Below are 1,153,433 nucleotides of genomic sequence, written 5' to 3'. Positions count from 1 at the left end.
AGGTGAGAGAATCAGATTATTTGACCACTGGCTAGAAATCTGAGCTAAATCTGTTGTTGAATAGATATTTAGAAATATTTTCAGAGAAACCCAGTATTATCAAGGGTTGTAGAACCATATTGAGGTAATGCCACATGATACATTTTGCCAAGCCACATACTCCATCCCATGGGCCAAAAGGGAGGCAATACCAGACCAGAGAATCTGGAGTAGCAAATCCAAAACTTCTTTGGTGCACAGCATTTAACATTGCTCAACTTAAAATCTTTGTACTGGCGGATCCAGTTATCTGAATCATCAAAGCAATACACAACTTTCATTTTTTGCAGAAGAAGCTACCAGTTTGGAGTGTTTCCCTTTGAGCTCAACATGAGAGTAGTAGTATTCATTAGACATAGTATTCGGGCCAGAACTCTTGGGCAGGGTTACCCCACATGTGGACAACTTGTTAACAACATCCCAGATATGGGAAGAGAGTTGTGTGAAAACTCGCAGAAGCAGGTGTCACTGCCAACTTAGAAAAATCAAAGTTTGGCAGAGAACAAATAAAATTCCTGGGCCATGTAATTTCGTCCTCAGGAATAGTGCCTGATCCAAAAAGGATACAAGCAATTGAGGAATTCTCACAGCCAAAGACTAAAAAACAGTTAAAGGTTTTTATGGGATAAGTATCATTCTTGCACCATTTTGTGTCAGACTGACTCTCAACAGTGATGTACTGTTGAGTCTATTACGAAATAATGTGTCTTGTTTGGTCAGAGGAACATCAACATGCATTCAAAACATTTAAACAAGCATTGTTGAAATCAAACATCCTGTATCATTCGGATATGTCAGACAGTTTCTGTTTAGCAAAGGATGCTTCCTCACATGGTTTGGGACCATGTTTATTCCAAATTGAGGAGAAAGGGGAGCATAAAGAGATAAGAGTTATAGGTTTCGCAAGTCATATACTTTTGAGTTGTGAAAGATCTTATTCTGTGACTGAGCTGGATGCTTTGTCATTTGGGCTGTGGAAAAGTTTCACTTTCATATTTATGGCAAACAAGTTAAAATATTCTTTGACCATCAGGCTCTGACTTTCTTGCTCACCTGTAAATTGCTACATGACAGGTTGGCCCAGTGGGTATTGACGTTACAGGAGTATTGATTGCACACAATGTATATCAAAGGAAAGGATAACATGATTACTGATGCACTATCACATCTTCCACAAGGCTTATCCGAACTCACAGAGTTGATTGAGCAAGCCTCTGAGTGTAAAATATGGTTGGTAAAAGACCAAGTACACAGACAAAAGTTTCTGCAACATAGCAGAGTTGCAAAACCTAGACCCTATGTGGAGTGATGAAAAAAAATTTATATCCAAGATCAGAACAGTGGTATGAGAGATAAGTACAATTCAGACAATACTGTCTCATATTACAGTAAGAGTGTTGACTCTGAGATGAGATGTAGTGTATGTGTATTCCACAGTCATATGTAGAAAACTTTATCTGGTATACACATCTCACCTGGGGGAGTGTAGGCATTTGAAAATGTGTTGCAATCAAAAACAATGTTGATTGGTGACTCCATGGTGTGTTGTGTGCACCACGATCAAATAGTGGATAAAATTGGAAGGAAAATCAGCATTTGCCATATTTTGTTGTTTTATTGTCAGCAAAATCGATTTTCGGTCGCTTAGTGACCATCCTCAGTGCTGTAACATACAATTAAAATTGGTTATAGCCAGATACCAGTGCCTACCAATTTTAATTGTATATTACAGCACTAACGATGGTCACTAAGTGACCGAAAATCGATTTTGCTGACAATAAAACAACAAAATATGGCCAATGCTGATTTTCCTTAAAAGAAACAATGTTTCCATGTCCTTAATTTAAAATGCCAAGCACAAAAAATTGTGAGAACCTGTGATATTTGTCAAAAGACAAAGCATGTAAATAGGCTCTGTTGAACTGAACTACATCCTATAGTTCCCACAGATCCACTACAGTTAGTGTCTGTGGACACTGCAAGAGATGGGATAAAGTATCAGTTAGCTGTATATGAGACATTGTCTAAGTATGTAAAACTGTACCCTGTGAGAACATCTACAGTGGTTTCTACTGTCAAGAATATCTACATGCCTGAAGTATGTAAGCCAAAGGCCATTTTCACAGATAATGCAGCATACTTTACTGGATGTAATTGGACATCTTTTCTTAAGGAACATGGAATAACACATCTTAATACCACACCTCTATCCAGGATCCAGCATGTTGGAATGAATATAGATTCAACAGATTCATTAGCTCCTATATCCCTAACCAGCACACTACATTGGCAGATTATGTTACAGTATGCGAAAGAATACACAATAACATACCTCATGCTTCGACTGGCTCCACACCAGCTGAGGTTCTGTCAGACAAAGAGGAAAGAAACTAGTGGATTACACCTTTACCTCAATTGCCAAGACTACAAGATCCAAACAAAAGACAATAGAAAAGATTTTTGCAAATTTAACGAAGTGTATTCCAATTAGGAAATTAAAATATGACATGAGTGTAAGAAACAAACAATAATTTCAGATTGACAATTTAGTGTTATTGTGGACCCGTTCTAAATAGTCAGCCTGAAGCAAGAAAAATATGAAGGGGCAATTGCTATATGCAGGTCCTTACTAGGTAATCAATCAGTGTCCTACGTGGGTGTAGCTACTTACTAGCAGATGTAGAAGGTAATAAAATCAAGGGTTTGTGCCCATACAAGGATTTGAAGAAGTATTTATGCTGCTAGAATATACATAGTAGTTGTAAGCTGAAGCATTTTACTTGCAAGTAATCTTATTTCGCTCAAACCTTATTTTGTGTAACAATATATGTTGTTGTCAATAGGCTTTAATAAAATATATTGATTATGCAGACACGTCTGCACTGCCTTCTGCAGTATACTACAAAATATTTAATTGAAGACAGTATACAATTTGGAGATACATAACTAAATCAGCTTTCAATGGAGTAATTTTCTTAAAAATTAAATAACTTTAGTAATTAGATGTATTTATATTACAGTTTTTTGTGTTTCTGTAATAAATATTTATGGATTATTTTACATTTCATATAATAATATTACAGAGGGAGATGACTAGAGATAATAATTTCTCAGAAACTTCTTATGTAACTAGGAACTGGGGCAAGTGTTTTCATTTACCTGTAGGAACATGTGCTGCCATCCTTGGAAATGTAATCTCAAATGAGTAGTAGTAACAGATCCTTAAAATAATCTACAAATGAAAGTGAAACATTATTGTAAAGTCAGGCCAGAGTCTGTAAGCCAAGTCAAAGTGACCCAGTGAACAACTATTTGACATGGTGTGAATAAAAGAAATAAACATTGTGTGCTATTGTTTCATATACAGATCTGTATAGGCTACAGAAATCTGTTTATCACTCTTGTATTTGAAAATATTGCAAAGCAAACTTTCTTGTAAATACGTGGATATAGAGTATACTAACATGAACTTTATAAGGAAGTGTGTTAGTGGTTCAGAACCATGTTAAATATATTTTAACTGAGACTCTACAAATAGCAGTTAGTGAACATGTTGCAATATTGAATGTTTTCTGGGGCAGAGTTAAGATGATGTCACAACAACAATATGAGCACAATACCTGACAGTGACAACCAGGTTATGCAAAGTATGGACAGTGCATAACACATGAAGTCCACAGTCAATGCTTTTGGAACTGTTTTGAGTTTGGTGCAGTCAAAAATCAGCAATCCTCACCAGTAACAGATGTGTCAGTGTAAACAGTTCATTGTCATGGCACTAAATGTTTTCCAAGTAGAAAATGCAAACCAATTTTCAGTAGTAGAAAGATGCTAAATGAGTGCATACTTGAGTATGAAATGCAAAGATATTATTAGAAACTGCGAGATAAACTTACAACAGAATGTCAGTATACAAGACTTATGAACCCATGGCACCCAGCCAAATAAAAACTTTCAGAACTGGTCTTCTGCTAGACAATAATAACTAACCATGACATGTTTCCCCACAGTGTTAACGTCAGAGCTAGTACATAATGTACTGCTATACTCTGGGTTTATTTCATGCACGCATCTGGCAGAGTTGTCCAGCATAAGCAGAGTACCACCAGTCATGAGTGAGACAACACAAAACAAGACATCTACGCCAGCAACCAAGCAGATGGCAGCTGAGAGTCCTGGATTTTATGTTGTGTTCCGGCCAGGCATACTTCACACCAACTGCAGCAAAGTGTGTGTGTGTGTGTGTGTGTGTGTGTGTGTGTGTGTGTGTGTGTGTGTGTGGCAACTCCTTTGCCCCAATGGGGAAGCCAAACAGCAATATACCTTATTTATTCCAATCTAAGCCGCACTTTTTTTCCAGTTTTTGTAATCCAAAAAACCACCAGTGGCTTCGAATCGACTGCAAAGTAAGCGGAAGTTCTGAAAAATGTTGGTAGGTGCCGCCACAACTAACTTCTGCCGTCGAATATATGTAGCGCTACACAGGCATGCTTTGCACTTTGCAGGCATAAAGATAAATACTGGCGCCAAAACCTCTGTGTCAGTAAATAAATTAAAAAAAAAAAGGTGGAAGACGAGCTTTTTTTCCTCCGTCCCGAGTTTCGACCACTGCATTTTTCATACATTATCCATCGAAGTAAATACAAATTCCGTATTGTTCATCTACGAATGTTGCAGCGCTTCAATGTACTACGAAAATCCGACTGGCAAGACTGTAAGGGATGTTTGTCAATATGGCCAACTATACGTTCTGAATTTTTTCCTACCTGTGAGAAGAGATGGTTTCTAATAGGAACTTTTATGAATTGTGAATCACATGCAGTATTCTCTTGACCATAAGAATAATACGAATATAAACATTTTGCCACGTATTCTTTCGTGTTTGCTGCTGTCTCATTTAAATTCTGTCTGTCTAATAAACTACGAAGCTAGAGTGAGACAACAGCAAACTCGGAAGAATATACATAACATGTCATGTTTATATTCGTATTATTCTTATGCTCAATAGTGATACAGTCAGAAATGAAGCACGGCAACTGACTAGATTTTTAAATCTAAGATGACTCTAATTTCTGTGCAGAATGTAATGTACTAAAGAGGCGTCTGCAAAGATTTTCAAACGGAGAAAAATTTCCGCTGAACTCTCCTTCAGAACATCTGTAAGTGACAACAAAGAGCAGTCTCTTGCCATTGTTTCGCTAATGAGACGATTCCTCTCTCTCTCTCTCTCTCTCTCTCTCTCTCTCTCTCTCCCTATATATATATATATATATATATATATATATATATATATATATATATATTATAATTTTGCGGACAATGTATATCAAAGGAAAGGATAAGATGATTACTGATGCACTATCACCAGAATGGGACAAACAATGCATGACACAGTACAGTAATGCATCTTCAGCTTAGAGTGACGTAAACACCTATAACAAAGAGAACGGCACCTATCAGATCAAAGAAAAATAAGCAATCAGTTCAAACCAGACGAAGCACGTGATAAAGGAAGGGTACCCGTATAAATAAGGACGGAACGCCTGACACACACCAATGGCTACCTGGTAAAGCTTAACTGCTAAGCTTACGTCTCGAACCAAACTACTGTAGCTGTATCGTCATTCATTCGAACGAAATTGTGTCTCATATTACAATGGACCAACTTTGTTTCGATTTGGGGGTGCGGCCTAAAACTTTTCTCTCCCCTTGAATTTCGAGTCTCAAATCTCAGGTGCGGCTTAGATTCGGGAAATTTGTTTTCCTTGATTTCGAGTCTCGTTTTTCAGGTGCGGCTTAGATTCAAGTAAATACGGTATTGTCCTAAGCAAGTGAATGAAAATCTGTATCTATTAATCTGACATGTAAGATGAAGCTGCAATAAATGATCATCGAGCAGCAACAATCAAAATGTAAACCTTTGCAATACAAGATCTTAAACAAACGTAAACTGATAACAAACACTGAACCACAACTATAGACACCAGTGGAACAGTGATGAGCATACTTAAGTATAGGAACACTCATGGAATGCCAACAACAAACACTAAACATGTGTGCCACTAGTGTTCCAAGGGGCCCTATAGTGTCCCCATACTAAAATGTAACAATAATATTTTTTGCAAGTAAAGTGAGACATACAAAAACTATTGAAAAAAGTCTTGTGACTATGAAATGCGTAAAGATAATGTTTTAGGAGAACAATTACAAAAATTAATGGTTAAAAAACAAAGACAATAATGATGTATTTGAAAAATAAACAATATCATTGTACTGGTAAGTGTTCATCTGCAGTCTTCAACCATTTTATATATGTAAAAGTTCTCTCTCTCTCTCTCTCTCTCTCTCTCTCTCTCTCTCTCTCTCTCTCTCTCTCTCCCTCCCCCCCCCCCTCTCCCTGTGTTGCCTCAGACTGACAAAATAAACATCACTTCCCCATGCCTATGTAGTAGAGACACTCCATGAATCATTTATTACTGGTGCCGCTTATCTTACAACGGTGATTCCGTCTACCGCACCATGTGATGATTTTGTGCAAATCTGCTACACCAGTTGGGTACTCAACAATGCTGCCATTGTTTGCCACATCTCCCCAATGCATCAACAATGGTGTTGAGGATATTTTGTAAAAAGTTTCACAATGTGATACGAACATTCTGTGTGACAATTCACAAAGTAATGATTGACCTTGACTAGAGGAAATTCAGTGCAGCAATTTAGACGTAAAAATTGCTGGTGGAGTAACAAAAATGGCGCCCTGTTTATCCTGCAACTGTTACCTCATGTGCTCCTAGTTTTTCCTCTGTTCTGGCTTCCGCACCTAGCCGTGGACTTCCAAACCTTTCCACTGACTTTTCAAGTGATATTCTCCAGCCACAATGCTATATGGATGCTCCTAACGGCATCTTTCCAATGCACCAACAATGGACTCTGTCAAATAATCCTGCCATTAACTCATCTAGCACTTTGATGTACAGACGCAAATTACAATGGACAAACCCGTGATGGTGTTTGACTGTCACATTGCAACAATTTCCACACTGTTTGTTCTCCTTAAAAGTGACCCCTATGCATTGAACAGTGACATCATGGCCTTCCACCCATGAGACCTGTGCCACATACTGTGTTTAACGACATCCTGCCATACACCTTGCACCTCATGCCTCTCAGACGCAGTCTGCGTACAGTGCTAACCTGCTCTGCTGGCTATAACGTTCAAGCATCCACCGCGTCATGTTCCATGTACATTGTGACATCAAATTCATGCCAGACACGCCATGCACTTTGACCTCTCATACACTGCTTGTGGAAACGGGACACATTCGTTCAATCGACTGAGCACCTCATCAGTAAGGTACTTCGCCCAAGATCTATGCTCAGTATGACGTGACATCCACGCCATCTGTGTCACATACTTCCATGGTGTTACCAGACAGGCACTTCCAAGAGACACAGTGACAGCATATTACATACGCCATTGCTCCCGTGCAGGCCACATCGGTCAATGTCATGCTCTGGCCACTCCCACGTGTACAAACCTCGGACAGTCTCCGCACCATCCGGCCTCATTTTAAACTGCCTCCATTCCGTACATACCTGCAGTATGGTTCAGTGTATGCAAGTGCTTGACGACCACCCATGGGATCATTAATGACAATTTTTGATCTTACTGAGCCACCTCGGCGACAGCATGGACAAACCAGAGACCTATTCCTGGCATCACACACCACAACAAATATGATATGACTAAGGCTTTGCTGTTCCAGTGCCATCTCATGCTCCCAGGAACAGCAACTACATGTAGTTATGCACAAAGAAACCGTCAGAGAGAACCCACCGTCCCCACTCTGGTGATTCCTAAGGACACAGATTGTATTGTAATGTATTGTATATTTATTGGTCCTGTGAATCATACACTGTACAGGGGTACATAATGATATAGGACAAGTTAAATAATTTGCAATAAAGTTTAACAGAAAAACTGTTGTATGGTTTTCAGTATATAGCAATGTAACTCTAACATATGGGAATAACATTTCACAAATACAAAAATAAATTTTACACGCACACATTTCATACTTTTGGCCTTGATTATACAGACACACACATATATGTAATAGACCACATATAATACACAGATAAATCTACATGAACACATTTCTTATTTTGCCTTAACTGTATAAACTATTTAAGTTTTTCACATATTTACGGTGTAGATAAATATTCATCAACACTGTAGTAGCAATTCTGTAGCAAGTAGTCACTCACTGCAGTTTTGAGTTTATGCATGCCAGTTATTGCCTTAATTTTTTTAGGTAGTTTGTTATACAGTTTTTTTTCATGCTTGCAAGGGTCCTTTTTGTTTTAGTGCTGTATGTGAAAACTGCATATGTAAATCTTGATTACTCCTTGTGTTGTATGAATGGATATTTTGTTTTTTTGGAGCAATCTTGCTATTTTCATCTATGATTTTCCTTATAAACATTATTTTTTCTAGGATATATAGGCATGGTAATGGAAGAATATGAAGCTTTTTAAATGAGGGTTTGCATGAAGATCGAGGTGTTGAGCCTTCCATGGCTCTTATAATTCTTTTTTGTGCAATGAAACAGCTTTTGCTGGGTGGTGAATTTCCCCATCAAATTAAACAATATCTTAGTAGTGATTCTGCTTGGACATTGTACACATTTTTTATGGCTTGCATTGATGTGCATCCAGCAAGAATTTTTATACTATAACAAATGGTATTTAATTTACTGGATAGGTGTTGTGTGTGTTTCTGCCATCTTAGGTCATCTTGGATCCAAACTCCCAAAAATTTGGTGCTATTTACAATTTCAAGTCTTTTGCCTAACAGTTCTATGGTTGCAATTAAAGGCTGTTTATTCTGCACTGTGTGTAGATGCATAGTGTTTGTTTTATGTGTGTTTATTATTAAGTTGTTCATTGCGAACCATTCTGACACATGTGAAGAGCTCTTTCTTATTTCATTTTGGAGCTCTTCTGGGGTCTTTCCTTTGATAAGTATATTTGTATCATTGGCTTATTTAATGTTCTTATAGTTAGGGCTGGATGGTTCCAGGTCATTTACAAACATGCAAGAACAAGATTGGTCCTAGTACAGAACCCTGAAGCATACCATATTTAACACACTGTTTTTCTGATTGATAGGAAGTTAAATTTTTTCCTTCTTTTACAAGACTTCAACTATTTGGTGTCTGTTTTGTAGATATGACTTTACCCACTCATAGGCTGCGCCTCTGACGCCAACATTTTCTAGCTTTCTAAACAATAGGCCATGGTTAATGATGTTAAATGCTTTTGAAAGATCTAGGAATATTGCTGCTATGTGTTCTTTTTTATCTAATGCATTTAAAGCTTCATTTAAGAAATCGATAATAGCTGTCTTAGTGGATTTACATTTTCAGAAACCATGCTGTGTAGCTGAGAAAAGTTTATTTTTTTCAATGAAATCTACGAGTCTTTTATAAAAGATTTTTTCAATTATTTTAGAAAAAACATAGTAGAGAGGCTGGCGTATAATTGGTTATATCTGTTTTTTCACCCTTTTTTAACCTTTCTGGGAAGATTCCCTGAGAAAGTGAACTATTGCATATTGACCTTACACTGATGCATATTGATCTTACACTGATGCCTGACTGCATGCTCTAGACTTTGTGACTATTGAAATTTCCCATACATGTCCAGACTGCTATGCTGTCACACAAGGATGACCCCTTCGATGCCAGACTTCACCTTGTGGGCTGAATTAACACCCTGGCACGCATCTTACTCTCATCAACAACTACACTGACGTCAGCAAGGTCATTGCCCTACTTGGCTATGAAGCAATTGAGGCTAAATAACTACCACCGATCTGGCCCAAGCTCTCCCATTCACCACTGGCCATCATCACTGCCTCTGCTCCGTGCAACCGCAACATGTCTGAGGTCAGCCAACTCAGGCCGATCTGGCCCAGGCCTCCTCCCACTGCCATGCCATGTGATCCTCACAGTGTAGACGCACAATGATCAGTGAACAATACAGCAAATCTGCTCACCTCCCCAACCCGCTGCCCCCTGGCACTGTTTACAGACAGACACCAAATCAGAGAACAATGCTATCCCCCCCCCCCCCCCCCTCTGCCCCTTCAGAGGCCAAGTAATAGCAGATTCGGACATGAGGCTAGTATCTGCAAAGCACCTTGTGCTAACCCAAACAAGCACAGAGGCCTGCCATAGGTGCAACAGGCCACCCTACAACCACAAGGCACCTTAATCAACCGCACCTGCACAGTTCTGCCCCCTCTTGTCACTCTCCCAACGGCTCACACTTATTTATTTATGACCGTCTGATGCAAACTTACTTCCTCACCGCCGAGACAGTCAAGCCAGTCCTGGGAACAGACTTTCTGCATCACTATTACTTGCACCCTGACCTCGCACATGATTTGTATTATGTAGTCAGCACCCTATCACTGGAGTTACCAGTGAAGTTCTGCCCAAACATTTCTGTTCATCTCCCATCTCTTCATCACATGCAGATACACCACTGGACCTCCCCCAAAGTGCACAGCACTCTTCAGCAAACTTCACTCTTTGATGTCCAACTATTCTTCACTATGCACTGCAAATGACATCATGAGATGCAAAAATATAGATCTTTGCATCTCTTTGTTGACATTACGGCATCACTTTATGCTGCCAAGCACAACCTTGCTGTCCTACAGTGTTCACAACAGCCATGCCACATGTCTGCCTCTTCAGAGGATGCCAACATACTACCAGAGCCTATTTACAAGGAATCTGAACTGGTTAGTGAAGTGCCGTATTCAGCTTCAGTGCGAGGTTCCAACAGTGTATCCACTGCTCTGCTGAGTGACCCTGCTCTGCAATGCAGTGTGTTTCTGGCCACAGATGCACCCTGCTATCATGCCACATGCAGTTTGGGCTGTTTGCGATGGTACTGTTCCTTGTATAAACACCACACCTGACCCCGCTTGCCCAGCGTAAACCTTGACGCCTCCCCACAAACTTAGAGCAGTGAAGACTGCCATGGACAAACTAACGATGGTAGGCATCATCCGCCTGCTGGACAGTGCCTGGGAATCCTCTATAAAGCTTGGTTTAAGGAAAGACGAATCATGGCGCCTGTGTGACGAATGCCAGTGGCTCAACGACTCAACTATTATAGACAATTATCCAGTCCCTAACTTACAGGACCTTGCTCAAAAGTTAGCTGAAGCCAAAATATGCAGCATGCAGATTTTTAGGCATAATAAATTTCTACAGGAGACACATCCCACATGCAGCTGAGACTCTGCTTCCTCTGATCACAGTCCTATGTGGGAAGAATACTGTTGGAAAATGCTGCCTCGAGTGGACACATCCTATGCAGTCTGCCTTTGATAAAATCAAGGATGACTTACTGCTTGCAACTACACTGGCTCATACGTCTCTCAATGCTCACTTTACTATAACAGCAGACATGAGTGACCTCGCTAATGGTGCCACATTACAAGTGGAAATAGCCAGTGTTCCCCAGCCTCTGAGGTTTATCTCTCAAGAACTTTCAGACATGCAGTGTAAGTGGTCAATCTTTGACTATGAGCAACTTGCCATCTATGAGGCCATCTGCTACTCTTGAGAAAAGATGGAGGGCTGACCTCTTGCTGTTTACACTGATCACCATCCCCTGGCTGACACGTTACACAACCCATCCGAGGATCCCTCCCCCAGACCTTTTCGATACCTCAATTTCATTTCACAGTTCACGACTGACGTGTGCTACGTCAGAGGCACTGACAATATTGTCAAGAACTATTTGTCGTGCATAGCCTCTTCCTCCACCTGGCTCAATTATGACCATATCGCCGAGGCACAAGACTTGCAGAATCTCTTTCGTGGTCCTGACACAGGCTTCAAACTTGAGCAACATACCTGCTCTGGTTTTACCAAGCCAGTTTGGTGCATCATCCCCCATGACGAGCTCCGGCCATTCATCCCAAAACATTTTCATAATCAAATCTTCAATCTTGTCCACAATCTTGCACAACCTGGGGTATAGCCCTCTGTAGGTTTAGTGATAGAATGTTTAGTGTGACACGTGTGGAAAGACTGTGCCACGTGGACCAGAGCGTCCATCCCATGCCAACAGAGCAAAACAAGCCATCACCCCCCCCCCCCCCCCCCCTCCTTTCGTCACTTGGCAAATTGCTGATCCCCAAGAGCAGGTTCCAATACAGGCACATGGACATAATACAACCACTTCCAATCTCAGATGGACAGTGTTAGGTTATATCACTAATTAGTAGAGTTACGTGGTGGGTTGAGGCCATGTCTACTGCTGAAACGTCTGTCGAGACTGTCGCCAATGTTTTCATCAACATGTGGATCGCACATTTTGGTTGTCTTGTTCACTCACTACTGACTAGGGCAAACAAACTGAGTCCTTTCTATTCAGTGAACTGTGTCACCATTGTGGCTGCCACTGTTTCCATACTATCATGTATCACCTGCAGTCGAACGGTCTCATTGAAAGACACTGCACATTAAAAGTGGCGCTAATGTGCCATCCTGAATCATGGACAGAAGCCCTTTCCTGTGTATTGCTTGGTGCCTGTACCACTCATACGGAAGACCTTAATGCATTGTTAACCAAGATCCTGTACGGTGACTCATTATCTCTTCACAATCAATTTTGTTGTACAGGCTACAACCCCTTCCAATCGAGACCTGCCAGATCTCACCACCTGCATCAGATGCCACCCACAGAACCCGCATATACCCTCTTGCCTTCCATCACACCATGCAATGCCCTGGGTCTTTGTCCGTAAGGACCTGTTCACCTGCTTGTATGTGATGCTACACATTGAATGCTGTGAGACCGGCCCTGCACCCACTGTATACAGGCTCTCATAAAGTAATTACTTGTGGCATGAACACATTCGACATTGTGATTGGTGCAAATGATCAACAGTGTCTATTAATACATTAAAGCTGGAACCAGCTGTTTTCTACCCCTTTCACACTGCAGCTCAACCTCTCCAACTTTCTTCCTGATGATATATCTTTAATGCTTGTCAACAAAAACCTGGTCATCTTTGCTCAGCACAAAGACAGGAGATCAGGGGCCAGCACAATTTCATACCATTACCACCACACCGGTCAAAGTGGACATGGTAGAAATGATGCCCTGACTCACTACTGAGGGCTCCCTCATCATAACCACCCGGTTTACGGTGCGGCAATAGAACTACGCTGTTGGCCCCTCCACACTTGGCAACCTCTGCCGAGGCTGCAACCAACACCACCACACTGATACTGACTACTTCCCACTATGGATGCACCCTCCGGCCTCCAGCCTGTCTCAGAGACTACAAGATGTCCGGTGTTGCTGCAGTGCTGCAGCCATTGCCCCACCACAGATCAGCACTGACTGCTTGCTCCTCCCAACTCTTCCCTTACTCCTGTACTCTGCACTATGGGTGGAGGGGAGGGGGGGGGGGGGGGTATCCCTGTGGCAACTATGCAACTATATGTCACCTCATCACCTCTCACCTCTCACTGACAACATGATCATTGCAGCTCTGTGCAGTAGAGTGAACAATTATATCTGTGACGGTTAAGTATTGTCGAACCTCTGACCGGTGTAAACCACTATGGAATTCCATCCAGCGAATAACGTAAGGATTTTTCTACCATATTCCATGTACCGTTCACTACATGTGCACTCCCACTTGTAACGCATATCTTACATTAAGTATACTGCTTATCCAGGTCTGTAGTTTACTGAGCTGATGTCAAATAGATAATAAGTTAAAATTTCAGTTGACTTTTATTTATAGAAGTGTTAAACCTGTGTCAAATAATCCAAGTCTTCAGAATTATAGCGTTGTCTGCAGTGGAGCAAAAATAGTATCACTGGAGAGCTGCAGTCTGCTGCCATTATGCAGCTTGTTTAAAATTTACATTACTGCTTTACAGGTGCATTACTATCAGTGCAGATTGTTTAATAATTTTTCTTCTAACAAAGTTGGAGACCTGGACCAGGCAGTTTATCGATGAATTTGCCAGTCATTTTAAGGTATTGTGTGGAATTAGGCCCTGGCCTGTACTACATCTAAAGGCCAATGACTTTCATTACAAACGGTGAACGTTATATTTGACCTAGCATGCTGACAAGCAAAGTGACAGATGAAGGCACATTTATTTTCGTGAATAATTATCAAGATGCATTTGGTTGCGTGTCAGTATGTTCATAAGATATTGAGGGGCTTAGAATTTGCATTGCGTTGCTAGATTGTTTTTACTGTTTTACCAGTTGTAGAAATATTATGCCACATACAGACAATTTCACTGAAAGAGTAATATTGAATTAACATAATAACTACATTTCAAGGAATACATAAAACATAATTTAATCACAGCATGAGCACATTGAACTGTGTCACGCTACACCAGCCCCTTTTACAGTTTCAAGTACACCCATCTTTTACACTTACCAAGCTAATTTGTGACCTATATGTGTCATCTGCCAATTTCCACTTCACCATAGTTCTCTCCTTCTTCAAAATATTGCAGCTATCCATCTCTCATGTTTCCTTGGATGGTATCATCCACCAAGCCAACTTCAAACTGCAAAAACAGTCCAGACTTCACCTCAGATAGCTGTCCTATCTTCTCCTAAACTGTCTCCACAGTGGTGTTTCCATTCCTGCCCTCTCCAGCTCCCTAAACAGCCACACCATCAACCACCACTCCTCACCCACAAGCAGAGCTTCGCCAACCTCCTTAACGTCCCATAACCAGTGCCTCCACAAACAATGGTAACTCATGATCACAGAAATAAGCTACAACAGTACAGTGTTCTCAACCTCTCATCTAAGCTCCCCTACTGAATTATCTATATTATCCATGGGGCTCACTTTCAGCCCTAAACCAGCATTTAATCATGCTACTTTGGTTAAGGACCCACTATCCTTCATCCAGAGGGCTCATGTGGTGAAACTGGCATTGAGGTCATGACTGTCATGTTGTAGAGCAACTGGGAATGTCGCTTTGCAACCCAGTCTCAAAATAATTCCAACAGCCAATCTGGAATTTATTAATCAGCTACCTCAAGAAGGCAATTACTTTCTAAACTAGTGCTCTGAAATGAGGTTCATTCTGTCGCACATTTTGCCCACCACACCTAGAATAGCTTTTCGCCGCTCTCCCAATCTCCGCAATATCCAGGTCAGACCCTATGCTTCTCTTGCACTCATTTCCCTATCCTCTGGCTTCTACCCCTGTGTCCATCCCCATTGTAAGACTTCTACATCTACATCTACATTTATACTCCGCAAGCCACCCAACGGTGTGTGCCGGAGGGCACTTACGTGCCACTGTCATTACCTCCCTTTCCTGTTCCAGTCGCATATGGTTCGCGGGAAGAACGACTGTCTGAAAGCCTCCATGCGCGCTCTAATCTCTATAATTTTACATTCGTGATCTCCTCGGGAGGTATAAGTAGGGGGAAGCAATATATTCGATACCTCATCCAGAAACGCACCCTCTCGAAACCTGGCAAGCAAGCTACACCGCGATGCAGAGCGCCTCTCTTGCAGAGTCTGCCACTTGAGTTTGTTAAACATCTCCGTAACGCTATCACGGTTACCAAATAACCCTGTGACGAAACGCGCCGCTCTTCTTTGGATCTTCTCTATCTCCTCTGTCAACCCGATCTGGTATGGATCCCACACTGATGAGCAATACTCAAGTATAGGTCGAACGAGTGTTTTGTAAGCCACCTCCTTTGTTGATGGACTACTTTTTCTAAGGACTCTCCCAAGGAATCTCAACCTGGTACCCGCCTTACCAACAAATAATTTTATATGATCATTCCACTTCAAATCGTTCCGCACGCATACTCCCAGATATTTTACAGAAGTAACTGCTACCAGTGTTTGTTCCGCTATCATATAATCATACAATAAAGGATCCTTCTTTCTATGTATTTGCAATACATTACATTTGTCTATGTTAAGGGTCAGTTGCCACTCCCTGCACCAAGTGCCTATCCGCTGCAGATCTTCCTGCAATTCGCTACAATTTTCTAATGCTGCAACTTCTCTGTATACTACAGCATCATCCGCGAAAAGCCGCATGGGACTTCCGACACTATCTACTAGGTCATTTATATATATTGTGAAAAGCAATGGTCCCATAACACTCCCCTGTGGCACGCCAGAGGTTACTTTAACGTCTGTAGACGTCTCTCCATTGATAACAACATGCTGTGTTCTGTTTGCTAAAAACTCTTCAATCCAGCCACACAGCTGGTCTGATATTCTGTAGGCTCTTACTTTGTTTATCAGGCGAGAGTGCGGAACTGTATCGAACGCCTTCCGGAAGTCAAGAAAAATAGCATCTACCTGGGAGCCTGTATCTAATATTTTCTGGGTCTCATGAACAAATAAAGCGAGTTGGGTCTCACACGATCGCTGTTTCCAGAATCCATGTTGATTCCTTCATAGTAGATTCTGGGTTTCCAAAAACGACATGATACTCGAGCAAAAAACATGTTCTAATATTCTACAACAGATCGACGTCAGAGATATAGGTCTATAGTTTTGCACATCTGCTCGACGACCCTTCTTGAAGACTGGGACTACCTGTGCTCTTTTCCAATCATTTGGAACCTTCCGTTCCTCTAGAGACTTGCGGTACACGGCTGTTAGAAGGGGGGCAAGTTCTTTCGCGTACTCTGTGTAGAATCGAATTGGTATCCCGTCAGGTCCAGTGGACTTTCCTCTGTTGAGTGATTCCAGTTGCTTTTCTATTCCTTGGACACTTATTTCGATGTCAGCCATTTTTTCGTTTGTGCGAGGATTTAGAGAAGGAACTGCAGTGCGGTCTTCCTCTGTGAAACAGCTTTCGAAAAAGGCGTTTAGTATTTCAGCTTTATGCGTGTCATCCTCTGTTTCAATGCCATCATCATCCCGGAGTGTCTGGATATGCTGTTTCGAGCCACTTACTGATTTAATGTAAGACCAGAACTTACTAGGATTTTCTGTCAAGTCGGTACATAGAATTTTACTTTTGAATTCACTGAACGCTTCACACATAGCCCTCCTTACGCTAACTTTGACATCGTTTAGCTTCTGTTTGTCTGAGAGGTTTTGGCTGCGTTTAAACTTAGAGTGAAGCTCTCTTTGCTTTCGCAGTAGTTTCCTAACTTTGTTGTTGTACCACAGTGGGTTTTTCCCGTCCCTCACAGTTTTACTCGGCACGTACCTGTCTAAAACTTGTGTTAGACACCCTCCTGTACTTGGCAAAATATATATTACCAAAGGGAGAGCCACCTGTGACCCAACACAGATTGTGCACCGGCTGTTATGTAAACACTGTTTAGCTTTCTATATTGATATGACAACCACCAAGTTGGCAGCTAGGATGAATGGACATAGGCAGAGGGTGTGTAATAGCAACACACAATATCCTGTTGCAGAGCCTGCTCTACAACGTGGCAGTCATGACCTCAGTGCCTCTTTCATCACATGAGCCCTCTGGATTTTCCCACCTGACACCAGTTTCTCATAACTCTGCAGGTTGGAACTGGTGTTACAACATATCCTTGGTTATCACCAACGACCTGGTGTTAATTCACATTAATTTCTTCAATCTCAGCATTTTCTTCAGTAATTATTCTTTTCTTTGTTCAGTTTTAGTTCTCTATCTTATTTTCTGACCTGTCAATTCCTCCTCACCGCACCTCTACCATATACAACGCACTTAACTTTCCCCACTTATTAACTCATGCATGATGTTTTTGTAATAATCTCTGTCTTGGTTATTTCCCTATCTTCCATCTTTAAGGGCTTAGGTTTTCAAATCTCATCTGGTGCAGTCCCCAACAATCAGTCTTTCGTTCTCATCCTGTCTGGAAAGTCTCACTTGACCTAGGGCTCTGGGTGACTTTCTTGTAATTCTCCCCATTTCCTAAAACTTGCCAATCCTTTTTCCCTAATCCCCATTTTTCCTCCATTCCATCTGCAAAAAGAAAGAGCCATTAGCTCAAAAAGTGTGCACATTTACTTAACTTTTATATGTTTTCTTCTCCTGTCACTACTTGGGAGTAGACCTTTTTGTGTATTAAGTTATTCACTGATGGAAAAAAGTCACAGCAACAAAAAATAATTAATGTAGAGTAATGAAATTTTGGGAATAAATTTGTCTAGGTAACATACTTAAGTGAATAACAGTCCAGGATTACAGGTTAATGTCAGTGCGAAATAAGCCATTGCAAATGCTAGACTGCTGAATGTAAGCATGTGCAAGCATTGTGTTGTACAGATCCCAGACATCAGTTTGAGGGATGGAGTTCCATGCCTTTTGAACTTGGTCGGTCAGTACAGGGGTGATAATGCTGTTTGTGGATGACATTGGATTAGTCGTCTGATGGTGTCCCATTTGTGTTTCATTGGATACAGATCTAGTAATTGAGCAGGCCAAAGGAACATGTTGACACCCTGTAGTGCATGTTGGGTTACAACAGCGGTATGTGGGCAAGTTCCTGTTGGAATGCTGACCATAAATGGCAGCATGACAGGTCAAATCACCAGATTGACATACAATTTTGAAGTCATGGCATGTGGGATGACCAGGAGAGTGCTCCTGCTGTTATATGAAATTGCACCCCAGACCATAATTCCAATTGTAGGCCCAGTGTGTCTAGCACACAAACAGGTTGATTGCAGACCATCAGCTGGCCTCATTCTAACCAACACACAGCCATCAGTGGCACCAAGACAGAAGCAGGTTCCATCATAAAAGATAGTAGACCTCCACTCTGTCCTCAAATGAGCTCTCACTTGATACCACCTAAGTTGCAAATGGTGGTGTTTTGGGAAAGGAGGAATGCACAATAAAGGGCATCTGGCTCGGAGCTTTCCTCGAAGTAACAAATTTGTAACAGTTCATCATGCCACTGTGGTGCCAACTAATGCTCAAATTGCTGCTGCAGATGCAGTACAATATGTGAGAGCCATGTGCCAAAAATGATGGTCTTCCCTCTCAGTAGCGTCTCAGGACCTGGTCCAGAGCCCAGTCTTCTTGCAACTGTACATTCTCGTGATCACTGCTGCCAGTAATCATGTACAGTGGCTATATTCCTGCAAAGTCTTTCTGCAGTATCATAGAAGGAACATCCAGCTTCTCATAGCTGTATTACACGACCTCACTAAAACTCAGTGAGGTGTTAATATGGCATCTTTGTCACCTTAAAGGTATTCTTGACTAAAATCAACTCGTCACATCCAATCTCAAATGTACCTAATTCTCATGATAATTACAATGTGTATTTTTAGTAAACATAATTTGCTTCCTCGTAGTGGCACTATTAACACTACTGTTGTGTGACTAAACCTGATTTGTATCCTCATAATGGCACTATTAATGCTACTGTTATGTGACTGGCATGAAATTGGTATACACATTATCTTTCAAATGTAGAAACAGGCCTACCAACTTTTGTTTTTGTTGCACAACTCCTTCTTGGTGTTGTACATTTTTCCATTGGTGTCTTTTCAGAGGTAATTGAACAGCATCATTTAGTTTGCAATAAGCTAAATGAGCAATTTAGAGATGTGGACAAGGACTTAAAACAATCAGAAGAATTAACTGTGCAGGGGTTTTATGTAGTGCATGAACAAATCTCAGACACACAAATTAGATTAAGAGTGTTGGAACAAAGAAAATATTTGGATATGGCTGCTATTTCAGGCTCTATGTTTGCTAGCTTAGAGGATCATGCAGCTAATGTAATCAAACATAAACTATGAGAAAATATTAATTGTCTGTTGGTATGCCTCACTCTAATGCAGAAACCAGTAGATAGGAGAACAAAGAACCTAAGTGTAAATAAAATAATAAAAGAGTTAAATGACTTAAAATTGTGCATATATAAAAATGTGGATAAAGTTACCAAGACTTTAAAGAAAGAAATTTGTGGTAATACTCACATAAGTAGAAATGAATTTCTGTGTTACACTGGGTTTATTAGAATGTATGTTGACTGTAATCCTGTTTAAGAAGAATGTAGATTTAGATGATTGATTAAGTTTTGCATACATTGTGAGTAAAGTAAGTTTGGAAATCATGGTTAATAATGGTTACAATGAGGCATAAGTTGGTTTTAAGCAATGTTATGGCACACATTTGTACCTGAATGAATGTTCAGCTGAACAGTTAAGTTATGAACTCATTGTACATAGGCTAAAAAGTCTATTATTGTTAGCAGTAAGAGAGCCGGTTCTTGGTACAGGGGCAAGGCATGCTAAGCAAAATAGAGCCGGTTCTTGGTACAGGGGCAAGGCATGCTAAGCAAAATAGATGTATTGTATATAAAAAATAATGGGTTATTTAATGGAACTGCTGCAGGAGGAGACCTTTTGTCCGTACCCCTGATGCAGTTGAAGGCAGTATTTCTTTGTAGAGTCACTAAAGAACTGTTTTCATGTGGTGCACCTCACAAAAACAATATTGTGACTGTTCGAACAGTCCATGGGTGTACTGCCGGCCCATAGAGTCCAACGGGCACAATATTTTGGCGATCAGACATGTTGCCATCGTCAGGTGCGCTGACGAACTGAGCTCTTGAGGACGGGTGGCCATCCTATATCCCCTTCCCCCACGAGGCATTCTCTCAGCGGTCAGCGCCTGTGGCCGCGTGTCGGCGGTCACTGAGAGGCTGACGTCAGCGTCTGTGGTGGCGTATGTGTAACTGCCTCATCCGTCCTGCTCGCTCGTTCCTTTTCTTTACTGAGCCTCTTTTTAATTAGACTCAGTGCTGGTTCCCATGCCTTGCTGAGGTTATAGCCACAATCTCTGTTGATGAGTCCGTCCCTGGTATGAATTTTGATAGCCTCTCTAACGACACTGTCCCAGTATTTATTTAGATGTCTGTGCCAGACCCTGGTATGTTGCTCAACAGTGCAATGCGACTGCCGACTTGTTGGGGTACATAAGTCGAGTGTGCCTCTGACGTTCTCAGCAATGATCTTCGATGGTGCGCACTGTCTGTCCACTGTAAGTCTTCCCACACTCACAGGGAATCTGGTATAGGCCAGACTTCTGCAAACCGAGATCGTCTTTGACACTTCCCAATAATGTTCATGTTTTAATGGGCAGGCAAAACACAGTTCCTACTCGGTGTTTCCTCAATATTCGTCCTATTTTTCCCAAAAGTGGGCCGGTATATGGTATACAGGTGGTGGCTCTCTCTTCCTCCATGACTTCGTCCATCTCCACATGCTGTACTGTAGAGGTGGGGCGGAGAGCATGACTGACCTGCCATTCCGAGTACCCATTTTTCCGAAATACAGTTTTGAGGTGTTCCAGCTCATGGGGCAGACTCTCTGTGTCTGAAATGGTGTGCGCCCTGTGCACTGGTGTTTTTAGTACCCCATTCCTCTGCGAAGGGTGGTGGTAGCTATTTGCATGCAAATACAGGTCAGTGTGCGTTTCCTTCCTGTACACCCAATGGCCCAGGGTGCCATCTACTCTTCTTTTGACCATGACATCCAGGAATGGTAAACTTCCTTCTGCTTTGGTCTCCATAGTGAATTTGATGTTCGGATGCATGGAGTTCAGGTGTGTAAGGAAGTCTAGGAGCTTGTCCCTTCCATGGGACCATATCACGAACGTGTTATCAAGATAACATAGAAAACAAGTAGGTTTCCATTTGGATGATGCCAAAGCTTCCTCCTCGAAATACTCTATATAGAAATTCACGACCACACACGAAAGTGGGCTCCCCATTGCGAGTCCTTCTGTTTGTTGATAGTATTCTCCATTAAACAGAAAATACGTGGTCAGAACGTGCCCGAAAAGGTCGGTCGTCTTCTTGGCAAATTTGTGTGCAATGAGCTCAATTGACCCTTGAAGAGGCACCCTGGTGAATAACGAGACAACGTCAAATCTCACCATGATATCTGAGCTTGAAGTTCTCGAGACGTTTTACGAAGTCCATAGAATTCCGAACGTGATGAGGGCATTTATCCACGTAAGGGCTTAGTAGTTCTGCCAGGTATTTGGCCAGCAAATATGTAGGTGTCCTAATGTTGCTGACAATTGGGTGTAACGGCACCCCTTCTTTGTGGATTTTAGGGAGTCCATAAAGTCTCGTTATTCACCAGGGTGCCTCTTCGAGAGTCAGTTGAGCTCATTGCACAGAAATTTGATGAGAAGATGACCAACCTTTTCAGGCATGTTCTGACCTCCACGTATTTTCTGTTTAATGGAGAATACTATGAGCAAACAGAAGGAGGATATTCGAAATGGCAGATCAGATGAGCTCCCCGCCCCCACCTCTACAGTACAGTGTGTGGAGGTGGACGAAGTCATGGGGAAGAGATAGCCACTGCCTATATACCGTATACTGGCGCACCTTTGGGGAAAATAGGGCGAATATTGATGAAACACCAAGTAGCAACTGTCTTTTGCCCGCCCAATAAAACACGAGCATTATTGGGAAGTGTCATAGACGATCTTGGTTTGTGGAAGGCCGGCCTATACCAGATTCCCTGTGAGTGTGGAAAGACTTACATTGGACAGACAGTGCGCACCGTCGAAGATCGTTGCCGAGAACATCAGAGGCACACTCGACTTATGTACCCCAACAAGTCGGCAGTCGCAGAGCACTGTTTGTCCGATAATCACAAAATGGACTACCAACATACCAGGGTCTTGGCACAGACATCTGAATACTGGGACAGCGTCATTAGAGAGGCTATCGAAATTCGTATCGGGGACGGACTCATCAACGGAGATTGCGGCTATAACCTCAGCAAGGAATGGGAACCAGCACTGAGTCTAATTAAAAAGAGGCTCAGTAAAGAAAACAAACAAGCAACCAGGACAGACGAGGCAGTTACACCGACACCACCACGCCAGCCTCTCAGTGACAGCCAACTCGCGGCCGCGGGAGTGGACCGCAGAGAGAACGCCTCGCGGAGGAAGGCGATTTAGGATGGTCGCCCGCCCTCAGGAGCTCAGATCGTCAGCGCACCTGACAATGGCGACATGTCTGACACTATGGACCGGCAGTACACCCGTGAACTGTTTGAGCAAGAAATACGCCAGGAGAAGTTAAAGAATCACACAATATTGTGACTGATCACATTGAAGGGTTAGATAATGGAGATTGTGTATGTATATATCAGGTTGGAAAAATATATCTAAAAACAAAGATGATGAGACTTACCAAACAAAAGCGCTGGCAGTTCGATAGACACACAAACACAAACATACACACAAAATTCAAGCTTTCGCAACAAACAGTTGCTTCATCAGGAAGGAGGGAAGGAGAGGGAAAGACGAAAGGATGTGAGTTTTAAGGGAGAGGGTAAGGAGTCATTCCAATCCCGGGAGCGGAAAGACTTACCTTAGGGGGAAAAAAGGACAGGTATACACTCGCACACACACACATATCCATCTGCACATACACAGACACAAGCAGACATTTGTAAAGGCAAAAAGTGATTGCAGATCGAGCGCCGCCACACAGGAGAGACTCCCTAGCACTCGCCCCAGTTGTACAGCCGACTTTGCTAGCGATGGTTCACTGTCTACATACACTCTCATTTGCAGAGATGACAGTTTAGCATACCCTTCAGCTACGTCATTTGCTCTGACCTAGCAAGGCGCCATATTCAGTTACTATGAACGTATTCTGAACAGATAATATTGTGAATCATGTACCGTCAAGAGCGATATTTATCATTAATGGATTAAAGTTAAGTATTAAACTAATTACGTCTGCTTTCTGAATTCTAATTCCTTGTCATGTTCCAGACCTCATGTCAGTATAGTTCTTCCCTCCTCACGCCAGCCTGCGTGAGCTAAAACGCTTGCATTTCGGCCTCCTCTAGTAACATGGTGTTGGCTCTTCTGCCAACACAACAGAAATAATTAACAGTGATTTACAGGGAAAGGTATAGAAGTGCCCAAAACAATAAATGCAATGTAGAGAGTACAGAAATAATTTTAAAGCAAGTGCCGTGAATTTTAAACTGAATGACATAGGTAATTCTTTTACTGGCATATAATTTTTGAGGAGGAGGGATTGTTTTTGTTGTTGTACATCTCTTTAGTAGTTTATTAAAAACACAAAGGAGATAATTAACAGTGATTTACAAGGAAAGGTACAGAAGTGTCTAAAACAATGAACCCAATGTAGAGTGCATGAACATAATTTTAAACTGAATGACATGGTGCTAGTAAGGGCTTTTCATCTCAGTTCAGAATTAAAGGAAGAAACAAGCAAGTTCTTCCACTGTTGTGAAAGTCCATACAAGATTAGAAGGATTTCACATCCAAAGGTTGTTTCTTAATAGAATCTTTGAGTAGTAAAGAAAAAAGTTGGTGTAATATAGTTATGATGAAAAGATGTGTCCTATGAAACAGGCCGCAGATATGTGGATTGACATCTGTTAGGTCGTGAGATGTCTGCTATAGCAGTCTCTTTCCTTATTTGTATCTTCTTTAAAAGTGTAATTACTTTTAACTATCCTATACTTTATGAGCAATATGATGAAATAACTGAGTCATGCACAACGAGATATGAGATAACTGTGTGTAATGAATGACTGGCATAGGGCTACTTCTGTATTTGACAGACAACAGAAATCAGAAAACACTGGCCAGCAAATGGGCTACAGAGCCTAGGTGAGTTATTTGTTTATGAATGTTGCGTTTCCTATAAGAACTTACATACGACAATATGCCAGCATAGCTTTGTAAATTTTGTAGACATTAATATACTCTTCCTTGGGGATGTGGGAATTTAGTTTGTTAAACTTGGTATTAGAGGATTTTTTTAAGGTGATAAGTACATGGTTGGATTTACAAGAAATATAGTTTGTTAAATGAAATACAGATAATTAGACTGAAAGTGCAACCGGCCTAAAGGTCCTAGTACTGGACAGTTCACATGTATAAAATGAAGAGATATTGTAAACCTGTTTAATGATAAGTAATGGTAATAAATATTTTTTATCCAAGGATTTGTATTCATAGTATGAGAATTATGGTCTGGTGAAACTTAGACCAGAACAGAAACAAATTGAGCAGATCATTACAAGAACTCTTAGTTGACCGAGGGCTAGCCACTTCACAGATTTCAATACTGTTATATGAATGTAATGGATCTATTTGGTATATTTTGTATGTTACCTTAGTATACTAACTATATCATATGCAACCAATTCAAATCAGATAAAGAACAAGATAACCATATTGTCAAAAATGTAAACAAAGTAGTAACCTCCACCTGGTCGGAAATGTAACATGTAAATGATCATGAAGTACTAACATATCAAACCTACAAAACTCAGTCAATTGGCAGGAACATCTGAAACTGTCATATTGTGTTTTAATTAACATGTAATGAAAACATAATATACCATGACACTCATTTTCATTTGTTGGACAAAATACACAAAGCAATGTTCAGAACATTATAAGAACTGCTATTATCCATCATTATCAGTAACACATGTATCAAAGTTTACTGATATTCAAAGTAATTATGCGAGTTTAATGAAATAACAAAATCAAACACATGTACACAAATCGTTGGAAGATACTTTCTGTATAAAATACAAAATTACTGTAAATGTAACTGAAAGCTCTGTTAAAATATCTGTCTAAAACATGGTATGAAAACCATAATTAATTTTTTATTTTGTAATTAATGAAACTGACAAAGTCATTGTTTTTCTGCCTAATTTGGTTGTGCTGAGCAAATCATAATGTTTACACCATTTCTGTATCTATGCCAATTTGACTCAGTTAAATATTTCTCAATTGTAATTACTGAAAGCTGTAACACCAACAGTAGTAGTAATTGTTTAAAAGTTTACCTAAGGAATAGAGTTGGAGTTTAAGGTTCACTGCTGAGCTGTTATTTGAGACAAACCATCCGTATTACTATGAGTAATAAAATGTCTTAACAATGTATAAAGGTATACTTGTTATCTCACACTGCAGGCTGATGGTATTTCTACCAAACATGACCTTGTAAGGATCACCATGACATCAAATAAGAAGTACCTATTTTACAACTGAACTGAATAATTTCAACAAAACTTATCTACAGCAGTTCTAATAACAATTAAGAACAAGTTACCATACATCTCACTGGTAGATGAGTAAAGGAATTTAATCAAAGTGACATTAGGTCAAATAAGCATGCCCATGATTAATACTTTCTAATTAATTGTGGGGTATTCCACATGTTATAAACATCCATATGTATAGTTATTACAGTTGAGATGAAATAGACACAAACTGTCAACAATTAATTAAGAAGGTAAAAATTAGTTTTTAACTTCAAATGTTCAATGTTTATATGTGTTTTAGAATAGTGACATAATCCGTCTAAGGGGAGGAATCTATAGTGTAACATATCACTTACTGAACCAAGGAATGATGATTGCAAGTGTAAAATGTTTATTTAACTAATAACAGGTATAGCCTGCTGTTTGGAAGTCAGTTTTCTTTATGTTCATGTATTCTGTAGTGGATGGACACAATGTATCTGCAGGCCAGGACGAACACAGCAGTCTTACTTCGCTCACACTACCTGCTGCTTGGGCTGTTTATTCAGTGTCTTTGGGTCCTTCCTTGGAGATGTGATGTGAGTCATGGGAAAAGAACAGTCATGACAATCACAAATATGTCACAGGAACAAGAGAGAAACTGTTATGTGAAATATTCACTTGGAATCTTTAGCATGGACAGGCAGTTTTGAACATAGTTAATGTTAACATATTTGTGATGTTCCAAATAACAACCAAACTGTTATGCGCGGTCATTGTAAATAAGAGTACAACATATGACACATTGTTTCTGAGAAGCATCGTATTTATTCCAAAAATTTGGATACTGGACTGTACTCTTAACTTCAGGCTATAACTGCAGCACTTTGAGAAAAGTCCCACAAAGAGATACTGGTGAGTGTGAAGAAATATCAAGGTAAGCAAATGAATAATACGAAATCATAGCTCCCATGCATACTTTACATAACCACTCAAAATCACGATAAACAGTATGGAACATCACAGCCTAAATGGGATCCTGTCTGATCTTGAAAGAATTCAAGCCATAAAAGGATGCTCTGGATCAAGAAATGTGAAACTATTGCATTTGTTTATATATTTTGTCAGATTTTATTGATGTTTTATAAGAAAACAGGCAATGAACGAGCCATACTTACTAAGTTTGCTGAAACAATTATCTAAGTGGATTTGAGATGAAGGAACAGTGGAAGTTCTTAATAATATTAAATACACACTATTAGATGGTACGATTTTAAATCATCTTAAGATGCACTAAGCCTTTTAGCCACACATGCATCGGAACATGATTTGGGCTCTGAATTGTTTCAAGGGGAATGAAATCCTGAAAAAGTAGAGCATAGAATATAGAATCACAGCTTTCACCAGCTGGAGCCTTACAAACATGCACATTTCAGGGCTTTCTCTGTATGAGCTGGAGGAGATGGCAGCCATGTTCACATGAGGTGTTCTTCTTTTTGTGAATGAATGTACATGTGTACATAGGTTTCCTTTTCTAAAGAAGGCTTTAGCCAAAAGCTAAATGTTCAACAAACTTTTCATTGTGCCTGTCTAAACTCAATGTGTCATCTTTCTGGTGAGTAGCAATCTATATTTTTCCTTATATTGTTGATATTCCAACTTGGAATTTCCATTGTTTGAAAGCTTGATGAAACTCGCAACATACACAGACAGAATTGCTACAGTATAGCACGCAAGGAAACTGAAAGAAATACACAAAGAGAAAACCAAAATTACACTTCTATTCAAAGACAATAATTACACTGAAGTCACTGCAATTTACGATGTTCCTCTGGACATTAAAAAGGGAGTACATGATCATAGCGTGTAGGCTTTCACGGCCGGCGTCTTCAGTAATTAAAACTTCCGGGCTAAGAGGCCGTGGTCCAATAGTAGAAATACTTCTCCCTGACGTTTTGTTACCAGCTGCGGGCTACGGCTCACCTCAGATCATGTTGCCCGCAGCTGGCAACGAAACATCAGGGAGAAGTATTTCTACTATTGGATCACAGCCTCTTAGCCCGGAAGTTTTAATTACTGAGGGAGGACATGGTTCGTAATAGAGTGTGTAACCACAGACAGCAATACAAGCTCTGCAATGTGCTCCCATTCTGGCCAAAAGGTTGGCAAAGAGTTCCTGTGGTAGGGCATTCCATTCCTCCACCAGTGCAGATGGTCAGTCATTGGTGCAGGTGGTTATTCTGCAATATGTCTTCTCAATTCATTCCACATGTGCTACACAAGATTTAAGTCAGAAGGAAGGGGCAGGCAAATCCATTCACCAAATATCCTCTCATTCCAAAAGCTCCTCAAGCTACGCTGTTCGATGCACTTGCACACTGTCATCTGTAAAAATGAAATCAGGACCCAATGCACCTCTGAAAAAATGCACATGGGGAAGTAGTAGAATGTCACAACAATGTTGACTGGTCAGCATATTGTGTTCAAAGATTTGGACTCAGTACACCCATGCAACATTATACCTCCCAGCACCATACAACACAGACCATCTAAACAGTCATCTTCAACAATGCTGGATATGTCCTCATATAATGAGAGATGGGAACATGTAATGCACCCAGGGAACACAGGAAGTGGCAGTGATGAGCTGTCTGTTTGGGCGCTAATGACCATAGAAGTTTTGCGCCCTAAAACCACAAACAAACAAACAAAAAAAAAAAAAAAAAGTGATGAGCTGACAGCCACCGAGCCATGAAGTTGCACCCAGGTGTGTTGACTCCAGACACTTATACAATGGCATGTGGCCCAGTTAGCAGGGCATGGCCCCTAACAGATGGAGCCAGTGGTGCTGGAGACTGTTGGGTTGCTTGCAGGGGATGCCAGCCTCTGATTGTGGATCTCATCCCTGTGAGCGACAGTGCACGGTGCCTAGATGCCCATACCAGCACTGAACAGTGGGTAGCTGTACTATTCCAGTCTTCTTCTGATTCCCTCCAGAGCAGGAGTCTGGCCACTGCTCGAGTGGGCCAGGAGGCAGCCCACCAGTAGAGAAGCACCACGACTTATTGTTAGTACTAGCAGATGATGCTGCAGTGGAGGCCCGAACTTATAGCAGCTGCATGCTGTTCCATATTGCACAGTCATCCAGTGTAGGACTCTCATTCCTGGAAGTGCTGCTGGACTGCATTCCTGGAGGTGCTGTTGGACTGCTGAAGCCACTGCTAAAATTAATGATTATTTACACTGCTTTGTGGTCCACTTGTTGTGCTGACGTGCTGTTTCTAGTCACAATCGGGATAACAAATCTGTGGCCTGGTGGTGTGTAAAGAGCTTATCCTGCAAGAGCTTCATTTTACCACTCTGTCACGTTATTGCATTCTTGGCCTAGTCCACCTCACATTGTATAAACAGCCCTGATGCAGCAACGAGAATGCCGACACTATAGCACCTGACAGGTGCCTACAGATGCTGTGGCTGTACTGCTAATTTCTGTGGCAATGCCCCCAAAAATGGTGTTGCCACAGAATAGATTTTTCTCTCCTTTTTATTCTAGGAATTCCCCCCCCCCCCCCTCTCCCCCTTTCTCCCACAATATGACAGACCTGCAATCTTCTATAAAGGATTTAGCATATAGTTTAAAAACTGTGGTCTTTAGAATAAATCTGTTCCAAACAAATATTATGCACAATATGTGGCTAACTGCAAGACAATATTGAACAACAACTGTCTAAACAATGTTAATAAAAATGTTCATCTGGAATAGTTAATTAAGATCCAAAGATCTTTCTTTTCATCTGGATCAAGGTAGATTAGAGAGCTTATGAAAGAAACAAAACTGTTTATAAATCTAATATGGCAGCAAACTTAAAAAAGATTGTTTTTAAACTGTGTGTTCTTTCTGTACTAGCATATGTGTGTGAAACTATATTTTTAAAAGAAAACTTCGAACAGTTCAGAGAGCTATGGAAAGTCACTTCTAGGTCTCACTACAAAAGACTGGATAAGAAGGGAAGACACAAGATCAGTAATAGGAATTCAGAATGTTGTGGAAAGAGTACATGCTCTAAAATGGAAATGGACAGGACATGATGTAGTGTGAGTTGTGCTTGCGTAGCTCACATGTTAGAGCACTTGCCTGTGGAAGGCAAAGGTCCTGAGTTTGAGTCTTGGTCCGGCACATAGTTTTAATATGCCAGGAAGTTTCATATCAGCGCACACACTGCTGCAGAGTGAAAATCTCATTCTGTGAAGATTATGTAAGTTTCCTCAATAAGGAGGGAAAAAACAGTAAAATCGTAGTTGAAACTGCACCCAGTTTCCTGTATTAACTACTCATAGTTAAAAATATCTATGGTAAATGACATGTTCAAACCAGCAGTCCATTATCAGTGTGAATAACAAAATTTGTAAATTCTGATATGATGGGCATTCAGAAAGTTTGCGTTATTTTGTTGTAACTGTTTTGTTACCCCTTGAATTGGTCTGAATTAAATACTCTGATTTAACTAATTGTTGCATGATTACTCTTCAATAATTTGCATAATGTTTTTTGTTTATTTACAAGTAAGAGAAAGTGGTGATCTATGGGCATGATGTTATATTTTGAGCAAAGGGCGAACATCAAACTCCTGTGCAGACTGGGGAAATCTGCTACAGAGACTTTGCTATCCTTACAAATACTTTACTGGGATGCTTGTTTAAAGAAAACAGCCTTTTATGTGTGGTATTCAAGATTTTGGGATGGACAGGAATCACTGAGAGAAGAGCACTCCAGTGGAAGACCACCATCCTCCAAAAACGAAGATTTGGTCAAGCAAGTGAAACAGATAATCATATTAGAAATACAATTGACCCTCGATCAATTGGCAAAAGAATTGCAGACCTTTCATGGATCCATTCATGCAATCGTGTCAGATAATCCTGTGTTAATTACACAATGATTCAGAGCCTTTGTTAAATAAACCCCCAATAATTGGCTGGGTGGTCAGTTCAAAGGTTGGATGATGGTAATGGCACACCAGCTCTGACACAGGACAATGCCCAGTAAAACACTGTAGTGTTCAAACCAATCTTTGGGTTGATGACAGCTTTCCATTATGTTGACAACTGAATTCAAATTGTCTTCAGATAATTACATGAATTGTCTCACAAAATTATTAAACGAATATTTGCCCTTAGGAAACTATGTCTTTGTTTTAGTGTTTCAGTACTGAAAGTTGCTATAATGCTCTAATACACAGTCATGCAGAACACAAAACAAATCTGAAAGGCCACTAAAATAATGTAACCAACTTTTTTAAATTATAGAAGAAGGAACTGAAGACAATATGCGGCATGACACCCAGAGTACGTTGTAGACAAAGCTTCAGAAATTAAGATTGTCACTGTGACATCATTAAACAATTCAGTTCTTCAATGTCGTATACAAGTGCATACAGGAACTATCAGATAAAGAAAGATTTTCTATTAAAACTGAGTCCTTATGATAATAACGAATCTTAAACTGAGGCCAACAAAATGGTGTGATTGTAATATATTTTCTTCTTCTGCTTACAGTATTTGGATGTGATATATCAGTGAATAATAACGTAATGCATACTTAAGTGTTATAAAGACTGATAATAGTGATAAGTAATGTCACAATAATTAACAATTTGTTATACAAGGTCTGTTCAAAAAATTCCAGAACTTGGTCCACAAAATTTTTCTGCACTTACCTTTCACTTATTGTGCATGGTCTCCTTTGAAATACTCTCCTCCACAATTGATACACTGCTCCCAAAACCATTTCCACTTCTGGAAGCAGCCTTGGTATGCCTCTTGCTGGATCGTGTGAAGTGCTGTCTGCAAATTTTCTTTACTCTCATCTATCGTTGCAAATCTTTGTCCTTTCTATAGAAGGGTTTTCAATTTTGGAAATAAAAAAAGTCTGCAGGGTCCAAGCAGCATTGCGATTTTGCTTTCTGTGGAATAGTCATGCACCAACAAGGATGAATGCGCAGGTGCATTACCATGATGCAAGAGCCATGAATTATCTCACCACATTTCGCACTATTTCCTTCTCACATTTTCTTACAGGCATTGCAACACATCCCGATATTACGATCAATTAACAGTTTGTCCCTATGGCATGAGTTCATGATGAACCAATCCGCCAGAGTCAAAGACAACTATCAGCATGGCTTTGATATTTGACCTAACCTGACAAGCTCTTTTCGGTCTTGGAGAACCTTTCCCGACCCATTGTGAACACTGAACCTTGGTCTCTACATCATAACTGTATACTCACATCTCATCACCAGTTATGATTCCTTTAAGGAATATCCGGTTCCCATTTGCGTGATCCAAATACTCTTCAGAGATAGGGAGGTGAAGGTCTTTCTGGTCTTGACCCTTGAGCCGTGGGACGAACTCGGTGGCAACAGGATGCATTCCAAGATGCTGTGTCAGGATTTCATGACATGATCCAACTGTAACATTACATTCTTCTGCAATCTCTGGGAGAGTCAGTCTTTGATTGGCATGCACAATTTGATTGGCATTCCTGACATGCGCATCGTTGGTAGACGTCAAACGGCGTCATGAACAAAGGTCATCTTTAACTTCCGCCAAGCCATTTTTAAACCATGTGAACCATTCGTGACACCGAGCTTCCTGCATCATTTGGTGTGTCTCTATGAAGATTTTCTTGAGATTCACACAAAATTTAATGCACACGCATTGCTCCTCTAACTCTGCCATCTTGAAACTCGGAAACTGTGTGACGCAACATTCTGCTCAATACAGCACTGAAAAATAACTGACAGACATACAACAATAAAACTTCTGGCAGTTATGCATTAAACACAGACGTGTGTAGGGATGCCAACTGAATTTAGCTCCAGCAGACCACTGGTATGAAATTATGAATGTTCCAGAATGTTCTGAACAGGCCTCATATATTCATTGGTGTCTCCCAAGGTCCCTACAATAACAAAAATTTAATTCAATTCAAAATTTTCTAGTTGCTCCTTCCATTCCTTTCCCATACCACTGCATCTGTGATTGGTTATCTTCACTTGTTATAGATCACCTCTTCCCTGTAATTGAAGCTGTATTTTTTTATTTATTTTTTGTTTGTTTATTTGTGTAACCCAAAGAAAAATAACAACAGTTCATTTACAGCCCTTTTCAAATACGACAATATGCTATATATTTCACCCAATTCAGGAATGACTTACCAATCTATTCTACTCTTTAATATTTTAAAAGTAATTAGCTACCAAAGTAGTATTCACAAAGCAGATGACAAATTTTATTTTTTTCCAAGCAGTCAGCATTATAAATCACCAAACAACAAGATAAACATGCCCTGGAGAATTTTTATTACTTAAGATATTTGGTACCTAAGAAGTTCCTTTGTATGTAGTGTGATATTATGTTCCAATGCTCAGTACTCTGTCTTTATGTAACACTGGAACAGGATTAAAAAAGTTTAAGACTGAAATTATATTTATCCAATATATTTAATCTGGAACAATTTTATATATTAACAAATAACATAACAATTTAGGATAACAACACTGCTGTTATTAAATGGAGCTCCTGTATTACTGTGCACAGTTGGGACCCCAAGTGGTAAATAGTGCCTGAACAATACAAAAATGGCAACACCATGGTAAATTGTTGGTACACCTATTCTAAAGATTTATTTTGGCAAACTGCTTCACTATTTAGGTATTTCATATATTATGAGCCTATAATCACATTTAATGAAAACTAAGAGCATATATATACGTATATATATATATATACATACAAAGAGTCATATAAAAATATTAATTTCACAATTTTTTATTATGAGATATAGGAAATGTTCAAATGAACATTCTGGTTCTTCTATTCACTCTCTTAACTACACTGACAATAGTAGCCAAAAGCAACTGTGTGATAATACAGACATACTAGCTGTAACAAGCCTATTAACATAAAAAGGCAGTCAACTAAATCTCTTTTCACCAACAGCTTAGAGCAATATATAATACTGATGATGATGGTAATAAGAAACACAAATATCCTGTTTGTTAAGGTAAATAATCTTCTCCATTTGTCAAGCTACAGCGTAAATCTTAATGCCATAAGTGATTTTTTGTTGCAAAATACAGAACAATGCACTTGATTAATTAATTTTTGAGGAAATGTCAATGACTTACACCATGTGCATGCATGTTGATTATTTGATGTGATATGAGCATTCACTTCGTAGTGCATCACATGAAATATGTAAAGACAAATCACATTTGCTTCTTAAGTATTTTCCTACCTTTGACAGCATGGGTCTCTTCTAGCTGTCTATCCACCAGGTTTTTCTTTTCTCATTTTGCATCATTCTTGTTCACAATCTATTGTGTATTATAACAGTAAGTGGAAATAATATAAATTATTGTTATATAGTGGGCACCGGTTTTAAAAATATTATGGTTCTCTGTTGCATATGCAATGAAGAACAAACAAAGTTTATGAGAACCATTCTGTATCAAAAGTACAGATGTTTAACTGCTGATGAAATTTAAAGTGATATTTTTGAATACAGCCAGACATGCATTACTGGTAAGTAAAGCAAATGATAATGTTATATGTCACTGAAAGACTTGCTGACACAGTAAACAGCTTCTGAAAACCACCTAGTTGCTGTGTCTTTACCTGGGCTAGATAATTCTACTTGTGCTATCTCACCTATTTTATCTATTTTTCCACAATGTAAGAAAAGATAGATTGCTACTTACTGTAAAGGAGACACGTCAAGTCGCAGACAGGCATGATTAAAAGACACTCACATATAGCTTTTGACCACAGCCATCGTCAGCAAGAAGACACACATACAACAATATCTCTCTCTCTCTCTCTCTCTCTCTCTCAACCCCCCCCCCCCCCCCCCCCACCGCCACCACACACACACACACACACACATATGACCGCTAACTCAACCATCTCTAGCCAGAATGGAACATCATGTGGGATGCAAGCAGCAATCTGGAGGGGGTGGGGAGAGAAGGGGAAGGGGAACGGGAAGGGATAGTAGTGTACATGTGGGGAGAGAGATGAATGCTGTCTGGTGGAGAAAGCAGGGAGTAGACTGCTGACAGGTGCAGCATCAGGAGGTTGTGGAGCAGGGAGGCAGGGGGAAAAGGAACAAAAAGGAGAGTAGTGAGGAAAGACAGGCCGGCATGTTGGCCGAGGATAAGTTATCCTTATAAAACATTCTCTGCTCCCGTAATTAACTCAGCCTCATGCTGTGGCAACATACTGTCCCCACACCTTCCACCCAACAGTTTCCACCCCCTCTGTCCTATCATCTCCTCCCCATTCCTGTCTCCCAGCCTGTCTATTTGCAGCCTTCTGCCAACATATCCACCCATCTTTCCCCACTCCTCTCCTTTTTTGTTCCTTTTTCCCACACCTCCCTGCTCCACAGCTTTCTGACTCTGTGCCTGTTGGCAGTCTAGTACCTGCACTCTCCACCAGACAGCATTTGTTTCTCTTCCCACCTGTACACTACTATCGCTTCCCCTTACACTTCCCCAACCCCTTCCAGTCCGAGATGCTGGAGTTGGCAGTCGTGTGTGATGAGCTGTGCTTTTGTGTGTGTGTCTGTCTTTACAGACAAAAGCTGTGGGCAAAAGCTATATGTGCGTGTCTTTTAACTGTGCCTGTCTGCAACTTGACGTATCTTCTTTACGATTAGTAGCAATCTATCTTTTCCTACACTGTTACAACAATGAAAACAATCAATTATTGATATACTTATTTAACTGGATAGATAAAAAATCTGTACACCAAGTGGTCGCATAACACACACGTAAAAAACAGTTGTGTTTGGCAAACTTTCAGAGCCAGTGGCTCCATCTTCAGGCAGAAGGGTTGAAGGGGAAGGAAGAGGGGTGAAGGAAAAGGACTGGAGAGGTCTAGGAAAAGGGACAGATTTTGGGGAAGTCGCCCAGAATGGTGGGTCAGGGGAGGATTACCATACGGGATGAGAAGGAAAGACTTTCCTTTGCATCCCATACAGTAAGTCTTCCCTGACCCTCGGTTCTGGGTGACTTTCCTAGACCTCTCCAGTACTTTTCCTTCACCATTCTTCCTTCCCTTCAATCCTTCTGCCTGAAGAAGGAGCCACTGGCTCCAAAAGCTTTTATGTGTGTGTTCTGCTGCCGCTTTGTCAGTAATTTTTTTTTTATCTGTCCAATTAAATAATTTTCCTACACTCTTGATATTCATATCTGGAGTTTACATTGTTCGATACATCTTTTTCATTTTGGCAATGAAATTAGAAATTGAATAACGGATCTCCCTTTGCCTAAGGAGGAATGTGTCACAAAACTGAGTGAAACAGCAAATTTTATATGGCATGGAGTGCAAAAATTGCACCTAAATCGATTACTGTGAGGGAAAATTCAGAGAAATAGTATCACATAGCCATAAAATGCAAATCTCCACACCCCCACCCCAAAAGAAGAAGAAGAACCGTAATAACAACTAAAGCATCATTATAACCATAAAAGAGTGAAATATACAAAACAAATGGCTTTGTTTATTGGAAGGATGTAACTAAACTTTATTTTTGTAACAAAAAATGATATGATGCACGAGCTCAGTATGCAAAGGGCATCAAAAATTAATGGATTTTGCACTGTTCAATCCTTAAGGGTTTCAGAAATACAATTACAGATCAACAATCAGTCAGATTTACAAAAGGTATTGCACTTGAGCAAGGCAATGCAAAACTCTATTTGTTGCACATTACAATTTTTATGGAAATTTAGGCTACAGATGTGACACGTACATATAGACATACCTTGCAAACACATACATATAGACATACCTTGCAAAATACGGAAATATCACCCAAATGAAGGATATATTCTTTGAAGGTGGAAAAAGGTGCAAAAGAAGAGCATAAGGAGGAAACTTGAGATTTAAGTTTTGTTTTAGGTAAGTGAGAATACAAACATTTGGCAAAAACAATTCAAAGGGAACAGCCATGAAAGAATTATGTGACAGTTCAGTAAGAACAGAAGAATTGTCTGCAAACAGCTAAAAGCAAGGGGAAACTACAGCTGTAATTTTTCCCGAGGGCATGCAGCTTTTATTGTTAAATGATGATGGCATCCTCTTGGGTAAAATATTCTAGAAGTAAAATAGTCCCCCTTTTGGATCTCCAGGTGGGGACTACTCAGAAGGGTGTTGTTATCAGGAGAAACAAAACTGGCGTTCTACGGATCAGTGTGTGGAATGTCAGGTGCCTTAATCGGGCGGATAGGTTAAAGTTAGATACAGTCTGAATTAGCGAAGTTCGATGGTAGGAGGAACAAGACTTCTGGTCAGGTGAATGCAGGGTTATAAATACAAAATCAAATAGTGGTAATGCACACGTACATTTAATAATGAATAAAAAAATTGGAGCACGGTAAGCTACTACGAACAGCACATTGAACGCATTATTGTAGCCAAGACAGACAAGAAGGCCACGCCTACCACAGTAGTACAAGTTTATGTGCCAACTAGCTCCGGATATGAAGAAGATATTGAAGAAATGTATGATGAGATAAAAGAAATTATTCAGATAGTGAAGAAGATGAAAATTTAATAGTCACGGGGGACTGGAATTCGATAGCAAGAAAAGGAAGAGAAGGAAAAGTAGCAGGTGACGATAGAATGGGGGTAAGAAATGAAAAAGGAAGCTGTCTGGTAGAATTTTGCACTGAGTATAACTTAACCATAGCTAACACTTGGTTTAAGAATCATGAAAGAAGGTTGTATACATGGAAGAGGCCTCGAGACACTAGAAGGTCTCAGATAGATTATATAATGGTAAGACAGAGATTTAGGAGCCAGGTTTTAAACTGTAAGACATTTCCAGGGGCAGATGTAGATTCTGACCACAATCTGTTGGTTATGAACTGTAGATTAAAACTGAAGAAACTGCAAAAACGTGGGAATTTAAGGAGATGAGACCTGGATAAACTGGAAGAACCAGAGGTTGTAGAGAGTTTCAGAGAGAGCATTAGGGAACGGTTGACAAGAACAGGAGAAAGAAATACAGTAGAAGAAGAATGGGTGGATTTGAGAGATGAAATAGTGCAGGCAGCGGGGGAACAAGAAAGGTAAAAAGATGAGGGCTAGTAGAAATCCTTGGGTAACACAAGAGATATTAAATTTAATTGATGAAAGGAGAAAACATAAAAATGCAATAAATGAAGCAGGCAGAAAGGGATATAAACTCAAAAATGAGATCAACAGGAACTGCAAAATGGCTAAGCAGGGATGGCTAGAGGACAAACGTAAGGATGTAGAGGCACATCTCAATAGGGATAAGATAGATACTGCCCACAGGAAAATTAAAGAGACCTTTGGAGAAAAGAGAACCACTTGTATGAATATCAAGAGCTAACAAGGGGAGGCCGCCAATTGTGAAATTCAGATTTGATTCATACTGCGCATAATAAAAGCTCATGGCCAGAGGTGTAATGTGGCAAAGCACCAAGATGCATTTCTCAGCCGTTGTCGAGAAAATCGACAGTTAAAAGAAACCGTTGCGGTGAAATACTCTCTACGATTTATAAATTCCTACAGCGTCGTGGCGCAGCGGTAAGCTCCCGGGTTCGTAGTCGGAAGGTCGCCGGATCGAATCTCACGCCATGCAACCTTTATTTTTTAGTATTAGTTTTTTGTAAAATATATATATATATATATATACAAAAATAGAGGGAAACATTCCAGGGAAAAATATATCTAAAAACAAAGATGATGTGACTTACCGAACGAAAGCGCTGGCAGGTCGATAGACACACAAACAAACACGAACACACACACAAAATTCTAGCTTTCGCAACAAACGGTTGCTTCGTCAGGAAAGAGGGAAGGAGAGGGAAAGACGAAAAGAAGTGGGTTTTAAGGGAGAGGGTAAGGAGTCATTCCAATCCCGGGAGCGAAAAGACTTACCTTAGGGGGAAAAAAGGATGGGTATACACTTGCACACACACACATATCCATCCACACATATACAGACACAAGCAGACATATTTAAAGACAATGAGTTTTTATATATATATATATGAATTACAAAAAACAAATACTAAAAAAAGTTGCATGGCGCGAGATTCGATCCGGCGCCCTTCGGATTACGAACCCGAGCGCTTACCGTCATGCCACGATGCTGTAGGAAATTATAAATCGTAGAGAGTATTTCACTCCTACGGTTTCTTTTAACTGTTGATTTTCTCGACAACGGCTGAGAAGTGCATCTTGGTGCTTTGCCACACTACACCTCTGGCCATGAACTTTTATTATGCGCAGTATGAATTGAATCTGAATTTCACAATTGGCGGCCTCCCCTTGTAAGATGGAAAACCAGTTCCAAGCAAAGAAGGGAAAGCAAAAAGGTGGAAGGAGTATATAGAGGGTCTATACAAGGGTGATGTACTTGAGGGCAATATTACTGAAATGGAAGAGGATGTAGGAGAAGATGAAATGGGAGACATGATACTGTATGAAGAATTTGACAGAGCACTCAAAGATCAAAGTGGAAACAAGGCCCCGGGAGTAGACAACATTCCATTAGAACTACTGATAGCCTTGGGAGAGCCAGCCCTGACGAAACTCTACCATCTGGTGAGCAAGATGTATGAGACAGGCAAAATACCATCAGACTTTAAGAAGAATATAATAATTCCAATCCCAAAGAAAGCAGGTGTTGACAGGTATGAAAATTACTGAACTATCAGTTTAATAAGTCACCGCTGTAAAATACTGACACGAATTCTTTACAGACGAATGGAAAAACTGATAGAACGCGACCTTGAGAAAGATCACTTTGGATTCCGCAGAAATGTTGGAACACATGAGACAATACTGACCCTACGACTTATCTTAGAAGACAGATTAAGGAAAGATAAACCTACATTTCTAGCATTTGTAGACTCTGGGAAATCTTTTGATAATGTTGACTGGAATAACCTCTTTCAAATTCTGAAGGTGGCAGGGGTAAAATACAAGGAGCGAAGGGCTATTTACAATTTGTACAGAAATCAGATGGGAATTATAAGAGTTGAGGGGCATGAAAGGGAAGCAGTGGTTGGGAAGGGAGTGAGACAGGGTTGTGGCCTCTCCCCAATGTTATTCACTCTATACAATGAGCAAGCAGTAAATGAAACAAAAGAAAAATTTGGAGTAGGAATTAAAATCCATGGAGAAGAAACAAAAACTTTGAGGTTCGCTGATGACATTGTAATTCTGTCAGAGGCAGCAAAGGACCTGGAAGAGCAGTTAAACGGAATGGATAGTGTCTTGAAAAGAGGCTACAAGATGAACAACAACAAAAGCAAAACAAGGATACTGGAATGTAGCGTAACTAAATCAACTGCTGCTGAGGGAATTAGATTAGGAAATGAGACACTTAAAGTAGTAGGTGAGTTTTGCTATTTGGGGAGCAAAATAACTGATGGTGGTTGAAGTAGGGAGGATATAAAATGTAGACTGGCAATGGCAAGAAAAGTGTTCCTGAAGAAGAGAAATTTGTTATCATCGAGCATAGATTTAAGTGTCAGGAAGTCTTTTCTGAAAGTATTTGTATGGGCTGTAGCCATATATGGATGTGAAATGTGGATGATAAATAGTTTAGACAAGAAAAGAAGAAGATTTCAGAATGTGGTGCTACAGAAAAATGTTGAAGATTAGATGGGTAGATCATGTAACTAATGAGGAGGTACTGAATAGACTTGGGGAGAAGAGGAATTTGTGGCACAACTTGACTAGAAGAAGGGATCGGTAGGTAGGACATGTTCTGAGGCATCAAGGGATCACCAATTTAGTATTGGAGGGCAACATGGAGGGTAAAGATTGTAGAGGGAGACCAAGAGATGAATACACTAAGAAAATTCAAAAGGATGTTGGGTGCAGTAGTTACTTGGAAATGAAGAAGCTTGCACAGGATAGAGTGGCATGGAGAGCTGTGTCAAACCAGTCTCTGGACTGAAGACCACAATAACAACAAGAAGAAACTGTCACATCAACATAGTTCCACAGGGGTAGATATCTTAGGGATAGTAGAAACCATAGTAACATTTTTTTGAAAAAGAAATTTTAAGTTTCTTTTAGATAATTCTGAAATAAAATTCCTGGTTCAGTACATCTGCAGTGCTAACATACCATGCTGTTCGTTCTACTCAGATTTACTTGATACTTTTACATCATTTCTTCCTGATTTTTCTCATTTTGAAGTTCTTGGAACAAGAGATGCAAATGTGGTGATTATTCATTAAGAGACATACTTTTGAACATCCAGCACTTTGTGTTATTTGAAATGTTCTTCCCTTCACTAACAACTTTTACAATACTGGCAGAAAAGGTTTATTCAAAATTAGGAACATTATTATAAAAGTTCATAAGGTGTCCAATAGAGAATTTTATCAGTGGCTTTTCACTGATAACGAGCTTTGTAGTTGAAAGGATGACAATCTTTTTACTAACTTATTTCATCTAAGCAAGATATATATTTATGTTAACAAATGGTATTAAAGTACATACCTGTTTTTCTGGCTTTGTAATGATACACAGTTTCTTTGTAAGTATAGGAACAATCTAATAGAACTGCACAAAAAACCGAATCAATCAGCATCCAGCAAACTCCAGTATGGAGCAGCTGACTGCTCTGATATGCTATAGTTTGCCGGGAAACTGAAGAGCAAGCTTTGGTTGTTGTGGGGGTAGTCGCCTTTTCCAGAAAAGTGCATTACCTGCCATACAGATACACTAAGTATCAGTTTCTCGTCCAGCACTGCTGTGCAGTGTTCACTGATTTATGCAGATTCTGTTGATGTGTGTCTTTTGTATTAGTTAATAATTCAGAAATAAAGGAGACTGTTCACCAGACAACAGAAGCGCCAAGTTGTCGATAGGCACACCAAGAGCCTGGAGGTGATCTGTGTGACTTAAGAGTGGTAAAGAGTGGAGACTAACCTGCTCACTTTTCAGTTTACAGAAACACTACACCGAGTCCAGCCAGATCAGTGAGTAGGACAGTGTAATTGTACAAAGAGTTCATACTTCACATTTCAAACCTGTGCACTTAAAATTCCAGACTCTCCACTGGGTGATAGAAGGATGAAATATGTTGTTAATAGCATTTTGTGCATCTCTGATAAGACAATTCATAAAAACTTTTGCAACAGAACTGAGAAAAGCTTACAGATGAAGACGCTGTAATGAGAAGAATCCTCTATTCCCTACTAGAATGTAAATTCTAATAAAGCCTGTTAATGCTTAGTTGGGGGGGGGGGGGGTTATGGAAAGTTAAATAAGTGATAATATTGGGGGGAAAGCATTTAAAATACAACAGCACATATGAAACAAAAACAAAATATACTTTTAATTCCCCATTGCATGTCTAAGCATTTAATGTAATGAAAGAGGAAGAATACCTGTTGAGTACATTAACAGTATTCACACACTGGTTTTGAAACTTCTCTCCAGAAGAATTACTACACTGACTAAATTACAGACTGGATATTTTAGGTGTTATAAAATTCTTTTCATAGATGAAATGAAAAAATAGCAACATAACCCATTGACTGCCTTGCGGCCATTGGTGGCCACAGCAGAGCCCCAAGCCTCACACCTAATGCAATGTGCCTGGTCTGGTGGCAAAAGGTGAAACATCCATAACTATGTATTCAACAGTCGCTGTGTTGAACAACATTCATAAGTAACAGTCTATATTTGATATGGAGATTTGTATATGAACAAAAGATCTTTAAAAACCTCATATTTTCAGCTTTCATAAGGGCAACTTACATTTGGCTTTTGTGCACAACAGTACTCATGCACTTACAATAGCTGTTTAAATGCACAGATATCCTGGCTTTGAGGGATTTCAATGACTCAAGTACTGAGCTAGCTGATTAACAGGAAAGATTAAGCATTTCTTATTCTACATCATTTATGCAAAAGTACAAAAAGTTTCCCTGTATGTCCAGAAATAACCAGAACAGTGTCAGGAAGACCAGGTAGCTCAGTTACAGATAGGCATCTGTCTTTGGTGCAGGAAAGTTAGTTAAAACTTTAAAAAAAATTTTGGTAATAAACTAAAAAGACCACAAAAACTATGTTCTCACACAGTTCACACTGGGTACAAATAACAGATAAAAAACTTTGTACTGAGCATCACAATAAATGCTGAGGTGATAAATCAATATTACAAACTGACTGCATATCTCATTCATACACAGCTTGATAAGACATTCTGCATTACAAATGACTCCAAAGTAAGCCATATTTTGGACGATTCACATTCTTCACAGCAAACAGTATAATTTGCACTTCATGAAACATAACATGTCTGCATAACTGCTATCAGAGTTATTTGTTTCTTGACTTAGTACTGTGAAGAATAATTGTGATACTAAAGGTTTAATGAACAGATAGCCAGGAAGAAACAATGTATGACTGATATGAATTGACATCATTTTCTCCGTGGCCTATAAAAATCGAAAACCAAACTTTTGCATGTAAATCTCAGTGAATAAACTAAATTTTACAGCCCGAGTGGTTTTGCATTTACAGTAACCAAGTCATAACAAAACTTCTTGGTCAGTAATTGACTATCTGCATAATTTTCACAATCACTGTATACAGTATTTGTTATTATGGGGACAGGATTAGTCACTCCTAATGCTCCAGAAATATTCACTTTACGGTGAGGCACAACACAATGGGTATCTAACCATCTAGTAGTGTCCTAAACATAAGGCACTTAGTGCAGGTGAGGCCATGATAAAACAAATGCACTGTATTTTTCTCACTGAATATTTACATGTTACTCATGTATTGAATTACCTTGTTTTATTTTTCCTTTATTCTAAACTTAGTGATGTAGTTACAACTACTAATTTGATAAAAAGTATGCAGCTCTTAATGAAAACAATATGTATACAATACTAACTTGATTTTATATAATGTAATGCATAAATCTGATTTCCACACAATCTCATTAAATCTTCTAGGTAGCTATCAATATGCACTGAAAGTACCACATTCAAAAAGATAATAATCCAATCTTAGACTTTCACATCAGCAACCAGCAACACTAAAATGTACCCTGCAAATGGGCTCTTAACCTGGACAAACCTTTCCTCCTCATGTTTATCAAATGAGCACATTAATATGAATTTACCCTTGTGTGCCATATACTGTTACAGGTTTAACAATTTGCATATGAGTATATACTACCTATTGTGAACAGAAGGCAACTCTCTGTAGACGGCCCAGCCTATGACTGCAGTGGATGAGAAGTCAAGTCTGCTGTCTTTCCAGCATGGCCAGCGACCATAGCGTGAGACACACGCTTATTTCCTCAATAGTCTTGTGAGTATATTTTGTGAGAAAATTACAAAGAATTTTTGAAGACTTACAGTCTTATGTGTTGGATGCTGCAAGTGGTGAACAATCACTGCATGCATTTAAATAGCGCCTAAACAGCCTAAAAGTTTGTTTGGAGCATTTCTTTCTCTTGCTTGTCTTCCTTCTTCCCTCCTCGTATTCTTTATGTCAGACTTCATCTCCTCCGTACACCATTAGATCCTCATTCCTTTGCATCATCAGAGAGGAGTAAAGCTGGATATAAATCTGAGCAACAGCAAAGTAATAACAATTAAGAATGTGAAGAACTATGTAAAATTCCAATTAGATTGGTTGTTTTGCTAATATAGTCTCTTAAAAAAAGGATAATAGTACCCAAACTACACCTTGCCTTTCCAGTCAAAGAATCCAGAGTGCACAAAATTTAGAACTAAACAACAGGGTAGAACATTTTTTGGGGAGGTACTCAGTGTTTTGTCAAAGCTCATCAATAAGGGTGGACTTAGAAGCAACCATAAAATGGAAAATGTTCTTTCTGTAGGAGAAGTAATACAGCCAAGATGAAGGTAATTGTTATACTAACAGAGTCATCTGTATGCATTATCTTCAAATAAACATTTAAAACATACACAGAACAGAATGTTGCAATGCACATTACACTGTTGTCATTAATCTCACTATTTATATTTCTGTTCCACATACAACCCTATATGTTTAAAACATATCTGGACCAGGATTTTCAGTATGGATTCTAAAGCTCAATGATGATGTAGCAGATTTTTAGTGACTAAGCTGGATTGTCACCAGTCACTCCATGCCCAAGTTGCTCAGCTCACAGTGAATGCAGAACAAGAACAGTAGCTCCCTTTCTCTGTGGCAATAAGTCTAGTTGCCATGAAATATTAATACTATGTACGAAATGAATATGAAAATACACTGGATATCTGTGTGTTTCAAATATGCCAATAAAAGCAATTCAGTTTGTGGAGACCAAAAAAGTTGGTAGATGACCAAATGTGGATAATGTTTGGTGGTGACAGTGTGGAAAGAGAGTCAGCCAGATTCTCCTCCTGACAAGATTTGCAAGAAGAGGCACTCCCTGAAAACCCTCCTAGCAGTGATGGTAGGCATCTAATAACTGCCAACAGCATTGTTCGCAAATCGTTCTTTATGTGTTTTCTAGAAGGTTGCATAGAGAGCATTGGTGAAAACTTACTGCATATGAAAGTAAAACCAACTGCTCGGTAGCAGGGCATTATCATAAGATTTGAGAAGTTTTAGCTAAAAATAAAGCTGTCCTCAGTCTGCAGGTTAGCTTGAAATTCACAGCACTTTAATATGCATGGTCTGATTGGAGGTGGTATGCTATTGCCATTTTCCGATCTTTGAATTCATCCATCCAGTTGTAGGGGAATGTCTGAACCATGGTTCACCTTGGCATTATTCAAATACATAGGAGTGAAAGAACCAACAGTAGCCCACGTATTTACTGATGATTTAACTGTGACAGATTCAATGTATATATAAGTGGCTTTCTTCTTCTTCTGTCAACCAAAAAATTTTCCAGTTCTTTGCCATATTGTGAAAAGAGGGGGAGAAAAGCTAAAAACAACCATGGAAGGAAAAATCGAGGGCACAATGAGGGAGAAGAATGAGCAGTTGCATATATCAAATCAAGATCATCTCCAGTCTCTCTTCAGCAGGCTCTAAGAGATGATAACTGCAGATGATGGAGACACTCAGTTCATGTGCTCACGGTGTTCAGCAAGGAGTACAATGACTTTGATGATGATGATGATGATGATTACACAAACTAGAAAATGTTTTGAAGACATCTTACTCACTATGTGAATGGAATTACATTTTTAATGGGCATTTCATGCTCTAAATGTGACAAAATAATCACACAGCGCATCCAAACTGTTGAAGTTTTTTTTAGTTGCAACACAGTTTTCTTCTTATAAGTAAAAAAAAATAAAAAATAAAATTCCATTCCCTGTTTGTTTGTATCATGAAACTTTCATAGTCATTACCAGTTACTCTAGTTCCAAAAATACTTGTCTACCACTCATTGAACATACTGTACTTTTACGTCACGTCTGTTCCACTTCTCTAGAACCTGATTTCATATACCTGCATCTTGCTCTTATGTTCATTATCAGATTTGTCAAGGCTGAGCTATGTGGACAGAGGGAATCTTGCAGATTATTCGCTTACTTTACTGTACAGCATGTTCTCAAAACTGAATTTGGAGTACTTTAGGACAACATTTCTTTTTAATTTCACTTTCACTGTAATTGATTATCCCAGTTACGTATATCATATCTCAAAGACACTTGAAATTATTCTCTACAAAGTATTAATTAAATGATTGATTGATTTGTCGATACAATTTTAGTAATGAAGATTCAATGCCTTCCATAAAAATTCATCACAGAAGTTTCTCTTGAGCTTCTGGACTTTCTAAATCACACCTATTCACAGCATATCTATAACAGGAACCATTACTTTGATGACGTTTCTGCAACTAGTCGAAGTACCTGCCACTAGATCTGACAATGAAAACCTACAGGTGATAGAACGTCTCCTGCTTTTGTGAACGTGTATCATGCAACTAGTTTAGAAATGCGTAATTATGCACATGGACTTCACACAGAAATAATTCTGGTAGCTCCCAATTTAAACTGTGAACATTAACATTAAAAAACCACAAAAAAGGAACAAAAGCACTATTCTTTTCTTTTGAGAATTCATTTTTAATACACTTTAAATGTGTATAACAAACAATCTATAATTCCATTCTCTTTTTAAGTTTGATGTTAGTGTTTTTCAGAGCAGCGTTTGTGATTTGAAGAACGATGAGTTGTGAATTTAGATCTAAGATATAAAACAGATTTTTTCCTCATGTTAGCAACACACAACAGCTTACAGAGCAGTCCATAAATTGCAGCAAGGTTCAAGAGTATACAAACGAAATAATTACGGAATTCATACCACAAAATATTCTTGATTAGTGTTGGTGTCATTATGGCTTCACACATCATTAAAATCTTTCTGAAAATGATATTGTTCACACACTACATAGTTAAAAACAGCTTTGTGTTGCTAATGATCAGTGTAATTGCACAAGGGTCATGAAACTGAAAATCTACATTAATGTAGAGCAGAGGCACTGAAAATGAAAAATGAATACTTGCATAAGGAACTATCCACCTCCATCTTCTGGCAGAAGAGTTGAAGGGGAAGGAAGAGGGATGAAGGAGAAGGACTGGAGATGTTTAGGGCCAGGGATACAGAGTAGAATAGTGGAAAGACTTAACGGACAGGATGAGAAGAAAGTCTCCCCTGACCCGGGGTTCTGGGTGACTTTTCTAAACTGTACCCCTTTCCCTAAAGCTCTCCTGCCCTTTTCCTTCACCCCTCTTCCTTCCCCTTCAACTCTTCTGCCAAAAGAAGGAGCCACTGGCTCCGATAATGTGTTACATGTAAATAGTATGGTAGTTGACGACCATTAAAACATTCAAGAAATGCAACATTTGCATATACATAGTATGCACATGTGTGACTGGCACTGCACGGAATGGCTACTGATGGTCACTAGCTTTTGACACATCATTTGAGGGAAAAACTGCTAGATGGCTTTAGCTTCCGTGAAATCTACGTGTTCTTTATAACTTTTTAAGGAACACGATGTAAATGTATTTAAATTTAAATACTTGACATCAATACAGCTCATCCTACCATTAACCCAACAGGACTTCAATGATAATAGCTACCTTGATAGATAAAACAACTACTTACCAAGTGGCAGCAGAACACATGCATAAAAGAGGATTATAATTACGCAAGCTTTCAGAGCCAATGGCTATGTAATAATTTATTGTACTGATACTGCTGGCCTTAGCTACTGTTTCAAAATGCTTTTTAATTTTATTACTTGTCTATGCAACAAACGAAATTATACGGAACATTGCCAGCACGCAATACTGCGAACTGCAATTGAGACTGAACTAATAACAAACAATTGTTCCATCATTGTGACAGTAACAGGCAATAACAACAGACTATAAAATTATTAAATTGAAAAGAATGTAAAATGTGTCACAATGAACAGGATAAAAGAACAACATTTTGTAACGTATAATGCTACCAGTCCTTGTATCAAACCATGGTTTAAGGAGCTTCACTCATATGCAATATTATGAATCATTAACTGAGGTTGCAACAGTCCCAGGAAATTTTTATGTCTTAGTGACAATACAAGGTAACAACAATGGATTATTCAATTTATTAAAATAAAAAAGTACAAAATGTTTGGCAATATAAATAATATAAACGATTATAATAAAAGTAAAATAATAAAAAATGAATTCAGCTAGATGGCTAGATGCTTTTACTTAGGTTCTTGATATTTATTGTAATCTTTTACATTTGATGTACCATTTTTCAACATCCACTTAAGGAAATATACCATATTTACACGAATCTAAGCCGCACTTTTTATCTGGTGTTTGTAATCCAAAAAACTGCCTGCGGCTTAGAATCGAGCCAAAATAAGCGGAAGTTCTGAAAAATGTTGGTAGGTGCTGCCACAACTAATTCCTGCCGCCAAATATATGTAGCGCTATACAGGCATGCTTTGCAGGCTCAAAGATAAATACTGGCGCCAAAACCTCTCTGTCAGTAAAAAAAAAAAAAGTAGGAGACGAGCATTTTTCTCCGCCCCGAGTTTCAACCACTACATTTTCATACATTATCCAATGAAATAAATAGAAATTCCGTATTGCTCATCTTCAAATGTAGCAGCCTTTCAAATATTCGTAGCAACAAAAATTAATTTCTTTACACAAAAATACCAACAATGCACAAGGCTTTAGGGCTGCACGAGTTGATATGCTGGGGCTCATTCAGATTTCACGTAGCGGCACCTACTGCTTCGTGGAATTTTGTGAAGTGCTTGGTGGTGTTAGTGAACCATAATGAAGCGCTTTCATTATAGTGCCAAATTCAAGAGGGGAGTTATTTCTTTTGCGGAACAACAGTACTGACACAGTACAATAATGCATTTTCAGCGTAGAGTGACGTAAATGTAACTTACCAGATCAAAGCAAAATAAGCAATCGATTCAAACCAGACAAAGCACATGAAGAAGGAAGGTACCCGTATAAATACGGATGGAGCGCCTGACACATAGCAATGGCTGCCTGGTTAAGCTTAACTGCTAAGCTTACGAAACAAACCAAACTGCTGCAGCTGTATCTTCGTCCATTCAACCTAAATTGTGTCTCATGTGACAATGGACCAACTTTGTTTCAATTTGGAGGTGTGTTCTAAAACTTTTCTCTCCCCTTGAATTTCAAGTCTCAAATTTCAGGTGTGGCTCAGATTCGGGAAATGTGTTTTTTTTTTTTTTCCCTTTATTTCAAGTCTCATTTTTCAGGTGCGGCTTAGATTCGAGTAAATACGATAGGTATTCGTAACTTACTTTGTATCATACTCTATCAGATGGTTGGCATTCCCAATCTTATGAGAAAAACCTTACATAATCAGACTTCACACAATTTCTAGAATGCATATAAACATAATTTTTAGAATATATCAGTGAGATATAGTCACACTGTTGTCAACCCGTAGGGGATGGTGTCCGAAGTCGAAATTCAAATTAGTAAAAGGTGGAAGCCATTGTAACTTAATTTTCTTCCTAAGACAAGGCTTACTAATAATATCTATGTACCTCTGTATTGTACATGAAGTACATAAGCTGGATCAAATATTTTTAATAATAACAACAATAATATTTAATGGCTAGGTGTGAGTATACTGATACCTTGGCTATTGGCAATTGTTGAACTGTAATTCATTCTATAATTACATTGCTACTGCACTTGTTTACACCTCTGATGTTCTGTATTTATGTGAAGTATCTAATATGTACTACTAGTAATTAGCACTCATCAGAATTGAATCAATGATCATTCATGATCACAGTAGGTTATACCAGGATGTACACTCTTTAACTTCCATGTGTATATACTACCTTACGTATATACTACCGGCAACTAGCTCTCATAAAAATTGAATCAGTTATCACTCAAGACCAAAATAGTAATGTTACCTGAGGACTGGTTTGTGACTGGAAAAACAACACGATTGAACTATTCTCCAGAATGACATATAATACCGTAAGTCTGTATAATGGTGAGAGACTAATTCTCAAAATATGAATCGTAGTTATAATTTAATTCCAAGTGTTGGTGTCTTCCTAGGTCTAGGATGTGTAAGATACGGATCAATGCGTTTAGTTTGTCTATTGGAACCAAGTAAAAACATGTTCCTATAAGCCTGTATTATATGTAATATTTATGTATTACAAAAAGAGAAAGAGAAAGAGAAAGAGAGAGAGAGAGAGAGAGAGAGAGAGAGAGAGAGAGAGAGAGAGAGAGAGAGAGAGAGAAGTTGACAGCATGTGTAAATGTGGCTGGATGCCTTGGTTGTTGATATATATAACAAAAATACTAAAAATCCATACTATGATGTTCGTATTAATATATGCCAGAAACCAAGACATTGATTGACATTGACATTTGCCTTCAACTAGTAATATGTCCTTTCCTAACACTATTTCCTTGTAGCATTTATTACTGATGTATAATACCATATGTAATTCAGGAAAATAGATCAATCATACTGTTTTTCCTTTTACGTAATGTTACAAACTAGACCTCCGGCAAGTTTACTTTTGGCCTTCGATGGTAGTTGATTCGATTTCTATGGGAGCTGGTTGCTGGTAGTTATATTTTACACATTTATAAGCTTAGTATACGTATGGAAGTGCAGTAGTTACATCCTGGTGTAACCTAGACCTTGTGCAACTTAATTACTGTGACTACTAATTATACTTGATTCAATTTTTTTGAGTGCTAATTGCTAGTAATACATATTATGTACTTCACATAAAACAGAACATCAGAGACGTATTTAAGTGCAATAGCAATGTAATTACAGAATGAATTATGGTTCAATAATTGCCAGTTGCCAAGGTATAGGTATACTCGCACCTAGTCCTTGAATATGAAAAATATTTGATCCAATATATGTACTTCAAGCATGATAGAGAAATACATAAATATTATTAGTACGCCTTGTCTTAGGAAGTCAATTAAGTTACAGTGGCTTTCATCTTCTACCAACATTCCTACCTATATGTGAATGGCTATTATGAATAAATCTCACTGATTTATTCTATGAACGAAGTCAGTGGTGCCCTTTTAAAGGCACCATCTCGGCATTTGCCTGAAGCGATTTATGGAAATCACGGAAAACCTAAATCAGGGTGGCCAGATGCAGGTTTTTACTATCATCTTCTCCCGAATGTGGGTCCAGTGGGCTAACTCTACACTACCTTGCTCAGTGAACTTAAGTAGAATACTTTTATGTGTGAACTTGGTACTACATTCAGTTTTTATTATCTTTCTCTTTTATATCTGTTTATATTTCTTGTATTTTGTACTTTTTCATTTTAAATAATTGGATAATGTGCTGTTATAACCTAGTACCATAATAAAGACAGAAAAATTGTCCGACACTGTTTTGACCTTTGTTACGATTCATAATGTTGTGTATGTGTGATACTCCTTAAATCATGGTTTGATATGAAGACATGTAGCATTGTGTGTTAAAAATGCCGTTCTTTTACATTGTTCATTTTGATGCATTTTACATCCTTTTAAGTTTATTAATTATATAATCTGCTGTCATTATCTATTACCAGCACCATGATTGAAAAATTTTGTTATTAGTTCTATATCAACTGTGGCCTATAGAGTTGCTTGTTGGCAATGTTCTTTGTAATTTCATTCATTGTGTAGACATGTAATAAAATTGAAAATATTTTTCTGACAGTATCTATTGCTGGAGATTCATTGTAAAGTATCAATACAATTTATTAATTAAATTAATTAACTGGATTTATGTAACAGCAACAGATTCTTATTATGATAGTTATTATCATTAATGTCCTGTTGGTTTAACTATAATACGAGGTACATTGATGTCAACTATTTCAAGTTGAAATAGATTTACATCTTGTTCCTTAAAATGTTATTAGAATATGTAATAGTCAGCTGCTACCACCATCTAGTAGTCTTCGCCTCAAGCAATGTTTCAAAACCTAGTGACCATCAGTCATTGCACTACAGTACCGGCCACACTTGTGCATACTCTGTGTATGATGAATGCTGTGTTTCTTGATTGCTACGATGGGCACCAGCTACCATACTGTTTACATCTAACACATTACAGCAATATATATATATTATGGTTATTCCTGTTCTGAGATGATGTAAATACTGATTCTGTCAGTTCCTTCAAATACTGTCTTCTAGTTTCCCTACCTCTTCACTATATTAATAAATATTTTTAGTTTTATTACACTGATCATGACCGAAGAAAAGTTTTTTTTATTATTACTATGTCATGTATGGATGTTGTTATCTTAAGGAAGATTTTAACAACTTGTGAAGCTGTAATGGCATCAACACTAATCAAGAATATTTTATATTATGAAATCTGTAATTAATTCATGTATATACTATTGAAACTTGCTACAATATTATGTCCAGTTCTGTAAGTTGTTGTATGTTGCTAACATGAGAAAAATCAAGTTTTATATCTTAGACCTGAAGATGTCTAGATCGTTAGCCAAAACTAGTGATCCATCCAAATACAGACGATTTCATGTTCAATATTGACGTGAAGGCTTTTCAATACATGGTCAATATGTACCTCCTTTTTAGTTTAACAACCCAGATTACATATGTGGTCATTACTGAGGTGCCTGTGTTGCTTCCTATACTAAAAAGAATAAAGACACAATGCCATATACTGAACTGAAATCCCGGAACTGACTTGAGATGATTAATTTTGAGGAAAAGAAGCAAATTATGACCTTGTAGAATGGGAACTAAGTTATGTGGGAGAACAGAATACAAGAAAGGGACAAGGAAAAGACGCAAAACTTAGTTCTACAGTATGTTGAGATTTGCCAATTTACAAATCATGTGAAATACACTAAGAAGAAAGAAACAAAAAGTTTCCCTAATGACCCGAAAGAATTATAGAAACATTATGAAAGCAGAGAATTTGCAGAACACTGAACTACTCATAGGTTTTGTATTAGACTTAGTATAGCCAGCAAAAACTTAGTTCATGATGAAAAATCAACTATCTGAACTCCATCCCGTGCAGAAAGTTGTATAATATAGTGTTTGCATCCTTATTGTATGCTCAAGACATCAGAACAAACCTTAAGAGGGAAAGGTAACTATGCCACAGAAAAAAAGTAATGAGCAAGTGACTGATACGGAGAGGTACAAGTCCATGTATGAGAAATGGGTGGCTTAAGTTACAGCCCATGTGATGTGGTTTCAAACAGATTTCGTGTAATTGAATATGCGAATTCAATCTCATATTTAAGTAAAAGAGAAATGCAGCAAAACTGAAGTTGGAGGAATGTTTTTTTACTTCACAACTTTTCACAAGCGCAAAAGTACAAAGATCTCATTGCTACATTTACTCCGTTTATTTCTAAAGTTGGCCAAACAGTACTGAAGTTATTTAAGTTGTGTATTTTTCACTAAACAACAGAATTAAATTCAGCATGAAACTGAAGAAACGCCCTGACACTATCCTTTCACCATGTTTTATAAAGTAATAAGTTTTCCTCTAGTGAATGTATGAAACAGAACCGTTACGCAACGTTTTTAGGTATAGTTGTTGTGGATAACTGGATGAAAAGTAATGCCTTTGAATTATTTATGTGAAAGTTCTTAAACCTTTTTAAATAAAACCCACGTTATTAACATTCTACATCTTTATTCTTCATGTCTGCATGTTTGTTTCTCAACAAAGTCACCCAGATGAAAAACGCATTTCTTCTGACGACAGATCAGTTTGTTGATACTGTCATTGAAGAATGTTTGACTTAGGTGATGGAACCACAAACTCACCTCTTCTTGCTTCATCACTATCAAACTGAAGTCCTTGAAGGTGTACTTCACATTTTGGAAACAGATGAAAATTGGATGAGGACCGTAAGGATGACAATTGAATGACTGTGAACCCAAGGCAGCAGATTGTTGCAGATGTCGCAGTGCACATGTGCAGTCTGGCATTATGATGTTGAAAGAGAGGGTTCTCCATGTGTGGACTACCTCTTCAAATTCAAAACTCTATTCTTCAAATTCAAAACTCTATTACAGCATGCCGTTTCTCATGTACCAAAATAGTTACATTATACGATGCAATGTTACACACTACAATTTGGAGAACTCTGATAGGGCAGAGGGATACAAACACACAAACCTGAAAAATAATGATGCATAATGTTAATAACATTTGTTTTATTTAAAAAGCCTTAAGAGTTTTCTCATAAAATTTAAAGGCATTACATTTCAGCATGCCCTTGTATTATATTTGTAAATGGTTTAGAGAGAAAAAATGTGTGTCCTAGGGAAGCAGTTTTATTTTACCACAGTCATTACTACTGCAAAATCCATATAGGTGATCCTATTAAGGGTCTGAGGTTTTGACCTATAAATACAAAGCTGATGGGTCACTACTGACCTGAAAGAAAAAAAGCTTATCAAGGCGGTCTGCCATTATGATAGGAGTGAAGTAAACCATGAAAAATTGACACTGGCATCTCATGATAGTTGTTCCTAATGCTGACAGAACATAAGTCAACAAGTGAAAGAAAATAAATTTGAGGGTTGGAACTATAATATCAGCAACTATTTATTTAAAACTCATACAAAATAGATACATTTTTCCAATTTAATAGTCCTTCGAAGTTGCCACCAGTAGTGTGTATATCCCATTGCCAGTGATATGGAGGTTGTAGGATACCCTAAGGTGCATCAGTTGTGTCGTTACTTCGAGCGGAGCAGTTTATCGCCTGACAAGTCTCTGCAACAGTTCTAAAGCAAATGTCATGATGTGCTTCCTTCAGTTTACGAATGCAGTTCAAGTCACAAGTGCTTTAGTCCAGGAAGTGTGGGGGGCCAACCCCATCAACTGAAAAAATCAGTCACAACTTGAGCTGTATACTCCAGAGCATTGCCCTGTAAAAACAATGAGCAGGTCCTGCAGAAAGTGTTACTGCTTCTTTCTCTAAGCTGTTCGATTTTGGAACAAAGGTTGCATACAGTTTAGAGGAAGAAGTGACAACGCTTTCTGCAGGGCCCAGTCATCACTTAGCAGAACAATGCTCAGGTGCAACTTATGATGACTTTGTTCGATCGATGGGACTGTAAATGCTGCACCATGCAACGAACTCCCTGGACTTCAGTCATAAATTGAAGGAACTGTTACACAGATTCATCGGGCATAGACCGTTCCACTCTCTCTGCATGACTGGGAATCCTAAAGGTATCCTACAACTTCCACATTGCTGTCAATTGGCTATAGATCATGCTGATGGTTACTCTGAAGAACACTAAAAGCTTTGAAAACTGTATCACTTGTGTACAACTTGTAAATAAATAATTGACATTATTAGAGTTCCAACCCTTGAATATCATCAATTTGAAATCTACAGCGACCATGTCATAAGAAGGCCTTTTTGACAAGAAGCTCAAATACTTGGAAGTCTTTTTGTTGTGCTTATATTGTCATTATTCCATCCTGTATTTTCCATTGTTCAATAACATGGCTGGTTTAACTAACAGTTTGCACCAGAAAATAAATGAGTCATAAGCTGCCTTCTTTAGAAAACAGAAAATCCCACGACGTGACACTATCATTTTGTGCAACAAATGTCATTTGTTCCACAGTATCCATGCTGGTAATTGGAAAGTGAAATACATGTTTCTAACCCATTCATGTGCCACACAGCTAATCCAAACTCAAAAGGCAACAGAGTCACAGAATCCCTGTGTATCTGCCTTATGGGTCACTTGACACACATGCAATGTTTCAATGTAGGAAATATCAACTCAAATGGTTCATGCCATCTTGTTTTGTAACTGGCACTGTGGTTAATCCAAGTGGACACACTTAATGTGTGTTTTCAATGCCTAGTATTTGGTATGATGTGAATAAAATTAATCTTAAAGAGTATAGCTGTGCCCAAGTCATCTGAGTTTGGCAATACGTTTGATGATACTGTACTCCAGCAAACGTGTGTCAAAATTTCTTGTCTGTGTTTTGACCTTTTTTCCTGTGCTATATGATCTCATGCAACATGTTACATTTTAAACATCGACTATTTAGCTCGTATATTGCAGATACACCAGTTACTCATTCCAGGAATCTGAGTTATACTGATGACTGGGTGGTAGCAACACGGCATAAACAATTCGAGGTTACTGAAGATGCATTAACAAAAGACCTAACTATAACTGTAGAATATTTTTGTAAACGAGGACTTTTAACTGAATGTAACAAAAACTAAATCCATTTTCTTTCATCTGAATGATTTCATAGTGCCAACAGTGCACTGGACATATTATTCAAGGGTAATCGCCTGGCCCATAACAAATATCCAAAGTACTTTGGAGTTATACTTGGCAGAGTGCTATTCTTTATACATCTAACAAAGACTGCAGCTAAATTGACGCCAAGAAATGATATTCTGCAATAATTATGTGATCCAGCAAGGGGGTTCCCCACTTCGACCATATGATCATCTGCCCTTGATCTTGTTTACTCAGCAGCAGAATATTACACTTGCTGGATAAACAGTAGCCACATGAAGGTGGCAGATACACAATTTTTTTTAAGTAGGTTATTACTGTCACAATCAAGTCAACTCCAGTATTCTTGCTACCTGCCCTGAGCTGCATCCCACCACCTAACCTGAGAAGAAAGAATATCCATCTGAGAGTATATGAGGAAATTTGCAGCTATTTGAATCAACGTACTCCATTCCAGACAATCCCCACTCAGACTGGCTAGTAACCTTAGGGACCATAACTTCAATATCCACAAGGCTTGGAAGATAGATTGGTATAACAATACTCCATCAGAGCTCCATAAGCTTTCTCCAAGTTAACAACAAACAACAAGAACTTTCTCTGGCTTGAAGACAGAGTACACTCAAGAGGATCTGGGCTAACCATGAGAGGTTCAGTAACCTATTATACAGATAGGGAAAGCTATCACTGTGCACCTGTGGCTTCCCACACAGACTGTCAGAATCACTGGTTGAAGAGTGCCTTCACGTTTCGTACCCTGCTAACCACTAACTTCTTAGGTACTATAGCAGAGGTAATAAAATATATAAATGTCTATAAATTTGTAAGTTATGCACACATTTTATTTGTATTTCCAAAGTGATGTATAACTGTCACATGATGATGATGATGATGATGATGATGGTGATAATAATAATAATAATAATAATAATAATAATAATAATTACTCATGAACTTTGTAGAATCACATGCCCTTTTCAGAATGAAGATAAGACAACATTTTGACATGTCTGGTGGTGATCTCTTTTGAACTGCAAACACCAGTTAAACTGCAAGGCAGTTCAGAATCAAATTAAGGAAATGAACACAAAAAGAAGTGTCTAACAGAAGAAATGCATGTTCCATAGAACAGAGCAAGAATACATAAAAATTTAAGAGGCTGCAACAGCTTGACTTTCGGCCTCTGTAGGCACATTCTCAATACCACCTAATGCCACTAAATATGGCAGGGAGAAAAGTCTAATGGCATGAGACAGAAAGTGATACAGAATATAAGACATGTAAATTTTGGAAACTATGAACTCATTTTCGACAGAAATACAGATTCGTCAGTTTCTGTAACTGTCGACTCAGTACCAATTTTTCCACTTTTTTATGAATGAATGGCTGAATCATATCATTCACGAGAAACTTGTTTATCAGTGAGTGAACCGGTATTAAGTGAATGAACGTTACAATTCATGGGATTAAGAAGTCCTTGGGAATCTGTGTTGCCAATTCTCTCAATGTTCTGGGTGATATGCAAGATCTCGTCATATTTTGGTATTTGTTTTAATAAACAAAACAATTATTAAATAGTGGTTAACAATTATTCAATAGTGGTAAACAATTATTCAATAGTGGTATAAGAAATATGTTCTATTCTACATTTCAACAATATAAAGAACCTGATTCCAACAGAAAATTGAGCTCTATAGCAGCCAGAAAAATTATCCTTACTTTAAAAAACATAATGAACTTGTACTTAAGCATGAAAAAATGTTCACATTACCCTGTTTAGAGAGTTACTGAGAAATTAAAAAGTCACATGTTTTGATTGATAGTACACACTTGTATGTGGCTCCTGCAGTTTATTGTTTAATAAGAAACACAATGTATAGGTACAGGACAGAAAAACTAGTTTCCAGGATACATATTCCAAACACAACAAGAAATGAAAGAAGATGTTCCTCCCCCCCCCCCCCCCCCCACACACACACACACACACACACACACACACACACACACACACACACACGCCATACTCAGGGCGAGGAAGGAGGGACAGAGCAAGTGAAGGACACACAGATGAATAGACAATAAGAAGGGAGATTAGAAAATGAGAAGGAAGGGAGAGGATAGGTCAGTGAGAAAGAGAGGTGGGGAGGTGACAAACAGAGCAGGGGTGGGAGGGGGCAGGGGAGATGGCGAGAGGAGGAAGTGCAGAAGGGTTGACTGCAAAAGGGGAGAGGGAGATGGCGGGAAGGGGAAAGGGAGGAGGGCAAAGTGCGGAGGGGCAGAGGGCAAACGGGGCGAGGGAGGCAGAGGGCAAACGGGGCGAGGGAGGCAGAGGGCAAACGGGGCGAGGGAGGCAGAGGGCAAACGGGGCGAGGGAGGCAGAGGGCAAACGGGGCGAGGGAGGCAGAGGGCAAACGGGGCGAGGGAGGCAGAGGGCAAACGGGGCGAGGGAGGCAGAGGGCAAACGGGGCGAGGGAGGCAGAGGGCAAACGGGGCGAGGGAGGCAGAGGGCAAACGGGGCGAGGGAGGCAGAGGGCAAACGGGGCGAGGGAGGCAGAGGGCAAACGGGGCGAGGGAGGCAGAGGGCAAACGGGGCGAGGGAGGCAGAGGGCAAACGGGGCGAGGGAGGCAGAGGGCAAACGGGGCGAGGGAGGCAGAGGGCAAACGGGGCGAGGGAGGCAGAGGGCAAACGGGGCGAGGGAGGCAGAGGGCAAACGGGGCGAGGGAGGCAGAGGGCAAACGGGGCGAGGGAGGGAGAGGGCAAACGGGGCGAGGGAGGCAGAGGGCAAACGGGGCGAGGGAGGCAGAGGGCAAAAGTTAGGAACGCAAGTTCAAGGTCAGCTTGTGTGAAATTCAGGAGTAAACAATAAATAACTTTCATTACTATCTTCCAAGAAATAAATGGCAACATCATAGTTTTTCACATTTCCTGCCTATTACCTGACTGCTCTTTAAACCAATATATTTTATTCAAGTCTGTGTGTATCATTCTTGGAGAAGGCAAATAGCTGCAGCTAATCATTGACAGAAATTTAATTAATAATCCATATTTCACTGGCATTTAATGTTGCATTAACCTTCATCATCTCCATGTGCTTGCCATACATAAAATGCTAATGATATTGGAAGACTACTTTAATATTGTTCCTAGATTAGAATGACAACATTCATGTCACAAATTAAATCTCTTCACACTCCCTGGCTCTTCAAGATTGCCAGGCCACATTTTCAGTCAATATGTAACTATGTACAGATTATTGAACTTAAAATATTTCTACACAGTTCTCACTTTTGAAAGTGTTAACAATGAGCATCCATTATTACCTTCAAGTGCCACCATTAATTTAAAAGTAAGCTTGCATTTTTACAACTTGGTCTCTGCACTTGCTTTTGGCAAGTGTCAGTAAAGCAACATGTCGGATCAGATTATATATGAGAAATAAAACATAAACACTACTTCAGTTTATAAGACTGTAAAACATATGATTATTTAAACTGAATATTTCAACAAATGTATAACTTAATATGAAAAATCTTAGTTGCATCATGAAAATCCAATTATCTGGGAATGCACTGGATATTCTGATAGCTCTACATGTTTCAGTTGTGATGAATACAAATATCTGTATTGACAAGACCCTGAAAAGAACCTGGTATTACACAGAAGAAAAAAAAAAAAAAAAAAAGAAAAGAAACATGTAAGTAACTTGACATGTTACTGAATAACTGGAAGTGTAACAAAATACCATTGGAGGAGAACAGGTGGGAATAATCACAAACAAAAGAAAAAACAATCAACAGTTTAATTACAACAAAACAAAGAAAAATATCTTAAGTCTGACTACTGCCAGCTCTGACAAAACAAATATCTCACAGCTTTGTACATGCAAAGTTAATTAATCTACGCATTTATAAGTAACTGTGCTTGATGACCTGCAGAGAATATAAAAAAGGGGAGATAAAAAAATTAGGTTATCTTGTGAAAATGGATGACAATCGAGTGTTTTTAGTGTACAATTATTACAGAAGATTGACTCTTGTGTCAACATCATAACATTTTTGGAGGCAAAAATTACTGTTTGTGAAGTAACAAATAATAGACTTTCAAGTATAACTCTACAGCACAATAATTCTTTGGAAGAAAAATATATTAGCAAGTGTTCCATAGTAAGTCACAGTTTATAAGTATTATTACTGGAATTGGATCAACACTGTATCTTTTATTTAAGTTTTGAACAGATAGAGAGAAAACGCTTCACCTTCAAACTCAGCTGCAAATACAGTCACTAAAAGTCCTCTAATAAATATTTTAAAAATTTAATCGCACACTGTTAACAAAATCTTCGAATGGCTTTTGCAGTGTCCCATTTTCATTCACTAGCACTTTCCGCTAGTTCTATCTTCTGTGCACTTACTTGGATCCATTACGTACTCATTTACAAAGCAGATCTTCACATCTACCTACTCATCATCAGTTTCACCACCGTCACTTGAATAATCCTGTATTGGAGTTGGACGAACGAATGGTGCATTTGCTACCTGTCTGAAACACAATTTGTAACTTGCTTAATTGATACCCACAATATATAACTCAACAATTAAAAGCTACATTACAACCTAAAATCTCAAACACATAAGGAAACTACAAAAGCAAAGAAAGTAGCTTGATAAGGAGAAAGTAAAAAAAAAAAAAGGAGGAAATATTACATGTACAGTTACAGATAACTGTTCTTTTTATGGCGTCTGTGAATTGGGCACAAAGAGGGAGAAAATAATACTGGTACACTGTGTAGCCTCCAATTACTGTTAAGTGGCATGCAGAACACTAATGTAGATGTAAATATTGAGTAAAGGCACACTAAAACATTCTTACAGATATTATATGAGTTTACAAACTTTAACAGGTCATAACGGATGCCAGAAGTTACGTTTCTAAAAGCACGTAAACTTTCAACATTCCTTCTTCCGTTGTCTCTCATCTATGGGAAACCCTTAAGTGAAGACACTGGCATCCATATTCAATGGCTCACCACAGTATCAAAATTTTTTCTGTAATTGCTACTATTTCAGACTAATGAGTACGATGTGGAACAATCAAGCAATAGTGAGATTAGTAAGTAATATAACAACTGGGAGAAGCTGGTTGGACTGCGTATGGAAGCATTTATCATATTCCATTGTATTCTATTTAGTGCAGCATTTAATATATCCATATCAAAGTTTAACCTGTTTGTTGAGCATTCTAGATAATTCCCAACAATGGCCTAAACACACACAGCTGAACCCCTTGTAGCATTTATTGGCCATATCAGTTAAAAATGAAAAATACTATCATGAATACCGATTGCAAAAGACGGATAGAATGGTGGTGGTGGTTAGTGTTTAACGTCCCGTCGACTACGAGGTCATTAGAGACGGAGCGCAAGCTCGGGTTAGGGAAGGATTGGGAAGGAAATCGGCCGTGCCCTTTCAAAGGAACCATCTCGGCATTCACCTGAAACGATTTAGGGAAATCACGGAAAACCTAAATCAGGATGGCCGGAGACGGGATTGAACCGTCGTCCTCCCGAATGCGAGTCCAGTACTGATAGAATGATATTGCATAATATTTGCATTATGTCTTCAATGTTATTGTCAATTCAATGCCACATCATGAGCTCTTCCTCAAAATAGAGTCTGCAAAAACAATCTATTGTTTACTGGCTCTGAAAGTTTTTGTAACTAGAAATCTACAGAACAGCCAAACATAGTCCAGCCTGCTACAAGAAGTTGCCAACAAGTACCCCAGTTCATCCTGAGAATGAACTGAGTGCCCGCTGTATGTGTATGGATGATTAGGAAGCTTCTGGGGTAAGAGGCTCTAGTACAAGTAAGTTGTGTGGAAACAGTTGTTCTTGTAGACCCAGCTAATTAAATATACAGATATATTTTATCTCTACAGAAGAAATCTTGTTGAACAGTAAGGCTATTTATGAAATCATGCCAACACTACTCATTTTGGTTTTATTACTGACCCAGATCAGTGTCAAACAATTTCACTTATCTTGTGACAAAACTGTTATATTGAAAAACCTAAATTCTAACAATTTTTACCTCATTTAAAAAGTGGTACTGAGGTAGTGATAAATGGTTACAATAGGCCACAGCTTCCAATGTATAACTAATATTTGGATACACAGGGTGATTCCATGATGATACAAACTTTCAGAGAGAAAGGCTAAATATATCAATCTGAGGCAAGCAACCCTGGTTCGGAAATGTCCAAGGCTAAAGTTCTAAGTGAAAATTGTTCTGTTAACTCTGACAGTAGATCTCTTCTACTGCAAGGTCTTTGCTTTCCACATATTGGGAAAAACAAGAAAAAATGTCCAGTAAACATGGCCTCTAATGAGCATACATTAAGAGCTAGGAGCACTACATCTTTGATACCGTGAAACACATCTCTCTCTCTTACCGAACATTTATTTACTACATTTAATGCTCAGATTAGCTTTTCTCAGCTTCTTTCACATAACTTCACTCAACAGGAATCTTCCATTTACATCATTTCCACTGTTCCTCTCCACCTGTGTCATCCTCAAATTTTTGACATTTTCCCCACTTCACATTTTTGTTAATTTTTAAAAATTTTTTTTTCTTCTTCATATTTTGAGGATTCTCAGCCTACTCTCCTTTCCATTTATGATATTTACAATCTTATTTGCTCCTTCTTTTTTTCCCTGTGGTGGTGGTGGTGGTGGTGGTGGTGGTGGTGTTGTTGGACGAGTAGTTTAAGAGATTAAGGTGCTCAAAAACATAACTACTTGTATCTTCTCCTTAGCAAAGAACAATCATCACTAAAATGTTGAAAACTGGAGCACTGATACAAGAAGGAACAAAACAATATTAGAGTTGGGGTTGGGTTGTTTGGGGAAGGAGACCAGACAGCGAGGTCATCGGTCTCATCGGATTAGGGAACGATGGGGAAGGAAAGTGGCCGTGCCCTTTCAGAGGAACCATCCCGGCATTTGCCTGGAGTTATTTAGGGAAATCACAGAAAACCTAAATCAGGATGGCCGGACGTGGGCTTGAACCGTCGTCCTCCCGAATGCGAAACAATATTAGAGTCAAACCTCATGTTGGCAGAAAGTCAGAGAATAAGCACAGTTTGTACAGGACAAAAATGAGGAAAGAAATTGGCCATCTCCTTTTCAAAGCAACTATCTGGCAATTAGCCATAAGGTAAGTTTACACTGCAGCCTTGCTACTCTCACATCGCTGCATCACCCAGCATTGATAAAACAATCCCATTAAGTCTTGCTGGCACATTTAACCAGCAGTACTGCTGTTTGCTGTGCTGTGCTATGCACTTTGATCAACACCAGGTGGTGGTATCAACCTGATGGCGTTTTCATCAGCAACCACTGCCAGCCATCCTGATTGGCCATTAATGCTGCCCTTCTTTGTACATGTTAAATATCCCCTACTATCCCAATTTGGTACGGTTCCTACACAGCAATTTTCAAGGATGCATCACATGAGTGGCAGGAGAGCTTCTGTAAAGTTTGGAAGGTAGGAGACGAGATACTGGCAGAAGTAAAGCTGTGAGGAACGGGCGTGAGTCGTGCTTCAGTAGCTCATATGGTAGAGCACTTGCCCGCGAAAGGCAAAGGTCCCGAGTTCGAGTCTCGGTTGGGCACACAGTTTTAATCTGCCAGGAAGTTTCATATCAGTGCACACTCCGCTGCAGAGTGAAAATCTCATTCTGAAGACAAAATTAGTTTGATTACTGCACACTCAAAAGCATTTAAGCAATAATTTTTCCTGTGCTCTGTATGTGAACAGAACAGGAAGAAACTGTAATATATGGCACAAAGCTAAGTACCCTCTGCAATGCACATCACAGTGGTTTGTACGCTGTGGATGTGGATGTAGTTTTAGACAGCACGGCTACTGTGATCTTGAGGCAGTCAATCACATCTGGACTTGTTTCCCTCCCGAGTAAATGCACAACTCATTGGCTCATGTACAAGATGGTTTTAAAAGTATCTGCAGTTGAGCCTAGAACTTCCATTTTAATGTTCAAGTATTAAGATCTTAATGAACCATACACTTTACGTAAAGCAGGTATGATTGTGCAAATGCCTTACATTATTACAGCAGACATTCTCTGTCCTCTAATTGTCTGTACCTGCAAGTGTCAATGGATGCTTTGTACCTACAGGCCTGTACCCTAAATCCTTTTACATGCAGCAATTATGTAAATCTTTCATGAAATGAGAAAACCATATAGGTCAAATGAGAGTAGGGTTACATATCGAGCAGGAAGGTTATGACATGGGCCAAAGGATAGAACACTTTTATATAGCTTACCAAGAAAAACTTTTAACCAATGCTATTTTCTAATTATTTTACTTTCACTTCTAACTGATATGCAAGGTATTTTCTGTTGTTACTGTATATGTGTTAATAAGGTACATAAACTTATAACTACCTTGACCATATGACAATCCTCTTAAAATTCTCAATGTTTCTTGATGATAGTATCCACAAAACACATGTTTATAAAACACTAATATAGAAATTTTCACACTGTATATGTGGACAAGGAAAAGAAAATCCCAGATTGGGCCCAAATAAATATACTCTTTCACAGGTGAAAATACTCTTTCTCAAGTGTAAATATACTATAGACCCAGCATGAAAATAAATTTTTTCTGTGTTAGGTGACAATATAGTTTCCCCTCAGAGTTGTAAAACTTATCAATCCTTTGAATGGTAAAGATTTTGTACATTAGTGTAGAACTTCCTGGCACTTTAGGAGATGAAACCCATTGAAAAACTTGGCTTGGAAAGATCTTTGATGCGCAACAATATGTACACTGCATATTTTTGTATTACAAAAGTATGAATACATCATTATTAAGTAGTGTGAACACATGAATAGGAAAAGTTAATGGCTTAAATTAACATTCATACAGCATAGCTACAAGAAAAGCTATGCTTTCACATATAATATTGGTCTTTTTTTAGTGTGTGTTACCCTTTAAGATATATCGAACACAAATATGCCACTAAAATTTTAAATAATGGTATAAATGGTTATTAGTTTTGGCCCAAAATTTTTCTAAGTGACTGGTCCTAAAAGTGTTAAGTTTTGAATGACAAACACTCTGTGAGTTAAGAAATTCATCACACATTCTCACATGTAACATAATTCATCTAATGTAAAAGGAAATTTACGTTGCAAGTAACACTTCTCACAATATTTTCTTGTGACCTGTTGGAAATGTAAATAGTTGTGATGTCACTCTCAGTGAAAGCAGTTTATAGTTACGAAGTATTGCATGGTCTCTGTCCTAAAGCCTTTGACACATTTCGCTATCTGCAGGCCCTTGTGTGTGCATCGTGTTTTGTAGCTATAAATGGAACATTTTCTTTGCAACTAAAGTTTTATTTTGGTGTTATTACCTTGTGTGTGTTTTAATACTGCAATACTTTATTCTGCAGTAGCACACTACTGCAAAGTATCAGTTCTTACCAGTCAAAATTACAAAAATTTAACTGGAAACTGAAATAATGAAAAATTCTTCAATTCTAAAAAATTCCCAGATTATTCCCAGATGAAAAAAATTCCAGATTTCCTGGTTGTCTCAGAGTGTACACGCCCTGAATTTTACAATTGTTAGGGGCTTTGAAAATGCTGATTTTTTTTTTTTTTTTTTTTTTTTTTTTTTTTTTTTTTTTTTTTTTGGTCATAAGCTACACATACTTGATCTTCAGGAAACCAGATACCTCATTCAAACAGGGTTATTCTACAAACCGATCACATAAAACACATGACAATTGACACTAAATTCCATGAGTATTCCACTTTCTTTCAACACATATTTCAGTAACATACATCACTGAATAAATAATTAACCTATCCAGTGCACCCTAACCATACACTAACAGACACCTGGTGCTAGTTTTAAATCTAAGCCCATATAATAATGTTCATATTAGAATAATCATGGAAAGAGCTTCACCTTTTACCTAAAAAATGTGAACAATTGTTGAATGTATTTTAAACTCATCTGAATCCTTGTCTGACTTGTGGACAACTAGTACTGTTTAAGTGCAACTGTAAAATTTGCTAGATTATTACAACGTTCTGCTCTAGTCATGATTTCTTTCATTTATGTTTTACATGGCACATTTCGGGAAATGATTCCCATTTTCAACTGTGTATTTTTTTGTACTATGCTATTTTTTCGTAATGTTTTCTATGTGCGAGATTCTGCTTTGTTTTGTTGTTTACTGCAATATATAAAAAAATGTGATATTTTTAGTTAGTTGTCGGTTTTTATATGCAGTTGGTAATGAAATTTGGAAGAACTTGTACTTAAAGTTTTCTTATGGTCCTTTTGTGCAGTCTCTCACACATGTCAAACATCACTCACAACTTTCAGTGCTCAGTGATGAGTGATGTTTAACATGCGTGAGACTCTGCACAAATGTACCATAAGGAAACTGTAAATACAAGTTCTTTCAAATTTTGCCACTAACTACAAATAAAAACTGATAAACAACTAAAAATGTCATGTTTTTTATATACTGCAGTAAAGTCAACAAAATGAAGAAGAACATCACACTTCAAAAACATTACGAAAAAGTGGCACAGTACATAGAAACACACACTTGAAAATGGGAATCATTTCCCGAAATGTGTCATGTAAAATACAAATAAAAGAAAATTGTGACTGGTAGCAGTAAGTTATTTCTAAAGAAACCTATTTTTTCAGTCGCAGGCATTAAAAAAAATTATAATGGACAAAATTAGCTTACTGCAACCAGCTGCCAGCTCTTGTGCGCTCATTATTTTATATCAAATGGAAAATTCAACTCTTTTCCTACTTCTAAATTTGTCTAATGGCAGTTCAAGGATTTTGACCCCTGATGGTAAGAACTAATTAGCCATCTCCTTGTAATTACACAATATGTTATGTTTCAGAAGTGCAGGGAGTACTTTAACTACATTAAATTAGACATTAAGAACATTCTTGTCTACAAGAGAAAATAAGATATGTTTCTGCTAAATAGCAGTATACAAGTTGAACACAAAAGATCTTTACACTTTCAAAAGTGTTGTACAAATGAAACAGTATAGCTTATTCGCTTCAAACCTTACCCTGTTTATAGAGTGTCTTTGGAAGGTTCTCCCCTTTCTTTTTTTTTACATAAAAAGACATATAACCATAATTCTATAATTCTTTTGTTGCAGGCTCCCACCACCAGAGAGTGCTAGTGTAGAAAAAGTACCCCACAAGAGAAGAGCTGACGTGACCTTCAGTTATCGCAAAGCAGTCTCCATTAATGCCTGGTACAAATAGTCTGAAGAAAGAGTTGCATTTGCAAATGAAAAGGTCACGGTTGGCCTCCGACAACTGAGCAAAATGTTGATCACATTTAGACAAGATTCCAGAGAAACCTGCTGAAATCAACATGACAATGAAGTCTCACACTTCAGATCCCACAAACAACCCTTTCTAAAATCCAGCATAAATGCTTGCGCATGAAACTGTACAAACTGTAGTTGGTCCAGGCACTCACTTCAGGAAATTACAACTCATGCACAGAGATATTGGCAAGGATATACAATGAGGAAGATTCACACAATTGTAGCTTTTGGCCATAAAGGCCTTTGTCAGCAGTAGCCACACATACATACATGCACGCGCGCACGCACGCATGCATGCACAAGGACACACACACACACACACACACACACACACACACACACACGTCTGTCTCAGAGAACTGAAACCACACTGTGAGCAGCAGCACCAGTTCATGATGGGAGTGGAGACTGGGCGAGGGTAAGGAGGTAAGGAGGTGGCTGGGGCAGGGAGGGGGAGGGATAGTATGGTGGGAATGGGGGACAGTGAAGTGTTGCAGTTTAGATGGAGTGCATGAAAGAAGTTGCAGAGGGGGGAGGAGGGATGTAGCGGAAAGGAGAGAAATAAAAAGAAATTAAAAGACTGTGTGTGGGGATGAAATTCTGGAATGGGGACAGGGAGGGGGCTGGATGGGCGAGGACAGTGACTAACAAAGGTTGAGGCCAGGAGGGTTACGGGAACGTACGATGTATTGCAGGGAAAGTTCCCACCTGCGCAATTCAGAAAAGCTAGTGTTGGTTGGAAGAATCCATATGGCACAGGATATGAAGCAATCATTGAGATGAGGGATATCATGTTTGGCAGCATGTTAAGTAACAGGGTTGTCCACTTGTTTTTTGGCCACAGTTTCTCGGTGGCCAAACATGCGGACAGACAGCATGTTGGTTGTCCTGCCTTCATAGAATGCAGCACAGTGGTTGCAGCTTAGCTTGTAAATCACATGACTGGTTTCACAGGTAACCCTACTGTGCCTATCGCAACTCAACATCTCCGCTATATGGTGAGTAGCAACTTTCCTTCTCTGGTATTGTTACATTCCATCCTGGATTTTCCATTGTTTGATGTACAATGAGGAAGTCACATCAAAGAAGTTATTTTTTAATGACAAAGCAACATTTCACACTAATGGTAAAGGCAATAGGCACAATGTTGTTTTGAGGGGACAGAAAACACCCATTTCTCCTCTGAACATGAACAAGATTTGCCAAAGTTCAAAGTGTTCTGCACAGTGTCGAGGCAGAACATTTATGGCCCCTTCTTTTTAAGGAGAAAACTGTCACAGGCATTTGCTACTGTGAAATGTTTTCTTTGTAGCTCCTGTTTCAATTTCAAGATGATGTAACTACTGCATCTTGCAACAAGATGGTGCACCTCCTCATTTCCACTTGGCTGTCCACGAAGACCAAAACATACATCTGCCTGGATGATTTGGCCATGCAGGTATGCTGGCCACCTTGTTATTTTTTACTGATGTATATGAAAGATAAATTGTTTGTTCCGCCCTCACCACAGCTACGGTTGTGAATTGCAGTTGAGGTAGGGTACATCACCATCAAGATGTTGTAAAAGCTTTGTGAAGAGTATGATCATCATCTCTATGTTTGCAGAGTGATTCGAGGAGCACATTGATCATCATCTCTAAGTTTGCAGAGTGATTCATGGAGCACACATCACGAAACTGTAAACTTGTTTTAAAAAAAAGAAAACAACTTCCAGAGACAAAATTTTGACAGGGCACAGTTCAAATTGAGTAAACTGTACTGTTTCATTTGTATGAATTTTCAAAAATGTAACGTTCTTTTGTGTCACCCTGTATAAGTGGTGTTTTGATAAGTCTGGTAAATTTCCATGAAAGAATGGAACATTTTTGTTGCTTGGTAATTCTGATTATTCCAAGGATCATACAAAGAATTTAAACAATGTACAGCACACATTTCATTGTTGGCAGCTGTCTGAATTGGTCAGTGTGTCTACTGCAACTGACAATGGGGAAAACTGAGCTTTGTGCTGTTATTATACATCCTCATTTAAAAGTTTGGATTGGTGCATAAATCAAAACAGAACTGGATGAAGTTCATGCTGATTCTGCACCATTACTGTAGACCATTTTCTCCTGGAGTAATGAATTTAAATATGGTCAGACAATACCAAAGATGAAACCCGCTTTGATTGTCTAACTGACGTCACCACAAAGGAAACCATCTTGAGTATCCATTATATGAAACTGCCAAATAAAAATTCATGAGATTGCTGAAACTGCAGGCATCTTAACAGAGTGAGTTCATAATATTCTGCAAGGACAATCAGTTATGAAAAATCTGTGTGCGAAGCGGGTGCTGCTACTGCTCACAGTTGACCAAAAGTGGATCCAGCACAGCATTTCAGCGCAATGTATAGCGTTGTTTAATCACAATCAGCCAAACTTTTTGCACCGATCAGCGACTTGATGAAACCTGGATCCATCATTACCACCACAGTCAAAATGGCAGTCAAAACAATGGACGAATGCTAACGAAACCACACCAAAGAAGGCAAAGGCCATTTTGTCAGCTGGTAAGGTGAATGCCACTTTTCTGGGGTTCCGATGGAATAATCATCATAGATTACTTGGAAAATGGCAGGACCATAACTGAGACCCTATTATGCTTCACTGTTGGATCATTTGAAACTTGCATTGGCTGCAAATAGACCAAGGTGTAGGAAAGTGCTCCTCCTCCAGCATTATACATAAGTGAGTGAATTGGCCTTTGAATTGGTTTGTCGTCCACCCTATTCAACAAACTTTGCTCCAAGTGACTCCTTGCTGTCCCCTAACTTGTAAAGTTGGCTTGCTGAGAAGAAATTTTCATCAAATGAGGAAGTGATAGTTGCAGGCAATGACTATTTTGCGGAGCCTGACAGAACCTATTTTTCCGATGGGATGAAAAAGATGGAGGATCATTGGGCCAAATGTATATCCCTCAAAGGGGACTACGAGGTGCGACAATAAAGTAATGAGACTGATATGAAAAAAAAAAAAATGTTGCTTACTGTTTTAGTCAAGTTTAGTGTTGTCTCCTTTAAAGTGGTTCCCTTCTGATTGCACACACTTTTTCCAGCACTTCTGGAACTCATCTTCTGTAATATCCTCCAAGACCCTCGTCACAGCTTTTCGGACATCTTGTGCTTTTAGAAAATGGTGTCCATTGATCGCCGTTTTGACTCTTGGAAATAGAAAAAAGTCGCATGGAGCAATATCTGGTGAATAAGGTGGCTGTGGTAGTAATGAAATTTGATATGAGGTTCAAAAAATTGCTGTACTGGAAGAGCAGTATGGGATGGCGCCTTATTGTGATGCAAAATCCAATTATCAGCAATGTTGCCACGGACACGAAGAACTCTTTTACGAAGTCTTTCTAAAATTTCTTTGTAGTAATATTGGTTAACTGTTTGTCCAGGAGGCACCCACTCTTTATGAATAATTCCCTTGGAATCAAAGCAGCACACAAGCATGCATTTCACTTTTGACTTTGACATGCGAGCTTTTTTTGGTCTGGGTGATACCTCTGAGCACCATTGTTAACTTTGACGATTTGTCTCTGGATTGTACTGAAAAACCAACTTTCATCACCAGTGATAACACGGCTCAACAATTCTGGATTGATTTCCGATTACTCTAACAGATCAGCTGCCACATTTTTGCGTGTTTCTCCCTGTTGTGCCGTGAGATTTTTGGGGACCATTTTTGCACAAATCTTTCTCATACCAAGATCTTCAGTTATTATTAGACAAACTGTTTCTCGATTGATGTTCAGTCCTTCTGCAATCATTTTCACAGATAATCTTCGATCAGACTGTATGAGATCACGCACCCTGGTCAAGTTGACATCCATCCGTGAGGTTGATGTTGTCCACTGCGGTCTTCTTCTTCAACATTCGTTCTGCCTTCACTAAACATTTTATGCCAACGAAAAACTTGAGCTCTTGACATAATCTTCTCTCCAAAAGCCTTCTTAAGCTTATCGTAAGTTGTCGTTGCTTTTTCACCCAATTTAATGCAAAATGAAATGGCATACTGTTGCGCAATATTATGCAGTTCCATTTCCGTGATGAGACACACAAACATGTGTTAACTCATTACATCAAAACTCGCGACTGAGCAGTTGCATCGATGTGCCACTTGGACTAGAAGCAGCTTATAGACCAAGGTCAAAGATATTGTGCCTACGCAAGCCTACAGGGTTGTCACATGTTGCAAAGTAAATCAGTCTCATTGCTTTACTGTCACACCTTGTATGTCATGGAGTAAGGTGAGTTGTTTATGAAACAAAAATCTTTTCTTGCTTTTTACCAGACTTACCAAACCATTCTAGTGTATCCCCATTTTTAAATGCATCTGTTGTGAAGTCAAAGACACATGACAAATCACTTGTAAATACATTATGACCTTACCTTTATTACATTTCTGCGTGTGTCCGCCTGTGCAGTGGGAGGAGGGGGGAGGGCAGGGTGCAGCTTGTTCAACTCACTGAGTTACACCTAGACTTGTCCTATAACATGGAAGTATTACAGTTACAATGATCCATGCTACTTACACTAATCTTCGATAATGGTTCAGCCATTCTTCTAACATTTGAGCTACTAAAAGTGGCCGTTTATGGAGATGCTGCTGTGCCACCATAATTCCTCCTTCTGTATGGCAGACATCCATCCACTGTCGCAAGATTGCATCTTCATGACCCACCTGTTACGTACAAAGAGAAAATAAGAATTGTTTCAGAAAGAAATACATTACAAAGTTTAGACTGTGTATGCTTAAAACAAATATTACAGAATTAGAGATAACAAACAAATAAATTATTTCATATAAACACAAGCCTAAAAATGTGCACATTTCAGCTGCTGTTCAGAAGTTGGTAACAAATCTAGGTTTAAAACTGCCACGAGAATAAGAGGAAGAGATCATAAAAAATTATTAAAACATCACAAAAAAATCCTAGGTTTCAGGATTATTAGTTCCTTCTTTGGGGGAGGAGGGGGGGGGGGGGGACAGGTAGCAAAGGATTGAGCGGAAGGCCAGGGTATTCAGGCCACAGGATGAGAGGGCAAGGCTGGACAAAGATGCAGTGCCACCACCTCCTTCATATTTGTCTATCTTCATCCTCATTACAAGTTAGTCTCCACCCCCCCCCCCCCCCCCTCCCCATACTGGGGTCTGAGTGACGTGTACTTCCATTTTAACCTTCCACAACTTATGCTCCTCTCCAACGTAGGACCTAACAGTTACAAAATCTAGAATACTGTCTTGTATATACAATAATTTATTAAATCTAGATTGCCTAATAACCACAATGTTCACATTACTAGTTTTGGCAATTTATAGCTATCTTACGATGTGATTAATCCACTAACAGCTTTGTCATGATGTATACACTCAATAACTAAAATGTCAATTACACAACATGCCATCACACAGTAATACGAGAAATTGTGTACAGCCACCACAAGTGGCTATAAGTGTTGCTATCTGCACTGTTTATCCAATTTCTTGTTTCTTTCATTTCCATTTCTCTCTCTTTCACGTTGCTGTTGTGGTCTTCATTCGAAAGACTGGTTTGATGCAGCTCTCCAAACTATCCTACGCAAGCCTCTTCATCTCCAAAAAACTGCATCCCACATTCATTTGGACCAGCTGTACCTGCCTCTTTGTCTCCCTCTGCAATTTTTAACTCCCCCCCCCCCTCCATTACCCTCCCCCCCCCAATACTAAAACTGACAAATCAACAGATCTCTTCTTTTAGTCAAGTTATGGCACACATTTCTTGTCTCCCCAATTCTATTCAATACCTCCTCCTTAGTTAAGCAGTCCACCAATTTAATCAGAAGTATTCTTCTGCAGAATGGCATTTGAAAAGCTTCTATTCTGTTATTGTCTGAAAACCTCATTCACATTTCAATCCCATACAAGGCTACACTCCTGACAAATGCCTTCAGGAAAGACTTCCTAATATCTAAATTTATTTTTTATGTTCAAAAATTCTCTTCAGGTTTTAATTTGACTACATTTCACTATCCTTGTTTTACTTTTATCGATGTACATCTTATATCCTTTTGTTGATGTGCATCTTATATTTTCCTTTCAAAACACTGTGCATTCTGTTAAGCTGTTCTTCCAAGCCCTTTGCATCTCAGACAGAATTGCTATGTAAATGCCAAATCTAAAGTTTTTATTTCTTCTCCCTGAAATTTGATTCCTTATCTGAATTTTTCTTTGGTTTCCTTTAATCTTTGCTGAATGTACAGATTGAATAATGTCACCAACAGGCTACAACCCTGCCTCACTCCCTTCTCAACCACTGCTTCCCTATCATGCCCTTTGACTCCTGTAACTGCCATCTGGTTTTTATAAAAGTTGTAAATAACTTTCTGCTCCCTCTATTTTATTCCTGCTTCCTTCAGAACTGCAGAGAGTGTAACTAGTCCATACTGTCAAAAGTTTTCTCCAAGTCCACAAATGCTAAAAATGTAGGTTTTCCTTTACTGATTTATTTATTTATGTAGTCGACCTGTCTCCTAAGGCCGCGTCCGACGTAAGTGACAGGACCGACAGCACGCCGACAGCTTCAGACAACAAAATACCACCGCAGGTATGGTTACGGAAGTGTCCTATATGGGTGACATCCACAGCACTGCCTGTCCTCTGCTACAACTAACGACATTTGAATTCAAATGTGTTTGAATCCTGACGCTGGAGCATGTGTGACAGGGAGAGTGACCACTACGAGTCTTCTCAGCAAAGCAGTGGAGCAGATGCACTGGCAGCTAAGGAATACTCATCTGGTTCTAAGAAATCTATTCAGTGAAAAAAATTGATTCTTCTGCATCTTAAAGCTTAATATCTTTGCTCGATAAAGGTCTGAATTCATTTTTGTTATTTGTCATAGCTACTGTGCTGCATGGCTGTACAAAATTTTTAAGAGTCTGCAGACGTAAAATCACATTGCGTATATTTTCTGTATAGTTCATTTTAGGCCATACACTATTGTGTATGAAATGTAACCAATATACCTAAATTGTATTTAAAGTTGTGAAAGGAGTGATCTCTCTTTTCATTCTTGAAATACTGTTTGTTATATCCGTCGAAGAGTTACTCGCGGCACGTCCGAACCCTTTCTTGTGCATTGGGAATGAAGTGGTCGTAAAAACAGTTTATCTCAAATGGTTCAAGATATCAAAATGACATTTTTTGGAAATAAAAGCAAACAGAAAAGACTATTTTATTCCACGATTAACACTCGACACGTTTTTGTCGTGTGGGCAGAGTGAAAACAAGACTCACTATAAGTTACACAATGAGATTTTGTCTCAATTTTCAGAGCCAAACAAAAAGAGAGAGAGAGAGAGAGAGAGAGAGAGAGAGAGAGGCAAATGGGGTATCAAAGTGACCAGCATGAGGTCTAGTTTTGGATGAAAATATTTAATTGCTTGAAAGTAATCAGGGTAATTATGGAAAATTTAATTACTGAGTTAAGGAAAATTTGAAATATTTCACAAGAAGCAACTGTAAGCTATGTAAACAAAGTGTCAAAAAGGCTTCAGTCTAATCAAGTACCGAAGTTACGATTTTCAAGAACAGAAGAAGATAGGAAGGCAAATAAGGTATCAGTAAGATCGTTCTTTCTGAATAAAACTTGTGAAATTACTTGTGTAAAAGAAATAAATACATCAGTGCCTTCGAATGATGCTCGAAATCATGAACAGAAAATGAGGTGCATCAAATGTTTCTCTACATTTTTTGTTTCATAATTTTAGACAAATCATTTCACAAAATGTTTGACTTTCTTTTCAAAAGATTTTTTATGCTTTATTTATACAGACTATTCAGATTAACTGAAACACTTGGCCTAACACTGACTGCAGATGAACTGAAGACATGCGTGGAAAAACAGTGCAACTTTCAAATGTAAAACCTTAGATATAAGTGTTGTCATCTGTTGCTGGGTACGGAAACTATCAAAATTGACACTGGTCTCACCCCTAAGTGATACTTAGGGGTGAGACCAATGTCAGTTTTGATAGTTCCCATATCCACTAAAAAATGGAACACTTTAAGGGTTAACCTTCATGTCTTCAATTAAGTTCACAACAATTTCATGGTTGTTCTTCGTATTTTATTAGGAATTTAATGCTTGTGATATACTGGGATAAGTGTGTAAAGATCAAGTACTTCGGCAAGACCTTAAAAATATACTTTTAATGCAGTGTAAACAGTATACGTATAATTGTAGCTGAGTCAGTTAAAATATAAGAAGTAGCCGGGACCGAACTCAGTCCTTCTGTCAGCTGCAATTGCAAACAAAGGATGCTACCATTACAACACAGCTAGCTCTCGGGTGCCATACTCATTCTTTTGCATGTACGGTCCACAGCCATTCTTCCGCATTTATCGGCTATTAAAAGTTATTGATCATTAAAAAACATTCATCTTTAATTTATTGATGAGATAGTCAAATACTCCTCTGCTCATTCATGTGTATTCAAAGAATCTGTTTGGTGATCTTTGCAGTTGACGATATAAATTATAAAATTCTGCATGAAGATTCCTCCCTTTTTAAGTTTCATGCACAGCATTCCTTTCACTTTATTTTCCTAAATAAAGTTAATTTTGTGGCTTTACCCTCGAGCTACAGTATTCTACAGTTTAGGGACACCATTTTATAGAAACAACTGGTTGGCTCTAAGTAGCCACCTTGTAGAGGGAGATTGTCACTCACATGCAGGACATCTGAGTTTTTCACCTGATGCTGCTCCTTGTTGTTGGAGTGTTGCGTATCCAGATGTCGCTCACTGTTGATCACTTCTGATGCTTACGCAGGACACAGCTTTAGACATTTCATAGGGTTGGTATTGCCTCACATGCTCCTAAATTTCTCTGTAATCCAAAATTATCTTCCCCAAGGTTGGCTTCTACCAGCTTTTCCTTTCTTTTGCAAATAATTGATGTCAGTATTCTGCAACTATTACTTGTTAAACTTAGAGTTCACAAATATTCAAATCTGTCAGCATCTGCTTGTTTAAGAATTTGAATCATTACATTCTTCTTGAAGCCTGAGGGTATTTTGGTTCAAATGGCTCTGAGCACTATGGGATGCAACTGCTGAGGTCATTAGTCCCCTAGAACTTAGAACTAGTTAAACCTAACTAACCTAAGGACATCACAAACATCCATGCCCGAGGCAGGATTCGAACCTGCGACCGTAGCGGTCTTGCGGTTCCAGACTGCAGCGCCTTTAACCGCACGGCCACTTCGGCCAGCCAGGGTATTTTGTCTGCGTCTTGAAGCCTGGGGGTATTTCACCTGTGTCATATGTCATGTACACCAGTTGAAATAGTTTTGCCATCAGCAAACTGCTGATTCTTTAAAGAATCAAATTCTCACATATAAAACAGCTTCAAACATCTGGTCACTTTACAAATGAGTTAATGTTTTTAAATGTTTGATGTTAAGCATGTAAGTGAGAAAAAGTTTACCACAGATTTGAAATTGTGTTTAAAGTTTGTAGAAAGTTGTGAAGTGCTCTCACTATGAAATTCTGGATGAATATAGCCTGGGTGATTTGTGCTCCATTTTAAGCAAAAGGAGATTTTAACATGCATCTCAATGTCTATGGCATCATGTTTCCTGAACTGTCTCTTGCACAATAACATAATTTTGCAGGCACATTTAGTGGTGTATGTGGATACTGTCTGCAAACTTTTGTGAATAGAGTCAGTAGTAAAGATGTAATAAATTGAAACGTCATGTCTCATACTGAAGTCATATTGTACAAAAAGTGAAAAGGTAACAAGTGATAAGCTTTCTTCGATTCATCATTTTGTGGGGGTGTGTCAGTAAGAAACCATTTCACATATATTTGAAATTATGTGTGAAGTTTGTTGGAAGTTGGTCAGTGCTCTTACTCTCAAATACTGAATGAAGATCTGTACATGTCAGTTACACTGTCTCAAGACAAAAAACACAGTTTACCACTGCAAATTCTTGCCTTATTGTATCAAACTTTTAATGTAAGATTATACCTTACGAGTAGATTTGGATAGAATTTTAAATTCTTAAATTCTGTCAAGAATTACGTGAAACATTGAGAATCAAATTTTTGTTGCCACTCGAAGCCATTAGATAGGCATGCTGCAACTGGTACCAGGTTCTGGGTTCCAGGATAGTCACTTAGTAATAGCTCTCACTAGGATTTCAAAAGTTCTGACAATGTTGTCTATTCAAGGGGCTTTGTTTCCACTTAAGCCTTGCACTGTTCTGTCAAATTCTTCTTGCAGTGCCATATATCCCACCTCACTTACTCCCTTTCTGTAATATTGATTTCAAAGTTCATTTTCATTTTATAGTACTCTAAATATTCCTTCCACCTTTCAGTTTTTTCTCCTTTGTGCAAAACTGGTTTTCCATCTGAGCTCCCATACAGCTGCTCCCCTTTTCTCCAAATCTCTCTTTGTATTTTCCTACAGGTAGTATCTATTTTTATCCTACTTATAGAAGCTTCTACAGACTTTCCTTTGTCCTCTAGCCATTCTTGCTCAGCCATTTTGCACTTTCCAACATTCATTTTTAATGTCAGTATTCCCTTTCACAAGTTCCTCCACTTTCAGTTTTTTATCCTGCCATCATTTAAATTCATTATCTCCTATGATAGCCAAGAATTTCTACTAGGCCTTATTTTATCTGTCTGGTCTTCTGCCGCCTACAGTATTTCATCTCTTAAAATAACACATCTGTATTCTATTGTATTCCTTTCACCTGCTACAGTCAATCATGTTTAAATCTTTCAACGACCTCTGCTTCTTTCAACTTATGCAGATCCTATCTCCTTAACTTCCTAATTCTTCCTTTTTTGCATATTTTCATGTTTAATTTACAGTGCATAACAAATAAATTATGGTTAGTCTGTACATCTGACCCTGAAAATCTGGTTCCGAAATGCCTGTCCTACCATTATAAAATCAATCTGAAACTTTGCAGTGGCCCAGGTATCTTCCACATACACAACGTCCTTTTACGATTCTTAAACAAAGTATCAGCGCACTTTTTTTCCGGTTTTTGTAATCCAAAAAACCGCCTGTGGCTTAGAATCAAGTGCAAAGCAAGCGGAAGTTCTGAAAAATGTTGGTAGGTGCCGCCACAACTAACTTCTGCCGTCGAATATATGAAGCGCTACACAGTCATGCTTTGCAGGCACAAAGATAAATACTGGCGCCAAAATCTCTGCGTCAGTAAATAAATAAAAAAAAAAAAGGTGGAAGACGAGCTTTTTTCTCCGCGCTGTGTTTCGACCACTGCATTTTCATACATTATCCAACGAAGTAAATACAAATTTCGCATTGTTCATCTTCGAATGTAGCAGCATTTCAATGTACTACGAAAATCCACTGGCAAGACTGTTTGTCAATCAAAATTGCCAACTCTACATTCTGAATTTTTTCCTACCTATGAGAAGAGATGGTTGGTAACAGGAACCGTAATGAATTGTGAATCAAGTATTCTCTTCGCCATAAGAATAATACGAATATAAACATTTTGCCACGTATTGTTTCGTTTTTGCTTTTATCTCATTTAAATCCTGTCTGCCTAATAAACTGCGAAACTAGAGTGAGACAACAGCAAACGCGGAAGAATATACATATCATGTCATGTTTATATTCGTATTATTCTTATGCTGAATAGTGATACAGTCAGAAATGAAGCACGGCAATTGACTAGATTTTTACATCTAAGATGACTAATTTCTGTGCAGAATGTAATGTACTAAAGAGGTGCCTGCAAAGATTGTCAAATTGAGAAAAATTTTCGCTAAACTCTCATTCAGAACATCTTCTATCATACGCAGTCTATTATTTTGTTCTTGTTGATCATTATCAAACAAAGCAGCAGTGTAAATAACAACAAATAGCAGTCTCTTGCCATTGTTTCGCTGATGAGACGATTCCTCTTTTTTTTTTTTTTTAATTGTAGCGGCGGCAGCGCGCACTAAAGCAAGCTGTGCTTGTGAACACTTATCATCAGAATGCGACAAACAATGGATGACACAGCACAATAATGCATTTTCAGCTTAGAGTGACGTAAACACCTATAAGAAAGAGAATGGCACTTATCAGATCAAAGAAAAATAAGCAATGAATTCAAATGAGACGAAGCACATAAAAAAGGAAGCGTACCCGTATAAATATGGACAGAGCGCCTGAAGCATAGCAATGGCTACCTGGTAAAGCTTAACTGCTAAGCTTATGACTCGAACCAAACTACTGTTCTCATTTTACAAGAGACCAACTTTGTTTCAATTTGGAGGTGCGGCCATAAACTTTTCCCTCCCCTTGAATTTCGAGTCTCAAATTTCAGGTGCAGCTTAGATTCGGGAATTTTTTTTTCCCCCTTGATTTCAAGTCTCATTTTTCAGGTGCGGCTTAGATTCGAGTGTGGCTTAGATTCGAGTAAATACGGTAACAGCAGCAGCCCATTCTTTACGGAGTGCTGCACTGAGGAGAGGTATCGATGTCAATCGGTGGGGCCTGGCATGAAGTCGGTATTCCAAAACATCCCGAAAGTGTTCCATAGGATTCAAGTCAGGACTCTGAGCAGGCCAGTCCATTATAGGGATGTTATTGTCATGTAACCACTACACCATAGGCTCTGCATTACGAACAGGTGGTTGATCATATTGAAATTTGCAATTGCCATCCCAGACTTGCTCTCCAACAGTGGGAAGCAAGAAGGTGCTTAAAACGTCAATGTAGGCCTGTGCTGTGATAGTGCCATGGAAAACAACAAGGTGTGCAAGCCCCCTCCATGAAAAAACATGACCACTCCATAACACCACCACCTCCCAATTTTACTGTTGGCACTAAACATGCTGGCAGAAGACTTTCACCGGGCATTCGCCATACCCACATCCTGTCATCAGATCGCCACATTGTGTACCATAATTTGTCACTCCACATAACATTTTTCCACAGTGCAATCATCCGATGTTTACACTCCTTACACCAAGCAAGGCATCATTTGGCATTTACCGGCATGATGTGTGGCTTATGAGCAGCTGCTCGACCATGAAATATCAGTTTTCTCACCTCCCGCCTAACTTTCATAGTACTTGCAGTGGGTCCTGATGCAGTTTGGAATTACTGTGTGATGGTCTGGATATAGGTCTGCCTATTACACATTATGATCCTCCTCAAATGTGAGCAGTCTCTGTCAGTCAACAGACAAGGTCAGCCTGTATGCTTTTGTGCTGTATGTGTCCCTTCATGTTTCCACTTCACTATCACACTGGAAACAATGGACCTAGGGATGTTTAGGAGTGTGGAAATCTCGCATACAGACGTATGACACAAGTGACACCCAATCACCTGACCTCATTCGAAGTCAGTGAGTTCCACAGAGTCCTCCATTCTGCTCTCTCATGATGTCTAATGACTACTGAGGTCATTGATATTGAGTACCTGACAGTAGGTGGCAGCACAATGCACCAAATACGAAAAACATATGTTTTTGGGGTGTCCAGATACTTTTGATCACATAGTGTATGTTTGTACATACAGGACGACTATCTATATCACTGAGGCACACAAGCCACCCCACTATGGCAAGGTCTGTGTTTATGGTGGGTGGTAGGTGAGCTTATATGCAAAATTTCCCTCTTGGTAGCCTGCTCAACTACATGGTCCACAAGTTCATTTTCCAAAATCCCGAAACGACTTGTATGTTTAGCTACTAATGTACAGGAGGGGTTGAATGATAGCCAAGAAATCTCCCTTACAAATATTGCACCCACTTAGTAAAGAGTAAAGTTTCTGACTGTGGTATGTGTGAAGGTATAGCTGATTCAATTATCAACCTTTCCACCACCAACACTGATGATTAAAAAAGAACTAAGTGAAACAGATGCTGAAAGGCAGAGGGGTCAACTATTTCCTTTGGTTTTTGGTATAGTTCCAAGCTAATACATGGGCTGGATACACACTGTGGGAAAGGAGGGTTTGTGGAAGTGTCCTCCGATACGAATACTCAGAGATGGTTGAATCATCTCATAGCCTCCCCGAGAAGATTGATCAGTATGAAGCAGAGGGTGACACTCAGTACAGACCTCTTGAGAACCCCATTCTCTTGAACGTGGAGAGTACTTTAAAACAAATACTCTAACACAAAACAAACAAAAAGATCTAACACATAAAGATCAAGAAAGGGATTCTTAAACCTCACTCGTGCAGTATGATGAGGGTTTGACAACATCATGACATTTATTATTCCTTTCTTAAATAAAAAGACAATAATGTACAAAAAAGTGCTGTGTAGCACACTTCAGGTGAATTAAGTGAACAGTGACATATGGAGCTTCCTAAAAGCTATACTGGGAGTAGGGTGAAAGACTGTTTGGCTCAAGAGGCCAGCACAAATGCTGATTCAGTGCGAGTATAAGGCACTACAGGCTAAGCAATACCATGTTTACAGCACAAGGTAAATTCAAATGAAACTAAATATTGCAACCTCTGCTTGTATACAACGGTGTACACCTGGATATGCCAGTAGTTTCCCAATAATAATGAAACATGCATTTGATATTAGAATGCTTGGTTCATAATGGCTTTCCCTCACATAAAATGACTTTCTTTTCTGAATGAATTCCAGATCTTATTAGACTTCTTTTGTCAAGTATATAAAAAGGGTTTTTCAGTTTCCCACTGGCCCAGAACTTCATTCTCTCGAATCTCTATCTTTGTTTGAAATCACCTTTCCCCATGTATGTCTGTTGATCTTGGATTGGAGAGTTTCTTCGCATCTTCTTCGATTTCTGCAATCCATATAATGTTGATCTTATTGTTCCATAATTTTCCTATTATTATTGCAAATGAAATACGTTTCTTCTTTATTGTGCCATTACCAGTTCTATTTCCTTGTAGAGTGTTTCATTATAAGATAGTCTCCAGTATCAGTTTTCTTGAGATTTTTTATTTATGCAATACCTGACTATTTGTCTATGTCTACAGTGTCAATTGTTTTGAAAATGGTTTTGCTTGCAAATTTAATTTGTGGTTGCAAAGCTACTTTCTCGTTTTTAATGTGGAGGCTATACCATGTTTACAGCACAAGGTAAATTCAAATCAAACTAAATATTGCAAGCTTTGCTTTTATACAATGGTGTACACCTGGATATGAGGCCTTTTTTTCCTATGTCTGTTCTTAGTGACATATTGTGCTTTGGTCAGTTTGTTTAATATATTGTGCTACATAGGATTTTCACTGAGGTTATATGTTATGATTATCCCCAAAGGGTTTAGTTTACTATTTTGATTTCTTATTTTTTATTATGGAATTGTTCATAAATGGTAGGTCAGTTAACAATTTCTATTTTTTCATAACTTTTTTAAGGATACTAAGAGGCAGATTTGCCGTGATATTTTCTGCAGTGATTTAACTTATCGGATTTCCTGATATGTTGCTGGCCAGTATAGCAAGGTTAACAGTGAATCCTAAACACTTCAAATTTATATTGTCTTTAGATTTTCCCATTTCAACACTCTTCAGGTTAATCTTGTACCATTCTGTATTTACACATTTCTATTTTCATTTGAACACCGGTAGTGATAAATAATCACCCTGTCTACATCTCATTTATGGGGAATAGCTATGAACATTCCCCTCTCAACATGACTACAAAGGTTTATTTCGTTTAGAAGAGAATTTGGCATTGCCCTTTTTCTGCAACAGTGTACCAACAACTAATACAATACTATTACTCTGAAGAGAGAATTGTACAAAAAACTACGATAAGGTTAGATGTTTGACTGTTCAGTGCATTTTAGCAGCAGAATGAAAGAGAGAAGTGGCCATGCAGATTTCACAACAGATACTCTTTAATGAGTCAGTGTTCAGTAAAGACAGGAAGACCTTCTGAAAACAAACATTTATCATCAGACATATCAGATTTCCCTGCCATGCAAGAGAAACCTTTACCCACCACAAACGATAAAAAGAAAGCCTTGAGATACATTTGTTAATTCTTTGCAGCAGTTAAGCATGTACATTAAGAAAAAGTGTCAAGAGAATACTGATTTTGCACCTCTGTCTGTCATTACCCATTGCTAAGAGACTCAAAATGTAAAGTTAAGTGCACAAGAGCAATAAATTATTATTTTTAAAGACATAAATTATTTCGATATTCTCTCCTCTTCTACTCTTTATGTAACACTGTGCGTTTTAATAAGTATGAGTGTTTCAATCTATATATTACTTTTTTGGAAACAAAATTCACATCATTTGTTGTAATATTTACTTTTTATTGGTTATGCCATTCTTAGGGTGAACACTGTCAAAGACATTCCCGATGCAATACTGGAATCTTATTCACAGCTGTACAATACACAAGGAACATGTGCAGCTGTTGGTTCCATAAAGAAGAGTTGCGAATGGTACCACAAATACTGTCTGCACATACTTCACTAGCTGCCTATTCATCATGAAATGGAGTACTGAAAAATATTCGGGAGGGGGGGGGGATCATAATGTGCATCAGGAGGATAACAGAAAATGATTGCCAGGAAGATGCAGAGATCAACCTTCTATGGGATGTAGGTAATACACTTCATAAAACGGACATCGTTGACATTCAAGAAATGTTCAAAACAAATCATTAACTTGCACCATGAACACCAAATGAAAACTGGTGGTATGCCACAGTGATCACAAAGGTTTGCACCATCAAAATCAAAGGTGAACGCCTTGGAAGTTACAAACGGTGCGGTGCAGGATGTTCAGCTAGGTATCGACTCCCAGAGAATGCATATAGAATCAAATTGGCGTAAAAAGGTGAGAAGAACATATGAAAAGTGATGTCATCACAGAGCTTATCATAAAATTGGCTACCCTTTATGGCGTGGCTACAGATAGTGCAGTAATATGTTTTACAGGCATGGAAAAAAACAAACATCCAGACGCTGAATTTGTCCAGTGGTTCTAGGTGGTATGAATCGCAATGTCACAGTTTACAGGAGGGATCATTTGCTCTAACGGAGTATGAATTTTATATGCACACCAGTACGATTTTTATATGCACACCAGGAATGAAGCAAAAGCAAGTTATTTTGACCAGCTATTCGCCAAAAGCAGTGCTCATACTATGGTTTTAGTTCTCTTACACCTATTTTCCTACTTTTGCTTCTTGTGTCATAAATATTCCCTACTGCCGTTGTGAAATCTTGCATATGAGAAATAATCATAGGGGACAGAGCACTTCCAACTTCTTGCAGCACAATAAATAACTTTCCAGCCAGTTTACCATCGAGATTAACAGTCAGAATAATTGTATACAGATGCATTAAGGCTTTGTTGTTAGCTGATCTTGACAACTTTCTATTCTCCAGGGTTCCTTTCACATGCATTTCCTCTTCGAATCCTGACTGGTCAGAGTTGAAAACAATTCCTTTATAATGACAGGATAAGTTTATCTCCCCCACAAATTTTCAGGCCAATTCCACAGTTTACTGTGTGCATCACCAAGTTCACGTTTTGTTCGAAATTTTGTTATCTTACGTCTTCCAATTCTATAGCACTGTTTGAAGTTATGCAACCATCCACTGCTTCCCTTGAAATCACTGTAATCCATGTCACATGCAATTTTATGTGCATAATGTAGGTCACTATCATGCACGTCCTATAAATTGTATCAAGCACCCTTTAAATGTGCAAACACCAGTTTTTGTAACAAGTATGCTTTGTCCTCACTTGAATATCCAGTTTTTCTTATTCACTACATGGTCATATTGTTGTGGATCTACTCGAAATCGGTTTATTTTATTTATTTATTTATTTACTGTGGTGTGGATGATCATCCATCTACGTACTTATGTTTAGTACCTGCTTCTTGCATGTCTGTCCTCTACAAAATTTCAGTGGAGATGGGATTTGTGGCTCCCTGTCCGACAAGGATAATGTATACTCCTCAAGTCAATTTTCCAAACAGTCGAGCTTATACGATAACACGAATTCCACTGACTTATCTTGCAGAAGTGCCAATACTTCAACTGTCACTTCCTTCTCACTCTGCAAAATCCCTTGGGTTCCTTTCTGACAAAATGTCAACTCTGGCAACTGCTGTTATAGATGTAAAACAATGCTTACCTCGTTTATCGTTGCCATTGCTCTGCTTTGTATCGACACTATTAGAACTGTAGCATTGTTGACAGTTACTCATCGACTAAGCAGTCCAACTACACTCAGTAGCCTCATGCTGTTCTCACCACTGGATGCCTCCAGTGCTGTTCCTGTTGCCATACTGTGGTTGTATGGTAGACAATATATGTGCCACTGAATGCCATAAACATAATTTGCCTTTTGTGATATTGTATTTATGGGGTTCCTTGTTAGAATATCCATTTTTTATATTTTGTGTGCACCTTAACTTTTGTAGCACTGTAGTCAGTTAATTTTATTTCTTATTATGGCCTGTTTGTTCTTTCTCAGTTAGTCCCAACTGCTTTGATTTGTATTTTATCTGATGGTCTTATACGGTAAGAAATGAGTAAGGACTGCCCTTGTCGTGTGTGTGGGCACTAGAGGACAGGCCACTGTCCAGAAAGAGCTAGAAGCTGTGTTGGACATGGTTGACAGGCTCCAGGCTACTACTATGAGCTGCAATGACATTGAGGCGCAAGTAGTGAAAGCTGCAACATTGGTGCTATCAGAATCCTCTGAAAATCCCGATGTCTCTGCACCTTCCAATGCACAACATGACAAGTTTGTCCTCATTTGAGGGCGAGTGGAATACAGAGGTGGATTTTTTGCATATGTGTTGGTGGAGGGTGATAGCAAGAACTGGCAGCACGGTTGGCTCCTTTCACCATAGCAACTGGTATGAAGTGTTGCCCAGTGTTGATAACATAGCTGAGCCAGAAGGATGCTTCATCTGCTGGCCCTGTGACTGATTTTCTTGTACAGTCCAGACAAGTACAAAAGAGGGTATACAGGTCATTGAGAGCTCGACACAGGTGAATAATAGAGCCCTCAGAGATACAGCAGGCAGGTTAGCAAAGGAAGTTGGTATGCAATCTGGTATGAAGAAATAAACTACTGGTTGATTAAACTATTGGCAAAATGGCTGAAAATTTTGAAGGAGTGATTGAATTCTTCTGCTGTGATAACATGCAGGTGATGTCTACTGCAGATCGAAAGTATGGCAATTTGCTGACAGATGATGGAGTGATTTACGCTCTTGTGGAGACAAATTTCGTTAAAGAACATGCCAGTGGCTTCATGTTGTTGTTGTTGTGGTCTTCAGTCCTGAGACTGGTTTGATGCAGCTCTCCATGCTACTTCATCCTGTGCAAGCCTCTTCATTTCCCAGTACCTACCGCAACCTACATCCTTCTTAATCTGCTTAGTTTATTCATCTGTTGGTCTCCCTCTACGATTTTTACCCTCCACGCTGCCCTCCATTACTAAATTGATGATCCCTTGATACCTCAGAACATGTCCTACCAACTGATCCTTTCTTCTAGTCAAGTTGTGCCACAAACTTCTCTTCTCCCCAATCCTATTCAATACTTCCTCATTAGTTATGTGATCCACCCATCTAATCTTCAGCATTCTTCTGCAGCACCACATTTCAAAAGCTTCTATTCTCTTCTTGTTTAAACTATTTATTGTCCATGTTTCGCTTCCATACATGGCTACACTCCACACAAATACTTTCAGAAATGATTTCCTGACACTTAAATCTATACTCGATGTTAACAAATTTCCTCTTCTTCAGAAACGCTTTCCTTGCCATTGCCAGTCTACATTTTATATCGTCTCTACTTCGACCGTCATCAGTTATTTTGCTCCTTAAACAGCAAAACTCCTTTACTAGTTTAAGTGTGTCATTTCCTAATCTAATTCCCTCAGCATCACCCGACTTAATTCGACTACATTCCATTATCCTCATTTTGCTTTTGTTGATGTTCATCTTATATCCTCCTTTCAAGACACTATCCATTCCGTTCAACTGCTCTTGCAAGTCCTTTGCTGTCTCTGACAGAATTACAATGTCATCAGCGAACCTGAAAGTTTTTATTTCTTCTCCATGGATTTTAATACCTACTTCGAATTTTTCTTTTGTTTACTTCACCGCTTGCTCAATATACAGATTGAATAACATCGGGGAGAGACTACAACCCTGTCTCACTCCCTTCCCAACCACTGCTTCTCTTTCATGTCCCTCTACTCTTATAACTGCCATCCGGTTTCTGTACAAATTGTAAATAGCCTTTTGCTCCCTGTATTTTATCCCTGCAACCTTCAGAATTTGAAAGAGAGTATTCCAGTCAACTTTGTCAAAAGCTTTCTCTAAGTCTACAAATGCTAGAAACGTAGGTTTGCCCTTCCTTAATCTAGCTTCTAAGATAAGTCGTAGGGTCAGTATTGCCTCACGTGTTCCAACATTTCTACGGAATCCGAACTGATCTTCCCTGAGGTCGGCTTCTACTACTTTTTCCATTCGTCTGTAAAGAATTCACGTTAGTATTTTGCAGCTGTGGCTTATTAAACTGATAGTTCGGTAATTTTCACATCTGTCAACACCTGCTTTCTTTGGGATTGGAATTATTATATTCTTCTTGAAGTCTGAGGGTATTTCGCCTGTTTCATACATCTTGCTCACCAGATGGTAGAGTTTTGTCAGGACTGGCTCTCCCAAGGCCGTCAGTAGTTCCAATGGAATGTTGTCTACTCCGGGGGCCTTGTTTCGACTCAGGTCTTTCAGTGCTCTGTCAAACTCTTCACGCAGTATTGTATATCCCATTTCATCTTCATCCTCTTCCAATTCCATAATACTGTCCTCAAATACTTCGCCCTTGTATAGACCCTCTATATACTTCTTCCACCTTTCTGCTTTCCCTTCTTTGCTTAGAACTGGGTTTCCATCTGAGCTCTTGATGTTCATGCAAGTGGTTCTCTTGTCTCCAAAGGTCTCTCTAATTTTCCTGTAGGCAGTATCTGTCTTACCCCTAGTGAGATAAGCCTCTACATCCTTACATTTGTCCTCTAGCCATCCCTGCTTCGCCATTTTGCACTTCCTGTCAATCTCATTTTTGAGACGTTTGTATTCCTTTTTGCCTGCTTCACTTACTGCATTTTTATATTTTCTCCTTTCATCAATTAAATTCAATATATCTTGTTACCCAAGGATTTCTACTAGCCCTCATCGTTTTACCTACTTGACGCTCTCCTGCCTTCACTACTTCATCCCTCAGAGCTACCCATTCTTCTTCTACTGCATTTCTTTCCCCCATTCCTGTCAATTGTTCCCTTATGCTCTCACTGAAACTCTGTACAACCTCTGGTTCTTTCAGTTTATCCAGGTCCCACCTCCTTAAATTGCCTCCTTTTTGCAGTTTCTTCAGTTTTAATCTACAGTGGCTTCTTAGACATTTCAAAATATACCAATTTGTTCAAAGTCTAAATGGCTCAAAAATGTTTCAAACACTATGGACAAAAGAATTTTTTGGTGATGAAACAAATAATATTTTGAAAAAGATAGAAGGGCAAGCTAGTGCTTTGCGCATAGTTAAGAAGGAACTGAAGTGCAGGGGGTTGTATTCCTTAGCCTAGGTTGTCAATGCTCATGGCCACAGATCCAAACAAATTAGTCTTCAAACCCTTAGAGCCACATTTTAATCCAAGGACAATAAGCTTAAACCCCATCAAAATACACATTGCAAGGCTCATGCAGTCTGTGCCTGGAATGACTGGTCTCACAAGGGAAATTCCCCATCGCACCCCCCTCAGATTTAGTGGTAATATGGGCCAGTGGATAGCCCATCAAAAACTGAACACAGGTGCAGCATGGAAACAGGAAGAAAGTGTGCTGAACTGTGAAAAAAGAAGCAAAACAGAAACTGTGAATGGTCCGAACTTAAAAAGTGCAACATCGAGTGATGTTGCCAGACATTGGCATCATAGCCAAGTGGTCATAGTCTCTGACAGTGAAGGGGAAGATCCGTGTTCGAAACTCCCTCATGCCATATTCCCCCCTCCCCTCGATCACTAAAACTATCCATCCGGTTACTGGCGTGTCTATTCTCCTTCTATAGTCTAGGCAATTGTCATACTATATACTGGTTATAGAATATGAGTTGTGTGATAAGAATATATTACCGTTGCAAGTAAATGTGATGAATAGTGAGAGCAGGCAAGATGCTGCATAGACTACTCACAGAAGAGAAAACAACAAATAAATGGGTGTGAATGATGTTACAAGAGAGGAATTAAAGAGTCAAAACCTACAAAGCGGAATGCAAGAGTCACAATGTGTGAGACTTGTTTGGAACAAATTGGAGGTATGGATGTCTGGAGATCCATTCCTTATACCGTGCTGTTGCAAATGGACATTATACCATGACAGACACAAATTTGAACACAATAAACAGGTATGTAAATGACCGGACGGACAGCTCATAATTTTGTGTGTGCATGGGGGGGGCGGGGGGGGGGGGGGGGGGGGGGGGGGAGCCTGAGGGTGATTCGAACCCGGATCTCCCCCTTCATAGTCGAAGACTGTGACCACAACACCACAGCTCTGCAACTATGCTCAATATAGCACATCTTGAGGTCGGATGATTCACTATTTTTATTTTAATTCTTTTTTTTACAGTCCAGCACAGCATCTTCCCATTTTCATGTTTGATAAGTGTTCACCACTTTTTGACAGACTATTCAATGGGCTATCTTACCACTAAATCTGAGCATGTTGTGATGGGAGTTTCCATTGTCAGTAATGCACCTACTCTGCAGGAAATGTCCAAGTAACCAGGAAATGTTGATAGAGCTATGTCTGCAGGCCACAGGAGTCAATAATCAGCTATCTGCTATTGTGGTACTCAAGGTTATTTGGATCCAGTGTTCTAATGTACACAGTGAGAGGCTATTTTCTAACTAAAGGAAAGAGTCAACAGAACAGTGGCATAATCTCTCCAACGATACTTAGAAATAATTACAATACTGTTACTTTTAAAAACAGTCTGCAGTACTTATCTGAAAATCTACTTGTATTAAATTACTATTTTTTCTTTAATTATCAAGTATACAATTTATTTTCCTGTTTTCTTCTACAGTGTAATGTAAATAAATGTGATGTAATGGGATACGGTGTAATAGATATAATGCAAACAACAGGTACACTTTCATTTTCAACATTGAGAAATGGTTAAATAGGAAAAAATAAACAACCAAAAAGAGAAACAAGTCAGCAGTAAATAACGACGACATCTGCAAAAAATAACAACAAAATTGCCCATAAGGTACAGTGATTTTTTTCCTGTCTCTATCTATAGGTAGAGGATCACTTTCCAAATAACTGGCAGCAATGAAGAAAACACTAAGCAGAATAAGGTTTCAGTAAACAAAACAAGTATTGTTCAATTGTTGATGTGACATAAGCATAAGCTGCCCTGGTACTTCTCCTTCAACATGCAAAATGACTGTTCATTCAAACACTAAAGTTATTCTGTATTTTCTGTTTGTCATTCATAATTTAATCTATAAAAGTAATATAGGTGCTTCAAATGAAACAGGAGTTTTGACTAAAAGGAAGTACAGGTGACTTAAATTTACAGTGGCCTTAAAAGCACACAATAAATCGCAGAGCAGCTGCAATTACATGTTACTTTTTCTACACTGAGGTACTCCATTACTCAAACATATTTTTAATTCTGCATTTGGTACCCCATAAGCTTCGTAGTACTGCTAAGTGTTCCGCATAACAATGGAGACTAAAGCAGCATAGCTGTTAAGATACTGAAGTCACCTCCTGGAGAAGAGAGTTTCAAATCCCTACTTGGCCACCAAGATTTAGCACTCCTACAGTTTCTATGGCATATCGCAGGAAGATTCTTTTGACGAGGCCTCACACAACTTTACTTCCCAATCGAGCTTGTGCTCAGTCTCCAACAGCTTAATTCTTAAGGTGTTAAATCCTTACCTTCATTTTTTTCCCTTTGTAACATGGGTGATCCATCTGGCATCATTTGTACTCTATCACAATGGATCATCCCTTCTTTCTTTTCACAATCCTTCAGCCCTCATCTTGTTCTATAGCCTCAAATAACTCATATAGAGAAATGAAATGTACTTTCTATAAGAGCTGCCGAGAAAGTAATGCACTACATTTTTTCCTTCAAGTATTCTTTATTGAACATAATTAGAATTAAACACACGAGAGTATGGTGTTTTATCTACGCACCCTATTTTTCCACGTAATCTCCATCCCATTCTATGGCCTTCCACCAGCACAAAACAAGTGCATATATGCCCTGCACGTACCAACCCTTGTCCTGGTCGTGAAGTCAGTGCTTCAATGTGTGAATCATCTCCCCCTTGTCCTCAAAATGTCTTCCATGAATGGCATCCTTTAATGGCCCAAACAACTGGAAGTCCAAAAGTGCTAGGTTCGGGCTGTTGGGTGTGACAGCCATGGATGGTCTCCCTGACTGCTGTAAATCGTGGAGCTCTGCCAAACCACCTTCTGATGACCTCACCCTCCATGCCCAGTGACTAACTGTAATTCTGTAGACAGCAGATGCTCCATAGACTTCGTCCAAGTGTTTGTGAATATTCCCCACATTTTCTTTCTCTGCAATGAGAAATTCAATGATGGCATGTTGCTTGTAATGTACATCATCTACAGACACCATTTTGAAACTGTGCTGCAGCCACACTATCTGTTGGAAGGACAGAAACTTGGCGCGCTCATTCATGAGACTTCAAATAATACATACGTAACATTTCACATTCATAGTATGGTTTTCGGCTGCGAGAGGAAAAAGAAAAAAATAAATAAATAAATAAAAAAATTAAAAAAATAGGGTGCATTACTTTCTGGGCAACCCTCATAGTTGAGAAGATCTTTCAACTTGAAAACAATAACGGCACTAAACACAGAACACTAATATCCAAACTTGGAACTATAACAAACCTCTGTTTGTGTGAGAAAATGAACAGGAAGCAGTTTCCGGTCACGATCTGTGAGAGGCAAGAAGGTAACTTCATCTGCCCTGAGGTTATTGGCTCCGGCACCAGCTCCCAGAGGACTGTATTGTTCCACAGGTACAAGTGCTGAGAAGTGGCCCCTGGTGTATCCAAGGGCTATTGGCGAACGTATACAGAAACTGGGATCCCAAAGAAGTGGCAAGTAAACACCTGTCAACACAGCATTTACAGCTAATTAAAGACATATTTCCTTAATAAAATCGAAGTCTTGTTCTTTCTTGTAATGATTGGGTACATAAATGGACAAAATAAACAGGCATAATATGTATCAGTATTTTTGTCGAGTAGCCCAAATGCACAGTGACAATTTCAATCTTGTGTATGTGCATGTCAACCAATCAACACCTCAGCTATACAATGAATTACCTTTATCCTCTCCATTTTTCACTATAAATTTGTTAGACAATGTCTCATTATCTCAAATGCACTCAGTTTTATGCAATCTGTTTTTCTGTTAAGACACTCTGTGCAACATTTTGTCACCTGAGTAGATTACATCCTTGACCTATGAAGCTGCTAGATCTGTATAATATCCATATAAAATCACCATAATACTTTGTTAGACTGAACATGGTTTCCAGTAAAAATTTCTTTAGATATGGGAATAAGTGGAAGTCAGAGGGTGCCAAATATGGTGAATATGAGGGATGTCTGAACAAATTTTAATTCCAATGCCTCAGTCTTCCCAAGCCAAAACAGCTTAGTGGGAAGATGAGGTATCTTGACAAAATATGATGAGTATAGAGGTATATGTGTAAGTATAAGTCTAAGAAGACTTTACTGATATCTATCTGATATGATTTAATCCTAGGGAACGCAAACGATAAGAAGCTTCCGTTCTTTGTACAGAAAATGAAGACATAACATTTCCAACACATGAAGTAGACAGGCTGAGTGCAGGGCTATTAATTTCCACTCAGTGCTTCGATTTCTGTTCTGTTTGGAATGAGGTAGTGTATAAACATTTCATCCACAGCGACCAACTAGTTCACAAAATCAGTTTGTTTCTCTTGAAAACAATCTCAACATAAGTTTCTGGTGAACATGCAATACAATGAGTGCTGATCTCTCATACAACTTTTTCATAGTTAATTTACCTGTAAATGCCTATCAAATTAGTACTCCTGGTAACTATGGTGTTAACTGTTTCTTACACCTTTAACTGCCATTTGTCCAGTATCACATTGCATATTTTCCCAATGTTTTGAACTGAGGTAGCAGTTTTGAGATTACCTTTATTATGTGGATCACCCTCGAGGTAACTACACATGTTCGAATTTAGCCACCAGTTTGCCAATTCTGAGCATTAATGACCAGATTCCTTATGAACCTTCATTAACTTTCAATGGATTTCTGTTGGCAATGTACCATAAAAAAATCATTTTATTCCAGTTCCTTTATTTGAACAAGTATCACATGACACTTGTACTTTTGAATGTTGTATATATGAAACCGCATCACAAATTAAATTATCACACTTCTTACATCACAAGATAATATACCAAACCGTACTATGTAACAACACCATCACAGTACTTGACTGGCAACTTTCCACCTTTTTGCGAGTGCACTTGCTAGAATTAAAATCAAAATGAAGATTTTCATAGCCAGATTGGAAGTGAGACAGACTACATGCTAAAAGGTAAATAAAAACATCTGTGAACTCATGAAATGGGATAAATTCTGAGAAAGGAACAACCTACAAAATATCTTAAGTGAAAAAAGGATATAATTTAAAACTGAAGAATGTTACAAATACTGTTGTACTTCAACTGCTTTGTCAAAAAGTCATCATAAGACACATCTTCAGGTGAAACACAGATCCTTGGTGTACTTTAGCTACTATCATATTACAAGGACTTCCGAATAGCCATACTGAGGATTTTCATGTAGCATGAGATGTGATGCCATTCCCACACTAAGATGAGCAGTAACAGAGTGCAGATAGAACAGGGATGCAAGAATCTAAATTGAATTTATCTCATGGACTTACAGGCATCACAATACTGGGTCCGCTCCCTCCGTACTCTATGAAATCAACAACAACAACACGAGCAGCGAAAGGAAGAACATGGGCAGCCAAATGAACCCCTTAGTACGTTCTTATGAGACTGGAGTCGTGTGGCCCCCCCCCCCCCCCTTTTTTTTTTTTTTTTTTTTTTTGGAGGGGGTGGGGGTGGGGGGTGACAGTAGGTACATAGGAAGGGAACTATGAAACCACATACCAAACAAGTATAAAGTACCACAAAGGGAAGAGGGTGGGGGGGGGTTTGGATGATTGTTGTAAACAGTGAAGGTCCCCTGGATTTGTGAGGCAGCAGTAAGCACACATTTTGGGTCCAACCTGGTGGCCCCCCGGTTATTCTAGATGGACAGCTACATCTACAGTCTGCATGCCACCTTACAGTTTGTTGTGGAGGGTTCATGAATGGAGTGTTCAGCAGATCTCCGTATTATCTCCAATTTTTATAATTTTCTCATGGGGGTCATTTCCGAGATGTCTATGAGAGGAAGCAATTTGTTACCAGCATCCTCCTAGAATGTAATCTTCCAGAATTCCAACACTAAACCTCTCTGTGAAGCAAAATACCTCTCTTATAGCTTCTATCATTGGGATTTGTAGAGCATCCCCATAATGCTCTCACACTGCCTAAATGAACCCATGACAAAATACTATTTGTTGGTTCTTCTCTGAGATTGGCATGATGGGCAGGTCAATAAAATATTAAAAGAAGTGAGGTAACGCCATTAGATTAAAATGAGAAATGTGTAAGAAAGCGGTCAGAATCATGTGTGGGGTTCATATTCACACGTCTTGTAGGCATCTTTTTAAAAGATAGGGAATTCTTACAACAGCCTCACAATACATCTACTCACTAATGAGATTTGATCTCAACAACATGGACCAGTTTAAAAACAACAGTGACATTCATGATTATAATACCAGAAAAAAAGAAACACTTACACTATCCTTTGCTCAACCTATCTTTGGCACAGAAATGGGTAAAACATGCTGCTATAAAAATTTTCGACAAATGATCAGATGAAATAAGGTGTCTGACAGACAGCAGTAATAGCTTCAAAAATAAATTGAAATCATATCTCCTTGACAACTCCTATACCATAGATGAATTCATGAATAGGAATAAATAAATCTATAAATATAGTATATGCATTTTGTGCCATTTAAGGAAAGGGGTAAATAACAGAAATATTAATCTTTAACTCTGTATTATAAACAAAGATTCTGTAATTTACCAAATGAAAGCGTTGGTACATTGATAGAAACAATAACAAACACAAACACACACACACAAATTTCAAGCTTTCGCAACCCACGGTTGCTTCATCAGGAAAGAGGGAAGGAGAGGGAAAGACGAAAGGATGTGGGTTTTAAGGGAGAGGATAAGGAGTCATTCCAATCCCGGGAGTGGAAAGACTTACCTTGGGGGCAAAAAGGGACAGGAATGACTCCTTATCCTCTCCCATAAAACCCACATCCTTTCGTCTTTCCCTCTCCTTCCCCCTTTCCTGATGAAGCAACAGTGGGTTGCAAAAGCTTGAAATTTGTGTGTGTGTTTGTGTTTGTTATTGTTTCTATCAACATACCAACACTTTTGTTTGATAAGTTACAGAATCTTTGTTTTTAGATATATTTTTCCCATGTGGAATGTTTCCCTCTATTAAAAAATTTTGTTTCGTATGTGCATTTCTTGTGCACTTGACACGTTCCACATCATGACTGCTACCGTTCCGTGGGATCGATGAATGGAACACGCAACCAACCAACCAACCAACCAACCAACAAGTAAGAAGTTTAGGTTGTCAGGCATTCACAGAAGCCAGGGGTAGCTGATGCTGACCCCCCCCCCCCCCTCCCTCACAGGGCTCAGACTGTAGTGGAGGGAGGGGGGGGGGGGGCGGTGATGGGTGACCAGCTAGGTTGGATGATATCACTGATTAATCTTAAATTGTGAATCGATTAGCTTAGGAGTTTGCCTTATGGTAGTAACGTGGAGCACTATTAAAATGTGTGTCACTGACTGTCAGTGACATCAACATTAGTGACCAGTCGCTCATAGAAGACAAAGGAACTGAAATTGATAGTAGTAAAGCAAACGCACAAATCAGTTTCAATTGTTCCTGTTGTTCCTGTACAATTAAAGATAGAGGAGTGCTGCCCCAGTATCATTCTCACACAACTGCAAAGATGAGCAACACACATACTATTTTATTTTATCTTCAAGCATTCTGCATTCTATTGATGTTAATAGTCTGTACAACTTGAACAATATACAATGATACATATAATAACAATAAAGAAAATGGTTAGGCATGTAGACTTGCATACAAACATACAATGAGTTCAAGTTAAAGTTTTAATTTTCTTTTGGACAATCAAAAAATTCCTATAGGCATAGAAATCATTCTTTTTAAGCCAATTTTGTAGAACATTTTTGAAGGTTTTTAATGAGGTAGTGTGCACTTCTAGTGGCAGTGCATTGAACAGTTTTACTTCAAGATATTTACAAATATAGTGAGTTTTGCCAAGTCTTACGAAGTTTTCGTCAATCTTTTCTTGTAAAGGGTTGGTCACTCTTTTCTTTGTGATGTGTATTGTGATAATGAAATGATTGCCTTAATTTATAGCTCTCTTGGCTTTCTTTCATGTAGATTAGGTAACTAAGTATAAATATTCACGGGGCTCCCAGGACACAGTTCTTGAAAGGCAGCCTACAAGATACACTGTTGTTGTAAACAATATCTGACAGCCTTTTTTTGTCACACAAAAACACTATTTGCCTCAACGGAGCTGCCCCAAATTAGTATGCAGTAGCTATGAAAACATGTGTAATAGGAGCTGAGCATCCTGTTTCCACTCAAAGATGCTCTAAGTTTATGTAACAGATAAATTATTCTAGATAATTTAGTGCATATAGGTGAATTTTGAATCAAAGTGAAGACCCACAAGTTTAAAACAAGTATAATCATTGTTGTACTGCATAAACTAAAAATTGCATTTTCAGTTTTATTCTGGCTTACAGTTAATTCATTGTCTTTAAAACTAACACTAGAAATTCTTAGGTTGGGCCTGCTTTGCTCCTTTAGGTCTTTTATGTCCCTTCCAGTTGCAATGAAAGAGGTATCGTCAATATAAAGAACAGATTTACGCGACATGATACTAGGTAGGTTATTAATATATGTAGAATATGAACAATAATGGTCCCAGTATGGAACCTTGGCATGTCTCTTGAAACATCTAGGAATTACGAGCTCATACCATCAAAATGTACTTTCTGCTTCCTATTATCAAGATATGATTCTACAATAGAGAGTTCAGCATCTCAGATGCCATAGTACCTCAGTTTATCTATTAGAATATGATGGATCATAGAGTCAAATGCAATTCTCAGGTCAATCAATAGGTCCTCAATAGATGATTTTGCCTCAAAGGCAATGAGTATTGTTGAAACAAGATTTTCAACAGTTTTCAATGTAGATTAATTTTCCATGAAGCCATGCTGAGTGTTTGTCAGTGTTCCATTGCAGGGGAAATGTTTGCAAATTTGTTGGTTAATGCAATGTTCTACTATTTTTGAAAATGTTGATGCAAGAGAAACTTGATGGTAATATCAACGCATGACTTGTTTCCTTTTTTTATGTTGAGGGATAACTACTGTTAACTTTAAGCAGACAGCAAAATAAAAACTCATAAAAATCCAATTAATTAGTGTAGAAAGTGGATGTAGTATAATTTCTGCAATTTTTTGATAATGAAATTTGTGAGCCCATACAAATCTTCTGATTCTGAGTTGCTGAATTTTGCTATAGCTGCTGCATCAGGGACATCAATTTGAGCCCACTTGAACGTAGATATTATAGGTTTGTTGTGTGATACGAGTACCAGTTTTTTCGAGATGCTTATTAATTCCAGATTTATAGTTGTCATTTTGTTTAACTGGGTGTCCTTTGTTAGCAGAAAGTGATTCTATTAGTACTACACAGTTCTGATTTGATAACTCTGCAAGCAGCCTTGCACTTGTTTTGTGATTGCTGAATATAACTATAATTTGCCATGCATTTCCGTTTTATAATTTCTGATCTGTACCTCTTCTTTAGTCAAAGGTACTGAAGTCTTTCTTCTTCACTGTTCTTTGATCTGTTACAGAAATTAATGGCCTGTGTTCTTAATTTTTCGAGGACAGGTGTGAACCAGCGATGTAAACTTCTACAACTGCTTTTGACTAGTTTCCCCTTGTACCTTTTTAATACTTTTGGACTGTACTTATTGTTCACGTTGATCTGTCAGATTTTTCGCCTGCAATTTGAATCTTATTCCTTCATGATCTGATACATACATAGTGTTAAAAAGCCTTAGTCATACATATTTCTTTCTGTGTTTGTTATAACACTGTCCAGACATGCTAACTGTCTTGTTGGCTTGTTGTTTACACAGAACATATTGTGTGACCTGAGGACACTGAGCAAGTGTAAGTGCTTTGCTGTTGTAACCCTAATTATTAGAGATATAACTGAAATAAATTAAAAAAGGCTCTGTAGCCTGACTGAATCGCTGTCAGATTCTATATAGAATCTTCAGTTCAGTTAGCTCCCATGACAACCATAATATGAAGTTGATCCCCCCCCCCCCTCCTCCACCCCAATATAAGCACTCAATTGTTGGAAGAAAATATACGTCATGACCATCAATAAGGAAGCTAGCAGAAGTGAACCACCAAATTACCATTTAATATTAGAGACATTCTCCTGTTTTGCCATCTTAGAGCATATTCTAAACCAAAACTTAATTATGTACCTCGAACAGAATAACATCCTCCATGCTTACCAATATGGATTTCAAAAACATTGATCATGACAAATCAAACCCCCATTTTTATCACATAACTTCCCAAAAGTCATGGATTAAAATAATTATGATGTAATATTTCATTACTTACAAAAAGATTTCTTTTAAAATTTGACTTAGACTCAGCACCATACCAAAGCTTGCTAATGAAACTACAATCATGTGACACATGAAACAAAAAGTGTGATTAGACTGAGGCCTTCTTGGTAGGGAATGCACAGCATGTTATCTTTGAGTCATCACAAGAAGTGAAAGTAACTTCCAAAATACATGAGAAAAGCATTATGAGATGCCTGCTGTTCGCATTGTATGTTAAAGACCCAGCTTACAATATTATTAAATTCAAACTTTTGCCGAGGATGTAGTTATCTATAACGAAGCATTGTGCATGAAGGAGGTGGGGCGGGGGGAGGGGTTGAGTTGCACAATATCTTCTTTATAAGATGGCTTCAATATCCTTAAGTCACAGCTGGAATCAGTCAATTTTTATGGATATCGGGGTATAACAATTTGTGAGGGTGATAGTCTGTTTCATTTATGGTATACTGGGAAGACGCAGTCAAAACTTAGGACTAACAGAGGATTATGAATGCGTACAACAAAGTGCACCATGAATAATCACAGGTTTGTTTGGCTCACAGAAGAGCATCATCAAAAGGCTAAAAAAACCGGAACTGGCTGACACTTTAACACAGAGCAAATATCTTGCTAAAGTCTATTGACACAGTTTGAAGAAACAGTTTTAACACATTTGGCTTGGTGCCTTAGCTTCACTCATGCACTGGCATAGCCAGGGTTAACATTATGACAAAATGAGTAATTCACAGAATGGTATCACCTTCATTGTTATTGAAGGAATCGTGAAAACACGTCACTTTTTACTCTTTTACATGTCTAACACTGTCAACATCATTGGAATCATACTCAGATCCACAAAAATATAGTCATCCACATTTTCATTCTCACTAGGAACATCTGAATAATCATGGTCAAAAATCTCCAATAGTATTTCAGATTTGTTTATTTCATTCTGTTTTCTGAACAGGCTCATCTGTAAGAGTGGAAGGCACGTCAAGATGAAAATAGTAACTATGTGAAATATTGAAATGCTAATAAACATAAAGTACACATAATGCAAGCAAGCTTGACACACTGATTACCTGTGTAAACACCTAAACAGAAAAAGTAGTTAAAATATATCACAGCAGATGGCACCTACAGATAGTGTGTAGAAAATATGAGTTATCTTGAGATCCTTCTGTAACAAATAGCATGCAAAAAATGTTTCAAGTGATGAATCTTCGAATATACTGCATCCTCATCCATATCACTCCTGTTATGGTCCATGAAGACAAAATTAGTCTAATTACAATGCACACAAAGATATTTTTGAAATTATTTTTCCTACAATCCATACACAAATGGAATGGGAAAAAACCCTAACAGTTGGTACAATGGTTAGTACCATCTGCCATGCTCTTCACAGCGATTTGAAGAGTATGTATGTAAATGTAGATAAAATAGCACCACAACTGGAATAAGATGGAATAGCTGGTTTAAGAATATATCCGAGGAGTCATTCTCGTATAAGTGAAGCACAACTGGCAAAAGAAAAAGATTCTCTGTGGGATGTTCTATATGAAGTTCTATATTCAGTTGTAGAATCTTTTTATAGTATATAGCTTGTTGGTAGCAGCTGCAGCATAACAGTCTCTAATCCATGATGCCAGCAGTCACTAGCAAAGGATTATCTGTAAGTCAGGACACACTATCTTTAATTGTGAGACTTCATTTCCATTTGCATGGCAAAGACTGTCAGAAGTGCCTACTTTAACAGGGAAGGGCTAAGGAGACACAAAGATTCTGAATAAAAATCAGGAGGGACCTCTTAAGTCTTACACAAGTAGAATAGTAAGGGTATGGTGCATCCAAACAACGTTTTAGGCTTTTCAGAGTAGATATGTTGGTAGTGAGTGAAGGCAGTTTTTTATGTTAGTTTCCAAAGTGAATCAGGTGGGCATTGGTAGAACTACCCTACCGAAATCTACAATGAAATCTGAATATGAGATTTGTTCTGTAAGGGTCAAAGACATAGCACCCAGTTATTTATGTGATCACGTGGGCCAGTGGGATACTTGTGGTGTCACTCTCTTTTCTGTAGTTTTAGTTCAAAATAGGCACTGCACCTGAAGTTCCTCCACGATGTTTGCAGAGTGAAAAAATTTTTCATAGCAGCTGACATTCATCACACTGTCCGGTTTAAAGACAGTATGTGACAACAGAAGGTGTCTCCCATCTAGCTGTGACATGTTTGAAAAAGGTACCAGCACTTGTGCCGATAAATGGTTAATTATCTGTATGGTTAATTATCTGTAGTCACAAATGAAATTCCATCAGCCAATCATGAGACACCTGTTACTGTGCAATAATTTTTGGTCGTTCAACCTAAGTATTGCAACGGATAACAATTACTGAACAAAAAATAAATAAAAAAATTGAACTCAAGTATAACTTCCATTATTAACCCAAGTATTGCTAAATACAAAAGTTTTAGAGTCAAGATTCATACCTGGTTATTATACTACAAGGTAACAAAGTTGTTTGTATTAAATAACATTGACACTAAGGATACTGATGAAATAGCATTAAAAATATAAACAATTTTAAAAAATTAAAATTGCCTAATATTTAATTTTCACTATGGATACTTGAAAATGAAGTACAAAGCTGTCACAAACTCAAAGGATGGTTTGAATACAGCAATGGTTCCCTGGGGACGGTCTGGTTGGAGATGATGCCATTGTCTTCCTCTGATCTATGAACTGAATGACTACCAGTTACAGAGGGAGCTATAGTTTAACACAGACTATATTCCATGGTGCAACTTACCATTTATCACGTTAAAAAATCACTGCTGGAGATTAAAGAAACAATAACTGACAGAAAAAAAGGATTCTTGAACTAACAGAGGTTTGAGCCCCAGATTTTTAGTCTGGCATTTTCGTAGTATGCCACTGAGTCACATCTAAGGATATTATCCCACAGCATTTGTTTAATGTCTACGAATATTTCAACTACATCAAACAAATACAACCTTTTTAAGGATTTGCTGAGTTATAGAACATGGCCATTACGAATATTCCTGCAGACAACAGTACATTTCTTTTTGAACAGAGAAAGTATAAATTCAATCTTTACCTTCAAACCTTGCAAATCCAATTGTTTCTCCGCGGAAGCTCTTAACATATTTCACACCGTAAACAACTATTGGCCTTCTCAGGATGTGGGCAAGCGCAAAGACGTGCAGCTGCTCCAGACTCGCTCCCGGCTGACTTGCCAGAGACAGCAGGCCAGCCCAGTCCTCTTCCCACTGGCCCTCTTCTAGGCTGAAGTCCAGCATTTGAGCCTGGATAGCTTCATACTCCTTCCAGCGAGGGTAGAAGCTACAAATCAGTTTTATTTAGAGTAATACATCCAGTCGATTACCTACTGACCAATACATTTAGAACTTATTTGGCTACACATGAAATTTGTTAGGTGTGTAATGAATAAAGTTTATCACTCTTGTATAAAGCTCTTCTTTTCAAAAGGGCCCCAAAGCAATAGTGTCACCAATAAATTGTATTTTTTGGTCACAAGATGTCCCAAACAGGAGGGGGGAGTTCAGAAAATATTACCATGTTAAAATTTGCTCGGAGTTCATATATCTCATTCAGCATCGGGGCTAATTTCTCATACAAGCCTCTATCATTAGGAACCACAGTATCTTTCTGTTGAATGATGTGTCACTACTGATCCAACAGTTTGAAAAGGGGAAAAAAAGATGTGGAATGGGGGAATGAATAAACAAAGCAGAGCATGTTACAAGTGGTTACTTACTCAATATAAATGAAACCAACCCTAGACATTAACAGCAGAATGAGTGGAGATACGGCCTTGGAGAACTAAATTTTATTCTGGAAATCAGCCTCTTGACATTTTATGAGCACCTTAGATGGTTAACACACATTACTAGTCGGGTCATTCCATGCCAAATCATCCAGAAATTTTAGGAAATGACACCCATCGTCATGAAAATCGTTGAAATTTTGGGTAGTGGAAGTTTACCTAGATAAATTCACATTTCCAAAATGTAAATGTTGCAGGTCAATTACTTTTTCTCTTATGACAAAAAGAAGTTGTACAGACTAGGAATTCAAGCTTTCACAGAGAAGATGCTTTGTAATTTAAAAATGCAATAGTTCCTACAGTTTTTTTACAGTGGAATATTGAATGTTTTTTAGTTAAAGAGGAAGGTTTATATTTTTATAATCATGCTTCTTGTAGTGAATATCCGTCATCTACAGCTAAAAAACAATTGTAAATAATTTCTTTTAAACAAAATCCATGCATAGATTATATTTTTTTAAAGATATTGCCCCCTCATAGATGCCTTTGAAAAATTTACAATCTTATTATAAATATTTCATTATGTCACACAAAAAGAATCAGTTTGTAGAAGTAACGGGAAGTGTGAAAAACAACATTATCATGAAAGAAATATTGAAGTTGTTAATTCGTGACTACCATGTCACCACTAAATTGCTGAAGTTAGCTACACTGGATTTCCCTAGGAACAAATCATATCTGAGAACACTGTTTTATTGCCACTACATGTATTGTATCATCCAGTCCCTTTGTTTTCAGTCATGTGTTCACTGCGCATGCAGTTCTGAGCTCTTGTACTGAGTTGTACCCAGAGTCAATTATTGGTTAAAAATTCAATTGTTGCAGTTTTTAACTATTCATTCCAAAACAAAAGTAAGTCCCCTAATGTTACAATAATAATGAAAAATATTTTTGTAATGAAATAATAGGATACAATGATTTTTCATTATTTAACTACTTATTTACAACAAATATTGGTTTTATGGCTGAAGCAGTATGGCAAGTATAAGTAGGCGGTGGTTTCTTTGGCAGTATCTGCAAGATATATGTGATAATGCCCTATCTTGTGTGAATGAACTCACCATGAAGAACAGGAACTTTTATTATGGCAAAGCAAAGTCATTCATACTGTGATTTAAGTGTTTCTTGCATGTGTATTAAACACAAAGACAGGTACCTGTGCAGATTCTCTCTCTGCATAAGAAAATTTGTTGTGATCCCTTCAAATGTCATAAACGATCTGTTTCATCTGGATTGAGTGAAATTATTTTAGAAAAAGCAAAGACCTTCAAAATGAGAGGCTTTAGCGTTATTCCTGGGGAGAAAATGTGCCCAACCTGTATGAAACTTATTAATGAAAAACAAGCAAGTGACGACTCATCACCAGACTATATAAATGACAGTAATGTGAAGGTCCAGACTCATGAAAAATCTGTGCTCAATACTAGCTTAACTATCTTAGGAGTATCTCCTCCAAAGCTGCATTCAGTTGCTCGGCATAGTTGGCATACAGCAGCCAAACGAAAATTGAAATCAGCAGCTGGGGCTCTGAAAACTAAAATTTCACATTCATATCAAGTTGAGCTGGCTGCTGATGCAAGCACCATCCCTGACAGTAATTTAACAGAACTGGAAGAAAAGGCAAAACATCATGATGAACTCGTGGACAAAATCAAACAGAAAATTTAATATGCAAATGATCATGAAAAAATTCAGTTATTTACTCTTGTGCTGCCAACTTGGTCTCGACAGAACATCAGTTCCAAATTTCAGGTTTCTGAATATTTGGTAAGACAAGCAAGAGCTTTTTTAATTGACACGGGTATTTTATCTATGGCTGAGCAGAAAAGAGGAAAGACACTGGCACATGATACAGTGCAAAAAGTAAAGAGTTTTTATTTGGATGATGGAAACAGAAAACACAAGAATAATGCCTGGGAAAAAAGACAAAGTGAGCAGCACCAAAAATACCTATGGACAAAAGGGTCTGTTTTAAGTATATATATATATATATATATATATATATAAAAACAAAGATGCTCTAACGTAGCAAACGAAAGCATTGGCATGTTGATAGAGACAATAAAAAACACACAAACACACACGCAAATTTCAAGCTTTCGCAACCCAAGGTTGCTTCATCAGCAAAGAGCGAAGGAGAGGGAAAGATAAAAGGATGTGGGTTTTAACGAAGAGGGTAAGGGGATTGGAATGACTCCTTACCCTCTCCCTTAAAACCCACATCCTTTCGTCACATTGCATCAAACCTTCAGCAACTGCTACCAACAGAATGTATATAAAACAATAAAAATTGGCAAAAGTTCATGATATTAGATACAAAAGCAGTACACAAAATCTCGGTTCACAACTACATAATAGGTGTCATGGCCTGGATGACCCAGTTCCCTTCACTTTCGGTGGGTGAATAGGATCAACTGAAAACCACAATATGACTATACAAGCAATTGCAGAAACCCCATCACGCATTAGAGATGGCCGAAAACAGTCTGTATTGTACACTTCCCACACAGTCCTTGGTATGCACACACATTCTATGGTGGTGAACAGTATAAAAGTAGACTCCTCAGAGGACTTTATATTTTCCTATTCCATCACCAAACATCTCTTTGTATTCCCCTGATTGACAAGACATGTGGCAGAGGACGTTCTGCCCACAGGTTCGCCTCGCTGCATGCTAATTATTATCTTTTTTCTCCCCCCCCCCCCCCCCCCCAACTTCGCGTTGTTATCACATTCTGGAACTTTGTTATGGTTGTAATACAGTATTTCTGCAATATTCAGTGTTATTTAACTTTTCTGCTCGATAAGAGAACAAAGGATGAAATAAATATTTGGCTGTTTGTTTGCAATTTTTAATTTTTGGTTTTGGTTTTAGGGCGCATAGCTGCTACGGTCATAAGCGCCCATTTTGTGGCTTTATAAAGGGTAAAACACCGAAATTTAAATCAGTAGCAATGGGAGCAAAACTCAAGAAAGAGAGAAACTAAAAACGGAGGGAAATCTTAGAAAACTGCTGTTGAAGGGGGGCTGTTTTCCCCGAAAAGAACTTCAAATGACCGATGTCATCTCACTGACACTGATAAACCCAAGGACATCATGGGTTGAGCATGTGTCATCTGCTAAAAGGGAGGATATGTCAGGCGACATCTGTAAATGGGCACATAGCTGATTAAAATAGGGGCACTGAAGTAAAAGGTGCTCACAGGCCAGGGTTGAGAGCAGCAGGGACAAAGCGAGGGAGGATCGCCCCTTAAAAGATGTCAATGGCTAAAAAGACACTGCCCAATCCGGAGTCTATTTAAAATTACCTCCACTCGACGATGAGGCCGGGAGGTAGAGGTCCAAGCACAGGGAAAAGGTTTCATGCCCCGTAATTTATTATCGGGAAGTTCAGACCAATGTGTATGCCAAAAAATAGCAACACGTTCACATAAAATGCTCCTGTTTTGTTTTAGGGTGCAAAAAACAACTGGGGCCATAAGCGCCTAAAACAAAACTATAGAACACAAACACAGAGACGAGGGAAATGACTATATGTCAATCCCAAGGGACAGAATAGGAGACAGTTAAAAAGGCATGTGGAGAAAGGGCTTAAAAAAAAGTACAAAAATGGAGGTCCAAAATTAAAAATTAAATGGCCTGCGCCATATTGCTTCAGTGGAGAAAAAGTAAAACACGATCGACAGCCCGCGTGTCATTCACTAAAACTGTTGATAAAACAGATGGCAAACCCAAGCTGGAACGTAAATTGGTAAAAAAAGGGCATTCCAGCAGGAAGTGAGGACAGTTAAAATCTGGGCACAATGCATACAAAGTGCTGGGGCAGTGCCACCGAGCAAATGTCGATGGCTAAAAAAGCAGTGCCCAATACGCAGCAGTTAAAATAATCTCCTCCCGTCAGGAGGGCCGAGAGGAGGTCATCCAAGGTGCTGGGAGAGGCTTAATAAGCTGAAGCTTATTCCCGTGAAGGGAGGACCATTGGAGATGCGGTAATATAGGTACTCGCGGGCTGAGGTACGAAGACTGCAGCCTTGGCAGCAGCATCAGCTGCCTTGTTTCCTGGCAGACCGACATGACTAGGGACCCACAGAAACAGGACATTGGCTCCACCAAGAGTGTGCAAGTGACAGTTATCTTGGACCCGCTGCACTAATGGATGAGCAGTGTACAGCACACAGAGACTTTGGAGGGCGCTGAGTGAGTCTGAGCAGAGGACACAATTGGGAAGGCTGTGTCAACAGATGAACCCCGTGGCTTGATACGAGGCGATAAGCTCAGCTGTAAATACTGAGGAGAGTGCTGGAAGCCAGTATTGAAAAACACAGGTGTCAATGCCGAACGCACACCCGACCCCACGGTCAGTCCGAGAGCCATCAGTGTATACAAAGGTACTATTGCTAAGTTCCATGCAAAGGTCGAGAAACTGAAGGTTGTAGGCCGAGGCTGAAGTAGTGTCCTTCGGAAGCAAATGAAGGCCAAGGTTAACGTGGGCCGCTTCACAAAGCCAAGGTGGTGAAGAGTTCACACCCATGGGGAAAGTTGCAGGTAGCGTGAAGTTAAGCCGCCATAGCAAGTGGCGAAAGTTGACTCCACGAGGTAACAGAGAAGAGGGACAAGCCCTATACTGACGATCTAAGTAATCATTAAGGAAGGAGGCACAGGAAGGATGGCCATGCATCACAGACCAATGGCACGCATACCTGCTGAGGAGAAAGTCACGGTGGTAGGACAGTGGTAGTTCAGCAGCTTCAGCATACAGACTCTCAACCCGATTTGTGTAAAAGGTGCCCATGGCCAAACAGATACCATGATGATGGATAGTGTTGAGACGGCGTAAAAGGGATGGGCGTGCAGATGCATAAACAAAGCACACATAGTAGAGTTTCGACCTGACAAGGAACTGTTACAAACAGAGGAGGGTGGTTCGATCGGCACCCCAAGAAGTACCATTGAGGAAACGTAGCACACAGAGACTGTGTACAGTGGGCTGCCAGGTAACAGACATGGGAGGACCAAGAGAGTTTCATATCGAGCATGAGCCCCAGAAATTTCGTAGTGTCAATGAACGAAAGGGCAACAGGCCCAAGATGTAGAGATGGTGGGAGAAACCATTTGCGCTCCGCCAGAAAGTCATACAGGCGGTTTTGTCAGTGGAAAAGTGAAAGCCACTGGAGATGCACCAGGAGTGAAGACAGTCAAGACAGCACTGAAGATGCCGCTCAGTGAGACAGGTCCGGGGAGAACTGCAATAGATGGCAAAATCATAGCAAAAAGGGAGCTGGAGATGCTGGCGGGAGTCAGGCAATTAAAGGGTTAGTGGCGATAGCAAAAAGGATGACGCTCAGGATGGAACCCTGAGGTAAACCATTTAACTGAATAAAGGTGTCCAACAAGGCAAGAACCTACACGTAACTTGAAAACTCGGTCTTGTAAAATGGCCTGAAGAAAACAGGACAGGTGCCCACGGAAGCTCCATGTGTAAAGAGTATGGAGAATGTCAATTCTCCACCAGGTGTCATAGGCCTTCTCCAAAATCGAAAAACACGGCCACAATCTGGGATTTCCGCAGCAAACATGACATGGTTGGACAAAGTAACAAGATGGTCAACTGCAGAACACCGTGCTCGAAATACACACTGTGCATTCATGAGTAAATGGCAAGACTCGAGCCACCACATCAGCCAGGCATGAATCATACGTTCCATCACCTTGCAAACATAGCTGGAAGAGAGACGAGGCGGTAGCTAGAAAGAGGTTTTTGTCCTTACTGGGGTTAGGTATGGGCATGGCAGTGGCTTCACACCAGCATCCAGGAAATGTATCCTCAGCCCAGAAACAGTTCAATGCATTAAACAGAAAGCACATGCCCACAAGAGAGAGGTACTGCAACATCTGAATGTGGATAGCGTCTCGCCCTGGGGCAGAAGACCGGGATGAACTGAGAGCATCATCTAGCTCCCTCATAGTGAAGGCAGTATTGTAACACTCATGATTTGGAGAAGAGATGGGTATGGCCCAAGCCTCCTCCACTCGTTTCCGATGGACGAAGGCAGGGTGATAGTGGGAAGAGCTCGAAACTGCCACAAAAATGGCGGCCCAAGGTGCTGGAGACAGCAATAGGATCCACGATGACATTAGGCCAGAAATGGGGGTTGGATCTTGGTTTCACAGAGCCGTCGGAGGTTGACCCACATGACAGAGGAAGGTGTGCAACTGTTAAAAGAACTAGTGAATGAAATCCACTTGCTCTTTTGCTATTCCAAAGAAGTCGACAACACTTTGCACGCACCTGTTTATAACGAATGCAGTTTTCCGGAGAAGGGTGGCGGTTAAAAATGCAGAGAGCACGTCTCCACGTGCAAATTGCATCGCGGCATGCCTCAGTCCAATAAGGATAACGTTGGTGAGAGTCCACCTGGTCATCACAACAGAGAAAATCTTGTTCTGCGAAGGTTGCCAGTGAGGAGTAAATCTGCCAGTCAGGCTTAGTAAGCTGCCATTTTGGCATGCACGTAGATGGAGTAGGAGTCAGCAGACGGAGAGCACATGGAAAATGGTCGCTCGAGTAGGCGTCAGAAAGAACAGACCACTCACGACGATGGGCAAGCTGGACAGTGCAAAAGGATAGATCCCATTGGGAATAGGTGTGCGAGGAGTCAGAAAGAAAAGTGGGTGCTCCAGTGTTAAGGCAGAAGAGGTTGAGTTGGTTAAGGTCAGCCCAGTGGGCGCCTCTCTGGCAGGTCCTGGGAGAACCCCAAAGGGGATGATGCACATTAAAGCAACCGAGTAGCAAAAACGGAGGAGGTAGCTGCCCAATAAGCTGAAGGAAGTCTGCCCTGGTGACACTGAAGGATGGTGGTACATAAATGGTACAGAGGGAGAAAGCCAGGTGGGGAAGGAAAAGGTGAATGGCAACAGCTTGAAGACGGGTAATCAGGGAGATGGGTTGACTATGAAGGTCATCCCGTATGAGCAACATGGAGCCCCCATGAGATGGGACACCAACCTCAGGGGGAAGGTCAAAATGAATCGGTAAGTAATGTGAAAGCTCAAAGCAGTCTCGAGGACACAATTTTGTTTCCTGAAGGGAGAGTACAAGGGGATGCTACGATGCTAGAAGCAGCTGTAAACCCTCTTTGTGGGACTGAAGACTGCGAACATTCCATTGGAGGACAGTTATGAGGAGGGAGAGACAAAGAGGTGCCAACTCGGTGGCTGCCGAGGGACAGCTGGTGGAGAGTTGCTATTACAGGGCACAGAAGCAGGAGGGTCCTGCTCCACGGGGTCCACAGAAGCATCGGCACGCTTGTGCGGTCGGTCTGCGGAGTCCAACACTGAAAAACAGTTGGTGGTGCACACTGGCGAGATAGAGGCCAGCCGGGCTAAGTGACCACATGGCGACACCGTCGAGCAGAATTTTCGAGTTGGTGAAGGAGAAGACCATTTGTCTTTAGCGGACATCTTCGAAGTCTTCTGGTTAGAGGAAGACTTGCGTGTTGTTTGGCTGGAGGGACGGAGGAAGTCTTCTCGGGAGTACTCCTTCTGGCCTTTCCTGCCTGCCAGTTGTGTATGGGGTAGTTCCGCCCCTTAGGCGAGAAATTGATGGTCTGTTGCACAGCAGGACGGCGGTACAGTGATGCTACCTTGACACTGGGCAACTTCACAACATCAGAGCCAAATTTGAGGTCGCATGTATGCATGGCCATGTCCTTCATGGAGTGAGGGGTAACAAGAACTGAACTATAGGTGCCAAACAGGAGAACACACAGTTTGTGACTAGTCAGTAACTTGTGAGCTACTGGGTAAGGCACTTTTTCCTTTACCCGAACCTCTTTAACAACTCGCTCATCTAGATACAAGGGATAATCCCGGGAGGAGACGGCAAAGCCGCCATTGCAGTTGATACAGCAAATAGGTGCATCTCTGCCATAGGTTACGCATTTGGCTGGGTGTCAACAACAAGTTCGAGTATGGCTGAAATGATGACACTGGTAACAGCACATCAGATTTGGAATGTACAGCCGGACTGTGATAATTCCATAGCCTCATCACGACCCTATTAAAGGTGAGGAAAACAGTGTGGGCGGGCACCAAGGAGGAATCGACCTTTTCCATTACACGATGGACGGCAATGACACCCTGATCAGAGAGGTAAGATTGTATTTCAGCCTCGATTAGACCGTCGAGCAGCCTGGTGTAAATTAAACCACGGGAAGAATTCAAAGTTCTATGTGCCTCGACACAAACAGGGTAACCGTGGAGAAGTGAGGCAGCAAGTGGTAGTTGTGCTTGAGAATCAGAAGCCGTCTCTAAAAGCAAAGTGCCATTCCGTAATAAACAGATTGACCATGGCGAAGGACTGACCGTCTTCAGTACATGATTCCACAAGGAACCATGCTGCAGTGGGAAAGGTCTTAGAATCAGTAGCCTTTACGTTTATGTTTCGTCGACACTGATGGAGAGGACGATTGATTCATCACGAGGAAATCCCCCACGATTGCCAGCGTCTCCAATGCCGTGCTCCTTCCAATTGGGGGCCTTGTTCACAAGGGAGCGCACGAGCCTTAGGTGATTGTTCACACTTAGGTCACAGCTCACGAACACCTGAAGGAGGGGCCAACTGGCAATTTGGGAAGGTTACAGCTCAGGCTCCCTGAGCCTGGCCTGTACCAGGGGGTAGGTGCAAACCCTACCTGTCGACCCAGGCCTTGGAATTACGTGTTACCCATCACCTGTATTGCATCAGACATGTGGGCTAGCATTCATGAGTGCACAGGGAGGAAGAAGACAAAAGAGGACCTTCAAATGCCGAAGCGGAGGAACGAGACGGGAAGGGAAACAAAGAAAGGAAAAGGGAACCAAAAAGAAAGTTGAGACTGTTTGCAGGTCAGCGACAGAATGCAGAACGTTCCCAATAATACCACAGATATTTACCCCAAGGGAAGGGAAAAAGAATAGCAAGAGGACAGACATACAGCATGGAAGAAAAAGTGCTGCAAAGGCTGGGGCCCTTTGGTGTGTTGTTGTTGTTGTGGTCTTCAGTCTAGAGACTGGTTTGATGCAGCTCTCCATGTTAATGCAGCTCTCCATGCTACTCTATCCTGTGTAAGCTTCATCATCTCCCAGTACTTCCTGCAACTTACATCCTTCTGAATCTGCTTAGCGTGTTCATCTCTTGGTCTCCCTCTACGATTTTTACCCTCCACGCTGCCCTCCAATGCTAAATTTGTGATCCCTTGATGCCTCAGAACATCTCCTACCAACCGGTCCCTTCTTCTTGTCAAGTTATGCCACAAACTCCTCCTCCATTCTATTCAATAGCTCCTCATTAGTTATGTGATCTACCCATCTAATCTTCTAATCTTCAGCATTCTTCTGTAGCACCACATTTCGAAAGCTTCTATTCTCTTCTTGTCCAAACTATTCATCGTCCATGTTTCACTTCCATACATGGCTACACTCCATACATATACTTTCAAAAACGACTTCCTGACACTGACATCTATACTTGATGTTAACAAATTTCTCTTCTTCAAAAACGCTTTCTCTTTTTCAGAAACACTTTCCTTGCCATTGCCAGTCTACATTTTATATCCTCTCTACTTCGACCATCATCAGTTATTTTGCTCCCCAAATAGCAAAATTCCTTTACTACTTTAAGTGTCTCATTTCCTAATCTAATTCCCTCAGCATCACCCGACTTAATTTGACTACATTCCATTATCCTCGTTTTGCTTTTGTTGATGTTTATCTTATATCCTCCTTTCAAGACACTGTCCATTCCATTCAACTGATCTTCCAAGTCCTTTGCTGTCTCTGACACAATTACAATGTCATCGGCGAACCTCAAAGTTTTTATTTCTTCTCCATGGATTTTAATACCTACTCCAAATTTTTCTTTTGTTTCCTTTACTGCTTGCTCAATATACAGATTGAATAACATCAGAGAGTTGAGGCAAACAAGATCCACTTGGTGGAAGAGGTCAATCAATAGGGGGCCTCTCTGACAAGGATGCAGAGATCCCCAAAGTGGGTGGTGGGCGTTGAAGTCCTCAGCCAGCAAATATGGGGGTGGGAGCAAAAGGCGATTGGCTGTTGCCTTTGGTGTGAATGATGGAATGTATATGGTACAAAGAGAGAAGGTGTATCCAGAAAGGGAAAGATGTACAGCAACAGCTTTGAAGAAACTGTTTAAGGGGATTGGGTAATAATGAATAGTATCATGGAGAAGAGTCGTAAGTCCCCCGTGTGCCGGAGCACCATCAACAGAGAGGAAATCAAACTGGACTGAACGGAAATGAGGGAAGACAAAGCGATCATGGGCACATAGCTTTGTTTCCTGAAGAGGGAAGGTGACCGGGCAGTAGGATCATAAGAGGATCGACAAACCATCCCAATTGGAGCAAATTCTGTGGGAATTCCAATGGATAACTGACACAGGGTAGACAGAAAGGGAAAAATCTCACCACGGTTGCCGTCAACTCAACAACCGCCGATGAAGATTGAGCCTTAGAGTGAGCGGGTGATAGAGGGGAAGTTGAACAGGTGGTCTTTGGGCCGGCCGATCTGACGACCACTTTGCACTAAAGGTGAGATCACAAGTTTGTGTGGTTACCTCCTTAGTAGGTCAAGAAAAGGTGAGGACAGTGCTATATTTACCCGCTGGGAGCACACTGGGCTCTCTACTGGCAAATAACTTATAAGCAGCAAAGGTAGACACCTTTACCTTCAATGGGATTTTCTGAATAATTTGTTCATCTTTAGAAATAGGGCAATTTCTAAAGGTAGCAGTGTGGTCACCCATACCATTGATGAAGTGAGTTGATGGAGGTGGATAGTCACCCTCATGGACATCCCTGTCACATGTAAAGCATTTGGCCATATTGGAACATAACTGGCTGGTATGATCAAACTGCTGACACCAATAGCAATGCATAGGGTTGGAGATGTAAGGGCGAACTGAAATTATGTCATATCCCACTTATATGTTCGATGGAAACTGAACTCTGTCAAACGTCAAGAAGAGAGTGTGGGTCGGTACCAATTCCTTTTCAACCCCTTTCATGACTCGACATATGGCCGTTACACCTTGATCAGGCATGTAATTTTGAATGTCCTCATTGGATAATCCGGCGAGTGATCTTGTATAAACCACCCTGTGGGATGAATTTAAAGTACGGTGCGCTACCACCTGGACAGGGAAGGTGCGTAGCAGTGTAGTTTGAAGCAATTTATGTGCCTTGAGGGCACTGTCTGTTTCTAACAACAAGGTGGCATTTCGTAACTGGGAACAAGACTTTACAGGACCAGTAATTGTATCGACACCTTTTTGAATAAAGAAAGGGTTGACTGTGGAGAAGTCTTGACCTTCCTTAGACCGAGAAACAGCTAGGAACTTTGGCACTGATGGAAGAATTGTCCGTGGTCGAGACTTGTCTAGCTTTCTCTTGTAGGCACAAGTTGTAGAAGTAGAAGAAACCACTGCGAAAGTATCCTCCATGATTACTGGTGTCTCTGATGGTGAGCTCTTTCCTAGTGGGGGCCCTCTCTGACGAAGTGAAAGCAGGAGTGAAGAAAAAGATTTTGGGATCTCCGCTAGCACACTGTCGATAATAATCAAGAATGAAGACCATGTGATTCCCACAGATGAAGAGGCAGATCGGAACCTATAATGGAAGGCTGAGTATCCACATTTAGAAGTGTGTGTAGTGCAGTGGTTCTGACAACGGAGGAACAATAATGTGAAAATTGGTGGACCTATTCTGAAAGAAAAGGCACATTATTTTGCAGCAGTATTGGGATATGGTACATTTCATGCAACTAATGGGTCGTTAGAGAATTTCAGGAAAAGACAAGTTATTGTTTTCTGAAAAGTTAGTGGGAAAGTGCCAGTGTACATAACAAAATCTGTGATGAGTGGAGGTTAAAGTCGCGGAGGGTTCTTCAAGATTACCAATTGGATGATGTTTTTAATGTAAATCAACTTTGGCATTTTTACAGATGTTTTCCAGACAAAACATTGACTTTCTGAGGAGAAAAATGTCAAAGGAGCTGAGCAACGGTTGTGTTGCCATTCTGTTAGCAGCAAATATGACCGACATAGAAAAACTCAAGCCATTTACGACTGGAAAAATCTAAGCAAGCATGATGCTTTTCCAGGTGTAAGCTGTTCCCTGTGGAGTAAACTGTGAACAAGATAGCATGGATGACTTCAGAAGTGTTTTCCAACTGGTTACATAATTTTGATAGGAAAATGACTCGTGAAAATCGAAAAGTTGTGTCATTTATGGACAACTGCAGGGTGCACAATGCTAACTCCAATAAAATTGTGATAGTACAATTATACCACCTAACGCTATGTCAATATTGCAGCCCTTGGATCAAGGAGTAACCAACAATGTCAAAGAAAACTACAGGTATGAAGTGGTCCAAACAACAGCCCACAATACTGACGAGGCAGCCCCATAACTATCAACATTTTGGATGTTGTGAGAATGTTGAATAAAATGCAGACAAACACGAAGGCCCAAATGATCATCAGTTGTTTCCAAACATGATGATTTTCGAGGACAGATGAAAGTGAGTGGCTGGTGGGTTTAATACTTAAGCATGTAAAATCTTATTTTGATTCTGACACTGGTTTATGTGAATTTTTAACAAAGTTTTTATTTTACACAGTTCTTACAGGAGAGACCCCATCAGAATCCTCGAGTCTGAATGGATGAAAAGTGGTGACTCACATGAACACTGCTCATATTCACCTTACATGAACACTGCTCATATTCACCTTCAAGATTGTAGGATGTGGGCAACGATATCACAGTGGCAGGATCACTAGCAGAAGCTGAGATTGTTGACTCTGCGAAGACAGTGAACAAATAAGAAGGCAGCAATACTGATGCAGAGGAAAGGGAAGAGGGGGAGGGGGAGATCGAAAAAGCACTGCCAGTGATAGCCAGGAAGACCAAAGCGGCTCTCGACATGATCACAGTGTGTGTGGAGAAGTGTGAGGAGGTAGAGGATAATGTGTTCTCTCAGCCATCATAATCACAGACAGTGAAACTGTTTCATAGGTGATCAAAAATTTAAACCAAGCAATAATTATGAATTACTTTTAAAGCCAATGATTTCTGGAAATTTTTATGTAGATACTGCATATTCTTCTACTGAATTTAATTCTTTTGCAATGACAGTATTTTATTTTAAACTTATAATCTGTAGTCTATTTCAGAAGAAACAAAACAATATGCATAACAATCTATCTTGAGTTCTTTTTTATATTACCAAAACTAAACAGTCACCTATATGACTCACAAATGTGAAAAAAATCACAATACAGTAATAAAAAAAAATTTTAGGTTGTAAACTAGTTTTTTTCCTTTCCTCGGAAACCTCGTTATACTGAACCCTCGATATATCAAATGAATTTTATCTTCCCAAGAGATTTGATAGATCGAGGTTTGACTGTATAAATTTAAGTGTCAGAAAGTGTTCTCTGAGAATATTTGCTTGGACCGTAACCTTAAGCTGTGCTTACACTGAGTTTAAAAACAAGTGTTTGTTCACAATATATTTGCGAATGTGTTCACTATTCACATCCTCATTCACACTAGTGAATGTATTTGTATATGTGTATTTGCACTGTCTGGAGCTGGCAGCCAAAATTTCATTCTGTGCATTCACATAATATACTGCACTATGTCCAACAACGAGGATGAATACTGATGGCATGCGATGCTGCATCCAGGGTGTGTACACGAACATCATCATCATCATCATCATCATCATCATCATCATCATCATCATCATCGTTTAAGACTGATTATGCCTTTCAGCGTTCAGTCTGGAGCATAGCCCCATTATAAAATTCCTCCACAATCCCCTATTCAGTGCTAACATTGGTGCCTCTTCTGATGTTAAACCTATTACTTCAAAATCATTCTTAACCGAATCCAGGTACCTTCTCCTTGGTCTGCCCCGACTCCTCCTACCCTCTACTGCTGAACCCATGAGTCTCTTGGGTAACCTTGCTTCTCCCATGCGTGTAACATGACCCCACCATCTAGGCCTGTTCGCCCTGACTGCTACATCTATAGAGTTCATTCCCAGTTTTTCTTTGATTTCCTCATTGTGGACACCCTCCTGCCATTGTTCCCATCTACTAGTACCTGCAATCATCCTAGCTACTTTCATATCCATAACCTCAACCTTGTTAATAAGGTAACCTGAACCCACCCAGCTTTCGCTCCCATACAACAAAGTTGGTCGAAAGATTGAACGGTGCACAGATAACTTAGTCTTGGTACTGACTTCCTTCTTGCAGAAGAGAGTAGATCGTAGCTGAGCGCTCACTGCATTAGCTTTTCTACACCTCGCTTCCAGTTCTTTCATTATGTTGCCATCCTGTGAGAATATGCATCCTAAGTACTTGAAACATCCACCTGTTCTAACTTTGTTCCTCCTATTTGGCACTCAATCCGTTTATATTTCTTTCCCACTGACATTACTTTCGTTTTGGAGATGCTAATCTTCATACCATAGTCCTTACATTTCTGATCTAGCTCTGAAATATTACTTTGCAAACTTTCAATTGAATCTGCCATCACAACTAAGTCATCCGCATATGCAAGACTGCTTATTTTGTGTTCACATATCTTAATCTCACCCAGCCAGTCTATTGTTTTCAACATATGATCCATAAATAATATGAACAACAGTGGAGACAGGTTGCAGCCTTGTCTTATCCCTGAAACTACTCTGAACCATGAACTCAATTTACCGTCAACTCTAACTGCTGCCTGACTATCCATGTAAAGACCTTTAATTGCTTGCAAAAGTTTGCCTCCTATTCCATAATCTCGTAGAACAGACAATAACTTCCTCCTAGGAACCCAGTCATATGCCTTTTCTAGATCTATAAAGCATAGATACAATTCCCTGTTCCACTCTTAACACTTCTCCATTATTTGCCGTAAGCTAAAGTCTGGTCCTGACAACCTTTAAGAGGCCTAAACCCACACTGATTTTCATCCAGTTGGTCCTCAACTAATACTCACACTTTCCTTTCAACAATACCTGAGAAGATTTTACCCACAACGCTGATTAAAGAGATACCTCTGTAGTTGCTACAATCTTTTCTGTTTCCATGTTTAAAGATTGGTGTGATTACTGCTTTTGTCCAGTCTGGTGGAACCTGTCCCGACTCCCAGGCCATTTCAATTATCCTGTGTAGCCATTTAAGACCTGACATTCCACTGTATTTGATGAGTTCCGACTTGATTTCATCCACCCCAGCTGCTTTATTGCACTGCAATCTATTGACCATTTTCTCCACTTCCTCAAATGTGATCCTATTTCCATCATCATTCCTATCCCATTCTACCTCGAAATCTGAAACATTACTGATCGTATTTTCACCTACATTGAGCAACTCTTCAAAATATTCCCTCCATCTGCCCAAGGCATCCACAGGATTCACCAGCAGTTTTCCTGACCTGTCCAAAATACTTGTCATTTCCTTCTTACCTCCCTTTCGAAGACTGCTAATTACACTCCAGAATGGTTTTCCAGCAGCTTAACCCATAGTCTCCAACCTGTTTCCAAAGTCTTCCCAAGATTTCTTCTTGGATGCTGCAATTATCTGTTTGGTTTTGTTTCTTTCTTCAACATAACTTTCTCTGTCTATCTGAGTTCTAGTATGTAACCATTTTTGATACACCTTTTTCGTTTTACAGGCTGCCAGACTGTGTCATTCCACCAAGCTGTTTGCTTCATCCTACTTTTACACACTACTGTTCCAAGACATTCTTTAGCCACTTCTAGTACTGTGTCCCTGTACCATGTCCATTCCTTTTCCAATGACTGTAATTGACTACATTCAACTAACAGGTACCTTTCTGAGATCGCTGTTATGTGCTTGTGCCTGATTTCCTTATCCTGAAGTTTCTCCACTCTTATCCTCCTACATATGGACCTGACCTCCTGCACTTTCGGCCTCACAATACCAATTTCACTGCAGATTAAATAATGGTCAGTGCCATCAATGAACCCCCTGAATACACATGTGTCCCTCACAGCCTTCCTGAATTCCTGATCTGTTGTTATATAGTCAATGACAGATCTGGTTCCCCTGCCTTCCTAAGTATACCGGTGAATGTTCTTATGTTTAAAAAAGGAGTTTGTGATTACTAAGTCCATACTGGCACAGAAATCCAAGAGTTGTTTCCCGTTCCTGATGGCCTCCATATCCTCTCCAAATTTACCCATAACCTTTTCATACCCTTCTGTTCGATTTCCAATCCTGGCATTAAAATCACCCATGAGCAGAACACTGTCCTTGTCCTTTACTCTAACAACTACATCACTGAGTGCCTCATAAAAACTATCCATCTTATCTTGATCTGTCCCTTCACAATGTGAATATACTGACACAATCCTAATTTTCTTGCTAGACACTGTCAAATCTATCCACATCAGTCGTTCGTTTACAACCTTATTGCAACTACGCTGGGTTCCATTTCTTTCCTGATGTAAAGCCCTACACCCCATTGTGCTATTCCTGCTTTGACTCCTGACAGGTAGACCTTGTATTCTCCCACTTCCTCTTCTTTCTCACCCCTTACCCGAATGTCACTAACAGCTAAAACATCCAGCCCCATCTTACTTGCAACCTCTGCCAGCTCTACCTTCTTCCCAGAGTAGCCCCCATTGATATTAATAGCTCCCCATCTCATTACCATTTGTTTGCCAAGTCGTATCTTAGGAGTCCCTGATTTGTCAGAGGTGGGACTCCTTCACCTCCAAAAGTCCGAGGCATTTTGCTCTGATTGTTGCCAGCATCATATTTAAAGCACCAGGGAAGCAGGTTGCTAGCCTTACTTGCCCTGAGTCCCATTGGGTATTACCCCTAACGGTTGAGGGACTAACCAGTGGATTTGGTAGTCTTTGCCGTATGAGCACAAAGGTGATCACGACTCAGAATATGTCTGAGATGCCCTGCCTTATTCCAAAACAACTGGGATTCCGACTATCGGGACCACTCATACGTTGCCCGTGGTTCATGAACTAGGACATGACTACAGGAACCCACACCACGAACCACTTGTGTGTACGCTGACAAGGAAAAAAAATTTCCGGATTTTCCCCGGATCTCCCAGTTAAAAATATATTTTCTCCTGGGTGAAAATACACTTTTTCCGTGTTAAGTGACTGTATACTTTCCCTCGGAACTCACGCTTTGGAAAGATCTTTGATGTGCAACAACATGTATAAATTCGAATTCTGACAACAGGAAAAGTTAATGGTTTAAATTAATATACATAGTGTTGTTACAAGAAAAGCAAAGCTTTCGCATATAATATTTGTCTTGAAGATTAATAAGCTACAAGAGAAGCTAAGCTTTCACATATAATGTTGATCTGTTTAGCACATGTTACACTTTAAGATACATCACACAAATATGCCAGTACAATTTTTGATACCGACATAAATCTCTGATCTTCTGGGCTCGAAGTTCTTCTAAATGGCTTGTCATCAAAAAGTTGATTTTTAAAAGAGAGCAAACACTCTTGTGATTTAAGAAATTCATCGTACACTCTTGCACATGGTTCATCTTACGTAAAAAGAAATTTACTTTGAATATAACGATTTTCGCACAACAACTCGCAATATTTTCCCGGGACCTGTTAGAAACAGATTCATTTCAGCAGTTCGCCAGATAGCGTCAGATAAGAGGCGTTACCGTGCTTGCGCAGCTATGGTGACGTAGGAAGCCCGCATGTTCGTATGTGTAAAACATTAAAAGATCTTACACTGTGTCATAAAAGAGGATACTCCAAGAGCGTCGAAATTTTGTGAACCATACTAAAATGCATAGTTCGCCTTAAAGTGCACATTCGTACATCCAGATTCCCAATGGCGTAGGCCTTGACCTGATATGAAGCTTTCAATGTGTTTTTTAGGACGTAAATTTTCTTAGAGTACCAGTACTGTTTGGTTCTTTATTATGGCATAATGCCATATGTGCTAGAAAAGGAAAAGTGCACTTAAAACACAGCGAACAGTTTAAACTAGGCAATAGTGTGGAATTAAACACTTCGTTTCAAATAAATTGACTGCCTCACCAGGAAATCTTAATAAAAGCCAAATTTCTTTAGCAAACCGACAAAAATAACTTTATTGTTCTGCAAGGCAATTGATACTTGACTGTCAGAAAGGTGGAAATAAAATAAAATCTGAAACTAGTAACATGTTTTAGCCTTCCGTAATTATGTGAATGTATTTTAATTCACTTGATAGCTCCCGGCCGCAGAAATCCGTCTTGTATTCATTTGATGCGAGAGCAGTAAACGAAGAGGAAACACAAAAATCACTAAATGTAAACACGGGTCACATGGAGATTCCCCAACCCTCCCCCCCCCAAACTCAGACTGCTCAGCGCATCAGAACGAGAGGGGGGGAGGGGGAAGGACTTTTCAAAAATAAGTTAATTTTGTAGCGTACATCTTTCTGAAGCGTATGATACATAAAATATTTATCTTGGAGGAAATGTAAGACACGTTATTTGGTCTTAAGTGTGCAGTGCAGTGCAAACAATGTTCTTATACCGCACGTCACTTTATTTCGCTCTGCGGAACTCAAAAGTGCATTTTTTGTAATGGATGCAATCAAACTATTACAGGACAGTGGAAATTAAGATGTTCTGTAGTGCCTCTCCTGCTCCCAGTCGGCCGGTTTGACGCCCTGCCCCCCACGTAAAAATAATAATAATAATAATAATAATAATAAAAACACCCTCACAATTAATACTGGATATGATTATTTGTAACCAGGAGAACAAGAACTCTTCAGAAAGTCTGGACTCTTTATTGCCTGTTAGCTAATAACTTGCTCTTCTGTGTGACAAAATTAAATATAGGATACCTAAAACCAGTAAAGACAAGAGACAGGCAAGACAGTACATATTTCTTCAATCCTTAGCTCCTAGCGACTTTTCTCTCTACTCTTGCTACAGCTTTACATGGCATCCTTTCCTTTCTGCGAAAGAATTATTACCTTATCAAAGTTCATCAAACGTTTTGCTACATGAAAAATAGAAATGTCATTGTCTAATACTGGAAAAGCTGTTAATACAAATAGTACCAAGACTGGTGTGGTTTCTCGACCTGATAACATCTATCTTGTCACTGTGTGCTGGATAAAACAAAATAGGCCTTTCTAATATTGCAGCAACACGCCAAATAAGCGAGACTGTTTTGGCAATGATGATCATTTTTATAATACGACAGAATATAATTCACGAAGTACCAATACGAATAACAATTTGGCCTACTACAAACAAAAAGCTTTACGTTAGGAAATAGTTTCACATTTCATTTATACGCTCCAGTTTCTCATGCACGAGACCGAAAAGTAGAATGAAATTTTGGAATTGTCATAGTCTTCCATAATTTGTGTGATGTCCCCGTTTCTTCTCCTTCCTCGTTCTAACAAACAGTCTGTGCATCACTAATTCTGTAACTATTCCTACCACTATCAAAACTCATTCTCCAGTTAACTTTACTAACCTTGTTACAATCATCGGTTTAGTTATCCAGTGATTATTCTCCAGTTAGGTGTTATTACGTGTTCGTACAATGCGTTTTCCGCGCTACTCCCAGAATGGAACTTAGGTGGCTGCTAGCCGGGGACTACGCAACTGGCCCTGTCTAGTGCAGCGATCTGACCAAAAATTATCTGTCTAAATTTCACTTTCTTGGATACACCTAGAAGATAATACATAATCTTTCCTACCTGTTACTCCTATGGTTCAAATGGCTCTGAGCACCATGGGACTTAACATCTTAGGTCATCAGTCCCCTAGAACTTAGAACTACTTAAACCTAACTAACCTAAGGACATCACACACATCCATGCCCGAGGCAGGATTCGAACCTGCGACCGTAGCAGCCCCGCGGTTCCGGACTGCAGTGCTAGAACCGCACGGCCACCGCGGCCGGCCCTGTTACTCCTATTAGTCGTTTATTTCCACTATGGTAATCTGAATCTATGAATTTCGCTAGTAATTTTAACGACGCTGAACATCTGGAAATCGAATCATCCACATAAACAAGCAGCAATTGGCATTCACTGGTTCGGCTTTATTCCACTCAGCTCGTACAGCTCCATCCCCTTTTGTCTGTAGGAAAGGTTATTTCTAGGTGTGATGAGGATTCCCCTGGTAGAGACACCGCGTACATTATGCACGCATTCAAAAATCAGTTTATAATTCATTCAGAAATCAACTTAGAATGTGGTCAAAAACCAGCAGGGGAGAGTTTCAAAATCATATGAACAAGCGATAGACCAATGTGGGCTGGATGCTAGGTGCTTTACGAAACAAGGTTTGTTTCCTCAAGAATATGAATTTGCCCCCTTCCCTCGAAATTGCCACCCGGTTCAGATGCCCCGGTTTGCCCTCACCCCCCACTAGATCCGGGCCTGCTGCGCACGCGTGAATCTGGTGGCTTGGGCACGCCACTAAAATTTTTCCGGGTACCATGTGGCTTGTTGCTGCTACCACTGCTTACACAGGCAACAGCCACATTTCTGTAGCCAGAAGTGGGAGAAGGTACTACTCATAAGCGACTCAACTGCGTGTGTGCATGAGCCCACTTGTTACTGATTAAGTGAGTCTAATGTAAACAGTTATGATGTCACACTCATAGGAGGCAATTTGTTGTTATGAAGCATTGCATAGTCTTCCAAAAGCCTTTGACACATTTTGCTGTTCACAGACGCTTGTACGAGCACCGTGTTGTTATATATGGCGCATTTCTTATGAAATTTAAGTTTTTTATTTTTATTTATTTTTTCTCTCATTCATGTTTTAATGCTACAGTATAATTCTGCAGTAGCGGGATACAGTAATATCCTTTGTTAAAGTATTGGTTTTTACCAGTCAAAGTTACAAAAATTTAACTGAAAACTAAAACAACGAAAAATTCCCGGAATTCTAAAAAATTCCCGTGTTTTTCCCGGTTTTCTCCTGAATGAAAAAATTCCTGGGTATTTCTCGGATCTCCTGGTTGTCCCGCATAATTAATATTTGACAATATAAGCAGATGAAGACAAAGGGCTATTCGTCGTTCTGGATGAAAACATACTTTAGCGGAAACAGCAGGAATGATGTGCTGTGCAAACTGAACATGGTAGAAGCTGCTGCTTTTCATGACTTCACTAGAAAGCTATCGACCTATTTTCAAATTCAAATGAATTGGATAGAAATATCTGCTTCAATGGAACACACAAATTTCAGAAAAGCAATTTGTGTGAAGCAGAAACTTGCTGCTAGCCTCTGGATTTTGATGATAAGAGATTCCTTTCAAAGTCTTGCACATTTATCCTACATTTCAAAGCCAGCTGTATCTTATATAGTTCCTGCAGTTTCTGGAGTACTGATTGAAGGATTATGGAAAAACAATTCAATTAAGTACTTAACAATGAAGTATATGTTTTTGTATATTGAAATAGTAACATTACATTAATATACAAAATCAAATCATCTTCACTGGCAACACCTATCATGACTTCTACAGCAATGTCACACACTGCACTACCAAATGTGACAGAAGAATCACCAGTTGTCGATCCCCTTGCCATATCCACGATAATTGTTGATTCCTCCCCCTCTTACACAAATTCAGTACCACCTCAAAGAATATCTGATGCAATCTGCCTGTACTGTGTAAGCAGAGATCTCCATATCTTTTCTACATCACTGCTACTGGTGTTAAGCACAGCAGCAATTTTCACAGTACCCTGTTTTAACTTGGAATTTTTATATTTTGCTCTTCACACATTACACGGGCACTTGTATGCTTCATAGTGTGTGATAAGAATCAAATATCTGTTAAGTCAAGATCTAATTACTACATTCTCCTCCACAAAGTAAGACATAGCATAAACAAACATCGTAGCAGGCTAGAAAAAATGTTTCTTTGATCTGTACTGACACAGCCACAGATAGCTGTTCTCGTGTTTGCAACAAACATTGATAGTGAGGCCATATCTGCAAACAGTATTGCAAACAGTGTTACAAAACATGTCCAAACTCAGTGTAAACATAGCTTTATATGCAAGTGCAACAATGACGATAAACAGTATGAACAGAAAATGAACAGAGGCATTTCAAAACATAGTATTCGATAAGAATGCTTGAGGTTGTAACCAAAGGGTGTGTGTAGAGTAATAACAACAGATGCAGACCAACACTTGAAGACAATAAGCAGATTCAAATATATGTAGGTTTCAAATAGTTTGTAGGTTTTAAATAGTTACGCAGAGATTAAGAGTTGCACAGGATACACAAGTGTTGATACTGCACCTAAATAGTCTGCAAATTGATCACAACTACATCCACGATGAGAGCGACAACATTGTTACATCTGTTAATGTAGAACTAGGGAGTGCAGTAGCACTAAATGATTTGTGTATGATACTTGCAAATAATTATTAAGCTCCTATTTCATAAATCAGTTACCAACTCAACAACTGCACAAAAAATGAAACTTACAGACATTTGTAGTCATATGAAAAGGATAGAGTCTACTCATTACATACAGGAGGCATTAAGCGCCGACATGCACATTGAGAAAATACTGCTGGATATTACTAGTTACAGTCCTTCATATCTCTCTCTCTCTCTCTCTCTCTCTCTCTCTCTCTCTCTCTCTCACACACACACACACACACACACACAAAGAATATGTTGCAACAGTGTTCCCGCCTGTGCAACTCAGAAAAGCTGGCACTGGTGGTAAGAATCCATATGGCGTAGGTTATGATGCAGTCAAAGTCAAGCACATGATGCTGGACGGTATGCTTAGTACGTGGATGGCCCACAGTTTGGTGGTGGCCATTCATGTCGACCAATAGCTTGCTTGTGGTGATGGACATGTAAAATGTGGCACAGTGGTTGCAGCTAAGTTGGCAGAACACATGGCTGCTTCCAAAGGGGGCACTGTATTTGATGTAGAAGGAGATGTCTGTGGCAGGACAGGTGTAGGTGGTAGTGGGAGGATGTACAGAACAGGTCTCGCATCCAGATTCATTGCAGTGATAAGACCCATGAGACAAGGGGTTGGGAGCAAGAGTGAAATAGTGATGGACAAGGAACTCCATAGCTTGAATGGGCAGTGGACTACCACTGTGGGAGGGATGGGAATGATAACAGGAAGGTTATTTCTCATTTAGGGCACATTTCTCATTTAGGACACAATAAAAGGTAGTAGAAACCATTGCAAATAATGTTATTCAGGTTATACTGAGTTATGACAGGGGGTGTTCCTTTGTGGCTAGGCAGCAGGTATGTGGGGATGGTAGGTAATTGGTGAGACAAGCCACTGTTTCTGGAGAAGATGAGGAGGGTAAATTTGGTCTGTGAAGATCATACAAGACCCTCAGTATATTTGGAGAGGGTTTCCTCATTACTACAGATGCAATTATCATGGGTGGCAGCTGTCTAAGTGGAGGCATTGTTGGTGGTTGGTAGGTTTCATGTTGACACAGGTACTGATGCAGCCATCCTTGAGGAGGAGCTCAGAATTCATGAAAGTGGCTTGTTGAGCTGAGAAGGACCAGAGGAAGCGAATGGGTGACAAGGTGTTAAGGTTCTGGAGGAATGTAGATTGGTTGTCTTCACCCACAGACTCAATTATTAAGACATCACAATTAATATGGACCAGGTGATGGTTCTGGGATTCTGGCTGGTTTGGAAGAATTCCTCTAGATGGCCCATGAATAGGTTGGCATTGGATTGTGCCATGCAGGTTCCTATTTCTGTACCATGGATCTGATTGTAGGCGATATCTTCAAAGGAGAAGTAATCGTGGTTGAGGATACTGTTGGTCATGGTGACCATACATTTGGAGTCACTTGGGCATTTGGAAAGTAGTGTTCAGTTTCCTGTCTGCCATTCAACACCTCCTCTATGTGGTGAGCAGCATCTATCATTTCTATATTGTTTTATTCCATCCACAATTTTGCACTGTTATAAAGCTCTTGCAACTTACATATGACCAGCCTGATGTAAGCTGTCTGCTAAAGCCCTTCGCAATGTGTTGTCACGATCAAAAACACCCCATGTGGCTTGCATTGCTGAATCAAGTAGGCAGTCTCCTGCAGAACGGTTCCAAAGAGCATACAAGCGGGAGCCTAGGCGATCTGTAACTTCTAGTGACCAGTTGATTGCTGCAGGTTCAGACTCCAGCTGCTGCTGAGCATCCCTGTCAAGAAGTTCTTCAAACAGTTGTTCTTGCACAGGCTGTGGCAGATCTTCAACTTCTGTAGCAACAAATATAGCACATTTAATTATGAACAAGTATACCAGTTTGATGTACTCTACACCAGAAGCCTTTGAGAAGAAATGCTTAAATTCAACTTATTTAAATACACTGACAACTATTCATGGCATCGTTACAACTTTTTTTAAACTTTATCAGTATGGTGAAGAAGTCAGATTTTCAAGATAAGTAAATTTACTCTCACCCAGTCTATGAAATTTTCAGATACACTAGATAAACTGGGAAAATACCAAAAGAACATATTTTAAAACAGAATGTAGCTCAACCACTTCAATTTTGCTAATAACATACTAATAATGACTGCTGGTGCAGATAAACTCAAACAAGCATGAAAGAACTAAACAGAGCAAATCTGAAATTTCCATTACAATTACTTTAAAATAATTCACAACCAATGCACAAAAAAGTATTAAAATCATCAACTAAGTGACAAAACTAGCCAATTAGCTTTTGCATTTAGGGCAGTTAAGGCAATTATTGGACGGAGAGCAAAACAGAAGAGTAAGAGAGGCCTAAAAACTTTTGGCAAATTGAATTTGAATTCAAAAGTAAACTTCCAATGCACCAGAAAAAAAACATTACAATTAGTCTGTAGTACCAGATGCCAATTATGGCCTGAGCCATGGATTTCTAATGTGAACATTAATCAAAACCAAAGGATTGCTAAGCAACTGGAGAGATGCATTGTAGAATTTACCAGGAAAGGGAATGGGGGGAGAGGATGGGTGGGAGGGAGGGAGGGAGGGAGGGAGGGAGGGAGGGAGGGAGGGAGGGAGAGAGAGAGAGAGAGAGAGGGAGGGAGGGAGGGAGGGAGGGAGGGAGGGAGGGAGGGAGGGAGCGAGGGAGACAAAGGGAGAGAGCAGGAATTTGGTAGCACAATGAAGAGAAAGGCACAATTATGAATTTAATCAAAACAGACAAGTTTTTTGAAAATATAGTGCAATTGGATAGATAAATAATCTACTCACAAAGTGACAGCAGATAGGAGAACACACATATAAAGGTACTGAAATTTACAAGCTTTCATAGCCAGTGTCTCCTTCTTCTGGTAGAAGGGTCGAAGGTGAAGGAAGAGCAGGTGAGGACTGGTGAGGTTTAGGAAATGAAGATAAGTGTTGAAAAGTCTCCCATAACACAGGTCCAGGCAAACTTACCAGACAAGATCAGAAGGAAAGACTGACTGTTGGGGACTGGCGGTCTTCCCATTGCCTAATCCTCACCAGAGGGGAGAGGGGTGTCCATGATGCATAGGTTACCCCAGTATTGAAGTACAAGGGTTGATCCAGAAGTAAGGTTCCCAAAGAGCTCCAGCCACACAGGAAGGTGCTAAGTGAAATCCATCAACACAGCTGTGCGCAGCTGTTCCCTAAGTCTCAATTTTGCCTGACTGCGCTTTGCTGCTCCGCTCAGAATTGGCTCAGCAGCCGTCCGCGCTAATAATAATAATAATAATAATGCTTATTTGTCCATGTTAACTTTACAGTCTTGGACATCGTCATTCTTTGTACAATTATATCAATATCATGTCATTCCAAGAATGAATACATACATCACGTAGCACATTGTATATCATTCCGTGCAATAATGTTATAAACACATTAGCACATTATATATCACTCCATACATATAATGATTATATACATCAATTAGCCAATTATAATAATACCACCACTAATATACTGCAGTATGTAAAAGAATAAACTAACAGTACAGCAGCTCAGAATTCTTTTAATGTGTATAAACATCTTTCCATTAACAAATTTTTCAACTTGCCCTTGAAAAGATTGCCTGGGAGTTGTTTTATATTTTTTGGCAACATATTATAGAATTGTCTCCCAGTTACATATGGACTGTGGTCTGTAGCTTTCTTGTTAGTCTGTATCCTATGATAGTCACTTTTGGCTCAAGTAGTGTAATTATGGGTGTCACTGTTCTTTACACTATTGTCCTCGTTCTATTTTACAAACATTATGGTCTTAAATACATACAATGAGTACACAATCAGTAATTTATAATTTTTGAAATAGTCCCTACAGGACTGTAATTTATAATTTTTGAAATAGTCCCTACAGGACTGGCATTTGCTTATATTAGCAATTATCCTAACTGCTCTCTTTTGAAGCCTGAAAATGCGATCCACATAGACAGTGGGTGCCCCACCCCAGACCTCGATCCCATATTGCAGATGTGAGTGTATTAACCCATAATACACTTGTTTAAGGACAAGGGGAGCTATTATATTTGCAAGAACTTTTAGTACGTAAATATTACTAGAAACCTTTTTACTTTCCAAGTGAGATGTTCATCAATCAATATGCCTAAAAACTTATGTTTGTCAGATGTTTCAACTGTAGAAGTGATTGAGTATGAGTATTATTAAAATGTAGCAAGAACTTTATTACTACAGTCTTGTCCTTATTCATTGTAAGCTTATTCACTGTTAGATATTCTGTGATCTTTTCAAAGTTCTCTTTGTTGCTTCGGAATGCTGCCCGTTCTGTACAGCCCCAGCTAATAAGAGATGTATCATCAGCATAGTTAACTAGTTTGGAGTTTTGTGGCTGTGTTATATCATTAATATACGAGGGCAGTTCAATAAGTAATGCAACACATTTTTTTTTCTGAAACAGGGGTTGTTTTATTCAGCATTGAAATACACCAGGTTATTCCCCAATCTTTTAGCTACACAACACTATTTTTCAACGTAATCTCCATTCAATGCTACGGCCTTACGCCACCTTGAAATGAGGGCCTGTATGCGTGCACGGTACCATTCCACTGGTCGATGTCTGAGTCAACGTCGTACTGCATCAATAACTTCATCATCATCCGCGTAGTGCCTCCCACGGATTGCGTCCTTCATTGGGCCAAACATATGGAAATCCGACGGTGCGAGATCGGGGCTGTAGGGTGCATGAGGAAGAACAGTCCACTGAAGTTTTGTGAGCTCCTCTCGGGTGCAAAGACTTGTGTGAGGTCTTGCGTTGTCATGAAGAAGGAGAAGTTCGTTCACATTTTTGTGCCTACGGACACGCTGAAGTCGTTTCTTCAATTTCTGAAGAGTAGCACAATACACTTCAGAGTTGATCGTTTGAGCATGGGGAAGGACATCGAACAGAATAACCCCTTCAGCGTCCCAGAAGACTGTAACCATGACTTTACCGGCTGAGGGTATGGCTTTAAACTTTTTCTTGGTAGGGGAGTGGGTGTGGCGCCACTCCATTGATTGCCGTTTTGTTTCAGGTTCGAAGTGATGAACCCATGTTTCATCGCCTTTAACAATCATTGACAAGAAATTGTCACCCTCAGCCACATGACGAGCAAGCAATTCCGCACAGATGGTTCTCCTTTGCTCTTTATGGTGTTCGGTTAGACAATGAGGGACCCAGCGGGAACAAACCTTTGAATATCCCAACTGGTGAACAATTGTGACAGCACTACCAACAGAGATGTCAAGTTGAGCACTGTGTTGTTTGATGGTCGCACGCGGGAGATCAGACAGTCTTGCTTGACCTTGCGACGATGATGACACACGCTTTGCCCAACGACTCACCGTGCTTTTGTCCACTGCCAGATCACCGTAGACATTCTGCAAGCGCCTATGAATATCTGAGATGCCCTGGTTTTCCGCCAAAAGAAACTCGATCACTGCCCGTTGTTTGCAACGCACATCCGATACAGATGCCATTTTAACAGCTCCGTACAGCGCTGCCACCTGTCGGAAGTCAATGAAACTATACGAGACGAAGCGGGAATGTTTGAAAATATTCCACAAGAAATTTCCGGTTTTTTCAAGCAAAATTGGCCGAGAAAAAAAATGTGTTGCATTACTTATTGAACTGCCCTCGTATACTATAAACAAGAATGGTCCAAGTATACTTCCTTGGGAAACTCCACAATTGAGAGTTCTGTATGCTGACTTTACTGTTTGGATCTTACTTTCATTCTTATAATTTAGTTTTGTGCACTGTCTTCTATCATGGCGATAAGAACTTAGTAATTTTAGATCTACTCCTCTTATCCCGTAATTTTCTAACTTGGATAACAGTACTGCATGATTCACAGAATCGCATGCTTTACACAGATCTAAGAAAGTCCCTATAACGCTGTTATTGTAGATCATCCTTTTCGAAACCCATGTTGTGTTCTGTTTAATAGTTTGTATTTACAGAAGAAGGGTTCCATTTGATCTAGAATTATTCTTCCAAGCAGCTTGCCAAGTGTTGAAGTCAAAGAGATTGGCCAGTAGTTATTTATGTCTGTGATAGCCTCTTTTTATACACTGGTTGTATCTCATTGATTTTTAAAAGCTCTGGAAAGGTCCCCTGGCCAACTGAACTGTTAATTAGATGTGTTATTGGTTTTATTAACTCATTTTTGCATTCTTTAAGTAGTGTGGACGATATGTCATCCCAGAAACTAGATGATTTTACTTTGAGTTTTGAGATTATATTCATGACCTCAAACTCTGTTACACTCCCTAGGAAAAATGAATTACTCATTTTAACTGTGTTTATTTTCAGGGCTGATTCATCTTTTTCTTCTCTGCATGCCTTACTAAAATGTTTAATGAAGGCCTCAAATACAGACTTTGGTTCATTCAACAGTATTCCATTTTCTTCTAATGTAATGTTGCTGCAGCCTGGTTTTTCTCTATGTTCACATTCTTTGTTTACAATATGCCAGACTGTTTTGCTAATGTTACTAGTTTTTCTTATTTGTTCAGCATAATGAAGTGCTTTTAGTCTTTTCAGGAATTCCCTGTATGTCTTTCTGGTGCTTTTGTACTTTGTTAGGAAGTACTGCAATTTTGTTTCTCGGAACAGCACATAAAGGTTCTTCATACTTCCTTTAGTTTATGTATTTCTGGGGGAATTTTAAGTTTCTTTGTGGGATCTGATTTCTTTAGATCTTTCTTTACTATTGGACATGCCTAATTAAAGATATGGTTAAATATTTCATAGAAAAGGCCTTCTGATCTATATACTTATCACACTCTCTCTCAGCAAGCTCCTTCCTAAGTAAGTTATAATTAATCTTCCTTTAATAAGTGTGTCGGTCACTATGCAAAACTATTTTGTGGTCTGTATTAATTTCTATGGATAGAGCTGTATGGTCTGAGAGATATGTTTCCTATCTAGATTTGATGGAGGTCACCATTGTTGATCCCACCCAGAGAAAGATTGTTCTGCATTTCAGTTTTTGATGCCAAAGGGATTCCACACACCGATATTCTTCGATCAGTTGACGTAAGTGCACGGCGATAAGTGTATGTTAGTTAAACATGTCCAAAAATGGTGAAGGGAGTTTAGTGTTGGTTGGAAGGAGGTCAGCGATGAAAAACGGAGCGAAAGATCTTCAGTTTCGGAGGCAGTTATTGAGATGGTCCAATGCAAAGTGCTTCAAAACAGGAGGATAATCAAGAGTGAACTTGTTGCTTGGATTCCTGGGAGTTCTTACAAAACAGTTGAAAGAGCTTTGATAGAAGAATTGGCGTATCACAAGTGTTGCGCTCAATGGGTACCACATATGCTGTCAGCAGAACACAAGGAGAAATGCCTTCATTGTGCTCGCCAGTTTCTTCAAAAGTGTCAGGAAGGTAAGGAAGATTTGTTGGACTCCTCCACTGTTAGAGGAGACAAAATGTGAGTGTTTCATTTCACTCCTGAAACAAAAGCAAACTCCAAACACGGGAGTAACTCAGGGTCACCAGTCACAAAGAAGTTCCAACAAACTCCTCCTGCTGCCAAAGTCATGACCACTATGTTTTGGGATCATAAGCAGATAGTGGTGATCAATTTCATGGAACCTGGAACAACAATCAGCTCAGACAATTATTGTGAAACACTACTAAAACTCAACTGAGCTATCCAGAACCACCAGAGAGGATGACTGACAGAAGGTATAACACTGCTTCAAGGTAACGCCCAGTCTCATGTCTTCCGCCAAACCCAGGAACTTCTGATAAATTTTGGTTGGATTGTCGTGCCCCACCTACCTTACATCCAGACCTCGCACCTAGAGAGTAAAGAACACTCAGGTGGGCAACATTTCTGGAGCGACAACGAAGTTAAGAGGTGAATCGCTTTCTCAATGGGTTTGCGGTGGAGTTCTAAGACATAGGAATACAGAAATTGGAGCACTGTCTACAAAAATGCATAGAAAAAGATGGCAATTATGCAGAAAAATAAAGCTAAGTTTCTTATTTCCAGCAATTTAAATTTCTATGGGAATAAACAATGTTGTCTATTTGTAAAAATGAAGAGAACCGAACTTCTGGATCAACCCTCATACTTGGGCCTTGATAGATGCAGTGTGGTACAACCAGGTGGTCGAGACTGACGTCACCCACGGACTTTGGCAGACATTCTTTAGGATAGACATATGGTTAGTTTTAGTTTTTGTATCTACATACGATGCAACACAGTGATGGTAACAAGTGCAGTATATATTTTTGTTGTTTTCAGATGTGACGCTGCCTTTGATTGTATCAGAAATGCCTAAAATTTACCTGGAATAGTTCGTTGTGGGCAAATAGGACAGCTCTTGCAACTGGGTTGTTCACAGGCGATTTTTTTGAGACGATGGGCTTCTAAAACTTCACTGGTTGCCCTGATGGAAAGAAAGATCCTTTGCCTTTTTTGACTAGCATTGTCAACCAAATTTCCCTTCTCCTCTCCTACAGCCAAGATACTATTAAATTCCTCCACCACGTTGCCATACTTCTTGTCCCAACACCTTCCCATACTTCTTTTGTCCACAAATTCAGGTTCTTTGCTTGTCACTTTGGATATTGTGTTAGTTCACACCAACATTCCCCATTCACATGTTTCTTGCTGTCAAGGGACATATTCTTCAAAGAGTTCTCTTGACACCAGAACCATCATTCCTTATAACACTTATCTCCATAAGTTCAACATCTACTCCCAACCCCTCTTCACCTTGCCTTTTCTCTACTCAACAAGCTAGCTTCAGATATGCTAATCTCCCCCATACACACGGTTCGACAGAAAATTTCTGTCGAACTCACACACGGCAGCCACTAACATTATCTTCGGCAGCTGCCACCCATTCCTGTAGCACTGCATGTTGCAACCACAACATCTGTAGTTGTCTAATATATTGTCAAAGACTTCACAAACTCAGGGCTTCACCAGCTAATCCAGAAACATTATGTCTTCTCCTGACACCAACAAACCCATCACTACCTTAAATCAGCCACCAACTGGTACTCCCAGTATCATTCAGGCCAAGTAAAACTAAACCACAACCTTTGTTAGGCTTCTGTTGCTTCTTGTCACAAGATCTGTACTATACAACAAACCAAAATAATCTTATCAGCCAACCAAACTGATCTATCCCTTTGTCAGAACAATTTACCCTTCAGATCACTCCCTTGTGGATGACATCAATGCCATGTACACTCCTTCTACATTATTGTACCAACTGTGATGCAATTACTGTGCAGTTTTCTACACAGGTATGACAATTGCCCAGATGTCCTTTCCCACATTAATGGACACCATAACCACAAAATTCACCATATGGTTGCAAATATGTTTGACACAACAATGACAGCCCCCATTCCCTCCCCATCACCACCAAATGTTCTGTACCATAAAGACGGGAAATGATCCTTTAGCAAAACATCCTCTAATTGACTATCCTCATTTTTATTTCCAACATGTCATATCTGCTTTTGTAATATAATAAAACAATTGAGTATCTTACCTGCTGGCAGTGCAAATGTTGTAAGTTCAGTCACATAATAACAGGGTATCGAACCCTTCCTCTGTCTAAGAGTGGAGGCCATGTGTCTCCGTATATCAGCAGCAAGGTCTGGAGCCACATATGATGGTACACGCTTCACTCCTGATCCTGAGCCCTCAATCTGAGACAGTAAAGCGGCAAGCATGTCTTCACGGTGAAAACTGTAAAAAACACTCTGAGGTAATGAAACCTACATTCACAATGTAATTTTCTCTGTGGTAAACAAAATAAATAAATTAAAAAAAATGCTGCCTCTCTGCTATATGCACATTTCATAAACTGTACAAATTCATTATTTCTTCCGCACTTAATGAGAACATACACAAACTTATAATGAAAGATGTCTCATACTGTGCTTACAACATTTTCAGAAGACTTAACACATTTCCTTTTTTCCCTCTCTTTCTTACGTACTTGACAAAGACCAGAAGAATGACTCTTTTTAATTTCCTGAACTTATGCATGAGCAACATACATTGAGATTATAGTAAAGACCTACTCTACTAACATTTGCTGCTCCAACCAGCTCAATGTTTTATAAAATATAAGTAATCTATACCATTGTTGTAGAAATTCACACATTGGGGCCTAAATAACAAACTATCTAGATTCAAACTTAATTTAAAACCAAAATAAACTGCAACATAATTGTACTTCTACAACAATACACTAGATAAACAGTGAATACATGATGAGCTAGCCACTGTTCAAATGACTTAAGTCTTTTCCCAACAAACAAAATGTTAACGTGGCCACTACTCTCTTCATCAGAGCGGAGTCCAGTTGCAAGATAAGTGCTGGCTGTTGTTATCTCAGTATGATGCTCAATGAACAGATAATTAGTAGCTGTGCATGAATTGGTGAATGGTTGTAGCAGAAACTACACTGTAAATGATTGATCTTTCAAAAGCATAATAATAACCTTAAATATATCTATATTTTCTAAATCAGTAAATGTGCACAACATGGTGAAAGGGAATGAGTAAAAAGCTACACAGTCTGAACAAGTCTTACTTGTACATTACATATTCCTCCCTAAAACTACCAGCAGAAGTCACTATCTCCCATAAAAGAGGACAATCTCTTAGCAAAATTATGAGCTGCCCACTAACTAAAAAAACACACTTTCAAATGTGACACATAGACATGTCTCAAAAGCACCGCACATTAGTGGGTCTTCTTGCCAGAGAAGGAGCCTACGTGTCAAGTGGGAGCCTCCTATTCGGAGGAAATTTTGTACGAGTTCATCCTATTCAGTGGTTGAAAGGAAATACTCCACGGCCTGGTATTGGATTCACTGGCAGCAGCTTGAAATCTCTTAACGCTCGCCATTCATAATTCCCATGATACATGACCTCAAGTCTTAATAGAGAAACAAAGGGGTAAGTTCAGACTCTTGAGATGGCAGAACAGTCTTGGATTATTCCACACTTACAGCCCAATCACTTTCCAATAAAATGGTCTCTACAAACAAAAGCAATACTGACTGATGGGTCACATCACAAGGATAGGAAGTTGTACCATAAAGAGCAATGTTCTATACACTGGCTGATGATGATGACTTCATCCTGCTTGCACATGACCATTTCTGTATAGGATAATGTATATGTTCACCCTATAGCAGTATGAGGGTTCAAGATTACCTTTACTTCCTTGCTACTTATGGAAAGATGTCTGCATGCAGTCCATGTTGATGTAAGAAGCTAATTGTGATTTCATCCTTCTGATATTTTCCAACTACACAGGCTAACCCTCAGCGTCCATTACATTCGCAAGCAATACATCCTTTCATCTCATCAAGCAACACCTTATCACTGTCAACAGCTCTCACCAGTTAAATTCTGCTTTCATTAGAGTCCGAATACACTTTTGTTATTATTTTGTTCTTGCTTAGTGGAATAAAGGTGTGAAGTTTTGCTGTCACTGTAATTTTGTAGAATTTCTCAAATCTCTCTGTAAGTTTCAACTCTTCATTTGCATGATCTTCCATAGTAGTATAAAAGTTGTTCAGGTGTCATGATTTTATCACTGTACAGGTATTGCAGACTTGCTAGGACAGCCAGTCACTTGCCTACTCCACCGACACCATCACTACATCCTTTACCACAAAAGGTGGCTGAAAAATGCCAGTGGGCTTCAATATGGAAATCATCATCATGACAGCAAAGGTTGATGAAGTTCTTCCTACTTTTCCACCGAGCTGTTTCTCCGTCAGAGAAGTAATATATTTTACTTGTTCTTTTATTAAACTTTCTGGTCTGAAAGTCAATCAAGTGGACTGGAACATACACACAACAGTGTAGTGTGTGAGGCTTTCTGATATGATGACAAGACTTGTGTACTCAAGTCTTGTCATCACCCTTGCAATAAGCTGCAAAGGGATGAGTTGTTGCTCGCGTGCTGGTCACGTGGTACCCAGAACTTCATTCTGTACAACAATGCTGTAATTCTCAACAAAATCATAAATAACCAAGAAATCGCCTTCTATCAAGTCCTTTAAGTTAATTTTTCAGTCTATTTTGGAAGGTTGATTGTTTACTGGCCACAAAGAAACGTTGTGTAAACAATTTTAATTTGTCAAAACAAGAATCTCAGTAAAGTCATTGGAGGCCTTTGTAATGGTTTCTAGGGATTCACAATCAACAGAGACCCCATTGTAAGTTATCTGTCAATGTCATCCATCAAGTCTTGTGAGAAACACTTTTTAAGTCTCTTTGGTCCTGGACAGAACTGACACCCACCAAAGTGGCAAGTAGGTAATGATGGGTTACACTCAACTCTTGCAATACAGTCTTACAAGGGGAGGCCGCCAATTGTGAAATTCAGATTCAATTCATACTGCGCATAATAAAAGCTCATGGCCAGACATGTAATGTGGCAAAGCACCAAGATGCACTTCTCAGCTGTTGTCGAGAAAATCGACAGTTAAAAGAAACCGTTGCGGTGAAATACTCTCAACGATTAATAATTATCTACAGCGTCGTGGCGCAGCGGTAAGTGCCCGGGTTCGTAATCCGAAGGTCGCTGGATGGAATCTCGCGCCATGCAACTTTTCTTTTTTTTAATCTTTGTTTTTTGTAATTCAAATGTGTACACACACACACACACACACACACACACACACACACACACACAATATATATATATATATATATATATATATATATATATATATATATATATATATATATATATATATATATATATAAAAAAAATTCCCGGCAATCAGTTGCAACAATTATGCAAATAGTAAGTTGTTGAAAGTCGTGGAAAAACTGGCGACTTCGAACATCATTATGTTTTCCGCAAACAAAGTTGTATTTCACAAATGTTATTAATTATCTTCATAATGTTAACCACGTATAGTTAACGGAAGACGTAGAAACGATATTCCGAAACGAATACGTATAGCGTAAGTCAAACGTTCGAATTAGAACAGAAACCCCACGAACAAAAATTTGCTGTGGCAGGTATGAAATATAAACTCCGTTACTCGCTCGTTACACTTGAAGGACAGATGTTGAATGGGCCGAAACGAGCCGCCGCATAACAGCGTAGTTGCCTGCCAACTTCGAAAGAAGGTAGATGCGGTCCCTAGCGCAACTTATAACATCATCGAAAATCAGTGCGGACGTGAGAGCTTTGGTACACCATGTTAAACAAACGGAGAAATGGAGGCGGTACAATTGGAGAGCGATCCGCTTTCACCAACATGCATAAGCAATTCATTAATAGTTTTTACGTATATATATATTTGAATTACAAAAAACTAATTAAAAAAAATGTTGCATGGCGCGAGATTCGATCCGGCGACCTTCGTACTACGAACCTGAGCGCTTACCACTGCGCTACGACGCTGTATAAAATTATTAATCGTAGAGAGTATTTCACCGCAACGGTTTCTTTTAACTGTCGATTTTCTCGACAACGGCTGAGAAGTGCATCTTGGTGCATTGCCACATTACACCTCTGGCCATGAGCTTTTATTGTGCGCAGTATGAATCGGATCTGAATTTCACAATTGGCGGCCTCCCCTTGTTAGTTGATATTTATCAGAGTATTGTCTGTCATTGCCAGCCGAGGAATACTACACACTGTCGGCACAAGTTGGAAGTTTTGGTGAGTAGTGCACAAACAAGCACTACATGTACCTTTGCTTCCAACTAAAATACAATTTTTAATAAGTAGCTCAGCAAACTTTGAGAACCCAATGTGGAGTCCTGCATATCTCAATGTGGAACCCTGTATAGCAGTCTTTGAAATGTGCATAAATTTCTTTCAAATCACTCAAAACTAACCACTTTTGTACTTTGATTTTTGTTCTCCATCAATTCTTATCAGTGCAATTCAGCAGTTGTCTGCTTAAGAGTCTTGGGGTTTTGGACTGGGATAAGACAAAATACCCTTGGCCTTCACTAAATCTTTTACTTTTCTAACCATGTTGTTAGTTACATTAAATTCTTCTTTAAGCTCCTTTAACACTCCAACTTTTAAATAAAATGGTGAGAATATCCCTCTGCTTACTTTAAGATGTGGAAGTACTGAATTTCTCTTTCAGCCGAATGATCTCTCATTCTGAATGATCACTTCTTCATCAAAAGGCAGCAACAATACTTTTCTTTGAACTGCTGAAGTTACTTTTATTAGGTTTTTCTTAGAATACTTCGTCCACACAGTCATTTTGTCTTAACAGGCTATTCACCAATACACAGCAAAGAAGCATTCAAAGTTTCTAGGGATGCGCCTGCAGCAATGTCTTGTCTATCAGTATAGCTTAACACATTTTCACTTCTTTGATTTCAGAACATATTAGATCATCATCGTTTTCTGTGCTAGAAACTTCTACTTCCGAATTTTGTTTCAGGCACTTGTCAAATACAATGTTATGACAGATTTTCTCCTTATCATCTGTTGGAAAACAGGACACAATTGTTTATGAAACATTTTCACAGTCCAAAACATCAGCTTCTCATATTTAGTACTGCACAATATTAGCTCTCCACTTTTCACATTCTGGTATAAAATTTAAGGTTGCAATCATCATCAGGGGCAGTTTCCAGCCTCTGGTCGGGTCTGTTTGGAACACAAGCCTCTCCATCGTCTTCTTGCAGATACGTAAACTTCTACACTTTTGTGAGAATTTTACAAAAGTACCTTTAAGTTAATTTCAAAACACTACATTTTGTAGTCAATCACATTATCTCACTTTACAGGCAATGTTACAGCGAAAGAAAACGTACATGTCACTTTCAACACCACTTGACTACTGCCAAATGAGTATTATCGAAGTAACAAAAAACCAAAGAGATAGGAGGTACTCACACCAACCACTTTCTATATACAGTCTTTAAAATGATGATGGTTGGTTGGTTTAAAGGATTTGGGGGAAGAGACCAAACTGCGAGGTTATCGGTCCCTTGTTCCCAGTAAAATAATTACGTAAGGAGAGGAAAAAAAAGGGAGACATACAGCAGAATAACAGGAGAAAGGAAGAACCAGAAGAACAACCAACACTAGACAAAACAGGAAAAGAAAACCATAGAAAGAAGCAAGAAACAGGCAGAAGGGGTAAAAACAAGAGAGCACATGACCATGGCTGGCCAACCACGAGAATAAAAAGGAAAAGCCAGCCACTCTGCGACACATTAAAACATCCACCCTAAAAGCATTAGAGTGGGGAACACAAAGGGACACAGGACACGCGCTAGAACTTATATAGAATGATAAAACCCACCATCACGTATAAAACATAAAAGTAAATTAGCCGATGAGGCGTTGGATAAGCAGCTGCAGCAGCAAGTCATATACTCCTAGCTCACTCATTTGTTACATAGTTACATAATTCTTAATTTCTTTGCGTGTTTTTGGTACTCGCATTGTCTAATTCATAAATTTCGGGCGTATTATAGTATTTGAGAGTTGTAGCATCGCATTTTAGTACCTGAATAGTGTAAATTCGCATAGTCGTTTGTCTTCTGTTTTTGTTTTGAACAGCCAGTGTCGGTTGGTCACAGTCAGTGTGCTCCCTGCCGCCGTTGGATAAGCAGCTGCAGCAGCGAGTCATATACTCCTAGCTCACTCATTTGTTACATAGTTTAATTCTTAATTTCTTTGCGTGTTTTTGGTACTTGCAGCATTTAATTCATAAATTTCGGGCGTATTATAGTATTTGAGAGTTGTAGCATCGCGTTTTAGTATCTGAATAGTGTAAAATCGCGTAGTCTCCTTCCGCTGCCAAGCGGTGTGTCAGCAGTGCGCAAGTAGCAGCATTACTGAAATTACTAGGCAATCTTGTATTTTAATAACCGTTTAAATTTTTTGTCGATTTGTTTGCGCGCTCTGTAAATTATTTCAGACGTTCTTTGCACGACAGTTTTTAGCATGGATAGGGACTGCAACTGCTGTGTTCAGATGCAGGCTGAGTTGGCATCCCTTCGCTCCCAGCTTCAGGCAGTGTTGGCTTCGGTCACACAGCTTGAGGCTGTTGCCAATGGGCATCACTGTGGGGTTCCGGATGGGGGTTTGTCGGGGACGGCCAGCTCGTCCCACGCATCCCCCGATCGGACTAAGACTGTGGTTGCCCGGGATACTGCCCACACTGAGGCTGATCCCTCACCTGTGGTAGAGTGGGAGGTCGTCTCAAGGTGTGGCAGGGGGCGAAAGACATTCCGGAGGGCTGAACGGAAGGCCTCTCCAGTTTGTCTGACGAACCAGTTTCAGGCTCTGTCTCAGGCTGATACTGATCTTCGGCCTGACGTCGCTGCTTGTCCTGTTCCAGAGGTTGCCCCTCAGTCTGCAAGATCTGGGCAGTCGCAGAGGGTGGGCTTACTGGTAGTTGGGAGCTCCAACGTCAGGCGCGTAATGGGGCCCCTTAGGGATATGGCAGCAAGAGAGGGGAAGAAAACCAATGTGCACTCCGTGTGCATACCGGGGGGAGTCATTCCACATGTGGAAAGGGTCCTTCCGGATGCCATGAAGGGTACAGTGTGCACCCATCTGCAGGTGGTCGCTCATGTCGGCACCAATGATGTGTGTCGCTATGGATCCGAGGAAATCCTCTCTGGCTTCCGGCGGCTATCTGATTTGGTGAAGACTGCCAGTCTCGCTAGCGGGATGAAAGCAGAGCTCACCATCTGCAGCATCGTCGACAGGACTGACTGCGGACCTTTGGTACAAAGCCGAGTGGAGGGTCTGAATCAGAGGCTGAGACGGTTCTGCGACCGTGTGGGCTGCAGATTCCTCGACTTGCGCCATAGGGTGGTGGGGTTTCGGGTTCCGCTGGATAGGTCAGGAGTCCACTACACGCAACAAGCGGCTACACGGGCAGCAGGGGTTGCGTGGCGTGGGCTGGGCGGTTTTTTAGGTTAGATGGCCTTGGGCAAGTACAGAAAGGGCAACAGCCTCAACGGGTGCGGGGCAATGTCAGGACATGCGGGGACCAAGCAGGAATTGGTATTGTAATTGTAAACTGTCGAAGCTGCGTTGGTAAAGTACCAGAACTTCAAGCGCTGATAGAAAGCACCGAAGCTGAAATCGTTATAGGTACAGAAAGCTGGCTGAAGCCGGAGATAAATTCTGCCGAAATTTTTACAAAGGTACAGACGGTGTTTAGAAAGGATAGATTGCATGCAACCAGTGGTGGAGTGTTCGTTGCTGTTAGTAGTAGCTTATCCTGTAGTGAAGTAGAAGTGGATAGTTCCTGTGAATTATTATGGGTGGAGGTTACACTCAACAACCGAGCTAGGTTAATAATTGGCTCCTTTTACCGACCTCCCGACTCAGCAGCATTAGTGGCAGAACAACTGAGAGAAAATTTGGAATACATTTCACATAAATTTTCTCAGCATGTTATAGTCTTAGGTGGAGATTTCAATTTACCAGATATAGACTAGGACACTCAGATATTTAGGACGGGTGGTAGGGACAGAGCATCGAGTGACATTATACTGAGTGCACTATCCGAAAATTACCTCGAGCAATTAAACAGAGAACCGACTCGTGGAGATAACATCTTGGACCTACTGATAACAAACAGACCCGAACTTTTCGACTCTGTATGTACAGAACAGGGAATCAGTGATCGTAAGGCCGTTGCAGCATCCCTGAATATGGAAGTTAGTAGGAATATAAAAAAAGGGAGGAAGGTTTATCTGTTTAGCAAGAGTAATAGAAGGCAGATTTCAGACTACCTAAAAGATCAAAACGAAAATTTCTGTTCCGACACTGACAATGTTGAGTGTTTATGGAAAAAGTTCAAGGCAATCGTAAAATGCATTTTAGACAGGTACGTGCCGAGTAAAACTGTGAGGGATGGGAAAAACCCACCGTGGTACAACAACAAAGTTAGGAAACTACTGCGAAAGCAAAGAGAGCTTCACTCTAAGTTTAAACCCAGCCAAAACCTCTCAGACAAACAGAAGCTAAACGATGTCAAAATTAGCGTAAGGAGGGCTATGCGCGAAGCATTCAGTGAATTCGAAAGTAAAATTCTATGTACCGACTTGACAGAAAATCCTAGGAAGTTCTGGTCTTACGTTAAATCAGTAAGTGGCTCGAAACAGCATATCCAGACATTCTGGAATGATGATGGCATTGAAACAGAGGATGACACGCGTAAAGCTCAAATACTAAACACCTTTTTCCAAAGCTGTTTCACAGAGGAAGACCGCACTGCAGTTCCTTCTCTAAATCCTCGCACAAACGAAAAAATGGCTGACATCGAAATAAGTGTCCAAGGAATAGAAAAGCAACTGGAATCGCTCAACAGAGGAAAGTCCACTGGACCTGACGGGATACCAATTCGATTCTACACAGAGTACGCGAAAGAACTTGCCCCCCCTTCTAACAGCCGTGCACCGCAAGTCTCTAGAGGAACGGAAGGTTCCAAATGATTGGAAAAGAGCACAGGTAGTTCCAGTCTTCAAGAAGGGTCGTCGAGCAGATGCGCAAAACTATAGACCTATATCTCTGACGTCGATCTGTTGTAGAATTTTAGAACATGTTTTTTGCTCAAGTATCATGTCGTTTTTGGAAACCCAGAATCTACTATGTAGGAATCAACATGGATTCCGGAAACAGCGATCGTGTGAGACCCAGAAAATATTAGATACAGGCTCCCAGGTAGATGCTATTTTTCTTGACTTCCGGAAGGCGTTCGATACAGTTCCGCACTGTCGCCTGATAAACAAAGTAAGAGCCTACGGAATATCAGACCAGCTGTGTGGCTGGATTGAAGAGTTTTTAGCAAACAGAACACAGCATGTTGTTATCAATGGAGAGATGTCTACAGACGTTAAAGTAACCTCTGGCGTGCCACAGGGGAGTGTTATGGGACCATTGCTTTTCACAATATATATAAATGACCTAGTAGATAGTGTCGGAAGTCCCATGCGGCTTTTCGCGGATGATGCTGTAGTATACAGAGAAGTTGCAGCATTAGAAAATTGTAGCGAAATGCAGGAAGATCTGCAGCGGATAGGCACTTGGTGCAGGGAGTGGCAACTGACCCTTAACACAGACAAATGTGATGTATTGCGAATACATAGAAAGAAGGATCCTTTATTGTATGATTGTATGATGGCGGAACAAACACTGGTAGCAGTCACTTCTGTAAAATATCTGGGAGTATGCGTGCGGAATGATTTGAAGTGGAATGATCATATAAAATTAATTGTTGGTAAGGCGGGTACCAGGTTGAGATTCATTGGGAGAGTCCTTAGAAAATGTAGTCCATCAGCAAAGGAGGTGGCTTACAAAACACTCGTTCGACCTATACTTGAGTATTGCTCAGCAGTGTGGAGTCCGTACCAGATCGGGTTGATGGAGGACATAGAGAAGATCCAAAGAAGAGCGGCCGTTTAGTCACAGCGTTACGGAGATGTTTAACAAACTCAAGTGGCAGACTCTGCAAGAGAGGCGCTCTTCATCGCGGTGTAGCTTGCTCGCCAGGTTTCGAGAGGGTGCGTTTCTGGATGAGGTATCGAATATATTGCTTCCCCCTACTTATACCTCCTGAGGGGATCACGAATGTAAAATTGGAGAGCGTAAAGTGCCCTCTGCCACACACCGTTGGGTGGCTTGCAGAGTATAAATGTAGATGTAGATGTAGATGTAGAAATTAAAGGCAACGAGTCCGGTAACTGAAGAGTCCATTGCAGGACAGCTGAAGAAGGACAGCTCACCAAGATATGGGCCACTGTCAGCTGGGCGCCGCACCGACACTGAAGCGGGCCATCATGGTGCACGAGGTAGCCACGTGCCACCCAAGTGTGGCCAATGCAGAGCTGGCAGAGAACCACAGAGTGCCTGCAAGAGGCCCACAAGGAGGACTGCCACACATTTGTAGTCTCCTTAATGGCACACACTTTATTGTGCATGCTAAGGTTATGCTCCTTCGTCTGCCAAAGTCACAGAACCTCGGGGTGTAAGACAGAACGCAGGTCAGTTGCAGAGAAGCCGATCTCCATAAGCAGTTTCCGCGTAACCTGTTTGGACAGCCTGTCGGCAAGTTCGTTGCCTGGGATTCTGATGTGACCTGAGGTCCAGACAAACACCACTGAAGAACTGGACGGTTCTAGGGCATAGATGAAATCTTGGATGGTCGCTACCAAAGGATTACAAGAGTAGCACTGGTCGATAGCTTGTAGGCTGCTCAAGGAGTCAGTACAAAGAAGAAACGAATCCCCAAGGCATGAATGGATGTGCTCAAGAACACGAGATATGGCCACCAGCTCGGCAGTGAAAACTCTGCAGCCAGCGGGCAAGGAATGCTGTTCAAGATGTCCTCCATGGACATACACGAAGCCGACATGAAAATCAGCCATTGAGCCACGGGTGTAAACCACTTCGCGGCCTCGGTACAAGTCAAGAATCGAGAGGAAGTGGCAGTGGAGAGCCGCGGGGTTAACTGAGTCATTAGGGCCATGTGATAAGTCCAAGCAAAGCAGCGCCTAGGTGTATATCATGGAGATGTACGTGAATGGGCCTCAAGTATAGGTGGTAAAGGCAAGGACTCCGGTTTGGAAAGAAGGGATCGGGCATGAGCTGCAATTAGAAACCCAGACCTGGGCCAACAATGCGGCAGATGAACCACTGCGGGTGGGAAAAGGAGACTGTCATTGGGATGTGCAGGAGAACTACAAACGTGTGCAGCATAGCTGGCCAGTAGTTGCGCACGCCTAACATGCGATGGAAGGATTCCGGTCTCCACAAGGACACTGGTCACTGGACTCGGTCCTAAAAGCTCTTGTCACTAGGCGAACGCCACAGTGGTGCAGTGGGTCGAGTAAATGCAGTGCTGAGGCCACAGCTGAACCATAAATCAGACTCCCATAGTCAAGGCGGGATAGAACAAGGGCTCTGTAGAGCTGCAGCAGCATAAAGTGATCTGCATCACAGTTGGTGTTGCTCAGACAGCGGAGGGCATTGATGTGCTGCCAGCACTTCCACTTACGCTGACAAAGGTGAGGAAGCCAAGTCAATCGGGCATTGAAAACCAGTCCTAAGAATCAGTATGTCTCCATTACAGTGAGTGGATCATCATTAAGATAAACGTTCTGGTTCTGGATGAATAGTACAATGCCGACAGAAGTGCATAACATATAACTTCAAGGCCGAAAACTGAAAACTGTGGGCTAGAGTCCATGATTGCGCCTTCTGGATGGCTCCCTGTAGGTGCCACTCAACAACAGCAGTACTGGTGGAGCAGTTTGAAATGCAGAAGTCGTCTGCACCTTCTCGGTGAGACCAACAGCTGCTGCTAGACTTAATAGCCACTAAAAATAGAGGTACCTGATTCTCCTGGATATGGGGGGAACTATGGGAGGCACCAACTTGGAATGTATGAAGCAACAGAAAATTTTGGATAAAAATTGGGAGCAGGCCTCGGAGACACCGCTCATATAATGTGACAAGGATATGATGTCGCCAGGTCGTGTCATACGCTTTTCGTAAATCAAAAAGACAGCAACCAGGTGTTTGTGTCTGGAAAAGTATGTTCAGATGGCAGACTTGAGGGACACAAGATTATCAGTGGTAGAGAGACCCTGGCAGAAGCTGCCCTGACATGGAGCCAGTAGGCGACATGACTCCAGGACCCAACTGAACCGCTGACACACCATACGTTCCAGCAGCTTACAACAAATGTTGGTGAGGCTGATGGGCCAATAGCTACCCACATCAGCGGGGTTTTACTGGGTTTGAGCACCGGAATGATGGTGCTCTCCCACTATTGCGATGGAAAGAAATCCGGCTGAACATGAGGAGAGGTCACTTTTAGTCAGATGAGAGATGTATAATCACCTGCCTGTGGATCCGATCTGGTCCAGGAGCTGTGTCGGGGCAATGTGCAAGGGCAATGAGGAGCTCCCACTCTGTAAATGGGGTGTTATAGGATTCACTGTGGCGTTTAGTGAACAAGAGGACTTTCCCTTCCAGTCACTGTCTGAGAGTGCAAAAGGCTGCCACAGAAATGATTGTTGTAGTCACCTGCAATCACAGTGATGTTACCAAGTGGGGGAGATTCAACAGTGACAGCAGAGGTGAAACTTTCCCAGTCCGCCATCTGGTCAGGCGTCTGTGGGCCTGACGGTGGGGCAGTGACACAGGTCGTCATGTGCTCTCCAGGGGATAGAAGGGAAAAGTCCAGGGCTGCAAATTGATACATCAATGGCCTAGTATGTGGCAGCCCCGGAACTTAAGAGGTAGAGGTCAAAGTGAGACAGTAAATTTTTGAGATCTCTGCCTTGGTCAGTATGCATGGTGCCACCCCACCGAAAGTAGGAAAGGTTTAGGGAGTTGCTCAATCAGTGCAGTTAATACATTCAGGTATACTGCACCCCATCTGGAGGAAGATATACAATGCAGACAGTAATTTCCTTATTCTGACAGCCACAGCTTCAAGAGGGGATTGAAAGGGTACTAGGTTCACCAAAGATTGAGTTTATGACATAAACACAAACTCCACCCGACACTGTATTTAGTTGCAACAGTTCCTGGAATATCCCTTATAGCTGCGGAGGGCAGGGAACCAGGTTTCCTGGAAGGCAATGCAGAAAGCAGGTGTAAAGCTTAACAGGTGCCGTAGCTGAGCCAGATGGTGGAGAAAACTGCCGCAATTCCAATGGAAGATGATGTCATCATGAGACTGGGAAGGCATGGAACATTCAACAAGGCAGTTTACACCTCACAATTACCTGCTGCCACTGACTTTTTGCCTGAGCAGTCTATATCCATTGTGTCTGAGGGTCCAGTGAGATCTAGGTCCTCAGCGGATGCCACGACCTCCACCTCATCCACAGACACAGAGCTTGTACGTAGTGATGGTGTGGGTGCCACTGCAATTCCCTTGGTCTTGGGACCTTCTTTTTGGATTTCTCTCGCTGCTCCTTGGGTTTCCCTGGTTGGGAGGATTTCACTGATTCAGTCTACGGGACTGAGAATGAGCGGGAAGCCCTATGACCAGCTGCTTTTGAGCTCTTCAGCCACTGGAGGGTGCCATCTTTTCCACTAGTAGAAACCCAGGAAGAGAGTGACTCAAGGGACCCCTTCCTAGTGAGAGGAGCTGAAGACAACTTATGCTTCTCCAGCTGAGAAGTGGGGACTGATATCCCCGATGATTGGGAAGGAGGGGGGCGGGGGAGGGGGGTGTTTCTCCAGAAGTAGCAAAAGTGAGGGAAGCGCCCCCCCCCCCCCCCCCCCACCATCAAGAGGGCAGGTGTTGTCTTCTGGTTCTGAGAGGCAATAGGAATGTGAGGAAGTGATGGAGCGACAACTGTTCTCGCAGCGGCGGCGTAAGAGGTGGTCGCCACAGGGTGTAGGTGCTCAAATTTCCTCTTAGCCTCAGTGTGGGTCAGTCGGTCCAGGGTCTTATATTCCATGATTTTCCACTCTTTCTGTAAAATCCTGCAGTCTGGTGAGCAAGATGAATGATGTTCTCCGCAGCTGACACAGGTGGGAGGCGGGGCACAGGTAGTATTGGGATGTGATGGATGTCAACAATCTCGACATGTGACGCTGGAAGTACAGCAGGAAGACATATGGCCGAACTTTCAGCACTTAAAGCACCGCATCGGGGAAGGTCATAGTGGCAGACCATCACCTTGACTTTCTCGGGCAACAAGTCACCCTCGAAGACCAAAATGAAGGCACTGGGGGCAACATGATTATCCCTTGGACCCCGATGGATGCGGCAGATGAAATGAACACCTCCCATTCTAAATTGGCACAAAGCTCATCGTGAGACTGCAAAAGAAGGTCCCTGTGGAATATAATACCCTGGACCATATACAAGCTTTTATGAGGTGTGATGGTAACAGAAACTTCCCGTAACTTCTCACAAGCGGGTAATACCTGTGACTGGGCAGAGGATGCTGTTTTTACCAAGACTGACCCAGAGTGCATTTTGGATAAGCCCTCCACCACTCCAAACTTGTCCTCCAAATGCTCCACAAAAAACTGCGGCTTCATGGACATGAAAGATTCCCCATCAACTCTTGTACATACGAGGTACTGGGGCGAATAAGCTTCACTGCCATCCTTAGCCTGGCATGTCTCCCATGATGTGGCCAGGGAGGGGAACGATTTGGGGTCATATTTCTTAGCACTGAAGTTAGACTTTGCCCACTTAGAGACTGCTGGCAGTGGACCACCAGCAAGAGATGACATACTGCGCTTCATGGCATGTCATCCACTCTGATGCCCCCCACTCTGACCAGGGGCCCTTCCCGGGCACCACCCAGCTGCAACAAAGGCGACCTGGCAGGATAGCCACTGCCGGGAGCCTTGATGCCCCAGGGTGACGGGCATCTACTCCTTGGTATAATGGGGAGTTAATGGCGCAGGCATCAGCAGAGCGATCCCTTTGTAGTCAGGGGGGCTACAACCGACAAGGTACACGGCGGCCCCACCACAATGGACTGGTTACCGTGCTGGATACGAGGTGCAAAGAATTCCATGGTCATCACTGGTGCAGGAAACAACACTGCATAGTGGGTGAAGGAAAACAAATCAAGGAAGGTGTCCTCACCCACGAGATGGAGGATGAGCGGGACTGCAATGCCTCGACAAGAAAGTGGGCCAAAGATCTCAATGCACGATGGACACTAGACACCATGTAAGGCAGAGCCTTCCCCAATTGGCTAGCTCTTCTGGAAAATTTGGAAAAATGGAGGTCAAACCCTACAGGTAACCAACACATAAAGGCTGAAAGGAGTGAGACTCCTTTTAGTCACCTCTTGCGACAGGCAGGAATAACTCAGGCCTATTCTAACCCCCAGGCCTGCAGGAGGATAAAATGATGTTTTTTCGCTTATATTAAGATATATATTCTAGATATGTAGGGCCATTTATTAATCTTGACTTATTAATTTAGTTAGTGTTATGCTTTAAAACACAATTATTTATATGAAAGTAATAAATCCAAGTATGATCCACAAAATTTCATAGGTAGCAAAATAAACGTAACAATTCACAATCTGAATGACATTTAACAGAATCATGATAAACACAAAATTACTTTTGATAGTGATCCCATGCTCATCCCAAGTTGATATTTGCAGAATACACAGAGGAAAAAATATCTTTTCACATTGTTTTTGAGAATTTTTCTCAAAATTCAATAATGATGATGTTATAAGAAATATTTTACATAAATTCAACTAATTATGTTTTATATCATATGAAAGGCCTTTAAAAGAGCTTTCAAATAAACTCAATTTCATTGTTAGAACATAAGTTGTGAACAGATCAAAAATTACATTTTTTAAGCAACCGTTACTCTGTAGCTTTTTGTCAGAAAAATGTGAAAAAATTGTTTTGTGTTACTGTTAATGACTACTACACTAGCACTTAATTACAAATAAAATTAAGAGGGTCAGGTTGTGGCACTTGGCGATTTAACATGGAATAAATGATACTACTTACATGATACATACCAAAATAACCCATTGGGATCACTATTTTCATTGAAACTAAGCTCTTAACTGTTCGCAAATTATTAGCAGAATAAAACCTGAACAAGTGCCACAGTAAAGTTTGAGAGAGATCCAAACTCCACTTCCCTCCTGCTCCCCAACTACAACTTTCACTAATTACAGCAACAGAAAGTATGCTGTAGTGACACTATTTTTAAACGGAGTCCATAGTTTCAAGACGACGACGAGTGTCACAAGAATGAACTGATCATCTACTCATCACATAGCAACATTTGGAGTAATATTCTTGGCCCTCAAAGACAGAAATGGTCAAAGACTTGAGGAGACACACTCACAAAAGGGTTTGATCAAAAAGCTTCAAACTCGCATAACTAACAAACATGCCTACTAAAAATATCCTGAGAATCCTACCACATCAGCTTACTACAAAAATTCTTGATGTTTTAGCTTCTATTTACACATTTTAAAATCTAGTAACTAATTGAAGTCTAGGAAAAATGTGTTTTTGGGGCATCTGGTCAGCTTAGTTCATCCGATAAAAAAATATTAAAATTTCTAATAAGTGGAATATCGCAAATACTGTCTACAGCAATTTTTACAAAACTGCTCATTTTCAATTAGTAAAACTCCCACGCCACTATTTTAAGGCCTTATAACATGAAACTAATATAATCCAGTTTGTTAATAACTTCAATGAATCTTCAAATATTCAAACAATAGAAAGTATGATGATAACTATTGTCTACATGCAAAATAATAGTAAATGCTTTCACTAATTTTGGGAAGAAATAAAATAATAAAAAGCAAATGTAGTGATGACACCGAGCTACCACTACAGTTTCTCCAAAGATATATAGCTACACTAACACTATAAAATCTAAATTCTACGAAATCTTTTGTCCCACATATTTACCACTCCTTTTATGGATGTTAAACAGCATAACAACCACAGTCTGTGAGTAATGTCACTTAATGATAATTGAAAAGTCCTGGATCCCAGGTTCTGACCAAGCCATTGCTTAAATTTGAAATAAAAATAATCAGCTATGATAGCTGAGGACTTCCGGGATAAGGATTCACCTCATTACACCAGCAGCTTTGTCAAAGAGGGTGCATAAGCAGGTGGTGGTCCAGGCCAACTTCTTGCCCTTTGTGTAGGAAACTGCCATTAAAAGCAGAAGTATCAGCAATGACCAACAGCATGAGGCTGCACAAGGGCAAGGAAACCACTGCATTACAGACACATGTGTATGTGCAGGACATGTGGCCTGCAGTTGAGAAAGTATCATGATTATCTCTCCATTTGCAAAAGATTGAAGTTTAGTCCCCCAATGAAGGCACAGGAGTTGAGTGTCTAGGGTGAGGTCACCATGGGGGGGGGGGGGGGGGGGCAAGAAAAACCACAATAACCAACGGAAGAGGAAAAAAGAACACTGTACGAGTCAGAACAAGGAATGTCTGAGTTCTCAATTGTACAGGGAAGCTAGAAAATCTTAAAAGCAGGGTGCAAAGGTTTAGTCTATGTACAACAGGAGTCAGTCAGTCAAGTGAAATGAAAAGATAAGGGTTCCTAGTCAAATGGATATAGGTATATCAAAATCAACATAAATTGTTGAAACAGGAGTAGAGTTTGTTGTGAGTAGGTGGGTGGGGCAGATAGTGAGTTATCATGAACGGTTCAGTCATGGGGTTGTTCTCATCTGAATCAACAGCAAACAAGTTCCAACAATAGTAATTCAGGTACACATGCTGACATCACAATTAGAAGGAGGGAGAGGGAGAGGGGGGGGGGGGGGGAGAGAGAGAGAGAGAGAGAGAGAGAGAGAGAGAGAGAGAGAGAGAGTACAAAAATATTGTAAACATAATTCAATATGTTCAATATGTAAAGGGAGATGATAATCTAATAACCATGGTGCATTGGAATAGAAGACAACATTAAGAGAGAACATGCGCCTGGTAGCAATGATAAGAGATGGAGGACTAACTGAGTTCTGCAATAAATTTTAGCTAGTAACAGTGAGTACACTGTTCAAACATAAAGAGGACGACATACACTTAGAAAGAGAGACAGGAAGATTCCAGCTGGATTACATTTAGTCATAGAGGGAGTTCAAAATCAGATATAGACTCAGATAACAATTTAGTAATGATGAAAAGCTGACTGAGGTTTAAAACAATTGACTAGAAGAACCAGCGCAGAAAGAAGTGGGATTCCAAAGTACTGAGGAATGATGAGATATGCTTGAAAATCTCAAAGGCTGTACCTACTGTGATAATGGGGACTTCTTCGAAGCGGAATGGACATCTCTAAAAACAGCAATCACAGAAGTAGAACACACATACATAGATAGATACAATAAAGATAACTGCTAAGAATCTATGAATAAAAGAAAAGATTCTTCAATTTAACGACGAGAAGAGAAAGTACAAAAATCTCCAGGAAAAAATGGGAGTATAGCAATGTAAGAATACAAAGGAAGTGAAAGGTGGCAGTAGTAAAAATGTGAAGAAATTGAAAAAGAAATGGTTATCAGAAACTAATTCAGCATATAATTAAGAAAAAAGAATCTTCAGTGATATTACAAGCAAGGGCATCAATATAGTCAAAAATGCAATGGTGATTCCACTGTTAAACACAGAAGACAGAGTGGATAGGAGGAAAGAGTACACTGAAAGCCTCTATGAGGGAGAGAAATTATCTGGTAAAGTGATGACAAAAGAAGAAATGGGAGTCAGCACGCATGATGTATGAGATCCAGTATTAGAGTGAGAGTTGGTTGAACTTTGGAAGACTTGTGATCAAATAAGGCAGAAGGAATAGATAACATTCCTTCGGAATTTCTAAAATCTTCGGGGGAAATAGCAAACAAAGGACTGTTTACTTCGGAGCAGCGAATTTACAAGACTGACAACATACCGTACAACTTCTGGAAAAATATCATCCACACAGTCTCAAAGTTAACAAGGGCAGATAGGTATGAAAACTATCACATAATCAGCTGAAAAGCTGATATATCCAAATTACCAATATGAACAGTGTACAGAAGAATGGAAAAGAAAACTGATGATCTGTTAGATGACAATTTGTCTTGCTTACTGAAAGGTAAACACACAAGAAAGGCAGTTATGATGTTATTTACAATAGAAATACATCTTTTAGAAAAATGACGACAGATTCATAGAATTCGTTGACCTGAAAAAAGTGTTTTGAGTGTACAAAATAGTGCACGGTGTGCTATATGCAGAGTAAAATAACAGTAAGCAAAGGGAAACAATAAGACTGGAAGACCAAGAACGAAGTGCTCAGATCAAAATGAGTATGAAAGGGGAGCTGTCTTTCACCCCTACTGTTCAATTTATACATCAAAGAAGCAGTGACAGAAACAAAAGAAAGGTTCATAAAAGGGATTAAAAGACAGGGTGAAAGTATATCAATGATAAAGAGTCATTGATGACATAGTTATCCACAGTGAAAGGGAAGAATTACAGCACCCGTCGAATTGAATGAATAATCTAATGGAAACATATATGAATTGACAATAATCCAGAGAAAAACTCAGCGAGGAGTAGCAGAAGTGAGATTGGTGATAACTGTAACATCAACATTGGTAACCATGAAGAACAGATGACGAGTAAAGCAAGGAGGGCATAAAAACCAATAGATGAAAAGCACTGATTTGCTTTGTTTTATAGTATTACTTTTATTGTGTTCACCAGTTTTTGGCTTACAAGTCCATCTTCAGACATTTACTGACTAATGTCGCCAAAGAAGTTACAGTGTTTGCAAATGACATTGGAAAAGGAGTTACACATCTAGATTGAAGCAGAAACGTACAATAAATAACATCTTTGACAGTGTGGTGATAATGCAATGCAAAAAGTAAAAAGTTTAACAGTATCTAAATATGAAGGAAGTAAACAGGAAACTTGAGCACAAAACTGGAACAGCAAGCCTACATAACAGGTTACACTAATAAACGAAACCAATAAAATAAAATACAATTAGTACTTGACAGGGCTACTTCAGGAGGCATAAAACCTAGAGAGTGATACACAAACCAATTAAAAGAAAGAATTATCAGTTTGACTACAGAATATATGACGAGCTTACGTAATACCAGTAAGAAACAGAAATGAATAAATGCAGGAAAATGGAGGAATGTGGGGGAACTGACAGTAAATGCCATCTTTGAAGTGTGGTGGCACTGCATTTTGAACAATATGCAAATATAAACAGAGCAAACAGGAAAAATATTAACACTAGACTCAAAATTGTGGCTACGTAACAGTTCGCATTATATAAATGAAACAAGTACAATAGAAACAGTACTTGATGAGACAACTTCAAGAGGTCTCAAACATTGAAAGTAATACAAGCAACAGTTAAATAAAGACCTAACAATTGTAACTGCACTCTATATTAATTACATAGACAATTTCAATAAAATACAAGAATTCAATGAATACAGGAAATTGGTTGAATATTTAGGAACAGACAATGTGAGAAGTAATGAGAAACAGAGAGGATTGTGTGAAGTTTAGGAGAGGGGAAGTATTATGCTGCGTCTGATCATTTAACATTAGATCTGGCCTGTCAGCTAGATGTTTGTTAATTTCCAGGGCTTCTGGCAGGTTGAGTTTTTGGCGTTTGTTTGCTAAGTGAAGGACATGGAATACTGGATGGTAGTTGTGGCCCTCTCTCACTACATGCTCAGCTAATGTGGAGTCAGAATTCTGCAACATCTAGCTGTGTTCATGTTCAGTCAACTAAGTTGCTATGTCTCCGCCAGAGTGAACAATGTAAAACTTGCACAATAAGAACAGGTAATTTTGTATACCCCACTATTGGCTGATAACTGGTCAGTATTTCTGCTACTGAAAACACACTGTGCTGTAGTGTTCTTAACATAATACTGGCAGAATTTCAGTGTTTTTGCTACAATCTGTGACACCTCTCCTAGATATGGTATCGAACACCACTTCTTGCAAACAGCGGAAAAAGGAGAAGATGGGGCATAGAGGAGGAGTATAAGCAGTTCCTAAGTAAGATGTGGTCAATCATGACTGGATACTAGCCACTGGATGAGGCAATAAATTTGATTGTATCTAACTCTGATTTAAAATCATCTGTTGACATGGGGATGGACACTAGACTGTGTGCCATTGAGTGGAAAGCTGCACGTTTGTAAGCTATGGGGTGTTGTAAACCAGAAGGTGTGTCTGTAGTTGTAGGTTTTATATAAATTTTGAAACAATGTGTCTTTGTGCTGGTGTCAATGGTGAGATCTACGATATTTATATATCCGTCGCCAGTCTCCATTGTGAACCGACTATTTTAATCTTGACTGTTCAGGTTTTGCAAAAATTTATTGAGTTGTCTTGTAGTGCCAGTTCATATACACATCACATCACCTACATATCTAAACCAATATTTAATATTTGCACTCAAAGATTCTTTTTTCAGAAAATGTCATATGATATGGTCCATGAATGTTTCAGCCAACAGTGGACTGAGTGTGGAACCCATAGCTAAACAATCTAATTGTTTACACAGGGTCCCTTGAAACAGAAGTAGTTTTGTGCGAAGCAAGTCTGAGTGGCCAGTCTCAAGTCATCAGAATATCGATGCATTCCACTACTGTTGGAAAACAAACTGCAGACATCAAAGGATACTAATTTATCACCATTTGAGACAAGTATACCTTTTATCTTATTTACTAGATCCACAGAGGTTGAAATACCATGCTGTGGTTTGAATTTAGTCTCTCTCTTAATTAAAAGTGCCCAGTTTACTTGCAAGTTTGTAAGATGGAGCAGTGAATGATGATACAACTGGACGAATAGGTACGCCTTGTTTATATAATTTAGAAAGCCCATGCATTCTAGTAGGCACTGGATTCATGTTAGGCCAAGAATTCAACCTTTTGGAAGCCCTGGAAATTAATAAACATCTAGCTCACAGTCCACATCTAATCTCAAATGACCAGACACAGCTCAATACTTCCCCTCTCCTAAACCTCACATAATCCTCTCTGTTCTTTATTACTTCCCATACTGTCTGCGCCTAAATATTCTCCCATTTTCCTGCATCCATTGAGTTCTTGTATTTTATTGAAATTGTCTATGTAATCCATTTAGACTGTAGTTACAATAGTTAAGTCTTCATTTAACTGGTGCTTTTTTACTATTCATGTTTAATACCCCTTGAAATTGTCTCATCAAGTACTGTTTTTATTTCACTTGTGTAATTTATTTAATGCAAACTGTTACAGAGCCACAATTTTGAGTCTAGTGTTTATGTTTTTCCTGCTTGCTCTGTTTATATTTGCATATTGTTCAAAAGGCAGGACCACCACACTTAAAAGATGGCATTTACTATCAGTTCCCTCACACTTCTCCATTTTCCTGCATTTATTCATTTCCGTTTATCTTACTGAGTTTATCTTAAGTTCATCATATATTCTGTAGTTAAAATGATAATTCTTTGAAACTTTCTGGCAGATTAAAACTGTGTGCCGGACCGAGACTCGAACTCAGGACCTTTGCCTTTGGCGGGCAAGTGCTCTACCAACTGAGCTACCCAAGCACAACTCATGCCCAGTCCTCACAGCTTCACATCTGGCAGTACCTAGTCTCCTACCTTCCAAACTTACAGAAGCTCTCCTGCGAACCTTGCAGACCTAGCACTCCTGGAAGAAAGGATATTGCGGAGACATGGCTTGGCCACAGCCTGGTAGAGCACTTGCCTGCAAAAGACAAAGGTCCCGAGTTCAAGTCTCGGTTTGGCACACAGTTTTAATCTGCCAGGAAGTTTCATATCAGCGCACACTCCGCTGCAGGGTGAAAATCTCATTCTTTATTTTAATTGGTTTGTGTATCACTCTCTAGGTTTTATACCTCCTGAAGTAGCCCTGTCAAGTACTAATTGTATTTTATTTTACTGGTTTCGTTTATTAGTGTAACCTGTTATGTAGGCTTGCTGTTCCAGTTTTGTGCTTAAGTTTTCCTGTTTACTTCCTTCATATTTAGATACTGTTAAACTTTTTACTTTTTGCATTGCATTACCACCACACTGTCAAAGATTTTTATTTACTGTACATTTCTGCTTCAACCTAGATGTGAAACTTTTTTTCCATTGTCATTTACAACCATTGTAACTTCTTTGGCGACATTAGTCAATAAATGTCTGAAGATGGCCTTGTAAACCAAAAACCAGTGAACACAACAAAAGTAATACTGTAGAACAAAAGCAAACCAACACTTGTTCTACAGGAAGAACCAAAGGAAGATTCAGTTAACATAAAAACCAAATTAGCACACTCAATGATGACATACTTTGTTGGAAGAAGTCTACTACTATCAAACACAGGCCTTAATTTGAGAAAGGAATATCTGAGAATGTACATGTGGAACACAACAATGCATGGTAGTGAATCATGGACTGTGGAAAAGACGAAATGAAGAGACTTTAATCATACAAGATGTAGTGCTGTAGAAAGATGTAGAAAATAAGGTGGATTGATGTAAGATAAGGAATGAGGTTATCCACAGAATGGGAGAAGAAAGGAACATTTGGAAACAATGACAACATGAAGGGACAGCATGACAGGACATGTGTTGAGACACAACGGAATAACTTCCATGGTACTAGAGGGAGCTTTGGAGGTTAAAAACTGTACGGGAAGACAGAGATTGGAATAGATCCAAAATACAATTCAGGATGTGGAGTGCAAGTGCTACTCCAAGATGAAAAGATTGGCGAAAGATTTGTAGTGGACTGCATCTAAAAACTCAGTAGACTGATGATATACTAATTTATTCAAATTTTTTCAAATGTTCTAATGATTCTGTTTTGAATTCCTTCAGTTGTAATGTTTACTTTCTTTCAGAAACGTCTAATTTATGTTGAAAATATAAGTAAAGTATGATAAAAGTAGTGTTCTTGTATTTTCTAGTTACAAACAAATTACGATAGCATATGTAACAAAAAAACTCTTTTGGTGCAAACAATTTTTTTGTAAAATCTAGTTTATCTCATATTTAACCATATATGAAGGCTTTATTTCAATAGTGATACAACTCCATTGTTTTAAAAAAGGGATTCAACCAACACTTCCATGTTCATACATGTCATTTGTATCTTATTTTAAAGTGATACACCTCCAGCTTGATTCTTCCGCCAGCGGACTGCACTAAAATGCAGTCAATTAGAGGAACCATGCAGAAAATTATTTTAGTAGTGGTACAGATCCATGCTGTGGTAAACCTTTTGCATTTTCTTTATGTTTTCGTCTTCTTTAAAGGCAACGAGAGAAGATGAAGCGGTAGCCCATCATAGAGCCTATGCCTACCATCATGTATTTTTTCACTTTCAGTTGTTAAAAAACAGAGGATTTTTCTGGTACCAGTAGGAGGGAGGAAGGATTCGTGCTCAGCTAGTGAACGAGTGACAAGCATGCCAGTTTTAGCGAGTAATTGTAGATTGCCATTTTGGGGTCGCTATGAATAAGTGAGGAGTATGTATTTCATATGTGCACCGTTTAGAAAAATACAGTATTGTTTTATTATCAGAAAGGTCGTGTGAGTTGTTATTTCAAATAGTACAATAATTACAAGAACTGAAGCCCACCTGTGTACTTTGGAAAATTACGTAGATCCGATAAGCTTAATGGGAACACGGTCAAGACTTCAAAGGTGAACACGGCGACCAAACGCAGCATTATAAAGAATGGTAAGCACAAATCCAAAGCGAAGAAAGAAACTACTTCGCCCTGCAAAATAATATGAACTAATACGAACTTATTTCCAGGCACAGCTCAGCTTATTATGCTTGTCACTCATGCCGAAAAATTAATCTCATTAATTCAATACATTTTAAAAAGCCATGCATTTCAACATATTATTATCATCTATTCCATTATTTTATTATATTATAATGCGCTTAATAATCTTTCGATGTGGCCCGATTCTTTTCAGTGATGGCCGATAGAATAGTGGTTTCAATGAACTGGAGAGGCCGATCATCCACAGTTTCAAGTTACTGAAGGTAAAGATGATGAATTATTTTCTGGGTTTCATGGAGATACTTAAAAAAAAAAAAAAAAAAAAAAAAAAAAAGTGCTTGCAAAGTTATTTTCTGACGATAATAACAATTGAATATATAAGTTTCTTTTTTTCTTTATTTACATTGTGTGCATATTTACAATAAACTAGTGCTATATTACAAATTGTAACACATATGTTTTAAATTTTAGATATCAGTATTGATGAGGATAACATTTCAAATGACGAAACAGCAGACACGAATATAGTTATTGGCAGTTGTGAAGATGGCACAGCTGCAAATATTCAGGGTAAAAGCAAACATTCTCAAAGGAACATGAGTATTATAAAAACTGGCTTGTATGAACAAAATATTCAGAAAAGAAAAAAAGGAACACTTGGGAGTTATACATTACAAAACTGGTAAAATCACTGCTGCCGAAACTTTTCAAAATTCTGCACATAAATGTTGTTGTTGTTGTTGTTGTTGTTGTTGTTGTTGTGTTCTTCAGACCTGAGACTGGTTTGATGCAGCTCTGCGTGCTACTCTATCCTGTGCAAGCTTCTTCATCTCCCAGTACCTACTGTAACCTACATCCTTCTGAATCTGCTTAGTGTATTCATCTGTTGGTCTCCCTCTACGATTTTTACCCTCCACGCTGCCATCCAATACTAAATTTGTGATCCCTTGATGCCTCAGAACATGTCCTACCAACCGATCCCTTCTTCTGGTCAAGTTGTGCCACAAGCTTCTCTTCTCCCCAATCCTATTCAATACTTCCTCATTAGTTATGTGATCTACCCATCTAATGTTCAGCATTCTTCTGTAGCACCACATTTCAAAACCTTCCATTCTCTTCTTGTCCAAACTATTTATCGTCCATGTTTCACTTCCATACATGGCTACACTCCATACAAATACTTTCAGAAACGACTTCCTGACACTTAAATCTATACTCGATGTTAACAAATTTCTCTTCTTCAGAAACGCTTTCCTTGCCATTGCCAGTCTACATTTTATATCCTCTCTACTTCGATCATTATCAGTTATTTTGCTCCCGAAATAGCAAAACTCCTTTACTACTTTAAGTGTCTCATTTCCTAATCTAATTCCCTCAGCATCACCCAACTTAATTCGACTACATTCCATTATCCTCGTTTTGCTTTTGTTGATGTTTATCTTATATCCTCCTTTCAAGACACTGTCCATTCCATTCAACTGATCTTCCAAGTCCTTTGCTGTCTCTGACACAATTACAATGTCATCGGCGAACCTCAAAGTTTTTATTTCTTCTCCATGGATTTTAATACCTACTCCGAATTTTTCTTTTGTTTCCTTTACTGCTTGCTCAATATACAGATTGAACAACATCGGGGACAGGCTACAACCCTGTCTTACTCCCTTCCCAACCACTGCTTCCCTTTCATGTCCCTCGACTCTTGTAAAAAAGCCTTTCGCTCCCTGCATTTTACCCCTGCCACCTTCAGAATTTGAAAGAGAGTATTCCAGTCAACATAGAGAAAGCTTTCTCTAAGTCTACAAATGCTAGAAATGTAGGTTTGCCTTTCCTTAATCTTTCTTCTAAGATAAGTCGTAAGGTCAGTATTGCCTCACGTGTTCCAGTGTTTCTACGGAATCCAAACTGATCTTCCCCGAGGTTGGCTTCTACTAGTTTTTCCATTTGTCTGTAAAGAATTCGTGTTAGTATTTTGCAGCTGTGACTTATTAAACTGATAGTTCGGTAATTTTCACATCTGTCAACACCTGCTTTCTTTGGGATTGGAATTATTTTTATATTCTTCTTGAAGTCTGAGGGTATTTCACCTGTTTCATACATCTTGCTCACCAGATGGTAGAGTTTTGTCAGGACTGGCTCTCCCAGGTCCGTCAGTAGTTCCAATGGAATGTTGTCTACTCCGGGGGCCTTGTTTCGTCTCAGGTCTTTCAGTGCTCTGTCAAACTCTTCACGCAGTATCATATCTCCCATTTCATCTTCATCTACATCCTCTTCCATTTCCATAATATTGTCCTCAAGTACATCGCCCTTGTATAGACCCTCTATATACTCCTTCCACCTTTTTGCTTTTCCTTCTTTGCTTGGAACTGGTTTTCCATCTGAGCTCTTGATATTCATACAAGTGGTTCTCTTTTCTCCAAAGGTCTCTTTAATTTTCCTGTAGGCAGTATCTATCTTACCCCTAGTGAGATAAGCCTCTACATTCTTACATTTGTGCTCTAGCCATCCCTGCTTAGCCATTTTGCACTTCCTGTCGATCTCATTTCTGAGACGTTTGTATTCCTTTTTGCCTGCTTCATTTACTGCATTTTTATAATTTCCCCTTTCATCAATTAAATTCAATATTTCTTCTGTTACCCAAGGATTTCTACCAGCCCTCGTCTTTTTACCTACTTGAGCCTCTGCTGCCTTCACTACTACATCCCTCAAAGCTACCCATTCTTCTTCTACTGTATTTCTTTCCCCCATTCCTGTCAATTGTTTCCTTATGCTCTCCCTGAAACTCTGTACAACCTCTGGTTCTTTCAGTTTATCCAGGTCCCATCTCCTTCAATTCCCACCTTTTTGCAGTTTCTTCAGTTTTAATCTACAGGTCATAACCAATAGATTGTGGTCAGAGTTCACACCTGCCCCTGGAAATGTCTTACAATTTAAAACCTGGTTCCTAAATCTCTGTCTTACCATTATATAATCTATCTGATACCTACTAGTATCTCCAGGGTTCTTCCATGTATACAACCTTCTTTCATGATTCTTGAACCAAGTGTTAGCTATGATTAGGTTGTGCTCTGTGCAAAATTCTACCAGGCGGCTTCCTCTTTCATTTCTTAGCCCCAATCGATATTCACCTACTACGTTTCCTTCTCTCCCTTTTCCTACACTCGAATTCCAGTCACCCATGACTATTAAATTTTCGTCTCCCTTCACTATCTGAATAATTTCTTTTATTTCATCATGATTTCTTCAATTTCTTCGTCATCTGCAGAACTAGTTGGCATATAAACTTGTACTACTGTAGTAGTTGTGGGCTTCGTATCTATCTTGGCCACAATAATGCGTTCACTATGCTGTTTGTAGTAGCTTACCTGCATTCCTATTTTCCTATTCATTATTAAACCTACTCCCGCTTTACCCGATTGTTTTTTTGTGTTTATAACGCTGTAGTAACCCGACCAGAAGTCTTGTTCCTCCTGCCACCGAACTTCACTAATTCCCACTATATCTAACTTTAACCTATCCATTTCCCTTTTTAAATTTTCTAACCTACCCGCCCGATTAAGGGATCTGACGCTCCGATCCGTAGAACGCCCGTTTTCTTTCTCCAGATAACGACGTCCTCTTGAGTAGTCCCCGCCTGGAGATCCGAATGGGGGACTATTTTACCTCCGGAATATTTTACCCAAGAGGACGCCATCATCATTTACCCATACAGTGAAGCTGTATGCCCTCGGGAAAAATTACGGCTGTAGTTTCCCCTTGCTTTCAGCCGTTCGCAGTACCAGCACAGCAAGGCCGTTTTGGTTATTGTTACAAGGCCAGATCAGTCTATCATCCAGACTGTTGCCCTTGCAACTACTGAAAAGGCTCTGCTGCCCCTCTTCAGGAACCACACGTTTGTCTGGCCTCTCAACAGATACCGCTCCGTTGTGATTGCACCTACCGTACGGCTATCTGTATCGCTGAGGCACGCAAGCCTCCCCACCAACGGCAAGGTCCATGGTTCATTGGGGGGGGGGGGGGGCTCATAAATATTCCACACAAAATTCCAAACGACGAGGGAAAGAAGTTAGTTGACAATTTATGGGTTGTGGGTGGTGGTGATCACAAAAATAATTATCTGAATGATTTATGTGCATGTCATTCAGCTAAATGCCCTACTCTGAAGCTGGCTCTAGTTCTCTGAAACACTGCATTTACAAATATCAAAAAGAGATAAACAAAAACAGCATTATAATATACAAGGAATTTTTTCTTCAAAACATTTACAGTTTCTAATGGATGATTTTCTAAGCTTCTAACAAAAAGCAAGGCAGTAGGCATTCTCGCTTAACAGAAGGGTCAAGCATAAGAACAGAAACTCCATATGCAACAAAAAGCAAGGCAGTAGGCATTCTCGCTTAACAGAAGGGTCAAGCATAAGAACAGAAACTCCATATGCAAGTAATTTATCAATTGTGTAAAGGAACACATTGAAAGATTTCCAGTGTCAGAGAGCCATTGCAAAGGAGGATAATCCAAACAAAAATTTTTAAATCCAGAGCTTAGTGTGGTCAAAATATAGTTTGTACAAAGGAAAACGTCTATCTGAAATTAAGTACTGTGTGAGGCAACACAGCAATCACAAAACTTTTAATAATGACTTCAATTTCTGATTTCAAGCAGACTTCAACTTCTGCATTTCGAGCACCACACAAAGACATGCAATTTTTGTGACAAATTGCAATTTAAAATTCTTAAAGAAAATACAAAACTTAAAGTTGAATAGGAGTTTTATCTTTAGAAAGCGGAAATTGCACTACACATAGCAAAGAACCAGATTACAAGAGGTTAGGTGCCCCTATCTTACTATAAAAGGAAGATGTATGTTTAACTATGGGAAATCCAGGGTGAAATGTAACAATATTACGAAAAGGATGGTTGCTACTTGCCATATAGCACAGATGCAGAGAGGCACAACAAAAATACTGTCAAAAAATGAGCTTTCAGCCTATAAGACCTTCACTGGAGTTACAACAAACTCGTGCATGCGCGCACGCACTCTCTCTCTCTCTCTCTCTCTCTCTCTCTCTCTCTCTCTCTCTCACACACACACACACACACACGCACGCACGCACACACACACATAACTGCTGTGTCTGACTGGTGCCACAACTAAACAGAGAATCATACCAATAAGTATTTTTAGGATGAAACAACTGGATCAAGAGGTTCACAAGAAATTTATATCTGTTTGCTAAAAGATAATCATGAATCAGTTGCTTCTAAGAAACACACAGTTGCACACAGTGACACATGTGGTGGCCCAATCAACTGCTTTAGCACTAATGAAAGTGACAAGATCCTGATTCAAATGTAGACACACATGATTTAAAGTTCCTACTGCCGTATCGCTCATGTCTGCCCAATGACAGTGACTTTGGTCTCATAGAAACAGAATTTAAATAAGAGTGTGTTTTCACACCACAAGATTTTTTTAAAGAAATAAGGGACACTGGCAAGAAAAAATAAATTATCATGCCAAAATGCTGTGGGAAACAACAGTGAAGGAGAATATTGGTTTTTATGTGCTACACATTCCCCCAAAATGTGGATGAAGAAAATAATAAACATATAGTAGGATTCCTACCCCTCTACATAAGTACATACAAAGAAAGTGAAAGCAAAGAAGAAGCAGGACATGTTTGATTTGCTCCCATTCACTCATGGATATTTCTGTGGCCAACAAACAGTAGAAAAAATCCATGAAGATGAATAACAATAATGGCTGATGCAGGTTGGTTGTTTAAGTCTTATAAAGGTTGATACCATTAAATATGTATTAAAGCGTAACTGACTTACTGTTTTCTTCTAAATAAACCATTCTGCCAATAACGCTGTGTTCCATCAAATTTCAGTGCAAGAATACTTAGGTTTATCTGCAATGTTGGATTTATTTTATTTGCACAATAGCACACCCACTTTGACTCAACATTTTTGGGCATAAGACCCATGAAATTTAATGAACCAAACACATAGAAAGAAATGGTAATCTCTTGCAACAAGCAATGGACTGCAATATTTTAATTGCAGCATTATCATCAATCAATTATGTTGAAGCCTCGCTATCTCGAAATGAACCAAATTAGAGGTGTACCACTACTGGTATAAGGAAAAGCTGCCCCTTACACTAGGCTCCTCAGTTAATACATAAAGCTATAACATTAATTTTAATCCTAGACCGTATAACTTGACATTAAAAATATCACCACATCAACAAAAACCTCCAGGTACGGGGCTTGTTAAACAACTGTTGATTTAATTTACTATCAGCAACACTAAAAAATAAAAATCTAGTGAGGATAAAATCTCATATGATGATGTTGCTTTCTACAGAAAAAAATCAATATGAACTGAAGATACGGAATCCTGAACAATCTAAACAATATTTCTAAAGCCGTAGTGTTAACAGGTATAAAAATTCAGTTGTGGCATTGGTAACAATAATTCAGAATGAATAACATCAGTGAAAATCTGATATACTGTTACCAAGTTACTGCTAGGTGGAAGAAAGCTATCAGATAATGATTTGTGTTGTGAAGATAAGGTTATTGTTTGACCAAAGTGAAGAACAGGGACCAGTGCAAACTATACATATCCTACTGAGACTTAGATTAGCAAAACCTTCCGTTCCTCATATAAGGTTGGAGCTTGACGCAATCACTGAGAATTGAGAAAAGAGGCAATCTCATTTTCAGCACTAAAATTGAAAACTTTCAATAGTTTTTGAGTTACTTTGTTTCTCTACACCATTTCTTTGAATAATATCTTGATATCAAAGAAGTCACTCTGAACAACTAGTTTGCATGGTTTATTGGTGTGTAACTGTTTATATATGTGGCTACACACAGATCTGAACTGTTATGCCCACATAGAAACTGGCATCAGTGACCACGAGGCAGTTGTAACAACAATGATTATCAAAAGTACAAAGGGCAACTAAACCAAGTGGATTCACGTGCTTAGTAAACTAGATAAAGAGGCGGTTGCATAATATCTCACAGATGAACTGTAAACATTTAGAGCTGGGCAGGAGTATGTTGAGGATCTATGGCTCAACTTCAGAAAAATAATTTACCAAGCACAATTAGATATGTATCTAGAGTAAAGTTCTACTGTAGCAGAATTAATCAAGAAACCTCTCACAAAACTCATAGAATTTCTTGTCACATTTTATAGCTGCCAGTACAACCAGTGTTAAGTGTCCAGACACAAGCATTGCCCACTGCACAAAATGCACAATAGTAGTATTATATCACTACAATATGAATGAATCACAACTGGAATCAATCAACTTTTACACATACCTAGGTGAGTCTGTTTTTGGGTATATGAAATGGAATGATCACATAGGTTTACTCATGGTTAAAGCAGGTCCCAAACCATGGTTCTTTGACAGAAAGATGCAGGCAGTCTACAAGGGACACTCCTTACAAATCAATCATATAAGAACTCATAGAACATTGCTCGAGCGTGTGGAACACATAAAAAGGTGACTAACAGTGGATACAGAAGAGCATTACAAATGGTCATTGTTTTTTTTTACTCTTACGAGAATATCATGTAAACTCGAAAATACATGAAATGACAGACACTGGAGGATGATGAAGTCTACATTACACTTGAAGATAGTTGAAGTCTATCTTGCAAAGTACTTATAAGGTTTCAAGAAATGATATTAAGAGATTAATCTAAAAATATACTAGAATAATACATGGTACAGTGGGAAGTTCCCTCTGGCTTGATCTTCGCAGTGGTTTGCAGAGTTTAGATGAGCAGTAGAAATTTGACCTATTTCGCATGGAACAGCAATTATCAGATATCTATGTTCAATACCTAAAGTTCAATCACCATTTCTGGAGGAACACACGAACACATCAGAAGTAAATTGATCATCAACTGCCATTAAACTGAATACTTTGGACGAAACTCATCACAGGATATGGATACAGTTCAAGGGATACAAACAATCCCACAGTAATAGTAAGTAAAGCTTTGTTTGGCAACAATTTTCTTCTTAGCGTTGAATTGACTTAGGCCTACCAGGTGGTTACAGGAGGACCTACAGATTAATGTGGACTGCGAACCACTATGCAACTCTTCATTTTTCACATTGACAGATGTACAAGAATTGTTAGTGACAAAGAAAAATCCTAGTACTGACCAGGAATCTAGTCCTGCCCGGCACACTTATATACCACGACAAACAGTTCCTTGATTCAAAGTATTTACAAACCGTTCCTTAGTTATACAAGCAGTGTCATTTATTTTGTACTGATTAAAGTGTCAATGCCAAAGTGAGCATTTTTTACAGTAATGCAGTACCTATCTCATTTCACTAACCAATGCTTTTCTTAATATGTAGCACATCCTGTGACTGTATGGATTTGTCATCCAGCTGTCGAGTGTCTCAATATGAGCAATAGGTAAACATGTTACCTCCATGCTTTTGTAAATATCTGCCTACTGTGTAGTCTGGACAACACTTGTGCTTGTTTGAAGTTTCAAATAACAGATTTTTTTACGCTTGTCTGCATGTTTCCATTTTTGTTTTTGCACGAAAATTCTGACAGTCTCAAACCGCAGTTTCAATACGTAAGAATTTTAACAGCTATAAGAAGTAATTACCATATTTAACAATAATTTCTGGGGCTCCACCCTTACCAAATTACAGAACTCTCTTACTGGCTGCTTTTGCTTACACTGCTTGTTGACACACACACCTAGTACCCCAATCATACCTCACAGTAAGTGTTGCTAATATTATCTTGCTAAGAAGTACTTTAGTACCCCCATCTTGTTCTTATTGGTTTAATGGAGGAATTCTGACAAAGTTTAGTGAGTACTATTCCAGTATTTTACATCTTTAATACAATAGCTCTGAAATAGAAGCTACAAAAATTTCAGAGACATCTGTATAAGCCAAATAAGCTCGTTAAATTACTGAAGTGTTACACATTATACTGTAGCCAGAAAATTACAGAACCCATACTGAAGATGTTGTTAATAAAGGACACAAAACTATTATATGAATGTGATCATAATCGCACTTATTAACAATTTCCTGTCCTGATCACTATTTTATTTTAAAAAATTATACAACTTAAGCTGAAACACATGGAGTTGTATAGCATAAAATAAATAAATGAAAACCAGAAAGTGTTATAATAAGCAGTATGGCAGACAGGGATCAATTGGCATTTTTGGTACCATGGCTTTGAGCCATGACATTATTGTGTTGTGCAGGTGAAGCCATACATGCATGCTGCATTCGTAAGTTGGCTGGTTTTATGTCGGACAATTGGAGCATTAGTTTATGCTGTGTTAGTGGAATGCATTTTGATCTGTACGGTGGTTGAGTCTATGTCATGTGGAGTAAATACGTTTCGAAATTAGTTTGGTTTGTGTTTTTCTATAGAACATATATTTTCTCTACATGTTTGCCCTTTTCAGAATGGATTTTAGTGTGATTACACTAGTTGTATGTTGTGGCAGGCATGTGATTTCTCTGTGTTATTGCTAAGTGCAATGAAATTCCAACCCCATAGCTATGTTAACAGTAGTTGTGAAATAGCCACTATCTATGATGGGACTTCAAAAAGTAAATTACACGTATCATCCCATGCTGAGACCATTGTGCAGCAAGAATGACACACACTGCCAGAAGAGAGCACGTGTTTTGGGTACCCGAAATGGTACAAAAAACTGGAAATGTACTCCAAAGTTGAAGTAGGCCTACACAGGACAGTATGATTCTACTGAATAAAACATCTAAATTTCACATACATTCCCCAGGAAATTCTTATGGAATATGGACCAAATGCAATATCACATCCAGCAATAGTTAAATAGTGTAAGTAATTTGACCATACAGACAATGGTGATTGCTGACTGGGAAGCCCAGATCTTGCACCATGTAATTTCCATCATTCAGTGACCTGGAAAAGAAAATTAGGGGTGGGGAGAGGAGTGATTTCCGCATAAATGACATTCATACAGTGGTTCTCAACCCCATGACAAAGAAACAGATTTCCATAGCAGAGTAACTAGGACTCCTAGAAAGTTTCGACCATTATTTACAGAACCTTTGCAACTATGCTGAAAAACACTGACATGTATGCATGTTACTTTGATGAGTAGCACAGTATTCAATTAAACATACCTGGCCTGCATAATAATGTGTAATTCACTTTCTAAAGCTCCCTCAAGCTTGTGAAGAGATTATGGAGGCAACATGTAAGACAGTTACAAGGACAATAATATGTGTAATTTATAATTTGAAGACATATCTGAACCAACTTGTCATGAAGCTAAATTTTGTCTTATTTATTGGGACTTTTATTTATTAGCAGTGAAACTTGATTTTGTCATGGTTTTCACTGGCAACAGCATTTGATCATTATTGTGGATAGTCGTTATTTTCTAATAAACATTGTGAATGACATAACCAACCCAGTCCATCCACTCGCCTGTTCCTCTACCACAGTGTGTGGTAACACAGTGGTTAGCATACTGGACTCATTTGCGGGAGGAAAACAATTCAAAACTCCATCTGGCCATCCATAATTAGGCTTTCCTTGATTTCTCTAAATTGCTCTAGGTCCATAGCAGGATGGTTTCTTTGAAAAGGACATGGCCAATTTTGTTCCTCATCTGTTTTTTATTGGAGCTTGTGCTTCATCTCTAGTGACCGTACTGTCGACTGGACATTAATCTCTAATCTTCCTTCCTTCCTTCCCTTGTTGCTCTATTACGAAACTTCACTGAAAGAAGTCCTTTTCAGGACATAGTGTACAATAAATGGGGCAGAAGGGCAACTGAAATTATATTATTATCTTGTCTTTTGAACCATCTTCTTAACATCATCAAAATGGCAGACATACCACTCATCAAAATTCAATTTCCCAAAACTAAAACCTTGTATTCACTTTCATTAGCTTTACCACCTAATGATCCATCACCAGTAAATGATATGTAATGGGCCACCACCCCATGTAGGCTATTTTCAATAGTTTGTGTGTGGTTCTTCTATAATACACACAGAAGTATTCTGAGACTTGTCAATAGTATAATGTAGTTAGGCCCTATTGTTAATTTACCTTTGAGTTAAATATTATGCAAATGTACACATCAAGCTCCTGTACAGGTCAATATGTTATCACAGTCTTTATATCACATTTGCTGGCTTTGTCAACTCAGAATCAAATTGTTACCTTCCAACCTAGTATAACCTCTGGCTACTTATCAGTCCATTTCACCATCCCTCTCTATCCACAATCATCTTTCAACGTAACCTGAACCTGGGGCTACACTACAGATCATTTTGTCACCACAAACTAAATTCCTAAAAGACAGAAGCAAGATAATGTCAGTTCTCTCTTCCTCAGTAAGAGTAAATATTATGAGATATGCCATAAAATTATACTGCAGGTCAAAGGAACCTCTAGTAGTACTGGAAGGCTTACCAGACTTTAATAAGTAGAACCTAGTGGTAAAAAAGGGGAGAGGGATAACTTAATTTGTGTTATGTTGCACAGCAGAATCTTCAGTCAAATTTACAGAGAAACACCAAGTGGCACCAGACACAGGAACAAGAGAAGGATACCAATACTTCCTTCTGGACACAGGGGCCAATAAAACAGTAAGTAGGCCTGATCTAGGAAATGAGGCTCTTTTTGAGAACAGAGAGGTAAAAATCAGAGGTGAGCCTCGAAGGCTTTTTATTATGTTTTATGATGTTGAAACATGATAGAAAAGGAAGTACAACAAGTTTCTCTATACAGTTATAGAGTATTAGTAAGGATTTATAACAATTTCTGGAAAGTTTTCAGATGTAGTGTGACCCAAGAAGGAATCCTACACACTTATGTGCTTATGTCATGAGGTAACTGCAGTACAATCATAGACAGGTCCTCTATCAATGATTGATTGGGCAATAAATGTGCTCAAGTAACCGTACTTCTGAAGTAATAAACGAAACCATAATTAACAGTGATTTTAAAGCTCCACTAAAACCTATCTAAAGGTGAAAAATCTAATGTCTGGCCAAGCAATGTACCTAATTAAAAAACATAAAAAGTTGTCTTGTACTTACCGAATAGCTAAATGAACTAATGTATGACCAGTATCAAATGCAGATGGGCGGTTGAGTAGTGCTACTTCTCTAGGGGAAAGTTGTCTTGTAGGGTTGCCTCCAGATGACAAGTATGCTTCAACAGGAGTAGGGTCTCCTTCAACAACACCAATGCATGCATCAAGCCAAGACCAATCAGCTTCACGCATTCTCTGTCTTATTCTCTTAACTCTTCGTTCATATTCACAATTGTTTGGTGACACAGCAGCAACAGCAGCTTCTGTAGCAGTCTGCGTACGATCTGAGCGGCGAGAATTTGATTTACTGTCAACAAATACAACATAGTCTTAATTCTTATTCCACATCCTATTGTCAAAAATATTTCTGGGAAATCAGTTACACCAAAGCTATACCTTTTACTGATGCCACTTTCTTCAATCAGTTGTGCTTGGTTCCCACCACCGCGAGAAGCAGTTATAAGAGATAACTCACGTTCTGGTGATGACACAACACTTCCTGTCCCGGAGTGCCTGTGTGTTGGTGCCAAATTGCTTTTACCTCCACTGGCCAGTGCATTGTTACCGCCATGAGGAGTACCACACATAATACAATTAAGTGCTTTTGGCCAGTTTTCGTAAGTACAAGTACTACATGTCCATTTTATTATTTGCTGTCGAGTAGAATGAGATTTATCAGATGACCGTACTTTGACATTTTCCGACTCATTGACTTCTCTAGACTCAGACGACGGAGAGAGAATGCGTAATGGGCCACCTGCCAAAGATGATGCAGAAGTAACGGCTGAAGTATCAATTTTCTGCCCAATTTTTAATGGTTGAATATGTTCATGAAGATTTGTTCCACCTGGTCTTGGAGAACGGCACTGTGTGCACTGAAGAGCCTTTGGCCAATTGAAATACGTGCAAGCACGACATTCCCATTTACCATTATTTGCAGACCGATGTGTGTCACGGTGCGATGAACCAGATGCCAAACTTGGACCACATGATGGGTCTATGAGTGATGTGGGTGGAGAATCATCACGTAATTTATAAATGTCTTCTCCAAACAATGGTTTTGCGCCTCTACACATGGTGCATTTGAGAGAAGACGGCCAATTTTCATATGTGCAATATTCACATACCCATTTTGTTGTAGGTGGGTCACAACTCATACTTATAACGAAAGAAACGATTAATCCTACTTAAACAGCAAACACAAACGCTTCAGGCTTTATGAAGGTTATATGCTGTAACTGGATGATAAATCTGTTGAGGAAATCTGGAACAAACACTATGTCATAACATTGTTGAACGGATTGCTGGACGGACTAACTGTAACCTGCATTCAAGTACGTGAATTGTACAAACAGGTTACAAGTTAGACAACGGCGTCGTTATCAAACTGTGGCCTTAGAAATAAAGTTCTTGGCCGAGTGGATCAAAATGACATGGTCATTATCGCACATAACGTAATCTGAATACTCGACTATTTCACTTTGGACATCACTTGTTTTACTTTCTGAAAGCGGAAACAACAATGGATTAGCATATGCGCTGATGACAGAACGATATACGACACACTGCATAAAAAGTGACATGTCAGGAAATATAGTCTTCAACTAAATACTATTTTAGAGAATCTGCGTTCTACTCACCTAGTTCACCTTCAACTCCAGTCAAATTTAACTTCGAGTTTCACTGCAGTGCAACATACTGCAGAATTCACCAGACGACTATAAAAAGCATGGGGGAATCTATTTTTGTTTCCTGAGTTCGTTAAGAGAAACTTTATGAAAAGAATGAGGACACTACATTCCCTAAAACACTCATCCAGTAATGAACTAAGGAAAACATTACGTCACAAATGTTGTAAAGCCATCTTTGAATTGTCTACAGTATCGATCAAATGAATCGAAATGTCATTCGATTTGAGGTAATATTTCTCGTTACGATATCAGTACAGCTCATGGTTTTCGAATCCTGATATTGCCCTGTGGTACACAATTACGATATTGTAAATGGCACGCAACGCACTGAAACAATGAATTTCTATAGATCATTTATTTTTCAATATAATATTTTCAACGTTGACATGGACGATTTTTGCCCAGTTAGTGGCATGCAAAGGGCATCAACATTCTCGGACTTCGGGGGAAATTGGAAAAAAACACTTATTATCAACAAAGTAATATATGTGATACAAAAGGTCACTTTCTTATATTTACATCTAGTTCACCTAGAAGGCTGTAATTAGATATATATGGTTCTACGCGAATGCCTACTCATTTCTAAAAATATAATTTTAAGTAACGAAGCGTTCAAAAAGTGCATAACTGCATTGCTTTAGTATTTGTTGAAGAGAAAGTGGACTGGAGATCAAGATGAAACTTCGCAGTCGTTATGGATCTTTGACAAAATGTTAACTCTGACTATTGCGACAGATGTACCGTCAGTTGTCTTTTGCGGTGTGTTTGTGTTAAGTAGTAGATTAATAGCAGTGATAAATACGAAGTAGGCGAGGTGTGGAGTGAACGTACTGGAAGGATCATTTCGCTGAACTTCAAGGAGTAGTAACAGAAAATGTTAGTTTCATTGTTAAAGAAAATGTTACTGGCGTATCTCTGTAACCACAAGCTGAACGAACATTTAATGTTATAGGACACCGAGGATAAATCTCAATGAGCCGCGATGGGACCAGTCCACGTATTGGGGCCGGGTGCGGCACTTTTTCGCAATAACTAATCCTTTAAATATCCTTGCATCAGAAGCTGAATTAAACCGCGCAAAGGAAATCGTAGAGACATACAAGTAAGGTCGTCTGCCGAGTTACTGTCAAAAGTCGTGTAAATGCACTGACAGTCTTCATAATAGCATTTTTATTCCCCTTTTCAAGAGCTGGTGGTGACGTTGGTAATCTAACAGAAGATGAATTGTGGAGAGCCAAGGAACTATATGATTCAGCGTTTCATCCAGATACTGGCGAAAAGATGATGTTAATTGGTAGAATGTCTGCACAGGTTCCAATGAATATGACAATAACTGGATGTATGATGACTTTTTACAAGTAAGTGTATGTTGTTTCTGATTTAATACGCTAGCAGTTTTGCCGTGTTCAGTACATTCTAGCCTAGTCTGCAATACAATTATTTATAAAAATTGTGACCAAGAGTCAATACAAGTGGAGGAAAGTAACTCGTCAGTTTAACCAGTCTTAATGTCATGGGTTAGAGGTGAAATAGCAACGAACAGTGGAAATATTAGTAGTAGCTTGTGTATGGCTATAAGTGCAATACCTGGAGTGGGGATGCCTAGAAGCAAAGTGCACCTGGAAATGGGGGACTGCAGTAAGCTGTGACAAAATGTGGTGAGTCAGTTTTCAGCCATCTGACTGCACGACTGGTAATAAAAATCCCATTTTGTGGAACATGATAAGCTGCATATGTGTGCTCCATATTATTTCATGATACTCTATGTTGTTAATGAGTGGTTTTCAACAGAAAATGCTATATATGCTTTCACTGATCAAATATTAAATGCAATGAATAACCGAACATCACCCATTGGGATATTTTCTGATCTCTCAAAGGCTTTTGATTGTGTGAATCGTGAAATTCTTCTAGATACACTTAAGTATTGTGTTAAGAGTGTGACAGTGCACAAATAGTTTCATACTTAACTGGAAGAATGTAGAGGGTTGAAATTAACAGTACAGATAGTCTACAAAAACCAGCAGAGTCCTCTAACTGGGGAGGTATCAAGAATGGTGTCCCACAAGGTTCAGTCTTGGGTCCCTTATTGTTCTTAATATATATTAACGAGTTGCCACTCTATATTCATGAAGATGCAAAGTTAGTTCTTTTTGCTGATGATACAAGTATAGTAATCACACCCAAGAAGCAGGAATCAGCTGAGGAAGTTGCAAATAATGTCTTTCAGAAAATTATTTAGTGGTTCTCTGCAAATGCACTCTCACTAAATTTTGAGAAAACACAGTTTATACAATTCTGTATAATAAATGGCATAATACCATTGATAAATATAGACTATGAACACAAGTCTGTTGCTAAGGTAGAATACTCAAAATTTCTGGCTGTGTGCATTGATGAGAAATTGAGTTGGAAAAAACACATCGATGATCTGCTGAAACGATTAGGTTCAGCTAATTATGCTATTAGGGTTATTGCAAAGTTTGGTGATAAACATATCAGTAAATTAGCCTACTATGCCTACTTTCATTCACTGCTTTCACGTGCCATCATATTTTGGGGCAATTCGTCATTAAGAGAGAAACTGTTCATTGCAAAAAGCATGTAATCAGAATAATAGCTGGAGCCCAATCAATACATATATTCACTTATGAAATTTGTCATTAATAACCCATCCCAATTCAAAAATAACAACGAAGTGCATAGCTACAGCACTAGAAGAAAGGGTGATATTCACTATTCTGGATTAAAAGTCTGACAGATAGCAACCAACATTTAAAAGCAAGTTAAAACAATTTCTGACTGACAGCTCCTTCTACTCAATAGATGAATTCTTAGATGTGAAGTAGTAATTGTAAAAATAATAATAAATTCATTAATTATTTTGTGTAAAGAAAACTTATCTTTAAAGTGACACGTTCAACATCATTACGAAATGTCATATCCATGATCTATGGAACAAGGATCAATGTATGTATGTATGTAGTTTGTGACATTATAGATGTGAAAGTAGACACTGTGTACGGGTTGTTGTCAGGCGATAATTTGACGTCAGGGTCATTACATGTCAATTCAACGCAGTGCAGTAACATTTTCAACCTGACCATCTCAGATTTCTTTCAAATTTGGTGCATTCGATGACCCAGATAAGAGATGGAAAAATACCAATTTGCAGGTGTGTGTTACAACTGTGAAGAAAGTTATAGGTCTGTAAAGTTTGGAATTAATGCAAAATTTACAAGTGTCTGTCACAACATAAATTACTGTAATTCTGGTTCTAATTCAGTTACAGCAATGAAAATGGTACCATTGGAAAGCTAACGAATAGGCCATTACATTGATATGCTACATGGCAAATTTCTGAAAATTTTCATACCAAGGGTCATTGACCTTGACCTTTGACCTTGACTATCTCAAAACACCATATCTTCAATTTTGTTGGAAAAAAATATATTTAATTGCTCCTCCAGTATGTTACTATAAATATGGTAAATATCAAGATGGGACACCAAAGGTATCATGCACAAAAAATTATTTTGTCAGCATCAGTACACTACCGAAATGAAGTAGGTAACACACATAAGTTGTTGTTGTTGTTGTTGTGGTCTTCAGTCCAGAAATTGGTTTGATGCAGCTCTCCATGGTACTTTATCCTGTGCAAGCTTCTTCATCTCCCCTTTCATACCAAGGGTCATTGACCTTGACCTTTGACCTTGACTATCTCAAAACACCATATCTTCAATTTTGTTGGAAAAAAATGTATTTAATTGCTCCTCCGGTATGTTACTATAAATATGGTAAATATCAAGATGGGACACCAAAGGTATCATGCACAAAAAATTATTTTGTCAGCATCAGTACACTACCGAAATGAAGTAGGTAACACACATAAGTTGTTGTTGTTGTTGTTGTTGTTGTTGTTGTTGTTGTTGTTGTGGTCTTCAGTCCAGAAATTGGTTTGATGCAGCTCTCCATGGTACTTTATCCTGTGCAAGCTTCTTCATCTCCCAGTACCTACTGAAACCTACATCCTACTGAATCTGCTTAGTGTATTCATCTCTTCGTCTCCCTCTACAATTTTTACCCTCCACACTGCCCTCCAGTACTAAATTTGTGATCCCGTGATGCCTCCAAACATGTCCTACCAATCGATCCCTTCTTCTAGTCAAGTTATGCCACAAATTCCTCTTCTCTCCAATTCTATTAAATACCTCCTCATTAGTAATGTGATCTACCCATGAAATCTTCAGCATTCTTCTGTAGCACTACATTTCGAAAGCTTCTTTCTCTTCTTGTCCAAACTATTTATCGTCCATGTTTCACTTCCATACATGGCTACACTCCATACAAATACTTTCAGAAACGACTTCCTGACACTTAAATCTATAGGCCTACTCGATGTTAACAAATTTCTCTTCTTCAGAAATGCTTTCCTCGGCATTTCCGGTCTACATTTGATATCCTCTCTACTTAGACCATCATCAGTTATTTTGCTCCCCGAATAGCAAAACTCATCTACTACTTTAAGTGTCTCATTTCCTAATCTAATTCCCTCAGAATCAGCTGATTTAGGTAGACCACATTCCATTAGCCTCGTTTTGGTTTCTCAAAACACAAATTATGATACAGTACAATACATAAGTAATATTGTACAAAAATATGGATTTCATTACTATAGTGGTATTATGAATTATTTATGTTACATTATATCATTTACATTACAGTTTAAATGCAGAGGCAATGAAAAGTTATTAGTTATCTCTTAACAATTCTACAGCTAAATTGTTGATGTTCGCCAGATCTGATGCAGGGAAATTGTATGTCCTTCCAGTTGGTGTCACTGGATCCACTCTCGTGATAATGTCACATTTTCTGATGACACACGTGTCTGGTTTGGCAGGAAATGCAAATGATGGAGATGGTCCATGTGGATGCAAGAACCTTTACTTCATCCATTTCTTCACATGTTTGTAAGACATATGCAACACACCAATGACTGTCATAGATACAGGCAACATATCCATGTATATTTGTTAACAGCATTTCATTCACCATAGCAGTCACTGACTCTTCTCTACTCACTAAAGAAGCAGAATATGTCTTTGTCTTTACTAAACCTTTGTTAATAGGTATTACACAATGAAGCTTATGGGTACCTGGAATTGTCCTTGTATTTGTGAAACGTTGTTTCAGCTTAGCTGTATCTTCTTCATGATGGCAAACAAATGTATAATGGAAGACACATGAAGGAATATTTTCCTTGCACCACTCAAAAAACTGTAGTGATGTAAAAATATGATTTTCGTAAGTTCGATTGTGGCTGGCAAGTCTTGCTAATCTCTTTACAGTCCCTGCTACCTCATCACAAGGCCCTTTACCATGCGCTGTAGCAAAAAAATGCCATTCTGCTGTAACATCAAAATCTTCTTGATGGTAGGACAGATTCATAAAGTTCTTTCTGTTTATTTATTGGGCAGCACATCCATCCAAAAAGTATTAAATGTGCTTTGGATTTGAAAACACGTTTTAAGAAATGGATGAAATTTGTCTGGAAAGAATAAACACACACTATATCATGCTGAAGGCAGTCAGATATGGGAATACAGAAGCATCCGATACCACCTGTCTGCTTTGACCCATGACGTCACCAATATGGCGGAAACGACCATTCACTAAAACTCCAATATCGTGCCTATGATGTCATTACGTAAACATGATAACACGAAAATAGATCAAAAAACCATCACACACTTCTTCCTCCAAAAATATAGTCAAACTAACGGGACAAGCATGGGAAATTGGGGGTTTTTGGGTGGGGACAAACAAAATATAAACACATATAAACACGCACTACCATACCAAATGACACTAAATGACAAAATATAAGCGACAACACAAAATTCCCCAAATTCCACTACACACAATATCCTCATGAATCGGTCACTTCCCTTCGCCTATATAGATCTGTCACAATTGTCAATACCACATCATAACAATCCAAAAATTTCACCACTGCCACAACTAGTGGCACCACAAAAACACCTAGACAAACAAAATTGGAATCGTAACTTCCGTTGACCTATATCGCCCAACAGCAACTCACGATACCTACAACCACACATTGAAATCGAACACTTCCCTTGACCTATATAGGTCAACAACTACTCGCAAAGCCAAATCACCGATACCACCAACCAAACAACTCAGATGTACCCCACCAACCATCATAACTAAAGTCTGCGCTGTCGTGACGTCACACACCACGGAATCTGACGGGTGGAATCAGACGCTTCTGTTGACCCTCAGATATTTCCATGTATGATACATGTCGTATTTCGTTAGTGCTTGAGTCTCTGTAGTAAGCTACAAATGGGTGAATTGCAACCTGTGAATTATTCTAGTGGAATCCTTGTACCCCATCCTGAATGGTGAAGGAGTAATTTTCCACAAAGTCACGAAGAACAAGAAACTCATTTACTTTGAGACCTTCTTTAGTGATTTTACAGAAATGTGATTGCTGCTGAGAGATAAATGAGTGTGGAAGGAGCTGATGTAACCGTGATACAAACACCTCAATGAAATCATCTGTTGACTTTGTTATAGCCTCTAGAACTACCCTGCCTGCAGTTAACTAATGCTTATATGCAATTTCGTCAATGAAGTTCTTACAAAACAGACCATACAGACAATCAGTTTGTCTTCTCATGCCTGGACAATAGGGACATGAACCTAAGAAACATGGTGGTAGTGCAGGATTACATGTAACAAATGCTACACATTGCTTGTATGATGATAATGTGTATTCATCACTCTTTGTTAGTGCTTTAAGTTTAGAGTCTTCAATTATTAATTCTGGTGCAAGATACACACATATACAGCATGGGTTTCACTGGCATTGGCAAGAACACAGTGCTTTGGCTACAACTCTCAAAATTTGGAGAATCCAGTATTTACATCTAGGTATTTATCTTTGAAATATGCATACAGTTCCTTAAGGTTGTGCATCACTAGTTGCTTTTATGTACTGTAATTTCATTTTCTTTCACAGACGCAGTCTTTTCTTCCTGGCATCATATGGCTCACGTCATGATCCCAGTAAAAATCACACTCACACTGAACAATTTTCTCACATAATGGCTTTGGATATGGTGTCACTAATTTACCATGTTTGCTACTAACTGTTTTGCTCTCTGTACCACGTAATAAGAAGCAGAAAATTCTTTCATAGTTTTCCTTATACTCCAACTCTTTGTAAGTACAGTTAGAATTTGTGTTTTGTCACACATACAGTCTGAATTGAAAACTTATCTTTCAGATGGGTGATAATTTCACTTTCAACATTTTCAGTCTCTTCTTTTTCCGGTTGTGCCACATAAGTATGCTCCAACACGGAGGGTATTTTTTTCCAGTTTTTGCTTTGGGTACTTTTTTCACTCTGAAGCCTCTTCTTCTTCACAGGAGATTCACCTAAATACCGAAGCACTGAGTGCCAGATCTGATGCTACTTCATCTTTACTTAAATCTTCTCTGGAAGTACCTGGCACAACTGAGGCAATGTCTGCAGTGATTGTTGGGTTTTGCGATATTTTTTTTTTTTTTTTTCTACATTTACAGCAAATTTTTCTAACTAACAATACATTAGGATATTTGTTTATAATCTGCTCCTGAACATTCCTTAAATTCTTCTGCACTCTTGCATGACCTTCTTCCTTAAATGGATTGTAACAATACAATTTTGACTTAAAATTCATTTTTTACTAAATATTACTTTACAACACATTTACAATTCACTTTGTTAAGCAAACCACAGCCTTAAAAATATGAAACAAAATTTGTGTAATAGATATAGATCAGATATGGTGACTAGTTGAAATAGGCTAAGTCTCTCTGATTGGCTGATCACTAAAACTGGCTTATGTTGATTGGTTGAAATAAAAGTGTCTCTCATTAGCTGTTCACAGCTAGAAATATTAAAGAACTGGTCTGAATAAAAGTAACTGCTATTGGCTGGTGTTATAGAAAAAACTGGATACGTAGCTGCATACTACACGTTGGTGGTGTGACAAAATAATTTTTTGTGCATGGTGCCTTTGGTGTGCCATCTTGATATTTACTGTATTTATAGTAACATACTGGAGCAATTAGGTGTATTAAAAAAAATTGAATTGGGGTGTTTTGAGATATTCAAGGTCAAAGGTCAAGGTCAGTGACCTTTAGTATGAACATTCTCAGAAACCTGCCATGTCGCATATCAATGTAAAGGTCTATTAGTTAGCTTTCCAATGGTACCATTTTCATTGCTGTAACTGAATTAGAACCAGAATTACAGTCATTTATGTTGTGACATACGCATGTAAATTTAGCATAAATTCCAAACTTTCCAGACCTGTAACTTTGTTCACAGTTGTTATACACATCTGCAAATCGGTATTTTTCCATCTCTTATCTGGGTCATTGAATGCACCAAATTTAAAAGAAATCTGAGAGGGTCAGGTTGAGAGGCGTGTTGAATTGAAATTGAATGATTCATCAGTGTCATAAAACTGTACTAAATTGTGCTGACAGTGACTGATTTTAGATGGTGCTGCTTACACTGTGAAAATTTCTTGTAAATTATATTATCTATAGTGTAAGTTTCATGGTGTGTGTAGCCACGTAGATTAACTGATAAAAATGGTTTGTATGGAGGCTAGAGGGTTGATACAATCCTGTCCCCTAGGTGTGTAGGGGGAATTGATTGGTTGCAAGCTATGCATATAGGTTTTTGGGTGGGAAACAAAAGATAACAAAACCTCATTGTAAGATAGGATCCTAGAAAATTGTAGAATGAATCTCTGCTGGGACTGCATAGTAACACGTTATGAAGAAATACACCGGGATTGAAATTCTTCAATAAATCAAAAGCAGTGTTTCAGTGGCTAAAGTTGGTTTTCTTGTTTGTGCACCTCCTGCGGGTCCGGGGGTTAGAATAGGCCCAAGGTATTCGTGCCTGTTGTAAGAGGCGACTAAAAGGAGTCCCTCCCCATCAAGGGGGTAGTTTGCACCTGCGTCCAGAGACAGACGGTTCCACGACTTACATTTGTGGTCATTTTGGTTTTTCGCTTATTCTGGTTTCTTCCTTCCATTGTTTGGTTCCTTTCTTTGTCCTTCTCCCTCTCTCACTGTCTTCCTTACTTTTTACGATGCCTTCTACTCCTTGCCTTCTTGTCCACCCTATGGTCTCCGCTTGGCGTTTGAGACAGTCTGTTCTTTCTCTCCCTCTCTCCCTTTTTTTTTTCTTCTTTCCTCCCTGTGCATGCCTGAAGACCAAACCACGTGTCCGCATGCGTAGCTGGTGATGGGGTAACGCGTAATTCCCCGCCCTGTATAGACAAGTAAGGCAGTCACGTACCCCTGGTAAAGGCCAGGCCCGGGGAGGGGTGATTGCCTGAGCTGACACCTTCCGACCATGCCGATTAGTCCCTCCATCCGTTTCTCAGCAGGTGTGACCTGAGGTGCCAACATTCATCGAAGGCGGGAGCGCCCTCTGAGAGGGTCCCCACAAGAAAGGAGCGCGCCATCGGAGAAACTGGTAATCATGGGGGATTCCTCCGCAGTGGATTTCTCTTCTTCTTCTCTCTCGACTTCTGCCCAAAAACAGAAAATTGACCAACCACTGCTGACCCAAAGTACTACCGCCTGCCCCAAAGTTCCTCGTAGTTTCTAGATCTCAGGACGGAAAGGATTTTTCATCTGTCAACCCTTTCATTATTCAGATTGCGTAGATGCTATAGCCGGACCTGTCAAGTCTTGTACCAGGATGCGTAACAGTACCTTGTTGTTAGAAACTGAGAGCACCTTTCAGGCACAAAAACTGCTTCAGGCCACACTCTTGTACACGTTTCCTGTCCGGGTGGAGGCTCAGCACACTCTGAATTCGTCGCGTGGTGTGGTATATACTAGATCGCTCGACGGGTTGACTGACGAGGAGATTCAGTCTTTCCTCGCCGAGCAGGGCGTGAGGGCTGTCCATAGGGTCATGAAAAAGGTTAACAATGACCTTGTACCGACCCGGACACTTTTCTTGACCTTTGATAGTGTTCAGCTGCTGTCGTGCATCAAAGTGGGCTATGAGGTTATTTCTGTTCACCCCTATGTCCCAACACCTACGCGCTGCTACCAGTGTCAGCATTTTAATCACATCCACCAGCTTTGTTCTAATGCAGCTAAATGTGTCACTTGTGGCAGGGACACCCATGAGGGTGACTGTCAACATCCGTCTCCTTATTGCGTGAACTGTCAGGGTGACCATGCAGTGTCCGCCCGTGACTGTCCCATCTACAAGGATGAACACTGTGTACAGGAAATTCGGGTCAAAGAGAAAGTGTCCACCTCAGCTGCTTGCAAGCTATTTGCTAGTAAGAGCCCCACACTGCTCCCAGTGGGGAAATACAGTACTGTCCTCGCCTCTCCTCGAACTACCAGGGAGGTGTTGACGCAGACATGAGACCTGACTGTTAGCACTATGGTCATCCGTTTGGCCAGTGCTAAGATCTCCCGGTCAACGTCTCCTCTTCCTCCCGTCACCCATAAGACACAAGCACCTTCATCAGCTTCTGCCACGACTAAGACACACAAGTCAGATGCATGGGCCTTCAAGAAGGAACCATCCCGTGCAGACTTCCTACGTACCTCGACCTCCCAGCCATTGACCAGTACTTCCACTAAACGACCTTCCAAGAAGGCTCATAGGAAGCAAAGTTCTCCTTCTCCGCCACTGCATGTTTCTCCTCCTGCGCCACCCGGCGGTTGCCGCCCCATTCCGTCATCCGTTTCGCCTGGCCGCACCGCTGGTAGCCGAACATCTGGCTCTTCACTGGGGGAGGAAGCTCCCCCTCACGGCCATTTTAACAAGATGGCCGATGAACCTACTGAACAAATGCGCGATGACTCTCCACCTATTGATAGAGCGGCAGTGCTCGCTCGAAGCCAGGCCCTCAGCGGCCTTCGATATGACCCCTTCTTGCTTCTCCTTTTTCTTCTCACGATGGCACTTCTTCATTGGAATATTCGCAGGATTCGCTCCAACCGAGAGGACTGAAAGTTGCTGCTACGCTTGCACTGCCCGCTGGTCATAGCTCTCCAGGAAACGGAGCTATGCCCATGCGATCAAATTGAATTGGCACACTATGCCTCTGTGCGTTTTGACCTACCGCCTGTGGCAGGTATTCTGGCTCATGGAGGGGTTATGTTGCTGGTCCGGGATGATATTTACTACGATCCCATCACATTGTACACCGACCTGCAGGCAGTTGCCGCCCAAATTACTCTCCCCACTTTTACATTTTCCATTTGTAGCGTTTACACACCATTGTCGTCTGCCGTTACTAGGGCAGACATGATGCAAATTATTGTTCAGCTACCTGCACCATTTTTGTTGACTGGAGACTTCAGTGCCCACCATCCCCTTTGGGGCACTCCAGTATCTTGCCCGAGAGGCTCCCTGTTAGCAGACCTTTTCAACCAACTCAATCTTGTATGCCTCAATACTTGCGCCCCTACTTTTCTTTCGGACACATCTCACACCTATTCCCATTTAGACCTCTCTATATGTACTACCCAACTTGCACGCCGGTTTGAGTGGTACGCACTTTCTGATACGTATTCGAGTGACCACTTCCCTTGTGTTATCCATCTCATGCATCATACCCTCTCTCCATGCTCAACTAGTTGGAACACCTCCAAAGCAGACTGGGGGCTCTTCTCTTCCAGGGCGACCTTTCAGGGTCAAACATTCGCAAGCTGCGATAGTCAGGTCGCACACCTCACGGAAGTCATTCTCACTGCTGCTGAATATTCCATCCCTCATACTACTTCTTCTCCATGTTGTGTACTGGTCCCATGGTGGACCACAGCATGTAGAGACGCTTTACATGCTCGTCCACGTGCTTTACGCACCTTTAAACGCCACCCTACATTGTCGAATTGTATCAATTATAAATGATTACGTGCACAGTGTCGTCGTGTTATTAAAGAAAGCAAGAAAGCAAGAAAGCTAGCTGGGCTGCTTTCACAAGCACCTGCAACAGTTTTACTCCTTCTTCTGTTGCCTGGGGTAGCCTGCACCACCTGTCTGGCACTAAGGTCCACTCACCAGTTTCTGGCTTGACGGGCGCAAATGACATCCTTGTGGCCCCTGAGGATGTCTCTAATGCCTTCAGCTGATTTTTTGCTGTGGTTTTGAGCTCCGCTCATTACCACCCTGCCTTCCTCCCCCGAAAACAGGCAGAGGAGGCAAGGCCACCTAACTTCCGCTCCTCAAATCATGAAAATTATAATGCCCCATTCACCATGCGGGAACTCAAAAATGCACTTGCCCGGTCACAGTCTTCTGCTCCAGGACCTGATTCTATTCATATTCAGATTCTGAAGAACCTTTCTGCTGTCGGTAAAGGTTTTCTTCTTTGTACTTACAATCGCATCTGGATTGAGGGTCATGTTCCCATATGCTGGCGCGAATCTATTGTTGTCCCGATTCCTAAGCCGGGGAAGGCCAAGCACTTGCCTTCCAGTTATTGACCCATCTCCCTTACCAGCTGTCTCTGTAAGGTGATGGAACGAATGGTTAACTCTTGTTTGGTTTGGCTGCTCGAATCTTGACACCTACTTACCAATGTACAATGTGGATTTCGTAGGCACCGCTCTGCTGTTGACCATCTGGTTACCTTGTCGACCTTCATTATGAATAACTTCTTGCAAAAGCGCCTGACCGTGGCTGTGTTCTTTGATTTGGAGAAGGCTTATGACACCTGTTGGAGGGCGGGCATTCTCTGCACTATGCATACATGGGGCCTTCGCTGTCACCTCCCTCTTTTTATTCGTGCCTTTTTAATGGATCAGCAGTTCAGGGTATGTGTGGGTTCTGTCCTGTCCTATGCCTTTCGCCAGGAGAATGGGGTGCCTCAGGGCTCAGTTCTGAGCGTCGCTCTCTTCGCCGTAGCGATCAATCCAATAATGGATTGCCTCCCAGCTGATGTATCAGGCTCCCTTTTCGTGGACGATTTCACCATCTATTGCAGTGCGCAGCATACATGCTTCCTGGAGTGCTGTCTTCAGCATTGTCTTGACTGTCTTTCACTGGAGTGTCACCAATGGCTTCAGTTTTTCTGCCGAGAAGATGGTCGGTATTAACTTCTGGCACTACAAAGAGTTTCTCCCACCGTCCATACGACTCGGTCCTGTTGCTCTCCCATTCGTGGAGACAACAAAATTTTTAGGTCTTACATTTGACAGGAAACTTAGCTGGTCTCCACATATGTCATATTTGGCTGCCCGTTGTACTCATTCTCTAAATGTCCTTCGTGTTCTCAGCAGTACATCGTGGGGAATGGATCAAACCGTGCTACTTCACCTATATCGGCCGATCGTCAGCTCAAAGCTGGATTACGGGAGCTTTGTATACTCCTCTGCACGGCCATCCATCTTATGCCGCCTCAACTCTATACAACATCTGGGGTTACGTCTTGCGATCGGAGCGTTCTATACTAGTCCCGTCGAGAGTCTTCATGCTGAAGCCGGTAAATTGCCACTAACCTACTGGCGCGATATACTGCTTTGTCGGTATGCCTGTCGGCTCATGTCGATGCCTGACCACCCATCTTATCGTTCCTTTTTTGACGACTGTCTCGACCGTCACTATGGCTTGTATGTATCTGCCCTGCTGCCCCCTGGAGTTCGCTTTCGTCACCTCCTTCAGCACCTTGATTTTTCACTCTCTGCAACCTTTCGAGTGGGCAAGAGCCAAATGCCACCTTGGCTCCAGGCTCCGGTTTGCGTTCACCTTGACCTCAGCTCGCTCCCAATGGAGGTTACCCCAGCTTCAGTATACTGCTCCCAGTTTGTCGAACTTTGTTTGATGTTCATTAATATGATCTTCATTTATACAGATGGCTCTAAGACTAAAGACGGTGTCGGGTGTTCTTTTATTGTCGGGGCACACAGTTTCAAATACCAGCTCCATGGCCATTGTTGGTCTTCACAGCTGAGCTATTTGCCCTCTACCAGGCTGTTCTTTACATCCGCCACCACCGACATTCTGCTTATGTCATCTGCTCTGATCCCTGAGCGCCATCCAGAGCCTCAGTGATCCTTATGCGGTTCACCCTTTCATGCACTGGATCCAATGCTCTCTTCAGCAGCTGGGTGATGACGGTTCTCCGGTTACCTTTATGTGGGTTCCTGGCCATGTCGGTATCCCTAGGAACGAAACTGCAGATGCCGCGGCCAAGGCTGCGGTCCTCCAGCCTCGGACAGCTTCTTGTTGTGTGCCTTCATCTGATTTCACCAGGGTCATTTGTCAGCGCATTTTATCTCTGTGGCATGCTGATTGGGCTACACTTATTGACAACAAGCTTCGGGCCTTGAAACCTCTTCCCGTGGCTTGTACGACCTCTTCACGTCCTTCTCGGTGGGAGGAGGTCGTTTTGGCCTGGTTACGAATTGGACACTGCCAGTTCAGCCATCGCCATCTGCTGACGGCTGCGCCGGCGCCACTCTGCTCATGTGGACAATTGCTGAAGATATGCCACATTTTTAACGTCCTGTCCAAATTTTAATGCACTGTGCATTGATCTTGGCCTGCCATGTACTCTGGATGCCATTTTAGCAGATGACCCAGGAGCAGCTGCTCGTGCTCTTCATTTTATCCACTTGACAAACCTGTATAAGGGTTTTCTTTTAATCCTTTGCCTGTTAATGTACCTTTTATAGTGTTGTCCCTTTTCGTTGCTGTTTTAACCTTGTGCCTCACAGTGCATTCCTAACTTGGTCACATTTGCTTTGTAGATACCATAATCATTATTTTTTTCACCTTTCTTGTCACATTAGTAATATTAGATATTATAGCAGCTTTTGATTTGATTTATTGCTTCCATTAGTCACTAAATGTTTAGTACTATCTCTCCTTAGTGTAAAACTTCAATTTCTGTGACTAAATGAAATTCTGTTTGTTTTTTTCCTTCCTTCATGTTTCACACCTTTTTATTTTGGAAGCATCCTTAGTTGTCTGTAATACATATTTGACTGGTTTTTATCACAAATTTTTATACATATAGGAACAAGTAAAATATACATAACAGGCCACTAGAGGTAGTGAAACTCGTATGGCAAACAAATAGTGTTTCATTTGTTTGTTTTATATTTACTGTACTTGCATCCACAGTCCAGCATTACTTCAACAATTACATTATTTTCCATCGGGACTGTTGTTAATCATACTGTCAATCTTGCTGCATTTGAGAATTTTTCAAGTCAGTATTTATGTTTGTTCGGCTATGTTTCTTGTTCATAAGGTGTTCGGCAAAAGTGGAATGACAGCTGTTACTTATTAATTCTCTCCTGTGTTCTGTGTTTCTGGTATTAAATTTCTGCTTGTCTGTCCTATATAAACTGATTTGTAGTCCTGACATGTTAGCTGGTAAATACCAGATATGTTGTTTGTCTGTGCTTGTGTTGGTTGTCGTTGGTTTTGTCTGTTTTGAGTTGTCTGTCCTGAGGCTACTTTTAGCTCTTGTTTTTTTGAGTATGTTGCCACAGAAACCATCAACATCATCAAATGATGATTAGAAGAACAGGTAGAAACTCCCAAACACCACATAAAAGAAATAGCTAGCATTCTAAGACTAATCATAGAGCAAGACTATTTCTCATTTGACAATCAGTTCCACTCACAAGAAGACAGGCTACCAGTGAGGTGACCAGTCAGTGGACTCCTAGCCAATGTTCTAATGGTTTTGGTGACGAGAGAAGCGCTACACGACTGGATTGCTAACTTCACACCACTCTCATGTCAGTTGACTTACTTGAAATGTTTATTATCCGATTCTCTTCTCTGGGTAACTGGTAGTGTCAATTTCCACAACTTTCATCTCCAAAGAACTAATGCTGGTTAGAGGAATTTAAATGACTCTCTCTCTCTCTCTCTCTCTCTCTCTCTCTCTCTCTTTCTTAGTCTTCCATAGCCAACTTCCCACCTGCACACAGAAAGCAGTGGTGCGGTAGATACTTTTCCACTATTCCACGCTCATACTTAAAATCTCAAGTGTTCAAGACTGAGGAAAGACAAATGTTTCTAGAATTTAACCGAAATTCTCGAAACACTACATATCCCTCCCCTCAGCCTGAACACGTGATATTTTGTACATAATCAATATCTACCTTAATATCATACATCATGACAATCTACATTTTAAAAGTATTCATTTTGTACATGGATCTGTATGCATTTTTCTTTCATTCCGTATTACTCTTACTTGTGAATTGTGAGGACTCTGATCTTAACTCAAATCGTAAACTCCAGGTGTCATAGAAACTTGAATATTTCATCCTTTATTCTAAAACTTTGTACTTTTTTTTTCTCAGTATGTACTAGTATCATTATTTATATTAGTCTGTAGCCTGGAGGAACTTTGGGGAAAATAGAAGTGTTTTTTATGATGCACCTAAAACCTAATAATGCTAGTGGTCTATAGAATCCAAACTTGCCAGAATAATTCCTACCAAATTTTGAGACTCTTGTCATGATACTGTCCTTTCCCCCTTTAGGGCCAGTACCTATACCTTACATATGGGTTTGACACTATTCTACTATGGTACAGGTCAATCCCCTTGGTGCCCCTGTCCTCACAGTATAGGTCAGCCTTCCTTCGGTCTGCCTATCTGTCTTTTATCTTCAATAAATAATACTGGGTGCCCCCCCCCCCCCCCTCCCTATCCTTCCTGAGTAGGCCTCGTGGTGCATTGCCCTAGTATACATCTTTATGTACCCTATCATTAAATATTCTCTGGTAAAATTGAAAATCTACTTCACTTTTCACACTCGCTCCTTAATACTTCATTTCATACCACGGAGTCCTCCTTTACCTATCACTTCTACTTTTCCAGCACGTGCTTCATGCCTACCTACATTATTCAATCTATAATATGCTTACTTGGTTATAAGAGTCCCACTATCCTACAAGTCATCAGAATATTTGTTATCATGACAATCCTTACAAATCATCGCAATCTATTCTTCTCCAGCTTATGCTCTCCTTAATTTACTCAAGCTTCCTTCTCCAGTGTATTTGATGTGTAGTTTATTTTACTTATATACCTATGTATATATACAATATAAAATCATCATAGTCTTTACATATCTAAATATATTTCTTGACATACATATATGTGATGTAGACCTGTATGCAATGTAGAACCGTCACCATAAACAACAATGTGTGCATGTCTCTCGAATGTATGCATAGCTTTCGCCCTAAAACCCTTGGTGGTTCTTCCATCATTTCAATCTGTTCTTTTATTGTTTGCATCTTCATGTTCTGTTGTGTGTATGTGTAAATGTGTCTGTGTATCCTGATTCTTCGACCTGCTTATATTTTCATAAGTTGTAGGTTATTGGAAACCACGGAAACTAAGAAGATATAAGGATAGAAGTGGTTGAATAAGGAAAGAGGGAAGGATAGATAGGTACTCAAATGAAAAGTAAGAAAGGAAAAAGTAGAAATGGTTGCTAAGTTTGAAATAGTGAAAGAAGATAGCCCCAAAGACAGGAAACCCTTCCCACCCTCCTTCCCCAGGATCCCTGCCTTGAGTGAGAAGCCGGAGGAGGTATGGTGTTAAATCATCTCCTACAGAATGGACATTCTCACCTTGACCCTTGAGGTCCCCAAAGAAAATCTTAGCAACACCTATGGAATGGCAAATGGTGAAGAATCAGTCACACTTGTCTGCGAGGGTCATTTGAAAGGTGTGATGTGTGTTTAGTGTTAGTTATGCCTGTACCTACACTACCGACTCCTTTCAAAATCGATACAAACCCTCCCATCTACATTACATCTCAAAAAAAAAAAAAAAAAAAAAAAAAAAATATTCTGTATTAAGTATAAAATCATGTATCATATTATCACAATTATTTAATTATTCACATAATACTATATCATCTGTTAATCCAATATCCTTTGCAGTTTCTTAGGACCTATACACCCAGGTTTGTGTAGAGAAACTGGAAAAGAGATTACTTTCAATAAATAGCTTAGGCAAAAATAAGACCTAACTATACATGGATGGCGGGAGAGACTGGCTGGTTAGGCAAATTTAGTATATCTTACCTCAGGGGCAATGTGTGCACCCATTCCCATCTCCTGTCGCCACCTAGAAAGTCAAATAAGTTGAGATAGCACGGGACAAGTCATGAAGACAGGCAGGGGCACCCCTGAAATAACTGAGAACCATGCCATAAAATTTCCTGGTGAGCACAACTTCCTACTATCTAACCACTGAAGACGACTTCTTCCAAATTCTTAGTGGGCACAATACTCAAACAACCGAGGAAGACTTAATCACATACCAGGAGCAGTTTTGGGTGACGTTATCACAATTACACACTGGTATGTTTCTCTATTAACTGTAAGCAGTGGATAATAGGATAGTGTAAGAAGTTGGGGGAATTCAATGTAGGAAAATTTTATTACAGAAGAAACACCAAAAACAACTAGGGATCCTATGGTCGTCACTCTACTCATTAACATAGAACATCGATGTCCCTGAGAGACAGATGTGACTCCACCCGTTAACACAGGATGTTAACATCCCTGAGAGACAGATGTGACTCCGCCTGGATCCCTGGATCTGATATTAACCTCACTTGAGCAAGTGCAAAGCAGTACTTCTCATTAAATTTTGTGTGAAAGTCTCCACATGGCAAAACAGTCACCGCTTTACTCGGTAGCACAACATTAGATAAAGTTATTCTATTTTCTATTTTGTCATGGACAAGTTTTATTTCCTCACACAAGTCGTCTATAACCTTGATAGCATCATTAAGTTTGGAAAAAGCAACCATTGGAATGTTTCCAGAGATTGTACTCTTGGTAACTTCTCGATCTTTAATTAGTTCAAATGGTTCCACCAAACTGCTTACATCTATAATGTCAAAGTTGGCTATTTTTCCTTTAAAACTTCGTCCTAGATTATCTACTTGTGAACTAACAATCCATGTAGTAACACCTGAATAATCAACATTACTTTCTTAGGTCGAAATGCTCCCTTTCAAAGTATTCATTTCCTGTCTTATGGAATTAAAGTTAACATTACATACATTCTGAAATTATCGTCATTTTTCACTCAATTCAGATTCTACATTTTTACATTTATCTTCAATATCAAATTCTAACTTATGAACCAACTTCCGAAATTGGTCATCCTGCTTTTGGCTAAGGTCAGTAAACATTTGATTCATCTGGATAGTTAAGGAAATACCTAACTAATTCTTTAAATCTAATTGCAAACTCTCCACTTTACTTTGTGCATCTAATTTTTCACTCAAAGAAGCCATTTGAGAATTTGCAGCTGCTGAATCTGCCTGCTGGTCTTTAATTAAATTCATTACTTCAGACCAATCGGGCATTTTCCTATTCACTTTAAATACCCGTGGTTGGTTCTGCAGCCAGTTGTTGTTCTTGATCCATAACATTACACATTTTTGGCCTTGTGAGCATTAAAAATAAATCTACACTAAGTATAATAGCTACCCCTAATAGAGTTCAATTTTTCAACAGTTTCTTTAACTTTACACTCAAACAATTAATGCTTTGCGCTCACCCGTCATAGAGTTCTAGTTGTGTTGATGAGCAGATGCGTAATCAGTGCCGGTGAACGGCATGGGCGCCAGCAGCATCGAACGTTGGTTTCAGCGTCAGTGTCAGGGAGAGGATGTAGAATCCACACTGGCGATCGGTATCTGGAGCCTGTGTCGTCGGTTGTTGATTAGTTTCCACGTCCACACTCCTGCAGTGTCTCTGAGGGCTGCTTACTCTCCACACTGGATCTTCGTTGTCAAATAGAACTTATCGTATCTCTTCGTGGTCTAATATGTTGAGATTTTCCTTACGTCTTCTCTTGTATGTTATTTATTAATTTTCATCCTTTTTACCATTTAGGCAGAATCCAACTATGTGAAAAAATTTCTGTGTCTTGTTAATATTGGTTGCTTATGGCAACTCATAATATCTTCTTATCTTGATTTTGTTTCAAAGTTCCTCTTTCTTCATGTCCGATACACGTCGGTCGCCATGTTCTAATGGTTTGGGACACAAGAGAAGTGGTGCGAGACTGGATTGCTAACTTCACACCACTATCACGTCAGTTGATATACTTGAAATGTTTAGCCGATCCTCTTCTCTGGGTAGCCAACAGCGTCAATTTCCACTAATGCTGGTTAGAGGAATTTAAATAACTACCTCTCTCTCTCTCTCTCTCTCTCTCTCTCTCTCTCTCTCTCTCTCTCTCTCTCTCTTTGCTCTTGAAAAAATTTGGTACTCGCACTCACATAATACTTTTTCAGTTCGGGTATATTTTAATTTCCACAAAGAACAACGTCACAAGTTTCACATAAGCATTCAGACTCTTGCAAGTCAACTGAGTCGTTACCCATTTGACTGTATTAAGTATAATTACAATATCAAAGACAGGTCTCGCTTCTAGCAAGTCTACACCAAGGATTAAGTAAGAGCCTCTAGTCAAATCCTGTTTCATTTGTCTATAACAATTACAATTATTCCACCACCAAGGAATAACCTGTAATTACTCCTTGTACTTTTATAAAGCTCCTATGGCGCGAGCAGCAAACACTTGTCAGCGCCGATCTACTGCCACGCTTAGTCTTCTTATAGCCAACTTCCCACCTGCACACAGAAACCGGTGCCGTGGTAGATACCTTTCTACTATTCCACACTCATACTTAAAATATAGGATGTTGGTGATGGAGGAAAGACAAGTGTTTCTAGAATTCACTCCAAAAATCTTGAAGCACAACAACGTTTTTCTCAATCACATGGAAAATAAAATTTTTGAAGCAATAGTTAGACCCAAAAAATACCAGATAATATATTATGTAGATGACATCATATGCCTTCTAGGTGAAACACTCAGTTGCATCCAACAAACCACAGTGATATAAACAAAATCCACCCAGAAATAAAATTCACCATAGAAACATAAAATGACAAAATGTTAAATTTCCTTGACCTCACAATATACAGACACAACAATCAACATCAATTCTCCATGTTCAGAAATGTGACCACCACCAGCACAGCCATTCGCAAACATTCTAATCATCTATCCTCGGAGCCTTTCGCGACGGCATACAGTTCGAATAAAATGTTCGAGCTTTCAATGGCCATCTCCACCATTGTCATCAGGAGTTCACTGACTGCCGGGGCTGTTACAGTCTCCCGCTTATATAGGCATGATGACATCATCAGCAGCCAATCAGATCGATCCAAGGTGGCGCATGAGCGTAAGTCGACCCGGGCAGCTAGTGGAGCTATTGCCCGTGGCAGCACTGGTGACGCCAGGGGCAGGCGCCACATTTGACGGCCTGTATTCCTGCCATACTGTGGAGCAACTAGCAGTAAGTTAGGACGTCTGCTACAGAAACATGGGCTAAGGCCAGATAAGAGATATGTTGCGCCCTGTGAAGGACGACATTGCTCTTAGAATGTCCGGTGTGTATGGTGTAACCTGTGAATGTGGCAGCATGTACATTGGACAGACAATTTGCATGGTTGCAGAGCATTGTACTGAGCACAAGCACCATATAAAACAAAGGGAGCTTGACAGGTCGGCCAGAGCGGAGCATTGCCTAGAAAACGGACATAAAATACAGTTTGAAAATACAGAAGTGTTGGCTCATGCGACTACAAATTGGGACTCCGTTATAAAGGAAACGGCCGAGATTCACTTAAATAATAACAATTTCAACAGAGACCAGGGATACACACTCAGCAGGGCATGAGGACGGGCGTTGGACATCAAAAGAAAGCAGAGACAGATGCGCGACGTGGGAGCGGCAGTTTCAAACGTGGCGCCTGCCCCTGTCACCACCTGACGTCACCGGTGCTGCCACGGGCAGTAGCTCCGCTAGCTGCCCGGGTCGACATATGTGCGCGCACCACGTTGGATCAATCTGATTGGCTGCTGATGTCATCATGCCTGTATAAGCGGGAGAGAGTAATAGCCCCGGCAGTCAGTGAACTCCTGACGGCGATGGTGGAGATGGCCATCAAAAGTTTGAGCATTGTATTCGAACTGATGCGGCTGGAAAACCCAGAACGTTTTATTCATTCTAATCATCTGATTATGCACAAACTAGCCGATTTCCGATAGATGCTGCACAGACTGGACAAAACACCACTCACTGAAAACGACTATAACAGTGAATTACAGGCAATCAAACAAGTAGCTTTAGAGAATAAATAAATTGAATCCCAAAACTAAAACGGACATCCAACACACAAAATCAAAAACCTTCACACCAATTTACAAACACACAGAACACACATATGAGCACATATGAACAAGTAACGCCCACAACAACAACAAACAAGTGGTTCACTCTCACCCACAAAAACAAAGCAGCTCACTGAATAGGTAACATACTCAAAAAACAAGGGCTATAAATAGCAAACAGGACAGACAACTCAAAAAAAGAGAAAACTAAGGACAACCAACCCAAGTACAGTCAAAGACAATACATCTGCTATTTACCAACTAACATGTCAGGACTGCAAATCAGTTTATATAGGACAGACAAGCAGAACTTATAATACCATATACACAGAACACAGAAGAGAAGTAAAAAGTAACAGCTGTCATTCCACATTTGCTGAGCACCTTATGGACAAGAACCTTAGCCCAACATACATAAATACTGGCTCAAAAATTCTCAAATGCTGCAACAGCCTCCCTCAAAAACTAATAATTGAAAAAAACTATCAAATTCAAAAAGCCATAGTAGAGGGTAAAAAGTAATAAATGAATACACAGCCCTCTGCAATCAGTGAACTCTATTATTAGATAACACCAACCTATAGAATCCATCCCCCCCCCCCCCACGCAATTACCCTACAGGCGCGCGCGCGCCCACACACACACACACACACACACACACACACACACACACACAGCGGGTCCGGGCGTTAGAATAGGCTGAGGAGGCTGAGGTATTCCTGCCTGTCGTAAGAGGCGACTAAAAGGAGTCCCTCCCCCTTAAGGGGGTAGTTTGCGCCTGCGTCTGTAGACGGACGGTTCCACGACTTCTATTTGTGGTCATTTTGGTTTTTCACTTATTCTTGTTTCTTCCTTCCTTTGTTTGGTTCCTTTCTTTGTCCTTCTCCCTATCTCACTGTCTTCCTTACTTTTTCCCTTGCCTTCTTCTCCTTGCCTTCTTCTCCTTGCCTTCTTCTCCTTGCCTTCTTGTCCCCCTCTGGTCTCCGCCTTGGCGTTTGAGACAGTCTGTCCTTTCTCTCCCTATCTCCCTTCTTTTTTCCTCTTCTTCTTTCCTCCCTTTGCGTGCCTGAAGGCCGACCCACACGTTTGCACGCGTAGCCGGTGACGGGATAACGCATAATTCCCCACCCTGGGTAGACAAGTAAGGCACACATGTACTCCCTGGTAAAGGCCAGGCCTGGGGAGGGGTGATTGCCTGAGCTGACACCTTCCGACCATGCCGATTGGTCCCTCCGTCGGTTTCTCGGGAGGTGTGACCTGAGGTGTAAACATTCACCTAAGGCGGGAGTGCCCTTTGAGAGGGTCCCCACAAGGAAGGAGCACGCCATCGGAGACGCTGGCAATCATGGGGAATTCCTCCACAATGGATTTCTCTTCTTCTTCTCTCTCGACTTCTGCCCAAAAACGGAAACTTGACCAGCCACCAGTGACAAAAGTACTACCGCCTGCCCCAAAGTTCCTCGTAGTTTCTCAATCTGAGGATGGAAAGGATTTTTCATCTGTCAACCCTTTCGTTATCCAGAAGGGTGTAGATGCCATAGCCGGATCTGTCAAGTCTTGTACCAGGATGCGTAACGGTACCTTGTTACTAGAAACTGAGAGCGCCTTTCAGGCACAAAAACTGCTTCGGGCCACACTCCTGTACACGTTACCTGTCCGGGTGGAGGCTCACCGCACTTTGAATTCGTCGCGTGGTGTGGTATATACTAGAACACTCGACGGATTGACTGACGAGGAGATTCAGTCTTTCCTCGCCGAGCAGGGCGTGACGGCTGTCCATAGGGTCATGAAAAAGGTCAACAATGACCTTGTACCGACCCGGACACTTTTCTTGACCTTTGGTAGTTTTCAGCTGCCGTCGTGCATCAAAGTGGGCTACGAGGTTATTTCTGTTCGCCCCTATGTCCCAACACCTACACGCTGCTACCAGTGTCAGCATTTTACTCACACTCGCCAGTCTTGTTCTAATGCGGCTAAATGTGTCACTTGTGGCAGGGATGTCCACGAGGGTGACTGTCCACCTCCGTCTCCTCGTTGTGTGAACTGTCAGGGTGACCATGCAGCATCCTCCCGTGACTGTCCCATCTACAAGGAAGAATGCTGTATACAGGAAATTCGGGTCAAAGAGAAAGTTTCCACCTCGGCTGCTCGCAAGCTCTTTGCTAGTAGGAAGCCCACGCTGCTCCCAGTGGGGAAATACTGTACTGTCCTTGCCTCTCCTCGCTCTACCAGGGAGGTGGCTACGCAGACATGCGATCTGACCTTCAGCACTATGGTCGTCCGTTTGGCCAGTGCTAAGATCTCCTGGTCAATGTCTCCTCTTCCTCCTGCCACCCCTACGACACAAGCACCTTCATCAGCTTCTGCCAAGATGAAGACCCAGAAGTCAGATGCACGGGACTTCAAGAAGGAACCATCCCGTGCAGACTTCCTACGTACCTCGATCTCCCAGCCATCGACCAGTACTTCCACTAAACGACCTTCCAAGAAGGCTCATAGGAAGCAAAGTTTTCCTTCTCCGCCACTGCATGTTTCTCCTCCTGCGCCACCCGGCGGTTGCCGCCCCATTCCGTCATCCGTTTCGCCTGGCCGCACCGCTGGTAGCTGAACATCTGGCCGTTCACCGGCAGAGAACACTCCCCCTCCCGGCCATCTTAACAAGAGGGCTGATGAACCTATTGAACCAATGGATGATGACTCTCCACCTATTGATAGCGGCGGCAGTGCTCGCTCAAAGCCGGGCCCTCAGCGGCCGTCGAGGTGACTCCTTCTTGCTTCTCCTTTTTCTTTTTCTTCTCACGATGGCACTTCTTCATTTGAATATTCGCGGGATTCGCTCCAACCGAGAGGACTGAAAGTTGCTGCTACGCTTGCACTGTCCGCTCGTCGTAGCCCTCCAGGAAAGGAAACAACACCCATTCGATCAAATTGACTTCGCACACTACATCTCTGTGCATTTTGACCTATCCCCTGTGGCAGGTATTGTGGCTCATGGATGGGTTATGTTGCTGGTCCGGGATGATATTTACTACGATCCCATCACATTGCACGCCGGCCTACAGGCAGTTGCCGTCCGAATTACTCTCCCCACTTTTACATTTTCCATTTGTACCGTTTACACTCCATCGTCGTCTGCCGTTACCAGGGCAGACATGATGCAAATTATTGTTCAGCTACCTGCACCATTTTTGTTAACTGGAGACTTCAATGTCCACCATCCCCTTTGGGGCTCTCCAGCGTCCTGCCCAAGAGGCTCCCTGTTAGCAGACCTTTTCAACCAACTCAATCTTGTCTGCCTCAATACTGGCGCCCCTACTTTTCTTTCGGACACATCTCACACCTATTCCCATTTAGACCTCTCTATATATACTACCCAACTTGCACGCCGGTTAGGGAGGTATGCACTTTCTGATACGTATTCGCGCAACCACTTCCCGTGTGTTATTCATCTCCTGCATCATACCCCCTCTCCGTCCTCAACTAGTTGCAACATCTCCAAAGCAGACTGGGGGCTCTTCTCTTCCAGGGCGACCTTTCAGGATCAAACCTTCGCAAGCTGCGATATTCATGTCGCACACCTCACGGAAGTCATTCTCACTGCTGCTGAATATTTCATCCCTCACACTACTTCTTCTCCATGTTGTGTACTGGTCCCATGGTGGACCACAGCATGTAGAGACGCTTTACATGCTCGTCGACATGCTTTACGCACCTTTAAACGCCACCCTACGTTGTCGAATTGTATCAATTATAAATGATTACGTGCGCAGTGTCGTCTTGCTATTAAAGAAAGCAAGAAAGCCAGCTGGGCTGCTTTCACAAACACCTTCAACAGTTTTACTCCTCCTTCTGTTGTCTGGAATAGACTGCGCCGGCTATCTGGCACTAAGGTCCACTCACCAGTTTCTGGCTTGCGTTCACGAATGACGTCATTGTGTCCCCTGAGGATGTCTCCAATGCCTTCGGCTGCTTTTCAACAGAGGTTTCGAGCTCCGCTCCTTACCACCCTGCCTTCCTCCCCCGAAAACAGGCAGAGGAGGCAAGGCCACCTAACTTCCGCTCCTCGAATCATGAAAGTTATAATGCCCCATTCACCATGCGGGAACTCGAAAATGCACTTGCCCGGTCACGATCCTCCGCCCCAGGGCCTGATTCTATTCGCATTCAGATGCTGAAGAACTTTTCTCCTGCGGGTTAAGGTTTTCTTCTTCGTACTTATAATCACATCTGGATTGAGGCTCATGTTCCCACATGGTGGGGCGAGTCTATTGTTGTCCCGATTCCTAAGCCGGGGAAGGACAAGCACTTGCCTTCCTGTTATCGACCCATCTCGCTTACCAGCTGTGTCTGTAAGGTGATGGAGTGAATGGTTAACTCTCGTTTGGTTTGGCTGATCGAATCTCGACACCTACTTACCAATGTACAATGGTGATTTCTTATGTGCCGCTCTGCTGTTGACCATCTGGTTACCTTGTCAACCTTCATTATGAATAACTTCTTGCGGAAGCGCCCGACCGCGGCTGTGTTCTTTGACATGGAGAAGGCTTAAGACACCTGTTGGAGGGCGGGCATTCTCCGCACCATGCATACATGGGGCTTTTGCGACGCCTCCCTCTTTTTATTTGTGCCTTTTTAATGGATCGACAGTTCAGGATACGTGTGGGTTCTGTCCTGTCCGATGCCTTTCGCCAGGAGAATGGGGTGCCACAGGGCTCATTTTTGAGCGTCGCTCTCTTCGCCATAGCGATCAATCCAATAATGGATTGCCTCCCAGCTGATGTATCAGGCTCCCTTTTCGTAGACGATTTTAGCATCTACTGCAGCGCGCATTGTACATGTTTCCTGGAGCGCTGTCTTCAGCGTTGTCTTGACCGTCTTTACTCCTGGAGTGTCGCCAATGGCTTCCATTTTTCTGCCGAGGAGATGGTCTGTATTAACTTCTGGCGCTACAAAGAGTTTCTCCCACTGTCCTTACGACTCGGTCCTGTTGCTCTCCCATTCGTGGAGACAACAAAATTTTTAGGTCTTATATTTGACAGGAAACTTAGCTGGTTTCCACATGTCATATTTGGCTGCTCGTTGTACCCGTTCTCTAAATGTCCTCCGTGTTCTCAGTGGTATGTCGTGGGGAGCGGATCGAACCGTCCTACTTCGCCTATATCGATCGATCGTCTGCTCCAAGCTGGATTATGGGAGCTTCGTATACTCCTCTGCACGGCCGTCCATCTTACGCCGCCTCAACTCCAATCAACATTGGGGGTTACGTCTTGTGATAGGAGCATTTTATACTAGTCCCGTCGAGAGTCTTCATGCCGAAACTGGTGAATTGCCATTAACCTACTGGCGTGATACACTGCTTTGTCGGTATGCCTGTCGGCTGTTGTCAATGTCCGACCACCCGTTTTATCGTTCCTTTTTTGACAACTCTCTCGACCATCAATACGGGTTGTATGTCTCTGCACTGCTACCCCCTGGAGTTCGCTTTCGTTGCCTCCTTCAGCACCTTGATTTTTCACTCACTGCAACCTTTCGAGTGGGCGAGAGCCAAACGCCACCTTGGCTCCAGGCTCAGGTTCGCGTTCACCTTGACCTGAGCTCGCTCCCAAAGGAGGTTACCCCCGGTTCGGTATACCGCTCCCGTTTTGTCGAACTTCGTTCGAAGTTCATTAATATGACCTTCATTTATACAGATGGCTCTAAGGCCAATGACGGTGTTGGGTGTTCTTTTATTGTCGGGGCACACAGTTTCAAATACCGGTTCCAGGGCCATTGTTCAGTCTTCACAGCTGAGCTGTTTGCCCTCTACCAGGCTGTTCTTTACATCTGCCGCCACCGACATTCTGCTTATGTCATCTGCTCTGATTCCCTGAGTGCCATCCAGAGCCTCACTGATCTGTATCCGGTTCACCCTTTCGTACACCGGATCCGACGCTCTCTTCAGCAGCTGGTGGACGACGGTTCTCCGGTTACCTTTATGTGGGTTCCTGGCCATGTCTGTATCCCTGGGAACGAAGCTGCACATGCCGCGGCCAAAGCTGCGGTCCTCCAACCTCGGACAGCTTCTTGTTGTGTCCCTTCATCAGATTGTAGCAGGCTCATTTGTCAGCGCATTTTATCACTGTGGCATGCCGATTGGGCTGCAGTTACGGAAAACAAGCTTCGGGCCTTGAAACTTCTTCCCGTGGCTTGGACGACCTCTTCATGTTCTTCTCGGCGGGAGGAGGTCGTTTTGGCCCGGTTACAAATTGGACACTGCCAGTTCAGCCATCGCCATCTGCTGACGGCTGTGCCGGCGCTGTTCTGCTCATGTGGGCAATTGCTGACGGTACGCCACATTTTAATGTCCTGTCCAACTTTTACTAAACTGCGCATTGATCTTGGCCTGCCATGTACTCTGGATGCCATTTTAGCAGATGACCCCGGAGCAGCTGCTCGCGTTCTTCGTTTTATCAACTTGACAAATCTGTGTAAGGACGTTTGATTATGCCGTTTTTTTTAATCCTATGCCTGTCTGTCTTTTATAGTATTGTCCCTTTTCGTTGCTGTTTTAATCTTGTGCCTCGCGGTGCATTCCTAATTTAGTCTGGGCGCTAATGACCATTGTAGTTGTGCGCCCTAAAACCACAAAAAACACACACACACACACACACACACACACACACACACTGTTTCTACATCATAATTTCTGCTTAAATAATTCGTTTACATTTAGTTGTATATGGCTGCATGTGACAAACTGTGAAAGACAACAGGTAGTATAAAAAAATTATACCTCAGGAAAACCACAGCATGTTTTAAAAAGGTATGAAAATACATTATTGTGTGTGTTCTTCAAAAATTTGTAATTATTATTTTAAAAACCAATATTTACATTTGTACAAACAGTAAAGAACATTCTTTATGTTTAACAGCCATAAAATAAAAGCCCACTGATGATGCTGCAACCACAGTGAAACACATTTAGGATATAAAACAAAATTGTGTTTTGCTCAAGGCAGATCCCATCCAAAATCAGATGTATTGACAGACTAACTGGCTGGCCTTGTATCATTGTAGGCCAAGCCACCTAGGATAATGCCAAACCAATCATAAGGTAAAAAAATCTTTGTACATATGTACATGTCCAGTTGACTGGTGGTGGTCATCTCTGAAAAACTTTTTTATATCTTTTAGCCACAGTCCAGGTTTTTCTCATTAAATGTGTATTCATCATTTGCCAGTGTTCAGGCTTTCCAACTTAACCTTTAAATTAAGGTATGTAGGGTTTTTTAAATATGTGAGTTATCTGCTGCACTCATTCCAGAGCAATGGTCGTGTGCTGAATTCTTGGCAATCCCTGATCTGCAGGGATCAGAATGTTATGAATTTCATTGCCAATAATTAACCACACTTTGGAAACACATTTAAATTCATAGATGTAATACTAGGAGAAATGATTAACACTAATATCACTCAGTCTTTGTGTGGGAGAGAAAGGATAAGCTGCTCACCCATAAAAATCTCTGAGCACTTACCATATTTTATTTTTTTCTTCAAAAAATTGCTTCCAAAATTCACGTTCATCCAATACTTGAAATTAATATCAAAATGTCAAATATTTGATTTGAAATTCCTGCCAGTCTTAAAAGCGGCCATATATTCAGTGCTGGGGGAACCTCTATCTGGCAACATTACATGCAACTGTCAGCAGCAGTGCACCAATGCAATGAACAAGAGTTGTGAGGATTCACAAGCTTGCTAACACCATTGCTGTCCCGCCCCTCCATCACAAACTCGGAATACTGTTTGGCATATGATGTGTCACTGCAATCTACAGTTCCAGCCGACTGTATATAGATTTCATCTTTAATTGAATTGAAAGTGATTTGTGTTACCAGCAACAGTAAAATATTTTTGTTACCAGCTAGTTTCACAATGGAAAAAAGAAAAGGTATTCATATTGTGCAGGCTATAAACTGAAAGTAATAGCATATGCAGAACATAAAACAGAGCAGCTGAATGGCCTCTACCAATAGAAAGAAGGGGGGGGGGGGGGGACCATTTGCAGTTGGTGGGCTAATAAAGAAGAACTGAAAAAAAGAGGAAGACTAAATGTGCAAATACAGGACTGATTTGAAAATGGTCAAAACTAGATGATGACATAATGAAATGGAGTCAAGGACTCAATCAAAATGATGGAAATGATTCAAATACACACTTGTAAGCTAGCACTACAATGGAACTTCACAGATTTTGAGCAGAGTTGGTTGGTGCCACAAGAGTATGAAGAGAAAATATTATCTTTCCATCACTTTATTATTCAACATAAAAAGAAATCCAGTGTGTAGCTAAGCCAAATAGTGAATATGGTCAAAACTCCTCTGATATTCGATGTGCCGAGCAACAGAACAGTTGGCTTGACAGGTGTTAAAACTGTAACCATAAGAACAAGTGGACATGAAAAAATTCGCTACACTGTTATCCTTTCATGTTGTGCTGACAGTACTAAACTTGATCCAATGATCATTTTCAAGTGCAAAAGAATGCCAAAACCTTCCAAGACACCACCAGGTGGTGGTGTTCACATACGTGACGATGGCTGGATGGAAGAGACTGGTATGAAATTGTGGCTTTATAGAGTGTGGGAGAGGAGGATATGTGCTTTACTGGTGAATAATTCTCTTCTTGTCCTAGATTGTTTAGTAGTCATTTGGAACAATTAAGTGAAAGTGGCGTGGGGGAAATACAGAGCTTGCTGCTATTCTGGGAGGAATACTTCACAATTGCAACCTCTTGATTGATAAACTGTTAAAAGTGTGTATGAGAGAGGAATTGAACAAATGGATGGTGGATGAAACCCAATGTGAATTCATGCCAAAGGGAGCTTTAAAATGACCTGCAATCACCCAAGTGTGACTGTGGATAAAACTGTCATGATCTACAGTGAGAGAAGACATTATTGTTAAATCTTTCCAGAAGTGTGGCATAAGTAACACTCTCGATGACAGTGAAGACCATCTGTATATGAAGAGGACAATGATGATGAAGAAGAAAAAGAAGAAGAAAGTTTGAATGATGATTTTCAGGGATTTTAAAGTAAGTTTGGTTTTATAAACTAAGAATTTTTTTTAGTCTGGCTTTGCAGTTTGATAATAAAAATGGTAAAAATATCATTTCTTAAAAAATAGGAAGGAGCATGCCATCGGAGACGCTGGTAATCATGGGGGATAATTTCATTATGGCTTCTTCTACTTCTACAACTTGTGCCCACAAGAGAAAGCTAGATAGTCTCAGCCACAGTTAATTCTTCTGTCAGTGCCAAACTTCCTAGTTGTTTCTCAGTCTGAAGAAGGTCAAGACTTCTCCACAGTCAACTCTTTTCATTGTTCAGCAAGGTGTCGATGCAATTGCTGGTCCTGTAAAGTCTTGTTCTTGGTTACAAAATGGCACCTTGTTGTTAGAAACAGACAGTGCCCTCCAGGCACATAAATTGTTTCAAACGACACTGCTACGCACCTTCCCTGTCCATGTGGAAGCACACCACACTTTAAATTCATCGCATGGGGTGGTTTACACAAAATCGCTCAACAGATTATCCAATGAGGACATTCAAAATTACATGCCTGATCAGGGCATAACCACTGTACATGGTCATGAAATGGGTTGAAAATGAATTGGTACTGACCCGCAATCTCTTCTTGACATTTGACAGAGTTCAACTTCCATCAAACATTAAAGCGGGATATGAGATAATTTCAATTTGTCCTTACAACGCCAACCCTAAGCGTTGCTATTGGTGTCAGTGGCTTAATTATACCAGCCAGTCATATTCCAATATGGCCAAATTCGTTACCTGTAGCAGGGATGACCATGAGTGTGATCGTCCACCTCCATTCCCTCGTTGCATCAACTGTATGGGCAACCATGCTGCTTCCTCTCGAGATTGCCCTATTTTTAAAGATTAACGAATAATTCAGGAAATGTAAGTGAAGGAAGAGGTGTCTACCTTTGCTGCTCATAAGTTACTCACCAGTAGAAAGCCCACTGTGTGTGCTCCCAGTGGGTCAGTATAGCATTGTTCTCGCCTCTCCTCGACCTACTAAGGAGGTGGCCATGCAGACTTGTGATCTCACCTGTAGCGCCACAGTCATCGGATCAACCAGCCCAAAGATCACCCATTCAGCCTCCCCCCTATCACCCGCTCACTCTAAGGCTCAACCTCCATCAGCTCCTGCTAAATCACGGGCCCTAAAAATCGGACGCACGGACTTCCAAAATAGATTCTACTCGTGAAGATTTTTTACGTACTCAGACCTCGCAACCATCAACTCCTCCCTCATTTCAACATCCTGCTTCCAAGAAGGCTCATAAGAAACAAAGTTCCTCTCCTTCTCCGCCATGGCATGTCTCTTCTACAGTACCACCCAGCAATAGCCACCTGCAGCCATCTTCCATGTCACTGAAATGTACCACTGGCGGCTGATAAACCATCCGATCACTGGTGGCAGGAGCTGCCCCCGATTAACCTATGGGTCAGGATTTTCTGTCTTTGGCTGAATGCCGTTCCACACCAACGGCCGCTAGCTCTCAGCGATCGTTGATGGCAACTGTGGTGAGATTTTTCCCTTTCTGTCTACCCTATGTTGATTATCCATTGGAATACTCATGGAATTTGCTCCAGTTGGGAGGGATTGTTGATCCTCTTATGATTGTACTCCCCGGTCATCTTATGTCTTCAGGAAACAAAGCTATGTCCCCATGATCGCTTTGTCTTCCCACATTTCCAATCAGTCCAGTTTGATCTTCCCTCTGTTGATGGTACTCCATATACAGGGGCTTAAGATTCTTCTCCATGATACTATCCATTATCACCCAATCCCCTTAAACAGTTCTTTCTAAGCTGTTGCTGTATGTCTTTCCCTTTCTGGATACACCTTCTGTCTTTGTCCCATATACGTTCCGTTGTCCACACCAATGGCAAGAGCCGATCTCCTTCACCTCCTTGGTCAGCTCCCACCCCCATCTTTGCTGGTTGGGACTTCAGCACCCACCACCCGCTTTGGGGATCTCCGTGTCCTTGTCTGAGAGGCTCCCCATTGAGTGACCTCTTCCACCAAATGGATCTTTTTGTCTCAACACCAGGGAACCTACTTTCTTGTCTGCCTCCTCATCAACCTACTCTCATTTGGACCTTTTGGTCAGTACTGTTCAGCTAGCTTGGCACTTTGAATGGTTGCTGACACACACTTCAGTGACCGTTTTCTGTGTGTCCTTTGATTACAGCCACAACTGCCATCTAAGCGCCCGAGATGCTGGCAGTTTTCCCAATCCAGTTGGACACTTTCCTCCTCTCTAGCAAAATTTGATGACTGTCCATTTCGTAGCATTGATGAGCAGGTCACTCATGTTATGGAAGTCATTCTTACAGCTGTGGTACATTAAACACCTCATACCTCCCCTTTGCCCCAGCGCCCCCCAATTCCTTAGTGGAAGGAGGCATGTCGTGACGAGATATGTGATCGGAGAAGTGCTCTTCCTATTTTCCACCATCATCCTACATTGGCCAACTGTATCCGTTATAATCAGTTATGTGCACGATGCCATCGCGTCATCCATGATAGAAAGAAGGCAAGTTGGGACTTCTTTACCAGCTCCTTTAACACCTTCACTCCCACATCTGTAGTTTGGAGTAGAAGTTATCTGGCACATCTAGTTTCTCCCCAGTCTCTGGGCTAACTGTCGGGCAACATTCCTCAATGGACCCAGTCACAATTTCTAACTAATTTGGGTCAACACTTTGCTGAGATTTTGAGCTTTTCAAATTACCCACCAGCCTTTCTACCTAAGAAATGAGCAGTGGAAATGAGACTTCTTGCTTTCTCCTCTCAAAATCGCGAAAGCTATAATACCGTTTTTTCTGTGCAGGAACTCCAACATGCACTCTCTTCCTCTCACTCTTCCACCCCAGGACCGAATGGCATCCACATACAAATGTTGCTGCATTTATCATACTATTGCCTGCATTACCTCGTTCACTTTTATAATTGAATTTGGACCAATATTACCTTTCCCAGAAGATGGCGGAAAGCTATCATCATTCCTGTTCTGAAACCTGGAAAGGACAAACATCTCCCTTCTAGCTATTGCCTCATTTCTCTCATAAGTAGTGTATGTAAGATTTTGGAGCATATGGTAAGTTGCCATTTAGGCTGGTGGCTGGAGTCCTAAAACCTTTTAACTCCTGCCCAATGCAGTTTCCGAAAGCATCATTGTGCAGTTGACAGTCTTGTTGCTTTCTCCGCTTATATCGTGAACATTTTTCTCAAGAAATGCCAAACGGTAGTTGTATTTTTTTATCTGGAGAGGGCATACGATATCTGTTGGAGGACCAGAATCCTCCGCACACTTTTCTCTTGGAGCTTTTGAGGTCATCTACCACTTTCCATCCGTGAATTTGACAGAGCACACATTCAAGGTGTGGGTGAACTCTACTCTTTCCCGTACTTTCTCCCAAGAAAACAGCGTAGCCTGTGCTAAGTGCTGTACTGTTTGCCTTCGCCATAAATCCAGGTATGGATTGTCTCCTTCCCAGTGTCTTGGGCTCTCTCTTTGTCGACAATTTTCCAGTCTACTACAGCTTCAATGGACCAGCCTTTTTGAATGACGTCTTCAAGGATGTCTCGATCGCCTCAACTCGTGGTGCATTGAAACCGACTTCAGATTTTCTTCCAGTAAGACCGTCTGTGTAAATTCTTGGCATTTTATGGAGTTTTATCTGCCTTCCCTGCATCTAGGCCCTGTTGGCCTTCTGTTCGTGGATGTCGCCAAATTCATGGGACTTTTGTTTGACAGAAAACTGTGGTGGTCTTCTCACATTATATATCTTTTGACTCACTGTCTGCGATCCCTCAACACACTTTGTGTTCTGAGTGGTACCTTCTGGGGAGCATACTGAATGGTCCTCTTCCACCTATATCACACATTAGTGTGCTTTAAATTGTACTATGGAAGCACAGTTTACTCATCTGCATGGCTGTCTATTCTTCGGCATCTAGACTCTGTCCACCACTGTGGATTGTGTTTAGCATCTGGAGCTTTTTATACCAGCCCCGTGGAGAGCCTTTACGTTGAGACTGCTGAACCTCCGCTGTCCAGTTGGTGAGCTGTCCTCCTTAGCCGTTAAGCTAGTCATCTGTCTTCAATGCCTTTTCATCTGACCCATGCCCTTTTTTTCGATGCCTCCATGGATTTAGGGTGCAGGCTGCACCTCCTCTCTACTACCACTGGGAGTCTACTTTCATCAACTACTACATTCCCTTTCCTTCCAATTTCCTAAAACTTTCTTGATAAATGGGGGTATGGCACCACCTTAGCTTCACCCCTGGACCTACCTTCTCAGTGACCTTCGCTAGCTTCCCAAGGATAGTACCTCTTTCCCCCCCCACCTCCTCCCTCTCCTTTATAGTTTATCATTGGGAATTTGCTGCTCTATGTGCACAATTGGAGAATGCCACATTTATTTACACTGACAGCTCAAAGGCCACCTTTGGTGTTGGGAGTGCCTATATTGTTGGCGACACCCCTACTATATTTTGGCTTCCCAACCAGTATTTGGTTTTTACTGCGGAGCTAATTACGCTGTTCTTCAGTCTGTCCAATACGTCAGTCACCATAAGGAGATGCAGTATATTATATGCTCAGATTTGCTCAGCTCCTTTCTCAGCCTCCAAGCTCTTTACCCCATCCACCCTTTGGTCCACCAGATTCAGGACTGCCTCCACATGCTCTGCTTGGGAGGCATCTCTGTGTCATTCCTCTGGATCCCAAGGCATGTTGGTATCCATGGAAATGAGGGAGCCAATATAGCGGTAAAGGCTGCAGTCTGTCTTCCTCAGCCCACTGTTCACATGGTTCCCTTTGCTGATCTACGGAGCATTTTATGTTGTCATGTTGCTCTTTTATGGCACACACATTGGTCTGCACTTCCTGAAAATAAATTACAGGACATAAAACCTCTTTCCTGTGCTTGGACTTCTTCCTTCCAGCCTCGTCATTGGGAGGAGGTAATATTAACTAGACTCCGGATTGGGCACTGTCTTTTTAGCCATCGACATCTTTTAAGTGGCGATCCGCTTTGTCCCCACTACTCTCGACCATGGATGGTGAGACACCTTTTACTTCAGCGCCTGTATTTTAATTCACTACACACCCGTTTACAGCTGTCGCATGATATATCTTCCCTTCTAGCAGATGACACACACTCAGCCGATCACGTCCTTGAGTTTATCAGTGTCAGTGAGGTGACATCAGTCATTTGAAGCTCTTTTCAGGGAAAACAACTCCCTTTCAATAGCAATTTTTAAGATTTCCTTCAGTTTTTTGTTTCCCTTCTCCTTGAGTTTTGCTCCCATTGCTGCTGATTTAAATTTCTGTTTTGTACCCTTCACTAAGGTGCTTATGACACAGTTTTGCAGCCTGGAGGGAGAGAGAGAGAGAGAGAGAGAGAGAGAGAGAGAGAGAGAGAGGTGTGTGTGTGTGTGTGTGTGTGTGTGTGTGTGTGTGTGTGTGTGTGTGTGTGTGTGTGTTTTCTTTTTCTAAAGAATGCTTTGGCTATAAGCTAAATGTGTAACAGTCTTTTTGTTTTGCCTGTCTGCAGCTCGACGGTCATCTTTTGGTGAGTTGCAGTCTGTCCTTTTCCCTGTATTGTTAACTATTCCATACTGTTTTCAGAGTGTTTTTTCAAACTGTAATTAAAGTTTTAACTGTGCTGTATACAGCTTGATTGATCTTGAGGGCACACATACTCGTACATTGCTGCAAAGATGCAGCGTCGCTGTTACTGAAATACAGCAGTTGGTAGCACTGTTATGCTGCCATGTAAGAGTATTTTCTTTTAAACCAGATGATGTTAAAACTTGTTTGTACAACTGAACTGGAATAACAATGATAATTAATCCTTTGATGGCAATAAAATTAGTGGACTGACTTGGGTGAAAGCTGAGCAGCTGTTTGAACTTCACTCTTCTTGGACTATAGATTGTGGCTCATTGTATCACAAAATAACATTTTAAGCCTCTCCCAGCAGCTTGGACGACCTCCTCTTGGTCCTGTCACCAAGAGATCATTTTAACTAGGTTGCATATTGGGCACTGTCTCTGTAGCCGTCGCCATTTGTAAGTGGTGCTCCACCACCACTTTGTGCACGTTGTGCCCAACTTTTGCCTGTCTGCCATTTCCTGACAGAATGCCCTTTTTTTTTTTAGCTGCCTACATCCCTGTTTCTTTTTTTTAGCCTTCTACATCCCCGTTTGTATTTACCGTCTGAGTTATCAGCTGTTTTAGTGAACAACGCGTGGGCTGTTGATTCAACTTTCAGTTCTGAACCTCCATTTTTCGATGTATTATTTTATAGACCTTTCTCCACATCCCAGTTTTTAGCTGTCATCTCTTCCGACGATTGGGATTGATGTGTAGTTGTTTTCAACTCCTCTCTTTGTCTCCGTGTTCTGCAGTTTTGACGTGGGTGCATATGACCCTAGTTTTTGTGCCCTAAAACAAAATGAAACAAAACAAAATAACATTGTATAACTAGAAGCCAAAAACTGCCCGTTCCCACCTCTCATCAACTTACTTTGCGGTAAGATAATCATCATTCTACTGTAGTTACAGGTTTAGATAATCACCATTTTATCATATTAAATGAAAAATTATTTAAATTTATTGTTTAATATCCATTTCGTTTTGGATTTATTATAGTCCAGCTGCAAAACAGCTTTGCACAATCTTATCAAAATTTATATGGTATGCTTTCTTGTGGTATTTCCTTCATTGTCTTATACAAATGTAAAACACACAAATGCACAACACACACACTTTAGTCATCAAATCTTAATGTAGTACCTCTTCATTTGTTTCCCTCTCTGCACTGCTCTGGCTCTTGTTTTCACTATTGTTACAAAAGGGTGAACACATGTTTTTGATGCAAGATCATGTGAACAATTCTCAAAATACTTGGTAATGCATGTTGCATATTTTAGGTATATTAGCCTAATGTCACAGCAGTCTATGGGAGGAAATGGAAAGGATCCATTTTTCTACTGTGTGCACTGCTTTCTTTCAAAGCTGTGTAGAGCCTTCTCCTCCACATTGTTTGTATTTGTGGGTGCTGTGATGTTGGGTTTGCGTAATGTAACATGGTAATCAGCATCAGTTCTTCTCCATAACATTTCGTTCCTTATATAACTATATTTGTAGTGCAGTTTGAGTTGCTTCACTCACCTCTCATTCCACAATACCAGAGCATTTAGAATTAGCCATGCTCAACATTTACATACAAATTAACACCCAAGATCTTCTGCTTACTTGGAGGCTCTTGCTGCTTCACAGTTAACACAAATAAGCTGATCATCCCTACAGTGTAACCTATCACCAGTCTGCAAATTGCATTATCCCAAAGCAATGCTGTCACATGCTATTAATATTTGTAATTTCACTGGACCTTGCCATTGGTGGGAAGGCTTGCGGGCCTCGGCGATACAGATGGCCATGCCGTAGGTACACCACAATGGAGGGGTATCTGTTGAGAGGCCAGACAAACGTGTGGTTTCTGAAGAGGGGCAGCAGCCTTTTCAGTAGTTGCAGGGGCAACAGTCTGGATGATTGACTGATCTGGCCTTGTAACACTAACCAAAACAGCCTTGCTGTGCCGGTACTGCAAACAGCTGAAAGCAAGGGGAAACTACAGCCGTAATTTTTCCCGAGGGCATACAGCTTCACTGTATGGATAAATGATGATGGCGTCCTCTTGGGTAAAATATTCCGGAGGTAAAATAGTCCCCCATTCGGATCTCCAGGCGGGGACTACTCAAGAGGACGTCGTTATCTGGAGAAAGAAAACGGGCGTTCTACGGATCGGAGCGTCAGATCCCTTAATCGGGCAGGTAGGTTAGAAAATTTAAAAAGGGAAATGGATGGGTTAAACTTACATATAGTGGGAATTAGTGAAGTTCGGTGGCAGGAGGAACAAGACTTCTGGTCAGGTGACTACAGGGTTATAAACACAAAATCAAATAGGGGTAATGCAGGAGTAGGTTTAATAATGAATAGGAAAATAGGAATGCGGGTAAGCTACTACAAACAGCATAGTGAACGCATTATTGTGGCCAAGATAGATACGAAGCCCACGCCTACTACAGTAGTACAAGTTTATATGCCAACTAGTTCTGCAGATGACGAAGAAATTGAAGAAATGTATGATGAAATAAAAGAAATTATTCAGATTGTGAAGGGAGACGAAAATTTAATAGTCATGGGTGACTGGAATTTGAGAGTAGGAAAAGGGAGAGAAGGAGACATAGTGGGTGAATATGGATTGGGGTTAAGAAATGAAAGAGGAAGCCATCTGGTAGAATTTTGCACAGAGCATAACTTAATCATAGCTAACAATTGGTTCAAGAATCATAAAAGAAGGTTGTATACATGGAAGAATCCTGGAGATGCTAGAAGGTATCAGATACATTATATAATGGTAAGACAGAGATTTAGGAACCAGGTTTTAAATTGTATGACATTTCCAGGGGCAGATGTGGACTCTGACCACAATCTATTGATTATGAACTGTAGATTAACACTGAAGAAACTGCAAAATGGTGGGAATTTAAGGAGATGGGACCTGGATAAACTGAATGAACCAGAGGTTGTACAGTGTTTCAGGGTGAGCATAAGGGAAGAATTGACAGGAATGGGGGAAAGAAATACAGTAGAAGAAGAATAGGTAGCTCTGAGGGATGTAGTAGTGAAGGCAGCAGAGGATCAAGTAGGTAAAAAGACGAGGGCTAGTAGAAATCTTGGGTAACAGAAGAAATATTGAATTTGATTGATGAAAGGAGAAAATATAAAAATGCAGTAAATGAAGCAGGCAAAAAGGAATACAAACGTCTCAAAAATGAGATCGACAGGAAGTACAATATGGCTAAGCAGGGATAGCTAGAGGACAAATGTAAGGATGTAGAGGCTTATCTCACTAGGGGTAAGATAGATACTGCCTACAGGAAAATTAAAGAGACCTTTGGAGAAAAGAGAATCACTTGTATGAATATCAAGAGCTCAGATGGAAACCCAGTTCTAAGCAAAGAAGGGAAATCAGAAAGTTGGAAGGAGTATATAGAGGGTCTATACAAGGGCGATGTACTTGAGGACAATATTATGGAAATGGAAGGGGATGTAGATGAAGATGAAATGGGAGATATGATACTGTGTGAAGAGTTTGACAGAGCATTGAAAGACCTGAGTCGAAACAAGGCTCCGGGAGTAGACAACATTCCATTAGAACTACTGACGGCCTTGGGAGAGCCAGTCCTGACAAAACTCCACCATCTGGTGAGCAAAATGTATGGGACGGACGAAATACCCTCAGACTTCAAGAAGAATATAATAATTCCAATCCCAAAAAGAGCAGGTGTTGACAGATGTGAAAATTATCGAACTATCAGTTTAATAACTCACAGCTGCAAACTACTAACACGAATTCTTTGCAGACGAATGGAAAAACTGGTAGAAGCCGACCTCGGTGAAGATCAGTTTGGATTCCACAGAAATGTTGGAACACGTGAGGCAATACTGATCCTACGACTTATCTTAGAAGCTAGATTAAGGAAAGGCAAACCTACGTTTCTAGCATTTGTAGACTTAGAGAAAGCTTTTGAAAATGTTGACTGGAATACTCTCTTTCAAATTCTGAAGGTGGCAGGGGTAAAATGCAGGGAGCGAAAGGCTTTTTTACAAGAGTCGAGGGGCATGAAAGGGAAGCAGTGGTTGGGAAGGGAGTGAGGCAGGGTTGTAGCCTGTCCCCGATGTTGTTCAATCTGTATATTGAGCAAGCAGTAGAGGAAACAAATGAAAAATTTGGAGTAGGAATTAAAATCCATGGAGAAGAAATAAAAACTTTGAGGTTCGCTGATGACATTGTAATTCTGTCAGACAGCAAAGGACCTGGAAGAGCGGTTGAATGGAATGGACAGTGTCTTGAAAGGAGGATATAAGATGAACATCAACAAAAGCAAAGTGAGGATAATAGAATATAGTAGAGTTAACTTGGGTGATGCTGAGGGAATTAGAGTAGAAAATGTAGTAAAGGAGTTGCTATTTGGGGAGAAAAATAACTAATCTTGGTCAAAGTAGAGAGGATATAAAATGTAGACTGGCGGTGGCAAGGAAAGCGTTTCTGAAGAAGAGAAATTTGTTAACGTCGAGTATTGATTTAAGTGTCAGGAAGTCATTTCTGAAAGTATTTGTATGGAGTGTAGCCATGTATGGAAGTGAAACATGGACGATAAATAGTTTGGACAAGAAGAGAATAGGAGCTTTCGAAATGTGTTGCTACAGAAGAATGCTGAAGATTAGATGGGTAGATCACATAACTAATGAGGAGGTATTGAATATAATTGGGGAGAAGAGAAATTTGTGGCACAACTTGACTAGAAGAAGGTTGGTGGGACATGATCTGAGGCATCAAGGGATCACCAATTTAGTACTGGAGGGCAGGGTGGAGGGTAAAAATCGTAGAGGGAGACCAAGAGATGAATACACTAAGCAGATTCAAAAGGATGTAGGTTGCAGTAAGTACTGGAGATGAAGAAGCTTGCACAGGATAGGATAGCATGGAGAGCTGTATCAAACCAGTCTCAGTACTGAAGACCACAACAACAAACAACAATTACACTGCCTATTATTTACACTTTTCTCTATCAGTTTGCCACTTTGCTTTGGTATTGAGGCCATCTGGAGTCTCTTTATTACAGTTCGTATCAGCCACCCAATCATTTCTTTTTGCCCTCGTAACTGGATTTTTTAATTTTTTGCCATTTTGTTTAGAGTACCTGTTGGATGAGTCTTCTTCATGTTGGTGGCTGATTTAAATTTCAACTTCTTGCATCATTGGGTATGTAAGTTACTCATATGTTGGGATACTTCCTATTATAGAAGCACCCCCACTCTAGGATGCATCCCACTCTGACTGTTCTCACACACCTCACTGTACATGTGTCAGGGGTGGGTCTGAGAGAGCTCACTGCACTGCGATGCAAGAGTTAAGCTTGTAAAAAAGTGCAAATATGTCAACATGTTTTGATTTAAATATCTGTGGAGCTGTGGAATAAGTCAACTCTGCCCAGTACATATTCACCTTTTTTTGTGCAACAATAAGAGCATTTTTCATTCTGGTTCCAAATTTTTACTCTACCATAATACTGACTTTAGACCACCATAGCTTGGCAACCGACGTATATTTTTGTTGACTTGGGTGATGACCGATCTGGTATAGGCTTCTTCATCCTTTGAACCATGTTGCATGTATTTTTGTAGCTTGTTACAAAATTTGAACTGATTTGCACAGGTTCGAAACATAGCAGTGGCGTGCATAGACAGAACTTGTAAGAACGTGTTATTTCACATAAAATCTGAGTGAAACTGTGTTTTTGAAAGCATGTTTGCAATTTTGTCATAAGAATGCCTTTTTTTATTTACTGGATTCACTTTAAACTGCTGCTGCACATTCAGTTCACGTAAGAACAAATTTTACATGCTACATTTAGCTAAATTGTAAACCATCTTATATCGACAACAGTAAAGATTATTGAATTCAAAAAATAATTGTGTTGACTTTATCTATTTATCTATCTTCACAAAAGTTTGAACTGATTCATATGAGTTTAAAGTATAGAAGTGGTGCACTTCCAAAACGTCCCAGGAAAACCTGTTTTTGTCATGTACGAAGGCAGATCAAATATAAATGGGATTTTATTTTTTATTTAAGTTAATTTATTGAAAACCTCAAGGCAGTTATAATTTATTTTTCCACATAGTCTCTTGCTTTGGAAATGCATTTGTCCCAGCGTATGGGCAGCTGTTTGACGTCTTCATTACAAAAAGAACTGGGTCGTGTCACCAGCCAGATGCACATGAATTCTTCCACACTCTCGTAATCTTCAAATCGTTGCCCTCCTAGAGCTCCTTTAAGTGGTCCAAATAAATGGAAATTGCAGGGTGATAAGTCTGGGCTGTAAGTAGGATGATAAAGTGTAGGCCAGTGCATTTCCCGTAGCTTGGAGATAGATAGAGCTGCAGTATGGGGTCGCGCATTGTTGTGGAGGTGGATGACCTGTCAAATCAATTGGTCTCATCTTTTGCAGTGATATTCAACTCTCACCTTGTTCAATAGTTCACAGTAGTAAGCAGCATTGATTGTGTGTTGCTCATGCAGAAAATCAGTCAGCAAAATATCTCGCTGATTAAGAAAAAAAAAAGGAGGTTGAAAGAACCTTGCCAGCTGTGACAGTAGAGTCTTGGGTTTCACTGCTGCTGCCTCCCCTTTCCTCTGCCACTCCTTACTGGCTTGTTTGGATTCTGGAGTGTAGTGGTGAATCCACGTTTCGTTGCGGGTGACTATCCGACTCAAAAATGCATCACCTTCTTCCGCAAACCTTGCTGTAAGCCTCTGACAGACCTCCAAACGTCTCAACTTCATATTTTCAGTCAAAAGTTCAGGGACTGATGTGGAACACACTTTATGGAACTGTAGGTGATGATTGCTGGACAGCTCCCATAACTGATTTCGACTTTTTGTGCGATTTCTGATACTGACGCCTGTCGATCATTGTCAATAATACCTTTAACTTCATGGATGTTACTGTCTGTAATGATGGTCCGAGGATGGCGATCATGTTGCTAATTTTCCACACATTCTTGTCCTTCCTTGAACTTTCTATGCCAGGTGTCCTTGATAATGCTTCGTCATCAAACTGTGCAGTCAATCTTTGGCAAATTTATGCTGCTTTAACTCCTTCACGAGCAAGAAATTTGATAGTTATACGTTGCACAATGGAAGGGTGCACCTGTTGCTCAGACATAGTGATTGTTACTGATGAAACTGTAGGAAGTATCTAACAGCATGATCTCCTCACTTTTAATGGTCCCACCTAAGCATAGCAGAAGTGTGGGGCCAGTCCTACCAACTGTTGATGTTCAGGAGCAAAAATCCTGTTTATATTTGATCCCCCCTTGTAAAACCCAAATAAAGCAACATTTTTTCAAATGGTTAAAATATATCTTAGACTGAGGTCCAGTATACTGGTGGATCAAATCACTCATAAATGGTGTCATTAGCTGAGCGTTAATTTCAGTCAAATTAAAATCTTTTGCAAAAGGAATTAATTGAATCTCACAATTTGCCTGGGTGCCAGCTGTGGTTCATCATTCAAACCTAACTCAGTATACTATAACATAATTATAATAAGACAGATGCTTCCTCAATGATAATTTTTTCATTCCGACATAATTGGATCCATTCATTAATCCAGTCTGGCTATTTTACCAATGCTGTTCTACAGAGGCCAGTAACTTTACTGCATATTTATGTGCTCTAACTTACAGCTTTATTATCCAAATAGATTAACATGAATCAAAATATTCTGTGGGCTGGCCGATATTGATCTTGTCTTTGTAGTCACTATGGGATAAGTTTTTCCTCTATCTACTCCTGCAAATCTTCTAATTATTCAGCCTTCATATATTTTAATGCAACTATACTTTTTTTTACAACTGTTCATTAGCTTTCCTTACTAAACCAATAGTTCACAGCTGTCAGATATAGTTATCAATATCTTAATGTAGTGGCAAATGGTACACCAGGCACACAGATTGAATGACAAATATAATTTGCAAATTCTGCAGCTCAGTCATAGGCTAAATTAAGAGAAGTTATTCTAAAAATATGTATCACTGGAGTAGGTATTCTTTAACCATAAGTCACAAGTGCAATCAGAATGAATGTGTGTATAGAAATCTTCTAGCAACACAGTGATAACTTATATCATTGCTACTTTCATGGCACCTTATGGTAGACTGCCTGGTGGCATCATTTCCAGGCTGGTACACTGATTGTTTTTCTAAGATGTCATGTAACCAGTGTCAACTGTCTGCTACCAGTGATGGAAGGCAAATTGATATGCCAGCTATTAAAGTTGGCCAGTATATACATTCAGGAGGCAAAGTGTTCAGTACTGCTGATATATGCATATAAAAGTGATTGACATTATCCTAGCTTTTTGAACTGTTAAAGTGGGGACGGTTGAAAAGGAAAGGCAGGTCATTCAGACCCCAGGATGAGATGAACACATCTGTAGTGCAGAAGACTTTTTATGTATGTTCATTGGTAATAGTAAACATCCTCCTCTCCTTCCCCTCTGCTCCAAAGGTTAGTTGCAGTTATCAATCCTGTCATATTTTTTAGTTTTCTTGATGTAATTTTTCTTCAGTAAAATTAACATGTCAGTTCCTCGTGCTAGTGAGATGTCAGAAAATCAAAAATATGTTGAACAGTTATCAACATGCAGTTTATCAGAATAAAAATAATTAAGACATATTAAAAATCAGAAGTGCAAAACAGAGAAATGAGAAAATTACTTAAAAGATAATAAATAAGGCAAACATAACCCAGAATTGCACACATACTTAAAACACTTATTTGGCAGTACTGTGTAATTAATTTTGATATAATTTGTTACTAGATGATGTAGAATTTCTTTATTTAAAACAATCCCAAAATTTTACTTTGGTGATATTTATTTATTTTTTCTTTACCTCCCTCTCTCAATGACTTCATCTGTTTGATTTGTTTCCACTCTTCTCCCATAAAATTTGAAGCTGTCAACTATGTTCAACAATTTTTCTTCAAGCATGAATCCTGGCCATTATCATGAATTCACTTTTCTTCACATTAGATTTCATACTACAGATGTGCTAAAATTATTAGATTAAAGACATTTTTTCCAAAACTTTAGATTTATTACACATTTACATCCACATATATATTTTTTTGTACATTCAATGCCTTGTTTGCATCCCCTTGTTCTCAGTCAACATTTTTATCCTGTTTGGCATAGTTTTTCCTAACTTTCCACATGACATTTTAATATCATTGTTACGGTACCAGATTTCCTCCAGTTTCTCCATGAGATCTTGTTCGCTGGTATTGTAAATTTCCTTATACTCTGTTTCATGATAGCCCATAAATTTTCAATTTGGTTCATATCAGAGGGACTCTGTGGCCAGAGCAACACTTTCAGTTGCTTTTCTTCCAAGTACCTGGAAACACTTTAGGCTTTGTGGCAAGGTGCCCTATTGTGCATAAAAATGGCAGCTTTATTAGGAAACCACTAATTTATTTGTGGGAAAAGTTCCTTTTCAAGGATTTCTTCATATTGTTCTTGCCTCATTGTCTCTTCAACAATGTGTAATCTGCCAGGACCTTTCTCGGACATCACACTCCAGACCATAACAAAAGTTGGATGCTTCACTCATTGCTACACACACACACACACACACACACACACACACACACACACACACACACACTGCTTTTTTTCCATCACAGTGAATACACATTCATCCCTGAAACAATCCCCCCAGGGGGTCCACAACTCTTTTGTGGATACGTGCGTAGCGAGCACGGGACCCCGAGCTAATGTGGCCTTCCTTCCTTTCCGGGCTACATACCTTCCCTTTCTGCATCCTTCCCCATCCCCCATCTTCGCCGCCCCCCCCCCTCTCCCACCTCCGCCTCTTTCCTTCCCTTTCTCCCCCTCTGGGAGTATGTTTTGTGCCTACGTCTGGAGACGGACGCTTGAAAATGTAACACATTCTTTGCTTTCTCTGCTCACAAGTCTTCGTCCTTCCTTTGTCCTTCTCTTTTCCTTACCTCTTCTCTTCACCCTTTTCTCCGCTGTGGCGTTTGAGACCTCTCTTCTTTCCTTTCCCTTTGTTTTTTCCCTTTCTCTTTTTTCCTCCCTGTGCGTGTCTGAAGGCCGACTCACACATTTCCATGTGTAGCCGGTGACGGGGTAACGCGTAATTCCCCACCCCGGGTAGACAGGTAGGATACGTACGTACCCCCTTGTAATGGCCAGGCCCAGGGAGGGGTGATTACCCGAGCTGATTCCTTCCGAAAGTGCCGATTGGTCCCTCCGTCTGTTTCTCAGGAGGTGTGACCTGAGGTGTGAACAATCACCTAAGGCGGGAGTGCCCTCAGAGAGGGCCCCCACAAGGAATGAGCGCGCTATCGGAGACGCCGGTAATCATGGGGGTACTTTCGCAATGGTTTACTCATCTTCTACTATGTCTGCTCACAGGCGTAAGTTCAGTGAGTCTCAGCCACAGACAGTTCTTCCATCGTTGCCACAGTTCCTTGTTGTTTCTCGGTCTGACGAAGGTCATGACTTCTCCACGGTCAACCCTTTCATTATTCAGAAAAGTGTCGATGCAATTTAAGGTCCTGTAAAGTCTTGCTCCATATTACGAAATGGCACCTTGTTGTTAGAAACAGTCAGTGCCCTCCAGGCACAAAAATTGCTGCGTACTTCAACTGCTACATACCTTCCCTGTCCGGGTGGAAGCACACCGCACTTTAAATGCCTCACGTGGGGTCGTTTATACACGCGCCCTCGACGGATTGTCCGATGAGGAAATTCAACACTACCTGTCTGACCAGGGCGTAACGGCTGTTCATAGTCATGAAAAGGGTTGACACAAACATCATTCCAACCCGTACTGTCTTCTTGACATTTGACAAAGTTCAACTCCCATCGAACATCAAAGCGGGCTATGAGATAATTTCCGTTTACCCTTACATCCCAAACCCTACGCGTTGCTATCGGTGTCAGCGGTTCAATCACACCAGCCAGTCCTGTTCCAATCCGGCCAAATGTGTTGTGTGTGGCAAGGATGCCCATGAGGGTGCTTGTCCACCTCCATCCCCTCGTTGCATCAACTGTATGGGTGACCATGCTGCTTCCTCTAGAGATTGCCCCATTTTTAAAGACGAAACGCTCATTCAGGAAATCAGAGTGAAAGAAAAGGTGTCGACCTTTGCTACTCAAAAATTATTTGCCAGCCGAAAGCCCACTGTGCCTCAGACAGGAAAATACAGCACTGTCCTTGCCTCTCCTTGGCCAACAAAGAAGTCTGCCACGCAGACTTGTGATCTCACCTTTAGTGCCATGGTCATCAGATCGGCCAGCGCAAAGATCGCCCGCTCAACCTCCCCACTTTCACCTGCTCACTCTATGGCTCACCCTTCATCGCGTTCTGCTAAATCTCGAGCCAAAAAGTCAGACACCAAGACTTCCAAAAAAGAGCATACTCGTGAAGATTTTTTACGTACCCCAACTTCATAACCATCGGTTCCTCCTTCATCTAAGCATCCTGTTTCCAAGAAGGCTAATAAGAAACCCAGTTCCTCTCCTTCTCCGCCACGGCGTGTCTCGTCTACAGCACCACCTGGTGGTAGCTAACCTCGGCCGTCTTCTGTGTCGCCAAGGCGCACTGCTGGCGGCCGATCAACCAGCCGATCGCTGGTGGCAGGAGCTGCTCCTGAACAACCTATGGATCAGGATCTTCTACCTTTGGCTGAATGCTGTTCCACACTGTCGGTCACAAGCTCTGAGCAGTCGTTGAGTTGATGGCAACCTTGGTCCCATTCCTCCATTTTCTGTTCACCCCATGTCCATTATCCACTGGAATATCCGCGGCATTCGAGCCAATCGGGATGAATTGTTGATGCTCTTACGATCCTACTTCCCGGTCATCTTCTGTCTTCAGGAGACAAAGCTGCGTCCCCATGACCGCTTTGTTCTCCCCCATTTTCAGTCCGTCCGATTTGATCTCCCCTCTGTTGAAGGCACTCCAGCCCATGGAGGACTCATGATTCTTCTCCACGATACTCTCCATTATCACCCAATCCCCTTAAACACTTCCTTCCAAGCTGTCGCTGTCCATCTTTCCCTTTCTGGATACACCTTCTCTCTTTGTACTGTATACATTCCATTGTCCACACCACACGAGCTGATCTCCTTCATCTTCTTGGTCAGCTTCCACCCTCCTATTTGCTGGTTGGGGACTTCAATGCCCACCACCCGCTTTGGGGATCTCCACATCCTTATCCGCATGGCTCTCTATTGATAGACGTCTTCCACCAAGCGGATCTTGTTTGCCTCAACACTGGGGACCCTACATTTTTGTTGCCTCCACGACAAATTTCTCATTTGGACCTTTTGGTTGGTACTGTTCCACTAGCTCGGTGCTTCAAATGGTTCGCCCTTGATGATACACACTCGAGTGACCACTTTCCATATGTCCTTAGACTGCAGCCTCAACTGCCATGTATGCGCCCATGACACTGGAAGTTTGCCCAAGCCGATTGGACACTTTTTTCGTCTCTAGCGACATTCGTTGACCGTCACTTTCCTAGTGTCAACGATGAGGTCACACATATTACAGACTTTATTCTTACAGCTGCGGAACGTTAAATACCACGCACCTCTGAATTGCCCCGGCACCCCCCAGTTCCTTGGCGGAACGAGGCATGCCGTGACGCAATATGTGAGCGGCGACGTGCTCTTCGCGTTTTCCGCCACCATCCTACTTTGGCCAACTGTATCTGCTATAAGCAGTTCCGTGCGCGATGCCGTCGCGTCATCTGTGATAGCAAGAAGGCAAGCTGGGACTTCTTTATTAGCTCATTTAACACCTTCACTCCCTCCTCGGAAGTTTGGAGTTGGATTCGACGGTTATCTGGCGCGCCTAGTTTCTCCCCAGTCTCTGGGCTCACTGTCGCGCATGATACATTAGTGGACCCCACCGCAATTTCTAACTCATTGGGTCAACACTTTGCCGAGATTTCGAGGTCTTCAAATTACTCGCCAGCGTTTCTCCCAAAGAAACGTGCAGCGGAAGTGCAACCTCTTGCTTTTTCCTCTCAAAATCGCGAAAGCTATAATACTGTTTTCTCCATGTGGGAACTCCAACATGCACTCTCTTCTTCTCGCTCCTCCGCCCCAGGACCGGATGGTATCCACATCCAAATGTTGCTGCATTTATCAACCCATAGTCTGCGTTACCTCCTTCACCTTTATAATCGAATTTGGACCGAAAGTACTTTTCCAAGACGATGGCGGGAAGCTATCGTCATTCCTGTTCCGAAACCTGGAAAGGACAAATATCTCCCCTCTAGCTATCGCCCCATTTCTCTCACGAGTAGTGTATCTAAGGTTTTGGAGTGTGTGGTGAGTTGCTGTTTAGCTTGGTGGCTGGAGTTCCGCAGTCTGTTAACAATGCAGTTTCCGAAAGCATCGTTCTGCAGTTGACTATCTTGTTGCTCTCTCCACTTATATCATGAACAATTTTCTCTGGAAATGCCAAACAGTAGCAATATTTTTTGATCTGGAGAGAGCATACGATACCTGTTGGAGGACAGGCATCCTCCGCACACTGTTCTCTTGGGGCTTTCGAGGTCGGCTGCCCCTTTTTTCTTCAGGAATTTATGGTAGAGTGCACATTTAGAGTGCAGGTGAACACTACTCTCTCCTGTCCGTACTTTCTCCCAAGAAAATGGGGTACCCCAGGGCTCTGTGCTAAGTGTTGTACTGTTTGCCATTGCCATAAATCCAGTTATGGATTGTCTCCTTCATGATGATGTCTCGGGCTCCCTCTTTGTGGATGATTTTGCGATCTACTACAGCTCTCAACGGACCAGCCTTCTTGAACGACGTCTTCAAGGATGTCTCGATCGCCTCCACTCTTGGAGCATCACAACAAGCTTCCGCTTTTCTCCCAGTAAGATTGTTTGTGTTAATTTTTGGCGTCGTACGGAGTTTCTTCCACCTTCCTTACATCTAGGACCTGTCAACCTTCCGTTTTCGGACGTCGCTAAATTCATGAGTCTTATGTTTGACAGAAAACTGTGCTGGTCCTCCCACGTTTCCTATCTTTCGGCTCGCTGTCTGCGATCCCTCAACACCCTCCGTGTCCTGAATGGTACCTCCTGGGGAGCAGACCGAGTGGTTCTTCTCCGCCTCTATCGCGCCTTAGTGCACTCGAAATTGGACTATGGAAGCATAGTTTACTCCTCTGCTCGGCCATCTATTCTTTGGCGTCTCGACTCTCTCCACCACCGTGGATTACGTTTAGTGTCTGGAGCTTTTTACACCAGCCCTGTGGAAAGCCTTTATGCTGAGACTGCTGAACCTCCGCTGTCCAATTGGCGAGCTGTCCTTCTGAGTCGTTATGCTAGCCATCTGTCTTCCATGCCTGCTAATCCGGCCCATGACATTTTTTTCGACGCCTCCTTGGATTTAGGGTATGCAGGCTGCCCTTCCTCCCTACTACCACCGGGAGTCCGCTTCCGTCAACTGCTCCATTCTCTTTCCTTCCGCTTTCCTAGAACCTTCTTGACAACTTGGGGTACAGCACTGCCTTGGCTCCGTCCCCGGACCTGCCTGCTCCGTGACCTTCGTCAGTTTCCCAAGGATGGTACCCCTTCATTTGTTTATCATCGGACATTTGCTGCTCTATGTGCACAAATGAAGGAAGCCACATTTATTTACACTGATGGCTCGAAAACATCGTTAGGTTTAGGGAGTGCCTATATTGTTGGCAACACCCCAAATTGATTTTGGCTTCTCGACCAGTGTTCAGTTTGTACTGCGGAGCTTTACGCTGTTCTCCAGGCTGTCCAATACATCCGTCGTCATCAGCGAATACAGTATGTTATCTGTTCAGAGTCTCTCAGCTCTCTCCTCAGTCTCCAAGCTCTGTACCCTGTCCACCCTCTGGTCCACCAGATTCAGGACTGCCTCCACGTGCTCCACTTGGGGGCGTCTCTGTGGCGTTCCTCTGGATCCCAGGACACGTTGGTATCTGTGGAAATGAGGCGGCCGATATAGCGGCCAAGGCTGCAGTCTCTCTTCTTCAGCCAGCTATTCGCACGATTCCCTTCGCCGATCTACGGAGTGTTTTATGTCGTCGTGTTACTCTTTTATGGCATGCACATTGGTCGACACTTCCCAATAATAAATTGCGGGACGTGAAAGCTCTTCCCTGTGCTTGGACCTCTTCCTCCCAAACGCGTCGTCGGGAGGAGGTAATTTTAACTAGACTCCGGATAGGGCACTGTCTTTTTAGCCATCGACATCTTTTAAGTGGTGATCCTCCCCCACTCTGTCCCAACTGCTCCCAGCTGTGGACGGTAAGACACCTTTTACTTGAGTGCCACTATTTTACTCCGTTACGCGTCTGTCTACAGCTGCCGCCTCATATATCTTCCATTTTAGCAGATGACACGCGCTCAGCCGATCGCGTTCTCGAGTTTATTATTGCCAGTGAGATGACGTCAGTCATTTGAAACTCTTTTTGGGGACAACCAACCCCCTTCTATAGTGGTTTTTTTAAAGCTTTCCTTCTGGTTTTAGTTTCTCCATTTTTTTGAGTTTTGTTGCCGTTGCTGCTGGTTTCCAGTTTTGTTTTTTACCTTTTCCTACATCACAGACCGGGCGCTAATGACCGTAGCAGTTTTGCGCCCTAAAACCATAACAAAAAAAAAAAAAAAATCACTGAAACATACCTTAAGCATATGTACAAAATTTCAAGCTAGAAAAGTTGGGAATAGTAGCGTAGGAGACCTCAACAGTCCCAAATTCAAATGTGTAATTCTTCAGTATCAATAAAACATCACAAGCTCAAGCAAAAACTCCTGACTTTAGAGATCAGACCCACTTAATTTACCCTAGCATTGCACATACCTTCGCCCAGTCCTCACTTGTCCACTCCTGAAGTTGTTTATTCAGACAGCCTCCTCCTCACTTTCGCAGGTGAAATTTCAACATCCAAACCTTTCAGCTGATGGCTCGTGTCTGTAGCAGTACATTCACGGTTCATTGTTGCCATGTTTGTAAGTCTTCTCATTGTTCTAGGACTGATGTTATGTCCACAGTTTCCTTTCCTGTTTGCCTTGTATCCAGCACCTTTCTGCACTGAAAGTTTGATTCTGCTGACTGTTTTCTGTAATATTCTCATTCTGTAAGCAATTTCTTTATGTGTATCACAATTTTCAGCAAGCTTTTAATGTGTAGTTATTTTGTCTTGAGTGTTTGTACTTTATCCTTTTGTGCTATTGCTTGTTTTTTTACACACGTACTATTTACGCATTGTTTTGTTTTATACATTTCGTTTACATATTATTGTACTTATATAAAATATTGTCGCTGTATTGTCATAAGCAAAATAAAAATAAAATAAATAAATTCAGCAAGAAGTGCTACCACAGCCGAAACTTTCTGAAGTGAAACATCTTTTGTCTTCCCCATGACCTCACTTTCTTTGGAAACTCCACGATTTATTCCTATAGCTAAAAAGATGCAAGTTCACAAGCTATATAATGTCTCGTTAATGTAGCAAGAAGTTGATAGAATAAATAACAACCTGAAGTACACCACAGAAACATAAAACGTTACTGTAAACACAGTTTCAAAGCATGTACACAGACAACTAATTCCCTCTTGTGCCCTTTCTTGAAGACAGGGACAATTAGCCAATTTTTACGTTCTTTGCAGTTGTCGTCAGTCTTTAAACTGTCCTTAACATACAGTTTAGCCACTGCTTTCTCATAACTCCAGCTGCTCTAACCATTTGTGTTGGTATCTCATCTGCAGTTGACACCTTTCCTCCTGCCATTCTGGTCAGTGTGGATACTCTTTCTGCCCAAGTCAAATGCTTTGTAGATTTGTTACCATGGTTGTTGTCCATCTCTTCATTGGCATTTCCTTTTGAGCTATGTTGTTGTTGTTGTGGTCTTCAGTCCTGAGACTGGTTTGATGCAGCTCTCCACGCTACTCTATCCTGTGCAAGCCTCTTCATCTCCCAGTACCTACTGCAACCTATTTTGAGCTATACAACCTGGAATTAAAGGAATTTCACAATACTATTTTTACACTGCTTGTCATTTACATCCAGCATAGTGGAGTTTTCACTGAAACTTTACCCCAATCCCTTCACTATACCGTACAGTACTTTCCTGTTACCTTTGCTGTCTTCCTCCATTGTCTCTGTCTGTTTGCCCATCCATTCCCTCCTCAGTTGTACTACTTTCTACATAGCTTGCTTCTTCTTGGTATTGTATTTATTCCTTTTGTCTTGTGTTATTGGCTGATATACTCTAAAAATCTTTTTTCTTTTCCTGCCCTCCTTCAACTCATTTCATCTAGGCATTTTCTTCCATCTTTTAATCTTGATAGTTCTGCCACAAACTAATACTGCTGTTCAACAACACTTAATATATTTAGTTCAGCAGTACAGATATCACAAGAGCCCCAGAACCCATAATTAACAATCCAGAACTTCCTGCAGAAATTACTCATCCATGTACCTCATTTCATAATTGTGTAACAGAATGATCATCTTTTTCTGAGGAAAATTGATTCTGATTCTCTGCAGGAAAGCTGAAGTCCTGGCACAGTTAATTAAGAAAAGTCCAGTGCCATAGCCTCTGTGCCACACTGTTCAGAAAAAGAGCAAATGATAATAATGATCGTGGGAATGACGACAGCATTTACTTGGAATTATTTGGGAAAAGATTGAGAGTCTAAATTATGATGGCTGTAAGCTGTAACAGGTAGCAGTGAGCAGTTCCATTTGAAAACAAAAGTTTTGTGAATTCCCTTCATTTTAATTATTATTGAATGGGCCTTAGGGGTTGATGCAGATAATAATAGTAATTTGGTGAGAGAAAGGCTATCATGTAAAGCTTCAGAATGTTTGGTTTGCAACTATCTGCCTCCGGTTTTTGGAGAAATATGTTGAAAATGTGTGCTGCGTGGTAACACACACTTCTGCTAAGCAACTTTCAAAAGTATAGCAGATGGTAACATGTAGAAACAGGTTGTTGTTGTTGTTGTTGTTGTTGTGGTCTTCAGTCCTGAGACTGGTTTGATGCAGCTCTCCATGCTACTCTATCCTGTGCAAGCTTCTTCATCTCCCAGTACCTACTGCAACCTACATCCTTCTGAATCTGCTTAGTGTATTCATCTCTTGGTCTCCCTCTACGATTTTTACTCTCCACGCTGCCCTCCAACACTAAATTGGTGATCCCTTGATGCCTCAGAACATGTCCTACCAACCGATCCCTTCTTCTGGTCAAGCTGTGCCACAAAGTTCTCTTCTCCCCAATCCGATTCAATACTTCCTCATTAGTTATGTGATCTACCCATCTAATCTTCAACATTCTTCTGTAGCACCACATTTCGAAAGCTTCTATTCTCTTCTTGTCCAAACTATTTATCGTCCATGTTTCACTTCCATACATGGCTACACTCCATACAAATACTTTCAGAAATGACTTCCTGACACTTAATCTATACTCGATGTTAACAAATTTCTCTTCTTCAGAAACGCTTTCCTTGCCATTGCCATTGCCAGTCTACATACAAACAGGTAAAGGTGTAAATTTACTTTCCTTAGGATACAGGTGTCCATTTTTTAGCACAACATAGGGTTAAAGTGAATGACAGGTAAAGTTTACAGACAGATGAAATGTCAATCATAGTGTGAAGTGATGGAAGGCAAACCGAAAAAAATATTTATTTCCTTTCCTTTCCTTCCTGGGAAAGCTGAGAAGTCCTTTAACTGGGTTCTGAGTGCCTTGATCCCTTCACACTGCCACACTTCCTACATCAGCAATATTTCTCACTTTCTTATTCTAATAAGAAGCCAGAAATTTTAAGGTAGTAGTCATAGGTGTGGGTGTGTGTGAGGGGGGGCTATGATGTTCAGTTTGTAATTAGTAATTACTTTGCCAATATGTACAGTGACATAAGAAAATATTTTGTATTTGATGATTGCGACATGACACATTTCTACTATAATAAGTCTAGCCTATAATATGTATTCTTTTTATTTTTAGGTCTACTGGAGCAGTTGTTTTCTGGCAATGGGTTAACCAGTCTTTCAATGCATTGGTTAATTACACAAATCGAAGTGGTGATTCTCCAGTGACAAACACGTAAGATGTAGAACATATTTTTATTTATTTAATTGTAGACTATTTAATTGCATTACTGATTTCCACAGTACTCCTCTGGAACTAGCATTGTGATGAATGTTATCTGTTTATAATTCACTGCCTGTCAAAAAAGTGAAATGCAGGAGAAGGAATCTGTGCACTGTGCATAATGGCAGGTTGTGCACTCGAGAGTAAGTGTTTGCAATCTTACTGTCGACATTGTAGTAGTATTTTCCACAGAACTGAGTTAGCAGATGGAATTTTATAAGTTCGAATAGGGAATTTTATAAGTTCGAATAGGGAATTTTATAAGTTCGAATAGGGAATTTTATAAGTTCGAATAGGGAATTTTATAAGTTCGAATAGGGAATTTTATAAGTTCGAATAGGGAATTTTATAAGTTCGAATAGGGAATTTTATAAGTTCGAATAGGGAATTTTATAAGTTCGAATAGGGAATTTTATAAGTTCGAATAGGGAATTTTATAAGTTCGAATAGGGAATTTTATAAGTTCGAATAGGGAATTTTATAAGTTCGAATAGGGAATTTTATAAGTTCGAATAGGGAATTTTATAAGTTCGAATAGGGAATTTTATAAGTTCGAATAGGGAATTTTATAGGGACACGGAATTTTGGACTTTCCACAAGAGAGATTTCACTTGTCATACGTCCCCACTCCCACTGTTAGTGACATTATTGTGAACTGAAAATAGTGGGCAACACAAACACTGTTGTCTGTCTTATGAGCTTAAGAAAGAAATCAGTTTATGGGTATCAGCAAACTCTGAAGCATACTACCAAACCAGACATGCTTCTCGACTATCGTAGTCAACTTCTCCTCCATCATGGCCAGTGACAGAATAGTCCTGAGTGATTAGTTTGATTGACTGATTCACTGTTTCTTTATTGGTATTCAGTCTCTTGATCATACCACTATCTGCAAAATACACACTAATCATAATAAATATGTGCATTGTAGAACAATAAAAGTTCCTAGGTGTAACTACCACATTTCTGTAGGCTTTTGCCAATAAATATGCTGCAGAGTTTCATATACCGGGTGATCAAAAACTCAGTATAGATTTGAAAACTTAATAAACCACGGAATAATCTAGATAGAGAGGTAAAAATTGACACACGTGCTTCGAATGACATGGGGTTTTATTAGAACCATCCCATATTGCTGGACGCATGAAAGATCTCTTGTGTGCACCGTTTGGTGATGATCATGTGCTCAGCCACCACTTTCATCATGCTTGGCCTCCCAGGTCCCCAGATTATTGGCTTTGGGGTTACCTGACGTCACAAGTGTATAGTGATCGACCGACATCTCTAGGGATGCTGAAAGACAACATCCGACGCCAATGCCTCACCATAACTCAGACATGCTTTACAGTGCTGTTCACAACATTATTCCTCGACTACAGCTATTGTTGAGGAATGATGGTGGACATATTGAGCATTTCCTGTAAAGAACATCATCTTTGCTTTGTCTTACTTTGTTATTGTAATTATTGCTATTCTGATCAGATGAAGTGCCATCTGTTGGACATTTTTTGAACGTTTGTATTTTTTTGGTTCTAATAAAACCCCATGTCATTCGAAGCATGTGTGTCAATTCCTACCTCTCTATCTACATTATTCCGTGATTTATTCAGTTTTCAAATTTATACTGACTTTGTGATCACTCGATACATGGTCCAATGAAACACATTTATATTTCTACTATTTGTTGCTTTTGTGGTCCTATGGTGCAATTTTGTTATTGGTAGTCTAATCTGCAGAACCTGTAGGTCTACAACAAAAAATGAGAAAGGAAGTTACGTCTTCCTTCTCAGACGATAAAGCAAAAAAATAGTGCGTAATTCTTTCAGAAAAAGAAGTAAAAAGGGAATAATTTGCTGCTCAGCATTGAAAATGCAGTACAGAATTTTGTATAGAAGTGATATATGTAATTTCTGTCCTTTGTAGCAAACAATTTATTCAAAAAGTTATTAATCTTGGGATCTTTGCTGTTTAGTGGTAGTATCTAATTAACTAGAGTGTGCATGACTATATTAGAGAAATGATCACTGACCATCATCTTTTATCTTTTGAAATCTTTTTTATGTTCATACATGCTGTGGGAAAGAGAGAAAGTAAAGATGTGCTGCAACATTTGATAATTATACCTTTTAAGGGAACAAATACACTCCTGGAAATTGAAATAAGAACACCGTGAATTCATTGTCCCAGGAAGGGGAAACTTTATTGACACATTCCTGGGATCAGATACATCACATGATCACACTGACAGAACCACAGGCACATAGACACAGGCAACAGAGCATGCACAATGTCGGCACTAGTACAGTGTATATCCACCTTTCGCAGCAATGCAGGCTGCTATTCTCCCATGGAGACGATCGTAGAGATGCTGGATGTAGTCCTGTGGAACGGCTTGCCATGCCATTTCCACCTGGCGCCTCAGTTGGACCAGCGTTCGTGCTGGACGTGCAGACCGCGTGAGACGACGCTTCATCCAGTCCCAAACATGCTCAATGGGGGACAGATCCGGAGATCTTGCTGGCCAGGGTAGTTGACTTACACCTTCTAGAGCACGTTGTGTGGCACGGGATACATGCGGACATGCATTGTCCTGTTGGAACAGCAAGTTCCCCTGCCGGTCTAGGAATGGTAGAACGATGGGTTCGATGACGGTTTGGATGTACCGTGCACTATTCAGTGTCCCCTCGACGATCACCAGTGGTGTACGGCCAGTGTAGGAGATCGCTCCCCACACCATGATGCCGGGTGTTGGCCCTGTGTGCCTCGGTCGTATGCAGTCCTGATTGTGGCGCTCACCTGCACGGCGCCAAACAGGCATACGACCATCATTGGCACCAAGGCAGAAGCGACTCTCATCGCTGAAGACGACACGTCTCCATTCGTCCCTCCATTCACGCCTGTCGCGACACCACTGGAGGCGGGCTGCACGATGTTGGGGCGTGAGCGGAAGACGGCCTAACGGTGTGCGGGACCGTAGCCCAGCTTCATGGAGACGGTTGCGAATGGTCCTCACCGATACCCCAGGAGCAACAGTGTCCCTCATTTGCTGGGAAGTGGCGGTGCGGTCCCCTACGGCACTGCGTAGGATCCTACGGTCTTGGCGTGCCTCCGTGCGTCGCTGCGGTCCGGTCCCAGGTCGACGGGCACGTGCACCTTCCGCCGACCACTGGTGACAACATCGATGTACTGTGGAGACCTCACGCCCCACGTGTTGAGCAATTCGGCGGTACGTCCACCCGGCCTCCCGCATGCCCACTATACGCCCTCGCTCAAAGTCCGTCAACTGCACATACGGTTCACGTCCACGCTGTCGCGGCATGCTACCAGTGTTAAAGACTGCGATGGAGCTCCGTATGCCACGGCAAACTGGCTGACACTGACGGCGGCGGTGCACAAATGCTGCGCAGCTAGCGCCATTCGACGGCCAGCACCGCGGTTCCTGGTGTGTCCGCTGTGCCGTGCGTGTGATCATTGCTTGTACAGCCCTCTCGCAGTGTCCGGAGCAAGTATGGTGGGTCTGACACACCGGTGTCAATGTGTTCTTTTTTCCATTTCCAGGAGTGTATATGTAAACAGCATAGATATGTTCTTCTGTAAATATCATATTGTGTGGTGGTTTTTTTTTTTTAATAGCAATGTTTCACTTATTTACAAAACTAACATTGATTTTTTTCTGAAAAAAATTAATGTTCAAATGTGGTTATTGGAGTTGTCACTTTTACTGATTAAATGAAGTTGTTAAATATATCACATATTACTTCTAGACATGCTACTTAATCTATCACCAACTGTTTTTATTGACAATTTTCAATTTTTATGTATCTTTTTATGTAATGAGCTTTGTGTGTGGTGTTATATGCTTTGGACCATGACTAAAGTATTTTCACCATGTTTATGTTTGATGTAAATACTTACCGATCATTAAATAACAACTTTTTGAGACACTCTAGTATGACAAGGCTTGTTACTGTGCTCCGTAATCTTCATATTTTGAAGGTTAGATTTAGTTGGAGGGTTTGTATCATTCAAATAATTTTTACTATTTGGCTTGCTATTAAAACCAGAAAATTCATATTGTTTTTAAGTTATACTGACCTTAGAATTTTCTAGATGAGGGGGTTTTTACATTCTGCACTTGATCCACTAAATTCTCCTCCTTTATAGAGTCCCTAACAATATCCATAGCATTAACATCGTAGGTCTTACGAATAGCCTTTTCTTAATGTATGTTGTAAATACTCACATGTTCTTTTGGTGGAAGAACTGTGTACGTATTCTTTTTCTTAGTCACTGTGTCTTTCCTTACACTTTGTGTCATCTTGTGGAGTAACTTTACTTTCTTTCTTCTTGTGCAGTTGTGTTTGTAGAAGCATAGTGCCCTGCATGTTTAATGTTGTACAAGGCAATGGAAGCATTAGACACTGATTTTTGTGCATCTTTCCCATAATATAATTAGAGCTCAGCTGTCACTGTCACCACTATCTGAGTCTTGTAGCTAGGTCAGCTGAGGACAGAAATGAAAGCCTTCAGCTTCGTTCCCAGCACCTTCCTGGATGTTTTTGTCAGGGAGGTCTGGAATGGGTTCTGCTCAGCCACTGGGATCAACAAAGGAGCTTGACTAAAGCAGCAGCAGCATCATTGCCGTTTGCATTACTGAAGTTGAAAGACTCAGAGCCTTTTGACACTTTAATAGTGACTAAAAAACCATTTGATGACACAAGGTGAAAAGGCCTCAGCTGATATCCAGTTTTTAGGTAAGAAAAATGATTTAGTTAACTCTTTCATACAATTTTAACAAAAATGTATTTGCTCGAAATGTTTTATATTTTTAAGCTTGTTCGATGCATCTGGTCGCTAATAATGTGGCTCTCAAATTATCCTTTAATATTCTAATCTCTCTCCTGAGATGGCTCTTTTAAGAAATCTGCAGTTTTAAAAGAAAGCATCAAACAGAGGGTTTTGTGTATTTTAAATAGGTCCCGGAGCCACACAAAGGACCAAAATATGTGCATCTTCTCGAATGGGCCAAAACTACATACCGATTCTTGCTGCTCTCCTTCAGAATAAATAACTAAATGTAGATGATGTCTTAATTTGTTCAAAAGACCATCTGTCCTGAAGCAAAAGTTCTTCATTTGATGTTGTCATTCTTTTAGACCAACACCGAGCTAGTGAGATGAAAAGTAAATCAAATGAATGAGCTATATTTTAAGATAGCTTTAAATGGAAATGGAAATATAGTACTCAGTGTTCAATATTCTGTAAGTCCTTGATACAGAGTGCCATGCAAGTTTTTTTGACCACTGCGTATCTGTTGGACAAAAAGTGTGGTAGTGTAAGAATTAAAAAAAAAAAGTTCACCATTGGTGAAATATGTAAAACAAAAAAAAACAAGACTACTACTACTACTACTACTACTACTACTATTACTATTACTATTAATCATGAAACATCAATGATGCCAGACTGCACATCTCCACCCACACTTCAGTGAATTCTCTGGTACCAGCTGTACACACAATGAACAATATGCTATGCTGTTTCATTTCTGCTTGCACAATGTGCAACCTATTATGACACTCTAATCATTTATATTTAACAGCAGTAATTTTCTATCAGTCATAAAAGTGTAGTGGAAATAAAATAATTTGTTCCTATTTATTGCTACGCAAAATAGTAGTAGATTTTTTTGAGTTCAGCAGCACTGTTAGCTAAAGTTTTCACAAAATACTACTCTTGCAATTCTTACTCATTGTTGAAATGGAATATTACCATTTAAGAGACTACTACATTTCTTAATGCTGTCATGTTTGTGAGTTTGGCTGTATTCGCAAATAATTAGTGTTTACTTGATGCTTCTGGTAACCCCTCTAAAAGTAATCATGCAAACACTTTGACTTAACCAGAAGTGGAAACAACAGCAGTAAATAAAAAGACAATAAGCCATTCAGATTAGACCCTTACTGGATTGGAAAATGGTGAATAGACATAGTTATGAGTCAGATCTAGCAGGATGAAAAAACACTCAATGACAGGAAACAGTTCAACATTGCTCTAAAATTTAAGAAAGGCAGTTGCGGGTAATGTGAGTGTATTGTGTAAAAAAAGATAGTGTCAGTCTTAGACCTAGAACTATAGTAATTATTTAGTTGCAAAACTGGAAGAAGAGCAGCGGAATTTGACACTAAACAGGTGAACTGTGGATTCACAGGTTTATGAAGAACATTCTATTCAAAAAAGTTGTGAAAAGAAAAGATAGCGATCACCATACTCTTAGTTAACAGGAAAAAAAGCTTGGACAAGCAACCCTCTGTAAGAATGTTTAACTTCTAAGTAATTACCAGCCTATATACTGAATAATATAACTTAATAGAGAAACGAAGTTGTACATATACCTGGAATACACTATAATTGCCTCAAAATTGAAAGTGAACTCTAAAGAAGAAACATTCCACCACTAAAAGCAGTTTCTTTGTTTGTTTTTAATTCTATTTAAGCAGAAAAGTAAATTATCTGAAGATCATAAGTCACATATTGGCTCTTGTGAGACTGAAATTGTTGGTTGCAACAAAAATCTAGATAGAAAGTAGTTGTGAATGTGGTGTGTGTCATATTATTTGTGGAATCTTAGCTTACTGGGCCATTGAAGTAATCCAGGTTGGTGCACACCGTGACGCTGTTGGCAGAAGTCCCATAATGAAAGAGCACGAAGCAGATTGGAGCAAGCCTTTAATAACATGCCATATTGATCGGGTACGGAGCTGTAACATCGTATTAAAATTTGTTTAAGGCAATGCTATCAAATCTTGTTAAGCCTTGTTGTTTTACAATTAATTGAAGTGCAGCAACTGCATCACAAATTCTGCAATAGCGGAGGGCAGTGTCATCATCAGTGATCCTGAAACCCATTCAATGGGATTGACTAAAACTTTTGAATATGTTGCTTTCAGGTTGAACTTGCCGTGTATCTTATCCAGCAGTATGTGTGTTGTGAGACACAAATCGTGTCTCAATATGTCCTTGGATGTGTTATATTTCACATTACAACATAGTGATGGTTACCATGAGATTCTCCTATGTCATTTTTTAACAGTTCTGTGACTTACGCCAGCAGGGACCCTATCAAAATAGCACTTCACTGTCACAAGTAGCTGTGGCTCATTTTGCTCTGTACAGCACTGCACATTTGCCAAACCTGTTGAAAGAACATCATCTGTGGGACTGACAGGAGTTGTATACACATTAGCAGCCCATTGCACGGACTACTTGCACTGTTGTAGTGAGAGTAGAAGAATACAGCTTAGTAGCAATATAGCACCCAATAATGCAGGTTTGGACTACTTTTTCAATTTTTAAAGTCTCTCAGTGCAAGTTTTTTTAATAATATTTCTTTTAATGAAGTAAATTTGTTTTCTGAAGGGACCGTCACTCTTTGCACGCAGTTAGGTGATACGGATGAAGAAACAAAATTAAGTGCAGAGCAAACTATACCTATGACAAACTGAATTTCAGAGAATGTGACTGATCACTTTTCTAGGAAGGACAATTTGCTGGATAATGAATACAAATAAAAAAATATCGACTTGGATAACTGAAAAGTCAGACATAAAGACTGTGAGCAACTTAAAGTATTTATGACTGTTGTCTCTTTGGACAGCATTGTAAATCAGGTGATAATGCCATTAGAATGTCATGTATTGTGTAAATTATATGAATAGCACTTAAGCTAAAAAGGAGCCTACCTTAACAGCTTAAATTGGGACATCATTATAAGAGTAGAATACCTTTGAAAGGAAGCTTGAAAGAAGATTTTGAAAGAATGGCAACTGCAAAAGATAGCCCTTGTTATGGTTGGGAGAAAAATATTTCCTTGTACATTAGAAAGAGGTGCATCATTGTAAACACTATAATGAACAGGGAACATTGCTTTGATAGAATATACTGCAATAATTTCATTTACAACATAAAGCTTGTTGGGACGATGAAATGAGTATGATCATGTAACATTTTAGAATTAGCTCTTACAAAAGTTATCAGCCTCACTATCACCAACATTACTAATTATTGTTACTTCAAATTGATATGAAGATCCAATCAGAACTTTATTAATAAATGTTTTTGGAACGGTGATCAAAAATTTTTTAAAAATTTTTCTTTCAAAAGTTTTGATCGCACGACGTATGCTTCAAGAACATAGGTGACAGGTTTCGGTCATATCACATGACCATCATCAGACCCATGGCAACCTTCGAAGATGGTAGGTGGAGCACTCTTCTCAGCTGCTGTGATGTCAACTGGTCTTGACATCACAGCAGCTGAGAAGAGTGCTCCACCTACCATCTTCGAAGGTTGCCATGGGTCTGATGATGGTCATGTGATATGACCGAAACCTGTCACCTATGTTCTTGAAGCATACATGGTGTGATCAAGACTGAAATCCAATCAAAACTGCTTTTTAAAATTAATTTTTGTTGTCTTTAAATTTATTTAGGAAGTGATAAAATAGAAGATAACAGGAAATGGCAACAAAAGTAGAAAGGAGGCTGAAGGGAGGAGGAGATGGATAAGTAGTAGAGATATGTGTGTAAAAGAATATCTAAGGAGACACACATGACAGCAACAGGGTACATAAGCAGAACCAAGGAAAGTAGAAGTGCTTGGAAAATGACTAATTCAGAAGGAATAAAAAGTCATTAACAAGATTAAAAATTGAGAGGACAGTTTCTCATATTAAAAGAAAACCACCACACTGTGGAAGTGGTACTGAAAATTGAGACTACTGAAGTATACCTGAGCAGGTGATGGGCGAAGATTCAGTAATGTTATCAACAAAATTGGCTGAGAATGTGTACTTAGTAAGAAAATATTTTAAAAGCAATACATTGGCAAAAGAGAGTATTGTTAGAAATATTTGGCTACCATTTGGTATCCGTGAACACAGCATAATTGTACTAGATGCAAGCATTCATGTGCATTACTGAAATTTTTATGGTTAATTTCTCTCTTTTCAAGTTTCCTATATACAAACACCCTCTGATCCTTTTTTTAAAATTTCCTTTCACCTTTTTCCTGTATGTCTCAATTTCTCCACTATTCTCTCTATCTGATTCCAGTCCTTTACTACCTCCCCCCACCCCCTTGCCCCATTTCTTTATTTTCTTTTAAAGTGTACTTGTTGAATCAAAATATTGATAAATCCTTGGGTCAATCCACATGAAATCAACCAGTGGTCTGGTTCTTGATGTCTCAGATTTTGATGATTTTGGTACATTATAATAACAATAGTGTGCATGAAAAATACTAAATTAAATTTTTTTTGGACATTTCAATTTTTAGTTATTAATTCTTTTTAACTTCTAAAATTGTGCAAATTCGGTGACATTTTGAAACGTTAAAATCACCGTATCTTAAACTATTTGACTTACAGACCTAAAATTTGTACCATTTTATACAGTTTGAAAGTACATGTTGATTAGCATTATTGATAACAATGCTAAATTTTCTCAACTGAAATTAATTTTAATTTTGGAAATTTCAAAATTTGAATTTTTTTGTTTGTTTGAAAAAAAAAGTGTGTTGTTCATACCTTTTTTGGTTAACATCTGTGCCAAGTTTCATGATAGTGTTCCAAATAAATTTTATTCTACTGGTAAGCACAGCACCTTGTGCACAGTCCATAGGGCTTTGGAATTGTTACTAAGATGCGATATGTCTAAAACCAAATAACGCTACCAAATCATTATCTTTTATTTAGTGCCAATCAATTTATTACATTATTAGAATTATAGACGTAATATAAAACATGGAAAATCCAGGATGAAATATGACAATATTATGAAAAGGAGTGTTGCTACTCACCATACAGCAGAAATGCTGATTCACAAATAGGCACAAAACAGAAAACACACACACACACACACACACACACACACACACACACACACACACACACACACACACACACACACACACACACACACCTCTTACGTGACCAGTCTCTGACTTTGAGTCTTTTGAATTTCCCGTGTGTTAACCATGAATATATTTTAACACACACCAAATAACTTGTACTCAAAAAATACTAGCAATATTGATTAATATTTATGTATCTGTAAAATGGGGGTATAATTACGTAAATTATTTGTAAACAATGATGCAGCTGTTAAATAATAACAGTATTGTTATCTGAATGCCTTGCAAAGAGGAATTTTTTACTTATATTTAACAACAAAGGTGTTACGGTGGTCCACTGACAATCTTATTAGTGTCTAAATTATGTATTGCACATTTCTTTCAAATGGTATAACTAACTTTCCCCAAGCAGTAATGACATAATTGATGTAAATGAAAAAGAGAGAGCTGGTCCACAGTGATGTGTAAATAAAAGGAATACTTCCCCTTTTCCATCCCTGGATAGCATAGAAGCCATCCAACATTTGTTTTCATAGGCAGGAGCAACAAGTCCTGCAATCTCTTCAACAGCACACAACATCTGGACTCACCTGAATTTTTCTGAATATAAAAATTCTTAAAATTAGAAACAGTTTTTCCTTTGCCATTGACTTTATCCATAAGAATAAATGCATGATGCTTCTGTTTCCCCGACTGTTGTGGCTTTATAAAAACTTGTTATAGCATTCCATTTTTACGCTGCATAGAAGTGACTAATGGCATATACGCTTTACCCCCTCAAACAACTGAATGATGTTGCTGTTTGATATTATTGTGCTTCCACAACTGGTTAATATGAGTGTTACAAAAACCACTTTGACTATTATTTTATGTGCATCTATGAAGCCACTGTTATTAGTCTATATAAACATCCTCAGGGGACAAAGTGACACAAGTGTGTCTGTGTCATGATTGGAAATGCTTAATTTTCCTGTAAAATATTGAACTGCTCATGTCAGAATATGACAAGTACAATATTCCACTTCGTGTACTGTGCTTGGTACCTGTCATATTCCAACTTGTGCCTTTTGCCATTTTATTTGATGATTAAGCATTTAAAGTCATGACACTGCGGTGCATGTGCACACTCTGTTGGTCTTGTAAATATGAACTTCAACTGCTGTAAATTAATAGTTTTATAAAATGGAAAATGCATATTATTCCTTACATTACTTATGTTAATTATTATATGGCATAGTCTAATATAGTTTTTAAATGATACAGTAAAGTGTGCTTAATTAATATTCAAGAACTTCATTTTACCAATAGTTTAATGAACCAGCTCGCAAACTAAGTGCAGTTGAGATACAGTCAGCTATACAAATGCAGTAAAATAAAATCTATTTGCATATGTTCCCTTTGGAATACAATCAGCACACACATTAATAAATAGCGCACGACAAACACTTTTTTTTTTCTTTTTTTTTTCTTCAAACAAAAAAGATTCAGATTTTGAAACTTTCCAAATTTAAAAAATTTTGGTTTGGTAAAATTTAGCATTTTAATGTTTTTTATAATTTGATATATGGCCATTTTAAGGTTTTAAAATGTGGCAAAAATTATCCAATTTCAGGAACTTGAAAAATTAATTACTGAAAAGCAAACTGTCCAAACAGTTTTTAGTAAGATTACAATAAAATAACAAGAAATTACAAAATTCTAAATCATCAAGGTTCAAGTTTAATTTTTTATTAGTTGATATCACGTGGAATCTCATGTTAGTTAAAATGGTGTAGAACTCATAGATACTCATATTTAATATGCTGTACCACCTGTTATTACAGTGCATAATTGTAGTAATATTTAGTTTGCCAGAGAACCATAGTTCTGAAGCTGCAGGTCGATAAAATCAAATAGCGTTGTTTCTTTGCTGCTAAACAAAATCTGTGCGGCTTATCACTGATACTTAACTACTTTTGCTTATAATTAATTGTATGCTTCTGTTGCTATTACATTGCAATAGCAAACTAATCTGCATCGTGGAATTGATTGACAGTCTTCATTAGAGACTAGATTACAGTTATAGAGCTCTGATTCTTAATGCTAATAGATTGTCTGAGATTAACTGAGTTAATGTTTAAAGATAGTTCTTAACAAGAAGTAGCATCCTAAGAAATCCACGATATATATTCTTAAGAAAACCAAAACAGTCTGTGGGAGGAGAGAGAATTTTCACAACTATTTTGTTGTATTTGTTGTATGTAGTAATCAACTATTCCAGTTTAAAGAAAATGTGTTTTTTAACATAATACTGTAACATAATGATTAATAAGTGGAAGGAGGGCTAGGAAATTGTATTAACTGTGTTAGAAGTATTGACAAAATATATGCTAAGAGCTGCATGTTTCACTTCATATCCTCTCTGAGGTTCGCCTTCTTTTTAATAATCAGTTAAATTTCTCAGGTACTGAGAGAAATGACCAATTTTTCATTGATGTACTTGAACACATCTCTGATCCTCAAAAACAGATCTTTTTTTACCCAATGGCTGCATTGCTATTTGAAGTCATGTTACTTTTATTCAGTTCCACCAGAAAACTTCAATTTTCCAATATATAGTCTTTATTTTCTAAATATTATATATAATTGAAAAAGGATAAGAACCAAATGAGGAAATGTTTTCATTCTGAAAGTATCAGTGAATGATTAGCTGTAAAGTGAAATAAAATGATCTATGAGAATATTGTGACCACTCATCCACAGGAGGGCTGCATGTACTCCTGTTGTGCTGGGAACAGATAAAAAGTGTCCAGAATGGGAAAAACTAGTGTGTTGGGCAACTCTGAGAAAGGGCACTCAGTGGTGAGATGCACTCTGCAGGTGACCTACTGTGGACTGTGGAAGTATTTCTTAACTTGACATCCACTGCTCATTGATGTGTCGGCAGCTGGGCCAACACCTTGTAGATCGAGATGGCTGAAAATGCACGCTAGACTAACACAGACGGGCGTGAAGTACTGGAACAGGCTACGTAATTAATGCTATGAAGAAAAGTACGTAGCTGGATTAATACTTATCTTTAATCAATCATTGTGGTACATCGCTCTTGACTATACACAGGAGACTTTAATTACAATCACTGTAAGGCTAATGGCGCCTTGCTAGTTCGTAGCCATTAACTTAGCTGAAGGCTATTCTGTCTCTCGGCTAATGAGAGAGAAAGGCTTCGTACATCTAGTCGCTAGCTAGGTCGTCCGTACAACTGGGGCGAGTGCAATATCGTATCACGAGACCTGCTTTGTGGTGGCGCTAGGTCTGCGATCACACAGTGGTGATACACGGGTCCGACATGTACTAAATGGACCGCGGCCGATTTAATCTACCACCTAGCAAGTGTGGTGTCTGGCGGTGACACCACACTCATTATTGCAGTTTGGTGTTCTGCAGCATATGGCCTGAAGTGTGCAGTTGTCAACTGAATGGAATCATTAGTTGAAACTGATATAGGTATAGGAGAATTATCGGACCATGGAACAATTAGAAATAGTTGTATGTTTAATAAATAGCTTCCTGTTAAATCATGGCAATACTAATGTCAAAAAATGCCATTTTCTACAGCAATTTAACCTTGGTGGACACATTGTGTGGTGTATGAAAACTGGGGGGTGTTAGTATTACACCATGGAGGACAAAACCTCCAACTTTCTCATTGCTTTCTGCAAGAAGAAGTCACAAGCTACTGTAGAGTACACAAATAAGAGGACAAATAAAAAATACTATAATTCCACTTGAATCACTGCAACAGTTCTGACGTTTGGCAGGCCAAGTGCGGTGTTGCATTATAGTGCAATAAAATCACACTGGCGCTCCAGTTTCACTGTTGCTTTTCTTTAATTGCCATATACAACCAGTGTAACATTTGCCGTACAGTACAGAGTTGATTGTTGTGACATTCGGCATAAATTCGTTGTGCGTCACACCCTCCATGTCAAAGAACACTGTCGCCATCATCTTTCCTGCTTAAGGTTGGACATTGGCCTTTCTTTGATGTGTTGATGTTGTTTGCGCCCATTCCATCAATGTTCTCTTTGTTTCAGGCATGAAGTGGCAGACCCACATTTCGTCCCCTGTAATGATTCACAGTAGAAAAATGTTGCCCTTCTCAGAATACCATTCCACAAATTCCAGTGACGATTGGAAACATTGTCCCTTGTGAACATTGGTGAGCAGCTGTGGGGCCCATCTGGCACACAGTTTATGATATCCAAGGTGCAGGTGAACAATGGAGAACACACTGCCATACAAAATGTTCACTTGCTGGCAATTTCCTGATGTGTTACGCACTGATTCTATCTAATGATCACATCCACATGGTCAACATTTGCAATGATACGGGACATTGCGGGCCTGCCTTCGTAAGATTTGTCAGTGAGATCCGTGGGTCTGGCATCAAATTGCTTATCCCACATTACAATACCTGGGTGAGAGATTGTATGCTCACCTTATACAGTAGTGATTTTGTGGTGAATGTTGATGCAACTGAGCCATTTAGCCCATGGAAATCTGATCATTGCACACTTCTCCAATTTGGCGTGAACATCCAGTTGATGTGCCATTGAGCCTAGCCCACACAGCACACACAACTTGATGGGATATCACACCACCCATGCTATAGGACACATCAACAGTTACTAAGCATGTTACATATTGGCCATGGTCACAACACACAGTGTGCTCATGCGGAAAGCCAGTGTAACTTACTTTTTGACTCCTGCCCCTATTATTGTCAACTACTGCATCCCATCTTGGTTTCGGGCATGAAGTGGCAGACCCACCTTTCATCCCCTGTAATGATTCACCGTAGAAAAACGTTGCCCTTCTCGGAATACCATCCCACAAATGCCAGTGACGATTGGAAACATTGTCCCTTGTGAACATTGGTGAGCAGCCGTGGGGCCCATCTGGCACACAGTTTATGATATCCAAGGTGCAGGTGAACAAACAACGAAATTTTATTTATATTTCAAACCTTAAATTATAGTTATTTTGAAAAGTATCATTCTGTGTAAATGTTGTAGATAAAACAAAAGGAAAGAAAACTGTAAAAAGATTAAAAACAAAAATTGTAAGATGTACGACCTGTTTTAAACATCAGGTAACAGGCCTATAATTTGACAATAAATAAATAAATAAAAATTAATAAATAATCCCATCTTGGTTAATGTGTCCTCCATGTCATTTTCTAGCAACTCACTTGCCCTGCCACAAAACCAGAATTAAGTGCTGCAGTTTGATGAACATAATTATTCTGATAAATATCCACAGCTTCTAATTTTGTGGGCATCAACTATGTTGGATATATCTGGAAAGTCACAGTTAGCTGACTCGGACCTCCTGAATCATGTCAGTGTAATCTACAATAATTAAAAACCTTGTGCTGTTTTCTGATGCCTAAAATCCATACCAAGATAAGTTGTAGCAGTTTTGCCTGACATAAGTGGAAGACAAAGCTTTTTAGGTGACTGATCATAGTGTCCAGGCTGATGACTATATATCTGCTTTGAAAGGAAAATTATAATGAAGTAGTTAGTTATTTTAATCACACCATAAAAACTGCGCACTTGTAAATACTTATGTACAAGAATACTCTTTTGGCAGTTTGTTTTGATTCACATTTTGCATCCCTGTTGCAATGTTCAGCTGTCAAAATATCATAGTAAAATTTCTTACATGGATGCACTTTACATTGTTACATCACTTATGGTAAGGGCAATAACTATTTTTGTCAGTTATTGTGATGACAATACTGGGGATAAGTTACAGGGTGCCAACTGTACAGCTCCTTATTGACTTGCAGAAAGGTAAGCAACCTATACTTTTTAAAAGTCGAACTTCATGTCTTAAGTAATTCAGTACTGCTATGCAGAAGTAATTAAATATGTATGTACTTGTCAAATGTGTAATTGTTTCTTTTATTGGAAAACCTTAATTGTATATGTAGGAAACAGGTGCAAGAAAGTGTATTTCATGAGAACGATATATGTATGAATATGTGAACATATGAAACTTTGTTTCAGGCAGCTTGCAAGTTCATATGTTCTTGCAACAGGAGGTGCTCTAACAACTGCTCTGTCTCTTAATAGACTTGTAAAGGTAGGTGCCTGAATGTGTTGTGCCTCTGTTATCAATCATTGTCTGTAAATACTGTTCACAATTTGTGTTTTCCATCCACAGTCGTTCCCACCTATCATAGGACGTTTTGTTCCCTTTGTAGCTGTTGCTGCGGCTAATTGTGTCAACATTCCTATGATGAGACTTCAGTAAGTTGTAGTAGTTATTTACTTAGATTTTATTATTTGTACATCTGCATGTTTTCCCAGTGTAATGAATGAGCTATTAAGTTTTGTGAGTGCAGCAAAAATACTGTTGTCAAAATTTAGACCCCCACCATTTGAAGCTGACTGCAGAAAGTCTGTTGCCACCAACATACATTTTGCCTAAGGACCACAGAGATAAGTGAAATGACTGCTCCTACAGTGGCATATAAACAGTTTTTTCCTTTCCAAATGGAACAGGGAAGGCAATAACTAGTAGTGGTATAAAGTACCCTTTGCCATGCACTGTGTGAAGGCTTGAGGAGTATGAATGTAGATGTATAATTCCATTTCCCCCACTGATACTTTGACCATATATGTACTGACAATTTTCTTTGTGAGGTGACAGTTTCACACTAGAGCACTTGCAGACATCTTTCAAACCTGTAGGCTAAGCTATGTTACATAAGGCTACAGATATTAATAGCTGAGAGGTCTTTGGTAGGGGACCAAGAAGTTAAACTGATGCAGAGCACTGAAGTTGGACATTTTGACTTAGAAACTTCAATTCAAAAGACACTGTGACAACTTTCATAAATGAATTACTGTTGGTGCCTTAACAATGTAATGTAGTACCAAAAAGACCAGTTAAATACCAGAAATCTTCATCATGTTTTGTGTTATGGTGGTCTTCAGTCAGAAGAGTGGTTTAAGGCAGCTCTCCATGCTCGTCTATCCTTCCTATGTCTCTCCATCTCTGAGTAACTGCTCCCACCCCATTGATGCCTCAGAATGATTCCTGACAAGTGATCATTTCTTTTAGTGAAGATGTGCCATAAATACACTGTCTGACCAAAAACATGAAGCACCCAGAAGACATGGTCAGACATAATTGTAACTTCTTACACATACCGTATTTACTCGAATCTAAGCCGCACTTTTTTCCGGTTTTTGTAATCCAAAAAACCGCCTGCGGCTTAGAACTGAGTGCAAAGCAAGCAGAAGTTCTGAAAAATGTTGGTAGGTGCCACCACAACTAACTTCTGCCGTCGAATATATGTAGCGCTACACAGGCATGCTTTGCAGGCACAAAGATGAATAATGGCGCCACAACCTCTGCGTCAGTAAATAAATTTTAAAAAAAAGTGGAAGACGAGCTTTTTTCTCCGCCCCGAGTTTCGACCACTCAATTTTCATACATTATCCAGCAAAGTAAATACAAATTCCGTGTTGTTCATCTTCGAATGTAGCAGCAGTCCAATGTACTACGAAAATCTGACTGACAAGAGTGTTTGGGATGTTTGTCAATATGGCCAACTCCACGTTCTGAATTTTTTCCTACATGCGAGAAGAGATGGTAACTAGTAGGAACTTTTATGAATTGTGAATCACATGCAGTATTCTCTTCATCATAAGAATAATACGAATATAAACATTTTGCCATTTATTGTTTCGTGTTTGCTGCTATCTCATTTAAATCTGTCTGCCTAATAAACTACGAAACTAGAGTGAGACAACAGCAAACGCGGAAGAATATACATATCATGTCATGTTTATATTCGTTATTATTCTTATGCCTAGTAGTGATACAGTCAGAAATGAAGCATGACAATTGACTAAATTTTTAAATCTAAGATGACTCTTATTTCTGTGCAGAATGTAATGTACTAACGGAGAAAAATTTTTGCTAAACTCTCATTCAGAACATCATCTATCATACGCAGTCTATTATTTGGTTCTTGTTGATCATTATCAAAGAAAGCAGCAGTGTAAGTAGCAACAAACAGCAGTCTCTTGCCGTTGTTTCAGTTATGAGACAAATCGTCTCTTCTTTCTTTTTATTATTGTAAGCCGCGGTAGGCACAAAAGCAAGCCATGCCGCGACAAACAATGCATGACACAGTACAGTAATGCATTTTCAGCTTAGAGTGACGTAAACACCTATAACAAAGAGAACGGCACTTACCAGATCAAAAAAAAATATGCAATCAATTCAAACCAGACGAAGCACGTGAAAAAGGAAGGGTACCCGTATAAATACGGCCGGAGCGCCTGACGCATAGTAATGGCTACCTGGTAAAGCTTAACTGCTAAGCTTACCACTCGAACCAAACTATTGTAGCTGTATCGTCATTCATTTGACCTAAATTGTGTTTCATATTACAATGGACCAACTTTGTTTCGATTTGGAGATGCGGCCTAAAACTTTTCTCTCGCCTTGAATTTCAAGTCTCAAATTTCAGGTGCGGCTTAGATTTGGGAAAATTTCTTTTTCCTTGATTGCGAGTCTCATTTTTCAGGTGTGGCTTAGATTCAAGTAAATACGGTACTCACCATTAGTGGTTATGTAAATGATTCTCTGTGACAGGTAGAACGGCCATGAGTGCATTAGTGTCGTTCATGTTTAGTGTTGTTACCTGGCCTGGTAGGGTATGTACAGGTCATAAACAGCATCAGATGTTGAGTGACTACTGTGGAGGACATAGAAATGCCACATACACATGTGAGACAGTGTTGTCAGCATGTTAAATAATTTGGAACGGGCCTCCTTGTGGGTCTCCACTTGGCCAGCTGGTAAAATGTGCAATATCCAGTTTTCTGGAAAATTTTGATGGCAGTGACTCAATTTAGGACTTCATGGGAACATAAGGGCAGGCATCATTGCCATCAAGGTTCTGATTGACTATGTTGGACTGCGACAAGGGAGAATCAGGATATTGTGCACCAAGTACATCCCTTCACAAGTGCACCTGCCATCTGAGAAAAAGTAACTGGCTCCCTGCAACATCCTGTGTCAACCACTACCCATGGTCAGAGTCGCAGCAGCTGCACTATGGAATTACTACGCCACTGCTGCTAACACAACAACACAAACAGGTGCATTTTGAATTTTGGCATGACCGAGATGCATGGACAGCTGATGAATAGTATCACATTGTGTTCAGTGATGAATTGCAGTTCTCCACTGTTCTAGATGACCATTGTCAGGGAGTATGGATATCGGGAGAGGTCCAGTTATTCCAGTGTTTTGGAGAGGCACAGTGGTGGTACACCTGGCATTGTGGTGGTGGTGGTAGTGGTGGTGGAAACCATCAGTGGTGATTAAGGGAACTCTGATAGTACAATGCTACATCACGGACATCCTGCGTCCTCATATGTTGCATCTCATGCGACAGTATTGTGGTGCCAATTTTCAAGAGGACAATGCTCATACACACAGGATATGTCTCTATGAACTGTTTGCATGATGTTGACACTCCAGTGGCCAGCAAGATCCACAGACCTACACTATGTGACCAAAAGTATTCAGACACCCCCAAAAACACATATTTTTCATATTAGGTGCATTTTGCTGTCACATACTGCCAGGTACTCCAGCGAACTCAGTAGTCATTAGACATCGTGAGAGAGCAGATTGGGGTGCTCCGTGGAACTCACAGGCTTCGAACATGGTCAGGTGATTGGGTGTCACTTGTCATATGTCTATACATTATATTTCCACACTTCTAAACATCTGTAGGTCCACTGTTTCCGATGTAATAATTAAGTGGAAATGAGGAGGGGCATGTACGGCACAAAATCGTACAGGCCAACCTCGTCTGTTGACTGACACAGACCGCCGACAGTTGAAGAGGGTCGTAATGTGTAATAGGCAGACATCTATACAGACCATCACACAGGAATTCCAAACTGCATCAGGATCCACTGCAAGTAATGTGACAGTCAGGTGGAAGGTGTGAGAACTTGGATTCCAGGGTTGAGCGGCTGCTCATAAGCCACACAATGCCGGTAAATGCCAAATGACGCCTCGCTTGGTGTAAGGAGTGTAAACATTGGACAATTGAACAGTGGGAAAACGTTGTGTGGAGTGATGAATCAGAGTACACAATGTGGTGATCCAATGGCAGGGTGTGGATATGGCGAATGCCCAGTGAACGTCGTCTGCCAGCGTGTGTAGCGCCAACAGTAAAATTCGGAAGCGGTGGTGTTATGGTGTGGTCATGTTTTTCATGGAGGGGGCTTGCACCCTTAGTTGTTTTGTGTGGCACTATCACAGCACAGCCCTGCACTGATGTTTTAAGCACCCTCTTGCTTCCCACTGTTGAAGATCAATTCGGGGATGGCAGTTGCATCTTTCAACACAATTGAACACCTATTTATATTGCACAACGTGTGGCAGAGTGGTTACACAACAATAACATCCCTGTAATGGACTGGCCTGCACAGAGTCCTGGCGTGAATCGTATAGAACACCTTTGGGATGTTTTGGAACGCCGACTTCATGCCAGGCCTCACTGACTGACATTGATACTTCTCCTCATTTTAGCACTCCGCGAAGAATGGGCTGCCATTCCCCAAGAAATCTTCAAGCACCTGATTGAATGTATGCCTGCGAGAGTGGAAGTTGTCATCAAGGCTGAGGGTGGGCCAACACCATATTGAATCCCAGCATTACCGATGGAGGGCACCACGAACTTGTAAGTCATTTTCAGCCAGGTGCCCAGATACTTTTGATCACATAGTGTATTTCTGATAGAACGTGTGGGATGAGCTTGGATGTCAACTCCATCTCAGTGGCAGTATCCGGGATATCAGGGACTAGTTAATACAGATGTGGGCCAGTTTGCCCCTAGAGAGGATATGTTGGCTTTATGACACCCTTGCCAAGCAAATCGGTGCTTGCATTCAGCCCATAGGGTGTGAAGTGTCATACTGGGAAGTGGGTTCATACTGGCAACTTCTTTGTAGAAGTGACTTGATTTTGAAATTACTGAAATAACATCAACTGACCTCTCAAACCCTTGAAGTTTCATTTCATTTCCTCCTCCCCTTCTGGGTGCTTCATTCTTTCCGTAAGTGGTGTATCTTTTCTCCCCAGTCAGTTCAGTCCCTTCTCATTAGTTAAGCGATCTACCTTCAAATCTTCAGCATTTTTCTATAAAAGTGTATTTCAAAACTTCTATTCTCTTGTTAGCTGAACTGCTTATTGTCCATGTTTCACTTCTGTGCAAGGCTACACTCCAGAAAAATACCTTCTGAAATAACTTTCTAACCTTTAAATTTATATGTTAACAAATTACTATTTTTTCAGAAATGCTTTTCATGCTGTTTCCAGCCTGCATTTTATATCCTCTCAACTTCGGCCATCGTTAGTTCTTTTGCTGCTCAAAAAACTACCTGCTATGTTTAATATCTCATTTTCTAATATAATTGCATCAGCACCATCTAATTTAATTCAGCTACATTCTTTTATCTTTGTTTTACTCTTGACATTCATTGTATAACCTTGTTACCTTCATTTTGCTTTCAATGTTCATCCTATAATATAGTTTTAAGACAGTATCCATTTCATTCAGATGCCCTTCAAAGTCCTTTGCTGCCTCTGATAGAATTAATATTTCATTGGCATACCTAAAAGTTTTTATTTCTTCTCTTTGAACTTTGAATGGTAATTAAAGTTTCTCTTTGGTTTCCTTTACTGCTTGCTCAGTGTACAGATTGAATAACATGGGGAATATGCTACAACTGTCTCTCACTCCGTTCTCAATTGCTGCTTCACTTTTATACCCGTCAACTCTTACGTCATCTGGTTTTTATGCAAGTTGTAAATAACTTTTTGCTCCCTGTATTTTGTCCCTGCTACCTTCAGAATTTCAAAGATAGTATTCCAGTCATCATTGTCATAATGCCATAAATGTAGGTTTACTTTTCTTCAACCTGTCTTCCAAGATACAATGTAAAATCAGTATAGCATCACATCTTACATTTCTCTGGAACCCACACCAATCTTCCACGAGGTCATTTTCCATTCTTGTGTGAACAATTCACTTCAGTATTTTGCTATTATATAATATAGAAAAGCAATGTTTTCCCACTACCAATTTTGGTAATGATAGGTGAGTGTACTGTAAACATTCAGTGCCTCGCCCTTGAATAGTTGATGTCATATGTCCAAAGCACAACAGGTCAGAATCACAAGCGATTTTGTAAATATTTGCCTTAAAGGACCTCGAATAACACCAACACCTATGTATGGCAAAAGAGTTACAGGCTTGACCCCATTTTCTTTGATATTCCTGATCTCGTAAGTCTCCAGCTGAGGCTGATCTGTAGTATAAGGCATATCTGTTGTGGACGAGTATTAATTTGCTTCAAAAACTATTTTTAGTTGTGCAAGTCCACTCTGCAGCCTATCTTTGTCAACAATATTATATGCCCTGTGTACCTGTTTCAAGAACATAAGTAGTCCAGGAAGAATGGTGACAACTATCTCTTCCAGATATAAATCAATGTGGAACAGTACCTAGGGTTAAAAGTTTAAGCAGTTTCTTAGTTGGGATAGGGCAAAAAGCTATGCAGCTGAAATATTTCAAGGAATGTCTATTATGGGTATGCACTCAAAGCTTATTAAATCATTCATTTTATCTGACAGCAATGTAAATGAACACTTACTTCAGGCTTTTGGGACATTGCCAGATGCCATTATGTGGTGTAATGCAAGTTTAAAAATTTGTAATTGTTTAGTATGGTGCTTAAATTCATAAAATTAAGTTTCTGTTGCTCTTGTAGATATACTCCTCTGTGTGTGTTCACTAGTTTTTTAAAAAATATTCTGACCATTCTGTAATTTATTTGGAAATCTGCAAGTTAAACTTCATTTAATTCAATTAACAGCATTAGTTATTTGTCTCCATAAACACTGATATTTCTCCTTGCATTATTAGACTGTCAGCTGTCAAATTACACTTCCTTGATGTTTTAGTGTCTTTCATAGCACATTATGGCTCATGTCATTCTGTTATTCACAATGAGTAGAAAAAAGATAATATGGGAGAAATATATATAATAATCATTCATGCAGCTCATAACCAGCAGAGATTTGATTGAAGCTTAAAATTATATCAATTTAGACTCCAGGTACGGTGCAAATAAGGATCTTTTTTAATTTTATTAATTTTAATAATTTGATATTTTAACTATCCTCTCAATCTTCTATTATGCTCTGTTCCAAGGCTCCTCACTAAATTGTGCATCTGTGTATGGTGTAGTGAGATTCACAACATTTCTTGTGTAACACATAATTTGTCATCTGTTGCATTCAGTGAAAGATTAGTACCTGATATATTAGACAACCTACTTGATTGTGCATATGACATTCACTAAGAGACAGGGATAGAATATGGGATATGAAGACAGTAACACTCTGATGAACATGACTATGAAGTTTGTGTGTCTTTAAGCAAGTGCAAATTTATATAAACCTATAATACATCTGGATAGCCAGACATTTTATTTTGGCATATAAGATTTTAACAACGAATTAGTACTTCCAACATTTGTCAAAGATAACTGGACATGAAAGTTTTGTGAACAGAACATAAAACCATTTCCCAAGCATGATAGTGTAAAATTCACTTATTTCACAAGAACTCAAAAACCAGCAGAAACGTATTTAATATTTGTGTCTGTGAATGAGGGAAGTAGTTTTTCAGTTCCTCCTAAGATGTTGCAGGGAAAATAGCAGGTTTCTTTGCAGTTTTGCTGTGCAAGAGAGAGAAGGCATGGTACTAGGATTAGTTGTTTTCAAAACATGGCTGAAGTACGTGGAAACATAATAATATGGGTAAATTATCTTAGTTCAAATTGTTGGTGACAATTGACTTGCTAGCAGTGAGGGACATTTGGGATGACGTAGAGCTGCAACTTGTATAACAACTTGGAACTTGGTTTATAAAGTTTCAGTTGTCTAGAAATATAGGTAGACCATTTGGGATAAACACCTTCTCTTGAGCCCATCCCACCTTTCACAATGACCTTCACATTTGCAGAGTCCACGAGTCCCTGTCCCTCACAAACCTAGTACTGCAAAAACTCGTCTCCATGGCACAGACATCCCAGAACTACCTCTTCTCCCTCTGAAAGATACTACTACTGTGAACATCACATCTCTGAAATTAAATCATTTACTCCTCAACACCTGGAAGAACATTCTGGACACACCTCCAGAAGTTATCCAACCAGCTGCCTTCCTTCTGCTGCTTCGGAGCATCATTATCCAACCCCTATCTTAATCACAGTGTACCTCCTTGTCAAGGCCCCCCCCCCCCCCTTTCCATAGCACACAGATCCTGCCTAGCTGATTCCTCCAACTTGCCACATCCCCAAAATTCCCTGCCGAAACACCACCAAATCCATAGCCAAAACAATCCCAGAACACTGCTGTTGACCTTTCCACCAAAATCTTCAGATCAGCAGAAGTTCGTCCTATCCAAAGACTTCACCTTCAGCTCTACACACAAATATAACAATATTGAACTGTTCAGAGACCTACTCTCCTCCTTCTGATTCCTGCAGTGAAACACTTTCTTGCCACCAATCCCTCCAACTTAATCCCAGCACTGAATCCTGCCTCACCCAGTTCATACAACTATCCAACCATAACCATGATGCCCCCCCCCCCCCCCCCACGACCCCACTCCCCACCTCCTGGTCACCTCCCAGGAATTCCTTAACTCCAACTTGGTCTCACCATCCTTCCTCAAGATCCTTCCAAAGAAAATTAAACTTTCAGCAGAAGAAAGAACACCCATACACAGCCTCAAAACATATCCTCACCTAATCATCCTATCTGCAGACAAAGGTTCTTCCACTGTCCTTATGGATCGCAGTGACTACCTAAAAGAAGGCCTTGGCTGATTGTCCGACTCGCCCACCTATAAACTCTGCCAGAGTGATCCTATCCCAGAAGTCCAACATAACCTGAAATCCATGCGTAAAGCCTTAGGCTCTTTACAGAACCTCTCCCATGAATCCCTTTCCCTCCTCACCCCCATCATTCCCCACACACTCACGTTCTACATGCTCCCCAACGATTTTGGATGCACTGATGAAGCTGGTCAGGGTGTATACGTCATCAAGAAAAGAAAGTCTCGGATTTTTCCTGGATTTCTCAGTTAAAAATACATTTTCTCCCGGGTGAAAACACACTTTTTCTGTGTTATGTGACAGTATACTTTTCCTCGGAACAGTAAAACATATCAATCCTTTGAACTTTGAATGGTTATGGTCTTATACACTGGCGTAGAATTTCCCGGACCTTTAGAAAACCAAACTCAGGAAAAAAAAACATGTATGCTGCATATTTTCATATTACGAAAGTACATTTTTGAATTCCACCAAACACCACAAGTTACTTTCCGAAGCATTGAAATCGAGATTGCGGTGCACATTTGTAAGCCAGTCATAGCTCATGTCGTGATCTTGCCAGCCAATGACAGTGGATATTCAGAGCATAGGACACGTGATGTAGTCAGCCAATAGCAATATCACTGTTAAATAGCGCTTATAAACAAATTGGAAAAGTTAATGGTTTAAATTAATATACATAGTGTTGCTACAAGAAAAGAAAAGCTTTCACATATAATAATGGTCTTGAAGATTAATAAGCTGCAAGAGAAGCTAAGCTATCACATATAATATTGATCTTTTTGCGTGTGTTACGCTTTAAGATACATCACACAAATGTGACAGTAAAATTTTTAATAATGACATAAATGTCTGATCATCTGGGCTCGAAATTTTTCCTAACGGTCATCCTCAGAGTTGATTTTTAAATTAGAGGCAAACACTCTGTGACTTAAGACATTTATTGTACATTCACGCATGTAGTTCAGTTTGCATAAAAGGAAATTTACTTTGAAAGTAACACTTTTCAAACAACCATTCGCAATATTTTCCTGCGACCTGTTAGAAATAGGTTCGTTTCAGCAGTTTCCAGAGAGCACCAGATAAGAGGCGTCACCACACTTGCACAGCTACAGTGGCGCAGGAAACCCATGTGCTTGAACGTGTAAAACAATAAAGAGACCTTACATTATAAAAGAAAAAAAGACATCAGAGGATACTCAAAGAGCATCGGAATTTTGTGGACCATACTAAAATGCATAATCCAGTTTACAGTGCACATTCATATGTCCAGATTCGGATGTAAATTTTCTTGCAGAACCGGTACTGTATTATCTCATGTTTGGTTTTATATTATGGAATAATGACATAATGTGCTAGAAGATGAAAAGATGCGCTTTTGAAATGCAGTGAACAGTTGAAACTAGGCAATAGTGTGGAATTAAACACTTTGTTTCAAATAAATTGACTGCCTCAGCGAAAAAGATTAATAAAAACCAAATTTCTGTAGCAAACCAACAAAAATAACTTCATTGCTCTTGATGCTTGACTGTCAGAAAGGTGGAAATAAAACCTGAAACTAACAACTATTTTAGCCTTCCATAATTATGTGAATGTATTTTAATTCACTTGAAAGCTCCCGGCCACAGAAATCCGTTTTGTTTTCATTTGACATGAGAGCAATAAATGAAGAGGAAACAGCAAAATCACTAAACGTAAACACGGGTCATGTGGAGACTATCCACATCCTCACTACAACACAGACTGCTCTGTGCATCAGCACCAGATCAACGATATTTCCGAACCATGGCAATACTGGATAGTTGTTTCCCATCCCCACCCCTTCCTCCCTCGAGCGTTTGAGGTAGGATGCCAAAAATTTGAAAAAAAAAAATCAACTTTTCAAAAATATGTTCAGTTTGTAGCACACATTTTTCTGAAGACTCTGATATATAAAACATGTGTTCAAGGAAATGTAAGACATGTTATTTGGTCTTAAGTGCGCCAGAGTGCAGTGCCACACACCTTCACACAGCATTCTTTTGTCGCATGTCATTGTATTTCGCTCTGTGGAATTAAAATGTATAGTATTATGTTATGGGTGACATCAAACTATATTCAGGACATTGGAAATTAAAATATCCTGTGTTGTCTCTCCTACTCCGCCAGTCGGCCAGTTTGACATCCAGTCCCTCTTTATCTGTTCAATCCTTAAGTCCTAGCATTTTTTTTCCTCTCTAACCTTGCTACAACTTTACATGGTGTCCTTTCCTTTTTGCAAAAGGATCTATTACCTCATTAAACTTCATCAAACATTTTGCCGCATGAAAAACGAAATGTCGCTGTCTAATACTGAAAAAGCTGTTAATACAAACAGTACCCAAGACTGGTGTGGTTTCTTGATACGATTATGTGTATTTTGTCACTGTCTGCTAAATAAAACGAAATAGGCGTGTCTAATATTGCAGCAATTGTAACACACACTAAATAAACAGGCTGGTCACTTTTTTTAACACGACAGAATATAATTCTCTAAGTACCAATATCAAATACCTATTAGGTCTACTACAAGCAAAAAGCTTTATATTTGGAAATAGTTTCACATTTCATTCATGTGCTCCAGCTTCTCAAGCATGAGATCGAAAAGTAGTGGTACAAAATTTTTGTAAAAAATTGGAATTATCATATTCTTCCATAATTTGTGTGATGTCCCCATTTCTTCTCCTTCCTCATTCTAACAATCAATCTTGTCACCACTAATTCTGTAACTATTCCTGCCAGTGTCAAAACATATTATCTGCTTAATTTCACTAACCCTGCCACAATCAATTGTTCAGTTAGCCTGCGTTTATTCTCCGGTTAAGAGTTACTATGTGTTTGTACAATGCGTTTTCGGCGCTACTCCCAGAATAGAACTTAGGCGGATGCGACCGGGGTTGCTCAATTTTTGCCTGGCATATAAACTTTGACAGTGTAGTTGATGATGTATTCTTGCATTAAATTTGCAGACCTAGAGATCATTGCTGGTTGGCATAATACATAAAATTTCAGGTGTTGCAGAGTTCCACAACTTAGTACTTACTGTCACATTTCCAGGATAACTGTGTTAAAAGTTGTGTTGAGGAACTTAAAACTGAAGTAAAGACTTTCAATAACAGGTGTAAAGACCTCAGCCATTCACACAAAATGCCTAGTTTTTGGTGCAGCACTGCTTTTCCTCAGCAACTCATAAATCTACTGTTTGAGATTCATAGCAAGTGTCTTAATACTCTATATATACTAGCTACATTGAGAATGTGGGTTTCGCAGGAGGTGTGCCAGAGATAAATCCCTGCAGTCGCGCTATCCTCTGTGTCCTCGATGGCTCAGATGGATAGAGAATCTGCCATGTAAGCAGGAGATCCTGGGTTCAAGTCCCGGTCGGGGCACACATTTTCATCTGTCCCCGTTGACGTATGTCAACGCCTGTAAGCAGCTAAGGGTGTTCATTTCGTTGTAATTTCTTAATACTCTGTTTTAAAAATTTAGTTCTTGAGGACAAGTAAGATTGTACAAATATTTGAAGTATTGTCACCAAACATACGGTACACAGGATGGTGCAAACACAAAAGGATGACATTGTTGCTTGTTCAGTGTAGCAATTAACCTTTGTGATGTCACCAGTATGGCAATATATGTGAAAGCTATTTTGTCTTTACAACATTTTCACTTCTTGAAATCACCATAGCCACTTTATGCTGGGTGAAGACTTTCTGCAAAGTTTCCCATATTTCACAATGTTCAGTTGTATGCATCCATTTTGGTCATGCAAGTTTCATGATTTCAACAACTCAGCATTCCCTTAACACTTTGCCATCTGCAAGTCTCATACAAATTCATTCACTTGGCACTGACAGTGCTAATTTGGATTACTTGGCTTGTCACTGGCCATTCTTGACATTATCGGGAGATCATAAATGGTTAAGTTTTACTAATCTCATCGCTAGTTTTATAAGTTCTCTGCCTTGTTCCCCTACTTTCATGAAATTTCGAGGATATACATACGTAAATAAATACAAAATTTGTTTGTTTCATATATTTGTTTATTTGCATTGTCTTTGGTACATAGTATTTCTCTTTCATAAGATATGCAGCAAAGCAGTCTCCAAGATGTAACACAACTCCACAAGACGTGCACATTAAGTTTGTTTGTTGCTCTTTTTTTGTTTGTAGAACATACATGGCAGTTTCTTCATTTTCGTTTTTCAGAAATAAGTATTGCAGAAATAAGTGTTGCTTTATGTGACTGGAAAGTCTGTCAACTGGATCTTGATGAGACGTATGTGATGTAGTGGCAACCTCTAAGTTTTGCTCAGAAGCAGGTACATGGTCTTTTATCCACGAATCGGACACTTTCAATAAAAAATCCTGAAATTGGAAACTCTTGTGTTCTGTATTGAAATGTACAGAATTCATTAAATAATGTTCAATTAGAGGTACATACAAACCTTTTTTGACCCATATATATATATATATATATATATATATATATATATATATATATATATATATATAAAAATGGAGGGAAACATTCCACGTAGGAAAAATATATCTAAAAACAAAGATGATGCAACTTACCAAACAAAAGAGTTGGCATGTTGATACACACATAAACAAACACACACACACACACACACACACACACACACACACACAAAATTCAAGCTTTCGCAACCAACGGTTGCTTCATCAGGAAAGAGGGAAGGAGAGGGAAAGACGAAAGGATGTGGGTTTTAAGGGAGAGGGTAAGGAGTCATTCCAATCCCGGGAGCAGAAAGACTTACCTTAGGGGGAAAAAAGGACAGGTATACACACACACACACACACACACACACACACACACACACACACACACACACACACGCGCGCATCCGCACATATCCATCCGCACGTACACAGCCACAAGCAGACATTTGTAAAGGCAAAGAGTTTGGGCAGAGATGTCAGTCGAGGCGCAAGTACAGAGGCAAATATGTTGTTGAATGACAGGTGAGGTATGAGCGGTGGCAACTTGAAATTAGCGGAGGTTGAGGCCTGGTGGGTAACGGGAAGAGAGGATATATTGAAGGGCAAGTTCCCATCTCCGGAGTTCTGACAGGTTGGTGTTAGTGGGAAGTATCCAGATAACCCAGACGGTGTAACACTGTGCCAAGATGTGCTGGCCGTGCACCAAGGCATGTTTAGCCACAGGGTGATCCTCATTACCAACAAACACTCTCTGCCTGTGTCCATTCATGCGAATTGCTGGTCATTCCCACATAGAAAGCTTCACAGTGTAGGCAGGTCAGTTGGTAAATCACGTGGGTGCTTTCTCACATGACTCTGCCTTTGATCGTGTACACCTTCCGGGTTACAGGATTGGAGTAGGTGGTGGTGGGAGGGTGCATGGGACAGGTTTTACACCGGGGGCGGTTAAAGGCTAGGAGCCAGAGGGTAGGGAAGGTGGTTTGGGGATTTCATAGGTATGAACCAAGAGGTTATGAAGGTTAGGTGGACGGCGGAAAGACACTCTTAGTGGAGTGGGGAGGATTTCATGAAGGATGGATCTCATTTCAGGGCAGGATTTGAGGAAGTCATATCCCTGCTGGATAGCCACATTCAGAGTCTGATCCAGTCCCGGAAAGTATCATGTCACAAGTGGGGCACTTTTGTGTTTCTTCTGTGGGAGGTTCTGGGTTTGAGAGGATGAGGAAGTGGCTCTGGTTATTTGCTTCTGTACCAGGTCGGGAGGGTAGTTGCGGGATGCGAAAGCTGTTGTCAGGTTGTTGGTGTAATGGTTCAGGGATTCTGGACTGGAGCAGATTCGTTTGCCACGAAGACCTAGGCTGTAGGGAAGGGACCGTTTGATGTGGAATGGGTGGCAGCTGTCATAATGGAGGTACTGTTGCTTGTTGGTGGGTTTGATGTGGACGGACGTGTGAAGCTGACCATTGGACAGATGGAAGTCAACGTCAAGGAAAGTGGCGTGGGATTTGGAGTAGGACCAGGTGAATCTGATGGAACCAAAGGAGTTGAGGTTGGAGAGGAAATCCTGGAGTTCTTCTTCACTGTGAGTCCAGATCATGAAGATGTCATCAATAAATCTGTACCAAACTTTGGGTTGGCAGGCCTGGGTAACCAAGAAGGCTTCCTCTAAGCGACCCATGAATAGGTAGGCATACGAGGGGGCCATCCTGGTACCCATGGCTGTTCCCTTTAATTGTTGGTATGTCTGGCCTTCAAAAGTGAAGAAGTTGTGGGTCAGGATGAAGCTGGCTAAGGTAATGAGGAAGGAGGTTTTAGGTAGAGTGGCAGGTGATCGGCGTGAAAGGAAGTGCTCCATCGCAGCGAGGCCCTGGACGTGCGGGATATTTGTGTATAAGGAAGTGGCATCAATGGTTACAAGGATGGTTTCCGGGGGTAACGGATTGGGTAAGGATTCCAGGTGTTCGAGAAAGTGGTTGGTGTCTTTGATGAAGGATGGGAGACTGCATGTAATGGGTTGACACAATTGGAAATTTCAAAACAAAACTAAAAAAATTTTTATTAAATAAAAGTTATTACACAGTAATGGACTATCTGAATTAAAACACGTAGTGTAATTAAGCCTGCATTGTAATACACAAGGGAGAATTATAATATGAAATTCATAATTGTTCAGTACTATAAGAAAATTACGTAAGGATATAAAACTAATGTAAGATACCTTAAAAATGTGTGTAAATATTAATTTTATATGCATAAATTGTAGGTAAATTGTATTGCATATGATTTAAATACTAACAAAGAGATAGAGGGGCTGGCCAGTACGTACCTCAGCTCAGTACAGCCGATAGATACACAAAAAACAGAACCGAAAATTTACGTTCCTAACTTTCAGAACAAATGTTCCTTCATCAGGGAGGAGAGAGGGGAAAGAAAGGGAAGAAGGGAAAGTGGATTCAGTTACTCACAACCCAGGTTATTTAAGTAAAATCTGCAAGTTCACATAAGTGAAGCAGCAACCCCTGTGCTGCATTCCACATGGGCATGACAACCAACAAGCTGTCTCTCAGCATGAATGGCCACTGCCAATCAGTGGCCAAGTGATAGCTGGACCATCCAGTTGCCAAGCACACGGCCTGTCACAATGTTCTTCACTTCAGTGACTGCCTCACAGCCTGCACCATCTGGATCCTTCTCTCCCGATACCAGCTTCTCTGAACTGTGCAGGTGGGAACACTCTGTGAAATATTCCTAAATTCCCTTAACCCCTTGGCCTCCTTCACCCACCTATCCCCTTCCTTGCTCCCACTCTAGCACTACGCAGCCTTCTATTCCACCAACACACCCACAGCCTTTTACTTCTTATCTGCTCCCTCCCTTCCTGCCGAACCTCGTGACTGCTCCTAGTTGCCCAACCCTGTCCCCACCCTTTCCCTGTATGCTCCAACAAGCAGCACTTCACGTACTCCACCTGTACCCTGCTATCCCTCCCCCACTCTGCACCAGCCTCGTACTTACCCCCATCTTCCATCATACACCATTGCTCATGATCCAGCATTGGTGGCCAGAGACGTGTGTGTGTGTGTGTGTGTGTGTGTGTGTGTGTGTGTGTGTGTGTGTGTGTTGGGGGGGGGGGGGGGTTCTACTTTAGAAGAAGGTCTTTTATCCCAAAGTCACGTGTTTAACAGTCTTTTTGTTGTGCCTGTCTGCGACTTGGCATTTCTACTAGATGGCTAATTGCAGTCTATCTTTTCCATAGTGCTGTCATTATTCCGCCCTGGATGTAATATTTACCAGGATACCTCAATGATTTCAGATTGCCAGAATTCTGTTGATCATTTAGCTCCACAAGTGGACATGTACATGGTTAGAAGGTTAAACTGCAGATGTGAGCAACAGTCAGGGATCTGTTCTGGCTTGGAGATCTTGAATTTACCAAGTCTGCATTGACCAGTGAGTTATCAGTTACGGTGAATATTTCTGCAAATGGAGCTTGCAGCCAATTGTCACTAGGAAAGGAGTCTCAACATTTGTCTGAAGAAGTTGGCCAACAAAGAGCTCGCGGTCTGCTTTGAACTTCTAATAAGGACAGCTGCCAAAATCAAAATTAGAAAAAAAAACTTTCTCCAGAACACTCTGGCACATGGTGGGCATCTTTTGCATCAACACTCCATACTTCAGTTCTAGGATTGGTTTACCCTGTTGCAGAATATTGCTCCCCAGCTTGCATGAATACTATGCATACAAGACATGTTGACAGAAAGCTCATCCATAGCATCAGACCTACACTTCCTTCCTGGCTACCCATACTTAGCCACATACCACCTACATCTCTGCAGTAGGAAAGTGCAGTTGTATGGAAAAAAAAAACTGCAGATAAGTCCTCACCTCCCTGTTCATGTGGACATTCCAACCATCAGTAAAGGAAAACTTTGCTGTTGTTACCCACCCCTGGAAATCGCAGGGATGTTGGTTGGCAATGGCATTAATACTAATACTGCTGGAGACACACATGACAGATTGATCGTAAGATTTAACATCATCCCCCCCCCCCCCAGGGTGCCCACAGTCCCTTTGGGTACATGTGTTGTACGCACGGGACCCCGAGCTATTGCAGTCTCCTTCCTTTCTCCAGATTGCATTACCGTCCTGTTCCTCTCATTCCCTGTCCTTGCTCCTTTCTCCCTGCCCCCTCCTTTCCCTCTTGGTGGATTTCTTTATATCGACCTGGCTATCTTCCCGGCTTTGTTTTGGTATGTGCTATTGTTTAGTTTGCTGTGTCAATCTCCTTTTCGACGTTTTTGGTCCCCTTGGAGTTTGACCTCCATTTCCAGTGTTTTCTGTTCAGTGTGAGCCATTTGGGGATGAACTCCCAACCTAGTTTCCATGGTGCAGGCTCCTCTCCCCCTCCCCTCCCTTTTCTCCTTGCACATGAAGCAACAAAAGCTTCAACATCCTGGCCGTTCTGTGGCCATCTCTAAGAGAGATAGAAGAGATGACACTCCTCCTTCTGATCCTTCAGCCTTCCCCTCCCTGGGCACCCCCTGGGAAGAGGATCAAGCTCGCAGGCTTGAGTTGAAACCTTTCCCTCGGTGCCTGGTTTGTACCAGGACAGATGGCGAAAGTTTTGCCACGTCCAAGCCTCTGTTTTCCATGGAGGCGATTGAAGATAAGTATGGCAAAGTGGAATCCATGAGTAAAATGTGGTCCGACCCCCAGGGGGTCCACAACTCTTTTGTGGATACATGCATGGCAAGCACGGGGCTAGTGCAGTTCTCCTTCCTTTCTGGGCTGCCCTACCCCCCTTCCCCATCCCTCCTCGTCCCCAATCCTCCCCCCCCCCCTTACCTCCTCTTCACACTCCCTCTTCTTGGGAGTAATGTATCGAGCCTTTGTCCAGTGACGGACATCTGAAAACTCCAGGATCCTGTTTCCTTTGTTTTTCTCCATCCTCACGTTTTTTTCCTCTAATGGTCTTTCCATACATTCACTCTTCTCCTTGCTTTCATGCCCTTACTTCTATCTCTTCCTCATTCTCCATGCCCTATTGTCCTTGTCTTCTTTTCCGTGTCTTATTCTCCGCTTCGGCATTTGAGATTCTTTCTTCTATCCCTTTATCCCTCTCTCTCTTTACTCTCTGCTTTCCTCCCTGTGCGGGTCTGAAGGCCGACCCACGCGTTTGCATGCGTAGCCAGTGACGGGGTAACGCGTAATTCCCCGCCCTGGGTAGACAAGTAAGGCACGCGCGTACCCCCTGGTAAACGCCAGGCCCAGGGAGGGGTGACTGCCTGAGCTGTTACCTTCCGAATGTGCCGATTGGTCCCTCTGTCCGTTTCTCGGGAGGTGTGACCTGAGGTGTGGACAATCACCTAAGGCGGGAGTGCCCTCTGAGGGCCCCCCCCACAAGGAAGGAGCGCACCATCAGAGACGCTGGCAATCATGGGGGATTCATCTGCAATGGATTTCTCTTCTTCTTCTTCCTCCTTGTCTTCTGCCCAAAAAAGAAACCTAGATGCAACTCCTGTTCCAAAAATTCTACCACCAGCACCGAAGTTTCTTGTTGTCACAAGATCTGACAGTCATGATTTCTCAATAGTCAACCCTTTTGTCATTCAGAAGGGTGGCTATGTGATTGCAGGACCAGTGAAATCTTGAACTTGCTTGCACAACGGTACCTTGCTGTTGGAGACAGAGTGCCTTCCAGGCCCAAAAATTACTTCGAGCCACTCTCTTACACACATTTCCTGTACAGGCGGAGGCCCACTGCACCTTGAATTCGTCGCGTGGCGTGGTGTATACCAGGTCACTCAACGGACTAACTGATGAGGAGATTCTGTCTTTCCTCTCTAATCAGGGAGTGACGGCCGTCCATTGGGTCGTAAAAAGTGTCAACAAGGACCTCATACCGACCCAAACCATATTACTGACATTAGACAATGTGCAACTGCCTTCACAAATTAAAGTGGATTATGAGATCATTTCTGTTCTGTTTTCGTAATGGCACTTCTTCAATGGAATATTCACGGCATTCGGTCCAACTGAGAGGAACTAAAATTGCTCCTTCGAATGTTGTAGGTCTCCCAGAAACGAAGTTACGCCCATGCGATCATATTGACCTGGCACACTATACCTCCGTACATTTTGGCCTACCCCCTGTGGCAGGTATTCGGGCTCATGGAGGGGTCATGTTGCTGGTTCGGGATGATGTCTACTATGATCCAATCACATTGCACACAGATCTGCAGGCAGTTGCCATCCGAATTACTCTCCCCACTTTCACATTTTCTATTTGTACTGTTTACACTCCATCGTCTGCGTTTACTAGGGCAGACATGATACAACTGATTGCTCAGATTCCTACACCATGTTTGTTGATTGGAGACTTTAATGCCCACCATCCCCTTTGGGGCTCTCCAGCATCCTGCTCAAGAGGCTCCCTCTTGGCAGACCTTTTCAACCACCTCAATCTAGTCTGCTTAAATACCAGTGTGCCAACCGTCCTTTCAGACGCAACACATACCTATTCCCACTTGGACCTCTCAATATCCACTATCCAACTTGCACGTCTGTTCGAGTGGTATGCTCTGTCTGACACATACTCGAGTGACCATTTCCCCTGTGTCATCCATCTCCTGCATCACACCCCTTCTCCGCATTCCACTAGCTGGAACATCTCCAAAGCCGACTGGGGGCTTTTCACCTCCGTGGCGACCTTCGATGATCAAAACTTCTCCAGCTGCAATAGTCAAGTCGCATACCTCATGGACGTGTATTCTCACTGCTGCTGAATATTCTATCCCTCGTACTTCCTTTTCTCGACGTCGAGTCCCAGTCCACTGGTAAACTAGAGCATGTAGTGACACTATTTGTGCTCAGCGACATGCTTTACGCACCTTCCAACGCCACCCTACGATGGAGAACTGTATCAGTTACAAACGACTCTGTGCACAATGTCTTAGTGTTATCAAAGAAAGAAAAAAGGCTTGCTGGGTGGCTTTCACCAGCTCATTCAACAGTTTTACTCCTTCTTCGGTTGTCTGGGGTGGCCTGTGCCAACTATCTGGCACCAAGGTCCACTCCCCGATTTCTGGCCTGACTGTAACGAATGAAGTCCTTGTGGATCCTGAGGAAGTCTCAAATGCCTTCGGCCGCTTTTTCGCGGATGTTTTGAGCTCTGCCCGTTACCACCCTGCCTTCCTCCCCCGAAAACAAGCAGAGGAGACGTGGCCACCTTCTTTCCAATCTTTGAATCGTGAAAGTTACAATGCCACCTTCACCATGTGGGAACTCGAAAGTGCACTCGCCCAGTCCCGATCCTCTGCTCCAGGGCCCGATGGTATCCATATTCAGATGCTGAAGAATCTTTCTCCTGCAGGTAAAGGCTTTCTTCTTCACGCCTATAATCACATCTGGACTGAAGGTAATGTTCCCACACGCTGGCGTGAAGCAATTGCTCTTCCCATACTCAAACCAGGAAAGGACAATCACCTTCCTTCCAGTTATCGCCCCATCTCCCTTACCAGCTCCGTCTGCAAGGTGATGGAGTGCATGGTAAATTCTTGATTGGTTTGGCTCCTCGAGTCTCAACGCCTCCTTACCAATGTCCATTGTGGCTTTCGTAGGCGCTGCTCTGCTGTTGACCACCTAGTTAGCTTGTCGACCTTCATTATGAACAACTTTTTGCGTAAGCGCCAGACAGTGGCTGTGTTCTTCGATTTGGAGAAGACTTAAGACACCTGTTGGAAGGCGGACATTCTCCGCACCATGCACACTTGGGGCCTTCGTGGTCGCTCCCTCTTTTTATTAATGCAATTTTTAATGGATCGAATGTTCAAGGTATGTGTGGGTTCTGTTTTGTCAGATGCCTTTCGCCAGGAGAATGGGGTGCCCCAGGGCTCCGTTTTGAGCGTGGCCCCTTTTGCCATAGCTATTAATCCAATAATGGATTGCCTTCCAGCTGACGTTTCAGGCTCCCTTTTCATGGACGACTTTATGATCTACTGCAGCGCTCAGAGAACATGTCTCCTGGAGCGCTGTCTTCAGCGTTGTCTAGACTGTCTATATTCCTGGAGTGTCGCTAATGGTTTCCATTTTTTGGTGAGAAAACGGTCTGTATGAGCTTCTGACATTACAGACAATAATTTTTAGATCTTACATTTGACAGGAAACTTTGCTGGTCTCAACATGTGTCTTACTTGGCTACTCGTTGTACCCATTCCCTAAATGTCCTCCGTGTTCTCAGCGGTACGTCATGGGGAGCAGATCAAATGGTCCTCCTTCGCTTATATCGGTCCATTATCTGATCAAAGCTGGATTATGGGAGCTTTGTCTACTCTTCTGCCCGGCCGTCCATCTTACGCCGTCTAAACTCTCTCCACCATCAGGGGTTACGTCTGGCGACTGGAGCATTCTACACCAGCCCTGTTGAGAGTCTATATGCCGAAGCTGCCGAATTACCGCTAAACTACTGGCGCGATATGTTGCTTTGTCGGTACGCCTGCCAACTGATGTCAATGCCCGACCACCCGTCATATTTCTCCTTCTTTGACGACTCTCTCAACCGCCAATATGGACTGCATGTCTCTGCCCTGTTACCTCCTGGAGTTCGTTTTCGTCACCTGCTTCAGCAACTTTATTTTACCCTCCCTACAACTTTTTGAGTGGGTGAGAGCCCTATGCCACCTTGGCTCCAGGTTCAGGTTCGTGTTCACCTTGAACTCAGCTCACTCCCAAAGGAGAGGACCGTGGATTCGATATACCACTCGAGGGTTTGTTGAACTTCGTTCGAGGTTCGCTAATAACGTCTTTATTTACACAGATGGCTCCAAGACTACTGCTGGCGTTGGATGTGCCTTTGTCATTGGAGATGATACCTTTTACTACCAGCTCCTTGACCAGTGTTCAAGCTTTACAGCTGAGCTTTTTGCTCTCTATCAGGCTGTTCAGTATATCCACCACCGTCATTCTCCCTATGCCATCTGCTCTGATTCTTTGAGCGCCATTCAGAGTCTCCATGACCCATATTCGGACTATCCTCTTGTGCAACGAATTCGATGGTCACTTCAGTCGCTAGCTGATACCGGCGCTCGTGTCCTTTTTTGTGGATTCCTGGCCACGTTGGTGTGCCTGGGAACGAAGCTGCTGACACTGCGGCCAAGGCTGCTGTCGTCCTGCCTCGGACAGCTTCCTTTTGTGTCCCATCAACTGATGTTAGTGGGGTACTTTGTCAGCGCGTTTCATCATTGTGGCATGAGGCTTGGTCCGTCCTCTCTCCATGAAAATAAGCGTAGGGCCATAAAACCTATCCAGATGGATTGGACGACCTCCTCACGCCCTTCCCGCCGAGAGGAGGTCATTTTGACCAGGTTGCGGATTGGGCATTGCCGATTTAGCGACCGCTACCTGTTGTCCGGTGACTCCGCCCCGCAGTGCCCCTGTGGTCATCCATTGACGGTGTGCCATGTTTTATTGTCCTGTCCCCATTTTCTTCACTCCTTTGTTGTCCTGTGTCTGCCATCAACCTTACAGGAACTTTTAGCTGCTTGTGTCCTTAGTTTTACTACATTGATGGACTTGTCCAAAAAGATCTAACTTTTGTTTATCTGCATCTTTTTAAGTACCTTCTGGTGTTGCCCATTGCGTTTTTCTATGCTATTAGTGCACTAACATTTGTGACTGGGCACTAATGACTTTAGTAGTTGAGCACCCTAAAAAAAAAAAAAAAAAAAGTTGTCCTGTTCTTTGCTCATAAAGACATCTTCTGTTGCCCAGTCTGAAGCCCTGTGTGCTTGTGACCATCTCTGTGACATCCCAGTCTAAGTCACACCCCACCAATCTTTGAACTCTGTACAAGGCATCATTTTCTACCGGGATCTTCTTCTCCAAACTGATGAGGAGCTCCGTGGAAACCTTGAGCGGCAAGGAGTCCAATTTATCCGCCATGTGCAGCGAGGTCCTAAAAACAATCGCACCAATTCGGGCGCCTTTATCCTCTCCTTCAAGGGGGATACCCTCCCAGAGAAGGTAAAGGTAAAGGTGATGGCGTATTGGTGTGATGTAAGACCTTACATTCCACCACCGATGAGATGATTTAAATGCTTACGGTTTGGACACGTCTTCCCACTGCACCAATGATCCCTTCTGTGGTGACTGTGGGCACCCCTCCATGAGGGTAGTGCCTCTGCTCCCCCCGGCCAGTGTGTGTAAATTGTAATGCGCAGCATCCTCCACACTCGCCAGTATGCCTGGTGTATGTGAAAGAATGACGGATTCAAGAGTACAAGACCTCAGATCAACTTACCTACACACCGAGGCTTTTCGAAAGTATGACCAGCTCCATTCTGTGCCTATAACTTCTACTTTTGCTTCAGTTACGTCCATTCCCCCTCCTACCCCCTCCTCTTTCCAGCCTTGCCCCACACCTTCCACCTCACTCCCTCTCTCACACTCCCCCTCCCCATCACTACCCATACCCACCCCTTTGGGTGCTGCTCCCCCTCCCCTGAAATGCTCCCTTCTTCGACAGCCGCCAGTACTGGAGCTCCCTCCTTGGACTCCTCTTCCCTGCACTCCTCTGAAAGGCAATCTGCAGCTCCACATCGGCCGCGCAATCCACAGCTGGTGGGCGCCAAGATTGCCAGGTGTAATTCTATGCCCGACCTTGCTGCAGTCTGCCCTTCTTTTGCTTCACAAGAGCAGAAGCAGAAACACAAGAACAAGAGCAAGGCCCCTCTGGTACCCCCTGAGGTGCCGCCTTACCCTCCTCCAGCTAATGAACCAACAGAGTCTGACCCCCACCTATATGGACATTACCCATCCTTATCAGTGATGGATGGCAACTCAGCATCGTGACCGGCTCCGGTCTGTTCACTTCCCATTTGGATTCTGGCTTGAGAATTGCCCAGTCAAATTGTAATGGCTATTTGCGTGACCTACTACTCTGGTGCTTGCATTGTTCTCCAGGAGACCCATTTTGTCAATTCTTGCTCGCACACCCTTCATGAGTTCCACGCTTTCTGTCGAAACCGAATTGACCCATTGTGGGCTTCTGGTGGTGTTTGCACCTTGATCAGCAAGGACCTTTAGGAAATGGGTTCCCCTCCATACCACTATGGAAGCTGTCAGGGTCTATCTGGCCATTCCAATCACAATCGGTAATATCTGCCTGCTGCCTGACAGACTGCCCACATCCTTTGCCCTAACCACCCTTCTTCAACAACTCCCTTCTCCCTTCCTGCTTCTAGGGGGCTTTTAATGCCCACAACTCTCTTTGGGATAGCCACACGACTGCTGCCCCGGGCAGGACAGTTGAAGCTGTTCTGGCAGGCTTGACCTCTGCCTTCTAAACACTGATGCTCCCACGCATTTTAGTATGGCACACGGCACTTTCTCTGCCATTGACCTCTCCATCTGCAGTCCAGGCCTTCTTCCTTCCATTCAGTGGGATGTCCACAATGACTTGCATGACAGCGATCATTACCCAATTGTTTTGACGTTCCTTCAGTATATCTCCCTCTGTCACCCTCCCAGGTGGGCCTTCTATAAAGCTGATTGGGGTGCCTTCTCCTCTGCTACCATCACAGAGTAGTATTGATGAGTCTACACAGACTTTGACTGGCGCCATTCTTTCCACAGCTGTTTCAGCCATCCTTTCTTCCTCGGGTTCCCCCTATCGGAAGATGGTCCATTGGTGGACTCCAGAAATTGCTGCGGCCATAAAAGACCACCGCCGTGCTCTTCAATGCTTCAAGCAGCACCCTTCTACTGCTCTCCTTCTGGTCTATAAACGATTCTGCATCCAGGCCTGTTACCTAATCAGATTCCAGAAATGGATTTGCTGGGAAAGATATGTGGCTAACATAGAACCACACACCCCTTCTTCACAAGTCTGGGCGAAACTCAGGCCATCGTCCTCCCACCAGCGTTGTGGGTATTTCTGTGCTTGGTGTTGTCCTTACTAATGCAGACTTTATTGATCAACACTTTGCCCAAGCCTCTGCATCAACTCAGTATCTGCCCACGTTCCTCCTCCTGAAAGAGCGCTCAGAACGACTGCCTTTGTCTCTCGTTTCTCACTACTTGGAGCCTTATAATGCCTCATTTAGCGAGTGGAAATTCACCAGCGCCAGCGCCCTCATCCATTGTCCCAACACAGCTCCTGTACTGGATCAGATACATAACCAAGTGCTCCAACACTTATCAATGGCTGGCCACCGTTGTGTACTGACCCTTCTCAAACGCCTGTGGAATGAGGGGGATATTTCCTACCCAGTGGCAGGAAATCATTGTTATTCCGGTGTTGAAGCCTGGGAAGTCACCTCTTCAGTTGGACAGCTACCGTCCAATTAGCCTTACCAACACCTTCTGCAAGCTCCTTGAACACCTGGTGAGTCGGCGGCTGTTTTGGATCTTTGAATCCCATGACCTTTTGTCATCGAGTCAAGGTAGTTTTCGCTGTCGCTGTTCTATGGTGGATAACTTTGTCCATCTGGAGTCTGCTATCCAGTAGGCTTTTGCCCATGGGGAACTCCTCATTGCAGTCCTCTGTGACCTGCATAAAGTCTACAACACCACCTGGCACTACCACATCCTCACCACCCATCACAAATGGGGCCTTCGTGGCACTCTGCCTGTTTTTATCCGTAACTTTTTTTCTTGTCGCTCTTTCTGCGTCAAAGTTGGTTTCTCCTACAGCACTTCCCATTAGCAAGAAAACAAGGTTCCCCAGGGTTCCGTGCTGAGCTCCCTCTCTTTCACGTCGCCATTAACGGGTGGTGGCGGCTGCTGGGCCAACAGTGACCCCCTCTTTGTATGCTGACGATTTTTGTATCCACGTCATGTCCTCCATCATGGGCAGTGCAGAACGCCATCTACAGGGGGCAATCTACCAGGCGCAATCTTGGATTCTCTCCCATGGCTTTCAGTTTTTGGTGGCCAAGTTGTGTGTCGTGTATTTCTGCCGTCACCGTACAGTCCATCCCTATCCGGACCTGTTCCTTGATGATGGCCAATTCCGTGAGGTGGTGGACACCCATTGCTTCTTGGGTCTGGTCGTTGATGCCTGGTTAACATGGCTCCCTCATCTTCGCCAGCTGAAGAGGACGTGCTGGTTACATCTCAATGTTCTTAGATGTCTGTGCAATACCACCTGCGGTGCAGACTGCTCTATTCTCCTGCAATTGTACAAAGCGCTGGTCCAGTCTCATTTAGACTATTGGAGTCCTGTCTATGGTTCTGTGTCACCTTCAACATTGCAGATGCTAGACCCCATCCACCATTGTGGGGTTTAACTTGCAACTGGTGCCTTCCAGACTAGATCCGTGATAGCCTTCTTGCAGAGGTGGGGATTCCACCGCTACGTGTTTGGCGCCAACAACAGCTGATATCTTATGCGCTCCGCATTCACTGCATCCCAAAGCACCCTAATTATGGTCTCCTTTATCCAGACACGGAGATCAACCTCCCGCAGTGCTGACCATGATGTGGGCTTACCATGGCTGCCCACATTCAGTCACTCTTTTCTGAGCTCCAGCACTTCCCTTTACCACCTCTTTTCTCTGCTCACGCACATGCCCCTCCATGGTGCGTCTCTCGGCCACAGCTGTCTTGATCTCTCCATCAATTCAAAGGATTCTATCCCTCCGGAGGCCCTTCACCACCAATTCTACTGTCTCCTCAGTTTATTCCAGGGTTAGGAAGTGATTTATACTGATGGCTCCATGGTTTCTGGTTACACTGGTTATGCTTACACCTATGCGAGACACACAGAACTTCGTTCCTTGCCAGATGGCTGTAGTGTTTCTACTGCAGGACTGGTAGCCATCTTGTGTGCACTGGACCATGTCCGCTTCTGCTCAGACTGTCCTTCACTATCTGTAGTGACTCCTTGAGCAATTTGCAAGCTACCAGCCAGTGCTTCCCTTGCCACCTGTTGATCATAGCTATCCAGGACTCCCTTTCTCTCCTTGATCAATGTGGATGCACAGTGGTTTTCATTTGAACCCCAGGCCATGTTGGGATCCCTGGCAAAGAAATTGCCGATCGACTGGCTAAATTGGCTACTAACGAGCCATCTCTTGCTATTAACATTCTGGAAATAGACCTTCGCTTGACATTATGTTGTCGGGTTTTGGGACTTTGGAATGCAGAATGGTACACTCTTTCTTCACCGAACAAGCTCAGGTCAATAAAGGATTCCACAACTATGTGGTGGTCCTCTCATAAAGCCTCTATCATCCTTTGCTGGCTCTGCATTGGCCATACTTGGCTGACTCACAGTTATCTCCTCCGTCGTGAGGACCCCCTCTCTGTCATTGTGGATCAATGTTGACTGTGATTCACCTCTTACTGGACTGTCCCGACTTATCCGCCCTGCGTCGGACTTTTAGCTATCCTGACTGTCTACCCCTGGCGTTAGCTGACAATGCCTCAGCGGCTGATCTAGTTTTATGATTTCATCATGATGGGGTTTTTATCACTTTATTTAAGGGTGGGGCCTTCAACCTTATCGGTGGGTGTAGGAAATGGCAGGCCGTCTTGCTGCCCCCTTTGCCCCCATTGGACTGGCTTCAACTGGGCTTGGTGGTTCACTGCCGCCCTGTCTTCCCCCTCCTTTCGTTATGGAGTCTGTTTTATCTTGAGTGTCTATTTTGTCTACCTCTGCTTCTACCTTCATTGCCCTGTCATTAGTCACTTTCTTTCCCTCCTCTCTTCTTCCACCTTCTTCCTTCTTTCTCTGTCAATAATTTGTAATTTTATGGCCATTGTAGTTCCCTCTTATAGTGTGAGGTTTTAATTGGTTTTAGTTATTCCAAGGTCGGAGGGACTGATGACTGCATAGTCTGGTCCTTTCTCCAATCCTACCACCAACCAATTTAACAACATGAGATGATATGCATATTGACAAAGTAACCTGGCTTTGAATTGCCACAGAACTTGTGGTTAGTTCTTAACTGAATAATATTCAACACTGCAAGATGTCCCAATTCTGTTCACAGGTGGAAGAAAATAATTTATCCAAGGTGTGACTGTGGCAAAGCAGACTGTTCACCATATAATTAAGGGGTGCTCTCTGAAAGCTTCCCTAGTGAAGAGTTGCTGGTGATGACAGAGGGGTCAATAGACTACATTTGTGGCCTAGATATTAGTTTGTAATTTAAGATAATTGTAAATATTAATTTTTAGTGATTTAGCCACACACTAAATAAAGGTAGTATGATCAGTGAACAAGTAAAGAGCTTTGATCCAAATGGCCAGATCATAGAGGTATCTTAATCAGGTGTACTTGATGAGCTGACCTGGTGCAGGCAAGCAGATTACTCATCTCCATTCCCCCATGTCCGGCATTCCATAGGCACCAGCAGCTAGTCAGTGCTCAATGAGTTTCCCGAGTACTTCATTCTTCTCCATAAATGTGCTTAGGACAGGTTCCCAGACCTTACTGAGAATGTAGCCACAGACATTGCTTACCAGTTGGTCATTGGTTCTTGTTTCAATGGCTTCTTTCATGACACAGTCACAATATTTGGATGTTTTGAGTGTTTGGCAAGTATCCTGGTGGGTCATATTCTATAATACACATTTGAGACAAACAGTACTTGGAACTGTCAACTTGTTTGGCAGTAGAAAATGAGAGTGTCGCTGGCGTTCACAACAGTAATCTTTGACTGTGTGCACAATTTCAACTATATATTTCATTCCACATTGGTTGGGGATTCGGTATACCTTGGTCTTAGTGAGAGATCATCCTTGATGCTATATAGTGGTGTCCTAGTTTTAATCAGAAGGTAGAAAACTGTCTTGACCTGATGATGTCTGAGAATCCATCCTAACTTCCCTGATAAAACAACAATGTAAGGACAAAGGCCGTGGCCATTTCTTTTTAATATTCTTCTTCTGTCTCCGTAGGTCTGAAACACTGTTTTCAGACCTTGTATTTCTCATAAGAAACTTCCTGTGTGTGAGGTAATGAGCCATATGTATGAGCATTAATACCACTGTGGCTCAATGTACCATCTATTGTTCATTGACCAGTACATCCAGAAAGGGGATTGCTCCATCAGCCTATATCTCTATCATACATCTGAAGAAGCTGATTGTTCAGTCTACACAGCAGGACCAGGAGCACTAGCAGAAGCAATATGAGTACCAGTAGCAACATGATTTCCTATTGATGTCATTACTGAATTTTATTTTGGCTATTTGGAGCTTGATGGAACAAACTGAAATGGCTTATACCTCTTCTCCAGTGTGATTCAAACCAGTTGTGAATGCAAAAGCCTCTTCAAGAAACAAGCATTTTGTCACAGAGCTATCCAGGTGCTGTTGTCTCTGTTTCTCTCTTCCTGCTGTAATAGTGTACAAGGCTGATTCCTTATGATTTGGAAGATAATATCAATTGTAACATATACATGCAAAGAGCTTTGTGATGTTAGTAAATTAGGTTTAGGAACATGTTGTCAGGTTTTATGCTGGAACTGTTCATAAATTTCATCAAAAATGAAAACAGTATAGCAAGAAAATTTAATAGGATGATTAATCACCTCTCCCAGAAGTAAGTAGATTATCACAGAGTAGCCAAAAATTCTGCAGTTTTGCAAAGTCACAAATACACTAACGGTCGGAAAGTTGTCTTGGACCAAGGTGGGAAAATTGTCTTGGGCCTCACCAAACACTTCGTGCTGCTACTGTAGCTTATTATGGTATACCATCAGTGATGTTTTGCTATCATACCACGATTAGATGGAAGGCTTCAAGTCACCAAAGGAATACATCATTCCACATTTTAGTTTTAATTTCTTGTATGAATTTAATCTGCAAATGGCAGCAAGCCTGAAAATCGTAGCAGACGATTGGTTGTTAAAGTGAATATTTTGGTACAATCACAGATAGAAACAATTTACAATAGTTGCCAAGGTAATAGAGGAATGGAAGTATATTTTTTGTAAAGTAAAGAGATATTATGCAATTGTAGTATGACATTTGAATGGCTGTGTTGCAAGGACACTAGCTATCTTATTTTTACAACATACAATTCATTGTTAGTTTTTCTCCATATCTAAATAGTCATTACATGAACATGAAAGTACATAAAAAATATCAGTTCTCATAATGGTGTGGTGCTTCTAGCTGTTTAACCAAGTTTATGTACAATATTTAGATTACCAGTCCAACACAACTCATTTGAACATTTGAAAGAACACCAGCGATCAGTCATGCTGAAAAGACCTGAGAGACTAAGAATTCATATATGTTAGTGTCTTGTTTCTCGCTGAAATGAAAAAGCAGCACAAAATTGTAATCTTTGTGTTTCAGGGAACTTAGAGAAGGTGTTCCTGTCGCAGACCAGGATGGTAAACGAATTGGTAATTCAAAGGTTGCAGCACAGTATGGCATTGCTGCTGTAACCTTTAGTAGAATTGCAATGGCCACACCAGGAATGGGTGAGTTCAGTACTGCAAGATTACAAATCTTGACCCATTCAGTATTTCAAAACATTCATTTTTTGGAAGAAAAAGCAAACATAAAATAAGAAAGAATAAGAGAAAAACTATAGATAGTGGAGAAAGGGATATGCCATTCCAGAATCTGAAGAAAGAAAATTATCTAGGTGGGAGGTAGAAGTAACCATGGAGTTAAGAGTTGATATGGAAATTCCAGTTTTTGCTTCTTGACCTTTTTTGTTGATTGTGTAATTTAATTTGTATTTGCTCATTAATGGGATTTAGAACTATGTGAAAGCTTCACTTTTGTGTACTGTAATGATGTAAAATTGTTGTGTGAGAAAGTAGTACAAAATATTAAAAGAAGAAAATTTTAGTGGATGTGATTTTCTGTTCAGGTGAGACCACTAATGAAACTTACGGATAGAATTTCTGTTATTAAACTTTGTAATAGGTTTTTTTTGCTGCATTCTGATTTGTTAACAGTTTACAACTAATGAAGAAATTCACCACTAATTTCAAAAACTAAATTGGGATTTTACAGTACATACAGAAAAATTATTATACTCTGAAATACCACTCTGAGATCTGACACTGTAAAGTAAATTTATATGCCATCACTACACCATTATGACAATAGAGCACTATGGATATTCATCACTGGAAGTGAGAAGTCACCTAAGTTTTTTATTTATTTATTTTTCCATATCCATACTTGAGAGTAGTGTATTACAGTGTAAATTTTACGTGGTATCAATAACTGCATAATCATCCATATTAAACTGTAGGTTCTCCTATAACTGACTGGGTAAGTCAGTTTAAAGGTCAGACAAATGGGAGGGCAATATTATCTTCAATACAGCCAAGCATAATAAAGCACTACAATTTTAAAGTCAACATTAGGTTGAGGGGGTAGGCTTAGTTAAACATACATGGTGGGGACTGAACCTGGTTTTTAAAATTATTTTGGCAGTGTGCATAAACAGTGACTCAAGTGTACTGTCTGACTATTAAGTAACTGATTTGGAAGGCTCTTCTGATGTCATTTGATTTCTCGTATTTCAATACCAGTGTTTTTCTTCCCTCTGCATGGAGGATATTGCGAAAAGACAAGCAACATCTGTGTGCAAGATAACATGCAAATTACTTTATTTGTACTATGTAGGATAACCTGCATAAGCATTTTACACTAAATTGAAGAAAAATTGTAGATGCTAAAAGTTACAGGAAGCTGCTACCACCTTTTTGTAGTATTGTTTAGAAACTAGACAAAAATGCGCCACTTATGCAAAATTATAGAAGGGTGAGTACTTGTGGGACCTGAAACACTAGCTGTCAGATATCAGAAGGATCACTATGAACAATTATTCAGAGACCAAACTGAATTTACTTTAGTCACTGTTTTGTGATATTTCCAGAATGATAAAACGAATACCTGGTTGAATTCCCACATCTTTGTTTACCCAGTTTTTTGTCTAAATAAGTTTCATTAATCCACTGTTTTCAAGTTTTGCCATAAGAGGAACGATGTTGGAGAGACCTTAGACTTCACAATCACTGTAGTAATAGTACTTTATTGTCAGTGTAGTAATGTGACAGATGGTATATTTCAACATTATAGTGGAGATAATGAGTCACAGATGGGCCCAATAGAAAGACTGTCAAACAAGTTTTTAGCCAAAAAGGTCTTCATCAGATTTGTTGTCGTCGTCGTTGTTGTTGTCGTCGTCGTCATTTTTGTTGTTGTTGTCATCATCGTCGTTTTTGTTTTTGTCGTCGTCATCGTCATTTTTGTTGTTGCCGTCGTTTTCTTCTTCTTCAGTTCAGACAGGTTTGATGCAGCTCTCCATGCTAATTAATCCTGTGCAAGCCTCATCATCTCTGAGTACGCCATTCCGTCTCCCAAAGCCAAAATACCCTGCGGCATAAGACAGAATGCAGGTCAATTTCGGAGATATCCATCTCCAGAAGCAGTTACCACATAGCCTGTTGGCAAGTTTGTTGCCTGGGATTCCGACGTGTCCTGGGGTCCACACAAAAACCACTGAACGACGGGACTGTTCCAGGGCATAGATAGACTGTAGCCTACATCCTTCTGAATCTGCTTAGTGTATTCATCTCATGGGCATCCCTCTAAGATTGTTATCCCCCAGCTTCCCTCCAGTGCTAAACTGGTGATCCCTTGATGCCACAGAATGTGTACTACCAACTGATTCCTTCTTCTAGTCTGATTGTGCCACAAATTTCTCTTCTCCCCAATTCTTTTCAGTACCTCACCATGAATTACATGAGCTACCCATCTAACCTTCAGCATTCTTCTGTAGTACCACATTTCAAAAGCTTCTATGCTCTTCTTGTCCAAACTGTTAACCATGCATGTTTTACTTCCATACATAGCTCCACTCCATACAAATACTTCCAGAAAGGATTTTCTGACACTTAAATCTCTACTCAATGTTAACAAATTTCTTTTCTTCAGCCCCCCTGCGGGTCCAGGGGTTAGAATGGGCACGAGGTATTCCTGCCTGTCGTAAGAGGTGACTAAAAGGAGTCTCACACGTTTTGGCCTTTATGTGATGGTCCCCTGTAGGGTTTGACTTCCATTTTTCAAAATTTTCCCAAAGCGCAAGACAATTGGGGAAGGCCGCCTTACATGGTGCATAGTGTCATAATGCGCTGAGACCTCTTGCACCCTTCGTCGACATGGACTGCACTTCCACTCATTCTCTAGCTGTTGGGCGAGGTCACCCTCCTGAGTGCATGTTCCTCCATCCTCTTTGCACAGTATTGCATTCTGCGATGCCGACAATAATGGACTTCTTAGCTCGTTTGTGCTTGATATCCAGCATGGTAACCAGTCTGTTGTGGTGAGGCTGCTATGTACCTTGGTGGATGTAGCCCCCTGAACACACAGGGATCGCTCTGCTGATGTCTGTGCAACTAACTCCACACGTATGCCATGGAGTAGATGCCCATCACCCTGAGAGGCATTGGGGCTTCCAGCAATGACTATCTTGCCAGGTGGCCTTTGCTGCGGCTGGGTGGTGCTTGTGGGGAGGGCCCCTGGTCGGAGTAGGTGGCATCAAGGCGGATGATAACGCCATAAAGGGCTGTAAGTGATAAAAGTCTAACTCCAAGGCTAAGAAATATGACCCCAAATCGCTCCCGCTCCCTCCCCCCCTCCCCCCTTGGCCACATCATGGGAGGAATGTTAGGCTAAGGATGGCAGTGAAGCTTATTCACCCCAGTACCTTGTATGTACGAGGGTTGATGGGAAATCTTTCTTCTCAATGAAACAGTTTTTTGTATAGCATTTAGAGGACAAGTTTGTGGAGGTGGAATGTGGTCAGGGTCGATCTTGATCAAAACAGCATCCTCTGCCCTTCACGGGCACTACACGCCTGTGACAAGCTGGGGGATGTTCCTGTTTCCATCACACCCCACAAATATGGTCCAGGGTATCATATTTCTTTAGGACCTACTTCTGCAGTCTGCTGATGAGCTGTGCACCAATTTAGAGCAGTGAGGTTCATCCAGCTTGTCCACAGGGGTCTGAGGGATAATCAGGTTGCCATTGGTGCCTTCATCTTGGCCTTCGAGGGTGACACATTACCCGAGAAGGTCAAGGTCATGGTCTACCACTGTGGCTTAAAGCCATATATCCCTCCCCCAGTGCAGTGCTTTAAGTGCTGGAAGTTTTTCTGCTGTATTTCCAGCGTCACCTGTCCGGGATTGTGGACGTCCTTCACATCCAAATACTCCCTGTGCTCCACCTCCCATCTGTGTCAACTGTGGAGAGCACCATTCGCCTTGCTCACCAGACTGCGGGATTCTCCAGAAAAAAAGAAAAATAATTGAAAACAAGACCCTGGACCAACTGACCTACACTGAGGCTAAGAGAAAATATGAGAGACTACATCATGTGCATATGATGTCAACCTATGCCGCCACTATAACAACGGTTCTACCATTTTCCGTTCTGCCGCATACAGTTGGCTCTTAGAGCTGTCAGACATCACCTGCCCCCTTGATGGTGGGGGGCACTTCACTCCCTGTTGTTCCTGCACAACCTACTTCAGGAGAAACACCTCCCCCCCTCCCCCCCAACCATCGGGGATGTCAGTCCCCACTTCTCACCTTGAGAAGTGTAAGTCTTCTTCGGCTCCTCTTGCCAGGAAGGGATCCCTTGGGTCACTCCCTTCCCAGGCTCCTACCAGTGGCAAAGCTGACTCCTGCTAGTGGCTGAAGCAACCACAGGTAGCTGGTCATAGGGCTTCACGGTCCTCCTCAGTCCCTGAGACTGAATCAGTGAACCCTCTCAGCCGGAAAATCCTAAGGAACAGTGAGAGAAACCTAAAAAGAAAAAGGCCCCAAGAACCAAGGCACTGCAGTGGCACCTACACCACCACTACCTACAAGCTCTGTGTCCGAGGATGAAGTGGAGATTCTGGTGTCTGCTGAGGACCTACATCTCGCGGCGGTTTTTTCCACCACCTGGCTGAACTACAGCAACTGTTAAGCTTTACACCTTCTTTCTGCAGTGCCCTCCAGGAAAAACCTGGTTCCTGGCAATCCGGACACCTGCCCTCTGCAGCTATAAGGAATATTACGGGAACCATAGTGACTATAATAGTGTGTCAGTATGTAGTGAACCTGTGCCCCTTCAAACTCCTTTTGAAGCTGAGGCTATCATGATAAGGACGATGCAGGAAATAACTGTCTGCAATGTATATCGTCCTCCAGATAGTGCAGTGCCCCTGAACGTATTGGCTACACTGATTGATCAATAGAACAAGTCCAGTGACCAGTGTCCTGGTGGAGGCTGGAGTCCCTCCATTGAAGGTCAGGTGTGCACAGCTGCTCGCCAGTTACATTGCACGCTTGTAGTTTTCCTGCACATCTGAATTATTGTCTGCTTTTCCCAACCATGGCAGTTCATCTCCCACATCAGTGGCCCAGTTCAGGGCTTATGATAATTTGTGTTCACGTCCGGTCCCTTCTGTCTGAACTGGAGTCCTTCCTGTTACCATGTCTCCTCGAAGTCCATTCACGTACACATCCATGGTCTACACCTAGGACGTAGATTCTTCCGGACCTTTCGCATGACCGTCAAGACTCTGTTAACCCTGCAGCTCTCCGCTATCATTTCCTCTTGATTCTCAACATGGTGGGGGGCACTTCCACACCATACTGAATTCCAACATCACCGATAGAGGGTGACATGAACTTGTAAGACATTTTCAGCCAGGTGTCCATGTCTGGATACTTTTGATCGCATAGTGTATGTCTGGCCTCTCAACACATACCCCTCCATTGTGGTTGCACCTACGGTACAGCTATCTGTATTACTGAGGCACACAAGCGTCCCCACCATCGGCAAGGTCCATGGTTCATTGTGGGGGGGATTAGACAACTTGTACACATATAATCATGTAAATGCAGCTCTCACCCAAGACTACAGTCTCTGCCTGTTGAGGCCAGAAAATCTGGTTTGGCCTCGCCAGCCAGAGACTGTGTGTGTGTGTGTGTGTGTGTGTGTGTGTGTGTGTGTGTGTTGTCGTCTGAGTCCAAAGAAGACCTTTTTTGGCTGAAAGCGTACTTGTGTGACAGTGTTTTTGTTATGCCTATCTGCAACTCGGCATCTGTGCTATATGGTGAGTCGTAATCTATTCTTTTCACAATATTCTGATTATTCTGCCCTAGATTTTCCATTGTTAGACAATACATATTTAATATTTTAGGTCCTGAGATATAACACACAAATATGTGCTGAATAATCTCATTGTGTATACCATATTTTAAACTATAGTAACTGTTGAAAAGTTTATTGCATAATTGAAAAGTTTAAATTACAGAGTCTAAATTTTTCACTGATTTTAAAGAGGTTTGCAGTATTTTGCTTTTGAATTGATGTATAGTTTCATAAAACAAAATTTTTTTGTATGGTTATTTTTTTAATGAAAAAATGGTATGGGTTGCAGAAAGTTTTCAGAAGCCAGTGTGATACTTTTAAACAAGTGTAGTTAGTAGTGAAGAATATAGATATCATAGTTGGGAATCTTTTATAATACATTTTTCTGCATTGTATAACATATTTTTGAAGCACTGTAATTTAGATAGTGTGACTTTGCACTTCTCACACTGATAGCTTGTATCTTTGTTCCACAGTTTTAGTGTCTGGTATTTGTCTCTCTGAGAGCACACTAATACTGTTTTTGTTTCCTACCAGGTTCTGCCTATTTGTCCAAGAAAATAATTTCCAGTCAATAATATGAGAAGTCCTCTCCACAGATGATTGACGTAAACTGAATTCTTGTTAGGTACTTTCCAGTCCCTTTGTTGTAAAGCATGTAGGACTTTACCAAGAGCATTAGAATGAAGCGGATAGCTAATTTTCTCCACCGCTTCAGTTTTCTGACCAAACATATTGTAGGATAGCTTCCGGTCTGACAAATCAACATTCAGCTTGATTTTGTTGTAGTTCACACACAGGTAGCTTTGACTTCTCCTTGCCCCTCTACCAGTAAAGCTGACCATCTCAGTGGTGTCTCATGTTAATCACATGGTACATTTTGTTCATCCTTCCAACAAAGGGCTAGGATCTTCCCTTTATACTTAAGAATTTACTCACTCCACCAGAGGTTTGGATCATTTATTGCACAGCAAAAGTCCATCTGGCTTTTCCTTCCATTCTCACTAAATCAGTTTTACAACCTTAGAGTTCCAAAACAAGGGTCGGATTGGTGTAAAATGTATCTGTGTACAGTGTGTAGCCCTTTTCAGGTAAATATCTCAACGATGTCTTTGCCATATTGACTGTGTCAGACCTCTTGCTTGCATAGGCAGAGAAATTCCAGTTTTACTCTTGCAGAAAGACAATCTTATACCATCTCAAATAGAGCAGTGCTTAGTAAAGCACTGTTGTGTTCAAATTAACACTCAGGTTGATGACATTGTTGCATGGTTAGTGAAAGCAATTTCAACTCAGTCTTTATCTGAACATATCAAAATTTTGTCTTGAACATAGTGTACATCATCCTCAATGTCAGTATCCTCAAAACCACAAGAATTTGTTTCATGTCTGGGACATAAAATGTTAATGTTTCTTGTCTGAGACTTGTTCAGCCTGACTGATAATTGGCATATTTTCTTGTATCAGTCAGTCATGGGACACTTAAAAATGTTTGAAAAATTACTGTGGCACAGTAAATGATAACCATATAACTGTTATGGCCCATGTGTAGGAGTTTTTAGAGAAGAGAAAATGGTTCTCTTATCAATTTAGCAAAATGTTTGCTTTGTGCTTCCTTATTTACTGAAAGTGTTTGACTAAAGGGAAAATAAGGGAATAATACAAATTCACAATGGTTTGAAATAGTAATCAGTCTTTAATAATAATAGCAGGACACTGTTGAACTACCACCAGTAGGGTCATGGCTGTTAAAACAATTCTGTTCAAAGCAAATATGCACATTAACCTTTCTTTAAGGGCCTCATTGGGCATACTAGCAATAAAACAGTAGTAACACATGAACTGAAATCATGTATTATGTTTTCTGGAGGTCTTGGAAAGTTCCCCGTTTAGTCATCACAAGGGCATAGAGGTGTATGTAGAATAAATGTTTACTGAATTAAAAAGCAATTAGTTTCACTGCGTGGTTTGGGGGCACTCCATGACAAGGTACTGATTAAGAAACAGATAATATTGCTTGCTATGTATCATAGGTTAATGGCACATTGGATCACTGCTGATTGATAACTTGACTAACTACTGGTTATATTTGTAGTAACTGTCTTTGCTCCCAGTTTTGCATAGTTGGTACCATTTTCATACATGATCTTCTTTTCTTTCATACATTTTGTCCCACTCTTAATTTCTTAGAAGTCAGATAATCATTCATTCTTTCAGATTTTAAATCTTCCTTACCCCCCCCCCCCCCCCCCCCCTCTTCCTGCAATTACAGTTTACCCTCAACACACAGTTTTATCTGCTGTATGCTTCTTTTGTGCCTCTTCATCACTTTTGCTCTATTTGTCGCTTTTGTAATTAAGTCTCATTTTATGCACTGAAGTATTTTATGTTATTTTTTAGCTTTATACTTACTTTTAGTTATGACTATGATTCATATCAAATGAAATGTTTGATATATTTTTTAATATGATTATATGTTTGTTTCAGTAGAGTGTATGGTGGGGGGGGGGGGGGGGGCACAGTTATATAACTTGGGAGAACTGTGACATTGAATCTAGATTGTATTTTCTTGTGTAGAAGCATTGTAAATGGAATTGGAAAACATTCTTGCAAATTTATCAGCTAAAAGTGTCTAAAAAGTTGAGCTTTTTATTGTTTTGCATGAACAAGCCTATTTATTTTGCTTTGTGTGTTATGGCAGTTGCTTTTAATTATTGTGGACTTCTTTTGTGTAACAGTAACAAAAACATCAAATAAAATTATTATGATCTCTTTTGCTCATTTTGTTATTTTTGTATGTAAACATATGTTTATTTCAGTTTTTATTAATTTCAGCAGTGTCATCGCTGGCCATAAAAATTTGATTTTGACAAAGTGAGCAGCCCACAGGTTTCTTTTATAGCAATTTTTTTATTCTATCCCACATGTAATGTTTGAACACTAACATTGTTTACTCAGATAACTTTCACTGATATTACACTTCAAGGATGCTATTATTGTGTACATATTTATTGCACTCTCTTAATGTATATGAATTGAATAACTTAATTTTAGTTGCAGTTAGTAGTTTTGAAGGAGTAGTTTCATTTGTTTTTCATTTAAATGAGTGACCATCTCGTTATTTATTTATTTATTTATTATAGAGGATTGGAACTTTAATAGTGGCAACTATTTATTTACAGATGTTTCAAAGTTTCACTGACCTTCAAAGTAGTCACCAGCATTGTGTGTAAACCATTGCCAGTGATGTGGAAGTCATAGGATACTCTTAGCAGTGCCAGCTGTGTTGACAGTTCGAGCAGCGGGGTCTGTTGCCGACGAATTTGTAGCAGTTCTGAAGTGAATGCTGTGAAGTGTTTACTTCAGTTTAGAAATAGAGTTGAACCATGAGGGCTTAAGTCAGATTTGATATAGCACTTAGCAGCACCATCAGTCAAACAAATCAGTAACAGCTTGCACTGTACATGGTTCAGCATTGTCCCGCAAAATGATGGTCAGGTCCTGCAGAAAGTGTCATCACTTCTGTCTCTATGCTGTTCATTTTTGGAACACAACCTACGACCAGCTTAGAGACAGAAGTGATGACACTTTCTGCAGGACCTGACCATCATTTTGCAGGCCAATGCCCAAGGACGTACAGTGAAAGCTGTTACTGATTTGTTTGACTGATGGGGCTGATAAGTACTATACCACCTACTGCACTCCCCTGACGTAAGCCCTTGTGAGTTCAACTCGATTTCTGAACTGAAGGAAACAAAATTTTTCAGGCAATAGACCGCGCAACAAAATTCGTCAGGCAATAGACCGCGTTGTTGGAACTTTGAACACAACAGGCACTGCTAAGAGTACCCTATGAAGTCCACACAGCTAGCAACAGGTTACACACAATGCTGGTGACTACTTTGAAGGTCAGTAAAACTTTGAAACATGTATCTATTTTGTATGAGCTGTAAATAAATAGTTGCCACTGTTAAAGTTCCAACCCTCATATAACAGATGAGTGGGACAGGTAATCAGATACCATTTTACACACAAGCAGCCATCACATAGTTTATATAACAATTAACTGTTAAAGAAGTATGTAGCAATAGCATGCAAGTTGTAAATATGTGTAACATATGCTTGTCTACTGTAAACTGTCTATTATTTGTGTATACTTACATATTATGCACGAATGAGTTTCTTTGGATTTGAATGTATGTCTAATATTGTATGTTAGTGCAGTAAAACTTGTACAATCCCCTTCAAGTAGTATAAAACTGCTGCACATGAAATTTATTTCAGCATTTCTCCTGTTCTCCTTTTAAATGTGAACTGAGAGTAGCAGACTGTCTGCACTTCTTTTTAATAAGCGTTTTGCCTAAAATACATACCTTTTCCAGAATCACAGAATGGCAGAAGTGTTGAATGATGCAAATTACTTATTTTCACTAATTCAGTTTTTAGTTACTCTTGTGCGTTAGCTAGGATGATGAAATTAGAACTGAGACTCGTACAGGTATGGCCTGGTGTGTTTGAATTTTGAATGGAAACATGTGTAGGCTCTTTCTCAGTATTTTCTGCATGCTGGAACGCTTCAAACCAGTCTCAGATGCAATTCTATGGACGGATGACATTGGATTTCGCTGAATAATTCCAGAAACTGTGGCGATATTTTCAGGCGTAACTGCGGTTTGCTTGTGGCCAACATGCCCCACTAGATCATCAGTTACGCTGCCTTTTCGTTGAAATTTTGTGAAGAGCGTATGAATGGTTTTCGCATCAGGTCCTTTTGGAACATTAAATCATGCTTGAAAACTTCGTCTTGTTGCCATAGGACTCTCTTCTAACCTGTGGTACTCTAGCACCAGAAAAATGCATTGTTCAATGGAGTACATGGTTTTAATCTCTTCCTTCGGTATGCTAACCTCCTTTCACGTTTCAATAGTGGAACTGATTGCTCTAACTGATTGCTCTGGGCTTCGGATCACTATTTATACTAGGCATTACGTATGGCGATTACAGCACCATCTGTTAGCAGCTTTTGTAACTATTATTTAAAACTGCTGTATAAACTTCTTACAGCTTTCACAATAAATATACCGTTTACTGCATTCCTCTATCGATCTTTGTTTTCGAGATATTTAATTTTGAAATCAGGGAGCCCTTTTCTGGACACCCTGTAGAATGTTTTCATCTGGCAGTGTTGAACATTGCCATATAAATCTATCCACTTGCAGTTAAGTTTCAGTACAGCACAAATTAATTCCATTCTTTCCTGAAAACTGTGTTTCATTTGCTCCCCTTTCAAGACAGGCCATTGTGATAACATGAACATAAATCATTCTGGGAGTTAGCAAGGAGCATTTGCAGTCCACATACTAATAGGTCCATATAATGTACTCAGCATTCATGAAATGTAGTTTATTGTCATAATTCCTTTCATAGAGAACAGCACTCTAAAAACCCAATCTTCATCAAGCAGAGTCTTTAACCATGTAACCCAACTTGCTACTCCTAGTGCCGTAAGAATGCCCCATCTGGCTTCTATAATGTGCTCATTTTAAATGTTGAGTTATGAGTAGTCATTAATGTCTTGTATCACTTCCGTTACCACAGTCTCATTTGTTGCTGATGATGCACACTCGTCATCTTCCAGATTTATTTCTCCACATGTTGTACTTATCTTAAATCTTTCAATGTACTTCTAAAGGGAAAATTCTCGCTGTCCAGTTTTCATTTCTTCAACAAGCTAACACCCTTCCTCTTGGAATGAAGGATTCTTCCCTTTCAAATAGAGAGGATACTTCTGATAGACATTTAAATTGAAGTTTTGTTTCTTTCATTCATTGGAGGAAGTCAATTTAGAAACTGCAGATAATGTGTGTTCTTTTTTCTCCATTTTCTTAAACTGAGAATTTTCTTTTAGTGTCATTGTTCATGTTATATTTTTAGCCTCTTGTCTCCTTCAAAACATGCTCTTCCCAGTGCTCTCCACTTTGGCATGGTGTTTAGCAAGCTTCTTTTTGAATGTCCTTCAGTTCCTGTGGCAGATTCTCATACCTAATCGTACTTAAATAAAATAGAATCCTTTCGAAATGAATTTAAATTTTGGAAACAAGAAATGTCACACGGAGCACAACTCTAGTGAAAATGTTTTCCAGTATAAAATGTAACTATGTTAAATTTCTCTTGGGCTAACTGTTTCCACATTGCAGGGAATGGAAAAATCACAGATTATTAAAAATATTGTTCTAACTGTATGAAAATAATGTTTACAGTTTAATGAAGTGGGTTAAGAACAAATGTTAAATGTGTGTGCCAAATGTAAGAGTCGTATTAAGGGATCATTTGCCTTCTGTCAGTGTAACATGGTGGAATAGGAGGCTGATGGAGGGTGGAAGCCTGAGGGAAGGTAGGCCACAAGATTGTGATCAAGCTTCCCCTCCTTCATAGATCTGCAAACTGAAGAGGGAGCAGATGATCCCCACTCTATCCTGTCCATTAAGAACACTAGAAGGAATTACAGGGTGTTCCACAAAGTTATACTGCCCTCCACAGTGTACCTTATGAATCACTGGTGACGAAGTGTACAGACATGCCCAGGGATTTTTATTTTCCACAGAGTTCATTAACACTACATGGAATACAGTTAAGAGTTACTAATAATACTGATGAAAGAAATGCATATGGATAGAATCTGTGTAAATCTCAGCACACTTTTCTACATTGCAAGAGGTGAATTTGGTTTTTAGTCATCCTGTACGGCAGCTGTAGAGTTGTTCTGGGAAAGGCAACTTCCCCCATCACAAATGATGCTCCCTTTTCAGACAGCAGACAAACTCTGCTTCCCCAGCATTTCCTGTCCAGTTGTCTTATGTGAGTAGACAAAATAACTTCACTGAGCTCATATTTATGTAGTAGAGTTATTTTCAGTTTATTAAATGAGTTCTTACTTACAGCTGTTAAATGAGCTTTTATGTAAAAATATTGAACATCTGGAATCATGTTATGTGCTGTGGGGGTTGGTGTAATTTTGTGAACACTTTGTGGTTTCTTCTCAAGACATAGTGGGGTGGATAGAGTGGGGAACCACCAGCTCGACTTTGTTTGGAGACCTATGGAGGAGGGAAGTGCCTGACCACAGTTTGGAGGTCTACCTTCCCTCACACTCCTACCCTTCGCCCATCCCACTCCCCACCCTATTGTACCCCCAGAATACAATTAACCCCCTTGATGTGGCTCTATGTCACTTAGATGTGGTACACACATTTAATATTTGTTCTTAACCAACTTCATTTAACAGTAAACATTATACTATTAAAACATTATTTTTAACAATCTGCAACTTTTCCATCCGCTGCAATGCAGAAACTATTAGTGCTAGAGGAGAAAATGAGTAAGACCTTTATGTAGGAAATGTAATGTAGTTAAGTTTTGTACTGGGAACATTTTCACTAGAAGTCGCAGTTTTCAAATTGTTAAAGAAAAACATAAAGTTACTTTTGTACACCCGGCGACTCCAACGCTCGCACAGTATTGGTCTAGATTTTTAGTTTGTTGTTGTGGGCAGTTCCTCTTACCACTGTACAAAAATTTGTGACCAAATGTTTGTTTCCCACATTTGATCTTATATGGAATGAGATAGCGGATTTTGAGTCTGAAGGTCATTTGAAAGGCAATGTTCAGTAGTGCCAAGACCATAGGCATAAGGCATGTTGGTGCATAAGGAGGTGGCATCGACAGTGATGAGTAGAGATCCAGGAGGTAAAAGTGCAGGGATGGTAGAGACTCATTGAAGGAAGTGGTGTTTGTGAAAAAGATCAGAAATTCTTTCAGTAAGAACAAAATAGCCAGCTACAATCAGGTGTCCAGGCTTGTTGGATTTACGGATTTTTGGGGAACATGTAGAAGATGGGCATGTGGGGTGTCATTGGGATAGGGAGGGAAATGGACTCGGGCAGGAGGTTCTGGGGTGGACCTATCAGAACCAGTATGGCCCCATCTTATATCAGCCTTGTCGTGGGCTACGTGGAAAAGGCATTCCTCAAGACCCAGAAGCTGGATCCCCTTTTTTTTCAGTTCAAATTCATTTAGTCTTTTCCGAATCCTAAGCTGTCTTGCTTGATATTGGCTTCCATGTCTCTGAACCTCAGAGTACACAAAAGTAACCAGCTAGCAACAGTACATGCACTTTCTTTGAGAGCTGCCATCCATTCCACATCAAACACTCCGTACCTTACAGTCTGGGCATTCATAGCAAATGTATCTGCCACCACCAAATCCCTCAACACCTATGCCTACCACTTGTCCCACAATTTTTCACTTCTGCAACTACCCTACAGGCCTCATTCACAAAGCATTCTTCTCTCGTCCTCTGAATAATATAGTTCTCACTTGTCACTCAGGCTGCAAATGCTTCAGCACATTCTCCTGCCAAAGCTATGGCTTTCTCAGTTCAAGCCTGGGAATGAGATCCCCTCTCCCTGGTATCCTCCCCACTCAAACCACTGTCACCCTCCTACCCTCGGTAACATCCTAGTCAGACTGCACGACATTCCAAAACCATTATCCCTAACTCATAGTTCCTATCCCTGCAATCATTCCCACTGTAAAACTGTCCCATACAGCTTCCTATTGCCATTTATCCCACCCCCATAACCACAAAAGCCTACAAGATAGAAGGTGAAGTAACTTTTAAAATCACATGTTGTTTATTTATGGTGTCCATTGCACAGAATTTTATAAAGTAGTGAGTAAAACAACTGGACTGACTGAGAGTATGAATGGGCATAGAGGTAGTGTCCACCTCGGAGACACGCAGTACCTAGTTGCTGAATGTACTCTATAGCATGACCCAAGGGACCCGAGTGCCAGATACAGCATAAAGGCTGTTTCGATACTCACACTAATACTAGGTTTCCTGAACTCCAGAGAAGGAAATTTGGTATTGAATACACCTTTGCATCCGGGTATCATCCTCTATTTAACCTCCATTAACATATCCTCAACCCTTTCTCTCTTCATGTCTAGTTCTCAATTGCATTATTAATTTCTCTTCGTCTTCACATATTCTTTTATTCTCATTATCCCTAGGCTAAAACTGGCACAGTGCTTACCAACATACTATCGTAAATCTCCTACTTTCTCTGATGCAACCCCTCCCCCCTTTTTGCATCATTGTCTTATCTCTCTCCTCACTACAGATGAGTCTTTCTCATCCCGTGTGACAAATAAATAACCAAACTGATGGTGCTACTGGCAAACAGTGAGTGTGTCGTGGCAGGTTTAAACATGTTTGTGTCAGTTGGTGCTTCTCCCTTCCTGAGCTTGACTGGCACTGTTATGTCTCTCAGTCTCAATGTAGCAACTGTCAGTTGAAGCCCTTGTGCTAATATCATGAAAGAAAATACAAAGTGTTCATCTGAAGCAATGATTTAATCCAAAGTCTCTTTTGAAACTAGGGAAAACTCCAACAGAAGCTCATGCCATGTTAAAGGAAGTGTATGCAAGTAAATGTTTATCATGAACACAAGTTTTTGAGGGGTTCAAAAAGTTCAAGGAGTGATATAAAATGACCAAACACAATCTGTGCCCTGGACAACACTCAGCATAAAAACAAACAAAACCATTGAGAAAATTTGTAAACTGACCAATGAAAATTGTCTTAAGGCCAGGCATCAATCAACATTATTATGCCGAGGTTCCGACTGCTGTTTTTGAACAAGTGAGGAGACAATCATATTTGTGGAACAAGAAGTCCTGGATGCTTCACAAAGACAATGCACCAGACCATTACACCTTGTGCAAAGGAATTCTTTGCTGATAAGGCACCCCATGTTGGACCATCCAACATATTTGCCTGATCTGGTCCTCTGTGACTCTTTTTTTTTTCCAAAGGTCAAATCAGCACTTAGGGGACAAGGTCTGGCAGTGTGGAAGAGATGAAATCAAAAGAAATGGAGGTTCTTAAGGCTGAGAAAGGGACTTCCAGCACTGTTCTGAGAAATGTAAAATTCATACGGAGCATTGTAGGGATTTCATACAGAGCATTGTAGGGATTGACAAGCAGAATATATATTGAATGTGATTAATTTTGTGAAAATTGTGTTTGTACCACCATACCAATTATTTAATTGTCATACCTCATATGTATTGTTGTGTGTATTTATTGGCACTTCCGGCATTTCTTCTGAAGGAAAGTGCTTGCCATCAATAAGAAATTGTTGTTTCCCATAGTTTTATAGTTTCTCTCAACTGTGGTCCCTTGATATATTTCTCCTCCTACCTGTCGTAACTTCTGTTTTTCAGATTTTCATTCTCTTTCTCTTTTTTGTGATAATCTTTCCACTCATTACAACACATCGTATTTTTGTATTAATTGAAGGGATGCCTGATGATCATTAACACTACTATTGATAAAGAAATTTTGTTATTTTTTTGTGTTCATGTTTTCAGTATTGGCTGCTTGTATATTCAGCAGATATAGAGCACAGCATGTTGGCTTTCACCACCATGTTAGTACTCTCCCTGGCTACACAGTACCTGTATGCCCTCTGAATCATATTTACATTCTGTGGTCTCCTGAACTATTAGCTTTGCTGTGTCCCAGACATAATTCCTGTGACAAGTTAGTGATGTGCAAGCTGGTTGTTGAATAAATTTATTATAATTAGTTTCATTAATATTGTGAAAGCCGTTGTGTTCGGGAGGTCTAAATATCACTTTTATGTAAGTTGACCTGTTGTGTTTGTTCTAGCAAAACTATTGCATGTTAAGGATTGAAAACATTGTAAATAAAATGTCAATATAAATTAGGACTTGTTGCTACTCACCACATAAAGGAGGCACATTTAAATGGCCTGTCTGTCGCCCAGTGCCTCCTGTGTGGCGAGTAGCAGTCTATTCTAATTCACATTGTCGTTATTTTGTTGCATAATACATCAGCTGTACATATTAAATAGTTGCTGTACCTCATAACATTATTTGTATAAAGCATGTTTTTTATGTATACAGTGTCAGTGTTCGAAAATCATCTTTAATAAAGATAACCAATCAGCTGTGTACATTTAGCAGTAGTATGTGAATGCTGTTACCCATTTGAAAGTGACATGTAACTAATTCATGTTCTGTGTGTTAAATTTACATATTGTAACTATTTAAATATTGTTTCAGCAATTACGCCATTTGTAATGGACCGACTTGAGAAACGTGGAGTTTTGCAGCGCTTTCCATGGTCTTCTGCTCCAATACAAACTTTGCTGTGTGGTTTCTTCCTCACATTTGCAACACCCATGTGCTGTGCATTGTTTTCACAGAAAGCCTCAATAGCAACAGCTTCACTTGAACCAGAACTGCAGGTGAACAATCTTGCTTGGAAACCATTTTAACTTCTAGCTATAATGCATTTCAAGATAGAAAAGGTATTGGAAGATTACAAGTTATAAATAAATCTATTTCATATGCACTGGATTGGGCTTTCAGTAAGACCACAGTAATGAGGGTGACCAAGATAATGGCCTTGAAAATGTGCTATAGTCGTAACTCCTTTAAATTCTAAAAACTCAAAATGTCTTAGTTCATAATCATTAATGTAGCTTTGTGTACCAACCCATCAATAATAGTGCCTTCACCTCATTGAAACTCTCATCAAAGTTAAATTATAATATATTAGTTACAATACTATCTAGCCAGATTATATTTTGGCAACAACTAGATTTCTCGTGGAGGCCACATGTGACATTGGGATGGGAGCCATGAGTCCCTTAAAAGACAAGCAGGAGGAGAAAAAGGAGGGGGAGGGGGAGGAGGAGGAGGAAGAAGAAGAAGAAGAAGAAGAAGAAGTATTGCATTTATGCTTTGTATTAATTCCTATTAGTTATTAACTGTAGCTATCTTATTGATATCACATTACCATCTGAATTACCTTCAGCACTCATAGGCAGTTAAATTATAGAACACTGTCTGGTAGTGTGTATCACCCACTTTCATCCTGCTGATGGCAAAAGGTCATCGAGGTTTGTTGGAACTTATTCCAGTGCCTCCTGCCTGGTTAAGCTCACAAGGATGTAGGTCAGTTGACAAAGGGTGGAACACGAGAGGGAGGCAGTTGTCACAAAAGCGCTATACCTTCATGGAATGTTTCTAAAAACATTCAGACACAGCTTGGGAATGATGGAATGGTACATTGTACTGATTATGTTACAGGTAACTAGTATTTTGATACCAAGCTTTAGAGGAACTCGGATATGAGCTGAGACTGCTTTGGGCATAGTTGTTGTGAGGTTCAGCACTATTCATGTCTCTTGCCAAAATGTTAAGTCTCTTGCAGTCTAGTGTACTGCAACTAGAGTTGTTGTTAGGTCCCACTGCAAAGTTAAAATGGAACAAGGCATTTATGAAAGAGAAGGCAAGAGCTATAACCAAAAAATAAATGGAATAGAATATGATGATTTAGAAGGAAATGTTCAAGAATGTCTTGGAGTAAGGAGTATATCAGGGATGTCAGTTGTCACCATTTTTGATCAAACTGCATTTTGAGAAAGGCATCGAGGAATGTAAAGAAGATATTGAAGAGAGAAAATCATGAAGTGCAAATACAAATATGGCATTGGTGGAAACTATAAAAAAGTTAGCAAAAATGAAAAAGATCTTGAAACAAAGTAAAACATAAAAAATAATGCACAGAAGATTATGGTATGCAGCTGCCACACATTGCAAATAGACAGCATAGTTAACAATGAACCACTTGGATAAGTAAATATTTATTTAGGTAGTAAAATCACCTCAGATGGCTAAAGTTCAGGTGACACAAAGAACAAAATTGCATTCACTGCATCTTAGTACAAGAAAAATTTGTTTCTTACATCATCAGCAAGAGATAGGGTAAGATCTTTGTGTGGAGGGTAGTCTCATATGCCTTGGAAATGCGCGCAACATTGATGAGTGGCGACAAGCGACTGGAGGCATTTGAAGAGTGGTGCTGTAGGAGGATGGTAATAATATAGTAGACAGCAAATCTCACAAATAAAGAAATATTGAGAAGAATAGGTGCAAAAAGGATCTAAGCTACCAACTGTAGGAAGGGAGGGGGGGGGGGGGAGAGAGAGAGAGAGAGAGAGAGAGAGAGAGAGAGAGAGAGAGAGAGAGAGAGAGAGAGAGCGAACTCAATAGTTTTCTGATTAATACACACAACAAAAAAGTTTTGCATCAGCCCCGGTTCCCAGAACTCTTGAAGATAGACATTGACTGTGGATATTGTATCACAGACATGGTCCCTTTGACTGTTAAGAGATGTCACTAAACCCACCCAAAGATGTGAATAACCATGCATGAGCAGCACCTATTAGACGGAGGGGGTCTGACAGCCAATCAGTTCCAGTCATTCTGCCAGGAAGGAGGTACACAGCTTATGTTGCCAGTAGTTCAACCATGCCTAGATGGTCAATACCGTGGTTCGATTGCGTCCGCATTGTTACTTTGTGCCAGGAAGGGCTCTCAGCTAGGGAAGTGTCCAGGTGTCTCTGAGAGAATCAAAGCAATGTTATTCAGACATGAAAGAGATACAGAGAGACAGAAACTGTCGATGACATGCCTTGATCAGGGCACCCAAGGGCTACTACTGCAGTGGATGACTGCTACCTACAGATTATGGCTCGGAGGAACCCTGACAGCAATGCCACCATGTTGAATAATGCATTTCGTGCAGCCACAGGACGTCGTGTTATGACTCAAACTGTGCGCAATAGGATGCATAATGCGCAACTTTACTCCAGATGTCCATGGCGAGGTCCATCTTTGCAACCAGGACGCCATGCAGCATGGTACAGATGGGCCCCACAATACCAAATGGACTGCTCAGGACTGACATCATGTTCTCTTCATCGATGGGTATTGCATATTGCCTTCAACCAGACAATTGTGGGACACTGTTCAGCGAGTGCAGCAAGGTGGTGGTTGCCTGCTGTTTTGGGGTGGCATTATGTGGGCCCAACGTACGCTGCTGGTGGTCATGAAAAGTGATGTAACGGCTGTAATATATGTGAATGCCATCCTCCGACCGATCAGCAGCATATTTGGGAGGCATTAGTCTTAATGGATGACAATTCGCGCCCCCATCGTGCACATCTTCCTTTAGGATAATGACATCGTTTGACTAGAGTGGGCAGCATGTTCTCCAAACATGAACCCTATCGAACATGCCGGGTATAGACTGAAAAAGGCTGTTTATGGACGACTTGACCCACCAACCACTCTGAGGGATCAATGTCGAATCGCCGTTGAGGAGTGGGACAATCTGGACCAACAGTGCCTTCCTGAAGCTGTGGATAGTATGCCATGACGAATACAGGCATGCGTCAGTGCAAGAGGACATGCTACGGGGTATTAGAGGTACTAGTGTGTACAGCTATCTGGACCACCACCTCTGATGGTCTCACTGTTTGTGGTACAACATGCAATGTGTGGTTTTCATGTGCAATAAAAAGAGCGGAAATGATGTTCATGTTGATCTCTATTCCAGTTCTCTGTACAGGTTCCAGAACTCTGTGAACCAAGAACTCTCAGAACTGAAGTGATGCAAAACTTTTTTTGATGTGTGTACAGTGGGAAGGAGTGGTTCAATACTCAGTTCTGCATGCTTTGCACTTGCAAAGCTTTTTCATTGGGCTGACCTACTGGTAGAATTTATTAGCTTGCTTTCACTGAGTATTGTCCAAAGGCATAATCTTCCAGGGCAATGAAGTTAAAGCCAAAAAGGTATTTATTCCATAGACTTGTGCAATTATAATATTCTGCCTTTACCAAATATAATTTGACTTGTCCCACATTCTTAAAGACTCTCCTTCATGATGTGATTGATAGAATGTGACATGGGAGTGAATAAATGAATGATTTTTCTGCAACCATTTTGATTTAATTTTGCAGCACCTCTTAATTTCATTTGGAAGTGGATTATCTTGATTTATTACTTACTTTTTCTGAACATTTTTGCAGTTCTTTCCTTTGCTAATCATTTGAAGTATTTGTGCTGTCACACAAGGTTTCTTCACAGTAACTTCCTTGTCTGTACATTTACCTGTCAAATTTCTGTGAATGCTTTGTCTGGGGTGCCCAGTCCTCAACTGAACAGCATATTGTGGTATTCATTGTCACAGTATCCACAGCTTTATAGAACTCCTAATGCACTCATCATTCCTCATTACCTCAGTATCCTACTTCTTCACTCATTGAGCCTTCTTGAAAATTCTCTGGAACTTCCACCTACTCTTTATAATTACTAAATTGTAATCCAGGTCAATATCTGCTCATTTGTATGCCTTACAACCAAATATTTGATTTTGGGATCACAATCTCATCATGGTATAATACACTTGTTGTTGTCCTGTCTCTGCAGGCCTTTTGCAAATATATCTCCTGTTGTGGTTTTTGAACAGTATATTTGCTATTAACTAGCTGTAATGTATAGCAGAACTGTCTCTCTCTTCTCTCATTCCTACTATTGAGCCTTGAGCCCATATTCTGTCTCATCTGTTCCTATTCAATGCACACATTCTCTCTCTCTCTCTCTCTCTCTCTCTCTCTCTCTCTCTCTCTCTCCCCCCCCCCCCCCCTCTCCCTCCCTCCCTCCCTCTCTCCCCCCCCCCCCCTCCCCATCCCTCCCTCCACCTCCTGCTTGTGATGTCAGCACATGAGCACATGTAGTACAATTGTTGTTGATAATGATGATGGTTTGCTCTCTGTCACATATCTGGTCATGGTAACTTACTCTGATTAACCTGTCTTAATCAAACCTGGATTCCTTTCATTGGTTTGTCAGTTATTTCTCATGGTCATTTCCTCTTTTGCAATTCCCTTCCATAGGTCCTAATGGGCAACTAATCTGAAATCGGTTGCCATTGGAGAGATCATCATGACAGTTTTTAAATTACTGATTACATTTCAGGTGGGGTACGCATGTGTCTTCTTTGCAGGGGTCTCCATTGCCTTAGATGTCCTAGTGCCATTGCTGGCTAATCCATCTTTAGGAGCAGTTTCCCACACTCAGAGACAAGAAGGTACTACCAACCTGTATACACTTCTCTGCCTTATTGGTAGAATCTGGGTGACTCCTTATAGTAGAAGTTTTCAGCCACCATTGGTGGTGATTATTCAAAATCTAGGTAATACTCTCTAATACCATTCTCAGAAATGCCACGCATTTTTGAAAAATACTTCCCTGCATAAACATTGTAGTTTAAAAAATAGTTTTCCTTAGAATAATGGCTACAACAAATAAATGGGCTTACTGTGCAATCAGTACACATGAGGATACTGTTGCAAATTCTGTTCCATATAGCCCAGTCTAACTTAATTTGAAGTTTGATACTTCACGTAAGTGAAATGTTAGGATGCTCCACAGAAAAATAATCTGGATTTCGTCGTTGGTTCTTTTTAAGATACACATTTCATTTTCATTTAGTCACTGATAGTCGGGTGTCATATGACTTGAAAAGAAAACAAATATATGCTACCTTATTCTTTTTTTTTCTCTCTCTCTCTTTTACAGGAGAAAATCAAGAAGATGCCTAACCCACCATCCAGAGTTTATTTCAATAAAGGTTTGTAAACAAGGAGACAAAAAATGTAGTTCACCTGGACCATGTAATTTGAATGTATAAGAAGATAGCTGAAATGTATACTAGCCATATCGACAATAACATGGGATGTATTGTGATGCAGTTTACATAACTGATCATGTGAAAATGTCACATGGTATTCATATGTGGTATCCACTTTTGAGAAAAAAAATATATTCTAAGGAAAAATTTTATGTGCATGTTATCAAGAACTTTCCTTGTTCTCCTCCTGTTCCTTTATCTCATTTGTAGAATGTCATCTGTTGTGACCCACAGCAAATAATAAACACTTATCTGGATGTAGTTAGTTTATTCACACACTATACATACATACAAACAAAAAATGGTTTCTCCTATTGAAGAAAACACTACATTACATGTTAATTTATTTAACAGTAGTGGTAAGGCATAGGATTGGTAAGCAGGGTACGTGGGCTGCTTGAGTGGAATGCTGACCCCATTTGAGGATACAAAAGTTTTTCACCACATTAATTAAAACAGAGCACTGGTAACAACACAATGATCAATTAGTATTTGCAAATTGCAGTGCTCTACGCCAGTTATTCAATTGTATAAAAGCAATGAGAATAATTCAAAAAAATTTTAAAAGAAAAACAGCCTTATGGCCCAAACTTTAAATTAATAAAAAAATTATTTTACACAAATATAACCTGAACATAACTACAAATCTGAGCTCACTAGTCAGTTATCTGGCCTTGTGAATATGAAAAATAACAGTTTGTAAAAGCTATTAGGTATCAAAAAAGAATACTCAAATAGCAAAATGTCATAAATATGTGAATAAACTACTATGGAAAACATTCGGTAACATAATGTTATGACAGCCTGAAAGCTCTACACGGCAATCAGCACATTCTCGACGTTTGGCATTCACATTGGCCACGCATCTGAATTCTGTGCTTGAGGGCTCAAGTGACAACAACACGTAGGAGCGCCTGTACACACCAATAATGGCTGATTTGATTTGATTTTGGCAGGGAAGCTAAAACAGCTTTGGTCCAACCCGCCACTGCCCGCACTGAAACTAAGTTTATTGTGCTGTTTCACTCCCTGTATATCTAGTAAAGCCAACCAATACTCTTAAATAGTGCAAGGAGTCCCTTTACCAATTTTTTGTTAGACACAATTTCTTCAGGTCTAGTTGTCCCGAAAATTCTCTCTCTCTTGCTCTCCAATGCCGTGCATTCGGAGATTAGGTGTGATGCGGTTTCTTTACTCTCTTCACAGATCCTACATTTAGGGTCATCTTACGTTATACCCTTTGTGTGTAGGTGTTTTTTGAAATTCCCCTGGCCCATCATCAGTCCAACCATGATTTTAATCTCTTTCCTGTTGAAGCCCAAGATTACAGAGCTTCTTTTAAGACACAGCTTTGGCATCATTACCTTACCATGTTTTTGTTTATAGACCTTGGTCCAGTATTTTGCGTGCTGTCTTCTATGCCATTTCCATAGTTTTAGTCTGATCATAGCCTTGGTGATTGTCAGGACTGGTTCCGGTCCAATGAATGGAGTCTTTGTCCCCATCCTGGCCAATCTGTCGGCTTGTTCATTGCCACAGATCCCTGAGTGGTAAGGGATCCACACTAGGTTTATCCTACTGCTTCCCCCTAGCTTCACCAGAGCCCTGTGACATTCTGCAACAACCTTAGATTTTGTTGCAGGAGTTGCCAATGATTTCAGAGCTGCCTGGCTGGCTGATTAGATGTAGATACTACGGTCCTTGTAGCACCTATGCATATTCTCCTCCACATTGCAGTAATTTCAGCTTGTAATACCGAGGCCAGTTTTCTAGAGAGATGATGCCCTACAGTCTTGGCTGAACCCCGTACACCCCAGCCCCAGTGCCTTGGTCTGATTTCGACCCATCTGTAAACCAGACAGTGTCCGCTGAATGGTGTCGAACTGTTTTTTTCCCCACTGTTCCCTGCTTCCAATTATTATACTGTAAGCCTTGTTGAAGCAGTAGGGAGTTATGTAGTTGGCTGGTATTTCCCCAGCCATTCCTATATTTACCTCACTATTTTAGTGTGTGATTCTGGGTATCCCAATGAGATCCAGTTTTTACCAGTTTCGAGTCTGTATGCACGAGCTGTTGCCTTCATCTTGACCCAGAGTTGTAGTGGAGGCTTGTCCAGCATGGCTTCCCTCAAAGCAGTTGGTGTGCTGCTAATTTCAGCTGATGTGGCTAAGCAGGCCAGTCTGTGAACCTTAGCAAGCTCCTTAGCTGCAGCCTGCTTTTCTACCTTCTTCCACCACACTACGGCCCCGTAGGAGATCCTAGATCTAACCACCGTGGTGTATATCCAGTGCATACCTCTGGGGCTAAGGCCCCAGTTTTTGCCACAAGCCCTTCTGGTACTCATTACAGTGCCTTTTGCCTTGGAGCAGATGCTCTTAATGTGAGGGGTCCATGGTAGTTTCTCATTTAAGGTTAACCCTAGATATTTCACTATGCCCTTCATAGGTAGTGTTTCATCAAAGAGCTTTAGATTCCAACTTGAGTGTTGGATATGCTTCTTCGTGAATGTACCACAAGTCTTCTTAGGATTAACCCATACATCCCCTTTAATGCACCAGTCTTGCACAATGTCCAATGCACCTTGTGCCATATTCCTAACTGTGTCAGTAAATTTGCCAAGTATTACTATGACAAGGTCATCTGCGTATCCTTGGCAAAAGCATTGTCTGGAATTTAGTTCCCCAATGAGTTAATTCACCACTAGATTCCACAATAAAGGGGACAAAACTACTACTTGTGGACAGCCTCTAGTGGTGTTAATACTGTCTTTTCATTCATTATGGTAGCCTCCACCTTGATTCCTCTAAGCATGGCCCTAGTCTGCCTACATATAGTGGTCTCCAGATCATGCACTTCTGCTGCGCTAACCATGGAATTGAAGGTTATATTACTAAAGGTCCCGTCGATGTCCAGGAAGATGCAGAGGGCTATTTCTTGAAAGTGAAGTGCTTCCTCCACCTTCCCAAAGAGTTGGAGAACTAGAACTGTCTCGCATGATTTACCTGGTTGATACGCATGTTGGTTTGAATGTAGAGGAGCCCTAATTAGCCTCCTCTCCCCAACATGTACATTAACCAGTTTTTCCAATGTTTTAAGAATGGAGGAGGTCAGACTGTTTGGTCTCATATCCTTGGCCTTGGTATAATCAATTCTCCCTGGCTTCACTGCCCTCCAGACATTGGGAATTACTGCTGCTGCTAGGCTAACCCATAACCTGCATAGGAGAGCTGGAAAGATTCCATCTGGGCCAGGTGACTTGAACAGTTGGAATGTTCCCACCACCCATTGGATTTTATTGAAGTCTACACACTCCTTGGCAGATTCCCAGTTCTCTCGTAGAGTGCCTGGGAGCCATTGTCTACCAGGGATCGCATTCTGGTATATGTTATCCACCAGAGCATATTGAGGAAAGTGAGTTTTGAGGAGCAGTTCCAGTGCCTGGTGCTGTCTTTGTATATTCCCCATCCTCCTTCCTCAATGTACCTCCTGGATAAGTACTCTAGTGAGGATTTTGTTAAGTCTGGCTTGAGCAGCTGTGCCCTCCACAGAATGCCTTACTGGAGGCCTCTTTTGCTTGTCTAATTGCGAGGTTGTAGTTGACAAGGGCCTCATGATATTTTTCCCATTGTCCTTTACATCTCGCAAGGTTAAACAGCTTGAAACAAAACTTTTAAATTGATTCTTTGTTCATTCATTGCCCTGTTCTCAGTTCAGAACCAACACACTAAACAAACACTTCATGTAACAGTTCTAACACAGAACACACACGACACTCAACTGAACTACAGTGGGAGCAAGTTGTCAACACTGGCTGCTATGCTGGTGCAGCGTTGCAAGCCACCAGGGTTTCCCGATTGACCATTCTGACTTCATTGACTGAAATTTATTGTCAGAGGTTGTATACAGATTAATCCCAGAGAGGTAGCAGACATCTGCATCACATTTGAAAAGTTCAATATTGCATGTGTCCCTTCATGAGCACATTTGTTGCTGGAAGGGGCACACAAAATTCATGGGCGGGTGATCCCAGCATTCCTGTGATGATGGCCAGGACTGAAACTGCTGAAATGATGCTGGATGGAATGTGACACACACTTTGCAGTGTGTGACCATCTTGGCAATGTCCTTTCATGCCATGCCAGTATATGTAAAGGAGTGTTAGCTATTAGACTGTGGTGAAGCCCCAATTTTCTCAACATAGGTGTGTAAAGACGTTTAAAAAAAAAAAAAAAAAGGCTCGTTTAATGACAGCATGGTTGCCCCCTTCAGTCTTTGGCATAAACTGAACCTGTGGCAGAGGGGGAACAAGCTGTTGGTGTATGGTTATTTTGGTCAGAATCCTGCGGCCAGCTGAAACATATTTAATTACAGACACTCTGTAGAAAGTTGCCCTTCCACTCACTACCACTGAGGCTGTCAGTGGTAGGTCTGTGAGCTGCTGTACGTTGGCTAGTAATGTGATAAGACTTGTGGAGAAGACAGTCCTCGTGTACACCGTGACATAATCTCCACATTGACAAGGCATTCCATGGATCAACATTAAATTTTGTATTGAAAGCCACTGATGAAAAGAGTTCAGTCTGCTGTAATTGCTGGACAGTTTGCTGTGGAATATGGTGGGGAGGGATAAACTTCACAAGATCAGTGACTCATTTTAATGAAGTGCCAAACAGGTAGTCATAGAATTTTTGGGTGCTAAAAATTATAGAAAGAGTGTCTTTCTCTATCTGTGATAAGCTGATTTGAGCTGATGACTTGGTTTCCAACTCACATAATTAAGTGTTCTGATACATCTGTTTCACAGTGGGAAAGTACTGCTCCATTTCCACATCATGTCAATTTCAGAAATGAGGGGTGAAATGAGTAGCTCCTTGGGTGACGCAATGATTGACAGCAGAAAAAAACATGTTTACAGTTCGAAATCCATTAAATAAAAATAAAAAATAAACTGATGTTAGCATTGCGGAGTTCGTTCAGCAATTGTAGCTGCATTTGATATGAAATAATTTTACTTGCCCTTGTACCACCTCTAGCTCTTTAAGTATTTGAGGCATATGAAGGCTATGAATTGCTTTGTGGTGTGCCTCTGTTGGTCACACACTATCCTTGCCCTTGACACAACCCAGTACTAAAATTCAGACTGAAAAAATGTGCATTTCTGTAAATGAAGTTTGTTATCCGTTTCTGTGACAGCACTGAATATTGGAAATGTTTACCAAGGCTTACTTGTCTTGAAGTCTTCACAGATGTGGAAAGATCAATCTGATTTGTGCACAACCACTATGAGGGAATTGAAATATCACTTTTGTGCAACCTAAATATTGTTGGAACAGGCCTGAAAAAGCAGCACAGGGCCCCACCCTTGCAGTGCTACTTCCCTTTCTGTGCTGCAAGTCTATCCTCTTATTATTCTTTTTTTTTCCCCATATGGTCTTCTTGGTGCCCATCATGCTTGGACTTGGTGTATGATTTTGGACACTTATTTTTTCTCTCTTCTGACACTTTCTACAACTTTTCATCATTCACTATATAGTCCCCATTTTTTGATTTAACCTGCCATTCCTCTTCCAAATTTTTCAGAAAGGCAGATCATGTGGGCAAGATCACCCAATGTGAGGTAGATGCCAGCTTTTGTGCCTTTCTTTCATGGTGCACGTCTTTTCTGGCAAAAACACACTGCAGTAACTGTTCTGTAGTGGGAGGGGTCATCATCACCATGCCGGGATCACAGTATTTGTGCTGGAGATTGAAACTCCCCATGTATGCCAAGGAGTATGTGCCCGCCATGGCTGGGGCATGGAGACTCTGGGCAGCAACTAATTGGCTAGGTTGCCGTAGCTACGGCTGTGGCTTTGGCTGTGGCTGTGGCTGATGGCACCTGTGGGGAGAGCCCCCATTCAGAGTTGGTGGCACCAAGGCAGATGACTTGCAAATTAAACAAATCAAACTTTCTTCTACTGCTGCTGGTGGAATTCTCTTCTGAAGGAAAGGATTACTACAATGTGGAAAGATATAATCCCACAATGTTTCCTTCCCTGGCTATGCCATGGGAGGAATGTATGGCTAAGAGGCAACGGAAGCAGTACTCCCCACAATACTTGGTTTGCTGTAGGACCAACAAAGATTACCTTGTTGCCACAAAGCCATTATTCTTTCTTGAACAACTTGAGGACAGGTTTTGGGAAGCAGTAGTGATTTCAAAAATGAGAAGTTGTTCAGCTCTGACTAAAATGGCATCCCCCTGCTCAGTCGCAGGTGCTGCTTGCCCCCTGACAAGCTGGGTGACATTCCTCTATTGATCACCCTCCATAACTGTCATAATATCATTCGGGGTATTATCTTCCTCTGTGATGTCCTTTTACAAACCAATGATGATTTGCATGCCACAGGGTGTGCATTTTATCTGTTGTGTCCAACGGGTACCCAAGGACAACAGGACTGATAATGAGACGTTCATCTTGGCCTATGAAGGAAACTTGCCTGACAGGGTCAAGGTGATAGTGTATTGATGTGATGTGAAACTGTTTGTCCCCTCTCCTATGTGGTGCTTCAAATGCATGAGGTTCAGGCACATGTCTTAACATTGTAACACCAGCCTCATTTTTAGGGATTAAGGACATCAGGAGCACGCAGATACTCCTTGCCTCTTTCCTCCCGTCTGTCTCAACTGCAGGATAGCACCAGTCCCCCTGTTCACTGGACTGCACTGTTCAAGAGCACAAGATTCTTGACTGACTCACGAGGCCAAGAAGTAGTATAATCATTTTCATCATGTATGTATGACAATGACATCATCCTTTCTAGCGACAGCACGCTTGCTAAAGGAGCCACAGGTTTCTGGTCATAAGAGTTTTTCACGTCACCCCCCATCCCTGAAATTAGGACAGACAAATGCCACGGACATTGAAATCATCCAGGGAGAAGAGAAACCAAAACAAGACCTGCAAGATGGAGAAAGTTGCAGTGGTCCTCACACCACTGGACCCTGGTTCCAACACTGTACTCAAGGTGGAGTTCCCTGTGACTCTTGCGGCCAATGTGTATCAATACTGTAGTATCCTTGCAACTGGTGGCAGCAGGTGACCCTAGCCATAACCTGTATCCTTGGTCCCTTCGTGCCCCTACAGGATACCAATAGCACAATCCTCTGGTCAAACTGTAGTGGTGTTTTTTTACACCACTTGGCTGAGCTATAACACACCACATGGCTGAGGTATAACATCTCTTAAGCATTTCTCCCGCTTTCTGCATTGTTCTCCACGAAATGTGATTCATTACTCTCCTCGGCTGTCAGGTTGACTGACAGACCATCAGGTGGAGTTTTTGAATACATGCCTCTTGATGTGACTTTGGATGGTTGTGGCTGCTCGTTGAGGACACCTCTGGATTTTAAAGTCTGTAATGTGTATCTCCCTCCTGATAGTGAAGTGTGACTACATTGTCTGCATTGATTTCTCGGCTGCTCCCCCCTCCACACACTTCCTCTTTTTGGGTGATTTCAATGCCCATAACCCTGCAGTAAGTGAAACAGGCAAAAAGGAATACAAACGTCTCAAAAATGAGATCGACAGGAAGTGCAAAATGGCTAAGCAGGAATGGCTAGAGGACAAATGTAAGGATGTAGAGGCCTATCTCACTAGGGGTAAGATAGATACCGCCTACAGGAAAATTAAAGAGAGCTTTGGAGATAAGAGAACGACTTGTATGAATATCAAGAGTTCAGATGGAAACCCAGTTCTAAGCAAAGAAGGGAAAGCAGAAAGGTGGAAGGAGTATATAGAGGGTCTATACAAGGGCGATGTACTTGAGGACAATATTATGGAAATGGAAAAGGATGTAGATGAAGATGAAATTGGAGATACGATACTGCGTGAAGAGTTTGACAGAGCACTGAAAGACCTGAGTCGAAACAAGGCCTCCGGAGTAGACAATATTCCATTGGAACTACTGACGGCCGTGGGAGAGCCAGTCCTGACAAAACTCTACCATCTGGTGAGCAAGATGTATGAAACAGGCGAAATACCCTCAGACTTCAAGAAGAATATAATAATTCCAATCCCAAAGAAAGCAGGTGTTGACAGATGTGAAAATTACCGAACTATCAGCTTAATAAGTCACAGCTGCAAAATACTAACACGAATTCTTTACAGACGAATGGAAAAACTAGTAGAAGCCAACCTCGGGGAAGATCAGTTTGGATTCCGTAGAAACACTGGAACACGTGAGGCAATACTGACCTTACGACTTATCTTAGAAGAAAGATTAAGGAAAGGCAAACCTACGTTTCTAGCATTTGTAGACTTAGAGAAAGCTTTTGACAATGTTGACTGGAATACTCTCTTTCAAATTCTAAAGGTGGCAGGGGTAAAATACAGGGAGCGAAAGGCTATTTACAATTTGTACAGAAACCAGATGGCAGTTATAAGAGTCGAGGGACATGAAAGGGAAGCAGTGGTTGGGAAGGGAGTAAGACAGGGTTGTAGCCTGTCCCCGATGTTGTTCAATCTGTATATTGAGCAAGCAGTAAAGGAAACAAAAGAAAAATTCGGAGTAGGTATTAAAATTCATGGAGAAGAAATAAAAACTTTGAGGTTCGCCGATGACATTGTAATTCTGTCAGAGACGGCAAAGGACTTGGAAGAGCAGTTGAATGGAATGGACAGTGTCTTGAAAGGAGGATATAAGATGAACATCAACAAAAGCAAAACAAGGATAATGGAATGTAGTCTAATTAAGTCGGGTGATGCTGGGGGAATTAGATTAGGAAATGAGGCACTTAAAGTAGTAAAGGAGTTTTGCTATTTGGGGAGCAAAATAACTGATGATGGTCGAAGTAGAGAGGATATAAAATGTAGGCTGGCAATGGCAAGGAAAGCGTTTCTGAAGAAGAGAAATTTGTTAACATCCAGTATTGATTTAAGTGTCAGGAAGTCATTTCTGAAAGTATTCGTATGGAGTGTAGCCATGTATGGAAGTGAAACATGGACGATAAATAGTTTGGACAAGAAGAGAATAGAAGCTTTCGAAATGTGGTGCTACAGAAGAATGCTGAAGATTAGATGGGTAGATCACATAACTAATGAGGAAATATTGAATAGGATTGGGGAGAAGAGAAGTTTGTGGCACAACTTGACCAGAAGAAGGGATCGGTTGGTAGGACATGTTCTGAGGCATCAAGGGATCACCAATTTAGTATTGGAGGGCAGCGTGGAGGGTAAAAATCGTAGGGGGAGACCAAGAGATGAATACACTAAGCAGATTCAGAAGGATGTAGGTTGCTGTAGGTATTGGGAGATGAAAAAGCTTGCACAGGATAGAGTAGCATGGAGAGCTGCATCAAACCAGTCTCAGGACTGAAGACCACAACAACAACAACAACCCTTTGTGGGGTGGAATTAAGACCACTGCACATGATAATGCTATCAAAATTTTGCTTGCAGAGCTCGGCCTTTGCCCCTTGAACATGGGTGCCCTCCACACACTTCAGTGTGGCATACGGATTTTATTCAGTCATGGATCTTTCTATTTGCAGCCATTGTCTTCTTTCCTCCATCCATTGGAGAGTCTATGATGACCTCTGTCACAGTGATCATTTTCCAGTTACCCTGTCCCTCTCCCAGGATCACTCACCTGGGTGTCCAGCCAGATGGGCCCCAACAGTGTTGACTAGGATGCCTTTGCCTCTTCCATTGCCCTTAGCAGCCAATCACACGGAGGTAGCTCACTGCAGCTGTCAAGAGTACAACTGCAGCCATTCTACTGGCACCAGATATAGTGTTCCTCTGTATTCCTTGGGACCCCCATCAAAAGACAGTACATTGGTGGACTTCAGAAATCATGGTGGCCATTAGAGATTGCAGATGGGCCCTCCAATGCCATAAATGACATCCATCAATGGAGAAACTCATTGCCTTTAAATAGCTTCGTATCCAGGCCCACTCCCTAATAAAATAAGATAAACAAGAACACTGAATACCCTACTTTGTAGGTTTGGGCCAAGATTTAACACTTCTACAGACACCAGTAATTATACAGGTGTACCTGGTACCTCCTTGAGTAGTGTTGTCTACACTAACCCAGATGCTGTTGCCTAACATTTTGCTCTGCATTATGCTTGAGCCTCTGCATCTGAGAATTATCAGCCTGCATTTTGTGTCCTCAAATGGTGAGTGGAGTGAATTACTTACTTTTCACTATATGTCACCTAAAGCCATATAATTCTCAGATCAGTGAGAGAGAATTCCCCAGTGCCAGACACAGTGCGGTTTCTGGGCCTCATTTTTGACTCTCGGTTGTCATGGTTACCACACCTGTGAGACCTGAAAGCTGGAACTCTGAAGGCACTGAACACCATCAACTGCCGTGGCCACAGGTCTTGGAGAGTGAACATGGCACGTCTCCTTCAGTTTTATCGGGCTTTTGTGTGTTCACGGCTGGACTATGGTTGCATGGTGTATGGGTCAGCGATGCCCTCTTGCTTGTGTATCATTGACACTTTCCATCATGAGGGGATTTGGCTGGCTCTAGTGCTTATTGGACCCGTCCTATACCTAGCATCTGTGCTGAGGCAGGGGAACCCCCACTTACCATCTGGCACCAGCTCCTCGTGGCGAGTCAGGCGTGTAAGTTCCTTGTAGCTCCAACTTCACCTGTACACCATTCTGTTGCTCGTCCGCCTCTGGAACACCTTTTTTTCCAACCGTCCATAAGTCACGATGCCATTTGGGATCCACTTGCAGCGTGTGTTGGAGTCACTCTGTGTGGATCCAGTATGACCCCAAATGCAGGGTCTATAGTGTCATTCTCCCTGTATGCTGACAATGTTTGCACTTCCTATTGCTTCTTCACTGTGGGTGTTGCTGAATGCTAACTGCACAGTGCCATATGAAAGGAGCAGTCTTGCAGTCTTGGGCTCTTACCAATGGCTTCCAGTTTTCAGCCACCGAAGCTCACTTCATGCATTTCTTTCACCATCCACAACCAGAACTCTACCTCAGCAACCGACTGCTGAATTTGGTGGAGTCTTATTGCGGTTTGGGATTGCTCTTCAATTCCCAGTTGACATGGCATCCACATCTTTGCCAACTTATCTGAACATACTGGTTACACCTTTATACTCCTCACTGACTCAGTAACAACAGCAGGGATGCAGACCACTCTACAATTTGCGGCTTTACAAATCTCTGATTCTGTTCTGTCTTGATTATAAGAGTCTGGCAATGGATCGGCACTGCCTTCAGCATTGCAGATGCTGGACCCGACTTATGTCAAGTGCCTTTCAGACCAGCCCTACGAGCAGCCTACTCATGGGGCTGGGGTCCCTCCACTACAAATTAGGTGCTAACAGCTGTTGCTGCTCCCATGAGCATCTGAATTACATGTCTTTTTCCTGGCAGGGATTGACAGTTGGGAAGCAGAATGCATGAAAGAAATTTGTGCCAAAGACATTATGGGTATTGTTTTGATCAACTACCACAAACGGCAGACGGGAAATGATTGATTTAAGTGGCTAAAGCACATCAAAAACACATGTGGGATTTGTGCTGGCTATGTCCTACCAATGATGTGATTGAAGGCAGGCATGGGACAGAACCCAGCCATCTATAGGACTCAGTGAATAACGAAGTTGTTGTGACCCCATATCCAATCGAAGTAGAACTTTGTAACTGGTAATGTGAAATTATACCAATAGGTGCTTGGCAAAGGACCATTTTTGCGTGGAGTAGAATAAATTAACTTGCATCAGTTAGGGTGGCCTTATGGCAGTCCTATTGGTGCTGTGACAGATTAAGAATAGGTGACAATGCATTGCAGGCTTTCATAGCTGGTATGTATATCCTAGGTGACTGTAGTTTTATGGGCATTAGGGCATGATCTAAGGCATGTTTCTCAAGCATTAAGAGATTAAAGGTTAGCCACAGCAACATGCCTTTGACCACAGCCTAACACCCATGTAAGTAAAACCACCAAAGAGAAAAGGTGCCCCAGCTGCTGGTGGTGGCAAGCTTTATGGTTGTGGTGGCTGAAGCACTCAGTGCAGGAACGGAGCTCTTAAGAAACACCTGTGGGGCAAGCTGGTGTGTGGTAGTGGTATAGGCAATGTGGGTTTGGGGAGGGCAGGTGATGGTGTGAAGGTGGTACCTGTAGCAATGTTGACACACAAATTCCTATAGTTTGCGACAGCTTTGCATCATGCTAAGGAATTTACAGTGTCAACTGATGACCTAAAGTTTGGTGGCCCATTGGAATTTTGACTATCCCCGTTGGTTGGAAAACTTAAGGATGCACATGGTGATGATTGTAGTGGCTTTGCTTTTTCATGAGCTCATCCAGGGGTTGAAAGCAGAAGAGTCTTGCTGGGACACACTCTTCCATATCAACTGGTAGACTGCTGTGGGTGCACCTTTCTCCCATGCAAGGAAGTAGTCCCTGTGGTGGACAGCATCTTTAATGTGTCTAGCATTTATTTCCTCCAATGGCAGAGCCCATATTGAGGCTTTCAGTATCCATAGCAGGTTGGGATCTAAAGGCACATTTCCACTAGCAAGTAAATTCTGTGAGACCTTTGGGCAAGTTAATTTTAGGAACTTGCTGCAAGTACTTGCATAACTGTTTCAACTAGAGTTGCATCATGAGATATAGACAAGTGGAAGTTAACAACGTTGTGCTTAACACCAGAGCAGCTGCCACTGTTGTATTATTATAATTATTATTATAAGAAAAATCACAATGAAAAATAATAAGGGAAAATAACACAAGTTTTCAGGTGAAGTAATGGATACAAAGGCATAATATTTAAGTTTCCAAGAAATACTGTTGTATTAGCAAACAGGATAGAAAATTATAGCAAGCTGTATCACCAAATGATTGCCTCTAATTGCTAATTTATACAAATATTATTTATTACTTTCAATAAAAATGTAATGTATTTATGTTTACACCAGTATTAAAAAAATTATCTAAAATTTAAAGACTTCTGTACCTACTTCCCCTTCTTGTGAAACAAAGTAGTAATCTGTAAATTCATTTTACTCTTCCTTGGCTGACTATGGTCAGTTATGTATGTTTAGAAGTTCCAGTGGCACATTCGCTTTGGCCCATGGCACCCATCTCCTCTTTGACACTACTGAAGACCAAAAACTCTTCCAAGTTTGAGAAAAACTTCCAGAACTGTTTCCACTAATTTGCAGAAGCAATTTCCAGAAGGTGACATAACTTGTGGAAGTTGACTTGCTGAGGGTGTTTCTACATTAAAAATCTTGCAGAAGCAGCTTCTGTAATTGACTTGACATTTACTTGCTAATGCACCCACACCTTAAGACCACTGCTAGCATGCTGAACTACAAAAGAAATTCCTTGGGTAGTGTAATAAACTACTAATTGTCACTGCTCGCCACTTAAACTGAAATTTATATAAACATTTGCAAAGAGAGTTTCTGCAGTTAACAATCAGATTATTTATTTGGAAAATACACTGGCGGATATTAAAATTGCAGCACCAGGAAGAATAGCACAGATCCCCCATGACACAGAAAGTGGCTTCCTAAATCCAATAGATCCACATTTGTATCACAGCTGTCATAAAACTTGTAAAACTCGAACAGTAGATTCTTCTTCATCTCCTCCTCCTCCTCCTCCTCCTCCTCCTGCCCCCACTAGCCATAAGAAGATCTTCTCATAACTAACCACCATCCAAATGCAATTTCTGAATGAGAAACCCACTGTGGAATTTTTTCTGATATACAGAGTGTAGATGGCGTTACTTTTATTCACTTTGTGCAGTTGCACTAAAGTACTAATAATCATTTGCATAGCCAAGAATCTAGTACACTTCATGCCAGTTTAATGTTGTAATTTTAGTGGCCAGTGTGGGCTATGTCAATTTAATGCACTTTAAAAGAATTGGAGTTTTAATAGATTGATCCAGGTTGAAGTACTTTACCTTCTAATGTAAACATAAACATAACTTATGGATTAGGCCGAAGGCCTGTTCCAACTGACAGACTGCTGCCCGCAATGTGGTACAAGGACCATGGGACATGTGATCAGAATGTTGCCAATGTCTCCAGTTGTTCTTACCAGTAGATGAACCCTGGTGATGCCACTGCTTCTTTATTTAAGTGGCTTTTCACTTGGCCTCATAAGGCAGAGTTTACTCCATTCCAGACCTCGGAATTTTGGGAATCAAACCCAGGTGTCTCCAAACCGAAAACAGCAACGCTAACTATTTTGCTACAGAGGCTGCTTTGCTTTGTATAGAGCTAACCTGAATTCTCTTTGGGATAGGGTTTGAACACACAACATTTGAATTTCAAAAGACATGAATACTTTAATATCTGGAGGCATCTAGAAACAGTATTTTGTGTGAAATGGGAAAATTAGAAAAGGCACATTTGTTTCCATTTCATTTCACTAATTATTGAAATATGTGCAAGAAAGAGTGGATGGGAACAGTCATCTGAAAATAGTGAACATAAAGCATGCACAATCTCAATAGTAGAATAGTTAGTTGGAGTTTTTGTATTGTTGTCAGAATATAGAGCATATGTCCACTACTTCTTCTATGAATAGATTGATCTTACAGGAGATGCTTTTTGCTATTTAAGTGTTCAAGGTATTAACCTACCAGAACCAGTAACTTTTTGAACAGTGAATTAGGTTGTATCTCAACCTGAATTACAACAACCTGGAAAGACATTGTAACACATAATGACCTTCAACTGGCTACTGTTTTTCTCACCATTTATTCATGTCACTTCTCATTACACATATAATATAGGATTCATTTCATGTCCAAATAAGGAAAATAATTTACAGTATAATTAATCAGATGGCCGTGAAGTTACAAATGAAACACTGTCATTCCTTAAATTACTCTATTATTGTTCCAAACTCTTTTCTGACTCTTTTACTGAACACTACACTAATCACATTCGCTCACCAAAACACAATACCAGCAGCTTTTCTCTTTTAACATTTCCATTAATAATCAAAACTTCAAATATTGAAGACCAGTTTGACCCCTACTTTTCTGATAAGACAGCCAGTATTAGTCATTGATGGGATTTACTTTCGCTTAAAAGTTTGTGTTGCATTTGAAAAAGTCAAGACCCTGTGACCTCATTCTGTAACCCTGTGTTAAAATACACGTCATAATTGCTGTGGTATTTTGTCTTTTTTTCTGTGTACTACTGATACCCCAGTGATCTACAGTCAGCAGTAAAGCATCATAAACAATTGAATAGTATCTTTTTAGTGTAAAAATTCCATCTTTGCAACAACATTAAACTTTTTTGTTTGATTGCCAGACCACATTTTGCCTCTTTTATTTCTTAAGCATTTTCAGGAGTGATTTTATGTGCTTTTTTCCATTTAGGTGCCTTGATGAAACTTTATTTAACTGTTCTGTTCAGTCGTTCTATACAGTCTAGGGTATCTCATTCTTGAAATTTGTTCCACATGTCAATTGTGTACTTCTCATAGTCAAGATCCTTCAAAAATAAAAACAAAAAGTGAAATGTCATGTGGTAGCCAAACATACACTGTTTATTTAGTGACAGAGATGGAAATTATACTCTCAGAAGATCCTAATAATAAATTTAGTGATTAAGAAAGACAAAACATACATGATGATTTTAAACCTCTGTTACAAACAAAGATCTGTAAAAGGCGACAAAGACTGCATTCACTCTTGAGAAAAATACCACCCAGTGAGATGTGGAATTAGAACAAAGTTTTGACCAAACAAACAAGAAGGGCAGTTTTACACCCTGTCAAGAATAGTCTGCACTTCAGGACACCTTGTGTTTGAAGTGTGAATGTGGTACTCCTTATACAATGCATATAATCATAATTGATTAATTTTGTGCAGAGTTTTCACAGCATACAAACCTCACACATTGTAGAAATCTGTTGTTGTGGGTCATAGCCTTGGAAAAGGACCAAATTTAAATTTAAAATTACAAATCTTTGTGTACACCCGGGTGCATGAGGGATGATACAAATCAGTATGGACTGCAATAAACATGGGTACCTATAAGCAGTGTTTGGAAATATGCTGAGTGTGTAAGTGGTAACAGTTTTATAAATGTAAATGTAATGAAACTTGTAGTGTGGGTGGTAGCCTCTGCTGCTTCACTCAGGAATGATACCTAATCAGAGGAACATCCTATATTTACACATGCAGGTGATATGACACTGGACAACTGCTCACTATATGTTTGTTTTGGCAGACACTTCTGTGATGCTAGCCCGGTAGCCCAGTCAGCAAAGACAAACGTTGGCTGTGAGAAAAATATTGTGTATTCGCAAATTTTTGTACAGTGGTAAGGGGGGAGGGAGGGGAGGGGATTGTGTCACAAACATGCTAAAAATATTGACCGATGGGGGCATTAAAAAGTAACTTCTTTATATTTTTCTTAAATAACTAAAACCACAGCTTCTGGTGAAAATGTTTCCTAGTACAAAATTAAACTGCCCTACATTTCCTACAAAAAAAGCCTCATGCTTTGCAGTGCACAGAAAAATCTCAGGTTGTTAAAAATATGGTTTTAACTGTATGAAATTAATGTTTATCTTTGAATGAAGTGGGTCAAAAATAAACATTAAATTTGTGAACTACATCCATGGACAGAATCTGCATAAATCTCTATGCAGTGTTAGACGGGAAATTGATTCTTTCCCATCCTGTATAGTAGATGTAGTTCTCTTCTGGGAAAGGCAATTTCCCCAACCACAAGCACTGCTTGATTTTCAATTTACAGAGAGAATTTCCTGTCCAGTTTTCTTAAGCGAGTACACAAAATACTTTCACTGAGCATGTGTCTATATAGTGGAGTTATTTTCATTTTATTTAAGTGAGAACTTATTTGCAGTTGTTCAGTGATCTATTATGTAAAACAGCTGTAGCTGTTAACTGTCTACAAGATTGAAGAGCCTGTCCCGACTGTAACACACCATGAATATGTTTTCAACAATGTCAATGTCATTGTCTCCACTATCACTATCTGAAATACTTTTCACAGCAGAGTGGTGTCAAATGCATCACCTCATCATCAGCCCCCAACATCTGAAGTAGTACAGATGCTTAAATTGTCTCTCTCTGCAGCAGGTGGAGGTAACCAAGGTGTTACAGAACTTCAGATCTTTCAACTTAAGTCAAGCAATGCATTGCAGATGATTACTGTTCAAGTGTAGAAGACGAACAATCCCATTCCAACAGACATAGTCATACACAACTTGGAAGACATACTGTGGATATGTGGTAAGTGGCTCCACTTGGTGTAGTCCACTCTACAAGTGCCAGCAATTCCTCAATCAGTAACATAACTAATGATGAGAGAAGTGCAGTGATTTTCTAGTAATTCATTAATTCTCCGCCAATTACACGGCTTTGCAGTATACTGTAAACAATACACAGACACAAAGTGCTGCCTTTATTGATCCAATTCCTTTCCCACGAACACTACATGGGTCACTGACAACCTCATACTTACAAATTATAGACTTCTCAGCCATTGTGTAAAGGAATGTATTTTACATAAAAGCTCACTTAACAACTGCAAACAAATACTGATTTTATAAACTAAGAAAAACTTCACTATGTAAACATGGGCTTGGTGAAGTTATTTTGTCTATTCACGTAAGGGAACTGAACAGAAGAGTCTGGAAGTGCTTGTGATGGAGGAAGTCACCTTTTACTGGAAAAAACACTGTATCTGCCATACAGGATGACTAAGAATCAATTTCCTATTTAACAGTGTAAAACAGTGTGCAGAGATTTATTTTGATTCTGTCATTATGCATTATTTGTGATAGTGTTATTAGTAACTCATAGCTACATTCCATGTAGTGCTAACACTTTTTGTGGAAAATAATCACCCCCCTCCACCAGACATGTCTGTGCACCGCATTGCCAGTGATGAAAAGGTGGACTGTGGAGGGTCAGTATAACTTTGTGGCATAGTGAAGTAGGTGAAATTGGGAATCAACTGCTCGATCTTCAATTTGAAGCCCTTTGAAGGAGAGAAGTGTATGGCCACAATATGGTGACCTACCTTTGCTCGTGCTACTACTCCACACATCCTCCACTCCCACACCACAGCTTTTTACACCCCCAGAACACAGTTTATCCTTTAATATGTCACTACTACACTTAGACATGATACACACATTTAATATTTGTTTTTAATCCAATTCATTTAAAGATATCGATTTTATACCATTAAAACAATATTTTTAATAATGCAATTTTTCCATCCTCTGAAATGCAGAAAACAATAGTCCTAGAGAAAAAAAATGTGTAGAACCTGGGTTTTGTAGGTAATTTAACACAGTTTGACTTTTTTACTGGAAAACATTTTTGGCAGAAGCAGTAGTTTTTTTACTCAAGAAAATCACAAAATAGTGACCTTTAAATGCTCCCCACACCTGCCCCAATGCTCACGTCCTTTCATTTAGGATTTTTATGACATTGTTCATGGCACTCCCTCCTACCACTGTACAAAAATTTGTGACTACACATATTTTTCCCCTAATCTTTCTGGTAAAGTGTGCAGTACTTAGCTTGCAGATATGACTTGTCATCATTGGCTTTCACACATCTTGTGTATCTCTGCTCAGTGATTCTGAACACATACCACTAGCCCAAGAAGAATCTTGGAATATTTACAAGCATTCATTGCATAAAAAGGGCTGCTGCGGACATTTGTGTGCGTTTATTTACACTGCCATCATCTGTAGAGGATGCAAAGTTATCTGAATTTTGGTTACTCAGTAATGCCATTTTAGACATGCCAGATGGTTTCCATAAGACTGAGAAACAGATATTCTCCAACACAATAACATAGTTAACCTATGACTGGAGGTGCACAATATCTTATTGTTCTGGTTCCTGATCTTTCATCTGAACAGATGTAACAGTGCTGTTGGCAATATTTTGCTTGTCATACCATTCTTCACAAAAACTTCGGGAACTATAAAATGGTTTTGGAAGGTGATCCACAGCTTAAGTAACACAGTTTTCTTTTCCATATTGTTCTATTCAGCATTTTTCTCAGGATGTCACTTTCTATTATAAGGAAATTGTGGTTGAGATTTTTATTTTTATGTCTTTATTTTCATTTGTTCTTTACTTAGGCATGGACAGTACTTAGTGTGTCTTTCACTGTTTATGACACTAGAGAACATATTTTCTTGAAACAATGACATACACACTCACAGTAAATTTAACAGAATTTCATTGCTGTATAAGTATGGCTTTAGAAATCAACATTAGTCAAAATATTGACTTTATTTCCACCTGAAGCCATTAGCTTCCATGCTTTATGCACAGTCTTGCTTGGTGTTGATGAAAGACACATTCTTTCATCACCCTCAAAAGAACTGTAATAACCTGAAAGTTAGATTGTTGTTAGTTTCCTAATATTTGGATGCAGATCTTCTACAAAATTTATATAAAAATGACATGATTCAAAAAACTTAATGTAACAATCCATACTTATTCGCAAAGTAAAAGCCGAGTTGTAAATAAAGGAAGATGTTTTATTTACCAGGATAAAAAGCAGAGCAGTGTGCTCAATGTTTATGTGTAATTTTGGTAGACCTGTTGAACGTATGTGCTTGTAAACTACCTATTACTATTACCTATTGATTTCAGCTTTCAGGATTAGAGAACAGAAACATGCAAAAAATAAACTTGATTTCTAACATAAGTTCCATTGTCAGAAGCCATAATGTGCAGGACGATTCAGAATGAATGGGGACAAAAAGAAATTATACCTGTGACTATAGTAATGACTTTATTTCCGATTAAATGAGTACCTGGCATTGCCCTGGCAAGTATTTCTTTCAGTTCTATTAGTCCATCTCCTCCATATAACATGATGGCACATCATTTGATACAGCACGATTGATCCAGCACTGCGGAAGAGATTCATTGGGGTGACCAAGTACAATGTTGTGCCAAAGTGGCGGGGCTCCATTCTACTCTGAAATGAAGAGGAATACCTCTTCTGTCAACTGAGGCAACAACTAGAATGAAAGCATATCAGGATAGATCATGCCTGTGATGGTAGATTCTGTGAAGAAGAAAGGATCAACGACAATGGTTGGTACAGAACAGAAAACATTAAGTTTTTGAAAATCATGTACATGTTCCAGAGAGGCATGCAAGTTCAGTGTACCCCATATTCCCAAATTATGCTTATTCACTTTGTCACTTATCTGAAATGTCATTTCGTTAGAGAATCCAAGTCTGTCTGTAAAACCATCTTTGTTTGAAACTTGATGCATAATTGTCTATGGTTTGGTTCATCAGCTAGTTTTAGTGCCTGTGACATTTGAGTTCTGTAAGTCTCAAACTGCATATGCTTGCGCAAAATATGTCACACTGTTGACTTCAATACATTCACTTTTGTCTGCTGCCGTGATGCGATTTTCTGGGGCTTCTTTCATACATTGTACAAATGTTTTCCACCACTTCATTGTAGAGAGATGGCTGTTCCGTGACTTTGTTCTTGCATATGCATCCTGTCTCCTCTAACTGCATTACCCCTGTAGCAATGTCATGATATTGTTGTACCACTTTACCAAACTTGGTCCCAAAATGTCCGAAGAGTGATTATTGATGGTGTTTTTGTGTATTCTACTGTAAAATGCACCTTTTCTATTGCTGATGCTGCCATTTTGAATGCTAACACCACCAATGAACAATGGCAGCTTAATGACAACTTTTCATTTTCATTATTGCCAACCTAAAGTGTGAGAGTTAACCTTTCAGTCTATATGTCTATTTCTGAAATAAAGTCATTACTGTGGTCACAGGAATACTTTCTTTTTGTCTCATTCATTGTGAATCACCGTGTATAAGAGGAAAAGGAAGATTTCCAGAACGATAAAAGAAATGACAAGGATAGCTACCAGCTCAAGAGAAACATGGGTACAAGAGGAAATTAAATCAAACCATGAACTCTGTTCTCTGCTGTCGAGTACTTTTTTTTATTAAACAGTTTCTTCTGAGCTTCACCTCTTTCATTTCAAATGAGTTCTCTAACTCAATATTATTATTTAATCAAATAAGCCACTACTGTGCATAGATTGAAAGAAATAGCTACTGCTAAAGGTTACACTGACAATTAATTATCATTAATAATCATATACACTTGTCAGCAACTGTACTGGAGATGGCTGCTGTGCTGAAGAGAGAGAGAGTGTTCTGTAGCAATGGCAGAAATACTGGGATGCCTTCAAACATTGTACTCATCTTTTGAATTGACGGTTAAGGACAATACAGACAGAAGCAGGGCATTTGATCATGGCTAAATCTTGGACTTGGGCACCCATCTCAGAAGCAGATGCAGACATCAGGCTTCACATCCTGACAAGGATGTACCACTTGTACCTCAGTTTGTCACACTTTAAAACTGACTTAACCAGCTTTAACATGGACTCTGTACTGCAGAGCAACTTGATGATTTTTACTTCAACAGATCATTCTCAGAGGTGAAAGAAGCAGTGAGTGACAAAAAAAACAAAATTGCAAGTACTGGGGATCACAACGCAGACATTTGGATTTGAAGCCTGGCACTTAACCACTGAGTCACCAAGTCACATTGCTTGCCTTTATATAAATTAATATATATCGAGATGCAATACTATTCTCAGAGAAAATACTGCACTATGTGGCACACAAAGTGTATCACAACACACAGAGTGAGAGTATGTTTCTTTTTAGTCACATGAAAGTGACCACACTTATTTATTGATACCCATTTGGGGTGCCCTGGTGCCTACCACTACATCTGCTCTGGCCAAATGACCATTTTCTCAAGCCCCTACATGACATGCTCATCACCTCCTACAGTATTACTGGAGATAACCAGAGGCATAGCACTACTTGGAAACACACACACACACACACACAGCAGTTGAGCCAAGCCATTGCTACATTCTGTTTGCCATGATTTCTATGTTTCATGGTGTCCATGTCACATTGCAGCCCAGCTGTCATCAGTGCAAAATGGTTTTCTGTGTGCTTACAGTTAAGTTAGATGCTAGTAATTAAATTGCTCATGAGTATACATTGTGTAAGTTTCCTTAAAAGGCCATAAACAGGCATTTGCTTCCATTATGAGAGCAAACAAATGTCTACCCATTTATCATATGGTTCTCAAATCATGATCTGCAGCTAGTGAGATGAACAATGCTATTGCCACACAGTTCTGTAGTTAGTGGCTCCACAACAAAAGATTTTAAAAATAATTTACAAATTTTGCTGCAGGTGAAACTGGTAGAAAATTAAATCTCAGTTTCAAATTTAATGTGCTGCTACAAAGAAGTGAGATTATTTCTTGCGGTGTCTTAGTGTATGACTGTTTTCAGTGATGAAACATGTCCTCACAGTGTGACTGAAATTGTCCTTAATTTGAAGGAAACTACCACTAAAATGGAAACATTCAGAGTATCAGTTTCCTTTTGTTTTTGTCAGACCCCTTACATGAGGTTTTTTCTCATAGTTCAGACACACTTTTATGGTAAACTACTTGCTCACTTACACTGAGTTTTAACTAAGTCCGTCACAGTACAAGGACAGTTCAAGGTTGAAAAGCAGTTGTGCACTGATATGCCATAAAAATAGCTTCTTAGTAATGTGAGCAACTTCATTTGTCAAACGTTATCAGGGATACGTACAAAACAAGTTTCTCATTAACTGAAAATGGCTTACACTGTGAAATGTAAAGGACAAGACAGTCATGAGGCCTACAGGTGCAAGAAGAAAGAATACACTTTGATAAGAGAAGCAAAAAATAGCAGCTAAAAAGTGAAATAAAAACTACTACTAACATCTCTAAAACAATTTGGAATTACATAAATGAGTAAAGAAAAGAGTCACATCTTAAAAGATACAAGTATACAAGGGTTATTTGAAATTAAGGAATGATTGGTCGCAAAATGGAAAGTGCAGTGGAAGTCCAATGATGCTTTTGATGCTTTGCACAGACGTGTTGGGCAGTGTCTCTAGTATGCCCATGGATAGCGTCATGTTGCTCTTCTTAGTTTTGAGTGCACAGTGAGCATGTAAAGACACCTAGAAAATAGTGTCTCTCGCCAAACTGGGCTAGATACCTTGCAAAGCCTCTGACATCCCTGATAAATTGAGTAATGAAGGAAGGAGTATTCCCAATATTCTTAAAAAGGAGTGAGGTAGTGTCAGTATTTAAAACAGGGGATAAACGAGACCCAGAAAACTACAGAACTACAACAATCACAACTGTTCTGTCTAAAATAATATAAGCAGTGATTAAAGATAAAATTATAAATTTCATAGACAACCAAAACATCTTTATCAAAACACAGCATGGGTTTAGAAAGGGAAGAGCTACTAACACTGCAGTAGCAAACTTCTTAACACCATCACTGAGACCCTAGACCATCAAAGGAAAGTATTTAGTGTTTACTTAGATCTTTCAAAAGCTTTCAATTGTGTTGATGAAGTTCTTCTATGGATAATGGACTGTTATGGTATAAGAGGAAAAGCTGCGGCTATTATAAAAACCTTTGTTGAAAACAGGCAACAATTTGTTGAAATAAAACATAAATCTGGAAATACAGAGACAAATGTTGTTTCTGATTTTCTGCAGGTAAAATATGGAGATCAGGCTTCAGTATTAGGCAAGCAAAGTGTATCTGTGTATTGGGGATCTCCTCTCAAACCCTTGGATTGATTTCAACCAAATTCGGCTCTCAAACAATAGGCCTTGCATGTATCAGCACTGTGGCATTTATAATCTTCTAGCACCAATAGTAGCAGAGATATGGGCAAAAATGTGTTTGGAATACACGCTATCCTGCACAACAGGCATGTTGTGTGGAAACAGTATCAGCTTGGCATTTTGCAGGGTAACCTACATATCAGAGACAGTTTTCCGGGCCCCGACATGTAGGTTGGCCTGCATGTCAAGTGTGTTGTGTTGGCAGTAGTATGGGCCTGTTTTATCAACCTGCTTTACATGGCAACCTATACCTCTGACCCCTGATATGTAGCCTGCCCTTCATGGCAGGCATATTGTGGGAGTAGTATTGGCATGGTTTATTGAACTGTAGTAACGGGGCTGCACATGCCCCTGAGCACAGTTGGGGAGATGCTGAGATGGACAGAGCGAGGGGGAGGAGGAGGAGATGCATGAGGCAGGTGGAAGGTGTAGAGGGGTAGCGGGCAAGTGGAAAAGGAAGAGGAGGAGGTGGTGATGGAAAGAGAAAATGGGGGGAGGATATAGTCAGAGGATGGGGGAGGAAGTTATAGTCAGAGAGAGGGGTGAAGGAAGTGGACAGAGAGAGGTAGGAAAAGGGGGACACAGTAAGGGGTGAGGAGGAGGTATGTTCAACATACTATACTGCAAAACAGGCATGTTGTGTGGGAACAGTATCAGCTTGCCAAATCAACCTCCTTTGCAGGACAGTTGACATGTCAGAGGCAAGAACCAGTTTTCTGGACCAGAAGTGCTGAACACATATGTGGACGAAGGCACAACGAAAAGTCTAGTCTTGTATGAAAATGATATACCCAGTGCAGTAAATGAAAAAATAATTATGTATACTGATGATATGACTTTTACCAGTATGCGGTGACTCGGTGATCAATTTGTAAAAGAGAGCTAGTGAGAACATGCAAATAGCAGAAAGGAATTTTAAAGAAAATAATTTACTGATTAACAGGAAGGAAACATTTTGTACCAAATTTGAAACAAATGGAACTAATAGCTCAGAGGATTTTATTATAAGCAATGGGGAAAGCAGATGTGGAATAAGTGGATTGTAATGGGTTTCCTAGGGATAAAGGTGGACAAATTTTTAACAAGTGATAACCATGATGACAAAATAAGAACAAATATATTCTTAATGAAAAAAATGCTAAAAATTATGAGGCATGTTCAATACATATATGCAACAATTTTATTTATTTAATTAATTTTGAAAGCAGGTTGTTTTTATTCAGGATCCAATATACCACATTATTCCCCACTCTTTTGGCTACAAAACCCTATTTTCAACAAAATTGCTGTTCAATGCAGCAACCTTACACCACCTTACTGAGAGAACCTGTATGCCCTTATGGCACCACTCTAGTGGTCGATGTCAGAACCAACGTCTTGCTGCATCAATAACCTCCCCATCATCAATGTACTGCTCCTCTCAGAAGGCATCCTTCATTGGACCACACAGATGGAAGTCAGAAAGTGTGAGATCTAGACTGTAGGGCGGATGAAGAAGAACATTCCAATGAAGATTTGTGAGTTCCTCTTGGATGCACAGACTTGTGTGAGGTCTTGCATTGTGATGGAGAAGTAGAAGTTCATTTGCATTTTTGCGGCGACGAATGCACTGAAGTTGTGTCAGTTGTCGTGCCATGAGGGTGGGATATCACGCAAAATAACCCCTTTAGAGTCCCAGAAGACGGTCACCATGACTTTACTGGCTGAAGGTGAGGCTTTGAACTTTTCCTTTGGTGGAAAGGTGATGTGGCACCACTCCATGGATTGCAGTTTTGTTCGGGTTCGAAGTGATGAAACCATGGTTCATAACCACTACCAACAGAGATGTCCATTTGAGCAGCGAGGTCTTTTATTATGATTTGTCAATCACCTTGAATGAGAGTGTCCACTGGTTCCAACATTGCAGGAGTCACAGCTTTATGCTGCTGGCCAGCACGTGGGAGATTGGACAGATTTGTGGGATCTTGTTTCGGTGATGACAGATGCCTCACCTAGTGACTCATGATACTTTCATTCACTGCCAGGTTTCCATACATATTCTGCAACCACCTATGAATATGCTCTGCTTTCCAGCTGAAAGAAAGTCAGTGATGGCTCTCTGCTTGAAATGCTCCTCTGTCACAGATGCCATTTTGAAGGATATGTATAGCATACTTATCAGAACTTCAAGAAACCATAAGGGCTGAAGCGGGAATATTCCATAATGTCCCACAGCAAATTCCACATTTTTTCAACTGAGAGTGGCCGAGAGAAAAAAAAAAATGTTTTGCTTTACTAACTGAATACCCTTCACAGTAAGGACTTATCTTCCCACATGTACTACACTGTATACCATTCAAAAAAAAAAAAAAAAAAAAAAAATCAGATGTATAGCAAAATGAACTCCAAAGGAAATCCTGGAAAAACAAATTCAAGGAATTTTAAATATTAATTGTACCAAGTTTGTACATACATGAGACAATACTTGTAATGGTAAATTGTTCAGCACCTCTAAACAGAGATTTCCATGACCACAACACAAGAAAATTACTATATCTACAGCAAAAGATTCAAAATGATACATAGGAACCCTACATATGAAGGAAGCTTATTTTGTAACAGACTGCCACTTATCATAAAGAGCATAAAGGAAAAGAGCACCTTCAAAAGAAAAATGAAGGAATGTATCATCTCTTGACATTGGTATAAAGTGAAGGAAATCCCTAGGACAAAAGTAAATTAAAACACTTCCTTTTTCGTGTTGATACAAATTTCTTGAAAGAAGGAGAAATGGAAAACAAAGTAAAGTGTTGAAAACACAGAATAGAACATACAGACTAAGTGTATTGGTGCAAATATGCATTAAATGAGTTTTCACTGTGTGTAAATGTCTAAATATTTTCTGCTGTATGGCTAACACATATGAGATAAAAAAAAAATTAGCTTTTCGGTTGTATAAATATATGGCAAAAACATATAACTTCATAGGCTTTTCTAATGCATAAAAAAACTTTTCCATAAATTAATGCAAGCCATTAGATTTCTCATCACTGTGTATTACTACAAATTATCTGTTAACATTATTATTACAAGAATAATAGCATTTATTGACAAATTTCTAAGATATCTGTATAATTTATATAAAAGTGGCAACAGGAAATTTATAATATCATTGCAAAATATGATCTATGGACAAAAAATAAACTAAACAAACAAAACAGAAATTAATTAAACTGGTAGGTTTGATCAGCACACAAGTATTATGGAGATGCTTCGTGAACTCATATGAGAATCCCTGGAGGGAAGACACTGCTCATGCTCTTTTTGTAAACCAGTATTGCAGAAATTTAGAGAAACGGCATTTGAGGTCAACTGCAGATCAATTCTACTGCTGCCAAAGTACATTTCGCGTAAGGACTGTGAAGGTAAGATGGGAGGAGTTAGGGCTTGTACAGAATCTTACAGACAGTCATTTTCCCCTTGCTCTGCCTGTGAGTGCAAGAGGGTAGAAAGGTAACTAGTAGTGGCTCCTGGTATCTTCCAACATGCACCATATGGTTGCTTACTGAGTAGGTGTGTATATGTAGATCAGAGTTTCTTGACAACAGTAGAAAGGAAATATATGGGCAAGCAAGAACAAGTAAAAATACTGCTTCAGTTGCATACTACAAAATTATTAGTGTGTCAAACAAAGTAATTTAAAAAGCCTAGACACGTGCTCACTGTGTTAGAAATTAATAATTCAGATAACTGATTTAAATCTCTTTTCAATGTAATAAAACAACATACAAGACAACATGCCACAGAACACACTTAATTTGAATAACATGTATAAGCTCTACATCTGTGACTGTGGAAAGAGGCCAAAAAACAAGAGACAACATGGGTTACAATTCACCACATAGCAGAGATACTGAGTTACAGATACGCACAATAAAAAGAGTCTCAGAGAGTGAGCTTTCAGCCAACAAGGCCTTTGTCAAAAATAGCAAAAACAAAAACACACACACACACACACACACACACACACACACACACACACACAGAGTCTCTGACTGTCAGATATTCCATTGATTGATACACAGGTTACAGATACGTTGCTAACACATTTACTCCCAAGAGGATGCAGGCAGACACTGCAGTGCCTTAGATCTGATGCTGTGTGCTGTGTGTTTTGTACAGTATATCTTTGGATGACATGCTCATAATACAGTCACCATCTCATGCTGCCTATTGACAAAACATATACTATGGATGAAAATGGCCTGTAAATGCAATCTTGGGATGGTGATCTTTTATCAGTTTAGCTTTGGCCACAGTTCACAGTTGTGGCTGCTTACAGTTCTACTTGATGTAGATATCATGCATTACTTGACACCAGTGTATGAGATATCAGGTACAATGTCTTATTTAATGTTCTCTAGGAACCAACAAAGATTATCACACTCTTATGATTTAATATCAGGAAATATTGGGTTGGTTCATAAGTTTGTAGTATTTTTCCATTTAAGAAACACAACATACACATAACAGAGACTTTAAGTCATCAATAATATATTCTCCATCATTATTTATGACAGTCTATCAACACTGGGGTACCTTTTCAATTCCATGATTGTAGAAATCATGTGATTTTGAGGCAAAGAACTTGTCAAGCCATATTTGGTGCACATTTTCATCCAGAAAGGAAGTTCCTTGAATGTTGTTCACAAGAGAGTGGAAAAGTTGAAAATCTGAGAGTGCGAGATTAGTTGAGTAAAGTGGGCTTGGAATGATTTCCCATCCCAACTCCTGTACAGTGTTTCTTGTCAGTCTAGCAGAATGCAGGTGGGCAATATCGTGGAATAGCATCATTTCACACAGTCTTCCTGGTCTTTGTCCATGGATTTGTCTGCTATTCATCTCAGTTTTTGATAATAAATGTCAGCAGTGATGGTTACACATTGAGGAAGCAATTTGTTGTACACCACACCTTTGCTTTTCCACCAGATGCACAGCATTTTTTGTGGATGCACACAGGTCTTTGTAAGGGTAGCTGCTGCTTTGTTTGGGCTCAACCGTTCCTTCTTTTTCCTTATGCGAGCATAAATATACCATATTTCACCACCAGTAACAATCCAGGATAGGAATGGTCAATGTTGTTCATGAGCCAATTGATGATGAGCAAGCAGAGATGCACATATGACCACCCATTGATTTTTGTGATTTTGGCTTAAATCACGTGGTACCTACACACCCATTTTTTTAACCTTCCCCACTGCATGGAAATGTTGCACGATGGTGGCATGATCACTTCTGCCAGTTCTCAAGTACATTGACATGAATCATTGTGGATTAACGCATTTAAACAATGTTCATCAAACTCTGAAGGTCTTCCTGAACAGGGAGACTCACTAATGTCAAAACCATCCTCCTTAAAATGCGAAAACTGTTTTTTTGCTGTGCTCTGTTCAATGGCATTGTCTCCATACATGGTGCAAATATTTCTGGTTGCCTCTGCTGCTGTCAACTCAAACAGAAGAGCATGTCGGAAATGTTCAGACCTCCACTTGGCACTCCATTTTGTAGCGTCCACATCTCCATTCACTATCTCCAAATGGCAATATGTAAACTCAGATAGCAACAGTGAACTACAAATAAAAAATGACAATTTATAAATAAACCCATAGCAACTGGAATGTTAACATACAAAACAAAAACACTATGAACCAATGCACCAACCTAATACAAAGGGACACTGCCTGACAGTTACCTCAAAAAAAGATAATGAAATAGAAAAGTGCGAAATAAATGCTAGGAGTGTTACTTAAAGTAACAAAATTTTTAAAAATGGCATCACACGGGTGCAGTATGGACGGCTATGGGGTCAGTACAATGTTCTACCAGCTTTCAGATCATGGAGAAACTACTAGTCATTTAAGTAGCTCCTCAATTGGCATCATAATGCTGAGTGAACCCACTTCCAGTGCTCCCATAAACGAGAAATCCCTAGCTGTATCGGGAAATGAACCCAGCTCCTCCACATGAGCGTCCAATGCACTAATCACCCAGCTATAGGAAGGTGGGTTGTTCGGTTGAGCAGGACCAGGTGAAGCAAATGGGGGAGAAGTTGCTGAGGTCCTGGAGGAATGTGAATAAGGTGTCCTCACCTTCAATCCAGATAGCAAAGATGTCATCATTGAATCTTAACCAGGTGAGGGGTTTAGGGTTCTGGGTTTTTAGGAATGATTCTTCTAGATGGCCCATAAATAGGTTGGCATAGGATGGTGCCATATGGGTGCCCATAGCCGTACCACAGATTTGTTTGTAGATAATGCCTTCAAAGGAGAAGTGATTGTGGGTGAGGATATAATTGGTCAAGGAGACTAGGATGGAGACTGTTGGTTTGGAATCCATAGGGCATCTGGAAAGGTAGTGTTCAACAGCAGTAAGGCCATGGGCATTAGGAATGTTTGTGTACAGGGAGGTGGCATCAATAGTAACGAGCAGGGCACCATGTTTTAAAGGGACAGGAACTGTGGAGAGTTGGTCGAGGAAATGGTTGGTATCTTTTATATAGGAGGATAGGTTCCAGGTAATAGGTTGAAAGTGTTGGTCTATGAGAGCAGAGATTCTCTCAGTGGGGGCACAGTAACTGGCCACAATGGGGCGTGTGGTTGGGTTTATGGACTTTAGGAAGCATGTAGAAGGTGGGAGTGCGGGGAGTGGCAGGGGTAAGTAGAGAGATGGACTGTGGGGAGAGGTTCTGGGATGGGCCTAAGGATTTGAGTAGTGACTGGAGATCCAGCTGGATTCCTGGAATGGGATCATTGTGGCATGGTTTGTAGGTGGAAGTATCTGACAGCTGACGGAGTCCTACTGCCACATAATCCTTGCAGTTCAAAACAACGGTGGTGGAGCCTTTGTCTGCAGGTAGGATTATAAGATCAGTATCAGTTTTTAGATGGTGGACTGCGTTCATGTGACTTACAAGCTAAGCTGCAACCACTGTGCTGCATTCTATGGAGGCATGACAACCAACAAGCTGTCTGTCTGCATGAACGGCCACCGACAAACTGTGGCCAAAAAACAAGTGGACAACCCTGTTGCTTCTGAACATGCTGCCAAACATGATATCCCTCATCTCAATAACTGCTTCACATCCTGTGTCATATGGACCCTTCCCACCAACACCATCTTTTCTGAATTGTGCAGGTGGGAACTTTCCCTGCAATACATCATACGTTCCTGTAACCCTCCTGGCCTCAACCCTCATTAGTCACTGTCCTCACCCATCCAGCCCCCTCCCTGTTCTCATTCCAGCACTACACAGTCATCATTTCACCGCCACACCCAGTCTTTTAATTTCTTTTTATTTCTCTCCTTTCCGCTACTTACCCCCTCCTCCCTCCGCACCTTCTCTCCTGCCCTCCGTCTGAACTGCAACACTTCACTTCACTGTCCACCACTCCCACCATACTATCCCTACCCCTCCACGCCCGAGCCTCCTCCTTACCCCCACCCAGTCACCACTCCCATCATGCACTGGTGCTGCTGCTCGCAGTGTAGTTTCAGCTCTCTGAAACTGCAGACGTGTGTGCTAGTTGCATTTGCGTGAGTGTGTGTGTGCTTGTGTGTATGTGTCTACTGCTAACAAAGGCCTTAATGGCCGAAAGCTATAATTGTCTGAATCTTTTTATTGTGCCCATCGTGACTCAGCATCTCTGCTATATGGTGAGTAGCAACTTTCCTTCTCTGGTATTGTTATGAAGACTTAGATGTTTCTACTCATAAAAACATACAATTTTATATAAACTGTCACTGATAAGAAAACCAGATGTTAACATAATTTGATTGCTGCAGTACTATTCATAGTTTGCATTGCTCCCTTTGCAGGCAGTTTGTACATCCTTTGTTCTTTGAAAATGTGAATTAGCACTCTTCTGTACATGCTTGCTTTATTTCAAGGATATCATGGTGTGATTTTTTAATGTTTCATGGAAGAATGTGATCTGCTGTTGTGACATTATATCATTTTTGAAGCTAATCTATGTGCAAACATGCAACTAATAGCTAACAAGATATGAGAGAAATACATCTAAAGTGTGAATCAATGTGTTGTGTCCTTTCTGCAAATAAAACACATCATACCACCTACTCAACAGATATCTACCGGTGAATATCAGATGCACTAGATTAACATACAGACTGCTAGAAGAGTGTATTGATTCTCATTTCAGCGAAGGATTAATTTTCATATTTCAGTTTCGTTGGGGAGAGGGTTCAAACAATTGTTTTGCTCATCTTGTGTCTTACATCTTGGATGAGTTTTTGTGTGATAAGAAGGAGAAGAAACTGATAAGACATATTAAGAAAGGGGGGAGGCTTATAAATATGCTTTAAGAAGGGTATGTGAACAGGGAGGCATTTCTCTAGAGGATGTTGTCATTGGCCTGCAGCACATACATTAGCACTGAGAAAGAAGTGATGCCTCACCAGAAAAGGAGATTGACAGGACTTGTTAAAATAGCAAAAAGATGATGATATAATACCATTTGGTATTCTCAATGAACTATTAAAGCTTTTGATGGCATAAGTAAATGTTTTATTTGAAAATCTGAGGTTTCATTAAATTAGCTCTGTAGATAAACAGATTACTTGCTTCACACTTTATGCAAATAAAGCAGAAGCTGCACTACATCATCCAAATACATACTGACAGAAAAAATCGCATCACCAAGAGGGAGTTGTGTGACATAAACAAAAGTTTGTAGGCATGTTTCTACATTTGAACAGAGATATCTATTCAAATTTTGCACCAGTCACATAAGAGTGAAGCCAGTAGCGCCACTATGAGGATGCAAATCAGGTTTGCTTTAAATGCATACTGTACCAGTCATGATTGTTAGTTACTTTCGAAATTGGATGTGGTGAGTTGATGTTAGTTAAGAATGCCTTTAAGGTGACAAAGATGCCACTATCAACACTTCATTGAGAGTGAACTAGGTCATGTATTAGGGATATGAGAAGCTGGATGTTCCTGCTGTGATATTGGAGAAAGGCTTGGTAGGAATATAGCCACTGTACATGACTGCTGGCAGTGGTAGTCACATGAATGTACAGTTGCTCTGGATGACTAAGTGGCACTATCAAGAGGGAAGACCATCATGTTTGGTGCATAGCTCTGGTGCATCGTACTGCATCTGCGGCAGTAATTTGATCAGCAGTTGGCACCCCAGTGATACAACAAACTGTTACTAATTGGTCACTTCAAGGACAGCTCCAAGCCATTTGCCCTGTAGTGTGCATTCCACTGACTCCAAACCACCACCATTTGCGACTTCAATGGCATCAAGCGAGAGCTGGAGGGGATGTTGAAGGTCTGTTGTGTTCTCTAATGAAAGCAGGTTCTGCCAATCAACCTGTCTGCATGCTAGACATAGTGAATCTACACCTGGAATTATCGTCTTGGCTGTGGTTTCATATGAGAACAGGAGCACTCTTGTGATTATCACACTCACTCTGACTGCAAATCTGTATGTCAGTCTGGTGATTAGACCTGTTGTGTTGCCATTCACAAACAGCATTCTGAGAGAGGGGGGTTCCAACAGGATAACACTCACCCAGATACTGCTGTTGTAATCCAACATGCTCTACAGTGTGTCAACGTGTTATCTTGGCCTGCTCTATCGCCAGATCTGTCTCCAATCATGAACATACGTGAAATTATCAGACGACGACTCCAGCATCATCCACAAACAGCAAGTGATTACAATGGTTATTAATGTACCAGTATTCCACACTTGTGACAGTTTATCTCACATTTACATTAAACTAAGATCTTGCAGTGTTAATCACTAAAGTATGTTAGCCAGACAAATGTATTTACCAAATTCATTACTCTACATTAATTTATGGTGTTCTGATTTTTTTAGAGCTGTGTATATGAATAGGAAAGTCTGATCAATAAACTGACAAAAGTTTTAATCTTAGGTCACTTGTTTTTCTCACATCCATTAATGATTTTTCATACTACACCCTTCACCTTCACATATGTCTGCCTTCTTAGCTGAGTGGTAACGTGCTTGCCTATCATGCAGCAGGCCCAGGTTCTCTGTTCATGGACTGGGTGTTGTGTTGTCCTCATCATCAATTTCATCACCACCAACATGCACGTAAGCCAATGTGGCATCACCTGAAATAAAACTTGCAACCCAGCAGCCAAACTCCATGGAAAGGGCTTCCTGGCCAACAACGCCACATGGTTATTTCATTTTTACCTTCTGATATACCAAAATTACTGCTGTAGGTGTATTATTTTCATCTTCAGATATACACTCCTGGAAATTGAAATAAGAACACCGTGAATTCATTGTCCCAGGAAGGGGAAACTTTATCGACACATTCCTGGGGTCAGATACATCACATGATCACACTGACAGAACCACAGGCACATAGACACAGGCAACAGAGCATGCACAATGTCGGCACTAGTACAGTGTATATCCACCTTTCACAGCAATGCAGGCTGCTATTCTCCCATGGAGACGATCGTAGGGATGCTGGATGTAGTCCTGTGGAACGGCTTGCCATGCCATTTCCACCTGGCGCCTCAGTTGGACCAGCATTCGTGCTGGACGTGCAGACCGCGTGAGACGACGCTTCATCCAGTCCCAAACATGCTCAATGGGGGACAGATCCGGAGATCTTGCTGGCCAGGGTAGTTGACTTACACCTTCTAGAGCACGTTGGGTGGCACGGGATACATGCGGACGTGCATTGTCCTGTTGGAACAGCAAGTTCCCTTGCCGGTCTAGGAATGGTAGAACGATGGGTTCGATGACGGTTTGGATGTACCGTGCACTATTCAGTGTCCCCTCGACGATCACCAGTGGTGTACGGCCAGTGTAGGAGATCGCTCCCCACACCATGATGCCGGGTGTTGGCCCTGTGTGCCTCAGTCGTATGCGGTCCTGATTGTGACGCTCACCTGCACGGCGCCAAACATGCATACGACCATCATTGGCACCAAGGCAGAAGCGATTCTCATCGCTGAAGACGACACGTCTCCATTCGTCCCTCCATTCACGACTGTCGCGACACCACTGGAGGCGGGCTGCACGATGTTGGGGCGTGAGCGGAAGACGGCCTAACCGTGTGCGGGACCGTAGCCCAGCTTCATGGAGACGGTTGCGAATGGTCCTCGCCGATACTCCAGGAGCAACAGTGTCCCTAATTTGCTGGGAAGTGGCGGTGCGGTCCCCTACGGCACTGCGTAGGGATCCTACGGTCTTGGCGTGCATCCGTGCGTCGCTGCGGTCCAGTCCCAGGTCGACGGGCACGTGCACCTTCCGCCGACCACTGGCGACAACATCGATGTACTGTGGAGACCTCACGCCCCACGTGTTGAGCAATTCGGCGGTACGTCCACCCGGCCTCCCGCATGCCCACTATACGCCCTCGCTCAAAGTCCGTCAACTGCACATACGGTTCACGTCCACGCTGTCGCGGCATGCTACCAGTGTTAAAGACTGCGATGGAGCTCCGTATGCCACGGCAAACTGGCTGACACTGACGGCGGCGGTGCACAATTGCTGCGCAGCTAGCGCCATTCGACGGCCAACACTGCGGTTCCTGGTGTGTCCGCTGTGCCGTGCGTGTGATCATTGCTTGTACAGCCCTCTCGCAGTGTCCGGAGCAAGTATGGTGGGTCTGACACACCGGTAACAATGTGTTCTTTTTTCTATTTCCAGGAGCGTATATTAATCCAGCAACTGTGCATCACAGTACGCTCACGCAACATTGGACATAAACAATGGAAATTTCAGAATCATCATGTGCTATTTCTACCATAAAGTAAAGATATTAATCAATTTTTGAAAATATTATGCAATTAGATTGTAATGTGATACTGAAACTAGTAGCTCTTGTGTAATTAACTGTATTCAAAACAAATAAAAAATATTAATTGCAGTGAGCACTCAACTCTCCACCTTGTCTATGTCATCATTCAGCTCAGTGATGTATCACTTGATGCAAAACAGCCAAAATATGTTATTTTTCAGATGACTTAAGGATTTATGGACTAGTTTTCTGCAAATACACTTTCTCTTAATTTGAAAATAAAAAAGGGACAATAGCTCTGCAAATCACAGAGGACAATACCAATTATATGCGTAAAGCATGGATGAGAATCAACCACTAAGGTGAAATCTTCTAACTTTTTGCATACACATACCCCTGAAAATTTAAATTGAAAAAATGCATTTTGACTTCAGTTCTGAGAAGCTTGTACTTCATATCTGTAACTGTGCCATCTGACATCACTATGGAAACTGAATAGCTGTTGCAAAATTACTATCGACCACTGCTGCACCGCAACCCACAGAGTGCTGGTTATCAAGAGCATTCTCTAATGGGATCTCACCAGAATCTGGCAAATAAGCCTGCCCTGGGTCAGTCTGTCAGCTGTGATGCGATCTGGAGAGTGCACAGTCAGTGCGCCACTGTTGTGGACCCTGCTATAGCTGGATGCAGCATGGACTGGATTTTGCTATGGACTGAGGAGTTAACAACAGTATTATGAAAAGGGTAGATTACTACTCACCACACAGAGGAAGTGCTGAGTCACAGACAGACACAGTGAAATAGACTGCTTAAATATTTACTCATAAGCTTTATTCTTAAGCAGAACACAAATACATTCATACAAGTGCAGCCCAAGCCTATGTGGCCATTGTCCCCAGGTGCTGGGAACCAATTGCACCAGTGAACAGCAGTCTTGTGTGAGCAAATAGTGGGGATAAGGAAGCTGCCTAGTGTGGGGTGGCTGCACAGGGGGGGGGGGGGGGGGTGAGGGAGGAAGGGGGAGGTGGGAAAAAGAGAATGGAGAGGAGAGAAGTAGAAAAGACTAGTAGGTGCATTAGTGGAATAGAAGACATGCATTGCTGGAATGGGAACACGGAAAAGGGGTAGGTAGGGGGACGGTAGGGAGTAGTGAAGGGGGTAGGTAGGGGGATGGTAGGGAGTAGTGAAGGTAGTGGTCAGGGGGGATGGGAGGGGGGGGGGGCTTATGGGAATAAAGGACAGAAGAATATGTTGTAGGGAGAGTTCCTACCTGTGTATTTCAGAAAACCTGGCACAGGTAGTAAGAATCCACATGGTGCAGGCTGTGAAGCAGTCATTGCAGTGAAGCACACAGTGTTGACAGTACATTCAACAGCTGGGTGGTCCAGCTGTCTCTTGGCCACTGTTTGGTGGTGGCCATTCATTAGGACAGCCAGTCTGTTAACTGTCATGCTTATGTAGAAAGCATCACAATGGTTGCAGCTTAGCTGGCGGATCACATGGTTGCTTTCATAGGTGGTTTTGCCTTCGATGGTATGGGAAATGCCTGTGAGATTGGATTAGGTGGTAGGGGTGGAGGGGGGATGTATGGTATAGGATTTGCACCTAGATCTATTGCTGAGATATGAGCCATGAGGCAGGGGTTTGGGAGCATGGTGGACTATGGATGGACGAGGATACTGTATAGTTCTATCCAGGTTTTTGCAGTCCATACTTCTCACCAGCTTAGTCCTGCAAAACCATATACATACTTCTCAACAGTTTAGTCCTGCAAAACCATACAAATCAGGTCCAAACCTCCTTTCAGTACCTTCACTCCATCCATAAAATTCTGCATCTCTGCAATCCCAGATTTTTGTATCCCAACTTCCAGACTGAAACTCTTTCCCTCTAGGAACTAGAACAGTATACAAAATACCATCCTAAAAAACCCCGCAATCTGTTCACCACCTATTCCTGCCTTTGGACCTCCACTACCTCTTCAAGAGCCTCCACAAACTTCCCCTCAAGGCCAAAAAACATTCCCTCACAGACCTCCTACTTCTACCACACCTTAGAAACTCTCTACCACCACCCCACAGAATTCAGAACCTAAACAGACCCAAAACACAGTCATGAACCTATCCTCCAAAAGCCTTACTTCTGCAGAACATGGAAGTATCAATCATATCCAAAGGCCTTACCTTTTGATACTCTGCCCCCCCCCCCCCTCCACCTCCCCCCCCCCCCAAAAAAAGGGAGCATGCTACGCTTGTTAAGGACCTTCTCTCCTTCTTCCATGCCCTACTGTTGAAACACATTTTTACCACCAACTGTACCATTGTTACTCAATTGAAAACTGATACTGAAAGATGCTGGACTCAGTTCACTCTTCCATCCAATCATGATCTACTTCTGCTGCCCCCAAATCACCCTCTGTTAACTTTCCGGAATTTCCTAACATAAAACCTTGCCTCACTGTCATTCGCCAAATCTCTTAACATGGAAACCAACCTTACATCCACAGAAAGAACAGCTATCACCACCTAAAAATTGATCCCAACCTCATAATCCTACCTGCTGACGAAGGCTCCACTTCTTAGGTTTCAACCGCAGGTATTACCTGGCAGGGGGCTCCCTTCCAGCTGTTAGATACATCAACCTATAAACCCTGCCACAATGATACCATTACTGAAATCCAGCAGGATCTCCAGTCCCTCCTCACACCCTTAGGTCCAGAACCTCTCCCTTGAGTCTGTCTCACCCCCCCCCCCCCCCCACCACTTCCCACTCAACCTTCCAAGTGCTTCCTAAAGCCCATAAACTGAACCTCCAAGGGTGCCCCATTGTGGTTGGTAACTGTGTCCCCACAGAAAGAATCTCCATTCTTGTGGACCAACCCTTTCAGACTATTACCTGTAACCTACTTGCCTATAAAAAAGGCACCACCCATTTCCTCCACCGACTCCACAGTTCCTGTTCCTTTACCATCTGGCACACTGCTTGTCACTGTTAATGCCACCTCTCTACACAAATATCACCAGTGTCCATGGCTATGCTGCTATTGAACAGTACCATCCATAATGCTCAACTGACTCCAAACCTACACTCTCCTTTCTGATTTCCATGATCAACAATATCCTCGCCCAAAATTACTTCTCCTCTGAAAGTATCACTTACAAGCAAATTCATGCTACAACAATGAGCACCTATATGGCACCATTCTGTGCCGACCTATTTATGTGCCAACTGGTAGAATCCTTCCTACCCACCCAGAAGCCCAGCCCCTCAACTGGTTCAGATTCATTGATGATATAATTGTAATCTGGACCAAGGGTAACGACATCCTACCCACATTCGTCCAGAATCTTAACACCACCTCACACATTTGCTTCACCCGGCCCTCCTACAAGCAAGAAGTCACATCACATCACATCACTGCTTGTTAACCACCACCTTCAAGGATGGCTCCACCAGTAGCCCCATCCATATCAAATCTACCAACCACCTACAATACCCTACAATACCTCCCTTCGACAGCGGCCACCCATCCCACACCAAGAAGTAGTCATTAGACCTGTAGTGATGAAAAATCCCTCTCCAAATGTGGCAAGGGTCTCACTGAGGCCTTCACAGACTGAAATCACTTTCCCAACCTTGTCCAGAAACAGATCTCCTGTATCTTGTCTTTCCAATCACCTGCCACTTCTCACGTACTCGATGTCTGGCCATAAGGGAAAACTCCTCTCATGACTCAGTACAACCCACGACTGGAGCAACAGAATTAGATTCTCCACCAGAGTTCTGACTACCGCTTGTTGTGCCCTAAAATGAAAAAAAATGAAATCATCGTATGGCATTGTTGGCTGAGACGCCCCATTCATGGGAGTTCGGCCGCCGTATTGCAAGTCCTTGATGATGATGAAATGATGATGAAGGGCACACAACACCCAGTCCCCTGCCGGGAATCAAACCCGGGCTCCCTGTGTGTTATGCAGTAATGCTACTGCTATGCTACAGAAGCGGACTGCCCTAAAATGAGAGTATCTTTCCCATTTCTCCTTCAATAGCATTCCACCACCCATCGAAACTATGCGATATCTTTGTCCTTCCCTAATCCACACTTGCTCCCAACCCCTTGCCTCATGGCTGGCTCATACCCCTGCAATATACCAAGAGGCAAGACCTATCCCATGCAACCTCCTACTACCAACTACTCCAAATCCTCTCATGGGCATTCCCTATGTTATCAAAAGCAGGGCCATCTGTGAAAGCAGCCATATGATTTACCAACTGAGCTCCAACCACTGTGCTGCTTCCCTTTGGCATGACAACCAACAATCTGTCTGTCTGCACAAAAGTCCACTGCCAAACTGTGGCCTAGAGACAGCTAGACTACTCATTTGCTGAACATGCTGCCCAACACAATGTGCTTCACTTGAATGACTGCTTCACTGCAGGGAGTGTAGTGGCACAACCTGATGTCACCATGGAAACTACATAGCTGGCACAACAGTTCTGTTCATCACTGTGGCACCACTATCAAAAAGTTGCTAGTCATTGGAAACACCCTCCAACAGGATCATGCCAGAATCCAGCATACAGGCCGGCCCAGGATTGGAGTCAGTTGCAATGCTAGCTGTGGGGTGTTCACTGAGAGTGCATTCATTCTGGCTCATGTGCTACAAGTGTGGTCTCTGTTTGTCTCAGGCAGAATCTAGATACAGTGTGGACTGGACTTTTACTTGAAACACAGACTTCAGTTTGCTTGCACTGCTTCCAAAGAGCATCCTTGATGTATTTACTTACCAGTTAATCAGTAGAATATGTCAACAGAGAAACAACAGAACTGAATGGGAGGAAAAGTAAACAATGAAATGAAATACAGGCAACAAATGAGATTTTTTTTCTCTTTCCCATTCCCATTCATATTTTAAAAGTTATACTTCTTGTTTTATCATCTTCTTAACTTTCTTCTCCTCTAACATTTGCTTCTCTCCCTTTTTCTCTGTCACTGTTTATCATTATATAACATTGAAAATAATCAGTTATTGGCAATATAACGTTAATGGATAGATAAAAAATCTACTCACCAAGCAGCAGCAGGGGAACACACACAAAAGAGTTTAACTTTTACAAGCTTTCAGAGCCAGTGGCTCCTTCTTCTGGCAGAAGAGTTGAAGGGGAAGAAAGAGGGTTGAAGAAAAAGGACTGGAGAAGTTTAAGAAAAGGGGTACAGTTCAGAAAAGTCACCCACAACCCTCCCATTCAGTTTTGTTGTTTCTCTGTTGACAACCAGACATCCAGTAAGTCTCCCCTGACCCAGGGTTGTGGGTAACTTTTCCAAACTGTAACCCTTTCCTTAAACTTACCGGTTATCTGGCAAGTCTCCCCTGACTCAGGGCTGTGTGTCCCCTTCAACTCTTCTGCCAGAAGAAGGAGCCACTGGCTCCAAAAGCTTATACAATTATTTATTTATGGCCAGTTTTGGTCACTGACAATCCTCACAGCATAAAAAATTTTACAATGGTGATAACACGCAGCATACATGTCTTCATACCATGCATATGAAGGATAACATAATCATAGTCAAACTGTGGAATTTAACAGAGGTTTCTGGTATCAGATCAATGGCTCCATCAACTAATTCAAACCACTGCTTTGGTTCTGGAAATGTTTTCACATTTTGACTATGACCATGTTATCCTTCATATATGTCACATGATACCATTGCAAATTTTTCTGTCATAAAGATGGTTAATGATGAAAATTGGCTGTAAATTAGTAATTGTATGACACAGTACTGTGTCATGCATTTTTCCAAGTATATAAATGCTGTTAATTGCCACTTGAAAAAAAAGTTTGAATTTATTTATTTATTTATTTATTTATTTCTTGTTCCGTAGATCCAGTTAGTGAGTCAATCACAAGGATATGGAACGTGTCAAATTGTACAGGTTTCAATTTAAACTTACAATAAATACAAGGGCATTTCAACGGCAAATTGTACATAGTTTAAGTAAGACAGACTATAAATACAGTAACAGATACAATGTCAGCTAGATAACATAACTACCATTTGACAGAAAAAGGAGCTTCAAATAAAGGTTAAAGATAAGAGCACAAAGTTAAATCAGATATTAGGCCTACAAGAGTAAATACATGTACAGCCAATCTGTTGTTACAAAAAGTGTGCTATTGCCCAAATGCACAATAAAATCAATTGAACTACTTCTAGACATAATACGTTTAGTGATGGTATACATTTTCTTTCAGGTATTCATCCACAGTATAATAAGATTTCTCTGTCAGGTAATCTTTGAGAACTTGTTTAAATTTTGGCAGTTCTGTATGAACACATTTGATATGTAGTGGTAGAGCATTGAACAGCTTAATGCTGGAGTAGTAAACTCCTTTTTGTACCAGAGTGAGACGTTTCATTTCTAAATGTAGATTGTTTTTGTTTCTGGTGTTATAACCATGGAATTTACTGTTGTCTTGGTAGATGGAATAATTTTTGCACACAAAGGTAAGCAAGGAAAAAATATACTGTGAGGCAGTTGTTAGGATACGTATCTTCCGAAACAAGTGCCTGCAAGAGTGTCTTTGATGGACCCCACACATTATTCTGATTGCTTTTTTTTGGATGGTGAAAACTTTTTTTGCAAGTGGTTGGTTCCCCCAGAATATGATAGCATATGACATCAATGAGTGGAAGTAGCCAAAGTAGGCAACCTTAATAGTGTCAGCTTCAGCCACTGAAGAAATTACCCATAATGCAAATGTTGCCGAGCTAAGTTTTTTACATACATGAAGAATGTGAACTGACCAATTACATTTACTGTCTATGTAAGCACCCAGAAATTTTGTGTCTTCAACTTTCTGTATTGGTTGATCTCTACATTTTATGTTAATTTCATCGGGATTACTTTGTGATGTATGGAACCTCATATAATGAGTTTTATCTGCATTGAGCGAGAGACCATTTGAGGAGAACCAATTTAAGATGTCATTAAAAACAGTATTTGTAGTTTTTTCAAGATCATGATCAATCAAATCGTCAATTAGAATTGTGGTATCATCGGCAAACAGGGTAAATTTGCTGTTTGTCTCAGAACAAAGAGGAAGATCATTAATAAAGATGAGGAAAAGCAGTGGGCCCAAAACGGAGCCTTGAGGCACACCACACGTTATCGTGCCCCATTCAGACGAGGCAGGTTCTCCAGAAGAGCCATTTAGCATTACAGTCTGCTTCCGATCCTGTAGATATGATTGCAGCCACAAGCCAACAGTACCACCTAAACCATAGTATTCTGCCTTTTTCCAAAGAATTTGGTGGTTTACACAGTCGAAGGCTTTCGTAAGATCACAAAAAATACCCACTGGAGACATTTTTTTGTTAATGGCTTCCAAAACTTGGTTGCTGAAAGAGAATATTGCCTGTTCAGTACAAAGACTGGCACGAAAACCAAACTGATTTTTGCTTAAGATACTGTGGAAGTTGAGATGGTCTACAATCCTCCTGTGCATGAGTTTTTCTAGAATTTTCGAGAAGGTAGTTAATAGGGATATTGGGCGATAGTTTGTAACAATGCTTTTATCCCCTTTTTTAAAGAGAGGAATCACTACAGCCAACTTAAGTCTGTCAGGGACAATCCCATCTTGTAGGGATGCATTGTATATGTTGCATAAGATGGGACTAACAAATTTATAACAGTGTTTCAGTATTTTACTAGAAATATTGTCCACACCAGCAGAATTTTTATTTTTTAATGATCTAATTACTCTTATGACTTCGCTTACAGTAACTGGAGGTAAGGATATCTGTGGGATTCTGTTACTAATAGCTTTCTGTAGGAGGGACAATGATTCTTCCATAGAACCATTACAGCCTGTCTTCTCTGCTGCTCTCAAAAAGTGGTTATTAAATATTTCTGCAACCAACTCAGGTTTCTTTATGATACTGTCCCCTGTATTAATCTCTACCTGAGACATGTTCCCTGTTGTCCTGCCAGTTTCCCTCTTTATTACATTCCATATAGTTTTAATTTTATTTTATGAGCTTTCAATTTCTGATTTTATGCACATACTTTTAGATTTATTTATAACCTTCTTGAGAATGCTACAGTAAAGTTTGTAGTGTTGTCGTTTCTTTGGATCATTACAAGTCCTGAGAGAACTGTATAACATCCTCTTTGTTCTACAAGATGTTATTATCCCTGTAGTGATCCAAGACTTCTTGGCATTGCCTATATGACTATTTCTAACTACTTTTTTGGGAAAGATGGACTCAAATACAGACATGAATTCATTTAAAAATGAATTGTACTTTTTGTTTACATCTGTTTCCCTATAAACTCGGATCCAGTCTATCTCTTTTAGGCTATCATTGAATTTTTTAAGGCCCTGTTCATTTATTATTCTAAAAGATTTCCAAGAATGCTCGGAACTGTTGCACACACTGATGTAATTGAGCCTAAGCAATTGACCACCATGATCAGAAAGGCCAAGGATTGGATGTACAGTGATCTCATTGCATTTAGACTTATCTATAAATATATTATCTATCAGACTTTTACTGTTAACAGTAATCCTAGTTGGGAAATCTACTATTGCCATCAGATTATAAGACTCCATTAAATGTACTAAATCAGCTTTACTATTGCTCTCATTTAGGAAATCAACATTAAAGTCACCAGTAATTATCAAGTTCTTGGACTTTGAGTACAGTATGGATAATAAAGAATCTAAGTGCTTAAGAAATACATTCAAATTCCCTGAGGGAGATCTATACAGGGCTAACACTACAGCCGTGAAGTCATTTACAGTAATCTCAACACCACATACTTCAATTTGTTGCTCTATACAATGGCTCTTTAAATCTAATGCATTGTAAGATATGTTGTTTTTTACATAAATTACCACTCCACCTTTTTCCATTATGGTTCTAGAGTAATGCGCTGCCTGACAGTAACCACTTAGCTGTAACCTTTCAATATCTTTCACATGATGTTCACTAAAACATAATACATCAGTATCTTTTATTCCTTGTGGTTCCTCTAACAGAACAGTAATGTCATTTACTTTATTACCAAGTCCTCCCACATTTTGGTGAAAAATCGTCATTTCTTTGGAATTAGAGACAGATCTAAACTTTTGCCTAAAAAATTATCGGTAGCTACAGACACAGTACGTTCCTTACTAACAATTTCCTGAAACATTTGAGTTTGAAACCGAGTCTGACTTGATGGTTGGAGCCATTCAAGTGCGATTGGTTCCAACTTTGGGGTACATTTGTGGGCTTCTTCCAATATTTTTGTTTTTAAGAGGGTACCTAATGCTTTTTTTCCTGATCTGTTCAGGTGCATACCGTGTCTTGTAAATAATTATCGTCCAAAACTGCTTACATCTACAACACAAGTATTTTTAAAATGCTTACACAACTTTGCTAACTTAGAGTTCGTTTGTGAGATAGCCTCATTTACACAGGACTGTGGAATTAAGTCATGTCTCTTTGGAATGTTCACAACAAATACCTTAGACTGATGAAGCACCGATATTTTCTTCCTGAGCGACTGTATGGCATCATTCCCTTCGTTGCAGGCAACGTTGTTTGAGCCACCTATTAAGATCACACACTCGTTTTTTTACTTTTTCAGGATCACACCCCGCTACAACTTCTTGAAGTTTAGCACCTGGCTTCACAATTCCACAAACATCGGCAGCATTAAAACTGCTTTTCACTATATCAGCCATGCCTCTACCATGACTATCAGCGAAAATGTGAAAATAATTTGTTGATGTTTCACTCACAGCAGACTGGATCACACCACTGCCACTTTCACTGCTGTTAACTGAATGTTGTGGCTTTGGAAGATCAAACCTAACCTTTTTCCGATAGTTTATCGGCACACTCTTCTTACGATTGTCTTCACTTTAAGTGAGACTATTACTAGAACAAAGTACATCAAAATTGTTTACATTCTCGAACCTCGAAACATTTGCTGTACACGAATTTTTAGTGCCCACTGTTTGACGCTTGTTGTGTACTACCTTCCATTCTGATGATTTATTAGCGGAATGAAATGTAACACTGACAATGAAATGCAGTATATTGTTAATGAGATATTGTAGTGCTGGTGTGAGGCTGATCAATGTATACACAAATATTAACTATAAAATAATTGCACTTGAGTACAGCACATGAAATTAAATGTTCTAGCTGTCTTACTGTAATTAGAGTACATGACAATAATTTTATTTTTGCGAAATGTTCTGTTTTGGACCATAATTGGTTCTAAAGATGTACCCACAACCAAAGTCATGTACAACCTCACAGCAGATGTTCAAGTGCCTCACACCATTCCTAACGGTGAAATGTCCTCTGAACCCAGATGTGAAGTGTTCCACAACAGCTGTATGTAAAATTTGTTATGAGACAATCGACCCCTTGGGATGGCCAGCTTCATTTCAATGTTTATATTATTTATCACCCCCCCCCCCCCCCCCCCCCCCCATGAACCATGGACCTTGCCGTTGGTGGTGAGGCTTGCGTGCCTCAGCGATACAGATAGCCGTACTGTAGGTGCAACCACAACGGAGGGGTATCTGTTGAGAGGCCAGACAAACGTGTGGTTCCTGAAGAGGGGCAGCAGCCTTTTCAGTAGTTGCAAGGGCAACAGTCTGGATGATTGACTGATCTGGCCTTGTAACAATAACCAAAACGCCCTTGCTGTGCTGGTACTGCGAACGGCTGAAAGCAAGGGGAAACTACAGCCGTAACTTTTCCCGAGGGCATGCAGCTTTACTGCATGATTAAATGATGATGGCGTCCTCTAGGGTAAAATGTTCCGGAGGTAAAATAGTCCCCCATTCGGATCTCCGGGCAGGGACTACTCAAGAGGATGTCGTTATCAGGAGAAAGAAAACTGGCGTTCTATGGATCGGAGCGTGGAATGTCAGATCCCTTAATCGGGCAGGTAGGTTAGAAAATTTAAAAAGGGAAATGGATAGGTTGAAGTTAGATATAGTGGGAATTAGTGAAGTTCGGTGGCAGGAGGAACAAGACTTTTGGTCAGGTGAATACAGGATCATAAATACAAAATCAAATAGGGGTAATGCAGGAGTAGTTTAATAATGAATAGGAAAATAGGAATGCGGGTAAGCTACTACAAACAGCATAGTGAACACATTATTGTGGCCAAGATAGATACGAAGCCCACACCTACTACAGTAGTACAAGTTTATATGCCAACTAGCTCTGCAGATGACGAAGAAATTGAAGAAATGTATGATGAAATAAAAGAAATTATTCAGATTGTGAAGGGAGACGAAAATTTAATAGTCATGGGTGACTGGAATTCGAGTGTAGGAAAAGGGAGAGAAGGAAACATAGTAGGTGAATATGGATTGGGGGACAGAAATGAAAGAGGAAGCCGCCTGGTAGAATTTTGCACAGAGCACAACATAATCATAGCTAACACTTGGTTTAAGAATCATGATAGAAGGTTGTATACATGGAAGAACCCTGGAGATACTAAAAGGTATCAGATAGATTATATAATGGTAAGACAGAGATTTAGGAACCAGGTTTTAAATTGTAAGACATTTCCAGGGGCAGATGTGGACTCTGACCACAATCTATTGGTTATGACCTGTAGATTAAAACTGAAGAAACTGCAAAAAGGTGAGAATTTAAGGAGATGGGACCTGGATAAACTGAAAGAACCAGAGGTTGTACAGAGTTTCAGGGAGAGCATAAGGGAACACCTGACAGGAATGGGGGAAAGAAATACAGTAGAAGAAGAATAGGTAGCTTTGAGGGATGAAGTAGCGAAGGCAGCAGAGGATCAAGTAGGTAAAAAGACGAGGGCTAGTAGAAATCCTTGGGTAACAGAAGAAATATTGAATTTAATTGATGAAAGGAGAAAATATAAAAATGCAGTAAATGAAGCAGGCAAAAAGGAATACAAACGTCTCAAAAATGAGATCGACAGGAAGTGCAAAATGGCTAAGCAGGGATGGCTAGAGGACAAATGTAAGGATGTAGAGGCCTATCTCACTAGGGGTAAGATAGATACTGCCTACAGGAAAATTAGAGAGACCTTTGGAGATAAGAGAACGACTTGTATGAATATCAAGAGCTCAGATGGAAACCCAGTTCTAAGCAAAGAAGGGAAAGCAGAAAGGTGGAAGGAGTATATAGAGGGTCTATACAAGGGCGATGTACTTGAGGACAATATTATGGAAATGGAAGAGGATGTAGATGAAGATGAAATGGGAGATATGATACTGCGTGAAGAGTTTGACAGAGCACTGAAAGACCTGAGTCGAAACGAGGCCCCCAGAGTAGACAACATTCCATTAGAACTACTGACGGTCTTGGGAGAGCCAGTCCTGACAAAACTCTACCATCTGGTGAGCAAGATGTATGAAACAGGCGAAATACCCTCAGACTTCAAGAAGAATATAATAATTCCAATCCCAAAGAAAGCAGGTGTTGACAGATGTGAAAATTACCGAACTATCAGTTTAATAAGTCACAGCTGCAAAATACTAACACAAATTCTTTACAGACGAATGGAAAAACAAGTAGAAGCTGACCTCGGGGAAGATCAGTTTGGATTCCGTAGAAACACTGCAACACGTGAGGCAATACTCACCTTACGACTAATCTTAGAAGAAAGATTAAGGAAAGGCAAACCTACGTTTCTAGCATTTGTAGACTTAGAGAAAGCTTTAGACAATGTTGACTGGAATACTCTCTTTCAAATTCTAAAGGTGGCTGGGGTAAAATACAGGGAGCGAAAGGCTATTTACGATTTGTGCAGAAACCAGATGGCAGTTATAAGAGTCGAGGGACATGAAAGGGAAGCAGTGGTTGGGAAGGGAGTAAGGCAGGGTTGTAGCCTCTCCCCGATGTTGTTCAATCTGTATATTGAGCAAGCAGTAAAGGAAACAAAAGAAAAATTCAGAGTAGGTATTAAAATTCATGGAGAAGAAATAAAAACTTTGAGGTTCGCCGATGACATTGTAATTGTGTCAGAGACAGCAAAGGACTTGGAAGAGCAGTTGAACGGAATGGACAGTGTCTTGAAAGGAGGATATAAGATGAACGTCAACAAAAGCAAAACAAGGATAATGGAATGTAATCTAATTAAGTCTGGTGATGCTGAGGGAATTAGATTAGGAAATGAGACACTTAAAGTAGTAAAGGAGTTTTGCTATTTGGGGAGCAAAATAACTGATGATGGTCGAAGTAGAGAGGATATAAGATGTAGACTGGCAATGGCAAGGAAAGTGTTTCTGAAGAAGAGAAATTTGTTAACATCGAGTATAGATTTAAGTGTCAGGAAGTCATTTCTGAAAGTATTTGTATGGAGTGTAGCCATGTATGGAAGTGAAACATGGACGATAAATAGTTTGGACAAGAAGAGAATAGAAGCTTTCGAAATGTGGTGCTACAGAAGAATACTGAAGATTAGATGGGTAGATCACATAACTAATGAGGAAGTATTGAATAGGATTGGGGAGAAGAGAAGTTTGTGGCACAACTTGACCAGATGAAGGGATCGGTTGGTAGGACATGTTCTGAGGCATCAATGGATCACCAATTTAGTATTGGAGGACAGTGTGGAGGGTAAAAATCGTAGAGGGAGACCAAGAGATGAATACACTAAGCAGATTCAGAAGGATGTAGGTTGCAGTAGGTACTGGGAGATGAAAAAGCTTGCACAGGATAGAGTAGCATGGAGAGCTGCATCAAACCAGTCTCAGGACTGAAGACCACAACAACAACAACAACAACATTATTTATCAGATACATTTGAAGCTGTTTCTTAATGACTTTCTTCTTCATCCAATAAAGATGCACACATACTAAGAAATTTCCTCTCTGAAAGCATTCCTATGTTATCTTGTGTTTTGTTTAGTTTCACCAATGTTTGCCAGCTCTATATTATGCTGAGCTGCCCATTTGTTACAGGTCTCTTTGAGTAGCTCCTATTGTACAGGCCTGCAGGCAGAACTACTCACTGACTGCCATCCTGCCCATCCCATCATAAAATAGTTCCTGATGCTCCCTCTGGACCAGCATTACTCAATTACTCTGTCTCATCTGCAAGCAGAGAGCTCCGTCTTAGCTAACATATTGCTCTGCTCCCAACTTAAAAATAAAATTTTATGGTACCAATAATTTCTTGCAGTAAAGTTGCAATGGTTCTCAAACAAAATCCTAGATTGTCCTTTAGCATATATGTACATCATTACCCTTTACTTATTTGCATTTACTGTTTTTCTCAAAATAATTAAGGGATGAATTTAACATAAGTACTAATCAGTATCTGCCATACCTTCTGCTTTACATCAATGGAATAGTCCATTGAGACAACTAATAAATTATGAGACTGAATTGGGCTACCTAATGGAAGTGAAATGCTTAGTACTGCAGTTGGGTGCCTCTCATTCTACAGCCCTTTTAATATATGTATGTATATTGGAGAATGTGACCTCACACACCATTTCTGAAAAGACATCTTACTATCTAAATGGCCTTCAAGACTGCCTAAATTTGAGTCATAGTTAGTCACTGTCTGCCATGAGAGTGCTTCATATTACCTGCAAAAATCTAAGTTTTACAGCCGTCAGGACACCAGTGTTCCTGTGCCCAAAAACTTCTCCCTAAACTCTTAGTACATTGTCATACACACATTGTACACAGAAATGTGAAATGTACACACTCCTCATTGGGCAATAGTTTTTGGATAATCAAAATCTTATTTTTCTCAGTGACTGCTTTAACTCAAAAACTGTAAAATTTACTGTGGCACACTCTCTCTCTCTCTCTCTCTCTCTCTCTCTCTCTCTCTCTCTCTCTCTCTCTCTCTCTCTCTCTCTTTCTGTCTTTTCTCTTTCTGTTACTGAGACACTTCCTATCTGAAAGCACTCTCATCTTGTTTTATTCATGGCTGAAATTTTTAGAAACTGCAGTATTTATTCCAGAATAAAATTCGGTCATCAGTCGCAAATATATTTTTATTTCACTTTACCAAATTAAGTTTTCATCTTGAGTAGCCTACAAAATTAGGGATATTATAAATCTTTAGACCTTGGCTATACATTTATCTAAAAGTATAAGAAATATACAACAGAAACTTACTTAGTAGTGGTTTAGTATGTGGCTTTAGCAAGACGGTATGAAATCGTCAGTAAATAGAGTGCAAAGAAAAACGAGTGATAAAAACACAACAGGACGAAATGTGAACTCAAAAAATAAGACAAGTGAAAATGAAAGTGAATCTAGATCATCTGTGCGTTCTAACGAGAGAAATGTTTCTTCAAAGTGTACTATAAAACCAATAAAAAGAGGGCACTTGGAGAACAACAAATATCAAGTCTGTGTATTAGGTGACAGTCATGCGAAGGGTGTGGCACAAATAATAAATGATCGGCAGTCCCAATTTAGAGTAGCAGGCATTATCAAACCTGGCACTCCCCTTAATGAAATAGCAAATAATTGTGAAAACTTAGTTAAGACTGGAACATGTTGTGTGCTAATCGGTGGAGCAAATGACATACACAAAAATGAAAGCCAACTAGTGACAAGGGCACTTCAAACAACTCTAAAAAAGCTATCAGATCTAAATTTAAAGGTTCTCGTTGTACGTGTGCCACATAGCCATGATCTACTCGAGGAATCATGTGTAAACAAAGAAATAAACTCAACAAATAATAAATTTAGGAAGATCTGCTGTGCTTTTAAGTGTGCAACTTTTGTGGATGCAAACAGCTCAGAGAGAAATCATTTCATGGGGCATGGACAGCACAGGAACTATTATCAAAAAAAGATGATGGGTGAAAAGATACCAGAAGAAATAAGCCGTATATCAATAGAAAAGTTCCCTAACATCCCACTCCAAATGAGGGCAGAAGCAGAAGAAATGAAAACCTTAACAAGAGCAACATTTGCTGAAGCACTAAAAACATCACCATCTTCTATATTTAATATTAAAATGTCATCAGCTGCCACAGCTAGTATAAACAATCAATCAGCATCATCCATTTCAAGTAGGAAAAGCAACAGAAACAAGAAACCTATGGTACAACAGGATTTTTGGTATCCAGCCTTAATGAAAACTCCAAGTAATCAGTGTTAAACAAAAGGAGAAATACTATCAGTGCTCACTCCCCTGTTCTAATGATTATGACTCTAAATGTGCAGTTCCTCAAGAACCAATATTGTGAACTCAAAACAGTAGTAAGTAACACCCAACCTGATGTCTTGTGTATTACTGAACACTGGTGTAAGGACCATGAAATTAGTAGTATTAATATTAATCCATTTAAACTGGCAAATCATTATAATTGGAAAATTGCAAAAGGTTGTGGAGTCGATATTTACCTTAGACAAGAGTTAGAATTTATAAAGAGATGTGAAGCAGAGAACTTAAGTATTGAAAAGTTCTTTGAAGCAGGTGCTGTCCAGCTATATGGCCTGATGGAAAAAGTCATAGCCATAACAGTGTATAGGTCACCATGTGGAAACATAGAAGTCTTTTTTGATAAATTAGAATTGTTGCTAAATACTTTTTACAAAAAAGAAACTGTGATTATTCTTTGCGGTGATTTCAATATTAATCTTGTAGTTGAAAGTCAACAAAAAAGGCAATTTTTGGACATATTAAAGAGTTTCAATATGTCACCACACATAAACAATTCAACTAGAATAACAAACACCTCCAGTAGCCTCATAGATAACATCTTCTCAAATATGTCAACAACTGACATAGAGGTAACAAACATAGATTTAGGACTGTCTGACCACAATGCTCTCACCATTGAAATCCCTTTAAGGTCAAAGGAAGATAAAGGTGTAAATAATATTTACAAAAGAAACTTCTCTGTGGACAGCAGTCATCAGTTCATAAGTATCTTAGAAGATGAAAATTGGTTACATGTTACGAAACAAACATGTACAGATGAGGTATATAGTGTATTTGCATCAATTTATATGATGAACTTTGATATGTGTTTCCCAAAGAAACTGACCAGAATCAAGTCTACTGGACACATAATGTCAAGTTCTTGGATGACTCTTGGCGTTAAGAAATCATGTGAAAACATGAAAACACTCAATTCAAAGTTGAGGGAGTGTGCAGATACTGATTTTATAGAATATGTAAAAGGGTATCGGAAAATATACTGCAGACTAATAGCAAATGCAAAGTTGCCAAGTAATGACATGGAAATAAAACAGTCCAGAAATAAAACTAAAATAGCATGGGAAATTGTAAGAAAAGAAACCAGGGTACCTATCAAAGATAAGGAAATTATTATAACAGATGAGGAGAATAAATTGGTAGATAAATATGCCATGCCTAATTATATAAATAATGACTTTTTAATTATACCCCAGACATTAAGCAGGAATTTTGGGGAGCAGATTAAGAGAGCAGCACCCAAGGCAGCCAGCAGTATGATGGCAGTCCCAACAAATGAAAAGGAAGTTTTAACAGTGATTTAAAGTCTGAAGTCCAAGATGTTAGCTGGAGTAGATGAGGTGCCAATAACACTAGTAAAGAAAACAGCTAATCAAATAGCGAAACCAGTGGTGCACATAGCAAACTTGAGACTGGCTGAGGAGCTGAGGATGTGTTTCCACAGAAACTGAAAATTTCTAAAGTTATTCCCCTGTTGAAAAAGGGTGATAAGCTTAAAATAGAAAACTACAGACCTGTCTCACTTCTTCGAACTTTCTCTAAGGTTTTAGAGATACTAATGAAATATAGAATCACACATTATCCTAATATCTACAATCTGATAAACAGTAATCAGCATGGATTTCAAGCTGGGAAAAGTACCGAAACAATTGTACTGGAATACACAAAAGAAATAATCAGTAAATTGGAAGAGGGAAAAAGTGTAGTTGGGATAAATCTAGATCTGTCAAAAGCCTTTGACACTGTTGACCACAGCACACTTTTGGAAAAGCTTGAAGCTATAGGTATCAGAGAACCGGTAAAAAAGTGGTTTGAGTCATATCTGGAAAAGAGGATGCAGGTGGTTGAAATTACAGCACCAAATAATAACTAAAAAATTAAATTAAGATCAGGTCCAAGGGAGGTCACTGTAGAAGTACCCCAAGGAATTGTATTAGGCCTCTTGCTGTTCCTCATTTACATTAATGATATTCAGGTGTCAGAGAGACAAGCTAGAATCATGTTATTTGCTGATGATACTAGTTTAATAGGTAGTGATATGAAGCATTGCACAGTACTGTGGACCATGTCCGACAAGATATACAAAAATGGTTTAGTGCAAACAAGCTAACACTGAATGCAAAAAAAATTAATTATGTGCAATATGGAAAAATAAGTGAACATGACGGCTTAAATCCCACCATGGAGGGCAAAAACTTGAAAGAGTACAGTGTGCAAAATTCCTGCGTATGCACATTGATGAGAAGATAAACTGGAAGGACCATGTGGTGAGCTTAGCACTAAAACTAAATTCAGCATGTTTTGTATTTCGAATAATTTCAAGAGTTTGTAGTAATGACTGTACCAGATTAGTATATTTTGGCTATTTTCAGTCCATTGCATCCTATGGGATAGTATTCTGGGGAAAAACAAATTGCTGTCTAAATGAGATTTCCAAATTAAAAAAAATGCTCTATTCGGATAATGACCCGGAGTCCACCTCAAACACATTGTAGGCCCCTTTTTAAAGCATTGAAAATTTTAACAATTCCATCATTATACATTCTGAAATGTCTGTTGGTGATCAAAAGAAATCAGGACAAAATGAAAACCAATACAGACTACCTTAATTACGATACACAGCAATGTAAAAATCTCCACTCACAACCTGTAACAAGGACCTGAAGTCAGAAACATGTATGTAATCAAGGCATCAAACTATTTAATGCAATACCAAAACATATCAAAGAGCTGGAAAATGAGGATAAATTTAGAACTGTTATAAAGAATCACATGCTTGACAAATGTTATTACAGTGTAAGTGAATATCTCTGCGCAACTGTATAAGAATATATGTTTAAATTAATGTGACAAATGAAATTACATCAATGAATATGTCTGTCAAGCACATAAGAAGATTAAGAACCACATGCTTAACAAATGTCACTACAGTATCAGTGAATAGCTCTGCTCAACTGTATAAGAATATATGATATCATAAATGTGACAAATGAGATCAAAATATCAACGAATAGGTCTGTCAAGCACATAAAAAATTATGTTATAAAAACACTTATTAGTTGTATATTGTATTAAACATAAGATAGATTCATATGAATTTGGCATAAGAAATTTTTTTAAAAGATATTATATAGTTGTTAAAATGTATCCTTACAAATCCTATATCACAAATGTTATCATTGGGATGATAATAAATAAATAAATAAATAAAATAAAAGTATCTTCTTTGCAAAATCATAATGCGATGATATGTTGAAAAATGTTACACATGGGATTATTGTAAACACAGGTTGACAATTTACGGTAACTGAATTACATCTATGTATGTGTCAAGCTATGTGTATGTGCTAGCAGCAAGGAACATGTATAAAAGAATATAAAAAGTATAACTAAGGTATATAAAGAAGATATATATATAATACATTTGAAAAACATGTGGCAAATAGTTCTAAAAGGAATGGGGCTACTTTTCACATTTTATACAAGATGCTATGCAATAAAAATAGCATCTATTTTTTAATGCAAGTTGATCATTCAACAAATCTTTTGAGCTTAGTTTGGAAGGTTTATACATTTCAAATTCTTCTAAAACGTTCATTTTGTAGCCATTGTCAACTATATGCAAAATTTGCATGTCAAGCAAGGTCGGAGGAGGATGAGATGTTCTGCACAAGTTGACTAATATGGATTCTGACCATTTTTGTTGAGCAAGTAATCACAATTTTTGACTGCCTGTCATCTCTTAAAAAATGTGAAGATTAGCCCATTCCACTTTTATATCAGAACCATGTGCCACATTTTCTCAAATGTATTATCTATAGCTTCTTTACATACTTTAGTTATACTTTTTACATGCTTTTATGTATGTTCCTTGCTGCTAGCACAACAGCTTGGCACACACATAGACATAAGTACATGTGACTGAGTTACCATAAATTGTAAATCTTGTATGCCTTAGGACATTTCATAACATTGTGCGTCTATGAAGAAGATATTGACATCTGCTAAACCAATAAAAAGCAAGTGTCTGTAACAGACTTCATATGCTTTACATAAATGTATAGCCAAGGTCTAAAGATTTCTAATATCTCTAATTTTGTAGGCTTCTGAAGATGACAAATTAATTTGTCAGAACCATTAAAGTGAAAAGAAAATATACCTGGAACTGAAGACAGAATGTTATTCTGAAATTGTTGTCTTATCTGACGTTACATTTAGTTTCACAAGTACCTGCAAACTCTGTGTCCTGCTGAGCTGCCTGTTTGTCAACTCTCTTCAATTAGCTTTTATTGTGCATGTTTCTCTGTATCTCTAGAGGTGTAACAAGCCAGTCCTGTTATATGTTGTTGAGAGGTGGCGTAGTATTGATTTGGTCTGTCAGGATGGCAGCTCCCTATCCATGTGTGCCAGGTTCGATGGTGTACATGGAGATCAGGGAACAGTCGACAAGGCACAAGCAACTGAGGGATACTCTTTTTCTTAAATAAGCTGCCAAAGACTGATGTTTCAAATTGAGCTCTATTATATATTTAATAATTTCCTTCAAAAAAGAAGTCTATGTATTTTTAGCAAGGCTTTACTAACTCTTTTACTTACTTAAATCATGATGTAATGTCTATAATGGTCAACCACATTTCCCAAAAATTGTTGCAGTACAGCCTGAATAAGCTTAGTTGCACTCCATCAGCTTTAAGCCATTTATTTAATTTGCTGGAATCCATACCTCAGCCATTTCTATAATTTTTCAGCATAATTGTAATGGGGTTTACATGTTACAATGTGGCAACTTATATTATTTTCATCTGTTCCATTGCTCACGTTGCGCCTCTAGATTCTTTTCTGTGTTTTACAGGAAGAAGTACAATTTCACATTTGAACATTTTCCTTTAATCACCTGAAATTTTTACTGGCTTGGTCTTCCCCAGTTATAAAAATATGTGTAGCTGTCTTCTAATCACTTTCTTTAACAAATAATATAGTTTCTATTGCAAAACTCCAATTTCCTTGACTCTTTCCTCTAAAACATTGAACATTTTGTTATTCTTTTACCCATTTTCTTCACAAAGATCTTGTTGCTCACATGGTCTGGACACATTACCACTGTAAATCTAAGTCTTCCTAGCATATCCCTCACTCTCTCGGCATCTGATGATCATCTGGTTATCACAGCATCGGTGTATTGCTGGAGCTGGCAAATATCAGTCACAGGTCAGGCCAACAGCATGGTTGTGTGATGACACAGGTGGCCATGAACCACAGATCTCAGCCAACAGAGGAAGGGGTGATAATGAGCGATGGCTGTCCAGGGGATGCTGGAGGATCCGGCAGCATGGCAAATGTCTGGGTGCAGCTACTAGCTCAGACATTGCTGGATGGGCAAATATAAAAGGTGCCTGATTAACTGTCTGTTTTGTTACTGCAGGTGGTAGCATCATGTGATGAAGTTGTGCAATGCTGACTTTACACCATCCTACATGTGGTGCTGATGCAAGGCCGTTGTGTTGCAGACAACCACCTGCTTTGGTGATATTGACAGGAAATTTGGTCTCCGAATTTTAGTTGAAGCTGTGATCAAAAATTGCTACACACAGAACTATTACAACAGATTTCATTTTTAGTGTACACCACCTTTGGAAAATGCTAACACGATGGTTTCATCATGTCTTTGTTATCACCTTAGTCAGTCTGTTCTGGCTTACAATCATCACTGATAATGCCACACTTTTCACACTCATGTATACTTTTTACATTACCCACTGAATGCACCTTGCAACACATATCTATGCTGTCCCACAAATTCTCTACATGAAGCTAGTCCACACAACGCTGACTGACTACAACACTCATTTGTCCATTCTGCAGCAGAATTAATACCAACTCACAGGCAAAGGATTTTGGGACCCCGGGAGGTTTACTACAATTATATAATAATTACACGACGTTACTCATGTTTGAACTATTACAGAAACTGTACATATCCTCACTTATATCTACAAAATATTCTCTTTAAATTTATACCTATTAATTTCATCATTGTTTTCACTCATTAACAACATATATGTTATATTCCCCATGTTACCTATCATGCAATTAACCAACTGCATCTTACCACTGTATTGTAAAATACGGTATGATACTTGCAGTAAAAGGAAAAGAATTTGGCCAGAAGAACTTAAACATTAATTATTTACAGAAATAATCCATGACAGAGTCACTGATGGTTTCTATTACTGACCAAAACGCTCAGAGAACTATCACCCAAATCTCACAACTTCACCTTTCCTCCCGAAGAGAACCCTTCAGTGTATCATGCTCCATAGTCTCCACCATATCACTGACTTTTTTGATTAGCCACAAGGGCTCTACTGGCTTCAACCTATACGACATTATTTCAATTTCTATTGTACGCCTAGCATTTCTCTTCATCACATTTTTTCCTTCGAAACTTGCTCCCATGATGACAGTCTTGAAATTTTGCTCATAGTTCCCTAAATTGAGTCCAACACTTACCTAAGGCAGACTCTTTACTGTAGCACTGGCTGAGGTCTGAAAAACCAGGGCAGTATAGCCATAGCATCACGGCCAATGACCCATCTCACATCCAAGCGGTATCTCGGCATCATATCACAGTTTTTTAATCTGATGTTGCATGGTGAAACAATAAAAAAATCTTACCACAAGACACTGTTGCAACCGTGCAGTACCTGTTAAGACCTGATTTACTTTTTTTTTTACCTTCCAATCTGTACCACAAGTTTCACCTATCTAACTAGAGAAAAGAATCACAAATAGAAACAGGAGTGTAGTGCAGAAACAGAAAGGAAGAGAATAGCTCTGCACATGACTTGGGCTCTTTGTGGATGTCAGCCCACATACCTACTAGCATAGATCCTTGGAAGACTCTTAAATTTAGAACCTACATGACAACACTACAGTACCAAATTATGCCTACACTCATCTTGTATACACATACCATGCTATTATTTGCACTCACCTACACTTCCCCTGTACCAGAGGCATACCCAGTTCTGCCAAACACTTTCCCTACACTGTCCTGTCCATTATGCCATACAATGGTGCCAGGAGGCCCACCTGAATTAACAAGGTCTAGCTATTTTCTGTCTTGTCTACAGACTCCAAGTGGCTACAACCCCCCTCCCCCACTGCCTTCACCTCTGTGGCTCACTCATTGCACTATATTCTTGTAATCAGAACATTTTGTGTCTGAAGTGACAATTTGTCCCAGGAACAAAACTTGAATTTGCATTTCTCGTATTCTGTGGACAATGCTTGCCATTATGGTATCACAGTGCTTCCCCTGTCCTTAGCCAAATCCTCAATGTGATTTGATATTCCCTCCTAAATGACATACTATCAAACACTGTTGATATTCCCTCCTAAATGACATACTCTCAAACACTGAAGTTCTCCCATCAAGGGAACAGCTCCAGTGCAAGAAATGGATGTATGAGGCCTTGAATGAAACAAAGAGTCTAAGATTTATATAACAGCTGTTACTTGTCACTATTATCACTTCACCCAAACGTAGTTCTTCATTCAAGGGGTGAAGGCGCAAAGGACACACTGCCCACCTGGCCACTTTGTAGACTTTGCAGACTTTAGAGCCGCCCCTGTTCAGTCAAGCTGCCCCTCAACTGTCATCACAAGGCTGAGTGCACCTGTACCAACCCACCCACCCATGAAAAGTCCCTGGTAGTATTAGGAATCGAACCCAGAGGGAAAAACAGTTGTCAGTACCAGAAATCAAACCCGGGTCCTCTGCATAGCAGCCATCTACACTGACCACTCAGCTACGGACATGAACTAATCACATCAATTGTGCATGTGAAATGACAACTGAGAAATGGAACCAGGGTCAGGACTCAAAGTAGTAATATTCCACATCAAGCTCTACCTCTATAAATGTTTGAATGTACCCAATATTGTAATTTATGATGCAATTTGTTTGCACTAATTATTGTTACAGCAACAGTCACTAGAATTAAGTGTTCATTAGTAAACATTGTAATCTAATGTCATTTGTAGTCTTGATATGATGCCACATGCTGGCTTTGCCAGTCAGTTTACTATCTGACTGTACAAAGTGCAGCACAGTGCAAAGCTGACCTACAGTTACCAAGGAATTGCTGCTGTACTGCTGATTGTCAAGAAAAATATAGTAATGAACAGATTAAATCTGTAAGAATGTAAATAAGTTATACAAAGCTGCAACCAGTCACTTTTTTGAATAATTATGTTTTATTCCATGAACAGGTTTTTGAACCTTTTCAGGTTCATCTTCAGATGGTTTCAGGAAGTTACATCATTATTGCTAGCATAATGCTGGGTGCTGGCTCTAAGACAAAAAGATGGAACAGACTTTAATGTGTCACCATGACTATAGCTTATCTGTTGATATGGACGTAAATTTAGTTTTTTACTTACTGCGACAGTATTGGGGGCTTTTTTTGGTTAGTGTCCATCTGTCTGCCTACATTTTGATGTCCAGTTGTTATATCACTACACACACTTCCACACAAACTATATTAATTTACACTTTGACAGCAACACCTTTCCAGCATCCAGCATGCACTTTACAACTGTTGCTTGTAACAAAGATCTTGACAGAAAGATATGGCATAGGCCTACTTTGCACAGAGATGTAATTTGTTCTTCTTTACATGTATAAAAGTCGATATAAGGGCAAATATTTTAGTCAGACTGGTGATAACATGAGAGCACAAAATAAAATAAATAAATAAATTACTACAAGAACAAATTTCAGATGATCTGATATCTTATTTCTGTTTGTATATTATGTATAATACAGGCAGTTTATAGCTTTTTTTTAAAAAATCATGATTGGCATTAACATGAATACCCAGGAATCAATGATACAGAGTTATTGTATCTGCAGTGAGATGCAGCTGTCTGTATGACTAGGACCTTTACATTTAAATTAATAACAAACCTTCAGATGAACTGTTGACTTATATCTGTTGTTATGTTAACATGATCTGGGGTATTAGCAAGAGTAGATTCCGTTTATTTCAGCTAAAGGTATGTGTATAAAAGTTATAGTGATTGTAATGGACTAAAGCTGTTTGTATGGCTGTACACTTTATATTTAAAAAACCATGAACAAAAGTTCTTTAACTGTTGACTTATTTTTATTCTTACATTAAAGTGATCTGGAATATTGGTAAAGCCAGCCTCTGTTTGTTCCAGCTAGAAGTAATATGTATAAAAGTACTGATTTATGTTAGCAGTAGAGGGCTTTAACATTTAGAAATATAGTACAGGTTTATTCTGTAGTAGGATATTACATTGACACCAGTGTAGTTAGGATGTAAGGAGAGGGAGGGGAGAGGTCGTTCGGTTGGGGGAGGGGTGGGGGGGGGGGGGGGTTGGGGAGGCGGTGTAGGGTTCATTGAGTGGGGCTGAAGTAGAGCTTGAAACAGGGCTGCTTTTTCGGTGTTGCGTCAGACAGCTAATACATTAACCGAATGCCCTAGAAATGTGATTTTCGTCTATTGTACTTTGCACTTTTCGGTACTGATCTCAATGCCTTAACAATCGAGGTTACCAAACACACAGCGAATGTGTGACTCACGATCCGCTACAGCTAGTCAAAAAGTCAAAATGTCATCGAGGTATGAATAACAAAATGGGAAATGGCTTAAAATTTTATTAATAAAACACTGCCATGTCTGCACAGCAGTTTTTAGGCCATAAGGCATGAAAAGCTACTCATACTACCCAAATGGTGTAATGACACCTGTATTTGAAATGTCACTCCGAACCATGAGGACTTGGAGGTATTCCTTCTTGCCTCGATTACACTGAAGAGTTGTCCCTGTCAAGATGTGAGAAAAAGCCAGAATGTTCAGAACTGGGTCCCTGTCTGGTACTCTTCATGTATTCAGCAAGTGGTAGCCCCCACACATTCTCTGTGACCAATCCTTCTTCAGGACCAAATGTATGGACAATGTCCAAGCACTGTCTGATGGTCTCACAATCTCAGCATTGAGTAGTTCATCTGTAATATGCTTTGATATATGCTACCTGTCTGGCACCAAATGCCATGCCTTATAATTAACTGGTGGGTCAGGTGTTGTAGTGATACAGTGCACTGTCTCATTATTCACACCACACCTGGCTGTTTGTTCACAATGCTCGGTAAAGTCACTCGTCACATTTGTGGGGCTAGTGTGTACACTTAAAATATTAGGCACTGGACTAACCTTGATCTCTTGGAAATCTGTGTAGGCTGTGATGTCTCGTGGTGCATGTACTGAGTAGATGATGCAGTAGGTGCTGTAGTGGTTTTTGCAGATGTTGCTGTCATCACTGATGCTGCTGTTGTTGTAAGAGTGTGATGTGGTCTTGAGCATTACTTAACTCCTTTCTTAATGTATGTAGTCTTTTTTCAGATCTGCATTTGCTGTAGACAACTGTAGATGCTCCTGTCTAGCATTCTCAGACTTCTCCATCATACTGTGCAATTCTAGTGTTAAAGCTTGTTCTCATCTCACAACTCCATTGTGAGAGTCTTGCTGCTCTCTTAAGTAGTAACAGACTTGGGGGTGGCGCAGAGCAGCCGTAAGCCGTCTCCCCACTTCATGTTTAGAGGAATAATCCCACTACACAACATCGGTTCACTCAGTTCTGCAATTAAAAAAATGCCACGTGTACTTTCATGAAGGCTGATGTCTAAGGTTTGTCTACAATTCCATGATATTTAACAGTAGTGTCATTTACTTCCTGAGGTACCTGCTAAGGTGCTGACTGCCAACCCTGAGTCGATAAGGAAATAATGACGTGTACCATGGTCAAGAGTATATAGTCTCTTATCCGTTCCTCAAAGCTGTGTTATGCTTGTTTGGCTGTTAATCCAGCTGAGCAGGTGACTTCTTGGTTGAGTGCTGCACAGTGCACATACTGCAAGCCACCCCTTAAGTTTGGGTAATTAAGTGTAAATGAGCAGTTGCGTGCTTTGATCCAAAGCATGCATGGTACCAGTACATTTGAAAGTGTGTTGAAGCCATATCACGTGACGAGCTGAAGTCAGCTGAGGTTGGAGCAAATGTAGACCGAAGGCAAGCTCTTTGTGTGTCCGAAATGCTCATGGCTGCTCAGTCAGCAGAATCCAGGTGGAGCTGTTTTGGTCCCTCAAATCCAAGGGTAGCAAGCACTGAGCATTGCTGGAAGCAACTGCAGCACTTTGATGTCATTGCATGATTCCATGTAGCCTGTTAGCTAAACGTAACCTATTGTCTTCAGTGTCATGTTCTCCCTTGATTAAAACTGACTGAATAAGTGGTGGAAGTTTAAGCATCCAAATTCCACACAACATGCTGCTTGTCATAATATCCCAAGAGACAGGTTCATGTTACAATCTACAAAATTGTGAGGATATGTCGCAACCAATATGACTTTTCCAAGTTGTTCTGGTGTCTTCTTCAGGCACTGTAGAAGCATCGTCTTCGCTGCTTCAAATTCCCAGTTGACAAGGGTGTCTGTAGAATGTCACTTATGATGTGAGCATGATTGGAGAATTTGCACAGTATGGTTACAAATTTCTGCATGTCATAATCAGTATCATAACACCGCAAAACAAGTTCAACCATCTGAAACCAATTCTCCAGTTGATCTGGTTGAAAAGCAGGTAGTTTTCATTTGACCCAGAAGAAACTTCATATCACCTAAACTCTGTCCACACTGTGTATGTAAAGTCTGCCCAGGAACAGTGGTAGACAACTTGTTGCACCAGTGTACCATGGAAGGAAGCTGAGGATATGCAACATGGGTCTCAAGCGGTTGAGCACAGTTTTGAGGCACCAACGGGTTTGTCTGGAATGACACTGGTGCACAAGGACTGGTAAGTACACTTACGTGGCAGTCACACGGATCAAGGTATGTGATCAGAGTAAACCTCCGATGGTCTGTAACATCCTAATCAATGAACTGGTGTTTGCTGGTTGAGGTCTGTTGCTATGTGCATTGTTCCTGCACATGATTGCCATTAATGGCATTGTATGTATGCTGTTGCTATGTGCATCGTTCCTGCACATGATTGCCATTACTGACATTGTATGTATGCTGCATTGTGACACCACTTTTGTGTTTTAGTTCCATATGATTGTGAACAATGAAAATGAGAATGTTTGTCAGAGAACTAGTTTTTGCACAGTTCTGCATGACCTGTTGGAAAAACATGTGTTCCTGAAGTGTATCCATCACTGAAGTAGGACCTGAGTGTTGCACAAATCATAAAGAGATGAATGACCTGCTGTACTGAAACAGGGTCACTGATGTAGTTAACCCATTTCAGGACTTGTACAGAACCAAGTACTGACTGGTATAAACGTTTTTATTGCCCTTAAATTGAACTAAAATACATGGGAATGTCTGCTTGTGAAGGTGTACAAAACCAGATTGACTAAACACCACAGATATCACACATGTCACTATTTTTTGTTTCCATATCCTCATTCATCCATATATTGATACTAATTCATTATTCCATTCCATCTTGCTGAAGGGTGTCCCCACAAAGAGTTACTTCATGAGGGTATTACATTTCCTTTAGATTATTCCAATAAATCTTGATCTGGCATCTGCCTTTTGTACAACTATTTTTTCATGGCCTTTCATTTTTAATCTTTCTGCAAAATACACCGAGTGAGGTGGCGCAGTGGTTAGCACACTGGACTCACATTCAGGAGGACAATGGTTGAAACCCGTGTGCGGCCATCCTGATTTAGGTTTTCCATGATTTCCATAAATCACTTCAGGTACATGCTTGTAAATTCCTGTGAAAGGGCACAGCAGACTTCCTTCCCTATCCTTCCCTAATCCCACAGAATTGATGATCTCACTGTTTGGTCCCCTCCCCCCGAATCAACCAACCACAAAATAATTTTTCCATTAATATGCTGAACTTTTTGAGTATGTTAGAAAATGTAGCTTATGTAGATAGAGATAAAAGGAACAGCTTTTTAATACCACTAGTTAAGCAAACACAAAAGATGTTGTAGAACAAAGAACATGACAGAAAAAATTTCAGACAGAACAATGCAGCTATTAAAGAAAGGTGAGAACTTCAATCAAACAATAGCGGAAACATGACAGAACATACTGAATTTAACAAAACTTTTCAGATATATCTTCATGAGACTATGGGAGATACAGTGGAAATTTGACAAGGGAAACAACTGATATCTTGGACAGCCACCACATTTCTTCAGCTCTACATCTACATCTACATGATTACTCTGCAATTCACATTTAAGTGCTTGGCAGAGGGTTCATCGAACCACAATCATACTATCTCTCTACCATTCCACTCCCGAACAGCGCACGGGAAAAACAAACACCTAAACCTTTCTGTTTGAGCTCTGATTTCTCTTATTTTATTTTGATGATCATTCCTATCTATGTAGGTTGGGCTCAACAAAATATTTACGCATTCAGAAGAGAAAGTTGGTGACTGAAATTTCATAAATAGATCTCGCTGCAACAGAAAACGTCTTTGCTTTAATGACTTCCATCCCAATTCGCATATCATATCTGCCACACTCTCTCCCCTAATACGTGATAATACAAAATGAGCTGCCCGTTTGGGGTACTTACTTGAATTGACAGCCTTGAGAATTGTACTATTTATCGAGTAATCGAATTCCAACAGATTTGTTTTGGAACTCATGTGGATCATCTTACACTTTTCGTTATTTAGCGTCAACTGCCACCTGCCACACCATACAGCAATCTTTTCTAAATCGCTTTGCAACTGATACTGCTCTTCGGATGACCTTACTAGATGGTAAATTAGAGCATCATATGCGAACAACCAAAGAGAACTGCTCAGATTGTCACCCAGATCATTTACATAGATCAGGAACAGCAGAGGTCCCAGGATGCTTCCCTGGGGAACACCTGATATCACTTCAGTTTTACTCGATGATTTGCCATCTATTACTACGAACTGAGACCTTCCTGACAGAAAATCACGAATCCAGTTGCACAACTGAGACAATACCCCATAGGCCCACAGCTTGATTAACAGTTGCTTGTGAGAAACGGTGTCAAAAGCCTTCCGGAAATCCAGAAATACGGAATCAACTTGAGACCCCCTGTCGATGGCGGCCATTACTTTGTGCGAATAAAGAGCTAGCTGCGTTGCACAAGAACAATGTTTTCTGAAACCATGTTGATTACGTATCAATAGATCGTTCCCTTTGAGGTGATTCATAATGTTTGAATACAGTATATGCTCCAAAACCCTACTGCAAACCGACGTCAATGATATAGGTCTGTAGTTCGATGGAGTACTCCTACTACCCTTACTAAACACTGATGCGACCTGTGCAATTTTCCAATCTGTAGGTACAGATCTATCGGTGAGCGAGCGGTTATATATGATTGCTAAGTAAGGAGCTCTTGTATCAGTGTAATCTGAAAGGAACCTAATCGGTATACAATCTGGGCCTGAAGACTTGCCCGTATCAAGCGATTTGAGTTGCTTCGCAACCCCTAAGGTATCTACTTCTAAGAAATTCATGCTAGCAGCTGTTCATGTTTCAAATTCTGGAATATTCCATTCGTCTTCCCTGGTGATGGAATTTCGGAAAACTGCGTTCAATAACTCCGCTTTAGCGGCACAGTCGTCGGTAACAGTACCATCAACACTGCGCAGCGAAGGTATTGACTGCGTCTTGCCACTTGTGTACTTTACATACGAACAGAATTTCTTCGGATTTTCTACCAAATTTCGAGACACTGTTTTGTTGTGGAACCTATTAAAGGCATCTTGCATTGAAGTCCGTGCCAAATTTCGCGCGTCTGTAAATTTTAGCCAATCTTCAGTATTTCGCATTCTTTTGAACTTCACATGCTTTTTCTGTTGCCTCTGCAACAGCGTTCAGACCTGTTTTGTGTACCATGGGGGATCAGTTCCATCTCTTACCAACTTATGAGGTATGAACCTCTCAATTGCTGATGCTACTATATCTTTGAATTTGAGCCACATCTCATCTACATTTGCATAGTCAGTTCAGAAGGAATGGAGATTGTCTCTTAGGAAGGCTTGTAGTGACACTTTATTCGCTTTTTTAAATAAAATTATTTTGCATTCGTTTCTGGTGGATTTGGAAGAAACGGTATTGATCCTAGCTACAACGACCTTGTGATCACTAATCCCTGTATCAGTCATGATGCTCTCTATTAGCTCTGGATTGTTTGTGGCTAAGAGGTCAAGTGTGTTTTCGCAACCATTTACAATTCGCGTGGGTTCGTGGACTAACTGCTCGAAATAATTTTCGGAGAAAGCATTTAGGACAATCTCGGAAGATGTTTTCTGCCTACCACCGGTTTTGAACTAGTATTTTTGCCAACATATCGAGGGAAGGTTGAAGTCCCCGCCAATCAGCAACTATATCATCGGAGTCTGGCGGTCGGTAGAAGGAGCCAATTATTAACTTAGTTTGGCTGTTAAGTATAACCTCCACCCATACCAATTCGCATGGAGTATCTACTTCGACTTCACTACAAGATAAACCACTACTGGCAGACACAAACATTCCACCACCAATTCTGCCTAATCTATCTTTCCTGAACACTGTCTGAGACTTCGTAAAAATTTCTGCAGAACTTATTTCAGGCTTTAGCCAGCTTTCTGTACCTATAACGATTTCAGCTTCTGTGCTTTCTATTAGCGCTTGAAGCTCAGGGACTTTCCCAGCACAACTACAATTCCGACTGTTCCTTGATCTAAGCACTTCCTGTATTTGCCATGCACCCTTTAAGATTGCAGCCCACCCCGTACTTTCCACCCTATGGCGCAAGTCAAGGAATCTGCAGCCAACACGGTCGCAAAACCATCTGAGCCTCTGATTCAGACCCTCCACCCGACTCTGCAGTCGGTTCTGTCAACGATGCTGCATATGGTGAGCTCTGCCCTCATCTCGTAAGCAAGACTGGCAGCCTTCACCAAATCAGATAGCCGGTGGAATCCAGAGAGAATTTCCTCAGATCCAAAGTGACACATCTCATTAGTGCCGACATGTGCCACCACCTGCAGCTGGCTGCACCCTGTGCTCTTCATGGCATCTGGAAGGGTCCTTTCCACATCAGGAATGACTCCACCTGGAATGCACACAGAGTGCACACTGGATTTCTTCCCCTCTTTAGCCGCAATATCCCTAAGGGGCCCCATTACGCACCTAACACTGGAGCTCCCAACTACCAATAAGCCCACCCTCTGCGATTGCCCGGACCTTGAAGACTGAGAATCATCCTCTGAAACATGGCAGGCAGCTGCATCTGGCTCAGCCAGAGACAGTACCTGAAACCTGTTTGTCAGACGCACCGGGGAGGCTTTCTGATCAGCCTCCAGGGACATCTTTTGCTGCCTGCCACACCTTGGAATGACCTCCCAATCAACCACAGGCGAGGGCTCAGCCCCACTGCGGGCAGCAACCGGGGCAACCACAGCAGCAGACCAATCTGGGGACAGACGGGACGAGGTTGACATCCCCGTGATACCCAAGTCCGGCTCCCCACAGTGATGCCCATTGGCAACAGCCTCAAGCTGCGTGACCGAAGTCAGCGCTGCCTGCAGCTGTGAGCGAAGGGATGCCAACTCAGTCCTCATCCGAACACAGCAATCACAGTCCCTGTCCATTCTAATCGATGTTGAACAACAGTTACTGAAACACGAGTCCGTGCCTTGATAACGCAAGGGAAACATGCAAAGACTGTATGAACTAACCTGTACAAATGCCTCCTTCATAGGTAAGCTAAACTTTCCTAAAACTCACCCAATACAGCAAAGCCAACTATTTACCTTCCCTACTACCGATGTTACACATTTGTTCCATTTCATATCGCTTTGCAACATTATGCCTAGGTGCTTAATCAGTGCCATTGCGTCAAGCAGCACATCATTAATACTGTATTCAGACATTACAAGATAGGTTTTCCTACACATCTGCATTTACTCACATTTTTCTACAGTTACAGCAAGCAGCCATTCATTACACCAAATAGACTCATCCTGTATCCTTCCATAGTCACTCGGTAATGATAGTTTCCCACATATTACAGCTGCAAACTGCTGCTAACCCTACCCATCAGATCATTTATGTATATAGAGAACAAGAGCAGAGCTGTCACACATCCCTGGAACACTTCTGACAATACTTTTGTCTCTGATGAACACTCATCATTGAGGACAATATACTGTGTTTTATGATTTAATTAGTCTTTGATTCACTTACATTTTTGGGAGCCTATTGTGTACCCTCAGACCTTCATTAACAGTCTGCAATGGGGCACTGTGTCAAACACTTTACAGGAATCTAGGATATGGAGTCTGCCTCCTGCCCTTCATCCAAAGTTTGCAACATATTGTGCAAGCTGAGTTTCACACGAGCAATGTTTTCTAAATCCATGCTGATTTGTGGACATCAGATTTTCTATCTCAAAGATATTTATTATACTCAAATTTATAATATGTTCAAGAATTCTGCAGCATACTGATGTTAAGCATATGGATCTGTTATTTTGTGGGTCCATTCTTTTACCCTTCTTATATGTAAGAGTCACCTGCACTGAGTAAGAGATCTGTGATAAAGGTAAGCTCAGCAAGGGGCCAATGCCATAGAGTTCTCTCTGTAAAACTGAATTGGTTTTCAATCTGTAGGTGGCGACTTATTTATTTTCAACTCCTTCAGTTGTTTATCAGTGCCGCGGATGCCTTTTTTCTATGTAATTCGTATGGGAGTCTGTGCAACAGTCAAATTATGATACGTCTGTATCATCATTTTATGCAAATGATTTTTTAAACACAAAGTTTAAAACTTCAGATTTTATTTTGCTGTCTTCTATTGTCACACCTGACTGGTCAATGAGTGAGTGAATAGAAGGTTTTGACCTATTTAGTGATTTTATGTAGGATCTGAAATTTCTCAGAATCTCAGCAAGATCCTTTGCTGTGGTGTGACAGAGGATATGTACATTTCACACATTCATCTGTTTAAAGACAAACAAATTTCTACTAACTCTAGCCTGTCAACTGTTCCACAATGTTTTTCGATTGGATGGAATGATATAATTATGACTGAAATAAAAATGAAATGGAGGTATGTGGAACACGTAGCCAGCTGACTGGATGATCAGTTGACCAAGTAAGTCTTTACAGGACGCCAAGAGATAAGAAAAGGCCATCTACATGGTGATGTAGGATAAGATCCCAGGTATCGCACCCTTCAGCCATCCACCATGGTGGGCCCTTGTTTCCAAATAATAAACAGAAAAAAATACAGATTTTTATGTGACACTCAATAGCATTAAAAGAGAAGATTTCTGTACACTTACTGTGTGGTTTAATGGGTGTGATAAGGCCTTCACATGCTGAAGGTTGTGGATTCAAAAATCGTCAAATGCTGTAAATCTTTTTATGTTTAAATCTTTATCAAAACGACTCTGATCATTATTTTTATTCAATTAATTGGTTTGAATTTAATTTTTTATTTCTATTCTTTTGTCACATTTTAATCATCATATGAATTTTTTATTTGTTCTCATTTTTTCTTTATATAATTATTTTTCTGCTTGTCATTTTTGTGAATGTGGATTTAATTATGTTGATCTAATATAACATTAAAATATTTGAAAATGCTGATCTATCAATTAAAAAACAAAAGATGAAATAATCTATTGATATTGACTGTGCAGAAGTGTTAAAAATGTAGTTTCCATTAGAAGATGTACTTTCTTTTGGTAATTGTCATACAAACATTTAAAACATAGCCTAAATTCCTACTGCACTATGGACAAAATAACAGAGGTGAAGATTTAAATGAAAGAAGTGATAGTAAGTAAAATGAAATTCAAAAACAAATGAGGAACAGAAATAATTACTACAATAACATAGACAAAAAAAATAGGATGACAAAATGAAATAAATTAAATCAAAATTAATACATAAAAACCAATTAAAATCATTTGAACAAAAATTTCAAGTGGAAAAAGAATGATAGGAAGAAAAAAAAAGAGAGCAAATGCAGATGCTGATATGATCATTAAAATGATATGACAAAGGAATAGAAATATAAAATTACCTTTAAACCAATTCATCATCATCATCAGCCAATTCAATCATTAGATGATGTGGCCTCTTCGAGTCATGGATTCAAGTAGGCTTTCAGAAGTCTTCTCCAAGTGGGACGGTCTTGGGCAGTTCTCTGCCAGGTGTTACCAGCGATCTTCTTGATGTCTTTGTCCCATCTGTCTGGTGGTCTTCCTTTAGGCCTCCGGTGCTCTCTCGGACTCCACTCCAGTACTAGCTTCGTCCATCGGTTGTCTTTTCTTCTTGCAATGTGGCCAGCCCACTGCCATTTCAAGGAACCTACTCTCTCTAAGATGTCATTAACCTTCGTCACAGACCGGACGTCATCTGCCCTTTTCCTGTCCTTTCTTGTATAGCCCAGCGTTGATCTCTCCATGGCTCTCTGTGCTGTCGTAAGTTTCCCCTTTTGTGAATGAGTTCAGTGTCCATGTCTCACAGCCATACTTCATCACAGGAAGAATGCATTGATAAAATACTGCTTTCTTCAGATTTACTGGCATTTTTGATCTGAATACTTTTGAATTCTTCCCAAATGCTTGCCAGCCATGCTTGATGCGTCGATAGATTTCTGGTCTTATGTCTCCCTTCATATTTATAATCTGGCCAAGGTAGATATATTCACTGACCTCTTCTAGTAGACTGTCCTTGACTTTCACATCTCCAGCTGGGACCCATTTGTTGGATATTACTTTTGTTTTGGAAAGGTTCATGTTCAAGCCAACCAGCTGACATTCCGATGCAAGATCTGTAACTAAGTTTTGGAGCTCTGCGAAGTCTTTGGCCAGTAAGGCAATATCATCAGCAAATCTCAAGTTGGCAAGCCTTCTTCCATTAATTCTAATTCCCTTACCTTCCCAGCTCAGCTTTGACATAGCCATTTCCAATACAGCAGAGAACAGTTTTGGGGAGATGGGATCGACTTGCTTGACACCCCTCATGATGCGGAATTCTTGAGTTGATTCGCCGATGTTAACATAAGCTGAAGAATTCTCGTAGATTCTCCTGAGCACTTCAATTTATGCTGATCCCACTCCTTGCTCACTCAAAGCTTGGAGGACAGCTACATGGCTAACGGAGTCAAATGCCTTTTCAAAGTCAACAAAGGCAATGCAGAGAGGCAGTTGGTATTCATTCGCTCTGCTTATCACTTCACTAACGGTCAGAATATGGTCAATAGTGCTAAAATTGCTTCGGAATCCAGCTTGTTCTATAGGTTGGGCTGAGTCTAGGGTGGAACTAATTCGGTTTAACAAGATCTTTGTGAAAATTTTGTACAAAATTGAGAGCAAGCTGATAGGACGGTAGTTTTTAATATTGTGAATACTTCCTTTCTTGTGTATCAAAATAATCTTAGCCTTGTTCCACGATAGTGGGATTGAAGCATAGTGCAGGCAGGAAGTAAATACTTTTGCCAAGTGATTTATTGTTACCTCTCCTGCCAGTTTGAGGATGTCAGTGCTGAGCTCATCATCACCTGGCACTGTTCCCTTCTTCATGCTATCTAGAGCACACTTGACTTCCGATGGGAGTATATCTGGAACACTAGGTATATCATTTAAATTAGATACACTCAAATTTTCCCCTGGATTGCTATACAAATTGCTATAAAAGTCTCTGATGAACTTCAAAACCGCCTCTTTTTCAGTGATTCGACTGTCATTTCCATCGAGTGCGATAATCTGCTTTTTACCGATTGTGAGTTTGTGTTTGGCTGACTTTAAACTTGTCTTGATCTCCAAGCTTGCTCATAAGGTGTCTTCAGTGAATTTCTGTAAGTCAGTTTTCATTTCTCTTCGCACTGCCTTACATAGTCCGGAATACGCAACCATGTCACGATCGGTTTGGATTTTCATTCCTCTTCTGTTGTAAAAGGGTTTCAGTTTTGGCACTGAATTTCTTTGGTTGTTTATTTTTTTGGCATAGGCCACCGACTTCTTGTGCACTTGAAACAATCATTTCCGCCAAATCACAATTAATTGTATACAAATAATGATCAAAATAATTTCAATAAAAATTTAAAAATAAAAAAATGAAGTACCTGATGAGACTCAAACACTCAACCTTCTCCATACCCTACCCATACACCACACAACCAGTCTATATGATGCCACTATATTAATGGAATGGAGCATCTCACAAAATTCCAAAATTATTTTTCATCAGTAATTTGCAAATGAGGGCTAACCAGGGTGCATGGCTGCAGGGTGTGATAGCTGGGATATTAACTTACATGGCAGTATAGACAGTTACAAAAACTCAATCACACCATGAGGGACCTCAGGGGGACCTCACCTTGTCAGTGTAGTGACTATTTTGCAGTACATATCAGTTACAATTGTTAATTCATTTTTGAAATAAATTAAAAGAATTACCTTATTGTCTGAGGACAATGGACCCACTATTTTTTGACCCAAGTAAGGATACTGCTTGAATTTTTTTCATTGATGGCAAAGCTGAATGGTGTCACTGCATAGACTGTTGTCTGCATTGATGCGGGATATCCATGTCTCATTGTCCTAAACAATGTTGGAAAATAAATCATTTCCATCTTCTCAATAATGGTCCACTTGACATTTCTATGCTCTTTGTGTGTATTACAACACAGGGATATGTCCAAAAGAACAGACACCATGCATTCATAAAACTGATTTGCCTTGACGGGCTATGAATCCACAACCTACAGTGCTCATACATATTTATGTTCGACCTCCAGCAGGAATCTAAAATTAGTGAGCGTGAAGGACACGGACAGGGACTGAGGATAGGTGGTGCTACATGGGGGTGTGGGTCAGCCAAGAAGCATGCTGAGAGTATGTGCATTAATGATAAACACTGTGTCCGGATGATGCATCTGCCCAGTAAGTAGGAGATTCTGGGTTCAAATCCCGATCCGGCACACATTTTCACTCATTACAAATGATATCATTAGTTCTTTTCCTTTCCTACCCCCCCCCCCCCCCCCCCCCCACGACCACCAGCACAATATTAGATTGTAGATTGTAGTTTCTCTCTCTTTGCTGCACAATTTCATCAGTAATAGTCTCTTCGTCCTCATGATGTACATTTCTATGACCAATTTTTAAGTCTCTACCCCATTGTCTAACCTTTCTAACTAACATTACTAACTCATTACTGTGGGCTGATAAACTAAGCACAACTTCAGTTGAATTTGACAGTGCAAATGGCAGGAGTGACAATTTCTGAAGCAACTGATGTTTGTTTTCACTCACAGTTTAGAGACTGTTGAGTGAAAAAAATGGATTTTCTGTGACTATGTAAACAATCAATAGATGACACTGCATTCATGTAATTACTTTCTGAACTCTCAGTATTTAAATATAAGCAAACAATGCTTGTTTTTTGAGTATCCTTTGTAACATGGTTCAATGCAAGGCACTCAGCTACTGCGAGGAACTTCTGTGCAGGATAAACAGTTAGTGCCATGAAGAAGCTTTTGGACCTAGATTTGAAAATTTTGGGTGTACCACTCAAATGATTTAGTTCCCCTGCAAGCTTCCTGAAAATAAAACCTGCATGACAGTGCATAGTTCTCTGTACAGTAATGAAAGAATGTTACTTAAGACTAATTTTCAATGGGTGTATGCAGACATTCCCATTTATTAAGTCCTTATTATGAACCACAAATTCCATGAAGATAGTGAATGTGTAGAGATACCAGAGTTAAAAAAAATCCACAGTGCTTGTCTGCAAATTTTGTACCGGACATTCCTCAAACATCTCAGAGGTCCGGTTGCTTTTTTCTGGGTCTGAATATTTTTTTTTGTGAAATATGATACCTTAGGAAATAATGATAGTGACAATGTACTTGGCATTGTTCTCCCATTTTTTCTTACCGTGTGATACCTATCCTACTGTAAAACTATAATATAATTGGATAGATAAAAAATCTACTCACCAAATGGTGGCATGGGAGCACAAACATAAAAGAAGGTTTTACTTGTCCAAGCTTTTGGAGACAATGGCTCCTTCTTCCAGTAGAAGGGTTAAAGAGGAAGGAAGAGGGAAGAAGGAAAAGGACTGGAGAGGTATAAGAAAAGGTGTAGATTTCGGAAAAGTAACCCAGAACCGTGGGTCAGGGGAGACTTACCTGACGGGATGAGAAGGAAAGACTGATAGTTGGGGATTGCACTGCACGATACTTGAAAACTTGAGAGCTTAAAGGTGAAAGACAGGGTAAAATGCAAGACAAAGATTAAATCAAAAGCAGTGTGCACAAGTTAATAAAAGTGAAAAGCAAAGTGCACTGTGCATAACAGGGGCAGGAGGGGGACAGCAAAAAATAGACAGGTCAGAAAATGAAAGATGTAGGAAACTAAAACCGAATGAAGAAAGGAGTAGTTACTATGAAGAAATGTAGAGGCAAAAGAAATTAACGTAAATTAGGCCCAGGTGGGTGGCGAGAACCAAGAACATGTTGTGGAGCCAGTTCTCACCTGCAGTGTTGTGGAAAACTGTTGTCTGGAGGAAGAGTCCAAATGGCATGTGAGGTGATACAGGTACAGAGGACATGACTGTCATATTGAGAAGCATGCTTTGCAACAGCATATTGTGTGTTGCCAGTGTGCATCCTCTGCCTTTGCTCTTTCATCCCAACTGATAACTTAATGGTAGTCAAGCCAATGTAAAAGGCCGAACAGTATTTACATAAGAGCTTGTATATGATGTGTGCCATTTCACAGGTGGCTCTCCCTTTCATACAAGGTTGGTTAGGACAGTTCTCAGAATCACCACAAGAGGTCAGTGCTAGTACAACAAGTTGTTCACATGATATTCATTGGACTGTTGGCTGTGGACACCTGCCACGTCAGTGCTCTTGGAAGAGAGCTGTGGTGATGACGTGACTCTGTTATTGTTTCTGCGTAGTGATTTGTGAATATGGAATATATCAAGATTCAAGCAGTGGTTAAGTACTTCGTAAAGAAAGGTATGAAAGCAAAGGACATTCATGCCAATTTCTGGAATACACAGGGGCACTCTGCTCCTTCATATTCAACCGTTACCAAGTGGACAAATGAATTTAAATTTGGTAGCAAGAGCTTAGAGTATGATCTGTGCAATGGTTGGCCAAGATGTGTCACTACTCCAGAAATCATTGCACAAGTGCACAAAATGGTCATGGAGGATCGCCAATTGAAAGTACGTGAAACTGCTCATGCTTGCCAGATGTCATCTGGAAGGGTATATCACATTTTAACTGAAGAATTAGAAATGAAAAAATTATCTGCAAGATGGGTGCCATGACTCTTGATGCTGGATCAAAAACGCATGAGAATGGGCATATCAGAATAATGTTTGGCCCGTTTTAGGAGAAACGAACAAGATTTTTGGTGCCGGTTTGTGACCACAGATAAAACTTGGGTGCACTACTATACTCCAGAAACAAAACAACAGTCAAAGCAGTGGAAACATGCTGATTCTCCACCACCAAGGAAAGCAAAGACAATTCCTTTGGCAGGAAAGGTCATGGCATCAGTTTTCTGGGATGTGAAGGGGATTCTGTTTGTACATTATATCCCCACTAGGCAAACAATTACTGGAGAATACTATGCTAACCTCTGGACAAACTGCAACAAAATATACATGAAAAAAGACCAGGTTGAGCTAGGAAGAAAGTTATCTTCCATCAAGACATGAATTAAGGCATGGATTGTTGCCACACCCACCTTATTCACCTCATATGGCTCCGTCAGACTTCCAACTCTCCCCACAACTGAAAATTTTTCTTAGTGGACGAAGATTCACTTCAAATGAAGAATTGATAGCTGGAGCTGACAACTATTTTGCAGGCCTGGAGGAAACTCATTTTCAAGATGGGATCAAGGCACTGGAACATCGTTGGACCAAGTGCATTGATCTACAAGGAGACTACATTGAAAAATTAAAAAAAGTTTCAGTGATTCAAGTACTTTTTTCTATTCAGTTCTGAGAACTTTTCAAACCACCATCGTAGTATATGTTTTACCAGTTAAAGGGATGGTATAGAATAGTTTTACATCGCCCTCCCAATCTGCAAAATATCCTTGTCAGACCTTATGCTTCTTCTGCATTCATCTGCATACCCTATGGCTCCTACCCCTGCGACCATCCCACTGCAAGACTTACCCTATGCACCTTCCTACCATCACCTATACCAGTCCTGTAACTGGTAAAACATATACTATCAAAGGGAGAGCCACCTGTGAAATGGCACACATAATATACAAGCTGTTTCGTAAATACTGTTTGGCCTTTTACATCAGCATGACTACCATTAAGTTATCAGTTGGGATGAATGAACACAGGGTGTACACTGGCAACACACAATATGCTGTTGCAGAGCGTTGTTTTCAATATGACAGTCATGACTCCGTACCTGTTTCACCACATGTGCCATTTGGACTCTTCCTCCAGACATCAGTTTTCCACAACTCTGCAGATTAGAACTAGCGCTACAGCATGTCTTTGGTTCTTGCTGGGCTTAATTTATGTTAATCTCTTTTGTCTCTGGATTTATTCACAGTAACTACTCCTTCCTTCACTCAGTTTTAGTTTTCTACTTCTTTCATTTTCTGACCTGTCTATTTTCCGCCGTCCCCCTCCCGCCTTGTTATGCGCAATGCACTTTGCTTTTCACTTTCATTGACTTGTGCATAATGCTTTTGCAGTAATTTATGTCTTACATTTTACCCTGTCTTCCACCTTTAAGCTCTCAGGTTTTCAAATCTCATCCAGTACAGTCCCCAACAATCAGCCTTTCCTTCTCATCCCATCCAGTAAGTCCCCCCTGACCCACAGTTCTGGGTGACTGTTCCAAAATCTACCCATTTTTCTACATCTTTCCAGTCCTTTTCCTTCTGCCCTCTTCCTTCCCCTTCAACCCTTCTGCTGGGAGAAAGAGCCATTGGCTCCAAAAATTTACATAAGTAAAACCTTTTTTTATGTGTGTGCTCTCCTGCTGCCACTTAGTGACTACATTTTTTTTGTCTATCCAATTACATTATATTGTTAAAAATTGACAGTTTTTGTTGTTACTGTAAAACTTTTACAGTACCCATAATATCATCGTAAGTTGTAGGATCAGCCTCACCAAAGCAGACTCACGAGTGAAAGTATGTGACTTCTCCACCCACAGTGGAGCCATTAAGGTCTATAAAGGTGGTTCTCACTTTTCCATACAAATTCTTCCTCCCAGTAACAGTAACTGAATATTGCATGTGGAAGTTTTGCATCCAGTTTGCACTCAGTTTCCAATAACCACTCTGCGTAAACTCACACCATTCATTCCCATCATTATTTACTTCCTTTTTGCTTCCCCGCCATCCCTCAGGTCACTACCTTTACAGTTATTAATATGCCCTGTCTGTCTCTCTATGTAACACACCTTGTTGTCTTTTCTTTGGTTGTTTTCTCCTCCTCATTTGCCTCTTATCATTTTGCATTCTCCAAATATTTCCTCTCTGATGCTATGTGAAGTAACATCCAGTTCCAAAACAGTGTTTGTATCATATTCCATTTTGGCTAGGACTATTTTCACCACCGTTTTTGAAGTACAGCTTCGTATACATGATTAAAGCTTCTAAACAAATATTTAGTTACCTGGAAACCAGGGTGGAAGAACTGAACCACGTATTTGAACTTTCGTCACATTCCGTGATGGTTGTGTCTGAAGGTTGAAATCCAGACCAGGTTGCACTATTGAACGCTGTTCTGCAGTTTCTTCTGGAATTTTATTAAAAAATGTTTTGCCAGTTTATTATTACAACAACAACAACAACAACTACTACTACTACTACTACTACTACTACTGCTATATTGTGTGTGTGTGTGTGTGTGTGTGTGTGTGTGTGTGTGTATCTTCTAAGATACTAAACCAATGCAATTCCTTTATTTTGCATACCTGTCCCTTTTCCAGGAATCTTCGGCATGTGTTCTGAAAAAATGGAATCTTTTGGTCGGTTTGATGCAGAACTCACCGCTGAAGCAGCTATGCCAATATTATGTACACTTTCACATAGTTGGGTTTCTGAAGGCACAGATAGAGGAACTACAATATCCTACAAAAAGAAAAAAATCATTGTACTTCCTGTATAAAAAATGTACAGGAAACTGGGAAAATTAAAGCAAAAATGAATTTCATATTTCAATTATCATGGACTTTTGATCTGATCGAGGTATAATAAGTTTTTCTTCAGTGAGGTGCATCCATTTGATTTCTCATATTTATTTATCTCTTTAAAAATCAAAATGCTTTGTTATTAGACTTGTTGATGTTTAATTTGACCTCACAATGGGAAGAAACAGGCTTTTAGTTATCCAAATAGGTGAGAATAGTATCAGTGACCAAGAGCATTTTCAAATGCTCCAAGACCTGGTCAAACTCAACTGTCCAGTAGAATTTTATTAGTAGATGAAGGAGAAGTCTTTTTATTCCTACAAAGTTGGGGATAAATTTTCGTTAATAGTTGGCCAGTCATAAGGATTGTAACTCCTTTTCCGTACATTCACAAAACTGCAATTTGCTTTATGTAGTAATGGTGGAAATTTCTGTATAATTTGCGTGAGCATGGAATCTGAACACACACCATTTTGGTCAATATTAGGGCCTAAATTATGGACTTAGCGGAAAATGTCACTTTTCCACATTTAGGTTTAGGCATAAGTTTTGCAGAAACTTATGCAATTTCCTAATCACCCTGTGTCTTCTTTGGTGTTCTTGAAAAACAATATTATGTTACGCAAGTAACCACACTCTGTCTTGGTTTCAAGCTTCATACCCCTTTCAGAAGGTGCTGAAAAAAAAAAAAAAAAAAAAAAAAACACACACACACACACACACACTCTCTCTCTCTCTCTCTCTCTCTCTCTCTCTCTCTCTCTCTCTCTCTGCAGACTGGACGGCATTTGGCACTATTGGTTTTCCTGGTGAACAGTAAACATGCTCTTTGATCACCCCTCCATTGTTGCTTCTAATTGATGGTACCCACTTTTTAGGTCAGTCATTATAAAATAATGGCAATGCCCATTTTGTTATATTTAGGTGAGGGTAAAAATTTTTACAGTTTGTTGGTTCAAGTCCTGGTAGTCATGGCAGAACCAATATGTATTACTTTCATCCATTCTTTTCTTTGGTATGACAACCAAATAATCCACCTAATGGCAGTTACATCTTTGATTCCATCATGAAGTTGGTGATACAAGCATTTTTCATTACTGGCTGGGAGTAATGCAGAATTCAGTACAGTCTCTTGCATTCTAGTGATTCATTCCAAGTAGGAATCACGTGTTGTATAGCTGGAATTGCATGTTACAAGCTACGAGGATTAAATAACTCTGCCTCCTGCTCTTATTACATCACCATTTCTTTCCTGTCATTACCTGGTAAATGGGAACATTTTCCCCACAGAGCACCTAAATTGGCACACTTTCCTTGAGGGTTTCATGAATCCATTACTCTGGTAAATATTTTTCTTGCACAATCTTCAGATTCGCTATTGGTACACAATATGACAGTTCCACCTCAGCTGTGTTAAAATTATTTCCTGCTAATTCTGCTTCAAAATTCATCCTGACTACCTCCATAGGACCTTGTAGTATGACATCACACAATCTGACTCACCAGGACTAAGCATGCAGTCTGACTGGCTTTCCCTGAGATAGAGATTTGCCATGTGGCAGTGCAGGCAGCCACTTAATGACTGGAAGTCATCTTCAATACATCACACCCTTTTATCAACAATCAGAATAGCTCCCCTGTCCCATCCTGTGTGTGTGTGTGTGCGTGTGTGTGTGTGTGTGTTTTGCACATGCAGCTCTTTTCAAAAATGGTTCAAATGGCTCTGAGCACTATGGGACTTAACATCTGAGGTCATAAGCCCCCAGAACTTAGAACTACTTAAACCTAACTAACCTAAGGACACACACATCCATGCCCAAGGCAGGATTTGAACCTGTGGCCGCAGTGGTCGCACGGTTCCAGACTGAAGCGCCTAGAACCGCTCAGCCACACCGGCCGGCAGCTCTTTTCAAAGTGAGAATAAATCTCATGGGTTTATTTGTTTCCTGATAATATGAATTCATGCTAAATGTAACAAATGTCATTTGTTTTCTCTGATTACTGAAAATAACATGTTTTTTCAATAATACTTTGTGTTCTGCATATTATTTTAATAAATTACTTCATACATCAATTTCAACTTCATTAATTTATTAAAGTAGAGTCAATGTCATTTGATACTACCACTCATCAGACGACATGACAAAAAGTGAAGTCACCATGATGTGTTTCAGCAGGCTGATCAAAAAATAATGGGAGCAGATGCTATGCTAAAAAGAAAATAGATAGCATGTGGTCTTTACTTACGTTCACTCTGAGTACACTATACCATAAACTGAGTACCTGTTCACAATTTACATGAAATATGTGAAGTCAGTGTAGTGTAGTAAAGAGTCAAAAAATTGTAGATCTGATAACTGAATTGAACTTCTGTCCCAAAAAATAAGGAACCATCACAGAAAGTAACACAAGACACCAAAAAACTAACAAAAAAAAATTAAAAAGAAACTAGGAGTTACTTTGATCTTGAGTCATTTATAGATAAATGACTATATTTACAAATATAAAATTCATTTCCTCCTCTTATGACCATCCTTTGATGAAGTGAGAAACTACATTATTTTTTTCCTGCAGCTTAATGCAGCCCCTAATTCTTATGAAAGGATCAATCTGAAACACAGTAAAGATTTTTCAGTGCTTCCACATAAAATGTCCTCTGGCATGTTTATCAGGATGGTTTGTTGGTAAAGATGTATGTGTAGTTGTAGAACAATCACTAATGCTCTTTTGCTATTAACATTAAACAAATTAAAAAAATCTTGAACACTTCAGGCCATTGGACAGAATGGCCTCTCCTCCTTTTTTCTAGTTACTGTAAAGAGAGCTACATTGCTAAGAAATGTTGATTATCCTAACTTCCGCTAAGCACTGTGCTCATTTGCATTCAGTTCTTAATATCAGCCAACACAACTTTTGCTAAAATACAGGGTGTTTTGTAAATGATTGTCAATATTCAGGGATAACAGGAATGAGCATTCGAAACAAAAAGGTCAAGTAAACATAGGTTCAAAAACACATAGCTTAAGAGCTATGAGCAATTAGAGCACATGTTTACTGGAATTTTTTTCTTCTTTTGATCCATACTACCAATTCTCAACATACGGAAAGCAAAGAGCTCGCAGTAGAAGAGATCTGTTTCACAGTATCAGAGATCAAGAATTGCGCATAGCGCTTAAGGTACGTGTTTTACAGCCCATGTTTATTTGACTCTTTTGTTTCGAATAATCATTCTTGTCATATCTCTGACTATCAACCATCACTTTTGAAATACCCTGAATAAGAGGAAGACAAAAGTGAGCGCTGTTCAATACTCATTCAATATGAATTAAATTGTGAATAAGTTGGGCCAATTGTGATGTACTGGATATACATCATAAGCCAAATTCAGATTGGTAAACCTCCTAACCTTAATTTATGATATTGGTTGCTGTCAGCGTCTTTGAACCTAAACAATGTTTTAGCTCATAATCATAGTCATAGAAATGAAAATAGAAGTGAATAGTCTGCTCTTTTCAAATTTCAGTACTCCCTTGCGCTGGCACCTTTTCTGTCCTTGTAAGTTGGCAAGGGCACATGATGTAAACAGTGGTTCACAATCACATCTGCAATGGTTTATTACACAAGGCTGACATTAACATGACGTAGGATATTATGTATAGGAAGCTCTTCCAGATCTAATCTGGACCCAGTGTGATGCAGTGGTCAGGGCGCAGCTGATGTTTGGTGATTCTTGCCAGTCTTGGCAGGTGCCCAGTGATTGATACTGAGATGAGGTGGATGTGATTGACGCCCAAAGAGACTGGCAGCATCAGCAGTCCGATGAGCTGATGGCAGCAATGGCTGGCAATGGCGGAAATCAGTGGCCACTGGTGAGGCAGCATTTGGCCAGCAGCAACATGCCGGAACACAGCAAGGTCGATGAGTCAGTGAGGGCAATGCTGTTATGTACAATGGCATCATTGGCAGATGCCAGTGGTAGCTGGGAGACAGTGCTCAAACAGCAGGGCCAGCCAGGATGAGATGACATCAACAGAGAGCGCTGGCGAAGACATCAGCAGCCATCAAGGACCAACAGGAATGACAGCTTAACCAGTGACAGTGCTTGAGGATGCAGAGATTCCAATGGGCTGGTGAGATGAGGCTCTAACTAGAGGGCTGCAAGCGGCTGGTGTAACTGCCCAAAGTGGAAGGCCCGTTTGCCAACTGATGGCCTCAAGTAAGACCTATAAAGGCACACAGATTGATTTGTGCTTAGTCATGTGACTGTGATCACAGTAGCACCATGCATGGTGTGGACAGAGAGATGTGTGGTCACACGATGAAGAAAATACTTCCACAATCACCACGCCAGTATCAATAATGCATGCTAGAGCACGTCAAAATGCAGTTCAGTCTTGCTTCCCTCTCACTGAGTGTGCAGCTCGTTATTGATGGAACAGGTACATGGGTATGGCTGTTGTCACTCTATGAGATGGAGCTACGACAAGAATTACTGAACTGACACATGCTGGACTGAGACAACAAGATCACAAGCACAGCGAGTATAACATTATCATAATGTAGTGGCAGGCTAAAAATTGTCATGGGACTAAATTGAACATGAGCGGGTGCAGAACCGGGGCTAGTAATGATTATTGTGCAATAACTTCCATCAAAAAATATGCTGTGTTGAACAAATTTGCTGATGGAACAAGCATTCTGCTAAATATGTGGAATAAGAAGTGATAGTTCTATTGAAACAAATGTAAGGTACGCATTTCCATGATTATTAAATATCTACAGACTAGAACTTCCAAATTCAAAATGAACAGAAATAAATGTAAGAATACTCAACACTTGTCAAGTATTACAGCTGGCAGTGTCCATTAGGGATAAATGTGTTTTGATTTGTGCAACAGACCTTTGACCTTTAAATACTGTAAATGGTTGGGGATTCATAAGCTTATCTCAAGAGCTGATAAATACAGGAGCAAAATATGGACAGATCACTGACCAAGAATTGCTACTTCCCCAAGGACTGCAGCATGACATATTAAGAATTTGGCTAGTCAAGTTAGGAGTGAACTTATTACAGAAGTGAAAGATGCAGTTGTTAAAAACCAATGTTCAATGATTTGTGATCTGTGAACAGACAGCTACCATAAGACACATTACTTGACTGTCATGTCCAGCTGTATTGATGAGTCAACAGTTAAATGGAAATTAAAAAACACTGTACATTTAACTACAAGGTTTCCAGATGTTGCCAAGAATTCTGAACATATCATTACAGAAATATATGAACAAATGGCAGAGTAACAGACAACTTCCTTGGAACTAATACAGGTTACATTCATTGCAGATCTACATCTACATCTACATCTGTGGACTGCAAACCACAGTGAGATGCATGGCAGAGGGTATGTCCCACTGTATTTGTTATTAGGGTTTCTTCCCATTCCATTCATGTATGGAGCACAGGAAGAATCATCGTTTGAATGCCTCTGTGCATGTAGTAATTATTCTACTCTTATCCTATGATCCACGTGCGAGTGATACAAAGGGGGTTGTAATATATTCCTAGAGCCATCATTTAAAGGCAATTCTTGAAGCTTTGTTAACAGACTTTCTTGGGTTAGTTTATCCTTATCCTCAAGTGTCTTCCAGTTCAGTTCCTTCAGTATCTTTGTGATACTCTGCCACAGATCAAACAAACCTGTGACCATTCATGCCGTCATTCTCTGTATATGTTCAATATCCCCTGTTAGTCCTATTTGGTAAAGGTTGCATACACTTGATCAGTACTCTAGAACCAGCTGCACAAGTGATTTGAAAGCAATCTCCTTTGTAGACTTACTGCACTTCCACTGTATTCTACCAATAAGCTGAAGTCTACCACCTGCTTTACCCACAACTGAGCCTATGTGATCATTCCATTTCATATCCCTACAAAGTGTTACACACAGGTATTTGTATGAGTTGGCCGATTCCAGCAGTGACTCACTGACATTATAGTCATAGGATACTTTGTTTTTTCATTTTCTGAAGTTCACAATTTTACATTTCTGAACATTTAAAGCAAGTTGCCAATCTTTGCACCTCTTTGAAACCTTATCAAGATCTGACTGAATTTTTATGCACCTTCTTTCATGCAGTACTTCATCATAGATAACTGCATCATCTACAAAATGTCTGAAGTTAGTAATAATGTTGTAGGCAAGGTCATTGATGCACACCATGAACAGCAAGGGTCCCAACACACTTCCCTACGGCATACCTGAAGTTGCTTCTACATCTGACAATGACTCTCCATCCAAGATAACATGCTGCATCCTGCACACCAAAAAGTCCTCAATCATGTCACAAATTTCACTTGATACTACATATGATCATACTTTTGGCAATAAGTGTAGGTACGGTACTGAGTAAAATGCTTTTCAGAAATCAAGAAATACTGCATCTACCTAACTGCCTTGCTCCAAAGCTTCCAATATGTTGTGTGAGAAAAGTGCGAGTTGGGTTTCACATGATTGATGCTCTCGGAATCTATGCTGGTTGTCATTAAAGAGGTCATTCCACTCAAGATACCTCATTATGTTTGAGCTCAGAATATGTCCTAAGCTCTGCAACAAATCGATGTTGAGGGTACTGGATGCTAGCTTTGTGGGTCACTTCTACTACCCTCTTTGATGATGTGTGCGACCTGAGCTTTTTTCCAAGAACTGGGCATAGTTTTCTGTTTGATGGATCTATGATAGATTATAGTGTGACAGATTACAGTTGGAAGAGGAACTAACTCAGCCATAAATTTTGTGGATCACTTCTACTACTCTTCTTGCTGATGCGTGTGACCTGAACTTTCTTCCAAGAACTGGGCTTGGTTTTTTGTTCGAGGGATCTATGACAGATTATAGTCAGAAGAGGAGCTAACTCAGACACAGATTCAGTATAGAACCTGACAGCTATTCCAATGGGTCTTGTGGCTTTGTTCAGTTTTAACGATTTCAGCTGTTTCTCAACACCACTGACACTAATACGTTCTTCATTCATCTTTTCAATGGTGTGAGGATTGAATTGGGACAATTGTCCTGGGTTTTCTTTTGTAAAGGAACATTTGAAAATGGTGTTAAGCATTTCCACTTTTGCTTTGCTACTCTCAATTTCAGTTCCTGCCTCATCCACAGGGGACTGGATCCTAACTTTGGTGCCACTAACAGCCTTTACATATGACCAGAATTTCTTAGATTGTGTGAAAGATCATTTGACAGATCAGGAGGCTAACATCAAGAAAGCTCTAGAAGTACACAAGTGTGCACTGTACTTTTACAGCACTGAGGCACACATTCAATGAAAGTTTCTGAATGGATGAGATTCCTGTAACATATGACACCAACCCGACCATATGTAAACTAGTAGGCTACATGAAATGACCTGGTTTAATAACGAGATTAGAGAAAATCTTACTACAGGATGTTGAAACCAGGTGGGGCAGTGTGTACATGTTGTTAGATTCAGTTCATTTATAAAAAGACCAAATAGAAATCATTTTACTTGATTCAAACAAATATGGCAAGATGATGTCATATCGTAACGTGACTATGGCTAGCATTATTCAATTTCTATAGGTTTTTAAGGTGGCCAAAGACTATATGGGAGGTGAAAATGATCGAACACTACCATTTTTATTGCCATGGATTCTGAAATTGTTAGATCTCTTTCAAGCTGGAGCTGACAATGTGCAAGCTAAAGGAAAGGGCAGAACTGTTTATAAAACACCCTTGTTTCAAGGACCTATTAGTTTTGCCTGAAGAAAGAAGAGAAAAAATTCATCAAGATGTGTAGCAAATGTTAAATAACATTGTTAATATGAACAAGACTGAAGATTTCATGCCTTCTACCACAAAAAAAATTTGAAAATTTGTGAACATCCATCTCAAAATTGAAAGGTTAGCTTCAAAAATATATGAACATGGAGAGTCCAAACAATGAGTTCACAGACCTTCTTTCATAGTGGAAAACAAATGCTTGTGCCCTTTCAGAATTTAGTGAAGAGGTATTCTTTATTCCTGCCAGTAGCACCTCTTAAAGATATTTTAGTAAAGCACGGATTGATTCGAGATGTGTAGATTCTGAATGTGTTAATGACATTCTCATCATCCATAACAATAATAGAACTAAACCAAGCTAAACTTGAAGCGCAGAAGCAAAGAGAGCTACACACAACTGAATTCCTGAGACACTGTGTACGTAATCAAATATAGTGTTGAGAAGTGAAAAGTAATGATTGCATGCTTATGCACTGAATACGTATTGCATAGTTCATATTAAGTAATGTGAAGTGTTGTATAAATATGGTATGAAAAGAACAACAGAATCAGCTGTAATGCAATATATTTGGAACATGGGACAGCTGAGCTAAGGTTTCAGATTAATTTGTTAAACTATATTGTACATTATTCCTGATGTCTATGTACTTTTTGTTTTAATTAAAAGGTTTCTGAGGCATCAAGGGATCACCAATTTAGTATTGGAGGGCAACGTGGAGGGTAAAATTCATAGAGGGAGACCAAGAGATGAAAACACTAAACAGATTGAGAAGGATGTAGGTTGAAGAAGGTACTGGGAGATGAAGAAGCTTGCACAGGATAGAGTAGCATGGAGAGATGCATCAAACCAGTCTCTGGACTGAAGACCACAACAACAACATAATTATGTACTGTAGTCACTTACATTGCTTGTGTATGGGAATATTTGTTAATGCATAAGAGCAAGTACTTCACTAAACAGCAGATTAATTTCAATGTCTCGGTTTGAAAGCCAATCATATCCTAAGCTGCTCCTTTAAAGTATTTTTCTTTTGGCTGCTGTTGTTTCATTGTTTTTTAGTCAACTCCAATATTACTGCACCAGAGTGTGAGGGTGCTTTGTTCGGTTTATCTTCAGTTCTATCATGATATTTCACAAGAACATGCTGAACCACTTGATTGTGTACACTGATGTGAGAAAAGTCATGGGATGCCTCCTAATATTGTGTCAGACCTCCTTTTGGGCTGTGTAGTGCAGGAATTCAACATCGTGTGGGCTCAAAAAGTTGTTGGAAGTCCCCTACAGAAATATTGAGCCATGCTGCCTCTATAGCCATCCATAACGGCAAAAGTGTTGCCAGTTCAAGATTTTGTGCATGAACTGACCTCTCAAATATGTCCCATAAATGTTCAATGGGTGGCCAAATCATTTTCTCAAATTGTCCAGAATGTTGTTCAAATCAGTCCCAAACAATTGCAGCCTGCTGGCATAGCCCATTGTCATTCATAAAAATTCCATCATTGTTTGGGAACAAGAAGTCCATGAATGGCTGCAAATGCTCTCCAAGCAGCTGAACATAGCCATTTCCAGTCAATGATTGGTTCAGATGAACCAGAGGACCCAGTCCACTCCCTGTAAATACAGCCCACACCATTATGGAGCCACCAGTAGTTTACATAGTGCCTTGTTGACAACTTGGGTTCATGGCTTTGTAGAATCTGCACCACACTTGAACCCTAACATCAGTCAAACCAACTGAAATCAGGACTAATCTGACCAGGTCACAGTTTTACAGTTGTCTAGTGTCAAACTCTTATGGCCATGAGCCCAGGAGAGGCACTGCAGGCGATGCCATGCTGTTAGCAAAGGCACTCGTATTTGTCATCTGCTGATGTAACCCATTAACAGCAAATTTCATCACACTTTTCTAACACCAAGTTTCTCGTATGTCCCACATCTATTTCTGGGGTTACTTCATGCAGTGTTGCTTGTTTGTTAGCACTGACAACTCTACTCAAACTCTGCTGCTCTCGGTCATCAAGTGAAAGCCGTCAGCTATTGTGTTGTCCATGGTGACAGGTATACCTGAAATCTGGTATTCTCAGCACACACTTAACTCTGTGGATCTCAGTATATTGAATTTCCTAATGATTTTCAAACTAGAATTTCCCATGCATTTATCACCTACTAGCGAACTGTGTTAATTCCCGCCATGCAGCCATAATCACATCAGAAATCTTTCCACATTACTCACCTGAGTACAAATGACAACTTTACCAATGCACTGCCCTTTTATACCTAGTGTACATGATACTACTGCCATCTGTATACGTGCATATCAATATCCCATGACTTCTGTCACCTCAGTAAATGCATAGCTGTCCTGGAATCATTCACAATGTGATGCATTTTCCTTAGTCACCACTGTACTTGTTTACTTTAACATCACCACATGTTTCTGGTAGCACCCATCAGAAGCCAAATTCAATAGTACTGTGGTTGACTAATATGACTGTTGGTACAACACAATGTTTTGTTTATCACATAACATATTTCTCTTTGTTGAGTTAAAGCACCATCAGTGTGATTTTGTTTCAGCTTTAGCAACAGGTTAACCCAGCTTTTTTTAGTTTTACTTATGTTTGTTGTTGTGATTTGTACACTCACTCAAAAAACACAACGCACACAAATAAAATTGCAAAGCAGTGATGGATGAACAGTTGGGTACAAAACAATGATAAATCGTGATTATATACAGTGGTTAATATGTTAAGCCCTCAGCCTCTGAAAAGTGGAACAGCTCAAAACACATATGTCGTGTCTGTTCTTTCAGACATGTCTGAAGAACAGATACCATTTTAATCCAGCATCCACTATGAATTAAGACACAAAAGAATTATGGACAATTGCCGCAAGTGGGTGCAAATTTTCAACTTTCCCCATTGATTTAAATCAAGGCCCACTTCCGGCCAATGTCTGTAATTCCTTGGTATCTTACCTTAAAATGTTCTAAATTTGTCAGGCATCCAAAATATGTAGCTACAGAACCCGCAAAACGATTGTTCATAAGTCCATAATCCCTGCCTTCTCAAACATTGTTCCCTTACAATATCATTGGGAAAGTGAAACATCTTCTACAGAACTCCAGCAACAGAAAAATTAAACAACAAAAGTTACACAGCTGCCTTTGAAAACAAATGTTACAAAACGAGCTTCGAAACACATAATATGTTAACAACTTGGCACTCTTTGATGGCAAACTTCAATGCTACAGGGGTTGTAATGAATACAACGAACCTTTTTAATTTTTCATAGAATGAAGCAACACTGGAATAAGTCTGTAGCTAGGTAATAGAGAAAAAATAAAAATACACATAAAGGAAATAAACTTCAACATCAATTCTACAAAAGGCTAAAGTTTCTGTGTGGGAGAATAATTATGATACTGCCAACTTCAGATATCTTGGAGAAGCCTTATGAAGTAAGCACAGTTACACACAAAGTAGGAATCACTTGTAAACAGAAAAGTCAATTTAAAAGCAACTCTAAGTACAAAACACACACACACACACACACACACACACACACACACACACACACACACACATATATCCAATGTTAATATTTATGGTGGGCAGGAAAGCAGATGGCTAGGTTTCCTTGCTGCTGCAACAAATGACTTGGTGTTAATGCTTACATGAGACCCCACAATAGTCATATCTTCATGTAGAAAATCATTTTCAGTCTTCATTTCTCATTTTATCACTAGGTTTCATGATTTACCTTATCGCTGTTACATGACAGTTTCTGAGTAATCAGAATGTCAACACTGATAATCCAACAAATACGGTGTTGTCAAAAGTTTCCCCAAGTGAAATTCCCTAATGTTCTATGATTTCCAGACAAGTTTTAGCATTTTTCCCTGACAAATTTTGATATCTCAGGGGCAAGTAAAGACATAAGTGGACAAAAATTTGCAAGAATTTCTGTATTTCTCTCCCGTGTGAGGAAACATCTTAAGTACTAACATCAACATCTTTTGTAACAAACTGTCTTTAGATGGAGAAAGCAAACCAAATGGCATGTGTGTTTCAATAAAACAAAACACATTTGGTGACAAAAATATGCATATCCCTGGAGTCACAAGGTGGAATTAAAATATCTTCACTGACTTCAGAAACAACCTCAGAAAGAGGTAGGCCTCTTGAAAGGATGGGGGAGATTTGTGTAAACTAACACTATAGGTGGCCACCAATAAAATGTTGGTTCTACTATGTTCATCATTGTCGGTTATTACCCACTGTGTTATTTCTATTATTTTAGGGGTATTGTGTGATTTTTCTTTCGAGAAATATATGAGTACATAGTGTACAAACCACCAGCAACTGCCACAATTTCCTCCTTCTTACTGTCCATACTTTCTAATATTTAAAATACTTTCAAAGTGCCAAACTGTACTAGGATAAATAAAACGTCTATAAAACACAACACGGAGCACTCTACATGACAATTCCTGACATCCATTATCCGTGAACCATGGACCTAGCCATTGATGAGGTGGCTTGCGTGCCTCAGCAATACAGATAGCCGTACCATAGGTGCAACCACAACGGAGGGGTATCTATTGAGAGGCCAGACAAATGTGTGGTTCCTGAAGCGGGGCAGCAGCCTTTTCAGCAGTTGCCAGGGCAACAGTCTGGATGATTGACTGATCTGGCGTTGTAACACTAACCAAAACAGTCTTGCTGTGCTGGTACTGCGAATGGCTGAAAGCGAGGGGAAACTACAGCCTTAATTTTTCCCGAGGGCATGTAGCTTTACTGTATGGTTAAATGATGATGGCGTCCTCTTGGGTAAAATATTCCAGAGGTAAAATAATCCCCCATTTGGATCTCTGGGCGGGGACTACTCAGGAGGACGTCGTTAACAGGAGAAAGGAAACTGGCAGTCTACGGATCGGAGCGTGGAATGTCAGATCCCTTAATCGGACAGATAGGTTAGAAAATTTGAAAAGAGAAATGGAGAGGTTGAAGTTGGATATAGTAGGAATTAGTGAAGTTCAGTGGCAGGAGGAACAAGACTTCTAATCAGGTCAATACAGGGTTATAAATACAAAATCAAATAGGGATAATGCAGGAGTTCGTTTGATAATGAATAAAAAAATAGGAGTGCGGGTAAGCTACTACAAACAGCATAGTGAACGCATTATTGTGGCCAAGATAGACACGAAGCCCATGCCTACTACAGCAGTACAAGTTTATATGCCAAATAGCTTTGCAGATGATGAAGAAATTGATGAAATGTATGATGAGATAAAAGAAATTATTCATATAGTGAAGGGAGACGAAAATTTAATAGTCATGGGCGACTGGAATTCGGTAGTAGGAATAGGAAGAGAAGGAAACGTAGTAGGTGAATATGGAATGGGGGTAAGGAATAAAAGAGGAAGCCACCTGGTAGAATTTTGCACAGAGCATAACTTAATCATAGCTAACACTTGGTTCAAGAATCATGAAAGAAGGTTGTATACATGGAAGAGGCCTGGAGATACTAGAAGTTTTCAGATAGATTATATAATGATAAGACAGAGATTTAGGCTCAAATGGCTCCAAGCACTATGGGACTTAACATCTGAGGTCATCAGTCCCCTAGAACTTAGAACTACTTAAACCTAATTAACCTAAGGACATCACACACATCTTTGCCCGAGGCAGGATTCGAACCTGCGACTGTAGCGGTGTCGCGCGGTTCCTGACTGAAGCGCCTAGAACCACTCAGCCACTCCAGCCGGCAAGAGACTTGGGAACCAGATTTTAAATTGTAAGATATTTCCAGGGCCAAATGTGGACTCTGACCACAATCTATTGGTCATGAACTGCAGTTAAAACTGACGAAACTGCAAAAAGGTGGAAATTTAAGGAGATGGGACCTGGATAAACTGACAGAACAAGAGGCTGCAGAGAGTTTCGGAGAAAGCATTAGGGAAAGATTGACAAGAATGGGGGCAAGAAATACAGAAGAAGAAGAAGAAGAAGAAGAAGAATGGGCAGCTTTGAGAAACGAAATAGTGAAGGCAGCAGGGCATCAAGTAGATAAAAAGATGAGGGCTAGTAGAAATACTTGGGTAACAGAAGAAATATTGAATTTAATTGACGAAAGAAGAAAATATAAAAATGCAGTAAATGAAGCAGACAAAAAGGAATACAAACGTCTCAAAAATGAGATTGACAGGAAGTGCAAAATTTCTAAGCAGGGATGGCTAGAGGACAAATGTAAGGATGTAGAGGCATATATCACTAGGGGTAAGATAGATACTGCCTACAGGAAAATTAAAGAGACCTTTGGAGAAAAGAGAACCACTTGCATGAATATCAAGAGCTCAGCTGGAAATCCAGTTCTAAGCAAAGTCGGGAAAGCAGAAAGGTGGAAAGAGTATATAAAGGGTCTATACATGGGTGATGTACTTGAGGACAATATTATGGAAATGGAAGAGAATGTAGATGAAGATGAAATGGAAGACATGACACTGCATGAAGAATTTGACAAAGCACTGAATGACCTAGGTCAAAACAAGCTCCCAGGAGTAGACGACATTCCATTAGAACTGCTGATAGCCTTGGGAGAACCAGCCATGACAAAACTCTACCACCTGGTGAGCAAGATGTATGAGACAGGCGAAATAACCTCAGACTTCAAGAAGGATATAATAATTCCAATCCCAAAGAAAGCAGGTGTTGACAGGTGTGAAAATTACCGAACTATCAGTTTAATAAGTCATGGTTGCAAAAAACTAACACGAATTCTTTACAGATGAATGGAAAAAACTGGTAGAAGCCAACCTCGGGGAAGATCAGTTTGAATTCCGTAGAAATGTCGGAACAAGTGAGGCAATACTGACCCTACGACTCATCTTAGAAGATAAATTAAGGAAAGGCAAACCTACATTTCTAACATTTGTAGATCTAGAGAAAGTTTTTGGCAATGTTGACTGGAATACTCTCTTTCAAATTCTGAAGGTTGCAGGGATAAAATACAGGGAGCGAAAGGCTATTTACAATTTGTACAGAAACCAGATGGCAGTTATAAGAGTCGAGGGGCATGATAGGGAAGCAGTGGCTGGGAAGGAAATGAGACAGGGTTGTAGCCTATCCCTGATGATATTCGATCTTTATATTGAGCAAGCAGTAACGGAAACAAAATAGGAATTGAAATCCATGGAGAAGAAATAAAAACTTTGAGGTTCGCTGATGATATTGTAATTCTGTCAGACAGAGCAAAGGACCTGGAAGAGCAGTTGAATGGACTGGACAGTGTCTTGAAAGGAGGATATAAGATGAACATCAACAAAAGCAAAATGAGGATAATGGAATGTAGTCAAGTTAACTTGGGTGATGCTGAGGGAATTAGATTAGGAAATGTAGTAAAGTAGTAATTGAGTTTTGCTATTTGAGGAGCAAAATAACTAATGATGGTCGAAGTAGAGAGGATATAAAATGTAGACTGGCAATGGCAAGGAAAGCGTTTCTGATGAAGAGAAATTTGTCAACGTCAGGTATAGATTTAAGTGTCAGGAAGTCATTTCTGAAAGTATTTGTATGGAGTGTAGCCATGTATGGAAGTGAAACATGGACGATAAATAGTTTGGACAAGAAGAGAATAGGAGCTTTCGAAATGTGTTGCTACAGAAGAATGCTGAAGATTAGATGGGTAGATCACATAACTAATGAGGAGGTATTGAATATAATTGGGGAGAAGAGAAATTTGTGGCACAACTTGACTAGAAGAAGGTTGGTAGGACATGTTCTGAGGCAGCAAGGGATCACCAATTTAGTAATGGAGGGCAGCGCGGAGGGTAAAAATTGTAGAGGGAGACCAAGAGATGAACACACTAAGCAGATTCAGAAGGATGTAGGTTGCAATAGGTACTGGGAGATGAAGAAGCTCGCAGGGGATAGAGTAGCATGGAGAGCTGCATCAAACCAGTCTCTGGACTGAAGACCATAACAACAACAGCCTTTGTCAGAAAACAAGAGTACACACACGTTCACACAATCACTCAGACACAACTCATGCATGAATGACCACTGCCTCTGGCTGCTGCATCAATAATCTCTGAGAATCAGAACCAAACAAACCACTCCTCATATCTCCCTGCCTCCCACCGGCAGCTGCTTGGCTAGTGGTAAAAGTGGTGGCAGCACTGACTGCAAGCTGAAGGGAGTGTTAGGAAAGGAAGCAGCAGTAGGAATGAGGAAGTAGGGATGCGGCACACATACCCAGCTGTGCCCAGCCTGTGACAATGCAGGACATCTCAGTAAACAAACCATTCAACCTACTGAGACAAAAATGAGATTTTTCCAGTGTTTTTTTTTTTTTAATTTTTCAAATTTCCCTGATTTCCCTGAGATGTTTTAAATTGCCTGATATTCCCTGATTTCCAGAACTTGTGACAACACTGAAAGAGCACTGCTACAGAAAACCTTCTACAGTTATATATTTATAATTCATTCAACTGTCTCAGTTCTGATTCATACAGTCACAATGTGTCTAAGTCTTCCAAAATGCTTTCATATGGGCGAGCACAACAACTAATACATGTAACATGTGCATGTTCCTTACTAATATATTTGTGACTCAGAAAGCCATACACAATATGACACCACGTTCAGACTGTCCCATGGGGCTGGCATGGTACAATCTGACAGCTAAGAGTATCATCAGGTCATGTTGTTATCAAGAGCAAGTTCTCGGAACATGATAATCTCACAGGCAACATTCTTGCTGGCCAGGCTCGTTTATGAAAATGAGTTAAAATGTGACGACAACTAGTGGCCTCCAATGTGTGCACAGATTAACGTAAACTGGTGTCTCTGGCAAGGAACCACCTGTCGTCCAACCACTAGTCAACCCACAGGATGTGCAGGTAATGTTGGTAGTTGTAGTGGCCCATTTAGGGGCTGATTATAATATTATCCATCAGGTAATGTTGGTAGTTGTAGTGGCCCATTTAGGGGCTGATTATAATATTATCCATCAATATCACATCTCTGAAGGCCCATACTAACAACGGAATGGTCCAATCTGACATGTCAAAACTTGCCTTGAAATTTTTTATCCATGAAGAACACTCCTAAAGACAAGAACTGTCAACATTTTAACTGCTAAGATGCACTGAAAGTATTTAAAAAACAATAATAAAAAAATAAAAAAAAGGAGTTGAAAACTGCCAAATTTGTGGGCTGCAAGGTGGTGGGAGAAATTGACACCTCTATTGGAACTGTAGCATCTAAGTATCCACAATGAGCAAGGCGCACAGCCTTGTTTGCTGCACATTTGTAAATGGGAAATGCAACACAACCCAATTGTAATTTGTAAAGTGAATCTGCACCAACAGTTTCTTCAACATGATCATAAACAGTTACTGTTCTCTGGAAATATCAACAAAAATTATCAGCTGCAGTACGGTATTGGTAAGAGTTAACAACAGAGATAAAACTGAATTAATATTCATTGTGTTTTCATAATATGTGCCTGCAAATAGCTTGTGTCTTTATGTTCCAGAGTTTCACAGTAACATGGAAACCAATTAACATTCTCAATCTTGCAAAGATGAAATGTGAAGAACACAGTTTCCAGTTGAAATCACTTACTTCTCCTGAAGTCCTACAATGGTTAGCTAGTTAACTAATTGGACACTAATTCAAATGGTGTTGACATTTCATTAGAAACTGTGGAAGCTTTGAAAAAAATAGAAAATAATTCTGACAATTCCATGAACAGTGGGTCAGATGATGACAATTTCAATAATAGCCGAAAACAAAAATACCTCTAGCCCACAGAAAATGTGATCTACAATAGCCTTCAGTGACACAGCAAAGGCCATGAATTTTTGGTTAAACAAAGGTGGGAGAAAATAAATAAAGCTGATCAGTGTGCAAAGCCACTTCTCTTTTGTAAAATCAATAAGTGAACTGTGTAAATGGAAGAAACAGATGCACGAAATAAGAAATATGAGCCAAAATGAAACTTGCAAAAATGTGAAAGCTTTAGAATTGCTTAAAAGAAAAAATGCACCATTACTGATGGAGATCTACAAGACTGGGTCCTTCAAACGGCACGTGAAATGAACATTTCTGATTTCCAGGCTTCTTCGATCTGGGTAAATATGTTCAAGTAATCTCACCGAATAGGAACACATAAAATTACAAAGTTTACTTCAAGTCAACATATGGAGCAGCTGCCATTAATAGGCAGTACTATAGAGAAATTCATAGCTGATCCACAGACAAAGCCTGCTGTTATCCTCAAAACTGCAGTGTATAAGGCTGATCAGTCAGGTTTTGTGAACAAACTGCCTGCACACTGCGCTTTATCAATTCTGGAAAAAAAAAAAACAGGGAGTTGGTTGTGCAATTGATGAATGCTATAAAATAATGCCATTGTAAGTATGAGTGGAATATTGTTTCTGCACCTTTATGTCTGTTTCCAGGAAATTAGGCAAATTAAGACTAACAACTAAAAAAAAAGGACTGTCTAGCTGCAAAAATCTCGTAATTGATGTATCAAAATCTGGAAAAAAGGGAAAAGATCATTTTCAACATTTCATTAACAGTGTCTTCCTACCATTTTCAGAAAAGAATTGATTCCTTTTGTTGGGCTCTTGGCCTGGACCTAACAACACCTATGTATTAGAGGAGGACAATGAAACGGTTGTTGATATAATGCAGATTCCATCTGAAACTGCTAGTGTGATTCAACCTCTTTACGAAGAATTTTTTCGACAGTGGAAAGCATTTTTAAGGAAATTGTAGGAGAACATAATTTCTGATAGCTGTTTGTCTTTTGAGGTTTATCAGAATTCTCAAGCTTCAGCCATTTCTGTATTATCAGCCTGCACTGCCATGTTTTATGAATTGGATCAAGTACATCTGATACGCAGCACATTATTCAGAACAATGGCGAGGACCATTCCTTACTCTACCCCAATTCCATCTAAATAAAACTAGTAATTACTGCGAAACATCTGAATGCATTAATGTTTCTTTTGTCCGGTATGCCCGGTTTAATGAAAATGCTTGTTTTTGTCATTCAATTGACCCTTCGCATTTTTATGACCACAGGAAATAAACGAGGAATTGTTTCATTGTTAGTCAAATGCACAATATTCAGAAATTATCACAAGAACTGTGCTACAAGAATTGTTATACAATGAAGTATGTGCAAAAAATATTTTGTTTCGAAAAAGTAGAAGTCCTGACTGGTGGATGTTGGCTGTAATGTGACATCAAACACTGACATGATTTTATTTTTCCTGCTACATTGACAACAACTTAGCTGCCAATATGAATTGGTTGTTATTCAGGAAATTAATGAAATGGTTTTTTTTTTATTTTATTTATTTATTGTTCAGGCCCGTTTTGCACAGAAATGATCACAATCAAACAAGCATGTCACAGGCAGACAAACAGAAGTGAACTTCATTCAGTTGTGTTCATTTTGCATACGCATGTGCTCTGATGGTTGTCGGTCTTTCAGCGAACCACCCAAGGACGTTTCTGTCGTGCTGACTCCTCTCATTGTTCAGAGATGAAGGCTAAATTAATAAGAAGATTGAAAAATGAATGATTCGACAGGGATTCAATTTCGCAACCTCTTGGTTTTCAGGCAAGAGCTTTACCACAACACCACGAGGTCCAACAACCAGAGTGTACATGCTACCTTTTTTTCTCACAGTAATGAGACATTCATAGGCAATGTTCATTATCTCATGTTCTTTACTACTTCCTTTCCTACTTTGTCTATTTTGGTGATAGGTGTTGATAGATAAAACAATTCATTAGTCAATTTGTAGAATCTTTTAGGGTTAATTGTTCAAAGCACTTGCAATATATTTATTAGTCACCATGTATCTTGTGCTGAAGGAGGTCCTGCTAATCAGTGCCCCTCTAATGGTGGATCAGCTCTTCTCAGTGAACTACTTCTCATTTTGCATCAAAATGTGCTGACAAAGGTCTCTCTTGTTTGTTGTATCTATTAGATTAACACACAAGATAGTTTTAACTAGATGCCTTGCCTATAACATATTATTCTAGATGATGACAGATCAACTACTTTTGCCAGTATTTGTCAGACAAAAGAACATATGTCTATCAGAGTCCATAACAACAATAACAATTGGTATAAAAATATTTCAACATCATTTGTTCTCTGACAAGCATTTCTTTGACATCATAGGGATCACATTCTTTCCAAGCCCATCACCCACGGCACCACACAGCAGACAACTATACCCACAAGGTAGACGTGCCCATTCGTGGCCCACCTTGCTGATAGCATAGGGATCGGTACAACTCCTATCTACATAGACCATAAAACACTTCCTGAAAGTTGGGTGCTTCCTACTTACGAACATTTTTTGTTGGCCAGTGGAGAGCAGGGAAGAGGGACATCTCATCCCCAGAATGATATGTCACACTTCACATACTCCCACTGAGACAAAGGACATCATGCTTCTATCAAAAGATGTCATGCTTCTAGACTTAACTTTAAAAACTTTTAACACATTCCAATAAGGTTATTCTCCAACAATTTTTTAAATATTTTTTGTTTGGAAAACACAATATCATGTCAGTTTATGTCCTCTTAGGATTCACATAAGCACTTCTTTCAATTCAGTTCATATTTATCACGAATCCATTTACTAATACCATTTTATTTTCTTTTATATTTTGTATAATTATCAATTATACCATTCTAATTCAAATTCACTATCCCTTAATACTACTTAAAATCATTCATCTTTTATTTATTATTTCAATTTGTATGCACCATTTGAAGCTTTGCTCCTTACTGACACATTGGTTTTCAACATTCATCTCCATTTTCCCCAATTTTCTTTTTTTTCTCTGAGACAATACATTTAACCAAATATTTCAATTCAGCTTAGCCACATAATTGACACACATTTACTATCATACCACATGTGTTGTATGTCTCAGCAGAGGTATCTGTTTAGTATTGACTCACTGTGTAAACTAGTTCATCTACTTCATTATTTCCCTATGAGTTACGGGTAACTTTGAAATCAACAGTATGCTTACCTATACCAAAACTCAGATACTCATGTCTTTAAACTGTGGTAGAAACATACTCAAACTATGCAAATACAATCGGTCAGGTCTATACTGCATTACTCTGTTTGGGAGAAAGCTTCTTCAATATGAACATATTCATTATGCGCATTCATCTGCATCCCATTCTATGGGTGGATACTTAGCAAGTGCCTTTCCATTTGAGATGCCATGTGTCCTTTTTAGGACTCTCCCTCCACAACAGCAGTCTGGGTCATTCCTCTTCTGAGTCCATCCAAACTAACGTGTAAGTCATCCCTTTCGTAGGTCCACTTACGCGTTATTTCCTAACAAAAAATGGTACAGGTCATGTCAATCATGAATAGACCACCTGGGTGTACATCCTTCGTTCCTTGTGTCCATTTGCCCCTAAATATCTGTGTTTTATTAGGCACACTGCACCATCATTTTTATATTTCCATATGAAGTATTTTATCCTACTCATATTATCACTTTTAAAAAATGTTATGCTCCTTTATCATTTACACTTTCTGGTTTATTACTGTCCGTACATTTCCATCTTCCTTGGGTCTTACTTTACTATTTATGCACCTTAGTATTTCTGTGCTGTGATGGCATGTAAATTATTAATTATCCTAGAATACTTTATGCTGAGTGTGATACCTTCCATCAACAAATTTGCTTTAATCTATTATCATATGATATTATTATTTTATGTTACTTCCTCTTCTGGACAATACAATTCTACTTTCATGATGTCATTCATAACTTCTTGAAATACTTGATGTTCCCATGTTTACACATCACCTTGTTAACTGACTCACTACACAGGCTGTAAAGTTCCTGTTCTCTTCCTCACAACACATGATGCGTCTAACATGAAGCACACAGAACAGCCCCATGTGTATGTCTCTGTCTCACTAACTGCCATAGCCTTATACTTACTTGTAGGACAGGATAGTAAGGGATATCAGAAAGATGACTGAATAGAAACAGAGGGAAGAAAATGTTTCACAGAAACTAAAAAGAAATAATGAAACAGTTAGCTCGGTGCCTGGCCAACATCATCCCAACGAACCTGTTCAGAATGCAAGTTCACATGAGGGTTTAAATCATTTTACGTCTATCTTGCACTGTTATAGCAATTTGCAATTTAAGATCTTCAGAATGGGCTGGTCCCCATTCAAATGCATCTTCAATTAATAAACTACGTGCAAAATCTGTTTTCTTAATATCTTCCCAGTTTTTAGGCAAAGATCTAGAAAATACTCATAAAAAGAAGGAGGATGTACTTTCCTATTTGCCTCAAACTTCGGAAATTGCTTTGACAAATTCACTGCTGTCCCTAAGAGAAATTCTTCCAACCATTTGCCTGGGCTACTTTTACTAATTACATTAGTTTTTCTCTTTAAGTCTTGTTGTGTCTTTTCTGATCTCCATAACTCTTGTGATTCATAGAAATTCACTTGTAGAATTGGGTGCAATGTTAGTGGAATCAACTCTCTTCTGTATGTTCTGTTCTATGAATTCCTGCAATCACTCTTCCACTCTAGACAATGTCATATGTGGACTCAAAATTTCATTCAGTGCTCTGCCTTGTTCTAATATACGTACTCTTTCCTTAGTATCTGAGATTTCTTAGTCAATTACTTTTAAATCATTATGAATTTCGCTAAGATGACTACCTACTTCCTTACATGCTACATCACATTACACATCTACTTCAGTTTGTAAATCCTTAGGCAAATTATTTATGATATTTCTAAAGTAGTAATTCTAATAACTTGTGTCTTAATCAAATTTATTGTTTTCTCCAGTTTATTACTTATTGTTTTCTTTAGTTTATTATTTATTGTTTCCTCCTGTGCTTTAAGAGTTTCCTCTAATTTTTTATTATTATTGTCCCCTAGTGCCTTAAGCATCTCCCTGAATTTTGCAAGTAGAGCTGTCATATCAACTCCCTGTGCTTCAGTTACCATTTGACAGGTGGTGACTGGCATAGACTATCAGCAACATCATATTCCTGAAATTATCACTAGCTGATAATTGTCACTAAATTCTAACTCTAGATACAATTTATTAATCTCATTTCTTAATAATATTCACTATAATCAAATCATAACACTTGTCATGAATTGTGACTGTACAGTTCATTTGACATCATAACTTCAAGCTGCAGTGAACTGATGTGGATCTTCTGCAATGCCGCAGATGCATCGCAGAGATCAGTTGTGGTGAGCAGATGCTAAAAATGCTGCAGTGTAGCAGACAACAGGTAACTGCATGGCACTGCAGACTGCGTACCAAGTTAAACTGCTTTCACAGGGCCTGTCCACTGCTACAGAGTCAGCACTCTTATTCTCCAATCCTCATGTAACTCTTCTGCGTTGCAACTACAGACATGTGTATGTGACTCATGTCTACTATTCCGTAAACATGCACACTGTTGTAGTGGGTGACACTGTTGCTACGGACAACTGCAGTTCATATCTTCCAATTATTCAATTTTTTTGTTTGTTTTCTAGTTGCAACCAATACAGATGTCTTCTTCTTCAATATTTTACTGATTTAACCAGGTGAGGGTGTGGTGTAATAAAGGTACATCTAGGATGTGAAGGGTCATATTGACCCTGTTTTTCATTTATATTTTTTAAGTATTTATTGGCACTATTTAACAAAAGATGGGAATTAAATTTATGAATTATTTATTAATTAAAGGATTTTCATAGAAATAAACACTACTGAGCATACAAATGTTTACATAAAGTCTACAAAATAATCATTTTAACAGCCCTTAACATTACATATTTTTTTAAATCTACAAAACCATACATTCTCATCAGTAATTCAGATTTTTTGCTAAGTATTTACAAGATAAACCTTCTTCGAACACAAAATTAACAACAAACTTTTGACATAAGCTGTTAATCATCTCTTGCCATAGCACATTGTTGGCAGAATGGAACGATGTGTTCTTGACAAATGTACTTATGACAAGCTTCACAGACATGAAGTGTCTTATGATGTCTATCATAGGGACACTCTTTACATCTTTTTTCATACACCTTGGACTCTGGCAATCGATTCTTGTAAAGATTCTCCACTAAATTCTCTGATTCTCTTGCACAAAGTGCTTGGCAGTTGAGGTATTTCTTGTCGGGCACTCCAGTGTTCACTGATGAGCATACGGCCTAGTGTTTTTATGAAATTACGATGCTTTTGGTTGTTATTGTTATTTGATTGCTGAATAATAGCATCACTTTTGTTGGTCATATTCAGTATTGTGTAGAAGACAGTCTGAGGCAACTTCAGTTTTCGTAGAATTATAAAACGTGTTTATTTCTGGTTTCTTTTCATCTCCTGACAATTCAACAATTTCAGCATTGTGGTGAAGACTAGACATGAGCAAAACAACTTTGTTTTTCTTTGGAATATGAGAAACTAGTGTAAAATCCTTTTGGAAACCAAACTTAGATGAGTAGATTTCTCTACCACGAGTTTTGCAAAATTCAGGAGGGATTTGCCCCTTGTTCTTATGCACTGTTGCCACAGAAGTTAGTGTGTGTTCTTTCAGCAGATGTGACAATAGTTCATAGTTCATAAGCCGATTATCAAAAGTCACATTACAGCTTGTTTTTGAAATGGGTTGCCCCAGCCAGTTCGTCACATCAGATGGTTTATTACTCAGTGAAAATGGTCCCTTTGGCTGGTTACCAGCATATATTTCGAGGTCGAAGATACAGAAATTCTTTGCGTTGACCAAGGCAAATATTTTTATGCCATATTTGGGCAGTTTTGATGGAATGTATTGTCTAAATTTGCATCTGCCTCTGAATGCAAGCAGCATTTCATCTATAGTTGTCTATTCTCCTAGTACATAGGCTTTCTTGCAGTTTTCAACAAATATTTCAAATATCTAACATATTGGTTCTAAGTGGTCCAGCTGTTTTCTTTCTTCATGTGTGGATTTATCATCAAAAGGAAGGCAGCTTTGAATAAAATGAAAATGTTACCATGTCATTGTCAGCCAAAATATTTCAACGCCTTTTCCATCTGAAGCCCAAAGGTCAGCGATGTTCTGCCACCCAGATCGATAAAATCCAGCAATGTACAACAAGCCTAAATAAGCCTTCAGCTCACTCATGGTCATTTCTTTCATAAAATAGTGATTTGCAACTACTTCAAAAGCTGCTTTCCTTTCTGCAGTTTGCAAGTTTGTGTATTTCAAGATAATACTAAGCATATTTTCATTGCAAAACCGACTCCAGCATTCAAACTATATCTTTGCTAATCTTGCCACTAAACTCATGCCAGGTACCTGCCTGATGATATTTTCAAAACAGGTCCAAACTTGTTACTGAGGTGGATTTTTGCACCACTTGGATCCATCTTTACCAAAATAAAATGAACTGTGTATCCTCAACTAATACTGGTAACGCAGCATTGTGGGCAGTATTCTGTAGCTTATTTAATGGTATATTATCTTCTTTGTCACTGCCTTCACTTGCATCTTGCTCCGTACCACTACTGCCCCTGGGCTCACTTACACGATCTTCATTTTCACTGCCATCAGTCGTAAAACCGTTTTCACTGTCTGATAATTCCACCAGCCAGCAACATATATGATTAGCCTCCCTTTCTTCTTCATTTTGACTAAAAACAACAAAAAACACGAAACGCTGATGAAAAAGGATAAACTGAAAAGTGACACAGAAATACTACTTCGTGGTTGTGGAAGGGTAAAAATTACCCTCTTACTGTTTGCACTAATTTATCTTCTTTCACAGAAGGCAGCCGACTGAGTGTGTGCAGGCATTAGGGAGGGGAGTTCAATAATTACAGCTACTGAGAACTTCAACAATATGCAAGTGCACAACAAAGAACTGCCAACAAAACAAAATGAGCAGGGTCATACTGACCCTACCACACCCCCACCAGGTTAAATCCAACCACACAGTGTATGCACTGATAGACTTTCTGTTCCATCAAGACAATTATAACTGGTACACAAATATTTCCACACCATTTGTTCTCTGGTGAGCATTTCTTTGATGTAATGGATATCAAATTTTACCCATGCCCTTCACTTGCAGCACCACAGGGTAGAAGACTCCACCCAGCAGGTACAATGGTCTATTGCTGACAGTACAGGATTGGTACAGCTCTGTTCTGCAAACACCATAAAACACTTCCTGAAAGTGGGAAGCTTCCTACTTACTAACTACCTTACTCATGAACATCTTTTGCCCTGCCAAAGGAGAGCAGGGAAGTCAGACATATCATTCCCAAAATGGTATGTCACACTTCACCCTCTAGTTAAATGCTTGTACACAGAGAAACAAGTGAATGATAGTGAACACTGGTGAATTTTCTGTGATTCCTCATTTGTCTGTGTTCTCTTCCATTCCCTCCAGTGTGAACCAGGCTTTATGTACTCAAAATCAGTGTATTTTCACTCTGGATATTTATGCTATGCAGCATTGCGTGCTCGTCACAGATGCTGCTTCTCATTCAACGAATCACGCATTCACTAGGCAGGGCTGTACAAACCACTGTTATAAATAGTGCTTTGTAGGGCACAAATGAGTTATTTCAACTTTTGTAATGTTTGCAGTGTATCTTAGTAGCTAAAATTTTGGCATTGCATTTCGTTTGGTGTTACTCCTGTGTAAAAAATTTCAGGGTAGGTTTCGACATGCTGGATTGGACCTTGTGAGACTTTGTTTAGTAGGAAGAAAAATGTCAACAGAAATGCAGCCAGGGGTGGCTCAAGGGGGTGGAGGTGAACCCTGCCACAGCCCAGGGCAACAGGTTTTTGGGGGCAGCAAAATTATCTTATATATTAATATGGTTTCAAAAGGATGAATTAAACAAGATAATTAAAGTTTTTGATGAATGAAGAAGTATGAGAATAAGATGGAAGTACAAATCATACATAAAATTTAGTGTCTTACTGGAAATTACCTATGGTAGTGTGAAACAGATGACAAATATCGCACTTTAGTTGCATGTGGATCTTTCAAAATATCAATGCCTGCAAGTGGCATGAGAAACACTGTAATAAATAAAGAATAAGTAAAATATGCATTACCCATTACATTACATAGTCTTTTGAGTTGAGACATTGTGATTCCGGTAAGCAGTGTTTGTACATGGAAAGATGCATGGCATCCTTCCCCCTCCACCACTCCCTTCTCTTTGGAACTGCCATTAGTACCATTTACATTACTGTTCTTGCCACATTTCTCTAAATTAATTGTTCCTCCTTTGTCTGTAACTTCTTTTTAGTTTTACATCATTCCCTATTTTGATACTGTAACCACAATCAATGGATAGTAATATTGAGATCATAGAGAAGAAATCTATTAAACTTCATTTTGAAGCTGAAGCAACTAAACTACCTTGCAAAAACTGTTCATCCTGTTTCATTTTATTTCACGATGTTTGAGCTTCAGTATCTTTATTTAGGATGTAACTGTTACTTTTTTATAGAATAAATGATAGACAAACGGGGCAGCAGCAGCCTTTTCAGTAGTTGCAGGGGCCACAGTCTGGATGATTGACTGATCTGGTCTTGTAACACTAACCAAAACGGCCTTGCTGTGCTGGTACTGCGAACGGCTGAAAGCAAGGGGAAACTACACCCATAATTTTTCCTGAGGACATGTAGCTTTACTGTATGGTTAAATGATGATGGTGTCCTCTTGGGTAAAATATTCCAGAGGTAAAATAGTCCCCCATTCGGGTCTCTGAGTGGGGACTACTCAAGAGGACATTGTTATCAGGAGAAAGAAAACTAGTGTTCTACGGATCGGAGCGTGGAATGTCAGGTCCCTTAATCGGACAGGTAGGTTAGAAAATTTAAAAAGGGAAATGGAGAGGTTGAAGTTGGATATAGTAGGAATTAGTGAAGTTCAGTGGCAGGAGGAACAAGACTTCTAGTCAGGTCAATACAGGGTTATAAATACAAAATCAAATAGGGGTAATGCAGGAGTTAGTTTAATAATGAATAAAAAAATAGGAGTGCGGGTAAGCTACTACAAACAGCATAGTGAACACATTATTGTGGCCAAGATAGACACAAAGCCCATGCCTACCACAGCAGTACAAGTTTATATGCCAAATAGCTTTGCAGATGATGAAGAAATTGATGAAATATATGATGAGATAAAAGAAATTATTCAGGTAGTGAAGGGAGACAAAAATTTAATAGTCATGGGTGGCTGGAATTCGAGAGTAGGAAAAGGGAAAGAAGGAAACATAGTAGGTGAATATGGATTGGGGGTAAGAAATGAAAGAGGAAGCCATCTGGTAGAGTTTTGCACAGAGCATAACTTAACCATAGCTAACATGTGGTTCAAGAATCATAAAAGAAGGTTGTATACATGGAAGAATCCTGGAGATACTAGAAGGTATCAGATAGATTATATAATGGTAAGACATAGATTTAGGAACCAGGTTTTAAATTGTAAGACATTTCCAGGGGCAGATGTGGACTCTGACCACAATCTATTGGTTATGAACTGTAGATTAAAACTGAAGAAACTGCAAAAAGGTGGGAATTTAAGGAGATGGGACCTGGATAAACTGACTAAACCAGAGGTTGTACAGAGTTTCAGGGAGAGCATAAGGGAAAAATTGATAGGAATGGAAGAAAGAAATACAGTAGAAGAAGAATGAGGGATGAAGTAGTGAAGGCAGCAGAGGATCAAGTAGGTAAAAAGATGAGGGCTAGTAGAAATCCTTGGGTAACACAAGAAATATTGAATTTAATTGATGAAAGGAGAAAATATAAAAATGCAGTAAATGAAGCAGGCAAAAAGGAATACAAACGTCTCAAAAATGAGATCGACAGGAAGTGCAAAATGGCTAAGCAGGGATGGCTAGAGGACAAATGTAAGGATGTAGAGGCCTATCTCACTAGGGGTAAGATAGATACTGCCTACAGGAAAATTAGAGAGACCTTTGGAGATAAGAGAACGACTTGTATGAATATCAAGAGCTCAGATGGAAACCCAGTTCTAAGCAAAGAAGGGAAAGCAGAAAGGTGGAAGGAGTATATAGAGGGTCTATACAAGGGCGATGTACTTGAGGACAATATTATGGAAATGGAAGAGGATGTAGATGAAGATGAAATGGGAGATACGATACTGCGTGAAGAGTTTGACAGAGCACTGAAAGACCTGAGTTGAAACAAGGCCCCGGGAGTAGACAACATTTCATTCGAACTACTGACGGCCTTGGGAGAGCCAGTCCTGACAAAACTCTACCATCTGGTGAGCAAGATGTGTGTGACAGGTGAAATGCCCTCAGACTACAAGAAGAATTAATAATTCCAATCCCAAAGAAAGCAGGTGTTGACAGATATGAAAATTACCGAACGAAAATGAGTTTAATAAGTCACAGCTGCAAAATACTAATGTGAATTCTTTACAGACGAATGGAAAAGCTGGTACAAGCCGACCTCGAGGAAGATCAGTTTGGATTCCGTAGAAATGTCTGAACATGTGAGGCAATACTGACCTTACGACTTATCTTAGAAGAAAGATTAGGGGAAGGCAAACCTACGTTTCTAGCATTTGTAGATCTAGAGAAAGCTTTTGACAATGTTGACTGGAATACTCTCTTTCAAATTCTAAAGGTGGCAGGCGTAAAATACAGGGAGCGAAAGGCTTTTTACAATTTGTACAGAAACCAGAGGGCAGTTATAAGAGTTGAGGGGCATGAAATGGAAGCAGTGGTTGGGAAGGGAGTGAGGCAGGGCTGTAGCCCCTCCCCGATGTTATTCAATCTGTATATTGAGCAAGCAGTAAAGGAAACAAAAGAAAAATTCAGAGTAGGTATTAAAATTCATGGAGAAGAAATAAAAACTTTGAGGTTCGCCGATGACATTGTAATTCTGTCAGAGACAGCAAAGGACTTGGAAGAGTGTTGAACAGAATGGACAGTGTCTTGAAAGGAGGATATAAGATGAACATCAACAAAAGCAAAACGAGGATAATGGAATGTAGTCTAATTAAGTCGGGTGATGCTGAGGGAATTAGATTAGGAAATGAGACACTTAAAGTAGTAAAGGAGTTTTGCTATTTGGGGAGCAAAATAACTGATAATGATCGAAGTAGAGAGGATATAAAGTGTAGACTGGCAATGGCAAGGAAAGCGTTTCTGAAGAAGAGAAATTTGTTAACATCAAGTATAGATTTAAGTGTCAGGAAGTCGTTTCTGAATGTATTTGTATGGAGTGTAGCCACGTATGGAAGTGAAACATGGACAATAAATAGTTTAGACAAGAAGAGAATAGCTTTCGAAATGTGGTGCTACAGAAGAATGCTGAAGATTAAGTGGGTAGATCACATAACTAATGAGGAGGTATTGAATAGAATTGGGGAGAAGAGGAGTTTGTGGCGCAACTTGACAAGAAGAAGGGAACTGTTGGTAGGACATATTCTGAGGCATCAAGGGATCACAAATTTATCATTGGCGGGCAGCGTGGAGGGGAAAAATCGTAGAGGGAGACCAAGAGATGAATACACTAAGCAGATTCAGAAGGATGTAGGTTGCAGTAAGTACTGGGAGATGAAGAAGCTTGCACAGGATAGAGGAGCATGGAGAGCTGCATCAAACCAGTCTCAGGACTGAAGACCACAACAACAACAACAACAACAACAAATGATAGTGCTTTCAAAATTTGTTTTGGGCCATAAATAACTACTGTCACATGTCAGAAAGAACCCCTTCATGGTATCTGACCATATCCATTTTTCCTTTATACACTGAGACACATTAAACAGTCATCAGCAATTTATGTGCGCTTTTATATGTATGTTGCTCACTGTCCTATTATCTTCCAATAGGAACAACGCATGCACCAAAACATCGCCGATAATACAGTACTCAGTTGTGCTAGTTCGTACAGGTTTCCTGTCAAAATCGTTGTCCCCGGTACTTTGAGGCTCATACACGAGTATGAGCTTTTTGCCCAACTTAACTCTAGCTTAAAGAATTTGGTAACACAACCTGTGACTATGGGAAGTATAGAAATAAGTTTTTCGAAGCTTAAACTGTTTAAAATACACCAGATGTCAACAATGGGCCAGGCACAACTGTGTGAGGTGGCAATGGTGTTGACTGAATGTGAGCTAGCTGAATGTCTGGATTTCAACAAAGTCATGCAGGAGATCAGTGATGGCAAAACAAGAAAAATCTCTGTATCAAAAGGTAGCTGTGTAGACATATTTTTATGATTAATATTAGTTTTCATTTATTTATGTTTGTCATGCTTTTTCATTCATTTATTTAATAAAGATTTGTTGTAGTGTAGGCCCACATTTGTTTTTTCTAATGGCGATATAAGTTACCAAATGTCATCTACCTGTGCAAACCCATTGTTGCAGATCCTATTTCAAATACTATAGTCTGTATAACAACGAAAATGGAGTCAAAGCTAAGGTCACATCTACAGAAAGTTTGGACACTGACCATTTAACCACAGGGACTAAAAGCACTTCTATTCTTTCTCAATTTGAATACATTTATTAGATTTATATATTTTGTCAGTAACATGTATTATATTTGCAGTGTAGTTTTTGTATCTAGCACACTGACCACCAAGCATAAAGTGCAAATACTTTATACTTGCATTCAGACTACAGTCAGCATTGTGCATTGTCAGCTTTGACATCATTGCAGAAATGTGGTTGTACAGAAAGGTTCCTACAGAAGTATTCTGCCATGGCCTGATTAATTTCAGATGCACTGTAAATATTCAGATATCATCCAATAGTCCAAGCTATTCTAACACTGAAACTTCCTGGCAGATTAAAACTGTGTGCCCGACCGAGACTCGAACTCGGGATCTTTGCCCTCGCGGGCAAGTGCTCTACCAACTGAGCTACCGAAGCACGACTCACACCCAGTCCTCACAGCTTTATTTCTGCCAGTATCTCGTCTCCTACCTTCCAAACTTTACAGAAGCTCTCCTTCGAAACTTGCAGAACTAGCACTCCTGAAAGAAAGGATACTGCGGAGACATGGCTTAGCCACAGCTTGGGGGATGTTTCCAGAATGAGATTCCCACTCTGCAGCGGAGTGTGCGCTGATATGAAACTTCCTGGTAGATTGAAACTCTGTGCCCGACCGAGACTTGAACTCAGGACCTTTGCCTTTCGTGGGCAAGTGCTCTACCAACTGAGCTACCGAAGCACGACTCATGCCCGCACACTCCGCTGCAGAGTGAAAATCTCATTCTATTCTAACACTGCTTTATGAGGCAAGGGTGCACCTCTCCGCCCAGTCACAGGCAAGTGCAGCTCGTATTGCGTACCAAAGAGGTGGCCCTATTGCAATTGTTCTGTGCATGTGCAAGTCACTTGGAAACCTCAGATCCATGTACACTTGGCAAGGGCAGTGCGAATGCATATGCTATCAGCTAGTTGCCTGACTGTTGTATGTCAGGTGTTTGCCACCTTTGGCCATCTCGTCCTGTAGGTGCATGGCTGCAACAGGTTATAATAGATCATAACAATCTAATGGCCCTGTGAACAGTGGGCAACACATTTCTGAAATACTACTTTATTTCCTTACAAAAGTGGTAACTTGTGATCCAGTGGATCATGGAAGTCTCAGTTTTAATCAGAAACTTACCAAACTATTTTTACACTGAACAAAGTTTCTTTATTTGTTACTGTCCCACCTACCATAAAAAGTTTGAAAATTTGGTTTCATTAAGGTGTCACATAAATGAGTCAAAGAGTGGTACTCTTTCTCATCTATGTTAGATTATCAGCAGAAAATATTTTAGGACTTGACTTGTTAACTATGTTTCAATCAGTCTTGTTTCATCCCTGACTTCTGTATCTGCTGTACTGGAAATTACGCCCCCAGTTATCAAGAATGCCTTTTAATTAAGTTCCAGCGTATACTTTATAACTGTGCTGTTTCTTTGTCTCTCAGTGGTGGTGCTAACAATTGCTTCAAGTAACACGAAAGCTTTCTAATAAAATGCTCAAATACGTGGGCACCCACAAACGTGTCTCACTAAAACACTCATTCTTTTCAGATGATACATTCTAGCAGAAAAAATGTCTATGTTGTAGGGAATTTTGGTATTAGTTATATATCATGACACACAGATGTGTTGTCTGGAGACTTATTGCCGTACATTTCATTAATCACTGAGGCATCACAAAAAATAAAGTACAAAGATAATGAAGTATTTACACAGGCAGAGACAGAGGAAATGAAGGGCAGAATGAAAGAACACAGCAATAAAGAAGTACCTGCGAAACATCCATCACAGTGAGTTGATGTCCCATGATGAGTCATCACATGCAAGGATAAGAACTTGTAGCACTGAGAGATAATTTTTCTTTTAACTTTTGTTCAAGTTTATCTGTACTGCCACATGGTAAAGAGAACGTTTTTATTTTTATGTTAAAGAGATTTTTTTTAAGTAATGTGAAAATGAATAACCAGTTACCCATTCTATAAACAATCAATGTTGGAAGTGTATAACCTTTGGATGAGATGGTGCTGCTGGTCCTGTTATCAGTACAGGTTCTTCTTGTTGCTCGTTAAACAAGTAACTGTAGACTGTTTCTGGAGATTGGTCCAGTGGCATGCCTTTCTCTTCCATGTGCAAAATTGATGCAATTATTCGAGGAGCCATTCCACCGAGGCCCTCATCTTCAGGTTCCTGTAAGAATACATGTTACCTTAAGCAATGTGATACACTAACAATCTTTGCTGAGATAATGTACACCAGTCACAAAGTTTTAGAATCTTTACCACAGTCAGTGATAGTGTAAACAACTTCCACAGCAAAGGAGTCTAAATTCTGATATTCAGTAATGGGAAACACTCTGAACTCTTGAGATGTGAAGCTTTTACAACACTGGCTATTAGGACTCTTTATGTATCTCTTTGGCAATGGAAATAATACACCAATCAGAAATTACGAACTACTGCAAAACAAGTTTTGCACCACACTCATGATTTGCATAGCTTACAATTTTTTCATCAGGAACCACTTTCTCAACACTCTTTTGACCACAGGAAATTATGCTGTGTAACGGATGTAAAAGTAAACTGTCAGATTCAGTATGGTTTCTTATACCATGCTGTGTCTCATCATGAACAGGATAATGTGTTTGTGCTCACTGTCCAATCATTCAACATAGCTCTGACAGGCATCTAAAGTTTAGATGATACTGGAATTGGACAAATATGTAGAAACACCATGAGAGGTGCTTGCTTGTACATAAACACAGGTGCCAGATAAGAATGCAGGTTGCAATGTTGCATCTGACCATGAACGGCATCTGTGCAGTGCCTTCATATGTTGCTAATGTCAGCCAAGGTCAGAACAGTGTTCTCTGTAGTTGTGAGTGCTTTATGTTGGAGCTAAGTGAATTTGTATGTTAGCTAATAGTTAGAGTTTGTATGGTGGGTGCTTATGTAACCAAGGCAGCCAAAATGTTTAGTGTTTCAAGAGGCACCACATCGAAGATTTATACCACATACAGGGAAAGCAGAAAAACATTATCCACTAAGTCACACTGCAGACAAAAATGTTACTTGAGCGATCATGACTGACAGTCACTGAAGAGGATTGTGATGAAAAATAATGAGACTACAGCTATGAAAGTCACTGCAGAGCTGAGTGTCATACTCACAAACCCTGTCAGCATGCAAACAATATAAAGGGAGCTCCACAAGCAGGGAATTGCAGGGTGAGCTAGAATTCCAAACCACTCATCAGTGACACAAACGGCGCTACACTGCTGAAGCCATAAAACCTAGACTATTAATCACAGGATGAAATTCATTTTGTCAGATGAGTCTTGTTTCACTCTATTTACATCTTTTGACCAAGTTCACATTCCAAGAGTGAAACATGGTGGGGATTGGTGGTGATTCAGGTAGCTGTATCACAATATTCCATGGGACCCAGGATTACTCTGCAAGATCACATTATTGGTTGGTTGGTTTAAAGGTGGGAGAAGGGACCAAACTACGAGGTCATCGGTCCCTTGTTCCTAATAAAACAGTGCCACAAGTTTGAGAATAAAACGAATGAAACATATAACACAAAACGAAAAGAAAGGAAAAGCCACAAGAACAAAGGGAAGGCAACAACACTAAAAGGAACAAAAGAGGACAAGAAAACAGAGACGCTATAAACAGAAGAGAGTAAAACATGAAAGCAGATTATAGTGGCTGGCCAACCACGAGAATAAAAAGGGAAAGCCAGCCACTCTGCAACACATTAAAACCTCCACCCTAAAAGCACTAGGGTGGAAGACACAGAGGGACAAAGGACATGCGCTAAAACCTACATAGAAATATAAAACACACTCTCACAGATAAAATGTAAAACTAAAGCTGCTCTGGAGGCTTTGTCACCCAACACCGAAGGCAGGGTGCTGGGAAAGTTAAAAGTCTGCTGCAGAGTGGCTAAAAGTTGGCAGTCGAGCAAGAGGAGGACGACTGTCATTTGGGAGCTAGAGCGACACTGAGGTGGGTCCTCATGATGGGGTAGATATCCATGTGTTAGCCACGTATGGCCAATGTGGAGCCAGCAGAGGACAACTGAGTCCCTGTGAGAGGCCCGCATGGAAGACTTCCACACATTCATAGTCTCCTTAATGACACGCAGTTTGTTATGCGTGCTGTTATGCCATTCCATCTCCCAAAGCTGGAAAACCCTGTGGTGTAAGACAGAACGCAGGTCAGCTTCAGAGATGCCTATCTCCAGAAGCAGTTTCCGCGTCGCCTGTTTGTCCAGCCTGTAGGCAAGTATGTTGCCGGGGATTCTGACGTGTCCTGGGGTCCACACAAACACCACCGAGCAGAGAAACTGTTCCAGGGCATAGATGGACTCCTGAATGGACGCTACCAGAGGGTGGCGAGGGTAGCACCGGTCGATAGCTTGTAGGCTGCTTAATGAGTCAGTACATAGGAGAAATGACTCACCAGGGCATGAGCTGATGTTCTTAAGAGCACGAGATATGGCCACCAGCTCTGCAGTGAAAACACTGCAGCCAACTGCAAGGAGTGCTGCTCAGTATGTCCTCCATGAACATATGCAAAGCCTACATGACCAACAGCCATTGAGCTGTTGATGTAAACCACTTCAGAACCCCGGAACAAGTCAAGAATCGAGAGGAAGTGACAGCGGAGAGTGACGGGGTTAACGGAGTCCTTAGGGCCATGCAAAAGGTCCAGACGAAGCTGCGGCTGAGGCATACACCATGGAGGTGTATGTGACTGGACCACAAGCAGAGGTGGTAAAGAGAAGGACTCCACTTTGGAGAGAATGAACCGCACGCGAAACGCGAACCGCAATCGTTAGCCCCGATCTGGGCCGCCGGTGCGGGAGATGGACCGTCACGGGTGGGAAAAGCAGACAGTTATTCGGATGCTCTGGTGAACTATGAATGTGTGCTGCGTAACTGGCGAGCAGTTGGCATGTCTGATCTGTAGTGAAAGGACACCAGCCTCCACCAGTACGCTGGTCACCGGACTCGTCCTAAAAGCTCCTGTCACCAATTCAACCCCACAGTGGTGCACAGGGTCGAGTATATGCAATGCTGAAGGTGCTACTGAACCATAAACCACTCTCCCATAGTCAATTCGGGATTGGACTCGGGCTCTGTAGAGCTGCAGCAGCAGCGATCTGCACCCCAATTGGTGTTGCTCAGGCAACAGAGGGGATTGAGTTGTTGCCAGCACTTCTGCTTAAGCTGACGAAGGTGAAGGAGCCAAGTCAATCAAGCGTCAAAAACCAGTCCCAGGAATTTATGTGCCTCCACTACAGATAATGGATTGTCATTAAGGTAAAGTGTGGGTTCCGGATGAACTGTACGATGCCAACAGAAGTGCATGACACACGACTTCGCGGCTGAAAACTGGAAGCTGTGGGCTAGAGCCCATGACTGCGCCTTATGAATGGCTCCCTGGAGGTGCTGCTCAGCAACAACACTACTGGAGAAGCAGTACAAAATGCAGAAGTTGTCTGCATACAGAGAAGGTGAGACGGAGGGCCCGACTGCTGCTGCTAGACCGTTAATGGCCACTTAAAATAGAGATACACTCAATACAGAGCCCTATGGGACTCCAGTCCCGTGGATATGGATGGAACTATGGGAGTCACCAACTTGGACATAGGAAGTACGGAGCGACAGGAAGTTTTGAATAAAAATCGGGAATGGTCCCCGGAGACCCCACTCATACAATGTGGCAAGAATGTGATGTCGCCAAGTCGTGTCGTATGCTTTCGTTAAGTCAAAGAAGACGGCAATCAGGTATTGCCATCTGGAAAAGGCTGTTTGGATGGCAGACTCGTTGGTCACAAGATTATCAGTGGTAGAGCGACCCTGGCAGAAGCCACCCTGGCATGGAGCCAGCAAGCCACGTGACTCCAGGACCCAACCCAACCGCTGACATACCATATGTTCCAGCAACTTACAAAGAACATTAGTGAGGCTGATGGGCCAATAGCTATCCACATCAAGTGGGTGTTTACCAGGTTTGAGCACCGGAATGATGGTGCTCTCCCGCCATTGCGTTGGAAAGACGCTGCACCAGATCCGGTTGATGAAGACGAGAAGATGTCACTTGTAGTCAGATGAGAGATGTTAAATCATCTGCCTGTGGATGCGATCAGGCCCAGGAGCTGTGTTGGGGCAATGTGCAATGGCATTGAGGAGCTCCCACTCTGTAAATGGGGTGTTATAGGATTCACTGCAGCATGTAGTGAATAAGAGGGCATTCCATTCCAGCTGCCGTTTGAGTGTGCAAAAGGCTGGGGGGTAATTCTCTGGTGCAGAGGCTCAAGCAAAGTGCTCGGCAATCGCGTTTGTGTTGGTACATAACTCGCCATTTCTGGTAACACCGGGGACAGCTGCTGGGGCCTGGTACCCGAAAAGGTGTTTGATCTTTGCCCAAACTTAGGAAGGTGCCATGTGGCACCCAATGGTGGAGACGTATCTCGCCCAACACTCCTTCTTCCGTTGTTTGATAAGGTAGCGAGCATAGACACGGAGTCATTTAAAGGCTATGAGGTGCTCCAGGGTAGGGTGCTGCTTATGCCGCTGTAGAGCTCGCTGACAATCCTTAATTGCTTCAGTGACTTCTAGTGACTACCAAGGGACTGCCTTACGCCTCAGGCACCCTAAAGAGTGACGGATTGTGTTTTCTGCCACAGAAACAATTGTGCTAGTCACCTGATCAACCATCACATCGATGTTACCATGTGGGGGAGATTCAACGGTGACAGTAGAGGTGAATGTTCCCCAGTCCGCCTTGTTCAAAGCCCATCTGGGCAGACGTCCGTGTGCCTGAAGTTGGGACAGTGACAGGAAGATGGGGAAGTGGTCACTACCACACAGGTCATCATGTGTTCTCCAGTGGATAGATGGGAGAAGTACTGGGCTGAAAATTGATAAATTAATGGCCGAGTAAGTACCACGAGTCACACTGAAATGTGTGGCAGCCCCAGTATTTAAGAGGCAGAGGTCGAATTGCGACAGTAAAGTTTCGACATCTCTGCCTTGGCCAGTAAGCATGTTATCACCCCACAAGGGGTTATGGGCATTAAAATCTCCCAGAAGTAGGAAAGGTTTAGGAAGTGCAGCTACGACATTCAGGGGTACTGCACCATCTGGAGGAAGATATACATTGCAGACAGTTGTTTCCTGCATCGTCCTTATTCTGACAGCCACAGCTTCAAGAGGGATTTGAAGGGGCACATGTTAACTACAGACCGAGTTTAGAACATAAACGCAAACTCCTCCTGACAATCCATTATAGTAGCTACAGTTCCTGTAATATCCCTTATAGCCATGGAAGGCAGGGGTCGGCATTGCTGGAAACCAGGTTTCCTGAAGGTCAATGCAGATAGCAAGTAAAGTTTAACAGTTGCCGCAGCTCAGCCAGGCAGTGGAAAAAACCGCCGCAATTCCACTGGAGGATCACATCGTGAGACTGAAAAGGCATGGAACATTCAATGAGGCAGTTTACGCCTCAGAGTCACCTGAGTAGTTTATATCCATTGTGTCAGAGGGTCTGGAGAGATCTAGGGCGTCAGCAGATGCCAAAATCTCCACCCCATCCTCAGCCGCAGAGCTTGTAGGTAGCAGTGGTGTGGGTGCCACTGCAATTTCCTTGGTCTTAGGGGTTTTCTTTTTGGATTTCTCTCGCTGCTCCTTGGGTTTCCCTGGCTGGGAGGACTTCACTGGCTCAGTCTCCGGGACTGAGGAAGAGCGTGAAGCCTTACGACCAGCTGCTTTTGGGCTCTTCAGCCACTGGCAGGTGTCGTCTTTCCCACTAGAAGAAACCTGGGAAGGGATTGGCCAAAGGGACCCCTTCCTAGCGAGATGCCAAAGAAGACTTACGCTTCTATGGCTTAGAATTGGGGACGGATGTCCCTGATGGTTAAAGGGGTATTGCTCCAGAGGTAGGTGGTGCAGGAGCAACAGGGAGGGAAATGTCCCCCATCATCAAGGGGGCAGGTTTAGTCTTCTACCTCTGAGAGGTGGCCTGTGTTGACGGAGCTGATGGTGCCATAACTGTTGTAGCAGCGGCGTAAGACTATGTCATACGCACAGGATGCAGGCGTTCAAATTTTCTCTTAGCCTCAGTGTAGGTCAGTCTGTTCAGGGTCTTGTACTCCATGATTTTCCTTTCATTCTGGAGAATCCTGCAGTCAGGTAAGCAAGGCGAATGGTGTTCTCCATAGTTGATACAGATGGGAGGCGTGGCACATGGAGTATTGGGATGTGATGGACGTCCGCAATCTCGGCATGTGATGCTGGAAGTACGGCGGGAAGACATATGGCTGAACTTCCAGCACTTAAAGCACCGCATCGGGGGAGGGATATAGGGCTTTACATCACACCAGTAGACCATCACCTTGACCTTCTTGGGCAATGTATAATCACCTTCAAAGGCCAAGATGAAGGCACCAGTGGCAACCTGATTATCCTTCGGACCCCGGTGGACACGCCGGATGGAATGTACACCTCGCCACTCTAAATTGGCAGGCAGCTCATTGTTGGACTGCAAAAGCAGGTCTCTATGAAATATGATACCCTGGACCATATTTAAGCTCTTAAGGGGGGTGATGGTTACAGAAACATCCCCCAGCTTGTCACAAGCGAGTAACTCCTTTGGGCAGAGTATGCTGTTTTGATCAAGACTGACACAGATCTCATTTTGGACAAGCCTTCCACCTCCCCGAACTTGTCCTCTAAATGCTCAACAAAGAACTGTGGCTTCATCGTCATGAAAGATTCCCCATCAGCTCTCGAACTTAGAAGGTACCGGGGCGAATAAGATCCACTGCCATCCTTAGCCCGACGTTCCTCCCATGGTGTGGCCAGGGAGGGGAACGATTTGGGGCCGTATTTCTGTGTATTGAATTGCGCTTGTGATTGCTGAGGTTGCTGGTGTTTCACCACCAGCAAGAGATAATGGACTACGCTTCATCACGTGTCATCTGCCCTGATGCTAACCACTCTGACCAGGGGCCCTCCCCTCGGGTGCCACGCAGCCGCAGCAAAGTCCACCTGGCAGGATGGCCATTGTCAGGAGTCCCGATGCCCCAGGGGGATGGGCATCTACCCCTTGGCATACGTGGGGAATTAACGGCACAGGCATCAGCAGAGTGATCCCTGTGTGGTCAGGGGGCTACAACCGACAGGGTACATGGCAGCCCCACCACAACGGACTGGCTACGATGCTGGATATCAGGTGCAAAGAAATCCATGGTCATTGTCGATGCAGAAATCAACACTACATAGTGTTGTGAAGATAACAAAGCAATATGTTCACAAAATGAACCAAGCATCCTAAATTTGTTCCCGGAATTCATGAAACTATTTTCATGGCTCTAAAATTCTCTTCAGTGCTCTTCAGCACCTCTGATGGGGGTAAGTTATCTCCAACTCATGGAATTGGCACTGGAAGCTTACAAAATGACAATTATCTGCTGCTCTCGGATCCAGCAGTTGCCTTCCTTAGGGACCAATGGAATGAATTAGTTGGACCATGTGGATGCATGAAACTGATTAGGGTATCTCGTTCTTCCAATGATGTGTCACATATGTTTCCAATTTGTTGTCATATATGCAGCCTATGTATTGCCCAGATTGGATGCTGTCAATTGGAACACTTGAGAAGTATGCTGATTGATCAACACTTGCAATAAATGACATTGTGTCATTGGAAAAACTGATAATTTGTATCTGTTTTTCATCAATTGGTCTGAGGCAGTGGTTTTCTCTGGTCCCTGCAACCGTGCAACCATTTTCAAATCTCCTTTCTTACAAAGGTCTTGCAGCATCAATTTCTTTCTTTGTGATAGAAAGGAATTTGATTCCATGAACTTATTCATCACAAAATCTGAATAGATCACTTGGTGTTAGAATTTTATCTGAAGTTGGCTGTTGGAGACTTGTTCTTGTTACTAATTGCTTTGTTGTGTCCCCAGTACCATCACATAGAGACTTCCCATGGCTTGTGCTGAAGAAGTTCCATTCTGCACTGATACTTAAGTCATTGTAGTGCTGACATAGATCCATGAAGTTCTTGAAATTTTTGTATTGGGCAGCTGATCCATCACTGCAATAGCTGATGTGCTTCAGCACTGCGAAGTGGGTTCACAGGTGATCAATCAACTTGGAGCAGAAAACATGAACTGCAACTGTATCACATTGCAAGCAGTCACTGATGATGCAGAAGCTAACTGACTTGATATTTCCAGCCAACGCCTTGTTATAAATAACAAAGGGATGTGATATGGCCTGACTACCTTCCCAATGGAAGCCTTGTGCAGCATCCTGCACAATAAATGAATAATTTTCTGCAAAATCCTCCAGAACAACCAGCTTTCTGCATTCTAGATTTTCTTTGGTTTCTTTCGGGTAGTTGCTTTGATGCTTTGTTATGTAGTGATGGGGTGAGAGATTCACAATTTTGGTCACAATGTTTTGGATAAATTCTTCAATTGTTGACTGCTTTGTCTACAGGGTATCTCCATCAGTGTGTATACATTCCTTGTATTCAATTGCTTCATCAATGTCATTCCTTTCAAATGCAGCTTCTGCTAATCTTTCCAAGACTTCTAATCCAGGGCATTGGTCACATCATCAGAGCATGCAATCTTTTGAATCCATAATGCAAACCTTTTGGCTAATAAACTCTTGTAGTCATCCTTAACTGGAGTCGCTGCTAGCATCAACTTGACATTTTGATGAGCTATACAAACACAAACTTTGTGTGTTCCTAACGAACGAACTGTGATGCACCACTCTGGCTGGAGCTCACAAAATTTGGAGAAGCCAACTTTTGGTAAATTTTGTCTGCAATAATCTTGATAGGCTTATTTCAAGTCAGACATTTCTGCATATGAAATTTTGGGCCAGCTGGTGTCCTTATGGCAAAAAGTCCTTTTTTACAGGCAGATTCAGCTGAGTTCATCACTGTCATAGAATTTTGCTACACACTAACAGGTCAGCGATTTGTGTATGCCGTGATGGCATCAGATAGCGACCCAGATGGGTTCTATAGGATTTACATCAGGCAATTTGATCACCAAGACATCAAAACACTGTAGCATGGTTCTGGCTCTGAGACATGGACAGTTATACTACTCAAAGATGGCATCACTTTCATGGAGGACATCAAGCATGAAATTATGCAGGTGGTTCACATCGCAGTGCATCTTTGTTTACTACCACAGGTCCCATGCAATTTTAGGAGAACGTATCCCACAGCATACTACTGTTCCCATCAGCCTATGTCCATGGCATGCTGCCCATTTCAAGCTGTTGTTTACCTTGATGATGGTGTTTGTGGAGATGAGCATCAACCTAGCATAGCAAAAATGTGATTCATCCAATGAGCTGACACGTTTCCATTGACTAACAGTCAAATCCCAATGAGCTCATGCCATTGCAATTGTAACTGATGATGTCATTGGGTCAACATGTGAAAACATAGGCATGGTCTGCTGTGGAGCTCCATGTACAACAATGTATGATGAATGGTGTACTCCAAAACCCTTGTGAATGTACCAGCATTGTGCTCTTTCAGCAGAGATGCCACAGATCACCATATATCCTTCCTGACAGAGCAGACAAGCCTCTGAACCCCACATTCTTTGAAGAGTCATGGACGTCCATCCATTCATTTAGCACCTAGTGGTAGTTTCACTGTCCTTCTATGTCTTTCCGTAGATGCTCACGACAGTAGCACATGAACATTCAACCAGCTTCACTGTTTTTGAGATACTTGTACACGGGCTCTGCATAGAGTAATCTTGCCTTTATCCAAATTGCTTATCTCAATGAATATCCCCATTTGCAGCCCATATGTTCACTAGGGTGATCCCCCATCCATGTCTGTTCCACGTACATACTTTTATTACCACATCACGTGCTCACAATGCAAATAGGTGGTACCCAACATCATGGTGGGCAGTGTTTTGGCTTATCAGTGTATTTATCACATGACACACATTAATAATTTTTGAATCATAAAAATAGGCATACATATAGAAAGATTACTAAATTACTACATATCAGCACAGCTCTCTAGCATAAAATAACAAAAACATGAGCTATGGATGAATACAAAGTTCTTTTACATAGCTTATCACACCATTCATCACTGTAAGGAAATCTTTGAAAGGACCCTTGTAGGTACATGCAGGATATTTTCATACAAAATGAACAACTGTCTATTGTTCAGCACCACAGGCAGAAGATGGTGATGAAGATTTGCCCATTTGTGGAAGGTTTCTGTACGTCTTCCATGGCCTGTTCAGATATTCTTCAGAATAGACCAAACTGCCCATGGCAGGTAAAATCCAGAGGACTTCTCCTAGATGCAGGGCAGTTTCAAGCATTCTGGTGGTAAATTTTGTTGTCAACAGCATTTCCTTTCATCAATGGCACTGACTTCATTTTCAGTAAGAATCCTGGCTGTGATATGAGTGGAGTGTCTTGACCTTAATCTTTTTCACTCCACAGGGAAAACATCATTCAATATTGTGAGGGCAGGTTTGCCAACAACCTTCTGACATTCATGTAATAGTGCATTCTTCTATCTGATACTAGGGGATGAAACATGACTGAAGACAGGTAACCAGTAGCGGGTGTAGATGCACAGTACTCTGCTGTCACGTAAACCAATCTGAATACTGATACCTGAAAATTGTCTGCTGACAATCCCCAACTAGTGCCACAGAGCTTAAGGAGAATGCTATTTTTGCTTTTGAGCTTAGCTGTTGCTTGTGTGACGTGTTCCTTAAAAGAAAGTGTCCTGTCTAATGTGATCCTTAGGTATTTCGAATGCATGTTATGTGAAGTTTGTCTTCTTCAAAACAGACATTAAGGGCCCCTCATGCCAATCTATTGGACAGATGAAAACTTGCAACATCTGTTGCATTTGAGTTAGGTCATAATCTCCATTTTCTGAAGTATGGCTTAAGATGTCTATATAGGACGTTAGTATTTGTTGAGTTGTTTTGAAGATTTTGCACTGGCAGCTACTAACCAGTCATCTGCATAACCAAACTTTCTGAACTGTGTTGGATGAGTATCAGATATAGATCAATTTAAAAAAAGAGGAGTGAGGACAGCCCTGCAGTTGTGATAAAGAACAGTCACTTCCAGGCTAGAATCTAAAGACGGTGAGAAAGGGAACATTTGGAACAGATACTGAATCAATGATATTGGGTTTCTTTCAGTGAGGAGGGCAGGAGTTGTATGATGTCTTATCAGTGTTGTAGAAGAGTGAGGAGGCACCCATTTACCAACAAATGTCTCAAGCAAGCAGTCCCACTGGTTCAGAAGGAAGGTGGGTAAGTTACTTTCGATCTGGTATCAAGTAAAAATGTCAGGTACCTGTCATCACTATTGAGAGTGCTTTGTGGGCTGTGCTACATCAGAACAGGATCCTTCAGCTCACTGTTCATCTCTACAGTCAACATTTTCGTGATGAGTTCAGCCCTCAAGCCAATAATGTATGAATACATGTTGCCCCCTCATGGACACCTTCTTCCAGGAGATAAAAATCAAGTAAATGAAATGTCTTTTAGCAGCTGCTGACATGAATCTGACTGGGTATGCTTCAGACCAGTTTAAACTTGCTGCATGTTGTTGCAGAGGCTCTCCTTGTGCAATGGATAATCTCGGGTGTTACCATCGAAGAGTGGGACAGGCTTCAGCAGCAACATCTTAGCTACATTGTGAACAGCACATATAGGAGGATCCCAATATGTTACAATGCATGGGGCGTAGCAGTACAGTGTTGAATATTACCCAACAGTATATTTTGACTTCATAGACGTGCACTTTCAAACAGACTGCGCCATTATTTTAATTACTGATTTGCTTCTATTCCACAGTACAGTAATTTTTGTTTAGTTTTATAAGGCTTATTCTTTAGTTCCATCCCTTCCTGCACCTAGACCCACACATGTTCACAGATATACAGGTGGTGCAAAATTTATTGAGCACATTACCACAAAAATGAATATACGAACTACAAGAATAAAAGAGCTCAAATACACAAACTAAACACACAACTTATTTGAAGAGTCCAAATTACTTCTGTCTGAACAGCTTATTCATTAACTTTTAAAGGACTGTCCATAATAGAAGGTTTTTGTGGCTGCCATATCAGAGTAAAAGATGTAGTGATGATGGACTCTTAATGTTAACTGAAAAGAATCTGTTTAGGAGTACATTACTGTACAGATTTGTTGTAAATTACTTTTACATATTGTTGTGGCTATACACTGTCTTCCTGAAATGAATAACTTAAACGTCCCTGCATTTTAAAATTAATCTCTAAAAGTAAAACATTAATAAATACAAAGGTTGGTTTCAAGAAGGAAGATTATTTTAATGTTTTACTAAGAACAAGATCATTGGAGTTAGAGCTCAATCTCATGTATGTCAACAACAGGGAAGGAAATCAGCTGTAGTAACACTATTCACGTTTACGTCGCACTTCACTTAGCGTAGACCGGGACTGTGTCCTAGGCATGCCCGATGTTAACTGACTGAGCATGGCCCGTGCTGCCTGAGTTGTTGTGGTTGTTGTTACGCTGGCAGAGGTTGCGTCCGAATTCTCGCGTGCCCTCTGGTGGACGGGACTCTACTTGCGGCAACTACCGTCCATGACGCGCCGTTCCGATGTGCGCCTCCCGCGATCTTTCTGGTGGCTACTGCACTCCTCCTCCTTCGGAGGGTGAAGCCACTGTGATCCACTGCGTCGGAAGGTGGAGCATCGGGCAGGAGCGATGACCTCCACATCCATTGGAAGGCCGGAGTCGAGGGGATCTGCCAACCCTCGAGCCAGAACCTTTGAATACGGCCCCCGTCGTCCCACCACCGGAGCCCGGGACAGAACGGGCGACAAGCTGTCGAACTCCGGATCCTGTTCCACCTCGGGAGGGGCAAGACCCAGTGGCGGGGACGATGGGGAAAGGACGACCACAGGTGAACCAGCCTCCTGAGAAACCGGGCCTGCGAGGGGGGCCGGCTCTCGCTGGGGCATCTCGAACGATGGCGATGCCAGTGCTGGAGCTACTGGAGGCTGCCAAGGCTGAGAACCATCGCAGTGTGGCAGAGTCACAGTGGGGAGAGGCGGTAACGTCCCCTGAGAAACCAACATGGGTGCTGGCAATGGGGAAGCCGGTGTCCGAGAGGTCGGAGGCTGGGTGGCCAAACGCGGACGTAGCTGATTTTGGGGACGACATACCACCTGGTCCCCCACCTGCAAGGTATAGAGCCGGCGGCCATTTCGGCGCAGGACCACCGCCGGTATCCAACATGGATTGTGACCAAACCCATGTGCCCAGATCGACATACCCAGTGGAAAGCCAGGTACTCCATTTTGCGAAGACTGGCGAGGACCAGGCTGGAGGATGTGCAGCAGAGTCCTAGGTTGGCGCCCATGGAGGAGCTCTGTGGGGCTGCATTCTCCCATTGGTGTGGTCCGGTATGCCGTCAGGAAAAACGTCAATGCCTCCTCCGCAGGAAATTCGTGGACATACTTTTTCATCTGCGTCTTAAATGTGCGCACCATGTGCTCAGCTTCCCCATTCGATTGTGGGTGGAAGGGGGATAGCAAACGTGCTGAATACCGAAGCGCCTACAAAAATCCTGGAAGGTCTGCGAAATAAACTGTGGTCCATTGTCCGAGACCAGGGTGATCGGCAGACCTTCCACAGAAAAGATTTTTGCTAGTGCCTGGATTGCAACTTCTGAAGTGGTTAAGGAGCAGCGAACCACATACGTGAATCAGGAATAAGCATCAATGACAATGAGCCAAAAGCCATTGAGAAACGGGCCCGCAAAATCGATGTGAACACGTTCCCATGCTTGGGCTGCCAGCGGCCATGAAGAGAACGCTGCCCTGGGAGATGCCTGTTAGCTCGCACACTGGGAACAGGCGACCACCAAGTGCTCAATTTCTCTGTCAATACCGGGCCAGTACACATGTCTGCGAGCCAAGGTTTAGTACGGGAAACGCCCCAGTGCCCCGCATGTAATAACATGAGGACCTCCCTTCGTAAACTTGCAGGAACAACCACGTGAAGAGCTGTATCATCGGTAGCCAGAAGGAGAACTCCTTCCAAGACCGAGAGGCGGTCTCGTAGAATAAAATAATTACGAAGAGGGTCTGAGGCCCGGCCTGGAGGGCGGGATGACCACCCCTGCTGAATGAGGCGAACTACTTGCCAGAAAACCGGGTCAGCTGCCGTTTCCCTGGCGACTCGAGAACTAGTGATCGGGACGCCATCAACCACTTGGCGGGACGCCACATCCAAATAAAAACACATAATCTCCTCTTGATTGAACATAGGATCCGGGCCCACCGGAAGACGGGAAAGAGCGTCGGCATTGGCATGCTGTCCGGTAGGGCGAAAATGAATGTCATAATGGTACTTAGAGAGGAACAAGGCCCAGCGCTGTGGTCTGTGGGCCGCCCTATCCGGAATCTGAGAGGTGGGGCCAAATAACGATATTAACGGCTTATGGCCAGTGATTAACTGAAACTTCGTGCCATACAAGAAAGGGTGAAACTTGGTAACAGTGTAGACAATGGCCAAAGCCTCTTTTTCCACTTGGGAGTAATGGGTCTGTGCAGGACTAAGAGTTTTAGACGCAAATGACAGTGGTTGCTTGGAACCATCTGCATTGCGATGGGCCAGGACTGCCCCCACCCCATACTGCAAAGCATCTGTAGCCAGGACCAATGGCTTATGGGGGTCAAAAGTAGCCAAACAAGGCGCTGACGTGAGGAGCCCTTCAACGAGGTGAACGCTCGCTTGCATGTAGGCGACCAATCAAAAGGAACACCTTTGCGCAGAAGGCAGTACAGGGGGTGGGCTATGGTGGAAGCCCTGGGAATGAACCGGTGGTAATAGGCTATCTTGCCTAAAAAAGCTTGTAACTCTTTCAGCGAAGCGGACCGAGGAAGGTCGACAATACCTTGGACCAAACTTCCTAGTGGCTGGGCGCCGTGCCGAGAGATGGTGTAGCCCACATACTCAATGGACGGTTGGAAGAAGTTTGACTTGTGCAGGTTGCAACGCAAGCCCACAGACCTGAATTTGAGGAAGAGGGTGTGAAGGTTGTGCAAGTGTTCCTTCGTGCTGCAGCCTGTGACAATTATATCATCCAGGTAATTAATACAATGAAGGATTGTCGACGTGACGTGCTCAAGATAATGCTGGAATATCGCCGGGGCACTGGATATTCCGAAGGCCAAACGCTGGTATTGGTAAAGGCCAAACGGGGTGTTGATGACCGCCAGCCGTTTGGAGCCCTCATCAAGTGGTATCTGATGATAAGCCTCCAAAAGATCGATTTTCGAAAAATATTGGCCTCCCACCACGGCGGAGAACAATTCATCAGCACGAGGCAAAGGATAGGTGTCCACCACCAATTGGGAATTAATGATGGCCTTGAAATCGCCACAAAGACGTAATTTTCCCGAGGGCTTCCTTACAATAACGAGGGGCGAAGGCCACTCACTAGAAGAAATGGGAAGAACGACCCCTAGGGCTGTCAGCCGGTCTAGTTCTTCCTTTACCTGAGGGAGGAGAGCCAAGGGGATCTGCCTCACGCGTAGAAAACGCGGGCGAGCCGACGCCTTCAACGTTAAGTGAGCTTCAAAATCTGAAACATGCCCCAGGCCCTCCTCAAAGATATCTGGAAAGTCTGAGATCAAAGATTCCAATGATTGATAGGGAACATCTTCGGAGACCAACTGTACGGTGTCAGCGATAGATAAACCGAAAGCTTGAAAGGCATCCAGGCCAAAAAGGTTAGTGGAGCTCGCATCACTGACAACAATAAAAGTAATAGGTCGAGTGACTGATTTGTAAGTCATGTCAGTAGTGAATTGACCCAGTAGGGGAATGAACTGTTTACCATAACCGCGTAGACGCCGGTAAACTGGCGCCAACGGGGGCGATCCAAGGTCGGAATAAGTTTGTGCATTCAACAATGAAACTCCCGCGCCCATATCTACTTGCAGTTGTAACCGGCGCAACCAAACCGACACCTCAATAAAGAGTTTGCGTGCCGATGCGTCGGGAGCCTGGCCCGATGAAACTTCCTGAATGTCAACGTCCATGTCCTCTGTACCTGCTTCCTTCGATTCTTTTGAGGCTGAGTGGCAAACTTTAGCAATGTGACCTTTTTTATTACATTTGCAACAAACGGCCCAACGCTGGGGGCACTCTGACCGGTCATGATGTATATAGCACGATGCACAGGGCGGCAACAGGAGCCGGCAGCAGAATTCTGTTTACGTGCCGTGCGGGAGTGGCCGTAATGGCCAGATTGTACCACTCGCACATCGTCCACCCCAGACGCAGTGGACGCGGCCGCACCGCCCTGAACCGCCGCAACGTCGCACCACGCTTCCAACTGTTGACCTGTGGCGTGAGAGACTTCATACTATTGAGCAATGGACAGGACTTCCTCAAGGGAAGGGTCTTCTAACTGCAGGGCCTGTTGCCGGACCTCCCTATCAGGGGCCGAACGAACAATGATGTCGCGTACCATAACATGGGCATACGACTCTTGCGACTGCTCCGTGACAAAATGACACTTGCGACTAAGACACAATGTGTCAAAAGACAAGGACGAGGGTTCCTGCAATAGCACTAGCTGCCGCAAAACTTGAAACAGTGAGGGAGATATCCAAGACATGAAGAGAGCACGACATACCTCCGCATCGGCAACATGAAACGCCTGGAAATGCTGCCGAAGGCGATGTTCATATGCGTCTCAATCCTCTGCCGTCTCGTCATACGGGGGAAAGGGAGGAGGGAAGGGCGCTGGAGCAAACTGCGTGGAGAGCAACGCCGGAAGCACTTGTTTCATGGTGGCCATGAGTTCCATCTGCTGCTCAACCAAAACCCGCACTAAATCCTCCATACCGTGGAGAAGCTGCAAAACCGGAACAACGACGCAACATGTGAAAGAACGACCCTACTCGTCGCCAATTGTGTAGTAACACTGTTCACGTTTACGTCGCACTTCACTTAGCGTAGGCTGGGACTGTGTCCTAGGCATGCCTGATGTTAACTGACTGGGCACGGCCCGTGCTGCCTGAGTTGTTGTTACGCTGGCAGAGGTTGCGTCCGAATTCTCGCGACCCTCTGGTGGACGGAACTCTACTTGCGGCAACTACCGTCCGTGACGCGCCATGCCGATGTGTGCCTCCCGCGATCTTTCTGGTGGCTACTGCATCAGCCATATCCATTTCAATGAAATCATCCTGGTATTCATCTCAGTCACTTTATGGAAACCATGGAAAACTTAAATTTCCAAGTTGTGAGCCCAATCCCTTAACTGCCTTGCCACTCTAGCGAGAAAGTATCTCTAGGAGTGACTGATGCAGAATTAGATACAGTAACAGAAAATGCAGCAGAAGTACCTAAAGAAGCAATACTAACAGAAGTAGAATCAACAGCATCGTCAGAAGAACCACGTTCAGTAACAGCAGAAGTAACTCCTCCAGCATTAGAACGAGCTCCTACAGCAGTAACACCATCTCCCTCACCAGCAGTAACAGCACAAACTACTTCACCAGGAATAGCAGAAGAAACACCATCAGTAACAGCAGAAGCAACTCCTCCAGCAGTAGAACTAGTTCCTATAGCAGCAGCACCATCTCCCACACCAGCAGTAGTAGAACCAACTCCTTTACCAGTAATAGCAGAAACAACTCCTCCACCAGCAGCAACTAAACCAACTTCACCAACAGCAGAAACAGTACAAGCTCCTCCTCCATCACCTTCAAGAGTAGCAGAAAAGAATAGACCAGTCACAGTAAGTAAAGTATCATCTTTGTCTCATGATGAAGTGATACCAAATGATTTGGGAAAACATGTTCCTATAAAACTTGTGGACAGTAAAGTGAAACAAACTTCCAGCCGTGTTTCAAACAGACCCAAAAAATTACCTAAGAGAAATGAAGATTTTTTATGGTTTATCCCAAGGAAGTCCAACCGCCACCTAACGTAGATTCCAGGGCTGAAAAAACAATTAAATGTTCTCCATTGCCCCATAATACTGTACTCCTCCCCTCCTGTGACAGTAACTCTATCTTATTTCTGCACTTAAATGTCAGGTCTCTGAAAAATAAAGCTGATGAGCTTGGTATACTATTAAAAAGTAACAAAAGAATGATTTTATGTATAAACGAACATTGGTTAAAGGAAGAGGATATAAAATTGTATGTACCATCAGGTTTCAGATTAGCTACATACTTCTGCAGACCCAGTGAATCCTATGGGGGTTCATCCATATATATTAGCAATGATCTAGACCTAAAGTTTTCTGTTCTTGAAGTTAGTGACCTATGCACTAAAGGTGTTTTTGAAGCAGCTGCTTTTATTATACCTAGTATACAGCTCATAACTGTGTCTTTATATCACACTCCTGAAAGTAATGTAGAACAATTTATAGAACGTTTAGAAAAACTTGTGATCAGTATACAAAAATATACTAAATACAAAATTTTAATCTTTGGGGATCTAAACATAGACATTAGGAAAACGACAGCCAGAAATGTTAATTTAGTAAATATGTTAAGATCCTATAATCTCTTTTGTGCTAATGAAAGTCCTACAAGGCACTCCTCCTGTCTTGACAATCTAATAACAAATGTATACAAATGTGATTTTGAGCTAGGCTTACTTAATGTCGATTACCTGTCAGACCATAGACGTATATGGGTGAAACTAATTACTAAAAAACCAAAAGAAGACGAGGAACAAACTCAGTGTGTCAGACTATCTACAGATACAAATATTAGCAAGTATAGAGAAGAACTTAAGTCTATAGATTGGAATACTGTTATACATTCCTCCAGAAATGTTGATGAAGCCTTCAGCACATTCCTCAAAATCATTTCTGAAATCTTCCACACATGCTGTCCACTGGTTAAAAAACAAAAAAACAAAAATGTTAGGAAACCTAGCCACTCAACTTTACAGAAGTGGTTTTCACCCCAATTACAAAAACTGAGACTATTGGTAATTGCTTGTCACGATAAGGTCAAAAAGGGAGCAGTAGATAAAGAAACTTACAAAAACCTGAAAAGAAAATATAGATCTGAAATTAAAATAGCCAAGTGTAAGGCAAATGGTGATTTCATTAAAAAATCACACAATGAATGTAAGGCTGCATGGAAAGTAATAAAAGCAGAGCTAGGTATGGATATAAACTACAAAGACAACACAAATGCTGCTAACGTCACTGCTGATGATTTCAATCACTTTTTTGTCAACTCTGCCAATCTTAGCCTTCCAACCCATAGCAACCAGAATTCCAATTCAACACATACACCTATTTCTCACCCCATATCTGGCAGAAATTTTCAACAAAACATTACAAACATAGTGTCAGCTTGTAAATGGAGAGAAGTACAAGTAACTGATATACTTAAAGCAACCTCTAAATTAGGATACTCTAGATCTGAAGATGTGTATGGCCTGTCAAACTATGTAATTAAAAAAGTTGTAGATCTCATAACATACCCCCTTTGCATACTGATAAACTGGATGCTCTCAAGTGGACACTTTCCAGAATGTCTCAAAAAAACAGTTGTCATACCATTATACAAAAAGGGTGACAAGTCCTGTATCAATAATTATAGACCAATTTCACTTGTGCCTATTCTTTCAAAAATAATAGAACATTGCATAATGCAGCAAATATGCATACACCTATCAGACAATAATATATTAAATGATTCTCAGTATGGATTCAGGTCAAACTTATCAACAGTCAAAGCAGTTGAAAACCTTATCTCTTTTGTACTAAGTGCATTTGAGTCAGAATTATCTGCTGAAGCCATTCTAATTGACTTGAGTAAGGCTTTCGACGCAGTTAACCACAAATTATTATTAGATAAACTGTGTTGCTATGGAATCAAACACCTGAAACTCTCACTAATTGAATCATACCTCAGCAATAGAAAACAAATAGTAAAGCATAATGACCAACAGTCACAAACTTTAAGTATAAAACGAGGTGTTCCTCAGGGCTCAGTGCTTGGCCCTCTGCTATTTATATTGTTTGTAAATGACTTTCCGAACAACTTACCCTGTAAATCTATCCTCTATGCTGATGACACAACATTAGCTAATTCTGGAAAGGATATAAACATATTGAAGGAGGAAAGTGAAGAGTGTCTCAAAATATCTAATATCTGGTTTAAAGCTAATGACTTATCTATGAACCATGAAAAGACTGTCAAGATAATCTTCAGTTTATCAAACAGTAACATGGAGTTATCATCTGTTAAACTACTAGGAATACACATTGACTCAAAATTAACTTGGGACACACATACAGATTATGTATGTCGAAAGCTATCACGAGTTATCTATCTACTAGCCAAACTACACACATGTGTTACACAAGATTTATTGCTTCAGTCATACTATGCCTTCTTTCATTGCCATCTACAATATGGCATTCTTTTATGGGGTAACTCTCCAGGAGCCAAAAAAATTTTCACTTGGCAGAAGAAAGCAATTAGACGTTTGTACGGAATCACTGACAACAAGACCTCATGTAGACCTTATTTTAGAGACTTAAAAATTCTCACAGTCCCATCTCTTTACATATATTGTTGCCTATTAAACATAAAAGAAAACTTAAACCACTACACTATAAGGAAATCGGTTCATCAACACAATACTCGACAAACAAATATGATTGATATACCCACAACCAGGCTTAAGAAAACCCAATCTAGCTATGAATACATAAGCATAAAATTATTCAACACTTTACCCGTACAGGCTCAATTGGTTTCAATGGATATTTTCAAAACTAAAACCAAAGTGTGGATGAAGAAAAATACTTTCTACAGTGTAGAAGAATTTCAGAATAGTTGTAAAGATGATCTAATTTATTGATAAACTAAGGCTTACTATTATGTATAGTTATCGATGTAGAGGCAGCTAGCTATAAGCTAATAGGGTACAACACTATCTTTTTTTTTTCCATGTAATATTTTTGCTATATGAAACATAATGTACAAATAGCTATAATACTTCTGACAACATTGATTGCATGTTAATGCTGATAAATTATGGCTTACTGTTATGTATGGATCTAGGTGTAGAGGCTGTTGTAAGCTAATAGTTTACAACATTGCCATATTTTTACTATGTAATATTTTGGTATGTAAAACATAATGTACAAATAGCTGTAACTCTTCTGACGACATCGATTGCATGTAGGTGCTGAAAGATGGATAAAATAAATAAATAAATAAATAAACAATTTGTTTGAACACCACAGAATGTTATTAAACATGACATTACTAGTGTGGCACATCATTGCCTTCAAACAGCCCGTGAAACAACTTATTATGGTGCTTCAGCTGCCAGAGGCTGTAGTCATGTGTGTGTAAGTTGTATTTTCGTGTGTGCATGTGTGTGTGTCCTCCCCCCCATGAACCATGGACCTTGCCGTTGGTGGGGAGGCTTGCGTGCCTCAGCGATACAGATAGCCGTACCGTAGGTGCAACCACAACGGAGGGGTATCTGTTGAGAGGCCAGACAAACGTGTGGTTCCTGAAGAGGGGCAGCAGCCTTTTCAGTAGTTGCAAGGGCAACAGTCTGGATGATTGACTGATCTGGCCTTGTAACAATAACCAAAACGGCCTTGCCGTGCCAGTACTGCGAACGGCTGAAAGCAAGGGGAAACTACAGCCGTAATTTTTCCCGAGGGCATGCAGCTTTACTGTATGATTACATGATGATGGCGTCCTCTTGGGTAAAATATTCCGGAGGTAAAATAGTACCCCATTCGGATCTCCGGGCGGGGACTACTCAAGAGGATGTCGTTATCAGGAGAAAGAAAACTGGCGTTCTACGGATCGGAGCGTGGAATGTCAGATCCCTTAATCGGGCAGATAGGTTAGAAAATCTAAAAAGGGAAATGGATAGGTTGAAGTTAGATATAGTGGGAATTAGTGAAGTTCGGTGGCAGGAGGAACAAGACTTCTGGTCAGGTGACTACAGGGTTATAAACACAAAATCAAATAGGGGTAATGCAGGAGTAGGTTTAATAATGAATAGGAAAATAGGAATGCGGGTAAGCTACTACAAACAGCATTGTGAACGCATTATTGTGGCCAAGATAGATACGAAGCCCACACCTACTACAGTAGTACAAGTTTATATGCCAACTAGCTCTGCAGATGACGAAGAAATTGAAGAAATGTATGATGAAATAAAAGAAATTATTCAGATTGTGAAGGGAGACGAAAATTTAATAGTCATGGGTGACTGGAATTCGAGTGTAGGAAAAGGGAGAGAAGGAAACATAGTAGGTGAATATGGATTGGGGGACAGAAATGAAAGAGGAAGCCGCCTGGTCGAATTTTGCACAGAGCACAACATAATCATAACTAACACTTGGTTTAAGAATCATGAAAGAAGGTTGTATACATGGAAGAACCCTGGAGATACTAAAAGGTATCAGATAGATTATATAATGGTAAGACAGAGATTTAGGAACCAGGTTTTAAATTGTAAGACATTTCCAGGGGCAGATGTGGACTCTGACCACAATCTATTGGTTATGACCTGTAGATTAAAACTGAAGAAACTGCAAAAAGGTGGGAATTTAAGGAGATGGGACCTGGATAAACTAAAAGAACCAGAGGTTGTACAGAGATTCAGGGAGAGCATAAGGGAGCAATTGTCAGGAATGGGGGAAATAAATACAGTAGAAGAAGAATGGGTAGCTATGAGGGATGAAGTAGTGAAGGCAGCAGAGGATCAAGTAGGTAAAAAGACGAGGGCTAGTAGAAATCCTTGGGTAACAGAAGAAATATTGAATTTAATTGATGAAAGGAGAAAATATAAAAATGCAGTAAGTGAAACAGGCAAAAAGGAATACAAACGTCTCAAAAATGAGATCGACAGGAAGTGCAAAATGGCTAAGCAGGGATGGCTAGAGGACAAATGTAAGGATGTAGAGGCCTATCTCACTAGGGGTAAGATAGATACCGCCGACAGGAAAATTAAAGAGACCTTTGGAGATAAGAGAACGACTTGTATGAATATCAAGAGCTCAGATGGAAACCCAGTTCTAAGCAAAGAAGGGAAAGCAGAAAGGTGGAAGGAGTATATAGAGGGTCTATACAAGGGCGATGTACTTGAGGACAATATTATGGAAATGGAAGAGGATGTAGATGAAGATGAAATGGGAGATATGATACTGCGTGAAGAGTTTGACAGAGCACTGAAAGACGTGAGTCGAAACAAAGCCCCCGGAGTAGACAATATTCCATTGGAACTACTGACGGCCGTGGGAGAGCCAGTCCTGACAAAACTCTACCATCTGGTGAGGAAGATGTATGAGACAAGCGAAATACCCTCAGACTTCAAGAAGAATATAATAATTCCAATCCCAAAGAAAGCAGGTGTTGACAGATGTGAAAATTACCGAACTATCAGCTTAATAAGTCACAGCTGCAAAATACTAACGCGAATTCTTTACAGACGAATGGAAAAACTAGTAGAAGCCAACCTCGGGGAAGATCAGTTTGGATTCCGTAGAAACACTGGAACACGTGAGGCAATACTGACCTTACGACTTATCTTAGAAGAAAGATTAAGGAAAGGCAAACCTACGTTTCTAGCATTTGTAGACTTAGAGAAAGCTTTTGACAATGTTGACTGGAATACTCTCTTTCAAATTCTAAAGGTGGCAGGGGTAAAATACAGGGAGCGAAAGGCTATTTACAATTTGTACAGAAACCAGATGGCAGTTATAAGAGTCGAGGGACATGAAAGGGAAGCAGTGGTTGGGAAGGGAGTAAGGCAGGGTTGTAGCCTCTCCCCGATGTTGTTCAATCTGTATATTGAGCAAGCAGTAAAGGAAACAAAAGAAAAATTCGGAGTAGGTATTAAAATTCATGGAGAAGAAATAAAAACTTTGAGGTTCGCCGATGACATTGTAATTCTGTCAGAGACAGCAAGGGACTTGGAAGAGCAGTTGAATGGAATGGACAGTGTCTTGAAAGGAGGATATAAGATGAACATCAACAAAAGCAAAACAAGGATAATGGAATGTAGTCTAATTAAGTCGGGTGATGCTGAGGGAATTAGATTAGGAAATGAGGCACTTAAAGTAGTAAAGGAGTTTTGCTATTTGGGGAGCAAAATAACTGATGATGGTCGAAGTAGAGAGGATATAAAATGTAGGCTGGCAATGGCAAGGAAAGCGTTTCTGAAGAAGAGAAATTTGTTAACATCCAGTATTGATTTAAGTGTCAGGAAGTCATTTCTGAAAGTATTCGTATGGAGTGTAGCCACGTATGGAAGTGAAACATGGACGATAAATAGTTTGGACAAGAAGAGAATAGAAGCTTTCGAAATGTGGTGCTACAGAAGAATGCTGAAGATTAGATGGGTAGGTCACTTAACTAATGAGGAAGTATTGAATAGGATTGGGGAGAAGAGAAGTTTGTGGCACAACTTGACCAGAAGAAGGGATCGGTTGGTAGGACATGTTCTGAGGCATCAAGGGATCACCAATTTAGTATTGGAGGGCAGCGTGGAGGGTAAAAATCGTAGAGGGAGACCAAGAGATGAATACACTAAGCAGATTCAGAAGGATGTAGGTTGCAGTAGGTACTGGGAGATGAAAAAGCTTGTACAGGATAGAGTAGCATGGAGAGCTGCATCAAACCAGTCTCAGGACTGAAGACCACAACAACAACAACAACAACAACATGTGTGTGTGTGTGTGTGTGTGTGTGTGTGTGTGTGTGTGTGTGTGTGTGTGACTCAGCATCTCTGCTATATTGTGAGTCTCTGCTATATTGTGAGTAGAAACTTAAAATATTGTTACATTCCAGCCTGGATTTTCCATTGTTTGAAACAACTAATTATGTTAGTTACATGGGGCTTAAAACACGCAGTTTCATATGAAATCTTAAATCTGAAAAAAAAAATACATTAAGCTTCAACCAAACACAAATGGTTACATTAGTCACAAAAAAGTCCTATGTTGAATACCATATCTCAGTATTGCTAACATGACACTCAACTAAGACATCTACTGATGGGAAAGCAAATGAGCTGGTTGTTCTACTCAGATAGATGTTTTTGAAAAAAAAAGTACTACTTCTTTTTACATTGTATTTTCTAGTTGTAAGCGTGTGCTATTAGAATTTATTGTTTTTTGAAAAAAATGCTACTTCTTTCTACATTGTATTTTCTAACTGTTGCTATTTGCTATTACAACCTGCTGTCTATATATCTGTTATGGGTTACAGTGATTATTATCCATTATCTAGAAGCTGAAATGAATTCTTTTTATAATTCTGGGCTAACATTATAAAAAATTGTACAAAATTCCCTGGAAATACTATAACATCAACAGTTCCACTTCAGTTACATCTAACTACTCCTACAGTTAATACTCTATGTTCCCTCTCCCATACTTGTATGGATATTCGAAGCTGTTTCTGTCTGTTTAAATAGCTTCTTATGTTTTGATCAGCAAGTGTACTCTGATTCTGGGAATAATAAAAAAAGTAAAAATTATTTTTAAAAACTGCATGCAGAAGTCTTAACAATTCAAAATTTTAAGTCTTGCACCACCATTACCTCATATTCTTGAATGGCTGAAGGAATCTTCTGTCTCCGTACATTGAACATTTGCTCCTTCAGATTTCTTCCATGTCTTTGTGGACGCTGATACCGTGGAGTAGGGCAGACACAGGAAGTTTCTTCTATAATAGAATAGAAGGAAAACCAAACAATGAGTCTTAAACTGAATTAAGGTTGTAAAACAGTGTTTGACAGATTAAAAATTAGTGTATTTACTTAAACTGAAGAAATAAAGCCTTTTTTTTTAATTGGAGTACTTTCAAAGAAGATTAGCAATGAAGATATTAGGCTTTTTCATAATGAAGTAATGAGATACTATGATTAAACAACAGGAGATGTGTGTTTAGTATAATATCATTTTGATGCTTACCATGTTAACTATTTCTGTAATAAAACAAGAAGAAAGATTTTGTATTCTATTTTGCTCATTCAACCAGCTATTTTAGTACTCCATACATAACTGCAGTTGACAGTAAAGGTGTTCTATGTTTCTAATCTTTTTCGATATAAAGTTGCATTTTTTACTATCATTAAAATGTGCATTCATTCATTCATGCATTCACACATGTTCCATAAAATCTTATCATGAAGTAGACAATGGAAACTCCAGGATGGAATAACAGCAGTATCATGAAAAGGATACATTATTATTCACCATATAGAGGACACACTGAATCGAAGACAGGCACAATCAAAAGACTGCTATACATTTGAGCTTTTGATCAAAAGGCCTTCTTGTGAAGTAAAAAATGTACATTCACACAAGCACCTCTCACACACACATCACCACTGATTCTAGCTGCTGTGGCCAGACTGAGTTGAGACTGCCCTGATAGGAGCAGCAGTCCAGTGATGGGTGTGAGGAGGAGACATGGGACAGAGACGGGCAGTGATAGCAGTTAGGTGGGAGAGAAAGCATAGTCCTGCTTGTGGGAGCATACAGGTACATGGTGGGATCAGTTTAAGCAATGCTAAGTGTAGTTAGGAGGTTTAGAGGAAGGGGGTGGGGTAGGGAAGAGAAAAAAGAGAGAAGTGGAGAAGGGAAAATGACTTGTGGGTGTGTTGGTGGAGTAGAGATCGATGTTGTGCTAGAGTGGCAGAAGGGAAGGGGATAGGTAATTGGAGAACAGTGATTAGCGAAAGTTGAGGCCAAGAGGGCTAAGGGAATGTAGGATATACTGAAGGGAATGTTCCCACCTGCACAGTTCAAAAAAGCTAGTGTTGGTAGGAAGGATCCAGATGCCGAAGGCTGTGAAGCAGTCACTGAAGAGAAGCACATTGTGTTGGGCAACATGTTCAGCAATTGGGTAGCTGATCTGTCTACTCGCCACAGTTCATCAGTGGCCATTCATGTAGACAGACAACTTGTTAATTATCATGCCCATGTAGAAAGCAGTAGAGTGGTTGAGACTTTGTTTGTAGATCACATGACTGCTTTCACACATAACCATGCCTTTGATGGGATAGGTGCTGCTTTCTACTTGGGCATGATGACTAACAAGCTCTCTGTCCACATGAATAGTCACCAACAAACAGTGGCCAAGAGACAGCTGGCATCTCCTTTCCCCTCAAAGGCAGTGCTACCCGTAAAAATAGTCATGTAATTTACAAACTAAACAGGTATCTCCTATCCCATGAAAGGAAGGGCTGCCTGTGAAAACAGTCATGTGATTACAAACTAAGTTGCAACCACGGTACTGTTTTCTACATGGTCATGATGAGTAATAAGCAGTCTGTCCACATGAATGGCCACTGATGAACTGTGACCAAGAAACAGCTGGATCACCCAGTTACTGAACATGTGGCCCAACACAATGTGAGCATCTCGTATCTCATCAAAGGCAGAGTTATCTGTGAAAGCAGTCATGTGATATACAAACTAAGCTGCAACTATTGTGTTACTTTTCATGTGGGAATGACAACTAACAAGCTGCATGTCTGCCTACTGACAAACTGTGTCCAATCAGTCATGTGATCTAGAAACTAAGATGCAATTATTGTGCTGCTTTTTACATGGGCATGATAACTAACAAGCTGGCTGTGCACATGAATAGCCACTAACAAACTGTGACTGACAGATAGTTGGACCACCCAGTTGCTAAATGTGCTGCCCAACGCACTGTGCTTCTCTTCAATGGCTGCTTCACAGTCTGCGCCATCTGGATCTTTCCTACTAACACCAGATTTTCCAAATTGTGCAGGTGGGAACTCTCCCTGCAATATATGCTATGTTCCCGTAATCCGTGGCCACAACCTTCACTAGTCACTGTCCTTCACTTACCTACCCCTTCCATGCTGCCACTTCACCACAACACAGCCTTCTATTCCATCAACACACCAACTAGTTCTTTTCCAATCCCCTGTACCTCCCCCCCCCCCCCCCCAAAAAAAAACTCCCAACAGCACCTAGCAGCCACTACCCTGTTCCCACCAAGTCCATGCATGCTCCAACAAGCAGCAATATGCCTTTCTCCCCCTCCCTGCCACGTATTTCCTCTTCACCCCAACACCACATTGCTTGCTGCTCCCATCAGGTGCAGTTATGACTCAATCCAACCACAGAAGCCAAAGGCCTTAGTGATCTGTCTGTGAGCCATGCTTGTATGAATGTGTGTATATTTTCTGCTTCAGAAGAAGGCCTTTTGGCCAAAAGATAAAATGTATAGCAGCATTTTTATTGTGTCTGCCTGCAGCTCTCTATCTCCTCTATATAGGAGTATCAATCTATCCCTTTTATAATGCCGTTATCATAAAGTAGAGCCTTCATGGAGGTGAAACGTGTCATTACATTACATTACATTACATTACATTAACCGACAGAATCAACTACTGCTGGCTATTTCTGTAAGGTAATTAATAACGAATTCTGTCTAGTGCTAATCTGTTCAAACTAATAATTATGGTTATTACTTTATATAAATACATTAGGAGACAAAAGCCACTGCTCCTCTTCCTATATTACTGAACTGCTATTTTTATCTAATACTTGAAACAAAGCATTTATGTCACTTTACATACATTAATATGACCTCTCTATATACTGGAAAAGTTAGGATCTATATAATACAAATATTATACTTGTGTGTGTGTGTGTGTGTTTTCCCTCTATTATATTCAAATATTATACTTGCACAGAATTTACAGTCTTGAGTTCAAGTACAAGTAGTCTGATAAAATGTAGGATTAGCTAATCAGGTATTCTTTTATTTTGTTTTTAAATATTTGAGGATGTTCAACCTCCTGCCTCGTATCCACAGCATCACAACCCATGGCCATCTCATTCTTCTAAAATAGATTGTTCAGTACTAGGTTCGTAGTAGATGAATTGTCCGATACAACTTTTGGTCAAATTCTTACAATCAATTTTTGTTCAAAAATTCAGTTTTTCATTGCTTTTGTCCTGGTTTGCAATTTTGCTACATGTTTCATATGTTATGAAAACATCTGAGTATGACTTACATAAAAAAATAGGTCGACTACATAGAGGTAATAATCCTGATATTTATCTCAATCAGTTTAAGTATAAATAAGTAGAATATCATATAAAGTAAAAATATATTTTAATACAACAAACTACTCCATAAAATCAGAATGTCATCCATGTTGTCAAAGACACAGAGAATATTTATTTTACCAAAAATACTCAGATATGTACCTCTTGACTTGTACACTCTTTGTGCGTGTTATTCACGTCATTGTGCGAGTAGTTAGTTGAATTTGATTTGGAAAAGAAAAGGAGGTCAGACATATTGCTCCACATTGTTAATTGATTATTGTCATAATACTGTGTGTTAAGGAGACAATTTATATGGAAACATATTTGAAAGTGATGTCATATATTGCTGGTGTTGAAACAAAGAGTTCATAATAAATTACCATTGTTAAAATGGCATTAGTGTTCTCAATCATATCACGATGAAGACCAGGACCATCTAATTTTAGATCTTGAAGAAATAAAGTCTACCCCCAGATGACTGCAACCATTGCAAAAGTACTGAAATAAACATATAACAGCCACACAATATTATTATTATTATTATGTCATCTTGCAGAATAATGGTGATTCATATGTTCATTGTTTGATTACTGGTTGATCACCTATCATGTGTACATGTTGTAACTGGCAACTGGTTATAGACCTTTGCACCAGACTATAAAACTTCATTCTGAACCCTATAAGGATGCCTAGCCTACATGAAAATTATTTCTACATCTAGTATTGTGGTTGTGAATTACTGAGTCCATCCTAAATTCACTCTTCTTATTAACCACAAATATCATTATTGAGTATATGCATTGGCATACAAGAATAAGAATCTCTAGGTCTCTGATGAAGCTTCTAGATTTCCAACTATCAGCTTTAGACAATGTTCTTACTGAACACTTCTTTAGAATAAAGTGATCTCCAGGAAAGTGCCAGGGTCTTTTCTGTGAGAAAGGCATGGCCGGTTTCTTTCCGCGTCCTATCATAATCTGAGCCTGTGCTCTGACACTAAAGAGCACGCTGGGGTTAAACTCTCTTCACAAAACTACAATGTTGTAGAAGATTATGCTATAGAACAAAATTGAGTTAAAGTATGCAAAGCATCCTATGAAAACACAATGAGAAAAACTTCTGAGTGGAAAGCAGGTAGAACTGAGCTTATTGGTTAACTTATCTGCATGCTGGTGCTACCTCTTTTTATTATTTGTTTGGATGTCCAGGAACATAACGAGAGGAATCTCATCAAGTGTGTGCCTATTATCTCCATTGTTGGTACTTGCATGCCACTTTTATTTATTTATAACTGTATAATACAAGTTTTTGTAAGAGTAATGTTTAAGCTGTTGGTTGTGGATCAGTTGCAAGACAGTTCTGTTATTCTCCTGGCTGACTACGGTGCATATCGGTTTGGGCAATTTATCAGTATACTTGTATCACCAGCAAACTGCTTAAGTTTTGAAGAGTTTTTCAATGTCCTGGCTAAATCATTTATGTACAACAAGAACAGAATTTGGCCAAGCCCTAAAACTAGCTGAATACCATATTTAATGATTTCCCACTTCAAATGTCATTCCTTTGAGCTCATTTGTTAACTTTCTTTTTGATATTGTTAAGATGTGACTTTACATGAGGTAGGTATGTTCATTGCCTTACCATTTAAGTTTGCCTAACAGAATTTTAGGATCTGCACCATGAAACACATTGGAAAGATCACAGAAAATGCCAACAGTGTAATTTTTTATGTTTAGTTCTACTAGAACTGAGTTTGTGAGATATACATTGCATTCTCAGCAGAATGGTCTTTACAGATGCCACACTGAGCTGTTACTATGTGGTTATTCTTGGGAAAATGGTCCAGTATTCTGTTGTTACTTTTGTCAAAAATTTCTGAGAATTTGGGAAGGAGAGAGATTGGTATATAATTAAAAGTTAGTTGCTTGTATCTATTCTTGTATATTGATGTTACTACTGCATATTCAGAGATAGGACAACTCTTGTTTGATATATAAACAAACTGAATGATAGGGTAAACAGCAGTCCATGACTGTTTGTTTATGATGCTTTAGAGAACAGGAAAGAGTCATCACTGAGTGACAATAGAAGGATATAGGATGACTTGCACATACTTCCTATTTGATGTGATGAATGGCACCACGCTCTAAACATGGAAAAATATAGGTTTGTTACCATGTTAGAGAAGGAAAGTTGGAGATGCTGAGTCGCGATAGGAACAACAAAAAGATTCACAGAATTATAGCTTTTGGCCATTAAGGCCTTTGTCAGCAATAGACTCACATACACACACCAACACACACACTCACGCAAACGCAACTGCCACACACATCTGCAGTCTCAGACAACTGAAACCACAAATGTAGGTTAAAGCAGATGAGTTGGAAAACCAAACTTGTAATGTTTCAATACAGTATTAGTGTTTTGCTTGACACAGTTACATCAAAACAAAATATCTATAAGTAACATTGTAAAACAGCATGAAATGGAATGAACACATAAAATCAGTTGCAGGGAAGGCAAATGATCAACTTCTATTTATTTGGAGAAAGTGGAGGTCATCTGTAAAGAAGACTGTGTACAGAAAAATTGCAAGACCCTTTCTTGAGTACTGCTCAGGTCTTTGGAATCCACACCAAGTTGAATTAAAAGATGACTAAACAATTTAGAGGTGTGCTGCTAAATTTGTTACTGCTGAGTCTCAAATTTGCTCTCAGAATGTGGCATAGAAATACTGGGAGAATGACAGAGATCTTACACTTGTGTTTTCAGATTTTTGGCAAAGCATTTGATAGTGTCCCAAGGAAGATCATACAAATAAGAGTAAAAAAGAAAACTGTATCTGCAATGTAAATTCAGAAAGTTAAAATGATTTATGAAGGCTGCTGCAGTTGCATACAGATAGGAAACAATAATTCTGGTTGGTTCCAAACAACTAAAGGAATTCAACAAGACTTTGCTCTTTCCCCATTACTTTTTGTCACTATCATGGATGAAGTTGTGAAAGAAATGAAGCAGAACAACAATAACGACATCAGTAGATTTGCAATTGCAGATGATCTAGTAATTTGGGGCAATACAGATAAAGATGCTCACGAGAGGCTAGCCACAAAGGAGGACCATCTAAAAACACACAGATTAACAATAAATAAATCAAAAATGGTTGTAATGTCAATCAGCAGGCAGAACAACACAGGAAAAACAAGACTGGAAGATACACAGCTGGAAACAATAGACCAACACAAGTATCAACATTTTAAGCAATAACAGGATACAGCACATGATCAGTAACTGAACTCATACAGCAGCTCAGTTCTATCTTCAACTTTGGAACAAGCTCTGGAACCCCCTCAGATCAAAACAGATTCTCCTTCAGTCATGCCTTATTTGTATAACAACATACAGCTCAGAAACGTCACTATAGGTATTCAGATTTAGGTTATGACATGTTCAGTATGCTAATCATCATTGGCAATGATGTGGCACAAATGAATAGTGAAATTCTACATGACCTGCTGAAGTGTCGGAACACTGATGCTGTCAGTGACCTCCTGAATGTCTGTTTTTAGCTCAGCAATAGTTTCGAGGTTATTGCTGTACATGTTGTCTTTAATATAGCCCACAAAAAGGAGTTGCAGTGTTCAGATCCAGAGAATATGGCAGCCAATCAAGGCCCATGCCAGTGGCTTCTGGGTCCTCCATGACATCAAACACTCTCCTGCTTTGATGGGGTCAGGCTCTGTCTTGCATGAACCACATCATGTCAAAATGAGGGTCACTTTGGATAATGGGGATGGAATCATCTACTAAAACCTTCACGTACCATTCAGTAGTAACTGTGCCATCAAGGAATATCAAACCGATTATTCTGTGACTGGACAGTGTACATCAATAGTGACCTGTTGAAGGTGAAGAGACTTAACAATCATGAAATGCAGATTCACGGTCTCCCAAATGCACCTATTTTGCTTATTGACAAACCCATCCAAATGAAAGTGTGCTTCATCACTAAACCATATTCACATCAAAGTCCTGTTCGTCAATTCTGTGAACAACAGTGTTGGTGAAACACAACCACTGTTCCATGGCCCTGGGGTTTAATGACTGATGCATTTTAATTTTGTATGGGAAGAGATGCAGGTCTTCAACAACAATTTGTCACAGTGTCTCCTGGTTGACTTCCACCTATTGTGCAGCTCATCTGATTGATTTCCTGGGGATGGTTTGAAACACAGCATGTGTTTTTCAGGCATTTTCACCCTTTTTGGATGACCAACATTGCCAACACTGCCGTCACGAATGCTACCCATTCTCTCAAACGTGCAAATCAAAATCTTGATTACTAGCACACTTGGACAGGTTGTCTTCAGCTTGAACTTGGTCACAAACTTCCTTTGAGCTGCAGTTGGGCTGTTATTGCTAGCATAGTAGGGCTTCACAAATTCTATATGCTCAGGCACACCGCACCATGACATTTTCATGCACAAATGGCCAACAACAAGAAGGCGCATGTGCATGCGCTTACTAATTCCCATAATGCCCCACAACCAACCATGCTGTTTGAATGTCCTAATGCAAACTGTTTGGAAGTTGCAATGATCTTATTTCATATAATTCAGTAACTGTCACCCTTTAAAAAAATAGGGGAAGAAGCTGGAGTGTACAAATCCTTGAAAGAAAAAATGACAAGGCCCCATTTGAGACAGTTGGCCAAGTCAATGAATGGGCAAAGGAAGGATAGCGAAACAATGGTTGAACACAGAAGTGACTGGTAGAAGATCAGTAGGAACACCAAGTGAAGGAGGATATAGGAAAATGCAGAGTCAGTGGGAATACAGTTCTAAGAGAAGAATGGGACACTTATAGACACAAATGTTCATAAACCACACACAAATAACTGGAGTGGAAAACTGATGATGATGAGGTTCGATCAACACAAGACTATTTTGGAAATGCTCTATGTACTCAAATGGGAATCCCTGGAGGAATAAAATGTTCTTTTTGCAAAAGACTATTGGAAAAGTTTAGAGAGCTAGGATATGCAACAGATTGCGGAACAGTTCTACAGCCATCAATGTACATTTCATTTAATGACCGCACAAACATGTTACGAGAAATCAGACCTTGTATGGAAGCCTGTAAATGATCATTTTTCCCTTGCTCCATTTGTGAACAGGAGAGGAAATGAGCAGCAGTGGTAGAAGGAACCCTCCACTACACACCATATGATGGCTTTCAGAGGACATATGTAGATGCAGATGTACCTCAGTATTTCAGAAAATACACCTTGACTCATTGATTGGTTACAAAGGTAACTCAAGGGTGATATTTTCAAGTCAGCAAAAGATTTTAGTACTTTTTCTGAGACACCATCATAGCCAGAAGACTTATTACTTTGTAATGATCTAATTATTTTTGTGATCTCTATACCAGATGAACTGGCAAAACTGAAGTCTGACGGTGGAGCATGCACTGCATGTTATGTAAGTTTACTGAATCTGCTTTCAAAGGACCCTTTTTGTCCCCTAGTTTTCAACTACTGTTAGGATGCATTCACTGAACTCAGTAACCAATGATTTGCATTAGACATCTGTTTCACTGCTACTGTCACCTGTCAATATCATTTGCTTTGCCATATTTATTCATTTCATCCCTAATAATGTTAGAAATTGTTTTAACCTTGTTCTTGGATTTTTTATGCATAATCATGGTTTTAGCATCTTTGATGACACGCTGAAGAATTTTGCAATACTACTTATAGCACATTTTTAAGTATTTATTAGAGTTAGTCATTTGCATTAAATAAAGCCCTTTGTTCCTAGCACAAGATATTTTTGCCCAAGATATTATCCAACCTATTTCTTGGCATCCACTGTCCCTGACCCATTGTGAAGAGAAACTGGAGTCATAATATAGTAAGAATAATTTCAGGTAAGAACTAAATTTCTCATATAATGTGTCTCTTTGTAAACTTTTTCGCATTTTTCATATTGTAAATTCTCTCTGAATAGTGTAACTGAGTCAGCATTCATAAGTATGTGAAATTCTACTTTCCTCTCTTGATTACACCTGATTGATTTAACATAGATATAGATTATCAGTTGCTGTTGCACTATGTACGAGTGGGGACCCAAAAGTAACCAGAATCATAATGCTGCAGATCATGTACTTGCAGTAGCAGGTTGAACTGCCAGAGGGTTGTAGTAGGAGCTCATGTGAAAACCAGACAGTAAACCAACAATTCTATTTGGAGGTTATGAAACGGCTTCACAGAAGTTTGTCGCGAAAACGTCCGGCTTTGTGGGATTCTGGCGTGTGGTTCCTGCATCACGACAATGCTCCCGCACACACGGCTCTCAGCGTTCACCAGTTTTTGGCCTCAGCGAAGACGACTACCTTGACCCACGCACCCTATTTGCCGGATTTAGCACCCTCGGACTTCTTCCTGTTCCTGAGGATGAAAAGATACTTGAGAGGCAAGCGTTTTGCAGATGTGGAAGACGTACAATGCAATGTCATGAAAGTGCTATCAGGTATCAAAGAGGACGAACTTAAAAAGTGCTTCAAACACTGGAACGAACATTCGGACAAATGTATTAATGCTAATGGAGAGGACTTCGGAGGTGATTAAGGTTGTATTTGAAAACAATAAAGTATATGCTTTCTAGAAAGAAATTCCGGTTATTTTTGGGTCCCCCCTCATACTTCTAGTCTTGTAGGGAATCTTACAATAGAGTCAAACTACACCTGGGCAGCTGTAACTCTACAATCTAGAATCCGTTGATCAGAACAACCAGATGATATCTGTTTTACAATCTCGACATATAGTCACTTTCCGGTTAATTCTGATAAGTATCCCCCTCCCCCAATTGCTTAATGTAGTTTAAAATATTGCCCCTTGCAGGCCTATCACTGCAATAACTGCTGTCTTGTCTGTTTCCAAGTCTATTACTAAAATACAACACTCAAACATTTGTTGAATGCAGTCACTGAGGTCAATGGCCTGGGACTTTATTCCACTTTTTGTGTACATAACCACTCTGATTTTCCTCATGCTATGCCTTTAGTGTAACATAGTGTTCTACAGGATAACATATTACATTTTTATCCTCTTAGGTTGGTGAAAGATGTTGGCGCAAATTGAAAACGTAGTATTAGGTAGTTGTTAAATGTGGGATATCCCACTGTAGGTGCTCTCATTTTCTGAACATGCAGGGGAGGTGAAGTGTAAGTCACATCAGCTCTGGACATCACCAATCTGCGACAGAAAGTAAATCTCTCCACCTACTGTGACGCAGCATTGTTCTTTGGGCGTCTTGGCTTGAGGGGGGCCTTGGAGGCAAAGGAACAAAGAACTGCATGTAAAAAAAAAAAAAAAAAAAAAAAAAAAAAAAAAAAAAAAAAAAAAAAAAATTGAAAGTCTGTTATTCATTGACTGAATGGACTTGACAGATGATATCAAAGCAATCTACATAAATGTTGTAATCTCTCATTGAGCTACAAAGTTAGATAGAGCTCTTCGCCCACTATTGTAACTAAAACTGTACAAGGATAATATTGTGCATAAAACACAGAAGACTTGATGCTAAACTGTTTACGCTATTTGGTTGCTTGAACATATTAAAGCTCTCTTGCAACACACAAACATCACAACAAGGTCTAACAACATGGCCATATGACACAGCATGGCACGGTCACAAAACTTATTAACTACAAGAGCAGTGACAGGAATTTATTTACAAGGTAAAGTGAACATACATGCGTTTGGGTGACAGATCATTCATGAGCTGCAACACTTTGTTAACCCTACTATGAAACACCTCAGCCTACAGTAATATGCAACTGATTGTACCAATCTAGGTGCTTCTGCTCAATTTCTGCAATTTCACATGATGTTCTGTTAGGCACAGCACCTCTGAAGAAATACCTTCGGATTTTTTAATGTCTTTTATTGATATGAGAAACTTATTTTTCTTACTAAATGAGATTCTTATGTTATAATGGAAAAGTTCAAATATATTATGATTGTTAAACTTTGTACTTTCCGAGCTGCCATTTTTTTGTTACACCATTTATTCCTGCAATTGTCTTTGTAGCTATTCGGCAGCTCCGTTTTTCAGAGAGTTTAACTAAAAAAAAAAAAAAAAAAAAGTCTAGTCAAAGTACCTGAAATAATGGGGACAAGAAAGGCAGTCCAGAATGAGATTTTCACTCTGCAGCAGAGTGTGCGCTGATATGAAACTTCCTGGCAGATTAAAACTGTGTGCCCGACCGAGACTCGAACTCGGGACGAGACGAGGTACTGGCAGAAGTAAAGCTGTGGGTACCGGGCGTGAGTCGTGCTTCGGTAGCTCAGTTGGTAGAGCACTTGCCCGCGAAAGGCAAAGGTCCCGAGTTCGAGTCTCGGTCGGGCACACAGTTTTAATCTGCCAGGAAGTTTCAAGAAAGGCAGTGTTCTGATAACACTGAATTCTTCTGGAAATTTGTCAAGGATCTTCTTACTGGAAACATTCAAATTTAGAATACGCCTTACGTGGTGGCAGTCATGTGAGGTATGGCACATCAGTCACACCCATGTGTGACTGCCCCATTATGTCACATGACTCATGAAATACTGCATGTACAACTTCAACAGAAGGCTTCAGCCAGGCTCAGAGAGCGAGAAAATCTTCATTTGTGTAAGAAGCATTGCCTGGTAACATTCTAAATTGTGTAGTTGAGGTTATACTCTAAATTGTTCCCAACACTCCCAGTAATCACCACTTTATCTTCCTCACCAAGATCTTTCCACTTGCATCTAAGTCAAAGGTAGTTTGGCTGAGTCCTCCTCTTGGCTTAAAAATATTTTTACCTGCTATCCATTACCCAGGGCATTCTGTACCAGTTCAGACATTCTCCACCCATGACTATTCCCTAGCAGAAAATCTTCTCAGTCTTTTTAACCCTCTTTTTTTAATCCTCTTTTACTGCTAACAACAGGCAGTGATCTAGTAAATCTCATTTTTCATCCAATAGGTCCTTTTCAAGATCAGTTCTGAACATCATACCTGTAAATATAGACAGAATATCTGGACCCAAAGAGGAACTCCTCCAAAACCTGTGTCAAGAATACTAGTGTGATACCTTATGAGTCCAGGAGACCCATAGGGATACAAATCAGAAGAGACCTAAGGTACAAGGAATGAATCTGGTAACTGTAAGACCCCATCAACAATATGGTAGCATGCAGTATTTGTTAAACATGGATGATCAGTGATTTCTGCAGAATTCACTGAGTAAGTAATACTGAAACTGTGAGTGTTGAACTAAACAACTGTAGTCACCTCAGTATCCAAACAACCTGGTGCACCATTCATCTTTGACAAACCAACTAAAATACACAATCAAAAAAAGTTCATTCTAGGATATTTTTAACAGTCACTAGGATATTTTTAACAGTCACAATAATGTCTGAGGATAGCAGGAAAATGAAAAAAAATGAAGAAGCAGCAATACAGTGGGTCGAAGTCAACAATTAAGCTCAATTCATGATAGTAAAGTAAAAGTACCTGTCATCAGTGGATGCTGGAAATGAGGAAAGAATTCTGATCTGATTTTCACCAGTGAAGGAACAGCTTTAGGCTATCTTGAGAATGTTAGATCCCCAATTCCAAATACCCAACATAAACCTATCATGCATCAAATTACTGCAGCTATAAGACCTCAAACAGTTCCATCAAGAAGACTATACAGCTCTGAGGAAACAAACTGTAATGTGTTCTCTGGGACACTAGTCAACCTTGTGTTGAAAATGGTTTCTTATCCTGAATCATATGATGATTTTGTAGCAGCAATTCAGGAATCATCCCATATGGATGCTGGCAAACTCAGTGGCAGATACAGAAAAACCTCAAGCAGGGGGCGCTAAAGATATCTTGAGCTACCTTTACTTTTACCGTAATAAAAAATAATCAAGTCACATGCAAAGTTTAAGAAAGTTTTATTTAAACTGGTTATACACTTATACAAGACAATGCCATCTTATGATATAAAAAAAGTTACAATGATGAAGTCTATGCGCCTTTTCTTCCTGGTAAATTGGTTAATTACATCATCAATAGGACAATCAATGTCAGGTTGAGTGTTCAACAGAGCTAAGCAATTAAGTTGATCCTCCTTCGTTGTCGACCTCAGCCATATCTTTGTACGCCACATTGTTGAAAAACTTCTTTCTACTGCAGCAACAGATGCAGGTAGACAAGCAAATATTTTGTACAGCATGTGCAAAGTAGGATAGTCAGATCTAGGACAAACAGACAACACTTGCATAACAGAAACACAATCATTAAGGGCATTTATGCTCGTTTGCTTATATTGAAGAATCTCTCCCATTAGTCTCTTTTTAATCGCAATGAATGATTCTTCTTCAAAGAACCGTAGTTCAGTTAAGCACTGATTCAATTTACGTGCCAGACCATTACTGCCATGCTTCAGTAGTTGTGAGGACAAAAGTATGTTGAATTTTAAAATCTTTTCTCCATCAAAACATTCTCTCATGTCAGTTGTAACATGGTCGAGTGTTGAAATAAAAACAGTTCTTTTCCAATATGTCATATCATCATCATTATGATCACAGTTTTCCCTGTGTCTTTGTCTGCCTGTAAGACAAGGAACACTCATCTCCATGTCTAAATCTTCCATAACTGCCTTCGTCTCTTCAACAATATGAGCAAAGTGGCCATCAGCATTAGCTCTCATGCTGTCGTACACCTTGAGCGTCGAATCCAATTTTGCTCTTGCCATCGCGACATCCAAACTAGGGTCTTGTAAGATTTTGCTGACTGGATATGTTATGCTCATAATGTCACTCAGTGTAAACAGAGTGATGATAAACTCACAATTAGAGAGAGCTTCAAGGAGAATATAGGCTTTGGCAGACGTTCTGTTCCTCCAACACTGTATTTCCTTAAGAACTTTGCAAACTGTTCCGGGATCAGCTGCAAATTGAATAACAGCATCATGTCGCTCAGCCCATCATGTTTGACAATGTGACTGCAGCAAGCATTTTAGGTGACTCTTCAATGTTGTGATCCACTTGCTAGACACTGTAATGAACGATACTACTTCTTCAATAGTACCAAGAGAGTTTCTCACAATTGTAACTTTGCAACTGTGAGAGGCAGCGAGGTTGAGCTGATGACTTCAACACGGTGCTAGATGCGCATTGATAGCTTTCTTTTTTATTGTAGCCACAGCTCCTCTCAATTCTGACATATTAATTGAGCAACCATCATAGCCTCTACCCACACAGTTCTCCAGTGACAGAGAAAAGCTTTCCATTCGCCTTACAATCATAGTACCTAATACTTCACCAGTAATGCTACGCTCTTCATCTTGACTCTCTTGAGGTTCATCATGAATGTTTCCTCTACAATCTTGTCCTTAAATCTTTTGTGTAATTTGCCATCACCATCAACATATCTTGCAGCCAAACTCAGTTGGGCAGTGTGTACCATGTCCGTAATCTCATCAAAGATTATGCTGTAATAATGAGAATCTTTGATTTCCTCCAATATTATTGATAACATCACTGTTTCACAGTATGAAATAAGTTCGTTACATGTTGTTTTACTTATGTAAGTGGCGTTCACTTTAGTGATCTCAAAGTGACGTTTTAGTTGCAAGTCTCCAGCATCAATTCTAAATCTTAGAACAGTCATAAAGTTTCCCTCGTTACTCACTATGCTTTCACGATCATTTTTGTTTTCTGATAGACTCCCATCATCTCTGTGCCCCCGAAGAGGAATATTTTGCTTTCCATGAAACATAATTGTTTTTATTATAGGTACAAGAAGGTCTCTGTTTTCCCTAATGCTTTCCATTCTCTGTTTCGACAATTGATTTATGACCTCAAGTTCATGGTTGTCTCATGTTGCCAAAAATAATTTTGCATCTGTTGATGCTTCAGCATGGTCCTTGAGCTGAGAGTGGGTCTCGAGGTCACCATCTTTACCAGTAAGTTTGGCAAATTTTGTTAGTGGTTCAGTTACAAGTTTTGTGGCAATAATGGATTTCTTTCCTCCAACCATATTATTATTCACAAAAACTGAACAGTTGCTGCAAAGAAGTCCCTTTTTAACTTGTGAGAACATCAGCCATGGATACTGTTCAAAGTGATTACTATGCACTTGTCTGTGTTCAACCCATCCCCTCTTGTGCTCAGAAGTGGGAAAGATATAACCTTTTTCAGGTTTCCTTGGAGCTGTGAGAAGTTTGTGTTTTATATCATTAATATTTCCTGACACTAATATATCCAAATAATTTCCAATATCCATAGTATTAAAGGAATCAGTCAATGAACTTTGTTGTGGAAGTTTTGACGAAGAGCTGGGCTCTGCCTGTACATCTGGTGGTGTTTTTGCAGCTGAATGGCGACCGGAATCTTCAAGTGTTTCTACTTTTTCTTATTACGTAACAATCCATTTTATTATACTGTAATGACGTAGGTAAATTAGATGCCTATTACACTCGAATAAACACTTTATTCACACTAAAAAACACACTAGTGCACTTAGCACTAAAACACACACAGTCACACTCCATATATTTCTAGTATCACTAAGCACAACACTGACTGAAGTCCGTGGTAATGGCCAATAATTTCAGTTGAAACTTCCTGGCAGATTAAAACTGCGTGCCCGACTGAGACTCGAACTCGGGACCTTTGCCTTTCGCAGGCAAGTGCTCTACCATCTGAGCTACCGAAGCACGACTCACGCCCGGTACTCACAGCTTTACTTCTGCCAGTATCTCGTCTCCTACCTTCCAAAGGTTCACAGGAGAGCTTCTGTAAAGTTTGGAAGGTGGGAGACAAGATACTGGCAGAAGTAAAGCTGTGAGTACTGGGCGTGAGTCGTGCTTCGGTAGCTCAGATGGTAGAGCAGTTGCCCGCGAAAGGCAAAGGTTCCGAGTTCGAGTCTCGGTCGGGCACGCAGTTTTAATCTGCCAGGAAGTTTCATATCAGCGCACACTCCACTGCAGAGTGAAAATCTCATTCTGGAATAATTTCAGTTGTTCACTTTTTATCACTTCCAAGTTATCGTGACAATCATAGCTTTCATACTGACCACCTGGCAGCGACTCTGCTTCCCTTATATATGTGACTCAGTTGTTTCGAAAACATTTACTTCCAGACTTTTATAGAGAACAAATACCTACTGTGAAAGCAACAAGCCAATATGTACCTTATGATGTATAATATAAGCGAGAGTTTCCAATGATGACGTCATCCGACAGTTCATGTGTGTGGAACTTTTATTGTCGATTCTGTTCCTTTCTAGTGCATTTTTTAGAGGGTCAATACAGTAACAATGCGTTTTTAGGAATCTTCTCGAAAGTCATCATTACCAGAGATATACACATCAATAGTTTCCCATACCTAACTCGTATTATGAGTTAGGTATGGGAAACTATTGTTACGTTATTTGTAAAAATATTGTTATGAATCTCATAACAATATTTTTACTGAGGAATGACAATGAATTACTATTATTAATATTTCACAATCAGCTGATCACTCTCACTCTTGACTAATCTTCACACTTGCACTTGCTACAACTAGAATTTTTTACTTATTCATTCTTCAGTCTTAATATTTCTGCTTCTGAATGTAAACTAGTTTCCTATTCAGCGATTAGTCCGTATTTATAAAGCTACATATCGAAGGTTCTCAATACAAGAAAACAGTAGAATATTTGCGACTTTTCTCGAACAAATGCCACACAGATTAATGTATCAAGATCACTAGAATGGCCGCGACTTTTCTCATAGATACGTGTTAGCCATCCATGTTCCAGACAGAAATGTATCAGATATGATGACGTGGACACACGTGCTACATGGAAAATTACAACTACTCGATAAATCGATTCAGTCGAGTTGACTGACGATAGAAACGAACGAATAGCATGTGGGCTAACTGGTGGGGGTGGCGCCGGTAGCAATGTGGGCACCACGCAAGGGGGGGAGGGTGGGCACACACCCCACATGCCCCCCATATGTATTCACCACTCTGCACACTGCATTCCTGGTCTTAGCAAAGAAAATGCATGTCTGCTGGAAGAATACATAAAACTCTTCGAAGCAAACCCTTTTAATTAGCAAACATCATACACTGATGTAAGACCTATTCAATCTGTGGCAGAAGGTAAGAAAAATCAGTGAATAGAAATGCTTAAAGCACTATACATGACCAAAAGTACACTATGTGATCAAAAGTATCCGGACATCTGGCTGAAAATTACTTACAAGTTTATGGCGCCCTCCATCGGTAATGCTGGAATTCAGTACGGTGTTGGCCCACCCTTAGCACTGACGACAGTTTCCATTCTCGCAGGCAAATGTCCAGTCAAGTGCTCGAAGTTTCTTGGGGAATGGCAGCCCATTCTTCACAGAGTGCTGCCCTGAGGAGAGGTATCGAGTCGGTCACTGAGGCCCGGCATTAAGTCGGCATTCCAAAACATCCCAAAGGTGTTGTATAGGATTCTGGTCAGGACTCTGTGCAGGCCAGTCCATTACAGGGATGTTATTATTGTGTAACCACTCCGCCACCGGTTGTGCATCATGAACAGGTGCTCAATCGTGTTGAAAGATGAAGTCGCAGTTCCCGAATTGCTCTTCAACAATGGGAAGCAAGAAGGTGCTTAAAACATCAATGTAGGCCTGTGCTGTGATGTTGTTGTTGTTGTGGTCTTCAGTCCTGAGACTGGTTTGAGGCAGCTCTCCATGCTACTCTATCCTGTGCAAGCTTCTTCACCTCCCAGTACTTACTGCAACCTACATCCTTCTGAATCTGCTTAGTGTATTCATCTCCTGTTCTCCATCTACGATTTTTACCCTCCACACTGGCCTCCAATGCTAAATTTGTGATCCCTTGATGCCTCAGAACATGTCCTACCAATTGGTCCCTTCTTCTTGTCAAGTTGTGCCACAAACTCTACTTCTCCCCAATTCTATTCAATATCTCCTCATTAGTTATGTGCTCTATCCATCTAATCTTCAGCATTCTTCTGTAGTGCCATGCAAAACAACAAGGTGTGCAAGCCCCCTCCATGAAAAACATGACCACACCGTAACACTACCACCTCTGAATTTTACTGTTGGCGCTACACACACTGGCAGACAACGTTAACTGGGCATTCGCAACACCCACATCCTGCCACTGGATTGCCACGCTGTGTACCATGATTCGTCACTCCACACAATGTTTTCCCACTGTTCAATCATCCGATGTTTACGCTCCTTAACACCTCCTGCCTAACTGTCATAGTATTTGCAGTGGATCCTGATACAATTTGGTATTCCTGTGTGATGGTCTAGATCGATGTCTGCCTATTACACATTATGACCCTCTTCAGCTGTCGGCGGTCTCTGACTGTCAACAGACGAGGTCAGCCTGTATGCTTTTGTGCTGTACATCCCCCTTTACATTTCCACTTCACTATCACATTGGAAACAGTGGACCTAGGGATGTTTAGGAGTGTGGAAATCTCACTTACAGATGTATGACATAAGTGACACCCAATCACCTGATCACGTTTGAAGTCCGTGAGTTCTGCGGAACACCCCATTTTGCTCTCTCACAATGTCTAATGACTACTGAGGTCGCTGATATAGAGTACCTGGCAGCAGGTGGCAGCACAATGCACCTATTATAAAAACATATCTTTCTGGGTGTGTCCGGATACTTTTGATCACATAGCGTAGTTGAGTGGCATGGAGCTCTCTATGTCGCATGACTAATGATCCAACACAAAAGAAAACTCATGCAAACATTTTCCCAAATCAAATAGTCAAATAGCTCAACAGCCTTTTATGAATAGTAAAACAAACAAAACAGACTCAGAGGCCAGGACACCTAGAGAAACCACCTTGTGAAAAAGAGTCATGAAAAGCTATACAATAATGTGAGAATAGCAAGGTGGCTGGCTTGGATGACATACAAATAGAGCAAATAAAGAAATTTGGACCAACAGCACTGAAATGGCTTGCAGAATTCTACAATAACTGCTTGAAATAGAACAATATTCCAAAAATATGGAGAAAATCCATGGCAATTGCTATACTGAAACCAGGAAGAGAGACCTCTGACCCTCAAAGCTATCAGCTTATCTTACTATTATGCCATCTTTACAAGATATTTGAAAGGATGCTTTTGAACCATCTGTCACAAAAGACAGATAGCTTAGTCATACCTGAACAGATCATTTCAGACTCCAAGGAAACTGTACAGAAAAAATAACTCATCTAATCCAGCACATAAAGAATGGATTTGAAAGGAGGTAGATCACTGACAGGGCATGCACTTGCCCACAAAAGGCAAAGGTCCCTAGTTCGAGTCTCCATCTGGCACAGAGTTTTGTTCTGCCAAGATGTTTCATATCAGTGCACACTCCGCTGCAGAGTGAAAATTTCATTTCTTACATATTTGTCACGCAGTATTTATTTTACCTGTGACATCATTGTATGAATGTAGATGCATGTGCTTGATCATTATGAGCTAGGAAGACATTAGGTTCATTTCAGTGATACCTCTCTGTGACATCACTCTGACATGTACATGCACAGTTTTGACCTTTGGAGATGTCTGTCGACTTTTGTGGTCATATCAAGTATAAGTGCTGTGAGCCTTCCATGGGGTGGAGCTCACGTTTGGTAAACTTGCTGCTGTACCTGGGCCTTCTAGTAGAGCATTAACCCATTACATGTTCATCTCTTTTGTAAGCTGTAAGTTGGCTGCCTTTGGAAAAGGGGTGGGGCTAGTCCTAGAAGACAATGCACAGTGAGCCAATTGCAAGCTTCTGCTCCCAGCATCCTCCATTCAGTGACTAAGTTAAAGCATGAAATGTCGTCTGGCGAGGGCCTCCTGTCAGGTAGAGCGATCACCTGCTAGAAGTCTTTTTGTTGATGCCACTTTGGCGACATGCGCGTCGGTGGGGATGATATGATGACCATGAAGACAACACAACACCTAGTCCCTGAACAGAGAAATTCTCCGACACAGTCAGAAATCGAACCTGTGCCCCTTTGCGCAACATTCCACTGCCTGGCCACTGAACTATCGAAGCATACACTTAAAGCCTCAAATCTGTACACAGCTGGCCCATCAGGCATACAGCAGATAGCGACAGTCCAGCCATGTGATTTATCTATTCTCTAACCATTACAGTAGTCTGTGTAACCATTGTAAAGAGACAGATAGTTAAATTATGTATTGATACTGAAATGAAGCATGCAAAAAGGAATACAAACACCTCAAAAATGAGATCGACAGGAAATGCAAAATGGCTAAGCAGGGATGGCTAGAGGACAAATGTAAGGATGTAGAGGCTTATCTCACTTGGGGTAAGAAAGATACTGCCTACAAGAAAATTAAAGAGACCTTTGCAGAAAAGAGAACCACTTGCATGAATATCAAGAGCTCAGATGGAAACCCAGTTCCAAGCAAAGAAAAGAAAGCAGAAAGGTGGAAGGAGTATACAGAGAGTCTATACAAGGGTGATGTTCTTGAGGACAATATTATGGAAATGAAAGAGGATGTAGCTGTAGATGAAGATGAAATGGGAGATACGATACTGCATGAAGAGTTTGACAGAGCACTGAAAGACCTGAGTTGAAACAAGGCCCCGGGACTAGACAACATTCTATTAGAACTACTGATAGCCTTGGGAGAGCCAGTCCTGACAAAACTCTACCATCTGGTGAGCAAGATGTATGAGACAGGCGAAATTCCCTCAGACTTCAAGAAGAATATAATAATTCCAATCCCAAAGAAATCAGGTGTTGACAGATGTGAAAATTACTGAACTATCAGTTTAATAAGTCACAGCTGCAAAATACTAACGCGAATTCTTTACAGACGAATGGGAAAACTGGTAGAAGCCGACCTCGGGGAAGATCAGTTTGGATTCCGTAGAAATGTTGGAACACGTGAGGCAATACTGACCCTACCGACTTATTTTAGAAGAAAGATTAAGGAAAGGCAAACCTACATTTCTAGCATTTGTAGACTTAGAGAAAGCTTTTGACAATGTTGATTGGAATACTCTCTTTCAAATTCTGAAGGTGGCAGGGGTAAAATACAGGGAGCGAAAGGGTATTTACAATTTGTACAGAAAGCAGATGGCAGTTATAAGAGTTGAGGGACATGAAAGGGAAGCAGTGGTTGGAAGGGAGTTGTAGCCTCTCCCCGAAGCTATTCAATCTGTATATTGAGCAAGCAGTAAAAGAAACAAAAGAAAAGTTCGGAGTAGGTATTAAAATCCAAGGAGAAGAAATAAAAACTTTGAGGTTCACTGATGACATTGTAATTCTGTCAGAGACAGCAAAGGACCTGGAAGAGCAGTTGAATGGAATGGACAGTGTCTTGACATGAGGATATAAGATGAACATCAACAAAAGCAAAACAAGGATAATGGAATGTAGTCAAGTTAATTTGGGTGCTGCTGAGGGCATTAGATTAGGAAATGTAGTAAAGTAGTAAATGAGTTTTGCTATTTGAGGAGCAAAATAACTAATGATGGTCGAAGTAGAGAGGATATAAAATGTAGACTGGCAACGGCAAGGAAAGCGTTTCTGAAGAAAATAAATTTGTCAACGTCGGGTATAGATTTAAGTGTCAGGAAGTCGTTTCTGAAAGTATTTGTATGGAGTGTAGCCATGTATGGAAGTGAAACATGGATGAGAAATAGTTTAGACAAGAAGAGAATAGAAGCTTTTGAAATGTGGTGATACAGAAGAATTCTGAAGATTAGACGAGTAGATCACATAACTAATGAGGAGGTATTGAGTAGAATTGGGGAGAAGAGGAGTTTGTGGCACAACTTGACTAAAAGAAGGGATCGGTTTGTAGGACATGTTCTGAGGCATCAAGGGATCACCAATTTAGTACTGGAGGGCAGGGTGGAGGGTAAAAATCGTAGAGGGAGACCAAGAGATGAATACACTAAGCAGATTCAGAAGGATGTAGGCTGCAGTAGGTACTGGGAGGTGAAGAAGCTTGCACAGGATAGAGTAGCATGGAGAGCTGCCTCAAACCAGTCTCAGGACTAAAGACCACAACAACAACAACAACTGAAATGAACCTATATTTTGATAACACCTGTGCTATAGGTAATGATACACTTGTGTCTAATGAACATGTTGATACAATACTCATTCTGGCAATAATTCTAGGCATTCACAAAATGTATTCACTGTGTGTTAGTGTGTGTGTGTGTGTGTGTGTGTGTGTGTGTGTGTGTGTGTGTCTTTTCAGATCCATTATGATGCTTGTGAACCTATCATTTTCCTGAAGTCCATTTCTAAATATTTTTGCCTATTATCTGAAAACATTAATTATCTCTCGTGATCTGTCTTGCTTACTATACGAGGTATCTGCAGCTGAACTTATCCTCACCAACTCAGATTATTAAAAAAATCCATCATGAAAAATTATATTCAAAAATTACTTAACTCATTACATTTTACAAACTATGGTCATGAGTTACATAGTTTTTTTACATACACGTTATATCAATTAAGACACACTGGGCCCAGAGACAGTGGTTATGTGTGTGCGTGTGTGTGTGTGTGAGAGAGAGAGAGAGAGAGAGAGAGAGAGAGAGAGAGAGCTGCATTTGCATGAATGTGTGTATGTTGTCTTTTTCAGAAGAAGTCCTTGTGACTGAAAGGTTACAAGTTTAGCAGCTGTTTTGTTGCGCCTGTCTGCGACTCATCATCTCCACTACACGTAACACTGTCATTATTCCATCCTGGATTTTCCAGTGTTTTATTATATCAGTTAAACTGTATTGATATTAATAAAATCCTGTGACTTGTTGAAATATGATGATATTGTATTGCGTACGTATCTCTGAAGTTGGTATACAAAGGAGTCATAAAAAACGTCTATCTGTTGCAAGTGTTGATGGTGGATGGAAGTGGGGAGATAAGTCTACAACTTGTCCTCACTGCAACTACATAACACATTTTGTAAAGTTTATAGGATTTATAAAAAGTGAACATACTAAAGATGTGTTCTGAATTTGATCATGCGAAGAATATGGAAGCAAAAGCCTCTTCAGTAGTTGCACGGATGACAACTGATCTGGCCTTGCAACTTCAACCAAAATAGTCTTGCAGTGCTGGTACTGCAAATGGCTGAAAGCAAGGGGAAACAACAGCCACAATTTTTCCCGAGGACATGCAGCTCTACTGTATGGTTAAATGATGATGGTGTCCTCTTGGGTAAAATATTTTGGAGGTAAAATAGTCCACCATTCAGATCTCCAGGCGGGGACTACTCAGGAGGACATTGTTATAGTCGAGCAGGAAGGTTAGAACATTTAAAAAGGGAAATGGATAGGTTGAAGTTAGATATAGTGGGAATTAGTTCAGTGGCAGGAGGAACAGTACTTCTGGTCAGGTGAACACAGGGTTATAAATGCAAAATAAAATAGGGTGATGCAAGACTAGGTTTAATAATGAATAAGAAAATAGAAATGCAAGTAAGCTACTATCAACAGAAGTGAACGAATTATCATAGCCAAGATAGACACAAAGCCCATGCCTACCACAGTAGTACAATTTTACATTCCAACTAGCTCTGCAGATGATGAACAGATTGAAGAAATGTATGATGAGATAAAAGAAATTATTCATAAAGTTAAAGGAGATGAAATTTTTTTCATGATGGGTGACTGGAGTGCAATAGTAGAAAAATGAAGAACAGGAAGAATACTAGATGGATATGGACTGGGGGAAGGAATGAAAGAGGAAGCTGCCTCATAGAATTTTGCACAGAGCATTATTTATTCATCGCGAACGCATGGTTTAAAAATCATAAATGAAAATTGTATACATGGAAGAGATCTGGAAACACTGGAAGGTTTCAGATTGATTATATAATGATTAAGCAGAGATTTAGGAACCAGACCTTAAATTGTAAGACATTTGCATGGGCAGACGTGGACTCTGGCCATAATTTATTGGTTATGAACTGTGGATTAAAGAAGAAATTGGAAAAAGGTAGGAAATAAAGCAGAAGGTACCTGGATAAGTTGAAAGAACCAGAGGTTGTTGAGAGGTTCAGAAGCAGCATTACACAACAATTGACTAGAATAGGGGAAAGGAGTACAGTAGAACGCAAATGGGTAGTTGTCAGAGATGATATAGTGAGGCAGCAGAGAATCAAATAGGTAAGGGTTAGTGGAATCCTTGGATAACACAAGAGATATTGAATTTAACTGATGAAAGGAGAAAATTTAAAAATGCACCAAATGAGGCAGGCAAAAGGGAATACAAATGTTTAAAACATTAGATTGATAGGAAGTGCAAAATTGGTAAGCAGGAATGGCTGGAGGACAAATTAAGGATTTAGAAGCATATTTAACTAGGGGAAAGATAGATAGCACCTACAGGAAAATTAAAAAGGTCTTTGGGAAAAAGAGAAGGCAGCTGTATGAATATCAAGAGCTCAGATGGTAAACCAGTACTAAGCAAAGAAGGGAAAGCTGGAAAGTGGAAGGAGTATATAAAGGGTCTATATACAAGGGAGATGAACTTCAAAGCAATGCTTTAGAAAGGGAAGTGGACATAGATAAAGATGAGATCGCAGATATGATACTTCGAGAATAATTTGACAAAGCTCTGATACATCTAAGCTGAAACAAGGCCACAAGAGTAGACAATATTCTGTCAAAACAACTGATGGCCTTGAGGGAGCCAGCCATGACAAAAGTCTTCCATCTGGTGTGCAAGATGTATGAGACATACCCTCAGACTTTAACAAAAATGTAGTAATTCCAATTCCAAAGAAAGCAGTGGCTGGAAGGTATGAAAATTACCGAACAAGCAGTTTAGTAAGTCACAGTTGCAAAATACTAACACCAATTCTTTATAGAAGGATGGAAAAACTGGTAGGAGTAGACCTAATGGAAGAGCAATTTGGATTACAGAGAAATATAGGAACATGCGAGATGATACTGACTCTATGACTTATCTTGGAAGGTAGATCAAGGAAAGGCAAACCTACATTGATAGCATTTATAGACTTAGAGAAGGTTTTTGACAGTGCTGACTGGAAAACTCTCTTTCAAATTCTGGAGGTATTAGGGGCAAAATATAGGTAGCAAAAGGTTACATACAACTTTTACAGAAGCCAGACAGCAGTTATAAGAGTCGAGGGGCATGAAAGGGTGGCAGTGGTTGAACAGGGAATGAGACAGGACTGTAGCCTATCTCCAATGTTATTCAATATGTACACTGAACATGCAGTAAAGGCAACCAAAGAAAAATCTGGAGCAAGAATTAAAGTTCAGGGAGAAGACGGTGGTGGTGGTTGTTGGGATGTTTAAGGGGGAGTAAACAGCGAAGGTCATCAGTCCCCCATTCCAAAAACAGGCGAGCCGAAAATTTGCGGAGCAGGTAAAAACCAAAGGGGGGAGGAGACTCCTCCACAGGCACTAAAAGAACACAAATGCAGCAACAAACACTACAGACAAGAAGAGTACAGATGAACACCAGACAGAAAGAAACAGAAGAAAAGAAGATGGCCAGAGACTGGTTGACTGGCCACGAGAAGAAAAAAAAAGGGAAAGAGTCAATCATCCGACGACACACCAAAACAGCAACAAATATGGAGAGACGCGAGGACAAATGACACAGAAAGGGAAAGGTGCAGGACCTCCCTAAATGGAACCATAAAAAGGACTACCATGGATAAAATTTAAAACGTCATCAGCCATGGAGGCATCGTCGCATAAAACCAAAGGCAAAGTGCCCGGGAGATTAAAAGACTGCCGGAGGGTGCGCAGTCGGGGACACTCCAACAAAATGTGGGCAACCGTCAGCCGAGACCCACACCGACACAGGGGGGGATCCTCCTGACGCAAAAGATGGCCGTGGGTCAGGTAGGTATGGCCGATGCGGAGCCGACACAGGATGACAGAGTCCCTGCGAGAAGCCCGCAGGGAGGAGCGCCACACATCGGTCGTCTCCTTGACAGCCCGCAGTTTATTCGGGGATGTCATGCCACGCCGCTCAGCAGTCCACATCCCAAGCACCTTACGGCGCAACACCAGCTGCTGATCGCGAGCCGTGAGGCCGATCTCCAAAACTGGGGTGTCGATCGCCCCTTTGGCCAGCCTGTCAACACGTTCATTCCCCGGGATGCCAACGTGACCTGGTGTCCAAACAAAGACCACCGAACGACCAGAACGGGTAATGGTGGAAACAGACTCCTGAATAGAGGACACCAGAGGAGAAGAGGTATAGCAGTGGTCAATGGCCTGGAGGCTGCTCAGGGAGTCACTGCAGATAACGAGGGATGTACCTGAGCAGAAACGCATATGCTCAAGAGCGCGCAATATGGCCACCAGCTCTGCAGTAAAAATACTGCAGCCAGTCGGCAAGGAGCACTGCTCAACATGGGCAGCGTGAGCAAAAGCGTAGGCAGTGCGACCATCAACCAGGGAACCATCAGTGTAGACAGTCTCACAGCCCAAAAATGAGGCGAGGAGCGCAAGAAAACGACGACGGAGGGCCACAGGCGGAATCAAGTCCTTGGGTCCCTGTGCCAGGTCCAGATGGATGGACGGCCAGGGCAAACACCGGGGAGGCGTAGGTGCACGGACCTGGAAGGGAGGCAGAAGAGGGAATGACCCCAGTTCCGACAGCAGGGACTGGACGCGGACAGCTATGGAAAGCCCAGACCTAGGTCACCTTTCGGGCAGATGGAGAGCCATGGCAGGGAAATGCAGGCGACGATTGGGATGGCCCAGTGAGCAATGCACATGGACAGCATAGTCAGCGAGCAGTCGATGGCGGCGAATCCGCAGCGGGGGAACCCCGGCCTCCACCAGTAGACTATCCACGGGGCTCGTACGAAAAGCGCCAGTTGCAAGCTGAACCCCACAGTGGTGTATGGGGTCTAACAACATCAACACTGAGGGTGATGCAGACCCATAGGCCAGGCTCCCATAATCAAGCCTGGACTGCACAAGGGCACTGTATAATCGCAACAGCGTGCAGTGATCCGCACCCCAAGATGTGTGGCTCAGGCAGCGGAGGACGTTGAGGTGCCGCCAGCGCTTTTGCTTCAGCTGAGTAATATGAGGAACCCATGTGATCCGGGCATCAAAGACGAGTCCTAAGAAGCGGCAAGTGTCCACCACTTCAAGCAGGTAGCCGTTGAGGTAAAGTTCAGGATGAGGGTGGACCGTCCGACGCCTGCAGAAGTGCATAACTCGAGTCTTGGCTGCAGAGAACTGAAAACCATGAGTAAGAGCCCATGATGCTGCCTTGTGAATGGCTACTTGCAGCCTGCGTTTGGCGACTCCCGTAGTTGTGGAGCTAAATGAGATGCAGAAGTCGTCGGCATACAAAGAAGGAGACACCGATGACCCCACGGCTACAGCCAGACCATTAATGGCCACTAGAAAGAAGGAGACGCTCAACACTGAGCCCTGCGGGACCCCATTTTCCTGTGTATAAGAGGAACTAGAGGTGGCACCGACTTGCACCCGGAAAGAGCGGCGCAATAGAAAGGTTTGAAGAAAAGCCGGGAGCCGACCACGAAGACCCCACTCATGCAACATAGCAAGGATGTGATGCCTCCATGTGGTGTCATACACCTTCCGCAGATCAAAAAATACAGCAACAAGATGCTGATGTCCGGCAAAGGCCGTACGGATAGCAGATTCCATCTGCACAAAATTGTCTGCAGCAGACCGGCCCCGACAGAAGCCACCCTGGGATGGAGCGAGGAGACCGTGCGACTCAAGGACCCAACACAAACGCCGCCCCACCATATGTTCGAGCAATTTGCACAAAACGTTGGTGAGGGTAATGAGACGATAGCTGTCCACCGCCAGTGGGTCCGCACTGGACTTCAAGATGGGGACAATAAGACCCTCTCGCCATTGCGACAGGAACACGCCCTCACTCCAAATGCGGTTAAAAATGGTGAGGATGTGTCTCTGGCAGTCCCTGGAGAGATGCTTCAGCATCTGCGCGTGGATGCAGTCTGGTCCTGGTGCTGTATCAGGGCAATCGGCGAGGGCAGCGAGGAATTCCCTCTCGCTGAAAGGAGCATTGTATTTTTCAGAACGACGCGTGTGGAATGATAACGGCATCTGCTCGGCTCGCTCCTTGAGAGAGCGAAAGGCGGGGTGATAAGTTGCAGTCGCAGAGCTCTGAGCAAAGTGCGCAGCAAGGTGTTCAGCAATGGCGGCAGCGTCCGTGCAGGCAGCGCCGTCCAAGGAGATCCCAGGAACACCCATAGGGGTCTGGCATCCATAAATCCGCCGGATCCGGGACCACACGAGTGAGGAGGAGACACGGGAGCCCAGGGATGAGACATACCTCTCCCAGCACTCCTGCAATAAGACGACGGGCCAAGGCACGGAGCCTCTTAAAGGCGATGAGGGTCTCTAGAGACGGGTGCCGCCTATGACGCTGGAGAGCCCGCCTACAGTCGCGAATAGCCTCAGCAATCTTCGGCGACCACCAGGGTACAGCCTTCCTCCGAGGGAGTCCAGAAGAGTGGGGGATGGCAGCCTCGGCCGCCGAAATGATTGACATGGTTAAGACACGGATCACCTCGTCAATGTCACCCTGTGGGGGAGACTCAATGGTTGCAGCGGAAGTAAAAGCCGGCCAGTCAGCCCCGTGGAGTGCCCAGCGGGGCAGGCGCCCAGAAGAATGACACTGAGGCAGTGACAAATAGATGGGAAAATGGTCACTACCACACAGGTCAGGATGCACCCTCCAGTGGAGGGATGGGACAAGTCCGGGGCTGCAAAGAGAGAGATCGATGGCCGAGAACGAGCCATGGGCCACACTGAAATGCTTGGGAGCACCGGTGTTCAAGAGGCTGAGGTTGAGCTGAGCCAACAAATGCTCCACGGCACGACTGCGGTCATCGGAGACAGTGCCACCCTATAGAGGGTTGTGGGCATTGAAATCGCCCAGTAACAAGAAAGGTGGCGGCAATTGAGCCAGCAGTGCAGCCAGCTCATGCTGCGCGACATCACCATCCGGTGGAAGGTAAAGACTGCAGATGGTAATAGCCTGTGGCGTCCACACCCTAACAGCGACAGCCTCTAAAGCCGTTTGTAGAGGGACAGACTCGCTGTGAAGAGAGTTAAGGACATAGATGCAGACGCCACCAGACACCCTTTCATAAGCTGCTCGGTTCTTATAATAACCCCGATATCCACGGAGGGCGGGGGTTCACATTGCTGGAAACCAAGTTACCTGAAGTGCAATGCAGAAGAAAGGGTAAAGGCTGATAAGTTGTCGGAGCTCAGCTAGATGGTGGAAGAAACCGCTGCAGTTCCACTGGAGGATGGTATTGTCCATGGATGGGAAAGGCGTGAAGGGACTGGGGAGGCAGATTACGCCTCCTGGGCCCCTGCTGCTACTGAGTCACCACCTGTACAACAGCCATCCATGGCGTCCGAGGGACTGGCGAGATCCAGGTCCTCAGCGGACGCCAGAATCTCCACCTCATCTTCGGACGCAGAGTGAGAAGGTTGCGGTGGGACAGGTGCCACCGCAATGTCAGGATGCTTGGGAGCCTTCTTCTTGGACTGCTTTGCGCACTGTGCCTTAGGTGGTTCTGGCTGGGAGGGCCTCACTGGGTCAGTCTCAGGGACTGAAGACGACCGTGACGCCCTACGACCAGCGACCGGTGGTTGTTTGAGAGACTTGCGGGGGTCCGCTTTGGCACTGGGCAAAGCCTGGGATGGGAGGGCCCCAAGGGACCCCTTCCGGGCGAGAGGAGCCGAAGAAGGCTCACGCTTCTCCGGCTGGGAAGGGGGAACAGACGTCCCCGGTGGTTGGGGTGGTGTTGCTCCTGAAGTAGATGGAGCAGGAGCAACAGGGAGGGAAGGGCCCCCCACAACCAAGGGGGCCGGTGAATTCTGACAGAGCTGAGATCGAACTGTAGGTGATGACACTGTAGAGGTTCGAACCAGTGTTGCAGCAGCGGCATAGGTAGACGTCATGGGCACAGGATGTAGCCGCTCATATTTCCACCTTGCCTCGGTGTAGGTCAGGCGGTCCAGGGTCTTATATTCCATTATCTTCCTTTCCTTCTGGAAGATCCGACAGTCAGGGGAGCAGGGGGAATGGTGTCCTCTGCAGTTAACACAGATGGGAGGCGGAGCACATGGAGTATTGGGGTGCGAAGGATGTCCACAATCTCGACATGTGATGCCGGAAGTGCAGCGAGATGACATGTGCCCTAACTTCCAGCATTTAAAACACTGCATCGGAGGAGGGATATATGGCTTCACATCACAACGGTAAACCATCACCTTGACCTTTTCGGGTAAAACATCACCTTTGAAGGCCAAGATGGAGGCACTGGTGGCTGCCTGATTATCCCTCGGACCCCGATGGACGCGCCGGACGAAGTGAACACCTCGTCGTTCTAGGTTGGCACGTAGTTCATCGTCGGACTGCAGAAGAAGATCCCTGTGGAATATAATACCCTGGACCATGTTGAGACTTTTATGCGGTGTGATGCTAACGGAAACACCCTCCAACTTGTCACAATTGAGCAACCTCCGTGACTGGGCAGAGGATGCTGTTTTGATGAGTACTGAACCAGAGCACATTTTGGACAAGCCCTCCACCTCCCCGAACTTGTCCTCTAAATGCTCCTTAAAAAACTGGGGCTTGGTTGACATAAACGAGTCCCCATCAACTCGCGTACACACAAGGAACCGGGGTGAATATTCTCCACTGCCTTCTTTTGCCATACGTTCCTCCCAGGGAGTGGCCAGGGAGGGAAATGAACGTGGTTCGTATTTCTTGCCGTTGAGGTTAGACCTCGATCGCTTAGAGACTGCTGGTGGAGGCCCACCAGCGAGAGATGATGTACCACGCTTCATTGCGGGTCATCTGCCCTGATGCCACCCACTCCGACCAGGGGCTCTCCCCACGGGCACCACCCAGCCACAGCAAAAACCACCTGGCAGGATGGCCTTTGCCGGGAGTCCAGATGCCCCAGAGGGATAGGCATCTACTCCTCAGCATACGTGGGGAGGTAGCAGCTCAGGCATCAGCAGTGCGATCCCTGTGTAGTCAGGGGGCTACCACCAAGAGGGTACATGACGACCCCACGACAACGGACTGGCTACCGTGCTGGATGTCGGGTGTCGAATATCCATATGTGTCAGGACGGCAAAGATGGAAGTTCATAATGGAGGGCATGTATGCTGCCCGGAACACACAGCAGCTGATGTGGCTGGAAGCACGGTGTAAGGCCAACTCCATGACAATATTGGTTGTGCCAGATCTTAGGGCAAGAGGGATATATAATACACCACATAAGGCGTCCTTCCCCAAATGGTACGCACTAACAGAAAATTTTGAAAGATAGGGGTCAAACCCCGTAGGGGACCATCACATTAAGACCGAAACGTTTGAGACTCCTTTTAGCCGCCTCTTACGACAGGCAGGAATACCGCGGGCCTATTCTGACCCCCGAACCCGCAGGGGGGTCAGGGAGAAGAAATAAAAGCTCTGAGGACTGCCAATGCTACTGCAATTCTTCAGAGACAGCAAAGAACTTAGAAGAGCAGAATGGACAGTATCTTGAAAGGAGGATATAAGATGAACATCAACAAAAGCAAAACAAGGATAATGGAATGTAGATTTATTAAATCAGGTGATGCTGTGGCAATTAGATTAGGAAACAAGACACTTAAAGTAGTAGACAAGTTTTGCTATTTGGGCAGTAAAATAACCAATGATGGCCAAAGTAGAAAGGACATAAAATGTAGACTGGCAATGGCAAGAAATCATTTCTGAAGAAGATAAATTTGTTAGCATCAAATTTAGATTTAAGTGTTAGGAAGTCTTTTCTGAAGTTATTTGTCTGGAGTGTAACCACGTATGGAAGTGAAGCAAGGACAATAAACAGTTTAGATAAAAAGAAATGTGGTGCTGCAGAAGAATGCTGATGATCTGATGGGTCGATCACGTAACTAATGAGGAAGTACTGAATAGAACTGGGGAGAAAAAGAATTTGTGGCACAACTTGACCGAAATTGGTTGATGGGACATTTCATGAGACATCAAGGGATCACCAATTTAGTATTCAAGGGAAGTGTGGGGGTAAAAATCATACTGGGAGACCAAGAGATGGATACAGAAAGCAGATTCAGAAAGATGTAGATTGCAGTAGTTATTCGGAGATGAAGAGGCTCACACAACACAGGATAGCATGGGGAGCTGTGTCAATTCAATCTTTGGACTGAAGACCACAACAACAACATGTGGAACAGTAATACACCACAAAATAAGTGTATTGAAAAACATGTAGAAAATATAGATGTGGGTGTATAGGCTGTAAGTGATTTTTACAACGGGGCTGAATGTGAGTGTTTTGGATCTGAACTGGGAAAGGGGGGGGGGGGGGGAAGAAGGGGTGGGTGAGGGTTGTTTGGAATAGAGGATGATGCTTATAAATGTTGGTTCAGAGCTGCAAGAAGTTGCAATGATGAGGCAAGAGAGGGAACAAAGTTGATGGTAATTTTTGTGAAAGTAATGATGTTACAAATAATATTGTGGATGAAAGAGGTGTTGAGGATTCTGAAGGCGAACACAGAATGTTTATTGAAATAAATGATAATGGAATGTTGAAACTAAGAGATGATAATGTTTTTGTTAGTAAATTCAGGGAAAACATAGTCATTAATGAAGTTGTGTCTGAAAACCAGGTATTGACAATCCAAACTTATCAATCTATAGTCACTGAAGAATGTTGTGATAGAGATAATGTGTGTAGTTTAAATTTGTGTGTTAGTTTTGAAAGTAAAGGGGAGATTTTATTAAGATTTTTATGGGATCAATTTGAAAATAATGTGGACAGAGAATTATTTTGTTAACAATTGACAAGAATCAGTAAAGCTCTATACCCAAACTGGTGATGGAAGAAAAGATGAAATTAAGTGAAAAGAGTGTAACCAATAGTGATTTGATCATCTTGTGGTGTAGTTCTTCTTATTGTCACCGTGCTTGCTAAGAAAATGGGATGAGAAGTTCTGCCTTATGCAAGACACCTTTTTTTCTTTTGTTTCACCCATACATGTTTCAGCACTTTTGTGCTATCGTCAGTGGGTTCTATTTTTATTTTTAACTTACATTATGTTATTGTCCTCTTGTTTTGGTAGCTGTTATGCTACACAATATACAACATGTCATAGTTTTGAAGTTGTGGTACGCTTTCCTGGCTTACTTCTTTGCCTGTGTTCGCGTGGCAATGCAGTTTTTCGATTACTCAAAACATAGGAGGAGTTTTCGCTGCCATTACGTGTTGTTGTGGCTGTTGTTGTGTACAATTTTACAGTTGTAAGAAATTATTTGTAGAATGAAATTTCTGTAGGGAAGGAAGACGAAAAACAATTAAGTTGCTCTTACATCAAAGTCAAGTAGATCAATGGCAAGGGAAAGGCTTAATTGCCACAGGTAGAGCTATTTGTGGAATTCCAGAGAAATTTAGGGATACTACCAAAAATGAGAAAGAGTTTGTGGAAATGCCAATAACTGAGGTGAAAATCAGAGGACCTACTAGGAGACAAAGTAAATTAGTAAAAAATCATGTGTTACTGACTTTCAAAATTGAAGATGTAACTTTTCAGCAAGGATGTCTTACGATACCAAAATTGGAAGAAAGTTTCATTCTCTGTATGGATTATGTGTAAAAAAGCAGCATTCCATCCTCAGGCCACAAGTGGTCCATCAGGACCATCCGACCACCATGTCATCCTCAGCTGAGGATGCAGATAGGAGGGGCATATGGTCAGCACACCACTCTCCCAGTCGTTATGATGGTTTTCTTTGATCGGAGCCGCTACTATTTGGTCAAGTAGCTCCTCAGTTGGCATCATGAGGTTGAGTGCACCCCAAAAAATATCAACAGCGCATGGCGGCCCGGATGGTCACCCATCCAAGTGCTGACCACACCCGACAGCGCTCAACACATTAGCACATTAATAAATTATGTACATGAAAGCTTTGGACACTGTGAGTCAACAAGATGCAAACAGAAAACACAGGAAAACTTATATTTATAATTTTGACAGAAAAATGAAAAATGAGACCTGTGATCACTGTCAGAAATGAAGATGAGTAACCAAACTTCGAGAAGATTCATGCACAACATTTTACCAAACAAAAATTTAGATCTTACAGACATCGATGTTTATGGCTTCCAAATTTACTGAAGTATATCCACTAAAAACAGCAACAAGTAAACAGATCATTTCTAAAATGACGAACGACTTTTCAACAAATGTTGATATGCCATGAGCTATTCTGCCTGACAACAGATCACAATTTACATCTAAATCATGAGAAACTTTTGAAGAAGATTGAAAAATAGAACACATTTCAATTTCGGTTTACCATGCTTCAAGTAACTCAGCTGAAAAATATATGAGAAAAATAGAAATGCTCCACAGAACTTACTGTAGAAAAAATCATGTTAACTTGACTGAACATGTTGATGGTTTTGAGGACATAATGAATGGTTTACAGCATTCTTCAACTGTGTTTTCACCATTTGAAATCTGCAAATTTCATTTCTGGAAATGTTGAATACCTTGTTCCCAAGTCATGACACCTCATGATACAAAAATATCTACCTGTTAGAGAGACAATGAAAAATCTGACTGAAGTAAGGAAAAGAAGGTGTGATGCAAAAGGTAAAATAGTTCAGTTTCAAATATGGGATTTGGTTTTGATTAAACACAGGAGAGACCTAAACTGATGACCACAGAGTTAAAGAAATTTTTTGACATTTACATAGGACCTTTTGAAGTTAAAGAGAACTCACATTCTAATGCATATAAATCATATATAAAAAAATCCAGCAAATTATTTGGACTTCATAATGTTACTGAATTAAAATGTTCTAAAGATGATCCTTAAAGCAAAAATTTAATAATGTATTAAATTTCTGTTGTTTAAAAAAAATGTATAACTTTTCAGGAAACAAGGAAACCTTTTCTCAGAATTTGAAAATCATACTGTCTATAACTCAAAATTTAGAAACCTGTCATCTATAACACAAATATACATATTCAGAGTTGTTTAACTATTTATCATGTGCTCTTAAAATGGAAACATCATTCTGAACTGACCTGTTGTATTCAAACAAAATTACACTTGAACAAAACTAAAACTGATAAGCCAACATTTAACTATGTGAGAACTAAATATACCCCTGAAAATCACAAAATTTTCTTACTGTTACTGTCATATGAAATCCCCATGTCTCATTTGTTATAATACTTGGGTAAAAAAATGTTAAACAGATGCATAGAGAAATATAATGGGGGACAGATCCCTGTGAATCATAAATATTTTTTCTTACTGTCATACGAAATTCTGCAGTCTCATTTGTCAGAATTCTTGGGAACATATTCCAAATATACCCTCAGTGGATCACAGGGACTTTTGTGACATGGGTACAGCAAACCTTTGCCTCAATGGTCTTGCAATATTATTTCAGAGAGTTTCACTTTCATACTGCATGTTTTCTCTGACATTTCTGTTCATCTTTTACAAAATATCTTCTATTATCACCTTCTATGTTGTATAAAAAATTATGTAGTACGCTTCCTGGTGTCATAGCTTAAAGTGTTGATGCAACAATGGCAATTTAAAATATTTTAAAGTGCAAATGACAGAATGGAGAACAGCCACTAATTTTGAAGGAGGTAATATTTAATTACTGCTCATAAAGGAAAATTTTTGAAAGATGAATTTATTTTTGCTGTAGTATGACTAATCTTGCTATATAAGAAACTACTAAAAGAATATTTATGCTTTCCTCAAACAATGTGTTCATAATCAAGTTTATTAATACGAAGTTTTATTATGCTGTATGATTGCTATCTTGAAATAATAGAAGGCGAATAACTATGAACTGCTATTAAACTGACAGTGGGAAGCAAAACTGAAAACAAATTCTTCTGTCACAGAGTAGTTACAGTCGGCATCTAATTTTTTGAAAATACTAAAAGATCCAAAATTAAAGTGAGTGATATTGATGTGAAGTAAAAGTATAAGGTTTACTTTTGATGTGTATGTCAAATGTGTATCTATATTTATCATTAAAAGGAAAAGCTTATTACAGGAGGATAATTGCCAGGTCACATGAATATGAATATAATGAGAGGCTTGAAAAATCAGGTGCAATGTAATGTATTTCTTTGTCAAGAGTGAGGCATGTGAATTGTATACAGAGTATAACTTGATTAAGGATAATAGGATGATGATTAGGCACTATGCACATATTTGATGCTGTGATGATGTATTTTGAGACACATGTGAAAATATGACAAGGCTACAGGAAATATGATGTTTGTGATATATATGTCTACATGCAGTATTTGATTTGTGGCAGTATGTGCTGGTATGCTTTACTGGTACCTCTGATGAAAACAAAAATCAGAACCACAGAGTTTGAGATGTGGCACAGCTGAACTTTTACTGTGGCTCACGGATGTAAAACAAATGTTGTATTTACACTTTTAAAATGCTTAGAAAATTATTAAAACAAACTTTTTAAGAAGTCTGAATTTCAAAAATGCCTCCAGGAAGATCAGAGTACTGGAATATCTTTGTTTATACATCAAGCACTAACTATACGAATTACATTGACGCTAAGTTGAGGATAATTTATATTATTTTTGTTCATGGTTATATGCTGAGAGAAATGTCCATGGTCAGTTAATTGTCATTTGATAAAGTAAAGTTCGAATCTAAGATTATGTTCATGACTTGTTGAAATATTTGCTGATAGTCTGACATATTTGTGGTATGTAGATTGTGGTTGAATAGGTTGCAGGGATGGCACAGAGAATGATTAAAACAGGTAGAATATTACAGATAAAATGATGATTATAATGATGTGGCTGATTATGAATAATTAACACCAAAGTCTAAATCTTGGAAACTCCTGATCTCATTAATTAAAGCACTGAGATCTAACAAAAATTAGGAATTGTAATTGAAGGAAAAGCAATAATAATAATAATTTATGGTTACAACATAATTAATATGAGCAGTATATGTCTGATAAACATATTTTGTACAACACTGTGAGGTTGCTGAAAAAATTAATTTAGTTTAGGAATATTTTATGACCCTTATAGTACATCCTTTTGATATAGGCTAGAGGATGAAGCTAACTACTTTGAATTTGACATTTGTGAGAGCAATTGCCTTACTGAAAATCATTTATATCCCTGAGAAGTATTAGGAACCATTTTTACTGTCTTAATAAAATTCATTTTCAGTACACTTGAATAATTAAGTGATCTACAGTGTAGAGAGAGAGGGAGAAAGGGAGGGGGAGGGAGAGAGAGAGAGAGAGAGAGAGAGAATTGCATGCTACATATATTATTGATTGTGTTGCACAGGTGCCAGATGTGAGCTCATGGGATGGAGTTCCGTTTTGTTGCACTTGGTCAGTCAATTCAGGGATGATTAATGCTGTGTGTGGATGATGCTGGAGTTTTTGTCTAATGATGTTCCACATGTGCTCGATAGGAAACAGGAGACCAAGGCAACATGTCGACTCTCTGTAGAACATCTTGGGTTACAACAGTGATACATGGGCAAGGGTTATCCTGTTTGTGAAAACCCCTTGGAATGCTGTTAATGAATTGCAGCACGACAGGTTGAATCACCAGACTGATGTACAAATTTGCAGTCAGGGTGTGTGGAATAACCACAAGAGTACTCCTCCAGGAGCATAACTCCAGGTGTAGGTCCAGTGTGTCTAGCACGCAGACAGTTTACTTACAGGTCCTCAACTGGCCTCCTCCTTGGTGCCATCACTGGCACCAAGGCAGAAACAGCTTTCATCAGAAAACACAACAGCCCTCCACCCTGCTCTCCATGAACTCTTACTTGACACCACTGAAGTCACAAATGACAGTGGTTTGGGGTCAGTGGAATGCATGCTACAGGGCATCTGATTCAGAACTGTCCTTGAAAAGATCAATTTGCAACAATTCATTGTGTCACTGTTGTGCCAGCTGAGGGTAGACTTTGTAAATAGTACAATAAAATGGTGATTTTTGATTAGGTCAGTTAAAAAGTGAAACAGTTTGAATCCACTGAACATAATATTAATTTTATAGTTGTAAATGTCTTCACGGGTTTGCCGCCGGATCACATTGTGCAAATTCTACAATATTTTCTCTGAGCAACTGTCCGACATCTTCAGGCGGTTCAACCTTGCTCGTGGCTAGGTACGACTGACGGTATCCCCACACCGACACCCTGTTTCTAGAACACGCGTGCGAAGAATGCGCAGCCGTGGAAATTGTGCATGTGCATTGATTTGCCATATTCAAACTCCCTCTGCCGAAAACCGCAGAGTGGCTCTCCCGAGCATGCACTGTACACTGCCTTTGTCAACAGAGTGGCGAGACATTACTCACCAATGGCCGTATTAGGCCAGTGTTATGAAGAGCCTGTTATCAAAGAATCTTGATTTTTGCTTCATGATTTAACAGCAGCCAATTCAGGGTTCAAGGCTGTGCTCAGCTGAAATCTCGTATTCCTCATTGATGAGATTATCGGCTGTACAGATATTTATTGCTTCCTTAATGATGCAGTCCCAGAAAGATGATTCTGGGGATAAAACTTCTGCCTTTTCATAAATAATACGATGTCCTGTATTCAGGCAGTGTTCCGCAATTGCCGACTTTTCTGGTTGACGAAGGCGTATATGACACTGATGTTCATTGCAGCATTCTTGTACTGTGCGGCATGTCTGGCCTATATATGCTGCCCCACACTGACAAGGAACCTTGTACACACATTTCCTCAGTCCAAGGTCATCCTTAACTGAACCCAACAGGTTTCTCAGTTTTGCAGGTTGTTGAAAAACACACTTAATTCTGTGTCTTCCAAGAACTCTTCTGATTCTTGAAGACATGGCACCAAAATATGGAAAAAAGGCCACAGTGGTGGGTGTCGTCTTCGTATCTTCATTCTGCTCCATAGATTGAACTTGCCTGGGCCTGAATGTATTATGTATCTGTCTCTCAGAATAACCATTTTGTTGGAACACTGTCTTCAAATGTATTTCACTCGACAGGCTCTCAGGATCAGATACCACATGTGCTCTATGAACTAACATACGTAATGCACTACCGCATTGTGCAGGATGATGGCAGCTTGTGGCCTGCAGATATAGATCTGTATGAGTTGGCTTGCGGTAGACGCTGTGTCCCAAGGTTCCATCTGCTTTCCTTCGTACCAAGACATCAAGAAAAGGTAAAGTACCATCTTTCTCCACTTCCACTGTGAAGTTTATATTCAGATGGAGTGAATTCAGATGCTGAAGAAACGTAGGTAGAGTATCAAGTCCATGTGGCCACACAACAAATGTATCATCCACATACCGCAGAAAAAAAGAGGGTTTGAGAGTGGCTGACCATAGTGCTTTTTCTTCAAAGTCCTCCATAAAATAATTGACCACCATAGGAGACAGAGGGCTTCCCATTGGTCTTGAAATAAGAAGTATGTTGAAGTAAGCACATGTTTGAATAATGCTACTATGTCCTCCTCAAACTTGTTGCTAATGAGCTCCATCCGCCGGGAAAGCTTGAACAGTCACAATTTTATAGTTGATAGAAAATCCTATGGTCTTTTCTTTGAATTGTTGATGAGATAATATGCTCTGAGTAAAAACTATACTTTTTACAATGGTGGTTTGATAAGTTGGTAAAAAAGCAACAAAAAGATTTGTTTCATAAACGACTCATCTTACTTCTCGAAATAGTGTCCTTTGAGGGACATACACTTGGCTAACCAATCCTCCAGATTTTTCATCCCATCGGAAAAATAGGTTCTGTTAAACTCTACAAAATACTCTTTGACTGCAACTATTATTTCATCATTTGATGAAAATTTCTTCCCAGCAAGTCAAAGTGTCAAATTGGGGAACAAGAAGAAGTCACCTGGGGCTACATCAGCTGAATAGAGAGGATGAGGAACCACTTCAAGGCCAAGTTCATGCATTTTCGTCATTGTAAAAGAGTACTTTTTTGCATGCCAAACTCTGTCTTTTTCAGCCAACAATAGTTTCAAATGACCCAATAATGAAGCATAACAGGGACCAGTTTTGTTCTGCCTTTTTCCATGTAATCAATGAGGATTATTCTTTCTTACCAGCTGACAAAATTTCACCAGCCTTTCTTCATTGTTTTGACTGCCAATTTGCTCTGGTTTGTAATGATGGATACAGGTTTCATCAACAGTCACAAATCAGCACAAGAAGTTTAGATGCCTACAGTCTCAGCAATCTCACAAATTTTTATTCAGCGTTCTTGCATTACTGTACCATGGATTTTGTTAATGGTTTCCTTTGTAGTGGCCTCAATTGGAAAGCCAGAGTGAGCTTCATCTTTGGCACTTCTCCAGTCACATTTAAATTCATTGATCTAAAAGTAAATGGTTTTGAATAATGATGCCAATTCCATATGAACTTCATCCAATACTGTTTTAATTTACGTGGCAGTCAAGCTTTCAAATGAAAATGTTTAGTAACGACATAAGCCTCAGATTTCTTCATTTTCAGCCACAGTCAATACACTGACCAATTCAGATGGCTGTCACCAATGATGTGCATGTTGTATATTGTTAATATTCTTTGTATGATTGCTGGAATAATCAAGCCTACCAGCCATGAAGGCAAACCAAAAATGTTCCATTCTTCCATGTAAGTTTACCAGACATATTAAACCAACCTTGTATATGCAAAGACTTTTCATCTACAACTACACTATGCAAACCAACATGAGATGCATGGCAGAGAATATGTCCAATTGTACCAGTTATTATGATTTCTTCCCGTACCATTCACGTATAGAGTGCACAGGATGAATAATTGTCTGAATGCCTCTGTGCATGCAGTAATTATTCTAATCTTGTCCTCACAATCCCTATGTAAGCGATACATAGGGAATTGTAATATTAAAATTTAAAGCTGGTTCTTGAAACTTTGTTAATAAACTTTCTCAGGATAGTTTCTATCTATCTTTAAGTCTTCCAATTCAGTTCCTTCTGTATCTGTATGACACTGTCTCATGGATCATTCGTGCTGCCCTTCTCTGTATATGTTCAATATCCTCTATTAGTCCTATTTGGTATGGGTCCCACACATCTGAACAATATTCACGAGTGATTTGTAAGCAGTCTCCTTTGTAGACTGATTTCACTTCCCCGTATTCTACAAATAAACCAAAGTCTACCACCTGATTTACCCACAAATGAGTCTATTTGATCATTCCATTTCGTATACCAACAAACTGTTACACCCACATAGTTGGCTGATTCCAACAGTGTCTCATTAATGTTATAATCATAGAATACTATATTTTTTTCCATTTTGTGAAGTGCACAATTTTACATTTCTGAACATTCAAAGCACTTTACCAATCTTTGCACCACTTTCAAATTTTATCAAGATCTGACAATATTTATGCAGCTTCTTCCAGACAGTACTTCATCACAGATAAACTGCATCATCTGCAAAAAGTTAAAGGTTTCTATAAATATTGTCTGCAAGGTCATTGATATATAACATGAACAGCATAGGTTTCAATACAACTCCCTGGAACATAACTGAAGTTACTTCTACATCTGACAATGACTCTTCATCATAGATAACATGCTACATCCTACCTACCAAAGAATCCTCAGTCCGGTCACAAATTCTACTTGGTACCTCACGTGATCATGCTTTTGACAAGTGTAGGTGTGGTACTGAGTCAAATGCTTTTTGGAAATCAACAAATACTGCTTCTCCTTGACTGCCTAGATCCAAAGCTTTCAGGATGTCATGTGAGAAAAGTGCAAGTTGGCTTTTACATGATTGATGTTTTTGGCATTGAGAGATCATTCATTAATTTGTATGTAGTTTTAGCAATTTCTGCTGGAATTTACAAGTTTTTAAAGTCATTCTGATATGAACAATCTTCCCATTTCTTATGTCACACCTTTGTACTCAACTAGTCTTAGGATGAATATAATTCAGAAACCTATGTCTGACTCAGCAGAAAAGATAACTGGTGAAAGAGATAAGATGACATTACTCCAAATAATGATACGAGTATGGAACACAAATGAGGGAACTCAAGGAAATGAAGTGGAGGACACCATAACTACAAATATGGACAAAAAAGAGGATGAGTAAATGAGAAAAAACTTAAAATTCAGTGAAAGTAATCAATGAAGTTTGTACTTTTGCAATTAATATGGACTGATTGAAGCGTTATGTAAGGTGTAGTAGGAAAAGACTTACGTCACATGTGAACTTCTATGTGTTATTTGCATTATCTTGGTCAAGTGTAAATGAACACCAACTGCAATATTTCTTAAAATGTAATACAAGTTTGTTAAACATCAATATTTTCTCTCTGTGTAAGACAAGAAGAGCCAATTTTAAACTTCATAGAAGTATATTTATAGAAACACAAAGACTAAGAATACCAGCTAAATTCCATTGTGAAAACTTTGTCTATATGCCATTATACTACTATCAAACTAAAGGAAAAGAAATATGCAACAATCATCAATTTATATTTTTCACATCAAAATCTGTTTAGTTTCGAAAACTGGAGTCAATGTAAAAAATTAAAAAAATGGCTCTGAGCATTATGGGACTCAACTGCTGAGGTCATTAGTCCCCTAGAACTTAGAACTAGTTAAACCTAACTAACCTAAGGACATCACACACATCCATGCCCGAGGCAGGATTCGAACCTGCGACTGTAGCGGTCTCGCGGTTCCAGACTGCAGCGCCAGAACCGTGCGGCCACTTCGGCCGGCTAAAAAATTAAAGTCCATGAGATAATTAATTTGTGTGTGTGTGTGTGTGTGTGTGTGTGTGTGTGTGTGTGTGTGACGGGTGGAGGGTGGGGGGTGGGTGGGTATGGGGGGGGGGGGGGGGGGTAATTGAAACACACTTATACATTGCTTTCACCTAGGCAATAGTAGATAACGGTAAACCTGAGTGTAATGGATATCTCAATATGTCTAGGCATTTACAAACCATGTTTTCTCTATGTGTGTTTGTGGATGCATTTTGATGTTTGAGAACCTATATTTGAAATATCAGTTACAGTTTTATATTATTTTCCTTATATTTTGAAAGTGTCTTTATGCATATTTTTGTCTGTTATCTGAAAACATTAATTATTTCTTGTGATCTGTCTTGCTTACCTTAGCAGATAACAGCACCTGAACTCATTCTCAGCAAATAAAAATTACTGAAAAAAACTGTAATAAAAATTATATTTAAAAATTATGTACGAACTTCACTCAAGAATTAAATTTTTTTATGTAAATGTTATTTCAGTCAAACTGTGCTGATTTTAATGAAAGTCTGAGACTTGTTGAAATGTGATTATTATTGTACTGCTTTTCTGTCTCTAAAGTTGATGTGCAGAGCAGTTGTAAAAAAGGTCTATATGTTTCAACTGTTTATGGTGGACAGAAGTGGGGAGGCATGTCTGGGCCTTGTCCTCACTGCAACTACATATTTTGTAAACTTTGGAAGATTTATAAAAAGTGAATATATTTAAGAGGGATTTTGGTTAAAAATTCAGTCAGATACATTTTTGCTAATTTTAATAAAAGTTGATTGTAATCTCATTTGTTTGTATAATGCACTATTATGAGACACTGATGACGGAGATGTGAATTTTGTTCAAAAATGTGACAAATCCTGGACTCTTGCACTGAGATGTGGATGTGGCAAGTAGGTATGATGCATCCATCACTACCACATGTGAATGCCCCTCGAGTCCACTCTGACAAATGCACTATTAGTTGAAATAATTGAGACACCCAGACACCTTCAACAGTTGAGGGAGTGCTGAAAAACAAAATTCGCAATCTTCCAATATGATGATACACTGTCCATTACTGGAGCCTAAAATAAACATCGCCATCACCGCTTGTAGAGGCACTTTTAATGCTAAACAAGTACCAGAATATTGCGCACAGAATGTGGCTACTACCCTACTTTGAGCAAGAGTATGAATTTATCAGTCACGTATTAGATATATGCATTCATCTGTACTATTCTGAGTACCCAGTAATCAATAATACCAATTTAGAAAGATTGACAGGTCTAAATGAAAGGGCTCCATAAGTTGTGCCTAAGTAGATATTAAGAATAATATTATTGAACTATTTTGCCTACAAAAATAGGTGCCAACTTATAAGGCCAAATTCCTAGCCACTGAATGAGCACTATGATATGGCATGATCATAGTAACTACCCATACTTTAGTACTTATGGATTTGCTCTCTGCAGTGCAAACACTAAAATCAATTGGTATGGACAAAGGGAAATGTTATTTACCATATCAAATAGCTGCTGCTGTATCAGAGATGCACAACACTGGTTCAGATGAATCATTTGTATGGATTTAGGGCCATGCTGGGATTGTGGGGAGTGAGAAAGGTGAGCGAGTGACCTGTTTGCTCTAGATGCAACAGAAAATGGCATAAAAGAGTGATCATCCCAGTGAATTGTGTCAATATGGCAGTCAGAGACATGGCCAAAAACGAATTGGATGAGGAGGGGAGACTGAAGATCAGTGCATGGGTACCTAGTACAAAAAAATCCATTTGCATCTTCCAAAGATCCAAGGCTATGCTAAGAGGGGGGGGGGGGGGGGGGGGTGTCTGAAATGCAACCGAATTGGTGTAGTTAGTAAGAGACGGTTTGTGAAAATCATTTCCAGGTTAAAATTCAACCTCAGCTGTCACCAGAAAACCTTTATAGACTACACTTCATACTATACTGGTGCTTAAGCATTGGTGCTGCAAGGAGTTGCGAATAATGTGGATTATTTTGAGGTGTGTGGCTGGCAGATACTTTCGCCAGCAACAATTCATGTGTCTAAGTTTGCACCTCCACAATCTCTCACTACAATCCCACTTTAACAGTCTAAATTGATTGATGTATTAATGATCCTTTGAACAGCGATATATTTACCTCTTCTTTCTTGAAGAAAAGGAGGCACCTTCCAGCTTTGTGATGAGGAATGCAGTATAATCCAACAATAAATAATGTCACCATGTTTTCGAAGTTTTCCAGCTATAGTGTAGCCAGGTATCAATTGCCTCCCTTTCCAGAAGATATATTGTAAAAACTTTTACACAAATATTTATTGTTGTCTGACATAGACGCAATATGTCCAGCCAGAATCATGGATGGGAAGAGACAGATAGTTGAAGAGTGAAAAATTTTATATCAGCTTAAGGAAACATTGGAATACAGCTATATGTTCATCTTTTTATTTGAACATAACCTTGCTCCGTACAGGGTTCTGATACTTACTAGCTGACATATACTTTATGGCTAAACCAAAATAAGATCTATCATAGTACCATCACCACATTGTGACTTGGGGGAACTCCAGGATAATAATCACATCATCTTCAGCTGCCCTCAATACAAAAGGGAATCCAACTGCCTTATTATGGAGCTGGTCCGCACGCATCAAGCACTTCCTTCTCATAAGTTAATCGTCTAGTTCATGAAGAATTTAGACTTTTATAAAATATACTATTAGTGGAATTCTTTATTCTAACTGCCTCTATGACACTGTATGTCTGTATTGTATTTCTGCACTACTCAACAAGGAATTGCAGTCCATTTTACTCCTTAAGACATTGTATCTTTGGACTGCCTGTATGGGTGCAACTGAAAGAAGGGGGAAGGACCATGCTCCCCTCTCTTGACAGATTCTCAAAGCTCCGCAGTAACACATTCCACAGATTTAGTGATGGAACAACCAACTAGTTTTAATAACTAATTGATTGTATGAAACTAGCCTCTGCAATCATGTCAGCTATTTGAAAGTCTCCCACTCATTCCCCAGGTTTGAGCAGTTTCACTCAATGTGAGACAGCTGTTTTACACAAGTCTCTGATGGTTTCCTCCATTATGTGCATGTTTTCACTCAGTTTCCCAGTCTGAGGTGATTTCACTTACATACTCATGTAGCCTTTTCGTGTATACACTGACGATATCTAGAGTTGCCAATTTTTTGACATATCCTACTTCAATAAGTAATCAAACAACACTTATAAAAATGAAATATTATCAAAATTCATGAATTTATTTACTTAAATACCAATTTTTCATACTTCTGGCATTATATATCAGTTTTTGAGTGGTTTTTACATTTTATTAACTGATGTTGCATTGTAAAATTATATTGAAATAAATGAAAAATTACTTATTTATATAAATACTTACTTCTTTATATAAATTTATTGAAGCTCTCTCTCTCTCTCTCTCTCTCTCTCTCTCTCTCTCTCTCTCTCTCCCCCCCCCCCCCCCTTTTCCCTCTCCTCCCTTTCCTGCTGCTTCAAACCCATCACTGAGTTTCTTGTTGGGTGAATGCTGACGTGACGTGAGCAGAAAACGTACAGAATACACTATTTTTTAATTGCTTGGTGAATTAATCACTTGTTTTTGAAACATATAATGCCACTTGCTGGAAGGCGTTTTCCATGAAAAATATTTGTCATCATTAATTAATATCCTTCAAATTAATTTAATATACTTCAAAGTATGAATCATCCTTCTAGATAACATATAATGTAATGTAAAGTTTAATGCCAAAGAAACAGACATTAAATTAATTGAGATAACTCATAATAGTTACTCAGCTTACACATTTAAAAGTGCAAACCCTGCTTTGTCTCATACAAAAGGCACAAATGTTACTGTTGTTTGTCACAGATTTTCATTGCATCAATTCATGTATGGTATCAGTCACATTAAAAGCTGATTCCCGCTCAAAGTTTGACAAGAAAAGACTTGGTTGGTTGGATGTTTAACGGGACCAAACTACCAGTTCATCGATCTCTTTGTCCTCAAACAGACAGGTCTCTATGACTGCAGATCAGAGAAAGCCTACCACACAAAAACTATGGGAAAAAACCCCAAGATCTACCAATGTCAGTGAAGTTGGGGTAAGGGACAAAAAGAAGAAAGGGAGACAGAGGAAGAAAGGCAAGCAAGGTGTCCCATCTAAGGACCAGCCGGATGCCCCTGGAAGCAGAGTGTAATGAGGGGATATACATCCCCCAATCTCCGCCACTTACCAGAGGTACTTTACTCCGAGGTTGGCTTCAGAAGACTAGCAGCACAGACAGGGAAAGAGAAGCACAGAGAGACAAAAGGCAAAAAAGTCTAACAAACCACACAGGGGGGGGGGGGGGGGGGGGGGGAGGGGAAGAGTTAAACAGCAGGTAGGGTGAGGACCGGGCTGGACAGCCAATCCCAGAAACCTGCTGCCTGGTCTGGCAGAGGAGGTAACAGTGAGTTCTTCCCAACCCCTCAATAGACCAATAATGTTAAGTGGCCCTCCCTTAAAGATAGTGGTAAAAGCCCGCTTCACGAATAAAATGTAAAACTAAGTGAACTGCTCGGACATTGTCTCCTAACACCAGCGGTAGTGAGTAAGGGAAATTAAGAATCTGGCACAGGGAGCTAGGTTGGAACAGTCCAGCAAAATGTGGACCACCATCAAATGGGCGCCATGGCAGCAGTAGAGTGGGGTCCTTGGTATGGAGGAGATGATCATGAGCCAGCCAAGTATGGCTGATGCAGAGCCAGCAAAGGATGGTAGAGTCCTTGTAAGGGGCCTTTATGGAGGACCTCCACAGATTCACAGTCTCCATCATCTGTAGTTTGTTTGGTAAAGTCAGAGTGAACCATTCTGTACTACAGGATCCTAAAACTTGATGACGTAATACTGATGGGATTTCTGTTTCCAGAATACTGATCTCAAGAGTAGGTTTATGGTAGCTTGTTTGGATAGGTTATCAATGAGTTCTTTCCCTGGGATCCCGACATGGCCAGAGGTCCAGACGAAGGTCACTGAGTGTCCACACTGTTCAATGGCATACAGGGAATCGTAGGTAGCAGTGACCAAGGGATGGTGAGGGTAGCACTGGTCAAGAGCTTGCAGACTGCTCAAGGAGTTGCTGCAGATGAGAAGGGACCCCACCAGAGCAGGAAAGGAATTGCTCAAGAGCATGAGAGATGGCTACCAACTCCACAGTGAAAAGACTCCAGCCATCTAGCAAGGAGAGCAGTTCAGTATGTTCTGCATTGAGTATAAGCAAAGCCTACCAAACCAGCAACCATCGGGCCATCAGCGCCTGGGATGCACCAAGGATGAAGAAAAATTGTTGGCTGAGGGCCTCAGGATGAATCTAGTCTTTCAGACCTTGTGATACATCAAGACAAAGCAGTAGCCAAGGGATGCACCACGGAGTTGTATGGAGGTAGTTGTGGAAGAGAAGTGGAAGAGGAAACAACTGAAGTTCAAAAACAGCAGACTGCATACGGTGTGCGATTGTAATCCCTGGTCGAGGCTGCTATTGTGGGAGATGGATTACAGTGTTTGGAAAGAGGAGATGGTAGTTTGGATACCTAGGGGAGCTGCGAACATGGGTAGCATAATTGGGAAGCTGTTATTGACGCCTGATCTGACCACCCTCCACAAGTAAACTGTTCGCAGGGCTAGTTCAAAAGGCTCCTGTCGCACGTCGAACCCCACAGTGGTGTATTGGATACAGTATCCGTACTGCTGAGGGTGATGCCCCACTGTGTGCTAGACTCCCATAATCACAGTGAGATTGTGTCAGGGCTTTGTAAAGGTGCAGAAGGGTAGTGTGATCTGAGCCCCAGCTGGTGAAACTCAGGCAACAAAGTATATTATGGTGCAACCAGCACTTTCACTTAATCTGGTGAAGATGGGAAATCCGTGGCAACCAAGAATTGAAGACCAGTTCTAAAAATCAATAAGTCTCCACCCCATTGAGCAGCTGATTGATGACGAAAAGTTCTGGTTGTGGGTAAAAGGTACAATGTCAACAGAAGTGCACGACATGAATCTCGGCGGCAGGAAATCGAAAGCCATGGGTGAGGGCCCATGTCTTGCACCTTTCGTGTGGTGCCTTGCAGTGACACCCACACTAGAGCAGGAATAGTAAAGGCAAAAGTCATCAGCATACAAGGAGCGTGATGGCTACTGGAAAGACAGGGACACTCAGTACAGAGCCCTGCGGGCCACATTCTCTTGGATATGGGGGGTACCGTGGGAAGCACCAACTCGAACCCAAAATGTACGCTGTGACAGGAAGTTCTGGATGAAAATCAGGACCAGAACACAGAGACCCCATTCGTGTATGGTAGGAAGGATGTATGTCGCTATGTGGTGTCATAGGTCTTTTGCCTTTTGCTTTTGTCGTCGAGCAAAAGCTATTTGGATGGCAGACTGCAGGTAAACCAATTTATCAGTATTGAAATGACCTTGGCAAAAGCAACTCAAGAATGGAGCCAGAAGACTCCAACACCCAAGCAGACAACACAGCTGCAGGCTCACTATGTGTTCAAGCAACTTTCAGAGAACACTGACGAGACTTACTGGGTGACAACTGTCCATGTCTAAAGGTTTCTTACCTGATTTCAGTACTGGGATAATGATGCTTTCTCACAATTGTGATGGGAACCTGCCCTTGCTCCAGATGTGGTTAGAGATGGCAAGGATATGATGTTGAGAGTCCACCCGTAGGTGCTTGATAATTTGGTTGTGGGTGCAGTCTGGCTTTGGGACTGTATGAGGGCAGTGGACAAGGACATTGATGAATTCCCACTCACTGAATGGAGCATTATATGACTCCAGATGGTGTGTAGTAAAAGATAATTGCTTCTGCTCCAACTGCTGTTTTAGAACACGAAAGGCAGGTTGATAATGCTCAGACACTGATGCTCAGCATAGAGCAGAGCAAAATGTTCCGCAGTGGCATCTGGGTCATTGACTAGAAATCTACTCTGTAGGAATCAGCATGGCCTTTGAAAAAGATGATTGTGTGAAACCCAGCTTGCACTATTCATCCACGAGACTCACAGACCCATAGACATAGATTCCCAGGTAGATACCATGTATCTTGACTTCCACAAGGCGTTTGATACAGTTCCCCACAGTCATTTAATGAACAAAGTAAGAGCATATGGATTGTCAGACCAATTGTGTGATTGGATTGAAGAGTTCCTAGGTAACAGAATGCAGCATGTCAGGTGTGCCACAGGGGAGTGTCATAGGACCGTTGCTATTCACAATATATATAAATGACCTTGTGGATGACATCAGAAGTTCACTGATGCTTTTTGCGGATGATGCTGTAGTATATCGAGAGGTTGTAACAATGGAAAATTGCACTGAAATGCAGGAGGATCTGCAACGAATTGATGCATGGTGCAGGGAATGGCAACTGAATCTCAATGTAGACAAGTGTAATGTGCTGCGAATACATAGAAAGAAAGATCCTTTATCATTTAGCTACAGTATAGCAGGTCAGTAACTGGAAGCAGTTAATTCCCTAAATTATCTGGTAGTAGGCATTAGGATTGATCTAAAATGGAATGACCATATACAATTAATCTCCAGTAAAGCCAGACTGAGATTCACTGAAAGAATCCTAAGGAAATGCAGTCCAAAAACAAAGGAAATAGGTTACAGTACACTTGTTCACCCACTGCTTCAATACTGCTGACTGGTGTGGGATCCATACCAGATAGGGTTGATAGAAGAGATAGAGAAGATCCAACAGAGAGCAGCGCGCTTCATTACAGGATCATTTAGTAATCATGAAAGCATTACGGAGATGATAGATAAACTCCAGTGGAAGACTCTGCAAGAGAGACACTCAGTAGCTCGATACCAGCTTTTGTTGAAGTTTCCAGAACATACCCCCACCGAGGAGTCAAGCAACATATTGCCCCCTCTTACATATATCTCGCGAAGAGACCATGAGGATAAAACCAGAGAGATTAGAGACCACACAGAGGCATACTGACAATCTTTCTTTCCAAGAACAATACGAGACTAGAATAGAAGGGAGAACCGATAGAGGTACTCAAGGTATCCTCCGCCACGCACCGTCAGGTGGCTTGCGGAGTATAGATGTAGATTGTAGGTAGTACCATTCAAGGTAATATCAGGTACACCTGTAGGTATCTGGTATCCACAGATTCATCTGATCTTAGCCCAAAGCTGCAAAGGTACGTGGTCCAATGGTTGATATGTACTGTTTCTAGCATTCTTGCTTCTATCTTTTTCTTATTTGGCAGACCCAGGTATGGAGCTGCTTAAAGGCACTGAGATGCTCCATCAATGGTTGATACTTCTGGCATTGGAGAAGCCAACTATGATCTTGAAACGCCTCCATGATTTCAGAGGACCACCAAGATATTGTCTTCAGTCAGGGCGGGCCCAAGGAACAGGAGATCGCTAAATCAGCTGCCAGAAGAATGGCTGTAGCTATATTCTGGACTGCCTCATCAATATCTCCTTGGGGGAGGGAGCCCAGGTTGACAACAGACGGGTAAGCATCTGTCAGTACTGCTGAGAGCAACTGGGCACCATCCAGGAGAGTGACACTGAGGGAAGGACAGGAAGATCGGGAAGTGGTCACTACCACACGGGTCATCAAGGATCCTCCAGTGGATGGATGGGAGAAGACAAGGGGTGCACATGGAGAGATCTATTGCTCCAAAGGTTCTGTGTGCCACACTGAAGTGTGTGGGGAAACTCTTGGAAATTTCATGTAAGTTCCTATGTGACCAAACTGCTGAGGTTATCGGTCCCTCGGCTAAAACACTACTCAATATAACTTACGCAAAGGACAACACACACACCAAAGCCTGAGGGAGACTCAAACCCCTGATAGGAGGAGCCACAGCAACTGTGGCAGGTGCCTCAGACCACACAGCTAACCACATGGTAGTGTGTGGAGTACCGGTATTCAAGAGGCAAAGGCCAAGTTGTGCTAGTAAATTTTTGAGGTCTTTACAGTGGCCAGTGACCACAGTTCCACCCTGCAAAGGATTAGGGGCCTTGAAATCACCCAAGAATCAGAAAAGTTGGCGGGGAACTGACAAACCTATGCAAACAGTATGTTCTGAGACACTTCACCATGTGGAGGGAGATAAACATTGCAGAGGATAATATCCTGAAATGCTCTTACCCGAACAGCCACAGTCTCCAAATGGGTATTAAGAGCCATGAATTCACTATATAGAGTGCATAGAACATAAGTGCTAACTCACCCCGCCACCCCGTTATAAGCAGCACAATTCTTATAATATCCACTGTATCAATGAAAGGCTGGTGTCTGATTGCCAGAAATCAAGTTTCCTGAAGGGCAATGCAGAAAGGAGCCAGGTGGTGGAAAAAACTGCTATAGTTCCACTGGAGAATAATGTTTTTGATGTACAGTGAGGCCATGAAGGGACCAAGGGGACAGGTTATGCCTTGGAGTCACCTGCCACTAGTTGGGGGTTATGCTATACATATACATAGGTTCCAGTTTCTGTTGCATGGTGCAAACCAGGGCTTCAGGGGTTGCCGCGATCTCTGCCTCAGCCACAGTAGTGGAATATACGGGATCTGATGGCATGGGGGCCACTGAAATGTCCTCTTCCTAGGAGGAATTTTTCTTGTCTTTCCTCTCCTTAGAGGATTTTGGTAACTGCAAGGGCTTCTCTGAATTAATTTCAGGTAAAGAGGTTGATTGCAAAGCCCTGCGACCAGCAGCCTGTGGCTCCTTCGGTGATTGGCTGGTGGCCAGTTGAAGATGGGCAGAAACCTTGGCACCAAGTGTTCTCAGAGACCCCTTCCTGGCAAGAAAACTAGGAGGAAGGTGATTCGTCTCCAGTTGGGAGGTGGGGACCAATGTCCCTGGTGGGTGGGAAGCCACTGATCCCAAAGTAGGTTATGGGGGAAGCAGCAAGAGGAGATCCACCAATCATCATATGGGCGAGCATGGTTGAGTGGCTCTGAGGACCCACTGTAGGAGATGTAATGGGTGGGAGTATCGTACGACGTTGTCGTAGCTGTAGCATATGAGATTAGCTGACATGCTGGGAGCAGCCACTCATACTTCTTCTTGGCCTCTTGGTAACTGAGTTTTTCCAGAGTATTGTAGTCTTGAATTTTCTTTTCTCTTTGGAAAACTGCACAGTCTGGCGGGCAGGGAGAATGGTGCTTTCCATTGTTGACATGGATGGAGGGAGGTGCACATGGAGCATCCACATGCAGCACTCATCTACCATCTCTATGGGGCTAGTGTTGCAACACAAAGACATGTGACCAAATTTCAAATACTTGAAGCACCACATATGGGTGAGAAGGGCGAGGGTTCTTATGGTTTGACATCACATTGGTATACCATCACCTTGACCTTTTCAGGCAATGAATCACCCCAAAGGCCCAGATGAAGGCACAGGTATCGATCCAACTGTTTTGGACGCCTATGGACACAACATGGACAAAGTGTACACGTCATTGCTCCAAGTTGGCGTGTAGCTCATCATCAGATTGTAAGAGCTGGTCTCTGTGGAAAATGATGTGCTGAACTAAATTAAGACTGTTATGGGGAATGACAGTCACTGGTATGTCACCCAGCTTAGCACAAGCAAGCAGTGCCCATGACTGGGTAGGGGATGCTGTTTTGATCAAAATTAACCCACTTTTCATTTTAGAGATGGCTGCCACTTCCCCAAACTTGTCTTCTAAGTTCCCCACAAAGAACAAAGGATTTGTAGGCAGAAGGAATCACCATCAGTCTTTGTTCAATCCACATATTGCAGGGAGTAATGCTCTGCTTTTCGATTAGCTCTATGTTCCTCCCACAGCATAGAAAGTGAAGGGAACATTTTAAGGTTGTATATCGCTGCACTGAAAGAGGACTGTCTTTTCATACAGACTGCTGGGGCCGTATGGCCAGTGGGAGATAAATTCATCTGCTTCATGTGAGACTGATCCACCATAGTGCCACCCACTCCATAAGGGGGCTCTCCCTATGCACACCATCCTGCCTCAGCAACAGGTCCATGCCCCAGTAATTCGTTGCTCAGAGTCCATGTGCTCCAGTCACAAAGAGCCAATGTGATCCCTACATGGTCAGGGGATTACCACGGTGTAGATAGTTGAGGGACCCCCCTCCCCACAACAGGATGGTTACCATGCTGGGCTTTTGGATGTATCACTGCATTAAAGGGAAGGGTGCACAGATGGAAAGGCCTGATGGTGGACCAGCACACACTGTATTGGATTGGGCAACCTTCTCTCAACGATTCATACTTCTGGAGAATTTTGAAAATGGGTGGCATGTCAAACCCAACAATGGTGACCATGTATTTATTTGATGAAAAGTTATGAAATATGCCAGAAATGGAAACTCTATTCCCACTCATAAACCAGGTCCAAGCAGGGTCGGCACCAAGAAACTCAGCCAATGGAGAGGCACAGGGAGAAAGGGATAGTGGAAGTATAAGCATGCAGCATGGAAAGGAAGTTACACTGCAAAGGCCGGGGTCCTGTTGTAGCTCAGCACTTACAAAATAGTTGTGAGCCCCTATGGGAGAAAATATTTAGTCTAACTGCCTTAAAAGATATGAAATACCTCAACAAATCTGCTCTAATTTCAAATCAATACATATTCCATAACAAAAGGAGACTTACTTTGAAAACTTGTGGGAGTAAAATTTAAAAATAGTCTTTCCGCAAGCATACTTACAGCTGTCAGTGGGCAAAGAGTAAAAGTGGTACTTGATGATTAATATAGCTTTTAATGTATACAGTACCAATAACTTTAATCTCTATTCAGGAAGGAATATTCCACGAAGCCAGCACTGCCTAAATATTAATAATCATCATGGGATCTCCAAAACAACAGTCTGTGAAAATCTTGTTACTTATTCCAGGAATTATAGGTACATGGATCATGATACAAAGGTCAGAAATGCCATTTCGTTCAACTGCAAGCATTTATCAGTACCACATAATAGACAAAAACAATATGCAACCCATGATCTCCAGGTGGTAGAAAACCTTGTAACACCTTGCAACCTAAAAAACCTAGTTTTTGTATGGAAAAATATGAACAATCACCTTAATAGTGCATGGAATCCATATCAAATAGAACTAACAGAAGTAGTTAACATAATATACATAGAAGGATGTATTACAAGTATGTCTGACTAATGGGGAAACATCATGGAAATGTTGAAAAACCTGAACTTATTTTTGCTTTTGTTTTAGGGTGCAAAAACAACTGAGGTCATAAGCACTAATAAGTAAAAGAAATTAAAAGCAATTATACATTAAGCCTAACTGATGCAAGGAAAAAGAGCTAAAAACAAGGACTTCCCCATGGAGAAAGGTCCACAAAAAACTGTGCCACAGAGACAGTCGAGGCCCCTAACGAAAGATTAAATGTCCTTTGCCATATTACTAAGATGTATAAAAAGTAAATCGCAATCGACAGCCCATGTGTCATTTGCTAAAATGGCCGATAACTCAGACGGCAGACATACACTGGAATGTAAGCTGTTGAGCCATGCGCGGCTCGTGTTCATGTCATTTATTGCTTGGAATCTTGTCATTGTGGTTATGGCATCTTGTTTCTTATTCCTTTTACTGGCGTCACTAAGTTGCTGGCTTGCCTGGCCGTGAGTGGCTTATCGATATGAGTACTGTGGTACTATCTTTGGAGTGACCACTAGTATTTCCGGGTTGCGTTGTGTGGAGGGGGGGAAGCCGAACAAAAATCAGTTCAGTTGGGGCGCAGCAGTGACCAGGTCCGTGCAGAGCTAAGGTAAGCTGGGACTGCTGGCGGAGTGCTGCCACTGCCGGTTGGAGGAAGGGTAACTGCGAGAGTGACGACTCTGTTGCACACCAAACCCTGGACGTTTAAGTTGACTAAAGAGTTAACTGCTAATGCAATCTCGACTATTCTGAGATCTCGCCTTTGGTCGGAGGATTGTTGCTCCCAGGGCCGCTGAGTCTAGCGGCAATGAGTGAAGTGTTTCGAGGAGGTGAAATATTGCAGCTGTCTTTCTCTATTTGTTATTCATCATTGAATTTAGTATTATTGTTATTAGTGAAGTGCAACCAGCGGTATTTTATGCCTTGTGGCTGCTAACACCCCAGTTACCTGCCCTGGAGGTTAGAGTACTTTTCCAGCACTGTACCTTTCCTAGTCCTGATGCTGTCCGACATGGCGTGTAGTTCGACAGCCTCTCATATTGTACTGTGCTTTTTTTTTAATCTTTATTTATTTATTTATTTATTTTTTTTATGTCTGCCTTGGTTCTAGTGTTTCCTTTGGCCTTGGGTGTTTTCTGAAGACGTAGTGCTGTCTGTCTCTTCGCCCTTGCCTAAAAATATTCCATCATTGTACCAGTGATCGGACGTTAAGCGGATTGGTTAGTCAGTCAGTTGCCGCTTAAGCTGCCCCTAGTTTGAGTTGCCATCTTGTTACGCGAGTACAACTCATGGCTGCCTGTCTCAACTGCCTTATATTTGAGTTACCTTCCCAGGCCAACCTTTGGAACCCTTACTGAGAACCGCTTGTCCTGATTCCTTAGATTATGATGTTTGTTTTAAGTATATTTGTAATTTTCTAATTATTGTTGTGTGTGGCCTTATCCTGCCCCATCCCGACAAACCAGCTCTCAACTGGTAGCAAAGCATGGGTATGATTCTGATATTCCCATTTCAGTTACTCTCGGTACAATTGTAGTTCTGTCAGTGTTACTGGGTATTTGTTTTGGTATTTTTGTTGTTTTAGGTGACTAATTTTAATGGCAGTCGGGCAGTGCCCTGGGATCGGCCTGTTGAGGAAGGACCACATCATTTATGAGCTGGTGATAAGGCATCAGCCTATTGAGGGTAGTGTTCCGGACTTAGCGGCTTGTTTGCCGTTCTTCAGCCAGTTGACATCACGCCAGATGTTGTGGGTGAGACAGAAGCAGCTATTGAGTTTTTGTTTAAGGCCATTAGGGGCCTTGAGGACACCATAGGCTTTTTGGAAGGCACTCAACCTAGTGGCAGTCAGTTAGACAGCGTGTTGGCGCAGTTAATGCATTTAACTAATCGGGTAGCCAATTTAGCAGGATTAAGGTTCGAGGAGTGTTATAAGAAATCAACCATCAAATTGGAGTCCTTGGTTAATGATTTGCAGTTTAAGCTTACACGTTTAGAGTTTGATGGATAAAGGCCTGAGGATCAGGACTCGCTATCTCCAAAGGGGCAAGAGAGCCAGTCCAGGAGTGATGCTTTTGTGTCTTCTGAGAAGTTAGACGCAATGTTTGCTAAGTTGCCTAACGCTTTGATGCACCTCCTTTGTTACACCACAGAATTAGTTATAGATCAACTCGAGCAAATTGAAAGCTTATTATGGTTGTTGGTTCACCTTGAGCAACATGCTGCTGCCTTGGGTGTTTCGCATCAAGTAGTTTTGTCACTATTATATTCGTTAGCTAGAGGTGAATTGAGGACCCTCATATCCCAAGCCATGGCAGAGAGGTTCTCTTTGCAGAAATTGAGGCAGTCAGTAATTAATGAAAGATTGACCATGAGGGTTCGCAGACAGCTCGAGTGTTGCTATATCTGGCAGATGCAACAAGATAAAGAGGAGTTACATCAGTCTGTGGACAGAGTCAAGACTGCCTGGTGGCCTTGTTGGTCAATTTGCCAGAAAGGTAGTTGGTTTCTATTGTCCTAAGGGGAATGTGTGCCGTAGATAAGTCGCACTTTGTTTTTCGTGATCGTCCTTCAACCTGGGAAGAACTTTGTGCCGCCGCTGTAGCGATATCTGCATTACTGCTCATGGACGAGGGATGCCATAAGGCTAAGTTTCAGACTGCAGGCATTGTCAAGGAAAACTCCAAATTAGCAACATCAGCGGAGGCTGCCAAGAGGGAACACTGCATACCGCAGCAGTGACAGCAGCCACATTTCCTGTCAGACTGATGTGAATACGAGCTCCCATGAACATCACAGTGACTGTCTCAACAGCGAGCAACTGGAAGCTTTCTTGGACCCATTGCACTAAGGGATCGACTGTGTGCAACACACAGTGGCTCTGAAGGGCACAGAGAGAATCGGACCATACAACACAGTTAAAAAGCCTGGGTGACCTGATAAGAGGGCAAAGAGCCCTGCTGTAAAAATCAAGCAGTGTTCTGGAAGCCAATACCGAAAATGGTCATTGCCAATGACAAAGGCACATCCAACGTAACAACTAGACTTAGAACCATCAGTGTAAATGAAAGTGTTATCATGGATGCGAAGGTCGAGAAACTTACAGCAATATTTAATCCAGAGCAGTGTCCTTGGGAATCAAATGAAGTCCAAGATGGACACAGGCCACCGCATGATGGATTCACACCCATTGGGAACATGGCAGGTAGTGTGAAGTTAAACTGCCAGAGCAGTAGCCGAAAGCAAACTCCAGAAGGTAACAGAAGAAAGGTGCACCTAATGCTGGTCATCAAGGGAGTCATCGAAAAAGGGAGCATAGGATGGGTGGCTGGGCATGAAAGAAAAACGTCATACATATCTGCTGAGGAGGATATCAAGCCAGTATGACAGTGGTAGTTTGCCAGCTTTTGCATATAGACCCTCGATTGGGCTAGTGTAAAAAGCACCAGTGACCAAATGTATTCCACAATGATGAATTGTGTTAAGATGGCACAAATGATGAATAAACGCAACATCTATGGTCTAGTTTTGAATGGACAAGGGATTGGTATAAATGGAGGAAGGTGGTCTGATCCACGCCCCGGAAGTACCGCTTAGGACACACTGACATTGTGGAACCTAGTACAGAGTGCACTCAGATAAGACACGTGAAAGGACCAAGATATTTTCCTATCAAGCCTGAGCCCCAGGAATTTCATAGTTTCAGTGAATGGAAGAGCAACAGGCCCAAGATATAAACACTGTGCAAGGAACCCAATGTGCTACCAGAAATTCATACAAATGGTTTTGTCAGTGGAAAAGTGAAAACCATTGTCAATGCTCCACAAGTAAATATCATCAAGACCTGTCTGAAGATGCTGCTCAAGGAGACGGTCTGTGGAGAACTGCAATAGATCACCAAGTCATCAATGAAAAGGGAGCAAGAGATACGTGGTGGGAGACAGTCCATAATAGGGTTAATGGCTGTAACAAAGAGGACGACAGTCAGGACAGAGCCTTGAGGCACCTGTTCACCTGGATAAACCCACATGTACCTTGAAAACTTGATATTTTAAAAATTTCTGAAGGAAATGAAGAAAGTGGCCTCGGAAGCTCCTCATCTACAGTATAGAGTATGGTATCTACACCAGTACTCCAGCAGGTGTCATAGACTATCTCCAAATCAAAAAACACGTCCACAGTCTGGTATTTCCACAGAAAACTGTTCATGACATGGTTGATAAAGTGACGAGATGGTCAACTGCAGAATGGCATGCATGAAAACCACAAGATGCAGCAGTTAGTAGATTGTGAAACTCAATCCACCATACCAGCCGGCCATAAATCACATGTCCCATCACTTTGCAAATGCAGCTGGTGAGGGAAATTGGATGGTAGCCAGAAGGGAGGTATTTGTCCTTACTGGGCTTAGGTATGGGTATAAATGTGATTTCATGCCAGCATCTGGAAAACGTGCAGCCTGCCCAAATGTGATTGTAAGTTTGAAGGAGAAAGTGCATGCCCGCAATAGAAAGGTGCAGCAACATCTGAATGTGAACTTTGTCCAGCCCTGGGGCAGAAGGTCAGGATGTAGTGAGAGCATTAGAAAGCTGCCAATTGGTTTTACCCTGCAAGTGGGGTAGGAGTTAGCAAATGGATAATGTATGGAAATGGTCACTCAAGTACATGTCAGAGAGGGCAAACCACTTGAGATGAGAGGTAAGCTGGGCAGTGCAGAATGAGAAGTCCAAATGGGAATGGGTGTGTGGGGGGTCTGAAAGAAACATGGGTGCTCCAGTGTTAAGACAGATGAAGCTGAGTTGATTGAGAAGATCAGCCATGAGCGACGAACCTCTTGGAAAGGTTCTCAAAGATCCTCAAAGGGCATGGTGGGCATTAAAGTCACCGAGCAGCTAAAAGGGGTGAGATAGCTGACAAACAATTGGACTACATCTGCCCTAGTGAGAAAAGGTGAAACGAGAAAGGAAAATGCGGACTGCAACAGCTTGCAGTTGGGTGTTCAGTGAAAAGATTTTGCAATGTTCATCATCACGAATGAGCAAGATGACACCTCCAAGAGATGGAATGCCTTCCTCAGGGTGGAAAGTCAAAGCAGGCCAGAAGGAAACGCGAGAGGTCAGTGGTCATGAAGATGCAATTTCAGTTCCTGGGGGCAGAAAAAACCAGACACTGCAATTCCAAGAGCAGCCATAATTCCTCCTTGTTGGACCTAATGCCATGAACGTTCCATTGGAGAAGAGTCATAATGGGGAATGAGGAGGAGGGAAGAAACAGTGGCTGCCGAGTGTCAGCCTTCAAAGACTCACTGCTGCAGGATGCAGAAGCTGGAGGATCATTATCCATGAAATCTACGGACGTGTTGGCGTTCTCCCTGGGTTGACCTGTGGACTCCATGGTAGAAAAATGGAAGGTGGTACGCACCAGTGAAATGGAGGTCAGCCAGGTAAGGGTATCATGTGGCAACACTATTGAAGAGGATCTCTGAGTTGGGGCAGGAGAAGCTCTTTTGCCCTTTTCCGATTTCTCAGAGCCTTTATGGTTGGCAGATGAAGACTCAGATGTTTGTTGGCTGGAGGGACGTAGAAAGTGTTTGCAGGAGTGTTTCTTTTGTCCTTTCCCACTAGCTGATAGTGTAGCAACTGATTTCACTGCCAGGGGACGAAGATTTGGTGGTTTGCTGTGCAGCTTCAGGAGAAGGAGATGGGGATGCTACCCTGATATTGGGTGATTTCACAACTGCATTACTAAATTGGAGGTCGTAAGCCTGCATGGCCATGTCCTTCATGGAGCGAGACATAGCAAGAATGGTAGTATAACTGCTCAATCGTAAAATGCAGGGCTTTTGACAACAAATTGTGAGCAACAGGATAGGGTACTTTTTCCTTCATCCAGATCTCCTGGACGGTCCATTTGCTGAGATATATGGGACAATCACACGATTACAATTGATGAAGTGGCAGGAATGAGGCAGGCAATCTCCCTCATGAGCATCTCTACCACAAGTAACAAATTTGGCCGTGTTTTGAAAGGACACATGAGTGAGCTTATAATGTTGACACTGGTAGCTATTCATCAGGTTTGGAATGAACGGCCAGACATGATGACTTCATAGCCTGCCTTAATCTTGGTTGGAAACATTATTTGTTAAAATGTGAGAAAAAGAATGCATGTAGGCACTAAGTTTACATCAACCTTTTTAATTAACCAGTGGACCACTGTGATGCCGTAATCAGAGAGGTAATGTTGGATTTCTCACTTGGTCAGCTGAGTGTACATAAGACCATGCGAAGAATTCAGCATATGATGGGTCCCGACACAAACAGAATAGCCATGGAGGAGCAAAGCTGTAATGAGTTGTTAGGCTTGAAAATCACAATTGGCCTACAGAACCAAAATCCCATTACATAAGCGAGAGAAGGATTTCACAGCACCTGCAATTGCATTGACGCCTTCTGAATAATAAACGGATTAACTGGAGCAAAAGACTGACCTTCAGTATGTGACATCATGAGGAACTGAGGTGCAGCTGGGAGAGTTGTTGAATCTTTAGCCTTATTTCATTCAAGTTTACAAGACATAGACTGAGATGAAGGTGACTGGTTCACTGCAAAAAAAAGCTCCCATGATCACTAGCATCTCCGATGGTGCACTCCTTCCAACTGAGTGCCCCCTCAGAGGGAGGGGGTGGGGGTGGGGGGGGGGAGGGGGCCCTCACCCCCTTAGGTGACTGTTCACACCTCAGGTCACACCTCCTGGAGTCCAGAAGCAATTGGCAACTGGGAAGGTAACGGCTTAGGCAGTCACCCCTCCTTGGGCCTGGCCTGTACCAGGGGGTACATGTGAACCCTACCTCTCAACCTGAGGCTGGGAATTATGCACCCAGTCGCCTGTTACACATCAAACACATGGTCCAGCCTTCAGGAGCGCACAAGAAGGAAGAAGAAACAAAGAGAGACCTCAGACACTAAATCGGAGGAAGAGGAAGAGATGGAGAACGAAGAAAGTAGGGAAAAACAGAAAAGGGGCTGTTCCAGTGTCGAGCTACTGAAACTTCAGAATGCATTCCCAAAAGTACCCAAGCATATTCCCCAAGGGAGGAGAAGAAGAATGGCAGAAGACAGACAAGCAATACGGAAAGGGAAGAAATTCTGAAAAGGCTGGGGCCCCATGGTAGCCAAGCACAAAGGAGAGGAGGGGGTGTGAAAAACCTGAATTAGCAGCAGACTTTTGATTTTTGAAGGTAGATGCAAATTTGCCTGAGAAAACTGATTTACAAAAATTTATACACTACTGGCCATTAAAATTGCTACACCAAGAAGAAATGCAGATGATGAACGGGTATTCATTGGACAAATATATTATACTAGAACTGACATGTGATTACATTTTCATGCAATTTGGGTGCATAGATCCTGAGAAATCAGTACCCAGAACAACCACCTCTGGCCGAAATAACGGCCTTGATACGCCTGGGCATTGAGTCAAACAGAGCTTGGATGGCGTGTGCAGGCACAGCTGCCTATGCAGCTTCATCACGATACCACAGTTCATGAAGAGTAGTGACTGGCTTATTGTGACAAGCCAGTCGCTCAGCCACCATTGACCAGATGTTTTCAATTGGTGAGAGATCTGGAGAATGTGCTGGCCAGGGCAGTAGTCGAACATTTTCTGTATCCAGAAAGGCCCGTACAGGACCTGCAACATGCGGTCGTGCATTATCCTGCTAAAATTTAGGGTTTTACAGGGATCGAATGAAGGGTAGAGCCACGTGTTGTAACACATCTGAAATGTAACGTCCACTGTTCAAAGTGCCGTCAATGCGAACAAGAGGTGACCGAGACGTGTAATAAATGGCACCCCATACCATCACGCCAGGTGATACGCCAGTATGGCGGTGACGAATACACGCTTCCAGTGTGCGTTCACCGCAATGTCGCAAAACACGGATGCGACCATCATGACACTGTAAACAGAACCTGGATTCATCAGAAAGAATGACATTTTGCCATTTGTGCACCCAGGTTCGTCGTTGAGTACACCATCGCAGGCGCTCCTGTCTGTGGTGCAGCATCAAGGGCAACCGCAGCCAGGGTCTCTGAGCTGATAGTCCATGCTGCTGCAAACGTCGTCGAACTGTTCGTGCAAATGGTTGTTGTCTTGCAAATGTCCACATCTGTTGACTCAGGGATCGAGGCGCGGCTGCACGATCCGTTACAGCCATGCAGATAAGATGCCTGTCAACTCGACCGGTAGTGAGACGAGGCTGTTGGGATCCAGTATGGCATTCCGTATTATCCTCCTGAACCCACCGATTCCATATTCTGCTAACAGTCATTGGATCTCGACTTATGCGAGCAGCAATGTCGCGATACGATAGGCCACAATCGCGATAGGCTACGATCCGAGCTTTATCAGAGTCGGAAACATGATGGTATGCATTTCTCCTCCTTACACAAGGCATCACAACAACGTTTCACCAAGCAACGCCAGTCAACTGCTGTTTGTGTATGAGAAATCGGTTGGAAACTTTCCTCATGTCAGTACGTTTTAGGTGTCGCCACCAGCACCAACCTTGTGTGAAAGCTCTGAAAAGCCAACCAGATGCATATCACTGCATCTTCTTCCTGTCGGTTAAATTTCGTGTCTGTAGCACGTCATCTTCGTGGTGTAGCAATTTTAATGGCCAGTAGTGTAGATGTAGAAACTGGAGATATCTTCAGTTCTCTACATATTGCTCCCTTAGGGACTGTAAGACAGAACTGGACTAATTACAGCATACATAGAGGCATTTAAGTAATTATTCTTTAGGAGCTCCGTACATGACTGGAATAGGAAGACATTATAATTTGTTGTTGCTGCAAAAACCGCAGATCAGACTTCACGGCCCATCAAAGGGTGTGCAGGCAAGCCACCTATGAAATCCTGTCAATATGCACTTCAATACTGCTGGAATAGCATTCTGCAATACAGCAGTCTATAGTATCTGTGGGCTGGATTTCCAAATGCCATGGCACAATGCTGCACTTCTGTAATCACTGTGAGACAAGAGCTGGGCTCCTGTCACAACGTGGCTGGTCAGATTGAATATAAATGCTCGTCACTCAGCACTTATATTTTTAGTTTAAATTGTTCGTGAACCTCTGACTACAGCTAACACATGACAGTCTCTGTGCCAGCCATCAGTCCAATGTGGGGTTGAGCAGTTTCAACCTCACCACACTGCAGCATCAGCTAGCAGCTGGTCTATGAGCTGGTCGTTCCATGTCTCAAGCCGGTGCCACCAAGTGAAGGCCACCTGTTGAGTGTCTTTGTATGGCACTCTAGATGACTCCAAGGGCCTTGGGTTTGACACAGCCCGAACTGCTGTCCAAAGCTGCTTTAAGGTTGTCTGGTAAGTGATTTTATGTCTTTATGTAGATTGTTCTTATTCCTAATTTTGATACTACATATTGAGCTATTAGTTGGAAATAGAGATGTATTACTTGCAACAAATTTCATTAAGGAATAAATATACTGAGAAGCAGTGGTGAGAATACAAAGTTCCTTGAACAGGTTTCTACAAGACGTTCTTGAATTTACACCAAAAATGATTCTTATCACACACTTTTGCACAGTAAAGACTTTTTCTTGGTTTGATGAGTTGCCCCAGAATATGATCCCATATGACAATAGAATGAAAGTAAGCAAAGTATGCAAGTTTTTTTTATATTTATATCTCCTACAGCTGACATCATTCTCACGACAAATACAGACTTGTTTAGGTGCTTAAGGATGCCCTTCCCAACTGAATTTATTATCGAGTTGTAATCCCAGAAATTTAACACTGTCATCCTCTTTGATCTGCATGTCTTCAAATGTTATACTCATGCTGGAAGGAAATCTCTTACAGGTTCTGAACTGCATATAGTGCGTCTTCTCAAAGTTTAATGACAGTGGATTAGATTTAAACCACTTATTAATGTCAGTGAGAATTTGATTAGCCTATTTCTAAATCTGTGCTTGACTTGCTACTTATTGCAATGTTTGTGTCATCTGCAAATAAAACAAACTTAGCATCTTGCAATGTAACAGATGAGAGGTCATTAATATACACAAGAAAAAGCAATGGACCCAAGATGGAACGTTGAGGAACACCACATGCAATTATTTCCCTGTCAGATGAAGACTGACTGCTTACTGCGCAGGTATTTCACAACAACACCCTTTGTTTCCTGTTAAATAGATAAGACTCAAACCATTTCGCAGCATTGCCAGTGACACCATAATATTCTAATTTACTTAAGAAAATGTTGTGATTCACACAGTCAAAGGCTTTTGACAGGTCACAGAAAATGCCAGTAGCCTCTAATTTATTACCTAGTAAATTAAGTACATTCTCACTGTAAGTGTGAATAGCTTTCTCTAGATTAGAACCCTTCAGAAATCCAAACTATGACTTGGACAATATATTATTTGCAGTCAGATACTTAATGAGACACTTGAACACAACCTTTTCAAATATTTTTGAGAAAGCTGGTAAAAGTGAAATTGATCTATTTGATATGAAAATTTTATGGGATACTGTCAATCTTCTTTGAGCCACTTTGTGGTTTATTGCAACTTCTGGATTCAAGTAAGAAATTGCATGCAATAAGTTGTAATTGAGGGGTGACCCTTCTTGCAAATTTCATAGTATGCCAATAACACACGTTCACATACTTTAATTTAGCAACAATGTTTCTTCTGCAGATACATTCTTAATTTTTTTACTGTACTTCTTGTAAAACTTGTAGATCCAGACTGATTCTCTTGCTGTAATCACATTCTTTACATTCTTCACGTCAATTTTAATTAAAGATAAGTTTCTGCTTTTTAAGATGTTTAGTTTCACAAATCACTGCTTTGACATTGCAATAAGATTACGTTGTTCATCGCATAAAAATGAAGTCACTGGAACATTGCTCTGAAAACTGAGCAAAAATGGTACCAACAAATGCAATGTTGAACTGAAGAACGTCAGTTTTTGGGCTAGCAATTTGTTGTTGCTAGCTTTAGAAACAATTCTGAAAATTGATGACTGAGAAATGGTTTTCGATTTCTTTATTCAGTAACAAAAGTTCAAATATGTTCAACAATTTTTACAGCTTTTTCAGCTGCAATGGCATTCTCGACCCATCTTGTTCCACAAAATGATGTATGAAAGTATGAAGATCTGGTCACCTCAGTGTATTGTGACCTGTCTGCATGTGAATCATTACATAAATAATAAAACTAAACTCTAAAAACTAAACTCCTCCCAAACAAGCAATGAAGGCCAAATGGTACCGACCAGCTGCCGTGTCATCCTCAGCCCATAGGCGTCACTGGATGTGGATATGGGGAGCATGTGGTCAGCACACCGCTCTCCTGGCTGTATGTCAGTTTCCCCACTACTTCTCAATCAAGTAGCTCCTCAGTTTACCTCACAAGGGCTGAAAGCAACCCGCTTGCCAACAGTGCAAGGCACAGACCAGACAGTCACCCATCCAAGTGCTAGCCCAGCCCGACAGTGCTTAACTTCGGTGATCTGACGGGAACCTGTGTTACCACTGCGGCAAGGCTCATAAATAATAAAGCGCTCTCAAAAGTGACACACTTTCCCAGTTAGGTTAGGATGTGTCTGTTGTGAAAGTATCTTGTAATATGTGCAAATAGCAGATATCAGTTTGTAGCAGTTGTAGAGACTGAAGGTCATTCAAAAATTTTAAATTCACATTTGGCCTCTCCATTGATAACTGCAATTTTTATTTTCAGATTTTCTAAACCTCTGTGATCCTTTTACACCTTCAAACAAATCATTCCCCCTTGTACATTTAAGAAAAATGGAATCAAAACAGTGTATCATTATTAATATTTATCATGGTCCCAAAACCATTCATATGAAACCATCAGTGTCTTTTGAGAAAAAATATTCATGCTTTCATCAAATTCATGTTTCTCAGTGAGCTCAGTAAGATTACATCTCATGATGTCAATCTGTATACATTGCTTTAACAAAGTTTGTATTTTTGCAACTGCATTTTCTTTGCTATTTGACTACAAGTATGTGGAAATAGTGAAGGAATAATGCTACAGAGTCCACTGAGCTCCAAATTGACAAATGACTCCTCATCGCCATGCAGTCACCACAAAATTTCAGTTTACGTAATGTAATCTGATTATAACATAGCTTATAAATATGTAAATACTCTATGGATAGTAAATAGGACAGAGTCCTGTAGATGGTTTCATGAGATCATTCTGTGGTTTCAAACATATTGCTTTGTTTGATACTGGAACTCCTATTAAAAATGGTAAATACTATATATTAACTAGTAAACAATAGTCTATACATCTACAAACTAATAAATTGTACTTCAGGCTAAAAATTGTTTGTAATACAATTTTCTCAAAATTGGGACGTAATTCCCATTGCCCTTCCTAAAAGTAATTTATAAAAATAACTTGGAGTTATCTATGATTGATTATATCAAAATTTGTTGTTGAAGACTAATAACATTGCATGATTTCATCTAGTAGTAGCAACTTTTGCAAATCTGCACCAAAAATCCAGTGCTTTATGCTTTCAGTGTGACTTTCCTAAGCACTTTTCCATATACTGAAAACACTTATCACTTTCTTGGATCAAGATAAACTGTATTTGTACAGTTTTGGCAATCAGAAGCAGTCCACGGAAATAGAAGTTCATAAGGCTACTGATATGGTCTTGTGTTTGTACATGATTTTGACATTTTCGAAATTTCAACACCCTCATGGCAAGGAAACTAATTTAAATAAAACATTGCAACAAACTTTTTCAAAGTCATAATTCAATTTTTTCCATTCATTCTCTTTCCATTTTTTGTTGGTTATACTGTCCCACCAACTGCGATTACCAAGCACATGTTCTTTTATTGGGTTTGTGCAAACACTAAAACGGCTGACGTCGGCAACATTTGCTTTACGAATTTTGTCACGCTTCGATGACATTACCATCTCAAAGTCAGCTTACTTTGGCTATTTTCATTCAGTCATGTGTTATGGCATCATCTTCTGGGGCAATACACCTGCCGCAAAGAAAATCCTCACAGCACAAAAAAGAGCAATAAGAATCATTTGTGGTGTATCCCCACGAACCTCATGTCGAAATCCTTTTTAAACGACTTGAAATACTGACAGCAACATCTTAGTACATATATTCACTGATGTGCTTCATAATAAATAACCCCACTCTGTATGAAACTAATTGCCTACATCATGAACATAACACCAGAAGAAAAGAGGATTTCCACTGTGAGTTAAAGAACTTGACACTTATTCAGAAAGGGGTAAAGTACGCTGGAACGAAAATTTTCAATTCCCTACCCAACAGCATCAAAAGTATGAGTAGTACATCAGTATTTAAATGTAGCTTGAAAAATTATTTACTTGAGACCTCACTTTATTCACTAGAGGAATTCTTTCAAAGAAATAAGTAAAACCCAGATTGGAAAGATATTTTTAAATTTTTTGACACTGTTTACTGTTAAACTAATGTAATAATGCCCTAATGTAAAAATTCCTGTTTTTCTCATTTCCATTTTTGGGTCACTTTTAAACCCAAAGTGGGAAGTTTTGATTACTGTTCAAGGTTAAAATAAATGCAATAATGCCCTAAATATGAAACTGCTATCTTCACATTTATGTTGACTAGTTTTTAAGCTAATAAGTATGACTTTTGTGCACTGTTATTAATACTATAACAATGTCTTTATTTTATGTATTTTATTATGTATATTGACATGTTCCACATCTGAGTGACTTGCTCACATGTACAGATCTATGGAACAAGTATATAAATAAAATAAATAAAGTGTTTTTTCCATAAATTTAACATACACAACACATAAACATAATAGAAACTTTAGCCAATAATATACCTCCTTCACAACAGTCTGCCAATGCTGGGGTAACGTTTTGATTCTGCAACTGCAGAAATCATGTGGTTTTGAGGAAAAGAACTTACCAAGCCATGAGTAGACTGCCTTTTCATCCAGAAAGTAAGTTACTTTAAGGTTGTTTAACAGAAGGTGGGGAAGATGAAAATCTGAGGCCGCAAGGTCAGGTGTATAATGGCGGTACAGAATGACATTCCAAACCAACTCCTGTATAACGTTTTTTGTCAGTCTATCAGAATGCAGGCAGGGGTTCTCGTGGAGCAGAATCACTTCATGCAGTCTTCCTCATTGTTGTTCTTGGACTGCATCTGCAAAATGTCTTGGTTGTTGATAACAAATGTCAGCAGCAATGGTTACACCTCAGGGAAGCATTCCATAGTACACTACCCATCACTGTTCCACAAGATGCTTAAAATTATCTTTTGTGGATGCGCACAGGTTCTTGTGCGGGGAGTTGCTGCTTTGTTTTGACTTGACCATTCCTTTCTTTTATGTTAGTATAAAGACACCATTTCTCATCGCCAGTAATGCTACAGGATAGGAATGGTGATATTGTTCATGAGCCAACTAATGATGATGAAGCGGAGATGCACTTATGGCCACCCACTGACTTTTGTGATTTTGGCTTAGAGCATGCCATACTCACAGACCCAACTTTTGAATCTTCCCCATTGCATGCAAATGTCACATGATGGTGGAATAATTACAGTTCACATCTGCCAGTTCTTGAACACTCTGACATGGATCATTGTGGATTAATTAATTTAAACGATCTTCATCATGCCCCGAATGTCTTCTTGAACATGGAGAGTAACTAACATCAAAACAACCCTCCTTAAAATGAGACAACTATTTCTTACTGCACTCTGTCCATTGGCATACATGACACAAATGGTTCTGTCTGCCAGAACTGCTGTCATCCCTTCTCCTGAACTCAAACAGAAGAATATGTCAGAAGTGTTCAGATTTCTCCATTTGGCACTCCATTTCCTAGCATTCAGAGCTCTACTCACTATCTACAAATGACAGAATGACAGACTAGCAAAAATGAATCACCAATAAAAAATGACAGTCAATAAATAAACTCATATCAGATGGAATATCAAAATGCAAAACAAAGACACTACACACACCAACGTAATATTTGATGGTCTGTGCACTTACAGATTTTTTGCTCATGTTGTTAATGGGTTTTCTATCTTCATTCTACTGCTTAAAAGTGAAAGAATTGCCAAATATAAGAATGCATTTGAAGGAAAGCAGTTTTCTCAGCCCTTTAGTACCTGTACTTCGTGCTGCTCAGAACTACTGCCAAGCAATGCAATCCAATAGTGTGCGGGAATCCAGTAAGTACCCATTAGGCAGGGAGCAGTAACTTGTGCAGGTGTGTGAGCAGATAAATGATGAAGAAGCTACTCCTGGCCCATCCACATCTAAAACTCTGTTGACACAGGGTGAAGTGAGAAAAATTATTATAAATGACACATAGTGTTATGAACAGAAGAAAGTAGAAATACTGATAATTGCATTAACATTATGGTGGATTACCCATACTAAAACTGAAGGCTAGCTTCTTCATTCATAATATTACATCAGTCAAGTAGTCGTTCAATACATATCCATAGAAATTGGTAATCTTTGTGGTTATGATGTCTTGTTTTTTACTACTACCAACAACAACAATAAGGCTAAATATGCAATAAATAAATAAATATATGGTGTAAATATAATAGAAGGAAACATTCCACGTGGGAAAAATTATATATAAAAACAAAGATGAGGTGACTTACCGAACGAAAGCGCTGGCAGGTCGATAGACACACAAACAAACACAAACATACACACAAAATTCAAGCTTTCGCAACAAACTGTTGCCTCATCAGGAAAGAGGGAAGGAGAGGGGAAGACGAAAGGAAGTGGGTTTTAAGGGAGAGGGTAAGGAGTCATTCCAATCCCGGGAGCGGAAAGACTTACCTTAGGGGGAAAAAAGGACAGGTATACACTCGCACACACACACATATCCATCCACACATGGTCTGTATGTATACAGACACTCGCACACACACACATATCCATCCACACATGGTCTGTATGTGTGGATGGATATGTGCGTGTGTGCGAGTGTATACCTGTCCTTTTTTCCCCCTAAGGTAAGTCTTTCCGCTCCCGGGATTGGAATGACTCCTTACCCTCTCCCTTAAAACCCACTTCCTTTCGTCTTCCCCTCTCCTTCCCTCTTTCCTGATGAGGCAACAGTTTGTTGCGAAAGCTTGAATTTTGTGTGTATGTTTGTGTTTGTTTGTGTGTCTATCGACCTGCCAGCGCTTTCGTTTGGTAAGTCACCTCATCTTTGTTTTTATATATAATATATGGTGTAATGTACTTATAGAGTTATTTATATGGGAGAAAATTTAAAGTGGTAACTGATCATGCTGCAATAAAATGACTATTAGGGTTAAGAGATCCATCAAGCAAGATAACACATACAGCACTAAATCCACCCACTAGGCAAAGCACACAGAGATGCAGATGGCCTAAGTTGGAACGTTAAGCCATTAAAACTGCAGAGTGGCAGAAAGTGCAAGGGGCTAACAAGGACTGTAGGCTTTCTATAAGCTATTTGCAATGCAACCACAATTCATGAAGTGATATGCAAGCAAACGAAACTTAGAGCTCATGTTGATGTTCCAGTTTCACTGCGGGATGAAGTATTGAGATAGGTGCACAGTCATGTGATAGCAGGCCACGAGGATGAAGGACAATGGCACAATGTGTAGCTAAACACTGTTGGTGGTGAACATGTAAGCAGGACATAGACCAACATGAACAGAACTGTGTACCATACATGCAGTGAGCTGGATTGAGTTCTCAGTTTATTCCACTGCAGAGATTACCAGAGGTCAGGAAACCATCTGAAATGATCAGTTTGGACTTCTCAAATCCTTTTGGATAAATGGTGGCAGAGAATCACTTTGTACCAACAATAATAGATCACTTTTAGTGCTTCGTGGAAGTGGTGGCTATTCCCAATCAGCAAGTTGACAAAGTGCCTCAGGCCATGGTAAATAATTTGTTGTTCAAGTTCAGTGTTCTAGAAATGTTAATTGTGGACAAAGGCACTTTGTTATTTATTATGAATTTGTAAATTAAGAACAAGCATGTTACACCCACAGACAAACAGGAGAATAGAATGGGTTCATCAGACTAAGAAAGATATTGAATCATTATGTCAATAGTCATCATAACAACTGGGATATTCTGTTACCCTATGCTATGGTAGTATATAATCCTAAAGTTCATAGGAGTACAGATCTATCACCTATGGCTCGAAGATGCCATCACCATTTGAGGTAGTGAAGCCTAAAGTAAGGAAAAATGGGGAACTGGTGTGGAACTTTGTGAGAACTTTATAGACAGTATGGAATCAAGTGCAAAAACAAATACTGCAAATAAAACAGATACATCAGCAAAGGATGAGGCAGCAGAATGCTCATTTTCTTGTAGGGCGTTCGGTGATGTTTATCAGCTCTTACACTCCAAAGAGAGAGGCAAATAAGTCCTTCAGTCATTATAAAGGTGTGTACAAGCAGTCAAGATAACCTTACTAGAAAATGTTATACAGTAGACTCCTACTTTAACAACAGTCGTCCACATTGGGGGTATATGATCCTTCCAGGTTGCACCATAATCTTCACCCCATTACCAGCCTCAGTCCCAAAAAAGGGGAGAGGAGGTAAGAAGGGGAAGATGGCACAGCAAGTGAAGCTGGCAGCTCCTGCACAATATGCACGTATGTTGCCTTCTGTATTAAGAGCCAGTGTTAAGCTCATGTAAAAAGGAAAGGATAGAACAGTAAAAATTGTTGCAGTTTTATTAGGTGCATTTCATATACCTCATGTCATCTATTATGGTTATGAGAGTGTGTGGAGTGAAATATCTACAAATGATATAGGGTATTTTTTAGCTACAGTTTTATTTATATGTATGTACTTGAGAGTGTACCACAGTCTTGGATCATGGAGTGGCCTTATCACTGTGTGTCACTGATTGACAGTCAGTTGGTGTTGACATGGCAAATAACAATGCTAATTTGGAGGTTTTAATGTGTGAGTGAATACTATTCTTATAGCATGTTAACAGTTATTTGGGGGATATCACATGTGTTGTTTACTTGAACTGTTTCTAGTATCTTGTAAGTATAGTAATTGGGGGTTTGTTTTGCTTTGCAATGAACTTGAGATGACAGGAGATGGTGCTTTTTTTAATTTTGTTGTGCAAATATAATGTAAATGAAATATAGCTATGATTATTTTCAGGTTGTAGGTTTAGATGGAACAGTAACAGAGAAAGTAACTCGCAGTTGGCATATAATGTAACATTAGAGAAATTGTGATAGTTGAATGGTTTTTGTGTGCAGTGATTTTCGCACATGTAACTTCCATGGTTGTCCATACTATCAAAAAGACATGCATGATGCCCATGGGACATCATCACAACACAACCACAGTTTCAGAAGGCAGGACCTCACTGGGTATACTCAGTGTATGGCCCAGTTGTTGTTGTCCCCACCTGCTACAAGTAAGGACACTCAAAAGGAACAGAATTATTCTAATTACAGAACTGCAGCATACTACTGAACTGAGTTCAGTGTGACACAGCTCACGACTGACTTTTCAACTTCCAGTAACAACAACAACGGGGGCTATTGCTCTGAATTTAAAATATCCTCTGCTGTATTTATCTGATAATCCTTTAGAAATACTGCCTGTGAGAAACCTTACCTACCTCATTAATACCCTCGATACCCCCAAATCAGTAATATCGATGAGCGTATAGCTGCAGAGAATGGGAACATTAGCATGAAACAGGTGGAAATCAAAGGACAGAATCCTACAAGGGGTGATGGATGTTGCAGCAATGACCACAAATCATACTTCACAGCCCACAGATGGACATTCAAGTGAGCTACCTACAAAATCCTGTCAGTGGACAGTAGAATACTGTTGCCGTAGCTTCTGCAATGCAGCAGTCTGCCATAGTAGTGAGCTGAATTTCTACATGCTGCACTTCCATAGCTACCTATGCGACAAGAGGTAGGCTCCTGTCACAACATAGTCAGTCAGAGTGACTATAAATGCTCCCATACAGCCATTAGCAGCACTTTTACTTCTACTTCGACTGGTTCCTGGACTTTTGACTATGGTTGATGCCATGACTGCCTTCATGCCAGCTGTCGGTCCATTGTGGGGATGGGCAGCTTCAACCTCACCAAGCAGCAACGTCAGCCGATGGACTATGAGCCACTGCTGGACCCAATAGTTTCAGGTCTTCAGCCAGTGTTACCATGTAAAGGTCGTCTCTAGGATGTCTTCAATGGTCCTGGGTTTGGCAAAGGGCATCTACGCACCTGACGAGCTGTCCAAAGATGCTGCTACATAAAGTTGCCTGTTGTTGGGTGATGCCTTCCTTGTATCAGCAGGCCCACCTCTCCAGCTGCTGCTCTCCCACTGAGGCTAACACAAACAACCCTGACCACAGGTCCATGCACTCCTCTGTGAGTTACAGTGAGGTAGCACCCCACAGCCTGGATGGCTAAACATGCTGCTGTGGTTCTGTAAACAACATTTTGTAAGAAATCATGCTGAATAAGTAACGTTTATACTGAAAGAGCTCTCCTGAGTCTGCACTTGTCATGGTACTGGTAGAATGTAACCCACAGTCCCACACATCCCATTCTGGGACAGAAGCAACCTTTCCGATGAATAGTGGTGACCACATTGCCACACATGCTGCTTTGAAGCTGTCAACAACCTTTTGTATGGAAGTCATGCAAAATAAAGAACGTTTTATGCTGAATGAGTATTCCTGATTCAGTGCTCGCCACAGTACTGGCAGAACACAACCCACAGTTCCTGCACATGCCATTCTGGGGCTGAAGTGAGCTTTCTGGCTAATAGTGGTGTCCACATCACCAATTATATCACAATGTGATACCATGCTAAGTACCATCTGCCACGCATTTCACAGTGGTTTGCAAAGTTGGTGATACATTCTGTGGTTTGGTCACATGGTCAAAAGCTTTAGAATAATTCTTTTGCTATCTAAGTGATGTCAATCCAAAAATCCAGTTTACAGTGGAACTGAAAAATGGTGATGGAATATCCTTCTTGGATGTTTTGGTTATGAGATGGAATGATGGAACATTTGAACATAAAGTTTCTCAGAAAGCCAAGCACACAGACATTTATTTGCAGAACTCCAGCCATCATCCACAATAGGAGAGGGATGTCATTAAAAGTACTGACAACAGAGTCAATTTAATTTACACACAGAAACATCTGCAAGCCAAAATTAAAGATCTGAAACAAGCTTTTAAGGAAATGGCTATTCAGGAAAAGAACTAAATAGGCTTCTGTGACCAAATAACAGTAGACTGAAGGACAAGAATAAAATACAATGATGGGAGAACACAATTTCTCTCCCTTTATTAAAAAAAGCAACTGATCAGTTTGGAGAGATTTTACAGAGACATAACACCAAACCGGTTCTATGACCAACAAAGAAAATATACACAACATATATTCATATACACAACGGATAAACTATCTCCTCTGTTGGCATGTAGGGTATATAAAATTTCGTGTATGTGTGGTAAAGTCTACAGCGGAATTACAAAGAGAAGTGTGAATACATTTCTGAAGGAACACAAAAGTCTTCGCTAACTGAGGAAAGTACAAAAATCAGGTGAAGCAGAGCATGATCAAAAAATCATGACATGAAATCTTCCAAAAACTAAATTTTATCTAGAATAATGAACTATTTTTCACAGCTATTTAGAAAAACCATCAAAATATACAAACATGGCAGTAATTTTAACAGAAAAGAAGAAGAGGCCATGAAACTTAGAGATATTGGACACCAGTTCTGCAGAATTGGTAGACAAGTTTTATCTTTCACATATGACAGTTCAAAGTTAAGTTTATTTGCTGACAAGGATTATCTCTGCCTCCTTCACCCTCTCATTCCACCATGGTGTCTCCTTTTCCTTTACCCCTTCCGGACACACTGCCGCAGGTCTTCTCAGCAGAGCTTACAAACGCTTCTTTGAACTTATCCCATTCCTCCTCCACATTGACATACTCAGTGTTAGGGATTTTATGCTTAAGTAACTCCTTAAACTTTTCTTGTACCTTGCCATGCTTTAGTTTACATACTTTTATTTTCCTTTCCCTTTCTTCCTGTATGTCTTTCAATACACTGAATCTCATCTTTGCCACCACCACTCGATGGTCTCCATCAAAAGCCTCTCCTGGGAGTGCAGTTACATCTGTCAACTGTCTCTGATTTTTCTTTTCCACCAGAAAGTAATTGATGACCATCTTCCTCTGTCTATCACCCCATCTATATCTCATTATCTTTTGGCTATTCTTTTTACGGAACCATGTGTTGCCCACAATCAGCCCATTTCTTTCACAAAACTCAACCAGTTTCTCTCCTTCCTCATTTTTCCTTCCATATCCATATGGGCCAATTATCTCCTCCTTCCCTAGACTTTCTTTGCCTAACTGCGCATTTAGGTCACCCATTACTATTGCTTCCACATCTGTAATTATACTCTCTAATACCTCTAGAAAATCCTCTATGTTCTCTGCTTTATTTCCTGTTTGTTGTGCATATACTCGGATGAAGTCCTTCACTACATTCCTTGTCCTCAGCCAAATCCTCATCACCCTATCACTTGTGTATTCTACTGCTTCCACATATTCCTCTAGGTTTGGTTTCACTATGATACCTACTCCAATTTTGGCTTCTTATCCACCACTCCAGTAGAGTATGTAGCCTTTCCTCATTTTCCTCCTTCCTCTTCCCTTCCATCTAACTTCATTAAGTCCTATCAGTTCTATGTTCTCCTTTTCCATGAAGTCTATCAACTCTTCTGCCTTCCCAGTAAGGTTCATCACATTAATGATACCCACCTTCACTGTGTTGGTGCCTAGTCGCCCACTCCTCATAGTTCCCTCAGCACCCCAAGAACTGTGCGTTGCTTGCAGGGAATGTGCTAACCTTTTCCAAGGCTGGTTTTGAAGTACCATTTCATATATAGGCTATTATTACAATGGGTTTGCCACTCCCAAAGGCATTTTAGAGCTGCTGCCAGCGTATGTTTAGGCCGCGCCTAACATGGAGAACAGATGTTGTTTGTAACCGCCCTTCTGGACTACAGATGCTACGGGAAGTAAGGTACGAAGTCAGTTCTTCCACTTTTCCACCGTTGGGACTTGTAAAATCCTCTTCCACTTTCCAACCATTGTCTCTCTTCACCTGTTACCCTGGTGAGGGGTCCTTACAGCGTACTACCATCTGGAGCCACAGGGACCCAGGTTTTTTAACGAGATTGTTACTCCTCCCCCTCCTCCTTCCTCACCACTTGCAAGGTGAGGCCCCGAGGGGACCGGCACTGGCCGAGAAAGCCGGGCATGAATGGAACAGAGACTGAACAGCTGAAAGTAAAAGGAAATACCAGGATAGTAAAAATAATTGTAAGAAAATGGTAGCAGAAGAAAAGAGGAAAATCTGGGAGAAATTCACTTGAGAGTTGGAAAAAGATGTTACTAGTGGTAAGAAGATGATACATGGAATTACTGAGAGTATGAGGAAAGAAAAAACATACACACAGCTAGTGAAAGGGGAAAGCAGAGAGCTATTAATGCAATCAGAGGAGATAAGGAAAAGATGGAAAGAGTACTTTGATAAATTACCAAATGTGAAGAATGGCAATGGAAAGGGAATAGGTGTACAGCAGGGGGGCAGGGGTCTGGAAGAAGAGGAGGATATAACAATGTTAGAAGTGGAACTTGCTCTGAGAAAAATGATAACAGGAAAGGCACCTGGGATAGATGAAATTACTGTGGAGATGATAAAGGCAGCGGGACCAGTTGGGCTACAGTGGCTATATAGACTAATAAGATGCATTTGGACCCAAAAATGTACACCTGAAGAATGGGGAAAGGGAATAATAATCCCAGTTTTCAAGAAGGGTGACAGGAAAGTATGTGACAACTATCGAGGGATCACACTCATATCCCAAGTAGCAAAAATAATACTAGAAAGAGTGAGAGAAAAACTGGAAGGGCAGTTAGAAGAGGAGCAGTATGGCTTTTGTCATGATAGATCAACAATGGACCCAATCTTTAGTATGAGACAGTTGATGGAAAGACAATGGGAGTATGGGAAAGATCTGGTGATGACATTTCTTGACGTACTGAAAACATATGACAATGTTCGCAGGGAAAAGATATGGGCAACCTTGAAGAGAAAGGGAGTTTGAAAGCAAACACTTGAAGTCATCCAGGCAATGTATGAAAAAAGCTCTAGTTGTGTGCAGACACCAGTTGGAAGAACTGAATGGTTTAAGAATGTTACGGGACTAAGACAAGGAAGTGTGATATCACTACTACTATTTATAATGGTGATGGATGAAACAGTCAAAGAGAGGAAAGCTCACAGACGAAGGGAGATGAAACTGTTACTATTTGCTGATGATACTGTGGTGTGGGGAACAAGCAGTAAGGAGGTACAAAAACAAATAGACATCCTAAATGATAAGGTCGAGAAATATGGAATGAAATTTAGTGTGAAGAAAAGCAAGACCATGGTGGTAACCAGAGGGAATAGAGAGGGCAAGGGACAAATTCATATTAAGGGACGGGATAGTAAAATAGTGGACAACTTTAAATATTTGGGAAGTGTATTAATGGGGAATGCTCGTTTGGAAACAGAAATTGGCAAAACAATACAACAGAGTAGTACATTTTACCAGTGTGTGAGGGGCTTGGTGTGGGGAAGGAAAGTGCCAATGAGGTGCAAGCTGGTGCTATACAAGACTTACTTCACACCCATACTAATTTACAGCTCAGAGACGTGGACTATGACTAGAAGAGAGGAGAGGGGGATACAATCCAGTGAAAAATGAAGATGTTAAGAAGGACATCAGAGTGGAGAAGTTGACTGAGAAAATTGAAAATAATAGATTAAGATGGTTTGGGCATGTGAAGAGGATGGCAGATGGAATAATACCAAGAAGAATGATGGAATTCAACATTGAGGGCAAGAGGCCAAGAGGAAGATCGAGAACAAGATGGACTGATACAATAAAGATGAGTTTAAGGAGGAGAAACTTGCTATGGAACCAAACTGTGGAAGAAGAATGGTGGAAAGACTGAGTAAAGTGGCGAAGTACTATTGATATCCCAACCCGACAGATGTTGGACAGAGGGGAAATGATGATGATGATGATGATGATGATGATGAAGGATTATCTCTGATGATCACACATTAGCTTATATCATTTCCCTTTTTCACTGTTTCTCTGTTACTCTCCAACGTCTGACCTGTCAAGTGGCAGGAGTCATGGGAACAACCTCAGATGTCCAGTGCAGCTCTTGACAAAACATCAGAACAAAAAAGTTTCATGGACCACAACCACACAGCCCAAGAGATTCACCAGCAGCTAAAATACAGTATCCGATGGCTTCAATACCAATGATTCACAATTAGGATCAGTCGACTCATACAAATACCTGAAAGTAACAGTTTGTAAGGATATGAACAGAAATGATTACAAAGCCTCAGTTGACAGTAAGGCAGGTGGCAGATTTCAGTTCACTGCCAGGATACTGGGAAACTACAGGCAGTCTATAAAGGAGACTGCTTACAAATCACTTGCTCATCTTAAATTGGAATATTGCACAAGTGTATGGGACTCATACAAAGTAAGACTAACAGGGGTACTGAACATTTACGATGAAGGATGTGTCACATGATATTTCCTGGCTCATCACTTGGCAGTTGTGGAACTTCGTCATAGTGTACACCCACTACACATCATCAAGATAGACTCTTCAGTTGTACTAAAGTGTGGACTTTTATCATCTGCAGTTGCAACAAGTTTAGTTCAAGTTTAATGAAAAAGATTTGTATTGAAACAAGTGATTTCAATCACTAACATTCGTCACCATTCAGCAAAGAATATAAGAGTTATGAAGAACTTTAACAGGTCCCCCCCCCCCTCCCAATTATTCTGATAGTGAGCTAAGGTAAGTTAAGAAATCCATGAAAAGCAGCAGAAAAATACCTAAGATGAGATCTGATGGAAAAGACAATGTCACTTGTTTCAATACTCTTAACATACAAATAACAGAGCACAAGCTGTTTGCTTGAAACTCAGTCGGCTAAACTCATAATAGGATTCAAACACAAATGCATAACTGCAAAACAATCCATTGGAAGCTTACAATTACTTCACAGGACGATCTTCTGTACAAGCCCCATTATCCGCTTCAGTTCATTTCAGACAATTCAACTCAACCTATGTTGCTGTATTAAGAAAACTAAATCAATTCATTCATGTTAATGCTTACAGATATCCCATTCGTACCTAACCACCTGTATAATTACAAGGTGTACAACTTTGCTTCCACCATTTGCCGATAGGTGGCAACAACAGCAAGTAGCAGTCGAAAGAAACAGATCACAGATGTCAGGCAGTTAGCTTGGACCTTGGTCAACATAACCTCATTCAAACATTAGTTGATTTGTGTCTGAATCATAAAGTTGTTCTTGATTGAAAACGTCAGTTTACGAGCCTAATTCTCGTCATTTGCGGGAAGTATTACTGATTTGTTTCAGTATGAAGAAAACAGTGGCTGAGTCTCATTGAATGCTCTCAAGTACATATGGTAAGGACGCTATTAGTGAAAGAATGTGTTGTGAGTGTTTTCAATGCTTCAAGAACGGTGATTTTAATGTCGTAGACTGTCATACTAGTGGAAGAGAGAATGTTTTTGAAGATGCAGAATTGCAGACATTGCTGAGTGAAGACTCACCTCAAACTCAAGAAGAATTGACACGATTAGTGGGAATGGCACAGCAAGCCATTTCAAAATGCCTCAAGGCTATGGGCATGATTCAGAAAGAAGGAACTTGGGTCCCATGTGAGCTGAAACCAAGAGATGTTGAATGGTGTTTGTGTGTTTGTGAACAGTTGCTTCAGAGGCAAAAATGGAAGAGATTTCTGCATTGTGTTGTGACCGTGCATGGAAAATTGGTTCATTACAATAACCCTAAATACAAAAAATCATGGGGATATCCCGGCCATGCTACCACGTCGATGGCGAAACCGAATATTCACGGATCCAAGATCGTGCTCTGCATTTGGTGGGACCAGCTCGGTGTCGTGTACTATGAGGTGTTAAAATCAAGTGAAACAATCATAGGTGCTCATTATCGAATGCAATTAATGTGTTTGAGCAGAGCATTAAAAGACAAACGGCCACGATACAGCCAGAGGCACAATAAAGTGATTTTGCAGCATGATAATGCTCAACCCCAAGTTGCAAAAGAGGTCAAAATGTACTTGGAAACATTAAAATGGGAAGTCCTACCCCACCCACCATATTCCCCAGACATTTCTCCCTCTGACCATCACCTGTTTAGATCAGTGGTGCATGGCCTGGCTGACCAACACTTCCGATCTCATGAAGAAGTCACAAATTGGATCGATTCGTGGATTGCTTCAAAAGATAAAACAATTTTTTCGACGCGGGATTCATACGCTGCCCGAAAGATGGGAGAAAGTAGTGGCCAGTGATGGAAAATACTTTGAATGATACACGTGTAACCAATTTGTTTCATTAAAGCCTCAAATGTTAGGGGAAGAAACGACGGAAGCAAAGTTGTACACCTTGTAGTTACCTTGAAAGAACCCTACCATAAATAATTATTCTCCTGGAAAACAGAAGAAAAAGTTGGTTGTTTAAGCAATGTTTGTGGAAAAAATTGTACACAAATTTGGAACACGGTTCACCTGAAGATGGACACTGCACACTCTGAAGTGCCTCCTTCAGAATCTGCCTGGCTCGAGTGAAATCTTCAAGGGCTCGCCACTCCTCGTTAAGATCATTTTTCAGCTCTTGCATTTCCAGCCATTCATCAGTTCCTGCCTCAGACTGTTAAATGATACATCTCATCAATATTGTAAATGTAAACATGTTCAAAGACATTAGTTTCTCTATTACGCAACTGCAAAACTTTTGATTACATCGAATTATCATTTTCAAGTAAGTCCCCTCATTTTCAGAAAAACTGAACAAACTTATTAACAACAGTTCCTTTTAGACTACTTATTAGTTGTCAAAAAGCAGTAGATGCTAGTATAAGCTTTTGCCAATCTAGTGCCCATGTATTAAAAAAAATACTTGTCAGAATAAAAGATGGAACATTTTGAGAAGAAAAAAACTGGTGTTATCTATTGATTGATCAGTTTATTTATGCGATATTTCACTATAGTTGAATCGGATCCCTGACAGTTATGCAGTAACAGACATTATACGGTTGGCCGCACTTTCAAATACACATGCTGCCAATTACACCACCGCATTTTCTACAGCTGCCACCACAGCATGAGGGCACTGCCATGAATTATTACGCTGCTGCTAATGAGAGGCAAGCATCCCCTCTCCAGAGCTCCAGTAGTGGGTGTACTTAAGTTTGAACATTCATGTCCCGGCTCATTTTTATTTCTTTCCCACTTGAAAAACATTTAGACTTTCATAGTGGCCAGGGCTCAACATCTTCTAATTGACATTGTACTGAAGAGTGACAGATTTGTAAGTCTTTTGTATCTGCATGTATTTCAACACTCAAATTTCTTGTTAGCAACTGATGCTGCAAATTCTGCAAGAAAGTTATGTATTATTTTTACTATTTGATTTTAGATGTAAGCTAAATAAATATCTGAAGTCTCTGTTCAAGAACGGTATCTGTTCCTTGTCCTTGTATCCACTAAAGAACCACACAGCATGCAAAGGAAGACACAACATACTGGTGACGAGGATGGGATGGGGAGCTTTGGATACCGGAGTGGGACAATCTTTTTAAGTCTATTGAATTATTTTTTGTGCATATGCACATATTTTGCTGAAATATTTAAGCTGAGTTATTTAAGGAATTATGGAAAACCAGGGAGAACAATGTGTAAGTGCAGTGCAGTGCGTAATATGTGCAGTGTCTAATATGTCTTGTTCATTTTCAGAGTCAACAAATAACAGAACTGCTGTCAGCAGTTTTTTCCCCTTGTACAAGCACAAGCAGCCCAGCAGCAAAAGGCACCAGAAGCTAATGAAGGAATTCACCTACTGCCTCTGCCCTTCCAACAGTTTGATGATATGAAGGAAACATGGAAAGAATACATAAAATGGCTGCATCAACATTTCAATGCCTACAAAATCACAGGTGAATCATGTCATACACTTTTGTTTTCATGTGTAGGAGTGAACACCTACTGCCTCCTAGTGAAATTGTTTCCCCTCAGTGAGTCCCAAACCCAGCCACACAAGGGACATACAAAACTGATCTGCCCGCAAAAGACTAGAAAGCCCTTCAGTGTTATCTCATGTTCAGATTCTGCACCTCCTCCTGCTCAAAAATAAGACAAGGGAAGACACAGAAAATGTACACACATGCAACATTGTAGTGATCAGTCATATCAAGGATGGATTGTGGAATTGCAGGGCATGGCTAGAGACCGTAAATTCAGTTGTGTGTGTGGCGCAACTTGTCAGTGTGAAATGCTTTGTGATGCTGCAGTTCAGAATCTATCAGATCAGAGATTGAGTGCTGAAATTTTAAAGCATCACAACACTAGCCTTAGTGAAGTGCTTAAAATTATTGAAGCACGCAAAGTTCAAGATATGGCCAAGCAAGTCTTCTGTCTACCAGTTATTGCTTTATTTGAGACAAACAACCCATATCGCAGCCACAGCCCCAGCCCCAGCACTCGCATTTCAGCACCGTATAAACAAGGCCAGACACACAACATCCAGCATTTGCTTTGCCAACACAACACTTATTACACTGCCCCAGCTCCACGCAAAGTGAAGTCATGTGTGAAATGCTATGTCACCTACGATCGGAAGAACTGCTTCTTCAGACAAGCTGAATGCAATTTCTGTCATTGCACGGGACATACAAAACTGGTCTGCCCGCAAAAGACTAGGAAGCCCTTCAGTTTTATCTCCTGTTCAGATTCTGCACCATCTCCTGCTCAAAAATAAGACAAGGGAAGACACAGAAAATGCACACACATGCATATAATGCAAATACCAAACACGTGAAAATGGCTCTCCCAATCTCGAAATTCACTAAAGTACTCTAACACAGTTTTTCACAACACAGAATGGACAACTGTCTTCAGAGAGCATGTCACAAACTTTGGATTACATTGTGCATCTGTAACCAGTAGATGCCTTTACAACTAAATACCCCAGCTCCTGTGACACTCCTTAACCTAGATACATATGAAAAAATTGGCCAACCATCCTTGCAAACATCAAGTGTGCATCTCACCATCTATAACAGTGACAGCATTTCAGTGCATGGAACATGCTGCATACCTGCAAAATACAAAAACACGACTAAGGAAGTCCCTTTTGCTACAGTCCACTCACACATGATCCCAAATATTTTTGGTATTGGTGCATTTGATTCCTTCAGATTAGATGTTGTGACTCGCCGATCTTTCAAAGTGCCGCCGCGAAGTTACGCACGTCCTCTACATGCGGCGCTGTCTGCCAGCCATGCAGCAGCAGCACCACCTAAGCGGCCAGCTAGCCAGCGAACGCTAGACTTGGACTCAGTTATGATTTGACTGTTAAAAATGTACACACGTCTTACTCTGTTTACTTGATCTGTGACTTTCATGTATTGCGTCTTCCTTGAAATATATTAGTTCAACTTACAACAATTGGCGACCAGGTAGCGATTTTTCTTTTACATCGTTGACCCACATGTTCCCATGGCTACTTTAGAGCAACTATTGCAAGGTCTCATAGAACAGTAAACGCTTCTCACAAATGTGATTCGTGATTTCGTCGCGGCATCAAATGCAGGGTGTCTCTCGTCGTCGTCTCTACCTACTTTTCCTCCTTACGACGAGACGGCAGAAGACTGGTCTGAATATGAAAAATGTCTTCGACAGCACTTCTTGGCATTTCATGTCGCGGATGAACAAACATTTAAGTCTCTGTTCCTTTCATGGATTTCACCTCAAATGTATCGGTTGTTGTTGCAATTGGCTCCTTTGAAAGATCCTGCATTTTTGCTGAAATGTGCTCACTTCTGTCCATCTATTTTCAAAAGTAAACGCATGTGGTAGCCTCTCATGTTGCCTTTTATCATTGTCAAAAACAACCGAATCAATTCTATCGCACTTGGGCTGCTGAACTTCACGGCCTCAGTAGAAAGTGTCAGTTTGTTACTGAAGTTCACAAAGAATCCTATGCCGATTCCATGGTACAGGATGCTATTATCTGATCGGCGCCCTTCAGTTGGCAAATCCAACTCTAGATGAAGTCCTATCCATTTTCAGTCTTTTGAAATTTCTCGCACAGCTGGAGCGCAAATAGAGGCATGGGGCGACGTCGGGGAAATACAACCTCTGTGTGATGTTGACGAAACGTGTGGCGTGTCCCCGTCGGCCGACGTAGCTGCAGTATGCTCCCAAGCACAGCCTCGGCCTAACTGTAAACAAACCTCTAAGAAACTGTAGCAAAACCCACGGCAACTTTCTTCATGTCCGCGGTGTTTTATGAAACATTCACGAGAAGACTGTCCACAACTTTGGGCCATGTGTCACAAATGCAAAAAAGAAAAGGCTCATGTGTCATCTGTTTGCAAATCCGACTGCATACATGTTGTTCATGAACATGACGCTGATTTTGATTCTGTGTCATCCGTTTGCAAATCCGACTGCATACATGATGTTCATGAACATGATGCTGATTTTGATTCTGTGTCGTCTGTCAACTGTACTTCTTCCCTTTCAGGGAAGTTATCCCTCACTGTCCAAATACTTGGCCAAGATGTTCGCATGCAGGTGGATAATGGTTCTGCTGCCACTATCATCAATTCTCAGACCTATCTTCAGTTGGGTTCTCCAATCCTGTCACCTGTCACTAGGCAATTACGGACTTACAATAAACAGAAGATTTCTCTCTTGGGACAATTTGATGCTGAGGTATCTTACAAATCTGTCGTTCGCACTGTTCCCATATTTGTTGTCGACCATAGTAAAGTGGAGAATCTTTTTGGTTTCGATGCCTTTCCCATTTTTGGGTTCTCCATAGATGACTCTGTCAATATTGTCTCTGATGCTATTCCTTATGCTCAATTGGATTTCTTGTCGACGACATTTTCGTCCCTTTTTTCTCCTGGGTTAGGCCATGCAAACGACTTTGAATCTCATGTCATGCTCAAACACACTGCTCGGCCTAAGTTTTTTCGGGCTCGGCCCATTCCTGTGGCCCTTTGTGATCAGGTCAAACGGGAGCTGGGTCGTCTCACTGCTTCAGGGGTCTTGCTTCCTGTTACTTCCAGTGAGTGGTCCTCTCCTGTAGTTGTCATTGCTAAGCCAAATGGTGATATTCATCTCTGTGGCGATTTCAAAGCTACTGTAAATGCTCAATGCCTTATCAACACTTACCCTATGCCTCGACCTGAAGAATTGTTCACAAAACTTGCTGGAGGCCAGTATTTTTCTAAACTTGACCTGTCATAAGCTTATCATCAACTTCCTCTTGACGCTGCTTCCTGGCAATTTCTGGTCCTTAACATGCCTTTCGGCCTCTATCAATACCAACGATTGCCATTCGGGGTTGCCAGCACCCCTGCCAGCGATTCTTGGAACAATTATTGCTCACTGTCCCTGGGTGTATAAATTACCAGGACGACACTGTTGTCACTGCCTCTACCACTGACGAACATCTTTAAAATCTCCGCACACTTTTTCATGTCTTACAGATTGCCGGTCTTAAGTGTAATCTTCAGAAATCTAAATTTTTTCAGGCATCTACCACGTACTTGGGGTTTCAACTTTCTCGGGATGGTATTCGTCCGCTTCAGCAAACTGTCGCTGCGATCGATGCTCTTCCTCGCCCTACATCTGTTAAGGAACTGCACGCCTTCTTGGGGAAAATAGCATATTATCACAAGTTTTTACTGTCTGCTGCCTCGGTGGCTCAGCCGGTGCATCGCTTGTTGCATAAAAATGTGACTTTTCACTGGTCCATGTCATGCGATGCGGCTTTCCAGAAATTGAAGACTATGCTGAAACAGGCCCTGTGCCTGACTACTTATCGACCTGGCCAACATCTTGTTCTTGCCATGGACACCTCTCAATACGGGGTCAGTGCAGTCCTTCCGCACCGTTTTTCTGACGGTTCTGAACAAACCATTGCTTATGCCTCCAAAATGCTCACGGATGCCCAACAGAAGTATTCTCAAATTGAAAAAGAATCTTTGGCCATTATTTATGCTCTTCATAAGTTTGGTGTTTTTCTCTATGGACCCAAATTTCATCTTGTTACGGATCACAAACCACTTGTTTCCTTGTTTCATCCATCAACGTCACTTCCCGACAAGGCTGCACACCGCCTCCAGCATTGGGCTCTTTACTTGTCTCGTTTCAATTATGAGATTCATTTCCGGCCGACGGCTCAACATGTGAATGCTGATGCACTGTCTCGCCTTCCCATGGGTCCTGATCTGGCATTCGATAGGGACGAACTGTTGTGTTTTCACCTGGATGTTGCCGAGCAGCAGGTTGTGGACGGGTTCCCCATCACCGGGGACCGGATGGCGGCTGCTACGGGTTCTGACCCTACCCTCTCCCAGGTTTTATGCTGTATTCAGAAGGGTTGGCCAGATCGTCCATCCACTAAGACTTCTGATCCATAGCGGAACTACCACGCTTTGCGTTACCACCTCACAGCTATGGATGGTGTTAACCTCCTTTCCACCAAAAATGCTTTGCCACGTGTTGTGGTACCTGCGTCTTTGCGTGCTTTGGTCTTGTGCCTCCTTCACCAAGGGCACTGGCGTGTCTCTCACACAAAATCTCTGGCGTGCTGTCATGTGGACTGGCCTGGCATCGACTCTGAAACCCCACACATGGTCGCTGCCTGCGGCCCTTGTGCGTCACAGGCCGCCGCCCTGAAGTCATCTTTGTTACCATGGCCTTTGCCTGAAAAGCCCTGGGAGCATATTCATGCTGACTTCGCGGGACCTTTTTTAGGTACTTATTGGCTTCTCGTTACTGATGCCTACTCTAACTTTCCTTTCATTGTCCGTTGCACGTAGCCTACACTGCGGCAACCACCAATGCTCTAGCTCGCATTTTCTCTTTGGAAGGCCTTCCCTCTACTCTTGTTACTGATAATGGTCTGCAATTTGCCTCTTCTGATTTTGCGGATTTTTGTGCCCGTCACGGCGTCATACATGTCACGGCCCCTCCGTTCCATCCACAGTCAAACGGGAAGGCTGAATGACTGGTCTGCACATTTAAGGCTCAGATGAGGAAACTCCTGACTTCTTCTACTGCTGATGATGCGCTTCTCCAATTTCTGGCTTCTTACCGTTTCACCCCCATGGGCGACCACAGCCCGACTGAGCTCTTACATGGCCGACAGCCCCGCACGCTACTTCATCTTCTGCAGCCTTCGACCTCACGGCCGCGGGTGCCTTCGCTTGGCTGGTTCATCGCCGGCGACCTTGTATGGGCATGGGGATACAGCAGGCAGCCAAAATGGAGTCCTGGCCGCATCTTACGACACTGTGGCCGACGCCTGTATGAAATCCAGACAGACACAGGTGTTGCAGTGCGTCATTCGGACCAGCTTCGGCTTCATGCGCCAGCAACACCTATTACGGATGCCGCTACACCACCTTCGGCTCTACCTGACACTCGGGATACTGGAATCTCTCATTACTCACAACACAGTCCTCTCACCTCTCAGCACAAGAACTGACACCACCAGGAGACGTGCCCATGCAGGAACCAGATGACCATCATCTGTCGGAGCAACTCTACTAGCCTCCTTCTCCTACAGATGCGGGCACATCGCCCATGTTTCCTGTTATAACAACCGGACTTGCCACAACAGGCAGATTGGTGCACAGGGCTCCAGCAGATTCGGCCCCCATGTCATCTCGACCCGTTATCATTGGGGACGCTTCCGTCCGTACAGGAAGCTTCCTCCTCGAGACTTTACAGCCAGTCAAACAACACCTATGGATGTTAGCAATCTGCAGGCCACCTCCATCAAGACCTGTGCAAAAAATTCAAAGGGGGGAAAAGTGTTGTGACTCGCCAATCTTTCAAAGTGCCGCAGCGCAGTTACGCGCATCCTCTACATGCGGCGCTGTCTGCCAGCCATGCAGCAGCAGTGCCACCAAAGCGGCCAGCCAGCCAGCGACTGCTAGACTTGGACTCAGTTATGATTTGACTGTTAAAGTGTACACACGTCTTACTCTGTTTACTTGATCTGTAACTTTCATGTATTGCGCCTTCCTTGAAATATATTTGTTCAACTTCAAGTTACAACATTAGACAAACAAGGCGAGGTGCATGCCATGGATACAAAAATTTCCCATGCCACAATTCAACAACTCTGTGACAAGTATCAAAAATTTGTTCACTGTAATTGGATAGATAAAAAAAATCTACTCACCAAGTGGCGGCAGAACACAGAATTAGTTACGCTTACGGAGCCAGTGGCTCCTTCTTCAGGCAGAAAGGCTGAAGGGGAAGAGGGGTGAAGGTTTAAAGCTCTCAGATTTTCAAATCTCGTCCAGTGCAGCCTCCAACATTCAGTCTTTCCTTCACATGCCGTCTGATAAGTCTCCCCTGACCTGCAGTTCTGGGTGTCTTTTCCTAAATCTACCCCTTTTCCTAGACCTCTCCAGTCATTTTCCTCACCCCTCTTCCTTCCCCTTCAACCCTTCTGCCTGAAAAAGTAGTCACTGGCTCTGAAAGCGTGCCTAATTATAATCTTCTTTTATGTGCGTGTTCTACCACCACTTGGTGAGCAGGTTTTTTTATCTATCCAATTACATTATATTGTCAAAAATTGATTGTTTTCTTTGTTAAAATGTTCAGTGGTACTGTAGTATGTGCAAAAGATTTTCTCACACACATTATGCTGAAAGCTAATGCACAACCCAAGTTCTGCTGCACACGCCCTGTGCCACATGCATTACATGACAATGTGGCTACAGAAATTCAGAGACTACAATGCGTTGGTGTCTTAAAAACTATTTCGGAAGACCTTAGTCATCATTCATAAGCCAAATAGGAACATTCATCTCTGTGCAGATATCAAACGCACAGCAAATTCACAGACATTGATTTGCACCCATTTCCTATGCCACATGCATTACATGGCAACGTGGCTACAGAAATTCAGACTGGAATCCATTGGTGTCTTAATAATTATTTCAGAAAGTCAGTGGGCATCAATTAGTCATTATTCATAAGCAAAATGGGAAGATTCTTCTTTGTGCACATATCAAATGTATAGTAAATTCACAGACAGTCATAGATCCCTACCTACTCCTACATATAGAGGAAATTTTGGATCACCTAACGGGGGGACAATTCTTCTCAAAAATTGATCTTGCAGTAGCCTATCTTCAATTACCATTGAATTACCATTGGACAAAGAGACAAGCATCAGGCAGTTTCATCCTGCAAAACTGGCAAAAGAGAACAGCCTATCACATTTCTGAATAGTGCTCAGATCAATTATAGTCAGATGCAGAAGGAAGTCCCGTCTATAATAATGATGTCACCAAATTTCATCATTATCTGTGTGGTAGAAAATTTTTCCTTGTCATGGACCATAAGCATCTGACTGCACTGTTTCATTGGTCAAAAGAAGTTCCTGATCACATGGTGCAAAGCTTCAACATTGGTTGCTATTATTGTCAGATTACCAGTATGAAAGTGTTTCACCCAACAGCACAAGACATAAATGTTGTCACATTGTCTCATTTACCTGTCGACACAGAGGCAACATTTGCTGCATTGGATACTTCCTGCTTACATATTGATTCTTCTGATATGCGAGCACTGGATTCTTTTCCTGCTGATTCATAGCAGATCACACAAGCCACAGAGCACAACCAATCACTACGATTGTTAAAAAGTTACCTTCACAAATGTTGGCCGTGCTCTCCAAAATGTGTCCCCAATCCCTTAGCATGAAGATACTTTGTGCACTGCAATAGTTTATCTCTTCTGAATGATGTGATTCTGCTTCGCATGTCTAACGAATGAACAATAGTTTTAATCCCCTCCCTGTTGCAACAGCAAGTGTTAAGTCATTCTATATAGATGTCATTGGGGAACTGTTCACACTAAGCACATGATGCGCCACCATGGTACATGGTTTAGATAAGCAGGTGGAATGTGTAAGGGCACAATGTTGTGCTTGCGCTGACAATAGACCGCTCTGCAGCTGGAATTTTTCTCCTAGCCACATTCTGATACTCTATGGCAATGCCTCCATGTAGACTTTGCTGGCCCCTTTTGGACAGATCTGGTTTATTATCATCAATGCCTACAGCAAATATTCTTTTGCTATCTCAGTACATTCAATAAATGCCACCACCACTATCAAGGCGCCCGCTTCTCTATTTTCTTCCCAAGGCTTGTCACAAACAACTGTATCTGACAATTGACCTTCTTTTTCTTCCAAGGAATTCTGCAAACACAACGGAGTACAGCAAGTCAGTACAGCACTTTTCATGCCACATTCTAATAGCGATGCCAAACTTTTCGTTTGAATGTCAAAGACGCAAATATCAAAACTTCAGGCTTCACATTCAGGTGAAGATGCCTTACTGATGTTTCTGAGTTCATACTGTACTCTGTCTTGCTGCAGATCAAGTTGTTTCAGATTTCATCGTTGCATGATGTCAGGCCACCATGACACAGCCACATCTGCCTGCCACAATGCAGTCTCCGACACAGCTTACCGAGCAGGTGCCTTCATCCATCGCTATCTGACTGATGGAAGCCCTTGCCTGCCCACCTGCAACACCATTACTGCCAACACCACAGGTCACCATTTCCATGAACATTGACGCTGTCACTAGTTGTCAGCACCCTCCATGCTCCTACCTGTGCATCCGGATGTGTCATGTACTTGTTTTCTGGGTAAATTTCCATGGTGCTAACAAAACACAATGATGAGACGTGGGTCTAGTCTGCTCTGTCCCCAGCCAAGCAATGAGCCTCATCGTTATCCATGGCACAGGCCTCCCCCCTGTAACTTCCAAGTTGGGCAGAGAGGGGTGCTGTATTGCCCGTTATCCAGTCAACTGCACTTTCAAATATGCTTGCCGCCAATTATGCTGCCGTATTTTCTACAGCTGCCACTGCAGCATGAGGGTGCTGCCATGAACAATTACATTGCTGCCAATGAGATGCAAGCATCCCCCCTCTGAAGCTCAAGCAGCAGGTGTGTTTAAGTTCAAATCTTCATGCCCTGGCCCAATTTTGTGTGTTTGCCGGTTGAATAACACTTACACACTTTCATAGTGGCCAGGACTCGACATCTTCTGAATAGACATTGTATTGAATCTGTATATATTTCTACACTCAGATCTACTGTTAACTACTGATGCTGCAAATTCAGCAACACATTTATGTATTATTTTTAGTATTTGATATTAGATGAAGAATAAATTAATATTGAAATTCTCTGTTCATGAAAAGCTTCTGTTCCTTGTTCCTGTATCCATTAAAGAACCTCACTGAGTGCAAAGGAAGGCATAACAAGTTGCAGAAGGCTGGGGGCAGCAGCTTCATGAGCCTACCTCAACCAATAACGAAAGATGATTTTGTAAATGTTTCTATGGCAATGACTACTGTCACAGCTCTGTACATGGCTATTGTTTCCGCCTGCAGCTCTTAGTGCTTCACAGTTGAAAACTGACAACAGTGCTGTGGCTGTCAGGGATCTTCTTATGCCATCTCAACTATAGCATTTGTATCTCCTGCTAATGGTAAATAAAACATTTCTTCAATATATAACAGTATTTTCATCAAAGTAATTTACTGTGCAAATTCTCATTCAATCATTAGATAATGGTATAATGTTCTGTGGCTCAGATAGACACAATGTGCAAAAAATTTTCAAACTATAGAAGAAACCTCTGACAATAATATCAAAAAAGAATAAATGGGGGGCTCACTGCCTTAAATTACTTAAAGATCTAAGAACATTAAATGTTCCTTCTTAATATGTAGAGTGGTGCCCTGGCTCAGTCAGTTTACTCTTTCATAACCCGCAATTTATAAAATTTATAAATAGAATGCAAATCTTGACCCTTCTTCACAGAGGAAGGTAAAACAACAAGATGATTGGGTTTATGCACTAGACAATTGGGGATGGGGGGGGGGGGGGGGGGGGGGGGGGTTGGAAACAGAGAGAAAGAACTGACAGAATGTCATCCTGTTGATGATGATGCAATACTATTTCAAACTGAAGAAGGATGGGGACGAGAACCAGCTATGTACTTCACAACAGAACGATTCTGTCATTTGCCATAAGTGGTTTCGGGATGTGAATTTAACCACTATCCATAGAAATGCTATTCCAACGTTACATCATTCCACCACATAAAAATGGCACAAACTGGTAGTGCCATTTTTAATTCAACATTAGAAACATAACCATTAAGAAATCACTATTGTGAGCAATACATACACTACAACTAGGATTTCCCTGCAAAGACTACAAGAAGGTAGGATATTATTTAGATCTGCCAGCCAATTATATGTTTCACAACAGCTCATTTGGCAGGCACATGGTTAAAGATACCGTAATGAACAAGGCTCAAGTGTAAGATGGCTTGAGTCTATTGTTGGTGCCTTCTTTCTTTTGAATGTTTCTGATTATAACCTGCTACTTGTGATGTGGTAATATTGCATACTTTTTCCAAAGACTTCATCATTTTGCCATGAAAAAGACTATTTTTATCATGTGATTGGTTATAGACACAGACTGGACTAGGATTAGAATACAGGTACTTATATCTCAGGGATGTGGTACACAATGTTCACTCACTAAGTCACTTAGTGAAGCACCAACTTGAAATGATGACATCTGTGGTCAGACAGAGCAGTGCACAATGTTGTGATAACAGTCTGAAACACTGCAGCATGAACCATGGAACAGAATGACAAACATCAGCAATTAGCTATTGTAGGTAAATAGAGTACACTGGCTGACATGCATGCACAATTTACTTTAAATAGCCCCACAAGATAACATTTAGTGGAATATTATTGGATGATTTGACGAGTCTCAGGGGACAAGTCCTCTCCTTTCCATCAGTTTACCAGAATTCACGGCACAGAAATGGTCTGGATGACCACAAAGTGGTGGATCCATTCATGCATCACTGTACTCCTTTGCAATAAAAGCAATATTGTAGCATTCCCAGTTATGAGAAATGGAAGAGATCTGCCAAACCTCAGCCATTCACTTCTGATGTATGAAAGTAGGATGGTAATAGGTGGAACTTGAAACCCCTGCAAAGTGCTGGCCCAAGGTATTGGAAAAACAAAGGTGTGATCAACAAGTAACAGGAATTTTTGATTTTCTTAAAGAATCTTTATTTTATTCATCAACATAAATGAAAATGTATTAACATATGATGAAATTCTACTACTTTAAGAACTCAAGTAGGGAACTAAAGAGAATTTAAGGGCCTGTGAATTATGTCAAAAGTTTAAGAAAGTGAATAAGGCAGTACCTTATCAAATGTATTCAGTAATACTGAAAGCTTTAAATAATCTGACAGCAATGGATTTATTTTGACATTCTCTGACGGTAGATGTGGAGTGTCATACACATTTCCTGCAGTTGAATGCTGGTCAAAATATGTTAAGTTATGTCCTATAAAATTAGCAAACATGGCCATTATAATGAACTGTTTAAGGGCGTATTTTAAGATGCAGGCAACCCAATAGGTTGTCAACTGATAATTGAACACAGTTTGTATGTCACAGTTACAAGGAATTTTTGGCATGGTAAGGGGTAAAGCACTTTAATGTTTCTAAATATTGGGTTGGTTTGTAAGTTGGTAGCATTTCTCCATAAGTTTAATAAACACAACATATATACCTAACAGATTTTAATTATCTATAATACATCCTCCTTTACCATTTATAAATCTACCAACAATGAGGTAACTTATCAATTCTGCGACTGTAGATCATGTGGTTTTGAGGTGAAGAACTCATCAAGCCACTTTCAGATCACATTTTCATCCAGAAGGGAAGTTCCTTGAAAGTTGTTCAATAGAGAGCAGAAAGGTGAAAATCTCAGGGCGCAAAATCGGGTGAAAAGGTGGGTGCACAGTGACTTCCCAACCTAGCTCCTGTACAATGTTTTTTATCAGTCTATCAGAATGCAGGTGGGCATTATCATGGAGCAGTATCACTTGATGCAGTCTTCCTGGTCGTTGTTCTTCGAGTTCATGTGCAAGACATCTTGGTTGTTGACAATGAATGTCAGCAGTGACAGTTACACCTCACGAAAACAATTCATAGTACACCAAACTGTCGCTGTTCTGCGAGATGCACAACATTATCTATTGTGGATGTGCACAGAGCTTTGTACTGGGAATTGCTGCTTTGTTTGGGCACAGCCATTCATTCTTTTCTTTACGTTAGCATAAAGACACCATTTCTTGCCACCAGTAATGAATTTGGATAGGAATGATCAGTGTTGTTCACAAGCCAATTGATGATGAACCAGCAGAGATGCACGTATTGCCACCTGCTGATTTTTCTGATTTTTTGTTTACAGCACACAATATAAATTCATCTAATTTCTGAATCTTCTCCATCGCATGCGACTGTCTCAAGGTGTTGGAATGATCACAGTTCATCATCACATGTGCCAGAATGCATTTAAATGTATACATGAAACCCTGCAGGTCTTCCTGAATGTGAAGACTCAGTAATGTCAAAATGATCCTCCTTAAAACTAGAAAACCATTTTCTTGCTGTTCTCTGTCCAATTGCATTATCCCCATACATAGCACAAATGTTTCTGGCTGCTTCCACCTCCTGTCACCCCTCTATTGAACTCAAACAGTAGAATATGCCGGAGATGTCCCAATTTCTCCACTTGGCACTCCATTTTATAGTGTCCACAGCTCTGCTCACTACCTCCTCCCAATGACGATATGTAAACAAATAACAAGAATGAACTACACAGAAAAAAATGTCAACTGATAAATAAATCCACAGCAACTGGCATACCACAATGCAAACCCAAAACGCTACAGATTTATGCACCATCTTAATACCATACTCAGTCTAGTGTTTCAGAAAGGGTAATGAAGAAAATTGGAATACTCTGTTCTATGTATTGCTTAAATAGGCATAACTACCTGGGCTGAAACAATACTAGAATTTCAACTCATATTAAATGAATTACTATATTCATCAACAGGACTTTCCCCTGTGGAAGAATTAAACAAAATATTTATCAGAGAGCCATTGCTGAAGTTGTTCAAATGGCCCAAAGGGATACTTTGCATTAATGACAATGTTCAGGTAAAGGTAGAGAAATATCTAGTTAAAAATACAGGACAGAGAGTAAAAAAACATAATACAAGGGCTACAGAACCAGAGTTTGAGGTGAGAGGTAAGGTATTAGTGAAATCTTATTATCCTAGTTTGACTCTAAAGGAGACTAGTAAATTTTTCCATAAATACAAAGGTTCTTATTATATGTCAGACATAGCACATCCAAGAATAGTATTTTTAAAAGAGTTTGTAAACAATGGAGAGAAACGGTTATGCAACATAGACTTAATTAAGGGATTTGTTATGTAAAGTTATGACTTTGGGGGAGCTCACAATCTGTGAGTGATGCCTGCAAGGTCCCAGCTGTCTGTAATATTATTTCCTACTTCAGTTTCTGCATAATGGTCTCTTCATCTTTTACTGTTTTGTATCCTTTAAATTATATTTTCTTTCACTATCCTATCTATAATACTCAAATAATGATCGAAGTACATTAATAATTTGTACTTAGACAATGGAAGTGTGTGATAAACTAATAAAAGGCACCTACAAGGCAAGCAACAATGTACATTACTCTTAAAAATATTTTTTTAATATTTTTTGAAATACATATCCAGCTGTATGAGATGTAGATGCTGGAAATTTCACATCAAGGAGGGGAAGGATGGGAAGTGCTAAATTTAGACTAAGTTGCAGGACTTGCAAACACTGTAGTTAGATCTGGGTGAGATCATAGAGATCATAGCAGCACCAATGAATATCATTTTTTGATAAACTAATGGAATTATTTAAATAGACAATATGTTTTAGTCACTCTTGTGGAATGTAGAAGAGTACTTAGAAGAGAGAAGGCGAGGAAACTTAAAAATCAGATACAGAAACTAAATAAAGTAGGAGTATGTTTAACTCAACATATGGGAGCAGAGAGGGGAGAAGTAAGGTATATAATGATAATTAGGGTGGTGTACTCTTATATATAAACCAGGAAATGAATAGGGTAGGTGTACCAAGAAATGAGGACCTACACCTTGAGTGAGGAAAGAGAGAAAATGGGTATGGACATCATTTCTGTGTGGAAGGTTATATGATGTGTGAAACATCCTTTTGAGAAAGTAAATGTCAGTGGTAGCTTCTGCAGAGGTAGAAACTAAGATTTTGAGGCCTTCTTCAAAGTTGCAGATTATGGGAACCTATCGGAGTTGCTACTTTCTAGTTAATACATAGATTTAAAAAATAATTAATAATGAGACAGGCATACCAGCTTTGTATTCTATCCTTAAGGAAGGTGGGGTAAGTAAAATAGTATAGTACACAAAACTCAAAAAGTTATTAGTTGCTGAAAAATGTAACACCTCCGGTTTGATTGCAATGACTATAGCAGGATTAATATGTTCACCAAGCAGCAGCAGGATAACACACACATAAATAAAGGTTTTATCTATGCAAGTTTTCAGAGGCAGTGGCTCCTCCTTCCAGCAGAAGGGGTTGAAGGGGAAGGAAGGGTAGTGAAGGAAAAGGACTGGACAGTTGTAGGAAAAGGGGTAGAATTCATCCACAACCACAGGTCAGAGGAGGCTTACCAGACGGGTTGAGAAGGAAAATATTGTCAAATATTTGTTATTTTCATAATTATGTAGAATCAATAAGTTACAGTAAATTATGTGCTGTTATACGGAATGGAATGCCTGTTGTAAAATAGGCCAAGTAATACGTGAGAATGACTCATCAGAATTTTCTTTGATAGTTGAGTCTGTTAGCTGGTTGGAGTTACTTGTTGTGTTGCTACTCTCTCTCCACTCTCAATCACAGATTTTCGAACAATTTTTTGAGGCCTGTGGGGGTGAATTTGGAGAGTCCGTTCTGTAGGACTGGTGAGCATCTCCATCCTCTGAACCCACAGATGAACCGCCTCCCCCTCCCCCCCCCCCTTCCCCCATCATCATGGAGAAATCTTTCAGGTGGGAGTGCGACAGTTTTTGGAATCTGAGTCTTGCCTCCTTCAGTTTTAACATATTAAGTCTTACTTTTCCTTTCTTTCTTGTCCAGCAGTAGTACCATGTGTATTCTCAATCTTTCCACATTCAACAGTTTCGATTACAAACACTTTTACTATTCATACACCTGCTGAATCCTGCTACTAGTGCATGTGAGTGTGAGTGCGCCAAGTGTAGTGTTGCTGCATCTGTGCACTTACATCAACCTCCAAGCATATAGTGCGGGTCAGCCACTAGTGGCCACCAGTAGAAAGCGTGCACACAGCGTGGTCACCGCCACACCATCTACTGGTGAACTGTGCCTATATATGCACACAGCAGTGCTGATTCACTCTCAGTTTGTACTGCTCACATAAGTTGTTCTGTGTATCGCTTATGTTGCAACTTCTATATGATTCTTTTGTCTTGTTATGCATGCAATCACAAGGAGTTTATTTCCTTTATTGTTCAGAGTTCTATGAATAAAACTATATTTTTGTTACTTATATCGGTTTCATGTATTACTTGATTACTCCATGACTGGCAACGTGTTTGGAATGGTTTCCGTATGACCAGTCTTTAAATGCAGTTTCATCTGGTTTAGTCATTATGGATGCAATGCTACCAGCCCTGACTGAACAGCATATTATGGCAGTAACCACTTTATTAGTTTCCATTAACAGACAGGGTACTGTTCCAACAGTCTATCCACCCACTTTTCCTTCATATGATGATTCAGCCGAGGATTGGGAAGCTTACAGAAAAACACTCAGACAGCAATTTTTTGCTTTCAGCGACAGACTTGAATTTGTGCAAAGTCTTATTCCTCTCATGGATTCTGCCTAAGGTGTATCAATTACTATGTCAGCTTGACCCTACACGAGAACTGTCAGGTCTTACTTTTAGATCACATATGCAGTTTATTACCCAACTACCATTGCAAATGAATGCACGTCATAGCTGCATGAATTGAATTCTACTGATGCTGCATGAAACCAAACCAGTCATACAGGGCCTGGGCACCCAAACTTCATGGCCTTACCAGTAAATGTCAATTCATTATTGATGCCCATAATTACTCTTTTCACACTCTATGGTGCTTGACACAGCTCTGGACAAGGAAGTACGCCAGAAGACTTTACTCTGTGAAAACCTCCCACTGTCAGAAGTTTTTCAAATAGTGCAATCTTTTGAAGTTTCTCAAGCAGAGGGTGACCAAATAGAAGTATGGGGCAATGGGGGAGTAGTGTCACAAGATATGCCCATGAGTACAACAGACGGCTTATACAAGGAAGTGACAGTGGCCAGGGTAAACATGTGTGCCCAATGCTGAGCAGACCAAAGCCAGCCCAAGAAGCCATGACCACCACAGTGCCAGCATCAGCATTCTCTGTTTCCATCTTGTCCTTTCTGTTTTGTCCAGCATGAACATTTGTGGTGCCCTAAATGCTGGGGTATTTGTAACACTTACTAGAAAAAAGGACACACTGCCTCTGTGTGTTGTGCACCAAAGGTTGTTCAGGATATGAACATGGACATTCTTGTGACTTCTCCCAAGTTGGTTATCATTGAGCATTTTTTGCCAAGTGCTCTGGCTATATGTTAACATATGTGCTGCAGTGACATTATTGAATTCTCAAACCTTTGTGAGTTTAGGTTTGCCACCGTTAACACTGGTCACAGGGAAGCTGGTCATTTGTAACAAAACGAACATCATGTTGTTGGGACAGTTAATGGCATCTACCTCTTACAAGTCAGTGGTTCTTTCTATTACATTTTTTGTGGTTGCTAATGCCAGTGTTGAGAACTTGTTTGTGTTTGACACATTTCAGGCATCTAGATTTTCTATCACCAACACAGTTCACCTTATGTCTGATTAAGTACCGTATTCTCAATTTAAAACACTGCATGATGAGTTTTTGGACTTTTTTTTCGAAAGTATAATGTGTGCTAAGAATTTTTCTGCTCATATTTCTTTGAAATCCACAGTTCGACCATATTTTTGCCTTGTGCATCATTCCTGTCACCCTCAAGATCAGGTGAAAGTAGAATTGGACAGACTTCAATCTCTATGGTTGGTGCAACCTATTATGGCTAGAGAATGGTATCTCTGCTGGTAATAGTTTGGAAGCTTCAGGGAAACTTCGCATCTGTGGTGACTTCAGCTCTACTGTCAATGCACAGTTGATCATGGGTATGTGTCCTCTCTGATGTCAGGAGGAACTGTTGGGAAAAATATCAGGTGACCAGTATTTTTCTAAAACTGATTTGTCTGAAGTGTATGTGGGGATAAAGTGTCTCAACAAGTTTTGATTTTCAATACTTCTTTTGGTCTCTATCAACATTTGCACCTTCCTTTTGGTGTGGCTAGTGTGCCTGCTATTTTCCAGTGGTTTTCAGAGTAATTAACTATGCCTGTCCCGGGTTTCGTTACTCATCTCGATGATGATGCTGTCATGGGCTCCTCTACAGCCTATCACTTGAAAAAATTGTGCACTTCGTTTTCTATCTTACAGTCTGCAGGCTTCCACTGTAACCTTATGAAATCTCAATTTTTTTAACCTTCCATTATTTACTTGGGGTTCGAGATCTTGCGGGATGGGGTGCACCCCCTGCTGGACCACATATCTACTGTTACACCTATACCTCCCCCCCCCCCCCCCAATCCATGAAGGTGCTTCATGCCTTCCTTGGAAAGATAGCCTACTACCACAAATTCCTGACGTTTACGGCCACATCGGATCACCCGTTGCACGCCTTTTTACACAAGATTGTACCTTTTTGCTGGAGCCTGGATCGCGAACGTCCTTTTCAAATGGTGAATTCCAAATACTCTCAGTCCCTTGTTTAGCTACATTTTCTCCGGACCAGTGCATAGTTTTGGTGACTGACAGCTTCACAGTACAGCTTCGGTGCGGTCCTAGCACACCGATATGCTGATGGCTCTGGACGACCTGTTGCTTTCACCTCTAAATCTCTCACTCTGGCCCAGCAGCGTTGCTCTCAAATGCAAAAAGAGGCTCTTCCCACAGTCTATGCTCCCCAGAAATCTCACCTTATTACTGGCAACAAACCCTTGGTTTCCTCGTTTAACCCCAAATTTCCTTGCCTGACAAGGCAGCGCACCATCTACAAAGCTGAGTACTCTTTTTTTGTCTCGCTACAATTACAAAATCCACTTTCAACCTATGTCTAAACATGCCAATGCTGGCAGCCCATCTCACCTTCAAGTCAGTTCTGATCCTGACTTTGACTGTAAAGAATTGCTTTGCTTCCATCTTGATAGTGAAACACAGTCTACAGTCGAGGGTTTGCCAATTATAGCTTGTGCATAATATCTACCCTTGTGCCGACTCAGTTCTCCACCACGTGGTTTGGTTGTTCAACTGACTCTCACTATGTTCTTTTACTTTGTACCACTCGAATCAGTTGTTCACACATATCGCTTATGTTGCACCTTTGTATGATTCTTTTGTCTTGTTACCCGTGGAGTCATGAGAGGCTTATTTACATCATTGTTCAGAGGTTATGAATAAAGCCATATTTGTGTTACTTGGATCAGTTTCATGTGTTACTTGGCAACTACAACACTTAAGCCTGTTTTCACAGAACTGCCCTAGACATAGCAATAACAAGTAGCTTCCAGATGAAGTTACACAATGTCAAATTATACCAAAAATTGACACTTACTTCATTTCCATTGGAGGAAATAAACAATGTTCGCTTATCCTGATTTAACTGAAGAATGTGAGAATAAGCTAGAGGTTAACTGGTTTACCAACCCTCTTTGCAGTTAGTCCACATTTGTGAGTAAATTAAGGCTATGTCATACACTGGATGATTATAATTAAACTTTCCCTATTTAACACATTATAATATGGAAACTAATTACCGTACGAAGACCAAACTTGTTACCATTAATGTCAAGAACATGGGGAAGAGAAATAATGCAGACTCAATTCAATTAAAACACTTTTAATGTGCAGCTACGGTACATCATACCATTACATATCGGTACCAGTACTGCTACAAAAGGACTCAATATGGCGCCCATCAGTGTCCAGAAGAGTTTGAACAACCAGGAGTGCATTCTGCACAGCAGAACAAAGCATGTCCATGGGTATTCTGGCTACCTCTCTTGATATGCTGCACTTCAGATTGGCACATGTGTGAATGTTCCCCTGGTAATCCCTCTCCTTCAAGTAGCCCTACAACCAGAAATCACAAGGAATGCTGACCAAGCATTTGGAAACAATCAGCTGATAATTCAATTCTTTCCAAATGTGTTTTGGAGAAGCAGGTGAACTTCATGAGCGATGCATGGTAGAACCCCATGTTGCACGAAAACTGTTGGGTTCAATGCCTCTCTCTCTTGTAGAGCGGGTATGACATGCTTGCGAAGCATATCACAGTAACTCTGGCCAGTCACACTGGTAGCCTTTGGTCCTTGAGTGCCAACCTGTTCAAAAAAGAATGGGCCAATGATGAATGTAGCCATGAAGCCATACCATATGGTGACACATTCACCATACAGAGGAACATCATGCACAGTGACTGGAGGTGAAGATCCCCACACTTGGCAATTCTGTGTGTTCATCTCACCCATCAGGGAAAAATGAGCTTCATTTGTCCATAGGATTGTCCAGGACAAATCCTTGTCAACTTAAGTCGGTGCGAGAAAGTGGAGAGCGAAGTCAACACGTCGTCGTGCATCCTGTGGTGCAAGTTGCTGTACAATACGGATCTTGTATGGATACCATTTGAGAATGGTTTGAAGCACCTTTCATACAGTGGATCATCGGATGTTCAACTGTCACAACAAAGGGCACACACTGTCTGATGATCAGGAATTGCATGCAGAATTGTCTACCATAGCAACAATGATTTCATCTGCACCTGTCGTGCAACCGGCCGTTAGCCTCCTGCTGGAGCGACAACCAATTCTCCAGTTGATTCAAACTACTTCATCATGCTCTGCACAGCAGATGGAGATAGAGGGCCCTTCTGTAATGCTTTCAGCTGAAAATATTCTCAATGTGCAGCTGCAGCATCACTGTTGTTTTGATAATAGAGCTTCACCAATAATGTCCTGCTCCTTTTGTCCAAGGTCATGTTGATACATCAACAAGTGTACTGTGACTGGTCAGTTGTGTGAGACTTATGAATCACGATGACTGATCATAACACCTGGTGACCATAGTTGGGACTGGACGGTGGTACTGTGATGCATGGGAATCATGCACCCCATACTCTGGACATTAATGCTACCAAGTTTGGTGCTCATACAGTAATTAATTTCCATGTTATAATGTATTAAATAGGGGAAGTTTAATTATAATCACCCAGTACACTATGGGAAAAAATTTTATGAGTGTGTCATACATAAGGAATTTAAAGTTGGATTGCCAGAATGGCTACTTTGTAGCAATGTTTGAGTAGCTTATGATCAAAATAGTTTAATGATAGGTACATAACAAAAAATAGTTGTTCTGGATTCTAGTTTAGCATGATAAATCAATGCCATGCTGGACAACTATTATTTAACTATTTATTGACATTGTGGTGACATCATTTGTTTAAGGGCGGGAAAGAGTGGTGTAACATATCACTTTGGTAAAAAAGAAATGAGCGTTTGGCGTCACTGGCCGGGAGGCACCTTGCGGGGCAGGTCCGGCTGCCTTGGTACAGGTCTTATTACATTTGACGCCACATTGGGTGACCTGCACACTGGATGGGGATGAAATGATGAGGAAGACAACACAACACCCAGTCCCTGAGAGGAGAAAATCTCCGCCCAGACGGGAATTGAACCTGGGCCCATAGGACAGCAATCCATCACACTGACCACTCAGCTATCGAGGCAGACATCACTTTGGTAAAACAATGTGTTACCCAGACTATGTGTAACAGATGAATGATTATTAGGACAGTTGAAAGTATTTTTATTAGTTGAATACTAGTGCTTTAGAATCACATAATGGCTGGAAGTTTTGTTATTGTATGTAACCTGGTGTAGATGGAAAATGTGTGTCTTCAAGTTGGGATGGCGGTGGCAGTTTACTGTACTTTGCAGTAACTGCTTGCTTGGCAGTTACTCTGTGTTGCGAAGTCCCAGCTTCTAGAAATGGGGCACACCACTGAATAAAGAGTGTGCTATGACAATGAAGAAGATGTCAAGAAATACAAGAAAGAGTGTCGTTATCTGTCAAATCAGATAGAACATTTGCTGCCGTCACATAGAAATTATGCTAGACCATGTGGAATACATGCACTATAATTCTACATGCAGTATTCCTCCATATTCACAAATTTTGATGGAAGATGCAATATTTACATTATTAGAAGAAGCACTTTCTATTACTTAGTAGAAAGTTGCAACAATATCAGAGTTTCCAGATTCAACCACAAGAACAACTGCAGTGGAGTAGTAGTCCAAACTTGCTTAATCAACATTGTTTTATATAAACATGAAATCAAGAAGTAGTGGTACAGGGCTGGATGATAACATTTTCAACTGGTACTAGGGCAAATTACTTAAATAGTAGTTCCTTTGCTGCAGAGGTCTGTGGTAAACTCTGGCTCTAGGAAGAGTTAGTTCTTTCACGTAACTGATATAGAATGTACCAGGTACCCCACTATATCCAGTGACCTAAACTCAATTGAGTGATTTCAGTTTCCGTCTGACTCTAAATTCATTTATCTATAGTACACTTATTTACCTCTACATCTCTTCTTTTGTATCCATGTGATAACAGAAAGCAGGGACACTTACATTGCAATGACCCTTTTCTTAGTCTTGTTTTATTATTCATATTGACATTTACAATTTTCTGTATTTCTCACAGAAATTAAATTTTTCCTTCATACTCTTTTACAATATATCCAATGTGATCTTTGGAATACAATATACAGTTGCATTCACAAAAATCAGATTACAATGAAACGAGTCTTAGCTCAATTTTAGAGCAAGTTACTCCACAAGTACAAATATAGCTACTTGATCTCTTATGAGCAAATTGAACTATAGTTACAAAATCATGAAACTGCAGAAGTACATTACCAAGTCGTCACTGCACTCACTGTATGAATCAGAGCAAGCACATATGTTCCGGGCCTAGAGCACCAACAATAAATATATATGAGACTGTATACATGATCATAGGTAAATGTGTAAATGGAGTACAGATGATAACTCACCATTTCCTTGTGCTAAATGTTTTCTTTTATAAAATCAGAGAACCAGTAGCACCTGTGGACAAAATATCAGACAGTGTAAATAAATAATGCACATCATGTGTGTGTGTAACTGTGGTATAACAAAAAAAGTCTAAATTGACAGGATGAACAAATTATCACTCCAGCAGTGTTTAAACATTTTCTACAGTTATTACTGTGGTGGTTAAATATTCCTCAAAATTATAAAGCAAGGGTAAAAAGATAACTACATTTTCAAATACTGCAAATAACTTGAAACTGGAAATATGGAAAACTTGAGTGAAGTTATAACGTTATTCTCATAAAATAAGAGTAATGTTTAGCTACTGGAGTCAATGTCAGTTTCTGCTTTCTGGGTGTTACATTAAGATATTTGTTCGTAAAAGGTACTGTCTTACTATTACTGTGGTGGTTAAATATTCCTCAAAATTATAAAGCAAGGGTAAAAAGATAACTACATTTTCCAATGCTTCAAATAACTTGAAACTGGAAATATGTAGAACTTGAGTAAGGTTATAATGTTATTCTCATAAAATAAGAGTAATGTTTAGCTACTGGAGTCAATGTCAGTTTCTGCTTTCTGGGTGTTACATTAAGATATTTGTTCATAAAAAGTACTGTCTTACTTTTAACTCTTTACATTTTGGTAGTACAGCCTTTTTGAATTTCTGTTGACTGCCTTATTGTTTAACAGTGCTAAGAAACAATCACACAGTGTGTACAGTTCACAGTTTTGTTTGAGTTGAAACAGCGAACAAAAAAATCTGCACTTCCTGACAAAAACAACTAGGGGAATTGTCAAAATGTCTTTTCAATAAAAAATGACAATTCAAAAGCTTGTATACCATCAGTTTTGCCAAGAAAGGCTGAAGGATCAATGGCATCATATTTGTGTGGAAGAGTATTATAACTGTTACAGAACATATAATGTAACTGGAAAGATAAGAAATCTACTCACCAAGTGGCAGCAGGAGAACATACATATAGGAGAGCTTTAGGAAAAGGGATAGAGTTCAGAGAAGTCACCCACAACCCCAGGTTAGGGTAGACTTACTAGATGAGATGAGAAGTAAAGACTTTCCTTCTCATCCTGTCAGTATGTTTCCCCTGACCCACGGTTCTGGGTGACATTTCTTGATCTACCTTCTCCTAAACCTCTCCAGTCTTTTCCTTCACCTCTCTCCCTTCCCCTTCAACTCTTCTGCCAGAAGAAGGTGTCACTGGCTTCAAAAGCTTGCATACATAAACCTTTTTTATGTGTGTGTTCTCCTGCCGCCACTTGGCTAGTAGATTTTTTATCTATCCAATTACATTAAATCGTCTAATGCTGATTATTTTTGTTGCTATCTTGACACATGCAGCCATCATTCCTTCTTACACAACCCTCTTGTGAGTCTTTGTTGTCATCTGTCTTGTTCAATTCAATTCAATCTCTTTATCCATTCGTTTACAATATACATTTTATGGATGTAGTCAAACTGTCATCTGTTTTCTATCTTATGTGCTAGTCCGTCTGTTAGTTTATCTGTAACACCAAGATTAATCAACACCTTGTCCCTAGTTTTTTGTTCATTACACTGCATGGCCTGCTCTTGATTGTCTCTCAACAATTTATTTGGAAATTTGACAGCTATTTTCTTTCCCACCCTCCACTTACCTTGTTTTTGTGCATTTGTTTTTCACCAAACTGCTCAGACTGACTTTTCCTACATTACTTTATTTGCCAAGTAAAGTAGTTTACATTTTCTCCTACGATTATCTCTTTCTGTTTGCCCAGTTTTTAAAATTTCGTCTCTCTCAACGACATTCCCTATCAATGTTTTTCTTTTCCAATCATATCTTCGTAACAAATGGCCATGTTTCTGGCGAGAAATACTCACCCACTCAGTTCCTCTTGTTAATCATTGTCTGTTATCACGAGTTTTGTATGAATTTTTCTGATTTTTCCCAATTTTTTACTTTTTCCACCTTCTGCTTCTCTTTTTCACCACTCCCGCCATTTCTAACACTCCAAATTGTCCTCATTTGCCTTGATGAATCCCATTACATATTACATTCATTCTTTTTGAAGACATGCTTTTACACTAACAAAACTCAGGTCCAACATTTTGTTTCTTGAATCCTGCTTGTCCCTTAGAGTTACCTCCAAATGCCTACCACTGAAAGTCCCTGTTTCTGGATGTAATCCTACTCTACACCAGGTGAGTCTTTCCTTCTCATCCCATTTGGTAAGTCTCACTGACACAGTGCTCTGGCTGACTTTTCTGAATTCTACCCCTTTTCATACAAACCTCTCCAGTCCTTTTCCTTCATCCCTCTTCCTTCCCCTTCAACCCTTCTGCCAGAAGGAGCCACTGGCTCTGAAAGCTTATATAAACCTTTTTTATGTGTGTGTTCTCCTGCCACCTGATAAATTCAATTTTTTATATATCCAATTACACTATACTGTCAAAAATTGATGATTTTGATTGTTATATTACAGAAAACAGTACCTCACTGGGAAACTCTTAAATATTCTAACAAAAATTTGAATCATTATTAAGCCATCTAGCAGGTAAATGAAAGCAAATGACTGTCAATAAAAATTCTATAAAAAATTTAAAGTCCATTTTCTGAAAGATTTAGGTAAAAGAAACAATTGTAAATGTTGCTAAATAGTTTCAACAGGTGTTTTGTTGTTAATTTTCCCACTATAATTACACAAGAAAGCAGCACACTAACACACAACATTTTTGTAGGTAAACACTTAATCAGTGATATAAATGTTTATCCAATTGTGAATGGCCCCTCTGATCAGGACACACGACAAGTCATACTAACCAGGTTATCAGAATACAATAAAGAGAGACCATAGAAAACAGAGTAATTAATGAACAGACAACAGAAAGTTTCAAGGAATCCAAATATGATGCTGTCTGGAAGGATGTGTACAATTTGATGGATGTCAATTCCAAACTGAATGTATTTACATTTCGGTTTCTCTTAATTTTTAACTGATGCTTTCTCAAGAAAACAATGAAGTATGGCACTAATAAAATGTCAAAAAGCCTTTGTTACAAAAGGAATCATTTGTAAAGAAAAGGAAAAACAGGTAGGACAAACAGAGAAGTAGCACTGATGACATCTTATAAGAAGTACTATTTGTGTTAAGAAAAGTGATTAAACACTCAAATATCTCTGTATAATGTATGAAATCAGTAAGTACAATAATAAAATTAAATCTAAGGGCAACAGTTAAAAGAGAAACAAGAAAGTCAGTTATGGAGTCTACATCTACACCCATACTCCGCAAAACACTTTGAAACATATGGCAGATTATACTACCTGTTGTTCCAGTTACCAGAGCTGCTTCTTGTTCCATTCACGTATGGAGTAGTGCAAGAAGAATGATGTTGAAATACTCCTGTGCACGCTGCAATTAATTCAACCTTGTGCTCAGGATCCCTACAGGAGCGATACACAGGGAGTTGAGGAATCTAGGAAAATACCACATCTAAAGCTGATTCTTGAAACTCTGTAAATAGACTCTCACACAATAGTTTTCATGCATCTTCAAGTGTCTACAGATTCAGTTTCTTCAGAATCTCTGTGACTTCCCCATACATCAAACAAATCTGTGAGCAGTTGTGCTACCCTTCTCTGTACATATTCAATATCCCATGTTAGCCCTGTTTAAAATGGGTCCTATATCCTTGAGCAATATTATAGCATGAGTCACACAAATGATTTGCAAGCAAACTCTTTTGTAGACTGATTGCATTTGCCTAGTATTCCACCAATGAATCAAAGCTTACCATCTGCTTTACCTGTGACTGAACATCTGTGACTGTTCAATTCCATATCCCTGCAAAAGTCTTACACCCATGTAACTGTAAGGGTCAATTGATTCCAGTTGTGACTCAATGATATTGTAGTCATAAGAGACTATGCTGTTTTTCGTTTTGTGAAGTGCACAGTTCTAGATTTCTGAACATTTAAAGCACATATCCAATCTTTGCACTACTCTGAAATCTTAACAAGGTCTGACTGAATATTTGTGTACCTTTTTCTAGATAGCACTTCACTATAGACAAAAAATGGTTCAAATGGCTCTGAGCACTATGGGACTTAACATCTGAGGTCATCAGTCCCCTACAACTTAGAACTACTTAAACCTGAATAACCTAAGGACATCACACACATCCATGCCCGAGGCAGGATTCGAACCTGCGACCGTAGCGGTCGCGTGGTTCCAGACTGAAGTGCCTAGAACCGCTCAGCCACAGCGGCCGCCCACTATAGACAACTGAATCATCTGCAACAATCTGACGTTACTGTTTATATTGTTTGCAAGGTCATGAACATCAAGGATCCTGAAACGCTTCATTCGGCACACCTAAAGTTATTTCTAAATCTGTAAACGACTTTTCCCTCCATCCAAGGAATCCTCAATCCAGTTACAAATTTTGCATGATACCCCATAAACTGTGCTTGGATACTAAGCATAGCACTGAATTAAATACTTTTTAGAAACTGAGACCTACTGCATTTACCTGGCGGCCTTGATCCATGGCTTTCAGGATGTCATGTGAGATAAGTTGGAGCTGGTCTTCACGTAACTGATATTTTCAGACTCCACTCTGGTTGGACTGTAGGAACGTTGTTATGTTTGAGATACCTCATCACACTGAAATTAGAATTTGTTCAACAAATGGATGCCCAGGATATTAGACAGTAGTTTCGTGGATGTCTCCTGATAACATTCTTGTAGCTGTGTGCGAACTGTTCTTCCAACCACTGGGTTCAGTTTTTTGTTCGCGGGATTTACAGTGGACTATGATTAAAAGACAGGCAAAGTCATCTACAAATTTGATGTAGAATCTAACAGGGATAACATACGCCCATGCAGCTTTGGTCAATTTTAGCAATTTCAGCTGTTTCTCGACACTGCCGATATTAATATCTAAGTGGCTCATCTTTGCAGTGTTGCAAGAATTAAATTGGGGGAAAATCCCTGGATTTTAATTTGTAAAGGAACATTTGAGAATGGATTCCAGAATTTCTGCTTTTGTTTTGTTACCTCACTTCAGTCCCTGTCTCACCCATTAGTGTATGGACGCTAACTTTAGTATCACCAGCAGCCTTTACATGTGACCAAACTTTCTTTGAATATTTTGAGAGATGTTTCAATAATATTCTGTTACAGTAGCTGTTGAAGGATTTGTCTTGACAGTCAAACATGTTTCATACAGAATATCTGCTTTAGTTTACAGTTATTAAGCAGTAATCTCTGTTGCTTTAGAAGTTTCTTTACGATGGCTGTGTTTTATTTGAGGACTTTGTTATTAAAGAAAACTGCAAAATAATAAATTATAGAAATCAGGTAGCAAAAGTATTTAATAATCACTTCCTTGAAGTAGCTGACCTCCATGCTCTGATAAATAAACTAAGAATGTAATTAACTCCCTCAATACCAGAAACTCTCATGGAGATGACAATTTCTCAGGTAAGGTTCTAAAATACTGTTCTTCACATACTTGCACTGTATTCATACATATATGTCACACATCAGTATTGAAAGAGATATTTTCAGGCACAATGAAATATACTACTGGCATAGTAAGATGGATATTAACAATTAGTGGTCAGACTCCCTTCTTACCTCTTCCTCAAAGATACTGGAAAAATTACATATTTAAGAACCGTAACAAGCCTCTCTCAAAATAGGGTACTTAGTCAGTTCTACAAAACATGCTATTTTCCAATTCATAAATGAGGTAATATAAAATTTGAATTATAAAATAATGCTGACTAGTATTTTTGAATCATCAAAAGCATTTGATTATGCAGTTCACAGTATCCTCCTTGAGAAGCTCAAATATTTTAGCATCAGAAAATTTGCCAGTAACTTGTTTTCATTCTGCCCAACTAAAAGTATGCTGAGTATTGCATTTAAAAAAATCAGAGAGTTTACGCAATGAAAAATGTTTATTCAGAGCGGAGAATGATCACTACAAGCATACCACCAGGGTCAATATTTGGTCTGCTCTTGATCTTGTTATCTATAAATGATCTTCCATCATACACTGCCTGATTAAAAAAGTGAAACACCAAGGAGGGGAAGAGGAACAGAACTTCACAGGTTGAGAGGTATAAGATGTTATTTCAGTGATTACAAAATCGAGTCAAAGAACTTGGCAGTATGAGTGCTCTTATAAGTATGATGTTGCACTCCTTCCAGTGTGAATGCATGTACAGATATTCTGGTATTGGGTACTGCTGAGGTTGAATGTTCACCAGAGGAGATGGACACAGTTAGCCATTAAATGAACTATGGATGTGTTGCACTGCGGTCGCACGTAAGAGCACCTCTATTTTGCCAATTCAATATAGTGGTGAACACTGTTCCATGCAACCAGTATATAGTAGCCACCTAGCACACAGTCAATCTATCTTCACTGTACTATGATTGTTTGATAACTACCTTTCTTGTCATTCAGTTGCTCTGGTCAAGTCTTGGATTTGTCTCCCCATGGGTCTTGGCCTTGTTGTCATCATTGTGGTGACAGCTTAGGGTAGTGCCTCATTGTCATCTAGGTTTTTTGTCCTTGTCCTGGTCTGTTATCTTGTCCACAGACTGTCTGTCACATTTCATTTGTCTGCTGTAAGCTTGGCTTACTCTTCCGCAGGCAGCTCTCCTGTCTGATGGCTTCCTCCATTTTCCATTCTTCCAGAACTCTGATGTCTGGCTACCTAGGGATACAGCATTAGCAGCAAGGAGAAAGGAAGTTATTTAGCAGAATGAACAATTAACTGGTTCGCCTGCTGGAGCAACAGCAGCAGTTAATGCAGCAGCAGCAGGAGCTGCTCTGGTTAGACATGTCACAAAGATCATTTCAGCTTCTTGCAGAAAAACTCAAAGCATATAAGGCCCAGTTGCGTGAGGCCTCAGTGCCTCCCACTACTGACACCATCCATCCTCCATTGTTTCCACTTTTCAGTGATGCTATGGATTATCCATTGCAGAAATTGTTGTTTTCGTCTTGGGCTTCACAGGAAATGTTCAAATGGCTCTGAGCACTATGCGACTTAACTTCTGAGGTCATCAGTCGCCTAGAACTTAGAACTAATTAAACCTACGTAACCTAAGGACATCACACACATCCATGCCCGAGGCAGGATTGGAACCTGCGACCGTAGCGGTCGCTCGGCTCCAGACTGTAGCGCCTAGAACCGCACGGCCACTCCGGCCGGCAGGAAATGTTCTTTCTGCTCCAAAAGTTGGCCCATCTGTCAAACCGTGTCACTATCTTCCTTCAGAAGATCTGCATTCTGTTAACTAATAACTATTCCCAGAGACACCATGTGATTGCCTCCAGGCTTGAGTTCCAGCAATACCATAAACAGCTGGGACAATCATTCTGCTTGTGGGTCACTGACTTGCAAGGTCTCACTCACAAATGTGATGTCACTTTTAACAATCAAGGCTCCAAGCCTTCATTTGCAGACTCCATTATTTGAGACATGGTGGTCCAGTTTTCACCAGATCTAGAGATCCACAATATTGCATTGGCAGTGCACAGCCCCTTTTAGGAGGACATTTTCCACACTGCACACTTGTTCGAAATCGCACAGGCAGCTAATGTACCACTCATGCAGCCATCAGCACACCTCCACACACTCCATTCTGCCACCATAGGTGCAGGACAGCCCCCAGGCAGTACCGTCATGATTCGTCCATGTCTGATACATCTACCCTATCTGAGCCTCCAGTCATGCTTCAACACAGATCACGAGGGCTGCTTCCTTTGTGCCCTTAGTGCTTTCCTACTCAGTCCTGGGCAGCCTGTCCAGATCACTGGGGTCCTGCACAGTTTGTGTCAAATAGAGGCCTATCCAATTGGTATGTCACACACTCACAACCTGCTCCAGTCATGCCTCACAAGGGCATCAGCAGTCTGGATGTCCATTTCATGTGGACATTGGTTGCAGCAGCCAAGATACCTGCCTATAGCATCAGGGCAGTTCTGGCACACTGCAAATTTCATGTATGTCCAAGACATTGACAATTGCACAGTGCATCTATTCACAGATTGAAAAGTGTATGCCATTAAAAACTTCCATGTCAACCTTTTGGGGTGAAGTTTTCTGTAATTTCAGATCACAAGCCTTTGGTTACATTATTTGGACTCCGATCTAACCTCCCAAAGCAAACAGCTCAATGCCTCCAGTGCTGGGCTTCGTTCCCCAATGCATGCAATAATATCATCTGGTTTAAGTCCACAGCACAACATTCCAACACTGACGCCTTGTTGTGTGTACCTGATGGTCCAGACCCTGATTTCAACCAACAGGAGGGCCTCTGCTTCCAACTGATACTGCACAACACCCACTATGGATGCACATGTTGCTACCGCCACACAATGCGACCACCCTGCACCAGGTCATCTGAGATGTGACCCGTGGCAGTGCAACCTGTCTCACCTGCCAGATGACATCCAAGCTCAAACTCTGGATTTTCATTTCTCTCATGCTCTTAGGTTGTCAATGACATCAGGTGATCATACCAGCTGAATTGCACCAACAAGTCCTGAGCTTTCTGTACTGGGGACATTGTGGAATGTCCCTCACGAAGGTGTTGGCTCACCGACACATGTAATGGCTGGGTATCAATAGTGATGTCAAGAGAATGGCCCATGCATGCACAGCATGCGCCCATCATCAAGCAGCACCCCCCACAGTCATTTGCACCCTAGCCTACACTCCCCATCCCTGCGACTGCATTCACTTCGATTCTGCAGGTCCATTTTTGAGTTGATGTGGCTGCTCAACATAGATGCCTACTCAAAGTGCCCATATATGGTGCCCATGGCATCCATCTCAACAGACCCCACCCTCTCTGCCATGGCCCATGTTTTGGCCATCGAAGCATTACTTCACACTTCGGTCTCAGATAATGGGCCCCCGTTCATGGCGTTTGTTTTCAAAGAGTCCTGTGTGGCCAATGGCATAAAACACATTGTCAGCCCTCCATTTCACCCTTCCTCAAATGGTGAAGTGGAACATCTCATTCAGCCCTTTAAGCGACAACTGAAGAAGGCTATTGAATCCTCTGCCACCACTACCTCAGCTCTCACCCCGTTTCTGAGCACCTGTCACATGCACCGATTGACAGAAGTAGCCCTGTGCTCCATGGACAGCAACTGCAGACCCTGCCTCATCTTCTGATATCGCCCCTCCTGCATTGACCTCCCAATCGTTCCAGTATTACGCACCTGGCACAGCTGTGTAGGCCCTCTCCTACGTGTGTATTGCAGTTTGGATGTCAGCAACACTGTAGAGATCTGCAGGCAACAAGTTACATCTGCCAAACACAGAAGGGGCTTGATCACTGCCACCACGAGTTCTGTCCTCAAGCTCAGGCAGCACACCTGCAACCGAGCCCTCCCCCTCTACCTTCTCGTGACTGCCAATGATTCCCCACTGGTGCATCAGCACTACCTTCCGCATCCACAGGGATTGTGGGATCTTCAGGCACCCTCACCTCCAGCAACAGTATGAAGGACTCTGCGACCATCCTGCCTCCTCCCAACTGGCAGTCAGAGGGTCTGTGTTTTCACCCTTACCTTCTTTATGGCCATCACGGCACTGTCCCAAATGTTTCCACCTGTGCACATGTGTATTAGGGGAGGAGGAGGAGGAGGGGGGAGGGGGAAAGGGGGCAGGGATCTGGTACCAGGTGCCCAGGAGGCTGTACGCTTGCCAGAGAGAGGGACATATGCACCCATTAGAGGGCACCTTGGCCATGCTGTGCTAACATGATAAGACAGACACCGCGAGCACATTGGCCAATACCATTCCACGTGGTCAGTATGCAGGCAGCCACCCAGCACACAGCTGGTCAGTTCAGTGCTCATGCTTGATCCTTTTGAATCTATCTTCACTGTACTAGGTCTATTTGATAATTACCGTTCTTGATACCTGGTTACTCTCTTCACTGTTCTAGATCTTGCTGTGCATCATTGTGGTGACTGCTTAGTATAGTGGTTTGTCCTTGTCCTGGTCTGTTCTTTTGTCCACACCAATTTTGTTCACCTGCCATTACTTTGGATTACTCTTCCACACCGGTTCTCCCACCTGGCGGTTTCCTCTATTGTCCATTCTTCCACTAAACTCTGACGTCCACAACAATATCTAGCTACCCACAGATATAGCAGATATGGTTAGAGAGGGTATCAAAAAGCCATTGTATCTTCTCTTGAGGCAAGCCGTCCACAATTGTTATAACTGATCCTTTATATCCAGGATACTGGCACTGGGATGGAGTTGACATCTGAACAGGTGTCACACATATGATCTATTGTGTAGGATCTGGCAATCTTACTGGGCAAGAGAGTACTGCAATATCATACAGACAGTTCAGGAGACATGTTCCATATATAGATGAGCTTTGTCCTGTTGAAATATGAGATGAGGAACTGTGATACACCATTATGCTGTCAGAGTTCGTCAATCACTAACAGCTGTGACTTGAAGTCACACTCCCACACCATGATGCCAGGAATAACATAGCTGTGCCTCTCCAAAACACTGAAGAATGACACCTCTCTCCAGATCAAGACCACACTCACTGACCAAGGGATAATGCAGAACCATGATTCACCCCTAACACAATGCGATGTCATTATCAGCAATACATGCTTCCCAGCTGTAGCACCACTCCAAACATAGCCATTTGCATTTTGTTAATGGTAGCCTTTGCATGAGGTGAATTCCTAATTCCCTACTCCAGCTGCTGCTATGTTGCCAGTCTCTGATCAGTGGAATGTGATGAGACAGAATGTTACAGGGCGTCACTTGGTTGGTTGGTTTAAAAGGGGGGGGGGGGGGGGACCAAACTACTAGGTCATCGGTCCCTCGTTCTGGTTAAAATAATTCCACAAGGGTGGGAGTAAAATAACTGAGACATACAAAACACAGCTGGAAGAAAGGAGAAAACCACAAGATTGACAGATTTTTTTTTTCTTTTTTTTTTTTTTTTTTTTAGGGCGCACAACTACAGTGGTAATTAGCGACCAGACTAAGTTATGAATGCACTACGAGGCACAAGGTTAAAACAGCAACTAAAAAGGACAACACTATAAAAGGCACATTAACAGGCAAGGGATTAAAAGAAAACAGTATAATCAAATGTCCTTAGACAGGTTTGTCAAGTGGATAAAACGAAGAACGCGAGCAGCTGCTCCTGGGTCATCTGCTAAAATGGCATCCAGAGTACATGGCAGGCCAAGATCAATGCGCAGTGTATTAAAATTCGGACAGGATGTGAAAATGTGGCATACCGTCAGCAATTGCCCACATGGGCAGAACGGCGCCAGCGCAGCCATCTGCAGATGGCGATGGCTGAGCTGGCAGTGTCCAATCTGTAACCAGGCCAAAACGACCTCCTCCCACCGAGAAGGGCGTGAAGAGGTCGTCCAAGCCGTGGGAAGAGGTTTCAAGGCCCGAAGCTTGTTTTCAGTACGTGTAGACCAATCAGCATGCCACAGCGATAAAATGCGCTGACAAATGACCCTGTTAAAATCAGATGAAGGCACACAACATGGGCAACAAACATTAAAATGGACAAAATCAGACAAGAAAACCCCAGAGAGACGCAAGAAACATGTAGAAGACGTCAAGAGAGCAGATTACCATGGCTGGCTGACCATGAGGATAAAAAGGAGAATCCAGCCACTATGCAACACATTAAAACCTCTACCCTAAAAGCACTAGGGTGGAGGACACAGAGGGACTAAGGACATGCACTAAAACTTAGATCAAACGATAAAAACCACCCTCACGAATAAAACGTAAAACTAAAGCTGTTGTTGAGGCATTGTTGCCCAACACCGAAGGTAGGGTGCTGGGAAAATTAAAAGTCCACCGCAGAGCGGCTAAACGTGGGCAGTCCAGCAAGAGATGGACAATCGTCATTTGTGAGCCACAGTGACACAGAGGTGGGTCCTCGCAACGGAGAAGATAACCATGTGTTTGCCATGTATGGCCAATGTGGAGCCAGCAGGGGACAACTGATTCCCTGCAAGAGGACCGCATGGAAGGCTTCCACACATTCATAGTCTCCTTAATAAGACACAGTTTGTTGTGTGTACTGTTATGCCATTCCGTCTCCCAAAGCCAAAAAACCCTGCGGCGTAAGACAGAACGCAGGTCAGTTTCGGAGATGCCCATTTCCACAAGTGGTTTCCGTGTATCCTGTTTGGCCAGTCTGTCGGCAAGTCCATTGTCTGGGATTCCAATGTGTCCTGGGGTCCACACAAACGCCACTGAACGATGGGACCGTTCCACGGCATATATGGTGGAGTCCTGAATGGACACTACCAAAGAATGGCGAGGGTAGCACTGGTCGACAGCTTGTAGGCTGCTCAAGGAGTCAGTACACAGGAGAAATGACTTACCAGGGCATGAGCGGATGTGCTCAAGCGCACGAGATATGGCTGTCAGCTCTGCAGTGAAAACACTGCAGCTATCTGACAATGAGTGCTGTCCAATATGTCCTCCATGAACATACGCAAAACATTCGTGACCATCAGCCATCGAGCTGTCAATGTAAATCACTTCATGGCCCTGGTACATGTCGAGAATCGAGAGGAAGTGATAGCAGAGAGCCGCAGGGTTAAAGGAGTCTTGAGGGTCATGCGAAAGGTCCAGAAGAATCTGCGGCCTAGGTGTATACCATGGAGGTATACGTGAATGGACTTCAATGTTGTTGTTGTGGTCCTCAGTCCTGAGACTGGTTTGATGCAGCTCTCCATGCTACTCTATCCTGTGCAAGCTTCTTCATCTCCCAGTACTTACTGCAACCTACATCCTTCTGAATCTGCTTAGTGTATTCATCTCTTGGTCTCCCTCTACGATTTTTACCCTCCACCCTGCCCTCCAATGCTAAATTTGTGATCCCCTGATGCCTCAGAACATGTCCTACCAACCGGTCCCTTCTTCTTGTCAAGTTGTGCCACAAACTCCTCTTCTCCCCAATTCTATTCAATACCTCCTCATTAGTTATGTGATCTACCCATCTAATCTTCAGCATTCTTCTGTAGCACCACATTTCGAAAGCTTCTATTCTCTTCTTGTCAAAATTATTTATTGTCCTTGTTTCACTTCCATACACGGCTACACTCCATACAAATACTTTCAGAAACGACTTCCTGACACTTAAATCTATACTCTATGTCAACAAATTTCTCTTCTTCAGAAACCTCGAAGGGAGATGGTAATGGGAAAGACTCCAGTTCAGACAGAAGGGACCGGACGTGAACCGCAATCATAAGCCCTGACCTGGGCCGCCGATGCACGAGATGACCCACCATAGTTGGGAAAAGGAGACGGTAATTCAGATGCGCAGGAGAACTACAAACGTGTGCAACGTAACTGACGAGCATTTGTGCAGCCTAATCTTCAATGGAGGGACTCCAGCCACCTTCAATGGAGGGACTCCAGCCTCCTCCAGGACACTGGTCACCGGACTCATTCTAAAAGCTCCCGTCGCTAGGCGAACACCACAGTGGTGCACTGGGTTGAGTAAACGCAACGCTGAGGGCGCCACCGAACCATAAACCAGACTGCCATAGTCAAGGTGTGATTGAACTAGGGTTCTGTAGAGCTGCAGCAGCGTAGAACGATCTGCACCCCAGTTGGTGTTGCTCAGGCAATGGAGGGCATTGAGGCGCTGCCAGCACTTCTGCTTAAGCTGACGAAGGTGAGGTAGCCAAGTCAATCGGGCATCAAAAACCAGTCCTAAGAATCGATATGTCTCGACTACAGTGAATGGATCGCCATTAAGGTAAACTTCTGTTTATGGATGAATGGTGCAAAGCCGACAGAAATGCATGACACACAACTTCGTGGCTGAAAACTGGAAGCCGTGGGCTAGAGCCCATGACTGCGCCTTGTAAATGGCTCCCTGTAGGCACCGCTCAGCAACACCAGTGCTGGAGCAGCAGTACGAAATGCAGAAGTCATCCTCATACAGAGAAGGTGAGACCGACGGCCCTACAGCTGCTGCTAGACCGTTAATTGCCACTGAAAATAGAGAGACGCTCAGTACGGAGCCCTGCTGAATGCCATACTCCTGAATATGGGAGCAACTACAGGAGGCATTGAATCGGACATGGAAAGTATGGAGTGACAGGAAGTTTTGGATAAAAAGTGGAAGCAGGCACTGGAGACCCCACTCATACAATGTGGCAAGGATATGATGTCACCAGTTGTTTCATATGCTTTACGTAAGTAAAAAATGACAACTACCAGATGTTAGTGTCTGGAAAAGGCTGTTTGGATAGCAAACTCAAGGGACACAAGATTATCAGTGGTAGAGTGACCCTGGCGGAAGCCGCCCTGACATGAAGCCAGTAGGCCACATCACTCCAGGACCCAACCCAACCACCAAAACACCATATGTTCCAGCAGCTTACAAAGAAAGTTGGTGAGGTTGATGGGCTGGTAGCCATCCACATCAAGCAGGTTTTGACCGGGGGTTGAGCACTGGAATGATGGTGCTGTCCTACCATTGGGATGAAAAGATGCCATTGCACCACATCTGGTTGAAGATGATAAAGTGATGTCGCTTATAGTCAGACGAGAGATGTTTAATCATCTGACTGTGGATCCAATCCGGCGCAGGAGCTGTGTCGGGGCAATGTGCAAGGGTGCTTAGGAGCTCCCACTCTGTAAATGAGGCGTTATGGGTTCACTGTGGCATGTAGTGAACGAGAGGACTTTCCTTTCCATCCGCCGTTTGAGAATGCGAAAGGCAAGGGGGTAGTACTCCGACACAGAGGCTCGAGCAAAGTGCTTGGCAATCGCGTTCAAGTCTGTAGATAACACGCCATTGATGTTAATGCCAGGGACACCTGTTGGGGTCTGGTAACCAAAAAGACTTCTGATCTTCGTTCAGACTTGGGAAGGTGACGTATGGCACCCAATGGTCAACATACCTCTCCCAACACTCCTGTTTCTGTCATTTTATAAGCTGGCAAATGCGGACATGGATCCACTCAAAGGCTATTAGGTGCTCCAGGGAAGAGTACCACTTATGTCACTGTAGAGCTTGTCGACGCTCTTTAATTGCCTCAGGGACTTGCAGTGACCACCAAGGGAGTGTCTTTCACCAGGGCACCCTAAGGAACGAGGGATCGCGTTTTCCGCAGCAGAAACAATTGTTGTAGAGACCTTCTCAATGACAACATTGGTGGGGCACCATGTGGAGGAGATTCAGCGGTGACAGCAGAGGTGAAGGCTTCCCAGTCCGCCTTAAAGCCCATCTGGGTAGGCGTCTGTGGGCATGACACCGGGGGAGTTACAGGAAGATGGGTACGTGATCAGTACCACACAGGTCATCATGTGCTCTCCAGTGGATAGATGGGAGAAGACCAGGACTGCAAACCGAGAGATCAATGGGCGAATATGTGCCATATGCCACACTGAGATGTGTGGGGGCACCTGTATTTAACAGGCATAGGTCGAGTTGTGACAGTAAATTTTCGACCTCTCTGCCTCGGCCGGTAAGCATGGTGCCATCCCACAAGGGGTTATGCGTGTTAATATCTCCCAAAAGTGGGGAAGGTTTAGGGAGTTGATCAGTCAGTGCAGCTAATACATCCAGGGGTGCTGTACCATCTGGAGGAAGATATACATTGCAGACAGTTATTTCCTGTATCATCCTTATCCTGACAGCCACAGCTTCAAGAGTGGTTTGAAGGGGTACAGGTTCACTACAAACTGAGTTCAGGACATAGATGCAACCTCCACTTGACACTCTATTATAGTCGCTACAGTTCCTGTAATATCCCTTATAGTCATGGAGGGCAGGGGTCTGCATTGCCAAGAGCCAGGTTTCCTGGAGGGCAATGCAGAAAGTAGGTGTAAAGCTTAACAGTTGCAGTAGCACAGCCAGGTGGCAGAAAAAACCGTCACAATTCCACTGGAGGATTATGTGATCATGAGACTGGGAAGACATGATACACTCAATGAGGCAGTCTATGCCTCAGGGTCACCTGCTGCCACGAGATGAGTACCTGTGCGATCGACAGCCATTGTGTCTGAGGACCCAGTAAGATCTAGGTCCTCAGCGGACGCCAGAATCTCCACCTCATCCTCAGACACAGAGTTTGTAGGTAGTGGTGGTGTGGGTGCCACCACAGTGCCTTGGTTCTTGGGGGTCTTTTTCTTTTTAGGTTTCTCTTTCTGTTCCTTAGGTTTGTCCAGCTGGGAGGACTTCACTGATTCAGTTTCAGGGACTGAGAAGGACCATGAAGCCCTACGACCAGTTACCTGTGGTTGCTTCAGCCACTGGAGGGTGTCAGCTTTGCCACTGGTAGGAACCTGGGAAAGGAATGACCCAAGGGATCCCTTCCTGGCGAGAGGAGCCGAAGAAGACTTACGCTTCTCCAGCTGAGAAGTGGAGACTGACATCCCCATGGTTGGGAGGGTGGGGGGGGGGGGGGGGGGGGTTGCTGCTGAAGTAAGTTGTTAGGTTGTGCAAGAGAAACAGGGAGGGAAGTGCCCCCCATCATCAAGGGGGCAGGTGGTGTCTGACAGCTCTGAGAGCCAACTGTATGCGGCAGAATGGAAAATGGTGGAACCATTGTCATAGTGGCGGCATAGGTTGACATCTTATGCACAGGATGATGTAGTCTCTCACATTTTCTCTTATCCTCAGTGTAGGTCAGTCAGTCCAGGGTCTTGCATTCCATTATTTTTCTTTCTTTCTCGAGAATCCTGCAGTCTAGCGAGCAAAGAGAATGGTGCTCTCTGCTCTCAGCAGTTGACACAGATGGGAGGCACATGGAGTACTGGGATGTGAAGGACGTTCACAATCCCAAAATGTGACGCTGGAAGTACAGCAGAAAGACATATGGCCAAACTTCCAGCACCTAAAGTACCACGTCGGGGGATGGATATATGGCTTTACGTCACAGCGGTAGACCATCACCTTGACTGTCTCGGGTAATGTCACCCTCGAAGGCCAAGATGAAGGCACCAGTGGCAACCTGATTATCCCCCAGAGGAGGCGCCAGACGAAATGGACATCTCGCTCCTCTAAATTGGTGCACAGCTCATTGTCAGACTGCAAAACAAGGCCCCTGTGAAATATGATACCCTGGACCATATTTAAGCTCTTATGGGGCATGATGGAAACAGTAACATACCCCAGCTTGTCACAGGTGAGTAGTGTGCATGGCTAGGCAAAGGATGCTGTTTTGATCAAGACCAACACTGACCGCATTTTGGGCAAGCCCTCCCCCTCCCCAAACTTGTCCCCTAAATGCTCCACAAAGAACTGAGGTTTCATTGACAGGAAAGATTCCCTATCAACTCTCATACATAAGAGGTACCAGGGTGAATAAGCTTTGCTGCCATCCTTAGCCTGGCGTTCCTCCCATGGTGTGGCCAGGAGGGGGGGGGGGGGGGAGGGGACAATTTGGGATCATATTTTTTAGCATTGAAATTAGACCTTGACAGCTTAGAGACTGCTGGTGTTTGACTACCAGCAAGAAATGACGTACTACGCTTCATGGCGTGTCAACCACCCTCATGCCACTCACTCTGGCCAGGGGCCCTCCCCATGGGCACCACCCAGCTGCAGCAGAGGCCAGAATGGCCACTGCCGGGAGTCCTGATGCCCCAGGGTGACAGGCATCTACGCCTGTCAACGGAACAGGCATCAGCAGAGCGATCCCTGTGTAGTCTGGGGGCTGCAACCAACAGAATATATGGCGGCCCCACCACAACGGACTGGCTACCATGCTGGATATCAGGTGCAAATAAGCTAAGAAGTCCATTATCGTCAACAGCGCAGAAAGTGATACTGCACAGAGAATGGAGGACAATGCACCCTGGAGGGTGACCTCGCCTGAAAGCTGGAGAATTAGTGGAAGTGCAGATCCATGTCGACGAAGGATGCGAGAGGTCTCAGTGCATGATGGACACTATGCGCCATGTAAGGCGCCCTTCCCCCATTGGCTTGCTCTTTGAAAAATGGAGGTCAAATCCTACAGGGGACCTTCACATAAAGGCCGAAATGTGTGAGACTCCTTTTAATCACCTCTTACAACAGGCAGAAATAGCTCGGGCCTATTCTAACCCACAGACCTGCAGGGGGACAGGAAGTCGATTAGGTGTTCTTAGATGATAGGCACAGATGTGGAGGACTTACAATATGCCTGGTGCACAATATGGTGATCCTCTCTTGTGGTGGTCAGATATGGTTGACTGGAACCTTGATGAAGACTGTGCACACCCTCATGTTTCAATGTAGGCCCCTGTCACTTCCAAATGCGCCACAAATCTGGATATTGCATGATTTGACCAGACGGATAGAAGGACACCCACGATGAGGCCCTTTCAGACACTGTCCATTGCTGATAACACTCTAATACACCGGTACATGCCATATCCGTGTCTTTCACCATGACAACTCAACATCTAATGCTATTCACATCCTTCATATACAATACCAGGTATGGTAACAATAATAAACATGAACAGCACTAATGCACTCTGGTTGCTCTTCTACCTGTCACAGATAACTGCAGTCTACCCATATGCATACTTGCCAATGGTGTGTGCATGTAAACATTTACATTGATATCTGACCATGTCTTCTGTGTGCTTCATTTGCCAGGCAGTGTATATACAAAAAGTACAAATTGCCCTCTTTGATGACAATGCAAGAATTATAATTGAGCATAAGGGAGTAACTTCAACATATTTTCTTGAAAATTAATAACTGGTTCTCTGTGAAAAGACTGTCAATGAATTTAGATAAAAAGTAATCAAGCAGTACAGTACTGCACAATGCCTGACCACTTCACTAGAAACAAGGCGAGAGGGTAAATCAGTAAATGAAACTAAACATTCGATATTCTTAGGTACTTATACTGATAAGAACCTGACCTGGAAGTAGCATATTGCAAAACTTTTGAAACACCAAAGCTTTGCAGCGTTTGCATTGTCGATAATTGCTGCCTCTGGATCACAGGCTCCCGGGTTAGGCTCTCGGCCAGCTTAGGGATTTTCGCTGCCCGGGCACTGGGTGTTTGTGTTGTCCTCATCATTTCATCAACATAATTCATGACAGTGGGTAGATTCGACTGTGTAAAAAAACTGGGCCTTTGTACAGGTGCTGATGACCGCACAGTTGAGTGCCCCATAAACCAATCATCGTCAAACATCATTGTCGATAATATCAGATTTTAGAGATAAAAATGGCATTTTTAATTTATTGGCATTCGATATGTGCCCGTACAACTATCTCAACACTGGAGAGTAAATTATGATGATAAGAACACAGGACAACAGAACACCTGGTATCCGGCCAGGAATCAGACCCAGGCCCCTTTGGTTAGCAATCTACTGCGCTCACAGTGCATTTGATATGTGCCCTTACAACCATCCTCATCATTGGAGTGTAAATGGTGATGATAAGAACATAGTACAACAGAACACCCAGTCCCCGGCCAGGAATCAGACTCGGGCACCTTTGGTTAGCGATCTCCTGTGCTCACAGTGCAGCTACTGGGGCGGACTTGGCAAAAAGTTGACGTACCTTTTCTATTTCCATTCGCTAATGTTTATAGTACTGTACTGGGATAATTAGTCATAGAGAAGAAAAAGTGTTTGTTGTACAAGAGCACTTTAACATACTGACAACAGTCTCATAGTAGATTTATTCCCTTATGATGTTTGTTGTCGACAATCGATCATAGTTTGAAAGCAACACTAACATCCATGAATGTAATTCTAGAAGGATAAAAGATTTACAGTATCCATCACTCAGCCTTAGTGTGACACAGAAAGTAGTGAGGTATTGAACAAAAAAAAAATCTTTGACCATCTGCCCAGAAACATAAACAATGTAACGGGTAATAAAATTAACTTCAGAAACAAACTGAAATTACATCTGCTTGACAATGCTTTCTACTCCACATTTGTTTGTTTATCAAACCAATTGGCAACAAATTTAGCAGCAAACTTCTGAATGGCTTTGATGCCTTCCTTTAACCTTACCTGAAGGGGATCCCAAGCATTCAAGAGGTACTCAAACATGGGTCATATAAGTGTGCTATACACAGTCTCCCTTGCAAATGAACTACAGTTTCCTAAGATTCTCCCAATAAACTGAAGTTGACCATTCGGCTTCCATACTACCATTACTGCATGCTCATTACACTTCATATCACTTTGCAGTTTTATGCCTAGATATTCGGTTGACATAACAGCGTCAAGCAGCAGACCACTAATAATTGTATTCAAACATTACAAGATTGTTTATACCACTCATCTGGATTAACTTATGTTTACTGTATTTACAGGGTGATTCAAAAAGAATACCACAACTTTAAAAATGTGTATTTAATGAAAGAAACATAATATAACCTTCTGTTATACATCATTACAAAGAGTATTTAAAAAGGTTTTTTTTCACTCAAAAACAAGTTCAGAGATGTTCAATATGGCCCCCTCCAGACACTCGAGCAATATCAACCCGATACTCCAACTCGTTCCACACTCTCTGTAGCATATCAGGCATAACAGTTTGGATAGCTGCTGTTATTTCTTGTTTCAAATCATCAATGGTGGCTGGGAGAGGTGGCCGAAACACCATATCCTTAACATACCCCCATAATAAAAAAATCGCAGGGGGTAAGATCAGGGCTTCTTGGAGGCCAGTGATAAAGTGCTCTGTCATGGGCTGCCTGGCGGCCGATCCATCGCCTCGGGTAGTTGACGTTCAGGTAGTTACGGACAGATAAGTGCCAATGTGGTGGCGCTCCATCCTGCTGAAATATGAATTGTTGTGCTTCTTGCTCGAGCTGAGGGAACAGCCAATTCTCTAACATCTCCAGATACTGTAGTCCAGTTACAGTAGCACCTTCGAAGAAAAAGGGACCAAAAACTTTATTGGCTGAAATGGCACAGAAAACGTTCACCTTAGGCGACTCACGTTCATACTGAGTTGTTTCCCGTGGATTCTCAGTGCCCCATATACAGACATTGTGACGGTTGACTTTCCCGTTAGTGTGGAAAGTTGCTTCATCACTAAACACAATCTTTGAAACGAAAGATTCATCTGTCTGCCTAGTCAACAGCGCCTCAAGCGAACAAATGTACAACTAAATGAAACTTTATAGCTCCCTTAATTCGCTGACAGATAGTGCTTAGCTCTGCCTTTTGTCGTTGCAGACTTTTAAATTCCTAAAGTTGTGGTATTCTTTTTGAATCACCCTGTATATTCATCATATCAAATAGAAATGCTGCCTAAGTCATCCTATTATCCTTCTACGGTCACTCATTGATGATACTTTACTGTATGCTCAGCATCATCAGAGAACAGTTGCAGACTGCTGCTCACCCTATCCATCAGGTCATTTACATGTACAGAGAAGAAAAGTGGCCCTATACACTTAGCTGGTGCACTCCTGATGATACCTTTGTTTCTGATTAATACTCACTGTCAAGGATAGTGTACTGGGCTCTATCACTTAGAAGTATTTTAACAAAACAAATTTCTGGGAAGCTAATCCATATCCTTTGACCATGGTTAACAGAGTACAGTGGGGCAGGAATATGGAATCCCCTTGTTGCTCTTCTTCCATGTTTCATAGGATATTGTGTGAGAAAAGGGCAAGCTAAGTTTTGCACAAGTGATAGTTTCTAAAACCTCGACAAATTGGGGACTGCATCAGACGAGATTTGAAAACCTGAGAGCTTAAAGGTGGAAGACAGGATAATATGCAACACAGAGATTACTACCAAACATCTTGCACGAGTTAATAAGAGTCTGTCTTGCATATTTCCTGTCCTCCACCTTTAAGCTCTCAGATTTTCAAATCTTGTCTGATGCAGTTCCCAACAATCAGTCTTTCCTTCTCATCCTGTACAGTAAGTCTTCCCTGACCCCCGGTTCTGGGTGACTCCCGAAATCTACTCCATTTCCTAGACCTCTCCAGTCCTTTTCCTTCACCCTTCTTCTTTCCCCTTCAATCCTTCTGCATGAAGAAGGAGCCACAGGCTCCGAAAGTTTGCTAATTACAACAGTCTTATGTGTGTGTTCTGCCGTCACTTGGTGAGTAGCTTTTATATCCATCCAATCAAATGATTTTGTTAATAAACAATCCATGAACAAAGCTTTTCTTTCAATGAAGTTTATTGCATTCAAACAGACTGTGTTCAAGAATCCTGCAGATACTGATATTAAAGATATGCGACTAATTTTGTGGATTTGTTCTTTTACGCTTGTTAGATACAGGAGTTACCAGCACATTTTTCTGCCACTTGGGACTTTTCACTGGGCAAGAGGTTCGAAATAAATGGAAGCTAAGGAAGGGGCCCATGTCATACTGTCCTACCTGTAAAATCAAACAGGGTTCCATCCGGACCTGGTGACTTCTTTGTTTTCAACTCTGTCACTTGCTCCTCAATGCCAGTGATGTCTTTTTCTATGTCCTCCATACAGGAATTTGTATGATGGTCAAATTATGCTATGTCAGAACTATCTTCCTGCGTGAATGATTTTTAATGCAAAATTTAAAAACTTCAGCTTTCCTTTTGCTGTCTTCAATTGCCACGTCATCTGGACAGTGAGTCACTGTGAAATGTAGTAGAATGATGTTGGACAAAATGAATCTATCAATACTTCTTTCAGTCATAAGGAGGCAATGTTTAACTTCATACACATACATACACTTAACAATAGAACACCTTTACTCATAAGACCAGGTCTTATGTTCTCGAAACTTTAACAAAAGCCCGTACCGAGCTACTGAGCGTCTCTCCTGCAGAGTCTTGCACTGGAGTTTATTTATCATCTCCGTAATGCTTTCGCGATTACTAAATGATCCTGTAACGAAGCGCGCTGCTCTCCGTTGGATCTTCTCTATCTCTTCTATCAACCATATCTGGTATGGATCCCACACTGCTGAGCAGTATTCAAGCAGTGGGCGAACAACCATACTGTAACCTACTTCCTTTGTTTTTGGATTGCATTTCCTTAGGATTCTTCCAATGAATCTCAGTCTGGCATCTGCTTTACCGACGATCAACTTTATATGATCATTCCATTTTAAATCACTCCTAATGCGTACTCCCAGATAATTCATGGAATTAACTGCTTCCAGTTGCTGACCTGCTATTTTGTAGCTAAATGATAAGGGATCTATCTTTCCATGTATTCGCAGCACATTACACTTGTCTACATTGAGACTCAATTGCCATTCCCTGCACCATGCGTCAATTCGCTGCAGATCCTTCTGTATTTCAGTACAATTTTCCATTGTTACAACCTCTCGATACACCACAGCATCATCTGCAAAAAGCCTCAGTGAACTTCCGATGTCATCCACACGGTCATTTATGTATATTGTGAATAGCAATGGTCCTATGACACTCCCCTGCGGCACACCTGAAAACACTCTCACTTCGGAAGACTTCTCTCCATTGAGAATGGCACACTGCGTTCTGTTATCTCGGAACTCTTCAATCCAATCACACAATTGGTCTGATAGTCCATATGCTCTTACTTTGTTCATTAAATGACTGTGGGGAACTGTATCGAACGCCTTGCGGAAGTCAAGAAACACGGCATCTACCTGTGAACCCGTGTCTATGGCCCTCGTGAGTCTCGTGGACGAATAGCGCGAGCTGGGTTTCACACGACCGTCTTTTTCGAAACCCCTGCTGATTCCTACAGAGTAGATTTCTAGTCTCCAGAAAAGTCATTATACTCGAACATAATACGTGTTCCAAAATTCTACAACTGATCGACGTTAGAGATATAGGTCTATAGTTCTGCACATCTGTTCGACGTCCCTTCTTGAAAACGGGGATGACCTGTGCCCTTTTCCAATCCTTTGGAATGCTACGCTCTTCTAGAGACCTACGGTACACCGCTGCAAGAAGGGGGGCAAGTTCCTTCACGTACTCTGTGTAAAATCGAACTGGTATCCCATCAGGTCTAGCGGCCTTTCCTCTTTTGAGCGATTTTAATTGTTTCTCTATCCCTCTGTTGTCTATTTCTATATCTACCATTTTGTCATCTGTACGACAATCTAGAGAAGGATCTACAGTGCAGTTTTAATTTCACATCTGGAGTAAAGATCCATCTGAGAAGATCAGGATCATTGTACTAACTATTTTTACATTTCAGTATCAGATTTGAGATGAAATTTCAACATTAAAATTCAAGAACTTTACGTAACCATGGCTGCTGATAACTGGAACACAGACCAAGATTGTGAATAAGGTACTCCTTTACTTTAGTTTTGATTTTTTAGGAAATTCCATTTTCTTGTCTGATGTTTACTGGCAATAGAACATGATGTTAGACCAAAGGTATGAGTGCAACTAGCCAGATATAACAACTGATTTGGAAACACTTGCAATTCGCAGTAAACAAGACTAGTGATGTGAGCCATGCAAATACACAGTGAGGAGGACATTTATAAATGGGCATTTGCCCGGGAATTTGCCCAAAGAAGTTCTAAATGCTCAGACTTTGGCCATTCATAAAAAAAGTATTTATAAACACACACACACACACGAGAGAGAGAGAGAGAGAGAGAGAGAGAGAGAGAGAGAGAGAGAGAGAGAGAGAGAGAATTACCATGTCGAACAACCGTATAATGACAGCCAGTATAAAAAATAAAATAAAATTTAAAAAAAAAAGGTCTTTATGTCACTGCTTTGTAATGTTACACATTTTATAACCCGTGTCAAATCTCTGAATATTACTGAAGAATGATTATTGATAACAAAATTATTACTGAACATATTAAACAGCTGGTATGTGATCCTTGATATAAATGTATTCCTAATTATTAAACTGTTTTAAGCGCAGAAAAATGCTTTAGTGTCAGATGTAGTGACATTTGAGATACATTAGTTTTCTATTCTGCTCCTTTCTTTATCTAGTTCCGTATGACTGCACTGCTGTGAAGATAAAATTGACTTCATTAAAAAAAAAGTTATGTTTATAGTCCAATTTATTTCCCCTAATAACCCTCCCCTAATGTTCAAGCAGCTTTTGCAACTTGGCTACCCAACCACAAAAGAAGCAGTGTTGCAAAACACATTTTCCAGAACAAAATAACAGCTTAATTGTTTTTAAGTGCCACTTATCAATTAATCTTTAAAATGCATAGCATTTATGAATTTTGGTCATTTTCCCAGGCATTTACCCTGGCCATTTGCCCCAACCTATTTCAAACAACTGAATAAGACTGCTGATAACAAACAAGGAATGCCACATGATCACTCTTGTCATTTGGTATAGTGTATGCAGGAACACTGTAGTCACCTAAAACCACAGGAGACAATAATGAGTGACATTTGTTTGATTATTCATTATGGCAATGAATGCATTCGTGTGATTATTGTTGGCTGAGTTATAAACTGTTCACCATGCTGTTTTAACTTAAATTCTGAATGTTTATACAAGTGTAACTACATGGGTAATTGTTGGTAGTGTCTTAGATTGTCATTAAGGATTCCGACAGCCATTAATTGTGGCTATTCTCAGCAGCAGCTGTAAGTTGTGAAGCCTCTGAAAACCAATCATATACTTTCTTCATCAAACTCCATACACACTGTTCCACCAAGACAATGTCCTGTCAGTTCTTCTTGTCTGTGATTTCTTTGCAGGGCATTAGTGATACATTCAAAGTGCTCACTTGGGGCCACATTTATCAGCATTGCAGATACAGTCTGCAGCTTACCCTGAAGGCAACAGTACAGCAGGTACCATAACAACTCCAGTAAGCACCACAAAAGCATTCAAGCTAGCTTCACCATGTGAGGCACTGGCTTCAAGACCAGTGGCAGGCGTATCCTACACAACAGAGACACAATCGGAAGCACTACTTTACCTCGGCAAATGACATGTCATCCAAGCATCGAGCAGGTATCACTCCACTGGTCCTGTATTTAGGATGGTGCCCAGCCGATCTCTGCCATTGCAGTCCACTGAGCCAGTGGAAGCAATTCTGAAGCAGTGTTACCAGGATCTACACCATGTGGTTCCAGCAGCAGTCCGATCTGGAGGATACCACACCGCAGCCACTATGAGCAGCCAGCTGTTGCCCAGTGAACTTCACCTCCTCTGACTTGGCTTCCTGTATACTCAATGCTCCAAGATTGGTATTCTTTTGTTTGGAACTTGGACTGTCATATATGCTCAGTAGTTGCCGTCACTATACTACCAAATGAACTTTGACTTTATTGCACTTCCTGAATAGGGGCCTGTGCTAATTGAGTATAAGGCTTCGGGTCGACAGAAGCGTCCGATCCCATGTGTCGGCTTTGACCCATGACGTAAGGGTGTTGTCGTGTGTGACGTCATGACGGCACGGAGTTTGGTTTGAGTGTGGCTGTCTCCAGTTCTGTTTTATCTTATTTTATTTACTTTTCTGATCTGTTCGTTCTATCTAGTGAGATTTTTTTTTTTAATTTAAAAACACTTATTACTTATTTTAACTATCTGTTTCCTCCAATTTCTGTTTTAGTTTATTATATTTATCTCTCTGATCTGCTCGTTCTATCCCATGAGATTTTTTTTTTTTTAAAGACAAAAAACACTAATCAGCCACTGAAGCATCTTTATCTTCTATGGGTTGCATGGGTTACGACCCCTGGGGAGGTGGGTGGGTATTCATGCATGGCTGTCTTCACTTACACGTTGTAGCTACGCAAGGCGTCTAAATTTGTTTATATTTAGTTTGCCCCCCACCCAAAACACCCCATTTCCCGCGCTTGTCCCGTTAGTGTCATTAGGCTTCTTGTGGAATGTGTGTGTGTGTGTGTGTGTGTTTTTTTTGTTTCTGCCATATTTGTGACGTCATGGGTCAAAGCAGACGGGCGGGATCGGACGCTTCCGTATTTCCAAGGCTTCTTATGCCTGTCCCAAACTAGTCCAGTGACTTCCATCATGGCGATTCCTTTGGTAGAACTTATAATTTCTCAAGTGCCTTCATGGACAGTGACAGAATAATCTTTATTTTTTATCAATCATTAATTTATGGTTAAGTCCAGCCAGCCCACTAAGTTTATATTGAACAAGTTTGTTGGTAGTTTTGTGTGATATGAAAATAAATGCTAATTAACTATGACCCGAGAAAATCAGATATTGAGTATGTGCTACCACACAGGACACGTCAGCCAGAAGTTGCTTACTCTTCAGCCTACCTGTTTTGAGGACACATCACTAATTGGATATTAGTTGTTCGAGGCAATTGTACCTTTAGTCTCCCATGGCAGTAGAAACAATGGCTGCCAATGAATGCTTCACAACATGATTCAATGACACTCTCTTGAGTATTTAATCATTTAGGGATCATCTCACAATTTAGTATGATTTCTGATTATAATACAATGAAAATAAGTAGCTTCAATTATACATACACATGTAACGCATAAATTTGTTTTTATGAGGATACAAGAAGTGGTGTTCAAGAATTTTGCACATTAATGTCATTACTTTTTTTAAACAAACCAACAGGAATAATACTGAGAGGTGGGAAAAGGAGCTGAAGAAATACTAGAAATAAAAATACAGTAGTCGGTCATGACAACAAAAAACAGAAAAAAATATAGATATATTGGCAGGTGACAAACGTAAGTAACATCATTTCATGCCTAGGGTTATGAGAGACAACAGTTGCAAAAGGGAGGCAAAATTATAAACAAAGTCAAACAGCTAAGACTGAAATTCCACAACACCTTTAGTCAGCTGCAGTAACTTAATAAGTTAATAATAATACCTAACAACTGAAGTAGAAGCTGCAAAGTGTATTTGAAATGAAAAAGGAAAGCAGACGTTTTAATCTCCTGTAGGAGGTCGATGGCAGTCCGTTCATTTTCCATTCACCCTGAATGGTGTTTTCCCCTTTCATGTCAAATTTTCGCCGTTGTCTATCTGTCTCAACACCCCCCCCCCCCCCCCTTCTCCCCTACTGTTACACATTGTCTCATTTTCCATCAAAAAGGTCAAATACATTGATAGCTACCAAATGGCACATTTTAAGACAGTGTGCTTAATAATATGAACATTTCTTTCATTTTGAAACAAAAAAATGGCAGAAAAATGTAAAAGATGAAACTTTCAGGTATCAAAAAGAAGGAAAATCTTAATCCAAAGATCAGATGCTTCATATAAAACTGACACTACCATCAAGCTGAGGTCCTTTATCCAATTTTCAAAAAGTCTATAAAGAGCCATATGAAGATATATAACGAAAATTAAATACCATATATATGTAGAATTGCAACTGTAAAATTATAAAAATTAAATAAGTAAATTGACTATGTAGCAGAAGAAATTTTTCAGCACACTTCCTCTTATGATCTTTAATTACGTCTTACTCAACACTCTTTACCTCCGCAATGGTGAAATAAACTATACAGTAAGAAAAGTGTGTCATATTTGAATTTTTATTAGATTCTCTTTCGTACAATTTTGCCGTTCGTTTCTGTGAACCCCGAGCTGCCTGATGTCCAACAGATTAGTACCGCCCTTCCAATTTGCTGAAGGAGCAGCAGGGGAGAGGAACACAGAAATGCCGAAAACTGAATTGACAGAATCTTGAAGATAAATGCTAACTAGATGGCGAAAGCCGACTTGAAAATGTTAAGTCTAGGAATATACTACAGACCCCTACGGGTCGCTGCCGTATAAATAGTGAAAATAAGATTTATTCTAATTGCAGCGCGCACAGAGGCATTTAATCAGTCAATCTTCCTGCGCTCCATACTTCTCTGCAACGGAAAGAAACACTACAATGGTACAATGAAAAGTATTCTCTGCCATGCACTTCACAGCAGTTTGCAGACTACAGATGTTGAAACTTATGGAATTAAATTGATGGATTAGTCCCCAAACAAAATCTGCTGCGAACAGTGCAACCAAGTCCGCAATTACACAGTAGCGAAGCACATTCCCTTTTACACATCTGAACCCTTTTATCAAGGATGAAGGTGATTGGTCGCTATAGAGATAACGTCGATAAGGAGTGCATTAATAATTTACATTAGTTGGGCCAATATGAATTATTTTGCTTCTATTTTATAGTTGGAATAATGTGCTGCGTATAGGAACGCAGTTAATTTATGTCGTACCTTAAAGGTCACACTCCCTTAGATTATCAGGGAAAGATTTTTCTTTCCACATACAGGAATTTCTCGCCTCAAAATTAATTTTGGCGCCTAAACACGTCCACATTCATATCTAAACTACAAAAAGGAAACAAACTACTAACGATTTTGCAGCAACTCATTCTGTGGCGTATAGTATGGATGATAGTTTTCTTAGTCGCTGTCGAATCAGAGTAATAATTAGAGACGCGAGATAACAATTTATAGTTACATCTCCCCCTTTCAACAAACCTAGTTCATACATCTTTCCCAACGCTGTTAACGTGGGGTTGTATGAATTTATCACTTTACCTCAAACGAGATTTATTTATAATGAATGAGAGCAAAGCAACTTTTCCAACAGTTTTCAAACTTTACGAGTATCAATGACAGTATTTCATGTCATTTTTTGGAAACCTCAGTTCTGTACACTCTTAAACTAATATGTCATTACAGTACAGTGTTTTCATTGCCATTCTGGCCACAGTTATTGTTCTAGTAAACCAGCTCTATGAGTGAGAGAGGAACTAATTTTTAAGAACGAAAAATTTGTTTTAAACTTTATTACTATTCTGCTGCTTCCTTGACGGCGCAAATACAATTGTGGGCGTATAGATGGCACGCGAGTGTCGATTATGTAATTTTTTTTAAGTTTCACATTTTAGATGTATATGTAGCCTTATATTGCTTCCCTTCAAATTAAATTGATCAGAATTACGCAGCGAATAATCGCTGTTAAACCTGCTCACGCAGGCTTCATTCAACAACCTATTGAATGAAATTCGGATACGCCTCCCTCTACTTCCCGTACTTGAACTCGTCCTTGCGTGAGAGGTGGATCAGTCGTATTTGTGCGGGTTTGTGTTTATATCTGTTTGTGGTGTTATAGCCTATTTTTTTATGAACGGAGTATGAACTATAGGTGACAAATTCTAACATCGGAAGCTACAAGAACAGAAAGATAAACATCATCGGTTGCAGAAATGGGTAAGTGTATTTTGCCGGCGACTCGGTAACGTGAGGGTGAAATGTTTACAACGCCGTTCTTTATTTGATTTCCTTAATTTGACACTCTTTTTATTTTGATCGTTAATGGCAACTCAGTAGTTTCTCACATTTATTCCATTTTCACCTATTTCTGTTGGAAAAAAATGGAAAGTTACTATAGAAACTTGAAGATATTGACGTGTGTTTATTAAAGTCTGGCGTACATGAATGTGGAAATATTGAGATGCTGCAGAGGAAAGAGCGCAGGTTGTTATAATTTTTGGTAAACTGCGGTAGAATAGAAAGATAATTTCTCGTAGAGTGCTGTGTAAGTCCCTTACAGCGGCCCCCTATACAATAGGTGCATTTTTAAGCTAAGATTCTTTTCCTGACAATCACGAAATCGTATTCTGTGATTATCAGTGAAAGTCTACATCACATTTCCAGTTCCTTCTTTCTCCTATGTTGTTCTGAAAAGTATGCTGATAGATTAAAAATCAGCCGATTCGTTTATTATCTTAACAGTAATGGATCAGTTAAATGATCGTGCCAGACATTACGTATGTATATTATTATTCGCTGCATATTTTTGGAAATGAATTAGTGGTATACCTCCGTTGTGACGCCAAATTGGGTACCGTGTGTCACTATCAAAACATTTTGTTCAATGTAACCTATCTTCCCTCTTCCGCATGTAGAGAAATCTTGTCGTGGTAAACACTAACCAGCATTTTATTGCCTTTCACACATTTTGCCTTTTGGGGATTTTTCATCGCAAAGAAATCATATTTGGTGTTTTCAAAACTGCCAGGCTGAAACATAATTATTTATGGGTCTGACCTATATGTTGATTTCCATTGACTGTCAAGATCAGACACAGGCATTGGTATTTAACATTTCATAACGGCATTTACTCTTCCAGAGTTTCTGCAGTGATCATTGCGTAGTTAAATGACAGGTATAACTCCTTATACCACCATTTTTCCACATTTTTGACCTGTGAGTAATTATTGCTTATTGCGTTAATGTATGCAGCATGTACAATGCTGACAGAGGAGAAACTGGTCAGTAGGTAAATTGTTTTGCAACTGTAAAGATTTGCATTCTGCCTTCCACTGTCAGTTCCTTCTTTCCCTTTAGTTATTTTGAAAAGTACATTGATTATAGAAAAAAGGTAAGGTACTATCTAGGTAACTGGAAAATAAATAAAATGATAAATTCATTTATGTAAAATAGGATAGATTGCTACCCAATACATACAAGTGGAGTTGTGTAGCCTGTTGAAAGAAGATTGTTATAAACTATTGGAGAGAGTCTTTCAAATGTAGAAGAAAAATAATACCACACACACACACACACACACACACACACACACACACACACACACACACACACACACACAGCTCGCACGTACTTACGGCCACAGTCAGACTTACAATACCTAAGAGTTTTCTGTCAATGCACCTGTCTGCCACTCGACACCTCTTCTATGTGGTGGTTAGCTATTCATCCTGTTTCACATTGTTGTAATCCCATCCTGGATTTTTCCAATATTTGTTGAATTGACTGGATTCATTTAATTTACTAAGATAAGTTGTTTCTTTTGACAAAAGAAGCAGCCATTAGAAATAGGAAGATTCAAATGCATAAATAGAAATGTTAGAGAAATTTTTGTAAAAAATGTAAAACAAGAGACAGCTATAAAAATTTATAAAACTGATTACTCTTATTCTACTGTGTGGAAGTAAGGTATTGGTCGTGATGAAAGAAGAAGATGGGAGGAAGCAGAAATAAATTGTTTTAGTACAACAGAGTTAATGAGAAGTTACCAGGAAAGAAATTAAGAAGTAATGACAGATGTACAAAGTACGGGAAATCACATAGGTTATAAAATTAAGGGATAACGTACTTAGTATAACTAATCTCACTGATTCTTGGTTGTACACGGAAATGTAAAGAGAAGGAAAACAGTCATTGGGATAATGAAGAATAAAAATGCAAAGACAAGCTATTATTATATTATTTGTAGTATTCTCTGATTGACGAGCCAATTTTTTTACCATCCTTCTGATGTCTTTGGAGACAGCCCAGTTCAACACTGTTTTGTCTCCCATCTTATAACTCCCAGTAAGGCAACTAAAATTAGGCCTACTACCTACAATTCAGCATTACAATCGATTAATCTTTGTAAGCTGCGATTTGCCCGTTACATATAGGCCTATATATTTGCTCGTGAGTGCAGTGAGTGCTGCTGTTAGTGCTGAATGACAAATTCTATGACTGTAATCTATAATCTCTTTCAGTGTGTGTGTGTGTGTGTGTGTGTGTGTGTGTGTGTAATTGAACAAAACTGGCTGGATTCCTAGACATGTTATGAAATCTAAAACTTCATTGACAGAAAAATCTTGGTATTAATAATCTTTCACTTTGAAAATGCACTCATCACACATGAAGAGATGTGTGTAAACCACCTTCGTTCAGCTAGTAAAGATGTACTAATTTTTCTTAACCATGCTTCACTCAGCAAGTTGTGTATTTGAATGGACCCAAAACAGAAAAACAAGTGCAGAAACATCCACAGAAAAATGAACATAAATAGCAGTACAGATAGATCTATTATTTGTCTATATTCCAGCAAAGATCTTTAAGGGATTAATATTAATGACTCAACATTTTTACCTAATGTAGGAACATTTGACGAGTAATAATGTAATCCAGTTATAAATTTCTTCTCCTTTTTCAACTTCTTTATGTAAGCTAGCAGAGCAGTGTAAAATATGATTCTGATGTTGCTTACATGTCTCTGGTAATGGCTAATGGTCATACTGTTAATGCATTTTGAAGCTACACATTCATGATCTGCCAATCTACAGTAAATGTTAAACAGAGGAAGCTTACCATATGGTGATCAATCTGAAAAAACTAAATACTCAGACAAATTCCTCTTTTGTTTGTGTGTGAGAAGTAAATATTAGAAAAATGTATGGGGGCAATATGCACCATTGTTTTTTTATTTCTCATAAAATGACAAACAGTAGTTCATTTTCCTTGCATCAGATTGTTGGCTTGGTTGCCTCTTCTTGAACTGTAAAGATTAGACTTGCAAGTTGTTTTTTTGTGAAGAGTGTCATACATTTTCAAGCACAGCGAAACAGTGTTCTTTTGTTGTGCGAGAGGCGTGTGCAATATATGTGTCAACCATTTTTAAATGACCGAGTGAGGTAGCACAGTGGTTAGCACACTAGACTTGCATTCGGGAGGACAAAGGTTCAATCCTGGGTCCATCATCCAGATTTAGGCTTTCCGCGATTTCCCGAAATCGCTCCAAGCAAATGCTGGGATGGTTCCTTCGAAAGGTTACAGCTGATTTCCTTCCCCATCCTTGACACAATTCAAGCTTGTGCTCCATCTCTAATGACCTCTGTCGACAGGACATTAAACCCAATCTTCTTTCCTTTCTTTCCTTTTGAAATGAAAGGAGTTATGAAATGCTATTTTTTTTCAATTTCCATCAGTTGCCTTTTTCCTGTAAGGTAGACTAAATGAACTTTCTATATGACTCAGCTATCCTCTCAATAAATGTATTTAGTATTGCACCTTGATAAACAGAGCTCTAAGACTGCCATTTCCTTCCACCCCCCCTCTCTCTCTCTCTGCACGTTACAGTGTGTACATCTTATAAGCAAACAGTAGTTCGTAGTCTTACACTGTAATTTGATATTCAAGTGACACTGTCAAAGATCTAAATTACATTAAAGTTTATCTGATAATGAAATTCTGCACATAAATGGATCAGTATTAATTGTTATACTATTTAATTTAGGCTTAGACTGATATGTTAATGACATGTTTGATTTGTTACATTATCCTGTGGTGAGCTTCCTTATGTTCATACGATACCTGTCTGTTCTTTGGCTGATAAATGTGTTACCAATAAAGTTTATTCTTTATGAGGTAATGTTGGAAAACTTTAGCATGTGAGAATCCAGCCTCTTACAGAGCTCTTTGAAGCAGGGTCTTCTGTTTTTTGTAGCATGTTGTTTATATTAGGCCAACGGTGTAAGCCATGTTTAAATGCATTATTTGAAATTGACTTGACTGTGCACAATATCATATTTTTTCCTCCTTGTTATCATTCTTATTTCCTCTGTCCAACCACTGTTCTACTTTTTTACTTATTGGAACAGAAACATATACATAAGTTATCTATACTCCATTCTGTTTGATATTCTTTCATATTTTAGTCCAACACACTGCCAAAGTGTTGTTAATTTCTAGAAATCACTTGTCCAAAACATTGGTCTACTGTCCAGAATTTTAATAATTTATTTTGGGAGGCTACTTCTTTTTTATCTATTCTGTAATTGTGGTCATAAAATTCGAGCTTTCATTTCCTGATTCAAGTTTTTCCCTTAACATATAATGACAGTCTACAGTTTTGTGGCTATTGTTTTGTGAGGATCTACTTTTCAGTCTACTCCTCTTCTTTTAACACTACCTTTTATGGCATTCAAAGGGTGTGCCTTTCGTAGGCATTCTGTTTTAATGACAGTTGTAGTGGCTCATCTTAAGATTTCTTCACCTAGGGGTTGTACACGCTACAAAAACTATCTTGTCTCAGTGTTACCTCACCCCATAACTAATTTTTCAGAGTACTCTCCTGCAAGATAGTTAATGCCGTCAGGTCTTTCAGTACTACCTAGCAATGTTGTTAAGTGGTCTGGTTCCGTATTTGTGGTGGACTTGAATTTGGTGTTCTAAATGAAATCTATAGTCCAGCATTTTTTCCTGTTCTTTTGTTGGTTTAACCTTCTCTCTTTCAGTACCTATGTAGCTACATAAAATTGCAAGAACCCTGACAAGAACAAGACAGTTTTTCCTGAAACTGCTTTTTGCACTTTCTCAATTTCAACAAGATCCATTTTCTAATTTGCAGATTATCTTCTGTAGTACACTATTGAATACAGCTGGCAACAGCAAATTCTACTTCACTGCAGCTTTTATTTCCAGTTTTTCAGTACTATGTAACCATACAGAAACTGTAATCTGTCCACTAGTCGAATTTTCTACATTTAAAAGCTGTAGTGTTCATTGCGAACTGTTATTTCTTGGGTAATCCATAGGCAATTTCTTATTGACTTCAAATTCTGAGCTTTACCTATGAATCTTTACAATAGAATAATGTTCCTTTGCTTAATTGTAGCAATCTCCTTGCATACAGTTGCATTTCTTCAGATGTTGCATGGTGCATTTCCTGGAAGAGGAGGAAGCCTCTCAACTTGGGTGATTTCAGGCAACTTGTAACTAATCCACAGGTGTCGTTGAGGGTAACTAAATTCTGGGTTACATTGGGTATTTGCCAATGTACAGTCAGTTTCCAGAGAATTTAAACATTTACACAGCAAATTATTCCATCTAGGATTATCAGTTTAAATTAATGTTTGTTCCCTGACTCCCAGGTATATTGAAGTGTCACGGAAATCCAAAGTGGTGCCCAACAATTGTACTTTGTGGTGAGTTTTTTTTTTGTCTAGATGTAATACTCTAATCGGTGTCTTTGCAGTATTAGGTCCATGATGGTGAGTGGTGCAGTAATCCCAAGCTTTCAGTCATATATAGGATTGTATACACAGTTTCAATGTCAGCACTGTGAAACAACAGTTGGATTGTATGTTGTTAAGACAAAGTGGAGCCATTACAATTGTTAGTGGTAAATTTTATCATCGTCATTGCTAAAGAAGTGTCAGTCTTAAAAAGTGAAAGCTATATGCATTGCTGTTGTGGTTGACAGCCCCCTCGTACAGTCATTATATGGTTGCTATGCGTGTTATCTCTCGACATTGAATTCCCTTCCGTGCACGATTAACTGCAAATAAATAAAATTAAAATTTCAGGAGAAATTGACTTGCGTTTTCCATGGTTTCCCCAAGTTGCTTAGGTGACTTCTGGGATGATTTCATTGAGAAAGCCATGGCCAACGTTTTGCTTTGTATGTATAAATTGTATCCCTTTTTTACCCCGACATGCCCTGTACTGTTGTATTGAACGGTCAAAGGACGAAAACCGTAATAAATTACTTTCACCGTAACAAAAGCTTACCCAACACGGAAGGAAGATTAGGTTAATCATCCTGTCTATTTTGTCAAGTTCGGATAGGACGTGGGCAGGGAAGGAATGAAAAGTGGCCGTGTGCTTTTCAAACCGACCCATCCGTAAGTTCTTTAATAAGCGATTTAGGGACGTCACGAAATGCGAATGAAGTGTCTCACCACTAACAGTAATAAGCTTGCACTTAGTTATGACTATACTGTTGTGAAATGCCAGATTAAATATTTTGCAGTGTTGCTCCTGTCGACTTCTCCGGTTCAAGGGTGTTTCCGCAGTACGTTTATGTCTATTATTATATGGCAGATGGAATCATATGTCTTAAAAATTGAAATCTTTGTGTTAAAAAAAATGAGATTTAACCTCCATGTGTAGTCAGTGAATTAAAACATTAGCGTTTTGTACCTGACACCCAATGAATTTCCTAGCTTCCTTTTAGCGCGACACAACGCGCTTCGTTGTAAAATGATCCATCAAGCGAAATATTAGATCTACACACGCTGCGCTAATTTCTTCCATTTTGGTAGCGAACTGCACTTTTCCTTTGTTCTTTGTGTTAAATTCGTTTCTAGGATGAATCAGAACGGCAAGAGCGCGCACGAGTTGTTCGATGGTGTATTTGTACTGTTGCACTGTTGAGTCTCTAGTAGTTACTCACAAAACTTGCATACGTGCTTTGCACAGTTGACGTAAAATAGGTAATTGTTGGTTTACGCTCTCGAATAACCGATCCCTCTGTTCAGATTCTCGTAACTGATCATGTGTACGACAACAGAGTATTATTTTGCTCTACAAAAAGCGATGAACATATGTTGCAGTGCATAGTACAAAACGCAGTGCCTCTGTCACTGAACCTGTAGTGATGTGAATGATTTGGACAGTTACGTTCGTCGGATGCAGGCAGTGCATCTGGAAGGTAGAGGTCAAATTTGTCTGCGGATCGCCTCGGCAAGCATTGCCGGAAGTGAGCAAGAGCTCACTTCCTGTGCTCCATTGATCTGTTTCACATGCACACAGCTAGCAGACTGCACATCCTGTCCGCCGACAGGCTCTTGCTGGCTGCATCCACGAGTGACCTGTTACACCTCAGTCGAGCGTGGAACAAGAAGTTTTTTGGTACCTAGAAGAACCGTTTCCCATACCTAGTCGATCCTAGCATTGTAGCGGAATGATTGTGTACGTGGATCACGTATTTACTTGGGGAGGCAGGAGATACTCATTCGGGATCGAATCCGCGCTCCGGTCTAAGGACCACTGGTGCAGTACAGCGACCAGATGGAGAGGAATTTTTTATATTTTTCTACACAGCTAGAAGAGTTGACACCTCGTCCCTGTTTGTGCCAAGTGAACGGTGTTCCCGCCCTAACCTAGCAAGTGTGTCGAAAGAAGGTACCAAACAGTAATGTATGGTATATCTCGTATCGACAGGGATCAGACTCTCGTTATCGTATAGTTTGAAAGCCTCACGCAGAAATTTGTTTTTACGATATCCATCTCTAAATTATCCACTGCAGAGGCAGCTTTCAACTCCTGTTTGTCTGGTCATCAGCTGATATCCTCAGCAAACTGTATGTAGGCTGTCTTGCCGATTATAGGATTGTGATTTATATCTGCTGTATAGTTGAATTTAGCAGTATTGAAAGCGCTTGTATCCATACTCAACGTCAAGGATGACCCAGTGAACCTGAAAACGAAAGTGTATAGTATTTGTGTCCGTCCAGTAACAACTTCCGGTATAGAAATATTGCATCTGATAAAGACGAGTGCTCGTTAACCACATCGTTCACAAAAAATCAGTGGACAGGCAACTGCAGGTCTTGTTTCTGGGACGCAGAAGAAGCATTGGAGAAAAGCAAAAGGCATGGCATGATAACGCGAGGCAGACTGCTGGAAGAGGCTATCATTCAGCAGTGCACGAATCACGGGCGAAGAAGAATCGTGTACTAATGGGATTAGAACTTTCGACACTTTGCGAAAATCTTCAATACTGTAGATACTTCCAGTTTGTATATGCTGTTTCCATTCTGCTGGATTCTCAATATTTTTGCCGATTTTTCAAATGGCCTAAACTCAACCGTTCTACATATGGCCGTCCGTACTGGTTATTGCAATAGTCAGGATCTAGCATTGTTCTCTTCTGTAAATACTGCTTGGAATTCCCACTTACTGCATCTCAGTCGATTTGTCCTCCTTCCTCTTGTAAAGGTGACGACTTACGTCCGAGAATACAGTTCGCTCCATATAATGGTTTGGTAATAAGGATGCGGATTAGGAATAGAGCACTAGATTTCATTAATCTTGTTCCACCACATTTTGGGACAATGATTTTAATTTGATGCGTTATTTACCACCACTCACATTTAGTCTTTGAAAGACTGTTAAATAATTCATTCATTCTCTCGCGAATCGTTTTTCAATTGAAATCGCCTTAGCAATTCAGAATGTACCCGTGTTTAGCATACTCTCCCTTGTAGTAAAATATTCCTGGTAAATGCACGGAGAGCAAAGATAAATATTCCAGCGTAAAATTTGTACCAGATGTTAGTATTACGGTAGTTGGAGAACAGGATTGTAGCGAGACTGGTGTTCAGCGTATTAGCTCTTCATTTGATTGATTTCATGACACGGTGTAGGTCGACGCTCCGAAATAGCGGGGCCGCATCGGCCAGGCCGTTAATCCCTCCAACTGGAGCGCGTGTAATCCAATTCCATTCTGCTGCATCAGCTAGTCTGATGTGCGCGACGCATACTGCCTGAAAGTACTTACGCTGCATAAGATATCCGCTCGAGTTTAGTGTCTGTAAATAGTCCGCATCGTTTTGCAAATGGCTCTTTCTGTGTAATCCCTGACATCTGTTCAATGTATATCGCAATGTACTAAGTTGGCAGGCAGAGAAAGTAAAATTATCGTTAAAGTACCAACTCGGTATTAAGTGCTGATTCATGCTAGTTTTAAAAAAGACGTCATGCTGGCCTTCGGCTCTGAAACTACGTACTCATAAATCCATATTGCAATTTCGGCTGTGGGATCGTTATCAAGTGGAGTATTGCGTTCATTGTGCTGCAAGACTTGAAGGGAAAAAAAATTCCTTCATGTATATATGTCATTTCCCGCCCATATGCTCAATATTTAACGTTGCTCTCTCATTTAACGTAGTGTTTTGATGTGATTTATGTGACTGGTGACAGCAACGTAAAATATCCAGCCTGTAGACGTGGTGATGACATAATGTACTTGAGGAATATGTTTTAAAGTTTTTCAGACGTACTGAGGCATAATTTTCCCAGTACTCCACTTCATAATGGCCATAAGGTTGAAAATGCATGCGTGGATTTTATGAAAAATTAGTTTCACACTCAAAGACGTCCCTGTGCCATTTAAAAACTGATTACAATGTCTGTTTGATAGACGCAGCGAACAAATTTTCGGATAGTTAACTTCCTGTTCGGCAAATGACGTGCCGCTCGCCGGGTCATCCATGGTGCTAAAACAGTCATTTTCCTCTCGAAAAGTAGCAACAAAATATGATAGAATCTGTGTAAGAATGCATTAGGTGTACAAACACCACAAAAGGAGTCGCCCTGTAGACGGCGCCTCACGTCAGGCCCGAATGTAAGTATTTTTATTCGTAGCTTTTGATGTATATAAAAAAGAAACTTCTCGCCCTCTTGTCTGCTGTTACTGGTTGTATTTTATAGACCCAGTAACGGTCTAGCAAGTAACGCTTACAGTGATGATCGCCGTGTCTTACGTTCTCAAAGTCATCGGCTCGGTTTGCTGCCAATAACTCTAGTGTACAAGTGTGTCTCAAAACGAATATATGGGTTTTAAGGTTTTTTAGCATTTATTACATTCACTTTACAATTATAAATAATACAGTGAAAGAACAACTCACAGTTTTGCTTGTGTACCTGTGCACAAGAGGAAACAACTTTGCAAACGAAGTGTTTCTTCATGGCGATTAAGAGTTTCTGGATCGTTTGTCTTCAGTGACGAATGTACATATTACCTAAATGGAAATGGGCACACACAGGAAGTTCTCATCTGGGAGCAATATCCCGGCGTAAAGTAATGGATCTTTCTTTTTCGGTGAAACAACTGTAACTGGTGTTTCTTGCGTTAATGCGCTATAGCTGTGGTTCATTCCCAAAAGAAGCTGAGCCACAGAACTACATTTGGCAACAAGATGATGCGCCGTCTCACTAAACTCAATACGCGACTGGTTAAATGACGTTATATCCGACAGTTTGATTGGCTGCCAGGGCCTGGTAGAGCTTGTTTTGCATAACCACGACGTTCATACCTGATCTGACGGTATGCGAATTTTTACCTTTAGGGGTTGCATCAGATTTGTATGTGCATCCTCTACAAGCTTTTCTGTTAGACTCTAGAAACAGCGTTGTTGCAATATTTATTACAGACACACTGATCAAGATTTAGGAAGAACTCGCTTGTCGACTCGATGTGTGACAAATGGTGCTCAGATTGAACATTTTTAACAGGAACTGAGTTGCTCTTTCGTTTGATGTATTATTTATACTTGTAAGTTGAATGTAATAAATTATACAAAGCCTTAAAAGGCGTATATTTTGAAACATCCAGTATTTCCATTATGGGTAGGGTGCCGAACTATCTGTTTTAGGTAATTTTCGGAGAAAAGTTTTGTAACTGTCTAGTTTTCTCACGTCTAGCTCTTATCAATCTGTAATTTTCCCAATATTTTGTAGAATGATGAAAATCACCAACTGTTATAGTATCATAATTTATAAACATAAATACAAAATACCGGAGGCAATCCCTCTCACTTCTGCAGGGTAGTTAGGTGGGCAATAGGAGGGTTCTACCACAAATTTTATCCCATTTGTGAGTTTAATCGTTCCCAGACTATTTCTCCGTCAGACTCAATTCCACTTTGGCGTATCCGTCCTTATACGACGCGTCTCCACGTAACTTTTCATGTGATGCACGGTTTTTTTTTAAAACATATGGAGGAATTCTGCTACATCTGAACTAAAGGGACAAAATGAAGGGAAGATTCATTGTCATTTCTCCATATATACTTGTTAGTCGTTGTCACTTATCGTTTGACTCGTAGCGTTACTTGTAACAATTTTCTGAGTTTTTTTTATATTTTTTAAAAATTCTCAGCACCCGCTTTATGCACACATCCTGACTGAAGATGTTAAGAATTTAAACTGCTGTTGACGGGGACTGCGCAAGCACAGGACGTTACGTTGTTCTGCGCGACCCAAGTGCTGGTAAATAGCGGAGGAATGTATTAGCATTTGTTAGCGCTTCCAGGCAGCAGCGGCCGGCTGGCGGGATGACGCGCTCCTTCCCGACACCCATCGGTGTGACGTCAGTGCGCGTGAGGTCATTCGGCAATTTGCGACTCACTCGCCTTGGCTCGTTTCGAACAGAACCGGGCCGCACTGCTTTCCCTGCTGCTGTTTTATGGGCAGCTGTTGCTGCTGGTTGCCTCTCACGTTCGCAAGTGCAGACTCGGCCTATTGGCTCTGTCATCGACATTTTCGTCCTTGATCACACAAAACGTATTTAACCAAGCTGTTTATTGGAATCGCGGTGGTAATCTTTAATTTGCTTTACATTTAAGCGGACAATTTAGCCTGATCTCCCTTGTGTTTCCACAAATGGCGCTTCAATAAAGATGAAAAGCGTTGAGGATAAGCACATTTTTAGCCACTAGTGGCCATAAATAAAAAGTCAAGACGTGGGAAGTCATCTACACCATCACACCTTTTAATGTAGAGCCAACGCAAAATTTATTCAGTCACATACATGTGTATGGTTAATTTCCAACTCACATGAAAGGAGTGCAAGACACCCTAATAAACTACGCGAGGGTATACAGTTTCATACTCGAATAGCGTGTGCGTGAAGATGATCTCCTAAATCTTCACGAGCGATGGCTGATTCCTCTCATTTTGTTCCGATGTTACCTGTGGAGGTAACAAAACAATTCATTCGCGGAGAATTTCGTTAAGATTTCACCGCAGTGACGCGTTCCCAAATCTTTTATCATTTTCACAGCCACTCTGTCCCCTATTCCGTGATTACATAAAAGGAGCCGTTCTTCTCTGAAATTTACGATGTCTCCTATCAATCCTTTCTGGGAACGATTTCATATTTCGAAGCAGTAATATAAAGGAGGACAGACTAGAGGAGTATAAGCAGATTCCGTACTCAGCCGTTTGTATCACCTAAGTATTTGGCAACAGAACGCAGTCTTTGAATAGTCTTCCCTGTACCATTTTCTATATGATAATTACAACTGTAAATCCAATTATTTAGTAAATTCGACAACGCCTAAATCATGGATCAAGCAAATTGAATGAATTCTGTTCATACACGTTGTTGTATAGGGTCAGGTCCCAGTTTTCGCAGCATTCAAACAGATTGTCTAAATCATTTTCCTAAAGTATCTTCTAGTTCTCGTTCTCAGCATCTCGAGGACAAGTGGAAGTTGATGTAACCTTAACACCGAGGCAGACGCCACGACCATGTGGTCACCAGCTGCGAACTTTCTGTAAGCACCACTCCAAACAGGCGACAGCTATACTCGCACCTTCTGTGGTGCATGGGAACCACACTGACACCCGAAATAGTCACATCTTCACAAAGTCAGCGTTCCTTTTATATCCTGGCCTACAGTAGAGACTTTGTATATAATGGAGAAAATTTTGTGCAGCACTAAGAAATAAGTCAAGCCCGAAGCAGAATGAAATTACTGTTGTTCTGCTTGCTGGAATAAGTTAACTCATTTCCCAAGACGAAAGCCATCAACAGATACTTACGCCAACCAAAAATAAAAGGTAGCATTGCAGAGAAGGCAGTATTATGATTAATAAAACAAAAAGAGAACACATTAAAAGCGCATCGGACAGTAAGCATTGCACAAAACCCTGAACGTTTGGGCGTTACGTAATTTTCTGAGTGATGTTAGTATTCGTGGTAGGTATTTCAGGGAGTGGTAGTACACACATCAAAAAAAGTTTTGCATCACCCCGGTTCCCAGAATTCCTGAAGATGTTGACTGTGGATATTGTATCACAGACACAGTCCCCTTGACTGTTAAGAGATGTCTGTAAACCCGCCCAAAGATGCATGAGCAGCGCTTATTAGACGAAGGGGTTCCGACAGCCCGATCAGTTCCAGTCATTCGACAAGGAAGGAGGTACATGGCGCCTGTTGTCTGTATTTCAACCATGCCTAGACGGTCAGTACCGCAGTTCGATTGCATCCGCATTGTTACTTTGTGCCAGGAAGGGCTTTGAACAAGGGAATTGTTCAGGCGTCCCGGAGTGAACCAAAGCGATGTTGTTCGGACTGGAGGGGAGAGACAGGAACTGTCGGTGACATGCCTCGCTCAGGCCGACCAAGGGCTACTACTGTAGTGGATGACCGCTATCTACGGATTATGGGTCGGAGGAACCCTGACAGCAACGCCACCATGTTGAATAACGCTTTTCGTGCAGCCACATGACGTCGTGCTACGACTCAAACTGTGCGCAATAGGCTGCACGATGCACAACTTCACTCCCGACGCCCATGGTTAGCCCCATCTTTGCAACCACGACACCATGCAGCGCGGTACAGATGGGCCCAACAACATGCCGAATGGACCGCTCAGGAGTGGCATCACGTTCTCTTCACCGATGATTGTCGCATATGCCTTCAACCAGACAATCGTCGGAGACGTGTTTGGAGGCAACCCGGTCAGGCTGAACGCCTTAGACTTGCTGTCCAGTGAGTGCAGCAAGGTGGAAGTTCCCTGCTGTTTTGGGGGGTGGCATTATGTGGGGCCGACGTACCTCGCTAGTGGTCATGGAAGGCGCCGTAACGGCTGTACGATACGTGAATGCCATCCTCAGACCGATAGTGCAACCATATCGGCAGCATATTGGCGAGGCATTCGTCTTCATGGAGGACAATTCGCCCCCCCCCCCCCCCCATCGTGCACATCTTCTGAATGACTTCCTTCAGGATAACATCACTCGACTAGAGTGGCCAGCATGTTCTACAGTCATGAACCCTATCGAACAAGTCTGGGATGGACTGAAAATTGATGTTTATGGATGACGTGACCCACCAACCACCCTGAGGGATCTACGCCGAATCGCTGTTGAGGAGTGGGACATTCTGGACCTAGAGTGCCTTGATGAACTAGTGGATAATATGCCACGACGAATACAGGCAGGCATCAATGCAAAGGACGTGCTGCTGGGTATTAGAGGTACCGGTGTATACAGCAATCTGGGCCACCACCTCTGAAGGTCTCGCTGTATGGTGGTACAACATGCAACGTGTGGTTTTCATGAGCAATAAAAAGGGCGGAAGTGATGTTTGTTTCTCTGTTCCAGTTTTCTGTACAGGTTACGGAACTCTCGGAACTGGGTGACGCAAAACGTTTTTTGATGTGCGTAGATATCCCACATAACCAGCTTTGTTTGAACCATTAGACGACATTGATACGTCCACTTTTTTAAAGATACCGTAAGTACTTTGAAAACTATCCAGGTTCAGTTCGTTTCGGTGTAATGTAAAGAAGAAATTCTGCTAGGAACCAAATGCAGTGCTTCTGGCCAAAAACACTCTTTCAACTTCAGTATTTATAGGCTACTAAGAAACAACTGTAAATTGAACAGTAGTTCGTTAGGTCGGATCAAACATACTTCGAAGATTTGCGCGCTGATTCTTGTGACTAGGCATACATTGGATTTCGGTTCGATTGGACTAGTTGTTCGTGAGTGTAAATGCTGGGACCATGTACGTTTGCTACTTGAATGTTTAAGACCTGCAAGGATTTTGTTTTGTGTTTGACGCCAGTGCTTCTGTTGTATAGGATTTAGATTTCCATGAACATTTATTACTATATGTGTAATACAGTTAGTAGCTTACTGAATATTACCTTTTGCTTTAATGAGCTTCTGAACACGTTGTGGCTTGTATTAGACCAGATTAGAGCCAATGTTTCGAAGTTCGTCGTCATGAAACCACATTTTTATCACATTTACAAACATCTATGCTTTTGTTGAACAGTTCATTTTACCAAGACGCTTTTTCACAATACTCCACAAATTCTCAACGAGATTTAAGTCTGGTGAATTATCAGGCCACTGAACATTAATGATGTTTTCTGCCATGAACGTCGTGAGGCCTTAGAAGTGTGACAGGACCATACCATGCTGAAATGCCATATCGCGCCTAAGGGTTTCCTGTTTGGTTGAATTCATCATGCCATCAACTGGAATGAGTGCCCCAGCGCCACTTGCAGTGAAGGAGCCCCAAAATATCTTTTTGCGAAGGGTATTTTACAGTCTGTTCATGATGGTCAGCTCTCGCTGTCTCAAGGGTGCCTCACCTGGCAACACTTGCTCTGTATCCTTGAACAATAAAATGTTACTCGTCACTGAAAATTACACATTTCTAAAGATTGGAGGTCCAAGATCCGTAGAGGGTGAACGTGAATAAAACCGACAAACTGCAGGGACTGATTCCTGAGCAGAAATGGAGGAAATAAAAGATCCGATGAACATGTGCGCGGATATGGACGGAACACAGTACAGAGCTGCATCACATCCATGTCACAACATATGTTCAAAGTGGCTACAATGGGATGCAGTGCACTCGTTCACACATACCTGTAATGCAGAACACACATAATTGTACTTTGGTGTGTACCACGCCAATTACTTGAAGCTTATACTAGGGTTCGTCTCAGTATCCTGTAGGACCTGGTCCTCCAAATCTGGTGTACGCACAGTCCGTCGCCTCTCTACAAGTTCATCTCTCTGAAAAGACCCATGATCAAACAAATACCCAAAAAGAACTTGAAATATTGTGTGATGAGGTTGGTGTCTGTGAAGGTACTTGTTCTGGTATAACTGTGCTGCCTCTAGGCCGTTTCCATCTGCTTGGCCGTACACTGACACCATCTTGCTTGTTCCCGACATGAATACTGGACCATTGTGCTACTTACAGTACGCTGCGTCAATCACATATCCTGCAACAAACAAGAAACATACGACACGTATTCAGAGGAACTTTCATTCATCGGCGCCATCTACCGTGGCAACGATGCATTTCCGGATACATACGCGTAGGATCTTTTTTCGTCCACTTCCAGTCAGGAAACCGTCCCAGCAGTTTGTCGGTTTTATTAATATCCACCCTGTATATTTTGGCCCATGCCACCCGCTTATTCTTCATGGCAGGTTTTAACAACTGCTTCTTTGTTGGCTTTCCTGCCTTTCGACCACAATCAAGAAGTCTACGCCGTACCGTTGAAGAATCAGTTTCAACCGCAGTAGTCAACAAATGACTCTGAAGGGCCTTACTGCCTTTGTGAGGATGAATTCTTCTGTTTGTAAGTAGAGTTTTGTCACTTCTAGGGGTGCTTTTTCGTTATCGTCTACATCTACTTTTCCTCGTCGGAGACAGTGAGGTAGTATCACTATATGCCGACACCAACGGAGGCAATGTCTCTTAACAGCAATAGATGTGTGTTCATGAAGAGCAATTATTTTTGCCACCTTTTCAGATGAAATAACCATTTTAACGCAAACACACAGTCTCCTGTAGAGAACACAGAAATAACACATGGTGTAGCTGCTACACCTAACAAACTCTCACATGAACTGGAGGGGACCTACAATTGTTGTTCATAGTCAAGGCAACAAGCGTCCAACAGGTAACCAGCTTCCTTTTCTTGTAAAATATGAGCTTTCCCCAATTGATTTGCACACTACTACATGACTGTGTTGTGCATGTGGTACAGTAAAACGGGAAGCAACAATTCGGTGTTTCGCGCATGTCTCTGACAACAGCTAGTAGCAGTTTGACTTTCTCGGTGAGTCAGACGGCCGTATCAACCCATGGCCGCCACCGCTCGCTCCACCACTGGGGCCAGTTCTGCGGAACTCGCCTCGGGCAGTGGGGCTGGCAGGATGCTTCCAGAAATATCCGCCGGCTGCAAGCTGCACCGCGCACGGCCGGCGCGCCTCTGCGGCGCCTAGCAAAATACGTCGCTACAGTCGGTCACACAACTCATCTATTTACATTGCTTTCGTTCTGCAATGCTATTAAAAGTCCCCAACCTCCTGTCGCACAGACCAAGAGAAAGTGATACAAACCCATCAAGTAGATGCAGAACCGTGTAGTACATGATAAGAAACATTAAAATATAAAGATAAGGCTTTACGTAAAAGAATGGAAAAAAATTAGCCTCCATTGAGAAACTGTAATCTCAGTGACCGACGATGCACGGGGCATTTGGAGAAATTTACGGTATGTACATAATCAAGTCATGAATGTGACCATCCGCTACGTTCAACGTCAACTTGCAATAACCACTCAGAGATAGCAGGTGACAGCTCTAGCAGTGGAGGATATACAGGGTTAGTCAAACTGGACCTTACAGCTTCGGAATGTTACAGAAATTGAGATAATTTACAGAGTAGGTAAATGTGTCATTTTTTAGCAAACTACGTCAAGTTTCACGTAAAAGTGTCAACTGTCATTTTGGGTCGATGTGACTATCCTTTTTAACGGCAAACATCCCAACGATAATCCATTCTTTCCACACTCGTTGCAGTAAATCGGGCGTAATTTGTGTAATGCAAGTATAAATTCTATTTTTCAGGTCGGCTAAATTATTTGGTAGGGAAGAAACATACATACGGTCTTTATTGAAACCCCCAGAGAAAGAAATCCAATAGTGCCAAGTCCGGGGAGCAAGGTGGCCATGCGATTGGCCCTTCACGGCCAATCCACCTACCTAGGAAGCGATTATAGAGGAAGCCTCGAAATTCGGTGAGTAAATGGGGTGATGCGCTGTCGTGCTGGCAGAAAACCATACCATCTCTGTTATCTTCTCGATCTGTGAAATTTCAAAGTTGTCAAGCGCATCCAGATACGGAATACCAGTGATACGGAATACCAGTGACAGCTTTCTCCAATGAAGAAGAAAGGGCTGTACACTTTTAATTTGCAAAGGGCACAAGACACATTAACTCCGGGGCCGTTGCGAAAGTGTTCCAGAGTTGCATGTGGATTTTAGATTTCGCTGCCCCATGTTCTGCAGTTGTATGTGTTAATCATGACACTGCTATGAAATGAAATGTTGACTTATCGCTGAATATTACTGTGTTCAGGAATGTCTTGTCGTCCTCGAACTGGTGCAACATTTCCGCACAGAATTCTCCACGAGTAACCATATCTGCATCACTAACGTGCTGTGTTGTTGTGAATCTGCATGGTTCCAAGTGTAAACGTCTACGCAGCACTCGCCAAACAGCCTTTAGTGGAATGCCAATCTCGCGAGACGCCCGTCGCGTTGATTTTTGTTGACTGCGGGAAAAACTCACCATCTGTTTGGCATAATTATCAACACGCGGCCTACCTCGTGATTTATCACGTCGCAGTGAACTACCCATCTCAACGAATTTCTTGTTCCCAGAGTAAATTGTATGTCTACTTGGAGGTTCTTAAGCACCGGGTGATCAAAAAGTCAGTATAAATTTGAAAACTTAATAAATCACGGAATAATGTAGATAGAGAGGTAAAAATTGACACACATGCTTGGAATGATATGGGGTTTTATTAGAACCGAAATAGAACACCCCATATTGCTACACGCGTTAAAGATCTCTTGCACGCGTCGTTTCGTGATGTTCGTGTGCTCAGCCGCCACTTTTGTCATGCTTGGCCTCCCAGGTCCCCAGACCTCAGTCCTTGTGATTGTTGACTTTGGGGTTACCTGAAGTCGCAAGTGTATCGTGATCGACCGACATCTCTAGAAGTGTGTCGTGATCGACCGACATCTCTAGGGATGCTGAAAGATAACACCCGACGCCAATGACTCACCATAACTCCGGACATGCTTTACAGTGCTGTTCACAACATTATTCCTCGACTACAGCTATTGCTGAGGAATGATGGTGGACATATTGAGCATTTCCTGTAAAGAACATCATCTTTGCTTTGTCTTACTTTTTTATGCTAATTATTGCTATTCTGATCAGATGAAGCGCCATATGTCGGAGACATTTTTTGAACTTTTATCCTTTTTTTGGTTCTAATAAAACCCCATGTCATTCGAAGCATGTGTGTCAATTTGTACCTCTCTATCTACATTATTCCGTGATTTATTCAGTTTTCAAATTTATATTGACTTATTGATCACCCGGTGCATTCCTTGCGAAATTCACACCTAATAGTTCACACCTAACAGTTCGCTTCATGAAAACAAAACACATGGCGAGCACGCACCGCACCAGTAAAAGTAGCAATTTTAACTGAGCACTAATCTGGCGCTCCTGGTGGCGGAATGGGGTACTGATTCACTACGTTAATCAAACTTGAGGTTGTTTGCTACAAAATGAGACATGCACCAATCCTGTAAGTTATCTCAGTAAATTTCTGTATCATTCCAAAGTTCTTTTTGACTCACCCTGTATAAAGCGTGTCGTAGGGACGATGACACAATGCAGTCGTTGCAGTACGGCAACGGAGCGATTTATATGACTTCCGAAGGGTCGTGTTCATTGGCTTTCGGGCCAAAGGTGGAAGCATTTCCGAAACGGTTAAGTTCGTAAACCGTTCGCGTGTCGCCGTTGTTAAAGTATACCGTGCATGGCATAACTGCGCTATGCAAAACCGGCGCCGATGCAACTGTGATGCACGACGGGTCATAGATGACAGGAGTGAAAGACAGCTGCGGGACTGTGTACGGACGAATAGACGTGCAACTAACTGTTCAGCAACTGACCGTCCAGTTGAACGAAGGGGCTACCAACAGTGTCTCCTTAAGGACTGTTCAGCGAATGTTGCTTACGTATGCGCCTCCGCAGCTGACGCCTGGTTCATGCACAAATGCTGTTCATCGACAACGAAGGCTGGAATTTGCACGCCAATACCGCAACTGGACGTTCACTGAGTGGCGAAAGATGGCTTTTTCAGGTGAAACACATTTTATATATGCTCCATAAGACAGATTACCGCTGGCGTGTAGGTCGTGAAACGTGTAAATTAAAACTCTCTGCAACATCATTATGGCCTGTGGTATGTTTTCGTGGCATTTCCTAGTTGATATCATTCTTGAAGGCACAGAGGATCGAGAAGTATGTATCTATCCTTGGGGACTACATCCGTCCTACAGAGAGTTTATTTTTCCTCAGGAAGATGGCATTTACCAGCAGGACAACGCAACATGTTACACAGCTCGCAGCCTATGTTCGTGGTTCGAAAAGCACCAGGATGAGTTCACCGCGCTCCTCTGGCCACAGAACTCGCCGGATTTAAACATAATCGAGAATCTATGGGATCACCTCGATCAGGCTGTTCGTATCATGGACCCTCAACGGAGAAACCTAGCGCAGCTGGCGCGGTACTGGAGTCTGTACCGTCCAGAACCTCATTGACTCTCTTTCTGCAAGTCTCGCAGCAGTCCGCGCTGCAGAAGGTAGTTATTCAGCAAGGGCGCCAATACGATGGTTTGTAGGCAGGGGCTAGACCTGGAGTTATGGAGTAGTTCTAATATTTTGGAAGACGGATGGCGACTTTTAAGTAGCCATTAAAAAAAGGTCCAGTTCCGACACTATTAAAACCTGCGTCATACCGACTTCTAAATCATCTTCTTGAAATAAAAACACCTGATTAGGCTATATTTTTTTTTTTTTTTGTTTCTCTGAGAATTAAGAGGGAGGGGGGTATTCGTACACATGTTGGCTCTGAGCACTATGGGACTCAACTGCTGAGGTCATTAGTCCCCTAGAACTTAGAACTAGTTAAACCTAACTAACCTAAGGACATCACAAACATCCATGCCCGAGGCAGGATTCGAACCTGCGACCGTAGCGGTCTTGCGGTTCCAGACTGCAGCGCCTTTAACCGCACGGCCACTTCGGCCGGCGTACACATGTTAACACTTTCCCTCTGTTACGTAAAGAGAGCATAAAGATTTCCAAGAACAAACGCATACAAAGGCATTACAAATGGCTCTGAGCACTATGCGACTTAACTTCTGAGGTCATCAGTCGCCGAGAACTTAGAATTAATTAAACCTAACTAACCTAAGAACATCACACACATCCATGCCCGAGGCAGGATTCGAACCTGCGACCGTAGCGAAGGCATTACAGTGTTGTATGTGAATATGTAATGACAATTGCAATTTTGTGCCACATCAGGGACGACCCATTCTTTTAATTTCAGTGCATTTAATTCATTTGATGTTCTTTACTCTATTTCGTCGTTACCATTATTAAACTGATAACTGCCTGTAGATTTCAGAGTTGATTTGCATGTAAATGCACGGCTGTAATTATGAAATTTGGCGTTCTGCAAAATAATGAAACTGTAATGCTACTGAAGTAGCTAAGATCATTGACAGGTTTGTTCATTCCTTCTTTTCTTGTTTTGTGCTAAATAAATGATTTGAAACTATTCTGTGAGATTTGTTTCTGTCGTCATTCAGTATTGCTGCTCGGGACCGCCAGTGACCACCTTGAAAGTGTTGAGGAAGGAGGAGGGGGAGGAGTAACAACTTTGTTAAAAAACCTGGGTCCATCTGGCTCCAGATGGTAGTACCCTGTAAGGGTCCCTCGCCAGGGTAACAGGTGAAGACAGGCAAGGGTTGGAAAGCGGAAGGGTATTTTACAAGTCACAACGGTGGAAAAGCGGAAGAACTGTCTTCGTATCTTACTTGCCGTAGTGTCTGTAGTCCAGAGGGGCGGCTACAAACGGCGTCTGTTCTCCATGTTAGGTGCGGCCTAAACATATGCTGGCAGCAGCTCTAAAATGCCTTTGGCAGTGGCGACCCCATCGTAATAATAGCCTATATATGAAATGATACTTCAAAACCAGCCTTGGAAAAGGTTAGGGCGTTCCCTGCAGGCGACGCGCAGTTCTTAGGTTGCTGGGGGAACTGTGAGAAGTGAGCGAGCGACTAGGCACCAACACAATGAAGGTGGGTATCTTTAATGTGATGACCCTTACTGGGAAGGCAGAAGAGTTGATGGACTTCATGGAAAAGGAGAACGTAGAACTGATGGGACTTAGTGAAGTTAGATGGAAGGGAAGAGGAAGGAGGGAAATGAGGAAAGGCTACAAACTCTACTGGAGTGGTGGCTAAGAAGCCAAAATTGGAGTAGGTATCATAGTGAAACCAAACCTAGAGGAATATGTGGAAGCAGTAGAATACGCAAGTGATAGGATTCGGCTGAGGACAAGGAAAGTATTGAAGGACTTCATCCAAGTTTATGCACCACAAACGGGAAATAAAGCAGAGAACGTCCAGGACTTTCTAGAGGTATTAGAGAGTATAATTACATATGTGGAAGCAATAGTAATGGGTGACCTAAACGCGCAGGTAGGCAAAGAAAGGCTGGGGAAGGAGGAGATATTTGGCCCATATGGATATGGAAGGAAAAATGAGGAAGGAGAGAAACTGGTTGAGTTTTGTGAAAGAAATGGGCTGATTGTGGGCAACACATGGTTCCGTAAAAAGAATAGCCAAAAGATAATGAGATATAGATGGGGTGATAGACAGAGGAAGATGGTCATCAATTACTTTCTGGTGGAAAAGAAAAATCAGAGACAGTTGACAGATGTAACTGCACTCCCAGGAGAGGCTTTTGATGGAGACCATCGAGTGGTGGTGGCAAAGATGAGATTCAGTGTATTGAAAGACATACAGGAAGAAAGGGAAAGGAAAATAAGTGTGTAATCTAAAGCATGGCATGGTACAAGAAAAGTTTAAGGAGTTACTTAAGCATAAAATCCCTAACACTGAGTATGTCAATGTGGAAAAGGAATGAGGTAAGTTCAAAGAAGCGTTTGTAAGCTCTGCTGAGAAGACCTGTGGCAGTGTGTCCGGAGGTGTAAAGGAAAAGGAGACAACATGGTGGACTGAGAGGGTGAAGGAGGCAGTAAAAGGAAAGAAGAAAGCCTGGCATGAATGGAACAGAGACCGAACAGCTGAAAGTAAAAGGAAATACTAGAACAGTAAAAATAAGTGTAAGAAAATGATAGCAGAAGAAAAAAGGAAAAGCTGGGAGAAATTCGCCCGAGAGTTGGAAAAAGATGTTACTAGTGGTAAGAGGATGATACATGGAATTACAAAGAGTATGAGGAAAGAAAATAAAAGAAAAACATACACAAAGTTAGTGAAAGGGGAAAGGGGAGAGCTATTAATGCAACTAGAGGAGATAAGGAAAGGATGGAAAGAGTACTTTGATAAATTACTAAATGTAAAGAATGGCAATGGAAAGGGAATAGGTGCGCAGCAGGGGGCAGGGGCCTAGAAGGAGAGGAGGATATAACAATGTTAGAAGTTGAACTTGCTCTGAGAAAAATGATAACAGGAAAGGCACCTGGGATAGATGAAATTACTGTGGAGATGATAAAGGCAGCTGGACCATTTCGGCTACAGTGGCTATATAGACTAATAAGATGTATTTGGACCCAAAAATGTGTACCTGCAGAATGGGGAAAGGGAATAAAATCCCAGTTTTCAAGAAGGGTGACAGGAAAGTATGTGACAACTATCGAGGGATCACACTCAAAACCCAAGTAGCAAAAATAGTGGAGAGAATACTGTAAAGAAGATTGAGATAAAATGTGGAAGGGCAGTTAGAAGAGGAGCAGTATGGCTTTCCTTATGCTAGATCAACAGTGGACCCAATCTTTAGTATGAGACAGTTGATGGAAAGACATTGGGAGTATGGAAAAGATCTGATGATGACATTTCTCGACCTAGTGAAAGCATATGACAGTGTTCCCAGGGAAAAGGTATGGGCAAACTTGAAGAGAAAGGGAGTTTGAAAGCAAACACTTGAAGTCATCCACGTAAGGTGTGAAAAAAGCTCAAGTTGTGTGCAGACACCAGTTGGAAGAACTGAATGGTTTAAGAATGTTACGGGACTAAGACAAGGAAGTGCGATACCACCACTACTATTTATAATGGTGATGGATGAAATAGTCAAAGAGACGAAAGAAGCCAGTAGAGGAATGGGGATGAAGCTGTTACTATTTGCTGATGATATTGTGGTGTGGGGAACAAGCAGTAAGGAGGCAGAAAAACAAATAGACATCCTAAATGATGAAGTCCAGAAATATGGAATGAAATTTAGTTTGGAGAAAAGCAAGACCACGGCGGTAATCAGAGGGGATAAAGAGGGCAAGGGACAAATTCATATTAAGGGACGGGATATTGAAATAGTGGACAAATTTAAATATTTGGGAAGTGTATTAATGAGGAATGCTCGTTTGGAGACAGAAATTGCCAAAAGAATACAACAGAGTAGTACATTTTACCAGTGAGTGAGGAGCTTGGTGTGGGGAAGGGAAGTGCCAATGAGGTGCAAGCTGGTGCTATAAAAGACTTACTTCACACCCATACTAATTTACAGCTCAGAGACGTGGACTATGACTAGAAGAGAGGGGAGGGGGATACAATCCAGTGAAATGAAGTTTCTGAGAGGTATGCTAGGGAAGACTAGGAGAGACAGTGAAAAATGAAGATGTTAAGAAGGACATGGGAGAGGATAAGTTGACTGAGAAAATTGAAAATAATAGATTAAGGTGGTTTGGGCATGTGAAGAGGATGGCAGAGGGAAGAATACCAAGAAGAATGATGGAATTCAATATTGAGGGCAAGAGGCCAAGAGGAAGATCGAGAACAAAAGGATTGATAAAATAATGATGAATTTAAGGAGGAGAAACCTGCTATGGAACCAAATTGTGGAAGAAGAATGGTGGAAAGACCTAGTAAAGTTGCGAAGTACCATTGATATCGTAAGCCAACCAGATGTTGGATAGAGGGGAGACGAAGATGGTAATTGATATGGTTAGCTGTCCTAAATTCGTAAAAACTGAAACATCTGTCTTTGTAGAGTAGCTGCAATTTTTTTCCTGTTATGCCACGAGGCTATGAATCCACTACTTGAAAAAATAGTGCTTGATGTAAAAAATTATTTTACTAAAAATTGAATCCTTGGGTAACTACGAGGGCTGATCAAGTAAGCCTGAAACTGATTTCTTTTCACAGGTGCTTATTAGGCCCTACTCCATTTTTAATGTGCCCATGACCTTTTTCAGAGTACTTCCCTCCTACCTGAATGCACTTTTTATAGCGTTTCTTCCAGTCATCGAAGACATGGTGCGGGCAATCTTTTTAAGATCCTTGGGAATCGCTTCACTTACCTTGAGCACTGCTTCAGAGTTCTCAAATCGATGCGCCAAAGTCTTGTTATTAGTAATGGGAAAAAAATCACAGGGGACAAGGTCGGCGCTATAAGGCGTATGCGGTACATATGTAATGTTGAGTTGAGCCGGAAACTGCGTGACCTGTTTTCCAATGTGAGGCTGCGCATTGTCGTGATGAAGTCGCCACCTAGTCCGAGAACGTTCTGGTCGTTTCCTTGCAATGTGCTTTCTCAGTGCAGCCAATACTGCAGTGTAACGGTAATGTGAGGGGGAACTGCATTTTGGTAAATCATTCCATGACTGTCAAAAAATGTGATCTACATCACATTCCGTACAGATGGAACAACTTTCGCCAGTTTTAGTGTTGAAGAACCTGGCGATTTCCACACTGTGCTGACTCGTTTTTACTCAGAATCATAGTGATGCAGCCGTGACTCATCACCCTTGATAATTAATACCAGAAACTTATCCCTTTCCTTCAGGAAAGAGACGCAACATCTCACGTCTTGTCCCCATTCTCACAGCTATTTGTTTGGCAGTAAATAGACGTGGAACCCAAAGGGACAAACACGAGTCATATGGAGATGATCATGAATAATCTTAAAGACACTGCCATACGCAATTCTCAACACTTTACTAAGGTTACGTAATGTTATCCACCGACCTCATGGACAGTCAAAGCTACTTAAATCACAGCAGAAGCCGAAACAGCAGGCTCACCTTGCTTGACACGGACAAGTCGGTCTAAACAGTGTTGCACGAAGTAGTGCATCTTCACCGCACGCTTGCTGCAGCTTTTCGCAAGTTTCAGTAGCTATATGGTCTAATCGGACACAGAATTTTATTGCGCCGTACTGCTTCTCTCGCGTCACCTCCATTTTTTGGTATTCGAAACGCAAAAAGCGTCTACAGAGCGGAGCATTACTATCAACCTATTGATACGCGAGTGCTACTGCTTATGCACATTATACATAAAAAGCCGCCCTTTTTCAAGGTACTGATAGCTTTCACGGAAGCTACAGGAAAAAGCCACTCTGTGGTTGTTGATCAGCCCTCGTAATCTATTTATAAGTAAAACTATCAGTAAAAAATGCCGTGTACAAATATTTGTAAGATTGGTAGGATCATCTGAAGATAAGATCGTGATTGATGTCGCGATCTGTGTGTAAAGGCACGTTTTTTCCATGTTTCATGCAGGTAATGGTCTTGGTTGTACAACGGGTGTTCAGAAAGTTTTGCACAGTCGTCTCTATTTTTTTTTTATTTTTTGTAGGAGGAGAACGAAATTTTTTATGAACATACTTGGAACATTTAGCTACACATTGAACCTACTTAATGTAGCCTCCATCAGCTGTGACGCATCTGGCCCAACGTTCTTTCCATGATGTAAATTCACTTTGGTAAAATTCTGGGAATTGACTTTTACACCATCGCTTGACACAGGAAGTAAGGTCTTTCTCACTATCAAATGGTTTACCGTGCAGGTGAGCCTTCAAACGACCAAAGAGTTAAAAATCGTCGCACATCTGTCACTTTAAATGATTTGATCAATGGTATCCTTATTCAAATCACTCACTGCCGTCGATGGTCTTCCGCACCGTGGATTGTCCAGTTGAGAGAAATCACCTTCTTGAAACCTCTGCAACCAACGCTGGATACTGCTGCGATCCACTGCGTCCTCCCCATAAACAGGGAGCAACTTCCTCTGAATCGATGTGGCAGAGTCATACCCGGTCTTGAAGAGGAACTCCGACCGTTGTCGCAACGTGAGATCTACTTCACGGTCCATTATGGTTCTCCTGTAAATAAAAGAAAATACTTTATATACCAACTTACAGCTAAATGTTTCAAGGATGTTCACAAAACATTTCATTCTCCTCCTGCAAAAAAGAAAAAAAAATTAGAGACGACTGTGCAAAACTTTTTGAACGCCCTTTGTACTATCAGCTAAAGCAGATAAAATTGATTTAAATATTGTACAGTGATATGTCCAGATATTTAATGAGCATTCTCATGGCAACCTTTTTGGCTTCGGAGTAACCTTTCGTAACATATGCTGCCCTCTTAACTGTTCCGCGTGTGTACGAAGAGAGGACGAATAAGGCCATTAGCAGACGGTGCAGTTGTCTGTGAGAAGGTAGCGACGCCAAAAGACTGTAGAGAATTCCATGAACACCGGCAGAGGATCAGTGAAAAGTCTAGCAGTTGACGCTGTTTGTTAAAATCTGCTACTGCACGATTACACTATTGGCTGCAAATCACTAGAAACAATAACCACCGTAAAGTACCTAGAAATAGTCATCTGGAGTGGTCTAAAGTGGGATGATGATATAAAGCAAATTTTTAAGAGAAGATTATGTCAAGAGTAGATTCATTGGAGGAATTTAAAGAAAATGTAATTAATCCTCAGAAGTAGTGGCTTACAAAACACTCGTTCGACCTATTCTTGAGTGTTGCTCATCATTCTGCCCCCTTACCTTTTCTTTTTCTTTCGCTTACGCCGTAGTCCCGCAGTGATCGCAGGGTCGGCGTGGTTAGAACGGATTTGGCAGTGTTAGTGTTGGGGATGGCTGGATGCCCTTCCTGCCGCCACCCCGTACACCCCGGGACGGAATCAGTTTACCCCAACTGTCTGCGTCTGGTGTAAATCGTGAAATAGTGCAGACGTTTTTCAAATGTCTGCGACGAGTGTAACTGAGGCAGAACGTGGGGACCAGCCCGGTATTCACCTAGTGGGATGTGGAAAACCGCCTAAAAACCACATCCAGGCTAGCCGGCACTCCGGCCCTCGTCGTTAATCCGCCGGGCGAATTCGATCCGGAGCCGGCGCACCTACCCGAGTCCAGGAAGGACCGCATTAGCGCGCTCGGCTACCTTGGCGGGTATTCCGCCCCCCTTACCAAGCTGGAATAATAGAAGACATAGAGAGCATCCAAAGAAAGGCGGCGCATTTCGTCACGGGATTGCGGGATTGCCTCAGTCGGCGCAAGAGCGGTACAGATATTCTCAATAAACTCCAGTGGCAGACGCTACATGAGAGGCGTTCTGCATAATGGAGACTATTGAAATACAGAGAGAAGAGGCGGAAAACATTATTTCCTACCACATGCGTCTCGCGAAATTACGACAACTAGAAAATTCGAGAAATTGGTGCCAATATGGAGGTTTACCGACAATTTTTGTTCCCACACGCTATCGGCAAATGTGCGAGAAGTTTCTGCAGTCACTGGTGTCAGCCATACATTGTGTATTGTAAATAGTACACAGCCACAAGTTTCACGCGTTATCTCCTGTCACTGACGTGACGCAAGAACTGCAAGGTGACGATTCCAGTAAGAGAATTACTTTGTGTGACTGGGCCAGGAATAATTTCGCTCTGGACGTTCGCTGATGAATCCACGTTCACAAATTATGTTACAGTGCTTTACTGAGCCACAGAAAATAGTAGCTGGGTTCGTCATGGTGATTGTCAATCGAGGTGGTCCATTAATGTGTGCTGTGGATTCCTTGTAGATGAAATTATCAATCCACAGTATTTGGCAAGTACTTTTACATATGAAATCTATTGAGTTTAAGTGCTCCACTTATAGACTGTCATTCTAGATTCAGACATTAGAAGTCGAATGTGGATGCCGTTAGATGCTCACCCAGCCCATTCTGCGCGCAGTGTGCAAGAACGAAACTGGTTTCGTGGAAGATAGAACGCATGGTCTCCCAGTTTAACACAAATATCTTTCTTTTTAATCAAAAGATTCTTTTTTTTCATCGAATTCACAATTCCAGATGACTTTGAAAAGCGTCTGGAGGAAGCGTGGTCGCCGAAGGACACCAGAAACTATGTAGAGCATGTTGCATCCATCCCCAAAACTTTGAACATTTATATCTCCGTAATTAACATGATTTATTTGTGTCCATTTGGATTAAAAAATCAGCTCCATGATAGAAAAAAATGTCCCTTTAAAAAAATTCTATCTCGTTTGCTGTAACTCTCGGGAAAATATCTAAATAAACTGTATTAATAACTTGCGTTTACTTATCGAAATGAATACCCTTGTCACTTATTATCTTGTAAATTATAAAAAAGTCACCGTATGTGATACACCGTGTACACTCGTACATCTACATCAGTGGTCGTCAAACTTTTTGCGAAAGAGCCAACTTACATTGACGTTGTAGGGTGACACCTCGGTAGGGAGAGGGGCACTCAGAGAGAAACTGAATTTTCACCAAACCATTGTTATTGATAGAAACTTTTCACTTACACGTTTTTGGATCTGCATGTTACATGGTATGTAAGGTATGGCACCAAATATTTTTAAAAGAAAAAAAATTACGTATAGGAACTACATCCATTTTTCTGAAGGCTTGCATAGTGAACAGTTTTCCGTACAGAAGCGGATGATACAGCCAGAGACATCGAAATAGGATCCCATTTTTTTTTCTAATTTTGGGGCACATTTTGTAGACGTTTTCACGCACTAATGCCGGAAAGAATACCAAGTGTCTGGAGCAGACGTTTTTCAAACGGACTTCTGCATTAGGCCGAATACAACGATACAGAGACTTTTAAAAAATATAGCTTTTTTACTTTAAAATTGCCACAAAGGGATAGAATGGCAGATGATAGATTTATATATAAAAGGCTTTAGAGGTCAGGGTAAACACTTCGACCACCTTCCTCGACAAGTGGTGTTGCCATTTTTCCCGATCGGACGCCATGTTGCAACTACTGATCGACAGAAGAAACTATCAGATTGAAAGAAATAACAAGGAACTACATTTGTAGGCCAGAAAAAGTTGTTTGAACATTGATGTAAAAATTACTGCTGCGCCTACAGGTAAGATACAAGAAGAATATAAATGACTTATCTTACATCACACAACCGAAAAAAACAAAAAAGCTTTACTAAAAAATAACGGAACAAGCGTGCTCAGTCTCATGAACGACGGCGATGTGTTTTAGAACTAGTCTGGTCGCATCCCGCCAGGCAGCAGCGCTACTCAGGGCAAGAAAAAGATGCAATGGCCACTTTTCCTGTCCTGGCCAATTTACCACACTTAGCGCTACCGATATTACTAACTAGTAACCTACATAAATTAGTACGTTATATTAATTAATAACAGTGACTGGAATATTAGAAACGATCACAAATTCTTATTAGTATTGAATTTCATTTTTCTTTTACTCATTGCATTGTGTTACAACAACTTTAATTTGATTTCATATTACTTGCTACAGACATGTACCACATTTGAAGATGACCGTCTCTGTAATGGGCATTCACGAGTCCATGTTACTTCCGTTTGACATTTGTACCATTACAGCTGATTGGTACGAGTTGCTCATGCTCGTGAGTTGTCAGCATTGGAAGACCAAAACAATAAAATATTCCTCCTTAATCGCGGAGTGACGGCACTACTTATTACTCTGCCTAAGAGGTAAAAGCCTAACTTTACGTAGCTCACGGCCAAATTCACCAACGTCTTTTAAAATTAAGCATTTCTGAAAATATTACTCTCTCTGTAAGTATTTTTTCTTTTTTACTGAGCAGGAAAAGTACTTTCTTAAGAAGCTCTTAACTTTAATTGACGTTTCTGGATTCTGCTCTTAATTAGTTGTTAGAAGCATATTATTATAAAACACGGCTAAGAAGCACGGGCCGCACGAACACTTCATTCGGTCCGCATGTGGCCCGCGAACCCTCAGCTTGACCACCACTGAGCTACGTGTTTACTCTGCAGTCCATACTTAATGCATGCCGCGCAACAATACCCCAGAAGGAGACGGGTAGGCGTAATGAAGTGAGTCTCTTCAGTAGATATATTGCACATTCCAAGTGAACTGCCAATAAAATGCAGTCTTCGATTCTCCATTCTCACAACATTTTCCATGTGATGGTTGCAATTTTCGTTGTTCGTATTTGTAATCCTTAGATGTTTAGTTGAATCGACAACCTTTAAATTTGTGCTATTTGTCGCGTAACCGAAATTTAACGGAATTCTTGTAGCATTCACGTGCAAGACCTCACACTTCTGTATATTCACTGCTGCCGAATTGTATTGAAGTATATTAGTGGATGGATTAGATGCGTTTTTGCTCCTCCCTCCCCCTCCCCCAAACACGAACAGTAGAATATTTAACAGTATACAACACCCACCAGCATGGAAAAAAGAAGAAACAGACAGAACTGTCGGGTGACAGCTGGGGCCCACACTTTCATGTGGCCACCACCAAACCTAACCTCGTGACGTCACGCGGATCCTATGTTTGGAAACTGAATTCAATGAGTTAAATGTGTACTGCGGAACGTCGGGGAAACGCGCAACATGCCACCTACTGCGTGATGACCTTGAAAAAAAAAATAGGTTTTTCTGATTTAATCTGTCGGCCAGTGCCTCTCAAATTAACTCTCGTGGCACGCTAGCCACTTCGAGCTGTGTATTGCATTGACAGTTGTCGGTACACCTTTCTTTCTAATCCAACTCAAGAAGCGTCTCCAATTGAGCAATTTACTCCTCGCGTCATACGACGATGTCTTCTGTGTTGGTATTCACGGAAGACACGTTACGCTTTGCGCCCAAGAATGCTGAATGACCGTATAGATATGGAATGTCGCTTAAACAGTCACTTCCAGTTTAGTCACAACGTGTCGACACAAATGACCAGGTGAACCTTCACTACACGTAAACAGACATAGATATTTTCGACGTTCCTAATAGGTGGTCTCTTTCGTCCATTTGACAGTGCTGTGATTACTGCACAACTCTTACTCTGTCAGTATATGGCTGTAATGGGGTTTGACAGAGATTTTCCATCCTTTGGTATACAACCGATTTGTAAGCAACATCCATTGCAGGAAGACTTTTAGTTCAGAAAAACAACCAATGCAACTGCATAGTTATTGTTGTTTCTTTCTTTTTTTTTAATGCTCTGCTGCTTTGTTGTGCAATCATTTCAGATACTTCGCTGCAGTCGGTAGCGACTCTGCCTTGATATAAAGAAATCTCTTATTTATTAGTTCATACATCATGTTCCATAAATCCCATCATTGCGGGCTACTTCCGTTAATTATACTGGAAGCAAATTGCAACAAATACTAATATACTAGCATATACATAATGTTTCTATCTACTGAAAAAGTCTGTTTGATGTGAAACTTACTGTTAAACAATTTAGAAAACCGAACCCAAAAGTTCTGTAGCGTTATGAGTGAAGTGGCTAGTAGTAATGTACAATTTTACTTGTGATGTGAATACTGCTTGATGTCTACCGCCAACCGTTTGGACTTTTGCACAAAAATGTAAAACACCGTTCAGACCACTGGGCATGAATGTGTAAGGATGACAGCTTTTCGTAACTGTTACCACACGCTTCTGTAGAATACCTTTTTTGACTTAAGCTACATTGCCGCGGATGGGGAGGATAGTTGTAATGAAAGTAAGCTAACACTTCAGTTTTTCTGCTTCACAAATACGGAGGTCCAGTCTCTTGGAAGTCTCACTGTTCCATTCTGACGGATGACGGTGGCATGAATTGCTTATTTTATAACGTGGAAAGCCTACAGGGAACCTGAGTTAATATCTTCCCACCGTTTTCGCGCGGCTTTTCGATTATAACTTTTACTGTGTGCGGGTGAGCGGCTCAGCCTTGAACAACCGAGGTCGTCTTATGTGCCTTTTTTGTCCATAATTTTTGACTGAAGTCACGAAAATAAACTACAGGAACGTTTCCTCATGCAACTTTAGTCTCAGTGGTCCCTTGCTCATTGTAAAGAGAGGTCTTCACTGTTTGGCCATTGACTAAGCTATTGAAAATTTATTTCTTCTTGTGGAAGTCGGCCCTCTCAACTCGCTAGGCAGTGATTTTATTTCAGGCATGTTTGCAGCATCCAGTGGTTTCTACGTCAGTTCAGCATCCAATTAACGTGAGGCTCAATAAGCTGAAATTTTTTCTCCCCTTTGAACAAATTTCAAGAATTACGAATACTGACGACGTTGATGAAATCCTTGTTATAAATTTCCTCGTATGTCGTACAAAAGATCTACATTTTTGTATGTTGTTTTATTCATTGTTTTCGGCCTTGTGTGTTTAGATCATCGCCTATGGTCACACTGCCACCCTGAAAACTATTACACCAGTGACAAAATGTGTGATCACTATTAAATTATCATAAATCAGGCTTTTGCTCCGTAGTTTCGTCCTGAATGTATAACCTTGGGCATAAACAGTATCAGTACCAGATAACCGTGTAGGCTCAGATGTATAAACTGTGGTTACTTAACAAAGTGAAAGATGCTGAGAATGAATCTCGCAGCTTATTCAGTAGTTAGACTTCAAGTTATTATCACTATTGTTGCGAATTCTGAGTTGACGTCTTGTAACCCGGAGACCGCCATTTGCCGAAAACTTTGCGCTGCCATCTGTGTTTCTGCAGGACACGATGGGGAGGTATCGCGGACGTTCATGAGCTCACGAAACGGTCGAATATGTAGTTAATCTACGGATTTCTCCCGCACATCGGCCTCCTAGTAACTTTGATTACAAGTGTACACAACGACTCCCAGCCAAGCAGTCGTAGCAACAGTTGCAAAGCACAAGACCTGTTCAGTTCACTAACAGGGCAACCGAACTAAAAGTTGCATGTGCGAACTTGTATTAATGTCGCTTTCCGCGCAGAGTCAGTTTCACACTCACCCACCGTGGATGTCGTTACCGTCACTATATGCAGCTGTAACGTTGTCACGCAACCAGGCACGGCTGTGTTCCAGTTGCGGCAGTATTAGCACGTCTGGGAATGCCCGCGGTGTTAACGTCATTAAGTTAATTGACGATGAGGAAGCGAAAAGAACGAGACTATTGGAAAAAGCGACCAAACGATTTTCCACTGAAGCTGAACTTCGGAAAGTTCCTGGTTTGGGAATTACAGGAAAGGAGACATGACGAAGGATTTAAGAGTAGGATATCGATCCCAAAGAAGAGTCAAAGTACTCGTAATAAGCATTTCACTGATGGTATGCTTAATCGTGCTACATCGAAATACTAACTATTCGAAAACTTCACCACGCCTGTCGTATGGGATTGGGCCTGAAGGTTAACAAAGAAATTCACTGAAAACGTCTTTACTGAGGGGAAGGGGGGAGGGGGCACAGTTCGGTCGTAAAAGGTGTGCTATGTAATTAGTGATCGTGTGTGGACAGTAAAAAATACATATAGTTAGGAAAAAGACATAAACGAAGCAGTAGAATGCAGACAGTGGATGGTTTATACATATGAGACACTAATCGATCCAGGTAAAATAACACTAATAATAGATTGCACAAAGGCATGCGAAAGCTAATATTATTCACTCTTCCATCAGTAAGTGTGACTTAGTGTATGCGTGAAGATTAAAAGGACACACATTTCGTTGTGGATTGTAGAACGAGTAGTATGCTCTAACAAAAAGTGCCGTATTGCGTTTTATTCATGTTGCCAAAGAATGTAATATGAAAATGTCGACGAACGAAACTAAAATAATGGCTTTCCTGTAGAAAAACACTCTGAACAAGAACATAACTGGTAACAAAGTTGTTGAGCTAGTCTTCGAAGGTTACCTATTTGGACTTTCAGATAACATGCCAGGAATTACAACCTTCCTTAATGAAGCTTAGCAGATTTAAAGATGCCGTGGGAGCATTGCAATCAAATGACGTTCCACAAAGAAAAAAAAACTGAATTAGGTAAGCGAATTTCAAAACCGTTATCACTGTTTGAGAGAAAATTAGGCTGCAACATCTTCCCGAGGGAAACAGAGGCGACCGAAATGAAATTCGTGCTTTATGTAGGGGAATAACCACGAAGAAAGGGCACGTACGTACGAGGAGGAGTGATAGTTCAGCAGAGCAGCAGTGATCTAATAACGAAATAAAGGAACAGTGCTGGCAACATACTTTCCTGCTTCAGTCACGTTATATAATGACTTTGGCAAGACACGTAATGCCTGCATACTACCATCATTAGGTGCCCAATCCATAAATACACATTTCTTTGTAAGAATGTACTTGCCCCAAGTACGATGTCTTTGTTATTGATGTGTATACCAGTGAAGTTACGTAGCGAAGCTTCGTTGCTTTCCAATTTCGGGCAGATAGACCGCAATAGACTAATTACAGTAAGATGTCAGGTGTTCTATCTTAATACCATAATCAGCTGAGACAGTTACAACACTTTAGTATGACCTTAACCCTGTGGCTGCGTAAACGTTGATTTTCATTTAATGAATTATTGTAGTGCAGTATGTGCCAAGAACAGCAAAAATGCAAAGTGTAGAATTTGTAGATGGACATCTGACGATGAGAGCATGATGCCGAAACACGTAGTACCAAACGATATGTTAGTGTTAAAACGTGACAGGAGCAGAGAGTGTGTTTATAAATTTAGTTGCAAATGGTTACAGGGGCGCAGCCCCGTATCCTCCCGCGGTCAGAAAAGTGGTACCGAATCCTCCCAAGCCCGCAAGGGCTGTTTAAAGCAGGTAGCAGTTCTAAACGTTATGAATACTCAAAGCGGGCAAAGGAAAGCATATGAAGGTACAGTAGAAGATGTAAAAAAATTTCGCGTGTATTGTATGTTTAAAAGTTTTATCTTTTATCTTATTGAGATAAAGTCCAGCCGGCACAGCGCCAGCGACTAAGTCCCGCTCAAGGTCACGCGCAAAGCGTGCATAAGTGAATCAGTATTTTTTGTTTAGAACATGGGAAGGGTAAGGGAAGGAGATAAGGAACATGGCAGAGATAATAATATTTTGTCTATAATACAACATACAATCTATCAGTTTGGAAGGATTCCGTCGTGTTACCTGCTTACCTACCTGGTTTCGGGAGGACTCGGGGCTGCGCCCGGTTACAGCACTTACACCGCTTTTCTGAATCTAGACAGCCAAAACAGCTTGGCGATACAATCCACTAGGTCTGCGAAGACAAGGATGTCGCTGGAAAAAATGACCAGACCAATAACGGACTGGAACGGGCCTAGAGAGGTAAGTCGTAACGCTGATGATGGCACACGAAGATGCATCCTCCGGTCGGTGGAATCCAGCACAGCGCAGGACGGGCGTTTCGCGCAACTTGGTCGGCAGTAGTTGTCACCTTCGCCTGTGCTTGCGCCGTAATCCGGAGACCGAGACAAGCTGCGGACGAACGGAGCAGGCGGAGCTCGGCGCCGGCCTCGAGGCTCGGCTCCGGTTTCGGTTTCCTGTTAGCCTGGCTCCTGGAGCTGCGGACACTGAATGGCCGATTCTGCACGCGTCTTTGTGGCTGTGGAAGTCGCTTCGTCCTAACGGAACAGTTCGGAGCTCAGTAAGCTACCCTGGACTCCAAATATTCATCAGAGACGAAACTAACATCGCATGCGCCTTAACAATAGCACTTTCGGCGGAGGTCAGTTGACCATTATACTTGGGTTTGTTTGTAAATATCTGTTCTGCTACCAGTCACGATTTTCTTTTAATCGCACTTGACACGACGTGTTTCGGGAAATGAATCCCATTTTCAAGTGTGTTTTTTTTATGTCATTTTTACATAATGTTTTCGATGTGTGAGGTTCTGCTGTGTGTTCTTGGTTTCACTGCAGTATACACTGAAGCGCCAATGAATCTGGTATAGGCATACGTATTCACGTAGAGATATGTAAACAGGCAGAATACGGCGCAGCGGTCGGCAACGCCTATATAAGATAACAGCACGGGCGATGGGACACAGCATCTCCGAGGTAGCGATGAAGTGGGGATTTTCCCGTACGACCATTTCACAAGTGCACCGTGAATATCAGGAATCCGGTAAAATATCAAATCTCTGACATAGCTGCGGCCGGGAAAAAAGATCCTGCAAGAACGGGACCAACGACGCCTGAAGAGAAACGTTCAGCGTGACAAGTGCAACCCTTCCGCAAATTGGTGCAGATTTCAAAGCTGGACCATCAACAAATGTCAGAATGAGAACCATTCAACGTAACATCGTCGATATGGACTTTCGGAGCCGAAGGCCCACTCGTGTACCCTTGATGACTGATGACTGCGCGACGCAAAGCATTACGCCTCGCCTGGGACCCTCAACACCTAAATTCGATTGTTGATGAATGGAAACATGTTGCCTGGTCGGACGAGTCTCATTTCAACTTGTATCGAGCGGTTTGACATGTACGGTTATGGAGATAACCTCATGAATCCATGAACCCTACATGTCAGCAGGGGACTGTTAAGGTTGGTGGAGGCTCTGTTATTCTGTGGGGCGTGACAGTTGGAGTGATATGGGACCCCTGATACGTCTAGCTACGACCCTGGTACGAACGCAAGGATAATGTCTGATCACCAGCATTCATTCATGTCCATAGTGCATTCCGACGTACTTAAGCTTTTCCAGCAGGACAGTAGGAACACTGTTCTGAGTTTAAACACTTCCGCTGGCCACCAAACTCCCTAGGTATGAATATTACTGAGCATATCTGAGATGCCTCGCAACATGCTGTTCAGAAGAGATGGTTGATTGGTTGGTTTAAAAGAGGGGGGAAGGGACCAAACTACGAGGTCAACCTTGTTCCTCATAAAACAATGCCACAAGTGTGAGACCAAAACGAACGAGTCATATAACACAAAACGGAAAGAAAGGCAAAGAATACTAAAAGGAACAAAAGAGGACAAGAAAACAACAGAGAGACGCTATAAACAGAAGAGTAAAACAAGAAAGCAGATTACAGTGGCTGGCCGACCACGAGAATAAAAAGGAAAAGCCAGCCACTCTGTAACACATTAAAAAACCCCACCCTGAAAGCACTAAGGTGGAGGACACAGAGGGACAAAGGACATGCGCTAAAACCTACATAGAAGTATAAAACACACACACTCACGGATAAAACGTAAAACTAAAGATGCTGTTGAGGCATTGTCGCCCAACACCGAAGGCAGGGTGCTGGGAAAGTTAAGTCTGCCGAGAGCGGCTACAAGTGGGCAGTCCAGCAAGAGGTGGACGACTGTCATTTGGAAGCCACAGCGACACTGAGGTGGGTTCTCGCGACGAAGTAGGTAACCGTGCGTTAGCCATGTATGGCCAATGTGGAGCCGGCAGAGGACAATTGATTCACTGCGAGAAGACTACATGGAAGACTTCCACACATTCGTAGTCGCCTTAATGACACGCAGTTTGTTGTGCATACTGTTACGCCATTCCGTCTCCCCAAGCCGGAAAACCGTGCGGTGTAAGACAGGACGCAGGCCAGCATCGGAGATGCCCATCTCCAGAAGCGGTTTCCGCATAGCGAGTGTGCAAGAGAACAGAACCAGAGGTATTTGTTTTACGTGTAAAATATTTGCATGCAGTTCGTGTCTAAGCAAAAGAATACTCAAAATGTAAAAGTGCAATTGAGCCACTCTGAATATACACAGTTCTCCACAGAGATGTGTATAGTAAACACTTCTTATTTGTTACAGGATAAAAATATAAAAGTCTGAGCAGTTCAATAATGATAACATTGGCACATATTGTTGTAAAACACACACACTGAAAATATAAGCAGTTTTATGCGCGCCTACGTCTATTACAAAATAGTGTGTCACTTATTTTTGTGTTATGTAACAGAAGTAAAATTTAACAGATTCAAATAAAAATGTGCCCTCAGCATTATTACATGTGAAAAATAATAAAAGCCATATTAAAAGATAATAAATATATCTTTGCCCTTTGTAAAAAAAAATAAAAAAGAAAACCTTAAAATGCAACTGAAAAGTTAGTGCCCAATTGACATACATTGAGTGTTCTAGGAGATAGTTCGAACCTGTGCGTTCAAGTCTTACGTAATCGTAATAGGACCAAAAAGACCTCAATAGACATAAACGATTTACCAGATAGGTTCAGCAACAGTATGAGATTTATCGCTGACGCTGTTACTGTCAACAGGGCTGTGTCGTCGTTGACTAATCGTTAAGGAAATGCAGGAATACTGCACGAAGTTTCTACTTCGTGTAATGAATGGCAGCCCTCTATGGACGTAAATAAATAAGGTAAATGCCTATAACGAGAAAGGGAGGTCCAATAGTACCCTATTAACAAGATTAGTGGCGAACAGGTATTGTCCAGGACCTGACACTGGTGCGGAGCTCTGTTATCAGTGTGTCAGTGTTTATTAGGAGGGACGTTGTTGAAGTGCGGGGTCCGTAGCTCCCACGGGCTTCTGGTTGGTGTCGAGAGATCCAGCGCACTCAGCAAGTGAAATGGCTGTTGATAAGTGATACCGTCCTATATCATCCGCGGGCTTTTCCAGAGCAGAGCGGTCACCAGAGTTTACCTGTAGCCTATTTTAAGACGAACTCACCCAGAGGGACATCTATGCTCCATACGTGTATCCGTTGCACTCTGAAGCACATGTGATTGGCACTTGAGTCTCAGCATTCCGTCCTGGTGGTGAACAGTAAGCATGGCATTGTGAGCATTGTTAAAACTCTGACACTGTAAAACTGTATGCTGCCCAGAGGCCCGGGCTGGGCAGCTTGCCTTTCGCGGGCGTGCTCTTAGCGATGAGCTATCCAGACGTAACTCAGCCAGTATCAACAGCTTAAATTCTGCCAGTGCTCACCTATTTCCCAAACTTCACAGATGCACGACTGCATACCTTACTCCTGGACGAAAGAATATCGTGTAGAACTAGCTTAGTGACAGACTGAGTAGTTTCCAGAATGAATATTTCAAGGTGTTGTTGAGTGTGCGTTGTTTTGAAACCTAAAACTGTTTGGCAGACCGACAACTCAAATCCGAAATATTTTATTTCGTGGGCAATGCTCACACTAACAGAGTATGAGTCACCATCCGCCGTCACGGCTCGTTGATTGCGGTGAATGGGAGGCGCTCGCAGCAGAAGGAAGCTGCAGACTCCGAAAGCACGCCCACCACCCTTCTGCTGGCGGTACGCCTTAACGGTTCAGCCACACCACATCCTGCGAGAGCGCCCAGAATGATACTCCCTGCGCAAGAGGAAATGCAATTTTCCTGGGCAGATTGTCTGGCGACCTTGCCGCGCAGTTGGACTTAATGGAATGTAACCATTCGTAATAATCATGTTTCAATAATATGGCTGCTAATAAAGTTGTTGTCATTTGCTGTAAAATTTGTTTTTTTTTTTTTTTTTTTTTTTGGGGATGATACAATAGTGATGTAGTTTTCAAAGACTGTGAGGTGCTGCTGCACTGTGAGATCAAAAGTATTCTGACACCTAGCTGAAAATGACATAAAAGTTCGTGGCGCCCTCCATCGGTAATGCTGGAATTCAATATGGTGTTGGGCAACCCTTAGCATTGATGACAGCCTCCACTCTCGCAGCCATACGTTCAGTCAGATGCTGGAAGGTTTCTTGGGCAATGGCAACGAATTCTTCACGGAGTGCTGCACTGAGGAGAGTTATCGATGTCGTTCGATGAGGCCTGGCACGAAGTCGGCGTTCCAAAACATCCCAAAGATGTTCTGTAGGATTAAGGTCAGAACTCTGTGCAGGCCAGTCTATTACAGGGATGTTATTGTTATATAACCACTCCGCATAGGCCGTGCATTATGAACAGGTGCTCGATCGTGTTGAAAGATGCAATCGCCATCCCCGAATTGTTCTTTAACAGTGGGAAGCATGAAGGTGCTTAAAACATCAATGTAGGCCTGTGCTGTGACAGTGCCACGCAAAATATCAAGGAGTGCAAGCACCTTCCATGAAAAACATGACCACACCATAACAACACCGCCTCCGAATTTTACTGTCAGCACTACACACGCTGGCAGATGACGTTCACCGGGCATTCGCCATACCCACACCCCGCTATCTGATAGCCACACTGTGTACTGTGATTCGTCACTCCACACAACGTTTTTCCACTTTTCAATCGTCCAATGTTTACGCTCCCTGCACCAAGCGAGGCGTCGTTTGGCATTTACCGGCGTGATGGGTGGCTTATAACCAGCCGCTCGACCATGAAATTAAAGTTTTCTCACCTGCCGCCTAACTGCCATAGTATTTGCAGTGGATCCTGATACATTTTGGAATTGCTGTGTGATGGTCTGTATAGACGTCTGCCTATTACACATTACGACCCTCTTCAACTGTCGGCGGTCTCTGTCAGTCAACAGACTAGGTCGACCTGTACGTTTTTGTGCTGTACGTGTCCCTTCACGTTTCCACATCAGTATCACATCGGAAACAGTGGACCTAGGGATGTTTAGGAGTGTGGAAATCTCGCGTACAGACGTATGACGCAAGTGACAGCCATCACCTGACCACGTTCGAAGTCCGTGAGTTCTGCGGAGCGCCCCATTCTGCTCTCTCATGATGTCTAATGACTACTGAGGTCGCTGATATGGAGTACCTGGCAGCAGGTGGCAGCACAATGCACGTAATATGAAAATGTATGTATTTGGGGGTGTCCGGATACTTTTGATCGCATAGTGTATACTTGCGGACCGTTTGATTTGGAGGCTATATTCTGCCAAAGCGTATGGGTCGTGGAAAAGAAATGAAGTGTCTGACTGCGTCCTGGGGTTTTCTTGTCACCTTAGTGAGATTTGAATTCTGACACTTCTAAAAAAATTTTAGTTTTTCTAATTTGCAGGTGGAGTTAAGTTAAACATAGACTGTTGTTAGTGTTTCATGCGACTCCCGTTGCTGAAAAAAGTCGTCTTGGTTATCATGACAAACAAGATACTGCATTTAAAGTCTAATTTTATGTCACTAGACGAGCCTCAGATCGGTATTGCGCGATATTCAGTTAAACCATATTTTTTGACACTGAAGTATTCACGCAAGGAATAGGACTTTGCCTTGAGAAACTCGTTCAGTTAAGGGTTTGAACATATGTCAAAATAATCTTCAAATCGCGGAGAAGGTTCTTAAAATATATTTTGCAAGGTACTTTTCGAACAATACCTAACCAAGTCGCGCGACAGAAAAGATAATTCTTCCGTCGTGTGTTCGCTGAATGTGTGTGTGGTAGTGTTGCTGCTAACCAAGTCCATGTTTCAACCGCAAATTCTGTAAAGCAGTTAGATATATTGGGAAGTCTCATTAATCAGAGACCTTCGTAATCGGTATAACAACCCCTAAAGTGAAACTGAGCAAAACTTGGATACCAGCCTGGTAATCACCTAGTTGAATGTGTGGGTAGGTGCCGCCCTAGAAATTAGGTCCTCGTTTCAGTTTCCAGCCTGTCTTGGAGCCTTTTTTTGGCCTGACCCCTTATGTAACCTACGGCAGTCATTTGTGTCTGATAATTGTCGCGCTGGATAGCCGTACTGACTACTCTTTAAACTGTAATGTCCCCTATAAAAGGGTGAACAAGTCAGTTCAGATGTCCGTGGGAAACCAGATATTAGTCTCCTAGTAAAGTATTGCAGTGTTCTTGTTTACCTTACAGTGTATTTATTGTACATGACATTAAGAAATGAAGTTATAAATAATCAGCTTGCATTCTATTGCGGATACCTGCTATATAATAAGTCTAAGTAGAACATCGTGAATATTTGTCTTATACGAGGGCTTTCTATCTATCCGTCTGTAAAATTTGTCGCGTTACGTTTGTAGAAATGCTGGATGTCAAGAAATTGGATATACTGTATTTTATTGCAATTAAACGCCAGTTTTTTTCGTTTGAACCAAGATCTGCTTCTCCTCAGATCGTGATATGGAGTAGTCCTCCGTTCTAGCCGTAATCTGTGACAAATGTGTTTGGACCGTCCGCACACCAAGCAGCTTTGGAGTAGGACGTCCCTCGTCAGACGTACGCTTGTATGATGAAAGTCCTATTCCGGAGACGTTCGAAGTGAAAATAGCGTGGGAGTCGGAGAAAATATATCACAGATTCTACATCTGAATTAAAGGAGGATAAAAGAGTTAATATTATTTCGGGCTAAGAAGTCACCATGGACGAACACAAGGAGCAGCGAGACCTGTCTGTAGCCTGTATAGCGCTGCCCTTCCCTTCGCCACCCATTTACCCCTGGGGACGGAATACAGGTCAGTGTCAGCGTATGTTTAATCAAGTCAAAGAGAGCGAAAAATTATCTTTCTCTTTTTTTAAGATGTTGGCGAATCATGAAACTGAGCAAAACTTGGATACCAGCTTGGTATTCTTCTAGGTGGATATGGAAAAACGCCTAAAAACCACGTCTAAGACACACCGGCAGTCGGTAGTCCGCTGGGCGGATTCAATCCGGGACCGGTGCACCTCCTCGCCCCGAAAGTAGCGCTTTAAGACGCACGGCTAATCCGGGCGGGTCCGCCATTCATTTCATTCCCTGTTAAATATATTGCCACTCAGTATCTCAGCGAGTCAGTTTGTGTTACGTCGCGCAGATAACAGGATGTGGAAGACATAAAAATAATGATTACTTTTTTCCGTTGTCAGTTGATCTGTGTGTGATGTTACATTATCATGCTGCAACAATACGCCAATACTCGGAAAAACGCAAAGTTTTGTTATTATTGCCAGTTCAAAAGATTATCAAGAAGACGCAGTATGACTCGTTGGCTGTTCATATTGTGGACATATAATGTTATTGAGCTAAGCATTTCCAAGCTAAGAAGAAAATGGTACCGCTTCTTGCATATCAGATCAGTGAAAGTGCACCCAGCACTTCTCTATCACCGGTGACAATACGGTTTATAGAAACTGATATTTTCGTCTCGTAATTTGTAGCAGACTTTCATCAACAGTCACAAGTAATTTTTTGAGTTCTGTTGGTGCCCGTCTAGCAGAGTTTAATATATGTTCTAGCGTCGTGTGAGCTGTATGATGCATTTTTTTTTATTTTTACTGACATTTGGTGTTAACATCACACAACTATATTACATTTGTAGTACACACGGAACGCGCTGTAGCTGATATTACCCACTGAAGGAACAAAAGTCATGGGATACTTCTTAACATCGTGTCGGATCTCCATTTGCCCGGCGTAATGCAGCAGTTGGATGTGGCATGGGCTAAACAATTCGTTGGAAGTCTCCTGCAGAAATATTGAGCTATGTTGTCTCTATAACAGTCCATAATTGTTAATTTGCCAGTGCAGGATTTTGAGTACGAACTGACCTCTCGATTATGTCCGATTGGATTCATGTCGGGTGATCTGGGTGGCTGGCCAGACCATTCGCACGAATTGTCCAGAATATTCCAGAAACCTGCTGCGAACAATTGCGACCCGGCGACGCGGGGCATTCTCATCCATAAACGCTCAATTGTTGATCGAGAACACGAAGGCCATGAATGACTGAAAGTAGTCTCCAGGTAGCCGAACATAACCACTTCCAGTTAATGTTAGGTTCAGTTGGCCCAGAGGACCAAGTCTATTCCTTGTAAACACAGCCCACACCATTGTGAAGCCAATAGCAGCTCGAACAGTGCGTTGTTGACAACCTGGGTCCGTGGCTTCGTGGGGTCAGCTCCACACTCGAACCCTACCATCTGCTGTTATCAACTGAAATTGGGACTCATCTGACCAGTCCACGATTTTCCGGTCGTCTAGGGGTCCAGCCGATATGGTCACGACCGCATGAGAGGCTACAGGGGATGTCGTGCTGTTAGCAAAGGCACCCGCATCGGTCGTCTGCTGCCGTAGCCCATTAACGACCGATTTCGCCACACTGTTCTGAAGGATACGTCTGTCGTATGTCCCACATTGATGTATGCGGTAATTTGACGCAGTGTTGCTTGTCTGTTAGTACTAGCAACCCTAAGCAAACGACGCTGCCATTTGCCATGCTGTTAACAAAGCTTTCCAATTCTTGAATGTAGATATTCAGATAATTTGTGGAAACAATGGCTAATTGGATAAGCTTTTAATTGTCTTTTGAACCTCTGTTAAAGAAAACAGCTCAGGCGGAAATACGAAAACAGAAAATTGCAACGAAAGACGAAAATTACGGCCTAAAGTGCGCAGGAATAGAGAAATATTACAAAGTGGTTTTTCGGGAGCTGAGTCCCTGTGAACGTCACTAACTCAAAAACGAAGGACAGCGTGTGGTCTCTTCCTTTCTGTTTGTGTGAAATCTTACAATTAGAGAAGAAGGCAATTTCAGTGCGTTAATACTTTCCGGTCACATTTAACGCATTTTTGTTCCGTTGACAAATATTTGTCTTAAATCCGGGAACATTCGATATGGAGAATAAGACATTGGTGTTCGTTGCATTGAATGCTGTGCCTTGTGCGCATCAGCTCTTGCAATTATCAACCCTTGGCTTAACAACACGTGTGGGAAAACCACTGTTTGAATCAGAATGAGGGAACCATTTTTTCCTGTCCTTTGCCAGTAGGTGCCGCGAGAAGTGTGCCGATAGAATGTGAACTGTGGTTCGGTCCGTCATAGAACGCTGCTAGCAGGAATAACAAGGTATTTGAAGAGCAGCAGCAGCTTCGGTGCTCTGTTGTAACACTCCAGATTGTGCGATTTGATAGATTTGAAAAACGATTTGCTCACGCCCGAATGACACGTGACATAGTAGTGGATGTCTTTAGACACTGACAGACCAGCTTGTGTTGGGACGTATGTCTCTGCGGCATTCTCCGTCCTCGCAAAAGAGGCGGCTCAGAGTTCTTGCGTTTCTCCTCATGCATTTTCCATCGCCTCATGCTGAGTTCGACCAGGCTGCTTTCCATCTTCGTCCTTGCCATGTCGTCCCTTGCAAATGATCTACGTCTGCATACATATTCCGCAAGCCACCGTGGAGGGTACCGTATACCACTACTGTCGTTTCCTTTTCTGTTCCACTAGCAAATAGAACGCGGAAAAAACGACTGTCTATATGTCTCCGTGCGAGCCCTAATCACTCTAATCATCTTCATGATTGTAACGTGAAATTTTCGTTGGTGGCAATAGAATCGCGCTGCAGTCAGCATCAAATGCCGTTTCTCTAAATTTTCTTAATAGTTTTCCTCGAAAAGAACGTCGCGTATCCTCATGATCTAGCATCGTGTTTGCGTCCTCCATCTTGTGAAGCTATACTGCTTGGCAGTCACAACTATCTGCACAACAGCAACACACGGCTATCGGTATAACGTTTTGTTTCAAAATTCGAATGCTCATGTCTCCAGTTTCACCACAGTAAGAGTTGAGGACGCGAGACATCAAATGAATTACGCCTAAAAAAATATAGTCGTTTTTCAAATAATAGGGAAAGAAAAATAGACATTCGGTTTTAATGGTACCGCAGTTGTGCTACCTACATGGGAAAACAATTATTCCCTGTTTCAAATACATACATCCTTGAAAGATAAGGAAAAGCTCTGGCTTTAGCTTCGTACATTACTCGGTCCTGAGCTTAGGTTCTATGAATGAAAAGTTTATATTGTAGTGAATTGTTCTGAGATAAAATAAGACAAAAATACTAAATATAATAAAATAGCGTGTTTCACAAAAATTTTAGGACATGTGCAAAGTGAATTCTGTTTGTTAGAATACAAATTGAAATACATGCAGTACCAGAAAACTTAAAATTTAACTGCCAAAAATTATGGAAACAACCGACTGGAACGTGAAAATGTCGGTCGTTGCTGATTGTAGACCCAGTGCTGCATTGAAAAATATGTATAACTGTATTGCGACGAAATAAACACTAATTCGATACCGTAAGGTATATTGCAGTATATTCTAAACATGTTCTTATCCAAAATTACTAAAAAACAAAAGGTAATAATCTTTATATCTGTAAAGGACATTCTGATATTGCGATAAATAGTTTTCGTCTAGCAGATGCTGCCACCTACGGGGAACACGCACAGAAAGCACATGGTAGAAAGTATATCCCGCAATAAGGTACATCCATTTTTGTGCATCCCCTGAAATAAAATAAAGAAAATGGAAGTAGCATATATGCCACATAAGGACTTACGAGGCTACTGCATCAGTAACGTACGCACTTTCATTGTCAGCAGAATGTGTTCTCTTGAACTTCATATCGTAAAATCACAAAGAAAACATTGTCTCTTGCGGTATGGAAGTTTGCAACGAGACCATTGCCTGCATCTTAATAAGTTTGTATCTGTTTCGGGAACCAGTTCTCCGCCTTCACCCCCGGCCGCGCCCTTAAACTGGATGCAGTATTAGGAAATAAAAAGCATTGTAACACTACGTGTGTTCTGAATAAGTACAGGTGGTCTACGAAATAGCTGGAACTAGTTATGATCCGCAAGATTCTTTGATATATACTGTAACATGTTACGAAAAGTCGTAAAAATGTCAAATTACGCTGTTCATAAAGGGAAGCGAAAGAAAACTAAGATAACGATAGCGTTATTATTGAAGAGTATGGATGATATAAAAAAGCTCATATATCGCTATCTTTAGTACTTAATGTTTAAAATCAAGTGTAAAAGTTGGTGAAAGTAGTGCATAGGAGGAACTAAGACAATAACCTCAAGAAGATTCAGACATAATTCTGCTAAATTACATTTTATCACATCCCTCTGTGAAATAAGGAAACCATCAGCACTTTCAAAACCAGATGTGTGTTTGGACCTGGGCTGATGGTATTACTAATCTACAGTATGGAAGATTCATTTTTAACAAAAAATGTTGTCAATAATAAAATAACAGAGAAAAAAGTATGTTTGTGTATTTCATTATTTTACACATCACTTCATAACACACATTTTTTTAAATTTATTTTGTCTTCATTCAACCATTCAACACTTCAGTATAGGAAATTTCAGAGCATTACAGATATGATGTATACATACGTAAACATTAACACGTGGATCAGACTAGGAAAGGATGGGGTAGAAAAGCCCGCCGGTGTGGCCGAGCGGTTCTAGGCGCTGCAGTTTGGAACCGCGCGACCGCTACGGTCGCAGGTTCGAATCCTGATAATTTCTCATCTGCCTTTTGATGTGCACCATTTTTCATACTTGGCAACGAAATTCAGCATATTGCTTGGTTGTGAGCAACTCTTCCGCCTGCTTCATTGCGTTTATTACTGGCCGTTGAGCGGTGCCTCGTAGTTCCTAACAGGTCCTGCGAGGTAACGGGCCCCTGTTAGACTCCTTCAATTAGAGCCTACACTCCTCGGGTCGTAGTTCTTGGTTCCTTGCCAAGGTGTCTAACTTACATGTATCCAAATTTCACATCAATGTTCTGACACATAGAAACACACTGCGAAAGCGAGGCATTGAACTTTAAGCCCAGTCTTTTGGTAAAACTCCGTTTCGAATGTTGTGCTGGCTCATTTCTTTCTACGATCCTTGGGTTATATTGTCAGGATACAAATTAAAAGGAATTGGGGAGCGACTATTTCTGTGCTTTATTCCAGTTTTGATTTCGGATTGTTCAGGTAGCTCAGCTCGGAATTTTAACGTGTGTATGTTGTGTAAGTACTCTTGTCTTTCCATCGATCCCTAACTCTTTCAGCACCATAAGAAGATTGACAGTCTGTGGGATCGTAAACGTTCTTAAAAGTAACAAATATCATGATCATATTTTTATCTCCAGCTAGCTTCTTGGTTTTGATAAAATTCTTAATAGTGCAGATCTGTTCTGCACATAAGCGTCCTCCTCGAATCGTGCTTGCTACTCTCCTAATTTATGATTTATTTATCTCTTTATTCTGATCTGTACCGCTGCAGACAGTACAGGGCTATTACAAATGATTGGAGCGATTTCATAAATTCACTGTAGCTCCATTCATTGACATATGGTCACGACACACTACAGATACGTATAAAAACTCATAAAGTTTTGTTCGGCTGAAGTCGCACTTCAGGTTTCTGCCGCCAGAGCGCTCGAGAGCGCAGTGAGACAAAATGACGACAGGAGCCGAGAAAGCGTATGTCGTGCTTGAAATGCACTCACATCAGTCAGTCATAACAGTGCAACGACACTTCAGGACGAAGTTCAACAAAGATCCACCAACTGCTAACTCCATTCGGCGATGTTATGCGCAGTTTAAAGCTTCTGGATGCCTCTGTAAGGGGAAATCAACGGGTCGGCCTGCAGTGAGCGAAGAAACGGTTGAACGCGTGCGGGCAAATTTCACGCGTAGCCCGCGGAAGTCGACGAATAAAGCAAGCAGGGAGCTAAACGTACCACAGCCGACGGTTTGGAAAATCTTACGGAAAAGGCTAAAGCAGAAGCCTTACCGTTTACAATTGCTACAAGCCCTGACACCCGATAACAAAGTCAAACGCTTTGAATTTTCGGCGCGGTTGCAACAGCTCATGGAAGAGGATGCGTTCAGTGCGAAACTTGTTTTCAGTGATGAAGCAACTTTTTTTTTTTTTTTTTTTTTTTAAATGGTGAAGTGAACAGACACAATGTGCGAATCTGGGCGGTAGAGAATCCTCACGCATTCGTGCAGCAAATTCGCAATTCACCAAAAGTTAACGTGTTTTGTGCAATCTCACGGTTTAAAGTTTACGGCCCCTTTTTCTTCTGCGAAAAAAAACGTTACAGGACACGTGTATCTGGACATGCTGGAAAATTGGCTCATGCCACAACTGGAAATCGACAGCGCCGTCTTCATCTTTCAACAGGATGGTGCTCCACCGCACTTCCATCATGATGTTCGGCATTTCTTAAACAGGAGATTGGAAAACCGATGGATCGCTCGTGGTGGAGATCATGATCAGCAATTCATGTCATGGCCTCCACGCTCTCCCGACTTAACCCCACAGAAGGAAATCGCATGGGGTTATGTGAAAGATTCAGTGTTTAAACCTCCTCTACCAAGAAACGTGCCAGGACTGCGAGCTCGCATCAACGATGCTTTCGAACTCATTGATGGGGACATGCTGCGCCGAGTGTGGGAGGAACTTGATTATCTGCTTGATGTCTGCCGAATCACTAAAGGGGCACATATCGAACATTTGTGAATGCCTAAAAAAACTTTTTGAGTTTTTGTACGTGTGTGCAAAGCATTGTGAAAATATCTCAAATAATAAAGTTATTGTAGAGCTGTGAAATCGCTTCAATCATTTGTAATAACCCTGTATTTGGAGTATAACAAACAACTGCTACGCCTGTGCTCTTTACGTTCGTTTCGTTGCCTTTCCTGAATAAATGCTGAATGATTCCATCCCTCCAAGCAATGGGGATCTTTCGTGTGCACCAAATCAGTCTTGCATCAGAAAGTAAAACCAATAGTTTTTTAACATTGGCTGTGTGCTTGTGTTCGCTTGAGTGTGTACTGATTGAATTTGTGGCTGATGCCGTGTTCCTTGATTTCAGTAAGGCATTTAACACCGTCCCGGATTGTCATTTAATGAAAAAATTACGAGCCTACGGAGTAACGGAGCAGATCTGCGATTGGTTTCAAGACTTTCTTGCAGATAGAACTCAACACGCCGGTCTTAACGGAACTAAATCGACAGATATAATGGTAATATCCGGAGTACCACAGCGAAGTGTGATAGGACCGTTACTGTGCACAATATATATAAATGATACAGTAGAAAGAGTTGGATGCTCTTTTAAGGCTATTCGCAGATGACGCAGTTGTTTATACCAAAGTAGCAACGCCAGAAGATAGTAAGAATTTTCAGAACGACCTGCAGAGAATTGTTGAATGGTGCAGACTGTGGCAGTTGACCCGGCACGTAAATAAATGTAACATATTGCGCGTACATACAGCTACACTATTTATGACAAACAGCTAGAGACAGCGCCTGCCGTAAAATATCTAGGCGTAACTATAGTGGGAAAAGCAGACACAAGATTGAGGTTCATCGGGAGAATCTTAAGGAAATGTAACTCATCCTCGAAAGAAATGGCTTATAAGGCGCTTGTTCGCCCGATTCTAGAGGATTGTTCATCTATCTGGGATCCCTATCAGGTAGGACTGATAGAGGAGATAGAGAAGATCAACGAAGAGCGGCGCGTTTAGTCACGGGATCGTTTGCCTGGCGAGAGAGCGTTACGGAGATGCTAAACAAATTCTACTGGCAGAAGTTACAAGAGAGACGTTGTGCATCACGGAGAGATTTACTAGAGATATTTCGGGACAGCACTTTTCAGGAGGAACCAGACAACATATTCTTCCCCCCCCCCCCCCCCCCCCCACATACATTCCGCGTATTGACCACGAGGAGAAAATTTGAGAAATTGGAGACAATTCAGAGGCTTATCGACAATCGTTCTTCCCACTCACTATTCGCGAGTGGACCAGGGTTGGAGGGATCAGATTGTGGTATCGCAAGTACCCTCCGCCACACACCATTAGGTGGCTTGCGGAGTATGATGTAGATGTACTAAATTACTCACCTTTAATGCTGGATTTTTTTCCTTTCGGATAACACAGCGGACAGCTCGGTTTCTCCCATTTCCAACTGAGAGTGTAACTTGCCTTTAGAGACTTGCATTGTTATTATCAGGCATTCTCTTCCATAGCGGAATCTCATCATTAAACAAACTTCTTATGCAAATTAACACCAGACCGAAGTTAAAATGGAGCGAGGTAGCGCAGTGGTTAGCACACTGGAGTCACTTTCTGGAGGACAACGGTTCAATTCCGTGCGCCTGTCCATCGAGGTTTAGGTTATCCGTAATTTCCGTAAATCGCTCCAGACAAATGTCTCTCCTTTGAAAGCGCACGTCCGATTTCTTCCGTCATCCTTGGAACATTCCGAGCGTCTGCTCCTTTAATAGTGACCTCGATGCCGACAGGACTTTTAATATATGTATATCAGGAAGCACTGCTGATTTTCTGCACGTTGACAAATCTCAGCACCGACTGTTAAATGGCAAGTGACTCCATCTTGTTGCCAGCAACAGCTCCTAGACATTTTACTGTCCTCTTTACATAGTAATCTGCGAACCTCTAATATAATATCGGCGACGATGTCGTTAGGCGGCAAGGTCGAATAGACCAGAATAAGACAGAAATTAGGATCTGTCGTTCTCAAAAGTAAACAATCCAGCGTTAGCCCGAAAAAGACTTACCGAATTCGCGTGAGACCCACAATGCTTAACTCGATAGCAAGGCCTGAGTCCTTAGCTATCGCACCATCACCCTCGTCATCTGCGAATCGCCTTCCTCAGATGACCGCCTTTTTCGTACACTGAAGCCGTGTGGGTGGTGGGTGGGCAGCGAGCACAGTTAGTTGTGCCTGGCGCTTTGCTGTCAGGCTGGAGCGAACTCTCCGTGGGCGGCGTGCACAGGATTACAGATTCGATAGGCCTGGCTAGTGTGAATTTTGCACGCGGGAGCGCCTCATATTTCTTGCTAAAAAAAAAAAAAAGTGTTTGGTGCGAAAACATGCCGCTTACGTCATTTGCTTATTTAAATGCTAATGCGCTTACGTTTCTAGAAAGAACTTGAGCACGCTGGTGTGTAAAGTACGGTAGCGAAATTATTTCTCAGAAACGCAGGGGTAAACAATCTGTTGTGCACAATTTATCAGCAAACTCTTATACTATTGCTCCAAATGGAATGGAACTGAATATACTTCGTTTCCGTTAGAAATCTATACACTTCAAACTAACGCGTAATACAAGCGGATAGCACATTTTGTACAAAAATAGATTTGACTTCAAATTTTAAAACCTTATCGTCTGCAACGTTTCTACACAAGGTGGTGACATATTGCAAATGTCTTAGACCATAAACAAAAATTATTTTTAAATTCCAGTTGTCAGTGCTTTTGAAATTACATCTTGTTTACTAATGTTAAAACGTATTGATGTTTCATAGTTACGATTATTCCGCACTCAGCACTGTATAGTTTGTGTACGTTGGATTGCGATAGCTTGTCATATTCACATTCCGGTCTTTCTCGATTTTGGTCTTGTTCCACAGTGTCCCGTACATCCAGATCCTGGTAGCTTTTACAACCGTGTTTTGACGACTGGAGCATGCGGGACAATTAGTTCTGCTTTAAACCAACCAAGACCCTGCAGGGAAAACTGGAAGGCCCATCCGCTGAGCGCCGTACCGTCCAGTTGTACCATCAATCCATACATCTGAATACTATACATCACAGATTATTAATAGCGACTTCACACCAAAAAGAACACCTCAGCGGGAGAGAATTTACAAATATTGCAGAAAAAGCAACTATGTACAGACACTGTATATGTAACTTTTGGGCGGGCTGGTGTGGCCGAGCGGTTCTAGGCGCTTCAGTCTGGAACCACGCGGCCGCTAAGGTCGCAGGTTTGAATCCTGTCTAGGGCATGAATGTTTGTGATGTCCTTAGGTTAGTTAGGTTTAAGAAGTTCTAAGTTGTAGGGGGCTGATTACCTCAGATATTAAGTCCCATAGTGCTCCGAGCCATTTGTTAATTTTGGCAGACGTTTACATAATACACTGAGTCTAACAGAGCCTTGATGGCGTGTGCAGGTACAGCTACCCATGCAGCTTCAACACCATACCACTGTTCATCAAGAGTAGTGGCTGGCGTATTGTGACGAGCAAGTTGCTCGGCCACCATTGACCAGACGTTTTCAATTGGTGAGAGATCTGGAGAATGTGCTGACCAGGGCAGCAGTCGAACAGTTTCTGTATCCAGAAAGGCCTCTACAGGACCTGCAACATGCGGTCGTGCATTATCCTGCTGAAATGTAGGGTTTCGCTGGGATAGAATGACGGGTAGGGCCACGAGTCGTAACACATCTGAACTGTAACGTCCACTGTTCAAAGTGCCGTCAATGCGACAATAGGTAACGGAGACGTGTAACCAATGGCACCCCATACCATCACGCTGGATGATACGCCAGTATGGCGATGACGAATACACGCTTCCAGTGTGCTTTCACCGCGATGTCGCCAAACGCGGATGCGACCATCATGATGCTGTAAACAGAACCTGGATTCATCCGAAAAAGTGACGTTTTGCCATTCGTGCGCCCAGGTTCGTCGTTGGATACACCATTGCAGGCGCTTCTGTCTGTGATGCAGCGTCAAGGGTAACCGCAGCCATGGTCTCCGAGCTGATAATCCATGCTGCTGCAAACGTCGTCGAACTGTTCGTGCAGATGGTTGTTGTCTTGCAAACCTCCCCATTTGTTGACTCAGGGATCGAGACGTGGCTGCACGATCCATTACAGCCATGTGGATAAGATGCCTGTCATCTCGACTGCTAGTGATGAGAGGCCGTTGGGATCCAGTATGGCGTTCTGTGTTACCTTCCTGAACCCACCGATTCCATATTCTGCTAACAGTCATTGGATCTCGACCAACGCGAGCAGCAATGGTGCGATACGATAAACCGCAATCGCGATAGGCTGCAATCCGACCTTTATCAAAGTCGCAAACGTGATGGTACGCATTTCTCCTCCTTACACGAGGCATCACAACTACGTTTCACCAGGCAACGCCGGTCAACTGCTGTTTGTGTATGAGAAATCGGTTGGAAACTTTCCTCGTGTCAGCACGTTGTAGGTGTCGCCACCGGCGCCAACCTTGTGTGAATGCTCTGAAAAGCTAATCATTTGCATATCACAACATCTTCTTCCTGTCGGTTAAATTTCACGTCTGTAGCACGTCATCTTCGTGGTGTAGCAATTTTAATGGCCAGTAGCGTATGTTTACAAAGTAACCATCAATAAATTACAAATGATAGGAAATGCGGGGTCAGAGCTCGAAACAACTAGGCGGTCACACTAGTTTCAAAGTTTACCTTTTAGCTCAATGATACCACGAGATAAAGCAAATACAAGATACCTTCAAAATATGTTTATTCCGCCTCAATGTCACCTTTGTCGCTCACAGTACTCTTTAGACAACTTTCGTAAATCAAATGGGACTGCCAACGGAGGCTTCTTTTGGAACCGATGAAAGCATGTCTTGTGAAATGTGATGCAAAATGACGTGCCTGCAACTATGACACTTACCAGACCAAACTGGTGGTATCCACTCTCAACCACCTCCATCCCCCACCCTTTCCTCTACTGATGATGGAATACAGGGAAAAAATGGATTCCGGTCGGACACGTTCGTGAAATCCGAAGGAATTTTCACGCATGCTCTCCTTTACTCGTCAATCAGTTTGTGCGCCGTAAACTCGGGATAGATGTGCTGATCCCAAATTGTAAGTGAGCTATTCTTCAGAAGTTCTCGTTTAAATTTGGGAGTTGATCACAAATGATGTGTTACGTCGGACGAAAAAACACTCGGTGTTACAGTGGTGGGTTCTTCCACGCAAACCTCCAAAGTAACACACTCAGAACGGTACGAAACGTATGTCAACAGAGTATCAACCAAACTCCGATTTAGTTCGAACTGTGTGCTGTCGTCCAGCATGACAGGGGCGAACGTTATTTAAATGTAACATCAGAACTACGGAGCACAGGAAAAGCTTTACTATAACTAACACATACAGCTTGCGTGGGAAAGTTGGTAGAGCGTGAGGTCGTCGTACCAAGGGTCCTGAGTTCATAACCCAATGCCTTTTTTTTCTGTGTTATACGTGAAAGTTACATGGGACTTCCGCAAGTGTGATGCAGTTGTTTCTTTATTCTACTGTTCCGATTGTTTATTCTGCGAAACTATAAATGCATTATCTGCTTCATCGCGAGTGGTGTCTGTTGTGTTGCACGTCCAACAGAACACCACACCTATCTATACAAACGTACTCTATATGTTTGCTACATTCAACTAACGAAGCGAAAGCACGCTAGCATAAAGTGCGAACTCCGAAAAGTCCTTTTACATGTTAGGAAAATGTTCTCTCATATAATAGTTCCCTACGTAAACAGTTAAAACAAACTGTCATCATGGTGCGGCGGTGCTGTTCCTTCCGTCCCTTTACGACGGAACTGCCCCTACCTGTGAATATTGTCTCAGCAGATCATCAGTAGGGAAGCCGAGCGAAACCAGCTGTACTTCGACGTGAACCAGGCTGCTCAATACGCCACGCGGAATTTATGTCTTTTCTCGTCACAAAATTCCCTTAATATTTTGAAATTTCTACACACACATCGGAATAATTATGCCGTCACTTTACAACACTTTTGATGTATGAAACACTGCTAGATCCGGCAACTTATCAATTCCATCGGAACTACTACTACACACATCCGAACTGTTTCATGGCTAGGCTCCGACTCCTCTCTAGAATACTCTAAGTCTTTTCTATCAGCAGAGAAAGGCGCGCGAAGAATATTGCTTTACCATTGGTCAGTTTACTCAACAGCCAATAGCAAAGCAACATTCTCCCGCGTCAGTCCGCGCTTTTCATCAATAACCAAACGCAAAATAGTAAACCTAACGACTGCACTTTTTACCGACGTAATTATCTAAATGCTGAAGTTTTGTTTATGCATAAAGTTATTTACTGTTGTTATTTATACCTGAATTAACTTTCCCTTTACCATAAACTTACTTTACAAATCTATTCTACAAAAATCCCCTTTGTCCACATCCATATTCTTCGAAATATTCCCACACTAAATCCCATTACATAACTCGTTAAACAATTATCTTCATATTAACCTTAAACCACACTCACGCATCATTCATACTGCTAAAACACATTTATAACATTTTACATACACAAAAAGACATAATAACACTTCATGAAAATACTAGAACAGTTTATGAAAAACACTCTATTACTTTAGTGCACTCTAGTGGGCACACTCGATACTCAATAACAGTCCCCTATTCAATACTGTCCTCTATCGGCTGATACATAAACTACGTGCGCGTCCATTCTCGCGTCACCATCTGTCACTATCCTGCTCTGAGACACATCTCCCACTTAACCGCCTCCAAGACAGGATTGATATACGGCGCTACGCCACAGTGGGCTTTGACCGCGGGACTTCTTTATCCCCAAGACGACCTCACACACTACCAACTCTACAGGACGACAGAACATGGCATAAACTAAATGCGTGTTTCGGTTGATGTTCTATCTACTCATACATACAACGTTTGGTACAGATCTGAGTGACATCTGGAGGTGTGGGTGTTAGATTTACTTCAGACCAAGTTGATACTATAACAGATGCAGACTATTAGATCATGTTATAACTTTAAGATGAAATAGCTTTGAAACAATCCATTCCCTCAGGAGTGTCATGTATGTTTGTTACTGTCACTCAACACTAACGCATCACTTGACATAGCACAAGTTAATAGTCTCTCCTCTGAATGTACAATTGTCTAAAAACCTTGCCGCGTGGTTTCTGTCTAATATGATTCTTGCTCCAGTGGCTGTAGAGAGACGGTACTGTCGTCTTCGGCGATGGTTGCAGACTGCGCAGAGCAGCTCTCCACTCTGACGTAAGCAAGCATCTTCAAGCGGCGTCTTCCGTGACGGCGAGTCTACGTCGTTGCGTCTGGCAGCGACTGAGCATATTTGTGACTCTGTCGCGAGGTACCAACCTTGCCTTGGGACCTCGTTCTTCAGCAGATACCACATTACGTGCCAGCAGTTGTCGCATTCGCTCTATTTATGATCAGACTTGCCGACGGCAAAGTGGCGCGACAGCGGCAGTTTCATTCCCGTCCCAAAAAGGAAAGAAGACTGGAGTATGATGTCCCGACGCCGATGAAATCATTAATTTATTGATGTTAATGGTGACTAAACCGTGTATTGGATTACTTGAAGAAATACGGCAACCAGCCATCTTTCGTGTAACTTCATTTACGTCAATACGCTTTTCGAACCTTTATCTATCTTGAATTGCCCTAATACATTTGTATTTTTATCAGTATAACGTATTTATCGACAGCATTTTGACCGTCGCAGCTGCCTTCTGTTTCGCTGTTTGTAAATGCTTTTTCATTCTCTGCGTGCATAGCATACACAGTTTTAATGTTGTTGGTGGAGTGCAGCATTCACCACGTGGGCGACTAATGACTGGATCACAGACACGGACTAGAAAATAAGAAATCGAAAATGGAACTAGTAACATTCCAGTGTTGAGGGCTGCACACATTACGCAGGAATACTTTAACAGGTTTTTACAAATGGTTCAAATGGCTCTGAGCACTATGGGACTTAACAACTGAGGTCATCAGTCCCCTAGAACTTAGAATTACTTAAACCTAACTAACCTAACGACATCACACACATCCATGCCCGAGTTTAGGGGACTGATGACCTCAGATGTTTCGTCCCATAGTGCTCAGAGCCATTTGAACCGTTTTTGAGAATTAATCGAGTAACATACGTGATATGCTTGAAAACACTGATCGCTTTGCAGTTCAGTAATGTCGGTAGATTTCGTACAACCTGATTATAAAACACTTTTTCGTATACAATAATTACAAGTCGCAAAAGCTTCGCCAACTGTTTCGCAAGAAAATCGACACTACGTGGCGCCATTTAGCGTACAAGGTGCGGCGCTTAAATGTGGACAAATTTCACTTTGAATTTCTCGCCATATCGTACTCCGCCCGGAGCTCGCGATTGGCGTTCTTTAAGTCTAGTAAACATCACAACCTCAAAATGCCCGAGATGTTACGTACAAGTGCGGAGTACAACCAAAGAGCCGCGATTATTTAAAGTCATCGAGCTGGGCTTTGCTCATTGATTTAGTTCGATTCTTCGGGTACCAGAGATCAACCGTTTACGATATTTTGGTGAAGTCTAATGCTTCGTAGAAGTCTGAGGAAGGTTCCGCAAACCCGGCGAGGATACCTCATTCGAGGAAACGCGTGTTACGAACTGCAGCAGTCATCGAAAACGCTCAGGCGCTGATTTCGGAGGATCCGGGGAAATTGCTGAGGAAATCTGCGTCAGTATTGAATGTCAGCGAGCCAACAGTGAGTCAGATGGCAGAGGAGGACATCATACGGGCTATTTAGTCCAGAGCTGGCTCTCGGATAACATTATTTTCTGGTCGAAGGAGTTTTGGCCCCCCGAATACCCGGGATTTGAACCCGCACGACTACTATGTTTGCAGCGTAATCGAAAGAGTTACCAATACGACGAAGCACCAAAATTTCGCATCTCTACGCACCGGTAGCTAAGCAACATTCGTGAATATGGACAGCTCTGTTTTAAAGAGTGCGTGCCATTGCTTCAAGACAAGATTGGAGACTGTCATTGCGGCTGAAGGGGGTTACATCGAGTAAAGTTACTCCTGAAAGATACCGCTACTTGTATGCAAAGGGATTTTAATTTGTATTTTGTTTTAATAAATTTCCTTTTTAAAAAAGTTTAATTTGTTCTGATTTAAGCGCCGCACCCTGTATATTGTTGGAACTTTATCTTTAAACACTATGTAATAAAAACTCCACAGAGAGCCAGCAGAGAGCGGTAAAACTTTTTATATATGAATAGTTAAAGTAAGCATGGCGGTCAAAGTATACCCGGTTTACAGTACTTAAGAAATCAAGGCGTCGCTGTTACGTCTGTGCTGTGCTGGCTTCTCTCCTTTCGCTATAATAGTTCCGCTAGTATAATGAATCTCAGGACGATGGGTTGCGGTCGCTGCCGTTCTTAGCTCGTTCGCTTACCAAAGCATGCAGCAACATCTTCTCACCATCCGGACAGGCTGGGAAGACCCAACGGTGTCGACCGACCGCCGTGTAATCCTTAGACGATAGGCGTCATTGGATGCGAATACGGAGGGGCATGTTGTCAGCACACCGCTCTCCCGCGGTTGTCAGTTTTCGTGACTGGACCCATTATTTCTCAATCAATTAGTTCCTCAAGTAGCATCACAAAGGCTGAGTGCATCCTGCTCGTCAACAGCGCTCGACAGACCCGGACAGTCACCCACCAAGTGTTAGCCAAGAACAAAGCGCTTACGTTCGGTGATATGACGGGAACCAATGCTACCACTGCGGCGAGGCCGTTGAAAGTCTCTCATCACTGGCGAGTTTTAGTGGGACCTACCTGTACGCTTCTCTTGTTGCAGTTTTGAAATTTTCGTCTTTCGCCAAAGCACAGGGCAGTTTACAAGGATTCGTGTCAGTAACGTGCTACTGCAGCGTCGAGGACTCTGCGAGGCTTGGCCTCCAGCATTCGGAGACGGCGAATTCGGTGATGACGACACAGGCCCCCCTGGCATATTTACAGCGAGGCTACTGAGCTCATTTCTAACTTCTACTAGAAAGTCGCACGTAGTCTTTTAGCAAAGGTACCAACCGTGCTTTTACTTGAAGTGGGTGAACTAATTAAGTATCCGTGATCCGCGTGAAACTACTACTCCGCCTAGCGCACTTTATTATTGTTGTGTAAACTGCGCGGTTGTTTTGATGAAGACATGTTGCGAAGTGTGTTGTCGTGGCAGAACGACTTAGTACCAGGCCCAAAAATTTCAGGTCACGTATATTGTGCGAATCACCTCTCCCGTAGTGTATTCTCGATATCTGAAGCGTCACCGTGCTCGTTCTGACCATATACCCAAGTGCATGCGCTACCCTTCCGTCGTCGCAGAGGAACTGTGGAATGTGCAGTGGTGGTGTGTTTTTGAACGTCCGCGGAGCAGTCAGGCGAAAGGCAGCGCAGAAAAGTGTGCCCGTGGGTCGCTGTGTGCCGGGGACGGAGGAATGCGGCAATGGGAGCGTGAAGCCGGCTGGAGCCGCAGTGACTCATCGCCGGGTCGGGAGCGGGACGCCGCTTCGTGCCGCGCAGCTCCGGGCTGCCAGGGGCAGGCGGACGAGCGCTCTGCGGGCTGCCGGCAGGTACACACAGTGCACCGGCCGGGCTGCAGCCTAAACACGCTGCAGCGGGGTAACGTGGCTCGTGTAAACAACTCGAAACCAGGTCTTCCTTTTTCGTGTCTGGAAATCATTCTCTGTAATATTGAGCTGCTTCACAGTTGCATTTGGAGAGGCTTGTGGCAGAGGGGGCTACCGGTATGCATGCTGTAACATGATTACTAATATGTTGTAAAGCGCGGGGCGTATAAGAAGGGGATATTCCGGCGCTTTTACATCCTGTTCTGTTCGTGAGAAAAATGTGCGGACAAGTGTTTTGGCTAGCTCTTGGGCTAGGGACCATTTGTATATCCATCAGAAGTATCGTCTTATCCCACAGTACAGTGTGGAAGTGTGAATATTACACACTTCTTCCTTCTTAGGCAGATGGTGCAAATCGGTTGGTTCTTTTTGCATTTGGTGTGCGATGGGCTTGACGGGACTTATGGGCGGTTCCTCGCTAAACCCGACAACAATTTTTTTTTACTATGTTTTCGCTGTCACCTGCAAACCAAAACCCAGCCGAACATTTCAAAACGGCTACGCGCAGCAGATGGCTGAAATTTTTATGATGTGTATTCCTAAGATTCCGATCTCTTAACAACCTTGAAAACTTTCTTCATATCTTTAACAGTTTCTAGGATTGAGGTTCGCCGATGACATTGTAATTCTGTCAGACACAGCAAAGGACTTGGAAGAGCAGTTGAACGGAATGTATAGTGTCTTGAAAGGAGGATATAAGATGAACATCAACAAAAGCAAAACGCGGATAATGGAATGTAGTCGAATTAAGTCGGGTGATGCTGAGGGAATTGGGTTAGGAAATGAGATACTTAAAGTAGTAAAGGAGTTTTGCTATTTGGGGAGCAAAATTACTGATGATGGTCGAAGTAGAGAGGATATAAAATGTACACTGGCAATGGGAAGGAAAGCGTTTCTGAAGAAGAGAAATTTGTTAACATACAGTATTGATTTAAGTGTCAGGAAGTCATTTCTGAAAGTATTCGTATGGAGTGTAGCCATGTATGGAAGTGAAACATGGACGATAAATAGTTTGGACAAGAAGAGAATAGAATCTTTCGAAATGTGGTGCTACAGAAGAATGCTGAAGATTAGATGGGTAGATCACATAACTAATGAGGAGGTATTGAATAGAATTGGGGAGAAGAGGAGTTTGTGGCACAACTTGACAGTAAGAAGGGACCGGTTGGTAGGACATGTTCTGAGGCATCAAAGGATCACCAATTTAGTATTGGAGGGCAGTGTGGAGGGTAAAAATCGTAGAGGGAGACCAAGAGATGAATTCACTAAGCAGATTCAGAAGGATGTAGGTTGCAGTAGGCACTGGGAGATGAAGAAGCTTGCACAGGATAGAGTAGCTTGGAGAGCTGCATCAAACCAGTCTCAGGACTGAAGACCACAACAACAACAGGATACAGATATTCAAAGTTCTGCTGCTTGTACACATAAAACACGCTCTTAAAATCCGGCGTGGGGCGAAAATGCTGTTTATAAAGTAACGTAGCACGGACGAATTATACTGCAAAGTTTCTCCGTTATCACCTGGGTGTGTCATGTTGTAGTATTCAAGAACATGCAAAAAATTTTTTAAAATAAAATGCGGTCTTAAGTGTAAAATTAGTTTTGCGTTATTTCAGTTTCACATATGTAAAATATTTAAATTTTGCTAGCCAATATATTTCTTTTTATATGAGTTACATGCCCAGCTTCAACGGTGAAAAGAAGGAAACCCGCCGAAAAAAATGCTAATATGTTCTTGTTTATTTATAAGAGTGACTGAAAAATGGGGTACCAGCTGTCTCATTCTACCTTTCTCAGCACCTTTAAAAACTTTCCCAAAAATTTTGGGATGCGAACATATTCGCGCTGATGCTGAAAGAGAAAAGAGTGGCAGTAACAAAGAAACGAAAAAGTGATAAATACTGGAAGATAATGATTGTCTTATAGCAAGAGCAACGGTGATAATAACTGTGTAACATAGTTGACAGTGACAGAACACTGCTGGAAAAGAGTGAAGGAGACAGTGCCAGGGGAGAGGAATAAGGAGAAAGAAAAAGTGGGAGTGGGCGAGAGCCAGTGATAATGAGAATCAGAATTCATGATAGTGTCAAAGAAGGGGAGAGAGGTAGCGACAGTGAGAAGAGACAGCAGCAGTAGGAAGGAATGAGGTATTAACAGTAGGAGAGAGCAAGAGGCGAACGGTCACAATAAGAGGAGACAGTAGTACTAGGACAGAACGAAGGGGGCCATGGCCGTAACACAGAAGACAACGGCAGACACAAAAAGATAATGACAATGAGTTGGGCTGAATGAATAAATGAGTGAGTGGGTGAATGAGGAAGGGCAACTAGGAGTGGATGTGTCTGCGCGACTTCCAGCGATTGTCTAGTGACGTCAGTGAGTTACTTTTAGGGGAGTCTATGGGAGTTTGTGGCGAGTTGCATGTAAAAAAAAAAAGTATGCCATATTTTTTAGGAAATTTATGAAAGGTCCTGGGGAAGGTAGAACGAAGCAGCTGGTACCCCACTTTTCAGTCAGAGCCGTTTAAATAAACAGGCACATATTCGCATTGTTTGAGCTCCATTAGGAGCTTTTTCCCCACTGTTCAACAACTTCATATAGTTTCTCCCTATTACCGATCTGCATCAACTGGTGCATTGTGAGAGCGTTTTGGCATAGGGAGCTATCCCGTACTTATGGAAAACAATGAGTTATGGACTTAGTTTGGACAGCTCATCCCATCTATAAGCAACCATTAAAACCCCTACTGAGTCGTGTACCCCAACTGTTATCTACTTTCATTTACAAAAGGCAACTCATTTTCAGTGCACACTATACGATTACTTTCTTGATGTTAATATTATTTTGCAGCCTTGTAAACAAGAAATTAATGTAGACATAGTCCCGTTAACCATACTAATAAATATTCAACGTTAGGAAGCATAAAGATTATCAACGTATCTATAGAAATGGAGTTCAGTGTTACCTCCAGTGTTCGTAGACTCGCGATTGCAAATCGCCACCGTAAATTTTCGTATCATGTTGAATCTTTTCATTTGTAACTGCTGCATACATAGATGTGAACTGAAAGGATGAAAGATTGATAAAGGATCTGTACACAATACAAAAAGTGGTGGTACTGATTATCGACGAGGAAACAGATGAGACGGGTGTTAGAAGACAAGGATATTGTTTGTTACCTAATGCTTTTCAATCTTTATGCTCTGAAACTAACAGATAAGGCGTTAGAAACATAGGGACACATAATGGGAGGAGAAAGAATAAAAATAGTACGCTGATGATCAAACAGTATTGAAAGAATCCGGTGAAGAACTACAATTTATGGTGGAGGAGATAATAAAAGTTGGAAAAAATTTTGAATGTGGATATATGTAGGAATGACGAAAGTGGTTGGAATCAGCAAAATCTGAAGTTTCGACCAAAAATATCATAGGAAGGAAAAACTTAGAGGACAGAAAAATCTTTTAGGTGCTTTGGAAAGCAGGCAAAAAAAAATAGTAACTGTATGGAAGAAATAATAAGAATAATTATGGATGGTGCTTCTGAAAACGTGCTAGGTTTGTCCATGTCGATAATAATTCATTTAGTACTAAAGAATACATTAACCAATTACTATCTCGTGTGTAGTAACGCGTAACAATGGGACTTGACAATCAGAAAGAAAAAGTACCTTTCAAGTTTGAATATAACCGTGGAGAAAAAAGATGATTTAAATGAAAGGGACTGGCAGAATGATAAATTAACTAGTACTTCAGAGAAGAAAGAAGAACTATGGAAATGTTAAGAAAGAGGAAAACGTCTTCAGCGGGACATACATTGCGAAGAAATTGCCTGCAACAAAAAGCCGCAAAAAGAAGGCCGAGAATGCTAGCTGCCTTGAAAAATTGGCATCCGCAGAACAGAGGAAAGTGCAGAATGTCCAATCGATTTCTGTCTCAAGAGAAATCTACCAGAGGAGACATACGAAGATCGTCAAAAACTACGGCGAATGAATTTTTTTAGCAGCAACTGCGGATGCTGCAACCATTTGTTGTAATTTGTCCGACAGTCTTATCTATTGAGACAGGCAGCGTCATGCAGGAACACGTCCTGATGTGTCAGGCAGCATCCGGAGACGCTAGAGTGAGGTTGTGATAACCGTATCTGTCGCTCATCATAGGATTTCTGCAACTCGTGAACATGAAAAGCTCTTTTTCAAGTTGCAGGAATGTTGCAAAGAAACTCGTGAAGCGTTGAAACTGGTGTATGGTGATAATTCTGTAACTCTGAAGACTGTTTAAAAGTGGCATGCGCGATTTAATAGCGTGAAGACTGTTTAAAAGTGGCATGCGCGATTTAATAGCGGATTAGTCGGTAGAAGACGAGCTATGTCCGGGACGTCCATTAACCTTAAAGACAGGAGACAACGTCCAAAAAGTGGCAAAACTTGATCGTTCAAACAGGCGATTAATTATTAGAGAGCTTACCCAAAACAGCATCGCTTATGGGTCCTTGCAAATCATTTTAATTGGTAATTTGCAAATGAGAAGTGTGAGTACAAAATTTGTTCCCAGACTTTCGAGTCATGGGGAGGAGGAGGGTCGTGTGTCAGTTCACACAGAGTAGGAGGATCACCTTCATTCAGATCCGGACATCATGTCCAATATTATAACGGGGGGAAAAACTTGAGTGTATGGTTATGGCCGTGAGACGAAAATTTAGAGTTCCCATTGGAAAACCGGTGGATCTCCTCCTCCTAAAAAGGCACGTCAGTTAAGATCGAATATCAAAATTTTTTTAGATATTAATTCTGATCTTCATCACGACAACACGCGGTGCCTCACCTCGCTCTTGATTCGCAAGTTTTCGGTCGAAAAAGTGTTCCTGCCTGTGCATATCCGCCTTCCTCGACGTATTTAGCGCCATACTATTTCTGGGTCTTCTCAAAAATTAAAACCGTGCTTAAAGAAAGACGGTTCCACCATTCCTGACGACAGAACAGGTGAATACACTTCCAAAAGAAGCCTTCCAGAAATGCTTCCCGTCTTGAATTCCGTAAAGACAATACTTTGAAGGAGATAAAATCAAATTCCATGTAAGCTTATTACTTTGTTTCTTCTAAAATTATTCGTCTCATTTTTTATCACACCTCGTACGTACACAAAATTAACGATCTCCGCTTCTTTACATTGGTCTTTGGTATGGAACGATAAACGTCAACTAGGAAATGAATGTTTTTCGTCATTATTTGGAATTTTGTACCATCGGAAGTCCTGTCAGAAAACATATATAGCAGGAGCCTGTCGCACATTGCAGCGTGCTCTTCGTCTTTCAGAATACGAGTCAGATAAAGCTAATTAATGTTGTGTCACACGTAAATATGTTACAAAAAAAAGAACCTTCTTATAAAACAAGTTATGAAACTAAGAATTACAATGAAATTATAATTTTGCAGTAGTTTTTAAGGGAACGGGAAAAATTCCTGCGTCTTAAACAGCTTCGGAAATAACTTTCTCCTTAATTATGTTCACGCAAAAAATGTGCGAGTGCAACAGTAACACAGCAGCACTTTTTTTTCTCTTGTAATATGCGTTGTGAAGCATAGAGTTCTCGTGACTGTATTTCTCGCTAAGTATTAGGTCGGCACTATGTAAACCTCACTGAAACAATGTGAGGGTTGCGGTAATGATAATATGGTGATTACAAAGCTGATTGCTTTTAATGCTTTTAAGAGACGGTTTACAGTTTTGTGGTAATAGGCCGAGAGTTAAGAAAAACAAAGAAGAAAATTTCCCGAAGTAGCAACTAAATACTCTGTTATGTTACTACTGGATGTATAAAATCTGCCGCTTTCTTGTATTTTTATTGCTCTTAGTGTTTACCGTTCTTTTAGTGTTGATGGGTTACCCTCGGTCACCTATGCGAAACATTATTTATAAACTCTCCCTACACTTGGATTGTAGAATGCAGAAGGTTAGCGGAAGGACGTCGTATTTAACGTATCCACGAGACACTGTCTTTACCCTCGGCACAAGAACGACATAAAGCATGCTTTGAGCCACAAAGTGCTGCTTTGTTCTAGGTATTCGCACGATGCGAAGGTAAACATTTCTCGTTGAACGTTCTCAGAGGCCTCACAGAACACGAAAATGACGGTAAGATACAAAGCGCGTACACGTCCATGCAGAGAGAGAATAGCGAACGACTGGAAAATAAACAACGGTAATTAATGTTTTTTTTTCGGACTCAACACACTGCCGCAATGGCTGTCGTTAGTTGGATTAAAATACTATTTTATTTTGGCTGCTCCACTTCTGTACAGTTTCTACTATGCATTTTCAGTTGACATATTGAACATGCTCAGCTAATTGCTTGTTACGTCACCGCTGCTCGGGAAACACATGGTGCCATGCTATAATATGACGCTTGAAAATGTCTACACAATTGTGCCATAGTAGAATTCCAAAATAAATTATTAATTCGACTAACGACAGCCAGTGCTGCTGGCTGTTGTCGTTCATAAAACTTACTTTGGCTGCGGACCCCATTGCAGCTAAAATACTGACTCCCCCTGCGGGTTCGGGGGTTAGAATAGGCCCGCGGTATTCCTGCCTGTCGTAAGAGGCGACTAAAAGGAGTCTCAAACGTTTCGGCCTTTTGTGATGGTCCCCTCTCGGGTTTGACCTCCATCTATCTAAATTATTCCGAAGAGCGAGCCAATTGGGGAAGGGCACCTTACATGGTGCACTGTATCCTTCGTGCAATTAGACCTATAGCCGTCTTTCTCGTCGTTGCCATGGTGTCCCGCTCGTTTTCGATCTCTTGGGCGATTACCACGCTGCACTCTGCAGTGTTTCTTTTAACTGTGACGACGACCTTGGCCATTTTTGCACCTAAGATCCAGCACGGTAGCCAGTCCGTTGTGGTGGGGTCGCCATGTACCCTCTTGGTTGTAGCCCCCTGACAACACAGGGATCGCTCTACTGATGCCTGCGCCGTTCACTCCCCACGTATGCCAAGGAGTAGATGCCCATCTCCCTGGGGCATCGGGACTCCCGGCACTGGCCATCCTGCCAGGTGGCCTTTGCTGTGGCTGGGTGGCGCCCGTGGGGAGGGCCCTTGGTCGGAGTAGGTGGCATCAGGGCGGATGACCCGCAATGAAGCGTGGTACATCATCTATCGCTGGTGGGCCTCCACCAGCAGTCTCTAAGCGATCGAGGTCTAACCTCAACGTGAAGAAATTGGATCAGAGATCGTTTCCCTCCCTCGCTACTCCATGGGAGGAACGACTTGCTAAAGAAGGCAGTGGAGAATATTCACCCCGGTACCTCGTGTGTACGCGGGTTGATGGAGAATCTTTCATGTCGACCAAGCCCCAGTTTTTTGTGGAGCATTTAGAGGACAAGTTCGGGGAGGTGGAGGGCCTGTCCAAGATGCGCTCTGGTTCTGTGCTCATCAAAACGGCATCCTCTGCCCAGTCACGGAGGTTGCTCAATTGTGACAAGTTGGGGGATGTTTCCGTTAGCATCACGCCGCATAAGAGTCTCAACATGGTCCAGGGTATTATATTCCACAGGGATCTTCTTCTGCAGTCCGACGATGAATTACGCGCCAACCTCGAACGACGAGGTGTTCACTTCGTCCGGCGCGTCCATCGGGGTCCGAGGGATAATCAGGTAGCCACCGGTGCCTTCATCTTGGCCTTTGAGGGTGATGTCTTACCCGAAAAGGTTAAGGTGATGGTTTACCGTTGTGATGTGAAACCATATATCCCTCCTCCGATGCGGTGTTTTAAATGCTGGAAGTTCGGGCACATGTCATCTCGCTGTACTTCCAGCATCACGTGTCGGGATTGCGGATCCTGATACTCCCTGTGCTCCGCCTCCCATTTGTGTTAACTGTGGAGAACACCATTCCCCCTGCTCACCGGACTGTCGGATCTTCCAGAAGGAAAGGAAGATAATGGAATATAAGACCCTGGACCGCCTGACCTACACCGAGGCAAGGCGGAAATATGAGCGGCTACATCCCGTGCCCATGACATCCACCTATGCCGCTGCTGCACAAGCAGTCCGATCCTCTCCCGTGTCGTCACGTACTGCTGCCTCTCAGCTATGTCTCAATGCACCGGCCCCCTTGGTTGTGGGGGGCACTTCGCCCACTGTTGCTCCATCTACTCCAGGAGCAACACCACCCCAACCATCGGGGACATTCGTCCCCCCTTCCCAGCCGGAGAAGCGTAGGGCTTCTTCGGCCACTCCAGCCAGGAAGGGGTCCCTTGGGGCCCTCCCTTCCCAGGCTTTGCCCAGTGTCAAAGCGGACCCACTAAAAGTTTTGAAACAACAACCGGTCGCTGGTCATAGGGCTTCACGGTCGTCGTCCGTCCCTGAGACTGACCCAGTGGGGCCCTCCCAGCCAGACCCTCCCAAGGCACAGCGTGCGAAGCCGTTGAAGAAAAAGGCTCCCAAGCAACCTGACATTGCGGTGGCACCTGTCCCACCGCAACCTTCAAACTCTGCGTCTGAGGACGAGGTGGAGATCCTGGCGTCCGCTGAGGACCTCGATCTCGCCAGTCCCTCCGACGCCATGGAAAGCACTGGCACAGGTGCTCACTTGGAGGCAGCAGGTGACCCAGCGGCGTAATTTGCCTTCCCCGTCCCGTCACGCCTTTCCCAGCAATGGCCAGTACCATCCTCCAGTGGAACTGCAGCGGTTTCTTCCACCATTTAGCTGAGCTCCGCCAACTTATCGGCCTTCGCCCTTTCTTCTGCATTGCTCTCCAGGAAACTTGGTTTCCAGCGATGCGAACCCCCGCCCTCCGTGGCTATCGGGGTTATTACAAGAACCGAGCAGCTTATGAAAGGGTGTCTGGTGGCGTCTGCATATATGTCCTTCACACTCTGCACAGCGAGTCTGTCCCTCTCCAGACGCCTTTAGAGGCTGTCGCAGTACGCGTATGGACGCCACAGGCTATCACCGTCTGCAGTATTTACCTTCCACCTGATGGTGCTGTCGCGCAGCATGTCCTGGCTGCTCTGATAGCCCAACTGCCGCCACCTTTTTTGCTGCTGGGCGATTTCAATGCCCACAACCCTCTATGGGGTGGGACTGTCGCCGATGATCGCGGTCGGGCCGTGGAGCGTGTGTTGGCTCAACTCGACCTTAGCCTCTTGAACACCGGTGCTCCCACGCATTTCAGTGTGGCCCATGGCTCGTTCTCGGCCATCGATCTCTCTATTTGCAGCCCTGGACTTGTCCCATCCCTCCACTGGAGAGTGCATCCTGACCTGTGTGGTAGTGACCATTTCCCCGTCTATTTGTCACTGCCCCGGTGTCATTCTTCTGGGCGCTTGCCCCGCTGGGCTCTCCACAGGGCTGACTGGCCGGCTTTTACTTCCGCTGCAACCATTGAGTCTCCTCCACAGGGTGACATTGACGAGGTGGTCCGTGTTTTAACCACGTCCATCATTTCCGCGGCCGAGGCTGCCATCCCCCGTTCCTCTGGCCTCCCTCGGCGGAAGGCCGTCCCCTGGTGGTCGCCGGAGATTGCTGAGGCTATTCGCGACCGTAGGCGGGCTCTCCAGCGTCATAGGCGGCACCCGTCTCTGGAGACCCTCATCGTCTTTAAGAGGCTCCGTGCCTTCGCCCGTCGTCTTATTGCACGGCGTAAGCAGGAGTGCTGGGAGCGGTATGTTTCCTCCTTGGGCTCCCGTGTCTCCCCGTCGCTCGTGTGGTCCCGGATCCGGCGGATTTATGGACACCAGACCCCTATGGGTGTCCCTGGGATCTCTTTGGACGGCGCTGTGTGCACGGACGCTGCCGCCATTGCTGAACACCTTGCTGCGCACTTCGCTACGAGCTCTGCGACTGCAAATTATCCCCCCGCCTTTCGCTCTCTCAAGGAGCGGGCCGAGCAGACGCCATTATCGTTCCACACGCGTCGTTCTGAAACTTACAATGCTCCTTTCAGCGAGAGGGAATTCCTCGCTGCCCTCGCCGATTGCCCTGATACAGCACCAGGACCGGACTGCATCCACGCACAGATGCTGAAGCATCTCTCCAGGGACTGCCAGAGACACATTCTCGCGATATTTAATCGCATTTGGAGCGAAGGCGTGTTCCCGTCGCAATGGCGGGAGGGTGTTATTGTCCCCATTTTGAAACCCGGTGCGGACCCACTGGTGGTGGACAGCTATCGTCCCATTACCCTCACCAACGTTTTGTGCAAATTGCTCGAACGTATGGTGGGGCGGCGTTTGTGTTGGGTCCTTGAGTCGCGCGGTCTCCTCGCTCCATCCCAGGGTGGCTTCCGTCGGGGCCGTTCTGCAGTGGACAATTTGGTGCGGCTGGAATCTGCTGTCCGTACGGCCTTTGCCCGACGTCAGCATCTCGTTGCTGTATTTTTCGATCTGCGGAAGGCGTATGACACCACATGGAGGCATCACATCCTCGCCACGTTGCATGGGTGGGGTCTTCGTGGTCGGCTCCCGGCTTTTCTTCAAAGCTTTTTATTGCGCCGCTCTTTCCGGGTGCAAGTCGGTGCCACCTCTAGTTCCTCTTATATACAGGAAAATGGGGTCCCGCAGGGCTCGGTGTTGAGCGTCTCCTTATTTTTAGTGGCCATTAATGGTCTGGCTGCAGCAGTGGGGTCGTCGGTGTCTCCTTCTTTGTATGCCGACGACTTCTGCATCTCATTTAGCTCCACGACTACGGGAGTCGCCGAACGCAGGCTGCAAGTCGCCGTTCGCAAGGCAGCATCATGGGCTCTGGCTCATGGTTTTCAGTTCTCTGCTGCCAAGACTCGGGTTATGCACTTCTGCAGGCGTCGTACGGTCCACCCTCATCCTGCACTTTACCTCGATGGCCACCTGCTTGAAGTGGTGGACACTTGCCGCTTCTTGGGACTCGTGTTTGATGCCCGGCTCACATGGGTTCCTCATATTACTCAGCTGAAGCAAAAATTCTGGCGGCACCTCAACGCCCTCCGCTGCCTTAGCCACACGTCTTGGGGTGCAGATCGCTGCACGCTGCTGCGGTTGTACAGAGCCCTTGTGCAGTCCCGGCTTGATTATGGGTGCCTGGCCTATGGGTCTGCGTCCCCCTCAGTGTTGAAGTTGTTAGACCCCATACACCACTGTGGGGTTAGGCTTGCCACTGGCGCTTTTCGCACCAGCCCCGTGGATAGTCTACTGGTGGAGGCCGGGGTTCCCCCGCTGCGGATTCGCCGCCATCGTCTGCTCGTCGACTATGCTGTCCACGTTCATTGCTCGCCAGATCATCCCAATCGTCGCCTGCTTTTCCCTGCTATGGTCCTCCATCCGCCCGAACGGCAACCTTGGTCTGGGCTTTCAATAGCTGTCCGTGTCCAGTCCCTGCTGTCAGAATTGGGGTCATTCCCTCTTCTGCCTCCCTTCCAGGTCCGTACACCTACGCCTCCCTGGTGTTTGTCCCGGCCGTCCGTCCGTCTGGATTTGGCACAGGGACCTAAGGACTCGGTTCCGCCTGTGGCCCTCCGTCGCCGTTTTCTTGCGCTCCTCGAATCATTTCTGGGCTGTGAGCCTGTCTACACGGATGGTTCCCTGGTTGATGGTCGCACTGCCTACGCTTTCGCTCACGCTGCCCATGTTGAGCAACGCTCCTTGCCGGCTGGCTGCAGTATTTTTACTGCAGAGCTGGTGGCAATCATGCGCGCCCTTGAGCATCTGCGTTTCTGCTCAGGTGGGTCCATTGTCATCTGCAGTGACTCCCTGAGCAGCCTTCAGGCCATCGACCGCTGCTATCCCTCCTCTCCTCTGGTGTCCTCCATTCAGGAGTCTGTTTCCGCCATTGCCCGTTCTGGTCGTTCGGTGGTCTTGGTTTGGACGCCCGGTCATGTTGGCATCCCAGGGAACGAACGTGTAGACAGGCTGGCCAAAGGGGCGATCGACGCCCCGGCTTTGGAGGTCGGCCTTACGGCTCGCGACCAGCAGATGATGTTACGCCGTAAGCTGATTGGGATGTGGGCTGCTGAGTGGCGTGGCATGACAGCCCCGAATAAACTGCGGGCTGTCAAGGGGACGACCGATGTGTGGCGTTCCTCCCTGCGAGCTTCTCGCAGGGACTCGGTGGTCCTGTGTCGGCTGCGCATCGGCCATACGTACCTGACGCCCGGCCATCTCTTGCGTCAGGAGGATCCCCCCCTGTGTCAGTGCGGGTCCCGGCTGACGGTCGGCCACATTTTGCTGGAGTGTCCTCGACTGCGCACACTCCGGCAATCTTTTAATCTCCCGGGCACTTTGGCTTTGGTTTTATCCGACGATGCCTCCATGGCTGACAATGTTTTACATTTTATCCGTAGTAGTCGTTTTTATGGTTCGATTTAGGGAGGTCCTGCGCCTTTCCCTTTCTGTGTCTTTTGTCATTGTGTCTGTTGCTGTTCTGGTGTGCCGTCAGATGGTTGACTCTTTCCCATTTTTGTTCTCATGGTCAGTCAACCAGTCTCCGGCCATCTTCCTTTCTTCTGTTTCTTCCTGTCTGGTGTTTCTCTGTCCTGTTCTTGTTTGTAGTGTTTGTTGCTGCATTTGTGTTCTTTTAGCGCCTGGGGGGACGTCTCCTCCCCCTTTGGTTTTTATCTGCTCCGTCGATTTTGGGCTCGCCTGATTTTGGAATGGGGGACTGATGACCTTCGCTGTTTAGTCCCCCTTAAACTTCCCAACAACCACCACCACCAAAATACTGACGTTCAGCTTCTAAAGCGGCAAAAAAGTCCGACAACACACACATTAAACATTATTTCTTCTAGGAAGAATAGTGCGTAAGAGGGGGGGGGGGGGGGGGGGTAGAATTTTTCATACCAATGAGACGCAGAGGTTTTAATGTTCACAAACTAAAAGGAAATGTGAACTACTCCGAAATGTGTACTACTCCGCGTCGTAGAGCTCTACAGCCACTTGTCTCCAGCTGATCTCTATACATTAACATCCAGGCAGAGCTGAGTCATTAACTGCATTTACATGGGTTCTCAAATAAGGAACCAAACGAGGTGGCGCAGTGGTTAGCACACTGGATTTTGTATCAGCGCCGTCAAAGACGCTGTTCCCAGGTACGTGTTACCTTTGTACAAAATCTCTTTGAAGCGTCTTCAAGAATGACGTTTTGTGTGCACGGTCATGATAACATTGTAAATATATTTGAGTCATCCAGAAAGGAATCTGATTTCTCGTCACAAATAACTGAATGAGGCGCGCTTTTCGGATCTGCGCTTCCCAGTGCTTTCAGAAAAATCCGGCATGTATGTTTACTTTTTTTTTTTTTTTTTTTTTTCCTCCCCCCATGAACCATGGACCTTGCCGTTGGTGGGGAGGCTTGCGTGCCTCAGCGATACAGATAGCCGTACCGTAGGTGCAACCACAACGGAGGGGTATCTGTTGAGAGGCCAGACAAACGTGTGGTTCCTGAAGAGGGGCAGCAGCCTTTTCAGTAGTTGCAAGGGCAACAGTCTGGATGATTGATCTGGCATTGTAACAATAACCAAAACGGCCTTGCTGTGCTGGTACTGCGAACGGCTGAAAGCAAGGGGAAACTACAGCCGTAATTTTTCCCGAGGGCATGCAGCTTTACTGTATGATTACATGATGATGGCGTCCTCTTGGGTAAAATATTCCGGAGGTAAAATAGTCCCCCATTCGGATCTCCGGGCGGGGACTACTCAAGAGGATGTCGTTATCAGGAGAAAGAAAACTGGCGTTCTACGGATCGGAGCGTGGAATGTCAGATCCCTTAATCGGGCAGGTAGGTTAGAAAATCTAAAAAGGGAAATGGATAGGTTGAAGTTAGATATAGTGGGAATTAGTGAAGTTCGGTGGCAGGAGGAACAAGACTTCTGGTCAGGTGACTACAGGGTTATAAACACAAAATCAAATAGGGGTAATGCAGGAGTAGGTTTAATAATGAATAGGAAAATAGGAATGCGGGTAAGCTACTACAAACAGCATAGTGAACGCATTATTGTGGCCAAGATAGATACGAAGCCCACGCCTACTACAGTAGTACAAGTTTATATGCCAACTGGCTCTGCAGATGACGAAGAAATTGAAGAAATGTATGATGAAATAAAATAAATTATTCAGATTGTGAAGGGAGACGAAAATTTAATAGTCATGGGTGACTGGAATTCGAGTGTAGGAAAAGGGAGAGAAGGAAACATAGTAGGTGAATATGGATTGGGGGCAGAAATGAAAGAGGAAGCCGCCTGGTCGAATTTTGCACAGAGCACAACATAATCATAACTAACACTTCTTTCATGATTCTTAAACGAAGGTTGTATACATGGAAGAACCCTGGAGATACTAAAAGGTTTCAGATAGATTATATAATGGTAAGACAGAGATTTAGGAACCAGGTTTTAAATTGTAAGACATTTCCAGGGGCAGATGTGGACTCTGACCACAATCTATTGGTTATGACCTGTAGATTAAAACTGAAGAAAGCAATTGACAGGAATGGGGGAAATAAATACAGTAGAAGAAGAATGGGTAGCTTTGAGGGGTAAAGTAGTGAAGGCAGCAGAGGATCAAGTAGGTAAAAAGACGAGGGCTAGTAGAAATCCTTGGGTAACAGAAGAAATATTGAATTTAATTGATGAAAGGAGAAAATATAAAAATGCAGTAAGTGAAACAGGCAAAAAGGAATACAAACGTCTCAAAAATGAGATCGACAGGAAGTGCAAAATGGCTAAGCAGGGATGGCTAGAGGACAAATGTAAGGATGTAGAGGCCTATCGCACTAGGGGTAAGATAGATACCGCCGACAGGAAAATTAAAGAGACCTTTGGAGATAAGAGAACAACTTTTATGAATATCAAGAGCTCAGATGGAAACCCAGTTCTAAGCAAAGAAGGGAAAGCAGAAAGGTGGAAGGAGTATATAGAGGGTCTATACAAGGGCGATGTACTTGAGGACAATATTATGGAAATGGAAGAGGATGTAGATGAAGATGAAATGGGAGATATGATACTGCGTGAAGAGTTTGACAGAGCACTGAAAGACCTGAGTCGAAACAAGGCCCCCGGAGTAGACAATATTCCATTGGAACTACTGACGGCCGTGGGAGAGCCAGTCCTGACAAAACTCTACCATCTGGTGAGCAAGATGTATGAAACAGGCGAAATACCCTCAGACTTCAAGAAGAATATAATAATTCCAATCCCAAAGAAAGCAGGTGTTGACAGATGTGAAAATTACCGAACTATCAGCTTAATAAGTCACAGCTGCAAAATACTAACACGAATTCTTTACAGACGAATGGAAAAACTAGTAGAAGCCAACCTCGGGTAAGATCAGTTTGGATTCCGTAGAAACACTGGAACACGTGAGGCAATACTGACCTTACGACTTATCTTAGAAGAAAGATTAAGGAAAGGCAAACCTACGTTTCTAGCATTTGTAGACTTAGAGAAAGCTTTTGACAATTTTGACTGGAATACTCTCTTTCAAATTCTAAAGGTGGCAGGGGTAAAAACAGGGAGCGAAAGGCTATTTACAATTTGTACAGAAAGCAGATGGCAGTTATAAGAGTCGAGGGACATGAAAGGGAAGCAGTGGTTGGGAAGGGAGTAAGACAGGGTTGTAGCCTCTCCCCGGTGTTGTTCAATCTGTATACTGAGCAAACAGTAAAGGAAACAAAACAAAAATTCGGAGTAGGTATTAAAATTCATGGAGAAGAAATAAAAACTTTGAGGTTGGACGATGACATTGTAATTCTGTCAGAGACAGCAAAGGACTTGGAAGAGCAGTTGAATGGAATGGACAGTGTCTTGAAAGGAGGATATAAGATGAACATCAACGAAAGCAAAACGAGGATAATGGAATGTAGTCTAATTAAGTCTGGTGATGCTGAGGGAATTAGATTAGGAAATGAGACACTTAAAGTAGTAAAGGAGTTTTGCTATTTGGGGAGCAAAATAACTGATGATGGTCGAAGTAGAGAGGATATAAAATGTAGGCTGGCAATGGCAAGGAAAGCGTTTCTGAAGAAGAGAAATTTGTTAACATCCAGTACTGATTTAAGTGTCAGGAAGTCATTTCTGAAAGTATTCGTATGGAGTGTAGCCATGTATGGAAGTGAAACATGGACGATAAATAGTTTGGACAAGAAGAGAATAGAAGCTTTCGAAATGTGGTGCTACAGAAGAATGCTGAAGATTAGATGGGTAGATCACATAACTAATGAGGAAGTATTGAATAGGATTGGGGAGAAGAGAAGTTTGTGGCACAACTTGACCAGAAGAAGGGATCGGTTGGTAGGACATGTTCTGAGGCATCAAGGGATCACCAATTTAGTATTGGAGGGCAGCGTGGAGGGTAAAAATCGTAGAGGGAGATCAAGAGATGAATACACTAAGCAGATTCAGAAGGATGTAGGTTGCAGTAGGTACTGGGAGATGAAAAAGCTTGCACAGGATAGAGTAGCATGGAGAGCTGCATCAAACCAGTCTCAGGACTGAAGACCACAACAACAACAACATGTTTACTTTTGTTTCGCTGTGAAACATAATTTCATCTACACGTGTATAATTTTTTTTTAAAAAGAAATTGATTTAGAACAGCGGTATGAAGGATAAAGAGATAACGAGGGAAAGAAACGTGTCCCTTGACTTGAGGAAAGCGTTGGACACCGCCCCGCACTGCCGTTTGGTGAAAACATACGAGCTTATGGAGTATCGGAACAGATTTGCGACTGGTTCAAAACTTCCTCGCAGACAGGACTCAACACGTAGCTCTTATGCAACAAAATCGAGAGGTGTAAATGTAATTCCCGAGTAACCCAAGGAAGTGTGATAGGACCATTACTGTTCACAATATATACAGGGTTATTACAAATAATTGAAGCGATTTCACAACTCTACAATAACTTTATTATTTGAGATATTTTCACAATGCTTTGCACACACGTACAAAAACTCAAAAAGTTTTTTTAGGCATTCACAAATGTTCGATATGTGCCCCTTTAGTGATTCGGCAGACATCAAGCCGATAATCAAGTTCCTCCGACACTCGGCGCAGCATGTCCCCATCAATGAGTTCGAAAGCATCGTTGATGCGAGCTCGCAGTTCTGGCACATTTCTTGGTAGAGGAGGTTTAAACACTGAATCTTTCACATAACCCCACAGAAAGAAATCGCATGGGGTTAAGTCGGGAGAGCGTGGAGGCCATGACATGAATTGCTGATCATGATCTCCACCACGACCGATCCATCGGTTTTCCAATCTCCTGTTTAAGAAATGCCGAACACCATGATGGAAGTGCGGTGGAGCACCATCCTGTTGAAAGATGAAGACGGCGCTGTCGGTCTCCAGTTGTGGCATGAGCCAATTTTCCAGCATGTCCAGATACATGTGTCCTGTAACGTTTTTTTCGCAGAAGAAAAAGGGGCCGTAAACTTTAAACCGTGAGATTGCACAAAACACGTTAACTTTTGGTGAATTGCGAATTTGCTGCACGAATGCGTGAGGATTCTCTACCGCCCAGATTCGCACATTGTGTCTGTTCACTTCACCATTAAGAAAAAAAATGTTGCTTCATTACTGAAAACAAGTTTCGCACTGAACGCATCCTTTTCCATGAGATGTTGCAACCGCGCCGAAAATTCAAAGCGTTTGACTTTGTCATCGGGTGTCAGGGCTTGTAGCAATTGTAAACGGTAAGGCTTCTGCTTTAGCCTTTTCCGTAAGATTTTCCAAACCGTCGGCTTTGGTACGTTTAGCTCCCTGCTTGCTTTATTCGTCGACTTCCGCGGGCTACGCGTGAAATTTGCCCGCACGCGTTCAACCGTTTCTTCGCTCACTGCAGGCCGACCCGTTGATTTCCCCTTACAGAGGCATCCAGAAGCTTTAAACTGCGCATACCATCGCCGAATGGAGTTAGCAGTTGGTGGATCTTTGTTGAACTTCGTCCTGAAGTGTCGTTGCACTGTTATGACTGATGTGAGTGCATTTCAAGCACGACATACGCTTTCTCGGCTCCTGTCGCCATTTTGTCTCACTGCGCTCTCGAGCGCTCTGGCGGCAGAAACCTGAAGTGCGGCTTCAGCCGAACAAAACTTTATGAGTTTTTATACGTATCTGTAGTGTGTCGTGACCATATGTCAATGAATGGAGCTACAGTGAATTTATGAAATCGCTTCAATCATTTGTAATGGCCCTGTACATATGATCTAGTAGATAGCGTCGGATACGCATTACGGCTGTTGCGGATGATGCGGTTGTCTATAACAAAGTAGCAACGCCAGAAGATAGTAACGATTTGCAGAATGACCTCCAGAGAACAGATGAATGGTGCAGGCTCTGGCAGTTGACCCTGTACATAAATAAATGTAACATATTGCTCATGTGCAGAAAAGGAAACTATTGTATAGCTACACTGTTGATGGAAAAACCGTTGGAAACAGTATCTACCGTAAAATATCCAGGAGTAACTATCCAGAGCGACCTTAAGTGGAATGACCACATAAAACAAATAGTGGGAAAAGCAGGTGCCAGACTCAGAATCTTAAAAAAATGTAGCTCATCCACGAAGGAAGTGCCTTTAAGGCGCTTGTTCGACCGATTCTTGAGTATTGTTCATCTATCTGGGATCCTTACCAGGTAGGACTGATAGAAGAGACAAAGAAGATCCAACGAAGAGCGGCACGTTTCGTCACAAGATCGTTTAGCCGATGCGAGAGCTTTACGGAGATGGCCAACAAACTCATTTGGCAGACGTTGCGAGAGAGGCGTTGGGTATCACGGAGATATTTACTATCGAAATTTCGAGAGAGCCCTTTCCAGGAAGAGTCGGGCAACGTATTACTTCCCTCGACATTGTGTCGCGTAATGGCCACGAGGAGAAAATTCGAGACATTAAAGCCATTACAGACATGTACTTTTCGCGAGTGGAATAGGGTTGGAGGGCTCTGTTAGTGCTATAAAAAGGACCCTCCGCCATTAGGTGGTTTGCGGAATATGACGTACATGTAGGTGGAGAAAAAAATGTTATCTCATAACCGAATGTAGTGTGCAATGCTCCGTTGTCGCCACTGGACTACTGTTATAGATAAGAGAGATAATGGCAGTGTATCTCGAAACGAAAACAGTGTGGTACTTAGGGCACTCATTAGAATATGTCGATCACGCGGATAATCTGTTGGTAATCAGGTTAATCAGGTGGGTCCTTTAACACCTCATATCTGCTAGCCTACCTCTATGTTCTCTTTTTTTATTTTTCGTGTAAGTCAAGCAGAGGCGACGGACTCGTGTTTGCATTGCTGCGAAAATAAACGACAGTAGTTCGAAACTAATTAACAGTACATTCATTTCTCTTTGTTTCTATATTTGTTTCGTGTGGAGATTTCAACAGTGTACTTCATGCTATGGACGTTTGTGCAACGGCTCCGGAAATCTGGAGCCTAACACATTCTGTGATACGGTGCAAACGGAAATAGCAATAACTTCTCAATATTTCGCCGCTAGTAAGCAGAGTGAAATGAAATTTGGTGCCTAATCGTCCAGTGGCGCATGCTCTTAACAAGGATCAAACGTGAAATAAGAGCAACAGTTTCAAGCCGTTTGGAGTGAAAGATGTAGTCGGTTGTCTGAAACCTGTTGAATGACAAAATGGTTCAAATGGCTCTGAGCACTATGGGACTTAACATCTGTGGTCATCAGTCCCCTAGAACTTAGAACTACTTAAACCTAACTAATAAGGACATCACACACATCCATGCCCGAGGCAGGATTCGAACCTGCGACCGGAGCGGTCACGCGGCTCCAGACTGAAGCGCCTAGACCGCACGGCCACACCGGCCGGCCCTGTTGAATGACGAAGACATATGTTCATCCTATTTGTTTGCCACTGAATACGAAGACCACACTTCTAAAAACTCAACACGATTTCGCTTATGTTCAGCTGTATTGCATCGTGCATTATTATGTTGTTTTCATTCACATTATGTAGTTTTCTCTCTTACAAGTAAGGATACATATAAAATAGTGTTTCCATCGGCCAATAATTCTGTTGTTAGTTAAATTAATATATAATTCTCAAATCAATACATCTATAAATTTGTGTTCAATCGAAAAAGTAACTATACTTCATATTACATATTCTGAAATTTCGTAATCTGTTTATTCGTAATTAAATGTTTGTATTCCTACAGTGTCTTGATATTTTTATCTTTAACACCAGGTTCAAGAAACCACAGAAAAAGATAGGTATCCACACGTTTTTTGGTCACATCACCATGACACCAGAAACCAGGTTAACAAGAAGAAATACAGAGAAACTCTGGAATCGGTAACAACAAGTAGGATGGATCACGGAAATTAGAGAGGCTATAGAATAACTTGAAATAAACTTAAATTACCTACAAAACAAAACAGAAAATTTCCTGAAATTGAAAAACATAAGATTTAAACCAACAATAGACAAACGACACACAGATGGGGGAAGGCGGAAAAGAGCAGAACGAATAAAAACATACGGGGCAAGTTTCGTTTATAGAAGGAGATGATGAACATATGATTGGCTAAAGTACTCCAGTGACGCTGTAAAAGTAAAACAAAAACAAACAAATAGATGCTGCAAGAGCTACAGCATATAGTTACGGATAAACAAGATCCGAAATGTCAAAGTTTACCAAATAAAATTTTTGTGGCTGAAGGCGGAATCTGTACCTATGAATTACAACAATTATGGTTATTTCGAACATATTGGATGAGATTAAACTTTAGTTTCAACTGTCTCATCAGGTTAGTTAACCATTTTTTCGGTTTTTCTGAGGTAAAGTTTGTTAATTCATTTGTTACATTTATTTTGTATAAAAATGTAACAAGTGTTTTAAGCGTTTACTGATTTCCGCTGACAACCTTTTTACGAAATTTTTTTTTTTTTCTGTTAGAAGTGTTAACGTGTAGTATAAGCTTTGCTGACCATGGAGAGCTACGTTGAATATCTTCTGGAGCAGAAAATAAAAGATTCCGTATTTGCGTTTGTATGGATGATGTTGTGATGATATCACTTATTACAGGGTGCTTAGCTGGGTGGTAACATGCCTGCCTCCCATGCGCTGGGCCAGGGACCGGGTTCGATTCCCGGCCGGGTTGGAGATTTTCTCCGCTCGGGGACTGAGTGTTGTGTTGTCTTCATCATCATTTCATCCTCACCATCGGCCCGCAAGTCGCCCAATGTAGCGCGACTGAAATTAAGACATGCACTTGACGGCCGAACCCGAATGGGACCTCCCGGCTAACAATGCCATACGATCATTTAACAGGGTGGTAGGCAAAGAAAAGCTTTGACTACATTCGTTCTTCTCCCAGGTGTCATGTGATCTTCCCGTCTTGTGACTTGAGTAGGTACCGTGTGAAAGCAAACTGACGTGGGCACCACTCACGAAAACAAGGGCTACGAAGGCTGAACAACCGTTCTCAGCTCTACTCTTATGTTGCTGCTGTCCAACAGTGTAACTTTCACGTTAAGTTACTGCTAGGATGCAAGATGGGTAGTGACGTGTATGCAACTATCGTAAGTTAATAAATATCTCATCTACATATATTTCTGTTACCTTGACAACATAATTTCTGCTTGGGATTTTCAACAGACGCTTTGGGGTGTATCAACACGTTTAAAGGTAACAACAGGTAAATGCAACGCGAAACGCTTTTCTAATCACATGCAGCTATCTGTGGGGAAAAGGGGTAGGGTTACAAACACAGAAGAAAACTGAACACAAATGTCTACAAGCGAACCTTATCCCATCTGCTTGCTAGCAGTGCAACTGGAGTTTCACGTGATTGGCACTGATTAAAAAGCGAAGAACCACGTATTACCATAAGTGTATGCTGATTATTGGGGCTTAGGGCACATCTGCGAAATAATACTGCTTTGTTTCTCAGCCGCGACCGAAAAACTCGCCCTTAGCGTTGAGGAATCTTGTCAGTGTTACGAAACAGGTCAAAATCTGTTAAACAGCCGCTGACGGTATCACCACCATTCTGTTCAATGGTAGAAACTTCAGGTTAGTTCGATGCAGGCAAGGTGACAGGAGAACATCAGGATAATATGATAGGACCGTCCCAATTACCCATGCACATAACCAATCTGTCAAATAGGGCGTGCAGGAATGTGATCCTCGCTGATAACGGCACTGTGTGAGAGAAAGTATCGTCGTTAAGTGACTTGGACAGAATTTTTATTTTATCGCGATGGATGACGTGAAAATGTGAGTAAATGTAATTTAGTGCGGATGAGTAGGAAAACATTCCTGAAATGTTCGAATACGGTGTGAATGGTATGTTACTTATCTGGTTCAGTATCTGGTGATGATGTGAAACGACATGAAACAGAACGAGCACATAAGGTCACGCGTAGAAAAGGCGGTTGGCCGACTTCAATGTGTTGGGAGACTTATGGGAAAGCGAATCGCGTACACAACGCGTGTGCGACCCATTCGTGAGTATAGTTAAGATCGAGTATGAGGAAGACAACGCAACAATGTAGAGGCGTTTTATTAGATTGGTTACCAGTCGGTTCGATAAGTACAAGATGATAACAGAAATCATGTGTGCGCTTAGATAGGAATTTCTAGAAAATTGAAGTTTGGAGATCCTGGTTGTTATCCACCACAGTTGTATACGAACTTCATTCCATTCGATGTCCATTTTCTTTCCTCAAAACCTTCCGTGTTTACGAACCCACTGTGGAATAATCATTGAAAATATGGCTCGCGCCGTAAATGGTGCCCATTTGATGGGTTGCGTGGAATCTGTAAGTACAACCAAGTCTCAGACCTCTTAAGAAGTTTGGTGTGCTCGAGGACACACACAAAATTGCACCGTATATGTTGATACTGCTGACAGGAATCTACGAGTCCAACAATGGAACTGAATTCACTGACATAAAATGGAAGGAAGGAATGACGAATTCATTGACGGTATAATGGCATGAAATGATATCAGAGATAATCTTTCACAAAAGCTGAACCTGCGCTGTAGTGTTTGTTGTGGCGAATGAAAATTTGTGACCAACACTGATTTGAACTGGGGTCTCCCGCACATCGCTATCTGGCATTGTAACTATTTCTTACAGTGAATCTAATTCAGTAATATCGGAGAGGGGGGGGGCAGAAAGAGGGATGCGGAGGAGGAGGTGGAGGAAGAGGAGGAGGACGAAGAGATGGGGGAGAGAGAGAGAGAGAGAGAGAGAGAGAGAGAGAGAGAGAGAGAGAGAGAGAGAGAGTGTTTAGTCACGACGTATTCCGTTCGATAAAACGCTTCCGTCGGATAGTGCATACCTTACTCACCGCTCTTTACGTGAGCGAAACTGCGGACGAAGCGTGGCTGATCGTACAACCACAGCCCTAACGTTGCAGCTAGCGACTGTCATCTCATCTGATTTAAAAACTGTGCTGCATTTGTTAGGTATTCAAAACGTCATTGAAAACAAACGGTGGGATTTTTTGCAGGATCCGTGAATAAATCGTGTGTCACAATATTAAAATTATTTGAAAAGAAATAGCAGTAACGTAGGAAATAGACGCCTGGTCATACATGCTTTGTACTCATTGCGTCCCTTAATGCGTTTCGGAGAAAGTAATGTTTATTAACAATGCCTGAGAAAAGGGAGGAAGATCTGGGTAACACATTATGATAACAAAACGAGGTATTTAGCCGTAGGACTCGATCGCATTAGGGAACGATGCGGAGAGACGTAGCAGTAACACCAATTTTCTGTGGTTTTCCATTCGCGTATTGACCGCGTGAAAAAAAAAGAAAAAAAACTTTCTCTATGCCTTTGTACGCCCTCCTAATTTCTCTCACCTTGTCCTGGGAAACTAGTTCTTTAAATTTGTCTAACAAGGTACCGCCAGAACAGAGTCGCCTTTCTTCCAAAGATTACTATTTTACGTTCCTCGTGAATCCCTGTTATACTTCCATATGGTCTACACCGCGCCTTAACGATTCTAGCACCGTTTCTCCGAATTCTTTCGACGCCTGATGTGATACCTACTTGGCAAGGACGTAAAGCGCTTAAGCGGTCTTCTGGAATTGGTCGCACTAGCGTCTTGTATGATCTTTCCTTTGCAAATGCACTACCATTATCCCAACACCCTTCAACAAAAACAGATCCCCCGTTCGCCTTCCTTTATACTGATTTTAAATGTTCTTCCCATTGCACATATCGTCTTAGTATTCGCCCGAAAAATATACACTATGTGACGTGCTCGAGGTAGTCGGCATTAAACCTTGGGTAGGTCGTAAAGCGCAAAACAATGATTCACTGTCAGGTTCAGTTCCCGGTCAGTTCTAGGATTATTGCCCGTAACTTGTCGTTTTTTCCACCTCTGACGGTGTTCGTTAATGTTGAAAATGCCAACCTGCAACGCAATTGGGAGTGCACGATAAACTAATTCTGCTATAATTGGCTGGCTAAGTCAGTTCAAAGGTCAGAGGAAGACAAGGGCGCACCATCTCCAACAGAGCCGTGCCTAGTAATGTAGTGTGGCCTTCAAAACAATCTTCGAACTGATGACAGCTTCATCTATTTTTTTCAGCTTGTATTCGTTTACCATCGTGGCGTTCTCTGTAATTGAGGCATTAGCGAGCAGTTATCCACGTTTACGAGTATAAAAACCTGCCGTTCATTACAGCCAGTGGAAATTTAATCCAAATCTTCCTGCCTGTTCTTAAACAATCCATAGTCGATGTAATCCTGTAGACACCGAGAGCCTACTGTCGCTGAAAAACCAGGTAGTGGTGCTCACCTTACCAAATCATTCACGATTAACGAGCAATGGAAAATTTCTAGGATGTTGCTGTATGTTATGTGGAGGTGATAGGTGTCCAAGATGTCAATGTGTGGGGAAGAAAGCAGGCGAGACGCATTTCGTAGAATGTACCGCACTCTCAGGCGGGCGGTATAATGCTGCGAACCGGTCTGTGCAAACCATTCCGGGAATTGAGCGGGCTCACGTCGACTGGCAAGTGGCGCTGACGTGGGCTGCTGCTCCGTAGCGCTGGCCTCTCACCGCTGTTTTGCGATAGTTAGCAGCGTCGTATAGGAACTACCGCGCTGTTACGTGCCGAAAATCAGGTTTTGCTGCAGTCGCAAAAAGTTGCGGTGGTAGCTTCTCACGTCGCGAACAGAACAGGACGTGGCGTGGCTCTGAAGAATATTATTCCGACTAACTTCCATCCAAGTGCAAAGAGTACCTTAAACGAATGTCGCGAAGGAATAGCCGATCAACATAACTCTACACTGTGTTGCAGATTTTTATAGCAGTATAGACTATAAGCAGTTCAGCCGTAATATTTGACTTCTATTCATTAACTCCCCTCACCGAAACAACTGTGTTTTTGAAATTAACTCACATGTAATCAAATTCGTTGTGCTGAAATCCCAACCTCGGCATTGTTAAGAGGCCGCCGATAGTCGAACTAGCAAGCACAATGCCAATCGAAGACACTAAGCTTGCGTGGACCACAGGACAAGCTGGTAGCTGTCTGTACTGCCCAATCAACTTCACGGTGAGTGGTGGACGATGATTCGGATTCCTCTGCAATTTCCCCAGTTTTCTGTTCCATTAGAGAATAGAGCGCGGGAAGAACCACTGTAGGTAGATATGCCTCCTCCAGATGAGGTCTAATTTCCTTTTGCTACTAGCTGGTCGACTATTGTGGTTAAACACGATACTCTAGCCCATGCGGGCTTCGAGTCTTGATTGTCACAACGTTCGCGAGAAACTTCCAGAGGGTGGTAGTTAATTATCCAGAAATCTATTAATAAATTTCAAGGTAGCCAATTGTAGAGGCAAATGAACTGCACTGCGGAATCATACGTCACTTTCTCGGTGTTTGTGGTAAGAGTCGTCATTACCTTTTTTTGGTCTTTCTGTAGTTGTTTTCCGTTTCGGATCTACAGAGTGTTAATTGCATATTTCGTTCCTCCCCTCTCCTCCCCCCACCCCCGGTCCCCCAGTACTAACAAAAAATATTGTGGTATAATCATAAACAAAATGCTTAAAATGTGTGAAGGCATTCCTGATTCTTTTCATTAAAAATAACATTCTCTTGCTTATTATGCTGTATCATATTCAACGTAAACTTTTCCAAACTCGACGTTGTCCTGGTGTATAAACGTGTATGCACAGTTGATAATGCGTCATAACATTAATTTTGTATGACACTGAGATAAAAGATTATTATTGACGGCGGCGGCAAAACACACCATTCGTCTCGCATATCCCAAGGCGTCTCTCACCAAGCTGTCTTCATACCGCGCAACAGCCTTACAGAATACCACATATTTTCCGCTTATTGCACTCGCAGGCAATAAACTCATTTGAACTGGACATCTTTAACTTCTGTAGTCCTGTCTTCCTCAGTTGCGTTTAACATTACGGTATATTGTTAATTTTTACTAGTTGACCGTCTAAAAACAACTCATTGAAATACAGTTTTCGTGCCATATGCGTCTCGTCTTTATTCTCTGCAAGGCATCTTCAGTGGCCTGGAATACGTGCATATTTTTACTATTTCTTTTACATTTTGGGACAGTGTACACTGAAGAGCTAAAGAAACTGGTACACCTGCCTAATACAGTGTAGGGCCCGGGCGAGCACGCAGAAGTGCCGCAACACGATGTGACATGGACTCGACTAATATCTGAAGTAGTGCTGGAGGGAATTGACACCTTGAGTCGTGCAGCACTCTCCATAAATATGTAGAGTACGAACGGGTGGAGATCTCTTCTGAACAGCACGTTGCAAGGCATCCCAGACATGCTCAATAATGTTCACGTCTGGGGAGTTTGGTGTCCAGCGGAAGGGTTTAAACTCAGTGTGTTCCTAGAGTCACTATGTAGTAGTTATTGAGTTGTGGATTGTCTCACTGTCCTGCCGGAATTGTTAAAGTCCGTGGAAATGCACACTTGGCATAAATGGATGCAGGTGATCAGACAGGATGCTTACGTATGCCTCACCTATCAGAGTCGTATCTAGAGGTATCAGGGGTCCCATATCACTCAAAGTGCACACGCCCCACACTATTACAGAGCGTCCACCAGCTTGAAAAGTTCCCTCCTGACATGCAGAGTCCATGGATTCATGAGGTTGTCTCCATATCCGTACACATCCATCCGTTAGATACAATTTGAAACGTGACTCGTCCGATCAGGCAACATTTTCCAGTCATCAACAGACCTATGTCGGTGTTGACGGGCCCAGGCGACGCGTAAAGCTTTGTGTCGTCAAGTGATCAAGGGTACACGAGTGGGCCTTTGGCTCCGAACGCCCATTTCGATGATGTTTCGTTGAATGGCTCGCACGTTGACGTTGGTTGATGGCCCAGCACTGAAATCTGGATGACCTAGCAATGAAATCTGCAGCAGTTTGCGAAAGAGCTGCACATCTGTCACGTTGAACGATTCTATCGGTCGTCGTTGGTCTCGATTTTGCAGGATCTTTTTCCGGTCGCAGCGATGTCTGAGATTTGAAGTTTTACTGGATTACTGATATTCACAGTACACTCGTGAAATGGTCGTTCGGGGAAATCCCCACTTCTTCGCTACGTAACATCCCCACTACATCACTATGTAACATCGCTCGTGCGCCGACTGTAACACCACGCCAAACTAGCTTAATTCTTGATAACTTGCCATTATAGCAGCAGTAACCGATCAAACAACTGCGGCAGACAGTTGTCTTATGTAGGCGTTGCCGAACGCAACGCCGTGTTCTGTCTGTTTACTTATGTCTGTATTTGGATACGCATGCCTATATTAACTTCTTTGGTACTTGAGTGTGTATATATATAGGTAATAAACAGTTCTCGTAGTTGGGTTTTCTATGGCGTAGTAATATTTTAAATTCTACGTACATGCTCCGTGGATAATTTTCCACATTTTGCTCTTTAGTTCCATTTTTGGCGCTGTTTTTCTTCTTGTAATTGCCATTTGGGTTTTTGTTTTCGACACTTCACAGCACTAGGAACTGAACACTTATTTTGATGCTATGATTTGGTGTGTATTGCGGACTATCGGATGTTATTGCGAAAGATCGAACGTTATTGCCAACTTTCGAGTGTATTTTGAGATATCTGTGCTTGCTCTCTCTCTCTGTCTGTCTGTCTGTCTGTGTGTGTGTGTGTGTGTGTGTGTGTGTGTGTGTGCGCGCGGGATGTTGTACCACATTGAAGCTGATCTATCGAATAATTAAAACCAAACCATCATATTCGGATTTGCGCATCTGGTCCATTTTGGATATCTCCTCTTTCTGACATCACTCTCTTAATACAGTATATTTGTGGCCCTGACATTTCTGCTTATCTCCTGTCTGACTTGCGAGCTTAACTGGAATAATTTAGTACCGCAAATTCTGCTATCTGTATCGCAGAGTTGAAGGCAGCTCCTCCGTTGGCTGTGATACACTGCTCTGCTTGTCGTAAATTGGCTCTGTGTTACGATGAAAATGTGTTTGCGGAAATATACGAAGCCTGGAACTCTCGTGACTAAATGTATTCGAAATGTATTAAAGCTATGTTTAGGTGCGTCAGTGTGTGACTGCAGCTAAATTGATTTTATATGTAGTCACTTGGCTGCGCTCGTTGCTATTCGTGTCACATGGTGATACTATGTGTCTGTATCTTGGTTGTACGTCAACGGTGTGGTACAGTGCAGGACACCTTTGAGATATTCAGGTAGTCTGAGTCTGAATGATGGCCAAGGCTTGAAGATTAGTAAGATTTCGTGCGTGACGTGATCGAGCTCTTTGAATTTCACTGAACCTGTGCTTATTTTAGACAGCGTATCGTGTACAGTGTGTATGTGACAATAATCAGTAGCGTCCTACGCAGAAACGGTCCCTCGGAACAGTCTCTACATCCGCAAGCCACCTTACAGTGTTGTTTCCGGGAAAGGGGGAGCGGGTTACATCGGACACATCTGTCACTTATCCCTTCCTGAATGGTGCACGAGAAGAGTGACAATCGGCAAGTCTCTATTTGAGCTCGATTTTCTATGTTGTTACCATCGTAACCATTTCGTCAGATATACTTGGAAGGAAGTAATATATTAGCTCAAATCTTCTAGGAAAATGCGTTCTCAGAATTTCAACAGGAAACTTCTCGGAAATTCGGTTGCCCTCAGCAAACGAACCCGTGAGGAAACAAGCCGCTCACTTTTAAGTCTGCCGTTGTCTTACACAATAACTGATGGGGTCGGTTTTCTGTAAGCCACGTTCATTCGTGGGTGAATTTCATTTTCTCAGGATTGTTCAAAAGCATCTCAGCGCAGGACGTTTTTCTGCTACAACTAACCTGGTGTACAAAACTTAAGGACGACGCGTAATTGCTAAGTGACATAGCTCGATGAAACTTTGGACCATACATAGAACAGCTACAGTGTAAGTACAGAAAGTAACTCAAAGAAATATACAATGAGGCGGACGGAAATTACACTTATATTCCAAGACAATAATTACACCGAAGACACCGCGATTCAGGATTGTTCCCTGTACATTACCAAACCCGGTACATGCTTTTTATGGGTGTGTAATCTCCACGGACGGCAGTGCATGCTCTGCAACGTTCTCGCATACTGGCCTCAGGGTTGGTTATCACTTCACGGTGGCGCCTTCAATTCCTCCACAAGCGTGGTTGATGACAACTTTTGGATAGGGATTGCCGTATGTGGATGTGCTGCTACACTTGGCCCCAACGCATTCCACACATGCTCGATGAGATTTATGTCTGAGGCCAGTCCATTTTACGAATGTCGTGTGGTTCCAAGAGCTCCCCCACCTGCGCAGTTCAGTGCAGTCGCGCATTGTCATCCATAAAAATAGTCAGGGCGAATGCACACCTGAAGAGACGCCATGCGGAAGGGGTACAGAGTCACAACAACGGTACCCGGTGAGTGTACCGTATTCAAAGATTTCCGATGGTGCCAGGAGCATAAGGACTGGACCAAGGACGAGTGGGGCCGTGCGCATTTTTCATATGTGACCAGATTATGTAGTGGTACTAGACGTACCCTCATGGCAAGAGATGCCCCAAGAAACATAGCCCAACATGGTGGATTTGGTGGTCCAGTTATGGTATGCAGAGACAATGTTGCACGGGCGTCTTTGAACAAGGTACGCTCACTGGTCAGCGTTATTGTGACACAGTACACCTTACATCGTCTAGTGGTAGCGTCTTTGACTGTTAATCAAAACATCCTAAGTCGCGGGTTCGAACATCGCCACTGCTTAAAGTTTGAATAAAAACCATCAGCAATGGCGGCCGAAGACTTCCGGTATAAGAACTCACCCTCGTTCTGCCAGCGGCCTTGTCAAAGAGGACAGAGGAGAAGACGGAGTTTCAGGACACACCCTTGCACTTGGCGTGGGAAACTGCCCCTAATGGGCGGAAGAATCGGCAATGGTCAACAGCATGAGGATGCAGAAGGTAATGGAAGCCACTGCAGGGAAGACACGTAACTTGTATCCACAAGACATGGGACCTGTAATTGAAGAGGTATGGTGATGACCTCTCCAAAGGCAAAAGATTCTGGACGAGTCCCCCATTCGGATCTCCAGAAGAGGTCTGCCAAGGGGGAAGTGACCACGAGAAAAAAATAGATTAACCAACGACAGGATAACGTTCTGCGAGTCGGAACTTCAAATATCAGAAATTTGATCGTAATAGGTAAAGGAGAAAATCTGGAAAGAGAGATTCAAAGGCTTATTCTAGGTATAGTGGGAGTCAGTGAAGCGAAATGGAAAGAAGACAAGAATGTCTTGTCAGATGAGTAAATGGTAATAGAAGCAGCAGCAGAAGTGGATCAACAGGAATAGAATTAATAAGGAATAGGGAATTACTGTGAACAATTCAGTGATAAGGTTGTTCGCATCAGAATCAACAGCAAACCACCGCCAACAACAATAGGTCAAGTATACCTCCCAACGTCACAAGCAGGAGAGAGAGAGAGAGAGAGAGAGAGAGAGAGAGAGAGAGAGAGAGAGAGAACGTGTATGAAGATATTGAACTGGTAATTCAGTAAGTAAAGGGAGATGATACTCCAATATCCTTGGACTAGAGTGCAGTTGTAGGGGAAGGGATAGAAGAAAGAATTGCGGAAGGAAAAGGGTTTGGTAGTAGGAATGGCAGAGGAGAAAGACTAATTGGGTTCTGCAACAAATTTCAGTTGGTAATAATGAATACTCTGTTCAACACTTACAACAGGAGGATGTATACCTGGAAAAGGTCGGGAGATACGAGAAGATTCCAGCTGGTTTAACTCGGGGTCAGGCAGAGATTCTAAAATCAGATAGTGGAGTGAAAGGCGTACCCAGGAGCAGATATACATTCAGATCACAATTTATTTATGATGAAGAATAGGCTCAAGATGAAGAGGCTAGTATGGAAGAATCTAGGTGCAAAGAAGTGGGATACGGAGCTTCTAAGCAATGAAGAGATGCGCTTGAAGGTTTTCGAAGCTATAGATACTCCAGTAATGAATAGTTCAGTATACGGTTCGGTTGAAGAGTAATGGACATATCTAAAGAGGGCAATGACAAAACCAGGAAAGAAAAGTACATGTACGAGGAAAGTAACTACGAAGAAACCGTGGGCAACAAAAGAAATACTTCATTTGATCGATGAAAGTAAAAAAAATGCTCAGGGAAATTCAGGAATACAGAAATAAAAGTTCTTAGGAATGAAATAAATGGGGAGTGCAGGTAAGCTAACGCAAAATGGCTACATGAAAAATGTGAAGTAATCGAAAAAGAAATGATTCGGAAGGACTGACGAACATGCAGAAAAGTCAAAACAACATTCCGTGAAATTACGAGCAAGTGCTGTAACAGTCCAATGGGAATTCCACTGTTATTTGCAGAGGAGAGGTGGAAAGAGTACGTTGAAGGCCTCTGTGAAGGGAAGGACTTATCTCATGACAGGATAGAAGAAGAACTAGGAGTCGACAGGGAAGTGGTAGGGGATCCAGTATTAGAATTTAAGAGCTTTGCTGGACTTACGAGCAGATAAGGCAGGAGGGATCGATAACATTCCATCGGAATTTCTAAAATCGTTGGGGGAAACAACTAAGCGACTATTGACGTTGGTGTGTAGAATGTACGAGACTGGTGATACACTATCAGACTTTCGAGAAAACATCATCCACACAATTCTGGAGAGTGCAAGAGCTGACAAATGCGAGAATTATGCGTGTGGGATACATTGGGAAGCCGTATTGGAGCGTGTCCATATGCACCAACGAACATCCAACAGCTGTCAACTGCACTGCCGGGGGAATGGAAGGACCTGCCGCAAGAACTACTTACCAATCTTCTGGCCAGGATGGAAGCACGTTGCAGAGCCCGCGCTACCGTCCGTGTTGATTACCATTTGTCGGCTTTAGTGATATCCAGGGAACTATCATGAGTCGCGGTGATTAGTGTGGTTATTGTCTTTGAAGAAAAGTGTCATTTCTCTTCGTCTCATTCTGTATTTATTTCAGTTACCTCCGCCACACACCGTCAGGTGGCTTGCGGAGTATGGACGTAGACGTAGATGTACTATTTTATAGAAGAATCGTTAATTACCATATACATCTTTGCTCCTATTTTATAAATATGAGTGCATAAAATAGTGGTAATACAAACTGCAAATATTTTTTCATTATAAGGGGAGTATGTTAGTTTGCAGCAGTTGGAACAACATCACAAAATCATTTAAAGAAGTCATTTTAATTCACTCTTTATCGTCTGGGAGGCGACAAGGGAAGAAGAAGAAACCGCGGGCAGCAGTGAAATGAACTCTTTAAGAGAGAATCCTTGACCGGAGAAATCTCGCAACATGGTGACAATTTTTTCACAAACCTGAACAGAAAGAGTGCTATTACCGTAAGAGGTAGTTTGTATTACAGGTTGTGAATGTTTACTGTGTTTGAGTGAAATGCTCGTTTCGTCTGCACGTCGAAGTTACCGCAGCGTCGGACCAAATCCTTCTGGCTGCCGCGCGAACCATTGATGCACTCATGGCGACGTGCTGTGTGCTGCTTTTCCGACTGAAATTGGAAACATTTGTTAGGCGGACCCGGACTAATTCTCTACTCGCCGACACTGTCAAATCAATCGAAATAAGGGCCGTCAGCGTCACTTTAAGCCGCGAGACAGCGTCAAACTCTCAGTAATATGTTATCAATAATGAAAACCCTTCAGGAATCGCAACAGTTCACCAAAATCCGACCACCGGACTACAGTATGTACACCGTCAACAGCTCATACACCGCTACCAGTTGACTCCTAACAACTCCAGACGATAGTCAAACACCACCACCACCACCACCTCCACAAAAAAAGGCAGAGGTGCGTGAGTAAAGGAAAGACTTTGGATACAATATCTGAGAAGCGTCTTGTAATCAAATTGCGTGCTTAGGGAATATAATCTGAATTATACGACTGGATTCGTGATTTCCTGTCAGAAAAGTCACAGTGTGTAGTAACTGACGCAAGGTTATCGAGTAAAAAGTTTACCATCTAGTAAACTTATCAGAAGATCAAAACCAATAGCAAAACAATTCACGAAATATATACGCATGGTGCGAAAATTGGCAGTTGACTGTAAATAACGAGAAGTGTGAGGTCCTCCACATGAATACTAAAATGAATCCTTTAAACTTCGGTTGCGCCCTAAATCAATCAAAACTAAAGGCCGTTAAATTTAACTAAATACGTAAGAATTGCAATTACGAAGAACTTAAATTGAAAACAAACACATGGAAAACGTTTTGGGGAAGGCGAGCTAAAAATCGCGTTTTATTGGCAGAACACTTAGAAAATGCAACAAATATACAAAAGAGACTGCCTACACTACACTTGGCCGTACTCTTTTGGAGTTCTGCTGTGCGGTTGGGATACTTACCAGATGGGATTAATGGCGTACATCGTTAAAGCTCAAAGAAAGGTAGAACGTTCTGTGTTAACGAGAAATAGAGGAGAGCGTCATGTACATGATACAGGATTTGGGGTGGACATAATTAAAACAAAGGCGTTTCTCGTTGCGGCGTGATCTTCTCACGAAATTTCAATCACAAGCCTTCCCCTCCTAATGCGAAAATATTTTGTTGACGCCGACCTACATGGGGAGAAACGATCATCATAATAAAATAGAGGAAATGAGAGCTCGCAAGGAAAGATGTTGGTGTTGGTTTTTCCCGCGCGCTGTTCAAGAATGAAATAACAGAATTATTGTGAAGGTAGTTTGATGAACCCTCTGCCAGGCACTTAAGTGTGATTTGCGGAGTAACCATGTAGATATAGATGGAAAAAGTCTCACAAATGACACAGTTTACACGGAGACAGATGCAACAGACGTTTCAATAAAACCTCGCCACTGGCGATCTAGTTACAGGTTTTGCGATCTGATGGAACGGGTCTGCCTACTGAAATACGGGGTGTTCAAAAAGTCTCTCCGCAGTGCTGTATGATTGTTAGCCGTGCACGACGTATGCCGCAGTGAATATACCGAAATGAAACTCAGTGAAATACAAGTTATTAATTTTGTGAATATTCATTTACATATAAATCTTCACATTAAATGCTGAAAGTGTCCCCCACTTGAATGGAAGTAACCCAACCATACGGCTCTGCGGAGAGACTTTTTGGACACCCCATACTTGCACGGGAAACACTCCTCTGTAAAACAGCTGCAAGTTCAACCAGAAATCCACCATCGTGCATGGGAAACGTGTTTTCAGAATCTCTCGCTTTTCCACACTCCAATAAATAACTCAGGTGATCACGACGCATCTCTACCGCCCCACACTCGCCTCCTCCTCCTCCTCCTCCTCCTCCTCCCAGCAACCGGTCCCCCACCCCACGCACACAACCCCACCCCTCACTTTTGAAATAAAATCAGGAAAAAGTAACTTATATGCCAGAGGTCACATGCTTATAGCATTTTTGTAAAGGGCTGCTTTCTCGCAGAATCTTCAGAACTTAACTTTCCCATGATTATTGGGAAAACACCGGCCGTCATAGGGGATTTTCTCGCCTCGAAATCAGTGTAGTCGTTCCCGACCACCACCCAATTGGGAGGAGTGGGCAACACCAGGTTGTCTTGAGGCTGAACAAATACCCGTTCCACCTGCTGTCGGGAACTGGCTGAGATGACAACTGTGGACAGTGTTAGTATAGGTGTTTGCGCCTATTTACACCTATGTCTGTGCAGTAGCTCGCGTTGAGCCTCGGTTCAGTCGTCAGACGGATAGCGTAGTGCAGAAGCAGCTGGCGAGTGCGAGTGAACGCCCGCAGGTGTAGCGTGTCCGGTGCGCGACGCGTCCTCCGTGCCTTGTCGTTGGGTCGGCCTGCCCCCCGGACTGGAAGGGAGGGGAGAGCCAGCCAGCCGGCTACGCGGCGGCATCTGTAGGGCTGCCGCTAGCCGTCAGTCGCCCGAGACCTCTCGGAGTGTCGAGTCGATTAGTCGAGTCGTGCCGCGTCGCGTCGGTTGTGCCCCGCCCGCTGCGCACACCACGTCGCATCGCACCGCACCACAGCAGGTGGGTTTCGCTACACGAACTAGCTGTCCGACCAGAGGTGACGCGGAACGGTTGGCCCGTCTCGCAGGCTGTTTTAGGCTCCACCTGACCGGAAGCCCATCCCAGCGTAGCGGGCGCCGCGCCCAAGTTTGCGTCGCGCCGCTCCCCGGGGGAGCTGTCAGGCCGGAACACACAGTGCCATTTCTCGGCGTGTCTGACGAGCCGAAGGAAGGTGCTTCACCGTGTGGCCGCAGGGGCTATCTTTAGCCGTTGCCTCACTGTTACGCAACGCTACTCCACGGTGCCGCGCTACGGTTCGTGCAGTTCGGTTGGGTGCGCCCGACGCTGGGCCCCTGCTCGCGCGGCAACGACGCTCTGCGGCTTTTTACGAATTGTGGGTCGGCTGATGGCGATTTGCGAGGACGCTCCGACCGTCATTACCAACGCTGCTTGGCCCGGCCGCGCCTATGCTCGGTTTGTGACGTGGCAGGAACGACCTGTCATGGGGGTGCGCTTCCTCCGCCAGTGAAAGTGGACGGCTTGCGGAGGGAAAGCAGACCAGCCGGCCCGGAGCTGCCCGCTTCCGCAAGCCGCCCCCTGAGAACAGTCGCCCACGTCAGGCCGCTTCCCACGTCCGCCAGGTCGGCGCCGGCTGTTTCCCAATCCCGCTCTCAGCACATTGTCTACCAGTCGGACAATGGAATCTTTCTGTCGTTCGCATCACATGACTGAATTTTAAAACGTCTATGGTATACGATAATTCAGCAGGTTCTTTTACAGCCGATGTGTCGAAAACACTGGCGAGTGTGTAGGCAAGGCAGTGTTTACGCCTTATAAAGAGACTGAGATAGTAACAGCGTACGGTCCGATATTCCTACAACTGGGTACACATCGCTGCCAAGTTTCTCCGTCAACTGGGCTACAACAAAGTCCATTCCAGTGGCTACTTTCGCGGTACTCCTATATCTCTCAGCCCTTTGGAGACACGCTTCATGACTGTTGTTACAAACCTGCCTGTATGGCCTACCAACTTTTGCACACCTTGAGTAAATCTTCACTTGTTTTGTTTTGCTGGTCTCTCACACACACACACACACACACACACACACACACACACAGTCCCTCTCTGCCTCTCTCTCGTGTTTGGTTGGCGAGACTCGCCAGGATTTCCTCTCCTGTGCCAACCTCTTCATCTAAGAGTATCACATACACGCAACGTCATCAGTTATTTATGGAATATATTCCAATTTCTGCTCTGGCTCATATTGTTTGCCCTCTTTGACGCCTTACCTACGTGAAAGTTATTCCCTGACGTCGTAACACGTATCCGATCATCAATTCCCACATTCTAGTCTTTGGTGGCTACATAGCCTCTTCCTTGCCGATTTTGCGGAGATCTCCTGTACTCTTACAAGTCCACTCAATTTTCGGCATACATAGCAACACTACATCTCAGTCGGTGCTGTGGTCAGTGCTAAAGAGCGTGTCTAGAAACACAGAAGTCGCGGGATCGAATCCTGGTCGGGGCTGGGAAATTTTCAGTCCAGCTTTAACCTAGCCTTCACCTCTCAACAGTGGGAGAAGTCGCCAAGAAAGTTTCTTAAAGTTTCTCACCTTCATTTGTACAAAACAGTATACTCAAATGTGTCTCTTAATCGTTTTACTTTCCTAGAATCAGTCTCGACATCTCAGTTTTGTACTCTTTCACTTCCAGAAATAAGAACTGTAAAGGCAACGCGTTTACAAAACGTGTGCGTCTCTCGTTGAATCTTTGGTTCGGAATTTCGTGTCAACACTTTCATATGTACGTCCAATCTTGATCTACATTTTGTAAAGCTGTATGTATTTAAGTATGGTGCAACATACCACAGATTTAAATTACCGTTCTTGCTCCTTGATATGATCTTCAATAACTATTTTCCTTTGCACTGGACCTTTACCTTTTAATGTAAGTTCATATTGTTGATTATTTCTACTGTCCTGTCACACTGACACATGCATAGAAATTGGATTGATTGATTTTTTTTTTTATCTAAAAGACTAGCAACACTGAAATGTTGATGGACTGATATTTGTGAAAATTCCTTTCAATTTTTCACGTTTCTGCGTTTTTATCAGTTAATTACACGAATCCAAGCATCATCTAAATAAATAACTGACCACCAGAAATCCAGTGCTCACATTCCCATGAAACTGTAATCTTCTTTGCCATTATTTTTGTTTTGTACCACAGTAGCCGCAAACTGCTGTTAATGGTATCACAGAAATTACTGTTTAACGCATTTCTCCCCCGTACACACACTTGAAACCCATTCCGGTCAGTATCCTGCCCCTCCTCCTTAATTGACATGTCATCTCGACCTTTTAAGCTAAAGATTCGCAAGCGTGGCACTTGGTATTCTCCTTTGACACTGTCACTCTCTCCTCCTCCTCCTCGCAGTCTTTAAATTCAGTAACGTTAATGTAAAGCTGCCGCGCCCATTTGCCAAGTATGAAGACGTTTTTTGCCGCCCCCTCGCACGCCGGTTCTACGTAATTATAGCGAACGTTGGTCAGGACTTTGCAGGTAGTAGTGCCTAGTCACGAGATGACGTTAGTTCTACCTGCGCCCGGCACCTCTCTCAGCATTGTCGACCAGCATGAAACATGATCGTTTTCTGCTGCTTCAGCCTTGAGTGTCGTGCTTATGTGCGGCGGTGAGTAAGCGTTCTATAACAGATGTAAAGACTCACACACAACCTTTCCCACCTCCCCAACTCCTCTAGTTCGGCACTAGGGATTCTATTTCATACAAAGTTAGTCTCATTCTTTAAAATGCTTTGTGTACGCGAAAAATTTAGATTGTACGCTTAACTCTGGCGATTCCATATCTTACTGGAAGACCTAATCGATAAGTAAGAGGAAGACGAGAGATGTGACCACCTTTGAGTTGATGATTCCATTAATTGGTGTAATGCCCTGTAAGAGCATGAGAGTTGCAGTTTTAACGCAAACAATTCGTTTGTGTTGTAAAAGTACTACACTTACGTCAGACCTTAGCACTGCCCACCGACTTTAAATAAAAGGAATACATACATACGGCCTTGAAAAACCGGCAAATGAGACTTCAGGTTCACGACTTGTGCAACCGCAAATTGATTGTGTGGAATGAAAACGGAGCTATAATGCACCGAAACTGGTCTGCAAAATGGAGATATTTTGTAAATGTTTTCCTTTTCAATTGAGAATCGCACCAGTGTACCACCCACGAGATTCGGTCTTCAAAGGTGGCACAGTAAGTCTCCAGGACGAGACATAGGTGCCTAGAGGACCTACTGCTGCAGATTTTCCTAAGAAAGTGGAGTATCTGAACTCAGCTGGCCAGTGGTTTATTTAGACGTGGATTCACACGAATGGCACTGAGTTTCATAATGGCAAAATGACAGTGTGCGATGGCTTCGCATGTATGAACACCAGATGGTACGCTGTAGCTGTCTCAGTCTCTTTCTACTTCATCATTTATGTACGTACTTCGCAAGCTAATGTCCAGTACTTGCCGAAGGGTATTTCCTACCAGTAGGCTTATTATAATGTTTTATCCTATTCCGTTGATGTAACGAGCGAAGGACGAATGACTGTATGCTTCTGTACCTGTCGTAATCTGCGGTATCTTATTCTCATAATCCGTACACGAGATATGCGATGGTGGCAGCAAACTTAGCACAGTTTTCCTGGAAAATTTGTTATCTGAATGTATCCAACAAGCTTTTCGCGAGTGCAGCGTCGTCTTTCCTCCAAAGATTCTCAGTTAAGTTCCCCCAACCATGTCTGTTACACTTTCGTATGGGACATACCTACCCGCTACCATCTCAGCAGCGCATCTTTGATTTCATTCTGTATCTGAAGTGATGCGTACTTACGGACTTCAAAGATAATATTCCTGGAACTGGTGACATGCGCGTCTTGTATGCTATTTCTTTTACAGACGTGCTGTCCTTTCCCAGCACTTCCATTCGCCTTCCAAACTACGGGATCCCGTGTTCGTCTTATTTCGTAGCTTTTCTCATTTTACCTCGAAATATTTAGACGGCGTGACGTGCTGTAGATGCTCACCACTAATGTCGTAATCGGGTCTTAGAGAGGGCTGCTACATATGGAAGTTTGAATCTGTCCTGGAAGAGTGCACGCGTGGCCTAAGTGGTTAAAGTGACAGCTCGCTATAAGCGAGAAATCCGCACCCGAATCCCGGCCCGCCACAAACTCATGTCGCGAACAGCTGACGTCAGTATGAATTCGCAAAATTCAAATTCATTTCGTAATAATTACCACAGCTGTAATTTTCAGTGACACAAGCTGTTCGTTCAGATATGCATTAATGTCTGAAGCACACTGTATTGTGAAGATACACACATGAACAATCTTGCCTGCTGCCGACCTTACCTGGCAGATATTGAGACCATTAGAGGTTCTGTTACGCTTCCCCGGGGACGACTAATGTTACTAACGTTACTTTCTGTCGTTACCCGTCCATTGTAACGTACTGGATTCTTTTAGTCATGAATTCATATCAGAGAAAGTAATCCATACGATCGTACCTTGTTTATTGTTCGAAGGTTGCACAGTATAGAACACCTTTCTGGCATCCGGAAAGGAGGAATCTACACGTTCACCTTCATCTACTGCTTGAACAATATCGCACATAAAGTGTAGATAGACGTGAATAAAATTTGAATTGTGTGGAATAAATTGCAGCTCTCTTTGACCGCACTATTAACGGTGAACATCTTGCGCGCGTCTTGTGGTCTAAGTATATATGGGCAATATTGAAATGGGACGATCACGTAAAACCAATGTCAGGGAGGGCGAATAGAAAGAGCCGTGGATCTTTAAACTAAACTGAACGTAAGACACTAAAACCTGAACTAAACTCCGCACGAACAGGCCTTGGAAGGCCCACTGGTACCGACAGGCCGCCGTGTCATCCCCAGACCACAGGTGTCACTGGATGCGGATATGGAGGGGCATGTGATCAGCACACCACTCTCCCGGCCGTATGTCAGTGTACGAGACCGGAGCCGCTACTTCTCAATCAAGTAGCTCCTCAGTTTGCCTCACAAGGGCTGCGTGCACCCCGCTTGCTAACAGCACTCGGCGGACCGGATGGTCACCCATCCAAGTGCTAGCCCAGCCCGACAGCGCTTCACTTCGGTGATCTGACGGGAACCGATGTTACCACGGCCGCAAGGCCGTTGGCGGATGTAAGACGCTAGTGAGGTCAATTCTAAAGTGTCCCTATCAAGTAGGCATGATTGCAAATGTCGAAAGATTTGAGACACGCGGTGCAAATATCGGTGAAGCCCATACGGAAGTGTACCAAAGATCTTCGGGGACCTGAAATAAAATCGCTTGGAAGAAAGAGGAAGCCCTGTTGGATACATTTAGGTAACCAGTACTGAGTTGACAAAAGTCATGTGATACTTCCCATTATCGTGTCTGAACTCATTTTGACCGGCTTAGTGCAGCAACTCTGTGTGGGATGGACTCAAGTCTTTGGAAGCCCCTGCAGAAACACTGCCTGTATAGCCTTACATAATTGCGAAAGTGTTGCCGGTGCAGAATTTTGCGCACGAACTGACCTCTCTATTATGTCCCACAAATGTTCGATGGGATTCAACGCAGGTGATCTGGATGGCCAAATCATTCGCTCAACTGTCCAAACTGTTCTTCGAATCTATCACGAACAATTGTGGCCCGGTGACATAGTGCATTGTGATCCATAAACACTCCGTCGTTGTGTGAGAACATGACGTCCAAGAGTGGCTGCAGATGTTCAAGCAGCTAACAAAACCGTTTCCAGTCAAGGATTGGTTCAGTTAGACCAGAGAACCCATTCCATTACGTGTAAACACAGCCCACATCGCTGTGGAGCCAACACCAGCTTACACAATACCTTGTTGACAACCTGTGTCCATGGCTCCGTGGGATCTGCGTTACGCTGTAACCCTACCATCAGGTCTTACTTACTGAAATGACTCATCTTACCAGGCCACGGTTTCCCAGTCGTCTAGGGTCCAGCCAATATGGTCACAAGCCCAGGAGAGGCGCTGCAGTTTAGCAGAAGGCTGTCTGTCGTCTGCTGCCACAGGCCATTAACGCTAAGTTTCGCCGCACTATCCCAACGGATAAAAAATGGTTCTGAGCACTATGGGACGTAACATCTGAGGTCATCAGCTCCCTAGAACTTAGAACCACTTAAACCTAACTAACCTACCGATTTCCGAAACGGAATTCCCATGCATCTAGCGCCAGCTACCATTTCGCGTTCAAGGTCTGTTAACTTCCGTCGTGAGGCCATTATCACGCCGGAAACCTGTCCACACGAATCATCTGAGTACAGATGACAGCTTCGCCAATGCACCTCCCTTTTGTACTCTGTATGCCCGGTATTACCGGCATCTGTATATGTGCATATCGCTGTCCCGTGACTTTTGTCATCTAAGTGTCTATTCGAAGAAGACCGCAGAGTCATTAAGCTCCTAGCATCGTGTATCTCGCGTAGGGGTCATGAGATTAAGAGAAGAGAAATAAGGGCACAGACAGGCATTTTCCCCTTGCTGAACACGGGAATAGGAATAGAAAATCTGTAGTATTAGTACGGTGTACCCTCCGCCATACACGGTGAAGTGACTTGCCGAGTATGTCCGTAGAAGTAGCATCTGAAGTTTGCTTTGTCGGGTACTACGTACCCTTTAACGGGCCCCTGCGAGCTCCTCGTAAGGAGGCGTTATCTGGCGCCTTATCGCGGTGCGGCCGCGGCGCTGCGGCCGCTTTCGGGCGCGGCTCCCCAGTGCGAGATAGACCTCCGCGGCGAGACTGCCTGGACGCAGCGCGACGCAGGCCGCTTCCCCTCGCTGAGTCCAGTCACCTCTGGTCAGCGCAGCACAGCCCGGCCCGGCTGACCGCGGTGCGGCGTCTTGCGCAGCCATGACGGTGACACCTGCCGCCCCTGACGGCGGGCCCTCGGCGTCGGCCAAGCTGCTGCTGAGCGAGCGCAACGGCAGGAAGGCGGCGACGCTGCCCCCCGGCGGCGCCTCGCCGCTGCCCGCCGCCACCGCAGACGCCAAGGCGGCCACGTTGCAGCCCGCCGCCGCCAAGAAGAGCAAGAAGGCATCCCTCGCCAAGGCCGCCTCCTTCTCGGAGGCGGACGCCGACGCCGACAAGAAGGTCGTCAAGCGCGGTAAGACCCGGACCGGCCCCGGCCCCGTCTCGCTTCTCATATTTATGTATACGCCTCGGCGGTCCTCCCGTCTCATTCACGGGCGTGCCCGGGGACGCAAGCTTGCCTTATAACAGGAAAGTGTATCGCAGCTATTTGACTCTTCGGTGTCAGGATCATTCGGGTTCTTTAGCTGTAACATATCGGCTCCTAACATCAAACTTGTCTTGTTAGTAATAATAATAATAATAATAATAATCTTCAACTTTTATAGGCCTGTCTTCCTCAGTTGTGTTATATTACGGTGTATTGATAATTTTTACTTATGGACCGTCTGACACCAACTGAATAAAACACAATTTTAGTGCCATACGCGTTTCGCCTTTATTTTCTGCAAGGCATCATCAGTGGCCTGGAATATGTACATATGTTAGCTATTTAATTTACATTTTTGTCACCGTGCCTATAGGTTATAAACAGTTCTGGTGGTTGGTATTTCCTATTAAGTAGTAATGTTTTGAACTGTACTTACAGGTTGCGTGGACAATTTCTTATATATTACGCTCCTCTTGCATTCATAAGAAGAACAACAACATAAAAAAGGCAACAGGAGCGTAATATGTAAGAAATTGTCCACGCAACCTGTAAGTACAGTTCAAAACATTAGTACTTAATAGGAAATACCAACCATCAGAACTGTTTATGACCTATAGAGACAGTGACAAAAATGTAAATTAAATAGCTAACATATGTACATATTCCAGACCACTGATGATGCCTTGCAGAAAATAAAGGCGAAACGCGTATGGCACTAAAATTGTGTTTTATTCAGTTGCTGTCAGACGGTTCATAAGTAAAAATTATCAATACACCGTAATAATAATAATAATAATAATAATAATAATAATAATAATAATAATAATAATTGCTGTTGGATTGATGCCTTAGTTTGTTGCGATTTCCGTAAGCTTAATAAACACAACAGGTACACATAACAGACTTAAGTCACCAATAATATAGTGTCCATCATTTACAACAATCTGCCAGCGCTATGCTAACTTTTTGGTTCCGCGACTGTAGAAATCACGTGGTTTCGAGGCGAAGAACTCGTCAAGCCATGTTCGGAGCACGTTTTCATTCAGAAACGAAGTTTCTGGAAGCTTATTCGATACAGCGGAAAAGGTGAAAATCTGTGGGAGAAAAATTGTTGAATAAGGTGACTGCGGAATAAGTTCCATCCCAACTCCTGTATAGTCTTTCTTGTCAATAGAACAGGATGCGGGCAAGCGTTATAGTAGAGTAGCATCAATTCACGCAGTCTTCATCGTGCTTGTTGCTGGATTGCACCTGGAAGACGTCTCAATTGTTGACGGCAAATGTCAGCAGTGATGGTTACACCTAGGGGAAGCAATTTGAAGCGCACCATACCGTCATCGTTCCACCATATGCACAACATTACCTTTCGTGGATCCCCACAGGTCCTTCTACTGGGAGTTGATGTTTTCGTTTGGGCTCAGCCATTCCTCTCTTTTCCGTATGTTAGCATAAAGACATCATTTCTCGTCACCATTAACGATATAGGAGAGGAATGGTCGGTGTTGTCCACGAGAGTGGAGAGATGCACATATGGCCAGCCGCTGATAATTGTGATTTTGGCTTAGGGTCTGCGATACCCATACACCCACTGTTTGAACTTTCCCCATTACATCCAAATATCGGATGATGGTGGTGTGATCACAGTTGATCACATGTGCCAGTTCTTATTGTGGATTAACGCGTTTAAACGATCATCATCAAACCCCGATGGTCTTCCAGAACGCAGTGTGTAACTAATATCAAAATGAGCCCCCTTGAAGCATACAGATCCCAGTAAAGTGATTTTTTGTAGTTGACAGAAAAAGCCACTTTATTGGGATCTGCGCGTATTATCCCTTCATTGGGTGCCGCCTTAACGTGGCGGTGTGCCTTGAGTGCTCCATTAAAGCTGAGAGCTGGGCGTGCTGTAGTGCCAACCGGCAGGTTAAAAAATGCTGGAAGAGGTCGAGGCTGGGGAACACGACTAAGTGCACCCAACCCGTTTGAACACCAAAGGAGTAACAAACCAAACAGGAAGATTTACTGGTTCTCGGTCGTCGCCCAGGAAAAAAGGACCGCAGCAGTTGCTGAGGAAACTGAGCAGCCGGCGAAAAGTAGGGGAAAAGAATCTCAGAAGCGCAGGAATAACATCATTTCAGGCGATCATCGTCATGAAATGCAACTACTTAAGGACACTATTATTATTATTATTATTATTATTATTATTGATGTACTTTAATGTAATTATACTATGTCATTCCTCGTCGCCACCCCTTCAAATACAAAACACTGCCAGGAAATTTATTGAGCACTCGGAAAAATCCTGAAGCCTCTTACTCCTTATACGACGGCTGGATACTTTACTGATTACGTCATTGACTTGCATCCTAGATGATATTTCGAAAGTTGGAGCCTAAGAATTATTTAATAGGCTCGGATTTTCATGTGGGAGTCATCTTACAATACCTTCAAAGTGTGCCATGAGAGATGGTATACTTCGGCTACATACGTTTAGTTCATTTGCGACTTGTGAGGGATCGTCTAAGATCCATGACGTAACCAAGTACAGCCGACTTCAGGATTTTTCCGAGTGCTCACTGAATTCCCTAACTTTTTGGTGAGGGAGAGGGGGCGGACTGTCATTAGAGGCGGCCTACAAACTCAGCGAGCCGATATTTCTCTTGTTCTGATCTGCCGTTCTTCCTGTCAGTAGATCAGCTTGACGTAATTTGCAGACGTATACCTTATATAAAACTTCACGGGTGGAACTCCACACGAAGTATGTGCATTTTAGCCGTAACGGTTATAAAAAGCCTGTAGGTTCGTGAGTACGAAAGGTACTGAACTTCAAGAAACTCGAAATGTCAAATATACTGCCAAGGAGATAGATTATGAGATAATTCATGTTTTTTTGCTGCCAACAATCGTATAAACAATTATCAAATTTTACCATGATGATTCGCGTAAAATGGAGACCTTTGTTGAAAGGCAGTTATCGAAACCTTACGACGTCAATATAAAAGTTCCTCCTCTTTACTTGGCTTCACGACCAGTGATAACATTGATCAATTTTGATAAAAATGAATGTGCAGTGAAACGAAAATATGTGATAGTTACACTGTCGCATTTATTACTTTAGGTAAAAAGCTGCAGAAGCCGCCGCCCCTGGCGCAAAAGCCGTTGCTTGCGGGAGCATACACAGTGACAAAAGCTAAAGTTCCTTCAACTTTGCTTTAAAGAACTCGTTGTAGTACTGTAATGTTAGAAGTTTGTTTTTGTGTAGTTTGATCCTCACCACTCTCTCCATCTCTTATTGCTTTTCCATATTTTTCAAGACGATTACAGCGATGTCATTAGAAACGGACAACGAATTCGGTTTAACAAGATACGAAAATGTACTGGGCGTACACCATCCCTGTCGGGAAGAGTAATTGTTTCATTTAGCATACGCGTAGTTACCCGTTTTACCCCTGGCTATGCAAGCTTTTTGTAGCTCGGTCAGGAATTCTGTCTTCCGCCAACGATATCGCTAGCGGTATGACTTTCCTTTGTCACAGCGCATATGGAAGTGGAAGATAAATGATAAAAGTTCATTCATGATTCATTATTGATAAAAGCTCAATTCTGGGTATGTAGACAGGCTGTTTCAAGACAGTGGGATGTAATAAAATAAAATCGGCCGCTCCCTTTTCAACTGTGCAACAGTGAGATTTGTGGTAGATTCTTATGTGTGTTTGTCTATTTTTTGTTTGTCTGTTGTCGATGTGTTATGCTCGCAGTAAAAGGTCGTAAAAACGTGATAAAATTGTCTCTGATAGTGCTGTTAAAAGAATTACTGTTTGTTGGCGCGTGTGAAGAGTCTTTGGAGAGACGGCTGGATATTTTTAGCAACTATTCATATATGAGATTGCAGGTTCGAGTGCTGTTGTCCACGTCTCTTCCCGTACACGTCGCATTCAATCTGAAACAATTCTGCTATTTCAATACTTCCAAAAATACTAATAAAGGTCAAGACGCTCACTTTTGTTCTCATGAAATAATAACGGTTTATTGTGTCTCTTGTACAATTCTCCACATAACATCAAAAGAAGCGAACAGAAAACTCTAGTTACCCCTAGTTACGAGTAAACCACAGAGAGAGTAATATTCGGAGTCAACGATATAATTATCATAGTCTCTCTCAGATAACGTCTTTGCCACTTAGCTTTCTCACCGTCGATTCAGTACATTACATATTTATTACACTACAGATTCCCCTTAAGCGATTTAGAGAGCACACAGGATACGTATATATGGATCGATTAACAAAAATTTGAACCTGACTGCACCTGAATGCGAATCCAATGCTCTAATAAACGAGCCGCATCGTCAATATTTTCCCTTTTTCCCAACGAAATGTCACCCAGTATGTGTCTGGACACAGGAACGGAATAAGTCTCCTTTCCTATCGGGAGTTCCGCACTGATGCACGGTCCATCCGCTTGATTGCTTTCCGCCACAGCGTTCTGCTTACATGTCTTCCTTGATCTTTTCTAACGATTGCTTTTTGGGACCATCACTATGTCTGCTTCCTCCTGGATCATAACGGAGGGTGTGTTTTGCTATGGAGTTATCACCATTTCCGGCTATGTATCCATCTAGATGAGTATTTGCACTACCAAACTTAGAAAGATAAACGCAAGCTAATAGATAGCATTGAGCCAGTCACTGTCAGTAATTCACTGCACGCTAGCGGCTACTCCGGCGGGAAAGTACAAAACAAGTATCACTCTATACAACATCGAAAAATACGTAACATGTTACAATAGAATAAATAGTACTACTAAAAACTGATAAATAGCTACTGTTCACTTCGACTCGGAAGCACGTAAGAATATCACTAAATGTATTACACAATCTGTGTAGTAACTGACTACTTCTGCTGCACATTTCCACTCTACTATCACTCTATGCCCAGCAAAGTGGCGCGGTGGTAAGACATTGGACTCGCATTAAGGAAGGGAGAGGTTCATATTCCAGCCTGGCCATTAATATGTGGGTTTTCTGTGGTTACCTTAAATCGCTTCAGGGAGTAACCGGGATTGTTCTTATAAAAAGAATGCTACCCTGCCCCCAATTGAGCTATGTCTCTAATGACCTCGTCGTCGACTGGACGTTACACGATGATCCAGCCCCCTTCCATACAACGTAAGGCGTGTTGCTTATAATCTGTTGATTGCTGCTATCACTCCCCACCGTTCCCCTTGAATGTTCGTTTTTCAGATGCCGCATCCTTGTGACGTCCATTATTGATCCGCACAGCATTTTTATTTCCAGTCTATGTAGCGCTTGTAGCGCCCTTTTTTTCCAACATACTCATAACGAGCCTTATGGATCCACCGGGTGTATTTCAGATGTATAAACTTCACCGCTAAGATGGTTGACAGATGGTTGAGCATTTTCTTGTGACTTAGCACTTCAGAGCCAAAATGTAGGCTCGAGTACTCGCAATTCAGAAACACCAGTTTTTCACTGCAGTGTCATCATTAGGATGCCTTTGGATAGATGAACGTTTGTAAATGTGTAGCATGCCTTTTTGTCCTGTCCCTTCTTATTTCCAGTCTTTTTCATGTAAACCTTTCCTCTCCTCTCTTCTCATTCCTTGCTTTATCAGTCCACCTAACGTTGAAACGCGTAATAATTAGTGCCTTTGCGTTGTGAAAGGTTATCTTTCAGGTTGGGTACAGACACAACCTCACATGCAAATCAAGGACAACCCGAATACACCGCACATATGCTGGTATAATACTGTCGTTACGAAGCGCTTGCCATTTGGGCTCATGGGTGGAGGGAGGGGGGGCGGCTCTTTCGAAAACTTGATCGGGGTCCATAAAAGCCAGGTGTAGTGCACGGTTGTTTTCTTGATGTTTCTGAGTGCTACTGAAATCGGCAAGCCAGTTTCTATAAAAAGAGCTGCTCTCATTTGTGAGTGGGCGACGCGCATGGGTTTAGTCGTTGATAATCCTGAATGTAGAGAACCGCACGGAAGCTGTAATCTAGTCTAGTGTTAGCGTGGCTCGTATATGTGGGGCAGCCGTGCGACAGGCGAGCGCCGTGTCACGGGCTGTGGCCGCCTTCCGCCGCGCCCGAACGTGCGCCGAGTTTGCGATGCCACCTGCTCACTCGGTTTGTGTGTTATCGCCGCTTCTTTATCGGAATTCCGCGCGCAGAGTTGGCAACAGGATGTGGCCGGCGTCCGTAGCCGGAGGGAAAGCGCGCCGCGGCGCTAGCTGGAGCTGCGCTAAACATTGTTCTGAGGTCTGCGGTCGCCCGTGCTCCGTTCTTGTCAGGCGGAGAGAGCTGCCTGCGCCCGTAAACTGTGTTCTGAAAGGACGGCGCCGTCGACAAGTCAAGCGTGTAGAGTCTGCCTGCCCCCTCTTGCTTGCTTCATTGCAAACTGTGTTACGGTCAGGCGACACCCAAGTGCGAGATAAGATATCTGCGCCACTGCTCGGGCAGCCAGCTTGCCGACGCCTATCTTAGTTGTTTTCTTTGGCACCTGTTTTCTAGGAGGAAAAAAAAAGAAAATCTACTGCTGTGTAGCAATGGCTCCAGGACAGGTAATATTGACAGATGCTTGTGGTGACATCATTATCAACTGTTTTCCGTATCCTTGAGTGCACAGATCGTACATATCGGCCCAAAAACATGATTCAGCTAACTAAAATGTTGTATGCTTAACTTGGCCAGTTTGGACCGTATCGTCACTATGAAGTGTGAAATACACCGAAGCGCCAAAGAAACTGGTATAGGCATGCGTATTCAAATACAGAGATATGTAAACAGGCAGAATAAGGCGCTATGGTCGGCAACGCCTATATACTCGTATGACAAGTATTGCCGGCCGCGGTGGCCGAGTGGTTCTAGGCGCTTCAGTCTTGAACCGCGCGTCTGCTACGATCGCAGTTTCGAATCCTGCCTCGGTCGTGTATGTGTGTGATGTCTTTAGTTAGGTTTAAGTAGTTCTAAGTTCTAGGGGCCTGATGACTACAGATGTTAAGTCCCATAGTGCTCAGAGCCATTTGAACCATTTTGACAAGTAGTATTTAGCGTAGTTGTTAGATCTGTTACTGCTGCTACAATGGAAGGTTATCAAGATTTAAGTGACTTTGAACGTCGTGTTGTAGTCGCCGCACCAGCGATGGGAACCAGCATCTCTGAGGTAGCGGTGAAATGGTCTCTTAGCACTATGGGACTTAACATCTTAGGTCATCAGTCCCCGTAGCGGTGAAGTGGGGATTTTCCTGTACAGCCATTTCACGAGTGTACCGTGAATATCAGGAATCCGGTGGAACATCAAATCTCAGACATCGCTGCGGCGGAAAAAGATCCAGCAAGAATGGGAGCAACGACGACTGAAGAGAATTCGTTCAACGTGACAAAAGTGTAACCCTTCCGCAAATTGCTGCAGATTTCAATGCTGTTTCGTCGACAAGTGCCTGCGTGCGAACCATTCAACGAAGCACTATCGATATGAGCTTTCGGAGCCGAAGCCCACTCTTGATGACTACACGACACAAAGCTTAACGCCTCGCCTGGGCCCATCAGCACCGACATTGGGCTTTTGATGACTGGAAACACATTGCCTGGTCGTACGAGTTTCGTTTCAAATTCTATCGACCGGATGTACGTGTACGGATACGGAGACAACCTCATGAATCCATGGACCCTACATGTCAGCAGGGGACGGTTCAAGGTGGTGGAGACTCTGTAGTGGTGTGGGGCGTGTGCAGTTAGTGATGTGGGACCCTTGATACGTCTAGATACGACTGTGATAGGTGACAGGTTCGTAAGCATCCTGTCTGATCACCTGCATCCATTCATGTCCACATTGCATTCCGACGACCTTGGGCAATTCCTGCAGGACACTGCGACACACCACATGTCCCGAATTGCTACAGAGTGGTTCCAGGAAAACTCTTCTGAGTTTAAACACTTCCGTTGGACCAAACTTCCCAGACACGAAAATTATTGAGCATATCTGGGATGCCTCTCAATGTGCTGTTCAGAAGAGATCTCCACCCGCTCGTACTCTTGCGGATTTATGGACTGCCGTGCCGGATTCATAGTGTCAGTTGCCTCCAGCACTACTTCAGACATTAGTCGAGTCCATGCTGTGTCGTGTTGCGGTACTTCTGCGTGCTCGCGGGGGTCCTACACGGTATTAGGCAGGTGTACTAGTTTCTTTGGCTCTTCAGTGTAGATACGATCATAAGAAAAGTCTCATATTCATACAGGATGTACTGTTGGTCAAAACTAGAAGAGAAGTTCTTGTAGTGATCTATACAGAAACCATTACCTGTTCTCTTCTCTCATTCCTACCAATGTTACGTAGAAGCAGGCGATTCACAATTCTTGTTACCGGTTTCTAGGTTTTAGGGCGGCTTAAGTAGACATAATTTTGATAAAGAACACGTGTCCGGAAATCTACCGTTTGGATGTAAAATAAATTTGAAGATAGGGTCGCTTTCAGATCTTCCGCTTCGATATCAGCACCCAACGGAGGAAATGAGCTCTGATTTGTGTCCTGCAGGAGCCAATGGCAAGGGAAAAGTTTCGAGTACTCGGCTCGGGTTCTCTTCTACGTGACGAAGAACGTCCTCTTTCAAGGTCGAGAGCGCGGCGGTTACATGGAGCTGCACAGTCAACCCTCCAGTCAACGTACCTATTTCTCGCAGCCGTTGCTGGAGTCCTACTGAATGATGCGTTATGTCATAATTACAACAGAGGAACCTCTCTAGAAATACGGACCCCACTACGAACTTGGGAGGTCACACTAGTTGGCCTTGCCAGACGTAATCGCGAACGCGTCCGGGGCCCAGGGGAGGTTCGCTGCATCTCGTAAGACTGTTGTAAGACCTGGTGTCACGTTCTGTAAGGTACGCCACATAGCCGGTTTATCTCATTTGCCCTGTACAACAGATCTAGACAACGGCGCCCTCATTGTGTGTGTACGTACCGTGAAACGAGGGATTTCACCCTATAGTCAAACTTCCCTTATAAACCTCGGGGAGCCTGTAATAGGAATTCTGAAACACACGATTGCTGTGTAACAGACGGATGAGAATGAGAGCTAAGATTGGCCCGTATCTCAGCAGGTGTTGGTTTCCGCAAATATCATTATAAGAACTTTAGTTTTGACCGAGACTACCTCCTTGTAGAAATATTTGGCACTTTACTGGCTAACAGTAGGAAAGTATGCAAAAATTAAAGTACCAAGACATGCCAGAAAGCGTCGTTGACCCAATCGACTATAACTCGGATTGCGGTGACAGTTTCCTCTGTCAGCTGGAACACATAACACAAATCAGTTTTTTAGTTTCCAGTATGCTGTTAATTGTGTATAGCAGTGCGGTCGATATTCACTTGGGTCGATGTTGTGTATGTATATGCCTCGGCACGATCAACTGTCCCGCTGTACATTTCTCGTTGGGAAATAATATGGTTTAAAAGTAGACAGTGGAGATGATGGTGAGACGGTGCCCCCCACTGGCCCCCTCCCTTTCACCGAGAGAGACGACACATTGTTACGGCATGTGCATTCACCCACTTGTTTCCCGTCATTTTTCTACACAGATGAAGTCGATTTACTTCCCCTAGCTGAGTTTCTGTTCTTCTGTCTCTGATGAGATTGTCTTCAAAGGGTTGTTGAACACCAGTAACTCTCGTGACTAAAAGACTCGGACCGACTCATTTTACAATAAATTTTTCTTCATGTTCATGAGACTTCTTCCTGGTTTTTTTTGGGTGAGTACATTTCGCCTCTGAACTGCGATTATGTAAATTGTGAAAGATTCACCTATTGCTGCCATTAATGCTTCCCTGGTGTCAAAAAATATTTTCTAGTCATTTCTTTAAGTATGAGACCAGGCTGAAGTCGACGTGTCCAAATCCATTGAGTAACATGGCTGATCCGACACTTCGTAATTCCAAGTACACAGTGTTCCCGATGCCAAAGTTCCTTTAGAAATAAATGCATTAACCTGGAGAAAGATTATTTTTATCTAATTGCATACATATTCATTTGTCTCTTTCGGTGCCGAACATTCGACCTCAAGTCTACTGTTTTTCATGAAACATGGAAGACATATGCCATCGAAGGTACCATATAGGACTACAAAATTAGCGACATCTTTTTTTAAAACTTACTAATTATCCTTTATTTTGCAAACAGAATGATGACTTGTGGAGGGGAAAAACTACAAGTGGTAGAGAACTTCAAGCACCTGGGAAGCATGATTGAAAGTAAGGGGGGAAACGCAATGGAAATAAATGAAAGGTGCAGAAAAGCAGGGCAGTTCTACAAATGCATTAGGGGGCTTATTTGGAGCAAGGAGGTGCCACAGAAATCCAAGGGAATTATATACCGAACCTACTTTGTCCCCATATTGGCATACGGAAGTGAGACATGGGTAACGCACAAAAGCGAAAAAAGTAGAATACAGGCTAGTGAAATGAAGTTCCAGAGGAGCAGGTTGAGTGTAACAAGACGAGACAGATTGCGAAATGTGTATGTGAGGGAAAGACTAAAGGAGGAACCAGTACAGGACAGGATAGAAAAATCAAGACTGCAGTGGTATGGACACATGAAGAGAATGGATGAGGGAAGAATTCCAAAGAGGATGTTTGATCTGCAACTGTAGGGGAAGAGGCCCAGAGGAAGACCAAGAGATAGGTGGGTGAAGGGAGTGAAGGAATGTGTGACGAGAAGAGGAGAGAACTGGACGAAGGTGGAAGAGGGGGAATGGTGGAAAGACAGAACACGATGGAGAGGCTTGTGTTCCCGACAGACCCAGCCAGTGGCTGGGAACTGTCCAAGATGATGATGATGAATGATGACTTATTCTTTGGAACATATCTAGGCCCTGTTGGATTCCATGACACGACGTTTATCAACTGTGATTGCAGCACGTGAGAGGCTCCTCACCATAAAAGAGTGTCAACAGTCCGGAGGCTGGGTAAACATCACACTTATTTGCTAGGCAGATTCCTATAGAATGTACTATGCCCTTGCCTTTCTTTAAACCTTTGAATTGCCTTACAGTCAGTAACAGGAGGACTAACAATTTATGTGGACTCCGGACCACGGGGAAAATAGGGGTTTTTCTAGAGGAAAAAGAGGAAAAAGATGTAAATAAAAGTATCCTCGGACTACTGGAGGTAGAACCCCAGCCCATCGTGTTCGTAGCCTACCAGTTACGCATGTAGCCCCAGAGCCACACTTCACACATTTCAAGTATTCAAAAATAGTAGACTATGCACAGTTAGGTTGTGACGAAGTCGCGCGGGAGGGATGCAATAATTATGTAAATACTGAGCACGGCTTTTTCCACCTCGTTATTTGGTCACGAATACCAACAGTCTAAAAATCTGTTTTCTCGTTTCGGGAATAATCCGACAGATCTTAATATAAAATGATTTAATATCTAATATTTTTCTACACTGTTTCAACCTCGATGGTCATGGTCCTTTTCCGTGAGGATCTGGCAGAGACAAATTTTTAGTGAGTGAACTGATATTAGCGACCAAATAAACTGGTGAAAAAGAAGTGATCAGTAATTCATCATTTGTATAGTTGCATTGTATCGACTACGTGGTATGAAAATTTCAGACACTTTTCTCCTTCCACATGTTACAAAGTTCACAAGGACTGGTGGCCCCACCAGTGCTTGTGAACATTGTAACATGTGGAAGGATGTTGACATCAGCTTGACTGCACATCGCGCAACAGAAATGTGTTAACGGTGCGGTGGCGATAGCACGTGCCCTGCCTGTCGACTGCTAGCGACAAGAGTGACAAAGAGGGCGTTACGGCCTCCGGTACGTACTGTACGTCAGATAGGGAGCTGCGGACAGTGCAGAACGGCAGAACTGGTCGCCACGGTTGCATCACGGCCGAATAATAGCGCGGCGTGGGAGCGCCGCTTCCTGGCTGTGACGCAGCGCCTGCGAACGCGCTTCTGCGCCTCAGCAGCTGCCTGCGAAGCACTCTTCTCGTTATTCACTCGCAGCAAACGGGTGCTGCACTGTGTGACTAACTTAAAGTGCGATCACATCAGATTAGGCACATCCGTTATCGTTGTGAGTGAAGTAAGGCTCTCATCAACCGGAAGTTTGGTTTGAACATCACTGTGCATTACTAACTACGACACTTGGAGGTGGTATGCCCTTGCATTTTTACGACCTTTGAATTGGCATGCCCGTCCAGCAACAAGGGGATCTACAATTTAGCGTGAACTTTATGAGCCGCATATTCCTGTTTAACTATTTCAGCTGTTCTCTTGTACTGTATTACGTATTAAATGACAGTTTTAGGACATCTGATCATATTTGCCCTATCGTACGGGATGTGTCAGAGTATCATTGTGCAGGTGCCCGTCAGTATTCACGTACTGTACTTTCCGTGCTCCGATCTAAACTCTCTTCCTCCAAAACTCTCCAGCTTTAAAGGCCTTGCCATTGAACAAAAATATATGTTCCGTAGACACTTGAGCAAATGTTCAATCGTCTGTCTTTCTTCACTGATTTGGCGATTACTGTTCATAATTTAATCAGTGCTTTCTATGTACTGTACTGTAGTTGCCGCCCTTGTGCGATTTCCTCTTTGGGGTACAGGATTGTATTTTGCAGTGTGTCCAACTATAAAGATACGTGTTGGATCTCAGGGCGGCCGCCCAGCGGTACCTTCCGGTGCATAAAGCTCTCCCTTGACTTAGACAAGTTGTAACTGTCAGGTAGTTATACATTAAGTACCGTGGTCGATTTACTGCTTCTTTTCTCTCTGTTTTACTGGCTACTTTCCGTCTGATGTTATTTGGTTGTGCTATGACCGCAAGAGGGTAAATTTTGTGTACTGGTGTAGACATCAGGTGATAATCCTAACAGTCTCATCTAAAACGACGCTTACTTGTTTGGTGTGGCTAGATACGCCCCATATTGTTGCTGATGATCGAAGAACTTCAGGTTGCGCTCACCGGGGTAAATCAGTTATTTTACGTATAATATTTTTTCTTGCACATCTTTTTCTCTTACATCAGTGTAATGTTTTTGAAATGACAATGTACAGTCTAAGGTGACTCCCAATTATTTCGGTTACTTGCAGTGTTGTAGTCTAATCCCTTTTCATGCTATTTCCAACTTTGTTGAGGCCTCTCAGTACACAAGCGGAATGCGCTTACTTGTTTCTTTCTGGATTAGGTCGCAGGAGATTTCTTCACGCTAGTCCCCAAAATATTTAGCAAAGCCTCTGTCAGATTTCTTTTAACCTCTATAAATGTTCTTTCTCTAGCAGTAATTTCAGTGTCGTTCACAGGTATGAATGTATTTCCGGCGAGAATGGCACACACACACACACACACACACACACACACACACACACACACACACACACTAGCGCGCGGAAAGGGAAGGGGAGAGAGAGGGTGGGGGGATGTTCAGTACTCTACAGGACACATAGTGAGTCCGCGACGAATCGCAGCTGTACAGCGCATTGGAGATCCCTGCCCTGGTGTTTCCATTATGTTAATAACTGTTAAGAGTGTGCGGGTGTATTGTGTAGGAAGTGGCTGGTGCTGCTAGGAGGGGATCAACATGTAAAGAAATTTAGTAAACGCAAGACTTGCCTGCTGGGGCACAGCGACCACCAGAAATTAATGTACACATAAACCGTCACATGTCGCGTGTTACTTACTTTATAGCATTTTAAGATATTCATTGATCCGATAGCAACAGCTCAAGGCTTTAAACCGCCGTTCAGCACCATCGTCAACACGCAATGCTGTTACGGCACTGAATATCTGTGATGTTCTAGTTTGTAGAGTTAAACAGGAATAAAACAACTAACATACTGCCACCTCTCGCAAGATCTTATATTACGTTGTAGCCCTCATTAGTTCTTAATAATAAATATTTATGTCGGTATGAAGTGTGTGCAGCCGGCCGGAGTGGCCGAGCGGTTCTAGGCGCTATAGTCTGGAACCGCGCTACCGCTACGGTCGCAGGTTCGAATCCTGCCTCGGGCATCGATGTGTGTGATGTCCTTAGGTTAGTTAGGTTTAAGTAGTTCTAAGTTCTAGGCGACTGATGACCTAAGCAGTTAAGTCCCATAGTGCTCAGAGCCATTTGAACCATTTTTTTAAGTGTGTGCAACATAAATACGACGAGGAAAACCAACAGCTAACTACCGAAAGGTATATGCATTTATATTGCTATTTGTCACCCACACACACATGCACTGAAGTAGTTTCTTTCGTATACTACAAAAAACGAGAAAGATAGCCAAGAAAAATAGTACGTACAAATAGTCTACATCTTCTTACTATAATTAAATCCACGTGTAAATGGATTTATGACATTATTATGAAAAGTATAGATTGCTACTCACCATATGGAGGAGAAGCTAAGTCGCAAATAGGCGCTAGGAACAAACTGCTAAATATGTGAGCTTTCGGCGAAAAGGTTTTATTCTAAAGCACACACACACACACACACACACACACACACACACACACACACACACACACAGACACAGAGAGAGAGAGAGAGAGAGAGAGACACGACTTCGAAACGCGAAGCGGAAAGATCAATAAATGTTTGTGTTTCTATTTTGCAACTGTTACCTATCAGATATAATCTTAAGTAACACCACATGCAAATCGTTTCATGTGTGTTTTATTTTGAGGTTTTCGTTGCTCGTTTGCCACCTTACACCAAAAATGAAAGTTCGCATAACTATCTGTGGAAAAGTACGACTATATGGCCAGCAAGTGAAATTAACAGAACAGTAAAAATGGCCTTGAGTGCTATTGGCAAAGTTATTTAGATTTTCGGAGTTAGAAAAGGAAAGTTTATAATTAATTGTTACCGTTTTTTTTACTTACGTCAGTGTGGCACGTAGGCTACTAACAACGAGGAAAATATCTAAAGCAAAATTTCCTCTATCAGTGGAAAGATTCATGTTGGGAATCGCTGGGAGAGACAGTAAAAGAACCAAGTGTATCATACCAGACTGTAACGAAAATGAAATGGAAATGGCGAGATCGGGACACGTAGGTAGGAGAGTGTGGATTGTAGATAGACCTATGAACTACTGCGATGTTATTTAATAATTAGTCGTCGTTTGGAGCAGATTTTTACTTTTGTTTTCTGGTTTTACTATAAAAACTCATTCCTCACAGTTATGTCAAGAATCTTTGAGTTTCTATTAACAAAACAACTAATCTGCTTTCGTGTTTGTAGGATCGAACTGTCATATGTTCACTGGAGAAAATTTAGTTTGGAGAATGACTAATTAATAAAAAGGTGAAACTAGTTTTGGGAAAAAAAGTTGTCCTCCGGTCAACAGTCAGCACGAAGGACCAGTGTTAGTTTCCTGCCAAGGATTACTCTTGGTGGGGGTGGGGTTTTTCGCAGGACACAGTCAAACGCCTGAAAACAAGTGAGAAGTTTCTGTAAGCGAGGTAGCGGTCACAGTGCAGAAACTCCATCTGCGGCCGGCGGAGCGCTATGCACTAATCACATGCCCCTCCATACTGAGGTCCAGATTACGACATAGGCATCTGTGTTAGAACAAGTCGTGTGGCTGTCTGCTGCGAACGACAGTAAACTTTCTGGGTGGTTGACAGTGTTGTCGAGATGCGAGGCTAGGCAGCAGTTACCGGCGAACCGGTGGCGTGACTGGTGCGACCTTGTGTTTTGGGGCCGCGAGCCGGCGTTGTGCTGCGGCTGGTTGCGTTATTGTTTTAAATGGCCGCAGTCTACCGTGTCGGTTCAACCTGCAATCCAGATCAAGGTTGGCGTTGCACAATGACCACTTCCACGTGGAACGCTTCGCCACTGTGATATTCTGAGCCTAGTGAGAAAAACAGGGCACGGACGTCGTGCCCGAAAAACTTGTAGTCAGAATGATAGTGCTGCAGATTTCTCTCTCGTCTTTAAAAGAGCACAGCTCAACTGAATGACTGAAATATTCAACATTTCTCCAGCGTAACCGATAATAGCAAGGGCAAGGGGAACTGTTTCGTGTACACTCTCTCTCTCTCTCTCTCTCTCTCTCTCTCTCTCTCTCTCTCTCTCTCTTTGGAGAGCAACGAAAACTGTGTGGCAGTGAAATGTTTGCAGCTGAAAGAAATTCATTTGCCAGCGAAATGTAGGCTCTAATTAATACGGGAACTATATTAAACGAAGATACAGATAGCGTCTCTACAAATGACATCGTGAATATTCTTGACAGTCGCACATACATCGAGCATGTATCTACGATCGGGTGCTGCGTAAAGTTTCTTGTATAACACGCAAGGCTGTTCACTTCTGTTGCGGTGCGTAATCTCCTAGACGCTGAATCAGCGAGGCTAATCATAACGCCTACTTTCTCTTCTAGTTGGTGACTCACGCGTACCAAGATAAAAAAGATCAACTCCACAGACAGGTTTTCTGCTGCTGCAGCGTGTACTGGCAGATACAGTACGTAACTTTTGAGCCATGTTGTTGAGTACTCATTCCTGTATTCCAAGGCATTAAATTCTTGCGATATGTTTCTGACGGTCTCCAGATACTTTTATCGCCTAAGGTGATTTTCTGTAGGTGGAAAAATGATAATCAGTTTGCAGTACATTATGAGTTGTACGAGTATTCCACTTCACAATTAAGTTGTCTAACACATTGGACAAAGCAGCGGGACTACCATCTATTACGGCTACGTTTATCACCTTTCCTCTAACAACCTTCTAATTGCAAGAAATTTTCTAAAGACAAGTGTATGATACTTCAATAAGGTCTTACCAGTATTGCAGCCTTACATGCATTTTTTGTGGATACAGCGCTTGGTAATGTCTTTCTTTACAAAAGAAACAAACTTTATTTACGAACTTTCGTTGTACTGAAGCACACCACCGTATGGGCTATCTTCAGTTGTTTCAGAATGGCTACGTTCACTGGGACAGCAAGTGTCCGCTCATATCTTTCATTGATTGGTTGGTTGGTTGATTTGTGGGAGGGGACCAGACAGTGAGGTGGTCGGTCCCACCGGATGGGGGAAGGACGGGGAAGGAAGTCGGCCGTGCCCTTTAAAAAGGAACCATCCCGGCGTTTGCCGGAGCGATTTAGGGAAATCATTAAAACAAACCTAAATTAGAATGGCCGGACGCGGGTTTGAACCGCCGTCCTCCCGAACGCGAGTCCACTGTACTAACCACTGCACCACCTCGTGGTATATCTTTTGTTTCGAAAAAATTGAGCTTGCAACAATCGCACAACAAAATTTCGTGTAACCCATATTTTAAAGACTTCGTAATTACTGTTATTAAGACCATGTGTTCCGTACATCATAACAAATGTTCAGGAGATCCGCAAATATGGACGTCTTAGGCCAAATTTGGTTAAAAGTCGTATCAGATCTATTCAACATTCATTTCATGAGTTAGGAATTCCACATGGAACTGCTTTTATGAAGTTACCGTTTACACGATGCGCAGAGTCACGATGGTGAAAGAACTAAAAGGCAGATCAAGTTGCTTATAATGGGCTTCGCTCTAAAGCATTAAATTGCTGTAAACGTACGGGTTTTATTTCCAGGAAAGAAGTTGCGCGCTGTCGAGGTCCATACTGGCATAATTCCAACATTCGCATTAGGACCACGATGCCGGAATTAAAGAAATTCTGGTTCATGCCATAGGGTAGAGGAAAGGTGCCTATTATGCGATAGTGCCCTAATATGAGACACCCCGACTGTGCTCATGTTAGGGGTTGCACTCTGGTGGAGAGTTTCTTAAACACGTCTGTTGCGTTCCAGACGACGACACAGCGAGCAGGACGCCATAGTTGAGCCCGACACAGTACGTAGAGGTTGATACAAAATTTCTTGTGTTTGGAGTTTTTGCGACATCGGTGTTGAGACAATATTTCAGCTTAAAGGTGAGTGGATTTACTGCACTCTTTTGTTGTTGTTATTTGTGACGGTATTACTTATAATTATTGACAATTATGTTCATTTTCCAACTAATGTTGTTAGCAAATGCGTGATTCTTTGTGTAAGATGGCGAAATTCCTAATATGCGATAGTATGGGGATCCAAATACGAGACAGTGTCGCATATTACGATACCTATCGCATATTGGGGGAACTCGTTCTCTCACGAATTTTTATATGTAATTTACGCAATACTATCATGAGGTAACAATATTTCATCATTTATTGTAGTAAAATTTTGGCAACTGCGTTTATTTTAATTCGATTAAATTATCATAAACAGGGATTACTTTGGCTAGTCTTATGATCAGAAATTGGAATTTTTGTGGACCTTGCACCTGCAGGATCAATAACAGCTTATCATCCAAATGGCTGGATACATACTCACATTTTCACTCAGTGGTTTGATCATTTTGTGAGTCATGTAAAGCCATCTCCAAATGACCGTGTCATTTTGATTCTTGACGGGCATTATTCCCTCACAAATAACCTCGCTGTGTTAGATAAAGCACGTGAAAACAATGTTCATATTGTATGTTTGCCACCTCACTCAACGCATAAAATGCAGCCACTTGACGTCAGATTTATGCGGCCTTTGAAAACCTACTATGCCAAAGAGATAGAAACGTGGTTGGCAAGTAACCCAGGTCGTGTTATCATCCCATTATTAATAGACAAGTTATTTGGGGCAGCTTACAACCGAGCATCAAAAATGGAAGCATCTGTGAATTCCTTCAGAAAAACAGGTCTCATCCCATGCAACAGAAACATCTTTAGGGAACATGAATTTTCAATTCACCGCCATGCTAACGCTCTTCAAGAAAGAGATGCCAAAAACGAAAATGAAACTACTGATGGTGATGGGCAAGCTGTCAGCCCGGCGGACATCAGACCTCTCCCACACATCGCAAAACCACCTGGAGTTAGTCAAATAGGTCGAACATCGCGTTCGTGCTCTGCTGCGTTACTAACTTCTACTCCTTATGTGAAGCAATTGCAAGAATCTAAACAGAAGAAATCAAAGTCTGAAGCTAAGAAAGCAGCGAGAAAGTTATTTGGGGAGAAGAGTGGAAAATCTTCCAATCGTAGATCTAAAGCAGAAGAATCGTCTAGTGACTCGGCATCCGATGTCCATCTTGATGACAGTGGGGATTCAGGCTGCAGTGATGACGATGACGCAGAGTGTCTGTTCTGTACTGGGCGCTTTTCTGAAGGCAAACACGGGGGAGAAATGGGCACAGTGCACGAAATGTTATCGCTGGGCTCATGAAGATTGCGGTGTCACAGAAGACAATTTTGTTTGCCCCGGATGTCGTAAATATAAACCTAAGTAGTGTGAAATGAGTGAAGGATAACAGAAATGAATGAACATGTAAAAACTGTGTATTCATAAGTCATTATTATGTAATAAAATAATTAAAGCAAAATATTATTACTGTCTTATATTAGGAAACCCTGATCTCATTTCTATGAAATGCCTTGTTTGTGAAGATTTAATAACTACTCTGAAAGATTGTTTATTATTGCAAATACGATAATTGTATAATAAAATTAAATGATGTAAGATCTTATTACCATCATAAAAAATACAGTTGCAGTTACTTTCAGGTCTTTCAATTGGGTTTACAAAACTGTGTCTCATATTAGGCACCTTTCCTCTACCGACAATCTTTCTTCCTGCATATCGTTCGCAAATGTAGCAAGTAGATGAAATTTGCACCCTAACTGCTCTCCAGCGGACACCTTATAATTGCGCCGTGATGACAGATGTCGATAGGATTCCTAACCCGCTTGCCAGGCGTAGCTACCTAGCTTGCCTGCTGTACGATCATCTGTCAGTGGCGTGCGACGCTTTCAAGGTCGTTTGCTCTACTCTAGCACACTTCGGCGCCACCTATCTGAATGCACTTCTCATTTGTCTCTCTTCCAGCGTAGTGTACGAATTCGAGTTCGCCATGTGGCTGCCTCAGTGCTGCCTTAATCGCTCCACGTCTTTGTACTCAGAGCAGGCGCACTTTCGACCAACGTTCAGTGGCTCTTATTTGAATGCGCGCAATAGCCTCACTACTCACTGTACGATGAGGTTTCCTTATATTTAATGATCATTTCACGAGTGTGCCGTGAATATCAGGAATCTGGTGAAACGTCATATCTCCTATATCGCTGCGGCCGGAAAAAAAATCCTGCAAGAACAGGACCGACGATGACTGAAGACATCTTGCTCTAGCATAAGATATATACAACTGCAATAAAGGACGCTGTCGAAGGGTGGAAAACAAGGTATTTAACGAATTTTTAGTGTTAAAGTTTTATTTACCATATTATACACGCACTGTGCGCCCTCACGCTGCAGTACCGATGGCAAAACAATGGTTGAAATATCCGCAGGTGAACTGCCAGATGTCAGTGTTCATCGGGTGCGGACGGTCGATGGAGCGGCCGATCATAGGGAGAGGAGGGGAGCACACCTTATCATAGCAACGTGGTCGTTTGCCGAAGTGTTGTGCCCGTTGGACAGTGACATGCGGCTGTTCATTCGTCAACTGCTCCGACATTAAGTACGGTGGGAGAAGCTGAAGAATCACGGAACAGTAGTTGCTTCCCCCAAACTCTTCCTGATGTTTCTGTTGCTGATAGCACCCGGATACACAATCTCACGAAAAGTGTCCTGACACCTATTAATGGACATTAATATGGGAGTTTGCCTACCTTTCACTGTTAGGACTCTTTTAACTCTGCTGGAGATATTTTCATTGAAGTGTCTAACTCACTGGGAGCCCATTCTTCAAGGGCCGAAACCAGAGACAGTAGTGATATTGGACGCAGGAATCTGGAGCGAACTTGTCGCCCTAACTCATTCCAAAGATGTTCCATTGGGTTCAAGTCGGTACTCTGAACAAGCCAGTCAATTTCAGGAATGTTATTGCTCACAAAACATTGCCTCACAGATGCTGGATTCAGACGGGGTAAGTTGTCATGCTGATACAAATAATCGTCAACGAACTGTTCCTCTACTGTGCGCACTGCACAGTGCTGTAAAAGATGTTCATATCCTTCCGCATTTAGTGTTTCCTGAAGCACAATAAGGAAACCTCACCCTAACCACGAAACATTTTCCCACACCGTAACAGCACTTCCTCCATACTTCCTTCTACGTGTTTGCCTCGGGGTATAGCACGATTCGTCACTCCGAATCACTCATTTCCAGACATCTACTGTCCATTGGCGTCCCTCAATGCACCATTTCAAGTGTCGCCTAGCACTGACTGCAGAAATGTTTGGTTTATGAGGAGCTACTCGACCGTTGTCCTCCCTACACTCATTGTGCTAGCTGGACTGCCAGTAGCACTTTGATACTCACAAGTGATTCCTTTTGCTGATTTCACGCGATTTTTTTTTACAACCGCCATTCGCAATGCTCGACGGTCCCTTCCCGACGGTACACGAGGACTGTCTGGTTTTGGTTTAGCTCTGGTTGTTCCTTCGCGTTTCCACTTCACAGTCACATCAGCAGCAGTCTAACTTGGTCGCTTGAGAACAGCTGTGATGATGAAGCAGCATATGGCATTTGTGGTCGGGAGACCCCTCGCGGGGCGGTTCGGCCGCCGCTCCACAAGTTCTTTAACGCCACTACGGTGACTTGGGTGTGAATGAGGATGAAATGATGAAAGACACACAACACCCAGCCATCTCCAGGCAGAGAAAATCCCTGACTCCGTGCGCGGGAAGCAAGAACGCTACTGCAAGACCACGAGCCGCGGACAGAACAGCTGTCATAGAACTTTTTTGCTCAAGAGCTAATACTTAAAAAGTGGTGCTGCATCCCGGACCGCATGTGCATCGATATTATCATTAATTGGTAACCTGCGTAAATCAGTATGTTATGAGCCCCCAACAGGCTGTCTGCAGTAGGGGCGCGATCACTTCCTGCCGACTGTTCTCTGTTTCACATTGCTGGTAACCCCCAATCTCAAACTTGCCTGACGAAGTGGTGGTGTGTACATGTCTGATCAGATGATTACTTGATCAATAACAGTACTGTATCCATATTTAAATGCGTTATGCAATACGAGATACGAAAAAAATTACTAAATGTTGTGAACTTAATTTTTCCTTTACCCTTTGCGTTGTATTACGGCAGTCTTAATGTACTTTCTTGTTCCTTGCTACAAATATGTACTGCATTTATAGATGAACACCTCTGCAGTGCGCATTCACGAATCCACATTACTTTGGTTTGAAATTAATGCCATAACAGCTGATCGATACTAGACGTAAACGCCTATGCGTTGTCAGCACTGGAAGACCAACAATAAAACATTAACACCTGTCACATCCTAAAACCTTGCAGTGACCGCTCTGCGAAACCGTCTGCCCCTGAGGTACGCGGTCAACGTCTGCGATAAAAACGGCTGAGAATCGCGGATCGCACGAACACTTGATTCTGCCGCATGCGGCCCGCGGACCGCAGTTTGACGACCACTGCATTATGTGGTTTGAAATGTGTGTCTATGGATTTTTTACTCAGGTGTCATCGAATTCACAGAGCTCTGCTGACCGTCCCATTGCGCTGCTACTGCTTCTCTACCCTTTTGCCTCCATTTCTGCTGGAGTGTTCGCCTCTTGTGATATCCTCTGGTCAGTTGAACTTTACTAAGGGTGTCCTGTTAATTTTTACCACATAGGAACTTGTTAGATTCGTTTTCGTTTAGTTCTGTAGGGGGAAAGTGTGAGAGACCTGGAAATTTTGCTGCTCAGACTATGGCTCAAAGTTTTGTAGTCCGTGTGACCTCCGTAACGTGGAGGTAGTGCTTCGTTTAGACACCCGTGTTGTTGCGTTGTGGGAACGCTCCGACGTGCTGGAAAATGGAATCCTTGGAGTCTTCATTAAGCTGTGGGAGGAACCAGTCTACTTTCTCTCGGAACAGCGTTCTCGACGAAAGATAAATGATCATAAAACGTAGTGGTAAATGCCACGAAGACCATTAACTCCTGAGGCAAATCGCTCAAATTTCAAGTCTTATTTAGTGGTAGCCGTATTCAGTTACTATGAAGATTGAAAGTAGATTGTATTAAAGAAACTTCAAAGGCTTTTAAGAAATTGACACTTGGCGCTAAACTTATTCCGCCGCTAGTGCACAGATAGAGCGCACGGGGTGGAACTTGTATTGCGTCGAACTAGATGCACTATGTGAACAAGTTCGTGGCGCCCTCCATCGGTAATGCTGGAATTCAATATGGTGTTGGCCCACCATTAGCTTTCATGGCACCTTCCACTCTCGCAGGCATACGTTCAGTCAGATGCAGGAAGGTTTCTTGGGGAATGGCAACCCATTCTTCACGGAGTGCTGCACTGAGGAGAGGTATCGATGGCGGTCGGTGAGATCTGGCAAGAAGTAGGCGTTCCAAAACTTCGTAAGTGTTCTATAGGTCAGGACTCTGTGCAGACCATTCCATTACAGGCCTGTTATTGTCGTGTAACCACTCCGCCACAGGCCGTGCATTATGAACAGGTGCTCGATCGTGTTGAAAGATGCAGTTGCTGTCCCCGAATCGCTCTTCAACAGTGGGAAGCAAGAAGGTGCTTAAAACATCTATGTACCCCTATGCTGTGATAGTGCCACGCAAAATATCAAGGGGTGCCAGTCCACTCCATGAAAAACACGACCACACCATAAAACCACCGCCTCCGAATTTTACTGTCGGCACTAAACACGCTGGCACATGACGTTCACTGGGCATTCGCCATACCCACACCCTACCATCGAATCGCCACATTGTGTACCGTGATTCGTCACTCCGATGTTCAATCGTCCATTGTTTACGCTCCTTACACCAAGCGAGGCGTCGTTTGGCATTTACGGGCGTGATGTGTGGCTTACGAGCAGCTCGACCATGAAATCAAAGTTTTCTCACCTCCCGCCTCCCTGTCATAGTACTTGCAGTGGATCTTGATGCAGTTTGGAATTCCTGTGTGATGGTCTGGATAGATGTCTGCCTATTACACATTACGACCCTCTTCAACTGTCGGCGGTCTCTGTCAGTCAACAGACGAGGTCGTCCTGTACGCTTTTGTGCTGTACGTGGCCCTTCACGTTTCCTCTTCACTATCACATCGAAAACAGTGGACCGACGGATGTTTGGGAGTGTGAAAATCTCCCGTACAGACGTAAGGCACAAGTGACACCCATCACCTTAGCACATTCGAAGTCCTTGAGTTCCGCGGAGCGCCCCATTCTTCTCTGTCACGATGTCTAATGACTACTAAGTTCGCTGATACGGAGTACCTGGCAGTATGTGGCAGCACAATGCACGTAGTATGAAAAAGTATGTTTTTGGGAGTGTCCGTATACTTTTGATCACATAGTGTATTTACCAAGCAAGACCGTCGTATAAACAGGACGTTTCTTGGAATAAACGACGTAGATGCTCGAGAGAAGGATTCGGCATCGTATTTGCTGATGTATTTTTGATCTGTGCGGAAGACACACTGTTGCTGCTACATCACGTGGATGCTTATGGTTACGGTGTGCATGAAACCTACGAAAATGTAATGCCTACCGCATTCTTCTAAGGCGAGTGAAAGATATCTTCATTATTACGAGTTAGTACCGTTGCCTGCAGATGCTTGCGTCCGTTTCTGAGCTCTCTGGAGGTGTGCTCGTAAAATTGAAATCTGATGTGATGATGATCGCGAACTACTTAAAAGGATAAAGCCTATTTATGACTGAATCGAAGGACGTCATGTGGTGCCAGCATAGAAAGTGTTAAATGAAGTGGCGGCGTCACAGCAGACTCCTCACATTTTTAGCGATATTCTCGTCAAGTGTATCGGTTTATTGGCTACTTCACAATTATTTCTTCTCCCACGCTTGACCACATTGTTATGACTCCTTTTGTGCACTCTCACGGATGTAACTAAATTTAAAAGCCAAAAAAGGGCGACGATTCTCTCTCTCTCTCTCTCTCTCTCTCTCTCTCTCTCTCTCTCTCTCTGTGTGTGTGTGTGTGTGTGTGTGTGTGTGTGTGTGTGTGTTTTTTCTCCAGTTATATGGAGGTGGGTGCAAAATCTTGAATTTGGATTACTTACTTTCCTTGCGACAGCTACTTTATTATTGTTTCACATGCAGTGCCACCGATTTCGAAACACTGAATTTAATTTTCGAGCGCAGAATTACAAATTAATAACGTCTTTTGCAACACCACGCTGTCATTCGACCATATCTTCATAACGTCCAAGCTATAAATAACTTCTGCAAAAGCATAGGTTGCGACACGTAAATGAAATGACTGTCGCGATATACGCCGAAGAGCCAAAGAAACCGGCACACCTACCTAATATCGTGTAAGGCCCCCGCGAGCATGCAGTAGTGCCGTAACAGGACGTGGCATGGACTCGGCTAATGTCTGAAGTAGTGCTGGAGGGAATTGACACCATGAATGCTTCAAGCTGTCCATAAATCCGTAAGAGTACGTGGTGGTGGAGATGTATTCTGAACAGCAGGTTGCAAGGCATCCTAGATATTCTCAATAATGTTAATGTCTGGGGAGTTTCGTCCAGCGGAAGTGTGTAAACTCAGAAGAGTGTTCCTGAAGCCACTCTGTAGCAATTCTGGACGTGTGGGATGTCCCATTATCGTTCTGGAATTGCCCAAGTCCGTCGGAATGCACAATGGATATGAATGGATGCAGGTGATCGGAGAGGATATTTACGTACGTGTCACCTGTCACAGTCGTATCCAGACGTATCGGGGGTCCCATATCACTCCAAATGCACACGCCCCACACCATTACATAGCCTCCACCAGCTGGAACAGTCCCCTGCTGACATGCAGGTGCATGAATTCTGTAACCTTCCCACCGAAATTTAAAAGAAACGACAATATTATTTAGAAATGCTAATGGACATTGCGCTAAGTGTAACCTCTCCACTGAAATTTTAAAGACAGAAATAATAAATGAATAGGAGCCAAGAATAACCTCCCTGATTCGCAATCTGACTCTGGTGTAAGCTCCCACAAAAATAATGATAAACAATTCAGTGCTAATGAGATTCAATTAAACCGAAATATCGGTCTTTGGCCCTGTGCAAAAATCAGAATTAAATTCTTACCTCATTGTAACAGCTAGTCAAATTTCTGCTCTTATTCTTGCGCACGGCTCGGAGGAACTGCATTGCAAATAATAATATTCCTTTTTTTTTTATTATTTAACTGAAAACTGAAACTTTTCTTTAAGGGAAGTGGAACGAAATAGTTACTTCAATTAAATAAAAATTTTATGTAAAATTGCTTTTGAAATCAAAATTATTATTGGGGGCACTTGTTGAAAATTAATTACAGTAAATAAACTTTACATTATCCGATGATTATCTTAATTAACAGTATACCTCATTCAGCATCTTGACCAATGTTGCCGACAGACTACATCACACAACCGCACTGGGCTGCTACCACTGACCGACCGCTCTGCATGACGACTACTAGCGTACTCGACGCAACTGAACAGAGCTACTGCTGCAACGACTACAGACAGAGTACTGCTCGTAACACTCGCGCGGTCAAGCGCATACTCTCTGGTCAGAGACGCTGCAATGCCTCGCCATCGCTGCTACGCTACATACGTGTTTCATAACCCTCCACTGGGGGGGGGGGGGGGGGGGGGCAAAAATTTGGCAGCGATGGTGAGTAATTTGGACTTGCCAAGCGCGGCAAAATTTTTCATTAATTAGTCAACTTGTATAACTTACAGAATGTTTAGATACATGAATTAAACGTGGTGCACATGCACAGAGTACAAAACATAGTAGCAAATCAGAAAACTGTATATAAAAATTATTTGACAGACAACAAAGTGCACAGGCACAGAAAAAATTCTTTAGCATATTCAGAACAAATAAACAGACTGGCAAAAAAATATTATGTTGACAAGTGACATGAGTGCACATGCACTGCAGTTGAGAACATATCAGTAAATGATGAAATGTATATACAATTAGTAACAAATGACATAAGTGCATACGCACTGAAGTATTGACTATACAGAATGAGTACAAATCATATTGAAAAATGAGAAAAATGCACAGGCACTGAAGTTCAATAGAAAACATATTAACACCTAACATAAGTGCACATGCACTGTAGTTCAGAACATATCATTAAAATAAAAATGTATATACAATATAAAAGACAAGAGTGTACATATACTGTACTTCAGAACAAATCAAAAAAATGTCTTTAGCATTTTCGCAATAAATAAACATAATGGCAAAAAAACTCATATCGATAAGTGACATAAGTGTACTCGGACTGGAGTTCAGCGAATAAAAAAAAAATGTATAACCCATGAACATAAATGATGTTAGCAAAAAATGATTTTCACTATGTGACAAGAATTAGGATAGGAAAGGGAAGGATTGCATCATGGTTGTAGCACTTTAGATTGCACACAGCTGTTTTGAAAGTCCATATCTTTCCACAGAAGTACAACACCAAGTGACACAATTTGAATTTCTTTTCCCATCAGAATTTATCAGTGTAGCCAAGACACTGAACGGTCGTAGTAATGTTCCATGTTCTCATTTTGGCAGTACATTAGGTACACCAAACAGTGGGACCATAATAACGTCTTCACCGCTCACGGTGGTGGACAGCATGTTGTGTCAACACCATGCTCTTACAAGGCACACCAACGTAGAATTAGTGCATAACCAAATATAGTGCTCCATGATCACTAGGATAAACAGGACAAATGGACATTGCAGTAATTCAGGGTAGTTAGCTTATGAGGAGAAGGACATTAAGTCACATAATATTCACAATTACAGTCTTCATTAGTAGTTTGCGGCATTCATAGCCCAGTTATTGAACATTTCTGTACCAAGTATGTAGTATTACAGAAAAATGTTCATTAATTGTTTTACATAGAATCAGCAGCCTTCTTTTCCTAGTTACAAAGCATTATGAAATAATCGCGTTCTTTTCCAGTTACAAAGTATAGCATAGTTAATTAATCATTTGTCATTCCAATAGTAATAATCATTAGCCTTTTCCTAATTACAAAGCATTATTAAACAGTCACATTCCTTTCCAGTTACAAAATATGGTATCGTTAATTAATCATTTGTCATTTCAATATAGTAAGAATCATTAGCCTTCTCCTAATTACAAAGCATTATTAAACAATCGCATTCTTTTCCAGTTACAAAGTATGGCATAGTTAATTAATCATTTGTCATTCTAATATAGTAAGAATCATTAGCCTTCTCCTAATTACAAAGCATTATTAAACAGTCGCATTCTTTTCCAGTTACAAAGCATAATTAAGAATCATTACCCTTCTTCTAATTACAAAGCATAGCATCATTTGTCATTTCAATATAGTAAGAATCACATTCTTTTCCAGTTACAAAACATAATTAAGAATCATTAGCCTTCTCCTAATTACAAAGCATTATTAAACAGTCACATTCCTTTCCAGTTACAAAGTATAATTAAGAATCATTAGCCTTCTTCTAATTACAGTTAATTAATCATTTGTCATTCCAATATAGTAAGAATCATTAGCCTTCTCCTAATTACAAAGCATTATGAAACAATCGCATTCTTTTCCAGTTACAAAGTATGGCATAGTTAATTAATTATTTGTCATTCCAATAGTAATAATCATTAGCCTTTCCCTAATTACAAAGCATTATTAAACAGTCACATTCTTTTCCAGTTACAAAGTATGGCATAGTTAATTAATTATTTGTCATTTCAATCTAGTAATAATCATTAGCCTTCTCCTAATTACAAAGCATTATTAAACAATCACATTCCTTTCCAGTTACAAAGTATAGCATTGAAAACAAGAGCTAATTAATGGCATAATTAATAACATAATTCGTTGATTGACATTAATTATTGGCACTCAGTGGCCAGCAAGTATTGAATGGAATAAAACATAGTTCATCATTCAGTATTATTCAGATCATTACGAAGTCATTATTAAAAATCAGTTAATTACAGTCATAGCATTAATAATCATGGGCATTATAAGTAGTCTCATTACAATAAATCATTGTTCCTCATTCAGTATTATTCAGATCATTACAAAGTCATTATTAAAAATCAGCTAATTACAATCAAAGCATTAATAATCACAGGCATTATAAGTAGTCTCATTACAATAAACAGTGGCAGTTATTAGCTAGTGACAAAGCATTATTTTAAATATATACCTTTTTTTGTCTCATTAAGAAGTCATTACTCAAGTGACATACTATTCAGAGTTGATCAGTATTACTCAGAACTTTCTCAAACTGGTATCACTATTTGGGTTTTTTTTTTGTTTGTTAGCAATGCATTGGGATCGATAATTAATTGCTGAGGCATAACACTATTTGCTTTTGACCTATTGCTGCAAATGAGGATAGGTAACGTCATTCGTCATGAGTCAGCTGTAGCAAGGTTATGTAACAAGGCAGTATATGTGATCACATTTATAAATGATAAACACAAATGGGTAAAAAATAAAAATGCAAGTATTAGAACAAGTATAATAAGTAACAGGTTTAGTAAGTATCATGAAAAGCTTCTCCTGGAAAAATATACAACATGGATTATTGACCTGAAAGAAGAAACGCACACTGTGCTGAAAAGTAGTGAACTTCGAATTAACAGGTAGTGAAATGTGTATAAAAATGTGTTCCATAGCTGTCCTTTCCAAAACTTTCCGTCATCCTACTATGCAATATAACACCTGCTGTCAAAACAAACTGCAACAAATACTTAAATAACTACACAGCATAAATACATAACTTCAACATTATCCTCATCTGTAAAGAAAAAAAAAACTTCATTATACATCTCATCATAACACCATTATCATCATCTGTAAAGAAAAACTTCATTATTCATAATACCATATCCTTCATCATTATTCATCAGCATTCATTATCATCTGCAAAAATCACTTCATTACTCATTATACAACTATTCCTTATCTCTAGCATATTTCATCACTAAAACTAAGATGTGTAGTTCTGTCTGACAGCCTGCATCAATCACCTCGTATTCTGAAAGAAAAAATTAGTTAAGACTGCTATTCTACGATGAGTATAGTATATTCTTGTTAATGCTTGTTAATCCTGATCCATTTACTCTTCCTCATAAAGTTATTGCATCTTCTTTCGTTTATTCCGTAGGTGAAATTCCCATTTATGTTAAATTTATTTCTTAGAATCATCATTTCTTTCTGAAATTGATGAACAAAGATTAATATCCTGCATTTAAATCATATACCCACTAAATAATGACTGGTTTATGGTGACACAATTAAGCATACAGCATAACATGACAGAAAACGTAATATGTCAAAGACATTGACAGTGTTCAGATGCAAAAATGTACACAGAATAATACAATGCAGCAGCAAAAAATGTAAAACAGTCACGATGTTGAGATGTCATAAGGCAAAAAATGTCAAAGTCAACTGGTGTGTGTTATATCTTAACTATTTCACAGTGCATATAAACAAAACTGGAATACAATCATATACACAAAAAAAAATGGAAAATGTGCACGGTCTGATGTGTAACGACAAGAAAAGCGACCTGCTAACCTTACCTTGCCGGGCACTTGCCAAGAAAAAATACGATAATCATCAGTAATTAGACAGGTGAAATAATTGCATTAGTAAATGACATCATAGTGTGTTGAATCATAAAGTGTCTTCACTCAATAAACGGTTTAATGTTTGAGATATGGTGGTTGCCTTTCGATTTTCTGGTTCTCAAAGTTTCGACGTGTACAACATTGGGGTGAGGGATGCTGCGAATCCGATATGGACCTGCGTATAGAAGTTCAAATTTACTGCACTTACCTTTTAATTTGCTGGATAAATAGTGTGTACGTACTAATATCTTCTGTCCAACGTGAAAGTCTCGGCGTCTGCAAACCTGTTTTTGCTGTCTTCTCCGGCGCTCTGCGGCACGTTTGATGTTGTTCAGCGCAATGTCAATTATTTCATGGTGTCGTAGGCGACGACATTTAGGGAAGTTTACTAATTCTTTAATTTTGTTTGGTGGTTCTACGTTTTTCAGTATAACAGACGGAGATAGCATAGTGGATTCATTTGGAATGGAATTAATTACGTCTTGGAATGAGAGTATGTGTGTATCCCAATCAATATGTCTTTTGTGGCAGTATATTCTACACAGTTTTCCAATTTCTTTCATTAATCTTTCACAGGGGTTCGAAGAAGCATGGTACTTGGATATATAGATCGGAGAAATGTTTCTGGCTCGTAACATGCGTGACCATATGGCACTACGAAATTGAGATCCATTGTCAGAAATTACTCTCATCACGTGCCCTACATGAAATAGAAAATGTTTTACAAATGCCTTCGAAACAGTTTTAGCAGTAGCTTTGCGTAACGGAGTGAAAGTAACAAATTTTGAAGTGAGCTCAACAGCGACAAAGATGTAGCAAAAACCTCTGTTAGTTCTCATCATCGGACCAAAAATATCTACTGCGGCCATATGTCTTAATTTAACGGGTACGATGGGATATAAAGGAGGAATATGTGAAGTGGTGTCTGATTTAGCTTTCTGGCAAATTTTACAAGACGCTAGAACTCGTCGTATACGTTTCTCCATGTTGGTAAAATAACAGTTCTGTCTCAGTATAAGAAAACATTTTCGTGCTCCGTAATGTGCGTAACTTAAATGAGTGTACCAAATTAATTTGTTAACCAGTTCGTCAGGAATGCATAATAACCAATTGTTGCTGTCAGGATGAGAGCGGCGAAACAGAATGTCATTGCGTACAGTGTAATGGTTTCTAATCGTAACATTATTCTTATCTTGCCAAAGGTGTTTAATTTCTTTCCACACATTGTCTTTATTTTGCTCTTGTGCTATGTCCTGTAATGACGATGAAATAAAGTTTTCAAATGCAACTTGCTGAATGTACATGACACTGAAATTTGTTTTGCAGAAGTTGGTTGCTACGTCTTGCTGATTGTTGCCGAGAGAACGCGACAGTGCGTCTGCTACAACATTCCGTGCCGGGAATGTGGACAATCGTAAAATTAAATTCTTGTAAATAAAGTTTCCATCTACTTAACCTGTCGTGAGTAAATTTAGCTGAAAGCAAAAATTGTATCGCTCAGTGGTCTGTGTAGACGGTGGTATGTCTGCCATAAACAAAGTGCCGAAATCTCGTAAAAGCCCATACAACACATAATGTTTCAAGTTCTGTAACAGAATAATTTCGTTCAGCAGGTGACAGAATGCGACTTGCAAATGCGATGTTTTTAATTACTATTGAACCATGTTCTTCAATTTCCTGGAAAATGTGTATGCCTAAAGCGGTGTTAGAACTGTCGGTGGCAATGGAAAAATTTCTGGTAAGATCTGGGTGCGATAATAGTGGAGCATTCAACAAAGCATGTTTCAAATAACATTCTCGTGAACAAAATTCTGCGTGTCAAAAGTAATGTTTGCGTTACTGTAATATGCAATCTGTGCTGTATCTGGTTAAAATCTATCGTACGTGTTATTATTTACGGGAGAATGTTGTGGCATATCCACTATATGAACTGTTCTGTTATTTCTTACTGACGTGTTACGCTATGGATGACACCTATTGTCTGTTTCATTCATGATTAGTTGTTGTTGCTGATGTTGTTGCTGGTCATAAGATCGACTGTTATTAAATGTACGCTGAAAGTTGTGCTCGTTATTTTTACGTCTGTCATGATAGTAATTTCTATACGGCGCATTGCGATACGAGTTGAAATAGCGTGTTGTCTGTACGTAGTTATTTCTTTGCTGCCATGCGTTACTATTTGTTGGAGCTGGGACTATACGTGCACGCGGCGAAACATTAAAGTTTGGTTGACCTTGTAGACTACATTGTTGGTTACGTATGCTAAGCGGCTCACTTTCATGCTATTGTGGTGAAAAGGTCTATTGTTACCAAAAAAATGCGTTTGCTGTTAATTTTACACATACTGATGATTACGATTTTATCTGTAATTAAAATTACGCTGGTTTTGGAGTGCCTAAAGAATGTTGTCACTTTCAGTAAAAATTTGTCACATCGGGTTTTCTTTGTCATTTTTCTTAATTCTAGGTAGAGCAATAGTTAAAGAGCAGTTTGGATAGATATAAAGGATAGTAGAGGAAAAGGCAGCAGTGCAGAAAACTAAAGATGAAACAGCACTACTACAGCTCGGGGCCCTATGCTCGCTACGGCACATATTCATTAAAGCGTAATGAATCCCCTGAGGTCAATTACGCACTGCAAATAAATTTTGGCTTTTGCGTTATAGGCAATGGCGGTAAAATTCCAAAAGTAAATCGCTGTATTCTTGCTAATTCCAGTTTCTGCATAATACGTAATGCTGATGAAAATACAATAGCAAATTGTCGCCTCTGGTTCCAAGCTAGTTTCTCCATTACAGGTAATAGCGGTGAAAGTACAAAGACAAATTGTCTTATACAGCGCAAATCGTGTATCTGTGCTCTGTCACTATTAAATTCCTTAGATTTTCTTACAAGTGCAAATTGCTCGAAATCTACGTTCTCGTCACTCAGTTTGATATCACGTTCAGGTTTGTGTGTGAATCTGTTCGTCTGTGTCATTTCGGATTTCAAGTCGCGTAGCTTTTCATATTTTAAGTCGCGTGGCTTTTCGGATTTTACGTCTCGTAGTCTCTGTAAATTGCTCACATTATACGCGCTGCGTAAGTCAGACAAATGTTCGCAAAGTGGCAGATTCTGTGACGTATTGGTGACTGAAATAGTTTTTAATTCTGTTACTGTAACACTTTCGTCAATTTGGTTGATCTGTCGTGCAAATTTCTCGTCAACTTCCGTATTCGGAGTGTGTGAAACTTCCACTGACTCTAAATTAACTTCGTCGCGAATCTGTACTGCGTTTTTAGGGCATTGCATTAATTTCGTGTATCTGTGTTTCGTTTGCTGAACATTGTTCGGTGACTGCAATAATCTCGTCTTTATGTGATTCTGTTGTGCCTACACGTGTGCTACTTAATTCCTGTGCAACAGTGCCAACTTCTTCATTACTGTTATTAGCACAAGTCTTAGTATCCACACGTAATTGTACTTTAGTGTCCTGACATTGTATGGTAACAGCTGTAATCTGTTCGCTAGCTTGTTTGTTCTGTTCATTAAGGTTATCGTGTTTTTCTCTCGGCTGTTTAATACTTTCAGAAAATTGTTTGTTCCGTTCTCTAAATTGTTTGTTCTCTTCTTCCAGTCGTTTGTTCTGCTCATCAAGTTTTGCATTAAGTTGTTTATACTGTTCTCTAAGTTGTTTGAAATTGTTGTCTGTTTTCTCACTCTGTTGTTTGATATCTACACCAAGATGGTTCTTAAACTGTAGCATTATTGTCATAAATTGATCCAAACTTAAAGTAGCTGTTGCATTCTCAGTACTCTGTGATGGAGTACATGCAATTGTCACGCTTTGTGTGACCATTTGGTCATTCTGCAACTTACAAAAAGGATTATCACTCGGATGTACACTGTCAGACATTATTTCGGAATTAAATGGATCCGTCATACTCTCACTACACTGACCATTTTCATTCGAAAAATTTGTCTGTACATTACTTAGATTTTCTAAATCGGGTGTGTTAAGCTCGGCAGCGCTCATTACTATAGACCGCTCCGCGTCATCAATTGTCGTCAAGTTAACAGACGAGACAATTGAGTTCGTTTGTTCATCATTAAGGTAAAAGTCATCATTAGTGGTTGGAATGCACTGATTGTTAGTGAACGCAGGATTGTCATCATTACACTGCGTGTCACATGTCCTATCGGTAAATTTGTTTAAATCGGTAGTTTCGTTCGTAATACCTCGCGATACACTATTCACAGTCTTTCGCGGCATTTTTACAGTAGTCACAATTATTCAAAAACAAATAAGCACAAATGCAAAAGCAACACACAAATACAATAGAGCAACGAATTGCCGTTGACCTGTAGAAAGAAGTTACAAGTTAATAAAAGCGTTGCGCCAAATCCTAATTATATCTAAGCAAATAAGAGCAGATATCTGACTGTTGCTCAAAAGACTCTCCACGAAATACGATCCTGGACTGGGTGTCGCCAAGTGTAACCTCCCCACCGAAATTTAAAAGAAACGACAATATTATTTAGAAATGCTAATGGACATTGCGCTAAGTGTAACCTCTCCACTGAAATTTTAAAGACAGAAATAATAAATGAATAGGAGCCAAGAATAACCTCCCTGATTCGCAATCTGACTCTGGTGTAAGCTCCCACAAAAATAATGAAAAACAATTCAGTGCTAATGAGATTCAATTAAACCGAAATATCGGTCTTTGGCCCTGTGCAAAAATCAGAATTAAATTCTTACCTCATTGTAACAGCTAGTCAAATTTCTGCTCTTATTCTTGCGCACGGCTCGGAGGAACTGCATTGCAAATAATAATATTCCTTTTTTTTTTATTATTTAACTGAAAACTGAAACTTTTCTTTAAGGGAAGTGGAACGAAATAGTTACTTCAATTAAATAAAAATTTTATGTAAAATTGCTTTTGAAATCAAAATTATTATTGGGGGCACTTGTTGAAAATTAATTACAGTAAATAAACTTTACATTATCCGATGATTATCTTAATTAACAGTATACCTCATTCAGCATCTTGACCAGTGTTGCCGACAGACTACATCACACAACCGCACTGGGCTGCTACCACTGACCGACCGCTCTGCATGACGACTACTAGCGTACTCGACGCAACTGAACAGAGCTACTGCTGCAACGACTACAGACAGAGTACTGCTCGTAACACTCGCGCGGTCAAGCGCATACTCTGTGGTCAGAGACGCTGCAATGCCTCGCCATCGCTGCTACGCTACATACGTGTTTCAATTCATGAGGTTGTCTCCTTAGCGGTACACGTCGCTCCGCTCGATACAATTTGAAACGAGACTCGTCCGACCAGGCAGACGCTTTTTGATGGCCCGGCATTGAAATCTGCGGAAATTTCCGGAAGGGTTGCACTTCTGTGACGTTAAACGATTCTCTTCAGTCGTCGTCGGTCTCTTTCTTGCAGGATCTTTTTCCGGCCGCAGCGATATAGGAGATTTGATGTTTTACCAGTTTCCTGATATTCACGGTCCACTCATGAAATGGCCATAATCGTGCGCCGACTATAACACCACGTTCAAACTCACATCTTGATAACCTGCCGTTGTAGCAGCACTAAACCGATAACAGATGCGCCATACACTTGTTATCTTATATAGGCGTTGACGACTCAGCGCCGTATTCTGCCTGTTTGCCTATCTCTGTATTTAAATACGCATGCCTATACCAGTTTCTTTGGCGTTTCAGTGTAAATTAAAAAAGGAGTAATAAAATAGGTGCTGCAAGGAAAAAGTAAGTCCTCCACATTCAGTGCCAGTTCACGTTTTCGCCCTGTTGTTCCCTTTACGGAGAAGCATGGAAACATGGGTGGCTGGTTTGAGGAGGACAGTTATTATCCCGTTATATGTTTCTGTGACTAATTACATTAGTTGAAGAAGCAAGTCACACAGTGTAATAATTGTACTAGAACGCCCGGGAAGGAATCGTTGACGGGTGTAACTGCTGGTCGTGACTACGCGGGCGGGATCTCTTTGGGAGGACACACCAGCTGCCGTGAGTCGTGCGTCGATTCTGGAAGCGGCGGCAGGGGATTACTATTCCGTACGCGCTGCGCCACGTCACAGGCCAGCTTACGGAACTATTTGGCCAGTCTATCGCGATGCTGTGCACAGCAGCAGCAACTGTGAAGGCGCGCGACCAGATGACGTTTCTGTTAAAGGGCCAGCGGACTGAGCAGCTCCTTATCCGGGGAGCCGACCCGAAAAGTCAGCACTATTCAGCACGCGGCCGCTTCTCGTATAAAGAGAAATTTATCCTCGTTTCCCATTCCCTCGCAAGGCTAGGTATTTAGTCCAAACGCCGTGCATTTGAATCCACTTCTCTTCGAGAAAAATAGGAATGGCGTTTCGCGAACTACCATCATTTTTTGTCTTCTGCCTCGAGCCCCTTTTAGATGTACAGTTTCCTTGACTCAATCTATTATTCGTGGCAAGTGGGTCTACAGCAGTATCCCTGACGTTTTAATTTCTGTTCTGAGCGTCGCCTGTCACGAATGGTACGAGGGCAATCCCAAAAGTAACGTCCCCTATTTTCGTTTACATCAGTTTACAGCTTAAACATTTAGCTGTTTCTCGACGTAATCACCATTTCTGTCGATGCATTTTTGTAGACGCTGTGGCAGTTTTTTTTTTTTTTGTATGCCCATGTCCTCAGGTGTAAAGTGATATGCCCAGGTTTCGTCACCCATCCAGAAAGTTGTCCTGTTCGGCTGCAAGGCGGTGAAGAAGTGCGCGGGAAGCTTCAACTCGTTGCCGCATGTGGTCCTCAGTCAGCATGTGTGGCACCCATCTTGCGCACACCTTCCGGTAGTTCAATGTTTCCGTTAAAATTCTGTGAGCGGTGCTTCGGGAAACCTCAGGAACCAACGTACAGAGATCATCCAGGGTGATCCGCCGATCTTCAACACTGTCTCCTCAGAAATTGACGGTCTCCCGCTCCTTTGTTCGTCGTGAATTTCCGTCCGACCAACTTCAAACTCTCTGCGCCACTTACGAATATTTTCCACATCCATGCACGACTCACCATACACTTCCGTCAACTGGCGATGGATTTCAATCGGCGCAGCGCCCTTTGCGTTCAAGAACCGAATAACTGCGCGCTATTCGCACTTGGCGGTAACATCCAGCGGGAGCACCATTCTCAACGGCTGCCAAGCCAAGACTGTCTCAGCGCGGCGTGGGCATGTTTACACACAGCGCGTGAAACACTCTTCATAACAGTGTGACCATCTGCCACACAGAGTTCTGTACTTATATAAAAAAATAGGAGACCTTACTTTTGGGATTACCCTCGTACATTTCGATAACACTTCGACGCCAAAATTGTACCTGTGAGATCTCTGCTGTTCTGTGACTTTGTGCGACCATCTCTTTTACGAAAAAACTGAAATATATAACAGAATATCGGAACAAGCTATGATAATGGAGTTTATTTACGAACCAAAGCAAAGTTCATAGAGGATGTTATTGACAACGATCGTATGATAATTGTCCACACTTCTGAGAGCAGAAAGAATAGGAAGTGTGTTAGCGGAACATTTCAAAACATCTACATCTGATTGATCGAAAAATTGTGTGCTCGAGAACATATCACACAGTATTTAAAAGGCAGTAAATAGTGACTTTAGTAAAAAGTCTTTTGTATCTTCTTTTGGGCAGGTGAATGCAGAGTCAAATTGGGTTAATGCAACAGTAGGGCTTGCAATGAATAAAAAAAATAGGAATACGGATAAGCTGCTATCAACATCGTAGGTAACGCATTATCGTAGCCAAGGTAGTCGCGAAGTCAGCACCAACCACAGTATTACAAATTTACATGCTTAGTAGCGCCCCGCAGAAAACGATCGAAAGAATATTTGATGAGATTAAAGAAATTACTTGGATAGTTAAAAGAGCAAGCCACTAGGTAGAGCTTTACACAGATCATAATGTAATCATCGCCGAGACTAGGTTTAGGGATCATAAAAGATTGTGCTCGTGGAAGAGACTTGGAAACACTGGAAGGTTCTAGATTGATTTTATAATGGTAAGAGATTTCCACGGGCAGATGTGGATTCTGACCGCAATTTATTGGTTGTGAACTGTAGATTAAAACTGAAGAAATCGCAAACAGGTAGGAAACGTAGGAGATGAGACTGAATAAATTGAAAGAATCAGAGGTTGTTGCATGTTTCAAAGGGAGAATTAGACAACGATTTAATGAAACGAGGGCAAGGAGTACAGTGGTAGGCGAATGAGTAGCTTTGAAAAATGAAATAGTGAAGGCAGGAGAGGATGAAACAGATAGAAAGACAAGGCCTAGTAGAACTCCTTGGATATCACAGGAGATCTTGAATTACAGGCGTCTAAAAAAATGATACTGATAAAGTGCAAAATGGTTAAATAGGAATTGCTAGAGGGCAAATACAGGTATAACTAGGAGAAAGATATCACCTATAGGAGACTTGAAGAGAACTTTATAATATGCAGAATCAGGTTAATATCAAGAGCTCAGGTGGGAAACCAGTACTCAGCAAAACAGGGAAGGTTGAAATGTCGGAGGAATATGTACAGGGGCTATGCAAGGGAAATGAATGCAATATTACAGAAAAGGAAGAAGATGAGATAGGAGATTTGATACTGCAGGAAGAATTCGACAGAGCACTGAAAGCACTAGGCCTGTCCTAACTGGTGTATGAAACGGGAAAAATACCCCCATACTCCAACAAAAGTGTAATACTACCACTCCAGAGAAAGCAGGTGCTTGCTGAATATTATCGAAATGTCCGTGTAATAAGGCATGGTTGCAGAATACTGACACGTTCTTTACAGAAGATCGGGAACAACTGGTAGAAGCGGAGCTCGGGAAGAGCATTTTGGGTTCCGGAGAAATGTGAGGCAGTACTGACTCTGTGACTTATCTTAGAAGTTAGCCTAAAGAAAGGCAAAACTATGTTAATAGCGTTCGTAGACTTAGAGAAAACTTTTGACGGTATTGACTGAAATATACTCTTTCAAAATCTGAAAGTAGCAGGGGTAAAATATAGCGAGCAAAAGATAACATACAGCTTTTACAGAAACCAGACAGCAGTTGTAGAGCATGAAATGGAAACCATAATTAAAAAAGGGATGAGAATGGGTTATAACTTATCACTGATGTTATTCAACCTGTACATTGAGCAAACAAAGGAAATCAAAGAAAAATTTGGGGGAGAAGAATAAAGACTGGGAAGTTGGCCGATGACATTGTAGTTCTGTCAGAGACAACAAAGGACTTGGAAGAGCGGTTGAACAGAAGGGAAAGTGTCAAGAAAGGAGGATATAGCCTGAATATTAACAAAAGCAAAACAAGTGTAATGAAATGTAGTCGAATTAAATCAGATGATGCTGAGGAAATTATGTTAGGCGATGAGACACGCAAAGTAATTCACGGATTTTACTCTGTGGGCAGTAAAATAACTACTGATGCCCGAAGTAGATAGAATATGAAATGTAGACTAGCAACGGCAAGAAAATCGTTACTGAAGAAAAATTTGTTAATACGTAATATAAATTTCGGTATCAGGAAGTGTTTTCTGAGGATATTTGTCTATAGTGTGGCCTTGTACGGAAGTGGAACGCGGACGATAAGCAATTCAGACAAGAAGGGTATAGAAAGGTTGAAGTGCGTTGGTACAGCAGAATGCTGACGATTAGGTGGGTTTGCGTATCTAATGAGGAATTACTGAATAGAATAGGTGAGGCAAGAAATTTGTGGTGTAACTTGGCTAAAAGAACGGATCGATTGATAGAGTACATTCTGAAACATCGAGGTGTGATCGGTTTAGTACTGGAAGCGAGTGTGGGTGTAAAAATTATAGAGGCAGACCAAGAGGTGAATACAGTAAGCAGTACAGAAGGATGTAAGCTGCAGCAGTTACACGGAGGTGAAGAGGGTCGCTTATGTTAGAGTAGCAATTACAGCTGCATCAAATCAGTCTTCGGACTGAAGACAACATCATCATCTTGTTTCCTTTCTCGTATTACAGATCTGGCTTTCTCAATGTTGAAACAATTTTCAGTTACGTTCTCATTACTGTATAGTGTATACTTTTTCTTTGTCTAGGCATTTCCTTCAGGTACTTCATCTCTCTTGGGTGAGAACACTAGCAGGAAAATACCAGATCCTGGAGCATACTTTTCAGTGGGTCACGAAAACAAAACAAATAGCAAATGAAAAATTAAGAAGAGGCAAAATTCAATACTGTAATAAGAGTGAACGGGACGCGAATAGGTTAATTTCCAATGTTAGACCTGACGCAGCTGCCGCGTGCTTCTACGCATGCGTAGTCTGCACCATACTCAGGATTTTAGAAATCCACACTCTTCACAGTCCATCATTGTGCCACGGACCCATGCGACATTGTTGGCGGCTGATTTAAACCCTAGTACGCGACGCACACCTACAATGCGTAGATAATTTTGACCTGAAAGTAGGTCGTGTAAACAAGTTTTGGTGGTAGGCACCAAGCGAGATGGTACCACTCAAATTCCCGTTCGCCTATTCATTTTAGCTTTTCCTTGGTTTCCCTTGATGGATTAAAATGGATTCGTAGTTAGTGCCATAGAAAAGATCTTTCGCGCAGTCTCAATTGCCCTCCATCGACGGCAAACCACCAAGTACTGCGTTTGAGCTTTCTAACCCGTATGCCAATAGGATACCGAGGGAAGCGGCGGTAAGACGCTGGACTGGTACTCGGGACGACAGCTGTTCATAATCCTATCCGGCCATCTACTGGGGTTGGACATAAATATGGAAGCGCCGTGAGAAATGGATGCTTGAACATAAAATGTAGATTATATCCAAGCCTGCATGTTGCACTGTTGTATATGCACACTAACAGTACCCCTGCAATGTCCTCAGTTCTGTGAAGCTGTGAGAGTATTATGTGGGAGCTAAGTGAATTCCAACATGTGCAAATCGTTGCTCGTGTGGCAGGTGTTTCCGTAACCAGAGTAGCAGAACTATTCCATATTTCAAGAGGCATTGTAGCGGAAAAACATCATCCGCTGTGTCACAACGCAGACGAAAGTGTGAGTTGAGTGATCGTGACACTGTCATTGAAGAGGAATTGGGCGAAAAATGTGAGGACGACAGCTGCAAAAGTTACTGCAGAGCTGAATTTCTGTATCAAAACAACACAAAGGGAGCGAACGGCAGGGAGAGGTGAAATTCCAAAACCACTCATCCGTTATGGATGCCCGTAACAGGAATACGTGGTGCCGAAACAATAAAACCTGGACTATGGATCAGTGGAAGAATGAGATTTGGTTGATTGAGTTTTGTTACAAAACTCAAACTTCTGGGCGAGTTTACGGCCCAGGAGTGAATGATAGCGGGGATTTGGTGATCGTTTGGAAAGCCATATCGTGGTATTCCATGGGGCCATGGCTACTCTACAAGGTTTCAATACTGCCAAGGTTTAGTTGACCATTTTGGCTGATCTGGTCCACTTTGTGGTTCGTTCCTCAATGGTGATGCTGTGTTGTAAGACGACAGGGCCCCTGTTCAGAAAGCTGACATCTACCAGGACAGGTTTCGCAAGCACGAGTGTGGATTTTCGTGTCTTCCCAGGCCCTCACAGTTACACTATCTCAATACGATTGTGCCTTTGTGGTCTTTTTGGAGAGAAGAGTGCGTGATCAGGATTTTGCAGGATGAAAGGTAAATGACCCCCTCGAAGACTATAAATGACCTGTGTTCATCCATTCCGATGCGACTGGAAGCTGTTTTGAATGCCAACGGATTTGCTACACCGTATAAGGATGGTAATGTGTACTTTTTTGTCGTGGTTGTTTCCATATTTTTGTTCCACCGCTGTAGGTTCAGGTTTTCCATGATTGCGCTAAATTACGTAAGGCTGATACCGTCACGACTCCTTTGAAAGTACACGGTCAGTTTCCTTTCTCAACCTTCCTCAGTGCTAGCTTGTACTGCGTCACTATGACATCGTTCTCGTCGCGGCGTTAAATCCCGTCGTTCCTTTCTACATGCCGTCTCTTGGGTTGAGCTTGTGACGCAGAAAGCAACACTGGTTAACATTTCGTAGCAAGTTTCCGCGACGTGAAACTCCACGCTGCGACGTCACGAAACTCGCCTCAGCCCGCTCCACGGCCATGTCAGTTTCCGTGCCGGTTGAAGTGTTGGCAGTGATCCCGCGGACAGCGCAGACTGTGACAGCCCGGCTCCCCCGGCAGAGGGCGCGCTTCATCAGCGCACATCCTGCCTGCCTGCCTGCCTGCCTGCCTGCCTGCCAACTCCCACGCAGCTGTTTCGCGCCGCTGTCACGCCGCGCCGCCAGCTCCACCTGGCGCCACGTAACGTCGTGTCGAAGACAGCAGTTCTGTGCGCCGTCTGTTTGCCAAGTCGTCCTCCGCGCTCCAGTTGGGGTTTAGCACATAAAACAGGCCATCTCGTATGCCAGCCGGCGCGGTCACTAAACGGACCGTGGACCTGAACAATACCGACAAAATTTCAGAACACTCTCAGAGTAGTCTGGTAAAAGGAACCCCTGCTCTGCTGACTCGTAACACTATAATTGTATTTCGGTTGGTTTCTTACTACTATTTCTTCTTCGTGTCTGTTGCTGTTGTGGTCTTGGTTTGATGCAGCTCTCCAATCTAGTTTGTCCTCTCCAATCCTCTTCATCTCCGAATAACTACTGCAGCCTACATCCATATGAATCTGCTTGGTGTGGTCAAGCGTTGACTGCCCACTACATTTCCTTCCATTATCGAACTGAGGATTCTTTTTATGCCTCAAGATGCGTCGTATCAACTGGTCCCTTCTGTTTACTCAGGCTGAGATTGTCCGCAGATTGTGCTTTATTTTGCTGTGTAGTAAAGTCGTCAGAAGATCAAAACAAATCGAAAAATTATTTAGACAAGAGCTGACATTTGACCGTAACAATAAAAAGTTGAGATTTTCCCCATGAGTTAAAAAAAATCGGTTAGATTTCGGTTATACGATAAATCACACAAATTTAAAGGTTTTTTTCAGGCTCATTTCCAGATGGTATAGAGCAGGTAACATAGCTATTTCAAGGCTGCGAATTGGCTCTGTGGCAAGAAGATGAATCATGCTTTAATGTTTCGCCATGAGTATTGTTTATACACCTATTTGGACCCAAAATTTAACTTTGTACTTATTGCGACAGTATGGGCGGTTTTTATTGTTAATGACGATCTGCCTACAAAAGCCTCCCTTACTCTAACAGTAAGAACCAAATTAAACTTTGGGTCCAAACCGGCGTATAAACATTGTGATGCATGTTCTTCTTGTCACCGAGCCAGCGCCCAGCATTACGCTTTGAAATAGCTATGTATTATCCTGTACCATCATCTAAAGATGAGCCTGAAAAGGTTCGAAAATCGACTCATGGAATAAATATTTCGAAAAAGTTATTCGTTGCAGTTTTCTGTATTTACATTGAATAAACGGTCACGGGTTGTTAAACATTTGCAGTGTATAAGCTTAAACTGTTAAATACCAGGGAATTTCAATTACGAAGAAGTTAAAGTGGAACCAGCACTTAGAAAATCTTTTGGTGAGGACGAACCAAATACAGCGTTTATTGACAGAGAAATAGGAAGACACAACAAATCGGCTAAAGAGTCTGCTTACACTGTGCTTGGCGTTCTCCTCCGGAGTATTGCTGCACGGTATGGGATCCATTCCACATAGGAATGATGGAGGACATCGACAAAGTTCAAAGGCTGGCAGGCAGCTTATTTTGTATTATTGTGAAATAGGCCAGACTGTGTTAGGCATATGACATGCGAGTTGTCGTGGCTGTCATTAAAATAAGGCGTTTTTCGTTGCGACGAAATCTTCTCAAGAAACTTCAACCGCCAATTTACCCTACGAATGCGAAAATAATTTTTAGTTTTTTACCCTCTCTGTGTTTGTTTGTCTTTTAAAGATACTAAGTAATTAGGAATCCAGGAGCGCCGACGCTGCTGAGTCAGTACTTTTTTTTCAAGGAGCACGTTTTCGGAAAATAGCCATCGACACGCTATCTGGAAGTAAATGGTACATCATTCTGGTATAATATTTCTAACATTGGAGGTAAATATTAATTAGAAAACATTAATATACAGTTTGTTATGTCAGATGGCTTTGACATTCATACCTGGTTCTCTCTCTCTCTCTCTCTCTCTCTCTCTCTCTCTCTCTCTCTCTCTCTCTCTCTCTCTCTCTCTCCCCCTCCCTCCCTCCCTCCCTCCCTCCCTCCCTCTCCCAACTATTATTATTCCATGAACGCTAATGGAATGTAATTAGAACAAAGAGACACCGACATAATCACGCGATAACGTATGAAAATCAAACACATCAGAAGCACGTAGCAAATTTTATAATAATGTTTTCTGATGAATTTTTACCTACATTGTTAGAAATATTGTACCAGAATTTTGTATCATTTACTGACATATAACATGACGATGGCTATTTGCCGAAATAGGCTCACTGTAACGATGTAACTTAACTGCGCTTTTGGAATCGTAATTACATTATTCGACTTACCCACCTAATCTTCAACATTCTTCTTCCTCCAGCGGTACAATTAGAATGATTCTATTCTTTTGTTGTCTGCGCTGTTTCTATGTGAATTGGTCTGAAAATATCTGTACAGCAGTGCAAATGTCTACGGTATGCGCCGCATGTCTCTCCTTTGAGAACGCTCACGGTACGGTATTAGCAGTTGATAACAGATATCCCTACTCCACTCTTCCCCCCCCCCCCCCCCCCAATCCTTGCATTCAGGACTGCTTTGTTCTGTCTTGAGTTTGGGTTTTCGGCAGAGTAAGTTGTACTTGTAACAGCGATAACACAGTAGTATCGATAGATATATCGACGAAGAGTATGCAACGATACTGAGCTTTTCACGTAGTGACGGCAACCACATCCTAGCTCTGCTGCATCTGCAACTTTTGCATCTCTTCGTCCTGAAGGTAGTCATACCGCTGTGCATCATTGTTTTATCGTAATACAACTACGACTGCCGGAAAAAAACGCGAAACAAAATCAAGTTCTACTGAATCCAAGCCTGAGGACGAAGTAGTTAGCATTACAGCATGTGCCATAACTGGAATAAGTTTGTTTCCAAGCGAGACACACTACTATTACCGTCGACATTTGCACTGTTTCGTTGTTGTTTTCAGTGCAAGGCAGATGCAAAAGTAAATGGGTGTGAGAAATCAAACGAAATAGAACTACTCAGTAACGAGCCACTGGAAAACGCGAATCTTTATTCCAAAGCACTCAGAAAAAAGACCTCTAAACGACCTCTGAACGTTTGTCATTGAAATTCGGGTTTCCCCTGTATATTGCACAGCAGATATCAAGTAGGCGAAGAATAACACACTAGGACGCTAGCCTGAAGCGCAGACGCACGTAAGCATGTGGAATCTTCGAAAGTTCCAAATTCGCTGTGCAGCCTTTCTTTGAAATGAAATAGATTCACTGAAATGAAATGTGTGGAATGATTCGGATATAGTCAATGAAAATACAGTGATATATATGAAATTATTTCAGTGGACACCGGTCAGAATTACTTAATACGTCGTAAATAATGATAAATTCTACTAGACTAAGAGTTGAATTAGAATTTCCTGTTTTTGGAGAGCAGTCTGAACACAGTCCTCCACCGATTCCGTTCCCCCAGAGGTGCTGTTTCACACGTCTTGTTAAGAGAACCGACCGGTGGAAGGCGGAAACATCAGTAATAGTAAAAGCTTGAGTCGGGCCTGGAAGCGTGCTCAAGTAGTCCGAATATTAAGGTGACTTTCCGCCAAAATCTGGAAAGCCAGGTTCGAGTCACGATATTCCATAAGCTTTTTAATTAGTTATCCCTCTTTTTATGTTGACATTATCGCGTTGGGCACGTGGTATACGAAAACAATGCAACAGTAAGACTTTCCAAAGTGACACGAATTTGTCGGTTAATTAGACGTGCAACAGAAGGAATTCCTATAACGGGGCTGGTCACATTTTGCAGCAAGCGGCAGAGCAAAAAAATAGGTTGTTTCTATTTGACCCCTGTTCAGTTCTATCCGCCGACATGTCATCCTGCTTGTGCAGTTCATACCACGGCACATATTTTAATGGGGCAGGAGTCCAGGGCACTTGTTGCTCATGAAGAAAAACTTACGGTCTTATAACAGATAAGACGTTAATGCTGGAGCCTAAATACATCCATCAGCTCTGCTGACCACTTGTTTACGTATATTTAGACCATATTGCGATGCCACAAGAAGTATCAAATTCAACATGTCAGATTCTGATTCGTTCACAAAGTCGTTGTTTATCGTTGGTTGTAATTCACATTATGAGGTACAAAGCCCTGTACATTAATTTTTTGACCAGTAGTATCACTGATGCAATACATTGTATTTACCTACTTGTTTTCTGTAAATATCGTTATTAGGAAAACGCCACATGCAAATGTGTTTCTATTTCGGCTTCGACGCTTGTTAATTCGCAGTTAATATAGTTTTTACTCACTAACGCCAGAGCCTGTCGCCCTGGTGTCGCCGTGTGATACAACACGTGTGAAGCGAGAGTACTTACCCGCAAAACCTGTTGGGCTTATGCTCAGTACAGACTGTTCGTGGATCATGTTGCTGCGGTCTCGTCGCACACCCTGCACGATGTGTTGCAAGGTGCTCGAAGCCGTGACAACGCAGTATCCTTGTCTATCTGGACTGCATAAGCATGAGAGAAACAGTTCATTAAAATGTGAAATATAGTTCCTTCAGAGCATTGAGTGGTGTATGATGTCAGGACCACACTAAAAAACGGAATAAACCAGTGAAAATAGTGTGGTCATGATTCGAACAGGCCTTCATTATGTTCGCAAAAATTCACAAACATTGTCGGCTTCGCAATTTCAGCTGTGTTTGGAACCATTGCGTATGTGCCAGAGCGACTGTTTATGATTACATAGATACATACAAATGTATCATGGAAGCTAACAGCTTTGAGATCAGTTACGGATAAAAGCAAGGGTTTTGTCCGCTCTGTGTTGTGATGAAGGTGTTGTAGTGGCAGGTAATTGCTCTAGCACAAAGACTTTCTTGACATTACCATCAGAAAACTCCCAACGACTGTTGATCATGGCCTACGACAAATAAAAATTTTCTACATATTTAAAAAGTAACATATACAGCAAAATAAAATGCAGTGTATATTTTTTGACTCTAAAAGAAACCTCGTCTGTGGAATTATCGTGTTGCGAGCATTTTACTGGCAGTAAGGATACTCAGTCGCGCCCAACATTTGCGTAATGTGTTTGCATGAGTGAAGCCCTACCGTTAGAGAGACTTTGGACTCGGCAACTCCCGTTCTTAGCAGTAGAGATGCTTCGACATTGCCCAGTGTTAGCTGGTAATAGCTGTGAAGTGTTCAATAAGGCCTCCATTTAATTCACACAGTGAAAGTGGAAACCCTCTCTTGATTATGGTTTGGATCTTGGCGTTTGATGTATTAATAGAAGAAAGTGCCCTATACTGGACCACCTGGTCCCTTGGCTCCGTATTTTCCTCAATTATAGTGGAACATAATGATGTTTTGACAGTGGAAAAAGTTTTTACATTCTGCTACGTTTTTCGTTATTTCTCAGATACTGGCGGGTAATCGTTTTAACCTGTGTGTGTTCTTGAGTATAAATGTTTAAGGTTGATGCTTATGTTCAGTTGAAAATTTATTGAGTTCGGAAAATGTAGGCTACAGTCGTGTAAAATGACCCTCCTTCAATGGGCGTAAACCAGACCTTCACGTTTTCATGTTTAAAGCCTGCCTTTGTTTGTACATATTCTTTTTCTCTTGGAATTTTGTAGCAGATTGCAAGATGATAATGGGTGACTAAAGAAAGTAGAGTTCTTCGAAAATGACAAAATCTATTGAGCCAGTTCAGAAAAAGAAGGTGGGTTGGAAAAAGCCTAGTGAACTGTTTAATGTTCAAAACACGCCACTTATGAGGTTGTCCAACATGAAGTACACCACCTGAGGAAGAAGCAAAAAAAGAGATACTTACAATTTTGGGTAATTACGCTCAAGAAGAGCTGAGTAAGTATCGTCTTGCTGTGGAAGCTACGTTTTTTGGACTTACCCGTAATGGTGGAGGAATGGCCGTTCAGTTGGCGGAGAAAAATAACGAACATCCTTTGAAGATGAAAATGCTGGGAAAAAGTGTCAGTCATTTTCTCAAACGCTACAAAAAAACCAAACTCTCATGAAGAAAGCCTACAGGAACATTCTGTAGCAGGGCTCTTGGGTTCAACAAAGAAAATACCGAAATACTGTAACCTTCGCAAGATGCAGTGCAGCGAAAAGGAATTTTCATCGAATGAAGGTGTTTGTGTGTTCTAAACGAGGTGTTTCAATATTGGGACAAAATTTCTTTTTTGGAACTCGAAAAATGAAACTCTCGCTGGACAGTAGTTAACTAATATGGATTATTTGTTGAGTAACTGGTATTTTTGCAAAAAATGTCCGTTTTTTATAGTTTTTTTTTTCAGGAATGTAACTTTGTCGTGAAGAGCCGAGCACTCACAGACAAAGGGACAATATTGGTAAGACCGTACATTCTGGCGACAAAACAAATAAGATGTTTCTTTGTTGATATTGTGCATTGTTGAACATAAGACTACTTCATAACGTAAAAAAGAAACAACTGTTTTTATAAAGGATATGGAGTCTGCTGTGGGCCGCGTTGAATGTAGGTGCATATTTGGAAAGTCAGTACGGTGTAAAGGCTTAGCGGCTCATTAAACTGGTCGTCGTCTTATGCCTCACAAGCAGTTGTTAGGTTTTTCCATGCAACTGAATACTTTCTTCGTTACGGAAACTTTCTCCTGCCTCGTGAAATAGTTGAATTGTTAGTCGTGTGTCGAGTGCCGGTAAGTGATGGTGCACTTCGCAGAAGGGGAGAAGCGTGATTGTGCTGATAACAATTGTCAGGAAAAGGCTGTAGGCTCGGTTTTATGGATTGCCTCTCGAGGACTAGGGAATTTAGGGTGTAGGTGAAAAATCACACACACACACACACACACACACACACACACACACACACACACACACACGAAAATGCTTTCATAGTTGTCGAAGAGGTCAGTCCTACTGGACGCGCGTTTCTTACACTTCCTCGTAATTCGCGTGCTTGCTAGGTAACTGTAAAAGTATAGGTTAAAGTTTTCAACGAATAGCTGTCGTGACCACCTCTCACAGAGTTGCAGTAGTTCGAACATGTGTCTAGAGTCCATTAAGTTCAGTTTGTCACCATTGCTGAATATCTTGTCACTGCAAAGGAAATTTTTTCCCGTATCAGAGGTGCCAGTTAAATATCCTTGTGTGCTGCATGAAGGATTCAGTCGATGCGTAGTAGTTATTTTAATGGTTGTAGTTCACCTAATGAAAGTGTACATTGGACTTAGGATGAGCGCTTAAATAGATCTACAAGTTACCAGATTGTGTTCCTGCTGCCCGATTTCTGGGCAGCATGTCATAGTGAGTGTATATAATACTGAAAGGTTGCGACAGAGACAAGAAAATCGCTTCCATGATCAATTAAAAGTTATCTTGTAGTGATTAGGAATACTTAAGCTTAAGCTTAAGATGCGAACGCTTAATTGACTTTAGAATGTCTGGTCCAGTTTAGAAGTAATTCTTTGGCAAGTAGTGTAGGCCCTGTTGGGCGACACTCAAACATCATTCTGGCTCCTTTCTCCTATACCAAGGGAATAAAGAAAATGCTGTCCCTAAGACGAGTATTTCGTACAGTGAACTGGCAAGTAATAAAAACGCAGCCCATTAAGGAATGTACTGACATCGGTAGTTACAAGAGGCCTGTCAAACGATTACATCTAAAATGTTTGCTTACTGGCAAAATGCTGGAGATGTCAAGTCTGTTATACAGAACAGTCGGTGCAGACTGTTTTAAGAGAAAATACGCACTTGTTGTAAATGGCTTGTTGGTTTAATACTTAAGTAGCACATTATGAATTCAGTGTACCGATTTCGATGCTGCAGTCGGACTAAGAGTTTTCTTTGCTCAGCTAGCGGAGTAGTTAAAGAGTGCAAAATTTGCACTGGAGTTCGAATTACACATAAAGACTGCCCGACTGTTGATGATATCAAATATTTTTCCTATCCATTTGCATTAACTTATATTTGTCTAACATTAGAGCAAGCCGTTGTTCACCGTACCAGATAGAAATTCTGTTCTAAGTCATCCTGAATCATCCTGCAACTATCCAGCGATGAAATATGCCATGTAAGACAACGTTATCAGCAAATTCCCACAGACTGCTGTTCACTATACGCGACAGACCGATTATATAGAAGCGGCAGTCAAATGAAAACGAGATATATCGAAAAAAGTAAGTAACCTGTTTATTATTTCAAAAGTAATCACCGGAAATGTAAATACGTTTATCGCACTGTCAGACACGTTGGTCACTGCCTCCATGGAAAAAAGTTTGCGGTTGCTTACGGAACCATGATTGTACCCAGGCCTGCACCTCTTCGTCCGGAGCAAATCGACGGCCACGAATTCTTTCTTCAGGGCTCCAAAACAGTGGAAATTGCGTCGGGAGGTACGTTGCCAAGGTTATTTCAACTACGCTGCAGAAGTTTCGCTGGAAACCCTAACACATCCTCCATATAGTCCCGATCTCTTCCCATGGTATTTACATATTTTTGGAGCACTGAAGAAAGACATTCGTGGCCGTCAGCTAGCTTCAGGTGAACGGGTGCGTGCCTGGGTACAATCGTGATTCCGACGGCAACCGCAAACATTTTTCCATGGAGGCACTAAATAGTCTTGTCTCACAGTGGGATAAATGTATTAACAGTTACGGTAATTACTTTTGAAAAAATAAACAGCTTGCTTACTTTTCCAATCTGTTTCGTTTTCATTTGAATGCCTCTTTTACGCGGATAGCAGGAGCTATCCTAGCACATTATTCTGTCGCCCTGCTTTTCCGTGTGAACATGAATCTTCTATCTCTCAGATAGAAGCCAAAAACAGAACAGTATTGATGATGTGGCTGGTTCTGCAACAAACTCCAGTTTTGCGAAATGGTCCTGCAGGAACCCGACACGTATGTTTGTCTCTTCTCGCTGTCTTGTCGCCTTGTCATTGTGTTCGACTCGTCCCTCCAAAAATACACTACTGGCCATTAAAATTGCTACACCAAGAAAAAATGCATATGATAAACGGGTATTCATTGGACAAATATATTATACTAGAACTGACATGTCATTACATTTTCACGCAATTTGGGTGCATAGATCCTGAGAAAACAGTACCCAGAACAACCACCTCTGGCCGTAATAACGGCCTTGATACGCCTGGGCATTGAGTCAAACAGAGCTTGGATGGCATGTGCAGGTACAGCTGCCCATGCAGCTTCGACACGATACCACAGTTCATCAAGAGCAGTGACTGGCGTATTGTGACGAGCCAGTTGCTCGGCCACCATTGACCAGACATTTTCAATTAGTGAGAGATCTGGAGAATGTGCTGACCAGGGCAGCAGTCGAACATTTTCTGTATCCAGAAAGGCCCGTACAGGACCTGCAACATGCGGTCGTGCATTATCTTGCTGAAATGTAGGGTTTCGCAGGGATCGAATGAAGGGTAGAGCCACGGGTCGTAACACATCTGAAATGTAACGTCTACTGTTCAAAGTGCCGTCAATGCGAACAAGAGGTGACAGGGAAGTGTAACCAATGGCACCCCATACCATCACGCCGGGTGATACGCCAGTATGGCGATGATGAATACACGCTTCCAATGTGCGTTCACCGCGATGTCGCCAAACACGGATGCGACCATTATGATGTTGTAAACAGAAACTGGATTCATCCGAAAAAATGACGTTTTGCCATTCGCGCACCCAGGTTCGTCGTTGAGTACACCATCGCAGGCGTTCCTGTGATGCAGCCTCAAGGGTAATCGCAGCGATGGTCTCCAAGCTGATAGTCCATGCTGCTGCAAACGTCGTCTAACTGTTCGTGCTGATGGTTGTCGTCTTGCAAACCTCCCCATCTGTTGACTCAGGGATCGAGACGTGGCTGCACGATCCTTTACAGCCATGCGAATAAGATGCCTGTCATCTCGACTGCTAGTGATACGAGGCCGTTGGGATCCAGCACGACGTTCCGTATTACCCTCCTGAACCCACCGATTCCATATTCTGCTCACAGTCATTGGATCTCGACCAACGCGAGCAGTAATGTCGCGATACGATAAAACGCAAGCGCGATAGGCTACAATCCGACTTTTATCAAAGTCGGAAAAATGATGGTACGCATTTCTCCTTCGCACTCGAGGCATCACAACAACGTTTCACCAGGCAACGCCGGTCAACTGCTGTTTGTGTATGAGAAATCGGTTGGAAACTTTCCTCATGTCAGCACGTTGTACGTGTCGCCACTGGTGCCAACATTGTGTGAATGCTCTGAAAAGGTAATCATTTGCATATCGCTGCATCCTCTTCCTTTAGTTAAATTTCGCGTCTGTAGCACGTCATCTTCGTGGTGTAGCAATTTTAATGGCCAGTAGTGTAACTTTCTAGATGACAGGATGACGATTTGAAACGCCATCCACTAGAATGCGAATCTAGTGTCCCACCATTGCGCCACTTCGATCGTTTCAACAGTCTGGTGTTGGTATTCTAAAAGTGCTTCTGAACTCCTGTCACTTGTGCCCGACGTTGTGTCATTGGCTGGTAGTGTTGCACGGAGACCATGACCGCCTTACGGTCGTAGTCCATCTCTTGGACTGGAGCGTTCACTTTCGTAACGCTGATCTCACGTGCATTTACATACCTCTGCCCTCTGTGGTAGTCGGCCAGAAGGCAACGGGTGCAATAATATAGCGGTCCTGAATCATTCTTCCCAGTCTGGCAAGGTGACCGACTAGCTAACAACCGATAACCTTTCGTCATGCGGGCCAAAGGAGATGTAACTCGAGGAAATTATTAGTAGAGATTACGCCAATGCTATTTCTGACTGCCACTGAGAAAAAGGGGGGAGGGGGCGAAGAGCACCAAGAACAGACAGACAGATTCGTGCGAAGTTGCAGAAGTTAGGCGGGCGCCAGCTGCCCTGTGAATCAATGTGCGAAAGCCACGCCCTCTTACTGCTGCAGCTGTGTAGAGTGTGACCGTCCAAAATACAGGACGCATGCCACGCCTTGTTTCTACTTAACTACTTAAGATTAGGGCCATCAGGCCCTCTCTTACATATAACCAGGCATTGTACATACTTTACTGTGCATTTCAAAAAGGTTTACGATTCTGTAGACAGACAGACATAAAGACGGAAAGACAGTATTTCTAACACTGGAAGAAGCAGGCATCGACAAAACCACTAGGCAGTTAGTCGGACAGGCACTCACAGACACAACTTCAAAAGTTAAATTTCTAGGAGAAGTTTCTGAACCCTTCAGAATTAACACAGACGTTCGCCATAGCGAAGGGCTCTTACAGATTCTCTGCTGTCTGATCTTACACAAGGTCATGAGAGAGTGGGATAAAGAGCTGCTAGAGAAAAACATTGAAGGAATCTATTTATGACGAGGAAGAGGAAGATTTGAGAGGAAATGTCTCTCTTTTACCAACGATATTACAGTAATTTCCAAAGACAAAATAGATAGATACAAAGATAATGATAGAAACACTACACGAAATTGCAGCTAAAACCGGATTACAAATATCATATGAGAAAAGAGAATACGTTGACCATAAAAACAGAAATATGTACAAACGCAGCACGGAAACATCAAAATAGTTGATAAGTATTTGGGAGAATAGATACAATCAAATGGATTAGGTAACACCACAAGTAAAGAAAGATGAAGAAAATGAAATTAGCATAAAACTCACCCACAACTGATATAATAAAGGATCAGTATCATTCCAGGCAAAAATTAAACATGACGCAACACTAATTAATCTGAAAGCACTTTTACGGGTCTGAATGGATAATACTGAATAAAAGGGATAAACAAGAAGAACTAGGAAACAAAGAAACGAAAATACTAAGAAAAAATATAGGACTACAGAAGATTATAGATAACAACTGGACTAAGAGGAGAAATGAAGATCCATACAGATACATAGAAACGATCAGACCCAATAAGGAAGAAGAAGAAACTAAATTCTTACTGTCATATTTACAGAATGAACGACAATAGACTAACCAAGAAAGTTGTTAATTTCATTCGGAAAATAAAGCACGGGGTGGTTGGAAGGAACAAGAAGGGACTTCCGAAAACTTAACGTCACAGAAGATTAACAGGACAGGGAACGTTTCAGGCTACTAATCAGTACAGCGAAATTTCCTGTCCGACAATGATATTCATACCTAGGAGGGTGGCGTCAAATGGACAGAGGCAAGCCAACTGAAGAAGTAGTTCTGGGAAGAAAGGAAAAAGATTGTTTATGGTCGTGGCACAAGAGAAGCTCACCGGGAATTGTACACGTTTAAAGCGAAACGGTGGATTGTTAGGAACAAGCAGTATTCACTGTATAAAAATGTCGTCAGCCTTCGTCACTTCCCCATGGTTTGCTTGCTTGCATGCTTGCATGCTTGTTTGTTTGGTTGTTTGTTTGTTTGTTTGTTTGTTTTGTTTGGGGGGAGGGGGCCAAACAGCTAGGTCATCAGTCCCATCGGTTTAGAGAACAATGGGGAAGAAAATCGGCCGTGTCCTTTGAAAGTAACCATCCCGGCATTTGCCTGAAGCAATTTATAGAACTTACGGAAAACCCAAATCAGGATGTCCGGACGCGGGTTTGAACCGTCTTCCTCCCGATATGCGAGTCCAGTGTGCTAAGCACTGCGCCACCTCGCTCGGTCACTTCCCGTCAAAATTTCAGCTTCTATGTTGTTAGGTTGGTAAGAAGTAACTTTTAAGCCTCCTTCCATTTCAGTGGTCTTTTTATCCTGTTGCTGACGTAAAGTGCGAAAATACACCTGTCACTGACTTATAAAACCTAGCAGCGCAATCGATTGCCACTGAGACAAACACCCGAGATGATTTTAGATACAACTTCAAATTACGATATTATTTTCCCGTGTTCTGATGAAATAAATCCTCTATGTCGCCCCAAGTTACCCGCGGAAACCTCATGAAAAATTGTCTAGTGGTTTTGGAGATCAGCGTATTCAGACAGACACAATGGTTTTTACAGTTTTATCATTAGTCGACAGCTAAAGTTCTGCTTTCGCTGGTACTGTGTATCTTTCATTCCAACAGTAAGCTTTTTAATGATACTTTTCGAATTTGTTTTTTTAATTACCTTATAACTGAGTTATTTTTCTGCGATGCACAGAATTTTCGCAATCAAAACTGTTTCATTTATTGTAAAAGTTCTGATTTAAAATGTGACACGGTAATTGCTTACGCATTCGGACTCATGGCCGCTACGTTAATTATGCCACTGGTCAAAGCAAGTCACGCAGTTTCGCAATCGGCATTTTTGTCTCAAACTGGTCTTCTAAATATAAACACACTTTTGTCACAGTTGTCTAACTTTCGAATACTGAAAGAATGCACAACCAAATTTCTTCTCCCTTCCTCCTTCTCGTAGAAGTATCCGTCGAATAGTTAAACAACAAAAGAGCGTGGCTACAGCCCAAAAACCACTGTAGGGTTTTTGTAAAATATTACGGGACGTAATTACTTTAAATTGAACCATCTTGGTCGATGTAGATGCAACCGAAACCGTATCTGCGTTCCTCTGTTCTCGCAACACTGGGAAGGTCGTTGAGGTCAAGAGCTGTGAAGGTCAACACGTGCTTCACGATAATATGCTGTAAATCTTCAGCGTCTGCATGTTTTATTTATTTTATGTTTGGTTGCTGACTTTGGAGGAGGAGAGATGAGTTGAGTTGCCTGGAGACAGACCACACAGCTCGCAGGTACACGCTGTTGACCGCAGCACCAGTATTTGAGGTTAACCCTGCGGAACTTTTTATTCTGTTGAAATGGTTCTGAGCACTATGGGACTTAACATCTGAGGTCATCAGTTTCCTAGAACTTAGTACTACTTAAACCTGACTAACCTAAGGACATCAGTTACATCCATGCCCGAGGAAGGATTCGAAGCTGCGACCGTAGCAGTCTCGCGGTTCCGGACTCAAGCTCCTAGAACCGCTCGGCCACCATGGCCGGCTTTTCATTCTGTGACGCCTGTCCGCGTGACGTCCACATTTTGCAAGGTAATGAGATACATTGCGTAGAACGACCTATGTTCTGCATGCATACGTCGCTTCGTTCTCACTGGCGCTTTTTGTTTCTTATTGCCCGGGAAGTTTTGCCATTCAATGCTGCTGAAACTGCACTATCTACAGGGAAGTAGCAGGCTGGAGTCCCGTATGTAGAAACATAGCAAACAGTAACAGTTTCTCATTCTGGAAACATCCCACAGGCTGTGGCTAAGCCATGTCTCCGCAATATCCTTTCTTTCAGAAGTGCTAGTTCTGCGAGGTTCGCAGGAGAGCTTCTGTAACATTTGGAAGGTAGGAGACGAGGTACTGGCAGAAGTAAAGCTGTGAAGACGGAGCGTGAGTCGTATTTGGGTAGCTCGGTTGGTAGAGCACTTGCCCGCGAAAGGCAAAGGTCCCGAGTTCGAGTCGTGGTCCGGCACACAGTTTTAATCTGCCAGGAAGTTTCATATCAGCGCACACTCCGCTGCAGAGTGAAAATCTCATTCTAGTTACAAGCTCTTATTAATCTGATTTAGAGTTTAAGACCGTTACGGCCTTCTTTTAAGTTCTTCTGTTGCACGTCTTATTAGCTCCGAACTTTTGTTTGTGGCCTTATCGTTGATTATTAATTTCGGTATTTGATTATCTGACACTCCTTCGAAATTAATCACTTTTCTTTACTTGTTCGTCATGATTCTAATACGTCGACGTTGTCTTCTTTTCCTGTCAGATATTCTGCAACTATCAATACTCATTAAAAATCTCATTCCATCGCCTTGTTACTGACCAGATATGTTTACCACGCACTAAGGCTGTTTTGCAATTTAGTGCTTGCATGCTTTAGTAATCTGGCGAGTGGACTAGAGCTCCGCCTAGAGCAGGGGTTTCCAACCGGGGGCTGCATGCCGCCCAGAGCAAGTATCAAAGCGGCCCAAGAAGTGAGCATTTGTCACATGATTCCGATTTTCTTTTTTTCTGCCTTTCTCAGATATTATTGCTAGTATTAAGTATATAATGTGCTGTTCAAAAATATTCAGCCAATACGGCCCATATACACTAAAGGATTGGCCCTGTCTGGTCCATAGGCAGCCGGTTCGAATCGTAACGCCGAAAAAATTTTAATCATTAGTATTTGATGCGCAAGGGTCGGAAAGGTATATGCGTAAGTTACATAGCCAGATTGCGTGCAGATGTCCTGGGTGCGTGCAGATGTCCTGGGCTGAAACCCATATCGTTGCTTAGTTATCATGGAATGTGGGTATGTGGCAATGTTGATGCTGTTCCGTCTGCCGGAAGTTGACGCAGAACTTGGCGTTCGCTTGGAGTTATTAGAGAGGAACAGTCTTACGTGGTCACACCGGGTGACATCCTGTCCGAGCTTCAGTTGTCGTAACCGTCCAGAACCACAGGCATTCGTTAGTCAGCTACTCGACGCAGAGGCATCAACTTCTCTGAGGAGTGAAGAGGCGCTGTAGCTCACAACGTTCCGCCAACATGCGTAAAGGTGGGTCACGTCTTCGCATTTTTTCCAGTTTTTTAGTGTCCAATACTTTAATTTTGGATCGTGCTGCTTTGCGGTAGGTAGAAGATCAAGTCCTGATGTGAGTGAAGTTGTGGGGGCTGGTCGCAAGTCGTGCGTGGATAGCTGGGCTGTTGCTAGCGAAGGACAAAGGTCTCAGGTTCGAGTCCGCTCCGACACACAATTTTAATCTGCCAGAAAGTGTCAGTACAAATTACATTCAATATTGTTAAAAGCGAAATCTCTGGACTCGCATTCGGGAGGACGACGGTTCAATCCCTCGTCCGGCCATCCTGATTTAGGTTTTCTGTGATTTCCCTAAATCGCTCCAGCCAAATGCCGGGATGGTTCCTTTGAAAGGGCACGGCCGACTTCCTTCCCCCTCCTTCCTTAATCCGATGAGACCGATGACCTTGCTGTCTGGTCTCCTTCCCCACACAACCAACCAACCAACCAACCAACCAACCAAAAGCGAAATCGCCTGTAACGAGGTAATGGCTATAGCCTCGAAATCTAACGGCTCCGTCTAAATCCTATGTAAGCGGTATATTTAAAAAATAGCTTAGCACGACATCACTTGTGTAAAACGACGTATTTCTTTGTATTAGATTTTCAGAGAATATCGGCTACAACGTCCATTGTTCATTTTTGTTTGTAATATACTTAGGGATTACCAACAGCTGTGTAACGCTTAATTTCAAACCCTTGTTTTGTGTAGATTGTCGGTTTCAAATCAATATGTGCCTTACAGTCAGTGCAAGCATCGCCTTAAAGACGTCGCAGAAAAAGAGAAAAGAATTTATTATGGAAGAAAAGTCGCACGTGATATGCAGGTTAGAACGTCAGCATCGCGAAACAGTTGGATGTCGGACACTCAACGATTTCTACAATTTAGGAGGACAGACAGAAAATATAATGTTAAATGCAAAAAGCGAAGTTAGACAAGATTACCTTAATTAGGACACTATATGACTGTATACGTTACGGTATTGCATTTGAAAGTTAAAGCAACTGGTTAAAACCTAAGCAAATCTGTCTTTACTGTTATTGAAGAAACATAGAATATTAATTTCCGGCATATTATTTTTTCAAAATACGAAAGTCGAATAATAGTGTATTCGTTATTGGTGTTCTGTGCTTATGCTTGTTGGATATTTTCTATGTGTCACGTACAGTACATTACATTTGTACAACGTTTTAAAGAGAAACATAGGAAAAATTTTAGACCTTAATGTAATTTATGTATACAGTACTGTCTTTTCATTTTGGTACTGTTGATTAATTTTTGTTAAAGCAATTGGAACGATGTTCAGTTATTCATGACCTTTATACTGAGTAGCACTTACAGTAAGTTTTGAACATGCTCAGCATTTTGTCTCATTCATTATCGAAGACTGCGTTCGACATTACTGAACAGTTTGTAATGTTGCCACTTTTTTCTTCACTTGCTAGAAGTTTCTAGATTTTGCTGGTATGTTATTGCTGTTTATGCAGTAAAAACTTATTAAAAAAATACCTCCTCCTGTCCGTCTCCACAAATATTGTAGGTATATGTTTTTCTGCATGTTTTTGAAGTCTTAACCCTGTGGCAGCTTAAAATACAGATACGAAATTTTTATCAAAAAAGAAAGCAAAACCCGCGTTTGTGCGACTACCATAAAGTGTCGGTTCCTTTGACGTCGTTATAATCGGTTTCGACTGTACCACTTTTTTTATATAATACTTTTTTAAGACGTACGAAAGCAATACATACGTAAATACACCCTGTCTGTTAAAAACGGTTGTAAAGATTTATTACAACAAAGCCATGCGCTGGAAGCGATGTATCCTCACTTTTCTGGAGGTCAAGCGCTAATAACACGAGAGGTGAGTGGCGTCTCAGTGGTCATTCAAGGAAAATGTGATTTAAGCCTACAATAACGATACAGTTGTAGTTATGGGTAGGCTAACAAAAACGATGTTATATACATTAAGAGTAGTTGGACAGAAATAATTTTTTATTGGTAGAAGCATTTCATACCAGTGTAGTAACATAAAATAGTTCCAGAAACTGAGCCGCGCGGGATTAGTCGAGCGGTCTAGGGCGCTGCAGTCATGGACTGTGCGGCTGTTCCCGGCGGAGGTTCGAGTCCTCTCTCGGGTGTGTGTGTGTGTGTGTGTGTGTGTGTGTGTGTGTGTGTGTGTGTGTCCTTAGGATAATTTAGACTAAGTGGTGTGTAAGCTTAGGGACTGATGACCTTAGCAGTTAAGTCCTATAAGATTTCGCACACACAATTTTCCAGAAACTGAAAAAATGGTTTAATATATCATAGTAAAATTGGAAATTTGTGGTAAGGTCTTACGGGACCAAACTGCTGAGGTCATCGGTCCCTAAGCTTACGCACTACTTAAACTAACTTACGCTAAGGACAACACACGCACCCGTGCCTGAGGGAGGACTCTAATCTCCGAGCTGGCCGCGGTGGCCATGCGGTTCTAAGCGCTGCAGTCCGGAACCGCGGGACTACTACCGTCGCAGGTTCGAATCCTGCCACGGGCGTGGATGTATGTGATGTCCTTAGGTTAGTTAGGTTAAAGTAGTTCTAAGTTCTAGGGGACTGATGACCTAAGATGTTAAGCCCCATAGAGCTCAGAGCCATTTTTCTAACCTCCGACGGGGAGAGCCGCGCGGACCGTGATATCATAGTAAAATCATAACACGTAAGGCACAATACAATATAAAGATTGCATGCCAGAAACGAAAATGATTATTCGTGTAAACAGATGCTGCTCGCTATCGTGCCATCTTTGTGTACAAACTGCCGTCGCTGGTTTGTTGACAAGTACTGTTACAATATACCATTTTCTGTGTTTCTACACTGTTAAGGTATATCGTAATATTTTATTTTTACTGTCCGTAACATCGTTTCTGTTAACATCCGGTGCAAGAAGCTATATAAAGAACTAGGGCAGCTGAAGATGTATCCAGATCATCAAAGACATCGCACATAATGCAAATAAGATGTTCGTTATTTAGTATACAACACGCAAATGTAATTCACAGCCACGAGTTTCGGGAGTCAAGGCTCTATCGCTTGGTTATATGCGTTTAGCCCTTCACACACATGCACTTTAAAAGGACGAAGTAGGCCTAGAATAAAAACACAATAAAAATACGCAGACATAAAGACCACATTTTAATTTAAAATCAACTACCTCTGTTTGGCTTCTCCATATCACCGCCCATTCACCGGAGTGCTTCTTTCATGTAGGGGTAACACCGGACACATTTGCTTCATATCACCGCAGCTGCCTTTCCGTGCACCGGGTAGAACTGTAAACAAGTATACGGCTCCAACTCACTGCACACTGTGCCGTCAGCCGTTCCGTAGTGTTCCAGAGATGTTACAGGGGACATATCAGTAATTATCTATTCAAATTGTTCATATACAGTGTGATTCCGTGATGATGTTAAAAACTTTCAGTGATGATTGAAAAGGGTATGGGATCCTGTTTCGGAACCGACCGAGTCGAACTTTATAATCGAAATAGCTCTGGTACCAACCTCTTTTACTGCAACTCTTTGCTTTCCACATTGTGGGACGGGGTCCCGGGTTCGATTCCCAGCCGGGGAACAGGAGGGTGATGTGGTGTTCCAACAGGATTACACTCGCCCACACACTGCCCGTGAACGTCAGCGTGCTCTGCAAGACGTGCCGCAGCTTTCCTGGACAGCACGGTCTCCGGACTTATCGCCAGTCGAACACTTGTGGGATATGATGGGACGAGAAGTTACTCTAGCGACTGTCAGCCAACCGTTCTTACAGAACTACGTGAACATGTCGAGTAGCTGTGACACAACGTATCCGATGACAGTATTCGCCGTCTGTACGATCGACTGGACGCCAGAGTAAGCGCCTGCATTGCCGCCCGTGAAGGCTAAACCCCATACTGATGTGGGCGTTTCAGCATGGGACGACATCTGGTATCTCAGAACCGCTTGTGCTACTGATTTGTAAATGTAATCATTTTATGTACTCCATATGTACTGTGGCAACAATAAGTCTTGAGTGAATCGGAAACCTCTGAAAGAGTGTACTATAATTTTTTTCCTGCAGTGTGTATTTGACTAACACCGATTTATCGTAATTGCCCAGTTTAAAGCTTCTGTGTGCTCTTCATACCTCGTCGAAAATTTTCTCACCGCCTGTCCTACTACTATACCTTACATGGTGATGCACATTGTATAATTAAATAAGGTTATATAATTATAACGTGACAATAATTGAACTATATGGAGATAAACGTAATTCATTTCCAAATTTCGGCGTGCACACACTTTATTCAACATGTAAACGTCACCAGAGATATTCGGATTTAGGTTATGACACGTTTCGATGTGCCTGCCATCATTGGCGATAATGTGGCGCAGACGAATGGCGGAATTCCTCATGACCCGCTGATGTGTCGGAACATCGATGCTGTTGATGACCTCCTGAATGGCTGTTTTTAGCTCAGCAGTGGTTTTGGGGTTATTGCTGTACACCTCGTCACAAAAAGGAATCGCGGGTGTTCAGATCCGGAGAATATACCGGCCAATGAAGGTCCATGCCAGTGGTCTCCGGGTACCCCAGAGCCAGAATGCAGTCCCCAAAGTGCTCCTAAAGGACACACACTCTCTTGTTTCGATAGGGACGAGCTCTGTCTTGCATGAACTACATCTTGTCGAAATCAGGGTCACTTTGGATAATGAGGATGAAATCATCTTCCAAAACCTTCACGTACCGTTCGGTAGTCACCGTGCCATAAAGGAATATCGCACCGATTGTTCTGTGGCTGAACATTGCACACCACACAATCACCCATTGAGGGGAGAAGAGACTTTTCGATCGCGAAATGCAGCTTCTCAGTCCCGCAAATGCGCCAATTTTGCTTATCGACGAACGCATCCAAATGAAAGTGGGTTCGTCGCATGCGTATATACTAAGTAGCATCATGCTCCACGGTCAACCTTGCAGTTTGAACGTTTTAACGCAAACCGTCCAGAAGTTATGACGATTTTTTAAATAAATTGTCATATTTTATGTTCGAACACTATAATTAAGGTTATTTTGTGGTGGAAGGCGGAATTCATGTGTATTATTTCAGTCACATCAATTTCCAGCCTGGTGGTTAACGCGAAGCAGTTAATCTGTTTGTGAGCTTCAGACTGATGTACCAGTGTCAACATATTGTAAACCAGAGGTTATTAGTTTGTTTGTGCGTAGCGTGAATGAGAGAGGCTCCACGTTATTCCTTCGCTTATATTTTTCGAGTGTATCTGCGCTCGTACGGTGGCAGTGAGCTGAAGTGTCGTCGTCGGTGGGGAGCCCTACCAGGCCACGGTGCTGGGACACACCGTTTGTTGCGCGGTGCGGTGCAGTGCAGCGCAGGTGTCGCGTGGCTGCGAATAGCGCGATCGAAGCGCCGCCGCCGCCGCCGCCGCCGCCGCCGCCGCCGCCGCCGCCGGCACCTTGACACGGCCGCAGCGGGCGCGCCCCACATCCTCGCAGCGGTGACTCAGGGCCGCCACGTTGCACTGCCATAGCTCGGCGTGCCCTTGCGGAGTCTGACGTAACGCGCGCCCCGCTCCTGTTGCCACTCTGTCTCCCCAGAACGACACTAGCAGCCACTTCTCTCACACTGCCTTGGCCTGTATATTTGCGTCGGTAGTTTGTTGAATTTCTAAATACCAGGCATCTGAGTTGCCGCTTGAATTATATCACATTAGCGAGGTAGACAATGCCAGATGGACGCAGCCTGTAAGATTATGTGTGCAGGCGGATTTTAACAAACGTTCTTTTAACCTGCAGTAGTATTAACATGGGGTTAAAGAGATTCGGAAGAGATTACAGGCATACGGGATGGTGTGCTACCGCCCTGTGCTTAGGGTACTAAGGACGACCAAAAGTTATTAAACTAACGAAGAGGTTTGTCGGCGAGAAGAGAAGCTGCCGTTCCTATTGAACACTGTTAAAAAGAGTCCCTGTGACTGTAAAAGGTGCAACATACGGGGTCACAATTATTAAACTATACGAAAAAGCGTAAATGAGTTACAAATACTACTAGTGGAATACTTTATTCAACATGTAAACGTCGCTATAGATATTCTGATTTAGGTTATGACACGTTTAGATGTGGCTGCCATCATTGACGATAATGTGTGCAGACGAATAAAGAAATTCTGCATGACCTGCTGAAGTGTCGGAACATCGATGTTGTCGATGACCTCCTGAATGACTGGTTTAGCTCAGCAATGGTTTTGGGGTTTTTGCTGTACACCTTTTCTTTAATATATCCCGACAAAAAGGAGTCGCATGTGTTCAGATCCGAAGAATAAGGCGGCCAATCGAAGCCCATGGCAGTGGCCTCTAGATACCCCAGGGGCAGAATGCGGTCCCCAAAGTACTCCTCCAGGACATCAGACTCTCTTCGGTTTCGATGGGGTCGAGCTCCGTCGTGCATGAACCATATCTTGTCGAAATCAGGGTCGCTTTGGCTAACGGGGGTGGAATCCCAAAATTTTCACGTACTGTTCGGTAGTCAGGCCATCAAGGGGTATCGCACAGATTATTCCGTGACTGGACATTGCACACCACACAGTCACCCTCAACGGTGAAGAGACTTCTCGATCGCGAAATGCGGATTCTCTGTCCCCAAAATGCTCTAATTTTGCTAAGTGACGAGCCCATTCCAATGAAATTGTCCACAACAACAAGGAGCGTGCGAATGCCCATACTAATTCGCATCGTGCCCCGCGGCCAACCGTGCAGTTTGAACGCCCTAACGCAAACCGTTCAGAAGTTATGACAGTTTTATTTCATGTAGTTCAATAATTGTCGCCCTGTACTTAGACATGGTTTCTGTTGGGGGAATGGGAGAAAAAAGTAAAGGTGTCTTCAAGACTTCGATTGTTTCGAAAACGATGGTGATGACGATGATGATGATGAGGCCGTACAAAGTCCCAATTTTTTCACAGTCCACTTTTTTCACAATACAATCTAGCCACTTTCACGAATGATTAGGACGATGATGAAATGATAACACCCACCCAGTCCCCTGGCAGAGAAAATCCCCAACCCGACCGGGAATCGAACTCGGGACCACGTGATCCAGAGTTCGAAAACGACAGTACTTTATGTGGCCCTGTTGGGAGTGATGTCATTGCCTTCGTTGGATTTGTGAATTGACTCACCTAAGTAAATGTTTGCTGTTTGCTAATTTTTAATTGTTGATCCATTAGTTTGATGCAGTGTCTTCATATACGGCTTGGCTCCATCATTTATGTTCATATTCGCACCCACTCACTAGTTATACAACCTGTTAGGTTGTAAAAGTATTTCCCATTCATCATTCTCGAAGAATTGTGAGTGATATAGGCATCCTATTAATTTGACACGAAGCCGATCGGAAGGAAGATAAAGGGTAGACGTCTCCACGAATTGGTCGCTAGAACCGGTGCTGGAGCTCGTGTTGGGGAACTAACGTGGCTTTGGCCGTAGGCGATAAGAGAAACCACAGGAAAGTAAAGTCTGGACTGTCGAACGAGTAGCGTTAATCAGCACTGCGTTAATCACCGCGCCGCTAGCTGGGTCGGCGTTCGGAGGACTCCTCTTTTGTGTATTACTGACAGGGCGGGTGCGCACCGAGTCAGCTGTCGTCGCAAGTGTCTAACCTAACTGGTATTTGAAAGTGTGGGAACCTAAAGGTCTTCAATACTCAAATGACTCTAGAAACTGTGATCTTACTGCATCATTAATAGTGGCCATGATACCTGGGAACTACCTGCCCTTGCGGTTGTAGAAGTTTGGATTTTGTTATGCAATAATATTATTCTTGAAGAACCAAGTTTTCCAAGATCGCTAGTAATTATTTTTATTACCATTATCGGTTTCGGCACATCTATGCTGCCATCATTGGATCTTGTAGCATGTTACAAGATCCGATGATGATGACGTAGACCTGTCGAAGCATGTAACAGCAAAAAAAAGAATCACTAGCGCCCTTGGCAAACTTGATTCTTCAAGAATAATGTAACTTCCAGATCGCCCCCAACGACTGACACATGTCAAACATATACATTAATGATGATGGTGCTATTATTAATAATAATGTTTTAGTAGTAGTAGTAGTAGTAGTAGTAGTAGTAGTTGTTGTTGTTGTTGTTGTTATTCTTGTAAACCGTTTACAGGCAGTATGTGTATAGTGTATGTATCCTTCACCAAGAACTGCATCTCAACTGCCCCAAAATTCGAGTACAATTGCGAAGGCTTTTCATCGACGCAGGCAGCAGGAATGTGAAAATAGCAAAGGAAAGTAAAGCTAAAAATAAGTCCGAGACGAGTCGGTAATGTAGTGATTGAAGTCGGTATATTTTACTTCTCCTGCTTGTTCTTCGCTTCACAGAAAACGCTTGAAGTCTGTTCATTATTATACACCGTAATCGTTAAGAGATGCCGTCGTTGTATGTCCATGGTAAAAGGTTGTTGGGTGACATCATAACAAGACACTGCTAGACATTTCACAGTAGCAGTTAATTTATTGGCTAGTATTGTGCAGCAAGACTACATTCTTTGGCAGAAGTCTCAGCTAGCTTACGAGACAGGTACTCCGTGTGCCGATGACTGTAATATAAATGAAAACAGTTTAACGATTACGACTGATAGGGAATTGCAGCACATTCACCCTGACACGGGATAGCTCAGTTCCAAGGCGGAGGATGGCAGAGACCTGCATACTCCAATAGGACAGTGCATACTAAAGTATTGCGGTCTTCAAACTAAACTTCGGCTTTCTCAGCTAGAAAGTTTTTCCCGCAGAAATTTAATTTGAAGGTGACCAATTAGCATCGATCGATGTGTGTTAATTTTGAATTGGGCTTGGAGCCGCTGCTAGTATCGGTTTCTACCCCATATGTAGCAATATGCATTGTAGTATTGTCTGTAAAAAAAATGCTCTTGTTATGTAATATTTGCGTAGTAGACACTGCGTGCCGTGAAAGGACATCATAATCCTTACTCATTATTCGTCCTTGTAGAGAATGGACAGAGTAACATGAGCTGTTCTGTCCGCAGAGGACTTGTTGACGGTACCGCGACTACATGGCAATACTAGTTGCTAAACAACTGCCATCCACTGTATTCATAAAACATTGATATATTTAAATAATTTTAATGATTCTTGCCGTTATCGGTTTTGAATAACAAGTTCAGCAAATGGTTGCATTACAGTAATAAATAATGAGATGAAAAATGATGTTTTGCATATTTTTTACTGCCATGGTGCCCTGCAGGAAAAAAATAAAATTCGTAAGTATTGGAAATGGTATGGAATGCAACATAAGAACAGCAGAATAAAAGAACGACCCACTTACGTAGGCCTGCAGAGAAATCGTTTTGCCTCTTTTGTTCTAAAATGAAAAAGAGACTATTCACACGCGTCACAGAGAGGCAGTGCCATGTTTACCATTAGCAAAAAAATGGTTCAAATGGCTCTGAGCACTATGGGACTTAACATCTGTGGTCATCAGTCCCCTAGAATGTAGAACTACTTAAACCTAACTAACCTAAGGACATCACACACATCTATGCCCGAGGCAGGATTCGAACCTGCGACCGTAGCGGTCACGCGGTCCCAGACTGAAGCGCCTAGAACCGCACGGCCACAACGGCCGGCTTTACCATTAGCAAATCGGGTGTCTAAGCTTGTGAAGCTTACATTCGACATGTTGTACAGGGTGATTTCGAGATAATGATAAAAACTTTAAGGGATGAGGGGGACTAAGGTAAATATATCAGTTTGATGACTGGCATCCCGGTTCGGAAACGAGGGAGTCGGAAGTTCTAACGAAAATCGTTCTGATACTTCAAAGGCTGGACTTAATCTACCGGTACTGTTTTAAGATTTTAGGATAGGCAACTTTCAGAGGTGGTAGTATGAACCAAAAAAGAAATATCTAGTAAATGTGGGCCTTAAAATGCATACCTTAACAGCTGTGAACATGTGCCCATTATCGATACTGTGAAACATATCTCTTCCACCGAACAAGTGATCATAGCTCTTAGGGTGTGCACTTTAGAGCCCATCATTTCCTGTTTTGGTCCGTACTACCATGTCTGAAATTTGACTACGCTACAGTCTCAGCAACACCAATACCGCCGGTACATGTACTTCACTATCAGTAGTATAAGAGCGATTTTCGCTTATAACTTTAGACTCAGTCGTTTCCGGAGCAGGGTCCTTTACCTCAAATTAATGCTTTTACGCTTTTAACAGCATCATGACATCACCCTTTATAGCCGCAGTATGACACTTTTCACCAGTGGTGCACGGTCTGACTACTACAGAGAATCTGTCAGTGTGGTAAAAGCGCCGGTAGGAGTCCCCATCGTTACCTTACAGCACAGAATTTTCAGTTAGTGCAATTCACGAGCTACTTTGATAGCAGAAACTGGATGTTAGAGACGATGAGTGAGTTCTGACGTCACTCATATTCTATTGGCGCTGCGAATATCGTCTACGATAAGCCATCCCGATAGTTTTGTATCGCCGTTATTAATCACTGATGGTGATTTTCTGTTAAGAGCTGTTTATGACGCCATCGCAGATATAATCTTCTTCAGTGCATGTTATCTTACGTTCTGTCCAATCAGCCGGCCTTAATAAAAACCAATGATGTTTCCCGTTTTACCTTGCCTGAATGCCCAGTTACTTGGATGACTCTTTACCACACAGCTTAGCGTGCTGTTACTGGTCTGCTACACTGGCGAAGAGTCGTAGGGACGTCTGTCCTCTACATCTCACTTGAAACGTCGCTTTTGCGATACTGCGAGGGTAGCCACTTCTAGAGCGTTACACTAGTATCGTTCAAAACATTGTTGTTAAATCAGTCTGATTAGTTCGAGTACAGTAGTGTGGGGTTTACATCATTTAATTGTTCATGCTATTTAGCTGCGTAGATTGAATCTACACGCCCATTTTTGGTCTGCTTTTACTATTTTGCTTGCAGTTGATTCATATCAGGAGTCAATTTGTAGTAGTACTTAAGTTACAAAAGTCATTCAGGCAAGACTTAAGTTACTCTTGTTACTTGTTAATTTGTTTACTGTAATATCATCTGTACTGTCGAGAAACGAATTTGTGTAAAAAGAACGATGAGCGAAGTGTCCTCTAGCGTTCCGTGTGCGACTGGTTTGGAACAACGAGAATTAAAAAATTTCGTCAGCAACATAAGACACATGTCCATGTACCCGTAGTTTGGAAAAATACGCCAGCGGTTGTTGTGTGAGTGTTACCGCATCGTATGCAACACGAAAAGTTGCTTTCAGTGGTCCAGTAATCGCCACAGAACCCGTCTAACGGGTACCTTCTCTGTTGTAACATCTTACTTCTCCATTTATATAATCATGAGCCATTGGACTAATATCGCGAGATAAAAGTCGCTTCCAGACTACTCTGTGCATTACGTTACGATCTTCAGCTAGACGCTTCAGTTCTGCTCCTGCGTGTTTCTTAAAGGCACGGAATGTTCTTGATCCATCTATTCCGATGGCATCTTGTCTTTCGCACATCTGTTTCATTTTCATTCATAAATTTTGCTTCCACTCTACTCTATTCCCGATCCATTTATTTGGATCCTTTCTCGCCTAGTAATTCCCAATGTGCATCTTCACTAAGCTTGCTGAGCTGTCATGAGTTTTTCAGTGTTTTTTGTTTTATAAGTCCATGTCTCGCTGTCATAAGTAAAAACTGGTAAAATTCACTTATTATACTGTCTCATTTTCTATTCATTGGAAACTAGGGTTTGGTGTACTAAAAGACTTCAGTATATCATTTTTAAATTTATTTTTTTAATTTGTTGTCCGTCAGGTCATTGTCTTCAGCCACCCTACACACACAACTGATCAACTGGGCGTATAACTTTATTGTTAACATTCGTAATGATCTTTTCGAAGTGTTCATTGTACATTATTTCGGCCTTGTTGTACTTACCTGTCGAACCTACGTTCAAACTTGCTTTACTAAGCCATGCCTTTTTTGTCGAAGTTTCATGTGCATTAGAGCAAACAGTACAGTGACATCAGCAAAACAAAAGTTGGTCCCATACGTCACATTAACACGTAATCCTTCGTTTTTGTTTAAGTATCTGAAAACTTGCTCTCGGTTTGAGGAGGATAATTTTGGTAATAGGGATGTTGGTCTTTGCCTTATTTCTTATTCAGCTCTAACTTTCTCACTGTCCTGATGAAAGGACGTGGAAGGTATAGCTTCTTCATGGCTATAATATTCGGAGCAGTATACTTAATCAGTACTGATTTCTTTGAATCCGAACGGAAACAATTATATATGAGTTGCATCATCATCACTCTGTGGAATAGTACTGCCAAATGGGCCATTGTGATGTATGCACTTCTAAAAGTTAATGTGTTCCCGTGCCTGATAAAAATCTACTTTGTTTTCTGTTCTGCTGGTAATAGTTTTAGTGAACGTCTTGTATATTACAGAGAAAAGACTTCCACGCCTGCGTAATTGTTTTTTTTCTTATAAAGTAGAGTGACCATTGTTCCTGTTTGAGGAGGTGTCTTCCCACCGTAGACATTCTGTCAACATTTTCCAAGTTCATTTTGTATTTAACATTCAAACGCTTCAATCTCTAGATGCCTTTACTTTCTCCATACCTTGTGTGGCTTTCTACACTCGTCTGGTATTACCTCATTATTTTTATCAATTCTCTGTGTTTCTAAAGCATGTCTTGCGGTCCACAAACATTTAACGAAATCTCGAGTACGTGCTGTTCATTCTGTGCCTTCCCACATTAAATCTTTCGTTCGCTGGTACCCAATACTACCATCGAGTTGGGAAACTGTTACGGTAAAAAATGGCAGTATCAAAATCGTGCGGCTCCACAGAGTCGCTGCTTAATGTTTGCTTGTCGTGTCGAACTCGATGCTAGCAACGGCTGGGGCAGCTATTATTCTACATTAATCCGACCGTTATCATGCACGGATGTCTTGCGTGTAGCGTTGAGATAACTGTCTGATGCTTTGATCCGTGGCATGTGAAGGTCTTGCGAAACCGAACACAGCACGTACGGTATCTTGAACTGTCAAACGGATTGTAATTTCCTTGCAGCGGTAGTGCAGTGCTTTACTGTAAGAACAAGACGTTATAATATTCTTGGTAGATATTTAACAGTCAATTACAGACGCTGTGTGTCGTCTAGGACGAAAATTTGCTCCAGGTCGATACTTTCCCTTTAGTTTCTTATACATGAAATGTCAAATATCAGAATAACATTATTAAGTTGTTAATTTGCAAACGCTGGTTTCTTAGTACCAGAAGGTGACTGATGAATGAGAGCAAGCATCAGCTCATACTGTGATCTCCGGGAGTTTCGGTTTTGCTTACAACCCCGGAAAGGTAGACTAGAACATCGAAATGCTTTCACGGTATCCACGAAACAAAAGCGTCATTTCGTTGAGGTCACAGGCTTAGTGAATCGCGCGTGAACGTGGTTTAAAAAGCCATTAGTAAACACTTAACCGTGAACACTATCAGAGTCCGCTAATTACGGACCCTTTCGCGTGACGGCGGTATTATTGAGTGTATGGTCTTCGCGCTGTTTCTCAACACTTTGAAAAACTCGCAAAACGTCATGAACTGCCTGACAAGTCGCTAGCAAGTGTTTTGCCTTAATGTGTTGTCTCAGAAACAGAGTAGTGCTTTTTTATTGTTTTAAACGGCATTCACCTATTATAAGGTAATTTTTGTCATTATAGGTAATAGTTGCAGCCTGATGAGACTCCAAAACTTTGCCGCTGGCCTAGGGAGATGATGATGGAGGTTTTCTTATGAGCTGTTCCTGAAAACTGACGAAAGAAAGAGCCTTGGTGAAAGGCTGAAGCTCTGTGTTCGATCAAGTTTAAAGATACTGTCCCGTTCCGGCAAACAATGAAGTTCATGATGGAGTCCAAAGTACTGCTTCTGAATACTTGTGGCTGGAATGCATAAAAAGCTAGAAGAACGGTGCGTGCTTCACGGCAACGGGAAGCCGTGTTTGCCAAAAACAACCTTGCAAAATTGCTGTCTGTATCTTTCGGCTCCATCATGCTATTTCTCTCAAACCCCATAGTTTTCTAATTTTCTTAAAAGTATTTGGTCCATGTACTTGAGCGAAAGTGAAGATTTTTCTTACAAGGGAACCTCTCCATCGCACCCGCCTCAGATTTAGTTATAAGCTGGCACAGTGGATAGGCCTTGTAAAACTGAACACAGATCAATCGAGAAAACAGGACGAAGTTGTGTGGAACTATGAAAAAAATAAACAAAATATACAAACTGAGTAGTCTATGCGCAAGATATGCAACATCGAGGATAGTGTGAGCTCAGGATCGCCGTGGTCCCGTGGTTAGCGTGAGCAGCTGCGGAGCGAGAGGTCCTCGGTTCAAATCTTCCCTCGAGTGAAAAGTTTAATTTTTTATTTTCAGCCAGTTATCAAAGTTCAGGCACTCACACATAATCAACTTCGATCTCCAAAATTCCAAGAGATGCTCATATTTGCTTGGACATATGCAGGATTTGACGGTCTACACACGGAAAATTTTGAAAACGTTAAAAGGGAAAACTGTGCGACTGTGAAACTGTTGCAGTTTATGTGACAAACTCTTAAGTTTTCATCACTTTGTTGGGAGTGATTATCGTATCCACAAGAAAACCTAAATCGGGGAAGGTAGAAGAATCTTTTTACCCATTACAAGTTAGGTGGGTCGACAACATATTCCTGTCATGTGACGCACACCCCGTCACCAGTGTCGTATAGAATATATCAGACGTTTTCCTGTGGAGGAATTGGTTGACCTATGACCTTGCGATCAAATGTTTTCGGTTCCCATTGTAGAGGCACGTCCTTTCGCCTACTAATCGCACGGTTTTGGTCGCAAAACACAGACACTAAACTTATTACAGTGTACAGAGACGTAAATGAACGAACGGACAGATCATAACTTTGCGAAAATAAAGAAAGTAAAGTTTTCACTCGAGGGAAGACTTGAACCGACGACCTCTCGCTCCGCAGCTGCTCACGCTAACCACGGGACCACAGCGCTCCTGAGCTCACATTATACTTGATGTTGCCTATGTTGCGCATGGACTACTCAGTTTGTATATTTTGCTTTTTTTTTTTTTTTTTTTTTCATAGTGGCACACAACTTCTTCCTGTTTTCTCGATTGATCTGTGTTCAGCTTTTCAAGGCCTGTCCACCGTGCCAACTTATAACTAAATCTGAGGGGGGTGCGATGGGGAGGTACCCTTGTTAGCTGTTCCTCAGCATTGTACACCAATCATCTACGGAAGTGGTATTAAAGCACCAGCTTCTCGTGGCTCGGTGAATAAGTGTCGGACTGCAAATACAAAGGTCCAGGATCCAGTGTCGAGTCGGCATGTGATTATCACTTACTTCAACTTTGGTAGTGATTCATTAATAGGATAACGTAAACAATAAGAAAACTTCTGACTGTTCTGTGTTAATGTGAAAAATGCGAAAGGGGCATGGTGGTACAGAGCCCTCGCTAAACTGAATGTCTCCGATAACTAGCTGAGTGTGTTGGGTATGTCGTATCGTATCAAATGTCGGAGGAAGGCACTTTCAGTAGGACCAGATCTAGTGAAGCACTATGGTGCGCAAATCAAAGTTTAGGTTGTGGACAGAATTGCCTTTTTAGCTTTTTGTTACGACATGTATATAATGTCTAGTTGCATTGACCAAAACACGATTCCGTGCAATGTTTGAAAACTTAGTACCGAATTAGCTTAATTCGCTTGCGGCAGTCTGCGTTGCAGTTACGAAATTTGGTAACTAGGTTGAGAATCAAAGGCGCCTGTTTCTGATCACGGGGTTCATAAAAAGTGAGGCGATAGTATTCTGAACGAATCTTAGGGAGCTCAACAGTACAATGCATTTATACCAGTAATCCGAAGTAGTACTGACGTGATGTGAGCTACATTGTAACTTTATGTAAGATGTTTATACTTTGGGAAAGACAGATGCGTTAACCAGACGGGATCTGACATAAGTTTATAAAGCACAGGAAAGAACATGTAATAAGGACGTAATGTGGTAGTTGGTTACGTTATTTTCAGTGACATATCATATCGCACACGAGGGCAGCTACGCTGTTGTCGGCTTGGACAAGTGACAACATACATTCCACCTTTGAATCTGAAGCCATATTCAGTGCCTGATAATACCTCTTTCCACCAGTGCCACATTGAATATTTTGTCAGTGCAATCACTTGCTGCTCTCTAGTGGATACGCACTTACAACCACAATTTCCCAAGTAACATCCCCCGTAACGAAAGAACAACAAAAAAACCTTCAATTTACCTGTGACATGGTGTAAATTATCATCATTTCCTTCTTCGGCGCTATCTTCGGATTGATTACGTAGAGGAAAAGATTGCCTTTCAACCTCCCTATCCTCAAATAGCTACTTCGCGATAACACCATCGCGCATATGCCTTTTTCGTGCCCTTCTTCATATAAACAAAAAAATTGGCGGGAAACGACAGGATCACTTGCACGCGTCTGAGCACCGAGCTGTGTTTTATATGGAGCAGACAGCTTGCGTTGTCTGAAAATTAGAGTCGCTACTACGGGATGAAACGCGTTGGACTGCCTGAGACAGCAGCTCAGACGAAAAGATAACGAAAACAGCACGTCGGACGTCGTCCGACATTGGTGTCAGCGCCGGAGATATCTCGGACGATATATCTTTTATGTTTTAAAACCATTCAATGTATAATACCGTTCAGTGAATGGAAGTGATGTATTGTTAATGTCTCTTTCTAATTTGTTTTATCTTGAATCGTTTTCGTCACCTGAGGGTGATCGAGCGAGGTGGCGCAGTGATTAGCACACTGGACTCGCATTCGGGAGGACGACGGTTCAATCCCGCGTCCGGCCATCCTGATTTAGGTTTTCCGTGATTACCCTAAATCGCTTCAGGCAAATGCCGGGATGGCTCCTTTGAAAGGGCACGGCCGACTTCCTTCCCCATCCTTCCCTAATCCGATGAGACCGATGACCTCGCAGTTTGGTCTCCTCCCCCCAAATCAGCCAACCAACCACCTGAGTGTGAGCGCCATAGATTGGAACATCAAAGTTGGAAAGTCATAAATCGGAAGATACTTTTTCTAATGAACTTTAAATTTAATCTGAGAACGAAAATCCGTTGGAAAGAAGGGGAAAGTGTAGAATACAATCTACAGAAGTGTATAAAATCGCTTTTACGCTTTTGTCAAGGTCGGCGCAAATGTTCCATTTCGGAGACGCCACAAATCAACAACGAAATCTATTGGAAGGCAACAGATGGGGAAAATTTTATTTTTGTAGAGCTTAAAAAAGTAATATACATTACGAAAGTACGCATTCAGTTTGAGGCGTAGCTAAACCATATCTCTTATAAGTTGTGGGAGGGAGGCAATGAACAATGTATGTATTGAAAATGTCGATGTATTTTTTCGGTACGTCGACGCCTCCGTACGATATTTATCTTATCGAAGAAAACATCGATGTACATTTTCACGTTCGTCCGTCCCCCCAAGACAGTATGAAGTGATCGCGATGGTTGCGTGACTTCACTTGCGTGGTGGTAATGTAGAGCTATTTACATCGTAAATGAGTCTCATGTGAGCTTCTAGCTTTTGTTGTTCCTTTAATACACTTTAAATATGTATTTAATGTGTTTTGTTTATCTTCTGCTGGAGACGTACTTTTGTGCCGGCTTGTCTGGTGGTAGCAGTAGCAACAGCAGCAGCTTTATTGACAGCGGAGCGCCCCGGCCTTTGTTCGGGTAGGTGGGCGAGGCTGTGTTCGTAGAGCTGACAGGCGACATTTGTTAGTAGCCTCACTCGCACAGAGCCTGGGTTTGTTTTCACGCAGCCGCGGCCGGCAGACAAGTGCGTCTGCCCGTGACGGACGAGCGTGGGCGTTTGCTATACAGGCAGGCCCGTAGCGAGTGTGATTTATATCTGGGCGGGCTGCTCCAGCCAACAGGCCTGAAATACGGCCGGGGGTGACCACTTGCGGCGGTATTCCACGGCACGGGAACCGCTGCGAAATCTGCAGCCGCGCGGAGACACTAATTATGAATGCTTCTCGCTGTCGCAATCTATCGTCCAGAAGCGATACACCCCCTCCTGATCTACACTCTCCCCCTCTCCCCCTCTCTCCCTCTCTCTCCCTTCCACCCTCCTCCTCCCCTTCTCCACTTCCCGTTAGCACTCATACCGTATATTTTGTGCGAGTAAAATTGAAATAAAGCAGTCCCTCTACTGAGTGCAGTGTGTTAAAAAAAAGTATTCCACGAACACTTGTTCATTAGAAAAGATGTGTTTTTTCACACTAGCGAAGATGACGAAGTGCTCATAGTTCTTAAGCGCATGTCTACTGGACACTTTTTCTTATTAACACCCTTGATGTACAGGGTTCTGTTGGTTGTGAAATGATTTGAGTGGATAAAGTGTTGATAAGAATACCATGTCCGGAAATCTACAGCTTGGATATAAAATAGTTTAAAAGCTCCCGCCTCACGATACCCACACTAACGGACGAGAGGGCGCCGCCGTCTGTCGCTGTTGTAATTATGACGTTATATATCATTTCCGGCCGACTATGATAACGGCTACGGAAAACTGGTACTTTTATTGGAGGGTTGACAGTAGTGATCCACAGAAGCGTTGCACATTCGACTTTGCAGACAAAGTCCTTCGTCACGTAGAAGAGAACCCACATTGAATATTCTAAAATATTTCCCATGTCTTCCGCTCCTGGAGAGCACACAAATCAGTGTTCATTGTCTCTTCTGTGTGCGTAAATGAAAGCGGCGGATTTGAAAGCGACCCGATCTACAAACATATTTTACATCCAAACGGTATGTTTCCGAACATGGGTGCCGTATCAAAACTTTAGCTATTTAAGTCCACATCTGCAGCTACATAGATACTCCGCAATCCACCGTTACTTGCGTGGCGGAAGCTATCCTGTACCACTACTTGTCATTTCCCCTCCTGTTCGACTCTCAAATAGAGCGAGGGAAAAACGACTATCTATATGCCTCCGTATGAACCCTAATTTCTCGAATCTTACCTGCGTGGTCCTTACGCGCAATGTGTGTTGGCGGCAGTAGAATCGTTTGGCAGTCGGCTTCAAACACCAGTTATCTAAATTTTCTCAATAGTCTTTCTCGAAAAGAACGTCGCTTTCCCAACAGGGGTTCCCATTTGAGTTGCCAAAGCATTTGGGTAACACTTACGTGTTGTTCCAATCTACCTTTAACAAATTTAGCAGCCCGCCTCTGTATTGCTTCGATGTCTTCCTTCAATGCCACCTGATACGGATCCTAAGTCCGCAGCTCGTGGTCGTGCGTTAGCGTTCTCGCTTCCCGCGCCCGGGTTCGATTCTCGGCGGGGTCAGGGATTTTCTCTGCCTCGTGATGACTGGGTGTTGTGTGATGTCCTTACGTTAGTTAGGTTTAAGTAGTTCTAAGTTCTAGGGGACTAATGACCATAGCTGTTAAGTCCCATAGTGCTCAGAGCCATTTGAACCATTTTTTGAACGGATCCCAAACACTCTAGCAGTACTCAAGAATAGGTCGCACCAGCGCCCTGTATGCAGTCTCATTTACAGGTGAACCAATCTTTCTAAAAGTCTCCAAATAAACCGAAGTCCACCATTCGTCTTCCCTATCTGGGTAAAATACTCCGGAGATAAAATACTCCCCCAGCGGGGACTAGTCAAGAGGACTCCGTTATCAGGAGAAAGAAAACTGTCGTTCTACGGATCGGAGCGTGGAATGTCAGATCCCTTAATCGGGCAGGTAGGTTAGAAAATTTAAAAAGGGAAATGGATAGGTTAAAGTTAGATATAGTGGGAATTAGTGAAGTTCGGTGGCAGGAGGAACAAGACTTCTGGTCAGGTGAATACAGGGTTATAAATACAAAATCAAATAGGGGTAATGCAGGAGTAGGTTTAATAATGAATAAAAAAATAGGAGTGCGGGTAAGCTACTACAAACAGCATAGTGAACATATTATAGTGGCCAAGATAGACACGAAGACCATGCCTACTACAGTAGTACAAGTTTATATGCCAAATAGCTCTGCAGATGACGAAGAAATTGAAGAAATGTATGATGAGATAAAAGAAATTATTCAGGTAGTGAAGGGAGACGAAAATTTAATAGTCATGGGTGACTGGAGTACGACAGGAGGAAAAGGGAGAGAAGGAAACGTAGTAGGTGAACATGGATTGGGGCTAAGAAATGAAAGAGGAAGCCGTCTGGTAGAATTTTGCACAGAGCATAACTTAATCATAGCTAACATGTGGTTCAAGAATCATAAAAGAAGGTTGTATACATGGAAGAATCCTGGAGATACTAAAGGGTATCAGATAGATTATATAATGGTAAGACAGAGATTTAGGAACCAGGTTTTAAATTGTAGGACATTTCCAGGGACAGATGTGGACTCTGACCACAATCTATTGGTTATGAATTGTAGATTAAAACTGAAGAAATTGCAAAAAGGTGGGAATTTAAGGAGATGGGACCTGGATAAACCGACTAAACCAGAGGTTGTACAGAGTTTCAGGGACAGCATAAGGGAACAATTGACAGGAATGGGGAAAAGAAATACAGTAAGAAGACGAATGTGTAGCTCTGAGGGATGAAGTAGTGAAGGCAGCAGAGGATCAAGTAGGTAAAAAGACGAGGGCTAGTAGAAATCCTTCGGTAACAGAAGAAATACTGAATTTAATTGATGAAAGGAGAAAATATAAAAATGCAGTAAATGAAGCATGCAAAAAGGAATACAAACGTCTCGACAGGAAGTGCAAAATGGCTAAGCAGGCATGGCTAGAGGACAAATGTAAGGATGTAGAGGCTTATCTCACTAGGGGTAAGATAGATACTGCCTACAGGAAAATTAAAGAGACCTTTGGAGATAAGAGAACCACTTGTATGAATATCAAGAGCTCAGATGGAAACTCAGTTCTAATCAAAGAAGGGAACGCAGAAAGGTGGAAGGAGTATATAGAGGGTCTATACAAGGGCGGTGTATTTGAGGACAATATTATGGAAATGGAAGAGGATGTAGATGAAGATGAAATGGGAGATATGATACTGCGTGAAGAGTTTGACAGAGCACTGAAAGACCTGAGTCGAAACAAGGCCCCGGGAGTAGACAACATTCCATTAGAACTACTGACGGCCTTGGGAGAGCCAGTCCTGACAAAACTCTACCATCTGGTGAGCAAGATGTACGAGACAGGCGAAATACCCTCAGACTTAAAGAAGAATATAATTCGAATCCCAAAGAAAGCAGGTGTTGACAGATGTGAAAATTACCGAACTATCAGTTTAATAAGTCACAGCTGCAAAATACTAACGCGAATTATTTACAGACGAATGGAAAAACTGGTAGAAGTCGACCTCGGGGAAGATCAGCTTGGATTCCGTAGAAATACTGGAACACGTGAGGCAATACTGACCTTACGACTAATCTTAGAAGAAAGATTAAGGAAAGGCAAACCTGCGTTTCTAGCATTTGTAGACTTAGGGAAAGCTTTTGACAATGTTGACTGGAATACTCTCTTTCAAATTCTAAAGGTGGCAGGGGTAAAATGCAGGGAGCGAAAGGCTATTTACAATTTGTACAGAAACCAGATGGCAGTTATAAGAGTCGAGGGACATGAAAGGGAAGCAGTGGTTGGGAAGGGAGTAAGACAGGGTTGTAGCCTCTCCCCGATGTTGTTCAATCTGTATATTGAGCAAGCAGTAAAGGAAACAAAAGAAAAATTTGCAGTAGGAATTAAAATCCATGGAGAAGAAATAAAAACTTTGAGGTTCGCCGATGACATTGTAATTCTGTCAGAGACAGCAAAGGACTTGGAAGAGCAGTTGAACGGAATGGACAGTGTCTTGAAAGGAGAATATAAGATGAACATCAACAAAATCAAAATGAGGATAATGGAATGTAGTGAAATTAAATCGGGTGATGCTGAGGGAATTAGATTAGGAAATGAGACACTTAAAGTAGTAAAGGAGTTTTGCTATTTGGGGAGCAAAATAACTGATGATGGTAGAAGTAGAGAAGATATAAAATGTAGACTCGCAATGGCAAGGAAAGCGTTTCTGAAGAAGAGAAATTTGTTAACATCGAGTATAGATTTCAGTGTCAGGAAGTCGTTTCTGAAAGTATTTGTATGGAGTGTAGCCATGTATGGGAGTGAAACATGGACGATAACTAGTTTGGAAAAGAAGAGAATAGAAGCTTTCAAAATGTGGTGCAACAGAAGAATGTTGAAGATTAGGTGGGTAGATCACGTAACTAATGAGGAGGTATTGAATAGAACTGGGGAGAAGTTTGTGGCACAACTTGACTAGAAGAAGGGATCGGTTGGTAGGACATGTCCTGAGGCATCAAGGGATCACAAATTTAGCATTGGAGGGCAGCGTGGAGGGTAAAAATCGTAGAGGGAGACCAAGAGATGAATACACTAAGCAGATTCAGAAGGATGTAGGTTGCAGTAGGTACTGGGAGATGAAGAAGCTTGCACAGGATAGAGTAGCATGGAGAGCTGCATCAACCCAGTCTCAGGACTGAAGACCACAACAACAACCACAATTCTCACATTCTCGTTCCATTTCATATCGCTTTGCAAAGTCACGCCCAGATATTTAAACGACTTGCCGTGTCAAGCAGAACACTAGTAATACTATATCCGAACATTACTAGTTTGTTCTTCGTACTCATCTGCATTAACTTGTATTTTTCCACATTTAGAACTAGCTCCCATTCATCACACCATCTGGAAATGTTGTGTAAATCGTCTTGTATCCTCCTACAGTCACTGACTTCGATGCCTTACCGAACACCACAGCTTCATTAACAAATAACCGCAGATTCGTGCCTACCCTGTCCGCCAAATCATTTATGTACATACAGAACAACGGTCCTCTCACACTTCCCTGGGGCAGTCCTGACGATGCCCTTGTCTCTGAACACTCGCCGTCAAGATCAGCATACTTGGTTCTATTACTTAAGAGGTCTTCAAGCCACTCAGATATCTCTGAACTTATTCCATATGCTCTTACTTCATTAACAGCCAGCAATGGGGCACTGTGTCAGAGCCTCTCCTGAAATTTATAAATATGGAAACTGCCTTTTGTCCTTCATCTATAGTTCACAGTGTTTCATGTGAGACAAGGGAAAGCTGAACTTCGCACGAGCGATGCTTTCTAAAAGCATCACTGAATTGTGGGCACAAGCTTCTCAGTCTCAAGAAATTTTAATATGTTCAATCTGAGAATATATTCGAGTATTATGCAGCAAATCAAAGTTAGGGAGATTGGTCTGACATTTTGCGGGTCCGTTCTTCTACCCGTCTTACATAGTGGAGTCACCTTCGCTTTTTTCCAGTCAGTTGGGACTTCGTGCTGGGTCAGAGATTCACGATAAATGCAGGGGCCAATGCCGTAGAGTGCTCTTTGTAAAACCGAATTGGGATTCCATGCGGACCTGATGATTTATTTGGTTTCAAATCTTTTAGTTGTTTCTCTACGCCAGGGATGCTTATTGCTATGTCTCCCGCCCCTCGTAACGCCAAGAGGGCTATAATAGTAATAGTGAAACAACGTGTGTAATATGCCGTTTCATAAAGAGTACGTGTAGTAAAAAATATGTTGGTACCGTATTGATGAGGCACTAAAAGTAATGGACTATAAAGAAAACCGTTTGTGTGTGTCTTTAGCATTCCCTTAACGTGTGGCACAGTGTGGATAACGTCCTTGCTTATTAAGAGGCAAAGATAATAAAATCTAAGGAAACGAAAGCGCTCTTAACAAAGCTGCTAAGAGAAGGCAAATTTACTGTAAAATTGCATGATAAAATGAGCTGTGGACACTTATGTTAATAACAACCTATACTGAATAAACAGTCCAGAACTCGAAAATCAGCCAGTTTCGTACGATGTCGTCATAATGAGCAAATTATTTAAAGAACTGAAAAAAAATGGTTCAAATGGCTCTGAGCACTATGTGACTTAACATCTGAGGTCATCAGTCCCCTAGAACTTAGAACTACTTAAACCTAACGAACCTAAGGACATCACACACGTCCATGCCTGAGGCAGGATTCGAACCTGCGACTGTAGCAGTCGCGCGGTTCCGGACTGAAGCGCCTAGAACCGCTCGGCCACCGCGGCCGGCAGAGAACTAGAAAAGTTGTACGAAGGTACTCGATAACGCTCTCTGGCTACTACTGAAAAACGTTATGTAACTGTACTTTGCATTTGGGCGGCATCTTCTAGGATGCATCTGCGTGATGGGGAAGCACACAGAACTCTAAAACTTTGGATCAAGGACCAACCAGACAGATTTATTCGGGGCGGAGGGTGCGAATTTAAATTGGAGCATTCGCTGTCATATAGACACCGCGTGGAAAAGACACTTCAAAAGTTATAAACCAGAAATAATCTGTCGATGAAAATTGGGGGATGACTTGGGATCTGTAATGTTAAAACACAGATAGCGTCTTGCTTGGCTGTAGATTATAGCGCCTGGAATCATTATACACCTCTCTGTATACCTTAGTGCACGCTACGCAGGACAATGTGGGGATTCGAACAACGTCTGATACCTGTAGAGCTATATCGTGACCCTGCCTTTCTGTACATTGGTCCTTGTAGGGACGAGATGTTCTGCACCTGGTCCTCTCTCTCTCTCTCTCTCTCTCTCTCTCTCTCTCTCTCTCTCCCTCTCTCCCTCTCTCCCTCCCCCCCTCCCCCTCCCCCTCCCTCCCTCCCTCCCCCCTCTCTCTCCCCCCCTCTCTCTCTCCCCCCCCCCCCCTCTCTCTCTCTCTCTCTCTCTCTCTCTCTCTCTCTCTCTCTCTCTCTCTCTCTCTGCTCACTGAGTTACTCAGAGCAACTCAGGTGCTGACGACAGCAGCAAGGAGAGGACGCCTACTCGTCATCACCCAATTCGTCCAATTTTATGGTACATGTAGGGCGAGGCGAGACAAGAAAGTGCCCCAAATGAAAACTCCAGATGCCCAAGCGTTTAGGCAATAAAAGGAATTTTGGTACGGGTCTATCACCATATGGATCTTATCAATTGTCCCTGTGAGAGTTTGTACCGAGAGCGGTGTTTGGCGCAGCGGTAAGAGATCGGATTCGCATTGAAAGGGTTGCAGGTTCGACTCCGCCAGGTGATAAATATTTTTGTGCTCCTTGGCAATGCGTCCAGTACTGACATCACAATTAAGCGCAATGTCATATAGATTATTTTATTAATTTACGTAACCACAAAAAGTACAGGCATAGGATGAAATGCGGGACTGCAAACGTTTAAAAAGGTATTGTAGTTAACGCGTGCACGGGAATGTCGTGCATGTAAATAGATACGTCCATTCTTTTTCAATTGATCAATTACATGTACCGGGGTGATATTCATTAAAAAAACGGGGGAAGCAATAATTTTGACCGCATCTTGCGCACGTCATAAACGCGGCCTATTTGCAGTGACATGGCTTTTTAATGTTTCCATAGAAAAACAAACTTGACATTCTGAAAGACCTTCTTTCGTCGCACAGCCCAGCAGCGAACCACGCATAACGCAGCATGTCGCTGAATACGTGTGAGGAATAGCTGGTGATGTATAATGGAATGTAGTTTGATGCAAGCTTTTCGGGAAGTGATTTCTTCTTCTTTCTCGATGAGGTAAGTGCAGTTTTGAAATTTTTTTATTAGTTTTTCTTTTTTTTCTTGACGATAGAAATATACATCGCAGGTTTGCACTACTGGCGTACTTTTGGGGGGAATTACTTTCATACTGCACGTTGGCAATCCGTCTTCATCTTGGAACAGTTCGTCGTATATTTGTGGATTTGTTTGCCCTTCCCCCGAGTCAATCAACAGAAGACATTTATTCTCTTGCACGAAGGGCTCTCTGTTGTCAATTTACCGGATTTTGAAGAAGTGATGATAACATTTATATTTTTTGCTGCGTACGCATCTACTGATTTTTAACCCTCGGTCCAAAAGATCCAAGACTCTCCTGTAGGCATACGTAAAAATGTGCCATTACTTTTCCTGAAAGGCTCATAGCATATTGTGCTGTATAGGAGAGTTACTTTGTTCATATTCTGTTATTTGACGCAGACCACTTTTGGTGTTCTAGGGTTCGGTCATATGCCGACTGATGCTGGCAGCCTGGAAAGAGAAGATACAAATGTAAACCTATTGTATGTGACAGTGCAAAGACCATGTCCATTGACGTAGACAAATAAAACGTCTGGTTATCTGTCTGATCGGTGTTGATAACAAAGTCCTTTTCGTAGTTGGGAATAGAGTTCAAGTCTGGCGACGAAAATTCTCTGCCATAGCAAGGGTTTCCTCAATAGTAGCAGTCTCTCTTTCCAATACTAATTTTATAGCATTTATCTGTCGGATTTTATGCCTTTGTTTAAAGGATCCACGTTGCTGAAGCTTTGAATTCCAGGTCTGGAAACTGTCTTGCAGCAGCAAGTGCTCATTGCTGCAAGTTTCTAGTAATGACTTGCTGGTTACAGCTCCGTGCTTCTACGAAGCGATTATACGTCCAGGAATCAATTGTGTGATATTTGTCGTTCCGAATTCCACACGAATCCATTTTCTTACCGTTGAGCCAATCACCGCTTCCTAAACACAGTGTCACAGGATAAGGTCCATATGGTGATGGATCCGTATCAAAATTCCTCTTTTTTCCTAAACGCTTGGCCATACGAAGTTCCCACTTGGGGCACTTTCATGTCTCACCATGCACCATCAATTTGGACGAATTCGGCGATGACGAGTATGGTTAGTGATTTCTGGTCTGTGGCTCTGCTGTAGTTGTTGCCATGCAGTTTTCACAGGCTGCCTTGCTGGAAACGTTTATACGATTGAGGAAGGGAATTTGGATAGATAAACGTTTCGATCCAAACGACTCGAGCGTCAGCCGTCGCGACTTTATCTCCGACCATGGGTAGACTCGGCCAGAGGGCACCATTTTGCACGCGGCATCCGCGTGAGAAAGGTTCAAGAGACCGTTTTCTGCATCAGGTGATGAGCTTCACACAGTTTGTCCAGATTAAAGTAGAGAAACACGAGTTCGCGCGGCTGTCGCCGGTTCTGTAGGGATGGTTTGCCGTGGCGTTTAGCGTCAGTTTTATACGGAGAAGGTCGGTACGCTCGCCGCTTGGCACCGAGTGTAAGCTACATATGAGTTACGCGATACACGGTATTTCCCGGGTTAGGTAGGACAGCAGCTGCGCCATTTCAAAGGAGCATACGCCATTGATAGGTGCCGTACAGGAGTAAATGAAGTTTTGACTACTATCCACTTTCACCATAAAGCCCGAAGCACTTGTTGCAGTACGCTTTCCACTCGCTCGTATAAAATTCTATACTGATCTGCAAATAGCTGTAAGTTCGTGCTCCGAAATGGAAGTTAAACGAGGTCTTTTGGGTATCGTTGCTGTTGAATGTGAATTGACTAGTGGACTATGCTTATACGTTTATTTAGAGAACCAGCTTTTCTTATTCAGTTACTACGCGTTGTTTTAAGTTCGTTGCTATGTAAACTATCGTCGTCCAAGAGCCACACTTGAATTGCCAATTATCTCTTACGTTGCGAATTGGAACTCTGTTTACACATTTCATATTCAAATACGCCCTTCAGTGGTGAATTAAAAAAAAGTTTTGGTGGATGCCTATGGTATATAAACGAATGTTCCGTCAAAATTTCATGTTTCCTTGACTTTATGTTATGTTATCTCTGAGATCAGGCACCGAATTCATGTAGACTAGGATTCGTAAATATAGTGGTGCTGAAGTTTTTCTTTCGGATGAAATTGAACTTTAGATGTCACTCGGAATTTTATTGATAATCGTCCGCTGTATAATATTGTCAACTCAGCAGCTTCTTTGCTGAACGACCACACGTCACCAACTTCACGGCTGAGCCCCGGCGTCTCAGAAGGCAACTAGCCGCTTTACAGGTAGCTGCTTGCTTTCATTGTTTCACTAAAAATACAACTCCTGAGTCACACGAGTCTTATATCGACGTAAAATTGGGCTCCCGACTAAAAAATACGTTGTGTTTTAAGGCATCGCGTATCATATTCTCAGTCTTCTTCACAATTTTTAGATAATTTTTATGAGATAGAGGTGACTAATCACTGATTACCGATATTTCAAGCATAAGAATAATCACAAAGTTTCTACTAAATTATGAAATATATTGAATGAGCTTGTATTACGTGGCAGTCGTTTTCTTTTTCCTCTTACATTAAGAATATGAAGTTAGAATATGTGTACTTGTTTGAATAATTGGTAATTAGTTGCTGATAAATACATATGTTCATGTAATGTCGTCCGTGTTTTGGAATACTCATTTGACAAAACTAACTTTTAGAAACTTTAGTCCATAAATCCCATTACGACAATGTGTTTAGTTCTTTACTGTCTGATTATGTTGGGAAAAAAAATTGTCATTATTCACAGCCAATTTGTTGCTGCTAAGATGTCACAGAAACGTAGTTATATCGATTGGCAGCATGTTATTTAGTTCGATGAGCAGTCTATTCAAATGAAATGGTTTCAGCCACAGATCCATTTATGTGACATTGAAGTTTCCCCTTAGGACATCCGTGCATAAATCATTCTCGGTATACTTATTGCGTCAAATATGGTTAAAAGCTCGGAACTTTTAGTGAAATCCTGCCGAAGACGAGATACATTTCTTCGAAAGCTCGAGATTTCACCCATACCTGACGTGACAAGTAAACCGAGAATGTTTTATACACACGTCACAAGTTGTTAGCCGCGTCCGCGGGTGTGATCTCGTTAGCCTCGATACTTCCCACTCCCCCTCCCATGCTGCAGCCACCGAGACAATACGTCGTGCGCTGTTCTGTTTAGGAATGCTTCTTTTTGTTGTTGCGAATTGTGAAGTTGGGAGTGGATGAAGTAACAGAGAACGTGTTGACCTACTGTGTGAGTCGACATACGACCAGCTGTGTGCTCTTTCTCAGCGTGGTGCGGCCTCGCGGCGCGTTCTTGCCGCAGTGCCGAGCCAACAGCGCCAGCGCCGCAGAGGCAAAAAGCGCTGCTGCCTCTGGCGCTGCCTGCCCCAGGCCGTTGACTCTGTCGGGCTTCCTCATCTGCACTCCTTCACAACACCGCCACGTCTTTCATGGAAGCATTCCGTTGCCTGAGGATTGTTCTGATGACTCTCAATCTGGCACCTCTCCACCTGTTTGGGCGCAATACTTTAGTTAGATTTCTTAGGTGGGTGCATATCTTTTATATTCCACGACTGTAGAAAGCACGACGTTTTGAGCAGAACAATTCGTCGAGCCATGTTCGAACACGTATTCATCCGGGAAGGAAGTTCCCTGAAGGTTCTACATCTACACTCCGCAAGCCACCTGAAGGTCTGTGGCGGAGGATACCTTCAGTACCTTATCGGTTCTCCCTTCCAGTCTCGTCTCGTATTGTTCGTGGAAAGAAAGATGTCGGTATGCCTTGTAAGGTGCCTCTTACGTGAGGAAGACATTTTTACCAATTCTAATAAATTATTGTCTCTTATTGATGTATTCACGATAGTTAGGAAGTGCTGTAGTCCGTAGCCGGCCATGAGTCGGAGAGCATTTCCCACGCTGGCTGGCTAGGTGACGAAGCGACCATATGTCGCGCGTAGTGGGGTGGGGCTCGGCGCTGGACCGTAGCAACAAGCGTTAGCCTGGGAAATATACATGACGGGAAGTACCGCCATCTTGGCGCCAAAGTCACCGATTTTGTTTATTTATATTTAATTATTAAAGTCATTTATGACAACATGAATACTAGGAGCAGCCTCTGGATGTTTAAAACTATTTATCATAATTCACACCCGTTCATTAACAAATGCACATCTTAGTAAGTTCGAACTTGATCGGAAATACACGAACTGCGACGAAACTAGTAACAGATACGGACTGCGCCCCAAAGTCGGCAGTCGGCGTTAAGAGCTCTTCCTGTCTTGCTCGACCGTAGCCATGCTCTCGGTTACGAGTAGTGTGTGAAATGAGTGTTTCATTATTGATCTAATAGGAATAAAAGTGATATTACGGCATTTTGAATGTTAATTTCGAGTAAATAGATACCCCAAAGTTGATCGACAGCAATTTCAGATAATTAGCTTCCACCGACAGAGACATCCAATGCGCCTATGAAGAATCTGCACGGGACGACATTTACGAGAGCTGCACCGCGCACAGGTAGGAGGAAATCCGACGACACGACCCACCAAGGCGGATCAACGAAGGTCCGACTTACACTCGCAAATTCCGAGTGGAAACGCTGACCGGTCATGCTGTACGTCACATATACCACCATCTACGGACTCGCGGCTAAGCTGAGTAATAACAGTATCAGTTTAGAAGCGAGGGGATCTTGCAGCCTCTGTGTTGGCTCTAATATCTCTGATTTTATCCTCATGGTCTCTTCGCGAGTATATGTAGGATGGAGCAATATACTGCTTCACTCCTCGGTAAAGGTATGTTCTCGAAACTTCAACAAAAGCCCGTACTGATCTACTGAGCGTCTCTCTTGCAGAGTCTTTCACTGGCGTTTATCTATCAACTCTGTAACGCTTTCGCTATTACTAAATGATCCTGTAACGAAGCGCGCTGCTCTCCGTTGGATCTTCTCTATCCCTTCTATCAACCATATCTGGTACGGATCCCGCACCGGTGAGCAGTATTCAAGCAGTGGGCAAGGTTGTTGTATAGAGCGCGGAAAAGGTGAAAATGTGTGGGTGCAAGGTCAGTTGAATAAGGTAAGTGCGGAATGTTTTCCCGACACTACTCCTGTGTAGTGTTTCTTGTCAATCTAGCAGAATGCGAGCGCTCGTTCTCGTGGAGTAGCATCACTTCACGCAGTCTTCCTGGCAGCTGTTCTTGTATTGTGCCTGCAAGACGTCTCAGTTGTTGACAGTAAATGTCAGCGGTGATGGTTACACCTCGGGGAAGCAATTCGTAGTACACCACACCGTCGCTGGTCCACCAGATGCATAGCATTATTATATTTAGATTAAAGTTCAGTCTTGATCACGTTATGTCTGTTTTAATGAGTAACCGGTTTCGGTTTTTTCTATAAAACCATCATCAGACCCATTGGTCCCTTGGGTTGGTAGGTGGAGCTATCCTTGCTGCTGTGCAGTCAACTGATCAACGTGATCAAGACTGAACTTTAATCTAAATATAACAATTTATTGATCACTGCATTCCAAAAATGTTTACCAAAATTGTGCATAGCATTATCTTTTCGTGGGTGCGCACAGGTCTTCGTACGGGGAGTTGCTGTTTTTGTTTGGGCTCGACCAATCCTTTCTTTTACTTATGTTAGCTTAAAGACATCGTTCTTAGTCACCACTAACTATACAGGATAGCAATGGTCGGTGACGCTCAAGAGTCTATTTGTGAAGAGCAAGCATAGATGCACATAATGCCCATCCGCTGATGTTTGTGATTTTGGTTTAGAGCATGCGGTACCAGTACACACGATTTTTTAACCTTCCACATTGAATGCAAATGTCTCGCGACGATGGAATGATCACAGTTCGTAGATTTTGACAGTTCTCGAGTACACTGACATGGACCATTGCGGATTGATGCGTTTAAACGATCGCCAACAAACCCCGAACGCCTTCCTGGGCGTTGAGTGTCACTAATGTCAAATGATCCTCCTTAAAACGAGGAAACTATTTTCTTGCCATTCTCTGTCCACTGGCATTGTCTCCCTAGAATGATAGTCACACAGTTAAAAGAGAACACACAAACTTACGGGCGTTGTAGATGTAGAACTGGTACTGGGCAGTCACGTGACCTTCAACCGCTCACGTTGAGTGGTGGTAGTGAATTTGTTTTGAATGTGTTAGGTGACTGAATGAAATCAGAGTAGGAAGACGTGACAAAACATCAGAAAGTAGCTATCTCGTTTGGACGTGCACATGGCCATACCGTGTGTATCAACGTGGGCTTCCCCGCTTCCCTGGAAGAAACGGTTTAGAACGTCGTAAAAAGATCGTAACCGACAGCAATCGGAGACGAATGTCACACGTTATCAGTGGCAGTCGGTTCTCCAAACCCGACATTGCTGCTATTAGCGAATATATATCCAAACTGACCAGTCTCCAAACGAACGTATCTACGCGATCTTGTGACAGTGGACATTTGGAGGCGGTTACCTCGCAATAGGAAATTAGCTCGTTCAAGACGTGTATCATAAAATAGGAAATCTGTGCCACATGTTTTCCCTTCTGCCTGTTTTGTTACCTAACAACGAAAAGTGTTTTCAAAATCATCTTAAAACATGAGTATTCATTTCCAGTTTTATAATACGTGGACGGATGACAACATTGTTGTGTGTTTATGCATGAAAAATTTAAAATAGCATTGCCAAAGTTACCTAGCAAACTGGGCAACTTTGCCAAGTGTGTTAAGTCACGATGAAAGAAAACAATTTACTCAGTAGTATTAAACACCTGTATTCAAAGAAAGTTATACAGAAAGGTTAACACGCCAACACGGAAATTCATGTCTTCAAAGTTAAAAGTTAAAAGAATTCATCAAAAAGGAAAAAAATTGCCTCGGTTTTGGTTATGAGGGGGATTAATTATGTGCACAATCTCTCTTACATTTAGGAAAGTTTCATTTGGCACGTCGTGGAAGGAAAATCTTTGCGCTTTGTCTGTTTAACGACGATACGACGCCTCGAACTCTCCGTTCTGGGTACGTTTACTAAGAAAATTATTTACACTTTTTTTTCTTCAAGGATTTTACCTCAACAAATATTCAGGCTTTAGTTATGTAGGAACTTGGACCATTCTGGCATTCATTTCACTTCATCATGTTCAGGAATTACTGAACTACGATCCGCTTAACAGCAACAATTTTGATACCTGCTTGCTCCCAGTTTCGTTCTAATGAGCGTTGGCATTTTAACGACCTGTACAAAGATCTAAAAATGCTAGATTAAAAAATGAAATGTGAAAGAGATAAGAAAAAGACAAAATTCTGGTTAGGGAAAGCTAACCGTCATTACCAAGCTTTCGGGTGCAGTATATTAAATGCATCACACAATTTTGTTTCTAAAAGTTATTCTGAAACGCAATAATGTACTGCACTGAACAAAAGAAATATTTTTATTTACGTTAGGAAGATTGGGCAAGGCGAGACACGTTGTTTTGGACTAGCAGAAAAGAGAAAAGACGTGTTCTACAAGTCAAAAGAAAAATCGGTGGCAAAGACAAGGAAACTAAGATTAAACCTAAAATGCGCGCCAAATCTGTCGTTCATTGTTTGCCATTAGGACGCCGTCTTATTTAAAAAGTGACACAGTTGTCCTATTTGGCAAAGTTTTCCATGTTTATCTCTTAAGTGTGGCTGTGACCAAACAGCACTTAATATGGACAGTAGTTGGCTGAAGACGTGTAGTGTAGTGTGGTCAGACGAGTCCCAGTTTTGCCTAGTTTTCAAGTGACGCAAGGCGTAGACTTCAATTATGGCCCAATTATATGTTTAACCCAGAGTGTGTTGAGCATGTAGTTCCGTGATGTTTTTGGTACTATAACTTGGGCCTACTCGTTCAGATTACCGTGAACATGAACTATAATGTTTATTTCAACATTTTGGGTGACCAAGTTTTGCCCTCTCTGCAACATCTTCATGATACGCTATGGGCACTTCCGTCTTTATAACAGTCTTGTTGACAGGTCTGCACGCATACGAGGGGCGTTTGAAAAGTCCGTGCAAAGTCCGAGGGATGGCACTACCGGCGCGTATCGAGGTTATACATACCTCCTTGAGGTTATATTTAGTTTTAGTAGCATCTCTGGAAAGAACGCGCACTAAGTTTCAGCCCCATTGGTCTATTTCTTTGTGTTTGGCATTGGTGTGAACCAAGGAAGGCGATTGATTGTCAAATAATGGACGAAAGAGAATTTCATATGGTGATTAAACATTACTTTATGAAAGGCAAAACGCCTCAGAAGACTAAAGAGAAGTTTGATCAACATTACGGTGACTCTGCACCTTCGAATAGAAAAGTTTACAGAAAAAGGCGAAGACCATTCCTTCGGCCGGAAAGGTTATGGTGAATGTCGTTTGTGATTCGCAAGGGACAATCATCATCGAGTATCTGGAAAAGGGTAAAACTATTACAGGTGCATATTATTCATCGTTATTGGACCGTTTGAAAACCGAATTGTAAGAAAAACGCCGGCGACTCGACCGCAAAAAAGTTCTTTTCCATCACGACAATGCACCAGCACATTTCTCAGCAGTTGTGTGGTCGCAAAATAATATGAAAAGGGATTCCAACTAGTTTCATATCACCCATATTCTCCAGACTTGGCTCCCTCGAACTACTATTTGTTCCCCAATTTGAAGAATGGCTGTCAGGGCAAAGATTTTATTCAAACGAGGAGGTGATTGCAGCAACTAATAGCTATTTTGCAGATGTGGACAATTCATGTTATTCGGAAGAGATCAACAAATTAGAACAGCGTTGGCCTAAGTGTATAAGTCTAAAAGGAAGCTGTGTCGAAAAATGAAAAAGGTTTACCCGAACACGTAAGTATTTTTTATTTTTGCACAGACTTTTCAAACGCCCCTCGTACGATCCTGAACTGATGAATACTAGGCCACAATATCGCACCTCAACTGGCTTGGCAGGTCCCTCGACCTTCAAAGCCACCGAAGATTGTTCGAGACTATTTGGAACAGTCGACAACGCGTAGCAATCAACGTCCCCCCAGCTTGGTAGCTGTACGGGATCTGAATATCGATGTGTTCAGCTGGATATGGAATACCCATACGAGCTAGTCTATTCCCTCCCTCGTCTAATTGGGGTCATTACCAAGGCCAGAGTCGGTGTTACACAGTATTAGCGTGATTTGCTCGGCGTGCTTATCATCAATACTCTCTCGCCTGCGGCACTTCACAAGAGGCGGGTGCCTCACGCCAAGCTTCCAGTCACAACTCGTCGCCGGGCATCGCGCGCCTCTGACGATGCAAGCAAATAAGCAGCTCATTGGCACAAAGTGTTTTTAGGCACGAGAGCAGATTCTGTGTGCCATGTTTGGCTAAAATTTCCCCGGAGGACGTTTCGAAACTATGCTGCAACTCCGTACCAAGAAGCAGTTACAGATGTGGTAATACACCAATTACAGTGTTTATAGTAAAGTGGTGGGTTAGAACAGTTTGACATGTTTACATAACACACACAAATGGTTCAAATGGCTCTGAGCACTATGGGACTTAACATCTGTGGTCATCAGTTCCATAGAACTTAGAACTACTTAAACCTAACTAACCTAAGACGTCGCACACATTCATGTCCGAGGCAAGATTCGAACCTGCGACCGTAGCGGTCGCGCGGTTCCAGACTGTAGCGCCTAGAACCGCTCAGCCACGCCGGCCGCCTTAACACACACATATGACTTACTAAGATAAATAAGAAATCGGGAAATGCCAAATGTATATATGAGGAAGACTTCGTTCCATTGGAGGTTATTGCATCGATTTCATTTTTAATTTTCCGCTGGTTGCAGATGAGTATGACAGTATACGCCAACACATGTGATGAGTAGGTATTAAAATGGCAAACGAAGTGTGATATGCTATCTCATAAAGGCATCGAGGGTTGTGGTGAATAGATAAAAGAGAACAGACCACGTGCTCGCGGTCACTGTGGTGAAGCGAGCGCCAGGCGGTTTCTCTTCCTTGTCTGGCTGATTTGTCTAGCTGCTGCCGCCCTGGTGCGGTCCCTTGCTGCTGTCTTTGGTGATGGGGAACTTCCGCCGTGACACTCGACTCGTCGCATCCCGTCCTTGGCTGGATGTCGTCACCGCCCGCGTTCTTAATAGCGCGGCCCACGCCGCCAGCTGTGTGGGCTTCCGGGCACATAAAATGGTCTGACGTGCCACCACAGGCGCACTACCTTCCTTCTCTGGGGTCGTCAGTCCCCGGTGCTGCCTGCTCGCCTGTAACTTGTCGAGATCGGAGAAGGTAGTATTTATATTTCCGGGCGTTTAACGCTGATCACAACATCGTCAAACGTCGTGTCGGTAGAGTGCTCTTGGCTGACGCCTCGGTACAATGTAATAGAACCTTGAGCACTACATGGCGTTTCCGGAAAGTTCAGGGCAATTATAGAGGTATCGTTCCAAATATTTATTTAGAGTGCTGCTAATACGCCCATAGTCAACATATACACTCCTGGAAATGGAAAAAAGAACACATTGACACCGGTGTGTCAGCCCCACCATACTTGCTCCGGACACTGCGAGAGGGCTGTACAAGCAATGATCACACGCACGGCACAGCGGACACACCAGGAACCGCGGTGTTGGCCGTCGAATGGCGCTAGCTGCGCAGCATTTGTGCACCGCCGCCGTCAGTGTCAGCCAGTTTGCCGTGGCATGCGGAGCTCCATCGCAGTCTTTAACACTGGTAGCATGCCGCGACAGCGTGGACGTGAACCGTATGTGCAGTTGACGGACTTTGAGCGAGGGAGTATAGTGGGCATGCGGGAGGCCGGGTGGACGTACCGCCGAATTGCTCAACACGTGGGGCGTGAGGTCTCCACAGTACATCGATGTTGTCGCCAGTGGTCGGCCGAAGGTGCACGTGCCCGTCGACCTGGGACCGGACCGCAGCGACGCACGGATGCACGCCAAGACCGTAGGATCCTACGCAGTGCCGTAGGGGACCGCACCGCCACTTCCCAGCAAATTAGGGACACTGTTGCTCCTGGGGTATCGGCGAGGACCATTCGCAACCGTCTCCATGAAGCTGGGCTACGGTCCCGCACACCGTTAGGCCGTCTTCCGCTCACGCCCCAACATCGTGCAGCCCGCCTCCAGTGGTGTCGCGACAGGCGTGAATGGAGGGACGAATGGAGACGTGTCGTCTTCAGCGATGAGAGTCGCTTCTGTCTTGGTGCCAATGATGGTCGTATGCGTGTTTGGCGCCGTGCAGGTGAGCGCCACAATCAGGACTGCATACGACCGAGGCACACAGGGCCAACACCCGGCATCATGGTGTGGGGAGCGATCTCCTACACTGGCCGTACACCACTGGTGATTGTCGAGGGGACACTGAATAGTGCACGGTACATCCAAACCGTCATCGAACCCATCGTTCTACCATTCCTAGACCGGCAAGGGAACTTGCTGTTCCAACAGGACAATGCACGTCCGCATGTATCCCGTGCCACCCAACGTGCTCTAGAAGGTGTAAGTCAACTACCCTGGCCAGCAAGATCTCCGGATCTGTCCCCCATTGAGCATGTTTGGGACTGGATGAAGCGTCGTCTCACGCGGTCTGCACGTCCAGCACGAACGCCGGTCCAACTGAGGCGCCAGGTGGAAATGGCATGGCAAGCCGTTCCACAGGACTACATCCAGCATCTCTACGATCGTCTCCATGGGAGAATAGCAGCCTGCATTGCTGCGAAAGGTGGATATACACTGTACTAGTGCCGACATTTTGTGCATGCTCTGTTGCCTGTGTCTATGTGCCTGTGGTTCTGATGTATCTGACCCCAGGAATGTGTCAATAAAGTTTCCCCTTCCTGGGACAATGAATTCACGGTGTTCTTATTTCAATTTCCAGGAGTGTACATTTCAATCGTCGTCCATAGGATCAAACATGAGCAGCCCATTCCATAATTATGAATCACAGCCTAACACCGTGTTACTTTTAACGGAGGAAGATGTAAACGCCTCTAGCAGACGTTTATGAGAGTCTCTTAGAAAACGGTCACCGATGACTACCTTCACGCCTAGGCCTGTGATTTGAGATTAAGTTCGTTATATGGAGGGGTGTGTCTACTAAGAGACGGGAGACGCGTATACTCTGGTGTTTTGTCAGATATTTGACATTTGTTTTTTTGCATTGTGTAGCAGGAGTCAGCCTAAACAAATGGAGCTCATCAGCCTCGCATGCGACGTGCGGCGTCGACGGGAAACATCGATTTGTTTCCCGTTACAAACAAAGTGATCTTTAAAGCTGAGCTTTACGTACCCATTCGATAGAGGTCTCCCAGATTAGTGTGCTGCGATATCTGTTTTATCAATATCTATTAACGGGGACACTAAAACTGGGAAGAATAACCAGTGCTCAAGCAGTGACAGCATTACCCTGGCCCGCTACTGAGGTGCTTTTGCATTGCTGTTTATTCTTCGCGCATTACTGTGTCTGTTAATACATGTCCATAAAAGTAGGGTCGCACTAGACTGTTTAGGCACAGCTCAGTCGAATGAACACGTAAAATTTCGATTTAAAAACAATTTTGTTAGTAATTCGAAACAAACCGTCCCTTCCTGTTGACACTGGCGTCACGTGAAAGACCTGACGAATAATAATTTTTTGACTGACTCCAGCTATACAAAGCAAAAACTAAATTGTAAATATTTTCCCAAACAACAAAGAAAATGCACCTGACAACTCTTAGAGCAGACACTCGGTACTACATATATCCAGCCGCACGGAGTGGTCGTGCGGTTTGAGGCGCCATGTCACGGACTGCGCGACCCCTCCCGCCGGAGGTTAGAGTCCTCCCTCGGGCGTGTGTCTGTGTGTGTGTGTTTTGTTGTTGTTAGCATAAGTTAGTGTAAATAGTGTTAAGTCTAGGGACCGATGGCCTCAGCAGTTTGGTCCCTCAGGAATTCACACACATTTGCACGTTTTTACACATATACAAATGTGAAACCGTAAACTCGGCAAGGTTGCATGCTACTCATAATGAACGTCCAGTTATTAAATCCAGTTTGGGAGGGGTTGGTTGGTTGGTTGGTTGGGGTTGTTAGGGGGGGGGAGGGGTTGGTTGGTTGGTTGGTTGGGGTTGTTAGGGGGGAGGAGACCAAACAGCGATGTCATCGGTGCATCGGATTAGGGAAGGAAGTCGGCCGTGCCTTTCAAAGAAACCATCCCTGCATTTGCATGGAGCGATCTAAGGAAATCACGGAAAACCTAAATCAGGATGGCTGGACGCGGGATTGAACCGTCGTTCTGCCGAATGCGAGTCCAGTGTTTGAATCCAGTGCACAGTCTCTGGCGGTGCTAACGGGAAATCTTCTTCACTATGAAGATTTGCTCGAGTCCAACAGTCACTGCGAACGTGATGTAGCCTGGCGTGGAGCGCCGCAGCATAGTTTGGATTGAGCAACTTGTTCCGCTTATGGAGTACATCTTTGCACCTGCCATGGCCCAAACAGATTAGATTCAGGACAATAGGTGAGATCCATTTGGAGCTTATCATCCGAGGGGTGATATGCATTCAAACATCCGTTTCAGCTTCCCACTGACCTATCCATTCTTAAAGAGGTTTAAAACCTCTGGCAAACATGTTAGAAGCATCATGCGAACAAGGGTATCGTAGATTTCGTACATTTTCAGATTTTCGAGCGGCAGGTACCAATGTGTAGATAGATTATGATTCCTGGACGTCTTGCTATTACCCCCCCCCCCACCCCCTCTCGCCAAGAACACTTGTCACTCATTAATGCTAGTATATAAACAAAATGAAAACTTATTTAATCGATATTACGGCCCTTCGAAACGCCGGAAATAATAATTAACTATAAAAATAGTTTACTTTATTGACTGAAACACAGTTTTTGAACCATGTTGTTTTTATTTCCCTCTCCCCCCCCCCCCGCCAAAATTACATTTTACCCAGATAATTACCCCCCCCTCCCCCCCCCCCCCCCCGCCCGCATCTCGTGGTCGTGCGGTAGCGTTCTCGCTTCCCACGCCCGGGTTCCCGGGTTCGATTCCCGGCGGGGTCAGGGATTTTCTCTGCCTCGTGATGGCTGGGTGTTGTGTGCTGTCCTTAGGTTAGTTAGCTTTAAGTAATTCTAAGTTCTAGGGGACTTATGACCACAGCAGTTGAGTCCCATAGTGCTCAGAGCCATTTGAACCATTTAATAACCCCCCCCCCCCCCGCCCACTCCCCAAGTTCGGGAACCAATGCGTTTTAGCATTACCCGGGATTTACGCGTAGCTTAAAAGAATGCTACGGGCGGGAATAACTTTACCTCCCTCTTCTGGAGAAATAACGTACCAGCTGAAACTCAACAATCTTGGATCACTCACTGGAAGGAAATAATCCAGCATGACCATGTCAAGAGATGCAAGTCAAGATGACAGAAATTACGAAATTCCAATGATTAATAACCGACCAACGTCTTAGTTACTGTGCACTTCTATTATCAGTAACAACTGAAACACCACACACACACACACACACACACACACACACAGACAGGGGGTGTTGCTTGTCAGTACCTACCTTTTCTCTCCGAAGGAGACATCTACTCCCCGTTGTTTCAGTACGTCTGTTTATTTTTGTTCTACCTCTACCAGCGTGTGATTGATTTTCTATCTAGTTGTTCTTTACAAACGTGAGAATAATACTGAAACATTTAAGAGCAGAAGTTGTGGATAGGACCACTGAAGTCGAAGAGATTTTTAAAAAATTGAAAAGACTGAAACAGGAAATATCGTTACTCTTAAATCCGAAAAGCATCGTTTGCCTTAACTCTGAAGTTGATAGGGTCGCCGAAAGAAATGCATCAGACAGAAGTTCATATGGTGACCGTTTAAAATGTAATGTTTGTCAGTGCGCGTTTGATGAGACGAAAGCGAACAGGATGCTTAACATTCGTCGAGGCCTTACATTCTATACTGCGAGCAGTTTCTCGAGCTGTTAGGCGGACTGTTGATATATTTTGTGTGCGGGAAGTCGTCTGACGTAAACTGTTTAGAAATACTTTGCCAGAAACAAGGGACAAAAGATGAAAGCCTGGAAAGGGTCCAGTTTGACTGGGTAACAAGACGCTGTGAGAGAGAACCAATAGGCAGCAGATTTGTAACCTCGACGTATGCATTTCTCATGAATTACTTGTTTCGCAATCTCGTTCAGAGTATTAATGTGTGTGTGTTTTTTAAGAACAGTTGTAAACAAACTGTTTGCCTTTGTGAAGGTTGTTTCCAGTGCCAAATGGAGAGAATTGCACCAGGTAATCAACTCTCCAGTGAAGGTGCTAGATATATCTGCAGTAATGCCTTCTGATGTCTTCGTAGAAAAGGGGACCAAAGAAACAATAAAGAAACCATATTTCACATCGACCAACGTCCAAGATACGATAACACGAAATATCGGTACAGATATGCAATTGGGTCGATAAATTTTGAACTAACTCACTGCATTGCATTATGTTGGACGGCAAATGTTAGGCAAAAACGAAAGAAAGATCAGGTGTGCACCAAGGAAGTGTAACACGACCTCTATCGTCGTCAGTGTGATAAACAATTTATCAGATGGGGTCAGCTGCACTATCAAATTGTTCATTAACTGTGCTGTAATTTATAGGAAAGAATCGTCGTTTGGACAATGGTAGGGAAATGGACAAACCTTCCACTTGGTGCAAGGAATGACAGCTCACTTTAAAAGTGGATAAATGCAGATAATGTCCACTACAAAGAGAGAGGTCTCAGTAGTATCCCATTACTTTATAAGTGGTGAACATCCGCAGCACACCACATATATTAAATTTTTAGGAGTAATATTAAGGTGCGAAATGAAATGGGGCGAACACTGTAAGGTGAATAGAAATCTTCGCTTTGTTGTTAGGGCTCAGAGAAAGTGCTGTGTAACTGAAAAAGAAATCACTAACATGATGCTAGTGCGATCAATCCTAGAATACCAGTTACTCCTTCCCCGGTTCCTTAAAGGACCGAACTCTCTTCAGACGTCGGATTACGTTAGAAACGAGTTAATGGCTTAATGACTTAGTTATTTGACTGAAAGCGCCTGTATGGCTGAAGACGCAGGACGCTATTTATTTCTTTTGTGGGACTGTAAACGATGAAAAGTTGACAAAGGTTTTGAAATTATATGTAAAGTTTGTTGAAAGTCGCGAAGTGCTCTCAAAACACTGGAGGAGTGTAGTCTGGATAATTTGCGCGCCATGAGTTACGCTGACTCAAGGCGTACCCTATCTGATCGAAACAGGACACCTATTAGTGGACACTTACTCTAGGTGAGAAATGAGGAGAAATGATAGCCATTTCGCCGGCCGCTGTGGCCGAGCGGTTCTAGGCGCTACAGTTTGGAACCGCGCGACCGTTACGGTCGCAGGTTCGAATCCTGCCTTGGGCATGGATGTGTGTGATGTCCTTAGGTTAGTTAGGTTTAAGTATTTCTAAGTTCTAGGGCACTGTTGACCTCCGATGTTAAGTCCCATAGTGCTGAGAACCTTTTTTATGAACCCTTTTGTCTGTAGCGCTGAATCAAACGAGGAAAAATGGTTTCAGTGTGGTGACAGCTTAACGTGTGAGAACAATTGACGCCTGGTTTTCGAAGTAAATCGCCACAATTTCAGTACGTTTAACGGTGATGATTTTCTTCCATGGTCTGTCTCTCTTTCTTCCTCTGTGTCAGTTTGGTAGCAAAAGCAAGGAGAAAAGAACAAATAGTTATTCACGGTTTTAACCCCTTCGTGACTTTTGACCCACCCTGTAAATGTAACAGTACGGCAGCGAATGAAATTGTGACTCAACTTGCTCAGAATTCCAGTTCCATGTTAATATTGGGCTGTCAGTTATGTCGATCGATACTGTACTCGTTTGTTCCCGTGAGCGTTTTGCCCCCTTCTACTGTAGCGGCTGCTGGTCATTCCTGCGCTGTCTGCCTGGCGGTGTGTCAGCGCAGCGCCGCCTCCTGTGGTTCCCACGCAGCCATTTTTTGTCGCTCTGGCCGCGCCCTTTGCCTTCCCCTCTCCTCACCCCTTCCCCTTCTCGGCCCCTCAATTATTCTAGATGAAGACGAGCCGAGCCGCCCCATCTGGGCTCGTGCGCGGGAAACCCGACTTCCATGTCGCAGCTGCCTCTAACGCGCACACCACGTTTACACACGACACATCGGCGACCGAATTACGCTGTTATATTTTTCACGTTACTCCTGAATCAATTTTGTTAGGCCAATCCAGAGATCGATTCGATTTTGCTAGACTGATCAGATACCGTGTCTGTTAAATGGGCTGTGTTTGAACACGACTCGAACTGTTCGAACAGTTGACGCCGAAGTTCGGGAAATCTCGGGTTCTGTTCGATTTTTTTAATCGGCCCGCGGTCTAGTGACTTCTGTCGGTACTATCGCAAAGATCCGCCACGGCGTTTTTAATGCCTTGCGGATTTTAATAATAAAAATAGTTGTGAAACACGGCGTGAAATATCTTCTAGGCTGCAGATTGTGCATAACAACGGCGACTAATAAATAAATAAAAAATTGCAATCATGATTCTGTCCAGTTCCCAAGGTTTCGTTCGTCCCCCGATCTAGGGACATCTTATGGTACTCTCTTCGATATGGATCTTGCCAATGTAATAAATTCTCGCGATAAAAATTAGTCACTTTATGCTCTATTTATTTTGTCTGAAATTTAATTCTTAATTAGTTGTCTTGATTGTTTGATCTGAATGTTGCTGACTTGATTCAGACAGATAAAAATCAGGTAACGTTTTTATCTGTTGTTCTACAATGTAAACAGGGATTGAATTGCTCATTTGCAACCTTCCTCGTAAATCGTGACCGTCTCTGATTAATAAAATGTTATACTAGGTTCAGCCAGGTACTATTTTTTGGAAGACGACATTTGTCTTTATCTGTCATCTTTACTTAAAAATCAGCATAACTATTTATGTATCCATACATACCGGTGTATAGGAGAACCGTATTGTATATTTGTTCATATACAATACGGGTTTGTGCAGTGGTAGGATTTAATGCTATTTGCGTCTGTGTTTCACGAAATTGTCAAATTTTAAGCGGAGAGTAGCTTATTGTTGTGGCTAGTTCGTAATTTCTTGCCTATCCCTTTGTCTCGCCGGAGGAGTCAAATGTCGTGTGATTCTTCGAACAAGTTCGATACATACCGAGCGCAGCGGCCCATCGGGAAATTCGAGCCACTTCGAATGCGAGTATCGTATGCCCCCGTTTTCGTCAGAAAAGACAGGCAGAATGACTGGCAGAGAGAGAGAGAGAGAGAGAGAGAGAGAAAGAGAGAGAGATCATCATTTGCGGTTTTGAAAACTTTGTGAAAGTGGCCACGGAGGCTTGGATTTGATAGCAAATTCCCGAATGAGCGTAGATATATCCCTATTTCTGTACAAAGAATTAGCGAAACTCACTGGCCATTTATTTGGTATTTGAACCTCTGCCACTAAAGGAGTCTGTCTTAGCAATTGACAGTTTGGGCAGATGCGTAGGATGTAAGGTCATTGTTGACATACAATTCGATTTTGTTAATTCAACGAATATGTTAAATATCGTTTCTCTAATCCGTACAGTCAAACCTGACAAGAATTGTTATCTCGTGGGTAGCATACCAACCGACATCCGTGACATCCGAGCTTAGATTGGTCCAGTATTTCTTCGCGACAAATAAGCACAAATTGAAAACAGATGGGTCCAGAAAAATATTGACACTCTTTGATAGTTGAAATTAATGAAACAAAATAACATACTGTTAAAATTCTTGCATGGGGGGGGGGGGGGGAAGCTTGCTTTGTGTGTTTGCTGGTGTGATAGCCTCACAGGACGCTTCTATGGTTTCTCGTAGCTCGTTCAGTGTAGCTAGCTTCTGTTGATAAACTTCATTTTTCAAGATCTTGCATAGGTAGAAGTCAAGAAGTATAAGGTCTGGAGACCGTGGTGGGTACTCAACAGCTACCCTTCAACCTGTCCACAGTTCAGGTAGATTTTCATCCACGTGGGCTCTGACGTTTCTGTGGCTGTGAAGCATACCGCCATTTTGTTGCAGTTAGAATCTTTCATTACCAAACTCCTCTCAGGTGGCAGGTAAAATCGACGTTTGCAGCATATGAAGATACGCGTCACCAGTTGCGGTACCTTCTAAGAAGAAGGGGGCAATCAGGCCGCGCCGATGACACAACCCAAACCACACATTAACACCCGGTAGATAAAATGTTTCCCACGTGAACGTGTGGATATTCAGGAGACCAGTACACGCACTTCCTGCGGTTTACAGCACCGTTCAGTTTCAGACCAGACAACCATCCCTGCAAACTGTTCATCCTCGTGAAGCCTTCAAATCACTCGCAGTACTCCATCCTTCTATCCGGATCATCCTCGTTCATAGCGTGCAGCTTGCTTGGAATGCCGACTTTCCACTTTGCAGCCTTCAGAATTTGTCGTACGCTTGATCGGCTTATCCTGCTTTCACGTGCACCCTGCTTCACAAATTTTTGAGGTGACGTACTGAATTGTTGCAACATAGCAGCGCTGGAAGCTGGGCATGTTGATATTTTTGGTCGGTCAGACCATTCCTTATGCACTTCCTGAACAGTACCGTCGGCTTCAAATTTCCCGAATACTATAAATTATTGTAGGTGTCTGAGTTCTGTACACATTACCCCATTGCCATTGTACCTCCGTCATGTTTTCGTACTTCCAGTACCACATCAGTACGACCTTTCGTTACTCAAACCTTTCTTCATTCATTGCTGCACTGTCGTCTGCTGGAAAACACGCGCCATGATCTGTTGAGAAAACAGTGGACTACGCTACCACACAGAATTGCAACAATATAAGGTAGTCTAAATTTTTCTGGACCTCTCTGTTTTCACAGTTGAAAATTTATTCCAGACCGGTACTCTAACCAGTATGTCCGGTTATTATTGGCTGTGATAGCTCCACTCCATGCTTGACACTCACTCTCTCATTCTAAGAAATTTTCTGTCCCAACATAAATTCATATTTTGGATTTAGTAGTTCTGACCCGCTTTCGGCTATATCCTTTCACGTAATCACATCTTCGTGGATGTCATCTCAACCATCCGTTCATTTAATTTCAGCGAATCTAATCTTGTTGATAATCAAGAATTACCGACCGTGCGAGCTGTCCCCATTAGATAAACGTAGCAGGTGAGAGAATTACCATCAACACTGGAACTCCGCAAGGTACCGCTACGTAATGTATCAAAATATTCGTGGTTATTTTATTTGTATTGATATTAGGCCGTCGTCTAAAGCATGCTTCTGTGCTGAAGGTATCGTTTCATAACGCTGGAGACACCCTTAGGAATGTAATGGAGTTTAGCGAGCTGAACTGTTTACAGGTATCCGCGCAAGGGTCAGTTGTAACGTCATCAGACCGCTGCTACAGATCGTGGCGTCTTGTCTTCGTGTGTTAAGGAGCTTGGTATTGCAGAACAGAAACTCCACACACAAACACCTCCACACCTTCAGTGCTACAAAAACTCTGCAGGAGACATGCTGTTGCGTTAAGAGTGCGTTACGAATCGGAGCTTTACAGTGCTTCGGTAAACCTCGCCATGATGCTTCCAGTCTCGTAATAACTCTTAGTGTATGCGGCTGGGTTGTGCAGGAAGTGGCGGGTGGTGCTTGTCTGGGATCGACGACCGCGAAAGCGCCGAAAGTGAACGTGTCTGGCGAGCGAGTGGCTTTCACGTGAGGCTGGGCAGTCGGCCTGGCGCTTGGCTTAGCTGCCTGCGGCGGAATGTGGCGGTGGAGGGCCACGTCATCGCGTCAGCAGCAAGCCGCAACTGCTGGCTGGCCGGGATTAAAAAGGGCAGCACCATGGCGAACTTCAAAGCTGCCCGTTTTGTTACGCTCGTCTATTTATAAATCAGCTCCGTACATCGATTCTGAAAACGGCCATCATGCGGAACAGAACCCGCCTCTCTTCAGGCATCGCACCCAAAAGCTACAGACTGAGGCAGCTAAACTGGATTCCTATACTTCCCAAAACCAATCGATTCAGTAACCCAGTGTCTGCTGCTGAAAGAAGTAAGCTCGTGCGTGATTTCCAGGCAGGTTTGTGCATTTACGGAGAACTTTGCAGGCATGAATCGGTACTTTTTCCCTGGTGGTATATGTAGAGAACTAATATCGTGCATACACCTGAAATTTAGTTATGGACACTACTGCTAACAATTTTGTGCTCTGACAAGTCAGCGAACTGCGTACTTTTTAAGCTCTCATTTTCCTCCACAGTTGCTTCATCAGGAAATCTTACGTAATAAGAAAAGTAGTAATGCCCAAAATTAGGTTTTTTAAACGCTACCAACTAAATCGGAATTTAGATCAGTTTGTAGCTGAGCATTTCACGTAACGCACAGCAGCATTGACTTTGTGATTAATGAAAAACAAGTACGTAGTCAGTATTGTCATGCAAATAAAAAATACCATGTGTGGAGATATGAAATAAAACATTTGTATTTAAAATGAATTTTCTACTATAACGTTGGGGAGCTGTACATTACACGCGAGAACGATTAAATAGAAGACAATGGCAGTAAGGTGCTGTACATCTTGTATAGAGCCGATTGGAAAATTTCAAGGCCAGCTTTTCCGGACGGTATTTTACTGTGAACGTTCTTCAGTCCCCCTAAGTTTAATTCTGTGGTCTTTGAAGATAAGTGAAAGAATAACAGCTCACATACAGGCATATGATTACATTATTTGGTTGTTACATCTGCGGTTGGAACGAGATGAAATATTAAAGTGTGGTACAGTAGAAAGTTCCATAGTTAATGTTTCATAAATTATGCGTGTGGTAATACATTTACTTCTACGTACCATCTGTATACCATTATGGAGTGCACGACAGAGGGTATGTAGCATTATACGAGATGTAAGACTTTCTTTCCGTTCCAACGGTGCAGGAGCGCGGGAAGAATTGACAGCTTAAATAACTTTCTGTGCACTTTAATAGTGTAATCTTATCCTTGCGATCTCTCTAGAAAATGCATAGAGGGACTATAGTTTATCCAAGGATCCTCACACAAACCTATCACAGTGTGTGCTGCCCTGTCCCTTGTTGGCGCTATTTGCTACATGTCTCTCACACTTTTGCAATATCCTACGATTGATATCACGAGTGTTTTGTAAGTAGTTTCCGTTGCAACCTGACTACTCTTTCTCAGTGTATCCCACTTTACGGATGACTTAAGACTATGCGATCATTCCACATTATTTCCTTACAAATTATTACACTCAGGTATTTGTATGCGTTATGGACCATATTTATGTTTTTTCGTTTTGTGAAGTGCATGATTTTACATTTGTGTACATTTAACAAGCTGCCAATCTTTACATTGTTTGGAAATATCATCAAGAGCCGACTGAATATTTGTGCCACACTTTACTAATAGTACTTCATACATAACTGCATCATCTGCAAAAAATCAGAAGTTACTGTTCATACTGTTGGCCAGATCATTAATGTATGTGGACGTGTTAGTCCAGAATACTAATGGCGCGCGCTGAAATGGTTGATGATGAGAGGGCATTGATGAAAGGAAAATATAGTAACCGGTGATATACTTCTACGTCAGCGTAAAGCAGTTGTCAATGCCTGTTTTAGGCTGACCACCGTAATGCTTTAGTAGCCAGCTATCTGATTCAAAGAGATATGCCCTTACCAATATAAGACTTGCTGTTTATCGTCTTAATAGCAGAGGGTCGTGTAATCTGCATCACGGTGCAACTGGCCATTTTTCCCGAAGACTTCAGATTTCCGAACGTCGAAGAAAGAATACGTTGCAAGTCCTGTCGATTAGACCATCGTAAGAGACAGCCGAAACTCGGATTAGCCGAAACTCGGATTGCGCAGGAACGTGGAAGGGAATTGGCTGTGCCTTTTTCTTCTTCTTCTTCTTCTTCTTCGAGGAAGTGTCCTGGCATTCGGTTGTACTCATTTTGGACTTCGGGGTGGACTAAAGGGTGGGAATTTGAACAACTGCTCCTCCTGGATGCGTGTCCAAGCACATTAAGCTAAATTTGCGTCGACGCAGTACACGGAGATCATCTGAGAAAGAGAAATTTCACAAGAGAAAGCAGTTTTCTGTCGCAGATTACGTTTAATAAGTTAAAGTGCACAAGGAAATTACGTGCATTGTGGGAGTGAGTACCATAGTACAAATCCATCAAAAGCGTACTAATTTTTTGTCTCCATATTAGTATGACGGCGTGGCTGCCATGAATCCTCGTAAAGTAGAACAGTAGTTCGAAAGAACAACTGTGGTCTCATAATCTGTGCTAATTAAAAGTATGTTTGCCGATTTCTTCTATAACTATTAAAATTATGATTCTCCCTCCTCAGGTTCTGCATTGATTGCATCATTCTGGAATGAAAGCAACGAGAATTGTAGCTTTGCTACGTGTAAGTGCTTGGGAGCGCATTCTTATGGTTCGTGTTTCGTCGTCGCTGAAGTCGGCCGATGCTGCTTTCGGATTCCCAGAAAGGAGGGACGGGTTGTCATGAATGCGCAGTGAAAGTAGATACGACAGACTACGAACTCGTTGCCATATTTGAAAGACTCGTACAGCCCTGTTAGAATTGTGTATTTGGTAGCGTTCAGAATGAAAGGGTAGCTGGTGAGGCAGCTTATAACTTGAGAGCCGGTTCGTGAGACCTGCTGCGGTAATTCCATTCGCAGAGGACTGCCCACCTAGTCCTATGACCTGGGCCGGTTCACCGTATCAACCAGACAGCAATTGCTAACTCGCGTATTGTATAGCGTATCAACCGATATCCATTCCCCTTTGCTGAAGTTCGTCCAGTATTGCTTCGCGGGAATTAGTCGCGAATCCATAGAAATTATAAAAATTCATGTATATTCCGCGTCTCCACCTGGACTGATTAGAACCAAACTCGGTACCAAATATCATTTACTGTGTGTGTGTGGGGGGGGGGGGGGGGGCGGCGGAGGTTAAGAACCACCCCCTATCAAAGGGGCTGGGGTAAAAGCAGCGTATCCCACGACGCGAGAATGTCTGTGTAATATAGTCATCAGTAGTTCGTTGCGTACTAAGTTTACGCCACCCAGGCAGTAATAATGCCACTTGAAGCATGACGTTTTAATTTTTTACTTGTTTACTACTAACTGTATGCGTGACATATTTTATAGACAGTATTTAGATGTACCTCTGAATGTACCAAAAAAAATTACATCATTGTACTACACTTGGTTCAGGAGACACGGTATTATAAACACTACGGTGACAGAAAAACTACTGCATCATACAAGACTTCTTTGCTTCTGACTCTATTCGCAACACGTGTCACAGACAACATTCACATATGCCCCTGAATATGCCTAGAAAAATATATCATTTTCACCAGTTCAGGAGATACGATGTCATAAACAATGAGATGCGTGAAAATTGTCGCATGATGCATGGCTTTTAATTTATTACTTCTTTACCACTACCTCTATTCACTACACATTTCACAGACAGTAGGCGTATATACAACTGGATGAACCTGCAAAATTATGTCACGGCACATAATACAGGAGATACGTCATAAAAGTGAAGCTGCGTGAAAATGAAACTGTAGAGGAAAACGGCTAAATATACAGGTGAAATATGTGTACAAATACGCGTGAAATATATTCGCCATGTGCGTGTGCCAGCGAAGAGTCAAATTTGGTACAGATAATGGTTCAGAAATGGTTCAAATGGCTCTGAGCACTATGGGACTTAACATCTGAGGTCATCAGTCCCCTGTAACTTAGAACTACTTAAACCTAACTAACCTAACCTAAGGGCATCACACACATACACGCCCGAGGCAGGATTCGAACCTGCGACCGTAGCGATATATTAGTTACAACTGGAAAGATATACTACAGGTGTAAGAACCAACAGTCTCCTGATGGAATGTATGTGATAGAGAGGAGGACGAAGAAATGGACATACAGCGAGGGTGAAGGAGGAGATAGGCACAGAGAGGAGGAGGAGGAGGAGGAGGAGGAGGAGGAGATAGGCGGAGATAAGGGGGGGGGAATGGACAGAGGGAGGAAAGAGGTGTGTTGGACAGTGATTGGGGGGGGGGGGATAGACAGTCATAGACATGTGGCAGGAGGAGATGAACAGACGGGGGAAGGAAGAAATGAACAGAGAGGGGAGAGGAGCAGGTGGACACAGAAAGGAATGGGGAGGAGGTGAACGGGGAGAAGAGAGGAGGTGATTCACTAAGAGAGGGGGAGGAGGAGATGGAATAGATGGGGGAGGAGCAGATTGGCAGAGAGACGGGGAAGGAGGAGGTGGACGAACAGAAGTTGGAGTAAATACATACCTGGACAACGGCAAGTACTCGCTACTCAGCTATTTAATAATATAAAAATGTTCTGTCTCGATCCCAAAGTATTTTTATTAACATAATTATGATGAGTTTCAATGCATTATGCACACAATGCATTACGCACCATCATCATATATAAAATGCTTGGCTAAGCTTAGTCCAAATGTGTTCCGCAGTTAACAGTTATACGTTATTCGCAGACAGGAGGTTATCCACCTCTTGTCTACCAATAGCGTGAACTGCAGAATATGGAAACGCGAAAAACCCAACACATTACCATGCCTAATATGGTGTAGGTTAACCGTTGGCGTTCGAAACAGCTTCCAGTCGTCTCGGAATGCATAAGTACAGGTTCTCTATGGTTTTCAAAGGAGTCTTATACCATTCTACTTGCAAAATGGTGGCAAGTTGAGGTAACGATGTTGGAGATGTATAGCGAATACGCTCCCGCTCTCTCCAAAGGAGACCACAGAGGCACAATAATATTGGAGATCTGGTTGTGGTGTCCTGGGAAGGTACGACAATTTATCCTCGTCTCACGAAACCAGTTCTAGACGATGCGAGTTGTATGAGCGGGTGCCCTGTCGTCTTGCAACGCAGCATCACCATTTATGGAACAAACACTGTGCCATTGGATGGACCAGATCAGCCAAAATAGTCACATAAACCTTCGCAGTAGCGCAGTCTTGCAGAGTAACCATTGAGCCCATGGCATACCACCATATGGCTGCTCAAATCACCACCGAATCCCCGCCGTCTTTCTCTCTTGGGACGCAAACTCGGCCAGAAGTTGGAGGCAATGTGAAACAAAGACTCATCCACTAAACGATCCATTGCTCCATAGTCGAGGTTTTGTGGCTTCGACACCACGTTTTCCTATTATGAGCACTTGTTTCACTGATGAGTGATTTTGAACTCCAGTTCGCCTCAAAATTCCCTGTTTATGGCACTCCCTCAGTGTTTTCGTGCCGACAGGGTTCGCGAGCGCGAGATTCAAATCTGCTGTGACTTTTCCATCTGTCGTTCCCTTATATTTCGTAACAGTCCTCAGTGGCCGTCTGTCACGATCACTCATCACACAGCCGGCCGGAGTGGCCGTGCGGTTCTAGGAGCTACAGTCTGGTACCGCGTGACCGCTACGGTCGCAGGTTCGAATCCTGCCTCGGGCATGGATGTGTATGATGTCCTTAGGTTAGTTAGGTTTAAGTAGTTCTAAGTTCTAGGGGACTGATGACCACAGCAGTTAAGTCCCATAGTGATCAGAGCCATTTGAACTCATCACACACTTCCGTGCGCATTGTGACTAAGTGGATGATGTTTCCCACTTTCCGTGTGTGCGGTATAAATCTTCGATACGGTGCCTTTTCAAACACCAAACTCTTGGGCTACCTTGGTTACGGATGCACCGACCGCACGAGCGCTAACGATTTGCCCACGTTAGAATTCACTTAGCCTCGGCATAATACACACACAAATAAACAGAACACTGTCCTGACCACGACTGACGAGGGCATTGTACAGATACCCATCATGGTCAGACCAAAAGGCTAACCTGCAGGCATATGTAGCATCTGCATTTATCTTCAGACATGCAAGACATAATCTTCCGTTATGGTCTGCAAATAGAAGCAAGCGTCAAACCATTTCCCGTGTGAAATAATAGGCTTCTGTTATGTTGGGTAGTGCGAAGCTAAAACTATGGTGTAAAAGCATTTCACAAACTTGATACAACAAAGTGGCTCCTTCGGAGCTAACTTGTGCTCTACACTTACCCAGACTATGACTATGGTTTACAGTAGCAACACTAACAGATGTTTACTGCATGGACAATAACAGAGGAATGTTCCCTCATTTCCTTGTTGCATTCCATAGATCGTTTGTAATAGCAAAGAGCTAGCAGTGGAATAATATGTTTCACAGAAGCTAAGAAGAACAAGTACTCTCAGTTCTTAAACTTTGCATTTAATAGCTCTTGTTTGCTAGACATTTTTTCGTGTGTTGGTCCATAATATCACTTCTCAAAAGAGGGAATACTTTTTTTTCACACCCGCTCAGCTGCCATCCTTCAATATTTGCAATTGGTTTTTGGAATGTTTTGCGTAGCTAACCCCAGCACAACGTTTTTGTACAACGCCAAACAAGTACGAGTATACCTGTCGACTGTACAATTATGTCGCATTAAATATTCAAGCACGGGAAACATATTGGGCTACGTCTTTCAATCCTACGCCAGAAGCGCGATGTACATGCCAGTGAGTAAGTTAGCGTGTGCTGAGAGCTCTTTGTGATTTTCAAGCAATGCAACTCCGTTTTTCCAACCGCCGAACTACACCCAAGCATTCATCGCGTCACTGTTATACCAGATACACGGAGGTTGCGACAGGTGAGTTGTCGAATGCGTGTTACACACCAGCCCTGACACAGAGACCTAACCGTTCGTTTTCAGCCCCCTTCTGCTCAACAAAGTTGAAGCAAGGGTTCTTGAAACGCAGGGAGAATAAGTTGGTCGGAGGTGAAGCGCTGCACGCTACGAGTAGGGATCGACCGTGGCATACTTGCAGCCAGACGGGATGAGGTCGTAGTTAGCCACTCACGAAGGCCTTTAACGCTGTTTTTTTTTTTGCTTCGGCTGGACGACCCGCCAGAATACCGCGGCCGTTGGACTGTTGTGTGCTCGCGCTTTCCCTCTTCCGTTTTCCAGGGCTAAAGGTGGGGGGCAGGCAGGGACACGCTCAACACCTACCTCTACTGCGCCCAACAACGCTCCCTTATAGGGTTAGCTGGAACACGACAACTGGCAATGAAGTTATACACTCTCTGCAGCGTAAAGAGATGTAGCAGCATCGACTACATGATTAATGCATCACAACTGGAAGCATAAATATCATTATAATAACATTATATTACAGCGTTTGGGGATGCGAAGTGGAGCGCCCACATATAACAGGTACAGCTGAAGGTAAAGGAAATGACAAATTCATTGGTAGAACACGGCGAAATTAATCAGCGTGATGCGTTTCAGCAGTGGTCGCCGCAAGTTAACACGAATTGAGTCGGATGCTGAATGTAGTGTAAGTGTGCTTGCATGTGGCTGTAATATGTACATTGACAAAAGAAAACTGACATTATGACCTACTCAGGATGTAGACGCGCTGGATGGCTTAATGTTACTCCCTCTTCGATGAAGTTTGTGTGGATGTAGGTACACAATAAGTATTATTATTGAATAAAGTTTATTGATAGTATGTTGCATGACAAAAATCCATTTTGTAGACGTAACATGTGAAACGTTAGCCCTTAGTTCCCGTCAGATCCAAGTCAAAGCACGTACGCAAAATTAAAACACAATTCCTATCTTTTTCGATAAAACAAAAAGTGATATAAAGAAAAAAATTGATGTTTCCAGAAACAGAAAGGAATATCGTATTCCTGTTTCTTCAGTAGACTCATCAGTCATACACCTAACACAAAATACTGTTGTATGCTCGACACATACGCATGAATTACATTTGACCCAAAATTCATCCCCCTTTTTGTCTTTCGAAGCCGCGCGGGATTAGCCGAGCGGTCTTGGGTGCTGCAGTCATGGACTGTGAGGCTGGTCCCGGCGGAGGTTCGAGTCCTCCCTCGGGCATGGGTGTGTGTGTTTGTCCTTAAGATAATTTAGGTTAAGTAGTGTGTAAGCTTAGGGACTGATGACCTTAGCATTTAAGTCGCATAAGATTTCACACACATTTGAACATTGAACATTTGATACCGAGCATATTATAATGGAAGACAGCGCGAAATTAAGGCAATATCAACTCGCACAGCTATCATTGCTCGTGCGTTCCATGTGTGAATGGATGGTATGGGAAGGAACACTGATGTGTTGAACCACGAAAAGTATCCTCTGCAATGCACTTTCTATTGATTATTTAAGTATAGATGCTGTAGGTGTAAGCCGGCCGCGGTGGTCTAGCGGTTCTAGGCGCGCAGTCCGGAACCGCGCGACTGCTACGGTCGCAGGTTCGAATCCTGCCTCGGGCATGGATATGTGTGATATCCTTAGGTTAGTTAGGTTTAAGTAGTTCTAAGTTCTAGGGAACTGATGACCACAGATGTTAAGTCCCATAGTGCTCAGAGCCATTTTGCTGCAGGTGTAAGACATAAACTAAATTACATGCCAGAAAGAAGTCTGTGGACGCCACGTCACGCTCTGTAGAGTAGGCATACGTACTGTATATGCCGGCGCATAGAAGTTTTGCGCATTCGGAAGGAATTCCCAACAGTTGTGTTGACACATTCGAGTCATTCTAAGGGAAACAGATAATTGAAGTTTTTGCGTTGAGCATTGAACGTGCTGAACAAAAAGGCAGTTTGCTCTACGGTGGAATCTCGTTTATCTGTTCCTTGTTGATTCGGATCTAGGGTTCATCGGATTGCATTTAAAAAATTATGGTAGCTGTGCAGTATTTGATACTGCGAAAGTAATAGTGGGAACAATAGACGACGACGACGGTCAGTAAATTTAAATTCAGCCAACCGCACTCGGAACGGTACTAGTTAAAAAGTTGTACAAATTGCCCTTGTTTGTTGGAAGTGTTGGTTCAAATGGCTCTGAGCACTATGGGACTTAACATCTATGGCCATCAGTCCCCTAGAACTTAGAACTACTTAAACCTAACTAACCTAAGGACATCACACAACACCCAGTCATCACTGACCCCGCCGGGAATCGAACCCGGGAACCCGGGCGTGGGAAGCGAGAACGCTACCGCACGACCACGAGCTGCGGGCTGTTGGGGGTGTAAAATGGCATCAAAGAGAGTGAGTGTGGTAGTGTCCATGGGCAAAAGTTAGATACACTGCGATTGGTTAGATAAAACAAAACTATTGAAAGACAATTTCGTTGAAGCATTTGCCGATATCCCAGGATGCTCAGACATGAGTGTTAATGATTTTAATGGCTGACTGTGAAATAACAAGCGTATGATATCAGATGATTAAGTTATCGCCATTTTTTCGTTAGCGGAAAGTGATGATGGTGACGGAACAATTAGCCGCTCAGTCTTAAGACATCGTGACACATCAAGAATTCGAGAGGCAAAACGAGTTTCCTCTGTGATAAACAAATGCTGCTACTCCTTCAGTTAATCACTTGCATTAGCCTGTCATCTATTTCGTAATGAATGATATTGTTCCTGCAAGTGCAGTGACAAGAGTGAACAATGGCGCATCTTGACTTGCAGGAGCAAAGTGTGTGTTCGATGGTCGCGCGGTAACGCCTATCCAGCACAATGGAGGATGGAGGGACGGGATTGTTGGTTTGCGAGGAGGCTATGTTAGTGAAGATGAGGGAGGCTCGCCGCGGATCGATGCGCGCCCGAGACGGACTGGCGCCAACAGGCTCGGAATTCGTCGCAGCGCAGTGGACTGGCCGCGGCTGGTGTCGGGGCACTTTCACTCATTTTCAGACCTAATTCACACTCAATGAATACCGCACGAATCAAGTGAAAGAGAGAGAGAGCGTTTTCCTACGTTTACATCCATACTCTACAAACCACTGTAAAGTGCATGGCAGGCGATACTTCCAGTTGTATCAGGATTATTTCTTCCTGCTCTGTTCATTTATGGCGCGCTAGAAGAACGTCCGCTTGAATGTCTCTATCGCGCTGTAATTATTCCTTTGTTGCGCTGTCCCTGCGGGATCGCTACGTAAGGGACTCTAAGAGTAAGCCTAGATTCCTCACTTACTGCTGGTTCTCGAAACTTTGGAAGACGCCTTACGTCAAGCGTCTTCGCGTCTCGATTTTCGCCGTTTCCCCGACACCCACCCACGGCTCCCATTTGTGCAGCCCTTCTTGGTTGTATACACGCAATATCCCCTGATAGTCCTGGTTGGTAAATGTCTCACACACCAGAGCAATATTGCAGGATGGGTCACATTTGTAAAAGCAGTGTCTTTTGTAGACTGAATTTTCCCAGTACCAGGTATCCTGCCAACTAATTGGCTTCTGTCGCTTGCCATATTCACGACTTTCATTATGTCCTTATAGACTGATTGCATTTTCCCAGCGTTATATTTCCCTTCAGTTTGCCCTGGAAGCTGAGAATGAGGTAATTCTGAAAGGGTGGGTGGTAACCCACTCGTTATTTTTAATCTGAAGGCGGATTTCTTTATTAATTGTCCCAAAATTTTGGCATCAAATTACTAACTGAATTATCTTGTACAGTAGTAGTTTGTGCTCCAGTTAGCTTTCAAAATATTCATATTATGAGCGCACATTTAACATAATGCTATCCAACTCTTGAATTCACCTTTAACAGCAGTTCATGTAAACACTGTGTGACTAAACTCTTTCTGCTTTGTAGACAGCTACTCTCAACTATCATCAGGATCAAGCAGCTGTTAAACATCAATCCAGAATGATGATAAAATATCTGGTGTCAAGTTAAAAGATCAGTGTGTGATTATCAGGAATAAAATGAAACCTCAGATGCCTGATGAAACGAAATATAAGTGACAGATGAATGTGCTCTTCAGCAAACTACATCCAACAAACTTATATCAACAAGTTTAATAGACTGTATGGTTATGACAACTGGCCATTGGCCATTGTGGGAAATTATGTGTATGGAAATTGTGTATGTTTTTCTCTCTATTAAACAAACAAAAAGTCAGTCTCTCTCTCTCTCTCTCTCTCTCTCTCTCTCTCTCTCTCTCTCTCTCTCTCTCTCTCTCTCACACACACACACACACACACACACACACACACACACACAGAGAGAGAGAGAGAGAGAGAGAGAGAGAGAGAGAGAGAGAGAGAGAGAGAATTCACACTTCTGTCACTGTCATAATTTTCGAAGCTGAAGTGACAGTCTAATGTGGATGACATCTTGATATTGAAACTGAACATTGTAATAAAGGTGCTAGTAGCCTTTCTTATTATGATTTTATGCAACATCATTTGAGAAGTTGAATATATTAAAAATATTTGATCTGTTGAGATGTGTATTTGAAACTGTTGCATTCAAGGATGTGCACTGAATTTTTATGTAGTTTATTCCATTGTTTAAGGGTATTATTTTTATCAATGGACAGTGAGCTCATCATATAAGACTTGCTCCAAGTACTAGTTCATAAGTTCCATAATAATGTTAGCTAAGATTTCATGTAGTACACAAACTAATGCCGTGCATACTATTAAAGCTTCTTCCAGTAGCTTGTCTCAGTTGAAGTAACAACTCAGCTGTACAAGGAAGCCCTTACATTTAAATTATAGGTGGAAAAGGATCTATGAACTCTAGTAACAGTCAAGTAAGGGAGAAAAGATATGTGATTAGCAAACTGACACAAAGAAAAGGTGTATATACCTGATAGTTCTTCGAAGCATGAATTTCATTCTGTGATAGAACAGAGGAAGGGGCTAGAGGAAGTAGTCATCGTTTCCTTCAGTTCTCTCCTTAATTTTGCTTGATGTAGTACCAAGTTTTGAAAGCATTTTTGTCTGTGACTGATTTCCCAGTTCATTGAAGTTCAGTATTTTTGGTTGGTTAAAGACATGTAAAATACACTGGAGTGGAAATTCTGTGTACTTTTACAACAAAACATTGCAGTCACCAGACAGTATAGATTACTGTCATTGGCAACTGTTACTGTGGTATAGATTCAAATGTTTCTCATTTTGTTGACTGTACTGTGATACTCATACTCTTTTTTTTATTGTTTTCAGGCAAAACATTTTGTCACAACTGTAAGAAGAAGTGTTCTGGAGAAGTCCTCAGAGTCCAGGATAAATATTTTCACATTTCCTGTTTTAAATGCATTGGTGAGTACCCGTTGCTTGGATTTGGAAATAGTATCAGCTTTGAAATTGTCTTTAATGCTATCATGTGACTAACTATTTAAATGTCCCTGTGGTGTCCATGTGGTTGATGTACATGTCTGCATTTTATTAGATAGTTTAGAAAGTGCCATCAGTTGCAGGTGGTACAAACAAATGAAGGACACTATCTCAGTCTTACCAAAGACAAACCATTTGATAGCTGAACAGGCCAGCAGCTGGTAAACATGAAACATTTAAAGTCTTACCCTCACAAAGGCTAACATCATACAATTTCTAAAAAGAGAAATAACCAGCCACTACCAAAGACACATACTAATTTTCAGCTCCGTGGAGTTCAGCAAGGCAACAAAATAAAATTGAATCAACCCAGAGATAAACCAATAAAAAAAAAAACTCATTTCAACATGACTTTCCACTCAGAAGTATTTCTCTCTCTTGATCTCGGGACAGTGTGTTGGCTCTTTTCATGCTTTCACTCCCTATTGCATTTCTGAATTATCTTCTATGATGTGCAGTTAAAATAAGTAAAGTATTCATTTAGTAAAATGAAGGATTAAAAATATTCTGTGAAGGTGATAATTGTACATATTACATCAAATAGCTTTGAATTCTTAGCACTCACATCCCAGTACATTTACTCCATTTGTTTGTAGTAATAAAAGAAAATTGCACAATAGAAGAACGAAAAATAATTTTTGTATTTCTGCTGTGTACCTGCCCAGGTTTTAGAGTGGGACCAAATCAGACATGGAGCAAAACCTTGGGAATATTTGAAGCTGAATCAAAGATTTAAAACTTATGTTGTGGACTGTGACTCCTACAGATGATCAGATTATCGTATTTCCAGGATGATCAGCTACAGTCAGGAATATCAGTTATTTCCAGGTTCCCATTTTTTTAAAAGAATCTATCATGCCAATATAAAGTAAGGAGTGCCAGATAAGCAATATCACTTTGAGTGACACCCGCTCAAAAGAAACTGTTCACAAAAAATGGCATCGAAAGGCACTAATAAGTGTAAGAGTGAGTGCTGTGGAAACACACACACACACACACACACACACACACACACACACACACGTATGGTATACTCTTTTCAACCACTCAATAATATATTATTTCTTTCAGTCTGCTGATCAACTGACTGTAATTGCAATACTCTAGCACAACATGAATGAAAACTCTGAGCTACACATGTGCAACATGTCTAAGATACTTATAAATCTGTTCAGTACTCAGATTTTCTTCCAAATTAGTATCTTAACTCTCATTTTTAATATTGTTACTCCAAAAAACAAATTTGCTTAACAACTCGTTCACTCTCAAAATTAAATTGAAACCTGATACCAATTGATCAGCAGTTTGTAATTCTTGTGTACAGAGTATAAAGTGAAAAACATTACTTGAAGTGGGGCAAAAAGAACATAAATGGCTGTAAATTGCACATATTTCTTTTTATCTAGAAATAACATTAGCTACCACTAAAATTAACCTTTCGTTTAGCATGGGGAAATATATTTGTCATCAAATTATGTAAGATCAATAATAATCTTAAAAACATATGATTTTATCAAATAGTCACAAAACAACTAATCCTGTGGAAAAGCCCAATGTGAATCTAAATTATTTAAGCAATGCCCAATTTTTTATGATACAAATCTATTGCAGATTGTTAATGAGACATGAATTTATACTTGTTACCTCTATGGGCAATAAGACCAACCAGTTGTGTGAGTGGTTAGCACACTAGAATCTCATTCATGAAGACAGTGGTTTAGATACTGGCCATGCCTATTTAGGTTTTCCATGGTTTCCCTACATCACTCCAGGCAAATGCTGGGAGGGATCCCTAGAAAAAGGGCAAGGCCAATTTCTTTCCCTACCCTTTCGTAATCCAAGCTTATGCTCTGATGATCGCACTGTCAGCAGGGTGTTGAACTCTAATCTTCGTTTTTCTAAGGCCAGTGTGTTTATACATGAAAAAATAATGTTTTTCTCTGGCGTAAAATGCTTAGTAAAGTATTCATTTACTAAAATGAAGGATTAAAAATATTCTGTAAAAGTGATAATTGTACATATTTTTTCTCGTACTTACATAGCAAATTTTAGATGTATCAATTTTTTAATTATAAAATTGCAATATATTTCTTTGAAAATGGAGCAGTGGAATTGGTCCACAATCATTTGGTACAGGCTTTGTGTAGTTCTTAAAATTAAAAAATTCAAGCCAGCATCATTACCATGCTCTAAATATTAAACTTACAACTAGAAATACAAAACTTTTAACTTACATTATTGTACTTCTTGTCTCAGGAATATGTTTGAATGGAATGTTGTCTCCAAAAAACTTGTCCTAAGTGCAAAATTAAATCTTACCTCACATGTAGGTTCTTAATATTACCAGGGGAGCACTTTTTCTTAAAAATACGCTGCGTGATGAAATAAAGTTAATCACCCAGAAGAGAGGAGGAAATGACTGAAACTTCAGGGTTTGAGAGGATATGTGATGTTATTTCAGTGATTACAACATCAAGTCAGATTTATAAAAAACTTTGCAGCATGTGTCCACTTACTAGCCTGATGTTGCACCCTCTGTAGCCTGAATGTGTGAACTGCTTCATTTGGAAAGGTTCTCATATAGCTGTTGTATCCTCTCCTGGTGCAAACTGGTCCATAACTTTTGTTTGATATACTATATACTGGCATAGAGACACAGATGGTGTCCAAGCTGGTCGCACATGTGTTCTACTGGGGGCAGATCTGGAGATCGTGCTGGCCGCAGGAGTACATTGACATCATGCGAACAGTCCATAGACACACGTGCCATATGTGGATGAGCATTTTCCTGTTGAAAAATGGCACTTCAGTACTGTCGCACGAAAGGAAACATACAAAGACACAGGATGTCCGTGACATACAGTTGTGCCATAGAGAGTTCCCGCCATGATCAGAAATCATACCCAATGGCTCCTCCTATTGTGACACACAGAATTTTCACTGTTTTGCCCTTCCAAAACATTCTGAAAATTGGAGCTCTCACCGGTTGCTGATATACTAGCTGATGACAGTCATTCGCCATCCCAGGTAGTGCAGGACTGTGATTAATTACTGAACTAGTGTGATGCCATTCTTTAACAGTACATGCTTTCTAATCATGGCACTATTCCAAATGCAGCCATTTTTATTGTGGTGTTTTTGTCAGACTGCTTATGGGACATTGATGCTCTAGTCCCGCTGCTGCTAGTCTCCAATCAATGGTACAGGATGACACAGAATGTAACTGGGAGTTTCTTGCTTGTTCTCAGATGGCAGGCACCAATGCGAAGGGGTTATGGTGTGCTTGGTTTACAGTATATCATTCCTCCTTTGTAATGATTAGACACGATCGACCGGAACCTTTTCAATGAATATGTCTGCCCTCAGGTTTCCACACAGTCCAGCATCGAGCTACTATCACAGATAAATGCCCCACAGATCTGTATAGTGAACGACCAGTTGGCCAAGTGGAGACCCATAATGAGGCTCCTTTCAAACTCTTGTCAGGTGTTGATAATGCTGTCTCACCTGAGTATGCAGTACTTCCGTGTCCTTTACAGTGATCACTCAACATCTGATGCAGTTCACACTCCTTACATACTCTACCAGACCTGGTAAAAAACACTAGACACAACCAGCACTAATGAACTCTGCTGGCCATTCTGCCTGTCAAGTAGAGGTTTGTCTAGAATCATTTATGTACCCACTGATGGTTTGTATGTGTATAAAGCTACAGGGCTATTACAAATGATTGAAGCGATATCATAAATTCACTGTAGTTTCATTCATTGATACGTAGAAAAACTCATAAAGTTTTGTTCGGCTGAAGCTACACTTCAGGTTTCTGCCACCAGAGCGCTCGAGATCGCAGTGAGACAAAATGGCGACAGGAGCCGAGAAAGCGTATGTCGTGCTTGAAATGCGCTCACATCAGTCATAACAGTGCAACGACACTTCAGGATGAAGTTCAACAAAGATCCACCAACTGCTAACTCCATTTGGGGATGTTATACGCAGTTTAAAGCTTCTGGATGCCTCTGTAAGGGGAAATCAACGGGTCGGCCTGCAGTGAGCGATGAAATGGTTGAACGCGTGCGGGCAAGTTTCACGCGTAGCCTGCGGAGGTCGACAAACAAAGCAAGCAGGGAATTAAACGTACCACAGCCGACAGTTTGGAAAATCTTACGGAAAAGGCTAAAGCAGAAGCCTTACCGTTTACAATTGTTACAAGCCCTGACACCCGATGACAAAGTCAAACGCTTTGAATTTTCGGCGCGGTTGCAACAGCTTATGGAAGAGGATGTGTTCAGTGCGGAACTTGTTTTCATTGATGAAGCAACATTTTTTCTTAATGGTGAAGTGAACAGACACAATGTGCAAATCTGGGCGGTAGAGAATCCTCACGCATTCGTGCAGCAAATTCGCAATTCACCAAAAGTTAACGTGTTTTGCGCAATCTCACGGCTTAAAGTTTACGGTCCCTTTTTCTTCTGCGAAAAAAACGTTACAGGACACATGTATCTGGACATGCTGGAAAATTGGCTCATGCCACAACTGGAGACCGACAGCGCCGACTTCATCTTTCAACAGGATGGTGCTCCACCGCACTTCCATCATGATGTTTGGCATTTCTTAAACAGGAGATTGGAAAACCGATGGATCGGTCGTGGTGGAGATCATGATCAGCAATTCATGTCATGGCCTCCACGCTCTCCCGACTTAACCCCATGCGATTTCTTTGTGTGGGGTTATGTGAAAGATTCAGTGTTTAAACCTCCTCTACCAAGAAACGTGCCAGAACTGCGAGCTCGCATCAATGATGCTTTCGAACTCATTGATGGGGACATGCTGTGCCGAGTGTGGGAGGAACTTGATTATCGGCTTGATGTCTGCTGAATCACTAAAGGGGCACATATCGAACATTTGTGAATGCCTAAAAAAACTTTTTGAGTTTTTGTATGTGTGTGCAAAGCATTGTGAAAATATCTCAAATAATAAAGTTATTGTAGAGCTGTTAAATCGCTTCAATCATTTGTAATAACCCTGTACATAGAAATCTGATCATCAATTCTGGGCACCTCCCTTTTTTGTCAGGCATTGTATTAGCTATCTTGGTAATTTTCTGATTTATATTCGCAGTCTGTGAAAGCAAAAATAGTATGTTGTCACGGTCGTCAACATTTGCAGTCATTGTTGCGGAATCTTGCGTGATGCTGCTCTATACACTAAATTGAGTAACACATGTCTTTTTATATCTGCAGGACTACTGTAGTCTACATCTTTTTAAAGATACTTTCTGTTCTCAAATGTTGGTCTCCCTCTGCAGTTTTTGCAACCGCCTCTTCCATACACATTTTCTGTCATAACCAAATTAATTGTTCCTTAAAGGAAGTGCCCTAACAATTGGTTATTTTATTTAGTGCCATGAAGTTCTTTGTCCGCAGACTGATTTTGTGTCCATTAGCTACTTGATCTTCCCATTTGGTCTGTAACATTTTTCTGTAGCACTATGTTTTAAAATATTACATTATTGTTTGACTGTATTATCTATTACATACTTTTCACTTCCATATAATGCTAAACTCAGTTTATGCCTGAAAGGCAACATAACAGCAGCAAGAACGAATAAGTTTTCTGGAAAGTACTCAAGAGTACAAATCAGATGCCACAGGAAGGGCATTTGTTTGGCGTTGGCCAGAAATGTTACTTAGGTTCACAATGTATCACATTGGCTCACTTAGAGAGCCGCAAGACATGGCAGTGTGTTGGCAATGACCATATATGGTCACTCGAGCCCCCATCAAAGTGGAAGCGGGATGCGACAGTGTGGAAGAGGCGATGTAGCCTACCTCACAGTATAAAAGCAGAGGTGGTGGTGTGTATAGGGAGAGTTCAGTACAGACAGCAGTCTGTGTAGGTCAGGCACGGGACCTGGACTTGTAATATTCACTCTGGCTCTGTTTGCACTCATACTTAGTCGTGTACCTCCCTCCTTGGGATTTTGCAATCTGGAGTAGTGTACTTTCATTCAAGTCATTATCCAATTATTGCTCAGACGAGCATTTAAAGATTGTAGTTATTCAAGTCTTGCCTTTGTTCGATTATTTCCTGAATGAGTTTCATAACGCTTTCAAACTTCGAGTTAGCCATCTCCATGTTAGCTGACTGGACAGACCTCCTTCAATGTCATTGAGCATCTAGACCACTTGCTGGAGGCGACATATTGATGGAACTGATGTATGGGGTTCCAAGACGGTGCCTTCTTCAATTGTTTGAATTTCCTGAATATAAGGATTTGCTCCCATTAGTGGAAATAGCAATACAAGAACACCACCTGTTCTTCATAAGTGAGTGCTGCAAGCCTCAGTTGGTAGTTCTAGGCACTGTAAATTCCTAAAATTTGTATTTGTGAACTTTCAGTGATGATAGTAATTTATATGCCGTAAGTTGTCAAAAATTGTTTATCGGACAGTGGCCTCATGTACCCTGGCACCACTCAGCGGACTCCTCCAGTGTATTACGAGGGTTGGAACTTAAAATAGTGGCAACTATTTATTCACAGTCGATACAAAATAGTTACATGTTTGCACCTGTTACTGTCCTTCAGAGTAGCCGCCAGCAATGTGGAAGGTGTAGTATACCGTTAGCAGAGTCTGTTCTGTTGATGTTCCGAATGGAGCAGTCTACTGTCTGTTGAATCTCTGTAACAGTTCTGAAGTGAATGCCATGAAGTGGTTCCTTTATCTTCAGAGTCAAATCAAAGTCACAAGGACTTAAGTTGTATTACTGTTCATTTTTGGAGCATCACCTGTGACCAGCTTTGCGAAAGAAGCGGTGACACTTTCTGCGCAACCCATCTATCATTTTGCACGACAGTGCGCAAGGTGGCTGCTCTGTTCATCCGATGGGAATAGGAGGTACTGTACCATCCAACATATTCCCCAGACGTAACAGGTTCTACACAATGCCGGTGATTACTTTGAAGGACAGTAGCAGGTGCAAACATGTAACTCTTTTGTATCAGTTGTGAATAAATAGTTACCACTGTTTAAGTTCCGACCCTCATATTTTTGACCACTTTAAAGATCTGTTACATGTTGTTTTGTGAAGAAAAACCTTTTTGTAAGACAGTGTAATGTGATGTTCATGAATTGTCTGATGAAATTGTTTCATACGAAGTAACAATGAGAATGCAGTTGTAAACAAACAAATGCAGTGTGTACCATGTATCCAGCACTACCTAGTGGTTTAGTCCACTTGTTTCCAATGTGTCACTTGGTAGCAGTTTGCACTTGTCTCATGATTGATAATGTTGACGTGGTACAGTGTATCGAATGAGCAGTTTTATTTGAATGACCTAACACTGGTAAGCTAGAAAGTCATATTCTACTCCTTATACTTTGTCTCTAATCAGTGGTGAAATGTAACATATTTTCATATCTTTTGATACCAGTTTTATGTTGTATTTTATAGCCTTTGAAAATGACAGAACGGTGAAACCTTGACGGTGATTTTGGAAATAATAAAAAGTGTGGTCAAGACATCAGAAATTTATTAAAGTGCATCCAAATGGCCACGTCGTCTCATAGCATTTTCGTGCAAACTGCGGCATTTGTATCTGTATTGCATTGAAAGTATCTGCACAGCAGTGTAAATGTCGACAGTAATAACTTTGTGTCTTGTTTGGAAACAAACTTGGTCCATTCACTCATATTACTTGCTGTTGGAAACAAAATTCTCGCTTTACTCTTCACCCTCAGGCTTGCATTTAGTGCTGACTGACTATGTCTTGGGATTGTTTTCCATGTGTGATAATTGTATACTTATAATGATACAGCAGTATGAATAGGTTGGCCAGTATGCACATCATGTATGGGTTCACTGAACACAGTGGAACAGCAGCACCATGACACTGTGATAAGGTGTCCCCCTGCAGGGTGATGGCAACACTTCACAATACTTTTGCATCTGTACATAGCTGCCAATGACAACCTAGATCCTTCTGTGTTTTGGCGATTGCATATTACAGGATTTTTCACTGTTGTAAAAATATTTGACAGAAACAAAGGTAGGCCTAATTGGTGTGACAAAACAAATAAATCAGAATTAAATCATTACTTTGTAATGAGCCACTGGAGTCACTAGTCCCTTATACCACATTGCTTAGAAACTATCCCTAAGCAACCTCCCAAGTTTTATGGTGATGTAAATGTTCATCCTGTATATTTGGAGCCAACTGAAAACTGAAGCTAAAATATAAAATTTGACTGTCTGTATTATTCTGTTCTGTGGAAAAGGAATTTGGAAAATGTAAGTAGCTGAAACTAAAGAAGTTAAAAAATGTATTAATCCTTAGACTTCAAATGTTTCTGACTTTGTCACAATATATGTTTGCAAATGCTGCTGCTGTGCACAGGCATCCATCTATCTGCAGATCAGTAGATCATCTATATCAATGTACTGGTATAAATCCCCCCCCCCCCCCCCCCCCCCCCCCCACACACACACACACACACACACACACACACACACACACACACACACACACACACACACACTTTCTCCAAACTCTTCATCCCTTCCCGTGCCATTCATGAAGGGTGTGCACGAAGATAGCGTGTCAGAATTCCTTGCTACAGGCAACACTACTCTTAATTTTATTGTTGTAGTCAGGTGGAGGAGGTACACTACTGGCCATTAAAATTGTTACACTAAGAAGAAATGCAGATGATAAACGGGTATTCATTGGACAAATATATTATACTAGAACTGACATGTGATTACATTTTCACGCAATTTGGGTGCATAGATCCTGAGAAATCAGTACCCAGAACAACCACCTCTGGCCGTAATAACGGCCTTGATACGCCTGAGCATTGTGTCAAACAGATCTTGGATGGCATGTACAGGTGCAGTTGCCCATGCAGCTTCGACACAATACCACAGTTAATCAAGAGAAGTGGCTGGCGTATTGTGACGAGCCAGTTGCTCGGCCACCATTGACCAGACGTTTTCAATTAGTGAGAGATCTGGAGAATGTGCTGACCAGGGCAGCAGTCGAACATTTTCTGTATCCAAAAAAGGTCCGTACAGGACCTGCAACGTGTGTTTATGCATTATCCTGCTGAAATGTAGGGTTTCCCAGGGATCGAATGAAGGGTAGAGCCACGGGTTGTAACACATCTGAAATGTAACGTCCACTGCTCAAAGTGCCATCAATGCGAACAAGGGGTGACCGAGATGGTAACCAATGGCACCCCATACCTTCACGCCGGGTGATACGCCAGTATGGCGATGACTAGGGTGACCAGGTGCAATTGTTTAAAAAGGAGAACAAACAGCTTCAAAAAGGAGGAAAAAGGAAGAAAAAAAGAGGACACATCAAACGGGTCAACTGCAGATTAGGATACCACCCATCAGCTTTGGACAAGTCACGTGACTGCTGGGAATTACCGGTAAAACTAGTAGTTAATTGTTACTGGTGGTCAGGTGGTGATTACCAGAGCAATATTTTTTTTATTTTAAATTAAAAACATTGATTGTGATGATAGTGTAGCATCAGTGGTTTTTATATTTATGCGTAGTTTTAAGATTTAACAAAGTTGGCTGACTAAACGCCACTCCTGATTGTCTACTTTCATGTGACTTGTCGAAAGCTAACGGGTGGTATCCTCATCTGCAGTATTCGCCACAAACATACGTTCAATTTAAATAAATGAGTTTATTATTTATAGACATTACAGACATTCCTTAACAATTATTTATACTTCTCGGAGGAAACAATTTTTTGCAGAAATGTAGGCTTACTTAACAGATAATTGTAAAATGACCACATGAAAATTCTTTTAAATTATATTGAATCGTCAACAGACCTTTCACTGATTCAAGGTTTAATCTATTCCTCTCATCAGTCCACTGTGTGGTAATTAGAGAAAATATTCTCGATCGTGGTGCCACCCACTAACACCGCCTTCGTGTGTGTTTATCGTGAAGGCTGTGCCAATAGTTAAAGTATTTAAGAAAAGAGCAATAGAATGGGACAAATTGTAAATTTAACTGTATTACACTCAACTTTGCTAAAAAGCCGGACACTGTAAAAATCCGCCCGGACCCCAGACAAAGAGCTAAAAAGCAGGACATGTCCGGATTAATCTGGACGTCTGGTCACCCTACCGATGACGAATACACGCTTCCAATGTGCGTTCACCGTGATGTTGGCAAACACGGATGCGACCATCATGATGCTGTAAACAGAACCTGGATTCATCCGAAAAAATGACGTTTTGCTATTCGTGCACCCAGTTTCGTCATTGAGTACACCATCGCAGGCGATCCTGTCTGTGATGCAGCATCAAGGGTAACCACAGCCATGGTCTCTGAGCTGCTGCAAGCGTCATCGAACTGTTCGTGTAGATGGTTGTTGTCTTGCAAACGTCCTCATCTGTTGACTCAGGGATCGAGACGTGGCTACACAATCTGTTACAGCCATGCAGATAAGATGCCTGTCATCTTGACTGCTAGTGATACGAGGCCATTGGGATCCAGCACGGCGTTCCGTATTACCCTCTTGAACCCACCGATTCCATATTCTGCTAACAGTCATTGGATCTTGACCAACACGAGCAGCAATTTCGCGATACAAAAAACCGCAATCGCGATAGGCTACAATTCGACCTTTATCTAAGTCTGAAACGTGATGGTATGCATTTCTCCTCCTTACACGAGGCATCACGACGTCGTTTCACCAGGCGATGCTGGTCAACTGCTGTTTGTGTATGAGAAATTGGTTGGAAACTTTCCTCATGTCAGCACGTTGTAGGTGTCGCTATTGGTGCCAACCTTGTGTGAATGCTCTGAAAAGCTAATCATTTGCATATCACAGCATCTTCTTCCTGTCGGTTAAATTTCGCGTCTGTAGCACGTCATCTTCATGGTGTAGCAATTTTAATGGCCAGTAGTGTATATCGTGTGAAATAAACTTCCTTGACTTTTCTGCTTGAAGCAAATATTCTCATAATTTTAGGTGTAAGCCTTTTCACAACATTACTAGATGTTCTTGTAGAGCTCATTGAGCACTTTTGTGGCCTGGTTGCACTGACTAGTTTAGTTATTTGCATGTTCTATAGATGATAGTGATGTCTCACTGTGAAGTAGAATGAGTCAGTTAGTTTACAATTACAATACATTTTCAACAAATTGCTGACTATGTACATGATTCTTTTACATTAATCTTAAGCTAGTTTCTACTTTTTTAATCAAATTATGAAGTGTATGTGACTACGTGACAAGACTCCCCTCACACTTTGTGAATAACACATTGAATTCCCTCTTTTTAACTCATAAATGTTAAGAGGTTTATAGACATACACCAAGGTTTTAAGATAATCCTAAAGAAAAAAAATCACATGAGCTTAGTGACCATTGTTGGTCACCATTGTATCAAATGACGTGATCCAAAAACTGCTAGTGGAGACTCAATAGTTTTGCAGGAAGTGTGACAGGTGGCTGGCAACCATACTGCTATAATCACAACTTTTGAACGTCCAGTCCACCAAAATTATACCATGAAACATCTCCTATCATAACACGCTCTGAGTTTCTGTTAACTATTACAGCTTGTCCTCACGTCTCTGAAAAAAATAAGGCCTGATGATATTTCTCACACAGAAACCACACCAAACTATCACTCACTGTGGATGCATTTCCCTCTCTTGAACCATTCAAGGATTTTCTGATTGCCAGATAGGGCAGTTCCTTTTATTTACAAATCTATTTAAGTGGAAGAGCACCTTGTCACTTAAGATGATGTGCCTCACAAAACCACCATCTTCTCAGAAACCAGTCAGCAAAAATTACCTTTTCTGATGATAGACGTCTTTCAGCTCCTGCATTAATTGAATACGGTTAGGTTGGTAAATGGAGATCATACCATAGAATTTACCATGCTGAAGAATATCTTGTGCCTTGTTCTTAGCAAAAGATAGGAACCAACTTCACTGGACTAAAAGCCACACTGTCAGAAACCACCACTATGTTAGCACAGGTCACTCAGAATGAGGGTGCCTCGAGCTCTTGATGCTCTTTGGAACTTCATCCATTTCACTGGACTTTGCTATAAGTCTGCAAATAGTTGATTCATTACGTGCTTTATTGCCGCCAAGAAGCTCGCAAAGACATCACACAGTTGCTGCATAACATTCTCCATTACAATACAATGTTTTCACTATTAGCACATGCACTGTTCCGTGGTTACATACACACAATGAAGAAATGTGAGAAATTCAGACTGAAGCAACACTCTGAATGAATATTTGTGGGTACTGAAGTGATACATGACACTGTGGTCAACCAACAAACATAAATATAAGACATGGTGCAAAAGAGTGCAAGAAAATACAGATCGCAGATATCTAATTAATTTAAAATAGAATAAGTTTAATGTGGGGAAAGTTTTTCTGATCTTTACTATTAGCTGTTTTGGGACTTAGGTTTTGTGATTTAAAACAAATTCGCTGGTGACTATTTCAAATGGATTAATTTTCTTTCAGTTTGTGAGAACTCACTGGCCCAAGGTGGTTTTTTCTGCAAAGATGGAGGTTACTACTGCACAAATGATTACCAGCGTCAGTTTGGTACTAAATGTGCAACCTGTGGCAAATATGTTGAGGGTGAAGTGGTATCTGCCCTTGGAAATACCTATCATCAAAAATGTTTCACATGCGCTCGTTGCAGGTGAGTCTTAGGCTTGAACTACTGATATTCCACATTTGTACGTAAGGGAATATATCAGTTTTTACCGAAGTTGTTTTTTATCATCATCAACTTATATAATTAACAAACACCAAAAATATATGTGCTCTATCCATGTGGCACCAGGTTTACTTTTACATGAATTAGTGGTTATCTTGTTGACTAAAATACTCAAGTTATTCATTTTTGAGAGTAATTCTTATTGGGCATTACTGGTGCAGTCATTGAAGAACAAGAGTTTTCAAAGCAGTATGTTACTTTTTATGATTACAGTAACTAATATGTATTCCATGATGTTCTATCACTTTTGTTAAACAGGCAACCATTCCCTTCTGGAGAACGAGTAACATACACAGGGAAAGAAGTTCTTTGTCAGAAGTGCGTGCAAATTCCTGTCAGAGAGACACAGTCTCCTCAGGCCAGTCCTTCTAGTGGCACAGGACCAGGTAAACTTCTCTCCATTTGCATTTCTGTATGTGTGTGATAACTGGTGTATGCACTCACTACTATTAATTTTGTATTTGCATTGCTTTATTTTCTCTAAGCTGGTTCCATTCTCTGATAATGGATATCTTGCAACTTATTTGTGTCCTTCAAAGTAGATGTAAGGGGGCGATCAAAAAGTTTCCATTTGAGGACATTGCTGCAGCATATTTGCAACATAATGTGACTCCATTGTGATTATGCAAGATCTGCCTTGTAGGTGAGGTGTTAGTGTGGCATTCATATCTTCCTGACGTGTGTGTGTGTGTGTGTGTGTGTGTGTGTGTGTGTGTGTGTGCGTGTGTGTGTGTGTGTGTGTGTGTATGTTAGACGTAGAAATGTGAACTATGACGATGTTATTAACAAGTGCATCCAAACAGGACCAATGTGTTCTTAGCTGCGGAAGGGCAGATAGATATCCATCAGAGAATGAAGAAAGTATATGGGGCAGCATTTCTGTCAGAAATGACTGTTGGGGAATGGTGCGACAAGGCGTGCTGCCGCTTCATAACACATGTTCGTGTGTTGCAAATGTCATAATGCAGAAGTTAGCACCAACTCAAGTGGGAGACATTTGAGCACACACTCTATAAACATGATCTCTCCCCATGCGATTTTCATGCCTTCATTCCCTTAAATTCTTTGAAGGGCTGACCATTCATTTCAAACAAGGATGTGCAGCAAGCAGTTATGGACTTCTTAACACAGAATGGCTGAGTGATTTACCAAACCGGTATCTCCAATCAGGTGTATCGGTGATGTGATGTGTTATCACGTGTTGATAACACCCCATGGGCATCATAGCAATGAAATTGCAAGTTTCCCTCTGACACTGATAGCTGATGCACGGAATCTGGTGGTCCCAATTGAGTGCGCCCACTGGACCACACCTGCAGTAGCTCTGTACTAAGAGTGCCCTCTGCTGCTACAGTATAGGACAGCTGTTGGCAGCCGCTCACTCCATTCACACTCAGAGCCACATCACCACAAAAAGCTAAGCAGTAGCTGCCTAGTCACAGCTCCATTGTTGTTGCTTTTGTAAAACAGCAGGACTCTGTTTCTTGCTGCATCATTTGCAATGTGTCTTTGTTTATTTGGAGAGATAAAAGTTAAATAAATTGTCTGTTTGCTGTGTTACTTGTTCACTAATTGTTTCTGTTCCTGTCCAGCTTTCCTACAATGACAGTTGTCGCATAACTCTGTAGCCCATCTCGCCTTGCGCTTGTGAATGAAATCTTACACAACAGGTGAAATGATTGCCTCACTGCTTATGGTGATTTTGCCCTATTAGCATTCCGATTCTCGACCATACGACCTATGAACGGAAGCTTTTGATTGCCCCCCTCATAAAAAGATAACTATTATATTTTGAAGAGCTGATAGCTGTCTGTGAGTTGCACGACTGTCACAAACTGATATTTTTGGAGTTTACTTTATCAGCTGAGAGTGTGCACCAAGTCACAGTTCCTGTATTCATTTCATATTCTTCTAAACTAACATACCATGCAGTTGCATGTCTCAGTGCTGGTAGCTGGGGTTATAAACTAACCTTGATAATAGCCTTAATGGTGTAAAGAACAGAGTCCTCAAGTTATTCAAGTATGCCATCTCTAGCTGAAGTCACTCATTGATAATTATATCCCATAGAACTACCAGAGTGCACCTATTTTGATGTGACTTCTGAAATTTTCCCGGCGTATTTCTTCTTCTAATAATTTCCGGGTATGCAGCTGGATTCCGTCGACATTCTGCCACAATATTTCGGCCCAGAGACGTCCGGCCATCATCAGGTGAGTACACAACTACTGAAGAGCCCAGGTGCAGTCGCGGTATTTATGCCGAATCTCGCGCATGTGAAATGTACTGGCATCCTACAGCGCATGCGTCAGGTGTTGACATGCGCAGCATAGCCGAGTTGTACGTGCTGCCCTCGGTGGTGGAAATAAAGGTTCATCTAGTCATTGAGTATCGAATGACACTGTCGATTCCGCTGTGATTGTATAATTTTAATAACAGGATTCCAATTTTTATCCAGCTGAAAGCCGTTGTCACGATTTATAAGATTATTGGCAAGACGTATTTCCACTGATTCCTTGATTACGGAATCCCAAAAACCGGAAACCGGGGATAAAATTTTTGTTACATTGTATTCCATTGAATGTCCCAAAGAAATACAATGCTCTGCTACTGCCGATTTTGACGGTTGCCGCAGACGTCAAAATCGGCAGTAGCAGAGCATTGTATTTCTTTGGGACATTCAATGGAATACAATGTAACAAAAATTTTATCCCCGGTTTCCGGTTTTTGGGATTCCGTAATCAAGGAATCAGTGGAAATACGTCTTGCCAATAATCTTATAAATCGTGACAACGGCTTTCAGATGGATGAAAATTGGAATCCTGTTATTAAAATTATACAATCACAGCGGAATCGACAGTGTCATTCGATACTCAATGACTAGATGAACCTTTATTTCCACCACCGAGGGCAGCACGTACAACTCGGCTATGCTGCGCATGTCAACACCTGACGCATGCACTGTAGGATGCCAGTACATTTCACATGCGCGAGATTCGGCATAAATACCGCGACTGCACCTGGGCTCTTCAGTAGTTGTGTACTCACCTGATGATGGCCGGACGTCTCTGGGCCGAAATATCGTGGCAGAATGTCGACGGAATCCGGCTGCATACCCGGAAATTATTAGAAGATGCACCTATTTTGGTTGTTGAGCCTTACCCATTGTTCCAAATAGGCTCAGATATTTTCTGTGACCTTTCAGTCAGATGCTTTAGTGGACTGGTTAAGGTGTGACAGGATGCCTCAGTGTCATGCAGACCTGGAATACATATGTGCAACCCTGTCAGCATGACTTTCGTCATCTTGGCAAATGGGAATGTCCACAGGAGACTCATCATGGGGATGTAGAAGAAGAGGCAACACTTGGTTACTGAGGATGTTGCAAAAGAACCTAGTTTCAAGTTCACAGTAACATGAATGAGTGAGGCCCAAATCACGGTACAAAAAAACACCACCAAAACAACGTTGCAGAACTACTTCTAGTGGCAGTTGCACCCTCCTGCAATTTAAATGTCCCATTGGGCTGACGATGACACATCATGTCGTTGAAAAAGAGGCAACATCACAACTCACCAGACCACACTAGATGTCTCTAGTCACCTGCTGTCCAGTTTGTATTTTGTTTGCATACTGAAGAGGTGCAATTCTGAGCTATGCCCTTTCACAAGACACCTGATTCAAAATGTCCATGGCCTGCAGCTCCAATTACAATGTTCTCTCAGAAAGTGGTGGAGATGGATCTGCATTCACAACTGCAGCAGTACCTGTTGGGTTTTAAACTGATTGTCAAGGGCAAGGCAAGACATGAGTCTTCTGTTCTTGTGTGTTTGGATATTTTTATGACCACTGTTTTTAAGCAGTGTCACATAGCTCGAGTGGTACACCATTCCTTGTAGACATGTTGAAAATTCTGCTTTGTACGTAAACAAATTGGTCAACTTCATTTGAGGTGTGATCAAGGCTACAGCCAAACAAAATAGCTCCTTTCTGCCATTCCATCGTCCACATCGACTTGGCTTGCTGTGTTGATTCCATAAGACCGACTAGAAAATATATACCTCTATGTGTCGTGACAAATATCAGTGGTCATATGGTCACCTGTTACCAGTTCTGTACCGTCTGCAGCATTCCAATGTGACCAGTGTCTTCTTTTAAGGGGGTGACTATTACTTTGTCCACTAGACTTACTTCTGAATATGGAAGTCATAACATTGCAGTATTAACAAAGAAACTTTATTTTTATGAAAAATGTACTGTTAAGAACTCCTTGCGGATGACACTGCAGTACATCAAATGGCTCTGAACACTATGGGACTTAACATCTGAGGTCATCGGTCCCCTGGAACTTAGAAATACTTAAATCTAACTAACCTAAGGACATCACACACTTCCATGCCTGAGGCAGGATTCGAACCAGCGACCATAGCAGTCACGTGGTTCCGGACTGAAGTGTCTAGAACCACTCGGCCACCGTGGCCGGCTGCAATACATCACCAAAATTGATTTGACAGTAATTTCTATGTGACTCAATGGCTTCCTCCAAAGATAAGCTCAGTATATGGCTGTCAAGTCTGCCACCAGACACACATTTTGTGTGTACGAAAATATTTCCTCGAGGCAACTGGTTGTTATCATCAGGTGGCGGCTGTTTGTTGCTACTGACAAGTAGCAACTGCTAGTGTATGCATAGTGATTATATGTATGCAGGCCTCATGTGAGAGTCACACATATGCTTGCAGATGATGACAGTAGTGTATTCAGAAACTCCTACTGGGAGCAGAGCTAGGACCTTACATTTGGGCACCAGATAGCCGGTGTCACTGCCAAGTGTCACTGTGGGCGGGAGCCAAACCAAAATTATTAGTAATTGGAACTTTTGTTACCTCACAGTTTAACTGTTGTTGGAAATTGTCATTATTCTCTATATGTTGTGGTTGCACGTGGAAGGTTCCAGGCTGTACATAATTGAAATCATGAGTCCCTGCGTATTAGGTTATCTGGTGTGCAAATACGTGTGGTCTGCTTTGTCACACAATCCCAGGAAGATGGAAACTGAGGACATAATGTTTGTCTTTTTAAAAATTACCAGATGTCCAGGAGGTATCAGACCTAGATGGCCATTAGAGGATGCAGTCTCACCATTTGCCTCGCCATGTGAATCTTCCAGTCAATAGTTGTCATTGTGGCCAATATAAATACTGCCACTCAGAGAACGATCAGTCAGGTTTGTACTCGCATCTGATATTGTCGGTTACTATCATTTGTGTACTGTGGACTATTGAATAACAGGCTTAGATGGCACATGGTCTTTCTCTTTGGTTGTGATTTGGCTTGTGACTTGTTGCTCTTGACCTGTTTATTTGTGTTGAAGGTTTCAGCATTGGCCTATGTTTACATAGTTTGCGATGATCTTGTCCTTGTCTGTCTCTCTCTGCTGTCAGTCAGCTGTGTTTAGGTCAGCTACCGCTTGTTGTCATATTCTCATACATAAGTGGCCCTTCTGCCTTGTGGCTTTAGGTGTTTCTCTCTTGGATTCTGACACTTGCACTGATATCAGGCCACTCACAGATATAGCATTGATTCCAAGGAAAAATTAAATTGTCAATGGCTTGGACGCTAAATTGGTTTGCCTACTGGAGCAACAGCATAAGGTAACGCAATAGCAGCAGCTTCAGATAAACTTGTTATAAAAGTCATTTCAGCTTCAGGTGGACAAACACAGGAGTGCATGAGGCCACTCTGCTCCATTTCTCGGTGCCACAACAGTGGATGACCTTTTTCGTCATCCATGATTTCGGCCTTTCAGTGGCACTATGGAGGACTTGGACACACATTTGCATCATCTGAAGCTACATTTCTCAGTGTTTCAAGTCACAGATGATTCAGTCCAGCGATCATTATTTCCATCTTGGGCGTCGCTAGACATGTTTCTTCTGCTCCGCAAATTGGTGCCTCTGTCTGACACCGTGCACACTCCTTCCAGGGGTACGCACTCTGTTGACTAACAATTATTCAGAGAGATCATGTAGTTGCCTCCAGGCTCGAGTTTCACCAGTACTATAAACAACCTGGACAATCGCACCACTCCTAGGTCACAGACTTACAATGTCTCAGACACAAATGCGATTTCACTTGCACTAATCAAGGCTACAAGGCTTTGTGCGTGGACTCCTGGATTTGTGATGTCATGATTCAGCTGACAGCCAATTCTGAGGTTCGCACAGCAGCATTGAAACTGGATAACCTGTTATTGTGGGACTTCTTGCACACCACACACTTGTTTGAGATTGCATGGGCTACTAACGAAAGACTCGTAGTGAAACCACAAGATTCGGTTGGTGACGTGCGACCACACTTGCAACCCCCACATCGCAGGCATAGGGTGACCTCCTGGTTGCAGCAGTGTTGTGATTCATCATTGTCCAATACCTGTGGAGTCTGAGCCTCTGGATCACAGGGGGCAGCCCTGTGGCAAAGGTGGGCATCACCACTCAGTGTGTCAAAGCCACACAACCTGTTCCCATCCTGCCCCATGAGTGCATCATACATGGGTAGCAGTTGGTGGGTCCCCAGGTGACCCCTTCATGCAGAAATTGTTTCTCATACTTCGCATTTCTCACCAGGACTTCCTTCTCCAGGTGGAAACAGGGCCCACCGTTTATGTGATAAATCGGGTGACACATGCACAACTGGATTCGCCAGAGATGTCCCCAGCCTCGCCGCATTTGGGGCCTGTGGGAACAGTTTTATTCCTTATTGTGGGCAGTTCTCCTTCACTGTGGGGTACAAAAGCGTTTCACAGCTCATTACGTTACCTGTGGCCAACCACCCATCTGATATCAACATTTTTGGCCTTGATACATTTACATTGTTAGGATTTTCTATTTGTGATGAACTCAAGGTCATATTCACAGTAGTTCCTATACAAAAACTGGACAGTCTCCACACTGTGTTTGCATCTCTGTTTCAGCTAGATTTGTGATGTGCTTCAGACTTTCAGCCAGATGGCACACCTTATTTTTGCTGCACGAGACCAATTTGTTACTTTATGTGATGATGTGAAGCTCGAACTAGATCATCTCCAGTCTGCTGGAGTTATTGATCAGATGAAATCTAGTGCATAGGCTACTCCCCTAGTCATCATCAGAAAGCTCAGTGGTTCTCCCAGATTGTGTGGAGATTTCAAGACTACAATCAATGCTCAGTCACAGGTGGAAACTTATCCTGTGTCCTGAATGGAAGATAATCTCGCCAGACTTGCTCGAGGGGCATATTGCACCAAGCTTGGCCTCATCGATGCTTGTCTCCAGTGACCATTAGCTGAGGAATCCCAACACATTATTGTCATTATTACACCTTTTGGTTTGTAAAAGTGGCTCCCATTTGGCATTGTCTCAGCCCCCACAGTTTTCCAAATGTCTCTGCAACAGTTGACACAGCATATTATGGCTTGCACAGATTACTTGAATAATCTCATTGTTGCGGGACTCTACCCCGAGGAGGATTTGCAGAATCGTTTTTACAACCCTGCAGTATACAGGCCCACATTGTTGTTCAGAGATATGCAGGTTTTCAGCCAAAAGTGGAGTATTTGAAGGACTGGCTCACCAAAGACGGAATCAGGCCAACTGATTGGAATAGACTCCTCACTCTGCCCAAGAAACTTAACTGAATTGCTGATGTTTTTGGGCAAAAGCAATTATTGTTCCAGTTTCTTACCCTCTGCAGCCCACATTGTGCAACCCCTCAATGTGTTGCATAAAAAAGGGTGTGTTTTACAACTGGACTCCTTCCTGTGACTGTGCATTTACCCAATTGAAGACTGTGCTGAAATCTTCCTCTTGTCTCACACTATTCTCTCTCAGTTGGCCATTGGTTGTGGAAGCCAACACATCTGCCTATGGCATTGATGTGGTCTTGTTGCACAGGAATGGGGATTGCTCCAGGCAGCCTATAGCATAGGCTTCAGAAACATTGACCCTTGCACAGCGAAACATTCCCAGATCAACAAGGAGGCATTGGAAATTATGTTTGCTATTAAAAAATTTCACGTCGACCATTTTAGGACACACTTCTCCCTACTCACAAGGCACAAACCATTGGTGACTTTATTCAGGCTGCACTCCAGCCTCCCAGAGCGAACAGTCCAATGCTTTCAGTGCTGGGCAGTGTTCCTGACTGCATAAGTTATACCATCTGGTACAAGCCCATGGCACAGTATTCCAATGCCAACTTGTTGTTATATCTATCCATTCACCCAAACACTATTTCGACCAACAGGAGATCCTCTGCTTCCACATCAATATTGAGCAGCAATGTATGTTGGACACACTTCCCATTATGGCTGCTCAGACCACTGCCACCATGTGCCAAGACCCAATCTCGCAACAGGTTCTCCACTATGTGACCCATGGCTGGCCAACTTACCTCACCTGCTGATTGGTGAAAGAGTTCAGCTCCTGCACTGACATTTCTCATAGGCTCTCTGTCATTGATAATGTCACTTTTGGACATTAAGACTGAAGTGCATCTGTTGGGCAGCCCAGCAGACTTGCACCAACAGGTGTAGAGCTTGCTGCACCTAGGACATTGGGGTATGTCCTGCTTGAAAGCACTAGCTTGCCGATGTGTGTTGGCTGGTGATCAACAGTGGCATCAAAGCAATGGTCTGTGTCCGCACAGCTTGTGCATGGCACCAAGCAGTGCCCCCACAATCTTTCACTCTCTAGCCTACCCCCTGCCTCCTCTGGGACTGCATCCATCTCGATTTTGTGGGCCCACTTGGAATCACTGTGGTTGCTCATTGCAGATGCTTATTCAAAGTACCCATATGGTTTACACATGCCATCTGTCACAACCAATGCCATTCTCACTGCCTTGGATCAGATTTGGCCATTTAAGGGCTGTCTCGCACATTGGTCTCTAATAAGGGGCCGCAATTCACAGCATCTGCCTTCAAAGGTTTCAGCGAGGCCAATGGCATAAAACATATTTGCACCCCTCTATTCCATCCTTCCTTAAATGGTGAAGTGGAATGTTTCATTTGGACCTTTAAGCAGAAAAAGAAAATAGCTGTGAATCCTCTGTCCCTGTTTTTGAGAAGATACCAAATCACGCTGATTAACAATCATTTCCCCACCGAGCTCCTCCATCGATGGCAAACACAGACCTTGCATCTTCTGACACTGCCCCCCTTCAGTGATCTGCTTCTGTCCCTCCTAGCGTTACGGGCCTGGCATGGCACTTCGATCCCACAATCCTACTTAGGCTTGGACGCCAGTAAAGGTGGTGAAGACTTAGGTGGCAGGTTACATCTATCCAAACACAGGAGGTGCTCAGGCACCGCTGTATCAACAGCTTCAGCCTTGAGCACAAGCATTGCATGTGTCACCATCTCTTCCACCACCATCAGGTAGCAGTGTGGCCCCACAACTGGAAACCGACAAGTCCACACTGTTGCTCTGGTGATACCTTGAGCATCCATGTGGATTGGTGTTAACCCCTGGCACGCCCATTGCCAGCAGTATCCACTCTACCCCCCTCCACCACACGCACAGAATGGTCTGGGGCATTTCCGCCTGTAAGTGCCTCTCCCCCCCCCCCCCCCCCCCCCCCTTTTGCGGGGGGGGGGGGGGGGGGGCGTCTGGTATCCAGCTTTGCAAAAGTTGAATGCCCGCTGGAGGTAATATGGGGATGGTGGACAGTGAAGTGCTGCAGGTTGGGCAGCGGGCTGGGGAGCAGCACTTCACTGTCTGCCATCCCCACCATACTATCCCTCCCCCTCCTGCCCCAGCCTCCTCCTTTCCCCCACCCTGTTGCCACTTTCATCATGCACTGGCACTGCTGCTCGCAGTGTGGTTTCAGGTGCCTGAGACTGCAGTCCTTCGTGAGAGGTGTGTGTGTGTGTGTGTGTGTGTGTGTGTGTGTGTGTGTGTGTGTGTGTGTGTGTGTTGTTGACAAAGGCCATTGGCCGAAAGCGTTAAGTGTGAAAATCTTTATGTTGTGCCTATCTGCGACTCAGCATCACCGCTCATAATAGTGTTATATTCTTCTTTTAATATGTAATTGCATTATAGTCTCCTCGGTTTTTCTCGTGTTGGTTCAAGGAAAGCTGTTGTTTTGCAATCTTAAGCAACTTGTAAAGCAGTTATAGTGACAGTTTTATGATTATGTAGGCATTATACAATAATAAAGCATTTCATGTTGTGTGTTTACACAGTTTGAATTTCTTGAACAGAATGTGCTGGATGTCAGGAGGAGCTGAAGGAAGGTCAAGCACTAATTGCTCTGGAACGTCAGTGGCATATATGGTGCTTCAAATGCCGCACTTGTGATGCTGTTCTTCATGGGGAATACATGGGGAAGTAAGTACTATTGTCTCGCATTTAATATATACTTATTCATCTTCAAAGCAGTATGCATTTTAGTCATGTTTTGTAGATGTGATGCAAATTCTATTTATTAATTGAATAAATCTGTATGAAAGGAGAAATCAGAGGGGACATTCATCTAAACAGATTGCATTGTGAATTTTGTTCTGCAGTGAGAGGAACATTTTGAAAAATTTTGAGACTGCCTTGATTGCTATCATATTATTTAATTTCCAAGAAAGGTGGATGATAATTCTACCTATTCTCAGTAAGTCTAATAAGTTTCAGCTTGCTCAGTGTACTGTTTGAGGCACCAGTCTTCATTTGTTTTACTAGATGTGTAAATTACACTGAGATAGGATTGGATTCGATATGGGAGCACTCTGACATAATGATATTTTTATGTTTTTAACTTTGGACTGGATGCAAATCAGAGTCTTAGCTGACCTTTGGTGACTCTTTGCCTGCCAAAGAAGCAGATTTTCAATACTTTAATGTGTTGAGTAGTAAGAGAAACTTTCTTGAAGATGAAAGTCGAATGGAGTGACTGATAATGGCCGCTAAAGAAGAAAACAAGCTTTTAGTGTTGACAGTATTTGAAGGTGGGTAACCACTGCACCTGTTAAACTGAGTGTTCTCTTGGAATTAGATATGTATCTATTTATAATATTCCCCATAAGACTCTCTGGGTTAAAAAGACCTGTAATTGTTGGATACTGTGTCTTCTAACCTCTAAGCAAAAAAACACTACATATTCGAATCAAATTTTTCCATCATTTGATTGCAGTGATCAAGAAGAGCATGTAATATTGTAATTGATGGTGTAACTTAGCTGTAACAATTCAACCCTGGAACAAGGTGGGAATCGTGCATTTCAACTCTCTAGAAGAGGCGCACTAGTAGGGGAAGGGGTTTATGGTGGCCACATCACTACGATTTTTATTTATTTATTTGTTCATCGATGGATCATCTCACAATGATAGGATTTGTCGTCATAATACATGAAAATAAATAGCTTCTTCATTTTTTAAATCACTAATAAATGTTTTCATGCATACTGCAAATGTTGAACTAATGTGTTTTGTTAATACTAGGCTGTGAGTTCTTTGACTGTATTTTTTATCTACCTGTAAACCCAAAAACTTAAGACTATCTGCTTCTTGTACTTGATTGTTAGACTATTTTGATAAAATCTGGAGTTCTGTGTGAAGTACTGAATTGTATGTATTGAGTCTTCTTAAAATGTAATCAACTTTGAACTGTATGTTGATGTTATCAAATATTTTAACAGCTGTCTTTTGAGTTAAAAGACTGGTGCTACTTCTAATGTCTTTGCTTGTATCATCTGCAGAAAGGAAAAGTGTGCTAGCACAGATTTTTCCCAAAGATTTTGTCTTTCCTGGTAGTCAATTTGCCGTACACATATGGCAATGCTGTGTGTATATGGGAAAAAGTGAAGCTGCACCAGGGTTCATATTACGCATGAAACTATTGGTAAATAGGGTGCTGTCAGTGGCATACCGGCACATCACTGCCAGGCATGAGGAGCCTCTTCAAATCTGACCATGAGGACTGAATTCGCTGCAGAAATAGTTAAGATTCCCATTTGAAATTTGCTTAGTAACTGAAATATTTAAAACAAAACTAAATGGGAATAATAATGATACTGATTTTATTGCCTATGCTGGAAGAAATGTTGCTATGATATGATGGCAATTGTGATATTTGATTTATGTTACTGTCAGGTTAGTTTGTGTCGTTAAAATTTTTCACCCTGTGTTCACAGATAACTTGTTTGTCAGTTACCTTCATTGAGTTTACATTACTTTCATTAACTGTTTTATGTTCTCAGAGATGGTGTTCCGTACTGTGAGAAAGATTATCAAAAGCAGTTTGGTGTTAAATGTGCGTATTGCAGCAGATACATATCAGGGAAAGTGCTGCAGGTAATTATTTTTTTACAGTATACTACTTGTATTATTTCTTACCGGCGTCTGTTGGAAAATTGGGGAAATGGAATAACATGAATGAACCTTGAACAAAGGCTTGTATTTGGATAATTACATTGAATACATTTTTTGTAATGTTAAATCACAGTGTCAAAACAGCATAATAGTTTTTCTCTCTTGAGTGTCAGATATTTATACAAATGAATTGCTTCCATTTTCTAGGCTGGTGATAACCATCACTTCCATCCAACATGTGCTCGCTGCACAAAATGTGGTGATCCATTTGGAGATGGAGAAGAAATGTATTTGCAAGGTACTGTTCTGGATCATTGTAATTGTTTTGTTCAACGTTTTTAAGAAGTGCAAGAAGAGTAAAAATTGTGATGATATAAAACTAATTCAAATAGATTGATAGGGGTTGCTTTCAGAATGACTGTTAAAACAGTAACAGCATGTTACAAAACCCAGTTCTAAACTGTGTATCATGTTTCTTTTCTCATTCATTTGTGAGGAAAAAAGTAGTAGTAATTCATTACACATTTAGCAAATAAGGTGAAATAAGTGTGAAATAGAAAAGATGTTCAACTTATGAGGTAATGTAAAAATGAAATGTAACAAGGTATCTCACATAAATAAGCAATGTACACCATTCTCTCTGATAAAACATCTTGTTCATTGTTATTTGAATAATTTGTGCAGTGGCCATTACCTCTCAGTATTTCTGCTTTGTGTGTTTTCCTCTGTATGTATAGTTGTTGTGAAGATACGTACACAATCAACTAGAGCATTTGACTACAGAGGACCAACCAATAACGGTCTGGTCCTCGATCCTTCATATTATTGTCATAAACGTACTCAGTTGTCTGATCCTGAAATTAATTACTAATTTGAAGTAGTTATCTAAGAAAACTTTTATTAATGATTCAGTTAAATAATTTAGGTTTAATAGCAAATTGAGCATTACGAGGTTTGTCCAGAAAATATGTATAAAAGTTGAATAATAACTTTATTTTACAATTATTCAGGTATTACAATATGGTCTCCTTCAAAGTACTTGCCCTGAGACGCGATACACTTCTGTCAATGCCGTTTCCACTGTTGATAACATTGCTGAAAGTCTTCAGTTGTGATGCTGTTCAGTTGTCGTGTCGTTTCCATCTTGATGGCTTCCACATCTCCCAAGTGCTGCCCCCGAAGCACCATTTTGCATTTCGGGAACATGAAGAAGTCACACGGGGCTAAATCGGGAGAATAAGGCGGGCCAAAAACTCGCGCACAACGAGCGACGTGTGAGCAGGCGCATTGTCGTGATGAAGGATCCACCTGCCCCCTTTTGCCAACTCCGGTCGAACTCGGGCCACACGAGCTCTGAGACGTGTCAGAACTTCAACGTAAAAATTTCCATTCACTCTCTGGCCGGAAGGGACAAATTCCTTGTGAACAATGCCCCTAGAATCAAAGAAAACAATTGACATTGTCTCCACATTGGACCTTGATTGTCTCGACTTTTTTGTTCTCGGTTCTCCGGCTAGTTTCCATTTCTTGCTTTGAGATTTGAGCTCCACATCGAATTCGTAAAACCAGAACTCGTCTCCAGTGATGACTCGGTTGAGAAACTCCCCACATTCCTCTGCTTCCAACCAATCCTCACAGCACTCAACCCTCTTTGCTTTCTGTTCTGGCGTCAAGAACTTCGGTACGATTTTCACACACAATTTCTTCATTTCAAGTTTTTGTGTCAGGATTTCGTGAACGATTGTTTTGGGGATTGACAGCTCGTCAGCAATCATTCTGACTGTCAAACGGTCTTTAAGAACACAAGCCTGAATTCATTCAACATTTGCATCGGAACTTGATGTCGACGGGCGTCCTTGGCAAGGGTCATCGTTCACTTCTTGTCGGCCATCCCGGAACCTTTTTAACCACTTGTTCATGGTTGGTTTCTTCAGAGAATTGTCTCTGTAAATCTGTTTCAAACACTCAAAAATCTCACGGGCCGGAATCAGAGAGAGCTCCATGCCAACAGCAGATGAAAAAGGGTAACTGTCAACAAGCTGCCGCACACTCCCACCTTCACGCAGAGTGCTCTGACTCGAACTGAGCGTTGATGGGATTGATTACAGTAGTAGTCCCATGTGGCGGTGTCTGCAACTTGTAACGTAAAGACATTATTCAACTTTTATACATATTTTCCGGACAAACCTCGTACTAGGAGATTTACTGGGAAACAAAAAAGTTGAGAAATTTGTACTAATTTTTCTTCAGGAGAAGATCTAGGAATCTTATACTAAAATCAGAATTTACTGTTATGCTTAAGTTCTCCACTTGAGCTCATTATTGGATATTCTTCATTGTCATAGTAAGTCATCCATAACATATTGACTATCTCCACAGAGCTGCAGAGAGATCTAAAGAGATCACTGTGCTTTAAGCAAAAACTTCAGTAAATCTTCGTTACATGAAAAGAAAAAGAAATATGGTGGTGGGGAAAGTGACTGTCACTTATTAATTGTAAAACTGTCAGTCAACATTTCCAAAGTTGAAGCAGTTGTCTGTACGTGAAGACATAGATCTGACATTGGTAATATACAGAATAATCTGAATGAGATTTTCACTCTGCATCAGAGTGTACGCTGATATGAAACTTCCTGGCATATTAAAATTGTGTGCCGGACACTGAGACTCGAACTCGGGACCTTTACCTTTCATGGGAAAGTCTACCATCTGAGCTACCCAGGCATGACTCAAGACAGACGAGGTACTGGCAGAATTGAAGCTGTGAAGGCGGTTGTGAGTCTTGCTTGGGTAGCTCAGATGGTAGAGCACTTGCCCGCGAGAGGCGAAGGTCCCAAGTCAGAGTCTCGGTCCAGCACACAGTTTTAATCTGCAAAGAAATTTCATACAGAATAATGTTCGCAAATGAAACATGTATTTAGACCTTTAGAGAACTTTCAAGTGACACATCAGAGCATGGCAGTGTGAACCCAGAAGGCATTGGATGAATTAGTAAAAACGTTCTTTGGTTCTTCAAGAAGTACAAAATATGCACATCAGACTAGTTTCACAAGATCTTAACAGTGTAAACCTTTCAAGTTGGCAAAATATTGCCACTAGTGGCTTACTAATTTAGCTCCTGCTACCTCAACAACACATTTCCCAGGAGAAATAAATCGAGAAGCATTTGAGATGAGACATGAACATTGACCAAAAACTTGATGGAAAACTGCAACATAAACATGAAACTTTTGAGATATGCAAATATAACAGACAGAAAAATAAATTTCCTGCCTAGCAAATAAGTAAACAGAGACGATGGTCAGTCTAAAAGTGTAAAGAACTTTTGTGACTGTTATGGATCAAACAAGTGATGGTGGGTGTAGACCTTGTGAAGTTCAAAAAAAAGGAAGAAGCTGCTAGCATGGATAATATTCAACTAGAAGTCCTCAAAGGAGGACCATAATCATCTGATGTACTTCTATATGATATTGCTGTGACTGTGTTTGTCTGAAGCACAATGCACTGAAATATTTATCTGCCAACAGTGCACAAGCAACTTTTAATTAAATGTCCCCCCCGTGCAGGAATATACATAATGTCTGGTACATCACAAATTTTTAGTGTTATTGTTCCATTATAAAGTTGATGATTGTTCAAATTCGCAACTGTGAATACATTTCATGCATGACATACTTCTAACAATTTCTTGTTATGTAGATTCACAACTACCAACCAAATGGAAAAAATGTATTTGTATCATGCTGCGAAACAAATACCTTATGCTCATCTATGGGAACTGATAACTGGAGAACCATAATGTTCTTATTGTCCCGTGCAAGATTGTTATAAGGATATTTGTACCCTGAACACTGCTGAAGATGTAGCGAGGAAGATGATCTCAAAGGCATCTTCTTTAGTGCAGGCGAGATAACCACACTTGGTAATTTACTGGAACAGCCGGTTCAATTCCAGTCATGGAACTAGATGGTATCTGTGGATTTTGAGAATGCTTTTGACAGTGTCAAGAGGGACAACTACCAGCAAAGATGGAAGTTGAAGGAATCGTGGCAAAGATCATAATTTTAATGAAAGTGGTACATGAGGGCCATCTGCAGGTCCGACAATGGATACAGAGGAAGTTACCAGTAACACTGCAATAAATCTAGAAGTGGAACTGAATTGCTGTATCTTCCAGATGCTTTTAAAAATTGCATAATGTCGTAAACAAGATAACAACAGAAGTATAAGAGAGAGATTTTTCAAGGAAACCTTTGAGACCTTGACTTTGCAGGTGACATTTCTGTTTTATCCAACATATTCCAAGAAATAGCTTTAAGTTGTTATCAGAGAAACACTGGTATTTGCTAATGCCAGAAAGACCAAGGAAATGCAAAGAAAAAAATACATACAGGGGATGAAATTATACTATTCGTAACTCCATGTTTTCTCTGACAAGTCATTCTGTTACCTTGGTAATGCAGTCACAGGGGGTGGAAGTACCACTGTTTGTTGGGAATGCAGGAGCAGCACAGTGTAGATTATCTTCAATCAAAAAGATTCCCAACAATTAGTGATAAAAGGATATTTATTAAATATGAAGAAATACTCAACTTAAAAAAGATGCATCTTGTTGTGAAATGTGCAGCACAATTAGACGTTTGAAATCATTCCAAATGAGAAGTCCTTTAAAATATTAAAGGCCTGTCACTCTGCTTGTAAGTGATGCCTGTGTCGAGTTCAGATCTGGCCTATGATGCCTACAGAGCCTAAGTCTCTGAGACGATGGACAAACACTGCAGTTTGTAGACTTGGTGGTAACTGGAGACTGTTCACGACCCGCTGCACTGAAGAGAACAGTTGGCTGTAGCTCAGTGCTCCGATATTTAACGAGGTGTCAACCAGGTGCTATTCACACATGTGATGACCATGGTGGACCTCATATAGTTCGTATTGCCAACCCATACAGCTACTTTGCAACAAGTGTTTCAAGTGCAACTTTTCAATTGTGGTGCGGTACTCTCTTTAGTCGTGAGTACAGTCACCACAGTGTGGACTTCACAAATAGACCCAACAGACCTACAACCACTGTAGAAGTAGAGAACACTTATTAGAACAAAGTTAATTATCTTCCAGGTTCAGGGCCAATGTAAATTTTTGTATGCCCACGAAACATGGAGAGCAACCAAACAGTTACAGGGGAAAAAGCAGAAATTATGCACTTCTATAAACAAATACACTCCTGGAAATGGAAAAAAGAACACATTGACACCGGTGTGTCAGACCCACCATACTTGCTCCGGACACTGCGAGAGGGCTGTACAAGCAATGATCACACGCACGGCACAGCGGACACACCAGGAACCGCGGTGTTGGCCGTCGAATGGCGCTAGCTGCGCAGCATTTGTGCACCGCCGCCGTCAGTGTCAGCCAGTTTGCCGTGGCATACGGAGCTCCGTCGCAGTCTTTAACACTGGTAGCATGCCGCGACAGCGTGGACGTGATCCGTATGTGCAGTTGACGGACTTTGAGCGAGGGCGTATAGTGGGCATGCGGGAGGCCGGGTGGACGTACCGCCGAATTGCTCAACACGTGGGGCGTGAGGTCTCCACAGTACATCGATGTTGTCGCCAGTGGTCGGCGGAAGGTGCACGTGCCCGTCGACCTGGGGCCGGACCGCAGCGACGCACGGATGCACGCCAAGACCGTAGGATCCTACGCAGTGCCGTAGGGGACCGCACCGCCACTTCCCAGCAAATTAGGGACACTGTTGCTCCTGGGGTATCGGCGAGGACCATTCGCAACCGTCTCCATGAAGCTGGGCTACGGTCCCGCACACCCTTAGGCCGTCTTCCGCTCACGCCCCAACATCGTGCAGCCCGCCTCCAGTGGTGTCGCGACAGGCGTGAAAGGAGGGACGAATGGAGACGTGTCGTCTTCAGCGATGAGAGTCGCTTCTGCCTTGGTGCCAATGATGGTCGTATGCGTGTTTGGCGCCGTGCAGGTGAGCGCCACAATCAGGACTGCATACGACCGAGGCACACAGGGCCAACACCCGGCATCATGGTGTGGGGAGTGATCTCCTACACTGGCCGTACACCACTGGTGATCGTCGAGGGGACACTGAATAGTGCACGGTACATCCAAACCGTCATCGAACCCATCGTTCTACCATTCCTAGACCGGCAAGGGAACTTGCTGTTCCAACAGGACAATGCACGTCCGCATGTATCCCGTGCCACCCAACGTGCTCTAGAAGGTGTAAGTCAACTACCCTGGCCAGCAAGATCTCCGGATCTGTCCCCCATTGAGCATGTTTGGGACTGGATGAAGCGTCGTCTCATGCGGTCTGCACGTCCAGCACGAACGCTCGTCCAACTGAGGCGCCAGGTGGTAATGACATGGCAAGCCGTTTGACAGGACTACATCCAGCATCTCTACGATCGTCTCCATGGGAGAATAGCAGCCTGCATTGCTGCGAAAGGTGGATATACACTGTACTAGTGCCGACATTGTGCATGCTCTGTTGCCTGTGTCTATGTGCCTGTGGTTCTGTCAGTGTGATCATGTGATGTATCTGACCCCAGGAATGTGTCAATAAAGTTTCCCCTTCCTGGGACGATGAATTCACGGTGTTCTTATTTCAATTTCCAGGAGTGTATTTTGAGACTCTCATCAGTATGAGGTGGCTGTACCTCATATCAATTAAAAGTCCATTCAGAGTACACTGACTGGCATCATAATTGAATATTGAAGAGAGCATGGACACTACTGACTATGTACAGGATAATAGTGATTAAGAAGGAGGTAAACAGTGGCAGGACATTCATGGATTTTGCTGCTGTTTTGCTGTGGAGTAAAATGATAAATTTAAGACTTAACATTTTTGAATTTTTTGAGTAAGCAGCTTATTTATTTAGTTTTATTTTATGTAGTGAAATTGCTAGTACTCTCTTTGCTAATTATTTTGTATTCAGATAATCATAATGACTATTATCTCTCTGTTGTTATGTTTTAAATTTAATACGGAATCCATCTTCTAGGTACTGCAATATGGCATCCTCGCTGCGGACCAGGGCCAACTGAAAATGGGGGTGCAGTCTTAAATGGTGCATTAGAAAATGGCCATTGCACTGACGGAGAATCGGGGAAAGAAGGAGCACGTGAATTTGATCACATGAGCAGCTCAGCTGTCAGTGAGATGCAGGCAAGAAATTGGCATTGTTTGGTTTAAAAGAGAATCCTACATGTTTTATTTGGAGTAGAAGAACAGAAGTAGTTGATGTAGTAAATGCATGATTTGTCAGATTCCTTCCTTTTCTGTGTTTTTGTTTGTTTGCGATAAAACAAATTGCCTTAAGGCTTATGTTACATTCACTTGTGATAATTTTTTAAGAAAAATCATTCTAACAATTATACACAAGCAGTAGTAGTTCAATTTGTAGTAACTGTCCAAACATTTCCTTTAAGCACGTGATATTTTTGATTTACTTAATTGTCTGTGATAATTATATAAATAACTTGCACTGTTTTTTATCCTACATAAGATTTTTAGTTTTCCATTGTTTTTGCATGTTTGTTTTGTTAGCATGATTTCATGTGTAGAATTTGTTGGCATGCCTGTCATTTAAAAGCATTTAGCTTTGCAAAAAAGAAATTTATTTCTTAACCTTTGGTGTGATTATTTGGTTTTGCAGTTTTCGCTGCGTTCCCGCACGCCTAGCCTTAATGGCTCATTATATAGCCCTTATAATAGCTTATCAAGGAAGGTTAGTATAGGTGTAAACTTTTATGTGTTACTTTACTAGTAAGTACTGAAATTAAGTAGTCACTTTCTACAGTGTGTGTCTGAATGGAAATTAGAGTATGAAATCTGTAATGCTCATTCAGAGAGAGAGAGAGAGAGAGAGAGAGAGAGAGAGAGAGAGAGAGAGAGAGAGAGAGAGAGAGAGAGAGGGGGGGGGGGGGAGGGAGGGAGGGTGCACTTGTGCCTTTTTTGTTTAAAATGTGCAATTGGTTAAAATGTGTTTTAAATCACATTGGTTGTGTAATAAGTATTTTTGTAATATGAGCATTAGCTGTACACCATTACAGTTCATATCTACCTGCACAAGGCTAAGAAATACTCGATACTGTGTGTCACACTCTGTCTCTTTTTTTGAATTCCTGTGTGTCTTTCATGTATGTGGATGCACGTTTGTGTCTCTCACACCTCCCTCCAGCATTCTTATTACTGTATCAAAGGCTTCATTTTCTTAAGATATGAAATACTGTGTAATTAGGAAGCCGATATGTGCCAGGAGACAGGGTGGGGTGATATTTATTAGCAGTTGCTTGTTATGGAATGAACCTGTCGTGACAAACGTTATATGTACACATCAATTTATCTAATTTTTCTGTTAATTTTTGCTCATATAGTCAAGAGATGGAGAAAACTGGAGGGGGGGGGGGGGGGGGGGCTGCAAATAAAATGATATGCTGAATTGTTTCAATACTACATACAGAGAATACCACACACTTCACCTTGTTTAACATACTGACCTATTGTATATACCTGAAGTTTTAGTTCATGCTGAGGCATTCTTTGTTCAGTTCCTTATGATGATCCTGTGATAGTACATTGTAATGGCAGTGTCAAACAACAGGCTAGATTTTTCAGTCCAAACATCCACAATTAATGGTACAGTTTTCAGAAGTAGTAATGTGTCTGGTGGGTTCCAGTACAATAACTGAACTGTGATTTTTACGTGCGAAATCCATTGTGTGCTGCAGGTGACTATTGTTTGTTCCCTGTGTTTTTGATCATCCCTGTAATTTGTTTGAACAGTTCTAGTTATTTGTTAGAAAACAATAAAAGCACAAAAAGATCAGCTGTGAGGAGCTAGGTAATGGGGAAAGTAGCACTTTATTTCCTGATGGATAATGTTAGTAATAAAAGTTTTAAAAGAATATGATAGTGATGTGTGGCTTAATTTGTAGACTGCATGATTCTATCACACACATTTCTTCCAGAGAAGTATCAACTGTAATTAATGCAGACTTCACCATTATAAGTGTGTAAGATTTGGCTCTCTTCTTGAATCCAGGTATCAGCAAGAATATAGTTTGAAATGAGAATTTCACATTTATTATTGGGCTTAGCTGTAGGAAAATCTATGTTACTTACATTTAATTTTTCATCTGACATCTCTGTTTTTAATTAAATCAACATTGGCTTGTTAAATTCTATTTCTTCCTCTCTTCTTTTCAATTTCTCTACTCTGATACTAATACTCATTTTCTAGTTAAATTTTATTTAGACTGTAACATTGTACTTGTGATCTGACATAACCATATGCCTCATAATTATAACCAATCTAAGTTGCTTCTAGTTGGTATAGTTATTGGAAAACTAATGTGTGTCAGTACTATAGCTTGTGACAGATTTTGTGTGCATTTTGACGTTTCCCGTTAGTCTTTGGGGGGGAGGGGGGGGGGGGGGGGGGGAAAGCTGCCACTATATGCATGACTTAAGAATAAACTTTTAAACAAAAATATATATTAGTTTCCTTATTGCTACTAAGTTTTCCTTATGTATACAATTTTTGTTTATTTCAGTATTCAGGGGGTTACCACAGGACAGGAAGCCCAGGTCTTATTCTGAGAGAATACAAAAGTAACCAGTATGATGACATAAGCAGGATTTATACCTACAGCTACCTGACAGAAGAACCCTCTCTGGGATACCTTAGACGACCCATTGATCCATATGACAAACCGCCAACTTCACCGCATTTTCATCGACCATCTTGTAAGTTGAAGTATCATTGTTTAATCTTTTTGAATATTACAGTGATTCGTTTCATGGGATGAAGTTTGTAGATGAACTTTTTAACAAAATGCCATTGCTGTCGAACTATTTGAGTGTTGTACTTCTCGTATGATGTAAAATGCGTGCTATTGTTAATTTTGTTGGTTATCATCACTGTTACACATATTATCCTGGATATGTGATAGAACTCAGAGTGGATGGTCACAAATGTGCATCTCAGAAAATGTAACCTGCATATGCTGGAGAACATATGTACCAGTTTAAGTATTACAAACCTTGTTGGGCACTGTGGACATCACTTCCTGCAGGTTATTGCTATTACCATTTTTGTTGTAGCAGAGTGAATGCAAACATGTCATTTGCATTGAAAAAAATGGCTATCAGTAAAATGTTTATGGAATTCACTGCTTGCTTTTAATTGCCACTGTATTTTCATAAGTGGTGCAGTAAAGTCAAGCTAAGGTACTTTTGCTGATTTCAAAATATTGTTGTTGTGATCTTCAACGTGAAGACCTCGAAGCTAGTCTATTCTGTGCAAGCCTTTTCATCTCTACAACCTACATACATTTGAACCCACTTGCTGTAGTTAAACCATAGTCTCCTTTTCCCCCACACTACTCTCCATCACCAAATTGACGATTCTTTGATAACGCTGGTTGTGCCTGACTGACCGTTCCCTTCTTTTAGTTAAAATGAGCCATAAATTTCTTTTCTCGCCAATTCAATTCTGTGCCACTTCATTAGTTCATTGCTCTACTCTGGGGGAAGAGACAGAAAAATCATTGTGCACATGTCACTGGTGAAGTTGATTTTGATGTTGGCACTACATTCCGCCCGGACCTGAAATAAGATACATGCAAGCACCAAGTTGACGGACTATCTCACCTTGCGCCCACCTTTGCTGCTGCTAAATATCATGTAAAACTCAAGCAGGTCGAGTGGTGGCCATGAAGCAGTTCCCCCGGCAATGGTTCATCTCATGGGTGCAAAAGATAGGAGGCGAGAAACAGTTGCAATGCTTGATCCTTGATGTGTGTGGAGTGAAGTTTGGCCATCTGCTGCTTGAAGATTCTGACAAAACGTTCTGCTTGGCCATTTGACTGTGGATGGAATGGTGCACTAGTTAAGATACTGTATGCCATTGCATTCACAGTATGCCATTGCATTCACAGAATGTTTCAGATTCATTTGACGTGAACTGAGGGCCGTTGTCTGACACTATGACTCCAGTTAAACCTTTGAGGCAAAAAATAAAGGACAGCACCTGAATTGTGCTTTGTGATGTCGTCGAGTTCATTGGCACAGCAAAAGGAAACTTGCTGTACGAGTCAACTACAATAAACCAATGAGAGTTCCAGAAAGGTCCCGGAAAGTCTATGTGCACTTGTTGCCATGGTGATTGCAATTTAGGCCAAGCAGAGAATTTTTGTAGCAGAACGTACTGATTTTCTGCACATGCGTGACTCTGTGACGTCATCTGTCCTATTTGGGTGTCCATACCCTGCCAAGTACAGTGTTGACGCTCTTAACTGTTTCGTACGAACAATCCCCCAGTGTCCTTGGTGAAGTGAGTGCAACACTTCTTTTTGCAGAGCATCTAGGATCAACACATGTGACTGTCCACTGTCATTTTGAACAAGAATCACACCTTCCTGTAGCATAGTGAGGCTATGCCGATGTGCAAAGTACCGGCGTACTACAGAGTTCTTTGTACTATGCAAGGAACGAGGCCAGGATGTGGGAATGTATGTTAGCAAAATGTTCAGATATGAGTCAGCTTCCGTGACCTGTGCAATTGTCCTATAGTTAACCGGAAATGATTGAAGCAATTCAGAATCTTGAGCATTGATGTGACAACAAGATGCAACAAAAGTGTCAAAGTCTGTATCAGGGCCAATTGGAAGACGTGGAAGTGCATCCGCGTTCTCATGTTGAGCCATTGGACAATATACACTCTCGTACTGATATTTGAGACGACAACAACAAAGCCCATCTTAGCAATTTTTGGGCAATTCATACAGGAAGCAGTTTCGTTGGATGAAACAAGGACTGCAAAGGCTTGTGATCTGTTACTGGGAAGAACTTTCTGCCATACAAATAGTGTTGGAATTTGGTGACACCATATGCAATAGACAAAGCCTCTTTCTCAATTTGTGAATAGTTACACTGAGCTTTGGACAACACTTTTGATGTGAAAGATATATTCCTGTCTTTATCACCAATTCTGTGCGAAAGCACTGCACTGATTCTGTAAGTGGAAGCATCAACTTGCAATAAAACTGGTTTGACAGGATCAAAGTGAACTAAGTGTTGATCACTGAGCATTGCATCTTTAAGTTTTTGAAAAGCTACTTGACACTCATCTGTCCAACTGAAATTTTCACGTTTCCCACAAAGAAGCAAATGAACAAAAAGTTTGTTGGACTGACGTATCACTGAGAAACTGCATGCTTGCTACTAGTTTTGCTAACACCTGTTGCAGACTTTGAATATACTGCGTTAACGACATGGACCTTGTGACTAGATTTTTGTGAGTGGGCTTTATTCTTAGGTTTGTTCTGCTGCAAAGATACGGACTGTACATGTCCTTTCTTGTCACAAGTGCGACACTGAGCTTGTCGGGAGGGGCAGTCTCGGCGTTTGTGCCATGAATAATACTGAGGGCAAGACTTAATTCTGTTCGTCTGTGTAGCTGCCTGTTTAGCGAGCTCCTTATGTGGCGTGGAGTGTTGTTCACTCGGTGTGGAGCGCAAACTACCGCCGCCGAATGGGCCCGTCACAAACAAGGGACTCAACTCAACCAATGGCTGGTTGCTCAGATTTATCAGCCAACAGGGCACCTAAATCATACTGATCTAGTAGTTGCACTACCTGCTAAAATGATGGATTGGATTGTTGACATAGGGTATATTGTACGCGATCGTATCATGCAACGTAACACCTGAATATAAAGCACCACAAGCACATCTGAATTTGAACTTCCTCATCATACCCTTCAAATCTGTGACCTACTCGCAATAAGTTTGTTCTGATCATTTTTTACAATTAAAGAATTGATGCCTAGCTGCTACCACATTCACTTGTTGGTCATAATAGTTAGTTAGCGAATCTACAACCTTTACACATGAAAGTTCACATGGAGTGGCGTTAGGGAATAACTTCTGAGTTAATCGGAACACTGCAATTCCTACCATTGAGGGAAGGTAATGGCTTTTCACAGTACCTGGTACATTGTGAACAATGATGTGGGCTACAGATTGTTGCAACCACTCGAGCCATTCCTCTTTGTTTTCTTGAAACTGGTGAAAAGACGGTTTAGACATAGGTGTTTCTGTAGGTGGTGCTTGTTCCGTCGGATCGCAGTGTTAGCCAGTAGCTGCTGCACCGTGTTGAGCAGTGTAGACAATTGCTGAGTCTGGAACTGGAACATCTGCATTAGCTGTGTTGCATCTAACACTGGCAGCTGTGCCACTTGAGCAGGGGATGCAATGGAATGAAATGAAATGAAATGTCATGTCGTGTAGCTAGGGCCTCCCGTCGGGTAGACAGGTCACCTGGTGCAGTTGATGCCACTTCGGTGACTTGCATGTTGATGGTAATGAGATGATAATGCTGATGATGAGGACAACACAATACCCAATAGTGCTGATGATGAGGACAACACAATACCCAGTCCCTGAGCAGAGAAATTCTCCGACCCAGCTGGGAATTGAACCCAGACCCCTCAGCATGACAGTCTGTCACACTGACCACTAAGCTATTGGGCAGGGGTTAGACAGGGTGGTCATTTTGGAAGAGAGAAATGCAAGAAACAGACAAGGAAAGCAAGAAATTTCTGCAACGCCCACCTGAAAACACTGATTAGGAAAAGAGGCTGTTAAAGCAAGTAAATGCTCCTGCAAAGTAAAGACAAGAGAAAGTTAAGGCACCAGCAAAACACAAAAGAAAATTCCATGGCCGCAAGTTGACGAGTTTTTCTTATAACTCGTCGCCAATGTTGGATCCTGCCCACTCATTTAATATAGGGTGCCTAGGAAGCTGTTTTCTCCAATAGCTAGACAACATTCAAGCAAATCTTATTAATGGAGTTCGTTACAATAACTGAATTGACAATACTTAACTTTGTCTTTTTCATAATGAAGTGTCGCAAGCAATTGGCGACATGCAAATTATCAGTGTCCTTCGATGTATACAATATCCATGCAAGCAATTGATATAGATCTCAAGTCTTAGCTAAACAGTTAGGATGATCGCTCGTCTTCTAGTGTGGCTCTCCTAGTACCCGTCATCTAATGCGGTTGAGACTAGCTGGAATGACGCTTACGTTCTCTTCGTATAGGTGCTGCTCCTATCACGGTGTCATCTTAGTTAGCATTCTATTGGCTGACGTCGTCTCTCAGCCTTCTCTGCTGTATCATTCAGGCCGGCGTGCCAACGCTCGATGTTACTCGGAACACTTTGTTGTCCAAATAACAAAACTCAGCAGTTATTTTTAGTGTCATATTTCCTATTACAATTTCTTTAGCATCATCTTATTTAATTGAACTACATTCCATTACCCGTATTGTACTCTAGTCGATTTTCACCTTGTGAACTCTTTTTCAAGATACTGCCCCTTCTGTTCAACTGCTCTTTGATTATTAGATTAGGTTCATTTTTTGTTCCATAGACCCAAAAAATGAAATGATTCTCGCGGGTGTGAAACATGTCGGAAAGTATAAAATAAAACATTTGAATATAATACTTACTACCTTGATCATTTGTCAGGAGATAGTTGAAATAGGTTAATACAATGCAGTAAACTGGAACAGCTAATATTTACAGAATTAACATGCTGTCAGAATGAAACACTGTTATGCACTATTAATAAATTTCTCATACACAAAATACCTAATATTGACTGTTGTGACCAAGTGTTGTCAAAACTGAAATCTAACCGATATTTTTACTTAAGCTGGCTTAACAGTCTCAGTTAAGATATTTATCTATGGAGTAGGAGGAGTTGCCTATCAAAAAGTCTTTCAAACTCTGTTCAAACTGTGCTTTGTCTGAAACCAAGTTTTTGATGGTTGCTGGTCATTTATCGAAAATGTGTGTTCTTCAATATTGGGTCCCGAAACCTGACATAATTCTCGCAGCAAATACAGACTTGTTTAGGCGCTTAAGCAATTCTGTTGTATGCCCTTCCCGACTGAATTTATTATTGAGTTGTAATCCCAGAAATTTAACACTGTCAATCTCTTCGATCTGCATGTCTTCAGATGTTGTACTCATACTGGAAGGAAATCTCGTACAGGTTCTGAGCTGCCTATTGTGCGTCTTCTCAAAGTTTAATGACAGTGAATTAGATTTAAACCACTTATTAATGTATGCGAAAATTTGATTAGAAGCAATTTCTAAATCTGTACTTGACTTGCTACTTATTGCAATGCTTGTATCATCTGCAAACGAAACAAACTTAGCATCTGGCAATGTAACAGATGAGAGGTCATTGATGTATACAAATAAAAGCAATAGACCCAAAGCAATGGTGAGGAACACCACATGTAATTAATTCCCAGTCAGATGAAGACTGCCTGCTTACTGCACAGGTATTTCACGATGACAGCACTTTAGGGAAAACGATTTTTGAAAGTGGAGGCAACCGTATTAATGAGTGCTTTGTATTTTCCATTTGAGTCAGACGTATTGTAAACATCTATCCAGTTCATGTCTTTGAGCAATTTACTGAATTTCTCAACTTTTGACTTATTTATTACCTTCCTGTACTAAGATTTAATAGATTTTTTATCCTGACAAGTTTCACCATTTAACACAAGATGCTGCATGTCATGATCAGATAGCCCATTTACTATTGGTTTTGTGATATGACTTTTTTTCCTGCATTTGTCTAGTCCTTTGCTATTTCTGATAGAATTAAAATGTCATTGGCAGCTCTGAAAGTTTCAGTTTCAGTTTCATTTTCATTTCCCTAAACATCAGTTTTCTTTCCAAATGTCTCGTAGATTACCTGTCCTGGTTGCTAAGTGCATAGATTTAATATCATTTGGGATATGCTACAATCCTGTGTCGCTCCCTTCTCAACTACTGCTTCCTCTTCAAGTCCCTCCTGATTTTTGTACAAGTTATAAATAACCTTTTGCCCTCCCCCCCCTCCTCCTCCCCCACCATATTTCGTCCCTGTCATCTTTATAATTTGCAACAGTCTTTTCCAGTCACTATTGTCAAAATCTTTGGTCTAAATGTGCAAATGCTAGAAACATTGCTATGTCCTAAGTCGTGGGGTCAGTGATATTGTGTGAGTTCCTATATTTCTCTAGAATCCAACGTTGGCATCTACAAGTTTTTTCTTTGAGGTGACCTTGTAAAATACAGCAACACAACAGTGCTGGAAGCTGGACTTGTTGATGTTTTCAATCGGCCAGACATTTCCTTATGCACATTCTGAACAGTACCATCAGCTTCCCAAGTGCAACAAATTGTTGTACATGGTGGTGTCTGACTTCTGTACACATTGTACCATCGCCGTTTTACCTTCATCATGTTTTCGTACTTCCAGTACCACTTTAATATAGCCTTGCGTTGCTCAAATGACAATCTTACTTCATTTATTGCTGAGAAAACAGTGGACTATACCCTGCAGAATTGCAATGATATGTCATTTTGTTTCAAAGATATTAACTATTAGAGAGTGTCTACATATTTATGGACCCCTCTGTATTAATCTGTTTTGTTTACTTGACAGAAAATAAGTGAACTAATGCTACAATGCCTGTTGATTGACTCCATTTAGTTCTCAACATTAAAGGCTGTTTCAGCATGGGGGCTTAAATAAGCAGTGGCCTGTAGCACTGAAAGTGTGACAAATTCCATTCAAAATGTTTTCAGTTACTCTGAAAACTTTGTTGCTGAGGGCACTTCTGATTTTCAGTCATTATGTATTGCATTGTATTGTTAGCTACCCCAAATGGAAAACTTACTGCTCCATAATGCATGCATTTTGTAAGAATGGATCCACATCTCCTTCTAAATTGCTGGCTCTGTTTTAAACAAGCTTGATACATATATCACTGTCTGGACATGACACGCAAATACTCAGACTGTATTCTCTCAGTACTTGAGAATGAGAATACTTCGTGACTTATGACAAAAATTACACACAGCTTCAAAGATATACAGAACTTTTCCCAGCCGACCTCCACTGAAATGATGAAAGAAAAAATGTTTTATCACGTGCTACATTTTCGTTATTCATGCAATAGAACTACCACATTAGGCATGGCATTTTAATTTATTGCTTCTTTGATACTAACTCTGTTCACAACACATATATCACTGAATGTACCTATGAATTACATTATTGTATGACACATAGTTCAGTAGATATGAAGTCATAAACGTTGAGCTCTGTGGAAACAGAACAATGGGGCAAAATTTGCTAGAGATACGGGTGAAATATGTGTGTAAATACTTGTGAAATATGTGAAATGTACGTATCTGAGTGAAGCCACAGGTGAAAAGCTCATCCTAAACCAATGATGGATTTCAACCAAACTTGGGTGCATGCCACTTACTAGTTGGAAAGAAATACATTGGTGGTTAAGAACTGGCAACCTCCTAGTGGTGTGGTGGTGATAAAATGTTGATGTACAGAGAGACGGGGGAGTAGGAGACAGACTAGTGGAACGGGAGAATACTCGTCATATAGTGGAGATGCTGAGTCGCAGATAGGCACAAATAAAGAATTTCACAAATAAAGCTTTTGGTGAGTAAGGCCTTTGTCAACAATAGATCTCACACACACACACACACAACACACACACACACACACACACACACACACACACACACACACACTCGCAGCTCACACACATGGTTGTAGTGTCAGGCAGCTGAAACCACACTGCGAGCAGCAACACCAGTGCATGATGGGAGTGACAACAGGGTGGGGAAAAGGGGGAAGCTGAGGCAGGGAGGGGTAGTATGGGAGGGGTGGCGGACAGTGAAGTGCTGCAAGTTAGCGGAGTGCAGGGGAGAGATGGGTAGGGGGGGGGGGGGGGTTTATAATGGAAAAAGAGAGAAGTAAAAAGGATGGATGTGATGGTGGAATGACGGCTGTGTAGTGCTGGAATGGTAACATGGGAGGGGCCAGATAGGTGAGAGCGATGACTAACAAAGGTTGAGGCCAGGAGGGTTATGGGAACAGGAGGTATTGGAGGGAAAGTTCCCACCTGGGTAATTCAGAAAAGCTGGTGTTGGTGGGAAGAATCCATTTGACACAGGCTGTGAAGCAGTCATTGAAATGACAGATGTCATATTTGGCAGTGTGCTCAGCAACAGGATGATCCACTTGTTTCTTGGCCACGGTTTGTCAGTGGCCATTCATGCGGACAGACAGCTTGTTGGTTGTCACGACACATAGAATGCAACACAGTGGTTGCAGCTTAGCTTGTAGATTAGATGACTGGTTTCACAGGTAGCCCTGCCTTTGATGGGATAGGTGGTGTTTGTGACCGGACTGGAGTAGATGTTGGTGGGGAGGATGTATGGGACAGATTTTGCATCTAGGTGTATTACAGGGTTATGAGACATGTGGAAGGATGGATGAGTATTATGTAGGTTTGGTGGACGGTGGAATACCATTGTGGGAGGGATGGGAAGTATAGTGGGCAGGACATTTTTCATTTTAGGGCATGACGAGAGGTAGTTGAAACCCTGGTGGAGAATGTAATTAAGTTGCTCCAGTCGTGGGTGGTAATGAGTTAAGAGGGGACTGCTCCTCTGTGGCCGGATGGTGAGACTTGGGGAGGTGGTGTGGGAGACGGTAAGATGAGGTACAAAAACAAATCTCCCATGCCTTATCTTTTGTCTCACCTCTCTCACACACCATATAGTAAAAAAAGAGAGATAGCATTTTGGCCAGAACTGTCAGACCAAGTAAGCAGTTGTGAATCTCGGCCTGTACGTCAGGAGGTAACAGATAATGTTGAAGAAGAGGTGCATCGATTGTTAGCACCAATCTCCAACACTATTCAAATGCACTATTCAAATGCACTATGAAGAATGGACTTGGTCAACTTGGACTTTGTTACAACACTCGAACAATAACCCAGATTCGATCAGTTCAGGTACAACAAACTTCCCCATCAAGTATAGTGTCCCACAAAATAACAGATATTTGGAGAATGGAGAACAACACACCAGTAATGTTTCCAGTGTGGTGTCACTGGATGCGTTGTATGCTACTGCAAAGAAAGGTGACAAGTGTTTGACGACTATTACTTGACAAGACCTCAACCACCACAGCAGTCAACTGCAGACAATTATAGTTAAGCTCTAGGGCAAAGACCATCAGTATACCCTGGACAGGATTGTTCCCCAACAAACTGTAGCCATTCCCATCACTGTTCAGTGATAACAGCCACTCACTTAGCCATGAAATTCAGGAAAATGAAGTGAGATGACCATCCATGGAGATGAAGCAGCCACGAGATGAAAATCCTTCGTGAATGACAATCACAAAACTGTCAGGAAATGCCATTGAAGTCATAATCAGCAGCAAATCTGTCTGGGCACTATTCAGCCCTGGGGCTTCCGTTTTTCTAATGTCAAATGCTTATCGTCACCAACTAAAGGAGACTGTGTTCTGTGATATAAAAACAATTGTGCTGCAAGTCGCAAATGAGAAACAAGTCCATCCGGTAGGAACATGATTGCAAGAATAACTATCAGTGACAGAACCCAACCCTTCAGATTCGTCTTTTTAACAGAGTGTAATCATAATGTTGTTCTTAAGATGGGCCTTCTTGTAGACATCACAAGAAGTCGTAGACTGTGGAACATCAGAGCCCCATATTGACTAAGCTATTAACGAAGATTGTCGTGGGTGGTTATATGCCGTTGAAGACATTGTTAGCCCACTGTCATCAATAAGACAAGTTCCAGTCATCAATTTTGATGCTCAGTTAAACTGATGGTTTTGTTAATTACAAAAGGCTGCTCAGGCTAACAGAAGAAATCTACATACCAGTGACAATCATAAGTATTGTAGTTGGTCAATGAGAACTTCGGATCACAAACTGTTATGAGCAGCCACAACTCATCCTTAAAGTTATGTGCATAGGACAGCAAAGTACTGTCGATGAAGCATCATGCCCTGCTACCACTGCAGACAATGTGGGAGAGGACACTACTATAGAACTGTCAATAGGATCTGGTCTGACTGAGAAACAATGTTGGCAGGTGTCAGCCATGTGCACCAATTTTGGATGCTTTCAAATCTGAAGTGGAGAAACGACCGATCAAGCAGCCCATGATAAAACATCATATCAATACAGGGGATCATCCACGAATTAGCCAACGCTCGTATAAGGTGCAGCTGGCTGATTGATGGATAACCCAAGAGGAAGTGGGGAAGGTGCTACAAGATGATGACATCGAACCTTCAGAGTATCTTTTCTCTGCTCCTGCGGCCCTTGTGAAGTCGTAGTATGGCACATGATGTTTCTATGTTGATTAATGATAACTGAACAAAATCACAAAATGACATATACGCATAGCCGCACATTGATCACACCCTATGCTCCTTGAAAGGAGAAAAATATATCTCAACTGTGGATGTGCAGGCAGACTACTGCCAAATCGTGATTGACTGGGAATAAACTGCTTTGATAACACTGGACAATCTCTAAGAGTTCAAAATTATATGGTTCGGACTCTGAATTCTCTGGCCATTTTCAAATGCACGATGGACAACCTTCTTCAAAACCATAAAAGAACCAGGTATGTTTACCATCTGGGTGACATTGTCATTTTTTCTGATGCATTTGAAGTACGCCTAAATCACCTGACAACAATGTTAAAATGTGTACAGTAGGCAAGCCGGTTCCTCAATAGGAAAAAAAAATATCATTTTGCTGCTCAGAAAATAAAACTCATGCTGCTCAGAAAATAAAACTCATGGGTCACTAGTGAATGATGATGCGAGTCCATCCTGATCCAGAGAAAATGAGAATAGTCATAGATTTTCCAACTGTTTGGCACATTCATGATGTGAGAAGTTCTCTCAGAATCATTCGTACCACCAGTGATTCATAAAGGACGTTATACCAAGGCATGTCCCTCGCAAGAACTACTGCAGGGACACGCCGAATTTTCCTGTAATGAGTTGCAAGAAAGGTCTTTCTTATCCTCCTTGAGGAGGTACGGACATCTTCTCCACTCTTAGCACTGTATGATGAGTTTCAGTATAGGTAAAGTTCCAGTGCAGATTCAGGAAAGTCCTAAAAAGATGATAGCTTATGCTTCCACAGTAACCTCAAAGTCCCAGTGGGACTACTGCACAGTTGGGAAAGAATTCCTTGCAGTTGTTTGGGCCATCAACAGTTCTGACAATATTTATAAGGTGCATGCAAAAAGAGATGATATGTAAGCCATTACCTATGGAAGATGGTGTGGTCCCTATAAGAGCACTAAGATCCCAAACTCGTTGCTAAATGGACATCGGTGCCCTCGTGATGAAAGAATGAGCGCACGTGTCCACTAGCCAGCCACTGCAAACACACCAATGCTGGAAACAGAGAAATGGAGGTTTCAAAAGAAGACCAATGGATTGTAGTGCCTTTCGTTACTGTGGAAAGAGTTTGGGGAATGGAAGTTCATTGAAGAATGGTTAAAGTGTTCTGAGAGCACTGCATGTTTGTTGTGATTTCAAAGCTCTGTTCAGCCTCTGGGGCAATAGCTGCGACCATAACTCACCAGTCTTCAGTAATGAGGGCACCCACCTGCTGGACAGTGGTATCAGTAATGCAGTATGGCATCCATATTGTACATCATCGACCAACATCTGTTATTCCTTGAATTGCTTGTGACATACCTTGGCCCTTGCAATGGGAAAGCTCTTTGTATACTTGCATCATTCTTTGATGAATTTCCGTTCTCCACATTCCTTCCGTTGTCAGGAAGACTACTTTTCTCTGTTTCGACACTACTGAGTGCAGTGAATGGTTGACATATGCACATGTTCACTGTGTTGTTAAGTGAGTGTATGCCCATGTACCTCTAGTGGTGAGTTTGTGGCCACAGCACTCCTGCAGGTACCCACTTTTTCCATGGGCAATGGCATTATGATCCTTTTGGCAGTTTTCATTTTGCAGCCTCCAGCTCATTTCTTTTTGAATGACTTTTATATTTAGCAAACCATTCACCGTTACAACAGACCACCATTCTCAATGCTGGCTGACTAGCCTTGAAGGATCTGTAAGGCTGACTGGTGAGGTGAGCACTGATGCTTCAGGAGTATGTCGTCAGTGTTATACAAAAGTGGACGCCAGCAGCATTTCAAGTATTCCTGTGGCAGATCACAGCAGTGGCGATGAAATTTCAGTCATCACTGCATTAAATACATTTCTACTGAACAGAGGGAAGATCCAGTGTTGTTAAAAACCATAGAGCCATGAAGAATGAGGAACTGACCAAAGGAGAATTCCAATTAATAAATGGAACAGTGTGTAAGAGGAACTATGATCCAGTGGGGCAGAAATAGTTGCTCGTCATCCCAGCTCATGAATGGCCAACCCTCCTGAAGTTTTTCCGCAACACTGCAACATCTGGTCAGCTGTAATATGTGAACAGGCTAGACGGTATCAGCCATAGGTATCATTGGCCAGATCTCTACTGACCCGTTTGACACTGTGTGTCTCACTGTAAGCAATGGCAGTGATGGAAGGACATGCCGCAGTTGCCTGCGGAGCATGTGGTACCAGTTCCACCTGCAAGAGCGCCTTTCTACACTATTGGAATCAACTTCTTGTTGAGGTTTCTAAAGTTGACAAATGTGAGTTGACGTGTAGTAGTCTGTGCTGACTACCTTACCAGCTCCACTGCTACCAACGCTGTGCTCCATGAATTACAAGTTTCTCTTAGAAAACATCAATTTGAAGCACAGAGCACCCCTTGTCATGATCTCTGATCATGGAAAAGTTTCCCAGTCGAGACTTGTATTAGAGGTAATTTCACATTGCAATATCACCCAAAGGATGACAACCCCCTACCATCCACAGAAAAATGGCTTTACAGGAAGTTTTATTATGGCATTGGCAGATTTGTTTTCAGTGTCCACTCCTGTTGAATAGAAAGATTAGTATATGATACTGCCCATTACGACTTTCGTTTACAAGACCGTTGTTTATGCTCCGCAGTTGCGAAGCCAAAACAACAGTGAATACACTTTTCCATTCCAGTCAGCATATGCTCAGAATGACTTTGTGGAACACCAAATCACCAGGATCGAAGAATCAACACATCTGGTTCATATATAGATCCTGGACATCCAAGAGAAAGCTGGAGAGTACAGTAATGCTAAATGTTGGTCAGTGAGATGTATCACCTACCAAGTACTCAATTCTACTCTTCTTCTCACGGAGATGTAGAAGGTTGGGCCTTGCAAATTACCAGTCAAGACAGTAGTCAAATTAAAGCTGCTTCTTGAAACTTTGTAAGTACACTGTCTCAGTCAAATGCTTTCTTGATGTCACATGAGAAAATCAGAGGGTGATTATTTCATACATACTACCTCTCGGGCAGCATTTCACTGACCAACATTTAGCATTACTGTACTCTCCAGCTTTCTCCTGGGTGTGCAGATTTTACACATCTACAGAAAGTTGCTAAAGTACTACTTTGTGCTGCATGTTGTATGGTGTATGGTTAGCATAACTGGTTGGCTTGCTGCGAGTCGTGAATTCAAACCCAATCACCATCAGTTATCTGTTATTTATCATTCATCATTTCTGGAAGGTTTTTTTTATGTTAGTAATGTTTGTATATTGTATAATATTCAGTCTTTGTATAAACAGTAGCAGTCTCCGTCCAGGACTTCAGTTCAGTTTTCTTCTCTTCTCTTCTCTTCTGGTTATATATTGATGCCAGTAACAAGTGTGCTTTAGTGCTAACTGTTGTACTTGGCTCACGATCCTGCTTTTGGATTTGAACATGATTGTGATTACTACGTGGCAGTGTGATGGATCTGATGACAATAAATAGACCGGACTTACTTGAGCACGATCCCATTTTGAAACTGGTATCAGTGACCATGAGTTAGTTGTAGCAACTATGATTGCTACAGTTTGGAAAGTAGGAGATGAGGTACTGGCAGAAGTAAAGCTATGAGGACAGGTTGTGAACCGTGCTTTGGTAGCTCAGTTGGTAGAGCACTTGCTCATGAAGGCCAAGTTTCAGATTCTTGGTCCAGCACACAGTTTTAATCAACCAGGCAGTTTCATGATTACTAGAATAAAAGTGCACAAAGCACAGAGTGCCATATCTCAAGATAGGTTAAAACATCTAGCCGCAGACAAGAGTATGTAGAACTGTGATGTGAGTTTAAAAGAATTGTTGTCCATGCACTGGTTATACATGTATGTATTAGAACAGTTTGTGGTGGGAAGACATTATCAGAAGTCTCTCACAAAACTCAAAGAAATTGTAGTTACATGTAAATATTGTCAGTGGCACCAAAGTTAGTGTCCAGACACTCATAGATGCCACATGAACTAAAGTTATACCACAGTTTAATTCATGCACCTTTGCAAAAATGAGTGACTTAGATACTAGTGTTATTGTCACTGAGAAACATCTGAAATCGCGAAAATTGAATAGAACTCCATGACTCGATGGAATCCCTGCCAGATTCTATGAAGAATTTGTGGCTGAATTAGCCCTTCATTAATCACATAATATACTGTAGACCCTCTGAATATAAAACAGGGGGGGGGGGGGGGGTCGGTCGGTCCATCATGGCCCCGTAGTTGGAAGAAAGCACACGTCACATCCAATTAAGAACGGTAGCAGAAGTGGTCCACAAATCTGCCATCAAATATTCTCAGCATCCATTTGTTGTTGAAGTGTAGTGGATATTCCGAGCTCAAATGTAATGAAGTACCTCACGCTGAATGTTATCCTTCATGCCAACCAGCATGCGACACCCAACTTGTTATTTTCTCATGTGACATCGTGAGAGACGTGGATCAAGGCAGTCAGGTAGATGCAGTGATTCTTGGCATCCAAAAAAGCATTCACCTCAGAATAACATCTACACTTATTATTAATAGTGTGATGGTATTGAGTAATGAGCAAAATTTATGAGAGGATCAAGGATTTTTTGGTAGGATGTACTTGTGAAGTCTACATGTTATATTAAATGACTGGAGTCATCAACAGAAGCAGAAGTAACTTTATGCATGCCCAAGGGGAAGTTCATTCACACACACACACACACACACACACACACACACACACACACACACACACACACATATTCAGTCAGATCTTGGTAAGATTTGAAAATGATACAAAGATTGGCAACTTGCTTTATATGTTCAGTAATATAAAATTATGTGCTTCATAAGACACAAAAAAGTTGTACCCTATGACAGCAAAATCAGTGAGTTACAATTGGAACCAGTTAACTGAAATATCAGGGTATAACAGTGTGTGGGGATATGAAATGGAATTATCACATAAGCTCACTTGTTCATAAGGGAGGAGACTTTGCTTCATTGGCAGAATACCGTGAAAATGTAGTAAATCTACAAGGAAGGCAGCTTACAAAGTCCTCCAAATGTGACTAGCAGTAACCACTGATCGTACTCAAAGGAGTGTGGCACCAGTAGTCACCACTTTGTTTCTCTCACCATAGAGCACCTTGTAAATTCTGTAAAACCTGATTTGGCAGTGCTTAAACCCATTTCAAAAACAAATGTTAAGTGAAGAATTTAAAAGTGCATCTCAGCTCTCTACATATCACTCCCATAGGGACCATTAAAACAAGATTACACTAATTCAGTGTGCACAGAGGCCTTTAAGTGCTCCATATGCAATTAGAAAGGGAAGAAACCCCAGTATGTGGTACACCGCTAAGTACCCTCTGCCATATACTACACTGTGCTTTGTAGAGCATGTATGTAGATGAAGATAAAACTAATTGTTCCTTATAATGTATAATCCAGTTGTAAATTTTACTTCATACCATATTCTTTCAATAAAATGTGTGGATATTATTCTGAGGCAAACGCATTTTTGGCCATCAAGAAATACTTCATTTACCTGACTGCCTTTATCAGTCTATTTCTTGATGTCATATGAAAAAATCAGAAGGTTGGTTATTGCATACATACTGCCTTTACATTTCGGACACCGTATCAGTTATCGGTAAAATGGAAAATGTCGTGTGACGAGGGCCTCCCGTCGGGTAGACCGTATGCCTGGTGCAAGTCTTTCAATTTGACACCACTTCGGCGACTTGCGCGTCGATGGGGATGAAATGATGATGATTGGGACAACACAACACCCAGTCCCTGAGCGGAGAAAACCTCCGACCCAGCTGGGAATCGAACCCGGGCCCTTTGGATTGACATTCCGTCACGCTGACCACTCAGCTACCAGAGGCGGACATCAATTATTGGTAAAAATTGTCACAAACAGTCTGAATAATCACCGTTTCCCCCCTACACACACACACACACACACACACACACTTTTTGTCACTGTGTGTTCCCTTGAGTTACACAGTGTTTTAAACACCATGTTTCTTGTAGCTGGATTTTATTGTGCACATCCTTCATTTAGAATGAGAATTTATATTTTAATGCTGGGGAAAGCTATGTCGTAATTGGATATCTGTCATTTATGAGGATAGTGATGAATAACTTTATGCTGAAGGTGTCTAGCAGTATTGAGATGAAGAAGTGAAATGAAGCTTTGTTTTTTAAGGCAGAGGAACATTTTACTACGTGCCAGAAAAATATATTTAATCATCAGCACATTTGTATTAGAGTATAAGTGTATCAAGTGATCAGAATAAGGATCAAAAATGTTATTTGTTACCCTAAACTTGAATTTTTGTAGATGTGTGCTCCTTGTCTGTTTCGTCAATAATTTACTGAATGTGTTAGTGGAAAGAAGTTTTTTGTAACACTAAAATATGAAATTCAGGCAGTAAAATAACATGTCATTCATTGTTTGTTGCCTCACAGTTTGTGCATAAATTTACACAGCATATAAAAATTTGGGGGGGGGGGGTAGAGAGAGAGAGAGAGAGAGAGAGAGAGAGAGAGAGAGAGAGAGAGAGAGAGAGAATATGATGATGCAGGTGCTTAAATTAAGATTTTTCAGTTGTGCAAACCATAAATTAATGAGTCAATTCTTATTTCAACAATTTCAGCTGCTCACTCCAGAAGTAGTGGGAAGTTCACATTATCAAAAGCTAGCTCCAAATCTGGTATGAAGGTGCTTGTAGATTCTATTCGGTCAGAAACGCCTAGGCCAAAATCTCCGCACATGAACAATGAGGAACCAATTGAACTGGCACATTATCCAGCAGCAAAGCCACCACCACCAGGTGAAAAGCCCAAAATAGAACGAGATGACTTCCCAGCACCACCATATCCTTACACAGATCCAGGTAAGACATAAAGTACATCTTATTCACAAAATTGTTAAAACTTTGTGATTTCTCTGAAAACGGTCTGCTCAGAGGGGGAATGAGTTACAGAAGCTAAAAATGTGCTTGTTGCTTTCTGTGTGCCCTGTAGCAATTGTGTTATATTGGAGATTCAGCACATTAGCTCTAATGTACCAAAGTGTGGACATGAACAGAACGGCTGGACATGAACCAAAGGGTTAGTTATCTAGTATAGTGAACGTAATTGTACATTACAGATTGCAGTAAAGCAGCATTATGCATTATAGATCTTGAGTGAGAGTTGTTTCTCGTGGTATCAGAGCATTTCATTACCTCAGTGGTCTGTTTCATTGTAAACTATATCTTTTTGTTGCCAATTCTACAAAAACTATTTCCTTCAAAGAATTTGCTATCTTCCAAATATTTTCTACTCACTTTTAAGCCGACAACTTCTGTCTTGCTTTGTTTAGTTTTCTGATGAGTAGCTTGCAGTGTAGATAACAGAGACAGGCATACAGTCTTGGTCATTGTTAACAGAATTTGTTTGTGACTGCTTTTATGAAGTGTGCTACTTGCATCACGAATACATAGTTTTCAAAGAAAGTTGGTAGTGATGTTGTTTCAGTATAGCCTTCATGTATTTTTACAGCATAATTAAATGAGGAGAATATTTAGTCACTTTGAAAGAACGTTGCATATATTTTATCCTCCCAGAGTTGGTTACTTACATCAAATGGAAAATTCGAATGTGAATGCTATAATGTAATGAGATAGAATGGCTGGCCAGTTCATACCTTCGGGAGATGAAATTAATAGTGCTGCCAATAGTCAGACATGAGAGTACATGACAGTATCGTTGCTTTTGAAACTGTTAGTTCCTTCTATGGGAGGGAAAGGGAGATAGGTTGGGGAAGTTTAGAAAGGAGGGGCAGGTCACTTAAGCACAGTCAAACAGAGTGCAGGCTGCCTGCCATGGTCGGCTGTTCTCAAACAGAGCTCTCATTGCTAGTGTCAGCTGCTGTGCAGTAAACATATGAGTCACAGTTATGATGATGATCTGCACAATGTTTTACAATCATTGCTTTTACCTCAACCAACATAGGAAATGTGGAAGAAAATTGAGACAGGCTTCATGGAAAGGTGGCAATTTCCTAACTGCATTGGCAGCATAGATGGGAAGCATGTTGAAAAGGAATATTTTAAAACCAGCAACTGAAATTATTTTTGGCCCAAAAACCTTTTTCAGTTGTCCTGCCTGCAGTTGATAAGATTACTGATTCATGGCTGTTGATGTAGGACCTATGACAGACACTTTGAGAGCGCAATTTTTGGAAACTGTGTTTTTTCCACGAGTTCATACAAGGTAAATTTAATCTACCTCTGAAACTATCACTGTGAACAAACATGTCCTTCCCTCATGTCCTGATTGGTGATGAAGGATTTTAATTTCAATTTTATCTGCTGCCCCGTTAACCCCAATCAGCAGCCTGGGAAGGCAATTATCAATAAACAAATACTGTATGCAAGGCTGATCATGTCGTGGGAAATGCTTTCGGTATACTTGCTACGAAATGACAAGTCTTTTTAAGGTCTAGAGATGTACTAGTTGATATTGCAGAAGCTATTATGAAAGTCGCATTTTGTCTGCATATTTTCCTTCAAAATGTTATAAACTACATACTTCCTGACCAGCAGGAACAGCCTGACAACAGAAGGACTAACATTTTTTTCAAAAATGTATAGTGTGTTTCTGCTTATGATGTGAGAGACCAAAAAGTTGTGAAGTAACAATATATTCACACTTGTTTTAAATAATGTGTTTGTAGCTTAAATTATACCACAATGGTATCAACAGTTTATGTAAGCATATTCTAATTTCAACTGAACTGTATTTTATATTATAACATTCATGTGGTGCTATACTGGTACATCTTGCAACTACTTAGACTTTAGACTTCCACCTATTTCCTTCTGCGTTCCAATCTTTTCTGTTGATCATATTTTTGTAATCAACGTGTCATAGTTCATACAACGATATGAGGTCTTCTCAAAAAATTCTGAAACATTCATAATTGTAATGTGTAACTGCTGGAAGTTTCATTTTTGTATGTCTGTTAGTTATTGTTCAGTGCTATATTGAGTAGAACATTGTGTTGCACAGTTTGTGAATTTTGAGATGGCAGAGTTAGAGGAGCAGCAAGTCAGCATTGAATTTTGTGTTAAACTCAAGAAAACCTTTACAAAGACACACCAAGTGATGCAGGAAGCCTACGGTGATGAGTGCTTAAGCTGTACTCAGTGTTACGAATGGTTCACATGGTTAAAAAATGGCAAGACGGAGGTTGAAGATGACCCACATTCAGGACACCATTTGACGTCTACTGATGACACTCATGTCAGGAACGTTGTCATGAGTTCATGTCTCAGGGACAAACTGTTAATTGATGCAGGACATGTTGCTTCACTTGCAAGAAAATGTGGAAAGGCAAGGCCTGAAATGTGGCGAGACAATTCATGGCTTTTGCATCACAATAGCGCACCTGCACATTCATCCCTGGTGGTGGGTGACTATTGCACAAAAAACAAAATCACTGTGATGGAAATGGAAATGGCATTTGGAGTGGTGTATCGATTGTGGAGGAGAATATTTCGAAGGAGACCATACACGATGAGTAAAAGGTAAGCGTAGAAAAATTTTGTGGACAAAGTTACAGAATTCTTTGAACAGACCTCGTACATTTACAAGCACCAGGTCAATGAGTCTTTCATTTCTTCTGCCATCTTGCCAGCAGTTGCCTACCACCATCTCTGTAGAAAATCACAACCTACTAGCTGCCTGCCATAGGCAAGGGCAGTCTAACTCAGATGGCCCCTGCTGTTTGAATGGGACGATGCCACACCATGCATCATAGAGACTGTGGCGACTGCCTGTGCGTACTGACTACTCTCTGTTTCAAGGAACGTTTAGACCCCAGGATGAGAGGAACACAGCTGTGGACATCCCCCCCACCTCCCACCCAGCATGATTCTACCTAATGTGTGGTGCGAGCAGTGGTCTTCACTATGGGAAGTGGGAGAGAGAATGGGACAGAAGAATGGAAAATGGGGGAGCAGCACTAGAATGTGATCAAAACCATTGGAAACGTCATAAGCAGGAGTGGGAAAGTGAAAAAGGCAATGAGCAAATACCCTGAAGTGCCAAAGAAACTGGTATAGGCATGCATATTCAAATACAGAGATATGTAAACAGGCAGACCATGACACTGCACTCAGCAACGTTTATATAAGACAACAAGAGTCTGGAACAGTTGTTAGATCAGTTACTGCTGCTACAATGGCAGTTTGAACATAATGTTATAGTTGGCACACAAGCGATGAGACACAGCATCTTTGATGTAGTGATGAAGCCATTTCACGAGTGTACCATGAATATCAGGAATCTGGTAAAATATCAAATCTCTGATTTTGCTACAGCTGGAAAAAGATCCTGCAAGAACAGCACCAATGACAACTGAAGTGGATTGTTCAACATGACTAGTGCAACCCTTCCATAAATTGCTGCAGATTTCAATGCTGGGCCATCAGTAAGTATCAGTGTGTGAACCATTCAATGAAATGTCATCGATATGGGCTTTCAGAACTGAAGGCCCACTAATGTACCCTTGATGACTGCACAACACAAAGCTTTACACCTCTCCTGGGTCTGTCAACACCGACATTGGGCTGTTGATGACTGGAGACTGGAAACGTGTTTCCTGGATGGACAAGTATCATTTCAAGTTGTACCGAGCGGATTGACATGTACGGGTATGGAGACAACCTCACGAATCCATGGACCATGCATGTCAGCAGGAGACTGTTCAAGGAGGTGGAGGCTCTGTAATAGTGTGGGGCGTTTGCAGTTGGAGTGATATGGGACCCCTGATGCATCTAGATACAACTCTCACAGGTGTGGCATGTGTAAGCACCCTGTCTGATCACCTGTGTCCATTCGAGGCAATTCTGCATTCTGACAGACTTGGGCAAGTCCAGCAGGACAACGCGTCACCCCACATGTTCAGATGGCTGCAGAGTGGCTACACGAACACTCCTCTGAGTTTAAACAATTCCGTTGGCCATCAAAATCCCCAGACATGCTCACTATTGAGCACACCTGGAATGCCTTAAAACATGCTCTTCAGAATGCGTGCTCATGGGGCTCGTACACGATATTAGGCAGGTGTGCCAGTTTTTTTGGCTCTTCAGTGTATATTGGTGATGGGGCTCGAAATGGATAGAATCAAAGAAAAGTTATGAAGAGTTGTAGAATTAGAGCAGCCTGAAATCAATGAGAGATCCAGTAAGAATGTTGTAATTGGGGCAGGGTGTCTGGGAAATTATGGTAAATATTTGTGTTACTTTTGCTTCTACAGGTTAGAGAGGAGGTATTGAAATGGCAGGCAGCTGGTACAGTGATGGGAAGCGTGTTTGAGAAAATAGAAGAGCAAGGGGATCAGGGGCAGAGTAAAAGATAACCTGTTTGAAGGGAGTCTATTAGCAAAAATATGTACAGAGCAGAAAAATTCTTCAGTGAAAAATAAACAGTGCTCACCAAGCTTACCAAGGCTTTTATAAGTGTGAAATATGCTCATTACTTGAGCCATAAGTAAGTTGCCTCTGCATTGTCTCATCATCTTCCTGACATACCCTACACTGTGACTGAGCACAAAGAAGCAATCCTCATGTAAAATAGTATGTCTGTAGTCTTGAACAATGTAACTGTATTCCTTATTAGGGTGTTAACAACTTCTGATTCTGGTCCTCTCAGATCTTAACTTGCACCCCGTGTACAAGAAAGAAGGGAAAAGTTGATACTGTATACAAGGTGACAGATTCAATATTGTAAGGAGAAATCTTAAAATCCACGTCTGGGTGTCCTGATATAGAATTTCTCTGAAGCAGTTCAGGCAGGTGCCATATAGGTTCCTTCTTTAAGGCCTTGGTCAATTACCTTCCCCACCTGTACCCAAAATGAGAATGTCTTCTGACTGACAATATTGAAGAAACATTAAACGTTAACTTGCCTTCTCCTTATTGTCAAGACTACCAAAATTTTCCAGTCCTTGTTTTACATTGTTGCATTCTGCACTTCTTCCTATTGTTGTTTTTTAATTGTGTGTTATCCTCTTTCTTATGCCTCCTTTACCACCAAAATATTCCTCTCCAAAACAAAAATAATGGCTAGTACTTCTTTGACTTGCATACACCCGTGGAAGTTGGAATTTTCCTCAAACCCACTTCAGTGAAGACTGCCAGTCAGGCAACGAGAGTGGGGAATATTAAATGGTAACAGTGTAGCAACAGTCGTCCCAAAATCATGTGTGTTGGCCACAGTCTACACTGTCTCTTGAAGATAAGTGCTGTTCTTTTCTTTCTCCTTTACTTCTGCTACTTTTATTATTCCTGGAAGTGTCAATACACACCTTTCTATCTTTCATGTTTTTCTGTTTTTTAGAACGAAGACGACGATGGTCAGACACATATAAAGGTGTACCTGTATCTGATGATGAAGATGAAGTTGACGGAAAAGAAAAGGATGATGGTGAGAAGAAACCTGAAGACCCTAAATTGAAGGTACTACTGGTCATATTTTCCTTGTATTCAGTCATATTATAGCTCTGCAATTAACTTTTGCTTGCTCTATTTTTCAAAATTACTTGAAGTAACACATTGTTATTAGTGAAACATTGTGTCATCTTTTTATTCCTTGCATTTTGATCCTATTGGATGCTTTGCTACAACCTGTTGCTTCCTACCATCTGTCACTGTCCTCATGTCTTCATACTGCCTACTTGAAGATAGGAATATATATCACAAGTATAGATCAAACAATGGAAAATCCAGGATGAAGTAATGACAATATTATGAAAAGGGTAGATTGCTACTCACCATATAGCTGAGATGCCGAGTCACAGATAGGCATGACAAAAAAGACTGTCAAACAAGTAAGCTTTTGGCCAAAAAGGCCTTCATCAGAACTAGATGAGCCACACACACACACACACACACACACACACACACACACACACACAGTCTCTGGCCACCAAGGCCGAAAGCTTGAGGGAACTAAGCCATTTAGTGTCTATTCTAGGCAGTAGCTCAGAATGGAGGAGAGCAATATTTTTTGGTTGTGGCTTCAACAACCCTCAGTCTCACATCTACATCTACATTTATACTCCGCAAGCCACCCAACGGTGTGTGGCGGAGGGCACTTTACGTGCTACTGTCATTACCTCCCTTTCCTGTTCCAGTCGCGTATGGTTCGCGGGAAGAACGACTGTCTGAAAGCCTCCGTGCGCGCTCTAATCTCTCTAATTTTACATTCGTGATCTCCTCGGGAGGTATAAGTAGGGGGAAGCAATATATTCGATACCTCATCCAGAAACGCACCCTCTCGAAACCTGGCGAGCAAGCTACACCGCGATGCAGAGCGCATCTCTTGCAGAGTCTGCCACTTGAGTTTGTTAAACATCTCCGTAACGCTATCACGGTTACCAAATAACCCTGTGACGAAACGCGCCGGTCTTCTTTGGATCTTCTCTGTCTCCTCCGTCAACCCGATCTGGTACGGGTCCCACACTGATGAGCAATATTCAAGTATAGGTCGAACGAGTGTTTTGTAAGCCACCTCCTTTGTTGATGGACTACATTTTCTAAGGACTCTCCCAATGAATCTCAACCTGGCACCCGCCTTACCAACAATTAATTTTATATGATCATTCCACTTCAAATCGTTCCGCACGCATACTCCCAGATATTTTACAGAAGTAACTGCTACCAGTGTTTGTTCCACTATCATATAATCATACAATAAAGGATCCTTCTTTCTATGTATTCGCAATACATTACATTTGTCTATGTTAAGGGTCAGTTGCCACTCCCTGCACCAAGTGCCTATCCGCTGCAGATCTTTCTGCATTTCGCTGCAATTTTCTAATGCTGTAACTTCTCTGTATACTACAGCATCATCCGCGAAAAGCCGCATGGAACTTCCGACACTATCTACTAGATCATTTATATATATATATAGTGAAAAGCAGTGGTCCCATAACACTCCCCTGTGGCACGCCAGAGGTTACTTTAATGTCTGTAGACGTCTCTCCATTGATAACAACATGCTGTGTTCCGTTTGCTAAAAACTCTTCAATCCAGTCACACAGCTGGTCTGATATTCCGTAGGCTCTTACTTTGTTTATCATGCGACAGTGCGGGACTGTATCGAACGCCTTCCGGAAGTCAAGAAAAATAGCATCTACCTGGGAGCCTGTATCTAATATTTTCTGGGTCTCATGAACAAATAAAGCGAGTTGGGTCTCACACGATCGCTGTTTCCGGAATCCATGTTGATTCCTACATAGTAGATTCTGGGTTTCCAAAAACAACATTATACTCGAGCAAAAAACATGTTCTAAAATTCTACAACAGATCGACGTCAGAGATATAGGTCTATAGTTTTGCGCATCTGCTCGACGACCCTTCTTGAAGACTGGGACTACCTGTGCTCTTTTCCAATCATTTGGAACCTTCCGTTCCTCTAGAGATTTGCGGTACACGGCTGTTAGAAGGGGGGCAAGTTCTTTCGCGTACTCTGTGTAGAATCGAATTGGTATTCTGTCAGGTCCAGTGGACTTTCCTCTGTTGAGTGATTCCAGTTGCTTTTCTATTCCTTCGACACTTATTTCGATGTCAGCCATTTTTTCGTTCGTGCGAGGATTTAGAGAAGGAACTGCAGTGCGGTCTTCCTCTGTGAAACAGCTTTGGAAAAAGGTGTTTAGTATTTCAGCTTTACGCGTGTCATCCTCTGTTTCAATGCCATCATCATCCCGGAGTGTCTGGATATGCTGTTTCGAGCCACTTATTGATTTAACGTAAGACCAGAACTTCCTAGGATTTTCTGTCAAGTCGGTACATAGAATTTTACTTTCGAATTCACTGAACGCTTCACGCATAGCCCTCCTTACGCTAACTTTGACATCGTTTAGCTTCTGTTTGTCTGAGAGGTTTTGGCTGCATTTAAACTTGGAGTGAAGCTCTCTTTGCTTTCGCAGTAGTTTCCTAACTTCGTTGTTGTACCACGGTGGGTTTTTCCCATCCCTCACAGTTTTACTCGGCACGTACATGTCTAAAACGCATTTTACAATTGCCTTGAACTTTTTCCATAAACACTCAACATTGTCAGTGTCGGAACAGAAATTTTCGTTTTGATCTGTTAGGTAGTCTGAAATCTGCCTTCTATTACTCTTGCTAAACAGATAAACCTTCCTCCCTTTTTTTATATTCCTATCAACTTCCGTATTCAGGGATGCTGCAACGGCCTTATGATCACTGATTCCCTGTTCTGCACATACAGAGTCGAAAATTTCGGGTCTGTTTGTTATCAGTAGGTCCAAGATGTTATCTCCACGAGTCGGTTCTCTGTTTAATTGCTCGAGGTAATTTTCAGATAGTGCACTCAGTATAATGTCACTCGATGCTCTGTCCCTACCACCCGTCCTAAACATCTGAGTGTCCCAGTCTATATATGGTAAATTGAAATCTCCACCTAAGACTATAACATGCTGAGAAAATTTATGTGAAATGTGTTCCAAATTTTCTCTCAGTTGTTCTGCCACTAATCCTGCTGAGTCGGGAGGTCGGTAAAAGGAGCCAATTATTAACCTAGCTTGGTTGTTGAGTGTAACCTCCACCCATATTAATTCACAGGAACTATCCACTTCTACTTCACTACAGGATAAACTACTACTAACAGCGACGAACACTCCACCACTGGTTGCATGCAATCCATCCTTTCTAAACACCGTCTGTACCTTTGTAAAAATTTCGGCAGAATTTATCTCTGACTTCAGCCAGCTTTCTGTACTTATAACGATTTCAGCTTCGGTGCTTTCTATCAGCGCTTGAAGTTCCGGTACTTTACCAATGCAGCTTCACAGTTTACAATTACAATACCGATTGCTGCTTGGTCTCCGCATGTCCTGACTTCGCCCTGCACCCGTTGAGGCTGTTGCCCTTTCTGTACTTGCCCAAGGCCATCTAACCTAAAAAACCGCCCAGCCCACGCCACAAAACCCCTGCTACCCGTGCAGCCGCTTGTTGGGTGTAGTGGATTCCTGACCTATCCAGCGGAACCCGAAACCCCACCACCCTATGGCGCAAGTCGAGGAATCTGCAGCCCACACGTCGCAGAACCGTCTCAGCCTCTGATTCAGACCCTCCACTCGGCTCTGTACCAAAGGTCTGCAGTCAGTCCTGTTGACGATGCTGCAGATGGTGAGCTCTGCTTTCATCCCGCTAGCGAGACTGGCAGTCTTCACCAAATCAGATAGCCGCCGGAAGCCAGAGAGGATTTCCTCCGATCCATAGCAACACACATCATTGGTGCCGACATGAGCGACCACCTGCAGATGGGTGCACGCTGTACCCTTCATGGCATCCGGAATGACCCTTTCCACATCTGGAATGACTCCCCCCCGGTATGCACACGGAGTGCACATTGGTTTTCTTCCCCTCTCTTGCTGCCATATCCCTAAGGGGCCCCATTACGCGTGTGACATTGGAGCTCCCAACTACCAGTAAGCCCACCCTCTGCGACCGCCCGGATCTTGCAGACTGAGGGGCAACCTCTGGAACAGGACAAGCAGCCATGTCGGGCCGAAGATCAGTATCAGCCCGAGACAGAGCCTGAAACCGATTTGTCAAACTGGAGAGGCCTTCCGTTCAGCCCTCCGGAATGTCTTTCGCCCCCTGCCACACCTTGAGATGACCTCCCACTCTACCACAGGTGAGGGATCAGCCTCAATGCGGGCAGTATCCCGGGCAACCACAGTCATAGTCCGATCGGGGGATGCGTGGGACGAGCTGGCCGTCCTCAACAAACCCCCATCCGGACCCCCACAGTGATGCCCATTGGCAACAGCCTCAAGCTGTGTGACCGAAGCCAACACTGCGTGAAGCTGGGAGCAAAGGGATGCCAACTCAGCCTGCATCCGAACACAGCAGTTGCAGTCCATATCCACGCTAAAAACTGTTGTGCAAAGAACATCTGAAGTAATCTACAGAGAGTGCAAAAATAGACACAAAATTTAAACGGTTATTAAAATACAAGATTGCCTAGTAAATGCAGTAATGCTGCTACTTGCGCGCTGCTGACACACTGCTCGGCAGCGGAAGGAGACTACGCGATTTTACACTATTCAGGTACTAAAACGTGATGCTACAACTCTCAAATACTATAATACGCCCGAAATTTATGAATTCAACAATGCAAGAACCAAAAACACGCAAAGAAATTAAGAATTAACCTATGTAACAAATGAGTGAGCTAGGAGTATACGACTTGCTGCTGCAGCTGCTTATCCAACGGCGGCAGGGAGCACAAGTCAATCCCTTCAAAGGGATTTGATTTGCAAGGTGGCTTTGCTGACAATACTTTGGCCTATTCTGGCATGAACCAGTTGATTGTTGTCACATCAGCTGATAGGAAATGCTTAAAATTTAAATTAAAAAAATAATTTGTTTGGGGCCTGGGGGCACATTCTTCATGATGCCAGCAGCAAGGTACAGAAACAGCACGCAGTCACAAAAGACCTTGGCAAGTTTTACAGACTGTCAAGAGCTCAGATGATGAACAAGGAGATGAATGACTCTATGGTGCTATTGTAAAATTGACAGGGAAAAGATTGGATTCACCTACAGCTTTGACCTTTGCAAAATATAGGAGACCATACTTTTGGGATTGCCCTTGTAGTAAGATGACCTGCACATACCTATACCTGCCTGCAAGCTGCCACCATTCAGCACAGAGGCAGACTATGCCAATACCTTGGTACATTGGGCTTGCATCATCAGTGAAAGAGCTTCCCAGCTGAGCTACAACTCCAGAGGGAAGTGTTCTGCTAAGGAATGGTACAGAGAACAGACGAGAAGGACATTAACGAAAAGAAGAGATTCAGTAAACTGGGAAGAGAAGGAAGGAGACAAGATGGTCTGCTCTTAGCCAAAATGTGAGGCTGCTTGGAAAAAGCACCACTAACACCATCTTCCAACCAACTCCTAAAATGAAAGAATTCCTTGGCTCTGTAACAAGATGCACCAAAACTTAATATACCAGAAATATACAGCATCTCTTGTAAATGTGCCAGCCAATATATAAGGCACTTGCAGTGCTGTATGTAGAAGCTGTGCAAGAAGCACATGAAATTATATGATCAGGTGCAGGGACACAAAGTGTAGCATAAACAAACATCACACTTTTGATTTTGAGAATAAAAAGTTGCTTTGTCAAGCAACTGGCTGTTGGGACAACATTATAAAGGAACCTATAAAAACATAGGTCTATCAGAATACTGACAATAAGGACGAAAGTAGCAAACTTAGTTCAGCACAAAATCCTGTGTTAACAACTATACAAGACTGGTTTGATAAGTTGTAAATTTCCAAGAGACAATGGAATATTTTTGTTGTGTCTTTGTGGTTGGTAAGCTGGATTGCTGTATAAAGAATTTCAACAGTGTACAGTTCATTGTTGTCAACAGTCTGAATTGTTCAGTTTGATGACTGCAATTGAAAATGGAGAACATCGTTTCTTGCTGTTACTAAACATTGTCATTTGAAGGGTTGGACTGCTGCTCAGATCAAAAGAAAATAGGATGAAGTTCATGTGGACTCTGCACTACCGTGAAAAGACAATTCTCTTTTGGATTCATGAATTTAAACACAGTCGGACAAACACTGAAGACAGTGGTGTCCCGACCATCCAGTTGAGATCACCACGTAAGAAACCATTGACAAAATCCGAGATATGGTGAGTCGAGACTGTCAAATAAAAATTCGTGATATTGCTGAGACTGTAGGCATCTCAACTGAATGAGTGTGTAAGATCATGCTCAGAGAATTAGCTGTGAAGAAGCTGTGTATGAGATGGGTGTTGCGATTGCTCACAGTTGACCAAAAGTGCATCCAACACAATGTTTGGTTATGTTTAATTGTAATCAACAAGCTTGCTGTGCCAATTAGTGACTGTTGATGAAATCTTGGATCCATCATTAACAAACCAAAGCAAAAAGGCAGTCTGAACAGTGGACAAAGGCTGGTGAAAGTACACCAAAGAAGACAAAGATAATTTTGTCAATTGGTAACAAGATGGCCACTCTTTTTTTGGAATCCCAAGGTATAATTCTCATAGAGTACTTGGAAAAAGACAGAATGATAACTGGGCCTTATTATGCTTCATTGTTGGGTAATTTGAAACTTGCATTGCCTGAAAAAGACCAAGGGTGGCATGCAAAAACAAAAGTGCTCTTTCAGCAGGATAATGCACCATCCCAAGCATCAGTGATAACAATGGCGAAAGTGCACAATTTGGGCCTTGGATTTGTTCTTCATTCATGCTATTCGCTAGACTTGTTAGCCCCAAGTGATTTCTTCCTATTCCGCAGCTTTAAACTTTGGTTTGCTGGGAAGAAATTTTCATCAGATGAGGCAGTGATAGTTGCAATCAATGCATATTTTGTAGAGTTTGATAGAACCTATTTTTTCCATTAGATTGAAAAAGCTGGAGGATCGGTAGACCAATGATATATCCATCAAAGGAGACTGTCGAGAAGTAGGGGGAGATGTTTGCAAAACAGATATTTCTCGTTGCTGTTTTACCAGGCTTATCAAACCAGCCTCGTATGATGAGAGTGCACCCAGCACTGTCTGGCATACAGATGTATACTGAATAGGCATACAGATGTATAAGGAATGCTCGTGCAGAGATTTGAGTACAAACTTTGTCTGACCTGTCACTCCCACCTCTGCATTGCCAACCCCTCCCAACTACACTGGATCCAGTATATGCAATCAGGTGGAGGGTATCATGTCTCAACTGAAACATGATAAAGTTGTAACAGTCCTTGCTGTTACCTAGTGCACCTGACCATTGCCATCAAGGAAAATCATGTTGAAGAACTTAGCAGATGTATATATAAATTATGTTAACGTAATCCCAACTAGTGTTGTGGTGCATATATTTGTGACAGCGCTAGGGATCCAATAAAACATGAAGTTCTTCTAAGAGACATTCCATAAAGTGGCTGTTGGCTGTGACAAGAAGTTGACCGTAGCACAGTACATTAGATGTATATTACAGTTAAAGCAGTGTAGCCACATCAGTCACTATACACATAATCTTTATACTATAGCCTTTATAATAAGGTTACACTCTTTCTTCGTATGTTCGATCACAGAGGTGCAGTGTGATTGAACTTGTGAAATATTCCTCACAGCCAAAACTGTATTGTGTCAAATTGACCTGAAAAAAAAATCTTCTGTTCTTTATAATTTTTTCATAATTAGCACTTAAGAGACTGCCTTCACCTGCCTTGATAATAGAGGATACATCCCTATTTGTAGATTAAAAAAAGGATCATCAAATTTTAGTGTGCTTGCACTACTATATTAAGAATAATGCCTCTTTATATCTTAATTCATGATTAGAAAGACATAACAATTCATTAATTTCAATTAAGTAAAGAAAAACTTAAGATCTATAAATAACCTTTTTTGGATTAAACTTTAATCGTATCGACATATTGAATTTCTTCATATTTTAACATTACCACTTCATTTTTTCTTGACCAAATACATAGCTCTTTCTAAATGTCTGCTGGAAACTGAAGACTAAACACAGTCCTCGAAGCACACTTAATATTACAATCATTTTGATGCAGAGTTCGAAATTTACACCGTCTCTGGTGCTGCTCCCAGTTGGTGCTGTCCATGCCTTTGTTTGTTTCATAATATTACTCATTGAGCATCGTTCCATTGTGTGGAAAAAGCTTTCTCAGCATCCGTTGCCAAAACGTATTACGTCTATAACTTTACTTCTGCAGCTTTGCAATAGATGGCAGCAGAGGCAAATGGTGGTGCAGATGTTAGGCCATAAGTGTCATCAGTAAGCTCAAGCATTTGTAAACAGAACAACATCAAAATATTACTCAATTTGTGATTGCACCATAAAGTCATTCTTGAGTAAATATGTCATCCTATGAGCCCAGTTGTAGTCATTTGTGGGAAGTTTAAATATTCTGCTTTAACTTGAATAAATCTGCAACTGAGGCTTATAAAATGCTAGGTAAGACCTATGGCGAGGCACCTGTTAGTGAAAGAAAGTGTAGATAATGGTTTCAATGCTTAAAGAATCGTGATTTTGGCATGGGTGACTGGCATGGCAGTGGAAGACAGAAGGTTTTCACAGCTACTAAAACTGATGGAAACAATTACAGAGGTTCATTATTAAGAGCAGTTGATGCATCTTAGCTGAGCACTGAAAGACAAACAGCCACAGTACAGCACTAGAAATGAAAAGGTGATTGGCAACATGTCAAAGCTCGATCTCATGTAACAAAACTAGTCAGAACATACTTGTAAACATTGAAATGAGAAGTCCTACCCCTACCCGTCATATTCTCTAGACATTGTTCCCTCTGACTACCATCTTTTTAGACTGACCAGCACTTCCAGTCATGAACAAGTGCAAAATTTGATTGATTTCTCGATCTTCACAAAAGACACCCAGTTCTTCTGCTGCGGAATTTTTATATTGCGTAAAAGCTGGGAGAAAGTAGTGGCAAGCAATGGCTCATAAATTTCTATGAGTTCTCCACAATAAAGCCTCGAACTTTAGAAAAAAGTGGTGGAAGTAAAGGTGTAGACCTAATAGTTACATGCAAATAAAAAGAAAAGAAATGCTTTAAATGACTTCTCAACCCATCTTTTACTATTATTTAATATAACTTTAATTTGCATGATCTTTAGCATATATTTAAGATGTTTCAAGACATCTGTTCAAAACTTGTTCAGATTCGTGACAAAATGTATTGGAGGAAAGTTAGAAAAAATTGGTGTGTCTCCATATAAATGTGTTATATCATCTCAGGACAAAGTATGCCCAGATGAAGGGGCACATCACCTTGGAACATCCATAATATCTCAACACTTTGCCAGAAAATGAGGAGTATGACACTTGTTAAAACACCATGGTGTTTTAAGACCTTCACTTGGTTGGAGAGAAAAGAAGTTAGAACCATGGTAAAAAAATAAATTAAAAGATAAACAAATCTGAAAAACTGCTAAAATCACTCAACACTGGTGAGGCTACTGGAGCTAACAGCTTACCTGTAGGAGCCTATGTAGATTATGCAACACTACATTTAAAGCAGTTGGATAATGTACAGGTCATTCCCATTTTCAAAGTCGTTCATGGACAGACAGACATCTACAATTATACTCCACAACTGCCACACTGTCCCACAGTTGAAATAAATTTGTGACCATTCATGCAGCTGTTCTGCGTATAAATTCACTATCCATAGTTTTATTTGGTATGAGTACCACACGCTTGGATAGTACTCCTGAACGGATCACATGAGTATTTTGTAATCCGTCTCCTTTATAGGCTTATTCCATTTTCCTTGTATCCTACCAACAAAATGAAGTCTGCCACCTGCATTACATGCTGCGCCTGTGTGATCATTCCATCCAAAACATGGACAGCAAACATTCCAACCCATTTGCATGGGATAGGCCTGAAGTTGCTCCTACATCTGTCAATGATTCTTGAGTCGAGATAACATACTGCATCCTCTCTGCAAGATATCTTCATTCTTATCATAAACTTCACTCGATACCTCCATATGAACATACCTTCAGTCATGAGCCTGTGTGTGCTTCTAAGACAAATGCTTTCCAGGATACAAGGAACGCTGCATCTGTGTGACTCCCATGGCCTATGGCTTTCATAATGCTGTGAGAAAAACACGAATTGGGTTTTACATAATCGGTGTTGTCGACATCCATGCTGGTTAACATGGAGCAGATACTTCTGTTTGAGATACCTCATCATGTTTAAGTGTAGAATATGCTCTAAAATTCTACAAACAATGGATGACAAGAATGTATCATGGTAGTTTTTTTAAATCATTTCTGCTAGATTCCTGTAGGCATGTGTGACCTGTACTTTCTTCCAGCTGCTGGGCACAGTTTTTTGGCTGAGAGGTCTGTGTTACAATATAATTAAAAGACGGGCCCACTCAGCCACAAATTCTACATAGAAACTGACAGGGCTTCAGTTGTCCTTCATTTGACATCACTCTGTCTGTAGCCCTACACTTTGTCTTACACCTACTATGCAGTAGCCTGTGTTTCTTTGTAAATTTCTTTACAGTGACACTATACTGTGGAGGGGTGCCTCCATCATCTGCGTGGTCAGCTATTCTTTTAAACTAAGAACGCAGTTCTCCCACATGCCCGCGTCCACGGTTAAATGCTAAAGTTCATCATTGAGATATGACATTACTGCCTCTTTATTTAGTTTGCAGAATGTATAACACTTTTTATTTGCTGTAGTTCCCCTTTGTACTTTGCTAATCTTTGTTGTTCTTGCTGCATCATATTGACTGACACCAGTTTCAGTGTGGACATCCTGGAAGAAGTCAGAGCTATTTGTTTACATTACATCTAATATTTTTTAATTATGAGTGGGCTCTCGATACTTCCCTGATATTTTTGAGAGAGGGCATTTAGCATAGTTTTCCTGGATGTCTTGCCATGTCTGCCACTTACAGAACTGTAAATTATACTAATCGATTGTTGGATGATTAAAGTTTTCTCCAATATTGACAGTATGATAGGGGAAAATACAGGCTAGTAAATGTAAGTTTTCTCTGAATTTTTAGTTTACATCTGGGAATTAGTCCGGTGGTTGATAGAAAGATGCAGTTAAAATTTCTGCCCAGTCCTGATACTGAGTGTAGCCCAAAGAATCTTGCATTAAGCATCGGTTTTGATCTCAGTGGCTTTAAGTATGTAGCCTACTGCAACAGATACACCATGTCCATTTCCCATTTTCCTTTACTTTCAATATACACTTACCTTTTCTTGAAAAATATAACTACTTCAACATCAGGTTTTAATCAGTTTCCTATACATAGTATTATGTGAGCTTCAGTGCTTTTTAGGAGTGCTCCAAACCCTGGCACTTTGTTGAGGATGTTTAAGCAGTTTCTGACCAAGCATTTAATAACTCACTGGAAAGGGGGGGGGGGGGGGGGGGTCACGTTACCGAGAATCTTATAAAGGTACTTCTAGGTCTCCAATAGCAGTAGTTATTTTGACTGGATGGAGAATCAGACAACAGGGACCATTTGTTCTAGCATGTCACAATTGCAATGGGTTTCACCCTGTCCCTTCAGTGCCTGCTAGAAAAGTCTCTTCAGTGTTTTGAATGAGACTTTTGTGTGTGCCCACTGTAGGCACATTGTGATCCTTCCCATTCCTTGCTGCCATTTCATTTTTCAGTGTAGGCACATCATGATCCTTCCCATCCCTTACTGCCATTATTCAGCAAAACTTTTAACTATTTTTAAGTAGTAGACCTCTACCCTTTTGCATTTGCCTCCTCATGACACAGGACATATCAGATTTCCTAATAGGTGAAGTGTCTCATTGGTTTAGTTTGATTTTCAGTGGAAGACAGAACCTTGTACTTGTTAGTTGAGGTTAGGAGATTGGTGTAATATTCTGACTTATCTCTGTATAGGGCCCCTATACCTACCATTGACAAGCCACTCACTGTAATTGGACAAGTGGTGATGGCTCCAGTACTTCCTGTAGAGTAGACAGTTCCACCGGAAAGGCTAGTAATTGAGGTAATTTTGGTACTTCTGGTACATGTCTCTCTGTATCCCCAAAAACACACACGTTCACAGCAAACTTCCAATCACATGACAGTAGTATGTTCTATATTCCCAGTTGCTTACAAACTTCAACTAACTCATCCCTTCCCAAGAATGGTGTTCACAGTTGGGCTGCATTGTGGCTGGTGCAATTTTTTACAGAGCAGTAAACAAATAACTGTAATCTGATATTATTGATTGATTCTCTTTTAATTTCTGGATCTGTTACACTACATATGTTAAGAATTCCCTTCAGGGACTGAAGTGGTTATCACCTAACAAACACCTAACAGAGAGATATCTGTCATGACAGCAGAAAAATCTGGGGTAAAACTTTTTGACACTCTGAAACTATTGGGTGGGAGATTCATTTAATAAACTTAAAAATAGCAAAAAATTAGAATAAATGAAAACATTATACACTCACGTTGAAAGCGTAAACTGAGTGTCACACTTACTGCCAGATTAAAACTGTGTGCCACACAGGGACTAAAACCTGGGACGTTTGCCTTTCATGGGCAATTTTTTTGCCAGTTGAGCTACCCAAGCACATCTCCACAATTCCAAACCCACCCTCTCACAGCTTTACTTCCACCAGTACCTCATCTGTTATCTTCCAAACTTGCAGGGCCAGGACTTCTGGAAGAAAGGATATTGCAGTTACACGGCTTATCCACAGCAACATCCCCCAGGCTGTGACTAAGCCATGTCTCTGCAATACCGTTTCCTCTAGGTGTGCTAATCATGCAAGTTTTGCTGGGGAACTTCAGTGAAGTTTGGAAGGAGCAGATGAAGTACTGGCAGAAATACAGCTGTGAGGCTGGGTCGTGAGTCATGCAAGGGGAGTGCAGTTAGTAGAGCAGTTGCCTATGAAAGGTAAAGGTCACCAGTTCGAGTACCAGTCTGGCACACACTTTAAATCTGCCAGGAAGTGTCACACCTGTGCACACTCCATTGCAAAGTGACAAAATTAATTCTAAATGGAACACTGTGTGATAGCTGTAATATACATAATAGTAAGTGTAATTCACAAATGTTGACTTACTAAAAATGTGTTACCCATAACATCTGTAACTTCAAAATTCTCAGAAATACACTTTCATTTGTGTCAATATAAAAGGAAATTTGGAGTGACTGATTTTTTGAAAATGAATACTACTGAAAATGTATAATACAACTAATGCTACGGCATGAAATACATTTTTTGGTGGCATTCAACATTCAAAAATACACAGTACATCACAACACGCACTAGGGAAAGTACATCCCAATAAAACAAAGAAAACTGTGGAGCAAAACATAGCATGTCTTCCACATGAGGTGAGTAACATGTTATACTTAATTATTGGCCTATATTATGTATGACAGTCCATTGCAGAATTATGGAATGCTTTTCATGCTTGTGTATTATGACTGTTTTGGAGCTCTGCAATGTAGGACAAACTTGTAATTGCACTCAGCATCTTGTAAGAAAAAACACACAACACATAATTTCAAAAAGGCGGTTGAGAGAATTATACACTGTGAAAGTAACTTTGTGAATACCTCAAGGGTGTGTTACAGTGCTGTTACTGTTCGCAGTATGCGTAAATTATATTGTGGATAACACTGGAAGTCCTGTAAGACTTTCTGCACATGATGATGTACACAGGGAACTTCCATTGCCATAAAACTGGAGTGAAAGACAGAGGACTGACACTCTTTGTGAGGACTGGTAGTTAAACTCTAGCATAAACAAATGTAACTATTGTGTTTAAAGTGTTAGAAAGGGCAGCTGTTATTCAGTTAAGTGTTTGGGAGACAATCACTGGAATCAGTAACAAATGTGAAATATGTAGGAATATACACCCAGAGTAATCCAAGTAGGAGTGACTACTTAAAAACAGCTATAGGAAAAGCAGATGCCAGCCAAGTTGGTGGAATGTTAAGGAAGATTCTTAAATATTGCTCGTCTGACTCCGATGCTTACCAAATAGGATTAATAAAGATGATTCAAAGCACTAAATATCATGCAGACACTCCTCAGATGCCAGTGGTACACACTTAGAGAGAGAGAGAGAGAGAGAGAGAGAGAGAGAGAGAGAGAAAGTGCATCACAGGGAGAGAGATATTATTGCACTTCCAAGAAGAGTGAAGCATCTTTTTACTTCCTGTTACATGTATCACACAAAGTGGCCATTATAGTGAAATCAGAGGTGTATCAATTGTTGATCTTCCTGCACACCATTTGCAGATGATGTGGGAAAATTATCCCCCTTCACACACTGTAAAATCACTTGCAAAGTATAGCTGTTGAGGTTGTTAACTAGTCTGACCACTGTATTTCAGTTTTTCTTGGCACCTGCAGTTTTAGTTCCCATCTGCCCTGGTCATCAGTAGTTACCACTATTCTTCATGCTATGTTTATCTGCCTACTTCTTGTGGTAGTCATTTTTCGCTTATTTCTTTTATAATGTTTTCCATGTATGTCAGCATTTATTCCTTGTGTCGTCTAATTTTTTAAACTTTCTCTATAGCGGCATATTTCAAATAGCTCTGATAAGTCTGTTCAGGTGTTCTTGCATCTTTAATACCTTCATGTTTCCTACCCACACCATATATTTCCAAGGTGCAAAACATCAATACCCTCTTCTTAATTCCAAGAACATTCCGGCATCATGAGATTTATTTTGATGGAGAAATTGTTCTTAATCCGTATGTCACTTCATTTGTGTAATTTTATTTTTTAGATAATCAGACTCATGCATAGCTAATACTGTATTGCACTTAATTCTGATGTATAATTGTTTATATTCTTGGGATTAGTTTTGTCTTTGTTCCATGTATTATTATGTGAAATTCTGTTATAATGAGGAGACTACCCGGCCATCAGATTTGTTATTTTTGTGTTACTATATGTAAAGTTGAGAACTCTAATATCAATGTATCGATGCATGTTGATGCAACTCTCAAAAAGTCTTGAGAAAATAAACGAGTCTTGGTGTCCATCAAGCAACAGTATTAGCTCAGAAGATGTTTCGGTAACTATACAAAAATATTTTTTACGGATGATCGTTCAAGGGCTTGAGACTTTGTTTCATGTAACGTTGCTCTTACAGTTGATCATCATCTTTTATGATAATGAGAAACCTTTAGAGCCTAATTTTAATGACCACTGATTGCGGTAATAATATAGTTTTCATGGCTACAAACATGTAAGAATATTTTTTATTTCACTGCCATTTCAGTGGCATATAATGACTTGTGTGGCTTGTGACTATATCTCACGGAAGTTCTGTGACTATTTTCCTATTCATATTACAGCTTGAAATAAGTATAGCAAATGAAGTATCATCCCAGAAACCAAGCTCTTCAAGAAAAAGAAAGCGTAATATTGATGTGTGGAAAAAAATTAAGGCCAAACCTGGATGTAACATGGGTCTGCAGTATGTGTCTTCTAAAACCAACAAGACTGTTCAGGCAGCATCTTTGGGAAGTCCCTGTAGTTGTTCAAATAAGTGCTATGTGAAACTACTTGGAGAAGAAGAAAATATTTTCCACTCATTATGGGACATAAAATGCCCTTAATACTTACCTAATGTGTTCTATGGCAGTGGTACCTGTTCAACATGTGATGCCTTTCTAACAGCAACAAGTAACCCAGAATCTGGCTAAAGAGAATGTGAAGAGCACCATGTAGTAGCAATGGTCATGCAACAAACGTTTCCCACACCAAAACTAACAGTTGGCCCGGCATTCTACAAAAGAAAAATATGGGCGTAAAACTACGCTATCCACGATTGTGGGTCAAATGGGAGTACGTGTTTCAGTGGAGTGAGGAGGACTGAGGAAATGGTTCAGATGAAGTCGGGAACTCTCTATCAAAATACTTGGAGATAACTAACACTCAAACTTAAAATCTCCACATAATCACAGATAACTGTAAGGGCCAGGCAAAGAATTAGCTTCTTATTGTCCTGGAAAGGACTCTCATTACCACCAAAAGATTTGAACCTGTGCAGCATTATTTCCCCATGGTAGGTCAAGCTAGACTTCCTTGAGATCGTGATTTTGGTCGCATTGAAATTTACGCAAGAAACAGATGTCCAATAATACACGTGCCAGATGATGGGCAGAAGTTGTCCAAAAAATTTCGTTGTGATGAAAATGCACAGACAAGACTCCAGAAGCTTGGGTGATTGATCATTAATCTCGATACCCACTCTGTTCATATCTGGAGATCCCATTCGGTTGGAGTGTAAAGATCCCTTCACACTCCCAAGTGTGAAGCACTGCTACTCAGAATAGGAAACTTCACGTCAGTGGATCTACGTAGCAAGAGGAAAGGAAGACCTGCTGAACCAGATATATTTCAGCTGCCAATAAAATACAGAAAGCCAATTCAAATTAATCAGAAAAAGATTGATGACATACTGTCTTTCGGTCATGTGCTGGAAATAATGTGAACGCTTGTGAACGATGATGATATAGAAGAACTTCCTTTATTTCACATTTACGATGTAAAACAAATTATTAGACTGACTTATCTGTTATGTACATATGTGTATGTGAAAGTGCAAAAATGGTTAAAAACTACTAGTTGTTATGTAATTTTCAGAACAAAACCTTTAAAACATATTTTGTGTTCTAAATTATTTTCAGGGAGACACAGTCATAAGCCATTTTCGATGACATCATAATTAAAATGACTCTCAAATTAATATTGCTCAACAGGAAGCAGATCGTCTATTTTACACAAGGTTTGCAGTGTATTAAAGTATAATTAAAAGCAAAAAGGAAGTGTCTATTTGGTCTTCAACATTTTTATACTTGAAACTTTAAAGTTGCTGTATCTCAAAACTAGTTGAATGTGGCTTATGGCTATACCTCCCACCTCTTCAAATATAAAATTTGTCAAATTTGTGCTAATTAACTCATGTCTAATAATTTTTTTAATGAAAAATGCATGTCATGTTGTTTCTAAAAACTGTAATTTTGCACGTGATATGTATTTAGAAACAAGAAGAGATTCGTTTTTAGTAAAAAAAAAAAAAGTGATTAGACAAATGTTAATTAGTATATATTTTATGAATTTTAAACAATGGAAAATCCAGGATGGAATATAACAATACTAGAGAAGGAAAGTTGCTACTCACCATATAGCGGAGATGCTGAGTCGCGATAGGCACAACAAAAAGATTCACACAGTTATAGCTTTTGGCCATTAAGGCCTTTGTCAGCAATAGACAGAGACAGACACACACACACACACACACACACACACACACACACACAAACGAAACTTGCAATGCGTTTGTGTGTGTGTGTGTGTGTGTACTGCTGACAAAGGCCTTAATGGCCAAAAGCTATAACTGTGTGAATCTTTTTGTTGTGCCTATCGCGACTCAGCATCTCCGCTATATGGTGAGTAGCAACTTTCCTTCTCTGGTATTGTTTTATGATTTTATATTTAAATAATGTAGGAATTTAAACTGAAACAAAAACAGGACAAGAAAGCAAGATTCAACCAGTGATCCATTGATTACATGTTACCTTCTTCGATGCCATCAAGTTGGCCATGCAGCCTGTTGTGAAAATTTTCATAGTTTTAGTGAACTAAAGTTCCTCACAAAACTTCAATGTTGATTTTCTCAAGAATTTTTGAGAGTTGCACCAACATACTATAGTAGATTGGTATTTGAATCCTGAACTTCACATACCAAAATATAAAAAATTACAAAAATTTGATTTCAGAGTGGTCCCCTTGTAAGCTCTGGTAAGGATGATCAGCAAAACAGTTTCTGGGTTCTTAACTTGCGGTGATAAAAATTGTTGCTCATAATCAAGAAGAGCTTTCTTACCATTTTGTGATTGAAACTATGCTTATTGCTTCATCAAGTGCTGGGGAAACTTCATTTAACATTATAGATATTCTGTACTAAAGCATTTCAAATGTTTGTAATTTTACTGTCACACATTTCTCCATCCCCTGGCATTATACACAACAACCCGTAACTTCTTTGCCCCTCACAGCAAATTTCGAATTGGCATTTGTACAGCTGCAAACCCCCCCCCCCCCCTCCCCCCCCTCCCTACACACACACACACACACACACACACACACACACACACACACACACACACACACACAAGCACCAATTTTAATTACAGTGCTTTAAATTGGACTTGTTTGTTCTACTACACAGAAAGAAGAACAGGAGTTGAGTAAAATAGCAACTGGCATTGGAAAAGTGTTCCTGCAGAATGTAAGAGAACGTGAAAAACTGAGGCAATGGAAGATGGCTCATTTGGATCCTCGCAATGCGTCGAGAACGCCGTCTGCTGCTCGAGAACCAACGTATCGATTGAGATATGAATCACCAGTTAATGCATGTAAGTATTGAATTTATTGTGATAGCAAAGGTTTTGGGATGGAAACAATAAACAAAAATGAGAAAGGCAACCATTAACTTCTATCTAGATGGTGTGTGGCATGTAAAAATATCTAATAGCTCAGAGCGCTCTCTCTCTTTCTCTCTCTCTCTCTCTCTCTCTCTCTCTCTCTCTCTCTCTCTCTCTCTCACCAAGGCTGTGGCAATGTTCACTGTTTACGTATAGTTGCCACCAGGCTGACAAGAGTTATGAGAAGAAAGATACTTGGAAAGGGCAAGGTGTACTAGACAATCAGGAGATAAGGAGGTAGTGGGTGCTGTGGTAGAAGGAAGGATAGATGAAGTAGAAAATTGAGGAATCAAGAGGTGACATTTATGAAACTAAAGGTGGGTGGGCAGATCAAGTAAGGGGAGGGAGGTCCAAGGATTGGGTAGTGGAGTGGTGTGGAAAATGACATGAGAGGGGGAAATGTGGTTAAGGTGATTATTTGAGGTAGAGGCCTTGGTAATTATAAGAATAAAGTGTATGCTGAAGGTAGAGATCTCACCACCTACATAATTCAGAGAAGCTGATGCCATAGGGAGGCATCCTGGTAGCTGTCTTTGTAGCTATTGGTGGTATGGTGCACAACATTTTTAGCAACTTGAAGGTAAAGTTAACCATATATTGGCTGTGTTCATTCATGGAAGACAACTTGTTACTTGTGGTCCACACTAGAATACTTCTTTCATATGCCATTGTCTTGACATATTCTCAGAGAAAGTATTTGATGTGAGTGAGGATGTCACTGGACAATGTACCAGACCACCCAGGCCGGTCCATTGTTGACAATACGTTGCATTCAGGTTTCAATGTACATTAAGGCTCTGATGTGATGGGGCCCCCATCCTGCTGAAACCATGTAACAGAACACATCACAGCAGGTATGTGTGCATTGTCCAGTAGCATGTTTTCTCACTGTCCTTCCTTTCTTGTGTTTTGTGTTGTCACTGCTGTGCCCCGAAAGCACATCTGACCATTCATTGATATGTCTTTTACCATTGTGTAGGTGCAATCTGTCTCTCCTGAAAGTCTGTAATCACTGTGCTGAAACACCCTGTAGATTTATTTATCCCTGCAGTGGAGCTTGTTAAAGAACTGTGGTTCAGAAAAACAGTTGATCGTGCACTTGATAGATGTGTACTTAGTATAACAGTTCATGATTGGAGGGACACTCAGTGGTATACAGTCACTGTAAATTAACTGAGACTACTGCGTAACAGATTAAAACAAATCACAAGTCTACAAAATTATGAAAAGGAAAGTGGCTACTGACCACATAGCGGAGGTGCTGAGGTGCAGATAGGTACAACAAAAAGACTGTCATAAATAAAGCTTTTGGTCAGTAAGGCCTTCATCAAAAATAGATCTCAGACACACACACACACACACACACACACACACACACGACTGTAGTCTCAGGCAGCTGAAGCCACACTTCAACCACTGTGGCTTTGGTTGCCTGAGACGGCAGTTGTGTGCGTGAGTTGCATTTGCAAGAGTGTGTATGTGTCTGTCATCTATTTCTGATGAAGGTCTTACTGGGCGAAAGCTTTATTTGTGACAGTCTTTTTGTTGTACCTATCTGCGACTCAGCATCTCTGCCATATATTGATCAGCAACTTTCCTTTCCATAATATTGTTACAAATCACAAGTCTTAGATATAGGAAGATGCTGATGTAAGACGCTTGACTGTCAAGAGGAGTTTGCATGAAGCCTTCAACAGCCACCCTATAACAGAGTATTATTGAAGGGTCTGTTGCAAAACGAAAAGAAATTTGGTAGTATGTGAAGGCTGTTAATGTTACAAAGTTAGTGTCTTGACATTCATAGACAAGACAAGGATGAACTTGAGGGTAGCAAAGCAAAAGCAAAAACACTGATTTCCATTTTCAAATGTTCGTTTACAAATTAAAATCCAGTTGTAGAGCCCTAATTTAATTCTCACAACACCTTTAAGATGAATGATACAAATATTGTTATCAGTGGTGTTGAGAAACAGCCAAAATGACTAAAATTGAACAAAGCACCAGAGTCTGATGGAATCTGTATCAGATTCTCTACTGGATTTGTGGCTAAGTTAGCAGCTCTCTTAACTATAACCTGCTGTAGAATAAAATATTGTGGCAGTAGTCGAAGAAAGCACAGGTTACACCTGTCTGCAAGAAAGGTGGAACACATGATCCACAAAAGTACTGTCTGATCAAACATAATGAGGTATTTCAAGCAGCATGATCTCCGTGCTAACCAGCATGGATTCCAAAAGCGTTATGTGCAAGGTTCATCTTGCATCTTTTTTGCAAAATTCACTTAGATTTTTTGTGAAATTCGCATCTGTTTTTATGTTTATGAATGATTAGATGCACAAATATAAAGGTTGTCATGCTACACGAGTGAAGACAAACAAAGCCTTAGTTCTTTGAAATTGACTGTTAAAAAAAAAGTGCTGATGGGGAACTTTTTGGCTGAAATGTTTGCTTTTGCACAAACTTCAACATGCTTTTTTATTTTGTTTTTTTTTTCCGAAATAGCCTTTATTTTCTTCGTATGGTTGCATTTAAGATTTCAGTATATGATTGTGCTGTTAAAGAGCAGCGGCATTTTCCTACCAGTGAACTGAATGTGTTTGTGATTTAAGGTGTTCCTCAACATTCTTTCCTGCCCAATTTAATGCCTACAAAATCTGCGGAATATTAATTTCTGCCTTCCGTGAGCGTTCATAGGTAGGCCCATGCTTGACAAAGCAACCATTAGAACTGACAAGGCATTTGGTGTGGAAGTAGAACTGAAAGTAATTCTATTTGAATGTTAGAGGAAGAATTTTGGCGCATTTGGAAAATGTGAAAAATTTTGTTTTCCAGTCACTATAGTACGGAGGGTGAACACTATTTAATAGTAGTAGCTGGCTGCAATCATAAACAGACTAGAATTTTGACTACCCAAGGGGAAAGGAGTGGTGCCTCCCTCTTACAGGGTAGCAGCCTACACCTATGTTCTGCAAAAGCATAATTGACGCATTGTCACAGGGATCACCAATCTCTTCTGGTGTTTTAAGGGTCATAATTGAAATTTGTGATGGACCAAGATTAGTTGCTTCATTCATTTCAAAATAAGAAAAGAAAACAATGAGCAATGCATAACACAAAGCATTCAGGAATGGCTATTGTGAAGGTTGGCAGAATATTGTTAACAACGTAGTTCAACCCCAACCTCTTAACAGTATTCAGTGCAACCACCATTTGAAATACCTGCCACCTAATTTGCCATGTTAAATGAGTCTATGTTATACCAACTGTAGAACTTAAGCTATGAAAAATACATATGCATTTATTTGTTATAAAATGCTAGGTCCCACGGCTGAGTATTACATTGCATGTTGCATTATGCGACATTTATCTTAAACAGATCACTCAACCACCCACAATTGGCATGGCACCAAAGCATCGAGCAAATTGATACATTGCATTTGTGCACTTATTGTTTTGCAAGCAGGTTCTGACACACATTATCTTCCCAAATTGAGCTTTTCCAGGTGATGTTCAATACCAGTAACTGAAATTTGGTTACGTTTTCGATATTAATAAGCCAAAAATAAAGGTATTGCAAACTATATGTGATAAAATACTTCCTCTGTTTACTATTCGCTATGCAAAAGTGTCTGTTAGGCAACTTCACATTTTTGAATTTTGAGGCAGAATTCGCACCTATCTCGCATTTATCACAAAATGTGAATTTTTCTGGTCCTTAATCGTGTGGAATTCAACTGGCATCTTTCACACTTGATATTGCGAAAAGCATTTGACTGAGAACCATATCTCACAGAGATACTAAAGAAACTAAGCTGCCAGACACTTAAAGATGACACACACTATCCTGAGACAGCGTACTTACAAAGTATCAAGAAGCAGCTTTAATTTGACTACTGTCTTGACTGGTAATTTGTATGGCCCAACTGTATACATCTCCGTGAGAGGAAGAGCAGAATCGAATACTTGCTGGGTGATACATCAAAGTCATTCTTTGCCATATACATATGTAGTCTAGGCATAGTTTGACCTCTCTTCTGCAGGCGGCCAGGAATGGTGTCACTCACTGAATATATGCTCATGTATGTGCTAGTTGGACATGCAACAAGAGAGGTGTGACGCCTCAATAACATTGGATGTAAGAGGAGAGACAAAAAAGTCGTCACTGCTGGAAGGGTTTAGAGAGTACTGCCCTTCTTTGTCAGAAGAAGAAATGCAGGATAGATTCAGTGACACAGCAGGAGGGTAAGAAATAGATGGGGGAGGGCTTAAAAAATACCAGGGTATTGTCAGAGACCACCGCCCACAGATATCTGCAGAACAAGCAGTGGTGGTCTCACCACCTTAGTAGCGTGAAAAAACTGTACCACTGAAAAAATGTGTGAACGAGTCCCAATTTACCGTGGAGGGAGTAAAGCAGAAATAAACATCTTATCCATAAAATCTAAACATTAGGTGCCTACCAAATATTAAACTTACATCTAAGAGCAAAGTGAAAAACTTGAAATAATGTGTTCCAAGACAAAATAAATGCAAAGGCCACTAAATACTCATAAAACATAAAGAGGATAATACGAGGGTTGGAACTTCAATAGTGGCAACTATTTATTCACAACCGATACAAAAGAGTTACATGTTTGCACCTGTTACTGTCCTTCAGAGTAGTCACCAATGTTATGTAGAACCCATTGCCAGTGATGTAGAAGGTGTAGTGTACCGTTAGCAGAGCGTGTTCCTTTGATGGTGCAAATGGAGTGGTCTGCTACCTGTCAAATCTCTGGAACAGTTCTGAAGTGAATGCCACGAAGTGGTTCCTTCATCTTCGGAATCAAATCAAAGCCACAGGGACTTGAGTCTGGGGAGTATGATGAATGGTGCAGTACTTTGCAGTCAGATTGACCGAACAGAGCAGCCACAGCTTGCGCTGTATGTGCCCACGCATTGTCGTGCAAAATGATGGGTGGGTTGCGCAGACATTGTCACTGCTTCTTTCACAAAGCTGGTCGCAGGTGATGCTCCAAAACCGAACGGTAATACTGTGCATTGACAGTCTACCATGGAGGAACGTAATGCGTTAGGATAACACCATCACAGTCGTACACGAGAATCACTATAACTTTAGACTGTTCCATTCGCACCATCAACAGAACAGGCTCTGGTAACGGTATGCTATGCCTTCCACATTGCTGGCAGTGGGTTCTACACAGTACTGGTGACTACTTTGAAGGACAGTAATAGGTGCAAACGTGTAACTCTTTTTTATCAGTTGTGAAGAAACAGTTGCCACTATTTAAGTTCCAACCGTCGTATTTCTACAAACTATATGATAATGTATCATCGTAGTAATATATCAGAGGTATATGAATGATTTTTTTATAACACCACTTTCTGTGTAGTGCCATCACATAACATACTGACGAAAGTGTAAATCTTGGGTGATAAAGTTCATGTCACTCTAATGTAATGAATATTAATAAACTATCCTCAATTAATTGTGGCTCATAACTTAGCAATATTTGAGAAATGTTCACAGGCAAGTACAAAAGACAAGAAGAAACATGCATACAAACCTCTAGTTATATTGATTCATAACTTCTAAGTGATCTCATGTGGAGTGTCTCTTTTGGTTCTCCCAGTAGCAAATAATACACATTGATGTGTAAAAAATCTGATAACTGTACTAGAGAAGGATATGTGGTATTGTACTGTTGTGTTTGTATTCCTCAAGTGATAACACACTCCACAAAAAGGGAAATAAAATGCAAGTGAACACAGAAAAACTAAATTTATGATATCTCTGATTGGTGTACTGAATGGACAACATAAATCATAAGCAGAGTGGTAAAGAATATAAAAGAATTTGCAGAATATTGCAATGATATGTTCAAAATGTGGCTCAACACAGCACAGGCACACATGTGGCATGTTTATAAGAATATCAAAATGTGGGAAAAGACAGATTGCTACTAACTGTAATGCAAATTTTTCCGGTCCTTAATCATGTGGAACTTGACTGTCACCTTTCACACTTGACATCCTGAAAGCAATAAAGACACCTTTTAAAGCTCAAAATAATGACTATAAAATTTTTGTAGATCACCAGTAATAAAACCCCGAGTTTACTTGTGCTCTGGACTTCGAATAAATATCCTGAAACTTAAGGTCATTTTTTAGTTTGTGTCACTGTGAAGTCTAATCATGTACTTCACAATGCTTTCCTGTGAATATAAATCTTGGAGGAGCTGGCTGGAGCTCAGTGAATGTATTTATCTCGTACCATTGGCAAGCACTTGTCACTCAACTGACGAAATGCCATCACTTTCCGTCTCTAATGAAGTAACATCACATTCTTCTTCTTCACTTTCTGAGCCACTAAATTCAATGTGAAACTCAGGATCACTTTAGTCATCCGGTTTTTTATTATTTATTTATTTATTTTAGAAGATTCAGCATACAGAGTGGGCAGTTATCTTCATTCAGGTCATGAGATGGTTCAAATACGTGTAGCCTACATATGCGATAGAACAGACATTAACATTGCCTCAGTCATCCTCAAAACTGGCTGTGTGAGATAAGTTAAAATGTACTTCTGCATAGGGTTTCACTTACCCACAACAGCAGCAACAGTAACTTCTTATTAATGTGTATCTTGCTGTGCTATGGATGCCAACAGCAGTACATGTAGATGTACTTTTTGTAGGTAAACTTGTTGTAGGTGAAAACTCTCCCCAATACACATCTTAAGAGGTAAAATTTATTGGACATGCGTGTACAGATAATGCTGTCCACAGAAAACAGCTTCCCTATTTTTCCCTTGTATTCTACATCTTAACCATCTCAACATGTTTCTAGCATGAGCAGTAAATAGCAAAAATTAACTTAAAAAAATGATACTTAGAAAACATGCAGATAACTAATGCTGTATGCATGCAGTATCTTTCCAGTTGTTCCTCTTACTAAGAAACAAAACATTGTGCCTAATGCAGTGTACCAGATAAGTGCTCTACCTATAAAATTAGGATTCTTAACAAGGAAGAATGAACCTCTATTTAATGACAGTGTCACATATAATTAATGTAGCCAGTAACCCCTGAACATTGTCCATTTAAAACTATAATTTACTGGTTGGAGAGTCCATATTTGCTCCTAGTAATCAGAAGTTCAAGGGTACTTATCAAGTCACTGTGTGGTCTGGCACAATTGATGTCCATAGGTGAAGTGGGTCATTGGCTTGCTGCATCTGCGTGGATACAGTGTTGATCCAGCTGTGGCTGCTGACTGCATGGCAGCAAAGAATAGATGTCCCCAGCATTGAAGCGAGCCAGAGCCCCTGTGCTGACCAAGTGGGCTCTGCAGACATATGAGTGGTAAATGGGCTGCACGGCCACAGGTGGCAGAAGATTGTGATGCCCAGGTTAGAAAGGCACGATGCTGGTCATTTTGGACCATGCAACTAGGTGGTAGCAGCTCAGCCTGTGGGCATGTAGCTTGAGTGTGAGGCTAGCCATATGGTCATTGATGAGACAATATCTGCAGGTGACTGTGTAATTTGCATGCCACTTGCGTGTGAACTGTGTTGACTACAATGCCCAGCATTGCAATGCGACAGATGGGCAGCAAGCCCAGCCATATTAGCAGTAGATGGGTAACACTGGAATTCCATAGTGGCCATAGACAGCACGTTCAGATGCTTGGTGGGTCTGCAGGAGTGTCGCAAGCCAGTAGCCAGTTCCTGCAAGCAGGGCTAGTGTTGTATGGCGTTAGCAGTTCACTGTGGCTGAAGTCTGGATCACAAGAGCACATCAGCCCTGACTGGAAACGAGGGAGATGCATCTACACTCTCCCATCAGAGACTCTCCAAAATGACACATGTGACTCACCTACCACATTATCTAATTGGTGGTGTGTGTATTCTAGTTTATTTAGCAGGGTGCTTGGTAAGATTGGGGGGGGGGGGGAGTTGCTAATTTTAGCAACCAATAGAAAATGTGCTGTGATGCTACTAGCTCTGCAATTCTCAGGCAAGTATGCTCTGTAGAAACTGACACTGCAGCAGTGTTTGAAACACGTGGAAAACAGAGTTTGAAATAAATTTTCTTGAATAAAAATCCTAAATATTCCCAGACTAGCTAGCAGTCCTGTACAATATATTGAAAAGTGGGAGAGAGATAATTGATCCTTGGGGTAGCCCTGTGCTTGTCATTCTAGGTGTCATATAGCCATTTACACTTATTACCAGTTACCAGTGAGAAAGGAAGGGGATAAGTTTGCTCACAAAGCTACCAGGAATATTCTGCCTCCACATTTTGGCATCCAGCATTTGATAAGTTGACATTATTACACACATTGTTTATGTCAGTAAAAGGTGCAGTGATGTATCTGTTGCAAGTGAGACATGTTTGGATGTCGCTTATTAATTTTATTAGTGTTTCATTCATGCCATTTCTTCTCTGAAAACCAAAATTTGATTTGGGGAATAGGTTGTGGTCTCGTACTACCATTCATGCCTATGTTCCAACTTCCTTTCCTGCACTTCTTGTAAACAGTTTAGGAGCATTATTGCCCTATATGATGTTGCTTCATTAGGTTCTTTACCGTATTTTCCTAATGACACTGTTTGCGATGTTTCCCATTTGTGGATATCAGTTCTTTTGTGCCAAGTATTATAAAAAATATTACAAAAATAATTCCTCCCTTTCTGCATTTAGGTAGAGAGGATGTGTTATTGTGTATTGTTAGTCGTAGAAGCATTGTTTCTCCCAAATAACAGGGCTCTGTTGAGTTCCACAACATTAAAGTATTTTTTAAGGAAATGGTCTCCTTGCTCATCAGTATATGGTTCAACAGAGTCATCCACTAATTTGTTCAGAAGCACTATTGCACTTGTGTTGTCCCAGGTTCTATGTACACACTTCATTTTTTGCTCCAGATGGTTGAACAGGGTATGTCTTCGTAAGGTTGTTACAGAAGCTGATCCATGCAGTTTCTTCTTATCTTTGAATAGTCACTTTACTTTTGAATGCAGTCTATTGAAGTTATGTAATTTTGTGCTGAAATGTGCTTTCTGTACAGTTTTCGTGCTTTCCTGTGTTCCAGCAATGCATTGTTGCATTCCTCATCTCCCCATACTGTGTTGTAGTTTTTGGAACAAAGGTTTTATTATGTGGGATAGGTACCATTCATGATTCTTCAAAACAAGCAGTGAAATTCATGTAGACTGTCCTTGTCTCTCTACATTCTGAAAATGTTTGTCCTTCCTAAAAGCATAGTAGTGTACTTGTTCCAGTCTGCTTTCTGAATGTTCCACTTGTAGCCTGCCCATATGACACCATGTATTGCCCCTGTGCCACATCTGAGAAATCTGAGTAGATGATCAGATCCAAGGGCTTCTGCGCCTACCTCCTGTATGGAGTTTTATGTTAAACTCGGTGACACCAAACGTACGTCTACAGCACTCAGTCATTGGTTTGTTGCAATTTTCCTAGTTGGGGAGCTGTCATTTAAAATGATTGAGTTATTTTCATCAACAATATCCACTATCATTTTGTAAACACTTGTTTTCTTTGTCTGAGCCCCAAGCTATGTTGAGCACTAAAACCACCTAATATTAGCTAAGGATGCACTACCAAATTTAAAAAAAAGACAGACTCGGTTTCATTTAACAATACATCTGTTAATTTGTAATTTGCAGAATGGCACCAGACTGACAACAAAAGATGGTCTTCAGTGTGAGAGAGCAGTAGATACTGACTGAGAAGAGTAGTTTCTTGTGACAAAAGTACAAGCCTGGGAGGAACAGTATAAATGTTAGCACATTGTGAGAATAATATTAAAACATTGTGAGGAAGAAAGTTTTTATCAAGGGAGATCTAACCTCTAACAACAGAACTTTCATCAAAGTAAAGCATGTAGAGAGGTTTAAGATCAGAGATTAATATATTTTTGCGTCTTCTGACATGTAGAGGCTTGGAAGCTGAGCCTGAACTGAAAACAATCCCAAAAAGTGACAGTTTGAGGTAAAATGAAAAGAAATAATGTATAGAAGCTGATTCAGCTGTAAATACAAATCTCAGCTTTTACTTTAATGTGACATACAGTGTGTTACTACTTTTAATCAAAGCTTTATGAAGAAAAGTGGTGTTCCAGCTGTGTATTACTTAGCAAAGTAATGCACTGAATCTTCACTTGGAAAGGATAAGTTTCAAATCCTCATCTGGCCATCCAATTTAGATTCTCTGTGGTCTGTCTAAACTGATCAAATAGAATGTTGAGACTGTTTGTTTGTAAAGGCTATAAACAATCTCTCTCTCCCCATCTTGGCCCTATCAGATCATGTGCTCCATCTCTAGTGACATCATCATCAAAATGATGTTAGTCACTCAGTCTCCTTTCTTATTAATGGGGAGTTCTTTGTGTTTTTGAGGGGTGTGAAAGTTAAAAGATTTATTAAAAAAACAAATGGAGATCTAAGGACATAACAAGTTCAGTAGGATTAATTTTGAAAGAACATTGAAGGAAGGGATTATGTAAATGATGTGCGTGTGTTTCTTATTTAAATAAAGGAAATAAATCCTTTGTGACATTAAGGTGCCACATGATCCAGTTAATTGAGCCATCTTTTCCGTTGTCTTTCTTTGAAGCTCCATCAAGAAATGTGGACCATCCTAGACCATGGGAAGAAGAAGAATATATGGATCGCAGTTCCAGCTATCGGTCATCTGTGGGGAGATCAGTAGGCACTATTCCTAGTTACAATGGTAAGTGCGTGCATTGAACTTTGGTTGCTCATATGAAAATGTTTCATATTTTATTAATTCTAACAGATTTTTTATACAAAAATTTGGCAAATGTTGTCCACTTCACAGAAATCAACATGTTTCCTGAACTATTACTTTTGGGATGCAGTACAATTTGATGGTGCAATAGTTTCCATTTATTCAGCAAGGGGGTGGGGGATGACTTGTTGAATGGATACAGTTTTAAAGACTTTCTCAGCCTTCAAAATCTAATCCTCTATTGGTGTATTCCAACTAAGTTGCACTGTAGGTATTTGAATTCTTTTATGGTGTAGAAAATTGTAAGTATGGCAGAGAGCAAGAAAGAAAGGGCATGGGGTTTGTCAAAGAATAACAAGTGACATTGATGAGAATGGGGAAGGAGGAGACAGATGAAGTAACAGCAGAAATGTATGGAGAGAGAAAAATGGATGTGTTTGAGGAAAGCACAGAAGTAAGTTTAAGTGGAAAGTAAGAAAATTTCTCTTATAGGGTTTAAGGGGAAACATGGTGTAAAGCTGCATCAATTTAATTTAATTATCTAAATAAGAGAAGTAATATGTTGGTAATCTGTGGGTAAGTCCCAGCTATATAAAAGGACAGCAGCAACAATTCAAATAAAATTACATGTGCATTTATAGGAACCTTTCAGTGTGAATTATTTATTACATTTAAAGTTCATTGTTGTACACAGTACTGGATCAGTTTCATGAAAATTGTCAAGTTACCTCTTGTTTTTCAAATATGCATAGCTGTCAATAACATAAGGGATTGTACTCATGCTTGTGATGTTTATTTAATATTTTGAAATGAATTGCATGGCTGTTTTAAAATAATTGATATCAAGAATCCAGAGCAATAGTTTTTGTATGGTTTTATCAAATTGAACTAATCTTGCATTCAGTTCGCCAGATGGCATGCATATCCATAGATTTCTTTAGAAAAGCACATCCTGGAGAAACGCGTCTTGGAGGTAAAGCCATTCTTTTTCTGCCATATGTGCAGTGAATTTAAACAGTGTACAGTTTCTCTTGCATGGCTGACTTTTAGGTTTACAGTTTATTTCTTTAGCTTGCTGTTTATTACTCTTGAAGCTTATTAGTAGATGTTATGTTGTTGTTCTTATTGTGAAATCTGTCTTCTACTTGAGCTAAGGTGACTACTGGCCAAACTTGTCTACCCATGGTTCAGCACGGTTTTCATTTGAAGCTTAATCAGATGTATTTGACAAAAGTGCAGAGCAGCCTGAACAACCATGGAAAAACATAATACTCAAATATTATATGATCAACTTTACAAATTCAGAATGAAAGATAACTAGCCCCAAAATATTAATTACAGGATAATGATGTATACACAGGCATTAACTATGGTATTATGTGGTGGTGTCTTCAGACTAATGAAAATGGAAAAAAAAACTCAAACCACTACTAGATGAGATAAAAACATTTCTTAGAGGAATGGGACAGAGGTGTAGTGCAACAGGCAAAGCAGTTAATACAATACAGTTCGGAGAAAATACAGTAAAGGAAATTTCGGCACAGACACATGTATTGAGTTAAATGGCTTGTTTTACTGGAGAATATGCATACCAGCTGTTATGTTGTAATCATCTTTATTTCATGTTGTTCTTAAATGGCATGAACTCGTCTTCAGTGAAGCTTTCAATATATTGCAAATGAAAACTTATCTGTATGTGATTTAAAACCAGTCTGAAAGACATTAGTGGCTAATAACTGATATGTACATCATGTGGTAGTAATTTTGCTATTGGAATAACAATGAAATATAAAAGTGGGAGAAAGTTATTCTCATATAAAAGCTGAAAAATGGAATAAATGGGAAAAATAGTAAAGAAACTTAAAAGAAACGAAACAGAGAAAACAAACTAGGAAATAGATTGCGTAAAGAGTGAGTTTTTTTCAGCTGGGAAATAGGGTGAACTATGAATGCATTTATGGAAGCTAGTACTCTCTTCTTGCTGCCTTACAGAAAGGCAGCAATTGTCTTTATACGTGATAGTTCTAGCTAATATGTGATTACTAAAAGTATTTTTACATTTGAGTTTTGCAATGCTTTGTGTGAGTGTGGAAATATATAAGTGTATTGTTGCCTTTCCATACTTGTGGCAAATTTAAATTAATTTCAGATGTACTGGAACTTCAAAGCAGTACATGATGATTCTTGTTTGAGAAACAGAATACTGTTAAATCTTACTGGGTGTCTCTTCTAAGACTCGTTAGGCACATTTTCTCTAATGTTTTGGCAGATATTTGCAGTTTCATTTTTGCAATGTGTAGCTGGAGTCAGCCCAAATGGATACTGCTCATCACTTCTTTCAAGCAATGCCCAGTGTAAATGGAAAGCACTGATTTGTTTCCTGTTGTGAACAAAATGATTTTTAAATTGCAATTTTATGCGCTCATTCGATAGAGCGGTCTTGGTTTAGTCTACTGTGATGTTCGTTTTACCGATATGTATTAACAGGGACAGTAAAAGAGGAAGAATAACTGGTACTCCAGTAGCAATTTGCATGCCTGCCTGCCTCGCACTGTCTGCTACCAACATGCAGCAGTGCTACTTAGTCACTGTTGTAATAATAGTTATTCTTCCTGTTTTACTGACCCTTTTAATACATGCTGATAAAATGAATATTGCACTAGAGTAATTTGAGACCAGTCTAGTGCATGTGCACGTAAATTCCACTTTAAATATAATTTAGTTTGTGATGGGAAACAAACTGATGCTTCCTGTTGACACTGGGTGTTGCATAAAACGTGATGAGCAGTATTGGTTTCGGCAGACTCCATTTACACATTTCAAAAATGAAATTGCAAAAATCTGCCAAAACATCAAAGAAAATGCACCTGATTACTCTTAGGAGGGACACCTGCATATTGTGGATGCATAAGCAATGGTTTTAATCTCTCCTGGCAACAGAACAATTCTCACTAATAGCTGTCATGAGTAGACACAAAATGCCTTACAATAACTCAACAATATCATTGAATCCATGCCACAAAGGCTCAAAGCTTTGTCGGCCATTTGTTCTGTTCATACACTATTATGGTAAAATAGTTACATTTCTCCACTACTTCCTCAGCTAAGCACTCCAGGCATAAAATTAGTCACCCCCGGGAGACACCTTACTAGTACTGTGCAACACTACCTCCAACTTCAGTAGTGGCCTCAGTTCAATGAGAATCCTAGTTTTTTCACTTGTGCCATATCCAACTAACATTATTCATTGATGAATAGATCCTGCAGAGATTCCAAATTGTGGGGATGTTGACTACTATATTTCACCTATCGTTGTAAACAGTTCCAGACATTTTCTGCGGGATCAAAATTGGGTGATTTATGAGCCAGTCAAGTTGTCAAGAGTTGTGGTCAAACATAATTTATACATGAAGCCCTGTGAACATAGCATTGTCATTTTGGAAGATGGTAGTGTCCACCATGTAGTCATCATGAAGATGTATAAGAAGTGACACTTGGTAACTGACAATAATGAAATAAACATCCTAGTTCTTGTTCACAGTAATGCAAATGAGTGGACCTAAATCAAGATACGAAAAGCATCCCCTAAATATCACAGAACCATCTCCAGCATGAACTACACCCTCCTTGCATTGTGCATTATACACCATTGGGCCATCTGAGCACTCGAAACCATGCATCATTTGAAAAGAACCAAATTGGGACTTTTTTATACCACACTACAATCTCTAGTCAACTACTTTCCAGTTTCTACATTGTTTGGCTCATTGAAGACATTTAGGTTGAGAGCAACACCCTGTTGCAAGATACCAGTCATCAAATGTCCATAGCATGTGGTTCTCTTCTCATTGTTTGTTCAGAAAGTGGTTGAGATGGGCCTGCATTCGCTTACACCAGCAATTCCTATTTTGTTTGAAACTGGTTGTGATTGAAAAGGCATGGTACTCATCTCTGGACCCAGTCTGCTAGGTCCTTTTCATGACTATTGTTATTAAGCCAAGTAAATATTTTGAACAGTCTGTGAATGAAGTTGCCCAATTTGTTTGTGTATCCGATGCAATGAAGTCATAAGTAATTCCAATGAATATGGCTCCTTTCTGCCATTCTGTCATGTCTCCATATTGACCAATCTCACTGTACTGATTGGGAGGAAAAAAAAAAAAAATTGAAGGAAAATTTTTTTGTCTCCTTGCATGGAATAATTTGGGTGAAAGGAAACTGTCTGGAACTTTAACTTTATAAGTGTATAGACACAATCTGACACTTCCATTAAGAGAATTAAAATTTTACTATCACATCATCAGAAATAATGATGATAGACTAGCGAAAAGAGTTCTCAGTCATATTGGCTCAAAAATGTTACGAATAATTGGTTGCTTGATACTGAAAGAGATTTTCAGAAAATAGACATGACAGGTGATCTGTGCAAGATAGATGTGCATTCAGAACAAAGGGAACTGGAGCCAGTAGAACCTGGACAGAACAATAGAGAAACTTCAGTGAGAAGGAAAGACGTACTGGGAAAAGAAGAAAGCAGATTCATCAGCTATGTAATTTGAGTCATTCTCCTCATTTGATCGTGAGGATGAAAAAAATCAAATGATGCTGATGATGATGAAGTATTGATTGTAGAGATATTTGTGAATTTTGTTGCAATTGGCAGTTTTACTTGTTGTTGTGTCCCTAAAAAATAAGTTTGGCTGTTCTCCCATTGTTTGTAGCATGAAAACACTTTATCTTCAGTTGCTTTGCTGTTCTTCTTGGTTTACTTTCAAGTTGGGGAATCATAATCATAATCATAAATTTCATTTCTCTCTGAACAGAATATGGCATTTACTCTGTAAATATTGCCAGCTGGAATTCTTACATATCTTGTTTTGTTGTTTTACTGCTTGTGTAACGTAGTTAGCTGCTGTTATGTTTACTTATTAATAAAATTTTTACTATCACTTTGAACAGAAAGTACATGCAGTGCTATCAAAAGTGTGCAAAACTTGATATTAATAATACCTAACACACCAGTAGCTGTGCATTAGAGGCAAAAAAACAGTAACTGAGTGTACAGTAGTAACTTCATTGTGTGTGGTGCATCTCCTTCTTTGTGTCTTAAAAAAGATTAAATGTAGTTCATGAAAATGCAGTTGTATTGTCTATTAATTAATTTGGATAATCATAAGTGTTCCTACATATTACACTGTCACTGTTGGTGCATGTTTTTTGATGACAGCCATTCTTTTGTGTGTCTCACTTTGATGGTTTAGCCTTTGAATAATACTACACAGTTTATGAAGCTGAAATTCTGAAAACCTTGAAAAAATGTATTTACTTCTTTCATGTATTTTTTTCATTGCTCACTTCCTCTGTCTCTTCCTTCCCACCTTCAATACACCACCTACCCCACTAAAGTCCTTTCAAATATAGGATGGTAGAGAGTTTTGTGAAGAGGAAAAAGTACACATATAGTAGTCTCCCTTTCTACCTCATGCAGAGGCATTCACTACAGCATAGAATAAATGCCAGGTTACTGTAATTTTCATGGTAGCCTTCGGAAACATTTCTAACAGTGTGTAGAGTTAGTTAAAGTCAGTATATCTCTCCAGATCCATCACAATATAACAATATTTGTTTAACAATTTAAATCTATGTTAGTTCATATGTCTTTTACTTTTATTATTGTACAATGCTGGTACCATAAATTCATTTGCAAATATTAGATTAGTTCTCAAGTGAAGTTTATACATTCCTTCTGCCATATACAGAGTTTACATTAGTCTCTGAATGTTACATTGCCTCTTCAGGTGATACGTATGCAATTGAGGAACAAAATAGCAGAATGTATTCAGTTTATCATCACTTTATTCCCTCCTACAATTGTTCTATCTCTAATTTTCCTGTGAGTGGCAGCATTGGCAGAGATGATGTTATCTGTGATACTGAGTAGCAACTTTGAAGAGTCTGAGATCACATGTTTCTTTAGGTTTCTTTTGGTTTTCATTTATCATGCTATTAACAAAAGATGTGACTTAGCTTCTCTGTGTGGGGTATGTTCTTATTAGCACACGTGTAAAAATCGTAGTTCTGCATGTCTTTCAGTACTCTGTTGAACAAATAGCACTTTTTCAACTTTTTGTGTGTAATGTGTATTAATAAAGACATAGGAACAGACTTAAAATTGTTTTCTCTTGAGCACGTGTGCTGTCATTTTGCATGGTTTAGTTGTGCTTGCTGTTGATGTTCGGCCGTTCTCTTTCTTGCTGTATAGTGGTGTCAGCTCTGCGTCCTGTGCCCAAGCCTGGCTATGGACTGAAGTCATCAACTCTCCCAGCTGCTGGACGGAATGGGGGCCCTGCTGGCTATGCTGTGAGTACTCTCTCCTTTCCATCTTCTCCATTTGTGATTCTCTTCACAGCTTTAGGTGCACAGGTGAAGGTATTCTGGTGTGTACTCTTGTTGGAAGGAATGATGGTTATTTTTTCCCTTACCTAGAAGGGTGGACAAATTGTTTCTATAAAACCTGAAACTCTGACAGCACTCCAGTCACCCATAATGCCGGTCGAGGGGAACAGGGATAAAATCACGTGATTTATTTCACTGGCTTCCAAACTACCTGAGATGGAAAATGACAACAAGTTAGAAGATAGTATGTACTACCCAGATTAGCAGTCCTTAAATTAGATGTATGCTGGTTGGTTTAAGTGGCAGGTTCCTCAATGACGATTTGTGATTACTATGAAGGTACTCTGATGCAGTGGATTCCAAAACATTTTGCTTCTGTTACTGTTAGCTGGAAAAGGCAGTAGAGTAATCTAAAGCCCCATGTTCACAAGACCAAGTTGCAGCTTTGCAGATGCTGCAATTAGTTTTATTTCAGCAGACAACCTTGTGGATAGGGCAACCACAGCTATGAGTAGTAATCTTGGATATTAATAAACCACTTCAGCTGTATCTAGTCCTTTATTACTGGATCACTACTGGTTTTATGCCACTAAAAGCCACATCTTCAGGTAAACAAAATGTAGAACGATAAATCCAAAAGGAAACCATGAGGTATACACTGGTATGGTACATTATTTTAAGATTTTTAAAAGCTGAAGTGAATTATTAATCCATAAAATGGTTTTACTTCTGGTAGAGGATTCCATTCATTGTTGACATAAATTGCCTCACCATAGGTGACTGCTAGTTTGCTCATAGGGTAGACTAGTTCCACAGGGAGATTAACCCTATGGCAAGATTTTGGGATTGGGAATGGCACAGAAATGGACTAGGATGCTGTGGAGGTTGCATGGGCAACAAAACATCACTTTAGGACAGTCGGGGAGGCTCTTGTGTAGGATGTCTCTCATTTCAGATCATGACAAGAGATAATCAAAGCCCTGACAAAAGATGTGGTTCAGTTATATGAATGTGTGGTATCTGTTCTTTCAGACATATCCAAAGGAACAGACATTCATACAATTGATTCACCTTGATGGGCAATAATACTACAGCCTTAGATTTGACCTCCAGCGGGAATCTAAAATTAGGAAGCATGGAGGTCATAGACAGGGACTTCAGATAGGTGATGCTTGGTGTGAATGTGAGTCAACCAGGGAGCATACTGATACAGTTCACACATTTGCGATAAACAATGTGTCAGGTCATGCAGTGGTTAACTCAACTACCTAGTAAGCATGAGACCCTGGGTTCGAGTCCCGGTCTGGCATGCATTTTCATTCATTGCTACTGACTCCTTACTGAGTTTTCTTCCTAAGAACACCAACATTTCATCAGAAGAAAGCACACCCATACCCAGATCAAAACAGAACCTCACCTAATGATTGTACCTGAGCAGACAAAGGTTCCACCATTGTTGTTATGAATTGCAGTGACTGCTTGTCAGATAGCCTCTGCCAGTTGTCTGACTGCTTCACCTATAAACTCTGCCAGAATGAACCCATCCCAGAAGTCCATCATAACCTCCAGTCCCTTCCCAGAAACTCTCCCCTGAATCCAATTCCCTCCCCGCCCTAATGATACCCTGCATAGCCATCTCCTGCATGCTCCCCAAAATCCACAAACCCAACAATCCTGGATGTCCCATTGTAGCTGGTTATTGTGTTCCCACTGAATTTTGGCCCTCACTGACCAACACCTCCAACCAAGTAACCAAAGTCTAGCCTCCCATATCAAAAATACAAAGCACTACTTGCAGAGATTTTTCATAATCCCCATCCCTTCACCTGCTGGGTCACTAATGGTTACTGTTGATGCCACTGTCCTATACACTGACATCCTTGGTCTGATTCAGGTTCATTGAAGATATCTTCATGGATCTAGAGTCGGGGCCAAGACACCCTATCATTCTGTCACAACTTCAACACCTTCTCTCCCATTTGCTTCATCGTATCTTCATCAACCCAGCATGCCATCTTCCTGGACATTGACCACCTCCTCTTTGATGGTTCCATTTGTGTGCTCTGTCCACACTAAACCCACCAACTACCAACAGTATGTACAACTTGACAGCTGCCATCCCTTCCTCAACCGAAAGTCCCTCCCTATAGGCTGGCTACCCAGTAACATGGTGTATCTGCAATGACAAGAATTCCCTTGCCCAGTATGCAGTAGGTCTCACAAACACCTTCAGAGACTGGCAGTATCCCCCAGATGTAGTCCACAAACAGATCTCCCATGCCATACCCCACACACCCTCAGTCCTATAACAACCTTCACGAACCAGCTACAAAGGTGTGCTCCTTTTCACCCAATATGACACTGGACTGGAACAACTGAACCAGATCACTCATCAGGGCTTTGATTATATGTCATTGTGCCCTGAAATAAGGGACATCACTACCCAAGACCCTTTCCAATGCTTCTAAAGTGGTGTCCTTCCATCCACCCACTTCCGCAACATCCTAGTCCAGTCTTACAACTCTCCCAATTCCAACCTCTTGCCACATGGATCATACACATGAGGAAGACCCAGTTGCAAGACCTACCCAATCCACCCACCGAGCACTTCATATTCTGGTCCTGTCACAGTCTTATTCAACCCCATCAGAGCGCATGCCACCTCTGAAAGCAGCCATGTCATATACTACCTCTGTTGCAATAATTGCACAGCTTTTTATAGTAGTGTGATTACCAACCAGAAGTCCACCATTGCTCCTCTCCATTCTCACCCACCCCTCACAGCCTCCTGACGCTGTTCCAGGTGCCTTGTCTTGCCACCTTCTAGTCCCAGCTATCCCTCACCCTTCCCTGACTCTCTGCAGTTTGCTGTGTTCCTCCAATGCAACAGTTGCAGTCTGGCCAGAGTGGCCAGAGATAGCCAGCAGATGTGTGTGAGGTGTGCCTGCTTGGAAGGCTGTGGCCAAAAGCTCAGTGTGTAAGAGTCTTCTCGTTCTGCCTGTCTGCGATTCTGTGTGTCATCTTTACAGTGAGTAGCAATTTATCCTTTTCATAATGCAGCTGGTATTTCACCTGGACTTTCCATCATGTAATTCTTACACTTTCATTGCTACCAGAGGAAGAAATTGATAAAACTGTAGATTAAAATGTTGGTGCTGTTAAGACCTTATTTGGCTCTTAATTTTGCAACATGACTTATTAGACCTACTACAGTTCTGCTATTGTCCTGAAGAACATGGAAGATAAATGTAAACTTTTGGAGACTGCTGGCTCTGACAGACATTACTATAAATGCAGAATTTCGACAGCATCAGTGGTACCCATTGCAGGCTGCAGGTGGGAGTAGTTTAGAGGAGAGACTGTGAAAAAATGGAACTGTGCTGTATATGTAAAGTGTGGGAGGCAATAGCTCTGTAGTATCCAAAAGAGATCTAAAATTGATTTCAATCCTCCTCCTCCTTCTCCTCCTCCTCCGTTCTCCATTATCTAAGATTTGTCTCTTTATCTTCCTCATTACTCTTCTTTCAAATATTAATAGTTTTAACCATACTTGTTGTATAGTGAGCTTATTATGGTCACTTTCTATTCTTCTGGCAATGTCTCCTTGTTCCATATAAGCTGGATCAGTTCATGTATTTCTAAGTGCAAGTTCTCCCCTCCCTCTTTGATTAATTCTCCTGTTATGGTGTCTTCCCATGGAACCTTGTTGTTTTTGAGTTTTTTGATTGCAGTCTTCACACCTTCTTCAGTGTCTTCCCATTCTTCATCATCTTTCCTTTCTACAGTTCTTTCCTTGCCATTTATCAAGTTGCTGTTGCATATATCGTGAAACAGGTTGGGCTGTGAAATTCATGCTTGCTATTCTTGATGCATTGGAAAAATTGTCTGCTTCAACTTCTTTTAATAAACTGGTTATCATATTATCTACTCTGTTCTCAGGATTCAGTTTATCTCCCTTCTGATGTGTTGTGGAACAGAGCGGTCTAAAAACAGAGCAATTGCAGAGTACTGTTATTAAATAAAGGTGGAATAAAATGTACTTAAATGAGCAAAGAAGCCTGATCGTATGTAGTTGTGGTGACGAAACCATTATTGGTCATGTCAAGCAGTAGTTTACCTAGCAAAGGAAGTTGGAGATGGTAGTACAAATGAGATTTAACAGGCTGTGTTTTTGTATAGAAGAGAGCTAATAACTTACATTGAGCAGCTTAGTTCTTTCCACATACTGCCCCCCCCCCCCCCTCTCCCCCTGCCTCACCCCCCACCCCCTCTCTCACTTCCAACTTTCGTTCAACATTTTAGTAAATTCTGTATAATACTGAATGAAAGTATCACTAATATCTACTTATGGTTTGTTTACCTCAGTAGTAAATTGTAATAGCAGTGAACAACAACTGAATCATTGCCTGCTATAAAACATAGAAAGAGTCGTAATCACTGATTGACAACAACTTTTCACTATTCTATCAATCTGTACTTGCAGTATATTTAATACTGCCATTTCATTATCAATTTATGGGTTCAGAAGTACTTCAGAAACAGTATTTTGTCACTGTTGCTGCGATGTGTTGTTGAACAGTATAAATGTGATAAATTTATTTTATTTTTTGAACACCTAATCTCAAATTTAAGTAGTCATTTATGATTTTTACAGCTAATATTTTAAATTTGCATTTGGTAAACAGACAATCAAGTAGTCATCGTTGTGTCACTCCAAAAAAGATTGCAAATTCCTAAAGTTGATGCTACTGAGGTCATCACTCTGAAATACTAAGTGGATATTGTAAACAATTATGCATCATTACATTATTACTGAAGAAAACAGCCCATACTAATGACTTTGACTATTTTCAGAGCCAAACAGTGAAAAATCTGGTGTGAAATAACAATAACAATATGAATTAGGATAGGTTGCTACTCAGCACATACTGAAAGCACTGAGTGGCAGACATGCACATTCAAAAACGGATTGCCAGATAATGTCCAGCTATTGGTAAAAGTCCTCCATCAACTGAACACACACACACACACACACACACACACACACACACACACACACACCACCACCACCACGAGAGATAGAGAGAGACTGAAATATCTTTCAGTATAGCTACACCGAGTTTCTCTTTTGAAATTTTTATGCTTTCAAAATGCCATCATAATTATCTCTGCCACTGTTGCAGATTGGGGTGGGGGGAGCAAAGGCGTAAAACATCAGTCTGCCCCTAACCAAAGTGTGCAAGTCAGGATAAAGTCAGGGATTGCATTGTTGCCAGTTCCAAGGGACAGTTACTATAGGGAATACGTGTGCTTTGTGTTTGATGCAAACAAGTATCCCACAAATTACATCTCTTGCTTGCTTGTGTAGAATTTCTCACTTACCACCAGCATGAGCCACGGCAGTTCACAACAAATAAGATAAAAATTCATTAAATAACTGGTGTCCAGGACAAGCCTGAACTTGACCACCATTATTCGTGACTGCAACTATACTTTCAGCAACCTAATACAGAGTGGGAGGAGGCCTAAAGAGGCAGCAGAACAAACATTTTGTGTTAGAAGATATAGTTTTTTGAGCCAAAATCACTCAGAATTTATTCATTGAAATATATGCATGTAGCATATGAACATTCTGTAGGCATGGATCCCATAAAGTTTAAATTTTTGAAGTTTTAGGTGTAGAGTCTCCACTCTTTCCGTGTTGATGAAAATATGCTCACAGTTTCGTAAAATGAAAATTGATATTTCTAATTAGATTATTTCCAACAAAAATACACATTTTGATACCAAAGCCTGCTCACTGAACTGGTGACAGCGGCAGCAGTAGCAGCTTTGTCGGCATCAAAAGTAATGAATATTTGTTGGTGCATTTGTGAAAGTGTCCAGTGTTTGTGTGGTTGTAGTTGTAAGTGCCCTGCGCCACGTGCCGAAGCCTGGCTACGGTCTTGCACCTCGGTCTCACACCTTCAGCAGCACAGGTGGCAGTGCGTCCAACATTGGAGTAAGTTAAACAGCTGTTATCTTAAGAGATCTGCTTCTTTTTAGCCTTGTACAGTATCTCTAGTTAAAACATTTTGCCTCTGGAGCAGTGTATAATTATTAATTCATTCTCATTCTGTGTACATTATGTGAAAATTTCAGTATTATCGTAGTTTGATTTCACTAAAGGTTCTCCAGACTTTCTCATGTAAATCTAGAGATTTCAGAAGTGAGTTTAACAGGTGAAAAGAGCTACAATATGAATTTGCATGTGTAGTTTACCTATGTTAATGTAAGTTCATTCTCTTGCTTTTTGCTGTGTAAGTTTGTTCAGAGACGACGTAATAGTTGGCCTGTTTAAGACATCGGAATAATTTGCAACTTTTGATCATAACGTCTGTGGCTTCTTTGATGTATGAAAGTTTGTTACCATAACGTGCCATAGATAGTATGTTTTCTGGTGTCCAGTTAGTTTGATAATTCCATCCATCATAATACAAATTGAACACACAAAAACATAGTGTGGATCAAACATTCTGAGAAACACTGTCAAAAGTCACATAATATATCATAATCATGGTTGACTGTAAACCAATACATTCGTGCCAAATGATGTCTTTTTACACTACATCACATATTCTCAGTTATAATGACAGTATATTAGGATGCTCGGCTAAAATGACAGAGGTTTCTATTCCAGATTGTTTATGCTGTTACTAAATCAGCTTTCCTGTGTGTGTGTAGGTGTTTCTTTTTTTTTTATTGCCATTAATATGACGTTCTGTCATTGTTAATATCCATACACAGAATATTACTTGTGGGAATGTTGCCCAGTCCCATCATAACTGAGACTTCTAGAAGAACATTTGTTTGTGTCGATGTGTTCATCACTCCATTAGGTTTCACATGCAAAGAATACTTGTTAGCTGCTTGCACATCAACCCTGTGTTTTGTGAACATGCTTTACCTGATGACAGTCCTTGTGACAGCTTTATTTTCTTCCTGACAAATCATATAGGTATGATTCCTGTAGAGAATATTTGTAATGAGTGAAATAATGTTGGCAGATTCTGTTAGTCAGAAAGCTTATGTTGCATGAATTCATAATGAAACTAAAAAAAGTGGTACATCCAAGTATCAGGTTGCAAAAAAAGCACCAGTAGGAGGCTTTTAACGAGAAAAAAAATACAGTTTCAAATATAACATTCAAATTTTCTAAGTGTCCTTCATCAGAATACAGATGGGGAAAAGGATAATGATAAGACATGTTTGCAGGTATTGAAAACCAGTTTCTCCAAATGGGGAGCAGGAGTTATAGAATACACAGGAAATGATTAGTTCCTTCAATAAATGTAACACATCAACAGAAGTCAGTAGACAGGGTAGAGCATACTTAGTTTTTTGTGTACATATAGATGAGAATCTTAATTGGAAAATTCATATTTTGGGTCTTCTAAAGCGACTAGGTTCAGCAACTTTTGCAAACTGAATAATTGCCAATTTTGAGGATATAGAAATTAGTAAGCTAACATACTTTGCATACTTTCACTCTCTGATGTCATACGGATTAATATTTTGGGATAACTCAACACTTAGACAAAAAATATTCACTGCTCAAAAGAAATTGGTTAGAATAACATGTGAGGTTCATAGTCACACATCTTGTAGGCATTATTTTAAAAGATTGGGAATTCTTACAACAGCTTCACAGTACATTTACTCACTAATGAAATTAGTTTTCAACAACATGAGCCAGTTTAAAAACAACAGTAACATTCATGATTATTATACCAGAAAAAAGAAAGACTTAAACTATCCTTACTCTACCTATCTTTGGCGCAGAAAGGAGTAAAATATGCTGCTATAAAAATTTTTGACAAATTACCAGATGAAATAAAATGTCTGACAGGCAGCAGTAATAGCATCAAAAATAAATTGAAATTGTGTATTTCCTTGACAACTCCCTCTATACTGTAGATGAGTCCTTGAATAGGAAAAAAATAAATATTTGCATTTCTTGTGCACTTGACACATTCCACATCATAACGGCTACCACACTGTGCGATTAATCAAAGGAACACGCAACCAACTAACTTACTAAGGAGATGTAAGTAGTGGAGAAGCGTTAGGAAGAGAGGTAAACTTGGAGAGAGAAAATATATGCCCACAAACCAGTTCTTGAGTTGTAAGGAGAACTTCAAATAGGCAGAGTTGTTGGGGCAAGGGACTTAGGAAGTCTACAAATTTTCTTTGTTTTCAGTAACTTTGTATTTACTATTTCATTTTTTGTTCCTCATCTGCATCCCAGTGAAGTAGTACCTAGAAATTTTTTTGCATTCAACAGTATTTTTGAACTTTTTTTACGTATCATCCCTGTTCCATTTTCCTGTTTTAGCAGATACGAAATATTTCCAATTCAAAATTGATGCTATATCTCAGGAAGTGTTATGTCAGTTGTTGTAATAAATGAAGGAACACCACCTGGATGACAATTTTGTTTATTATGAATACTGGTTTCAATTTGGTCTGCAGATCATCTTATGATCTAAACTGGAAAAGGAAAAAGAGGTGACAATATACGAATTACAAAAGTTTAATACAAACAGTACCATCAAAGGTAACACAACTAACATCAAAACCTCATTAACATTCTACCTAACCCATACCTGGTGCCACAAGGTGCAGTGTGTCAACAATAGTACAAATGACATAAAACGAACATAAGAATATAAAGGATGCAGTGGAGAAATTTTTTTATGGTGAGTCACATGACATGTGCATAAGTCATTGGCCAGTACATTGTTACAGCTTAAAGAAGATTATTACATTATAAAATAAAAAAATTAAAAAATCATGTTAAAAGTATATTTTAGTATTTGTGGTGTGTTACGAACTAAAAGATAAAACATAAATGGAAATTGTACATAATATGTTTTTTGTTCTTCTTCGTATATTTTGTAGGACAGTGCAGAACTAACACACACACACACACACACACACACACACACACATAATTTTCATTATTTGAGTCCTCAATCTGTTGAAATACAAATAAACAAAACTACTGAGGACTCTTACTGTAAGATAAAAATGGGAAAAAGGGATTTGGTTACAAAAACAATAATAGCTTCCAGCAAACAGTATTACTACATGTTAACATTATATTAACATATGATAATAGTGTGAGGAAATTGTGGCAGGGCCATCTACCATACCGGGTTGAGTGACGAATGATCCATTAGCATGTTTATGCATCTCACGGGCTTCAATGTGCACCAGACACCTTTGCTCTATGGCCAGCTAACATGATAAACATAACCACATTAGCAGAATGAGGGATACCATCAAATATTGTATGTTTATTACAAAATGTTTAAACAAGAACGAAAAATGTGCAGTGTACAGTTTACTGTAATCGTTTCCTACATTTGTATTTAATCTTTTATTTTGTAACTTTTCATACACATTGAAATGTATTAAGTTTACATTTTTTTAATTTTGTAAGTTATTGTTATTACACTGTATCATTGTACTAGCCATTGATCTGCCCACAAGTCACATGATTTAAAAAAAAAAAAATTTCAGTACATCCTTTGTCACTTTTGTGTCATTCGTAACATGACAAATGCATCTTGTGACGCCAGTATGATGGGTTTCTGATGTTTTGATGTTCCCTCTGGTGGAACTGTTTGTAATGTTAGACTTTCGTGATTTTTATTTCGTAGTTTTATTTTTTCCTATTCCATTTTAGATCTGAAGAAGATTTTTAAGGCAGATAAAAACTGATACATGGTAATAACAGAAATTGTGATCCAGAGTGTGTTTTTAATTTATCTGTCTGTGTCATATTTTGAGTGGTATATTCACTAGTGTTGAGTTTGACTTTCATCTCTTACCTCCTTGGACATATTCTACTCTCTGTTTACTCAATTTATTCCAATTTTCCAGGCATTCAAGAAATTTTTGTGTTTACACAAGAGCTAATCTTGACATAAGCAAATACTGGTGCATCTACTACTCATTGTCCACTCTGTTGGATCGATTAAACATACGTAAATATCTTCAGCCACAGACTCACTTAAAGCCATTTTTCAGAACTGATGCATTTCACTAAATGTATGGAAATACAGATAATTGTAAAATAGTCAGTACACATTTGTTATATGATCTTGCAACAATGTTGGTCACTATTGGCTAATATTAAGGAAGTAACAGAAGTTTTGACATTTGGATTTGGAAGCCAACCACAACTTTAATTCAAAGAACTGTCACTCAAAACTTAAAATTCTTATACTATTCAGTGGATTTAAATTGTGTACACATTAAGTTATTCATTCTTAATATTCCCAATGCATCAGTTCTTCAAGAATGAATAATTATAACGTACGCTGTTATTGCTCATGGGTTAAAGTCTTTTTGTTGCTTGTGGGTTGAATAACTCATTCTTTGCCTCATCAGTCAGTCATTTCCTCATCTTGCTTATGAAGCAAAATTTGTGATCCTAAATTGCCAACGTGTCAGACACCTTAGGTAACAATCATTTTATGTCTTAGCAATGTAACAACTTTGTAGACCAATACCTTTGTAAACAGTTGTTAAATGCTATTATTTGTCTGAAAGATCCTTGCACTTTAGATTTAGCAGGTTATGCTGAAAACTCTCCCTTATTGACTGCCTCTTTCTCCTGTGTTTTCATCAGTGATCACTGTTATCAGTATTAATCCCATGAAGTACTATCGATAGTTTAAAATCACTAACTGATTAACTCACAATATTTTCCTTTAATAATTGATACTATTGTCAACATTCAGTCTTTTTTTCTGTTCTGCTTCTACAGAAATAATACAGTTTGGCCGAAGACTATTCAAGGAGCAGAGAAAGAATAACATAGCCTATGCCACTTGGAGGGTTGTGAGAGGGGGATGTTTACTTATTTCTTGCTTAGTACAGACACCCAACGGATGCACTCACCTTGTACTAATTAGCAGCTACAGTATGAGTAAGGCGGAGAAGTATCAAGGACCTGCGAAAGCGGATTATATTGACATTCAGGTTTAAACACACTTGTTACAGTATATACTTCTCAGCTGACTTGCAGAAGCTTGCTGTGGACTATGTAAGTGTGACTTCAACATCGCTTGTACGGATAATGTTGACTGCAACCAACTTTCATGTGTGGAAATTAATAAACAGATTGAAAAGTAAGTGAAGGTGTCTTCAGATTTACACAGATGTTTTGGTAATGGCAGTAAGGATACAAAAACCGTTGCCAGTGAGCTAGCAGTAGTTTTGGATACTGTCAAACATAATATCAGCATACTGAAACATGAATTGTGGAAATAAATTATCAAAGAAGTTTTGCATGATTCTAATTTGGCTAAGATGATGACATGTGGTCATACTGAGGCAGAAGCAATTGTGAAAAAGGTTTTGGCTTCAAGAGGTGTTCAGAACTCAATTGAAATTTTGGAAAATCCATCTAAAATAAGCAGGTTTTTCTCTATTGCAACCAATGCATCCAACTACAAAAACAGAAAGATGTTCCCTTTAGTTGTAAAGTGTTTTTATCCTGAAAACATAAGAAGAAACAGGTGTGTTGGCTTGTTGCATAGGCTGATGAGAAAGCTATTGATGTTCTCTCTCTGATCAAGTCTTCACACAATTTTCATAATTTAGGTGTAAATAACCTCATGGCATACTGTGTAGATAATGCAAGTGTGAACTACAGGAAGCATAATTCTGTGTTTAAACTGCTTCAAGAAGACAACAGGCAATTGATGAAACTAAATGTTGAAATCACATATTGCACAAAGCAACAAAACTTGCATATGATGTGTTAGATGTAGGTACTGAAATGTCCATCTTGAAATATATGGACCTTTCTGTATCACCTATTCCAAGTAAATGTGAAGTAGTTGTGCAGTTGAGATTTATTTCAATTAAATCTCCCTTAAACCTCCTTCCACATCATGGTTAGGTGTCGGTCATACCCCTTAAAATCGTGATCAAATTTTGGTCATCCAATAATACATGGACATGGGCCACACAAAATTTTCCTTATATGTGACCTTTTGAGTACCATGTGTTATAATTATTTTTGTTTATTTGTGTTGTAGATTAATTCTGTGTCTAATAAGTAACTTTCATCATAAAATGGTGGACACCCCCACCCTTCTTTCTTTTCCAGTTCAGTAAACCCTGCAGATTTTCCTTCATTTAGTGTGTCTTCTAGTCCCACATTCATCATTTCATTATCTGGATTAAGCTCATTAGCCTTAGGATACGTCTTTATCTCCCCAGGCCTTCCCCCTTCACCTACCCCACACGTATTTTTTATTGTTTATTTTTCAATAATTTGTGTGCTTTTGTTAGTGAATTCAGTAGAAGTAGAACATCTGTTAACTTTTGGCAAGACTGTAGAAAAAAGTTCACCATTTTATGGGTTAACAGTTGCATTTTTTTATGTAATTTATGTTAATTTTGTGTGAAAGGAGAGCAGCACCTAAATTGCAACAATAATGTTAATTGATAGAATGTGTCTTTCTTTGCAGGGTGATTTTTCTTTTAGTGGGCTTGGTGAAAAAACACACAGCACAGAATTTAGTAGTGGGAAATCTGATAGTAAGTACCTCCAGCTAAAATAATTGGCCATTATTATGTTTTTTTTTCTTGTGGTATTTGTCACGGTGATATTAGAGATTTTTCATTATCAATCACACAGATAATGATGATGTAATTTTACCTATTAGATAATGAATTTGAAGCTCATCTTTGTTGGAGACAGATATAACATAACATGGTGTGCAAATGCATGAATTTGAAAACATTTTAATTTTAACTAATATAATAAAAGACCACAGCCATTTATTCATTTCTGTTCAATCCAGTTTGTGCCTCATGAGAACAACTGCAGTATTTCTGTGATGGTGTTTTGTGATACTCAAGAATTATTATTTTTTTTGGGGGGGGGGGGGGGGGGAAGGGAGGGAGGTAATGGAGTTTTTTATGTCTGCCAGTGGCTGTTGTGGTTAAGTAATAATAATAATCTGCATAATATAGATGAGTAGTTGTCTATGAAAATCTTGTCCATTATCAGTATCAGAACTGTCTACAAGGAAGGAAGTGGGGAAAAATGAAGTTAACACCAATTGCAGTAATAATTAATTTTTAAGCATAACTGGCTTTGACACTAAAGTTATTTTGATGATACTGTTGTTTCATATTCTGTTGGGACATAATCATAAGGCATAACTGCTTTCTGGTAGTATTAGCCCATTATTTCATCTGCTCATACAATGCCCTTTTGAAACCTTTACTATGCTTGAAGTAGTGTAGGTAAAGTAATCTGCTGTAATAATAATTTTAAATATCTATTGTACACACTTCTAATTGACTGTAAATACCCACCTGTTTTCTATTACTTTCAGCACTGTTTTCTGAGAGTTTATTTTAATGATCAAAGTAAAAAATTGCTGCTAGTGACAGTTGCTATACTATTTCCTCTCCCATATCTTTAAATAATAAGCCTTTCAAGGATTACATACCTCCATACTGGCAAGGTCTACAGTAAAATTTTTTCAGTGATAAACTACACTGGTTGGCAATGAAATTATTTTTAAACTTAAAAGGTTTTCTGCTGTATTTTTTGGTTCTGATTTAAAGTTAAGTTCTTAAAATGTTCAACTACATTAAATGTTTATACAAATTGAAGGGATGCAACATTTAGCCATTCAGTCAATTATAATAATGCCAATATTGTTCTTTGATATTTTGCAATGTAACCTACTAGAAAAATTCGTTTTAGTTTATAGTCTACAATACAGCTACCTCTGTGAGACAGCTGTGCAAAAGTAGACAGTCACTGGACTGTCAGGCCAAGTATAACACCCAAAGCAATAGGGGGAAAACATACTGTTTGGTTCTTTGGTAGATATAAAAAAAATAAAGAAACTCCTGCCTCCACTTCAAAGAAATTGTGAAATTATCAAACAGTTTATTAAAGCACTACCAAAAGATGGTGAAACATTAAAGTTGTTGCAAGATGACTTCAGAGGAGATCTGAAGCAAGACAAAAAGAAGGGGTTTTCATCAGTTCTGACATTCAGAAAATAACAAAAACAAAATATTTGAAAATAAAATGAAAGGCATTGAAAGATCAGCTTTGATTTTCTTGAAAGAAGTTTTCAACAAGTTCCTCAGCATCTACAAAGACCCCAATTATGAGAATACAGTAAGAAAAATAATGGATAACTTCAAAGTATTTGGTGCCTTGGTGAGCTTGAAGCTGCACTGCCTGGACTCCAATGCAGAAAATGTAAGTGCTGTGTGAGAGGAACCGAGAGAAAGGTTTCACCAAGTGAATAAAGAAATGGAGCTGCGGTATCGGGGTCAATGGGATGTCAGCATGGTAGCTGATTATCCTGTATGCTGCACAGGAAGTGTCCTCAGGTAGTGCACCAAAGAAAAACTTCTAAACATTATGTTGAGGGGGAAAAGAAGAGACATTAATATTTATACATTTGGATTAGTAGTGAGGGACGTAGTACTTCAATATAATGTTAAGCATTACTTAGTTTAGCATGCATTTTTCTTTTCGTGTGTGTGTGTGTGTGTGTGTGCGCGCGCGTGCATGCGTGCGTGTGTTTGGGGGGGGGGGGGGGGGGACATGCGCACATATTTAAAATGAATTTTTCTGTATCTTCAACATTACTTTGTGAAAAAGGGTTATGTTTAAGGGACAATAGTCTTGGTATTCCTGAAGTTAGGTAATAAAGAAAAATATGGATCACCTAAAATAGTTTTAAAAAATTATGCAAACTATAAATTTGTAGACTTGTGCTACTGACATTGTAAGTGGTCCATAGGATTTGATGAAAGTGAGTCAGAAAGGTTGCCCACATCTGTGTGTTAAGCTGTGTGTCAGTTATTTATTGTATAAGTTATATTATTGATGAGGAGACTTAATAATCATATAAATACAGATTAGAATAAATTCACTTAATGTAAACAATTTTCTTTTTATTTATGTATTTTAATCTTACAACAAATTGGTCATGATTGTAGTAATTTCCAAATGCTGTGCACTGTTGCTTGAAAGGACTATAATAAGATTGCATGTGGGTTACTTGCATAAGGTTTCAGATTAGTCCCTTTCATTCAAGGCACACCATGGAGAATATATATTTCACATTATTTGAGTATTTATCTTCAATAGTGTAAAGACCTTGACATACAAGAACATCAGTTATGGAGTGTTCTGTGTACTAACTTTCTGAGATTGCTTAAATCAAATTTATATGGATTGGTGATAAATGGAGAATTTAGGAAAGTTATTGTAGAGTAAGCCCTCTCTTTGTTTTGCTTAGGAGTGGCATTCCTTTTTTTAGTCTGAGTTGCAAATGGGTACACACCAGTAGCTATTTGTGATCATAATTTTGGAGCCTGAGGAAAGTAAATATTTACAGTACAAAGATTTTTGTAATTTTGACTTAGTAGTAGACTTGCATCTGTAGCTTCTTGTAATAGATTTGAGGTAACATATGTAAAGTGCATTGCAATAGTAATGGCTGTTGGTTTGACAATTTGCATTTTCTCCTCCCAGTTTCAGCAGGCTCCATTTCTGAGGTGGACAGGCGGGCATTGGTATGTATCATCAGATATGTTGTTGTGGGTCTGTGTATCATTGGTGGCATGGCAAAAGAACCTGTAGTGTAGTGGCTGAGCTCTTGTGTTCTTACCTATGTCCCAAACTTCTGTTTATTTCTGTTTGCCTTTAATGTAAATTTTCTGTGGATTTTTGGTTGGACTTGACCTCTCGCTTCTTCCAGAAGACACCAAACGCATTTTCTTCTAATGTGTGTTACCTGTAATGGGCAAGCCTGTGCATGTAGTGTAGCGTTCCTGCAGATTTGATTAAAATTTCTGTATTTTAAGCTGTGTTTCATCAGTTCCTACTATTTAGCACATAAAATGATATCTTCCAGTGATTAAAAGTAGATTAACCGAAGAGGATAATTTTAAGTATAAATTGTTGGTATTCAGGAGGTAGTTTGACACAGATAATTGGTCTCCAAAAGATCAGTCCACTTGAACCAAACAGTGCACTGATTTTAGTGGATTTTAAAAGAAAAAGAATTTGGATTGTGTTTTGAAAGAGAGAACTTTATAAAAAATTTATGATGGTTTAACGGTGAAGTATATTTGTACACTACTCAAATAGCAGTTCAAATTTTTGTATGAAGAGACTGTGCATTGTTGTTTCTATGTACCTCACAAGATCTTTGAACCAATGAAACCCAGCTCATGGGGTGTAAGCAAAGGGAAAAACCGTAAATTCAGAAGATCAGATTTGAACAAAGGAGAGGGTTAAAAAAAAAAAAAAAGGAAGATTGCAGTGTGAACGAAGACGAATGAGAAGTAACTAATGTGCTTGAATTTTTAGTGTCGCAGTTTCATATGTTGTTCACAGCATGTGTTGTGTTTGGTCATAATTGGGGTTCTAAATACCTTGTTCTTTCCCACGTTGCTTTTTTTCTGTGTCTAGTCTGATTACAACTGCAACTGTTGGGTCTTAAAGCTCAAAGCTCATTTTTTATTTCTAATTGCATGACTCAGTGTAAACCTGGTAGGCTTAGTTTGATCTTTGTATGTGAACAATATTAAAGCAGTATATTAAAATAATAAATTATTAAATTGCCTGATTTTTTTTTTCCAAAATTATTGTCCCCAGGGAAAATTGCATAATTTGTGATGATTAGTACAGTTGCTCTTCTTCTCACCACCCCCCCCCCCCCACCCCCACCCCCAATGCATTCTAATTTTCATTTTTGGCATGTTCTAAATTCTCTGAAATTCTAGATAAATTTTCCAAATTTATCTGTAGATCGTATGATAATAGTGTGAACTGGGATGTACAAAAACCATCTTTATTTTTATTTTGTGTTCTTGTGCACGAGTTAATGTTTATTTGTATCTACAAAGTTCTTCCTTCAAAATTGTGCATACTTTTCTATACTGCCTGTTTAGATCATGGAGTGAATAGATCTGTGAGAGTGCTTGTTTTAACTTCTTATTTGTAACTATGATTATTGTAACGTATTTACCTTCTTCAATGACAAGCTGTTGAAATACCCGCTGTTTCCCTATATACAGCAGGAAAATGACCAGAAATTGAACACTTTCTTTGTGTAAAAATATGTGTAGAATTAGTTACTATCCTGTGAAATTTCACCTTGTGTATAACATTCTTTCCTCTTCGTTTTTTAGCATCAGTGTCACCCATGTAAGAATGGTAAGCAATGGTTGAAGGAAATCAGTGACACTTGCTGTAACCATTGCTTCACTCTGTGATTAAAGCAGAATTTACTTGTTCAAAAACAATGGAAAGTCTAGGTTGAAATAGCACTGTGCAAAGGATAGAGTGCTACTCACCTTGCAGAGAAGGCATTGAGTAGCAGACAGGCATTATGAAAAAGTACAGGGAGGAAAGTACATGCTATTGCTGACTTCAGAAAATTGAGACTTAACACCGTAATACAGGCTTAACCCAGCAGAAAACAACGTTGAAAGTGTGAAAACATGTAATCGCAGTAAGTGTACAGCACCACTGCTCAGGCACAACAAGACACAGGGACTTCATCTTAAAAAGATTCCCATCAATATTCAAATAAATATCAGTTTTCTTAAGTTTTCGAGTCGGCAATGGCATATGCTTTTCTGGTTGAACAGTATGTGTGCCATGAGAAGTTGTTACAGTAGATATTTTTTCATTGTGAAGATGGTCCTTGATCAAAACCAGTAGTGAATAAATGTATTGTAAGACAGCGCAGTGTGTAGCATGCATTTCTCTATGTATATTAAGGCTGTTGACAGTTTTATCAGTTTTTATGCCTGTCTGCAACTTTTTTAAAAAAATATAGCGTTTTGGTCTTTCACAGAATTAGTTACCAGTGTTTCTATTGGAACACTGTAGCGATTATTTCCAAATCCCATACTAGATGTTTCTATCTGTTGCTAGCATAATTAGTCAGAGACCTTAAAGAATTAATGTAAATAAATGATGATGAATTATTATGTTTATTCAAACTTGATATTTATTGATGTGTATGGTAGAGTTTTACAAGTAGATATGTAAAGATTTCAGATGTTTTCTAAAAATTTGAATGTTTCCAGCTCTTGAGATACAAAGCAATATTTGTAATAAGCTCTGTATTATTCTATGATGTTGTTCATAAGAAAATACAATTTTGAACTTCGTATCAAGAGAATATTGGAACTTCATTATCAGCAATGTTCTAGTTCAAATAATGTAAATATGAGGCGGTAATTTAGCACTGTTTCAGTTATAGATTGAGGCTGATTTGCACTGATGTTGAGCAACAGGTGGTACTTTCATTAGTAAGCAAATTGTATCAGTGTATTTGACTTCATAGCTGCTGGCCCAATTTCATCATTCAGTCTGTACATACTAAAAGTGATGCACCCTAGATGTGAATTTACTAGTTCTTGCTGGATGGTATCCCTTAGTTATTTAGATCTAAATTAAAACATGCACAATTGCAGAATATCAGCGCAGTTATCTGCCCATCTCTGTAGGTTAGCATAACGTAAATTATGATTCCACCCATGTGCTTAGGGACTTCATCTTAAAAAGATTACCATCAATTCTCAAATAAATATTGATGAGACATTAAATTTCAATTTTCCTTCCTTCCTCAAACAATAGACTGTGCAGGAATTTTAAATGTAGTTGCATGTCTTAGGTTCTGAGTAGCAGCATAACGGAGAGATGTCTTGGAAAAAAGGCATTCACCAAAATTAAATAAAATTTTTGTTTTTGTAGTACCTTTCTCATTTTATTTTCTTAATCCTACAGTGACACACATATTGCACAGTTCTTTTTCTTTCCACATAGAACTGTTATATATTTGTGTCCTGTATCACGCTCTTCATTAATTTCAAAAAGAACATTTCATTTGAAAATAAAGTGACAATAAATTGTCTATTACACATAGATAATAAGTCACAACTCTTCTCCTTCATGTTCCAGAGGCATTGCATGAGGTACAGGTGAAAATTCTGTATTGATTTAAAAAGAAATAAAAAAAAGAAAAAGAAAAGGATGATAAATAGATAATGTCAAAAGTCTTTCCATTTTCGATCTGCTATTTTTTTTTTTTTATAGATCTTGTGTTTCTTGGGTAAAATGGTGGACCCGTATCTCTTTGAAAGTTGTGAAACAATACACAAAATCAGCAGTAGAGGGATCATTGAGTAACAGACAGGCATAATGAAAAGACTGTTCAGTGAGTATATGTGCTACAGGAAGGTAATGAAAATAAACTGCGAGAGTGAAGAAGGAAGTGTGACCAATTTGAAGGTCTGGGAATAATTATATTGGCAGGAAGAATATGGGACAGAAGATGCTATATCAAGAATCCATGTGGTCATGTAACTATATGTTGAGCATGTATGGTTTGGAAGACGACAGTAAAACGTATGAAAGAAGAGAAAGATAAGAAAGGGCACTAAGTAAATACATGAGTTAGAGATTAGCAATGGAGGAAAACAGCACTGGGCTGTGGGACGGAAGAAAAGCCGCTGGGCAAAATCAACAATGGAAAGGCCAGGATGGTATAACAACAGTTGTTGTTCCAAATACACAAAATCAGTTGTATATTTAAAACAGTCCAAACATTGTTGAGAAATTTGTTTCAGTTTTTTGTTTTCATCAGTATTTAACATATGTATCACCCACTTTACTTAAAGCTCTCTCAAAGGAAAGTCTTCATTTAAAATATACTGTGCAGTTTGTGTTAAAAAGCTTAGTGTGACAGCTGATTCTGACCTCAGTAATCACCAATTGGCCAATATCATATAGTACACATTCTCAGTTTTTTTTTTTTTTTTTTTTTCATGGTTGCAGTTTTGAGAGTCATTTTCACATGTACGATCTGCAAGAGAAGTAAGCCAGGCCCACTCCTAGTTTGCTAAAACTGAAGGAAGAAGATAAGCAGGCTCTCACACTTTCACAAACTCTGGATAAATTTGTAGAAACTCTGTATAAATTTGTGGTGCTACTAAAATCAGTAGCCAATTGAATGAAACATGTTCAGCACTATTACTTGAAAAAGCATATAAAGAAATCTATTCCATAGATGTTTACTTTTATAAATTAATGCACCACATTTAGCAAAAATACAAAAACAAAATTTCATTGATGTCAAAGCTAATTCTGCACCATTCAGCAAACTTTCCACCTTATCTAGGTTTGCACATGAATGAATGGTTCTGAGAAATGTAGATCATAAGGACATGGATGCCATTGTACTTACATGGTGGAATTTTCCATCATCTCTTAATATGATTAGAGCATTTCAGAATTTCACTAGTCTGCAAATATCTGTTTTCTGTCTCAAAGAACATTGTTCAAGCACTGAAAGAGACCATACACGTTTGTAATGCCAGCACTAACACTTCAGTTCATTGTCAGCCAAACGAACCTGAAATGAACACTTATTTTGTTGGTGTCTACGGAAGCACATAAAAACTTTCTGAAACAATGTGAAACCAATATGCACTGAGGAGCCAAAACATTATGAACCCATGTCTAATAGTGTGTTGGTCCACCTTTGGAACATAGTACAGCAGTGATTCTTTGTGGCATGGATTTGAAAAGTCCTTGGTAGGTTTTTAAGAAGTATGAGGCACCAGATGTCTATATGCAGGTCACATAGTTCCTGTACATGACAAACCAATTATATGTGAGTTCAGAGCTGGAGCCCAGTGGTGTACCAGGTGTTTTCCATTGGGTTCAGATCAGGTGAATTTGGTGGCTAAGATGACATTGAGTTCATTATCAGGCTCCTCAAACCACTGTATATTCTGGCTTTATGACACAGACAGTTATCCTACTGGAAGATGCCAATGGGGAGAACATCAGGCAGGCACGAAAGGATGCAGGCAGTCCACAATAATGTACCCGTAGTCCATGGCTATCATTGTACCATAGATTAGTACCACTGGTTCCGTGGAATCCCAAGTGAATGTCCCCCCTCCCCTCTCTCCCACTGCTGCTGCTTAAATAATGTAATATTGCTCCCACCAGCTTGCATCCGTGGGTGCATGTCTCAAACTGCTCTTTGCCTATCATGCCATATGGGGTCACAACCATTGACCTGGTGTAACAAGAAGTGTAATTCATATGACCAGGTGACATGTTTCCATAGATTGATGGCACAGTGTTGATGGTCTTATGCTCACTGCAATTGTAATTTATATAGCAGGAAAACCTCCAACCTGCACACGGTGTGATGAGATATGGACTTGTAATTCAGATGCTCATTTCCAGGTGCCCTGCCATAACAATCTGCCCATTGTCAGAGTCCCTTATCTTGGTGGATTTTCCTGTTATCGGCATGTGTCATCACAAAAATGTTTCCCATTTCATCTCTGCTCCATTTATTTACTTTCTAAATGTATCATGTGTCTGCAGTGCCATGAGACTGCATTCTGTCTTATGGTGGGCAGTGGGCATATAAAGTCTTGGCTCATCAGTGTGTAGTCTTATCTTTGATATTGTAGGGCATTAATGAGGGAACACAAAAACAATAGAATACCATTGGCATGATGACAACTTAAGGGTGGAATGGAGGATGAGGTGATTGTGGTGGCGTTACTGACGATATGCTGTGTTGCACAAAATACCCAGTTCTTCCAATAAAACTTGAGTGGAGACACTGCTTTTGGAATTCATTCAACTGAAAATCTAAATGCAGACACAAAGTGTGTATGTTCTGTAGTACTCTCCTTATCTTTTAGTTAATTTTTATTACTAAGCAGTAAATGTTTAACCGTAGCGGGATGTGATAGAGTAAAAAGAAAGTTCAAAATCCCCACTAATAGGTTGCATTGTTACTGTAAATAATGTAAACTATAGTCTTGTTCAATAGAAATTATAATTTAATGAGAAATAATTGTTCTGGTGTGTCAGAGACTGAAGAAAACTGTGCAACTTTTTTCAGAATGCTGATCTTCCTGTTTCTACAACCTTCGCTGGGGGTCTTCGATATGCAGCTTCGTACAGTCCACACCTCCGTCGCTCATTACCAAATATGGCTCATCCAATGAGTACAGAGCCAGCAAAAATTTACCCATATCACTTGCTTCAAATTACAAATTACCGGCTTCCAGCAGATGTAGATAGACTCAACCTAGAGGTATGTGTGGTTTTTCCCTCTTGTTCAAATACATTATATCTATAATAAAATAGCCTATTACATATTTCTTTATTGTCATTGGAGAGGTTATTTTTGTACAGTGTTTATCAAACGAAAGGAACTCTGCAATTCAAAGTAGTGAGAAAATATTTCTACTCAGGAAGTGGCAGTAAACATATGTTTCTCATATGTTTCAACCATAACAGATTACCATTTTCCCATATTTGTTGTCCTTGTCACAAAAGTTTTTTACACATTTTAATTTTTCGTTGAATTATCATGTGAACAATACAGTCTGAACTGCAGTAATGTTGCTACATAGTAGAGACAGTGAAGTGACAGTAATCAGCAGCTAGCCACCAGATTTTTCTAATGCTGTCAAATAGGGCAAGGAAATCCCTGAGTGCCCATCAGGGCTTCTTTGAGCAGGTGTAGTTAGTATAGGCTACACAACACATAGACCAATTGTACGCATTCTATTCAAGCATGAGCCACTTGCCGATACCTGCCGGTGGGCACTTGGTCAGGGCTGAATGACTGCGCAGGCTATGGCCCATCCGCCTGACTTCTGTGCACCAGCAGTTTGGCCACCACTGCCTGTGGGTGGGCATTTTAAGTGGAGACATTTGTTATGGACATCGAAAAACTTTTGATTGCTGTTTCCAGCACAAGCACAATTCAGTTTATTACAGTTCACTGTTCTGATTATGTTGTTTGCATGGAAATCTCTCTTCATTCATGTATCTCCAGCATAAGTTTCCTGATGAAGAAGTATTGTCCATTTCAGAGAATTCAGACACAAAATCAGAAATTGATTATTTTGATAATGGCAGTGATTAAGTGCCAGAAATAGTACCTTTGTGAATGAAGAGGACGTGATACAGAAGGGCGTGTTGCTCCCTGTAAGTGAAGCAGCCCATGTACTTAATGCCGTTCAGTGGATTGGCAGTTGCGTTATTGCTTTTTGATTTCCTAAACAATTTTACTTTAACTACAGATGCTGGAAAAAATAATTACATTGTTTATTTGCCCACAGTGAAATTTTAGAGATGTTACTCCAGTGAATGATGTGTGATTGCACATTTTGTGGATTACACTGTGGAATAAAAGAATGCTGAGAACTTAGCAGGTCTCTCGTGTTAACAACTGGCTGACACCAATTGAACTGTTAACCAGATGTCCATCATTTAGTAAATGGTGGTGTAACTCAGTAGCTCCTCCATTAAAAATGTTGCCTATGTTCATTTTGTTGCTGTATCAGGCAATTTGTGACATGCTAATTACAAAAAGATTTACATGATTGACAGAATTTAATTTCAAAATGTTCATTAAAAATTTCTAGAGCATCATGTAACAGTATTGACACCACAAAATCTGTGACAACACTGAGTCTCCCATGGCTACTGCCACTGGCACTTAGGTAAAGTTACAACCACGGAATTCATGTTATGTACTAGATCATTACAAATTACATTAAAATTTTACAATTCTGGATTGGTAAATAGTAAATGCACACGCATTTTTGTATGAACTATTGTGTGTGATAATAATTTAACAGAATTTCATAGGCTAACTTGCATAAACGTAACACTGTACTTGCCTGAACAAGGCTGTACATAAAAATATTAACAAGTAGCTTGGTTGATAAAATCCCAAGCTGTCTTGTTTCATATGAAGAGCATTGGTACCAAACAGCAAAGTTACATGGGTACTGCAGTTTGTGACAGAACTGCATCGATCTGTTTGTAATGCATCGTCCAATTCTGCTACATTACACAGTATTGCACGATGGCCACTTCTAATTGCAAGCAGCTGTGGGACAGATTCATCGGTATTGCAACAAGTATGGAGTTGAGGTTGATTTTTTATTATTATTATTATTTACCTGTCATACAGCACTTCCGTGATTGTGATCCTGGTGCCGGTCGAGGGTAGTAGTAGGTGGTAACACCTGCTGAAATAGTGGAATGCTGAGGCAGCCCGATAGTGGCTATGGTATCAGTGCCATACCTGACACAAGTCAGAAGTCAGCTGCGCAGCGGAGCGAGGTTTATGGCTGGGCTGACAAGTATCGTCCATGGCACAAAGTAGCTAGTGAGAAGTGCACAGGCTGTCAGAGTCAAACCCAAGAGCCTTGGAGACTGGCTGGGGTGTCAGCCAACAGCAGGCACCATGTTGTTTCACCTCAGAAGACCCAGTTTGAAGCCTGGAACCAGCGTGACTAGCCAACAGCTCACAGATAGGCAGTTTCGCCTATTGGTGTCACTGCTCAGTGAGTCAGTAGCAGCTTACCTGCACATTTGGCTGATGACTGGGACAGAGACTGTGCCAAAGTGCAGGGAGGATTTGTACTTGCTCACACTGTATGTGTTACAGCAGTAGCCAGGCACTCATAACATTGGACATAGACATAGGCTATATGAGCTCAACCGAGATTAAGAAAGTTCCTTAGGTCAAAATTCTCATTACTGCCACTCGGTGCTAGCATCCATTATGCTGGAACAACTGTTTGCGCTATGTTCCCATCCTTTTCTACTCACAGCTTGGCAAAGGAACCAAGTATGGTGGAACCGAAGTTAGCATTCAGGTGGGTTAGAGTCTTCAATGGCAGGATTTAAAAAGGATTATCAGGTAGGTGCAGCAGAGGCTATGTTAAGTTCAGAAACACAGTCCCTGTTATTGTTACTGGAAGCTGAAAAGTTGGTCTCAAGATGTCACTTTGAGTCCCTTTCACAGTATGTCTGAAAGAATCTGCATAAATATTCAGTCAGATCTAGATATGATTTCAAAGTGGTGCAGAAATTGGAAACTTCCTTTAAATGTTCATAATGTAATTGTGCACCACACAAAATGAAAAAAATGTAGTATCCTATGATTATAATATCAATGAGTCAGTGTTGGAATACGCCAACTCGTACAAATAATTGGGTGTAACATTTCGTAGGGGTATGAACTGGAGTGATGACATACGCTCAGTCATGAGTAAAACAGGCAATAGAATTTGGTTTATTGATAGAATGCTGGGGAAGTGCAATCAGTCTACAAAGAAGATTGCTTGCAAATCACTTTTGCATCTGGCCTTCAGATGTTCAAGTGTGTGGGACCCGTACCAAATAGGACTCACTGAGGATATTGAATGTGTACAGAGAAGGGCAGCATGAGTGGTTGGGCACATGTTTGTTTTATCTATGGGAGAGTGTCACAGAGATATTGAAGAAACTGAACTGGCAGATTATTGAAGACAGATGTAAACTATCCTGAGAAAAAGTGTGCTAAGAAAGTTTCAAGAACCTACATTAAAAGATGACTGTAGAAATATACTACAACCTCTTATGTATCACTCGCATAGGGATCGTGAGAATAAGATCAGAATAAGTACAACATGCACAGAGGCTTTCACTCTCTCTCTTCCCTTGCTCTATACATGAATGGAACAGCTAGAAACCCCATGTTACAATGTAACCTACCTTCTGCCATGCCCTTCACAGTGGCTTGCATAATATAGATGTAAATGTAAATGTAGGTATCCTGCTGTTCTGTAAATCCAATCTTTCTGTTCCCCTTAAGTGCTTTTGCTCATAGAGTGTGGTTATAGCTATGACTGAGTCACACTCTGGTGTCACCCCTGACAATATTTGTGTATTGTAAGAATTGCAAAAAGCTCTGTGGGCACCCACCTGTGTTCCTGTGAGGAATAGTTCCATTTCAATTGTCCCCCAGGATAGTTTCTACCACCGTGGAGGATCATACTGTAATCCACTCACTTTGGTATTGGTGTGGCTCTTCTGCTGTCATTAATGCACGAGTCTTGTTACCCAGTGTTACTAACAGAATTTATTTTATTTTGTTGTTGTTGTTGTGGTCTTCAGTCCTGAGACTGGTTTGATGCAGCCCTCCATGCTACTCTATCCTGTGCAAGCCTTTTCATCTCCCAGTACCTACTGCAACCCACATCCTTCTGAATCTGCTTAGTGTATTCATCTCTTGGTCTCCCTCTACGATTTTTACCCTCCACGCTGCCCTCCAATACTAAATTGGTGATCCCTTGATGCCTCAGAACATGTCCTACCAACTGATCCCTTCTTCTGGTCAAGTTGTGCCACAAACTTCTCTTCTCCCCAATCCTATTCAATACTTCCTCATTAGTTATGTGATCTACCCATCTAATCTTCAGCATTCTTCTGTAGCACCACATTTCGAAAGCTTCTATTCTCTTCTTGTCCAAACTATTTATCGTCCATGTTTCACTTCCATACATGGCTACACTCCATACGAATACTTTCAGAAATGACTTCCTGACACTTAAATCAATACTGGATGTTAACAAATTTCTCTTCTTCAGAAACGCTTTCCTTGCCATTGCCAGCCTACATTTTATATCTTCTCTACTTCGACCATCATCAGTTATTTTGCTCCCCAAATAGCAAAACTCCTTTACTACTTTAAGTGCCTCATTTCCTCAGCATCACCCGACTTAATTAGACTACATTCCATTATCCTTGTTTTGCTTTTGTTGATGTTCATCTTATATCCTCCTTTCAAGACACTGTCCATTCCATTCAACTGCTCTTCCAAGTCCTTTGCTGTCTCTGACAGAATTACAGTGTCATCGGCGAACCTCAAAGTTTTTATTTCTTCCCCATGAATTTTAATACCTACTCCGAATTTTTCTTTTGTTTCCTTTACTGCTTGCTCAATATACAGATTGAACAACATCAGGGAGAGGCTACAACCCTGTCTTACTCCCTTCCCAACCACTGCTTCCCTTTCATGTCCCTCGACTCTTATAACTGCCATCTGGTTTCTGTACAAATTGTAAATAGCCTTTCGCTCCCTGTATTTTACCCCTGCCACCTTTAGAATTTGAAAGAGAGTATTCCAGTCAACATTGTCAAAAGCTTTCTCTAAGTCTACATATGCTAGAAACGTAGGTTTGCCTTTCCTTAATCTTACTTCTAAGATAAGTCGTAAGGTCAGTATTGCCTCACGTGTTCCAGTGTTTCTACGGAATCCAAACTGATCTTCCCCGAGGTTGGCTTCTACTAGTTTTTCCATTCGTCTGTAAAGAATTCGTGTTAGTATTTTGCAGCTGTGACTTATTAAGCTGATAGTTCAGTAATTTTCACATCTGTCAACACCTGCTTTCTTTGGGATTGGAATTATTATATTCTTCTTGAAGTCTGAGGGTATTTCGCCTGTTTCATACATCTTGCTCACCAGATGGTAGAGTTTTGTCAGGACTGGCTCTCCCACGGCCGTCAGTAGTTCCAATGGAATATTGTCTACTCCGGGGGCCTTGTTTCGACTCAGGTCTTTCAGTGCTCTGTCAAACTCTTCACGCAGTATCATATCTCCCATTTCATCTTCATCTAAATCCTCTTCCATTTCCATAATATTGTCCTCAAGTACATCGCCCTTGTATAGACCCTCTATATACTCCTTCCACCTTTCTGCTTTCCCTTCTTTGCTTAGAACTGGGTTTCCATCTGAGCTCTTGATATTCATACAAGCCGTTCTCTTATCTCCAAAGGTCTCTTTAATTTTCCTGTAGGCGGTATCTATCTTACCCCTAGTGAGATAGGCCTCTACATCCTTACATTTGTTCTCTAGCCATCCCTGCTTAGCTATTTTGCACTTCCTGTCGATCTCATTTTTGAGATGTTTGTATTCCTTTTTGCCTGTTTCACTTACTGCATTTTTATATTTTCTCCTTTCATCAATTAAATTCAATATTTCTTCTGTTACCCAAGGATTTCTACTAGCCCTCGTCTTTTTACCTACTTGATCCTCTGCTGCCTTCACTACTTCATCCCTCAAAGCTACCCATTCTTCTTCTACTGTATTTATTTCCCCCATTCCTGTCAATTGCTCCCTTATGCTCTCCCTGAATCTCTGTACCACCTCTGGTTCTTTTAGTTTATCCAGGTCCCATCTCCTTAAATTCCCACCTTTTTGCAGTTTCTTCAGTTTTCATCTACAGGTCATAACCAATAGATTGTGGTCAGAGTCCACATCTGCCCCTGGAAATGTCTTACAATTTAAAACCTGGTTCCTAAATCTATGTCTTACCATTATATAATCTATCTGATACCTTTTAGTATCTCCAGGGTTCTTCCATCTATACAACCTTCTTTCATGATTCTTAAACCAAGTGTTAGTTATGATTATGTTGTGCTCTGTGCAAAATTCGACCAGGCGGCTTCCTCTTTCATTTCTGTCCCCCAATCCATATTCACCTACTATGTTTCCTTCTCTCCCTTTTCCTACACTCGAATTCCAGTCACCCATGACTATTAAATTTTCGTCTCCCTTCACAATCTGAATAATTTCTTTTATTTCATCATACATTTCTTCAATTTCTTCGTCATCTGCAGAGCTAGTTGGCATATAAACTTGTACTACTGTAGTAGGCGTGGGCTTCGTATCTATCTTGGCCACAATAATGCGTTCACAATGCTGTTTGTAGTAGCTTACCCGCATTCCTATTTTCCTATTCATTATTAAACCTACTCCTGCATTACCCCTATTTGATTTTGTGTTTATAACCCTGTAGTCACCTGACCAGAAGTCTTGTTCCTCCTGCCACCGAACTTCACTAATTCCCACTATATCTAACTTCAACCTATCCATTTCCCTTTTTAAATTTTCTAACCTACCTGCCCTAAAGTCCTCCATTTTACTGAATATGGGTGTATTGCGTAGAATTATTATTTGCCTTTAGTGTCAACTACTCTGGTTACCCTGTTGTGTTATTTCTGTTGCGCTATCTCATGATCTTACTGCATATGGCAAGGTATGACAGAGTGCATGGATGTAGAGTGCTTCCTTTGTCATGCCACCTTCCTTTCTTTTACAATCCGTTTTTCATGGCCAGTAATGTGAAGCCTCAAGTGTACCCTGATAGGTTCAAATACACCCCATGTGCATGACTTTTGTGTGAGTAGGGAGTTGTAACCACATATTTACAAGTGAAATCATCTTAACCATCTCAAAAAGACCTCGATAATAAGCATTATTTTTTTTAATTTATTTATTTTTTTTTTTTTTTAACTTCCCCTTTTGGGTGTAAGGGATTGTCAACATCACCCATTGCCCTACACACTATATAAGCAATTTGGTATTTCATTGTCCTATTTGCTCCTACCGTTGTAGGGCCTTAATGTTCACTCTCTGCACTTGGTGCACTGTCTGTAAAATTTTTGCAAAATTCTGTATGGATGCACGTTTATTCTGCACTCTGGGTTTAACTCTCTCGATTGGTGACGGCATTTTCAGTCCACACATTACCTAGTATGACAATACCCCCCCCCCCCCCCTACACTCATGAATTTTTGAACTGTGTGCAGCATATACATAAGGTGCAGCATCTACATAAGGTAATAGTGCATCACAGTTACAATGGTGACCATTGACATAGTGACTCAACACCTTCTCCATTATCTTGTTAACCTCTTCTGTTTTGCCATTTTTTTGAAGTTGTAACACACTTAGTCTTACTCTATACATTTGTAAAAAATGCAAAGGTCTGTTGTCAGTACTGACACGAAGTTAGTACCATGGTCTATAGCAAAGACCTCGGGAGTTCTGAAGATTAATAGCCAGTTACTATATTTGTCTTGCAAATGGCCTTGCCGCATTGGTAACACCGATTCCCGTCAGATCATCGAAGTTAAGCACTGTCGGGCTGGGCTAGCACTTGGATGGATGACCATCCGATCTGCCAAGTGCTGTTGGTGAGCGGGGTGCACTCGGCCCTTGTGAGGCAAACTGAGGAGCTACTTGATTGAGAAGTAGCGGCTTCGGTCTTGTAAACTGACATATGGTCAGGAGAGCGGTGTGCTGAGCACATGCCCCTCCGTATTCGCATCCAGTGATGCCTGTGAGCTGAGGATGGCACGGCAGCCGGTCGGTACCGTTGGGCCTTCCAAGGCCTGTTCGGATGGAGTTTAGTTTTTTTAACTTTGTCTTGCCCCACTGTGTTGGCTTATTGATTTGGGACAAGTACCATTTCTACAAAACTGATCTCTTGTTGTTCACACACAATAATTTCTTGCCAGCATCTACCTGAAAGGATTTAAGATGGCCAAACTAATCATCTCAGATGGTTTGGTGACCTCCAGTAACCTCTGCAGTGGAATAAGGTGATTACTTAATTTGACATGTTGTGCACATGGTACTCAGTTCTTTACATACTGAACTACATCTTGCTTATGTGTTCATCACCAATATTTTTCAGCTAAATGTTGCTCTGTTGTTCCACAGTGCCAGTGCGCTGCTAATACATGATCATGAGCGTGTTTCCACATTTCATTTCGCAACATAGCAGGTACCAGAATATGAGGTCTGAGTTTTGTTTGTCTGCACAAAACTCTGTTACGTGCGATGAATTGTGGTTGCATTGCAAATAGCTTGCACTCTTCATCAGCTGCTTGCACTTTCTATCAATCTGAAGAGGTGGAGCCTAATTGTTCTGTCACACAAACTTTCCCACTCAGGTCATAGGCATTTCCGTGTGACTTACCAGGTTGATGGAGCACTTCAAAATCACATTCACTGAGTTTTAGTACCCAGTGCATTAAACAGCTCATTAGATCTTCAGAACCTAATAGCTATCTCAGCACTGTATGATCCATTTTGACCTTGAATTTTCTGTCCTACAAATAACATCTAAAATATGTTACGCCATATATAAGATTTAGCTAATATGGGAAACCAATATCGATCCAGATGTTGACAGTTTTTTCAACCAGATGAATGGATCCTTGTACACCCTCACCAATTAAACTCACCGGCCATGCTATTTCTGCAAATTGTTGTCCAGACTTCCAGTAATGATTCGCTAGGCTGAAGAAAGGCTGCAATTCCTTCCCTGTCCACACTGCCAGAAAATCCTGTGTGGCTTTTATTATCCTTGGGTCCGTCAGGATTATCTTGCAGCTAATTACATGCCCCAAATACTGTATTTCTTCCAGTGTGTCTGGAACTTTCCTTAATAATACCCTCTTGCAGCTTTTGGTTAAAAACATCTTCCAGCACTGGTTACAGTTGATGCAGTACACGGCGTGGCTTACACTGCACAGGCTGTTTATTCCCGGTTGAGATTCTATGCTGTGTCTCTGTGGTCACTAGCAGAGACTTAAGAGAATCCTTATTTTCTAAAAATAATTGCTCCATTGATACCCTCTGGGCTGCTTCCAAGTGCACTACCATCTCTCATAATGCAGCTGAAGTGGCAACCTCCAAGTTATGGTCCAAATTTGCTCTGTCTAAATTCTTCTATGAGGTCTTCAAATAGGTGACAATCATCCATAGGACAGTTCCACGTCTGCCATCCCAGAACTATCTATTCCTGACAGGCACAGTCTGCTCATCCTCAGACTTGTGTATGCAAACAACACTCCTGCGTATAAAACGTAGGTTTGTATCTAATTCCTCTGCTATGTACGGTATGTTTACCAGCAATTAGTTCGTACACTCAACGACAGTATTTTTCTCATACCTTGTGGCACATTATCACACGAATTGATCCTTAATGGCTGTGCATGCAGTCTGTGTAGTTTGTCTTACAACAGGGATGAACCTTGTGGCAATATGGCACTGTTGGCAGTTTCCCTCAAATGCAATGATGTCCCATTGAGTTCTTCTATATGCTGATCAAGGTCAGTTCTAGCATGATGTTCAAGTAAGAAATCTAACCCTAAGTCTGTGCAGTAACCATCCATCACTGATCTGAAACCTCCGGAAATTTTTTTGTCCCAACCCAAAAACTCACCACCACTGAACCCATCAAAAGCAGGTCATTTCCACACACTCCACTTAACCTACATTTTGGTGGGCCCAATCTCCTGTTCTCCATGCTGCCCAGACTTTTCATGAACACCTGTGAACCCATGTTCAACAAAAAATTTTGCTGTCTTCCATCCACTAAGCCTATGAGCAAAATCCTGTCATTGCACACATTTTGCTTGTCCTTGTATTTACTGGGAGTGAAACAGGGTAGCTCCAGAGCCCCAGTGTTGTTGAACAGCAAATTAGTATTCCTAATCGGTGTCCACCTCTTACACTGTGTGTTAGACTTTTGTCTGCAATCCTATTTCAGATGCCCTGTTCTTACATGTGATTCACAACATTCTCACCGAGTAAGGACAGTCCATCTTCATCAGTAACATGTAGCTCCCACAGTGATAATTACTGCCCCAAACTCCAGTCACTGCGTTCATCTCTTCTAATGCTATCACAGTTGCCGTGGCTTCAACTAAGTTTGTCACCTCAACGATACACCTAATGCCCTCTGTTCTGCCTCCTTGCAGAAGGACTTGCAACCGAAGCGCCAAATCCTTCCGTCAGTAAATGGGGTATGTTCTCAACTGACTCGGTTGTTTTAACCCCCTCCCTGACGGAATGACCCGCTTCCTAATCCCGTATGTACATCACCAATACGGACTTGTAGCTGTCACGCCTTTGCGCTTACTGCTACGTATTTTAACAGTAAATAGCTCAGTCCTAATGGTAAGAGGTAGTAGTGAATTCAAGTTGTTAATATTTGAATACAGCACAGCTGCCACACGCTCAGTTCACTTTTACTCCACTCCTACCCTCGCCATTGCACAACATTAACTATGTGCTACTTGGACCTTGCTAAGCTATTGAATTCATTTGCGTGTACATTTTGACCATTACTCGCCATTATTTACCTAATGATTAAAGCACACTCCTAACCGGACTATTTCCCAAAGAGCTGTTTTGATTGAACGGGTTCAATCCACGGCCTACAGTGCCCTACAGTTCACACGGTAACACTGCCTACCTGACCCACTTAACTTGGTAGTGAGCTTATGTATCCAATCATCACTGCTAGCAGTAGTGGATAATCCTATCAGCACGACGAGGGCAGCAGACTTACCGTCAAATCCTCCTGAAAATACGTATAACTACGGTCACCAGCTCTGAAGGAGCAAAAGAATAAATCAATTTTTGGCTCGTTTCAAAGTGAAACGGCTCGAGTTTAATTCAAACTTAATTTTGAATATTACTATTACTGATCATTCAAGGTGATTCAACAAAGCAAATACTCTTTCAATTTCTGTGTGTTGACTTGGTAATTACTACCAAGGCTATTTATGCTACTTATGTTAACAAAATTCTATCCTCCAACTTTATGTAATGATTTTGGATATTACTCTTTGAACAATTGATATAGAATTACTTGAGTGACGTTACTTGAAAGGTTACTCAGAAAAATTTAAGTTAACTATAAATAGGCGACTCGTTTTGGTGTGACCATTGCTCTTTTCAACATTCTTATATGCTAAAGTATTCCACAACAAAAAGAATTGTAAATGAAAGAGGCGATGGTGGCCTCAGTCTGATTTCACTATATTATGTTTGAGGTTACTACACTTTCCAATGAACAACATGCGTCGTAATTTTACTCATTACTATATTCTGTTCTCTGTACTTGCATAAAAGAAAAACTGGTATTCTCCTTTTACATTTCTATAAAGTTCAGATTAACAATTACAAGCAGTCTTGCCTTGGGTAGACGTGCCAGTGCTGGTGGTGAGATGTATGTGGATAACGCAACTCTTAACGCCTCATGCCCTTAATGGCGGCTGGAACTACGAGCCGTAGCTCTCGTATAAGCTACTGCACGTTCGCCATAAAATCTGGGCGCAGGAACTCTTACTATCAGCCCCAGTGGCATAGAGACGACTTCGATAACCATTCGTCACGTTTTACTCCACAAACAGCGACGATATTTGCTGTTGCACAATCACTTTTGTGTGAGCACAGTTACACACGTCCGATCACGTCAACACTCCCCAGGCCATTCTATTGTTCAATCCCTGTGTCTCCAGCTACCACTAGCGACGCTCATATCACCAAGAGTGGGGGGCCTTCCCCTACCACATTCTTACTGAAATCATTTAGTGTTTAAGAAATTTTATGTTTATTACCCTGGAGCTCATACCAGTCATAATAATTTACTACTAGTGCTTTACAACATTAAATTATTCAGTAATAACTTATAATTACCAAGAAAAAGAATACATTTGAGTCCGAGAGCTTAGTGCATTGTCTGACAGATAGCGCTAATTCCCGGTTTCGCCAATAGATGGCATCAGGGTGCACTCCCTGGCAGCCTCATGCCAGCGTGCCCGTTTCCGATGTGCGAGCTCCAAATTACTGGCAGTCTACCATCATTTCAGTTCCGTTACAGACTATTTGTATCATCGCTGTCGATCAACTTATCTGTGACATTTAGTTTTGTAGTCCTTTATGCAAAGTTTTCAATGGACTTGTTCAGCTGCTCCCTATGATACCAGCAGCTGTTTTTTCTTCTGTATCACTGCACCAAGCCTGCCTTCAGAATTTCAAATGTCTGTGGACTCCTTAACTCCTTGCAATACATTGCATACCCCTTAGTGTCTCCCAGCAAATGTAATTTGGCCACATGTAAAAACTGTTCCCATGACCAACGTCCCGGTTTGTGATTGTGAACAAGTTGTCTATGAATACTAACACTTCCTCCCCTGCCTTACTTAGAAAAGGAGAGGCTAGGTTAATGGTACTAATGTCTGGGGTGTGTAACAACACACTGGACAAGAATTGATCCCTTCAATCCTCTCTCAGTGCTTCTAAGTGCACAGCTCTCATGCTATCTGCTTAAGAGTTGCACCATCTGATTCCATAAGATCCAAACTGCCCCAGCAGTAGTAACCTTCTCCACCTCTGGTTCATTCACTGCAAAGCCTTTGTCAAAAGAAAAGGAACCAATACCACAGTCATATTTCAGCCACTGACCACACCTAACTCCTACGTACGAGTGCTAACTGTGGCCATTCGCTACATTCCCTGGCAAAATATCCAGGCCTCCTATACATCTGTATCACAGCTATGACAGAGTAAATAATACTTCCTTAACAGAAACGTTCTTTATTATTGGCTGCGTTTGATATAGCACTCCGATGATAGTGACCCAAGTGTCAGTTGTGGCTACTAACAGTGGGTGACATGTTCCCAAACAGCAGAATGCTGAGGCACCTATGCAGTGGCTGGTGGCATCAGTTCCCCCGTTGATGTGAGTTGGGTATCAGCACCACAATGGAGTGAGGTTAGGGAGCTGTGCTGGAGAGCAGTGTCTGCAGACCAAGGCTGCTGGCAGGATTCTGTTGCCCCGAGCTGAGCTGGGACCCACAGAGACTGGCTGGAATGTCAAGTGTGGTGGCTAATAGTCTGCCTCACCTCAGCAGATCCAGTTCGAAGCCTGTACCGACAGGTGTAGGTGATAGCTCGTAAGCCAGTGGCTTTCCTTATACTATGTTCATCATAAGAATAAGCCTGATGTAAACATTACACCATGTATTCTTCCGCATTCGGTTGAATCTCATTAGATTTCATTTCACTTGGAGCAGAAGCCAAGGTGTGTACATCAGAACTGGCCAGCCAGCTGCTCAAACTAACCTGCATTGATGTGAGCAGTTGCAGTTTAGACGTAAAAAAAAAAAAGAGATGAGGAGAGAAACAATATAGCTTCGAATGTCGTTTAATTTTTAAGGAGAATGAAGTAGTGTTCAGCAAAAGTTGAGCACAGCCACACACTTTTCAGGTGACCAGATGGAAAGCATAAAACACTTTTGTTCTCACCTAACATAGTATTCCAGTTACAAGCAAGAGTGATGAAAATTCCTAACTTAAACACAGGGTAATTTTTCTGAGCAAGCTATGTGTGGTGCAAAAGCATACTGCAGGGATTTCACCGTATTGATGAACACTGAAGCCACTAATTATAGTCAGTCGTCTGGTAATATCTTAGCTCCTTCCTTATTCGAATTCGAGAAATACATTTCAGTTCTGGAACCGTCATCTGCTACATTGAGAATGAGTCGATCAACAACAGAATCCACGAAGCCACCCAGGCACTGCATTTTCTCCTCCTCTTTTATGACGAGCTGTTCTATACCGCACCAGCGTTCAGCAGTGATATGTGGGTGTGCGTTAGTTCCAGCATGTCTGCCAGCTTAACAGTCTTGTTATTTCTTGTGACAAATCCCTTAACTCGGCTCCAGATCAGTTCTTTTGGGTTCATATTGTAATGGTACAGTGGCAAATGTAAAAATACAACATTTGTCTAGTGCGCTTAATGCTGTGAAAATGATTGTTTTTCATTTTTCTACGATTATTACTCAAAACAATGGACATAGTGACATAAAAAAGTATTTGGTTTTTCATTTTTGTCCAAAAAAATTAAATTGTTATGTTTTCTTAATTTAAACCTTTGTTAACAATCTTTCATAAAATATCGGTAACTAAGAATTTATGTTTGAAATGAAAACAGTAACTTTGCATGTAATGTATAATTAGAAACAAGATGGTGTGCATTATTCATAAAAAAAAAATTATTGGGGGGGGGGGGGGGGGGGGGGGGGTCACAGTGAGGCTTGAATCAGTAATCCATGAACTACACCAGATTGACAGTCTATGCTGCCGATTCCACTACGTGTCCATTGTGTATTTGTATATCAACTGTACAATATACAGCCTCTTGGAATATTTTAAAGCTGATTTTTTTCTGTAAATCTATTAAAAACATTAAGAAAAACCTATTTCCTGACACTTCTTAACTGTGTCCCATGCATGTATTTCACTGTGGAACAGGAAGCAGCCTCAGCCATTTCCATACTGCATATTAACAGCGCGACAATCAGAGCACAACAGTGCAGACTGACGGCACGTGATTTTTTAAATAGAAAGTACATAGCCAATGCACGATTAAATAAAATGTTGTTGGCTGTTAGTACATTAGAATACCTTAAAGTTTCATTTAACATAACATAATAACAACATATCTAATACATAAGTAGGATCTACTTCCAAGAGTGTGACAAACATTAGTATACCTGTGCTATGGCTTCTGACAAACCATCGCGTTTGTGTTTGTTTACATCAGGTTTATTCTTATGGTGAACAACAGTGCTCAGTGAGGCTGCAGTAGGTTAGCTGCACATTTGACCTGTGACAGTGAAGGAGATTGCGCCAGTTGAATGTGTGGCACAGAAGGAATGTTGCTACTGGCTGAGCTGGGAGCATTTATACATGCTCCAGCTAGGTGCATCATAACAGTAGCTAGGTACTCCTGTCACCTATCTGGCTGTGGAAAAACCACGTTGTGACACTATATGTAGCAATACTGCTGCCGTGTTGCAAAGTGTTGAACCAGCACTATTGAAGCAGCTGGCTGCAGATTTAAATCAGTGGCTGGTCCTCACATGCCTTGATTGGTTACACAGGTCCACCTGAAACTGACACTGCAACATTCTGTATGTAGATAAAATTAACTTGATCCTTATGTGTGCCAACTAGTAAAATTTTTAGCTCACTGGGAAAGATGTATACATTGATGAACAGTTAGAGCAAAGAACAACAAGACACAAATATGATCTCAACAACTGATAAAGCCCGTGTTTTCATTTTGTATCAAGGGAGGAAAAACACGCACTGCTCAGCACTTTCATTATAAAGTGGCATGAACCAAAGGAGGAGGTGGAAACGGGAAACTGTGATTGCTATAGATGGGATTGATGAAATGATCTGTAAATCTACAAGTTATGTGCAGGAAATCGCCATTGTGTATTTTGGACATAGTAAGTGACAAATAAACAAAAAATAAAATGGAAGGATAATGGACAGTACAGTAACAGACCAACGCCTGGAAAAAAAAAAAAAGTATTGCTTCTGCAGCCTGCTAATGAATTGGAGGGAAAGAAAAAGAACAGGCAGTTTTAGGGAGAATAGAAAGCAAAAGAGGAAGTTATGAAGAAATGGAAGGAATCCTATATCAACATCTGCAAGGGCAACAAGTGGAGTGACTTATGTTAAATGTTGTAAATTTCTACAGAATATATGTAGAAGTTAATAGTGACTGTGGTGAATAGCACTATAATGACAAACTTTTAAATATACTTGTGAAATGGAATCAACAGTAAAATTGTCCTGTCCTGAAAAACCCGTTTCGAACGATTTCAGCTGTGGTGCAGTGTCAGCTAATGAAAAGAAAACTACATTTAAATGAACAAACAGAAATAATAACATAGTTATTTTGTACTGATTATTGTACTTAGCTTGAATTTATATGATAAATACAAAGTTTCTATGCTGGAATCAAAGTGGCCTCTTACCACTTCTGCCTTCCTTGTGTTAATTTGTTGTGTAGTTGTAGTGGCTGTAAAAGATGATTTGTAAAGATTAAGATGTTGTGTGTTACAGTTTTTGTTACGAAAGATGTTGTGTGATACAGTTTTTATTATGCAGTAGTGCTCTTTCCCAATATGAGACACATATTTTACACCTTCTGTAGTACATAAGGAAATTTATAGCTTGTAACAAGGAAATTGTATCTAAAGTAAAAAACATAATGAGCTATCGTAGTAGGAGTGATTGTCTGAATTTTGTTGTTAATCCATCCATTTAATTTACAGCGCCATCTTTCTGACGCCGAGTTTGAAGCTGTGTTCCAGATGTCAAGAGTGGAATTCTACCGCATGCCCCAGTGGCGAAGAAATGATTTAAAACGACGAGCCCGTCTTTTCTGAATTGTTGGCAAATTAAAATTTACTTTATATATTTATATGGTAGCTATTGTCATTACCACAGTTGTGACAATTAATGTAAAGAAAGCAAGATTTAACTCGGGCAGTTTATTGAGGACTCTTAGTGCTCCTTATTTGCTGTATCTGTATCTGTTTCTGTTTGAATTTGCAGACATAATGTTTGCTTCAAAAGATGTTTGCATCTTAATTTTTGGTAACAACCATTTCATATAAGCATTTGTAAAAGCTGGCATTAATAGATCCTATTTTTATTTGTACTCATAATTTTCACTGTCATCATCATTTTCATCAATTAGTAAGTATTACTGAAGACATCACATTTATCATGTTCATTCAGCTTGTTCTGCTACAACTAGTCAGGTATGTTGCTTTGTAGAATATTGAAGGATACAGGACATCACTCAGTGGAACATTTAAATACACATGCTTTATCTATATTGTACATTTAAGTGTAAATATTTTTATTGCTGGAACAGATCCATAATGGTGTCTTGTCAGTGGGAAATTCTTTCAAATATAAAGCTTAGTAAGTGAATTTTTGTGTGGCACAGGTGTGGTCTGTACGCAGCTTACATTGTATTTTAGTTCTCCATTTTATTATTGTGTTATGTACCATGTATGCTGTAAAACCAGTTTAACCACTTGAAAATACATGCATTTGCCTTGAAAGTATTGTGTAAAATATGAAAGCACTATTAGCAGTTTGACATAAATAAATGCTGAAAGTGGTGCATATCTTATACTAAATAGGTGCTGTCTATTTTTATTGTGCTACGTGAAATGAATCATTCCAGGCAGTCTCCTTTCTCTCTCATTCACTATCTAATGATATTGTCTGCTCTGGGTTATGTAAATGTTATTTCTGTACCTAATTAGAGTGAAATAACGCACCCTTAGTGAACATTTTATGTTACATTTGTTTCTGATTTGAATTTATGTAAATCTTCTCAGGCATATCTCTGTCTTTGTGGTGAGATATCTTTTATTTCACAGGCATATCTCTGTCTTTGTGGTGAGATATCTTTTATTTCATGACACATTTCAGCATAATTAAAATCTGTTTATATCTTCTATATTCTGTTACTTTTTACACTGTGGCAGATGTAGCTCCCATAAATTGTAAATGGCTGGACAAATGACTAGATTTCAGGAATAAAAGACTGCATTTTTGTAGACAACTTGCGTCTTTGTACTAATTTTAAAGTACCATTTGAAGGACATTGTCATAGCAGTGAACTTCTGGTGTGTGTGATTGTTAGAAGATGTGTCTCATTTTGCCTTTACTTTTTAATGATTAAAGTCTTACTAACCTTATCTTGGATTGAGAAACAAACAATAGTATTAATTGCTGTTAATTGGAAGAAAATACATTGTACTGCCATTAAAATTGCTTATGTAGAGTGCCTGAATTTCAGTGCCACCCTTTTTTCCTATTTTTACAGTTGTGTAATGCATTATCAAAGGTGGGAATTGTCAGTTGTTTGCTTTGTGGTGCTAGGTGGCATTTTAAAACTGAAATAAAGTATCACTGCTGTATGTGTAAATAAAATAATAATGGTTAATAATACACAAGAAAGAAATAGAACTTAGCCAGTCTTCTGCACAATTCTGTATGGTCTGTGTATATGAAAATAGCGATTAAAGTTTTAATTCCTAACTAAACCTGTAGCTTTGAGAATTCCTCCAACGCAACCAACAATGTTATCTATTCTGTGTTAATAGATAAAGAAATTTGTGCTTATTTATTTAAAGATTTGCTGCCTTTTACTGTGACTCTTCCCGTCTATTCATTACAGTATCCATATATAAATACTCTAAGAAACTTTACAAGCAAACAATATTAGATTTCAGTTTCATCCATTCTGACTCGAAAAACTATTGTAGTTATGAGACAGATGATGAGGGTCTTTTGTCTTCATTTTGCATAAGAACTGAATCACTGCCAGATTTGAATCTCTGATGGTTATAGTTTTGTGTTGATGTATTCAAAATACTAGAGTGTGATAATACTTTCTGCAAGAAAGGCTTAATAATAAGATAAAACAAGTAGTCAACCTTTCTAAAAGCAGAAATTTATTATTCTGATTGCCATGCACATGGAAAATTCTACGACAGGTGATTGATTACATCTAGCCTTGCTATGCTTCATATCACATACATTCTCCCAGGCTGATTTTGAGGTGATCAGATTAAAATTATGGTGTCAGTCAAATTTAACGTAAGCCTGTGAAATGTTGTATTTTGACCTAGTATGTTGAAGGACTTCCCCAGGGCTTTTTTCCAGTTCAGTCGCTGTTCACAATTTTCAGGTTAGTAACAAGTTTTTTTGTCCCACATGATTGTAGTATACCATGTGAAATGAATGTTGGGTCAAAGAAGGGTTTTGAAAGTTTACAATTTAAATATTTCAGCACAAAAAAATTGTCCGTTTTCATAATACAGAGGGATTTAGGAAAATGCAAACATTCTTTGATAGTTAATATCTTTGGAACAAAATTATATATCATGTAGGAATGCAAAGGTTTTACTTCAATTTTATTAACCACTTTTGTTATGGGAATTTAGAGCTTGATTAAGTAATAAAAAACAACTTATTTTATGTATACAGGTTAACTAGTAAGGTATGCACTGACTTTTATAGTGGCATTTGCATCAAGAGATGGTGGCTGTATCACAAAGTTAATGAGGCACTGCTCCAGAGTATGCCCTCTTATTCATCTGTGATGGTTAAGGCAGACAGCTTGTATTGCAAACTGTAAGAGTAGTTGTAACATAAGAACAAATGATCTTTCATGCATAAAAAAAATAAAATTTATAAACTGTCACATTTTATGCCTGAATTATTTATAATAATTCATAAGACTACACAAGTGAAAAATCTATTGCGTTTCGGTGGATAATTCAGCAACATATCAGGATATCTGTGGATGACAACAAAGTTTACAGAGGTCATGCCAAGTTCCAATTTCGCCAGAAGCAGGCAGAATATATTTCCACAGCCAAAGTGTTTCCTGAACCCATCAAAATTTTCTGCATTGCTAGGAATACCCTGTGTAGTCCAGCTTTCAGAGAAAAGGCTTGACAGATGCTGAGCAGGAGGAGCACGAAGCCACCGGTAGGAATCTCAATGGAGTTTTATTCCCATTCTCTGTAACTAACATGGGGGGCTGAAGAATAGCATATGCAGTGAGGCAAGGTTCATCGAAAATTAAGATGTGGGGCTGTACCATGCTCATCTAGGCATGGAAACAAGCTTAACAAAAAGTGAAGTAATGAAAATAAGTAGGAAAAAATGGAACATGTGGAGTATGTAACTTGCAATGAAAAAGTTATTAAAGAATTAGATGCTTTCAAGTATTTAGAAAGTAAATTAATCTAGAAAGGAAACATCAACGATGAAATTTTGAAGAGGACAGAAAACTGTTTGAAATTTTATTATTGTGTCTTGGATAGATGAGGGTGGTTTGAAAAAACGGAATAGAAAATAAGTACTTACATCACTGTAATATTTTTATTTTTCAATGTAGTCTCCTTGTAGACTAATGCACTTGGTCCAACGATGTTCCAGTGTTTTGATCCCAGGCCTGCAAAGTAGTTGTCAACTCCGGCTATCAGTTCTTTGTTTGAAGTGAATCTTCATCCACCAAGAAAAATTTTCACTTTTGGGAAGAGATGGAAGTCTGACAGAGTCATGTCAGGTGAATAAGGTGGATGTGGCAACAGTTCATATCTTAGTTTGTGTAATTTTGCCATGGCAACTGCACATGTTGACGGGTGCGCATTTTCTTGATAGAAGATGACTTTCTTACTTGCTAAACCTGGCCTTTCTCTACGTATGTTTTGTCGCAACTTGTCCAGGAGGTAACTGTTTACCCCGTGAGGAGATAACCTACTAAAAGAATCCCCTTCGCATTCCAGAACACTGATGCCATGACCTTTTCCGCTCAAGGAATTGTCTTTGCTTTCTTTGGTGGCAGAGAATCAGCATGTGTCCATTCTTTGACTGTTGTTTTGTCTCTGGGGTAGTAGTGCACACAAGTTTCATCTGTGGTCACAAACTGGTGCAAAAAATCTTGTTCGTTTCTCCTAAAACGGGCCAAACATTGTTCGGATATGTCCATTCTCATGCATTTTTGACCCAGCGTCAAGAGTCACTGCACCCATCTTGCAGATAAATTTTTCATTTCTAATTCTTCAGTTAAAATGTGATGTACCCTTTCAGATGACATCTGACAATTTCACACACTTTCAATCGGCAATCCTCCATGATAATTTTGTGCACTTTTGCAATGATTTCTGGAGTAGTGACACTTCTTGGCCAACCACTGCGCGGGTCATCATCTAAGCTCTCCTGACCAAATTTAAATTCATTTGTCTAGTCGGCAATGGTTGAATGTGTACGAGCAGTCACCAGTGTATTCTGAAAATCGGCATGAATGTCCTTTGCTTTCATACATTTGTTTACTAAGTACTTAATCACTGCTCAAATCTAAATTTTTTTTCCATCTTTGCAAATCACCATGCAGCAACAACAACAGAGCTACATCACTGCCACAGCTCTCTTCCAAGAGCACTGATGTGGCGTGTGTATACAGGCAACAGTCCAATGAATATCACTTGAACAACTTGTTGCGCTAACACTGACCTCTTGTGGTGATTCCGAGACCTTTTCAAATCACCCTGGTAATTAGAAATTGGAAAATACTTGCCTAAGCAAAGCTCTTGATGTAGAAGTAATATTATCTGCAAGTTTTGACCTATTGATCAGAATGTTGGAACTGGACAAAGAAAGATCTCAGCAGAATACAAGCAATAGAGATGCCCTTTCTAAAGGAGATTCCAGGTAAGATGAGAAGGGACAGGATAAGGAATGAAACAATATGCAACATCCTGCACATAAAGCCGCTAAAACAAACTATGCTATAGGCTTAAATGGTTTGGCCACCTTAAAAGAGTGGGAGCAGAACAGAAATGTTTCAGAAGGAGGAAGAAGAAGAAGAAGTTAGGTAATGGTTTTTACATTGCACCTTGTAGTGATTCGAGAATTTCTGTGTAAATTCTAGAACCACTCAGCCTTCTACCCCCTCAAACACACGATATTCTAGATACGAGTGTGGGACGGTAAAATCCTACCGACTGTGTGTCACATGTTTGTGTGTGCAGGTTTAAAGTCGGTCACGAGAAGAAAGTAGAAGCGGCAGTTGAACGGAACTGACAAGTGTTTGTCAGGCAATCCATAGATGTTTTAGAGGAAGAACCATGGAGTTTTTATGCATCTCTTTGCCTATTGTGTCATTGACTGTTGTTATGTGAAAGAAGAACAGTTGAAAAAGTGATCTTGAAAACTCCTAATCCAGCCTTGTTAGAGGCAAGACCTTTTTTATGATTCATTTGAAGTAGTCATGGTTATTAAGCCAACTCTTTTATAAATGTAATTAAATTTGTTTCTGACATTGGACAGTCGTATATGTATGTGGAAAGTGAGAATTTTATTCTTTATGGAGCTCAAATATACCATTGGTTAATGAAATGTAAAGTTCGCATATCTACTTACTTCACAAGTAGAAAGAGAGGCTTAAATATTCCTGTAGCTAGCATCATTCTACAGAGACAAAGTCAAGAGAGTTCTTCAGCAGCCAGCTAGCCAGCAAAGAAGATCGGCTGCGAATCTCAAGTAAGTCGCCTCGTATAAAAGAAGTTGGTACATCTACTTCATGCTTTAAATCATTGTCATAAACGTTAGAACCTCACAGTTGGTGAAGTATGATCCCATTTAATTTCTAATACTTCCACACCATTGACATCTTTCAGCCCACCAAAACATTTCTATGGGATTTTTGAGCCTTAAACTGCTCTGAACGTTGACTGCTCTGTGAATTAGACAAACATTTTTTCTAATTTCTTTATTAACTGTTGGAACCAAATGCAGGCAAACACAAAGCTCCATACAATTATAGTTTGAGGAATCTTCTACTCTTATCTACATATTATGTATAATACAATATAGATTTTTTTAACAAAAGAGTGTTTGGAGAAAAGCACAGGTAATACCCATCTACAAGAAGGATAGCAGATATGAGCCTCAAAACTACCATCCTATCTCATTGTTATCCATTTGTTGTAGAAAACTGATCTCAAACATAATTAGATATCTCAAACAGAATGAGCTCCTTGCCAAACGACATGGACTCCTAAAACCCTGATCATGTGAAATAATCTGCACTTTTATCATGAATCCTGAAGTTATGGATCAGGATAATCAGGTGGTGCACTATTTATTGGCTTCCAAAAAGCATTTTAAGCAGTATTGCACAGTTAATTATTAACAAAAATATGATTATACAGGCTATCAAAGAAAACTGTGACGGCTAAGGGTTTCTTAGGTGGTAGAACACATGTTATCTTTGCTGGAGAGTAGACAACAGAAATAATAACTTCAGTAACACAGGGAATGATGTTGGGACACTTGTTGCTCATATTGTGCATTAATTACTTGGCAGACAATATGAATAGTAACCTGCCCACATAGCTGAGCGAGTTAATGTGCCACTTCAAGGATTTGGTGAGCTGGACAGCCTGCACATGCATTTTCAATAAATTGTCAGCAACCATTAAAAACTAGGTATCAGATAAAGTACGGTTTACACAGAGTTTGAAAGACTTTTTGATAGGCAACTCCTCCTACTCTATAGATGAAATCAAACAATGGAAAATCCAGGATGGAAAGGATAGTTGCTACTCACCATATAGCAGAGACGCTGAGTCGCAGAAAGGCACAACAAAAAGACTGTCGTAAAGTTAGCTTCCAGCCAATAAGGCCATTGTCAAAAACAGACAACATACACAAACACACACACTCATGCAAAAGCAACTCGCACACACATGACCAATCAGGCAGCTGGAGCCAGCCTGTGAGCAGCAAGGCATTATGGGAGAGGCAACCGGGTGGGGGTAAGCAGGAGGCTGGGGCAGAGATGGGGAAGGATCACAGGATAAAGATGGGGGACTGTAAAGTGATGCTGGGGAGTGTGCAGGGACAAGGTGAAGATTGGGGCAGGTAGGTGCAGTTGGGAGGTTAGACGAAGGGGAGGGAGAGATAGGGGGGTTAGCAGAAAAGGAGAGAAGTAAAAAGACTGAGTGCATTGGTGGAATAGAGGACTGTCTAGTGCTGGAATGAGGACAGGGAAGGGGCTAAATGGGTAAGGACAATGACGTAACATGACATTTCAATACCTCTCATCATGCCCTGAAATGAGAAATGTCCTACCAACTCCTCCCACAGTGATATTCCACCACCCACCATACCTACAATATCCTCACGTCCATCCCTACACAACCCCTGCTCCTACCCCTTGCCTCATGGCTCATGTCCCTGTAATAGACCTAGATGTAAGACCTATCCTATCCCATATATCCTCCCACCACCATCTACTCCAGTCCTGTCACAAACTTCAACTATCCCATTAGAGGCAAGGCTATCTGTAGAACCACTCACATGATCTACAAGTTAAGCTGCAACCACTTTGCTGCATTCTATGTGGGCAGTGCGACATGATTTACCACTGTGGTCGTGTGTAAACAAAGAGATTCGACACTACAATTCCGAGCTAAAGAAAATGTGTGATAAATTTAGCCATGTACATTTGATAGACTTAAGTAAGATGAGTTGTGATGAACATACAAAACACAGATTCCACATAAACAGGAAAAGGAAGGCCAAGCTAGTTTCCCACATAAGCAAACTGTGCGAGAAAGGCAATGTGGAGAAAGCTCCAATTGCTCTGGGCTACAACAACGAGACTTTTTTTAGAATAAAGGACCATAATAATAGTTTTCAGGGATGTATTTTGGATATGACTGAGTCCCATGCGCGCAAAGAAAAGCCAGGCTGTGAAGTAAGTGCTCAATCATTGCAGGTCAGTTCCAAAAAACCAGTGTATGCAAAATGTAAAAAGTGAAACAATTTTGATTCGTGCTAGATGGTAAATAAACAAGAAGGGATAACACCCTTAAAGTTAATGCACTTAAATGTGCAATATCTCAGAGACAAACTAGACATTCTAAAAATATTCATTGAGGAGCACTTGCCACATGTACTATTAATAATGGAACATGGGCTAAAATGCAGTGAAATAATATACTATAGATTAGATGGTTACATACTACCAAGTAGTTATTGTAGGCAAAATCATGAAGGTGGTGGTGTGGCAATTTATGTTAATAAGGATGTAGAAGCTAAAAAAATTTCCTTTCTTGAACACCACACCACAGAAGGATCAATTGAAATGACAGGTATTGTACTCCACAGTAATGATCTTAAGTTACCAAAGCATAAAGTGATTGGAGTATATAGGCCACCAAATGCTGATGTAATGCTGTTTATGGATAAACTTAGTAGTGTTGCTGGTCAGGCTGGTTCTAATGACCTTACTATATTATGTGACTTTAATATAGATGCAAACTCAAGTAGTATAGTAAACTTGAAACTTAGTGATGTACTGACCTCATACAATCTTGTAAATATAGTGAACTCTGACACCAGAGTGACGGACACATGATCCACTAGAATAGATTATGCTATAATCAACAAAGATGTTACAGATAAGGTAAATTATAGTAACTTAGATTTTCTTTATTCTGACCACTTCTGTCAGGTGATGTTGTTGTTGTTGTGGTCTTCAGTCCTGAGACTGGTTTGATGCAGCTCTCCATGCTACTCTATCCTGTGCAAGCTTTTTCATCTCCCAGTACCTACTGCAACCTACATCCTTCTGAATCTGCTTAGTGTATTCATCTCTTGGTCTCCCTCTACGATTTTTACCCTCCACGCTGCCCTCCAATACTAAATTGGTGATCCCTTGATGCCTCAGAACATGTCCTACCAACCGATCCCTTCTTCTGGTCAAGTTGTGCCACAAACTTCTCTTCTCCCCAATCCTATTCAATACTTCCTCATTAGTTATGTGATCTACCCACCTAATCTTCAGCATTCTTCTGTAGCACCACATTTTGAAAGCTTCTATTCTCTTCTTGTCCAAACTACACTCCTGGAAATTGAAATAAGAACACCATGAATTCATTGTCCCAGGAAGGGGAAACTTTATTGACACATTCCTGGGGTCAGATACATCACATGATCACACTGACAGAACCACAGGCACATAGACACAGGCAACAGAGCATGCACAATGTCGGCACTAGTACAGTGTATATCCACCTTTCGCAGCAATGCAGGCTGCTATTCTCCCATGGAGACGATCGTAGAGATGCTGGATGTAGTCCTGTGGAACGGCTTGCCATGCCATTTCCACCTGGCGCCTCAGTTGGACCAGCGTTCGTGCTGGACGTGCAGACCGCGTGAGACGACGCTTCATCCAGTCCCAAACATGCTCAATGGGGGACAGATCCGGAGATCTTGCTGGCCAGGGTAGTTGACTTACACCTTCTAGAGCACGTTGGGTGGCACGGGATACATGTGGACGTGCATTGTCCTGTTGGAACAGCAAGTTCCCTTGCCGGTCTAGGAATGGTAGAACGATGGGTTCGATGACGGTTTGGATGTACCGTGCACTATTCAGTGTCCCCTCGATGATCATCAGTGGTGTACGGCCAGTGTAGGAGATCGCTCCCCACACCATGATGCCGGGTGTTGGCCCTGTGTGCCTCGGTCGTATGCAGTCCTGATTGTGGCGCTCACCTGCACGGCGCCAAACACGCATACGACCATCATTGGCACCAAGGCAGAAGCGACTCTCATCGCTGAAGATGACACGTCTCCATTCGTCCCTCCATTCACGCCTGTCGCGACACCACTGGAGGCGGGCTGCACGACGTTGAGGCGTGAGCGGAAGACGGCCTAACGGTGTGCGGGACCGTAGCCCAGCTTCATGGAGACGGTTGCGAATGGTCCTCGCCGATACCCCAGGAGCAACAGTGTCCCTAATTTGCTGGGAAGTGGCGGTGCGGTCCCCTACGGCACTGCGTAGGATCCTACGGTCTTGGCGTGCATCCGTGCGTCGCTGCGGTCCGGTCCCAGGTCGACGGGCACGTGCACCTTCCGCCAACCACTGGCGACAACATCGATGTACTGTGGAGACCTCACGCCCCACGTGTTGAGCAATTCGGCGGTACATCCACCCGGCCTCCCGCATGCCCACTATACGCCCTCGCTCAAAGTCCGTCAACTGCACATACGGTTCACGTCCACGCTGTCGCGGCATGCTACCAGTGTTAAAGACTGCGATGGAGCTCCGTATGCCACGGCAAACTGGCTGACACTGACGGCGGCGGTGCACAAATGCTGCGCAGCTAGCGCCATTCGACGGCCAACACCGCGGTTCCTGGTGTGTCCGCTGTGCCGTGCGTGTGATCATTGCTTGTACAGCCCTCTCGCAGTGTCCGGAGCAAGTATGGTGGGTCTGACACACCGGTGTCAATGTGTTCTTTTTTCCATTTCCAGGAGTGTATTTATCGTCCATGTTTCACTTCCATACATGGCTACACTCCATACGAATACTTTCAGAAATGACTTCCTGACACTTAAATCAATACTGGATGTTAACAAATTTCTCTTCTTCAGAAATGCTTTCCTTGCCATTGCCAGCCTACATTTTATATCCTCTCTACTTCGACCATCATCAGTTATTTTGCTCCCCAAATAGCAAAACTCCTTTACTACTTTAAGTGCCTCATTTCCTAATCTAATTCCCTCAGCATCACCCGACTTAATTAGACTACATTCCATTATCCTTGTTTTGCTTTTGTTGATGTTCATCTTATATCCTCCTTTCAAGACACTGTCCATTCCATTCAACCGCTCTTCCAAGTCCTTTGCTGTCTCTGACAGAATTACAATGTCATCGGCGAACCTCAAAGTTTTTATTTCTTCTCCCTGAATTTTAATACCTACTCCGAATTTTTCTTTTGTTTCCTTTACTGCTTGCTCAATATACAGATTGAACAACATCAGGGAGAGGCTACAACCCTGTCCTACTCCCTTCCCAACAACTGCTTCCCTTTCATGTCCCTCGACTCTTATAACTGCCATGTGGTTTCTGTACAAATTGTAAATAGCCTTTCGCTCCCTGTATTTTACCCCTGCCACCTTTAGAATCTGAAAGAGAGTATTCCAGTCAACATTGTCAAAAGCTTTCTCTAAGTCTACAAATGCTAGAAACGTAGGTTTGCCTTTCCTTAATCTTTCTTCTAAGATAAGTCGTAAGGTCAGTATTGCCTCACGTGTTCCAGATTTTCTTTATTCTGACCACTTCTGTCAGGTGATAGAATACAAAAATTCAGTTGTGCCTAAAATAACAAAAATTAATTCTACTCAACCCTATTGCACCATTATGAATATAGTTGTCCAGTCAGAGAAAGCCAGAAGGTAGTTAAACACGGTCAAAATGGAAGTAATCCTAGACTAAAACTCCTGACAAATCTGATTAGGCTCAGGCAGCAAGTACATGATCTAGACCAGCTTTATAAAGCTACTACTATGCAGGTTTTCAAGGAAAAATACAATAGGGCCAAAAAAACTTTTAAAAATGAAATTGTTAATCTAAGGAAGCAGATTAACAGCAAAACAATAGAACAGTCTGACAACATAAGCAAAGCATCTTGGAAGCTGATTGCAAATACCGAAAGGGTCCCAACAAGATGATCATGGAACCACTCAGCATAAGACATGATGGTAACATTATAAAAAACCCAGATACTATATGTAATATTTTTAATAACTACTACATTTCTGGTGAACAATCAACGCATATTACAGATTCACAGGTAGAGATTCGATGTCATTTCACACAGTGTACTGAATTTGAATTTGTGGAAGTGAATGAGCAGGAGGTTTGCAGGACAATATACATGCTAAAGAAATTTCATCTGGTAGGGATGGTGAATCCAGTGCTATTACTAAAGCGTGCTTAAAAGAAATCTCTAAACCTCTTACTCACCTGATTAATTGCAGCATTAGAGAAAACATTTATCCAACAGTTCTAAAAATGAGTGTAGTGAAACCAGTGTATAAAAAGGGAAGTAAGGAAGAAGTCTCCAACTATAGACCAATATCATTAATTCCCACTTTTAGTAAGATATTCTAAAGCATTATCCTTTCTCAGCAAAGTGCCTTTTTCACAAAACATAAACTGCTTGTAGATTCCCAGCATGGCTTCAGAAAAGAGCTAAGTACAACCACAGCAGTTACACAGTTCATCCATGAAATTTACTGTCTGTTGGACCAGAAGATGCAGACTGCAGGTATATTTGATATGGTAAACCATAGGGTACTTCTTAAAAAGCTAAAATCTTATAGTATTGGGGATCAAGCCATGAATCTTCTAACCACATACCTGTTGAATCGTAAGCAAAGCACTAAATTGTCATACAAACTAGATAATAAAATCATGAACTCCCAGTCCACCAGTGAACCTGTATTACAAGGTGTACCACAGGGCTCAATCCTTGGACCCTTTCCCTTCCTTATATATATTAACGACATTGAACAACCCATTAACTCCCGTATTGTAAGCTATGCAGATGACACGTCAATTCTATGGGAGTGAATCTAAAGAGCTAGAATCTCTTGCTACTAGGGGTGTAACAGAAGTAACAAAATAGTTCAATGATCAGGGACTCAAGGTGAATGTCACCAAATCTCAACTACTGACATTTAAAACAGGCAGTTCTCATCACAACAATATGAATAGTGTGTGTAATATCTCTGCAACAGAAAATGGTAACTGTAAATTCCTGGGTGTATATATATGTTGATGAAAATTTGTGGTGGACATACCACATTAATTTCGTATGCGGAAAAGTCAGTAGTGCCATATATCTCCTCATCCAGCTCGCAAAGATAGTTCCTAGCCAAGCACTGAAATTAGTATATTATGGAACACTTTACTCCTTTCTCAATTACGGAATTGAACTATGGGGCTGAGTAGCTGAGTCAACCAACGGAAGCTATCAGGGGCAGTGATGTACATGATCACAACACTAGAACAAAGTGTAACTATTTCCGTAACAGAACAACATTAAAAATGACTGATAGAAGTCCATATATCACTGGTTAGATTTGGTGTAACAAGTTACCAAACTCTCTAAGAACGTACACGGGAAATGTTTTTAAAACAAAATTAAAATCTTTTCTAATAGAAAAATGTTTATATTCTTTCAATGAATTTTAAGATAGTGATTGTAACATGAGGCATTAGCATATCAGTTGTAATGTGATAAACGTAAAAAATAGACATAAGAAGCAACAGCTACAGAATCTAGTGTATTTTATAAGCATAAATATAACCATAGTATTAAGTCTGACATTTGCAAAAGCCATCATTACGATGGTTCCACGCAAAGAAAATGTAAATAAATACATAAATAAATAAATGACAACCACAAGTTGCCTGTCAGCATGAATGGCCATCGACAAACTATGTCCAAGAACCAACTGGACTACCCTGTTACTGAGCATGTCACCTAACGTGATGTTCTTCGTTTTACTGACTGCTTCACAGCCTGTGCCATCTAGATCCTGAATTGCACTTGTGGGAACTCTCCGTGCAATATATCCTACGTTCTCATAATCCTCCTGGCATCAACCTTCATTAGTCATTGTCCTTTCCCATCTAGCTGCCCCTTCCCTGTTCCCATTCCATCACTACACAGCCCTCTATTCCACCAAAATGCCCAGTCTTTTTACCATCCCCCACCCCTACCCTGTTATCCCTCCCCCTCCTCACCCCAGCCACCCCTTTAACCCCACCCAGTTGACTCTCCCATAATGTCCTGCTGCTTGCAGTCTGGATCCAGCTTCCAGAGACTGTGGTCATGTGTGTGTGGATTGCGTTTGTGTGAGTGTGTGCATGTGTGTAAGTTGTCTATTTTTGACAAATGCCTTATTGGCCGAAAGCTAACTTTCCAACAGTACTTTCATTGTGCCTGTCTGCGACTCAACATCTCTGTTGTACGATGAGTAGTAACTATCCTTTTCGTTGTATTGTTACTCTATAGATTAGTATCTTAACAGGGACTGTAAGACTAGCTTAAGTAAAAATGTCTGTTGGATTTCAGTTTTGACAGCACTTAGTCACAACAGTCAAGATTAAGTATTTTGTGTATGATAAATTTATTAAAAGTGCATAACTATTTTTCAATGTGACAGTGTATTAATTCCGTAAATATTAGCAGTTCCAGTTTACTGTAATGTATTCACTTATTTTGATAATCTCCTGACAGATGGTCAGGGTATTGGGTATTATATTCAAATGTTTTATTTTTTTATGTTATACTTTTGACATGTCCCACATCCATGAGAGTTATCTCATTTTTGGGTCTGTGGAATGAAAGTTGAATCTAATCTAATCTAATAGGCAGTTTTTCACATCCAACTAGATAAATACAAGGTTGGTACCCACATCCCACCTCAGACACACCCTAAGCAAACATTTAGTAAATTTTCTCTCATGTTTGCATGACATTTGCTCTAGACACTGACAGATGGAGGCAGTGGTGGTGTGGGGAATGGCATCTGAGAGAAATGGGAAAAAGGCAAAGAAGGAGGAATTATTGAAAGTAATCTCAGATTTTTTCCAGATTATGCATTTTTCTGTGATGAAGTACTGTCTCAATAAAGCTGCACAAATAGCCAGTCAGTTCTAAATAAGATATCAAAATGGTTCAAAGATTGGCAACTTGTTTTAAATGTTCAGACAGTGCAATTATGCACTTCACAAGGCAAAAAACTGTAGTATCCTATGACTGTAATATCAATTATTCATAATTAAAATTAGACATCATGTACAAATACTTAAGTGATACAGTTTTTACAGATATGACATGGAACGATGACATAGGCTCAGTTGCGGTAAGGCAGATTGGAGACTTCATTTCATTTGCAGGATGCATAGAAATGCAGCATGCCTACAAAGGTGTCTATGTACAACTCTCTTGTGTGTACGATTTTAGGATACTGCTTGAGTGTATGAAATATGAGTATATTGAGACACTGAACACCTACAAAGAAAGACAGCATGAATTTTCACAGGTTTGTTCAACCCATAAGAGAATGTACCAGGAACGAAAAATTTGAAAGGCAGGCTCTTGAAGAGAGATACCAATTATCCAATGAGCACCTACTTAACAAAATTTTAATAACGAGTATTAAGCAAAGAAGCTAGATATATTCTTCATCCTCGTACGTATTGCTCTCTTAAAGATAAGAATACATGATTAGACTAATAACAGCATGTGCAAAAGTATCATACTATTCATGCTTCATACATAATTGGAATGTGAAGAAACACTTTTAACACATGGTATCGTGCTGAGTACCCTCTCCGATGCACATCAGAGTGGTTTGTAGAGTATGTATGTAGACGTACATTACTTGTCCAGTGATTGATGAAATGGTTAAGGGCTGAAACTTCCTGGCAGATTAAAACTGTGTGCCCGACCAAGACTCAAACTCGGGACCTTTGCCTTTCGCGGGCAAGTGCTCTACCATCTCAGCTATCGGAGCACGACTCACGCCCAGTCCTCACAGCTTTACTTCTGCCAGTATCTCGTCTCCTACCTTCCAAACTTTACAGAAACCCTCCTGCGAACCTTGCAGAACTAGCACTCCTGAAAGAAAGGATACTGCGGAGACATGGCTTGGCCACAACCTAGGGGATGTTTCCAGAATGAGATTTTCACTCTGCAGCGGCGTGTGCGCTGATATGAAACTTCCTGGCAGATTAAAACTGTGTGCCCGACTGAGACTCGAACTCGGGACCTCTGCCTTTCACGGGCAAGTGCTCTACCAGGTTCGCTAGAGAGTTTCTGTAAAGTTTGGAAGGTAGGAGATGAGATACTGGCAGAAGTAAAGCTGTGAGGACCGGGCGTGAGTCGCGCTTTGGTAGCTCACATGGTAGAGCACTTGCCCGCAAAAGGCAAAGGTCCCGAGTTCGAGTCTCGGTCGGGCACACAGTTTTAATCTGCCAGGAAGTTTCATATCAGCGCACACTCCGCTGCAGAGTGAAAATCTCATTCTGGAAACATCCCCCAGGCTGTGGCCAAGCCATGTCTCTGCAGTAACCTTTCTTTCAGGCGTACTAGTTCTGCAAGGTTCGCAGGAGAGCTTCTGTAAAGTTTGGAAGGTAGGAGACGAGATACTGGCAGAAGTAAAGCTGTGACGACCGGGCGTGAGTCGTGCTTCGGTAGCTCAGATGGTAGAGCACTTGCCCGCGAAAGGCAAAGGTCCCGAGTTCGAGTCTCGGTCGGGCACACAGTTTTAATCTGCCAGGAAGTTTCATATCAGCGCACACTCCACTGCAGAGTGAAAATCTCATTCTGGTTAAGGGCTGTAAGTCATCTGGAAGCCCTAGTCGAATTCCTGGAATTTGGATTGCCAAGCATCTTCACTAATAAAAAGTACCTGAAGAGATTTTATGGAACTATCAGTGATAGAAATTTGGGCTTGCTGTGTCAATTAGGCACCACAAAACATGAAAAAAATTACAGAATCAGTGTAGAGACTGACTGGTGTCATTTCTCTGTGGTAGAAAATGGCAGTCAGAATGTTGGAAGTGCACAAATATGAATTTGCTCAAACCCATATTTTTGTTTCTGCACCAATCTCTATAGTACCCAGTTTAACTGCTGTGTGGCAACTTACAGTTTTTAATTGGGTTTCTGTATCTCTCTCACATTCACATTTCGAAATTTTTACAGTCGTTTTGAACTGGTACTTTTCTATGACCCAAAACTGCATGTGTGTGCAGTGTGTTCATTACAGGTGTACAGCGATTTATTTTTTGTTGTTCTTCAGGTAAACTTGTTTCAGAATAATTTTTTTTGTGTAAACTAATAATTGTATGTCTTTCTTTAGAACTTTCAGTTAATTTTTAACCAAGACAGCAAATTATCTAATTTAAAATTTCTCCTGTCATTTCGTGTGTGAGACATTGTCACATCACATAATTTTTCTAGCTGTGAGGTGGAATTTGCTAACACTGGCATTAACAGCCACTGAGGTTTTGCACCCTTCTGTTCTAAATATTATCCCTCATCCCCACAAAAGAAACAGTTCTTGATAAAATCTAGTTTAATTCTTATTGTTTCACTTCTGATCAACATAACTTTTTCATGAATCCATCCATGCATCTCAAAAGCGATTTTTTTGCCTTTTTTTCTATCTCATGTGATTTACATAGTGTTAACTGTGCTTAAAATAAACATTTTCCCCCAAAAATTGCAGAGCAAAATGGTGCTCACCAAAATGATCATTTATTTGGTACAATGGGAATCATAATTGGAGAGTGCTATAGTCTAATAAGTCATGGTTGCAAAATACTGACAAATTATTTACAGAATGGAAAAACAGGTAGAACCCAACCTGAGAGAAGATTAGTTTGTGTACTGGAGATATGCAGGGCACACGAGGCAATACTGACCTTATGTCTTATCTTAAAAGACAGGTTAAAGGAGGCCAAACCTATGTTCATAGTATTTGTAGATTCGGAAAAGATTTTTGACAGTGTTGATTGGAATGAATTCTTTGAAATTTTGAAGGTAGCAGGGATAAAATACACAGAACTTCAACTTGTACAGAAACCAGACTGCAGTTACGAGAGTCAAAACACATGAAAGTGGAGCTGTGGTTGAGGACGGAGTGAGACAGAATTGTAGCCTATCAACAATGTTATACAGTTAGTACATGGAGCAAGCTGTGAAGAAAATCAAGGAGAAATTTGAAGAGGAAATTAAAACTGCAAGAGAAGAAATAAAACTTTGAGTTTTGTCGGTGACATTGTAATTCCGGCCGAGGCAGCAAAAGAGTTGGAAAAGCAGTTGAACAGAATGGATAAGGCTTCAAAAAGAGGTTATATGATGAACATTGAACAAAAGTAAAATGCAGGTAATGAAGTGTAGTCAAATTAAATCAGGTGCTACTGAGAAAATTAGATTATGAAACAAGACACTTAAAATAGTAGATGAGTTTAGCTATTTGGGCAGTAAAATAACTGATGATGGGTGAAATAGAATGCACACTGACTATAGCTCAAAAGGAATTTCTAAAAAGAAAGTGGAATTTTTAACATATAATATAAATTTAGGTGTTAGGAAGATTTTTCTGAAGGTATATGTCTGGAGCAGGTTCGAATCCTGCCTCGGGCATGGATGTGTGTGATGTCCTAGGTTTAAGTAGGTCTAAGTCTAGGGGACTGATGACCTCAGATGTTAAGTCCCATAGTGCATAGAACCATTTGAACCATTTGTCTGGAGCATAGCCTTATGTGGAAGTGAAACATCAGTGATAAGTAGTTCATACAAGCAGAGAACAGAAGCTTTGGAAGTGTGGTGCTACAGAAGGATGCTGAATATTAGGAGGGGTGGATTGAGTAACTATCATACAGTGAGCACGTTACTATGTTAGTTAATTAGTTTCATGTTCCATGGATCATTTTGCACAATAAATTGTAATGATAAGGAAGGAGTCTCTTTCCATTTACTTGCAAATTAATTTGAATATGTGTTTAATGCTGAACATTTCTATGTTCTTTTTTTAGAAAAAAAGTATACAGATATGAACTAGTAGTTCATACCCATCACCCATCATATTTTACACTTTACAATAATAGAAATTCTTCTATGGAATAGAAAGAGTTGTCAAGGAGAAACTTTCTTAGTTTGTTTTCAAGTCTTACTTTGCTGTTTGTCAGACATTTTATGTCACTGGGTGAGTGATCAAATATTTTTGTTGCAGCATTGTTCACCCCATTTTGTACTAGAGACAATCTTAATGTGGAGTAATGAATGTCACTTTTTCTTCCGGTGTTCTAATTATGTACATCATTCTTTCTCTTGAACTGCGGTGGCTTATTTGCTACGAACTTCATGAGGTAATAAATGTAATCAGAATGCCCAGCTCCTTGAACAGATATCTACAATATGATCGTGGGTGATCAACGCATATTATTCTCACAGCACGTTTTTGAGCAACAAAGGCATTGTTTCTTAGATATGAGTTACCCCATAACATTATTCAACAAGACATTATTGAATGAAACTCCCCAAAATATGTCAACTTACTGATTTGTCTCGCCCCAGGATTTTCAAAGGTTCTAAGTGCAAATGTGACTAAACTAAGCTGTTTTAGGGGTTCCAAAATGTGCTTTTGGAAATTCCCAAACTTTGCTCTTCCTGTGGGAACAGTGTTCAAGGCCCAACAAAATTTCCAGAATTTCTGACAAAAAAGTGTGGGTGTGTAACAGTGCTACACTCATCACCCATTTCCATATATAAGTATCTCATCGACAGATACATTTAATTTGATGGTTGGAGGTAGAGAATGGACTTTGGATCTCTGACTGGGAGAGCACTTAGGCCCTTTTTGGGACTGGTTAAAAAAGACTGTGCATGGGTGTCTTTCCTGTTGCCTGAAGGAGGGCTACCATAAATGGAGAGATGATATGTGGTCATATTTAGATTCGTATTAGTATTATGATTCAAATTTGTACTTGATGAGGCTACTCTGGACTTTGTGCTCACACTTGTTTTTCTTGCTTTGGCCCTCTGCCAAGTCTTCGAAGTTTCACTTTGAACTTAATGTGCATCCGGAGCAGGTAATGAGGAGGATGGTGAGATCTGTGACTTGCAAACCCATCACATCAGCTCAGAGCAGCAACAGTTAACAGTTGCTGCAGCTCAGTGCACCTCGGTGTGTCAGTAACCGCTTCAATGGCACTCATGGTAAGACTACATTTGCAATGTACACTCACGACTTTGGGAATCATGATATAATGAGGGAAGAGAAGTTCATTCCAGGTTACTAATTTTTAGTCTTCTTAATTTGTTCCACATGCTTCACGCATTGGTATGCAAGTTTTTCTGCAATCTAATTCTTGCTTCAAAATAGATTCTTTTTTTAAACCACCCATGTTTCATTTCATTATTGAGTTAACTCAGTGCGGCTTGCCCATGCCTAGTGATGTTTCTTTCTGATCTGTTCTGTTATTCATTGCTCTGTTGTGTGTTCTGTCCAAATTCATATCTTTTTTATGTAATTTTAAAATTTTGCAATTACAGTTGAAAGTGTAATTTGTGTCTTTTATGTGTCTGGGCAACATCTCAACCATAATTGTCCAGCATCATGCTGGTGGTGACCCTAACAACCAACCATTTTCTTATCATTGTTCTGTTTTAATTATGTTAATCCATTCTCAAATTGTTTCATAACCTTGATGTTTGTATGTCCTGAGCAATATTTACACACTGTTTGAATAAATATTACAAGGTGTTCAACTTTGCTCCCGCCGTTTTTTCTCCACCATTTGAGGCTTTAATGAAACAAATTGGTTACACACGCATCATTCAAAGTATTTTCCATCGCTGGCCACTACTTTCTCCCATCTTTTGGGCAGTGTATGAATCCTGCATCGAAAAAATTGTTCATCTTTTGAAGTGATCCACGAATCGATCCAATTTGTGACCTCTTCATGAGATCAGAAGTGTTGGTCAGCCAGGCCATGCGCCATTGATCTAAACAGGTGATAGTCAGAGGGAGTAATGTCTGGAGAATACAGCGGGTGGTGTAGGACTTCCCATTTTAACTTTTCCAAGTACGTTTTGACCTCTTTCTGCAACGTGGGGTCGAGCGTTGTCGTGCTGCAAAATCACTTTATTGTGCTTCTTGCTGTATTGCGGCCATTTGTCTTTTAATGCTCTGCTCAAACACATTAATTGCATTCAATAACGAGCACCTGTGATTGTTCCACTTGGTTTTAACACCTCATAGTACACGACGCCGAGCTGGTCCCACCAAATGCAGAACATGATCTTGGAGCCATGAATATTCGGCTTGACCGTTGACTTGGAAGCATGGCCGGGATATCCCCATGATTTTTGCATTTAGGGTTATTGTAATGAACCCATTTTTCGTCCCTGGTCACAATGTGATGCAGTAATCCATTCTGTTTTTGCTTCTGAAGCAACTGTTCACGAACACACAAACACCGTTCAATGTCTCTTGGTTTAAGTTCACACGGGACCCCAAGTTCCTTCTTTCTGAATCATGCCCATAGCTTTGAGATGTTTTGAAATGGCTTTCTGTGTCACTTCCACTAATTGTGCCACTTCTTCTTCAGTTTGACGCGAGTCTTCACTCAGCAATGTCTCCAATTCTGCATCTTAGAAAACATTCTCTCTTTCACCACTATGCCAGACTACGACATTAAAATCACCATTCTTGAAGCATTGTAACCACTCAGGACATCTTCTTTCACTAATAGAATCCTTAACATACTTACTTGAGAGCTTTCGATGAGACTCAGCCGCTGTTTTCTTCATATTGAAACAAAACAGTAACACCTCCCACAAATGACGAGAATTAGGCTCGTAAACTGACATTTTCAACCAAGAACAACTTTATGATGCAGACACAAATTGACTAATGTTTGAATGAGGTTATGTTGACCGAGGTCCAGACTAACTGTCTGAAGTCTGCGATCTGTTTCTTTCGACCGCTACTTACTGTTGTTGCCAGCTATCGGCAAACGGCGGAAGCAAAGTTGTGCACCTTGTGTTTTACCAGATCAAACTTTATCATTCAGCAACCATTAAAGTAAATTATAAAATTGAAATGCATAGTTCTGCCAGCAATAAGCAATAAGTGAAGCCCCTGATGATTTCAGGAATGTGGTAAATAACATTTTATGATAAGGGCAGCAATTGATTTTTCATGTAACCTAATAGATTCATGGGAGTAATCTATTATTTATATGATCTGGGGTGACAGATTCAGCAGTAGTCTAATCTGCATACCACAGAATATCTGATGAGCAAGAGGTCATGTTCATAGCACCCAAATTCTGGTATGGACACCCAAAAATTTTGAAGTTTCTATCCCATTTATTTCCTCACCATGTGTTACACTAATCATTGATGTAGTATCCGTAGAAGTGCAGAACTGAATGTGCTGTGATGTTTTAAATTTGAGGGTGAGACCATTTGCAGAGAATCAGTCAATGACACTTTTAAGAACTGTGTTTATCATTTCTTCTGTTTCTTTATGTATGTTTGGATTGATTACAATACTAGTGTCATCTGCAAAAAGAACTAATTCTGTTTGTTGTATACTGTATTGAAGATCGTTTACATATGTGAGGAACAATGGTGGATGTGAGACTGAGCCTTGGGGAACTCCATATGTGATTCATCCCCAGTCAGAATTATGATCCTGGACATTACTAAGCACAACTTTCTGCATTCTTTTGGTTAGATATTACATTATCCATTCATCGGCTGTAACATCAGTTCCACAAAACTTCACTTTATCTAGGAGACTACTGTGAATCACAGTCAAATGTCTTAGACAGGTCACAGAAAATGCCAACCATCACTATTTTATTATTTAATGCTTGTAAAATCTGGTAAGTGAATGTGTAAGTGGCATTTCTCAGTAGAACAACCCTTCTGAAACCCAAACTGTGATTTGCTGAGGATATGGATATTATTGTTGTTAAGGTGAGATAATATTCTAGAATACATCTCCTTCTCAAAAATTTTGGAAAATGATAGCAGTGAAACATGTCAGTTGTTTTTGACATGTCTCTTATCACCATTTCTAAAGAGGGGTTTACCAATGGTGTATTTCAGTCTCTCTGGAAAAATTCTTTGAGTTAGTGGTGCTTTACGTATCTCAGATAAGACCAGAATCATTATATTGGAGCAAATCTTTAATACTCTATTGGAAATACCATCAAAACCACACAAGCTTTTAATTTTGAGAGAATGTATAATTTTATTAATTTCAGTAGGAGAAGTTGATGATACATTCATATGACTGAATTTTATGAGAGCTCCTTTTTTGAAATACTGCTATGTTTTTTCTCTTGTACCGTTTGTCCCTGTGGTTTCTACTGTATTTCAGAAATGAGTAGCAAATACATTTTCTAGCTATCACTCATAATTTATAGCCCTTTCATTCAGTACAATAGTGATGTAATCCTGTTCTGGTGTTGGTCTTCCTTCTCTCGTTTGACTACATTCCATATATCTTTCTAAAGTAGTGATCCATGGTTTATTGCCTGGTTTTTTAGTGTCCTTTCTGATTAGCTTAAGCAGAGACCTTTTTTCAAATATTGATATGAATTTATCATAGAACAGAGTAAATTTTTTGTTAGCATTTGGTTCATTATCAATTTCATCCCATGTCATCTCCAGTGAACTATTCTTCAAAACATTTTGACCTAGAGTCACTAATTATTCTAACTGATTTCCACTTATGAATATCCATACCGTAAGGTGTTATGTTATTTATCCTAAATAACCATGCATCGTCATCAGAGAGAGCATTTGTTACTGGGTAAATAGTTACTTTCTTACTTTGAGCTTCATCAACAAAAACATTATCAATTAGGGTCCTAATGTCTTTATGTACGTATGTTGAAAAGTTAATTTCTGAGACCAAATTTTAGGATTCAAATAAAGTTTCCAGATCATTTTTCCTATCAGAATTTATTAGAAAATCTACACTGAAGTCACCACAAACTATTGTTGTTGAGGTCTTCAGTCCAGAGATTGGTTTGATGCAGCTCTCCGTGCTACTCTATCCTGTGCAAGCTTCTTCATCTCCGAGTAACAACTGCAATCTACATCCTTCTGAATCTGCTTAGTGTATTTATCACTTGGTCTTCTATGATTTTTACCCTCCACGATTCCCTACAGTACTAAATTGGTGATCCCATGACTCCTCAGAACGTGTCCTACCAACCGGTCCATTCTTTTAGTCAGGTTGTGCCACAATTTCCTCTTCTCCCAAATTCTATTCAGTACTTCCTCATTAGTTATGTGATCTACCCATCTAATCTTCAGCATTCTTCTGTAGCACCACATTTTGAAAGCTTCTATTCTCTTCTTGTCTAAACTGTTTATCATCCATGTTTCACTTCCATACGTGGCTACTCTCCATACAAATACTTCCAGAAAAGACTTCCTGCCACTTAAATCTACACTCAATGTTAACAAATTTCTCTTCTTCAGAAATGTTTTCCTTCGCATAGCCAGTTTACATTTTATAACCTCTCTACTTCGACCATCATCAGTTATTTTGCTCCCCAAATAGCAAAACTCATCTACTACTTTATGTGTTCCATTTCCTAATCTAATTCGCTCAGCATCACCTAATTTCATTCAAATGCATTCTATTATCCTCATTTTGCTTTTGTTGTTGTTCATCTTATATCCTCCTTTCAAGACGCTGTCCATTCCATTTGACTACTCTTCCGGGTCCTTTGCTGTCTCTGACAGAATTACAGTGTCATCTGCAAACCTCAAAGTCTTTATTTCTTCTCCATGGATTTTAATTCCTTCTCCAAATTTTTCTTTTGTTTCCTTTACTACTTGCTTAATATACAGACTGAATAATATCGGGGATAGGCTACAACCATGTCTCACTCCCTTCCCAACCACTGCTTCCCTTTCATGCCCTTCGCCTCAGAACTGCCATCTGGTTTCTGTATAAATTGTAAATAGCCTTTTGCTCCCTGTATTTTACCCCTGCTACCTTCAGAATTTTAAAGAGAGTATTCCAGTCAAGATTGTCAAAAGCTTTCTCCAAGTCTACAAATACTAGAAACGTAGGTTTGCCTTTTCTGAATCTGTCTTCTAAGATAAGTTGTAGGGTCGGCATTGCCTCATGTGTTCCAATATTTTTATGGAATCCAAACTGATCTTCCCCAGGGTTGGCTTCTACCAGTTTTTTCCATTTGCTTGTAAAGAATTCATGTTAGTATTAAACTGATAGTTCGGTAATTTTCACGTCTGTTGACACCTGCTTTCTTTAGGATTGGGATTATTATATTCTTCTTGAAATCTGAGCGTATTTCGCCTGTCTCATACATCTTGCTCACCAGATGGTTAGAGTTATTGGTTATCACTGTTAGCATTCAACCGCGATTCTTATACATACATTTTAACAACGCATTTCAAGAGACAATTCTCTCATCAGCAGGTTGTAAAGTCTATGTCATGAAATTAAACGGACTAAAAAGACAAAATACCATCACAAATAGTTGGGAAGTCCATAGAGTAAAACAGAATTAAAAGTATATTGGACTGTGGGTCCTCGTCTTACACTGAAGTTGTTGACGCAAGTCGATGGCCGTCCCATAGCTACCAAGTATGCTGTCGCACTGTGCCGGCTCGGGAGCTGTTGTGGACTGACGTGCCTAGGTGTTGTGGCGTGGTTACAGCCGTGTGCTTGACGGTAATGCTATGCTATTGGGCGCCTTATTTCCTTATTGCATTGGTCTGCCATCGTTAGCCTCTCACAACTCCGTCAGTGACATGCTACAAGTTTGAAGTCGCATATCTACCCTTAAATAATTCTAAAAACCCGCTAAAAAATCTCATTTCTTTAAAATTATCTTGTGCATTTAGAATATTGCTTTGTTTCTTTTCATGGATAGCTATCTCGAATTCCTCTAGTAAATCAAGTTTCCTCCCTTTCTTTTCTACATGCAATATTTCTACGTTATCTTCTATGCTATTAAGGTTGCCCTGCTTTTTTATATTCAGGTCCAGGAACTGTAAACAATTGTCAGTTTCATACTCCACGGTAAATTCTATTTTATTATGTGCGTCGTAGAACTTTTTTACTATTTCCTCAATGTCCTCACGGGACCTGAATATAAAAAAGCAGGGCAACAAACATGCGTTCTCCGTTTATAGAAAACAAACTACGACTGATGCCGTGATCCCGAATGATTCATGCCATCCACAGGCTTATAAAGAAGCTGCTTTCCGTAGTCTCGTGCATAGGACAGTCAATATACCTATGAGCGAAAAAGATAGGGAGACTGAAATTAATACCGTTAAGAGAATAGCGATGAATAACGGTTACAAAATAGATATGGTTAAAAAACTGTTACGGAAAAGTAAAAAGTGCAAAAAGAAAAAACCTGATGGAGAGAAAGTGAAAATTATCACGATGCCATACTACGGAACAGTCTCACAAAAGATAGCAAATATTTTTAAGCCATACGATGTTAAAATAGCTTTTCAGACGAATAACATAGTGACGTATAGCCTTAAGCATGATTTTGGCGAGAAGAGAAATAAGTTTGAAAGATCGGGTGTTTATAAGATTCAGTGCAGAACTTGTGATGCAAAATATATAGGGCAGACAGGAAGATCATTCGCGATCCGGTATAAAGAACGTAAAGATGCGTTCAGGTTAGGAAATTATGACAAATCAGCTGTTGCGAACCATATATATGAAACAGGCCATCCCCTTAATAGCATAGAAGATAACGTAGAAATATTGCATGTAGAAAAGAAAGGGAGGAAACTTCTAATGATCTGCTCAAACGCATTAATTGCATTCAATAATGAGCACCTGTGATTCTTTCACTTGGTTTTAACACCTCATAGTACACGGTCTCGAGCTGGTCCCACCAAATGCAGAGCATGATCTTGGAACCGTGAATATTTGGTTTGGTCATTGAGTGGAGGAATGGCTGGGATATCCCGGTGATGTTTTGCATTTAGGGTTATCGTAATGAAACCATTTTTCATCCCTGGTCACAATGTGATGCAGAAATCCCTTCAGTTTTTGCCTCTGAAGCAACTGTTCACAACCACACAAATGCCGTTCAACGTCTCTTAGTTTCAGCTCACACGAGACCCAAGTTCCTTCTTTCTGAACCATACCCATAGCCTTGAGACATTTTGAAATGGCTTGCTGTGTCACTCCCACTAATCATGCCACTTCTTCTTGAGTTTGATGCAGTCTTGACTCAGCAATGTCTCCAATTCTGCATCTTCGAAAACATTCTCTCTTCCATCACAATGCCGTTTTACAATGTTAAAATTGCCGTTCTTGAAGGGTTGAAACCACTCAGGACACGTTCTTTCACTAATAGCACCCTTGCCATAGATATCTGAGAGTATTCGACGAGACTCTGCTGCTGTTTTCTTCATATTGAAACAAAACAGTAACACCTCCCACAAATGACGAGAATTAGGCTCGTTAACTGACATTTTCAATCAAGAACAACTTTATGATGCAGACACAAACCAACTAATGTTTGAATGAGTTTATGTTGACTGAGGTCCAGGCTAACTGCCTGAAGTCTGCGGTCTATTTCTTTTGACCGCTACTTCCAGTTGTCGCCAACTATCGGTAAATGGTTGTAGCAAAGTTGTACACCTTGTACATTGCCCTTGTATAGACCATTTATATACTGATTTCATCTTTCTGCTTTCCCGTGTTTGCTTAGGACGGGTTTTCCATCTGAACTCTTGAAATTCATACAAGTGGTTCGCTTTTCTCCAAAGGTCTCTTTAATTTTCCTGTAGGCAGTGTCTATCTTATCCATAGTGATATTTGCCTCTACCGCCTTACATATGTTCTCTAGCCATCCTTGCATATCCTTTTTGCACTTCCTGTTGATCTCATTCACGAGTTGTGTGTATTCCTTTTTGCCTGCTTCATTTAGTGCATTTTATAGTTTCTCCTTTCATGAATTAAATTCAATATCTCTTCTTTTACCCGAGGATTTCTACTAGCCCTCATATTTTTACCTACTTGATACTCTTCACTGTTTCATCTCTCAAAGCTACCCATTCTTCTTCTACTGTATTCCTTTCCCCTGTTCTTGTCAGTCACTCCCTAATACTCCCTCTCAAACTCTCTACAACCTCTGGTTCTTTCAGTTTATCCAGGTCCCATCTCCTTAAATTCCTATATTTTTACAATTTCTTCAGTTTTAATTTACAGTTCAACCAATAAACTGTGATCAGAGTCTACATCTTCCCCTGGAAATGTCTTACAATTTAAAATCTGGTCCTGAAATCTCTGTCTTACTATTACAAAGCTATCTGAAACCTTCTGTTGACTCCAGGTCTCTTCTGCATATACAACTTCTTACATGATTCTTAAACCAAGTATTAGCAATGATTAAGTTATGCTCTGTGCATAATTCTACCAGGCAGCTTCCTCTTTCATTCCTTACCCCCCAGTCCATATTCACCTACCATTTTCCTTCTCTTCCTTTTCCTACTATTGAATTCCAGTTCCCCATGACTATTAAATTTTTGTCTCCCTTCACTATCTGAATAATTTATTTTATTGTGTCATACATTTCTTCAGTCTCTTCATCATCTGCGGAGTTAATTGGCATATAAACTTGTACTACTGTGGTAGGCATGGGTTTTGTGTCTATCTTGGCCACAATAATGTGTTCACTATGCTGTTCGTAGTAACTTACCCAAACTCCTATTTTTTATTCATTATTAAACCTACTCCTGCATTACCTGTATTTGATTTATATTTATAACCCTGTATTCACTTGACCAGAAGTCTTGTTCTTCTTGCCACCAGACTTCACTAATTCTCACTGTATCTAACTTTAACCTATCCATTTCCCTTTTTAAATTTTCTAACCTACCTGCCCGATTAAGGGATCTGACATTACATACTCCAATCCGTAGTATGCCAATTTTCCTTCTCCTGATAACAACATCCTCCTGAGTAGTCCCCACCTGGAGATCCAAATGGGGGACTATTTTACCTCTGGAATATTTTACCCAAGAGGATGCCATCATCATTTACCCATACAGTAAAGCTGCATGCCTCCGGGAAAAACTTACAGCTGTAGTTTCCCCTTGCTTTGAGCTGTTCGCAGTACCAGCACAGCAAGGCCATTTTGGTTAATGTTACAAGGCCAGATCAGTCAGTCATACAGACTGTTGCCCCTGCAACTACTGAAAAGGCTACTTCCCCTCTTCAGGAACCACATGTTTGTCTGGCGTCTCAACAGATACCCCTCTGTTGTGGTTGCACCCATGTTACGACTATCTGTATCGCTGAGGCACATAAGCCTCCCCACCAATGGCAAGGGCCATGGCTCATGGACCAATAAATTGTGGTCAGAATCCACATCTGCCCCTGGAAATTTAAAACCTGGTTCCTAAATCTCATTCTTACCATTACATAATCTGTCTGAAACCTTCCAGTGTCTGCAATCCTCTTCCATGTATATAACCTTCTTTTATGATTCTTAAGCAATCCAAAATCCTCATAAATAGATCAAAATTTCCCAGGTGGGATCTATATACAGTTACTATTTTTCAGCATTAATCCACAAGCACACACTTCTGTATCGTGATTAGTACAAAATCTACTTGTCTCAGTATTTTTGAATTTATGTTCTGTTTGAATGTATGTACAAGTCATCCTTTTCCTATGTTATTCCTGCATGAGTAAGATGGAATAGTGCAATTTTTTTGTATGTAACTTTTGTAACCCTCTGGTTATATGGTGCTCAGAGAGGCACAGAAAGTCTATCTTTTCAGAGATGTCTAAATTTTGCAAACAGACAAGAAGCTCTTCTATCTTCTTACTCAGTCCTCAAATATTTTGATGAAATAAACTAACCTTACTCTTCTGTGCATTATTAAGCATTTTGTGGGGATTTTCTGTTGTTTTGACTTCTTTCAAAACAGGAAGCCTGAATCCTGGTTCTAACCTAAAAAAGGTGCCGTCTGACACCAGTAACAACATGGATCTTCCTTTGTGTAATGGTGCTGCCCCCCATATTACCTGCAAGAAGCTCAGCCAATCTATCTTCCCTCCCATATCCAGATGTGGCCATGTCTAGTATATCCCCACCTCCCAATTGCAGCAACTGGCACAGCACTCGTATGAGATTTCATTTTTCAATTCAGTATTCGCACAGCTCACAGCAGTGTTAAACCAGTGCTGGGCATGGTACTGCAGGACCTCCACAAAACCCACATTTGTGTGTGTACTTGCTACTCCTACTTCATCCAGGTCATCCCTAATGCTGTGATTACTGTTCTTAGCCAGACTGGTCCACCTACTACAATAACCCGATCCTGTTTGCCAAAACCTTTAGACAAATGTCCTATGCCCTTCGTTAACTGGCTAATACTAGCACTTGGCTTCAAAATACTTGTGACCTGGTACCCTGTTCTTGATTCCTCCTGTACCATCACACCTACACCCCACCCATGGCTACTACCGTGCAGCAAGACTCTTTTCTTCCTACTCTCTTTTGATACTGACTTATATTGAGTTTCTTTGCTAGAGGTCTGCTGCACCCTTCTGTACGACCTACAGCTGGAAGAGGCTCTTCCCCTCCTGTTTCAGGTAACAAGTCAAATTTATTTGTTACTGCTAGCTCAAATGTAGATGAAGTTGAAGAACTGTTACCCTGTCTCCCGTTACTTGTTACCTTTACCCAGTCCCCATGATCATTTTTCCTCTACAACCTATCTAGCTCAATATTTCACATGAACTAATTCAGCCTGTAGGGCACAGATATTTGCCTCTTGCTTGTCTGTTCTCCTTCCCCAAAAAGAGTTTAGGGTTACTACTTATGAAAAGAATTATTTCATACAGATAAAATGAGGAAATGCTTAGTATCTTAAGATCTCTTAATAATGGCTGACAAGATTCTCTTGGTTTTGCACTTTGTATGCTTCTGATATTTTTTTTCTGCAAAGTTAATAACTTGCCATGTTGCTAGGATTCCCTCAGAAGACAATACCATATCTCACTACTGACTCAAAGTAACTATGGTATACTACTTTTTTGTGTCTATACTGTTGATATTGGTTAAGACTTTCATAGCAAATGCCAGGCTGCTTAGTTTATTTTTTAGATAATCTATGTGTGAGGACCGTGATAGGTTTCTGTCCGATTGCATTCCTAAGAATTTAACATGCTATGCTTCACTTAGCTCCTGGCTTCTGTGCATAATGTGAATATCATTTATTCGAGAATGTTTTGTCTTAAATTGCATCAGCTGTGTTTTTAAATATTTAGCTTTAGGCCATTTAGATGGAACCAAACATCTAGGTTTTCTAGAGTTTCTATGACATTTTTAGGAATGTATTTTTATTTTCTACCAGTACTGATGTGTCATCAGCAAATAAAACTGAATGATAATTTATATTTATGGGTAAGTCATGTACACAAAAATGAAAGAGGATAGGGCCCAGAACTGAGCTTTGTGGTTACTCCCTGTGAGATGGTTCTCCACTTAAAGGAGTATTTCCTTTGCTTGATGTTATGACAACCCTTTGCTTTCTCTCTGTTAGATATGACTTACACCACTGTAAGTAAGGTGCTACCCATTATTCCATATATTTTTATTTTATATAACAGCAGGAGTGATCAACACAGTTGAATGCTTTGGATAAGTCACTGAAGATTCCCACAGCTTTTTGTGACTTTTGCCTTTCTGGAATCCAAATTGAATTTTTGAGATTACATTGTATTTGTAGCACAAATTTTGAATTTGAATTGCAACAATCATTTCAAATACCTTAGGAACCACAAGAAGAAGGGAAACTGGACGGTGTTTTCCCATATCATCTTTGGAGCCTTTCTTAAATACTGGTTTGACTACTGCATATTTTAGAAATTCTGGAAAGTATACTTCTTCAAGTGATTGATTAATTATTTTGTGTAGTGGGTGTGCTATTACATTTGTAGCTGCTTTAATGACTTTGGCAGGTATTTCATCCCATCCCACAGAATTTTTATTTTTGAGGTTTAGAACAGTTTTTCTACATCATTTACTGTTACTTTGTTAAATTTAATTATGCTCTCTTTCTCACTCTGACTTGAGCCAAACAAATGTACATTATCTTGATAAGAGTCTACATCAACATCAGATTTTGCTGCATTTATGAAGAATTTATAAAAAATTTTCTGATATCTGAGTAAGATGTACAATTATTTTGTCTTGTATCTTTATTTTAGAGATTTCCTGGTTGCTAGGTTTGATTCCAAGTTCAGATTTGGCTACTGTCCATACTGCCTTGGATTTATTTGCGTGTTTTTTAATGAATGCTGCTTTTGAAACCTTCTTAAATAGTTTTTTATACACTTTAACATAGTTTATGAACTCAGGAAAATGGTTCAAATGGCTCTGAGCACTATGGGACTCAACTTCTGAGGTCATTAGTCCCCTAGAACTTAGAACTAGTTAAACCTAACTATCCTAAGGACATCACAAACATCCATGCCAGAGGCAGGATTCGAACCTGCGACCGTAGCGGTCTTGCGGTTCCAGACTGCAGTGCCTTTAACCGCACGGCCACTTCAGCCGGCATGAACTCAGGACTCTTATTTGATTTCAGCTTAGCATATAGCTCTCTCTTTCTATTAGTAGATATTTTTATGCCATTGGGAATCCACTTTAGTTCATTTGTTGCCCTTCTTGGACAAATTAATTTAAAACAGAATCTAATGTTACTGTACGCAAACTGCATGTAAGCAAGTGACTAGTATGAAATTTTCTAAATCAAACAACTTAGGATTTATGCTATATTGCAAAAATATGAACTTAATAATAAATGGCCATGCTCAAATTAAATTGTTAGAAAGAAAAACAACAATTAGATGTGATTCTCTAAGTTAACTGTGCCAAAATGTGAACAAATATATGACAACCTGATCTTATGATCTTTTCACATTTTCTGGACTAATACGTAAAGGAAAGTGATATCTTTAATAGTAAACATAAAAAATTCACTAATACATGTATTTAATAGTTAATTAGTACTAAATTAACTGCTGTTACAATCTAATAACTTATGTTTACAAGAGTGCAAAACCTCAGACATCTTGTCTGGCACATTCATTTCATTTTATTATCTTCCTGTAAATCATTTACATGATGTAGGAATTGTCACAACAAAGTTATCATACTAGTACAAGTACTACAGACATAATAATGTAATATCACTTTCAAGGCATTTTTTTAAAAGTACAAATTTAGACATATACATTAAAATTTTCGGCAATAAATTTACACACAATCAAAGTACTCATCTACGTCATAGAAAGTTTTGCTTAAAAGGTAATTTTTAAGCTCAGTCTTAAATTTTACTTCATCTATTATTTCCTTCATGTACACCGGCAGAGCATTGTAAAGTTTTATTCCAAAATAACTTACATGATTTTGGGTTTGTGTTGTCCTTACCCTTTCTACATACAAATTCTTACAAGTTCTAGTATTATAATTATGGCAGTCCTCATTTGTACGTAGATTTTTCATATGTGCTCTTGTACACAGAATGCTTTTAAAAATATACAGTGATGGTATTGTGAGTATTTGCAGTTCTTTGAAAAGGGGCCTACAATGAGTTCTTGGAGAGTTATGTGTTATGATTCGTATAGCTCTTTTCTGAAATTTGAAGATATTTGTTAAGCTTGATTTAGTTTTACCCCAGAACACTATGCCGTAAGACACGATGGACTGAAAGTAAGCAAAATACACTAGTCTAGTACAGTCTGTGCTGCATACTCTAGATAATATCCTCAATGCAAAACATGCCGAATTGAGCCTGTGGGATAAGTACTTGAGATGGTCTTTCCAGCTTAAGTTTTGATCAATGTGCATGCCCAAAAACTTTGTGAATTGTACACTCTCTATCTTCTTATCCATTAGTTTTAACTGGAGGTCCATATCTTGAGTTGCTTTGCCATACTGTATATAATTTGTTTTACTTAGATTAAGTGTTAACTCATTAGCATTAAACCAATGTTGAATATATTTCAGGACTATATCAGTTGTGGCAGTTAATGATTTTTTATGTCATTTATATAAAGCGAGAATAATAAGAGACCAAGAACACTGCCCTGTGGGACACCTATTTCCAATTTCTTTGCATCTGAGACCCACTTGATTTTCTGATTTTTATGTTCTGCGATGATTTCTACCACCTGAGTTCTATCTTGAAGGTAAGATTCAAACCACTGCTTCACAACTCCCCTTACACCTATTGCCTCCATCTTGTTTAACAGAATTTTGTGATTTACTGTATCAAAAGCTTTAGATAAATTCCCACTACACATTTTTTAGTGTCGAGACTCCTGACAATCTCTTTGGTATAGGCATGGACAGCTGATTCTGTGCTGTGGCCCGAGCGAAAGCCATGTCGATTGCATCTAAGTAATTTATGAGTCTGGTTTTCATTAATTTCTCTAGAATCTTTGAAAATGATTGGAGGAGGGATATTGGTCTATAATTTTCTACCTTGTATGGATCTCCTTTTTTAAACAGAGGTCCAACCTTAGAGATTTTCAACCTCTCAGGAAACACACCTTCGCTGAAAGACAAATTGGCAATATGTACCAGGGGCTTTATAATTTGTTGGGCAACTTTTTTGATTATTGACACAGGCACTTCATCCACACCTGCAGACGTTTTTGATTTTAGACTCTTTATCACCTTTAATATTTCATTATCATTTGTGGGAGTTAACAACATACTGTTGTCTACTTTTGGGGCTGTTAATTTCTCATGTTTAGTAAAGTTTTTACTTAATGACACTGGTACACTTAAAAAGTAATTATTAATGAAATTTGCCAGAGTTTCATCTTTTAATTCAATATTTTCACTATTTTTGAGTACTATTTCCTGATCGTTGAGGTCCTTACCTGTTTCCCTTTTCACAATTTCCCAAATAGTTTTTGATTTATTGCCTGATTTTCTCATTAATTTATCATTACTTAGTAATTTTGCTTTTGTAATTACTTTTCTATATATTTTTTTGTAATTTATTACATGTTCTTTAAACTTGGGGTCAGCCCAACTTTTCAGTCTATAGTTAAGCATTTTCATGGTCCTGGAGGAATTTCTAATACCTGTTGTGATCCAGGAGTTAGCATGTGTATGCCCATATGTGTTTGTTTTGACAAGTTTCTTAGGAAAACACATTTCAAAATTCAACATAAACAGGGAAGAAAAAACATTATATGCAGTGTTTGTGCTAGTTTGTAACTGTACTTCTGCCCATGATTGGTTAGTCAGTGTATTTATGAAGTGACTACTACTATTTGTAGAGAAGGTTCTTTTGTACATTTGGTATGAACTATTTTTGGTCACAGGGGCTATGGGAAATTTAAGGATGAGTGCATTGTGATCAGATATTCCTAGGTCAACATTTATTACATCTATATCTATGGCATCTATATTTGTGAAGATATTATCTATGAGACTTTTTGAAGAGTTTGTTATACTTGTAGGGTTAGTTATATGTGGATACAAATTGGAGCTCTGTAAAACATTCAGGAACTGATCTTTGGATGCACCTTCAGTCAATAAGTTGACATTAAAATCTCCACTTATAATTATTGTTGATTTTTTATGATGTAATATTTTGAGCAATGCCTCCAACTTATTTCTAAAAATTTCAGGATCACCACATGGTGATCTGTACACTGACATTATTATTAATTTACTCTTTTGCATATTCAACTGCATTGCTGCAGCCTCAAAATGTTTTTCTTCACTCAAGGATTCAGTTACAGTCATATTTTTAACCTTTACTCCAGGTTTTACATAAATGCAAACACCACCATGTCTTGTTTCCTTCCTGCAATAATGACTTACTAATTTGTAAGGGGAAATGCAAATATTTTCTAGTTCATAACTCATGCACCAATGTTCTTGAATGCAAATACAATCTATACTAGCTTCACTAGCTGCAATCTCAAGTTCTAATATTATATTTTTAATGCATTGTATGTTAAGGCTCATTATTTTTAAATTATTGAAATTAGATTGAGAGGACTTTGTACTTGTTTCCCAATGTTACCGGCCATTCCTTACTGAGGCTGGGTACCAAAAAATCCTTAAGAATTACACGTTTCCTGCTCCTTGTATTTCTTACCCCTGGACGTGTCACCATACTTGTTGCATCTGTAGTTGTAGCTGCTGTTTCAGTGGATGCTGGAGGTGTTTCTGAAGCTGATGATTCAGTGGATGTTGGAGATGCTGCCAGTTTTGATGCTGAGTCCGTTTTTGTAACTGATGTTCCAATTGATACTGGAACTTTTGCTGAAACTGTATTTTCGTTTAAATCTTGAACTACAGTTGGCACTGACGTTACTGTGGACGTTGTAGCTGCGTATGAAGCTCATAAATGATGCTTCGATGGTGTTGATTTTTCTTCTGTTGATGATATCTGAGTGGCATTTTGTACCACTGGTCTTGCCTCTGTTCTTCTGATTGATGGGCTAGTCACAGATTCTGGACTTGATTTTGAACCTGCTGGGGAAGGTGGTAGATCTGCTGCTGATGATAATGGTTCAGCTGTTTTTGATGATTTCGACACTACTGACAATTTGACTGATGTGGCTGCTGTGCTGGACGGCACTTTAGATTTTTTTTACTTCTTCTAACGTCAAAGGATCTTCTGTTGCTACCAATGATTGTGGGACATCAGCTCTTCCTATTTCCACTAATGTTGATACTTTAATAAGGCCGTTTTCTGACAGTGTAATAGTGTTTCGTTCTACTTTAGAGTCTTTAATAGCATTCGATATTTCAGCACTCATGGCTTCTTTCCCTTTCATGTTTCTGTGAAGTCCATGCTCTATAAAATGCTCTCTGCAATCACTATTTATCCTAAGATATGTAGCATTAAGATAACCTCGACATATCTTAGCGAAAAGTCTGTTGGCGGTAATAATCTCAGTATTCATGCAAGAGTTTTCCATGAGATCGTACCTATGAGGGATACTGACAACAAAAAATTTCACTTCAGGCATTTTACAAATTACTTGCTTTAAAACTGTTGTAGCACGTCTAGTTTCGTTGGCACCTCCAATTATCACACATGTGCTGCCATTCACCATAGATTGATTACAGCTATTTAAAACTTCACATAGTGGCGCTCCTGGTTTGATTATGCCAGTTACCTTGAATCCTGTTTTCTTAGAACTTGTAATTTCGGCTACACCTCTTCCATGGCTGTCTGCTAGAATAAGGATTTCATGTCTATTTTCCAACGTGTTTTTTGTTTTGTTTACAAATAGTAGGCCGATTTGTTTTGCTTTGTGAGCGCAATTTAGCGTTGATCACTGAACTGTCCGTGTGGATGATGGTACAATTTGTTTGTTCTTTCTCCTCTGTGCTATTTTCAAGCACACTAAACCTATTACTTAGTTTTAAAGTAAGTTCCGCTGTTTTTGGTCGTGTGCTGCTTATTTGACTGGTATTTGAGAACTCTTGTAGGCTAGATTTTGAGGAATTTCTCACACTTATTACCAAGTTTTCAAGCGTTTTTGCGTATTTTATAATATAATCGAGTTCTTTCCTAAGTTCGTTCTCTACATTCACTTGAAAACCTGCCCGGTGCATTTCATTGGCATTGTCCCGCCCGTTGCATTCCGTACTGCAGTCGCACTTATTTAGAACTTCCGATCGTGAGAAACAATGGGTATGGCACCACTTATGATTGAACGCGCAAATTCTTAATCCATTTAACACAATTTTATGGCTTATGGTACACTTCACTGACGAAATAGATCACAAATTATCGAGCGATTTGAAACTACGTGTATACTCGCCGCCATCTTGAGGTTTGGTTGCAGTAGAAACAACCTTGCACAAGATAGAGCTGCATCAAACCAGTCTTCAAACTGAAGACCACTGCCACCCCACCACCACCATTACAACAACAACAACAACAACAACAACACCGATATATTTCCCAATGAATATATTTTCTGTGGCAAATAGTCGTTAGATACAGGTTTCAATGATCTTATAGTTGAGTGTCCTCAGTAAGACAGCTGCATCCCGAGGGAGTAATTTGTCTCCAGCAGGGCATACATCCATTGCACATATTAGTGATGGTTTGCAAAACAGAATGAGGAAACCGTTCTTGACTGTCCTCATTCTGCACCAGATCTCAACCCCATCGAAAATGTATGGGCTCAAACGAAATAAATATTGGGAAAAAGCTGGCCTGACCCATGCAAAGAACCAAAGATGACCAGTGGAATGTCATTCTTGATTGATATAAGTACAATCTAAATTGTCATCGAAATCCAAGTCCCTTGGCTGAGTTATAAAACTGGAAAGAAGAGTAATGTCCTTCCCTTTTTAGGAGGGAAAAAAAGGAATTGTGGCCCCTACAGATGCTACATATTAAAGCAGTAATAAAAAATGGAAAGAGGAAGAGGATTAAAATCACACATCACATGTAGCCAAACCAGTATTTAACTTCCGATGCCTGAGGCAAAAAAATCTTCTTTGCCTCCTCCAGAACTTGACATACAGATATTTATTAAAGTTAGCCTAACCTGTGGTCATCTTTCTTGTGTGTGTAATTCTTAATTATGAGTTTCAAACCTAAAACCGTGTTTTTATAAAAATTGCAATTAGAAAAACTAAAAAAATTGTCATACAATAAGTACAGGATGTAAAAAAAAGGTAGAAACAAAGAAAATAAGTCCAATAAACATGGGTCCAGAAATGCATACTTTCTGAGATACGGCCAATAGACATGGATCTGGAAATGCATGCTTTCTGCAATAGACACCTGTTTATAGGTGGTGTTCAATGTGGTGTCCATTCATGACAAGGAATTCCTCTGCCCTCCAGCATAAGGAATGATGCATCCTTTGAAGTACATCCAGTTGTTGTTGCACCAGCTGCCACACACTGAAGATGCAATCATATAGTGTTCGCATTTTGTTGATTGATGTGGCATAGAACAACAATTCCTTCAAGTGTCCCCACAACCAAAAATCTAGGGGTTGAGATCTGGGTAACAAAATGTCTACATCAGATGTTCGTGTGCTGGTGTGTTATCATGCATGAACCACATTTGTATTTATTGCTCCAATGACACACCCTCCAGCAAAGCAGGCAATACATTAATGAGAAAGGCCAGGTAATATGCCCCAGTTAACTTTTGTGGTAGCATGTATAGTCATAAACTATCACCAAGTATGCCTGCCCATTCTTTGATTGAGAATTGGTGTTGATGCTCTTTCTTGTTAATTTCTTGGGGATTTACATGTGCCCATACATGGTGGTTATAGAAATTCACAACACCATCTCTTGTGAAGCCTGCCTGATTGGAAAATAATATCTTGGATGTGAACAGTGGATCTGCAGCACATTTCTGCCACCTGTGGCCTTAGGGCCTGAATTCACTGTAGATGATAAGGGTACAGCAATTGCTCATAAAGTATCCCCCCCCCCTCCACCCTCCCCTTCCCCCAAATGAGAGAGCCTTCTGCTGCTGCTAATTGATGCAGTGCTTTCTTCCACTGAACATAGCACATGCTCCTCCACATGAAGCATGTGGACTCTGCAGGACCTTCCACTGTCAGTCTTCCAAGGTACAAGAGTGCCTGTGTCCCTATAACACTGAAAAAGTCTGCCGAACAGCTTATCAGAGGGCATTTTGCACGGAAGATATTTTTCCTTCGTAGAGGACACAGGCTCACAGGCTATGTCCATTTGCTAAACCACAGTAGAATATCATACCTGCCACTTCACTTGGTGGGTAGTAGACTTCCATTGCTAACAAATGATGGAAGAGAGAAAATGTAAAAGCAGTACACTATTTGTATGTACAAACAGCACAATAGCAGTAAACACATAAGCAAATCTGCAGTAGGAACCAGGCAAAATACCATGGTATGATTCAGGGTTGACAGTACTGTTCAATAAGACAAACAAACACAAAACTAATGTTGCCTACAACACGACTTGAACCATGCAACTGACTGCAGACCACCTAATGGTAGGTGGAGTATTGCAAGTAAGACATCATAATGCTCTGCTGACATGGAGGACCAATGTAACAACTGTGCTAATGAGCACTTGCCCACGAAAGGCAAAGGTCCCAAGTTTGAGTCTCGGTCGGGCACACAGTTTTAATCTGCCAGGAAGTTTCATATCAGCACACACTCCGCTGCAGAGTGAAAATCTCATTCTGGAAACATCCCCCAGGCTGTGGCTAAGCCATGTCTCAGTATCCTTTTTTTCAGGAGTGTTAGTTCTGCAGGTTCGCAGGAGAGCTTCTGTAAAGTTTGGAAGGTAGGAGACGAGATACTGGCAGAAGTAAAGCTGTGAGTACTGGGCGTGAGTCGTGCTTCGGTAGCTCAGATGGTGGAGCACTTGCCCGCGAAAGGCAAAGGTCCCGAGTTCGAGTCTCGGTCGGGCACACAGTTTTAATCTGCCAGGAAGTTTCATATCAGCGCACACTCCGCTGCAGAGTGAAAATCTCATTCTGGAAACATCCCCAGGCTGTGGCTAAGCCATGTCTCTGCAGTATCCTTTCTTTCAGGAGTGCTAGTTCTGCAGGTTCGCAGGAGAGCTTCTGTAAAGTTTGGAAGGTAGGAGACGAGATACTGGCAGAAGTAAAGCTGTGAGTACCGGGCGTGAGTCGTGCTTCGGTAGCTCAGATGGTGGAGCACTTGCCCGCGAAAGGCAAAGGTCCCGAGTTTGAGTCTCGGTCGGGCACACAGGTTTAATCTGCCAGGAAGTTTCACCTGTGCTAATATCCACAACCTAACGTCGTGCAGCCCATCGTATAAACATGTGTTTATCTTAGGATGTATGTGTTTCTGGACCCATGTTTAGTGGACTTATTTTTTGTTTTGTTTTGATGAGTACTTCCAACTCTCAGTATTTGATACTTGTACTGAACACCCTGTATAAAAGCAAACACTATAATTGTTCTTTTATTAAAATTAAATAGAAACAGTACATGTAGCTTACATTCCACTTAGGAAGGTACCAGGGTGCAAAACATTGTTTATTTAAATAACAATGGCTTTTTTTCATGCTACATCATTTTCAAAAACAAGTTTATGATTTTTTTCATAGTCCAATTTTGTTGTCAAATCTGATTCAGTGGCTTGGACACCAAGATAGCTAAGAGGGTCTTTGTGATGTCCTTAACTAATTATTTATGCATTAGAAACCAGAAAATAATCTTTCTGTTGAGTAATTGGGAGCAAGAGCACTCAAGTATGTTTGAAGAGCTATGATCAAATTTGGGTAAACATAAAATACTTCTGTGTGTGCATCAATTAGTATTGCCTGTTGAGCAGGAGATTTAAATTTTAGGAATGTGCATGTGGTGTGGAAACTAATCAGCACTGCTAATGTGTGTCAGTTAATTTTCTCCTGTAAGTAGAGATTTAAATTTTAGGAATTTGCTTGAAGCTTATAGTTTTTATACAGTTTTCCACAAGTATTGCCACCCCCTAAAACCTTCTATCCTGAGCATTTGCCCAGTTTGACCTCCCCCTAAGTATGGCCCTTCCTGTAACAATACAAAGGTGCCCTCCTGCCTTTTGACAAACCCACTGAGCTATTTACATATTATGCTGGTTTCACTTCAATAATATTGTGATAATCCCTATTTCGTTTCACTGTGTTCTTCATAAATCAGAATGAGAATTTGGTTCCCATTACATACAGATTAAATAATTTGATTTGCAGTACATTAAACTAGTAGAGCTATTGAAAAATTTCTTACTGATTAATATGAAATGCTGATTTATGTAATATAAATTACAGGAAGTGTTACATACTGTTAGAATGTTATATTATCATCTAGATATTCCTGCATGGCATAGTAGCATTTTTTTGTGTCAGTATATTGCACAGTGTCTTCTTCGGTATTCCTAACTCCATTCAGTGGATGCTTCTTCTCTTTAATATAATTTAGATTTTCATGTGCATGTGTTGTGAGAGCTGAGCATACAGCTTTTATCTGTGAGAAGGGATCATAAAACTTTAGTTATTTCTGGTTTGACATGTCTGATAGAATGTTTATCTTCAAATAAATTTGGGTTTTAGTATATGAAGAAAATTAGCTACAAATGTAAGGAAAATGAATATGTAGGATATTCTGATCTCTCAGTAATGAATCACAGGAGTCTGTATGTTTCTTTACCATTAAACATGTTTGTTACCATATTTATTTTTTACGGAGTTAATATTTTGGCATGTTCCTCGTACTTCCACAAAAAAATCTGTATCTTACAACTGATTCAAAATATGAGTGGCACGCTATCTTTCTCAGGCTCAAGTCTGTTGAACTAGGCATTCCAGATTGCAAATACTATTTAGTTTATTTGCTACATGGTTTAGGGTTATGATATTTGTCTGCATGTGTCTGTGCATGTGCAGATTGATATGTGTGTGTATGCGAGCAACAGTTTGTTGCAAAAGCTTGAATTTTGTGTGTATGTTTGTGTTTGTTTGTGTGTCTATCGACCTGCCAGCGCTTTCGTTCGGTAAGTCACCTCATCTTTGTTTTTATATATAATTTTTCCCACGTGGAATGTTTCCTTCTATTATATATATATATATATATATATAAACAAAGATGATGTGACTTACCATACGAAAGCGCTGGCAGGTCGATATAAACACAAACAAACACATACATACACACAAAATTCTAGCTTTCGCAACCAATGGTTGCTTTGTCAGGAAAGAGGGAAGGTGAGGGAAAGACGAAAGGATGTGGGTTTTAAGGGAGAGGGTAAGGAGTCATTCCAATCCCGGGAGCGGAAAGACTTACCTTAGGGGGAAAATAGGACAGGTATACACTCACACACACACACACACACACACATATCCATCCGCACATACACAGACACAAGCAGACATTTGTAAAGGCAAAGAGTTTGGGCAGAGATGTCAGTCGAGGCGGAAGTACAGAGGCTAAGATGTTGTTGAAAGACAGGTGAGGTATGAGCGGCGGCAACTTGACATTAGCGGAGGTTGAGGCCTGGCAGATAACGAGAAGAGAGGATATACTGAAGGGCAAGTTCCCATCTCCGGAGTTCTGACAGGTTGGTGTTAGTGGGAAGTATCCAGATAACCCGGACGGTGTAACACTGTGCCAAGATGTGCTGGCCGTGCACCAAGGCATGTTTAGCCACAGGGTGATCCTCATTACCAACAAACACTGTCTGCCTGTGTCCATTCATGCGAATGGACAGTTTGTTGCTGGTCATTCCCACATAGAAAGCTTCACAGTGTAGGCAGGTCAGTTGGTAAATCACGTGGGTGCTTTCACACGTGGCTCTGCCTTTGATCGTGTACACCTTCCGGGTTACAGGACTGGAGTAGGTGGTGGTGGGAGGGTGCATTGGACAGGTTTTACACCAGGGGCAGTTACAAGGGTAGCAGCCAGAGGGTAGGGAAGTTGGTTTGGGGATTTCCTTGGGATGAACTAAGAGGTTACGAAGGTTAGGTGGACGGCGGAAAGACACTCTTGGTGGAGTGGAGAGGATTTCATGAAGGATGGATCTCATTTCAGGGCAGGGCAGCGCAGAATTGTGTGTATGTATGTGTTTGTTTGTGTTTCTATCGACCTGCCAGCGCTTTCGTATGGTAAGTCACATCGTCTTTGTTTTTAAATATATTTTTCCCACGTGGAATGTTTCCCTCTATTATATTCATATCATTAATCTGAACCCAACAATCACGTTTGTTATTGTCACTGTTGCATTTCGAAATCTTTTCTGTCGTCTTATTTTTTCTTTCTGTTTTTGCCAGTAGGTTCACTTTGTATTCACCTTCTCCTTTTTACCGTAATCTACTATACAATTTTATCCCGCCTATATATACTCACTAATATGTAACCCACTTCCATACCATAACCAATTTATTTTCCGCTTTCAACGCTACCGCCGCTATAAAATCCACCGTTTCTAGTGCACAAACAGTTCCTTTCACCTATTAAACAACCATTTCGGCTAGTTCTAATAACTTTCGCTTTATTTCCATTTCCGTTTTTTTACACATCATTGATCATTTTTAGCCGCTTCCCACAGGTTTTAACGTCATTATTTCTTCGTCAGACAATTGTTAGCCTCATTCTCATAATCTGCCACCACAAAACCACTTCTTTAATACATTTACACGTAGTTTTTTCGAAATTTTCCCGAATTTCTCCACCCTTTAACGTGTTTTGGCGGCAACACAACCACCTAACCTTTATGCACATCGTTGTCTACCAACCCAAGTTCACCACAGGATCAACACAGCCCAGCTTTAACCAACACTTTTTCGCCTTTTTTCACACCAGATCTCCAGTTGCTTTCTAGTTCACCTTTATCTCTCCCCATATATATATTTTTTTCATTTTCATTTCAGCCTCATGTTACACTTTCCACCCTCTAATACCATGTCACCCTCACAACATCCCCACAACGACCCCATTAAGTTTCATTTACATTCCCTCTGCAAACATGCCTTCACCCTAGCCAGATTACGCTCCCATATTTTATTTTCTCAGGCTTGTCTGACATTTGGCATTACCCCCAAAGGCCTCACACTTAAAGTTCCCATCTCTGGCTGCAACCCTTCTTTCCATCAGTCCCTATACCAGTTCCAAACTGAACAATCCATTGCCCTCACCCACCTAATCCTTCACCTACACATCAACTCAGCCAATGAACACACCCGTCAACTCCTATCCTTAATAAAATAAAAGTCTTCAATCTTTCCTCTCCCGCATCCACACCGGCTGTTCAAAGCATCCTCCTACAGGCCAACCACAAATTAGAACAGCATGCCACCCTCCACCTCAAAAAATTATCCAATCTCCTGGTTTCCCACCTCCGGAAAGGCAACTCACTCACCCTTCACAAGCTTTCCAGCAAACCTCAACCTCCTCTCATTGCACACAAACCCAGTCTCTCCCATCTACTCAATCTCCCACTTCCAGCTCCACTCCCTCCAAAACCTCAAAATTCCAATCAACGCAATCTGGAACCACAACACCCCAATTCAGTAGTTAACCTTTCCTCCAAACCTCTCTCCCAATCCGAAACCTCTGTCCTATCTAAAGGCCTCACCTTCAGCCCCACTCCCAGATTCAACCAAACAGCCCTCGTCAAAGATTTACTGTCCTACACTCGTACTCTCTGCTGGAAATATCACTTTGCCACAAAGAAAAATGATCCTAATCCTACTCCTAATGATCCAACTCCCCAAGACACTATCCAAATTGAACCCTGCCTGGAACAGTTCCATCCTCTGTCACAGCGGGACCCACCTCCTCTTCCTCAAAATCACCCTCTCCAAACCTTCCAGGAATTTCTGACTTCCAGCCTTGCTTCTCAATCCTTCTTAAAAAACCTTAATCCTACTCCTAACATCACCACTGCTGAAGCCCAAGCTATCCCTGAGCTGAAGACTGACCGATCCATCATCATTCTTCCGGTGAACAAGGGTTCCACGACTGGTACTTGATCGTCGGGAGTATGTGGCTGAGGGACTGCGTCAGCTTTCAGACAACACCACATACAAAGTTTGCCAAGGGAATCCCATTCCTGATGTCCCCCTACAAAACCTTTCACCTGACTCCATCAACCACCTGACCCCACCGACATCCCACACCCTACCTTCTTCCTAAAATTCACAAACCCAATCATCCTGGCCGCCCCATTGTAGCTGGTTACCAAGCCCCCACAGAACGTATCTCTGCCTACGTAGATCAACACCTTCAACCCATTACATGCAGTCTCCCATCCTTCATCAAAGACACCAACCACTTTCTCGAACGCCTGGAATCCTTACCCAATCTATTACCCCCGGAAACCATCCTTGTAACCATTGATGCCACTTCCTTATACACAAATATTCTGCACGTCCAGGGCCTCGCTGCGATGGAGCACTTCCTTTCATGCCGATCACCTGCCCCTCTACCTAAAACCTCATTCCTCATTACCTTAGCCAGCTTCATCCTGACCCACAACTTCTTCACTTTTGAAGGCCAGACATACCACCAATTAAAGGGAACAGCCATGGGTACCAGGATGGCCCCCTCGTACGCCAACCTATTCATGGGTCGCGTAGAGGAAGCCTTCTTGGTTACCCAGGCCTGCCAACCCACAGTTTGGTACAGATTTATTGATGACATCTTCATGATCTGGACTTACAGTGAAGAAGAACTCCAGAATTTCCTCTCCAACCTCAACTCCTTTGGTTCCATCAGATTCACCTGGTCTTACTCCAAATCCCATGCCACTTACCTTGATGTTGACCTCCATCTGTCCAATGGCCAGCTTCACACCTCCGTCCACATCAAACCCACCAACAAGCAACAGTACCTCCATTATGACAGCTGCCACCCATTCCACATCAAACAGTCCCTTCCCTACAGCCTAGGTCTTCGTGGCAAACGAATCTGCTCCAGTCCGGAATCCCTGAACCATTACACCAACAACCTGAAAACAGCTTTCACATCCCGCAACTACCCTCCCGACCTGGTACAGAAGCAAATAACCAGAGCCACTTCCTCATCCCCTCAAACCCACAACCTCCCACAGAAGAACCAAAAAAGTGCCCCACTTGTGACAGGATACTTTCCGGGACTGGATCAGACTCTGAATGTGGCTCTCCAGCAGGGATACGACTTCCTCAAATCCTGCCCTGAAATGAGATTCATCCTTCATGAAATCCTCCCCACTCCACCAAGAGTTTCTTTCCATCGTCCACCTAACCTTCGTAACCTCTTAGTTCATCCCTATGAAATCCCCAAACCACCTTCCTTACCCTCTGGCTCCTACCCTTGTAACCGCCCCCGGTGTAAAACCTGTCAAATGCTCCCTCCCACCACCACCTACTCCAGTCCTGTAACCCGGAAGGTGTACATGATCAAAGGCAGAGCCACGTGTGAAAGCACCCACGTGATTTACCAACTGACCTGCCTACACTGTGAAGCTTTCTATGTGGGAATGACCAGCAACAAACTGTCCATTCGCATGAATGGACACAGGCAGACAGTGTTTGTTGGTAATGAGGATCACCCTGTGGCTAAGCATGCCTTGGTGCATGGCCAGCACATCTTGGCACAGTGTTACACCGTCCGGGTTATCTGGATACTTCCCACTAACACCAACCTGTCAGAACTCCGGAGATGGGAACTTGCCCTTCAGTATATCCTTTCTTCTCGTTATCTGCCAGGCCTCAACCTCCGCTAATGTCAAGTTGCCGCCGCTCATACCTCACCTGTCTTTCAACAACATCTTTGCCTCTGTACTTCCGCCTCGATTGACATCTCTGCCCAAACTCTTTGCCTTTACAAATGTCTGCTTGTGTCTGTGTATGTGCGGATGGATGTGTGTGTGTGTGTGTGTGTGTGTGTGTGTGTGTGTGTGTGTGTGTGTGTGTGTGTGTGCGAGTGTATACCTGTCCTTTTTTCCCCCTAAGGTAAGTCTTTCCGCTCCCGGGATTGGAATGACTCCTTACCCTCTCCCTTAAAACCCACGTCCTTTCATCTTTCCCTCTCCTTCCCTCTTTCCCGACGAAGCAACCATTGGTTACGAAAGCTAGAATTTTGTGTGTATGTATGTGTTTGTTTGTCTTTCTATCAACCTGCCAGTATTTTCATATGGTAAGTCACATCATCTTTGTTTTTTACAAAAATTGGTAGACTCATCACTTTTGTGCAATCAGTACTTTCTTTCTAAGTGATGAGCTACCACAGACAATTATTCCATCAGTTTCAACAGTACAAAGAAAAGAAGAGGGAGAGGGGACGAGGTGGGCATATGACTTTACAATTGATTGGGATGCATTACAAATCAGATTACGTTTCACATAGACTGAGCAAGGTGGCGCAATGGTTAGCACACTGGACTCACATTCGGGAGGACGACGGTATGGTGAAGAGTGATTTGTGATGAAGTTAGGCACCCACACACACTATATTTCTGAGTTTATGTTCTTTTGCTTTTTATTTTATTTATGTTTCTTTTCATTTTTACGTACTATGGAGGTATTTATCACTTATATAAGGGTGTCAATGTGTGCACAGATTGTCACATGGTTGATATTGTAACTTTCTTTATGATGTCATTTGTACAGTTGCCATAGCTTACATCTACGTCCACATCTGTATTCACCAAAATAGCTGCGAACTACACGGTAGACAGGAATTCCCATTGCACACTCTAATAGTCATGTTTCCAATTCCATTCACACATGGAACATGGGAAGTATGAGTGTTAAACACCTCTGTGCAATCTGTAATTCATCTAATCTTTTCTTTGTGATACCTCAGATGGTGATTTAGGGGTTTTTATTATATTCCTTCATTAGTCACTTAAGGCTGGTTCCTTAAAATTTGTCAGAAAGCTTTTGTGGGAAGCTTTGGATATATCTTGATGCACCTAACAGGCCAGTTTTTTAGCATCTCTCTGGTGCTCTCACGTGAGACAAATAGATCATTTGTAGTCCATTTTTTGTGTGCACTAAATAACTCTTATCACTATTTGGTGTGAGTCTCACACAATTCAAGTATATTCAAGGATAGTTTGGATGAGTGTTTTGTACGAAATCTCCTTTGCAGACTGACTGCATTTTCCTTGTATGCAACCAGTGAACTGAATTCTGATACTTGCTTTACTTCAACTGAGCTTAAGTGGTCATTCCCTTTCATATCCCCATAAATTGTTACTAGTACCAATTTGTATGAGTCAACTCATCACAGGTGTGATTCATTGATTTATAGTTACATTTTTCAGCTTTGTGAAGTGTACAATTTTATGTGTTTGAACATTTACAGCAAGTTGCCAATATTTACACTAGCTTGGAATCTTAGCAAGATCTGACTGAATATTTGTGCAGTTCCTTTCAAAATTTACTTCATTACTCATAATTTTAATGTTCATGTCTGCTTTGTTAATGATCTAATTTATTTCAGAAGTGATTGGACTAAATAATTAGTTTTGAAGTGCCTTTTCATTTGCACAGATTGCCAAAAGAGCGTTATTTCACACGTGTATATTTGTTAATATCTTTCAGAGGAAGACCACCATACTCAACAATGCACTATAATGCTGCTTTCATTTCTGGTTCTGACAAAAATGAAATCTGAGTGATGCATCTCATATTTTAAAATGTAAGCTGTAAAACTTTTTCTCCCACTGTCCTTCTATTCTGAAAAGTACATTATGACAAGACTTGTTTTCATGATGCTTTTTTCTTTAAGATTAATAATGATGTTCAGTGAAACATGTATGCAGTGGGGTGCTCACATGACAAGGTCACTTTCACACAGATAATCACATGGAACTTGAGTTACTTTTTAATTATACTGCAACTTCTAAGCAGTGCAAAATGTAATTCAATATATTTTCTAGGGGAAAAAAAAACCTAAAGCTTCTGTAAAAATTGTTAAGTATAGATTATTATGCTTCATGTTTTTCAGTATATTTGAACACTTTTGTGTCTGTGGTGAAAGAATACATTTCTTGCATTGGTTTTGACAAGACAAATTTTGACACTTGGTGGGGGGGGGGGGGGGGTGTTACCCACTAAAAACCTGGAAAAACCTATTATTTTGTCAGGATGCATACAGATTGTGAGAGGCAATAAAACAGTATTCAGGATTATTTCATTTTTTACTATGGTGCAAGTGATGCCTCATTTCCAGTTAAAATTCAGTGGATGGGAGCATTATTGCTTGCAATAATCTTCTGAAATCACCTGTGGGTAAGAATACAAGAATGGACTTTTTACTACATTTGATATATCAAATAAATGAGTTTTATGTGAGCTTCCAGAATTTTATTTTTAAAACAATAAAAAACAAGGATGTGCTCACCAAAAGGGAGAAGATTTATTATATTCTGCACCTCTCGTAGTTAACTATGGTCCAGGAGATCTCATCTTCAGCAAAAACACAATCAATGGGAAAAAATATGTTTGTAAGCACACACCCAAATCAACCTTCTCTCTGAGAACACAAGAACAAACCTGTTATCACATTTGGTATATCAAGTACGTCATTTCTCTGTGAAGATGCAGAATCTAACTTTTAAAATCAGAAAAGAGAAGGATGTATTCACAAAAAGAAAGAAGATGTTTTAAATTCTGCACTTCTCATAGCTAACTATAGTGCAGGTGATGCCTAACAAACAAACCTGTTACTATCTTCGATGCAATAAATAAGTCATTTTATGTGAACTTGCAGATTTTACTTAAAACAAAAAGGGGGTGATGTCTCATTTGCAACAAAAATTCAATAAATGGGAGAATAAAAATTTGCAACCACACACAAATCATCCTTCAGGGTAAGAACATAAGAACGATCCTGTCACTACCTTTGGTATATCACATTGATTGATTGATTTCTTTATTAATCCATGTAACAATTTACATTGTGTGGATTTTGTCAGCAAAATCATATATAATACAATTTACCTACAATTTATACACATAAAATTAATATTTACACACATTTTTAAGGTATCTTACATTAGTTTTATATCCTTATGTAATTTTCTTATAGTACTGAACAATTATGAATTTCATATTATAATTTTTCCTTGTGTATTACAATGCAGGCTTAATTACACTATGTGTTTTAATACAGATTGTCCATTACTGTGTAATAACTTTTATTTAATAAAAATTTTTTTAGTTTTGTTTTGAACTTTCCAATTGTGTCAATATCTTTTATATTTTGGGGTAATTTATTATATAATTTAACGGCATTGTACAACAAGCTCTGCTCAGTTTTAACTTTATTTTTCCTCTCTAGGTGCAGATTGTATTGGTTTCTAGTTTCATAGCTGTGTACTAAAGAATTTTTAACATAGCAGTCAATATTTTTTTTTACATACATAATACTTTGAAAAATGTATTCACAGGGGACAGTTAGGATTTCCAGCTTTTGGAAATGTTCAAGGCAGTGAGCCCTACTGCCACTCTTGGTTATTATACGAATTGCTCTTTTCTGTAATTTGAAAACTATTTGAATATTTTTACAGTTGACTCCCCAAAATATTATTCCATAGGTAATAACAGGGGTAAGATAGATACTGCCTACAGGAAAATTAAAGAGACGTTCGGAGAGAAGAGAACCACTTGTATGAATATCAACAGCTCAGATGGCAACCCAGTTCTATGCAAAGAAGGAAAGGCAGAAAGGTGGAAGGAGTATATAGAGGGTTTATACAAGGGCAATGTACTTGAGGACAATATTATGGAAATGGAAGAGGATGTAGATGAAGGCGAAATGGGAGATATTATACTGCATGAAGAGTTTGACAGAGCACTGAAAGACCTGAATCGAAACAAGGCCCCGGGAGTAGACAACATTCCATTAGAACTACTGATGGCCTTGGGAGAGCCAGTCACGACAAAACTCTACCATCTGGTGAGCAAGATGTATGAGACAGGCGAAATACCCTCAGACTTCAAGAAGAATATAATAATTCCAATCCCAAAGAAAGCAGGTGTTGACAGATGTGAAAATTACAGAACTATCAGTTTAATAAGTCACAGCTGCAAAATACTAACGCGAATTCTTTACAGATGAATGGAAAAACTGGTAGAACCCGACCTCGGGGAAGATCAGTTTGGATTCAGTAGAAATATGGGAACACATGAGGCAATACTGACCTTACGACTTATCTTAGAAGAAAGATTAAGAAAAGGCAAACCTACATTTCTAGCATTTGTAGACTTAGAGAAAGCTTTTGACAATGTTAACTGGAATACTCTCTTTCAAATTCTGAAGGTGGCAGGGGTAAAATACAGGGAGCGAAAGGCTATTTACAATTTGTACTGAAACCAGATGGCAGTTATAAGAGTCGAGGGGCATGAAAGGGAAGCAGCGGTTGGGAAAGGAGTGAGACAGGGTTGTAGCCTCTCCCCGATGTTATTCAATCTGTATATTGAGCAAGCAGTGAAGGAAACAAAAGAAATATTTGGAGTAGGTATTAAAATTCATGGAGAAGAAGTAAAAACTTTGAGGTTCGCCGATGACATTGTAATTGTGTCAGAGACAGCAAAGGACTTGGAAGAGCAGTTGAATGGAATGGGCAGTGTCTTGAAAGGAGGATATAAGATGAACATCAACAAAAGCAAAACGAGGATAATGGAATGTAGTGAAATTAAATCGGGTGATGCTGAGGGAATTAGATTAGGAAATGAGACACTTAATGTAGTAAAGGAGTTTTTCTATTTAGGGAGTAAAATAACTGATGATGGTCGAAGTAGAGAGGATATAAAATGTAGACTGGCAATGGCAAGGAAAGCGTTTCTGAAGAAGAGAAATTTGTTAACATCGAATAGAGACTTAAGTGTCAGGAAGTCATTTCTGAAAGTATTTGTATGGAGTGTAGCCATGTATGGAAGTGAAACATGGACGATAACTAGTTTGGACAAGAAGAAAATAGAAGCTTTCGAAATGTGGTGCTACAGAAGAATGCTGAAGATAAGGTGGGTAGATCACGTAACTAATGAGGAGGTATTGAATATGATTGGGGAGAAGAGAAGTTTGTGGCACAGCTTGACTAGAAGAAGGGATCGGTTGGTAGGACATGTTTTGAGGCATCAAGGGATCACAAATTTAGCATTGGAGGGCACCGTGGAGGGTAAAAATCGTGGAGGGAGACCAAGAGATGAATACACTAAGCAGATTCAGAAGGATGTAGGTTGCAGTAGGTACTGGGAGATGAAGAAGCTTGCACAGGATAGAGTAGCATGGAGAGCTGCATCAAACAAGTCTCAGGACTGAAGACCACAACAACAACAGGTAATAACAGAGTGGATATAGGAAAAATATACAGATCTGACACATGTAGTATCACACACTGCAGTCAGAATTCTAAGAGCATATCATCCAGTAGCGATTCTGTTACTAAGTATTTTAATATGTTCTTCCCACTTTAACTGACTGTCAACATGCATACCAAGAAATTTTGTGTAGTCTACACATTCTATAGCTTCATCGTTTAACTTAAAGTTGTTATAGTGTGGTTGTTTGCAGACATAGAAGTTAACAGCATTTGTTTTGTTTAAATTTAGTGTTATTTTATTATTGGATGCCCACTCACGTACACTGTTTAGTGTTTGTTCGGCTTTTTCTTTCAGTGCATCTGGTGATTTGTCACTGATTAGAACATTTGAGTCATCTGCAAACAATATTGTTTGTCTATGCTTGATGCTCTGTGAGAAGTCATTTATGTAAATGAGGAATAGTATTGGGCCAAGGACACTACCCTGTGGGACACCTATATTTACATAATTTGGGTCTAAAGTATACTTTACATAGGTCAGTTTTATGTGGATTTGGAGACTCTAATTCTGAAGGTGGTAAAGCAGAAGGGACAAAAGGACAAAAATGTTACTTCATTTGGTATATCAAATAGGTGGTTTCTATGTGTACTTACAAAATCATACTTTTAAAAAGATAAAACAGAAGGTAGTATTCACAAAAGAAAGAAGATGTATTAAATTTTATTTGTATTAAAAATGATGTCAATGGGAGAATAAATATTTGCAAGCACACACCCAAATCAACCTGTTGGGTAAGAACATGAGAACAAACATGTTACTATACAGGGTGAGTCACCTAACATTACCGCTGGATATATTTCGTAAACCACATCAAATACTGACAAACCGATTCTACAGACCGAACGTGAGGAGAGGGCTAGTGTAATTGTTTAATACAAACCATACAAAAATGCACAGAAGTGTTTTTTAACACAAACCTATGTTTTTTTAAATGGAACCACGTTAGTTTTGTTAGCACATCTGAACATATAAACAAATAAGTAATCAGTGCCGTTTGTTGCATTGTAAAATGTTAATTACATCTGGAGATATTGTAACCTAAAGTTGATGCTTGAAACCTCCGACATTCAGTTGCGTGTTGTAACAAACACGGGCCACGATCGGCGAGCAGCATCTGCAGCAACATGTTTATGATGACGACCGTGTTTACGAGTGTGCCTGTAATGCACTGTTGTGGTTTGGTCTAGCTGTCACAGTGTCCGCATGTAGCGCTTGCTGCTATTGTTATTCTGCATTCGTCTCCGCACGCAGACCAACTGTAGTACACCGTGTTACCAGATGTCTGTGATAGTGTAGTGTTGTAGGAACTGTGACCATGGTGTATTCGAACTCTGAAAAGGTGGAGATGATACTCATCTATGGCGAGTGTCGACGAAGCTGAAGCCTGCAGGGTGTATGCAGAACGGTACCCGGACAGAGAGCATCCAATGTGCCGCACATTGCAAAACATCTACCGCCAACTGTATGCAACAGGTATGGTCGTAGCATGCAAACGGGTCCGTAACAGGCCCGTCACAGGAGAAGCGGGTGCAGTTGGTGTGTTAGCTGCTGTTGCCATGAACCCACACATGAGTACACGGGACATTGCGAGAGCTGGTGGACTGAGTCAAAGCAGTGTCATGCGCATACTGCATTGTCACTGCTTTCACCCATTTCATGTGTCGCTACATCAGCAATTACATGGTGATGACTTTAACCATCGAGTGCAATTCTGTCAATGGGCATTAACAGACAATGCGGTGCAGTTCTGCCTATTTACCAATGAAGCGGGTTTCACAAACCACGGGGCAGTGAATCTACAGAACATGCATTACTGGTCCGTGGACAATCCTCGCTGGCTCAGACAGGTAAAGCAACAGCGACCGTGGACTGTAAATGTACGGTGCGGAATTATTGGCGACCACCTCATTGGTCCTCACTTCATTGCAGGGGCCCAAACAGCGGCAACATACATCACGTTTCTACAGAATGATCTGCCAACATTGCTCGAAAATGTCCCACTGGAAACGCGTCAACGTATGTGGTATCAGCATGATGGTGCAGCTGCACATTTTGCAATTAACACTAGGCTGACCCTTGACAAGATGTTCGACGGGCGTTTTTAATGAAATTATACAAAAATAATTTCATTAAAAAAAAAGAAAGAAAAAATTAAATAATCAGTTACCCTTTTTTTTAAATTTGTTTCTTTTAGTTAATTAATTTGCCCTCTGTCTGTACGAACGAACTTTGTTGTAGAACCTACCTCTTATTTACGTGTGGTAATAAAAAAAATGCATTTTCAAAAGAATTGAGTACATTTAAAATTACGTGAACTCATATTAACTGATTAAGAATATTTATCTGAGAATTAAATCCTTTACATAATCCGGCCTTGGCACACATTTTCTAAATGCAGTGGTTTTTTTTATTATTTACTGAATTTTTTCCCGGCGTTAGCTATGGAACACAAGACTGTCTCTATTAGCAGAAAATGGTTAAATATTGCCAAGCCGACGTTTAATTATCACTGATAAAACACACATCGCTATACATTTAAGTTATTTGAAAGAACCAAAATTGTTAAATTTCAACATTAACTATCCGCCTATGAATGCACAAATGTGTAACTATTTTTAAAATCCGTCAGTCTCAGGATCGCTGCAAAAGAAGAACATTTTCTTAATTCACTGCTAATTTTTTATCTGTTCCCGATTTACGGGTTTGGTTAATTTTTCTTAGCGGAACAATTTTTTAAATGTGCCGCCGCTGTAAATCGATCGGTCGCGGCACAGCCCAGCAACACCGCTGAAAATTCTTTAAAGAAATATTATAGATGACATGGGCAAGCTAATTTACATTAATAATACACACTTTTGATAAATTATGATGTATTTATACCACAACAATAATTCAACTTACACTAGTTTGTAATTTCTGCTCTAATGGCGGCTAAATCTCGATACAGACAAAAGAAGTCTACCCATTCATAAAACGCTTCGTCACAGCTTCCTATCGCTTTCAGCTCTAAAGGAGGATGACCAAAGAATACATAGTACATTGTGCTTTTATACTACTGCTGACTATTAACATTTCTTTGTAATCTCACAACATGATTTTCCTCTGGCTGAATTTCACATCTCTGTTATCGCAGATATTGACACATTTCGCAATTACATTATGAATATAGAAATATTACCATCCTAAATACAGAGAGAATATTACTACAAAAAATATTACAATAATAACAAATGTCTTTTACACAAAATTCAATAATATTTTTTGCTAAATAATTACAGTATATGGTACAATTAAATTTTAGTTTATTAATAGTGTGAGTTTGCCAGGGAACGTTACACGTTTCATGGGACGTGGAGGACGCATAAATTGGCCAGCCCGTTCTCCTGATCTTACACCTCTGGACTTCTTTCTGTGGGGTACGTTAAAGGAGAATGTGTACCTTGATGTGCCTACAATCCCAGAGGATATGAAACAACGTACTGTGGCAGCCCGCGGCGACATTACTCCAGATGTACTGCGGCGTGTATGACATTAATTATGCCAGAGATAGCAATTGTGTGCAGCTAATGATGGCCACCACATTGAACATCTATTGGCCTGACATGTCGGGACACACTCTATTCCACTCCGTAATTGAAAACGGAAACCTCGTGTGTATGTGTACCTCACCCCTCATGGTAATGTACATGTGCGTCAGTGAAAAAGACCAATAAAAAGGTGTTAGCATGTGGACATAATGTGCTGTTCCAGTCTCTTCTGTACCTAAGGTCCATCACTGTTCCCTTTGGATCCCTACATAATTCGGTGCTCTCCGATACACCCGATCGAACAGTGGAGGAGTGGTATTCAAGCGTCAACTTAAGGTTACAATATCTCCGGGTGTAATTAACATTTTACAATGCAACAAATGGCACTGTTTACGTATTTGTTTATATGTACAGATGTGCTAACAAAACTAACAGGGTTCCATTTAAAAAACCGTAGGTTTGTGTTAAAAAACATACTTTCGTGCATTTTTTTATGGTTTGTATTAACCAATTACACTAGCCCCTCTCCTCACGTTCGGTCTGTGGAATCGGTTTGTCAGTATTTGATGTGGTTTACGAAATACATCCAGTGGTAATGTTAGGTGACTCAGCCTATATATCTGGACTTTATATGAACTTGCAGATACAAATTATTTAAACAATAAAAGAGAAAGAAGAACTCACCAAATGACAAAAGGTATAGTAAGTACTACACTTATCATAGTTAACCATGGTGCAGATGATGTCTCACTGGCAGCATAATCACAGGTATTGAGAAAATAAATGTTCACATGCCCTCACTGAAATCAGCCATCTGGGTAAGAATACAATAGCAAACCAGGTACTACATTCATATGTCAAATAGGTTATTTTTTGTGAACTCACAGATTCCAATTTTTAAAACAAAGAACAGAATGGAAAGAATAGGTATTAAGTTATGCACCTCTCAATCTATAACTATGGTACTGTTGATGTATCATTTGTAGCAAAAACACAGTCAATTGGAGAATAAATATTAGGAAACACATACCCAAATCAACCTACTGCACCCTGCGGGGCTGCCGAGTGGTTCTAACGCTTTGAACGACAATTTAAGTGTGAAGTAGATACAGAAAGTTCCATTTCTCTTATGAGATGACTTACTTGAGATGCTTGGCGACCTCCTTTGCTGGCTAGCCTGCTGCTGCAAACTCTCTTTCTCTTCTTCTTCAAAGTATGCTGCTAGGTACAGGAATTTCTTAAGCCTCTTTCTACTTATAAAAATAAGTAGACATACTAATTTTCATTTGCTTCAATTATTGACATATATTTAAATTTCAGACATGTTACAAATCCCACTCTGCACATAAATACATACTGTTTAGTAAGTCTCTTGTGTCTCCAAACATCAGAAACAAACTAATTTACTTATACGAGAAAGGTGGCTTAAACACCATGTCCACTCTCAGCATGAATCAGGATACACATCTTCCCCTCAACAAGGCTAAGACAAGAGTTTTTCTCAAGAGTACCTTCTCAACTGTACTTGTTATTATAACAACAGAACAATTAGCATAGAATAACATAGAAGCTCCATGGTTCTTCTGTTCACTTTCACTAAAATTTCTATGGATCGCCCGACAAGTACTTGCCATTGCCATTTGAGTGCCGCATCTACATTCTATTCATGACTGAATTTCAAACCTCCATGCACAAACATGTGATGCGCAGTAGGTAGGATTCTATTATCCCACACTCACTTCTAAAATATTGTGTGTTCAAGATGGTAGAAGGCTGATGGTTCTAGAATTTACACCAAACTTCTCAATCACTACATAATCCCCCCTCAGATCAGACACGCGATATTTTATACATAATCATTATGTAAATAACATCACTCATTACAACATTTCATATCATAACAATACACTTTTCTTATACATATTTATACATACATCTTTCACTTCAACAACAATCTTTCTTTCTCTCTAGAACAAGTTTTAGCTGAGCGTTTCGTTATTCTGTTCTTACTTTACTTTGATATTAAGATATGGGCAGTCAATTGATGTTATAATCAGCACTTCTAATATTTAAGAATTGTGTGGACTCTTTTTTTTTTTTCTATACTTCCAATCGTAAACTCCATTTGTTCATGACACATGAGTAATCTGCTTTCCGTTCTCATTTTTTGTACTACTTTAGTATATACTACTTTTACTATTTTTTGTAGTTTGGAGGAACTCAGGGCAAAATGAAAGTGTTCTTTTTGACACTCGTAAACTTACATGAGACGTAACAATGCTAGTTGTGCATAGAATTCAAACTTTCCAGAATAATCCCTATAAAATTTGTGACTTTTGTCATGATACTGTTCCTTTCTCCTGGGATCAGTACCTGTACCCTGCTTGTGGGTTGACCTTCCTCTTTCCATTCTGGTAGGTATGCCCCTTTATAAAACATTTCTATTTTTTAGGCCACAGGTTGTCCTATCTCCATGTAGGTACGCCTGTCCTATAAACTTAGCAAATGTCGGGTATTCCCCCCTTATCCTTTCTGAGTAGGCCTCATGGTTCATTACCCTAGTATACATTCCTATGTATACTATAATTAAGTATTATCTGGGAAAAATAAAGATCTGTTTTACACTTTGCATTCACTTTTTACTGCTTCATTTCCTCCCTAGAGTCCTCCTCTACTTCTCAACTTCTATACTCTCAGTAGATACTATGCCTATATATACTATTCAAGTCACACTATCCTACAGTTTGTCAGAGTATTTATTAAACTGACATTTCCTTACGATCAGAATGACTAATGCCACTCCTGCTTTCTTTTCCTTTTTTTGCTTACATCTCTTCCTTGTCTATCTCCTGCTCATTACTGCTTTATAGTTATTCCACAACTCACATGCTTTTGTCTCCCTCTTTGTGCATGAGTACTTTGCCACTATTCTTTCTTTAAAAAACTACAAAGAACGACACTCATCTAGCTTGAAGGGGGAAACCAGATGGCGCTGTGGTTGGCCCGCTAGATGGCGCTACCATAGATCAAATGGATATCAACTGCATTTTTTAAAATAGGAACCCCCATTTTTTATTACATATTCGTGTAGCACGTAAAGAAATATGAATGTTTCAGTTGGACCACTTTTTTCTCTTTGTGATAGATGGCACTGTAATAGTCACAAACATATGGCTCACAATTTTAGACGAACAGTTGGTAACAGGTAGATTATTTAAATTAAAATACAGAACATAGGTACGTTTGAACCTTTTATTTCAGTTGTTCCAATGTGATACATGTACCTTTGTGAACTTTTAATTTCTGAGAATGCATGCTGTTACAGCGTGATTACCTACAAATACCACATTAATGCAATAAATTCTCAAAATGATGTCTGTCTACCTCAATGCATTTGGCAATATGTGTAGCGACATTCCTCTCAACAGCGAGTAGTTCGCCTTCCGTAATGTTTGCACATGCACTGACAATGTGCTGACGCATGTTGTTAGGTGTTGTCGGTAGATCACAATAGCAAATATCCTTCAACTTTCCCCACAGATAGAAATTCGGGGACGTCAGATCCGGTGAATGTGCATGCCATGGTATAGTGCTTCGACGACCACTCCACCTGTCATGAAATATGCTATTCAATACCGCTTCAAACGTGCGTGAGCTATGTACCCGGACATCCATCATGTTGGAAGTAAATCGCCATTCTGTCATGCAGTAAAACATCTTGTAGTAACATCAGTAGAACATTAGTAGGAAATCAGCATACATTGCACCATTTAGATTGCCATCGTTAAAATTGGGGCCAATTATCCTTCCTCCCATGATGCGCACCATACATTAACCCGCCAAGGTCACTGATGTTTCACTTGTCGCAGCCATCGTGGATTTTCCATTGCCCAATAGTGCATATTATGCAGGATTACATTACCGCTGTTGGTGAATGATGCTTTGTCGCTAAATAGAACGCGTGCAAAAAATCTGTCATCGTCCCGTAATTTCTCTTGTGCCCAGTGGCAGAACTGTACACGACATTCAAAGTTGTCACCATGCTATTCCTGGTGCATAGAAATATGGTAGGAGTGCAATTGATGTTGATGTAGCATTCTCAACAATGACATTTTTGAGATTCCAGATTGTCGCGCAATTTGTCTGCCACTGATGTGTGGATTAGCTGCAACAGCAGCTAAAACGTCTACTTGGGCATCATCATTTGTTGCAGGTCATGGCTGACGTTTCACATGTTGCTGAACACTTCCTGTTTCCTTAAATAACATAACTATCTGGCAAACGGTCTGGACACTTCAATAATGTCATCCAGGATACCAAGCAGCATACATAGCACACGCCTGTTGTGCATTTTGATCACAATAGACATACATCAACACGATATTGACCTTTTCAACAATTGGTAAACGGTCCATTTTAACACGGGTAATGTATCACGAAGTAAATACCGTCCACGCTGGCAAAATGTTACGTGATACCACGTACTTATACGTTTGTGACTATTACAGCGCCATCTATCACAAAGTGAGAAAAGTGGTCCAACTAAAACATTCATATTTCTTTATTAACTACATAAATATGTAATAAAAAATGGGGGTTCCTATTTTTAAAAAGCGCAGTTGATATCCGTTTGACCTATGGCAGTGCCATCTAGCGGGCCAACCATAGCGCCATCTGGTTTCCCCCTTCAAGTGAGATGAGTTTGGTTCTTTGTAGTGTTTTCGTTTGCTGCTTATCTTGTGAGATATTTGGCCCGGTCACTATCAATGGACCACCCTATCTGTATATATATGTGCATATTTCCCTGTGTACGCATATTCTTTGCCCTACAATATCTTGTAATGTCAATGTTTGTGCCTAAATGTATTTTTGTGTGTATGCCGATGTGTATTCATGTAGTCTGATTCTTCGGCCTTATAGTCTAAAGATAAGATGTAGGTTATTAGAAACCACGGAAACAAGGAAGGACTTCAGCAACAGAAGTTTGTGAACCTGGAAAGAAGGGAAAAAATAGATAGATCCTCAAATGAGAAGTAAGAAAGGAAAAAAAAAAAAACAGATATTGTTGCTAAGATCTAAGAAGAGTAAGAAGACAGCCCCAAAGACAGGAAACCCTTCCCATCCCTACTCCCCAGGTACTTGAGTGAGATGCTGGAGGAGGTTTGGTGTTAAATTGTCTCCTACAGAATGAACATTCCCACCTTCAGCCTTGAGATCCCCGAAGGAAATATTAGCAACCCTATGGAAACGGCAAATGGTGAAGAATCAGGCACACTTGTTTGCGAGGGTTGTCTGAAAGATGTGATGTGTGTTTTGTGTTAGCCATAATTTATTTGCTCGTGTAAACTATGCCTTTATTTACACTCTCCACCCCTTTTGAAACCTATACAAACCCTCCCATTTACATCACATCTCATAAAAGGTAAAAAAAAAAAAAAAAAATACTCTATACAAAACAGAAAATTTATACACTAAGGTATCACAGTTGTTTAATTATTCACCTCATATTATATTATCCATAAATATAATACTCCATTCATTTTATTTTATGTTGAAACCACTTTCTTTCTTATTCTGTGAGTTTTGTAATTTTTCTTTATATTGTAGTCGTATCCAGTTTTCTAAGCACTATGATTACAGGATAGTTTAAGACATTAGGAATAGATGACAGAATAGTGTAAGATTTTAAAGGAATTTGGTGCAGGAAAACTATTTTGCAAAAAGCAACTCAGCATCCAACAATCATCACTCTGCCTGTTAACTAAGAATGTTAACATCCCTGGGGCAATATATGACTGATATTAACTTTTCTTGTGCACTGGCAGATCAGTATTTTTCTTTAAATTTCTTTTGGAAGTCTCCTCAAGAAGAAAAATTCTCAATATTCACGGTTCCCTATTCTGAGGCCTCCCCTAGAAGGTATCCCACAGCAAACTCGATTTTTTTAGAATCTTCGCAACTCTTTGGCAAAGCTTGGTTGAATCTTTCCGAAAAGTGGGTCGTATGTACATCCCCTCTGGCTTAAATTAAGGGAATTGCCTGGATAATCCTGATTTAGCCACTCATTGCTGATCAGTCATCACTTCACTAGTTAATATCACATTAGGTGAAGTTACCCTTTTGTCTACTTTATCCTGGATAAGCTTGAATTCTTTCCAAAGATCATCTACACCTTTCCTGGTATCATTAAAGTCAGAAGATTGAATAGGAGATATGTTTCCTGATGTTACTCTCTCAGTAACTTTTTGATCTATAATTTCTTCAACCAGTTCCTCCAAACTATTTATATTCATATCAGATTTCTCTAATTTCTCTTTGAAGTTCCTTTCCACATTATCTACTCATGTATTAACACCTGTATTTTGCGATTGAATTATTGGCATTAAATTATCCTGCTTATTGACACTCTCTTTCAAAGTACTCAACACTTGCTTTACAGCATTAAATTTAACATTACACACATTTTCAAAGGATCCTAACTTTTCATTAAGCTCTGATTCTAAACTATTATATTTGTCTTCAGTATTCAATTCTAATCTTTTTGTCAAATCCTGTAAATTATCATTCTGTTTCTGACTAAAGTCAGTGAACATTTGATTTACATGAATGGCCAAGGAACTAGTCAATTCATTCTTTAAATCTAATTTTAAATTCTCTACCTTGCTATTTAAGGCATCAAATGCAGTCTTTAGAGCACTCATGCCTTTGCATAAATTGTTAAATGCTCTGCTTTGTGAGTCAATCTTGGCATTTAACAGACCTAGATTCATCACCTGATTATTTAAAGTTTCATTCTGGGCATTTAATTGAGACTGTACTGAGTCTAGTTTTTCACTTAAAGTCACATTTTGAGCATTTAATTGAATACTCAGAGTCACATTTTAAGTTTTGATTAAATTTACTATCTCAGACCAGTCAGGCACTTCTTTACTAACTTTCATAGCCATAGCTGGTTCTTGAGTTTCCTCTACTTGTCATATGTTATCCATATTCTTGCAAGCTTTAGATCTTGTAAGTATCTAACTAACTTTAAGTATGATATCTACATTAATAATGTTTACTCAACAGTTTGTACCACTTTGTACTAAAACAATAAAGTTCTGTTTTATGCTCACCCAATGGAGAATTTGTGCTATGTCGGTGAGCAGATGTGGAGGCAGGTCAGCACCGGTGAACCGCAGCTGGTGCTGGTGGCGTCAGATGTTGGTTTCCGCATCTGGGTCCTCGCGATGTGTGTGTGAGAGCTCTACACTCCTCGCAATGGATCTTCTTAATCGAAGTGTTCTACGTGTATTTTTTCTTAGAGAAACACACTGGAATCTTCTTCTCTTTTCTCAGTTCAGAATTTTGCTCCTTTAAATACTTTATTATGTTTCATTGTCTCGGAGTAAATTCTTTGTCATATTTGGTTTAGTTGTTATGGCAACATACAACAGCTTCTTTCCTCGTTTTTTGGTCTTAGAATTCTTGTTTTTTCAATCCTATCTCACTTTTCGCCGCATTCTAATGTTTTGCGATGACTTTTTTAATAGGCCTTCTCTTCTAAAACTGTGCTCTTTCGGCATCACCGTCGGTATATCTGGACTCCATGCGCACTAACAAATTCACTCTTTCAATATAAATATATATTGTTTAGTAAGTCCCTTGTGTCTCCAAATGTCAGAAACAAACTAATTTACATGTACAAGAAAGTTGGCTTAAACATCATGTCCATTCTCAACATGAAACAGGATGCATGTCTTCCCCTCAACAAGGCTAAGACAAGAGTTTTTCTCAAGAATACCTTCTCAACTGTACTCATTATTGTAACAATAGAACAATTAACAAAGAATAACATAGAAGCTCCATAGTTCTTCCATACTCTTACATTAAAATTTCCATGGATCGCCCAACAAGTATTTGCTGATGCCGTTCGAGCGCCGCGTCTTCATTCTTCTCGTGACTGAATTTCAAACCTGCACACACAAACATGTAATGCGCAGTAGGTAGGATTCTATTATCCCACACTCACTTCTAAAATATCATGTGTTCGAGACGGTAGAAGGCTAGGTGGTTCTAGAATTTACACCGAAATTCTTGAATCACTACACCATCTGAGACGCCTTGCCATGGTTTGACAGTTCGTGCCACTTCCCGCATTGGAGGTTTGAATCCTCCCTCAGGCATGGGTGTGTATGTTGTATTTAATTTAAGTTAGTTTAAGTTGTGTGTAAGCCTAGGAACCAATGACCTCAGCTGTTTGGTCCCATAGGAGCTTACCACTAATTTCCAAAGTTTCCAACCTACTGTGAAAGAACACAAGAACAAAACTGTTACCAATTATGGTACATGAGAAGGGACACTTTTAAGTGAATCAGAATGTAATTTTTAAAATGATAAAAAGGGAGGAAGAACGCACCAGATTAAGTGTTAAATTCTGCACCTCTCACTATTAACTATGGTGCAAATGATGTCTCATGTGCAGCAGAAACATAGTTGATTGGAGGATAAATATTCCCAAGCACACACCCAAATCACCCTTCTGAGATATAACAGAGGGTGAAACTGTTACCAATTTTGGTTTATGAAAAAGGCCATTTTTAAGTGAATTCAGAATGTAATTTTTAAAACAATAAAACAAATTGAAGTTCTCTCCAAAAGAAAGATGCATTAAGTTCTGCACCTGTGATAGTTAACTATAGTTTAGGAGATATCTTATTTGCAGCAGAAATGCAGTTGATGAGAGACTAAATGTTCCCAAGCACACACTCAAATAAACCCTCTAGGAAATAATACAAGAATGAACCTGTTACTAAATTTGGTATAACAAGTAGGTCATTTTTTATTGAAGTTGCAGAATTTGATTTTTAAAATGATGCAACAGCAAGAAGTACTCACCAGAAGAAAGAAGTTGTATTAAGTTGTACACCTCTCATAGATTACTATGGTGAGGGTAATGTCTGATTTGCAGCAAAAATGCACTCAATTGGGAAATGAGAAAATATTGATAGAGAAGAAAGTACTCACCAAGAGAAAGAAGATGTATTAATTCTGCTGGCAAAGAACTCAGGAATGAAACTGTCATTACATTTGAGATATCAAATAGGTAACTTTTTATGTGAGCTTGCAGAATCTATTTTTTAAAATGATAAATCAGAACTAAGTCCTCACCAAATGAAAGAAGATGTATTAATTCTGCTGAGAAAGAACTGAAGAATGACACTGTTGTTACATTTGGAATATCAAATAGGTAAATTTTTATGTGAGCTTGCAGAATCTATTTTTTAAAACAATAAATCAGAAGTAAGTCCTCACCTCTCATAGTCAACAGTGGTGTAGGTGATGTCTCATTTTTCAGCTATAGCTCAGTTGACTGGAGAATAAATGCTTGAAAGCATTCACTGAGAACACCCTTCTGGGAAATAACACAGGAACGAACCTGTTATTGCATTTGGTACATCAAGTAGGTGTTTTTAAGTGAACTTACAGAATCAAATGTTTGGAACAATAAAACAGTAGAAATTACTCAGCAAAGAAAAGAAGATGTGTTAAGTTCTTCACTTCCAATAGTTAACTATAGAGTAAGTGATGTCTCATTTGCAGCAAAAATGCAGTTGATGTAAGAATGAATGTTTGCAAGAACACACTCAAATCAACTTGCTGGGTAAGAGGGTAAGAACACAAGAACAAACATGTTACTTCATTTGGTATATCAAATTTGTGTTTTTACATGAGCTTTCGTAGTGTAAATTTTTAAAGATAAAGCAAAAGTAAGTACTCACCAGAATGATGAAGGTGTATTACATTTTGCACCCCCTTACTGATGACTGTGGTGTAGGTGATGTCTCAATTGCAGTAAAAATGCAGTCAGTGGAAGAATGAATGTTTGCAAGAACACACACAAATCTATTTGCTGGATAAGAACACAAGAATAAACATGTTACTATACTTGGTACATCAAATGGGTGTTTAAGTGAACTTTCAGAATCAAATTTTTAAAACAATAAAATAGAAGTAAGTACTCACAAAAAAAGAAGATATACTGAGTTATGCACTGCTCACACTTAGGTAACTGGTGTAGATGACATCTCATTTGCAGCAAATACTCAGTTGATGTGGGGGAAATGTTCACAAGCACACCTCCAAATCAACATGCTGTGTAAATACACAAGAATGAATATGCTACTACATTGGGGATATTAAAAAGCTTATTTCTATTTGAACTTGCAGAATATAATTTTTAAAATGATAAAACAGGAGGTGGTACTCTGCAGAAGAACTCGTGAATTGGCTGTGCCTATCTTCGAGTCAGCATCTTCACTCTATGGTGAGTAGCTACTTTCCCTCCCATAATATTGCAAATCACAGTTTGGGTTTCAGAGGGGTTTTTCTACTGAGAATGCCATTAACACATTCACTCACTGGATTTTACAAGCTTTTATTTTTGCCTTTGAATATGTCTGCTTGTGTCTGTATATGTGTGGATGGAAATGTGTGTGTGTGCGAGTGTATACCCGTCCTTTTTTCCCCCTAAGGTAAGTCTTTCCGCTCCCGGGATTGGAATGACTCCTTACCCTCTCCCTTAAAACCCAAATCCTTTCGTCTTAGCTAGAATTTTGTGTCTATATATGTGTTTCTATTGGCCTGCCAGTGCTTTCGTATGGTAAGTCACATCATCTTTTATATATATATATATATATATATATATATATATATATATATATATATATATATATGGTGTGACTTACCATACGAAAGCGCTGGCAGGTCGATAGAAAAACAAACAAACACATACATACACACAAAATTCTAGCTTTCGCAACCAATGGTTGCTTTGTCAGGAAAGAGGGAAGGAGAGGGAAAGACGAAAGGATGTGGGTTTTAAGGGAGAGGGTAAGGAGTCATTCCAATCCCGGGAGCGGAAAGACTTACCTTAGGGGGGAAAAAGGACAGGTATACACTCGCACACACACACATATCCATCCGCACATACACAGACACAAGCAGACATTTGTAAAGGCAAAGAGTTTGGGCAGAGATGTCAGTCGAGGCGGAAGTAAAGAGGCAAAGATGTTGTTGAAAGACAGGTGAGGTATGAGCAGCGGCAACTTAAAATTAGCGGAGGTTGAGGCCTGGCGGATAATGAGAAGAGAGGATATACTGAAGGGCAAGTTCCCATCTCCGGAGTTCTGACAGGTTGGTGTTAGTGGGAAGTATCCAGATAACCCAGATGGTGTAACACTGTGCCAAGATGTGCTGGCCGTGCACCAAGGCATGCTTAGCCACAGGGTGATCCTCATTACCAACAAACACTGTCTGCCTGTGTCCATTCATGCGAATGGACAGTTTGTTGCTGGTCATTCCCACATAGAAAGCTTCACAGTGTAGGCAGGTCAGTTGGTAAATCACGTGGGTGCTGTCACACGTGGCTCTGCCTTTGATCGTGTACACCTTCCGGGTTACAGGACTGGAGTAGGTGGTGGTGTGAGGGTGCATTGGACAGGTTTTACACCGGGGGCGGTTACAAGGGTAGGAGCCAGAGGGTAAGGAAGGTGGTTTGGGGATTTCATAGGGATGAACTAAGAGGTTACGAAGGTTAGGTGGACGGCGGAAAGACATTCTTGGTGGAGTGGTGAGGATTTCATGAAGGATGGATCTCATTTCAGGGCAGGATTTGAGGAAGTCGTATCCCTGCTGGAGAGCCACATTCAGAGTCTGATCCAGTCCCGGAAAGTATCCTGTCACAAGTGGGGCACTTTTGTGGTTCTTCTGTGGGAGGTTCTAGGTTTGAGGGGATGAGGAAGTGGCTCTGGTTATTTGCTTCTGTACCAGGTCGGGAGGGTAGTTGCGGGATGTGAAAGCTGTTTTCAGGTTGTTGGTGTAATGGTTCAGGGATTCCGGACTGGAGCAGATTTGTTTGCCACGAAGACCTAGGCTGTAGGGAAGGGACCGTTTGATGTGGAATGGGTGGCAGCTGTCATAATGGAGGTACTGTTGCTTGTTGGTGGGTTTGATGTGGACGGAGGTGTGAAGCTGGCCATTGGACAGATGGAGGTCAACGTCAAGGAAAGTGGCATGGGATTTGGAGTAGGACCAGGTGAATCTGATGGAACCAAAGGAGTTGAGGTTGGAGAGAAAATTCTGGAGTTCTTCTTCACTGTGAGTCCAGATCATGAAGATGTCATCAATAAATCTGTACCAAACTTTGGGTTGGCAGGCCTGGGTAACCAAGAAGGCTTCCTCTAAGTGACCCATGAATAGGTTGGCGTACGAGGGGGCCATCCTGGTACCTATGGCTGTTCCCTTTAATTGTTGGTATGTCTGGCCTTCAAAAGTGAAGAAGTTGTGGGTCAGGATGAAGATGGCTAAAGTAATGAGGATTGAGGTTTTAGGTAGGGTGGCAGGTGATCGGCGTGTAAAGGAAGTGCTCCATCGCAGCGAGGCCCTGGACGTGCGGAATATTTGTGTATAAGGAAGTGGCATCAATGGTTACAAGGATGGTTTCTGGGGGTAACGGATTGGGTAAGGATTCCAGGCGTTCGAGAAAGTGGTTGGTGTCTTTGATGAAGGATGGGAGACTGCATGTAATGGGTTGAAGGTGTTGATCTACGTAGGCTTGGTAACCAGCTACAATGGGGCGGCCGGGATGATTGGGTTTGTGAATTTTAGGAAGAAGGTAGAAGGTAGGGGTGCGGGGTGTCGGTGGGGTCAGGAGGTTGATGGAGTCAGGTGAAAGGTTTTGTAAGGGGGCTAAGGTTCCGAGGATTCCTTGAAGCTCTGCCTGGACATTAGGAATGGGATTACCTTGGCAAACTTTGTATGTGGTGTTGTCTGAAAGCTGATGCAGTCCCTCAGCCACATACTCCCGACGATCAAGTACCAGTCGTGGAACCCTTGTTCACCGGAAGAATGATGATGGATCAGTCAGCCTTCAGCTCAGGGATAGCTTGGGCTTCAGCAGTGGTGATGTTAGGAGTAGGATTAAGGTTTTTTAAGAAGGATTGAGAAGCAAGGCTGGAAGTCAGAAATTCCTGGAAGGTTTGGAGAGGGTGATTTTGAGGAAGAGGAGGTGGGTCCCGCTGTGACAGAGGATGGAACTGTTCCAGGCAGGGTTCAATTTGGATAGTGTCTTGGGGAGTTGGATCATTAGGAGTAGGATTAGGATCATTTTTCTTTGTGGCAAAGTGATATTTCCAGCAGAGAGTACGAGTGTAGGACAGTAAATCTTTGACGAGGGCTGTTTGGTTGAATCTGGGAGTGGGGCTGAAGGTGAGGCCTTTAGATAGGACAGAGGTTTCGGATTGGGAGAGAGGTTTGGAGGAAAGGTTAACTACTGAATTGGGGTGTTGTGGTTCCAGATTGCGTTGATTGGAATTTTGAGGTTTTGGAGGGAGTGGAGCTGGAAGTGGGAGATTGAGTAGATGGGAGAGACTGGGTTTGTGTGCAATGAGAGGAGGTTGAGGTTTGCTGGAAAGCTTGTGAAGGGTGAGTGAGTTGCCTTTCCGGAGGTGGGAAACCAGGAGATTGGATAATTTTTTGAGGTGGAGGGTGGCATGCTGTTCTAATTTGTGGTTGGCCTGTAGGAGGATGCTTTGAACAGCCGGTGTGGATGCGGGAGAGGAAAGATTGAGGACTTTTATTTTATTAAGGATAGGAGTTGACGGGTGTGTTCATTGGCTGAGTTGATGTGTAGGTGAAGGATTAGGTGGGTGAGGGCAATGGATTGTTCAGTTTGGAACTGGTATAGGGACTGATGGAAAGAAGGGTTGCAGCCAGAGATGGGAACTTTAAGTGTGAGGCCTTTGGGGGTAATGCCAAATGTCAGACAAGCCTGAGAAAATAAAATATGGGAGCGTAATCTGGCTAGGGTGAAGGCATGTTTGCAGAGGGAATGTAAATAAAACTTAATGGGGTCGTTGTGGGGATGTTATGAGGGTGACATGGTATTAGAAGGTGGAAAGTGTAACATGAGGCTGAAGTGAAAATGAAAAAAATATATATATGGGGAGAGATAAAGGTGAACTAGAAAGCAACTGGAGATCTGGTGTGAAAAAAGGCGAAAAAGTGTTGGTTAAAGCTGGGCTGTGTTGATCCTGTGGTGAACTTGGGTTGGTAGACAACGATGTGCATAAAGGTTAGGTGGTAGTGTTGCCGCCAAAACACGTTAAAGGGTGGAGAAATTCGGGAAAATTGCGAAAAAACTACGTGTAAATGTATTAAAAGGAGTGGTTTTGTGGTGGCAGATTATGAGAATAAGGCTAACAATTGTCTGACGAGGAAATAATAACGTTAAAACCTGTGGGAAGCGGCTAAAAATGATCAATGATGTGTGAAAAAACGGAAATGGAAATGAAGTGAAAGTTATTAGAACTAGCCGAAATGGTTGTTTAATAGGTGAAAGGAACTGTTTGTGAACTAGAAATGGTGGATGTTATGCGGCAGTAGTGTTGAAAGTGGAAAAAAAAAATTTTGGTTATGGTTTGGAAGTGGGTTACATATTATTACGTATTACGTATTATTGAGTATATATCGGCGGGATAAAATTGTATGGTAGATTACGGTAAAAAGGAGAAGGTGAATACAAAGTGAAACTACTGGCAAAAAACAGAAAGGGAAAATAAGACGACAGAAAAGATTTCGAAATGCAACAGTGACAATAACAAACGGAATTGTTGGGTTCAAATTAATGATATGAATATAATAGGGAAACATTCCATGCGGGAAAAATATATTTAAAAAGAAAGAGGATGTGACTTACCATACGAAAGCGCTGGCAGGTCGATAGAAAAACAAACAAACACATACATACACACAAAATTCTGGCTTTCGCAACCAATGGTTGCTTCGTCAGGAAAGAGGGAAGGAGAGGGAAAGACGAAAGGATGTGGGTTTTAAGGGAGAGGGTAAGGAATCATTCCATTCTCGGGAGCGGAAAGACTTACCTTAGGGGGAAAAAAGGACAGGTATACACTCGCACACACACACACACATATCCATCCGCACATACACAGACACAAGCAGACATTTGTAAAGGCAAAGAGTTTGGGCAGAGATGTCAGTCGAGGCGGAAGTGCAGAGGCAAAGATGTTGTTGAAAGACAGGTGAGGTATGAGCAGCGGCAACTTGAAATTAGCGGAGGTTGAGGCCGGGCGGATAACGAGAAGAGAGGATATACTGAAGGGCAAGTTCCCATCTCTGGAGTTCTGACAGGTTGGTGTTAGTGGGAAGTATCCAGATAACCCGGATGGTGTAACACTGTGCCAAGATGTGCTGGCCGTGCACCAAGGCATGTTTAGCCACAGGGTGATCGTCATTACCAACAAACACTGTCTGCCTGTGTCCATTCATGCGAATGGACAGTTTGTTGCTGGTCATTCCCACATAGAAAGCTTCACAGTGTAGGCAGGTCAGTTGGTAAATCACGTGGGTGCTTTCACACTTGGCTCTGCCTTTTGAAGGCCAGACATACCAACAATTAAAGGGAACAGCCATGGGTACCAGGATGGCCCCCTCGTACGCCAACCTATTCATGGGTCGCTTAGAGGAAGCCTTCTTGGTTACCCAGGCCTGCCAACCCAAAGTTTGGTACAGATTTATTGATGACATCTTCATGATCTGGACTCACAGTGAAGAAGAACTCCAGAATTTCCTCTCCAACCTCAACTCCTTTGGTTCCATCAGATTCACCTGGTCGTACTCCAAATCCCATGCCACTTACCTTGACGTTGACCTCCATCTGTCCAATGGCCAGCTTCACACCTCCGTCCACATCAAACCCACCAACAAGCAACAGTACCTCCATTATGACAGCTGCCACCCATTCTACATCAAACGGTCCCTTCCCTACAGCCTAGGTCTTCGTGGCAAACAAATCTGCTCCAGTCCGGAATCCCTGAACCATTACACCAACAACCTGAAATAGCTTTCACATCCCGCAACTACCCTCCTGACCTGGTACAGAAGCAAATAACCAGAGCCACTTCCTCATCCCCTCAAACCCAGAACCTCCCACAGAAGAACCACAAAAGTGCCCCACTTGTGACAGGATACTTTCCGGGACTGGATCAGACTCTGAATGTGGCTCTCCAGCAGGGATACGACTTCCTCAAATCCTGCCCTGAAATGAGATCCATCCTTCATGAAATCCTCCCCACTCCACCAAGAATGTCTTTCCACCGTCCACCTAACCTTCGTAGCCTCTTAGTTCATCCCTATGAAATCCCCATACCACCTTCCTTACCCTCTGGCTCCTACCCTTGTAACCGCCCCCGGTGTAAAACCTGTCCAATGCACCCTCCCACCACCACCTACTCCAGTCCTGTAACCTGGAAGGTGTACACGATCAAAGGCAGAGCCACGTGTGAAAGCACCCACGTGATTTACCAACTGACCTGCCTACACTGTGTAGCTTTCTTTGTGGGAATGACCAGCAACAAACTGTCCATTCGCATGAATGGACACAGGCAGACAGTGTTTGTTGGTAATGAGGATCACCCTGTGGCTAAACATGCCTTGGTGCACGGTCAGCACATCTTGGCACAGTGTTACACCGTCCAGGTTATCTGGATACTTCCCACTAACACCAACCTGTCAGAACTCCGGAGATGGGAACTTGCCCTTCAGTATATCCTCTCTTCTCGTTATCCGCCCGGCCTCAACCTCCGCTAATTTCAAGTTGCCGCCGCTCATACCTCACTTGTCTTTCAACAACATCTTTGCCTCTGTACTTCCGTCTCGACTGACATCTCTGCCCAAACTCTTTGCCTTTACAAATGTCTGCTTGTGTCTGTGTATGTGCGGATGGATATGTGTGTGTGTGTGTGTGTGTGTGTGTGTGTGTGAGTGTATACCTGTCCTTTTTTCCCCCTAAGGTAAGTCTTTCCGCTCCCGGGATTGGAATGACTCCTTACCCTCTCCCTTAAAACCCACATCCTTTCGTCTTTCCCACTCCTTCCCTCTTTCCTGACGAAGCAACCATTGGTTGCGAAAGCTAGAATTTTGTGTGTATGTATGTGTTTGTTTGTTTTTCTATCGACCTGCCAGCGCTTTCGTATGGTAAGTCACATCATCTTTCTTTTTAAATATATTTTTCCCGTGTGGAATGTTCCCATATATATATATATATATATATATATATATATATATATATATTATTAAATATGTCTGCTTGTGTCTGTATGTGTGGATGGATATGTGCGTGTGTGCGAGTGTATACCTGTCCTTTTTTCCCCCTAAGGTAAGTCTTTCCGCTCCCGGGATTGGAATGACTCCTTACCCTCTCCCTTAAAACCCACTTCCTTTCGTCTTCCCCTCTCCTTCCCTCTTTCCTGATGAGGCAACAGTTTGTTGTGAAAGCTTGAATTTTGTGTGTGTGTTTGTGTTTGTTTGTGTGTCTATCGACCTGCCAGCGCTTTTGTTCGGTAAGTCACCTCATCTTTGTTATAATAGAGGGAAACATTCCACGTAGGAAAAATATATCAAACTGTTGCCTCATCATGATACGTCTGCTTGTGTCTGTATATGTGTGGATGGATATGTGTGTGTGTGCGAGTGTATACCCGTCCTTTTTTCCCCCTGAGGTAAGTCTTTCCGCTCCCGGGATTGGAATGACTCCTTACCCTCTCCCTTAAAACCCACATCCTTTCGTCTTTCCCTCTCCTTCCCTCTTTCCTGATGAGGCAACAGTTTGTTGCGAAAGCTTGAATTTTGTGTGTATGTTTGTGTTTGTTTGTGTGTCTGTCGACCTGCCAGCACTTTCATTTGATAAGTCACTACATCTTTGTTTTTATATATATATATATATATATATATATATATATATATATAATCCTTTTGTCTTTCCTTCTCCTTCCCTCTTTCCTGACGAGGCAACCATTGGTTGCGAAAGCTAGAATTTTGTGTGTATATTTGTGTTTGTTTGTGTGTCTATCGACCTGCCAGCGCTTTTGTTTGGTAAGTTTCATCATCTTTCTTTTTAGATATATATATATATATATATATATATATATATATATATATATATATATAATGGTAAAGTAAGTTTGTCTCTCTAAGTGGTAGCGGGTGGTTGTACAATGAGTTCCACTGTGCCACTAGTGTTCAAAAATGTGTATTTCAACTGTACATAAAAAAGTGTTATAAAATCTAATAAATCTGATTTTCTGCTGCAAAAAGTACAGTTCCTTCAATAAATATAACACATCAACAGAATTCAATAGACAGATGGACAGGTAGAACATACTAAGTTTTTGGGTGTACATATAGATGAGAATCGTAATTGGAAAATTCATATTTTGGATCTCCTAAAGTGACTAGGTTTAGCAACTTTTACAGTCAGAATAATTGACAATTTCAAGGATATAGAAATTAGTAAGCTAACATACTTTGCATACTTTCACTCTCTGATGTCATACAGAATAATAATTTGAGGTAACACAATATTTAGACAAAAAGTATTCACTGCTCAAAAGAAAGTGGTTAGAATAATGTGTGGGGTTCATAGTCGCACATCCTGTAGGCATCTTTCTAAAAGATTGGGAATTCTTACAACAGCCTCACAATACATCCACTCACTAATGAAATTTGTTTTCAACAACATGGACTAGTTTAAAAACAACAGTGATACTCATGATTATAATACCAGAAAAAAGAAAGACTTACACTATCCTTTGCTATGTGCATTTCTTGTGCACCTGACACGTTCCACATCATAACGGCTACCATATCATGTGATTGATCAATGGAACACGCAACCAACTAACTAAAAGTTATTAGGGAGACCAAGTTTATATATAGATATTTATGTAAATAACCCCATCTGTTCATCATTTTGCCTGCGCCGAGAATCCTGCATCAAGAGGATCAAAGTAGACAAGAGGAATTTGTCATAACCATCTCTATGCACAGTGGAGATAACGAGAAGAAGTACATAAATTTAAATGATGAATGTCGATCTTGAATGTATTGACTTTGAAGGCCTGCTGATATTAGTGCCAGTTAAAGTTCACCCAGGATATGTGTACCTTCCAATTTCTTTGAATTATTCTTTCCAATTAAGTTCTACTTAATTATTCAAGCAGCAGTTACTAATCAGTTTCCATTACATTATTTTGCCTGTCCCCCTCCCCCCCCCCCTCCCCCATATGCCACTATTCAGTGATGACTGTTTAAAGGATGGCACTGAGTGGAATATGAACAGACCTTTCAATTGTTGTGATAAAAAAAAAATCAGATAAATGATCCACTTTATTGTCACAAGAAACTAATGAAACTTTTGTCATATTTGTTGCATGTCTGTGAGATTGGAAATAAGAAAAATATTGAAAGAGCAAATGAAAATTAAATTCTGCCTACAAACGAGACGCACCAGGAATGCTGGTCTCACTGGTAAAGGTAGGAAGCTGCTACACTGTATGCTTATATGGCCATGCTTGGTGTCGTCTATCTGTCAGTAGATAATCACTTTTCCTTCCAATTAATATCCTTCCTATAGAAAAGATGAAAATTTGTATAAAGTCAACATTAAAGTGCAAGATAAATCATCAAATTCCATATGACCATGTCAGAGAATAATCAGGTTCATTAGTGAATATGCAGATAAATCTACTTTAATTGAAAAGTAGCAATACAGACAAAATTTCAGTTTTGAAAAACTTGTTTTCATAATTTTGTTAAACACTATGCACAATGGAGTCAAAGTAAATGGCCATTATTGAAAAATTCATTACAAAATGCAATATGCCAAGATGGAAATCCAAACTTGGCAACAGTTGAAAGTAAAGTGCCAACTCGTGAACTGGCTGATGGCTACTGAAACAATGAGGCTGGCATCCCACTATCAAAAAATGATGACACTGGTAATATAAGTAATCATGATGTTGCTTTTATGATGCTCGATGAGACTATTTCTCAGTTCTCAGAAGCAAACATTTTTTCAAATAGTGAAACTGAAGCGCGCAACAGTGAAAATTCCTTTGATTATTTGCTCACGGTGTCATGAATGCAAGAATAGGAAGCAGTTCATAAAAGCAATGGAAATACTAGTGAGACTCACAATTTGGTACAAGTCATGCAACTAATAATGCAACAATTTCCACAGCAGTTCACAAAATTTCAGGAAAATATTGGACAACAGCTTACACAGCAAAATCAGGCCTTTAAGAATTTCAAGAATAGTATTCGTCAACAGTTCAGTGAGGTGAGCAAAACTATATGCATTGAATTATTTGATGAACTATCCAGGAAGTTGACAGAACTCAGTTAACAACTAAAACAAGAAATAATTACCGATATGTCCTGCAACATAAATACGTTAATGGAAAAAGTAACATCCATAGACTATAAACAGGAACAACTTGCAGGTGAGTTACAAAACCTTAGTGAAGCATATTCTCAAATTCAGTGTCAGTAAAAAATGTGACGAATGCTGTCATTGAGCTCCAAGATGTAAGCAAAAACCTAGGTAGGTTTTTGCTTACGTCTTGGAAATACACAAGTTGAGTCTAAGAGTTGACCAGTTAAGTTTAGAGTCAGAATTTGCCAAAAAACAGAGAGATATATTACATGCAAATGTAAAGGAAATAACTAAAAAAGCTGAAGTCAGGATGCAGTATAAGGGCAGCACCCTTGCTGAAAAGGTAGCGCCAGAATGCAAAATTTATGTAGATACTGTAGAAGAAGTTCTAAAAGGGAAATAAAGTCAACTACTAGATAAAACTGATTCAGGTTTAGAGGAAGCAGAGGAAAGGTTATAAGGCAGTGTTACTGAAACTACAGAAATTCCAAAACAACAATTGACAGGAAACAAACCCATGCTTTTAGAGAAGTTAGATACTTCCACTGGTTACCCACAACACAGGGCTAGCCTGTTGAAGGAAAATAGCAAAGGTTGCACAATGCAACACCACTTGCCAGCAGTTGCACCTGTCGAGCAAGTGCAGTTGCCATGTGATACACCACAAGCAAACACAAACACGCCTGTCACTGACAGTGCAGCATATTTGTCAAAATTACTCGCAGATGAGGAATTGCTTAGGCATTGAAAACTTTTGATATTTACCTCTGAAGGGAAGTGGTCTTTATCGGAGCATTTTGAAATATTTTACCTCGTACCTGAACCAAAGCCCAGAAAATGAGATTTGTTGTTGGATATACACAGGGTGATGTTCTGCTATGGGTTATGGACATGGCGGAACATTCCCACTACTATGAACAGTGGATAAATACTGGTCTGAGGCCATAGAAGAGAGGCTCAGACGTGAAGTATTCAACTCAGCTCCGTTCAGTAGCAAACATTGAAGCTTAAGGGGCTGTATTGAAAAATATTTGAATAAAACCAGATACTGGATGAGCCGTTCTGAAAATTTTAAGGAGCCATCCTCCTGCCCACATTAGAGAAAAACTCATTACCATTCAGGATCATGATGCCAAATACTTTCTGTCTGTACTGGAATCAACAATTTGATATATGGAAAGAGACCAGTACAACCCAAGCTTGTTAATATGCAGATAGCGCCACAAAGATTTACAGACCAACAAGTAAATAATGGATTCATACTACAACATGGATGGCAACCTTACCCCACACATACCTATGTTAATGGTAACAGTAATCACAACTGCAATGGAGAAAGTTGTAAATTCAAAGGTGGCTATAAAAGAAATGGGCAAAAATTTAGCAAAAACAACTACAATGGGCAAGTAGTGTATGGCCAGGCTGTACAATATGTACAAACACAAGCTACCGGCAATAATCAGCTGATCACTTGGAAAACACAAAACAATACGAGACAGCCGAATAACCCACAGATGGTGAGATTCGGCCAGCAAAATAATGCACATATGCTGAATAATGTGAAAGGCAAGCTAAGATCCTCACAGGATATTAATTGATGCAATCAAACACCAATGGTCCACATAGTGGAACACATGCGTAACCCAGAGACTGATGACACCGCGACACTGGAAAACTTGAACCTGTCACAGTAGACCTTTACCTCCACAGGAAAGGGAAGGGAAAACCGTCTGGGCTAATAGCAAATAATTTGAGGGGATGTGGGTGGAGGGTGAGTTGGGAGGGGGGAGCACTAACACAAGTGGTAAAGTACCAGTATTTATAAATGACAGAACAGCAGTTTTTTTTAGGGTAGGGCGGGCAGAAACAAAAGATGTTCAGAGACACGCTGAAAATGACTTTCACATTGATAAAACAGGCAGCCAAAAAGCAAATTCTAATGTACACAATTCTTGCTGACAGCCTCTGATTGAAACTAGAGATGCTCAAAAACTGACATGATATTTAGGTTCATCCAGTTTTATATCAGCCAGTGCACACAATAAGTTATTCTTACTGCATCAGAATATCCCAGGACTAAGGGGCAAGCTTAATGAGTTGCTTATTTGTTTTGAAGAATTAAGAGTTGAGCAAACCAGTTGATGTAATCTGCCTCTCTGAACATCATGTGACCTCTGGCATAGATATGTTAAATGTTAACAGGATTCAAGTTAGCTTCTTACTTCTGTAGAGAAAATATGGGGAAAGAAGGAATTTCCACATTTGTCAGAAACTGTTTTGATTTCAAGAATACTGATATTAATAAGTTTTGCTCCAAGCAGCACTTAGGAGCTTGTGCAACAGATAAGGCCTTTAATAGTAAGTATATACAGATCACCTTCAGGAAATTTTAACGTCTTCATAAAAATCTGGAAGCTCTGTTGTTCCACCTAACAGAAAAAAAACAAGAAGAAAATAATGGTTGCTGGTGATTTTAATGTGGATTTATTGAAAAGCTCTGTCACTGACCAATTATTGCAATCAGTAGCACTGTCATTCAATTTAGTTCCTATTGCGAAGTTTACAACTAGGATATGTAAATCCTCTGAAACTGCTACTGATAATATCATTGTAGACAAATCTATGGAAAAAAGTCTCATCACAAAACCAGTAGTAAATTGGCTATCTGATCATGACATGCAGCATCTTGTGTTAAATGTTGAAACTCGTCAGGATTAAAAAATCTGAGTACAGGTGGATAAAAAATCAATCAAAAATTGATTATTCAGGAAACTACTCAAAGATAGATGCTTGCAATACTTCTGACTCAAATGAAAAATACATAGCATTCATTAGTAAAGTTACTTCCACTTTTGAAAACTGACTCCCATAGGTAACTCAAATCACACAGAAGTCAAAAAATAATACTGAAGGAATAAAGATATTATGTGGGAAAAGGAAACTATCTACTATCTAGGAAGAGCTCTGATGTTAGTGTTGTAATGCATTACAAAGAATACTGCAAGGTATGGAAACAAGTAATTCAGAAATTGAAGCAGCTTTATTATGAGAAAAAGGTAATTACATCAGGCAACAAAATAAAAACTGCATGGGACATAATGAACACAGACACAGGTGGGGCCAAAAAGGAAGAAGAACAGAAGCTCCAAAAATAAATGAGACATTGGTAACAAGTGCACATAGTGTTGCAAACCTCTTAAACAAATACTTTATTTCTGTTACTGACAGTCTAACGGTTTCGGTGACAAGAGAAGCGGTGCAAAACAGGATTGCAAACTTCACACTTCTCTTACTACAGTTGACTTACTTGAAATGCTTAGCTGATCTTCTTCTCTGAATATGTGGCTGCATCAATCTCCACAACTTCTTCTCTGAAGAAATAATGCTGGTTAGAGGAACTAACAAATACTCTCTCTCTCACTAGAAATAACTCGGTTCCCTCATACTTTCAGTTAAGTTCAGGTATATTTTCATCTCCACAAGTTTCACATAAACATACAAATTCTTGCAAGTCAACTACGCCGATACCCATTAGATACTATTAAATGTAATTACATCATGGTGGATTTCATAACCACAAGAAATTCAAACACAGGTCTTGCTTCTCGCAAGTCTAACACCAAGATTAGGAAAAAGTCTCTAGACAAAACATGTTTCAATTGTTCATAACAATTACAATCATCACATAGTCAAAGAATAACGCATGCGTGTTCCTTGTACGTCACATACAGCTTCCATGGTGCAAGCAGCAAACACTTGTCAGCGTCGCTTGTCTGATGCAGCTCCTGTCCTCCCAGACACAGAGGCATGTGTTGTGTAGTAAACAGGCTCTCTCACACACTTATCTTTAAAATATCGTGTGTTCGAGGTGGCAGAAGGTCAAGTGGTTCCAGAATGTATGTGTAAATTCTTTAAGCACTACATATCCCCCTCCTCAGATCGAACACATGGTATTATATACATAACCATTATGTACATTAATATTGTACTAGTAACACTCCACATTTCAAAAGTAATCATTTACTACATAAATTTATATACACAATTTCTTTTTTTCTTTTCTTTTTTTTTTTCATAAATCCTTGTACTCTATAGAACTGGCTTCTGGTTGTTGCCTTTCCACTAATTCTTTACTCTACTTTGTTTTTAGAACATAATCCTCTATTTATGATTGCATTCCGCATTACTCTTACTTATAAATGGTGAGGACTTTGCCTTCTGCTACAATCATAAATTCCAGGTGTCATGGACATTTAAATATTTCATTCTGTATTCTAAATTTTTGTACTATTTTTCCTCAGTACCGACTAGTATCATTATTCATAGTAGTTTGTATTCTGAAGGATTGCTGGGCAAATGAAAGTGTTCTTTCAGACACTCATAAAACAAAATAATTATAGTGGTATATAGAATTCAAACTTACCAGAATAATCCCTATAAAATGTGTGACTTCTGTTATGATACTGTCCATTTCCCCTTTTGGAAATGTACCTATACCTTACATATGGGTTGACCCTATGAGTGCATTCCCACCTTCCATTTCGGTAGGTACGCTCCTCTCAGTAAATTAGATGTGTGTCATGTCTTGGATGCAGTATTTTGCCCTAAAAGTATGATTTATTCTGGAAATTTAATGTTTTATTGACAAATAGTGTTGTTATACCTGAGTTAGGTTCAAACTGCACTTTATCCATGACCAAGAGTCAAAATGAACCTACTCCAAAATTTATTCTCCTTAAATTCTTGAGTATATCAACCATATCTGTTTTATTTAAAAACAAAGATGATGTGACTTACCAAATGAAAGTGCTGGCAGGTCGACAGACTCACAAACAAACACAAATATACACACAAAATTCAAGCTTTCGCAACAAACTGTTGCCTCATCAATCCCTCTTTCCTGATGAGGCAACACTTTGTTGCGAAAGCTTTAATTTTGTGTGTATGTTTGTGTTTGTTTGTGTGTCTGTCGACCTGCCAGCACTTTCATTTGGTAAGTCACATCATCTTTGTTTTTAGATATATTTTCCCTACGTGGAATGTTTCCCTCTATTATAACCATATCTGTTTTATTGGTTGATAATGTAATCTGCAGGTTCAAACTTCAATATGCGTGTATCAATTTCTACGTATTGTCTTTGAGTTCAGCTGGAAATAGTTTTTCGTCTCTGCTGAAAAATCATGTTTCTGGATAAAGTGCGATTTGTTTCCAGGCAGTTCATTTTATCAATTACATATACTTAAGAGATTTGCTAATATAGTGCATAAGTTATCACACTCTATTACATGTCATGTCATTATTTTTCATTACAATGGAATGACTGAACAAGGCATAAGTGAAAATAAAGAAGACTAAATTTTTTAATCCACCAATCAATATCTGGATCACATTTACACATCGTAATGAGCGGCAGAGCAGTCACTGTTTATAGAATTAGTTTTGAAACAGTCCATTTTGTTCCTCTCCAGAAATCTGGACATTTAATGTAAGAGACCATGTGTACACAGAATCTGAAAGTATTTTCTTCTGTGCGGCCACTTAGTTGTTAGGCAAGAAACAAAATACAAAAATCTTTGGTCAACAAACACTGAGAGCTGTAGCTCAACATCTAGTTTAGATAGAGGTCATAGCATCTCAGAATTTTATACTTCCAAGCAGTATTGCAGGCCTTCTCATGATAAAAAAAGGCACCTATCAATTTTTGTTTGTTAATTAAAGCAGTGTCCAGTGTTCGTTATAGAATGTCTTCCTGAACGCAACTCGAAGTGACTAATGAGCTGTCTGGATGCAAGAATCCAGATGATGGTTCAGGATATACTGCCAGGTTTTTCCCATGCACCTAGTGATTGAAATACTATGACAGCCACTTAGATATGTTTTGTCAGTTTCTGCTTTCATTAGATAAATTAGGATCTCATTCCTCTAGTAGTTGAGAAAGTTTCCTGTCCACACTTTTTTTTCACCTTCTGTGAGATGCCTCAACAAGGTGTGACATATCTTACTGTGGTGAGGTGTTGTAATGAGCCACAGACAATACACAATCCAGCTCTCACATGGAAAAGGCCCAACTATCCCTCTTAGTAAAAGTTCTGAAATGGCAACAGGCTGATTTCTGCATGGCAATAGCTGTTACTTCTGCAAATTGTTCCACCATTGTCTAGGCTACGTCACGTGGACTGGTGTAGAGAATTTCATTGTGCATTGCAACTGTATCCGGGAACTTATCACCTCTCTCAAAAATCCTCCTAATGATCTCTCATTAGTAAGGTGGATTCTGTGGAACAATGTATGGGAGTTCATAAATCCAGTTCATGATATTTTATTGCTTTTATCAACAATTTTTGACATTTCACCTATGCTAATCAAGTGGCTACAAGGTTCCCTACAATGGCTGGCATTCGGACTTTCGTTGAGCTGCATGCCAGCCCCTGGCTTCAGAGTAGCACTACTCACTCAACCAGGGAATATGTGGTCTTCACTGACAGATTCTGGAATGTATGCATCAACTTGGGTCACATTTGTAATATGATCTCCCTGTGCCTGGTCACTTATAAGTGTTCAGCCACAGCTGTGCAGTGTATAATTAGCCCTGCAAGCATCCACTTCAGCAACTTCCTTTCAGACAATGTTTAGTTTTCTAAGTGATCTAGTTTGGTAAGTGGTTATTTGATTGCAAATCAGCAACCACTTTTGTTGATTTAATTTTTAGTTTGGTGGCAGATGTAGGGTGAACATATGCAGGTATAATACCAAAACGACTGCTTGTATGTTAGCTTCTAGGTGGACAGAAGTGGAGTAGTAATTGTCAGTGACAAATATGCTCAATCCACACTTAGTTCCTTCCTCACCAGGAATTGTCTTTCCTGTGAGCCTCTATGCACAATCATGTCAGGCTCTTTACTGTGTGTTTCTTGCAGACATAGATGATGTCTCCCCTTTGCCACGAGTTTTTGTTACTCCACATGAGTTCTGAATTCATTTACTTTCCACTGGAGTTAGGGAGCCATTTTACTGATGAGTTTTTCTTTCCTTTGTCTCCTTTTTGTCAAGGTGGGGACACTGTGACTTGTGGATCAACTGAAAGACCAGTAGATTACTTTCAGCAAACATCATTTTGCATACTGCTCATGGATTCTAACTCATCAGTTATCATCAAAGAAGTCTGGTCTGATGATTTACATTTTTTAAAAATTTGGTATTCTGCTTTCTGTACAGCTTCTCTTTCAGTGTGCCGCACATGCCTTTGTAAGTGGTGTAGTATTTTTTGTTTTATTCATGGGAAGTTTGTGGGCTGTGAGGAACTACACGCTTTCAGGTGCAAGTGTTTGAGCAGAATTCAGCTGAACATGTCTGGGTTGAGGAGTCCTTTTTCTGCACCGCTGGTCTGACTACATAAGGAAGATGTACAAACACTGACAATTTTTGGGCTTAGTAAAATTTTCTGGCAGTGTATGATATTTGCTAGTGACCTTTATTTCTTGTACCTCTGTTTCTAAACAGAATTTGAAGTTGTACTCAAGAGCCAACAAGGGCTGCTAATAAATAAATCTTTTGTTAACTACTTAGTTGGTAGCTCTTGACAGTTTTGAAACACATTATTTCTCAAATAATTATGAGCTGTGTGGAGCCACCTGCACAAAATGTATCCAAACAGCATAGTTCCAAGGACAGGTTACACACATTGATGATAATGAGTCAGAAGTTCTTGGATCATGTGCAACTTTTTCCCATTTACAGCAAGTAACCTGGATATTGCATAACATAGTAGTAAGGACATTATGCTCACAGGTACCTCATGGAATTTGCAGTGTAAGATTTCAGTTCAGAGCAGGCAGCATTTAACTTACTTACTCTGGTAGCACCACAGTGTTGCATATGAGTAGAAAAGCAGTCGTTTCTTCTAACTCATCATTTACTTGACTTCATTGATGCCTTTTACTTCCCATTCTGCATTAAGCTCCTGAATGTATTATATTTATTAAATCACACTAGGACACAATATTCTTATTAAAATTAAGGATGTTGTTTAGCTCAGTTGCAATTAGTAACCTCCAACTAGTTTTACTTTTGAGTTGTAACTTGATGGAAGGTACGAGGGTCAGTCAAAAAGTAATGCCTCCTATTTTTTTTTCTACGTTTAATTGTCAGGAAATTTAAATGCAATTACATAGGTTGAAAACCACAACATTGAGGATCATTTTGTCATTTTTCAATGTAATCTCCGCCCATCTCTACAGTTTTGGTCCATCTTTGAACAAGGGCATGTATCCCAGCACGGTAAAAATCACAGCTCTGCTTCCTAAGCCATTGACGCACGGATGTTTTGACGGCCTCCTCATCTTCAAAATGAATCCCACGATGAGCTTCTTTTAGTGGCCCGAACAGATGGAAGTCTGATGGTGCCAGGTCAGGGCTGTATGGGGGATGAGGCAAAACTTCCCATCCAATTTTGACAATCTCATCAGAGGTGTGACGACTGGTGTGTGGTCTTGCATTGTCATGCAAAAGAAGAACATCTGCCATTGATTTTGTTGGGCGAACTCGCTGAAGACGTGCTTTAAGTTTGTTGAGGGTTGTGACGTATTGAACAGAATTTATTGTGCATCCCTGCTCCAAAAAATCAACCAGAATCACACCCTCTGTATCCCAGAAAACTGTTGCCATAACTTTCCCTGCCGATCGCACAGTTTTGAATTTTTTCTTCCTCGGCGAGCTTGTGTGACGCCACTCCATTGACTGCCTCTTTGATTCGGGTTCAAAAAAATGCACCCATGTTTCGTCCCCAGTCACAATTTTTTTCAGAAACTCATCTCCCTCCAAACGGAAGCGCTGCAAGTGTTGGGAGGCTATTGTTTTCCTTGCCTCTTTATTCTGATCGGTTAACATTCTTGGAACCCACCGTGCACAAACTTTTGAGTACCCCAATTGTTTAATAATCGTGATCACACTGCCTTTACTAAGAGAAATAATGCGACACACTTCATCTGCAGTCACCCGACGGTCACCACGAATGATGTCATCAACTTGCTGAATGTTGTGTGGAGTCACTGCACTCACCGGCCTGCCGCTCCGCTTTTCGTCAGTCAACGGTGTTTGCCCTTCAGCTTCCTTACAACGACGAACCCATCGTCTAACAGTGCTGACATCCACTGTCACAACACCATACACCTTCTTCAGTCTTTCATGAATGCGTATGGGCGTTTCACCTTCTGCATTCAAGAATTCAATCACACAACGCTGTCTCAAACGAACATCGATGTCGGCCATCTTACAAACTTCTGCTGTGCTGCCACCTGTTGACACAGAAAGTTACTACTGCAGTGGATTGCAGAAGGTGGTTTGAGGAATGGCGCCAAATTCAAATTTTTCAATTAACTTAATTTCTTTAAGTAGAAAAAAAATGGGAGGCATTACTTTTTGACCGACCCTCGTAGATGTCATCCACAAGAATGTCTCGTTTTGAAATCATTTCACAGAAATAAGAGTTCCTGTAGTAGTCTACAGGCTTTTCAGAATGCAGAGAGGAGACAACTTTTGAAACAGTCACCTTCCATATTTACAATAACATCATTATCTGAAGCATTAAGTACTCTGTTACAATTTATAATTCTCTTGATATCCATAGCTCATGGGGGTCTAACTAATGTCTTTATTTCAGAATGGCTGTTATTGGTTCTAATAAATAACCACATCTTGTTCAGGATGTTTTTCGATGAACTGAATACCATCATGTTCCCACAAGCAGACTAATTAATTCATGCTGAGACCTGCACAACCTTAATTCAACAAGGATGTAGATATATATCACACTTTGATGTTGACAGTTTTTTCCCTAGAGATTTGTACCATTCTCTCAACTCAGGAAGTTAAACTAAGATACTCACACCCTATGATACACACAGTCCTACTTAATGTGATGGAAAAGTTGGCATAGCATATATGGAGCTTATTTTATGAACTTGTACCAAGCCAATGTGGTGAGAATTCTATGAGGTTCTCATCATTTGGCACAACCCATATGGCACATGTTGCTCATCAAATGCCAAATGTGCCATATTATACTCCCCACCCCCCTCCAGGTTGAAGGAAGACAATGGTGTATTATTAAAAAGTGACATGAAATGGACTGACCATGTAAGGTTGATTGTGGGGAAGGTGAATGTCGACTTCAGTGTATCATCAGAATTCTAAGAAAGAGCAGTTCATCTATAATGGAGACTTTGTAGAGAACACTTTTGCAAACTACCAGAGTACTGTTCATTTGGGATCCCCACCAGGTTGAGTCAAATGAAGTCAAGGCAATTCAGAGGCATGCAACTAGATCTGTTACCAGTACATTCACTAACGGAAATGCTCCACAAACTCAAATGACAATCAGGGGATAGCAGTGGATGTTCTTTTCATGAAATACTACTGAGAAAGTTTATAAAGAACCAGTATTTGTGAAAGACTGCAGAATGACCCTACTGCCACCAAGATATATATCTTGCATAAGGATCGTGAAGACAAGATAAAAAAATCAGAGCTTGTACGGAAGCACACAGACAATTGTTTTTCCCGCACTCCATTTGCAAGCATAATGGAAATAGGAATGGCTAGTAGTGGTACAAGCTACTCTTCACAATGCTTGGTGTGGTGGCTTGTGGAGTATGTACGTAGATCGAGCGGACGATGTGTGTCCCATCCAACAGCAGAATGTCTAACAAACCAGTACAATGTTGAAAGCAATATTTTCGAGATGACAGCTCCCTGTGAACCTGCTAACTGCACTAACTAAAAATAACATTTTAATGTAACAGCACATGTGAAACAGCAAATAGTATATTAAAAATGAGATTACCATATACTTCTCTGATGAATATGAGTCTACCATTTAAAAGTATTGTGGTTGAAAGTACCTGGGTTGTGTATACTGAAAAGCATTTGTCGTAGAAATGCATTTTATATATGTAAAAAAATGAAACATTTAAGTGAACAAATGTGCTTTATTCAACAAGGAAAATAAACTATAAAAAGCACAACAGAGTGGTTTATTTTTAAGTACAGGCGATTAATGCTTTTTATTTAGGAATTAAATCAAAAATTATTTACATCATCAAAACTTTTAAAGCTGCATATAAATAGGTTCTAAGCTCACTATTATGTACATAGTGTCAGGCTTTCTCCGAACTGTAAAAGAATAATTTCATAAATAACACTCTCTCTCTCTCTCTCTCTCTCTCTCTCTCACACACACACACACACACACACACACACACACACATATACACACTTATTCTGCAATTACAAAGCACAATTACAATATGTGGATTGTTAAAGAAGAAGGTTTCCTGTATGTTTGAAGGCACTCCACCAGGCAGAACGACATAACGAAAAGAACAAATTTAAAGTTCTTTGCAATGGTTTTACAAAACACATCTGTTTGATGTACACATAATACATTCAGCTCATTTGTCATAATTACACTCTTCTTTCAGATCCTTGATTAAAAAATTGAATGTTTCACCAGTAAATACTGCTTACCTATCGTAAACAAAGTGAAGTCTTGCAGCTGCTGGTTTGACTGTTGAATGTACAATGAGCCACTTTAAGATCGGCTTCTTATTTCTGGACTATGTGCCCCTAATTTACACTTAGATGAGAGTCAGGGGCTATTAGACGTTGAATTTTATGGCTTAATTAGAATGACAATCTTCCATATGCATACAATAAAATCTGACAAACGGTATCACTTTCCTTTCACAGATGCATTAATGTTCTTTCCAAGTAAGATTAATTGGTTCAAACAGCATTCAGAATATCATTTTGTTAGATACCTGGATAATGAACACATTTAACTGATCTAAATTGGATTTTTATGACCATACCACAGAGAAGTGGCACATAATTAATGCAGAGTAATACTTCATTGCACGGTGTCTGGACTAAACATACTCATATTTTCATCCTTAAGTTTTGTGTAGAACAGAAAAATATTCAGGGCTTTTGAATTATTACTCCGAAGAGCTGTATTTACTTTTTTGCCAGTTAACATGATTGATCCTTCACAAGTTGTACAGACTGCATTACATACCAAACAAGTCAAATGTGTTCCCTTTTATTGTCTCTACTTCGTTCAAAAATACTGTTGACAAATCTACGAAATGAGGTACAAAATCATTAAATACTATCGCAATATTAAAAATATTTTTGTACATTAGTAGAACAGTATTCTTGGCCTTCTTGTTAATTACAGCAAATTACATGAACTAATACTTTGTGGCAGCTGTCTCCAGATATGTCAGTAAAACAGAATTGCTAGAAATATGTCACAGGAATACAAACAGTGCAGCTTCACATTAACTTCGGAGAGCCTGCAGCCTGCTCTGCATGTCCTCGAGTTCATCCTCATCTTCCAGTGGCAGACCAGCATCTGCTGAGGCTTCAGCAACAACGGACGCTGCTGGAGGAAGGGAGTCCGTGACGGCAGCTGGGGCTTTGCCCAGAGTGCCTGCTGTCAGCTCCCACAGAACCTGTAAATTTTAAACAATTATAATGTACTAAACAGAAAAGCAAGATATGCCAAACTACAGCAATGATGGGGGAAGAAACTTGCAGAACTGGCTATAGTTTCAATAGGTCAGCTCCCCAGAACACTTGAGACCTACAGGATTTGGAAAGATGAAAGGTCGTGGGCACTTTATGAATAAGGCAAAGCAGTTTCAGCACTCATAGTAACTAACAGCTCATATAAGAATAGGGAAAATTGTACAGGAAAGGCCTTGGGAAAACAGTCTGCATACCAGAATGAGATTTTCACTCTGCAGCGGAGTGTGCGGTGATATGAAACTTCCTGGCAGATTAAAACTGTGTGCCGGACTGGGACTCGAACTCGGGACCTTTTTGCCTTTCGTGGGCAAGCGCTCTACCAACTGAGCTACCCAAGCATGACTCACGCCCCGTCCTCACAGCTTTACTTCTTCCAGTACCTCCTCTCCTACCTTCCAAACTTTACAGAAGCTCTCCTGCGAACCCTGCAGAACTAGCACTCCTGAAAGAAAGGATATTGCGGAGACATGGCTTAGCCACAGCCTGGGGGAGGTTTCCAGAATGAGATTTTCACTCTGCAGTGGAGTGTGCGCTGATATGAAACTTCCTGGCAGATTAAAACTGTGTGCTGGACCGAGACTCGAACTCGGGACCTTTGCCATGGCTAAGCCATGTCTCCGCAATATCCTTTCTTTCAGGAGTGCTAGTTCTGCAAAGGTTCGCAGGAGAGCTACTGCAAAGTTTGGAAGGTAGGAGAGGAGGTACTGGCAGAAGTAAAGCTGTGAGGACGGGGCGTGAGTTGTGCTTGGGTAGCTCAGTTGGTAGAGCGCTTGCCCGCGAAAGGCAAAGGTCCCGAGTTCGAGTCTCGGTCTGGCACACAGTTTTAATCTGCCAGGAAGTTTCATATCAGCACACACTCCGCTGCAGAGTGAAAATCTCATTCTGGAAACCTCCCCCAGGCTGTGGCTAAGCCATGTCTCCGCAATATCCTTTCTTTCAGGAGTGCTAGTTCTGCAAGGTCCGCAGGAGAGCTTCTGTAAAGTTTGGAAGGTAGGAGACGAGGTACTGAGAGAAGTAAAGCTGTGAGGACGGGGCGTGAGTTGTGCTTGGGTAGCTCAGTTGGTAGAGCGCTTGCCCGCGAAAGGCAAAGGTCCCGAGTTCGAGTCTCGGTCCGGCACACAGTTTTAATCTGCTAGGAAGTTTCAGTCTGCATACCCTTTAATCAGCCATACCTCCATCTATTTTCACCATCATTATGTCATCGTCGTCATCGTCATCATCATCAATAAGTTATTAGCAAGTAAATGTAAATTGAAGCTTCATGCAAACAGATAATAATATGAAAATTTTGTGAGTCTGCTACACTGATATACTTTTAGCTGAACTTTTTAATAACTGTAAGCTAAACTTAAGAAATGATAGGAATGGAAGTCTGAGCATGAGTACATGCGGAATCCCTTACCTATACCAAGCTAAATATTATTCATAAACAGTGCAACAGCTACGGCTTTTTAGAATGAACTGAACTGAGAAAAGTACCTCTTTAAAAGTATCATGGTTGACAAAATCATTTTCACTTAATATAAAAAGCATGGAGATGAAGTCACAATGAATTATCAGACAATGATTTTGACTGTTAACCTCAACAGTTATCAATGAATGTTGTGAATAGCAATTATTTTCATTTTAAATGACTTGTCTAGAACCCATTATCAGCAAGCAAGTCTATGCATTAGCTGTTGAAAAGATCATTTGAATAGAGTATTAATAGCTCAAAATTGTTAATGGACACTAAGGCAGTTAAAAAGTATATAAATAAATAGAAATTTGTATCGAATATTGTTTCTGAACTACTGAATGAGTAGACTGTGTATACATCTTTCCAAAACACTGTATATTACTCTCATACTGGCTTGAAAAATGCATCTCTGTAAAAAATATTGTACAATAATTTCATATTTACTTTATCAATCTGCACCAAAAAGAAAATTCACTTGAGAAAAATGTAAAATTACTACAAGACAGAATGGCTGGGCACTGATTATCTTCAAGGGGTGAAATTCCTGTAGTGTCAATACACAAATTAAAAAATCATTACTGTTTTACTATCTTTCAAAACTTTTAGTCCCTTCCTCATGGGAGGTAAGAGGGATAGGTTTGGCTTGGGGAAGGAGGGACATGAAACTCAAATTCTAGGAAGAAGAGAGGGAGGGGGGGAAGACACTCCTCATCTTACAACAGGGTTTCCCACCTTCCCAAATCTATCCCTCTTTCCTTCTTGAGGAAGAGGCTAACGTTACTGAAAGCTAGGACAGTTTTTTCATATTTAAATGTTCGCATTAACAGAACTGATATTTCATCTTGTGAGGTCTGCACTAGTCTGCCATTCTGTCTTTTGCAATTTTAAAAATTGTTATGCTCTTTGGAACTTTTATTCTTAAAATACACAAGAATATTAAATCCTTTTATTATTATTATTATTATTATTATTATTATTGACACACACGTGATCAACAATATGCTTCATATTCACATTTCAACAAACTCCCTTCCAGTTTTTAAATACAGATTAAGGCATTTCATGAAAAATAAATAAATATATAAATAAATAATTTCTCAAAATAAACTACACGTGGTCACATGTTACACACTAATTCTTGCAAATTTCATTCATGAAGGATTTACCTTGATATAGGAATAAGTTAACCGTCAGGTTGTCAGACCTGCGATTCTGACATCATCTGCCAATAAGAAATAATTCATGAAACAAGGTGGTGTTAACTTTACAATGTTGGTAGCTTCACCATTAGCTTAATTCCTGGCATGTGTCATTTAATGTGAGATAGTTTAACGCTTCGTGTATGCCTTTTTGTAGCAACTCAGCGAAGATAAGGTTTTTGCTATCCTGTGAAAAATATGATCAACCGACAATTTTTTGATGATTTTATTTTTGTCATTTAGGACCAAAAACTATGGTGGTACATGTACCACCACAGCACCTTTTTGAGGTATTGCAACTGCTGGTAACTACATTTCCCACTTCCCTTTTGTATGCTGTTACATGCTGTCATTACATGTAAAAAAAAAAAAAAAAAAACAGTGTTTTCAGTTTTTATTTTCTGTTTTCTTTTACTATAGTTAAAAAATATTTGTTATCAATGCTAAAGTTTACTTACTACAATGTGAAAATGACCCTTGAAACTTTATCATGCAATAAAGGGTTGGGTTGTTTTTGGGGGAAGAGACCAAACTGCGAGGTCATTGGTCCATCGGTTTTAGGGAAGGACGGGGAAGGAAGTCAGCCGTGCCCTTTCAAGGGAACCATCCCGGCATTTGCCTGGAGCGATTTAGGGAAATCACAGAAAACCAAAATCAGGATGGCTGGACGTGGGATTGAACCATCGTCCTCCCGAATGCGAGTCCAGTGTGCTAACCGCTGCGCCACCTCGCTCGGTCGCAATAAAGGTATGAGCCGATATAGGTCACAATAATGTACATTGCAGAAGCAAAGCAATGTGTTCTGTCAACAGTAGTGATCCCACGACAAACAGTAACTGACTGTTGTAGCTGTTTTCATACATCTGGTGCAGTTTACTACCACAAGATGTCAGGCATAGACAGAGGTGGTGAAACGTATTCTCAAAAGCTTTGGGATACCCCTAAGTTGGTGGTAAGTATACTTCCAAAGCTCCTTCCAAAAACTACATTGGTAGTAACCATACTTCCCAATAACCATTAAAATACGGTTGTTTGGTGGGATATATACTTCCCACAGTCCTGAAGGCTATATTTCACAACAAACAGAAACTACAGCAGGTGCAGCTGACTGCTACTAGATGCCAGGAGTGTACAGAAGTGGTAACACATATTCATTTGACCACTGTAAAGAAATACATTTAATGGGAAGTATATCCCCACAGCCCATGAAAGGGTTAAAAGAGAGAAATAAGCATCTAGTAACAGAAACGAATTGGTAGTGCTAAAAAAGGGGAGTATATTACCTGTGGCAAGAGGCACACCTCTTGCACCTGTCATGCAAAGACTTCAGCACATAAAATACTTTACAGGCAAGCTTAAAAGCACAGCATAATAATATGCCAAAAGGATGAAAAATCTTGAATGTATGTGGACAGGTAGACATGTAAGTTTAAGAAATAAGAAATTTGTTGTATGCATAAAACCAATGTCAGAGAAATGCTCCTCAAGGTCAGGTTTGCAGAGGAAGTTATTCCCTCCACACTTCCCCAAAGCTGGTACAGAAGGGTACAGCATTATATGGTGTTATAATGTCTACTGACATGTAATAATGTGAAGAACACTCAGAAGATACTGTTTTGTCAGCTGGCAGTATAGGTAAAAAGATATCTAGTTTTAGTCAACCCTGCAGACAGGTCAGTGAAATGCATTCATCAAAGGTATGTAATACTAGCATAGGTACTCCACAGATACACTGGAGAGGGTCCTCTTGCTACAGGATGAGCTCATAGATGAGTTTGGCGTGGTTAATACATAAGCAGCATATAGTGAGGATTTCTTTTTGAGAGTTTTGGAGTAATTTTTACCATTCCTTATAGTTTCTTTGATAACATATTTTGTTAGGAGATACAATAATGTGCCATTCTGTTCCCCAAATGCCTTTGGAGTGTGGTGTGGCAAATGCGACCTTAGATCAGTGCCTGGGGATCCTAGTTATAACATGTCCACTGTAGTGCACTGAATGAGGTAGTGCAGTGGTTAACACACTGGAGTTATGTTCAAGGTGATAATGGTTCAAATCTGCATCTGGCTGGACTGATTTGTTTTCTGTGATTTTATCAGTTCTTCTTCGATTCCCTACAATATACTTTTGAGAAAAGGGATTCTCAGCATATGCGGCTACGAAGACAAAATACTATAACACACTGGATGCTGAAATGCCTTACATTAACAGTTGCGCCAAAATGAAAATACATAATCATACGTCCCATAAAATGGAAACAATTTTATCAATTTACAGTGGAATCAATACACTGTTATTTTACGTACTTTATTATTGCGAGTTTTTTGGTTACTGTCGTAGAAGTCAGTAGTGTATAACGTATCTATTTTTGGATAACTTTCATTAAATTATTGTCATTTAAGGGTGAACATAAGACCAGGTTTTGCTTCTTTTAGGTCTGCATAAAATATTTAGTATTTCAAAAGGAATCTGTTTGAGAACTGCTGGTGTCAAGGACAACCACTCTCTCCAAACAAACACTGATCCATCTAAAGACAGAGCTCTTCCTGAGTAATACACTTGACACAGTCTATTGTTAAAATAATTTACCTGATGTAGAATTTTGTCTAATCTCATCTGCTTTTGTCTCTCCTAGCCAGAGATTTCAAGCAAAATGTAATGAGCGTAAGATGATCATATATCTGTCTCAGCCCACGCTCATCACTATTCCTCTATTTTGAAAGAGGATCTTCCATCTAGTAGTCTTGTAATTGGATTGATTTCACTTTACCCATATGTAATGAAGTACCCAAGATGCCAAGTCTTTCATCTACACTAACATGTTTCCACCTACAAATCATAGAACTGATCTACATATTATCACTCAGAAATACCTTCACAGCATTGTTTTACATTTAGTCAACTATACACTGGAGTACATTGCCTGTAAATAATAGCCTAAAGAAATCCACTGTATAATGCTAGTAAGATGAACAAGCAAAGATTATCATTTGCAAACAGATGGTACAGCATGTCATGAGGTTCATCATGGCAAGTTTCACCCGATTTATTAACTTTGTCAGTGCCACTTCTTCATTATTGACAATTGCATCACCATTATTGGCTGTATCTTTTGATTCTGCACTTTCACAAAACATTTGAGAGTTTTGCTTTCATACTATCATGATTTTGCCAAGTTTCTGCATCCTCAAGATTCCAGCTATTCTCCTACAATTCTTTGACACTGAACACAAAATCACTATCTTTCAATACATTCAACACACTTTTTAGTGTTAGAAGCTCCCAGTGTTGGTTAATTGGTCGCCATTTCAAATAATGTATGTCACTAACAATTAAACTCAAGAAAACAAAACTGTGAGCACAAAAATGTTCCTGAAGACTTTATTGCTTGTTCCAACATATTTACAGCTGATAAACTAACTGAATAATAAACCTACTGATGAACAATTATACACATCTGTCACAATTTTTTGCCAGTCTCAGAAAAGCTTATAAGTTTTAGCAGCAATGGACTAGAGGCTTGTGTTGACACTTTTAAGCATCAGCTGCAGAGAACTGTTAAACCACATGGCGTGAGTGACATCATACATGACATATGGCTCCCAACATTCCTTTTTATATGTATTTATTTTTTATTAAGAGTTGTATCTTGCCAGAATCATTCACGCATAATTAAATTAGACTCCGAGAGATTGTGTTCATATGCTCTTGTAAGCTCTCTAATAGCCTCTGCTAATAGTCTGAACTATGAGGCATCGGCTGCCATTGGTGAAGGCATAAAGAACAATGTATTGTTGCACCTGCAGTACATATGATCACACCAGTAGCAACTTTTAGCAAACTACCAATTTCTTTATCCTGGTTGAATTTTAACAGTGTTTTTGAAGTGTAGTTTTGCTAGCTCTATTGTCTAATAGACCAGCATGGTAAAAATTTGTTAGTTCTTCAGCTCTGTAAGGACAGCATGATTAGGAAGTGGTCACTAACACAAAGGACTCCATGGATGCTCCACTGGGTTGTAGGTACTATAGGTAGTGACCTAAAATGTTGAAGCTCAGCTTGTTAGTAAGCGGAGTTCAAATACTGAAAGAAGTGATTCTATTAACTGTTCTCTAGACAATTGGGAACTTGTAGCTCCTGTTTCTAACGTGGTGATACAAGGCACTTGCTTGCTACAGGTATTTTGCATTAAGATGCCACATCAGTATGAGGGGCGTTTGAAAAGTCCGCGCAAAAATAAAAAACTACTTACGTGTTTGGGGTAAACCTTTTTTATTTTTCGACGTAGTCTCCATTTATACTTATTCACTTCGTCCAGTGCTGTTATAATTTGTTGATCCCTTCCGAATAATAGGAATTGTCCAAGTCTGCAAAATAGCTATTGCTGCAATCACCTCCTCATTTGAATAAAATCTTTGTCCAACTAGCCATTTCGTCAAATTGCGGTACAAATAGTAGTCCGAGGGAGCCAAGTCTGGAGAATAGGGGGGATGTGAAATGAGTTGGAATGCTTTCCATTAAATCTGTGACCACAACTGCTAAGGTGTGTGCTGGTGCAGGGTCGTGATGGAGAGAGACTTTTTTGTGGTCCAATCGCCAGCGATTTTCTTGCAGCTCGGTTTTCAAAAGGTCCAATAACGATGAATAATATGCACCTGTAATAGTTTTACCCTTTTCCAGATAATCAATGAGCATTATCCCTTGTGAATCCCGAAAGACAGTCGCCATAACCTTCCCTCCTGAAGGAATGGTCTTTGCCTTTTTTGGTGCAGATTCTCACTTGGTAACCCATTGTTTAGATTATTCTTTGGTCTCAGGAGTATAGTAATGTATCCATGTTTGATCCACAGTGATGAAACGACACAAAGTCCTGCGGATTCTTCCTGAACAGCTGCAAACCATCCTTGCAACACTTCACACAATTCCAAGCACGAGCAATCGCAGAACCCATCTTGCGGATAGCTTTCTCATGTCCAAATGTTTATGCAAAATATTATGTACCCATTCATTTGAGATGCCCACAGCACTAGCAATCTCCCACACCTTAACTCTGTACTGGATCAATGTACTGAAAGTGAGCAATTTAAGCGTTAACACCTGTGTACTATGCGTCTGAGGTAGAATGTTTTCTTCAGAGGCAAGGCTGAAGACACCCCTATTTAACCTGTTGTCCATCTGAACAGTCTGAAGTGGCTGAATTCTTCATTGTTTCAGGTTAGCTAGCAACTCAGTAGTGTGATGTGAATGACACAGATGAAATATATCCTGTGTTACACTGAGATAAAATAGGGAGTAAAAGTGGTTGGTTTTTCTTGCAGTTTATCAAATTGTGACTATGCAGCAGTTCATTTTTTTAAATAACAGATACACATTTATCATCTCTAATGCAGCTTCACCCCCCAAAGTGATACTTAACATGTTCGACAAGAATAAATGTTTTCTTGCAATAAATCTCCATCAGTTCTAGAGCATACCAGATACTGAGTATTTTCTCTTACTGTGTTTCTCCATCCTTGGTTGTAGCACCCATGGTATGGTCAGACAGAGTTGGGGATGCTATGGCAATACAATTTTCTGTTTTGAGACAGCCAAGTTAGTATGGTCATTGGTTTGTGTAAGTTTCATTAGCGATCAACCATTGCCGGCATAGAGGTTGCAGACAAGGCCCAAGTTCCAAGGAATGCTGACCAGAATGACAGGTGTGGCGGATTGCAGTTCTGTAGAGCCATGCAGGTGTCTCAAGGGCCCCATCTGGCCTCCCAACTGTGGTGCCACAGTAACATTGCAGTCTGCAGAAGAAGAAGAGATGGATGTGTCTGATGCTGTGCCCACATGCCAAGCTGCAGCCAACTCCAGGTGATGCAGCCTGATGCAGCCTAAACACCTTAAAGACTTGGCACCCCAGCACAGTTACATGTGTGAAACCCCGAATATGGGAGAAGGTGGTCCTCTCCTATTGACAGTAGTCATGGATACCTCTGAAAATTGGAAGTTTTACGGACTCACGCTGGTGACAAAGACAGCCATCAGCATGTAGAATTTGAAGTTGAGCTGAGGTCCACATGACTGTTTCAATAGTTACTACATTGGGCATGTGACATACCACTGCTCGATGCCCGATATCTGTGTGCAGTGCGCTGGCAGCCATACATGCCAGTACTGTTCACTACTAAGGGAGAATGAGATGATGTGAAAAAACTTTGGCAGTAAACACATGATGAGTTATTGAAGCTGTGAGAAATTTAAAGCTGTGTTAGCTCACAAATGTGGATTACCCTACAGGGCATCCAAAAAGCAGAGGGCGGTCCACCCCAACCACCGTCTGCACCATCCAGAGGTGTGATATCAGCAATACAAAGGAGCATTCCTACCGATGTACTCGCTGATGCACCAGTGAGCGAGAGCCAGGAGAGATAGTTGTGGCAGCCACGGCTGCTCCAAACCATAGAAGATAGTGCGCACGTACCAGGATGCACACCCTGCAGGTGCAGATGGGCTGCCTGCATGAGACTAAAATGTGAGGCGGCCCACATGCACCAATGTTGGTGGAACAGGTGACCACAATCTCTGCCCAAAGAGCTACATGGGGAGCTTTCTAGTTTAAGGCAAGTGTAAGGTGACCACACACTGTGGATAAGTTGAGTACCACATAACTTCAGAAAAAATATGGTGGGAGGGAAATCTAACCAAAATGGAGGAAAAATTAAGCAAAAAATTATTTCTTGGGTAAGAATTAAAATGGAAAGAAATTATTGAAATAAAAAGAAATTAATAAAATGAGGACTTGCAAAGTTTGCAGTCCTTTCAGTTGTCTCTTACAATAGGTAGGAGTTGCAGTAGGTCTATTAAAAACTCGGTATTGCATGGGACATATGTGATGATCACATGGAAGATAGTATAGTTCATCATATACATACATACAAAAGAATCATGAGCCACCCTGGGGCAATTAAATCAGATGTCCTTTACTGTTCCCAAGACCTGGAGGAAAAGAAAGCATCATGCAACAAACTCATAGTATTTTTGCCCACATTAATAAATGACATCTAAGAAAATTAGAAAAGAATATTGTACCATACGTAAATTTACCACCTACACTATGTCACAGTAAGGAACTGCTGGTACCAGTGACTCCTGAGAATGTGTCAGCGAGTGACCATGAATGCATTACATGCCCAAAATTCTAAGTCACCTTGTAAACCAAATGTACAACAGTTTTCTATTTCAAGAGGGTTTCAACAATCTTGTTAGAGATTTCAATTTGTCAAAACAACGGAATGAATTTTTACCTTTCAGATTACAAGATTAAAAGTTCTCTTTTGACGTATTAAAGTGTTTTTCATGACTGCCATGTTGTTTTTACTGGTTATTTGTCCCAGGTAGGTGACATGGTCTTCTGGAGTGATATTTAATCTGTTAAAAAAGACTCTTGGCCATGATTTCAGTATAAATGAATAGTTGAAATAGTGCATTGCAAACCACCAGCTGTACCAACACAACTTTATTCCTTTAGCAATTTCAGCTCACAAAACCATTGTTACTGAAGGGAAAGCTGCATATTAGTGATTTTACACTTACATATCAGTATATTGGCACCTCACTGATGGTTGGCTGGTTAGCTGATTGGGGGAGGGGACCAAATAGTGACATCATTGGTCCCATGATCTAAGGTGACAGAAACTGAGGGAGGAAATACACAAACAGCACAGTCCAGTTAAGCAGAATGGAAAATGCATTGGTGCACCAGCACCACTGTTCACCTTCCCCAATCCTCGTACCGTGGCATGATCACGACACAATGTGTTCAACACCAGGGGAAGAGGACTCAAGAAAATGGGAAACAAAATGGCACAAAAGACCAGACAAATCATAGGGAAAATGGGGGAAGAACGTGGTCAGTGAGGAGGCAAGGTCAAGGGCTCCATAACCAACACCAAAGCTAACCATGGGACTTCAATCCCAGAGGGAAATTCAGGTACTTAAACCTGGGAGAACAAATCACTTTCATGAAGAAAATCAAAGACAGACGTGACCATGCAAGGGTTGCCTACTAACACCTGGGACAAGAAAGGTGGGAGGGCTCATTTAGTGTCACCTCACTGGTATGTATGTGTAAATCACGTATGTCCAGCTTTCTCTTCAGTGATCATGGTTTCGTGAACCAAAACTGGTAGAGGAATAAAGTTGTGGTTTAGAATGCATTATTTGAAGTACTAGGGTGTTGTTGACTGTTGCTTCAAGAAAATTACATGAGTAGTACCCAACCATAATTTCTTGCAAAGACAATTGGAAAGTTAAATTTATCCATAACGGGGAAGTTTCCTGTTTTCCTTGGTTGTTCATGCAATTAATCAGATGGAGACTTAAGTGAACTATTACCCCATAGTGTATATTTCTCATATTTGACAAAATGAGAAATACAACATTTACAGATATCAAGGCAATTGCAGTTCTGTTCAGTAGTTAAACCCGACAGATAAAACACTGGTGAATTCTGTGCGAGTGGGTTAACAATGCTTTTGGATAAAAGCCATTTAGAATCAACAATGGCCTGAACAGAAGACTGTAGAGAAGATCATTCTTCTGAACCAATAATTTGTATACCTCTATTGCACTATAACTACGTTTTGTCAAAATCTTTGTGAAGCTGTGGACAAATCATCACACAGATTTTTGTTCTTTTGATATGTTCCCAAGAATCAGTGAAGCAAAAGTACTTATAAGACCACAAATCAGACTAACAATGCGGGTTGAACATTTAGTTCATTTGTTGATTGATGTTACAAAAGTACATGGTTGTCTTTCACAAGTACTTACAGAGAACTGTTGTGACATTAACCACTGAAATCACACATATAGAATGTAATGTGTAAATAATTACATTTCATGTTTAACCATTTTCAGTTTTTAAAGCTTCATCAAGCCAAATGGATGCTGAAAGTTGTCTGATGGCTGCAGAACCACACAAAAAACTATTTCTAGGCTGAAATATCACAGGAAATTGGGAGAAAAACATTTTACAACACATTACTTCGTTTTTCTTTATTCTTACATTAGTATTTGTGTCCAAGTGCTGGTACAGATTTCTTTGCTATTTAGTTCTGGAACTTTTGTTGCAAGAGATTGTCATCTTGTCAGATATGTATAATACGTAGAATGATGTACGCATTTTCAGAAATGATAATCACAAGACAACTGTGGCCTGACTCAGAAATTCGGGCAGAATAGTCTTTCAAAGAAAATGTGTTTTGTCCTTGGAACCATTGTTATTAACAGCAAGAAACTAGCAAAAAAGAAATGGAAAGAACTCCTTTATCTTCAACATGATTAGCTCTCCATCAGGAACAGCAGAGGGAAACTTTAAAACTGCTAATGAAATCTTTTCAGGAGAGGGTGGTGGCAGGAACATATTTAGAACTATACCTTTACAAAAACCATGTATATTATGCCACAGTTTCATCTAGATTAGAAAACTCCTATTTGCAATTGAATTAGAATCTCATTTCATATACTGTGAAACAATACAATTTATTGTGAACTGATAGGCCCCTAGTTATTACTGTACAATATCCAACAAAATGCACATTAATTCAGCTTGTATTGATTCAGCTACAATTTAAATGTACAAAATTATGTAATGCAAAATGTAGAGGGCAGGCAATTTCGCTTTATAAAAAGACTGAACAAGACCCAATATGAACTGTAACGTAAATTAACTGCACAAATCTTACAGCACTAACTACAAATTTCCACTCAATAAATCCAGTCTTTTGCCCAAAAGTGCTTAGCTCACTTGTAGCATTGTTTGAAGATCATTAAACTTGTCTGTTCTTACCATTTCTTTAACTTAGTGTGTTAACATTTTACAAACGGTAAAAATTTCTAGACTTTGATGTATACAGTTTTATACTGCAGATAACAAGATGGAGCACTTGTTCTAGAAATAAATATGCCACCAGTTAGTTAATAGTTTGTCTACAGCTTCCAGTGATATATGGGACAATATACCATCACTGTATAATTCTCATTTAGTTTAAGTTGGATATAGATACAACTACTTTTGGATTTAGAAATAATTTCTTATGTAACATAATATCAATGGCAAAATTTGTCAATGCAAAGTCTATACATTAAGTGTGACAAGTTAATTAATTTTAAAGCACCATAATATTTTCCATTACAAATACAAAGTATCAGTGTGAAGCTGTAAAATGTGACATCATAAGTGAGCAGTTTCTTCAAAAACTGCTTGAAAAAGTATTAGATCCTCAGTAGATATGAATATGTGCACCAACATGTGATCTGGTAGTTGCACAGTGAAAAATGTGGAGGGACAGGTGGATGCTACACCCCTTCAGCACTGACTATCATCTGCTGAAGACTGAGCTGCATCATTAGATACCATATATCGGATGAGATAGTGATGGTTTTGTTTACCAAATTATCATTACGCAGTTTGTAGCATACTGATGTGATGAACACTACACTGAATCAATATTCAGTTCCTGAATACATCTATACCAATGCAATGATTAAAATTTGTGATGTTACTATCTGATTTGTTACAGTATCTATCGAGAAATAAATCCAGCGATGTATTAGAGATTAAAAAGCTGTTCAATGCTACAGTACTTATGATCCCTCTCCTACATGTAATTATGCTCATGTTACCAAATTTATTGTCTAAGTATGGAAAGTCCAGGTTGGAATATTAACAATATTCCGGAATGGATAGATTGCTGCTCATGGTAAAGATGACACTGAGTTTCACACAGGCTCAATAAAAAGTGTATTACGCATCAAGCTTTCAGCCGAAGTCGTCTTCAGAGAAGAAAATGCACACACTTTCACACAAATAGATAACCCACCCTCCCACAAACTTAACCTTTACCTTTATTTCTGGCTGCTGCAGCCAGAAAGCAACTCTTGCACTGAATGCAAGCAGCAATCTAGAGTCGTGTGGGGAAGGGGGAGGAATAGAATGGTATGGGTAGGTGGGGGGAGAAGTACTGTCTGTTAGAGCATGGGGGACTAGATGACAGCAGGACAAGGCAGCCAGGTGCAGCATTGGGAGGATGTGGCGGGGGGAATTGGAAGCAGAAAAGGAGAGGAGCAGAGGGGGGAGGGGGGGGGGGGGGGAGATCAGTGTGTGCACTGGCAGAGGGCGGCACTCCCCATTTCCCCTCCACCTCCCTTCGCATCCCCATAACCTCTCAACACTGTGTCTGGTAGCCTTGTCCAATTGTCACCTACTCCCTACAGACTTCACGAGTCAGCACTCTTCTCTTCCCTCACCCATACCCTGCTCTCTGTCACCGCCCCTCTATGGACGGCTGCTTTCATTCACAGGGGGTATACGTGGACGAGAAAAAAAAAGTCCCGGATTTTTCCCGGATATCCCGGTTAGAAATACACTTTCGCCCAGATGAAAATACACTTTTTCCGTGTTAAGTAACAGTATACTTCCTCGGAACTGTAAAACTTATCAATCTTTTCGATGGTTGTGGTTTTATACACCGGTGTAAAATTTACCGGCACTTTAGAAAACGAAACTCAGGGGAAAAAACAAGTTTTGGAAAGATGTCTGATGTGCAGCAACATGTATACTGCATATTTTCGTATTACGGAAGTATAAATATGAATTCCGCCAAACACCGGATGTTACTTTTCGAAGGATTGAAATCGAGTTTGCAATGTGGTTTTGCAAGCTAGTCGTAGCTCATGTTAAGTGATAGCGCAAGCCGATGACAGCGGACATTCAGAGCATAGAAGATGTGCCAGTCAGCCAATACCAACATCACTGTTAAGTAGCATGAACACACAAACAGGTAAAGGTAATGGTTTAAATTAATATAAACAGTGTTGCTACAAGAAAAGAAAAGCTTTCACGTATAATACTGGTCTCTTAAGATTAATAAGCTACAAGAGAAGCTAAGCTTTCACACATAATGTTGATCTTTTTTTGTGCATGTTACAATTCAAGATACATCACACAAATGTGCCACTAAAATTTTTGACAACAACATAAATCTCTGATCCAAAACGCTCTGTGATTTAAGAAATTCATCGGACATTTGGGAACAGAGTTCTTTTTGCTTATAAGGAAATTTACTTTGAAAGTGATGCTTTTCAAACAGCCATTCAGAATATTTTCTAGCGACCTGTTAGAAATTCGTTTCAGCAGTTGCCAGAAAACACCAGATAACAGGCGTCGCCGTGCTTGTGCAGCTACGATGACGCAGGAAGCCTGTATGTTCGTACGTGTAAAACATTAAAAGATCTTACATTATGTCATAAGAGAAACAAGACATTAGAGGATATTCCAAGAGCACGGGAATTTTGTGAACCATACTAAAATGCATAATTCGGCTTAAAGTGCACATTCGTATGTCCAGATTCAGGTGTAAATTTTCTTGCAGTACCAGTATTGTATTATCTCATGTTTGGTTCTTTGTTATGGCATAATGCCATATGTGCTAGAAGATGAAAAAGTGACCTTGAAGTGCAGCAAACAGTTGTAAGTAGCCAATAGTGTGGAATTAAACACTTCGTTTCAAATAAATTGACTGCCTCAGCAGAAAAGATTAATAAAAGCAAAATTTATTTAACAAACCGCCAAAAATAACTTCATTGTTCTGCAAGGTGATTAACGCTTGACTGTCAGAAAGGTGGAAACAAAATAAAATCTGAAACTAATAACAGATTGTAGCCTTCCGTAATTATGTGAATGTATTTTAATTCACTTGATAGCTTCCGGCCACAGAAATCCATTTTGTTTTCATTTGACGTGAGAGCAATAAACGAAGAGCAAACAGCAAAACCACTTAACGGTAACATGGGTCACGTGGAGACTACCCCCTCCCCACTACAACTCAGACTGATCTGTGCATCAGGTCCGGATCTATGATATTTCCGAACCTGGACAATATTAGATAGTGGCGCTCCCCCTCCCTCGAGCGTTTGACGTAGGACACAAAAAATTCAAAAAATCAACTTTTCAAAAATATCTTCATTTTGTAGCGCACATATTTCTGAAGAGTCTGATACATAAAACATATATGTTCGAGGGAATATAAGACATGTTATTTGGTCTTAAAGTGAGCCAAAGTGCAGTGCCACGCCTCTTCACACAGCATTCTTCCATCACATGTCTCTGTATTTCGCTCCGTGGAATTTAAACGTGTAATATTTTGTAATGGGTGCCATCAAACTATATTCAAGCCAGTGGAAATTAAAATGTCCTGTGGTGCCTCTCCTGCTCCCAGTCGGCCAGTTTGACACCCTGCCCCTCTTTTAAAAAAAAAAATCTCGCAATTAATACTGGATGGGATTATTTGTAACCGGCAGAACAAGAACTCTTCAGGAAATTTGCAGTCCTTACTGCACATTAGCTAATAACTTGCTGTTTTGTGCGACATAAAATTAAATATAGGATACATAAAACGAGTAAAGACAAGAGACAAGCAAGACAGTACACATTTCTTCAATCCTTAAGCCCTAGCTTTTTTCCATCTCTAATCTTGCCACAGCTTTATATGGTGTACTTTCTTTCTGGCAAAGAATCTATTACCTCACCAAAGTTCGTCATTGTTTTGCTACTTGGAAAAACGAAATGTCGTTGTCTAATACCAGAAAAGCTGTTAGTAAAATAGTACCCACGTCTAGTGTGGTTTCTCGATCTGATTACGTGTATTTTGTCACTGTATGCTAGATAAAACGAAACAGGCCTGCCTAATATTGCAGCAGTTGTTACACAAACCAAATAAACGAGACTGTTTTGGCACAAATGGTCATTTTCATAACACGACAGAACATAATTCACAAAGTACCAATATCAAATGCCACTACAAGCAAAAAGATTTACGTTGGGAAATAGTTTCACACTTCATTCATACTCTCTAGCTTCTGAAGGATTAGATCGAAAAGCAGTAGTACGAAATTTTTATATAAATTTGGAATCGTCATATTCTTCCGTAATTTGTGTGAGGCCCAGTTTCTTTTCCTTCTTTGTTCTAACAATCTTGTCACTAATTCTGTAACTATTCCTGACAGTGTCAAAACTTATCCTCTGGTTAAATTCACTAACCCTGTCACAGCCACCGGTTTAGTTATCCCGCATTTATTCCCCGGTCAGGCGCTATTACGTGTTCGTACAACGCGTTTTCTGTGCTACTCCCAGAATAGAACTTTAGCGACTGTTAGCCTGGGACTGTATGACTAGCCCTTAGTAGTGTAGTGGTCTGGCCAAAAATTTTCTGTCAAAATTTCATTTTCTTGGATACACGGAGAAGACAATACGTAATCTTTGTTGCCTTTATTCCTGTTAGTCGTTTATTTCCCTCTGGTAGTCTGACTCTATGGAATTCCCTAGTAATTATAACAACATTGATGATTTGCAAACCACATAAACAGGAATTGGCATTCACCCATTCATCTAATTCCGATCAGCTCGTATAGCCCCGTCCCCTTTTGTCTGCAGGAAAGTTTATTTCTAGATGCAACAGGGATCCCCCTGGCAGAGGTATCACACACATTATGCACGCATTCAAAAATCAACTTATAATACATTCAGAAATCAAATTAGAATTTGTTCAAAAATCAGCAGGGATGCGTTCAAAATCGTATGAGTAATGGCTAGACCAACGTGCGCTGGATGCTAGGCATTTGTGAAACAAGGTCTTTTTCCTCAATAATATGGAGTTGGCGCCCCACCCCTGCTCGCCACCCATGAAACTGCCACTCGGAGCAGATACCCCGGTTTGCCCCCGGCCCCTAGTTCCGGGCCTGTTGCGCATACGTGAATCTGCCAGCTTAGTCGCACCAATAAAATTTTTCCCGATAGCATCTGGCCACTTGCTGCTGTTGCTTATACAGCTAACTGCCACACTTCTGTAGCCGGAAGCGGGAGAAGGTACTACTCATATGCGACTCAACTGCACATGAGCTTGCTCGCAACCGCTCAAGCGAATCTTATATAAACAGTTGTGGCGTCAAGCTCATCGGAGGCAATTTGTTGTTGTGAAACATTGCATAGTCTTCCTAAAGCCTTTGACACATTTTGCTGCTGGCAGACGCTTGTATGACCGGTGTGTTTTGTCATTGTATATGGTGCATTTCCTTTGCAACTTAAGTTTTATTTTCGTTTTTCCCTTTCGTTTGTGTTTTATTGCTGTAGCATTATTCTGCAGCAGCGAGATAGAGTAATATTCTTTGTTAGAATAGGTTCTTACCAGTCAAAGTTACAAAAATTTAACTGAAAATTAAAACAATGTAAAATTCCCGGAATTCTAAAAAGTTCTCGGGTTTTTCCCAGTTCTCTCCCGGATGAAAAAATTCCCGGGTTTTTCCTGGATCTCCCGTTTGTCCCGGGTCGTATACACCCTGATTCAATGTGAGAGTTGCATTCTAGCCACAGTGGCCGGAGATAGTGGACATGTGTGCATCAGGTGGACATGTGTGCATCACGTGGACATGTGTGCATCACGTGGACATGTGTGCATCAGGTGTGCCTGCTTGTACGAATGTGTGTTTTGTTTTCTGAAGAATGCTTTGGCTGAAAGCCAAAAAATTAGTTTCTTTGTTGTGCTTGTCTGCAACTCAACAAGTCATTTTTAGAGTAGTAATCTATCCTTTTCACAGTATTATTCATTTCAAAACAGTTGTCTTGGCCTTGTTTATGCTCTGTATGCTCTGTATGCCAAAATGTAGTAATATTACACTAAAAGAGCTACTGGCATTTTGTAGCAAGACTGATATACATTCTGTTACACAAAAGTAATGTGGGGATTGTCCTGCAAGCTTGAGCGTATACAAGAAACGCATTGTCTAAAACATCTTACTACACTGAAACAGGGGGAATTGGTAATGAACACCTGAAAATAACTGTCGATTGCTGCACAATTGGCACCTTTCTGTACACTGTTTTCAATGATTGTAGCTAATTAGACGTTCATTTCTCAATTGATAAAATCCATGGACTGCACACAATATTGTAAACATAATCCACCTTCAACACTGGGTTATACTCTCAAAATTACACAAAGTGGGGAATGCACCAACAACATCTCAGTGTGCCGTTTTCAGTTATACCTATTTATTACAAGTCTGAATTCCTACAGATACTCTTCAATGGCCCCATTCTTGTAGCCTCACAGTTATAGTTTCATTCAACAGACTGCATGAGAAATACTAGTATCATACCTTATCTCTCCATACCTTTAGATTTTTACTTAATGAGGTCATCCCAGATGTTCACTGCTAGGGTAAACTCAATGGTCGCTATCAATATAATATTGCCACAAAAATGTAAGGGTGAATCCATTACATAGGCCAAACCTCATAGTACAGCATTAAATATCTAAGAAATACACTCAAGGCACAAGAGATTTTTACTAATGCAAACTAATTAATATTTTAATTTTGAGTTTCTTTTTTTTATTGGTATCTGATGTGCACACTGTGCAGCCAGCACCATGTTACACAAGTAGTACATTGGATGATTAAAAATAATTAAAGGGCATACAAAGCACACGGTACAAAAGCTACCTAAGGACATACACTCAATTACATATGCTGGTTACAATATCTTGAAAGGTCTGTGATGATTTTGTATATCATGTGAGAATAGTGGCAATACCGGTTAAGTATGGCTTATTGCATGCCCAATTTGTAAACCACTATCTTCTGGGTGAAGAGGTAAGCCCACACACCCATTTTATTGGACATCTTAGTGCACTGGTATACAAAGAAGGTTCAATGAAGTTTCATGGCACTGTAACTCAAACACTACCTGCATCACTTTCACAAAATGATTGTTGCTATTCCAATGCACCGTAGCATTTTGAGACCCAATAGTGTAGTTAACAAGTGAGATATATTCCAGATCTTGTTTAGTCTAAATGGTCTGGTGAGTTTGAACAGTGCCTTGCTGCCCCTGCATTTGACACTTGTGTGTACTGAAGTACAACATATGAACAGTCTGAATGGAGCTCAGGACAAAAAGTGCTAGTCACATATAACTGACCAGTTATTTTTGAATCATCAGTGAATAGTTTAATCTAGCTTCTGCATTTGAACAGTTGTCATGACTACACATTTCCAGTTTGGAAAGTAGATGGATATTGCATGATGTGCAGGCAGATTTTTATGCAGGAGTAAGGTATCCTGTTAAACTTTGATGCCAACTTCATGAAACCATGATAAAAGATAGCACTATAATCTAATTGAGACTGCACCAGCCATCGACGCAGGGACAGCACTGTGGTGTGATGTGTGCCTCAGAAGTATGGGAATGCATGATGAATGTTAATTGTATGTCCTAGCCTTTGATGAAGATGTCCAATGTCAGCCATTCATCCCAGGAATTTACAAATCAAGCCAACTACTTCCATGGCGCAAGATGCTGAATATCTAGAGATTTGTGAGGTGATACTGACCATGTTTACCATCAAATGTCAAGTAATACGGCAGCACGCACTATTCTACGGCAGGTATCCTCTGTGACCACTCAGTGTATGTAAATATCATCTGCATAATGTGATAGTTTACTAAATGTTAAGGAATGTTAAGAAAGGAGAGCAGGTCCCTCAGATCCCAGCATGGCAGAGACTGACCTGTAGTGATAACAAGGGTAGATAGTTTAACAGTTGGTGATAAATTCCAATATCAGCGGTATGTATGGGTTGAGGATTATTTCCTCATGGATGTTTTGAGATATTCTGTACACAGCCAGCACTTCTCTGCTCAACCACTGAATGAGAAGTAGGCTGAAGATACGTGCAATGAAGGTATCTTTAATTCTAAGACAACAAAGCTTACATATTACTGCAAGAATTTCTGTGTTGGTATATGTAACTGAGATATGGAACAAGAATGGTGTCAGGATGCTGCACCAGACAATCATAACACTTAGAAATACTGCACGATTATCAATATTTTTTGAAGCCATTTGGAGTTTTGGGCAATATTTGTGTTCCACCCACCATGAAAGTCATGTTTAAATGACCTATTCCAGAATTTTTCTGGTGCACTAGCTTCACACAACTGACCTGCACAATCCAGAATGACAAGGCTCTTACCCTTGCTGCAGACTCTTACCCTTGCTGTACTACCGTCACAATGATTTGTTTGACCTACATTGTAGGGAACAATTCTAAAGCCACATTTCATTGAGGAGGCACAACAGGTGTAATGTCTTTCACTCTGACCATCTGATAAAGTGTGTAGTAATCAAGTGAAGAAAATGATTTCTCTATTTCATACCAGTGATTTCCTATGGTTATATATAGTAGTTGTAAATATTTTTCAATAAATACAGAAGGTAGCAGCTACACCTGACTCTTCATTTAATGGCCAAAATAGCTATTGGATGGCACTGAGGCTACAACAACTATCACATATGCTGTTGATTGGAGCCAGATGCTACAACACTGAGGATGGCAGAGTATAATATGGGGAGGTTACACATCACATATTACACTATTATATTCAGAGTTTTAATTTCTGTTTCACCTCATTGCCTTTAAGATAGGAATGAATTGGCCCTCATAAGAATGTCTCTGAATTTGATTTTTTTCAATATCAATCGTATGACATTTGAAATAAACACCATGGTCTCCAAATGTCAGTTCATATTCCACCCTAGTACATTTGGAAGAAGTGAAGTATAACTTGCTAAAACAACTGGAGAACGGGAAGCTCAAATAACATAATCAACATCAACCTCAACAATGTTCACACAAACAAACCATTCAGAAATTCTAGCAATGCAAAAAACCATTCTTACAATAGTGCACCAACAGGTTTGACTCTAAAACAACAGTAAATATTCCTTGGTTAACATGCGTGCCAGATACACACCATAAGAAATTTGCCCCTCTCTGTTAACTAAGAATCTCTCAAGCAGAAAATATTCCTACACAACTAATGAAAAAATTTGAAGGAAAGTCAAATGTTTTGTGAAATGACTTGTCTAAAAGAATGGAATAAAATAGATCAGAGAGACACTTTGAATTATGCTCAAAATCATGTGCAGCAAACGTGGTGCATTAATTTTTTATAATCTATTTCATTATTCACTTTTGGACAAATCATTTCACAAAACATTTGACTATTTTTCAGTTTTCTTCAATTTCATGTTTTGATCAGAAAACACGAAATACAATAAACTTACTTATTGATCGGTATTCTAGTATTAAGACTATATAGACCAAGATGAAACACAGACATTTCAACTTATGCTGTAAATTGACAATTCTTTTACTTTTTCAACATGAGAGAAAAAATTCCACAATTTCTGCACCAATGTAACATGTCTGAAAAATTAAGAAAAGGCAACAGCTCACATATACCTGACTGGCAACAACTCACGTATACCTGACTGATGTCTGGTGCATAAAAATATGCAACAGAAAATCATATTTACACTAGCTTTCAGACTATCACTATTTCTTGAGTAGCAATCGACAATGTTATGATAAGGATAGGTGCTTCTCACCATATAGTGGAGATACTGAGTTGCAGGTGAGTGCACGCGTGCACCCATACACATACATCACCACAGTCTCTGGCTGACGATGCCATGTCTCGCCTAGGCAGAAAGAGATTGTGGTTGCTTGCATGTGTGTTTGTGTGTATGTACATTCTGTTCGCGTGCTGTAGTGATTCCACTTGCTTTTTTTTCCTTCGTTGATCACTTGTTTTCCTCAGCATCGATGTACTGTGTTGTGATACTGGCCGAAAAATGGGGTGTGAAGTACAATTATGACTACTTTAAATGATGTAGCCGACAGGTGCATATTTGTGATTCACAGTTGTTTACTTTCACTTTTCACAACCCCCCCCCCCCCCCAATAATACACAGTTATATGGCCAGTGCACTATTGTTTAAACTTTCCATATGCCTCATTAAAAAGTTTGCAGGCGAACCTCCATGTACTGCTACAATAGTTTACTGTTGAATATCTATGAGCAGTAAAACCTAACCACAAATACGAGAGAAGGAAAGTTGCTACTCACCATATAGCGGAGATGCTGAGCCGCGATAGGTACAATAGAAAGATTCACACAATCATAGCTTTCGGTCATTAAGGCCTTTGTCAGCAGTAGGCACACATATACACACACACTCACGCAAGTGTAACTTGCACACACATCTGCAGTCTCAGAGAGTGTAGTTCCAGCTCTCTGAGACTGCAGATGTGTGTGCAAGTTGCACTTGTGTTAGTGTGTGTGTGTGTGTGTGTGTGTGTGTGTGTGTGTGTGTGTGTGTGTGTCAAAAGCTATGATTGTGTGAATTTTTTTATTGTGCCTATCGCGATTCAGCATCTCCGCAATATGGTGAGTAGCAACTTTCCTTCTTTCGTATTGTTATATTCCAAATAGATACTTTAAGATTACTATCATTTCACCTCCCAAATGTTTACAATCAGTACAGAATTGATATTTGTTTATATGTCAACAACAGAATTTTAGTTATGAAACAATCACTGATTTCATCCTGTAGTGAAAGATACTATCTAGTAATAGTTGAAATAATCTAGAAAATCAATTACATACCTAAAACGAAGCACAAAATTAGATCTGGTGTTATATTCTTTAAAACTGAGGGCCGATCTTTCTCTTTTATGAAAATGCAGATTATATTCATGTGTGCGAATGTACATAGTTAAACATAAAAAAATGAATTTAAGGATGCAGATGGCAAGCAAGAGGAGAATTAAAACTATCCCAGCTTGGTTCATCAGAGAGTGTGAGTGATGCCTAATTCTGACGAAAGCCTGTTTGGCTGAAGGCTTTGTGTGACAGTCTTTTTGTTGTGCCTATCTGTGACTCAGCATCTCCGATATATGGTAGAGCATGGTAGCTGCTGAAGCACTGAAATCAAGATTAAGATGCATTTTTGTTGGCCAATCACAACTCATGTTACATGGTCCCATCAGCCAATAGCAACATCATTATTAAGCATGAACACACAATGGAAAAGTTAATGCTTTAAATTAATACATGTACAGTATAGCTACAGGACAATCTAAGCTTTCAAATCTAATATTGGTCATATTCCCTTTCTGTTTGCACAGTTTTAAAAGATTGTCTTTTTCATGACTTTCCCTATCAATTTTTTCTTTTCCAATCATTTTTTGTATCATATAGGCCACTTTTCTGGCAAGAAATTCTCTCCCACTCATTACCTCTCATTAATCACTCCTTGCTCTCAATATTTTTGTATGTATTTTTCCGATTATTCCAAATTTTTTCCTTACTTTTCTTCCACTTTCTATCTTTTCCCACCCTCTGCTTCTCTCTTTTTTTTTGCCACTCCCACCATTTCCAACACTCCAAACCGTCCCCTCTTGTCATGATGAAGCCCATCAAAAATTACATGTTCTTTTTGAAAAGACGCTTTTGCACAATCAAAACTATGGTCCCACATTCTGTTTCTCGAAACTTGGTTTTCCCTTGGAGTTATTCCCAAAGGCCTAACATTGAAAGTCCCTGTTTCAGGATATAATCCTACTCCACACTAGGCTCTTTTACAGTTTCAAATACAGCAATCTTTTGGACTTATCCAGCAAATCTGTGACCTGTATGCCTAAGCTGTCCATTTCCAGTCCACCAGACTTCTCTCCTTCCGCAAAATCCTGCAGTTTTCTGCCCCTCATGTTTGCTTGGATGGCATCATCCGCCAAGCCAACATCAAACTGCAACAACATGCCAGACTTCAACTCAAAAAGCTACCCCAACTTATCCCGAGCTACCTCAACAGTGCAGTTTCCCTTCCTGTCTCTCTGTGGCTTCCTAAACAGCCAAACCATCAACTACCACTCCTCTCCCACAAACCAAGCTTGGCCAAAATCCTTAACATGCCCCAGGCTTCACCACTGCCTCCCACGCCAATAATCACAAAAACCAGTCCCAACAATACCATGTTCTCAATCTCTTGTCTGAAGCACTCTCCTCTTCTGAATTATCTGTATTGTCCAAGGGTCTCATTTTCAGCTCTAAGCCTGCATTTAATCATGTTGCTTTGGTGGAAGATCTACTTTCCTTCACAAGTAATGTCAACTGAAAATATCACTTTGTAACCCAATCTCAAAACATTTCCAACAGCAAACATGACATTGAATCCTGCCTTGAACAGTTCCGGCCATGATCCCAACTTGATCCACTACCACTACCTCAAAATCATCCCTTACAAGCCTTTCAAGAATCCCTACAATATGACCCTAACCTGTCCTCTGTAGAGCTCCAGGCTCCCAACAGATAAAGAATCTACCAATGTGGTACTTAACTCACAGGAGTACTTTAGTGACAGTCTACGCCAGCTGTCTGACACTCTACCTAAAGCACCTGCCATCAAGATCCCATCCCTGTGATTCAAACTGACCTGCAGTTCCTCCTTAAAACCTTAGGCCCATCACAAGGACTAATACCTCTATCCACAGAACTTCTTACAGCACTCAACCCATGCACCCCCACCTTCCACCTTCTTAAGATCCAAAAACCCAATCATCCTGGCTGTCCTATGGTTGCTGACTTCAAAGCACCAATCAAGCATATATCTGCCTTAGTTGATCAACATCTGCAACCCACTGTACAAAGACTTCTCTCCTGTACTAAAGGCAACAACCATTTCCCAGATCATCTGAAATCCATGCCCTATCCACTCCCACCATACATCTTGCTTGTCACCACTGATACCATCTCCCTCTACACCTACATCCCCATGGATATGGCCTGCCTGCTGCTGAACAATTCCTCAGTCAGCACCCACCTGATTCCAAACCTATGACATCCTTCCTATTCACCTTAATCAACTTTATACTTACCAACAACTAATTAGCCTTTGAGGGGCAGACACGCAAACATATCACAGGTATGGCCTTGAGAACCAGGATGGTTCCTTCCTATGCCAACCTTTTCATGGGTTGCTTGGAGGGGGCTTTCCTGGAATCCATAAGCCTTCAGCCCATGGTTTGGTTTAGACATGTTGATTCCATATGGAATTCATGTTGAGGCTGACGTGTTAAAATTCCTGGAACCTTTGAATACCTTCTCCCAATTAAATTTCACATGATTCTATTCTGAATCCCATGCCACTTCCCTTGATGTTGATCTTGTCCTCACTGAAGCCCAGCTACACACTTCCATCCACATTAAAGCTGCTAACAAATGAAAATACTTACATTTTGACAGTTGTCATCCTTTCCATGTTAAAGGTGCCCTCCCGTACAGTCTTGGCATTTGAGACAAACATATTTGTTCAGATGCATACTCTTTACAGCAGTACACCACCATTCTCACCTCAGCCTTCAATGGATGTAATTACCACACCAGCTTAGTTCAAAGGCAGATTTCCTGGGCCATCACATCCAATCCTGATACTGCCAATTGCCGCAGCCCCCCCCCCCCCCCCAACAAAAACCTCTACAGCACACCACTTGTCACTTATCATCATTCTGCTCTTGAATGTATTAATCAGCTACTTTGACAAGGCCATGATTTACTGAAATCAAGCCCTGAAATGAGGTCCACTCTGTCTGAGATTTTGTCAACCACACCTAGAACACTTTTCTGTCACCCTCCCAATCTCTGCAATATCCTTGTCAAGCCCTATGCTGCTCCTGCACCCATCTCCCTACCCTATGGCTCCTACTCCTGTGACCATCCTGCTGCAAGACTTGACCTATGCACCTTCCTACCACCACCTATGCCAGCCCGGTAACTAGAAAAACATATACCATCAAACAGAGAGTCACCTGTGAAATGACACGCCATACCAGCTGTTATAAAACAATTTCGGCCTTTACATCAGCATAACCATTAAGTTAACATTTAGGACGAATGGGCATAGGCAGAGGGTGTATACCAGCAACAAACAATATCCTTCTGCAGCTCATGCTCTATGTGATGGTCGTGACCTCGGTGTCTGTTTCAGCACACACGCTACCAGGATTCTTTCCCCAGACACCAGTTTCTCATAACTCCGCAGGTGGGAACTAGTGCTGCAACATGTTCTTGGTTCTCGCTGCCCACCTAGCCTCAATTTACATTAAATTCTTCTGTCTCAGAATTCCTTCACAGTAACTACTCCTTTCTTCACTCCGTTTTAGTTTCTACATCTTTCATTTTCTGACCTGTCTATTTCTCACCATCCCCCTCTCATCTCTGTTGGGTAAAATGCACTCAGCTTTTTAGTCTTGTTAACTTGTGTATAACCTCTGTCTTGCGTATTACCCTGTCTTCCATCTCTGACCTAGGTTTCTGAGAGACTTTTCTGATCTCTACACCTTTCCTTAAACTTCTCCAGTCCTTTTCCTTTGCCTCTCTTCCTTCCCCTTCAATCCTCCTGCTAGAATAAGGTGCCACTAGCTCCAAAAGCTTGCTCATATAAAACGTTTTCTATGTACTGGTTGTTCTGCCGCCGCTTGGTGAGTAGATGTCTTTGTCTATCCCATTACATTATAACCTTGAAGCTTGGCATTTTTAGTGTGTTACCAGCTAAGATAAATCAAAGACAACTGTGCCAGTAAAAGTTTAAAAATGGCATAAATGGCTGGTGTTCTGATCTAGAAAATTTGGTAAGCAGCTGATGCTCAAAGTGTTGTGTTTTAAATGAGAGTCTAACACACTGTGATTTAATAAATTCATCACACCTTTTCACACAAAACATAATCCAGCCTGCTTAAAAATAAATTTACTTTGAAAGTAACGCTTCCCAAATCCGCGTTCGCAATATTTTCTCATAACCTGTGTGACATCATGCTCATTGAAAGCAGTTTCTTGTTACGAAGTACCATATAGTTTTTGATACATTCTGCTGTCAGCAGATGATTGTGGGTGCAGTGCATTTTGTTACTGTAAATGGTGCACTTTATTTCCAATTAAGTTTGAGTTTGGTGTTCTGTCATATATGTTTTACTGCAGCAGTATTGTTCTGCAGTAGTGGACTCAAGTAAAATTCTTTGTAAGAGTATCAATGCTTACCAGTCAAAATTACAAACATTTAATTGAAAATTAACACAATGAAAAATTGCTGGAATTCTAAAAAATTTCCAGGCTTTTCCCAGATTTACCAGTTGCCCTGGGTAAAACACCCTGCTCCACATAAACATTTGAATAAAGAGAATACTTGCCACTCCTGTGTACAGAAACAGTAAAAGGATCTATGCACAAAATTACAGATCAGCATCTTAGAGCACATTTTTAAGTTTGGACTTAATGAGACTCCTTGAGCAGATGAAGCTCCTTCCAAAGGGTCAGCAAATGTTCAAGAAAAACCACTTGTGTGATAAAAAACTTGCTTTATCCATATTCTTGAAATCACAGTTGCAAGTTAACAAGTAAATTCTACCTTCATAGGTTTCTAAAAGGCGTTTGACTCTGCACATCAATGTTGCCTACTAATCAAGATACGATCATATGGAGTGCCTTTGCAAGTATAAAATTATTAGTGACCTGAAATACTAGCATCTACTTTTAGTGAAATTAAAATTATATTTTCAAAGTGATTAGGTATATAAATGTAAACAGGTGTCATGTCACACGCTCGAGGTCAAAGTTGATTAGGAGAAAAAAAAAGTGGTGACTGAAAGATAAAATAATAATAAAGAGAATAGTTTTTATTCTCCACTATAAGAGTTGTTTTAGATAGAATGTTTGCTTTTGCAAAAACGTAGACAACTTTTTACAAAATGGTCTTTGCTTGTTTTCTTCCTGTGGCTCTATTTAAGCTTTCAACAAATAATTGTTTCTGTTGAGAAGCAGCACTATTTTCTCCTCGGTGTGGTAGAAATACATTTTCTGGTCGCTCTAGTGCAGACATTATAACATAATAGTTGGCCATGACAAACAAGGACTTTGACTACCCAGGGGATGAGGAGCAGTGTGGGGGAAGAAATCCCTCTCTCACAAGGCAACCATCCCACATCCATGTTGTTAGTTTCTCGGACATCGTAACTCGTGTAGTCATAGGGACTGCCGAGTCTTTCTGTAAGAGTTGTACCCCCTGATGGACCGGAATTAGTCCCCTCATTCATTTCAAAATAAGAAAATGAGAAAGGCACAACCCAAAGCAAAGAGTGCACAAAGCATTTGACCAGAGCTACTGCACACAACTGCTTACTGAGGTTGGCAGCATTGTAAATGAGATAGTTTGGGCCTGACCTTTAATTGTATCTTATCCAACCACAGTTCAAAATACCCACCACCTAAAACTGCCACATTAAAGTGTCTGCATAAAACCAACTTTAGCTAGCAAACAATGTATGAATTTCTTTGTTCTAAGATGCTAGGTTCTACAGACAAGTTCTGCTATGCCAAATACAGTGGGTACCTTATAGAGATCATTCAACCATCTGCAGCTGGTGTGACTCTGGAGAGAAACTTACAGGCACACTTATAAATCATTGTGTTTGTTCATAGATATGCTCTTTATTTTGCAAACTCATTCTTGGACTTGGAAGAGCAGTTGAACAGAATGGATAGTGTCATGAAAGGAGGATACAAGATGAACATCAACAAAAGCAAAACGAGGATAATGGAATGTAGTCGAATTAAGTCGGGTGATGCTGAGGGAATTAGATTAGGAAATGAGACACTTTAAGGCGTTTTGCTATTTGGGGAGCAAAATAACTGATGATGGTCGAAGTAGAGAGGATATAAAATGTAGACTGGCAATGGCAAGGAAAGTGTTTCTGAAGAAGAGAGAGCGTTTCTGAAGAAGAGAAATTTGCTAACATCGAGTATAGATTTCAGTGTCAGGAAGTCGTTTCTGAAAGTATTTGTATGGAGTGTAGCCATGTGTTATATCCTAGCCGGTAATGCCACCCGAGCCCGCTGCCAAAAGGTTGGCAGCATCAAAGTCCGGCCGCCGTCCGCATAAGCAGTGCCAGCGAGACAGGAAATCGCCGCAAGTCTGCGCGCGCCACCGCTGGCTTCTGGTTTCTTAAGCGCTGGAGTCGCGAGCGCTAGGACAGTTCTGTATTCGCCGCTCAGTTGTATACTCGCCACCGAATTGTGTACTTGCTAGTCAGTTGTGTGTTCATCGCAGCAGAGTTGTTGTTTGTTGTCAGCCGACGCTGAGCTAGCCGCTCCGACTCGAACTAGACAGATCTCTGTAGACACGGAGTTCACTACTGTGTTTCTGTATCTTCGTTAATAAAGATAAGTACCGACTTTTATTTAATCAGAGTGTTTGGGTTTTCATCTTTCTGTTCACTGTTCCAGCGGACCGGTCGGCCCGCTATTAAAAGTGTGGCGGTGACTTCGTAAGCCGTTTCTACAGCGAATTGTTTGTCGCTACGAACGCCGCCACAAAACTGGCGACGAGGGCTTCCGAACTCGTGTGCAGGGCTGGTTCAACTTGTTTCTGGTTATACTAATTATAGCGATAAAATTTTGGGGGCTGGTTTAATTTGTGTTCACTATGTCTGCCGAATTACAACAGTTGATCTTGTTACAGAGTCAGCAGATACAAAGTCTGGTGGAAGCAATCGCCAAACAAGCGGCTAATCCTCCAACACAAAAGGAACAAGCACAGGCAGCACCACCTTTCCGTGCTTTTGATGCATCAAGAGAAGAATGGCGAGAATATTTCGCGCAGTTGCAGGCGCACATGACAGTCTACAAAATCACGGGTACTGAGCGGCAGCTTTATTTAATTTCCACTGCAGACGTGGATGTCTATCGACTACTTTGTAAGTTGTTCCCGGAATTCAAGCCGGAAGCTTTAGACTATGACGTTGTTGTTAACAAGCTTGCTGAGTATTTCGAGTTGCGAGTTCATGTGGCAGCAGCCAGATTCAAGTTCTTCAGATTAAAGAAACTGCCACATCAATCTAATAAACAGTGGTTAACAGATTTACGGGGCCTCACCCGTCAGTGCCGATTTAATTGTGTGTGTGGAGCTTCCTACAGTGATGTCATGTTACGAGACGCTATTACTCAAAACATTGCAGATTCTCGTATTCGTGCTGCTATCTTAAAGTTGCCTGACCTGTCATTAGAGACTGTGATAAACATCATTGAAGCCCAAGATACTTTTGACTATGCTGAGTGTGAGTTAGATCAGCCATGTATTTCTCAAATTGCCTGTGCTAAGCAAGTTATGTCACGCCCGCGGCCCCACCGGCAGAGTCAGACTGTAAACACTAGCCGGCCGCATCATGTTAAACACATTCGTCAGCCGCGTGTGCAAAATGATAGACTTAAGTCTTGCCCTAAGTGTGTTCTTGCTCATCCTCGTGAACGTTGCCCGTTACGAAACGCGGTTTGTCACTTTTGTCAAAGGAAAGGACACATCCAGACTGTTTGTTTGCGTAAACGCAAGAACAATTCTAGTGCTGCCCAGCCCATGGATATTCATGTTCTTCAAAGCCAGCCCGCCCAGAAGGTCGCGTTTAAAGACTCTTCCACGGTTCGTGTGGGTAATAAACTTGTTCGCAATAAGCCACCCACCCAGCCCTCTGCTATGCGACCCAAGCATAATTCAAACGCTGTAAAAAGTAATGTACAGACTGCAAGTGCAGCGGGAGTTGTTGTTCCACCCGCCCACCCCACGCGTTGTCGTAAACAGCGAACACGCGCTAAACGCGCTGATTTTGTGTCTTCTGCCTCCACTGCACCGATCCAGAGACAGTGTAATAAACTATTTGTGAAGCTACGCATCCAGGATAAGACCTTCAATTTGACACTGGTGCGTCTGTGACTCTCATAAATAGTGCTACGTATGCGGCTATCGGCCGCCCTAAACTTTCAGCGGCAAAACATTCTTTGGCTACTTATAGTGGAGAACAAATTCCTGTGTTAGGTGTATGTAGCATGCCAGCCACATTCCGTGGCAATACAAAAACAGTTTCATTCACAGTGCTCCGCGCTACAGACAGTGTAAACATTTTCGGATTAGACTGTTTTGACTTGTTTGGCCTGTCTATCCAAGACAATGTGTTGCAAATTAATTCTGTTGTTGTTCCTCAAGACAGCATAACCGATTTGTGTAAACAATACAGTGACATATTTAAAGACGAACTAGGTTGTGCTGCGAACTTTGCCGCTCATATTACGTTAAAAGATAATGCTCAGCCTCGATTTTTTCGTGCTCGTCCAGTGCCTCACGCCCTCCGGGCACCTGTAGCAGATGAACTTCGTCGTTGGCAAAACAACGGTGTTATTCAACCCGTTTCAGCGAGCCAGTGGGCTTCTCCCTTAGTTATTATAAAGAAACCGTCTGGCAAGTTACGTTTGTGTGCTGATTTTAAGTCGACAGTTAATCCTCAGACTGTCATTGATTCTTTTCCTTTGCCTAGACCGGACGAGCTGATGGATAAGTTAGGGGAAGCTCGTTTCTTTTCCAAAATTGATCTCCGTGAAGCATATTTGCAATTGCCCCTCGACGAGCAATCACAACAGTATTTTGTCATAAACACGTCGTTGGGGTTGTTCCGTTTTCTGCGTTTGCCTTTTGGTTGTGCGTCAGCTCCAGCTGTTTTTCAGCGTTTTTTGTCACAACTTCTGGCTAATGTGCCATCGTGTTGCAACTATTTAGACGATATTGTTGTGTCCGGTCGGACGCCTGCTGAACATTTCCGTAATTTGGAGTGTTTGTTTACAGTGTTGTCTCAGGCAGGCCTACGTTGCAACATCGATAAATGTTCATTTTTCCTTACGGAGATGGAGTATCTGGGACATGTTATTAATGCTCAAGGCATTCATCCCTCCCAGTCACATTTAGCAGCTATTCGTGATTTGCCCGCCCCTTGCAATCTGCATGAATTGCAAGCAGTTCTTGGCAAATTGACATATTATATTAGGTTTATACCTAATGCATCACAGATTGCTGCACCGTTGCATCGTCTCCGCCGTAAGAATGTTCCGTTTGTGTGGTCAGCTGATTGCCAGTCAGCCTTTCAGCAGCTTAAAGAGGCTTTATTGAATGATCGTTGTCTGGTCCATTATGACCCTAACAAGCCTCTGGTGTTAGCTTGTGATGCCTCTTCTTTCGGCCTCGGTGCTGTGTTGTCTCACCGAGTCGGTAACACCGAACGTCCTATTGCGTTCGCATCTAAATTGCTAAACAAAGCTCAGTGTAATTATAGCTAACTGGACAAGGAAGCGTTGGCTATTGCGTTCGGTGTCACAAAATTCCATCACTACCTCTATGGTAGACCATTCTATTTAGTAACAGATCACAAGCCCCTGACGTCACTGTTTCATCCGTCTAAACCAGTTCCTCAGCGGACAGCTCAGAGACTACAACGTTGGGCTCTTTTGTTATCACAATACCAGTATGAGATACTGTATCACCCTACAGCTCAGCATGCAAACGCTGACGCGCTTTCTAGATTGCCAATTGCTGCGGATGATGTCTTCGATTCCTCTGACGACTCTTGCCATCAGATTGACGCCGATGAGCATCAATCCCTCCGGGATTTTCCGATTGATTATCGTCAGGTGGCACGTGAGACAGCTACGGATCCTCATCTGAGTTTACTATTACGTTTTGTTCAACGTGGTTGGCCGTCCAAGGCAAAGGACATATCGGATCCTGTGGTTCGTCGCTATTATTCGCAACGTCATCTGTTGTCTGTTTCGCACGGAGTTTTGCTGTTACGCACCGAGAATGACCAGCTTCGTGTAGTGGTTCCCCAAGTGCTCCAATCCAAGGTCCTCGACTTGTTGCACCAAGGTCATTGGGGAGTGGTCCGCACCAAGCAGCTTGCCCGCCGTCATTGTACATGGATCGGCATTGATAAGCAGATTACGCAGATGTCTACAGATTGTTCGACGTGTGCTGAACACCAAGCTGCTCCGCCTCAACGCTATTTTGAGTGGGCACGCCCTGCAGGTCCCTGGCAGCGAGTACATATTGATTTCGCTGGACCATATTGGCATTCTCGTTGGCTCATCGTGATGGATGCATTTAGTAATTTTCCGTTTGTTGTGCCCATGCAGTCTACAACGTCTGCACAAACTATACAGGCGTTGACTTCAATTTTTTGTATTGAGGGTCTTCCAGAAGTTTTAGTGTCTGACAATGGTCCACAATTTACCTCTGCTGAATTTGAAAGTTTTTGTTCTGCCAATGGCATTCGCCATGTTCTTACTCCGCCATTCCACCCTCAATCGAATGGTGCAGCGGAACGTTTTGTACGCACATTCAAGGATCATATGGACCGCCTTCGTGCTACGCACTCTTGTCAGCAGGCCCTCATCACGTTCTTGTCGTCGTACCGGACCACGCCACGCGACGGCCCTTCGCCTGCGGAGCTTCTCCACGGCCGTCGTCATTGCACCCTATTACGGTTGTTGCACCCCCCCCGATCGACCCGCCGCTTCTGAGCATCGCATGCGTTTTCAGCGCAACGACGCCATTTTTTTCAGAGTTTATCACGGTCGCCGTCGTTGGGAATGTGGTACCGTGATAAGTGTCCAGGGTCGCGGTTTTTATACTGTTCAAGGTGCTACTGGGGTGCACAGGAGGCATCAGAACCAGTTGCGCCGCGCTGGCCGCCCGGATTCTGCCGCTCGTTCTTTGTCCACAGATTTGGTCCGCGGCGGGTCCCAGCCGCGCCTTCCGACTTCGCTGCCGCCCCCAGGGCAGCAGCAGCAGCTGTCGCCGCTATCACGCCGACAGCCCGTCCCGTTGATGCCTCCCGCGCAGCTTCATCCGGGTGCGTCCCAGGTGGTCGCTCCGGCACCTGCCGTCCCTCTTCAGTCGCCACCGCCTTCGGAGCTGATGGACGTCGACCCCTCCCGGGCCGCCTTCCCAAGCGGTGGCTGTGCAGCCTTTCCTGCAGCCGCTTTCCTTGGGCACCCCCAAGGAGTCTGACACCGCAGCGCCTTGTCCGGCGCCCACTCAGCAGCCGTCGACGCAGCGTCAGGAGACGCTGCCTCTCTTCGTGGGTCCCGACGCCCCGTCGCGTCCAGTACCAGACGCTGCGCCCGTGGTCACAGGCGTGCACCCTGACCTCGGTTTTCAGTCGGTGTTTACCGAGGCCCCGCGCAGCCAATGCTGGGGTGCGGACCGGGGACTGCCACCGACAACAGTCTCCGCCCCGGTCTCTTCTGCTACGCCTGCGGCCAGACCCCTCCCCCGCCGTCGACGCTCGCCACGTCATTATTCAACGACGGTGCGGTGATTTGGGGGGGAGGAGTGTTATATCCTAGCCGGTAATGCCACCCGAGCCCGCTGCCAAAAGGTTGGCAGCATCAAAGTTCGGACGCCGTCCGCATAAGCAGCGCCAGCGAGACAGGAAATCGCCGCAAGTCTGCGCGCGCCACCGCTGGCTTCTGGTTTCTTAAGCGCTGGAGTCACGAGCGCTAGGACAGTTCTGTATTCGCTGCTCAGTTGTATACTCGCCACCGAATTGTGTACTTGCTAGTCAGTTGTGTGTTCATCGCAGCAGAGTTGTTGTTTGTCGTCAGCCGACGCTGACCTAGCCACTCCGACTCGAACTAGACAGATCTCTGTAGACACGGAGTTCACTACTGTGTTTCTGTATCTTCGTTAACAAAGATAAGTACCGACTTTTATTTAATCAGAGTGTTTGGGTTTTCATCTTTCTGTTCACTGTTCCAGCGGACCGGTCGGCCCGCTATTAAAAGTGTGGCGGTGACTTCGTAAGCCGTTTCTACAGCGAATTGTTTGTCGCTACGAATGCCGCCACAAAACCATGTATGGAAGTGAAACATGGACGATAAATAGTTTGGACAGGAAGAGAATAGAAGCTTTCAAAATGTGGTGCTACAGAAGAATGCTGAAGATTAGATGGGTAGATCACATGATCATATAACTATGAGGAGGTATTGAAAAGGATTGGGGAGAAGAGAAGTTTGTGGCACAACTTGACTAGAAGAAGGGTTCGGTTGGTAGGACATGTTCTGAGGCATCAAGGGATCACCAATTTAGTATTGGAGGGCTGCGTGGAGGGTAAAAATCGTAGAGGGAGACCAAGAGATGAATACACTAAGCAGATTCAAAATGATGTAGGTTGCAGTAGGTACTGGGAGATGATGAAGCTTGCACAGGATAGAGTAGCATGGAGAGCTGCATCAAACGAGTCTCAGGACTGAAGACAACAACAACAACATTCTTATTCTCTTTCCAAATTGGGCTTTCCTAGCTGTTATGCAACATTAGTATGTGAAAATTTACTACTTTTTCAATATTTATACACAAAAAATATAGGTATTTTAAACAATCTTTGATAAATAATTTATTTGGATACATATTGCTATGAAACAGCATTTATTAGGTAACTTCGCATTTTCACATTTCACGACAGAATTCATAGGTATAGTTGCATTTATAACAAATGCAAATTTTTCAGTTCCTTAATAAAAGGCTTTAAGAGTTTTTGATTAATAAAACCCTGTAAGAAGAACCTAACAGGGAATGTTCAGCACAAATGAAAGTAACACGGAGTGTACCAAAAGGAAGCATAACTGGACCATCAATGTTCTCAAAATACAATAACAATTTATTAGACGTTGTATAAATATAATTTCTAATGTGACTGGCCTCGAGCTCCAGGTATTCTCAAACATTTAGTTAACACAAAAACACACTTGTTAAGTTACAAACCTCTTGAACATTTGAGAGTGGTCTAGTGACCAAAATGTTTTGTGGTGGAAAATGCATTTACATAAATGGAGCTTTGATTTATTCAAATTACTAATAACAGCAGTGGATACCATGTGCCCATATGAAGAAAATATGGGGCAAAACAATACTCTTGACTGATGATGGGATTACCTGAAAAATATTGTTGGATGATTGTAAGGAAGAGGAGAATATCTATCAATTTCCATTGCTGTAATGTGTGGCAGGTCTTTTTGGATCTGGATAAAAGCAAGATGATGCCCACAACAACGAAAAACCCCAATAGCCACTGATCCCGAGGCTAGCTGCAAACTTCCTGAGAAAATTACATTGTTTAAATATTAAGGGGTAATACTAAGGAGCAACGGAGGTGGTTTGTTGGATAGGCACAGTGTATCTGTAAAAAATCTCATACAAGATGAAATGCAGCCCACTGAGAGTACCGTTCCCATGTATTGAGACCTTACGTAGGTACAGTAACAGACATCAAACAAATTTACAGTTGTATTGCTGTACTCTTAACAGGCTGGTATGGCCCATATGAACGTATAACAGGTATGCTCAGAGAACTTAAAGGGGAACCTTGATATGCAGGTGATTTTTTTTCACAAAGCCATGTTGGTTTCAATTTCTTCATGCACAGTATATATGTACACGCAAGATAAAAATTAATATGCTACACGACAACTAACATTATCAGCTCACTTATATAGATAACACTGAAACAGATGCACAAAAATTAACTGCAAAGATGTATTCTATAATTAAAAAGCAGTCAATGGCTGAACAGTTAATGAACTACCATGATGAGAACTGTGTGAGATTTAAAATCAAAAACTGTTGTATGCACTCCATCTGGAGAACAGTGAATTGAGTAGGACACTGAATACTTCCTGATGTTAAAAAACAACTGCAACAACGCTACTGAGAAAGTGAGTTGTTAAGGCATATATCATAATTCGCAGCCACTGAGAACATTGGAACTACCCACTAAATGCAATCAATTTCTATTGTACCTTTCTGTTAACATTCAACATTTCAAAAATAGGCTGCTAAAAGATTTGTACCAACCAATTTCATTACCAACACAACAGAATTTTATACAAATAAAGATTTAGTTTTCCATCAAAGTTGCATTTGATCTTTAATGGTGACTAGTATTGAATATTTGCATTAATTTCTAAACCATTACCTGCTTCTCTTATATTTGAATGTAACATAATTCCAATGGGATCTTGAAAGATTTTCATAAACCAAGTCAACATTACAACCTTGTGTACAAACAAGTCTTATGAATGTTCCCTTGGAATTATGTTAGTCAAATATCAGTGGTGTAGGCAATGGTTTGAAAATGAATGTAAGAATTCAAAACTGAACACTTGTAAGGGGGTAAACCACATTAGGAGGTTCAAAAATCCGATTTTTTTTATTGCATAAATCATTAGCTTAACTATCATGCTGTCAAAATTTCAATGCGAAATTCACATTTGTTTAGATTTTATGAGCACAGAACCGAGTGCACATTGGGTACAGGCTCAAAATTCTTCCAATACAAGAAGATTTATCAAAGGATGAATTACTGGAGAGATGTCTAGGTGGCCACACAAAAATGTGAATGGAAGTTTTAATCCCACTATTTGGCGATTAGCTATTAAACACTTGCACTCCGGACTAAAAGTTGTTGAATTGGCATTGTCTTTAGCAGTGTGCTTACTCAATGAAGGAAATTCATCCCTTCTGATGGTCATAAATGAGGCAGGAATTGTAGTAGGCACGCAAAGCTTGAATTATGCCGAACAAATGCATAACCAGCATGTGAGCCAGCAAAATCTACCTAGTTCACTGTAATCGAAGGAAGATCAGAAAGCTCGGAAAGCACTGCTGCAAGCACAAAACAAAGCCTATGAGGAAGAAGAAGGATTACCATAAGGTGCTGGAATCACAGATTGAGCAGTAACCATTTTACATTATTGTTAACTTCCTCGAATTTCCAGTTTCCAAGAATTTATTTTTCAAACACGTTTATCTCTAAATGACTTTTTTCACATTTGCGTGCAATCTAACTCAAGAAGTATAGAACCGATCATTATGAAAATTGACAGTATGATTCTTTATAAAATTACGAATTGTATGAACCAACTTGTCAGATGATATCATGATTTTAAGGATATTTATCTTTGCACAATTCAAGGAAAAAAATCGAAGTAAATTGTTCCAACACCTGCAAAATTTTTAATTTCAGTATTTTCGCCTGCATTGAGGTTTATATTCTCAGAAAATCAGTTATTACAGTTATTAGTGTAAAATCTGCTACACTGCACACAATTGTAGAACTAAACTCGCCACCTTCAGCGGCATCACAGCGTAACTGTTATTTTCGGCTTAAAAAAACCTGTTCGAAATATGAACGAACTGATGTCAAAATTTGATTAAATTCTAATTAATTCATCCCAAAATCTGTGTCAAAAAGCCTCCTAATGTGGTTTCCCCCTTTAAAAGACCATGTGCAACACTGGGGAAAAAAAAAAAAAAAAAAAAAAAAAAAAGTCAACCACATTGCTTGTCCTATATTGCAAGACAATGTATAAACTGCACCAAGTACACGATGTTTATTAAATAAGCAGCACATAAACCAGGGAGTTTTCTTTGCTACAAATATTACCCTTCATAGATTAAAATGCAACATACAGAAATCTTATAATAGGACTCCATACCAAATGACTTATGATAATTGTGAGTTTTTGAAAAGCTTTCTGAATATATAAAAAAAGAAAACCTGCCGAAGTGAGGAATAAGAAGTTGAAAGCCATGAACTATAAGCTTGTATATGGATTATGGGGGATTTAACAAAATTGTGCAAATGAAGAACAGTATGTTCTGACTATATGTCTAATCTAACCTTACAGAACATATCAATATTATGAAAACGTTAGCTGCTAGTCACCATATAGTGGAGTTGCTGAGTCGCAGATAGGCAACAATAAGAAGACTGACAAAATAAGCACACACACACACACACACACACACACACACACACACACACACACGTGTCTGTTGTTTATTTTTGACAAAGGCCTTGTAGGCCGAAAGCGTATTTTGTAACAGTCTTTTTGTTATTTCCTTTATTTCCTATTGGTGACTCAGCATCTCTGCTGTATGGTTAATAGCAGCCATCCTTTTCATAATATTCTTACTGAACATGTGCAATGTTTCAGCTCGAAAAAGTGAAATTAAATTACAAGCTGTGCTTCTCACATAACAAGTAGCACCACAAAACCTGTTAGCGGTAGCCATGATGAAACCCTACAAGTTACTGTGAATTTTAAGTTTGGTACACAAATTCCTTGCAAAAATACTATTTTTAATTTATGTCACATAAAATGGCTAATTTTTACCTTATCAACCTCTTCTTGGGCTTCTTCTTCAAGCTCTTCCTCATCTTCGAGTCCTTCCATTGTCTCTTCCAACATCTCTTCAATAATTCCAGCCTGTGCGATGAAGAAAGACAGAAAAAAAACTTCTAATCTTCCATGTATTCTCATGAAATAGCAGGAAAGTGCAAATCTTAAAATATAACCAAAGACTGAAAAATGAATCCAGAAATGGAAATTGACAGGACACATTCTTGTTCCATAAAAAGCAGTTTCTCTGTAAGAGGGTTAGAACAAGATGTGGAAAAGGATGGTAAATAAGCAACAGCATGTTGATTCTGATCCGTTGGGTAAAGTGGAAAAATTTGACTGTTAAAGAACTGTAAGACAATACAGAAGCTTGCTACTTATACTTCTCGGTCACTTTCCCGAAGTACATTCAGAGCAGATATAATTACCTGTTTGACCACATTCTCAGGTCCACTCTCCACCTTGGGTTTGGATTCTTGGATCCCTTTCTCTCTTGAGTCATCTTGCATATTGTACAAGCTTTTCTATCTTTTAGCTGTTCTCACAATGTTTGGTCTGCCATAATGATGTCATGCACTATTTATCTCATTTATGGTCTAAGATCAGAATGTAAAGATTTCAATTTCACCCAAATTTGCATGCAGGCATGTTATACAGGTAATGTGTATAAGTCCACTAACGTATCAATTTAAATAACAATGGAATCTCCAGGACATAGCATCAACAATTGTGCCTTCCTGTTAGCAACTCAATGTCTCCTCTGTATTGCTAAAATATGAGATTTTTTTGTTTCATCCAGTATAAAATGGCTGTTGAAACTTGCAGGTGTCAAAACAGTGGTTTCAGTTTTTAAATCAAGAGATTTGCTGCTGCCTGTCATATTTTTTATTTAATCTAGCTTGAGTTCAACATGTTTCAAGAGTTAATTCTCATTTTAAATATGTTTCTTATTACTTTATGATGAATTAAATTTAACTCTTTGTACATGTGAACAGTTACACTGTTCTGGAAATTTAACATGGAATACAAAAGAGTGAAAATTTATATTTACTGACAATCAACATGCACTCACAAGTAATATTTCTTAAACATTTCATAGTACTGGTAAGGCCACAATACCAGAAAAGATAAATTTTTGCATTACTGCCCTACAAGTAGGGCTGCTATCCGTCCTGATATATCAGGATCATTACTGTTAGGGACCTTCTTGTCCTGACATCCCGACAAGACAATTTTGTTCCAATATTGCAAAATACTATTAAGGACTTGGCTCAAGTACTGAAGTAAACCTATCTGTTAGTGCAACATGTAAATTCAGCCTCAGTTAGTTTTATTTATGTCAACAAGCGAATATTGACAATGTTGTCTCACAGACGGCATTGCATGTTGCATATCCTGTATCGATGATGCAAGCACCTTCTAGATCTCACACCATCATTCAAGAAAATAATAGACTTCTCCAGTAGGAAGGGGCTGGAACAATTACAACAGCACCATGCACAAGAATCGGGCACTTCCTATTTGAATAGCAATCAGATAGGACCATTCTCTCTAAGGGCAAGTTAGTAACATCTGAACTGTTTACCTTGGGTATATAGGGCATGAACTGTATAGTGACATGTTCTTTGATGACTAAAGAGTTAATGTCAACTGTTTTGCATTTAATAAACTTATTTTATTGTAGCTTACGAAAATGTCTAAGGATGGGAAAAGGAAGTGTCACTTTATGGATGATTACACAAAAAAAGAGGTCTTCTGTCAAGAAAAAATGTACAGACCACAAAGTATTTACATTAAATAAATTTGTTACTTCATTTCTACTCTCCCATCTCAGACTGTCCCGTTGAGGTCCCAGCTAGGTGTGGCAACTGTAACTACAACGAAATTTCTGAAATGATGCAGAAGCTCACACACAGCGCATAGCACATTAAATCTGACACACTTTAAAGGAAAACCAACACTATTTCTCAAAACTTTGAAAAATTAATGAAAACCAACAAACCATTTAATGTTAAAAACAAACCCATCATTAAGTACTATATATTCAGGTGTAGAACTGTGTGCCTATTATAATCTTGTGCAATTATGATTAATAAATGAATTTATTTACTACTCAACTAAAGCCGATAATTATTAGCAACAGTAAAGACAATTGTACGATTAAACATTTTGACACAGCTAAGAAATAAGATCTGCCACTGTCTTCTGTGGCCAATGTAGTGAAGAAGGCATATTTTATTTTCCTAAACTAAAGTTACACATCATCCAAAGTATTTACATTTATCCTCTTAAAATGGTTTAGTGGAATGGTGAGTGGCCACATCCATATAGGCAGAAATGTCATGAAAAATATGGCATTGAAAATTGTGTGTAGAAGGTTGGTCTCACTCAGTTTAAAACAAAGTCATGAAACTGAGACTTCGGAATATGGTTAAGAATGATATTATAGTATGATATACAGGGGTACAAATCCAGATACATTTTCAGTTTCAAGAAAATTAGGATCTTTTACAAATTACACCACTCAGAAATGTACGCTGTTTAAGGGAATTGTGAAAGAGCCAAAGAAAAATTAGCAGCTCTGTTGTGGGTAATACAGATGGGAAAGTATGTTATTGATAACTGGGTAGTTTAAATCCATACTAAGAACACAAAAACACGACATTACACTGGCCAGAATAGCAATGTCAGAATAACTGCAAAATTTTTGGTAAAATAACTAATTTAGATGGTATGATTTTGAAAAGGAGACGATAGACTAGATGTGGAGCATGTGTATCACTAACATTAATGTCATCTTTCTGTGAATTATGTAGCTATTTATTTTATGGATATGAAGATTTGGCTCAAATTGTTCCATAGAACCTGAATTTAAATTGAATTGAAAGTTTAAAGATTTCTCATCAAATCATGAAGTAAATTACAATTCACTATCACTAAAACTGTGATACCCATATATGCGAATGATGCTGCACAGCACTAACCTGTCCCACACAACATTTTGAAAGATCAGTATGTCTTAATTAAATATTTATTGGCATCAATGTCACCTTACTGCAAAGAGCATATAAAGATGTTCACCAACTTCTAACACAACATGGGAGCCTCTCTTCACTGTTACCAGTCCAGTGTGGAACAATCACTTTGTAACGGCTACAGTACACACAGGTCCTATACACCGGGTTGGTTGGTAAGTTGGGCGCATTCACAGCAGTCGTAAAGATAGAACTTAAATTGAGTAATAACAATTAAGGCAATATTACATCATAATTAAGTAAATTAACACCTACTGTAAGCTATCAATTGAAGGTTTCACGTTTTTGTCTATTTTCTGAAAAAATAAAACATTTCATAGCTGCGAATTTTGGACTAGGATTTGTTTACGTAGTGATACACAGTAAGTTACATGATTATTTCAATAAAGTAAAGTTTGTGTTGCTAGTGTATTGTTATATGCTATCCATCTGATTCTCTAGTAAGTAGCCGAAGTGAAAAGCTCTGAAATAAGTGAAAACTTTATATAGTGTAGGTTCAGTTCTTTGTTTACTTTTTGTTTCGTCACCTAAACAATACCAGTTATATCATTTTGTTCCCCAGAGGTTTTGAATCAGTATCCGAACTTTAGACCTAAGCTTTCTAAGAAATTTAATATATTACTAAGTAATCTACAAAGTTATTCTTACTTTAACTTATTAGACTAAAGCTAAAATTTGTTTGCTATGAGTGAGAAGTGTATGACTTGCCGCAGAACTGTTAGTTCTGGGGTGTGGTTTGAGAGTTGTTGCAGTTTCTTTCATATGGATGACTGTAGTGGTCGTGAAAACTGGGGAAATAAACAAGGCTCACTGATTGTGTAGGATTTGCTGTAGAGGCAGGAAGATAATGGAACATTAGGAGAATATTGCTGTCCTTCAGGCAGAACTAGATAAAGCGAAACAAGATCTGGAAAGGTTAAGAGGAGAGAAGGGAAAAAGAGAGGTGGGACGTGACAACAGGTTATAGAAGAAATAGGAATAGGATGTTCTCAGACAGCGTAGTTGTGAATGTGGAAAACAGGTTTGATTGGTGTCACAGTTGGAAACTCACGAGTCATAAATAGATGTAGGAGTAGACAGGACACAACAAACTTTCGAAAAGTGTTTGAGAAGTAAGAAGTCAGAAAAAACTGAAGAAGAAAGTTTTGTTGTAAAATAGTTCACATGGGAAAGGTGTTGGTCAACTGTTGCAGGATGAACTAGGGTCAGGTCACAAGTTTTTTTAAACCTAGTGCAAGTCTGTATCAGGTGACAGATGATGTAGGTTCACTCTGTAAAGACTTCACAAAAGAAGACACTGTGGTAATAGTGGGTGGAGCGGGCAACAGCATAGATAGGAACCCTAATTATTCAATTAAGAGTGACCTGGTAAAGATAGCTTCAGCAACGAGACATACTGGTGTCGAGTTTGTGTCTATGCTGAGGCGCCATGACCGGCCTCATTTAAATGCTTCTGTTAGGAGAGTTAATTTAGAGGTGGAGTGGCTGCTTGGATCATATACGGAGTCTTATATCAGTGTGGTTCCTGTTGACTATCAGCAGGTGGGACTACACTAGGCATGGCCTTCACCTAAACAGGAAAGGGAAGGGAAAACTGTCTGGGCTAATAGCAAATACTTAAGGAGGGGCACTGTCACAAGTGGTAAAGTACCAGTGGTTACAAGTGACAGATCAGCAGTTTTTTTTTTAGGTTAGGGCGGGAAGAAACAAGATGTTCAGAGACAGGCTGAAAATGACATTCACATTGATGAAACAGGCAGCCAGAAAGCAAATTTTAATGTACACAATTCATGCAGACAGCCTCTGATCGAAACTAGAGAGACTAAAAAATCTGAAGGAAAATTAGGTTCATACAGTTGTAATTCAGCGAGTGCACAAAATCAGTTATCGTTATTGCATCAGAATATCCAAGGACTACGGGGTAAGCTTAAGGTGTTGCTTATTTGTGTTGAAGAATCATAGTTGAGCAAACCAGTTGATATAATCTGCCCCTCTGAACACCATTTGACCACTGGTATAGATATGTTAAATGTTACAGGATTCAAGTTAGCTTCTTATTTATGTATAGAAAATATGGAGTAAGGAGGAGTTGCCATATTTGTCCGAAACAGTTTTGATTTCAAGAATATTGATACTAATAAATTTTGCTCAGTGCAGCACTTACAAGCTTGTGAAACAGTAGCAGTATTTCATAACAAGTCCTTTATAATAGTAGGTACATACAGATTACCTTCAGCAAATTTTAACCTCTTCATAAAAAATCTGGAAGCTCTCCTGTCCCATCTCATGGTAAAAAACAAGGAAACAGTGATTGCTGGTGATTTTAATGTGGATTTATTGAAAAGCACTGTCAGTGAACAATTATTGCAGTCAGTAACACTATCATTCAATTTAGTTCCTACTGTGAACTTTGCAACTAGGATATTTAAACGCTCAGACTGCTATTGACAATATCATTGTAGACAAATCTAGGGAAAAAGATCATGTCACAAAACCAATAGCAAATGGGCTATCTGATCATGAGATGCAGTATCTTGTGTTAACCCTTAAGCGGTCACGCAGGGTGTTCAGAACACCCTAGTCATCCTTATCGATCGATTATTACATAATGGATAGGAGTATAACGTCACGTTCTTTGGTACCTTTCTAGGATGTAATATGAAAGTTTTGAGTAACAATGGAATCTACAATGGAAATGCAAGTTCCAAGAAAACATGCAACAATGTACCTTGGGGTGTTGTCGGCACTCCGCACGCCTCTATGTTGCAGTGCTGCGAGAAAGCGCACAGTTGTGTTCCGTAGCAGCTGCTTTTATTTCATCGCTTTGTGCAGTTAAAACAGCTATGGATTGTTACAAAATAGAACAAGGAAGAGTGCAGAAGCTTCTGGAAGAGGTCTTAGATGAAACTTTTGAAGGAGGAGATGAGGAAGAGGAGGAAACAGACAGTTGTGAAGCTCTCTCTCATCACAGTGACAATCAAAAGAATAATGGCAGTTCCATGCAGCAATGCCTTTGTGGAAAGAATCTTCAGTCACATGTATCGTTTACAGTCTGACACTAGAAACAAATTGAGTGTTGAAATGGTAATAGCAGAGTAAGACAAAAATTTTTTTAAAGCTGTAACTAGCAATAATAAAAATAATTTTTAATGCGTACAAAGTGTTTTATTGTGTTTATCCTCAGCCCAGCAAATTCTTTCACAAGCCAATGTTTGGTACTTTTATCAATTTAATCTGACAAACCTGATCTCAACTTCTCAAAACCCACAACATTATACTAGTTCATAAACTGCTAGTACAATAGAAATAATTATCTTACCTTCATCATTTCTCTTGACAGTTCCCTCATTGTTGCTGCTACTTCTGGCACCCGCACTAATGACTGTATAGCCTGCATGACTTCTGTTGACTTCTGCAGTGAACCAGCAACTCTGAGTGTGGCTGTAAGAGATATTTGTACATCATAAGTGCACACAAAATTTATCAGGCAATATAAATGCTGCTGTGAGTATCCTTTGTTACTGCTAGAAAGAAAGCAAGAAAGGTAGGAACACACACACACACACACACACACACACACACACACACACACACACAGACAGAGAGAGAGAGAGAGAGAGAGAGAGAGAGAGAGAGAGAGAGAGAGAGAGAGAACCAAACATTTCGCACTGAATTTGTTATTTGGAAATGTCTCTAAGAGGCTATAATTATTGCCTATTGAATGCGGTGGCCCCTAACAATATATACTGAATGTGCAACTGCCGACCAAACGACTCTGATGGAGTGAGTCATAAATACTGTTTACAGTATTCACTAGAGCAACAACAAAAGATGAATATTTACTAATTTACAAATAATTACAAATGAAATAGTTACTTTACTTGCTTGACTCTTCAGCCAAGTCTTATTCATGCACTATGCCTCGTGTTGTATAAGCTGTCAGTAGCAATCCTTTTTCTTTTTCCCCATAACCTGGAGATATTCTTGCTGTGTCTGTCAGACATATCAAGAGAGTATCAGGAGCCTAAATTTTTTCCACACAACCTCATGACATGCTGCAAAGCTGACGGGTACTTGTCTCAAATGTACAAGTGATTGTCTCATGTGTAACTAGTGCTGTTTTAAGTTGCTCACCTAAATAGAAGTTCAGTTCACAGTTTATTTCATTTTTGTTGTTTTCAGTGTTTATTTGCTTCTGTTTCATTTCAAACCATGTCCAGTGTGACAAGCAGTGCCAGTCCAACACATGAAGGGAGACAGAGAAAGAAATATGCATCAGGCTCATGAATTAGTGTGTTCATTAAGGGATTACCCTGAGAAAGAAAAGGAAAAAGGTGAGCCCTCATTTTCTGTTGCTAAGGTTGTTAAGAGGACTGCAACAGCACTGAAAGTAAGCAAGAACACTGTTGTAATGATAGACAAAGAGCAGTAAAGTATACACTGTGGCAAAATGGCACAACATGGCTGAACACACCAGGAAAGAAGTACTAAGGAGGAAGCAAGCAATAGCTTTGGATTCTTTTGAAAAAGGCGCTACTCGTCATCATATATAAAGCCATCATAAGAGAACGGCACATCCCACACTATCTAAATTACTCACATAGCTTCAGGAAGATGATAGCTTGTAAAGGAAGCAAATTTTCATTGCATACAGTGCTGAAAGACTTCAGTGTTTAACAGAGGCAAAATATTAATGGAAAAGAGAGATGTTGTTCCATGGAAGTGCAGAGTTCTGCACAGGCTCATGGGAGTAGATTCAAAAGTACAATGTGGCTAAACACGGCATTCATAACACAGAAGCTGAAGTGCGAGAATGCCTAAAGAAACAATGGCAATGCATGCTGGGAAAGGATGGTGAATTATTATTTTACATGCAGGTACATTGGATGGTTTTGTGTCAAACTGCCTGTTAGTGTTTAATTTGGAAAGGGCAGGTGATTACCATAAAGAGATGAACAGTGTAGTCACTCATGACAAATCCTACAAGTCCATCTGTATGGTTATGGATAATGCCCCATATCATTCTATTGTTCGCGAAAAGTCACCAACTTTGGCAATACAGAGAGAGAATATTATTCATTGGCTGAAATGATGAAAAATGGCTTTCAAAACTGATTTTAAGAACACTGAATCGCTCAAAATCCCAGAACGAAAGAAACCACAATTTTCAACATATTCAATTGACAATATTCTTTAAAGGCCCACTTTAATGGCACTGAAGGCGTATGGGCAAATATAAGAAAATTACATTGCTGCAGACAACAAAAAATTCACCATCTCTGAAGTCAAAAATCTCCTTGTGGCAGCTGTCAGTCAGTGAACATAGTGAACAATACTGCAAGTGTCATCAGAGAGGCAGCCAAAAATGAAGGAGTTGTAGAAGAATGCAATGAAAATTTAATATTACACCTGTGAGAGAGCAGTGATAATTCGAGCAGTGCTAAGGAAAACTATTCTAAATTAGTTTCTGTCAGTGATGTGAGTGCCAATTTCACATTAGCATAACTACTACACATTCTGGAGAAGGGAGCATGCCACTGACCTATCACCACATGGCAATTATTTTCTTCAGGTTATAACTGTTAACATACTGTTAAATGATTCTGATTCTCCTTGTAGAAATAATTAATAATGCCAACATTTAATAATGTAAACAAAAACAGTGAATGCTCGAAGGATTGCAAAAATAGTTTTCATGTCTATTGTGAAGTATAACAATAACTTCAGGATGTTTCGGAATATTAGATGTTAAATACCTCCTTCCAATTTTTTGTGCATATATAGCACATGTAAATAAATTCATGCATACAAATATGACCTACATGTTGTCAACGCTTTTGTTTGTGATGCTCAGTTCTTTGCAAAAGCAATATACTAATCGACAGTTCCCAAATTACTCTCATTAAACAAGGGCAAAGTGCTTGTGGCAACAAAAAGTAAGAAGAGCAACAATGATTGTAAGTATTAGAGCGCAAGTACTAAAGAAATCTGAGTTTCAATTATCTGAGGACATAATAGAAGACAGCAGGAGGAATGTTAAAGTGATTTGTAAATGGGGAAAGCAAGCCAAAGGATTCCTGCAGAATGTAAGAAGCCCAGCTGGAGCAGTGATCTAGTACTAAAATGCAAACAAATACTGAGCATATTATGCTCCAGTGTGTACAACGGAAATGTGGGTGGTGAACAAATGGCAAGTGAGCAGGAGACATGGTGCTCGCATATGGCCAAGTGGACTGCAGTGGGAGAGCTGCTGCAAGACTGTATGCAGAGTTTTTTCAGACAGACATACATCACATCATTGCAGTTTGCGGCCATCGAGACACACCTCAGAGAAACTGAAAAGTTGCACATAGATATTTTCTTTCTGAGTTGTAGTCATTGTACAGTAAAGCAGTAGCACATTGTGCTCGGTACTTGCAAATACTATCTGCAGTCTACTGTTTGTTCTCTGGTAGGTGCCAAAATGTGATGCAGGTCGCCCACTCTCAGCTCAAACACTACAGATGGAGGAGGACGTGCTGACAGTGGCTGACGAAGACCTAGCCACCAGCACTCAACAGGTGGCACACGTGCTGCACATGGGTAACAGTGCAGTGGTGGCACATTGTTCACAAACACAGGCTCCATCCATAACAGCAGCAGAAAGTCTAGGCATTATGGGAGGAAGATTACCCATGACGGGTAGCCTTTTGCGCAGTGTTATTTACAGCAGTGCATACTCCAGCCACAATTCCCGAGCTCTGTGCTATTTATGAATGAATGTACATTTATTGGAGAAGTAAATTAAACTCATACAACATGCACCTTCAGGCATACGAAAGCCTGCATGAGCAATAACACTGGGCCGGTATTAACATCTGGGCCGGGATAATTGGTGAACCATTGGGCCATATCTATTGCCAAACAGACTAACATGTCCGATCTACCTCACATTTACTAGAGATGTTTTGCCTAATCTACTGGATGTAGTGTCACTAAAGGGTTGGATGGACATGTGGCTGGAATGCAATGAAGCTCCAGCACATTATGACGCCAATGTGAACAATCAAAATCTCAATGTTGCATATCCCAGATGATGGACTGGTGGAGGTGGACCAGTTCCATGGCCCGCACGGTCACCAGATCCGACACCTCTCTACTATTTCCTGTGGGTAATATGAATAGTATGGTGTATGACACACGTGTAATGTCAGCAGAGGACCTTATTGCTTGAGTCCAGAGAGCGACTGAAATACATCACAAATAATCAGATATACTGGCTCATGTGCATGAGGCTCAGCACTGATGTAGAATATATGCAGTGCAAAGCCCGTTTACAATGTAGATAATATGATGTGCTATTTATATAGTGTTTAATGAGGTAATGTGGACAGTATACTCATCTTGCACTTTGACACTCTCTGCCATCCAAGCTGTGCTTTTCCAGATATGGGTTCCTTCTTGGAAACCGATCAGTGTGCCTTCCCATACAATGCACTAAGCATATTTTTTTTTTTTTTTTTTTTTTTGTGGGGAGGGGGGGCATATTTCCTGTAGTGTTTCATCAAGGGAGGGGGGGGGGCATATTTCCTGTAGTGTTTCATCAGATATTTGCAATTTCGTTTTTGCATTGTATAACTGGAGTCAGACCAAAGAGTTACTGCTCCTCACATCTTTCACATGATGCCCATTGTCCACACAAAAAGTAGATTTGTCTTCTGTTATAAACAAAATTATTTTCAACTCCACATTTTACATGCCCATTTGATACTATTCATATTACCCACAGAAAATAGTAGAGAGGTGTCGGTCTGGTGACCGTGCAGGCCTCTCAACACATACCCCTCCATTGTGGTTGCACATACGGTACGGCTACCTGTATTGCTGAGGCACGCAAGCCTCCCCATCAACGGCAAGGTCCATGGTTCATGGGGGGTGGAGGGTGGGGTGGGGGATGGGGGGTGGGGGGAGACAATTGGTAAAAATGCTGAAAAATTCTTGACAAAGTTATTTCAAATTTTTATGTGATACTCTACTGAAAATTCAGACAGACAGGGGCTATATCTTTCTTTTTAATGCGGACAGTGTTATAGACAAAGCAACCACAGCAATTAGTAATCATATTGGGTGTTAATAAACCACTTCAGCTGTACTGAGTCCTTTATTTTTAGATCACTGTCAGTTACACCTTCAAGTGAACATCTGCATAACAATGAATCAAGAAGGAATAATAACCCTGAGACACCCATTGATATAATTTTCAAAAACTATATTAAAATTTGTTAAAAACTCTTAACAATTTTTACATAACAATATTACAATAATTGCACTCACATAACTAAAACATTAGAGCTAAAAAGCTCCAAAATTTGTACACAACATTCGTCGTCCATCAAAATAAAGCACTAGTAAAAGGCTGTATGTCTTTGAATGAAACAGCGGGAGCCATGGATTCCAGTCCAATATGGTGGAAGAGGCCTAAATGAATTATACCATAGTGATCCACTGATAAGGTGAAAGTACATGAAAATCTATGAAGGCCTAATCTGCAGCTAGCATGAAGAAAACAGGAAGTGGTTGCAGTAAAATGAAGGGATATTCTACATAATCTGGACTAAATGTTTCACAAGCTGCGACATTGTTGCGAATAAAACAGTGACCTGAATATAGAATAAATTTCCTTTAGTTTACGTCTATGGTCACAATTTTTTTGTCATCAGACTACTGGTTTTGGTCTCTAGTGACCATCTTCAGATCTGTTTTATAAAGGACAGATTTTTTATAAAACAGATCTGAAGATGGTCATTATACACTGAAACCAGTACTCTGATGACAAAAATTTTGTGACCATAGACAAAGAAAACGAAATTTATTGCACTAAATATGTCAAGTAAACAACTACTGATGGAAAAGTAGAACCTGAAAAAAACATTTACCACTTCTCCAGTCCATATGGAATCACGGAAAAATGATCAACAAACAAAGGGCTAAATACAGATGAAGCAGTTTATTAATACACAAGATGACTGTTCTATTATTATTATTATTATTATTATTATTATTACAGTTTTGCCCTCAACAATGAATGTTACATGATCATTAATTCTTTTCTTGTTTCTGGCTCTTTCTCTTCCCAAAACCTCTACATTCTTTGGTTGTGTTCCAGTTTCCTTTGCTCTGTAAATATTCTTTCTGTTTTCTTCTTAATTCTATTTCAAATTTTATGTTCATAATTTTGTTTATGAATTTGTCTCATTTATCATTTTCATTTTTAAATATATTTAATATATAAATTTATGTGTAATATGTGAAGGGGAAATTATGAAAATTCTTAAAAAGTTCTTGACTGATTTGCTTCAAATCTTTGTATGGGGTAAACATTGTTACCAAAAGTCTTGAAATAATAATATATACAAACATATATAAAAACATTCATAAAAAAAGATATACAGGATGTTACTGCTTGATGCAAAAAAATCATTTTATGATAAAATGTGGTTCTCAGGCAAGAGATCTGATATCATGAAATTTCCACAATATTTATTGAACAACTCTGCATATCACCTTCTAACAAGGGCCCCATCACAAAAATACAAAGAAGAACTTTAGAGTTTCTCAAAACCAGCATGATCTCTGATGACGTGGCCTAGACACTTCCAATGCAGGCACCTATTCCTCCTAGACTGCACAGATTGCCTGACAGTCATAAGGACACCATCAATTATTAATAATATTGGGGCACCAACATCCAATCTGGCTAAACATCTAGCAGTGCTATTGAGCTCTTTAGTGGGAAAATGTGAGCACCATATTTGCAACTCAGAAGATTTCATATGTCGGCTCAATAATTTGTAACTTGCACCATCAGACGTTCTTTTTAGTTTCAATGCACTCTCACTTTTCACTTCAGTGTCATTGCAGGAATTACTGTAGTTCATGGTCTGGGAGGGAAACTTGTTGATTTGTTTAAGCACATGCTCATCTCAACTTACTTTTTATTGAATTACCAAAACTTTGAACAGACTGATGGTGTCGCAATGGGTCTTGTCACTCATTGTAGCCAATCTTTTTATGGAAGATTACAAGAAGAGAGCACTCAAGTCAGCAGAGTTTAAACCTATGTGCTTTTGGCGATATGTAGACGACACCTTTGTAATCTGGCCCCATGGCACTGCATCGCTGGATTCATTTTGCGACGCCTAAATTCTCTTCATTTGAACATCAAGTTTACGATGGAGAAAAACAGCACACTACCGTTCCTGGACGTGATGATGTCAAGAAAAAGAGGATGGCACCTTGGATCATGCTGCGTACCGTAAATCTACACACACACACACAGACTTATATTTACAAGCCACCACCTGTCACCATTCTGCACAACAAAGTGGTGTGCTTAGGATGTTGATCCACAGAGAATGAGCTATATTGAACACAGATCGCTTATCTGATGAGCTACATCACCCCCATTCTGTATTTACATAGAACGGATATTCTGAACAGGAGATTCACCGTGCCTTGCACCTGGCATGTGTTATACTAAGTGAGGAGCTGGAGGAGAGAGAACAACAAAGATAAATAGCTATCTTGGCAGTTTTTCTTCGAAAATAGGAAAATTACTGAAGAAACAAATTTAAATGTGTCTTTTGTCTGCCAACAAAACTCACGAGCTCTTCTATGCTCAGTCAAAGAAGATCTTGATTTAAGCTGGCCTTGTCTACACAAGATTCCCTGTAGCTGTGGGACGTCATACACTGGACAAATTTGTCCTGTGGAGGACAGGTGTGCCAAATATCAATGACACACACATCCGGACCAGCCAAAGAAATCTGCAGTGTCCAAGCATCGTCTCAGTACAGAGCACAGTACAGAATAGAAAAACACAACAAACCTCTCTCGTTGACATCTTCGTGCTGGGACAGCATTATTAAAGAAGCAGTTGAAATCTACAGCTTGACTAATCTGCTGAAGAGGGAACAGGATACCAACTTATCACAGAATCAGATGCAGTGCTCACCATGTTAAAATCACAGCAACAGTAAAGTAGAATTGTTGGTCATACAAGGGGTGACACGTGGTGGTGACAGATATTTGGATGCCGACAGCGAGGACGTGCACACAACATTGCAGACAAGTACATCGGCAGGCGGCTCCTGACAGAGGGTGCTGGGGCACCTGACAGCAGTGCACAGTATGACTGACAGCCTCTGTGCTTGCATTCAAACTGCTGGTTCATTGTCCAAAAGGTGAAGTAGTAGTCTGTCTCGCTGCCGATCAGAATATCTGCGATATTGGTCACCAGATTTGGCTCGTTCACACTTGTTGCTATTTCTTATTACACTGTCATAAATAGGAGGCTTTGGTCACGAGCTCAGCAATGTGTTCACCACACCTGAAGATGTCGGTCAGCTGCACCAGTGAAATATTGTGGAAATTTCATGACATCCGACGTTTCATCCTAGAACCATATTTACATCCGTAGCATTCTTTTCCATTGTGTTTGTCTGTGAATCAATGCCTATTTCTTTTTTTTCCTGGCCTGTATCCCATACCTTTGGCAAGTTGATTATTGAATTTGTAAGTGTTAGTGATAGAGGGTGGCTGGACGCCCCTCCTGTCACCAGCCCCATCTCCACAGGACAGTTTACATACACCATTATCTGTCCTAGTGTTACGCCACGTGAAAGTGTGTAAATGTTTTCTAAATGTTTGTAAATCGAGTAACACAAGTAGAATATGGGTACGAGCCTGGTATTCGCCTAGTGGAGATGGAAAACAGCCAAAAAACCACATTCAGGTTGACCAGCCCTTGTCATTAATCTGTGTGGTGGATTTAAAAAACTGCAGTAAGCGAGTACATTTGCCAATCTGTTATGTGTATTAGCAAAAACTTTAGTTAAATATTTCACTAACAGTTGTATACAAAATCATGGAACAAGAACCAGTATGGGCTTGGCTTTCCCTAGAAAAAGTGAACAACACACTCCGTACAGCATTTCTGATCAGGGAATAAAATTGTATAATAAACTGTTCAAGGAGATGAAAATGACTACTAAAATACAGCTGTTCAAAATGGCAGCTGGAACATACTTCATACTTAGAAGTTGTTTGTAACGAAAGGGGGCAACTATAATACACTGTCACAGTGTAACGCATGATCACAATATAACTATAGTGTGTGATACATAACATTTTGTTGTCCCTCTGAGCTCAAAATCTCACTCAGCAGGGAGTTGCTAAGTCAGTTTTCGAGACAAGACTGATGGAAGGCCATGGAGATGTTCATGTTCCAGATATTCATTTTCATGGTCCTGGAGTCACCAGCTCATGTATATAGTGTGCACAATACAAAATTCCATTTTATATTGTAAGTTATTTGCTGTGAATTCCTTATGATCAAAAGAACACTGTGCAATATGAATGAAATGAATGAGGCAATGTAGTTGTTATGACAATAACTTCATATTTTGGGAGGGTGGAGTCTGCTCTGTCCAGCCATCCTGATTTAGGTTTTTCATGCTTTTCCTAAATAATTTTAAGCAAATGCTGTAACAGTCCCTTCAGCAAAGCCCCTGCCAGCCAGTGTCCTATGCTCTTAAAACACATTCACGTATTCTGTGTGTACGTATGTGAGTACCACTACTTTAATAGTAAAATGATGACAAATCCTACATCACTGTGAGATTATTCCTGGAGGAATAAATAAATAAATATGACAGTTTAATGGAAGGTGGGTAGATAACATTTAAAACATATGGGTTCATTGGTGAACAATGTAGTGGCTGATGACGATGATGATGAATGTCACACTAACTTAGCAATCAACAGCCGAGTACAAGTACAATACCACAAAGATTCAAAAATATATTACAGAAGATTATTTATGATGCTTCTAACTTTGAAAATATTGTCCTCTACCTACATAATTGTGCACTGTGCATGCATATGTATACTTACACTCTCAGACTGTTCAGTCTTTCTCACAAGTCACAAAATTTAAACTCTCAAATCTCACTGACATAACGAAGTCAAGAAATGTGAACACCCTTCCCCCTCCCCTCCTTTCCAAGCACAGATATGGTAAATTAAGAGTTAAAAATATCGACATACTTTCAAATCAGAATGTTGAAATCTGCTCTGTTTACCCAGTCTAAAAGTATCTCAGACATCATCTGCAACTGATGTTTGCTTTGCTACAATGTCAATGGGTATTTTAGTTCACTGTTGTTTGATCCAGGTGCAAGTTTTCAAACACCAAGTAGTTAACAAGACAATGGACAAGTCGTTCATACTGACCCATTATATATTGCTCCTTTGTTTTACACAGAAGCAATGAAAAGGTTCCATAAAATAGTAATAAGATGAATGTGCCTACCTAAGTGTTTTTTTCCACTGAGCAGTAACATTTGCATACTATAAAGTCGTCTTGTTACATTGTGTTTACAGTCTCTCAAACCTGTGAATTTTCCATTCAACATGACACCAATTTCAGTTGTTATGTATGACCAGGGATACAATAATAAGCACATTGTTTTTTTCCACTGAGCAGTAACATTTGCATACTATAAAGTCGTCTTGTTACATTGTGTTTACAGTCTCTCAAACCTGGGAATTTTCCATTCAACATGACACCAATTTCAGTTGTTATGTATGACCGGGGATACAATAATAAGCACATTGTTAATAAGCATATTAATAGATAGAAATCTTCAGCCATAGCACTTTTTATATGGTTTTCTAGTAATACAACTGGCATTACAGAAGTGTCCGATTCCACCTGATTTCTTTCACCCACGACATCATCATCAATATGGTGGAAACAGCTACTTCCAGCATATACAAAATAACAATGACATCACTACACACACATTCCAACAAATGGGAACAAAAATAAAAGTGACACAATAATGCCTCATTCCAAAAATAAAATGAAACTAACAGGACAACCGTGAAAAATTGGGGGTTTAGCACTGGAACGAGCTAAATACAACAAAGAAAACACCAGCCCATCCCAAAACACACAAAAAAATTAAATTACAGCATTCCGCTGCAACAACAAAACCATAGGAATCAGACATTTCCATTGACCTATATAGCTCAACTGTAACTATCAATACCAAAAACCCAACACCTACCATACCAAAAAGTGGAACCAAAACACCAATAACTAAACCCAAACACCCCATATTCACTACATCAATTAAAACACAACCAACTTACTACAAATATACAACAGATAAAACATCACAATTAGTATAGAATAAAACTGAAAGAAAAATTACTTATTAACAAAAGCTTCTGGCAGTACCACCTAGGTTGGCTGCTCCACACCCCCCCCCCCCCCCCAACCAGGCAAACACGCGCACATGCACACAACAATGCCACAATGTCCCTGGTCCAAGCCAATGGAACTCTTGTTAACCTCATGTTGTTGCCACAAATGTGACACTTTATACATCCAGCAATAAGAATGAACATCTGCAGAAACTGTATAACAGACATCATATCACCAATCTCAGAATATAATGATACACTTGTGAACTTTATTGCCACATCCATACCTAACTAATACGCAATAAAAGAAATTTAGACTTCTTTCCACACAACAAACACAAAAACACTAGACCAACGAGAAGAAAAAGATAAAGGATCGTAATAACACACTGAAAACATTTTCACAACCTGCATTACTGCTCCAACTAACTAAACTCAAAACCACATTAGCATGATGACAACCAAAATTCAAATGAACCCAATACACGTTAAAACTCAGCACATCCACATCTACCACCAGACGGCACCATCAAATACAACACGGCATCTACAAACAACCAACTCCAAAATTCCTTGCCTTAATAACATTGCACATGACAACCCCATAATATCATGAGTCAAGTCAGATGGGTGGACTCACACACTTCCATTGACCCATACAACTTCCAGCAAGATAATTTGGCAATATTTAAGTTCCTGTTCACTATATCAATAAAACTTAATCAGAACATTTTTATTAAATTATTTAAAGAAGGGTACAAGTTGAGAGGGTTTGTTACAGACGTGATTGGATAGAGACTTTATCACCCAGAAAATTTAACACAGACCAGACAGTAAGAGACAGCACTGCTATGGATGAAATCCAGTCAACACGTGCATAGCACAGTAGTCAACCAACATAAAGGAGGACTGCCAGAAGTGACAGTATCATCTACAAATCAGTAAGGTGAACTACTGCAACATTTGGTTACAAGTCCGGTGGGAGTTATCTGCAGGAAAAAAAGTTAGAATTTTTTGCAAAACACTAATTTCTAGAATAGTTTAAAACAATCATACCATCACATACAAACACAAATTCGTCCTTATCATTGAACTAACACCTAATATAAGCAACACTATAACACAAAAGGCAGTACTGATAATACCTACCACTAAGGGAAATGAATTGTTTTGCGAATGAGTTAAAGTATAAAACACTGCGAAGTTTTATGAATCCGTTTACCATAATGGATGAAACAGTGGTAAGTGGGGAAAATATAATTACATTCTGCATTACTTTACCTAATTGATTTTTCATTTGCATCTGTATAGAATTGAGGTGAGCCTTCGATGTATGTATTTTGTTCACCGCTTTACGTGCTCTGATGATTTCTTTCGCTAAAATCGTGCAAACACTCTTGTCTCCCTTCTTTGCTGCTTCTTTCAGCGATCTCTTCACTTTCTCTTCTTCCCTCTGTATCGCTATCAAGGAAAAATGACAGTCATGAAATTCATGGGTGAAACAGGACAAATCTGACAAAGAAGATAATTTTATGCACCTCTTATTTGACGGTCCAGTTGATAACCTTCTTTTCTTATTTTGTGGGACCATTCATTAACCTGAAAATCACAAGTGCATTGCAACTGCGTATTACTTCACTACGTCTTACTAAATTAAATCTTCGCATGTAATAATACATATAAGTTATACCAATTCCTTTGGATTTTTTTCTGGTGTCTTCCCGAACAATCCCATTTTCAATCAGAATGACAGCCCTCAAACTTTTTATGACAACCACTCCCCCATCACACGGAACATCTGATGTTGGCTGTCCTGGAACAATCGTATGCTAGATATCTCACTCCTGAAGGATTCATAAAATTATAGCTGTATTGACTGATTAAAATTGGCACGATACGCGGTAAAAAAGCGAATTAAAAATCGCTGCAAAATGTTAGTTTACAATCACTGCAAAGATATTTAGTGAGAGTAGTGTGAAAGGACTTACACGACACTCTCTGTCTCTGTTCTACTACAGTGATCGCTCCTTTTGATGTCGACACAGAACGCTGATGGTGAGAGTCTCTGACGCTAATAATTTAGAGGTTTACCGCGGGTAAATTCAAATAATTCGATCTCAGGTATCCGGAACATCACACTCAAAGGATCAACAATGAAATGTCCGAATCTTAAATTGCATACATGTGAAAATTTGTTCTGCCTTAATTAGTTGCAGATGACTGCCAGCTTGACAATATCAGCTCGTATTGTCGTTCCTGTGATATTAAAGATTGACGCAATTATTTTCTATACTGACACGGCTACAAGGAAATGAAAAACAATTGCCTGTGATTCCTTTATTTCTTACGACGTGCTATGCGCTTTTGTCATGGGACAGAAATGGATGAACTGGAAGTAATTTTTTATCTTACTGAAGTAAAAGGAAAACTTTTGTGGTTATTGCAGACTTACAAACCACCATTTAAAGAATAAAACATCAATGCTTTTCGCTGCAAGGGGCATAGAAACATCGTGTGTTCATGAACAGCTTTCAGAAGTTTCGAGCAGGCAAGTAATTTCTTTCACATTAGATACAAAATTAGTTTTGTTTAGCGATGGTATTAACGGTTTGCAAAGCAATCGCATTTATGATGGTTGAATTTCGGAAAATGGTACAAGTACAGCTGGCGAAAAATATGATGACGATAAAGAACTTATTTGGGTTAAAGTTATGTACTTTTGGAGCCCTCCGCATTTTTCAATATTGCGCGGATGTAAACATAAGGCTTCACTACCTGTCAATTTGTCACAACAACCATTATTTGGCCTTCGCATTCGTTGGATTCGGCAATTCACAACCAGATTGTACCTTTCAGCCTAACCTAGACCTCAGGATGCAGTACAGGTCAGTCTGTCACAACAACCAATATTTCAGATGAAAGGGGAGGAGAATTTTAGTATACATTTTAACTCCTTATCTGCATAGAATATAGTTCTGTAATTAGCCACTCTTATATACTGCATAAGTACTAACTGGTGATGGATATAATAAGTTACTTTAAAAGTGCACAGGCTGTAGAAACAGTATATTTCACAATAGATTTAAGACGTTACATGTTTAATTGTGGAAAGGCTTTAAGGTACCAGTATCAGTTATAGGCGATTCTCACAGAGCCAGAAGCTGTCATATTTGCACTGTAGAGTATTCTCACAGCCACACACACCTCATCAAATGAAAGAAGCAGCTGCTGCCTTTAAAGTAGGGCCTTTCCTACTTCCCTTGCTGTGTTCATTTTAACCTAAGTAAGTCAGATAATGTGTAACAATTTAGTGTGTGGCCTAGTTAATGATGATGCAGTGCACAATGTTAACTTCTACCATTTGCTTCTCTTTGTACAAACAAACTTCTTTTACTTACTGCAGGCTCTCCTGAATGGGTGCATGACTAAATGAACTGCAACACTGAAACTTTATTCATTGACTCTAGGAAATGATGCAAGAGATGACCTTCCATTTTATCATGATGGTCATCAACTGGTGCAACAGAACATATGTGTGCATGTACACAAAGTATTTACAAATTAACATTTCAATTTGATAACCAGACTGTAGCTCTTGGTATCACTTCATGCAAGACTTCCAGCCCTAAAAAAAGTGTGAAATGGGCAGTTCTCAACAGTGTGTCTTATTGCCCATTACCCTGTGCACCACAATTGCCTTCAGCACATTCACAGTAACTCCACTTCTGCAAGATGTGAGCACATCTCCCTCGTCCCGTTTGGATGCTGTTGAGCCTTGACCAGTTGCTGGTAGATTCTGGAAAACACTACTTAGAAATTAATTCTATTATGACCCAATTTTTTAAAGAATTTGCACCTTGACAGCTGTTCTGATGAAATCTGCGAGTCAAAATGGAGTAGAACAGACAACTGCGGAATGTGAGTAGATCTGATGATGCCAGTAATGGTTCTTGTGGCCTTATTCACACACATATTTACCATAGTCATTGTTTTCCCATGCAGGGACACAATATTGAGCAGCTGAATACACTAGTGGAATTGCAGTACTGTACAGTGTATGTGCATTTTCTTCTCAACAGTTCCTAGAAAATTTGTGGTGTAGATTTGTTCTTTGACAGGTCCGTGCAGTGCTGTTTAAGGTTGACACCTAAATATGTAGGGGTGTAATTATGGGAAACTTCAACCATTTCAAATAACATGTAACTTCCTTTGAGCCTATTTTGCTTGGGTTTCGTTGGTGTCTCAATTTGCAGAAGTACTCATTCAGTATAGCAAAGTCACTTAAGAGCATACTTTCACAATGCTTGATATCGTTGTGTAGGCATATTAATTCCATGTCATCTGCACACTGGATTTTCTTGAAGTTAGTAGCTGGAATGTTGCAGAGATACAAATTAAATGGAGTAATATAGCAATGAAAACAACCAATTTTTGAAAATATAAGTAATCTGACAGATAAAAAATCTACTCGCCATTTGGCAACAAGAGAATACACGTATAAAAGGTATTACATTTTGCAAGCTTTCAGTGCCAGGGGTGCCTCCTTTGAGCAGAAAGTTTAAAGGAGAAGGAAGAAGGGTGAAGGAAAAGGATTGGTGGGATTTAGAAAATGGGGTAGAGTTCAGGAAAGGTGCCCAGAACCCTGGGTCAGGGGAGAGACACCGGTTGGGATGAGAAGGAAAGACTGATTGTTGGGGACTGTACCATATGAGTTTTGAAAACCTGAGAGCTCAGAGGTGGAAGACAGGGTAATAGGGAAGACAGAGATTACAGTTAAAACATCAGTCATGAGTTACCTAAGGACGAAAGCTAAGTGGAATGTGTGTGATAGAGGTGGGAGAGGTACATTGAAAAATAGACAGGTCAAAAACAAAAGACATAGAAAACGAAAAGATAGTGACAGAAGGGATAGTTGCTCTGAAGAAATGCTGAGAGCTAAGAAACTAATGCAGATTTAGGCCAGGTGGGTGGTAAGAATCAAGGAGATGCCGCAACGCCAGTTCCACCTGCGGAGTTCTGTGAAACTGGTGGCTGGGGATAAATCCAGGTGGCACATGTGGTGAAACAGGCACTGAAGTCACGACTGTCATGTTGTAGAGCATGCTTTGCAACAGGATTTTATGTTTTTACTCTGCCTAGACCCCTTCATCCCTAAATTATAACTTGGTAGTAGTCATTCTGATGTAAAAAGCCAGACAGTGTTTACATAGCAGCTGGTAAAAGTGCTGTTGTTTCACATGTGGCTTTTCCTTTTATAGTGTACGTGTTGCCGGTTACAGGGCAGGTATAGAGTGTGATAAGAGAGTGCATAGGGCAAGTCTTGCAGAAGGGATAGCACCAGGGGTAGCAGCCATAGGGTAGGGAGATGGGTGCAGAAGGAGCAGAGGGTTTGATAGGGATACTGAGGAGAGTGGTGTTCTAGGTGTGGTGGGCAAAATCTCAGACAGAATAGACATCATTTCATGGTATGATTGTAAGAAATTTTTAGTTTCGTTGAGTGTTCCTGTCTACACTTACTTTGATTTTAGACAAAGAATTATGCAAACCTTTTGTGGTACTGGTGTTAGTTGTAGTTTAGTAGTATGAATAGAAATTGTTGCTTCCATAGTAGAGGGTGAAATTAGTGTTCACTCACTATTGTTAGTTCTTTAAATTATTCTACTGTAGTAACTGGACTTAGATAATGTAAATGTTTAGTTTTTTCAATGATCGTTAACATTTTACCATGAGTGAGAAGTGTGGGCTTTGGTATAGGTTTGTGAGTAATGGGTTATAGTGTGAGATGTGTTCGAAGTATTTTCATTGGTGGGGAATGCAGGGACAGAAATAGATGAACTGGAAGTAAGTAAACACTGTCCTCTTTCTAAAAAACTTTGTCAAGTTTATCAACATGGTTTAAAAAATTCGCTAATCTCAATTGATTCAAAATTATCCTGGGGTAGCCGTATAGAAAAAGTGGGAAGCAGCATTAGCAAAGGAATATTTGCTCTAAGGAAGCTGTGTCTTTGTCTAAACATGCCAGTACTTAAAGTGGTTTATTTTGCTTTAATACACAGTCACATTTCCTATGGTACAATACTGTGGGGACATCAAAGCAAGGCAGCCAATGTCTTCAAAACTACAAAAGAAGGCAATGAGACTGATATGTAGCTTGGCACCCAGAGCTCACTGTAGGCCAAGCTTTAAAAAATTACAGTTTATGACCGTGCCGTCAATATTTATACTACTATCTGAGTTATCAACAGTATGATATGCGACATAATTGTAACACAAGAAACAAGCAGGACCTAGTTTCTTTCCGATGTAACTATAAAAAAAGCACAAAAGTGCTTCTTATATAAGTCCATATAATTTTTTAATGCCATACCCCAACATATCAGGGATCTTCCAATTCAACAATTCAAAAAAAAAAAAAAAGTAAAAGAATTTCTTCTTGAGCTCAGCATTTATGAAACTGATGAACTTTTAAGGGAGGCAAAGAATATTGTATAACTACACTTTGTGATCAGTTTTTATATGCTTCTATATATGAGTAAGTCTGTAATTGGCTAAATTTACTATGCAATATCAATTTGTACCAGAAGTTTCTTTGTTTTGTTTTTGTGTGAAGGTACCATAATTATTTGTGTAATATTTATATTGTGTAATATTTTTCTTGCTTTTGTAATTATTTGTGTAACATTTATACTATGTAATATTGATTTTTGTAATGCCTCAGACGATCTCTGAGGTGTCTACAACAATAAAAATCAATCAATCAATCAATCATCAGGACCACAAACAAGGCCTAATGAGCCCTTATTGGTAGATGTCTTTTCAAAGCATCAATAAGAATAAGATCATCAAAAGGTTTGTCCAGGTGAGCAAGCTTATGTAATTGTTTCTCATAAAAATCTGGCATTGAGATATTACCTGGTGTGTACCTATTACTGTTAAAAATCCTGTTTTGGTGCCTGCCTGTTTACTTTTGGACCAAAATTTATTCAAGAACATCTGCTCAAAGTCGTTAAATGTTATGTTTGGATTTACATATTGGTTAGCCCATGACAATGCCTCATCATCAAGGAAATGTTTGTCTAGTTTAATTTTTGCAGAATCAAGTAAGTTTGAGGATAGTCCACAGTATGTATTTAAGAGGTGAACTGTTACAAAATGGTACAAAATTTCTGCTGATTTGTGGATACAACATACATGTTTCAACACCACTTAATCGGATGGTAACTTGTTGTAAATTTTCAGACAAAGTCTCAACTTTATTGTTAACACTGGTAGTAAGGCTATGAATTTGATCATTATTTACTTTTAGTTTCTGTTTGATGAATTCACTTTCCTGCTCTATATATTCGTGCATAATTTTGAATTAAGAGTTCCTTCTACCTAACTGAGCATGAATAACATCTTCAACATTTTCCACATGCAACTGTACATGATCGATCTTATTGTTTACTGTTTGAATTTCAAGGACAGTCGACTGACATAATGAGTAAGTTTTGAAAGGGAGTTGGCTACTTGTGCCTGCGTAGCCTGAATTTTCCTTTTCATGTCTTAACAGTGTCATTGAGATTAAATTAACAGTGTCATTGAGATTAACAATACTCTTTTAAGGTCATTGTTTTGACTTGTAAGTTCATTCTTTAAATCATTATTCTGACTTGTAAGCTTGTGATACAAGAGTTGAGACTGACTTGTGAGAGTGTGATCCAAGAGTTGAGATTATCTTTCAATTAATCCTGAGACCTGTTCATTTCGAGAAAATCCTAAGATGTGATGCCTCAGATGACCTTTTCAGGTTCGGTGTCAACGACTGAGTGTAAGAAACATCTCCAGCTGTTCTGTGTTTGCCATATTTGAAGATAATATTGGGCACAAAATACAAAAATAAACCTACCTAATCAGATTATCATCACACGCAAATTCACAATTGCGTATCAACAGTCAAATGACAAAAGAAAGTTTGAAAAATGATGGTCTGAGGGAAAAGTAATTTAAAATTTAAAAATTTTACTCATCTCAAATGTCGTCCAACATGGAGTTGCCACGCCAAACTTTCTGTCACACATCACGATTAGACTCTGAAATGCAGTGCAAAAATTAGCACACAGACTTAAACTTATCCCAGCTCAGCCACATCATATTTAAATGCCACTACTAAATGTGTGAGAGGAGGGAAGCATTTTAATTACCACTGACGCCCAATAAATAATAATGTATAGTTTCTCCAGTTCTGTCTATAGCTGCTGGACAGTGGTAATAGTGAATTCCCAATCATACCATTGGAGCAACTTATAGTTTGGGTCTCCAACATTCACAAGTATGAAGACAAGATAAAACTAGAAAATTTCAATCACAGTTAATGAAAGTTCACATAATAACTTAGCTGCTCAGTATGATGAGATACTCAACTTTGACTTCCTCAGGGGGTGTTGCTTCAGAAAGCCCAAGTATTTTGCATTGCTGATGTAGTAATTTTTAAATAAAACACAGAGTATATCAATTTTCTTGTCTTATATTGTGACCAATTAACATGAAATCATTACAAGATCAAAATCTAGTGAAAAAACTGTGCCAAATGTAAATTCAGTGACATCCATATGTAAACATTGCGATGACTTTGGTCTCATTTTAAACTACAAAAAACAGTGAAATCAGTGAACTAAAAAGGGCTGTAGCCTCATTGGAGAAACAACTGCAGCATCTTGGTTGTAAAACGTAACAAACAGAGCATCGCCTGAACCTGGAAGAAATATTGGCTGTCAATGATATAATCAAAGGAAGAATGACTGTGGAAACCAGCACAAAACCTGGAAATAAGAAAGTAAGTGCATCAAATAGTTATAATGACAAACATGATTCTACAAACAATGTCACTCAGAAACATATGAGTCCAGATAATAATTACAAACAACAACAGCTGTTCACTGTAAATTTTTCATGCTTGTCACATCGTAAACAAAGAAATGTGATTAAGAAACCACGTGTACAAAAAAAAACAAAAAACGAAAAGTCTTAATTTCTGACTATAATCATGGACGTTAGATAGCAGAAAAAGTAGCAGATACACAAACTAACACAAGTGTCCAAGCCTTTGTCAAACCAGGAGCAGGCATTGCAGAAGTGACAAAAACAGTGGTAAAATCGTGTGCCAACTTTAACTCAAAAGACTGTATCGTAATTTGTGCAGGTGCAAATAATGTTGCCAGATATAAAGGTAGTGAACTCATCACTGTTCTTGAAAGTGTGCTACCAAAATTAGGCAACACAAATATAGCTGTTGTAAATCAACCACACAGATACAACCTATCTCCTTGGTCATGTGTAAATAAATTGATAGGAAGAGTAAACAAAGAGATAGATGATGGATGCAAAATATTTCTGTATGTGAACTTAATTAATGTAAGCATGTTAGACATGTCCACGCATACCAGCCATGGCCTTCATTTAAATCACAGTGGGAAACAATTTTTGGTTGAAGAAATCTGTCATTTAGCAAATTTGAGTCACAACAGGCATAATATAGAAGCAGTCCAAAGTACGTTGGACAAATGGGTCATAAAGAAAGATCCGCTGTCTTATAAAAAGGGTGAAAGACATTGTTTAGGGAACTAGACTGTATCACAAAAAAATGTTATGCAGAATTAAATTGCAATACACACTGAAGATTGTACACCATAATGTATAGTCATTAACAAACAAAGTTGACAAAATAAATATACTCCTCAATAGTGAATGGAAAGATGTTTCAGTTTTATGTTTTTGTGAGCATTAGTTACAAAACGAGTATTTTTAATTCTTAAAAATATTGCATTTCAAACTTGCAAACTGCTTTTGTAGAATGTAATCAAAACATGGGGGAACTTATATATATGTAAAAGAAAATGTAGGTTATAAGAGTATAGCCTCTGTGTGCAAACTTGGTTGTGTAAGAGACTTTGAAATCTCAGCTGTTGAGTTAATGTCTGAAAAAAAAACTATTATTTTATGTGTGTATAGATCTCCTGTTAGCAACATAATTTATATATATATATAACTGGACCTTGCTGTAGGCAAACTTAAGACAACTGGGAAAACAGTGGAACTATGTGGAGATTTTAATATTATGGTACTTTCTGAGAGGGAAAAATTATTAAATGTTATAAAAGCCTACAATCTTTGTCTGACTGTTAGCTCTCCAACATGTGTAACAAAAACTAGTGTCACTCTCCTTGATCAGGTATGTGTAAACATGGACAAGTGTACATCAGAAAACTTTGATACCGGCTATAGTAAAGACCTTTCGCAATTACTAACCATACCTGTAAATCACCTTTGGACCAATGTACAAAATATTACCCATAAAAGGATTTATAGTAGGAAAAATAATGAATATTTCCAGTATCTAATCAGTGAATAATCTTGGAGAGAAGTATATGATATCTCTATTACCAACTAAAAGATGGAAAATGTTTTGAACATTTTCAAGCATAACTTTGACATAGCTTTTCCACAAATGAAAGTGATTTCCAAAAAGCACAGATAGATTCAAAAACTGGATTACATCAGGCATTAGGGTATCTTGTAAAAAGGAAGCAGGAACTATTTGTACAGTCAAAAACTGACAGTGGCCCAGAATTTCTTTGTTATTTCTAAAAATACAAGCTAGTTTTGAAATGTGTCATAAAAGAGGCAAAAATTAAGGCAAATGACAACTATATTATGAAGTCATCCCATAAAACTAAGTCCATGTGGAAACCTGTGCAGGATCTTATGGGGAAGAAGACAATTCACAAAAATATTGTGATATCACATGATGGCAAGAATGTCACTGACCCTATGACAGTTGCAAACAGTTTCAATTCTTATCATGCAACTGTTGCTGGAAAATTAGTGAAGAAAAAATTTAGTAATCCATCTAATACAAAATGGAAAGAACTTTCATCTATTGAAATAAATAATATATCCATCTTCCTCAGTCCAATAGGCCCAACAGAGCTCCTAAGTACCATTAATTCATTGAAGAGTAATTATTCAACTGGTATTGATGATGTTCCAGATTATATTATAAAAATAACAGCAAGTCAAATACTTTCACCTTTATTGGACATATGCAATTCATCCTTTTCATGTTGTGTCTTCCCACAGCAACTGAAAATGGCAAAAGTAATACCCCTATATAAAAAAAGATGATCATCAATGTATGGGTAACTGTAGGCCTGTTCTCTACTGTCAGGGTTTTCAAAAATTATTAAAAAAGTGTTCTTTTCACTTTGACAAGAATAATATTATTTATGGATGTCAACATGGCTTCAGACCACTGCGATCAATTGAAACAGCCCTTTCAATCTGATGAACCATGTCTTAAATGCAGTGGACAACCACAGAATATCTCAGGTTTATTCTTGGACCTAACAAAAGCTTTTGATGTGATTGATCATTCTGTGGTCCTGAGGAAATTTGAACGGTATGGTGTAAGAGGTGTGCCAAATCAATGGATTAAATCATATTTGGAATATCACTCTCAGGTAACTGAAATTAAGTACATGGAAGGAAATGAACTCCAGGTATGCCTTTCAAAACCATGTGGACTGTTTGCAGATGACACCAGTCTATTAATTGAAGGGAATAAAGAAGAAAATCTTACTGCATCTGCAAAAGATATTACAAAAGAAGTGTCTGAATGGTTTACAAGAAACAGGCTAATAGTTAATCCCCAAAAAATGGTACTCATGAATTTCCACATCAATCAAAATAAAAATGTGGCACGACCCATAATATGTATACATAACCAAAACATTAGTGCTGTCAATGAAACTAAATTTCTTGGGATTCATATCCAGGAAAATCTTCAATAGAGCATTCATATCACATCCCTAAATTCAAAACTAGCAAAAACGAGCTATGTAGTAAGAATTCTTTGCAACAATACTAGTGCAGAAACAGTTAGGGCTGTATACTTTGCTTGTGTACATTCAGTACTGAAGTTTTGAATTTTTGTGCATAGTTCATGTTTTTCTACATTTTTGATGACACAATGATGCATTTTGTAATACTACTTACAGTGTATTTTTTAAGTTTTGACTATAGTTTGCTTTATAAAAAGGGAGAAAGGAATAACATAGACAATTTTAGACCTATTTCTATCCCATCAGTGTTTGCCAAAGTTATTGAAAAGGTTGTGTATGCTAGGATGATTGATCATTTCATTTCATGTAATTTGCTGTCAAATGAACAGTTTGGTTTTAGAAGTGGCTTGATTCTCATACTTCCAACATTTTGATGTAATTCCCACTTTGTTCAAAACAATATCCTTATCTGCTAGTCAGCTACCCAGGCTGCCTTCAACTGCTAGTATCCTGTTCTGAACATTCTAATGGAAATCAGCTTTGTTACTTTCTGAACATAACTGGTAAATTAAATAAAACTTAGTTTCTATAGGGAATCATATAACTGTTTTGGAAAATGGCTTTCCAATATCTAAAACACTCCTCCATGATACTGATAAGAGGTAGACTGAGTCAATAATTAAATGACTGAAGACTTAGGAGTATCTAGCAGAATATTAAAGTACTGTGCTGCACATGTTAGCCCTGTACTTCGACATGTATTGATTATAGTTATTTCTTTGGATTAAATAAAACTCTCCCTATTTTGGTCCCCATACAAGGAGCATCTCACAGTGACATAGGATTTGTCAAGGTAATACAATGCCAATCAGTGAGCCCAAAATATCATACTCAGCGTACATAGTGTGCTTTAAGAGGATAGTGCCGGTAGCCGACAGGGATAGAACAGGTGGTTGGCTGTGGTCCTGATTAAGAAGCCATCTTGGCATTTGCCTTAGCGATCCAGGAAGAGCACAGAAAAGCCAAATCAGGATGGCTGGACAGAGCATCTCCATCCTTCTGAATATGAAGTAAGTGTCCTAATACCTGCACTGTCTCATTTGGCAATTCTCTAATGAATACAGTGTTTCTTCATTTACACCCAAATTGTGTAGTTAACCCCTTTCATTATTACCCTTTACTCAGGGTCCTCTAAGTAATCTTGAACTGTATAAAATGCATTACTTGTGAAGAACATTTTAACTGCCTTTTTAAACAGATGTGTTTTAGTAATCTTTTTCACTTCCATTGGCAATTTATTATACAATTTGCTCCACTGATATAAAATTCTATGAGTTTTTTATTTGTTTTACCGGAGTGAATGTAACTCCAAACTGTAACTTTCAAACAGCATGAGAAATGTGTTAAGGAAGGCATTATACGAGGGCGGTTCAGAAAGTAACCTCCGATTGGTCACAGTGCGGGTTGTGGGAGGAGTAGCGACGCCATCTGTGCGTTCACGCACTCTACAGGTCAGTCGGCATCAAGCCGTGGTCGAGTGAACGTCGTACCTGCGCTAGTTAAGTTTTTGTGGCAGTTTGAAATGTGTGCTGCAATAGAAAACCCCACCAAATGTGAAGTGCGTGCTGTCATAAGTTTTTTACAGCCAAAGGATATTCTGCAGCAGCTATTCATCGTGAGCTTTGTGCCGTGTACGGACCAAGAGTTATGAGTGAAGGAGTTGTCCGTGAATGGGTACGTTTATTTAAAAGTGGACGAGAAAACGTTCATGATGAAGGGAGGAGTGGTAGACCATCATTGGTGACTGACGAACTCGTTCAGACAGTTGATGCAAAAGTTCGTGAAAATCGACGTTTCTCAATGTCGGAGTTGTCTACTGGTTTTCCACAGATTTCTAAGACTCTCTTGTACGAGATAGTGACAGCAAGATTGGGTTACCGTAAGTTCTGTGCACGATGGGTGCCCAAAATTCTTACCGACCACCACAAAACTCAAAGAATGGCCTCTGCATTAGACTTTCTGTCACGTTATGAGGATGAAGGAGAACCATTGTTAAACAGAATCGTGACCGGTGACGAAACCTGGATTAAGTACATGAACCCTGAGACAAAAGAACAATCAAAGATGTGGGCACATTCAAATTCGCCTACCAAACCAAGAAAAGCCTCGCAAGATTTTTCTGCCAGAAAACTGATGGCAACGGTGTTTTGGGATGCCAAAGGGGTGTTGTTGGTTGAATTCATGGAACGTGGTACGACCATTAATCAAGACGTGTACTGTGAAACAATAAAAAAGTTACGACGGGCTGTACAGAACAAACGCCGTGGTATGCTGACTTCCGGTATCGTTTTTTTGCACGATAACGCCCGTCCTCACTCTGCTCGCGGAACAACGGCCCTTCTTGAGTCCTTCAAGTGGGACGTTATCAACCATCCACCTTACAGCCCAGACCTGGCGCCAAGTGATTATCACCTCTTCATGCATTTGAAGAAATGGCTCGGATCACAGCGGTTTGATGACGACGAAGAGCTCAAAGATGCGGTCACAGGCTGGCTCCAGGCACAAGCGGGTGATTTTTATGCAGAAGGAATTTTAAAGCTTGTGAAGAGATACGATAAGTGCCTCAATCGCTATGGAGACTATGTAGAAAAATAGTGCAAAGATGTAGTTGTAAGATATATTAAAATATTTTTATTTAACTTGGTGTATTTTTTTAAATCAAACGGACGTTGCTTTCTGAACGGCCCTTGTATTTGTCATCTATGTTACCAGTATTATAAACATCCTGCCTCTCTTGTTCCTTAACTAGGATTTAAAAACTCTCTGTTGCCATTGGCTTAGATTTTCTACTGGGTTTGTGATTATATACAACATTTGTTTGTGGACAAAAACCTTTTAGTGTTAAAATTTGTAAAACAATGTAAACAATGCACAAATCGAGCTACAGCAGCCTATTACAAACAGTAGTGTAAGATCCTTAAAAATGTTATCAGGGAGGCAAAGAGAAAGTGGTATGCAAATGCAACACCTAATTCCCAGGACAAAATTAAAAGTGTATGGTCAGTCATGAAGGAAGTGTCTGGTCAGCAGCACAAGGTCGAGGCTATAAAGTCAGTACATAATAAAAATATTTCTGTTACTGATAAGTCAGATATATGTACATAGAAGTGGCTCAACAACTGAAAATGCTATATTCTATTTTCTTTGTGAGGTACAGGATGGATTACACCAAAGGTTTCAAATACTACACATCTTTTTTTATGTAACTAAGGTGTTTTATTGTGTTGATCACAAAATATTGCTCGAGAAGTTGGACCGTTATGGAAAATGGGGAGTAGCTCATGATTGGTTCCCCTCTTACTGTAAGAACGGACATAAAAACGTCATTCTCCGTAGTAATGAGAATGGCTATGATGGAGCAGCCGAGTGGGGCATAGTTAAATGGGTAGTGCCACAGGGATCAGTGCTGGAGCCACTCCTGTTTCTTATTTATGTGAATGATATGCCTCCTAATACTACAGGTGATCCTAAAATATTTCTGTTTGCTGACGACATGATCTTGGTAGTAAAGGATATTGTGTGCAACATTGGCACTGTTTCAAATAGTGCAGTTCAAGACATAAATCCATGGCTTGTCGAAAAAGCAATAACACTAATTCACAGTAAGACTCAGTTTTTACAGTTTGTAAAACACAATTCAACAAAACCAGACGTTTTAATTACACAAGTAGTCATATGATTAGTGAAACTGAATAGTTCAAATTTCAAGGTGTTCAGATAGATAGTAAACTGTTATGGAAAGCTCATGTTCAGAATTTTGTTCAAGACTTAACACATCATTTCGTGATCGTTCAACATGAAAAGTAGTCTACTTTGCTTATTTTCATTTGATTATGACGTATGGTAAGTATTTCCATTCTCAAAGGGTATTTTTGGCTCGGAAACAGTCAGTTCGGGCAAGAAGTGGTATAAGTTCACGATCATCTTGTTGATTCCTGTTCATTAGTGACATTGACCTCTCAGTTTATATAGTCTTTAATGTCATTTCTTGTTAACAATATCAGCTTTTTCCCCAGAATTAGCAGCTTTTGGTCAGTTAACACTAGGCAGAAATCCAGTCTGCATTTGGATTGTACCTCCTTGATTCTTGTGCAGAAAGACATGCAGTATTCTGCTGCATCAATTTTAAATAAGCTTCTACAAGGACTCAAATATCTTAGCAGTAGTCCATGCACTTTCAGATTTAAACTGAAGAGCTGCCTCATGGGTCACTCCTATCCTGTTGAGGAGTTCCTCAAAAAATTAAGCTGATTTCTGTGTTCTATTGCTTTTGTAATTTTTTTTAAGTCATCAACCTTGTGACTGCTTTGATGTGGCCCACCATGAGTTCCTCTCCTATATCAACCTCTTCATCACAGAGTAGCACTTGCAACCTACATCCTCAATTATCTGCTGGATGTTTTCCAATCTCGGTCTTCCTCTGCAGTTTTTGCCCCCTACCGCTCCCTCTAGTACCAATGAAGTCATTCCCGGATGTTTTAACAGATGTCCTATCATCCTGTACCTTCTCCTTGTCAGTGTTTTCCACATATTCCTTTCCCCTCTGATTCTGTGGAGAACCTTCTCATTTCTTACCTTATCAGTCCACCTAATTTTCAGCATTTGTCTGTAGCACTACATCTCAAATGCTTCAATTCTCTTCTGCTCCAGTTTTCCCACAGTCCATGCTTCACTACTATACAATGCTGTGCTTCAAATGTACATTCTCAGAATTTCTTCCTCGAATTAAGCCCTATGTTTGATACTAGTAGGCTTCTTTTGGCCAGGAATGCCATTTTTTTCAGTGCTAATCTGCTTTTGGTTTCCTCCTTGCTCTGCCTGTCATTGGTTATTTTGCTGTCTAGGTAGTATAATTCCTTAACTTCATCTACTTTGTGACCATCAATCCTGATGTTAAGTTTCTTGCTTTCCTCATTTCTGCTACTTCTCTTTACTTTTTTCTTTCTTTGATTTACTCTCTTTCCATATTCTGTACTTATTAGACTGTTCATTCCATTCAGCAGATCTTGTAATTTTTCTTCACTTTCAATCAGGATAGCAATGTCATCAGCGAATCATATGATTGATATTCTTTCACCTTGAATTTTAATTCAGCTCCTGAACCTTTCTTTTATTTCCATAATTGTTTCTTTGATGTACAGATTGAACAGTAGGGGGAAGAGACTACACCCCTGTCTTACATCTTTTTTTAATCCAAGTATAGTCATGCACTATTAATATTCTCTCTTTGCTCTTGCACATATTGTACCTGTCTCTCCCTATAGCTTACCCTATTTTTCTCAGAATTTTGAATATCTTGCACCATTTAACATCGTTGATCACTTTTTTGAGACTGACAAATCCTATGAATGTCTCTTGATTTTTCTTTAGTCTTGCTTCCATTGTCAAGGGCAATGTTAGAATTGACTCTCTGGTTACCTTTCCTAAAGCCAATATGATTGTCATCTAACACATCCTCAAGTTTCTTTTCCGTTCTTCTGTATATTATTCTTGTCAGCAACTTGGATGCATGAGCTGCTAAGCTGACTGTGTGATAATTCTGGCACTTGTGAGCCCTTGGAATTGTGTGGACGATATTTTTCGAATAGTCATTTTGTTGCCACTTTCCCCAATGATTTTAGGAGTTCTGCTGCAATGTTATCTATCTGTTCTGCCTTCTGTCCTCCAAAGCTCTCTTGATTTCTGATTCTAACACTGGGTCCCCTATCTCTTCTAAATCAACTCCTGTTTCTTCTTCTATCATGTCAGACCAATCTTCTCCCTCATAGAAGCATTCAGTATATGATTTCCACCTGTCCGCTCTCCCCTATGCATTTAACAGTGGAATCCCAATTGCACTCTATAATGTTACCACCTTTGCTTTTCCTTCTGACAATAATTTCTTTTTCAATTTCTTCACATTTTTCATGCAGCCATTGTGTCTTAACCTCCCTGCATTTCCTATTTATTTCATTCCTCAGTGACTTGTATTTCTGTATTCCTGAATGTCCCAGAACATTTTTGTACTTTCTTCTTTCATCGATCAGCTGAAATATATCTTGTGTTACCCATGGTTTCTTCCCAGTGACCTTCTTTGTACCTATGTTTTTCTTTTCAATTTCTGTGATTGCCCTTTTTAGAGATGTCCTTTCCTCTTCAACTGTACTGCCTCCTGCCCTATTCCTTATTGCTGGATCCATAGCCTTAGAGAACTTCAAGCATATCTTGTCGATCCTTAGTACTTCCATATCCACTTCTTCACGTATTGATTCTTCTTGACTAATTTCTTAAACTTTTCCTGCTCTTTATCACTACTACTTTGTGATCTGAGTCTACATCTGCTTCTGGGTATGTCTTAAGATCTAGTAACTGATTTCAGAATCTCTGCCCGACCGTGAAGTAATCTAACTGAAATCTTCCCATATCATCTGGCCTTTTCCAAGTATGTCTCCTCCTCCTGTGATTCTTGAACAGAGTATGTTATATTATTAGCTGAAATCTATTTCAGAACTCAATTAGTCTTTCTCCTCTCTCATTCCCTGTCCCAAGCCCATATTCTCAAGTAGTCTTTCCTTTTACTTCTTCCCCTACAATTGCATTCCAGTTCCCCATGACTATCAGATTTTCATCTCCCTTTACATACTGTATTACCATTTCAATATCCTTGTATACTTTCCCTGCCTCTTCTTCTTCAGCTTGCGATGTTGGCATGTATACCTGAACTATCGTTGTCAATGTTAATTTGCTGTTGATTCTGATAAGAACAACCCTATCACTGAACTGTTCACAGTAACACACTGTCTGCCCTTCTTTCTTATTCACAATGAATCCTACTCCTGTTATATCATTTTCTGCTGCTGTTGATATTACCCTGTACTTATCTGGCCAGAAATCCTTGTCTTCCTTCCATTTCACTTCACTGACCCCCTGCTATATCTAGATTAAGTCTTAGATTTTCCTTTTCAGATTTTCTGACTTCCCTAGTGTTATATCCTAGCCAGTAATGCCACCCGAGCCTGCTGCCAAAAGGTTGGCAGCATCAAAGTCCGGACGCCGTCCGCATAAGCAGCGCCAGCGAGACAGGAAATCGCCGCAAGTCTGCGCGTGCCACCGCTGGCTTCTGGTTTCTTAAGCGCTGGAGTCGCGAGCGCTAGGACAGTTCTGTATTCGCCGCTCAGTTGTATACTCGCCACCGAATTGTGTACTTGCTAGTCAGTTGTGTGTTCATCGCAGCAGAGTTGTTGTTTGTCGTCAGCCGACGCTGACCTAGCCGCTCCGACTCGAACTAGACAGATTTCTGTAGACACGGAGTTCACTACTGTGTTTCTGTATCTTCGTTAATAAAGATAAGTACCGACTTTTATTTAATCAGAGTGTTTGGGTTTTCATCTTTCTGTTCACTGTTCCAGCGGACCGGTCGGCCCGCTATTAAAAGTGTGGCGGTGACTTCGTAAGCCGTTCCTACAGCGAATTGCTTGTCGCTACGAACGCCGCCACAAAACCTAGCATGTTCAAACTACTGATATTTCATGCCTTGCCTCATGGAATGTTATCCTTTCATTGGATAGTCAATCATTTTCTCATGGTCACTTCCCCCTTAGCAGTCCTCTCTGGGAGATCTGAATGGGGGACTATTCTAGAATCTTTTGTCAATGGAGAGATCATCATGACACTTTATCGATTACAGGCCACAAGTCCTGTCGATACATGTTATGTGTCTTTAATGCAGTGGTTTCCATTGCCTTCTTCATCCTCATGCTGTTGATCATTGCTCATTCTTCTGACTTTAGGGGCAGTTTCCCACCCCGAGGACAGGAGAGTGCCCTGAACCTGTGTCCGCTCCACTGCCCTCTTTGACAAAGCCGTTGGCAGAATGATGCTGACTTCTTATGCTGGAAGTCTTCGGCTGCCGGTGCTGATTATAAATCAAAATTTATGCCATGGCAGGTTTCAAACTTGGGACCGAGAATGTTTTGATTCCTAATCAAAAACACTGTGCCTAGACCATGGGCACTGGTTGCGTTTATATAAACTTATAGCTTGTCATCTTCTTAGGATTTATAAAAATTTTGTTTTACCTGTTATTATTTTTCTGTTGTAATTTCATGTACTGACATGTTCCATTACCAAGGAGATTTGCTCCTCAATTTGGTCCAACAGAATTAGACGTGTACAATAAAAATCAAAAAAGTAAAAACCAGGATAATACTGAGTAACAAGTGGTGTACTCATAAGCTGTCTTTTTGAAGGTATCAGCAGTACCAAGATTGGATGTGATGGTCCAGGAAATCTGATTTTGAACTAGGATGATGGGGTAATTACATCCAGAGAAGACTGAGGTGAGAGTGGGGGTGTACTGCTGTAATGAGTCTGCATCTGAACAAATACATTTGCCTCAAATGCCAAGGCTGTATTGGAAGGAATGTGTAACATGGAGAGGATGGCAACTGTCAAAATGTAAGTAGCTTGCCTTCAGTGAGGATGAGATCAATGTCAAGCAAAGTGGCATAGGATTTGGAATAGGACTATGTGAAATTTAATTGAGAGAATGTATTTAGATATTTCAGGAATTTTAACTGGTCATTCTCACCATGATTCCACATGGCGAAGATGTGATCCATGTATTTGAACCAGATCTGGGGCTGAAGGCTTATTGATCCCAGGAAAGCTCTCTCCAAGTGACCCATCAAAAGGTCAGTGTAGGAAGGTGCCATCCTGGTTCAAATGGCTGTATCCCTGGTCTATTTGTATGTCTGTCCCTCAAAGTTGAAGTAATTGTTGATAAATATAATGTTGATTAAGGTGAGCAAGAAGAATATTATAGATTTGGAATCATGTGGGTGCTGACTGAGGAAATATTCAGCAGCAGACATGCATTGTACATGGGGGATGTAGGTTCATAGAGATGTGGCATCAACAGTGTGGTGGGAGTGGGACAAGCACAGACTTCAGACAGTCTAGGAAATAGTTGGTGTCTCTAATATAGGAGGGAAGTCTTTGTACTATGAATTGCTGATGTTGATCAACTAAGGCAGATGTACATTTGGTGGGTGCTTTGAAGCCAGCAACTATGGGTGGTCAGGGTGATTGGGTTTGGGTGGGGCAAGAAGTTCAGTGGATTGAGATGTTAGTCCTTGTGAGAGGCCTGATGTTTTAGGGAGGGATTGCAGGTCAGTTTGAATCACAGGGATGGGATCTTGATGGCGGATGCTGAGGTGTCATACAGCTGGTGTGGAGCTTCACTTACATACTAACTTTGGTCAGGTACTACCGTGGTACATCCTTTGTCTACTTGGAGGATAATGATGGAGTCATCAGCTTTTAGCGAATGAAGAGTTTGGAGTTCTGACTGGTCCTTGAGGCAGGTCATTGTTTGGGGTTCTCCATCTGCTAGCTTTTCCATTCATTCATAGGGCATGTTGTTGAATAAACTAGCTGACACTGAATTACATCAACAAATTTGAGCATCATCAACCAATCTATCCATACTGTATCATGAACTGCAATCAGATTGCTGAAAGATGCAGCCAATTTGAGGCCTCTCTGAAATCCAAGAGTCAATAACTGCTGTGAGCATTAGCACTTGATCTCAGCAACTATAATTTTTGCCAAAGCTATCCTGCTGGACTGAGATTGTTTTATTAATGACCTCTTAGATGCTGTTGAGAATTAGCTTCTCCAGTAATTTATATATCATGCTGAATAGGGATATAGTTAATAGCATCTGTTCCTTCTTCACCTGGTTTCAAAACTGTGACTGCTGTAGAGTTCTGAAACTTTTTAAAAAATATGTTGATAGGTAATAACAGTCCATCAGTTCAGTGTGACAAAATGATGTTGCTCTAATGCTGCAGTCCTCCTACTATCTAAATCATAGTTTTATTTTATTTCAGTAAGATTTCACCTATGTTTCTGTGCTAAAGATCTTCTTTTATAATGTGGATGTTGAGAAACAGGTTATGTAAGTTTAAAACATTAAAATCAAGCATACGTCACTTACCTTCATTCTGTGATATCTATGGGATAATTTTTTGGGCTAGTTAATGAAAGCAAATTAAATTTATCCAATTCCCCAAGTGATAGTAAAGATGATTTGCAATGGAAAGTCAAGAAAGTCTTTCAGAGGTCTGTTCCAGGCAAATTATTCAGGAGCACATATTTTGAATAACTTTCAGTGCCCATGAATAGTTTTGGTACTAATAAAGTTCAGCTTAAGATGAGCCTGAAGGGTTTATTGGTGGCCAACCTCTTCTTTTCCACTGGAAAATTTCATACGAGAAGAAACTGATGTACATATTACTAAATAAATGTGAGTTTTTATATTGATAAAACATAGCAAAACTGTGACAGATTATTGTAAACTGTATAACAACAATGTCTCTCATTTGGTTTCTGAGGTCATATTTCAATCATTCCAGCAGCTGGCAGAGAGGGTCAATAAGACCACTCTTGCCCACAGAATTTCAACAAAGCTCACAGTCTGCATCATCATATCCAGAATTAATCATTATCCGTTGGTTCTGTGTTGAGTGGGTGGCTTGAAACCAAGATTTTAAATATTATGTTACAACCTAGACTGTGACTGTATGACGATTTGCCCTGCTTTATTTCTTCGTTTGTTGTCCTCAGTGTTGAGGTACTGTGTTGTGATACTGGCTGAAATATGGGGTGTGGAAGTACAAGTCTGACTACTTTAAATGATGTAGCCGACAGGTGCATATTTGTGGTTTACAGTTGTTTACTTTCACTTTTCACAACCCCCTCCCCTGTAATACACAGTTATATGGCCAGTGCACTATTGTTCAACTTTCGATAAGCCTCATTAATAGTTTGCTGGCAAACCTCCACATGCTGCTACAATGGTTTACTACTGACCATCTACGAGCAGTAAAAACCTAACCACAAAGTTCACTGTTCTGGAAGAAGAGAAAGGTACATATGGAGCAGATACTGTCATTGTTTTAACACATGGCCTAATTGTGTTACACTTATTTCACAGTTAAGTTGAAGCAGTGTTGTTCTAACCAACACAGGTTTCTTGTCTGAAACTCAGCTGTGGACTGACTGTCCCAGGACCAAAAAGTGGGCCCTTATAAATCCTCACAATAATAGGTACTGAAACTTCACATTGTTCAGTGTTTAATTTACAGAAATTACAATTAAACCTTAACTCATTAAATTAACTGAATACATAAAAAATTCTGTCCTTTTAACAGTTTCTTCTACTACAAGAATTCGGCTGAGTTATTTGTTTAAGTGATGAAGTTAACAGATACCATTATGCAAACAATACTTTTGACAAAACTGTGAATTATTTTGGAATTAATGAAGGGCTTGTTTTGTTAACATGTTTTCAAAGAGAGCGAAATAGATACTTCAAGATTATTAGTATTTCATCTTCCAAATGTTTATAATTAGTATAGAATTTATATTTGTTTATACATCAACAATAGAATTTAAGTTACAAAGCAATCACTGATTTCACCCTATAATGGAAGTATTAACTAGGAATAGTTGAAATAAATCATAAAATCAATTACATACATAAAGCTAAGCACAAAATTAGATTTGGTGTTATATTCTTTAAAACTGAGGGCCAACTTTTCCCTTTTATGGAAATGCAGATTATACTCACATATGTTAATGGTAATTAATTAAAAAAAGAAGTAAAAATATCCCAGCTAGCTCCATCACAACTGCTTAGACTTCTACCATGTAGTAGAGAACTGAAGGCCCCTGTAAATGGGCCAGGGATGCACTATATACCAGAAGCTGCTAACCAGGACATGACTGTGTGTGGACTGTGCACAAGGATGTTTAGTTTGATTGATTTATTTATTTTAGAGAAGTTAACTCTCCATTCAGTACAGATAATGAGACCCAGAAGTATCAGTCAAAGATCCTAAGAAATTCCCCACACAGACAAGAGTATGAAAATACTGTTGGTTAACCACTGAAGTGTTCACAACAGTGTGCTAGAGTTTAAAGTGCTCCTAAAAAGAGTGAAGCTCACATAATACTAGCTACAGAAAGCTGATTGAAACCTGAAATTGGTAGCAGTGAGATTCTGGGGGGAAACTTTAAGTGTGTATCGAAAGGATGGGAAATTGAGGTAGCGTATATGTCACAGCAGACAAGGTATTCAAATCCGATTAGACAGAAACTGAAGCTGCTTGTGAAACTGTTTGGCCAAGCCTCAGTATCAAAGGTGACATAAATTTACAAGTGGCTCTTTCTGTCAACCTCACTGCCCCCCCCCCCCCTCCCCCCACCCCCCGGCCCCTGCCCCCACCACACACACACACACACAGAGATTTAATGGTAAACATTACAGAAAACCTCAGTTTGCTAGCATATAAAATTCCCCAATTATACAGTCATCATCAGAGGAAACTTCAGGTATCCAACAATCAATTGGTGCTGTTATAATTTTGTGTGTGGTGGATGTGTTAAGCCATTCTTTGGCATACACTAATATTAAAGTCATTCTCGGAAAACTTCCTAGGACAAATAGTTTAGAACAACGTCTACAATATAACTAGATCATTAGGTGATTTAACAATAGTGATTCTCTCAATACAAAGAGCAATACATGATCAGAAAGAGTTATGTGCTCAGTAAACTAGATAAAGAGACAGTGGTGTCATATCTCAAGAAGCAACTTGAAACATTTGACTCTGTGGTTCAAATTCAGAAGAGTAATGGACCAAGCTCTGTGTAGATATGTTCATTGAACAGTTTTTGATGGAAGGGATGCTTTATGTTGTATCCTTTGTATACTGATACATCTAAAGAAGTAAGTACTACTCCACAATATGTGCAAAGCAAAGCATAGTGTTGTAGATAGACAGATGCCAGAAGAAACATGTTTAGCTTTCAGAAGAGGGATGTGTGAAGTCTTCATTGGCCACTGTACAGAATCTTATTGAAAAAAGACAAAGAAATTCTGGTTGTATGTAAAAGCTGTCAGTGGCACAAAAATTAGTGTTCAGACACTCATGGATGACACATGAATTGAAATTGATAGTAGCAGAAGAAAAGCAGAAATGCTGAGCTTCATTTTCAAATGTTCTTTTGGAAAGAAAAATCGAGAAGTACTGCTGCAGCATAATTCTCATACCATTACATAAATGACTATAATGCAACAATTAATTAAACTATAAATAATAAATATGGTAATGGGAAGTCCTTGGTGGAATATAAATAATTTATGGAGTAAAGACTACAGCTGGTCAAAAGCTGAAGTGCTGAGTCATTGATAGGCACATAAACAGTACTGAGAACTTTGCTAGCTTTTGGATGAATCTGTCATCAGAGCTATAGTTACATATAAATGTGTGTGTGTGTGTGTGTGTGTGTGTGTGTGTGTGTGTGTGTGAGGGGGGGGGGATACTCTCTATCAGGTTGCTGGCAGTACTTATTGACTTTAGAAAAGAAGTTTACCCAGTGCTCATTATTGAAAGTGACCCTATGGGGTATCAAACAAAAGCTTTTTACTGAACTGAGGATTTCTTGGTATGGAGGATGCAGTATGTTATCTTGGATGAGGAGGTATTCACAGACTTAGAAGCAATTTAGTATTTTCTCCAGGAAATTGTGTAGAGACAGTTGCTATTCATGTTGTGTGTTAATGACGTGGCAGACATTATTAATATTAGGAAAGTCCTCTCCAAGCGACCCATCAAAAGGTCAGTGTAGGAAGGTGCCATCCCGGTTCAAATGGCTGTATCCCTGGTCTATTTGTATGTCTGCCCCTCAAAGGTGAAGTAATTGTTGATAAATATAATGTTGATTAAGGTGAGCAAGAAGAATATCATAGATTTGGAATCAGGTGGGTGCTGACTGAGGAAATGTTCAGCAGCAGACATGCATTGTACATGGGGGATGTAGGTTCATAGAGATGTGGCATCAACAGTGTGGTGGGAGTGGGACAAGCACAGACTTCAGACAGTCTAGGAAATAGTTGGTGTCTCTAATATAGGAGGGAAGTCTTTGTACTATGAATTGCTGGTGTTGATCAACTAAGGCAGATGTACATTTGGTGGGTGCTTTGAAGCCAGCAACTATGGGTGGTCAGGGTGATTGGGTTTGGGTGGGGCAAGAAGTTCAGTGGATTGAGATGTTAGTCCTTGTGAGAGGCCTGATGTTTTAGGGAGGGATTGCAGGTCAGTTTGAATCACAGGGATGGGATCTTGATGGCGGATGCTGAGGTGTCATACAGCTCGTGTGGAGCTTCACTTACATACTAACTTTGGTCAAGTACTACCGTGGTACATCCCTTGTCTACTTGGAGGATAATGATGGAGTCATCAGCTTTTAGCGAATGAAGAGTTTGGAGTTCTGACTGGTCCTTGAGGCAGGTCATTGTTTGGGGTTCTCCATCTGCTAGCTTTTCCATTCATTCATAGGGCATGTTGTTGAATAAACTAGCTGACACTGAATTACATCAACAAATTTGAGCATCATCAACCAATCTATCCATACTGTATCATGAACTGCAATCAGATTGCTGAAAGATGCAGCCAATTTGAGGCCTCTCTGAAATCCAAGAGTCAATAACTGCTGTGAGCATTAGCACTTGATCTCAGCAACTATAATTTTTGCCAAAGCTATCCTGCTGGACTGAGATTGTTTTATTAATGACCTCTTAGATGCTGTTGAGAATTAGCTTCTCCAGTAATTTATATATCATGCTGAATAGGGATATAGTTAATAGCATCTGTTCCTTCTTCACCTGGTTTCAAAACTGTGACTGCTGTAGAGTTCTGAAACTTTTTAAAAAATATGTTGATAGGTAATAACAGTCCATCAGTTCAGTGTGACAAAATGATGTTGCTCTAATGCTACAGTCCTCCTACTATCTAAATCATAGTTTTATTTTATTTCAGTAAGATTTCATCTATGTTTCTGTGCTAAAGATCTTCTTTTATAAGGTGGATGTTGAGAAACAGGTTATGTAAGTTTAAAACATTAAAATCAAGCATACGTCACTTACCTTCATTCTGCGATATCTGTGGGATAATTTTTTGGGCTAGTTAATGAAAGCAAATTAAATTTATCCAATTCCCCAAGTGATAGTAAAGATGATTTGCAATGGAAAGTCAAGAAAGTCTTTCAGAGGTCTGTTCAAGGCAAATTATTCAGGAGCACATATTTTCAGCAACTTTCAGTGCCCATGAATAGTTTTGGTACTAATAAAGTTCAGCTTAAGATGAGCCTGAAGGGTTTATTGGTGGCCAACCTCTTCTTTTCCACTGGAAAATTTCATACGAGAAGAAACTGATGTACATATTACTAAATAAATGTGAGTTTTTATATTGATAAAACATAGCAAAACTGTGACAGATTATTGTAAACTGTATAACAACAATGTCTCTCATTTGGTTTCTGAGGTCATATTTCAATCATTCCAGCAGCTGGCAGAGAGGGTCAATAAGACCACTCTTGCCCACAGAATTTCAACAAAGCTCACAGTCTGCATCATCGTATCCAGAATTGATGATTGTCCCCTGGTTCTGTGTTGAGTTTGTTGTTTTTTAAACAAAAGCTTTTTACTGAACTGAGGATTTCTTGGTACGGAGGATGCAATATGTTATCTTGGATGGGGAGGTATTCACAGACTTAGAAGCAATTTAGGATTTTCTCCAGGAAATTGTGTAGAGACAGTTGCTATTCATGTTGTGTGTTAATGACGAGGCAGACATTATTAATATTAGTAAACTCACACGTTATGCAGACATAATGAAGTAATGTCTGAAAAAAATGCTCAAATATTCAGTTAGGTCTTGATCAGATTTCAAAGAGGTATAAAGATTGGCAACTTACTTTAAGTTTACGGAAATGGAAAACTGTGCACTTCACAAACTGCAAAAACTTACTATTTTATGACTGCAGTATCTATGATTCACAAGTAGAATCAGTTAACTTATACAAAAAGCTTTGTGCAACAATTTTTATGGATTTGAAATGAAATTATCACGTAGGCTCAGTTATAGGTAAAGCAAGTGGCAGACTTTGGTTCATTGGTAGTAAACTGGGAAAATGCATTGAGTCTACAAAGAAGATTGCTTACAAAATATTTTTGTGACCTATCCTAGAATATTTCCCAAATGTGTGGGACCCATACCAAATAGGACTAAGTGAGGATATTTGAATGTTTACAGAGATGTGCAGCACAGATGTACACAGGTTTGTTTGAACCACAGAACAGCGTTACTGATGGCTATTTACAGAGCTTCAAGAACCAGCTTTAAGTGAGAAATCTAAGAATACACTATATATCCATACATATCACTCCTGTAAGGACCATGGAGACAAGAGCAGGCTTTTATGGAGCACACAGAGGTCTTAAGAAACCATTAGTGATGGCACCACTCTGACTGCTACCAACATGCAGCAGCATTGCACAGTTGCTGCTGGAGTACTGGTTATTCATTGTGTTTTAATTGTGCTAACCACTGTGCCACCTCGCTCGGTCAAATGTAACTATGTATACAGATTGAAGGTGGTGGATTCATTGCCCTTTAGGGGGAATCAGTTATATGAATGTGTGGCATCTGTTCTTTCGGACACGTCTGAAAGAACAGACACCTCACATTCATATAATATATGTATGTATTTGTCATCAGTTTTGCTGTTACCTCTTACGTGAACATGTTTAAATTTATTTTACTATTTCCATATCCATGAGGACCATTTCACTTAGGACCATTAGCATTTAGTTTTCCTGTAAATATGTATTCTGCATTCTTATTATGTGATGTGTTCGTAGTGAGACACATCTCACTATAAACCCATGAACAAGAACTATGTCTAATTTAATTTAAATCTAATCATACAGAGAGAAGTAAAAATGCACAAGTTTTCACTGTAGTTGTTTTCTATAGTTTACTTTTTGTCAGCCCATGTAAGACTTTCAATCTGCCCTTATTCATTTACAGGCAACATTTTGTGTTTGAGGTGTTGAATACAAAAAATTCACAGTGTGCCTGAAAAGTATAGTATTGTGTACCACCACCAGTTTTCTCCATATTGCACACACAGTGTTAGCATGATAACATTTGCTCTGCACCCACTGTCTCATCTCTGGACAGTTTGAGTGTTACAGTGTTACATTCATTTGGTATTGATCACAGTTCTCCATGAAGAGCGCTCCTTTATATCCATAACCCAACATATAGATCAGTAATGTGGCAACATGTATTGATTTATTTACAAGATACTCTAGGCCCGGCCAAGGATATGTGGGTTTGATAATATATGTGAGTACTAATCTCAGCTTAAAGCAATTCTACAGCCACGTCTACAACCATACTCTGCAGACCAGTGAAGTGCATTGCAGAAGGTACTTCCCAGTGTAACAATTATTGGGCTTCTTCCCGCTCCATTCACATAGAGATTGTGGGAAGAATAGTTGCACCTGTACATGCTGTAAGTAATCTATTCTTGTCCTCTCGATCATTACAGAGTGAAACATAGGGGTTTGTGGTGTATTTCTGGAGTAATCACTTAAATCTATTTCTTAAAATTTTGTAAACAGGCATTCTCAGCATACTTTTCTTGTGCCATCTTCAAGTGTGAAATTTCAGTTTCTACAGCATCTCTGTGACATTCTCCCATGGGTCAAACAAATCTGTGACCATTTGCACTGCCCTTCTCTGGGTATCTTCAATAGCTCGTGTTAGTCCTATTTGTGCCAAGTAACACACACTTGACCAGTATTCTATGCTGGGTTGCATTCTTGCAATCCCCCTGTCCTAAACCTCCACTAACCTGTTCCCATTGTCTCACCTTACCATTTCCCTTCTCTTTCCTGTCCACATTACTGTTTCCCTGTACAGATCATACATTGCCTTCTCCCCCCTCCCCCCTTTCCAATATGGTCTCTCTCTCTCTCTCTCTCTCTCTCTCTCTCTCTCTCTCTCTCTCTCTCTTTAAGGCCCCCCCCATACACACATACATGCGCACTTTTCTACTTCTCTCCCTTGATTCTACCCTCTGTTTTCATTTCCATTTCCTTTTCTTTTTCCCCTTTCCCTTTTCCCATGTACTCATTTTGTGTGGCCACAGAGTCATCTGTCCAGAGACCTGCCTCTTTCCCTCTACCCCATCTTTGCATCCTTCCCTTTCTCCCTCCCCATCTCCATCAGCTCATATGACTGCTTTCAGTAATCATGTATCAAAATTAGTCTTACTGTGGCCACAGGTGTGTGTGTGTGGATGTCTGTGTAGTTGTGTACTTGTGTTAGGAAAAGACCAAGAGCCTGAAAGCTAGTGTGAATACTGTTTCCTGTTACATTCCTCTGTGCTCCACGCATCGGTCGACTATTGGTGAATGGTTGCGGTTCTCTTATTGTGCATATAATTTTCTTTTCAATTTCATTTCCACATGCTGTCTTCTGTTTTTCACCAAGGATGGTATAATTTCAGCTTCATTTCCTCTTGTGCTGTATTGATGAAGTTTCTGTCACACTGTATCATGAAACATGCAATCAAAGACTTTGGATAGATCTACGAACATATTTAAAACTTTCATTTTGTCATTTGGTGTTGTCATTATGTGCCTCATGAAATTTGCAAATGCTGACTTAGTTGACCTATGTTTATGGGCATTATGTTGGACATTGTTTAGGATGTTATTCTCTTCTCTGAAGGGGACCAGTCTGTCATTTTTTACTGTCTAGCTTCTATTACTACCTCTATTACTATCAGCATACTGAAAATACAGTGAAGATCTAGAATTTGCTGGGTTATACTTGTTGCCTTCTTGGTATACAGGAATCCCTTTACTGGCTTTAAAGTATTCAGAGAAACATCCTTCTTCCATAGACTTGTTACTTGAACTGTGAGAATTCCTTTCTTCCTTTTTAAGTATTATTTTACCTGCAATGCGGGTAGAACTGAGCTCTTTGGTTAATTATCTAATAATGAAAACAAAGCATTTGAACTGTACACAGACCACTGTTAGCTGTTTATATATTGGCAAAATCAGGATCTATCTGATACAATTATAGATGCAGGTTCTGCATAACGATAATGCGCCATCCCATACTGCTCTGTCAGTACAGCAATTTTTAACCTCAAAACAAATTTCAGTACTACCACAGCCACCTTATTCACCAGATATCATTCCGTGCGACTTTTTTCTATTTCCAAGAGTCAAAACGGTGGTCAGGGGACACCATTTTCAAACAACACAAGATGTCCAAAAAGCTGTGATGAGGGTCTTGGAGGGTATTACAGAAGATGAGTTCCAGAAATGTTACCATCAATGGCAGAAGCGCTGAAAAAAGTGTGTGCAATCAGAAGGGAACTACTCTGAAGGAGACAACACTAAGCTTGACTAAAACGGTGATCAATATTTTTTTTCATGCCAGTCTCATTACTTTATTGTTGCACCTTGTATGTTACAGCAACATTACAGGTTTTCAAGAGTCCTCTAAATGGATGGTAAATAATTTATATGGAACAGGAACAAGAACAAGAATAGAGCGAGCACCAAGCCCTGTGACACTCCATATTCCATGTTTCCTCACTCTGAATTTAATCTTATTCATGTTTTCCCATTTGCTACACTGATTATTTTTATTTGTTAAGATATGACTCCATCATGAAAGTGGAAAACTGTTAATGCCATAATGTTTCAGTTTTCCTTGCAGAATTTTATGATCACAGTTAAATGCCTTGGTAAGAGCACAGAAGACGCCAGCAGAGTAATTTTTTTGTCTGGTTCTACTAGAATTGAGTTTGTTAGATCATATGCATTGCTTTCTCTGTAAAGAAGCCTTTAAGGAAGTCAAACTGAGCTGCTGTTAAAAGTTATTCTCAGACAGAGGATCTGTATTTTGTTATACGCTAATTTCTCAATTTTTTTGAGAACACAGGAAGGACAGGAAGGAATGAGATCAGTCAGTTGCTTATATCCACTTTTGTATATTGGTGTTACTACTGCATAGTTCATTCTTTCACTAAATACTCCTTGACTAATCAATTGACTACAGAGATAACACACAGGTGGCACTTCCAAACCAGCATACAAATTTAGTACGTTGGCTGGGGTACCATCATAGCTATAGTGACCTAATAATTTTTGTAATCTGTGTATTATATGAGTTGGTAAAACTAATATCTGGTGTGGAGTATGCCTGACCTATCTAAGTAAGTTTACTATAACTGCATTTGATGGATGTTTTTTTGTCTCTGTGTTACTCTATGCACTCAGACTTTATTCCGCTGTTTGTGTCTGTAGTCACTTCTTTCCTCATTTTGTGCCCACAGTAATTTTATATTGAAAAAAAGTATTAATTTTAATTTTGTTTCATATGTTTGACTTCTATTGCTATCTGTTGTACAATATCCTAAATGGTCTCAGATTTGAATTTTTTGTGTATATTTCTAAGTTTTGATTATAGTTAGTTCTTTGGATTAAATAAAGCTCTCCCTATTTTGGTCCCCATACAAGGAGCATCTCGCAATGACATAGTATTTGTTGAGGTAATACAATGCCAATCAGTGGGCCCAAAATATCATACACAGTGTACATTGTGTGCTTTAAGAGGATAGTGCCAGTGGCCTACAGGGTAGAACAGGTGGTTGGCTGTGGTCCTGATTAAGAAGCCATCTTGGCATTTACCTTAGTGATCCAGGAAGAGGACAGAAAAGCCAAATCAGGATGGCTGATGTCCATCCTTCTGAATATGAAGTAAGTGTCCTAACACCTGCACTGTCTCATTCGGCAATTCTCTAATGAATACAGTGTTTCTCCATTTACACCCAAATTGTGCAGTTAACCTCTTTCATTATTATCCTTTACTCAGGGTCCTCTAAGTAATCTTTAATTGTATAATATGCATTACTTGTGAAGAACTTTTAAACTGCCTTTTTAAACAGATGTGTTTTAGTAATCTCTTTCACTTCCATTGGCAATTTATTATACAATTTGATCCACTGCTATAAAATTCTATTTAGAGTTTTTTATTCGTTTTACCTGAGTAAATGTAACTCCAAACTGGCTCGTGTTCCATGATTATGCCTAGAACTATTAGTGCAGTATTTATTAATGTTTTCCCAGATTTATGCCACAGTTTAGTATATGTACTCACTTGGTGGAATAAGGATGCTCAATTTTTAAAGTAGCTCTTTACGATGACTCTCAGTTATTAGTTTTATATTATGTCTAGTTATTATTTTTATAGCCCTTTTCGATAATGTAAAAACTATGACCATGATTTATGTTTCTGATCCCCAGAAAGAAACCCCATAGCCAAGAACTGAGAGTGGGCATAGTATGTCACCACAAGACATTGGCTATTACAAATTGATGCTCACACCCTAAGAACCTAGCAGGATTATGACATTCTTTTTCCAGTTTCTGTTTGTTCGATCCGTGTTAGAACACAATCAATGCTCATCACCAAAACCTTCGTGTTTGCTACACAATCTATTATTTATCACCTATGCTTAAAGTAACAGTGTTCCTTCCTCTCTTTATACTGAAGTGCATACTGTTCATTTTATTTATGTTCAGTGTAATTTATTACATACTGCCCAGTTGTAAACACACTTGTGAGTTCCATTTGCCTCCTTAACAGGAGTTCTGGAGTTTTATCTGTGATTATGATGTTGCTGTAATTGGCAAGGAGAATTTTTCCCCGTGTCTTACACAGTCTGGAAAGTTATTGATAAATATTAAGAACAGGATTGGACCCACCCAATACACTACCTTGAGGAACACCTATGTTTGTACATCTTTTGTCTGACAAGTGTTTTACTTCCATTTTATCTGCATTAATGTCAGTTTACACAATTTTTACTAAATTGTGTAAGCTTTCAGTTGCTTTCTTGAAGTAATGTGGCTTGGTTTCCCTTAATAATCTACAGTAAGATAGCTTTCTGTTCCTGTAGACTTCATTGTCGGTACCAGTCATATGATAGTTGCAGTTCTCCTTCTCTGCTTTGAAGTTTAGATCAGTCTTTCACCTACCTTATTTCCATAAATGTGACTTCACTGTGTTCTGAGTTGTCCCTTATTTATAATAGCTGTTAATAATGATCAGAAATAACAGTTGTTAATATCTGAATGTTTTTTATAGACTAAGATATATTTCTGACGACATGATATGTGAGGGTTTCTGAGTTAGAACACCACCTTGTGGGGTTTTTCACTTTTAAACTATATTGTAAGTTCTGACTAGATCATAGAGATCTCTTGCATGGGAACTGTCTTTTAGTGTTTAATCTTGATATCAGCTACTGCTATTATATATGTGAGCTCCTTGGTAATCTTTTCTAATGAAATCTCAATTTCCTTGAGAAAATATCTTACCTCATAGCTTAGAGACCTGTACAGTTCTAATACTAGGCTTTTCTTCCCTTTTTAGCCATTTCTCTACTGTTTCTGTCTGTCCATAAAATGGTGTCTTTTCCCTCTTTTTTTGCGTAGGTAGCAACTGCAACTCCTTTATGTCCCTGTCTGCTAAAATATGGAAGTCTACTATACCTAGCAATACTGTGCATCATGAATTCATATTCTTCGAGTCTACATTCATTAATTATAAAAATCTCTGTTGTCAGAAACAATTAATATTCTGTTTCTTTCAGTTTTGTAGCTGCATACTACAGATTTTCATGTAAAATTCTTAGGTTAGAAGCATTTATCCCTGTGACTTTATTAACAATTTTACTTTTTCCTAACTGCTCATATAAAAAAAAATCATGGTCCCTTTGGTATTTGGGCTTCTTGGGCCTTGTACTTCTACTGCTCACCTCTGTAGCTGCCTGTTTCTTTTCCTCTGCTGATGTTAGTTTTTGTAAAAGTTGTTTTGGGTCTAGGATATAAGAAAAAAACCAATAGAAATTTCAGGATCCCAAGATATTTTCCGTGTCAATTATATTCCTTCAAGCCATCTTTCCTGCCTTGATAATTTTATTTCAAGTGTATAGAAATTTGACTTCAGAGAAGGACTACTTACTAGTACCTGTAAGACCACAAAGCTGTATGGGTAAAATTTAAAAAATGTGATAGGCTATATTACACTGCTGAATGATAAGAATATTAAGAGTTTCAGGGATAAACTGAAACTGCTGAACTGGAATAATGTTATATGTTTATCCAGAAATGTTGAGGATGGCTTCAGTAAATTTATTACCACTCTGAAATCTTTTTATGTCCCATGTCCAACGATTATAGAATATGATAAAATTAAATAAGGAGACATTGGCAAAAAACATTACATACATGGTTCACAGAACATTTGCAGAAACTGACATTGTTAGCTATGATCTCTCATGATAGAGTTAAAATGGTAGTGCACATAAAGAAGCTTGCATTAACCTCAAAAGCAATACATATCATAATTTAGACTAACTCAATGTAGAGCAGTTGATTACTACACTGAAAACTCCCATGTTAAATGTAAGTCTTCTTGGAATTAACTCAGAATTAAGTCGGCTGTGGAAAAACTACAAATGATATTAATATTATTGCTGATGAATTTGCTGCTGATACTTAATAGCTTCCATAAAACTTTGACAACATAGTAACAAGAGGCACCTGAAAAGAAATGGAAATAGAATTACATGGTATCATTAAATCAATGGTAAAACTGAGCTGTTCAAAGTGGAAAAACTACAAATGATGTTAATATTATTGCTGATGAATTTGCTGCTGATACTAAACAGCTTCTATAAAACTTTGACAGCATAGTAACAAGAGGCAACTGGAAATAAATGGAAATAGAATTACATGGTATCATTAAACCAAAGGCAAAACTGAGTTGTTCAAAGTCTGAAGACATTTGTGTCCTGTCAAACTTTGTGATTGAAAGTGTAATGGAGTTGATACATAACCTCTGTGCTTATTAATAAATTGGATCTTTGTTCCCAGAATGAGATTTTCACTCTGCACTCTGGAGCGTCAGGAGCAACTGACTGTCTTCACTGCTGCTGTGGTGGAAGGTAGGAGACGAGATACGGGCAGAAGTAAAGCTGTGAGGACGGGGCGTGAGTCGTGCTTGGGTAGCTCAGTTGGTAGAGCACTTGCCCGTGAAAGGCAAAGGTCTCGAGTTCGAGTCTCGGTCCGGCACACTGTTTTAATCTGCCAGGAAGTTTGGATTTTGGTTAGTGTTCATTTTCCAAAAAGTGTGAAGAAGATAGTGGTTTGTAAAACATTCTCGGTTTTCTTGCCACATCAATTCAGGATAAAATCTCAAGCTTTTGATGATAGCCTCCATCATCATCGTCAGGAGCAACTGCCTGTCTTCGCTGCTGCTGTGGTGGCCTTATATAGCCTGTGAACGGCTTCTGATTGGTTGGTGATTACATACTGCTGTCACAGACAGTGTCAATGTGTGCGCTGGTGGCACCACCATTTCCGTAGGAACGTAAACCCGGCAAAGAATGTCTCTGCTTCTTCTCTACACTGAGTGCTTGTTTCCATGCACCGCTCAGATAGTATCTGCTATCACGGATAAAGTTCTTCTTGCTCGTTCTTATTTCTACAGCCTCCTTAATAACACAATCCCATTATGTGGAGGTATGGGACAAAATTTTTGTTTCATCAAACAGTATTTTATGTTTGTTTGTGAGGCTGTGCTCCGCAATATCTGATTTCTCCAGTTCTCTATTTTTAATATGCCATTTGTGTTTTGCACAGCGGTCAGGAACGGTATGAATCGTCACACCTATATAATTGCTTCCATACTCACAGGGGATATTATAAATTCCAGGGACCCTGAGGCCGAGGCTGTCCTTAACACAGTGCATCATTTCTTTAATTTTCTTAGGTGGATGAAAAATTGGTCTTATACTCTGTCTACCCAGGACTCTTCCTATTTTTCTGTATATAGTGCCACAAAAAGGAAGAACCACGATCGGTGTTTCATCCTGTGAGTGTGCAGCATTTTCAAATTTCCTTTTCTTGGAGAATGCTGCCTTTACATTGCGTGCACCATAGCCATTCTTTCGGAACACACACTTCAGATGGTTAATTTTGGACTTTAAGTGGTCCTCGTCAAAAACAGTTTTTGCTCTACATGCAAATGTGTTCAGAACAGCTCTCTTCTGAACAGGATGATGGAAACTCTGTGCATTAAGATATAAATCAGTATGTGTTGGCTTGGGGTACACAGAGTGGCCAAGATGCCCGTCTGCTTGTCATTGTACTAAAATGCCTCAGAATGGCAACCTTCCTTCCTTCTCTATCTCAACAGTGAACTGGATGTTCGGATGTATGCTGTTCATGTGTTCCGTGAATTGTTCGAGAGCTTTTGCACCATGTGGCCAAACCATAAATGTATCATCAACATAATGATAAAATAAGGATAGATGGAGGGGAGCCGAATTTAATGCACGTTTCTCAAAATTCTCCATAAAAAAGTTAGCCAATGATGGAGACAATGAGAGCTGATCGCCATACCGTCCGTCATTTCATAAAATTTATTACCATACAAGAAGAGGTGGTTGTCATCACAAGCTGGAACAGCTTTATAGTTTCAGGAAGAAAAAGATCTGCCAGCGTTTTCAAAGTGTCCTCCACAGAAACTTTTGAGAACAGTGAGACCACATCCAGGCTGACTAAAATGCCATTTTGACCAACTCTAATCTGTTTGATTTTCTCAATAAACATCTGGAAGTTTTTGATGTGATGTTCACATCGACCAACTATAGGAGTCATCAACTGTGTTAGGTATTTGGCCAGCTTGTAGGTAGGAGAACCAATTGCACTGACAATAGGACTCAAGGGAACATTATCCTTGTGGATCTTCAGTAGTCCATACAACCTGGGAGGTCTATGAGCTCGGACTCTGAGATTTTTTGTAATGTCATCTGACAGACCAGAATTCTTCAGTAGCTCCATGGTTTTTCTGCTGTACATCAAAGTTGGGTCCCGTGTAAGACATTTATACGTACTGTCCTCCAACAGTGATGTCATTTTGCTATGATATTCAGTAGTATTAAGAACAACAGTGGCATTTCCTTCGTCAGCTGGTAATACGACAAGATCTTCATCTCTCCTCTCTACTGATGTTAGAGCTGGGAGACTCAGCTGAGGCCAAAAAGTGACTGGTAATAATCCTCACTTTGTCAGTGTCGTACTGTGCAAGATGCCGCACTGCTTGTTCTACTCCACTGATAAGTTCCATGATGGGTGTAGTAGGTGGTGTACGAGCAAAATTCAAACCTTTATTAAGGGTTGAGGTGGCTCCTTTGTCCAGTGGTGCATGGAAACAAGCGCTCAATGCAGAGAAGCAGCGGAGACATTCCTTGCAGGGCTTACATTCCCACAGAAGTGGTGGCGCAACCAGCATAGACATTGACATCGTCTGTGACAGCAGTACATAATCACCGACTAATCACTAGCCGACCAATCAGAAGCCGCCCACGGGCTGTAAAAGGCCACCAGAGCAGCAGTGAAGTCAGTTAGTTGCTCCTGACAATGACGATGGAGGCTATCATTGAAAACTTGAGATTTGAGCCCGAATTGACGCCGCGAGAAAACGGGAATGTTTTACGTATCAGTGCCATCATGAAAGACTTCGTTCTCATGATAGTGGTTGTTCACCTACACAAAAAGGGTTGCTATATTTTCCAAAATAATTGAATTCATGAAGGAGATCCTTCAGGAATGGGGGAACTAATACACTAACAGGCAGAAGCAATCACAGCCGGCTGCTTCTGTAAAGTATACTAACAACAAAGTACAATTAGTGCAAAACTACTCAAACTGATAACCATGGTAATTACATGTATATTACTGTACATATGTATGTTATGAGAAAAACAGCTACTTTGGGTGGGGGGAGGGGGGGGCAAAAAAAGAAAAAATACCACTGCTCCTTATACATTTCCCATCAGGTGTTATTATCTGACATTCCAAACAAACTATTTTAACTGCACACAGCGCACTGTCAGTTGTCTATGTACTGGCAAAATCAGGATTTGTCTGATACAAATATTAGAGTCAAGCAGAATTCACATTCCTGAGTCCAAGTATTCAGATACGTTGTTCCATACCTGATGTTGATTGGTAACCTGTTGTAAACATTTGCACCCAAATGTAAAACTTCATTCTGAATCCTAGAGAGGCACACGTAGTTTATATGGAAATTATTTCTACTTGTAGTATTTTGGTTTTGAATTGCTGTGTTAATGCTAAATTCAGTCTTGTTATTAACCATGAGTACCAGCAAGGTTTAATATATTGACATGTAACTGTAAGAATTCCTAAGTTGCTGAAGAGGCTACTGCAAGTTGATCATTTATCAACTTTACACAATATTCTTATTGCACAATTCTGTAGAGTAAATACTTTTTTACTTTAGCTGCAATACCCTGTAATATTATGCCATAGGATAAAAGTGAGCGAAAGTGGCAAAGTATGTGAGCAATCTTGTCTGCAGGTCACACAGAGAGATTTCTGAGTGCAGTGCAGGCAGATCTGAGCCTTTTGGCTAACTTATCCCCATGCTGATACCACCTCAGTTTATTATCCTTCTGGATTCCTAGCAACTCACACAAAGAACCTCATTCAGTGTATGCCCATCAGTCTCTACTTCTGGTACCTGTAAATAATTTATATTTATTTGAAATTGCATAATATGAATTTTTGCAAGATTGAGGTTTAGTGTGTTGCATGTGAACCAGTAATAAATGAAGTAATGCATACACACTCGTAAGCCATGCATATTAGCAGTGTGGTTTCATCCATGAGAGTGCACTGTGAAAGTCCAATGCTGTGGACTTCTAATAGAGCCTGCAATGGGCAAGTGCCTATTTAAACCCTGCCTTGCTATGCTTGTGCTCAGTTATTATGTTATTACTGCTTGCATACATTTGCCCAATCTTATTGTGTTCTGTGTATGTTATGGCTATTGGCATACACGCCACAGTTCGATCAAGTTATACTACATTCTTGGTTGTGTTGCAACAGATGCATCCTAGCATGTTAGCTCATAAATATTCTGATGGCTCTGAGTGGCCTATTGCATAAACATTGAAGACACTTAATTTGGCTCAGACTAGATAATCACAAACAGAGAAAGATGCTCTTGCCATTGTTTATGCCTTAAAGAAGTTTCATGTTTTCCGGTTTGGTGCAAAATTCCTTCTCATCACAAATCACAAGGTGTTAGTTTTGCTGTTTAATCACTCAGCATCATCACAGTGCATAACCTCCAACATCGGGTGCTGTTCCTCTCTCGTTACAACAATGAGATTCATTTCTGCCCCACAGCTAAACATACATATGCTGATGTGCTCTCCTGTCTTCTGGCTGGTCCGGGCCCAGTTTTTGATCAAGAGGAGTTACTTTGTTTCCAAGTTGATGAATGCACTCAACAAACTGTTGATGATTTTCCAATCCCAGCACAGACTAGTGCTACCAATCTGATTTTATGGAAAGTGACACATTGTGTATAACATGGCTGGCCTGAGGCACCTCCATCAGGTGCTTTTGACCCCCTCCGTAACTACTATGTGTTTTTGAGTTTTGGCATTGTTTCTCTGTCACTGATGGTATTCTATTCCTTGATTTGGACTATTCCTCGTGTAGTGGTTTCCTCGACTCTCCATTCGGAGATCCTGCAATTGCTGCATGCTGATCCCTAGGTTGTGTCACACACCAAGGTGTTAGCTTACCGTCATGTTCTTTTGCCTGGTTTGGATGGTGACATAACTCCTTTGGTTATGGCGTGTTCTCAATGTGCATTACAGCAAGCTGCCCCATGGGCAATGTTGTCTCCGTGGAGGCCACCTTTGCAGGCCTGGGACCATCTCCACATCGATTTTGCCAGCCCTTTCCTTAATGAATACTGACTAATAGTAACTGATACATTCTCCTGGTTCCCATATGTTGTTCGCTGGCTCTCAACTTTGGCCTCTGCCTCTGTGGCAGCCCTGCTGAAAATTTTTTCCATCGAAGGACTTCCAGCAATGTTGGTCTCTGATAATAGCTCTCATTTTGTGTTGCAGGAGTTTACCTGCTTCTGCAATACCCACAGGATTAACCACATTTTGCCCCGCCCTTCCACCAGCAGTTGAATGGTGAGGTCAAAAGGTTAGTTAGAACATTCAAAACACAAATGAAAAAGTACATGACCTGGTCTCTATCCGATGTTGCCTTGGATCAGTTTCTGTCTTCCTATCAGTTCACGCCATTCAGCAACAACAGACACACTGAACTGCTCCACGGGTATCAACCCCCAGAGCTCCTGCATCTCCTGCGGCTCGGCCAGGGACACCAACCTGTGGAGCCATCATCACATTTCCAAGCCGGGGAGGGGGGCTGTCTGGGCATGCGGGTTTGATTGTCACCCAAAATGGATTCCCGCTATCTCCTGATGTCACGGCCACCGTCTCTGCAACTTAAGTATGGGGGAGAGCCTCTGTGAACGTCATTACGACCAGTTGCACCTGCGCATGGATGACCGGACAGCCATGGCCTGGACACCAACATCACCACGCCAGTCTGTGTCACTCTATGGATCACCTGATGCCGCTGGGTCCCTGCCATATCATATGAGTGGTCCTGTCACCAGTGGATGAATCTGGCGCAGCTTCTCCAATACTGCTACTGATACTGATGCATCCACCATCCACAACAGAGCTGTGTCTTCCGCCTCAGCTGCCAACTGCTGGGACACGACCACCACCCAGCCCTGGACCTGATGTCGACATGGAGCTCATGCCAGCGACACCCATCCTACCATATGAGTTCACACGAGAACCCGGACAGTGATGCTACCTGCACCCCAAGTACTTCTGACCATACTCCCAGTATCAGCACATCATCTCAATCAGAGCCTTGCAGAGGAAGACACCATGGACATCTTGCTGCAAATCCAATCTGTACCCAAGGAAAGAAGAATGAAGTAATGTGCACACACTTGTATGCTGCATGGATTGGCAGTTTTTTGTCATCTGCGAGAGTGTGCCGTGAAAGAGCAATACTGTGAACTTCTGATAGAGCCCATCATGGGTGAGTGCCTATTTAAACCCTGCCGCACTATGCTTGCCTTCAGTTACCATGTTATTACTGTTTGCATACATTTACCTTATCTTACTGTGTTCAGAGTATGTTATAGTGATTGGCCTACAGGCCACAGTCTAATAAAGTTGTTCTACATTCTTGGTTGTGTTGTGTGTTCCAGTTATAAAGTAAACCTTTTGCATTATTCGTATGACTGTATCTGGTATGGACGTTTTTGAACATTTTTATCAATATACCTATGCCACAGTAAATATAACAGGTTTTGAAGAGCCCTTGAAAGTCAGTGGTAAATAATTTATATAGAACAAGATCAAGAATGGGATGAGACCAAACCTTGTGGCACACCATATTTCACGTTTCTTCACTGTCAGTTTAATCTTATTCCTGTTTTACCGATTGCTAACATGACTATTTTCCATTGTTAATGTATGACTCTGTTATGCAAGAGGAAGTCCTTTAATGTAATACTATTTTAGTTTCCCTTTCAGAATTTTGTGATCTACCAGTCAAATGTCTTGGCAAGCTCACAGAAAATGCCAACAGGGTAACTTTTCTTCTTTGGTTCTACTAGAGTTGAGTTTGTGAGATCATATATACACTCCTGGAAATTGAAATAAGAACACCGTGAATTCATTGTCCCAGGAAGGGGAAACTTTATTGACACATTCCTGGGGTCAGATACATCACATGATCACACTGACAGAACCACAGGCACATAGACACAGGCAACAGAGCATGCACAATGTCGGCACTAGTACAGTGTATATCCACCTTTCGCAGAGATGCTGGATGTAGTCCTGGGGAATGGCTTGCCATGCCATTTCCACCTGGCGCCTCAGTTGGACCAGCGTTCCTGCTGGATGTGCAGACCGCGTGAGACGACGCTTCATCCAGTCCCAAACATGCTCAATGGGGGACAGATCCGGAGATCTTGCTGGCCAGGGTAGTTGACTTACACCTTCTAGAGCATGTTGGGTGGCACGGGATACATGCGGACGTGCATTGTCCTGTTGGAACAGCAAGTTCCCTTGCCGGTCTAGGAATGGTAGAACGATGGGTTCGATGACGGTTTGGATGTACCGTGCACTATTCAGTGTCCCCTCGACGATCAGCAGTGGTGTACGGCCAGTGTAGGAGATCGCTCCCCACACCATGATGCCGGGTGTTGGCCCTGTGTGCCTCGGTCGTATGCAGTCCTGATTGTGGCGCTCACCTGCACGGCGCCAAACACGCATACGACCATCATTGGCACCAAGGCAGAAGCGACTCTCATCGCTGAAGACGACACATCTCCATTCGTCCCTCCATTCACACCTGTCGCGACACCACTGGAGGCGGGCTGCACGATGTTGGGGCGTGAGCGGAAGACGGCCTAACGGTGTGCAGGACCGTAGCCCAGCATCATGGGGACGGTTGCGAATGGTCCTCGCCGATACCCCAGGAGCAACAGTGTCCCTAATTTTCTGGGAAGTGGCGGTGCGGTCCCCTACGGCACTGCGTAGGATCCTACGGTCTTGGCGTGCATCCGTGCGTCGCTGCGGTCCGGTCCCAGGTCGACGGAGACGTGCACCTTCCGCCGACCGCTGGCGACAACATCGATGTACTGTGGAGACCTCACGCCCCACGTGTTGAGCAATTCGGCGGTACGTCCACCCGGCCTCCCGCATGCCCACTATACGCCCTCGCTCAAAGTCCGTCAACTGCACATACGGTTCACGTCCACGCTGTTGCGGCATGCTACCAGTGTCAAAGACTGCGATGGAGCTCCGTATGCCACGGCAAACTGGCTGACACTGACGGCGGCGGTGCACAAATGCTGCGCAGCTAGCGCCATTCGACGGCCAACACCGCGGTTCCTGGTGTGTCCGCTGTGCCGTGCGTGTGATCATTGCTTGTACAGCCCTCTCGCAGTGTCCGGAGCAAGTATGGTGGGTCTGACACACCGGTGTCAATGTGTTCTTTTTTCCATTTCCAGGAGTGTATTTATTCTACAGCAAATAATCGTTTAAGGAAGCCAAACTGTGGTGTTGTTTAAGGCTATTCTCAGAAAGATGTTTCCATATCCTGTTGTAATCCAGTTTATAAAAAATTTTTGAGAATATAGGAGGAGTGAGAGTGCTCTGTAATTAGTGATCAGTCGTGTCTCTTTACTTTTCTGCACAGACGTTACTATTGCAAAATTTAGTCTGTAAGGAAATACTCCTTGACCTATCAACTGATTACAAAGGTAACTTATGGGTGGCACTACCAAGTCAGCACAAGAGTTTAGCACTTTGGTTAGGGTACCATCATAGCCAAAAGAGTAACTGATATCCTGTGTGGGATATGCATGACCTGTTTGAGTTAGTATATCTGCTTTTGATGAAGGATTTTTTTATCCCTGCGTTACTGAAGTACGGAACCCAAATAGATGTTCAATGCAATATTCACTGAGGTCTATGCCCCAGGACTTCATTCCACTTTTTGCATCTACAGTCACTCCTCTTTCATCATGTTACGCCTACATTACTGTGATACTGATTTTAGCAGCCAATAATTTTAATTTTGTTTCATATCTCTCACTTTTATTGCTCTCTGTCCTACAATATTCCAGATGGTCCTTGTCTTGAATTTTTTGCGCATAGTTCGTGTTTCTTCTGCTTTTTTGATTACACTCTGTTGCATTTTGTAATATTAAGTTTTGATTAGAATTTGTTAAAATAAATAAATCAGAACTGTGTTTCCTGTCCTCTCCTTGGTTTTGTGTTGTGTGAAATTCTTTGCTCCTATAAGTTTGTTTTTGAGGCTTTTACTGTGTGAAGTTTCGTTGTTATGTATCATCTTTTTAGATATTAAAGGAAGAAGATCACTGTTCCTAAAGGTGTCATGTTCTTGCTATAAAATTATATCCTAAGTTCACCACAACAGGTTATGGTCCCAGGTTTGCATGCTTCAGCTCGTGAGAATTATAGTATTTGTTCACTATACTATTTTTTAGTTTACCAGGATATTTGTGAGACTGCAAAATATGTGGAATGGCAGACACAACACTTCAGTTGATGATGACAGTAGTCATACAGATATCTGAAAGTTGTAAAGTGAAGATCAGTGGGAAACATGGAAATGGCAGATTCAACTTTGTGTAAAGAAACATTCTGTGGACCTTGGTGTTGGTGTGGAGACTGGCTTGCCTTAGCGATACAGATAGCCAGACCATAGGTGCAACCACAATGGAGGGGTATCTGTTGAGAACCAGACAAACATGTGGTTCCTGAAGAGGAGCAGCAGCCTTTTCAGTAGTTGCAGGGGCAACAGTCTGGATGATTGACTGATCTGGCCTTGTAACATTAACCAAAATGGCCTTGCTGTGATGGTGCTGCAAACAGCCGTAATTTTTCCTGTGGGCATGCAGCTTTACTGTATGGTTAAATGATGATGGCATCCTCTTGGGTAAAATATTCTGGAGGTAAAATAGTCCCCCATTCGGATCTCCAGGTGGGGACTACTCAGGAGGATGTCGTTATTGGGAGAAACAAAAATGGCATTCTACTAATCAAAGTGTGGAATTTCAGATCCCTTAATCGAGCAGGTAGGTTAGAAAATTTAAAGAGGGAAATGGATAGGTTAAAGTTAGATACAGTGGGAATTAATGAAGTTCAGTGGCAGGAGGAATAAGACTTCTGGTCAGGTGAATACAGTGTTATAAATCCAAAATCAAATGGGGGTAATGCAGGAGTAGGTTTAATAATGAATAAAAAAATAGGAGCGCAGATAAGTTACTATGAACAGTGTACTGAACACATTATTGCAGCCCAGATAGACACGAAACCCTTGCTTACCACAGTAGTGCAAGTTTATATGCCAACTAGTTCCGCAGATGATGAAGAGATTGAAGAAATGTATTACGAGATAAAACAAATTATTCTGATAGTTAAGGGAGAGAAAAATTTAATAGTCATTGGGAACTGGAATTCGATAGTAGGAAAAGGAAGAAAAGGAAAAATATTAGGTGAATATGGATTGGGGGAAAGGAATGAAAGAGAAAGCCCCCTGGTAGAATTTGGCACAGAACCTAATTTAATCAAAGCTAACACTTGGTTTAAGAATCATGGAACAAGGTTGTATACTTGGAAGAGATCTGGAGTCACCATAAGGTTTCAGATTGATTTATAATGGTAAGACAAAGGTTTCAGGACCGGATTTTAAAATGCAAGACATTTCCAGGGGCAGATGTAGACTCCGACCACAGTTTATTGGTTATGAACTGTAGATTAAAACTGAAGAAACTGCAAAAAGACAGGAATTTAAGGAGATGGGACCTGGATAAACTGGAAGAACCAGAAGTTGTAGAGAGTTCGAGAGGGAGTATTAGGGAAAGACTGACAAGAACAGGGGAAAGGAATACAGCAGAAGAAGAATGGGTAGCTTTGAGAGATGACATAGTGAAGGCAGAAGAGGATCAATTAGGTAAAAAGACAAGGGCTAGTAGGAATCCTTGTGTAACACGAGAGGTGTTGAATGTAATTGTTGAAAGGAGAAAATATAAAAACGCAGTAAATGAAGGAAGTGAAAGGAATACCAATGTCTAAAAAACAAGATTGACAGAAAGCGCAAAATGGTTGAGCAAGAATGGCTGGAGATCAAATGTAAACATTTAGAAGCATGTATCACTAGGGGAAAGATAGATACCACATACAGGAAAATTAAAGAGACCTTTGGCGAAAAGAGAAGCACCTGTATGAATAGCAAGATCTCAGGGGAAAACCAGTTCTAAGCAAAGAAGGGAAAGCAGAAAGGTGGAAGGAGTGTACATAGGGTCTATACAAGGGAGTTGTATTTGAGTGGAATATTATGGAAATGGAAGAGGATGTAGATGAAGGGGAGATGGGAGATACGATACTGTGTAAAGAATTTGACACAGCACTGAGAGACCTAATCAAAACAAGGCCCCGGGAGTAGACAACATTCTGTAAGAACTATTGGTAGCCTTGGGAGAACCAGCTATGACAAAACTCTTCCACCTGGTGAGCAAGATGTATGAGACAGACTAAATGCCCATAGACTTCAAGAAGAATATAATAATTCCAAAGAAAGCAGATACTGACAGGTGTGAAAATTACCGAACTAACTGTTTAATTAGTCACAACTGCAAAATACTAACATGAATTCTTTACCGAAGACTGGAAAAACTGGTAGAAGCTGACCTCAGGGAAGATCAGTTTGGATTCCAGAGAAATATAGGAGCATGTGAGGCAATACTGACTCTATGACTTCTCATAGAAATAGGTTAAGGAAAGACAAGCCAATGTTCATAGCCTTTGTAGACCTAGTGAAAGTTTATGACAATGTTGACTGAAACACCCTCTTTCAAATTCTAAAGATGGCAGGGGTAAAATACAGGGAGCAAAAGCCTATTTTTGGTTTTACAGACACCAGACAGCAGTTACACATCTTGAGGAACATGAAAGGGAAGCAGTGGTTGAGAAGGGAGTGAGATAGGGTTGTAGCCTGTCGCTGATGTTATTCAATTAGAGGTTTGCCGATGACATTGTAATTCTCTCAGAGGCAGCAAAGGACTTGGAAGAGCAGTTGAACGGAATGGACAGTGTCTTGACAGGATGATACAAGATGGGTATCAACATAAGCAAAATGAGGTTAATAGAATGTAGTTGAACTAAATCAGGTGATGCTGATGGAAGTAAATTAGGAAATGAGGCACTTAAATCAGTAGATGAGTTTTGCTATTTGGGAAGCAAAATAACTAATGATGGTTGAAGTACAGAGAATATAAAATATAGACTTGCAATGGCACAAGAAAAGTGTTTCTAAAGGAGAGAAATTTGTTGGAATCAAATATAAATGTGGTGGTTCAGAAGAACGCTGAAGATTATATGTGTAGATCACGCAAATAATTAGGAGGAACTGAATAGAACTGGGGAGAAAAGAAATTTGTGGCATGACCTGACTAGAAGAAGGAAATAGTTGGTAGGACACGTCCTGAGACATCAAAGGATCACCACTTTAGTATTGGAGGGAAGCGTGGGGCATAAAAATCGTAGAGGGAGACCATGGGATAAATACAGTAAGCAGATTCAGAGGGATGTAGGTTGCAGAAGTTACTTTGAGATGAAGAGGCTTGCACAGGGTAAAGCAGCTTGGAGAGCTGCATCAAACCAGTCTTCAGACTGAAGACTGCAACAACAACAAGAAAAAGACCTGAATATCTGTTTTACAGGTTGACTTTGTACCAAGTTTCTGATTCTGAACAGATGACAAAGCTTCTTATTGAGAATTTGCGTCTGATTAAGAATTTGCTAGCCACACTTTCAGCTGGTGTTTTCTATACAAAATCAAAATCAGATGAACAACATCAAAAACAGAAGAAATTTGCAGTGGAGCCAAGTAATTACAAGAAGAAAGGAAATCATATATGTCAGTACTGCAAGAAAGCTGGACATATTATCGCAAACTGACGAAAGAACACGGCCGCAGAATAGGTAAAAGCAATGGCAAACAATATTACGATAATAATTCAGGTTCCAGTTTAAAAGTGATCAGCAAACCACATACCTTTAGAGCCACATTTTTTAATTTTTTAAAATTTAAACATCTAGTTCTGTAGGACCAAATTGAGGAACAAATCTCCAAGGTCACAGAATGTGTTATTACATGAAATTACTACATCAAAGTAATACGAGATAAAATAAAATGTTTATAAACCCAAAAAAAAAACAAGCCATAAATTTATGTAAACACAATCAACAATATAACACAGGAATCAGCTAAATATTTTATGGAACACTTTGACAGAATAGAAGGATGACCCATGAGGAAACTCTTCAGTTTCAATTTGAAAGTGCATGGATTACTGATAAGATTTTTGAGTTCTTGTGGTATGTTACTGAAAATGGATTCAGCAGTATACTGCACACCTAGCTGCACAAGAGTCAAGGAAGTGTGATCCAAATGCAGACTGGATTTTTGCCTAGTATTAACTGAGTGAAAGCTGCTGATTCTTGGGAAGAAGCTGATGCTGTTAACAACAAACAACAGTAATGAATATATTTGCTGAAAGGTGAATGTCAGAATACCCAGACAAGTGAATCTGTGTCGACCAAAGGTTTGTGAACTTACATCACTTTTTGCCTGAACTGCCCATTTCTGAGCCAAAAATATACATTGAGAATGGGAAGAGTTACCTGAAACTATAATACCATACACCATAATCAAATTAAAATAAGCAAAGTAGACTACTTCTCATGTCAAACTATCACTTATTTCATATACCATTCAAGTAGTAAAAATGGCAGCATTAAGTCTTTTAACAAGATCCTGAATGTGGGCTTTCCATGACACTTTACTATCTATCTGAACACCCAGAAATTTCAACTGTTCAGTTTCACTAATCATATGCCCATTCTGTGAAATTACAAGGTATGTTAGAAACTGTAAAAACTGAGTTCATTTTCTACAAATCATGAACTTATATGAGAAACTGCAGTATTTGAAACAGTGCCAATGTTGCACATAACATCTTTTACTATCAAGCTAGTGTCATCAGCAAATAGAATTGTTTTAGAATCACCTGTAATACTAGAGGGCATATCATTTATAATAATAAGCAACAAGAGTGAACCCCAGCACTGATCTCCCCCCCCCCCCTTGCCAGCCCATTTGACTGTGCCCCACTCAGACCCCACATCTCAGCCATTCTCGAATGACATTTTTCTGTCTGTTTTCGAGGTAAGAGGTGAATCAGTTGTTAGCTACTCCATAATGGTTCAACTTCTGGAGCAATATTTTGTGATCAACACAATCAAACACCTTAGTTAAATCAAAGAAGATGCCAAGCATTCAAAAACTTTTATTTAATCCATCCAGAACCTCACAGAGAAAATAGAATATAGCATTTTCAGTTGTTAAACCACTTCTAAAACCGAACTGTACATTTGATGGCAAATCATGTAAAATAAAATAATAAATTATCCTCACATACACAGCCTTTTCGATAACTTTAGCAAACATTGATGGCATAGAAAGAGATCTAAAATGGTCTACATTATCCCTTTCCCCTTTTTTATAAAGCAGCTGTACTATTGAGTAGTTAAATAGTTCAGGAAACTGACCATCTTTAAAGGAAAAATTACAAATATAGCTAAGTACAGGTGATAGGTACTCCATCATACCAATAAGAGTCTTTAGTCTTCAGTGATTTAATTATTGACTCAATCTCCTCCTTGTCAGTATCACATAGGAGTATTTCAGACATCAATCTGGGAAAGGTGTTTTCCAAGAGAATTATATGATTCCCTGTAGAAACTAAATTTGTATTTAATTCACCAGCAATGCTCAGAAAGTAATTGCCAAATACTGTACTTATATCTGAGTTATCAGTAACAGAAATATTTCACTACACACTGACTTTATATCCTTGAGCTTCTGCTGCTGACCAGGCACTTCCTTCACAACTGACCATATTGTTTTAATTTTATCCTGTGAATTAGCTACTCCATTTGTATACCACATACTCTTTGCCTCACTAATAACATTTTTAAGCACCTTACAATACTGTTGCCTTTTACTGCTAGTACCCTGTTTAGAAAATTATACTGGAAAACAACTTTTGAAGAGCATGAGAAATGTTTTAAGGAAAGCATTATATTTGTCATCTATGTTATCGGCACTACAAACATCTTGCCACTCTTGCTCCTTGACAAGGTTAAAAAACTCGCTATTGCCGTTGGATTAACTTTCCTACATAATTTGTAGTTATACATGACATTTGTTTGAATAAAAAAAGCATTTTAGTGTTAAAATTTGTGCATCATGATCTGAAAGGCCATACACCCTTTTACTAACAGAATGCTCATCTACTAATGAAGAATGAATAAAAATATTGTCTACGATCATTCTGCACCCTGGCACTGGAAAAAACACAATCTACATCAGATCATATGAATTTAGGAGATCTTCCAACATGCACTTGTTGTTTCATGTTAATTTTGACACTGCAGATTCTTGGATTTCGGACTCTGTCACAAGACATCATCTTTCACAAAATAAACAGCATTTCATTACATTCAGAAAGTTTATGATTCTTTAATATGTACAGACAGGTGGCAAGGAAGTTATTTTGCACATGGGACTGGCAGTATTCATACTGAAGTATTCATAAACAAAAGGTAGACAACTGCTTTGCATGAAAATGTCTGGTATGTACCTGATGTCAGACACCAACTTTTGTCTATCCGTCAAGCTGCACAATGTGGCTTATGATAACAAAGGTGTTATCATTCAGTGACATAGTGAAATAGTCACAACAGGAAGACTAGTCGGTTCAGTATATATTATGAACATGCCAATTTGTCCTCCGGATTCACAGGTAAATGAGTAAATTACCAATTTCAGAAGAACAACTACAATGTTGGCATGAGAGACTTGGTCATCAAGATAAAAGTCATGTACGCAATGTGCTCTGTCAGTTCGGCATATCAGTTAACTGCTCTGATACCACATCACTTTGTGATGGATCTGCTCTTGGCAGATCCCACCACAAACTGTTTAACCATCACAGAGATTGTCCACAAAATGTCAATGAGTTGATCAATGCAGATGTTAATGGGCCAATGTCTGTTGACTCTATTAATGGTTTTCCTTACTATGTGATTTTCAAAGATGATTATTCTCGTTTCATGCGAAATAAATCTGAAGTGGAAGACAATTTGAAAACATTTTTCAAAAAGTGTGGTATGTTGGTCAGAAGGTAAAAGTATTTCAGTCTGATGGTGGAGCAGAGTTTAATTGTAACATGGTAGCTGCAGTACTATGAGACTGTGGTACTGAGTTTCATTTTACATGTCCAGACATTCCTGAGCAAAATGGTATTGCTGAACAAGCAAATTGACATGTAGGTGGACTAGCTCGCTCACTATTAACATCTAGGAAGTTACCTAAATCATTTTGGTGTCATGCATGTGACAGCTGTTTTTATACTCAATCGTACTGGGAAGTCAAGTGTTAAAGGTAAAACACCTTTGGAATCATGGACTAGTAAAATGACAGTTTCTGCTAATTTTTGGAACAAAATGTTGTGTTTATTTGTCAAAGAAATTTGGTTCTAAGTTCCATTACAGAGCTATACCTGGCCATTTCAGTGGCTACATGAATGACAAAGATGGTTACAAAGTGTGGATTCCATCAAAAAATCATGTGATGAAATCACACAATGTTGATTTTCAACTAGAAAAGCTATGTACAACTGGAAATTCGATTGAGTTGGAATTTAATTCCAAACCTGAAGAAATAAGCCAATAAAGTGAATCAGCTGTTGATCAAATTGAGACTAGTGACCAGTTACATTCGAATGAGTTACCAAATCATCATGCAGTTCATGAAATAAGTCACCCAGTGAAATTTAGTGACTATACAAATTAAGATGCCATCCTCACCAGTCTCAAGAAGCAAGTGCATTAATTTGCCTAACAGAAGCAATCCATGAAGAGCTTGCACCAACAAACTTCGATGAAGCTGTGGAAAGTAGTAATTCCAATGAATGGTTTAATGCGACGAAAGAAGAAATGAAGGCATTTGAAGACAATGACACCTGGGACATTGTAGAACTGTCTAAAGGTAAATGTGTTGTTGATAATCAATGGGTACTTTGTTTTAAATATAGACCTGATGGATTGACTGATCAATATCATGCTTCTTGGTTGGGTGCGGTATTCTCCAACATGCTGGACTTGATTATGCTGAAACTTTTGTCCAGTTGCTCTTTATGATGCTATTCATGCTTTAGTAGTGATTGCAGCAGAAGAAAATTTGAAACTTGGTCAATTTGACATTGAATCACAATTTTGTATGGTGACTTGGATACAGAAACGTACGTGACTCAACCAGAAGGTTCTGATGATGGGTCAGATTGTGTTTATTGCCTCAAGAAATCATTGTATGGACTTAAGCAATTGCCTTGTTGCTGGAATAATAAGTTTCATTCATTCATGAAAAAAAAATTGCTTTTTAGTTCTACAGCAGATCCTTGCATTTACATTCAACAAAGCAAAAAATGAAAAACTGCTGTTTGCTATTTACATCGATGATGAACTTATTGCAGGAACAGCTCAAAGTGCTGTGAATTCATTTTTAGATACATTAAAGTCATAATTCAGAGTAAGAGTGGGATCTTTAGAGTCATTTTTAGGGATGCAAACAGAGCAAAGAGAGACCGGATTGTTTAATTCACTTCGAGCATATAAAGAGAAGATTCTGCATTGTTTTAACATGGCTGATTTGAAACTATTAAAAACTCCCCGTGATAATAAACAATTAGACAATGAATATACAATACTCTTGATAGCAATGTTCCTTATTGTTCGGCTGTGGACTCATGAATGTACCTGGCATGTTCTACTCGTCCAGATCTTGCCCTACAGCTAAACCCACTTCTTCTGATTGGAACACTATAAAACGCATTTTCAGATATCTTCATGGTACTTCATACTTCTATACACCCCCCCCCCCCCTTCCTGTGTGTGCGGGGCTTAGAATAGGCCCAAGGTATTCCTACTTATCATAAGAGGTGACTAAAAGGAGTCTCACATTTTACAGCCTTTATGTGGTGGTCACATGTAGGGTTTGACATCCATTTTTCTAAATTTTCCCGAAGAGTGACCCAGTTGGGGAAGGGTGCCTTACATGGTGCATAGTGTCCATCATGTGCTGAGGCCTCTCGCATCCTTCGTCGACATGGATCTGCACTTCTGCTCATTCTCCAACTGTTGGGTGAGGTCACCCTCCTGGGTGCATATTTTTCCACCAACTGTGCTGTATTGTTTTTTATGCTGACGATGATGGTGGACTTCTTAGCTCCCCCCCTCCCCACTTCTCCTTGCCCTCCCCCTTCCCCCCCCCCCCCCCCAGCCACACCATGGGAGGAATGCCCAGTACTTTGTATGATGTACGAGAGTTGATGGGGAATCTTTCTTCTCAATGAAACCTCAGTTTTTTGTGGAGCATTTAAAGGACAAGTTTGGGGAGGTGGAGGGCTTATCCAAAATGTGCTCAGGGTCGGTCTTGATCAAAACAGCATCCTCTGCCCAGTCATGGGCACTACTCGCCTGTGACAGGCTAGGGGATGTTTCTGTTTCCATCACGCCCCATAAGAGCATAAATATGGTCCAGGGTATCATATTTCACAGGGACGTTCTTTTGCAATCTGACAATGAGCTGTGCGCCAATTTAGAGTGGCGAGGTGTTCATTTCGCCTGGCGCATCCACCGGTGCCTTCATCTTGGCCTTCGAGGGTGACACATTACCCGAGAAGGTCAAGGTGATGGTCTACCGCCTTGACTTAAAGCCATATACCTCTCCCCCGATGCGGTGCTTTAAGTGCTGGAAGTTCGGCCATATGTCTTCCTGCTGTTCTTCCAGCATCACCTGTCGGGATTGTGGACATCTTTCACATCCCAATACTCCCTGTGCTCTGCTTCCCATCTGTGTCAACTGCGGGGAGCACCATTCACCTTGCTCATCAGACTGCAGTATTCTTCAGAAAGAAAGAAAAATAATGGAATACAAGACCCTGGACCAACTGACCTACACTGAGGCTAAGAGAAAAATGAGAGGCTATATCCTGTGCATGTGACGTCAACCTACGCTGCTGCTACAACAACGGTTCTACCATCGTCCATTCCGCTGTGAACAGTTGGCTCTCAGACTCCACCTGCCCCCATGATGGTGGGCGGGGGCACTTTCCTCCCTGTGTTGCTCCTGCACAACCTACTGCAGGATCAACCCCCCCACCCCACCCCAACCATCGACGATATCAGTCCCCACTTCTCAGCTGGAGAAGCGTAAGTCTTCTTTGGCTCCTCTCGCCAGGAAGGGATCCCTTGGGTCACTCCCTTCCCATGTTCCTACCAGTGGCAAAGCTGACACCCACCAGTGGCTGAAGCATCCACAGGTAGCTGGTCATAGGGCTTCACAGTCCTCCTCTGTCCCTGAGACTGAATCTGTGAAGCCCTCCCAGCTGGACAAACCTAAAGAGCCACGAGAGAAACCTATAAAGAAAAAGACCTCCCCAAGAACCAAGGCACTGCTGTGGCACCCATACCACCACTATCTAAAAGCTATGTGCCTGAGGATGAAGTGGAGATTCGGGCGTCTGCTGAAGACCTGGATCTCGCTGGGATGTCGATCGCACAGGTACTCATCTGGTGGCAGCAGGTGACCCTGAGGCATAGATTGCCTCATTGAGTGTTTCATGCCTTCCCAGTATCACGACCACATAATTCTCCAGTGGAATTGTGGCAGTTTTTTCCACCAGCTGGCTGAGCTATGGCAACTGTTAAGCTTTACACCTACTTTCTGCATTGCTCTCCAGGAAATCTAGTTCCCAGCAATGTGGACCCCTGCCCTCTGCGGCTATTACAGGAACAATAGCGACTATAATCGAGTGTCAGGGAGTGTTGCGTCTATGTCCTGAACTCAGTATGTAGTGAACGTGTGACCCTTCAAACCCCTCTTGAAGCTGTGGCTGTCAGGATAAGGACAATGCAGGAAATAACTGTCTAGAGCACCTAAGAGCCTTTAAGCAGCTCCGTGCCAGCGTTCGCCAGCTTATAAAACGACGGAAACAGGAGTGTTGGGAGATGTACGTGTTGACCATTGTGCGCTGTGCGCCACATTCCTAAGTCTGGACGAAGATCAGACGTCTTTTTGGGTACCAGACCCCAACAGGTGTCCCTGGCATTAACATCAATGGCGTGTTATCTACTGACGCAAACGCGATTGCCGAGCACTTTGCGTGCACTATGCTCGAGCCTCTGCATCAATTATCCCGCAGTATTTCACACCCTCAAACGGCGGGTGGAAAGGAAAGTCCTCTCGTTCACTACACGCCACAGTTAACCTTATAACGCCCCATTTACAGAGTGGGAGCTCCTCAGTGCCCTCGCACATTGCCCCGACACAGCTCCTGCGCCAGATCGGATCCACAGTCAGATGATTAAACATCTCTCGTCTGACTACAAGCGACATCTCCTCGTCATCTTCAACTGGATCTGGTGCGATGGCGTCTTTCCATCGCAATGGCGGAAGAGCACCATCATTCCAGTGCTCAAACACAGTCAAAACCCGTTTGATGTGGATAGCTATTGGCCCATCAGCCTTACCAACTTTCTTTGTAAGCTGCTGGAATGTATGGTGTGTCGGCGATTGTGTTGGGTCCTGGAGTCACGTGGCCTACTGGCTCCATGTCAGGGCGGCTTCTGCCAGAGTTGCTCTACCACTGATAATCTTGTGTCCCCCAAGTCTGCCATCCGAACAGCCTTTTCCAGACGCCAACATCTGGTTGCTGTCTTTTTTGACTTACGTAAAGCATACGACACGACCTGGCGACATCACATCCTTGCCACACTCTATGAGTGGGGTCTCTGGGGCCCATTCCCGATTTTTATCTAAAACTTCCTGTCGCTCTGTCGCTCCGTACTTACTGTGTCCAAGTCGATGCCTCCCATAGTTCCCCCCGTATTCAGGAGACTGGCGTTTCGCAAGGCTCCGTATTGAGTGTCTCTATTTTTAGTGGCTATTAACGGTCTAGCAGCAGCTATAGGGTCGTCGGTCTCACCTTCTCTGTATACGGATGACTTCTGCATTTCGTACTGCTCCACCAGTACAGGTGTTGCTGAGCGGCCTCTGCAGGGAACCATTCACAAGGTGCAGTCATGGGCTCTAGCCCACAGCTTCGAGTTTTCAGCCGTGAAGTCGTGTGTCATGTATTTATGTCGGCGTCACATTGTTTATCCAGAACCAGAACTTTACCTTAATGACGATCCACTCACTTTAGTGGAGACATATCGATTCATGGGACTGGTCTTCGATGCTCGATTGAACTGGCTACCTCACGTTCGTCAGCTTAAGTGGAAGCGCTGGCAGCACCTCAGTGCCCTCCGCTACCTGAGCAACACCAACTGGGTGCAGACCGCTCTATGCTGCTGCAGCTCTACAGAGTTCTTGTTCAATCCCACCTTGACTGTGGGAGTCTGGTTTACGTTTCGGCGATGGCCTCAGCGTTGCGTTTACTCGACCCAGTGCACCACTGTGGCGCGACGGGAGCTTTTAGAACGAGTCCGGTGACCAGTATCCTGGTGGAGGCCAGAGTCCCTCCATTGAAGGTTAGGCGTGCACAACTGCTCGCCAGTTCATTGCACACGTTCATAGTTCTCCTGTGCATCCAAATTACCGTCTCCTTTTCCCAACCACGGCAGTTCATCTCCTGCATTGGCGACCCAGGTCAGGGCTTATGATTGCGGTTTGCGTCCAGTCCCTTCTGTCTGGACTGGAGTCCTTTCCATTACTGCCTCTCCTTGAGATCCATCCACATACACCGCCATGGTGTACACCTAGGCTGCATATTCTTCTGGACCTTTCACATGGCACTAAGGACTCCATTAACCCTGTGGCTATCCACTATCACTTCCTCTCGATTGTCGACGTGTACTGGGGCCATGAAGTGGTTTACACCAATGTCTGATGGTCACATAGGCTTTGCGTATGTTCTCGAGGACATATTGAACAGCAGTCCTTGCCAGATGGCTGCAGGGCTGGCGGCCATATCTCGTGCTCTTGAGCACATCCGCTCATGCCCTGGCGAGTCATTTTTCCTGTGTATTGACTCCTTGAACAGCCTACTAGCTATCAACCAGTGATACCCTCGCCATCCTTTGGTAGCGTCCATTCACGAGTCCATCTATACCCTGGAACGGTCTCGTCGTTCAGTGGTGTACGTGTGGAGCCCAGGATACGATGGAATCCCAGGCAATGAACTTTCCGACAAGCTGGCCAAACAAGCTACACGGAAACTTCTTCTGGAGATCGGCATCTCCAAAACTGACCTGCGTTCTGTCTTACGCCACATAGTTTTTCGGCTTTGGGAGACGGAATGGCATAACAATATGCACAACAAACTGTGTGTCATTAAGGAGACTATGAATGTGTGGAAGTCTTCTACGTGGTCCTCTCGCAGGGAATCACTTGTCCTCTGCTGGCTCCACGTTGGCCATACGTGGGTTATGCATGGTTACCTCCTCCGTCGCAAGCACCCACCTTGGTGTCGCTGTGGGTCACAAATGATGGTCGTCCACTCTTGCTGAACTGCCCACTTTTAGCCGTTCTGTGGCGGACTTTCAGCTTTCCCAGCACCCTACCTTCGCTGTTGGGCGTCAATGCCTAACAGCTTTAGTTTTGCACTTCGTCAGGGTAGATTTTATCATATGATCTAAGTTTTAACACATGTCCTTTGTCCCTCTGTGTCCTTCATCATAGTGCTTTTCGGGTGGAGGTCTTAATGTGTTGCAGAGTGGCTGGCTTCTCTTTTTTATTCTCATGGTCAGCCAGCCATGGTAATCTGCTCTCTTGTTTTGATCTCTTCTACATGTTTCTTGCGCCTCTCTGCGGTTTTCTTGTCTGATTTTGTCCATTTTAGTATCTGTTGCTACGTTGTCATTCTTGTGGCTTTCTCCTTTCTTCCAGCTGTGTTTTGTATGTCTCGATTATTTTATTCCCACCCTTGTGGATTTAATTTAATCGGAACAAGGGACCGATGATCTAGCAGTTTGGTCCCCCCCCCCCCCCACCCCCTCTTTTAAACCAACCAACCATACTTCTATAATTCATCTGGCTGTAAGCTCTGTGCCTATGCTGATGCTGACTTTGCTGGCAACACTAAAATAAGACTATCAACAAATGGTTTTGTTTCAATGATTGGAGACACGATTGTATTGTGGACATGTCAACTGCAGAAATCAGTTGCACTATCCACCACTGAAGCGGAGTTCGTTGCTGCAAGTGAAGAAGCTAAGGAATTATTATAGTGTAACTTAACAGACCACTGTTGGGGATCAGTGGAAAAGGAAACACGCCATATTTTCCATTGACAATGCGAGTGTTGTTAAAATAGAGAAAAATCCAGAGTTCCAGAAACGCACAAAGCACATCGAAGTACTATATTATTCTGTGCAGGAAGTCTATCAAAATGGGGACATCAATGTAGAATACGTATGTTCTGAAAATCAACATGGTGACTTGTTCACAAAGCCTTTAAAATCAAACACATTTACAGCAGTGTGTACCAAGATAGTACATAGTAACTAATGTGTTTTGATCTCTTATTTTTAATTTAAAAGTCGTTCTGTGCAACACAGTTTCATTTAGGGAGAAATTTTAAAGTAAGTAAATCAGAGCTGTGTGTTTTATGTGCTCTTCTACAGTGGTTCTTGATTTTGTGTTGTGTGAAATTCTTTCCTCCTGAAGAGTTCCTTTTCCATGCTTTTACTCTATGAAGTTTTGTTGCCATGTCTCATCTTTTTAGATATTAAAGGGAGAAGATCACTTTTCCCAAAAGCGTTGTATTCTTACCATAAAATTATATCCTAAGTACACGAGAACAGAGTTAGTCCTTGGTGTTAAATACGGTACTCTGTATTTTGGTTCCCCATCCATGGAGCATTTCTCAATGATATATGATTTGTCAAAGTAATGCTATGCAATCAGTGAGCCAAAAGATAACACACAACATACTATGAGGTAATGGGCGAGTTGTGGCGGCCTGGAAATATTCTAAGTTGGGAGTTGGCGTAGCCGCGCAGGGGCCTCTCGGCGGACTGCGGCCCGGCAGCAACCACTTGGTGTCAAACGTTCGCTGAGCGCGTGGTCCGGCCGTGTGGCTGTGAATTCCATCGTGACACTGTGCCAATGAAGGAGACACACTGGGAGTGCCAAAGATGGCGGACTTTGTGAGACCATAATGGCAGACATTTCGCAGTTCATATAGAAATTAATAATAGCCAGATGAATCTTGATACCTGAAAAGGAAACATGTACATTACTATTATTTGCACGACGATTCTGATGGTATAATCAGATTTTCAATATCTTTATTAGTTTAAAGTTTAGTATCTGATGGTAAATTATGCAAGTAACACACACCAACAAATTTCTAAAAACTAAACGCTTCAGCCTATTTCGTCGATCGACGTGTCTTTAGGAAGCTATTAGTGTAATCCTAAATTGGTGTGAACTACAGTCATGTAACTTCAACAGTACATGAGCTATTGGAGGTCAAAGTGGCCGATTACTATCGATCGCGTCAGGCCGTAAGTACGCCACAGTTACACGAAAGAACGGTAGGCGCATGCTTATAAATATATTTATTCGTTTATGTCTTTGTTTATATCCGATATATACTATTAACGAAGATATTTGGTTAAATATTTACTGGGTTTTAGAAAGCACAGAGATTTTAGGCTACTGGCCTACCTTTTGTTCTATTCCTTTGATATATGTTTATTTAATTTGTTTATGTATCTAATAATGTGTGTTAGAGCGTGTTTATGGTTCAGCCATAGGAATATTTATTTAATTTCAAGTTATTTAAATGTAAATCCAGTATTTCGAATGTGTTTCATTATGTTTGGGTGGGTGCATTGGCTTGAAGACATGGCGCGAGCGCTCTAGCCAGTCACGGCACTCGTGAATGGAGAGACTGATGGAAGCAGGAGAAGAGAGCGGGCAGTTCGGAGGAGTACGGCACAGGTTACGGGGGGAGTCCGGGACAGGACGGCGCGAGGGAGGGACGCACGGTCGCGAGAGAGACTGGGAGTACGGAGCAGTTTGCGCATGGTCGCGAGAGATAGAAATACTTCGGAGTGCGGACTTTTGAACTTGTGGAGTGCGGACTTTGAACTTGTGAGATTTCTGATGGCTCTACAGTGAAGACGTAGTATGCATTTAGAAGTATCTCGCGAGCTATGTTGTCGTTCGTAACTAATTACTTGCATCAGGAATCTATTGTTTCCCTGTTACTCAACTTATATCTTATTTAATTGCTGGACCATCGACACCAATTAGTGTTTTGCAGAAATATACTACATTCTCAAAAGTACTTCTACTATCATACTCATCATTTGAAGTCGTTAAGATAGTATCTGCAGATTTTATTTAATTGCAATCTTTCATTTATAAACGTCTTGGTTACGTTCTAAATTCGGATTTATAAACGTCTTGGTTACGTTCTAAATTCGCAATTGGCGAGTGATAAGAATCTTCGACCATTCGATTCATGTGTATATTGTATACTCTAGACTCAGCAGTATTTGGCCTGTAATGCGGGAACTGCGTATCCCAGCCCCTTGACAACGAAACCAGCCGAAACTTTTAATATTTCAACTCTGAGTCTGTGGGTGCATAGTTGAGGGCCATCACCACACCGTTTCATTTTATCTGAAAGCCCGCAATACATAACATGCTTTAAGAGGATATAACAGGTAGCCTATGGGGATGGGATAGGTGATTGGCCATGGCCTTGATTAAGGAACCATCTTGGCATTTGCCTTAGCGATCCAGGAAAAGCACAGAAATCCCAAATCAGAATGGCTGGACAGAGCAGCTCCATCCTCCCGAATATGAGGTCAGTGTACTAACAGCTGCAGTGCATAATACGGTAATTCTCTAATGAATAATATTTCTTCACTTACGCACAAATTGTTTCACGTAACTTGCAGTATAAAACATAGTGTTCTCTTCACAGTCCACACGCTGAGGACACCCACTGGTGACTAGTGGACTCTTTCCAGTGACTTGCTATGTAAAACTTAGTTCCATTCTTCACTGCTGCTCATACAAAGACATCCACTGGGGACTCTGGACTGAGAAAAATTGTTGTCCTCCTTGACTCTCCGGACTCCACGTTCTACTATGTGCTACTGACCACCTTAAAATCTAAGCCAACGTACATTATTATTATGCATTATACATCTTGATATCTGTTGTTTGTTAAAGCTGTAAACGATAATCAAATAGTGAAATGTGACAAGGTGCTAAGTTATCACCTTTCATTACAGCCAAGGAAAAAGACTAAGAAGGTGCTGTTTTCCTTTTAACCCAACACCATTAGGGCTCTAAAAATGGCTCTGAGCACTATGAGACTTAACATCTGTGGTCATCAGTCACCTAGAACTTAGAACTACTTAAACCTAACTAACCTAAGGACATCACACACATCCACGCCCGTGGCAGGATTCGAACCTGCGACCGTAGGAGTCGCGCGGCTCCGGACTGATCGCCTAGAACCGCTAGACCACCGCGGCCGGCATTAGGGCTCTGTTGAAAAAAGAAAACAAGGCGTGTACCATAATTGCTCACTATAATGAGACTGCAGAGGAGTAGAAAGGGGTGGTATGATGACAAGACAATACCGCTATGTCTGTACAACAAATCATTGGCCTTACAGAATATTCATGGCAATGATGGACATCGCATCAGTGCATATTTGCTGTGTTCACGAAATTATCCGGGCTGGCGGAAATATTTCACAAGAAAGAGGCATTTCCTTCAGGAACTTATCCTAAAATTGGTGAAGCAGCGCATGGAAGAATGAGCAAGAAATCCACCTGGTCTACATCAGAAGTTGTAGAGCCATTGGTAGGTATTGGAATTGAAATAAAGAAGACATATTCTACTCAAGCTACCAAAGAAGAATCATCCAAAATACCAGCAAGAAAAGATGTGCATTGTGTAGCGAAATGACGACTGGTAAACTAGATTTGTATGCATAGAGTGCAAGAACAGTAGGAGAGAGACAATTGTGGCAAAATGTTCCCAGTGTTAGAATAAAGAGCAAATTGTTTTTTTTTTAATTGATTTTTCTATTCTTTCACCAAAATGACTATAAAACTGCGATTCTAAATTAGAGTTTACATGTGGACAATTAACCATCATTGATTGCTTCAGATCTTTATTAAACCATCTATTTACGTTAATAATTACTACCCTGAATAATTTCATGTTTACGTTAGATATAATAAAAAAATTTTACTGTGTTGCCCCGGGGTACTTGTATTACCTCACTTGGTAACCAGAAGGTGTAAAATAATCGTGGTATCAGAAGGGCTAAAGTGAGCTAAGTTGTGACAAGCGATAGCGTTGATAACAATGTCTCCCTTACCGAAACGTGCTGACTGATCACCAAAAAATGTTTAAGGCAATAAAACTCTGTGAAAAAGCTATATTCACCCACAAACTGCAAACTCGTGGGATGGAGGCGCTACAAACAGGGTGTGAGGTAAGTTTTTAAGCGGTATGAAGAAACTGGATCAACCAAAACAGCTTCAAAAACCAGCATAAAATCAATATTGACTAATCAAGACTATCGTAGAATCTGCTGTCTTTCTGTGTAAGATCGTCAGCATAATTCAGAAGATGTAAATGCCATCTTTGAGACTTGAAGGGTTGAGGTTATGTTCGAAAGGTGAGATGAAAACTTGTGAAAATAAATTGCAAGTGAGGACTCCAGTAAAGAAGCCTTATCTGAACAATATGCAGAGGCAGAAACGTATGCAGTGGGATTTAGCATACAAGGAGTGCAGGCAATAAGACTGGAATTGAGTAATTTGTAGTGCTAAGATTAAGAGCAGCATCTTTGAAAGTGATGGAATTAGGTTCATTCAGCGTCGATAGTGAGAACTTGTTGATGGAGTTGCTATGAAGCATCCCATCAGCGACACGGCGCGGGCTGCATCGCAAGATGTGGCATTGGGCATGTATTATGCTACAGGCAACATTAACGCCAAGAAGTCTTAATGTTGAAATTTCCGCCGTCAATACCTGTTTTGTTTCAAGGTAGCAACAATCAGTGCTTCTTTTAGCAAGGTAGTTGATTTTTCAAAAATGTTTGTTTTGTCGAGCACATCTTTCTAAAGAGTTTGATATATAAAACATATTTCTTCGAGTAAATCTGAGACATTTTATTTGGTCTTAAGCGTGCCAAAGTGGAGTGCCACGCCTCTTCACACAGAATTCTACTATCGCATGTCACTGCATTTCGCTCTGTGAATTCAAATGTGTATATTTTGTGATGGAAACCATCAACCCTGCGTTCAGGACATTGGAAATTAAAATGTCCTGTGGTGCCTCTTCCGCTCCCAGTCGGCCGGTTTGACGTCCTACCCCCTTAAGAAAAACTCACAATTAATGCTGGGTGGGATTATTTGTAACTGGAGAATAAGAACTCTTCAGAAAATTTGCACTCTTTGTTGCCTGTTAGCTAAGAACTTTCTCTTTTGCGAGACATAACATTAAATATAGGAAACATAAAGGCAAGAGACAAGCAAGACAGTACACATTTTCTCAATCCTTAGTTCCCAGCTAGTTGTCTATCTTGCTACAGCTTTACACGACGTGCTTTCCCGTCTGCGAAAGAATCCATTACCTCATCAGAGTTCGTCAAACGTTCCGCGATATCAAAAATCAAAATATCTTTGTCTAATACGCAGAAGAGCTGTTAATACGAGTAGTACCCAAGACTGGTTTTGTTTCCCGACTTGATTATATCTATTTTGTCACTGTCTGTAGATAAAACAAAATAGGCCTTTCTAATATTGCAGCAATTGTAACACAAGCCAAATAAGCGAGACTGTTTTGGCACAAATGGTCACTGTATCTACCTCATTTACATAAATAGCACGACAGAAAATAATTCATGAAGCACCAATATCAAATGCCTATTAGGCCTACTACAAGCAAAAAGTTTTATGTTAGAAAATAGTTTCACATTTCATTCATACGCTCAGGTTTCTGAAGCATGAAATCGAAAAGTTGTTGTACGAAGTTTTTATACAGATTTGGAATCGTCATATTCTTCCATATAATTCGTGTGATGTCCCTTTTTCTTCTCCTTCCTCGTTCTAACAAGCAATTCTCTCACTATTCCCGCCATTGTCAAAACTAATTCTCCGGTTAACTTCGCTAACCCTGCCAGAATCACCAGTTTAGTTATCCAGCATTTATTCTCCGGTTAGGCGTTATACGTGTTGGTACAACACGTGTACCGCGCTAGTCCGAGAATAGGAGCTAAGCACCTGCAAGCGGGGACTGTACAACTGGCCCTTAGTAGTGTAGCGTACTGGCAAAATTTTTCTGTCAAAATTTCATTTTCTTCGATACACAGACAAGATTAATATGTAATCTTTCTTACCTGTTATTCCTGTTAGTCGTTTATTTCCACTCTGGTAGTCTGAATCTACGGATTTCGCTAATAATTATAACAACGCTGACCATTCGCACACCTAATCAGACACATAAACAAATAACGATTGGCATTAACCCGTTCGGGTTCATTTTGCTCAGCTTGTATAGCCCCGTGCTCTTTTGACTGCGTGAAAGTGCTTTTATTTCTAGATGCGACTGGGATTCCCCTGGCAGAGACGTACACTGTGCATGCATGCAAAAATCAACGTGTGGTTCGTTCAAAAATCAACTTAGAATGTATTCAAAAATGTTCAAAAACCAACAGATAATCGATAGACTAACGTGTGCTAGATACTAGGCGCTTTGTGAAACAAGGCTCTTTTTCTTCAAGAATATGAATTTGATGCCCCTGAAATTGCCGATAGGGGCAGATACACGAAATTGCCGACCGGGGCAGATACACCGGTTTGTCCCCCAACAGATAAGGGCCAGCATGTCATATGTCACAGCGCTGGAATCAATAAAAAATGTTTCGCTATCACATTTGTGTGTCGACTTGGCCTGGCAACAAACTCGACTTCATCTCGGCTGTGAACTTGTGATAAAGTCTGAAAAGTATGGTTTCATGACGGATAATCCCAGTAGCAGAGGGAGGTGCTAGAGGCCATCATCAGTTCCTGGTTCAGAGTGATGAAACCAGAAGATCTCCAACAGTAGGTAGACATGATGCTGCTCATCTATATCTACATCTGCATCTACATCCATACTCCGCAAGCCACCTGACGGTGTGTGGCGGAGGGTACTTTGAGTACCTCTATTGGTTCTCCCTTCTATTCCATATTCCAGTCTCGTATTGTTCGTGGAAAGAAAGATTGTCGGTATGCCTCTGTGTGGGCTCTAATCTCTCTGATTTTATCCTCATGGTCTCTTCGCGAGATATACGTAGGAGGGGGCAATATACTGCTTGACTTCTCGGTGGAGGTATGTTCTCGAAACTTCAACAAAAGCCCATACCGAGCTACTGAGCGTCTCTCCTGAAAAGTCTCCCACTGGAGTTTATCTATCATCTCCGTAACGTTTTCGCGATTACTAAATGATCCTGTAACGAAGCGCGCTGCTCTCCGTTGCATCTTCTCTATCTCTTCTATCAACCTTATCTGGTACGGATCCCACACTGATGAGCAGTATTGAAGCAGTGGGCGAACAAGTGTACTGTAACCTACTTCCTTTGTTTTCGGATTGCATTTCCTTAGGATTCTTCCAATGAATCTCAGTCTGGCATCTGCTTTACCGACGATCAACTTTATATGATCATTCCATTTTAAATCACTCCTAATGCCTACTCCCAGATAATTTGTGGAATTAACTGCTTCCAGTTGCTGACCTGCTATGTTGTAGCTAAATGATAAAGGATCTTTCTTTCTGTGTATTCGCAGCACATTACACTTGTCTGCATTGAGATTCAATTGCCATTCCCTGCACCATGCGTCAATTCGTTGCAGATCCTCCTGCATTTCAGTACAATTTTCCTTTGTTACAACCTCTCGATATACCACAGCATCATCCGCAAAAAGCCTCAGTGAACTTCTGATGTTATACACAAGGTCATTTATGTATATTGTGAATAGCAACAGTCCTACGACACTCCACTGCGGCACACCTGAAATCACTTCGGAAGACTTCTCTCCATTGAGAATGACATGCTGCGTTCTGTTATCTAGGAACTCTTCAATCCAATCACACAATTGGTCTGATGGTCCATATGCTCTTACTTTGTTCATTAAACGACTGTGGGGAACTGTATCGAACGCCTTGCGGAAGTCAAGAAACACGGCATCTACCTGGGAACCCGTGTCTATGGCCCTCTGAGTCTCGTGTACGAATAGCGCAGCTGGGTTTCACACGATCTTCTTTTTCGAAACCTATGCTGATTCCTACAGAGTGGATTTCTAGTCTCCAGAAAAGTCATTATACTCGAACATAATACGTGTTCCAAAATTCTACGACTGATAGACGTTAGAGATGTAGGTCTATAGTTCTGCACATCTGTTCGACGTCCCTTCTTGAAAACGGGGATGACCTGTGCCCTTTTCCAATCCTTTGGTACGCTACGCTCTTCTAGAGACATACGGTACGCCGCTGCAAGAAGGGGGGGGGGGGGGGGGGGGCAAGTTCCTTCGCGTACTCTGTGTAAAATCGAACAGGTATCCCATCAGGTCCAGCGGCCTTTCCTCTTTTGAGCGATTTTAATTGTTTCTCTGTCGTCTATTTAGATATCTATCATTTTGTCATCTGTGCGACAATCTAGAGAGGGAACTACAGTGCAATCTTCCTCTGTGAAGCAGCTTTGGAAAAAGACATTTAGTATTCCGGCCTTTAGTCTGTCATCCTCTGTTTCAGTACCATTTTGGTCACAGAGTGTCCGGACATTTTGTTTTGATCCACCTACCGCTTTGACATAAGACCAAATTTCTTAAGATTTTCTGCCGAGTCAGTACATAGAACTTTACTTTTGAATTCATTGAACGCCTCTCGCATAGCCCTCCTCACACTAGGCTTCGCGTAATTTTTGTTTGCCTGCGAGGCTTTGGTTATGTTTATGTTTGCTGTGAAGTTCCCTTTGCTTCCGCAGCAGTTTTCTAACTCGGTTGTTGTACCACGGTGGCTCTTTTCCATCTCTTACGTTGCTTGGCACATACTCATCTAACGCATATTGTACGATGGTTTTGAACTTTGTCCACTGATCCTCAACACTATCTGTACTTAAGACAAAACTTTTGTGTTGAGCTGTCAGGTACTCTGAAATCTGCTTTTTGTCACTTTTGCTAAACAGAAAAAGCTTCCTATCTTTTGTTATATTTCTATTTATGGCTGAAATCACCGATTTATGATCACTGATTCCCTGTTTTGCGTTAACTGTTTCAAATAGATTCTTGTAAATACATAAGTATTATATATATATATATATATATATATATATATATATATATATATATATTTACAAGAAAGTATTACATTTTCTTTTGTATACAGGTTTTCATAAATTCTGACATTACTTTCAGTGCATCTGTTACTGCTACAAAAACACTTGCACGCAGGAAAGTTGATAACCAAATTTCAATTCCAGTAATTCTATGACATTATCAACATGAGATGTTACAGTATCGTAATCATCTATCGCTTGAAATACGTATTTACCTTGCCTTTTGCCTTCTGGCACAGCTTTTTTAATTATTTGGGCTTTTTCTACCGTAATTGCATCCTCAGTTTCTGGAAAGACAAAGTAAACATCACCATCAAGAACTTTCTTTCTCAGAAATGTCATTTCGTAAGTGCCATTAGAGATGTTATCGATTTTACCAATTAAAAATAACTGAACCTTATTTTTGTAGTATATTTCACTATGGTAACATAATTTTTATTGAATTCTTGCCCACTTTTATTTTCATTTGACTCGTGCTGTTATGCATCACTGTTAGATGTTCTCGGGACAGAATCAGAATCATAAGATAGGGACTCCCTGGTTTCAGCATTGCCACTATCACTTTCATTAAAGTCCCTGACAATAACACCTTTTCCTGGAGTTAATGTTAAGTGCCTTGCTTGGCGCGGCATTCTTTTGTTTCATTAGAGCGAACCAGTTTCATTTGTATTTCGAAGGCCGCTGTCCAAGAAATTTCTGGTGAATCAGTGTCATGCATAGCTGTTTTCTTCTGGAATACGTGTAATTAGTTTATCAGGGCAAAAAGGAAAAATTCGTGCTTGTACAAGCCCAGATTAGGTTTAGAAGTGATTGAAAGGCTCCTTTCAGCAACCTACGATATTCGGATGTTGCTACCATACATTATTTTCCTTTTTTTCCAGTAATCTAACGCAGCTCTCCAAGCAAGTTTTAGAGGTCCACATCAAGTGGCTGACACAAATGAGTAGAGTTAGGTGGTAGAAGCACAAATTGAATGCCATTTTCCTGGCACAGTTTAATCACGTTATGTGACAGATGGCACGAGACTGTCACATACAATCTCTTCCAGTGCCTCTAAATGCCAAACATAATGCAGGAAAATTTGAATTAACCAGGATTCAAATTCAATTGTTATGTAAATCCAGTCACTTTAATTCCTATTAGATCCTGCACCAGCTAAACATCCTTCAGTCCAACTATCATAAAACTGATTTGCCCTATAGAATGTGTATGGTGGGAGGAAGGCGCCGACAGCAGCCACTGCTGTCATTACGGCGATACTTGACTTAGAACTACACACAATCCTTTCAGGATGTTTCACTTGTCCAGGATCATTACAAAATTGTTCTCCTTATAAGCTATAGTTTATAATGTTGGAGGGAGGAATACCATTCTAGGTCACTTTAGGGTTCTTAAAATAATTACCCATTGTTTCTCGGGTAACTGCTGCCCTTGTCCTCTTTACATTTTCACTTACTCTAACCGATAGCTTCTTATTTCTTTTCAGAAAACGTTTGACCCACTCGCGGCCAGGTCGATCGTCATGAAATCTTTTTTCAGTTCGCCCTGCTCAATAAAGAGATGCCTTTACAATGTCCATAATATCATTATTCTTCAAAGGAAACTTCCATTTTGCATAGCACAATATTCTTTCAACCATACTTTTTCCCTCACTATTTGTTAACGCTAGTTGGCCACCTATTCTGCATTTGTATCTGTGCTGGATTGACCAATCTCATCAGATGAAAAACGAGTAGAAATTGGAGGAAGAAGAGTAGGGTGTTTGAGGTTTTCTGATGACACGGTCCTTCTAGCCACAGGGGAAAAAGAATTGCAGGATTTAGTGGGCATCATTGAAGCTAACGGACAAAATTATCGAATGAAAATTAACACAAAGAAAACAAAAGTATTGGCACTAGGAGGAAATAAAAAAATAAAAATATGCTGAATGGAGAAATATTAGAACAGGTGCAAAATTTTAAGTATCTTGAAGCAGGATAGACACCGACTGGAAGTGCAGCACAGAAATTAAAACAAGGATAGCAATGGCAAAAGGGGCATTTTATAAGAAAAGGAGAATTTTCTGCAGCAGTATGGACAGAGAATTGATGAAACGACTCATAAAATGTTTTTTATGGAGTGTTCTTCTGTATGGTGCTGAAACATGGACTTTGAGGAAGAAAGAGAGAGAAAGGCTGGAGGCTTTTGAGATGTGGACATGGCAGAGGACGGAAAGAATAAGTTGGATGGACAGAGTAAAAAATGAAAGAGGTACTGAGAAGAGTGGGAGAGAAAATACAGTTACTAGATGTAATAAAAAGAAGAAAAAGAAATTGAATTGGGCATATATTAAGAAAGGATGATGGACTGATACAAACAGTTTTAGAATGTTATGTAGAAGAGAAAAGGAAACGAGGAAGGAAGAGATTTCAGATACTGGATTGACGTGATGGACGGTAGAACATACAGCAGCCTTAAGAAGGAAGCAATGAAGCAACGGATCGCAGAAAATGGAGAGGAAAAGGACCTGCTAATATAGAAGAAAACTGATGATGATGATGACTTGAGTTTTTCATTTAATGTTGTATAAGGAACTGCATATCGTTCTGAAGATTTGCGAATACTTAATTTCCCTGGTTTGCCAGACTTCACAGCATTTAGAAGAAATTCTGGTTTGTAATTGGATTTTTGGATTGGTCCTGAAACCTTCTTGGAGACTCGCATGATCGGATTCACTCTACAAAAATGCGATTTTGTAATCATCCGCCGGCTGCGGTGGTCTCGCGGTTCTAGGCGCGCAGTGCGGAACCGCGCGACTGCTACGGTCGCAGTTTCGAATCCTGCCTCGGGCATGGATGTGTGTGATGTCCTTAGGTTAGTTAGGTTTAAGTAGTTCTAAGTTCTAGGGGACTGATAACCACAGCTGTTAAGTCCCATAGTGCTCAGAGCCATTTGAACCATTTTTGTAATCATCCATGCATAGTGTTTAAGCGGTACTAAAAATGAACAGAAAAAGGAAAAGTAGCCCTTGAGGTGTCCATACGCAAGTAAAAACATTACAACATACCAGTTAAACATCAGAAGTACCTGATGTCAGTACAAGTTTTCGTACTGATATATCTACATGAATTACACATCTACTGACAGTGCCATTTGTTGGTAGTGCACACTCCAACACGCCATTGTTATAGACAAGTCAGTCAGGAATTCACAACAATGGTCGGCTGTGGTGTTCTTGTAAAGATGCCGCACTCAGATATTCAAATCTTGAAAAACAGATAAATGACTGGATTCACACAAGTAGTTAAGTAGAGAGAATTGACGGACAATGAAGGCTACCCCGCATGACGTCATTGATGACGTCACCAATGACATCATTGATGATGTCAGCGATGAGTCATGGTTTTCCCCAGTCCAACCTACATACCTAGACACGCATCTGAGAACAGCCAGTTGCCCTATGTATAAAATGGCGGGAATTCAAATTTTGTTGGGAAATTCAAAATTTTCGTGGGAATTTAAAAATAGCCCGGTTGCGCTTGTGTGTCGTTGCCCTAAGAATAAATTGGCAGGCAATTCAAAATGGTGCATTGTCATGCTGGTTGACTTTGAATACTGGGACAGGGGAACTGATACTCTGAATACTGGGATAGTCTCTGTGACATCAGAATACAAGATGGTGATGCAAGATTTCCAACCTGAATAAAATATGGCCAACACAAGATGACTGACTTGCAATACTGGGACCGGCTGTATGACATCACAACCCAAGACTTGGAACACAGGCACGGTCTTTCTATGATGTCAGAATATAAGATGGCTATGCAAGATAGCTGACCTGGAATACTGGGGGAGGAAATCCAAGACTCTGAATACTGGCACCAGGCTAAATATGAGATCAGAGTTTTGTTTGCAGGTCCAAGACTGTCTGCTGACATGTTTTCCCTCCAAGCTACCATTCATTCAGAGGTGCATACTCTATGTCCACTATAATATCAAACAGAGACAGAGCGATGGACAATCCATCCCCATACCACACCGCACCATGGCCCTGCACTAAAATTAGTTGGACACCTACTGCAGGCTGACTAGGGAGAGCTCCCGATTCCTCGATCGCAAAGTTCACGATAATCAGGCTGGTCGAGAAATCTACAATCACCCTGTCAGTGGTACCCCACTAACAGCCAAGTTAGGATAGGAACGACTGCGTCTTTATTGAGCCAACCTCACAGTGGAAAGGCCCTGTTTTGGTAAGTTCACTACCCACGAACCGTCTGCAAACACTCACAGGACTGCCACAGCCGCGCCGCCGTAGACAGCAAGCAGGGCCAGTAACACTACTGCCACAACCACCTCACCAGTGTTGTAGCATGTTGCTTGTCGCCAAGAGATGGAGTTGCTACCATACTATGCTTTTAAAAATCGCCACAAATTTGTGAGTGGAATGGACGAGAGTAACATAACCAACATCACAGAATCATACATACCTCCATGCCGCTGCACTCTAAGTTAAAAATCCGGACTGTGTATTCAAACTCTGGGAGGGTCTTCCAGACACACCCCTGTACCGCCACCCAACTCATTCCCCTGCCCCAAGGTAACTGGACGGCGCTGGCCATAGCATCAACTGCAGCATGCCATGTAACGGCTTTGTCACGGTAGCAGGGCAGGAGAGAAAAAATTACTTCGGGTCGTATGATTCACGCGACGTGACGCACCTACACTGACTGGCGCAGATCCAGATTTCGACAACTGAATTATCACGTTAAGAAGTAGCTGTGGGGGAGGACAAAGAAATGTGGTACCGGAGTGTCCAGTGCTCTGTCTGTAATCACATTGCAAGTACTGGAGAAGAAATTCGCCAAGACTAAACTTCACCTTTCCACTTCCTTTTGTGGAGTTGACGATGTGATTACAGAGGTCCAAACAGAATGCCCGTAACCTTTAAAAGGATGAAACTACTATCTTGAACATCAAATACAACATCGATTCAGTTTGACACAAACCATTTACAGGTTTTCCGATATATTCCATATGCGCTCATAAAGACTTGCTGAGAGTAATGTCAGATGTTTCCATTGGATTTCTAAGTCGAACGTCGAAATATGGAGAGCAAAGTAGTGTCATTTCTACAGAAGTCAGAGAACATATGAGATTTATTGTCATTTCGTGAAAAATGGGAACAGCTATTGAATAGCATTTCGATATACATTCCAGCGTTGATTCTGTGTTACACAAGAAGACAATGTTGCTGACAGGATTGATACATTTCGAATTTGTCTCGCAAAATTTAGAATCCATCCATGTTTTATGCTGCGTACTTAAAATGACCTCTCCATTGAATTTCCAAATGACGTCAGGTGACATACATACATGCAGCAAGTTACTGACTTTTCGCATAAATTTTATGGCGAAATCAAGAAATAAAGTAGGGACTCGATGAAGTTTCCACATAAAGGAGATTTAGTCTTACGCATTTCTGCTCATATTGTAGCATCTTGGAACTTCGTTTAACACTTTGAAATCAGCGAATATACTACAAAATAGTTAGTTTTCCGCTTAAATCGGAAAATTTCCGTGTTAAGTCGCTCTCCTCTCTATGGTTGGACACATATATTGAAGAATCAGATGTGATTATGCACCCAGAAAATGACACATGACAGCAACCATGTAACACAATTTCGCATCTGAGAGTCCGATCTCACTATTTTGGGTCTTGAGGATAAACAGCTCAAGCTGAGTTTTACACACACTAAATGTTTATGGAATGGATGTTATTCTGTCCCTATAAATGGTATAAGACATGTTCCAAAGCTGGACAACCAACTAGCGATGGCAATAAAGACCTTCAGTTATGTGCATCAACTCGATGACAGTTCCTTAAAAATGGGACTGTCTACTTACTAACGTGTTCATCCGATGCTGACTGAGTTGGAATACTGAGACGGGCTCTATGACGTCAGAATCGAAGATGGCGATGCAAGATGGCTGACTTGAACTACTGGCTTTGTGGCGTTGGACTCCAAGACTTGGAATGCTGCGACAGGCCCTATGACGTCAGATAACAATATGGCGACCTAACATAGCAACTGGAGCATACTGGCACAGTTCCGTGACGACAGAATCCAAGACTTGGAATACTGTCACTGGCTCTGTGATGCCACAGTCCAGCTACACATCCTCCACTGATGCACAAGACAGAGGCAGACGCCAGATACTTCCGCACCATCCAACGAATGAGGCACACACCATAATCACATTCCAAAGCTGTGGCTGTCTTTCTGCAAAAGCTTAGGCAGCGTTTGACATCCATGTTTAACAGGATGCTGCAGTAATGTTCTAGTGAACTATATTGCTGAGTAGAAGACACAGATTCACCACAACTGAATGCTTAAAGTTACTTGACAGAGACACATATTCATTCTCCCATTGCTCTGTAAGGAAGTGGAACAGCAAAATGGGCCAAACCACCACTCTCTTCTCTGTCTCAATGAGCATGTCGAGAAAATCAAGAGATGCACATTCGTACCCAAATGATGGACCGTTCCCTTCTTATACACGGCATTTCAATACAAAAAAAAAACAATCAACAGAGCCAGATGCTAGACCACAGCACTCCCTATATTTAACATATACAAAAAACCAGCAGTGTTAACTTTTGACAATATAATCGAAGAGCAGTTAAGATATATCCTCCATAGACTGAGTCTCTCGATAGCGATCCATGTTGCAGTGTGTAAGTGACAGGGATTCATCGCAACTGCACACTTCAAGTTGATTGATTGATTGATTTTAACAGGAGAGCTAAAACAGCTTAGGTCTGACCCGCTACTGCCCGCACTGAAACTAGGTTTATTGTGCGGTATTGCTCCCTGTATATCTAGTAAAGCCAACCAGTGCCCTTAAATAGTGCAAGGAGTCCCTCTACCAGTTTTTTGTTAGACACAGTTTCTTCAGGCCTAGTTGTCCTGAAGATTCTGTATCTTTTACTCTCCAATCCCATGCATTCAAAGATTAGGTGTGATGCAGTTTCTTCGCCTTCATCACAGATCCTACATTTAGGGTCCTCTTCCATTATACCCATTATGTGTAGGTGTTTTTTGAAGTTACCATGACCAGTCATCAGTCCAGTCATGAGTTTGATCTCTTTACTGTTCAATCCCAGGATTACAGAGCTTCTTTTAAAACATGGCTTGGGCATCATTACCTTACCATGTTTTTGTTTATGGACCTTGGTCCAATATCCTACGTGCTGTTTCCTAAGCCAGTTCCGTAGTTCTAATTTGATCATAGCCTTGGTGATTGCCGAGACAGGTTCCAGTCCAATAAATGGAGTTGTTGCCCCCATCCTAGCCAATCTATCGGCTTGTTCATTGCCACAGATCCATGAGTGGCCAGGGACCCACACTAGGTACACCCTATTGCTTCCGCCTAGCTCCACCAGAGCCCTGTGGCAATCTGCAACAATCTTAGATCCTGTTGCAGGAGCTGCCAATGATTTCAGGGGTGCCTGGGTGTCTGAATAGATGTAGATGTTACGGTCATTGTAGCACCTACTCATATTCTTCTCCACACATGCCCTGATTGCAGTAATTTCGGCTTGGAATACAGAGGCCACTTTCCCTAGAGAGATGCTGCTCTTCAGTCTTGGCTGAACCCCGTACAACCCAGCCCCAACGCCCTGACCCATCGATGAACCACGCATCACACTTCCCATTTCTCATGATTTGTAAATGTGCTTGTGCAGGAAAATGTGCTGTAATATTTCATACAGACGTGTGGGTCGCTTTGGCTCAGCTGGTATAGTACTATACAAGCATTTCTAGTAGCAATTGTAGTAGTAGTTTCAGTAGATCCAAACAGTAGGCCACTTGGCGAATTCAGATTGCAATAGTTCCTCAACTTACTGTAGGATCCTCAGCCAGCTATACCACAGCGACTCACACACCCTTTTGATGTGCGGCAGTGTAACGTTTTTAACTGACACCAATATTCGCTGTAGACATGCCTTGGTGTGATGGAAATTTGTTACTGATGCAGAAGAAACCTTTAACTCCAACCATTCTTCCTGTTAACATAATGTGATCTAATGTTATGGCTGGCACTACATTTTAAGTGATTCCCCACACATACAGTGTTAAGTGTTTTACATTGTACATAGGACATCTAAGATTCCCAGCAGATTTCTATCCACTACTTACCTGTAGCGTCCAGGCTTACCATCCATCAAGAATGAAGTCTCTGCTACGAAACTCTAACACACATCTGACATTCCAACACAGTGAACCACTGACAGGGTAGTAATATTCTTATGACGTCTCCCTGCAGGTACTAACCTGCATGGGAGTGAGTTTAGAATCCATGGCGTTTTCGACGACGTCAGAATGTAAGTTGGCTGACTTGGGGGTATGAACGCTGTCCAAATAGTTGTTCCAGTTCCCAATGTAATGTGAAACAATCGCGCATGTGGACTCAGAGAAATTCCTCAATGCTGTGCGAGTATTCCAGTTGTGATAGAGAAATGATATAGTCACATATGTCCATTCGTTTCCTCATTTTGGCTGACTAAAACTCCAATTGGGAATGCAATTTGATTTTTCTGTTTTGTGTTGAAAATCGGGGAATTCGAAGTGAAAAAGTTTTTCAGCTTTTTGACACAGACAGTGTACTCGCTTTTCTAAGGTTACTTTTTGTAGCTTAGCAGAAGAAGCATGAGAGTCTTAAGTGTTGTAGAGCAGAGCATTTTTTTTATTGGTGAAACTCTTACCTTGCTGCACACTAAATAAACAAAGTGCCGTAGGTTTGCAATCAGAGTAGACATACACATCGGAGACACATATTAATAGAGACCTATATATCTCTAGGAAACATCAGAGCAAAGTAGAGATGTGTGATGTCAGGAGGTAAAGTCATCCCACACTAGCGAAAGCGGCTGATGGAGACATCTGTCTTTGGAAGACATACCCAGATTATAGACAAGAGAACAGTTGTCGTACACACCAACAGAACTAAACATAAGGCTGAAGCAAATCTTTGGGTGTGATTTGCAATACCCAATCCCTTTTGTGCAGCGCATGGAGGGAGTTTGAGGCACTTAACTAATAGAATGCAGTGTGTTATAACAGCTGATTACAGTCACACTCTTCTCTGAAGTGTAATTTCGCATCAACAGTTTGGCACACACTTGACCTTGCAACTGTCAGTTCATAGGCTGCCGTTAATGATGCATAATATCAGAACTAACATACCTGAAGCAGCACAAAATAGGAGTAAAGCGCCACAAATCTACTACAAGCATTTAAATGTACCGTGTCTAGTGTAAAGACAACATACACAGTTCCTGGGGCTTCGTAATATGGGAAGAATACCGGCAAATTTTAAATAACCACAACAGATGCAGCATCAACGGACACAGAATTGATTCCTGATAAGCTCAATGATACATTGGAGCAGGGCACACAGAATTGTTTACAAATTGTGCTTTGATGAAGCATGCTATTTCTAGTCAACACTGCCCCATATTGTTACCTTAGAGGTAGTGACCAGCATGAGCATATCAAAAACATAAGCACATTCCATTAGCTATTTATAGCTGTCCTGCTCCCAGCCCAATACTGTTTCAAGACTACGAACAGGTTTTTCGCTCAGCTGGAGTGTAACACAGTAATCTATATAGCAGAAGTAATGGTATTTGTATGACATTATCCCAACGTACTAACCTGCAGTGGACCTGTTTCAACAGAGTGTCTTAGGTAGTCCCCACTGTAATGACAGAACAAGTCAGTCACCGACAACATTGTAAGTTGTATTGTAACTTTGATCAGTAGTGCTCCCATGTGCATCTTGTAATTTTGTAGAACAAATCTTCACATATTTCGATAAATAATATCCGAAACTTCCACGATATATGTACTGTTATGAAACGAAAGGTCTAAGCGTTAGATTTTCAAGTGCAGCTTCTCACACTTCTTCCAACATATGACCATTAGCAGGTGTCTTACTATTATATTCCTGCAGTGGTGGTGAGAAATGTCTGCGACACATTCAGTTGTCAAGAAGGTGGATTTTCGATGAAACAGCGAAAATATCTGTGAAATCCTTAGAAAATTTAGCATGGGCTATAGGAATAAACAGCATGTATTTAGAACCCACTGAATGTAAGTCCAAGAGCGATAGAAAGTTATAGTCCCGCTAACCTGCAGTTGGTCACATACACCAAAGTGAACTGAGAGCTACTGCGATATTCCAGACAGTTGTTCCATTAGAACACCAATTTTAACGCCAGTCAAATACAATTTATATAGCATGATTGCAGATCTTATAGATGCTTTTGTGCTGATTTCAGCCAGTATTCCTCCTCCTATTAATTGTCTCCCCCACGTAGGAGAAATGATTGACAGTCCTAAAGCTCTCATAGAGACGGACTTGACGAATTTACCATGTAGATAGCTGTTAGAAGCACCACTCACATTTCGGAAGCGTTCGTCACTTGGACTCGTCATTCTACCAAGAAGTTAAGACTGCCTATCGCATGTGATATGATGATTAACAATCAAGGATAACTAGAATTATTTGTGGGTAGTATATTTATGACAGTTCTGGTGCAAAGAGAAATTATTTCAAAATTCTCATATTTAAAAACAAGATTTTAGTGTTGTCATTTCCCCCATTTAAAAATTTATCTATATCCTCAAAACAAATTTTCAGTTAGTTAAAGAAATCAATTTATTCAATTAAAATTAAATACTGAAGAAACTAAATTAAAAAAAATTCTAAATTTATGCAAATTCAATAACATGAAATAATTTTCTACCTCCATAAATAAAATTTAATCCAATAATTTTGTATAATTTATCTGCATCTTCTGCAAAGATTTTAGTATGACAATCTGGAAGAATAATTTTATATTTATCATCTAAAAGTAATAAAAATTTTGCACCATATTTAGTTACAAAAATTTCAGGTTTTGAAATATTGTAAGATTTATTCTTTTTCAGCTCTGATAATTTAGTGAAAACTTCTGCAAATCATTACTATAACTGTTAAGTTCACTACTAGATTTGAAATGTTATCAGCCACGTTCATTTTGTTTTGTTTTTAAAAAAAATTGGATTTTCAAATTTTTCAAATTTAAAATTTCAAAAATTTTAAAAATTAAGTTTTAAAAAATTAAAACTTTAGCTGAAATGTTTCAATTTTTGAAAACCCAAATTTTTCTGTTTTTATTTTTTCTATCTTT

General features: G+C 40.9%; 5 protein-coding genes and 1 non-coding gene across 14 annotated transcripts; 3 read left to right on the top strand and 3 right to left on the bottom strand.

Moving 5' to 3' along the window:
* Positions 1-60,771: 60,771 nt before the first annotated feature.
* Positions 60,772-175,101, bottom strand: LOC124787809 (ubiquitin thioesterase trabid). 2 transcript variants are annotated; one of them, XM_047254735.1, is made up of 9 exons: positions 174,871-175,101; positions 173,627-174,734; positions 173,235-173,537; positions 136,354-136,553; positions 128,332-128,602; positions 103,532-103,776; positions 93,392-93,615; positions 72,977-73,125; positions 60,772-61,525 (listed from the first exon to the last, which is right to left on the bottom strand). In XM_047254735.1, the coding sequence occupies exons 2-9, from the start codon at positions 174,385-174,387 to the stop codon at positions 61,444-61,446; spliced, it is 2,235 nt and encodes a 744-aa protein (XP_047110691.1). In that variant the 5' UTR covers positions 174,388-174,734; positions 174,871-175,101; the 3' UTR covers positions 60,772-61,443. The 2 variants fall into 2 exon arrangements, with proteins under 2 accessions (XP_047110691.1, XP_047110692.1); XM_047254736.1 differs by having other exon boundaries at positions 60,772-61,521.
* Positions 175,102-175,637: 536 nt separating this feature from the next.
* On the top strand, positions 175,638-300,469 carry LOC124787650 (sideroflexin-1). The gene is made up of 9 exons (XM_047254448.1): positions 175,638-175,797; positions 175,874-176,023; positions 176,109-176,279; positions 231,008-231,106; positions 247,123-247,198; positions 247,280-247,365; positions 277,861-277,988; positions 294,835-295,019; positions 300,206-300,469. Coding segments are annotated over exons 1-9 (957 nt in total). The 5' UTR covers positions 175,638-175,795; the 3' UTR covers positions 300,266-300,469.
* A 19,107-nt stretch (positions 300,470-319,576) lies between these two features.
* On the bottom strand, positions 319,577-573,852 carry LOC124788465. Its single transcript, XM_047255736.1, has 9 exons — positions 573,758-573,852; positions 544,589-544,640; positions 544,452-544,505; positions 520,839-520,980; positions 438,393-438,517; positions 412,725-412,904; positions 379,119-379,275; positions 378,818-378,940; positions 319,577-319,710 (listed from the first exon to the last, which is right to left on the bottom strand). Exons 2-9 carry the CDS (start codon positions 544,589-544,591, stop codon positions 319,577-319,579), a joined length of 918 nt encoding a protein of 305 aa, XP_047111692.1. The 5' UTR covers positions 544,592-544,640; positions 573,758-573,852.
* Positions 573,853-574,510: 658 nt separating this feature from the next.
* On the top strand, positions 574,511-930,321 carry LOC124787972 (actin-binding LIM protein 1). Of its 6 annotated transcripts, none has more exons than XM_047254982.1 (20): positions 671,136-671,248; positions 678,189-678,443; positions 795,941-796,036; positions 808,639-808,822; positions 809,159-809,286; positions 819,141-819,267; positions 821,126-821,219; positions 821,445-821,535; positions 828,260-828,423; positions 828,914-828,985; positions 830,814-831,006; positions 848,249-848,488; positions 853,983-854,101; positions 872,430-872,616; positions 883,323-883,439; positions 895,757-895,854; positions 902,384-902,453; positions 905,434-905,474; positions 911,855-912,049; positions 928,528-930,321. In XM_047254982.1, the coding sequence occupies exons 2-20, from the start codon at positions 678,191-678,193 to the stop codon at positions 928,639-928,641; spliced, it is 2,583 nt and encodes an 860-aa protein (XP_047110938.1). In that variant the 5' UTR covers positions 671,136-671,248; positions 678,189-678,190; the 3' UTR covers positions 928,642-930,321. The 6 variants fall into 6 exon arrangements, with proteins under 6 accessions (XP_047110940.1, XP_047110942.1, XP_047110941.1 ...); XM_047254981.1 differs by lacking the exon at positions 895,757-895,854 and adding an exon at positions 889,720-889,817 and having other exon boundaries at positions 671,138-671,248; XM_047254984.1 differs by lacking the exons at positions 671,136-671,248; positions 678,189-678,443; positions 895,757-895,854 and adding exons at positions 574,511-574,759; positions 889,720-889,817.
* Positions 930,322-1,015,821: 85,500 nt separating this feature from the next.
* LOC124787943 (charged multivesicular body protein 3) lies at positions 1,015,822-1,076,394 on the bottom strand. Of its 3 annotated transcripts, none has more exons than XM_047254942.1 (7): positions 1,076,376-1,076,394; positions 1,076,078-1,076,195; positions 1,075,926-1,075,986; positions 1,075,669-1,075,848; positions 1,063,457-1,063,578; positions 1,057,097-1,057,189; positions 1,015,822-1,017,368 (listed from the first exon to the last, which is right to left on the bottom strand). In XM_047254942.1, the coding sequence occupies exons 2-7, from the start codon at positions 1,076,120-1,076,122 to the stop codon at positions 1,017,195-1,017,197; spliced, it is 675 nt and encodes a 224-aa protein (XP_047110898.1). In that variant the 5' UTR covers positions 1,076,123-1,076,195; positions 1,076,376-1,076,394; the 3' UTR covers positions 1,015,822-1,017,194. The 3 variants fall into 3 exon arrangements, with proteins under 3 accessions (XP_047110898.1, XP_047110896.1, XP_047110895.1); XM_047254940.1 differs by having other exon boundaries at positions 1,076,078-1,076,200; positions 1,076,376-1,076,392; XM_047254939.1 differs by lacking the exon at positions 1,076,376-1,076,394 and having other exon boundaries at positions 1,076,078-1,076,350.
* On the top strand, positions 1,018,488-1,018,562 carry Trnas-cga. The gene has a single exon. It is a non-coding gene; the product is annotated as a tRNA-Ser (tRNA).
* Positions 1,076,395-1,153,433: the final 77,039 nt, after the last annotated feature.

This window comes from Schistocerca piceifrons, chromosome 3 (assembly GCF_021461385.2).
Source record: "Schistocerca piceifrons isolate TAMUIC-IGC-003096 chromosome 3, iqSchPice1.1, whole genome shotgun sequence".
Classification (NCBI taxonomy): domain Eukaryota; kingdom Metazoa; phylum Arthropoda; class Insecta; order Orthoptera; family Acrididae; genus Schistocerca; species Schistocerca piceifrons.
Note: the sequence above shows the minus strand (reverse complement) of the source record. Positions and strands in the feature narration are given on the sequence as shown.

Coding starts and splice junctions, on each gene's coding strand:
- LOC124787943 (XM_047254942.1), bottom strand. CDS start 1,076,122: ATGGGATTGTTCGGGAAGACACCAGAAAAAAATCCAAAGGAATTG. Junction 1,075,987..1,076,077: donor AAAAAAATCCAAAGGAATTG/GTATAACTTATA, acceptor TGTGATTTTCAG/GTTAATGAATGGTCCCACAA. Junction 1,063,579..1,075,668: donor GCAAATGAAAAATCAATTAG/GTAAAGTAATGC, acceptor TATCTCTTACAG/CCACACTCAGAGTTGCTGGT.
- LOC124787972 (XM_047254982.1), top strand. CDS start 678,191: ATGACGGTGACACCTGCCGCCCCTGACGGCGGGCCCTCGGCGTCGGCC. Junction 821,220..821,444: donor TATCAGGGAAAGTGCTGCAG/GTAATTATTTTT, acceptor TCCATTTTCTAG/GCTGGTGATAACCATCACTT. Junction 828,424..828,913: donor CAGCTGTCAGTGAGATGCAG/GCAAGAAATTGG, acceptor TTGGTTTTGCAG/TTTTCGCTGCGTTCCCGCAC.
- LOC124788465 (XM_047255736.1), bottom strand. Junction 379,276..412,724: donor CAGCACCATCTCATCCAAAG/GTTATACACTTC, acceptor TTCTTTTTGTAG/GATATTGTAGTTCCTCTATC. Junction 319,711..378,817: donor TCTTCCACCCTGGTTTCCAG/GTAACTAAATAT, acceptor TCTAACTTTCAG/GTTATTACAGTTCTTTTGAG.
- LOC124787809 (XM_047254735.1), bottom strand. CDS start 174,387: ATGAGTTGTGACCCACCTACAACAAAATGGGTATGTGAATATTGCACA. Junction 103,777..128,331: donor TTACATCAGGCTGGTCATAT/GTAAGTTGCAAG, acceptor ACTGATTTGTAG/CTTCTACCCTCGCTGGAAGG. Junction 61,526..72,976: donor AACCATTATCGAAGATTAGT/GTAAGTAGCATG, acceptor ATTGTGTTTCAG/ACAGGTAGCAAATGCACCAT.
- LOC124787650 (XM_047254448.1), top strand. Junction 176,280..231,007: donor TGTATGATGACTTTTTACAA/GTAAGTGTATGT, acceptor TTTTATTTTTAG/GTCTACTGGAGCAGTTGTTT. Junction 247,199..247,279: donor CTCTTAATAGACTTGTAAAG/GTAGGTGCCTGA, acceptor TTCCATCCACAG/TCGTTCCCACCTATCATAGG.